This window comes from Ciona robusta, chromosome 4 (genome assembly GCF_009617815.1).
Source record: "Ciona robusta chromosome 4, ASM961781v2".
In the NCBI taxonomy this organism is placed as follows: Eukaryota; Metazoa; Chordata; class Ascidiacea; order Phlebobranchia; family Cionidae; genus Ciona; species Ciona robusta.
The window spans coordinates 2,531,117-3,589,254 of record NC_143238.1 but is presented as its reverse complement, the minus strand read 5'-3'; the positions used below and the strand labels follow the sequence as shown (position 1 = coordinate 3,589,254).

The 1,058,138-nt window shown below is 35.9% G+C and overlaps 157 protein-coding genes, 6 long non-coding RNA genes and 1 pseudogene across 236 annotated transcripts; 88 read left to right on the top strand and 76 right to left on the bottom strand.

The window, feature by feature from the left end:
• The first annotated feature begins 1,342 nt into the window (after positions 1–1,342).
• On the top strand, positions 1,343–9,530 carry LOC149736725 (uncharacterized). The gene is made up of 3 exons (XM_089877085.1): positions 1,343–2,490; positions 2,962–3,072; positions 5,060–9,530. Exons 1-3 carry the CDS (start codon positions 1,343–1,345, stop codon positions 9,528–9,530), a joined length of 5,730 nt encoding a protein of 1,909 aa, XP_089733211.1.
• A 396-nt stretch (positions 9,531–9,926) lies between these two features.
• LOC149736724 (solute carrier family 22 member 21-like) lies at positions 9,927–15,084 on the top strand. The gene is made up of 13 exons (XM_089876380.1): positions 9,927–10,181; positions 11,160–11,372; positions 11,436–11,485; positions 11,733–11,889; positions 12,467–12,570; positions 12,628–12,782; positions 12,853–13,021; positions 13,086–13,188; positions 13,252–13,349; positions 13,411–13,625; positions 14,136–14,318; positions 14,377–14,521; positions 14,586–15,084. The coding sequence occupies exons 2-13, from the start codon at positions 11,184–11,186 to the stop codon at positions 14,662–14,664; spliced, it is 1,647 nt and encodes a 548-aa protein (XP_089732506.1). The 5' UTR covers positions 9,927–10,181; positions 11,160–11,183; the 3' UTR covers positions 14,665–15,084.
• A 645-nt stretch (positions 15,085–15,729) lies between these two features.
• LOC149736723 (solute carrier family 22 member 21-like) lies at positions 15,730–19,176 on the top strand. Of its 2 annotated transcripts, XM_089876385.1 has the most exons (13): positions 15,732–15,879; positions 15,943–16,172; positions 16,228–16,277; positions 16,585–16,738; positions 16,876–16,979; positions 17,037–17,191; positions 17,266–17,434; positions 17,499–17,598; positions 17,662–17,759; positions 17,821–18,035; positions 18,487–18,669; positions 18,728–18,872; positions 18,937–19,176. In XM_089876385.1, exons 2-13 carry the CDS (start codon positions 16,002–16,004, stop codon positions 19,013–19,015), a joined length of 1,623 nt encoding a protein of 540 aa, XP_089732511.1. In that variant the 5' UTR covers positions 15,732–15,879; positions 15,943–16,001; the 3' UTR covers positions 19,016–19,176. The 2 variants fall into 2 exon arrangements, with proteins under 2 accessions (XP_089732510.1, XP_089732511.1); XM_089876384.1 differs by having other exon boundaries at positions 15,730–16,172.
• Positions 19,177–21,344: 2,168 nt separating this feature from the next.
• LOC149736722 (uncharacterized) lies at positions 21,345–26,331 on the bottom strand. 3 transcript variants are annotated; one of them, XM_089876365.1, is made up of 20 exons: positions 26,145–26,331; positions 25,909–26,040; positions 25,709–25,834; positions 25,420–25,561; positions 25,304–25,362; positions 25,185–25,233; positions 24,986–25,092; positions 24,812–24,889; positions 24,630–24,745; positions 24,499–24,573; positions 24,050–24,426; positions 23,843–23,975; positions 23,194–23,267; positions 23,082–23,120; positions 22,977–23,012; positions 22,674–22,839; positions 22,350–22,391; positions 21,992–22,093; positions 21,765–21,933; positions 21,345–21,697 (listed from the first exon to the last, which is right to left on the bottom strand). In XM_089876365.1, exons 1-20 carry the CDS (start codon positions 26,154–26,156, stop codon positions 21,575–21,577), a joined length of 2,157 nt encoding a protein of 718 aa, XP_089732491.1. In that variant the 5' UTR covers positions 26,157–26,331; the 3' UTR covers positions 21,345–21,574. The 3 variants fall into 3 exon arrangements, with proteins under 3 accessions (XP_089732491.1, XP_089732492.1, XP_089732493.1); XM_089876366.1 differs by having other exon boundaries at positions 25,769–25,834; XM_089876367.1 differs by lacking the exon at positions 21,992–22,093.
• Positions 26,332–26,459: 128 nt separating this feature from the next.
• LOC149736721 (serine palmitoyltransferase 2-like) lies at positions 26,460–29,383 on the top strand. Of its 2 annotated transcripts, XM_089876392.1 has the most exons (2): positions 26,460–27,011; positions 27,194–29,383. In XM_089876392.1, exons 1-2 carry the CDS (start codon positions 26,896–26,898, stop codon positions 28,389–28,391), a joined length of 1,314 nt encoding a protein of 437 aa, XP_089732518.1. In that variant the 5' UTR covers positions 26,460–26,895; the 3' UTR covers positions 28,392–29,383. The 2 variants fall into 2 exon arrangements, with proteins under 2 accessions (XP_089732518.1, XP_089732517.1); XM_089876391.1 differs by having other exon boundaries at positions 26,460–29,383.
• A 338-nt stretch (positions 29,384–29,721) lies between these two features.
• On the top strand, positions 29,722–41,080 carry LOC149736720 (CREB-regulated transcription coactivator 1-like). Of its 2 annotated transcripts, none has more exons than XM_089876368.1 (15): positions 29,722–30,161; positions 30,627–30,755; positions 31,547–31,746; positions 33,800–33,915; positions 34,328–34,451; positions 35,008–35,144; positions 35,526–35,690; positions 36,223–36,458; positions 36,541–36,627; positions 36,897–36,945; positions 37,339–37,502; positions 38,210–38,293; positions 38,559–38,688; positions 39,047–39,151; positions 39,407–41,080. In XM_089876368.1, exons 1-15 carry the CDS (start codon positions 30,048–30,050, stop codon positions 39,604–39,606), a joined length of 2,040 nt encoding a protein of 679 aa, XP_089732494.1. In that variant the 5' UTR covers positions 29,722–30,047; the 3' UTR covers positions 39,607–41,080. The 2 variants fall into 2 exon arrangements, with proteins under 2 accessions (XP_089732494.1, XP_089732495.1); XM_089876369.1 differs by having other exon boundaries at positions 29,723–30,161; positions 33,815–33,915.
• A 723-nt stretch (positions 41,081–41,803) lies between these two features.
• LOC149736719 (phospholipid-transporting ATPase ID-like) lies at positions 41,804–58,580 on the top strand. 2 transcript variants are annotated; one of them, XM_089876343.1, is made up of 32 exons: positions 41,804–41,959; positions 42,572–42,630; positions 42,909–43,022; positions 43,359–43,457; positions 43,753–43,814; positions 43,899–43,971; positions 44,037–44,107; positions 44,373–44,455; positions 45,354–45,542; positions 45,778–45,836; positions 46,120–46,194; positions 47,057–47,178; positions 47,609–47,717; positions 48,087–48,230; positions 48,411–48,576; positions 48,769–48,885; positions 49,260–49,346; positions 49,899–50,005; positions 50,238–50,307; positions 50,728–50,858; positions 51,107–51,271; positions 51,769–51,861; positions 52,240–52,341; positions 52,837–53,020; positions 53,526–53,607; positions 53,790–53,931; positions 54,757–54,840; positions 55,460–55,551; positions 55,672–55,825; positions 56,237–56,372; positions 56,698–56,828; positions 57,116–58,580. In XM_089876343.1, exons 1-32 carry the CDS (start codon positions 41,923–41,925, stop codon positions 57,446–57,448), a joined length of 3,672 nt encoding a protein of 1,223 aa, XP_089732469.1. In that variant the 5' UTR covers positions 41,804–41,922; the 3' UTR covers positions 57,449–58,580. The 2 variants fall into 2 exon arrangements, with proteins under 2 accessions (XP_089732469.1, XP_089732470.1); XM_089876344.1 differs by lacking the exon at positions 54,757–54,840 and adding an exon at positions 54,168–54,251.
• LOC149736717 (glycerol kinase-like) lies at positions 56,697–74,954 on the bottom strand. Its single transcript, XM_089876378.1, has 15 exons — positions 74,628–74,954; positions 74,494–74,567; positions 73,955–74,061; positions 73,520–73,597; positions 73,373–73,452; positions 72,909–73,046; positions 72,308–72,487; positions 71,891–71,926; positions 71,387–71,459; positions 71,210–71,328; positions 70,843–70,921; positions 70,027–70,208; positions 69,230–69,368; positions 68,710–68,847; positions 56,697–68,371 (listed from the first exon to the last, which is right to left on the bottom strand). Exons 1-15 carry the CDS (start codon positions 74,685–74,687, stop codon positions 68,175–68,177), a joined length of 1,680 nt encoding a protein of 559 aa, XP_089732504.1. The 5' UTR covers positions 74,688–74,954; the 3' UTR covers positions 56,697–68,174.
• LOC149736718 (phospholipid-transporting ATPase ID-like) lies at positions 58,568–66,628 on the top strand. The gene is made up of 32 exons (XM_089876346.1): positions 58,568–58,691; positions 58,763–58,821; positions 59,106–59,219; positions 59,276–59,374; positions 59,565–59,626; positions 59,773–59,845; positions 59,910–59,980; positions 60,208–60,290; positions 60,491–60,679; positions 60,778–60,836; positions 61,017–61,091; positions 61,148–61,269; positions 61,327–61,435; positions 61,504–61,647; positions 61,735–61,900; positions 62,105–62,221; positions 62,303–62,389; positions 62,445–62,548; positions 62,601–62,670; positions 62,821–62,951; positions 63,073–63,237; positions 63,348–63,437; positions 63,512–63,604; positions 63,821–64,004; positions 64,333–64,414; positions 64,474–64,615; positions 64,684–64,767; positions 64,988–65,079; positions 65,164–65,317; positions 65,607–65,745; positions 66,155–66,285; positions 66,489–66,628. Exons 1-32 carry the CDS (start codon positions 58,655–58,657, stop codon positions 66,591–66,593), a joined length of 3,432 nt encoding a protein of 1,143 aa, XP_089732472.1. The 5' UTR covers positions 58,568–58,654; the 3' UTR covers positions 66,594–66,628.
• Positions 74,955–75,667: 713 nt separating the features above from the next.
• On the bottom strand, positions 75,668–88,394 carry LOC149736716 (diencephalon/mesencephalon homeobox protein 1-B-like). Its single transcript, XM_089876414.1, has 4 exons — positions 86,137–88,394; positions 80,530–80,801; positions 80,228–80,349; positions 75,668–80,122 (listed from the first exon to the last, which is right to left on the bottom strand). Exons 1-4 carry the CDS (start codon positions 86,375–86,377, stop codon positions 79,984–79,986), a joined length of 774 nt encoding a protein of 257 aa, XP_089732540.1. The 5' UTR covers positions 86,378–88,394; the 3' UTR covers positions 75,668–79,983.
• A 603-nt stretch (positions 88,395–88,997) lies between these two features.
• On the bottom strand, positions 88,998–114,550 carry LOC149736715 (WD repeat and HMG-box DNA-binding protein 1-like). 3 transcript variants are annotated; one of them, XM_089876345.1, is made up of 28 exons: positions 104,883–105,085; positions 104,682–104,823; positions 104,102–104,607; positions 103,575–103,686; positions 103,126–103,277; positions 102,430–102,538; positions 102,133–102,183; positions 101,767–101,834; positions 101,146–101,266; positions 100,797–100,903; positions 100,285–100,423; positions 99,963–100,055; positions 99,630–99,741; positions 99,041–99,267; positions 98,467–98,651; positions 97,994–98,088; positions 97,483–97,635; positions 96,929–97,167; positions 96,153–96,329; positions 95,633–95,764; positions 95,154–95,288; positions 94,507–94,631; positions 93,594–93,727; positions 93,429–93,514; positions 93,085–93,243; positions 92,541–92,692; positions 91,319–91,454; positions 88,998–89,455 (listed from the first exon to the last, which is right to left on the bottom strand). In XM_089876345.1, exons 3-28 carry the CDS (start codon positions 104,176–104,178, stop codon positions 89,246–89,248), a joined length of 3,486 nt encoding a protein of 1,161 aa, XP_089732471.1. In that variant the 5' UTR covers positions 104,179–104,607; positions 104,682–104,823; positions 104,883–105,085; the 3' UTR covers positions 88,998–89,245. The 3 variants fall into 3 exon arrangements, 1 of the variants encoding a protein (XP_089732471.1); XR_016384887.1 differs by lacking the exons at positions 88,998–89,455; positions 91,319–91,454; positions 92,541–92,692; ... (20 more) ...; positions 103,126–103,277; positions 103,575–103,686 and adding exons at positions 106,628–106,732; positions 107,019–107,117; positions 107,325–107,469; ... (8 more) ...; positions 113,293–113,438; positions 113,934–114,550 and having other exon boundaries at positions 104,324–104,607; positions 104,883–106,325; XR_016384888.1 differs by lacking the exons at positions 88,998–89,455; positions 91,319–91,454; positions 92,541–92,692; ... (20 more) ...; positions 103,126–103,277; positions 103,575–103,686 and adding exons at positions 106,628–106,732; positions 107,325–107,469; positions 107,896–108,015; ... (7 more) ...; positions 113,293–113,438; positions 113,934–114,545 and having other exon boundaries at positions 104,324–104,607; positions 104,883–106,325.
• A 4,175-nt stretch (positions 114,551–118,725) lies between these two features.
• Positions 118,726–124,387, top strand: LOC149736714 (solute carrier family 23 member 1-like). Its single transcript, XM_089876376.1, has 13 exons — positions 118,726–119,296; positions 119,569–119,726; positions 119,944–120,091; positions 120,442–120,623; positions 121,036–121,159; positions 121,219–121,375; positions 121,550–121,697; positions 122,198–122,303; positions 122,371–122,476; positions 122,711–122,878; positions 123,316–123,411; positions 123,473–123,568; positions 123,633–124,387. The coding sequence occupies exons 1-13, from the start codon at positions 119,135–119,137 to the stop codon at positions 123,746–123,748; spliced, it is 1,767 nt and encodes a 588-aa protein (XP_089732502.1). The 5' UTR covers positions 118,726–119,134; the 3' UTR covers positions 123,749–124,387.
• A 363-nt stretch (positions 124,388–124,750) lies between these two features.
• Positions 124,751–126,903, top strand: LOC149736713 (peroxisomal sarcosine oxidase-like). 2 transcript variants are annotated; one of them, XM_089876403.1, is made up of 8 exons: positions 124,751–124,901; positions 124,977–125,125; positions 125,405–125,624; positions 125,698–125,889; positions 125,944–126,057; positions 126,310–126,477; positions 126,540–126,615; positions 126,733–126,903. In XM_089876403.1, exons 1-8 carry the CDS (start codon positions 124,800–124,802, stop codon positions 126,861–126,863), a joined length of 1,152 nt encoding a protein of 383 aa, XP_089732529.1. In that variant the 5' UTR covers positions 124,751–124,799; the 3' UTR covers positions 126,864–126,903. The 2 variants fall into 2 exon arrangements, with proteins under 2 accessions (XP_089732529.1, XP_089732530.1); XM_089876404.1 differs by lacking the exon at positions 125,944–126,057.
• A 95-nt stretch (positions 126,904–126,998) lies between these two features.
• Positions 126,999–129,833, top strand: LOC149736712 (peroxisomal sarcosine oxidase-like). 2 transcript variants are annotated; one of them, XM_089876399.1, is made up of 9 exons: positions 126,999–127,299; positions 127,373–127,489; positions 127,804–127,952; positions 128,461–128,680; positions 128,744–128,935; positions 128,987–129,130; positions 129,186–129,353; positions 129,412–129,487; positions 129,566–129,833. In XM_089876399.1, the coding sequence occupies exons 2-9, from the start codon at positions 127,388–127,390 to the stop codon at positions 129,694–129,696; spliced, it is 1,182 nt and encodes a 393-aa protein (XP_089732525.1). In that variant the 5' UTR covers positions 126,999–127,299; positions 127,373–127,387; the 3' UTR covers positions 129,697–129,833. The 2 variants fall into 2 exon arrangements, with proteins under 2 accessions (XP_089732525.1, XP_089732526.1); XM_089876400.1 differs by lacking the exon at positions 127,373–127,489.
• A 7-nt stretch (positions 129,834–129,840) lies between these two features.
• Positions 129,841–139,020, bottom strand: LOC149736710 (solute carrier family 23 member 1-like). Its single transcript, XM_089876375.1, has 12 exons — positions 137,892–139,020; positions 137,044–137,201; positions 136,814–136,964; positions 136,570–136,754; positions 136,396–136,516; positions 136,002–136,158; positions 131,967–132,114; positions 131,407–131,512; positions 131,244–131,349; positions 130,955–131,122; positions 130,707–130,802; positions 129,841–130,532 (listed from the first exon to the last, which is right to left on the bottom strand). The coding sequence occupies exons 1-12, from the start codon at positions 137,997–137,999 to the stop codon at positions 130,186–130,188; spliced, it is 1,851 nt and encodes a 616-aa protein (XP_089732501.1). The 5' UTR covers positions 138,000–139,020; the 3' UTR covers positions 129,841–130,185.
• On the top strand, positions 132,139–135,438 carry LOC149736711 (uncharacterized). The gene is made up of 2 exons (XM_089876393.1): positions 132,139–133,366; positions 134,000–135,438. The coding sequence occupies exons 1-2, from the start codon at positions 132,677–132,679 to the stop codon at positions 134,747–134,749; spliced, it is 1,440 nt and encodes a 479-aa protein (XP_089732519.1). The 5' UTR covers positions 132,139–132,676; the 3' UTR covers positions 134,750–135,438.
• Positions 139,021–139,324: 304 nt separating the features above from the next.
• Positions 139,325–142,800, top strand: LOC149736709 (uncharacterized). The gene is made up of 6 exons (XM_089876416.1): positions 139,325–139,481; positions 140,058–140,255; positions 140,845–140,946; positions 141,004–141,114; positions 141,673–141,905; positions 142,246–142,800. Exons 1-5 carry the CDS (start codon positions 139,463–139,465, stop codon positions 141,894–141,896), a joined length of 654 nt encoding a protein of 217 aa, XP_089732542.1. The 5' UTR covers positions 139,325–139,462; the 3' UTR covers positions 141,897–141,905; positions 142,246–142,800.
• Positions 142,801–142,931: 131 nt separating this feature from the next.
• LOC149736708 (organic cation/carnitine transporter 2-like) lies at positions 142,932–146,087 on the top strand. 3 transcript variants are annotated; one of them, XM_089876387.1, is made up of 12 exons: positions 142,932–143,524; positions 143,644–143,705; positions 143,797–143,890; positions 144,035–144,138; positions 144,257–144,411; positions 144,463–144,634; positions 144,688–144,790; positions 144,865–144,959; positions 145,019–145,233; positions 145,300–145,482; positions 145,541–145,685; positions 145,752–146,087. In XM_089876387.1, exons 1-12 carry the CDS (start codon positions 143,333–143,335, stop codon positions 145,789–145,791), a joined length of 1,560 nt encoding a protein of 519 aa, XP_089732513.1. In that variant the 5' UTR covers positions 142,932–143,332; the 3' UTR covers positions 145,792–146,087. The 3 variants fall into 3 exon arrangements, with proteins under 3 accessions (XP_089732513.1, XP_089732512.1, XP_089732514.1); XM_089876386.1 differs by having other exon boundaries at positions 143,776–143,890; XM_089876388.1 differs by lacking the exon at positions 145,300–145,482 and having other exon boundaries at positions 143,776–143,890.
• On the bottom strand, positions 146,016–150,376 carry LOC149736707 (eukaryotic translation initiation factor 3 subunit D-like). Its single transcript, XM_089876379.1, has 10 exons — positions 150,181–150,376; positions 149,881–150,018; positions 149,433–149,705; positions 148,865–149,035; positions 148,472–148,696; positions 147,995–148,121; positions 147,660–147,799; positions 147,092–147,237; positions 146,645–146,846; positions 146,016–146,375 (listed from the first exon to the last, which is right to left on the bottom strand). The coding sequence occupies exons 1-10, from the start codon at positions 150,301–150,303 to the stop codon at positions 146,256–146,258; spliced, it is 1,665 nt and encodes a 554-aa protein (XP_089732505.1). The 5' UTR covers positions 150,304–150,376; the 3' UTR covers positions 146,016–146,255.
• Positions 150,377–151,346: 970 nt separating this feature from the next.
• Positions 151,347–153,173, top strand: LOC149736706 (glucose-6-phosphate 1-dehydrogenase-like). The gene has a single exon (XM_089876390.1). The coding sequence runs from the start codon at positions 151,400–151,402 to the stop codon at positions 152,942–152,944; it is 1,545 nt and encodes a 514-aa protein (XP_089732516.1). The 5' UTR covers positions 151,347–151,399; the 3' UTR covers positions 152,945–153,173.
• Positions 153,174–153,708: 535 nt separating this feature from the next.
• Positions 153,709–155,200, top strand: LOC149736705 (zinc finger HIT domain-containing protein 2-like). Its single transcript, XM_089876402.1, has one exon. The coding sequence runs from the start codon at positions 153,715–153,717 to the stop codon at positions 154,885–154,887; it is 1,173 nt and encodes a 390-aa protein (XP_089732528.1). The 5' UTR covers positions 153,709–153,714; the 3' UTR covers positions 154,888–155,200.
• LOC149736704 (ATP-dependent RNA helicase DDX24-like) lies at positions 155,198–162,699 on the top strand. Its single transcript, XM_089876363.1, has 13 exons — positions 155,198–155,368; positions 155,697–156,140; positions 156,429–156,587; positions 156,940–157,065; positions 157,424–157,580; positions 158,684–158,817; positions 159,407–159,574; positions 160,044–160,151; positions 160,553–160,727; positions 160,994–161,089; positions 161,392–161,579; positions 161,895–162,069; positions 162,374–162,699. The coding sequence occupies exons 1-13, from the start codon at positions 155,237–155,239 to the stop codon at positions 162,469–162,471; spliced, it is 2,160 nt and encodes a 719-aa protein (XP_089732489.1). The 5' UTR covers positions 155,198–155,236; the 3' UTR covers positions 162,472–162,699.
• Positions 162,693–168,994, bottom strand: LOC149736703 (uncharacterized). The gene is made up of 10 exons (XM_089876396.1): positions 167,592–168,994; positions 167,030–167,160; positions 166,392–166,544; positions 165,801–165,945; positions 165,631–165,737; positions 165,199–165,304; positions 164,554–164,699; positions 163,849–163,952; positions 163,292–163,387; positions 162,693–163,105 (listed from the first exon to the last, which is right to left on the bottom strand). The coding sequence occupies exons 1-10, from the start codon at positions 167,674–167,676 to the stop codon at positions 162,850–162,852; spliced, it is 1,329 nt and encodes a 442-aa protein (XP_089732522.1). The 5' UTR covers positions 167,677–168,994; the 3' UTR covers positions 162,693–162,849.
• Positions 168,995–173,227: 4,233 nt separating this feature from the next.
• On the top strand, positions 173,228–184,162 carry LOC149736702 (thyrostimulin alpha-2 subunit-like). The gene is made up of 3 exons (XM_089876421.1): positions 173,228–173,515; positions 174,078–174,253; positions 183,805–184,162. Exons 1-3 carry the CDS (start codon positions 173,395–173,397, stop codon positions 183,916–183,918), a joined length of 411 nt encoding a protein of 136 aa, XP_089732547.1. The 5' UTR covers positions 173,228–173,394; the 3' UTR covers positions 183,919–184,162.
• Positions 184,163–184,797: 635 nt separating this feature from the next.
• Positions 184,798–186,099, bottom strand: LOC149736701 (uncharacterized). Its single transcript, XM_089876415.1, has 2 exons — positions 185,408–186,099; positions 184,798–185,324 (listed from the first exon to the last, which is right to left on the bottom strand). The coding sequence occupies exons 1-2, from the start codon at positions 185,900–185,902 to the stop codon at positions 185,145–185,147; spliced, it is 675 nt and encodes a 224-aa protein (XP_089732541.1). The 5' UTR covers positions 185,903–186,099; the 3' UTR covers positions 184,798–185,144.
• Positions 186,100–187,229: 1,130 nt separating this feature from the next.
• On the top strand, positions 187,230–189,172 carry LOC149736700 (NADH dehydrogenase [ubiquinone] 1 alpha subcomplex subunit 10, mitochondrial-like). Its single transcript, XM_089876398.1, has 3 exons — positions 187,230–188,019; positions 188,196–188,396; positions 188,776–189,172. Exons 1-3 carry the CDS (start codon positions 187,336–187,338, stop codon positions 189,070–189,072), a joined length of 1,182 nt encoding a protein of 393 aa, XP_089732524.1. The 5' UTR covers positions 187,230–187,335; the 3' UTR covers positions 189,073–189,172.
• Positions 189,173–189,256: 84 nt separating this feature from the next.
• LOC149736699 (uncharacterized) lies at positions 189,257–194,082 on the bottom strand. The gene is made up of 12 exons (XM_089876372.1): positions 193,351–194,082; positions 192,953–193,152; positions 192,600–192,784; positions 192,128–192,321; positions 191,721–191,843; positions 191,263–191,436; positions 191,019–191,120; positions 190,819–190,911; positions 190,608–190,751; positions 190,364–190,495; positions 190,063–190,218; positions 189,257–189,742 (listed from the first exon to the last, which is right to left on the bottom strand). The coding sequence occupies exons 1-12, from the start codon at positions 193,534–193,536 to the stop codon at positions 189,515–189,517; spliced, it is 1,917 nt and encodes a 638-aa protein (XP_089732498.1). The 5' UTR covers positions 193,537–194,082; the 3' UTR covers positions 189,257–189,514.
• An 822-nt stretch (positions 194,083–194,904) lies between these two features.
• Positions 194,905–195,936, top strand: LOC149736698 (U6 snRNA-associated Sm-like protein LSm1). The gene has a single exon (XM_089876420.1). It carries the CDS (start codon positions 195,287–195,289, stop codon positions 195,686–195,688), a length of 402 nt encoding a protein of 133 aa, XP_089732546.1. The 5' UTR covers positions 194,905–195,286; the 3' UTR covers positions 195,689–195,936.
• Positions 195,937–196,036: 100 nt separating this feature from the next.
• On the top strand, positions 196,037–200,306 carry LOC149736697 (uncharacterized). 2 transcript variants are annotated; one of them, XM_089876371.1, is made up of 8 exons: positions 196,037–196,180; positions 196,530–196,655; positions 196,811–197,194; positions 197,277–197,438; positions 197,777–197,910; positions 197,974–198,081; positions 198,413–199,168; positions 199,301–200,306. In XM_089876371.1, the coding sequence occupies exons 1-8, from the start codon at positions 196,071–196,073 to the stop codon at positions 199,537–199,539; spliced, it is 2,019 nt and encodes a 672-aa protein (XP_089732497.1). In that variant the 5' UTR covers positions 196,037–196,070; the 3' UTR covers positions 199,540–200,306. The 2 variants fall into 2 exon arrangements, with proteins under 2 accessions (XP_089732497.1, XP_089732496.1); XM_089876370.1 differs by having other exon boundaries at positions 199,286–200,306.
• Positions 200,307–200,796: 490 nt separating this feature from the next.
• Positions 200,797–211,724, top strand: LOC149736696 (ubiquitin carboxyl-terminal hydrolase 25-like). 5 transcript variants are annotated; one of them, XM_089876348.1, is made up of 22 exons: positions 200,797–201,058; positions 202,332–202,491; positions 202,701–202,801; positions 202,938–203,083; positions 203,349–203,492; positions 203,879–204,113; positions 204,659–204,789; positions 205,061–205,188; positions 205,744–205,839; positions 206,182–206,307; positions 206,733–206,938; positions 207,273–207,395; positions 207,815–208,018; positions 208,278–208,436; positions 208,745–208,851; positions 208,964–209,143; positions 209,201–209,296; positions 209,563–209,682; positions 209,985–210,122; positions 210,432–210,629; positions 210,876–211,077; positions 211,197–211,724. In XM_089876348.1, exons 1-22 carry the CDS (start codon positions 200,938–200,940, stop codon positions 211,349–211,351), a joined length of 3,276 nt encoding a protein of 1,091 aa, XP_089732474.1. In that variant the 5' UTR covers positions 200,797–200,937; the 3' UTR covers positions 211,352–211,724. The 5 variants fall into 5 exon arrangements, with proteins under 5 accessions (XP_089732474.1, XP_089732475.1, XP_089732473.1 ...); XM_089876349.1 differs by having other exon boundaries at positions 206,730–206,938; positions 208,982–209,143; XM_089876347.1 differs by having other exon boundaries at positions 206,730–206,938.
• LOC149736695 (large ribosomal subunit protein mL40-like) lies at positions 211,667–212,408 on the bottom strand. The gene is made up of 3 exons (XM_089876418.1): positions 212,167–212,408; positions 211,974–212,103; positions 211,667–211,919 (listed from the first exon to the last, which is right to left on the bottom strand). The coding sequence occupies exons 1-3, from the start codon at positions 212,406–212,408 to the stop codon at positions 211,707–211,709; spliced, it is 585 nt and encodes a 194-aa protein (XP_089732544.1). The 3' UTR covers positions 211,667–211,706.
• Positions 212,409–212,449: 41 nt separating this feature from the next.
• Positions 212,450–214,474, bottom strand: LOC149736694 (uncharacterized). Its single transcript, XM_089876412.1, has one exon. The coding sequence runs from the start codon at positions 214,330–214,332 to the stop codon at positions 213,361–213,363; it is 972 nt and encodes a 323-aa protein (XP_089732538.1). The 5' UTR covers positions 214,333–214,474; the 3' UTR covers positions 212,450–213,360.
• A 146-nt stretch (positions 214,475–214,620) lies between these two features.
• On the top strand, positions 214,621–221,529 carry LOC149736693 (uncharacterized). 2 transcript variants are annotated; one of them, XM_089876353.1, is made up of 14 exons: positions 214,621–216,096; positions 216,717–216,773; positions 217,129–217,192; positions 217,260–218,849; positions 218,983–219,120; positions 219,226–219,363; positions 219,456–219,575; positions 219,669–219,767; positions 219,836–219,999; positions 220,193–220,316; positions 220,506–220,625; positions 220,682–220,775; positions 220,850–220,921; positions 220,994–221,529. In XM_089876353.1, exons 2-14 carry the CDS (start codon positions 216,736–216,738, stop codon positions 221,221–221,223), a joined length of 2,991 nt encoding a protein of 996 aa, XP_089732479.1. In that variant the 5' UTR covers positions 214,621–216,096; positions 216,717–216,735; the 3' UTR covers positions 221,224–221,529. The 2 variants fall into 2 exon arrangements, with proteins under 2 accessions (XP_089732479.1, XP_089732480.1); XM_089876354.1 differs by lacking the exon at positions 214,621–216,096 and adding an exon at positions 216,115–216,577.
• Positions 221,530–228,250: 6,721 nt separating this feature from the next.
• Positions 228,251–236,527, top strand: LOC149736692 (vang-like protein 2). Of its 2 annotated transcripts, none has more exons than XM_089876381.1 (14): positions 228,251–228,442; positions 229,015–229,121; positions 229,942–230,033; positions 231,024–231,113; positions 231,407–231,562; positions 231,914–232,020; positions 232,541–232,634; positions 233,270–233,430; positions 233,947–234,086; positions 234,735–234,870; positions 234,987–235,101; positions 235,245–235,387; positions 235,456–235,552; positions 235,781–236,527. In XM_089876381.1, the coding sequence occupies exons 1-14, from the start codon at positions 228,387–228,389 to the stop codon at positions 235,925–235,927; spliced, it is 1,641 nt and encodes a 546-aa protein (XP_089732507.1). In that variant the 5' UTR covers positions 228,251–228,386; the 3' UTR covers positions 235,928–236,527. The 2 variants fall into 2 exon arrangements, with proteins under 2 accessions (XP_089732507.1, XP_089732508.1); XM_089876382.1 differs by having other exon boundaries at positions 228,252–228,442; positions 229,015–229,088.
• Positions 236,493–242,135, bottom strand: LOC149736691 (uncharacterized). Its single transcript, XM_089876357.1, has 19 exons — positions 241,994–242,135; positions 241,639–241,732; positions 241,227–241,366; positions 240,800–240,926; positions 240,589–240,743; positions 239,995–240,159; positions 239,721–239,933; positions 239,579–239,668; positions 239,375–239,522; positions 239,209–239,319; positions 238,810–238,978; positions 238,600–238,726; positions 238,185–238,327; positions 237,938–238,119; positions 237,749–237,877; positions 237,580–237,696; positions 237,305–237,523; positions 236,721–237,049; positions 236,493–236,665 (listed from the first exon to the last, which is right to left on the bottom strand). The coding sequence occupies exons 1-19, from the start codon at positions 242,049–242,051 to the stop codon at positions 236,586–236,588; spliced, it is 2,796 nt and encodes a 931-aa protein (XP_089732483.1). The 5' UTR covers positions 242,052–242,135; the 3' UTR covers positions 236,493–236,585.
• A 448-nt stretch (positions 242,136–242,583) lies between these two features.
• LOC149736690 (uncharacterized) lies at positions 242,584–251,524 on the bottom strand. Its single transcript, XM_089876359.1, has 20 exons — positions 251,042–251,524; positions 249,069–249,168; positions 248,169–248,311; positions 247,936–248,074; positions 247,727–247,875; positions 247,516–247,665; positions 247,125–247,337; positions 246,972–247,058; positions 246,697–246,841; positions 246,518–246,628; positions 246,075–246,243; positions 245,549–245,678; positions 245,345–245,484; positions 244,954–245,135; positions 244,718–244,846; positions 244,533–244,646; positions 243,985–244,203; positions 243,790–243,929; positions 243,542–243,715; positions 242,584–243,430 (listed from the first exon to the last, which is right to left on the bottom strand). Exons 1-20 carry the CDS (start codon positions 251,118–251,120, stop codon positions 243,375–243,377), a joined length of 2,769 nt encoding a protein of 922 aa, XP_089732485.1. The 5' UTR covers positions 251,121–251,524; the 3' UTR covers positions 242,584–243,374.
• Positions 251,525–252,574: 1,050 nt separating this feature from the next.
• Positions 252,575–254,952, bottom strand: LOC149736689 (uncharacterized). Its single transcript, XM_089876405.1, has 7 exons — positions 254,533–254,952; positions 254,338–254,419; positions 254,137–254,265; positions 253,926–254,056; positions 253,356–253,583; positions 253,055–253,238; positions 252,575–252,790 (listed from the first exon to the last, which is right to left on the bottom strand). Exons 1-7 carry the CDS (start codon positions 254,789–254,791, stop codon positions 252,685–252,687), a joined length of 1,119 nt encoding a protein of 372 aa, XP_089732531.1. The 5' UTR covers positions 254,792–254,952; the 3' UTR covers positions 252,575–252,684.
• Positions 254,953–255,780: 828 nt separating this feature from the next.
• LOC149736688 (uncharacterized) lies at positions 255,781–258,673 on the bottom strand. Its single transcript, XM_089876395.1, has 7 exons — positions 258,116–258,673; positions 257,692–257,773; positions 257,505–257,633; positions 257,285–257,412; positions 256,760–256,987; positions 256,484–256,667; positions 255,781–256,213 (listed from the first exon to the last, which is right to left on the bottom strand). Exons 1-7 carry the CDS (start codon positions 258,546–258,548, stop codon positions 255,991–255,993), a joined length of 1,407 nt encoding a protein of 468 aa, XP_089732521.1. The 5' UTR covers positions 258,549–258,673; the 3' UTR covers positions 255,781–255,990.
• A 516-nt stretch (positions 258,674–259,189) lies between these two features.
• LOC149736687 (26S proteasome non-ATPase regulatory subunit 2-like) lies at positions 259,190–267,397 on the top strand. Its single transcript, XM_089876358.1, has 22 exons — positions 259,190–259,391; positions 259,496–259,552; positions 259,979–260,143; positions 260,418–260,539; positions 260,917–261,013; positions 261,253–261,389; positions 261,667–261,825; positions 262,086–262,226; positions 262,424–262,488; positions 262,802–262,954; positions 263,389–263,499; positions 263,861–263,984; positions 264,048–264,135; positions 264,519–264,681; positions 264,921–265,022; positions 265,160–265,338; positions 265,599–265,730; positions 266,069–266,237; positions 266,424–266,539; positions 266,602–266,707; positions 266,784–266,948; positions 267,033–267,397. The coding sequence occupies exons 1-22, from the start codon at positions 259,299–259,301 to the stop codon at positions 267,164–267,166; spliced, it is 2,778 nt and encodes a 925-aa protein (XP_089732484.1). The 5' UTR covers positions 259,190–259,298; the 3' UTR covers positions 267,167–267,397.
• A 163-nt stretch (positions 267,398–267,560) lies between these two features.
• LOC149736686 (endophilin-A2-like) lies at positions 267,561–275,294 on the top strand. Of its 3 annotated transcripts, XM_089876406.1 has the most exons (12): positions 267,561–268,628; positions 268,840–268,908; positions 269,334–269,444; positions 270,045–270,135; positions 270,258–270,391; positions 271,260–271,317; positions 272,403–272,441; positions 272,821–272,921; positions 273,495–273,629; positions 274,026–274,143; positions 274,526–274,665; positions 274,817–275,294. In XM_089876406.1, exons 1-12 carry the CDS (start codon positions 268,584–268,586, stop codon positions 274,862–274,864), a joined length of 1,089 nt encoding a protein of 362 aa, XP_089732532.1. In that variant the 5' UTR covers positions 267,561–268,583; the 3' UTR covers positions 274,865–275,294. The 3 variants fall into 3 exon arrangements, with proteins under 3 accessions (XP_089732532.1, XP_089732533.1, XP_089732534.1); XM_089876407.1 differs by lacking the exon at positions 272,403–272,441; XM_089876408.1 differs by lacking the exons at positions 272,403–272,441; positions 272,821–272,921 and adding an exon at positions 271,631–271,731.
• A 276-nt stretch (positions 275,295–275,570) lies between these two features.
• Positions 275,571–278,426, top strand: LOC149736685 (TATA box-binding protein-associated factor RNA polymerase I subunit A-like). The gene is made up of 3 exons (XM_089876394.1): positions 275,571–275,991; positions 276,290–276,368; positions 277,083–278,426. Exons 1-3 carry the CDS (start codon positions 275,729–275,731, stop codon positions 278,166–278,168), a joined length of 1,428 nt encoding a protein of 475 aa, XP_089732520.1. The 5' UTR covers positions 275,571–275,728; the 3' UTR covers positions 278,169–278,426.
• A 23-nt stretch (positions 278,427–278,449) lies between these two features.
• LOC149736684 (protein virilizer homolog) lies at positions 278,450–287,430 on the top strand. Its single transcript, XM_089876342.1, has 10 exons — positions 278,450–278,607; positions 278,962–279,811; positions 280,149–280,321; positions 280,804–281,737; positions 282,112–282,285; positions 282,642–282,868; positions 283,249–283,838; positions 284,056–284,403; positions 284,604–285,813; positions 285,886–287,430. The coding sequence occupies exons 1-10, from the start codon at positions 278,450–278,452 to the stop codon at positions 287,366–287,368; spliced, it is 6,147 nt and encodes a 2,048-aa protein (XP_089732468.1). The 3' UTR covers positions 287,369–287,430.
• A 520-nt stretch (positions 287,431–287,950) lies between these two features.
• Positions 287,951–290,730, bottom strand: LOC149736683 (uncharacterized). Of its 2 annotated transcripts, XM_089876374.1 has the most exons (4): positions 290,355–290,730; positions 289,708–290,227; positions 288,423–289,453; positions 287,951–288,347 (listed from the first exon to the last, which is right to left on the bottom strand). In XM_089876374.1, exons 1-4 carry the CDS (start codon positions 290,500–290,502, stop codon positions 288,247–288,249), a joined length of 1,800 nt encoding a protein of 599 aa, XP_089732500.1. In that variant the 5' UTR covers positions 290,503–290,730; the 3' UTR covers positions 287,951–288,246. The 2 variants fall into 2 exon arrangements, with proteins under 2 accessions (XP_089732500.1, XP_089732499.1); XM_089876373.1 differs by having other exon boundaries at positions 287,951–289,453; positions 290,355–290,719.
• Positions 290,731–292,516: 1,786 nt separating this feature from the next.
• LOC149736682 (uncharacterized) lies at positions 292,517–294,931 on the top strand. Its single transcript, XM_089876397.1, has 6 exons — positions 292,517–292,947; positions 293,160–293,450; positions 293,588–293,739; positions 293,800–293,956; positions 294,026–294,128; positions 294,580–294,931. The coding sequence occupies exons 1-6, from the start codon at positions 292,545–292,547 to the stop codon at positions 294,776–294,778; spliced, it is 1,305 nt and encodes a 434-aa protein (XP_089732523.1). The 5' UTR covers positions 292,517–292,544; the 3' UTR covers positions 294,779–294,931.
• Positions 294,932–295,793: 862 nt separating this feature from the next.
• LOC149736681 (uncharacterized) lies at positions 295,794–297,747 on the top strand. Its single transcript, XR_016384852.1, has 3 exons — positions 295,794–295,955; positions 297,360–297,451; positions 297,679–297,747. It is a non-coding gene; the product is annotated as an uncharacterized LOC149736681 (long non-coding RNA).
• Positions 297,748–298,150: 403 nt separating this feature from the next.
• LOC149736680 (uncharacterized) lies at positions 298,151–299,364 on the top strand. The gene is made up of 3 exons (XR_016384982.1): positions 298,151–298,233; positions 298,509–298,616; positions 298,750–299,364. It is a non-coding gene; the product is annotated as an uncharacterized LOC149736680 (long non-coding RNA).
• A 9,886-nt stretch (positions 299,365–309,250) lies between these two features.
• Positions 309,251–312,509, top strand: LOC149736679 (uncharacterized). The gene has a single exon (XM_089876044.1). The coding sequence runs from the start codon at positions 309,277–309,279 to the stop codon at positions 312,040–312,042; it is 2,766 nt and encodes a 921-aa protein (XP_089732170.1). The 5' UTR covers positions 309,251–309,276; the 3' UTR covers positions 312,043–312,509.
• A 1,172-nt stretch (positions 312,510–313,681) lies between these two features.
• On the top strand, positions 313,682–317,587 carry LOC149736678 (uncharacterized). The gene is made up of 6 exons (XM_089877311.1): positions 313,682–314,810; positions 315,071–315,361; positions 315,651–315,802; positions 315,899–316,055; positions 316,130–316,232; positions 317,159–317,587. The coding sequence occupies exons 1-6, from the start codon at positions 314,282–314,284 to the stop codon at positions 317,349–317,351; spliced, it is 1,425 nt and encodes a 474-aa protein (XP_089733437.1). The 5' UTR covers positions 313,682–314,281; the 3' UTR covers positions 317,352–317,587.
• A 165-nt stretch (positions 317,588–317,752) lies between these two features.
• On the top strand, positions 317,753–324,001 carry LOC149736677 (ribosome-releasing factor 2, mitochondrial-like). The gene is made up of 13 exons (XM_089877289.1): positions 317,753–318,168; positions 318,426–318,602; positions 318,792–318,979; positions 319,281–319,466; positions 319,951–320,183; positions 320,591–320,731; positions 321,076–321,266; positions 321,596–321,697; positions 321,979–322,191; positions 322,338–322,511; positions 322,700–322,866; positions 323,054–323,194; positions 323,572–324,001. Exons 1-13 carry the CDS (start codon positions 317,988–317,990, stop codon positions 323,701–323,703), a joined length of 2,226 nt encoding a protein of 741 aa, XP_089733415.1. The 5' UTR covers positions 317,753–317,987; the 3' UTR covers positions 323,704–324,001.
• Positions 323,826–341,275, bottom strand: LOC149736675 (tyrosine-protein phosphatase non-receptor type 13-like). 2 transcript variants are annotated; one of them, XM_089877268.1, is made up of 21 exons: positions 340,829–341,275; positions 340,240–340,388; positions 339,587–339,735; positions 338,924–339,169; positions 338,507–338,595; positions 338,257–338,342; positions 337,757–337,944; positions 337,250–337,424; positions 336,918–337,038; positions 336,424–336,556; positions 328,807–329,010; positions 328,247–328,387; positions 327,900–327,970; positions 327,226–327,650; positions 326,930–327,042; positions 326,642–326,797; positions 326,145–326,255; positions 325,689–325,849; positions 325,238–325,278; positions 324,827–324,869; positions 323,826–324,464 (listed from the first exon to the last, which is right to left on the bottom strand). In XM_089877268.1, exons 2-21 carry the CDS (start codon positions 340,382–340,384, stop codon positions 324,449–324,451), a joined length of 2,814 nt encoding a protein of 937 aa, XP_089733394.1. In that variant the 5' UTR covers positions 340,385–340,388; positions 340,829–341,275; the 3' UTR covers positions 323,826–324,448. The 2 variants fall into 2 exon arrangements, with proteins under 2 accessions (XP_089733394.1, XP_089733395.1); XM_089877269.1 differs by having other exon boundaries at positions 338,257–338,339.
• On the top strand, positions 330,014–336,427 carry LOC149736676 (uncharacterized). The gene is made up of 11 exons (XM_089877291.1): positions 330,014–330,219; positions 330,709–330,980; positions 331,321–331,697; positions 331,993–332,214; positions 332,598–332,875; positions 333,246–333,403; positions 333,840–333,950; positions 334,274–334,411; positions 334,720–334,866; positions 335,371–335,440; positions 335,941–336,427. Exons 1-11 carry the CDS (start codon positions 330,045–330,047, stop codon positions 336,075–336,077), a joined length of 2,085 nt encoding a protein of 694 aa, XP_089733417.1. The 5' UTR covers positions 330,014–330,044; the 3' UTR covers positions 336,078–336,427.
• A 98-nt stretch (positions 341,276–341,373) lies between the features above and the next one.
• On the bottom strand, positions 341,374–351,958 carry LOC149736674 (uncharacterized). 2 transcript variants are annotated; one of them, XM_089877264.1, is made up of 30 exons: positions 351,751–351,958; positions 351,222–351,313; positions 350,905–350,979; positions 350,608–350,737; positions 350,279–350,395; positions 350,085–350,209; positions 349,587–349,735; positions 349,309–349,352; positions 348,826–348,962; positions 348,447–348,549; positions 347,854–347,980; positions 347,285–347,364; positions 346,821–346,906; positions 346,721–346,761; positions 346,196–346,298; positions 345,924–345,999; positions 345,597–345,710; positions 345,442–345,525; positions 345,310–345,383; positions 344,847–344,918; positions 344,453–344,507; positions 343,986–344,122; positions 343,852–343,916; positions 343,422–343,508; positions 343,286–343,364; positions 342,794–342,931; positions 342,341–342,448; positions 342,189–342,286; positions 341,909–342,002; positions 341,374–341,852 (listed from the first exon to the last, which is right to left on the bottom strand). In XM_089877264.1, exons 1-30 carry the CDS (start codon positions 351,956–351,958, stop codon positions 341,745–341,747), a joined length of 3,006 nt encoding a protein of 1,001 aa, XP_089733390.1. In that variant the 3' UTR covers positions 341,374–341,744. The 2 variants fall into 2 exon arrangements, with proteins under 2 accessions (XP_089733390.1, XP_089733389.1); XM_089877263.1 differs by having other exon boundaries at positions 341,374–341,511.
• A 32-nt stretch (positions 351,959–351,990) lies between these two features.
• Positions 351,991–353,620, bottom strand: LOC149736673 (lambda-crystallin-like). Its single transcript, XM_089877337.1, has one exon. It carries the CDS (start codon positions 353,396–353,398, stop codon positions 352,439–352,441), a length of 960 nt encoding a protein of 319 aa, XP_089733463.1. The 5' UTR covers positions 353,399–353,620; the 3' UTR covers positions 351,991–352,438.
• A 140-nt stretch (positions 353,621–353,760) lies between these two features.
• LOC149736671 (protein FAM227B-like) lies at positions 353,761–380,902 on the bottom strand. 2 transcript variants are annotated; one of them, XM_089877302.1, is made up of 15 exons: positions 380,655–380,902; positions 380,044–380,149; positions 379,449–379,592; positions 378,970–379,094; positions 378,070–378,174; positions 377,574–377,672; positions 377,134–377,235; positions 376,700–376,826; positions 376,268–376,417; positions 356,894–357,005; positions 356,623–356,723; positions 356,155–356,311; positions 354,824–354,901; positions 354,527–354,668; positions 353,761–354,315 (listed from the first exon to the last, which is right to left on the bottom strand). In XM_089877302.1, the coding sequence occupies exons 1-15, from the start codon at positions 380,778–380,780 to the stop codon at positions 354,304–354,306; spliced, it is 1,686 nt and encodes a 561-aa protein (XP_089733428.1). In that variant the 5' UTR covers positions 380,781–380,902; the 3' UTR covers positions 353,761–354,303. The 2 variants fall into 2 exon arrangements, with proteins under 2 accessions (XP_089733428.1, XP_089733427.1); XM_089877301.1 differs by having other exon boundaries at positions 353,761–354,009; positions 380,655–380,900.
• Positions 366,504–374,818, top strand: LOC149736672 (uncharacterized). The gene is made up of 4 exons (XM_089877329.1): positions 366,504–369,476; positions 373,251–373,354; positions 374,065–374,223; positions 374,529–374,818. Exons 1-4 carry the CDS (start codon positions 368,840–368,842, stop codon positions 374,697–374,699), a joined length of 1,071 nt encoding a protein of 356 aa, XP_089733455.1. The 5' UTR covers positions 366,504–368,839; the 3' UTR covers positions 374,700–374,818.
• A 219-nt stretch (positions 380,903–381,121) lies between the features above and the next one.
• Positions 381,122–385,407, top strand: LOC149736670 (DNA-directed RNA polymerase I subunit RPA2-like). The gene is made up of 2 exons (XM_089877257.1): positions 381,122–381,271; positions 381,669–385,407. The coding sequence occupies exon 2, from the start codon at positions 381,686–381,688 to the stop codon at positions 385,118–385,120; it is 3,435 nt and encodes a 1,144-aa protein (XP_089733383.1). The 5' UTR covers positions 381,122–381,271; positions 381,669–381,685; the 3' UTR covers positions 385,121–385,407.
• Positions 385,408–385,458: 51 nt separating this feature from the next.
• Positions 385,459–396,243, top strand: LOC149736668 (uncharacterized). Its single transcript, XM_089877285.1, has 21 exons — positions 385,459–385,644; positions 385,708–385,763; positions 385,832–385,965; positions 386,488–386,583; positions 390,234–390,353; positions 390,616–390,744; positions 391,072–391,231; positions 391,770–391,883; positions 392,232–392,402; positions 392,737–392,807; positions 392,871–392,988; positions 393,057–393,178; positions 393,560–393,649; positions 393,713–393,771; positions 393,937–393,996; positions 394,112–394,170; positions 394,312–394,427; positions 394,696–394,822; positions 394,886–395,032; positions 395,100–395,192; positions 395,250–396,243. Exons 1-21 carry the CDS (start codon positions 385,472–385,474, stop codon positions 395,540–395,542), a joined length of 2,508 nt encoding a protein of 835 aa, XP_089733411.1. The 5' UTR covers positions 385,459–385,471; the 3' UTR covers positions 395,543–396,243.
• Positions 386,591–390,211, top strand: LOC149736669 (zinc finger BED domain-containing protein 4-like). Its single transcript, XM_089877299.1, has one exon. The coding sequence runs from the start codon at positions 387,051–387,053 to the stop codon at positions 388,926–388,928; it is 1,878 nt and encodes a 625-aa protein (XP_089733425.1). The 5' UTR covers positions 386,591–387,050; the 3' UTR covers positions 388,929–390,211.
• Positions 396,244–396,644: 401 nt separating the features above from the next.
• Positions 396,645–403,051, top strand: LOC149736667 (uncharacterized). The gene is made up of 18 exons (XM_089877283.1): positions 396,645–397,217; positions 397,547–397,672; positions 397,779–397,943; positions 398,153–398,281; positions 398,693–398,822; positions 399,114–399,243; positions 399,427–399,578; positions 399,645–399,781; positions 399,855–399,999; positions 400,053–400,220; positions 400,332–400,454; positions 400,776–400,949; positions 401,078–401,216; positions 401,283–401,350; positions 401,433–401,555; positions 401,613–401,729; positions 401,791–401,896; positions 402,091–403,051. Exons 1-18 carry the CDS (start codon positions 397,068–397,070, stop codon positions 402,491–402,493), a joined length of 2,685 nt encoding a protein of 894 aa, XP_089733409.1. The 5' UTR covers positions 396,645–397,067; the 3' UTR covers positions 402,494–403,051.
• A 158-nt stretch (positions 403,052–403,209) lies between these two features.
• On the top strand, positions 403,210–405,831 carry LOC149736666 (rho GTPase-activating protein 19-like). Its single transcript, XM_089877305.1, has one exon. It carries the CDS (start codon positions 403,643–403,645, stop codon positions 405,200–405,202), a length of 1,560 nt encoding a protein of 519 aa, XP_089733431.1. The 5' UTR covers positions 403,210–403,642; the 3' UTR covers positions 405,203–405,831.
• Positions 405,832–407,234: 1,403 nt separating this feature from the next.
• Positions 407,235–411,241, bottom strand: LOC149736664 (uncharacterized; annotated as a pseudogene). Its single transcript, XR_016384970.1, has one exon. The product of XR_016384970.1 is annotated as an uncharacterized LOC149736664 (transcript).
• LOC149736663 (kinesin-like protein KIF6) lies at positions 407,235–417,252 on the bottom strand. Its single transcript, XM_089877286.1, has 19 exons — positions 417,111–417,252; positions 416,935–417,047; positions 416,728–416,802; positions 416,372–416,414; positions 416,222–416,317; positions 416,011–416,129; positions 415,839–415,955; positions 415,237–415,368; positions 414,971–415,058; positions 414,573–414,716; positions 414,204–414,290; positions 414,042–414,145; positions 413,669–413,807; positions 413,507–413,609; positions 413,148–413,318; positions 412,838–412,996; positions 412,579–412,711; positions 412,260–412,409; positions 407,235–411,950 (listed from the first exon to the last, which is right to left on the bottom strand). The coding sequence occupies exons 1-19, from the start codon at positions 417,168–417,170 to the stop codon at positions 411,503–411,505; spliced, it is 2,481 nt and encodes an 826-aa protein (XP_089733412.1). The 5' UTR covers positions 417,171–417,252; the 3' UTR covers positions 407,235–411,502.
• On the top strand, positions 408,716–410,675 carry LOC149736665 (GATOR1 complex protein NPRL3-like). Its single transcript, XM_089877303.1, has one exon. It carries the CDS (start codon positions 408,716–408,718, stop codon positions 410,474–410,476), a length of 1,761 nt encoding a protein of 586 aa, XP_089733429.1. The 3' UTR covers positions 410,477–410,675.
• On the bottom strand, positions 417,201–418,609 carry LOC149736662 (origin recognition complex subunit 5-like). Its single transcript, XM_089877323.1, has one exon. The coding sequence runs from the start codon at positions 418,607–418,609 to the stop codon at positions 417,302–417,304; it is 1,308 nt and encodes a 435-aa protein (XP_089733449.1). The 3' UTR covers positions 417,201–417,301.
• A 43-nt stretch (positions 418,610–418,652) lies between these two features.
• On the bottom strand, positions 418,653–419,730 carry LOC149736661 (uncharacterized). Its single transcript, XM_089877358.1, has one exon. The coding sequence runs from the start codon at positions 419,624–419,626 to the stop codon at positions 419,003–419,005; it is 624 nt and encodes a 207-aa protein (XP_089733484.1). The 5' UTR covers positions 419,627–419,730; the 3' UTR covers positions 418,653–419,002.
• A 230-nt stretch (positions 419,731–419,960) lies between these two features.
• Positions 419,961–425,078, top strand: LOC149736660 (legumain-like). Of its 2 annotated transcripts, XM_089877321.1 has the most exons (13): positions 419,961–420,138; positions 420,354–420,433; positions 421,096–421,193; positions 421,657–421,738; positions 421,799–421,960; positions 422,033–422,095; positions 422,359–422,547; positions 422,803–422,892; positions 422,949–423,026; positions 423,325–423,441; positions 423,719–423,883; positions 424,173–424,240; positions 424,616–425,078. In XM_089877321.1, the coding sequence occupies exons 3-13, from the start codon at positions 421,162–421,164 to the stop codon at positions 424,647–424,649; spliced, it is 1,080 nt and encodes a 359-aa protein (XP_089733447.1). In that variant the 5' UTR covers positions 419,961–420,138; positions 420,354–420,433; positions 421,096–421,161; the 3' UTR covers positions 424,650–425,078. The 2 variants fall into 2 exon arrangements, with proteins under 2 accessions (XP_089733447.1, XP_089733446.1); XM_089877320.1 differs by lacking the exon at positions 419,961–420,138 and having other exon boundaries at positions 420,168–420,433.
• A 291-nt stretch (positions 425,079–425,369) lies between these two features.
• On the top strand, positions 425,370–427,865 carry LOC149736659 (uncharacterized). Its single transcript, XM_089877325.1, has 10 exons — positions 425,370–425,525; positions 425,584–425,669; positions 425,746–425,850; positions 425,906–425,932; positions 426,016–426,118; positions 426,187–426,369; positions 426,469–426,571; positions 426,632–426,780; positions 426,838–427,013; positions 427,483–427,865. Exons 1-10 carry the CDS (start codon positions 425,465–425,467, stop codon positions 427,642–427,644), a joined length of 1,155 nt encoding a protein of 384 aa, XP_089733451.1. The 5' UTR covers positions 425,370–425,464; the 3' UTR covers positions 427,645–427,865.
• On the bottom strand, positions 427,793–430,268 carry LOC149736658 (WD repeat domain-containing protein 83-like). Its single transcript, XM_089877334.1, has 6 exons — positions 430,075–430,268; positions 429,892–429,990; positions 429,470–429,666; positions 429,093–429,272; positions 428,428–428,626; positions 427,793–428,227 (listed from the first exon to the last, which is right to left on the bottom strand). Exons 1-6 carry the CDS (start codon positions 430,127–430,129, stop codon positions 427,956–427,958), a joined length of 1,002 nt encoding a protein of 333 aa, XP_089733460.1. The 5' UTR covers positions 430,130–430,268; the 3' UTR covers positions 427,793–427,955.
• A 444-nt stretch (positions 430,269–430,712) lies between these two features.
• On the top strand, positions 430,713–435,319 carry LOC149736657 (developmentally-regulated GTP-binding protein 1-like). Its single transcript, XM_089877327.1, has 10 exons — positions 430,713–431,020; positions 431,127–431,250; positions 431,762–431,923; positions 432,277–432,360; positions 432,758–432,927; positions 433,314–433,487; positions 433,995–434,119; positions 434,275–434,397; positions 434,534–434,629; positions 434,973–435,319. Exons 1-10 carry the CDS (start codon positions 430,982–430,984, stop codon positions 434,977–434,979), a joined length of 1,104 nt encoding a protein of 367 aa, XP_089733453.1. The 5' UTR covers positions 430,713–430,981; the 3' UTR covers positions 434,980–435,319.
• Positions 435,320–438,266: 2,947 nt separating this feature from the next.
• On the top strand, positions 438,267–447,248 carry LOC149736656 (uncharacterized). Of its 2 annotated transcripts, none has more exons than XM_089877265.1 (10): positions 438,267–438,677; positions 439,622–440,736; positions 442,807–442,853; positions 442,942–443,068; positions 443,500–444,005; positions 444,072–444,129; positions 444,225–444,575; positions 445,583–445,778; positions 446,422–446,570; positions 446,738–447,248. In XM_089877265.1, exons 1-10 carry the CDS (start codon positions 438,532–438,534, stop codon positions 447,022–447,024), a joined length of 2,982 nt encoding a protein of 993 aa, XP_089733391.1. In that variant the 5' UTR covers positions 438,267–438,531; the 3' UTR covers positions 447,025–447,248. The 2 variants fall into 2 exon arrangements, with proteins under 2 accessions (XP_089733391.1, XP_089733392.1); XM_089877266.1 differs by having other exon boundaries at positions 438,277–438,677; positions 445,586–445,778.
• Positions 447,249–447,626: 378 nt separating this feature from the next.
• On the bottom strand, positions 447,627–448,462 carry LOC149736655 (cilia- and flagella-associated protein 90-like). The gene has a single exon (XM_089877360.1). The coding sequence runs from the start codon at positions 448,185–448,187 to the stop codon at positions 447,744–447,746; it is 444 nt and encodes a 147-aa protein (XP_089733486.1). The 5' UTR covers positions 448,188–448,462; the 3' UTR covers positions 447,627–447,743.
• A 54-nt stretch (positions 448,463–448,516) lies between these two features.
• Positions 448,517–481,575, bottom strand: LOC149736654 (uncharacterized). The gene is made up of 75 exons (XM_089877084.1): positions 481,421–481,575; positions 481,270–481,365; positions 480,914–480,946; positions 480,561–480,686; positions 479,936–480,055; positions 479,394–479,648; positions 478,481–478,741; positions 478,188–478,397; positions 477,773–477,884; positions 477,518–477,625; positions 477,067–477,280; positions 476,731–476,907; positions 476,438–476,636; positions 476,021–476,290; positions 475,697–475,933; positions 475,521–475,640; positions 475,096–475,304; positions 474,699–474,786; positions 474,452–474,616; positions 474,249–474,392; positions 473,888–474,166; positions 473,607–473,783; positions 473,364–473,548; positions 473,050–473,209; positions 472,367–472,586; positions 472,062–472,223; positions 471,596–471,721; positions 471,293–471,452; positions 471,072–471,210; positions 470,886–471,017; positions 470,687–470,800; positions 470,513–470,626; positions 470,340–470,453; positions 470,166–470,279; positions 469,995–470,108; positions 469,821–469,934; positions 469,642–469,755; positions 469,470–469,583; positions 469,299–469,412; positions 469,127–469,240; positions 468,949–469,062; positions 468,769–468,890; positions 467,913–468,021; positions 467,725–467,838; positions 466,349–466,462; positions 463,755–463,868; positions 462,368–462,481; positions 461,503–461,616; positions 459,791–459,904; positions 459,619–459,732; positions 459,448–459,561; positions 458,922–459,035; positions 458,579–458,692; positions 457,895–458,008; positions 457,723–457,836; positions 455,815–455,928; positions 454,572–454,697; positions 454,303–454,413; positions 453,988–454,162; positions 453,132–453,250; positions 452,852–452,968; positions 452,657–452,773; positions 452,491–452,589; positions 452,126–452,244; positions 451,927–452,073; positions 451,686–451,874; positions 451,175–451,378; positions 450,999–451,121; positions 450,786–450,923; positions 450,596–450,705; positions 450,330–450,537; positions 450,074–450,215; positions 449,642–449,802; positions 449,237–449,407; positions 448,517–448,834 (listed from the first exon to the last, which is right to left on the bottom strand). Exons 1-75 carry the CDS (start codon positions 481,488–481,490, stop codon positions 448,640–448,642), a joined length of 10,692 nt encoding a protein of 3,563 aa, XP_089733210.1. The 5' UTR covers positions 481,491–481,575; the 3' UTR covers positions 448,517–448,639.
• Positions 481,576–482,677: 1,102 nt separating this feature from the next.
• On the bottom strand, positions 482,678–485,042 carry LOC149736653 (uncharacterized). Its single transcript, XM_089877335.1, has one exon. It carries the CDS (start codon positions 484,283–484,285, stop codon positions 483,320–483,322), a length of 966 nt encoding a protein of 321 aa, XP_089733461.1. The 5' UTR covers positions 484,286–485,042; the 3' UTR covers positions 482,678–483,319.
• Positions 485,043–485,285: 243 nt separating this feature from the next.
• Positions 485,286–489,807, bottom strand: LOC149736652 (eukaryotic translation initiation factor 3 subunit M-like). The gene is made up of 10 exons (XM_089877326.1): positions 489,646–489,807; positions 489,353–489,479; positions 488,780–488,918; positions 488,440–488,563; positions 487,941–488,119; positions 487,557–487,656; positions 487,157–487,238; positions 486,913–487,056; positions 485,964–486,024; positions 485,286–485,587 (listed from the first exon to the last, which is right to left on the bottom strand). The coding sequence occupies exons 1-10, from the start codon at positions 489,685–489,687 to the stop codon at positions 485,470–485,472; spliced, it is 1,116 nt and encodes a 371-aa protein (XP_089733452.1). The 5' UTR covers positions 489,688–489,807; the 3' UTR covers positions 485,286–485,469.
• Positions 489,808–489,938: 131 nt separating this feature from the next.
• Positions 489,939–503,261, top strand: LOC149736651 (IQ domain-containing protein H-like). Its single transcript, XM_089877258.1, has 24 exons — positions 489,939–490,216; positions 490,271–490,392; positions 490,606–490,725; positions 491,197–491,370; positions 492,132–492,251; positions 492,518–492,625; positions 493,056–493,218; positions 493,784–493,939; positions 494,492–494,616; positions 495,201–495,436; positions 495,899–496,117; positions 496,479–496,596; positions 497,066–497,216; positions 498,106–498,281; positions 498,647–498,817; positions 499,099–499,313; positions 499,686–499,761; positions 499,902–500,021; positions 500,658–500,813; positions 501,095–501,258; positions 501,662–501,803; positions 502,082–502,171; positions 502,500–502,597; positions 502,866–503,261. Exons 2-24 carry the CDS (start codon positions 490,342–490,344, stop codon positions 503,062–503,064), a joined length of 3,348 nt encoding a protein of 1,115 aa, XP_089733384.1. The 5' UTR covers positions 489,939–490,216; positions 490,271–490,341; the 3' UTR covers positions 503,065–503,261.
• A 318-nt stretch (positions 503,262–503,579) lies between these two features.
• Positions 503,580–514,372, bottom strand: LOC149736650 (uncharacterized). Its single transcript, XM_089877319.1, has 9 exons — positions 514,241–514,372; positions 513,647–513,843; positions 513,129–513,252; positions 505,503–505,612; positions 505,272–505,393; positions 505,127–505,198; positions 504,384–504,888; positions 504,152–504,238; positions 503,580–504,042 (listed from the first exon to the last, which is right to left on the bottom strand). The coding sequence occupies exons 2-9, from the start codon at positions 513,841–513,843 to the stop codon at positions 503,913–503,915; spliced, it is 1,347 nt and encodes a 448-aa protein (XP_089733445.1). The 5' UTR covers positions 514,241–514,372; the 3' UTR covers positions 503,580–503,912.
• On the top strand, positions 514,306–516,564 carry LOC149736649 (uncharacterized). Its single transcript, XM_089877345.1, has 7 exons — positions 514,306–514,433; positions 514,649–514,764; positions 515,153–515,279; positions 515,461–515,668; positions 516,028–516,086; positions 516,146–516,224; positions 516,342–516,564. The coding sequence occupies exons 1-7, from the start codon at positions 514,415–514,417 to the stop codon at positions 516,538–516,540; spliced, it is 807 nt and encodes a 268-aa protein (XP_089733471.1). The 5' UTR covers positions 514,306–514,414; the 3' UTR covers positions 516,541–516,564.
• A 1,846-nt stretch (positions 516,565–518,410) lies between these two features.
• On the top strand, positions 518,411–519,052 carry LOC149736648 (uncharacterized). Its single transcript, XR_016384971.1, has 3 exons — positions 518,411–518,525; positions 518,583–518,748; positions 518,932–519,052. It is a non-coding gene; the product is annotated as an uncharacterized LOC149736648 (long non-coding RNA).
• Positions 519,053–519,892: 840 nt separating this feature from the next.
• LOC149736647 (methyl farnesoate epoxidase-like) lies at positions 519,893–524,223 on the bottom strand. Its single transcript, XM_089877083.1, has 8 exons — positions 523,833–524,223; positions 523,229–523,371; positions 522,765–522,864; positions 521,990–522,090; positions 521,824–521,924; positions 521,461–521,576; positions 520,887–521,031; positions 519,893–520,453 (listed from the first exon to the last, which is right to left on the bottom strand). The coding sequence occupies exons 1-8, from the start codon at positions 524,079–524,081 to the stop codon at positions 519,966–519,968; spliced, it is 1,443 nt and encodes a 480-aa protein (XP_089733209.1). The 5' UTR covers positions 524,082–524,223; the 3' UTR covers positions 519,893–519,965.
• A 737-nt stretch (positions 524,224–524,960) lies between these two features.
• LOC149736646 (angiopoietin-related protein 7-like) lies at positions 524,961–527,309 on the bottom strand. The gene is made up of 5 exons (XM_089877359.1): positions 526,408–527,309; positions 526,248–526,347; positions 525,976–526,075; positions 525,827–525,897; positions 524,961–525,217 (listed from the first exon to the last, which is right to left on the bottom strand). The coding sequence occupies exons 1-5, from the start codon at positions 526,432–526,434 to the stop codon at positions 524,964–524,966; spliced, it is 552 nt and encodes a 183-aa protein (XP_089733485.1). The 5' UTR covers positions 526,435–527,309; the 3' UTR covers positions 524,961–524,963.
• A 120-nt stretch (positions 527,310–527,429) lies between these two features.
• On the bottom strand, positions 527,430–530,766 carry LOC149736645 (microfibril-associated glycoprotein 4-like). Its single transcript, XM_089877340.1, has 6 exons — positions 529,795–530,766; positions 529,372–529,499; positions 529,182–529,281; positions 528,952–529,051; positions 528,805–528,875; positions 527,430–528,733 (listed from the first exon to the last, which is right to left on the bottom strand). The coding sequence occupies exons 1-6, from the start codon at positions 530,030–530,032 to the stop codon at positions 528,483–528,485; spliced, it is 888 nt and encodes a 295-aa protein (XP_089733466.1). The 5' UTR covers positions 530,033–530,766; the 3' UTR covers positions 527,430–528,482.
• A 1,785-nt stretch (positions 530,767–532,551) lies between these two features.
• On the top strand, positions 532,552–536,764 carry LOC149736644 (methyl farnesoate epoxidase-like). Its single transcript, XM_089877310.1, has 8 exons — positions 532,552–533,090; positions 533,482–533,624; positions 533,910–534,009; positions 534,077–534,177; positions 534,513–534,613; positions 534,689–534,804; positions 535,388–535,532; positions 536,021–536,764. Exons 1-8 carry the CDS (start codon positions 532,842–532,844, stop codon positions 536,494–536,496), a joined length of 1,431 nt encoding a protein of 476 aa, XP_089733436.1. The 5' UTR covers positions 532,552–532,841; the 3' UTR covers positions 536,497–536,764.
• Positions 536,765–537,088: 324 nt separating this feature from the next.
• LOC149736643 (uncharacterized) lies at positions 537,089–538,507 on the bottom strand. The gene is made up of 2 exons (XM_089877346.1): positions 537,712–538,507; positions 537,089–537,350 (listed from the first exon to the last, which is right to left on the bottom strand). The coding sequence occupies exons 1-2, from the start codon at positions 538,425–538,427 to the stop codon at positions 537,260–537,262; spliced, it is 807 nt and encodes a 268-aa protein (XP_089733472.1). The 5' UTR covers positions 538,428–538,507; the 3' UTR covers positions 537,089–537,259.
• Positions 538,508–538,636: 129 nt separating this feature from the next.
• On the top strand, positions 538,637–563,215 carry LOC149736642 (cullin-9-like). Its single transcript, XM_089877245.1, has 34 exons — positions 538,637–539,249; positions 539,701–539,823; positions 540,441–540,591; positions 540,909–541,006; positions 541,178–541,331; positions 541,680–541,858; positions 542,439–542,550; positions 543,338–543,448; positions 543,611–543,690; positions 544,087–544,214; positions 544,513–544,672; positions 545,237–545,378; positions 545,959–546,026; positions 546,488–546,586; positions 547,208–547,306; positions 547,534–547,693; positions 548,173–548,327; positions 548,696–548,841; positions 549,551–549,634; positions 550,365–550,554; positions 551,390–551,533; positions 551,776–551,894; positions 552,478–552,604; positions 553,153–553,264; positions 553,865–554,004; positions 554,387–554,611; positions 554,980–555,108; positions 555,514–555,700; positions 555,859–556,030; positions 556,554–556,755; positions 557,307–557,500; positions 557,997–558,115; positions 558,366–561,664; positions 561,958–563,215. Exons 1-34 carry the CDS (start codon positions 539,139–539,141, stop codon positions 562,303–562,305), a joined length of 8,067 nt encoding a protein of 2,688 aa, XP_089733371.1. The 5' UTR covers positions 538,637–539,138; the 3' UTR covers positions 562,306–563,215.
• Positions 563,216–563,271: 56 nt separating this feature from the next.
• On the top strand, positions 563,272–566,617 carry LOC149736641 (endoplasmic reticulum membrane-associated RNA degradation protein-like). Of its 3 annotated transcripts, none has more exons than XM_089877296.1 (10): positions 563,272–563,661; positions 563,823–564,010; positions 564,061–564,191; positions 564,452–564,551; positions 564,871–565,003; positions 565,058–565,126; positions 565,484–566,019; positions 566,081–566,242; positions 566,304–566,402; positions 566,458–566,617. In XM_089877296.1, exons 1-10 carry the CDS (start codon positions 563,272–563,274, stop codon positions 566,567–566,569), a joined length of 1,920 nt encoding a protein of 639 aa, XP_089733422.1. In that variant the 3' UTR covers positions 566,570–566,617. The 3 variants fall into 3 exon arrangements, with proteins under 3 accessions (XP_089733422.1, XP_089733420.1, XP_089733423.1); XM_089877294.1 differs by having other exon boundaries at positions 564,452–564,569; XM_089877297.1 differs by lacking the exon at positions 566,304–566,402 and having other exon boundaries at positions 564,452–564,569.
• A 1,975-nt stretch (positions 566,618–568,592) lies between these two features.
• Positions 568,593–573,737, bottom strand: LOC149736640 (uncharacterized). Its single transcript, XM_089877317.1, has 6 exons — positions 570,990–573,737; positions 570,440–570,730; positions 570,232–570,383; positions 570,008–570,164; positions 569,627–569,729; positions 568,593–569,565 (listed from the first exon to the last, which is right to left on the bottom strand). The coding sequence occupies exons 1-6, from the start codon at positions 571,468–571,470 to the stop codon at positions 569,394–569,396; spliced, it is 1,356 nt and encodes a 451-aa protein (XP_089733443.1). The 5' UTR covers positions 571,471–573,737; the 3' UTR covers positions 568,593–569,393.
• A 142-nt stretch (positions 573,738–573,879) lies between these two features.
• On the bottom strand, positions 573,880–577,012 carry LOC149736639 (uncharacterized). The gene is made up of 6 exons (XM_089877315.1): positions 576,423–577,012; positions 575,870–576,160; positions 575,664–575,815; positions 575,432–575,588; positions 574,933–575,035; positions 573,880–574,671 (listed from the first exon to the last, which is right to left on the bottom strand). The coding sequence occupies exons 1-6, from the start codon at positions 576,940–576,942 to the stop codon at positions 574,494–574,496; spliced, it is 1,401 nt and encodes a 466-aa protein (XP_089733441.1). The 5' UTR covers positions 576,943–577,012; the 3' UTR covers positions 573,880–574,493.
• Positions 577,013–578,428: 1,416 nt separating this feature from the next.
• Positions 578,429–580,937, bottom strand: LOC149736638 (poly [ADP-ribose] polymerase tankyrase-2-like). Its single transcript, XM_089877354.1, has 6 exons — positions 580,282–580,937; positions 580,031–580,160; positions 579,691–579,814; positions 579,321–579,494; positions 579,018–579,145; positions 578,429–578,821 (listed from the first exon to the last, which is right to left on the bottom strand). Exons 1-6 carry the CDS (start codon positions 580,374–580,376, stop codon positions 578,780–578,782), a joined length of 693 nt encoding a protein of 230 aa, XP_089733480.1. The 5' UTR covers positions 580,377–580,937; the 3' UTR covers positions 578,429–578,779.
• Positions 580,938–581,862: 925 nt separating this feature from the next.
• LOC149736637 (hypoxia-inducible factor 1-alpha-like) lies at positions 581,863–593,168 on the top strand. The gene is made up of 20 exons (XM_089877290.1): positions 581,863–581,984; positions 582,120–582,232; positions 582,313–582,435; positions 583,126–583,220; positions 583,584–583,732; positions 584,317–584,401; positions 584,724–584,815; positions 586,292–586,328; positions 586,776–586,911; positions 587,630–587,736; positions 588,589–588,736; positions 588,990–589,086; positions 589,316–589,403; positions 589,858–589,929; positions 590,043–590,126; positions 590,235–590,317; positions 590,398–590,824; positions 591,390–591,476; positions 591,735–591,818; positions 592,139–593,168. Exons 2-20 carry the CDS (start codon positions 582,159–582,161, stop codon positions 592,276–592,278), a joined length of 2,208 nt encoding a protein of 735 aa, XP_089733416.1. The 5' UTR covers positions 581,863–581,984; positions 582,120–582,158; the 3' UTR covers positions 592,279–593,168.
• A 938-nt stretch (positions 593,169–594,106) lies between these two features.
• Positions 594,107–609,327, top strand: LOC149736636 (sarcosine dehydrogenase, mitochondrial-like). 2 transcript variants are annotated; one of them, XM_089877270.1, is made up of 18 exons: positions 594,107–594,458; positions 594,611–594,720; positions 595,559–595,845; positions 595,904–596,082; positions 597,140–597,319; positions 597,573–597,722; positions 597,953–598,132; positions 598,679–598,808; positions 599,872–600,049; positions 600,375–600,516; positions 601,640–601,855; positions 602,388–602,619; positions 603,075–603,222; positions 603,716–603,820; positions 604,403–604,551; positions 605,064–605,226; positions 608,332–608,439; positions 608,737–609,327. In XM_089877270.1, the coding sequence occupies exons 2-18, from the start codon at positions 594,674–594,676 to the stop codon at positions 608,930–608,932; spliced, it is 2,790 nt and encodes a 929-aa protein (XP_089733396.1). In that variant the 5' UTR covers positions 594,107–594,458; positions 594,611–594,673; the 3' UTR covers positions 608,933–609,327. The 2 variants fall into 2 exon arrangements, with proteins under 2 accessions (XP_089733396.1, XP_089733397.1); XM_089877271.1 differs by having other exon boundaries at positions 594,107–594,550.
• Positions 609,328–609,495: 168 nt separating this feature from the next.
• On the top strand, positions 609,496–611,900 carry LOC149736635 (solute carrier family 61 member 1-like). The gene has a single exon (XM_089877316.1). The coding sequence runs from the start codon at positions 609,930–609,932 to the stop codon at positions 611,325–611,327; it is 1,398 nt and encodes a 465-aa protein (XP_089733442.1). The 5' UTR covers positions 609,496–609,929; the 3' UTR covers positions 611,328–611,900.
• LOC149736634 (uncharacterized protein KIAA1143 homolog) lies at positions 611,816–613,454 on the top strand. The gene is made up of 3 exons (XM_089877361.1): positions 611,816–612,074; positions 612,229–612,340; positions 612,646–613,454. The coding sequence occupies exons 1-3, from the start codon at positions 611,973–611,975 to the stop codon at positions 612,864–612,866; spliced, it is 435 nt and encodes a 144-aa protein (XP_089733487.1). The 5' UTR covers positions 611,816–611,972; the 3' UTR covers positions 612,867–613,454.
• Positions 613,339–654,845, bottom strand: LOC149736631 (coiled-coil domain-containing protein 33-like). Of its 3 annotated transcripts, none has more exons than XM_089877260.1 (26): positions 654,553–654,845; positions 654,160–654,292; positions 653,943–654,087; positions 653,346–653,523; positions 652,987–653,092; positions 652,832–652,915; positions 652,387–652,529; positions 626,137–626,390; positions 625,712–625,817; positions 625,054–625,191; positions 624,209–624,286; positions 623,188–623,303; positions 622,654–622,774; positions 621,964–622,093; positions 621,662–621,739; positions 620,912–621,039; positions 620,161–620,397; positions 618,504–618,616; positions 617,939–618,023; positions 617,391–617,471; positions 616,455–616,569; positions 616,310–616,398; positions 615,322–615,544; positions 615,005–615,081; positions 614,195–614,398; positions 613,339–613,825 (listed from the first exon to the last, which is right to left on the bottom strand). In XM_089877260.1, exons 1-26 carry the CDS (start codon positions 654,703–654,705, stop codon positions 613,820–613,822), a joined length of 3,321 nt encoding a protein of 1,106 aa, XP_089733386.1. In that variant the 5' UTR covers positions 654,706–654,845; the 3' UTR covers positions 613,339–613,819. The 3 variants fall into 3 exon arrangements, with proteins under 3 accessions (XP_089733386.1, XP_089733387.1, XP_089733388.1); XM_089877261.1 differs by having other exon boundaries at positions 652,832–652,912; XM_089877262.1 differs by lacking the exons at positions 613,339–613,825; positions 614,195–614,398; positions 615,005–615,081; positions 615,322–615,544 and adding an exon at positions 615,933–616,233.
• On the top strand, positions 626,529–651,680 carry LOC149736632 (uncharacterized). Its single transcript, XM_089877342.1, has 5 exons — positions 626,529–627,293; positions 648,641–648,718; positions 649,298–649,510; positions 649,874–650,041; positions 650,532–651,680. Exons 1-5 carry the CDS (start codon positions 627,144–627,146, stop codon positions 650,781–650,783), a joined length of 861 nt encoding a protein of 286 aa, XP_089733468.1. The 5' UTR covers positions 626,529–627,143; the 3' UTR covers positions 650,784–651,680.
• Positions 644,720–648,207, top strand: LOC149736633 (uncharacterized). 5 transcript variants are annotated; one of them, XM_089877370.1, is made up of 4 exons: positions 644,720–645,278; positions 647,255–647,284; positions 647,348–647,496; positions 647,864–648,207. In XM_089877370.1, the coding sequence occupies exons 1-4, from the start codon at positions 645,212–645,214 to the stop codon at positions 647,882–647,884; spliced, it is 267 nt and encodes an 88-aa protein (XP_089733496.1). In that variant the 5' UTR covers positions 644,720–645,211; the 3' UTR covers positions 647,885–648,207. The 5 variants fall into 5 exon arrangements, with proteins under 5 accessions (XP_089733496.1, XP_089733493.1, XP_089733495.1 ...); XM_089877367.1 differs by having other exon boundaries at positions 644,817–645,278; positions 647,348–647,530; XM_089877371.1 differs by lacking the exon at positions 644,720–645,278 and adding an exon at positions 645,939–646,165.
• Positions 654,846–655,496: 651 nt separating the features above from the next.
• On the bottom strand, positions 655,497–657,281 carry LOC149736630 (uncharacterized). The gene is made up of 4 exons (XM_089877352.1): positions 656,896–657,281; positions 656,409–656,553; positions 656,194–656,300; positions 655,497–656,121 (listed from the first exon to the last, which is right to left on the bottom strand). Exons 1-4 carry the CDS (start codon positions 657,145–657,147, stop codon positions 655,879–655,881), a joined length of 747 nt encoding a protein of 248 aa, XP_089733478.1. The 5' UTR covers positions 657,148–657,281; the 3' UTR covers positions 655,497–655,878.
• Positions 657,282–658,269: 988 nt separating this feature from the next.
• Positions 658,270–660,113, bottom strand: LOC149736629 (uncharacterized). Its single transcript, XM_089877351.1, has 4 exons — positions 659,747–660,113; positions 659,087–659,231; positions 658,903–659,009; positions 658,270–658,579 (listed from the first exon to the last, which is right to left on the bottom strand). The coding sequence occupies exons 1-4, from the start codon at positions 659,996–659,998 to the stop codon at positions 658,337–658,339; spliced, it is 747 nt and encodes a 248-aa protein (XP_089733477.1). The 5' UTR covers positions 659,999–660,113; the 3' UTR covers positions 658,270–658,336.
• A 310-nt stretch (positions 660,114–660,423) lies between these two features.
• On the bottom strand, positions 660,424–666,430 carry LOC149736628 (N-acetylgalactosamine-6-sulfatase-like). Its single transcript, XM_089877306.1, has 14 exons — positions 666,308–666,430; positions 665,610–665,733; positions 665,467–665,541; positions 665,179–665,281; positions 664,697–664,840; positions 664,332–664,398; positions 664,112–664,239; positions 663,674–663,810; positions 663,505–663,611; positions 663,158–663,294; positions 662,649–662,751; positions 662,113–662,234; positions 661,613–661,730; positions 660,424–661,121 (listed from the first exon to the last, which is right to left on the bottom strand). The coding sequence occupies exons 1-14, from the start codon at positions 666,395–666,397 to the stop codon at positions 661,035–661,037; spliced, it is 1,542 nt and encodes a 513-aa protein (XP_089733432.1). The 5' UTR covers positions 666,398–666,430; the 3' UTR covers positions 660,424–661,034.
• Positions 666,431–667,356: 926 nt separating this feature from the next.
• On the bottom strand, positions 667,357–669,357 carry LOC149736627 (caspase-2-like). The gene is made up of 2 exons (XM_089877322.1): positions 668,027–669,357; positions 667,357–667,788 (listed from the first exon to the last, which is right to left on the bottom strand). Exons 1-2 carry the CDS (start codon positions 669,081–669,083, stop codon positions 667,532–667,534), a joined length of 1,314 nt encoding a protein of 437 aa, XP_089733448.1. The 5' UTR covers positions 669,084–669,357; the 3' UTR covers positions 667,357–667,531.
• Positions 669,358–669,600: 243 nt separating this feature from the next.
• On the top strand, positions 669,601–673,109 carry LOC149736626 (uncharacterized). The gene has a single exon (XM_089877284.1). It carries the CDS (start codon positions 669,774–669,776, stop codon positions 672,336–672,338), a length of 2,565 nt encoding a protein of 854 aa, XP_089733410.1. The 5' UTR covers positions 669,601–669,773; the 3' UTR covers positions 672,339–673,109.
• LOC149736625 (mediator of RNA polymerase II transcription subunit 23-like) lies at positions 673,108–695,530 on the top strand. Of its 3 annotated transcripts, none has more exons than XM_089877248.1 (34): positions 673,108–673,243; positions 673,797–673,940; positions 674,329–674,429; positions 674,870–674,978; positions 675,468–675,548; positions 676,173–676,295; positions 676,942–677,127; positions 677,649–677,774; positions 678,546–678,710; positions 679,955–680,116; positions 680,591–680,708; positions 681,025–681,095; positions 681,400–681,466; positions 681,960–682,116; positions 683,421–683,563; positions 684,093–684,267; positions 684,747–684,913; positions 685,637–685,771; positions 686,162–686,390; positions 686,886–686,993; positions 687,897–688,002; positions 688,645–688,785; positions 689,425–689,497; positions 689,857–690,021; positions 690,623–690,732; positions 691,393–691,516; positions 691,818–691,983; positions 692,516–692,588; positions 692,808–692,883; positions 693,291–693,432; positions 693,640–693,760; positions 694,109–694,194; positions 694,654–694,792; positions 695,396–695,530. In XM_089877248.1, the coding sequence occupies exons 1-34, from the start codon at positions 673,199–673,201 to the stop codon at positions 695,426–695,428; spliced, it is 4,167 nt and encodes a 1,388-aa protein (XP_089733374.1). In that variant the 5' UTR covers positions 673,108–673,198; the 3' UTR covers positions 695,429–695,530. The 3 variants fall into 3 exon arrangements, with proteins under 3 accessions (XP_089733374.1, XP_089733373.1, XP_089733372.1); XM_089877247.1 differs by having other exon boundaries at positions 695,387–695,530; XM_089877246.1 differs by lacking the exon at positions 695,396–695,530 and having other exon boundaries at positions 694,654–694,840.
• On the bottom strand, positions 695,531–701,467 carry LOC149736624 (G protein-coupled receptor 84-like). The gene is made up of 7 exons (XM_089877330.1): positions 700,856–701,467; positions 699,744–699,941; positions 698,860–698,997; positions 697,881–698,061; positions 697,521–697,682; positions 696,316–696,485; positions 695,531–695,864 (listed from the first exon to the last, which is right to left on the bottom strand). The coding sequence occupies exons 1-7, from the start codon at positions 700,903–700,905 to the stop codon at positions 695,705–695,707; spliced, it is 1,059 nt and encodes a 352-aa protein (XP_089733456.1). The 5' UTR covers positions 700,906–701,467; the 3' UTR covers positions 695,531–695,704.
• Positions 701,468–701,966: 499 nt separating this feature from the next.
• On the bottom strand, positions 701,967–706,790 carry LOC149736623 (sodium-dependent glucose transporter 1A-like). The gene is made up of 8 exons (XM_089877308.1): positions 706,666–706,790; positions 706,456–706,568; positions 705,921–706,089; positions 705,575–705,691; positions 705,029–705,136; positions 704,385–704,491; positions 703,253–703,549; positions 701,967–702,951 (listed from the first exon to the last, which is right to left on the bottom strand). The coding sequence occupies exons 1-8, from the start codon at positions 706,730–706,732 to the stop codon at positions 702,451–702,453; spliced, it is 1,479 nt and encodes a 492-aa protein (XP_089733434.1). The 5' UTR covers positions 706,733–706,790; the 3' UTR covers positions 701,967–702,450.
• Positions 704,372–708,389, top strand: LOC149736622 (uncharacterized). Its single transcript, XR_016384973.1, has 3 exons — positions 704,372–705,178; positions 705,562–705,673; positions 705,978–708,389. It is a non-coding gene; the product is annotated as an uncharacterized LOC149736622 (long non-coding RNA).
• On the bottom strand, positions 707,923–713,003 carry LOC149736621 (sodium-dependent glucose transporter 1A-like). The gene is made up of 8 exons (XM_089877309.1): positions 712,622–713,003; positions 712,043–712,224; positions 711,494–711,662; positions 710,924–711,040; positions 710,347–710,454; positions 709,697–709,815; positions 708,718–709,020; positions 707,923–708,389 (listed from the first exon to the last, which is right to left on the bottom strand). Exons 1-8 carry the CDS (start codon positions 712,629–712,631, stop codon positions 707,940–707,942), a joined length of 1,458 nt encoding a protein of 485 aa, XP_089733435.1. The 5' UTR covers positions 712,632–713,003; the 3' UTR covers positions 707,923–707,939.
• Positions 713,004–713,136: 133 nt separating this feature from the next.
• Positions 713,137–713,986, bottom strand: LOC149736620 (armadillo-like helical domain-containing protein 2). The gene has a single exon (XM_089877353.1). It carries the CDS (start codon positions 713,887–713,889, stop codon positions 713,149–713,151), a length of 741 nt encoding a protein of 246 aa, XP_089733479.1. The 5' UTR covers positions 713,890–713,986; the 3' UTR covers positions 713,137–713,148.
• Positions 713,987–714,184: 198 nt separating this feature from the next.
• On the top strand, positions 714,185–715,127 carry LOC149736619 (uncharacterized; the record flags this gene model as incomplete). The annotated part of the gene is made up of 1 exon (XM_089877082.1): positions 714,185–715,127. A coding segment is annotated over one exon (942 nt), but the record flags the coding sequence as incomplete, so codon positions are not given.
• Positions 715,128–715,150: 23 nt separating this feature from the next.
• On the top strand, positions 715,151–718,815 carry LOC149736618 (uncharacterized). Its single transcript, XM_089877081.1, has 6 exons — positions 715,151–715,702; positions 716,121–716,318; positions 716,444–716,626; positions 717,257–717,508; positions 718,033–718,205; positions 718,624–718,815. Exons 1-6 carry the CDS (start codon positions 715,540–715,542, stop codon positions 718,813–718,815), a joined length of 1,161 nt encoding a protein of 386 aa, XP_089733207.1. The 5' UTR covers positions 715,151–715,539.
• A 175-nt stretch (positions 718,816–718,990) lies between these two features.
• Positions 718,991–719,780, top strand: LOC149736617 (sperm receptor for egg jelly-like). The gene is made up of 2 exons (XM_089877366.1): positions 718,991–719,365; positions 719,587–719,780. The coding sequence occupies exons 1-2, from the start codon at positions 719,155–719,157 to the stop codon at positions 719,772–719,774; spliced, it is 399 nt and encodes a 132-aa protein (XP_089733492.1). The 5' UTR covers positions 718,991–719,154; the 3' UTR covers positions 719,775–719,780.
• A 301-nt stretch (positions 719,781–720,081) lies between these two features.
• Positions 720,082–731,821, top strand: LOC149736616 (uncharacterized). The gene is made up of 9 exons (XM_089877244.1): positions 720,082–720,196; positions 720,259–721,565; positions 722,179–722,346; positions 722,609–722,769; positions 723,088–723,380; positions 723,499–723,733; positions 724,101–724,322; positions 724,526–730,520; positions 730,584–731,821. Exons 2-9 carry the CDS (start codon positions 720,342–720,344, stop codon positions 730,716–730,718), a joined length of 8,433 nt encoding a protein of 2,810 aa, XP_089733370.1. The 5' UTR covers positions 720,082–720,196; positions 720,259–720,341; the 3' UTR covers positions 730,719–731,821.
• Positions 731,822–732,133: 312 nt separating this feature from the next.
• Positions 732,134–736,496, top strand: LOC149736615 (ceramide synthase 1-like). Of its 2 annotated transcripts, XM_089877332.1 has the most exons (7): positions 732,154–732,860; positions 732,918–733,077; positions 733,152–733,332; positions 733,648–733,809; positions 735,099–735,246; positions 735,688–735,794; positions 735,867–736,496. In XM_089877332.1, exons 1-7 carry the CDS (start codon positions 732,618–732,620, stop codon positions 735,871–735,873), a joined length of 1,008 nt encoding a protein of 335 aa, XP_089733458.1. In that variant the 5' UTR covers positions 732,154–732,617; the 3' UTR covers positions 735,874–736,496. The 2 variants fall into 2 exon arrangements, with proteins under 2 accessions (XP_089733459.1, XP_089733458.1); XM_089877333.1 differs by lacking the exon at positions 733,648–733,809 and having other exon boundaries at positions 732,134–732,860.
• On the bottom strand, positions 736,441–737,806 carry LOC149736614 (uncharacterized). Its single transcript, XM_089877350.1, has 3 exons — positions 737,412–737,806; positions 737,001–737,148; positions 736,441–736,946 (listed from the first exon to the last, which is right to left on the bottom strand). Exons 1-3 carry the CDS (start codon positions 737,661–737,663, stop codon positions 736,600–736,602), a joined length of 747 nt encoding a protein of 248 aa, XP_089733476.1. The 5' UTR covers positions 737,664–737,806; the 3' UTR covers positions 736,441–736,599.
• A 117-nt stretch (positions 737,807–737,923) lies between these two features.
• Positions 737,924–770,754, top strand: LOC149736611 (uncharacterized). Of its 7 annotated transcripts, XM_089877253.1 has the most exons (32): positions 737,924–738,483; positions 744,469–744,606; positions 744,717–744,791; positions 745,320–745,448; positions 745,868–746,073; positions 746,497–746,582; positions 746,647–746,747; positions 747,178–747,351; positions 747,564–747,630; positions 748,590–748,696; positions 750,174–750,261; positions 750,761–750,888; positions 751,316–751,510; positions 751,868–751,946; positions 752,258–752,334; positions 752,791–752,979; positions 753,560–753,631; positions 753,858–753,953; positions 754,444–754,596; positions 754,812–754,931; positions 755,487–755,663; positions 756,174–756,339; positions 757,080–757,263; positions 757,626–757,744; positions 758,007–758,135; positions 758,457–758,550; positions 759,095–759,279; positions 760,181–760,293; positions 760,843–761,045; positions 761,419–761,480; positions 761,948–762,017; positions 770,614–770,754. In XM_089877253.1, the coding sequence occupies exons 2-31, from the start codon at positions 744,478–744,480 to the stop codon at positions 761,989–761,991; spliced, it is 3,747 nt and encodes a 1,248-aa protein (XP_089733379.1). In that variant the 5' UTR covers positions 737,924–738,483; positions 744,469–744,477; the 3' UTR covers positions 761,992–762,017; positions 770,614–770,754. The 7 variants fall into 7 exon arrangements, with proteins under 7 accessions (XP_089733379.1, XP_089733375.1, XP_089733377.1 ...); XM_089877249.1 differs by lacking the exon at positions 770,614–770,754 and having other exon boundaries at positions 761,948–762,313; XM_089877251.1 differs by lacking the exon at positions 770,614–770,754 and having other exon boundaries at positions 744,462–744,606; positions 761,948–762,313.
• On the bottom strand, positions 762,226–767,852 carry LOC149736612 (ceramide synthase 1-like). The gene is made up of 7 exons (XM_089877331.1): positions 767,551–767,852; positions 767,035–767,191; positions 766,098–766,278; positions 765,678–765,839; positions 763,530–763,680; positions 762,979–763,067; positions 762,226–762,530 (listed from the first exon to the last, which is right to left on the bottom strand). Exons 1-7 carry the CDS (start codon positions 767,794–767,796, stop codon positions 762,500–762,502), a joined length of 1,017 nt encoding a protein of 338 aa, XP_089733457.1. The 5' UTR covers positions 767,797–767,852; the 3' UTR covers positions 762,226–762,499.
• LOC149736613 (uncharacterized) lies at positions 764,474–765,671 on the bottom strand. Its single transcript, XR_016384972.1, has 2 exons — positions 764,962–765,671; positions 764,474–764,886 (listed from the first exon to the last, which is right to left on the bottom strand). It is a non-coding gene; the product is annotated as an uncharacterized LOC149736613 (long non-coding RNA).
• Positions 769,320–784,726, bottom strand: LOC149736610 (uncharacterized). 9 transcript variants are annotated; one of them, XM_089877274.1, is made up of 26 exons: positions 784,590–784,726; positions 784,296–784,428; positions 783,737–783,856; positions 783,207–783,300; positions 782,753–782,876; positions 782,209–782,299; positions 781,772–781,867; positions 780,699–780,782; positions 780,138–780,266; positions 779,618–779,713; positions 778,982–779,059; positions 778,795–778,831; positions 778,337–778,422; positions 777,758–777,942; positions 777,275–777,506; positions 776,654–776,776; positions 776,352–776,426; positions 775,878–775,988; positions 775,108–775,208; positions 773,801–773,947; positions 773,356–773,457; positions 772,969–773,109; positions 771,865–771,969; positions 771,459–771,576; positions 770,625–770,799; positions 769,320–769,869 (listed from the first exon to the last, which is right to left on the bottom strand). In XM_089877274.1, exons 3-26 carry the CDS (start codon positions 783,854–783,856, stop codon positions 769,829–769,831), a joined length of 2,691 nt encoding a protein of 896 aa, XP_089733400.1. In that variant the 5' UTR covers positions 784,296–784,428; positions 784,590–784,726; the 3' UTR covers positions 769,320–769,828. The 9 variants fall into 9 exon arrangements, with proteins under 9 accessions (XP_089733400.1, XP_089733402.1, XP_089733399.1 ...); XM_089877276.1 differs by having other exon boundaries at positions 783,737–783,859; positions 784,296–784,407; positions 784,590–784,705; XM_089877273.1 differs by having other exon boundaries at positions 784,296–784,407; positions 784,590–784,705.
• Positions 784,727–784,773: 47 nt separating this feature from the next.
• On the top strand, positions 784,774–787,126 carry LOC149736609 (glutathione S-transferase C-terminal domain-containing protein-like). Its single transcript, XM_089877298.1, has one exon. It carries the CDS (start codon positions 785,024–785,026, stop codon positions 786,923–786,925), a length of 1,902 nt encoding a protein of 633 aa, XP_089733424.1. The 5' UTR covers positions 784,774–785,023; the 3' UTR covers positions 786,926–787,126.
• Positions 787,124–790,961, top strand: LOC149736608 (fructose-2,6-bisphosphatase TIGAR-like). Its single transcript, XM_089877347.1, has 6 exons — positions 787,124–787,296; positions 787,827–787,933; positions 788,070–788,156; positions 788,453–788,573; positions 788,630–788,743; positions 789,503–790,961. The coding sequence occupies exons 1-6, from the start codon at positions 787,154–787,156 to the stop codon at positions 789,714–789,716; spliced, it is 786 nt and encodes a 261-aa protein (XP_089733473.1). The 5' UTR covers positions 787,124–787,153; the 3' UTR covers positions 789,717–790,961.
• Positions 790,947–796,088, bottom strand: LOC149736607 (uncharacterized). Its single transcript, XM_089877324.1, has 4 exons — positions 795,888–796,088; positions 795,449–795,594; positions 792,648–792,761; positions 790,947–792,543 (listed from the first exon to the last, which is right to left on the bottom strand). Exons 2-4 carry the CDS (start codon positions 795,515–795,517, stop codon positions 791,566–791,568), a joined length of 1,161 nt encoding a protein of 386 aa, XP_089733450.1. The 5' UTR covers positions 795,518–795,594; positions 795,888–796,088; the 3' UTR covers positions 790,947–791,565.
• Positions 796,089–800,935: 4,847 nt separating this feature from the next.
• LOC149736606 (uncharacterized) lies at positions 800,936–805,785 on the bottom strand. Its single transcript, XM_089877300.1, has 6 exons — positions 805,214–805,785; positions 804,670–804,852; positions 804,027–804,203; positions 802,703–803,472; positions 801,796–802,013; positions 800,936–801,412 (listed from the first exon to the last, which is right to left on the bottom strand). Exons 1-6 carry the CDS (start codon positions 805,482–805,484, stop codon positions 801,232–801,234), a joined length of 1,800 nt encoding a protein of 599 aa, XP_089733426.1. The 5' UTR covers positions 805,485–805,785; the 3' UTR covers positions 800,936–801,231.
• A 732-nt stretch (positions 805,786–806,517) lies between these two features.
• Positions 806,518–808,831, bottom strand: LOC149736605 (myeloid-associated differentiation marker-like protein 2). Its single transcript, XM_089877343.1, has 6 exons — positions 808,488–808,831; positions 808,083–808,218; positions 807,672–807,778; positions 807,124–807,229; positions 806,969–807,067; positions 806,518–806,895 (listed from the first exon to the last, which is right to left on the bottom strand). The coding sequence occupies exons 1-6, from the start codon at positions 808,681–808,683 to the stop codon at positions 806,682–806,684; spliced, it is 858 nt and encodes a 285-aa protein (XP_089733469.1). The 5' UTR covers positions 808,684–808,831; the 3' UTR covers positions 806,518–806,681.
• Positions 808,832–809,510: 679 nt separating this feature from the next.
• Positions 809,511–812,626, bottom strand: LOC149736604 (transmembrane emp24 domain-containing protein 7-like). Its single transcript, XM_089877357.1, has 5 exons — positions 812,406–812,626; positions 811,737–811,865; positions 811,296–811,412; positions 810,722–810,844; positions 809,511–810,088 (listed from the first exon to the last, which is right to left on the bottom strand). Exons 1-5 carry the CDS (start codon positions 812,550–812,552, stop codon positions 809,978–809,980), a joined length of 627 nt encoding a protein of 208 aa, XP_089733483.1. The 5' UTR covers positions 812,553–812,626; the 3' UTR covers positions 809,511–809,977.
• A 144-nt stretch (positions 812,627–812,770) lies between these two features.
• LOC149736603 (uncharacterized) lies at positions 812,771–815,578 on the top strand. The gene is made up of 4 exons (XM_089877339.1): positions 812,771–813,914; positions 814,143–814,589; positions 814,688–814,794; positions 814,858–815,578. Exons 1-4 carry the CDS (start codon positions 813,635–813,637, stop codon positions 814,933–814,935), a joined length of 912 nt encoding a protein of 303 aa, XP_089733465.1. The 5' UTR covers positions 812,771–813,634; the 3' UTR covers positions 814,936–815,578.
• On the bottom strand, positions 815,160–819,346 carry LOC149736602 (uncharacterized). The gene is made up of 2 exons (XM_089877288.1): positions 817,867–819,346; positions 815,160–817,796 (listed from the first exon to the last, which is right to left on the bottom strand). The coding sequence occupies exons 1-2, from the start codon at positions 818,147–818,149 to the stop codon at positions 815,827–815,829; spliced, it is 2,253 nt and encodes a 750-aa protein (XP_089733414.1). The 5' UTR covers positions 818,150–819,346; the 3' UTR covers positions 815,160–815,826.
• Positions 819,347–820,362: 1,016 nt separating this feature from the next.
• On the top strand, positions 820,363–823,405 carry LOC149736601 (uncharacterized). Of its 3 annotated transcripts, none has more exons than XM_089877363.1 (4): positions 820,363–820,886; positions 821,147–821,190; positions 821,260–821,473; positions 822,513–823,405. In XM_089877363.1, exons 1-4 carry the CDS (start codon positions 820,819–820,821, stop codon positions 822,556–822,558), a joined length of 372 nt encoding a protein of 123 aa, XP_089733489.1. In that variant the 5' UTR covers positions 820,363–820,818; the 3' UTR covers positions 822,559–823,405. The 3 variants fall into 3 exon arrangements, with proteins under 3 accessions (XP_089733489.1, XP_089733488.1, XP_089733490.1); XM_089877362.1 differs by having other exon boundaries at positions 820,364–820,886; positions 821,544–823,405; XM_089877364.1 differs by having other exon boundaries at positions 820,368–820,886; positions 821,833–823,405.
• Positions 823,406–823,640: 235 nt separating this feature from the next.
• Positions 823,641–825,073, bottom strand: LOC149736600 (peptidase inhibitor 16-like). The gene has a single exon (XM_089877348.1). It carries the CDS (start codon positions 824,543–824,545, stop codon positions 823,775–823,777), a length of 771 nt encoding a protein of 256 aa, XP_089733474.1. The 5' UTR covers positions 824,546–825,073; the 3' UTR covers positions 823,641–823,774.
• A 1,237-nt stretch (positions 825,074–826,310) lies between these two features.
• On the bottom strand, positions 826,311–826,781 carry LOC149736599 (peptidase inhibitor 16-like). The gene has a single exon (XM_089877080.1). The coding sequence runs from the start codon at positions 826,779–826,781 to the stop codon at positions 826,311–826,313; it is 471 nt and encodes a 156-aa protein (XP_089733206.1).
• A 977-nt stretch (positions 826,782–827,758) lies between these two features.
• Positions 827,759–831,103, top strand: LOC149736598 (uncharacterized). Its single transcript, XM_089877267.1, has one exon. It carries the CDS (start codon positions 828,140–828,142, stop codon positions 831,101–831,103), a length of 2,964 nt encoding a protein of 987 aa, XP_089733393.1. The 5' UTR covers positions 827,759–828,139.
• Positions 830,937–836,206, bottom strand: LOC149736597 (coagulation factor XIII B chain-like). Its single transcript, XM_089877304.1, has 11 exons — positions 835,998–836,206; positions 835,651–835,839; positions 834,962–835,147; positions 834,435–834,623; positions 834,066–834,251; positions 833,436–833,612; positions 832,933–833,104; positions 832,745–832,877; positions 832,163–832,334; positions 831,655–831,759; positions 830,937–831,303 (listed from the first exon to the last, which is right to left on the bottom strand). Exons 1-11 carry the CDS (start codon positions 836,059–836,061, stop codon positions 831,194–831,196), a joined length of 1,683 nt encoding a protein of 560 aa, XP_089733430.1. The 5' UTR covers positions 836,062–836,206; the 3' UTR covers positions 830,937–831,193.
• A 684-nt stretch (positions 836,207–836,890) lies between these two features.
• LOC149736596 (protein mono-ADP-ribosyltransferase PARP14-like) lies at positions 836,891–843,522 on the bottom strand. 3 transcript variants are annotated; one of them, XM_089877293.1, is made up of 14 exons: positions 843,364–843,522; positions 843,036–843,193; positions 842,789–842,860; positions 842,059–842,262; positions 841,670–841,778; positions 841,032–841,280; positions 840,221–840,379; positions 839,835–839,896; positions 839,582–839,709; positions 839,285–839,486; positions 838,895–839,021; positions 838,472–838,599; positions 838,029–838,200; positions 836,891–837,666 (listed from the first exon to the last, which is right to left on the bottom strand). In XM_089877293.1, the coding sequence occupies exons 2-14, from the start codon at positions 843,186–843,188 to the stop codon at positions 837,389–837,391; spliced, it is 2,043 nt and encodes a 680-aa protein (XP_089733419.1). In that variant the 5' UTR covers positions 843,189–843,193; positions 843,364–843,522; the 3' UTR covers positions 836,891–837,388. The 3 variants fall into 3 exon arrangements, 2 of the variants coding, with proteins under 2 accessions (XP_089733419.1, XP_089733418.1); XR_016384969.1 differs by lacking the exon at positions 843,364–843,522 and adding an exon at positions 837,718–837,908 and having other exon boundaries at positions 837,529–837,666; positions 843,036–843,304; XM_089877292.1 differs by lacking the exon at positions 843,364–843,522 and having other exon boundaries at positions 843,036–843,301.
• Position 843,523: 1 nt separating this feature from the next.
• On the top strand, positions 843,524–855,376 carry LOC149736594 (armadillo repeat-containing protein 6-like). Of its 3 annotated transcripts, XM_089877312.1 has the most exons (11): positions 843,525–843,730; positions 843,954–844,071; positions 844,163–844,309; positions 844,749–844,838; positions 844,921–845,058; positions 845,511–845,663; positions 846,016–846,161; positions 852,336–852,467; positions 853,052–853,189; positions 854,669–854,786; positions 855,201–855,376. In XM_089877312.1, the coding sequence occupies exons 1-11, from the start codon at positions 843,608–843,610 to the stop codon at positions 855,296–855,298; spliced, it is 1,401 nt and encodes a 466-aa protein (XP_089733438.1). In that variant the 5' UTR covers positions 843,525–843,607; the 3' UTR covers positions 855,299–855,376. The 3 variants fall into 3 exon arrangements, with proteins under 3 accessions (XP_089733440.1, XP_089733439.1, XP_089733438.1); XM_089877314.1 differs by lacking the exon at positions 854,669–854,786 and having other exon boundaries at positions 843,524–843,730; XM_089877313.1 differs by lacking the exons at positions 854,669–854,786; positions 855,201–855,376 and adding an exon at positions 853,780–854,621 and having other exon boundaries at positions 843,524–843,730.
• Positions 846,731–848,674, bottom strand: LOC149736595 (uncharacterized). The gene is made up of 3 exons (XM_089877341.1): positions 848,511–848,674; positions 847,910–848,095; positions 846,731–847,563 (listed from the first exon to the last, which is right to left on the bottom strand). The coding sequence occupies exons 1-3, from the start codon at positions 848,622–848,624 to the stop codon at positions 846,991–846,993; spliced, it is 873 nt and encodes a 290-aa protein (XP_089733467.1). The 5' UTR covers positions 848,625–848,674; the 3' UTR covers positions 846,731–846,990.
• A 661-nt stretch (positions 855,377–856,037) lies between the features above and the next one.
• On the top strand, positions 856,038–860,665 carry LOC149736593 (uncharacterized). The gene is made up of 7 exons (XM_089877349.1): positions 856,038–856,519; positions 856,681–856,895; positions 856,951–857,148; positions 857,209–858,701; positions 859,020–859,242; positions 859,710–859,880; positions 860,040–860,665. Exons 1-4 carry the CDS (start codon positions 856,404–856,406, stop codon positions 857,436–857,438), a joined length of 759 nt encoding a protein of 252 aa, XP_089733475.1. The 5' UTR covers positions 856,038–856,403; the 3' UTR covers positions 857,439–858,701; positions 859,020–859,242; positions 859,710–859,880; positions 860,040–860,665.
• Positions 860,666–860,809: 144 nt separating this feature from the next.
• On the top strand, positions 860,810–862,926 carry LOC149736592 (uncharacterized). The gene is made up of 4 exons (XM_089877338.1): positions 860,810–861,104; positions 861,371–861,780; positions 862,117–862,311; positions 862,366–862,926. The coding sequence occupies exons 1-4, from the start codon at positions 860,989–860,991 to the stop codon at positions 862,578–862,580; spliced, it is 936 nt and encodes a 311-aa protein (XP_089733464.1). The 5' UTR covers positions 860,810–860,988; the 3' UTR covers positions 862,581–862,926.
• A 2,643-nt stretch (positions 862,927–865,569) lies between these two features.
• LOC149736591 (uncharacterized) lies at positions 865,570–868,158 on the top strand. The gene is made up of 2 exons (XM_089877530.1): positions 865,570–866,053; positions 866,758–868,158. Exons 1-2 carry the CDS (start codon positions 865,810–865,812, stop codon positions 867,063–867,065), a joined length of 552 nt encoding a protein of 183 aa, XP_089733656.1. The 5' UTR covers positions 865,570–865,809; the 3' UTR covers positions 867,066–868,158.
• A 372-nt stretch (positions 868,159–868,530) lies between these two features.
• On the top strand, positions 868,531–873,733 carry LOC149736590 (tRNA (guanine(37)-N(1))-methyltransferase). Of its 2 annotated transcripts, none has more exons than XM_089875923.1 (9): positions 868,531–868,814; positions 868,897–869,178; positions 869,769–869,913; positions 870,230–870,391; positions 871,100–871,223; positions 871,427–871,574; positions 872,459–872,551; positions 872,606–872,706; positions 873,463–873,733. In XM_089875923.1, the coding sequence occupies exons 1-9, from the start codon at positions 868,699–868,701 to the stop codon at positions 873,657–873,659; spliced, it is 1,368 nt and encodes a 455-aa protein (XP_089732049.1). In that variant the 5' UTR covers positions 868,531–868,698; the 3' UTR covers positions 873,660–873,733. The 2 variants fall into 2 exon arrangements, with proteins under 2 accessions (XP_089732049.1, XP_089732048.1); XM_089875922.1 differs by having other exon boundaries at positions 868,534–868,814; positions 872,456–872,551.
• On the top strand, positions 873,717–880,189 carry LOC149736589 (uncharacterized). Its single transcript, XM_089875925.1, has 18 exons — positions 873,717–873,857; positions 873,923–873,997; positions 874,049–874,222; positions 874,389–874,460; positions 874,689–874,874; positions 874,934–875,020; positions 875,073–875,267; positions 875,325–875,369; positions 875,433–875,501; positions 875,560–875,748; positions 875,961–876,032; positions 876,101–876,280; positions 876,686–876,851; positions 877,091–877,330; positions 877,933–878,103; positions 878,464–878,597; positions 878,844–879,018; positions 879,711–880,189. The coding sequence occupies exons 1-18, from the start codon at positions 873,849–873,851 to the stop codon at positions 879,974–879,976; spliced, it is 2,505 nt and encodes an 834-aa protein (XP_089732051.1). The 5' UTR covers positions 873,717–873,848; the 3' UTR covers positions 879,977–880,189.
• Positions 880,190–881,966: 1,777 nt separating this feature from the next.
• LOC149736588 (uncharacterized) lies at positions 881,967–883,336 on the top strand. Its single transcript, XM_089875924.1, has 2 exons — positions 881,967–882,241; positions 882,440–883,336. Exons 1-2 carry the CDS (start codon positions 882,100–882,102, stop codon positions 883,258–883,260), a joined length of 963 nt encoding a protein of 320 aa, XP_089732050.1. The 5' UTR covers positions 881,967–882,099; the 3' UTR covers positions 883,261–883,336.
• A 2,182-nt stretch (positions 883,337–885,518) lies between these two features.
• Positions 885,519–887,871, top strand: LOC149736587 (uncharacterized). The gene is made up of 2 exons (XM_089877484.1): positions 885,519–885,977; positions 886,395–887,871. Exons 1-2 carry the CDS (start codon positions 885,773–885,775, stop codon positions 887,219–887,221), a joined length of 1,032 nt encoding a protein of 343 aa, XP_089733610.1. The 5' UTR covers positions 885,519–885,772; the 3' UTR covers positions 887,222–887,871.
• A 563-nt stretch (positions 887,872–888,434) lies between these two features.
• On the top strand, positions 888,435–890,700 carry LOC149736586 (heme-binding protein 2-like). Its single transcript, XM_089877488.1, has 4 exons — positions 888,435–888,673; positions 889,080–889,215; positions 889,766–889,934; positions 890,318–890,700. The coding sequence occupies exons 1-4, from the start codon at positions 888,590–888,592 to the stop codon at positions 890,535–890,537; spliced, it is 609 nt and encodes a 202-aa protein (XP_089733614.1). The 5' UTR covers positions 888,435–888,589; the 3' UTR covers positions 890,538–890,700.
• An 88-nt stretch (positions 890,701–890,788) lies between these two features.
• Positions 890,789–895,329, bottom strand: LOC149736585 (uncharacterized). The gene is made up of 3 exons (XM_089877485.1): positions 895,172–895,329; positions 892,640–892,807; positions 890,789–891,826 (listed from the first exon to the last, which is right to left on the bottom strand). Exons 1-3 carry the CDS (start codon positions 895,214–895,216, stop codon positions 891,329–891,331), a joined length of 711 nt encoding a protein of 236 aa, XP_089733611.1. The 5' UTR covers positions 895,217–895,329; the 3' UTR covers positions 890,789–891,328.
• Positions 895,330–898,390: 3,061 nt separating this feature from the next.
• LOC149736584 (uncharacterized) lies at positions 898,391–901,037 on the bottom strand. Its single transcript, XM_089877486.1, has 5 exons — positions 900,188–901,037; positions 899,989–900,114; positions 899,814–899,931; positions 899,594–899,736; positions 898,391–898,971 (listed from the first exon to the last, which is right to left on the bottom strand). Exons 1-5 carry the CDS (start codon positions 900,258–900,260, stop codon positions 898,817–898,819), a joined length of 615 nt encoding a protein of 204 aa, XP_089733612.1. The 5' UTR covers positions 900,261–901,037; the 3' UTR covers positions 898,391–898,816.
• Positions 901,038–902,761: 1,724 nt separating this feature from the next.
• Positions 902,762–904,185, bottom strand: LOC149736583 (uncharacterized). Its single transcript, XM_089877489.1, has 4 exons — positions 904,029–904,185; positions 903,606–903,741; positions 903,362–903,525; positions 902,762–903,162 (listed from the first exon to the last, which is right to left on the bottom strand). The coding sequence occupies exons 1-4, from the start codon at positions 904,093–904,095 to the stop codon at positions 902,963–902,965; spliced, it is 567 nt and encodes a 188-aa protein (XP_089733615.1). The 5' UTR covers positions 904,096–904,185; the 3' UTR covers positions 902,762–902,962.
• Positions 904,186–905,985: 1,800 nt separating this feature from the next.
• LOC149736582 (uncharacterized) lies at positions 905,986–907,850 on the bottom strand. The gene is made up of 3 exons (XM_089877492.1): positions 907,707–907,850; positions 907,141–907,251; positions 905,986–906,400 (listed from the first exon to the last, which is right to left on the bottom strand). The coding sequence occupies exons 1-3, from the start codon at positions 907,776–907,778 to the stop codon at positions 906,143–906,145; spliced, it is 441 nt and encodes a 146-aa protein (XP_089733618.1). The 5' UTR covers positions 907,779–907,850; the 3' UTR covers positions 905,986–906,142.
• A 1,082-nt stretch (positions 907,851–908,932) lies between these two features.
• LOC149736581 (uncharacterized) lies at positions 908,933–910,581 on the bottom strand. The gene is made up of 4 exons (XM_089877490.1): positions 910,439–910,581; positions 910,230–910,371; positions 909,742–909,887; positions 908,933–909,535 (listed from the first exon to the last, which is right to left on the bottom strand). Exons 1-4 carry the CDS (start codon positions 910,500–910,502, stop codon positions 909,324–909,326), a joined length of 564 nt encoding a protein of 187 aa, XP_089733616.1. The 5' UTR covers positions 910,503–910,581; the 3' UTR covers positions 908,933–909,323.
• Positions 910,582–911,705: 1,124 nt separating this feature from the next.
• On the bottom strand, positions 911,706–913,143 carry LOC149736580 (uncharacterized). The gene is made up of 4 exons (XM_089877491.1): positions 913,001–913,143; positions 912,819–912,930; positions 912,565–912,728; positions 911,706–912,176 (listed from the first exon to the last, which is right to left on the bottom strand). Exons 1-4 carry the CDS (start codon positions 913,062–913,064, stop codon positions 912,061–912,063), a joined length of 456 nt encoding a protein of 151 aa, XP_089733617.1. The 5' UTR covers positions 913,065–913,143; the 3' UTR covers positions 911,706–912,060.
• A 1,757-nt stretch (positions 913,144–914,900) lies between these two features.
• Positions 914,901–921,921, bottom strand: LOC149736579 (uncharacterized). Of its 3 annotated transcripts, XM_089877481.1 has the most exons (10): positions 919,884–921,921; positions 919,499–919,636; positions 919,032–919,130; positions 918,496–918,633; positions 917,792–917,902; positions 917,432–917,605; positions 916,774–916,884; positions 916,376–916,499; positions 916,110–916,264; positions 914,901–915,537 (listed from the first exon to the last, which is right to left on the bottom strand). In XM_089877481.1, exons 1-10 carry the CDS (start codon positions 919,945–919,947, stop codon positions 915,404–915,406), a joined length of 1,248 nt encoding a protein of 415 aa, XP_089733607.1. In that variant the 5' UTR covers positions 919,948–921,921; the 3' UTR covers positions 914,901–915,403. The 3 variants fall into 3 exon arrangements, with proteins under 3 accessions (XP_089733607.1, XP_089733609.1, XP_089733608.1); XM_089877483.1 differs by lacking the exon at positions 916,110–916,264; XM_089877482.1 differs by lacking the exon at positions 917,432–917,605.
• Positions 921,922–922,075: 154 nt separating this feature from the next.
• LOC149736578 (pecanex-like protein 4) lies at positions 922,076–934,070 on the bottom strand. Of its 3 annotated transcripts, none has more exons than XM_089877476.1 (17): positions 933,629–934,069; positions 933,260–933,429; positions 932,401–932,691; positions 931,805–931,972; positions 931,184–931,363; positions 930,521–930,802; positions 930,304–930,460; positions 929,613–929,839; positions 929,089–929,249; positions 927,824–928,002; positions 927,076–927,215; positions 926,643–926,731; positions 925,315–925,830; positions 924,558–924,791; positions 923,834–923,972; positions 922,957–923,161; positions 922,076–922,700 (listed from the first exon to the last, which is right to left on the bottom strand). In XM_089877476.1, exons 1-17 carry the CDS (start codon positions 933,887–933,889, stop codon positions 922,440–922,442), a joined length of 3,660 nt encoding a protein of 1,219 aa, XP_089733602.1. In that variant the 5' UTR covers positions 933,890–934,069; the 3' UTR covers positions 922,076–922,439. The 3 variants fall into 3 exon arrangements, with proteins under 3 accessions (XP_089733602.1, XP_089733603.1, XP_089733605.1); XM_089877477.1 differs by having other exon boundaries at positions 930,521–930,799; XM_089877479.1 differs by lacking the exons at positions 922,076–922,700; positions 922,957–923,161 and having other exon boundaries at positions 923,862–923,908; positions 933,629–934,070.
• A 530-nt stretch (positions 934,071–934,600) lies between these two features.
• LOC149736577 (uncharacterized) lies at positions 934,601–941,255 on the bottom strand. The gene is made up of 13 exons (XM_089877480.1): positions 941,035–941,255; positions 940,582–940,799; positions 939,516–939,626; positions 939,056–939,231; positions 938,217–938,426; positions 937,946–938,027; positions 937,813–937,890; positions 937,269–937,472; positions 936,437–936,695; positions 936,184–936,301; positions 935,656–935,837; positions 935,291–935,389; positions 934,601–935,133 (listed from the first exon to the last, which is right to left on the bottom strand). Exons 1-13 carry the CDS (start codon positions 941,113–941,115, stop codon positions 934,678–934,680), a joined length of 2,274 nt encoding a protein of 757 aa, XP_089733606.1. The 5' UTR covers positions 941,116–941,255; the 3' UTR covers positions 934,601–934,677.
• Positions 941,256–944,168: 2,913 nt separating this feature from the next.
• Positions 944,169–945,498, top strand: LOC149736576 (uncharacterized). Its single transcript, XM_089876168.1, has 2 exons — positions 944,169–944,484; positions 944,780–945,498. Exons 1-2 carry the CDS (start codon positions 944,269–944,271, stop codon positions 945,224–945,226), a joined length of 663 nt encoding a protein of 220 aa, XP_089732294.1. The 5' UTR covers positions 944,169–944,268; the 3' UTR covers positions 945,227–945,498.
• On the bottom strand, positions 945,222–953,295 carry LOC149736575 (ATP-dependent RNA helicase DDX42-like). Its single transcript, XM_089876130.1, has 15 exons — positions 953,143–953,295; positions 952,500–952,582; positions 951,726–951,827; positions 951,479–951,547; positions 950,919–951,057; positions 950,390–950,693; positions 949,802–949,980; positions 949,353–949,501; positions 948,686–948,811; positions 948,175–948,333; positions 947,345–947,449; positions 946,884–947,003; positions 946,528–946,646; positions 945,948–946,184; positions 945,222–945,730 (listed from the first exon to the last, which is right to left on the bottom strand). Exons 1-15 carry the CDS (start codon positions 953,219–953,221, stop codon positions 945,517–945,519), a joined length of 2,184 nt encoding a protein of 727 aa, XP_089732256.1. The 5' UTR covers positions 953,222–953,295; the 3' UTR covers positions 945,222–945,516.
• Positions 953,294–956,115, bottom strand: LOC149736574 (cytochrome P450 2U1-like). Its single transcript, XM_089876140.1, has one exon. The coding sequence runs from the start codon at positions 955,978–955,980 to the stop codon at positions 954,502–954,504; it is 1,479 nt and encodes a 492-aa protein (XP_089732266.1). The 5' UTR covers positions 955,981–956,115; the 3' UTR covers positions 953,294–954,501.
• Positions 956,116–956,327: 212 nt separating this feature from the next.
• Positions 956,328–959,121, bottom strand: LOC149736573 (hydroxylysine kinase-like). The gene is made up of 5 exons (XM_089876171.1): positions 958,901–959,121; positions 958,417–958,533; positions 957,865–958,010; positions 957,311–957,482; positions 956,328–956,842 (listed from the first exon to the last, which is right to left on the bottom strand). The coding sequence occupies exons 1-5, from the start codon at positions 959,067–959,069 to the stop codon at positions 956,460–956,462; spliced, it is 987 nt and encodes a 328-aa protein (XP_089732297.1). The 5' UTR covers positions 959,070–959,121; the 3' UTR covers positions 956,328–956,459.
• A 918-nt stretch (positions 959,122–960,039) lies between these two features.
• On the top strand, positions 960,040–962,614 carry LOC149736572 (general transcription factor IIH subunit 3-like). Its single transcript, XM_089876161.1, has 5 exons — positions 960,040–960,309; positions 960,546–960,763; positions 960,950–961,072; positions 961,263–961,396; positions 962,163–962,614. The coding sequence occupies exons 1-5, from the start codon at positions 960,116–960,118 to the stop codon at positions 962,421–962,423; spliced, it is 930 nt and encodes a 309-aa protein (XP_089732287.1). The 5' UTR covers positions 960,040–960,115; the 3' UTR covers positions 962,424–962,614.
• LOC149736571 (protein capicua homolog) lies at positions 962,427–989,770 on the bottom strand. 6 transcript variants are annotated; one of them, XM_089876098.1, is made up of 44 exons: positions 989,639–989,770; positions 988,879–989,231; positions 988,379–988,522; positions 988,066–988,215; positions 987,518–987,700; positions 986,878–987,059; positions 986,123–986,221; positions 985,750–985,821; positions 985,344–985,459; positions 984,794–984,952; positions 984,090–984,341; positions 983,764–983,842; positions 983,224–983,449; positions 982,576–982,923; positions 982,021–982,255; positions 981,570–981,718; positions 980,836–981,048; positions 980,167–980,517; positions 979,636–979,866; positions 978,989–979,233; positions 978,521–978,601; positions 977,776–977,966; positions 977,245–977,391; positions 976,889–977,078; positions 976,271–976,456; positions 975,739–975,898; positions 975,160–975,260; positions 974,469–974,708; positions 973,851–973,949; positions 972,826–972,952; positions 972,235–972,318; positions 971,638–971,996; positions 970,576–970,648; positions 970,039–970,213; positions 968,709–969,385; positions 967,968–968,188; positions 967,618–967,731; positions 967,127–967,251; positions 966,390–966,533; positions 965,773–965,924; positions 965,108–965,299; positions 964,473–964,589; positions 964,000–964,079; positions 962,427–963,926 (listed from the first exon to the last, which is right to left on the bottom strand). In XM_089876098.1, the coding sequence occupies exons 2-44, from the start codon at positions 989,123–989,125 to the stop codon at positions 963,801–963,803; spliced, it is 7,842 nt and encodes a 2,613-aa protein (XP_089732224.1). In that variant the 5' UTR covers positions 989,126–989,231; positions 989,639–989,770; the 3' UTR covers positions 962,427–963,800. The 6 variants fall into 6 exon arrangements, with proteins under 6 accessions (XP_089732224.1, XP_089732227.1, XP_089732226.1 ...); XM_089876101.1 differs by having other exon boundaries at positions 976,271–976,453; XM_089876100.1 differs by having other exon boundaries at positions 977,776–977,963.
• A 1,563-nt stretch (positions 989,771–991,333) lies between these two features.
• On the top strand, positions 991,334–997,158 carry LOC149736570 (uncharacterized). The gene is made up of 2 exons (XR_016384872.1): positions 991,334–994,072; positions 994,242–997,158. It is a non-coding gene; the product is annotated as an uncharacterized LOC149736570 (long non-coding RNA).
• Positions 997,159–998,557: 1,399 nt separating this feature from the next.
• Positions 998,558–1,005,467, top strand: LOC149736569 (glucose-6-phosphate exchanger SLC37A2-like). 3 transcript variants are annotated; one of them, XM_089876136.1, is made up of 17 exons: positions 998,559–998,744; positions 998,921–999,002; positions 999,263–999,380; positions 999,694–999,772; positions 999,951–1,000,086; positions 1,000,166–1,000,242; positions 1,000,526–1,000,692; positions 1,000,948–1,001,018; positions 1,001,408–1,001,548; positions 1,001,653–1,001,743; positions 1,001,999–1,002,147; positions 1,002,649–1,002,784; positions 1,003,101–1,003,166; positions 1,003,525–1,003,622; positions 1,004,149–1,004,210; positions 1,004,303–1,004,333; positions 1,004,896–1,005,089. In XM_089876136.1, exons 1-16 carry the CDS (start codon positions 998,668–998,670, stop codon positions 1,004,325–1,004,327), a joined length of 1,575 nt encoding a protein of 524 aa, XP_089732262.1. In that variant the 5' UTR covers positions 998,559–998,667; the 3' UTR covers positions 1,004,328–1,004,333; positions 1,004,896–1,005,089. The 3 variants fall into 3 exon arrangements, with proteins under 3 accessions (XP_089732260.1, XP_089732262.1, XP_089732261.1); XM_089876134.1 differs by lacking the exons at positions 1,004,303–1,004,333; positions 1,004,896–1,005,089 and adding an exon at positions 1,005,116–1,005,467 and having other exon boundaries at positions 998,558–998,744; XM_089876135.1 differs by lacking the exon at positions 1,004,303–1,004,333 and having other exon boundaries at positions 998,560–998,744.
• LOC149736568 (THO complex subunit 4-B-like) lies at positions 1,005,263–1,007,153 on the bottom strand. The gene is made up of 5 exons (XM_089876165.1): positions 1,006,904–1,007,153; positions 1,006,235–1,006,379; positions 1,005,953–1,006,136; positions 1,005,718–1,005,877; positions 1,005,263–1,005,641 (listed from the first exon to the last, which is right to left on the bottom strand). Exons 1-5 carry the CDS (start codon positions 1,007,055–1,007,057, stop codon positions 1,005,511–1,005,513), a joined length of 774 nt encoding a protein of 257 aa, XP_089732291.1. The 5' UTR covers positions 1,007,058–1,007,153; the 3' UTR covers positions 1,005,263–1,005,510.
• A 1,240-nt stretch (positions 1,007,154–1,008,393) lies between these two features.
• On the bottom strand, positions 1,008,394–1,010,977 carry LOC149736567 (uncharacterized). The gene is made up of 8 exons (XM_089876137.1): positions 1,010,830–1,010,977; positions 1,010,379–1,010,713; positions 1,010,154–1,010,321; positions 1,009,546–1,009,768; positions 1,009,296–1,009,485; positions 1,008,995–1,009,222; positions 1,008,610–1,008,904; positions 1,008,394–1,008,548 (listed from the first exon to the last, which is right to left on the bottom strand). Exons 1-8 carry the CDS (start codon positions 1,010,850–1,010,852, stop codon positions 1,008,412–1,008,414), a joined length of 1,599 nt encoding a protein of 532 aa, XP_089732263.1. The 5' UTR covers positions 1,010,853–1,010,977; the 3' UTR covers positions 1,008,394–1,008,411.
• Positions 1,010,978–1,011,105: 128 nt separating this feature from the next.
• On the top strand, positions 1,011,106–1,014,783 carry LOC149736566 (uncharacterized). Its single transcript, XM_089876145.1, has 8 exons — positions 1,011,106–1,011,424; positions 1,011,495–1,011,727; positions 1,011,867–1,012,019; positions 1,012,409–1,012,622; positions 1,012,882–1,013,059; positions 1,013,366–1,013,596; positions 1,013,818–1,014,034; positions 1,014,622–1,014,783. The coding sequence occupies exons 1-8, from the start codon at positions 1,011,399–1,011,401 to the stop codon at positions 1,014,741–1,014,743; spliced, it is 1,374 nt and encodes a 457-aa protein (XP_089732271.1). The 5' UTR covers positions 1,011,106–1,011,398; the 3' UTR covers positions 1,014,744–1,014,783.
• A 187-nt stretch (positions 1,014,784–1,014,970) lies between these two features.
• On the top strand, positions 1,014,971–1,026,414 carry LOC149736565 (RNA cytidine acetyltransferase-like). Its single transcript, XM_089876119.1, has 23 exons — positions 1,014,971–1,015,328; positions 1,015,859–1,016,030; positions 1,016,396–1,016,518; positions 1,016,856–1,016,917; positions 1,017,360–1,017,531; positions 1,018,117–1,018,240; positions 1,018,586–1,018,740; positions 1,019,145–1,019,243; positions 1,019,462–1,019,598; positions 1,020,014–1,020,104; positions 1,020,696–1,020,871; positions 1,021,267–1,021,363; positions 1,021,532–1,021,648; positions 1,022,043–1,022,186; positions 1,022,552–1,022,698; positions 1,022,969–1,023,102; positions 1,023,272–1,023,408; positions 1,023,860–1,024,140; positions 1,024,397–1,024,474; positions 1,024,863–1,025,024; positions 1,025,649–1,025,725; positions 1,025,880–1,025,960; positions 1,026,228–1,026,414. The coding sequence occupies exons 1-23, from the start codon at positions 1,015,132–1,015,134 to the stop codon at positions 1,026,319–1,026,321; spliced, it is 3,057 nt and encodes a 1,018-aa protein (XP_089732245.1). The 5' UTR covers positions 1,014,971–1,015,131; the 3' UTR covers positions 1,026,322–1,026,414.
• Positions 1,026,415–1,026,858: 444 nt separating this feature from the next.
• Positions 1,026,859–1,030,348, top strand: LOC149736564 (uncharacterized). Its single transcript, XM_089876152.1, has 3 exons — positions 1,026,859–1,028,225; positions 1,028,386–1,028,672; positions 1,029,497–1,030,348. Exons 1-3 carry the CDS (start codon positions 1,027,641–1,027,643, stop codon positions 1,029,819–1,029,821), a joined length of 1,197 nt encoding a protein of 398 aa, XP_089732278.1. The 5' UTR covers positions 1,026,859–1,027,640; the 3' UTR covers positions 1,029,822–1,030,348.
• Positions 1,030,349–1,031,195: 847 nt separating this feature from the next.
• Positions 1,031,196–1,035,037, bottom strand: LOC149736563 (protein STPG4-like). Of its 2 annotated transcripts, none has more exons than XM_089876162.1 (7): positions 1,034,683–1,035,037; positions 1,033,481–1,033,552; positions 1,032,949–1,033,080; positions 1,032,301–1,032,485; positions 1,032,177–1,032,231; positions 1,031,853–1,031,960; positions 1,031,196–1,031,403 (listed from the first exon to the last, which is right to left on the bottom strand). In XM_089876162.1, the coding sequence occupies exons 1-7, from the start codon at positions 1,034,836–1,034,838 to the stop codon at positions 1,031,290–1,031,292; spliced, it is 822 nt and encodes a 273-aa protein (XP_089732288.1). In that variant the 5' UTR covers positions 1,034,839–1,035,037; the 3' UTR covers positions 1,031,196–1,031,289. The 2 variants fall into 2 exon arrangements, with proteins under 2 accessions (XP_089732288.1, XP_089732289.1); XM_089876163.1 differs by lacking the exon at positions 1,034,683–1,035,037 and adding an exon at positions 1,033,656–1,034,016.
• An 8,436-nt stretch (positions 1,035,038–1,043,473) lies between these two features.
• Positions 1,043,474–1,057,589, top strand: LOC149736562 (thrombospondin-1-like). The gene is made up of 23 exons (XM_089876113.1): positions 1,043,474–1,043,634; positions 1,043,707–1,044,305; positions 1,045,053–1,045,128; positions 1,045,200–1,045,492; positions 1,045,550–1,045,643; positions 1,048,771–1,048,929; positions 1,049,012–1,049,188; positions 1,049,354–1,049,527; positions 1,049,618–1,049,745; positions 1,050,961–1,051,063; positions 1,051,138–1,051,292; positions 1,052,032–1,052,145; positions 1,052,228–1,052,350; positions 1,052,826–1,052,985; positions 1,053,054–1,053,172; positions 1,053,270–1,053,408; positions 1,053,487–1,053,582; positions 1,053,758–1,053,985; positions 1,054,251–1,054,447; positions 1,054,895–1,054,969; positions 1,056,201–1,056,298; positions 1,056,489–1,056,628; positions 1,056,733–1,057,589. The coding sequence occupies exons 1-23, from the start codon at positions 1,043,583–1,043,585 to the stop codon at positions 1,056,738–1,056,740; spliced, it is 3,507 nt and encodes a 1,168-aa protein (XP_089732239.1). The 5' UTR covers positions 1,043,474–1,043,582; the 3' UTR covers positions 1,056,741–1,057,589.
• Positions 1,057,590–1,058,138: the final 549 nt, after the last annotated feature.

Here is a 1,058,138-nt window from a genome sequence, read left to right as displayed (position 1 = left end):
CCTCAAACAGTGATCTCTAGCGCTATCTTTTTTTTACTACGAGCTCCGTGATTGTGACGTAGGAACGTACTAGTCACGTGACTGATTCATTCGTAAAAGCGAAACCTGCGTTTTTTTTTGTGCTTTTTTGCGTTTTTTTTGTTCCCTCGTTTTTCGCTGAAAACACTGCCTCTCGCCTTTCTGAATGAGAGCGGCCACGCTTCAACAATTTTGTTACGTGTTTGTCACGTGGGTAGTACACTTCTCAATTTTTTTCGCCACGCAACTTTCAAATCAGTTTTTTGAATTTCACGGTGTTTGAGCTGGAATATCTTTGGTTATACAGAACCGATTAAAACAAGTAAGGTGTCGTTGGAATTAGAAAAACACACTATCGATTAAAGCGAAGTACATTTGGGGTGTGTTTAGGCCCTTTAAGATTCACAAAGTATCTACAAACTAGAATTTGAGTACGGAACAATACAGTCGGTTTTCTATATAAAAGATGATAATTAAGGAATAGTTTGCTTTTGATTTATTCATATAGTGTTTACCAGAGTCCGTATATAAACATATAAACATGATAAACATATAAACATGTTTTTATACGGACTATGGTGTAACGTCTTAATTTGCTTCATAATTCGCTCTTGCTTTGTAGCAGCTTGTTTATGTCCCCTAATTTTAATTTCTCATGCGTGTGTATTTTATGTGTTATGTGACGTCACAATTACGCCACGTTTTGGCTGCTGGTAAACATTTTTTATCTTTCTTTTCCGATCACCTCGCAGTCCAAGTGTACTGTTGTATTTATATCTGCCAACATCCATCTTGTTTGAATAGTTACCCCTGAGCGGCCCTGTGTGTGCCTGCTATCTTGTCCTAAAATTGTTCGGTAGGTGCTATGTTTTTTATATATCGTATTATTTTGTGTGATAGTATGTAAACCGTACGCCCTGTGTGTGTGTATGTATCACTTAAGTGCCTGTGTATTATTTAATCGTGTATATATTTTTAGAAAACCGTGCGTGCGTGCGTGCGTACATACGTACCGTACAGTGCGTACCCGTTCAAAATAAATTCGTTTACAACAAATCAACGTACGCGTTTTCGTCAATCTACAACCCTCGTGTGACCTGTCGGGGCGACCTAGGACACGCCTCTCATAGACCGTTACATGAAAGTTTTCGAACAGTCAAGTTTTCGACGAGTTCCAGTTTGAACATTTGCGAGCTATTCTAAGCTTGAGTTATTGAACAATTATCGCTGTTTCCCTTTTTGTATTTTTGTTGTTGTATGTTTTTTGGGTATTAACCCTTTGTACCTTTTTAAAGTAAACCTTCGGCAGCTTCCGACAGTTATAATGTCTACGCGTTCGAACATAAGCCACCCCGCGGAATCACCAGTTATAGATACACCTTCCCCAGTCGAGACGCCTGAAAGAATGGCCACCAACCTTAAAAATCTTGCCTCAGCGAAACCCGCTGCGGGCCCGACTGACTTACAGCCCATAAAGACGAAAATTGACAATCTGTATATAATGGCCGAAAAGGCTATATTCAGAATCGCGGATGCGAAGGCCCGAATACTCAATGAACCGCTACAACCGATTGAGCTAAAAGATGAGTCCGCTTGCTCAGATCCTGCTGCTGGTACTCGACCACCAGCTCCAAGCCCTGTTTCCGTACTACGTCCTGGACCTGCGAACCACCTAGTTAAGAATACAACTCCCGAGGTGATAAGTGACCACTCCCGAGCTGATCAGCAACCTAGTCCCCGAGAGACTTACTGTGAACAGACAGCTCAGAACTATCGCAATAATAATACTCCCCTGGTGAAGTTGGCTGATGTCAAACATGCATCCTCATTCGATACGGCAGACGTTTTTCCTAGTATAGTAAGAGCCGTCGGCGAGGGTATGCATATGCCGAGACCCGAATATTTGACGTTTTCTGGTGACCCGATGGACTACTGGATGTTTATTCGCAACTTCGAAGCGAATCTCGAAAGCAAGGTAACTGACGATAAGCTAAAAATGACACTGCTGATGCAACAGTGCAAGGGAAAAGCCAAGAGTCTTATCCACCATTGTTCTGTTTTGGATCCTCATGAAGGCTACATTGAAGCGAGGAAGATTTTGTATGAGACTTGTGGAAAGCCTCATGTCGTTGCAAGAGCATTTGTGAAAGAGCTCACTGATGGTCCCAACCTGAAACCGGACGATGCTGCCGGGATCCGTAGGTACGCTCAGATTTTGCAGAAATGTCTGCTTATACTTCGTTCGATAAACAACTTAGGTGATTTGAACACCGTTGATCGTCTCGTTTCGTTAGCACATAAACTGCCATATGAATCTCAGAAGTTGTGGCGTCGTCGTGTCGCCCGCATACAAAGTCGCTTCGGAAGTGAAGCCACCTTTTCAGATCTCGTAGAATTTGTTAATGAAGAGGCCGCTGTTGCCAACACTAGGGATGGGATGAAATTAAAATTACCCGGATTCGGCGAATCCGGGTAACGAGAAACGTTACCCGGTCGAATCCGAGTGCCCGGCGAGTGACGTCACAATAGGCGAGTGACGTCAAAAAGGCATTTTTATTTATGTATTACGCGGCTGTCGTCGAGTCCGCACGAGTATGCGGTTGTCATATAAAGCGAAAATGCGCCTTGTGTAGCCTTACATTGCATGCATGCAAGCAAGTATAGACACGTCCGTCGCCGAATTAGTAGGTATCAAAACGAAATAACCATAATCTAGTCGATCCATCAGACATGTATACATTGATTAGCGCATCAATTCAACTGAATATGTGGAACGAATTTTTATTTACATACGGAACGAATTTTTATCCATAAAAAAAACATTTATTTACATGAGAGGCACAAATTCCTAGACACCATTTAATACAAAAAATTAAGTTTTCGGAGATTGTAGTGCAAAAATGTTAGCACTTCCACATTCTTTGGCTTGAGACGATTACGCAGGGGAGATACAATCACGCCCGATGAACTGAAAAGACGTTCCGACGATACACTTGTTGGTGGACAAGAAAGAAGTGATACAGCTAAGGAAAACAATGCGGGACAGTCCGGGCGGTGATCCATCCAAAAATCCAACGGCGACTTTGAAGACTTTATTCGTTGGCTTCCAATGTAACGCATAACTGTTGTTTTTATTTTATTTTTTTGTTGTTCGGCGTTCTGTTCCGATCCTGGCGTTGTTTCAGTGTCAACAATTTGATCGTCGGACAGAGGACACTCAAACAAAATGCTATCTTCGTTGCCGGAATCGTCTGTCGATGACAGGTGTTCACCAGCATCGACACCAGTGTTTTCACTACTAACATGCTGCAGAGCAAGTTGCTGTATGGCATTAGAAAGACGAGTAACTTCTTCCGTATCATCCAACCAAGAAGTTTTAAATCTCGGGTCCAATATTGCAGCAACGGCGCAGGTGGTATATATGTCATTGTTGTAGAAATAGCAATCTTTAGATTGTGGCACACCACGATGTGGTTTACTAAACCTGTGTTCTAACTGCTCTTTTAGTACCGATATGAAAGTGCCTATACCAAACAACCTGCATTCTCATGTTCAAATCTTTTCAATTTCCTCACAAGATTTACTTTAATAGGCAGAATGTGAGAAATTGTTGCTGCCTCGCCGCTCAGCTCACAGGTGGCTTTATCGAACATTTTTAAAACGATTGTTAATGAATCAACTAGCTTCCACTCATTAAACGATAGGTTCTGAAACTTACCATGGGTCTGATATAACTGATTTATTGCGGGTTTCTGCTCCAATAATCGCTCAAGCATAAAAAATGTTGAGTTCCAACGAGTTGGGACATCTTGGATGAGCTTGTGTTTTGGAAGGTTAAGATCCGTTTGTACTGACTTTAACATGCCGCATGCCCGCGGAGAATGGTGGAAGTGTGTAACAATACGACGAGCAACGGCGACTGTATCATTGACCGTTCGTTGGGAATTTTTTAAGGCGTGGTGTACAACTAGGTTGATGGTATGTGCCATGCACCGCACTCCCTTGATCTCACCATCACGCAGGGCTTTAACAACGTTGGCTGCATTATCGCTGACCATGTACCGTAACTGTATATCCCAAAGAGCTTCTTGATGTTTTATCTCTTCTAAGATATGCTGAGCAGTATGCGACCCTTCTAATTCGTTACACGACAACACGTAGGACAGAAGACGAAGATTGCCCTTATCACACGATACAAAATGAATCGTGAGGCTCATATACGCGATGTTTTGAATGCTTGTCCATATATCTGTCGTTCCAGCAAAACAACCCATCGAATTATTGACCTGGTGTTTTATAAATTGTCTTACCTGGGTGTAGATTTCAGGCATGCACGTTTCAGTTATATATTTTCTTGACGGAATATTATAGCGTGGTTGGAGTTCAGTAATTAAACGCCTAAAGCCTTCGTTTTCGACCACAGAGAAAGGAAGAAAATCTGCTGCAACCATCTCACATATAAGTTTTGTAATTTTTTGGGCAACCGGGTGCGTTGTTGAAAAACATTGTTTTTTGGCAAACATCCCTTCGATTGTCTGTTGAGCGGTCGGTCTTTTACCGCAGTTGCTTTGAGACGACGCACCACTTTCTTGCTTCCTTACATCGATTTGATGTTTTAATAGTAAATGCTTTATCATGGAGCTTGTCGTATATGTAGCAACAGACTTTCCTCGACTTATCGATACGTTGCACAGATTACATACTGTTGTAGAGGTGTCTTTTTCCATTACTTCAAAATATTTCCAAACAGAAGATGACTTTGAAGTAGAACTCATTCTTATTCTTAATTCTCTTGTACAGCAACAATTTCACGGAGTATAGTATACATAAATGCGTTTGGTTTATTTTTACGCACAGTATTGCGCAACTCGAATGAAGGTATGTTTGTTACGTCATAGTACGAAATGTTACGTCGGACTTTGTTGCGCAACATGGATTAACGGGCCATAAAAACGTTTGAATACCCGCCGTACAAACCATTTTTTCCGTGTTATTAAATGACGAACAACTAAAATATTAATGAAATTACCCGGACAGAGTAATTGCGATACCCGGCCGGGTCCGAATACCACGAAAACGTCGATACTCGACCGGGTAATTGGACCCGGATTCGACCCGGTGCATCCCTAGCCAACACGTTAAATGGCCAACTGTGCGTATTTAGAAAAAACGACGATAATAAAAAGATGAACCGACCGAAAGCCAGATTCGCGACATGTGCGAATAATGTCACTCAATTTGGTGCTGAAGCACCACAGGGCTATCCAGTCAAGGGGTACCCCAGCTGCTATTGCTGTTCCGGAAACCACTACTTATCGAAATGTGAGGTTTTTCGTAAGTGGACGTTAGAACGACGCCGAGACTTTCTTAGGGAGAGGTTCCGATGTTTTAATTGTTTTGGTTCTCGCCATACGTCGAGGACATGCTCCAAGAGAAGCGCCTGCAATGTTGAGGGATGCAACAGAATGCATCACGGTTTACTACATGACAATAAACCACCAGTCACGACTAATAGAAAAGACATATCTGAGACTAGTCGTACTTTTAGTAATGTAACTTCTGCGAACTGTAATTCTGTCAAGAAAACTTCGAGTTCCTACTTTTGTGTGATTCCTGTCAAACTTTATGCTAATGGGAAAGAACTGGCTACACACGCCTTCTTGGATCAAGGTTCTGATACAACGTTTTGTGACAAGAGAGTAATCGAACGCTTAGGTTTGTCCGGCAAGTCGAGACAAGTTACCATGAACACAGTTGGAAGAAGACCTGTGAAGCACGACGGATTCAGTGTCGACTTTACGGTCACGTCTCTCGATGGCAGCGTGGAAATCCAAATCGAAGATGCCTTATCCATAGACAGAATACCCGTATTCCCGAATCCGAAACCCTCAGCCATGGAACTTGAATTGTTGCCTCATCTTCGTGATTTGGATCTACCCGACTCGAGCGGGGGAGAAGTGTTGTTACTGATCGGTACTGACGTTCCGTACGCACATAGAGTTCTCGAGGTACGGACAGGAGAAACTAAGCACCCGTTTGCTGCTAGGACACCTCTTGGCTGGTCTCTTGTTGGTCCTTCTTTGCGATACCCAGCCATAGACAACGTACACGTGAATTTCCTGCTCTGCTCCGAACAGTTGGACGAGCGAATACAAAGATCGTGGACAGAAGATTTTACGGATGACCCGCGTGATCTTCCATTCCCCACCTCCGTTGAAGACCGGCACGTTCTTCAACTTATGCAAGAAACTGTGAAACACAGCAATGAACACTACTATTTGCCGCTACCATGGCGTTCTGGAATATCACTCCCATCAGGAAGCCGCCAGATGGCCGAGCGACGTTTGTCGTCGTTAAAGAATCGCTTGTACCGTGACGAAGCGTTAAAGGAAAAATATGTCAATCAGATCCAAGACTACATCGACAAGAATTTCGCTGAAGTGATTTCTAATCCTGAAGTTGAAAGTGGTAAACATTTGTGGTACTTACCACACCATCCAGTTTTTCATCCAAGGAAACCCGATAAAGTGCGCATCGTGTTTGATTGTGCCGCACAATATAAAGGAGTGTCGCTTAATGATGCGATATTGCAAGGCCCAGACCTAGTAAACAGTATAGTGGGCGTTCTAACAAGATTTCGAAAAGGAAAAGTAGCACTAGTTGCTGACGTGGAATCAATGTTCCACCAAGTTCGTGTCCAAGAACCAGATTACGACGCTTTTAGGTTCCTGTGGTGGCCTGGAGGCGAATTATCTAAACCTGCCGTGGAGCACCGAATGTTGGTTCATATTTTTGGAGCCACCTCTTCACCGAGCCTTGCCGCATTCTGTCTCCGCCGAACAGCCGAAGAATTCGGCGACCGATTCAGCGCCAGCGTCGCTGACATTGTGAAAAATAATTTTTATGTGGATGACTGTCTGACATCTGCAGACACCGTGAAAGATGCAATAGCTTTAGCGCAGCAACTTCGTGCCCTTCTGCAGTTAGGAGGATTCCGTCTTACGAAATGGATGTCTAGTCATCAGGAAGTTCTCGACGAAATTCCGGCTGCTGAACGATCAAAAACTATTACAGACGTACACCTACAAGGTTCCGTTAAGGAAAGGGTACTTGGTGTTCATTGGAGCGTGAACAAAGACGAATTTGGATTTGACGTATCGAACTCCATGGAAGGAAAGAAGTTCACTCGTCGTAACATTTTATCCGCTGTAAATACTTTGTATGATCCGTTAGGCTTTGCAGCGCCTGTAACCTTGGTTGCCAGAATTCTGCAACAAGAAATTGTGAGAAAGAAGCTTGATTGGGATGATGAACTCCCGGAAGCCGATATTAACGAGTGGAATAACTGGCTCAATCAATTACCTGATCTACACAAACTCACTTTGCCCCGTTGCTTTATACCTCCCCAGCTTGGAGAAGTAAATACGTACCAGATGCACCATTTCGCTGATGCATCAACCAATGGATACGGAACTGTATCGTATCTCCATACCATCGATGACGTAGGAACCACACATTGTGCCTTTCTGTGTGGCAAATCAAAGGTCACTCCCCCTAGGACAGAAAGTATTCCGAGATTGGAACTTGCAGCGGCAGTTCTCGCTGTGAAGGCCGACAAATGGCTACGAAGTCAGTTGAATTTCCCTAACTGTGAATCTATATTTTGGACGGACTCGTGTGCTGTTCGACAGAGCATATGCAACGTGGGAAAACGCTTCCACACCTTTGTTGCCAACAGGCTGGCGAAGATACACCGACAGACAGTGCCTTCACAGTGGAAGCATGTGAACTCTAAACTTAATCCCGCCGATATTGCTTCTCGTGGTGTGTCCGTGCAAAACCTGATTAAATCGCGGTGGCTAAAAGGACCGACGTTCTTGTGGCAGACCGAAGAGTTCTGGCCAAAGCCACCGGAAGCCAAACGCGTTATACCAAATGAATTTCACCCTATTGATAGAAAACCGATAGCAGTTAACCTGTGCACCCAATTGGAGTCGACTGACCGACTCATCGATCGATATTCGAGTTTGGAAAGGCTTAAAGTGTCAGTAGCTTGGCTGATGCGCTATAAGTCATATTTGCGCCAGAAGGGTTCGGTAACAACTGGTAAACTCAATACTGCTGAACTGAATACTGCTGAGAACGAAGTCATTAAATACGTACAAAGACAAGCATTTGCTTCTGTAATTGAATTTATATCGTCTGAAACTGCCGACGTTCAATCTGATCGCTGTTCCCGTCGTAAGTTAAAGAGACAGTCAAGATGGATGTCAAAACTCAACCCGATGCTGGTAGGCGGAATTCTTCGCATCGGGGGGAGATTGGAGAACGCTATGATCGCATTTGATCTCAAACACCCTGTTATTTTACCATATGATCATAAACTTACTGAGTTGATCGTCAACCGACATCACAGAATGGTTGGGCATTCTGGACCTGCCCATACATGGACATCGTTACGCCAAAGATTCTGGATCGCAAGGGGCGGCGCCGCCGTTCGAAGAATATTACGCAATTGTATGCTTTGCCGTAAGAGAAACGCGCCGCGTGGACAACAGCAAATGGCCGACTTACCTGCTGTCCGATTGACGGCAAATGAACCAGCGTTCACTTATACTGGAGTTGATTGTTTTGGTCCGTGGTTGTGCAAACGCGGACGATCTGAAGTGAAACGATACGGATGTATTTTTACATGTTTATCAATGAGAGCCGTCCATATTGAAATCGTGCATGATTTATCTACAGATGCCTTTATCAATGCACTAAGGCGATTTATCGGACGGCGAGGCAAACCCAAGGAAATTTACAGCGACAACGGAACGAATTTCGTTGGAGCCGAGCGAATTTTACGTGAATCACTACAGAATATGCGAGGAGTGGAGTCTTATTGTCGTCAACAAGCAATTGATTGGAAGTTTAATTGTCCTGCTGCTTCGCATATGGGAGGATCATGGGAACGACTGATTAGGTCCATTCGGAGGATCCTAAATACAATGATGACTAAGTATCAAACGCTTACCGACGACATGCTGCACACTTTGATGGTAGAAGTAGAAAGTATCCTGAATTCCAGGCCACTTTATCCGATAACAATTGACCCCACTGACAACGAACCACTGACACCAAATCATCTGCTGTTGTGTCATCCGTCACCGAACATGCCACCCGGATTATTCGACGCCAAAGATTCTTATAGTCGTCGACGCTGGCGACAGATCCAATTTCTTACAGATGAGTTTTGGAGAAGATGGTCACGAGAATACTTACCCACTATCGCATTAAGACAAAAATGGCCGGATCGGCAACCAAATCTACATGTTGGAGATATTGTGTTGATTCCCGATGATTCTGTTCCCCGTCGAAAGTGGGATATGGCCAGAGTCATACGTGTTTACCCTGACAAGCATGGCGTTGTTCGCCAGGTTGAGTTAAAAACAAAACTGAATACCATCAAACGGCCAATCCATAAGATATGCCTAATCTGCCGAGATAATACAAAAGTCGAGCAATAAATTATCGTGCATTTCGTTTCGTGTTATCGATATAGCCCGTTTTGTCGTTTTTATGCCAGATTGTTATTAATATATTTGTCCTCTGGCGTTTTACTTCTTTTATGCTTCATTGATTGTTTATATTTCAGTATATGTTGTGTTGTTTTTTAACGCTCTGAATTTATGAATGGAAGTTTCTGTTTATATTTTTACGCATTGTTTACATTCCGTCAGTGACGTCATACTGGTGAAAATTTGTTTGTTTACATCGTACGTAGTAGTTTTACCTCTATTTGTTTGTACTGTTCGTTATTATTCCGCAATTTATCCGTTCCTTCTGGTTTTGATTTTAAATGTACTTCGTTTCGTACTACCTTTGTACATTTGGGGGAGGATGTAACGTCTTAATTTGCTTCATAATTCGCTCATGCTTTGTAGCAGCTTGTTTATGTCCCCTAATTTTAATTTCTCATGCGTGTGTATTTTATGTGTTATGTGACGTCACAATTACGCCACGTTTTGGCTGCTGGTAATCATTTTTTATCTTTCTTTTTCGATCACCTCGCAGTCCAAGTGTACTGTTGTATTTATATCTGCCAACATCCATCTTGTTTGAATAGTTACCCCTGAGCGGCCCTGTGTGTGCCTGCTATCTTGTCCTAAAATTGTTCGGTAGGTGCTATGTTTTTTATATATCGTATTATTTTGTGTGATAGTATGTAAACCGTACGCCCTGTGTGTGTGTACTATTTAAGTGTGTATGTATCACTTAAGTGCCTGTGTATTATTTAATCGTGTATATATTTTTAGAAAACCGTGCGTGCGTGCGTGCGTGCGTACATACGTACCGTACAGTGCGTACCCGTTCAAAATAAATTCGTTTACAACAAATCAACGTACGCGTTTTCGTCAATCTACAACCCTCGTGTGACCTGTCGGGGCGACCTAGGACACGCCTCTCATAGACCGTTACATATGGTGTTTACCTAAGATAGATATATAAACATCTGAAACCGCAGTGGTTGTGTACGCAGTGTTGTTTTCTAAGATACCTTAAGCAGCCTAAAGGCAAGGTTACTAAACCGCAAACATTTAATTCGCTAGTAAGACAAAAAAAGCTAGACTACGATTACGGTTTAGCACGGCCTACTAGAGATATCTCTAGTAGGCCGTGGGTTTAGTTTTTATCAAAAAATAGATTTAGTACCTGTTCTTTATAATGGAAGGTTCACATGATATACTTGAAGCTAGTTATTCGAGTGAACCTGAGATGGTTGATGCGTAAAATGTAAGCTTATACAGTTGTGTACTATCCTTGCACGGAAATATTAGTTCTTATTAAAAAAAGTAAATGCAAAATATACACCCAGTGTTTAGAAGAGAGTATATTACAGTTATGTCTGCCCATGGCCTACTCAATGCGTATTGAGTAGGCCATGGTCTGTCGTATAAGGCAGCCGTGTAACAAAGTCTTTGTCAGCTTTCACCGGGCCGTACACCATATGGGTATTGCGAACCAGCTTTATAAGCCTTTACACTCGACTTAATGGAAATAACGTAACAATAGCAGATGTGTACACAGGTTACAAGGCTTTTTACGACGTTTGTTCATTTCACCCAAAAGTATTTTTGTATTGTCTGTTTCCATAGATTGTGACATATAGTACGATTGAAATGACTGGAGATATTAGTGTTGCTGGCACTCAAGATATCAACGGTGTAAAAAAGACCAAGAAGCAATGTGGAACCACATGTTCGTTGCTTCTACTTGTAATCTCATACATGCATCTATCGTTTATTTTATTTAGTGTTGTGTTTCTATATCGAGCTCCACCGTTAACTTGTTTGAGCAAGCAAGATGAGGTAATAATGAATTGTTAATTAATTTTGAGCCAAAGTTTCATTTGAACTTCGACTGTTTTACAGGATAACAGCACAACAGATTATCACGGTGCTATATTGGAATGCAGCTCAAGGTATGTAAATATACACCATGTTATAACGTATAGTAGGTGAGGAAAGAGGAGACATTTGATCGTGTTTTAAACAATTAACGAAGAACAATGGCACTTGCAGGGTTACGGTTTTATATTTCTTTCAATGTTCTTTGTTTACTAGCAAATGAGACGAGAAAATATAATCAAAAGGTGTCCCATCTCCCCCAACACTACTATATCATGTTTATCTGTAAACCTGTTGATTTACATACTGTATAATACACAGAGAAAGAAGCGATAACTTAACAGCAATCGCGAATGCCACTTGGCCATACGATCGTACTGATAACATCACGGGACATCAATCTGATATCTTGTATGATCAGTTTTGTGAAAATGGCTGGACATTCGATACAAAAGAGGGGAACACAGTCGTGTCTGAGGTTAGTATGGAATAATCAAAAGATTGAATCTTTTCCCGATGTGCGTGAAGTAATTGGGTATGTATAGTGGGGTGGGGTAAGATAGGACACCTTTAGTACATAATATCTAAATATCTTGATCGTGTTTTAAACAATTAACAACGTTTTATGAGAGTGGTGGGGATACAGTTTAAAAAATCCTTTAAATGTTCTTTGTTTACTACAAAATGGGACGAGAAAATAGAATGAAAAGGTGTCCCATCTCTCTCCACTCTACTATATACCGTTGAAATTATGAGTAGGTACAACGCCTAAGGATTAACAGTAGATGGCCTAGCTCGATATTGAAGATGTGGAGATTGTATTTAGACAGTTATGCCTGTGGCGCAGTTTTATATCCCTTGAGGATGTGCATTATGTTAATTTAATTTTTAAGATTGTGTACCAGTTATGTTGGGCAATTCAAACGGGGTTTATGCCTAACTTTTATGACACTAGTATACAAGAGCCATTAGAACCTCTTGTCATGACACTTCGTTGGTGTATTGTGTATAAGACGTTTGTCTTTTAACGAAATTAATAAAGATTTTCTCTTTAGTTTGGTTTGGAGTGCACAGCTGCATGGAAACGACCAACTTTACAGTCGTTGTTTATGGTTGGACTGCTGTTAGGAAGTTTATTTGGTGGAGCAATATCAGACAGGTTTCTTTTTTAAACTGATACTGAAGTTTTCTCATTAAATAAAAATAAAATGTTTAGGTTTGGTCGCAAGTATACATTTGCTGCTGCCTTCATTATACACGGATGTCTCCATTTACCATTGTCATTCACCACATCGTACGTGCAATACATCGTTCTACTTCACTTCACAGGAATTCTTCATATAGTGCAATATCTGGCTGGTTTTGTTCTAGGTATGTGAAAGTAAATGTCGTATATATTTAATACGCACTTGAGGCCACTCTTAAACATTTGCCGTTACAGTGCAAGAATTGGTTCAAACTAGCAAGCGAACCATCGCAGCCTTGGCTGTTAATGTTAGCTTTGGACTTGGGTATCTCATTGTACCTTTGGTCGCATATTTCATCCGTGACTGGCGTTGGTTTCTTCGCTTCTACACGATCGCATGTGTTTGCTACTTTCCAGTATTATGGTGCGTTTAGTATTGCAATGATCCATATACGTGCTCGCTGCTTTAATATTTGTTACATTTTTAGGTTTATCCCCAAATCACCAAAATGGGTGGCCTATCGCCCAAGCGATAAATTAACAATAAGAAATGCTAAAGAAAACGAAACTTTTCTAGGTGCAAATAACAATGTAAGTGTTTATGATGAACCAATTTGATTTTGAATATGTTCATGGTGTATGCACAATCTACAGGTTAAACAACTAGATTCAGAAAAGAAACCGACTCGTACTATAGACTTATTGAAGAAACCCATTTTAAGGAGACGTGTTTTGATTGTATGTTGGCTATGGTAAGTTTATGCTGGTATGCTATGCGGTAACATGATTCCCAGTAAAGAGTTTTTCTTGCAGGAACGTCAGTTATCTTGGATTCTACACTCTTAGTTTAAATACATCTAATTTGGGCGGAAATATTTATCTTAATTGCGTTTATGGAGCCCTTGTTGATATCGTGTCTTATGTTACGACTGCTTTAATTCTAAGCAAAAAAGGACGAAGAAGTTCAACCGCATTTACAATTGGTATCAGTGGAATTATGTGTTTAATTACACCAATGTTAAGGAATGGTGAGTTTTGACAAAAATATGAAAAATAACCAAAGGTTTACAATACCGATTAATCTCAGTCTCTCTACAATCAGGAAATAAAATATTTACCCTGATTCTATATAGTATAGTACTGTGGGGGAAGATGGAAATAACTTTTGGACCAGATATTTTGATCGTGTTTTAGACAACAAACAACAGTCTATGAAAGTCGTAAAAATACGGTTTATCTTGGTTTACTACCAAATGAAACGAGAAAGCAGAATGAAAATGTGTACCATCTTACCCCATCCTACTATATATATATATCATGTTCCTCATTTTTTTTGTAAAATATTTATTTCCTTATAAATAGTAGGGTGGGGTAAGATGGTACACATTTTCATTCTGCTTTTTCGTTTCATATATATATATATATATATATATATATATATACTAGTATACTTAACTAATATATGTGCAGAAATCCAACATAAATCAAACGTTAGATAAACCAGAGACGTTGCTTATAACATTCTCGCCCCTTACCAGCAAACGTCAACATTGGATTAGCAAGTGCTATGATAGGGAAGTTTTTTATTACAACTGCAATGAGCATTGTCATCTTGTACACTGGTGAGCTCTTCCCGACTTTACTAAGAAACACAGCCTACGGAATAGCTTCAATGACAGCAAGGATTGGGAGCGCCATTTCTCCATTTATAATATTTGCTGGTAGTTAATGTTTTTGATAATATTTTCACGAACACGTGTATATAACCCGTTTTTATAGGTGAGACCATGAACTTATCCATACCTTTCTATGTGACGGGTTGCCTTTCAGTTTTGTCTACTTTCTTGATCATTTGGTTACCCGAGACTAAAGTGACTGGTTTGCCAAATACAGTGGAGGAAGCGCTTGAACTTGAAATATATAGGTATACATAAAGAGTGGTTAAGTGACACGTTTATATTAATTTCACTGCTCACTTTTATAAACAGGACAAAGTTTTCTGTGAGAAAATTATCAGCATCTTTCCGAAGAAAGTCAGAAGCGACTACTATAGACACCGCAGCTTAATAAACTTTATAAGAAACTACAATAACTTTAACTTTACCGTGAGCGGTGTCAGTGAACTTTTTTGGTTATGCGAAAATGAGTGACAGCGGGTTATACCTGTTTAATTCTAAATAATACAAACACAGAGAAAACCACCAAACCTATTCTTCGATATCTGCAACGCTACCTATAAGCTGGGGGCTGATTATAGTTGGTTGGGGGGAGTTGGGACACTTTTAGCACATAATATCCAAATATCCTGATCGTGTTTTAAACGGTTTAATGGTGGGAGTTGTGAGCATATACGGTTTAATAATTCTTTAACTGTTCTTTGTTTACTACCAAATGGAACGAACAAATAGAATGAAAATGTGTCCCATCTTCCCTGCTATATACATATATATAATATATATTGTGTAATTAAACATGGGCATCAAAAATTAAAAAAAAGAGAAGCCGTTTACTTGTTATTCTCTATCAGTTTATAACGGCAGGCACATTTAAACCGACAAACTTGTCTGCTTTATTGCAATATCAAAATAAGGTTCTCTTGAGGGAAACAATATCGTTTGCAAACACAGGAAGCAGACGCGTGCTACCAACGTTCAATCATGTCTATAACGTAAACAATAATTCAGTTGGAAGTGTTTATCAACGCGATAGTTATTAAGTGGAGTAGTGGACTAAGATGTGTTTATACGAAGCTTAGCTTGCAGCAAATTCTTTGGTTGCAGCCAAAGACACAATTAGTCAGAAATATCTCGTCTGTCCTATTAATTAAGATACAGAGAGCATTATAGTACACAGAGAGCATACTAGAAGTAGTCTACTACACATATATTTGCATCAAAATGCATTAGACACAGTGAAGGATGGAGAACTCACCTCTAGCACAGATGAGAGAGGCCACTGGTAAAACGATTCTACGAGTGGCCTCTCTTATCTGTGCCTCTAGTCAAGATGCCTCTAGTCAAGATGATAGAGTAGTCTACTACACATATATTTGCATCAAAATGCATTAGACACAGTGAAGGATGGAGAACTCACCTCTAGCACAGATGAGAGAGGCCACTGGTAAAACGATTCTACGAGTGGCCTCTCTTATCTGTGCCTCTAGTCAAGATGATAGAGTCATTTAAGATGATACAGCTGTAGGTAAATAGGTTACAATCATTCTGATCAAGTAAATAGAGTAAATAGGTTACAAACATTCTAGTCAAGATGATACAGTCGTGGGTAAACAGATTGCAATCATTTAATCATTTACCGTCTAATGTGATACGAATTGGTCATTCACAGAAGACACATACAACGTTCTTGCGTTTCTTTGTATCTGGTGACGTACAGTTAGGATCGAAATGTCCGAAGACATACAAGATGGCGACGGAGTACCAAGGAATAAGAAGGAATGTGGAACCACGTGTTCGTTGCTTCTACTCGTAATCTCATACATGTATCTATCATTTATTTTATTTAGTGTTGTGTTTCTGTACCGGCCTCCGCCACAAACTTGTTGGACCAAGCAAAGGGTAATGTATAAAAAAAAGTCACGTCGAAAAGGATTTCAATTTCGTATATTTACAGAACAGCAGTACAACAGAATACCATGGTGGTACATTAGATTGCAGCTCAAGGTACGTATTTACTTCATGCTGCAGTATAGCTAATGGGAAAGGAGTATAATATAGCTGGGTAGAGGAAGATGGGACACCTTTAGCACGAAATATTTATTTTGATCGTGTTTTAAATAATTAACAACGGTCTATGAGAGTCGTAAAATATAAGGTTTTATACTTTAAAATTTCTCTGTTTACTACCAAATGCGACAAGAAAATAGAATGAAAAGGTACCCATCTTCCCTAACCTATATACATTGTATAAAAGTAAAGCCTTTAATTAACAGGGTAAATTGAATTCGTATAAAGTTTATATATTACACAGTAAAAGAAATGAAGATTTACCAGCATATGTGAACGTCAGTCGGTCATACGTCCACAGACGAAACGGTAGTGGAAATCACTCTGACAGCTTGCAAGGGGTTTGCAAAGATGGTTGGACATTCGATACAAGCGAGGGTAATACCCTGGTATCTGAGGTAAGCATAAGGTTTTCTAAATCAATAAAAAAGTGCTTTAGTTTTGTTATTTATGTGTTGTACACGCATCGTAATTAATTTTAAAATTCGTATTATTAATGTAATTCATTTTAAACTAATAAAAACGCCTCCTTTAGTTCGGTTTGGAGTGCACAGCTGCATGGAAACGACCGTTTTTACAGTGCGTATTCATGGTTGGAATCTCGTTAGGAAGTTTGTTTGGTGGAGCAATATCAGACAGGTTTATATTTTAAACTAAAAGTAAAGTTTTCTTTTGAAATGAATATCCAATGTTTAGGTTTGGTCGCAAATACACATTTGCTGCTGCCTTCATTATACACGGATGTCTCCATTTACCATTGTCATTCACCACATCGTACGTGCAATACATCGTTCTACTTCACTTCACAGGAATTCTTCATATAGTGCAATATCTGGCTGGTTTTGTTCTAGGTATGTGGAAATAAATGTCACATTTATTGTATATATACGCACCTAAGACAAATAATAAACGTTTGCTGTTCCAGTGCAAGAATTGGTTCAAACTAGCAAGCGAACCATCGCAGCCTTGGCTGTTAATGTTAGCTTTGGACTTGGGTATCTCATTGTACCGTTGGTCGCGTATTTCATCCGTGACTGGCGTTGGTTTCTTCGCTTCTACACAATCGCATGTGTTTTCTACTTTCCAGTATTATGGTGCGTTTAGTATTGCAATGATCTATATACGTGCCCGTTGATTAAATATGTGTTACATTTATAGGTTTATCCCCAAATCACCAAAATGGGTAGCCCATCGCACCAGCGATAAACCATCAATTAAAAATGCTAAAGAAAACGAAACTTTTCTAGATGCAAAAAATGTAAGTGTTTTTGATAAACCAATTTGATTTTAAATGTATTTATGGTGTATGCACAATCTACAGATTAAACAGCTAAATTCAGAAAAGAAACCGACTCGTACTATAGACTTATTGAAGAAACCCATTTTAAGGAGACGTGTTTTGATTGTATGTTGGCTATGGTAAGTTTATGCTGGTATGCTATGCGGTAACATGATTCCCAGTAAAGAGTTTTCATTGCAGGAACGTCAGTTTTCTTGGGTTTTACACTCTTAGTTTAAATACATCTAATTTGGGCGGAAATATTTATCTTAATTGCGTTTATGGAGCCCTTGTTGATATCGTGTCTTATGTTACGACTGCTTTAATCCTGAGCAAGAAAGGACGAAGAAGTTCAACCGCATTTACAATTGGCATCAGTGGAATTATGTGTTTAATTACACCAATGTTGAGAAGTGGTGGGTTTTGACAGAAATATGAAAAATAACCAAAGGTTTACAATACCGATTAATCTCAGTATATATACATGTTCAATATTATGGGACATATTCCATTTGGAAGTAAAAAGAAGAATATTTACAGGTTTATATATAACCGCTGCCCCGCGTCTCGGAAATAGGATGCTGGTTAAATGTTTAAAACACAATCAGGAAATGGAACATTTACCTAACTTCTATTTAGTATAGGGGGAAAGGTAGGACATCTTTTGCACATTAATTTTATAATTCTTTAAACGTTCTTGGTTTACTAACAATCGGAACCATAAAACAGAATAAAAAAGTGTCCCATCTTACCCCATCGTACTAAAAATAATTACTATAGTATACCTTACTAATATGTGGATAAATCCAACATAAATCTAACGTTATATACAACAGAGACGTTAATAATGTTGTCGCATTCTACCAGCAAACGTCAACATTGGATTAGCAAGTGCTATGATAGGGAAGTTTTTTATTACAACTGCAATGAGCATTGTCATCTTGTACACTGGTGAGCTCTTTCCGACTTTACTAAGAAACACAGCCTACGGAATAGCTTCAATGACAGCAAGGATTGGAAGCGCCATTTCTCCGTTTATAATATTTGCTGGTAGTTAATGTTTTTGATATTATTTTCACAAACACGTGTATATAACCTGCTTGTATAGGTGAGACCATGAACTTATCCATACCTTTCTATGTGACGGGTTGCCTTTCAGTTTTGTCGACTTTCTTGATCATTTGGTTACCCGAGACTAAAGTTACCGGTTTGCCAAATACAGTGGAGGAAGCGCTTGAACTTGAAATATATAGGTATACATAAAGAGTGGTTAAGTGACACGTTTATATTAATTTTACTGCTCACTTTTATAAACAGGACCAAGTTTTCTGTGAGAAAATTATCAGCATCTTTCCGAAGAAAGTCAGAAGCGACTACTATAGACACCGCAGCATAATAAACTTTATAAGAAACTACAACAAGTTTAACCTTGTAGTAACTGTAAAGAATATACCTTATAGTGTGGCGTTACATAAATTGTTATGTTGCATATTGTAAGTCGCTATATCATCGCGTTTTTTAATGTCAATGCAGAATAAAGGTTTATCGAGAGCGGTGTCAGTGCACTTTTTTTGGTTATGCGAAAATGAGTGACAGGTTACCTGTCTATAATACAAGCACAGGTAAAACCACAACACCTATTCTTGACGCCTATACGAAGCTATGTAGCTGGAGGTTGGAAACATTATGAATGGAAGCTGATGAAAGAGATGAGGAAGAGACAGGAGAAGCAACTGTGTTTTATTAAATTTGGGCATCAAAAAATTAACGAAAAGTACAACAATTTACTTACTAATATTCTCAATGGTTTATAATTGCAGATAACTTTAACGCCTATACCCAATCTGTTACAGAAACTATATGTCATGTTCTCTCGAGGCAACTTTAAAAACACTGCTGCCATATTTATTCGATGTGCCTTTTCCGTTGTGTATACACTACACATTTTATCGTGTTTTAGTAGCCTAAAACGTGTTTATATTGAATTGTGAGTAGTTCTAGCAGTTTAGAACTTTAAGAGCATCAGGCGGCAGAGCCTTTTATGAAAAAGTACGTTATACAGGCGCATACGTATTCGAACGCCCACGTTCAATCAGTGCTAGTTTAATTCAATTGATGTACCGAGTTACGAGTTCTCAAGACAACAGTATACAGTTAACTGTTAAGTGCCATATGCTGTCGAATTGCCTGTATGCGATGGTAATAGCTTGCACATATGCTTTGTTTGCAATCGAAGACACTTTTTCGGTACACACATTGTTGTGAGGGCGCTCGCCGATATTTAAACTTGAAAACTTTCGAGAGTTATAGATGTTTATTGCTTATATTGCATCCATTTATTATTCATCACATCGTACGTGCAATACATTGTTATATTTCACTTCACAGGAATCATTCATATAGTGCAATATCTGTTTTTTTCTATAGGTATGTAGGATTCGACTTGTACCTTAATTATAGTGATAACAAGCCAAGTATTACGTGTGCCATTTTAGCTTTATATAATAAAATTTATTACAGCACAAGAATTAAATCCAACTAGCAAGCGAAATATTGCGGCCTTGGCTGTTAATGTTAGCTTTGGACTAGGGTATCTCATTGTACCTTTGGTCGCGTATTTCATCCGTAACTGGCGTTGGTTTCTTCGCTTCTACACGATCGCATGCGTTTGCTACTTTCCAGTATTATGGTAAGGTCATCTATAATCTATACTAGACTACAAGCTCAAAGGTAAAGCATGTGTTATTCGTTCTAGGTTTTTTCCCAAATCACCAACACGGGAATCACGCAGCAGTAAAGTATGACCAGCAAAAGATAAAAAAAACATGCTGTACGTCTATTTGATGCACTACGAGTATGTGTTACGTTTATTCATTGCAACTTTTAGGTGGGCTTTGTAGATTCTTCGAAAAACTCTGCCGGTGCAATAGACTTGTTTAAACAACCCATTTTAAGGAGACGCCTCCATACGACAAAATAAGTCGACAAGTGTAATGGCCCACAGTAATATGGACAGTTGTGTGTGGCGTAGCTATTATAGAGATAATATTGTTGCATGTCAGAAGTTTCTTATTTTCACAACATTTCGGGTAAGATTTTAGAAAATGAAACAAACCCCATTAAAACGTAACAATGTAGTATATATGAAAATCACATAACAATACATTTCTAGCATAAAAAAATTAATTAAATTTTCAAATCCATAAGTAAAACTGCCGGTGATGAAAATGTTTAGAGTTTTGATGCCATTGATTTTTTTGTTATGTTTCTGCACTACTGCTTACGCTATGCAGTGCTATAGCTGCTCAAATAAAGCAAATGATGCAGGGTGTAATGTTGCGAAGGAAAACTGTACCAACTTGCAAACGAAGTGCCTAACAGTTTTAAGAAATGGCAACTCTGTCGACAAACGATGTGCCAATAGCTCGGATTGCAATGCAACTTCATCTTCACAATCTGTCCGTATCGACTGCTGCAACGGAACGTTGTGCAACCAAATTACAAATTGGCCCCCAGTAAAAGTGGTAGACCTGCTTACCGGATCAGTCGGAATGAGCCCAACGGTGTTTCTTAGCACGGTGATGACCTACCAAGTGCTGTTTACTCTCATATACTTGTGTACAGTTGCTTACATCATACTTAATACTCCGCGAACCCCAAAGGGCGGTAATAATAAGATCTCCAACGAAGAGTATTACGGAGTTGATGAAATAACCGAAATTGAATAAACTCGCACAAAACAATACTTGTTTATTGGTTTTGCTACAGAAGGTTCCAAAAACTCGTTATACGTTGCCGTTATGGTGTTTCACAATATATTATTGTTTGGCAGTATGTGGCGTGATTGTACAAGAACGTTTGCTTTATAAAGTTTAAAACTACAGCAATGCACGCAAATAGATACAAATATAATTCAATTGCGGGACGCTGTTATTACAGGCAGTGTTTCCAACGGTTAAGACACTTTTAGATGTTTTTGAATTTTGTGAATTGTTTTACGGTCCAGCGAACATAAATCAAAATCAACTGCACCACCAACCATCGAAAAGTTGCCGGAATTCCGCACAATCGACAAAATCTGTGTAATGTATTACGTTAAGTGTACGTAATTTAAACACAAAGTATTGTCGTCAAATACGAATTACCTCTTTCAATCGGTTTTGGTCTGTTACGGCAGCTATAACACTCTGCAATTCGCGTAATTTTTCAAACATTTCTTGAGTTAGACCAGGATAGGTCCGCAATTCTTTGCCCACTCCAACTGTAACCACAGGAAACTTTCTCTCCAATCCCACAGAATCTCTTCGCTTTTTACTGAAAAAAAACATGAGTGAGGATCTCTATTGAAAAAAAGTAAGACTCAATAAGTTACGCAGGCTCTGGTGGAAACCGTTTTTCTTCATCGTGGGACTCTGACTCTTCGTTGTTATAGTAACGTAGAGGTGAGTTGTGGAAAACAGCTTCATCAGAGTCACTGCATGAACATGAAATCGTAGTTTTTTTATCTTAATTTTTGTATAGTAGGGTGGGAAGGATGGGACACCTTTAGCACATGATATCCAAATATCCTGATTGTGTTTTAAACAATTAAAAACAGTCTATTTGAGTAAGCATACAGTTTTACAATTTTTTTGAATGTTCTTGTTTACTACCAACTGAGACTAGAAAATAGAATGAAAGGGTGTCCCATCTTCCCTCACCCTTCTATATGTTACCAAGGTGTAAAGTACCTAGACATTGGAGATTGGCCTTCATGAACATTCTTGTTTTCTCTGGGAAATATAAATAATATCAATTAAACCAAACTAAATATAGTATTAGACTGTAGAAAACTTTCTCTAAAATGTCACGTGTGTAACATGATTTTCATTACATAGATAAAAATAAGTATAAAGAAGCCAGGAACTCATTTGTAAAATATGTTTGTGTTGGCTTAAAAATAAAACACAGAATTTTAACATTAGTGCACGACATACTAAATATGAGGGAAAACTGTTGTGCAAAAACAACAAACACCAATAAACAATAACATAAGACTAATCTAAAAAAGCTACCTAGCTGGAGGTTGATGTATTGGTGAGGCAGTGTTGAAATCTTCCATTGAATCACTATTCGAGTCATCGTCTTCCTTAGGAAGAGGAAGCAGGAGGTTGGGAACAGAATGAATGGGAGATGGTACCGGAGAAAGTGAAGAGGAAGAAGAAGAGGCAGGAGAAGCAACTGTATTGAAGAAATTGTGCCATTTTTATTTGGGCTGTAAAGATCCATGTAAATAAAAACATTTTTATGGTTCATTAATTACCATTACGACCAAAATTAAGATTGTACATTTCTTTTCATTGATAATATTTACTGACCTGGACTTGGTACAAATTGCTTCACTGGTTCGTTATCTACAACAGGTACAAAATGTTGTCTTTATTTCAAATAAACAAATATATTCATAAATTAAATCCACTTACTGTCACTGGAGTCGGTATCTGAAGATGAGGTGGAGGAATCTGTAGAGTAAAATTTGTGTTAGATGAAGCAAGTTTCTCTACCGAGAAATGCATATACACGAAGGCTTGTTACCATGTTGTTGCTGAATAACCTTGGCGGTAGGTTGTCTCTCCAAACTTGTATTTGAGACTTTATTTGAATGGGATCTATTGACAAGAAATCAGGATTGTCAAAAAATGTCCACATATTATGTTTAAATCTTGTTGATGTATTGTATGTAATTGTTTGATTCTCTTGATTTTTGTTGTTGTTAAAAGTTTTGAAAGCTTTACCCACAACAAGCAGATTTTATTGATGAGCTAAGACTATATTAGTAATTACTCTAGCTTGAAATATACAAGAGAACTATGATAAATTGTAATACATATACTTAATACTATATTCAGACTGTCAGATGCCATAGAATAGTTGGTCAGTGCGCCTGCCTCCAACCCAGGGGTACTGGGTTCAAAGCTCTTCGCTGCTACCATTGTAGGCGTACGTGTCTTTGGGTAAGACACTTAACAGTAAATTGCTCCAACCCAGTGGCCACTAATGGGTGGTCCAAATTATCAGCCACACATCAAAAAATTCCAAAAAATAATCACCCACACAGTAACATATGCTGTAACTTGTAAGCTGGCACAAGGTGTGGGTAAAAGAACACCCATGTTATACTGACTGTCGTCAGGCCAAGCAAGGATAAAGTAAGTTACATTCATTTAGACTTAAACATGCTTACTTGTGAGAAGACGTATCCTTCCTACGTAAGGCTTCAGGAGATCGTTTTTTCTTGACATCTTTAATGTGGATTTTGACACCAGAAGAAGTGACTCTTGTATTTTCAGAAGCTTTCGAAGTCTTCTGCTTTTTTGCTGTGAAAAAAAAATCCTAATTAGCTCACTCACGATTTGAGAGGATTTTAAATTTCACTTACACAATGACTTACTTTGGTGGGATGATGAAGATTTTGAGGATTTTAAAGACTGATTCATGTTTCCTCTTGGTGGTGTCTTAGATATCTCCATGTCAACTGATGTGTTACTACTGTACACCTGTGGCAATGGTAAAGGAGAAACTTTCCTTTCACGCTGAGGAGTAGATGACCTTTTTGATTTTTTTTCTGATTTTTTCAGCTCTTTTAACTTGTCTTTCTTATGTCTTTTAATTGTTCTTTCATCTTTTAGGTCTTGATCAGACCGCACTGGAGGGGTAACTGTTTGCCTTGGTATGTCCATGTCACTACCTGAGGATGACATAGTTCTTCTCTTCTTTACTTTAAAATCTGATGAACGTTTTTGTTTACTCTTTTCTGGGGAGATTTTCCTATGAAAAAAAGGTATAGAATCAGTTTTGAATTTCTCTAAGTCTTGTCTGTCACAATTAAATTAGATTTACTTGTGTTTTGTGTTTTCCGTTGTTTTATCTGAATGTTCTTTTGCTTCTTTCTTTATTTTATGTTCTGGAGTAAACCTAAACAGCAAGTTAGATGGAATGTATTGTAGGTTCAGTAAACAAAAAAGACGAACCTTTTTTCCTTTTCAATTTTAATATCTTCTTTTTTATCCTTTTTCTTGATTTGTTTCATATTTATACTTTCCTCTCTTGAGAATAAACCAGGACCCGCAGACTGTTCAACTTTGATCTAAACAACCGTACATGAACAAATATAATAACAAGTTACCCTCCACAGGTGTAACACTTCACTTACCTTCAATTTATTTACTTTCTCTTTTGACTTTTTATCTGTGTTAGACACAGTAGATGAACTGGGCTTTGGTTTTGAATCCTAATTAGAACAAACAATATAATAACTCACTAACTCAGCAACAGTGATAACAGTGCCTAATAAAGAAATATCTATGAATGGCTATAGCTACATTACCTCTTTTCTTTTACGAACAAATTCATTTTCATCTATACTATTTCTCCTTTTATCTTCTTTTTTTGAGTGTTTGACTTTAGACTTTTCATTCTTTACACTTGACTTTTCTATTTATATACAGAAATAGGTCACTATAGTATTACTAAAAATGCAAATAAAGTAAGCAATTTTACATTTGTAATTGGAAAGTACAACCAACCTTTGCTTTTGTGTCCACTTTTATGGGATTCCTCACCATATCTGGATTCCTAGATTTTCACATATGTAATGAAAACAAAAACATAGCATTATCACTTTTTCATATACTTTGTGTTTTACCTTCGAACTTTTCTTTTCCTTTGGTTGAACGTCTAAAGAATCTTGATTTTTCAAAACACCTAAATTACAAGAATTTTTGCGTTCAGATAACATTTGTCAACTTAATTTTAAATTACCTCCAGCACACAACAGTTTGGAGCGAAAATCTTCAGCAGGATTAGTAAATGTAAGCATTTCAACTCGTGTATGATTGACAGGAGGCATGTTTTCCATGTGAAGGAACATGTTGTATTGGAATTGTACAGATTTAGGCTCTGACTGCAAAATAAGTATGTTATTTAAATAGGAAATGTGTATTGAACTTACTGTAAAAATAAATGAAGTGATTTGTTAGGCCTATTAAACACTATCACATACACCATGTAAAATTAAATATTAAAAGAACAAATATTATTTATATAAAACCTTGTTTTTGAAGTGAATATCAATTAATATTTTAAACCCCGCATAGCCGGTTTGACGTACTTCATATGGTGGTTGTTTTACAACACATTTCGGTGGATTGTAAGATTCATGAAGCCAAAACACAACCTGATGAAAAGTTGGATAAATCATATGACACACACCTATATGCTACTTTAAAAATGCGGTTTTCAGAATTGTACCTTTTCAACAAAATGTGCAATATCGGTTCCCTCTGCTCCTTTAACAAATACCATCCAGTCATGTGTGTGGCCAGAAAAAGTTGGCAGATCCCGAGCTTTTGCGATATGGCCCAGCTCCAACTTTACAACAATCTGTGAATAGAAATTAAACTAAGCATTATCCCGTATGTATGCAAAAGGGTGGGACATCTAGTTTGTTTATTAGCATTGTTATTAAATGACAATGGGTATCTTACCGCTGTGACCATGTTGAAATCGCTTCCGACTAGTCAAGTTCCAAATCACAGATACAATACTATCTATTCATGCTACTCTTCAGCATATGCAATACACATCTCTCAAGTACAGTAAACGACAAACGACAGCTTTGCGGAAGAACCTGTTTAATCTGAGCGAGAGAGGGGGAAATGAAAATGGCAGCGAGAAAAAGAAATCGAGAGAATGGAGATAAGAATCGTAGAAAAAAAGAGACAGCAAAGGTTGTTTTGGCCGTTCGTATATAAACGAATGAAAGTTCGTCTATTTCTGTTGAGCGGTTCAAATAACAGAATGTTTGTTTAGTAGAGATTTTACCTTAATTACTACATAAAACTAAAGTTATATCATATGCGTCAAAGGAGTGATTTTTAGTTTGCACTGTAATAAAATGTGCACTTAAGTTAGTTTTTTAAAGCAGGTATAATTTAACTTGAGTGATATACACGGGTTTTAGAGCGGTTTGCATAATGCCTCCTGTCACGTAAGATAAACAATTGGCACTACTACAGGTTGTGGATTTACCTTAATCTATTTAGCATATTAACTATAGGCTTCGCATCGCCTACATTTTCGCTATTTTCAGAATTATATTGGCACCAAACTAAATACCCTATAGACCTGTGACTATGACCTGTATAAATATACTAATCCTATTTTTATCATACTTTTTTTAGCCGTTAAAAGATTACTTGCATGTGAAGCAGAATATGACACCTGATTTTCGTGAAAATGGCTTCAAAAGGCCCGCTAAACTGCAGCAGATGGATTCCCCGCTCAAACAGTTTCAAGAAGACTTCGAACCAACACCCCTTTACATGGCAATCATTACTTATATCAACTATGGGGTAATTACTTTGTTTGGCTTTTTAAGAGACTTTCTACGCAAGCATGGCTTCGAGAAAAACCACGCTTCTGCAGAAGCAGGTGATATGGACGGCTTTGTCTCTCTCTATGCAAGTTTTGAAAACTTTTATACTAGAAATATTTACAATAGATTGCATGATGTATTTAACCGCCCTATATGCAGTGCTCCTGGTCCTGTTATTAAAATCATGGAAAGGGAATTCTCACAATCTGGCTGGAGCTATAAGTTTACTGGTAAAGTACTTGACGGTATTGTTAACTTGGGATCATACAATTACCTAGGCTTTGCTGAAAACAGTGGAGTATGTGCAGAAGCTTCTATAAAGGCAATACAACAATATGGAAATGGAGTTTGCAGCTCAAGGTGCGAAGTTGGCAACCTTGACATACATGCAGAGTTAGAAGAAAAAATGGCAAGGTACCTAGATGTTGATGCTTGTGTTACATTTGGAATGGGGTTCGCTACCAACTCTATGAACATACCTTGTCTTGTTGGGAAAGGATGCTTGATTCTCAGCGATGAACTAAATCATGCATCTCTGGTTCTAGGATGTCGATTATCTGGAGCGAATGTGACCATTTTTAAACATAATGACATGAAAGATTTGGAGCTGAAGTTGCGCAATGCAATCGTTAATGGACAGCCAAGGGGGTACAGACCATGGAGAAAGATCTTAATAATCGTTGAAGGTGTCTACAGCATGGAGGGTTCAATCATTAATCTTCCTGAAGTTTTAAAGTTGAAGAAGAAATACAAAGCCTATGTATTTTTGGATGAAGCGCATAGCATTGGTGCACTTGGAGCAACCGGTCGTGGAGTTACTGAGTACTTTGGTATTCATCCAAAAGAAGTCGATGTTATGATGGGAACATTTACCAAAAGTTTTGGTGCAGCTGGTGGGTATATAGCTGGGACAAAAAGTCTTGTAGAACATCTGCGTGCCAAATCCCACTCTGCTTGTTATGCTACTTCAATGGCACCTCCAGTGTGTAGGCAGATTCTGTCCAGTCTTGAAGTTATTTCAGCCACAGAGGAAGGCAAAAGAAGAATTCAAAAGCTCGCTTCTAACTGCAAGATGTTCCGTCAAGGGTTAAAAAAGCTTGGCTTTATAGTATATGGAAATGATGATTCACCAGTTGTGCCGGCTCTGATTTACTCACCATGTAAAGTTGGTGCCTTCAGTCGTGAAATGTTAAGTCGAGGATTTGGTGTTGTTGTCGTGGGCTTTCCTGCTACACCTATTGTCGAAGCAAGAGTTCGTTTCTGTATCTCTGCTGCCTTGACTGAGAAAAATCTACAGGATGCCCTTGATGCAATTAGTAGCATTGGAGATATTCTTCAAATCAAATACAAAAAATAGATTAAGCTTAAAACACTTTTGCTTGGATGAAATTGAAGTGGATTACACTTCTTTGTCTATTCTGTTTGCATTCCTTCCTAATATGCATTAAGATATTTTTATTTACTTTTCAATACTAAACCAACACTGTTTGCAATGATCATGATCATAAACAGCTGGTACTTCTGTATTAATGTTAAACACTAAATTGTGCCTGTTATGAATCTGACCAAGGTTGATAACTTGGTAGAGATTGAAATATAAGGTGTACCCATGTAATCAGTGTTTTATGCAGTATTGCATATATGCTAGCCTTCAAATTTACTAGAAAACCAAATTTTCTTACCATTTTTAATATTGCATAATTTGTGACAAAGTACAGTAGCATTGACATGCCCGAATTTAGAACTTATTAATCCTGTGAATTTTGAGATATAATGTTTATTAAACTGATCAAATAATCTTTCTGCATTTAATTAAATTGTTAATTAATTATTTTGAATTGTTGTTGCGCTTACTAATTTTTTATTTAGTTGCCAAGTACGGTATATTTAGTTAGATTGGCAAAAGAGATTGCATTGTGTTCTTACTTTTTTGTGTGCAGTGAATATATGTATAACAGATTTATATGCCTTTCAGTAGATAATCTTTTGATAATTAATTGTTTTGTTTCTGTACTTCCTGTTTTATTGCCTTGTTACACAAATTAAAGATTCCACAATCCCACAAAATACAACATAGGATATGTTGTAACTTCAAAGAAGAGATTCTTATATAAAACTTATATAATTTCCAATACTAACTATTTTATTAGCATTATAAATGAAGTATTTGATTTTCCTTTGCATTTTGTGTGATGTTTTTGGTGATTTTTTGAACTAATATTATCAACAACCTTGAACTTTTAATGTTCCATCACAATTAACAAATGTGTTGTATAATTTTTAACCGTGATGCAGAATCGCCAACAATAAATTCTAATAGTTAGTTTAACAATAAATTTCAAAAGTTAATTGAGGTTTGTATGATCCTATCCGCATTTTGTAGTGTTAGTATCATTGGTTCAAGATATACCGAAATATGTGGAAAAGCATTTGTTTAGTTGCAAGCAGAGTCCGTATATAAACACTCTGGTTGCAAGATAAATTTACACATCAATGGGAAAATTATGTTAACATATTAATTCTGTGTGGTCATGAACATGATACAGCTGAATTTATGTTTGTTTTGTTAAAAGTGCAGAAATATCGGCTCTAAATATGTTAATTAAAAAAAACGTCTGAAACTATGATGCATTGGACGTCGCTATAGATATCTTGTACCCAAAAGTCACGTGACTGTAGGTGTGGAGCTGATTGGTTAATCACGCGACTAGACTTACAACTGCAACTGTACAGTAAATACAGGGAATAGTTTTTGGACCGACTAGATTTCAGAAGAAAAAATTCCCGAAATACTGGAAAATAGAACCTGGTGAAAAACAAGCAGTTATAGTAAGTGTTCAGGTTGGACCTGAAAAGTCTTGACTAGCCCCAGGCGGTTTTTATATGTTTGTTTGCCCGTTTGAATGTGGACTAACCCAATCGGCCGTATTTCGTGTTCCCCTGGAATCTGAACCTTCCAGTTTGTGTATTGGTTTGTAAAATACCAAAGAAGTTGGTCTTCCATACAACAATCATGTCGAATCCGCGAAAATTTTCGGAGAAAATAGCGCTGCACAATCAAAAGCAGGCTGAAGAAACAGCAGCTTTTGAGAGGATTATGCAAGAAGTGTCAGTGACCAGAGTCATAGTAAGTATTTTGAACATGTTATATTCAAAGTAGTTCTGCTTTAGATAAGTCAATTTAGTTATACATGTGGTAATACACTGATTTCTTTGTGCCAAACATCTGTTCTGAATCATTTTCAACTTTATTTTTAATTTCATGTATAAAAAATTTGTTCATTTTTGTTTTGGTAATAATTTTGAATTTTAGCTTATTACTTTGCACTCTTGGTGTGTGTTATGAGTCTAGTCTGTATCTCGTTTTGTTAAAATGTCCAAACATTTTTTTTCAAATCTCTCTATTTCATGTTACATTTACTACTTCCTTTACTAAACAGAGACTCTATAGATATAACCATTTATCAAAATATTTATGTTATACGAGTAACTGAATATTAAAATGCCACTATGTCAATGAATTGTAAATTAATGATCATTCCTATCCTACATTTTCTATGTAAACTTTCTGTTTACCTTTTTGCTATTGTAGGGAATGCAGCCACCACGAATGACATCTGCTCATCTCAGTCCCCACCCTCAAGCATACCTGCGCTCATATTTAGGTGGATCTTTACCCAATGTAAATCAAATTGCTGCCAATCCCCAAATTGAGCTCCATGTAAGTGTGTATACATATTAATATACAACTTTACTGATGGTAATATCAGATAAACACGATAATGGGCATAGGCTAGACATTTTATTATTATGTATTTCTCTTTATTTCTGATTGTTGCATTGTTATTAATATGTTTTTTTTTTGCGATTGTGATTAATTTCTTATAAATTGGGAAATGTTGCAGTACAAATATATATAAATTCGCAGTTCTACAAGTAATCCATTGTGGAATAATTTATAGTTACAGATAGGACATTAGATTTTGATTTTTTTAGTAAACAAAACTGTGGGGTAAAAGTAGTCTTTATTTACAGACAAGTTTGTATAAAGATTAAATCTCTAATAAATTCACATTGATAACATATTTACTACATCTCCAATTTGATTTGTTTTGTTTTTACTTATAGATATTATTCTGACTAAGTGTTTAATTACTGGTTGAGCTTTTAAATAGCAGGTGTATTATAAGCTTATATTAGTGGTATATATGCTTTTCAGTGTCCATATTCTCCACATTTTTTTATTTATGTGAAGCTCTTGTGGAGTTTGCTACGGAGAAAGGCACCGTAGTTTGTTTTCGAGTTTCCCTCAATACAGGATGTTTCTATACATCACTAACTACAAAGCATTCTCATTCTCTCCTTGACTTTCATTTCTATTGTGGTGAATAATTTATAATGCGAAGACTTTAATACTTCATATGAAATATAATGTTGTGTTTATATTACCAACCAAGTTGTATGTTTGTCTTTCTGAATCGATGAATATTTATATTTACAACTTTTCTACAGCACCAGGGTGGTTTTGATGATGGTAAACATGCAATGAGACATCCAGGTCGATTTGATTCTCGTATGCGCCCCTACACTCACAGACGGAATGTAATGCCATTTGAAATGAACAACAGGCACAGAATATCTCATTTTGAAGGAAACCCAGCTCAATATGCTGGTCCTTTCCTATCCCCACCACCCGAATCCAGTTGGAGAAGGTAAGAAAATGAACCTTTTTTTCAGCCAATTTCTTTTGGTTTTGGTTCTGTTAATTTTATGTTTTAGAAAACTTTGTTATTGTTGTTTGGCAGAGAAAATTGTGATAAAGGTGTTATGTTAATATTCCTAATGTTTCCTGTGTTTATTTTCTGAATCAAACTAATGTTATTTTGTATGAAAATAATTGATATATTATTGTGTTGTCGTGCGTATTGTTTGGAGAAATAGTTCGTGAAACTTGCGACTAAAGATCTTGTTCTTGATAAATCGAAATCAAGCTGGAAAGCAGCCATTATCCGCTTTCAAGCTATTACTCACTTGCTCACTTGTCACTTTTGATAGTTGCTATTTCCTATCATGAACACTATAGATCGCAATTGAAATCAATGACCAGCCTGAAAGTAGTTTTTTTCGAAATTTTCTGCTTTGAATTATTCATTATGTTTTTTTCCTACAATACTGTAGCCTAGAGATGCTTATTTTGTATAACAAGTAGCTGTATTACATGTTTGGCAGTTTGACATAGAAAGTAGTTTATTGTGCAGTTGTATGCATGTGCAGTATTTTAATGACATCTATTTGTCAATGTGTTCATTGGCATCTGGAAATGAGCTTTAATTCATATATGTTTGTTGGTGCTGGTATTAAACCGCATGTATGTTATTGGTTCTACATGGTGTCAAAATTAGACTAATGTGAACATTGTAACTACCCATCCATAATATAAAGATTCCTTCAATTATTTAAACATAAACTGATATCCATTGAAAGCCTAGTATTTTTTACATTGCTAGATACAGCTATACAAAATGTAAGTTTGCTAGCCAGTATCCATCATAATTTAACAATAAAAACTAATTGTGTTATGAACATACAACGCTCTCACAAGACAGCGTATGGCTTCACTTCATAGTAACACATAGGCTGAAATATACCCAGAAATTTGGAGTCATCGCAGTGTGATCATGGTATATTAAGGATTGTGTGATTTGTGTGTAATCACAACTGGCTACTCACATCTGCACAGCTTAATTGCTCATTGCCTGTGCAGTAACTACAACCACCTGCAAATTTTTCACGCATTGGTTCTAAAACAAATAGTTCCACTACTTCCACTCATTATACTAACCAATATATATACATCTCCAATTTAAATTTAGTTAGAAAACCATATTTAAAATAGTATTCTTGATGCGTATAAATTTATAGAGTAGTATATGTCCTGTAGCGACATAAAACATTTTATTGGCATAATTGTGGATAATTGGCATGGTCAGTAGTTTGGTATAACATTGTATAACCTTCCCCCAGGTCACAGCTTATTTTCGTGAGTGTATTACTGAGAAAAATGTGACACTTACATTACAAAACCAAAACAGATAGAATTTTGAACTAATAACTTTAGTTTTGTAAACTTTTGACCAGTTGAAAGTTGTGTGTGTTTTATCTGTGTTGCGAGTTCTAGAATGTTTTATCTTTTTATAACATTTAATAAAATTATTTTTTTTAAAACTTAAAAAAGCGGATGGTTAAATACTAACATACCACTTGTAAGGATAATGAAGGCTTTTTAACATTTAATTTACTATCACTCCCATATTATCAATAACTCAATTACATCATGCGTCAATGTGCTGCAGTAAATAATTAACTTGTTCATGATATCTAGTTTTATTTTGCATGAAAATTGGTGGTGATTACTTTTAGATGATGCTAATGTATTTGATGTTGTGTTGTCATTAATACTTAGTTAGAATCTAGATAACTAGTAGTTGGTAACCCTATGTTTTATTTATATTTGGTCTGACACTTGTAGAATTGTAATACAAATTTTATAAAAGAGTTAACTATTTTCAATAATACACTTTACATTTAACAAGTATCGGATCAGGTTTTACTAATTTTCGTTAGAAATTAGAGGATTTTATAGTTTGATTCAAATCACTTTCATTTTGCTTGTTGTATGTGCTTGCTGCATTTCTTTCATTTGTGGTGATTGCCTTGCTGCCTGCTACTGACATTCCACGATGCCCACAAAACATGAATCGGCAGTTTTGCTCTGTCCAGAACGAACTCTGACTCAGCGCTGCATCAAAGTGTGATGAACCCAAACCAGCAGGATCCATTCAACTCGGCAAACAACCAAATGAACCACCAACCTCATCGTGGTGAGTGGTTTTGCTAACATATCGAAACCATTTGCTCTTACATTACAACTTTGGGACATTTATTTTCAACCTAATAGTAATGTGCATAGACATACAGATGGGATACAGTGTACACCATTACCTAAAGCCCCTCTGTCACTTTAGATTTACAAAGCAATTTATGTCACAACAATGACATAGAAACACTTTAGTATGGAAACTATTAATTCCTGATTGCAAGATATTAAACATGACATACCATTAACCAATGCAACATTTACCAAACCTATACCATGTCTTATCAAGGCCCGAAACTTTGGCACTTATGTGTTACTTAATTTAGCCCACCTCCCCTGCCAAATTAATAGCTCTGTTATATTAGCACTTTTTATTTTCATTCACAAAACATTCATAATGACATTTGCTTTTATAGAATTCAATGAGAACAGCTTTTACAATCTGCCTCCTTCCTATAAAACGATGCTTGAAAATAAGAAGTTGGAGCAGCAGTTACATTCAGCTAACAGACCTAAGTCATGTGAGGCACCCACAATGAAGTAAGCTTATTCTCATTCTTTCATTGTTTTAAATATTTCTCAGTTTGGCAAAGGAGACAGTTTTAATATACGCTTTAACAGCATCGCAAAAAAAAACAAAAATTGCATTGTAAAAATTTTTCTGGTCCTGTTATACACCTTTGTCTATCAATCTATTTGTAGATTAAAGGAATTTACAAATGGTATAAAAAAAACATAGGATTTTTACTGCTACATGTGATTGCTCCTACCATTTTAATGGTTTATGACTTTATGTTCGAATAAACTGTAAATGCTAAACACATGTTGACACACTGTAAAAACATATTAGCTTATCCCAGGCAAGTCAAATTTTTTATTGAGCATCATATACCCAATATTACCAACACAAACGCAGTGATAGTTAGACACAATCCTATGAAACAAGTTTCACCTTATTAGACTAACAATTACTGATTAATGCTGTTCAGAAAATTGGCAGGCCTACTGACCCTGCCACCCTAGGACTATGATCTAAATTATCATCTCAACTCTACCAATCTTTTATTTTATTTAATAATATAATGATACCACATAGCATGCTGTCAAGTGGTGAGCCATCCATTCATGGACCACCTGATGGACACGGCAATCAGATCCCCATTATACCAGTCTCTGTATCTCCTTCTCTCTCTCATGTTACTCAGATAGGAAACAACACTGGTTCGCTTCCAGGTAATTTTCAGACAAAATCATTTTGCGGTAATATTCTACTATCGTGGCAGATTCACAGTAAACATCTTTGCATGGTTTAGTAATAATGTAAATAAAAAGCCATTGCTTTCTTAGTTATCATATATTTAGCGTCCTGATGCTCATAACCTTAATATGGGTAAATGCATGTTTAAACAGTCTGTTCAGTTCAATTAGGTTTACTTAATTTTCATTTCTGTTTATTCAAAATATATTTCGATAAAATTGTTTCCAAAGTGAATATTTCTGTTTTCATTTTTAAATATACAATTTATATTAATTGCAATTTGGTTTTGGTATTTTTGTTAACTATTGTTAATATTTAAAAGTTTCACAATGTATTCATATGTGTGATGTGTCTAGATTTGACGAACCTACACATCCCATCACCGCTGTCTAACCCCATAGACTATGATGAAGCTCATCAGCATCAAACGAGTCAGAACAACGTTCATCCTCCTGTATATAACCAAGCTAGAAGCACTGGGAACCTGCCAGCTGCCTCAGCCATCTCGCCCCACTTAGGAGGTAATGTCAATACACCGGCATAGGGGCAGTTTGATTTGGCCAAGATAAGCCAATTTCTGTCCTAGCTCATCACTCCCAGTCATCTAAAGTAAATTCATACATGCTGAGTGCTGTATTGATTTTTACTCAACAAGTCTCCTTTTCTCTCAGAGTCTACTCAGTGCAGAGTAAAACTACATGAGCTCTTGAGGGAACTGCTAGAAATTATGAGGTATATCAGTAAACAAGCAGTGAGCCGTGAGGAAAGCATTGATTGTGATGAATTTTTGATGACGCCGCACGCCGGTAACCCCCGCCATACATTAACCAATTCTACCGGAATACACAGCACACGATTGGCTACGATAGCTGAGGCAGACGAGACAGGCAGTGTTCATTTACAAACGCAGAGAAAGAGAGATGAAGTGTCAGATTGCAGTGTGCTAAGTCTTATCAAAAGTTTACAAAAATCACTTAAAATTAAGAAAGGTACAGAGAGAAATTATACTGCTGCCGAAATCACACATTTTCAAAATAACATATTTTTGACCAGGTATACCCCGTGGTCCTGCCAGCCCCAGTAGATCAAGGAGGCACACCCACAATGGCCCCAGCCCCCTTAGTCTTGGGTCTCCTGAACATGCAAGAAGGATCAAGTACCCCAAAGTATCCTCACCAAAAATGGGTACATCTGAGATAAAAAGCCCCCCGAGAGTGGGTAACTGCGCTTACCCCTACCCCACACCCCAAGGAACTCATCCAGGCCACCATAATCCTACTGATTCAAGGGTAAGTTTTTGATCCAATTATTTCAATATAATTTTAATATTCCAATATTATTGGCCTTCATATATTCAATACATTGTTACAGGGTTGGCCTTTACCTAGCCCTGATCATCCTGGCAGTCCATCCCATGTTCAATCAATGTCACCACGTGGTGTTGCCCTCAACCAACAGGTATGGACTTTTTTTATAATTGCTTATTTGTAAACTTTTTTAACAGAATTTAATAATGCACTGGTTCCATACATTTTCGTTGCCAGCATTTAGAAAGGTTGCTTCACTTTAGCTGTACCAGCGATATAGAAATTTATTTAATGACTTTTATTACCAATGTTGCGTTTAATGTAATTAATGTTATGTGATACGTAGGCCTGCTAGGTAGTGTCTTGCCACATAGTTTAAAAACACTGTAGTTTTATATTAACAACGGATGTTCCATGCAGGGCCAACAAGGGAACATTCACCAACGCCATCTCTCCCAACAACATGGAGGTATGTGTGTATTATCATGGCTCACTATCAGAAGCTGTGAAATATTAATATGAAAAAGTTTCTTAGAATGCAGTTTCCAAATATAGTATAAAGTATGCAGTGGAAGACATTGCGTTACTTTCCACATGACTTTTGCTTAGTTTAAGTCACACACACACGTATTGGCTAACAACGCTTGGTTTAGAGTATATGCAAATTTCATGCTTTGTTCAATATTGTGCAGACTGATATTCATGAGTTACAGATACCAATATTTATTTTTGGATTATAAAAAAATCTGACAGCTTTGGTCAATTAAATCAATAAGTAATCCCACATTTCTGCACAAGATTATGTTGTAGTACTAGAGCTATATGTAACTAACATGACTTAACACCACATACACACTAATAGGATCACAACAACTTCAAATAGATGTGAGTGCAGCATCCAAGGTGGGCCAACCACACCTCTCAAGGGTTGTACATGGCACCGCCATTACCAGTCCCCTTACTTCGCCCACTTCTCCAACCTCTCAATGCAGTCAAGCTAGTTTCTCACCTGTCACCTCTCCACGGGTAAGTTCGTTATCACTGTTTAATATTCTATTGTGTATGGGTTTGATCCTTGTTAAATATCAGTGTTTCAACATTATTTTCTGTATGGGTAAGGTCCTTGTTGAATGACAGTGTTTCAACATTATTTTCTGTATGAGTTTAGTCCTTGTTGATTATCAGTGTTCCAACATATTCTGTATGGGTTCTTGTTGACCAATGATTTAGGTCAGATTTGGCCCATTCCCCCCTGTGTATTACCATAAAACAATGGTAGTTTGAGAGTGTTTACAGCCAAAAACTGTGTCTGGTGTGTTGTTTAGTCTTACCCTGTAAAGTAATATTATGTACTGCTATAAAAAAAGAATGTTTCACAAACTCATATTCCTCAAATATTTCCTGAATTCTAACTCCTCAAATACCAGATCCCAATTCACCGCAAGTTTATTTATAATCTCCCATAAGTTTACCCACATCCATTGATCGTGTATGGCAATCCGTCTTCTAGTTTCCAGAAACCATTTCTCTTCAGTAACTTACACGAATCAGTGTATTGCTAAAGTTCACGCCTGGGTTTTGGACTTATGAACCATTATACTTAAACAATAACATCTATAAAATCCTAGCCTACTGTTGGGCAGCGAAAACGGTCCACTAACCGTTTAGCAGGTGCACACAAATAGATAATTGATAGCGCCACCTTAAACTAACAATTAACTCTTATTACGCAGCATGAGTTTACGACCGGCAGTAACCCCGCACTCTCTGAAGCTTACTACAGGAACGATATGACGATGCAGCCGCTTCAGCACCAGGTAGAAACTAAACCTTGCTGTCATTAATTTACTGAGTATTTAATACTTTAACACCGTAAAAGGACTGAGCAAGCTAAACATTCTTTGTAAACCTTTTTTTTTTCGAGCAAGCTACACTACATTAAATATTACTTTAATTTATTCACTACGCTACACTACAGTACAGGAAATATACCTTTATTTAATATGGCTTTAAAGTCGTGTAACGTAAAGCATACTGTTATATATATATATAATTATATAAATAAGCTTGATTACATCGCAGTTTGAACACTTCCACGTCGTTAACGACGCCGGTAACAACCCGCAACATCAAGGCATACCACCTCCAGGTTACAGTGGGTTAAGTGCACTCGTGGAAACTTCATCTGACGGAAGCTACGAGATTCCACACGGTAAGACTTATATCAAAGTTAATTATATTTTGACTTTAGTGCTGTAGTGTTTAAAGATGGCTTATTATTTTTCTATGCTGATAAGAAGTTTACGAGTGGGCTCTTGAACAAGATAGTTATCTGTCTTCACTCGTGTAATCGTTGTATGAAAGATCCTCTAGTTAAATGCTTATCGTTGCCCCGTTAGACAAAGATGAATAATCGTCAATTATTCTTTGCATGTATATATTAACCCCTATACCTATCCATTAAGACCTGCGAAATATTTTTTTCTACACTAATAACAAGCGCTTGCGATTCGCGCTGCCATCTTATAACACGGAGAATGCAGTAACAAACATGTTTCTTCTCAATGCAGGCAACAGTGGATCCGTTTCATCGCGGCATGGAAGCCAAAACAACGCCCCAGCAAAGCACCAACAACCAAACAACATCAACAGAATACCAGACATCGTATTTACTGGTAAATTATTTATTTCCACCCTTGAAGAATTGTTTTGTGATCTAAGTTTTATTACGACCAATACAAGAGTATAAGGATACCTGTATGTGAAACTATAATACTAAAAATATAGTTGCCCTATGTTTTGAACTTTTTATTCCCTTTTTTTCCTGAAAATATATTATAAAACAGAAGAGAGGTTTTATGCACTATACACAGTCTTCTGTTTGTCTATAAGTCTCTATATGCATGTTTGAAATTGTATTTATTCTTCAGGGGTAGATGAACACCAGTCAAAGATGGGGTTACTTTCGGGCAGTGATTACCCCATCACCCCCGGTATGTTCTCGCACGAGTTGGGTTCCGAGTATTTTCCCGGCGATGAACTCAAAGTCAATCTTGGTCTTGAGGAGCTGCAGATGTTGGAGGATTCCCACATCACTGATCCCGTGATGGAACAACTCGACAGTCTGTGACGTCACTATCCTCCTGGAGTCACGTGACTGCCGAATCTTTCGCGCGTCGTCCGCGACAAGACAACAGCAAGCTGTAGACCACGGTTCGCAACGTTCAACTAACCCTCGTTCGTGGCCTCGAACCGCCACCAAAACAGCTAACAGCATCTCCATCTTATAATACAGCTAACTAACTTCCGTCGTTGTGTTGTCTGTCCATATGTTCCATTACCGCTGCTCTGGCGACAAAAAGTCGTTTTAATTTTCTCACCAGTTGTCACGCACGTTACACCTCAATCGCAAATGAGGTATTTGGTCGTAGTAGAAGCGCCGTTGCTGCACATCGCTAACGATTTGTATCCGTATTGTAACCAAATCCATTAACTAGCACAAGCAGCACCGGAGTTTTTTACACAAAGTTGTTTCTCAACAGTTAGTCCTAAAAATGGCGGCGAACGTGTAAATATATTTTACAGAACAGCAGTTTCTTCTTATTTTCTTGCAAACCTAATTTGCAGTGACGATTTTAGCGGTGATTTTTATGCGGCTCCTTTTTAAGACGTTTTATTTATATACAGCGCTTTTATGACTCGAGGACTAATTCGTACGTGTATATTTTCTAATCGCAACATCTTTTTTAGTTTTCACGCGTTTCTTATTCAGTATGTTTTTCTAAACCATCGTCCGTGGTAATCCCGTGTTCAGTGCCATCTCCTACGAAGGTGTGTTCATCACTGCGTCTTTTTCGTTCCTCCTCACATGTTGCCTTTTACTGAGCGCCAGAAACGGATATTCAAAAGTTTGCTCCCGATCATTTTGCTTCGAATTTTAACTAAAATCTTCCGCGCTGTCGCTTTTAAAAGACTACTGACTTATGAAACGGGGTTAACTGCTTTCCACTGCCAAACGGACGCCACTGACCCGTTATAACCTCTGTACATAGTAACACTTCTTCGCTTCGTAGGTAGATCTCCCAAACCTTAATTGCTCACAGTCCTGGTCGGTCAATTTCCCATGCAATTTAAAACATACGCACACGGCTATCTAGAACGCCCGCGGACACTGATTCGTTAGGTTTTTGGCGCTCGTGCGCTTCAAAACATTGAGATTACGGCCGCGTGTTACATCAGTATTACTTTACTGTATGGCAATACCGACCGTGTTCACTGGAACCCTTCGTATTTTTTACACGAACACCCTATTCCAGACACTTGTGTGTATGTGTGTGTCATGTTTTTAGATCACTATATTTTTGCACCTGTTACAGTTTACTAAAATTCCTTCATTCTCTGGCCTTTTAATCAATGATGACATGTCACTAGTAAAAACTTGTGTTCCATGCCTCTTACGCATTAACGCTTTGCGTTTTCGCACACTGAACGACATTGTACATTCTTATACTTGCTTCTACCATCGTTTTTTTTCATTGCCACAATAAAAAAATACTGTGTAAACGCTTGCTGGTTTCTAAACAGCGTGTTTCGCAGTAACTGTATCTATCGAAGTTTATATATATATATGTAAAATTCATAATAGGAAGGTGTTTTCTGACAGAAAGGCTTGAAACCGGCAACATATGTCCCTAGCTAAGTTCATGCTAGAGTAAGAATGGTATCACAAAAGCAATACTCGTATAACGACTAGTTATATAGTAGGTTGGGTGGAGACGGTACACCTTTTAACTCTATTTTCTCGTCCCATTTAGTAGTAAACACAGATCAATTCAAGAATTATAAAACTATATCCTCACAACTCCTATACGCCGTTGTTAATTGTCTAAAACACGATCAGGACATTTGAAAAATATGTGCTAAAAGTGTCCCATCTCCCCCTACTATGTATACGTTGACAAAAGTGATTGTCCGTCAGGTGATGCTCGAGCGTTTTATTCATGGGTGTGTATGTTCGTATGTGTGTGTGTGTACGCGTGTGGGTGTGTACGTGTATGTGTGTGTTGTTATCTGTCGGGTGAATGAACGTAAGTTACGAGAAAGGCTATTAGGGTTTGTTTCAACGTAGCTACGAAAACTCCCCTCGATACGGGGTCACGTTGTCTAGTATGGTTTCGAGTACTTATACAGTCTAGCTACAGTTTAATATGAGCATATTGTTGAGCCCGGAAAAGTGTAAACCACTCGTAATTGTATTACACAACTTGAGACATGTTTACGTAGTTTAGTTAAGCTGTATATAAGCCACAACCCTACAGATTAGTTTAAACTAGCATCATATTTTTTAATCTGTTTCTATTTATAATAACATGGCTAGTTTGTTTAGTCCTCACTCGTGTCTAGTGTTGGAATAATGTGGAATTAGTTAACAAACTGCTGAAGCCAAATGGATAAGCTGCCATGGTTCAAAAAACGTGAAAAGGGTAGGTGTGGTAATTATAAAAGAATTCGTAATTCTCTAGTTAATATAAGGTGTTCAAACGCGCGTTTTGATAACGTAAACAGTGCCAGTGAAGAATCGACTCCCAACTTAATTTGCCAACCTCCAACCACCAACCCATATAACCACTAATTACTAACTAAACACTAACTACCAACTTCTAACGCTTCCTCCAGTCTAATCTGTAATGTACTGGAAGATTCTTCACTCAGATAAATGTAAACAATACAAATACTGTCATCAAAGTTAATAGATAGGCCTATTGTATAGGGCTATACACAAATAAGTGACCCTGTGTATATATAGTGGAGTGGTGGAAGATGAGACACCTTTTCATTCTATGTTCTTGTCCCATTTGGAAGTAAACAAAAAACATTCAATGAATTATAAAACCGTATCCTCATGACTCCCATAGATCGTTGCTAATAGTTTAAAACTCGATCAGAAAATTTGGGTAATATGGGTGTCCCATCTTCCCCTACCCTACTATACTGCTTTTGTTTTGGCTTAACAATGTGTTGTATTATACTGAAATAATCAGTAATACACTATTGAGCGCTTATTGAAACTTTTTAATGTGTGACTTCATTTGCAGAAGAGCAACGAGATATTAAAGCCAATGATGTTGAGTACAATGCAAATTTCCAATATGCTGTAAGTGTGCCCACTTCCTAACTAAAAATTAATGGTGTATTAATTCAGTGTGATAAGTCTGTATGTTATGTGTAATGGTCACACTTTTTAATCAATAAGTTTTGTAGACTCGTTTTACTACCAAATGTCATAACGACTGTCATTTTACTGTTACCTTTTGTTTTTTTTCCGTAAAACATTTTTGACTTTCGTTATTGTGAACCCATAGGTAAAATAAATTATATTTTTTTTAAAGTATTCTTCAGTCTTACAAATGTTTTCAATTTTTATATTTTTAGGTGAATAAAATTAAAACATCAAGATATACCTGGTACAACTTTATTCTCGTTAATCTATGGGAACAATTTCATCGAGTTGTCAACGTTTATTTTGTTTGTCTTCTTATTTTACAGGTACAACAATTTTTTTGGTAAAATTATACTTTTCCAACTACAATAATAATCTGTGGGTTGTACTACATTAAAATATCAGTCTACAAAATTCACTGCATTATCAAATAAAGCTATGGATTTACTATAGAAAAGTTAAAGCCTATGCTATTCCATTGCCATTGTGACAGCCAAATACTGTATGAAAACAGTTTTAAGTCAGTAAGCAATGTTTACCATTTAAAATACAACACTTTTAGGTCCCATAGCTAACACTTAAATACAACACTTATCAGAATTTCAGGAATTAAATGTTTTCTGTTTCAACAAAGTGAAAATGTCTTATTTCATTTTTTTCAGTTTATTCCCGAAATCTCTTCGCTCAATCCAACCACAACTTTGATTCCTATAATTACTGTGTTATTGATCACTGCCATTAAAGATGCTGTGGATGATATAGTAGGTTTTACTGGTTGCTTTAGATACACACAACCCCAGTAGGCCCAGTTAGATATATATACATAGTTAATTTTTTTTTTTTTCGTTTTTGTATAAAATTAAAATACATTATTTTTGTGGGCTTGTTTTACTTACCCTTTTACCCCAAATACATTTAATCTTTTAGTACTAATCTTGTACATATTTAAAGTAAATAATACATTTTTTTGTTTTTTTTATGACGATTAAAGGTATTATTAAATGTGTCTCTATGCATTTTTTTGTTCATTTTGTTTTAACCAACTTTTTTCTACAGAAACGACATCGAAGTGACGATTCAGTTAACAACAGAAAATCTAGTGTTGTAAAAGATAATGCGTAAGTCCAATACTAATTTTCCACCCTTGCTTAAATTAAGCCCCTTGTCTTCACGTCTTATATATATTTTTAATTATTTAACAGGCTGGTGCAGGAAAAATGGATGGATATTAAAGTTGGAGATGTAATTCAATTAAAAAACAACGACCACGTAACTGTACGTTACTTTCATGTGCTTATATGTAAATAGTTACACAAATTTAAATATGACCAACCTTTTAGGCAGATTTGTTGTTACTTTCAAGCAGTGAGGAGCACAATCTTGTCTACATTGAAACAGCTGAATTAGATGGGTATGTGTGAGCATGTGTTTCTTTGTTATGGTGTATATTGTATATGTTATTGTTGATTCTGTAGTATGTTTGACGTATCTGCTTCCTTCCCCTTTCATGCTAATGTTCAATGCTTTATCTCTCAGTAATTCAAAACTGCATTATTTCCAATTGCTAAAAAAATTACAATGTTAAATTGCATTTACGAAACATCAGTTCGATGCTTAGTGATCTTAGATTATATGCTTTTTATTATTACAGTGGTTCATTTGTTGTATTTTTCCAGAGAAACAAATCTTAAAGTACGCCAAGCTTTGAATGTAACTGGTGGAATGAATGAAGATCTAAAAGCCCTGCATAGTTTTGATGGTGGATCTTTTTTTAATTTTTATCCATTTTAGCTTATATATATCTTTTCACCAATCTTTTCATTTAAGTCGAAAGTTTAATCTGCATGACAATACATTGATCAGTTGGTAGGTCGCATTTTTTTTTTAATTTTTAGCATTTTTAGGTTATATATATATCTTTAGGCCAATGTTTTTATTTAAGTCCAAAGTGTAATCTTCATGATGGTACATTGATTTTTAAATTTATCAATTACTTTTGTTGCTGCCATCTGACATTCTAATTTTGTTATCTATATTCAATAAGACCAATAGTCACTCCAATACCCTCGGGCAGAATTGCAATCAAGCAGTTTATGGCATGACACATACATGCAGTTCTGTGTTAAATGAACAAAAGATTTCATCATGCCTTTAATCCATAACCGGATGATTGCATTTGTCCTTTGGGTATTACCTTTTATCAGTGGAATAAGAACCTCTTTTACAATTTTTGTTTAACTGAGTAATCGTTCAAAGTTTTTATTTATTTTTAACTAGTTTTACCAAAATAATCAGATTATGAAATTTCAAAATCACGAGAAACATTATTTATTTATGCGGGTCGTTCCGAGTGCATTTTACTATATCAATATCTGCCATACACACAGGGTGGATACTACTCTGCAGTGGTTTTAATTAAAAAAAATAAATTATTTTTGCACTATTTGTTTCGCTTTCTTTCATTTTCTGTTTAACTGTAACCTATGACTTATTAGTTTTTTTTATTATAAAATATAATATTTTATACGAATTTGTATACAAATATAATAATATTTTTTATAAAGTTTCATGTTAGTTTTTAACTTATTTTGTTTTATCTCAGTAAGCAGCTAGCTAGTACACAGTTTTCTTGTGTTATCAAACTTGTATCCTAACAGGTGTTATTAAATGTGAGGCACCAAATAACTACTTGCACAAGTTCACGGGCAATCTTTACTGGAACAATGAAACGCACTCGATAGACAACGAGAAGATTTTATTAAGAGGATGCACACTCAGAAACACAGAGTGGTGTTTTGGGCTTGTTATTTTTGCCGGGCCAGAGACAAAACTGATGCAAAACACAGGTAGTACATACACTTATGCTGATTTCAATTTTTATATCGACATATATTATTTTATTCCTACTTTGTAGTGGACTTGATTATTAAAGCATTAACTTAATACTGATGTTGTAATGCATAGGTAGTGTTTTTCACATTTAGTTTTTATTTTTCAACATATAATACTGCATTAGCTGTTTCATTTACTAAACTATTCTATTAAAAAATTATCTGTAATCTCGTCTTTCAATATTTACAGGAAAATCGGTTTTAAAACGAACAAGCATTGAAAGATTACTTAACAAACTTGTGTGGTTGGTAAGTTGATATAGTTTGATTACTATCTATTCTATACGGGCCAGGTCCTAAAATGTGGAATGCCATGGGCTATAAAAATATTAGAGTTTGCAAATTACCCCAACACCCGTGCTGCTACAACCCATTTGTGACCATCGAGTTAAAGGAATTTTAGTGTCTGAAGTCTGACCAAAGCATCGAACATGGTATTTTAAAGTTACTTTACTTTTATGTTTGTTTTAAAAAAATGTTGTTTTTTTATTTTTATGAGTGTTTTTAACAAAGGGCTACCTATTTTTTATAGATTTTTGCATTTCTCCTATTTCTTGCCACTGTCACGGCGATTGGAAACACAATCTGGGAACGCTTTGTTGGAGTGGTAATATATTCTAAAATATTTTATTTATGTGATTAGCAATTAATTGTTAAATATAGAAATATTGTTATGTTTAATCATGTTATTGGCTTTATAAAAACTGATTCTTGTTATTATGCTATTACTTATAGCTTGTTATACAATAATCTTTTTTTTAATCAAATGTGAATATATTAAATTCAATGTTGTTTCAATAGTCTCAGTTTGACAAAGGTCAAGAGTAATAAAACATTAAAATCAATTTTCTAGAAATCCACTGTCCAATATTAAATGTTGAATAAAATCGGTGTGTGACTTAAAATAGTATCAAGCCTGGTAACTACAAATCACAAATTTAAAATAAGTTTTATTCTGTCACGTTTTAAAATTACTGGCAATAGTGAGAGTAAATTTTGCTTGAGGGCTTGAAATATTGTATTTTGGTCAATTTTAATATACAAGTCATGAGACAAATTTAGTCATGAGGCAAAGTAACCAGAAGTCACTTGAGAGAAATACGGAGAAAATAAACATTCAATATTTGATCAGAGTGTATATTGACATATTATGCACATTACACATTGATGTGCTTTTCTCATCACATCCTGTGTAAATGTAATGAAATATCCATATAAATGTGAAGCTATCATTGTATTGGTAGACCACACCTGCTGTATAAAGTGTTTCTGTAAAAAGTTTGATGTTGAAATGTCACAATAATCCATATAAATATGAGGCTATCACTGTATCGATAGACCACACCTCATGTATAAAGTGTTTATGTAAAATTCCTAATGTTGAAATGTCACAGTAATCCGTATGCCAAACAAGTTTATAAGCTGATCATACAACTTATAAGTGAACAACACTCTCTATGTATCTACAGTACTTTCAAGCATACATGCCATGGGCAACCTTCTCCCCCAATGAGTATATGTCTGGATTCCTAATGTTCTGGTCATACATCATCATCCTTAATACAGTTGTGCCTATCTCTCTATTTGTAAGGTGGGGACTTTGATATATTACTTGTTTTGGTTCTAGTTGCTTTATTATACAGTTCATAAAATTCACCAACGCAATTGCCGAAAAACTCAATCTACCACAGCAATTTGCTACATGTTTGTTTTTTGTAAATACAGTATCAAAAAAGTATTAAAAATGCAAGTTTTAAATAAGTTGATTATGCATGGAGCAGTGAGTACCGCAATTTTTCTGTCATAGTAGGTTTTTTGCCATGGTAAATTTCATGGACTTACAAATGTGAATGTAACTTACTTTATCCTCACCTTGCGGGAAAACAACAGTCGTTATAACATGGGTGTTTATACACCTCGTGTCAGCTTACAAGTTATCAAGTATGTTACTTGGCGGGGAATTTTTTGGGGGGGACTTACATATACATGTATAAAGTTATAAACTATTTTTTTATTCTTAGTGTGGAGTTTATAAGGCTTGGCCAGAGTTGGTTTATAGATTGGGACAGACTGATGTATTATGAGAAGAAAGATTTACCTGCTGTTGCACGAACCACTACGTTAAACGAGGTACAACTTATAAAATCCCATATCGGCTCATATTTTAATGGTCGCTAACTAAAATTTAATGCCAAAATATTTTTTCCTACTTCATAAAAAAAATGTAGAAATTTTGTTTTTTATTGTGTTTTTTATGTGTTCCAATTAGTGTTTAAAGGTATTTATTTCCCAAAACATTTTGTTTTAGGTTTTTTAAGAAGTAGTTACCATTCATATGCTGTTTTTAAGATTCTCTCAAAGGTATTTAACATCTACCTATAATCTATATGCTATGAGGGTATTGTGGCATGCCAGGGCACCTGAGATGTAAGCCAGAGTTAATTAAGTAAACTGTTATTTAACAATACTCTGTATAATAAATTGTTTCCTTTTTTTCAGGAACTTGGTCAGATTGAATACATCTTTTCTGACAAGACAGGGACACTCACACAAAATATTATGGAGTTTAATAAATGTACGATTAATGGAATATGTTATGGAGATGTTTATAATGAAGATGGAATTGCTATCGTACCAGATGATGTATGTTGAATTTATTTAACAAAAATTATTTGTTTAAAGAGTTTTTGTTATGTTCTATGCAATTGTGTAATACAAACAAATAAAGTTTTTTTGGATGTTAAAAAATATTCTGTGAGTTTAACTTCTGTGTTCATAAGTTTAGTTTTTTAATTAGGTTTTCAATTAGCTACCAAATTACAGAACACACCAATTGCCGACTTCTCGTTCAACGCTGATGCAGAGAAAGACTTTCGATTTTTTGACCAGCGGCTAATAAACTGTATAACCTCCGGAGATGCAAAAAGCCATGATTTTTTCAGACTGCTTGCAATTTGCCATACAGTCATGCCAGATGTAACTCCAGAAGGTATATTTGAATGTATTTGTACTATTTTGTGAAAATTAAATAATAAACAAATATGAAATTACAAAAAGTGAAAAATTTTGTTGAAAAGTAAATTTTTACAATAAAATTTTGAAATTTACATTCTTGACACCTGCTCCCCTAAAACCCTCTTCAATCGAAACTAAACTAGTTTATACCTGATTTTTCTCGCAGGAAACCTGATTTATCAGGCTCAATCTCCTGATGAAGGTGCATTAGTTACAGCAGCTCGAAACTTTGGTTTTGTATTTCGTGAGCGAACTTTTGACACAGTAACAGTATCAGAACTCGGTAAGTTAAAGTAACCAAAATAAGACCCAACACTTAACATTAAATATTCATATACTGGCCGCTGCCCACCACAAAATTACCGCAGCTTTTTCAATAGGAATTATATTTGAAAAGGCCACTGAAATATTGGTACAATATGGGCATAAGGCCATTGTAAATATTTATTTCTGTCAACCAACTGAAATTGCATAAACACTATATTTAACCCATTTGACAAACCTGTTTTTATTTTGTTAAGCATCTATATTAAAATTGTATCTGTATAAAAAAATAACAATTTGAATATATCGCATTTCTGATCTAGTTTGCTATTCATTTGTTTGTATTTATTATTAATCGATATTTTTTAAAATATATTTTTCCAACTATTTCAGGCAAAGATGTAACCTATCAAGTTCTTGCTATTCTGGATTTTGATAACGTTCGTAAAAGAATGTCAGTCATTGTGAAAGATCCATCAGGTATATTGTTATTCATGCTATATTTCCATGTGTTTTTACTGCTTTTTAACTATTCTTTTTTAAACTATTTTTCCATTATGGGCAACTGCATAGAAGTTTTTAACTGATCCTGTTTACTACACTTTTTTCGTATTTTAACAGCTGTTGTTTTACTGTTGATTCCCTTGTATTCGTTTTTTAAATAACATGATCTTCGCTATCGTTTTCGAAGAGTAAAAAAACTCTGTTACAAACCACCCAATATTATAATATTAAATGGTAGACAAACCCCTATGGTTTATGTAATGCATTAGTTTTTACCCCAACTTTTCATTGGTGACTATTGGTAAATGTGTTTTTGTAACCACATGTTTTTGTTCTATTATTCATTAAACTTTCAGTGCATGTGGTGTAATGCCTTCATATGCATTACCAGTTCGACAGTGAGCATCAGGTGTAAATTTCTTTTTACAAGATAAGCATCACTACACAATAATTACAACCAAAATCACTTAATTGCGTGTTGCAACACATTGAGGTTGTAAATAATTTAAACTCCAATGTCGTACGCAGGAAACATCAGGTTGTACTGCAAAGGTGCTGACTCGGTGATTTATGAACGACTCGGGAATTCTCGCGAAGATGAAGATTTGAAAAACACAACTACTCAACATTTGGATGTAAATAGTTTATATATAAACTTTGGCAAAGCATATTGCACTGATTTGGCAAACTTGGTGTGTGAAAAAAAAAGTGAAATGCTTATATTTAAAAAAACAAGTTTAAATTGTTTATTTTTAGAAAAAAAAGGTAAATAGTTTTTTTAGGTTTTTTTGCCAATATAACATTAGAAAAATCGCTATATTTACATCAAATATAAGATTTTATTACGTGATATATTTTTTTCACCAGGAATTTGCTGGTCACGGACTTCGAACTCTGTGTCTTGCAGTCAAGAATTTGGATGAACATGCTTATAATGGTAAATATTATATATAATACACCGAACTAAACTAATGCCCTGTCAGTCTTTCTATATATACAGTGCACGCCACAAATAGGATATATTGAAATACTTCTATTTTTGATGTAGTTTTCCTACTTCGAAATAGATATAAAAAGTCTTTTTTCTAGTGATTTAAAAATTATTTTAAAATTTTTTTGCAAAGCTTCTAGTAAAAAGATTTTAACCAATGTTTTTTTTTTCTGGTCGATTCAAAAAACTAATTTCACATTTCTTTGCATTACTTTCAGGATAGAAGAAAGCTCACTTTATTACTGCATAATAGATGCAAAAGTTTCAAAAAATAGATACATACATTAAGAATTATACCACATTTAGAATGTATACGAATGTATATTAGCATTTTTTACAATTATTTCCTATATGCATTACCTTCAGTATGGAAGGACGCTCACTTTAAAGCAAGCACAGCATTGGAAGACAGAGAAGATAAACTTTCTGCTGTATATGAGGAGATAGAAAGAGACTTGGATTTGATTGGTGCGACTGCTATTGAAGACAAGTTACAGGTATATATATGTTTGTTTATGGAATATTAAATACAGTTATACTAAGAGACTATTAGGTAATAAATACATTGTTCCCTGAAATAAAGAAGCATCTTTTAATATCTATAAGAATTGTATAATGTTTGCATTTTTTAGCATTTTTGATTCTAGTCAGTAAAAAAAAAATTAAAGTAAAATAAATGGTATTCACTATTCTTTATTTTCCCTTTTTTTATGAATAAAAATAATAAATTATTGTGTTCTTGTAGGATGGTGTACCAGAGACGATAGCAAACTTGTCCAATGCCAACATTAAGATTTGGGTTCTGACTGGTGATAAGCAGGAAACTGCTGTTAACATTGGGTACTCATGCAACATGCTTACTGAGGAGATGAAAAATGTATTTGTAATATCTGGTTACACATTTGATGAGGTGCGTTTATTGTTTATAGTTTTAGATTACATCTCATATCTATTTTTTTAGAAATCTGAATTAATAATGCTAAAAATGTGTTCATTTTGAAAAAATTATTTACATATTTAGTTTTAAATGAATGAAGTATATTAAAACTATACATTGTTTAGCAAAAAGTGAAATGTTTGTCTAAATTTAGTTGATAAGCAAAACTTATTTTTCTTCAATTTTCCATCATATAGTAAGAAGTCATATGTGGTGATTTAAAAAGAATTTTATATTGAAATCAATTTTTATTATATTTTCTTGGATTTAAATTTAATACGATAGATTTATAATATATATATATAAATAACGTACAATCGAACATATATATTTTTAATTTAGATACATTTAATAAAACAAACATATTTTCCTAGATTTATTATATATATATATAAACAAAAACATACCTATATGTTTTTATGTTTTTAATTTAATGTACATTAATAAAATAAACCATATTGAAATCCCAGGTTGCTGCTGAAATCAAACAAGCGTATGATGACATTGAGAATGAAAGATCTCACGCATCACCAATGTCATCACGGGATGATGCCACTTTCCCGGTAAAATCATATGAATTGTGGTTCATATATTATATGATAATTTTAGCATTTAAATAAAGTCGTTAAACCAACTCGGCCACTAATGGATTTATTGGTTACCTTATAAATAATTGAACTTTTTTCGAACTGTAATAGGCCTATTGAATTATCCAACAAAAAAAAATTAGAGTTTAAATGGACAAATTTGACTGTATCACATTTTATCACTTAGTAAAATAAAATGCCCATTTTGAGATTCAATAATGTTTTGCATTTGTTTTTGTAACGTATTTATTTAGTCAAATTATTTTTGAATCGATTTTTTTGATATTTCCATTTAAGAATTTGTTTTGCTTTTATTAACTTAACTTATATATTAAATAATATTTTTCTCACTAGAATGTAGTTGTCCATACAAGTAAAGTAGCGAATGGAAGAGCCGTTGTGTTTCAATCTGATCAAGACAATAAATTTGGTCTGGTTATCAATGGGCATAGTCTGGTAAGTCATTCCGATTTTCAGAGAAAAAAATAAGAATTGGGTTTTATTTTGAGTGCAACAGCCACGCTTTTTAACTGATACCCTTTTCCACACTTTTTGTCCATGGCGTATTTTAACAACTGTTTTGCTATTGGTTTTCTTGTCTTTGTTCTTTGAATAACATGATCTTCGCTATCTTTTTCGAAGAGATAAATAAAATAAATAAAAAAAATGTTATGATATTAACCTAGTTGTTTGCTGCCAAATAAACATTTTAAGCGTATGATGGTATGTGTCAAGTGATGTAAAAATTATTTAGGCCCTATAGGTTTAAATCCAAATAAAAATTTTCCTATGTAATTATTCAATTCATATACCTTTACCCCCCCCGGCCCCCACCCAAAAAAAATATAAATTATTTTTACTTTTTTTGAACTTTTTAACACTGTCAAACGTTTTTTCTTAGCACATTTTTTCAATATTCATATTTTAAATTGAAAACCATTTTTCTAACAGGTTCACGCATTAAATGAAGAACTCGAGTTGAAATTCCTTGACCTGGCTTCTCTATGCACTTCCGTGATCTGCTGTAGAGTTACTCCGTTACAAAAAGCTAAGGTGGTGGAACTGGTCAAGAAAAACAAGAAAGCGGTGACACTAGCTATCGGAGATGGTGCAAATGATGTTAGTATGATTAAAGGTGAGAAGTTTAACTCTAAGAAACTTAAGTTATGTTGATATCTGCAGCCACATTATGGTGTTTACCTAAAACAACTATCATCTTTACACACACTCATGATATATTGATATCTTAAAAGTGGGGATATAATGTAGCTTGGATAACTTACGCTATTTGTATAGTTTATGAATTGAATAAAAAATAATACTTATTTGGTTAAAATCAAAGGATTAAACTACATAAAAGTGTTGATATTTAAAAAAAGTAAAATTTTGTAAAAAGTTTTTGTTATGCATTCTTTTGTGTTTTGTTTTAAGGCATATTTGTGTGAATATGTTAGAATTTACATTTTGTTTAGGGAATTTACGAAACATGTTATTATAATCTTGTATTTATGTTGTACATAATATTTACAAAGTCGTCATGTAAGCCTAATGTATGAAAGTTATCAGAACATATGTCTAACTTTCAATACATTATATTAGCAAATATAACTGGGTTAGTTTAACAAGTATCTACATCACAGCTGCTCACATTGGTGTTGGTATAAGCGGTGAAGAAGGCACACAAGCTGTCTTGTCTGCTGACTTTGCGTTTGGCCAATTCAGGTATCAATTTAATTGATTAAAAAAAACTATTTCATATTTTTATAATTACAAACAAATTATTAATATTTTTTCTTAGATTTTAATAAACTTTTTTATTATTTTTTTTTTAATGTTTTTTTTAGGCAAAGCTTTTTTTATTAATAAAAAATTTATGTATTAACAATTTTCCGCACATGACTTAGGTACCTCGAGAGGTTACTTCTTGTGCATGGTCGCTGGTCTTACATGAGAATGTGCAAATTTTTCGGTTATTTTTTCTACAAAAACTTTGCCTTCACCCTTGTACACTTTTGGTTTGGTTTCTTTAACGGTCTAACTGCTCAGGTGAGATTACATACCCAACAATTTATATTTAAAGTTAAAATTTGCAGAAAATCCCACAAATGTGAAATTTTTAGGCATTATATTTCAGAAATAATGTTTTTTTAACAAAATTAGCAAAAAATGGCATTTTTTTATAAAATTGCTATACAGTGCTTTTAGATTTAATGTTGCTTTGCAACATTAAAAAATCTATATAAAAGACACATCGTAATCTATTGACAATAACCAACCAACAGACAATATACGACAGCCAATTCGTAGGCTTGTACAATGTAGCATATACCTCACTACCAGTGATGTGCATAGCAGTCTTCTATCAGGTATCAGCACAAAACTCACCCAAGCTACACATCATGCTGTAGTACCTCATATAGCACTTCATGTTTGTCTCACAAAATCTGTCTTTTTTCATACAAAATGTCATTTGTACAGCCAAAGTCTATTGACCATCATGTTAGTACAATGACTTTGGATATATGTTGTGTGTTTTGGCAAGTGCTTTTCAACCTTTTTGCAACACGACCCAAATATTATATATAATGTATTGGCAAAAACTTGGCTAACCAATTTTCGAGGCTAAAATGTGAAACTTTTGTAAACATAGACAAAAAGTGATTTAAATATCAGAGTAACAGTTAGACACTGTATTAACTCATATTCACTAATTTAGTGACCCCCCTAAAAAATTATTCCAATTTTGGGTTGTTACCAAAAATTGAGAAGCACAGATTTGTTTCCTAGTTCAATCATTTAGAAATCTCATTTGCTTGTATAACTGTTATAACTGGTAGCATTTCAAACCAACTTATCCTTACATTGTGACAGTCAGCATATGATGATTTGTTTGTGACACTCTACAACATCGTCTACACATCTATGCCAATATTTATGCTTGCCATTTTTGACCAGGTACGGTAGCAACAAAATTTTTTTTGAAGTAAATGTAATTTTTTTTCTATTTTAATTTTTAAATGAAAAAAAAAAATTTTTTAATTAAATGTAACATTTTTTTAAATTAAATGTGAAATAATTGTGTTTTTTTTAATAAATTAATATTTAAAAAAAATAATTTTGCCTAAGTATAAAAACACTTAAAATAAAAAAAAATGATTTACTATCAAGTTTCCATATAAAATCCACATACATACTTAACATTGAATAAATTTAAGTGCATGAATTCAACTCATTAATTAAATGTCTGTCCAATGTTGTGATACCTTTCATAAAAATCATTCCTATCCTGTTCACATAAGTCCAACAACTATTTAGAAAATTTTATATAAATACAATTTGTGCTCAACATTTTTGGACCCAGCTCTGATTTTTGTCTTTAAACTTCTAAGCCCCAAGGACAAACAACCTTTCAGAATCACTATATAGCCTTTATGTAAGCCTTTATGCAAGTGTTTACCTTGCTTAGTTTTTTTCATGTATTATTATTGAAAAAGATATTTTCACACCCAATTTTTTTACAACCGTTTTTTCAAAAAAAGTTTATATTTAAAAAAAAATTTTATCAAACTTGAAGGATTTGAACGACAAATACTGCATCAAGTTTCCAAAACTCTATTTACCCGGGCAGAAAAATGAACTTTTTAATGTCAAGATTTTCTTCAAAAGGTAAAAAGATTTCAATGTTGCCTTTTGGTCTATAATTTAAAAATTGTTTTTAAAAATATAGCAAAGTAACTAAAACATTTCAGAGGTAAGGTACAGTTTGTTACCTTAAATTTTTTACAGTATAATACGCGGCATTCTGACAAGTCTTGTTCTTTTCTTTGTTCCCTACGGAGCATTTGCAGAAGGCATGTCTCCCAGTGGTGCCGATATGACAAATTTACAAACTGTCTCTACTGTCATATCAACATGCTTAATAATAGTGGTAACACTGCAGGTGAGTTTTGTGAAAGTTCTCACAGTTTTCTGCAATAAATTGGTTTGAAAACTGTTAGTATGACTCTTTGTTTTCTTGTCATAAAATAACTACTTTAAAAAAAATGTGCAACTTAAAAAAAAATGTGCAATTTTTTTTTTTGACAAACAGCATTTTTATTCTAGTTGCAGGGGTAATTAGATTGCAACAAGTGTAAATGTTTGCGAATAAGCTGTAAGGGCAATTTTTTCAGTGGCATTTATTCAGGGCCTTTGATCTACCCAATAAAATAAAAAATATTAGGGCCAGAGTAGGTTAAAAATTGGTCCTCCCCCCATACTTTTGGATATGTTTGTTCATTACAAATTACTAAAAATATATCTTCAAATTAAATTAAGATTTCTATTTTCAGTTCAATCTTTTTCACCACAGGTTGCCTTAGACACTTCATATTGGACACCTGTCAATCATTTCTTTACATGGGGAAGCATATTTATCTACTTCCTCCTTACATTTGCAATGTACAGTGACGGACTATTCCAACTTTCAACAACATTTCAGTTTATTGGTAAGTTACAATCAATTGAATCTTCACAAAAAAACATTTTTTTAAAGGATGAATTTTGAAAGTCATATTTTTCCGTATTTTTACAAAGCAATTTAAGAATATATATATATTACTGTAGGTGGATACCATTGTGTTTTTAACAACCAACAGCGCTCGTTTGAAGTCATATAATTCTGTAAATATTCTCCCATGTACCACGAAATTGGAAGATTAATACAGAATAAAAAGCCACCCCAACCTACTATATCTGTAATTAGAAAAATTTGAAAAAATATACAATTTTTTTTCAACATATGTTATAATTAATACCCTACCCTACCCACAGGAGTTGCAAGAAATTCCTACCAACTTGCATCCCTATGGTTTACCATGTTCCTTGTGTGCGCCATTTGTATACTACCAGTACTTGCAAGCAGAGTGTTATGTACCATACTATGGCCAACTTACACAGAGAAGGTGAGAAAATTAATGTTTTTCGATCTACCAAGGCAATTTTCACATTCTTGTCTCTCTGTGAACTCTCTGTGTTTTTTATATTTGCTTTTAATGGTGCTCATTTTTTTTTAAATTTGTTTGTTTTGCTAAACTACATATAACGATGCAGAAAAAGGACTATTTTTCAATGCTTGTCATAGGCCATAAAGTTTAGGCCTGAGTTCGCCCATTCCCCCGCATTTCTCACTACCTATTACTTTTTAATGTTACTTGGTTAATTTTTAAGCATTTTTATTTTTCCCTTATAGATCATGAAGTTGCAACTTGACGAGGAAAAGAAATCTCGACAGAGGAAGATGAAGGCTGCTGAGAGTCTTCACGCGATCACCGAGAAGATCCGATCCACCTTCCAACTACAGAGACGAGGATCAAGACCAAGATCCGGGTACGCGTTTTCCCACGAACGAGGATTCGGGGATCTCATCACTACTGGGAGGATGAGCATGCGGAGGAAAAGCTACCATCCTCAACCGGGGAGGAGCAAACCAGAAGAGACTTCTCCTCCTCAGTCATCTTCCCAACCTCCACCCACCAATGGAGTTTCTACAAACACTGAACTCTACAGACAACTCCCAGTATGATAAACACGTTCTTATCAATAATGCTTATTATGTACAGTGGCCTTATTTTTTAGTGGTTTGATGGTCTGAATCATAACAGTTGTAGGGATTGGCCTTTTAAATCTGTCTCTCTTTGCACTATCGCATGTGTCTTTCAGTTCAGACTAACACTAAACTCAAATGATAAATGCGTTGAACTGAGCAGTGGTGTTTGCCCAGGCTGTCAATTCCAGTAATACATTATCCCTTCATAACTTTTTGATAGGATGACTTGTATCTAAAACAGCTACATCAAAAACAGGTTAAAAACCACTTTCTCATAGAATTTTAGGCCCTTTAAATATTTCCAGTGTAACCATCCTGTTCCATGTACTACCTTATACATGACTTAACAAGTTTCAAAATGTGTCTTCATTCAAAGGCAAATAATGAATAACAATCGTAAAATCAAATGTTACCTTTTTTTCCTATTGCTGTTTTGTTTAATCCTGTAATTGCACTTTGTGTGTTGAATGAGCACAATGTATGTACTAAACGCTATTTAATTCCAAGCAACAATCAATTCTAATATTCAAAAAACGTTTTTAATTTTTTTTCGCATTTTCGTTTAATGTAACATTTCTAAAAAATGAACACTTAACCCCTAACATATAAAGCCTTTACCTCAAGTGGAAATTAACAAGTTAAGTACATTTAACTACAAAGCGTTAATCACATCTATTGTAAGTAAACAGTGTCGTAATAATTTATCCCAACCTCACGAGATGGTAAAAAACCTAGTTAATTATTAACTCTAAACAAGCAATAAGCTGACCCACCTATATACATATGCCTGCCTTGCTTGTGGTCCTTTAAAAGCAGACTATGACAATGTACATTGTAAGCTTCAGCCAAGTTTCAAACTTTGTTCCATAGAGTTGCATATCTTATTAGAAATGAACTATTATACGTAGTATGGTGTACTAATCTATCTAAGCAAGTTTAGGAAGGTTGTAAGTGTGAATATAACTCTGTTTTTCTCGATGTAATTTCAAGTAGCTATCTCCTATCAGTTGTATTGTATAATCTAACTATATGTGATATATCTTATGAACCTTATTTATGCCAAAAATGTATGCACTTGTCTAATCCGTCAATAAAATCAGCTAAACAATTATTGGATTATTTGTCGAGCAGAGTAAACTTTTTCTGTTGTTTTTTTTACTTTGTCACAAATATTTTCCACCAATGAGGTCTTGGAATTGCTTCAAAAACCAGCAAATAGGTAAAAAATCTTTACAGTATTTTTACAAAAGCTTGTGAAGTTTTTTTTTAAATATGCATATGTTCTTACAGAGGAACAAAGGAAACTTATAGCAAATGATCATGAATATAATTCTGCATTTAAATATGTGGTAAGTTGTACCTAAGTAATAATGTTCACTTATTTTTCTGTGTTGGGTTACAACATGGGTGTAGATTTGTACACCATAAGCCATACCCTAACTTTTATTTATCTCTTTGAATATAGTAGCAAAAATCCAAATAATTAAAACGACAAAGAATAAGGAGTTACCAGCAAACGACAGTCGATAAAAACAAAATTGCGATAAAACAGCTCAAGCAAAAATGTTAAATATCAGTTAAAAACATGATGAGTAAAATTGTATTGGTATTCAAATTTATATTTCTGTTTTAGGATAATGGAATCAAGACATCTCATTACACATGGTACAACTTTCTCTTTATAAATCTTTGGGAGCAATTTCATAGAGTCGTCAACGTTTATTTCATTTTTTTACTTGTATTGACTGTAAGTATATAAATTGTAAACTCATGATGTGTTTACCTGTAAACTGTCAATTTCAGTTCATTCCTGCAGTCTCGTCATTTAATCCTGTGACGACATTGATACCTATACTCATTGTGTTGGCGATCACAGCTGTAAAAGATGCAGTTGACGATTTTGTGAGTACTTTATTATTTTAGTAAATACCTGTAGTCCGATGATTGAATTGAAAGTAGTAGCTTTTAAATTTAGCAAAGCGAAATGGTTTTTAACCATGTAACAATGCAAAAATATGCTTCTTGCCTTTTACAATTATCTTGATGGAAGGAATTACAACATTTTAGAAACTAAAATATGACATAATTTCAGCATCGCCACCAGAGTGATAACTCCATCAACAACAGAAAGTCCCAAGTTTTAAAAAATGGAAAGTAAGTTATTTGTTTTAAAACAATTTATATTATGAATCACACTGGTATAAACCTATCCTGTTCAGTATTGTCACAGTTTTCCAATTTTTTTAGGGTTAAAAAAATAATGTAAATGAAATCTAATAAAAACTAAACTATATCTACAGAGTGGTAAAAGAACACTGGTCAAATTTACATGTTGGCGATATTATACAGATACGAAACAATGAACATTTACCAGTAAGTTATTTTATGATATTAAAATTTCAACGATACTGTTAAGTAACACACTGTTTTAATGAAGGCTGATGTTCTGTTACTGTCAAGCAGTGGAGAACACAATATTGTTTATATTGAAACTGCTGAGCTGGATGGGTAAGTTGGTCCTTACTCTGTCAGTATGTTATGAATTTTATTGTTATGAAGTTTACTCTATGGACGAGGTCCTAAAAATGTTGCATGCCAGAAAACCTAAAACTTGGACCTAAAGTTGGTATATTACCTCAACACACAGGTTGACAAGGTTTAAACCTGATCACATGTTGAGACACTATAGTAATCACACTACAATTACTTTATTTAAATCTAATATTGCATTTCAGAGAAACAAATCTAAAAGTTCGACAAGCTCTAACAGAAACCGGGGGACTGAGAGATGATCTCAATTCGCTTTCTAATTTCAAAGGTTAGTTTAAACCAGTGTGTTCCAATTTAAACATTAATGTAAGAATTCAAAATTTAAGTTAAAGATTTCCTAAAAAATGAAAAAATATGTTTGGGATTACCTATTCTTTTTCAAGCTTTCAAACTTGTATAACAACAACATATACAACTACAAAAAATGACCAACTAAACGCCCAACTTAATTAACCTTGTGTTTTATAGGCAAAATAGAGTGTGAAGCACCAAACAACCTACTCCACAAATTTACTGGAAATCTGGAATTAAATAACGAAACCATCCCCATAGATAATGAGAAAATCTTACTCAGGGGGTGCAATCTAAGGAACACTGACTGGTGCTTTGGTCTGGTTATTTTTACCGGTTCAGACACAAAGTTGATGCAGAATACAGGTAATGTATTGCAGTGTTAATTGTCCATTTTAGCAAAAATTGAATTTTCACCTAATAAAAGTTATAGATGGTGTAAGTTTTCACAATATGTGTTTTAGGTAGAAGAATTTTAAAGAGAACCCGTATCGAAAGGTTTATGAACAAGTTGGTTTGGCTGGTGCGTATTTTTACTATGTATATATATACAGTGTTCATAGTCAGTTAACCAAACAAGTGTTATTTATTATATACGTTTGTAAGTTATTGTATCCTTTTTTATTTTTTTCTCATGCTTGTATTTACTAAATAAATATACAGTATTTCCATAAGAATATATTCACATGTCTTCCCTTTACAGATATTTGCTGCTCTTTTCTCACTTGCCACATTGTGTGCAATACTTAACAGCGTATGGGAATCTGATATTGGTGTCGTAAGTTTTGTTCTATGTTAGTGTTAATTAGTATTAAATTAAATTTCAATAAGCAGAAGTTCCAAGATTATTTGCCTTGGGAATCTTTTTCTCAAGATCCGACAATGTCTGGATTCTTAATGTTCTGGTCGTACATTATCAGTCTTAATACACTGGTGCCTATCTCTCTGTATGTAAGGTGGGTAAATAAAAATAATGTAAAGAACTGAACATTTATATGCTTAATTACCTTTAGCGTGGAATTCATTCGTCTTACACAAAGCTATTTTATTGACTGGGACCGTTTAATGTATTATCGAAAGAAAAATTTACCAGCAATTGCAAGAACTACGACTTTAAATGAGGTAAACTAGGAAACATATTACTTATTTTCAGCAAATCAACAATTAATTTTGTGTTTTTTATCCTTTAGGAACTTGGTCAAGTGGAATACATATTTTCTGACAAAACTGGTACTCTGACTCAAAATGTCATGAAATTTAATAAATGTTCAATTGCGGGAAAACGATATGGGGATATTTTTAATAGTGATGGCATGATGGTAATGGATGATGAGGTAAATAAACAGCTAATTTTAACTGATTCTAATAACTTTGTAAAATTGTTTTCTGTAGGGTATTTTTACCATATTTACTTTCTTTAGACTTTGCCCACTGTGGATTTATCATACAACGATTATGCCGAACCAACATTCAGATTTCATGATCAGTCACTTGTGAAAAAAATCACATCTGGTCACAAATCATGTGAAGAGTTTTTCCGACTTCTCTCTATTTGCCATTCTGTAATGATTGAAGAAACTGATACTGGTAACTACACACAATATGCTGAATAAAATATGGTGTGAATTTTTGCAACGTCTTTAACATATTTAAAAATATCTTCTACTTTCATGCTATATGATGCTTATTAAACTTTTAGTTTATTACTGTTTGGCAGCGTGTCACTTGCTTAAAAAGTCAATTTTACAAGTGTAAAAAAATTACAAATAACTAAAAACTTTTTCCTTTTAGACAGCTTGTTATATCGGGCACAATCACCAGATGAAGCAGCTCTTGTGTCGGCTGCCAGAAATTTTGGATTTGTCTATAAATCAAAAAAATATGACTCTCTCACTATAATTGAAATGGGTAAGCCTGGTCTTGGCTACACTGCTTTAATTAGTTATGATTCATTTATAACGTTTTTGTAAAAGTTCTGTTTTCGTTTAGGAAAGCCTGTGGAATATAAAATCATGGCAATGTTAGATTTTGACAATGTTCGAAAGCGAATGTCTGTTATTGTAACAAACACAGATGGTAAGTAATATTTCATACAACTTCATCAGTTTGGTTTACATAGATTATATTTCAGATAAATTGGTGTTGTACTGCAAAGGTGCTGACTCTGCCATCTTGCAAAGACTTTCTCATAATTGTGACCAGAATTTGATTTCAAAAACTGAGAGGCATTTGGATGTAAGATGTATGTTTTGCATATTAAACAATGTAACTTTAGCTTTCATTATAGAGCTTTGCAAGAGCTGGCCTGAGAACTTTATGTTTGGCAAAAAAAGAAATCAGTGCAGAAGAATATGATGGTCAGTGCATGTTGTGGTTCATAGATTTAATGTTAAATTTTGTATTTGATCACTTTATTTTACAAAGCTACTAGGAAAAAATTATTTATAGTTAATGTGCTTTTCGGGTCGTTTTAAAAAATCTTTCACGTTTCTTTGCATTGCTCTCAGTATGGAAGGACGCTCACTTTAAAGCAAGCACAGCATTGGAAGACAGAGAAGATAAACTTTCTGCTGTGTATGAGGAGATAGAAAGAGACTTGGATTTGCTTGGTGCGACTGCTATTGAAGACAAGTTACAGGTACCTTGAATTCATTACAAAATAATATGTAATGGATCGGTACTTTTTGAAGTCAGGCTACAGAAAATAATTTTTGTTTATGATTTGAATTACAAAATAATTGTGTTGTATGGAATTGTAGGATGGTGTACCAGAGACGATAGCAAACTTGTCCAATGCCAACATTAAGATTTGGGTTCTGACTGGTGATAAGCAGGAGACTGCTGTTAACATTGGGTACTCATGCAACATGCTTACTGAGGAGATGAAAAATGTATTTGTAATATCAAAACACGAAGAAGAAGAGGTAGGATGCATAGCAAAGTATTTTCCTGAAGTTTGTGTTGTATATTTTAGTAATCTATCTGTACATTTCTGTATAGTGATTCAGTGGTATATAGAAAATTGTTATTTCAGGTTGAAAATGAGATCGAGAATGCTTTAAAGAAGATACATTCGCTTGGGGTAACGAATCCTTCATTCGTTGATAATGAACAACTTGGTCAAGTACATATTGCTAAGTGAAACGCTTTGCTAGCTGCTAAAAATGCTTTGATATGGTTTACTAAATTGTTTTACAGGAGCAAACTGTTCCAGTTCGAGAAAATCAGATTTCTGCCGAAACTAACAAAGTGTTTGGAACCAACGGCTTAGTTATTAATGGCCATAGTTTGGTAAGGTTATGTGGATGAACATTTCAAGACGACTAAACTCCATAAGAATGAAAGTAAAGATTAAAAAAATTGCCAACATTACACAAAAACTTGTGTTTGAAGTTGGATAAAAAGTACTGAAGGACCACGATATAAATAAAACATTGTTATAGGATGTTTCTTTATTTAAAATTATATCAGTTCTAGTTTCAGTTAGATTTGTGCACGTATTTACAGGTACATGCATTACATGAAGATTTAAAACACAAATTCCTTGAGCTTGCTACGCATTGTTCAGCAGTGATCTGCTGTAGGGCTACACCTATACAGAAGGCCAGGGTGGTGGAACTGGTCAAGAAAAACAAGAAAGCAGTGACATTGGCTATCGGAGATGGTGCAAATGATGTTAGTATGATTAAAGGTAAGAAGTTTAACTAGAAAAACTAAAGTTATGTTGATATCTTCAGAAAAATTACAGTGGTAACTTAACACAAATCCTATCATCACCGCTTTTCTGACAATAAATCTTAATTTGTCTAAGTTACCTACAATTCACTGTGAGTTTACTGTATTCTGATTTCGTAACGTTGCTTTTTATTTGATATAGCAGTTTTACTCTTAGCATATATATTCCTTTTTATTATATTTAGTTTTAATCTTTAATCTCATTTTTAATCTCAATGAGATAAATAATAGTTGTGTTAACTTTAATCGTTTGCATAGCACTTATTTCAACATGTATATTTCAGCTGCCCATATAGGAGTGGGAATTAGTGGAGAAGAAGGAACTCAGGCTGTTCTTTCGGCTGATTTTGCGTTTGGACAATTTAGGTATGTAAAACACATAAACCTTAAAAGTTTAAAGTTTTCATTATATTTTTGCATTCTAGATATTTAGAGAGGTTACTACTGGTACACGGTCGATGGTCGTATATGAGAATATGCAAATTTCTAAACTACTTCTTTTATAAAAACTTTGCTTTTACTCTTGTGCAATTCTGGTATGCATTTTTCAATGGGTACACAGCGCAGGTAAGCAGCTCTGACATATGTTATACCATCAATACCAGGTAAATCATTAACGTATTGTTTTCTTACAGTCAGTTTACGACGATTGGTACGTCACACTTTACAATACAGTCTACACGGCACTGCCTGTAATTTTCCTTGCAATATTAGACCAGGTATGAAAATAATATAACGCATATTTTGTGCCATTAGATCCAATTGTCAGTTTTTCACCTACATTTTGTCCATGTATATATATATTTTAGCCCATATTTTGTGGTAATAGATCTAGTTGTTAGTTTTTCACCTACATTTTGATCATTAAGGTATATGCAACTAACAATACTAAACACTGACAAAATGTGTTACATAAATTCTAAACTGCATTTTATTCAGGATCTGAATGACCAGATCTGTGTCAGATTTCCGAAACTTTATTTGTCCGGTCAGAACAACGAACTGTTTAATTGGGCAAGATTTATTAGAAGGTAAATATTTAGTTATAACACTAAAAACATTCAATTACATACATGTTTATGTACGTGCTCTGATTTACTACAACATTTTTTCAGCTCTATAAAAGGGCTTCTTGTAAGCATTGCAACATTCTTTATTACTTATGGAGCATTATACCAGAGTGTTGGCTGGAATGGCATGGATACTGCTGATCATCAGTTTGTTGCAACTACATTAGCTACAGTTATGATTTCCGTAGTTTCATTTCAGGTCAGTTTTGAAGGCTTAAACCAGTTGGCTTTTTAGTACTTTTTTCAGCACTTTTGTAAAACTTTATCATACTTAATATTCTTACTACCAAAATTCATTATTTTTTTAGAAAAATGCACTTATTAATATTTTAAAGTCCTGAAAAAGTTGTTTTATATTTTTATTTAAAAAAACAAACAAAAATCTCGCCAATGGATCTGTAGTTTACCGTGTTTATGGCAACCACTTATCTGTATTGGAAGTTTTTGGAATTTAATCAAAGTGTTTACAATTACACCATGCTTTACAGGTTGCAATAGACACTCAGTATTGGACAATATTAAACCATTACTTCACTTGGGGTAGCCTTCTTGCTTTGTTCCCATTTCAGTTTGTTTTGTGCAGTGACGGCTTGTACAATCTGATTACATCCCAGTTCCCATTTGCTGGTAAGTTAAAAAGCATGACTTCTGTAGTTTCCTTTGAATAATATTTTTAAATAAATAAAAAAGTTATTTTTTTATAAATTTAGGACACCTCCTCTTAAAAAATAGTAAAGCAGTTATATTATTGATGCATTTCCTATTATGTGCACTATTGTTTATGTTAGTCACGGTATTTTTTTATCAAGCATGTTACATTTTATACGCGTCCTTTTTCTAAGCAAAAGTTTGCATACCCCCCCTCCCCTTTTTTAAATTCCTCGATATGCCGCTGACTGTAATATTAAATCGTACCACAATTTAATTTCAAATTTAAATGTTGTAGTTCATTACACTAATATTAAACTATAATTGTTGGCTATTATATGTATGTTTGGTGGTTTGTAAAACAATTAACAAAAATACAATTATACAGGTTCTACAAGAACAGCTTATTCTGAGCCATCATTATGGTTTTTGGTGTTGCTATTGACGGTCACATGCATTCTACCTGTTATCTTTCTTCGTGTTGTGTTGTGTGCCTTCTGGCCAACCTATGCTCAAAAGGTAATATCATTGTGTTGTTATAATAATAATAATATATTAACTTTATTTGTCTCTTCAATTACGTTTGTAAAGATATAGCGATAAAACAACAGTTGTTAAAACACGCTTACAGTTAAAAACATATTTACATTTACTTAGAAGAAAATAAGCGTGGTCGCTACACTTTGTTAAACAATTTGCGATTGCATTGTGACTTTTTTTAGGTACAACAAATGGACCATAAGAAGCTGTTTACTATGGACTCACGGAACGGAAATTACGGTTCCATTAAAAAGCCGAGATCAGAATCTCAACAAACCCCATTTTAAATCTGTTGTGCAATATCCAATTAGAAATATCATCAATTGCACTTTCGTAGCTGTACAGTTTGTTTAGTTTACTGAATATGTATAGCGAACAACACCCTCAAGTTAATTTATTGAAGCACGTCATACTGTTTTGTTTTAACAAGTGCCGTAAGTGTTCTTGATTACAATTTATTATGGTCGTACTTAAAAGTGGTTGCTGTTATGTATAATGGTATTGATTGCACTAAATCATTTTTAATACAATCAAATTTCTTTTAAACAATAATGTATGCGAGGCAGAAACAAAAACCTATAGGCAGAGAATTATGGTGTCAGAGACAAAATGTCCAAACAGAAATGAAACTTCCATGAGATAGGGCTTATCAAAATACAATAGCATACTGAAGAGACGGTATCTTAGTAAAATTTTTTTAATGTTAAAGTAACATTGAAAAACAATACTCAAGATACTTTCTTTGGGTTTCCAGTTTTCTCTCCTTGAACTAATAAGCCACCTTTTTTTACGTTCCAGGTCTAGGAAATCCAAAACTGCAAATACTTTGTCTGCCATCCAGTCATATTGTATTATAAATGTAGTAATGGTTCTGTAGATTCATAGGTATAAGCAGACACTACTATTCTGTAAACTAAGCTGATCCCTGCTAGTATTAATCTCCAACATAAAGTAACCTGTTAAATCACACTACACTGAAAACCAGTCAATATGCTAATTTACTCCACATTAATTCTTAGATTTGATATTATAAAACAGAAATTATATTTTAACTGTTAAAATAACTGCTGACGTGCTTTCTATCTCTGTACCGCTTACAAGAACCAAATAAACACAGGCTGACTATGCATCTTTACATCAAGCAATTCACTTGTGATTCCTAATGGTGGACACAATCGCCTTTTCCTGACATGACGTTGGGTTGTTCCAAAGTTAGTTGTCCAAATTGACCGCAAAATAATTGCCACAATAGAGCACGAGGTGTATGAAATCACACATTAAAATGCAAAGTAGGGTTATATGGAAACAGCTTAACATAAACCGAGTTTTGGTGGAAACAGCTTAACATAAAGCTTGAATGATTATTATGATTTTATATTTTACATTAGCTGTTTAAATCTACCAATTGCATCACATTACGGAAGACTACAAAACTTAGGTTTTTTCAAAAAGATTATTTTGGACTAAAAATGTATCCTATTTAAAATTAAATAAGATTTTTAATTTTAATCTTATTTAAAAGTGTGAATTATCTTTTGCACAGGTAAGGGTAAAGTTGTTACGTGTAGATTAGTATAATTAATGTATAACCATACAAAATTGCATAACGTTTATCTAAATTAATGATCTAATAAAATTAAAAATTGCATGGCAGTTACACAATCAAATTGTGTTAATGAAATGCATTTTTCAGTAACCATGCTGATTTTCTATATAGAGCTTCTGAAATGCAAATGATTTATGTTAAACTTTGCAGTATGGCTAAGTGTTAATATAACAACATTAATTTCTGAGGTAAGTAACCTAATATATATGCTGCCCAGAACATTTTTTTATGAAAATTATAATAAAAAATGTTAAAATTGAAATTAGTCTGACATTTGGGCCAATACAAGTAAAGCAAATGATGATATTAGAAACATGGTGCCAGAAAACATGGATTTTCCTTTTTCTGCATTGTGGTCGGTAACTTGTGCATTACTGGTGGCATTGCCACCACTCCCAAAGTGCCAGCCCTTGGATTTCTCAACACCCATTTTCCACAATTTATATCTTTTTGAAATTTCTGAAAATTCGGAAAAAATTAGTAACCAATAATACACACACAGGATGTAGCAACATTAAACAGCGAACCTGGCATATCTTGATTACAATGCGTGCAATTAACCATAGGTTTGTTTACAAAAACTGTCCAGAAGTTAGCTAGTCAAATTTCCAAAGCACACAGAATAAAAATCAATTATTTTGATAAACACAAAAAATCTATTTGATATAAAAGCAGCTAACAAACAAATATAGAAAGTATTGTATAACAAAACTTAAGACACTTTTTATATTACCAACAGGCAACACACACAAAAACTACAACCCATTATAAAACTCTTTTTAATCTATTGTACTTACCATGTTCATGCACACTGGGGTGGAACTTCTCAAAAGTTACATTGGTAAGTTCATCAGGGTTAAGATTCCAAATACCACACGCCTTTCCTGCTGCCATGGCTGCTCCTAATGCTGTTGTTTCAGGCATGGATGGTTTCACTGTAAAAAGTAGCGCATGTAGTATTAGTTATGAAAATTTGTTTCAAATTATTTTTTATAAACTGCAATAAACTGTAAAATTAAATAACAAAGCATCTACTTTTCAAAAACAAACATATTGTGTTATTTTTATGGAAAATTGTATTTTGTGATTTTACAGACTATAATTAACGTTTACAAAGAAACTATGTTATTGTTAAAACTGCAATTTTTCATTTTATAGACTAAAATTTAAGTTTTATTAAAAAAATGAGCTTCTACAATGCTTACATATTTAGAAGCTACAGGGTAAATTGTTTAAAATTTAAAATAAATAAACGTAAGAAAGTAACATTTTTTCTTTAATTTTGGGTCCTGTCTAAAGACATGTTTTGTGACTTACTGACTGTACAGCCAAGGATATCAGCTTGCAGTTGCATCAGTAGATTATTATTTGTCATTCCACCATCTACTTGTAATGTTGAAGATGAATGTTCCTCAGTATCAGCATCCAGTGCATCTTGTTTCATTGCTTCAATTATCTATCATAAAAATGTAAAAAACAAGAAATAATTTTTGTTGAAACTAAGTAATTGTTGTTGCAGTCTTGCAGATATAGTCGCCAAAAAGCATAAATTTGGCGAAAAAGATGAAAATTTAAGTCTGAATTTTTATGAAACAGGCAGAACTTTTTGGTGTATTACGTTCACTGATTAATGCAGTGCAGAAACGGTACGACAGTAGATCTGTCTACCTTAAACCTGAGTTTTGACGCCTATGATTGCAGCCAAGTCCTGCATGACGCACTTGAATAATTACTTTCTCAAGATATTTAAATATAAAAAGGATGTTTTAAAAAGCTACCATGATTAATGCAATAATACACATTTAATTAGGTACCAGCACTGTAGATGTTATATGGTTTATGACTTTTTCCAGACAGTTTAAAGAACATAATTACATTGAAAACTAAATAAACAAAAAAAACTGCAAAGTATGATTGAATTTTAAAATGTGATACAGTTACATTCTTATATTTAAACTCGAATTAACTTTTCAATCAAGAATTCTTATACACTGTCAGTATTCTACTTTGTGATAGCATTAGAGATCATTAAAAAATAGCATTCGAACACAAGCACTAACACCGAATAAAAAAACACGAAAACTTGGTAAAAATTTCATTACAAAACATCTTACTTCTCTAGTTTGATAACAAACGGCCTCCAAAGTAGCATACGCGATATGTGCCTTGGTCGTCCATTGTGTGATCCCACATACTGTTCCTCTTGCATCAGTCCTCCAGTGAGGAGCATAAAGTCCGGAGAATGCAGGAACGAAAACAACATCACCGGATCCATTCACTTGCTTTGCCAGCTCCTCTAAAACAAAAATGATATGAATGTAACTTGTTTTAAACTCACGTGGCAGGAAAATGACCGTCGTTATAACACAGGTGTTGTTTCAAACACCTTGTGCCCGTTGTGAGTGACTGTTTTTTATGTACAGCTGGCAATTAACATACCCATAAGTGACCATTGGGTTGGAGCAATTTCTGTAAAGTGTCTTGCCAAATGACACAAATGCCAACTATGGTAGCAACCTTGGTAGCCTCCATGTTACCGGCAGGTTTGCTAAATACTGTCACGATCCATAGGAAAATATAACTTTATTAAAATTATGGGCCAAAGTCACTGGCTTACATAGAAAATCATGCAACTAAATAATATTGGTAAAACTTATACAATTGGTACCAGTTATATTATGGGTGTATTAACTAACAAAAACTCGGAATATGTTGCATTATCTAATGAAAACAATTTTTAATTAAAACTTTAGTTAAAACCCTAGAGAATCCATTTTTCCTTTAAAATGGCTTTTCTGACATTTAATTAAGACCAACGTTTTAACGTCCCATTCGGATCTTCTTCATCAGTGTAAATGTTACTAAATAGGCAAGAAAAGGCAACGCCTTTACTAAATAAACATTACACATAAGACTTTGGACCCACATACCAATATCAGAACTTTCTTTAATAATTCCCAAGTTGTCTCGAAGCCATCGTACCAACCCACCTGCTACAGCTACAGATCCCTAGAAAACAATCATTTTTTCAGGGGTGTATTAAGGGGGGAATTAGGGGGTCCGAACCACCCCCCCTCCCCCCTTTTGTAAAAAATTCAGCTTAAAAAAAATGTGCTTCAATGTGCTGAACGTCTGGTATTCTAGCGTTGCCTAAAAAATGTTTTAAAAGAGAGTTAGACCTATCTTTATGAATTCCTGGATAAGTCTTGCTTTTAATATTATATATGTTTTATTTCAGCCATATAACAATTAAACGTTAAAAAATACCACAAACTTTTTTTAAAGAATAAACTTTACCTCTAATGCGTAAATTGTTGGTTCATTCTTGCCTAGTTTATAACCTACAGTGGTAAGCAAGCCATGTCGGGACATAACAGGTTTTGTTCCCGTATTCTGCAGTAAAAAACAGCCAGTACCTGAAGAAAACACCAATTACAAATTACAAACAGTATCAAAATGGGTAATAATATTTACCGTATGTATTTTTAGCATCACCGGATTTAAAACATGTTTGTCCAACTAATGCTGCATGCTGGTCACCTAAGCACTGGAATTGGAATATATTAGAATTTTAAGTAGGCCCAGCCAATGTTTATTTTATGCAGTAACAGACAAATCCATATTATTGGTGAAAAAAAATTATTTCACCACTTTTGCGATATACTACTTTCGCCCTTCGCTTTGTTGTTTTAATAACATGATCCTCGCTTTCGTTTTCAAAGAGATAAATTAAGTATATTATTTCATAATAGTTTGTTCACTTCCAAAGTAATATTTTTTTTAAATATTTTTTCTATAGATGCTAAAACCTCAAAAATTCGGGGTAAGCAGGAAACAAACTTTAATTTATTGGTTGCTTACAGATTAGGGCATTGGAGAAAATTCCTAGGTGGACTTGCCACCCCCCTGCCACCTATTTAGTGGCAACATCTTCCACACAACCCCCATAAACGTCAATCACGGATATTTTATGCTTACCCCACAGAGTGGTATTCCCTTTAATGAACCCTCCGTCTGAAATTTAAAAAAAAAACACAATAAAATTTTTTTTTTTTTGGTAAAACTTGATCAAAATCAGTGAAACTCTAAAATTAAAATTCGATACTACATGGGTAAGTTTCTACTGGATTGTCATCAGTCCTGAGATTTAGGCCACAGTTGGCCCATTACCCCAACATCTAAAGTGCTTAGAAAAAAACATTATTGACCACTGGGTTTAACTTTGAGCAATGTCCGTTACGTGTCTTGCCAAAGAACTTATACGCATTATCGGTATCAATAGCATCGAACCCTGTATCTTTCTGTTACTATTCAATCACTTAACCACTGTGGCATGACCCGAAACCTCATATACCCAAATCTCATATAAATACAACAAACACAGTGTTGCCTTACCAAGTCACCATAATGTTCAGCACTACTTCTAATCTCTGGCAACACTGAAGCAGGGATGTCAAAGAATTCCAGTAACTCTGCATCCCACTTTTGTGTCCGGATGTTACAGAGCATGGTACGAGAGGCATTTGTGATGTCAGTGATGTGTTTTCCTCCGCTCTTTGCTCCTCCAGTCATATTCTGCAAAACATTTTAAAAAATCTTTTATAGTTCCGGCAAAATTTTAAGGTATTATGGGTTTTACTTAATTGGCATAATTTTAGTATTGAAATGACTAAAGCCACAGAATAGTGACAAAATTTTGTAGGTATCTCAGTATCTGTTTCTGTAAAGTACCTACAATGTATATTTAAGTGTTTGCCTTATTAATCTAAACTTGCATACAGGGAACACCCATAAGTAGTCAGATGACATAGACAGATATTGCCGGAATAACAAATATATATAAACAAAAAATAAATAAATGTTAAGTACAAAACTATAAAAATAAAGTTGTTGGTGTATTATTTGTTTTCGCCTAATTTTTTTCGCCCCAAAATAATTTAAATTTATCCGCATAAAATGCTATCTGTAACCTATAATCTATATCTTAGTATCTTACCCACAGTAGCCATGAATCTACAGTTCCAAACAATGCCCTTCCCTCATCAACAGCTCTCCTTACATCTGGTCGATTATCAAGCAACCATCTCAACTTTACTGCTGAGAAATATGTGCTGATGGGAAGCCCACAATATTGCTGGAATAAGGTATTAGAGTTATTGATAAGTTTTAACTACATTAAGAATTGTTATTGGCCACATTATTATCAATTTGCCATTTTTACGACTTTTTTTATATATACTGGTTTTATGGTTTATGGTATTCAATTTATAGGTTTATTACAGCATTTTAAATGGGACGAAATAAATGCACTATAATATACAGCCCATGGTAAAAAACATCTTATATTATATATATATTACCAAATCATTGGTTTCAATTGGGATTTTACAATACCATGCAAACACTTCAACAAAATATATAAACACAAAGAACATTTGCTTCTATAAAAACAATTCTTACTCTGAGATAATCTTGGCTTTTGTTCGGAGTTTTGGAAACGAGTTTATCCACCGTGGATTGTGTGCGGTTATCACACCAAACTAAAGCAACAAGGTTAGTTCGTAATTTCACAAGGTTTGAACTAATTTAGTTAACAATACAGCCTACCTATTGCATGATGTAACGGTTGCCCTGTGTATTTGTCCCACACAACGGTTGTCTCTCGTTGATTGGTTATTCCAATAGCTACAATGAAAACCATTGAAAAATCGAACTAAAACTTAAAGAGTAAGTCACAAAAAAATGGCTTATTTCTTTTATCAAACTTTCATACTAAAAATAAAAGACCTAAATGGGCTTCCCAGTGTTGGGGTAATGAGCCAAATGTGGCCAAATCCCAGGTCCTTGACAATGACCTTACCCACAAAGATTAAAAAAAATAAAAAAAAATATTCAACTATTTAATTTCAAAATTTCCTGGTCAAAAGTTCGGCAAATAACTATATAAAAAATTTATTATTTTAATATAAATGTGTAGGCAACATACCAAAAGGAAACTAGTGGGCGATCAGTAAATTTTAAAATAACAAAAGACAGACTAACCTTTGATTGAGCTGACAGGAATATTCAAACGATTTAAACCTTGTACAGTTTTATCAATACATTCATAAACTGTGTTCAATATTTCCATAGGATCTTCCTCCACCCATCTGGGAAAATTTTGTGGTTTAATTGGTTGGTACAGTAATTTGAATAGGCCTACCGGCTACCCATACAGGTTCAAGGCTCGTCCCTGCTATCATTGTGGGCATATGTGTCCTTGGGCAAGACACTTAATGACATTTGCTCCAACATTGGTCATTTGTGGAACTTTTCACCAACAAAGTAACATATGTGGTATCTTGTAAGCAGGCATGGGGTGTATGAAACAGAACAGAAGACCCATGTTATACGACTGCCATTTTTTTTCTGCCACACCAAGGAAAAGCATGTAAAATTTTTACAGAGTTTTCCATAAAAAAAACATATTGTTAAATAAATAATTACAAATTTTGTGTAAGCTATAATCCAATGTAAGATTACATACAGCAATAAAATACATACAATACCCACAATCTAAATGTTAATATCAGCTATCTTACCCTTCATTGGGAAATAGCTGGGTAACTTCAACTTGGTGGTACGCGATTAGCTCCGCTGTTTTAGCACTGAATACCTGCACATTCGTTTATATAAATATTATATACATATTTATTTCTGTTTTCACATTCCTTACCAGAAATCTCGTGCTGCTTGTGCCTTGATCAACAGCACCTACATACTGCAGATCATCCATTGCTGTTATACGTTCAATTCAATGCCGTTGCTGTTCTTTCGGATAACACAATAGTATGAGAAGATCCCACGTAGACGTTCTTGCGTTAAGATTTAGATAAACAACGATCCGCCTGCCAACACCAACCGACGCTATACGCGTATCTATGCTACTAAGCTTTCAGAAGAATCGCTCAGTTACGCATGAGCTCATATACGGCAATTCAAACAAGGGTCGCTTAATGTTTTAACTGCGCTGACCTCATTTTCATGTTTACAGTCTGCATGGACTTTCTGGGCACGTAGTGGCGATATAGATCCTTTCTCGGCCAGATCTCGGCGAACAGTTGTTCTTATTGGGCACGTAGTGGCTACACAGATTATGTTTCGTCGTTACGAAGTGTGCCCTTTAATATGTTCGACATGCAGAGTTTGTATATATTATATATAAACATGTTTATTACGGACTCTGGCGACCTGCGATCACTTACAAAATACAAAGTTCCATTGCTATTTCTGAAGTTCTTAAATGTCGCTTTAGTGTAGTGCTAATTAAAGCTGGTCATGACCGTATTCAAGTTATTGGCTAGTTATATGCTAATATATATACATATATATATAGTGGCTGGGTGGGTTAGATGGGACCCCTTTTCATTATAGTTTCGCGTCCCATTTAGAAATAAACAAAGAATTATAAAACCATATCCCTACGACTCCTATAGATCTTTTAAAACATAGCCAAAAGATGATTTCAGATAGAAATATTAAACCGTTTGAATAAAAAAATGAAACTTTTTATCCTCGCGTGGCGGGGCAACGAACTACACGGCCCAAATTCAAACAATGGGCGGCGGTAAAGGACCTTCTTAGCTGTTCTTACATTATCTGCTAACCCTTGGGACCCTAAAAACTAACCCCAAACCTGATTTTAAAATCCAGGACTCTTTACTGGTACCAAACACAAACAGGCTGTACAAGTCGTACATAAAATGTGCACAAGTATTTTAATATGTTCCAGCAGTTTATTTCCGTATAGACGACTCGACTATAACAACGAGTAATGGCAGTGACACTTGTAGCAATTTGAACTGTTTTATGAAGGTTTAAATTTAAAAGTGATAAAGACGCAAAGGAAAAATTAAAATGAGAAATAATACCGAAATATTATAAGCAGTGCCTGTTGAAAACGTAACAGTTGTATGTGGTATGTAGGAGAAACGATCTTATCCAGTAAGATTTAATAATAACTAATGATGTCAGCTCAGCTGAAACGTAAGAATGGCCAGCACCGTATAAAATGTCCGAATAAAATTAAAGGACTCCAAAACAGTTTTAAACAAACTACAGATGATTGTCAAAAATACATAAATCGAATTGTGGAAAATTGAAAGTTATAGAATTTAGGTGAGAAGTGTCCAGCGGCGCTAAAAGAAAAAGTTTCGACCATCTCAGATGGTTTTACAATACAACAGCATTGGTGATGCTGCCCAGTCGTAAATTGGGCACGTCACCAAGCCGTTTTGTAAAGCAATCCAGTTGCAGTTTCAATACATCGCAGATGCATCACGTGTTATAATCGTTCTGGTAAAAAAGGGCCGCGTCCACGCGGTGTATTTCGAAAAAAAAAAGAACTTATAGCAGCTTAAAATGATAACCGGTATCAAGGAATATTATATCGTCCAGCGGATTTCGTGTGATCGTCGTGTCATATACACGGAATACTATACAAAAGCGCTCAGCCAGCAAGCAAAGTGTTTTTTTCTTTGCACTGGCGGCTCGTAGCAGCACAATTACTTTCACAACAGACATTTTACAGATTATGGCAGAGAAATTAGCTTTAAGATTGCTGGGAAGTGGCAAAGAAAGCGCCAGCGCACAAGCAAACTCATACAGTAGACGCAGACTCGCTGCTTAGCCATATTATTAATCATCATAATAGGAATACTCATAATCACGAAATATACATGCAGGATTATTACATAGCGAATGGACAAGGAGCAATCGGAAATCGTACTTTATTTTTTTCCGGCGGCCATTTTGAATAATTTAATCGATTCCGAATCAACAAGTTTAGGAAATTGTTTGTTTAACGTAAAATTAGGTATACGGGTTCGATACGTTTAAATAATCATTAAACGCCAGTTTAGATTTTTGTTGCTTGCGCATAACAGCACGCCACGAATTGCTGGCAGACGTCTGCAATTGCGTTTTAGGTTTCCGATTCGTCTCGGGTTTGAAGCTGCCGTTTCAGCCTTTGAGCGACTGTTTTCGGTTCGCACGACAAGAACCTGCACTGTAGCGCTTATCGCAGAAATGTTTCCGGGTCTTTTTGACCTTAATTTGGAAAAGGCGTCCCATGATCCCAAAGCGACAAGCGAATTACAAAGCTATAGAAGGTTGGCCAGCCTGTTCGTACGTATACAGGTGTCGATTAAACTTATTACCGTCGAACCGATTCCCGGACGGTTTAAGATCTAAATTAAGCCTCGCTGTTGAAAAAAGCGGATGTGTGGAACAAAACAGAGCGTTTGGAATGCAATTCAGATCGTAAAGCTTCAGTTCATCGCTGATAAACAAGCAGTGCTCATTCGGTTGCCACGAAAACAAAACCGACTTGATGAGCGAGTTACGACCTTGGCATTGATGGGCGTTTAGGTCTGAGATTCTGATTTCCGGAATAACGGTCGCCTGTTCGAGCGTTTTATTTTCAGTCACCACTTTTCGCTTTTGTCTTGGGTGTTCGGGCAACTTACAAATGTTAAGGTCTTCAGTTAATGCATTCAAAGTGACGAAGCACCTGTTTTCGTTGACAATCACTGGAGATTTGCCCACCGGGTTCAATTAATGTATTGTGCACTGTGGACCACTGGCCTCGGGCGTAAACGCTAAATCGGGTTTATTTTCGTCGAGGGAACGCATCAAAGAAACGCTTAGGTGCCCTTCGTGTTTTATTGTTGTAGCGGAATCGTTCCTTGATATGGTTTAGCCCCAAGGCGAATGGTTACATTTAAGGTTTAATGGCGAGATACTAATCTTTTGTTTTATTAGCCAAAGATGTAACTGTTCTTTGAGAGATTTAAATTTGATCGTTCTTACTATGTTTAATAACGATTAGTTTAGATCTAAGTTTAGACGCTTCTTAATATTCGTGACGGCCGATGGCGTTGTATGGCGAGCACGAACAATTTACACGAGGCGAAAAGCAGTGGTGCGGAACGGTATGTCGCCCACTCGACTTTATCTGGATTCTTGTCTTCAATTTTCTCGGCTGAAGTTTAGAAAATGCCGAATTAAACCTCATCTCGTTTTGCATCAAGCGATTTCCACGATTACTGCGTAGTTAAGGCGCTTCTGCCTTTTTCGATCCGGTTTAAGCCACGAAAATCCAGCGTCCATGCACTTATGCGACGCCGAAAGATATTTCGACGTCTGTTTAATTGTCTGACCGCACGATGTGTGAGCGGATTAAACAGGAACCACGATCGTGGGTTATAATGTTAACGCCTGCATGCCATGAATTCATGATACATTGTGGTCACGGGCAACCTCCAGCTTCGAACGTCTTTCTTATCGAAAACAAGCAGCGGTGTTGCCAAGGCGACGACCTGGTACAGCGGAAAGTACCCAGCGAATCGTGTTTTGTGAAGAACGCAGTTCCTTTGAAATTCACGTGTTAGCAAATGAAGGCTTCGGTTAACCCCTACTTATCTTGAGAGTTACTTTTCTCATTATACAACGATGACATGACTCACTGTGGTGCTTTACATTGCTTTGATTATTGATATTGCGACATTATAGTTATGTTAATTATTTGCGAAGCACTGGGTTCAAATAGACGCTTATGCTAACAAACTTTAGCGCTGTACCCAGTTGTCTGTTTGCTGTCGGATTGAATACCGATAACCTGATCGTATGCGTTTCGTTGGGTTGCTCTCAACAGCGCACAAGCGATCTATTGTTCTTGGCGTTGCTGTGCCCTTGATGCAATTTTAACTTTCGGTGATATTGGTTCGGAAAGGGCCCAAGTTAGTTGTGGGCTGTAAGGCTGTTTACAAAACAAGCGGCCGCGTTATACGAAAACCTGAGCGTCTCACTAATCCACAAGCGTGACTTCACCCAGGCGGCTTCGAACTGAAGCGTGAAGAGCTTTGAATGCTATTTTCACTCGTACAGGTGACGCTGAAGCGAATATTGCAACGAAACGGTGTGAGCATGAACGGGTGCGTGCGAGAAAACAGCGGGCGTTTGGTATTCAAGCCCAAAGCAATGAAGCGTTGCGAAAACCAATTTTAATTAACCCAGCAGGGAAAAGTAATGGTCGGTAAAAATAAGATGGTGTTAGTCCGGTGTCTGACATTTTACTCGGGTAATTGGTTTAAAGCGACGTATCTAGTTACTGAAACCATTGCGTAAGGCGAAGGAATTATGTTCAATTTTAGTTATCTAGCAAGTTTAACGAAGCTGATATTTCATATAAAGCGTTAGATTTCAGTTTGTTTTCCCTGATCGATTCCGCTTTGACACAAAGTAATGAGTTTAAGCGATATTTTGTCGAAACCGCTGGAGTTGTTTGCGTCAAACGTCCTTTTCACATCAGCGTTCAATTTCAGTTGTTTACTCCAGACAGCAGCCTGTTTTACCGGTTCGCAGGGATATTAAGTGGCGGGCAAGCAAACCAGGATTTGCTTAATTGCTCAACGAACGTATTCGGCTCGTGCAGACGGGATGCCAGATTACAAATCTATCTGCGGTCGCAGGACGTTGGCATTTTCGAGCGATGTTCTGACGTAACGGATGCGGAATGACGTAGGCTTTGGCGCACGTGTTCGTTTCCGATTGCTCCTTGTCGGTTTATCGAGATTTCTACACATGAGCGCGGGCACGGTAAAGGTACAAGGAATATACGGCAATAAAAAGGCGCAGAGGGACCCTGCCAGAGGGGGCTTTAATATTTTTCTGTATAAAAAAGGCGACTGACAATCAATGCCATCGGCGGAAAGGCAATTAACTTAAGAGTTGCAGGGGTGGTGAAGGCCAGCACAAGGTACAGTGCGCGACCTTGCACCGTGGTCGAATCGATGTCGTTAAGTTGGCAAAGGCCGATACGGCCACCAGCACAATCCATCGGTAAAGGGAAGTCGTCGTTTAAAAGAGGAGATTTCTCTGGTTTGCGGTTGTTTACGGGAAAGGTTTATCAATACCGTTTGTGTGGGCCGAGATATTTGCGTGAGAAGGGTCTGGTTAATAAAGGTTCCGATTCCGAAGTTGAAGTTTAACGAACATGTTGTTTACTCGATTCGACCTGGAGCAGCTGTCAATTACTCAACAGAAACGCTGAGGTTTTGGCCTGGTACCACAATCCTGGGTAAAACTCCGGCACCGACCCCAAACTCCATCTCGTCGCAGCTACTGCCGCCGCTCACGCCGTAACGTGGGCATGGGCTCACGCTCTGTGCCCTACAATAAATGCATTGTTATTAGCTGGATACCTTAACGGTAAAAATACGCAAACCCAAAAGGGTTGTCGGAGTAAAATCTGCTTTGTCATTTATGCCTTCATACCTTTCAGGGCTCGACGGAGGGTGGTCCGATGCCGCAGAACCACTGCTTCCCGTCTCTGCTTTCATCAGTTCACGTTCACGCTTCTGCTTACGCCACTTAGCGCGTCTATTTTTGAACCACACCTGGTACAAGAGAAACAGCCATTTTAGTTTAAGAAACAAATCCAAAATACAAAGAATTAATTGTAATTTTAAATGGCAATGTTGCATAATGAATAAAAACACTGCCTATCTCTTACTTTGTAAGAATATATTCTCAATACAAAATAGAGTATCAACACACAATATTTTGAAAATACGAACCTCAACACGTTCTTCTTTCAACTCAACCTTCTCTGCGAGCTGTTCGCGCATCACCACATCCGGGTAATGAGTCTTCTGGAACATATTTTCCAGAGCTTCCAGCTGATCCTCGGTGAAGATGGTGCGGTGACGACGCTTGCGCTTCGCTGGGAGCCGGTAGAAAAATCCTGGGGGTGGAGGAGCGGCTGCAGCTCCTAGCATGGCTGGGTGTATCATTGGCGCCTGTGCACCAGACGAGGCAGCAGCGAATGCATATGGTGTCAGCAGTGGCGCTGTAGGATAAATAGCTTCAATTAGATTTTATGAGAATACGCGACAAACACGCTGTATAGATAGAGTCACTTAAGCACATTTATTCAGCCTCGAAAGCTGCTGGTTTGCGATAATGCTGTAATGACACCCGAGCACTTTTAGACGGTGGCCTTATCGCGCTAATGGATTTTTCTCGATAAATACGTCATCTGATACCACGTCACTGGTGGCTTTGTTGTGCGCGTGCGTATGCGCTGTATCGCTTTCAGCACCTCATCCTGCTAATCGAAAACTAGCAAAGCCTGAAGATAAAGTCGTTGGCAGGATGTTTTACAGGCCTAAAACGGGTAAGCCGGTCTAACAAAGCAAGGACAATTAAAACCGACATTGCGAGTCGATGGCTCTCTATTATGTTTCGCTCCTCAAAGAGTAAACATTAGATAAGCACGACCAGGCGACTAATTTGTTTAAAATTGGTCTCCCCTCACGCGCGTTGAGTTAGGCGAGGACAAATCACCCGACACTATATTCTTACTCGCTAGTAAGTAAACTCCGTTAAAATGATCTCCGGTCAACAAACTTGCGCACGGCAACGAAAGATGATCGTAAAATCGGGCCACGCTTGGTTTGCACACAACAACAGGAATGATCCATCATATAACGACAAGCGGGACGTGGAAGTGTCGAAAATCGACGGATAAACTCCGCAATTTTCCGTTGTGAAAAGACTTGTGTCGGTTTACGAGTAAAGAGAATCCTCCCTCGCCCTCCAACTATATGGGTGGCAAGGAATTACGTAGGCAGCCGAGAGTAAAAAGTTTATTTGACCTTAAATTGTGCGGTGTCTGGAGTTAATCTGGCGCTTCTTCTGTGATGTGAACTCGCACAATAGCTACCACACCCATCAGCCACGTATACGTCGCAATGGCAACTTCAACGTTGATTTATTTTAAAAACGACGTCCAAGCACTCGTGACAAATCGGTCTGAGTTTTCAGTTCCCCAAATTGTTATTCAGCCGGACAGGAACTAATTTCGCATTTGGCCTAATTACGCAAGACGCCTTGAGGACGGTTAGCATTGAACAATATTCTTAAACATGTTTACTGGTTGACCCAAAAGGCTAAAGATTGTCGGAAGCCAATATTTCCACTTAAAATCATTTGCTGGCTAATTAAAACCGTCGATCCCCTTGGCTCGCACTCGAAGGATATCCGGCCTTTTTCCGACCCGATTTTGATAGCAAAATCAACGTTAAAAACATGATCTGATAAATTCGGATGCAGGACATTTTCGACGGCACTTTCCGGCGTGATCTTTATCTTAAACTGCAGTGACTCCTAAGTTTTTTGGTTGCCCATTACACGGAGGCCATTAGCCCGTCTCACCGAATTAGAGAAGCACGAATGGGCTAATCTGCTTTGATGTACAAGGTCGTCACGGCGCGCGGTAACAGATTTTAGATTAATAGATTAGACAGCGAATATGCTTTATTATTCTGACTTTGATCGGCTGCCAGTCGCCAAGCAGAACGCCCGTAATCGCTAGATTCAGCGATTCTGACGTCACGTAATCACGATATTAATTTCCAAATAGATAATCGACATTTAGCCATGAATTATGCATCGGATTTCTGTGTAAGCGGCCGCCGTTAAATTTCACTCATAAATCATGTCTTAGCCATACAATGAGCGGTGAAAATTCAGTCACGCACTAACGCGATAAAGACATCAGCCAGCTCGCTGGCCCAAACCGCGCGAAACTGGAGCTCAACAGATCTCGGGCATACAGACGCCGCCAAGTCTGTCCTTACGCTGCATCGGCGTCTCGATCACAAAAGAAACCTCATTAATAACCAAGCGGGGTCACGCGGAGGTTCGATCCCAGCCCTGGCTTATATACTTTGTTTTCTATTCCCGAATATCCAAAACAGATTGCACGACCACCAAGTTTCGCGGCGCAGGAGTCCGGTGTTTCCCACACACGTTGCGGCGAGGATTTTATTACGGAATGTGCGGCTAGCTGGCAACACTGGGTAAACAGCAGTTGGATAAGTAGTGATCCGACGAATACGGGTTGTCAGCGAGAGCGTGAGAACACGGTAGGCGGGCAACGGACTGAAATAGCTGAATTGGAACCGAAATAACCGCAAGCCAAGCCACAACTTTAACTTTAATCTAAAATTTCAATTACAAAAAGCAGATTGTTATTTATACTTTAGGGATGTCGCGGTTTGCGGTTCGAAAAGATAAAATATTTTTAAGCTGGTGTTCCAAATAACAGGCGGCGAAAACAAACGTTTACTTTGTATTCGGCAAGCAAATTCTGAGAACCGGAGCCAAGGAGCAAATACCATCAATCTTTAACTTTGATAAGCCTCAAGAACCCGGCATTATTAGCTTAGATCCAGGTGTTCGTAATCGCTGAGGCGATGCTAATCACTAGACAAGTCCTTGGGATATCCTTTGGGATAGCTAACGTCATATTCAGCTCGGGAAGTAATCCGTTAAGGACTGTTGAGGCATTACTTGCCCGTGGGAACGAAAGCAATGTTCAGCGGTCGGCGCGTTGGCCCACGTCCCATGCCATGCAATGTTTCTGCTTGTAGGACGGGTGAGGACGTTGAAACATCCGCGTTTATTTTTAGGACGCTGAGCGAATGTGGGTTTTTTTCGGTTTCGAGCCAGAAATATGCCCGAAGCTGTTGATTCGGTGAAGTCATTTGTTAGCTATAGCAGCCAGGAGTCGTTGGCTTGCTAACCCGCTGTCTTAATATGGCGATGTCGTTTCTCGCTACACAAATCACCACATTCGTGTCTGAACTTGTTCGCGCGATGACGTTACCGTCTCTAGTTACCGACCAGAAGCCAGATTACAGGCCTAGGCGACAAAAGCCCATGTATCATCTCTTAATCCTCAGGAAACCAAGACAGATTGGCCTATTACGACCTGCCATGGGCATTTGTATCTTTCATCCCACCTTACTATCATGTAGGATCGGCCCAATTCACTAACCAAAGCAATAGGTGCGACGGTGTTTAAGTGGTTTGGATTAGATCGGGCGCGGTATGGTTCCTTTTCATCACTTCCGTAACCTCCACTTAGCTTCATAAATCGGCCACTCGTCGACCGACATATTCTGCCCGAAAACGTATAACGCAAACAAACCGTCATTTGTCAAGCACCGAAGACTGAACTCGTTTACTTTAAAGCGATGGCACGACCGACCGCGCTCTAAGGGTCGTAGTCTTTGGAGCGTAAAGTTAGGGCGGATTATCCTTCCAAAATCGCCGGAGTCGGGACCTGGGACAAAAGTGGGCTTTGTCTCTTTCCCCCTCCCATTTAGCGGGCCACTCCATCACAAGCGCTTGGGCAAGCACTTAGCCCGCTATCCGTTTAATCCGCTGTCCCGTTCGGGGCTTATCTATTGTGCAACATAAAGAATAGCGGGCGCAACAAAAAGACGAAAGTCGTCGATAACGTGTCTTGTTTGTTTATGATACCCAATCTCGATGTAATGGAATTAGGAGCTGCCATTAAGAGCTCTGAAAGGTCAGACGGAAGGCAGGAACTCGCTCAGCACGATTCCCAAATGATGGAATGCGCGTAATCTCTGCATTGGGAATGATTGCTATGCTAATAATACACATCCCGTTTCACTTCGAACGAATTATACATTAGTCTTAGCCATGATGCCAAACCGCAGTTCACGCAGCCATTGATAAGTTGTCCGGCAGGGAAAGGGAATTGTTGCGAAATGTCACACGACCATTATACGATCCGGTAACGATGTCGTTTTAAGCATCGCTCCCTAACAAGGCGCTTTAATCCCCAACCCGTGATTGCGGCGGGTCACGGCAATTTCCTGGCTAAGAATGATTCGCCGAAAGCTCTGTTTATTTGCGCACGGTAAAGAAGGGCGGGATTTGGTATCGAGCAAGACAAACAATCCCGAGCGACCGATGGTGCCTGCCTCAAGCGGGTAAGCGCTTTATTGGGCGAGATACTCGGGGGCCCCAGTTAGAGGAAAATTGGCAGTTGAGCGTCATTATACCGCGTTATCATAGCGAGCATCTTTCCCCAACACGGAACGCGTTTTATGCGGTACGAGATAAATCCGACCGAACTGGCTGATTACGTCGTTAACCGCTGGTATAGATTAACGGATAGCTCCGATCTGCAAGTAATGTCAGCGCGGAAAAGATGGCGGAAACCCGAGACAACATAGGCCCACGGTTCGACGTTGATCCACAAAGTCAACAGAGCCGTGGAGCATTTTGCTCATCTGGAAAACGGGCTCTGTCGGTTCAGCAAATCCGTTTTAACGAAGAGAGCGACATGACAAGCGCTTTGATAATTTCCCATGTTTTGAAGCTATCTTTGTTAATAGTCCTCATACGCGAAATACCCAACCCAAAACAGTACCAATCAACACTCATGGCTGACGCAGTAGCACGTCATTACCATTTCCACGCGTAACCAAAGTCTAATTCGGACCGACTTCACGGGAACTGGACACGCCGAGAAAGAGTTAAGAGCGTGAACTTTATCGATTAGTTTATAATATCAATCGCCCTCGCTTTGGTAACACGAGCAAAGATTGCAGAGCAAGCGGAAGAGATTAGCCCCTACCCTTCTCACGAAACGTCGAGTTATCCAAACACATACAGGCCGCAAATCTCAACCTATGGGCAAACTTATGCCCTAAGAACACAATCTACCAAGCCATAACCACCGTGCCAACAACTAGCGTTAAATTAGACCCGTACGCGCGTAGAAATTGTGATTAATGAGTTTGTTTAAAAGATGAGCAGACTGGCTAACGATATGTTTTACAACAATGTGCATAACTACCCGTTAAGTGCTAATGTTTCGGTGCTCATCCGTAAAAATCAACAGAGATGACAGGCTTAATGATTATGACTACGCGGGTATGTAGTTATGTCAATATTTACCGCTAGCATAGAAACATGGATGGTTAATAGCTGGGAAAAACCCTCTCATGCGAAACTTATGTTTTCCAGTATTGAGCAAACAGCGAGTTATCACATTTTAAAGTCGTCGCGTAATGGAAGCGCAATCGTTGTAGACATTCCTTAGAGGTGACGCAATAAGCCATCTCTCACGCAGACTTTATTGAAATACGCCCACGGATAGTTAGGACGGCACTTGCTTATCGTATTAATGATTCATCACGATTTGAGACCGAGCTTGATAAATTACTTGATAATTGACAAGACGTGTAGCATTGCGGAACTATAATGCAGTTGCGTTCTAAGACCGTGAAAAGATGCCAGACTAAATATCACACCAAATGAGACATTATTTCTAATTATAGAAGCACATTTTGACTCACCGGAAGCTGCGTTGTAGAGGCTCGGCGGCGAGGTGACGTAGGGATAAAGGTACGACGAATAACATGCTGCGAGACTGGAGCTCGGGTAGCTTGCGGCGGCAGCTGCGGATAGCCAGGCCCGCATGTAAGGTGTCATCGAAGTCGATGTCGAAATCGGTGAAATCGGCGCTGATTCCTGCGTTGTGTTGGAATGGCTCATCTTCCCGCCGAGAATATTATCTATACTAAACTGTAGAGACATGTCGCACTTGCTAGTTGCTGTTGCTCTTTCGATGATCTCTCTCTGTTTGATGCAGCTGGCGTGAGCGGCGCGAACGGTTGTGTTTTCGTGTGTCGTGTCGCAGATTTCAAGATTACGCTCCTCAGCAAAGGAGTAAGCTTGTCCGGGGGCGACTGACGTTGCTGGATTTAGCCTTAATCCGATTAGGTTCTCGATCCTTCGCAGACAACTCGGTTTGACAGTTCCGTCAGGTCCCTGTCTTTGAACAGATGTCGGCTTCGATATCTCGCGTAAACAAAAGTCACTTGCAGTATCTGAATATCTTCTTAAAGTTTTCTTCGTTTTTGCACAGTTGAAAAGTTCGCTGCGATCCGTTGTCTAGTGAACCAGCCACTGACTATACGGATATAATATCTTATAATACAACAAGAGCCCTGCTCCGTGGTAAAATGAAAACGCTTGCGCTAAAAGCTGTCACCTCTTGTTCATAGCTTGGTCGTGTGATGGGGAGATCGGAAAACACGAGGCTTTATCGCTGGGTGCGTCAGCAACTCGCTCAGCCGTGACACGAAGCTATGACGCGGAACGTTCCAGTCTCTCGATTTGCTAAGCCATTACGTCACTCGTCAAAGTTGTATTGAAGTTAGAGTTGACATTGGCGCCACCAAGATAGGCCGTAAACGGATCATCGTATTTGTTTATATCACAAAATGTTTAAAAAGACAAAATCCGATATGTAAAAGCCTAAAGTTTTGAGTTCAGTAAAAAATATCCCAAAGAAAAACATGGCCCGACTTTTACGTGAAAAGTAAACTTCGCACAATTTAGTCGACTAAACGAAGCGAAATTCGGTCCAATAGTTAATTTACCCCATACCGAGAAGCTATTTTTACAAATATATTTACAAATCGTCACCCCTACGTTCCGCAAGGGTGGCGTCATCAAAAGGCGAAATTCCCTATAAGGGCAAAAGCTTGTTTTTCGTTTTTTAAAAGTGCAATTCTCCTTAAAGTCTTCAGGGGCGCGATAGTAGTTTTTAAATACGGAATAAAGTTCTGTAAAATAGTGTGGGTGGCAACTTAATATGAGTGACTCACGGTATTTTTTGTGTGCTACAAAAGTAATAGTTGGTTGTAAAGCTTAGCAAGACAATGTACGACATGCATTAGTGCCAACATTTAACCGACAAATTGCTGGTTTATATTCTGCTGATGGATACGGTAAAAAATGGGGGCCTAATTGCGACAAACGACTGTTAAAGTGACGAGTTATAACGGAATGTCGTTTTGGGATTTGCGACATTTTGGATAAAATTTCACCCATGTCTGGCACTCGCACGCGAAGATGATTTAGTTTACTTTTAACTTCTATTGGGAAAATGAAATAATCCGATGATCGCTGACACATAATGGGGGAGATTTTGATCCAGACGATGACTAAGGGTTAAGTGGGTTATAATGTGTTTTATTAGAGTGTTTATACAAAGGGTGGGAATATATCGTTTGGATATTTTGGCGGTGTTTAACGGCTTATAATGCGCACACTTGAATAGTTAATAAAGATTTAAAGCGAGACACTGAACATTAAACGAAGCGCATTTATGCAAATAAACGGCAAACTTAAAAAATGACTTTTTTATAATTTTATAAAAACAACTTAAAAAAAGCGAGCAAAGCGTCTATTTTATAATCACCTATTCGCAATTAAGCGACACGGTTTGGGCAAGCATTAAGCCCATGAATGGGTTCTTTGTGCAACGGATAACTGCAATTTCAAGCTGCTTCAAGTTCGGATAATTGGATTTGGGGGAGTGTAAAAATAAATTACACGGCCCTTCCTTCGCCGAGTGTCTTAATTTCAAGCTTCAGGTAAATTTCGATGACGTCAAGGGCCGTGTACAAAATAATGGCGGATCAGAGGACCTGTTTTCAAGAGTATTGCGTGTGCAGGGGGTCGCGTGAGGTTTAAATACGAAAGAGAAACGCCACGAAAATCAAGTCCCTGTGAGCCACGGTTTTAGTGTAACTGTAACCCTGCGCAGTGCCGAATAAAAGACGACTCTTCCCGGGTCATTGCACATCTGTCAAGCACCGCAAAAGGAACCCGGAGTTGCTTGGGGTTAGGTGTCGAAACAGAATAGGGGTTGGGGCTTTATACGAATTCCTTAATCTGTTCGTCACGTCCTGTTACCAACATCAGGCACAACTCCTGACCGATGGAATTTTAAGGCTACGACTTTAGGGTTTACTAAAATAAACCTCTTTCCGCAAATCCGAAGTGCCAACACTGCTTGCACATACCAACGATGATTTTACGTCACTGAAGTAAAACTAGCCGGAGGGAAGCGGTCAAAACAGGATTCCAAATCGTAAAAACGGCAGAATTTTAGGAGTTTCCGGACTTAAAATAATGAGAGAAAGTTGGTTTAAAAATCCGGCAATTGAAGTGCACAGTTTCATCACCTTTAAGAAAGCGTGACCAAAACGTCAAGCAAAATCCGGTTTCGGCCAGTTTAGGCTGGACAGAGTTGTCTTAAGGGGTAAAGATTCCTCCCTAATCCAGTTAAGTAGCAGCGCCTTCCCACGCTCGAAGTAAGAACTGGTTTTTTAAATTTAACAACGAAATTGTGATGACACATGAATAGAATAAAAGATTTATTTTCTTCCAATACGCAAAGGAGAACTGGAGAAGTAATTGGGAAATATTCACACGGTTGTATTACTATACTTGGTATAAACCTACAGGAACTAAACCAGAAACCGACACAGGAATAATTGATTAATAGAAGAATGGTGTATTGTTATCGCAGCAAATATTGCCGTGTTAATTTCACTTTGTCAAAAACCGATAGAAAAAGATGAATAAAATTATTTTTTGAAACATTTTTTATCACTCTGCGGATGAATATGCGAAAGCTGAGAGTTTGGCGCGAGCATCGCCGCTTTCCGCTTCGGTAGATTCGTCCAGATCAAGTCGAAGGTTTTTGGCTGGATTTGTGGATAAAATGACGTCATCACAATTTGGTGGGTCGTTTTCGTCCACCTCGTGCTTACGTTTGCTAGCTGTGACCTTGCTTGATTTTGCTCGAGAATTCCAAGTCTGGCGAATTGGTAAATATTGTTTTTAGGAGATTTGACACTGACGTAGCATAGCTACGACTCGTGAGTTTATATTCCAGCGGTTTCTGCCGTTTATTTTGCGCAGTGGTTCGGCTCGGTTCAACAAATTCGCACGAATTAACTCAGAAGCATGACGTTGCAAATTAGCGGTGTTGGTTAATTCTAGCCCACTGGATCAGCAGATACTGTGGATAATTGCAGCGGGTCGCTTTTGCCAGTCGAATTAAGAGATTATCATCGTCGTCAAGCACAATATATAGTGTGATCCTGCGCGCGGAGCGGTTCTCGGCATTCCTCAGCGGCCAGTAATTACCGGTTTAATCCAGAACCGCGAACGCGTCTCGCATCGGGCAAACCGAGGCCGAGAAAATGTATGTATACGCAAACAGGTAGCGAATGACGCGCACGCCTGTTATCCTCGCGTCAGCACCATCTTTAGACGGCAGCGGAATCTTCAGCCGTGGAATTACGGCTCGTTTAAGCCGGATTAAACTGGATCGTGTACAAGACGAACAATCCGGTCGGATTTAGGTGATAGAGTTTCCTGCGGGGAGCCGCTAATTAGGCGGCATTCACTCCGGCATAAGGTTAATTACTCTCTAATCATATTAAAAGGCAGTGGAAGGTAATCGGGTTAAGCGAGTCGATTGCACAATTTCAACTTGAGAAGGTTTACGCAACTGTAGGCAATGAAGAGTTTAAAGATTTGCGGGATTACATATTGTACCGTGAGAGAGCGTGGGCTTAATCCAATTTCATTTGCTGCAGGTTGCTTGCGAGTTGCGAACCCTAACGACCTATGTATGGCAGCTATCAGCCATGTGGAAACTGTTAACGGAAAGTGCAGATCCCTGCTGACTACCTCGCTAAATACCTCGGGGAAAATTAAAACCGTGGAGTCTATATGTCTAGGCCGCGTATTCAAAACACAAGTTACAAACGCCAAGGGTATCGAAATATCACCTTGGATTCACGTTTTAATCCAATAGTTTGGATTTATATTTTAAAAAACACGGATTTATCGTTTAGATTTAAATGTAGCTTTTTTGACAGGTGTCTATGTATTTTGAAATATAGTAGTGGGGGAGGATGGGACACCTTTTCATTCTATTTTTCATTCTATATTTTTTTGACAGGTGTCTATGTATTTTGAAATATAGTAGTGGGGGAGGATGGGACACCTTTTCATTCTATTTTCCCGTCCAATTTGGTAGTAAACAAAGAAAATTCAAAGAATTATAAAACTATGCCTTCACAACTCCCTTAGACCGTTGTTAATTGTTTAAAACATGATAAGGATATTTAGATATTATGTGCAAAAGGCGTCCCACCCCCCCACCCCACTGTATTATATAATTTTTTTGTATACCAGTTATTTGACAACTGTCAAAGAGATATATATTATTAATCTATAATAATTTAAACAATTTAGATTTATTAGAAACGCAATTACGGACTACGATTTGCTGCGAGTTTAAAGTTTACGCAAATGTTTAGACATTATAAGATTTGGATATCTTTAGCTTGATAATCAAATATAATAATACCTGTCTCTTTTTAAACTTTTTGTTGAACGGCGTGAATTCGCATGTTTAGTATTGTTTATGAACCTGTTTCTTATACAAAACTCAAAAATTCAGTGACGCAGACGGATTTTTAAAATCTCCTTTGACAAATTCGAGATAGGACCACATTAGGTATAGGTAGGTCTGATTTTTCAAAAAAAAAAAAAAAAATTTTTTAAGAAATTTTTAAAAATTAAAATTATCGACTGCACCGTTGTATATGTATATTGGTATATAGCTGCGTCTTTTGTCAAAAACGTCAAGAAAAACGAACACACCTGTTTTTCTTCAGCAGGCAGGGCACGGAATTGTTTGATTCCAATTTTACGAACTTCAATCCCGTCCAAGTCCGGATGTTGCTCCTCTATCGATTGAAGATGTTCTTCCAGGAAAAGTTGGACGCCAGAAATGACTCTGGAAGTAGGAATAGTGATTGGAAAACGTTAGTGAACGTTATCGTATATTGACGCGAAACAACGGCGCCTAAGTTTTAAAGCGCCTACTTTGTGTTTTTGAAAATATTTGTATGTTTGAGAAAAATCTATGTTTGAATTTGTAAGTTTTTAATAAAACCGCTTACTGTGATGAAAACTCGTGAACTGCAATCATTTTCAATAAAAAAATACTACTAGTTGTATTTACGTGTGTTAGAGCCAAATTGATATTTACTATTCAGTGAATAAGAAAATACGCGACTCTCGTACGACACCCAGCGGCGCTTTTTTCCATTACAAATCTAACAAAAAATTCCCAAATTACATAACTTATACTTAAGCGATTAGATTGTAAGAACTTTAGCGATTTTTTACAGCAGATACCAATAATACAACGTTGGAGCATTTCCGAAGATTCCAATTTATGAAATTCCGATAATTTTTAGCACATATCCAATATAAGCCTGTCAGGGCACATTTAAAAAGCGGCAATTATTCGATTAGCGTATACAGTAGATCCGGATTTACATTGCTAATTGTAATGCACGGTGTGGGAGAGCATTGGTACAGTAGCAGGTGCAAGACACGCGACAATCACTATGTTAGCGGTAGACGTTAATAGTTACGTTGACGGAATGCGCTTATAGTTTTATTAAATTTTAGGTACGAGAAAATTGAGATGCAATGCAATGTTGCTTGCTTTATGCTTGAAGCTATGTATTTCATGCTAATAAAAACGGTTGAAGTATTTTTATTAGTGGATTTTATTGGGTTAGTTTATGGTCGTAATTCGAAGTGCGCAGTTACACCTGCGCATATGTTGAAAGTGTGCACAATTGCTATTGCGCATTTTCAAACACTAATTTAAACCAGGCAGTTATAAATAATATACAAGCACGTTTTTTTATATTTTTAACTAAACTATATTAGTTGAACGATTACGCAGTTATACGTATGCGCATTTCCAAACACTGATTTAAAGTGCGCAGTTACACACGAATCGCATTTTGTTTTAATATTTAAAAAATAAACTGCATTAGTTAAAAACAACAAACCATTCAATCACCTCGGGACTTCATTATCTGTAGCTGCTGGTTTCTCCTGGAGGATCTGAACCTCTTCCTCCTCATTTACTTCCATTTTACTCCTCTGGGAAGTCTTCTTTGGTTTAGGAGTTGAAGTGAGGTTTAGTTTGGTTGAGAATAAAGTTGATTGGCCCTGGGTATGGACAAACGGAAAACATGATTAAATTTGAACGTTTTTATTTCAGCATTACAAAATATTATAAAAGTCCTGTCGGAAAAATGAAGATTGGGCTGACAAAAGTTTTTCATTAAAAATAGACAAACAAAATAGCATGTTATTCAAGAAACCGTTTTATCTTTACAAAGTCATCATATTAAATTCCATATTATGTTCATAGTGGAGTGAAAAAGAATATTGCAAATAAAAGATGATACAAGACCACAATATGTAACATCTAACTGGTCCAAGTATAAAATAAGGGAAAGCATTAGTAGTTTCTTGTCTCTAAAAAAAATTTCAAACACATATGTAACTAATGACTAATACTTATTGTAGTGGAAACCACAATGTTAATTTAAACTTACGCTTTTTTTCTCTTTGCTTTTTGATCCCTTAGCACCTTCTGTTTGCTTCTTACTTTGGTGAATTGGTGTGGCACGTTTTATTCCGTCCAACACACTACCACTAGGTGATGCTGTGGAGGTGGTTGGTTTTGTGGATGAAGTCACGGAAGAGATGGACTTCTATGTTAAAAGCATGAAGTTTAAAATAAATTTGAAAAAAAATTATGAAGTTTGAAAAATGTTTGAACAAATAGTATTGTGGGGGGGAGATAGGACACCTTTAGCACATAATATGTAAACACCCTGATCGCTATTTTAAACAACTAACAGCGGTATATGGGTGCTGTGACGATATAAAATATCACCTTAAATGGATTCTTCCTTGACCCAGCAAGTTGTGAGGATAACGATCGAACGGGTTTCACTTTTACCTCTTGGATAGTTTCCATTTCTGTGAATTTACATAAAATATCATGTTGGTGTTTTTTTTTGGTAAAATGCTTTTTTTAATTTTTTTTAAAGATTTCAACCTTTTCTTGGTTCCGTAGATTGTGATGTCACTGTGACATCATCATTGTCGTCATTGTCAACGTCAGCAGGTCGAGACGACGTTGGTTTACGAGAAGATTTCTGAGACGACCATTCTGTCTCTGCTGCACTGTAGCTGAATAGAAAGAAGATGTTTTTAAATTAATGTTGACATTGATGGTTTATGAGTGAATATACGCTAACTTAAACTGATGTTACTATTTTCTGAAAATAAGTTGGGTTAAATTTAAATCCTGACAAATAAAACTAAAAGAAATATATAGCACTGTGGGGTAAGATGGGACACCTTTAGTACATAATATCCAAATATGCTGATCATGGTATAAACAATTAACAACTGTATATGGGACTCGTGAGGATATGGTTTTATAATTATTTGAATGCTCTTTGTTTACTATCCATTGCGACAAGAAACTTTGGGACAAGAAAAGGAACGAAAAGGTGTCCCATCTTTCCCCACCCGACTATAGAATAATATGATTATGAATTAAGATTGTACAAATGTACAATAAACATTTTTACTTTCTTTTTTATTGATGTACAAGAACAAAAGGTTGGGACTTAAAAGTTTGCCTCATTACAAGTATATATTCCTAACCATGGGCACAAAGTTAGGGGTGCTGGGTTGTATGGCCACCCCAACAGCTGATCTAATAGGTTGGCTGCAAGTCCAAGCAAAATGAAAAAAACAGAACTGGTATGTCAAAGAAGTGGTATGTTAAGAGGTGGTATGTCAAAATCCTTATCATAATGTCATACCAATTATTAAAAAAATTCTGGGTGTTGAGGTAACGAGCCAAATCTGGCTTAAATTCCAGGTCTTTGACAAGAACCTCACCCAGATAAAATAGTGTAAACACCTAAACTAACAAACAAATAAGTTTTGATCCTCACCCCGATTGTAACTCAGTTCTAAAGTCTTCTTCCTCTTCCTCATCATCACTCTCCACCATCTGCATCACTTTGTGTTGTTGTTTTAATATTGCTTCTTGCTCTTCCTGGACTTTTTCCTGGCAAACCTGGAAGATGACCATTAGAAGAGTGAAATTAAAAAAAACACAAACTTGATAAAACAAAACTTGAATTTATTTAGGTGACCATAAAACTGCTTTAGAAACAGTTACAAAATATAAAAACCCAAAATTCAATATGACTTTTTTATAAATGATATACTTCATTTACAATAGAAAAGTTCAGGTACCCAATTACAGAGTTTATATTTTTTTTTCATGCTATGTAAAAGCCACATAAAAAAAAAATTGTTTAGGTTTATTGATTTACAAAGATTTTTAAAACTTTCCAGTACATCTACAAAATAAAAGTTTGTAAGTGTATTAAATATTATATGGGCTTACATACAAACTAAAACTGTTAGCATATACGAGGGCACCTAAACTTTGATAATCTAGGATAGGCAAACCCAACGATACAAATAACAACTAATTAATCTATGTCAAAAAAAAAGTAACTACAGAACGTCTGAACTAACATATACCACACACAACTAACTAATCAAAATAAAGAACTAATAATTTTGTCACCTCGCTTAATCTCTGTGCGAGCATGATCTTTCTGATCCTGGAGGAATATTTGATGGCAAGGGACATGGAGGCAGAGCTTGGCATCATGGAGCAAACATCAAATGCTTGGTACTCTGCGTCACTTTTGCAGCAAAGCTGGAATTAAAATGAAATTATTAGATAATGAAATATTTGACAAAAAGGGGAAATTATTATTAGATAAGACGGAATTCATTTAAAATTGGAACTTTTTGGAGTAAAAAGCTTTTGGAGCAACTTTTTAATCAAAGTTATGCTTAACACTTGGCAAGACTACATAAGAGTTACAGGTGTTGGTGCATGTCAAACAAAACAATGGTTTAATCAAATCTACGTCAAATATGTTCGGCAGAAAATCACTTCTTTAAAAATATATTATGCCGGGTAAAAATAGCAACAAAATATGGCGACGGAGTAAAAACATTCTATAATTTCATATAAAACACACAAAAAAAACTTACAGCAAATAGCCGCATGAGAGTTTGTTGTACGACCAGATCACTCTTTTGTTTCTCACCACCATCCGTTTCATATCCTCGTGATGTGAGGTACTCTCTGTGTGATGAGAAGATCTTTGTCCTCCAATATTCTTCCTAGAAATTAAAAAAAAATTAAGTTTGTTTGTACATTAAAGCACAAATAATTTTTTGTTACCCTTTGAGCACAAATTACAGAAAGCAAAAATTGTCAGCTGCGCAATAATAAGAATAGTGCAATGTGGAACTACATTTTATTACAGTGTTTTCCAAGCTACAATTGTTTTATACTGTCTTGTGTCAAAGCAGGTCTCTTAATACTCAATGACAAAATAAATACCCAATGACTTCTAAATCATAGGACGGAATTACTGCAGAAATAAATACCCAATGTCAGAATTAAAGACTACTATGTAAAAACTAAAGCACTAAGAATGTTGAAACAATTTTTTTAGTTAAATAAATCTTTTGTTCAAAGGTTCGCAGTTAATATTTTTCAGCATACTTCATATTTTGCCTTGTCACTCTCTGGCTCACACAGTGGTATTTTGTAATGAGCAACTGCCATGGTAGGTCTCGGTAGTGTTGAAGGGTAAATTGATCCTTTGCATTGAATATATCGGATCTGTTGTGGGTTTTCATGCAGACCGACAACCCAGCAATGATCGTGGCGAGATTTAGTCTGAAAAAATAAAAAAAAAATTTTGGTTAAGTAACCATTGAAAAAATCAGGTGTAAAAATGCAGTACTGACAAAACGTCAAGAAACAAAAATTAAAAAAACTGAAACAAAAATTAAACAAAATAAAGAAGAAAAAAGTAAATAAAAAAAAAATTATTAGGAGATTTTAGTCTCATATTCTTTGACAATTTACACCCAACAATATATTGTTATGGGGAATATGGAATGGAAGTGGATGTTATATAACTAAGGGCTGGACCCAAGAAAGTTGTTGAAGCATTAGAAAATGTTGCCCATAAAAACTCCGAATAAATAGGATATTTTAGGATTCTATTCTACATGGAAGAGGTCCTACAGAATGGTATGCTGCAGCATTGAACCTCTGATTTGGGCTAGAGTTAGCGTAAACTAACACCCAGGGTGCTACATCCGTTTTTGCAACTACTGGTTTATACCTAATGTCTGCTAAGGTCCTAGGCATACTGATACAGACATCTATCAGTATCGAAAATCAAACCCATTCTCCTCCAGTTATATTACAAGGACGTAACCACTGAGCTATGACATCAGACTAATTTTAATAATACAACTCAAACATACAATGCTTTTTAGTTTCACCACAGTTGTCCACGTCTGACAGAAACTTCTATTTATCATTCGAACTACACCGAGGGTATCAACAGTAGCTGGGGTACCTTCGGCAGTAAACCCCACCCACTCAAGTTTGGACCCCTGGGATATGGGTAAGGGTGAACCCCCAACGATGCTACGGGGTTTGGACCCACTACTGACCCCTACTTCAAGTAACATGAACCCCAAGCATTGGTTTTTGCCAAAACCTGAAAATACAATATAAATGTATTGGCATTATGAATGTTAAATTATGCAGTTGCTATACAAAAACTTATAAAACTTACTACTTAGTACTACGTAGAATAATATGTCGTACTAAATTTATTAAATTACTTGGCCATACAAAGCACTAACAGTAGTAGCAACAAGCACAAATAACCAAGTACTTTTTTTACAATTTTGTTCAAAAACTACTTAATGAGCATAATAACGAAAAAAAATTTATGTTTTGATAGAGAAGCTTAAATGTGACTTACCACCAAAGTTTCAAAAAACATAACAGCTTTTTTTCAATTACTTACCTTGAGTAATATGGTAGACCACAAGCAACTGGTCCATGCTAGCTGCCATGGCAACTACATTGCCAGGAATACTCAGAATCTGCCTCTGTATGCCACCTAGTGAGAAGAAACGGACTTGTAACGCATCAGTGCACACAGCTATCCACCCATCACCTGTAGGGGGTAAGAATAAAAAAGTTTTATTCATTTTTTTGTTAATAATTTATACGATAAAGTAGAAATTGTAGAAGTGAATAAATGTAACTTATTTATCCTCGCTTGGGGAGGTAACAACAGTCAGTATTACAAGGCTGTTCTGTTTCATACACCTCGTGGCCACTTACGAGTTACCTCGTATGTTACTTTGTAAGTCATTTTTTGGGGGAGATTTTTTGATTTTGATTTGTATGTATGGCAGACAATTTGGACAACCCATTAGCGACCACTAAATCAATTGTCTTAATTTTAAGTGTCTTGCCCAAGAATAGATAAACCCACAATGGTAGCAGCAAATATACATGCTTGTACATACCAGTGGTAACAGCTTGTATTTCTTCACCATCCGGCATCTCAATCACCCATTCCTTGTTGTTGTCCCAAGATGAAAAGTGAACACACTTCAATTTGCTTTAAAAAAAAAAAAGTGGTTTATATCTTGAGTGTGGATTTTTTAGACAAAACATAAGGGACCACTTGTACAAAGCAATCAACATAAAGTGTTTTGTCCAAGGACACATACATGCATGATAATAGCAACAAGAAGTCTCAAACCCGTAATCTTTAAACAAATCTCCAACCACTACACCACTGTACCCCACAAGATACAAATAAATATAAAAATATAGATATAAAAAATGAATAAAAAAAATAAACAAAAAATGACAAATAAATGTAAAACATACAAATAAAAAAATAAAAAAATAAAAAAATACAAACACATATGAAACATAAGTAAATAAAAATTGACAAATAAATACAAAAACACATAAAAAAGTATCTTCTTACCTTGCTGCATCAACAGAAGACTCAGCAGCCAACACAACAGCTTGTACTGATAGATCAGCCATGGTGTATTGATCATGGTTAGGAAGATGCAGAGCATGATGTGTTTGCGTATCATGGAATTCAACATCAATTGCACTCTCAGTAACATCAGTGTATGATCGAATCACACCAACAGCGTTCCATACCTGAGGATAAAGCGTTCAAATGATTTTTTCGGGCAAATAGATCAATATTTTTACTGTAACATAAGAATTACAACCTAAAGCTTTAAGCTGGGAGATTTTTTAAACGGGTTTGATATTCAGATTTATACTACAAACAGGAAATCTTTTTAATACAAATGTTTATGTAGTTATGTAGTGGTTATGGAGGGCCTAACTATGAAGTCAAGTTTCTAAAAAAATTGTTGATCATGTGGCAAATGCTTATGTTGTAATTTTTTATGTTTCACTTGATTTTTAATTTTGGGCATTCTGGTACGAATCACTTAAGCATGGTTAGGACTGGTAGGACATGTTTTTTTAGGGCAAAAGTAAATCCTGGGTAAAAACGGATAAGTACAAAAAAAATTTACCATGAATCTGTGAGATAGATGTGTTGGTGTTGAGGTTGGTTGGAATGGAGGTTGCATGGAACTAGGTTGAAAGTTGGTGGGTGCCGTGACAGTTGCCGTGGCAACCGATGATGCGTCGTCGTCAAGTGTGTATTTTGTTTCCATGGGAAGAGATGGGAGGATGGTGGGAGGAGCAAGATCAACATCCGTGTCCGTGGTGAACACATCAAGTGTGCATGGGATGGGAGCTGTGGGGAAAAGTGGATGACTGGATGATTTGATAAGTTGATTAAATATTATGTTACCAGATTCAGGACGTAGATTTTATATAAAAAAATTAAACCATACTTTTATAAAATTTTGCTTTTTTAAAGTAACCAAAAACTTGTAACATTAAAAATAGTGTTGCTAATGTCTTACTAGTTTAACATGAAACGGCTTATAAAACAAGCTGAAAAATTATAAAAATGCAAGAAAAACTATATATAGTGAAACTCCTAAGAATCTGGTACACATATGATTTTAATGTGACACACCTATGAAAATATCTCATTGCACCAAAACGAAACTGTATAAAATGGTTTTATGGCATAAAAAAATCTGAACTCACGTAAATCTGACTCCTGTGTAGCATTCTTGTTGTTAACATCATCTTGGTCGTCATCGTCATCAAATATATTCGGTTTGTTTCGTTTGGGAAGTTCTGGAACATCACTTTTTGTCTAAAATAATTATTTTAAATATTTATAGGCTAATTAACGCTAATTAAAAAAACATTAAAAACTTTCTCAAATTTTTTTTAATTAAAATTAAAAAACACACTTTTTATTAAAAATATACTCTAAACAATTTTTTAACAAAAATGTATTAAAAATTTTTTTATTTAAAAATACATCACAGGCCTAAAAAGGTCACAGACAGGTTTTAGATTGTTAAAAATTACTTGTGGTTTATCATCTTCATCTGCCATCATGTCCACCATCATGTTGTCATCTTCCTCATCAAACAAAGCATCCAAATCATCCTCGTCTCTTCTCTGGATGCGGGGAGGAACATAAGATTTTGGGAAAAGTTAGGTAAAAAAATCTAAGTGGAAATTAAAATATATAGTTAAAAAAACACTGTTAGCCAAAATTTACCCGAAAAAGCAGTTAGAACAACAAAAAAATATTAAAAAACAGCAAAAAAATGACAGTCGCTAAAACACGCTAACAGTAAAAAACTAATAAAAGTGTCAAAAAAAGTGCTGTTAAACTCAAACTTACTGGTTTTGTTGGTTCTTCACTTTCTACGACGTCTTCAAGAACTCCAATCTGACCTCTGGTGTCGGAAAATGCGACGCAATTATTTTGCTGAGGATTCCAGGCGATGGATGAGATGCAGGATTTAAGTGGGTGTTGTATTCTGCATGATAGCATTATTTTGTATGTTATATAAATAATATATAATATTTCATTCTGTATATTCTAAGGGTTTAGTTGATTGAGATGTTTGGAAAAAAAAAATTCCAAGCCTCCGAGCCTGTTTTGAAGGGGGTCACTTTTAACATCATTTATAATTGTCATTCATATTTACCTCCTGGATTCTGTAACGAAATGTCTGTTAATAAGGATACAAAAGCTGAAGAGCATCTACAATGTTGTATCTACAATGTTGACGAAGACAAAAAACTGGATCCAATGTGAAATGAGCAACTTTTTTAAAAAACAATCCACCAATAAAATGTCACCATGATGGTAAAAAGAGCTTCTTATTTTATAACAGAAATTACACTCACTTTCGAACAGTTAGTTGTGTTTCAGTATCCCACACAACCATCCACCCATCACCTGATGCTGCTGCTAAGAATCGACCACATTGGGAGAAGCTGCAGCATTGGTAAGCCTGGAAAGTGGAAACCCATTACAATCATAGGAATTTTTGTTGAGTTAGTATCAATAGTCAATATGCGATAAAACATACCCATATTTTTTATGTTTATACGGTACAGCATATATAGTAGGGTGGGGGAAGACGGGACACCTTTAGCACATAATATCCAAATTGATTGTATTTTAAAGTTTAAACAATTAACAATCGTCTAATATCTGCTCGTTTGATGCAGTTTGTAAGAGTTATAATCATACCGTTGATGTGACATCACTTGTCAACGTTTGCAGCAACACCCATGTTACTCTGTTGAATATTTTGACTCCAGTTTCAGTTGGGACGGCAATGTCTTCACCAGTTACTGGTCTCCATGAAATTCTACAAACGTTAACTTTAGTGTGGCACATTGTAAACATATTGGTACACCGTATGCAGTGGCACAGCCAGAGGAGGTTTTGGGGGTCGTGACCCCCCCTTTTAAACCAAAAAAAATAAAAACAATTTCAAAAAATTTCAAAAAAAAATTTATTGAAGAATTTTTTATTAAACGCCCCCTTTTTTTTCTGGATGCGCCACTGACCTTATGACACTTACGACATACACATACTAAATTAAGTATCCAGTTCAACGAAAAAAAACATATTAAATAGCACTCATAGTTTTTCTTCACAAAAAAAGTAAATAACTATGCACATTTGTATGTATGGTTCAGTTCTATAGTTTTAAGCACACAGATACTAGCTTATGAAATAAATAGCTTTCTGTATAAAAATACTTAGATCTTGCAGGTCAAAATATAAAGGCCGAATGATGAGAACAGATAATGGGACCATCAAACAACAGCTATAAAAAAGTAATACAGGTACAGGACAAATTACTTGGATAAAGTTTGCGAGTTTCCAACATCATTTGAACGACTAATTATTTGCAAAGTTTTGACACATTTCTAAAAAAAATATAAGGTATATTAAATAAATTGTATATAGTTATTAGTCAAAAATTTTTTTAGTTTTTTTTTTCATGCTACATAAAAAAATGAAACTGCAGCATAATATGGTACAGTTTATTTTAGGTACTAAGAATTTAAACATATAAAAAGTCAGCTAATATGACCGCATGAGTTTATCAAAAGTAATAACCATGAAAGATACTCAGGAAATACTTTTCAGCACTCAGGAAATACTTTTGATAACGATTGTAAACCTAAATGTGCACAATCACAAATGCAAAGAAATAATTCTCACCGCGTCTTTTAGAGTCCAAATCTTCAAGTTTCCATCGCAGCTTGATGAGGCCTAGAAAAAATATTCAAAAATATGCAAAACTTACTAAATTATAAAAAAAATCAATAAACATAATTAGCATGATATGAATGTAAAGCTAGTAAGCTACTGTCTTTTTTATAAGTAGTAGCCTATAACAAATATATATTTATTATTAGTAAAATAAACTTATATATATAACAAGATAACAACGCAAGCACAAAAATACTTTAAAATATATACAAAGTTACATTTGAAATTAAATTTAAATGCACCCACCAAGTATTCATCCATAGGATCAACTGCCACACTTAATATCGGAGCTTGATGTCCGAGATACGACTTTTGTTTCCCAGTTTCCACGTCAATTGTTTTGATGTCAAAATCACTGAAAATAAAAAGAATATTTTCATTTTTAAATATTTTACACTAGTGATTTGGACAACAGAAAGGTAAATATATACACATTTCAATTTCCATTTCTATAACAGTTTAACCAATTTGAACGACTTGTTTTATAAATTTCAAACAATTTTTAGTGTATTTAAACAAATCAAATGAATATATACTGTTCTGTAAGAGTAAGCTTGCCACTATAGCCAACTCTGGCCTATTAGCAGGCATGCATTGGTATAGAATACTTAAAAGAAAAAGACACGATATAGCAACAAAACAACAGTTGTTAAAACAGGCTCACAGTTAAAACATATTTACATTTAACTGGAAGAAAAATCAGTCGCTATTCCTAGCAGACAAACAACAACCCATTTAAGATTAATTATTTCCAAATTAAACTTCTAATGAAAACAAAAGTATACCTAAACTGTACAGTGTACACATAAAAGTTTCACCTTAATTATTTATGTTTTATATCAGACAAGCCATGAAACAACTATTTGTTTTCTAGGTTTACACATAGAGAGTAAACATAAAAGTTTCAAGTTCCAAGCTTAAAGATAAACACAAAAACTTTACCTTGATCCAGCTGCCACCAGTTTTCTTGTTTCTGACACAGAAAGATGGGTGACAGTTCCAGTGAAACGAACAAGACAACCATCAGGTGAACCATCGGGTAATGAAAATTTATCGACAGAATTTTCATCAGATGCAGAGAACAAAGTTTTGCCCTGAAACAAAAATACAATATTTTAATTTCTTGTTTGTGATATATATAAATATATATATATAATATTTTCTTATTTTAAAGAAAGTATTGGCAGTAGTGAAGGATCCTCCGTTACGTTATAGATTAGGCTGGTGGAAAGTGTTTGAGGTTGGTAGTTAGGGGGCAGTGGCAAGTACAGTTACTTAAGTCTGTAGACTGTAAATGTGTATGCAATAAATAAAAACTAGCATTTTTTTAAACAAATCACATAAAACGTTATATATATACATATACGTGTGTGTGTATATGTGTTATATACCTTAATTCCAATACTATAGACACGTTCCCCTGCTTTTATATTAGTTGGATTATCATCTTTAATAGATTTCCAAATTTTCACATTTCCATCAAAACCACAAGAAACAAGATGTCTAAAAAACAACAACATCAACCATGAGTTGTCATATTGATTAGATAATATAACTTAAGAAATATAAGATTCTTACTTTAAAAAAAACAGTTTACACTTCAAAAAGCTAATTTTTAACAACCATGCAATTCAACAAGATGTGTTGTTCAGTTAATACACCAGAATGTAGAGATTAACAGATATGCAGTCCACATAAAAAGCTACACTCGTGTTCTATTGTCATTGTTTATTTCTGCAGACTATTTTTTGTCGATTTTAATCTAAATTGTTACAATTGAAGGGAATTTAAGAAAAAGCAACAAATTTTTATTTTTTAAGACTTTATTTCTAATCTGATATTCCCTATACCGTAGCAACTAGCCAATAAAGTAAGTTCTAAATTTAAGTAATTATAACCTTACAAAAAAACGACTTACTTTCCAGAATGGTCGTAGCAAACTTCAGTTCGACCTTCGGAGTGACCGTATCGAAAAGATGGTTTACTATTGCTCATATTTACTAGTTATGTTCTGCAGTAATTACATGTAAGAATCCTAAACTGTATCTTACGTAAACAGCTATTCATTTGCAATATAGTATGTACACAGCAGTTTTCCCGCCAAACCATTTGTATGCAGTTTATATCGGATACGACCAAGTTTTGTTTATGCAAATGGATTTATTTTGACAAATCGAAATACTTTGAATATATTTATCGATAAAATCAAAAATGCATTTAAAAATACACAGAAACATTAACAATATGTGTATGTGGGTGCGCAATAAAGATTATACAATGTTAATGTCACTTTAAGCTGTGTGCTTCATTTTAGCTTGAATTTCCTGGTCTAAATTGGAGTAATTTCTATTTTTTGTTGGAAATTCTTTACGTTCATTCTTTTTCAACAAACTACTCCTTTCTGCGACATTGCCATCAAAGTTCCTGAACAGATTTGGTTACTTTTCTTTCCTTTATATGAAAAATGTTTGCATAAACAAGATATATGGAGAACTAACCTTATAACATTGCTGTCCCTTATGCAACCAACGTAAAGCAACCAAATAATAACAGCAAGTATAATAAGTACAACGACGATGTAGATCATAATTGGACCTGCCTCGTCAAAGAAGTTCGGTTGGACATTTAGTAACGCAATATCTGAAAAAAGCGTAGCTTAATATTTTGAAATTGCAATAAATAAATTGTTTTGTTTATACCTGCAACGTTATGCCCAGTCTTCATCAGCTTCATTTTACAATTACGCTATCATAAACGTCCTCAAAATGACACCAATTCAGTATCACTGTGCAGCCAAAAGGTATAAATATAGCCTGGGTCAAACGCGTTCTTCCTTGCTTCTGTATTTACAATGATTTCTTATCTAGGTCGAATCGCAGCTCGAGCTGTGCCCCTAAAACTAAGTCTGCAGCTGCAATAAAAGGCTCGAGCTATATCTGTGGTTACAATACAATAATAAAGAAAAAACACACTAAGTCTATATACCGGCTACAGTTCGACTTTACCGAAAGTATACAAATATGTATCAATAGCTAAACAAATCTTATTATTTCTTGGATAAAATTTATTTTTAGCTGTAAAAGATTTTTGGCGCTGAAACACAGCAATTTAAGTTTTCGCAATTTTAGAATAAACTACACGCTATGTTTTGTAGTTCGCAATAAAATAAGCTGTATATAATCTGTGGCGAATAACATACAATAGGCGATATCGCAATGATAGAATGTGAAGGTAAAAACAAGGTAAAAAATAAAAGGTTGACATAAGTATGGAATAAGTGAAATATTCTGCCCCGCTATACTAATGTAAGAGATTGATGTCGCTTTGTCGTACCAGTCGTAGATTTGACAGAGTCGTTTCCACTATCAAAAGAGGTGGGCTCCATTACTTTTTTACATTGTAAGTTCGTTTTGGACGGATTGTCGCTTTGTTGTGTGGAAGCACTGTGTGAAGAATCGGAAGTTGTTGCGGACGAAGAGTCAGAAGCCGAGAGAGACATTGAACGCGGCAAATTGCGTTTTACTCCGTGCAGGTAATCATCTGAAGTCGTTGTAGAAGTATCACTATGTATCGTCGTTTCCTCGGACCCACGGTCGGCACGATGACGTAAGTTGACTTTTAAAGAAGCGTAGGGACCTATGTGGCTTGCAGAGCAAGTAACGTAGTGTGGGATTCCAGGCCTCCATGTTTCGTCGTATAAAACTGGTTCGTAACCGGTTACCATCACGCCTAGAGGAGGCGGGTAATGCAAAGGAACTTTTGGTGGGAGTCGGGCGGTTCGAGGCAAAGTTGCTTGGTGGAAGTACTGCATAGGTATCACGTTTGCTGGTTCGTGAACGATGCGCCCCGTATCCCGACGAAGTTTGGCGAGTCTGACCGGAGAAGGGATCGTCGCTTCCCGCGTCGCCTGACTTAAATTTTCCGATGGTGTGTCGAGATCTTGGGATTCTCTCTTCTGAATTTTTGCATATTGTGTAGATTTTTCGCACTCTGCCCTCTCTTCGCGGATTTGTTTGTAATTCAGTTGCGGCGACGGTAAAGATTCGTTTTCTACGATTTCAATACTGGATCCATCCACCGCCATATAACATCGGTATCTATCACCATTAGAACCAGCAGGGGTACTCTGGTCAATTCTCGTTCTGTATAAATAATAAATATAGTAGACTGGGGGAGAATGGGATATATTTTTATTCTATTTTCTTATCTCATTTGGTAGTAAACAAAGAACATTCAAAGAATTATAAAGCCGTATCCTTACGACTCCAATACACCGTTGTTAATTTAAAACACGATCAGGATATTTGTATATAACGTGCTAAAGATGTCCCATATTCCCCTACACTACTATACGACTAAGAAGACACAAAACAATAAACTGTAGTGTACAAATACGTCTTAGTGTACAATAAAATGGTGTGTGATAGTCGTGAAATGAAGTTACCTGGTGATTGCTGGAAGTTTGGGCACAATGTTTGTTCCGTGCTCTTCATCTGGAGGAAGAGGAGATTTGCATTCAGTGAATCGGAGGTTGCGGACTGTTGCTTTTCTGCAAATTAGGATCGTTTTTATTAGGGTGTATACTGTATATACAACACAACGGGTAAGCACTAACTACAGCTTTAATGGGTTAAGGAAAACCTTTTTTCAATAAAAAATATTATTCTGTTACATTTATTTGTCTCTTTGTTTACAATCCCAAAGCTATGAGTGGTATAACATCAAAACAAATGTTTAAGGCCCTGGACTGTTTACATTCCACAAACAATTAGACAGAAATATACATTTTATTAAAAAAATCTTTAAAATAATTTCTCGTGATCTTGTATTCCAACCTTGGTTCAGTTAGATCAGGTGCATCACACGTGAGTGAGTCTCCAGGAGTTTTCCCGCTTTCGGGAGGCTCCATGAACTGCAGGTACCGTTTAAGTGCTCTGTGGTGGTGTAGTGAAAATAAAACCAAGCAAAAATAAAGTGCAGTTGTGAAAATTAAAACAAAAACAAAAATCTTACAAAAAACAGATGCAAGAAGCATGCAACTAATGTGCAATTATATGATCAAAACAAAAACCGAATTATCACGCAAACCGAATACAGAAGCATGCCACACGCCTATAACAGCACAACAATTCTGAACGTACTCGTCTGACACAGCTTCGTGAGGTTTTCTGAACGGACATCTTTTGTAAGTGAACCATCCGATAATGCAAGCCAATATAACAGCAAATACGATGCATAGAACCAATGTTGTAACGAACTCAGCAACAGATAGAGAGCCGATTAATTCTGCAATTGATTGGTTGTAACTTGACTCACCCCCTCGGTAAATTACAGTCGGCATATTCGGTTATAACACGGGTGTTCCATTTCATACACCCCGTGTCAGCTTACGGGTTACCACATACGTAAGTTTGTTGATTGTTTTTTTTTATATGAATGAGAATTTGGACAACCTATTAGTGACCACTGGGTTCAATTTCCGTTAGGTGTCTTGCCCAAGGTCACATAGGTCCACAATGATAGCAGCGTATGAATAAAATTATATTAAAATATAAGTGTCTTGCCCAAGGACACATACGTCTACGATGGTAGCATGAGGAGTTAAATTATACTAAAATGTTAATTTATTGGATTTAAAACTGTCGAATACGGGCCTTATTGAAGCACTTATAAATATCCAAATAGTTTACAATTTTTTTAAATGGGTCTTACCTGTGGTGTATATAAAAGTTACGTTCTCTCTACCATGTATATTGCTTACACTGCAGGTGTATTGACCAGCAGAAGAAGGAGTTACGAAAAGCCTAGATTTATTCCCAGCAGTTTCGGTCCCTGTAATTACACAACATTTAAGATACAACTTTGAAGCTTGTAGCTTTAAATATGAGAACTATAGGCTAACGTAGTACTGTGAGGGTAAGATGGGATACATTTAGCACATAATATCCCATATTTAATTCCTCAACGTGTTTCACCAAACGACAACGCTATTTCAGAGTCGTACTGAGGCTTCAGTTTTGGAGTTCTATAAATGTTTTTTATTTACTACCAAATGGGGCGATAAATGAGTATAAAACATGCCCCATTATATCACAACCCACTTTTTATATAGTAGGGTGGGAAAAGATAGAACACCTTTATCACATAATACCCAAATATCCTGATCGTGCTTTAAACACTTTACAACGGTCTAGGGGAGTTGTGAGGATTCGGTTTTATAATTCCTTGAACGTTCTTTTTTTACTACCAAGTTGGACGAGAAAATAGAACGAAAGGATGTCCCATCTTTTACCACCCTACCATATATATAATGAAAATGCTTACCGTTCGGCAAAATCCATTTATACATTGGTTCAGGAATACTCCCCGATTCAGCAACGCAAGTTAACTCATTCTCATTCTGTGTAACGATGACATTGGAAGGCGGATACTCTACCATGACTGCCACGTCACCATTTGCACTACCGGGAACGTAGTTGTAAGCAACGCACTGGTAAGTGCCCGCTTGGTGGCGTTGGAGATTTTGGATTTGAAAACTGCTGCCAGTGCCAATTTTAGTACCTGTAAAACAGTTTTTTAGTTTATTTTTTGAGAACTAGCATGCTTTTAAAAAATTGTATGTTTAGAGAGAGTTTGTCTTAGATAATAAAATATATAGTAATGTGGGGGAAGATGGGATACCTTCAGCACCTAACAAAGGTCTATGATATGAAAGTCGTGAAGATACGATTTTATAATTCTTTGAAGGTTTTTTGTTTTCTAATAAATGGATGAAGAAAATAGAATGAAAAGGTGTCCCATCTTTTCAAATTCTACTATATGCAGGGTATAGTATACGTGGATGACAATAAATAAATTTAACGAGTGTTTATCAAATTTAAATTAACGTACAAGAATATTTAACTTTTCTATATAAGAACACACAATGGAAAACTTAAAATAGTCTGAATGACAGAAAGACTTTGAAAACAACCGACAGACATACCTTGAAAATACCAATCATATTGACTGATTGGATTGGATGAAGTAGAGCAATGTAATTGAAGATCTCCCCCTTCTTTGACGACACCATGACTTGGTTCTGATGAAATGCGAAGGTTTCGGCTCTCAGGAGGATCTAGCATAAATCGAAGGGAATTTAACATCAAAATCTCATTACGCCAGACATCCTACTTACGACAACTACACTCGATGGGAAGGATTAATCAGAAAACGCAAATCAAAGGGTCATCTAGTGAAAAACGGGCGGGAATTATTTAAGTATGTTATTAAGCGCGTAATGCCACTTTGGAAATCCATTGTGAGACAGACTGGTTATTATACAGGTTATTATACAAAGGATAACCATTCAAGGGCATTGTTGCATTATTAAGTGATAACGGGTGACATATTGAGCGAAGCAATATGACAGATTGCTTTTCTTCGGAGATTACGATTTGAGATACAAAAAAATGTCGATAAATTTATGTAACAGTCGCGACGCATTGAAGAAGAAACAATTATACGATTTGAGATACAAAAAAATGTCGATAAATTTATGTGACAGTCGCGACGCATTGAAGAAGAAACAATTAATTACCGAAACCGCCCATTTCGGGAAAAGGGATTATGGCGGAATCTCTCGTGTGTTTAAATACCCGGTTACCTAAATCAGATCACAGATTGGAATTACAAAGGAAATCCGAATTCCCAATGTGTGTACGTTTTGTAAGTATAATATGTAGGACAATGAAGGCTTGTAATATATAGTCTGGTGGGGGAAAACGGGACACCTTTACAATCAATTTTCCCGTCATATTTGGTAGTAAACAAAGAACATTCAATTAATTATAAAAACAGTATCCTCACGACTCCTATTGAGCGTTGTTAATTGTTTAAAACACAATCAGAACATTTGGATATCATGTGCTAAAGTGTCCCGTCTTACCTCACAGTACTATATCGCTGAAGCCAAAATTGTTTTTTTTAACTTGTAACCTAAAATGTTACAAGGTTTCGGTTTGGTTTACTTGTACGGCGGATACAGCGCATTCAAAAATAGCTACTCGCTGCTAAAAATACACACTGCATTTCTAGAACATATCTAAATACATGCGAATTTTAAAAATACGCTAAATGTGCTAATCGCTAATGTGTACGGGTATATAATTCTGTAATTATTGGTTGTAAATGAAGTCGTGGCCCATCTTACACCGACACCTGCTATATACACACATTAAGAAAGATATAAAACTTACAGTCTACGACAATTTTCACGGTTCTTTCCAACGCAGAAACGAATCCAGTGATTCGTGTCGTATTCACCAATCGACATCGAAAATCTGCGTCATCACGTCCTCTTCTTACGTTCACAAAACGTAACGATGACGTCAAACGGACAGCTCCTGAGGGGAGACGCTTCTCTCGCGCAATGACTGTATTTATATAGATACGTTAGATTAATTGATTAGACAGGCTGGGCGAGGGTTAATTCGGTTTGCGTGTACACAAACAAATGAGTTTTAATCCTGTACAGAAGCCTATGTATAGTAGGTTGAGGAATATTTTCTTTTTTTTTGGACCATTTGACAGTATCCAATGAAAAATACAACCGTATCTTAGAGGCTATAATACAGAGCTTTTATAATTATTAAAAACAATTTAGGAAATATGGGATATTACGTGCCAACGGTATCCATCTTACCCCACAGTACTACACTCTTTTTTTCTATATGTATACACAGATTACTTAATGCAATCAACTTGCATTCTATTAACAACGAAATTAGATCAAATTGTCTATATGGGTAATTACTTGAGTATTCAGATAAAGAATCTCGTATTTTTATTCCATCTTTGCTCCATTCAAATCTTACATCGTAACCAACGCGCAGGTTCGAACCGGTTGAAACTAGATCTGCTGAACATTCGATTTCAAATCCGGAGGCTGTTACCGGTAAGGAGGTGTTCAATTGAAGAAGAGTCCGAAACAGAACAGCTGCAAAATAAAGTGTTTATTAATGTTTTTAAGGAAAAGATATATAACAGCTTTGAATTATATAGTACTACGATGGTAACTATGATATGTTCCTTGAATTTGACCCTTATCCAGCACTCTTATTCCTGGACGATTATTGTTGAATAGAAAAATCATGCTTATAAATTAGCAGATAACGAGTCCAGTAAAGTCTTTTTGTTGACTAATGGGCTGAAGCATAATAGCTGATTTGTCTCGAAATTAACAAATTGTCACACATACACGCAAGAAGTCAATTAATATTTTATAAGAACACCGCAATTATCGAGTTACGAAACCATAAGCTGTACTCACGCAAATCCTCTGCTTTATTTACATCCAAGAAAGCGGTCGCTGTAGGTCCCAGATTACTGGTCGCCGTGCAGACGTAACGACCGTTACCCGATGACGTAGGAGTGACGTAGACGGTGGGTGAATTACGTAACACCTCACCGGTTGGTAGAAACCACTTGAGGGTCGGTTGTGGGTTGCCCTCCACGTTACAGGTTAGTTGGTTGCCTAGTAGTGAGATATGCGCCACGGGTGGGACTATAAAAATGGAAATTCGTAAAGGCGGTGCTTCCCATTGTTTTCTCACAAGCAAATTCGAGTTATGGTGTCAGTGTTTTTCATTGTGCAAGTTTAAACTTGTTTACATTTTTACCACTTTGAAAAATTACAGAATTTGTTCGAATAAATGAAACTTTCTACACATTTATTATAAACACTGCTTCAAAAAAATAATAAACAACAAAAATCGTCGCCAATAAAAAATATCAAATTTTTCACATCAAAACCCCCAAAGTATGTCACCGATTTTGAAATGTTGTTATTAAGGAATTGGGGAATATATACAGTTTTAATTAAGATTTTCAAAAAAATTCTGCTTGAGCAATTTAATACTTTGTTTTATATAACTGGTCTAACTTACACATCAATTCGACCTTAACTTTCCGGTCCTCTGTCGGGTCTAAGTTACTATGCCTCACACGACATGTAAATTCTTGTATCCGATCCGTCAGAGTTACTGGATCAGTAATGTTTCTTGCTCTTCCGAGAAGACCAACATGAAGAAGAAGAACGGACTCCACGTTCACGGAGCCGTCGTCTGCCTCCCGAAAAGTGACCCTGGACGGCTGGACCTGTGGTTGTAGGGATTTAGAATCGGGCGACGTCGCTGCTCATAAAGCATGCATTATTAATGTTTCATCCGCATTACTAATCAACAGAATCCGTGTCGACAGCCAAATCCATAAACACAGCCGCAAAAACAGCAAACATCAGTGAATGTCATTGAAACTTTAAATTCTCGCTAGTATAAATTGAACCAACTCGTTTTTTTTGCACAGAACAGCCTCCAATAAATCTTTTAATGTTTTTGTGTAAAGTATAATACGTCAGACATAAATTGCCTTGAGGAGCCTATACACATATATAGGTACAAAACTCGAACACCCTTTATCAAACACGAGTTAGGGATTCCCACTTTTTATAGTCTTACCTTTATATTGCGATTAAGTCGCAGATCTATTTTTTTAACTATTAGTATGATCGTATCGACCCTACCTTTCCCGAGCTGTCGGTCCAAGTGATAACTGCGCGAGGTTGACCGCCAACCGCTGTACAAATGGCGGCACCGTATCTTTGGTTTGATTCCACGATTGGTGCCTTGATTGAAAATGCCGATATGTCCGGCGTGGCTTGGGAGAGAATTACAAACGTTACATGCTACGTATTGGTTGCTTGAAAAATCTATATATTCGTAAGTAGACATGAAGTGTTGTAGTTTCCAATCAATTGACTGCTGACTTGTTGCTATAGAGTTACTGTTTAGTATTGACGTGAAACTATGAATGTATGTAACTTGCTTTATGCTGGCGTGGCTGGCAAACGACAGTTGCTATATAACATGGGTGTTCTGTTTCATACACCTCGTTCCACCTTACGAGTTACTTGTGGGTAATTATTTGGGAATTTTTTTCACTTTTTTATATCTGGCTGATAATTTGGGTAACCTATAACTAATGGATACGGTACGACCAGAAGTCATTATAGGCAAAACAAAAGGCTTTCAAAATCATGGACGTGTTTTTATTTATACTTTTAATATTTACCTGTTACGCTTAACACTGTGGTTCCCGATTCTTGCGGGCTACCCACTGCAATGACATTACATGTGTAAGAACCTGCGTCGGACAACTTGAGTAAAGATATCGTCAAATTGGCACCCGATAAACTTGCTCGACCAGCGAATGTTTCACTAAAATGAGATGAAATCGATTACGTATACAAGAAAACTAATAACAAGGTAAAAGAAATACGCGTTTGAGTAATAACAGGCATCATTTTGTTTTAAAAAAATAGTTATAATAACATGTCGGACTTGTTATTTAAAAATACGATGTTAATATGAATAACGACACACAAAGTAATGCTTAGTACTAGACAAATCAGTCTTTTCCGTGGTTAAAAATATAGGTTCGGACTCACCCAAACAGAACAGAATGCATTAAGATAAATGGCCTATATAGGGTATATTAACATATATAGTAAGGTGGGGAAGACAGAACTTAAGCACAACAAATATCCTGATCGTGTTTTATTCAATTAACAACAGTCTATGAGAATCTCGAAGATACAGTTTTATAATTCTTTGGGTTTTCTTTGTTTACTAACAAATGGGACGATAAAATGGAATGAAATAGTGTCCCATCTTCCCCCACCTTTTTATATATGTTAATAATATACATTGTACCTAATATGCGAAAACCCTGAAACCGACGAAGCAACAATACTAGTGCGTCCGTCTGCTTCATTCTTAGCCCATGATATTGTTGGGGGGGTAGACCCAGATTCTACGTATGAGCATGTTAGAGTGACTTGTTCTTGCTTAAGTCCTTCTACCCTTGCTGGAACAACTAAAGAATCGACAGTTTGAAGCAGCCAGAGGGTGAGAACGATCAGACAGCAGAGTTGTGGCATGGTGTTGATATACAGTTCCATTAATTACCATGCCAACAGTTAACCAAGAATCAATACCAAGTTAACCTTTGCGTAACAAACGGAAAATAAATCAACATTGACGCCATGGTTAGATAACAATAGCAACACAGCTGTTTTACTTTTTAACTTTAAAACTGTTTTTTAAAGTTCTTTATAAATTATAAAATAAATGATATATGCTGCTCGGACCCTTAACGGAATTGATGGTTATAAATGAAAAGATTACAATAATGAACACCGTGTTTCAAACATCATATATACATCGCATACAATTAACCCTATTGTATGACGTGTATATTAGAACCTAAGATTTAATTCTGTCGTATTCAATCCTGTACCGTACACACAATAGAAAATATACTTTAGTTTCCCTTAACTATAAAGTCTTATATGTACTTCACTCACTTGTTCTACAGCTAACCGTTTTACGTAATCCTACTCACATAAAAAGGTAAAGGCGCTTAATATAACTGGTGTCGCAAGATTTTGACGCCATATGTTCACCGCGTTTGAGGTCACAGATACGACATAATGTCCACTAATTGGACTGTAACGTATTTACTGCACTTCCCCCAAGCACTGACAGCGATATTTTAAGAAAAATCTCAGTCACTACCTGCTGCCTGCTCAAGGCTGTGCAATCTATGCGACAGCCATGTCGACTAAATGAGTTTCTCTCTGCTGGTACAATTGACCCACAAGGTTATAGGAATGTGTAAAGGCCAACAAACCACAAAGGCAGTAATCAGCTTATGCAAATACATAGAATCCAATCGGACGAATAAAGCTTTAATCCATTGCTGTTAGCAAATCCAAATTCAAACGGGCAATCGACCCAATTTTTTGCTATCTGACCTAACAGTCTATTTTCCATGTAAATATCTCGACGTTATAAACCTTTGCTAGCATCTCGAATACAGATCTATACACTGGTAACTCCAAACTAAAATCTGCCGTTTCATTGAAGCTTCAAGCTTCAAAATCTCAAGCATACTCGAGTGACCGCCTACGATGCTTAAGAACTATTGGAGAGAGGGAAGGAACAACACTACAGCATGTAAAAGCGCTCGCCTCAAGTCTTGCCTGAAAAAAAACGGGAGCAATTATTGAAAACAAGCGCCGTGGTCGCTAATGACTACGGAATTTAGATAGATATGCAAAACGCTGGCAGTAATGAAGCGTTATCGTAGCCGCGCGTCTCTCTCGCCTGAAAGCCAACACAAAGGCGGCTGCCTAATTATTCACACGTTAATCATGTACCTTGGAGTGATGGCCGGCGTTTGGCATGAACTGTATTTTCTTATTGTTTGGTATTCTAATAATTTTAAGCAGCGTATATCGCAAGGCGTTAGTATTGTATTTGCTGACATTAAACTTTTATCGATTCATTATCGGAGGAAAACTTCCGGGCAAGATCAGGTGCCCTGTTTCATCAAAGCGAACATGTGCAGCGCACCAGCGACCTACTGCTAATACATGTAATGCTGGGCTCTGCTGTTCTACATTAACTGTACGCTGTTTCCGTGTCTAATTCTTTTAAAAATTCGGGAGGTCTTACCAGGATCGAATTATTTAATTTTGTGTTTTAACATTAGCCGACACCAGTATTCTGCCTTTTTTCTAATGGTATCCTAGTTCTGATCAGCACTCAACGAATTAAAAGGAAGCCACGGCAAATTGCTTAAGAACGATTTTTAAACTCGATTTGTCAAAGATTTTAACGAGTAGTGTTTAGAAATGGGTTTCGAATTAAATCAGCGGTTTCAGATCTTTGTACATTTACGAAAGTGCAGGCAGAAAAGCAAAATTCCCATTTTGCTTCCACGCGGTGCTGGAGATGATTGAAACTACATGTTTACTCGTTTATATAGTAGGGTGGAAATATGCCACACCTTTTCGTTCTACTTTCTCCTCTTATTTGATAGTCAAACATCATTCAAGGAATTATAAAGCCGCAACCTCACGACTCCCATAGACCGTTGTTAATTGTCTAAATTAGGATATTTTGACGTTATGAGCTAAAGGTGTCCCATTTTTTCCCACAGTACCATAAGTGTTATAATGTTAATATTTCACCTGACATTTTTGTGAAAAAATATCCGCATTGGTAACGACTTCAAACTCCCAGGGCGCAGTTACATTAGCGACGTAATTGAAATTACAGCTGCACGGGGAACGGTCGTATACTATAAATTAATCAGTCGACGATGCTCGTTCCGAAGGCACTGTATGGTTGTTGGAGCTTCAATAACGCAAAGCTTAATTTTCTATGCGTTTTTGATTGGGAACTTTGGTGACGTTTATTCGAAGTTGATATGTTGGTCGAGTGGACAGTTCTGCCTCGAGAGATGACCGGTCTGGGAATATAAAACCACCACATGATTTATTATTCATATTAAGTATCGTCGGCAGGACTCTCTTTCGGAAAATAATTACGCGGACCAAGACAGACCTCGGTACTAATCAATCGAAACGACGGCCGGAACAGCCGAGTGACCCAACTTACTGAGGACGCTGCTAATCGAAAGCGACATGTAGACAGGGTCGGAAAACGAGCAATTAAAAGCTGAAATCGACGGAAAAACAGGACGAATTACCAATGCGCTGACTTTCCATTAGGAAGCAGATGAAGCCTGTAATCCTGGCAAACCAAAGTTGCGCTGAACTGCGAACATAGGTACGTCGTGAATAATTCAAAGAGGCATCGATTAGCTTGATAACTTGCCCACTTGCTTACGTGTTTGCTGCTAGCACTGAGAGAGCCGCAAATGAAGGACGAAGGAAAGATAAACGGACAGCGCTGATGGAACGAGAAACAGCAATTAAAATTGCAAGTCAGTCAACGGGGTTACGGAATTTAGGCGTATATCACATTCCAAACTATACGAAATGCTCTACAGTTTTAGGGGAGTATTTTCACGGACATGAAATTTATTTGTACACAAAGTATTGGTAATATTATCTATACAAACAAAGTACATACATATATATACCACCGTGTAAAGTGACTGTTGCAAAGAAATATAAATGTACTTTTACAAAGTAGTGCATACTTGTTAATATAGTAACTATATTAACAAGTTACAAAATACATTGTTTTTTATTACTAAATTCAGACATTTTGTTTGAGTCCAAACGACGATTCTATTTTATTTTCAAGACATTAGAACCCATGGCACATATACTACGAAAATAAGCTCTACAAGTCTTCTTGGTAACAGAAGAAATGCAACTTGTGGATTGACCATTGAGTTGTCAAGCAACTGGTTTGTTTGGTTATAAACAATGGCGTGATCGGTTCAGTAACCTGAGGTTGAAGACACACAAAGTGAGCTTTATAAATGTTTTGATGGCGGGTATATCGTACAATGGGTATACAACCAAATATAAGCCAATATATCATATTTAAAAATGTTGGTTATATACTTGGTTCAATAAGATGCATTTTCATAACTAATGCTTCACAAAAGAAAACTATTTTCGAGGTAAAAACACATTTGTGTTATAACGACTGTTATTATTTTCTTGCCACGCTAGGATAACGCTTTCTCATTCATTCAATTCAGACCGTTTCATAGCGCCGTTAGGTGGCGACATTGCCCCGCATTAAAAAAGCTCTATTTTTTATAGAACCTATGGTGGGTTAAAGTGACTCGTTTCTAATTATTCATAACTGAACATGCATGCATTGTCTTGAGTCCTATGCAATTTATTTTTGTGTTTATTGGGAGAATTCAAAAGTAAACCTTAAGCTTTCTTACAATAGTGACAATGGTTCATTTCCCGATCGTTCTGTAGTTATTTGTCAACTTTCGTTTTGTCTTTACCTCGGTCAGGTACCCAGCTTCTTTAAAAAATTAAAATCCAATGATAGTTTTTTAATATAACTGGTAGCTCCCTTTCATTTCTATAGCAAATCATATAAAATCATCTGCGAAAATACATGACCCATACAAACCTAAAGCTGGTATTACCTGACATGCTTGAGCTATACAGGTTACGGCCAACAAAATGACTGTAGAGAGAGTTCGCAAATTTTGATATGTGTAAGGAAAGAAGAGTATTGAAGATGTTTTAATTGCCTTTAAAACACCTACACAGGCTTGTAGGTGTTAGACTGTTTATAACCTTTTAATAAAACCATTGTTTTATATAGTATTGTAGGGAAAGATGGGACACCCTTTTATTCTATTTTCTCGTTCCATTTTCTAGCAAACAAAGAACACTAAAAGAATTATAAAACCGTATTCTCACGACTCCCATATAGACCGTTGTTAATCGTTTAAAACACGATCAGGATATTTGGAATTATTTTCCTCAGGTTTCCTAAATGACTCCAAAGTGCCCGACGGATAATTTGGTTCAATCTCAATCGACACGCACAATCGCCAATGCCCATTCTCTCTCACGCGCAGCACAGTTTTAAACACGTCACTGTTACGTGACGTAATTGTTGTAAAGCAGGTAGGAGAAAAGTTTTGACAGTATCCACTGCACGAATTGTTTCCCGAATGCACTTACGTCGAGTAGCTATTTCCCGCATACTACACTGTATAAAACTAGACACTCAGTAAATATTTACGTGGTAAAGGTATTCAGCAGCGGAGAATGAATGTTTAAACTGCCAGTGCTGTTTTTGGATTGCACATTCAAAACAGCACTGGCAGTTTTTTGAACCATTCCGTCGCTGTATTAAAACAACACTGCCATAGGCTGTGCTCTTAGTTAAGTACCAGATAAACTGAATGCGTTTTCTAAGTGTTATACAGTAATATTTAGACCTTATATCACCAGTGTTATTGTGTTTAGGGAGAAGCCTAGTCTTAGTCATGTTACACAGTGAAGCATTAGAAGAAAAAACAGTATAGTTATAAATACAGTCCATTTCCCTTCCCCCTTTTTAGAAATAAAAAATATTTATATTAGCGTGTAACTATAATACTAGAAGTTCCAATGTCCATACATGAAGAAATGGAATTAAATTCAGTTCCTGTGGATGAAACATCTGTGTCAACTAAATGCAAAGACTCCCCTGGAAAGAAATCAACTAACAAACTATTATACGGCGTTACAGACGTACCGCCATGGTACACGTGCATTTTGCTGGGATTTCAGGTGAAGTTTTAACCTATATTTTAAGTATGCTTGTAAATACATATTCTATCCGACCCTGTTTATATGGTAGGGCGGGAAAACGCTACGCTTCATTCCCCTTTCTGGTCCCAATTGGTATAGCAAACAAAGAATATTTACAGAATTATATAACCGTAGCCTCGCGACTCTAAAAGAATGTTGTTATTTGTTGAAAACACGATCACAAAATATTGGATTTAGGGGCTAAGGATATCCTCTCTTACCCCATAAATAAAACGATTACATTCCAACAGCATTACCTGACTATGTTTGGTTCTACGGTTGCCGTTCCTCTCATACTTGCAGGACCCCTTGGTGTTGCAAACAACAACGTTGCTAAGGGTCAAATCATAAGCACAATATTCCTTGCTTCGGGGATTAGTACTTTACTCCAAACAATCATCGGAAACAGGTAATAATTATCCTTAGTGTTTGTATTTAAGTAAGTTCAGTATACATGGTTGAGACTTAGGTTTAAGTAACACATATAGAGCACCATAACCTACAGTGTAATGGTTTAGACTTTGTTTAAGTAACATACATGGAGCTGCACTATACAGTGCACAGTAAAGATTTGTTAAATAGCGCAACGCTCCACACGCTAATTAAAAAGCGCATTCATGCCACAGACTTCCTATTGTGCAAGGAGCCGCGTTCTCATTTCTGACGCCGGCAATTGCAATAATGACTTCCATTCCTGATCCAGTGCCGACCAATATTACTAATGGTAACACAACAGCTGTAAACTCAGAATTCTGGAAAGTTAGAATGGTGCAGGTATAACATTAACTCGTTATTGAGTTATGGTTTTTATTCTTCATTTACAGTATTGGCAACATATCATGATGCAGTGTATATATAGCATATAAGAAGTCCATATCGTCTCGTAATAATTGTATATGGGGGAAGACGGGAAACCTTTAGCACGTAATATCCTGATCGTGTTTTAAACAATTAACAACGGTCTATATGGAAGTCGTGAAAATACGGTTTTATAATTTTTTGGATGTTCTTTATTTACTACCAAATGGGACGAGTAAATAGAATGCAAAGATGTCCCATCTTCCCTCACCCTACTCTACATACATGTTAGAACCATTATCATATTGCATGCGTATTGTAAATAGGTTCAAGGTGCAATAATGGTAGCTTCATGCACACAAGTTCTGCTTGGTCTCACAGGCTTGATTGGTATCGTAATGTCCCGTATTGGACCCCTAACCATCGCCCCAACTATAGCTTTGGTTGGACTTGGCTTGTTCGGACCGGCTGGTGATTTTGCGGGCAAGCATTGGGGTATTTCAATTCTGTAAGTAGATATATAGGTTATACGACTTTCTGGTATTTTTTATAAGTTTTTTTTTTCTGCAGATATAGTTTATACGACATTTTGGTATTTTTTTATACGACATTTTGGTATTTATATATCATTTTGGTAAGTTTTTGAAGTATAGCCTACTGCAGATACAATTTATAGGACAATGTATAATTTGTTGGTAATTCTTTTTGTAAGTCGCGTAATCTGCTCCGTAATTTAAGAAGCTTAAACTACACGTGCGGTCTATATAAAAATGTATACTTTATATGATTTTAACTACACGTGTGGTTTGTATGACAATGTAGTTGTATAGCCATGCCTTTTGATAATATGGCAACCTACCTATACAAGCAGTATTAAGTGAGCCATGGCGACTCTTTAATATCAATCACTTTCTTATTAGGACGATGTTTTTAATCATTCTATTTTCGCAACATCTACGAAACGTGGCCGTCCCGGTGCCCCGTTTTAAGCCAGGGCAGGACGGCAAACGCTTTATGTCGGTGAACGTTTTTCGTTTGTTTCCCGTAAGTACATTTTCCCACAAAAGTGATTTCATATTAAAGTGCACAATTATATACACCAGGTCATTCTTGCTGTGCTTTTGGCTTGGATGTTTTGCGGGATTCTTACAGTTGCTGGTGCGTTACCATCATCACAGGACCAATACGGGTATTTCGCACGGACCGACGTCAGAATAGGAGTATTGGCGCAAGCGTCATGGTTTCGAGTTCCGTATCCTGGTAAATGCAATGAGGAGCTTTATATTACGGGTGGTGTCAAGCTTTTTAAAATATAATGGAGGCTTTTGTACGTCATTCGAGTCACGCCATGATTTGACTCATCGAGAACGTTTCAAAAATTCCTAGTTCTCTTACGTCAGACGTCGTTTTATAAAATTTCCTGTTTGTTCACAGGACAATGGGGTCTTCCAGTCGTCACGTTGTCAGGTGTGCTGGGAATGATCAGCGGTGTACTCGCTTCCATAATTGAATCAGTTGGAGACTACTACGCATGCGCAAGATTAGCTCAAGTTCCCCCACCCCCAACACATGCCATTAACAGGTAATGAAACTTTTCATCAAAAAAAGTTTTATACGACTGTTGAAACGATTATACTGATCCAGTTTTGTATGAAAGTCAAATATAGTGAATTGTGGTAAGAACTTCCATGTTTCCATTGTCTTTGAACATCACATTTAATTTTAAACATAGAATGTTAACAAAAGTATTTAACTGTATCCCTACGACTCTATATAGACCGTTGCTAATTGACATAAAAACACGGTTACACAATATGAGATAATTTAGGCTAATATCCATCAAAGGTTTCTAACCCCACATCAGTAGTATAGTAGGGTGGGGGAAGATGGGACACCTTTTTATTCCATTTTCTCGTCGGATTTGGTAGTAAACAAGGAACATTTAAAGAATTATAAAAACCGTATCCTCACGGCTCCCATAGACCGCTGTTAACTGTTTAAAACACGATCAGGATATTTGGATAATGTATGCTAAAGGTGTCCCGTCTTCCCCCACCCTACTATATATATTTTAATTAACAGAGGCGTTTTCACCGAGGGCATTGGGTGCGTTATAGCTGGATCTCTTGGAACTGGAAACGGTACAACCTCGTACAGTGAAAACATAGGCGCTATTGGAATAACAAAAGTAAGTTATATTGCTTAAACCAGCATAATAAACCGAGTACAACCATCTAATACCTGTCACGCCATAGGTTGGCAGTAGGCGTGTGGTTCAAGTAGGTGCTCTCATCATGATTGTGCTTGCTGTTATCGGAAAGTTCGGAGCTCTTTTTACAACTATACCAGATCCAGTCGTAGGTAAGTCTGTTCCAATTTCTTGAATTTCCGTTTTTTTTATATAGTATTGGGCCTTTTTTCGCAACGACCCAAAAATTTATAGATTTTTTTTATTGCAAAGTTAACCTGATCAAGTTTTCGTGACGATATATAGGCCTACAACTACCACAGTTTCACAAAAAGTAAACATAAACAAATATCTTTAAACGTGAACATCGATCATTGTTCGATTTTGTTACAAATACATCTTCAAAGGTGGAATGTTCTGTGTAATGTTTGGGATGATAGCTGCAGTCGGGATGTCCAGTTTGCAGTTTGTTGATTTGGATTCGTCCAGAAATCTTCTCATCATGGGATTCTCTACATTCATGGGGATTGCGCTTCCAGAGTGGGTTAGAAAGAACAGAAACCTAATACAAACAGGTAATATGAATCGGATTAAATACCAAACCGCGGTTAAGTTGATGGTTTTATAAGGTTAGAGACCAAACGTTAGCATATCACTCAATATTTTTACTAATCGTGTTTTAATAATTAACAACGCTGTTTCAACGTCGTTAGAACAAGGATATAGTAGGGTGGGGGAAGATGGGACACCTTTAGCATATCCGGATAGTATTTTGAACAACTAAGAACTGTCTATGTGAGTCGTGAGGATGCGGTTTTGTAATTCTTTGAATGTTCTTTGTTTTCTATACCTAACGGGACGAGATAATAGAATGAAAAGGTGACCCATCTTCCCACTCTACTATATATATGATTCAGTATAACTCTTTGTTTATTACCAAATGGTGCAATAAAAATGAGTTAAAACATAGACCATTCTACCCTAACCAATACTATATACATTTCAATTGCAGGGTCGGTCGAAGGCGATCAAATCGTGTTGGTGTTGCTGCAGACTGGTATGTTTATCTCTGGTCTACTTGGCTTTATACTTGATAATACCATACCAGGTAAACTCAGTAACGTTATTTACATAATGCTGATTACTTTTAACTTATGTATGCAATATAGGGACGGACGAGGAACGAGGTATTTTAAAATGGTTAAGCCACGAACATGAGGGTGCAGATGCCAATGTTGAAATAAAACAAGTATACGATTTCCCGGGTAACATGTTTGCTATTTAGACATCAAGCCTATAATTTCTAAATTACTGTACTATGCATCACAGGTCCTTTACAGAAAGGAGTAGATCGCGTGAAAGGATTTCGTTACGTTTTTCTATGCCCAACTTTTGACGTTTCGTTCACAAAATGCTCATTATCGAGAGATGACACTATTGCTTAAAGTTGTTATGTTTGGAAAAGTGTATGTAGTTGGGGGGGGAGACGGTACACATTTAGCACATGATATCCAAATGTCGTGTTTTGAACAATTAACAACGGTCTATGGGAGTTGTAAATTTACGGTTTTATAATTCTCTGAATTTTTTTTGTTTACTTCCAAATGAGACCAGAATGTAGAATCAAAAGGTGTACCATCTTTCACCACTCTTTACTATATCTCATATTTTTCTGCCGCTTACACATTCATTACTTTTTATTAGATCATCAAACGATAAATTTAAATTAGACGGCTACTGTATTAGTATTCGATGTATTGGGCCATTAGATTACCAAATATTTAAATTTTTGTTTGGAGTATTACAGCAACATTTTCGACTTTAAATTACGTATAGCCTACACATCAAACAAACGTATTTCCTGCTTTCCTTTAACAGCTGGTTTGTTATTATTATTTATAATCTCCTCAGTTGATCAGTAAGTTATATGTTTTGACTGTTTTGTTTATCGCCTGATGCCTTTAAAATTCAAGATTTGTTACTTCAAAGTAGTATGTTTTGTGTTTACAGCTTCGCATGGCTTGTCAGCTATAGGAAATGTAATTGTACAGTTTACCCATAGAAATAAAAACATACAGAAATTACACTAGTGGTTTGTTTACTCGTCATGCTTGAACAATCATGCAATGTAGGTGATTCTGCAGTACCGTCTAGATATGGACAGCGTGGCAACTGTACAATTTTAATCTCTTCCACTGGTGTCACGAAGATAAAACTTAGATACTTACTAATTGGATCACGTAGATTATTAGTAGTCTTCAGCATCAGCTAGTTACAGAAGGAAAACAGTATTTATATTATGCAATTGTTGGGTATTGGAGTATAGAACGTCAGTTTCACTTATGTAGTATACTGTGTTGAATATTTAGTTAATACATGTACAAGGGTTAATGTAACATATGTTGCTTAACCATGCATAGCATTCTGCTTCCAGTCTATTTGAAGACCGAGAGTTAAAACATATGTTTGTATTTAGATACTGGTTAAGCAACGGTAATGAGTTCTTTCGATGTAATAGTCGTTGGTGCTGGTGTAATAGGATCCTGTACAGCCTACCAGCTTGCTAAGTCGGGCGTTAATACGTTAATGATTGAGCAGGTACGAACAAGCACAAGTGCAAATATCTGCATAGCAACAATATCACATACCATTACCTTTATTTGCCTTTAACAGTTTCCACTGCCGCATTCGAGGGGAAGTTCTTTTGGGCAAACCCGACTGACCAAAAGATCACACCGTAAACCATACATGTCAGATTTGGTACCTGAATCAATTGCATTTTGGAAAAGTCTGGAAAAGGATTATGGCACACAACTACTCATGTAAGTTCGGACACTCACCCTGCCAAATTGAATTGTAAATATAGTGGGGTGGGGAAGGATGGGACCTACACCTATTTATCACATATAATATCCAAGTATCCTGATCATGGGGTTTAAACAATTAACGCTCTATGGAAGTTGTGAGGATTCGGTTTCTTAATTAAAAAAATATATTGAGAGGGTGTCCCATCTTCCCCCATCCTACAATATATGGTTGAACTGTGCAATTACTATATTCCTAGCAGGACACAGATCTGGTAATCTTAAATTTCCCTGTAGGCAGACGGGTCACCTGTCCATTGCTAATTCAGAGAAGACAAACCATGTTCTTGAACCGATGAAGACAAACCTGCGAAATTCGAACGTAGATTACGCGGAGTTTCACGGTAGAGATATTGGTATCGCGTTTCCGGGTCTAGAATTTGACTCTAGTTTCGGAGCCTTTTTTGAACCAAACGGTTTTACCATCAAGGCCACAAAATGCCTCCATGCATTACAAGTGAGTTAGCTGAATACCTGATTTGATGAAGTTTGTTTTCGGTCATAATAAAACATATCGTTTTAATTTAAAGAGCGAGTTCGTAAAACACGGTGGAACGCTTCAAGAAAATGAGAAAGTAGTTGAAGTTAAACATTTATCAGCGAACAGTGTGAGCATACGAACAGATTCTCATAAAGTATATTACGCCAAGAGTGTTGTTCTTGCTTGTGGACCTTGGATCAATACAGTATTACGACCATTCGGAATCCAACTAGAGCTACAGGTAAAAAAATCGCTAAGTTAAAAAAAGAAAACTATTTTAAATGTATTATTACAGCCTGTCCGTGTCATCACATATTATTGGAGAGAAAAAACGGTCGGAAAATATTTTTACTTCGGAGTTTATCACGTCTATTCAACACCTTCCTACGAGTACCCAGGTCTAATAAAGGTATAGTATAGGTCGGGGTAAGATGGTGCATATTTTAATTTCTCTACTCGTCCCACTGGGTGGTAAACAAAGAACATTTACAGAATTATTAAAAAACGTATCTATATGACCATTCTAGAATGCTTTATATTGTTAAAAACACGAGAAAAATGGGATATAATGTACCGTATATCATATAAACTTCGTCGTACTATATAAATCGAAAACTTAGAGCCTAAGAGTCAAAGTTGTATTAACAAATGTCTGCTCTAGATATGCTACCACTACCGAGCACCTGTAGACCCAGATGCACCAGATTTACTGGATAAGGAAAGCGAGAAAGCGGAGGTGGAGCGATTGGGAATTCTTAAACAATTAATTGCAAAGCACTTTCCACAACTAGAGTCGGTCCCAGTACTGACCGAGAATGCGTTACAAATGGTCAGACATACTGCTCGATTTCTGGTTAAAATTTATGTTTTAAACATTAATTATTTTTACAGATTACGCCAAATTCGGATTTTATCATAGACAGGTTACCAGGATTTCCGAATATTGTGATCGGCGCTGGCTTTTCTGGTGAGTCTAGAGTCTAAACACCAATAGTAATCATTATAGTATGGAAAATGTTCAAGGCACAGATCTTTTTCGCTGTGTCGTTACATAGTGACATTAACATATTTACTTTCGCTATAGGCGCGGGATTCGGACCTGCACCTGCCATCGGTAGGGCACTGAGTAGATTGGCAACTTTTCAGGATCCTGGTCAAGATATGGAAGTTTTTAAATTAGGCTCAAGATTTGTTTATAATAAGGCGAAACTGTAATTAAACATTGGCAAATGTCTTTACTGCGCATTGCGTTTCACCTATGATTTTTATGGATTTGTGTTATTACTGTTCGTCACGCACGACTTGAGATCCAATTTGTTTTGGTTCTTTACTAAGCGAACGGTAGTTGTGTATGTGATTTCGTAGCTGGTTACTTCACAGAAGCAATGATAAACGATAGACGAGTGTTTTTGTATAAGTGAGCCATACACATAAGTTACATTTAGATAAAGGACAGCCATTGGTTCTGCTGTACCACTTAGTGCTTGTACAGCAAAAAGCGTCAGAGTGTAATTGCTATAAGGCACATATAATATAGAGTATAGACAAAGGAAAGTCATGTCATTAGTACTGATGTATAACTTTATGCTTGTACCACAAAAACCGTCAGAGTGATTGCTATAAGTTACATATAGACAATGGAAAGTCATAGGTACTGCTGTACAATTTTATGCTTTTACAACAAAATGCGTCGGAGTGATTACTTTATTGCTATACCTATTTAGGGGAAATCAGCACTCATGAATTCTTTCGATGTTATAGTCATTGGTGCTGGTGTAATAGGATCTTGTACAGCCTACCAGCTTGCTAAGTTGGACGTTAAAACGTTAATGATTGAACAGGTACACATAAGCGTACGTGCAAATTACCGCAGGCATGTAAGCCTCGAGTTTTTACCGACGCCGTGTCAAAGTTGTATAAGCGCCCCTGCTAACATAACCTAACGTTTCGAAGCTTCTACAATTGTGGCCTCGTGTGTCCTTGGGCACGACAATTGACGGCCACAAAGTTACATACGTACAGTCACTCGTAAGCGGACACAAGGTGTGTGAAACAAAGCACCCGCGTGTTATAACGACTGCCGTTGCCCCGCCACGCGAAGATGAATAAGTTACATTCGTTCAATCTATCTATAACTCTATTTTGTCTGCTGCAGTTTCCTCTGCCACACACAAGGGGAAGCTCATGCGGTCAAACAAGGATGACCCAACGTTCTGATCGTAATCCATATAGGTCAGATCTTGTGCCTGAATCAATTGCATTTTGGAAAAGTCTTGAAAAAGATTATGGCACGCCTTTGTTAATGTGAGTACACCGTAAAGATTGCAATGCCAAAACAGGGTTATGTAATGTATTTTGATGATTGAGTTATTTTAGTAGAGTGTAAATATAGCCTGCCTTTATTGCGGTTCGTTTAGTATACTAGGATGGGGGAAGATGGGGCAATGTTTCATTCTATTTTCTTGTCCCAATTGGTAGTAAACAAAGAACATGTAAAGAATTATAAAACCGTATCTTTACGGCTTTCATAGACCGTTGATAACTGTTTAAAACACGATCAGGTTATTTAGATATTACGTGTTAAAGGTGTCCCATCTTACCCAACAGTACTATATACTGTAAGTGTAGGGTACTATGGGACACCGTTAGCACCAAACCCATATGTTCTAATCGCGTTTTAAACAATTGACACGACTTATAGATTCGTGAGGTTACGATTTATATAATTCTCTAAATATTTTTGTTTACTTTCGAATGGGACGAGAAAGAAAATGAAAGCGTGTCTCGTCTTATCCCAACCTACTATATCTAGAAAAACTGGGCATTTAGGCATTTCTGAATCAGAGGAATCAAACTATGCCCTTGAACCGATCAAAGTACATATGAGAAAGTCGAACGTGGATTACACCGAGATGCGTGGTCAGGATATCGGGAACTCATTTCCCGGACTTGATTTTGACTCTCAGTTTGGAGCGTATTACGTACCAAACGGTTTCATCTTAAAAGCCACAAAATGCCTCCATGCTTTACAGGTAGGTTATTACAATCCAACAACGATTTGATTAAAAACATTATGTTTTTCTTTAAATTTAAAGAGCGAGTTCGTGAAACATGGTGGAACGCTTCAAGAAAATGAGAAAGTAATTGAAGTTAAACATTTATCAGCGAACAATGTGAGCATACGGACAGGTTCTCATAAAGTATATTACGCCAAGAGTGTTGTTCTTGCTTGTGGACCTTGGATAAACAAAGTGTTGCGACCATTGGACATAGAACTCGATTTGCAAGTATTATTGAGTATGAGAATATTAAACATCAATTAATCAATACATTTATAGTCTGTTCGCGTCACCACATACTATTGGAGAGAAAAAGAACTTGGGAAGTATTCCATTCATAATAACTTTCCAACAATAGTACTTTATTTTGGAGTCTTTCACGTCTATTCAACACCTTCCTACGAGTATCCGGGCCTTATAAAGGTAAAATGTATTTATCATCCTTCAAATAAACGAAACTGAGAAAATTGTGATTTAGATATGCTACCATTATCGAGCACCTGTAGACCCAGACGCACCGGATTTACTAGACATGGAAAGCGAGAAAGCGGAGGTGGAGCGATTGGAAACTCTCAAACAAATAATTTGCAAGCATTTTCCACAGCTGGAGTCCGTTCCAGTACTGAGCGAAAATGCGTTACAAACGGTTAGAAGATAAGCTCTATTTCTGGTTAAAATTAAATGTTTTTAAAATAACGTTTCAGGTGACGCCAACTTCGGATTTTATCATAGACAAGTTACCGGGTTTTCCGAATATTGTAATCGGCGCTGGTTTTTCTGGTAAGTTTTGAACACCTAGCATCGTAAAACAAACCCTTGAATGTGCATCAAAAACACACATTAATTATTACATACTAGGGACGGGATTCGGACCTGCACCTGCCATCGGTAGGGCATTGAGTAGATTGGCAACTTTCCAGGATCCTGGTCAAGATATGAAAACGTTCGCATTAGGCTCGAGGCTGATTTACACAAAATCATCTTTATAATTTTAAATTGTTGTGTATTAATCAGAATAAAACCATTTATTCGCTTAAATGTATTTGCGAAAATATCGTATTTATATGACTGTGTCGACTATATTTTTCGATGGTTTAAAATTAAATATTGGCACATCAAAAACGTATTTGTTCGTGCAAGAATTTAACATTTATTTCCACGCTATAGCACTGATCTTTTTTTAGAATGGCCTATATAATTTTAATCGGGTATACAAAACATACAAAACCGGCATTAGTACAAAGCAACTATGGTTATGCTTACATTAGTTGTTAGTTTCAAAAACTTTTGTTAACGCTAAAACATCATATTGTTTTAAAGTAAACCATTAACAACGGTCTATATAGGAGTCGTAAAGCTACGGTTTTATAATTCTTTTAATGTTCTTTGTTTACTACCAAATGTGACGAGAAATTAGAATGAAAAGATGTCCCATCTTCCTCCAACCAACTATAACCAAACATTTGTATTGCATATTCTTATAATACCGTGTTACACACTGTATTTTGGTTTTCAATTGTTTCACAATTATTGTCATTTTGTGAATACCGCTTTCGAAAAGAGGGGCAAATTGGAACATAAGAAGCAACCTTTGTAAGCGACGGGTTGTTGCAAGAACTTGCGCATCTTGTGTTGTCAATCCAACCAAATGGTAAATTGTAAACAGAACTCGGTTGTGGTGGAGTTTTTGCCTTCTGGGTTTGTTGGTTGGAACTGATAGATTGATGTGTATTAGTATTTACTTCTTGATTATTCTCCGTCGTAGGGGAAGTTGTCACTTCTTGTAGTTTTCTCCACGCGAGTAGACCACGTTCCTTTTCTGTGCCTAATTTTAACAAACTTAATTATGATTTGCTGCCTTGATTTTACTATAAGTGCTTCAAAGAACCATAGCGCTGCTCTCTTTATACTATCATTGACTTCTACCGCTAAAACAAACTAAAGGCGCAAGTCTCGAGAAAGCGTAACACTTCTAAAACTACGTTTTAAAAACTATTACCAGGTATTGTGTTGTCCAAGACGAAACCAAGAACTCCTGCAACGAACATACCAGTTTGCAAGAGAACGATAAAAATTTGATCAAGCTCAGGTACACCTGCAACAGTGGTTTAAAATATTTGGGAGTGTCCTTTCATGTTGAGAATAAAACATTTCATACTAAAATCGATGGGCGATAGATTAAAACCATCGGCTATGATTTATTAGGCATGTTTTTAGATTTATACCATACTACCAAGCTATACAAACCTGTTCGTATCAACTGGTTGTTTTTCTTCACCCACTCTGGAAGCGCAATCCCCATGAATGTAGAGAATCCCATGATGAGAAGATTTCTTGACGAATCCAAATCAACAAACTGCAAACTGGACATCCCGACTGCAGCTATCATTCCAAACATTACACAGAACATTCCACCTTTGAAGAAAAGGCATGTTATGGACCATTGTTAAATGCTTAAAACACAATCCGAATATTTGGATATTATGTGCTAAAGGTGTCTCATCTTCCCCCACCCTAATATGTTTATATGACTTACCGACAATAGGATCGGGTATGGTTGTAAACAACGCCCCGAACTTTCCAATAACTGCCAGTATGATCATAATGATGGCACCAGCTTGAACAACTCTTCGACTGCCAACCTTTTAATGGCAATAAATATGAAGTGCTGTATTATGCCATACTTCTATTAGTCTTACTTTAGTGATTCCAATTGCTCCAATGTTTTCACTGTAAGAAGTTGTCCCACTACCCGTGCCCCACGCACCAGCAAGTATACAACCAATGCCTTCCATGAATATGCCCCTATATAAAATAGTTCAATGACCGTTAAGCCATGAAGTTCTGTTCTTTGGTCATATAGTACTGTGGTGTAAGAAGGATAACGTTAACACAACATATAGTAGTGTGGGATAAGACAGGATACCTTTAGCACATAATATCCAAATATCCTGATCGTATTTTAAACATCTATCAACGTCTATGGCACTCGTTATAGGATATACGGTTTTATAATTTAAAAAAAATGTTTACTACCAAATTGAAAAAAAAGGTGCTCGATCTTCCCCCACCCTACTATATCTTATATTACTTGATCATGTTTTGCTTAAACAATTACCAACGCTATTTTATTATCGCGAGGCTACGGTTTTATGATTTTGTAAATTTACTTGTTTACCACCAAATGGGACGAGACGAGAGACCGAAAACATGAACCAACTTACACTAACATATATTAGTAAAATATATACACACGAACCTGTTTACCGCATGGTGAGGCGGTGACGGTATTCGACACAGTCGTGCGCATGCGTAGTAGTCTCCAACCGATTCAATTATGGAAGCGAGTACACCGCTGATCATTCCCAGCACACCTGACAACGTGACGACTGGAACACCCCATTGTCCTAATCCAAGAAGAAATCGCAACACTGTATAGGCTATAGTATGAGTGTTAACTCCAACAATTACTATTTTACTGACTGTCTAGCGCCACCGTCTGACTGGCTTATTTATTGCCTTTCTCCTGTCTTCGTTATGCGAACGCCGTCTCTCTAGTCTGCGTTTCAGTATAGGTTCTTGCATGGTTCTGTTAGCATCGCAATTTAGCGTAACTGTTTAAGATTTAGTTATTATGTGTTCAGCTATTAACAATGTTTTATTTGTTAGCGACTGAACATAACTGTTTTTTAATCTCTCTCTCTGGCTGTCTCTCCCTGTGGATCTCTTTGACTCTATCTGGTTGCTGTGGCTGTTATTTTGGTTATTGTTGGAATCTGGCTATCGTTTATGATTTGTGTTATCGTCAATACATCTGTACATATTCATCAAGTGGAGAGCATTAATTAAGTTATAGACATCAGTCGCTTATTCCTTATACGGCTAAAACTGCAGCCGCGTTCGAGCTAAACCCTAGCTCCTACATTATTAAAAAACAGTTATTGGCTCTGTGAGTTATACGTCAGCGGGATGAACCAGTCGTATCCGTTGATAGACCTTGGATGTGAAAATGAGAATGTTTCTGTAAACCAAGAATCAATTTGGAGTAAGGAGCTCGAGGAAATCTTTTATGAGAATCAACTCACTTCGCGTCCGAATCTTTCCCAACCAGTTGGGCCCGTTTACAAAGAAAAAAGTGAAAAATCGAATGATGACGCATTCGATCTGTCTGTCCTTGAGCGCCGTAAGGCTGAAATTAATCGTACGAGAAAGCTACTAGAAGAAGAAGAGAACATGATCAAATCAAAGTTACGCCATGTTCAGGGGTTGCAGGAAAATATCGCTCCGAGCAGTATCGGATCGCCGACAAAATCGCACAGTTCTAGTAATCAACCGGATCTATCTGGAGCCCTGATTATGATGGCTAATTCATTGGAGAGAGGGCCTCTACCGTCTCGCGAGCTTCCAAAGTTTGGAGGAGAGGTGCTCGAGTTTAACGCGTTTATGTCGGAGTTTAACGATAACATTGGAAACCGGGTTAATGACGCAAGCACGAAGTTGAACTATTTAAGAAGTCTTTGCTTTGGCGAGGCCTATGAAGCTATAAAATCGTGTGTGGTAATCAAGCCAGCTGAGAAGGGTTTAGAAAAGGCCATTTCAATTTTGTATGACCAGTTTGGACAGCGACATCAAATCGTCAAGGCTCATCTCAACGCATTGGTAAGTGGTCCACGTGTTGCTGAAAATGATTCTAAGGCTTTGTTTAATTTATGGTCGGACATGAACAACTGCTATAATACATTAAGCTCGTGGTGCTACCAAAGCGATTTGGAAAATTCGTATTTGTTGGAAGGAATATTTAAACGCCTACCGAGTAGCGTTCATTATGATATACTGCACAGTCCACAGTTCCTAAAGAACAGACCGTTAATAGGATTTGTAGAAATGATGGATCACGTGGATCGCGCTGCAAAGACAATAAACACGCCATTCGGTCGAATAGCAGCAGAATGCGCTGCGTGTCCGCAACCAAGCGAATCACGCTCAAGTCGTGGAAATGAAAATAGGCCAATTATAAAGTTGAATAGCAACACAACATCAGAAGTACGCTCACCCACTGGTAAACATTGTAATGATTTTCGTGCTATGTGTACACTCTGCAACGGTTCACATTTTATATATAATTGTAGACACTTTTGCGCACACTCTTCAAGGGAAAGATTTGACATTGCGCCGGAGAAACGGCTATGTTTCCGTTGTCTATCATCAGGGCATTATGCAGGATTTTGCCCGAGTAATCTACATTGTCAAGTTTGCAATATGTCCCATCATACTCTGTTACATTTTCGACAGGCCTCTACGAGTTTACCAATACCGAAGTCACAGGAATTACTATGTGGATCAGATCACAACGTTGCCAATGAAGGAGTAAGTAGACTTGGCTGCACGCTAAAGAAAAGCGTATACGGTGGCAACCGTACAGAACCAAAGGCTCATATCAATTATTGTACAGTTACGGATGTTACTTCACATGATCGGTCGGATCATTTGCGTGATTGCGGATCCTATAACGTGAGTGAGACAAACATCATGGCTACGGACGATCAACCAACGCTGTCGATCAAAAATAAAGAATCGAGAAAAGCTAAAGAAAATAAAGATGGCGGAAACGTGTTACCACTTAAAGCAAACGATCCGGGAACTGCGCAATATCACTGCAATCTGGCTAGGAAAGGGTTTAAGGACTTAATTAAGGGAGGATTCGTGCGCGACCCTGAGGTTGAAGTAAAATACCGACGAAAGATAAGAGAATTCTCGTACAACGACCATCGCAGACAAAGGCCGATGAGAGTATATCAACATAAAGTTTATGGCATTTCTCGTTGTTTAAGAAAGGAGGAGAACATTTTGGCCGATGTGTTTCCAGGCTTAAGAAAGGAAGATATGGCTAACGCTTTTGTTACGAGGTCGGTGACCGATAAAAGAAATCGTAACTATAGTCGTTCCGCTCGATGGTTGCGGCCATTCAGACGCAAGTTGAGCGATGAGCGGGAGACCCCATGCCAGCACCCCCCGCGTCGCTTCTTATGGGAACGTTGTTAATTCCCGTCCAAAGGGACACAATACCAATGGCTAAACAAAATTGTGAGATACGCATTTTCCTGTATATAGTTCATGTGCATTCTCGTTAATATTAAGTTAGTTTAGTTTATTTTTTGCATTTTTAATTTTGTTGTACGTATGTTTTTAACCTTACACCTTTTGATTCTTTGCTTATTTTCGCTGCTTATTTACCCAGCAGATCTGTTATGCCATCCACCGTTATGCCATCCACCGTAGACATTTGTAGTAATCGTTGTCGTTAGTTTTGAAAATAACTACGTTTGTAAACTCCGTTATTTTGGGGCCGGAATGTTAACTCCAACAATTACTATTTTACTGACTGTCTAGCGCCACCGTCTGACTGGCTTATTTATTGCCTTTCTCCTGTCTTCGTTATGCGAACGCCGTCTCTCTAGTCTGCGTTTCAGTATAGGTTCTTGCATGGTTCTGTTAGCATCGCAATTTAGCGTAACTGTTTAAGATTTAGTTATTATGTGTTCAGCTATTAACAATGTTTTATTTGTTAGCGACTGAACATAACTGTTTTTTAATCTCTCTCTCTGGCTGTCTCTCCCTGTGGATCTCTTTGACTCTATCTGGTTGCTGTGGCTGTTATTTTGGTTATTGTTGGAATCTGGCTATCGTTTATGATTTGTGTTATCGTCAATACATCTGTACATATTCATCAAGTGGAGAGCATTAATTAAGTTATAGACATCAGTCGCTTATTCCTTATACGGCTAAAACTGCAGCCGCGTTCGAGCTAAACCCTAGCTCCTACAATGAGGGTAGGGTAAGATGGGATGTGTTTTTTTGTTGTCTTTTTGGTCGTAAACGAAGAATATTCAATGAAACAAGAGCATTCGCACTACTTAAAAAAGTGTTGGTAATTGTTCAAAACACGATCAGGAAATATGAGATTTAGGTGCTTACGTTGTTTCATCTTACCGTACAGTACTATATGCTAACTTAGTAATGTAGGGGTAGATGGGACACCATTGGCACATAATATCCAAATATCGTGATCGTGTTTTAAAAAATTAACAGTGGTCTATGGGAGTCGTGGGGATACGGTGAGGATATGTAATTCTTTGAATGTTATTTGTTTACAAACAAAGGGGACAAGAAAATAGAATGAAAAAATGTTCCATCGTTTCCCACCCTACTATACATAAATTGGTCTCATCACATATATATACACATTAACTTTAAACGAAATGCATAATGTTGGTCGCATCATAAGTTACCTTACCAGGATATGGAACTCTAAACCATGGTGCGTCATCTAGTACACCCAGTCGAATATCAGTGCGAGCAGCGTAGCCATAAACTTCACTTGAAGATGGAAATCCGCCGGCTACAGTTATGATACCACAGATTGCCCACGAAAACATAATTCCAATAATGACCTTGGATTGTATAAAGTATAGTAGGGTGGAAGAAGATGGAACACCTTTAACACATTATATTCAAATGTCCTGATCGTGTTTTGAACAATTAACAACAGTCTACGGGAGTCATAGTTTTGTTTGAATTTTTTGTTAAATACTAAATAGGACGACAAAATAGTTAAAAAGTGTACATCTTCCCCCGCCCCACTGTATATTAAAATAGGTTTATAGAACTTAATTTTGCTTATGCTTTACCGGGAACAGACTGAAAATGTATACGCGTGGGAAGGTCCAGCCTTTCCCTCTTGTATACACCGGTAAGGGAACACCAACATTCCGTAGATGTTGAGAGAATATAATGATAAGAGCCATCGTCCTAAACATTGCACAAAGTAAAAACCAGCGTCTCAAAAGGTACAATTTGCTTACATGAATGATATTCCCCAATGCGTTCCCGCAAAATTATCTGCAGCCGTGCCGAACAACGACAGGCCAACTAAAGTGATGGTAGGCGCCACAGTTAACGGGCCTATGTACGACATAAGGAATCCTATAACACCAGTCAGGCCGATAAGAACCTGAAGGCAAGAAGCAACCAAGATGGCACCTTGAACCTGAAGATGTTAAAATAGATGATAGGTTGCTTGTTTTGAACATGGTATATGATTTGTACCTCAAGCATACGTGGTTTCCAGTCGAATTCTCTACTGTTGTTGACACTGGTGTTCGTTGACAAAATAGGACAAGGTGAGTATTTAGATGAAGACATGATTGCGATTGCAGGAGTTAAAAATGAGAATGCTGCGCCCTGGACTATCGGTAACCTGTTTTGATATAAAGGGATTTTCAAAGTGAAGGTGTCTTAGTATTCTAGAAATATATTTGTGTGTACATATGCTTTACCTTGTGCCTAGTAATGTCTGTATAATTGTGACAATACCACCGACAAAAAATCCTGTGCTGATCAATTGCGATTTTGCGAGATCGTTGTTTGAAATGCAGAGGGAGCCTGAGAGTATGAGAGGCACAGCGAGAGTTGAACCGAACATTGTCAAGTAGTGCTGAATAAAAATAAATGAATGCATCGGAGTTTTATTGCTATGAAAATATTTAGGCACTATAGATTCTATATAGTAGGGTGGGGGAAGATGGGACACCTTTTCATTCTATTTTCTCATCTCATATGGCAGTAAACGAAGAACAGTCAAAGAATTATAAAAACGTATCCTTACGACTCCCATAGACCATTGTTAATTGTTTAAAAAACGATCAGGATATTTGGATATTCAGTGCTAAAGGTGTCCCATCTTCCCCCCACCTACTATACTACTTTACTTGGGCTTTGGGTATGTATGCGTGTATAGCCTCTGACGCGTTATGTATGGACGCAAATATAGCAAGCATTATAGAAAAAACTCTTGTTTGTGGAGGAGTGTACGTTGATGATTTCATGTTTTATTACAACAGACTTATAAACTTAAAGAACAGAAGAAAATAATTCTAAACAAATGTTAATATAAGGCTTATTACTGTTGCATACGTGCTATCTGTACCGTATAGTAAAGATTAATTATTCCGGAAACCGTGTACCTCATACACTGTTTACTTGATCCGCTATAGTGATAAAGTTAAAGTAAATTTATTCACACGTAGTTATTCAAATATTGTCCGAAATTTGTTCGGTAAACATAGTCGACAAAAATAATATCGCTTTGTTGTAAAGTAAAGTTTGTATTCCATACAATGCTTACTTGAAATCCTAACACCAAACTCAAATACCAAGGCGGCGTGTCTTCAATGCCATAAGCCAACTTGTGCGTCGCTTCGTCGCTTTCTGGATCGGTATTTGTTGAGCTCATTCTTTTATTTAATTGATTCGTTTAGCACTACTGCACACTCTAAATATTTTGCGACAACAAAATATGCTTAAAAATTGTATAACCTGTCTGAAAGCTGGTTGATGTATATATATAGTAGGTTGGGGGGAGACGGGACACCTTTTCACTATATTTTTTGTCTCATTTGGTTTAAACAATCAACATTAAAAGAATTATAAAACCGTATATTAACGACTCCCATATGCCAATGTTAATTGTTTAAAACACGATCAGGATATTTGGATATTATATGCTAAAGGTGTCCCATCTTCTCCCACCCTAATACTATATCTTCACAACCCTTTACTAATACTATACTTCCAATATAACATATATAAAACTAAACCACAGTCATATCCGTCTAAAGTATAATTTGGATTCTGACGTCCTATATCTAAGGTATTCTACTCGATGTACAATTGTGTGCGTCTAGGTTTAACTTATCTTTAACTGAGCAACTTTTTGACAGAGCGAACCCATGTACCTGAACCATTCGAGCGTTTAAAACTGTTGGCGACAACTCAAATGCTTTAAATATTACCATACCGGCCGCTAGGTAAACATAAAATTCATACCCCTGGTATTAGACTATTGTTGACTTGACTTTTATTGCATTACTCACATCGGGTTAAATATTTGTATTTCTTAACTTTCTGCTTGACGTAAGAGAATGAGTGATTCGCTTCTGCAACAGAAATGTGGCGAAAAACATAGCTGTTAGTGTCCTATGATTTCAGATTTCCAGTGCCATACATATACGCATGCAATGTGACAGAAGAATATGCACAATTTTACTTTATCTTAACGGGTTTTAGTATGATTCCGACGTTCATTATATAGTAGGTTGAGGGAAGATGGGACACCCTTTCATTTGATTTTCTCGTCTTATCTGTTAGAAAACAAAGATCTTTTAAAGAATTATAAAATCTTACATTTACAACTCTTGTTATTAATTGTTTGAAAAACCACTTAGCTATTTGGATATTATGTGCCAAGCTAAATAAAGGTCTCCCGTTTTTCCCCACCCTACTATAAAACAAATCCGACTGTGACGTCATAACAGTATTTGCTATTTAAGTAGGGACTTTCCCAAATAACTTCCTGTTTTCCTACACCTACAGTACCTAGTACTAAAGTTAGTATAGCTAGTACCTACTGTTTCTGTTGTACGCTTTAACCTGTTGATAAAGTTGGTTTTTAGATTGGAAAGTCAGTCATTTATATATCACTATGTGCTTTTGTTTTTTTTTAAACAACGGCAGTTTAGAGAGCTAAGAATAATCTGTGACGTAGCTGATGCTATGTTTAATACATTGGGATATTTATAGTTTAGAATTGATTGACTTTTAATTCATCCCTGTTTTAATTAGAAATCGGATTTGTAAAGCTGTTTTATTATTTAAAACTTCCTTCATTTGAGAAGTTATTTCGTCTTATCCAAGAGAATGAGCACACAAAACGATGGTAAGTGTGTCAGTAAGTATTAATTATGCTTTGTTTTAATATTTTAATTATTTTCAATACAAATCTAATACAAGACCAATCCTAAAACATAATTATCCACAAAGTAACATACATGGTAACTCCTAACTCGTAAGCTGGCACGAGGTGTATGAAACAGAACACCGTGTTTAATGACTGTTGTTTTTCAGCTACGTGATAATAAGGTAAGTTACATTCATTTGTCCGGCGCCGTGGCATAGTGGTTAGCGCGCCTGCCTGTAACCCAGAGGTAATGGGTTCAAGGCTCGTCGCTGCTCCATTGTGGGCGTATGTGTCCTTTGGGCAAGTCACTTAACGGCAATTACTCCAACCCAGTGGTCACTAATGGGTTGTCCAAATTATCAGCCATACATAAAAAAATAAAAAAAATCCGCCCCCAAAAAAATAATCACCCACAAAGTAACATACATGGTAACTCGTAAGCTGGCACGAGGTGTTAAACCCGTGTAATAACGACTGTCGTTTTCCGGCCACGCGAGGATAAAGTAAGTTACATTCATTCATTCATATTTAACAAAAAATTTTACTTTGTTTTAGCCACACCATCGCCAAGTAATCCAAATGTGGTCCGACAAACTACTTTGCCCCCGAACATGAAACTGCCGGCAGGAATTACGATCAATAACATTCCTGCTGATTGTAGATTTTACACACATCAGTGGGACAATAAAGGAAAAGTTGTACAGTCTAATTTACAGATTGGAAATCAAAATTTTGATGTTACTGGCCAACCATGTGAGTATACTAGTATTCATTAACTGCGGTTGTATTCGTTTTGAATGCAAGGTCTCTAATTTTGTTTTCTCCAAGACAAAGCTACAAGCCATTGTAATATTCTTTTTTTATTTTTTATTTAGGATTCTTATGCATAGTTTTAACAATACATTGAATGAATAAATGTAACTTGTCAATGTCAATACACCTCGTCCCAGTTTATGAGTTACCATGTATGTTACTTAGTGGGTGATTACAAATTGGTTGTAAAATGGATGTACCACTTCTTATGATCTTGGCTATATTAAGCTTTTCAGCTGAAGCTATTGGTAATCTATTTTGAGTAGTATTTATTAATGCTTAAAAACACAACTAATTTATAGTAGTACATTGTATCATTTTAAAGTATTTTATACGGGGACAAAAAATAGGCCTAATATCTAAAATGTTCATTTAACTACATTTTGTATAGTTTGCAATGTTCAACCATAAAGTTTAGCGGGCACAAAGTGTATGAAACAGAACACCTATGGCTATGATATAACGACTGTCTTTAGCTGTTTGCCCCACCACACAAGATAAAAAACTTGCATATTTTTCTTTTACACAGTTCATAAAGTGGTTGACAACAAATTTACCATTACTGGAAGTAATGTGGGAAATATGATTGTTGGACCAAGGGGACCTGTCAACATTACTTCAAAACAAGATGGTAAGAATTCGCATTATAATCTGAAAAAAATAAAAATTATTTACAAATATTCTTCAGTTTATGAGAAGGGGTCGAAAAAAACAGCGATTGGAATATCAGGTGGTGAATTTACAAATACAAACATTGGTGGCAAAGCTGTATACAACAATCAAGGAGCTGTAATAGCTGGTGAGTATTAAGTATGAACTTATGTGCTTGTTGTGACATTGGTTTTTTTCTTCGGAGAAAACAAGTTTAAGGCACAAAATGTAGTCCTAACCCCACAATGTAAAATGTAATATTGTTAAACAGAAAGCTGTAGTCAGTGTCTTTTGACTATGTAACATGTGTCTCATTAAATTCCTCCTGGTGGTGCCATAGCATAGAAATGTAAATGATTGGGGTTCTAACAAAATATTGTAACAGTGTTTTAGTCTAATCTGTGAAATATTTAAGCAGTGGCTATTATGCAGAATAGCTTACTTATTAAACACATGGTAACAATGTGTTACAGGTTAGTAACAGTTTATGTATCGACTGTATTCTATACAACTAAGTTTATGTTCCATACCTTTATATATTCATGTTACTTAAATCAATTTTATTCTATTTTGTCATTTGCGCGTACTAAATTATAATAAGCGCAAATGTATGTTACTATGTTTCCAATTCTTTGATCAGCAATTTTTATCCACATTAATCATGTTGGGCTGTTTATATTTATAATATACATTTCTTCTTAATAAGGTGGTGGTTCTGGTGCCTTAAGAAGTGAAACAATTAAACAGATGTGGGCGACATACAATGTTAGTAAGGCATTGCTAACAATACTCAAAAAAGGAGTCACTACTGAACAGCTCACACAACTTTTGCAAAAAGGATTCACGCTGATAACAATCCTCAATGCAGTGGAAAAGAAAGCAGATGAAAAACAAGTGCAAAATCTTGTAAATTCAATGCTTAATTTTTAAACCATTATGGTGAGTTTACCCTTTCATTGGATGAATATGAATGAATGTAACTTATTTATCCCCACAATTTGTTTTTTAATTTTTCGGTAATGTACGATTGGCAATTCATACAATTCATAAGTGACCACTAGGTTGAAGCAATTTCTGTTAAATGTATTTTCGAATAAAACACATGCCCCTAATGATAGCATCAACTGGGCTAGAGGCAGGCGAGCTAACCACTTTACTACAGCGTGGGATGTGTATTTATAAAATGACAACATATTTATAACAGCTTATTTTTTTAAGGTCCATAAATTGGTCAAAAGTTTCACATAAACCTTATTTTTTTATATTTCTATTTGTTTAGCACTTAAGCTCAAAGCAAGTCAACTCCATTATCTTCACTGAAACAACTTTTTACTGTACATAGTTTTGTAAAGTAGTTCAATATATCAAATGCACTAAATCAATGTAATGTTTACTGTAAATGTATTTTTTATGTAGTTGTATCATTAGTAGGTTTGTTCATTGTGTGATATACGCTACGAGTGTGTGCTTGAGACTTATAACCATATTATCCCTTTTCTATGGTATGTCCACATATTATGTTATTTCCAGCTGGACTATGGCTTTTATAAATGAGCATTGATATATTTTGAATGTATATACTCTAATGGTAATTTTTATATTGCTTAATTTAGTTTGATTGATAGTTTTATAGAATTTATTGCTTTTACAATTGTTAAGTGAATGTGATAGTGTGTGTTCCTTTACTCATTAATATGTTTTGTTTTTTCTTTATAATTTCTTCACCTTTTTTATCAATAACATTTTAATCTTAAAAGTAATGTTTTTTCCCTGAAAAGCAAATCGGTGTCTAAAATAAAGTTGTATGGAACAAATACAAATTATTATTTGGTAATTAAGCATGTACATGAGTTTGTAGAGCAGCAGACATTTGAACATTTGAATGAATGAAACTCAGTATAGCAGTGACAAAAAAATGTTATCATCTATACAACCATTGAACCATAAAAAAATATTGTGCAGAAAAAAAATGTCTGTTTTGCCTTTGTTAAAACACAGGAACTCACTGCGCTTATTGTTATAACTTGGTGTAATTTTCATGCATCAGACTGCAAACCTTTTTATTGGTATTAGAATTTAAGAATTAACAGGCAGTTGGTTGTGAAAAAGTTTAAAAGTGTATTATAGTTGTAATACTTTATACAGTGATATTTTAACAAAAAAATGGGGAAAAGCTGCATTTATTCTATAGCTTGATTGAAGGTTGGATTAATAAATACAGTTAAGAAATGAAATTAAAAGCAAAACAACAGTTGTTAATATTATTTCTGAGTTCATTAGCAGTATTAATTTTGACTTTAAATAAGAAAGCATAACAAAATGGCAACCATTATTACTGTACATTATAAGCAGGAATATATATTAAGATGAAAAATGACAATAACAAAATTCGGTGTGCGCCAGAGAATACTGGTATTAGTTTATCAAACCCAGATGAAGTGTTGTTTGGAAAACGAGCCAAACAGAGATTACCTATACTTGCTATAATGTGTTCTTTTGTTTCGTTCTCAATATTTGCTCCAATTTTTGTCACCCATACTCCAGAACACTACTGCAAGGTAAATGAGTCATGTAGAATTATAAATACAATGCTTGCATGTTGTTAAAAAATTGTCACACTTTTAGTTTCTATGTACACAAAAAAACTAGCAGTAAAATAGTGCTTTTTGTATTTCAGTCAAACAGCTGGAACACCTCCAATGGAATCAAAGTTAATGGAAATGTGACAAAATGCCACAGGTAACTTAAATATCTACAGTAATTATAATGCTTAAACAAAAGGTTTTGTTTAAATTACTTCGACTAACAGATTATCCTGGATTTCCAATAGTACTGAAATGGAAAACATCACTCTGTACGAATATGAATCGTGTCCTGGTGAGTTGGTATACGATAGGAGCCAAGGCAACAGTATGACAATTGAGGTACAGCATTTACTCCTAGGCTACCTTATTTATAAATGCAGAACAAATAAAAAGTCTACCGAAAGTAAAATGACATTGTTTGTGCATCACTGCTAACAAAATATTATTTTGTTTTTTTTGTTTTAAATTGAACCATTCTTTTAGTTCAATTTAGTTTGTGATTCATCATGGAAAAAACCTGTTGTGGCATCATCAATCTTACTGGGATATTTCATTGGTTCTATAATAGGTTCTCCAATTTCTGACAGGTAAAAATATTATGCCATTAATGATTTAAGAAATTTATTGTACTATTTCAAATTTAAAGTATGGACAAAGTTACGTTTGACTGTGTATGGTTATTTTACCTAGAAAATAATTTTTTAGGTATGGAAGAAAGACAATATTGGTTGCATCGATTGTAATTTACGCCATTTCCAGTTTGTTCTGCTCATTTTCAGTTTCTTTCCTAATGGTGTTAAGCAGTCTTTTGTTTGTTGGTATCAGTACACTCATTATGTACTACACCGCATTTATTTTAGGTAAGTGGTAAACGCCACTAAATGAGATATAATTTAATAATTCATCTTTAGCACAGGAGATGGTGCCTGTCAATAAAAAGGCAATTGCAGCTACTGCCATGAATTTGGGTTACATTTCTGGGTATCTATTTCTCACTTTAAGCTTCTATCTTATTCGAGACTGGAGATGGCTGTATCGTCGCACTTCAATTATTTCTGCAGTTTATTTCATCCCTTTTTTATGGTGATTGTATAATATACAATTATTCTCTGTTTTAAACTTGATTTTAACAATAGGTTTGTTCCTGAATCACCAAAGTGGCTGCTCAATAATAAATTGAAACGAAATTCGAGATCTTTTGAAACTAAGAAGTTGCGAGACCTTGAAGAAGATAAAGATGTACAGATGCAACTTTATATTTATCTGCTCAATGAAAAGTAGATATCATTATAACTTGCACTATTATTAAACAGGTTAACGCCGGACAGTTGGACAGCAGATGCTGCTGTTTCAAATTGTTTAAAAATCCAATTCTTGTCAAACGTTGTGCTTTGATTTGCCTTATGTGGTATGTGAACTGAACAGTTGTTTGACTTTCTGCAATGTTATAACCTGTTTTACAAACAGGATTGTATGTAACCTTGGTTTCTACATACTCAACTTAAACACTTCTAACTTGGGTGGAAGTATTTTTGTTAACAGTCTGGTTGCTGGTTGTGTGGGCATGGCCTCCTACCTATGCGCTATGGTCTGGCTAAATAAAGTTGGAAGAAGAAAATCATTTGCATGCTCACTAACACTATCCTCAATATTTTGTATATGTAGCCCTTCCATGAAAATAGGTATGTCAACTATTGTACACTGACATATTCATGTTTTCTGTTATAATTACCAATTGTGATTTTTAGTTCACATAACAGCTGGAATGGTGTTTTCCATGGTGGGAATACATTTCATGACCACTAGTATTAGTATAGCAGTAGTTTGGGCAGGTGAACTGTTTCCAACTTCACTTAGAAACAGCTACTTAGGCCTAGCTTCTCTTTCGTCTTCTGTGTTTACGATTGCCACTCCATTTGTTGTATATGCTGGTAAGACATTAATCTACAGTGACATTTACAAATTAAATTATGGGTAATGTATTTCCAGGAGAGGAATTAAGCTACTCTATTCCATTCTACATTGCTGGCTGTTTGGGAGCAGTGACAGTAGTCCTATCTCTTCTGCTTCCTGAAACATTAGAAACTGATCTACCAAACACAACGGAAGAAGCCATGGCTTTGGAAAGCAAAAGGTATAAGAAGTTAATTTAATTTAACAGACAAGTTTTAGATTTTACAAATTAACATTTTTTTCTAAGAATGAAGATATTCCAACAACTGAGGTTCGGAAAAGCTTAACACATATGGAGCAGTCTGTGTACAACTTCGGGCATTTGCATTATACTAAAATTGAATGCCATTTGAAAACTGTGCATATTTGTTAGGCGCCATAGCACAGTTGATTGGCATGCTGACATACTTGGTAACTCGTAAGCTGGTCTGAGGTGTGTTAAGTGAGAAGTTACATATTAATAGTGCTGAGTTCAGGAAGTTGTGTTCAGAGGCATAAGCAAAACACTCTCTTAATGTTAGCATTTATTTACTTAGAACTTTTGCGATCAATACACCATTTCGCAGCTTTGCACACAATTTAACATCAGGAGACTAAATAGCAATGTATGTGTCCTTTCCTATTTATACACAACAACAAACAAAAACTGCAGACATAACTTGGCCTTTTTCCCTTTGGCAAAATTTGTAAGTAGCGCTTGTCAAAGTACTTTGATGATCCCTTTATCCCAAAACACCAGTAAACAGTTAAATTATTTCTCCTCTTCATCACTGGACTCCTCCTCCCCACTATCATCATCTTCCTCTTCTTCATCAGAACTAAAGGTTCCTTCAGGAAGAGAATAGAGACGGATGACAGGCTTGTTGGGATCCTGGGAATAGGAATAATAATCATTTTTAGAATATTCATTTTCAAACGAATTAGAGTAATGTTACAACCTATTATTCGGTGGTAAAAAATACTGTTAACTTGTTTATTTTAGTATACCTAAACAATTTATTCGCATAGGCCTACCAACTGTACCATAAGTGGTATGCTCAACACAGGAATAGCCTAAAACATTTTGCTAACAAGTTAAAAGGCACCTTTTTGAAAAAGTATACAAATAATGACAAATTCTTCAAAGCAGATTGAAACTACCTTCAAAATAAGATATTTTCCTTCTTTCTGCTTCATGCACAAGTCAATGATGCAACGTAAGATACCCCATGCGTTTGCCACCGATAAGTTAATCTGGGAAGCAAATTCCTTGGGAATAAACTGCTGGGTTCCGATCACAACATGCTTAGATGAGTCTTGAATGTTGTAACGAGAGACATATCCCATCTTCAAGTATTCAGATCTAAATTACAAAGGATGGTCATAATAATTTATTTTATGTGTTGGATCATCCGGGCCAATGGGCCGAAATCCCAGGTCCCAACAAGGACCTCACTCACATAGAATAGAATGTGTTCAGGTCAGGATTTCTTACAATTATAAGTAACTGCCAGCAAATAAAACTTGAAACTTTTATACACATATGAATGTCACAAAAGACTCACAATAACTAAATGCAACTGAAATACAAATATCTATATGACTTACCCAGCAAGCAAAGCACACATTGTCCACTTTGCCAACTTCGAGCTATTGTTCTTAAGCTCGGTAGCCAACACTGATCCACGCTGAGAATCCAACTTACGTCTCCATTCAACACCATTACAACATCTATAATCCCATTCATTCAGTGCCTAAACACAAAAACACATATTTAAACAGGTTGAACAGTCTGACTACTTCCCCAAAAAATATTTTCAAAATAACAAATAATTTGCAACTGCAATCATGTTCTACATTGTAATAATAGAAAATAGTGACATAAATTGATACATTGAAGAATGGTGACATAAAAAATATTGAGAAATTCTCTCTGCTGCTGAGGTTAAATTACAAATTGTGTCTCTGCTGTTGAGGTCAAATTACAAATTCTCTCTGCTGCCGAGGTTAAATTACAACAAAAATTTTTACAGCTACCAGCTGTCATCTCACTAAATTTGAGAAAATTACCACAATAAAACTTTCCAAATACCAACGAAAAATCACACAAAACTTGCTATATGGCCTTCAAAATATTAACAACAAGAAAATCACATTGTAATAACTGACACATTACCTTAACATTAATGTAGCTGAGTTCACCACTGGAGGCAGTAAGCACAGCATCATGTTCAGTACGAGATACAAGTTCAATGTTGTTTCCTAAGTTCCATTTACGATAGCGATATCCAACTGAGGCAATGTTTCCAGTATCGCCTGAATCAAATAATAAAATAAAAGATGGTACACAAAAAGTAACACGAAACAATTTTACTTTATTTTATTGATGGAGTGTTTTTTTATGTATTTAAAAATAGCCAAAGGTCAAAATCATAGGCTTGTATAAAAGTTATGTTGTTTTTATGCTCTTAACACTGTTGGGGTATAATATGTAACATATGTTATATGTACCTTGGACAAATGGATTATTCTTTTCAAACTGATGCTTATCTCCTTGCTTCAAAACTTGCTGGGAGAAATTATGATTGATGTAAGTTGCTTCCATGGCAAGATTATGTGGAGAGTTCATTCCTTCATCCTGGTAAAACAACATATGAATTGCAATGTGCTTAGTATATGGATTTATAAATTTTATATAAACACAAGCTGTAACAGAGATAGTTTTTTACAAACGTGTGACAAATATTTCTGTAAAAAATTTTAATTCCTTCTTCATAATTTAGGGTAGGGAATGAGTTGTGCGTACAAAAAAAGTAATTATAAATTCAAACCACATTAATGGTGAAGGAGTTTACATGTGTGTAAGGTCCTGCAGCGGGTACGCCAAGTGTCCTGTGATTTAGGCCAGGATTGTCCAATTACCCCTATTCTATTCCATTACCCCTACATAACTAAATAAAAAAAACTTTCTACCAAGTTATATTATACCTGAGGTGGCTCATTTGCTGTTTCACTAACAGTGAGAAGATCAAAGTTGGAATCATCCCGTTTATCAAAGAAGAGCTTATTCTTTCCAACCCTCTGAGCAATGATGTCCCATGAATACTGGGATCTAGTGCAGCACATAAGAGTAGCAAGAATGGCATCTGTTGCATATACATTGCCATTGCTCTTAGCCAACTTTCTAATGATTGGGTCATCAGTGGTTGTAACCTGGTTTAACATTATTGAATGTTTTATAGTTATTAAATTTGAAATTAAATATTATGGAGCAATATACAGTATACATAAATACATTGAGATTTCTTTACCAAAACAGAATATACACAAATAGAAATGTATGAGGATAAACACATTCTGGTGTTAGAAATATACCAATACCTTATGAAATTCTTTGTTGAAACGTTTGAGCGGTTTCTCAGCTTTCACCGACACCCTGTCATAAGCACGATCATAGCTCAACAACTCTCCACACTTATACAGATCAACCGGATCTTCGATGTCTGGAAGTTTCAACTTCGATAAACGATTGAAATCCATCTCTTCAAGCACCTAATAGTAATACCAATTAAAATTTTAAATTCTTTGGCAGTGGAGGGCACCATCTTAACATTTTGATTATTGATCAAAACAGTTTAATTAACAGTTTTTGCCAGAGAAAACATATTTTATACTTTTTCACAAGATCTAACATGTTAAAAGGAAGTTACACTCGTAGTGGAAACCTCGTTGATTAATGTTGCGAATAAAGTGTAATTTGGGTGTAGGCTGCTTGTTTTTCAAAACTTTGGTGGCACCTTTGGATTACATTTTAGCATTTCTGTCAAATCAATACACCAATTAATTTTTGTTGGTATGCCCCTTTAACAAAGATAGCACTGTCATATGTTCAGTTTTACTGCAACATTATCCAAACAAACTAAGATACAAGAATACCAATCCCACCCACCTCCCAAGTCTCTCCAACATTAACTGAAGCATCTCTTCTCTTCTGTTGATTCTGCATTTGTCTTTCCTTCCACCTAAACCTGCTTTGTCCGTATTGCTTCTGCATGTTTCTCTGCATCCTCTGGCGTTCTCTCTCCTTACGTTTTTCAAGCTTGGTAAACGGTTTCTGATTGTTAGCATTACCACCAGCTTCCCTCTGCTGTCGTTGTTGCATCTGGCGCTGACGAAGTTGGTTGAACCGGAAACGGTTCCGTTGATACGCCGGCTTCTGAATCTAGAAGGAAACGCAATAAATTATTTACAATTTATTCTGTATTTTAGATTTGAATATATGCTAACATTGTTAAGTACGATGGAAGCAGTTTTAAAAGCAAGTTTAATACAAGAATGCGAAAAAAACATGTTAAGTTGCGGACTGCGGCATATATTATACTGTGCATTCGACATACTTTGGTATTATCCACCAATCGAAAAGTACTTTCATCTTCTTCATGGAAATATGAGTATTGATTTCCATAACCAAATTGAGAGTTGTACTTGTTCATGTACCTTCGGTCCTGATAAGTGTTACCACTCCAATCTGAAACCTACAAACACCACAAATGTATGTAACATTAATCGTTAAAATACAAAAAAAAGTTTTTTACACAAAACTAATTGTATTGTAATACTGTGGTAAACGTTGTACAAATAAAACAGACAATCAAACCAAGAATCTTAAAACAAAAGTTTTAATATGCCTTATTTACCTTTCCGAGCCGATCCCCTTTACTAAAAGGTTGAAACGGCATGTCTTTAAACTTCTCAGGGACGCTCCTTGGACCCCATCCCTCAGGATTATCTTGAATAGTGGGTGGAATGAAGTGAGCCATATGTAACTCCAGCTACTTTAATACCAGTATATGCAATTCTATATTCTCTGCAAAATGTAAAAATGTTCACATACGGCAAACCGTTATATAGGTTAATAGGTATGAAAAGCACATTCGTAACAGTTTAGTTATTTCACTTGCAAAAGTACTTTACTTGTTTTCGTAAGATATTTTGTACCGACAAAAACAACACGGTAAAGTAAAAATACGATAATATTATTACGTTATTGCGTAACACGCGTTTCTTATACGGCACCAGCTGTCAATCTTATTAACGATTATAGAAATCGTAGATTTTAGGAACACATGGGAAACAATAGAGATCTTAAACATAAGCAAAATTTACTCATTTGTTTTTTGTTTTGCAAACGTCTTAGCATTAGGAGTTGTCAAAATAAGAAATATATGAATTAGTTCACGTCTACAAGCGATATCTTTCAGTATTTCAGAAAAGGTAGATTCTGACTAATGTGCAATTTACAATCGAATGTAAATATGTCTGTGGTTTCGCCTGCGCGTGTACAACGAATGCTGTGTATGTGGTCATGTGGATGTTGTATAATGTTCAAAGTGTAATGTTTGGCAAATACACGTGCATACTTGCGTGTGTAGTGTATACCTCATGCGAGTTCAGATTCACACTACGTTGATCCGCCCGTGTGCTATGTCACGATGACAAGTAGATTATTATTTGTTCGTCTGAAATCTGAATGGTTATAAAAGCGGAAACGCAAAACTAACGTCTGCATTTATATATAAGTGGCATGCTTTGTGAATTTGTAATTAAAGTTTTGGTATTGCACCTCTGTTAGTATTTAAAATTGAAGTATAGCCTATGCTAAGGACCTATGCACATGTTCAAAGTTGTAGATTATAGTAGTTTATACATGCGTGCCTAAAATCGTTACAGTACTTGAGTTGAGTACTACATAAGTAATTTTTGTAGCTCATGTCTTTGTTAATGTTATAGCTGGTTGAACTGAAAATCTTAATATTTATAAATTATAGACCTATGTATCTGTTAAATAATATTCTAAATTAATATTTCATTTTTCTTATATAGGTGTATTGTAGAGAATTATAATAAAACTACAGAATGTCGTCAGGAAATCTACCAGCGATGGGAGCTGAGGAATGCTTGGCAAGGTTTAAGCGAGCTCTGTCCATGGGAATGATTGGAAAATCTCACATCTTTGTTGTTCTTGGTGCATCTGGTGATCTGGCCAAGAAGAAAATTATTCCGACCCTGTGGTGGCTCTACAGAGATGATTTGCTTCCAGATCATATCCACATTATTGGGTATGCAAGGTCCAAAATGTCAATTGCAGATATTCGAGCCAAGGCTTTTCCGTATATGAAAGTAAAGGATTCTGAGAAGGCAAAGCTGGATAGTTTTTTTGCCGCAATGAGTTATGTCCAAGGCTCGTATTCTGAGGAAGATGGATTTAAAAAGTTGGATACAGCAATCAAGGCATTCCACAATGGTAATAAAGCGAACCGGCTTTTTTATCTTGCCCTTCCACCAACTGTGTTTGCTGAGGTGACGCAGAACATCCATGACCACTGCTTTGAACACGAGGGGTGGAATCGTATCATTATAGAGAAGCCATTTGGTCGGGATTTCGATTCAAGTGCAAAGTTGTCAAACCATCTGTCCAGATTGTTTGATGAAAGTCAACTGTACAGAATAGATCACTACCTGGGTAAAGAAATGGTTCAGAACCTCATGGTGTTGAGGTTTGCTAATCGCCTTTTTGGACCTGTTTGGAATAGAGATAACATATCGAGTGTTCTCATCACTTTTAAAGAGCCGTTTGGTACAACAGGCCGAGGCGGTTATTTTGACAAGTTCGGAATCATTCGTGATGTTATGCAGAATCATTTGTTCCAAGTTCTCTGCCTTACAGCTATGGAGAAGCCAGCCAGTAATAACGCTGATGATATCAGAGATGAAAAAGTTAAAGTTCTCAAGTGCATAAGGCCGCTGAAACTTGATGATCTTGTGTTGGGTCAATATGTGGCAGATCCTGAAGGTACAGGAGATGCTAAGGAAGGATATCTGGATGATCCAACTGTCCCTAAAGGTTCAGTGACACCCACGTTTGCTGTTGGTAAGTTCAACATTTGCAACGAGCGCTGGGATGGAGTGCCTTTCATTCTTAAATGCGGCAAAGCTCTGAACGAACGAAAAGCTGAGGTCCGGGTTCAGTTCCGTGATGTCCCTGGTGATATCTTCTCTAATGGAGTGGTTAAGAGGAATGAGCTGGTGATGAGAGTGCAACCAAATGAAGCTGTCTACTGTAAGATGATGACTAAGTCACCAGGAATGAATGTGGAACCTGTGGAAACAGAGATGGATCTCAGCTACAATCTTCGATACAAGGACGTGAAGATGCCTGACGCATACGAACGTCTCATTCTTGATGTTTTTACTGGATCCCAACTCAACTTTGTACGAAGCGATGAGCTTTCGGAGGCATGGAGGATCTTCACACCAGTCCTGCATCAAATTGAGAATGAAAAGGTTAATCCGATTCCTTACAAGTATGGCACACGGGGACCAGAAGAGGCAGATGTGTTCATCAAAGCTGCTGGATTTCATTACTCGAGCACATACAAATGGGTGAACCCGAATCTGTGAACCTGCAGTTCATGACACTCTTAGTTTGCACTTACAATAACATCATAACTGTGTAACAACACTAACTACAAACTATCGAGCTATTTCTATTTTGTATAGAAAGACTGAACTGCCAGAAGGTGTAATTAAAGTCTTTCATCTTTTAAATTTGAGCCTAATGTGCATTTATTGTTGTAAAACAAAGGTACCGTAGTTAGTTTCACAAGACCAAACACTGGTAAAAATTGTTGCAAGTTCAAACTGTTAGTTAAGCTATGCAGGTCTGATTTTGTATTTAAAACCTTGTTTATACTGGTACCAGTCAGACATGTTAATTTGAAAATTTCATGATTTTTTTGCAAGATTGTAGTGACCCAGTGTTCAGTTGGAAAGTAACCTAGTATTGCTTGCTTAAGTTGTGTTGCATAATAGCTACATTCTGTATGTATTTTTTGTGTTAAACTTTCTGGTTTAAACTTCCATTAATGCCTAGTTGTGACAATGTCCGCAAATATATATTGCTTTATTTGACCTATTATGTAGATATATAACCATTTGTATGCAAGAGCATTATAGTTTGTGTTGTATTGTTTAATCTTTATAAGTGGATGTAGAAGTTCCTAACTTTAGTTGTAGTTCCAATGTAATAATATGCAGTAAAATATATATGTGTTTAGTCACCACACACCAATACTCATGTTTATATTACACTGGATTTATTTTCCCTATTTAGAGCAAAGGAAAAGTAGGTATAGCCTATACATAAGTAACCTTGTGTAGTAGAATACATTATGGAAGCTGGGGCTTGTGGTTTATGTCACAATAACAAAGCAAAATACACGTGCCCAAGATGTAACATTAGATACTGCATGTTGGATTGTTACAAGAGTGACAAGCATTCAGATTGTTCGGAACTTTTCTATAGGGAGTGCTTCATTGGGGAGATGAAGGATAGACATGTTTCTGATGAAGAGAAGATGAGACTTCTGGAAATGATTGAGAGGACTGAAGAGGAAAATCCAATTGAGGACTTCACTTTGGAGGATGATCTTGAAGAGAGGTTGAAGGACTTGAATGTGGAAGATTTGGGAGAAGATGAAATGGATGAGTTGTGGAGTAGACTCACTCTTCAGGAGCAGGAGGACTTCAAAGCAGCTGTGGCATCCGGATCACTCAGAGATGAACAGGGTCATCCTGTTGTACAATCCTGGGAGCCGTGGTGGTTGAAACATGAAAGTGGTCTGGTGAAGGAACTTGATGTATCATTATCATACAAGTCAACAAAACCGTGTTCCAAAGATCTAGCAAAGTCTCCATCGCCCTTGGTGGCTTTTAATCTGGTCAATGTTTTGTTTCCATATGTTGTATTTCAAAGAATATTCAACGGTTGTGGTGTAAGTGAATTTTGTGAAGAGTTTTCTAAATATTGTACAACCACGTCAGAATATCTGCTAAAAAATGTCAGTTTTCCATCTGCTGAAAAGGCGATTTCTGGGGCAACTGAAAAGTGTTTTGAGGCAGCAAATGCTTACCAAATTCAGGTCGAAAAAATGTTTTTTGTTGAATGTATTCAGGACGTCTCGCATCTCCTTATTGGTCCAGATCCGGAAAACAAAGAGCAATATGCTATTCAAGCAATATCTGATCTCAAACGTGGGTGCCAAAAATGCAGAAAACTTCTAAAAACTGAAATTGATGCTTTGGGCAGTAGTGTAGCCTGTGAACCCCTGAAAGAAAATCGGAAACTTTTGTTTCAAATCGTGAAAAAGCTTGAATACTTAATGTCCTACTGCAGCAAACATAATGAAATATTTTCGTTCTTATCAATTGAAGTCTCCGAGATTTACAAGAAGCGTTTGGATGAGGAAAAAGTTCAAACCGATTTAGAAACATCAGTGGAAAATTTGCGCAAGAAACCTGTTGAAAAGAAACCAACAAAAAATTTAATTGTTGAATTAGATTAGACATTTTTTGTTCCAGAAAATAATTATTATGCTCCTTTATTTTTAAAATTGTATTCATAAATTGTTCTGTCTTCTGTGTAAGTATACTGCCATTTTTAGTAGTAAGCAAGTTTCCTTTTTGGATTTATATAAGCTTATATTAGGGATGTGCCGAGCTCAAGTTTAAAATCTAGTTTCCTAGCGTCTCCCGTTTGACTATCTGTTGTTACAACTTCGGCACATCCCTAGCCCATAGGGTAGCTACCACGAGTTACACCTAGGCCAGAATAAAACGTTCATTCTTTTTGTATATTTTTGCCACTTATTTTTTAGATTTGTAAACGCTATGCAAAGTATACGAATATAAATAATGTCATCTACCACTGCTGTACATGCGCTGACAGAGAGGAAGCCATGGAAGGCAATCCCTGTCAAGATTGGAAAGTCAGCTCCTAGGTTTAACGACCTTATCGAGTTTGAAGAATTATCAGAATATGATTTGGTATGTAAAAATATAAGATTGTCATTTGTCATGCTATTTTACTAATAATATTACTCTTAATTTTCAATACACATAAATACATAATATGTTTTTTATTTCTGATTCATACATTTTTAAGGAGTTTTTAAGATTCATAAACGCTTTCATTTCTTTTATAGTATTTCCAAGACTTGGTTTAAGATATTTCTTTAAAATTTGCCATAAGCCACTCCGTGTTTTCTAAACCTATAAGGTGTACCAGCAATGTATCCCTTATTAGAATAAACAGTAAAAAACTAAATACAGACTACATCAATAACAATACTTTCTTTATTATTATTTTTTACAGGTTGGAGCTTTTGACAATGAACCAATAAAACCAATCACAAATTTACCCAAGAAAAAAAAGAATTTAAGAAAACAGGAAAGATTAAACAAACTCAAATCATTAAAAGAACCTGAAAAGGTAGTTGTTGATAAAACAACAACCGAACTGCCTGAACACACTACAGATCAAAATAATAAAGATGTTATTGAAAAAATTACAACTGTAAACAATAACGAAAACAATGTAAAAGCGAAAAAGAGGAAAAACAAAACTAAACCGAACAAAAAATCCAAAAAAGCAAAATTAAATTCTGGAACTCAAATAGAAGAAACCAATGAAGAAGAAAACGAAGACATTTTATCCACAGTTGACATGAGTGCTTGGCAGAATCTTTATGTTCCAGAAACTGTTTTAAAGGCATTAGCAGAGCTTAGGTTTACAAAACCTATGCCAATACAAGAACAGGTAAAATTGCAACATAAATCATTAATATTGTTTTTTTCTCTTATTAATAGTGGTACCCACATATAAAGCCGTTTGTATGTCTATTTATATATATATGAGATTGTAATTTCATTGTATTTTAAATAAATGAAGCTGTTCTCTGTGTTATTTTATGCATTCAAAAAATATTGTGCGATTTATTAGTTTTTTTATATAATTTTTCAAAAGTTGTCTATTTCTGTGTAAGCAACTGTACTAACTATATTTATTATATGTATACATATATACTTAACAATATTTTTGTTGCAGTGTATACCTGTTGCCATCCGTGACAAACGAGACATCTTAGGAGCTGCAGAGACGGGAAGTGGGAAGACGTTGGCATTCGGGATTCCTCTCCTGCATCACTTGATGGAAGATAGGGAGAGAAATTTATTGGAAAACACGGAAAATGCGGAAATTGATGAGGTAGATTTGTGTTTTTCTGCATATTGTTGGTTTTCTTTGTTTTATGTTTGATTTTTTTGTGTGATGGTGGGTACTGACTACTGATAATATATAAATGAGATTTGCTTTGATCGTTGTTAAAAGCAATTCGAAATTTTGATTTAGATTTGTCATTTTTCTGTCATTTTGAAAGTGAGCGAATTATATTAAGTATTTGAGTTTGAGCATTAACAATATTATTTTACTGTAACAACCATGCGTTTGCTTTTAATTATTTTTTTTTGTTTTAACTTTCTATTGAAATGACTTCAAATCATTTTTCAGCCAAGTATTTTTCCGCATATAATATATATACACTAAACATTCTTTACAGGATGATGAACACATGAGTGACTTTGAAGATGCTGAACCAGTTTCAAAAGAAGAAATTGAAGAAACGCAACCGACCAAAGCTCTACCAGCACTTGTATTAACACCAACGAGAGAATTAGCCATACAGGTACAGGTGGACGAGGTGGTGTATAATGAATGTAATGGTGGGGAAATGATCCAATGTATTGAATGAGCATTAGCATGACATGACTGTGTTTAACTAGTGCAGGCATTACATTCTTAGTAGGATTTTTACACTATAAAATATTATGTATAATAAAAAAGTTAGGAATTTTTTAATTTAAAGCAATATTTGTTTTTATTAAATCAATAAATCTGCACTTTTTTGGTAGTTTTTTTTTATATAAATGTAAAGTAATAATTTTTCCATTTAAAATAAGTTTTTGATGATATTTTAGTGTTTTTTTTACTGTTTATATTTCTGATAATTTAAAAAGTTTACCCAATCATTGATTGCATATCAGGTAAAGAAGCACTTGACACAAGTTGCCAAACACACTAAACTATGGTCAACAGTGGTGGTTGGTGGAATGGCTCAACAAAAACAAATCCGGTTGTTAAACAAGGAACCAGATATTGTCATTGCAACTCCTGGAAGATTGTGGGAATTATTAGAATCGGGTAGGTAGGCTGCAAAGTGTTGTTTGTGCATAGCAATCTATTTGGTTGACATGTTGATTTTTTGTGGTTTTAATAGGCACATACCAGTATTTAAGTTTAACCTATGCCTTAAACAAATGCATTTAATAACACTCATATAATGCATATCAAGGTAACACATATTATATATATTATAATATCTTTTATAAATAGTTTTAAACAGATAAATTTAAAAACAACATTAGGATAATACATTTCAATATTCAAGATAGCATATATACATAATGCCTCTTTTAAACAGTTTTAAACAGATGCATTTAAGATGATACATTCAAGGTAACATATATATATATATAATGTCTATATAAACAGTTTGAAATAAACAGGTTTATTTAACTCAAAACAAAAAAAACTTAAAACCATACATTTTATTGTAACATATACAGCGTATCCTCTATTTCCTTTTGTAAGCAATTTTAAACAGATGCATTTAAAAACATTAACAAGTAGTTTAACAGCAGGTATACTCAAACTTGTGTTCTACATTCATATGTTTCACTGCTCTGTAACCTGCTATTATATATTGCATCCATTATTGTACAGTGTGTCACCCCTATTTATGTACTTAGCAAACCCTCATTAAATCTTATACTTAAGATTTGTAATGTCCTTTTAATGTATATGTAGTTTTGTATACCATACCACACAAAATGCATGCCTGTTAATGTTGTTTATAAGCACATAATGTTGCAAGTAAATAGGGTTTATATAATTCTACATTATATAATTTTAAACACACTTACGAATAATCAGAAGGCAATGAAACATCCCCCCCAATTTAATAGTAAAACATTCTTTATGTTTCCCAAATACCTAGTTTTAAAATTTGTATTCAAAAGTCTGGTGTTTGTGTCAAACAGAAATTTCCAAAGCACACAAAAAAGTCACAATATCGACATAACATACTGATACAGTATGGCACAACTTTTGCATTATTTAGTTTCTGGTAAAAATGTACCCCCTCCTCACTAAAGAGTTCAAAGACCATTATTATCTTAACAACTCCATTTTTTTATTATGTGACTTACTTGGTAATGCATGCTTAATGAAATTCCCCCCCCCAGGTCACCCATACTTATCCACCATCCACAAACTTCGATATCTTGTGATCGATGAAGCGGATCGTATGCTCGAACACGGACATTTTGAAGAACTCAACAAACTACTTGAAGTTATTAATCTAAAAAAATCTAAAACGGTGAGTATGTGTGTACACTGTACATGGGGCAGTTAACTTTTTGTTAAGGATTTCTCATTTTGTGAAACCCTTTTTGTTAAACATAAGCTTTTTATTATATGTTTGTTAAAATATTTTGTTTGTACTTAAAAATATTTTTATACTTATTCTTCTGAAAAATTATATTTTTGGACATTATTTAACTATGTTTACAGAGAAATTGACCTCTTTATGGGTAAAATACTACAGTGAGACCAAATTGCCCCATTATCCGGTCACATTAATGTAGTTGTAATAATATTTAATATTTTATTTTAACACGTATTTATTACGATTTTTGTGTTTACTATGACCTTTATTTTAACTCTTTAAAGTATCACCATTCTCTAAACAATTATTTTATTATTAATGTTTTTCTCAATTTCTATGTTCAATGTTATGCTTGAGTGGTTTTGTAATCCTATATAAGCTGAGTTTGTGTATTAGAGTATCATTCTAATATTACATGCATTGGAGCAGGAGGTCTTGTTATTTGGTGTGACCTTGAATGACCTTTAATCAATTTTCAGTATCTGTCCCACCTAATCTTTACATAACCATCTACACACAGAAACGTCAAACCTTCATATTCTCTGCCACTCTCACCACTGTACATTTTACTCCAAACCGACCAAACTTTCCAACTCAAGCATCATCTAACACCAAGGATACCAAACTATCAAAGCTAATGAAGAAGATAGGGGTTCGGAACAAACCGTTTGTTGCGGACTTGACTACTGTAAGTTGGCTGTCTCAACTTTAATGTAACTTGTTTTTTCTTTGTGTGGATAGAAAACCACAGTCGTTGGTGCAAATAACACGGGTGTTCTGTTTCATACACCTCATGCCAGCTTACGGGTTATTAAGTATGTAACTTTTTCGCCGATTGTTTCATTTCTGTATGGCTGACAATGTTGACAACCCATTAGTGGCTACTGGATTGGAGCAATTGCTGTTATGTGTCTTGCTCAAGTACATACACAACTCAAGGACGCACACACCCAAGGTCGCTCTAATGAACCTTGAACCCATAATATCTGGGTTAGACCCTTGAACCCAAATCTCTGGTTAATAAAATCAGTGTGAATGTAAGATATTAAACATTAATGTACAAAGTAAATGATTATATCATGTGTTTAACTACTAGTGCAAATATATTTTTTCCTGTTTACAAAAAATCTTATTTATCCCCTTTAATTTTTTTACAGAAAAAACTTACAGCTGAGAAATTATCTGAAGCAAAAATAATTTGCCAACCAAAGGAAAAGGATTTTTATCTTTACTATTTCATTAAATCACATCCTGGTCGTACTTTGGTAATATAACTGTTTTATAGCTTGTGTATATACTTTTAATTCTGTATTACCTGTTTTGAATGCAAAATATGTGCTGGTTACTGCTGGACTAACAAACGACGTATGTAGAACTAAAATTTGTTTGCAATTTGTTCCAGTCATTTAAAAAACGCTGAACAGCAAACTTAATGTAACTAATTTAATTTGCGCATTTATTATAGGCAAACCCAGTGTAGTTATTAGGTATTTATATTTTTAAATAGTTTTATAAGTTTTAGTACTTATTGTGTTAATATAAACCAATATTTTTTCCTATCATAATCTAGTTAAAATATGTTATTCTCTTTGTAGGATGAAAAGGTGAATACATAGCAACATGCACCAATATTAAATTTATATTTTTATCTTTTGATCCTATGTAGATCTTCACGAACAGCATCGATTGTATCTTCCACCTCTCGGGAGTCCTTGATGCTCTCGGATGCAATCCTCTTCACATCCACGCGAAGATGCAGCAGCGACAAAGATTAAAACATCTCGATCGTTTCCAGGAAAATCCGAATGCGATCATGATCGCAAGTGATGTGGCTGCAAGAGGTGAGAAGTAAATATCATTTTCAAATAAAAGTCTTATTTATGAAGGATAAAATTAGATTTGGAATGAGGGAATTTTTTCTTGTTTTTTGGGGATATTTTTTTATTCAAAAAAATTTTGTTATTTATACTTTTGAATTTTTAGTAAATATATTAATTTGTTCTCTACTAATACTGTTTAGCTGTACTTTATACTTTTTGGGAATAAAAATATATAAAATACAGGCAAAGCAACTTGTTTTTAAGTTCTACTTTTCAATTATTTTCAGGACTTGACATACCTGGTGTAAAATATGTGATTCACTACCAAGTACCTCGTACCATGGAAACTTATATACATAGAAGTGGAAGGTCAGCCAGATCTGGTAAGAAACTGATAATTCTAATTCAATAACATGCAAGTCATGCATATTGTGTTTTGTATGAGTTGAAATCCAATGTAGAAGAAATGATTGAATTTTTTTAAATTGGAATAACATTAAACTCTCCGATTTTTGTTCCTTTGGGGTTTTATAATTCAGTTAAACTGTCATGTACACATTTCGTTGTTTTACATAAATTGACAAAAAATAATAAAATCAATTGCTCAATCACAAATGGCATGCGTTTGGGTTTTTTTTTCTGGGTGAAAAATATTTTTATAAACAAATTTACTTGTTATTTTTAGGTGAGGATGGTTTAAGTTTGCTCTTCGTGAGTTCGGATGAAATGAGCTTCTACAAACGCATCTGTAGATCCCTGGATAAAGAGGATGGTCTCCCTCTCTTCCTCATCAATGATAGTTACATGGCTGCTATAAGGAAGATGGTGACCCTGGCAAGGGAAGTGGATTCGCTTTCACATAGGGAGAAAAAGGTTAGTCGTTGGTATATAATAAGTTGGGGCGAGATGGTCCATGTTTTGATAAGTTGGGGTAAGATGGTACATGGTCTGTTTTTTTATGATATGAATTGCTTTTGTTTTTTGGCATTACAGTATATCTGATTTATCAAAACACACTGCAGTACACAATGAATATGTTCTTTGTGAATTGTTAGTTTGTTAAAAACTCTCAGTTTTACAATTTTTACGTTCAAAACACTGGTTTTGCAATTTTTACATTAAAAATCTGGATTTGCAAACTTTACATTTGATAATACAAGCGGTTGTTTCATTAACGCATTGCTGTAGGTTCGTTTGCATAACGACTGGTTCAGCAAAGCTGCCGCAGCCATGGATATGGATATAGATGACGACATGCTGCTTTCAACGGATAACAGGAGTGACAAAACCCAGCTGTTGAAATCGAAAAGGCAACAGCTTAGCGCTTTGCTGAAACGACCGATTTTTCCCAAAGGTTTTTCAGGTATGGATTTTTATACTGTGTATTTGCAATTTTTCGGTGACCGATTGCTTTTTGCGGTTAAAAAACAAAATGTTTAGAATTCACGGTAATTTTATAAAAAGCTGTGTTATACCAACGTTCTGCGAGCATTAAAAGTAATTGCCGGAACACCAGGCTTTAGGTCCTGTTCTTTATTGCCTGGCCGAGGCCCAAGGGCTACCTCGTTTTTATAATTTATTATTACTACCTACATCGCTACACGCGTCGCTTTAAGCCCGGTATTTCCAAATCCAATAATTTTCCTTTTTTGAATAATCTTTTCCAGGAAAATTCATCACGAAAAGCGGGGAGCTGCGGTTGCCAGGGATTCTTAATGGGAAATCCCAGAACGTGTTTGGAAAATCGATGACTGGGAAAAAATAAACGAAATTTTCTTTTCGTACATATCTTGTCGTATAGCCACTCGTCGTCTGCTGCTATTTTAGCAAGAATCTTGACAAAAAAGCCTTTGTTTTAACTCAAGGTTTTGATAAGCTGTTTTGGCGGTTGTGTTAAATAGAGAAGAGATTTTTGGTGCTTTTGAGGATCGACGAATTTAGGCGTCTCGTCCACTTGCAAATTAAGGAACTCGAATAAACAAACCGTTTTTGATCGTTTTCTATTTTATTGAAATCTGCAACGCACAGCGAACTCAATATCAGTGATTACAAAATACGACACGGAACGTTTCATTAGCGGAGGCAGTGGTAGGTAAAAAGCGGGCATGGTAAGTACTTCTTAAAACAGGAGTAAACAATGCCTTTAAATACTAAGCATGCGACAATGCATACACTTTGCGGTGGCTAAATAATGTTTGCCTCTGTACCTTCGAAATCCGTATACAAGCCCACATACTAGGACAATCAAGACCAACACGCCAAATATTGCTCCGATTATAACTGCTCTGGTGGTGACAATTGGTATGTGATTTTTCTCAACCACAATTGTTGCATTGGCTGTTCCTCTTGAACTGCGTATCTCCGCTGTGTAAGTGCCGTAGTCGCTCGGAGAAAGGTTCCTGTGATCGGAAAGCACCGCGTTGAAGAAATTAAAATTCCTGCCAGACTTTAAACTGATTAAAGCGTAGATTTAAAGCTGATCGATAAAGTCTGATATTAAGGAATCGATCGTTCTGATTCAAAAACAAGTCTCGAAAAATTGGCGAAAACACTGCTGGCCTTTTACGCACACGTATATAACTCACTTGATCACAAGCTTCATTTTAATTTTTCGGTTCAAAGCATCCGCCTCTTGCTCCCGGGTGGGCGGCTGATGAAAGCATTGCGGTTTTGTGATCTTCCTTCAAATTAAACCGAAATTAAAAGTTATCGTTGTCGTGTTTGGCTTTCATTTGGCGTTCGGTGCCGCCAGGAGCCTAATATTGCGTCGTACCGGTATTTCCCGGCCGGACATAATGCGCAAAAGACAGCTCCGGGGCGGAATTAAGTTGTGAGTGCTGTGTACTTCACGGCCGATGCTAAACAAGCCGAAATTAATTTCATTCAAGAAAAATTCCATTTATGATTGTCATTCTAAAACCTAAACAATGCTAAAAAGTTTCTTGATTTCTCAATTGCTTGCACGGCTTATGCCTCTCCAGCAATTGATCTCTGCAATTCTATATCACAGACAACGGTTTAGTTTAGCTAACGTCACTCCGAGGTTCTGTGCCTCAAACCACAAATTTCCTCAGAACCGCAAAGTCGATTTTCTATATTTATCCAAATGGCTGTCGGCGAAGATATCTGAGTGATCACTTACATTTCGCAATCGATTTTATCAATCATTATCTGACTTCGACTCCTTGGCCGAGCTCCCCTGCCGTAATCCCGACATACAATGTTGTTTTCCCCACCCACCTCTTCCTGTATAAAAAAAAACGTTGTCATATGACACGTTTAAACTGGTACGAGAAGTAAACAATTTTCCGGACACTAATAACCAATTAGTCACAATTCCTGCCAAGCCGAATTTTTAAACACCGATTTGCAATTACAAATAATCTGAAAACATTTTCTTAAAGGACCGATAATTGGAAAATAAAATTGCATGTTCAACGTATATGCTTTTGTACAATTTTCACAAAAGCAAGCCGCATTTAAATAAGCCATATATAAAATCTTGGCATGGCATATAGCTTAGGGCGATTAATGTTCCTTTATTGAAAATCCCCTAGTTTTGTATATTATCTTGCCAATCTCTTAAAAACTTTTCTTCCCGCAATGTTTGTTGGTTAAACCGCCTAATTTAATAATTACAAAATAAATTAAGGGTTGAAACAAGTCATATTTTTCTGTTTTGTTATCTCCACTTGTTAGTAGTACACATATAGTATTTACAAAAATCCTTATACCCTTCTTAAATTTCAAAAAAAAAGATATAAAAATACTAATATGTGCCTTAAATTTATTACCGCATCGTACCATAAATTTAGTTTAATACATCCAAGAAACTTAATGCCATCACCTTTCTCCAAGATGAAGTGAAATGTATGTCGCCTACCCCTTCAAGTCCCCCTCTTGCTTCGCACTCAACCTCAGCGTCCGAACCCAGTGTCACCTTGATTATATTGTGCGAGCAAACTAATGTAGTTTTCCCGAAATTCTTTGGAGCTAAATAGGGGGAAAAAAATTTGTGCGTTGTGTTATTTCCTCTCTATAAATTTTCGTTACATACTTAGTATAGTAGGGTGGGGTAAAATGGGACAAGACAAGTTGTTATACTCCATTTATTGTTCCAATTGTTGATCAACAAAGACTATTTACAGAATTATAAACCCGTAGCTCCGTGACTCCAAAAGAGCGTTGTTAGTTGTTTAAAACACGATTAGGAAATATGACATTTTGATAGCGGTATCCCATCTTACATCACAGCATATAATGAATATAATTTCGTACTCGTTTTTACATTTTTTTCATGTACACGTATATTGAACGTATATGATTTTACCAATAATAAAGATAGAAAATGGTAATGAATGTAAGTCATGTTTTATCAATAACGAACATAGAAGTGAAAGGTTAAAAATGACATTCATTTGCATCTTGTAAAACGCAAGACGAAAGTGATGGATTAACTAACGGTAAATCACAACAACTTCTACATACTTACGTTTCACGCAAGCTGTATAGTGAACTGCATATCTTGTCATTTGGTTGTATGTTACAGCGCATGTATAGACACCTGCATCGGCGTAATCCCAGCCCCCAATGCGTATCTGTAAACACATCGTTTAATAAAATATTTCAGATTTACATAAAGTATAAAAACACATTTTAATAAACAGCTTAATTAGTCTAAATGACGATTAAAGCATTAGATTGGAAAATTAACTATTATAGGGTGGGGGGAGACGGACACTTTTAGCACATAATATCCCAATTTCCTGATCGTGTATTAAACAATTAACACCGGTGTATGAGGGTCGTGAAGATACGGTTTTATAATTCTTTGATTGTTCTTTGTTTACTACCAAATGGGACGAAAAAATAGAATAAAAGGTGTCCCATCTTCTCCCACCCCGTACTATAAATGTAACTTTACCCCATGTCCGATAGCTACTGTTGTGTTCGGTAGTTTGTCCCCACAATTACGTAACCATTTCGTAGTTATGTTGTTTGTGTAGATCTTCGGCGCTGTACTTTGTGGAACTGCAAATCCAAATAAACCAACCGTACAAAGTTATGATAACAACTTTAATCGCATTCACATACCTACGCAGGTAAAGTGAGACGATTGTCCGTGCGCCATTCGCGTTGATGCGTGTTGCGTTGTGCGTGAGGACTCTTCGCAAGTTGCGTTCGGGGATTCGGTCAAAACCAAATGAACGTTTACCATCCAACATTGATTGTCAGCTAACTGTAAAAGACATCAACAGTTAAAATGTTTATTACTTTAAAAATCGAAAAGAAATACATATAGCAGGATTGGGGAAGATTGGGCATCTTTTTATTCTGTTTTCTCGATTCATTTTGTAGTAAACAAAGAATATTCAAAGAATTATAAAACCATATTCTCGCGGCTCCCATAGACCGTTGTTATTGTTTAAAACACAGGATGTTTGAATAATATGTGCTAAAGGTGTACCGTCTTCCCCCAACCTACTATAAGACATAAAAAACTTCGTAAATGGCTGCGTTTTTTTATTTCAACTTTTATAACGAAGCTTAAAACAATATACATAAGTGTTATTGTAGCTGCCATAACTCTTTGTACGCCAGTACGAGTAACTTAACCTACATTTTGTTTTTTTTTCGTTCAAGCTGTCACGACAGACTTTAAATAATTGATAGGGTATATAGAACCTGTAGAACTATAGAGTAATTGGTTGAACTGTTATCTTTCACGTCTCCAACTGCATATTCTGGCATTGAATCGTAGTCGAAGTATCCGTCTTCGTCACTGTTGTATGTTTCATTCAATACTACAAGTTTCTTGCTTCGATCAATGATAATACACTGTATGAAAATGTGGCGGTTTGGTTTCCTAAAGTCCTTTGTGTTATTGTGTTAACCACAATGAATTGGAGCGTGTACAATATGCATGTTATGACATAACAATTCCCAGTTTCCAAGACAATGACACTTCGTTGTAAACAGACGAAGGCTGGTATAAAGTGGGTTGGGGTAAGATGGGACGTGTTTCTAAAGGTTTCCTATCTTACCCAACAGTACTATATATATATAAACAGATAAGGTAAGCACAAGTTTAATCAAAAATATTTTCCAATTGCTACATATAAAGTACTGTGGCTCAAAACAGTTACTGTTCAGCAGATAATATCCCATATTTCTTCGTGTTTTTAACAATTAACAACGCTCTTTTTAGGCAAGGATACAGGTCTATAGTTCTGTAAACATTTCATGTTTGCTACCAAATGGGACGAAAAAAACATGAAAAACTGAAAAAATAACCAGCATGCGTCTTAAACAAAAACAATTACCTGAACGTAAGTTTGATCTTCGCCGTCATACAGTTCTGACATAGATCCTTCGCTACAAGATAAGGTAAACGGCCACCCTATGTGAACCTCGATCTCCTTATCCCCTTCACTGCTACAGTTTTGGGAAACTCCTGTAATTTTTTGCTACAGTAAAAAAAGTAAACAAAATAATACCTAAGTATCTGCCTGATCATATATTAAATATTTAACAATGGCCAATGGGGGTTGTGAGGATACGGATTTATAAATCTCTAAATGTTCTTTCTAATGCGACGAGAAAAATCGAATAAAAGGTGTTCCATCTTTCCCAGCCTATACAAATTGTGGGCCAAGTTATGCATATATACAGCAAGGCACACTTCGATTGGTCTTCGCCGATATGCTAACTAAAGGATGCAATCGATTAGGCAGCACTTTATTTAATTAACATTTAGCGGACGGTGGATATATATATTCTTTTACACGATCACCGCTATAATACGGTATAGGCGATTCGACATAAAAATAAATTATGATTCATGTAAATTGGCCGAATACATTAAATATACATTAAGGTACTTACCGTAACCCGGCTCTCCCAGTACGTAGCTAATTGTATCCAGCACACAACATAAAAAGGCATACAAAGCTATCATACGCATTTTCATTTAAATTCCGTCTAAACAGTTTTAAAAAGAAATAACTGTTTTATAAATTGCAGTCTATACCAACTAATAATACGATTTCTCTCTCTTTGATTATAGACTTTAAGAGTCTAGAATTACAATTTAATATTTAGCTCTATCGCGTACCCGTTGAAAAAGTTTTTTTGACGCACAAATTACGAGGCTAATTGAGACGTAAAATGGCCATCACGATTTACACGATTTCTGCAACGTAATCAAGGTCGAACGAGTGCCACGCGACGGGTCGAATACGTTCGTTTAATTAAGCGGGTCTATACTAATTTTGGTTCAAGCCACTTATGTTTTACTACCTCGTTGCTTTAAACATCAGCCTTTTACCTCCACAGATAAAACTTTCCATAAAGACTTTTTTTAATTTTCTGTTTAAATTTTTAGCTAAATTTTCTTTTTGCAAATTTTGCACACGGTGACATTAAAACCAAAAAAACAGATAAAATTTAGACGAAAACGGTATATCCTTGATATTCTGCTCTTTTCACAAACCACTTGTTTCATCCAGACTGAACTCCAGGTTGCTGCAAGCGCTTTAATATAGAAGCTCGGATAACAAGCGCGCTGCGTGAGTTTGCCGTCACGAGTGTCGGGAATTCCCAGCCGACTCAATTGTAAACAATACGCGTCTGATGCTAGCAGACGACCTATTATTCAGCATATCTCGAAAATTTTCAACTAATGTAATACTTTAAACTTCGGCCCCGTTTTTCATATTAGTATATAGAGTGGGAGAAGATGGGACATCTTTTTATTCAAATTTCTCGTCCTATATTTGATAGTAAATAAAGAACATTCAAAGAATTCTAAAACCGTACCCTCACGACTCTCATGGACCGTTGGTAATTGATTAAAACACGATCAGGATATTCGGATATTACGTGCTAAAGGTGTCCCATCTTACCCCACAGTATTGTACATATTTAAAGTATGTATATTAAAATGTCTGTAATACTTTTTCATATAAACTTCACATTGGTCAAAGAACGCTTTCTAAACTCTGAAATGTTAGGTTTATTTTTCTACCTAACACTAGACTGTCCAGCTTACAATTGCTGTAAAGCATTGCAAATAATATCTGTAACTATTGGTCTATATGGACTTACATGACTACCTTTTATATACGTGCTGGTGCTACGATTAACGCAAACGACCATGTATTTATATCCAGGCCTGCAACGAACGTATTACGTATATATAAGTACATTTGAGTATAAAAAAGTTAATCGCTTTTTGACCCCAACAGCTTGTTGTTCTGCTATATCTTGTTGGTGCTGATTTGGAAACTTCGCGGGTTCGCGTCGCGGCGATACGACAGAAAAATAAAATTTGTTCAGAAAAGCAAACCCCTTCGGCGATCCGAGAAATGCGAGATGGTATTTCTTGTTTTGTGTGTGAGGTTTTGTTATTACTGGGCTACAATAAAAAGTTTTTTATCACCTCAAAATTCATGGAGTTTTTTTTACATAATTCGTCATATCACGGATTTAAAATGCGGGCACTTAGTGTTACGCAATTTTTATTCTGGTTAAATCTTTAACCCGAAACCTGCCCGCGGTAGAAAATAAGGTGCCAATCACCACTGATTTGGTAACAGTCGGTGCCGCCTATATTTAATTAGAGCACCTATATGATTGTTGGGTTTATAGAAACTAAATAAATTCGCGTAGTTTTTCTTGAGTCGGTGGTAGGCCTTGTCTAGTAAGTGTCAACTTTGTTAACGCGTTATTTCCACTCCCCGTCGTATAGCGAAAGCATGCATGCAAAGCGTGGAAATCCCACTCGAAAAATTTGCGTAATCTATATCTGCATGCCGGTACGAATCCATTACCATTACATGGCGAAGTTATTTTCGATTTTGATTTGCATGGTTTAAAAAAGGTTCGTGCAAATATATACACGCAACACTCATTGATTAATCGAATCGGGACGCACAAAAATAATAAACAAATTATTTCATGTTTCCATTTCACGAATTCAGTATAGCATAACTATATATGAAAACGTATACACGCGTCTTTTCAACTTTCGAGGTATATTTAACCCAATGAAAATTTGTCTTTCGTTGTTGTTTAGTTCCTATAAAACATCGCATTCCAATCAGTAATGATTACTGCTGCTGCACCCCGCTTTTTGTAAATTGCTGTATGCCTCGTCTTAGTGGACTACACCAGCTGTATACTGTTGTAGTCGGTATACACAATTTCCTAAACTACACCACTGAAAGTCTAGTTTATATTAAGATGCACTACATCAGGCGATAATTTAAGACTCTTAAAAGTATAATACAAAGTATTACTGGTGTGGATTTAACAACTGAAGCAAAACTTGACGCGAATAAAACGACAAAGACAGTGAAACCAGGAAGAAGATATGTCGTTTCGCGGAAAAAGTCTTCAAATTTCGGTAAGTACATTGACCACAGAACAGCTTGAGAAAATTTTGTTGCCGGATGTAATATGTAAGCCGAGTTCATTTCACCGACCGCGTGCTTCCTGCTTCGGTACAGCAGGACAGTCTTGCGGGGAAAGGTTAAATGACTGGGATATTTATTTCACTGGCAACTATGAATTATACGCGAACAGTGACCGTAGATGTGCGGCTTGTTGGTTTTTTGGAACTTTCCTTGTCCGCAATGTAAGCGAGCGATGATTGGTTATGATGTTAGTGTAGACGTGGTTAGCGTATCGCAGATTTTGAACCAAATTAACGGATACAAAATTAACAAAAACATTTGTAGTTTTGCAAGTCCTTCATTGTTTATAGAAAGAGATGTATATTCAAAATAAAAATAACCACATGCTCTGTACTTTGGCGTCCTCCATGATTTATTGACTTACCTCTGTACTTCCGTCAGGTGGCACTGTGGATCCAAGTATTATTATACGTTTATTTCACGGTTCAAAAACAGACTCACTGTTTAACCTATGTTGCTATACTAATAAGTATAAGGATACGACAGGTGTTTTTATACTGTCTTGCCAAAAGATCCCTGTCCTTACAAAATAGAATAAAGGGAACAGTTTTAGTTTGTTCGAAAGTAACTCTACAGTTTATTGTAGGCCCTAAGATGATGCACCACTTTGTAAAAACAATGTAGCGATACAGATCTCGTTTTAAAAATATTTCCTCGCATAGCAGCGCTAGAGAGCACTTTAAATGTAAAATTTCGTCAAGAAATTTTTGTTTGTAAATTAAGAGACAAAGATGTTCTAAAATAATTTTTTTCTAACTGTTTTAATTTTTGCCTCGATGTTTAAAAACAATATATTGTGGTTTCGATCTTTTAAAATATGAAGTAACATTATAACTTATGACGTACCAACAAAAATGCGTTGCCAAGTTTATACCAAAACGTTTGCGCCAAAAACAGATTTAACTTGCAAACAGATTAAGAAATTGTTGTTGTATATACTTTCAACGAAAGCATGAATCACTTATTCATTGTTTTCATTCGGCAATCCCAGAAAACGTGGTTCTATTTCGAAAATGCGATTGCAGCGACCAATGTCAATACTGTACACTACGTCGTTTTGGCATAAATCTTGGCCAGTAAGTGCCACAAGCGCAATTCGAAAGTTAATTCACCGGAATAGTTTGGTTTATAAGCGGTTTCTTGCATAGGATGATTATGACATTGGTTGTCAGATTAATATCGCATCATGACGTCATCAGCATGCTATTTAATTACGAGGTTTTGGATAAAGTTAATCAGGAAAGGTGGTGGTTAAAAACTTGGAGGGCTTCAATTACTTGGTTAAGAAACTGGAAACCTGTTTAATGACAGACTTTGTAGCGGAACTTGTCGGGTAAAAAATGTAGAACAGAGAATTTGCTTGTAATTCGACTGCGGCGCATCGATTTGTTTATTACTTTATTCTCAATAAACAAACTTTGTAATCCCTGCCGCCCAGCAGTAAGCGGAGTGGGCATATCGACAACGCGGCTCTAATCTGCCACATTAACTATAACTTGCCGCGAGATTTCAACTGCGTCCGCAAATGACGCCCTTGATCTCTCGCAGGTAACCGCCCACTGTTGAATTCTTGGTGTCATGACGAAATCACGTATACCATGTAGACAAGCAATCTCTTTGTCGATTTCTTCGTTACCGGGATCCAGTTTTCGCAGAAACGTTGGCTTAAGCATTCTCTTTGTGGTTTAATTCCGGTGCTTCCCCGCTTTGCGAAGCGAACCGATTTGATCCGAGTAAAAATACATCGAATTAGCATATTGAGATGAAAGGTATTGTAAACTAAAGGTGTGACAACCAACATATCTGCGTATGCTAATAGTCTTAGAGAGACCCAACCTTTGGGCTAATCGGCTCTCAGTCAGCCAATACACGTTGGTAATGTGAAAAGCATTATAGGAGTGCACCGCAATGGGTCGCTGTGGTGTATGGAATGAGATAAAGAGTGTAATTAAAGGATCAATAATTCACTGCTAATAAATTATTAATTTTAACGCCCTCGCACTTCCCAAATCCATAATTCAGCAGAGACAATACCGACCGCCCCGCTCATAATTGCTACCAAGGTAAGCCGCTTATCGCAGCAATATTATGAAGTTACACAACTGCAACACTACATTGATTTGCATACACATTGTCGGTGGTCTCTGTTACAATGACTACTTTGTCTTCTCCAAGGTTTAAATATACGTTTCGAAAGCCATGCTCAGCACTCGAACGAAGCCTGTCCAGACTAATTTTCGCGGAACGGGCCGCTATTTGAAGCTATGTAAGTTCATTGGCCGCAGTTTGTATTCGGCTCGTCAAGCAAAGCGACATTTACGCAGCGTGATGACATTTCAATAGATATATACTTAGTGGTCGGTGTGGTATGTCTGTAATTCTTGTGGTCTTAGTGCGAATATAACTCTTGAAAAAATCGTTTTTTAAAAAAGTGTTTGGCGTTGCGACGATTGCTGACCAGCTCTGAGATGCGTAGTCACGCTTGACAGCGCTTGGACGACGTCACTAAAGCACCGAGTTTTGATGTTTATCTCAAACACGATTTTTTTAGCCTTAGAGCAGTGATTAGCCGCGGTACGGATCGCGCCTCCGAGAATTCGCTTCCCACAGCCACGCTTTGGCTTATTACGCATTAAACGGCTGTAATCGTGAAATTAGAAGCGAGTAGGAATTACACGTACAGTGTGCATGATAGTGCAGGTAGTACAGAAGGGGTTTTCGTAGCTTAACCGCATAGTAATGAGAAGGTAATGTCCGCAACCCTAGAGTTCGAGGTCGTGGTTGGCATAATTTCTATATTAGGTCATCAAACTCAGCTAGATCAAGGTTTCCTTTAACAAAGAAAAGGTTCCTTAAGAAACAAAATCCGATTTCGTGACTCGTTTAAGTCACTGGCCTATTGTCGCGATGAAATGGCCGATTCATTAACATACGTGACCTCATTTGTTGCCTAATTAAACTTATCAGACAGGGTGCTGTCTAATTAAGGCGAGGGAGTTTATTATTGGATGCTCGGTTTGAGGTGATTGTTACCCAGATATCTTTGGCTTAATTACTGTTTGTTTATGCACAGATCAAAGTCAGCACCCGAAAATATCTCGCGTACAAAAGGCCTCCTTTAGCCGAACGTTGAAACCGAAATAAAGCTGTGTTGTCCATAGATTAATTAATTGTCAGGATAAAGTTGAACGTGAATACAGCTTAATTAAACAATGGCAAAAATGATTTTTCTGTGGTGTGTTCCTATATTGTTCGTCTGTGTGGTCATGCTGCCTTCGGTAACAATGCATGGTCATAGAAGTCCTGCAGCACGAATCGGATGCCACTTGGCCAGTAAGTTTATAGTTACCATATTTATGACTATATACTGTTGTTTTGGTAATGTGTGTGCTTTGTTTTGAAGCTCGGTTTATAACTATGTGACGCTATATCAGTCGCGCTTTGTACTTACATGCAAATGAGCAATATGTCTGAACACCACAAAGCACTGTCTTTTAGGTCTACCCATTTAAATACAATACCTTTAAATTCCCTCGGGCATTAAAGTACATTCGGAATCAGTCAAATGTGAATTTTAAAACGAAAACCGCTGTTCAAAAATATGTTTTAGAAAAAATATAACTTTTACCAGTCAACTGTTTAAATATTAGACTTATTCGATAATTTCATTTCATATTATATATAGTAGGGTGAAGGAAGTTGGGACACCTTTCATTCTATTTTCTCGTCCCATTTTGTAGTAAACCAATAGAACATTCTAGGTTTATAAAACCGTATATACCCTTACGACTCCCATTGACCGTGGTTAATTGTTTAAATCACGATCAGAATTTTTGTTGTGCTTAAGTTTTCCCATCTTACCCCATTTTACTATTATTATATTGTTATATTTCAGATTTCTCCAGAAACATACGAGAGGACAACTGCGTACAAGCTGTTATAACGATCCAGGCTTGCAGAGGTTGCTGTAAGTCATGGACCGTTCCTTCTACAGAGGCAAACAAAATCTTACATCCTGGTAAAAACATTACGTCCAAAGCATCGTGTTGTACTATCCTTGAATCTAGAGTGGTAAGTTGATGGGACTGCAGTGGCGCAAATGGTGTTGTGGGGTAAATGGTAAAGAATTGTACACCGTGGCCCTGGGACTCTAAAACAACGTTACTGTTAACTGCAAAAGTTAAGGACTACAGTAACATAAATGGTACAGAAATGTCATACCGTAGCCCTGCGATCCCTAAAGAGCGTTTATGTTAATTGCTGAAAACCAATCAGGAAATATGGAATATAGGTGTTAACGGTGTCCTGTACTGTCTAGTACTATATATTTCTAATGTGGTAATGGAAACAAAAAAGGTAGTAGCTCGGCTGCAGTTCGTTCATGGTTAATTTTAAATTTAAAAAATAGAAAAAGGCAAGTATGACGTCAATAGAAGTTTACAAATTCCCCCAAAAGAGACCGCTTTCAACCACAACGTTTTTACTAAATATTTTTCTTCGAATTAATTTATTTCGCCCCTTAAGGATAGAACAAGGAATTCCAGGGGCGGCCACAGTTGGTTCTTATCTCGCTATGCTAGATCTTTAAATCTCGGTCTTCGGGATTGTTGTCTACTGCTTGTGACGTCATATGTGGCTAATCTATGTGTGTACAAACAAGACAAAGTGTTTTTCGCCAGCAACGATAACCGGCTGTAATCCTCCGTGATCGATTGCCAGATCTTTGTATTCTAGTTAGTGTCGCCTGTCACGAGAGAACACCTCCGCGTAAATATTTATCGTCTCATGATATGTCGCATGCCGCCGACTGTCGGGCATCATCGAGACAGGAGGCATTTTGCACCACCCTCCCCCCTTCCACACTGTAATTCTGTCTACTTACAATAAAAAGGTCACATAAAAGGTCGCTTTGCATATATAGATCCTTTGCACGCGACCCCGCTCCTCCGGAGGTTATCGGAGATCGCTCCGGACTTGATTTTATCGGAATCAATTTAATCTTCATAAAAATCTAAAGTTCGTAGCGCGTACCAAACACAAATACTGCAGTATCGGATTGGTTGACTAAAGTATGTATGGTTATAAATTATAAACTATACAACCCCGCACGGCCATTTTGAAATTTCGCTAACATTTCGTGACGTATGTGAACGAAAGACCAAACTCAAGTGAACGCTTTTAATCTACTCATCTTGCATTCGTTTTTTTGCTTCCTCTATTTTGGATATTCATTAGGTTCACATATTCCGCTATGACGTAGGTGCATCTTCGCGCTAAGCCCGAATTTACTATCAATACACCACCATATAGTCGGTACAAATACGCCCAGTGGACAACGACGCATATTATTGCGACCCTTTGACGTAAAACTATGCGACAAATACCATTAAACCCTGCAGTAATTAAGCATTGGTTTCCTATGTATCAATGCTACAACGTCACAGGTGTTTTTAACATAGACGGCTTTACGTTTTGAAAAAAGGCCAAATTCATAAACGTCAGAACAGAACATTATAATAGTTGCGACGAATCGAAAATTTTACGGTGTTTAAAAATAGCCTTTTAACGGACAGCACACCTGACGTACAAAATATTCACCTCGAATGACCCGTTGCGTTTTTACGATATCTATGATATATAGATGTATAGGGTCCCAGACGCACCACATATACGCAAATTACTATTCCCACGGTTCCACATTTATCAAACCTATGTACGCTATATACGCTTTCGGATATTAATTATTTATCTACATCGAGTATCACACTGTACCTTACACAGTGTATCATTACCATGCCTAATCTAATTACTGTATAATGAGAAAAGAATGTAAAACAGAAACAAGTTTGGTCTTTAAAAGTACCTGGTGTCTCGTTAATTAGTCCTAATGTACGTCAAGATATGACCCTGATATAATACGTCCACACGTTTAAGTGTGTTACACGTATTAAATCAGAACAAGCGAAGAAAATCGCTTACCGGGCACGCGCTTGGATCCGATTCCCGAAAAAAACAAGACCGTCGTAACTTGTTCGATTCGACCGTAGCCATAGTGTGAAAAACGTGACGATTTTACAACTCGTGTACATACCACGAGATAGGCTCGTGTAAACAGATGTGAATCTGATTTTACGCCTGGCGCCCCGTACGAATTGGGCAAATGGGATTTTAGGATTGATATCATAAAAGAGCAATCGTTGACAGCTTCGCAGTTGGTTGTCAAATTTCACAGAATGTTAATTGAAAACAGTTTTCGTCAAAGAATTCGCCGCGAACTAGAGATAAGGGATATAGTGACGTAAATAAAGAGCACCGTCATCCAGTTGGGCGGAATTTCTGTGAATTTTCGTTTTTCCAGGAAAGCGTGTGTGTTCACTAATAGGGCTTTAATTGCAAAACAATTTCTCGACCATCTGTGTATTAGAATACCCTGTTTGCATGCGTCGTAAAAATCGCAGCTTATGTAATCACACAAACGGTGTCCTGATTTCTGGGCCTTGGGCGACGATCTGCTGTTGTTTTTTGAATCGCGTGATTAGTGTGATCGGAATTTCATTATCTGGTTAATGGGCTTTCTGTCGGTCAAAGTTGACGCCTATGACGCGTTTATGACGTCACAAACAACCTGTCGATCCTGTGGTCTTCTAGGGAGAAACATCGACCCAGTAGGTCATGTTTTGTTTTCGAGGGATTTCGCTGTTGTGACGCGCAACTTTCGCGGAATTTTATGTAGCACACGCGAAAAGCGAAGTTTAATTAATTTACCGCCCTAATAAGGGTCGGTTGGGTTTAAAATCAAGTTGCTTGCGTAAGAGCTTGCAGGTGTCCTCGTCATCCCCGATCTTTAGTAAATAAATGGTGGCCCGCCGCAAGTGGTGAATGATCCCGCCACTGTCGTTTCTTGCTGTCACGCGAGCAGATACCCCAGCATCAGATACGCGACTCAAGTGCAAAAAAAACTAGCCAAGAAATTCATTGAATCTCAGAGTTATTTACCAACAAGCTTTACCATCAATTGCGATATGCTGTCCCGATCATTAATCACAATCCAGATCGGCGCATTTCTACTGGACTGACGCATGAGGCACGGGAGGGCCCTCGAAATCTTGCCGTGCATCTTGATAAAAGTCGAATATTGTTTATCCTGGCTAAGAGGGCGCTCTCTAATGTGCAGAATGAAGCAGAATCACATCAAAAATTGAACAGCCGCAGAAATGTTAAAATACCAGGTGGTATTGATCTGCTTTTATCGGCTGATCGAGTCGAGCATTTAAAAGGATTTTTTCAATAATCTTTAACTGACAAAATAAAGAGCATCTCGCTTGTCAAAGATTTGAGCATAGCCCTCTTGCCATTAACATTTCAACGTGCATCGTGGACGTTGAATAAACGCCACGTAAACTGATAACGTCACCCTTCTAAATGATAAACTTTCTCCAATTTGCCGCTCGCCATTCTATATAAATAATAAATTAAACGACCGGCCAACAAACAGTTCAGTTGTAAAAACATCGTCAAATTAGTTCATTTCGAAATCCCAGCTTCTCACCCTTTGCACGATTTCGCCTGCTGTAATGAAAAATGTCCGCAAAATCTGGGGGGGTTATTGGTTATATTTATATTATGTGAGCCAGCCTTTATTTATTTAGTCTGGAAAATGTGTAAGTAACTACGACTGGCGTCAAATCGTATCAACAATAACGCATCTGTATAGCGATGTGAGAAATTTTTGGATCGTTAACGAACGAATGTAAATCTGTGTCTTTACAAGGATATTAGAAACGCTTACACCGCCGCAAAGGTTAAAGACATACAAGTGTATAAACATTGAAAGTGTTAAGAATTGTGGCGACTTAAAATAACTTAAACCCGATTGCCGTTTTAAGCAGAAAAAATCGCTTTGAATAAATGCATTTTTACTGCGTTTTTACCCTAGTTAAACAGATTTATATCGTAGTTTTCCAAAATACATTCCGTGACCCAATTCGAAATTCTCCCAGCACATTTGTCATTGGACCATCTGATTGTGTCGTTTAAAAAAGTACTGGTTTATGTATTATGCATAAAGTCTCGATAATTATGGAACTTTAGGAGTTCCCCCGCCTATATTGGGGTAACGTCTGCTGTGGGCGAATCGCGCCATCGTTGAAACGTCTATCCCTAAACTGTACATTCGCACGGTGTCTGAATTTTGCGGAAGGCCGAGCAAGTTGCTGGAAATTTAAACACCCCCGCGTATAAATAAATACTTAATAATTATCGGACACATGTTGTATATTTTAAAGCCGAATTTTTAGGTATTTCTGAAAATTCAAAAAAGTTAAAAGCATTTTTGTCAAAAAATAATTCGGCGCGTGAAAAACAAATTGTTTTATAGCAGTGTAACTAACCTGCGTGTATTTCCTATGACTATACAACTACTAATAGACAAGATTCCAGTTATTTGTGAAGCTGAAATCACAATCGAAAATGACTAGCTTTGCTCGGCATCCAAGACTGAATCACAAAAATGTCCGCTGACAAAAATGGACGCGCCGTTTATTGGCCAATCCTGTCAATCCACTTAGAGTTGTCGTTTTTATCACTGATTGGCTTAGATTCTATTCATTTGACTCCTACCACGATACCGCTGAGGTGGCTGTGTCATCGTATAACTGATATCATCAGGGGTTTGCTGTATGCAAACGGAAGTCTAATCGACAATTCATCAGATGTAGGGAATCCTTACGGTAAACCGCGCAGAGAATTTTAAGTGCAGTTTCCCTTATTTTACCAAAAATACAGAATATGAGTCACACGTTAAGAAGGAAAGTGGATTGAAAGTTCGGTCGTTAGTTTCCGAAATACGCCGAACTGGTTACGAAACTCAACCGCTGTAAAAACGGCGCAAAACCTTAGCCGTGATGATGATACCCAGTGTGACGAATCGAATCATTGGCGTGTCGTGTCAAACAACTAACAGCGGGCTGTCCATGAACCGGTATCACTGCTCAACTGTTTGCTTTGCCTTCGATACGACGACGTCGTATACTCTTATCGCAAGATGTGGCATCATTTTAAGCAATTTAACGATGATTCAATTGCACTGTAGCGTGCAAGTATAACGTTGACAAATTGTCAACAGGATCTGGGAGCCCGTGCCAGATTGACGTCCTGGTTAATTAGAAAACTCGGCGCTTCGCTTTAGGTTTTGTTGTCCCTGATGAAGCGCTATTAATTAACGGTAAATAGAGTCCGGAGTCTGATAAGCAGACGGCTCTAGTGATAATCCAGGTTTAGGCCTCGTTGCTATTCAAACCGCGATTCCGGAATTTCGACAACCCGACTAATTAGGCAATGATTTCGAAAATAGAAAGTGTCGGTTTATGCATCTTCAGGCATGCGAGCCGGGAGGAGAAAAGAATGAAAGGAAGCGTTGTTTATCGCTTAGTCGTGTCGCCACGACTCTCCCACATCACGAAGCAAAACGTGATGTTGGTCCTCTCGCCACATAACGTCCTAACATTGACGTAAACATGACCTTTATTCTTATATGGAACACTTTGGAACAAATATTTGTATGTCACTGTATGGAACTTCCCAAACATTATTGTAGGAAATTTATATTAGTTGCGTAAATTTTCAGTGTTGCCAGAAATGACTCGAGAACTAATAAGTGCCATAAAAATCCAGTATGTTTTCTTAAATGCTTTTGATTTGGCGGCACTTGCAGCGTCATTTTTCGCTCATAAAGTGGCCTTTCACTCGGGCGATCCGGCTCCACTTAAAAAAGCTTAAACAGTTCGGGGTAAATCGGATTACTCGTTATAGTTGCGGACGGTACCTGTTTAACAAAAAACCTTTAATTCGCCAAACACTTTATAGTTTTAAATGCGCTGTATACATGACTTATACGTAAAGCAATGAACAGGTGTGTTTTAAACGTCCTGTTTACGTTTAAGTTTACATCAAAATCCGATTTTTATTACTCGGTCCCCATCGCCAGATTAAACTGTAATAAATTAAGTCAAATTGAGCATAGAATGCTGGTAACACTTTACCGAGCTATATTGTTTGTGTTTTCGAGCGTGCGAAGGTCTATTTACCGGCGAGTTTTGGTCGATAAATAGTTGTGCGTTGCGGAACGCTGGATGATGTTTCTACAGACCGCTATGGCTACACTGGCCGTTAACTACGTCATGCTTTCGTCGAAATCCACCACGCCGATCTAGAAGTGTTGCAACTAACAACAACTTGGGTCACAATCCCAAACAAACAGTCAGGAATACCTGCAGGGCCGCCAGCGCGACCGCTGGTTTAGGGACGGAAGAGGGCACTGCGATATGTGGTTCCTATAGCCCCGGAATTAGAGATGACTCAATTCTTTTGTTCTTTCAAATTCACGGCTATCAAAGATGATGATCCGATTAAAGGACATCTTAATTAAACGTATGCATGGGTGTCCGGGTCGTCGGTCCAAAATGGAGCTTCGTTTTCTACTTAAAATTCCGCTAAATCACGTAAGATGCTCCCGATTATTTAAAACAGCAACAGATAACGCATTGGTTTTTGACCGTCATGCATATTGGGAGGTATACTGTGACTGTCACCATAGATCGTATTAAGATATCATACTTGGGATACAAACCGCCACCCACACTCGGAGATCCTGATTTCGATTGATTTGTTGTCCAACCGAGACGTGTAAATAAATTGCGTTGAATTTAAACTTAAGATTTTGTCAGTTCACTTTCGACCATGCTGTCAATCACACAGTCGGCCCTAACCCTTCTAAACAACTGCTATAATATGTATACAAACAAAGACATTGCCCGTTCCATGGCACGGCAATACACACCTAGAACGAGTTGGCAATCCACGCGCAGTTTTACCACAATCCCCATGCGTTTTGTTTTCGCTCGAAACAGCTGTGTGTACGGTCCTAGCACGCGATGCCTCGTTAAATTCGGTGATTTTGTTCCATCTTGCTCTTCTCCGATCGTTGGGCGAAGTCAGACCGCTTTGCATTCCACGATCTGTGATAACCCTTGTCCAACCGCGCCGTGGACCGCTGGCACTATGCGTTTGTTTTCAGTTGATGGTCTATACGTTATGATGAGATAACGAGTGTCCGCGTCATCAGTGTACCGCCAAGCCGCAAAATTTATTGGTCCTTGTTTCACGTGTCAACTTCGGCGAGCCCGATTCGCGATCAGATCGCCTTCAAACGGCAGGACTGTTTATGACGTAACAAACATCGCGTGGCGAGCTCTTATAAACATTTATTTTTAGCATCAGATAACCGAACCCCAAAACAGTAATCTCCTAAAGTCAGCCTGAGTGCATTGCGCTGTGGCATAAAGAAGCTGACTCGGCTACCCGCATGACTTTAGAACGACCCGGCTATAGATACATCGATTTAAACAGAGACGAAACGTTATGTAAGTTTCACCAACGTGGATTACATAACCTGCTGAAGCCGTGGTAATCGCTGGCGCATAAACCATTATGACAGAAACACCACTCATCGTTCGCCGCCACGGTACTGTACTCGTTTCACCTTGTCTGTATAGAAGCCTAAAATGGGCTGGCCACCCAAATAACACCTCCTTCGAAAACCGTTAAATTAGATTAGCATTCAAGTTCTATATTTAACGTAGGGTTTATGTATAGTCGCTTTGAAAGCAGGTTATTTAAATCCTATGTTAGCCGCATGTTTATTATAGAGCAGCAGGATTAACCGGGGGTGTGGTACTAAAGGGCCTTTGTTGACTTTAAAATGAATGTCTTGATCAGCAAGAGTGAAGCGGTCGCCATACAGAACTGAAGCGATTATCGTATTTTGGTTGCGCGCAAAATCTTCAATATCTCTACCAACCAACGCCAAGCTTTAATCCGGCAGTTATGTATTTACCTGCGGTCGGTTTCTGGAAATGGGAAGCTTAGTTCGATGTTATTTTTAAGACAGCGGCCTTGTTTAATTAAATTCCGTTTGCGCGTCGTCATTTTGTGGAAAAGCGGGATTTGGCAGCGGTAATAATAGGGTTAGGCTTGGTTTGGACAAAGGACAAGGCGAGATGACAATTACTCTGAACAAAAGAGTGAGTGCGGGCCTGCATCTTATGACCTGTTATTAATTTATAGATAAGAAACGCACCTCCTCTTGTCGTTAAACAAGGCACCAAGTGTAAGATTAAGCGAGTCGGATCTTCTGCTTTCCAACGCAAAGCGCAAACTACGAAACAAAGCTGGTCATCGTTTCTATAATCAAAGCACATGTGCGACGCAATAGCTCGATCATGGATTACTCGTATAATTCGACGCGGGCACCAGTCACCGAGTCTACGATTCCAACAGATAGAAGATGATTAATGAGCTCACGGCTGTTTCACTACCAAATTAAACGCAGAAATCCGGCTTTTACAAAACACGGTAATTCTAATCAAACCAAAAGAAATATCTGAAATCCAATGCGATTAAAAACATCTTTGAAAGCAAAACTCTGTCGGGGAGAAATATTTCTACTGATTCTTGCAGCATATTTTGCACCAAATAAATTCGCTTATAATACAAATTTTAACTAGTAATAACATTGTGTAGGGTAGGTTGGGGTAAAATGGGCCATATTTTCTTCATTTTAACCGTCTCGATTGATAGTAAAAAAATATTTTTTACAAAAGTATATAACCTTATCCTTACGACTCTCGCTTTGGTAGTAACTGTTAAAAAACGATCAGAAAATATAAAATATCAACTACTGACCGTATATCTGTCTTACCCCATACAGATAGTACGGCACTATAGTTTTAATGGTTTGCGCCTTTTTAGTGAAAATTGTATATTCAATATCTGTCTCACTTCAATTCCCACTGGAGAAATATATCCCAGGCCGTTGACATTAATCCCCACATAAATGTCTTCCATAATAATGCACTGTTTGTTAATATTACAACCACTAAGCAGCTCATTGGGTTTCCTAAGAGCTCAAAGTACGTTGGGGTTTATTAGATGGTATACAACCAAGCAGCTTGATGCCGCCACAGCGTGCGCGATGTAGGACACCAGTGTTAAAGCTATGAGTTGCCCTTCTGCGAGAAGATATATTAACAATATTGATGATGTTTGGTCATACATTGTATGTGCACACGTTCATTAAAAATACCAAGGTTGGATTCCCGGAACGGTTCCGTTTTAACCGACTTGTGATCCTATCACAAGCTTAAGGTCTGCGCAATATAGGTTTCGTATATTGCGTATAAACTCTAGAATGACGCACGTCAATTGACCTAGAAATTTTAAATATAATTATACGTTTACAGCAACAAGCTGCATCCTGGTAGCACCAGTTTATACGGCTTGTAAATGGAATGCCGCTCGGTTATATTTGATTTGTAAATGCGACCCTGGCATAATATGGAAATTAACCTGTCAATCATTGTTAGCGTAAACCTATACAGAAATTGATGAGGTTTTTAGTATGGCCAATATTACAAGATATTTGCTGTTATTTTTGTTTTATGGGACAGTTCTTTTATATGTTTTTATTTTCAGGTGATATTTTTAAATCTAATGCTTTTTTAAGTATTAGGCATGAGATAGTTTTCTTTTATGAGATGATTTTGTAAAATCTCCTTATATTTCAGATAAGATTTCCACTTTTTTGTAGCGGAAGAGTGGTCATCAAAACAATAAGATCGGCAACTCGATGCGACTGTTGGCGCTGTTTTGAATCTATCAGCACCATATCAGCACCCTAGCTTTCGAGTCATTTGTACAAGCTTGCAACTCGCCTGCTGCGCACGCTTAACAGGACCAATGCAACACATGTCCTGTTCCTTGTATCTCCGCTGTGGTGTCCACAAATTCATTTGTGTTTATATACTTGCTTTTTCCTGCGTTCAAAAAACATTAGGTCGTCTTTTAATAAAAACTGCTTTCCGCTTTGCAATATACGGGTGTTGTGACAGCCAAATGAAATTTCAATAAAATGTTTCAAGCAGACACTTCTTTGGTTTTAATAAATGAATAGAATACCTACAAGTTACAGATTCCACGGACAGCAATTAAATTTAAAAACATAGAATATTAGCGAAGGGGGTCATGAATATTTATATGTTTAGCCGCCTTCCCACGATTTAAATCCCTTCCTTTAAATGTTATCGCCATTTTTAATGAGAAATATTGCCGCCTTATCAAAAGCAAATAAAATGCCTTTCTAGGATGCACTGACGCCAATTGTGGCAGTTCCAACCTTTGTTTGCGGCTTTGCCACGCCTGCGTTGTTTGCCGCAATTCTTTTAGTGTATAGTGACAACAGATTTAAGTGTCGAATTCGAGCCGTCGGTATACGTTCACGGTAAACTAGTAAAACCGCGGAATTTGAAATTTTGACAACTCCTTGCCGATATTCAGATCTAGTAAGAATTCTGGTCCAAAATTGAAAGTCTTTAATTTAAACTTAAACTCTTTAATTTAACTCTTCCTGTTAATCAAATTGCTATAAGTCTGTGGATACTTTTTTCGCTTTTTACTTTACAACGTCTGTCTTTGTTATAGTCGACAGGCGAACAAGCATGGTTTACAAATACCCTTTTATGTAGTACTAAGTAAATACCAGGAAAATCTTTCAACACACGTAATGTTTCTGCGATTTTTGTTGTAATAAATACGAGTTCACAGCAAAAGTCAAATGAAGAGATGTGCAAATAACAAACGGAAAAGATTCGGAAAAATCGGGTTTCAAAGGATTAAGACGAAGACGTAAGCGGGAACCTTGATTGATGATAAGGTCGAACCAGGAGATTGTTTTTCGAAACTGTTTCATCCCAAACAAACCTTTCATCGGAGCATCTTATATTGGCCTCTCTGCGCCTTTTCAGGCAGCGTTTGCATAGTTATTCTACGTCACTGGATTATTAATCGTCTTAGAGTCTGACGCATCTATAGTTTACCAGGAAACTTCTTGGACGGGTAAACGTCCAGATTACAAGCATATCGCCCTGGTCGGATCGCAATTTCTACAGTTACAAGATGTGGGGACGGTGATGTAAAAAAAAGGGTTTACTCCGGGTTCGCAATACGGATTGACAACTCTCACTGTTCGCGTCGTCTGCGCAGTACAAACTGAGTGTATTCTTTCAATCCTATCGTTGACTTTAGGAATCTGTGAAAAGAGAAGCAGGTTAGAAAACTGTTTAAGTTTAATACTTTAGTGAATTAGGATACAAGTGTTTAAATTCAACTTACTTCGTATGACTCGCAGTATCCTTCGCATTTTTGAATACGGGTGTAAGTTTTGTTATGGCAGCCCCTTCTTCTTGGAAGCCGATGTCTATGGTTCCGTCTTGTCAACAAGCAGGTGTTGCATGTTGTGCCTCTGTGTGGTATCGCCGATTTCCTGAAGCTGGCGCTGAATCGTGAGCTTGATCTTGCCACGCGTTCTAGCAAGGTTTCAGAGGAAAAACTTTGAAACGAGAAGTCGACGGTGTCCGGCTGTAACGATCGCCGAAGTCGGATATTTATTCCGTTCGCGCTGGTGGTACGCTTGGAAAGTTCGTGAATAAACGATTTTGGATTTATACTTGTAGAAGCTTCTACAAACGTAGCTGCGACTGATACACACAAAAACATTCGCAGAACGGCAATGCTGTTCATGTTTCCACTTCTGCTACACACCACGCACATCGCTGATTGGTCTTCCTGCATCTTCGGGAATAAGTTTGCTAATTGCATCATCGTCATCAATTCGTGGAAGAACTCGTTTACTTCGCTGATGAGATTTTTCAATCGCTCTCAGGCGTCTTTGCTTTGCTGCCTCGAGAATGGTCTGATAGCTCGATCGCTCCGTCCGTGCGCTTATATATCCTACTGGGTTAATGCCGCACTTACTAATCACAGGTTCTCGCCAAGCCAAAAAAATATGGTTGATACGATAAGCAGCCTCAAGATCTTTGGTCGCTTGAAATTGATAACACGCGACCGCAAAGAAAAAGAGTGCGCGGGCCCGGGCTAATTAGGCAAAGTGAGAGATTTCGATCTTTTTTTTCATCGAGATGCGACCTTAACGTTAAGAAAAAAACCATTGCGTTGACGTAGAAATATTACGACACCGGTTACGTACTCACGCAGTGTAATGGTATTACGGTAAGGTTTGTTTCTCCAACGCTTTGTTCCTAAATATAAACTTATATGACGAGGTACAGAACCGTCAATTTTACATCAATAATATTGAATTATGCAAGAATTACGTCAAAGACAATTCGTCCTGGTTATTCGCTTCTCCGTTTTTAGATTTATCTGCATCTCCATCGGCATTGAAAGCGTCGGGATGTCTCCGTAAGCTAGATGATTAATTGGATGAGTAGTTCATATTAGATAGACATGGTTGCGTTAACAAAGCGATAATGTGCGTAACTGTTTTCTTCTGTCAGTGGTATTCTCAGAAAATATCCAGTTTTATCATCAGTACGGACGCTTGGATGCTTTTAAGTAAATGTATAAAATTAGCCCTGATCTCTTTCTGTTTAATGTGGATGGACCGGTTTTCGCTATGTAAAAATAGCTCAAAATGTTTCAGGTTGTTTACAGAATGTGAAAAACAAGTGAAACATAAAGCGTCAAGGAACAGTCCGTATATTTATGCTTAAAACAACTAATCAAGTATTTTTTATCTTTTAAAATATTGTCTGTTGGTTTTCTATTTGATGTCTTCTGTCATAAAGTCTGTCCGGAAGGTGGCGGTAGAGGGTGAATATTGAATTGACATTCAGGATCCACCGAGTTTGCTAACAGTGTGAAAATCTTAGAATGGAAGTTTGTGTTACAGTGTGTAGAGTAGACTAATTTGACTAATATAAACCTATAGGTGATATTTTCAAATTACGTAACTAAGCAATGTAGATCTTATTAAATCTAAATATTTGGGTTTGTGAACACGTCAATAGGTACACTCGTACACAGAACACAGTATACTACATAACATACACCAGTTGTGAAAACTGTATGATCTGTTTTGTGTACATTATAGAACTTGAACACATATTATACAAAATCTCGATCAATAAAGAGTGAATTAAAACCTTTTTTTTAGGAGCTTTGAAGAAAATATTTATCTAAATAAATGTGTTAGGCCACTTTATTTTTTATATCTGTGTTCATTAAAAACCCATTGCACAATGCTGCAGAGCAGGGCATCAAACCTATTACAAAGGTGCAGTAAAGTCGTGACAAACGCTGGTCTAAAGGAGGTGAACAAAATTGGTAGCATTGCTCTGCAAAGCCATGCAGGGTATGCCACATTACTTGATACTCTAGGCGATGCCTATCAACGAGTGAAGTTCAAGGTCTATCGTGACCCTCGCCACCATCTAGATTACGATAAGTGGTGCAAGATCTTTGTGACAGAAGGCAACATCGGTGTCGGGAAGACTGCATTTGCCGAGGAGTTTGCCCAAAAGTTAGATCTAAAGTTCTATGGCAATGTATCAATAAATTACGATGTGGAAAGAGATTCCTCAAAGCAAGTTACAGCTCCAAAGATGATGGAATGGTACACCAACCCAAAATCGGTGCTACAGATGTCTAGAAACCTTTGCAACGATCATTTCTGCCAAGAGCCTGCTGATTACGTGCACACATGCAGATACCAGAGCAACAAGCTTGTCATGCGCACCTTGCAGTATTGTGATGCACTCGCTTACCTACTCTGGTATGGACGAGGCGTTACCATGGTTCGTCAATTCTACAGCGATGATGTCTTCGCTCGTGCAATGAAACAGATGGGTTGGATCGATAAACGATTCTGGGATTTCTACCTCCTGCACAGGGACTACTTGGATGAAGACTTAATTCCACCACAAGTGTGTATTCTCTTTTTGTAAAGTTCCATGTAATAATTAAACTAATTATCATTGATTTATAACTGACAAAAATATGACAAAAAAAAATAATTTGCATACCCATCCTTTAAAAATTTGTATTGAACATATTAAATATGGTAAAAAAAGTTACATTTTTATGCCCTTTTATTTTCCAGGTTGTTTTTTACTTGGATGCTTCGCCTGAGCAATGCTATGAGAACGTGCAAGCTGGTAATAACGAGGCAGAGAAGAAACTACCATTGGATTTCTATAAAAGGGTTGAAGATGCTTACCGAACATCGTATATACCTGAAGCTGAGGAAAGAGGAGTTAACGTGGTGGAATTGGATTGGAATAATCCACGACCAGTTATTGAGGTAAACCTTTAGAGGCCTAACGTTTTAAATGCAGGGGTTACATAAGCAAAACATATAAAATTGTGAAATTAATTTTACTCTAACGTATTATTTTCTAATAAATTCACTTCAAGTGTGGAAAATTTAGAGCTGGCTTGTTTTTCTTGTAACTGTAAGATTTTCAGCCACCTATGGCAAAGGTAGATATGTTTGTTTTTGTTGGCCATTTTATATTGTTTTAAATAATATTAGTTTAACTTTTGCTCAACACTGTATTGGGGTTTTCATAATCAGTATCTTGGTTGGGCAACTTTTTAAATACATTATGTTGGTTTAATAAAAATTTAGTAAATATAATAAATTATATATATATATATATATAATTTATTTTCAAATTTAGGTTATTGAAGAACTGGATGCTTTGCCGAATATGTTAAGTCCAACTAACTTGTGGGACATTGACAACAGTCAGCTAAAGCGTGTGATGAGAAATGCTATGAATGATTCCTTCCGATGCACTCGGTATATCTACTGTCCGATTGAGGAGCTTTGGTCACAGCAGTGGACCCAATTGCTTTATGAAACAGAACGAGATAATTGGGACAGCAGGTACCCTAAGGGTTACTGTGTTGGGGAAGGTGATACGTGGATTCCTTTGAAACCACAACATCCTCACAATTTCCTGCGAAGAATTTGAACAACAGGTGGAACTTTTTCTTTTTCAAATTATATCAGACATGGAAGTTTCAAGCTGAGCTATTGTTTTGGTCAAATAAATAAATTATTATTAGTATGAATGGGTATGATTTTCTAGATAGAAAGTGTTATACTGCTGTTTTAGTGGCTGCAAAACTGTTTGTTTTAGCAAAATAACACAGGAATACCACAGTATGTCAGTTTACTAAAACTAAAAAGCAAACATTGCAATGGATTATACAGTACAAGTACAAAAACGAATATATATATAAAATATAAATTCTTATACAGTGAAGAATGGTGCAATTATAACATACGTCCTAATACTGCAACGGAATTCGTTGGACCCTCAATATTTATGGAAAATAGTAGACTAGTACTATTAAATCTTTACCAATTTTCACCACTATTATGTTTGAAATTCTAATTAAGCCTAGTTAGAATTAACCTAGCTTTACAGTAGAGTAATTAACAAATGAAGATCTTGGACCTTTCCCAATGTTCGCAGTCAGTTGTGCTTGTTGGGCCATCTGGGAAAAGTTGGAAGATTTTCGCTTCACAATTTCTCTTTCTGCTTCATTGATCTTAGCTTGAAAACGAGAAAATTCAAAAGCAGCTTCCTTCAGCTGAAGATGAGTTTTCACTCGGTTTTCCTTTGCTTCCAAATCCTCCTGCAAATCAAATAAAATATTGTAAATGTAATGTAACTTATCCTCGCATAGCCAGAAGATGACAGTCGTTAAATACGGATGTTATGTTTTATACACCGAGTGCCAGCTTAGAAGTTACCAAGTATGTTACTTTGTGGGGGATTGTTATGTTTTTTTTTATGTGGCTGATAATTTGGAGAAGCAATTAGTGATCACTGGGTTGGAGCAATTGCCGCTAATTGTCTCGCCCAAAAACAGATACAACTACACTTGCTAAAATCACTAAGCATACAAGATACAAGTTACAACTATGTTTATTGATAAGACCACGACACATCCACCTTAGTTCTCTGTATCACTTGTTGATCACGCTCCTGGACCTCCGTGTGTTTCCTCCTCCATCCTTTCTCAGATTCCTCCCGCATCGCTTGCGCTCGAACAGATTTGTTCATCGTGTTTTTTAACGCTGTATTCGTAGCTCGCAATAATAGTTGTTTCTGTAAAGAATATCACATTTGACACATTTGTGAAAAAAAAGTTTATATTCTATGCTATGTTGGGCTATATCATTTAGATTTTAGATGTTCCTTTATTTCTTTGTCATTTTGAAATAAAAAAGACAAAACTAGATTTATTTCATACTTTATGTTGGGCAATATCATTCAGATGTTCCTCCATTTCTTTGTCAAGTTTCCTTTGATTCTCTCTGGTTTGTTGGATCTTTTGCATCATTTCTTTCCCATGCATCTTCACCGTATTTTCTCTTTCCATCACCTATTAAGAAAAGGTAAATCAAACATTTTTGTAGGCTCTGCTGCATACTAAATTACAATTCAATCTTCCTTTTGGCAAAAATCAGTGAAAAACAGTTTCATATTAAACCAACCTTTTTATGATGGTTTTGCTTAGCAATGGAAAGCTTCTGATTCATGGTTTCTCTTCTTATTTCTTCCTCATGTTGATTCTTCCTCCTCAGTTGTTCCTGGAGGACATGAAATCTTTCTCTTTGTCGCTTGTTCATTAGTTTTATCTGAGAATAGTTCATTTTCACGAAATAAAATTGAACTTTATTCAGTTATTACTATTAGCAAACTTACTTTTTCCAATTCTTTCATTTCATTTTCCAGCTTCACCTTTTCAGCTCTGGTCAATCTATCCCTAATGTCATGGTCAGTGGCTTCTTGGAATGCCTATAATTCCAAAACCATAGATATATGAGTTCCATTTATAAACCTAAGATTTGGCAGAAGTTCTGATTTTTAAATAGTATGAAACGTTCCAGTTAAACAAGATTTACCATTATTTCTTGGTTCACACAGTTCAATGATTTTTCCTGCTGCTGCTTCCTTTCCATTGCTGCAATTTTACGATCTTCTATTTGTTGCAAACGCATTTTTTCCTGTAACAAACACTGTTAAATTAAGTGCAGCAAATAATTTAAGCACAGTTTCGAAACACTGTTTCTTTAAAATTGTCAAATGATAACTTATCTGCATAAAACTACAAAAGCACTTAAGCACAGACTACAATGTAATAATAACCTGTTTTTCTTTGTTCATTTTTAGAATTGACTCTGTTTGCTTTTGCTGTTTCATTAAATCTTGCTCCAACATCTGAGCTTCCTTTCTTTTCTTGGTTAATTCTTTTTGTATCTTCTTCTCCCAACGTTGATGGGAAGTTGCAAGCTCCTTTTGCCGCTGTAACTCTTCCTTTCTCTAGAGTAAATGTTTGGTTTATAGGAGTAGATTTAAAAAGTTTTTTTTTAAGTGATGGCAAAAAATATTTGTTTGGTTTGTAATACTCTTGCAAGAAATATAGAAACTACAAAACAAGCAAAGCATGTACAACTAAATTATTTACATTTAAGTTTCAAGTACTAATTCCCTGACTGCTTTTTAAACATTTCAATGACTAATCCATTGAATTAATTATTGGTCATAAAATACACACTTAATAAAGGGAAAAAATATCAAAAACAAAAGTTTTCTAAAATCAATACTTTGATCTCGGTAGTCTTCTTCATCTGATTGTTCCACTCCATCCACTTTGCGAGTCTCAGCTTTTCCTCTCCTTCCTCTCTCCTCCTCCGATCCTTCATCACTTCCACAAGCCGCTTGTCTCTCTAGAAACAAATGAACAAAAATATCTAGAACAAGCAACACTAAAGAGAAATTGGCAAAATCTGGGGTGACATTGTTAAAATACACTTAAACTCATAATTGTTAAACATAGGAAAACTTATTTATTAGACCTATACTGCTTGTTGGAATAGACACCTAACAAGAGAATAAAGGGCTGATTTAAAGTTTTTTGTAAAATCTTATCCCAAGCCGTTTCTGTTTAGAGGTATCTTATCTATTTTTTTTTCTCCCACTACCATAATAAAAATCCAGGTTCAGTTCGTACTTGAATTTGTGGGGTTATGTAACCACTGGCAAGTTTAGATGAATTTCCGAATACTGAAGATGATCTGAGACTGAAACTACTTCGTTCACTTCTGGGAGGCCTGCTGTGACCATCCACACTTCTACTGCGTGATCTGTTGGAAAGAATGATTGCATTTAATCTCGACGGTCGCTCTGATCTTGGTGTGGCTGGATCTGTAAACATAATGATATTTAGAGACAGGTCAAGAGCGATAGGTTGTACTTGTTTGTGACTTGCAAGAAGAATGATTTAATTTTCCCTTAAAAAAAGAAACTAAATAACTGTGTGATGATCAGGGTTATTTTAAAATCAATATGCATAACATTGACTGATACGGTTTTGAAATGTGGCTTGGCAGTAATTGTATTACGATATAGAACTGTTACTTAAGAACTGAAAGTACTGTGTCGTTTCCGGCTACCGATGACAAAGTAAGTTACATTCATCATACCTTCAAGTGTTTGCAAAGCTGATGCATGCAGCATTGTATCATCAGCTGGTGTGGGAGAGGGGGAATGTGTAGCAATTACAGGTGCTGTGGTCTCTGCATGATATGTGGATGTAGTTTTCTTATCAGGAATGTCTCTTGTTTTTGGAGTTCGAATGTGTTTTGGACGGGCTGTTGATGGGGATGGCCTAAATATGAGCAGAGGTTTAGCCTTATTAGATATTGTTGATACTAAAGAAATCAGAGGTTAATTCAAGGAAAATCAAATTTACGGTTTTAAATTTTAAATGTTAAATAATACTGTATACATATATATATGTACACACCATTTTAAAATTTTAACAAATTTCACTTACACAATAGTGCTGGATTCTTTTTCTCTTTTTTTCTTTGAATCCATGACAGTTTTATTTGTATCTGTTTTACTCTTTTGCCTCTGACGTTCAGTTGTTTGATTTTTTCTTAATACTTTCTGTTCCATGATTATGGTCTCTCGAACTTTCCTGCATTTGTTAAGCTTGGCAATTCGTTTCTCCTCCCAGTCATTATAAAGTATCTGCGAGCATAATAGAAGATAGTTTATGAAAAACAAACCAATATTACAGAACTTACAGCATATATATTATATACTTTATTGTATATTCTTATTTGCAATTCTTTAACATTTACATAAAATTTAAATTGAGATTTTAATCACAGGCAGCAATTGCTTAACAATACAGAGTCCGAAGCCAATGTATTTGATATATGATACCTTAATAAATTCTGATGATTTCCCAGCATTTTCCTCAGCAAAATCAGCATGTGTTTTGTGCAGCAGTTGAATAGGACGAATGTTTAACCTTGAGCATGCATCCAATGAACGAGGGCTCGTTAACACATATCTTGAACCCTCAGCATCACTTGTTTCAAAATTATACAAATCCAAATGTATTTCCATATCTGTTAGATCTATACCAACCTGAAAACCAAGTATTGGCAAGGGTAAGTTGTAGAACAAAACATTCTACATTAGGATGTCAACAACATCTTAACTTTATTAAAAGTCATGCAAAAATTCCCTCATTCCCGCAGAGGTTACAACAATTGTTCAAGGTGATACAGCTGCACTGTCACTGTGGTTAAAGTTTCCTATGGCTTGATTTACTCTCGATCTCTCTTGGCCACTTGACGCTACAATTGCCTCTACTAAAACTCGAATGCTTATTGTTTCAAGGATTCTTGAGCAACATTTACGGGAGAAAGAGAACTCTTAAACCACGGCGTTCATAGAACACTTCAAAATCGTTTGTCTTGTAGACAGACAATGCTAACAATATACTGAAAGATATTTGTTGCTTCTTTCAAATTTAAGAAGAAACGTAAATATAATCGGTAACTTGTGAACATTGTATTAAAACGCTACCGCCATTGCTGTATTCGTGTTTTCTATAATCTACTTGAACAACTCAACCTTAAATCTACAATGTCGGAGACTTTATCTGCGCTAAAATAACAAAACATTTGGACATTACATTTCAGTATTTTGAGTTTACCGCAACACCGCTATGTAAACAAACCCATTGAAGCGTGAAGGCAATTTCTTTTCAACATAGAATTCGTGGCCTCGACATGTTATGTCATGCCCTTGTATAAATGATAAAGTCCAGTCTAAAATAACGAGTTTGGGGGTGAATAATATTCGCCTGAGAAATGTCAGCACTTTAATAGCAACATATAACCTATGTTTCACAACTCTCTTTTAGGATATAGTCTGTTATTCGGACTCTGATCTGTTCATATCAGTAATTTAAACTCAAAGCAAATAAACTATTTATCATTTTGGTGTTTGGTTTATAGCAACATATAACCTATGTTTCACAACTCTCTTTTAGGATATAGTCTGTTATTCGGACTCTGATCTGTTCATATCAGTAATTTAAACTCAAAGCAAATAAACTATTTATCATTTTGGTGTTTGGTTTATGACATAAATGGCGGCCTTGTAAACTTCCAAACATTCCAATATACTGAACCAAAAGAATGTAATTGCCCCTACTAAATTAGTGTTTTAAATGGCATGCCAATAATAATAAAAACCAGTTTTCGTGTCTTTTGCAGGTTATTCGATCGTCATATTAAGTAAACATACACTAAAGAGATTACAACCAATCTCTTTGCATATACGGACGTTTTTAAACAATCTGTGACACTGTCTCTTTGTGTTTGTGCTAAATATGGCAGTCCACGTGAAGATGTCGCTAGGGCGCTAGGGAGCAATGACGTCATCGCGGTGTCTCTTTTCCATTATTACGTATCTTGTATCTTGCATTTCGTTTGTTTGGAAAGGGTAGGAGTTGTTTAGCTACAACTTTTAACGACAACGGAACCATAGACACCGCATCATGTTCCGCCTTCTTAAATTTGGTAACGAATAAATGTATGGATTGGATAGCACACGACGCACTGCTATTTGCCGATTCGGATTCGGATATACCGGTGAATGGAAGTTCGAGTTTCTGTCAGGTTGTAATCTATGTTATGTATTGTATTTGTAGGAATTGTAACGCTGCTATGTAGACAGACCTCATTGCACTTTTGTATAAAAACTGTAAGATAAGTGCTATAGGCTTTATAACAGAGTGGATATACCCATAGCCATATCCTATATCCCATGGTTCGTGCTAGACTGTTGAAATTTGCAAAAAAATATGAATTACATGCCAGGAACTGCAAGTTTAATTGAAGAAATTGATAAAAAGCAACTTGTAATGCTACGAGATGGGCGAATTTTAATCGGTTACTTGAGATCTGTTGACCAGTTTGCAAATCTAGTTTTGCACAAGACTGTCGAGCGTGTGCATGTGGGATCAATGTACGGTGATATTCCACGCGGTATATTTGTAATCAGAGGTGAAAATGTGGTCCTGCTTGGCGAGGTCGACATAGAGCATGAAGAGAGAAAGGACCTTGAAAAAGTTTCTATAGAAAAAATACTTGAAGCAAAGAGCAAACTGCAAGAAGAGAAGCAGGAAAAGGAGAAAACCAAGTTCAAAGCAATGAAAGAGCGTGGTTTAATGCCAACTGTTGAGCAGTCTGATGATATGTATTAAACATATTATTTTATAAGCTTTTTTCACTTTCTTTTTTTTTATTTTGGTAGGGAATGTGGGAATTGGTACTGATAAAACTACTTGCATACTATAGCAAATAAGTTGGCTATCTAAACTTATTGGAATAGTTATGTTTCATTTTTTACGCATTTCCAAATTAACACAATCATGAAAGTTTCCAATTTTTTATTTATTTTTATCGTGCTCTTTTTAATTTCTTTGCTCCTTTAAAGTAAATGTCTGAAAGATTCTGCAGTACAAACAGTTAGGCTTGCTCTGATGCATTGGCATACACACAGTGTTCTTTGTAAAAGCTGCTATAAAAGGCCGGCAAAGTTCTACAAATTGTAAAGTTCATACAAAGTTTCATAGTATTCCCATAATGGAAGAGGATCACAAAAATTTTGATCTAAACGATAACTGGCCAACCTCAACTTTTGATAAGAAACCAATTTGCAGAGATTTTCTGAGAAACATGTGTCATCGTGGCAGGTGAGGTTTTGTAGAACTGTACAGGTCTTAAAAGCCATAACTTCTCCATCACTTATTCAAATTCTAATAAATGTTTTAACTTCTAACTTTTATCATAAATTTGTTACAATATTATATGCTGCAAATTGGACAATATGAGATTTTTTGTTTTAATCGTATATTTTCTGTTAGGTATTCCTTGTTGTTTTGTTTTCTTGAGAATAAGGTTTTGCTGGTTTATCACAAATAAGTTAACAAAAATAACTATATTAACTAAGTTTCATACATTTCGCTGTTGTGTTGATTATCCTATTCTAAATAAGAACTTCCTGAGTGACTGGTAATGTATATTGTTATTCATTTTTCACAGACGTTGCAAATTTAAACATCCATCCACTGCTGAGTTGGAGCAAACTGTTGATGTATCTGGTGCTGATATTGTTTATGAGTTTTGCCATGACTTCCAAAACAGTGAGTGCCAAAGAACAAACTGCAGGTGGGAATACAGATAAATAGTCCTTTTTTTTATGAGAAAAAGTATGGTACTTTGGTTTTACTAAATGCAGCTCTGTGTTCACAGTTCTTATCAAATGCATTATTTACAACCATAAAGTTATACTTCACATAATAAAATGCATTCTTTTCTTCAAGATTTATTCATTGCACTCAAGAGGAGGAGGAAGCTTACATGAAATCCAAGATGCTTCCTTTGCGTCTTAAATACCAGTATGACTATGGCATTGGTGATTACCACATTGGACAGGAGAAACAAAGACTGGAAAAGATGACTGGATCTGCAGAGGTGGCAGGACGACCAGTGTGTCGTGACTTCCTCAACCAAGAATGCCATAGAGGCAAGAAGTGCAGGTTTTTGCATCTTGATCCCAAGAAAGGAAATGATGCAGAAGCAAATTTAAAAAGACCTCGAATGCTGGTAGAAGATTGTGAACAATATACTGAGACATGTAATGAGTACATGGTGGTTGGAACACAACCAGAACTTCCAGGTCGGCAAGAGAGAATGCCTGTTCATAAGTAAGTATAAATTTTACATCTTTTTTTTGGCTATGCAATTTTCTTTGCTATTTTTCTCATAAAACAACTTCAAATGTTTCAGTGAATTCATGGGACGAAACAGTCAGGTTGTTCATCAACATCTTGAAGAAGAAAATCATAATTTGAAGAAACGAGTTCAAGAGTTGGAAAAGCAAGTATCAGATCTATCAGCAACAAATGAAGTTTTGTTAGAACAAAATGCACAGTTCAGGTTGCAGAAAAGGTACTGAAGGCAAACATTGTTATTGCTATCTGTAAATTTAATATGCGTATTCAGCGTATATGATGTGGTATATAGTGGGGGAGCGGGGAGAGAGAAGATACCTTTAGCACATAATATCCAAATATCCTGATCAGGTTTTAACCAATGACCATTGGTCTGTGGAAGTCATGAGGATATAATTTTATAATTCTTTAAATGTTCTTTGTTTACTACCAAACGGTGCTAGAAAATAGAATGAAAGAATGTCCCATTTCTACCCACCCTAATGTATATTTTTTAGAACAAGTATGTATAACAACAGTACCTCATCTTTAATAATATTTTCATTGCTTTATCAGAGGAATTACAAGCTACAGAATGTCATCTGAAAGTATGCCAACCTCCTTCACTCCTTCCATTGGTCTTACCTCCCCTGGTACGGTGGTTGTCACCAACGCAGCAAGACCTGTCCCTGTGCAACTCAATGTTCAAGGTTTGTTTGTGACAGCATTCCTCAAATGCTGTGGTTTGTTAAACCACATGTTTGTTTAACCAGGCCAAGAAATTATCACTGCCGCTGGGCAAGCACCTCAACATGCAGTGGTTGCGGGGCCAGGTAGAATACAACAGGCATCAGTTTCTGTTCCTCACACAACAGATATTGGTAAATATTTTTGCTCTAAAATATTCAGTTTATTTTACCTTTTGCGCGTTTTTATGACTACTTTTGCTAATGACTTGATTTTTTTCCCAATTAACTGTTATTAACTCTAACCATGTTTTAACAACTGTTGATTTTTCACCATATCTTGTTCCTTTATTTAAATTTTTTTTAAATCTTCCCTACCATAATCAAAGAGACAACTAAAATTTATGGTTACTATTACTTTACTGTTGAGTTTTAAATAATAAGGCCCCTGTTTTCATGATCAAGAAATTTAAAAAAATTTTGTTTTGTTTATTTAACTTTAAAAACTTATCTCTTGTATTTCCAGCTGCTCAAGTCATTGCTGCAAATATTGCAGCAAACACAGGAGGTGCTGTGGAAACAATACCTGGCACCAACCAAATTGTATCGGCTCTCTCTGGACCAATACCACAACAAAATGGCATGATTGCCCAGCAGAATATGAACCAAATGACACACCCACCTGTGGCATCATTTTCTGCACCAGTTCAAACTCACAACCAAATGGCATCCCAGCAGCCAATGGTAACATTTTCACAACCCATGCCAAGCCACAACCAAATGACACAGCATCCTATGGTGACGTTTTCAGGCAACATGCCCAATCACAACCAAATGGCTCAGCAAACAATTGTGACTTTTTCTGGAAATATGCCAAGTCACAATCAATTAACTCAACAACCTGTCAGCTTTGCAGGCACCATAATGGCCGCTGCCCTGGGTGGTGGTAGGTGTGCCATACAAGGCCCTAACAACCCTATAGCTGCTAGTTTGACTGGTGCTGTGCATCAACAACCCTCTGTAGGGTCCATGGGGCCAGCTGTACCTCTACCCCAACCAGCATTGGTTTATACAGTTACCAGATCAACTGACAATGTGCCTGTAGTGAGCACGCTTGTATCTGCAACTGGCCATGAGATGGCAATTGTGGCAGAAGCCCAACAAAATCCAAGCAGTAGCATGGCTGCATCCTTACGGGCTGTTGGACATGCTGGTCAAGCATTTAGTAATATTACACCTGGGTCTCAGCCAATTGCACAAGTGTCTTCCCACCAAAATTCAGGTAAGATAATAATGACAAACTTTTGTCAAGTTTGATACAAGGACGATTATTTCACACCAAATGCTTTTATAATTTAAGTTAGTAATTAGTTCTGTTTTAATTTGATAATGTTTTCAGTTTTACAATGTACAGTTATGACGTCAGGCATTGGTGGAGTGAATACTTCGATGCCGCCTCCAGTAGTTACCATGGGAAGATCAGTGGTGCAAAACAATCTGGCACAAACTGCTCGTAATGTACAACGTGGTGTTGGACCTGGTACAACGCAGATAAATGAACAAGGAATGCTTAGTTACCCCATAGCTGCTGTGCAGCAGGGTAAAATGCACACCAGCAGCAATTTCATGCACAGAGTTGTTGACACGGAATGAAAATGATTAACTTTTTCTCATTTTTGTTTTCATGGGAGTTGTTCAGCCAGAATAAAGAAGCCTTTTGCTCTTTCAAAGACCTGTTTACTTTGTAAACTTTTAATATTCTTCCTTTTCTCGTTCATCTTTATAATATCTTGAATAAGGGTATGTCCCCAACAGCATATAACAGTAAGATCATTTTATTGCAGAGTTACACTTTTTCTATTTGCCTCGATCCGGTAGTACTCTTCTAATAATGATTTGTTCAAATTTTATTCTTTCTTGTAAATTTTTTTAATGAATGATGTAGGTGTTGCCCTGTCTTGTCTGTTATTGTGCATGTGTTGTCTGTTGTATGCATTGGTAAAATATCGTGAAACCTGGTACCAACATTCTTATATATACCAACTTTATTACTTTCTTTATAACTGTTTTTCCGTATTTAAGCCCATTTGCTGTTTAATCGAACATCGCTTTCAAACTTAGGTGGGAGCAGAAGCTTTGTGTGCACATACCTGACAGACAGGTAAGAAATATGCTATCTGCAAATACTTCGACTAGGAGTAAATAAAAACAAAATTTGTTAAACCGGCAGAACATAGTTTTTTGGTTAAAAGTGCACTCTGGTTAGAATTTTGTTTCGATTTGAAAAGCTGTTGACGTAACCCACTTTGTTTATTGTGTGTGTTGAGTGAATGTAACTTGCTGTATCCACTCGTTACCGAATAGAACAATTCATTGTCCTGCAAATGTAAGTTAAACGCCAATTTGTGTTTAAACTGAGACAGATACTGAATGATGATTCAAACCTGATACTTATTTTAGCGGCAGGTTTTAAATACGTTCTACTGCTGTTACTAACATAAAACTCAGACACTCCATTTGGTTATACCCCGTTGATTCTACGTATGTTCTCTACCAGGAGTACATGAAAAAAAGCATCTTTATCAATCATGTTATAATGGAACGTGCCCATTCATTAAAGCTCGCCTTTCTTGTATTCACACATTTTGGTGTTATGTGCGGTTATATAACATTTCGGTGCTGTCTGTTCATATCGTAAGTACAGTGAGTGTTGGTGGAAAGTAAGGATTTGGTTCTATAATAATGTAATAATATTATGATGTATTAATATTTTGAAGTTATAGTGACAAACGCATGCACATTTTTAATCGCCATTCCTATTTATTTTTAATTGAGACTGAAGAGTGGTGCCCTTGTAATTATGTAGGTTTTATGTATTAATGTATAATTTGTAAGACATATAAAGAATTAAACTTTTATTTTGTGTACAGATTCCAGCAAAACCTTAGGCTCTGTAGAACGAAATGTAAAATAAAAGGTTATAGATCCATAAAACCACTATATTTGTAATTAAACCACTTTTGAAAAAGTAATACTGTTCCTTCTGAAGCTATGCCTGATATGACTGGCAGACCAAGAAGTTATTGCCAAGCAGCATCAAGAAACATTCTAGATTCTGACGTTTCAAGATTAGGATCAACAGTTACTCACCCAATCAACAGAATGGAGTGGGGTAAGTTGGCACACCGTTTCAACCTACACGTGTGTTTGTTTACGTTATAGCGTATTAGTAATAAAGCTAGTCTAAATTGGTGTGACAAAACAGTACAAAGCACAGAAAAGTTTGACTAGCTAAACATATGTAATAAACTTGGCTTTTAGAAACAGGATTGTATAGGCCTAACGTGGATGTATAATATACTTCTTGGCTTTTATATGGGATTTTATAGGCCCAACGTAGATGCAGAAAAGGGGGAAAAGTCAAACAATAAGAATAACCCTAAAGAAATAAATAAAACCTTGTACTTGACATAAAAACTTTTTTGGTAGAGCCTATAATGTAGCATCTGCCAATTTTTCTTGTACCAAGTTTTTAATAATGGTGTTTGATGTCACCTACTATACTACCTAGACCTAATTCATACATAGTCTGTACTTTTTGTGTTTGTCTAAATTAACACCTATCAAGAGTTCATTAAGTAGTAACAGCTAACAGTTTATGTGTGTCATCCTAATTGTGTTGTCAATCATCATGAGATCAGACAACAGGGTAGAGATCTGTAAGAGAAAGGCTTTAAATGACAGTCTCAAGTCCCTGTCTATATATACATGATGACACAGCGTGGTCTGCTTTCCTAGCTACTGATCTGCCAATGCTGTAGACCATTAGTTGAATTAGGAGTAGACTGGATATGGAATTTGTATGTGAAATCTCCGATATGCTGCCTTTTAAATAAATTAAAATATTTTGTAGTTTTCTATGCTGTATCTTAGAGGATAGTATTATTTCATACATTGTGTATAACTTTACTCAGTGCTTTCCGAATGTGGAATTTATTATTTATATATCAGAAACAGAGTGCTGGTTTAATAGGTTGCCATAGTTAAAATGGTTTCAGTGCAGGAAAACAAAATTTTGCAAGAGCGGGAATTTGAATCTCAATTTTCCATTACAAGTAAATTATTTAAAAAAAATAAACAAGTGAAAATAAACAAGTAGTTTAACAAACTTCAGTATTAAAATCTAGTATTCCTAAATTGCACTTTAAACTTTTTTTATCCCACATTGTAATTTGTAACTACACTTAAAATTTGTAACTACACTTAAAAAATAAATATATATATATATATATATATATAGGCTATAATCTAGCAGTAATATTTAAATGAAATATATAAATGAATGAGCAATTTTCTTAGGTCTCCCAAAACATTGGTGTTATTGTTACCATATACATATATAGGCCTATAATATATTTTAAAGAGTTGTTTCACTTCACTTACAGAGAATCAACCTCAAACTTCCGGCAACGTTCCTTCCGCTGATTCGGAAGAAGACGATTTACAAAAAGCTATCGCATTGAGTTTGCAAGTCAGTAATGATATTTCTATGGAACCTGGAACTTCGAGTTCTGTCGAACATCTGGAGGGAGATGATTTGGCAAGGTACAACATTTGAGATATTTTTTGATACAACATTTGTAATATGTATATATTATATTTGATTAAGTAAAAAAACACAAACTGAATATAATATTTATATATATAATATATCGTCTTTTTTAGGTTTTGTGTTTGTTTTTTGGCGATACTTTTACAAACTTTATTTTAAATCTAAGCAGTTTTCACCTGTTTAATGATTTTTAATTTTCCAGAGCTCTTGCTGAAAGCATTGCTGATATTCAATCTAGGCAACCCATTTCTGGAGATGCGTCACACAGGCACAAAAAAGACCCTCACAATTTACTAAGGATCTGTAAGTCAATTTACTAAGGATCTTTAATTTTTTCATTAAAAATATATTTTCCTATATATTAATATATTAAAAATTAGTATATTAATAGACATTATATTTTCCTATATTATTATATTAAAAAATCGTGTTTTTACAGCAAAAAATTGGCCTGTTGGATTAAAGAACGTAGGCAACAGTTGTTGGTTTAGTGTGGTTGTGCAGTCACTGTTCCACATACCAATATTCCGAAATATTATTCTAAAATTTGGACCTACAGAAATTGACCCATCACTTAACGCAGAGGTAAGCAATTTCAAATTTCAAAAAAAGTTACAAAATACTTCTTGGGAAAAAATAACTTTTTTTCTTAGCTTTTTTTCTTAGCTTTTTTAACTCATTAGTTGAAGTTGGAATTGTAATATTTTACTGGAGGTTTTTAAATCAGTGTGCATTTATAACAATATGACTAAAAGTTATAACCAATAGTTTTGATTTGTATAATTTATGTTCATGATCAAATCTATTGTGATAATTAAGGAAGTTGATTCATGTTTGCACTTTATCACAGACAAAACGTAACCTACGGCTGATGCAAGAGCTACGTTGTTTGTTTGCACTGATGATAACATCAAATAAGAGTTTTCTGGACCCAATAAAGTGTGTGAATATTCTACAAGAAGCTTTTCAAACAAAAAGCAGTGACAGTCAGCAGGTAATGCTTTAAATTTAAAAATATTTTTTCCTGTGATAATAAGTCAGTTTCTCCTCCTTTACTCTTACTTTTTATCATATAGAAATGTCTGACATTGTTATTTTAACCTGCAATTTGCAAAATTATATTTTTATGAATTTGTGCAAAGTACTACTGTGGAAATAGTAATACTAGATACTGATAGTAGATAAGTAGCAAAACTGCTTCGAAAATTAAGCAATTATGGTTAAAAAATACCCAAAATATAATTACCCACAATGGGCCACAAAGTAACATACTTGTTGTTTTCCGGCCACGTGAGGATAAAGTAAGTTACATCCATTCATTCATGACGTACAAAACTAAATGTTATAAAAATATTAATACTGTATATCACTCACCTTTAGGATGTGAGTGAATTCACACACATGCTGCTTGACTGGCTTGAAGATGCTTTCCGTCACATTCAAGAAACCACCCAGGAGAATGACAGAAGAAAGGAGAGAAACAATGAGTTCAACATCACCAGTGCTGATGACATTGGAGTCATCAGTGACCTCAGGGGTCCACAAAAACCTCTGTGTAATCCGGTACAGGAATTATTTTATGGGACATCGAAAACTGTTGGAGTTAATAGGCATGGTGAGTACCTGTGGGCTGTGGCCGAAACCTGAGATGGCAAGTGGTCCCACCCTGGAATTTTCTGCATATTATTAATCCGTAACATACAAATCCGACATTTAGGTTACATTTGTTTCAAAGAATAAACATTTAGGAATACCTGTATTTTGAAAAGTTTGGCATTTATTTAAAGTACAGCCTATTTTTTCATGGTTACCTAACCAGCACCAAGATAATTTATTCCTAGGGGAATAAGGCTATACGCATATTGTAATTGGTTCTCCGCTGTCATCTGTTGTAAGGTTAAGATTCTGTGGTAATGATAAATATACAAGTATGTTTAACTACTAACTAGTGATGCACAATACGGAATTTCAAATCCGTGAGATTGAAATCTTTTGGTATTCGAATCTAATTACAGGATTTGGTATTCTTTTTCATGACGTCTACACACGTCATCTCTTAAAGCATATTAACAAAATTTATAGGACATCCTAATTACCTAATTATTCTGTAATGTGCAACCCTACTACTAACTTCATATGGTAATAAATTAAATGTTGCAGGTATTAGATTTGAGCAAGAACATACGTTTGGAATACTTCCGCTATGTGTTGAAGGGCATAAAAACTTGCACGAAAGCTTGGAATATGCCACAGCTAAAGCTCACTGTGAAACTTCGCAAAATGGACAAGAGGTATGGATAAAAGACAGACATAATTCCTGTACAACACACAGTACCTAAACTTTGATTTAAACCAGGAAAATGTTTTTTTTACATATCTCATTCTAATAAAACAGTACGTATGTACTAAATGTATGAAAAACACTGAATATATTAAAGTAAACCGTTGGTAGTTTCATCTTATAGTATGGTCTTATAAAAAATGGCACTTGTCGCTTCAGCATTTTCTGAAATTCCCGTTTTTTTCAGTAGAACTATTTTGTTGACTTAAAATTATTTTCAGGTTTGGTTCAGCAAGCTGCCACCCATTCTTACTTTTCAACTTTCACGTTTCCAATTCAACCAAGCCATTGGGAAACCTGAGAAAATTCACAACCGTCTTATTTTCCCCTCATTATTCTACATGGATAGGTAAGAAATACATTGATTATTCCATTACAGATTCATTATAACTCAGTGTCGAATTTGCCTATCCAGCATTCTATTGATGCTTCCTCATTTTTTAAAGTTTCAGTTGCTGCACTATATATCAGACCTACATAACTTCCTCATACTTTATATAAGAGGTCAAATAAATTTACACTGAATAGGCTACTAGTTTTCCATTCAGCTGTTGCAATCAACCTTTTAAATGACCCTGAACACAAAAACAGCTGTATATAATTAGCACTTAAATAAAAACTGGACCCATTTCCATAGATATGTATTAAAATGCATAGGCGTCATTTTGTCAAGTTTTTTTTATAGGACTGTTTCATATTTACAATGTAGGTGCTGGAACATATGATGTCACCCCTGTTTCAAAAGTTGGGCAACATGTGCTATAGTATACACCTAAATGATTATAATTATAATGTGTGACAAATACCAATTTATGAGTAATATTTTTAAGTTGTCAAAATAAATCAGATTGCATAGGAGTATAAACTACAGTGATATTGGTAACGATTTGTGTTCGTATTACAGATACATGGAATCAAATGCACAAAAAACTCGTGCAAGAAGAGAAGAGATTAAACAACTTCGTGGAGAACTTTCTGAACTGAAATTGAATTTAAACCAGTAGGTTTATTTTATTTTAAGATAGTGAAATAAGACGTGTTGTTTAGTGGTTGCAAATTGTAATAAAGTTGGTCAAATTGGTGTAATTGTTTTGTTTGTCACTTGCTTACGCACTTTTGATGACAGGTATGGTTTAAACACATACATGTTTGGCATTGAAAACAGGATTTTTAGAACAGCTTAACAGCATACATACTAAAATTTGTTTTTTACATATTTTGTCTCAATTTAAAACTAATAAAGAATATAAATTGAAAATCACCAGAACATAGTTTGTGTTTCTATCAAATAATAAACTCTCCAGCACTGTGGCACAAATTTAACAGTCTTATTTGAACCAAGGTTATCCAATTTTACTGCCAATGAAAAGTCGTACCATGTGGCAGAACTTCTCTCCATCTGTGCAGAATACGCTACCTCGAAATCTTCCTCAAGTAATATGGATGGCAATGCATCTTGTGGCAGAAGGTGGGTGATGCTATGTTTGTTATGAGTCTTATGAGCATGTACTGTAGTTTAGTCATAGTTTTTACACTTTTTGTCTAAAATATCACAAATTAATAAAAATTCATTACCAGACATAGGTGTATTATATTTGCAATTTTCCCAGATACAGTAAAGCAAAGGTATAACAATCTGATTTTAGAGAACAGTGTATAAAATTCACTGCTGAATGCGGAAATGGAAAGATGTAATAATAGCTTTAAAATAATAATTTTTCTATTTTGACAACTCATCTGAGTCTATTAGACTTATGGTGAAACATAGCATCTTGAATATAGTGGGTTTTAAAACATATATGCTGATTGTCTAAAAAAAAAGTTGGTTTGAAAAATGCTTGCATGTAATATTGTGTTTATCTTTAAAATAATATCCACCAACTGTACAAGCAGGAGAGGTGGAACGGAGTCTCCCAGCAATGGTTTGTCTCCAAACAAGAGGAGCAAAGAGGAAGAAGACACAAACTCTCATCATGAGAGTCGTCCACCCTCAGCTACCTCCTCTTCGAGCTACATGAGTTCCTCGAGTGAAGAGGAATCACTGATGGTGAGGAACATCCTGCTCAAGTGGCAGTCAGACGTTGAGAAAAAAATTGCTGGTAAATTTTCACTGATTTCTATTTTACAATGTGTCCTTGGTTAGGGTGAAAAATGGCTTAGAAAATAAGGGTTGGGAGAGGGAACTTAAGTGTTACAACTACTAATTAAATATTGTTATTTTTTATTATTGTTTTACTGCATGTATTAATTCATATGCAAATACATTTTTTTGGTTTTAGTTAAAATTTTAAGTTCTTACATCACTGAAGATGGTTTTATTTTATTAACGGAAAGTTTATTTTTATTTTAAAAAACTTTGCTAAACTTACATATAAAGATTATTTGCCACTGATAATTTAAAATATTGTTGTTCTTCAATTACATTCCACCCAGATATCAGAGAGAAGATAGAAGAAATCCAAATGACAATAGATAAAATGTTTGATGATCCAAATGAACGATGTTTTCCATATTCGCTACATGCTGTGTTAGTTCATCAAGGCCAAGCATTAGCTGGTAGGTTGGTTGAAATATACATGAGTTATTTCTGTGTGTAGGTAAACTGCGACAATAAACAAGGATAGTAAATGTTAACATATAATTTGTGAGGTGGCTACATGTTATGAGTCTTCAAAACTCTTTTTAAAAAAATGTAGTCAGCTTGTGTTTGAAAACGATGGTCGCTATAATACAATGTTCTGTTTCTTACACCTTGTGCAAGCAGACGAATTACCACTCATGTAACTTTGTGGGTGATTGAACCCATTAGCATCACTGGGGAGCAATTTCCGTTAATTTACTTGCCCAAGAAGACATATGATCACAACGGTAGCAGCGACGAGATTTAAACCCATAACTTTTTAGTTAAAGCTTTAGAGACACTCTTCTACGGCGCTTTAAAATAATTTTCTCTACTTATACAACTGTTTTTCCAGGTCACTACTGGGCGTATATAAAAGATTACGTGAATCGTCGATGGTTGAAATTCAATGATGTTGCTGTGACTGAAGAAACATATGACCAACTAACCAGTGACTCCATAGGTGGTGTACATTCATACAGGTTCTATGGAAATTCCGCAAGTGCTTACTGCCTCATATATGTCGATAATAGAAAAATGGATCTAACTGAATGTGCAGGTGGTTTTTCATTATTATTTATTCAATATACAACTGTCTGTGTATAGTTTATTAAAGTCTGATTTTTAATTTTGTTTCACCACCCCAAAAATGGTATTGTTGTATTAGGTATGTGTCCTATTTTTAGTCAAATTTTACTGCCTTCTTTATAGTAATAACCACAATTGAAACTTATTTAAAAACATTATTTTTTAAAAATGTTTAAGGTATTGTTTAAATTTCGGTATTTTTAAACATTTTTACAATTTCCCATTTGTAGACGACAGCTTTAGTGCCATCGCATCAGACCCTGTGCTTGCCAACTTAGTCAATGATCATAACCAACAACTGAACAATGAACTTGAGTGTTGGGATGTAGAAAGAGCAAAGGAACTGTCACTCAAAGCTGAGAAAAGGGAAATGGAATCAATGGCAGAAAGTGGGTGGGAAGTAGGGTTGCTAAAACTGGTGTGTGTAAAAATTCACTAAATGTTTTATAACAAGTTTTAGTGCTTGTTGTGTAGATTGAAAAAAGTGAGTTTTTGAACTGTGAACAACTTTAGAGGATATAAGTGTATGGAACTTTATATTGTTTGAGTACCACTTGTGTATTCCATTCAACAGTTTTGCCTCTGTAAACTGTGCTATTATTGTACAATATTATCCATGCATATATATTTACAATTTTAATTTGTGTTGACTTACATGACTTGAATGTGTTTTACTCATCTATTCTATCAATACCAGGTTCATGCAAACAAAATGGAGCATGGAACTTAACTGATTTGAAAAATGCTGTTCAGAAAGTTGGTTCAACATATAATGCAATGGGACCAGAAAAAGCTCTGGAGGAGGTAATGTTAAGATTATATATCAAACTTACTCTGTGCAAGTAAATTTCCCTTTTTCTTTTTCCCTTATCTCTTTTTTTCTTAAACTTCTTTTCCCCTTCTCTCTCCACCAAAGTTCTTGCGATCTAAACAGGAAGAAATACCTGAAAAGACAGAGAACCAAAATATTTCCCATAATGAGGACACAAATAACGAGCACCTGGATAAAGAAGTTGCAGAAGAAAAAGAGCAAAATGATCAAAATGATAAAGATGTTTCCCTGCCTCCATCTCCGATCCCGCAAGATATGGATGAGGTAGTAAAAGGATTTTTGCTCATCCTTATCAGTTATCACTGAAAACACTGTTTCCAGGAGCTGGTGTGCCCCATGTTACAAGCTTGTATTCTTGCTATTCTTCAAGTTGGTAAGACATACAACATGGAAGGACCGGAAGTTGCTTTGCTCGAGGTCTTACATTTCTTTCCAAAACTTATTTCTCTTTTTTGTTTCTCTTTTTTATCTTTTATTTCTCTTTTTTACTTTCTTTTACTTTAAATGTATTAAACTGTGGCCAAATCAGGCCTAGAGTTAGTATAAACATTTATTCATGTCTTTATTCTATATGGATGAGGTAGTGTAGATCCATTTCATAGGCCCTTTGAATAAGGCAGGGAGTTATCTCAAAACCTAGTTTGTTTAATGTTGTTAATATATCTTAATAATCATTGCTACAGGCCATCAGTGAAGAAATGAGTCGACTTCAAGATTTATCTCAACAATCGGATCCAATCACATCAGACTCTCGACTTCAAAATATTGCTGTTTATCTCTACAGAAATAAAGCACCTCGCAAGGTTTATAAGTTTAATTTAAAAAAACTCAGGAGTTTTATGTATTCTACCTGGGTGAGGTCTTCTGTAACCAAAGCACCTTGGGTGCTATGATTAGTGACCGCTAGGTTGGTTTGTTAAATGCCTTGCTTAAGGACACATACGCTTATCGGTAATGGCGCTGACTAATTTTATCAAACAATCAGCCAAGAGTAAAAATTACCGATTAAAAAAACAAACTTTTTTCCTGTTGTATAAAACTCAACAAACCACTTGTTGAGTTTTCAAATGATATACTAACATTAAACCCGCATTTGTATTGGTAGGTTATAGAAAGGTGTGTGTTGGAGCAGTTTACAGATGAGAGGTTACGTTACGATCGAAGGGCAAGTGATATCATGGGTTGTGCTCAAGAAAAACTTTCCAACCTTTCTGAAGAAGATTTGAATGAGGAAAAATACCAGGTGTGTTATAACATAACAATCCTAACTTATAGTTTTCTTATCTAATACATCATTTTAGGTAAATTTTTATTCTTTATATGCCTCCGCTAGTAATAATTTTTTTATTTATCTCTTTGCAAAAATAAGATTAACTAAAACACCAAAGAGAAAGGAATTAGCAATAATCAGAAAAACTTTTCTGTATGAGTGTCTGCTAAAACTGAAGTAGATTTTAAATTCAGCAGAAAGAAATTAGCAACAATCTTTAAAAACTGCTTTGCAGAAAGTCTAATGAAGAGAGTAGGCGCTGAAACCTATTTTAAATTTCAGCATTGGCAAACGCAATACAAGTCATTCTGCACCTCAATGTGTCACTTGGTCGATGGAATGGAAATGTTCAGACTTCGCAATTTTTTTCCCGCAACTCAGCACTTTGCAGCAGTTTATGATCATCAGTTTGATCCCCAGGAACCACAGCAAGGTGTAGACCTCAAGATGCTAGGAAGATACTGCAGGATATCTATTACTGTAAGTTGCATTGTGGTTTCTGCTTTTTCAGTTAAATTGCTTTTTGTAAAGTTGCTTACATTGCAAAAAAAATTATTTTCTTATTGAAAATAAATTGGTGTTCAGACTGGATTATTAAAGTCCTAGTTCTACCATTTTTTTTTTATTTGGGTGTTACTTTTTATATAAAATATAGCTTACACCGCTTTCAGTTGAGGCTATTTATTTATCATTTTATATGCTAATGAAATAAATCTGCTTCTGCAGAGAGTTCATGAGGAGGTAATGTTAAAAATGCAATCACCAAATGAAGAGGATGTCTATAAAGGTCTCAAGCTGATGAGGAAGAAACTGATCCCTTGCATCTCGTTGCTCCTTGGTGATGGGAGGAGAGGAAAATGTGATCAGGATTTACAACTTGCAGATTCAATACGAGGGGATTGGTGTTCCTTGCTGGAGCAATCTGTTGGTGAGTGTTCTTCAAATTATGCTGATAACTCAACTATTTTATCTATTGTTAATAACTTTGTTCCCGCAAATATGCGGGTAACTTAACTATTTTAATATTGTTTATAATTTTATTGTTAGTTGTACCAAGGGACACCTTATCAACTGCACTGACAGATTTTCTTGAAACAAATCCGAACGCTAAAATCAAACAACGCCCACCAGTTACCAAACTTTCAAACCTCTGCCAGCGTTTTGAGCAAGTTATGTTCTCTTTTCTTGACGCTGAAAACTGAACACAAGCAGCTATGCAATAGTAACACAATTACATGAATAGGGAGGCACGTAAACAAGACAAAATGCTGTTTTTGTATTTACTTGACGCTTCGCCTCTTTTCTGGTTTATACTTTTCTTAGTATTTATTTGGGTATTTTTACCGTGTTTAACGAAAACCATAGATTCACTGTGACTTATTTTTAGCCAGGTTGATCAGTTAAGTGTTTGTTCCGTACTCCATGACTAATTGCACACCTTGCATATGGCATGGTGAAAATTGTCAACTGAACTTTTGCTTAATTCACCTGTACCCAAGACAAGTAATGCACACAAGTTACTCGCATGATGTATCCGAAGTGAAAATACATAAAAGATTAGAGTTCGACATCAAATTTTACATTCAAAGATTCATCAGTTGAAAACGGTGCTGAATTATGAACATATGCACCAAGTGGCATTAAATATTCTTTTAAGGGTAGTGTTTCGACAGGACCACTGCATGTAAATGGCAAAATTGATAGGTCTGGTTTTAAAGCAGCTTCATATAATTCTTGAGATTCTTGCTTCAGTTCAAACATTGCTTTTTCCTGATTTAAGAATGGTTAAAGTATATTAGTACCAGATGTGCGCATCCAACAAACCTGTTCCAACATTAAAGTACGTAATCTTTTTCTTTCTGCATTACGCTGTTGTAATATAAACCGAGCCCATTCTTTTTCAAGCAAGGCTCTTCTTTCAAGTTCACTCTCAGAAATTTCTGTGTTTCTTTTTCTGTACAAAAAACAACAAAATAAATCCTGTTTCATACAATCTACTGTATTCTCTTAACACCACCTTTCTTCTGTCTTCCATGAATAAGGAATAAAGAAATCTACAACCGGGATTGGCTCCAAAGCTTTCCTTTCCATTCTTCGAATTTTCAGCTTTTTTCGCTCGATATGTTTTAGTTTCATTTCAAGCGGCATATTTAAATGCAACCCCTGAAACCCAGCATTTTTCGCTTGGCAGGTCGATATGTATCGGACAGTGTTTAAGAAAATGGATTCTGACACACTTAACAGGCAAGAACAACTCATTATCTTGCCAATTTAATTCATACACAAATTCTTTATCGGCACTGGATATAAAGCTGTATTAATTCTACATGATAGATATTTTATAATTTTAAACATGCAGGGTAAGTGGAAGCAAAGATGCTGGCAGATGTAACAGTTTTAATGCTTGTACAAATTTAACTTATACATTTTATAAAAAATATTAAAACAATGATTTGCTCCTTAACTTTTTAAGGGCGGAAACAATAAATTGAAGCACCGATAAAAGCATTTCTTGTTATGACAGTGTTAGTGGATAAACAAAAGAATTGCTGTGGTCAGCAGATGGAAGTAACTACCTGCAATTCATACACAATGTAAAACAACAGGAGCTGGTGCAATAAAATTACAGATTGCAGTACAACGCTTGGCGCACATCTGTGACTTTCCAGGTAAATTTTCATCGCACGAACCAAAAATCATTAAATTTCAAAAGAAAAACACAAACAAATGAGTTGTTCATTTATACCAGCAGAAAATGCTGTTTTTAAAACAAAACATGAGATAAAACACTATTTATTATGGTGAATAAAATATTGGAGCACTATTGTAAATATAAAACATCAAAAGTAATTTAAATGTACATATCATCATCGTTTGTTTGAAATTTACATATCACAATTTTGCTACAAAAATAAAATTTAAAAAGAGAACAGTGTTACAGAAACTAAATTAAAGTATACAAAAACAGCATTAAGAATTGTAGGAGGCTTGCTGATAGCTACCAACAATTTGCTACTTTAATAACATGGTTTAACCCAATTCTACTTGCACCAGTATAAAATAGAACTTAGCTACCACTCTAAATTTATACACGACATTTTGTTAACATTTTCTGGTGGAATGTAGCTTACATCGCCACTTTTAGTTATTTAACAAAAAAAAGAACAAGTTTTAATATTGTTTACTCGTTCACCACAGTGTTTTTATTTGATCAGTCTTTCTTAAAAACTGCCCAGCCCACTATAGCAAGGGTAACACATATAAGCACACCAAACGTTTGGGACGAAATTCCAAACCATTCCTTTATCATTGTCCATCCCCCACGACTGATAATCCACTTGGCGAACTTCTTCACAATGAAGTCAACAACCCAAGAGATGAGCTCACGAATCCATGGCAGACTGTCGAGACCACTGAGGAGAGATCTTACAATGAGACGGTATGCAAAATAAAACAAAGCTACAATTCTACCCCAATTAAAGTTGCCGTCCTCAAACATTTGTAAGCACACTTTGATGAAAATATCTTTGGTGGATTTCAGTGGCACTTGATCAATAAACCGGTTCAGTTGAATATCACGAGACATGTCATCTCCTATTCTTCTGAGCGTTACTGCAATGTCACTCAAGTTTTCATCGGTAAATCCCGCACTCTGAGGACTCATGTCCGCTTGGCAAACATTCCTGACCACAGGCTCAACTGGGCTGTTCTCTACACCAGCTCGATCTTGTATGAACATGTTCAAGAGAAACCTGGCCTGTTCTCCAATCCTTGATTCCTCCCGACTGACTTGTTGAGAATATGTGCGTTGCCTTCTTTGAGTCGATGTTGCCCCAGTACATTTACTTGACGTTGAAGGGCCTTGGTCATCATACCCACTGTAAGTATTTGTATTCCTATTGTTAGTAGATGCAGCACTATCTCCACTCTCATAATTTGTGGGTTCGTTACTTCGTGAATTATTTGCATAAGCAGATGCACCACCCATGTCTCTTGCTTCACCACGACCTGCAGCAGGACGTCTCCTTTCTCCTACTGCAGTCATAGGTCTTGGTCGTACTGCAGGCGGTACCTTTGGTTCTTCTCTTGTCTGAGCTATCCCATCACCTTCTCCATCATTGCAGTCTTCCACTCCAGCTGAATTATTCATGTTTGTGTTTTGGTTTGTGTTATTTGAAGCCATAGCACCATTCAAACAGATTAAACCACTCTCGACGTTCAGATGTCTACACAAAGTTTATAATACGTTGTTCTATAAAGATTAGAACAGCAAAAATGGCTCCTATCGCCGTAATAGTTAACCTGGAGTAACAATAACATTTCGGTCAACAATGTATAAACAAATGTACAACATATGACTCGATAAAAAATATTAAACAACTGCCAGGAATAAATTCTGCAATCATGCGATTCATAACTTTCAGACAACAATGTAACTTACTCAAGCGGAACGTAAGGTAATGGGGAGTAAACAAGATGGCCAAATAAGGATTAAAATGACCAATATAGGCACTAACAATGTTACTTCTTCAAAAGTTTGACAGTTTTCCTTTCCACAAATCTACACCTTTCTATATCTTACCGTTGCACAGCTAATGCTTAAATTAAACGAGGTTACCCTGGTTTTATGAATTTAGGACAAAAGAAACTTTTTTACCTTGGAAACATATCCCAAGAAAATCTTTGTAAAATTTATGCAGATTAGCATTACACATGTATGAAATGAAAACATTACGATATAGTTTATTTATACCCTCCGTTATCACGTTACGACGATGCGGAACTAGAGGATGTACGTTGGTGTCGTGAACGTATTCTTTTTGTTGCTTTCGTGACGTGTTTTGTTTTAATTTGCTCTCAAGAAGTGCGATGAGTCATCATGGGAAAACTTTGCTTTGTTCGAAATTTCAAATCAAGCAAGGGTTAATAATGAGTTACACCGGAGTCTGTATATAAATATAAATTAAAAAATATTGAACCCTGGGTTGCACCACAGAACTATAGCGTCATATATTGTTGTTGTTGTTTAAAAGAATTGTTTTAATCAAAGAGATTATGGTTTTAATCTCTTTGTTTTAATTATGGCCTGTATAGTAAAAGTAGCTTTAGCCGATATTGTCAAAGTGCAACTACTTCAATCGTTGTATCTGCGAGCTTTATTTAGGTTCCCCTTTGCAGTGAAGATGCTGTATTTTTCCATTAATAGACGTCGTATTAAGTGAACAATCTTCCAGACCTTGTCAACAACATTTACATCTCTTCAGGGGCCGAGGGGCAGGGTTAACCATAGTCATATTTCCATACGCTAGACCTACGCCTATACTTCAGTATATCCTCCAGGTGGCAGTACACAAAACGAATGCGATAAATGAGTTACGACAACATTTCGAGATAATAGGTTACAAAGTCCAATTTTGGCATTATGATATAACTAGAAACAAATGTATCGGAATTTTCCCAGGTAGGAACAAATGTTCGGAAATCACATCTGATACAATGGTTGTCGCTTGGCAGCGTTGTTCATGACAAGCAAGTAGGCACTTATGAAACATTTCGTTACATGATACGTTTACAGACTATATCAATTTAATTGGAAGCAGGTTTAATTTTGTTTTTGTAGTCACACGTATGTAAATGATTATGTGAGAGGACGCATATTCGTTGGCGTTTGGGTACAACTCAAACAGGGAGTGTATGCATACAACGAAGAAAATTTAAATTTCTCTTCCGCAATTATTCTTACATATAAACCACCGAAGTTCAAAAGTAAACTGATTTGTACACATTGACGAACGCTCTCATTTGCATTTGTGGATGCATCACGTGACTCTCAGAAGCGAGTATTCATGATGTCATACCCAAAAGCAAATTCGATTGGCCAACGTTGATCCGCCCCTGTTCGATAGGTTGGGAAATCCCAAATGGCTAGCACGTCCCGATGATGAAGGTAAGTTTCTTTCTATTTATTATATTCACTCGTTTCTTGCTGCTGTGGCGTGTGGCTGTGTGTTGTGCGCGAGAAATAAAATGCGAGAGCGCTGTTTAGTATCCATACTCTCGTTAAAAAACATGAAACACCCGCATAAATGTATTTGTAGTTTTCCCACCGTAAATTTCCGAACGTGACTTTTCAAGTGTCGTTTGTCGGCATAGAATGACGTAACAATGGAATAACATGACCGTAATTTTTAAATTAATTTTTCGAACTCCTTAAAATTTCCAAATCACATGATGTGAATTGCACCCAACACAAGCCTTCATGACGGCTCTTTCGTAGCTCGTGTTTCATTCTTAAAGAAACACAGATGACACTGAACGGCCAGAATCCGGCCTATTACCAGTGATAGAGTAACAATATGTGCTTTGTCAAGATACACCATATGTTATACATGCCAATAAATTCGCCAACAAGCATGATTTTATTACATGTAAGTAGGTAATAATACCCCATCAAACACAAAATAATTCTGATTATGGTAATGTTTTAAAGAATGGTATTTAAAAACTAATTTAGGCCGTTTTCCACAAAATATTTCTCATTAAAGTGAAATTTTATTTGTGTTTTAGATGATCTTGCGATGGTACAATGGAGAATAGTACAAACAGTTTATTCGACGGCTTTGGGTAAGTAAAATAGATGTTTAAAGTTTATGTATCTTGTTAAAATTGTTTTTCGGCTGTTATCGCAGCCTAAGCAGCACCGTTGTTGAGGCGGTGCGTGTTATTTTTGACATTGAACAATAGAATATGTGTAAGGTGTAACTTGTAACAGGTATTTGATTTGTATATGTAAATATTTCATACACTCGATAGAAGAAGTGGTGTGGACTGTGGTTTGGTATTGACTGCACCTAGTGAATTGAGATTTCATTCGTTACATTTATTCATAAATTGCAAGTTTAGTTTGATATGAGATTAGCTGTTTTGTAGAACAAGCCTTATGATCGGTTTTACCATAATAGAGCCACTTTTTTTGCAGAGATAATTTCCTAGAAGACTTAGTTACAAATGAACAGAATGAAAACAGGAATAACATAAATAACGTAAGTAATTTAATTTATTTTTGTTACCTAAAATCCCTATGTTGAGACTGATTTATTGTTGTCACAGTATAATGAAAGCAGTGGAGGGTCTCTGGATATCTTGCAGCAATCGTTGCAGGCTGCTGAAATTATCAACAACGAATCATCTGCTGACTTCGATGGTTTGGATGATTTTAGCTTCAACCTTAGTAGCAGCTATGGCAAGGAAGAATCACTTAACGATTTATATGAAACTTCATTAACCAGTAATCAGTCAAAACTGAACTCATCAGAGCAGTTTGACGCTTCACAGTTTTTGAATCTGCCACAGCAAGATACAAGTAAAAACAATCAGACTTTAAATGGTACCAGTGTGCCAAGTAAAGCAGTTTACATTTCTGAGTCTTCTGCACCTCTAACTGTAACTTGGTCAAACTCACCTACAGCTCAAGGGAACTCTATAAATACAGTAACTATTCCTACTACAAATGTACCCAATGCTGCACAAGGGTACAATGAAAGTTCCAATGTAGGAAATAACAGTTTTAAAATTCAACTTTCATCGAATGTAGGCAATTCCCAACAAAGCGGTGTTTATGTTATCACATCGCACCAACTGCAGCAGAATTCATCAGTATACACAACTATATCCCAGAGCACTGCTTCTGCTCAAAGTCGTACCTACCTAGTTTCAAATGGGGGATCAAATTTTTATTCTGCCCCTGCACAAACATTTACAAGCAACAGTCAAATTGCACCCAGTGTGGTGCAAGCCAGTAATGTCCAGCCATCAAATCGAACTGCCTATTCTATGCAACAGTACCCTACCAGTAACAGTGTTAACATGATTCAGCTTACACCACTTCAAAATTCCACACCATCAAATTTGCCAGCTGCGGGTTCAGTTGTTCAAACGGTACAAACAAGTGCTCCGATTTCTACTTCATCAGTTCTGCCACCAGTTGACCAACAGCAGACAAACAAACTCGCGATTTTGCTTCAGAAAAGAGCAAGCCAAACCACTGGTGGTGCTGCCGTGTTACGAGTTGGTAATCAGAACATAAACATCTCAAACCCTGAAGTGGCAAACGCTCTAGCAGCCAACATACTGCGCCATCAAAGGTTGAAACAGCAGCAGCAGCCACAGTCTTCAAACTCTCAGATATTGCAGCAACAGCAGCATAGTACTGCAGGTTCTGAAAAAACGTTTATTAACATTGCTGGTGTGCAGCAAAATTCAGTGCACCCTGCAATTAAAATTGAGCAACCTAAAGCTCAATACGTCATCTCACCTTTAACACAACGCCCACAATCAGGTTCTGAAGGTCATGTGAACAATACCATTGTACAATCAACTCGACTGCAAACCACAACTCAATCAGGCAACAAAAGTAACAGTCCTGTTCCTATCAATCGCATACAGATTGCAAGTGTAAACATTCCTATCTCAACCCCACAAAACATTCAGATAAATGTTACAGCTTTGCCCAAAAGTTCATTTTCTACTGACACAACCAAAACTGTTTCTATAGCTCAGGCAATCCCCATTGCAGTAACCACTGCAACTACTGTTTCAAGTGCACTGGTCAAGCAGTTGGCTTCAAACTTAAAATTGAAGCTTACAACTCAACAAGCAAGTCAATTGACGAAAGAACAACTACAGCGGTTGTTGATTCAGGTAAATTACCAAAATTTATTTTTTATCTTAAACATATATAAATTTTCTGTATTTTAAGGTGGTTATGGTCACTCTCCATTAGAATACTGCTCTTAATGGGTATTTAAGTGTGTTTACATTTTTTGTGTCGCAGCATCAAGCTGCAGTCCGAGCAAGAAAAGTTGGTGCCCAAGTTAATTCAACATTAAAAGAAATTAATTCAACAACGAGAATTCAAAGTAATTCACCATCAAATGTAATTACTGTCTCTGCTAACACTGACAATACACAAGTAAGTGTTATGTGTATGTTGCAGTCTTTACACAATGTCAAAGGCCAAATCTGTGCACTGTTGTTGATGTAGGTATTTACTATTTATACACATATTTATTCACAGAACAAACCTGTTCAGTTTTCTACCACGACCACACCTGCCACACCAGGGTTTCTTACTTTTCGTGTGGATCCTAAATTAACGTATCAACAAGTAGAGGAAGTCCAGCACATCATATCACACAAGCTCCCACTTGCAAAGGTTTGCTTCTAAATATACTTTTAGGTTTTAGTGATAGTGCAATACTGTGCCAAAAAGTATAATTAACCTTTACTACATTGAACATACTGCAGGCACCTCCATTGACAAGAGAACAGAAACAACTTCTAGCTGCCTTTCGTGCTCAGTTGAAATCTATGGATACCCCTGTACAGCAGTATTATCTTCGCAATCCCCAACTATTTTTACAGAAGGTTAGACGAATGCTTTGATTTGCTATATTTACTGCATAACTGTGGCAGAAAAATTCAGAGGAAGAAGTGGAAACAAATTTGTTTTTCGTGTAGGTATATCAGCATCTACAAACCGGCAAAGAATTTGTGCTTCATGTAAAAGCAGACACATCTAATGCACTAAAATCCGCAATATCAATTGCACAGTCCAAGGTAAACTGTTGTGATTCGCGTCTTCAAAGGTTATTATTCCCAACATTTTAACACTTTTGTTCTTACAGCATCCTACAATATCTTTGACAAGTGATCCTTCAAAACCTAAGCTTTCCACTATTAAAATAAATCGCACTTTATCACCAATACCTCAGCTTGCAGTGAAGAGGGGTATCAAGCGGCCAGCTGATGATGATACAACTCTACTAACTCAATCACCTAAAACTTCATTGTAAGTTTGCTGAATATACCTTATTTGCCCCAGTATTGCTGTGAAAGGACAGTCCTTATCATACAGTTGTTCTACTTTATACATCCCGTGCCCACTTCTGAGTTACCATGTATGTAACTTTGCAAAGCTTATGGAATGCTATTGCTAATTTTGTTTTTTAAAACCTTTTTTATTACAAAACATTTTTTCCCAGAATAATGCAGAAGCTGGAACAACATCAAGACCTTTGTACATCTGCCGATACCAATACAATGTTCAACAGCATTGATGATGCCATTGAAAGATTACTTCCTTATCATGTATGCAACATGCCCGAGGTAAATGATACAACAGCCGCGATCTTGCCCACACCTTTTATCGCATGTTTTACAACTGTCGTAATGTCGTTTTACTGTTTCTATTTGCTCGTTAAATAATAAACTTTTCAATATCAGTTTCAAGAAATAATTAAAACATTATGGTATTTATTTTTGTAAACATGAATAATTACTTCTACTATTTCACAGATTATGCCGGAAGAGTTTGACAAGAGTGAGCCACTCTTTTCTTCCCATTCAACTTACCTGGTGAACAAAATGGACAGAATGCTTGCCAAATACAATATGCTCTCGTTGCGGGAAGATGCGGTAAACAGATAGAAACATTATAAAATATCTTTAACTCACTTTTACTTTTTTTACAGAGAAGTTCTTGTTCTGCAAACTTAGTTATGATTGAACGCTCCTTCTTACAACATGAACGAGCTGAATTTGCCAAATTAAAGCAAGCAGTTCTTGGTATGTGCTTCAAGTTTTTCCACAATTTTTAGAGTAAGTTATAATGATTTATAATTAACATGTATATTATCCAGATGATCCTAGTCAATTGTTAAACTACATACCTCGAACACCAGACAACAGAGAAGTTTTATCACTCCTAAGAGGTGCGTTGGATGAAAAAAACACACAGTTTTTGTATAAGTTGTATTAATTATACTGTTACTTACATCCTTCAGGTGGCCAGGATGCCACAGGGGAAAGTTCAGAAAACTCGCAACTATATAGCGACTCTGAAGAATCTCGCTCACAACGTAACTCGTACGAATATGGGGATACATCCGATTACATGGAATCTTACTCAACTAAGCCAAACGACATGTATGAAGCTGTAGAATGTGAAGTGGTTACATTTGATGATCAGCAAGATACTTTACTACAAGAGGCAGTGGATAGTATTTTGTCTTGACAGCGTTAAACCTTTCAGTTTAAATTTCATTAAAAACGTCACAAATTTCTTGGCATATGCCAATAATACCGCTTACTTTCTATTGTACTTTTTAGCAATTTTATTCATTTCCACTGGTGCTAAGTGAACAGCAACACTTTTCAAACCACCTGTCCAGGTTTGTTAAAACTGTTGGTTGTTTTTCAATCATGATTTGTTGCTGCGCTACATTTTGTTTTTGCACTGATTCCAGGAGCAACATTAGTTTGATCACTAACAATGTTTTCCACACTATAAGGTTGGTGGAATAAAATACAATAACCTTTATTTCTCTTTTGAACTTTACCAGTCACATAGGTTTAGATCAAACAATTTTAAAATAGTCCCAGTATCTGTACTTTTTATGTTTTAGTGCTTTCTTTAATTGGAAACAAAGAGGGGGGGGAGAAAGAAAGGTAGGAAACCTTGTTTCCATGGTGCTGGGCTAAGGAACTTTGTTTAAATGTTACTGGCCTAAAGGAATTATATATGGTTCTGTGAGAGTACGGCAAGGCTGTTAACCATTTGTCGTATAACATTGTTGTATATTTCGATTAGCTTGGCCGAAAAGTTTGACATGTATAGTAGCCTGGGGTGAGATGGAACACGATCTGAAAATATATCTTTTAAGTGTTTAAAATATCCTACAATATTTTATTTTGAGTATATTTATGGAATTTTAGCCCCTGTAGCAAGCCGTGCCCATATTACTATCTTACTATAACAAACACTGTTAACGCTGATGCGTAAACGTGGGACCATTTTGTTCCTGTCGTCGTGCTCGTGTGCTGTATTAATTTGGACCCGTCATTCGGCGGCGTTACTGTGCTTTCGTAAATCATTGGTAAAAAGGTGACAAGCGAATGCGATTCGGCGCGAGTTAATTCTTGCAATTCAAACAGAGATGTTGCGTAACAGTACTACTGTATAAGAGTGATGGAACATGGCAGGTTAACTCTGTACGAACGTCGGTCTTGGAGCTTTATAGACAACAAGTCGTTAAGATAAGCAAAGCTCATTTTTCAGTTGAACATATTGAGCCGATGGTACTTTCTGTGTGTATACTTGCGCTACATTACGGAAACATAAGTGCACAATGTAATTGCCTAGATTAGTTTGTTTGCTCAACTGATACGAGGTCAGTAGACCGTGTTAAGCTCTAATAATTTGCTACTTGATAGTGTAAATACTTTTAACACGTTATATACATGTACAGGCCACACGGTCAGGTCATGCATCAAAATTCTTTTAAAATATTTCCTACTAAAGGGGACAGCATGACACTTTTGGCACAGGTGAAAACTCATGGTAAGTTAACAAACACAGCAGACAGAACTGTAACAGATTTCGCTTTTGTTTAATAATGTGACGTTTGAAACGTCGTCTTTATCAAGGCAAGTTCTCGCTATCTGCCGCCACGTTCAAAATATTGAAACTCGGCTGCAGTCTACGTTTTGTGGCAAGTGTTCCCGAATTAGCGGCTACATAGTATTTGCGCTGCGGGGTACAACAGCTTTGTTCCCAAATTGATCGAACGGGCCTCTCGGTTTTATTGTTCCATTCGCGCTTGAGCGCGCAGGAGCTTATCACCGTCGAACAAAAGAGCAACGTCGCGCCCGCCAACGTTTTTTCTATGCTTGGGCGAGGTTTGTGTATCGTGAAACATTCTCGCCACTTGAGAGTTCGCTTCGTTCTAAGCTTCAGTACGAGCTATGAAAGTGTTGTTTATCCAGCGTGAGTAAGAAGTGTGTGTACACCGAGTCCTTGTTTAGTAATCCGCGCTTTTTTAACGCAGATAGATTTATAAACCGTTAAATAGTTGGACCTATCGAAAGATTATAGAATACACGAGATTAGTTTTAGTGCCCTCTACAATCTCGAGCGAAGATTATCCGTTCCACAGAGAGACTAAGCAGTCCCGATAGACTCACCACCTGCCTTGGTACCTCTTATATCAGCAGATCACGTTTGCGTACGCTGTAATGTAATGTGTGTAAAATGCTATAGTTAGTGTATAAGACTGTAAGTAAAGATAAAAGAGTCGAACAATCGTTTTGGTAAGTTAAGAGGCAAGATATACGCCAACTTATTGTGTTGATTGGTCGCTACAGGGATGGAAAAGTATGCTTTCATGTTTTAAAACAGATTTTATGGGTAGGCAGCATACACGAATGCTTGCGAAGTAGCGGCCATGCTACTAATTACAAAAATGTTATGGCACAGCGAGGACACTCAGTATTGGGCGTCTACTGTAATAATAGTAATTAATAAGTTTTGTCTCATCTTCCCAACCTACGGTTATCGCCCTAATATGTAGGTTCGTTTCAACGTTTTGCCCTGCCTGAATAATCCAAATTCTTCGCTTCTTAAGTAACGCATAACTTACTGCAGACTGTCGTTCCGCCAACTTCACTTATTTCCAAACACCACTGACACGTCGTTGAGTTATGTGTGAGGTTTAAGAGTATTTGCAATTACTTAGAGCAGATTAAGATCAACTCGTTTCCGGTGAAAGCAACCGCTGTAGAGTTGACTTAATCAGCATTGAAATAACCGCAATAGTTAAGATCTCAACCTGCCCATAATCTGCTTTGTTGCCAACCATTTTGTATTGTTGAAGTTTAACATATGTCAGCTGTATAGAACCGCATGTTTCAGAGGTTGTTTTGATTTGCTTGAAAGTCTTAACCTCCTAGCTATTTCCTAAGGAGTTGTAAGCACATTGCGAAATTTGTGTGCAGTTGAGGTTAATTTGAAAACGCTCGCGTAAGTTTCAAGTCACCCGTGCCCGTTAACGTCAGCACAGGCATTCTTTAAAAGGGATGGCAACCTCGGCGAAAGTAAACTTTACTGTAGTTTGTGTTATGACTAGCACCCACCGGTTCCCAATGCGTGACAGTAAAGTCAAAATCACCACCCTTCCTCTGCTGGTGTGGAGTGATAGCCAAACCCTGGAGAAGTTTCAAACTTACACTGTAGCGGGAAATGTTCCGCTTGCATTGCGTTCACGGCGCCTTGAAGGCAGGCGCACCTTTACACAACTGTTCCGCGTTTGCCTAAGTGGGGTGGCGAACTTTTCTGGCCACGATTTCCAGTGAGTGAATCCTGGGCCTCGTCGTGCTCGAGAGCAACCATTGAAGACGATGTACGCCACTTCAGCTTGTGTTTGTGATACAGTTGATCCGCTTACGGCAACAAACTATCGCATTACGAATACCGGACGAGTGGAAAGAGAAGTGGACAACAAACGTTGTGGTATGTCGAAATTTTAATATCAAGAACGTTTCTCATTGATTTTCCCAGCAACACAGCAATTAGTGTTGGGCGGCGGTAACCAAGAACTGTGATCACTGATCTGTGATGTTATGTTGGAATTTCAATTCCAAACATCTGCACCAAAACGGGTAGATTTAACAAAGCAAGCGTGTTTAAATTCATTAATCGGCAATCACCGCCCCCTTTGTTTTGCTAAGTAGGTTGGGCAGGAACCGCGTCGCATCAAAAAACCAGCTGCTAATCGCTTTACGACGCTGCCCGCCTTTTAACTGGCGGTCGTTAATTCCTGTATCTCCCCCTCGCCTCTGGCCCTTCACACTTTGCCCGGGTCGCGATTGCCCGCGATCTTCTGCCGTTCCACCAAAACAAGGTCTTAATAAAGAAGATTGGAGGCTAGCAATTGTTTGCTTGGCCGACCGAAAACACTCCGCTGGCCTCGTTCGTCACTCACGCTGTGGTTGTGTGACGTGTGAGCTCGTTTTAATTAGACCGTTCTCGATTGATAAAGTCACCAACGAAAAGGCGAAGCAATACCTAACTACTGAAACGGCGACTCCGAATTAAATGGCCGCGGGTCATTTTCTCATGCAATCATTGAATTCTTAATGTTGTTCTATATTTGGAGATCGTTTAATGTAAATTGTTTGTTGCTCGTGTGATGTGTTATTCAAGTAGTTCAAGGCAGGTTGGTACACCAGTTTAGCTGACTGACGTTCAGAGATTCGTAGAAAGGAAAAGTTTACCGAATTTGCAACAAACCAACCGTCCCTTTCGATTCTTTGCAGGTGGGCCGTTTCTTTTGTCGCTCACACGCTTCATAGTATTTGTAGGAGATAATAATTCTACCCGTTATAAAACTCTCTATACCACGTGTGCACGTCAGGTGTGGCGAACCAGCAATTCTCGGAGGTATTGTTTCGCTTGTATATTGCCTTATCAATCATTCTGTCGTCTGCACTCAATAGATTTTCGTGATTTCGCTATATTATTTGTGTTTCAAAGTTGGTGACGTATCTATGTTGTGAGATAGACCCTTTGGCAATTTTTCATCAATAATTTATCCTCATTTGTAATTCTGGGACATTACCAATACTAATGAGTCTAGTCAGTCTTCGACGGGTGAAAGTAATACTAAACATTAAAGCCAAAACTTTTGGACACCCAGTAACGGACGCTGTTGTCGATATATCCTTGTTCTCCTGCGTTCTGCAAATATTTTGTCTGTCAACAAAACTGTCATTGTGGGTCTCCGCGCTCTCCAAAGCAAAAAAGGACGCCGCGACATTTGAAGCCAATTTTCTTCACTCGGTCAGATTTGGTCGAACTGTTCAGTTCTCCTGTTTCATAATGTTTGTTATTGCTCTCACTTCTATTTACGGTCAGCAGTCAGGTCAGTGGCAGCGCCCAACCTTTAGATCTGGCTTAAATTGGTACTTTGTATAGCTGTACTACAAGATTAGGTAAAGAAAGAATGTACGCGAGGTATTACTTCTGTTTAGATAGACCGTGTTAACCTTAAAGTCTTAACTCATCTATCAGGGTTTAATAAAATTCATAAGCTCTCGACAAGCGGAAAAGTAGCCCCTTATGTACATTTGTGTGTGGACGTGATTCATCATGTCTTTTTGGTAAGAACCGTGTAACATAAGTACACCAACATGAAAAATAACTTGGAATAAGGTTTGTTTGTCGAAGACGGTTTATTTTGGCGAACAAAACTACAGTTTCAATTTCACCGCCAGCGATGAAATTTAAATCTTCTAACAGCACGGGAACAACTGTAAATTGACGAGTCTTGAACTTTTGACTTGCAAGTTACTAAAATATTTTATTACTTCTTAAAACGTTTTGATCCCGCTTAGAAATCCTGTATGTGTGTAAACATTGTTCAGATCATAGGTCTATAGCCCTCGACCTCCGCTTTTAAGTTCCACGATGGCTGTTTGGATTTAAACCTCATCGTTGTATGCCGACTCGACCGAAACAAGAGGTAGCAGTTAATCCTGTTAACTTGGACCAGCGGCGTGTCCGGCCAAAAAAACGGATTATTGCGCTTGAGACGGAAATTATCTTCACGCTGCGTTGCAAAGAAAGAAGGTGATAGCTTGAGAAAAAAACTTGATCTCAAAAACCCCAGCATGTGATATTGAACTAGAAACAGTCGACAGAAGTTTCAGTTGTGTCATGTTTCAAGATTACGAGGTTATTACAAGCTTAAAAGGCACATCTTTGGTTCCTATGAACATTCCAGGTTCATTGCTAGTTGCTGTAGGAGGCTATGGCAGAAGCTGGGAGCTATTACTGTCTCCAACCATGTGTTAAAAATATAAAGCTCCCGTAACCCTTCGAACTTTGTTCAGCTTGTTGTGCTGTGTAAGCAATGCCTGTAGAATGCCAGGATAAGTTAAATTAATTTCCACTTTTATAAGCGACAGTTTACCGACAGACTTGGGCCAGGTTTGAATTCAACTTTCACTGGGCTAATGATTAACCAATATTGCTGAATGCTGATGATTCACGTCAGATTCAGCCTTAGTGTTGTTGCAAAACCCCAACGTCTGGAAGTGTGCTGAACCCAAGGGATTTTGAATGTCGTCTATCTTTCGAGCATTAGTGTCAAGAACATAGTTGCAGAGCTGAAAATGAGCGCCTTTCAGCATCAGCGCAACGAATCTTGTTTTGAACCGAAACATTTTACCATCACCCACTGGGCGAATATTTAAACGTTAAAAAGACCATCCGCTTCTAGATTCAAAGTAGAAACAGAGAAAAGTAAAGCAACTAGATCGTATGCTATTTATCAATTTCAAAGTTTCAATTGCGCGCCTTTGCCAAGTTGTTTTAGGGCTGGGCGTAATTTGATACAAAAATTACGTTTGAGGCAGCAGGCGTTCTCTGTCCAGGGTAATTTAACGACCGTGACCAGTTTGGGCTGTTTTACGACCGACATTACAGCTATACAGTTGTTTCCGTTGCTTTGAACTACGAGATCTCGCTACCATTTACACTTGGAGAGAAATTCACACCGTAAAGTGTCCGGGATTTCCAAACGCCATTCCTATTATTCACTTCCTGTCATATGTCCCTATGGCTCGTATAATGACCGAAAGAAATGGTATAGGCTCAAACAATATACAATTAAACTACAGTGAAATGTTCCCCACGCAGATATTAAAAACCTAAACAAATACTACTCATTCTATGATTAAAAATTTTGTGAAAACCATATTTTTACAGGAAACTTTATTGTTACAATAACGTTACGACTCTCGCGTTGCTTTTAAATGTGTCACAAATTTGGGTGCCGATTCTCACGTTTGTTTATTTTATTATTGTCTTCTGGGCGTTAGCTCTCTATTATACCAACTCCCGAGTGTGTGTGTTGGTTGTTTATTCAGTCATAGTAGTTTAAAGCGTAACGGACGCTCTATTTATCCAAGCTTTATTTCTGAAAATGAAGTTATATAAATGGGTTTTCAACCATTTTTAATATTGCAAAAAAGTGTATTACTATACTCTTGTGTCCAGTATACATGTTTTGCATATTGAACATATTTTTTCATCTAGATTAGGTTTATCTTTTCAGGATTCGTGTAATTTATGTTGACAGCAGAAGTTTGGTTGGTATGTCAGATCTGTAGCTGCTCATTCATGCCTAAATAGTTAGACTGGAATGTAGCATTTCAATTGTAAAACTAACTTTGTGGTTTGTTGATATAGCTTTCCAGGAAATGATAACCAACTGTTTTTATGCTTAGGTGAAATTTGTAAGGAACAGGCTTTTTTAGGTTGACTGTATTTTTCCTGATTTTAACCACTGGGAAATAGTTTGGATTGGTATAAACAATTGGAAGTAGCTGAAAATACACATGGACACGGACAAATTACAAGACAATGATTCAGAGTATTCTCTGGCAACAAACAGGTTTGTCTTTCTTACACGTCCAAATACATTTCCTCTCCAATAAAATAAAAGGGTTGTTAAATAATATCCAGTATTAATATTATATTTTTTTATGTATTTTTAGCCTGTACTATAAACAAGTAAACAAGTGTTTTATATATTCGATATTCCTATTTAAAAATCAAGCTATTACAACCATACAGCTTGATTATTTATACGTCTAGCTCTCCTTAGCTCGATTTGGTAAGAAATATGCATTTAAATTTACCTGTTGCCACTTAATATTATGAACAATGCATTCCTAATATTAATTTCATTAGATTGGAGCGGTCTCGGGCACGGCGTTCACCAATACTAAAATTAACATTAACAATACACATTATTTGGGTTTAACATGCTTATTACTGTGCCCGTGACTGCTTCAATTTAACATGCGTTTTACTGATGCTCTTTTCCATACTGTTTATTCATAGCAGGTTTTAGTGGCAGCTGTTTTGCGTTGATTTCCATCTCTTTATTATTATAATAATTACATCTTTTGCTAATGTTTTTTTTAAATATGAAAATAATGTTAAGTTGTTTAATTTTTTTAGATCGGAGCGGTCACGACATGGTCACAAGCGACACAGGTCACATGAGCGGGGAAGTCGTCGCCATAGAAACCGAGGTAGTGGAAACGAGCTTGATGATGATTATGAAGGTTTGTATGACGCAACAAAAGAGCATCTCTGGATCAGGAGACCTTTGGACAGTTTCAGCAGCTTGCATGGATTGAAAATTGAAGTTCCAAGGGTGTATTAATGCAAATAACGAGTTTGTCAGTAACTCTTTCAGTTTCAATTATAGCGTGGTGTTTTTTGAGTAGCTATTTAACATTTCAGTTTAATTTGGTCACTAACCAGAAGAGATTGTATGAGATTTAGTGCGAGCCCAAATAGAAGCATCTTTTGATTTGAAATCTGCATATTGGTAACATGCATGGTGGTAATGCTTAATTGCTTTACGAATTAATCATAGCACGGACTCATAAGTTACAAAGCATCCTGATCCATTCATAAGTCATTACAGCATGAAGACAGATATGAGAAGAAAGGCAATGTGGCATAATGCTGTTGAAAGCTGAAAAGTTACAGAAAAGGTCACTAATCTTAGCATCAGGGCTTACCATTCTACTGGAAGTGTATGTTTAGTGAGTTGATAGCCAGGTTTTAATATAGCATCTTTCATGGTGTGTAACATGCTCTTTGTGCGTCATGCATACCCGTATGACACATATATATATTATAATGTGTGCTTAACATATGTTTGCTGTTGTGTGCTGTTTATCATTATCATTCTCTGATAAATCTGCATGAACTTTTACTTGCATGTGGAATATTTCATCACTCTCATTATTTTGATTTCAAAGAAAATCTTGCAACTAAATCTTAAAATGCACCTGAACCATATAATGACAATAAGACTGCATTCATTGACAAACTTGGTGTTTTGGTGTTTTTAAAACAAAAATGAACCTCCAGGTGAGAAAACAGTCACAATTAGAACCCCACCTATGGATGGGAGACACGACAGCAGAGCAACTGAAGGAACCATCTCTGTTAACATACCTGAGGTAATGTTTCAGAAATTTTAACATTTTTTGCATTTTTTAACAGCATTACCAAAGTGGAGGGCACAAAAGCCATGCTTAAATATTTGTCTGGTATTTTTTTGTATTAGTCAATTAATAAGTTAAGGGTATCATACATGAAATCTCTTTTCTCTAAAAAAGTTACATGCTGATAACAACAGTATTTAAACATTTACCTCACACCACATTGTAAGTAACCATGTTATGTACCACCATTGTAGAAACCCAAACTTACTCACTCACTTAAGCTGTGGTCAATCAATAATCTTGTTAGTGTTTTTAGTGGTTACTGGTAAGCACACCTAAGTGACCTGTAATTCAATATCCATTAGCTGTTAGTTGGAACGAGGTGGTTCAGTATACGTTTGTTTTGTCACCGATCCCCACAAAGTGTAACTCTTGTTTGAAAGAACCATTCATTTACTCTGCTCTCCAGTACAAGTGCTTTTTAATCGACCACAGCGAAGAAAATATTTATTTTGGCCACTCTGTAGCACAACTCGCCAGTTGTTGGCTACTAACGATCAAATTGTAGTTAGATAAATGTGCTAACTTGCCCCAGGCAATGATAAACTGCCTAGTTCAACAGCATGTCTACCATTATTATGATATGCTCGATGGATTGTGTGATAACAAGACATTCCGCTACATTGCTAAGCTCAGCCATTCGTCACACTAATCTACTAACCACAGCTAAAAATACAGAACTGTTGATTCCATCACATTGTTTAACCAGTATATATCTAACCCACGAACAATGCTACCATTTTTTTCGTTTGCATTGTCTTATTGCTGGCCATTTTTTATTTAGATTCCATTTAGATTTAATAACTTCCTTTATACTCCCAAGCATTTCCTGTGTGTGTACGCAATAGGAAATAAATGGAACATAAACTGGCGCTTTTAGCCCACTTTCCATATCCACTAAACAAATATAAGGTATTGTTATACAACTCCTCGAAATTGTTGCAGGATGATAACTGGGGCGAGACCAACACCTTTATATCAGGAACCACAGACGTCACGCAACTCAGTCATGAATCGCTTGCAAAACTGACCAAGGTGGGTAAACAAATATATTTTTGTATATGACATATGCAGCTGCAAATATTAGGCTTGTTGTATCTAATCCATGTTAAGATCTCACCAGGCCAAGTGCGTGCATGTTTCAACTGCTTTCAATATTTCATGATATTTGCTTGAATTTTTCAATGACGTCATCATGCATACTTTGTAATCGAGTTTAAACTTGCATTTTGTCCATACAAACTTGTACACAGTACACAGCATAATTATACAGCAAACGGTTTACAGTGGAAGTAGTTTAAACACATTTTCTTCTCATAAACCAACAGGATATTGAAGCTTCAATTGGTTTTCGAGACTGTGGTTATGTTGGGACCATTATATTTGCCCTTATCTCCTACCTTTCCCCGATAGCATTTGTGGTGATGCCGAAATTTTTGTGGGACAACTCATCTCCTCTTTCAGCGTGCGGCACCTCATGTAAAGTAAGAAATACTTTTGTGGCAAATTCTGTTTTCCTTATTTGTTTACTAGACTGTATCTCTGTCAACAAGTGCATTACAGAAATCTATATTTGGTTGCCACATTATTGAAAATTTGTCTGTCAAAATAAATCTAAATTACTGTTATACCATATTTCAGCTTTACATATCTAAATGCAAATAAATATAAAACTTCCCAACAACTATGCAACAATCAATCAGCCCTGAAAAGTGGATGGCGCTGGAGATACAGGCCTTTTTTAACAGTTTAAATTTAGGCTATATCCAGATTAAATATCATTTATGTAATTTACCCCTACTTACCTAACCACATAATGCATGCTTTATACACAGGGTACCCTCATCAGTATGTCATTCAAACTCCTCATACTCCTTGTAGCATCATGGGCAATATTTTTCCGACGACAGAGAACCAGCATGCCAAAAGTGTTTATGTTCAGGTAATGTAAAAAAAGAAATATTTTCCAATTGATTTTAGCATGCTGTTATTTGAAAGATATAGTACCCACTAGACGACTACTACATGTAGTATGTCTCACATAATACAAATAACTACACCAGGTTGTTAATTCTTCCATGTAGTTCTATAGGTTTTATTACATGCTTGACTCCTTTTATTGTTGCGCTATGTAATCAAACTGTATGTCAATGTATTGCAGCAATGTATGACTTCAAGTCAATTAGATCCCCCCCCATTTGTATGCGTTGTGACACACACTGTTTCAATTAGAAGTTAAACTTAATAATAAATAAACATAAATAGCTTGTTTGTCTGCTAGGTGTAGCGGCAACGCTTATTTTTTCCAGTTAATTGTAAATATGTGTAAAAAAATTATAAAACTGTAAGTGTGTTTTACCAACTGTTGTTTTATCGCTATATCCTGTCTTTTCGTTTAAAATATTATCAAAATTTTTGCCACCGTAATCGCTGAGCCAAGTTAAGTTATTCTTATGTCCCAGGTCTCTGATCATGGTATTTGTTCTTCTAATCACACTCACGTACTGGCTGTTTTATGGGATCTGGATTTTGGAGCAAAAGGAAAAAGACTTTCAGGTACAATATCCACCGTTGCTGGATTATTCAACCTTCATATTTCAATAACCCTTTTAAGCCGCCAACCATTTCAATGTTATGGAAGGTATAAGCGTTGCGGTTCCCGTGTCAATATTTGACCTTTTTTGTGTGCTCAGCAGCAATGATCATCCGAGCACTGACAGAAACGTTATTGCCGACCAAAAATTCGCTTTCATCATACTGGTATTGCTTATACCCCCTTGCTATTGTCTAAACCTAACTTGTCAAACACCTCACGTTCGTTAGGTCCTGTGCGATCTTGCCCATATCTATTTACGTCTTTTTACCAAAGTGGAAAACATAGGTTCCTTCATTTAGGCCTCATTCACTTAAAATATAGTAGGGTAGGGAAAGATTGGGCTCCTTTTCTTTCCATTTCTCGTCCCATTTAATGGTAAACAAAGAATTCTAAAATCGTATCTTCACGAATCCCATAGACCATTGTTTATTACACAAACAGGGTCATTAGATATTATGTGCTAAAGATGTCCCGTCTTTTCCCTACCCTACTATATGATATATTTATAAAAAAGTGTCGCCCATGTCACTTTTTAAACTATCAAAGCCACGTCTAAAAGTCAAGCTTTTCAATCATTGTTTTATTTCCATTTCAGTCGATAATCGAGTTCTCAGACAGCATGACGAACTGCCTCTTATTCGTGCATTATCTCTCGCTTGTTCTACTCGAACTACGTCACTTACAAACCACCTTCGTGCTCGAAGTTATTCGAACCACCGATGGCGAACGACGGTTCTACAACATTGGAGACTTGAGGTGCACACAGAAACATGTTGTTTTATTACGCGGTTATTACGTAATACGGATTCGTAACAAGCGTAATATTATTATTCCCCTTGCAAGCTGTCGCACGAACTCCCCCGCCTGAATTATTAATGATGTTTATTTGCTGCCACTAAGGGATTCGAGCCAATATTACATTTTCACGTCTAGCTATATCGTATACAGCGAATAAGCACATTTATACTGTGGAGTAAATGACATTAGATACATATTGAACTTTTTGTAAGAATGTAATAAATGCATTTAACAAGGCCGTAATATATTCTAGCGCATATTCGAGGCACTGATGATACAATTTTACAATCAATTAACCAATTACATAAAAACGACATTCATTTACAAAAAAAAAACTCTAAATTACATTGACTGCCTGAAACTTACACGTTAAAAACGTCGAAACGTTTTCAATTTGTTACTATCAACACCACCACAATTAAACTTGCTTTTATCCTAGGAAAACCTACTAATCGCTTGCTTTTTTCCACGCAGCATCCAGCGTTGTTCAGTGTGGGTGTTGGAGAAATATTATTGCGACTTTCCCGTGTATAATCCAGCCCTGATGCGTATACCTTCTCGTAGCGCACGTATGAAGCATATCAACAATACATTTAAAGTGTATGACGTCGATGGTAAGTCTGGAGATTCCTTGGGGTTTAAATGGATGAGACTTACTTATCCTCGCATGGCGGGGCAAACGACGTCGTTATGACATGTGGCTCTTATGTAATGACAGTCGTTGTGGTACGTTGTTATTTCATAAACCTCTATATAACGTTGTGGATGAATGAATGCATGAACATATGTAACTAACTTTATCATCGCGTGGCCGGAAAACGACAGTCACACGGGTTTAATACCTCGTGCACACACGGGTTTTATTATTATCACACGGGTTTAATACCTCGTGCCAGCTTACAAGTTACCATATGTTTTGCTTTGTTGGTGATTAATTTTTTACCTTGTCTTGCCTAAGGGCGCATACGCCGACAATGGTAGCAGCGCAAGCCTTGAACCCATTGGTGTGGTCGATTGTTTTTGCTTTCTGTATTGCTGAATATATGAATATATAAACAACCCATTAGTAACCACTGGGTTGGATAAATGGATAACAGTTAATTTGCCCAAGGAAATGTACGCCCACAATTGGTAATGGGAAAATGTATTATAACCTCTGCTAGGAACTCATTGGTTATTAAATTTATGGAGCATTTTTAATAACAAATACAAATTTCTGTTAAAAAAAGAAAATCACGTTAATACTTACGGTTGTTATTCAGGCAAACCGGGCAATGACACACAAGGACAAAATCGTGCGATTCTTGCAGCGGTTGCTAGGCGACGAGATGCAGGACATAATGAAAGATATTATGAGGAAGCAGAATATGAGAGAAGAGTAAGGAAGAGACGAGCAAGGTGAGAGAGAATTTTAAAAATGTAATTTTCTTAATTACTGTTTTAATTCTTTGATTTAAAATGAAAGCAACCATATCACGATTCCGTGCATATTACACGACTTACTTTATAATTAGGTTGGTCGCCGCTACCGAAGACGCTTTCACTCACATTCGAAAAGCAAGCGAGCATGAAATTAACACGAAGGGCAAGTCGTCCAACTCTGTCATGGAGTGCGACGCCGCCTCTGAGGTGAGCATTCTGCGGCCGATTGTGACGTCATGATTGGCCTCTGTGACGTCAAAATGCGAACCGCGCGGTTGTTTTGCGACTAAGCGTCGGCTTTTCTGTGTGTTCACTTTGTGATGTTTTCTAATTTCTTGTTTAACTTTCAGGCCATATTCCCCGCGTTGGCTAGATCGTTGCAGAAGTACCTTCGCACCACACGTCAACACCAACATTACCAGGTAGAAGATATCCATAAACATCTTGCTTTCTGTATCAAGAACGAAATGACTCCAAAAGCTTTCCTACAAAGGTAGTTTCACACCTCTACAATAAACTGCGTCAACTCTATAATGTTATAACTTTTATTACCGCATACAGATACATCAATCCCGGCTCTTACTTGACCTATGATCCACGTCACGACTCTAGTCAATGGGACTTAGTAAGCGACGAACCTCTTGTTAATATGCTTAAGGTAAGTCCTAATATTTCACCGGCAATTTGATAAAAAAAACTTCAGTTTTAACAAAATCGCGTTTGTTACCTGATTCAATGCTGAACGTTGTGTGTTCTATTCTATATGGGCGAGGTCCTACACGACCTACAGCGTTGCGCGCCGTGGTTCATATTATTTATGCCAGTATTAGCGTTGTGTGTATCGATTTACATTTTGTTAAATATTACCCTCATTTTTGTTCTACAGGACGGCACAGTGTTTCGACTTAACCAGCCCGAGTATTCCCTCGTCGTTACCGTGCGCAAATCTCCACGAATTGGTTTGCAGGAGGTTTTCATTGATCCCGATTCTTACCGTTATGTAATGCACATGCAGAGCGAGACGTCGGTGTGACGTCATCATTTCATGACGTCATCCGACCGTAAGATCGCCTGCTTCGCTCCGCCACGATCGGTACACCCCCGACACAAAGTGTAATATATTTAACGTGAGCGATAGCAGGGCCCAGCTACCCGAGTGTCGAGTACTCGGTTCCCACTATAGTGTGGCGTCTACGAAGCCCACTTTTATTGGATCCGCATTGAGGCAAAGCCAAATTTACCAAATTCGTTACTCCTATCAACCAAGTGCCAGCTCTTTTGTTTTTTAAAAGTTCTTTCTCATCCCGGTCGTATATTACGACCATTTTATCTGCTACGGAACGCATGATGCTGCAGAAGGATTGTGTCCAAGTCAAAACGTGAGGAGAGTGCAATCTGCCTAATCATAACGGACCAAAGCGACGATGCCTTCTGCAATTTCCATAGTTTTTCTATCACTGGTACCCTGCGTTCTGGAATGGAATGTTTTCTTAGATCATTTATTATCAAACTTCGAGAATTTTCTTCGCAGAAGTCACCAAGGCAACCGCATAGTCGTGTTGCCACACTGTCTAACATGTTTAAGAAAATAACGATCGTTTAAATAAAATCTGCTGTATTTGCGCGTACTTCACGAACGTGTCAGCTAAAGAACTACAAATTTATATTGTATGTACAGTGGAAATATGTAACTACATAGTAGTGTCAGCATTCGTTTCTTGAGTATACACAATCGCTTCTATTCGGCCCATTGGTAGGTCATGTGGTCTCACTGCAAAATGGATAAATTTTATTTGACAATCTTATTGAAGTAGTCGTAAAATTACCGTTTGCTGGACTGGTATTTTCATCGGCTTTTTGAGTATCTCTAGAGCATCTAAAACTCGGCAGTCGAGGCATAGTTTTCCACACACTTCCGATCACTTCAGAGTACAGGAATGGGTTAGTAGCGCTGTTTATTGGAAGCAAAACTATGGCAGCTACAGCGTAGCTCGTTGGGTCGACACTTCCGCCAGTCAAACTTATAAAACTAATTATACAAACTGGCACCCAGCATAGAAAGTTGGTCACTGTTATTCTGGTTATGTTCTTCTGTAGTCCAATTGCTCTGCTTGTATCTGTTCTACCCGCCTTCTTTGCTGCCACGACCGCAATCCTGTGAAGTTAACAAACAGTTGCAGATCCAAACCATATAGTACTGTGGGGGGAGATGGGACAACTTTAGCACATAATATCCGAATAGCCTGCTAGTGTCTTATACATTTAACAACGGTTTATAAAAGTCGTGAGAATACGGTTTTATAATTCTTAGAATGTTTATTGTTTACTACCAAATGGGACAATAAAGTAGAATGAAAAGGTGTCCTATCTTCCCCCACCCTATACTAATATGAGTGTACATATACCTCACCTGTAGATCATAAGATATGCCAACACAATGTAAGCAAAGGCAGCGAAATTGATCACCATGAGAAACATAGAAAAAGCGGACGACTTGTCCAAAGATGAATTAGGAAAAATTCTCGGCAAACAGACGCCATGTGAAGAGTAGTAACCAAAGCTGCGTGCGGGAACGTAACTGCTATTGATCCGAGATATAACAGTCGTCATTGTTTCCCAAGTTAATGTTCTGTGGAACCAATTTACTAAATCAGTTTGTCGCAAGAAGTATTTGAAATAACTTACCTACTTAGGTTTGTAGTAAAATAGCCTCTGCTTTGATTCTGTAAACTCCAAATTCGTAGAACTATATCTTCCGCTTCTTGTTTATTCAGCAGTCCAGCATACGGGTTGTCCATATACCTACCAAACACCATATAATTCATGCTTCACCATGTTTAATAAGCATACAAACCAAACTGCCATGGTAAAGGTATCTTGTAGCGAAGGTAGCAGAGGAATCACTGCAAACATTATCGAAACAACCCAAGCCAGAACAACAGACCAAACAACCTTTCGGACTGATATACTACCCGGCAGAGGACTAAAGAAATAATTGTCTTAAATTTATTACAATCGCCCAATTTAAACATGTTGGTCCAACCTTTTTACAACGATCAGTCGACAAGTTGTCATAACAGTAAGAACAAACATGGACGTTTCGATGCTCACCAAAGCCACGCAACCAAGAATCGTACAGAATATACTGGATTTCCATTTCAGATGATGGTAACAGTAAACACCTTGGTACATAACATCTTTCACGCCAAGAATTATCAAATAAACCTGTATGTGGATACCAAAAAAATTACACCTATACCGTACAGTTAAGATTTTCTCATAAAACTTACACCAATCATTAAATCAGCCAACGCTAAATTAATTGCCAGGACTCTGCTGCTGCTAACAATATCACTCTCATTGCGTCTTGCATTTCGAAGTCGATTACCGTTTTGACAAAGGACCAAGATATTGCCTGCTACAGCGATAATACCTGTTTGAATAGCGGTTTATTTTGAGTTATATTATATATATATATAGTAGGATGGGAAAAATGGGACACCTTTAGCACATAATATCAAAATATCCTTATGGTGTTTTAAACAATTGACAACAGTCTGTGGGAGTCGTGAGGATACGCGGTTTTATAGTGGTTTAAATGTTCTTTGTTTACAACCAAACAAGACGATACATAGAACAAAAAGGTTTCCCGTCTTTTTCTAGCCAACTATATATGTATATATTATTAAATAACGTTGAACCCACCTACAACCCAAACGAACACCCTGAGAATTGTGCTGTTGATTAAAAACTGATCGGATGAGAACGGACTGAAGGTACAGTTCTGGCATTCGTCCTCTCCATTGGCACAATCGAAATTCCCATTACAAACCTATATACGGTATTGCGCATTACGTATGGTTGGCTCGAAGCATAAACACAAAGTAATCGGAACAAATTTGCATGCCAGAGTACCTTAGAATGCGATATATAGGCTGGCGAAGTGGTGGAGCAGTAGAAGTGAGTGGCCTCGCTACAATTTACCTCATCACTTCCGTCGAAACAGTCGGTAATTGCATTACATCTAGCAGTAAGCGGAATGTGGATTGGAAGCTTAGTTGCTCCGTGATCAGCACAATAGAATCTTGTATATATACAGTATAAGAGTAATTATATAGTTTGAAAAGTTGTATCAAAAATCTGAATGCTCAAGACACGATTTTCTGGTCTGTTTCAACACAAACATAATATCCCATATGTAAGATACCATTTTCATTTCAAACGTTTAAAAAATAAAACCGTCTTCAGTGATATCAGAAAATATATGAACGTGTAAGTAAAAACGTTAACGAAACGTGCAAAGAAAGAACAAACCTGTTCTGACATCCCTTTTCGTCTACTGAATCGTTCGGTACAGCTGGGTTACAAGTTGGAAAACCATCGCATATTTCCTTTCCAATTCTCGCTGACTTGGAATTCGGGCAGCTAAGTAATATAAAGTTATCATAAAATGTCAAACATTTATAAACACAATTCGCACATGAAGCCCAAGGTTCCTTGTACGTGATCGCAGTACTTTGGCAAGGAGTGATTTGAACATATGGTTGCGTTACATTCATCGTCCAAGTCCTCGCAAAAAGCTAAGCCATCACAAGCTGTAGTGTACCGTGGTGCGTCGAAGATGTATTCTGTAGGTACAGATGTTAAAATATTGATATTTCTTTCAGTATTTTGTGCCGCCTACCCGGTGGGTTTGATTTCTTAGTGTAAGATTTGCATTGGTACATAGAGTCGCAACTGTCTTCGTCTGACCCATCGGAGCAGTCAAGGACCACTGAAATATTATTAATGTAACATTTTTATGCACAAATCAGTCATGCTCTTACAGTTGCATCTCTTAAAATCATCTACAAGCTGTTTCCCGTCTGCGCATGCGAACAAATTCAAAGATTCTCGCCCGCAATTTTTTTCGTCCTCTCCCATAGCACAGTCAACGATCCGGTCGCACACGTTTGTTCGGTTGATGCATTTTTCAAAACCATTGCTGCTTGTTTTGCATTTTATTTCACCCACTTTACAGGAGCCACAATTTTCACCAACTTAAAAAAGATTGGCTTCATTTAGCTGCACATAACTTAAACTACGGGATTTTTAGTTTACCTTTACAAAGCTGTTGACAAAGTGGTGGAAATGTGTGTGATTTGCTTAGACACAAACATTCGTCAGTTAAGTCCGAACACTGAAACAAGCCATCACATCTTTGCCTTAATGGTATAACAAGACTTGTATCTAAACACCTGAAGCATTTATCGCTCAGAAACTCTCCTGTGAAAAGAACGATTCTCAACCGTTATAAAATCCAATCCCGTTGTCACTACTGGTAATTACTAATAGGGGGTGTTCAAATTGTGAGTTAACACCTACAAAGCTACATGTGGTAACTCGTAAGCAAATACAGTGTATATTGTGGGGTGGGGTAAGATGGAACACCTTAAGCACATGATACCTAAATATCCTGGACCACGGCCTACTAGAGATATCTCTAGTAGGCCGTGCCTGGACGCGTTTTAAACAATTAACAACGGTCTATATAGGAGTCGTGAGGATGCAATTTTAAAATCTGTTGAACGTTATTTGTTTACTATACCACATGCGACGAGAAAATAAAATGAAAAGCTGTCCCACCCCCCACGCTACTAAATAAGGCACCCCATGTTATAATGACTTTAGTATTTTAGTTAAGCAACAAAAAACCTGATCGCTCGATCGCTGGTTTATTGCCACAGAAACATTCGTCTGTTCCGTCATCACAGTCGTTTATTCCGTCACAAACGTATTCCTTTGGCAGCATGCAGTAGTTGGTAACGTGTGTTTTGGTCACCGCACACTGATAGCCCGGAGAGTTAGACCTGCTAATACAAATCTCATTAAATAAGCGTAAACAAAATACAGTCTTAATGCGAACCCATATTTCTGTTCATCCAAATGATCCAACACACAGTCTACTTTTGAGTCACAAAATTGGGACCGCAACCGACATGTAATACCATCACCACAGCGAAACGTATGGTTGCAGTTACATTCGTCCTCTCCTGTAGGATTACAAAAAGAAAACAAGTTTATTGTTTAATACGGTAAGGTGGGTGAAGATGAGACACCTTTTCATTCTATTTTCTCATTCCATTTGGTTGTAAAAAAAAACAATTAAAAAATTATAAAACCGTATCTTTACGACTCTCATAGACCGTTGTTAATTGTTTAAAACACGATCAGGATATTTTGATATGTGCTAAGAGTGTCCCATTTAACCCCATGTGCCAAAGGTGTCCTATCCTACCCCACAGTAGAATATACATGGAATGAAGACAAATTTTCCTCTTGACCATTTATACCTCTGAGACAGTCGATATATCCGTCACACAAATGCTGTGTGGAGAGGAAACAACTTCTTACATCTCCCTTGATCACCGTACACTTTATCCCGTCCAAACTTTTACTCGCGTTGGTATATACTATTTCATCTGAGCCGTCTCTGTAAAATGAAATGCGCTAGGTTGGGGTAAGATGGCCACTGTTTTCATACTATTTTATCGTTCCATTTGGTGGTACACAAAAAATATTACCATCAATATATAACCGTATCCTTCGACTCTTAAATGCGTTTTTAATTGTTAAAAACACGAATACGAAATATTAGATAATGTTTGCTAACGTTATTCATCTTTCCCACAGTGGTACTATATGGTAAATATCTGGTAAAGTAATAGAATCGCACTTAGACCATATATACCCAAGATTTTTTACTTGCAATGTGTGGTTCCGTCGCAGTATTGTTCTCTGTAGATACATTGACCGTCCGAACATTCATACAGGTTTTTGGCTTGACAACTTCCATCGGCTGTTGTCATAAAAATGTTCATAAATACTTGCATTGCTATCGGTAATTTCAGGGTGGGGAAAACGGGTCACCTTTATCTCATAATATTCAAATTTCCTGATCATGTTTTAAATAATGGTCTATGAAAGTTGAGAGAATACGGTTTTATAATTCTTTGAATGTTCTTTGTTCACTATCAAATTGGACGAGAAAATGTAATGACAAAGTGTCCCATCTTCCCATCCTACTACATATATTACACTTAAAAAATAACGTTCTTACCTTTATCGGAAATGTATAAAATGAAGACAAATACAACTACTTTTACAAACGACCACATTACAGACGAAAGTCAGAATTTAAACAGCTTTGTCTAACTAGATTCTCATTAACTAAATCTTGTTAACTCTGTGTTGTTCTTTTTATTCTTGCATAATAGTCTACTAGTATGACTTACTAATCTGCATACTTGAAAAGTTCCAGGAATTTCCCAATATGATAACTTTACATCCGCAAGATGACGTCCCTGAGTTTTATTTTTTTTATCGCATGAACCACAAAACGTATTACACGTTTCTCGTAACCATATAAAAAATACGTGAACAGATGATTTATTTTCAATTTTTACAATACCGTTTGCTGTACAGCAAATATATCAAAACCATTTTGGACAATTGTTTTTCTGGTTTTAACAACGCAAAAACCTTTCATATGTTAACTCTAAACCTAAGCACTTAAAATTAATGATATTACCAACAAAACTACATTATCTGCATGTTGTGGTGTGTCCTTCAATAACTTTGCTTTATCTTGGTAAAATCTCTATTGACTTCGATACCAAATATTAATTATTGATGGCCAAAGCATAAGTGTATAGCATGGGGTGCTTGTTTATTTTCTTGGTTAGTATTTACTTTTATTCAAAATCATATCTTTGTATCTTCTAACACAGAATGTATTTACATATTAACATATAGTAAAGTGGGGGTAGATGGGACACAGGTGGGACTATACTTTAGAAAATATAAATATCCAAATATTCTGATAGTTTTTTAAACAATTAACAACGGTATGTGCGAGCTCATTGCCAAATGGGACGAGAAAATAGAACGAAAATGTGTTCCATCCTACCCCACCCCACTATATTAAATCTTTTCAAATAAATAAATAAATGGATGAATGTCCCTTTTTTGTCCTTCCAGCATGACGGCCCAACAGTAGTGGTGATAACACGTGTGTCATGTCTGTATAATCGTGTGTCATGTGCCTTGAAGAATTGTTTTTTTTTTTAGTTTGACACTCATTAGTGACCACGGGGTTGGATCAAAGCCCGTTTGCATAACAGTTACATAGTTTCTACACACATTATTACAATCACGTATTAATTCCGCTAAGACGTGTATACTTAATTAGGTTAATTAAACTGTATGTAAAACAAAATATTTTCAAAGATTCTTGTAAATCGTCGGCAGTTCGTGCTCAAAAGTAATTTGTCTGGTGAAGAGGGGCCTATACTTGTGCCAATTCGGCAGAGAGTCAAATGAGTCACAGAAACGTTTGTAAAGCTACACGAAGGGAAATAATTAACAGCACGACTATTACCACCCTGCCACCGAGGCGGCGTATAACCCCTTATGGACGTTATGTTTCCAAAAATCACATTTCACATTTTTGTTTCATCATTTGGAATACCGGTATCAGTTTGTTTCGTCATTTGGCCTGTAATGAATTATATAATTAGATTTCACAACATTGAGCATGGGAATTAAGATAACGAGTTTTTTGGGCAAGTATTAATATTTAAAGCGTGTTTGTGTTGATGTTATTTACCTAATGCTGAAGAAGAGCTGCGACTTTCAGTTCTACCAACTTTGTCTTTGATCGGTTTAAGTTTTTCCCATATAAGGTCGGGTAGGTTGGAATAGAGAAATGGGTTTGCAGCGCTGTTAATTGGAAGTAAAACAATGGCAGATGCTGCGTAAGCTTCCGACGAGAGTTTCACACCTATTGTATAAAACATCTGCTGACTGTGCGGTTCAATTCAGGGTAAGCAATACACGTGTAATGACTGCACTTACCTCCGACGCTGATAAACGCCATGATGCAGATTGGAATCCAACAACAAAAGTTCGAAATGACGATGCGTGTCACTTTTTTCTGTAGCTTGTTGGCGGCCTTTTCGGAACTACCAGCTTTTTTGGCACGCTGTCTTGTGATCCTGTTTTTAAAAGTGATTACACATACTTTCGGTTCCTGTGCACTCGTCACATTACCTGTAGACCAACACGTATGCCGTCACCATGTATACAAAGGCGAGGAAGTTAAGTATGATGATGAACAGCGAAAGACCCCAGGCAGTGTCTTGACTCGGATCCGGGAAAAGTAGAGGAAGACATACTCCGTGTGCGGAGTAATATCCGAAGTATTTTTTCACTCCAATTTTCGGGTTGAGAAGAGCGATTGTTTGGACCATATTGGTCCATGTCATTTCTCTGTATTTATACAAAACAGTATATTAAATAAAACATCTCCAAGTACCGATTTGTCCCGCAGCAATTGATTAGGTAGGGTTAGGTAACATTATTCTCTTTTTTCGTCCCATTTGCTGGTAGTAAACAAAGAATATTTAAACACTTGTATAACTGTAGCCATGCTACCCTTAAAATCGTTGATAATTGCTCAAAACATGACCAGGTATTATAGGATTCGGATGCAAACGGTATCTATCTTACCCCACAGTACGAAATGGTGTAATGAAATTCGAAAGAAAATATAATACGAAAAAAAATAGAAAGAAAATCTAATTTGAAATTTGGCTTACGTGGACCCATTAGAGAAATACATTGAGTTTTGATCTTCCAAACTCCACAACCGTTGCACAAAGCTTTCGACGTCGCTTCTATTAGTTACGAAAAGATATGGATTGTCCGTCAACCTGTTATAAACAGTATATACAGGCGATTTGTAAAAATAAAGTCTTACAAAATTTGTTGTAACATTTCTTACCAAGCTTTACTTGAGAAATAGTCGTGCAGAGCCCATGAGTGTGGAACAAGCGCAATGACGAAGGAAACAACCCAAGCTAGTGCTAAAACTCCACCAATCACCTCTACTCTCACAGTGCTATTAAATGGTCTGTTGAAGAGATGACATTTGATTATAAATGACTAGATGATATTTTGAGAATAAATGACTTATTAAAACAATATAGGTTATAAACCATGTTTTCGCTTTGTACTTACTGTGTAACCAGGACGAGTCGAAATGTTGTCATGATGGTTAAAATAAACACAGAAGTTTGGACGCTGATTAAAGCGATGCTGCCAAGACCTGCACAGCTAACGCTGGTCCGCCATTCGATGTCAGTAACGCAATATGTGTTGGCGTAAACGCTGTTTACAATGCCGATGGAAAGGAGATATACCTGTAGTAAAAGGAAATTCTTTCACTTTATATGATGTTTATGGTGTTGCGTAGTTGCATTTGTAATTCTGTCACTGTTTTTAAAACTACACGCTTTCTCTACAAGTTTAAAACCACACGCCTCTTCTGAGTGACTGATAGCCAGACATTACACTGCCGCGTGTTTTTAGGCGTAGGCTACTATTACATATATAATGCATAGCTTCTTACCCCAAGCAGAAAATCAGACATGGCTAAATTCAGCACAAGAATTCTGTTGCAGTAAGCGATGGCACTCGTGTTCTTATTCTCGTACATCTGAAGCCCGTTATGAACCAAAACCGCAATGTTCCCAAAAATCGCCAGGAAACCTATAGGTTGATGTGGTAAATAATAATAATCTGATTAAGACGGCTTTTTTGTGGGTATGCTTACCAACTATCCATATAAATGCCTGTAGGAAATAATTGCTTATAAGAAACTGATCGGTTGAGAAAGGACTGACTGCGCAATTCTGACATTCGTCGTTCTGCCCATTTTTGCAGTCGAAGACTCCATTACATACCTGAGGATTAAAAAACATTTGTGTAGTGGTGTGTATTGTTACCAGTTACATATTCTCTTTGTTGTCATATAATATAGTGGGGTGGGGGAAGATAGGACACCTTTATTATTCCTTAATTGTTCTTTGCTTACTACCACATGGGACGAAAAATGGAATGAAAAGGTGTCCTATCTTCCTCCAGCACCCTATACTATATAAACCATGTACGCATAAATATTCACACTTAAACGCCCAACTTGTATAATGCACGATCAGTAGGTATACAAGTATTGCTGTGAAATCTTCAAGAAATAGGCTACTTGGTAACTATAACAAGTAAAAATGCGTCAACTTTACACTTATATAGAAGTGTGTTAGATTAGCAGGAGGTGTAAAAGAAAACAGGTATCTGTCTACCTTTGATCTCGGTATATAGTCAGCGGTTCCAGGAACACAGTAAAAGTGTGTTGCTGTACTGCAGTTAACCTCATCGCTTCCGTCAAAACAGTCGGTTATTGCGTTACAACGAGCTTCGGGTGCTATGTGTATCGGAAGACGCGTTGCTCCATGATCGGCGCAGTAGAACCTGCAACATAATATTACGTAAGTTTTTATCCCTTCAAAACAATGGTTAATACATTATTGAAACAATAAAGACAAGGGAATCATCAGCAAAACGACATTTCTTAAATAATTCTATGAATAAAAGGTGCGTAAAGATAGCAAAAAAGAGTGGCTGTTACTGCACCCAAAAAAACGTCCAATTTGAGGATGCCAACTTCATGGGGCGAACGGTGACAAGCAAGGCATTTTTCTTTTGGTGGTGAAATGCGGAAGTATTTCGTCATGTAATCACGAACCTGTTTGGACAGTTAAGCTCGTCAGCAGACGTGGTTCGGGCTGACTCATTGCACGTTGGGTACCCGTCACATACCTCCGTACCGATGATTGCTGATTTCGAATTGGGGCATCTGTTTATTAATATATAATCGTGAAAACGACACCAGCAATGTCAAATGATTTATTATGTTTTACGAACATGAATCCCAGAGCTCCATTTACGTGATCACAGTATGCTGGTACGTCATGTCCACATAAAGTAGAATTACATTCATCGTCCAGATCTTCACAAAGTGCAATCTTGTCGCAAGCTTCGGTGTAGGCAGCTCGGTCAAACACAACAACTGAAAATAATTGATCAAAACATGTTAATTAGTCACGTACTAGGCATTTCATGACTGTGTTTGAGTTATGGGATTAATTATTCGTTTTGAACTTGTTTTACTTTATAGGCGCACAGACACACATTCCCACCTCCATTATTATCATATCTAGCCTCCGAACACTTGTATAAATTTTGACAGCCAAGTTCATCGGAACCATCTTTACAATTCTCATCATCTGCGAAAAAAAGAAAACAAGATTTTACAAGTTTTAAAAATGCCTAAAACATGCATGTGAACGTACTGTCGCAGCGTTGGTATTTTTGGACAAACTGCTTTTTGTCGCTACATTGAAATAGCTGCGACTCATGTACACTGCAATTCTTTTCGTCCTCTCCCATAGCACAGTCAACGATCCGGTCGCACACGTTTGTTCGGTTGATGCATTTTTCAAAACCATTGCTGCTTGTTTTGCATTTTATTTCACCTACTTTACAGGAGCCACAATTTTCACCAACTAAAGATTTTAACATGTATTAATAAGTAACCATAAAATATGTTTGAACTTTGAAACTTTTATGATAGACATCATCATGTATTAACTTTATCATGATAGACATCATGTTTTAAAATGATGATGGACATCATGTGTTAACCTTCACTTACCCGAACTATTTACTGTATTAGGAACAAACCTTTGCATATTTGTTCACAGATGGGTGGACGTTTAGTGCAGAGACATTCATCAGAAAGATCATTACAATGAAACGCACCGTCACATCTCTGTTTGTTCGGGACGACTAGTTCACGATTCAAACACCGAAAGCAGTTATCACCCGTGTAAACTACAAAAGTTGGTAAATAATCGCGAATTCCTCGAGAAACGTATTACAAAGGTTTATTTACTATTGCTGCTATCCCCTTCCCCGCAGAAACACTCATCTGTCCCGTAATCGCAATCGTTCGTTCCGTCGCAAACATATTGATCGGGCAGCATGCAGTAGTTGGTGAGATGGGTTTTGGTGACGGAACACTGGTAGCCCGGTGCTCCAGGACTGTATACAGATAGGAAATTAATATACATAGTAGATGTTTTGGATATAAGCAGTCCTTACCTGTATTTTCTTTCGTCAGCTCCGTTGATACAGTTTACTACATTGTCACAAAACACTATTTTAATCTTGTATTGAGTTTTATTTGCGAAGGGCACATATCCGCATTCGAAGGTGTGCGAACAGTTTTTTTCATCCTCACCTGTTTTTGATAAAGGTACAGGAATAAAGTTGTTTGTTTTTTTGAATTTCTTTAAATATATATATAGATATATTAAATTTTTGCATAAACCTACCCCAAAAGCAGTTGATCTCATGGTCACACAAGTATTGGTTTGGAAGGTAGCAATATGTCGAGTTGCCATTGATCCTATGACCACATGATATGCCTGTCGTATCGTGTATAGCCTTGTTGTACAGAATTTCGTCGCTTCCATCACTGCAAAAAATCGTGTGTAGTCTTGTACATAGCAAAGACAATGGTTTGTACAATGGCACATTCCGCCCATGAAGTATTACTGTTTTAGTTTGCCATACGTATATACATTCGCTTTGAGATTTTTATGTGAAACGTATAGTGAGCTGTGTTTTTTTGTTATGTTTGTTTATGTGTTTAAAACAAGTGTATAGTGGGGTGGGGAAGACGGGACACTCTTTAGCACAAAATACCCAAACACCTTAATTGTACGGCCGTTGGGAGTCGTATGGGAAACGATTCTAAAATTAGTTAAATGTTCTTTGTTTACTACCGAATGGGAAACAAAATGAAAATGTGTCCCATATCCCCCCACTTTACTATACGTTCAATGGAGCAAAAGTATAACGCTGGTAAAGGCGTGACGCTCCAATGAGGCTGCCGTACCATTATATGGATTGATATATATGAGGTTCGTACCTTCCGATCACGGAAGTTACTAAATATATATATAGTAGGGAGGGGAAAGATGGGACATCTTTTTCACTTAATGTCCAAATATCCTGATCGTCTTTTAAACAATTAACAACGGTCTAAGAAAGTTGTGAGGATACAGTTTTATAATTCTTTGAATGTTCTTTGTTTACTACCAATGAGTGTGACGAGAAAATAGAATGAAAAGGTGTCCCATCTTCCCCCACCCTACTATATATATATAAGGGATCTAGTCGTTCAATCACGGAGATTAATAATATATATGTCATTAAAAACACACATTTACCTGCATTGACTTGAACCATTACAATACTGATACAACGGGATGCATTTACTCGCATCATGGCATTCAAATCCAGGGCTGTTCCCGCATACATTCGCACCATCTATAAAAAAGTCGATTACGCTGGTCATATATGTTTAAGTTGAAATATGTTGTATTTGACTTGTAACAACCACGTAGTCCTTTAACCTTTAAGTGCACTGAGGTAACGCAAACGTAACGCACAAGCCGTGTTAGTAAACCAGAAAATTAGAGGAAGCATACCACAGCGGATGGCTATCAATTGATTAAACAGTATACACGCTTCAATTATAGATACACATGAACATAGTCTTAATTGGTAATTGAGGCGCAGTTATGCTTGGCGAAGGCGAATGAAGCTATATCGGTAACATGATACTTGTTGCTTGGCTGAATAAAGGAAGCTGTTGAATAGCGTGGCTTATGCAAGTTTACAATAAGTTAAAATCTCTTTGTGTTAACGGACGCGGCACGGGTGCATTTAAACGTGGGAAACTATATACGGTCAACAACGGACTTTTATCCCGGCTCGCCGCATGTTGTTTTAAGTTGTTATTGCGCAGACCTTTTTTCTTTTTTTCTGCCACTTATATGCAAGTTTGGGTTCCAGTAAACAACAAAAATGTCGCCCTTGTAAAATTTTCTTCACACATTTGGTTAAGCAACGGTGACTCATAAAACCACACTGTTTTGTGATTTTTCAGAATGCATTGTACTGTGACTTCGCTGCTAACGTTTTACAAAGGCATGTGCAAGCAAGCATTTGCTAGCGTTAAGAGTGTTCGCAGAATTGTGTAAGCCATGCGGAAAATCGTAATGGTTGAACAAAAAACAAGTAAACACGTACCGCCAGTACGCATCGGGTTTGTATAGCACTGGAGTAAGATGGATTATACCATTAGCACATAATATCCCGTATTTCCTGAGCGTGTTTTAACAGATTAACAACACCCTTTCACAGTCGTGAGGATGCGGTTGTATATTTTTTAAGTTTCTTATGTTTAATACCAAATAGGACAATAAAAGGGAATGAAAACATGTCCCATCTTACCCCAGCCGGCCTATATGAATATAAAATCACGGTATTGATATAAAAGTACTCCCTCATACCCCCTACATTGTTAAAACATTACTAAAAACTACATTCTTCAACACGTGCTATAGCTCACATTCGTAAACCGTCTATGAAACTTTGCATTTAAAATTCCTTTCGAGGTTTTCCACATTCGTGCCGCCGGCCTAATTACGTGGGTGGAAGTTACCGCTTTAGAGCTGCTTAGTTCTTGTAGTATACAGTTGTTTAGTTTGATTGTATTAGCGACTATGCTTATTTAATATGAAGCAACGTCGTCAAGATTGTTACGTGAGTGTGAAAACAGTTTTATTTATGTTATGTACAATTTTAACTACCAGGTAACTTTGTACGTATTTGCAATCGATTTTAATAACTTTATGGGATTTAGATGTGGTTCCTTAGTAGGCAAACGACATTGGCTGAAGGCAGTTGGGTCATTTAGCCATCCACGTTTCTGTTACAAGAGTGAATCCAACATAGTAAACAGCGGTGTAAGAATTTAAAGGATTATAAACTGCGCTAGGTAGAAATATATCGCATATTATGCTTTACACATATTTCTCCCTGAAACGGTTGTGTATTGTTATGAATAGAACTTCCTTATCGCTTTAGTATTGTTCAAAGCGCTCGTGTTGTTGTGTAACATATGCCCTTTAACGCGTTTACGTGCGCAAAGCTTCTACGAAACTTGGCGGGTATTATATATTGAAAGGCTATGAGTTTCGTGTAGGTATGTAGACATTAAATCTTAATATGTTGTTATCACATAAACGTTCAATAAGTGATAATATATAAAACACATTAGCTCATTAGGTACGAAGAAGGTACATTTAAATGGAAATTCTACTGTTTAAAATACGCACACCTATACCATACATACCTGTACTAGATCGAATCTCACACAAGATAAAAAGTAACAGTATCTCTAACGGTATAACTTTCAACAGTAGACGTTTCATGATTTCCAGTTAGGTGTTTATGCAGTTGACTTTCAAACGGACCTTTAAAAACCTTACAATTCTAGATTAAAACAGCATTAACGACGCTAGTTCCCCTGATGCAATTTTACTTGCCGCAGAGTGAAAGTATGAGTCTGCCTTGATAGACAGCTGCTACTTAACATATGGTTTGCGGAAGCAGCGAAAAAGTTAATCGACCATGCTATATTCCCTAGCGAAAGTAGACGCCTTTCCAACTATTATACTTTACACAGTACAACAATTAAACTTGTACTGCCCGCCTTACGCATTGCATAGGAAATTTAAATGACAAACTGTTTACTTCCTCACCTAGGTCAAGTTCGAAATAATATGTTGAGATAAAACCATACATTAACTTTCTCTACTTTCAGTTAGCTCTGATCAACTTTTAACACTAATACGTGCTAACTTAGTGTTAACTTTACAAAACTTTTGTTCATGCGCCCATGGATAATACTTTGAAATATAGCGAGTGCTAAACAACAAACGGAAGAGATAGAGACTGATGCCTTGGCGGCGCCTAGTGTCTTATATATACACAGTTGAAGTAATATTAACTAACGATTAACGCGGTCAGTATTTTGTGTTGTTACCAGTATTTACGCTGAAAATAAAAAAGTTTTTAACTGAAGCATTTGTAATTGAGTAGGATTGCAACAACAGACTGTATATGTTCTACATGCTTATCTGCGCTCAATCTTGTTAGAATTGCTGTGGGCTTATTTAAATCCTCTCATGTTAAATATTGATAAGCTTACATTGTTATGTGAAGTGCGGACAAATCTGTCGCCTCGTGCTGAGTTTGTGTATAAAACTAAAGTAAACGGGACAATAGTAGACCAGTAGTTATGGTCTCATTGTTGCAGTATATCAGCTATAAGCTCACAAAGTGCCCCTTCTTAAAACGTAAGAAACTTACTTGTAAATTTTCTACAAAAATCCACCGTCTGTATCTGTTACCATCATTGTTGTGTGATAGTGTGAAGATGGTATTACCTTACCGCATCCTAATACACTTACTATATAATAGGGTTGGAGAGGATGAAACACCTTTTCAATTCTATTTTCTTGTCCGATTAGTTAATAAACAAAGAACATTCAAAGAAATTTAAAACATTCTCACGACTCCCATACATCGCTGTTAATTATTTAAAACACGATCAGGATATTTGAATATTATGTGCTAAAGGTGTCCCATCTTCCCCCACACTACTGTATAAATTAGATCACACAGTTAAAACGACGAGGCTCTTATGTGATAAGTGTATGGGGTTCCTATTGCCACTAGTATTGGGTTAAATTTATAAACTGTTGCCTGTATTAGTTTACTGGTACGGTGTGCGAAGACAAAAAGCTTATAGACTAGAGTGAAATGCTTACCCCGTCTCCATAAATAAAGAACAAAGTTACAACAAGAAAATTAAAGAAAAACGGAAGTGAAAATCTCTTTATATTTGCACATATGTACTATATACTGTTCTTTCAAAGATAAAATGCACCATTAAAAACCCTCTTTTTTGCACAGCAGACGTAGAATGATACATTACAGTTCGCCGCCTCCCATTCCAGATGAACCGTAGTCATGTGTCAGCTTGTTGTTCAAACCATCCATGAGGATCAAATCCTCCTCCGTTAATTTTACTTTCAAACTGAAAGACAGTAAGTTATTGTATAGTAGGGTGGGAGAAGACGGGAATCCTTACGCTCATAATATCCAAATATCCTGATCGTGTTTTAAACAATTAACAATGGTCTATGGGAGTCGTAAGGATGCCGTTTTATAATTCTTAGAACGTTCATTGTTTACTACCGAATGGAACGAGAAAACGGAATGAAAAGGTATCCCATCCTTCGGCACTCTACTATATGAAATATTCCCCACCCCACACTTTCAGCAAGTTTGTTCACCCCACCTGTTATAGTTCATGCGTAGGTGAGTGGAATTCGTCGATCCAGGAATAACAGCGACACCACGCGTCACTGCCCATTTCAAAACTACATCACTTGGAGCGCAATTTCGCCGATCTGCTATTTGTTTTATTGTGCTGTCGATAAAGACTGGATTTTCTTTCACTCCTTCGTCCGTCCACACAACTCCTTTAAAAATAAAAATCAAATTTAATGTAAAAAATTTTATTTATTGCAGCAACAAATACCACTGCAGTCGACGACGTATGATAGTGTCGGAAAGACATCAAAAAAATCGTATGATACCTAGTGTGCTGTATCCTGTATATGCGATTCCGTTTTTAGCCGCGACTGCTCTTGTACGGCGATCTTGGTGAAAAGGATCAAACCAGTTCTGTAAAACTGAAATTGGTTTCTCTCCTTCCATCGATAGGTTTTTTAACTGTTGTGAAAAAACGTTGCTGACACCAATATCGCGAACCATTCCCTCATTCACCATCGCCGCCATGTTTTTCCAGCCTTCCAACAAAGTACCTGCCACGAAAATCATAAAACATTTACCACAATCTTTAAATTTAAAACAATATATAGTGCTGTAGGGTTTGTAAGATGGAACACCGTTATCACCTAATCCACCATTTCATGGACGTGTTTAAAACACTTAAAAACGCTCTTTTAGAGTCGCAGGGCTATACGGTCATATATCCATAAATATATGTAAATATTCTTTGTTTCCTATTGAATGGTACGGGAAAAGAGACTAAATACGTGGTGTTCCATCTTACCCCTCCCTACTATGTAACGCAATATTGTTTTGCGTGCTGAAGGACATTCAACTTGCTTTACAGGAAGTAGTTGATAGACGCACTTCCTTACCAGTTGCACTACAGTCTGTGTCGTCTTCTTCGCAAGAAGGATGGTGTAATAGAAGCAAATCTAAATAGTCGGTTCTTAAATCTGTTAGGCATTCCTTCACCGCTTTGCGCATTTCTTTTATCCCGAAGAAACTGTGGATTTAATAATGACATTACATACATTTTTGCCTTCAAGTTATGGTAATGCATGTAATAAAAGCGTAAATTCTCACTCAGGCATTATTTTTGTAGTAAAAAAAATTTCAGATCTCGGTACTCCGCTGGCTGCAATCCCTTTGGCAATTGCAACCTCTGACGATTCCGTCCAAGTTGCTTCGTAATTCTTCGCTGTGTCAATCAATCTACATGCGTGATGTGTGCTCCGTTAGTGCTAACCAATATATCCAAGGCGTACGGAGAAATCTTAGACTTACCTGTAGCCCATTTCAAGCGCTTCTTTAACGAGCTTGACTGTTCCCCCTTCGAGTTTGTCACTTCCCAATCCCAACAAAGGCACTAAAACATAAATAGGTTTTCTCATCTAACGGACTTAAAAAACGAAGTTGTATATTGCCTAATTGGTGTTAAGCTGTGCAGATCAATAAAACATATGATGCTAAAACACTCACTTTTATGGCCCGATTTCAAGGTAACAGTCGGAATGGTGTAAACGTTTGAGCTGATGGCGTCATCTTCATTTCTTTTTTTACTCCCATCAGAGCCATCACCCCCTCCAATAACATCGTCTGGTTTACCGTTGATAATCGAGATTTTCTCGTAAACGTTGGTGTCGAAGTTTGCATTAGCATCGTTGACAATAGGGCTTTCTTCGCAGATAACTTGCGTTAAATAAACCACCAACAACAGTAGCAGTTTCGGGAATAACATAACGCCGTCTAAATAGACCGAATTATACAACTGTGCCCAACACTCTGTGTACACAATTCAAAACTAAGTTCCAATGGCAACTCTACTGCAATAAACTCTATTACTTCTTTATTCCATTGCATTAAACGCGTATAACTCCCTGAACGAAACAGACTGAACACCGGATACATTGGAACTTTCTTGGAACATTTAAAATGGATGGAGGATAAAACGGGATGTACTTAGAAATCAGCTACGCTTATAAGTTACAACCATTGCATTTTGTCGTGATTTGTGTTATTGTTTATTCACACACGTTATTACAATACTACAATAAATATATGTCTATAATCGAATTACATTGGTTTTAAAGCTGATATAAATTTGTCTATCGTTAAGTATATAATATCGTCTATGAATCTGTATATTAATCGGGCACGTAGCAGCAAAACAGATTCGTTTTCGTCAAACAATTGTTGGACACATGGTGGACATCTATATAAACTCTATATTCTCAATTCTCATATCCTTATGTCTTATATCCCCTAACTTATATCCGGTCTTACATTTTTATTTTTTAAAGAAATGTTTAGATTTAAAACTGCACTACTATTTTTATCATTAATCTTAAAACGGAAAAGAAGCTCTCCTTACAAGCGTGTAGCTTAGAGTTTTTACCAATAATATTAACCTTATTACTACTATAGGGCAATGGAAGATGATTGGCAAATTTGACAAACACTTCGGGTTGGTTTGTATATTACTCAGTTGAGCCACGGCACTTATAAGGGTGGGGAAAGATGGGACAACCTTTCATTCTATTTTCTCGTTCCATTTGTAAGCAGAGAATACCCAAAGAATTATTAAATCGTACATTCACGACTTCTATAGACCGTTGTTAATTGTTTAAAACACGATCAGGATATTTAGATATTAAAAAAAAGATATTTCATTTTACCCCACAGGTGTTCTATCTTACACCCACAATAGTAAAAAACAAGACACACACATTTTTCGAATGAAATATTTAATTGGAATTTATTTCTTATCTCTTCTCTCCAAACCACATTACCACATGTAGTAACTCATAAGCAAGTAGGCTACATGGAACGAAACAACGAAAATACGCTTTATATTTGCAGAGACTATTACAGTTGTTTCACGGGTAAAAAATGCAACAGTGGGAATGTTCTTTCCACACATCAGACGTAAATACTTTATTAAAGTTCGCCACCAACTATTCCAGATGTACTCGATCCTCCAAAGCCAAGTTTACCAACCAACGATTTACCGAAGTTTACCAAACCGCTTACAAGATTACCAACTCCCAAGAAACCTCCTCCTGGACCTTCCTGCTGGCTCCCGTAATCAATCAAAGGTTTTAACTTGTTGTTCAAACCGTCCATGAGCATTAAATCCTCCTCTGTTAATTCAACTTTTAAACTGAAAGAAAATATATTTGTTGTTTGAATATATAGTAAAGAGAGATTGGATGCTGGGGCACCTTATCATTCTATTTTCTCGTCCCATTTGGTGGTAAACAAAAAAATTCAAAGAATTGTAAAACCGTATCCTAGCGACTCTCACAGACCGTTTCTAACACGACAGGATGTTTGGATATTATGTGCTAAAGATGTCCCAACGTCCCCTACAGTACTATATCTCTCCACAAGGCTATCAAACATATATTTTCATTGTTTTAAACTTGTTCACCTGTTATAATTCATGTGCAGGTGCTTTGAACTTGTTGTTCCAGGAATAACAGCGACACCCCGCGTCACTGCCCATTTTAAAATTACATCACTTGGAGCGCAATTTCTCCGATCCGCTATTTGTTTAATTGTGCTATCGGCTAACACTGGGTTTTTCTTCATTCCATCGTCAATCCACCCAGCTCCTATAAAAATGAAATTGGCATCTTATTACATATATGAATGCATCAAAACACCAATAATATTCTGACGCACAACAAAAAATGTATGATTGTACCTAGTGTGCTGTATCCTGTAAATACCATTCCATTTTTGGCTGCAATGCCCCTAGTACTGAGATCTTGGTAGTAAGGATCAAACCAATTCTGCAACACTGACACTTGTTTCTCTCCTTCCATCCACAGCTTCTCAATCTCTTCGATAAATGCGTTACTCACACCAATATCGCGAACCAATCCCTCATCAACCAAAACACCCATGTTGTTCCATCCTTCCAGCAAAGTACCTACCACGAAATAATTCATGAAACACTTGCGGGAAATAACGTTTTAAATGCAAGGGTTACATTGTAACAGTAACAAAGTATCCCAGCACATCAGTATACCAAATAATAACATATTTTTGTATCTTCTTGAAAGCGATAGCGAAGATCATATTATTCAAAAACGAAATAAAAGGATATTAGGATATTATGTGCCAAAACTGTTTCATCTTCCCCCACCCTACTATATAACTAAATAATAGCTTGCGCGCTAAGAGACAATCCGCAGGAAGTAGTTGATATATGACCCCACGCCCTTACCAGTAGCGCGACAGTAGGGATCCCCTGCGCAGTCCGGATAATGCACTAAAAGCAAATCCAAATAGTCAGTCTGCAAATTCTTCAAGCTTTCCTTCACCGCTTTTCGCATTTCCTTCATCCGGAAGTAACTGTAGATTTAAAATCAATGGCGTTACGCATATGTTATTCGCGTCCAAGTAATAATAATGCTAATGCATGTAATTAAAATACACGTTCTTACTCGGGCATTATTTTTGTAGTAATGAAAATTTCAGATCTTGGCACCCCGCTGGCCGCGATTGCTTTACCAATGGCAACTTCTGAAGATTCCCTCCTCGTCGCTTCGTAATTCTTCGCTGTATCAATCAATCTGTATTTATTTATATATGCATGAGATGTGTCTTTTAAGGAGAGAATTTAAGACTTACCGGTAGCCGATTTCCAGAGCCTCTTTAGTGATTCTGTAGGTGGCCTTCCCGAGTCTGTACGCTCCCAGTCCCAACAAAGGCACTGAAAAATGCATATGTTTTCAAACACGTGGTATATAATAGGTATATGACGTGATATATACAAAATATATTGGGTTTACACAAATAAAATGTGTAGTACTGTGGGGGTAGAATGGGACAGCTTTAGTACATAATATTTAAATATTTTGATCGTGTATTAAACAATTATCAAGAGTCTATATGGAAAAGGTTACGGTTTTATAACATTTTAAATGTTCTTCGTTTACTACCAAATGGAACAAGAACTTAGGATGAAAAGGTGTCCAATCTTTCCCCACCCCACTACATAATGCTTTACAATTGCGCAGATCAAATAAAATAATCGATGTTAAAACAAACGCACTTTTATAGCCTGATTTCAACGTTACGTTTGGTATGATGTAAGTGTTCGAATCCACAGAAGGCGAGCTACTGGTGTCATCTTCATTTATTTCTTTATTATTTCCATTTTCTGGATTTTGGTCGTCCGACATTGTCATAGGTTCGACTTTGGTTTGATCATCGTTTTGGTCTACTGGGTCTGGGCTCGTCTCGACAGTAACACTCTCACCACCATTACCAACAATATCATCTGGTTCTGGTATTTTGTTATCGTTGATTATTGGGTCTTCTTCGTAAACAGTGGTATCGATATTTTTGCTTTGAGAATCTCCATTATCTATGTCTGCCTCATTCTCTGCCGGTTGTCCAGCTTTGGCATCATTAATAATTGGGTCCTCTTCGCAGATTACATACGTTAAATAAACTGCGAGCAGTAGCAGTTTCGTCAAAAACATTATGTTGTTTACATGTACCGTAATATGCTATATGCCACTGCGGCTCAATAAAGACCCTGTACGCAATTTCAAAATAAGTTTATTAGTAGCTCTACTGCATGCCAGACTCATGTGCTTTTGTTCTAATGCACAGCTTGCATGCGGTATAAAAACTAGCTGAACGAAACAGACTGAACACCGGATATCTATTGACTTCCTTGGAATTTACAACTGAAACTGGATAGAGGATCAACTGGGTATACCAGGAGATCAGCTACGCTTTCAAACAATGTGCAGTTTGTCGTGGTGTGTGTGATTGTTTAAACACGCACACTGTTATGGCACTCGAGTTTACATGTCTGTTCAACTTATACCGAATTACATTTGTTTTAAACAGTTATCTACTTTTGCTTGTAAAAGCATGATGGTCGTTGAATAAGCAGTATAAATACTACTAAGTGCACACAATAAACGATATCTGTTATTACCATATTGCTTTAAGTTTAAACTATAAATAAAATATTCTAGATCCTTCGTACTCCCCAATTATATTATATGTTTGTTATTTCTACCGCGCCAATCACTTTACGGTTGAATAAAAACATAGACATAGTAAAAACTTAAACATGACATTTCGTTTTTGATTTGAGATAATAAGCGCTGTATAACGACTGTTTCGTTCATTTGTTTATGCATTGTTTATTTTGTATGTTACAAGGATACTGTGATTCAAAAGTAGTTCGGAATATTTGAAATAAACTGAAACGGAAAATGCCCCCAACATCTGAAGCGAAACCTGAATCAGTGAAAGAAGATGTCGCTAAAAAGGAAAAGAAGACAAAGGAAGAAGAAGAGCCAGAGCTGGTAAATGAAATTTAGTTACGTTAAAGCAATGTATCTTACTATAAAAAACTGTATTTTACTTTTATGGTGTTTTTTTAATTAAAAAAAATGCATTTTTGTAACAGAGTGAGGAAGACAAACAACTTCTGGATGAACTTAATCTTTGCATTGAACGATTGAAAGTAAGTGATGCAATATATGCACATGTAAATCTATGTGTACAGTTATTTAGGAAAATGTATGTTATCTGTATGTTACCAAGTTTGTTAAAATTTGTTACTGATGGAAAATCGTGTATATGTTTATCCTGTAAATTTATGAATAACAATTGAAGACAGAAAACAACATTTTTAAGTTTTTTTAATGTAAATTTAGGTTACACCCATATAAGAAATTAAATTGCCCAATTTATATCAGAAATTAAATTTAAGCGGATTTTCCATGATTGAAAAGAAAATTTGCGGATGGTAATCATTACCTGCAAAAAAAATTATAAATAAGCACAACAAGTTGTTGGAAAATAATCTTCAAAAGTATAGACTCCCATTCTGAACTAGTTCAGGCCTGTTTGCTATATCTATGTTTTAATGTACAATTGTTTTAAATAGGAAAGCGACGCTACTCTGTACAAGTCAGCGCTTGAAATTCTACGAACCAAGATCAGATCTTCCACAGCTTCCATTACTTCTGTTCCTAAACCGCTCAAGTTTTTGCGGCCTCATTATGGAACACTTAAGGAGATATACGAACGTATACCAATGAGTGAAAACAAGGTTTGTATGTAAATGGTTTTAGATTAGTTTGTTTAAAAATAATGGTATGTAATTTAATACGAATATAAATATATATATTTATACTGATTTACATATATATATATGTATAACTTTTTTATATGAAAATTATTTTTGTTAGAAAAAAATGTCTTTTCGTCCCTCTTTTGTGATTTTCACAGATTTAAAAATGTCACCTATTTACCAAGAGTAATTGAATAATACAGTAAACGCCCAAAAAATAGATCTTAAGCCTTGACCAGTTTAACTTTTGCAGAAATTCTGCGCCGACATTGTATCAGTGCTTGGAATGACGATCTCAGATGAACGTGAATGTCTTAAATACAGATTACTTGGTTCACAGGAAGATATTGGATCATGGGGACATGAATATGTTAGGTGCGTTTCTTGAAATTATACCGTTTTTATCCATTTTATTCGTTACAGAATTTAAAGTAAATATTGCATAGGAATAAATGTAACCACCCAGTAGAACCTCATTCTTATAAAACGGATTACAGTTTAATAAGAACATTAAATATCATACTTAACCCCAATTAGTCATTTTACATACAAGGTAACAAAGGTAGAAAGCAAAAACCTGCGTTATAATGACGGTTGTTGCTTCATCATAATAGTATTATAAATTACATTTATTTATATCTTTGTTTAATAACTTTTAACAGATTTATTTATTTTGTGTTTTGATACGTCACAATTTAGGACATCAGTTAAAAAAATATTTTCTTCGAATAATAAATTGTAATACTATTCAGACACATATCGGGAGAAGTAGCAAGTGAGTGGCAAGATATTGATCAAGAAGAAGAAGGCTCAAAAAATAAGCTTGCCCAGTTGCTGGCAATTGTCAAGGTATGGGCTTATTCGTTTTTCTTTATGCCATTATTCTAAATATACATTAAATCTTGATTGCATAAATGACAAGACACTTTTTATTATAAATGAAAAATAAATACATGTGTCTTATTTTTATTTTTACTTTTGTCTGCTTATAAGTTACTGTGTGTATTAGATTACTATGTTACTACTCTGTATTGCTGAATTTTCTGTGCACTATTTATTACCTAAAGTTCTACAATTACATTATTCAGGATGTGATACCATATGATATGAAGCACAATGCTGAAACTGAGGCTTGTGATTTGCTCATGGAAATTGAGAAACTTGACATGTTGCTTAACTTTGTTGATAAAACAACTTACGCTAGGGTTTGCTTGTACCTTGTCAGGTAAGTTTTGTGAATAATTCTTTGTAAAATCTGCATGTTTTATACGCCATAGCATTGATATAGATAAGAAAATGGATGAAATTTCATTCAATTCAAAACTACTTTATATACCTTGAACAAGCCTTTTGAACAATGAAATAAATATTTCTAATAATGAATTTATATTTTTTTAACAGTAATCTCATGAATCCTTTTCAAATGAATTTATAAATTTTTTTCGTTTTAACAATAATGTTATGAATCATTCTTACATTTAATGCAATGTATTTATGTTTAGTTGTGTCCCCTATGCTGCTGAACCCGAGAACACCAACTTGCTTCAAACTGCTGTCCAAGTCTTCAGGAAGTTTGATTGTCTTCCTGAGGCTTTAAGACTTGCAATGCAACTTAATGATATGGAACTTATTGTGGAAATTTTCCTTTCATGCAAAGACCAGTAAGTTGAAATTTTAAGTTGAAAAATATATTTTTAATTTTTTTGTATGTATGTTTGACATTTAAAAAATGGTATTTTAATTGATAGTTTTAGGTTTGTGCAACACCCTGGTTGTAACTGACAAGTTATGTTTAACAGATACAGTATTTTATTGGTTAATATCTTAAATTTAATGAATTAACTGCAAAAATATGCTGAAATAGATCATAGTGTATAAACAATTTTGAAATTTTGAATGCACGATTTATGTAAATTTTTAGAGCGATTCAGAAGCAATTGGCGTTTGCACTCGGAAGACAACAAGTTTATCTTGAATTAGATGAAGAAATGGATGAAGCTGATGATATGACTGAGATTCTTTCAAATTCTCATCTTAACAGTAATTTTCTCTCTCTAGCCAGGTTAGATGCTCGTATTTGTGTAACATTTTTCATTTTTAGCTTTTTTTTTTAATTTTTAGCATATCATGTATATCCATAATCCATATATCTTATTTATATCCTAATTAATCCTAATTAAATTTACCCCAAAAGCCCTCAATCCTAATTAAATATACCAAACATTATGTTCTTTGTTTAATTTTTGTTTAAATTACCAGAGAGTTGGACATTATGGAGCCAAAAGTCCCAGAAGACATTTATAAAACACACCTTGAAAATAGCAGTAAGTTTTATACATTGGTGTTTCTCAATTTGCAGACCACTTTTACATTAAGAATGTGAAATTTTTCTCCCAAACATTTTTGCTATTTAGTCCTACATTATTTAACAGATGCCCTTTAATAAACCTGTATTTTGATTCAGCAAAACTGACTTTTCAACGTCCTATTCAGGAGATCCTTATCATAGTTAAATGATCCTTTAAGAAATACAACAATGAAATAAAATGACTGAAAATATTTTATAAAATTACAGTATGCTGGTCAGCAACAGCATGTGTGTAATGTTTTATATGATTCCAACATTTAAATTCCCAGGACCAGGTATGGGACCATCTGGTTCAAATGTTGATTCAGCGAGAATGAATCTTGCTTCATCTTACGTGAATGGTTTCGTGAATGCTGCTTTCGGACAAGACAAGTTGCTTACTGAAGAAGGAAATAAATGGATTTACAAGAATAAGGAGCATGGTATGTTTTAATGAAGAGCATAAAATGGAAATAACTTAATTAGTAGTAATTATTATTAATCCTTTTTCCTACTTGAGACTTGGTGCAAATACCTATTATCCACAATTTAGACTGATTTTTTACTTAACTGCTACATTTGCCAATTTGGGTGTTTATTTTTCACATGAGAAATTTCTCTTTGGTATTCAAAATGCATATGGTAACTTAACACAAGCTAAACTGTACCAATAAACCAATTCCACCCTGCAAGAACATTGAAAATGGTCAAAAAGCGGTTCATTTATCAAAAAAGCTTCATTTATTATCTGCAGTGTTTATACTGGTATAATGTTTTTCTCTTTATTTACTATGCTGCCAAATTTCTTTATTAGTTGATCTTCTATTCTATGTAATTATGAAAATCAAGACATAACTTTAATCATTATCACATACAGGTATGCTTGCTGCAACTGCATCACTGGGTCTTGTATTATTATGGGATGTTGATGGTGGTTTGACACAAATTGATAAATATCTTTATTCTTCTGAGGATTACATCAAGTCAGGTGAATAATGTGTATTTTTTTTGTTGAAGAAACTCCTTAAAATAGTTAACATTTTGGCAGAAAGCTGATAATAAGAATAGAAAACTTTTGTTTTTGTCGAACAGTAAAAAATACATAATTGAGTTACACAGTAATTAAGTAATGTTTTGTTTTGGAAAATAAAAATTGTAGCCATTATTGCTTCTGTTATTCAATTTATAAGCAGATCATTGTACTTTTGTTAACGCCTAACGATTGAGGTAATGGACCAATTATGACCTATATCTTCTATTCTTTTCATGCCGCACAACATAAGGCCCTATATAAAATGGGTTAAAGATTTTAAATGTGTGTTAGTAATAACCTCTTTCTTTTATACCAGGCGCATTGCTGGCATGTGGTATTGTGAACACTGGTGTAAGAAACGAATGCGATCCAGCTCTTGCATTGTTATCAGACTATGTTCTACATAACAGCAATGTAATGAGAATAGGATCTGTCCTTGGGTAAGTTGCATGTGACACCATTAACAATAAGCATGACCACTTTTTCTAATGCTGTTCTTACAGGTTAGGACTGGCTTATGCTGGATCAAACCGGATGGATCTCATTTCTCTACTGACACCAGTGATGGCAGATTCAAAATCCAACATGGAGGTTTGTATGATTTATTTCACATTTTTGTTCTGTATGAACTTTTAAGCTTATTTAAGGATTTTTGGACATTTACCACCTGTATGTTAAATAGTTTTAAAACATGAAAAATAGGTATTGTAATAAAGCAGTGTCTGTACTTAACTTTACTCTGTACATGTCAGTGTTTTGGGGGCAAACTGGCTAAAGTAAACATGTAGTTTTTTTTAGTTGTCAGAGAATAATGCCTAAATAGGTTTATTACTTCAGAATTTAAATTAAATGTTAAACGGAAAAAAATCTTTTATATATATATATATATACATTAACAACATTTTCTTAATCCCTATTGTGACTAACTGCAAACAAGCATGACAACGCATATGTAACCACACCACCTTACACAGGTGATAGGAATCACTGCATTAGCACTTGGTTTGATATCAGTGGGAACATGTAATGGTGAGGTGACATCAGCCCTTCTACAAACACTAATTGAACGATCGGAATCTGAACTCAAGGAAACTCATGCGAGGTTTATTGCTCTGGCTCTTGCACTCGTTTATCTAGGTGAGCTATGTTTGGGGTAATGCACCAACTTTGACATAAATCCTGGCTCCCATAGCTGGTCACGCTGTAGTACCTCACCCATACAAAATAAAACTGTATGTTTGAACCAAAAAAAAGAAAAATATAATTGAGGAAAATCGTTGTTCATTGTTTTAACTTTATATTATAGTACAGTATTAGAAAATTCTTTTCCTTTTAATAGGGTATTGGTATTTACTACATTGTTGTTGTGAGTGTAGGTAAACAGGAGGCAGTAGATACAATACTCATGGCTTTACAAGTTGTTCCTGAACCACTGAAAGGATTTGCATCTGTTCTTGTGGAAGTTTGTGCTTATGCTGGTAAGATGATATGTGTGTGCTTTTGTGAGTGTAACATCCATAAATACTGAAGAGGTTTTTGTTATACTGTTGGATCAAAACATATAAAACGCTTGTGTTTCTTGTTCATACTTAATTATACATAATTGTTCCACCAGGCACCGGAAATGTTCTTAAAGTTCAACAAATGCTTCACATTTGCACTGAAACTGATAAAGAGGAAGAAGCCACTGATAAAACGGAGAAGAGTGAGAAGTCCGAGAAGAAAAAAGATTCCTCCACTTCTTCCTCAACACCATCCAGTGACTCCAAGAAGAAGGAAGAATCAAAATCAAAAGCAAGTTTTTTTTCAACTTAGTCTGCAAATTAATTCTGTCACTTATAATTTAATACACAAGAAAAAGCAGGCATAAAAACCAATGTTAGCCATAAAATGCATAACTAATTTATATGCAAAAAAACATAAAATAAAAACCTCTTGGATATTGTATATTTCTTAAGGCAGTGGGCCAATTGTGGGCTAATTCTCCGGTCTAACTGCATGTCACACCATAGGACCTCGCCAATTTACAATAATTTATCTTTTCTTTCATTTAGAGCGATGATAAGAAAACCAAGTCATCTGAATGGGGAATGACGCGTCATGCTGCTGCTGTGCTTGGCATTGGTTTGATTTCTGCTGGTGAAGAAATTGGCTCTGAGATGGCATTTCGTATGTTTGGTCATCTTGTAAGTTCCAAGCTTTGCTAATTAATTGCATACACTCAAGTTAATAATATGTACAAGTTCACTGCTATATCATGTCGTTAATGTGTATTGTATTACAGCAAAATTTCATAGCTACTGAACAATAACCTAATTAGGTCATCATTAAATGGTTAAAATAATCATTATTGTGTTATTTCTGTACATTAATGATTTACAGTTGCTGTGAACAATTGTAAGTTTAAAAATACGCTGCTGCACAAACTCAATAATTATTTTTAAACCAAATACTTCATATTGATATTGATATTCAATCTAGAATGTAACGTCAATAAATACCACTAACAATATATATGTTATAGTATCGTTATGGTGACTTGGCAGTGCGAAGAACTGTCCCACTAGCTCTTGCTCTTACCTCCGTGTCAAACCCACAACTTCATATTTTGGACACTTTGTCAAAATTCAGTCATGACTCTGATGCTGAAGTTGTACATAATTCCATATTTGGAATGGCCCTCGTAGGAAGTGGTAAGTGGTTTAATTTACATTTGTATAGTATTACATTCAGACTTGTTTTTTTCACGATGTTTGCTTCTGCAAAAATGTATAAATTTTAACACACACATTTAAAAAAAATTATTCCCACTCTATTTTGTACATTTCTTTACTTATGTTTTTGCAAAACCATTTAATATTTATAATTTTTTTTTACAGGTACCAACAACGCACGATTGGCGCAAATGTTGCGTAATCTTGCTGTATATTATTCCAAAGACCCAAACAATCTATTCTTAGTACGACTTGTCCAGGGTTTGGTGCATTTAGGAAAGGTATGATGCAATAATAGTAGTGGTACAATGAATCATAGACCTAATCCTTTGTTTATCTGCAGGGTACCCTGACCCTACAACCTTACCACAGTGATCGACAGTTACTTAGTCCTGTTGCAATGGCTGCTTTACTATCAGTTATTGTCTCATTTCTGGACGTCAAAAACAGTATGTGTATTATATTGCTTGTCATTCCTAGCAGTACCTTGTGCTGTGACTATAACTTTTTTTTTACTTTCCCCAGCCATTCTGAGCAAGAGTCACTACCTGCTATACACCTTAGTACCTGCAATTCAACCTAGAATGCTGGTGACATTTAACGAAGACCTTAATCCACTTACTGTTAGCGTTCGTGTTGGTCAAGCTGTTGATGTTGTAGGTCAAGCTGGAAAGCCAAAAACTATCACAGGTGTGTGTTGTATGTTCAACACATGTTGGAAGCATAAAAATGACAAAATCCCGTACCATACTTATTTTTTAATTTTTTTTTTAGGATTTCAAACACATACAACTCCCGTTTTGCTGGCATATGGTGAGAGGGCTGAGCTTGCTACAGAGGAATACATTGCTCTTACACCAGTGATTGAGGGATTTGTGATTTTGCGTAAAAATCCCGACTACGAATGAAAAGTTCCTTTACACCCTCTTAGAAACTACATATTTTTTTCAAATTTGCCCCAAGGCTATCCAGTTCAAATTTAATGTATGGCAGCTGCTGTTTTGAATCTGTGTAATTTATCTGCTTCCGTACCGCCTTTGTTGTCGTGCGTTTGGATTGTCAAGTTCACCTATTCATAACCGCAGCATTTAGGCAAGAAATTTGGTGTTGTTTGTGTTATAAACAACAAAACGACAGTTCATTGTAGTTTGGGTCTTCTGATTCAGGTGTTTGTTTCCATGTTGCTGTTTAACTTTAAGAACCCGAAAGGCAAAAATACTACACTTAGTATGAGAGTAGTAAGGGTTTCAGATAATCAATAATAAATACGAAATAGGAGTAGCGCCATTCTAGGATTTTTAGGTACACAAGCCTTGGCGTGGTAACTAAGTACAATATTCGTAATAAATATTTGTGGAAACACTGTTTCGGGGATTTTGGTCAGTCGTCGTGTTTCGAAATAAAGCGAATCATGAGTTTCGCGCTGGTGGTCAGCGCGTGAGTGGTACGTATGTAAGCTATAGGAGAAAAGTGCAACAACGTTTACGTGCGTGAGCGGATAGTTTGTGGATTGTGATTTGTAGCGGCGGTGTGTGAGTCATATGTTCATCTCAGTACCCACATGACGTTTTATGTTAATGTATCCGATGAGCTCAATGCATTATTACGATACCAGTTAGAACTGTAAACAGGTATATGGGTATACAATAGTTCAAATTATTAAGCGAGTAGTCAAGCCATACCTGCCGTGTTTCTGATGTATTGCATTTATAGGATTACTTATAGCCGTGATTTGTTGTGTACTACGTTAATTTAGTCTTAAGTGGTAACTTTTATAAATGTTACTTTGTAACGTTTTAATGTGCTATGGAATATTGATTTAACTCTTGTTTGTGTTAATTTAGTTTAGTTTGTGTTTAATTCAGTTAAAAAAATAGTGGTCTCATTTTGATTTGTATTTAAATATTGTGTAAAACGTAAATTGTAATAAAATTATATATATAACCTACAATATATATCTATGTGGTATGCGTATTTTCAACATTAATGGGGACATATTTCCAAACAACAATAACTTGAACATAAATTCATCATTTTCCTTTCATGAATTCAGACAAATCTAAATAATTACGTTCTTGAACTCCTTTGTTCCACAATTTCATTCAGTAATTATAGTGAGGACCCTGTTAGAATGCTAACCAGATGTTGTTATCAGTTACTGCACTTCAAATAGTTTTGCTAACTAGTAGTGTGGAATTTACAGCATGCAATGAGGTCTGCATGAGTAATGAATGCCCTTTGAACGTCATGTTATTTGTTTCTATTGTAGATTATAAGATAAGCTAATTTCTCATACTTATAATAAACTTAATTAAAGCCAACACCATGTCATTGGGAGGCATGAAAAAGCAGCTAAATAAAGCGTCTCAGGTAAGCTTATAAACACAACTCCTTTAGCGTTAACCTGTTTCTAAATGGTGTGGAACAATGATGTATAGTATGGATAATATACAACTATTTTACAAAGCTATGTTTTATTATAAAATTGACACTGGTGGTATTTGGTATTTGCATATAAATTCTATTCAGTTAGAAAACCTATTTGTTGAAATGCAGGTTGTTTAAAAATACTTTTTTACAGTACATGTCTGAGAAGATGGGTGAGACGGAGAAAACAAAAATGGATGAAGAGTTTATTGAAATGGAAAGAGTAAGTTGCTGTTTCTCATCGTTAAAATACTTTTAAAGAAATCTAAGCATTATTACTGATTTCATAGACAACTAATATGAGTAGGCATATGCGGGGTATGATGCATGCACTGAAATAGACTATGATACCCCATGTGAATTGTCTAGCTACACATATTAACATCTGAATTGGTAATGTTGCATTGAAAACAGGTAATAACATGAGATATGACATATGGGCAACCTGGTTTTTGATAAAACCATTCAATATTGTTGTTTGTTTTCCGGAAATGTCGGCGATATTATGGTGTTTGTACTGTATGACATGTAAAAACAGAATTAGTTTCCAAATTTATTGGAAAATGCACTGGTGTTAGCTAAAGCTACTTCAGAGTCAATAGAGGCCAATTCCACTTATCATCCACTTATAATATCAACACGTTTCAGAAAGTGGATGCCACTCAAAAGGCTGTAACTGATCTGATTAATCACACAAGGGAGTACCTGCAACCAAACCCAGCTGTTCGCGCAAAAATGAACATGATGAATAAGCTACAGGTATATTGCTTGCATGCAAAGGCAAAAGTATAATTACCAAAAACGCTCAAAGTATTGATTGACACATTTCTTAACTCCATATATATGTACATTTTGATCTTACAATTTGAACCACCTGGTAGTAGTAGTAGAGTTTGCATATTTGGAGGTGGGATAATAGGCAAACTCTGGTATAATTCATAGCTTCTCATTTGTCTGGTATATTATTACATACACATCTACATTGTTTTTATATAATTGCTCTACAAGACTACAACATTGTTTCTGTATTACTAATTACATGATATTAGGTTTACTATGAGTCTATAAACTACACAATGAATGTCCCAGCACTGTGTGCTCAGTGGTTGAGCACTGTAGTAAATTAGGGGGCTTTGTCTAGTTTTAATGTACCAAGTTGCTAAGATATTCTGTTACAAAAGTTGGGGGGTGGGGTAGTACTAGTAGGCCAACTCTGGTATAATTCACAGCTTCAATTCCTTGGCATGCATCCCCATGAGACCCATATATAACAGTTAACACACAGCACAATTTGATTCATGCACTGCAGTATCAATAGTACTAGTCAACAACTTTTTAAAATGTGTTTTTTTTTTTCAGGGTAAAGACATGAAATATCGTCAAGTAGAAGGTGTCCTAGGAGAAGTAATGGTGAAACACGGCACTGATCTTGGGCATGAATCAAATTTTGGTAAGATCTGCAAATCCTAGTGTTACTAGTACAACAGTAATCATCATATGGAATACTAGAATAGTATCGGCTGAAACCAACAAAGGAAGTGTCCGTTTCTATTGTTTGCTTGTTTAACGCAGGGGAGGCATTGAAAGAGGTGGGTGAGGGTATGATTCAGCTCTCTGAAATAAAAGATTCTTTGGACGTCAGTGTAAAGCAAGACTTCATTGATCCTTTCTATCAATCTTTTGATAAAGACATGAAAGAAGTCCTAGTAGGTTCTAACTTCTAATACGGCTTAATATTTCTTCACCAATTTATCAGCATTGCTTATGTGTGTGTCATGCTGTATGCTTATGTAAACATAAAGCGAAACTAGGAAATACCTTTGTACTGGGTACAAGTAAACAGTAATCTGATAACAGAGTGGTTAGAAATTAGAATCACGTCATATTAGCACTCATTTGTCTTTATTATTATTACAGACCTCTGTTGTGTTTACAGCATTATTTCAGTATTATTAATTAAATGATATTACATTTACTATGAATTTTACAATGAATGTCAAAGCACTGTGTGCTCAGTGGTTGAGCACTGCGCGAATGAAGTAAATTATGGGGCTTAGGCAAGTTTCAATGTACCAAGTTGCTAAGATATTCTGATTCAAAAGTTACCACCCAAAAGTGATAAAGGAATAGCTGTGGTTACTTAGGTCTACTCAGTATGAGCACTCCATATTTAATAGGTTGCTGAATAAAACATAAGGCATGACATTTGTTTGCTATCTGTTGGTATTAAATTGTAGTTTGTGGGTTAAAACACACAAGATTATGTTTTACCAATATATATCAATAAAGAAAGAGCCTCCTATTGCATTGAACTACCTTTTTCTATCGCTTTTTATTACTAGTGTAAGGAATTAATATTGCTGCAATATGATTGTCACATGCATTGTATCCCTCGATGATAATGTGTGAATCACTTACAATTACACTGTTTTGTGTTTTCCCATGTTTCATTTTACCTGTTTCTTTCCTATGTCACATTTTACCAGCCGGCAGCCTCCATACTATCAAAAAGTTTAATAATGGAATAATTTAAAACAATTGTTCATATTTAATTACGAACAATGTGTTTTTTAGCACCACCGAAAAAAATTGTCAGGGAGAAGACTTGATTACGATTATAAAAGGAAAAAAGGTAAGAATTGTATTTTTATTAAATCGTACAAAATATTTAATATCGGCCATACTGATAGTTGGGGTATTGTTGTTTTTTTAACATAATAAATGTGAAATGTTATGCCCATTATGTTAAAGAGCAGTGAATATGATCAAGTTACTGGTACTTTCCAACATAGTGTTGTTATTTTAGACAGATTTTTTGTGAAACTAGCTAAACAATTTTATTACTGTTTTGTATATTATAATATCATTACTATTTTCACATTTAAATGACCTTAATTCAATCATTAATCGTTGTTGGCTCATTTTCACTGTAATCGGTACAATAGGCAGTAAAATATCTCCGGAAGAAATCCAATTAGCAGAGGCAAAATGTCAAGAGGCATTAGATCTAGCTGATTCTTTCATGTGGAACATGTTAAGTTCAGATGTGAGTGTCATGGGTTTGACTGCAGAGCCCGTAGCCCTTTTGATTTTTCTTAAGTTTTCTTGTATGTTAGTTTGTAATGGAGTAACGCCGTTTACTCCATTGATTGTTACTTTGCTTTTGTTGTTTTTAATGCGTTCTGTGGCTGAGTTTAACCCCAGTTTTCGCTGTGAGACTTCATTGACAGTTACACATCCTGCCCTGTAACTCTTAGTAGAGTTTTTTTTAACCTGCATGTTTTTATATTGGTTTTCATGATCTTTAAATCAATTACAGTAGGTTGCACCATGTTTCGTGATCAGAGCATGACTATCAGTCAGTTATAATGTGTTTTAACTTGTATATAAAAATGATTAGCCTATTTACACATTTCACGGTCCCTGTTTAAATATGGTATGGGCAGTATAAACTATCAAACTTTGACATAACTTAAAGGTTCCAAAATTAAGTTCATCAAAAAGAGATTGAGGTTAAATACCTATATGAGCTTTGTCTTTTGTTTCAATTGCTTTGAATCCCATGGTTTTATTGATTTATCAAGAGTATTGTGCGGTCAAATGGGAAGGTTAGTTTCATCTCTCTTGGGATATTTAGTTTAATTTTGACTGGATTTCTTTGCAGAAATCTATATATCTAGTGTGATAAGTTGTTGATTAAATTATGTCCAATGATAGGTCTGCAACATGGGATGTTTCAGGGCACTTATGTTAGTGGTAAGCCAATGTTTCCCATATAAAATGCACATTCCTGTTTTGTGGTCATACATGTACATAGTTTTGTGGTTATCCAATATTCATGTATGTAGCTGCGTGTGTGGATAGTTCTTTTGCAAAAGGTCATTTTTGTTTTCATGCATTGTTGTTTGTGACCTACATTAGTTTTGAGGCAATTTCCGGTTGAATAATTGGAAACATTTGTTTTATGTCGCTTAGTTTTTGTTTCATTGTGCTCTGTTTGGTCCGTGAGTCATCTGTGGGCGGTCTACTTAAAATGAGGCTGCAGTTCCGATTGTTGTCAAAAAGTTTACATGCATAGGCCATGGGTATTACTATTGTGATAATAGCTTTAATAAATTGCTCGATTGGGTGGCAGGAGCCAAAGTACCTCATGAGGAGGTGGTACAAGCTGAGCAAAAGCTGGACGAGTCCCTTGAACTGGCGGGCAGCAGCATGTTCAATCTGCTAGCTGGAGATGTGAGTTTTTCTCCACAATGTTTTATTCTTAACTGTCGTGCTATTGTTTTACGGATGGCTGGACTTACCTTCTAAAAGTCATATTCCGCCATTTCGTTTGGCTTTGTCAAAATTGGTGCCAAATTCATTATAGCGGTGCTTACATTTTTTATATAACTAAGCTGGTGCAATCATTGTAGCAAAACGACATACTATTTGTCAATACACATAAACGTTTGGTTAATAAATCAAGTTGTCACACATCTACACACAATAGGTTTGCTTGCGGTGAACTGTCAATCCAACAAACTTAATTTCCTGCTGTCAATCTAACAAACTTATTTTTAAGTTTTTTATTTGCACAAATATGTTTGCCTTTAATTTTCACTAAATTTCACATGCATGCTTACTTTATAGAAGCTTTTATGCCACTCCTTTTTGCATGTGCTGTGCTTTTAAATTTTTCATTTTAAGTTTTTTAAACTTTTTTTTGTTTATTTCCAATTTAAAATTATCCTTCAATTGCTTGGCCAAATACTTGATAATTGCGCCAAAAAACTATGCCAAAAAGTGAAAAGTAATATGTACAACCAGGTTGAACAAGTACGACAGCTGGCGGCACTTGTGGAAGCTCAACTAGAATATCATCGACAGTCTGCCGACATTTTGGAATCGGTCAACGATAAATTAAACAAACAAATTGAAGAAATTAATTCAAAACCGGAAAAAGTTAGTTTCATTTTCAATTTTTCTGTTTGAAATATTATCCAGGTGTTATAGAACAAACATAGGGAAGTTATGAAGTTTATTATGTTAGGCTAACCACGTAGTCACGTTTATTTCCTGAAGCAGAGTGTATCAAACATGGTTACCATTTGTCCCTACACAGTTTCGCATATCTGGTGTATCACGTTTGCAATGACGTCAAAGCAGTTTCACTGTAGGAAATAATTACAAACTATTTTAGTTGTGAATTGTTTCCTTTCCTAAAACTGAATGGCACAAGTATGTCTGGCTTATAACTAGTATTGCGAAACTTTTGTTAAATCAAATGCCAATTTGTTTAATACTACATGAATGTTTGGTTTCTTTGGGTCACCTTTATTTTTTATTTTCTTGTATTAGGAGCGGACAAAGAGACAGTTACGAACCAGTAGTATTGCACCTGCTGATAGAACTCCCACACATACAACACCAGCTATTCCTCAAGCAAGTCCTAGGCACACAGCTCCACCACCTAAAGGTGAGTTTTTTTACCAAAGAAGTAATGAATAAAAAATTAATGCTGGTGGTGGAAGGTACTGTTTGGTAAATGTACATTAAAAAAAATTGTTGGGTAAATGTACATTATTTTGTTTTTTTAAAACTTACTCTTGGAATATTTGTTGATATATACAAAATTCGTGCTGCTTGCCTGCTTTTATACAAATGGGCAGAAAATAATGTTGCACTGGCTGTTTCTTTAGGCTTGAGATGTAGGCAAAATAAATATATATCTGTTATGTTATATTATATGATTTGTTGAACTTGATTTTTGTCTGTTACAAATTTCCTTTTTTTATGTTGTAGTCAACTTTAGCTTGCAGATTTATTTTGATATAATAATCATATTATCCTTAATATAGCTACCCAGCCAAGTTGCAAGGCTATTTTCGACTTTGAACCTGAAAATGAAGGAGAGCTGGCCTTTAAGGAAGGAGAAATACTTACGCTTGTTGCTGAAATAGATGATAATTGGTTTGAAGGAATGAGTCAGAATGGAGATGTAAGTTGCATAATTGTACTGTTGTGATTTAAACATTTATGTTACTGATATAGTTGTTGTAACCATTACATTTGACTCCTCTGTGTAGGGTATTAACGTACAAGTTTGTGCAGAATAATTACTAATTTGTACACGTTTTGATTTCTTACAGACCGGATACTTTCCAAAAACTTATGTTGAAGTGGTTGTTCCTTTGTAAAAGATGGGAGTGGGATGCCTGAGAAAGAGCTGTTGGTGGAAACTTAGGGAATTGCAGAAGTACAAGCATAGCATTAAAACAGATGCAAACTCTTTTTGTTTGTTCCCACCATGAGATTGTCTGATGTATCCATTTAATACTATTTATGTATCATTCATGTACTCTTCTTGTTACGACAGCTTGTGGCACAAAAACATATACTTGAGCTTCCATCTTTTCACACAGCATTTACATTTACTCCCACTGACATCACACAGCGTTCATATTTTACTTATAAATCCCAATTTTGACAAGTGTAAAACGGTGATTTTCTAGCTGTAGAAACTACAACTTTAGCATTAGACAACAAACACATTATGGATGTGTGTGTATGCACTTTACTTGTAATTCAAAACTGTATATAAATAAATCATTTACTGTTTAAGAATAATTTTGGATGTAAACTTTGTTTTGTAGTGGAGTAAAAATAATAACAGGAGGTAGAAAGAAAATTCCTAAGAACTTTAAAAGGAGCCATTAAATTCTAACAGTATAAAAGAAAGAAAGAGCTAAATAGGTATTCTATTATTAAATTCTCCAACCACTTACGATATGAAAAGGAAATATGGTTTACGCCGTCGACGTGTTATATTGACAATTTTGGAATATATCTATTGGGACCATTTTCACAACAACAATTGGGACCATTTTTACGATTCACCATTAAATCCGCATAACTGTAGCTTAAAAATCGTTGATAATGTTCGGCATGCAGCAAAGATATGAAGTGAGCAAGTCTGTGTGTTATGGGAAATTTAGTTCTGGTTAAAGCAATAAAAAACGGAAGAATGCTTGGTACATAAATAAGTACAACGTCTACATACAATGAGTACTTCTACTTACCGGGACCGTAACTTCGTCGATAAATTTTCCAAGCCGTTGCAAGCGGTTTTGGAAAGCACGAGTGTGGAGTTATTAAATTCGTTTTTTTTCAACGACACTCGTAATCAAGTCTTCGACGTCACCAAAACCCTCGATGTTGTTTACGATTTACAAAACTGGGAAGAGGAAATTATCCACACAATTCCTACCGTCCATGCAAGGCCAAATACCCTGAAAGTTCTGCGATCAAAACTGCTGCAACACAAGTGAATATTTTTTACTTCTCTACTTTTTATCAGAATATTAAATAAATCTATTTTAACCACTGATTTTGTTCCTCGTTTACTTCTTTTCGCTGATTTAATTAATTTGGTCTTTATTATATTTATAAAGTTGAATAAAATTATAATGGTATAGTTTTGTGTGCGTTGATTGTTATTATCTCAGAACATGAATAAAAATGTTAGATAAACACATAAAGTATATATATACTGTAGAATTTGTTTATAATGTAATGATTAGGAGTAAGGTACATTGTGCAAATTATTTCAATTATGTTCTTAGGTGGGGAGATGCTGCACTTCTTCTGCTTGGATTTTGTAAATTGCATTGGAGCAGACGTGGCATGAATATTTACAATGAAGTAATTGAATTTTTTTGATAACCATTAACTAGTAACTAGGGATGCACATTACAGAATTTCGAATCCGTGAGATTCGAATCCTTTTGTATTCGAATCTAATTACGGGATTCGGTATTCTGTTTAATGACGTAATTACACGTCATCTCATATACTATATTAACAATTTTTGAAACTTATTAATTTTGAAAAAAAATATTTTTGTGTTTGTGGGACTTTCAAGAGTAAACGTTTCGTAACGTCTTTTCATAGCCTGCTATACGTTTCATGACGCAAAAACTACCCAATAGTACAATTTTTGATCATTTTACAGCTCATGTTCCAACAAGGCGGGTATGAAAGAGTCAATAAACTGACTTATGTGGGTAAAATTATTTTTTCCTATAAATATAAAAAGATTGGAAATTCTAGATTCGGAATTCTAGATTCGAAATAAAGTATTCTAGGATATCCTAGAATACCTAATTATTCTGTAATGTGCATCCCTACTAGTAACTAAAAGTAGTCAAGGTCTGCAGGTATTTGTAGCAGTACCATGTTATGGACAACAATAGTAAAATCCAGTAAGACTTGGACTCCGCCAGTTATTTATTTTAGAATTTTTAAAATGAAGTTTTACTTATGGTCAACTGCTCTTGCATCTGGATGTCTACCACTGCCCATATGCTGTGTTTGAAATAGATCATGACTGTGTTTAATGTATTTATTTTTGTACAGATTAAATGGAGGGTGGGAAATGATGTTATATTTCACCATCCAGCTGGCTGCCACAATGCAGAGATACATATCACTCATAAGCGGATAATGGGAATAAGCTTTGAGAGTATTGATCAAACCCATATCATGATTGAACATGTGTTTGGCCTTTTGATGGAACATGATTTTTCAGCCGCTAAGGAACAAATGCAGAATTACAGAATGATCGATAGATCTATAACGAATCGTGATAGGCGGGCACAGGATATTAAAACCTGGACACCAACCTGTGAGGGTTATCTGGGCTTGCTTGAGTATGTGTTTTGGAAGCAACTGATTGTTGAGGAAGATGAAGAAGAACATGGGCAGTTTATTAGCACATCATTTCATGTCAGCAAGAATACAACTTGTGAGAAGCTGGCTGAAAAGGCCATTGGCCATATTTCGGGATTAGTTTCAAAGCCTGGTGTTTGGGACATTTTTATTTTAAAGCTGATAGAAATTTACATGTTTTATGAAAATTTGTCCGAAGCGCAAGAAGACCTATGTATGTATTCGTGCACGCATGAGTTAAATCCGAATGCTCATAGGTATCTCTACAACTTTCTAACTAGTACTACATCTGAAGAAACCGACTTAAAAATTGAAACTTTAAAAAGACTGCAGCGGATTGACCCTGCTTCAGAATTAATGTTGGATCTGCATCATTTGCTGTTAAACCAATGGTTAGAAGCAATTAAGCAAGACCCTGAAGAAAATCTAGACAAAGAACAAGAAAACGGCGATGTTATTCCAGCTTTAAATGTTCTTATGGATATGCTGGATTATCCTTGCTGGGCAAGTGATGTAGAAATATGGCAGGTTTTTAGCAAAGCGTTAAAACTTGCACGTAAGTGTAAGGGTACCCATAAAAAACGAATTGTGGAAAAACTTTGGATAGAGTCAGGTCGAAATAGTTGGTGGCCGAAATTTCATTTTAGTTCTAATGATTCTGACTCAATCGAAGATTCTGTTAAACGATCAAAACATTCTGTTGCCAAGTTTTTTGGTGATAGAAATAGAAAGTCGCTTTTGGGTAAAAGAAAAAGAAAAGACAGCGGTAGCTGATTATATTACAAAAGTTGTAATGTAAACATCTTGACATATTTTGTTATCAGTTCTTCAGTTTACTGTAGTAGCTTTATTATTACATTTTTTGTCTTGACAGGAATTTAAGTACCTCCTATTTTATATGTTTTACGTTGATTGTAAACAATAATAGGAATAAGTTTTGAAACTTTCAGTCCTAATGTTTACGGTAGTAGCTTTATTATTACATGTTGTTGTCTTGAAATGAGTTTAATTACCTCTTATTTAAGGTAGAAATTAATCACTGATAGGAATAAGTTATGAAACTTCTATTTTGTGATACATTCTCACAAGAGCCCCCTGATGGAAGTGTTACAAACAGCTGGGCCATCATTGACTTCCCATGTGCTGTAGTGCTTGAAGAAATACGAATCATACCAAGAGGTTCTAGGCTAAGTGACCAACTCTGTCTTGATGGGTAAGCTTGATAATGAAAATTTTACAGTCATTGGTAACTTACATGCTTGAGGCTGCTACCAATATGAACACATGTGTCATTGCATTGGGCAAGACAGAGCAATTGCTCCAATGCAGTGGTCTCTTACAGCAATTGTTTTTTTTTTACTGTTGTCTAAATTGTCCGGCATACACCAAAAAAATTATAAAGTTTCTCAAAAAATAGAGGTACCTACAAAATTTCATATGAAGAGCATGAGGTGTGTAAAGCAGAACACTCGTGTTATAACTGTTCATGCCCTGGCACAGAAGGACAAATTTGATACATTCAATAAAACGGCATGATTCCAGTTCGTAATTGATATTATATTTGCAGACAACGCGGCAACACCAACCCCGCTCATTTTCGAATTGACTTCTTTGCCTGTGATATAAAGAATGAAAATGCGAGCACCTTTGAAAACCTGTGTGCGCTTGATTACCAAGAAAACTCAAAAACAAGCGTTTTCCCACGCCTACCCTTTCTTACCAACAAGCTGCTCTGCTGTGGCTGGTACACCTCTGTAACCATCGCTGTTTTCGGAGCAGAAGGCTCAGATGCTTCTGCTGTGAAAGCAATCCATGACCGTCGTGAGAATTTAAGTCGTGTCTCATCACGCCCCCCACCCAACGTACCCCCACCAACTCACGGGGTTGAGTTCCAGACAGTAGACGACCTTCGTGCTCCATACCAAGGCAGAGATTCGAGAGATTTCATGAGAAATCCACCCCTTCTGCCTCTCCCTGGCATGCTGCCGCAGCCTAATACAGTTGGCGATCTGAACCAACCAGGATATCCAAACTTTGGCCAAGACACAAGCGATAGGTTACCTATTTCAACCCATAACTTCCCGAACCCTCCTTTTAGAGAGCGAGGTGGAGATAACTTTATGTTCCGTGGTGAATCAATTGGTGATAAAATGTACAGAAACCAGGTTTCACTTCTGCAAGGTGGTGGCAACAACAATCCACCAGTACATCAGCGAGGTTTCCCTCATGTTGACCAGCGCAACTATCGGTATCAGCCAGGTAACTCACGGTACATGGACCAGGATCATGGCTATGATCGAATACCCCAGAAGTTTCCACCCACAAACAGGGGGCCACACAATGAGCAAAGAGAAGCAGATACAATGGTGGAAGATGAAACAAAATATGATGATGAAGTGAATGCAAATCAAATGCAGGTGTGACCACATTTACAGTACATATATATGTGAACTTACTTGTGACATACATCATTGTAAGCCTGTTACATTTATGTGAACTTATTAGTGTACCTTTACAATATAAGCTATTATAGTTGTTGACAGCCCCTACCACAGTACCAGTACCATTTCTGCAGCTGATTTCAAATTTATTTTTATTTTCGTTTTTCGATTCTCCCACTTGTAATAAGTTTAAACAGGATTTCATTCTTAATTAATTAAGTATAAATTAGTGATGAATTACTCAATTACTTAAGCTTATTTTTATCCTGCCCAACTTTTAAAAATTCCTAACATCTTCCCCCGCATCCAATAGAATGATGAAGAGTGGATGGGAGCAGAATATGAAGAGATCAGCGATGATGAAATGGATGAGGAGGCAAATCTTCGTGATATGGAAGCGATGATGACAGCAGATATGCTCCTTCCTCCATCCATGATGACTTTTAATCCATTCGACATGGAAGTCTTCCCTCTCTCATACTTTAGGTTGGTTAGATCACTTTCTTACATTCTTTCGTTAGATAACATCTTAAAAACAAGTGTATTCCCTCTGCCTTGCCTTGTAATACGTATATGAAATTTAAATGCATATTTGGTAGGACGTTTTCATAATTTGCAACTGAGAAAAATTCAATCATTTATTTTGTATTGTGGTGTGATGGTCCCACTGGATGCCTGCCACTGTAATACCAGAGTACGATTTGGCTTCCACATTACTTTTTAACACCTATACTGGTTACCGAGGATTTTGATTCAATACACCACTTTCTAAAAGTAGTTGCTATACTCCAGTCAAACATTATTGTACCATTTATTCTGTTAAACATTTAGCTTGAGTTGTGTCCAAAAAAAATTGAGTTGTGTCCAAAAAAACCAAGTTGAGTTGTGTCCAAAAAAAAAACCACCATTTACTAAATAAAATCGTATAATGTGTCATTTCTACTTAACCGGCACTCTTTCATTCTCAGGTCACCAGATGTGACAGATTATGAAGCTCTTCATAGTAAATTAAACCAACAAAATTACGACGATGAAATAGAACAAACGAATACAATGCATTCAAAGTCATGTCAAAACCTGAAAAAACTGGTTGAATCCACCTTAAAAATCTGCCCGGTAACTTTTAAAGAAAATGGGGTGCCTGTAACTGAACTATGTGAAGGGAAAGAACAACAATGGGTTAATAACCTGGAAAAAATTACTCTGAATGTTACATCTGAATTGCCTTACCTGGATGCATCAGCAGATGGAGAAATAGATTATTATTTAGTCCTTGCAGTTTGGGCAGTACATGCACTGGATTTAGACGGGCCGCTCGCAAAGTTGATTGCACTTAATGTGCGAGCCATAAAAGTTGGTTTAGGGTTGGTGAAAATGCTTTGTGGGACTTGTGCAGAGGCTGTGGATCAACTGGACAAACTAGATGTTGTCAGTCACCTCCTTTCTATTCTGCTGGAGCAACATGTCGCTTCTTCTGTTAAAGTACAAGCTCTTCATGCACTGGATGCTGCTACCAACTGGCCAGCTATGTTGCATAGCTTCCTATTTAAACCAATATATGTCCACACCAACAATGATGAGGTAACATCGAAACACCAAGCTGGATATGCATGGGTTATAGAGATTGCTTTACAACCTCAAGCTGCCAGGGTTGCTGCTGGTTTGACACAGTTGACAAAGAAAGCTCATCTTTATGAATGCATGCACCAAGTTCAAGTTGTGACTCAGTCGTTTGTGATGGAGCAAATCCCAGATGAGTACGCGTACGTGTCAGAGGATGAGGAGGATTACAATAATGAGGAGGAGGTGCAAGGAGTAGAGATGGTCGTCATGTCATCCGCATCCGCTGATGAAGAAGAAGAAAATGAAGAAGAGGAAAACAGAGAGGAAGTTTTGCCAAACGTAAGATTACTACAGTCTAAAGTCTGTCCTACATTTTTACTTTTCATTTGCATGTTCACTTCTGACAGCTCTTAATCAAATTCCCCTTTGTTTGGAAATATTTTGTTGGAGTTTTTTTTTTAAATCTACTCTTTTTGTAAAAACACTGTTTCTGTACTGAATGTTAAAGAAGACATGCGAAAAAAGTAGTAACTAAAACAGCCAGTCATAATCTATAAAAAAAAACTACATATATATAGTTATATATATAAAAAGTTGTTATTTCAGGAACAAAATTTTACTTTTATTGATCTTAACATATATTCTATACTTTTCAAGCCAAAGTTACTAGCTAGTACTGTTCTATACCCTTAACAAACAACGTTTTCTTGCAGCAAATGCTCAACGAACACACTAAAGTTGATTTAAGTCTTCGTATTGTCCACGAGAAAGGCGAGCGTAAAGTTATCGGGTTATCTCGTAACTCGGAAAGTTGTGATTCTCAATCTCCTCTTGCCGATGCGGATGAGAACGATCAACACGGTGAAATTCATGAAGAAGTTGTCAAGGTTGAAACTTTTGGTTTTTATTCAACAATTATTTGTTATTGTGTTAAATGAGTTGCGCTTATACTTTTTCTTTGTGTCCTTAATTTAATATTGTTATTAAAAAAATATTGAAGGGTAGGCCCATTTATTGGTATTTCAGTATTATATAGAATATATATAGATTTACATAAACATAATAAAAACCCTATGTTAAATTTTTGTTACTAATTTACCATTTTATGCTTTTGTCATTTTTTTCATTTAAATGTTCGTTTTAATAATTTCTCAGAAAAGCTCTACTATACTTAACCACTACTATGCTTTAAAATAAATGATAGATACATAATATATTTATATATTATATACACTTTTTTTAGGAAAGCAACCTGATGCCACTTGAATCAGTCATCAACATGAATGATGTCACTGTGAAGGAAGAAGAGTTGATGGAGATTGCTGGGTGTTTAAATGAGATCACTTCTTGCTTCCAATCTCCCCAGAAAATGATCGGCCAACTTCCGATTCTTATGTTTCCTCTTTCAAGAAGACAGAGACCATCAGCGACACAGGATGATAACAAGATATCAGAACAAACTGTATACAGGTTAGAAGGATGATATAATTTGATGATATCTACATGATAAGGTCACAGGTGTAGCGACTCTAGCCTATTCCAAAGTCTGGTGTAAAATTTGTTTTAAAACCATACTAATAATTGACTAAAGTCACTATGAAAAGAATGATATGTAAAAGAAAAATATACATATGTATATTACATATATATTTTTTTTTACACTTGGCTAAAAGTAAGAGCAACATCGTTGTCTAGTACACTCGTGGCATTAAATAGTAACAATGGCATCTGTGTTTGATAGCGACGATTGTGATGTTAATGTCAACAATACTCACGTATTGGAACCGGGTTATTTACAATCTTTAACAATTTTAACTAAGTATCTGATATTTTAGCCTCCCTTTTTTTAGACTGGCTGAAGGAACAAATCTTCTTTCTTCCATCCAAGCATTGGTGAGTTTACCCATCGTGTCCGGACACAAAGTTTTATTCGATGCTTGCGGAAGATTCCTCGAGCTGCTCATGTCATCCCAGTCCGGTCTTCTCTACCTTGCATCCAACTCTGATTCAGCTCTTCACATCATCCAGCACTTGATGCGATCCTCTCCGATGCTCGATGTCGAGGCTCAGGACTCTCCGTGTCGTCTCGGAGCAAAGTTAGCGTTCCACCTCCAAACAATTCAATCCCTGGATCTCGTCTCCGGACTCTTAGAGTCGGATGCAGATGAGGAAGATGTGGAGGAAGAGCTCGTTCATGCGTTCAAGACTCTTTACTCAATCACTTACATCCCGCTTGGAAAGCAATGTGTAAGCCAGGTCCTCTCAAAAGAAGACAACATTAAGTCCCTCCTCACCTGCCTTACTTTTCCTCACAAACCTGAGGATGAAAAAGAAGTGAAAGAAGTTGAAATTGAAAAAGAAAACAAAAAGGAAGAAAAACCTGAAAAATCTGAAAAATCTGAAGTTTCTTCAGAAAAAGAGCCGTCTGTGGAAACAGAAGGTAAATATTTACATTTTTATTCATTTTTTAATTTCAACCTCTCAAATTTCCTCTAATTCTTTGTTTACCTAAATATCTCGTTAATTAAACCAACTTTGGAAATTTCATGTTTATTTAAGGGTTTTATTCATTCATTTAGTTTAAATTCCTATTTTCATTTATTCTATATTTACATATCCTCGAAATTAAACCCAACTGAAAACATTCCGTATTCCAGATGAAAAGAAAACCGATGTGTTCCATCATCGCTCTGCAGTGAACAACTATGCGGGTGCATTGCTGCTGCTGACACTACAAAGATCAGAAGACATGACTTACATCTACAAACATCTCCAATTACTTCTAAAGCCATGCTTCTCCAAGCAGCAACTAATTTCCCATTCAGAAGACCTACAGAACTGGCTGACACCACTTCAAAAGCAGCTTGTTGGTGATGCTAGTGATATAGAGAAGCTGACGCAGTTCATTAAGACGACAACTCCTTTGCTTGAATGGTTGACTCTTCCAGATAGTGGTCCAGAACTCTGTATGGCACTTCGGTTGTTGTGTCATGTATGTTTTACAGGTAATTATTTTTAAAATTTTCCTTGAATTTGATCATGACCCAACAAAAATAATATTCCCTAGTGCATAAATACAGTTTTGTTAAATAGCCTACGGAAAATCACATGCAACAAACTGACATATGAAATCAAATTGTATCACACATATAGACGTCACCTTTGTATAAAAAACTATCCTCACTTTTTTTTCGTCATTTTTCAGATAGTGATGAGGACTTAAAAGATGATGCAGAGTCGAGAGTTCGGGTGATGCGGCTCTTCGCTACCGACAGTCTCAACATCATCCTCTCATTCATTGAGCAACTCCACAAAACCTTACAATTTGCGTGCCACGGCCACCGAGCCATGGCTTCCGGCATGCAGCAGCTAACTCACTGCATGGTTGCCTCCATGGCACAGAAAAGCTATTCACTCCTACATCAAATGCTCTCACAACTTCTCGGGGCGAGCATCGACACCAAAACTGTAAACGGGGAACGAATCGCTCTCACTGTAATCTCGCTCTACTCTGACCTATACCTCTTACTCTACCCATTAGATTCCATTCTCTTGGACCAAATGACGGAGCAAGCCATCTCAATTCTTTCTCTTTTCTTCTCCCCCTCCTCCTGCAGCGACCAATCACATACAGTGCTCAAACAGATAACGACATTCGCGGAAAACCAGTGCGACAACTTTCTCCCAACTCTTACATTGCTATCCCATCTCCTCCCCCTACCACTGCCTATAATATCCCCACAAGAGCCACCAGACCACGCCCAAGCTTCTGTGGTTGCCACTTGCCGTCTATGGAGCTCCATCATACCATCCCATCTTGATGAAATAATGTCCTTGCTTCTACCATTATCGTCCTCCACCTGCAGATCATTAGTCGAACTGACGATCATAATAATCCAACAACTAGTCGACCTATCCCCCACCCTAGCCCACTCTCTAGTTAAAAAATACGCGGAAGAAATGGCGCCTCTCTCCGTGAGCGCGGTGCTCGCGGAGCAAGAGGGAAACGAACTCCCAGCTGAGGAAACGGGCGAAAAAGAGATGTTACTCTCTCCCGAGCAGATCACGGTCATCCAAACCTTTGCTGAGATCATTTCTCTCCCAGCTGCTAAATCAGCTTTCCTCTGTGCAAGCCGAAGCGAACCGCAAGGTGTATTGGACCTCTGGCAGCACGCTTCATGCGATGACTCGCCGACCGATGCAGTTGCTGCTATATTACTTTTAGCCTACGTGCTTGTTGACCAGGACACAACTCTTCTACCGCTAGATGGTAGCACAGAGAACTACGCGAACGCTTTGCCTTCCACCGACCAGATTACTGCAATTGCAAATTTAGCTCTGCGTCAACTTTCCAACGCATCTCCCCGGGTATACAATCGTGCTCTCCTAGTTCTCTGCAATTTAACTGGGTCTAGGTAAGGTTTTTAATTTCCGCATCTTTACTACTAGTTTAGTGAGATTTACGCTAATTTTCGTTACTTTTACAGTGTTGGAATCCCGATTGCTTTGAAATGCATTGTGGATAAACCAAATCACATGAGGAACGGACTCAAGCGAGTTAGTGATGGATTTAACGTTACACAGTCCTCAAGTGTAGACGCAGCATTCCATATGTTACAGTTAATACAACAGCTCTTAACAGCGGATATGGACAACCCTGGCTTGCTGACTATCGGCGAATTTAAAGCCTTGTTGACTGACGATGATTCGGTGGACATTGCACCGTTCTTAGCGCTCGAAAAACAACTTTCGGAGTTAGCATGCAACGACCGTGACTACCCTGATCATTTCGCACAAGCACTCGATCAGTTATCTGCATTAAGACAAAGCATTGCTGCTGCCGACGTCTCAACTTCGGATCCGAAAATTTCCGAAGCAGTTTCGCTTCCCGAACCTCTACCGCTACATGAGCAGTTTGCCAACCGCCCGATATTTGCTTTTGGCCAGCACGACCCACTTCTCTACGTTCGACAATCGCTTACTGCACCACAGAATAACCGACTTCATTCTGACATAGATGATTACCGTGTTGTAGAATGCGACTTGATTGCCACAGCTGATAAATTCTGCCCCGGCTACGACCTTGCCGAGCAAGTAAACAAACTCGCAAAATCCAGCGGCCTCCAGGACGACGTTGAAGAGTCAGAAGCGGCAGCAGCAGCGCGCGCAAAGCGTCGCCAAAAAGTCGAAACCTTTTCCGCTCGCTTCGGCAAGACAATGACCTTCATTAAACGATCCCACGGTCTCCTAGTTTCCCACCAACGCACAGGCAGAGGCAGAGGGCGTGGCAACCCAAGCAATCGACCATACGACCTTTTCCGTCACCGAAAACAGAACACAAGTCGCCCTCCATCCATGCACGTGGACGACTTTCTTGCCGCGGACGAAGAACAGCAAAAATTCGACGATAACTCGTTCTTCAAACCACCCGCCCCGATGCCTTCGACTTCTACAGCCCGCAGAAACAGCCAGCCGTCGTCCTTTAAACGGGAATTCACACCTCGTGGCCGAGGTGGCAGAGGCGGGTCCTCCAGAAACGGTTCGTCCAGCGCACCCAGAGGCGGCTTCTCTCGTTTTGCGAGCACAGGCTCCGTACAGAACAAGTTCAAACCAAAATCCGTAAGCACATCAAGCAGCGGTAACGGTCGTGTGAACCGAATCCCCGACCGCTTCCGGGGCCCTAACACCACGACCCGCATCACCAGTCGTCTCAGCTTTTCTCCAAGAGAAGGTTACAAGACGAACAAAACTCAACCACCACCGTGGGAATCGTCACGCAACTTTTCGGCGACCAATTCCTTCAGAAACAGGGGCTTAAAAGTTCCTCACAGAATCCCCCGCACTTCGTCATTCACCCAGTTCCATTCCCCTGGGGTGAAACAGTGGGGTGTGGGGTCTTCTTTGCGGCGGGGTAGAGGGTACGCGAAACCCCGCGGAAGAGGCAAGCATTCCCGATCCATCACTCATTAAATGCAAAACATTTTGAACATACTGTCGCAGTATCATTTTAATAAACGAAATATAATACAGTACCCCTGTTGTGTTTAAGTATAGTTCTATGGGGTAAGTTGTGACACCTTAGCACATAATATCCAAGTAATTTGAACGTGTTTTAAACAACTAACAACGCTCTATGGGAGTCGTGAGGTTACGGTTTATAATTCTTTGAATGTTCTTTGTTTATTACCACATGGAAGAAGAAAATAGAATTAAATCGCGCTCTATATCTTCCTACACACTACTAAATAACCTGGAATATTAGGACTTTGTTTCATTTAACAGGTGTAACTTAGTGGTTTTACAATTTAAACTTAGGGTAAATAAAAAACATATAGATATCAGTTATATATTTATCTATTTACTTAGATTTTATTAGATGGCAAACGCAGTAAAACATTCATCTAGCGTGTTGGTAGAAACTTTTTTTTCTTAAATATAAACCATACAAACTGGTTAATCTTAAAGTGACACTTTTTCAATGTCACTAAGATACTTAAAGATTGGCAATAAAAGGGCATTTGCGCTTAAGTGACTCATGATTTGGCAGCAACACTGAATTATTCAAGCTTGTTTAGACGCCAAACAACAAATAATCATTCACTCTGTCAGTCCCAGGACATGGTTCTCATTTTTCAGTCTCCAGCCATACAGTCTATTTTGAAATCCTTCGCACGCACGCCTGATAAATTATCAACGAAACGACATGTTGGCATTTAATAATTGCGACTTGGCTTAACGCAAGTTTACCACGTTTTGATACATTTCTACATATTTAACAAAAACACTAGAAGACGATTTTCGATATAATGATATGTATTTGTCGATGAAAATCACGCTGAAGAAATTTCCTATACCGCGTTCTCGTCTGGCTCGTCAGAATTGCCATTCGTACTTTTCTTTTTTCGAGCTGTCCGTTGAATCGTAGTTATCGTCGTCCAGAACTTCGAATCTGAAACAGATAGAACCCGATTTTCCCTTGTGTTCTCATCGTCCGTATTTCTTCGGCAAGTTTGAAAACACGCACCCGTTAGCTTTTTTAAACCAAGCTTCTCCCACAATTGCATATACATATCTTTAGTTGCCGTGCGGAAGTCGGCGTTCCTGCCACTGTAGATGAAGAAGTTCCACATGCTGTTGCAGACCAGGATCAAAACAGCGACGAACTCGAACGAGTTTAAGGCCGAGAAAGTGGATTGGTTAAACTGTTCAGGACGCTTGACGTAGACGTCTCTCAGAAAAAATGGCAGCAGAAGAGAAATCAGTATTGGTACCAAACTGAGAGTAAAAACCATCACCATAATTCCGAGAGTCCGTGCTAGTCGTGTCTCTGTGTTTGTATGTTTCCCAGCTTTGTTTGTACCTTGAGCGAACATGTTTCTCGCCACCCGGGAATGTTTCCTTGTGATCCATAACGTGGCAATCGATGTCCCCCACAGGGTAACAAGCGGTAGTGCAAATGTGACAATATAAAGGTACAAGGCGGATGACCCAGAGCTTGCAATAAACACTGACGCAATGAGAGTGTAGTTTAGAGTACTTACATAATATGGAAGGGAACCGAAAAATGCGCTGACGAGCCACAAAACCACGCATGCACGAACCGCAAATCGCTTGGAATCTTCTTTTGAATATTTAAGGTGAAGACGAACGACACTCAGACGATCGAAACTGGCCATCAAAAGTGAGTACACTGATGTCATGAACGAGACCGTTGAGAAAAACCCAATAGCTCGTAAGTAAGACCAGGTGAAGCTAGAAGTTGCCTGCGGCATGTATGTATCGGTCCAGGTGTTGTTGACACCAGATTCCACCCACGCATCCGTGCCTTGTACCTGGTCGTATTGATAGTGATTGGACATGCTTTTAGGGAAGGTTGGCAGGACAACCAATCCGACCAATAAATCCGCGATTGCAAGAGACATTTTATAAATTCCCTGACTATGACGTAAGTTCTTATTCAGTATGGTCACGCCCAACACAGATGCGTTCGCAATGATAACAAAGAAACTTAAAATCCCACAGAAGACGTAGATGATAATGACATTCGTACGACATCTGCAAATAAATGTTAAAAAAATATATTATGGTACTGTGGGGTAAGGTGGTGATACCGTTATAGCATCAAAACACATATTTACTGATCGTGCTTCGAACAATTTACACGGTTTTTAGAAGCGTGAGAACGCGTTTTTTTAATTCTGTAAATATTATTTGTTTAACAACAAATAGGACGAGAAAAGATTATGAAAACATGTACCACCTTACCCCACCCTACCATACACTCGACGATATACCGTTTGTTTACTTACATTTGCGGCATACACGTCCAGTGAGAGATATGGTGCTTCTGTATATTTCTATTATCGAATCCACACCAAACAATACCACAAAATGGCACCGTTATCAGATGTAGTTCGTGGTAGGTGTTTTTATTTTCACTTTGGTTTTGAGCAACTGCACCATACATTGTAACTTGAATACACGGTCGTAGGATGATTTCTTCTGTTAATTTCATTCTTCCGAGCTTGTCCACCAACTGAGACCAACTTAGAGAGCAATTTAAAATACATTGCGTTGCTTCTTTTACATCGGGCATACACATGTCTTGAAATCCAGTGAAATTGCACCATCGCTTGTACACAAGCTTCGTAAAGTCGTTGAATGCAAACGTCTGTACATTACATTGCTTAACGAACTCAGAACAATTTTCTCTTTTAAGTTTGTCCAGATAGTTGGTCAGATACTTTGCAGTCGTTGGTGAGTTCCATTCTCTATAATACACTCGTTTGATTTCTTCGCATCTATTGAGCTTTTGTGAAGGCTTATGACCTGGAACACGTACGGTTAAATAATGTAATTATTCTTAATTTAATATTGCCAATTCGATGTAATAGAGAACAAAATGCTTCATACTACCCCAACCTAAACTATAAACTAAGGACACTAGCCTATATACCTTCTTGCGTTGGGAATTGCGTAACTGTATCATTCGTACTTTCTGTTGCGTTCAATTTCCAGACTGTGCTTATTTCTTCACCTGTGGTTTTGCCCAGAAAAGCCCAACCAATAAAAATAAATAGCATCAAGCGTATCGATTGAGACATTTTTTATAATTCTTCAACCTGTAAAATGTGTTACAAAATTAGGTATTATTTTGTTTTATATTTAAAATTGAAATATTTTAGTTTTACTCAATCGTAAAACATTGTAACAACCATATGCGACCTATACTCTGCTCTAACCTTTTTTGCAAAATTTTGAGTACTTATACATATTTATGCCGCCTGAACGCCTATAAGCTATTTGCCTTAAAGCAATAGTTTTTAGCTTTTAATTTGACCGTTTTAATCGCCGCAACGATCTGCAGTGGTTAAATCAGTGCAAATGAAATTTTGAATTTCTTTATTTTCCTGTATTTATACCGTCTTTGTATATAAGATGCCAATAACTCCGTCTATGTGAATGAGAGCGATTAAACTTATAGATCCAAGATTTAGAAGGAAATCAAAATCTTTTCTCCTTTAAGTAAATTTAACCAAAACCAGATTTAACTTATAGAGAATTTCCTGGTCATCTGTCATTCCGCACGCCTGCATGTTAAAGTAAACTAAACAAGAAACCACCTTTGTCCTTTAATGCATAACTTTTTATCCATGGCTGTCGTTAGTCAAAACAGACTATAACAAAGTCTACGATATGATTCTCTGTGTACAGCACTCTCTATGTTCTCAGAACTTCTGCATTTCGCTTGCAATTCTTAAAGTAGTGTCTCACATTGAAATGCTCATTGACGTTTAAACTGACATGCCAATCGACGATGTTATGCACCAAACAGTTCGACATCATAGCAAACAATATTTATTGCTGCGGGGAGCGAACTTGGCGAGAAAAACACTTTTAAACTTCATTTCCGGAATATAATTGAGACGTTACAAATTGAAGTGCAGGCCATCACTTCAGCCGTTGGTTTAATTATTAATTAAGAATTTGTTAAGCTATTCTTATGCATGACAATCAATATAAAAATGCACCAACATAGTGGGTACAATAAATAGGTTAACGATTTGGTGTGGCAGTTCTCACGTAATGCATTATAGAACAACTGCTATTTTATATATATCGTTTGGTCTTGGTGTCATAAAATAATCAAAACAATCACAAGTTTCAATGTACGCCGTGTACCTCTATCCGAGAGGTTATGGATTCAAAGCTCGTCGCTGCTACCATTGGTTTCCGCCACGCGGGGATATAGCAAGTTACATTCATTCACAACAAATATTACTATTTTAACAAAAAATACATGGTTTCGTTGGCAGTCTAGGCAAATGATCTTTGTTAAGCAAGTTGTCACAGAGACTGTCGAACGACATGTATAGCCTATACAGCACTGCCACCATGCGTGAATATACATAAAAGACCAGAATGCAAATAAATATTTTGGAAACATCTACTTGACACACTGTGTAAATCAAATGTAAAAATAACCAACCACTTTTTATATTTAAACAAATGTTTAAAATGACGGTTGTTCGACAACAAGCATAAAGTGTTAACTTACTTTATCCTCGCGTGGACGGAAAACGACAGTCGTTAAACACAGGTCTTGGTTTTATACACCTCGTGCCAGCTTATACTAGTCACCAAATATATTATTTTATGTGTGGTTAAAAATTTGGACAACCCGCCATTGGTAAGAACATACACGACCGCAATGGTAACAGCGAAGAGCCCTGAACCCACTACCTCTGGGTAATTGGCAGGCGCCCTAACCAACTGTGCTATACGGCGAGGAGAATGTTGTTACTTTGTTCCTTCACCTTGTGATTTAAAAATTTACTTCCGCTACCTAATGACCAACAGCTTCATTAGCATTCTGATGTCATTCATAAATTCCTAGGACGGAAATTATGCATTTGTCGTTCTAAGTTTAACCATGACTTCATGATTGACGTATGCATAAAACTGTATGATATGTATATAACATTTTTCTGTAAACCAGTTTATAAATGGTAAAGCAAGGATACGCAGCAGTCAGACATTAGGTTGAATACTCAGTATAGGCGATGCGCAAAATTGCAGTTTTAATTAATGATATATATTTGTAGTGAAAACGGGATATTTTGTTGTTTTTTTGCAGGAGTGAATTATGAAAAATATTATGTTGCAACTGACTTCGCCACCATTGCGAGTGGTGCGGAATAAATCAGAAGATTTTCCTTTTGCAGTGCCCAACTTAATTCCATATCGGGAAATGTCCTCAATTATACAAACTTCTTTTGTTTCGAACATCACTGTACATACAAACAGCCTATGCGGATTCCCGAGTTTTTGTTCGTATTCAGCTTACAATGTATGTTCCAACACAACTTTGGTGGAATGCGATGAATGCAGCATGATCGGGGCTGGTTTCTTCATATTTGCTTGTGTTGTTCTTGGTGCGATGATTTTGATAGGAAACTCGCTCGTGTTTTGTCACAACGTCAGGAAATCGAATCCAGACAAATCTAACATCATGAAAGCTTCGTTGGCAATTGCAGATTTGTTCACAGGTGACTCCCACTGTCTGCAGTCTGCAGATTACCCGAACCTTAATAAAAAGCCCGAACGCTACAGCTTCCGTTACTCTGATTTTCTTTTCACAATAACATACGTATTTTCACATACTATATGTGTCATGGCCTATTTGGTAAAATCAGCACTAGTATAGCACTGTAAAAGTAAACTTAAAACTCGTTCCTATCTCTTGGCATTTCCGTTCCAGGAATCCAAATTTTCGGCGTCGTACTTTACAACGTCAGCTGGACGATAAACTCAACGTCGCAAGAACTGGACATGAAACAGCTTTTGTATCAAGATTCCCCTCAAGCAATTATTGGAGGAATGTTTTTCTTGACGAGCATCATGTCATCGCTCTTCCATCTATTATACTTCAGCGGGCAGCGACTTTTCGCTGTGACGTACCCAATGAGATACAAAATACAGAGTAACGCTCACGTAGCGTTTGGACTCGTCCTAACTTGGATATTGGCTGGGATTTCTGCCACTGTGCCAGGTTAGTGTCTACATAAATGGTGTTTTCAAAAGTAATATAGCAGGGGGGGAGGTAGGGGGAATAAAATGTCTTCCCTTACCCTACTGCTGTAATAATAACTCGCAAGTATAAAGTCAAATCCTTTCCTTAATTTTTAGCATGGTTTCCTGATACGTACACCTACACGTATCACCACGTAACAAATATCTTCTATCCATCGTTCCGGAACTACAGCAGTACCAACAACAGCTCATCGGGTGCAGCACTCGCACTAGTTTTCGTTTTCACTGTTTTGCCGTACTGTCTCATGGTACGTTCATACATATGCATTAAAAGGCGAACATATGCTCTCTAATTTCACGAACTTTAGGTTGTTTTAACGGTCACTTCAGCAGTGTACAGTCGACGGTCTTTTATGCGCTCTGCTTATTTGGCAATGAGCACGGACAAGGATTTATTAAAAAAGAAAGAAGCAAAATTAATAAAAACAGTTGCTATAATGCAGATTGGGTTCACCGTCACAATAGGTTGGTCGTTTATTTGTAACCTAACTTGAAAATTATAACTTTTTTGTAACTTTAACACGCCTTCTGCAGTTCCAACAGTCGTTGTAGTCATTCTGTTTTATGCGAATGTCATTTCATGTAAAACGGTATCAACACCAAGCGTCGTTGGATTTTACATCTACTGGGCAAACAGGTATGCTAATGAATCATTCGCAAACTAGCAGAAACAATGAACGAAAACTGAAGTCACTTTTAATAATTGTTGTTTGAACAGCTTTACTGAGATGGCCTGTACATCTAAAATTGTCTTTTATATTTCACTTTATGACGTTACCGGTGCTTCTCGTTTGACTGCGCAACAGTTCTGTACGAAAAATTTATATCGATAAATTGAGATTAGTAAAACCTCAGCTCCATTTAATTTTTGAACAGTTTACAATGTGGTTTTTTATTGAATATTGTTTACAACAGTTTATTCTCAGTAGTGACGCTGCGAGTTTATTTAAAATAATTACTTCCGCGTACTGTAATAATTTAACAGCATCGTTAAAATGGTGATGTCATTCATAAACTGTTAACACCTTATGTATTGTTGTTTAACATTCAACCATAACTTTGCGTTCAACATAACCATACAATTGCAGCCTCGTCAACGTGTTAGTGTACAGTGGACAAGATTCGAAATTTCGTGCTTGGTTGAAAAAGCTTGTATCGTGCAAACCGAATCATAGAAAGATAAAGTTGCATACTCAATCTCTCAAACCACGAAACCAAGCTCCGTCGAAGCCAACGGCTGAAATCGACAGCGGAACTCAAGCTCCTAAAACTGAATCGTGTTTATAGTTGCACTGCATGTGATGCATTTATTGTAATATTTGTATTACTTTCCTTTAGCGTTTTTAAGCTTCAGTTCAACTACACTTAATAAACGGATTTCATGTTTTAAAACCAGACATTTCAAGTTTATAGCTAGTGAAAATATAATAAAGAGCATACGCACATCAGGGAAAAATGTCTGAAATAAAATATGGCCGTGACAAGCATTGAAACGACAGCGGCGGCAAAACAAGTGTCCTTTGCCTGTTCAAAAATGTAACGAACAAAATTATAGGAAAAATCATATTCATGTGTAAATATAGGAACGACGTATAAATGGCCGTAAACCGATAACCACCAATACGAGTTAAATATGATTTTATACAAAGTAACACGAAGTATGTACACTAACACAGAGGTTATGACCCCTATTACACTTTAATATAATCAAATATCGAACAAATGTATATCTGTATAGTTTTTGAAACTTTGGTACAATCTGTAAATACATTGTTTATAGTGTTTCTATATTGTGACTTGCTTGTTTACTGGGTGATTACACAAATCGTAGGAATTCCGGCGAAACAATTATTGCAGTAATCATCACAATTCGCTGTTACTATAAATAGATTCAGTGTTACCCTAAGTTAACTTATTGCTTATAAAACCCTATCATGAAAGTCGCGCCTTAGTGTTTTTACAGGGCAACACTGGGCGCTGTTATTCGCGCGAAATACAATTTAGCATTGTTACGTCACAATCCCAAGCATTGCTCCCAGGAATTAACCAATCGATAGCCTCCACCTTTCCACGTGATCATCACATTTTCAGTTTTGTGAATGTGAACTTAGAACGCGATTTATTCTTTTGAACTGCCACGTGTTGGAACATGCGTTAGCGTTAAGCATTTCAAGTTAAAATGTATAGTTAAGTAAGGGCAGCACCTGTTATGAAAAGGGTTTGTTTTAGCATTGAATATGCAGAATTTTATAAATAGTCTATTAATTTTTATATTAATATTTAAAGTTAAATTTACAGCTGGCTAATATAAAAAATAATTTAATAAAGTTTTGAATTGTTTGAATCACACTGAAGCAATACAGACCGAAGTCTCTTGTGTTCAAATCACATCAATCGTATCTCGATCACGAATAAAGATGCCTTGAGTGACAGCCACCGCAGCTTTGGATTGGCAACTTTAAAAGTGAGCTTTTATCTTTACTATAGAACCATGTCTCTTGTCGCGGGCTTCTCTAAAACACGCAATCTACGCAATCTACGCAATCTTCTCTAAAACACGCAATCTACGCAGTCTTGTTTTGTCAAATTAGTACACCAATTTTTTTTAATAAATAAATAAATATATTAATTAACTAAATATGTCCTAAAATAAAATAACGCAATCTATTGAATTAACACATTGCGCCACCTTTCGGTCAAGTCACGCAATCTACACAATCTAAGATATATACATAATCTGCACAGGCTAATTTTGTTAAAAATAAACCAAGTCTTTTTAAAAAAAAATATCTTTTATTCAACTGTGGTATACTCAGAATATCAACTCAATCTACAGAACAACACGGTAGACAGTTAACGACAAATTTAAAGTATGCATTGCAGCTGAACGTCATCAAACGTGAACTTTATGTTTAAAAGTACTCGTTCAACACAGTTTTTTTCAATTTGCTAGGTAGTCTAGGGCAGAGTCCGTATATAAACGCTCTGGTCTAGTGGTTAAGGTTCTGATTTTGCAATTGTGTAGCACGGTTTCGATTTCTGCTGTCGGAACATTTTGAATGAATGAATGTAACTTACTTTATCCTCGCGTGGCCGGAAAACGACAGTCGTTATCACACGGGTTTAACACCTCGTGCCAGCTTACGAGTTGCCATGTATGTTACTTTGTGGGTAATTATTTTTTTTGGATTTTTTCATTTTTTTATATATGGCTGATAATTTGGACAACCCATTAGTGACCACTGGGTTGAAGCAATTGTCGTTAAGTGTCATTTTGTTGAATTTTTTTATTGTTTTTTTGGGGGGGTCAGGCGTTAGAAGTTAGGGGTTAGATAAATTTATTTGAAAAAAACTTGGTAATTTTTTCACAAAATTAGTCTGTGCAGATTATGTATATATCTTAGAATCTAAGAGCCACCTTTCGGTCAAGTCACGCAATCTACAGAATCTAAGACTTAGATTGTGTAGATTGCGTGACTTGACCGAAAGGTGGCGCAATGTGTTAATTCAATAGATTGCGTTATTTTATTTTAGGACATATTTAGTTAATTAATATATTTATTTATTTATTAAAAAAACTTGGTGTACCAATTTGACAAAACAAGACTGCGTAGATTGCGTGTTTTAGAGAAGATTGCGTAGATTGCGTAGATTGCGTGTTTTAGAGAAGCCCCTTGTCGCTACTTAAAAATTAAAGCAAAAATTTGCCAGAGTACATATTTTTAATTTGGTAACTTGCTGTTTAATGTAGATGACGCGACTCAATATTAAAGCATTGTCTGATAAAATCTGAACACTTTTTATACGTCTAACTACGTTTTATGGACGAGATTCGTAAACATTTGTTTTACCGATATTGTTATTACAGCAATCCTACCTGTACATGCAAGGAGAAAGTTGAATTAACTCCGAAACGACATATCCACAAGATCGTTACCGCACAGTTGACCTGCATATTCGGTAATTGCAAATTTACATAACCATCATAATATACTGCGTGTCTCTCTATATCTTGGCCGTGCGGTTAACATTCATCTGTATTGACGAAGGCTTGTATTGCTTGCCACGCCAAGGGACTGAGAAATATGCCAGAATTTGACCATTACCCCTAATTTTCAGTTATCACTGTATTAATATTTGTTTACAATGGATTTAGAATTATATTAACGGTAGTTTTACCATTACAGAGTTGTGTTCGAAGCGGGATCATCTTGAAATGCTCCATAGAACCAACGCATGCGATCCACGTTAAGTGGGTAAGTTTCTGCTCCCGCCTTTCTCTTGCTCGCAAATAAAGTTATGTAGTAGGGTGGGGGAAGATGGGACATATTTTTTATTTCTCGTCCTATTCAAAAGTAAACAAAGAACATTCAAATAATAAAACTGCATCCTCAATGACTGGTACAGACTTGTGTCAATTGTTTAAAACACCATAATTGGATATTGTGACCTCAGTTGTCCCATCTTACCCCAGAGTACTCCCATCTTGTTGTGGATAGTAAAATAAATTCAAATAAGCCAATATTATTGCCATCTGTCGTTCAGTTTTATTTTGGTAACCATAACGCAGCAAAACGCATAAAAATACAGCTTATGCGCATTCATATCACAACCTACTTAACACTTTGTATTTAAATTAATTAATGCTTTATCATTACAGATCCAGACACTACGCCATCTACTCTGCTATATACGAGTATATTGGTACGAAGCTGTCTCTGTGAACCACTGATAATATTTTGGTAAGCTAAGTTTAATGACCACTGAACTCCTGACAACTGTTTCAATTGCTATCTTCTATTCACGTTGGTTTTCATTTATGCCATCCTTTATGCAATGAAAGCTCCAAGAAAGTAACATATGTTAGTTCATAAGCCGGCACGAGGTGTATGAAATATTGCACCCGTGTTGTAACGCCTGTCGTTGACCACGCGAGGACATTACAAATCAATGTATGATGTTCTTGCTTTATTTTATTCTTCGCAATTTATGTTTTAATCTGAGTTTTACGTCACAGATATCACGTCACACTACAAATGACGTCACCCAGTTGGTTCTATGAGCAAATAATGCCAAAAGAATATTACGCGAAATAAAAGAACAGCTGGAGGAAGAAAAGGCGAAGGTATTTACCACGTTGTTTTGTATTGAAAACTTAAACTCGCGTTTAAATTTTATACAAGTATTGGTGATCCAGGCTGTACTAAACTTAAAATAGCAACCTAATAATCAAATCTGACGTTTTATTACATTTTTAGATGGAAGACAAAGACGGAACAGAAGCTAAAGTGCGAAGATGGAGCCATAGCATACCCAGACTAAGATTTATTCTTAGTCAATGTAATTACTAACTTATGTGAGCTGTAGCATAAAAGTCCCCTATACTTTATTGAATGCTTGTTTAAAATTGAATGTTTATGTGGTACACTGTGTGGTGTGGGGTGGGGAACTATATACGGAGATCAAAAGTATAATGTCCACCTTTGTACACGTTAGTAATGAAACGTGGTTGGGAATCTTGGGTTTTATTTCTCCATGTGTATGTGTGTGTAAACAAGCTGCATAAGAACGGTGCGCGCAGGTCAGATTTCACCCAACTTTAACCCATACTCTTGGGTGTCACTTAACAGCAAGGCCGGACAGTCGGCATCAGATAGATAGAAGTGACATCGCTATAACTAGGGATCGCTGATAGGAAGTTTAAGTTAGACAGAACTGGGACACTGCACCCGCGGCCGGCACAACACGTGTCATTGCACTCAGGCCAAACAAGCAGTGCCTGGTTTGCGAAAACCATATTCCAACACGCCGGTGGTTAAAAGTCCGGTCAGCGAAAGCTGGTGGGTCCCACTGCAAAACAATTAGGCGCCAAACCTGCGACTAGGGTTAGGGTAGGGATTAAAAATTAATAAAATGTTAGCCCCCCTGTTAGGTCCCCCCTAAAACCACTAACAAATGATTTTGTTTTCAGGTATCCGTTTATGTTGTCATTCCTTTTTTGAATTGACAACAAGCGCGAATATGCGACGCAAACTCGACGCTGTTGCGGCGGAAAGTGATTCCTGAGATCACTATAGGTTCGATCAAACTTGCGTTAAAGCAAGATATGTTAGCTCCCAAAATCCGTTCTTGTGCAGTTTTCCCCTTCGTAACCAAAAAATAGTTATTGCGACGGTTTGCGGCGGCGGTTTAAAAGCGGTTCTAATATTTATTAATATTGTATTGGCCCATAGAGAATGATGTTGCTATGCTTATTGTATTGTATGGGGTGGGGTATGGTGGTGTTGGGCGTTTGTGGTGTTTACTGTATGTATTTTTACACATTTACAATATACATTACACGAAGTGAACTGTAATATTCAGAGCCCATGGTGTGTGTATTTCGGTGACGTCACTGTAATGACGTCATTTTCTGGGAGGGGATTATTACATCATAATGATATCAATATAAGTGCTACTGCACTGTATTATGGGTTAAACGTCTGTTAAACTGTAATTATTAATAAAAATTGTCTGGGAGGACTTTACGTCATGATGACGTCATAACATGGGTAAATGAAAAGGTATTTGTAACTTTAATTTTACAAGAACGATTTAAAAATGATATTATTGGCTCATGGGTATACGTCTGGATGCTGACGTGTGAATATATTTTAAATTATTGGCTTAGCCGTAATTGTATGTATATTAGAAAGGTTCAAACAGCCTGTTTTGGAATAAACAAATTGATTTGGAAACCTGGGATTACGAAGCAGTTAAAATGTGAGGTTCACTGATGCATATGGGAATAAATTATTGGGTTAGCCATAAATGTATGTGTATATGAAAGATTTGAACGGCCTGTTTTGAATTGCCCATAAATTATTAGGTTAGCCATAAATGTATGTGTATATGAAAGATTTGAATGGCCTGTTTTGAATTAAACTAAGTATTTTGATTTGGGAACCTAAAGGGATTAAGAGTTAAAATTGATATAAAGGTATACATGGCTGATAATGCTAATACAAATTCTAAACTTGGGTTTCCACATGGATGATAATGCTAATACAAATTCTAAACTTGGGTTTCCAAGTCTTTTAAATAGGGTTGTCATTGCGGCGGATAAGAGGCTTACAGCATGGAGTGTCGGACGTTTTTGCATACATGATGTGCGTATTAATTCCCAGTCAGTGGCATTTTTGTTTCTTGCGTTCGTTACCGATTTTTACTATTTTTGTCTTTTTTACTCGCTAGCGCCTTTTATTTTATTTTATACGTTGCGCGGAGCTCTGGTTTTTTCGTTTTTTTTTTCTTTTTGTCTTTGTTTCGCAAAGATGCCAATGAAGGGGAATTGATTTTGTACAGATGTTATGCGTGTTCATAATCGCTATACAACCTCTACTCCAATGATGTGACATCAACCCTGGGAGCCTGTTTAAATAACTGGGGCTCAAAAACTTTTAATACTCTGAGCCTATCTAATCAATTGGGGCTCTTTAAAAAGTTCAATCTAATCACTTGGGGCTCTTTAAAAAGTTCAATCTAATCACTTGGGGCTCTTTAAAAAGTTCCAACTCTGAGCCTATGTAATCAATTGGGGCTCTTTAAAATGTTCAACCCTGAGCCTATCTAATCAATTGGGGCTCTAAAAAGTTCAACCCTGAGCCTATCTAATCAATTGGGGCTCTTTAAAAAGTTCAATCTAATCACTTGGGGCTCTTTAAAAAGTTCCAACTCTGAGCCTATCTAATCAATTGGGGCTCTTTAAAATGTTCAACCCTGAGCCTATCTAATCAATTGGGGCTCTAAAAAGTTCAACCCTGAGCCTATCTAACCAATTGGGGCTCTATAAAAAAGTTCAACCCTGAGCCTATCTAATCAATTGGGGCTCTTTAAAAAGTTCAATCTAATCACTTGGGGCTCTTTAAAAAGTTTAACTCTGAGCCTATCTAATCAATTGGGGCTCTTTAAAATGTTCAACCCTGAGACTATCTAATCAATTGGGGCTCTAAAAGGTTCAACCCTGAGCCTATCTAATCAATTTGGGCTCTTTAAAAAGTTCAACTCTGAGCCTATCTAACCAATTGGGGCTCTTTAAAAAGTTCAACCCTGAGAAAGTTCAACCCTGAGCCTATCTAATCAATTGAGGCTAAAATGTTCAACCCTGAGCCTATCTAATCAATTGGGGCTCTTTAAAATGTTCAACCCTGAGCCTATCTAATCAATTGGGGCTCTTTAAAAAGTTCAACCCTGAGCCTATCTAATCAATTGGGGCTCTTTAAAAAGTTCAACTCTGAGCCTATCTAACCAATTGGGGCTCTATAAAAAAGTTTAACCCTGAGCCTATCTAATCAATTGGGGCTCTTTAAAATGTTCAACCCTGAGCCTATCTAATCAATTGGGGCTCTTTAAAAAGTTCAACTCTGAGCCTATCTAACCAATTGGGGCTCTATAAAAAAGTTTAACCCTGAGGCTATCTAATCAATTGGAGCTCTTTAAAATGTTCAACCCTGAGCCTATCTAATCAATTGGGGCTCTTTAAAAAGTTCAACTCTGAGCCTATCTAACCAATTGGGGCTCTATAAAAAAGTTTAAAATGTTCAACCCTGAGCCTATCTAATCAATTGGGGCTCTTTAAAAAGTTCAACTCTGAGCCTATCTAACCAATTGGGGCTCTATAAAAAAGTTTAACCCTGAGGCTATCTAATCAATTGGGGCTCTTTAAAAAGTTCAACTCTGAGCCTATCTAATCAATTGAGGCTAAAATGTTCAACCCGGAGCCTATCTAATCAATTGGGGCTCTTTAAAAAGTTTAACCCTGAGCCTATCTAATCAATTGGGGCTCTTTAAAAAGTTCAACTCTGAGCCTATCTAATCAATTGGGGCTAAAAGTTCAACCCTGAGCCTAAAAAAAGTTTAACCCTGAGCCTATCTAACTAATTGGGGCTCTTTAAAAAGTTCAACCCTGAGCCTATCTAATCAATTGAGGCTAAAATGTTCAACCCTGAGCCTATCTAATCAATTGGGGCTCTTTAAAATGTTCAACCCTGAGCCTATCTAATCAATTGGGGCTCTTTAAAAAGTTTAACCCTGAGCCTATCTAATCAATTGGGGATCTTTAAAAAGTTTAACCCTGAGCCTATCTAACTAATTAGGGCTCTTCAAAAAATTAACCATGAGCCTATCTAATCAATTGGGGCTCTTTAAAAAGTTCAACCCTGAGCCTATCTAATCAATTGGGGCTCTTTAAAAAGTTCAACCCTGAGCCTATCTAATTAATTGGGGCTCTTTAAAAAGTTCAACCCTGAGCCTATCTAATCAATTGGGGCTCTTTAAAAAGTTCAACCCTGAGCCTATCTAATCAATTGGGGCTCTTTAAAAAGTTCAACCCTGAGCCTATCTAATCAATTGGGGCTCTTTAAAAAGTTCAACCCTGAGCCTATCTAATCAATTGGGGCTCTTTAAAAAGTTCAACCCTGAGCCTATCTAATCAATTGGGGCTCTTTAAAAAGTTCAACCCTGAGCCTATCTAATTAATTGGGGCTCTTTAAAAAGTTCAACCCTGAGCCTATCTAATCAATTGGGGCTCTTTAAAAAGTTCAACCCTGAGCCTATCTAATCAATTGGGGCTCTTTAAAAAGTTTAACCCTGAGCCTATCTAATCAATTGGGGCTCTTTAAAAAGTTTAACCCTGAGCCTATCTAATCAATTGGGGCTCTATAAAAAAGTTCAACCCTGAGCCTATCTAATCAATTGGGGCTCTATAAAAAAGTTTAACCCTGAGCCTATCTAATCAATTGGGGCTCTATAAAAAAGTTTAACCCTGAGCCTATCTAACCAATTGGGGCTCTATAAAAAAGTTTAACCCTGAGCCTATCTAATCAATTGGGGCTCTTTAAAAAAGTTCAACCCTGAGCCTATCTAATCAATTGGGGCTCTTTAAAAAAGTTCAACCCTGAGCCTATCTAATGAATTGGAGCTCTAAAAAGTTCAACCCTTAGCCTATCTAACCAATTGGGGCTCTATAAAAAGTTCAATCTAATCACTTGGGGCTCTATAAAAAGTTCAATCTAATCACTTGGGGCTCTTTAAAAAGTTCAACCCTGAGCCTATCTAATCAATTGGGGCTCTAAAAAGTTCAACCCTGAGCCGATCTAATCAATTGGGGCTCTTTAAAAAAGTTCAACCCTGAGCCTATCTAATCAATTGGGGCTCTTTAAAAAGTTCAATCTGATCACTTGGGGCTCTTTAAAAAGTTCAACTCTGAGCCTATCTAATCAATTGGGGCTCTTTAAAATGTTCAACCCTGAGCCTATCTAATCAATTGGGGCTCTAAAAAGTTCAACCCTGAGCCTATCTAATCAATTGGGGCTCTATAAAAAAGTTCAACCCTGAGCCTATCTAATCAATTGGGGCTCTAAAAAGTTCAACCCTGAGCCTATCTAACCAATTGGGGCTCTATAAAAAAGTTCAACCCTGAGCCTATCTAATCAATTGGGGCTCTTTAAAAAGTTCAACCCTGAGCCTATCTAATCAATTGGGGCTCTTTAAAAAGTTCAACTCTGAGCCTATCTAATCAATTGGGGCTCTTTAAAAAGTTCAACTCTGAGCCTATCTAATCAATTGGGGCTCTTTAAAAAGTTCAACTCTGAGCCTAAAAAAAAGTTTAACCCTGAGCCTATCTAACTAATTGGGGCTCTTTAAAAAAGTTTAACCCTGAGCCTATCTAACTAATTGGGGCTCTTTAAAAAAGTTTAACCCTGAGCCTATCTAACTAATTGGGGCTCTTTAAAAAAGTTTAACCCTGAGCCTATCTAACTAATTGGGGCTCTTTAAAAAGTTTAACCCTGAGCCTATCTAACTAATTGGGGCTCTTTAAAAAAGTTTAACCCTGAGCCTATCTAATCAATTGGGGCTCTTTAAAAAGTTTAACCCTGAGCCTATCTAATCAATTGGGGCTCTTCTGAGCCTATCTAATCAATTGGGGCTCTTAAAAAAGTTTAAGCCTGAGCCTATCTAATCAATTGGGGCTCTTTAAAAAGTTTAACCCTGAGCCTATCTAATCAATTGGGGCTCTTTAAAAAGTTTAAGCCTGAGCCTATCTAATGAATTGGGGCTCTTTAAAAAGTTTAAGCCTGAGCCTATCTAATCAATTGGGGCTCTTTAAAAAGTTTAATCCTGAGCCCACCTAATCAATTGGGGCTCTTTAAAAAGTTTAATCCTGAGCCCACCTAATCAATTGGGGCTCTTTAAAAAGTTTAATCCTGAGCCTATCTAATTAATTGGGGCTCTTTAAAAAGTTTAACCCTAGAGCCTATCTAATCAATTGGGGCTCTGGCTACACTTTCCAACACCATGGGGACTCAGAATTTACAGTTCGAAACTTTTACACAAATTCACATTTAAACATTCCATACAAACAAATGTGTTGCAAATGGTTAGGTGCTACAGCTCACCCCTTCTATATTTTCATATCTTAAATCATTGGATCAGCCAATGCCAGGTCAGAAGTGTTTGCCGTGTCCAATTTCTTGTGTCCTGTGTCAATTTCTCACAGTACGCCTTCTAACGCGGTAAGCCACGTATAACGATGGTGTGTTGGGAGGTGTAAGTTCAGTTTATGAGACGGTCAGTCCAGGTTGCAGTTCTTGGTTGTGTGATTGTGCGGTCGCTCGCTTTTCTAAAACCGTTGGGTGGCATCGTTGCTGCCTAGCGGGCCTTGATTCTTTTTGAAACTAAAAAGAATCAAGGTGAAACTAAAGAGAATCAAGGACCAGGTATAACTAGGGCTACTGGCGAGAGGTCCTGGTAAAAAAAAACCTCAACGACCACAAGCGAAGTAGCCTCCTGGGCGTGGTTGGAATCTTCGCTGTAAAATAAACAAACATTAATTAAATGGCTATTTTGGTAAAGGCTTTATTGTACCAAGATTTTGCTTGCCATAAACATTATGAATACCATACCTTGACAATGCCTTCCTTGTGGCACAAATGTTTGTGCAATACATGTTAATTACCGGAAGACCCATTTTGCGAAATATTAATGTTACATTCTGCTGGTTTTGCATGTAACATACAGACTCGCTTGTTCGTTAAAAAACATCACTTAATATTTTACTTATTATACCAATATTTCGCAATATTTTGGTGTTTGCAATTAATGAACAAATAAAATGTTTTTATACTATAACAACAAAAGAGCTGTGCGTATTAAAAATGCTGTAGTTCATATTAAAAATGCTGTAGTTCAAAAAAACAAACGATATCCTCGACACTTTATACACTTCCAAACCTGTCATGAACTTCTACACTTCCAAACATGTCATGAACTTCTAACAATTTAATGTTAAATTAGTAAAAGAACATTTCCATCGGTGAAGAAAAAAGGAATTTAATTTTCATAACAAATTACATTTTAAATTACATTTGTGTTGGATTTTAAGTTGAAACTGCAGTTAAGTTCTACACCACATAATTGATAAAACTGGATTATTTTTCAGTTAAAACCAGGCACTTAACTGTTTCAAAAAAACGAAATTTTTTGACCTACACGCTGGTGTTAAATTTGTTACTGTATTGTGTACTATGTGTAGTCTTCATACTTAAAATAACCCTCCAAAAAAATTTCTTGACCCTGCAAAAGAAATTCTTAAAACTGCAAAAACCTTGGCAAACTTTAAAAACTTATTATAGTATATTTATATTACCAATAGACTAATATAATTACTGTATGCACATGTACTTAGAGGCACAATTGATGTTAGTAAATTACTTCAAAGAACTTTACCAAGCTTGTCCAGGCCAGCCACATCAAGCTCCAGGAACATTTTATCTGGTTTTAATGTACTTTGAATTGCCCAATCTACGACTTCGGAAGCATTTGTTATGGATCTACAGAAAATGGATATTAGTTGTTACAGAAACATTTTTAATTGTTTAAAACTCGAAACCGGATATTTAATTAGATCTGTGCTGCTAACGGTGTAACGTCTCCCCCACCCTAAAATAAATTGTGCTAACGGTGTAACGTTTCCCCACCCTAAAATAAATTCTGTTAATTAAAAAACAATACGGATGTACGAAAAACCATATGGATATGTACGTACAAACTCTTACAATGTGGATGTACACACTCTTAACTCTTGTAATGAAGTTTTCGTGCTGGTGAAGAAAAGAGACACTGAAGGTAAGAAAGTAGTTATCTGGGAGCCTGGGAAAGTAGATATCTGGGAGCCTATCTAATTAAGTGGGGCTCGTTAAAATATTTAACCGTGGAAGCCTAATTGTATCTAATTAATTAGAGCTCTTTAAAAAAAAATTAACCCTGAGCCTAAACAAATTAACCCTGAGCCTATCTAACTAAATGGAGCTCTTAAAAAGTATAATCCTGAGCCCACCTAATCAATTGGGGCTCTTAAAAAAATTAACCTTGAGCCTATCTATAACTAATTGGGGCTCTTTAAAAAAATTAACCCTGAGCCTATCTAATCAAATGGAGCTCTTAAAAAGTGTAATCCTGAGCCCACCTAATTAATTGGGGCTCTTTAGAATTTTAAGTTAATCTGCAATTAAGTTTTATGAAGCCACACAGTGTGAAGTAGAACGCTGGTGTTAAATTTATTACTGTATTGTGTACCATGTGTTTCATACATAATAAATAACCCCGCAAACATGTTCTTGACTCTACAAAGAATTTTTTTTCTTGACAAACTTAAACCACTTATTAGTATATTACCGGTGGACTATTATAATTACTATATGCACATGTGCTAGAATATAAATTTTTCGAGCTTCTTAAAGCCAGCCACATCAAGCTTCAGGAAAATTAAACTTTCTAGACTTCTGAAGCCCTTGTCGTGGATCTGCTAAAAATATATATTAGTTGTTGTTAACATTAATTGTTTAAAACTTGAACAGGATAATTAATTAGAATATGTGCTAACGGTGTAACATCTCTCCCCACCCTAAAATAAACTATGCATTTACAAATTAACTTAAAATAAATTTTGTCAATTGAAAACAATGGAATGTACACACTTTAACTCTTGTAAAGAAGTTTTTTGCTGGTGAAGAAACCTCTACAGATGCCAAGGAAAAGAAGAAACACTGAAGGTAAGAAAGCCGCTATTTGTAAGTCTGTCTAATTAATTTTGGGCTTTTAACCCTGAGAGCCTGGGAGCATACCCAATTATTCGGAGCCCATCTTATGAATTAGGTCCCCACGATTAATTTTTTTAAAGAACCCCCATATTATAACAGGCCCCCACGGTTAATTTTTTTAAAGATCCCTATCTCATTAATTGGGCTCCGAGTGGGTCTTTTTCAAAACTTAACTCTAGCAGCCCATCTAATTTATTGGGATTCTGTATAACATTTAAGGCTCTTTTTAACCCTGGAAGTCTATCTAATTATTTGGGGCTCGTTTTAACCATAGGAGCCTATCTAATTATTGGGGCTCTTTAAAATCTTAACTCTTGGGGCTTATCTAACTATAATTAATTGGGGCCCTTTAAAAAATTTCTCAAAGGCCATCCAATTATATGGGGCTATTTAAAAATTCAGCTCTATAAGCATATCTAACTAATTGGGGCTCTTTAAAAAAATAAATTTGAAAGCCCATTTATTTAATTGGTGCTCTTTAAAAATATTGTTACTATTTTATTTTTATTTTCCTGTCAATGTTTTTTCAATTTATGTTTTGTCAACGTTTTGTTCATGCTTTGTCGGTGTTTTGTACAAATTTGTCTATGTTTTATTCGTGGTTTGTCCATGTTCTGTCCAAATTTTGTTACTAATGTTTTTTCCATGATTTGTCTATTTTTTGTTACCAATGTTCCAGCGATTGATCTAAAAAACTTAGGAAAATACTATTTTTTAGCAAAACAATAAATGTAATATTAAACACAAGAGTGTAGACAATTATTACGGGGCAAATAGTTTTCTGTACTTGCTAGAAAAAATCAAGATGTGTTGATCAATTATATAAAAACAGTTATGATTATGTAATAGTTACGCAACACAGCTGTTTAAGATTCAATATTTATGCAGTAAGTAAAATTGAGATAACCTTTAAAATATATCTGTGCTCGAAGCACAGTAAACCAGTACATATAAATATATTAACAATATTCAATTGGTATGGATGCTATGCACCATTATTAACACTGTGAATATCCGTACCTGCCTAAATATTCGTACGCACCGCATTGTTTTTTCTGGTTGATTGACTTATTGAATCATACTAAGCTGTATGCTGCAGTATCGTAACGTAGACAATGTAAATTCGAACGAATATGATTCCTATACAAAGTTGTTTAATTTAACAGACGGTAACGTAAGCTTAACAATTGTGGAAAAGATTTCACATTTAGATGCTGTGTTGGTTTATATATGTAAGGTGCCAGTACAACCAATGGGTCTATTTTTTTAACGAGGAGAAAATTGAGAATCTGCATAGTTATATTTTGTATAATTCTATGTTAATGATATGTAACAAGATACTGAAAAAAAAGTCTATGTGCGGTTTTATAGTAAAGGGTTTCAGTAGTAGGGCGGGGAAAGAGGGGACACGTTTTCATTTTATTTTCTCGACTCAGTTGATAGTAAACAAAGAACATTCAAAGAAGTATAAAACCCTATACCCTTAAAACCATAGGCTGTTGTCAATTGTTTAAAACACGATCAAGATATGTGTCTGTTATGTGCCAAAGGTGTCCCATCTTACACCACAGGACACTATATTTAATACAGTATCTTTATTTTTAGGGTAGAACATATAAGTTCTTTAGATACGAAATTAACCTTAGGATGCAGTTACTACATGTTGCTATGTGCTACTTCCTGACTATGAGCTTCTGTTATGGAAATGCACGGTTAAAAGATACCGAACCCACGACCGCTACTGAGCCCAATGCCGTAACAGCAACGCTATCGGATATGGATATTAAAACGGCAGTCGACCTGCACAACGAGTTTCGAAGGTCCGTTAAGCCCACTGCAAGTAATATGATTGAAGTTGCTTGGGATCCAGCGCTTGCTCGTGTGGCAAGGGAATTTACACAAAAGTGTGAATATAATGGCTTTCTCGTTTTGAAACCTCTAAATGACTATTCACAAATTGGTATGAACGCCTTGGCAAACGAAAAAAATCTAACATATTCTAGCTTGCTAACAATAGCAATTACTCATTGGGCGGCAGAACAACCATATTATATTTATAGAAATAGTACTTGCAGACTTCGAAACTGTAAGTCTTATGAGCAAGTCGTAATGGCAGAGATGCACGGTATAGGTTGCAGCATTACAGCATGCAAAATCTTAAAAGCACCGGGTTTTTTTGCTGGTCCTGAAAACCTCATCGCATGTTACTACGGACCAGTTGATTTAATGAGAAAACCTTATATTTCTGGCCCGAGCGCGTCATCTTGTCCGGTCGGATACGAGCCTGAGAACAAACTATGCTCCAAGTCTAATAATACGTACCCCACTACAGTTAGTCCCCCGACTACACCCGAACCCACAAGCACAACAGAGCCTGAGTCTAACAAAGCAGCAATACTGTCAGCTTCGGACATCCAAGCGGTGCTCGATAAACACAATGAGCTACGAAGATCCGTTGAACCCACTGCAAGCAACATGATGGAAATGATTTGGGACCCTGCGCTTGCTAAAAGCGCAGATAATTACACCCAAAAATGCGTACTTGACGACAGTGATGTTTACATCAGCAGTTCTATCGGTTATTCAAGCGTTGGTCGGAATACCGCCTTATTTGGAATGAGAAAATCAAGTTTTTCTAGCATTTTAACAAAAGCAATTACGTTGTTGGCCAGAAGAGATAAATCTCACTACAGGTATGCCAGTAATAAGTGTTGGGGTAACTGTGGAAGCTACAAGCAAATTATTTGGGCGCAGTCGTACGCTCTTGGTTGTAGTATCACCGCATGCAAAAAACTAAAAACACTATATTCTTCTGAACCCAAAAACTTTATCGTTTGTTTGTATGGACCCGCAAGTACAACCGGTAAGCCTTATATCTCTGGCCCAAGCGCGTCAGCTTGCCCGACTGGTTATAGACCCAAGAACAAACTCTGTTCAAACTCCAGTATTCAGTACACCACGACCGTTCAACCTTTAACTTTATCCGAACCAACGACCGCTGGTAAGCATGAGCCTGTAACAGCAGTTCTATCAGATGCCGATATTAAAACGGCGGTGAAAAAACTTAACAAAATTCGAAGATCAGTTGAACCCACCGCAAGCAACATGCTGGAGATGATTTGGGATCCGGTGCTTGCTGAAATGGCAGATAATTATAGCCGGTCATGTATACTTGACGGCGGTGTCAGCGATTCTACCACCTATTCAAGCATTGGTTTTACTGTGGTCATGAGCAAATGGCAATTAAATTTCACTGGTCAGCTAACAGAGGCTATTACCGGATGGGCAAACGAGCGACACATTTACACTTACAGAAATGATCATTGTCCCCGTTATTGTGATGACTATAAGCAAATTGTATGGGCGGAGACGTACGCTGTTGGTTGCAGTATTACCGCATGCAAAGAAGTTTCCGGGCCATATAACTCTGGTCCGAGAAACCTTATCGTTTGTAACTATGGGCCAGGTAGCGGTTGGTCTACACCTTATATCTCTGGTCCAAGCGCGTCAGCTTGCCCGACTGGGTATAGACCTAAGAACAAACTCTGTTCTAACTTCAATATTCAGTACACGACCACCGTCCAACCTTTACCTTTATCCGAACCAACGACCGCTAGTAAGTCTGAGTCTGTAACAGCAGTTCTATCAGATGCCGATATTACAACAGCGGTGGAAAAACTTAACGAAATTCGAAGATCAGTTGAACCCACTGCAAGCAACATGCTGGAGATGGTTTGGGATCCGGTGCTTGCTGAAATTGCAGATAATTACACCAAAAAGTGCGAATACGATGACAGCGATGCTTACATTAACAGTTCAAAGAAATATCCAAGCGTAGTTCGAACTATTGCGATATCGGGAAGTAGATCAAGTTTCTCCAGCCTCTTGGTAAAGGCAATTGCCGGGTGGACAAGACAGAAAAATAGCTATACTTATAATACTAATTCTTGTTGGGGTAACTGTGAAAGATACAAGCAAATTATAAGGGCGCAATCGTACGCTGTTGGTTGCAGTATTACGGCATGCAAAAGAGTAAAAGGACCAGTACTCCCTTTCCCACAAAACTTCATCGTTTGTTTCTATGGACCTGCAAGTACAACCGGTAAACCTTATATCTCTGGTCCAAGCGCGTCAGCTTGCCCGACTGGTTATAGACCCAAGAACAAACTCTGTTCTAAGTTCAGTATTCAGCACACGACGACGACCGTTCAACCTGTTCTGACGACCGGAGCCGAGCAAAGATCCAACTTTTCAGCTATACTTAAACGTCCATGTTTTTCCAAACTCTCAAACACCACTAATGTTTTATCCACGTTCACATCTGCACTGCTTGAGCAGATTGGAAAAATACAAAAAGGAGTGTCTTCGACTGCTAGTCACTTATATGGATTTTTCGCTTTCTTTTGGCAGTAGGGTGTTTTCTGTTTTGTACCCGTGTGTTTTATATAACATTGTGTATTTTCAACAGAAATTATTTCTGATGTAACCAGTTTTATAGAATAGTTGTAGTGGTACGTTATGCCAATGTATCGTATTATTTACACAAAACTATATATCGCATGTTATATTACCAGTATGAGGAAATTAACAATATATACCTCGGTCGTTTACCCATATGGTGGGGAAAGACGGGGCACCTTTAGCGCATAATATCTAAATATCCTAACCGTGTTATATTATAACCAATTACCAACCGTCTATGGGATTCGTGAAGATATGGTTTTATAATTCTTTAAATGTTCTTTGTTTATTACCGAATGGGACAAGAAAATAAAACGAAATGGTGTCCCATCCTCCCCCACCCCATAATATTCATATACATAGTCTACGTTGTGTTTGGTGCCGTGTAAAATGACGTAATAAACTATTATTAGAGTCGATTTTATGACGTATCCACAGCTAAATTTTGAAAGGTCAGAAACTCTGCATAGAAAACGTGACATGGTGCAAAAAGAAAGTAAAACATTTGGGTTTTAATGTACGGTGTAAACACAGTCCTGTGTATCTGTAAAGGTGGCTGTACACAGCATCCGGAATTCGTCCGTTTTATCTGTTTTGTCCGGATTTCGATGCCGCATACGGAACTCGGTAATGGGTTTGCATACGACTTCGCAAGCGAATTCGCATGCCGGATACTGTGTACAGCCACCTTAAGTCTACAAAAATGTTTATAGGTATCAGGGTAGGAGAAGATGGGACACCTTTTCATTCTATTTTCTCGTCCATTTAATAAACAAAGAAAAGTCAGAGGAATGTAAAACCGCATGCTCGCGACTGCCATATAGACCGTTGATATTTGTTAAAAACAAGATCAGGATATTTAAACATTATATGCTAAAGGTGTCCTATCTTCTTCCACCCTACTATATATAAAACCTGCTTACGGTTTTATTGCACCAGCTAGTTTACCAACAAGCACAAAAACTTGCCTTTGTTAGATTGTTTAGGTTTAGCATAGAATATGACGCAAACAACGGCTTCCTAGAGTTCTAAGACTTAAGAAATCCTGACCTAATTAGCCCGGATGGAATTACGTCAATGAAGATCGTTCCGAAGAAACAGTACAGTTTTAGAATAACGCGGTTTCGATTAGCGTATGTATACAAAAAATGGTAGACAGCATGCAAGTTATTTTGCCTAGCACTTTTTTGAGACAAGAAGGAACAGTCTCCAGAAAGGAAAATGTGACGCATATCACGTTTATTTGCGAGTGTTAGTTTAGCAGACTAGTTTTGCGCCCGACAAGAGCCCAAATTAAGTTTACGTCATTTTATAATGACGCAATTCAAATCTAATTGTAAACACTATCGTGCTAGTATGTGTGTTAAAATTTGTTTCCACCAACATGTTAAAGGCACTAAACAATTTGATAAGGGCAGATTATTAGAGTGTCGTAGTTAGTATAGAAGATTCAGTATGAAAAAATATTGGTTCTGTACAACGGACACGGAGTAAGCTTATAATCGTTAAGTGGTCCATTCACACAAGAGTTAAACTTAAATAGTGAGAACCTATATGAAAGGGTCATTCAAATGTGGTTGGTGCGCGTTTTATAGGCCAATATTATTGCTATAGAACTGAGAAGTAGGTTTTTAAACGTTAGGTGGTCCATTCACGCAATAGTTAAATGCGTAAACCTAAAGAGTCATTCAAATGTAGTTGGTGAACGTTTTATAGGCCAATATTAGTGAGCGATCATCAGCCATATAGGCAGTGAAGTGAAAATATTGAAGTTAGAAGAGGTTCCAACAATCCAAGTCTTGCACTTGGCGATTTTCGCAACGATGACAAGTGTTGGAAATACACCCGTGGCATAAAGTTGCGTGGTATACAGAACAGAATTTTAGTGTAAAGTTTACAAACAAAGAATTAAATTCATGCAAAATTTTTATAGAGAGGTCGGAAATGATGTACATTGCGTCATCACCAAGTCTATTTATAGTACATACACTATACTCTTTTGATGCAAGGATAAGAATGTATATGAAAAAATAATACTGGAACAGTTAAGATTATAAATGTATTTTGTATCGATGTATGAAAGCAGATATTCGGTTAAACATTTTAATTGAGTTACCTATAAAGTGGTATATCAGAAGGCCATGTAATAAGATAATAGCTGTTTAGGCGATGTGCGAAATTGTCGTTTAAAATGCTTGCGGCGCTAAGGCTTACCAGCATAATTTGTGGATGTAGTTTTAATCTATTATTGTTTTCGTTACAGAAAATAATTATGGAAAATAATTATTCGCGATATATTGAACCGTCGCTGTACTGGGGAAGGAATGATTCAGTTGTTTATGAATTAGGCTATGCCATAATTCCTAATCGGGTACTGCTTCCCATTGATTATTATCCTATACCTGATATAAATGACCTTGAAAACGGCACAGCAGCAGCAGCACGAAATCAAACCAACGCGACAGCATATGTAAGTGTCCTATGCGGGTTCCCAAGTTTTTGTTCGTATTCAGCTTACAATGTATGTTCCAACACAACTTTGGTGGAATGCGATGAATGCAGCATGATCGGGGCTGGTTTCTTCATATTTGCTTGTGTTGTTCTTGGTGCGATGATTTTGATAGGAAACTCGCTCGTGTTTTGGTACAACGTCAGGAATTCAATTCAAGACAAATTCAGCATCATGAAAGCTTCGCTTTCTGTAGCCGATTCATTAGCAGGTGACTACTAGGTCTAACTGCGTACTTAAAACAACTATTAAGCCTAAATAATTTATAAGAACCTATCAGTGGTCACTAATGGGTCATCTAATATGTCAGCTAAAGACAAAACAATTACCAACAAAGTTACATACATGGTAACTTGCGTAAGCTAGCACGAGGTGTGTGAAACAGAACATCCGTATGTCATTTTCCATCCACGCGGGGATACAGCAAGCTACATTCATTCATATTTACATGCAATGTTAATTGCGTTCCAGGAATCCAAATTTTCGGCGTCGTACTTTACAACTTCAGCTGGACGATAAACTCAACATCGCAAGAACTGGACATGAAACAGCTTTTGTATCAAGATTCCCCTCAAGCAATTATTGGAGGAATGTTTTACATAATGAGTTTCACGTCATCACTATTTCATTTATTATACTTCAGCGGGCAGCGACTTTTCGCCGTGACGTATCCAATCAATTACAAAATACAGAGTAACGCTCACGTAGCGTTTGGACTCGTTCTAACTTGGATTTTGGGTGTGATTTCTGCTACCGTGCCAGGTATTTTTTAGCGCACGTATTATATAGTAGGGTGAGGGGAGATGGGACACTTTTAACACATAATATCCAAATAGCCTGATCGTGTTTAAACAATTAACAACGGCCTGTGGAAGTCGTGAGAATACGGTTTTATAATTCATTGAATGTTATTTGTTTACTACCAAATGGGAAGAGAAAACTAAACGAAAAGTTGTCCCATCTTCCCCCACCCTACCATATCAATAATAAAATAATAATACACATTTATGAGCCGACAATATACTTATTATTAATTTATTCACAATTTCAGCATGGTTTCCAAATACGTACACCTACTCGTACTACCACACAATATATCTCTTCTTGCCGTCGATCCGGAACTACAGTAGTACCAACAGCAGCTCATCGGGTGCAGCACTTGCACTAGTTTTCGTTTTCTCAATTTTACCATACTGTCTCATGGTATGTAAAAAGATTCAAAAATATTCTAAAATCCTAACTAGTCTGAATTGTACCAATATATATATACAGTAAAAAATGTAACTTTTTTTACTTTAGGTTATTTTAACCATTACTTCGGCACTCCAAATCCGAATTCGCCTCATACGCTCTGCCAGTTTGTCCAAGAGCATGGACAAAGATTTATTAAAAAAGAAAGAAGTAAAATTGATAAAGACAGTTGCTATAATGCAGATTGGGTTTACCGTCACATTAGGTAAGTCGTTCAGTTGTATCATTTTTTAATATTTTTATTTTAAATACTGTTTAATTACAATCCAAACTTGGCAGTTCCGGTCGTCGTGATTCTTGTTTTGTTTTATGCCCATGTCTTCTCGTGCAAAAACGTTTCAACGCCTTATGTTATTGGATTCTACATGAGCATGTCCAACAGGTATGATGTATAAAATTAAAGAAAAACTAAAGTTTACTTTATATTTGGTATGCAGGACTGCAGGTAGCCCTAAGTGGGCTAAATGTGTAATTTCAATTTTTTGTTCAAAAATCTTATGTATTTGGGCTATTGTCACTTGTATTGAAATGAGTGACGTCACGGGTGCTTTTCGCTTGAGCGCGTCCATATCTCTGACAATGGTATATGGAAACAATTTCTTTTGCCAGTGCAATTAAAAAATGCTTATCATAATTTTCAAGTCGGATATTCTGCCTCATATCGATGTTTAAGCGAGAAGCATCACTGACATCACTGGTTCACTATAGTGATAACTCAAAATCGGCACGGCTTTTTAGTATAAAAAATGGTATATCAGTATATTTACTCAACCGGGACTATCTGCATGCCATTTTTTTAAAATTAATTTAGTTTTCATTTAAACAACTATTGACACCAAAGTGGGAAAGCTTGCATATGTTTTGACCAGCAGAGCAACCTATGACCGACCAAATAGGTCGTATTTATGCTTGGTAGTGATCGAAAACATTTTTTAGTCATGTAACGGTTGCATTTCCGACGTCCGTTGAGTCAGACGACCTAGACTGTTGCGGTCATTTGAAATCAACAACAACAATGGCGATTATATAAATATATCCTGATCGTGTTTTTAACAATTAACAACGGTCTATGGGAGCCGTGAGGATAGTTTTATAATTATTTGAATTTATTTTGTTAACCACTAAATGTGAGAAAATAGAATGAAAAGGTGTCTCATCTTTCCCCAACCTAATACAATTGTGTGTTGTGTTACTGGGAACACGGGCCATCATCCCAACCTACTATACACTGGAAATAAACATATATAATTACTGCTTCTTTAAATCTTCTGAAAATCGTTTACGTTTAACATAATCATAACATTGCAGCCTCGTCAACGTGTTAGTGTACAGTGGACGGGATTCAAAATTTCGTGCTTGGTTAAAAAGTATTGTTACATGTAAATCGGTTCCAGCAAAGGAAGATTCTCACACTTCGTTCTCAGCAACACGAAACCACAATGCAAAGGCAACAACAGAAACCGATAACGCAATTCAAACCTCTAAAATTGTATCGCGTTAAGTTGTATCGTTTGTGTGATGTATTGCATAGCAGCTATAAACATATTGATTGGGTAACTAAGTCAGGGTGGAATGTTATGCGGCCTAATTTATTAATTCTGGTTTAAGATTTTACGCAGCAGCTGCAGTTTGTCAAGAAAAGTACAGAAATACACTGTTAATCGTTTATTTTCTTTTCTTTACTGTATTTATGACATTTAGAAAGTTTTACTTGTACAAATAAAAACAATCATTTCATGTAACAATTTCGACCAGCAACTTTACTGTCGGAAAATTTGCGCTAAGAAATGTACCTACATTTACTATCGGAGTAGTTGTTTATGCATAGATACTATCTATGGTTTATTTTTTAAACTTTTTATTGTAAATTTTTTAAAAACGTTTAAAGTCGCATCTGGTTTACTGCAGTGGATTCTTTCGTGGGGATTTCCCAAGAATGTAACGTAAATTTTAAATTGTCATGCGGAAAATTTTTATTAAAGTATTTGCGCTCAATATTTTGAAAACAAAAGGCTAAACGGAACCAAGAAAAAATAATAATTGCTGCTATAAAACACCCAAATGCAAGAAATGATAAATAAAGTAATGTCTAATAGAGTAAATTGGTTTTAACATCAAAACCAATAGATTTGAAAGAATGACATTTATAAAGACCGTTTCATCAAGATTGTGCCGACAATTTCGTAAAGTTGTCTGGAACAGGCGGAAATATGGAACCGAAATCCGCAACATTGGTATTATGGCTCATATAGATGCAGGGAAAACTACAACAACAGAACGAATGTTGTTCTACTCGGGCTATATTAAGAAAATGGGTGGTAGGTTGTGTAAGAATAGAATATTATAATATACCTTAAGTGCTAAAGAGGAATCTTACTGATACATAAACCTAAGCTATAAATCCTAAGAGATGTGCCTTTTTTGTATTGGATTTTCCATTTTTATATATATAATCTCCAAGTATATAAAATCATTATATACGCTTTTACTTGTTTTTTATCAGTAAAGCTCAAAATTATAAAATCACCACCTACCGCTACTGTATAAAACCAATATTTTGTTTTTATATGTATAGATATCGACAGTGGTAACACTGTAATGGACTACCTGCCAAGTGAAATTGAGCGTGGCATCACTGTACAAAGTGCAGCGATATCCTTTCATTGGAATGAGGCACAAATCAATTTAATTGACACACCAGGGCACGTGGATTTCACAATAGAAGTGGAAAGATCATTGCGTGTTTTAGATGGTAGCCTACTACTTTTGCTTTGATATTTTGTATTTTTCATAATGATGTCAAGAAAGAAATAGATTCCTAAGAAATGTATGTCAAATTTAAAAGAAAAAAAATTCAAAATTGTTATTCTTCCTCTTGGACGTTTTTTTGCCTTTTTCTTACTTTTTTTTTTCATTAAATTCATAATAACTTATAACTCAGGAGCAGTTGCAATCTTTGACGCTTCTCGTGGCGTAGAAGCTCAGTCTCGCACAGTTTGGATGCAAGCTGATCATCATAATATTCCTCGTCTTGCATTCATAAACAAGATGGATAAAACGGAAGCAAGTTTCACGAATTCTGTCGATTCTTTAAAACGTCGATTAAAAGCCAACACATTGATATTACAGGTGCTTACTTTGTGTTAAAACCGCATGTAAAGTTGTGTTGGTAATAACAGTAACTCAGTTAAATAGGAGAAAAATTACAATTGAATGCGTTTGTTTTATTTAATTTCATTTGATACATTAATTCACACATAATTACAAGACAAAATACAGTTGAATTTTTAAGATAAATAAATCCAATAATAAAACCGGGTATTAATACCCAATGACAATAAAAATATAATCATAATAACAAAAAATAACATATTCATATATAATAAAATAAGTTTAAATTAACGCAGTATTTTTACTTTGCTCATTATAGCTGCCTGTGATCCAGGATTGCCAATACATTGGTGTTGTGGATCTTATTACAATGGAAAGAATGGAATGGGACATGAACGTTGTGAATCCAAATCAACATGGAAGAAAATATAACAAACATAAACTCACTAGAACTGATGAGGGGTGGGACAATATGGTAGCAGCAAGGACAAGTATAATTGAACAAGTGTGTAGATAAATAAATATCACCTATTTATCCTTGCATTGTAGGGGGAATAATGTTATAATATATGTGTATGGTTTTATACACCTTGTGTGCAATTTACAATTATACTATGCAAACGCAATTTTGTAGTAATTTTTTTCATGAGAGAATTTTTTATATGGTTAAAAAAGTGACCATACCATGCTTTAAACCCAATATCCTCTATTTACAATGTATGCCCTCTACGCACTGTGCCACAGCACATGGAAGAATTGGTTGTTTCTATAAGTCAAAAACTGTATAATTTGAAAATAATGTCAAAATACTGAAAATAAAAAGTGAATTGAGATATGATATGTGTATAAAAAGTGTTACTCTTGTTTTAAAATTGATTTGGCATAAAACAACATAACTGCCATCTAACAAATGTAAAAAATTTACCATCTACAAAGTGTTTTAGCATTGTTAGTATTTATTTTTTTTAAATTTAGTGTTGTTTTTAAAGCTTTCAGATATTTATGATAAAGTTGCATTGTTGTGGTTGGATGGAGAAAATGCCGGCAATGCTGAAAAATTTCCAACCGTTGAACTAAAGAAGTGGATAAGACAAGGAACGTTAGATCAAACGATTGTTCCTGTTTTATGCGGAAGCTCATTTAAAAATATTGGGATTCAACCACTTCTTGACGCAGTTGTGGATTATCTGCCTAGACCTGAGCAGATACAACATTCATTCTTGTAAGTTTGTTGATGCATCTATTCTTGGTCTAACTCTTGTATCTAACTCTTGTATCTAGCCCTTGTCGTTTCTGTAAGTAAAAAGTCACCCACAAAGTAACATACTTGGTAACTCTCGTAAGCTGGCACGAGGTGTATAAAACAGAACACCCCTGTTTAATGACTGTGGTTTCCCGGCCATGCAAGGATAAAGTAAGAAGTTACATACATACACATAAGACAGTGCTTATGGGCCAACTCTGGTGCTAATTCCAGTTTTAGCTATATTTAATAGGAATTAATCATATAGATAATTTTATATTATTAACACAAAATCTTTTTGACTTTAATTGAAAAATAAATGCTAAAGTTTTGTAAAACATTTCATAAGTACAAAAATTTATTTGATCAAAAAAAAAACTTTTCAGGCAATATTACAACGATACATTATCTGCAATGGCATTCAAAGTTCTTCACGATAAACGACTTGGACCAATAATATTTGTTCGGGTGTATTCTGGTCATCTACGAAGCGGGGGAACAATTTATAATGTTAACAAACAATCAGAGTAAGTTTACCTGATTTCACTACTTGGTTTAATTTTTGGACTCTGTTAAAAAGCATCAGAAATGATCAATTAAATACATTACTTTCATCTTAATATTAATAACAAGAAACTGCAATTTTTAGCTTGAATTGAATGCTAATTTTCCATTTCTTATAAGCATTAAATAATTAGGATAAACAACAAAAAATCAGAAGTAAATATTAAAAAAATAAAAACAAACTAATAACTACATTTCTTTATCCATATACCATGAATTTGAATGGCATAAAGTCTTAGTCAGAACTCAATATTTTAAAAACTGCCTTACCTGGTTTAAACCACTACTGCCGTGTTTTGTTTTTTAGAGAGAAAATTGGCAGACTGATGTCAGTATATGCTGATGAATACAAAGACACAAAGCAAATTGAAGCTGGTAACATTGCTGTTATATCTGGATTTCAAAACACAGTGACTGGAGATACACTGGTGGAGTCTAAAGAAGCTTTTGAAGCTGCTGTTAATAAAGCAAACGTGTTGCATCGACAACAGGATGATGGTAAATGCTGTGTATGAAAAACTTATATTAGATCGGAATATACAGGTTCAAGACTCGACCCTGCTACTATTGTATGGGTTGATCCCTAAGACACTTTAAAGACAATTGCTTCAACCCAGTGGTCTCCTATGCGTTGTCCAGTTGTCAGCAATACACTAAAAGTCTTCCGAAAATAATCACCTACAAAGTTACCTATGTGGTAACTTATAACCGAGCACGAGGTGTAAAGTAAACTCATGTTATAACAACCGTTGTTGCCTGCCATGCAAGGATCAAAAGTTTACATTCATGCAATCATTCAGGTTTGAAACAAATATGTTCTGTTGCAGAAAGTAGTTCTGATGTTTCCCCAGTTGTCTTGGCTGCTGTGAAAATACCTGAACCAGTTTTCTTTTGCTCTGTTGAAGTCTACAGTCCTACACAGGAAAAAGGTGGTGTGGCCAACTGGTCATAACAACAGTGGTCAATAATCAATTAAATTTTGTAAATTATAAAAATAAAGTATCAGAAATAATGTTAAAAATGAAACGAGTCCGATTCTTCTTTGTATGTGAAAATGGCTGTTAATGTTTTGTTTTTTGAAATAAAACCCAATATACTTCATATTCTCTTCGAATAACTTTCATAAATTTGTTGTTCCTGACATCCACACATTAGCTTCCCTGCTGTAAGTATATATATATATATATATAAACTAAATCATGTGTTCCAGCATTGAGGCACGCTCTGGATGTTCTGTGTCGGGAAGATCCATCTGTAAGAGCAACAATTGATGACGGAGGATCCATCATGTTATCAGGGATGGGAGAACTACATATGGAAATAATATCTGAGAGAATTAAAACTGAATTTAAAGTGGATGCTTACTTTGGTCCAATCCAAGTCGCGTACAGAGAATGTCCATCTGTACAAGCAACACATAAAGGTATAATTCAGAAATACATTTCTGGGATATAGTTCTGCTTACATTTGTATATTCTTAACATTCAAGCTGAATTTTTCCGATGTGTCTATATATTGCCAGTAACAAACTAAATTTTAATAGGATTTATCTAAACTTTAATCCCGCAGCAACCTATAAACGTACTATCCTGGACAGCAATTATGAAATTGAAATCGGAATTCAAATTTCTCCATCAGCTGAAGCTGGCACTGTTACAGATCCAAGTCAGGTTCTTAAACCCCTTTATAACCCAGAACTCTGCCATTCTGCTGCTCTGGGAGCTGTGCAGGCTTTCCAACAAGGTAAATAATTACTGTATGTTTTTTTATCTAAGCAGCAATTGGCTTTAATATTTTTTTTAAAACATCGGTTCTAAAATAAAACCCTGTCTGATCTGATCTAGGTTATAATTATGAGAAAATCTCTATAATTTTTTACAAAACAAATAAAAAATATTTAAACAAAAATTGTAATGATTCTACCTTTGCAGGGAATTTGTTGGGTTACCCGGTCATGAGCGCCACAGTTCAATTATTGGCAGTGCGAGCAAAACGTGGTTGTCCTCCTGGTTTAGTAACAGCTACTGCCATTAAATGCACAAGGGAAGCTCTGGATAAAGCTGCCTGTGACCTGCTGGAACCGGTTATGAACATAGAGGTGTTATGAACAGAATGTTTGTATTGGTTATACATCTTTACACTAGAGTCTAAAATTTGGTCCTCATAAGTATAATAGGCTGTTGGTGACCAAAATTCCAGAAATTTTTTTGTTTGACAAATAAACATCTGCTAAACAACTTGCATCGAATTATTAGTTTACCAAGATTTCAAAGTTTTGTTTTCAGATCACAACAAGAGGGGAGAACTTGCTACAGAACATACTTGGTGACTTAGCCAAGCGACAAGCTAAAGTTCATAATATTGAAAGCTCAGACAATGAAGGAAATATGAAAATTGTGGCAGAAGCCCCAGTGTCTGAAATGAAGGTCTGTGACGCAAATTTGGGTTTGAGATTGAATGAATCTAACTTACTTAATCCTTGCGTGGTTGGAAAACGACAGTCGTTATTACACGGGTGTACACCTTGTACTAGCCTATGAGTTACCATGTATGTTACTTCGTGGGCTATTATTTTTTTGGATGGCTGATAATTTGGACAGCCATTAATGACCACTCGGTTGTGTCTTGCCCAAGGACACATACACCCACAATGGTAGCAGCAACAAGTCTTGAACTTATTACCTCTGGGTTGGAGGCAGGCGCCCAAACCACTATGCCATGGCACCTGTATAAATCTAATTTTTGGAATATATTTCAATGGCATAATACTTACTTACTTGTTCTTTGTTTCTCCCAACCACAGGGATACGCCTCACGTTTACGAAGTTCTACATCGGGCAATGCAGATTTATCTTTACAAATAAGTGGATACCAAGTTGTATCCGAAGAAAGAAAACATCATTTAAAAAATTTAATGAGAAATTTTGGTTCCTGAGAATTGAAAAATGTTATAAGAAATTTTGGTTTCTCATAGAAAATATTTAGAATATCTAACCAATGAGGACAAAAGTAGTGCAATTGAACATACATTTATCTCAACATGGTATGTTAAGCTTATTTCACCGAAACAGTTTAGATTTAATACTTTTAATTTCACAAAATTCACCCAAAACAAAAATACACTCAGAGAGCACAGTGCAACAAGTGAAATGTGTGTGATATCGCCTTTGAAAGCAATATGAAGAAAACAATACAAAAAATGTGAAATAAAAACACAGCATTGTGATAAAAAATCGTGTGTTGTGCAGCATGTGCTTGGTTAATTTTGTGGATCAAAAAATATATGAAATCAATTAGTGCTAAAGTTAGTTCATTTAAACCAATGCTTCTCACCCTTTTAAATGGCAACCAAAATAAAAGGCCTAAAATTTTAGCGACCGAACTCCCTTTACAAAATTATTGTAGCCTATCCAACAAAATCAAATGGTAGACCACTTTTGGGTTAAGAAACACAGATTTAAAGTAATTAATTAGGGAATTTAAACAGTGTGTAACAGAAACAACATATACTGTGAGAAAACAGTATATTTTAGTGCATACAAAATAGTACAAATAAAAATAACGTTTTTGCATAAGGATTGTCACAAGTACAGATTCTGATAAAGGAACTTGAAGGTGTTTGATTAATAAAGTAGAACCAGCAGCTCAGTATGGGGAAACTGCATTCATGGTGGATTCCTTCAGAATGATTCCGTGCTAGATGGAAAAAACAACAATTCTGGTCATTTTAAAACAAAATCGAGGAAATTTGTTTGAGATATTGAGAATAATGTATAAGTTTATTAAGGGCATTCAGTGTAATTGGTAGGAAAAAAATATTTTGAATAATTTGGGAATACCCGGGGTCTATAATAATACTACTTGGGATCAAAGCATAATGCGGCTACAGCCTACTAGTGTTACTGTAGGTGCCATGTGTGGTCCTTGTACAAAGAATTTACAACTGTTTTAACTATCTAGCACCAAACAGTTTTTTTCATACTAGTGCAAATAGCCTCCCTATTATAAGAATCTGTATTGTGATAATAGATAACTCCTAGATTGATATTCATTCCTACCTATCAGTATAGCTGTTAACAGAATCACTCCTTCCTTGAGGTGCTGAAATAATAAAAAAATGAATGTAACTTACTTTATCCTCGCGTGGCTGGGAAACGACAGTCGTTATAACATGGGTGTTCTTTGTTTTATACACCTTGTGCCAGCTTACGAGTTACCATGTGTGTTACTTTGTGGGTTTTTTGGGACTTTTTTATGTATGGCTGATTGAACAACCCATTAGTGGCCACTGGGTTGGAGCAATTTCCCCTAAGTGTCTTGCCCAAGGACACATACGCCCACAATGGTAGCAGCGATAAGCCTTGAACCCATTACCTCTGGGTTAGAGGCAGCCAGGCTAACCACTTTGCCGTGGCACCGCACAATATATTTTACAAACCATAATTTAGTAAAAACAAATATTATCTTACCTTGAGTTACATCTGGGGATAAGGCATCTGGATTTTTATGTCTATAAAACAATTTATAAATAATTGAATTCTAAAAATTTTTTTTCATGGTGGGCAACGACAGTCGTTAAAGCACAGGTGTTCTGTTGCATACACCTTGTTTTTAGATGACTGATTTCATGAGTTTTTTTTTCTGTGTGGCATGATATTAGATGCAGGATTTATGCCAGAGTTAGCCCATTAGTCCAATATCCAATCTTGTCCATTACTATCTAAACATGTTTAGCTATTTATTAGGTAATATGGTAAAATATGAAAAGTAATATAATAAAACATAAAAAGTTAAGGTAAAATATGAAAAATTATATGAAAAAATATAAAGTTATATGAAAAAACATGAAAAAATATATGAAAAAATACATATTAAGTTATATTATTTTTAGTCAAATATAAGGTAAATAATGAGTCTTACACATCAACCACTTCATATTCATGATGAGATAAATCACTCAATCCATCAGCTGCTCCACGAACACTATTTCGTTTCAAATCATAACTCAATGATTTTCTATAAAAGTTGACAGCTGTTGCGTGAACTGCACTGTCCAACACTTCGTGTTCTTCTCTGGAAATCTATGAATGGGAAATTATTTGTGAAAAGTGATACATGATAATAGTGTAGGGTAATAGGTTACAGTTTTTTTGAAACAAAAGGTTAAATATTATTTATTTAGTAATTTCGGGAAGTGTGAAGCAATAAAGAAAAAAAGTTTAGGTGGTTTGGTAAAAATTGACAAATTGTTATCTGTTTAAAATATAAACCATTTGTAGTAAAAGAATGAAGAAAAAATATAAATAAACCATTTAGGTATATTGCTAAACCATTAATAGAAACGAAACTAAATGTTAGTTCTGTAAAACAACTTACATCTTCAATACAGTTTTTATTGTTTTCTAACTGGTGTGAATTTAGTTGTGAATATCTTTCGATGAGTAATGTTGACATACTTGGTGCGTTTCTTAATGCGGTAACAGCTTCCTGGAACAAGTTTAAAGTTTGTATTTTATTTCTAATTATAACCACTGTAGGCCTAGAACTGCATCTTGCCATATATATAGATGACATATCTAAATAAGCCAATTTTATGCTGCTTAAAAAAAGTCGAGTTGTTTCCTACTCATTCATAAAAAGAAAGGTTTATTGTATCTTTTAGAGATATGCTGAAATTGTAAAAGCAGGGGTTAGCCGAGCACCGAGCTTCAACGAAAAGGTGATGAAAGGAGACGCTTAGGCACAAGCTTTTATGTTTGGCCTAGGTTCCGCACATCCCTATTTTCTTAATTCAAATTTTAAACATATTCCTAGATCTGTAGTAACAGAAAAAGTATACATTTACAACTTAACTAAAAACATCGTTTTCCCACCTCATGTGTTACACCTTGTAGTGAAACATTATTGATGGCGATGAGTCTGTCACCAACGGCAACCGTGCCCATAGAAATAGCAGGTCCTCCTTCTACAAGTTCTCTTATGATGACATCATCATTCATGGTTATGCTTGACTGACTTCGACTACCACCCTAAAAAAAATGTCAAAAAATTTAAAATAATATTTAACCAAAGTTGTTTTAAAGATGGTGAAATTTAAATTAAAACCAAAGACATTTTAAGCTGCAGTCATGACCTGGTGAATTTTTTAAGGTTGTACTTACAGCAATTGTAAATCCAAAACTGCCACGAACTTTGCGAATCTGCACACTAAACTGCCCTCTTCCAGTTGAAACTATTGCTCCTTTGTTTGGAGTGGATGTGTCAACTGGTGTGGCTGAATAAACAATTTGAACAGATTGATAATGTGTAAAGAAAGACAAATTGAAATGAAAATGACAAATGTGTAAACAATTTTTTTGCTTGAAAATGTGTCATTTATCAGGCACACACAATTTAACAGAAAGAAGTATTAAAAAATCAAAAAAAAATTAGCTAACAAATTGTACAAACATCCTACCTTTAATAATATGCTCTGCAGCGTGGCGAAGCATCGGGGAATCAATTTGTTTTTGGAACGAGAATCTGCTCGCAGCCGTGTTTGCACGAGATACCCTTCTTTCTGGTGGAACAGGATTACTAGCAAAGAATTCCCCGCTTGGTGAAGAAAGCGACGCGCTAGACCGACGACGGATCACATGATCATTTCGGACAAAATTTTTCGGGTTTTTATAAGTCCACTGACGACTGTCGCGCATGGACGACTCTGTAGTCTCCATCTCACTGCTCGAGTCTTCAGTTGCGCGGCTGAGCGAGCTTAAATTTAAATTCGACGAGAGACGAGTGATGTCATCGAATAAAGCCAATGATGAAAATTGATTGGAAGTTTGCATTGAGCCATAGAACTGATGAAGCTTCCCAACCAAATGAACTATATACTTGGCCCTGTGGTTTACATTGGTTTGAGAAAGGTTTGAATATAGTTTGTGGAAAAATATGGGACACCTTTAGCACAAAACATCTAAATATCCTGATTGTGTTTTAAACAATTGACAACTGTCTATGGGAGTCGAGAGGATAAGGTTTTTTAATTCTTTGAATGTTCTTTGTTTACTACTAAATGGGCCGAGAAAGTAGAACGAAAAGGTGTCCCATCTTCCCCCACCCTACTAAACAAAGTATTGATCATCTTACCTGGAGTTGTGTTGTTGGTAAAATTTAAACCTCACGTGAGGACTCAATTTGGTGAGAATGATTTTATGACTCTGAAAATTCAGAATATTAGTTTTGTTTTTAAAAAACCTATTTTAATTATGAAATATTCAATACAGCAGTTTGTGGACAATATCATTTGATCTAAACTGCATTTTATTTAATATGCTATTTTGAAAGATTAACTGTTTGTATTTAATATGTAACTAAAACAGCTTTAATTTGAAATCATATAAAATTCCCAAAATTGGATTATCAAGAACAAAGCAATATATTTCTCTTACAGTTTTATGTAAAACTATCCACAAAACATCATTTTATGTTTTAACCTTATAATGCATGTTCTTCATCTCATCCCATTTAAGAACATGACGTTTTATTCTGACATCATTTCCTTTGATATCAAATATTGTGATTCCATGCGGACCAGCTCCCATCCATGTTAAGCTGGTATCCTTGCAGGATTTCAACTGTAAAATATTAACAACTGATGTTATACTAAATTAAATTTACACAACATACACTTAATAATAAAGGAAGACATCTCAAATTTGCAATATACAATGCATAGCCCTTATGTGCAGTTTTAAACTTTAGCATATTAGTACTACAGTTGTTTCATCATTATTTTCAGTCTTTCCAATTTTGTGAACTATTGTGACCTTCGGTACTGTAACCATAGTGGCTAAATAAAGTTAAAAGTATACTTATTATTAAACTCTGAAAAATTTAAAAAGTAAACCCCATGTCACTTCAAGCAATAAATAAACTTTCAGCTGTGGGTGGAAGTTACATATTAAGTTGGAAATATTGTGCAATAAAACATTCAAAATAATTTACTTAAATGTCCAAGCCCACTATTGTATGATGATAAATATTCTCCATGTACCCGATATGCTTTATAGAAGTGCATTCCATATTCATCAAATTGTTGGCATCTCCGAAGAAACAAACTTCTGGCTTCTGGCTCCCCGATGCCCGCTAGCTGGCGATGGAGAGCAGGTAGTTCGGAACGAATATAAGAAATACCAAGTTGCGATGTCACTCGGTTTGGGACAAAATCATCAACAACGAAGTAGTTTAATCCGTAATCCTGAAAAAAAGAATTCTTTAGTTAAGTTCATTAAAAAAAACAACCAAAAAAAATTGAATTATTAGGCATGTAAGATAAGACAAGGTGTACAAAAAGGAGAACTTTTTCTCCTTACTATTATAATACATCTATTTTAATGTATTAAAAATGTTGGAATATAATAAGACATAAAAATACAATATAACCAAGGGTGTCAGATCAAGAACACCATTTGATAATAACCCATTGTATTTAAGTTGCCACAATTGTTTAAAGTCCACACTAAGTTTTCCCCTAAACCAACAAAGCCACAATAACTGGTGGCACTTCATTGTGGTCTTTATATCAAAATGAATGAAGGAGTTTAGCTTTTGTTACACATAATGGTATAAGTTGCCACACAATTGCAAAGTCAACATTGGCTTATGATGTCACAATGAGAGCAGGTTGCTCCTGAGAGCTTCTGATGAGAAATTAACATCCTATGCTTAGCAACATAATGTTTTGAATATCTTTTCCAGGTATCCAAAAACTAGTCCCCTCATTATTCTTTGCAGTAGTAGAAAGTAGTCCAGTTACATATATTTTAGTTGTTAATTATTTGTGTTAGGAAATTAATATTGACATTGGTCAAAATGATAAGAGTAACATAAAAAGTAAATTAATCTGTTGAATATTGATATACATTTAAATTATTGCATATTTATAAAGAGGTCTATTAGTATTATATTATTTTAAAGATATTTATTTGGTACAACCTATTTTAACCATACAAACTATAACAGCTAGGATTTACCAAAGCATATTTATTTAATATACTATTCGGCTCATCTGGTATCAAAACGTAGTGTATTTCGGTGGTTTCTTGCTTGATGGCAGATGAAACGCACTTTGTATTTATACCAGATGATTTGTTAAAAGATTATTTACATTATGCCTGGTAGCAGAATCACAGCACATACCTATTAACTTATGCTTAAGCTTATTTTTTCTGGGATGCACAAAAACATGTTTTAACACTGAGCTTACATCCTAGATAAAAGTAAGATTTTAAAATGATGAAAACAATCAGTAAAATTGGGAAGAAAGATAAGAAGAAGAGGAAGAAAGAGGTTGACGTTGATCCCGAGAGCGATGAAGTTAAAGAGGTTCTTCAACTCTTCAATAAAATAGAGGAGATGGTGGTGGATGGTGATCCAAGGATCAGAGTTGCTCTTAATAAGAAACCAGGTAATGTATGATACTAAGGAATAAGCAAGGCTCAATTTCTGCATGTGTTGTAACTGTTGGAGTAGGGTTCCAAAGTTTTATAAATACCTCTTCCGGCCTCGGATTTCCATTTTGATATTTTGAAAAGAAAACATACAAATGGATATTCACACGGTTTTAGATGCTACGCTTTTTTCTTCAACAGTTTTCCCTAAGAAGTTTTCCATACTACAATGTTTTTAACAACTGTCATGTTGCAAAACAATCTTAATTTTTCAATTAATTAGATCTTAACTACTGTTTTTTTATTCTTAATGGGCATGGTCTTTGTCAAGGACCTGGGATTTAAGCTAGATTTTGCCCATTACCCCAACACCCGTTACCCTAACACCCAGAGAAAGTACCTTTATGCAACCGGTGTCGCAACACCACATTGCACTCAGACCTGTCTTACGTACTGTATTTAAAAACATATAAATAAACCTATTTCAAATGATGTCCACCATACAGCTATACAGACACTCTTACGTGACGACAGTAGCATGTACGGCCTCTCACCTCGATCCATGATTGTACAAGATGGTCTCACCCTCGCAAAGGAAGCAACAAACAACTCCCTTTTATCAAACCGTCAATACTCCATGCACGAGCCACAACAAACAGTGCAATACAACCCAATAATGTCAAATAGGCAGCAAATGATCAACAATAATCTACCACTTTCCAATAGAAACTTGGGCTATTTGCAAACAAGTCCAAGAAAGACATATAGCAACTTACAGGTATTTCAATTGTAAATAAGAATATGTATATAAAAATCCTTTACAACGTTTTTTTATGTTACATGCTTTCAACATAAAAAGGTATTTAAGCACTGTATTAACTTAACCACTTCAATTTATTTTAAAGGTTTAATGTTAAATGTAAAACTAAATTTATGATGTCTATATCTACACAGTACTAGACAGTATTTGGGTAATATGCCAACTCTGGTCTAAATGTGCGATGTGCATCATCTTAGGACCTTAACAATATAGAATAAAATCTGCACAGTAGGCCCAATAACGATAGTACCAATGCGCCACACAAATATGAAGTACTTAATACACCCAATGTATACAGGTTCCACAAAGAAACCAAAGAAGACATATCTTAGTTCCTCCGATAACTATACCTGAGCACAGTGCAATGGAGGATACAGCAGATGAATACCAAGATGTCCGCCGACACCCAGATGGGACATTAGTGACTCTAAACAACACTTCAATATTAGAAAAACCTCCTGCAGTAGTTCAACCAGTTTTGTCGCCTAAACCAAAACCGAAACTGGTTAATAACCAAGTAAGAATACAACAGCAACAGCAGATGCAGCAACAAGTTTCCCGGAAAACACAGCAGAGGAAAATAGAGCCCCGATTTAAAGAACAACAGTTCCATTCATTTAATTACAATTCACCACAAGGGAAAAGCAATGTTCAAATGGTTTTCTATGAAGAGCAGTAAGTTAAAAAAAATTACAGTTTTATCCAAACTATTTATTCCTTAAAAAAGTTACAAACTCATATGTAAGAAACAGTAAATATATATATATAATACATATATATATATATATGTTTTAAACTTTCAACATTACTTTAATAACCATTTATAGACAAATTGACTGCGGTTTAAAAAAATTGTTAAAATATATTTTGCACAGTATACATTGAAACCAGTAGTTGCCAGGCATGTTATAATTTTAATTATAGTATGAAAACATAATTTGCCGTGATAGTTTAATTATATTTGATACAGGCCAGAATATAAAGAAGCGGTTCAAAACGAAGAACTACCATATATAGGAACTATGGAAGCAGAAGAGATAGTGGAACAACCAGTGCTTGAACCTGAAGAAAACAAACCTTTAAAACCTTCATCACTTAACTATCGGTCGGCTGTGAACAGATCAAACGGAACAGAATCATTTTCGAAAGTTGTTGGAAAGGAAGGGGGCAGAATCACTTGTTTTGGTTGCAGGTAAGTTGGGTATATGTGAGTTATATAATTGTGGTGGTAAGGGACAGTGAAGTTTTTTATTATCTGGAATTTCCGCTTGAATTTTGTTAAGATTCAAGTTAAAAAGTTATTTTACAAAGTCATAATATAAATTTATGCACTAGAATTATGTGTTAGGGTATTTGGACAACTCTAAGCTTAAATAACAGATACATTGATGTGCCTCACTATAGGACCTCACCCACATAGAACAGAATCATGTAACAAAAACATTTTTAAGTAACAAGTTTTTGCAAGAATGCTCCCTCTTTAAGAACCCAACTTGTAACAAATGTTTTCTATCTTGTCTTATTTAATATAAACTGTAGTTTTATACAACATCGATATCAGTTCACTTTTCACAGCGTTGATATTCCTAAAAATGCGATTGAGGAGAAATGTTTGTTCCGACTTTCCATTTTGGATGTTTCACAAATCCCACACCAGTTAGATCGCGTTTATCACTGGTATGATCCAAACTTTTCATCTGCTGTCATGGCCATTTCACCAGCTGTGAGAATCGATCCATCAAATGCCAAACTACTTAAACCAGTCACAGTCAAACTACCAACATGTATTGCTGTGGAAGGACAGAAACTGGCCAAAGGTGAAGAAACTATGAGAGCAGTGAAAGAGAATTCAGGTATTAAAACAACTTTTATTGATAAAGTGTTTGTGGGCCTGATTTAATGATTTTAGGGCTATGTCAGGTCTCTTTCAAGGCTTAAACTTGTAATTAATGCCAGGTCTGTTATATTTGTCAGTAGGTTTGGCTGGAGTACTGTGCATGGGTAATAAAAGACAATTCCAAGTCCAATTATTTTCCAAGATAACTAAAAAAACATCTGTTTTTATTGGACTTTAAACATTTTTCTAATACATGAGTGAAAAATAATACAAAACAAAATTCACTTCCAGAAAAATACCCAACAGAACATTGACATACAAAACAACAATCAAGGCCAAAATTGCTTTGATCTACGTCTAAATAAAATATTCCATAAATTTTCCAGATATAGAAGTTGGTGACATCTCAATTAAGAAAAGAGATTTAAATTCAAATGAGGTTTGGGTAGATTTTGAAACTGAAACGTTCCGATCATCAGACAGTGTGTCATTCAAACTACAACAGCTAGGTGATGTCTGTGCTTTCCATAACTCCAATGATGAGGTAAAGTTTATATCAACGCTTTTAAACTAGGTTTCATAAAATAATTGAAATGTTTAAAGGGAATTATACCCATTTTGTGATTCTATTTTATCTATACTATATTTTTTTTATTTTTGAAACATTTTAAAAAAAAGTTTTTTTTCAATTTATGACTGAATTATGACAATATCTACCAGTGGAGTGGAATGGTATTACTCCAACATTTATAATAATGGCAGTTCTTTACTAAATGCAAATAACTAACTATTTGTGTTGTGTAGACCTCTGTTCTTCATACTGCTTTTTATATTTGAAAATTAGAAATCATATGATATAGGCTATATTTGCATTATTAAACAGTTGATTACATAAAGATTAAATTACTTTAAATAAATCACATATGGTGTGCAAAAAATAGTGCATTTTCTTTATAATCTAATGTTATTACTTCTCCCAGGAGAAAAGTCTAAACAAGCGTCTGTCACTGTTTGCATTTAAAAGTATGGACCGTAGAAAGAATCAGTTTCTTTCCATACTTATATGTGAAGACCTACCCCATGTTGTACAGGTTTATATAAGATTTCTATATTCTTGTGCATATATATCATGTTAATTTTACAAGTAAAATCTGTCTGAAACAATTTGTTAATAAAACAACAGAAAACTCCTTACTAATCTAAAATCTGTAAAAAAATTATCACCGCAAATTTTTAAGGCCACAGAAATTTGCTGCAACGGCTCTACTTTTACAAGGAAATAACAAAACTAACTTTTAAAGTTTATAAACCATAACCCCCTCAATAAAACTTTCTAGTCTAGCACAAAATGTATAATGCTTACTGTTTGTTTAGAAATAATCTATGTAATACTATGCCAATCATGGATCCACAGAAAGGTATAGAGTCCATGCCACACTGGTTGGCGTATACAGACAGCTGCTTTAATGTGATAATGAAAGAAGGAATGAATGTTGAAATATTTGTTCAACCAAAAGACAGATCGCTTTGCCATCTTGATGCAAATAAACTGGTAAGCAAAGAAACAATGACAAAAATAATAATCTCAACCGAGACCAATTTCAAATTTGAGCTGAATTTCACATGTAAACCATCTTACTTGGTTAAATGATTGTAGCGAAAAAAATTGCTAAGATAAAATTAAACTCAGTTTAGTTACTATCTGTTCATGTATGTCTGTGATTTTGGGTTGATGGTAAATTGCCCCTAAATGTCTGGCTATTCTGACATACGCCATAAATATATAAAATAAGTGTCCAAGCTAAACATAGTAATTACTAATTTGCTGTAACTAAAACAATTATGATTTTTTTGTAACAGGAAATTCCATGGGAGAACTTATGGCATCCTGAGTGTATTGTAAGGAAACATATAAGAGTAACCCTACTTACTAGAGAGACAGAAACTCATGTTCAATTACTGATGAATGAAGGAGAAGTTAAACTTGATACAGCTTTTGTATGGCAGGTGAGGTTTTAATAAAAAAAAATAACTTTAGGCTGTATGGTTGGTGGCTGAGGTGCCATGGATTTAGTTTTTAACTTAGAAAAAATAGTTTGCATTAGTTCATAAAAGGTTATTTATAACGAAATAAAAATAAATGTAGTTTTTTACCGCATACTTAATTTTTTAGTCGCATAGTTAATCTAAAAACCAGAAATGAAACTTGGAAAAATAATTTTCTTTGGTGCATAATGGGTTTTAAGGAAAATAGGTATTTTATTTTTTGGCGGTATATTACTATATGTTTTAACTCAAAATTCTTAATTAGGCAAATTCAATCTGTAACCTTATTTTTGTTCATCAATAAACTATTAATCATTAGGGAGTTCTATAATCCCATGGTAAAATTCAGTGCTACGGATTAAATGCTTATGACATACGCATATATGTTAGTGTATCTGTATTTGATTAAATGCTTGTGACATCATACATACCCATATATATTAGTGTATCTATGTTTCATTTTAGGTCAAATACCGTTCAATACACCTTCCTGATTTGATGACCACTGACTCGAGTAACCTTGATTACGCAACAGGTATTATGTGTGTGATACATTTGATACAGCAAACATATTGGGTGTCTATTATTGTGTATTAAATAGAACATTGGAATTATGAAAGAGACATTTAATAACGTGCTATTCTGTGTGACAATCTGGTTTACTACTCTTTTTTTATGAGTGAGGTCATATGACCTATTTCAAGGCAAACCGGGGGACCTAGGAATTAGGTCTTTAAAAAGTTGGTCTTTTTCCCAAACCTAATATTTTTTAATTGCTTAATTGTATGCCACTACTACTGGTTTAAATAAAACGAAAAAATAAATTTGGAGGAACTCATTTAAAAACAAACCAGAAAAGTATTGTTAACAGAGCAAATTTGAAAATTGTGTATAATACTGCCTGGGAAATATGAATATAAATTAACTGAACTTACACCAAACTTTCTGTGGTGATATAGAAACAGCCTATACACACACATATATATGTATAAATATGAATATATGATATTTGTATCTTAACCTTTTTATCTGCAGAGGACAAATGGGAGACAGAGGAAGCAGAGAAAGGAAGATTAGATCATGAGATGTACAAGAGAGTTACTTGGAAACCAGAAACACCAGTTTCTAAGTTTATAACAAACAAAGGGTTGCTAAATTATGCAACCATGTAGCAAATCGCAAATGTAGAATTGTTTAAGTTTTTGCTCAAACTAGGGTGCAAAGATTAGTTTGGTGTAATGGAGCTGTTAAAGTCACAGCAGAAATATTTATTAGCTCTATAAGGACTATATAGACGGAAGAGTAGATAAAATGTTGCTATACAGTACTGTGGGGGAAGCACACATTATCTAAATATTCTAGTTGAGTTTTAAACAATTAACAACGGTCTATGGAAGTCGAGAGAACACGCTTTTATAATTCTGTAAATGTTATTGTTTTACTACAAAATAGGATGAGAAAATAGAGTGAAAAGATGTCCCATCTTTCCCCATCCTACTATATGGTAAAAAAACTCACCGTTTTGTAATCTCCTATTTCGCATTGTAATGCCAGGGCTGCTATGGACAATGCATCATCGTGTGTGCATACAACTCGTTCACTTATAACATCGTCACGTAACTGCATGTATGTTGCTCTGATAATCGCGGCACTAAAATAAACAATACATGATTAAAACAACATGAAACACTTGACTGCAGTAAACCATACATGCTATACACCATTGTGCCAAAACATCTTAGTTTGTATTGACTAATATAACAGGCAAAGAATTAAACTTCGATGTATTTTTAATGTTGGTAGAAACTTAGGTGTTGGGCTGATATTGTTAAATATAAAACTGGTGACATACATTGAATTTGGTACTGTTAATAATTTTCTATTTAATCTTATCTCATGTTTTACATCTAGTGGAATATGTTAAACAACACTTTATAATTTGTTTTATTTTCCGCATATTTTATTTTATTTAGTGTTAATGGGAAACATATATTTATGGACTTTTTGCTTACTTTACTGTATTTAGGTCCAGAGGAAAATATAAAATCCTCAAAAACAAAGTTTCTTTGAGTTCCGCTTCTGTTACAGCTTTAGAAAGAACAATGTTGGTGTCCAGGAATCTGTATTCGGAATCTGAAACAAAAAATACAAAATTCCTAAAAAAATATTTTTTTTGTTTGGTGGATATTTTGGGGTAATGAAATAACTGCGGTCTAAATCCCAATTTCAGGTGCCGTGACATGCTTTAAGAAATTACCTCATCGATATAGAATATGTGGACATTTTTATAAATTTGTTAGGTCCTAAACATTTAAAAAGCACAAAACCATATGAGTGTAGTTACCTTGAAAAGTTGCCAAGGCAAAATAGTCAGGGTTAGCATCTGGCATGAGATGTTTAAGTAAAAGTTGGATCACACTTTCTACCCTCACACCAGAGACTTCGCTTATAGGGAAAGCTATCTTTGTACGATCAACAAAAGATATAATCACTTCTGCAGTGAACGCACTTGTATTGCCCTATAAAGATTGAAAATTTAAAAGTATGCTGATAAAGTGAATAAATGATTAATTGAGAACTGTTTAAACAAGAGTCAAGACCATTTTAATTTTAAATTACAATTTTAAAATTGAAACTGTTTAAAAAAGACCGTTTTTTGTTTAAAATTCAATGGTAAAATTAAAACTATTTAAAAACGAACTTTTTTTTAATTGAAAAAAAGTTTCAAAAATGTTTTTTTATATTAACATGTTTAGTATTAACACAAACTCTTTATCACAATATATACGCAGAAAATGCAATCAGTCCAATGGATTTGACACTTAACATTTTAACCATCAAACCAACTTACCTTATTTTGATGCAATCTTTTTATCGGCGCGTTAGTTTTGAGAATTCCATGTCTTGGTTTGACAGCATTGAGGAATAAACGTGGATTAATGGGTTGAGAAGCAACCGAGTTCTCATCGTTGTACTCAGCCATTAATGAACTGCTTTCTGAGTTGTCAACAGACACTGGGTTACTAGGGAGTCTGGGATCTAGGATAAAAGACAGACTTTAGAAATAGTTTGGTATTGGTGTACAATTGTCCTGTGAAGGTATGGAGATAAAAAAGACCAAAATCAGGAATTACGTTATAAGTTCAAAATCTGGGGTTTTTGGTTCTAGAATAAATGACAGATTTTATAAATGATTTGGTATCGGTGTACAATTGTCCTGTGAAGGTATAGTGATAAAAAATACCCAAATCAGGAAATACTTTATAGGTTCAAAATCAGGAGTTATTGTTTTGTGGGCAGTGGTTATCATATGAGAAAGTGAATGGATCCTTCACTAGCACCAAATCTTACCTTTTTGTGGAGGGGAAGGAATAATATATTTCTTTCCAAGCAAACACGACTCTTGCCCAATGCTAGCCTTTGTTTGATTGCTGCTGCTATGAAAAAAACATTATATATATATGTTACTTTTGCTACAAGGCACAATGCAATATATAATATAGATTGGGTATAAAAACATAAAATTTAATTATTTTTTTTAGGGTCTTATTAAAAGAAATGTTTGACTGCAACAATGGGTTAAAGTGCAAAAAGTCCATACCTGATTGAGAAGCTATGTTGGAATCGATGTTTGTTGGGTTTTGGTGAAGTTTCCATGTTAAACATGTTTGAAGCAGCGAGACTGTTAAGCTGTGTTGATAATGATGTTATTAGTAAAAGTACATACTTTTATGTTGAGGCGTTTGAAGTGAAATTTTATGCCGTCCTATTTGTATTTAAACCCTTTTAACTAGATAAACATTATCGCATTTGTATTTAAGGGCTTTTTCAACTTTTTTAAAACTATTTAAACACTTTTTACCATACCACAGTAATAACTATTACGACTATATAGGCTATAATGCACACTGCCACAGAATAATATGGAATACAATTTATTCAGGTACAGCCTAGAATGTGACTTTGACTATAGAAAAATGACCCCAACAATACATATCACATATAAACTACATTTGACCTCAGGCATGTTGCCCAGTATGGAAGAACACAACTTTGAAACAACAAGGAGATCATTTGAGAAATTGACATCATCTCGGTTGCAACAAACTGCATGAACTTGCTCCAGTGTATAATCACTAGGGGTGCACATAGATAACAAGACTTCTTGCAGATCATTTGAAATTGTAAGTGGGTTGTTGGGGGGTAGGTTGTACTCTGCACACCAAAGCATGGTCAAGCCAAGGCTGTGAACCTGAAGTGAGCTCTGTTTGGAAAATAACACACAAGTCTGATACAGCGAAATGGGAAATACGTGATTTATATAAGATAAAATGAAGGTTTCAATAAAATGTTTGGTATGCTATGGAGATTCGCTTTATTTCTTAAACAGCAAAATAAGAGGTTTAATTTGGACTGGGATTTATACATTATAAATAATATTAACAAGCCTGACAATAAAATGAGTTTTTATGTGGCAATGTGAGTGATAGTGTAATATTTATAAAATAGGATGTTTTTTGTATAAAAATATACATATGTCTTGAAATATTAGACCAACTTATGTTTGGTAGTTGGTACTTAGTTGAATACAACACCTTTAATCCTAATATTCAGCAAAAACTTAAATACAGAACCAAAAATTATCTTTTAATTTTCTTTAATAATTTATAACTTCACTTACATCGTACACATTCCCATCAGAATAACTGAGTAGTTGGTTTGTTGTAAATTCATCATCAGTGATTTCAAAATTAAATGCAACTTGACCAAATGGTAACAAAATAACTTTTTGTGGCGATAAAATAAAATGGCTTGGATCGGAAAATTTGGCTAGAATAAATAAACAATTATTTTGTGAACATTGTTTAAATTATGAATTATTAATTATATCATGTGAATATAGGGTAGTATGTGCCGTTGTGTAATTCCCATTAATAATTTAAAATGTAAGACAACGTACATGCATTATAGTGTGGACGTCACAGGTAAAAGTAAAAGCATTTTTCTGATTAGGAAAATATTTACATTACTCAGTGAATTTGTCCTAAAAAAAAAAAATTGCTTTAAAAAAAATTGCTTTTAACACACAGAAAAATTACAGACTACAGTACAGTAAAATTTTATGCTGTTTGTTACGATAAAATTTACAATAAAAATTTAAAACAATTTTTTTAAATAAATAGGGCACATAGACAGTACTAAAAGTAGCTATATGTAAAAAAGAATATTTCGAGGTGAACTCACGAAAATATTTGTGTAATTCAGTAAGGTTTAATACGGCAGTATTTTCTACTAACGACCTGTCCAAAAATTGCCACACATTACTTCTATCACCTGTTACATTTGTTTGAATTAGAACCTTTGCAACGGATCTAAGAACTGCCCATAGTTCTGATTCATGGAGTGGACTTCCACTTACTTCAACAACTTCCTTTAAAGTTGCACCAATACATTGTAACATTGTTGATCGGTGTACCATTAATCTGTAGATTAGAAAAATAAAAATACTTTGACGAAAAAAGCAACTACACTTACTTTTTCAATTAAATGTATGTAACTATGGTTTTAACTGTAAGCATGTTTTAACAACTGCTGTTTTGTCGCTATGTCATGTCTTTTCATTTTAAATACGTTTTCTATTTTGGCTAACAGAATCGAAGTGACAAATAAAGGTATTGCTAATATAATGTAAGTATATTCTGATAAACAGGGACATTTATATTTATTTACCTATTAAAATTACCCTATGCTATAGGCCTATAGTAAATACACTTTTGTCCCTGTTCTAAATTCTAACTAGTAACATTATGAACAGTTTAATAACACAACTATCGAGACAGGTTTCCCATAAGAATTGTTGCTTAGAACACTAGTAATATTATTTACGATTACGAAAATTAGTCCTATCGTAACGATGACTTACCCCCTTTTACGTTTGTTTCCCTCTTAGTAGCATTGTCAACTTGATAAGCGTTGTACAACCGGTAATTATGACAAATGAGGACAATACAGACTTGGAGCTTTTGGATTAATTTGTATCAGTACTTATTCATGCGTGACGGTCGTGAACACAATCTTTTTAAGAAATCCATAGATGTATTAAAAGTATTAAACAAGAGAGCCTATTCGTAACGCAAACAGGTAAACCGTAAAGTGGTTTATATTTACCTATAGAACTGTGGACTAAGATGATGTACCGTTGGCACATACCATTCCATATTAACCAATCGTGTTTAACAATTAACAACATAAATTTAGAGTCGCGAGGATACAGTTATATAATACTGTTACTATGAAATGGGAGAACTTTGTTTTCTGTTTACTTTGAATTGGAAAAAAATAAAAGAAAACATGTCTCATCTTGCCCCAGCCTTTCCATTACGTTGCAAATGCTAATATATGTTTTAAATTGCTCTGTTTTATATGCAACTAGGGCTTTGTATGAAGGATTACAGCTGACAAGCTAGATTATAAACTTTAAAATTTATTATTTTCTACAAAAAAGCGTTTTAGTTTGAAAATTGAATATATTGTGCAAGCTGCTTTGCCATTTTGACACAACTGATTCCAAAATACGAGGTCATCTTGTTGTAAATGCGGAATGCCCTGAACAAAAATGGACAACAAAGCGTTAAAATAGAAAGAATTATTGTAAAAGTTTCGCAAATATACACATCTGAACAAACAGTACACTGAAACATTTTCTCTTTGCAAAATAAAACAAACATATGCAGATAATAGGAGCAGTGGTTCTTGTTGGCCATAAAACAGGACACCCAATTTATAGTGTAGGTAATACATGATTTTGTGTATAGCAGGTTGCCACCATCTTTCTAACATCAAGTTGCACTTTTAGGGCAATTACTTATCATCAAGCATGCCGCTCTGCCTCCTGGGCAAAGTTGGGACCAGAAATGGGGATCAGCTTGTGGTAAACAAACAACAACCTAAATACACATGCAATTAAGCCAAAGCTTTTATTTAGAAAACTACAAGTACATACTTTTTCTGGTAGGAATGTTAACAAAGTAGATTCATCTGTCTCTGCCCCACCTTTTGAATACAAACTTCGAACAGCAGAACTGGTTAAATTGCACCTATCACCAAAATCAAGTTAAATTTATCCTAAAGAAACACAACTTCAGAATGAATATAACTGACGTTATTCTCGTTTGGCTGGAAAATGAGTCTTTAAACACGGTGTTCTGTTTCATACACCTCGTGCCAGCTTACGAGTTACCAAGTATGTTACTTTGTAAGTAATTACTTATAATTCAACCTACTTGATATAAAAGTAGGCAACAGCCCTTCCTCCACTTAATCTGTTCCGAACCAAACCCAACAGTTTAGGTTTTTCTAAATCAGATAGTGGGATGTTCACCTAAAATTAAAAATTATTATTAACCGAGATCATACATCTAACTCATGTTCTTACCTCATCCCGAACTTCTTTTTGTATTGATTCAAAAATTTCTTTAAGGACATTAACATCGAAAAGAGAGTCGATAGGTATGGGGCCTTCAACGTTTTCCTTGTAAGCTTCCTAAGTAAATAATGTGTAGCATTAAAAACAGTAAAATTTCAGTTGTAATTTTTTCTATAGAAATATAAAAAAATGGCATACAATGGTATCTTTTATAAAAGGAATTCAAAAAAGCCTCATTGTGCATTGGTAACTGTCGTTTTATCGTTATCTCAGTTGTTTGTTTATGTGTATTACCTTTGACGTTTTTTTTTATCTTTATGTGGCCTATCACCCACAGTCGATATAACACTGATGTTCTGTTTTACACACCTTATTCCCACTTATTAGTGACCACCTATGTCACTTTATTGGTAACAAATTTTTTTAACTTTTTCTAATCCAGTCAAAGTTGTAAAAACTTACACTTGGTTCAGGGTGGCCACCAGGAACATCCATCTGCCCCGCCCCCTCAGCCAACCAATGGTTGCGCTGCTGAAAGATCACCTGATCATCTGATGTGGCAACTATTGCAGCAACTCCGAGGGGCTCAGAAAGATACGCCTGTTTTTATAATGTTATTTGTTGGTTTGAATCTCTATTTACACAGTTTTAACCATAGAGTATAATTTATTATTTCTATATTGGAACCACAATCCATCTCTGTAGTGCAGGTATTTTTATTTTTTGTGTTCGTGAATTTATGCTGTTCAACATTTTGGTAGCAAATCTGCATATTGAAGACCAAAATCTGTCTATAAGCCTTATAAGGTAGATCTAAATGTGCAATTTGAAAATCCAGGGTAATTTGCTAAAAACATTTCTTCGAAAGTGTAAAAAAGCGAGAATATAGCAGTTGCAGCTCCTTTTTGCCTGAAATCTTATTATACCGCAACATTTAAAATCCACAATCCTTACCTGTGAGTTGCAATGGTCAGCAGTTCCTTTTTCTTGCAAATACTTAACCTCAGGTGCCCAGTTAGTCTCCATGTAATCTCTAAACAAGCAAATACACACTATTTTTTTACAACTTATCACAAAAGCCCATACTAACCTATAACAAGTAATTCCAAGGTTAAAATTAAGCTTTCCGTTTTTCTCTTCGACTGAATGAACTCGGAATTTCTGACCGTTGAACAACCTTAACATATATCAGTTAATACACACACTGTATGTTCATAGTCAAACCAAATATATACCAGTATATAACTATATATAGTACCAAAATGATTGTAATTAGGATAAGGATAAATGTTTTGTAACTAAAGGAAACTGCAATCACTGTTTTGCTAAATTTAGCTACTCTGAATTTAATAATAAAAACATATATAGCACATATGATAATTTTCCCCAAACATGAATTTAATTTCTGGTAATTTTCACCATACATAAATTTTAAATTTATTATAAATATTGAAACAGAACAGGTTTATACTGAAAATAACACAAAAAATGCATAAAAAATATTGAACAATACACCTCACCTAGGATTCTTCTCTTTTCTCAACTTCCATCTTTGTTCTATTGTTTTTTCAAACTCCGGAATCTCCTGAAACAACACAAGTTATAAAAACCCCAGAACCTTCCTCGAAAATTACCGAGGTTCAAACCTACCCACTTTTCTATTGAATGCAGCTGACAAAGTTACTGAACAATCCGTTTCATCCAACCCCCCATCTTTGCTTGCAATATACAAGGGGTCTAGATCTTCTTCATCAAACACAGAATCAGAATTTCCATCCATTTGCATTATACCTGTAGTGGTTGAGTAAAACATTTATTTTTAAATATAAATACCAACTTTTTGTAGCCGTATATTAGTTTATATTACTTTTAATGAAATAAATTGAGGTTAAACACTGCTGTATTAATGTTTTTTTAAGCTTGTTCACAGCCAAATGCTCTGTTTAATTAACCTTTTACTATATAGAAAATGGCTAAACAGTGCTGTTTAAATGTATAAAGAACCCAAACCATTTGTGAGTAAATATTTATCTAAATTAAAGGAATCTTATATAACTTCACCAGATAACATTAAACTTAATCGTCAGAATCATCATCATATATATATAATTACATACATACCTATCTCAGCTATTATATCTGGAGATTTTTTCGGTTGAGTGTCTTCACCTAAAACCTAAAATGCAAGTAGAACAGGAATGAATCCTCTAAATTATAAGTCATACAAAAAAACAAACAAAAAATCAATTACCCAAAATTTTTTTTACATACTAACTCTTAAGCAGGCATGAGGTGTATGAAACAAGACCTCATGTTATAACGACTGTCATTTCCCTGCTACACGTTAATAAATATATGCGACTCATTTAAACAAAAAAATAAATTGTAACTTTAAAGCAGGCACGAGGTGTATGAAACTAGACCTCATGTTACTTATAACAACTATCATTTCCCTGCTACCCATTAATAATATATGTAATTTAAATAAATAAATATTAAACATTAAAATGTAAACCTTTATCCAAGTCCCACTGACGCTGACTGACTTTCCAGCTACAGCACTTGATGGAAGTCTTGACACAACAACCTAAATAAAACCAAATATATAACTTTATAAATACCAAAACTTTGCTATATTATGTAATGTGTAGCTGTATAAAAAACAAATACAAAACTTTATACATACAAAACTTTGTTTAATTTTTTATTACATACTTGTATAAATACACAAATACATAAATATATCTGTACAAACTTAATTTATAACTTTATACATACTTTGCTTAAATACAAATCTTTTACTTATAATAAACCAAATACTTAACTCTATACATAGCATAAACTTATACTTGTACATATTATCTGATGAAGACAAAATGAATGGTAAGTCAAAATGGCGGTTAGCTAAATTTTGCCGGAGGGCTTATTTACAAAACAAGTCTAATATTTCTTTATTACATATGCTACTAAATTCATACCTCTGGCACTTTATCCTTAGTTGACATATGCCCAATGATCATGCTGCTTGTAGTATGTCCCCATACAACTTCAACTGAAATAATCAATGATGTTTAGAATACATTGGTTGTGGTTAGTAGTTAACATATTACTTGCGCTCTCTAATCCATCATTCACTTCATGTAAAGCTAAAATTCCAGCCTGTTTTTCACAGTCAGAATTAAGAAATGGCGTTTCTGTAAATAATAAAATATTATGTTATAAAGTTTATTTTATATTATATTTCTTGTGGAAGTGACAAACTTACGTAGAACGTCGTTTAGTAGTGTGTTTTGCACAGCAGTGTATGGTTGGTCATCAGTCATTAAATTATCAGCACATTTCTTTGCAGCCATCGCATACACCAACTGTTCCCCACAACCTAAAAGCAAACACTTATGACAGGGTTTCCCAAACTGGTGGTCATGACCATAAGAAACTACAGAAGTTGCCGAAAGTATACCAATTTTACACAAAGTACTGCATAATACTATTAACCTTGAAGGGTTGCGAAAAAAGCAAACAAGTTTAGGTAGCATAACTTTTGATGAAATGTTTAATGAAAAATTACGAAACTTAAGACAATATAATTGACCTGTGGTACACACAGCAACAGAAGGTTTTGCGATATTTCCATTTTCAGCCCAGCAGCCACACCCATAGGTAGCAGCCTATGAAAACAGTGTAAATTCTAATGAAAAAAAAACAGTATAAAGTGTGATGAATAAATCAAAAATATGCTTTCTACTTTTATAATGATGAATAAAAATATGGATTATATAAGATTAACACAATGAAATATAACTTGCTGGACATTTTGTAATGCCAAAAAACTCCAAAATTTTTATCAATAATAAACATAACTACCTGTCCAACTCTGCCCGAAAGCTTCATTAATAAACCACCACTTGAGGCAGCAGAGGCAACTTTACCATGAATATCGAGGGCAACAGCACCAACAGTGTCCAACCTTAAAAAATTCATGCATTGCTTATATTATTACCAGTTATTTTTTTTATTTTACAGATTGTTGGAACAATAAACTATTAATTTAAACTCCTATAAAGATGATTTGCATGGATTGTCGACGGTAATAAATTGCTTGAACAACTGATTTATGATTAGATCTTTAAAACAACTTGACAACTCCCACCAGCGAAGGTTATACTACTACCAATATTTAACATTGCTATATAAAGCAGGAGGTCATTTATTGCCTTGCATATAGTGGTGCAGCCATGGAGGGTTCCGGAAATCGTGATACACCTACTTTTTTAAGAATAATATTATTTATTTGGTAAAGTAAACCCTTCCCTTATAATTTTGTCAAGATTGAAATTATTTTTTTTGGCTGCACCACTGCCTACATGCATTTGTATAAATTCTACAAACCTTGAAGCCGCATCAAAAACCTCATGTTCTTCCCTGTTATCCTGCACATACACAAGAATGATTTATAAGAAATATAAACACATAGCTATACAGTACATACCTGTTGTTTATTCCTTGTTTTTGACCCACGCAGAATATGCTCCAGTAATCGGCGCTGATATTTTTGCCAAGTTTTGTAAGCTGACTCTGTGAAGAATATTATTACAAGACACATACATAGGATAATTAAACTTAGACAAAAAATAGAAAAGTTTACATTTAGACAAAAAGTAGAAAGTTTGGTAATAGGAAGTTTAAATGATTACGCAATAGTTCAGAAAAGCGATTTCTAAACTGGGGTCCGTGGACCAACTGGTGTTCATACACCAATTTTAGAGGGTTTGCAATGTACAACAACTTCTTGTATTTGTCAGGTTTTGCATTTTTCCTATAGCATTCTTTAACTTTTATAGGGCCATGTGATATCAAAATAATTTCAAAGGGTCCACCAATCAAAAATATTAGGAAATGTTTGGGAACCCCTGTTTACATCCATGTCAATATTTAACAAGGTATCGTACAAACCTGATATTAAGTTTTTCTCATCACACATTTCAACACCATGAGCACGAGCCCATTTTTCTGCCCCTTGCCCTGACAGTGAACTGAAAACAATAAGTCAAAAAGGATATGATTGTTATAAAAGTATGGCTGACAAATTAAACAACCCATTAGTGACCACTGGGCTGGAGCAATATCCGTTACAGTCTTGCCCAAGGACACATAGGTCTACTATATTTCTAAAAATGATGACCAAAAAAATATTAGTTTAATTTTACCTAACAATTTCTAAATTTAGTGCAACACTAATTAGGTCTTTAATGATATTAATGCAATCATTCAATCCTTAATAATAGTTAAACATATAGTAGGGTGGGAAAAGAAAGGACACCTTTAGCACATAAAATCCAAATTTGCAAAAAGTGATTTAACCATTTAACAACGGTCTATATGGGAGTCGTGAGGATACTTTGTTTACCACCAATTATGACAAGAATATAGAATAAGAAGATGTCCAATCCCCCCCTACCCTACTACATTTTAGATAATATATTTAATAAAATACATATGAATATGTGAAAGATTCCTCTAACCAGGGTGGGATTCTTCCTAAGGACAAACGTGATCCTTTAGCTTGTTGGTTAGCAAGTTCATAAGCGGCCATTACTGGGTTCTTTATCTCACCAACACAAGAAACAGCACCGTAAGTTACACTGCCAGCTGAATGGTAATTGTAAATTATTAACTTTTAGCATTTACGCTGATTTTGCAAATAGAGTTTCAGGGACATAAATGAAGAATTTGACACACTTTAAAACAGATGCAAAATCTGGCACACATTTTAAATGTATCAACTGAACTAGATTTAAACGCTTGTTTTGTAAAAACAGATCACCCAATAATTCAGTAAATTTAAACCGAAACGTGTGAAATAAAGATAATTGTGTCATACATATGGGCTGTTATGTTTGTATATTGTATTGATACTGAAACAAATCAATTTTAACAGGTAGTTCAGACAACACATTAAAGCAGTATGTTTTTTTATTAATTATAACTGAACAGCCTATAATTTACAACCTAAAAATACAGGTTACGCATTATTTTTAATGTTATAAAACCAAAAACGACTTTACAAAAGCTTTGGTACTATGGTTTTGGTACTAAAAATAAAGAAAATTCAAACCATTAGATGTTAGCATAGAAGCATCCATAACACTAGCATCACATTCTACACGACCATCCTCTGTTAAGTTTGACCCAAAACCAGCATTTGTGAGTTGACTGTCCTATTCCAATGGGATTAAAATTTAAAAATCTGAAACAGCACTCATGGAGATTTTAGATAGTAAACCCTATAGAAAAACTAAATGGGAAAATTTTGCTAAAAATACAAACAAAATGTTACTAAATGGCCAAAATAGTTTTGCTTATTAAACCAGATGTTACCAGTTTAAAGTGGTCAAATCTGCTTTCTAAACTACCCAATCAATCATGCTGACAGTACAATAATTTATTTATCGAATAAATGCTTACAATGGAAATTTAAATTAAGAAACACATACTTCTAACAACTTAACAGCAAGTGCAACAGCTGCCCCCGCTGTTATTCCATCTTTCAACTTTTCATTGACTTTTGTGCATGTTCGTTCGCAAAGTTGTTTATATAATGGCCACCTTTCTCTTGAGTGAAAACCAGCACCTTAAAAAAAATATCATTTCAGTAAAAAAACACACACAAAAACACACAAGTTGTAAATACAAGTAGAGCCAAATTATAGGGCATTTTAGTAATGTGCAATTCATTTCTATAACTTCCTGGTTTTACACTTGTTAAACTACAAAAACAATCTTAAGCTTTACAATAATGTGTGCACAATCTGAGAATGCAATGTATCAGTTGTTAGTTGTTACCTATTATATATATGGCCACAGGCATAAACTTCTATACGAATAATAATGGTATAGCCTATATCTTTCAACAATTGATAAACATTATTTAATAAATACATGAAATACAATAAAAAACATAGATTAAACATGCTCACCTAAATGAATGGCTATCATACCCACTCCGGTCGCACTATGTGTCCTGTAATGCAAAACTGTATTAAAACAAACAAAGTCCCGATTTAAAAAATCTAATAATATTATTTTATTTGTCTTTTCGATTACTGTAGCAAAGATTTTGAAATATTTTAAACCAAAAGACAGAATACAGCGACAAAACAACAATTGTTAAAACACGCTTAAAATCATATTTACGTTTAGTTTGAAGAAAATAAGCGTGGGCTACACCTGGCATATTTCCTTATAGTCATATTACCTTTTAACGGGACTGCTGTTACAGATTTCTGAAATATCGTGAACAACTGGGTTGTCAAGTGACTTGGTTTCCTTTCTAGCAAGCGGATTTACATAACCTGGTAGTTGTTTTACTCTCCCAACAGATGAACCAATGTGTCTTTGTAATAACTACAACAGCAGAAATATTACAAGTTATTTTAAGTTAAAAGTTTGGGATTTTTCTCTTTCCATTTATTTGAACTTAGCTATAGGATTGATACATACATTGTGGTACAAAATGGGACTTGAGATTTAGGTCATAGTTGGTCCATTACCCCAACACCCAGGGTGCTACAACTTATTTAGTGACCACTACAAAGCAAAGGAGACTCTATGTTTATCAGTATCGAGCATCAGACCTTGTATTTTTGGCTATAATGCAAGGGATAACCACTGAGCCATGGCAGTGGAAAATAATAATTTTATGTTATATACATATATATATATATTTATATATTTTTATTTGTAGAAAATTTACCTTTTTAGGAGGAAAATATCTTTTGTTTTCTGGGGTTGGTTTTTCACTGTCTTCGCTACCAGCAAACAGAGTGTTGAGGACATAGTCGGATATTACAAGTGACATTTCATTGGCATCATGAAAACCTGGGCATAATGGATAAAATATTTATATTAAAGACAATCTTATCACAGCCTACAAAGTTTAGTACAAACCAGAATTTGCCAAAACTTTTATTTTCGCCAAAACTCTTGAGTCAATTCTTACGGATGACGGTTGCGTTATATGATCTTTGTGAGCGGCAGATAATGAAAATCGACAGAAATGAATAACTGTTGAAATCAAAGTATATTTATTGTATCTCAGTCTATATAAAAAAATGATATATATATATATATATATATATATACATCTCAAAAACATCCCCAAAAACACATTACACAAAACACAAAAGCCATAAAAAAAAACAAACAGTTTCAAATAATTGAGACTAAATAAGAGTAAGACAGCAATTAACAATCATTAGAAAACATAATTGGTATACTTTTTGTTTCCACCTCTTTTCCTCTTGTTAGATCTACCATTAACTGAGACTTCACTGCAGCAATGCTGTCTTTACAATTCTTTAACTTGAAATCCAATGTGTGTTCTGGGTAAGCTCTTACAGTGCGCACCTATTAAATTTTTTTATCAAAACTAGGCTTTTTTTGACAAATCTATGCATTTTTTGATTCAGAATTACCCTGAAGTTCAGTGTTTTCTTTAAAGTTGATGAGTTAAAATCGATTTTAGAGAATAAATCAGATAATAAAATGCTTTTGTGTAGTATGAATGTATGTACCTGTATAGTAGCAGTACACACTCCCGAAGATCCCTTTTTTCGCTTTCTTGTCTTTTTTTTCTGGGGGTTCACAACCTTAATGGAATGGAACATTAATCAAACAGATGTACTTTGTATGAGAGTATGTACACAGGCATTAAATTTTTTAAATGCAAAGAATGCAGGGATGGTTAGACGTGCATTCCTTTAGAACATGAACCACCATTATTTATGATTCTGTATATAAGGTTGATTGCAATAATGAGTAAACAAAAATGGTCACTTTACTTTAAGACATTAGTTTAATATGTTAGGATCCAGGAATAAGTTTTTCTTACATTGCAATTCCAAGTTTGGTTTCCAATAATTTGAAAAAGAAATCCAGTGAAAGAAATCGGGACAAGTCCACACTCATGCTGCAATCTTAGAGCTAAAAAGCAAGAAAAGTCAAAGTTACAAACATATATGTTGATGTAATTTGTAACAGAATGAACTGATTTTAATAAAGTAGCGTTTGAAATGGTTGTCTGCCTAAGATACCATTATTATGTAATTTCACTTTTTTTTTCATTTTGACAAAACTATTTTGACGTTTTTATGTATGCTTAACAACTTATACAAGCTATGATAGACCACTGGGTTGAAGGAATTTTTTGCAAATGCAACTTTTTTATAGTGGTGATATTGATTGGGAAAACGTATTAGGGACCACTAGGTTAAACCAATTGTTGTTGGGTAGTCATACACACAAGGTCATATATGCCCATAATGGAGGCACTATTAACCTTCAAGATGCTATTTGATTGATTAACCTTCAGATGCTATTTGATTGATTTAAATGAAAAAAATAAAAATTTAATCGAATACTTCGACATGTTGGTTCATCCTTTTTGAGTCTTTTTGATGTTCCACGTTGATGGAAAGATTCTCGTATGAAATATGTGTCCGTGGCAAGCATGAAATCAGCAATAAACTCATCCACGTGTGTAACACAATACCCTGTACAGTAATCGCTGAATTCTTCGTATCCTTTCAGGCGTTGAGACAAAAACTCTGTATCAGTTACCGGCTCCATTACTCATTCAGCTTGAGCTAGAGAATAGCTACCTGATGAAATGAAATTACAATGGGAACTTTTCAATGGAATCAGCTACAGCACAAAAAAAAATTGTATACAAGTATAAATGGTGATTTTATGTAGTAGTCTACTTCTTTATGCAATTATCAACCACAAATGTTTTAGCTATAATTGTTTTTCAAACTTAGATTAATAACAACTGTGTTCAAACCCCTAATTTAGCTAGTACGAACTATATATCGTAGTACACTGCAAGTTAAAAAATTCGATTATCAAAGCAAAAGTTAGGTGCATAGTATCTATAATTTAATATACATATATAGATGCTTTATCAATTAGCATGAACTATTTTAATATTTTATCTTGAATTGTGATAAAGGGGTATAGCAAATGAAAATACATAATGTCATAATTTATTGCACCAGAATTAATCAGGTAGGTGATTTACTGTAACAGTCAATTTTTTTTCACAAATCTTTAATCCTTCTTCAGTTTAGACAACGCTATAAGTTGTTTGTCTCTCCATTCTCGACGTTTGCCCAACTCAGTTGGATTTGGAGGAATTCTCTTGTTCATTGTTTCTGCAATAGATGCAAGACCTTCTCCATCATATGTGGGTACAGGACCAAAGCTATTGGATACCCTGATGATCGAAGATCTGTATCTTTCCATGTAGCTCTCCGTGCCTTCAGCATTTAAATGAATCGTTTCAAATGGCCCAATGAATGCGTAACGCATCCCTAACCCATGGGTGAAGATTTTATCCACATCTTCTGGGGACATTATCCCATCTGTCACTAACCTCCATGCTTCATTGATGATCGCGTACTGCATCCTGTTGAGTCCGAAACCATCCACTTCTCGTTTTAAGGTCACTGGGCATTGTCCGATTTCTTCCATTATAAGTTTCGTTTTTCCCAAAACAGCTGGGTTTGTTTCGTGATGTGGGACCAGCTCAGTCACAGGGCAGTGGTAAGGTGGGTTGCATGGGTGGGCAATAATGCATTGAGACACACGTGGTAAGCCAGTGAATATGTTGGATGGAAGAATACATGAAGTTGAACTGCAGAGCACAGTGGAGTCCGTTGTACACGCTGCATCCATTTGAGAGAAAACCTTTTTCTTTAGATCGACGTTTTCAGGCACACATTCTTGAACGTGAACAGCGTCTTTCACAGCTTCTGGCAAGTCGTTTGTAACCTTGATTAGGCTGAACTGCTCGTTTGCTGTTAGCTTTCCACGAAGCAAAGACTGCTCTTCAAGTTTCATCAGTTGGTTTTTGATATCAACTAATGCGTTATCCAGCTGCGATTGCACTACGTCAAAAAGCACCACATTGTAGCCAGCGCCTGCAAACAACATGCTCCAACTGCGACCAATCAATCCGCTGCCAATAATTCCGACTTTTGACTTGCCTTGAACTACGTTACTAGCCATGGTTTGGTTTATAATAGCCTATATTACGCTCAAAATCAAGAAAAATCCAGTTCCGAAACGCAGAGAAAGTGTAATTGCAGCCACACGGGGGTTTCCCTAAAAATTACCGTTCCAAATGAATCTGTTTGCCAAATCGGCAGAAAAACTAAAAACCTTCGGGGACTTCTTAGGGTTTAAAAAATATAACTTTGTGAGTATTCACATAAAGCTTTACATGGCCTTAGTATTTTATTTTAATAAATCCACATACCGAGCAATTACTTTTAGTAGCAGGAATTATTATTTGTTCACCTATCTGCACTTCTCGCCTACCAATAGGCTATAGCTCAATACCACCGACGAAGTAAAGCGAGACACAAACATGTTCTTAAACGGTACATTAATATATTTATAAAAAAAAACTTGCACCAAGCAATAATAAATAATGGAATGTTGTAAATCAGCGCAGGTACTCGTGAAATGAAAGGAAGATAACCAATGAGAGACAGGAACACGAAAGTTTAATGACAATTAAGTTAGGTATCTCCAGCGTCCTCTTTAAGCAGAGCTGAGTGATTACTTGGTGCTTTACTTGAAACGTAAGTAGTAGGGCGATGCGACCCCTTTTCGAGCTAAAACATAATGTAAATTATTTCTTGCAATAAACGCGTAAGATGCTGTTGAAACTATAACGGTCACGTTTTTATCCGATAAATTTTGTACTTCTGTTTTAACTGTAGTTTTATTGTTACTTTCGTAATTTGGTTGTTAAATAATACTGCGAACACACACAACTTAATGAAAACCATTATATTGAGTTTAGCAGCCACGCTTTTATCTGACATAACATGAAGTATAGTTTTTAGCCACGCTGCATTTTCAAAGACTGTTTTGTTGCCTTCTTTTTTCTTTCATTTTAAGTAATTTTAGCTTCCCCGCTGTAGTCGAACAAATAAATAAATTAAATGTATATTAGGTTGGGAAAAGATGGGACACCTTTTCATTCCATTTTCTCGTCCTATTTGGTAGTAAACAAAGAAAAATCAACGAATTACAAAACCGTATCCTTACGACTCCCATAGACCGTTGCTAATTGTTTGAAACACGATTAAAATATTTGGATATTATGTGCATTATGTTATGTTTTACCGCTTGGTCCAGAACTTTGTCGCTTCGGATTTTAATTTCCAGCGGATCGGTTAGAGATTTCTGCAAAGCTTCGATCTTTTTGATAGCTCGTCGCTTTCCTGCGTGAACTTTCGCTATTTCTTTTTGTGCTGCATCGTCGGACCTGTGTGTGGTAAAGTGTTAGCCGTATATATGATAAATGTGCAGCGATTATTTTTCGAATTTTATTGCCCATTACTTAACTCCACTTCAAAATACAAAATGTATATCCTATTAGCTATAGCTATCGTTTTTGTATATATTTGTGTGCTGCTTTACCTTTCTCTTTGGGCGTGCAGTCCCTTGATAGTCTTTTTTGATTTCATAATGACGTCATTAAAAGTCATTCCGTCAACTGTAATCTTATGTAAAAGAATAAACAAGTAACAAGTACCGATTGGGAAAAAAAATAGATTATATTGTATTCTGTAAGGATGAGAACGTACGAAATATGGCATGACACGCCTTGTGACCGGGAATTAGTCTAGGTTTTGTCCATTATACCTTAATGAGAAAATAATAACAACTTCGCGTGATAGAAAAACGCGACAAAGGCTTGTCACATGACCAAACCTGTATGAACACGTGACTAACAGCGTGATAAGGTCACATGACATGACGTATCTAAGATGTAAGAAAACTCGCGCATGCCGAACGGAGCAGGAGTCTGGGTAATATGTAATTTCAGAAACAAGACCGGATTCTAATGATCTGAGACAATTGACTGTGCAAAGGACCTCTTATTATCTGTGGCGATTTTTTGTGATGTCAAAGGAGAATTATACTTGAAAAATGGAAATACCCTGCCCGCCTACATACGCGGAACTCTTCTCTTAACCCAACAGACGGGGTTAACATCTCCACACAAAGCAAGAGTTCTTATTCTCCAAGCAACGGCGGCAAAGGATTCAGGAGAAATACCAGATTAGTAGGTTATGGAAGCTCGAAAATCCAAGCGATTAGTTGACATTTACGCTTTATGGAATGAGAATTGTTATTTCAAATGATCGAAACGTTGGTTTTGTATTAAACATGAATTGAAACTGACCAGAAAATCTGTGTTATATGGACTTGAGTTATTGTGCCGACACTGCGATATTCTTGCTAGACATTTTTTGATGTTAAAAATAACTGTTTGCAGCATTCAGACGAATTCGCATGATGCAATGCACGAACGTGGGCGAAAAAATGAACCTGGAAATGCGCATTAAAATTCTTCCAACAGGTTGGGCGGAATTATAACAGATCGGTGTCGTCGCTTCTCTTTGATATCGACGGTAAAACATTTAAATTCGGATGAGCTTTTATCTAAAGCTTTCCTGAATCATTAATTGCGAGTCCCTTGGATGGCGATACGAGGTCCCAGATACTTAAATTCGAGCCCAACCCCAATACACAGCCACCGTAAACTTTCGATTACTGCCGCGCCCGTGGTTAAATATGCCTACATTTCACGTTCCCACGCTCCCACGCGACTCCACCCAGGTATTAAAAAAGTTTACACGTAAATCAGTGAAGCGTTAAACGATTACGTCATTAGGGTAAAGCATTATGTGCTGCTAAGTTCTAACCTCAGCAAAAACAACTTTAAGTTAAAATAAAAAGGATATTGTTGTTGTAGAACTTCAGTTCTTCTCATAGATCTTCCTACCAACTCTTTGTTCCGAAGATGCTTCATATAAAGATGTTGGGCAACTAAAGGACTTCTTCCTCCCATGTTAAAGAGGACTCGCTCGAAATCTGGACCGGGTCCGGCCTGTGCTGATTCTGACAAACAAATTTCTTGGTGGTAACAAAATAGTAGATATTTTCAAGTACGGAAAGTTTGGGGTAAGATGGTCCAATATGTTTTCGTTCTCTTATATCGTTCCATTTGGTATAACAATATTTACAGAATTATTGAACCGTATGGACTCTAAACGATTGATGTTTTTTAAAACACGATTAGAAAACAACGGATACTATGTGCCAAAAGTATCCATCTCACCCCACAGTACTGTAAATTATTTTGTATAAAACTTAAGATAATTATGAACACAGACAGTAGATATGACATTGCAACATTTTGTTAAACTAACCTTCATTCTTGGCACGGTCAAACGCATACTTAGTGCTCGTTGCCAATGACTTAGCCTGTGTTTTTCGAGCAGCCGCTTGATCTCCGGTAGAATCTTTCTGTCTATAAAGCAGAATATATCGTAAAAGTAAAAAAAAAAACTAAATCAAATATAATCTTGATATATTTAAACTTTATAGAACAATAACATTATGTATTTTCACAAAATACTTGGTTTTCATACTTACATACAATTGCGTAAAAAATTAGATCCATTTTTTAAGGTTGCCTACCTTGCGCTGTCGTCGCCGGTTACGGAGATTAAGACCTCTTGAAATTTTGTACCGTCAGACGGCGCTGTGGGGACCTGCTGGGCGGGAAACTGCAATTCCAATTCTGCAGCAACTACGAAAAACACAGGAGTTATATAGACTTGTATTGGTCACAACAACCCAGAATGTTTACAAGGTTATTTTCGATGTACATTACTCACAATAGTTTACTATACCTATATGATTCATAAGCCAGCGTAAACACACAGCGAGAAAGATACGACGATCGTAAGTGCGGGATTATACGTTTATATTGTAGCTTGGTTACGAACTAAACACCAAGAATCTACACTATGATGATAATCTTGTTTGTGATCAAGAAATAATAGTCCTCTATTGCTTGTGTATCATTTCTAAATGCAGGGATCACTCAAGTTGTTAGCTTTGCGCGGTAAATCAGCAAAAAGCGCTGGACCAGGCTCAAGTGGGTGAGCCTTTTATCCCAGTAACCCGATACGACTACTACCAAACCATGCGACTCCGTCATCGGTTATTTTCGGACATAAACAACGCAATTTCGTCGGATTAAGAGCAGGGAGCAATGCGGTTCGACCGCGGGTATGCAGATACCATGTTACGTGTTTGTTAATACGCAGCAAGCACCGTCGTGTTAGGGTGGGGGTAAAAGTGATATAATACGGACAGTCATAACATGCAGTTTGCCACCTGTCACAAAGTAAATATTAAAATGTCACTTATAAGCGGCACCTCCGTACGTGACGACGATTATTGTTAAACACGGATAGTATCTTGCATCTGACATATCTTAACTATATATGTAAGCTCTTACGATTACATATTTTTGAGCAATGCTCTTATGGCAGGGTGTGCGGTTTGTATTTTAGACCGTTGACATTTGTGTAAAGGTAAGATAGTTATCTGATGCGCAACAAAAGTACAAAAATGCCTGAGATCTACGAAGCGCTTGCGTAAGAGAGATTTTCTTCCAAACACACTATAGGAATGTCGGATTTAAAAAATATAGTCTAAGTTACAAAACAAGTTAAAATTTTGCATTTGCTATACCATGGTGCACAGTTTGGCATCGCATGTGCATTCTGCTATAGAGCAACCTGTCAGTTAAAGTATCGCCTCAACCTTACGTGGTGCAATGTTGCTATTTAGTTACACAACATGTCATCAGCGCTTGACGTGTTTGAGCAACAAATAGAGTGAAACTGTTGCGTAAACCTCACTCAAGTTAAGACGTTGGTTTCGAATGTCGTTCCTATTGCGCAACCCTTTACCCTTGGCACTCGTGACTACAGGTCCAGGGAAAATTCACCGAGACATATCTTTAGTTGTATATCAATCCTCTCGTGCTGGTGATTAGGAAAGAGAGACCCGTGGGATCGAAATTTAATCTTTGCGAAAACTTGAACCTGTACTTTCAAAATTGTGGCAATTCGTTCACACAGTAATTTGGCGAATTTATTGTGAATAATACACACTTCCAAAATCTTTTTTTACGATATAATGTAGTATAGAATCGTGAGTCACGAATGGTTACTGGCTAATATCAATTTTGAGAATATCTGCAAGCTGTGCTAACAGAAGAATTAAGCGTCGCATAAATTGATTATTGGGGGTTGTAACCTAAACAATGTCATTGTTGGCCTTGCGTTATAGGTCAAACGTTATAGGTCCTACAGGGCGCAAGTAACCACAACAATATTATAATGATAGGGGCGTGGCGAAACTATCCAAGTGATTGGCAAGTAAAACTGCACGTTGGTACACAGTAAGCCACCTTGCATAAAGCGTTGTGGTTTACAATGGGACTGGGCGAAGGTTGCAAAAAGGAACCCGTTATGTAACGACAGGGAATGCTGGAATTGCACAGCTGGTGGTTATTCCTTCGTTTGTCTTTGAGAATTTCCAAGCTGTTAAGTACCCGTTCATTAAACCGTACCGTAATTTAAAGATGGGCGCGCACCGTGTTTAGGGGCTAATTGACCCAAAATTAGATATTACATATGGTCTCTCGATCTGGGAAAATGGGTGTAAAAGGTGGTGTGTAGCCCAGCGAGACTGCGAATTTCACGCATTTTACTCCGTTTACACTTACGCCCAAATAGCCGCCTTGTGCTGATAAGGACAAGAGAAATGTCACTGCCCGGTGAAATTGCACAGTTACATAATGAAGCCACAAAGGCAACCCTTGGCGACCGGCTAAACAAATTATGCTGAATCATAAGACCTATGGAATGCCGGCTCAGTTGACCTCGGAAGCACTTATACGTGACCATGGGTAAAAAAAACTCAACGGCAATTTCTGCAACCAAATTACTCATATAGGCGGTCTAAGTTTTTAGTGATACTATATACAAAGAGAAAAAATACAAATCAAGTTACAAATGTGGTTCTCTTAAGTGGGCACAAATTGTATGAAACAGCACTTTTTTGGTGAAAAGTCCGACACCGGATGCGCATGACGTCGGTAAAGAGAAAAATCTTCATTTTACCAACATCCTGGTTGCACCTATACCACCTAGGAAAGACATAACACAAGTTTGACTCACTGTGCGTCACAGGGCAATTTGTGACGTTCGGTGGGCCGTCGTGCGTCCTATTCTTAATCGCAATTTAGGTCAAATTGACGAGGTGGTTACGGGTCGCCATCCGGTAATGAAGCGACTTACATTACAGCTTTGAGAAAGACTTTGTATATTGGTACTACTGACGGACTGCACTAAATAAGGTGACAGACAGATAACTTTACAAATGCTGGTGGGCCGTTCTATGACGTCGGTAGATTCTGTCTTCGGGGATCAAATTGCTGGCTTTGGCAGGAAAATCCAGATTGACAACCACCATAGCCGCTACTCTCTGCTGCTGTGTTTATGTACGAAAGCAAATTAGCTGCAAACCGCATGAAGTTTGTGACATGTTAAAGCACGACCACCTATGGCGCGCAAACCGAGGGTATTAATTCGCAGTGTTTGGCGTTTAAAAAGCCACGGACATTTTCAGCATACAAAACTACACAATAACGGGTTACTTGCTGGTACTGTCCACACAGCGGTTTGAACTTTGCCGGTGAACGGTGGCTGCATGCTTGTGGCTTGATCCCATTTGCTGTAGTGGCGGTTAAGTGCTGATCCTCCAGAGCGTAAAGCTGATTTAGCAACGCACCTTGGACAAAGTTCCCATCCATCAGCGATGGGATGGGGTGAGAAAGTGGTTGCGGCAAAACACCATACTGACGAGCTGTTAGCACGAAAGCTATAAACTTGATAGGCATTGGTTCAACGGTTTGAGCCGATGCCCTGTTTAACTTACAGAATTCAAACCTCGGCGCTGACCATTTATAGAAAGTTTTAGTCGAGCAATCGACGAAATTCGAATCGTTGAATTTTAAAACATAATAAATCACCGTTTACGCGGCTTGAACCTTCGACTTTTATACACAAGGTCATAGGGCTGGGTCGATGCAGCCAGATGTTCTAAAATGGGTTAAACAAACTGTAGCTTGGGAACCCAACCCAGGAAATGACATTTGAGAAGAATGAACGACATTTTGCAATCAGAGAAATCCACGCGTCGATCTTACAGGTCAATCTGTCAACCGGGTGACTTGAATAAAACAGAAGTGCAGGTGGAATATCATATACCTATAATAGGGCACTTTTGATTTAGACTATAAAAAAAAGGAATTTCTCCTATACAGTATAAAGAAGGGTCTGACTGCCCGCTTAGTATCGTCAGTTAGAGATGGTAATGCGATTTTAAGGCCAATGTTCAACCACTGTCCGGTAAAACGTTTCGCTGATTGACGCAATAACAGGAGTGACGTCAATGACGTGAAATTGAAGAGTGATTGAACAGGAATGTAGAGATTGATAAATAACCTTCCGTGTACGAAGTATCCGAAATATCTGACTCTTTGCAATCTTTCGTGGAAAAACAAAACATAATAGCTGTGTAAATTTAAACAAGATAATGTTAAAACCGCGCTCATTTTTAAAATGGACAGATATTTTGCTATATAGGCCTACATCAAAACAAATATTTGAGGCAAATTTCTAGAAATAGTCATCGGAAAAATGCGAAAACCGACCGTGACTTCGTGCTAGTATGGTGGTGTACCATACTACAATTGACCCGCAGCTACCTAACCCGAGGCCCCACTTTGCCGCGCTGACCCCCACCCACGTCTGACCCAGCTGTGGATACCGATTATCGCTGCTCAAGGTGACGGGGCCTGGGAGCCTGGGAATCGCGAGTGTACGTAGTGTATACTTGGGGGGTTCGCGACAGGACAATTTATCACCGCACGGGGAGCGGCCACGGGTGTCCAATATGAAGATGTATGCGCCTGAAGTTGTGTGGGGCCGATAGCCTCCGCCCTGTTTTAACAAGCAGCGCTCTATGACTGGTGTCGAAGAATTCACCACACACTTTAACAGTTAAAGCGGATTTATCGGATTTGGGCGGCATATGGGTGGATTATCCAAGAACATACACAGACACAAACGTAGTAAGGGCCAAGGCGTGGCGGCTCGCCACACATTGTGGGTGCGGTTGCATTTTCAGACAATGTGATGTACGAGACCTTTGTATAACTCAGTAATAAACGGTGGTACGAAACAATTATTGCTAATTTTGGTCCAAAACTGAAGCCTTTGTCAATAAATTAACGAAATAAAGAAGGAAACATGGAACCTGATCGTGTATGACATGAGGAAATATAAATTAAGGTATTACTTAATTTGTTTGAATGGAGTGACGCCTGTACCGGTGTTCGTTACACGGAACTCGACCCCACAGTCTTAATACGAAAGTCAAATAAGCTATCGCCCCAACGCGCGTATCCCTTACTCGAGTAATTCATCATTTCCAATCGTGACGTCATTGTAAAATCATGACGTAATACCTACAGCGGGGAAAATGGTTGATTATTCTATGACTGGTGATTGTCCTTGTTCAGGAAGCGTTACGCGCGGCGTCGCTTTTAAAATATGATGTAAACACCGCGAGGTCCATCGTCCGGGTCATTAACCCCATGTCTGTGACGTCATAATGTGTTGTCCATCAAACACAGTACGACGCAGATCCTTTTGTCGCGAAGCGTCGCACCCGATTTGCCGAAACAGCAAGAAGCCATATATGCGGGTCAGCACACAGCGTCTCGGGCGTGCGCAAGCGCAACCTAGATCCTGTAAATTCATTAGTTATGGGAGTACGCGGCAATATTTGGCGACAAACGAAGTTAAGTATGTACGAAGCAACCGTTAAGCCGTTTGCTAAATAGCCGGGTTGAAAGGTGAGATTGAAGCGTATGGCACGTCTCGACAATATATGTGACATTGGATTTGAAACAAAGCGCGCCTTTTACTGCTAACGTAATGACAGGCGGGATGGAGGTCATAATGATTCGAAACAAAGAGATCCTTGACCTGTCACTCGCGTCGAGTGTTGCCACTAAAACATTGTGTAGTAGTCGATGAGCGTCAGCAAAAAAATCTCTAAAATAACCTGCGCGGTAAACACTGTCGTTCTATTTGTACGCTCAACACTGGTAACGAGGTGGAAAGAGCGATTGGCGTGGGACTACTTGATGGAAAGACGGCCGTTCGCTCATCAACCAGTGAAGATTCAATAAAGGTGTAATGATGGCGTTAAAAGGGTAGCTTACATAGAGGGAAGCGCCACAAATCGAAAACCAAGAGCAAATTAAAGCTCGCTCGTAAAACGGCGCCACAGAGAGGTAATTTAACACCATCACCAGCACGGTAAAGCAAATTACATCAGCGCTGAAAAACCCTGCTGTACGATGTTTATTTCCACAGTGGGCTACGTTGGTGATGGATTGGAAGGTACTGGCACCGCTGTGTGCGGCGGTCATCACTACCCGGTGATTTGTATCCATTGTAGTGGCGCGGAAATACAGCTTCAAAACATCAGCTGGAGTCCGGTTTCGCTAAAGGGGCGATGGCGAGGCCATGGAATAGACGACGCCTTGTGCTTTGTCCAAGAAATGACAAGTGCGATGTATGAGAGCATGTAATGTAAGCCTTATGGGTTTTCTGGGCTTCCCAACACTAAAGGGCGTGCTTAGAAAACATTAAGAGCCGTCGCATCATTAGCGTAAATAAACAAAATCTTTATAATTTTTTCCCCAAATAGCAGCACGATATTTCCAGATGTTCTAGGAAATAATTAGCTTCAACGAGCTGTATGTTATTCTCTGCCTTTCGAATCAATGTCTTTTTGTATTTTTTTAACCCACATCAATAAAACGTGCTGTAGAAACATTGTGCTTGTTTTTTTTCTGTTCTAGCAGACTTGGTTGGCATAATAAGCGCTTTCTGTGACTTGTAGTAGGGTGGGGGAAGATGGGGCATCTTTTCATATTATTTTCTCGTTCTATTTGGTTGTAAACAAAGAAAATGCAAAGAACTAAAAAAACGGATTCTCACAGCCTCCATAGACCGTCGTTAATTGTTTAAAAAACGATCAAGGTATTTGGATATTATTAGCTAAAGGTGTCTTATCTTCCATCGCCCCACTGGCCTACTATATATCTTTTCCAAAGTTCTCAACACTAAACGACACGCTTAGGAATGGAAAAACTTTCAGGGAAATCAAAATGACTCAAAATCGCCAAATATTCGTCACTGTGGTACTAGAAGTTCACACAGATATATCATAATATGACTTTACTGGATCAAAGCTGTTGAAAAGTATCTGTTGCATAACTTAGCGACGTAAACACCCACTGCCTGGTCTGTGATGAATCACGATTTCGGAATGAGCAGAAAATCCGTTTATTTCGACCACGAACAGGGATTTTGAAAATCGGTCGTGGGTAAAAGGGGTTAGCTGAGCGCTTGGGGGGGTACACTGTGACGTCATAAAACGACGATGACATCATTGCGGGTGATCAACAACGATGGGGCGGGACAAAGAATTATAGAGTATTATAGGTCTAAGAGAAAAAAGACTGGGAAAAATACCGAGGTTCTTTAAGTCCTTTGAAGTGTAAATGCCAATAGCTAAGTACGTCACGAATGCCACTAACATACCGGTCACAACACGTCGCAAAAATGCTTTACGCAGAGAAAACACGTCACAGGCGGTAGACTAATAAAGACTCTGACCTAAAAACTCAAAGCAACTAGTTATGCGGGGATAACAAATGATCTTCTAGGTACGTAAGTGAATTACCTATTTTAAATGCCCGCGCGTATCCATTGCGGTAATCTCGTCAGTGAAAAATGGAAAGTCACGGAGGTGCCAGATTGCGGTTAAAGTGGTGGTTACGGTTTCTTTGCAAGTGTCCGCCTCGGAGAAGCAACGTGGGTCTATGTTTTTACACTGTAAACAAAGCGTAATCCCTTGCTCTGTCACGCTTGACCGCACCCTGTTGTGACAGCCTATCACAAACCGGCGATCTCGTATTTTAAACGCAGCCACAACGTAAGGCATTGTGCAAAGGGTTGTAAGGTATCGGGGTTTAATTTACGAGTCGCTGATGACTACCTAGCCATCTTGGCCGGTTCAAAGGTCACCGGGAGGCTTTAATTCAAGCGGTTCTGACATCAAGGTTCTATTTTTAGAGGCAACTGTAATCAATCCGAAGACAACAGTTTTCGTAACTATATCTAGAGGCCAGTTCGGTCCTCAGCTGGTAGAACGAAGACATGTATATACTACTGTCACCAACGGGTTTTAAACGCATGTCTGCAGCATATAGTTGTGCGCATACGACGATGTGCTTATGAACGTGATAGTAAATACTCAATTGGAATTTTCGCAGCTTTTATAAGTTGGGAACTATTTGGTAGTAAAGCGTAGTATTTGATGGATTGAAATGAATATGAACCGCCATTCCCTGCGTACCAGCGCTGGGGTGGGCAGCTAGCAATGCGTCAAAGGAGAAATAGTTACTTTATCACCGAATCCGTATATGTTGTTGGTTTAGGAGACAGTAGAAAAGTCCCGGCTTTCGTATCTGAAAGCCGCATATCTCTATCAATGTTGACTTGATACCAGGCCTCACCTAATGCTTTGACCTCCATTGGGAAAGTATCCCGGCAAGGTTAATTTAAAGGAGGAGTGGAGTTGCACCCTGCGTCACCTGAACGGCCCACAGTCATTAAAAGCGAGATAGCATCTTGAAGAGATAACTGACTTAATGCTGCTCTTAAAAACGGGGTAAAAAGCAAAGGGTGTGTTTGACCCTATTATTTTCACTTTTACGAAGTATAGTATTTTACATCCCTATTGCTATACGTATGCTTTTTTCCGAATCGTCATATGAAATACGTTAAGGTCAGATAGGACATGTTTTCATTCTCTGTTACCATCATTTAGTATATAGGGAACAAAATGATTTACTCTCATTTGGTAGTGAACGAAATTATTTACGGAATTACCTAACTGTGGCCGCGCGTCTTTAAAAAAACTTTGATAAATGTTCGAAACTCGACCAGGAAATGTGGGATCTGAGTGCTACCAGTATCCCATTTTACGCCACACTACTATATAGCCAAAATCTGAAATTTCCAGACAAAACTCAAACGAGATACATTACCACACAGGCTGAATGTCAAGTTTAAATGAAAGCTTACTGCGATCAATTAAAGAAACTAGCGATGCGTCATGTGATCATCAGACTCGGCCGCGGTGAGACAGCCGAATTTGCTTCCGTGGTACGAACCGCTAATAAGCGACCGGTGGTCGAGTATTAGATTGACTCGTTTCCGGCAGCGAGCCGGGGAAATCATGGACGGTGTAAATTATATTCAATTGTAGAGGATATGGGTGGATTGACGAGCACGGCTGGCAGCTATGCGGTTTGCCGTTCAACAAAATCGCGGTTTCCCAATGTAAATATGAGGCATTGCTCGAATCGTTGCGATGATAAGTGACGTAAAAGTGTCGACCACACAGATATGATTGCAAGGTTTGTGACAGTTATTACGTTTCGTGAATTTCGTTTTAATGCCTGCTGTATAGGAATTTGAGTATCGACGATTGGAAAAATGGTGTGGTGCTGGCGGGGAACATTTCGTAATTAACCGCCGTGAGAAAGCGATGTTCGTATATTAGATGCGTAATTTCGAATACTTTGTCGACGCTTTGTAAGTGGAATGAACGGTAAACGCCGCTTCTTAACCGCTACGGGATGATGGTTCTGGTACACACATCTCCGACAGTCACTTGGCTGTAAAAATTGGCAAATTAAAATGTGCCGTCGCATGATTACCGTAAATAAAATCTTTATAATTTCTTTTCCAAATAGCAGCAAGATATTTTCAGATGTTCTAAGAACTAATTAGCTTTAACGAGCTGTGTGTTATTGTCTGCCTTTTGAATCAAAGTCATTAGGAGTTTTTTCAAACACACATCAGTATAAAAACGTGTTGTCAAAGCACTCTGAATGAGTTGTCTGATCCAGCTGATTCGGTTACGACGCGTAATTTGCGCCGTCGACGCTCTCGTAATAGCTAAATTGTTGGCATTTGTGCGTCAACGGCAATTTCCTTGCAGGTTTAATGCGACGTAAAGTTGTCGTGCCGTCGCGTTACGAGCTACGCTGGCCTATGACGTCGGTTTGGCCACCGATGTGCATGATAAGTAGATAGGCGTTCTACTACTGCGGGTAATAGGCAGTTGGTGCTCCGCAGTTCAGCAGCTCGGCTCAGGTATACTGCGTCCATTTGCTAAAAGTTGAACAGAGTTATAGGCTGCCAGAAACAGGGCCGGGCGATCAGGCAACCCACAATTACGTAATTATGCGAACATTAGTACGGGCGCGACTCTAATGAGCAAGCCAAGCTGTGCATGCCTTGGATCACTGTCCGAGCATGTTGTACTAAGAGAGCAGGTTAACCTGAGTTAAGAGTTACTGGGCGAGAAGCGGTAGTGGGGAGGATTAACAAAGTACCTTAAGTATCGTGTACGAAATATTGTATTATTGCTTAAACTGCGACTAGATTTGGACCGTGCTGTACCTGAACATTTAGGAAGTATTCGTAATGGTAAACAGTTGTAGAAAGGCCCGCGACCAAGGGTGTAATGAGATAAAGTAATTTTGAATGTGCATTACATATGCCAGAACTTTGTTATACTGTCTCTCTGTCGCCACAATGCGGCAAAAGCGCATACCACTACCGCATTTTGTGAAGTGTAGTTTCCAAAACTGATAAAACGAAATTGAATAGTGAAACAGGTGGCGTAGAAGCCAATTAGAGCAAGTTTGGCGTGCTGGTTCGCGGCCATCAGCCGTTTATTAATACGACATCAAACAGTGACTTTGATGTTGCGAGACACCGCACGAAATTATTATTCATCGGATCCAGACGTGGCTGGCGATTTTTGTGAAACTATACCGTCAAGAAAAGGCGCAAATCGAACGTAGTGTGAATTGGTGCCGTATTGCGCAATCGTTTGGGACACAGTTTTACGAGAAAGCAGGCCAGAGAAGGTAGTGATTTAAATGTAGATATGTAGATATATCCCAGGTTGTATTTTGTAAAATCAATCCTTCAATCAATGGTATAAGTCTTGCGAAACCGAGAATGACGTTTTGATATCGTTCGGAAAGACCCGCGCCACAGGTTCTATATTCGTTAATCCTTCAATTCGTCAAATTGATAGACGGCTACGTACAGCGCTGTGTTAACGTATTTCGGAAGCCAACCCAGAATCAGCTTTTTGTGGTCCTGCCTAGAGAAGTAGGCTATTAGGGAATCGGGGGCGCGGAATACGGAGAGAGAAAAAATAGAGCGGATATAAAAGAAGAATAACCGCTGTTCGATACAAGATAAGTCTCTGAAATTGCCCGTAGCAGGTTGGCAGACAAAAGCTGTGGGGATGCGCCCGCGGCGCCGATAGGGACAAACCGCCGGGTTGAAAATTATCCGGCCCGGCAGAATGATGGTTAAATTGTCGATGGGTATAATGCAAAGCGAGAGCATGAATAAACATAGAAAGTGGCGGATTACAAAATTTGGACAATGAATTTTTAGCATGGAATGAGAAACAATTTATGAACTCACGAAGTTATTTTAATAAACTGTCGATCAAGCAGCCAACGAATACCGCGAGCAATTAGTAACTCGGTTACACCCAGTTTTTAGTGTGGGAGTTACAACAGTAGGGGCAGGTTGCTGACCGTATCAGCTAAACCAAAACCTAGTTGCGCGCCAGACTGTAACATTGTTGATATTGATAATGATAAGATTATATTGATACGTGCAATGCTGCACGCATGCGGAGATGCGATTATAGCTATTCACAGGTTCGATTTTTTTTGCGCACGCGTAGGGTTACGAGTATTTTTTTGCTACGTGGCTACTGTGATTTGAATCAAGGTACATTGGTTTTGAAAGTTGGTAAAAATGTTTCTATATGCAAATGCGGATTCGGCGAATGCTTTTAGATTTTGGCACGTGCAGTGTGTAGGTATTGAGAAACGACCCTGTTGCAGGATTTTGTTTTATCTATGTTGAGGAATTCAATATATTTTGTGCACTTAACTGATTTTCGTGATTTTTTATTAAGCATTAGCTAATTTCACATCTTTCGAAGAAATCTTTTCGGCATGAACAGCTAATAAACAAGTTGTTTATACCATCAACATTGCACTGGCGTTAATACGAAAAACCTCCAGCAAAATTCCAGCAAACGATAATGAGATTTTTAGTAAAAACCGCGACCCATTTGTAAAGGTCGTGCCCGGGTTACGGTCATATAGAAGGGGCATTTTCCACGAACGGGAAATGTACGAAAATGAAGGTCATTTAGTTACCCGTGCAATAAAAGCATGACCTTATACTTTTGACTCGAGCAGTAGACGTAGTTCGGATTAGGCCATTTAATTAGGATTTTGTTTTTGCCGCAGATCGTATATAAACCTATAAGTGCCAGTTAAATTCATGCCACAAGAAAAAGAAGATGCCTTCAGATTCAAACCAAAGAATGGAAGAGAATGAAGTCACGTATTGTTTAATTTCTCCAACACACGAACTGCAACGGATGGAGAACCCGAAATATCAGAGCCAGATTTCGGAAAGGATTCCAATTATAACAAGCAGCACACTGACGGCTACAACCCAGAACTTACTACAGTACAGTGGCCGGGAAGTTGAGCAGAGGTCACGGTTAATAACATTTAACTGGCAGACCGCTTTCCAATGCCGAGGAAAAACAGTGCCTGAAAATAGGACGACCTCCCCGAATTTGAAAACCTGCTCTTCTTCATGCTGGAGAATGTTACAAGCTGCTATAATTATTCTCCTGCTCGCAACCTCGGCGTTTGCGGATCCGCTGGCGGAATCCGCATCTTCTGCGCCCGGGTATGAGCTCGAGTACACAAGGCCGAGTTCGCCAAGGGAAAGGACAGCCCTTGAGAGGGTAGAACGTGGTACGATCACTGCTGCCCCAGCACCACGGCGGACTTCACCTCAGAAGCGACAACTCGGCGAGTTTCCGTCCACCTCCCGGTATCAGAGGTTGCTCTCAAAGTCCGGATTCTTCGTGGAGGTTAAGAAGAGAGGAAAAGTGAAAGGATCGAGAAAGAAAAATCCGTTCGGTAGGTGTCTTAAATTAAATATACAAATCTAAACAATTTATTCGATATGGTAGAGGTACTTTTACAAGGACCTATATAGGATTTAGGTTAAATTTCGCAGTTCTGCACCCAAACAGGTACGCAAAACCACTTAAAAGCTTTTAGATATATATTTCCCACCTCCAAATATATGTAAGATAAAAGTAGAAAAATTGACGTGTTATCCAAAAATTACGGGTATCGTATAATCGGTGTTGAATAATTTTTGACCAGCACGGCGACGGTCAGTCTAGATCCGCACTTGACATCGGCGATAATTAACGCTATTTACACCGTTTCACTTGTTTTGGCAATATTATGGATCTGGGTAACAATATTGTGGTATGGAAGCTATACCCAATGACTTTACAGTATTTAGACCCAATTAATATGTGATTTGTGTTAGAAACTTAGGCTTTCAAGCACACAAACTTGTATATAATTGTACAGTTGCTATATGTTAAAACCTGCAAAATTATACTTTTGTGCACTTTATACTTTTTTTAATACGGTCGCGTATCAAATTATGATTTGAAATGTATTATAATGTTAGTTTAGCTACTGTACCGCACACTCTTATATGCTGTCAAAACTCATGAAACATTAAGATTAAGACGAGCGAGCTAAGAGCAATTAACGTAAGTGGAATTAAAGGATATATAATACCATATATACCTCTTCCAATCTCACGCTAGAAATCGAACGAAACAAGTGTACAGGATACAAGGCACGGATGTATAAAGTTTTTTACCCTGGTCTGTCCACGCCGATGAGCAGGATTAATGCAGGCGCTAATTCTGTTCACCGCGATCATATTATGCTTAGTAATTATCTAAACAAAATTGCCACCTGGACGTTTCCTTCGGCGAAAATCCCAGTCTTACATTCAGACGGCGTGGAATAACATCGCCGATACTGCGAAAGCGAAGCCCTGTCAATGCACGTTGTACTGTATGTGCGCTTTGGCAACGGTAGGTCGTAATAAAAATATTATTACTCCTGTGACCTGCTGATTAAGGCGGGAGAACAGCAACGCTGGTTTGAACGTCGCACTTGGCGAGGAGACGACGGCGCGCCAGGCGAAATGATGTATTGGCTAATTGCGTATTCCTGAAAATCCGTAATTATAGACTGACGCTCTAACTTCCGGAATTACAAAGCAGTGTTTTATAGCGATGAATGATAGTGGCTTAAGTTTCGCATCAAAGGATTTACTAATTTCTCTCATATAATAATAGTTTATATATTATACGCAACCGGGTGTGCTTCGAATAGCCACATAATAGTTTACGCGCGTCATGGAACCGATTTGTATCAATATAACGTTCATGAATAATGTAGAGTGGCGGGTCTTACGACGTACACGTGTTCCGTACAATACGTGAGCCCTTTTAGCTACAGGGGTCTTAGAAGGAAATCCCTTGGATAGTTGCTGGGATAAAAAGACGCGTGAGTGAAGATATAAATGGACACACACGCACGCCGATATTACGCATAACTATAGCAATACTACCGGTGTCTATTCTCGTACCTTGTACTTAGAGGTGTTCAGGCTTCGGGACTGACGCAGGGTCTTTGTTTAAAATAACAAAAGTATAACTAGGCGATGTACAGAAAATGTCAGACATGCAAATAGAGAGACGTTTATAACAGTCGACGGAAACAAGTTTTATGCATTTTTAAAAAATTATTAATAGATGGCACTCCAGCTTTCAGCTGGACAGACCCACACGGTTAAAGTTTCAAAATACCCTGATTTATATATAGTGCTTAAAGCTGTGCGCTGTATCAGACGGGGTGTTCTACAAACCTGTCAACTCCGGTGGGGGCAGCAGAAGCGTTTATTTGCTAATGAGCTTATGCTGCCCTGTCGGTGTCTGGCTTTACTCGAAAGCTGTGAGGCTTGTGGACGGGAATGGTTCAATGAAAGGGTCGTGAGAATGGAAAGTGTTTAAAGCAAACGCCTGGTGGGAACTGCTTCCACTTTGTAAGTGGTGGGCGACGGTTAAAACAAGTGCTGCTTAAGAGTGTGCTCATCGTAGGAAGCAGCAGATGACGAAATTAAAGTCGCACTAAGCGACCGAGAACAATAACGTGGATGTTGACGGAAATTATAACGTGGCGTAAGTAGGCGACGTATCCTGGGGGGAAGCTGGCTGGAAACGCTACGGTTTAACAGATGTTCCGGCTACTTGAGGTGAAACCCCGAATCGCTGCTCTTGTTGTGTGGGCCTCTTATTCGGCTCAGTGTTGTGGCTGCGGCAAGAGGGATTATATCTTTTTTACGACGGTGATTGGCCAGTGGGTCCGCGGTTTTCTCTGTTCGTGAAGCGATTTGCTTGAGCGGGACAGAAGCGGCTGCAACGACGTTTGCTGCAAGTTCCCACGCACCGGCTCATTTGAAGTTGGCGATGTTTTTACAGTGAAGATAAATGGCAGGTTCGCCCGATCCTTTAGCGATCTTGGGGCCGCTTTGCTGCTTGTTTAGGTTAGGCGGGAGTAATTGACCGACAGCGCCTCGAAGCTCCGTGATTATCGACACGTTTTACGGTTTATTGTTTCGACAAACATTCTACTTGGACAGGGGCATACAACAAGCCTAAAATCTAATGGTTCGTAATGAGGTCGCACCTTGAAATGCTATGACTTGCCAGGTAAAGAAGCGCCGCCCTCTTTGAGAATTGATAATAAAAACCAAAACAACTTTTCCCAACCGTGAGGACAACGGCCATGCAAACAAAATGGCGCCCTCAATAATCGATCCATCAGCGCCCGACTGTGGGGTGTCCTGTTACACGGGGTGGCGACGAAAAAGGAGGAGGCCACCATGGAAGTGATGAGAGATGGATGGAAAGAACCTACGTCACCTACATATGGAGCTGCAGCCTCACCACCGTTTCATTGCAAGCTGTTGTTCGGTTCACACAAAGCAGTGATTGCATCGTTAAATATAAACATGTGCAATGTGGTAGCGAGGGATGTGTAATGAACCTCATTCGACGTGATGTTTGTGTGCGGTTCATGCTTACCTCTACGTTAGAACAATGACGCCATCCGTAGTCACGCAGTGTGAACACGGAGACGGGGGCAATTGTCCGTCGCCTCAGCGCCCGTCGTGCATCGTCGATCGGCATAAAAGTCGGCCATCATTCGACCGTGTTTAGTGCCGAACCCACCGGGTGTGGCAGTGATTACCGCGAGCATTACTCGGCGGCTTTGGGGTTTATGGCTTGACTGTGTGAAATTATGGTCCGGTTGTGAATTTTGTTATTAAATCGGAGGGTTTGTTTTGGTTATGCCTCGCCAATCGATTTTCGCCCATCCCTGGATGCCCGTCGCCCTATCCTTTACCAAACAAAACATACTGATAAAAAATGTAGTAAAAACGATCAAACCTGACAGTTTAAACTCGCCACCGAACCAAGAGTAACAGCATTTGGAAGCTGTCAAAGCTTTCGCCCTTACCGATAACGGATGATGGCGAAATCCCTGCTGCGCCGTTAACACGCACATGGGGAGACGCTTCGTCTGGGGCCTCGGTAACTCGGGTGGCTTTTGGTTGACAAGGAACTAAATGCTAATTGCAAGCGTGCCGCTGAGGAGGCACTGCAAAGGGAACCCAAAGCCGATTTGAGGTTACAGAGCTTCTTGTAGTGTTAACCTTGCTTTATATAGCGCGCTTCTGCGTGTATTTGCGCAAGCGCAGAAGGAGAATTGCGCAATTACCACAAAATCTGATCAACCTTTCTTTTTCAGGTATTATGGAACTAAGATCTATCAGCCCGGGAGTTGTGGCGATAATCAACGTGAAAACTGGTCGATATCTTGCGTTTGACAGGAAGGGAAAGGTCGTCGGATTGGTAAGTTGATGTCTTGGTCATCGATTTTAATTAAGACATTATTGCAAAAAAGTGCGTGGGAAAAAATCATGTTTTTTTGTGCACAAAAAGCGCTCGCAACAGAGAAAATGACCGATTGCAAGATATGATAGCACAAACCTCCAAACGGCCCGGTGCACAAGAGTGGTAGCTGGTCTGCAACTTTACTGCAGCAAGATGCACCCACGCTAGCTAATGGGGCTATCTGCTTAGGGTAGCGGGTTGCGTGCACGAAGCAGACCGCGAGTGAATGAAAAGCCGTCGAAAAATAGCAATAATTTGTTCTCGGCACGTTTGCTTTGGCCAACAAACGCTCACGGTCTCTAAAACGGAGGTTTATATCAAAGAAATTTAAAAGTGGGGCATGTTTAACAGAGCTTGGATCATAGACTATAAAATATGAATACAAGATGATTTGGAGCTATATATAAATGTGGTCTCCTATTTGTTCAAATCATGCGGTTGTCATATTGCTATCTATATATATATATTATATATTATATATTGTAATAACTGCCATGCGACCGATGGTAATCACGCTATAATGTTGTGAACATGTATATATAACTGAAGACACAGAGCTTTAATAAGTCATTATATGAGTCGGGTTAATTTGAAATTACTTATAGTTATTCAATTTTTATATTACTTTCGTTATATATTTAAGTAAACAGATTGTTTTAATGATTTAGAAAACCCATACACCAGCGTGCAACTTCCACGAAAAGATGGTTGGAAACAATTTCTTTATATTTTTCCATGAAAAGACGATCGCTACATCACGTCGTACAATCAGAAGGACCTACTACCTTGGATTCGATAGAAGGGGGCGCCCGAAACGAGGACACAAAGTAAGAACAAATAACGTTTTAAACTGATTATAGATCGGTAGCAATATAAATAGTAGTATGGGAAAAGATGGGACACCTTTTCATTCTATTTTCTTGTCCCATTTGGTAGTAAACAAAGAACATTCGAATATTTATTAAACAGTATCCTCACGACTCGCTAAGACCGTTGTCCTATTATATCTTTAGTAATAACAAAATATAACATACATCTATGCTGGGACGTAGGACCCAACATACTATATCTTAAAGTAATAGACTATATCTTAAAGTAATAGAATTTTACTAACGGCATATTTTGTTTACAGCTACAAAGAAATAACAGTGCCGCCCACTTTCAAAAGTTGAATGCCAAAGCAAGCGAACTTAAAAGAAGGAAGAAGAAAAAGACTCCCAGAACACCTAAAAGTCGTCGTAATAGAGGTGGTTCAGGCAAAATAAGAAGCAAACTGAGGCGAACCAGATTAAGAAACGCCTAAGTCGATTATTAAAGTGATCAAACACACAACGAAAAGGAATGAATTCGGATTAAAGTTATTGCATTCATATCAAATTATTGCGAAAAAGTTATAAATTCGGACCACCATTGCGGAATACATTAAAATGTCTGGTCGAAAGTTCCCTGTACTCAAAATCCATTGCGCTGTTGCAGCGAATATAATTTAAAACGTCATTCGTGTATTTATTTCAGCTTTCTGCTATCGCATCACACATGGTTTGTGACGATGCATGCTCAGCGTGCGACTGAATTAGCTAAAACGAACGACAACTTGTTACGTGATAGTTGCACACTACAGATGTCGCAACATGCAATGTTTTGGTACAAAAGTGCTTCAGTTTCTTACATACAATTTACTATGAAGTCCCCATTTGATTTTTACTGCATAAACTCTAATTTATTTTACGCCATTCACTCATCAGAAACGTCTATTCTGAAACAGAACATTTCTTTCATTTATAACTTCCTGACCGATATTTGAAAAAAAATCCGATACAAAAAAGTTCCCGCTTTCACATTTTATTCCCGCTTATTTTTTCTCTGCCGTGTCCTATACCGTTACATCAAGTGCACACACAGCATTGCCGAGTCGTAGTTGGTCCAAATTATTCTTAGTTTTGGACTTTTATCGCTTTTATTTATATCGCTTATGTAGTTCGTATATTTAAACGCATTCTTGCTACTTCTTCAAGCGCCCTTGCGCGTTCATTTTTGTTCTTCTTTCTATAAACTGCGTTCCTACTTCAATGTCTTCTTGTTATATTTAAGTTGTCTGTCGTTTGATAAATGTAGCTGCCTTATACAATACAATTGAACAATCGCTTTTGAACAACTGTGTGCTATAAGGCCTACACCTCTTATAAAGTACATATAAAGACAACCTGCTTCCAATGCAAAATCGTATACACTAGCTAAACGATCTGTGTTAATCCAGGCGAAAACTGATCCTTATCAAATTGTCAGTACTTCTATAAAGACATTTTGTGTATGTATAAAGTACTACGGTCAGGCACGCCATGAGACCTAGGATTTAGACCAGAGTTGGCCCATTACCCGAAAACTTAACTAACTACTAAGGAATGCACCAAGCTTCATTGCTTGCTATGTAAAACATGGCATCATATATTTCACGAACTGCATCTACCTCGTATAGAAACACCTTCAGTGACATAGCTAACTGACAATGTATGGCAACTGCGACTTGGCGTGATCATCACCCCAGCTTCGATAAGTTTCTTGCATATATTCAAGCCTCCATACATAATGCTTATACCTTCATTCTCTTATAGACCCTGCGACTGATTCAAACTTGTTTAATGAATTTGTAAACAACAACAAGAATGAACGAGTGTGATTAAAGCGGTGATATTTTTGAACATTTTACCGAGATTGCTGTTTTATATGGTCATCGTGCGTGTCTGTATGTATAGGGTAACGGTACATGCGCGAATGTGCGATGTATCCGATCAAAATAGAAAATAAATATTTCAATATAAAAATTGTGTAGTTTAGTTTTTCCTAATTAATTTATAAATATACAAAACTTACGTTCTTTTGCGAAGTCTGGTGCCCCGCGGCTCCCGGGCGCCCCCGCGCGGTCGTTTAAAATGACGTTTGTTCCGCCGACCAAGTCCTCAGGTTTGTGACCTAATTTTTCCCACGGCCACTTCCGCCATTCGGTTACTGGTGGCTTAACACCTTAATTTAAAATGAGTGTTTAGGTTTACCTTTGATTTAAATGAAAAGACAGTCTGTGTATAAGAAGATCGAATATCTAGAAATATTTAAACAAAAAGACAGGATATGTTGACAAAACAACAGCTGTTAAAACACGATTAAAATCATATTTACATTTGATTGAAAGAAAAGCATAGTCAATACACCTAGCGGACAAATAAGCCATTTATGCTTAAAGGCAAAAAAAATGGTTAAAAGAAAAACAAAAAAGGGTATTACAGTCGCGCATACAAATGGTCCCACCTGCTATCCACTCTGAAGTTAGGTTCGCAAGTTCGGAAACAAATTGTTCGGTCATTTGATCAGAAGATTCAGGAAATGCTTCACAAAATGTGAGATAAACGACTTGCGCAAGACATCGCGGATATTCCTATAGATAAATATGTGAAATTGACACCTAATAAATTGTTGTGTCTTTCAAAGAACAAATGTTGCAAAAGTATATGTTATAAATGATATTTTATAGAACCAAATTTACTTTTGCCATTCAGCAAGAATGTAGCAGTGTTATACCTTATTAGGCTTCATTTAAATTTCAGAGTAAAGGACCAAAATTTGCTTTTTTGGGGTAAAAATCAATTTTTTTATAGCTGTGAAAAAAAAACTGAATTCCTTTTTTTTGTCTTTTTTTCCTTTGTTTTGTTGTACTTTTATTTGACTTTAAGCCAAAAATTTACCTTGAAAAATTTGTCTCTTATGTCTGGATGTGCACTGAAGAAGAGTGCAATGTAACTATCAGCAATTCTGGTGAATAACTTGTCCTGGGCATGTGTGTTGTGCTGGAATGAATGTCAAAAAAAGAGATATTTAATATTTATTGATGTAATAAATGAATGAATGTAACTTGCTTTATCCTCGTGTGGCCGGAAACAATAGTCGTTATAACACAGGTGTTATGTTTTATACACCTCGTAACTTGCGAGTTAAGATGTGGGGGACACATCATAGGACTAAAATTTAAGCCAGGGTTAACCAATTGCCACTAATGTATAGAGTTTATCTTTTTCTTTTATTTTAAAGTATTTTAACAAACAATGACTTTGAGTATGTTATAAGAAAGTTTTATACACTGTTTTATATATAACAGTATGCATTTTTAAATATTTTCATTTCCTACCTCAAAGTTTTCAAGCAAGAACCACCAGAACGTATCTTGCATGACAGCAATCGAGGCTTCGGAATAAAACAACTTTTTCCATAACTGTAGGAAACCTCTCTGGAAAAAAGCAGGAACAACATAAAATATTAAGAAACATATATACAGTAGGGGTGGGGAAAGATGGGACACTTTTAACTTTATTTTTATGTCGAATTTAGAAGTAAACTAAGAACGTTCAAAGAATTATAAAACTATATCCTTACGACTCCCATAGATCGTTTTGTTTAAAACTCGATCAGGATTTTTGGATATTATGTGCTAAAGGTGTCCCATCTTACCCCACTTAGTAACCATCCTCTTTTTTGACACTTTTACTCAAGTAGTCTTTACCAGCAGCGTGTGTATAACAACTTTTATTTTGTTGATAATCCTTCTGTTCATTTTTTTTATTAACCTGACATTAATGTATTTAAAACGAAACAAATTTGGTATGTTATGTAACACAACTGCTTACATTAAAAGATTGAGCTTCTGTTACTTTGTTTAACAGCTGTGGAGCTTCAAGCTGGCTTGGCAACTCTGTCAATTCCTTTGGTCGGAATCCAGGAAAGTTAACATACTGCATATAATGAGATTAACAATATGTAAAGCAATACAAATCAATTAAAGTTAAAACCATAAAAATTATAGATTTAGTTAAAGGAATATGTATGTACTTATGTTTATGTAGTAGGGTAAAGAAAGATGGGACTACTTTTAAAATAATTAACAACGGTATATGGGAGCCGTGAGAATAAGATTTTATAATTCTTTGAATGTTCTTTGTTTACTACCAAATCGGACGGGAAAATAAAATGAAAAAGTGTCCTATCTACCCCCACTGTACTATATAAATATATATTACACTTATTACAGTACACCAGACACACCAAAGGTTATTTAAGACAAGATGAACATTACATGAAAGGTAAAACGGTTAAGTCTAATCAATACACCAGACTACTTTAATCAATAAACTAATAATTAATGAAAAAGCATCAAAAGAAAAAGTGATCGTACTCAAATAAGAAGCACCAGTGATGTCACGAAATATAAATAATGATAACTAAAAATTTCTGGGGTTTTTGAGAAAAATTAGTACCGAACATTGAGCTCATTAAGAACTATCTGTTCACCAATTAAAACATAATTGACTTCAATGCCCATAAAACCAATATATTAAATAAATAGAAATGATGATAAATTTAAAAGTTGTAAAGTTTTAACAGAAAATTGGTATTTCAGATTCAACTTAGGAAGAACCATCTGTTTACAATAAAACAAAACTGAGTTTCGTATCCTTTTAACGAGTATACCCAAATATATCAAAAATAAATAGTGCATAAATGGAACAGTAAGTCACGTGAAAACTCACATCAATATTTCGTGTTCGTGATGCTTGTTCTGCTTCAGCGAGCACTTCTTTCACATCTTTTTTCTTTTTCCGACGACTGTGATGCAAACGAACTGCATCAAATTCAGAAGCTTTTTCTAAAATCTCTGCAAAGTAATAGTTTTTTTATAATCTTTGTGCAAACGCCAACGAAAAAAAATGTTATAAATTAAGCTTTGTTTGTGCCACTCCAGATGTATAAAAATTATGCATGAGATAAGTTTATCCCCTATAAACAAGCATAGTTCATTGAACACCAACTTGCCAAATGGCTATACTTGCACGGAAGATATCTACATTGCCAAAACAAGGTACACCAATATATTTATATGTCTAAAAATTACTTTCATTTTGTTAAGCTGTTTTTTCTAACTGCATTATACTGAATATTAATGCCTACCCGGTTTTTCCCAGTTGTGATTAAACCACTAAATCTAAAGTAGAATTCTGACACAACCAACCTTTTCTTGGTGCATGAAACAAATTGTCAGGAATCCTTGACGGTCGATCCTCTGGGCTTGTTATATAGGATGAGAAATACATTAATCTATCACAGAACTCATCCAGTACAATTTCCATTTTGTCCAAACTTTCCAATTCAAAAGCTATATACAAAATGTAATTAATTGTTTTAACATTTTAAACTATGGGTAATGCACAACCTAGCCTGCATATCCCAGGTCTGGTAACAGACCTTGTCAAAAGACCTCATAAAGCATAAGTTTAAAGTAGGATTTGGGTATAATGTTATCCTGTAATAGTTATTAATTTAAATTATAAAAAGCGTTGGAAAATAGTGTTTTATCTAACTCTTACATACAAAAATAATATGAACTATTGCATCTACAAGACTTTTTTATGGTGTAATGTTATTCTGCAATACCCCTTCAAATCAAATTTACAAAAAGTGGTCAAACTCAGTTTTAGAGAGAGAAATATTATAAACTATATTATTTACAAGAATAGTTTTATTAAAAATAGATATTTTTTGTTGTTGTTCAGGTTTTGTGTCGATCAAACATTTAGTTTATGTAACTCATAACAACTGTTACTCACGAGCACTCTTCTGCAAGTCATCAATAATTTCTTCTTTTGACCAAACTCTGGGAACTTCACTTAAATCAAGAACTGATTCAGATGTAAGAGCTTGTGGCCAGTCATCCTGTTTAAATTGTTGGTTTAAAAAGTTCAACAGAAAAAAAAAAGTTATTTAAAAGAACTTAATTTATATTTACTATTATAATGCAAGAATTATGTTTAATTTTCACTCTGTATATAAACATTTAAACTCACAATTTATAAGAACTTTGAGAATAAGTCTAAAATGCAACTTCTAATGTACTTTTGAAAATATGTATGTATGTAACTGTCGTTATAACACGGGTGTTCATACACCTCGTGCCAGCTTACGAGTTACCATGTATCATGTATGTTACTTTGTGGGTGATTATTTTTTTGGGATTTTTTCATTTTTTTTGTGTATGGGCCAGTATGGCTGATAATTTAAACAACCCATTAGTGACCACTGGGTTGGAGCAATTGCCGTTAAGTGTCTTGCCCAAGGACACATACGCCCACAATGGTAGCAGCGACGAGCCTTGAACCAATTACTTCTGGGTTAGAGGCAGGCGCGCTAACCACTTAGCCACGGCGCCTATAAATCTTACCACTTTTTCAAACTCCAAAAATTCTTCAAAGGTAACTGGGGGGTGAGGTATTTCTTTTACCGGTATTTTAACCGTTTCTTCTTCATTCTCATTTATGAGTTTAGAGATTGTTTTTTTAGTCGGCATATCTCTAATATATTCTTATAGAGCTAGACAAACACAGCACAAAAAATAAAAACGATCAGCTTCAGTTGCAGCTTCGGGGCATCCCGTTGCCATGCTAAAACAATAGAAATAGTAAAATTGAAACTTTATTTTAGATTCCTTATGTATAATATTTTCACGTCTTGGTTATTATGTCTTTTTATTTTTATGGCTTAAGTTAATTTTTATTTACATTTCACGACAATCTTTGGAGCAGAATTCAATTTAACGACTTTTTAAAACAAACTAATATTTTAAATTACAGACGCTTTTAAATAATAACAATATTAAAACACGTAGTACTCGTTTATTTCCGTTTTTAATAGCGTCTGTTTATTAAAATTGTTGCGCGTAAACACCAAAAGCTGCCGAATGTGGATAGAAATCATCGAATAAATATCATATTGGGAAATGCTTGCGTTCTGCGCCATGCTCGTGGAATACCTGGGATTCTTACCCTGCTAAAAACAAAAGTATGTTCGTATTTAGACAATACCGGTGTCCCACCGTAGGTTTACATATGTTTAACGACTAAAAATACAGCCCCTTAACGTAACTTGCTTTAGGCTGCAAGCAATCGATGGTTGTTAAAACGCGATAAAGTGAAAGGGTTATGACTTCGTCTATCTCTGACCCTGTTAGATCGTTAATGTAGCTGTTATATTGGTACTTAGATCTATTTTAATGTAGTAAATAGTCTTACAGTACAGTACTTTTGTTCCAATGTGCACTTTAGCTGTCCTATAGACTTACTATTACTATAATACTATATATATAATATATACTAGGTAGTAGTAGCACTAGCGTAGATAGCCTATAATGTTATATCTTAACTTGTAACTTACAGTATTGCATATGTTTGTTTTTCAGGGCATTAACCTTTACAAATGCCTTCAATACCTTTACAATCAAAACTGCCAAGGGTTACAGAACCATCTTTAAAGAATTTGACGAAGTTGAATTATGGGAAACCTGAAGAAGCTCAACATCCTCCTATACAGGACCTCACAAGACCTCATGTAGATTCATTTAATTGGTTTGTTAACGATGGTGTGAAGCTCCTTGCTAAAGGACTTGCTCCATTGGAAGTGCTTATCAATAATGACAGACTCGCGCTTTCATTTACTGATATATCTGTCGAAAAACCCAAAATTGAAGATGGATTTAGAAACTGCAGAACAACGCAAGTTTACCCTTCTGAATGTAGGCAGCGTGGGGCTACTTACCAAGCAAAAATTCAAGCTTCATTGTCTTTTGAGATCAACGGGATGAAGCAGGGAACAATACCTCGATGCCTCGGTACCATTCCAATCATGGTGAAGTCGGATAGATGCAACCTCCATGGGTTAAGTCCGAAAGAGCTGGTTGAGAAGCAGGAAGAAGAGCAAGAGATGGGAGGTTATTTTGTTGTCAACGGGAATGAAAAAGTCGTCCGAATGCTTATCATGCAGAGGAGGAATTATCCTGTTGGAATAGTTCGGCCTTCTTGGAAGAACCGTGGACAAAATTACACAGAGTTTGGTGTGTCCGTACGGTCAATGACTGAAGACCAAACAACTGCACCATTTGTTCTTCATTATCTTAGCAATGGAACGGTTACTATCTGTGTGTATCATCGGAAAGAAATGTTTTTTCTTCCACTTGTGCTTATTCTAAAAGCTCTAGTGCCGTTTTCAGACAGGGATATCTATAAAGAGCTCATCAAAACTAAAGAGGATGACACTTACTTCACCTGCTGTGTGCAAAATATGCTTCGGCAAGCACAAGCATACAATTTGTTTGAACAAAAAGATTTTCTTCGGTACTTGGGCGAAAAATTCAGAATTAAATTGAACCGGGCAAGTTGGTATAGTGATACTGACATTGCTCATTTCATGCTAAAACATCATGTTCTTATTCATTTGGATTCTAATGAGGATAAGTTTCGACTAATTTCTTTTATGACAAGAAAAGTATTCGACCTTGCTTTGGGAAAATGCATGCCCGATGATGCGGACTCTGTGCAAAACCAGGAAGTTCTGCTTCCAGGTCATTTATTTCAAATGGTCATAAAAGAAAAACTTAATCTTTGGTTGCTTACACTGTCCAGAGTTGTTCTAAGAAAAGCAACAGCAGCAAAAGCAAAAACTGCCATTCCGGGGTTGAGTTCAGTGCTCATACAAAACAGCATGTCTAGTGTGCCTGATGTTACTAGTGCTATGAGTTATCTGCTTGCTACAGGTACCCTTGTGTCCAACACAGGTTTAGGACTCATGCAGTTTGCAGGACTTACCGTGATTGCTGATAAGTTGAACTACATGCGATATATATCTCACTTTCGTTGCATCCATAGAGGAGCATTTTTTGCTCAAATGAGAACGACAACTGTGCGAAAACTACTTCCAGAATCATGGGGCTTCCTCTGTCCCGTGCATACTCCTGATGGCTCACCATGTGGTCTCATGAATCACATGAGTTTTCTTTGTGAAATTGTGACACATCCCCCATCAAACGATGCGATGCTCCCTTTACTTAATCGATTGGGCATGCTTTCCCCAACCACAAGTGAGGTTGCTGGCTTTGGCAAGTTTTATCCAGTTATACTTGATGGCAAACTAATCGGTTGGATGCCTGTACACCAAGGCCACCAAGCAGTAAATGTAATTCGTTGTAAAAAGGCACGAGGACAGGATAACGTTCCTATTACTCTTGAAATTTGCCTAATTGAATACACTGGAAAACCCACTCAGTATCCTGGCCTGTATCTCATGTCACAAGAAGCAAGAATGGTTCGTCCTGTCATGAACCTCATCACAGGCACTGTTGAAATGATTGGTTCGTTTGAACAAGTCTACATGAACATCTGCATCATACCTGAAGAAGCTCACAAAATGACAACGCATCAAGAACTGAGCCAGCATTCTATACTAAGTGCTGTTGCGTCACTGACACCTTACTCTGACTTCAACCAGTCACCAAGAAATATGTACCAGTGCCAAATGGGTAAGCAAACAATGGGTACACCGTGCCAGGCAATTGCATACAGGGCTGACAACAAGCTGTACAGAATTCAAACTCCACAAGCAGCATTGGTAAGACCATACATGTATGATCACTACAAAATGGATAACTTTCCGTTTGGTCAAAATGCAGTGGTAGCAGTGATCAGTTATACGGGTTACGACATGGAGGATGCCATGATATTAAACAAGGGGAGTTTTGACCGTGGATTCGCGTATGGAACTATTTACAAAACCGAACTTATTGATTTATCTTCAAAAGTGGGCGATAGAACCGTTAACGTAACATTTGGCACAAATCCAAAAGATGATCGATTTCCTGATCTGAATTTGGGAGCAGATGGACTCCCTGCTGTTGGGCAGAGACTGCTTACTGGTGACAATTATTACAGCTATATTGACCATAGTAATTCTGAAATGAAAGTTGTAAAGTACTCAGGTCAAGAAACTGGTTATGTTGACAGTGTTAGAGTACTGAGTAATAATGCTGGTACGGGTCACTTTAAAAGAGTATCCATTGTTTTAAGAGTGCAAAGAAACCCCATTATTGGCGACAAGTTTGCAAGTCGACATGGACAAAAAGGTATTTGTTCTCAGAAATGGCCAATGGCGAATCTCCCCTTCACTGAGAGTGGAATGTTTCCAGATATCGTATTTAACCCTCATGGTTTCCCATCCCGCATGACAATAGGAATGATGATTGAAAGTATGGCTGGAAAATCAGCTGCTATGCATGGGCATTGCTACGATGCAACGCCTTTTACTTTCACTGAGGATAAACCAGCGATTGAGTTTTTCGGCGATCTTTTAACAGAAGCTGGATACAATTATTATGGAACAGAAACAATGTACAGTGGTGTCAGTGGCCTTGAAATGGAGGCTCAAATTTTTATTGGGATCGTTTATTACCAGCGACTTAGGCACATGGTGTCTGATAAGTTCCAAGTGAGAACAACTGGCCCTGTGGACATGATCACACAACAACCAGTGAAAGGAAGGAAACGTGCAGGTGGTATCCGGTTCGGGGAGATGGAAAGAGATGCTTTGCTTGCCCATGGTTGTGCTATGCTTCTATACGATCGGCTTCTGACAAGTTCAGATTGCTCCAAAGCCCGCTTGTGCGAAAAATGCGGTAGTCTTCTTACTACCATGATAGAAAAGGAGCAAGACGGGACACATGTACATTTATCTGAACAAAAATGGATATGCAGAGCGTGCCATACAGGCGATCATATCGTGCTTGTTGATATTCCATTTGTGTACAGATATCTCGTCAATGAACTTGCTGCAATGAACATTAAAACTATTCTGTCTGTTGAGTAAATTTAGGATTATTTGTGTATTATTATTATGCTAGTTTAAAATTTCTCAAAGTGGTTTGGGGTATGTTTTTGGTATGACAGTTCCAATTTTGTTGTAAACGCATTGTGCGTAAAATTTACTTTTTACCAATGGACCCTAAATGGCAATCAGTTGTCTACATGTTTTTTTCATGTAAATTTGTTGTATGTATTTTTTAACACTGCCTCATACAGGGAATTCAAAACTGCCAAAAATCATTTAAATCATGACGTTCAATTCTGGTGAATAATTTTGACTTTTTTTTACAGTTTACAATTTACAACATAGGATGGTAAAAACAAAAAACTGAAAACATTTGAATAAAACAGAAATATGGCGTTTATTGCAGCAATTCTTCAAAAGTTCAAACATTTTCTTTCAAATACAATCGTGCCAAGTGAGAATGGGTTCATCAGCATGTTGTCTTCTCTTTATTCTCCCTCATTGCACATACTAACAGTCATTTTGGCCCTGGTGCTAATCTATATCTTGTTTACCCAACCAAGGTAGGTTAAACAGTGTAATCAGTTGCAATATTAAATATTTAATAATTATTGTATGATTTTCAGGTCATCTGAAACAACATTTGTAAATAGCTCTCCTAAATCTACAGCATCTAATAACGGTAATATAACCTAATTTTGTAAATTTTTTACTGTTCAATCTGTTGACATCTAATTTTCTTTGTTATAGAGTCGACTTCTGTACATGACCTAGCCTGGCTGAACAAAATCCTAAGCTGGGTATTTGTAACCGCTCCTCAAGGGCTGCCGCCAGTTGTCGATACATGGATACAAGATATAAACATTGCATTAGCTAAACAAAAGGTCATATTTATATATATTAAAATACTTATTCTGGTATGTTGTTAGTTGGGGGTAAATAAACATTGCATTAGTTAACAACAGGTCATATGTTAATACTTGTATTTATTAAAAGACTTATTCTGAAATGTTGTTTGTTAGGAGTAATGCGTATGCCTCTTATAGGCATAAGACTTTTAGGTTTGTTTAAAGTGAGTCCTAATTGCTGTTGTTTTATCTTTACTTCCTGTTTTTTTTGCTTTTGTATATTGTTCTGACCTTTTGTTCTGTTGTTATATTAACTTCCATGTAGTTTCACCTTATACATAATTATGATCTGATGTTGCACTGATTAATATTTCCTCCAGAAATTTCTTTTAAGTAACCTTTTATATTCAAAAGTTTTTTTTCTTGGATATACATGTACTTATTTTTTATTTATTTATTTCTGGTGAAAAATGTTAATTTTATCCCCCCAACATTTCATCTGCAATGCAGTAAGACATCATTAGAAAACTAAAATATTTATGTATACATATATTTTAGAATAAATTTGGAGTATTAGTCTATGGGTTGAGAGAAGGTTCTGCACCACCATGGATAAAACAAGTGGAGGATTTGAAGAGAAAGAATAATGAACTGGTAAAAGAGAAATCTTTTCCTATCAGTATATCATTTTACAAACTTACCCTTGTGAATATAGTAATTGTTGCTATAAAATACACCCATTTTGTGATTTAAATATGTCTAATGGCTTGGAAAGCTGTTTTAAGAGTTTTGTTGGTGTTTTCTAGGGATGTGCCAAGGCGAACCCGAACCCGAATAGATTCGCCGAATAACGGCACAATTTTGATATTCGCGCGAACCCGAATATTGCGCGAGATTCGTGTACGAATATTTATTACGCACGTGACGATGCTTTACTCGTTGACACAACAGGTTGCTTTCGTGATTGCACCACAGCACGTGGGATTCACCGGCGAATAATGCTGTCTGTGACGTAACACGTGTGTGACGCAAGCAAGTGTGGTATATATGTGTAGAAGACGATATTCATCTCTTTTTCTATCGAGTCAGTAAGCTTAACTGTATGCTGTTTCCACGAAAAAATGTCTAAAAAATCAGGCGTATGGAGTTATTTTGAAGTAAATGAAAACGACAAACACAAAGCTGTTTGTAACGTATGCAATGCGAAGATAAGCAGGGGCAAATCTTCGTACACAACCTCGGCTTTAATCAAGCATTTACTGCGTCATGGTATCAGTATTGCCGCTGAAGGTACGTCCGAGCCCTCTACTTCGGCAGTTTCTATAAAAAGGCCAAGACAATCAACAATTGGAGAGGCAATGTTTAAAAAGACGAAGTTTGAATCCTCACATCCCACGTCACATAAAATTACTGGCATGATAGCTGAAATGATTGCCGTCGATTTTTTACCGTTTTCTATTGTGGAAAATTGGGGATTTCAACGTTTATTGGAAGAACTGAAGCCGCGTTATCAAATTCCAAGTAGGAAATATTTTACTAAAACTGCCATTCCAGAGTTATATAAAAAAGTTCAAAGTCGTGTTAGCGGTTTATTGTCCACAGCTGCTGGACCAATCTGTGGGACAACTGACATTTGGACTAGTATCCAAAATGTTGCATATATGAGCTTGACGGCACACTTTCTGAGCTGGGATAAGGGTGACCTGAAAAGATTGTCGTTCGTCTTAGCTTGTGCCGAACTTGAAGAAGATTCGCACACAGCAGACGCTATATTGCGTGAAATACGAAGAGTAGAAGCGCAGTGGGGAATCAATTTTTTTACTATGACGTCAGATAACGCTGCCAATGTGGTGAGGGCACTAAAAGACGGCAATATTAATAATGTTCGTTGCATGGCCCACACTGTCAACCTGGTGGTACAATTCTCACTAAAGAACGGACAAAGAGTGGTTTGTGATACCATTAGCCGATCCCGTGCTATTGTGAAGCATTACCATAAATCTGCAAAGGACACCAAGCGTTATAAAGATTATTTAGAAAGTCGAGGAAAGCCGGTACTAAAACTAATTGGAGACGTAAGCACAAGATGGAATTCAACGTATCATTTACTTGATCGTCTTGTGCAACAAAAAGAAGCGATAAATCACTTAGCAAACAACGAAGGAATTGCTCAAACCTTGTCGTATAATGAATGGCAAATCGCCACTTCTTTGGTTGCTGTTTTGAAAATTTTTGACACGGCAACGTTGCAGTTATCTCACCAAAACACCACTTTGGCACACGTTCTTCCAATTCGCAATTCATTGCTTAAGTCCCTCGAACAATTTCAAAGTGACGTAAATGATGGCCGACTATATGGAATAGGAAGTTTTGTTGATACTCTCAAGGAGCAGATTATGTTACGATTTCCCATTTCGGTGAAAACAACAAGAGAATCTTATTTTCGGGATGAAACCATATTTGAATTCTGTGTAATTGCGTCAGCTATGGATTCACGAATGAAAGCTTCTTCCATTGCAAATGATTGGGATGTTGACGTTGTATCACTAATAGAAAAAGCACACTTCCAAATATTGGAGGCTGAGGAAACGTCACCCGCCGAAGCTGAATCTCACAGTGAAAGCGCATCATCGGATGAAGGCGCAAAAAGTATTCTTGACAGTTTGTTTGAACCGGTGGCCGCACAAACACAAGAAACTTCATCACTGTCTTCTGCAAATGACATTCGGAACAGCATCAAGCATTATCTTGGTAGTTCTCGGTCAAAACCATCCAAATGCCAACTCGAGTATTGGGCGGACCAAAAGCACACAAATCCCGAATTGTTTGCGATTGCCCTTAAATTTTTGCCGGTTCCACCTACTAGTGTGTGTTCTGAGCGACTTTTCAGTTCCACCGGAATAATTTTGTCTCCACTGCGAAACCGGCTCAAGGCAAAACATGTGGAAATGCTTGCTTTTATTCACTACAATCTGCCAAAGCTAAATGTTCATTGTTAGCTCATTGCAACTGTTCCGTTCTTTCAGTTCCACTTACCATACATTTTTGAAGCCGCATCATGTGAACGAAGCTTTGTAATTTGTAATCAATAAAAAAGCTTAGTGTGGCAATAAACGCCTTTTCTCTGTACACTGTATGCCCGAATAAACGCAGTCGCAGATAAATTGGCTACTTAGCGCAGGCAGACAGCGTTATCAAATTCAAGCATGGTCTGTAGCAGGCGTTGAGAGCGGCGTAAATAAATCATTGGTTCCTGTATATAACTTGATTTATTGACGCACGTGAACTTTCTTTCATGTAGCTTAGACTTAGTTTCAGAGTGGAAAATACCACCAGCTGAACGTTTTGACTTCTTTGCCAACGATCACAGAAATATTCGCGAATGTGTAATACAATACTTGGTATCCTTTTTATATTAAAAAACACACACAGATAAAAGATAGTTAAAACGTCCAAAGTAATTGTCCCCGTGGACGAGCAAGGTTATAGTTTTAACGGTGGAAAAATGGAATGTGAGAAAGAAACCGGGAGTCTACTTTCTTTTAACTACGCTTTAACGATGCTTTTAGTTTAATTGTCTCCACAGAAATATTCGCGAATGTGTAATACAATACTTGGTATCCTTTTTATATTAAAAAACACACACAGATAAAAGATAGTTAAAACGTCCAAAGTAATTGTCCCCGTGGACGAGCAAGGTTATAGTTTTAACGGTGGAAAAATGGAATGTGAGAAAGAAACCGGGAGTCTACTTTCTTTTAACTACGCTTTAACGATGCTTTTAGTTTAATTGTCTCCCTTTGATTGTGCGTTTTAATTTTTGCAACACGTTGGCCACGAAAAACAAGTTATTTAGAAAAACGTAAACTGCACACATTTAATCTTGAGACTACAGTATAGTTTGTATTAGAATTAAGTTAAATGTACTGCTTTCCGTTGCACCGGTGAACAAAAGTGCCAACTCTTAGTAGCTTAACAACATACCTGCGCGAATGACGCAAGAGACCGTGAATTTGCTGACGTCACACTTTATTGCTGACGTCACACGCGAATCTATTCGGGTTCGTACGAATAGCGTTTCTGTTTATTCGGGTTCGTGCGAACCCGAATCTTTTGTAATTTGGCACATCCCTAGTGTTTTCTCTGTATTTTAAAAACATTTTCATATCATTTATACCTAGAGACCCCTGTGAATATAGTAATTGTTGGTATGCATAAAATAAACACATTATTTTTTGAAAATATGTCAAGTGGATTGGGAAAATTGTTTTAGGCGTTATGTTGATGATTTTTCTGTTGTTTAGGTTGGCAAGGTCTTACTTGAGACGTCAGAAATGGGATTTTTAATCACAGTCCAGGAAACTCTCGGATCCAAAGTTTTTTCTTCATCCTATTCAGCCATCTTTGTTCAGTTCCAATGCTGGGTACGCTGTTTGTTTGGTTTTAATTATATGTCTTTATTGTCTTATTTATTTGGTGACTTTGGTGCTTACTTACAGTTAGATTTTCAATAATGGATTTCACCAGACAAGCTTTACTGTAAATGCTATTCATTACCACTTACGCGTGTGTTTTTTCGGGGAAAACAAAAGAAAGTAAATATTTAGTTACCTTGAGTACTCAAGTAACTCACTCAAGCATACAAAAGTGTGAAAATGTTTTAAAATAACTTTGTTTTAATCTTAGTTTGCAGTGAAATTTGTGAGACATCATGGCAATGTAGTGGTCCAACTATCTGCAGCTGAAAAGAGCCCAATACTTCACATTAAGATGAAACCACTTACCAAACAAACACTCGTGTCTACAGTTCCAGAGGTAAATAAACCAGTAGGAAACATGATTTGGGGTTTTTAATGGTGTTTTCTGGTTCTATAGATGTATGTTATATATATTTTTTACTAATGATATAGTATTCTAATCGTATTTTAAACAATTAACAACAGTCTATTACAGCGTTTATGGTTTTTAATTTTCTTTGTTTACTACCGTATGAAACGAGAAAATAGAAGGAAAAGGCGTTCCATCTCCCCCCACCCTACTACATGTTAAACTATAATAGTTGTGTACTATAATATATACATTATAATGTATAACATTGAACATATATATAATATATCTCTATTAAAATGATTTCTCATACAGACGATAGCTGAGGCATTGAAAGATGTGATTCTTAGCTCCATCTTTTTCCTCAATGTAAGCACATGGGAGCCATTGTCACAGAACATGAGTTCGGCTCACGAAGAAGAAGAGAGTTGCTATGGCGACAGTGATGATGAAACTACATACAAGGATGTGAATGGTAAATATTTACAAAAAAATATTATGCTCTGTAGTATTTTGGACTCTATTTGTTATATGTACATGTTAATTATTAAGCTGTCTATATCATATTATCATGTTCTTGTTGGACGAACTGCCAACAACAATGAATTTCTTAGTAAGCTGTTTACTGTATACAAATTAAACTTCCTAGTATGCACTACGCACTATGTTGCAATGAATATGCTGCAATGCCATTACATGAAAGGAAGTACTATTTAATATAATATTATTATATTAGGATTAGGATACCCATTCTGTTATATTAGGATTAGGATACCCATTCTGTTATTTAAATCAGAAATTCCTTTTACCATATATGTAGCAATGTAGCATGTTTTTGGCCACCTTGTCGAAACATTTTTGTTCTTTGTTTTGTTTTGTTTTTCTTCGTTAGGTTAATTCAACAAACCTTTTACGATATCTAGCATGTCTTAGGCTGGGTTTTTATAAATTTTTTTTGTTTTTTTCTTTCCCCCCTTTTTTTTGGTACATATCTGATGTTATAATTCCCACAGAACCACCCAACACACCTCGAATGGTTGGTCGCAGCCTCAGTGATGGTTTAGTTCTTGATGGTCCAACTGTTATTAACCGAAACAAAAAGTCTTTCGAACATATGGCAGCAAGTGGTGAGTACTCGCAAGTCTCCATGTTCATTTGATCTAAAGTTCTAACTGATCTAGTCAAACTACAAAATAGAGATCAAATCCCTGCCTGTGTATCCTTTATTTCTGTTTAAGTTGTGGTAATGAGTTCAACTGTATTGGGTAAGTTAAAAATCTAACTACTCATATGGTGAGTAATACAAATTCGTGACAATGGAATTAGTGGACCTGTCTTTTAAATCCAGGGTTTATTGGTTCAAGGCTCAATGCTGCTGGCATTGTGGGTACCTATGTCTTGTTTTTGGATACTTAACCAGAATTGTGGCAAAAATTTAAAAAAAATAAGGTTAGAAATAAAACTTTGTTCTGTAGTCCCTGGTTCTCGAGCCAATACACCAAGCAAAGAAAGCCTTCGGAATCTGAGCATGGCATCCAGAGGACTTAGTGGGAGTCTGGGATCACTCAGCAGCATCACCAGGACTCCTTCTGGAAGAGGACCTGCTAAACCAATAAGAGTGAGGGAAAAACAGCTTCATGTCAAAGGTGAACTTATTTTAAGTTGCAACGAGGTGTCAGGAATTGAATTGCTATGAAAAATTCAGAAGTGTGAACCATTATCCATTTAGACAATAACTGTTTTATCTGTTTGTTCAGTTTTACAATAACTGTTTTTACTAGTTTCAAAAATCATGATTTAGCATTTGAGTGTAATTTGCGTAATAAAATGTTTATATTTAATTTTAAGGGTAAAGTGGTGTGATAACATCTGTTAGTGTTGCTTTATGGTGGTTTGACTTCTTCTTTTACTGTGATATTACCTATTGATCAATGTCTTTGTTTATGCATAATTTAAATAATATTATTATTATTATTGTAGTGCTGAAGGTCAGTGATATACTTGGCAGTGAAACTTGCAATCTACATCTTGATTCCCCTACACAGCATAAGGTACCTTTGCCAGACTAATTTTAAAAAATCCGTCCAATAAAAATTTCCTATATTAATGTATAGACTGCAAAACTGAATGACGGAAAATTGGACGATCGAGTTGTGTTTGATTTAAGTTCAAGATCATCACAGCTTGAAATACAAATCATGCCTAAATCTGCCACACCTTCAAAGACAAATGGTAATTTACTAATTTTACATATTTTTTTCCTTTAGAATACACAGTAATCATGATATTTTGTCTTTCAGTTGAACCACTGGCTAAAGCAATAATATCAGTCGATGCCATAGACATGGAAAAGTGCAATAGATTTGTCGCTCCACTGCATAACTCTACATCAGAAGAACCAGTTGGTTCTGTTCAATTAGAAGTTAGTTTGTAGACTATGGCTACACACAAAAAAACATAAAGTAACATACATGGTAACTCGTAAGCTAGCACGAGGTGTATGAACTCCGGTGTTATAATGACTGTCGTTTTCCAGCTACGCGAGGATTAAGTAAGCAACATTCTCTCAAACGGGTCAACCCTGGGGTTAATAGGCCAATCCTGGTCTAAATCCAATGACCCTTGGTTTACCATGCCGCCGGACATCACCAACCTAAAATAGGCTGCAGAAAAACGTTTGTTTTCTTTTTTATAACAAACAAAAACCTGCTGTTTGTCAAAATTTTTTGCTCTTTCTGTAAATATGACATATATGTATATTAACTGTAAATGGACTAACATCTGGATTAAATTTATTCAATAGTTTGTTGTGATGGAAAATCCTCGTTCTACTCCAATGAAACGTTACAGTTTCTCCACAACTGATCAAAAACTGCTAAATCATGTCAACCAGGTAAGATGGAATTCATTGTTTTCTTATAAGCTATTTAAATTTTAACTAATGCTAAAATTCCAGGCCCTGCAAAATAATGAAATCTTACAAAAACCTGCATTTTTGGAGGACAATAAACAAAGGTGTGGTAGTATGTTATTATGTATAGAAATATTTTATATCTGTTTTATTTTTAAAATATTAAATAGAAATTGATATTCAAAATACTAAATAGAAGCAATGGTTTTTGGGAAACAATGTTTATTTTTTTGACTTTTGTTCTTTCTGAATATGTTTAATTTATCTAGAACATCACCAAGTCATTCTGGAACAAAAGTTACGAAAGTAACCTCAACTACTGTTAAGAGGTAAGTTGTTTCTTCAGAAACTGTAGTTTCTGAGTTTCTACCTTATTTACCTACACCCTAGCTAATTAGCCGGTGAAATCGCGATTATTATTACTATTTCTATGTTTTTCGACAGCTTAAAAGATGATTCTAACAGCTCCAGTGAATCTGGCAGTCCTGTAAAAAAAGTTACAGGTATTAGTATTACCCTACTTTGAACTATTGCTTTTTTTGTATTGCATGTATTAGAATGTGGTTTTAAATGTAACATGTGTTAAAATGTAGTATATTTATCTTAACATTGTCGTACTAAAAGTAATTAACCAGCATTTTCAGGTGTGTCATATATTCAAGACTCAGTAGCAGCAAGTGCATTAAGAGATCTATCTAATTCTCCCAAACACAATTTGAATGTTAAGAAAACTTCAATTTTGATTAAATCAGTGATAAAAGTAAGTTTAATGAACCATCAATTGCTCTTAAGCCTTTTTTAAAAACAAATTTCTAGTTTATAATTTAACAAAGAGTTAATTTAACCTGCGAACTTAAACTTGTCTTTGTAAAGTCTTGTCAAATAGAAAATAAAAGAATTGGTTGAGTGAAAATTTATTCGAAAAATGCCCTATGCCTGATTGCAGTATTAGCTGAATATCTATTATTGTGTATTTGATTAACTGAGTAGAATTCAACATTTGTATGAAGCAATTTTTTTAATTCTAGGATCCAAATGAAATGATTGACCATGCACAAGCTCTCACTGTAATCGAACCAGTTGAGCAAAATGAAACAAATCATAAAGAAGATTTAACATTTGCTGAAAGCGCAAGCTCGGAAACTGAACATAATGGTAGCTTTGTAAAACTAATATTGAAATGTTTGAATTATTGTTTTCTATTTTATGTTATTTTAGGAGATTTTGCGGCAAATAGTTCACCAGAAAAAGTGAATGTTGAAATTCATCCAGTTGAGAGTTCACCTGCCTTGATGCAGAGTGGTTCATCCACATTGGAATCAGATGTTAAACTAAGAACAAAGGTTGGGCAAGTTCAACAAGAAGGTAAGAAATTTTAAAACTGTGTATTTTGTGTACTGCTTATTATATTAAGAGCCTTGTTTTCAAACAGTTAAAGTTCGCCGAACGAAAAGTCTTATTTTTAACTCACATAAGAAGCAAAAGGAACAACAACGTAATTCACTTGCTATGGATGATAGTCAAGGTAAAATAAACTAACATTGATATTGGGGTTTTATTATAACAAAAATATTGATTTCAGCTTCATTGAGCCCAGCTATCAATCAACTGCGCAGCAAAAAGAAAAGTGGAAGCATGACTAAGCTTTTTTCTCGGATGACTCGATCAGGGAAAAAAAAGTCAAATGGAATCAAGGAGTTGGAATCTGCAGATGACAGCATCACTGAGCTGGTGGAGCAACCTGGAAAAGATCAGAGCATCTTGGAAGACAAGCCAGCTCAAAATGGCAACCACTGTCCAGACTCAACAAAGCTGAAGAGAAGTAAAAGCCTCAGAGGTTTGCTGAGGGGAAAACGCAGTCCAAAGAAATCTTAACCTTAAATTACATCATAATTAGTTGTTTATATGTATAAATTGCTGTAGATTTTATTTTTTATGTCCATTGATCAAATTCGTGCAGGTCCTACTTTAGTTAAAGTGCATTGTGCACTCAATTTTACACTGTTCAGAAATTACGGTATGCAGTTCTGTTTTGCACCATAAATTAATGCTTTTGCTGAACTATCATGTAATTTTTGATAACAGCTGCACCACTGTCTATACATCTTAGTTTCATTATCAGATACATTAGTTATCGAAATGTTTACAAACTTTCAAAAATAGTGTGACATTTTCTAGTTCTGTTTTTTTTTTTTTTTTTTCGGTTTGTCCAACTGTTGCATAATAGTACATCTGCGTTGGCCAATTTACATGTTAGCTTTTCACCATCCTTAATCTTTAAGTGCTTTGCAATCATATATGTTAATTATGCACATAACTTTTCAGTGAATGTCAGTGGTTTCTTTTCTTGTAATTGTTTTCACATAATTATATATAGAATCCGCACATACTCCATTCTAATGAACTGTACATTATCATCATGCTTTATGTAAACTTATTTTTTTTACTGTGAATGTTTTTGCCCTGTCTGTTTAGTTATCATGAATGCTAATTACTTAATCAGTTGGTTTACTTATAAATAACACAACTTCATTACTTCATTTACTAAGGTTCTAATAAATCTAGTTCGCACACATCGAAGTAGTGAGTTTTTTTGGACGAAATATCAGCAAAAAAATGCTTATTCTACAGGTTCTGAATGTTGCTTTATTCTTGCTGGATTCTTAAACTTTACTACTGGGTTAGGGTCAGACGCCGTTTATAGTTTTATCTAATATCATTTTTTCACGGCATCACCAAGTTAAATCTTGGCCAAGACAGTCAGACACATGCCCAATAAGAGTTTGCACGGCCACAATGGCGGCAGCATAGCGGTATTATCGATGACGATGTTATCTCTTTCCTATGATTCACGTCGTATTCAAGTTAAAATTTACAGTTAATATTTGTAATTATATATATGTATATATATATCCCACTACTACACTGTATATAACATATATATGAATCTACATATTTTAGATATACACAAACCTTGCAAGCATCTGGTTTAATACTGTTTTTCTCGTTACGAATTGTGATTTTAATGCAATGCGATGGTATAGGAACTGTATGCAAGTGTGAAGGTTTGTTCTGTTTCTGTTCTGATTGGAACTTAAGCCAGGTTATAATAATATCAATTTAATAAAAATAGCTGATTGTCGTAAATATAAAATAACCTGCATCGTGTTGCATGTATGCTGTGGTTAAAGCAGAGCGTATATAGTCGTATTGACTCGTATATTATACGGGTTGTATAAAAACTTGCCAACTCGTGCATACATGTTCTTCTATCTATTAATTAACGTGTATATGTGATTTTTTTGGATCATTGCATGTTTCTTATAGTATACAAAAGTTGTATAGGTAAAACAAACTGTGATCCTGCCTTCAATGCTCTTGAGTGAGAACTTGAACCAGAATGGATTCTGTATTAGCTGAATATGAAGCTTCTCTTGCTGAATTAACATTCAACAGCAAACCTCATATAAATATGCTGACAGTGCTTGCAGAGGAAAATGTAAACCATGCTTCAGACATTGCACTTATCATAAAGTCTCAGCTCTACCAGGTAAGCAACAGTTTAAAACTGTCTGGTATATTAATTAAACCCACTCTTCATAAGTTAAAAATTTGGTGCTAGTGAAAAATCTCTCCTCCCCAACCTTTTCTTGCTAACCACTAACCCCTATAACCACTAACCCCCTAACCTAGGAGTTAGCAAATAAGGTGGGGGGAAGATTATTCACTAGCACCAAAGTTTTACACATAATGTGCAGGGCACCAAGCTGCACTAGAAAAAGTAAATGCTCATAGCTACAAACTATATGGTGCACATTGTGCCAAATCTATCAAGCCCCTGTGGGTCATTAATCTGTTAAAATTGTGACATCTTTTCAGGTTCCTCTTAAAAGAAAACTGCCCGTCCTGTATTTGATGGATTCAATCGTCAAAAACTTTGGAGGACGATATCGGAAGCTCTTTAGCCACAGTTTGGTGGAGATTTTTTTGAATGTATTTGAAAAGGTGTGTAGCCCAAATAAGGCCACTGACATCTGTTATTGAAAAAAATGCTGTAACCCCTTTGGATTTTTAGTAACGTGCTATAGCCTGTTTGCATTTTTATTTATAGGCCGACGGAAAAACCCGTGGTGACTTATACAAACTGAGGTCAACATGGGACACCACGTTTCCACCACAAGTTTTGAAGGAGCTCGATATAGCAGTTCGTGGAGTTGACCATAACTGGCCAATGAGATCCAAAAAGCATTCGCGATCCAAAAACCCTCTTGGTCTTGTAAGTGTGTTTGCATTTGATTTTCATTCTGATTTCTGCCTAATATGTTTTCTTTCAGTGGAAAGTTATAAAAGGGAAATGTTAACTCCTTAATTTTAAATGTTAGTTAACCCTTGGCCCTTAATTAAAAAAGTTTATCCTCTAAATATCTGTATAAGTAATAATTATAAAATATATTAGCATTATATGTTATACTTCTTCCTGCGCAGGGCCACAACTCTAGTTTTGATAAAGTATCTGATGATGAATTGAAATATGGAGAGTCTTCTCGGCGTCTCAGTGAAGCAGATCAATCCACAGAAGTTGAGGAGTTGGTGGAAGAGGAAGAGATTGAGATGGTTTGCATTTTTTTAATTTTTAGTTGTACACCAAACTATAGTGCAAATAAAAAAGCAGTTTCAACAAAATTTATAATTTTTATTAAAAAAATAATTAAAAATTAATGTATAGTAGGGCAAGGAAAGATGGTATACCTTTAGCGCATAATATCCAAATATCCTGGTCGTGTTTGAAACAGTGGATGTATTGAAGTCGTGGGGATCCGGTTTTATAATTTTTTGAATGTTCTTTGTTTACTACAAAAAGGCATGTGAAAATAGATTGATAAGGTGTCCCATTTTCTCCCACTCTACTATATTGCACATACATATCTGTATTATATAGGCTATACATTATCATTTAAAAAAATATATACGTATATATAGGCTATGTAATAAAATTTTGACATATATATATATTTTGTATAACAGGATGATGAGAGCTTGGGTGTGCTTGAAATGTTGGAAGAGAAGTTGCGGAAACGACAAGCAGAGTTGACAAGGCTTGAGTATTTAGATGCAGGAACAACAAGTCCTGATGTTTACCAACCACCAGCTGAAGGTTGGGACAGTAGATGTTAATTGTTAAATATATTCATATCTGTACTTTTTCTGCAAAAGTTTTTTACTAAAAAAAGAATTTCCTAAATATATCTACGTTTTTGCTGGTTGGTCAACATTGCAGTATACTATTTCATTGTCTAAAAAAGTTTTTTTTTAAATCTGCTTTAAATATGGGTCAAGGCATAACCACTCAAAACCTACATGGCTGTTTAGGTGTTTTAGTTTGCAACAATTTTATAGTTTCAATTCAAGTGTATGATTCACTGTATTAAATCTTACCATTTTATAGAACCCGAAGATTTAGGAGCTGCAGACCAGGACGATGGTTTGAAGATTGATCTTGATGAATTCCCTGTTATCCCAATGGATGATCTAAAAGAAGCCCCAGAAGAAAACGTCAAAAAAGATGAAACTAGAAAGTAATTTTATTTTGAAACATTTTTGACTTTTAAAGGATGTTTTCTATTTTGTTAAAACTGTATATATATATATTTAAAAAATATAGTCTATTCCAAAAAAATAGATCTTAATTATTTTTTCTCAAAAAAATATTTCTGTTAGATTTTTTTTCTTTTGAATGTCTTAACACTTTACTTGTTTAGAGCATCGATCAGCGAGGACGAAGATTTAGCTCCTGTTAGCCACTGGATGGCACACTCAAGCAGTTTTGAACCGAAGAAACGAACATTAGATGATCTTGACCGCATCACCAGAGGAAGAGTCATCTCACATTTCACCGAGGATGCCACGAAAAGTGGGTGATCATATGGGGATAAATTATTGAAAGAGAAATGAAAAGTGATTTTTGATTTTTTTTTAGTTCCAGTTGATACAAAACAAGAGGTTGAACCACCAGTTGTAAATTCTAAACCACAAGTCAAAATGCAAGAAGTTTGTGTACAAACAGAAGAAAAGATAAATGTGGATGCATCAGTGCAAAACACACTGGAATGCAAGGTAATATTAGTTGATTTATGTTTATGCTGCAATAAATCTTTAGATTTTCTGCAATAAATTAATTTCTAAATAGGATGAAAGCACACAATACAGATTTCGTCGGAAGACAAAAAACTTCATGTCTCAATACAAGGTTCCTACCAAGACCATAGGTACTTACTTCAAGGTGAAAACGAAGGACTCAGCTTCCCAGTATGAACCTCCGTTACCCATTCAAGGCATGCCAACTAATTCAAATATCTTTCCATTCGTTATCAAAGGATATTTTCAGATACTGCTGCAGATAGCACGTGCTTGCCTTTGGATGATGAGCCTTTAGTAAAAGATGAACAGTGCAGATCGAAATTGTCAAGAAAACATCATGCGCTCATGGTGCTGCAATCACTAAGCAGGCAACAAGACTTGGGAATGTTGTGTGACATTACATTGGCGGCCCAAGGTACAATGTATTACAAATTGGTATTATGTAATAATATGTATTAAAATTTGTATTAAAATACAAGTTTTGTTAATAAAAAGACTTATGTTATTTTGCCTTATTTTGCCACAGGTGAACTGTTCAAGGCACACAAAGTTATCTTGGCTGCATGCAGTGATTTTTTCCATACCTTGTTTGCTTCTGAAGAAATTAGACAGACTCCACTAAGCTATATTGAACTCCAGGGAATAACAGGTAAATTATTTTTATTTAGATTAAGTAGTTAATACAGAAAGCTGTGTTTGCGCACACTTTTGTTTATATTATACATTTAACTTGATAATAATTAAACATAAATGGCTTATTTGTCTGCTAGGTGTAATGACCACACTCATTTTCTTCTAACTAAATGTAAATATGTTTTTAACTGTAAGCGTGTTTTAACACTGTTGTTTTGTCGCTGTATCCTGTCTTCCGTTTAATTTGTTTCTAAATCTTCGCTACCGGAATCTTAGAGGCGAATAAGTTAACATTATTAAATTATGTGCCTATATCGACACTTTGTTTTCTTGTTAGCTTCTGCACTGAGGTTGGTCCTTGATTACATTTACACCTCTGAAGTTTCTGTTGGGGACAGTATAAAGAACACCCAGGAGATCATCACTGCTGCTAAGAGACTTAAAATTAACAGTTTACTTCCAGCATGTAATGCCCTTGAACAGGCTTTGCTTTCTGATCAAGATTTGTCAGGTCAGTTTTAATTTTTAAGTAATATTATTTATTCCCAAATCACCTGCCAAATATACTACAGCTTTAAATTTCAACTTTTGAATGAGTTTAGTTTGTAAAGTTATGTTTCAGTTAATTTTATTATTTAGGTTTGGTCATATCAAACACAGAGTTAGTTTTTCCCAATTCGAAGATAAATTACGGAAACTCTGGCTCTTTTATGCACTCTAGTGATGAGACATCTTCTTTAGAATTTGTGCAGAAACCACATATTAAGAGAGAACATGGGTAAGTATTGCTACAACATTGCATGCAAACACAACATGTGTGTTAACAACTGTCTTCTTAAAAAAGGATCTATGATGATACAGACAGCCCAGTTTCTCCAGAATTGAAACCAATCATAAACGAAACATATGAAGGTTCAGTACAAATTTAACTCCACTATGTTTATAATTATTGTCTGAATATTTCATGTTTTGTTTAATATAATATCTATTACAGCTCCCAACTCTCTAAAGCACAAACTCTCTGAAACTAAAGTTAAAGAAAAAGCGGTGAAGCGGAAAGAGAGAAGTCAGTCATGCGTAGAGGTTTCCCCGACAGTGAAAAGAAGGAAATCGGAAGGTGATATTAGATTTGCAAATGGACACGGGATTTATATCATGGTTCTATTTTTCTCAGATACTGTAAAACCTTATTCCTGCAATTCGTGCCACAAAACCTTCTGGAAAGAGAAATCCTTGCACTCACATCGAGCCAAATCTCATCCAAATCTTACTCTTGGCCAAGTCACCAAAGGTATTGTATTAAATTTTTAATAAATGTTTCCTTTATTGGATCTAACTGGTTGCATGAATAGCTCTATCAACACTTGCAAATGAAGTAAAACCAGATGCTAACAATCCAAGATGTCCACATTGCAAACTCTATTTCAAAAACAGTGGTGCTCTTTCAACGCATATAAAGTAAGTGTCTTTGGCTTTGCAATTCAGTTACGAAATTTGGAAAAAGTTCAGTATGATGAAATAATTTGATTTTAATGGCACATTATGTGAAATTTGCTTGTAGTACAACATTTACACACTCAATACTTTTGAGTTTGACTTTTTTGGTACTGAATTTGTTGGAATTCCTAAAATTCTCACATCACCTACACCAGATGGAACCACGAAGACTGCCAAAGTTCCTCTTCCAAGAACAGTGATGATCATTCTGGATCCAGGTCGTCACCCACACAGCAAAAAGACAAACAGTACAGTGATAATGACAATAAAGACTTAACTCGCAAACCGAACCGCATTGGTGTTCATAACCCAGTACACCCAAAGCCTAAACTGGAGAAAACCAAGTCCAAGTCGGAGAAGCTCAAAGTAGAAGCTACAAACGACAAAGGAAGACAGGACCTAAAATCACTGCCAGTAACAACAGAGACAGAGGACTCAACAGTTCGGCCGCGTTTGTATCAGTGTGAACTTTGTGAAGAGATATTTTCAGTACAGTGCTTTTTTAAAGCCCACATGGCCAGTCATAAACGTGCCGCTGAAAATGGCGGTGAAAGGTGAAGTATTCTTTATTTGTGTATTCGGTCTTGATTAATAGTACAAAACAGAAAATATATTGGGTAATAAATACGTTTTTTAAACAAAATAACTACATTGGATTAAAAGTATAATATTTTGGTGTTTTTAAAGGAACTAACGTTGCCATAGTGTTCCACAATTTGATATTTTTATAGTTTGATCCATCTCACTAAATCACTATTATCAATTTAACTCACCGAATATTTTACTGAAGACGCACCTGAATCTGAATGAGCGAAATTTTTTCTATCAAAATTATGTTTTATACATTTTTCCAAGTTTCTTGTCGTATTTTGCATTTGTTTGTCCAATTTTTCTGAAATTTTCATGGATCTGGCATAACTGTTTGTACAGCATTGTCAAATTTTCCTATGATCTATATTGATGTGTCAACATTTTCCAGGCTAATCGCTTTGAGAAAATTACTGGCATGTCAACTTTAACTTCCCTGACAATAGATCACGTGCTTTATGATAAGCAAGTTGCTTACCGCACTGTGTTGTTGTTGCGGCGTGTTTTTATACATGGAATAATCCATTACTTGTGTATTTTACTTTAACATATTGAATTATAGACAGAAGTTGTTTTGGGCTAGCTGCTTACGTCTACAGCTTTAAAAACATAGAATCACGGTATGAAAAGAAAGAAGAAACAATTAAAACAACAGTAATTAATAAATACAGCTTTAATTTAAATAGGAACCAAATATAAAAGCGTAAATTACTAAATTCGCTAACAAAAACACGGTTTTCGTTGCATATATAATGTCCCCAGTTTAATGATATGCTTTAGCGCCACCAGCGTACACCGGGAAATACGATATTTTCAAATCGAGAGAGCAACGGTCGATTTTGATTGTCCCAAGTTTGTTTGCATATAGCGTTTATATCTAATCTTGTTTAGGCGTTCGCACATTCCTTCTAAATCTGATTATACTTCGCCTTATCTTTAAAATTAAGGAAGCCACATATAAGTAGTATTAGAAACATTGGAAGTTGTAATAACAGATTTAAAGGTGAAGAAGATAAAAAGCGCTTTGCTATTTATATCTCTATTATAAATATCCGTCCTCATTATTTCAGTGTTGTGTTAGTATACCGATGTTGCCTATTTAGTTATTTAACTGCCAAAATGATTTCACCGGTCAAGACGTCCATACCATTACCAGAGCAACATTTTTATGACCCTGACCACAATGTTATAAAGTTGAAGTATGAAAAATGGGAAGAATTCACCGAGCTTATAGTTAGTCATCTGACCAGGCTTCTTGATCTGCCTGGTGACCAATTGGAGACATTGAGAGGTGATTGTGAGTCTGTGTTAAAAGATTCAGGAAACAAACTTCATCTCAGTGCAAAGAAGTCCTGGAATCCACTGAAGAAAAAGGACAGTAAGTATTCTGCCCTTAGCTCCAGTTTGACAGATGAAAGTCTGTCACAAATCCAGCAACTGACAGATTTTCTTGGTAAGCACCTTACTGTAGAAGGTTTGTTTCGTAAACCTGGTAATTCTATTCGCCAGAACCAATTGGTTACAGCATTGTCAACAGGAGTGTATATTGACTTTGATAAAAGTCAGTTTCAGGCCCATGATGTTGCCTGTGTTTTAAAAACCTATCTAGGCCAACTGTCAGAACCTTTACTGTTACCATCAAAACACTTCAATGCTCATGTTCAAATTGCAAACATGATGCAGCAAGATGATAATGGAGAAGAAGTTCCAAACAAAGGAAAACGAATTGAAACTTTACAACTGTTGCTACTGCTGTTGCCAACAGCACACCGCAAAGTTCTAAGAGGAATTCTCAACCTGCTGTATCAAACTGCAAGACATCAAAGTGAAAACAAAATGAATGCTGCAAATCTGGCAGCCATGTTTACACCACACTTGATCTGGCCCCGCCATGTTAAAGCTTCAGACATACACGAGAGTGTTGCAAAGTTGAACAATCATGTAGCATTCCTTATCAGGCATTCACAAAAAATCCTGATTGCTCCATTTTACATCAGAGAAGCTGCTAATGTATATTTCCCAGAGACCAAAACACAATTTCTCTCTCCTAAAGTAAGCACAACCTTCTTGGTTGCTCCTTCAAGTGCTATTAAACGTACTGCAAGTGAACGACTTCAATACACTGACAAAGCTAAAGCAGAGACAGAAAATGCGATGAGTAACTTGTACGACCAGGTATCCTTGATGCCCAACTCTGCTAAGAAGAAAAAGATTGTAAAGAACTTCACTAAACACCAGGAGGTTATAAAATACAACAGCAAAAACAGGAAACGGCACCGCACATTGAGTGGGATGCTGAGAAGAAAGAACCTTATCGCATCAACTGTAAAGCCTCGTCCGAAAGATTCTTACCACAGCTTCCCGCAACCTGAAGAGGAAATGCCAAATCTGTCACAGCTTGGTTTGAAACTTCCTAAACCTGACTTGTTAAATGATTGTAATGCGGAAACTAGGTCACTTAATGCGGATGTCAAATTTTCATGCACAAGCAAGACAAGCCATGCTAGTCTTCCTGGAAACATACAAAACAAAGTCGAAATTCGTTCGCCCAGGTTAACAGCATTATCAAAGCAATTTCTTATGCGTCAGACCAAAAAAGCCTTCTCTCCATCTCTGGCAAGTAAGGAAAACCAGCCACACAAGTCACCCATGAAGTATGCAAAGGTTTCTACTGTATAAAGTGCAAGTGCTGCATCAATAATTCTGCCACTGATTAAAACCTGTGCTTGAAAATAGGAGTAATGTCGATTGGTGTTTTGCTGCTAATATATATAGCTGTGTAGTGCAAATCTTTTACCCCTTTCTTTCTTTTAACTTTTCTGTGCAACTTGGGATGACTGTGTTAAACCAGAGCATCAAAAAATAAATGAATTATTTATGCTACATGAGCCTTATTAGACAGTCTACGTTTTAAGATACTGTAACTTAATTTATTTGATTTGGTTGATCACTTACCTAAATGAAAAAAAACAGTAGTGTAGAATACCTAGTTTACTCAGCTCTTTCTGTTTGTATAAATTGATTGCCTGTTTCCTTGCCATGCTAAAACAATTTGTTCCATTCTTTACCACCTGCAGTAAAGGTTCTGCCATATATACAGCTGCTGTAGTGAGTGCTGTAGCAATCATATTGAAGTATTCTCATTCCAACAACTTTTTATCCAAGTCATGTCGATTCACATCATATTTGTACTGATTTTATTGGTCATGTGTATTTTACCAGATTGGCCTTGAAGTCGGAATCAGGGTCAGTTTATTTACCCACTTTGTATTTTGAAATAAAACAGCTATTTCGTGGTTTATACAATAGTACCAAATTTCTTTCTTGGCCGGCTTTTTGTAAATCAACGCAGCTATGGTTAAACAAACGGTACGCTAAAAGCGTATTTTGAATAGCGAAACTACTGAATAAAGTGTCAATTTTGAAGCGATAAGAATTATAAGTGGTCGTGTGTGTTGTTCGGCATATGAACGATCAAGGCTTACTGAAATGCATTCAGTATGTCATGGTCCGATTAAAATTACGCTACGAATAACTAACAGGATTGGGCGTACAAAATTCTGTCCGACTGTTTTTAATTAATTTAATTGCCATTATTTAATTAGTGACTAATAACGTTTAATTAACCGATGAGAATGTAAAAATTTAAACGATGCCACTATTGAATCATGTTTGTAGTACAAACCAGGTACAAACGTATTTTTCGCTGCACACACGGCCTACCAGAGATATCTCCAGTATGAATATAAATACAGACATAATATGCAGCACGGCCCACTGTCATTATAGCGTTAATGTTTTTCCTCTACAAAACTACCATCAACACATATGCACTTAATTACGTCGCTGTTTCCGCGTAATTCATGACATAACATAGGCGATGCAAACAAACCACAACGCTGTTTAAACACAAACCACGCGGCGCCCCCATCAAGTCAACTTACACGTAATCTTATCTAAACAACTTTTAGGGCAATAAACTAAGAATTAAAAAGAGAAGTTTAACTGTAAAAAGTCGATATGCTATGTTAAAGGGAATTTGCATAATATCTTCGGCAACCACTATCTCGCCGAAGAACCACAACCCAACGGACAACTATAAAGGAAAAAGGCTTGGTTTTTATGAGATAAAGAAAGAAGAAAGGATTACGATGACGTCATACGCGCACTGAGCCCATTCATTCGAGAATCGCGTGAGGTGGGTGTAGTATATATCGACGTTGTTAGGTAGAATTCGACGGCGGTACAGGCATGAGGAACGGTTTCATCAAATAAGAACTTGTAAATGTACTTTTGTTTATCTTAGATTTGTGAACAGCAAGAGTAAACCGTAAAAACCAGCAACGGTCAGTGACTTGCAAAATGGGATTTGATTTTAAACTGTTTGGAAAGAAGCCAACATCAGTTGTCGGTTATATTGAATGGCTATATTTCATATATTGTATAACAACTGGAATATACATGCTTGACCCTTGGGAACGTACAGTTTTTAGTAAGTAATATGTTTGTATACTACTATACTAGGGTATAGGCAACTTAACATTTTGTACTTTATATTCAGTTTTAACAACGGATGCTGTTAATTCCGTTTTCTTCTCTTTGTTCTTTGAACCAACTAATCTTCATTACTGTTTTCAGGGAGATAAATAAAATCATGTTGAGCCAACTTAGCTATATGTATCAAAAGAAGTACCATAATTTTGTTTTTCAGATACCTGTTTGATCCTGCTTTTGTCAATGTCCTTCTATTCGGCATATGCTTTCTTGCCACAACATATCTTTGCCATGCTTTCACATTTTGGCCTGATGGATACTTGAAAATCATCTTTGAGCAACTTAGGCAACTGAATTATTGTATTCAAACTAGAATGTGTTATAAAATTGTATGCATATAAGACTTGCTTTAGTAAATGCAAGTATGTTTTCAAGACCTAAACAATTTAATATTTAAAACTGACCTATTACTCACTTCATGGCTATGTTTTATATTTTTATGAACTGCATCGTGCGGGTTGCATGGTGTATAACCTAAATAATCTATGTTTGTTTTATTTTAAGTTGTTGCAAAAGTAACTTTACTAATTCACTTTCTTGTTTTATATTTAAAAAGGCTCTGTTCTGTTATGGACGTTCACCTCTTTTTATTATTTAGTCACATGACACGTTTTTTTTACATTTCAACCCTATTTTTAACTGAACACCAATACTCTGTGTATACCTATTCTCAATTAAATTGTCAACAGTTGTGCATGGTTCATATTGTGTACATGATTTCGGTACTTTTGGTCGGTATTGCCAATATGTGGTGGTTTTAAATTGATACTATATTCAACTGAAACAAGAGATTTAGTTGGTTTAGAATTTCTATTTTTTCCTTAGCGTATTATTTAAATTTAAAACAAATGTAAGTGCAAAAGTGAGTACACTAAATATTATAAGTTTATTTATGTTATTGCAAGACTGCAATACATGATTTCACTCCCCTAATATTGCATTGTTCTTTATTTGTCATTATCTATTTGCTTTCACACTTGATGCAATGAAAATAGATAACCTGAAATTAAACGTCATTGCTGTATATCTGTAAATAGGAAATAAAGTGCCCGTTTTTAACATTTAAGTATGTCCATTGCTTGCCTATTTCCCTATGTTTTAAATGAATACTTTAGTCTTGTACTCTTGTTTACGCGATAAAATTAAGTGGAACCCACAGTTGCTTAGTTCAGTTTCTTCATGTTAATCAGTGCAGTTAGAAATTAAAAAATAGTTGTTACAAGTCATTATGATTTAAACAATTTTTTGATAAAAAATATACTACGTTATAAGTTTTTTTAATTGCCCCATGAAGGATTATATCACAGTCCGCGTTTACACGAAAGAGTAAAACTGGAGCGTCTAATTAGGGGATTCCCCATGATTGATTCCTGCGAGAATTCGACCTAAATGCGAAAACTTTCGATCCGTTCTACTCTACTATAGCAGGTATTTTAAACCGTAATACTGTTGAAAAAGAAGCTTGCAAACTTATTTGAAGACTGTTAAATGTTTCATGTAAGTTAAAACGTGTTTACACATGTTTATAATTATAATATAACCTACTATCTACGTTTTGACTTTGCAATTTTCATAGTTAAACGCCTATAAATTTAGCTTTAATTTTTATCTTTTCTGCAGTAGCTCCCAACAAGCCTTATGGATGATGATCTACCATGGAACCCATTGGGTCTCATGCTCTCTATGTTTGGGAGTAGAATAAACAGTAAGTTGCTATTTAAATACCCATTTGACTTGGAAAGTTTTAGTGGCATGTCTCGTGACAATTATGAGCAACTGACTTCCTCAACATTTCACCTCAATCAACCTCACACTATGGGTGGTCAAAAAAGCACAACTGATTGGATGAATGAGGAAGACAGTGATGATGAACAACATCGTGATACGATGACACAGTTTTTAGCATTTTCCGATGAAACATTAGGCCAAATTTTAAGTCCTGGTAATACAAAGATTTGTGGTCAAAAGTTTGATGTTAAAAACAATGGACTGAGGTTTGTTGGATTTCCTGTTATGCTTGAACGGAGTAATATTGAAGACAATATGGTGCGGCCAATGCAACATCAACTGGTGAGGTCTGGGAGATCAAGATGCAATTCAAGTGCTGCATTTTTGAGAGCAAATGAAACTGACACTACTCTACTCTCATTTAATTTAGTTTTTGTCCTAAAAACTAGCGCCAACTATTCAGTTGTTGAGGCTTACCAACAGCTGAGTGCAAAAGTTAGCCTTGGCTTAAGATTTGAAGAAAAAAGAACAATGTATATGACCAACGCTGCAATGCAAATGCTGAGCATTCATGATGATGAAGCAAATACAGAAGAGTCAAAATGCAAAATTTATTCCGAAATTTTGGCACAAAGCAAGCTTGCTCTTCACCTGCAAGATATATTTAATGCTTTGCATTGCTCTGGAACAATTAATCTGACAATCAATGAAAACCTGAGCATAGATTTTTGCCTTTACCACAAAGTGCTGAACAGCACAAATGTTTCCGAACAGTGCTCGACTGTGGATATAAAGGCCATTGAAACTTGCCTGAAGAAAATTCAACCCTATCATGGATTATTAGTTTATGACATAAAAGATGTGTGGGCATCTTTAACCGATCATTGTTCCATGTCAATGGTAAAGTTTCTCAATTTTTACAGCCCCACAAAATCTTTACAACTTATCTCAATTGATGGGGACATTAACCTGAAGCATGTCTACACGATAGCACGGCATTTGGTACTGTGGGGCAAGGCTTGTGTTATCTATCCTCTGTGCAAGACCAATGTATATGTTCTTGCTCCTACTGCAATGTTGCACATACATTCCAGATGGGTAAAGTTGTTTAGAAATACATTCCATATGAGTCTCACCAAAGTCTTGTCTTATTTTTCCGTCCCGATCAGCTTGATTGATTTCCGACTGGGTGAAAGATTCAATCTACAATCCCATAACAGTCCGTTTTTTGAACATGAAGATACCCTTGTCAATGCAGTATTTTGGATGTTGCAACATAGGTTTCTAATGCAGCATCACACTTATGTATATTTTGTCCCACCACTAACAACCAAGGAAGAGGCTCAAAAATCCAGCATTGAATTACAACACGATCTGCTGAAGTTTGCAAAGACAGTGCATAAGATGCATGTTCGTTTTGAGGACCTGCCATCTCACTGTAAACCCCTCTTTCAAACCTCTATCACTGCTTCACAGGCGCCTATTAACTTTAACTTATTTTTACGTCTTTTAAAATATTTCGACGGAAGGCATCATCTTGAAGAAATGATGTACAGGGAGAATTTGTTACGTGGAGACATTGTGAACATACTAGACCAATTTAAGCCTTTGCTTTTAACTACAGTTCGCGAAGATGAAATTGCCTCAGCTTTTTGCATGGCAGATTGTTAATAATTTTAGGAGTACCAAGTCCTTAAATTATATATAGCTTTAATGCAATATTTTTCCTATTTTAAAATTTCATTCAATAATTAATCTTTTGGCTTGCAATGTAGAATGTATATTGTTTCTCTGTTCTTATATTCTTTGGTACTGTATTGCGTGGTATATTTTATCATAGATTTAATTAAATATATACGCTACCTCTTAAGCCCAAATTTCTTAAATATTATAAGATGCAATTGGCAGTCACAGTTAGCAATATATTACTAACGTCAGCGGCAAAAAGGGTCATTTTTTATTGTAGTCAGTACCAGTGGCCACAGCCGCTGCGACGACCATCCCTTCGTTGCCTGGTTCAACGTTCGTCAGGTTAGCCTGGCTTTTTTCTTTCGGGGCTTGATGTCTTTCTTGGTATTGAGGGTCAGTCTTTGTGTGTGACGACTGCAGTATGTTGTTTCGCGTAGCTTTCACAGACTTATATAACACCTGCGAGCTTTCTATTAATTTCCCGTACGCGTTTTCGGTGTCTTTGATTGTTTTGTTAAGCTCGGTACGAAACTGCGTCTTCTGGGCAAGCTGATAGTTTATCTTTGCCAGTCGGTCAGTGAGGTAACGAATATCGTTTTGTAGTTTCCTTTTTTCAGTCTCAATTGTTGCGATTTCTGTATCGACCCGTTCGCTTTGCCCTCGCATTTGGCTGATGCATTTTAGAACTTCGCTGCTGTACGTCTCTGGGTTGTTTGAACTCAAAACCTCTTCAGATGTTGATGCCATTTTAAATTTAATTTCCTAAACTTTATTTACCTAACCTGTTAACCGTTAGGTTGCAACAAAAGCCAATAGTGACGCGACAGACACATTTCGTCGTCATAATATTTACAAATACCCACGTAAGTTTACTTTAGCTTTTATTATAAATATAGTGTTGAAAAAACTAAATTAAAAACATACCACATGAATCTAATCTGTAAAACGTAAGTCACCATGGTAAACCAGACCGTAGTGCAAAATTACTCAACTCACTTTACAAATACATTAGTTACGTTGCATTAAAGTTTCACGCGCCTTTATAAACGCCATAATATCTGCGTCCGTTTCTTTGTCACCAGTTAACGGAATATTGTGAGGTCTACTTGGGTTATCTGAGCTACCACTCATAACTCTTCTCTGTTCTGATCTCGGAGCTGAAGGAGGACGACCAGGAGAATAACGATAATTAGCATCAGAACCTTGACGCCTTTGCGCCACTGTTTCGCCGGCGTAACGGTCGCCATGGCCGTGCCTAAGGTCCGTCAAGGCATTTTTGCCAGTTTTTAGAGAGGATTCGCGTGGAGAAAGGGAGCCTGCGGGGGGAGGGGAAATAACCTCACCCCTACCGTTTTTAGTATGGGGTGAAATTGGGGGAGTACCCCATGCTTGTTGGTTTCCTCGAAGACGTGGTTCATTCCCATTATATCTGTTTCTGCTGTGGGAGTTTGGGCGCCTGTAAAGTCACACTGTTAGCCAAAGTTTTTGGATTCTAGGCTCAATGCTGCTACCATTGTGGCTGCGTATGTGGTACGTCCTTTGGCAAAACACTTAATAACAATTGCTTCATTGGTAAATGGTAATCACTAGGTTTTGTAAATTGTCAGCCATACATTACAATAAATATTGTGCACAAACATATGTGGTAACGTAAAAGTAGGCACAAGATGAGTGAAACAGAACACCCATAATATAACGACTGTCATTGCTGAGGCATGTGAAGACAAGTGACACAAATACATTCATTCATGCTTATAACGTCTACCTTTGTCCTGTTGCATGGCCATTACAAGTTTGTGATTCCCACCATTGATCAAAATCGTGCTGCATTTGAACCCGTGACTTATCAAGTAGATGATGCAAATGATCAATTTCAGCTTTCATTGCTTTGAGACGATTGAAAGACACTTTGTACCTGCAGAAACAACAACAGTAAGTAATTGTACCATGCTTTAACATATTTGATACAAGTATATTTAAACCAGAAACCTGAATTTATTGCTTTACCCAACATAGCATATAGATGTACTTTCTCTTTCAATAAGTAGCTTCACATACATATATACAAATTTTCAAACTTCTACCTTGCTTTAATATCTTCCATTGCGTGGATTGTCGCTTGTTCTCTTTCATTAACTTCAAATGAATCATCACCATCCAAAGTACTTTGTATTGCAGTTTGTTTTCGAATTCTCTCCAGTGTAGATTTTAAATGGTCTAGATCAAAGCAAAAAGTAAGTTTCCTACCAATGCCTGAGCTCTATGTTGTACAATGGAACACCTCGCATTATACCAGATAGTGACAATAAAAAGAAAAAAACAAATTAACACGCTTTATCTTACTCAGTTCATTTCTTGAGTCATTGATTTCCTGCCCAAGTTTTTTTGCTTCTTCATATCGATGTTTAAGAAGTTCCTTTTGCTCAACTATTCCCTCTGATTCGGTGTAATCACGTTTATATAATTCAAATGCTTCTTGTCGGCCTGCCGACATTTCAACATCTGCACAAAAAATGTTTTTGTATCAGAATAACTGTCATTGCTTTTACTTTTACACACCCCATACCTATCTTTTTTCATTCATGTACTTGTTTAGTTTGAAATACTTTTGAATCCATAGCAAAGTAATGTATTTAAAAAAGGTTGGTCATACCTTTAATTCTACTTTTTCTTGTTGTTGGTTCAGGTTTTGGCACAGAATAAGTTTCCTTGCGATAAGGTGGGGACTCCACTAGTGTTTGGACCTTCCTTGCACTTTCCACCACATTATTTTCAGCATTCAAAGCTCTTTTTCTTTCTTTTTTCAGCATTGTTACAAGTATACCTAAAACAAAGAATCTTATACACAGTTGTGATTTAGTAAAACTACAAACTAATTTGAATTATATTGCAACTAACAATCCTAAAAGTAACCACAGATTTCAGTAAGGCAGTAAACATGCTTCGCCATAAGACCTCGCCCATATAGAATAAAACCTACCTAAAGGTTTCACTTTAAAATGTCACACTTACTTATTTCATTGTCTCTTTGTTGCAGTATTTCTCTAAGTCTTTGTACTTCAGTTGGACTCAGTGTAGGTCCGTCATCTTGAGGTACATGTTGCACAGTTTCAACCTTTTAATACAAAAACAAATTTTACAGATGAACACCTGAAAAGCAATAAAATACCAAACCTCATCCGGCTCTTTCCGTTCTTTTACTTTCGTCTTAAGAAAGTTATAACAATGTTGTATTTTCCTTGTGTCTCCACCAACATCTAATGTTGCTTCTAAATCATCATCAGCAAGATAAATTCCAATCAACTCATTTAATCTATACATAAATCACAACTTAACAAGATAACTAGTTAAATGACTTAATATCGAAACAAAGAATACCGAGCTTTCAAACCAGGATAGAAATTTTAGCTTTTAAAGAAAATTTGCACTAAAGCGATTTTCCATTGTTAATCTACAACTACAAACAAACCAATTTGGCAAAACTGTACAATTAAATAAAGAACATTGGCTTTTAACATGTGTTTTTTATACCAAAGAGAAGTTGTACCTTTCAAGTTCCTCCTGTGTCAATTGATCCGTTCGAACATCACCCGTCACCAGCGCAAGCTCGTCTTTTAATCCTTGGACTTCTTTCTTCAATCGAATAATCATCTTGGAAGAAGAAATCGATGTTTAAATTATCAAGATTGTATACTTTGTTAGAAATTACCAATTTGGGATCCAGTTCTTCATTCAATGTTGCCTCGTTTTTAATCATTGCTACCCGTTGTGCAAATCTGCATGTTGAAATGGATTCCTGCAAGTTAACATAGTTAACTATCTTTTTTTTGGTCGGCAATAAAGCTTGCGGTAATATACAAAAATGAATAGGCAGGAAGTAATGGTAAACTTTCTCTCTTTGTTAATGGCAAAGAAGCTTGCAGTTGCGGTAAAACAAAAACGAAAAGACAAAATCCCAGAAAACTCCAGTTGTTATAACATAAAAAAACAGAAACACAAAACAACTTGAAAAAACTGTGTGACCAGTAAACCCCAAAAGTCACCTGATATGTAAATGTTTAAAACTCAAACCACTTACATCTAAATTTTTCTTATCTACAGCAACAGTAGCTATCATAGTTGTCATGCAGTTCCCACCCAAGCTGTCCCTTAAAACAGAAGTCATCATTGAGTTTCTATATGGAATATGCTGGCGCTTCTTTTCCGACAAAGCAACAATCACCTAAATAGGGAAAATATAATATGCTTATATTCTGGTACCTCTGCTGCCAGGCATACTGTAAATAATGTTTTAGTGACTCATCTGGTATAAAACGTAGTATATTTCAGATTTTCACAATGTACAGAGGTTTCCGGATGGCAGAGAAACACTGGAAATACACTACATTTTTTACCAGATGAGCCAATAAAAGTGTATATATATGAAGACTTGGTTACTTAAAATAAAAATTATTTGAAAGCAGAAAAATAGGTTACTTGTTCAAGGAAGTGCAAAGATAGGTTGATGTACTTGGCTTCAGTAAGTAACTGCCCACCAACTTGACTTTTTGAAACTCTTTCAGATCTGTAAAAGAATGTTGTTCAGTATGACAGTAAAGTTGTGAAATCAAAAGCACACTCCATACTAGTTTATTTCTGCACACTTTACATTTTTTGTTGCACAATTAACAAAAGTCATTGAATGTTAGTTTTCATTAAGAACCCTAAACACCAATTTGTATGTTCCAAAATAAAGACAGTACCCAGCCAAATCAACAAGGTGAAGTTTCGATCTTTTAATTGTAGCTGAACCTGGTTCCCTACTAGTGACATGGATGGTGAAGATACAATGAGATCTAGTGGATGCTTGGTTCATTGGTGTTTCAGCTATCATCCTGTAGGGAAATCAATAATACAGGCATTAAATTTGTTGGTTTCTGTAAATTAATGTCGTCATTGAAATAAGTAGTATTCCATTTGAAAAAGCTGGCTAGAGTTATTACCGCCTACCAGAAATAAATGGGATTTTAGGTACAAAAAATTAGACATAACAATAGGCATTTAAATTGTCATTTTTTGTAAGTTAATGCAGTCATTGGTCACCATATCGTTTCCAAGCAATACAGTTTGAGAAAATGATGAAACAGCATGGTAACTATAGTACTGTGGGGTAAAGATGGAATACTGTTAGCAAATTTCAAAATCTTGTTTTAAACAATAACAACACTTAGAGTTATGAGGATGTGATTAAATAATTCTGTAAATATTCTTTGTTTACTACCAAAGTACCAAATGGGACGTACCTTTTATCTTACCCTACCTCCCTACCCTAGTATAAACAGAACAGCACACAAGCCTATATTACCTGTTTGTATCTCCCAGGAAAAGATGATTCAAAGCTTCCTCTTCATTTTGAGCTGGAAGAAGAGACAAATTCCTCAGATGAATGTTTTGATCCGGATCCTCCATCAAAGCAACTTTCCTATACAGATATCAGCATATAAAGATTATCAATGCATTTATATTCGATATCTTACGGGAGGTCTTCCAGTTTTGTTGCCTCATGTCTCGGGTCGAGCAGGTCATATCCATTTTCATTATAAATCTCAAGATAGGATATTTCTGTTGTGTAAAGATGATCTTTGTCTTCTTCAAACTTTAATAAATAAAAAGTTAAGTGGAAATGTATACGTGGTTGTTGGTATAACAATAACTAGAACTATTATTGTTATAGGTTTAAGAACCCACCTTTTTAAACATGTATGACAGAGCTCTTGGTATAATTCCACGATCTGCGTACTTTTCCACACCCCCAGTAATAGTGAAAGTTTTACCACTACCAGTCTGTGGAAATCTCAATTAAATACTAGATATAAACATTAACCTAAATAACATTACCTGTCCATAAGCAAAGATAGTTCCATTGTAACCTGAAAGCACACTGCAACACAAGGTATATGTGAATACAGGTGATCGTAAATAGTAAAATAAAGGAAGATGGGACACCTTTTCATTCTATTTTTTCATCTGATTTGGTAATAAACAGGAATATTCAAAGAAGCATAAAATCGTATCCTTACAACTCCAATATAGCGTTGTTATTTGTTTACGATAAGGGTATTTGGATATTATGTGCTAAAGGTATCCCGTCTCCCCCCATTCTACTATCGAGATACATATAGATTCATATTGTGAATAGGCCTACTATACAAATATACATTTTATTCATTTACAAAAAATGATAAACCACATACTTGTCAACAACCCCTTGAGCAACATGTTCAAAAACGTCATCTTGTTTCACTTGTTGATCAAATACTCGCTGAAAACTGCATAACAAAACAAGCTTTAAATTATCACAAAGTTTGTAAATACCTTGGACTCGGGGGACCCACAGTGTTGGGCTATGGGACCTGAAAGTCATGACATATAGAATAACTTCTAAGTTTTAGTTCACTTACGAGAAATTGTAGGATTCTTTCTTGTTGTTTATATATCCTTCAGTAGAGTCTTTTGGTAAAATAAATTCAAGGTTTGACTTTGTTGTGTTTTCATCTTCTTCTACAGAGTATATCTGGAAAATTGTTTGCAGAATAAGTAAATTGGTCATGTCATGTTATATATTCTTTAACATTACCCCTGTTTTTAACCTGGTCGGCTTCACACGGCAGAATATCTGAATGGTTTGCTTTACCATGATTTTAAACAGCTGGCATCCCTAATGTACCTATGTGGCAAGAAAATTGTTCAAAAACATGAATTTGAAAAATTATGACGTCTCCAGTATAGAACATGTTGTCGGTTGATAAAGAACTTGAAAATCGCAATTTAAACAAAGTCATATAAGTATCGAATTACATCAAAATTGACTGTTTTCGAAATGGCAGTAATAAAATCTAAAGAAACAGTGCATTTGTACTTCGGCATATCAAGTTGATCTTGTCCAAGCTGCGCCAAAAGATGTAAAGATACCAAAGAGGAAATTTGGGAAAATAATCCAGCGCTTGGCGGAACTACTTCATCTACAATGGAGTAAAATATTGCCATCATTCTGTCAAGTGGGAAACTGTGTGGTCCTCTAAGGTGGCAGTTCTTATGGTCATCTTTTTTCATAGATCTTGCTGTTTTCCTCATTCTTCCTGCATGTTTTAGAAAAAACCTGCGATCAGTTGAAGATGGATTGTAAGATGCAATGTACGAAGATATTAGAAGAAACTTGGAATAAAAAGGCAGCTCAACTAAATTTTGTGACTTTGCAATGTTGCCTTTGCTAAGGTCGAATGCTTTGATCGATTCTGTCAATTCAGGTTCGTTACTTTGTCCACCGTCGCATGCTTCTCTCATAAGCAGTTTCTGTAAGGAACTAGTAAGATGGGGTTCAATATTTTTCCATAGTTTATGTTTGTCATCTTTGGTCAGTTTACCATCCACAATCGGCTGCTCATAGAATGAGAAATTAATCTCCACTAGGTGTCTCAGCTCTCTAAGATCCCGAAACGCGAAAAAGAACATGGATAGGACAAGACCCACATATTGCTTGTAAAACTCCAAGTCGGTCTCCTGTGGTCTGAGATGGCAAAGAACTTCCACTAATTCATCTTTAGAATAATCCGGAAAAAACATCACATACGGATCCCGTATGGCTGTCCCATTATAGAACTTTTCCCATGGCAATTCGCTGACAAAAATAGCACATAAGTTTAAACCTGTTAGCTCTTTTAAATTCAACAGTGCTGGTAGTAGAATTGGATCTTTATCTCTTAATCTCTCACAGTTTTCAAACACAATATACAGAGTTTCTTCCACCTCTCTTTCTTCAACTATTTTCCTGAGACACCTTACAAAATCGTTCATATTGTCACACCTAATCCTTCCTTCTTCAAAAGACAGTGCCTCAAGAATAGTGCTGAATAGCAAATTGGTTGTGTAGCATTCAATGCAATTAACAACTACATGAAAAAGATCATTGCCCACTAGTACATGGTTAAGAACACATGATTTTCCACTCCCTGTATGGCCATATATATACAAGGATTCAACCGTATGATGGTGCTTCTCTCCAAACAGATTTGTCAGTTGTTCGATCTGACGATTTCTTGCTGGTAAGCTGTTTTTTGCCATATTTTCGTTGAGCATCTATGGTTAGCCAATACAGTAACCTACTAAGTATGTAGTGCACCTATATAAAAATATTAAATTATATTCATTGCACCAAAGAAAAGGTCATTAGCAACCAGAATTAAAGTATAAAATATCAAGCAGTGCAAAACATCCAAAAAATTAAAACAAAAATGAGTCACTAGCATTATTTAAGTTAAATGTTGGCGCTAATTTAGTAGAAAGACAACTTCTTCATAATAACAAAGGAAAAAATGTGTACTATAATTATTCATAATATAAAAAGTGTGTGTGTAAACTAAAGAGATAAATTAGACCATTGATTGGAATAAAAGATTTTGACACATGATTGCAGTTAAAAGCATGACTGGATCACACTGTATTTGAGTTCAGATTTATAATACTGTTTTATCAATCTGTGTCACAATTGGAGAATATTCGATCCACTTCTGATTTGTTTGTTTTTTCTTTAAATTTTCTCCATGCTCTTTGTATTGTTAATACATAATATAACTTTCTGCGTTGACGATTCTTTTCTCCCAATATTTCATCTTCAATTTCACTTTCGAGTTGATGATTTTCGATGAGTAGCTCCGCCTCTTCCATCTGGTCTTGTTCTTTGATCTTCCTCAGCTCCTCCTCATGTTCAAAGTAATCCATCAAGCGTTCAAGGTAAACCTTTCTACCAAGGTAGCCGCGAAAATGTTTCTGGATACACACAGCAGCTGCATCCTCTTTGGAGAGCTCTTTGTTTATATGCATAACCTCTTTTGCATAATATGGTGATATTTCGGATAGAATATCATATGTTCTTTGGAGACGTTCTTCCCTAATCTGATTAAGGTTAGGTTGGACCGATGCGTGATCTTGAAAAAAATCACCTAATCCGAGGAGCAGTCCATAATCTTCTTCTAGGTAGTTCACCTCATTTAAAGCATCTTCCTCCGGCGCAACTGCTTGGTTAACATCTTCTTCGTCCGTTGACTCTTCCGTGTTGGTGCAGTACCCCGTGTCACTATCACTGCGGTCACTCATAACTGTTAATTTATATAGAACACTACAATTTTGCGATCTTCTTCAAGTTAGCGTGGTTTGCTGCCAGGCAGCCAATACTAAATTCAAGAAAAATGTAAACAAACGTTATTTAAAACACCACCAGAGGCAGTGTAATGTTTAAGATAAAGGGGAGTTTTGGTTAGCTGTTTCCAAAATCGAGTTCGTATATCTAAGTATTATCAAAAAAAAACTTGAAATACTACTTAAAGTTTTTTTCATCAATAAAAATTTTCAACGGTTTATTTTTCTATGCACACTGTGTGTTCACGCGCACGCAGTTCATGACCCGCAGATACCAAAACAAAACAAACGTAGAAGCAGCATGTGATGCGTTCGACGTCATCGTCGTTCAGCTGATACATATAACAAAGAAAGTGTCAACATGTTCACATGCTCGAAGTTGTGATCGGTATAACATGGTCCCAATTCCCAAAATATATTTTGGGACGGGCAGGAAGTTCAAGTCAAGACACAAATCAGTGGAAACACAGGTTATTTGTATTATGTAATGTGTGTAAATGTGATACAGTATCTATTCTCTTACCATATAATGCATCCAATTCTTTAGACGCTTTTTTATAAGAATTAATATTGCTATTTGGGAAAATGAAGCTATTGTATATTGTTGTTTTGATTGTTATTGCTGATTTTGCTGCCAGTAGTCCTAGTGATTTCGCGCAACAGTTCAACAAAGTATATCAACCAGTTGATGAACCAGCTTTCAAAGGAAAAATCTGGGCCGTGCTGGTTGCAGGATCTAGTGGGTATTACAACTACAGGCACCAGGTAAACATGTTGTCCGGCGCCGTGGTATAGTGGTTAGTGCGCCTGCTTGTAACCTAGAGGTAATGGGTTCAAGGCTCGATGCTGCTACCATTGTGGGCGTATGTGTCCTTGGGCAAGACACTTAACGGCAATTGCTCCAACCCAGTGGTTACTAATGGGTTGTCTAAATTATAAGAAATACATAAAAAAGAGAAAAAATCCAAAAAAAATAATTACCCACAAAGTAACATACATCATACATGGTAACTCGTAAGCTGGCACGAGGTGTTAAACCCGTGTGATAACGACTGTCGTTTTCCGGCCACGCGAGGATAAAGTAAGTTACATTCATTACATTACATTCAAAAAACGTGTTTTAAAATCATCCTTTTGTTTTGTTGTATTACTAGTATTATTATTATTAACAATAAGATGTCCTTTTTAGCTTTTTTTGTTACATTTAAACAAGAGAGTAGAGTTATAACAAAATAGGAAAGTATAGCGTATAACAAAAAGTAAAAATTCAATAGTAAACAATTTTGGGCAGAATGATCAATTTTGCAAATATTTTACATGTAAGGACCAAACCCAAACCAACAGGAAAAAAGACCAGTTGTTTGAAAAGAATTGCTACGTCACATGTCCAAAAACAAATATGTTTATGTTATAATTAAATCTTCCAGGCTGATGTCTGTCATGCTTACCAAGTGGTGCACAGCCATGGGATACCAGATGAACAAATCATTGTGATGATGTATGATGACATTGCAAATAATGAACAGTAAGTTAGTGTTACGTGTTGCCTCAGTAATAAAACATGAACATTTTATTGCTTATATTCGTACCCGTCTCCTATTGTATAGGAATTTGCTGAATATGTTGACATTATTTATTTTGTATGTCCAGTGTATTTGATTAGGTTTATAGTCTCATGTGAGCATGTTATGACAAAACATTGACCATTGTACAAAACAAAGTTATTTTAAGTGAAAAGCTATTAATATTTGTATAAATTAAAGCTAAAATAAAGGTAAATAAATTTCATATTAACATTCTAATAACTGGTACTTGTTAGGTAACAAACATTCTTTTTAAATTCTGCATCTTGGAAGTTGGTTTTAGTTTTTAAACCAGAATATTCATCATATCATACATAAAGTTATAATGTTTGTATAGAAACTGACTAGAAAATCTTTTATGCCCCCAACCGAATTTGGTTTTATAAAATAAATGCATTGTTGCAGGAACCCAACCCAAGGCATTATTATCAATCACCCTGACGGACCAGATGTGTACAAGGGTGTTCTAAAGGATTACACTGGGAAGGTACAAACAAAACAACTATCCTAAAACACACATTTATAACTAAAAACATTTGTTTTCTAGGATGTAACACCTTCCAACTTCCTAAAAGTGCTGACAGGAGATAAAGAAGGTCTTCATGGTATAGGCAGTGGTAGAGCATTGGAAAGTGGACCCCATGATCATGTCTTTGTGTATTTCGCTGACCATGGAGCACCTGGTCTTATTGCCTTTCCAACTGGAGAGGTAAGATTGCTGTTTAACGTTGACTTTGAAACTTGTGTAATGGTAAGACTTTTAACAGTTGTTTTTTTGCAGCTAATGAAGAAAGATTTGAATAATGCAATTAACACAATGTACAACAAGAAGTTCTTTGCCCAGGTAATACATTGTATGTATGATTGCACAATTGATTCTTGTTTAGTAAACCATTATATTATGTAAGCCCACAGTAAAAATGTTGTACTTTAATAGCTAACCTAACATATAAACTCGCCCACTCTGCATTTTTAAAATTTGCCTACTTTGCCCTTTTATGATGTGTATGCAATTCCCATTAGAAAGCCCTTTCCCACTGAAGTCCAATATAATATATTAACAATTATGCCCTGATCCACTAATCAAAGTGTAATCCTTAATTGCAGTTGGTGTTTTATCTCGAAGCATGCGAGAGTGGTTCAATGTTCGAAAAAACTTTGAGTGACAGCATGAATGTTTATGCAACTACTGCTGCTAACTCAGAGGAATCATCCTACGCTTGCTATTTTGATGAAAAGAGAGGGACCTACCTCGGTGATAGGTATTCTGTTTCATGGCTGGAAGATTCCGACCAGGTTTGATAAGAAAATAAGATTTAAGTTGGCTGAATTTGATAAATCCTTTTTTTATAAAATGTATATTTTTTATTTCTGATTAAATGGTATCTGTTTTTAACTATTGTATTTCAGTAAGAATATTTTTTTTATTTTTGTAGAAAATATATTGTAGGGGAAAAAAATTGTAAATGGCAATAAAAAACGTGGATTTGTACTTCTGGTTAAACAGTATTTCTTTCCAACTATAACATTACAGTTTTTTATTTTTTTTAGGAGAATTTAGATCAAGAAACTTTACACAAACAATTCAAAGTAGCGAAAAAGCACACGAACCAAAGTCATGTGATGCAGTATGGAAACCTGGTAAGTTAAACCTTTGTGTTGCCCTTCATGTAGTTTATATGGTTACTTCATTACAGAGCATGAGTCATGAAGTAGTCGGTATCTTCCAAGGTGAAAGACAGACCAAAGTTAAGCCAATGAAGCTTCGCCCAATAGTAAGTCTTCTATAATTCATATACAAAACTTTTGGTCTGTGAGATTGTGTATATTTTTTATATAGTATAATGGCATGTGTATATTTACTTTCATTTTATATAATTTGGACTTTGGTATTCATAGTTGTTTATCCTACATTTTGTATCAATCATATTTTGACTTATCACAAGACAATTACAGTCTCACTCGTGACTCTTACCAAAATCACATGGTCATGTTCTGAAGTATACTTGGCCAAAACTCCCTGGATCACATACAGTTGTATTGAATCTAACGATTATCATAATACATCGACAGTATGATGACGTCCCATCACCAGACGTACCAATCCATATTTTAAAGCGAAAAATTGCAGCTGCAAAAAACCCTAAATCTCGCCAACATCTGCAGTTACTACTTGCCAAGGAATTTGAAGTAATTTAAAATATTAGAATTTTAGTTGTTTGTTTTGGTTTTGCATGTTTATGTTTGTATTCCTAGTAAACATCAGCAATGGTGTATTAGTGTTGGTGAAATACTGAGAACATTAAGTTCTCTTTGTTATGAAAATAAATTTTGACTAAAAGAAAATTACTTGTGTACATGTAGGTATATTTAAATTTTCAAACAGTGTTGCCATTTTTATAGAGCTTAAAAATAAAGAAATAGTTTCATTGCTAAAAAGGAAACACCTAAAAAACTTATTTTTCAGACACGCCGACGTATTGAATGGACAACACGTACAATTGCTAATGTCGCTTCAAATGAAAATGATGAAAACAGTCTTGTAACATCCACAATGTCAGCTTTAATTAATCTTGAGTGTTACACTGAAGCTGTCAAGGCATTTGACTCAATGTGCTATGAATTGGATGACGTAAGTCCCACACGTTTTCTGACACGTTAACTTCATGGAATGACAAATTATTGCATCATGCTTATGTGATTATTAAAACAGCATTATAAATGCTATAGTGTAATTTATTTGCAGTTGGCACAATGTAGTAAATCATTACACTACAACTAAACGAAACAAATACTAAAGAAAAAATTTTGTTTCAACAACTTATACCAATTTATACATTTTAAAACAAGAACAAAATTTTATAAACAAAAATATTTTATAATAATCTTTAATGTAACGTTCTTATGTTTATTATCCACAGTATGAATACGGGTACAGACAACTCTTTGTGTTTGGAAATCTATGTGATAATGGTATACCAACAAGCAAGTGAGTTATTTATATATATTTTATGCAACAATCAAGTATATATAGAACACTACACAGCTATTAATGAACACTATACTTGCATCTAGGCTTTTAGACATATATATATATAGTACCCGGGGGGAGGATGGGACACCTTTAGCACATAATATCCTGATTTTGAGTTATTGGTCTATGAGAGTCATGAGAATATGGTTTTATAATTTTTTGAAAGTTCTTTGTTTACTACCAAATTGGACGAGAAAGTAGAATGAAAATGTGTCCCATCTTTCCCCACCCTACTGTATAGTAACTACTAACTATAAACATAACATATAGTTGATCATACATAGTGTTTCTTATAATTACATATCTTTTAAGCAAACTTTTTTATTTCAGGGTTGTTGACTCCATAAGGCAAACCTGCAGTTAAATTGTAAAAGTTTCATTTCCTATTTAATTTGTGCATTTTAATGACCTTGGTTTTTCTTAATGTTTTACATTTTATGTTCCATGCATACAACATTGTTTTATAGCCAGTATAATACACACAATTAACCCAAAAGACACAAGCAATACAATACCCAACAAACGTCCATATTTTAGCCTATTTTAGTATGAGCACTTATAACCTGACAATGCATTTTCTTGACCTATCATTTTCTATACCCTATGTGTTACATGTTTCTGTACATTTTTATTTGTCATGCCTTAAGTAACAGCCTAATTGTGTTATAAAGTCCAGTGAACTGGAAAGGACAATCCTTTAGTTATTACCAAAAGTTGTGTATTGAATCACATATACATACTTATATAATCACATATGCAACTTGTTACGAACAATAAACTTTGACGAATTATATTTCCTCACCAATTACTGCTCTATCGGAAATACGTCGACTTTGTCAACATTGTAACAGGACAGCCCTAAAGGTTAACATGTCTCATAATATGCTTGTTAAAGAAGCTGTCCGAATTTGTGTAAATCACTCATTGCGTTGTCAGTTCAGGTTTAAATAGCAATTACTGGAGGTGACATACCCAATTAGCATTTACACCCGCTTTTAAAAAGACGTGATAAATCACTTAATGATTTTATGGTGGCAAAATTGGGTTGATTGTACCTGTCACCTTGCCCCGGGAATTTACCTGGCCAATATAAGGTACGGTTTTAAACAGTTCAATTTTATTGATGGTTAAAATTGTTGTCGCTTCTACTTTCAGTCAAAACATTGTTTTATAAACACGATGTCAAACAAGATGATCGCTTTGATTCTATTGCTAGATTTGATACAATCACCTGTGTTAGGTAAGAATAGACAACTGTTCAAGTTAAGTCGCACCTATATATATCTGTCATTTAATAGGTTTAAAATGCTGGACTTGTGAAAATGAACCAAATATGGAGGCCTGCGACAAAAACGCTGTACTGAAAACCTGCAGATTCAATGAAGTAAGAATGTTATGCGAAATTATTCTAACATTAAGTAATTACTTCTTGTAACAAAAAGTATTTCAATAACTTTTAGCAATCTTGTCAAACTGTTGCGCGAAGAATTGGCACCCCGGATAATATGTTCACGGTTTCTCGACATTGCAAGCAAAAGTTGGCTTGTTTTAATGATCAAGCTCAGGTAGGCAATGAACCATTATGTTGTGAATAGAATGTAAAACATTTTGTATTTACAGAATGGATTTCCTATGCCTGGATTCAAGGTGAGTCTCAGTTTATAGCGTACATTGTACCCCTGTGTATATCAATACGCTAATCAATTATAAAACATACGCCTTAAATATAGATGCCTCGACACCCGCAATGTAATGGCGATCAGCACTCTGCTGTTTGTCGATGCTGCTGTACGTCCGATGGCTGCAATAGAGGACCTCTCAGCTGCATACCGGGTAGGGTGGTACATAAGATAACCCACATTACAAACTGAATCAAATGAATATCGCTATTTATTAACCAGAACCGAGATGCCCAGTGTTGAAGAAACCTGAATACGGAGATTTAGTTTGTACCAACGAAAACAAGGTCGGGTCGGTTTGCAGAACCGTATGTGGGCTTGATTACTACGTGTCTCCAAATGAAGCAGACGTTCGAACATGTACTGAAAGCGGGACTTGGGAGGGAATTAAATCTTGCTGTGCAAGTAAGAATTGTTTTTAATTGTCTGGCGCTGTGGCATAGCTGTTAGCGTAACCAAGAATACCGGATTTAGAGTGTTATGTTTTTTTTGTAAACTCTACAGGACCGTGTCCACCAAATGGTAACATCGATGTTGTTTTCGTTTTACACGCTTCGGACCCTGGAAACTGGAAGACTGGTCTCGATGTGATTGCAACTATACAGTCGTACGTATTTCTAATAGATCCTTGCTGTATATTCAGTTTGATAACATCTATCTGTATTAGTTTATTCAAAATGGGAAAAGATTTCGCCCGAGTTGGCTTCGTTGGAGACATCGGACACCCGTTCGAGTCCACGGCAATGCATTTGAACGACTTCTCCGAACGAGCTTCGTTATCACTTGCAATTCGAAGCCAAGCTTTTAATAACACAGGTGTTTATTTGTGTTTATGAACTTTATATTAACTTTTAGTAAATTTTGTCATTTTAGCGAACGGAGCATCTAGCATAGCGGAGGTATTACGATACGTAAAGCGATCTATGTTTTCTACACGAAACGGGGATAGAAAGAATGCAGAAAACATTATTGTTCTGGTGACTGATCAAAACAACTCAGCTGGTGGTATGACATCAGCCGCATATGAATTAAGAAGGAGTGGTATTAAGGTAAGAAATGACCAACAAATAAATGTCACTTTTAACATTCGCGTGTTGAGGGAAACAGCGGTCGTTATAACACCAGTGTTCTGTTTCACACATCTGGTGTCCACTTAGGTCTTAGGACTTAATACGTATAGTAGGGTGGGGGAAGATGGGACACCTTTCACATATAATAACCAAATATCCTGATCGTGTTTTAAACAATTAACAACGATCTGTGGGAGCCGTGAAGATAAAGTTTTATAAAAAATCGTTGAATGTTTGTTTACTACCAAATTGGAGAGGACAATAGATTGAAAAGGTGTCCCATCTTCCCCCACCCTACTATATGTAACTTTATAGGTAAATTTCATGTTATAGCAAAACAGAGATAGGATAAAAGTGTATTATTATTTGTAATACGCAGCAAAACGTATACCCCTTGAAAGTTGTGCATTTTACTGAAATAAGTTTTATTACCGATTAAAATTTACAGACATTCGTCGTCAATTTTGGAGAAACTGAAAGCAATAAGGACCTGCGCAATCTGTTGCCATTAACTCGATACATGAATCGAATCTTCAGTTGGAAACCTGGAATGTCAAACCGCACATTTGCTTTTCGCGTTGGTGTTGCGTTGTGCGGAAACCCTTGTTAGGATATTTATTAATATTCACCTCTTTTTCATCGTTTAGTTAAAACGATCCCGACTGTACAGTATTAATATTTATTCACGTTGTGCTGTTTTTATTGTAAGATATTTATTTGCTGTTGTGTTGCTGCTGTCCTCTATATAAAAATCGAGGCATTTTTTTGTAATTTATTTGTAATGCAGAAATAGCGGCATAGACATTAAACAGGTATGTAATGCTTATAGGACACAGTTCGACTGATTTTCCCCACGAAAAACGATTCGAATGCCATTCAGAACTCTCGCAAATATAACCATCTGCGTAACGACCACGCTCATCACGCAATATCGTCCGGCAGCTCGTAAAAGTCGTCAGCGAACATATAAATCTTATTTTCGCACGCTACCAACATAACGTCTTTCTCGGGGTGCATGCTTAGCGAATGAATGACTTTGTTTCGTTTTACTAAAAGTTTTTTCGTTACACTTGCTTCCACTAAGTCCCACATATAGATGTGACCGTCTTCGGAGCCGCTGATCACGTGATCGTCTTTACGGTTTAAAGCACATTCGATCATGTATTTAGCGTTCTTGTGTCCCATGTATTCTCCTGTTGTTAAATCGAAACATTTAGGAATATGAAATGATTTAAACTGTATTTTTCAGATCTTAAGTACTTTACGATTACAAATAGCGCCATCTTGTATTGAAAACAAAATTAAATATCATATTTAAAAAAACAAAAAAAAATTAAAAAACAAAAATTAAAAATTGAATCAAAGGGACACAAAGAACAGCACCAAAACTTACCTAACATTTCACCAGTTGCAACATCAAGCAACCTGATAGTGTTATCATGCGTTGAAGTAAGTGTACACTGCCCATCTTTAGTGAAGCATGTGCTAGTTATGGCAGACCCAATGTTATCTGAATGCATGGAGCCTATTCTAAGATCATAGCGACGGATTTTACCATCGATAGAACCAGACAAGATTTCATGGTCTGAGACCTGTGGTAGTAAATGGCAATTTATGTGTTAAATGAAGGTTATATTACATTTAATGGTCAATAATACACAAAGGTTTGCATATGTTATATCAGTTTGTAAGAAAAGTGATATGAATGACTCAGAATAAGTGTAGTGAGGTATACAATGCAGACATTAATGACAGCTAAAATAAATGATCAAGGTTGTAAAGATTTTAGCTTGTCATATGTTAAAAATGCTACTGAATATTTTACACATCACACCAGACAGGAAACTTTACAACAATATCTCCAACCTAGTAGTTACTAAGTGGATGTCTAAATTTCTTGCCATTCAAAAGAAAATTATCACCCACAAAATGACATCTGTGGTAACTGCTAAGCGGGCATGAGGTGTATAGAACAACACCCAGTTATAAAAACTGTTGTTTTTGCCAAGCACGTCAGGATAAAGGAAGTTACTTTCATCAAAATAATTTTATACTGACTTGCAGAGCGGAAATGCTATCCTTGGCTTCATCCATTATTTGAATAGCGCTTCCTTTTTTGGACCGACAATCCCAAGCCCGAATAGAGGAGTCGACTGACCCAGATAATATAACTGTGGATTCCTCATTAAACTGAACGCAGTTTACACGACCAGCGTGACCACGAAACCTTCTAATTATCTGAAAACAACATAAACAAGTGTGAAAATGGCATTTTAATGGTGATTAAAACTGACTTCGATTATTTTTCCTGAATAAATACTTTAAAACACATATTTTTCCATAATTTGTGATTGTGTTTTAATAATTAATATCGCTTTCTTAGAGTAGGATACATTTATATAATTTTGCAAATAATCTTTGTTATCTAATATTACCTGGCCTGAAGCCACATCCCAATACATAACTGATTTGTCTGAGCCACAAGACGCAATCTGGCAATTGTCATTCGAGCTGGCAGCATCTAACACATCATAGCCATGACCAGTGTACTTCTTTATTAACATTTGTTTTTCAGGATTCCACAATTTAATAGATTTGTCGTTACCGCATGTCAGGCAATAGTTGCCATCCCCTGCAAAAAAATGTGTTTTGCATATGATATGAATATACTAGTGGTAATTGAGAACATAAATTGACATAAAATATTTTATACAGAAATTAATATATATTAAACCACGCCTGGTGGTTATTTAATACTTAAAAATTTACTATACACATTTTATAAACCAAATTTTGGTCCCTTTTTTTCTACAGACTCTGCCGGGCGTGTTGTTAAATTATATTAATACAATCTTACCATTGAATCGAACAGCTCTGACCGCACCTTGATTGCAATCAATAAAGTGAATTAGGTTGGCAGGAAGACGAGGTTTTGCTTTGGGAGGTGGTTTTTCCTCTAAATAAAAAACACATTCGTTTGTCTTTATTGTAGCTAAAGATATTTTATGACGAATGTACGTTTTTGGTTTTTGTTGGTTACCTTTAGCATCTGGCCTGTTTGCTGGACCTTCGACGACGCCAAACATCTTGACCATATAGAGTATCACTGGAGAACAATATCAGCTTGTAATTTAACTGTTTGAACGGCCTCAATATATTCTAGTATACAAATATACGAGAAATGTATAAAACAAACGAAATGCAACTTTGAACAGTAAGGGGAATTTTAGGGGAATTACCTATGGTAAGGCCGTCGGATAGAAATTGCTTTAAACACGGAACATGGTTACGTTCATTTTTCTTGGATGTTATTTGCTTTTTGACTCGTTGTTGCTCATACAACGCCTGATTATGTTAAATAAAAAATAGTAATTTTCGTGTTATAATCATAATTAACGTCTTAATTAGATTAGAAAAAGTTTGCTACGTATTCGACTGTGTTGCAAAAACTAACGGAAAGTGGTATGCACAGTGAATGAACAGTAATATTACATTTATTAATTTTTCTTGGTATTTTTATGTACTTCATGCAATAACATACCCTTCAGTTTTTAGTTTTCGTAAGCCCATTTGTTTGTACCCAATTGCGGATTAGGAATTCCGCAGCATTCCGCACCTACAACTCATGGCATTGCTTGACAGACAGCTCAGCTAAACGAATACTTATCGTCTTATCGGCAGAAATAAATTTACAAGATGATCAGAGATTCGGTATCGTATAATTTTGCTAAAGTGTGGGTTGTGCAAATTATTACAATTTAAAACTGAAGGCAATTTTTTTAACATTGAGGCTTTTTACAATTTCAACTCTCTCAAGTTCAGCGTGATGAAATGTTAACACCGATGAGCTGTTTTTTCAGATTTCTTACTATTTATGGTAAAACTTGCTCTGTCAAAGCATTTCCTTAATAACTTCTTTTAAATTGTTCAAGAGATACAAAACAAAGATGTCAATTCTAACCAAAATATCAGAAATTGAGGCGGAGGTAAAATTAAAAAAAACCTAAACAACTTCTTTTAAATCACAATTAATATATAATTAGATCTTTAACAAAGAATTAAAATAATTTATCGTATATGTTATTGTTATAGATGGCCAGAACACAGAAGAACAAAGCAACAGCTGGCCATCTTGGCATGTTGAAAGCACGACTTGCCAAACTTAAAAGGGAGCTCATCACTCCAAAGGGTGGGGCGGGTGGTGGGACTGGAGAAGGTTGGTTATTTTGAAGATTATCATTATTTAATTTTGAGTTTTACTTGTGTGGGATGGCATTCTCGGCTATCGACTAAACTAGTTGCGACATAAATATCGATTTTGCTTTTTTAGTTGGCCGATTAAAATTTTAGTCAGTAGATTTTGACAAACTAACTAACTTCTGGAATAAGTAATGCACAGTAATTTTGTTGGCCGATTAAACGTTTTGGTATTTTGTTTGATAACCTTATCAGTATTAAACAGAGAAAAGAATTCATAACAGTAAGCTATGCTTGGATTTTGATTGTTGATCTATTGTTTTACATATTTGCTGTAGCCTAATAAAGATTCTGTTTCTTTTGTCTTGTGCATAGGCAAATAGTGCAGAAACCTTGATAAAATAAACCTAATCTTTGTTTTCAGTTTTACCTATTTTTGCAATTTTGAATTTAGCCATTTCAGTTGGCATTGCAGCCTTTATTGTCTTATTAACCAAGACTTTTTGTAATAAGCTTCAAAATCCTTTCAGGTTTTGATGTTGCAAAGACTGGTGATGCTAGAATTGGTTTCGTTGGTTTTCCTTCTGTTGGAAAATCAACTCTACTAAGTAATATAGCAGGGGTTTACAGTGAAGTTGCTTCTTATGAGTTCACCACGTTAACCACTGTACCCGGCGTTATAAAATATAAAGGTTAGCTTGTTTATTTATATATTATTTCTTATTTTAATTATGAGCAGGGCCAAGCTGTATGCAACAACACCCCTGTTATAACGACTGTTGTTTTCCTGTCAAGTGAGAATAAGCTATATTCATTCATACATAAATGTTACAAAAGAAATTGAGAATATAACATTGTAAAACAACGTCCTGGGTTAAAAGAAGATAGTAGATACCAAAATAGTAGCAATACAGAGGGTTGACTTTATGAGGTATCTCTACATGTAGCACTAATAAGTCAAGCAAATGTGCAATTAAAATGTATTTTTGTGTATATCTACCCCTGCTAGTTGGGTTTATATAATTCTTCTTCATCAATTTTTCAGGAGCAAAAATTCAACTTCTTGATCTTCCTGGGATCATTGAGGGAGCAAAAGATGGTAAAGGAAGAGGAAAACAAGTGATCGCAGGTGGGTTGATCTCAAAAGTGTGCAGAGCATGGTACATAAGATAACTATCAATAGGCTATCATTAAACTTATAATCTGTGACAAATACTAGGTTTTGCATTAAACTTATGATCTGTGACAAAGTACATATGTTGTGTAGTACTGTAGCAATTAGGGTAGGAAGGCTTTTATTTTCTTATTGGCAAATCCAGGGTACTTGCCAATACTGTGAAATATAATAATTGAATTTGTGATTTCTTGTGACAATAAGCATTACAAAATGTAAATGTTTCTTAAAAGAAATAAAAGGTGTAATTGTAACTTAACTTGTATATATTGCTCTTATTTTATGGTGTATATATATGTGTGTTAACTTTAAACACGCATTAACTCATAATCATCTTCTTTATTCCTACCAGTTGCAAGAACCTGCAGTTTAATATTCATTGTACTTGATGTATTAAAACCACTGGGCGATAAACGACTTATTGAGAAGGAACTTGAAGGATTTGGAATCCGGTTGAACAAGAAACCTCCAAATATTCACTACAAGATGAAAGAAAAAGGAGGGATTAACTTTCAAGCTATGGTGGACATTTTTATATATATATATATATATATATATATATATATTGTATATTTGTTTTTTTAAATAAAGATTTTTATTAATTTAATAAAAACAAGACATTTTTTTGTAATGCAATCTAGAAAAATTATCTTAGCCTAAGAACATCTACTTTTAGGAAGAATAGTATTTTATATTCTGTTTAAAACATTTGATAGAAATTTTCCATTTTTATAAAATCCTAATGTTTTCTGACCTCTGCTGTGCAGCGAGACTGTGTTAATGTTGGTTTAATGATTATACAGATTCTTTTTGGTCGAACAGTTGTTCTTGTTATTGTTCTTTGAATATCTAAACACTTAGTTTACAGGAATCCAGATTTTTTCATAAAAATTCATTCTACATTCCAGGTCCCACAATCTGAATTAGATGCTGAGTTAGCAAAGAAGATTTTATCGGAGTATCGGATCCACAATGCTGATATTATATTAAAGGAGGATTGTGTGACTGATGATCTCATTGATGTGGTGGAGGGAAACAGAGTCTACATCCCTTGTCTCTATCTTCTTAATAAAATAGATCAAGTAGGTGAAAAAGGCTCTTTTTTCTTATTTCTCTGTATTGAATGGTGGAAAATAAAACAATTTATCAATATTTCAAAACTATAAATAAATATTGAAAAAAAACAAGTTATTTAAAATTAACAGACTTTTCAAGTTTAAGTTATCTTAAATATTGAAATAACAAAAGCGTTTTATTAAAATAACAATGCTGGATTTTTTATTATTTAGGTTTTTTTATATCGATTATTTAAAATTAACAGACTTTTTAAGTTTTAGTTTACTTAAATATTGAAACACCAAGCATTTTATTAAAATTACAATGCTAGATTGTATTTTTTTTTTCATATCAAATATTTAAAATTAACAGATTTTATAAGTTTTAATTTACTGTTATTAACAGACATATAATGTGGTTTTAATATGTTCCAAACTAATTACCCAAAATTTTCAAGTAAGGTTAAATCTTTGAGTCTTCGTTTTTGATTGACACACAGTTAGTTATAACTTCCTGCGTTTCACTTCTTGTAGATTTCCATTGAAGAGTTGGACATTATATACAAAGTTCCACACTGCGTTCCAATATCCGCACATCATAAGTGGAATTTTGACGACTTACTTGAAAGAATGTGGGAATACCTAAGACTTGTTCGGATGTAAGAAACTTTATTTTTGACTATCAATTAGGATTTAATACATTAAAAAAAGTAGAAAAACTTCTGTAATATAGCAAAACATTTAAAAAAAAGTGAAAAATAGCAATTTTAACTGTTTAGGAAAATATTATTTATCTGTTCATTTCTCATACCAGTTACACGAAACCCAAAGGGCAACTACCTGACTACGAAGCACCTGTCGTGCTCAACTCTGATAAATGCTCAGTGGAAGATTTCTGCAACAAAATCCACAGAACGTTATTAAAACAATTTAAACAGTAAGTGTTCACCAATTTGGGGTAATGCGACAAATATGCCCTAAATTCCAGATCTGCGACAATAACCTCACCCAAACAAAAAAAAGTGTTCACAAAGTTGTATAGCATTTTTACTCAATGTTTTTACCTATTTCAGTGCTCTGGTGTGGGGGTCTTCAGTGAAATACAATCCACAAAGTGTGGGCAAAGAACATGTTCTTATGGATGAAGATGTGGTGCAAATTGTCAAAAGGTTTTATTTCTTACCATTCAGTTTTTACTGATTAATTTAATTTTACACATACTTGTGTGATTGGTCAATTACAGGCGTTATAACACAGGTTTTCTGTTTAATATGCAACGTGCCCGCTTACAGGTTACCACGTACGCAACTTTGTGGGTGGTTTTTTTGGCATTTTTCTATTTTTTTAATGTGTGGCTGACAACTCAAGGACCACTAGTTAGGAGCAATTGCAGTTGTGTCTTGTGTTCTATCCCTGTGTCAAATTCACTGGTCCAATCGACCATTATTTTAGGTGTAATAATGTTATGTACACATTAATACTGAAGAATTAATTATTACTGCTTGTTTTTAGGGTATGACCTTTCTCCAAGAGTTTTGATGGTGATTTGATTTTCTGGGAGATGTTTCAAATGATTGTTTTTGTGCTTTACAGTTTCCCATTATGTTCCATGCATGTTTTGTATACACTACATAACAAAGCAGGACTTGCACCTTTATGTAAATCAACAGGTTCAGTTTGAAACACCACTTCTATAATAGTACAAATGATATAATTATAACGTGTAGGCCCACAGCGGATAGAGCTGTTTATACTGTAGGTGTTGCAAATGCTCAATCTCTGGTTAAGAATTTATGCATGTTCATATGAATTAGCAGGATTGCAAGTTTTACAATAAACGTTTCAGATATGGATAATTACTTATGCGTAGTTTTGTGAATCGAAACGTGTCTTTATTTAGTAGCTTAACGAGGAAACCGGAAAACAAGTTTCATTTTGTTATTTGAAAAGCGATTAGTCGGTTGCGTAATCAAACCTGGCGTTCAGAATGATGTAAATGTCTGCTAGGTGGTTTGGTGATAACGGACAGCAAGCGGCTAATGATAATATGTACCTGGTTCATGCGAACCCCGGGGCCAAGACTGTACCTGTTTATTAAGACTAATCTCAAGATTACTGGAGTGTTGCGTTGTCCTGGCTTGCTCTTGTTCAAAACGAGAGTTGTGCCAGCAGTAGTAGCTCTCGCTTACGCCGAAACGCTTCATGTATTTGCATCGCAAACATTGAAGTGAACTGCTATGGCGCATAGCCTACAGTTGTAAATGTAGTTTGTGACAGTGTGAAAGCGTTACACTCGGTAAGATTTAGGACATAGATTAGTTATTACTGGGTGCTGGACTTCGTCGCTGGAAGGTGTTAGAATTGGGGTGGCAGTTAAGTTCCTCATTGGATATTTTGTATATAGCCATAATAGTTCAGTTCAACTATACGATTGGACGAAAATGAATCGTTAGAATTTACAGTATATCTAGTTACGCAGGGTAAAAGTGAAAGAAGTATATTACTAGACAATGTATTGGTTAGCATCTTTATAACAAAATGCGTTTAAAGAGGCGTATTGTGACCTAATAGTATGACGCACCGTGCTGGTATACAAACTGAGCAGAACTGCTTTTAAATATAAGTAACAGTGAAGAGTGTGGATCAGCTGGTTAGTGAACGGATAGCAGCAGTATGGAACACAATGGCTATAGGTGTATCCTGAGCGATTACGCATTTCCCGGAATAAAAACGAACACTATAGGAAGTATACTGTCTATGGTAAGAAGACTTAATGTTTGACCGACCGATTTTGTAAATTATTTGATTCAACTGTTTATGTGTGATTACAGCTGGACACAATTGCTACAAAGTAAGTTTCAAACAGAGATAGTTATCAGGTTTAAATAGGCTTGAAGTTTTGATGCGTCTCTGTCTCATCGTGTTTGATGAGTTAGCTACGCCTTTAGCAAACCGGTAAAAAACACAGCGGTTTTTTGAGTTTGTCCAAGTCGAGTAGTGCTCGCGGTATTTGCGCTTCGGCACGACTATGCCACAGGAGAATTTACTTACGTCACGGTCACCCGATGAGCGCTTATGGCTCAATGGAGCGTTGCATTTATTGAAAAGCAACAGAGTGTCGATTCAGGGCGATTTAAATGAGAAGCTGAAATAGAGTAAAGTAAACAAGGGACCTGTGAACGTAGCTGCAAATACCGGAAGCCGGGCGGCCGCGTAATGCCGGTTTGCCTCACAACGTTCTTTCTAAAGCTGCCAGCCACTTGTTCAATATCTGTCGGTGCTACTTATGTAGTTGGCTTTAATATTTCTTGATTCAAATTACACATTAAAGGTTTAAAGTCGAGAGTGTTAATAATAGAAGTGGTACCAAAATATGAGAACTATTAGATTTTCGCGCTGCGTAGCTGACTTGAGCCTAATAACTATAAATCATACTTACAGTTTTATAGATGCTTGTAAATTGGGAGAATCGGTCTTGGCTCAGTGACCGAACGATGCCGGTTTAATGATAGGCTTCCTTTTCTCAAGTATGTGACTTGCTTATGACGTAACGTCTCTCTGTTTTCCGGTAGCCGTTATACATTATAGGTTTAATTAGTGAAATACAGGTCTAATACGCGTCTATTCGTGTATTTTCTTAAATTTGGTTCGTAAAATAGTTTACCACGAATTAGTTCAGTCAATGCAGTTTTTTGGATCGAGAGATATGCGCATTACACGCATTAAGCCGCTTGTAGCAGGTTTTCTGTTATGAGTAAATGTACAGCGCTATTATGCTGAAGTGAGCGCTGAAAGCGAGCCACGCTCCGAATTTGGGCATGCGCTGACTGCCGCTGTTTCGCTTAAATATATAACATGCAGGTCGACAGACCGGAGACGTGGGAAAATGACGTCATACGAACGTGCAAATGGTGGTTCGAGCGTTAGGTGCCTGAAGCTGTTTAGATCTTACAGTTTACGCAACGATCGTTTTATGGCAGTGTAAATGGTCGCAACAACAATAGTTTGACATTTCTTTAGGCTTCTCAGTGGTGTTTTCGTTTTAGTGGCTTGAGTGTTATTAGGTAAGCAATGTAGCTGCGTAGATTAATCAGTGGTAGCAGCACATCCGGCTTCGTGCATCAGTTTCCTTTGATAACATGCTAGTCGTAATGATGTCATTTATCGCTCTTCGGGACATGCTTAGATTCTGTGAAATGTTATCGTTGTTAGTCGTTAAAATGCGAGTCTGAATATTAAACTGCACTGAGCATTGTGTGGGGGGAAAGCAGAGCGTTGAGTCACAGTTCGTCACAACTAGGAACTGGCGCAAACCGATTGTGGCTCGGCTTCAATTGCCGGTTGCAATCACGTGTAGTGTTTCAAACAGCGATGACGTTGGCTTTGCGTCTGGCTTGAGTGGAATTTCTGCATTCCGTATTGGATTTAAGCTACTAGATCGACTTGGACATTACAGGATTACGAGCAATGGTTATACTTATAGGATTGTACTAGACTATGGCAGTGAAACAAACGAGAATTACATGCTTGATTACTCTTGCTACAGGCTGTGTATTCAGCTGTACTGTGTTTCAGATGGTTTGCCAACTTTTGCGGTTAGAGTTAGAACTGAGACACCACAGTTATCGCTTCATGACGCTATGATTGATTTAGACGGACCTAAGTGCTTCGTATATAACGTAAACTCGTAAAGTTAGTTACCTACCAAAATCTCACTGCAGCCGTGAAACACTAAAAAAGTGTTTTACTACCCAGACAGATCGCGGTACAATGAGTAAAGGATGCGGTTGTTTTTCAGGAAGTTTTGATCTAGAATACATCCTGACTCAGAAGGAAATACGTACTTTAGTAAATAATATTTATTATTACAAACAAATGATCAGGATATTTGTTACTGGCAGTGTCAGTCGGCCTTTTGTTTTACCCTTAGCGATTCCTTTATCCTCGTTAAAACTGTATTTCCACAGATATTTAGTTGATTAGATGATAACCTATTGACCATGTGTAGGTGCATGTACAATAACCATCAGGTGAATACCCGTGTGTGACCGACACTGTCCTCTGTGACGTCATGGATGACGTCATCGCGCACTTTGACCATGACTATGTCATCAATCAGAAGTGTCCTGCTAGTGTTGTATACAGTGGTGATACGAAGAAGAGGCAAATGACTCGACCCCTATCGATCCAACGATCCGCCCTAGTGCGACACCTTAGGTTAGTGACTTATGGTCTTTACTTTATGCCACGCGCTCCAACTCAGACTCGATTGACGGGGTCTTGAATTATTTATGAAACGCCGAGTCTGGGGTTTTTACGCGCTTTGTGGTACCGAATTGGGGGAATTCCCAACCGCCGACCGCGTTTTCCTGGTAAAACGGAACGGTAATATTTTAAAAATTGCACAAATGCCACAAAAAACAGGTTTAAATTCCCATTTAGATGGGTAGACTTTATACTTTGTGGGTAGAAGGTAGAACATGTACAGATGCGTTGGTTGTTTGTATAGTGACTAAGTCGAACCAGATCACATATGATTTCATATCCTATACCAGTAGAATACACTACAATGGGCTTTCACAAGCACAGAACACGTTTCGCTCCCACAATATTCAATGGAAATAATTTCCCTCCTATCGTCAAATTAGGCTCCTCTATTCCCAAAGGTATTGATGTTCGAAATGAGAGACAGCACAATTTATTCAGACCGGTATTCAAGCGCATTTGATTTTACTTCTCTAGGCATCTACTGCGAGGTTTCGCTATTACATGTATAACTTTAAAAGCGGCAGTTAAATTGCTATAATAATTGCAGATTTTTTGTTTACACATAAAGGGCATTCGTGGTTATATTTTATAAAATAATATATATTGTTTGGTATATTGGGGTAAGATGAGACATTGGCAGCGAACAAAGCATGTTTACAGAATTACATAACCGTAACACGCAGAGGGTTGTTAATTGTTTAAAATACAATTAGGAAATATGGGTTTTAGGTGCTAACGGTATCACATCTTACCCCACAGTACTATTATAAATAATATTATATGTCGTACATTTAGCAAAAGCTTTTGTTTGGTCGTATATGTTGTTGGTTGATAATTGACAGAATTATTTGAATCTATTTACTCCTAATGTTTACCGTCTTACTGTTTCACAGAAAAGGAAATTTACCTAGCTCCAAATTTCAATCACGTGATCTAGAACAGCACGCGTTAAGCGCTGTTGATGACGTAACGGAAAAATCCCCGAATACGGGAACCACGACCGTTCGCTTCGAAACGTTGCCAAGCATGTCTACCTCAAACAAAACAACAACCAATTCACAACGTGTTACCGTTACGTCATCTACGACAACGAATCCAACGCTTCCCGGCAACTTGGCTACGCTAACGTCGTCAGAGTTCGCGCAGATTCTTAAAAGTTTCAACATCAGGTTAAAAACCGATGACTCAGGGCTCGCCGTGCTTAAAACAAACCGAACAACTTCAACCGCCAGTGGGCGGTCTGGAGGCGTAAGCAACACTCCGGCTCAAACCACCTCGGTTAAAAGTGACTCTGTGTTAAAGCCCCCGATGACCGGCTTAGGTAAAACAACGTGGCGAGGGCTTAAGTGGCATCATACTAATTTTAACCACGCTCCAAAACCAAAAGCTGCGACTACACCTAGACGTAGAAGAACTGTTCCAAAGCGTGCCTTGGATCCGATGAAACTTGGTCAGGCACGAACTCCTAAGTTCCCGGGGTATGCCGTGCCGCTTTCACAAGCGTGGGTGGATCTTGCAAATCGAGACCTGGCTGCGGAAGAGACCGTTCGGTCATCCGTGCAGTCTGAAAGTGAGAAACTTCTTCTGGGCGACGAAGACAACAAACATGATCCGTTCCTTTCCAACTTTACTGAGCACGATGAGAATGCAGAATCTGTTGTGTTGACATCACAATTAAAGCCTTGTCAAACGAGGTCGGAAAGTGACGTCACTTCCGACCAAAGCGAAATTTCCGACACGTTTTTACGAGTGGACGATATTACGCTTGATGGGGAATACCTAAGGCCGTCAACGACCCTCGTTTCTGACGTAAACAAGCAAGCACCGGTGATTGCATCAGAAAGTCGCACGCAGAGTCACGGCACGGACGATTCGCCTTTGCTACGTGCCGGGCTGTTTAGGTGCCAACGTACAACAGCCGAAACGACCTTTGGTACGCCTCATGCACTTACTGATGACGTAACGCATCCCGGCAGTAAAGAATTGGGAGGAAACAAGGCGGAAGAGGGTAAGTTGTTGTTCTACATTTGTTTCTTTTTTATCCAACGTCTTTATAAATTCAAAAACTACTACGTATCGTTATAAACGATAGATAATCGACTACGCAGGTACAGAGTATATTGGTAGACCAGTAAATACGCATTTTGCATTCGCATACAGATATACGCCGCGTATAATACGCGTATGCTATAATTTCACAGATTAATATGAGTATAGTGTAGCATAATACAAAGATCATCTTAATTATTAGCCATCAGATTCAAATTGGCTGACCTGTATAACGAGGTCACACGTGCGTAGTTTAAGCAATATATTTCATCAAGTGATTCACTGTATAACTTTAAAGCAATGACAATCACGCCAACCACGTTTTATCTTTATAGCCTCCTATGCATTGTTTATGTGCGTCACTGATCTATTGCAACATGCTTTCGCTTTCTCAAAGCAAGCGAAAGTAAACATCGTGCGATAAGAATCGGTTTTATAACTTTAAGCAGAAAAACTACAAAAACATATGTTTTTTTAGTTTGGCATTATTTGTGGTTTAAATCTTTATTAAATGCTGATGCTCGAATTGAAAATGACTCGCCTTGCGCTCCATATAGGCATTATTAGTTCTACGCGAAGGGTAGTTTCCTGGCCTATGCGCGTGCATGCAAGGCATGTATATAGGAAATCTGGCGGAATTTTCCCCCACTGGATCATATTGTAAACCTTTTTCGTGATCGAGGTCTCCCATTGTAAAAGAGACAGTGCAGCCGTCGCACAATGTTTGGCGCTCCTTTGGCATAAATTGGAAGGTTCCTTAGGTATCGTCTTACCGCTCAGTTTTCGATTCTATAGAGTATAGATCGTGAGGGCCCCGGTATATAGATGTGTTGTTGGATAAACCAAATACTTACAGATCCTTAGCAAAAGCAGAAATTGTATGTACTTACCATTAGTTTTTTAAGTTGTAAAAAAATGCATGATATTACCCACGTGCCCGGTTTTATCCTGTCAATCTGTCTACGTGTCGCTTCCACCGTTTGACAGCATCGGTTTACGTCACTTAATCGGTGTTTGTTACGTCACACTAACACAGGACAGGAGAGCGAAAGCGCAGGCATCTGACTAACGCGTGTGCGCATGCGCGAGAATTTCGCTCAGGATGTGTGAGTCAGCGCTGGTCAACAAAGCATCATATACCTTGAATCGGGGCTGCATCGCATTTACTCCTTGTCCATGCGACGCGAGGATCTTTGCGATTGTCCCCTGGATTTTTTCGTTTCTTTTAATAAGCACCAAGACCAAGCGATATACTGTAACGAGCGCTATTGTTTAGACTAGAGTGAATTTAATGCCAGGCAGTCTCAGAGCATGGAAGTCACTTAGCCCGTTGGTAAACGTTACAGCGGATTTTCGTTCGACGTTTTCTGTGTAAAGTACAAACGAGTATGCGCATATAACACTGAACCTACATACTTCGTGCTCGAGCTTAGCAAGCACCACTTTGCAATCGAAAATTAATCAGATGTACTATTTATTTCTGAATTATTAGGCACCGTTAACTAAATGCAGCAAGCACCCGCAGAGCACTCGGACAGGCGCGACGCATCTACAGGTTTATTGTTATTACCGGAACACGGTAGCAAGTGGGCCTGGTCGCGGCTGGCAGAGGTGGGCGTATAGGATGTGCAGTTATTAATGCAGAGGGGCCTCGGTAGCTACTCGCTGATAGATACTGCATGGACCTCGTGTTATGTAGTTTCGTTTATTGATTTTCGTTCTGTTATTCGTATTCATGAGGTCAGTGGAATTCAGATTTAGGGTTACAAGCGACTAAATACGGGTTTAGGTTTGTTTTCCTAAAACGTAAATATGTGAGTTTGAACAAAATGTGACACAAAAAGGAAATTAACCTCTTTTTATAAAAAAAATTAAAGGTCGCCTTGCGTGCGATGTTAAACCGTGCTATTACTAAGAGTAGCGTTCGAAACGCAGTTGTTTAAATTTGTATGTCTGCTATTTTTAAAAGATTCCGACTACGACTGGCTTTGCAGCAAGTAAAACTTATCTTTCTCTTTTATTTCTACAGAGTGTAGGTTAAAAAGTGCCGACGAAACGGATTTTCAAGAAAAAGAGGTAAAATTATGATAACAGTTTTTTGATAGTCAAATTTTATTTGTATTTCTGTTTACCAGCATGTAATAAACTTTAACTTGTATTACAGGTAACTGACAAAATGGCCGATTACATTGAATCGCACCAGCAATACAATAGACAAGGTGCTGGATACATTCCAAGCACGCAGAACTGCAGTGAAGCACCGGAGATAGGAACGTACAGGATTTTCGAAGGTAATCAACCTATAAGTTGCAGTGATAATTACTTGGGGGAAATGAGCCATTTTCGCATCAAATTGCACTGTCTTAAATGCTCTATTTATACGTCTATCAGTTCCCAGTAAAATTAAAAATAAGAATTCATTTTCGACCAAATTGCACGGCCCAAATTGGTCTATACGTCTATTAGTTCTTAGAAAATCAAAAATAAATGCAAAAACTAAAGGATCGTGCGGTGCGACATAAGAACAATGCGCTTTAATAAGAACCCTCCCACGTTCCGTTTTGTCTAAAATTATGCGCGAGCTACGTATTCAGAGAGGGCATTCATATTTTTCTTGTCGCTTACCATAGTTCGTTGTGATGTCGTGTCAATATTTTTGCGACGTTGCATCAACAAGTTTGATATTTACGTTCATTGTTCAAATAACTTTGTCTTCCATCAGATTTGTTCGGAGAAAACTCCAAACTGATGGACATGCATGATGTTACTGATACCATGCTAAGCAATTCACTTTCGTTCTTCGCATCCGACTACGACGTAACCAACTCCAACCAAGCGGTCGCAGTCAACAGAGAATTTGACCACGCAGCAAGTGAGTCACGAAACGAACTAAGAGGTTTTGATTTCTGTAACCCGGACGAAGTTTTTGTAAGCTCAATGCAAACAATGCCTGATCAAAATTGCCACGTATCGCACCAACAAATGACGTCACCACAAGTCGACGTATTTCTTACGTCACCAAAGTCAATTCCTGCCAGTTACGTCACGTCTGGTTCCCAAGCAACGCTCTCGGACACCGACAGTGGTATCCACAGTCCCAGCTCGACCCCTATGAAAACCTATCAACAAAACACATCGTTTGACTTGGATTCTCACTGGAACAACTACAGCGTCCAAAGAGACGCACAGCCCAGTGAAATCGGTAGCCCAACAAATATTGACCATGAGGTGAGATATTAACGTTTACTTCACTTTAATATGTTCAGTAATCTGACATCATGTTTCACTTTGCAGATTTTTTTCAACTCGCCAACACCCAGTTACTCAAGCAGCACGTACTCAACAGATACAGGTAATATGTAGTTAATTTTTCCCTTGATATTTTTCTCTATGTTTAGCTATATATTTTATGTTCAAATGGTTCAGCTGTGTATTATTTTATTTTAGATCAAGAATCACATTTTATCAACCTGGACGATCAAGCTGCTTTTACCAATGAACCTATAGGCGGACAGGACTCTTGTCGAAATGAACAACAGACCATCCAGACATGCAAAACATACCAATTCTGTGATAATTTTGGCCAAATTGACGCAGGTCCAATCGTGCTAAGAAAACTATATCCAGACGAAGCAGGTCGCTGGACTGCAACCACCGAACCACACATTCCCAACCATAGAAGTAACATTGTCTTCCGGACTTCTCGGAAGATAAAGAAAGAAACAAGTACCGAGCGTAAACGGAAGATTACATCCGACGTTTCGGATGACAGATTGGTGAAAGCAAAAAGAATATCGGGTGAGTTTTAATATATAAACAAATAGTTCCTGACTTGGTGTGATAAATTACCGACTTTTTCACTTTTAACACAAATTTTATTTTTAAGTAATAATAGGCTGGGGTTAGATGGGTCACCTTTAATCCCTAGTATCCAAATATCCAGATCGTGTTTTAAACAATTAACAACGGTCCATGGGAGTCGTGAGGATATGGTTTTATAATGTTCTTTGTTTACTACCAAATAATGTGACGAGAAAATAGAATAAAAGGGTGTCCCTTCTTCCCCCAACCTGCTGTATACCTTTAGTTCCGTTTATGGCCAGGGGTAATGTGTCTTATCACGAATAAGGTGCCGTTAGCGATTTGTCCTTAAGCTTTTTGTATTTCCCACAAGCAACTCACGCAAGACGTGCCTTAGCGTGCAGACGAAGCAGTTTCAGTCGCAAGACACCGAAACTGGCATGACTCAAACATGCGTATAATGAGCAATATTGAACTGTTAACACTGAAACAGCGTTTTTACAATTACATCCAGTTAATTGCGGAGCATTTTCAAAGAATGTATTCCTTTCGTAAAAAAACAAACTTTACAAGTGCTTTCTTAAGTTCCCATTAATTACGAAATGAATTGTATTTTCTGCCGTTACTTTAAACAAACACGGAAATAAATTCTCATTCTGTTCTTTTTTCGTAAACCAGTCATACTTAACAAGTTAATATGCAAATTAGAAAATGTTTTATTTTAACCATTGATTCACCAACCACTAAGCTATATATGTTCTTTAAATGATTGTTTTTAAAATGATTCACCACGTTCGTTAATCACCAGCTATAAAGGTGTTTCCTCAGTAAAGTATCATGTATTCTGACTGCAAACGCATTTCACTGCCTTTCTCCCCTAAGTTTTTATCCAACAAAGATATTAACTATAAAATTATTTGTTCTAAAAAATCAGTGCTGCACAAACGTTTTTTTTTATATCTATTTATTTGTATTTTCCAATTGTAAATTTTTGTTTGACTTAGCAGGCAAGAACGTGCACTTGTGGGAATTTATCCGGGACATTCTACTCGACCCCGAACACAGCCCATCACTGATAAAATGGGAGGACCGTCAATCCGGAGTGTTCAGATTCATGCAGAGTGATGTGGTGGCATCGATGTGGGGAGAAAGGAAACGAAATCCGAAAATGACTTATGAAAAATTAAGCCGAGCAATGAGGTTGGTTTAGCATGAACACATTTCAAAAATATTGCAAATTAGCAACTTTCTTACCACGAACTACCAGCATTGTAAAACTAGGTTTATTTTTATCCGGCCCAACGACCACAAGAAAGTTGCCCTTACAATGTTTTAGTGATTTAAATATAATATTCCATTCAATATATGGTCGATGGCTTATAGCGAGTTCTAGAGACCTGAGATTTGTGCACGAGTTGGTCAGTTACATTATTGGGTAGCTATGCCCTAAAAAAGGCAGCAACCAGCAATAAAAAACGTGGCCTAAATCCATGGGCTTAGATTCGCAAACGTTGGTCAAAAATTATATTTCGCAACTTTACATATCACGCATATATCGACAATCCTGAAAAGAAAGAATTAAGATTTTTGCAAAACTCGTGATCGAGGCGGCGAGTTAGTCTTTCTCTCAATAATACAAAAATATTTTCTCGAGATCCGAGTCAGGATGCGATTCCTAAAGGTTGTCACGGTGGGCCTTTGAGTCATTTGGTGTTTCGAATGCAACAAAAGAATAGCGAAAAATCGCTGCTTAGCAAACTGCAGTCTGGCCTATTCACCTATTCTATTTTAACAACCGAAACTGCCGATATCGCGTTATGAAAGTGATGTTGTTGTTCTTTAGGTATTACTACAACCGTGGTATACTGGAACGAGTTGACGGAAGAAGACTTGTTTACAAGTTTGGTCCGAATTCACATGGCTGGCAACTCTCGGGTGAAATTAAGCAAACGCCAACAAATGTTGTGAAGAGTGAACATGCCGACACGTCAAGTATGTACAGTGTAATTTTATAAAACTGTTCATGCTGATTTTTTAGAAATGTCCTTGCTAATTCCAAATTTGGAACTTGCCCTTTAACTTAAGTTGCAACTCCGCACGTCATTATTGCTATTCTATCTATTTATGACTAGGCGGTAACATGCACTATTTATACGCAGACGACACGGTATGCGCATCACCAATTGACAGCGATTCCATTGCTGTCGTCGTCTCGGGTGAGCAAACCTTCCAAGGCGGGAATGAAACGACCGAAATCCCGCAAACTTCCCCCAGCTCCCTTGATACCTGCAACGCTCTTCCTAACACTTCCAAATATACAAACATTGTAACATCGTGGCTACAGAGCACGTCATCCTCGTGTACGTCATCACAGATTACATCACTGCCGAGCGCAAACGTACTTCTCGGAAACAGCATTCGAATTGCCGCCATACAGGCGCAGTGAACGGACATTTTTGAATTGACTTTTTGTAGCTATAAGATCATGGACAGCCACACTGTATACGTCAAAAATTTGCCGGTGCACGCCAAGCGAGCCAAATTATTCTACTTAAATAATATTACACAGACTTTCGGCGGCGGTTTATATTTCGATCACCCAAAAACAGCATACATGATTGACGGTTTGATAATATTGCCCACCAATACATTATCGACCATGACACCGCAGGTCAATCCCGTATATCATTCTCACTAGGGAGCCACGAAATTTCAATGTCCGTGACAACGGATTTCATCGCCTCCACTGTATAAACTTAGGTATTTCCAAAATTTGACCATTTCTCCTCACTAACTGAGTATAAGATCACCAAGAGAGTTGGTGTCTTTATTTTATGAAATTCACTGTAGCCCACACATTGTGTTAAACGATGAGCAGTCCTGTTTTGTACGAACTGTTTCATTAGACTGTGCCACATGATTGACATATCTACCAAGGAGTCTTTTTAACGAAACTTTTTCTGATCTGTGCGTTCACTCTGGTGTCTTCCCAGCCCGTTTTTCATTCAATGCGTTGTCAGTTTGATGCCTTACTTAAATACGCCCGGCTATTGCGATTTTGACGCCAATTGTTTTCTTTTATTTGCGCCCATTAAACAGTAGTATCGTTTCTGTACATTAAAAATGGTAAAAAAAGTACTTGATTTCTATTATTCTTGACCCAAGTTAGCCGTCAGAACTGCTCGGGATATTTGTACCACGGGAACGGTAAAAACCCTTGTTAACACTTTCAATTATAACGTGCTCTCTATTCGTTTTCTCCAGTGGTGGTCTGGATCCATACACAGATGAAGATAGAATCGGTACAGCCTTGTCTTTCTCTTCGTCGTGTACATTAAGGCCAATTCTGTTCGCTCTGTCGTCTCTGTGCAATTTCTTCTCGTAGTGATGCTTTAAATGAAAGAGGCGTTCATACTCCGAATGCTTTCCATGTTGTTTGTTGTTGTTAAAGTAACTTATATTCTTTCCGATATCGTTTGGTTGAAGCCAGGTCCCATAAGGTTTTTCCCACGCATCGAATGCTGTGTTGCACATCTTCCGTTCTCTGCGAACGAACTCACACCACTGCAGTTTTCTCTGCTCAGGAGTAAAATGTTCTCCACCCTCCATCTTCTTATAATTCCATAAAACAACCTTAATAATTTCTGCATAACCCTATACCCATGTTGCTATAACTAGCTTATGACAACATAATGCCCCTTGTTATCCCCAAATCCAAATCGGATCGTGACGTCATATTGTATAAAAAAATATTCAAAATACATAATTTTAAACACGTGTGGCGGCAATGCCCATGGTAGGACAGCACTGCATATGGTTGAATGTACATTGTTTTTATTACATGTTATTATAGATTCCGTTTATTTATTTAAAAAAGGGAAAGTATCAGAATAAAAGTCTTTACTTCCTTTTCTTCTAATGTCAGGTACTACCAAACATTTTTTAAAGCAGGAAATTTTATTTCTTGAATTCCGATGTAAAAGTCATCATATATAATTATATACATCATTATAGCTCTTCCCATTATATAGTTTGACACGGAAAAATAATTATTAGTTAACTTATTGCAGGTAGCTGCCAGATTGTTCATTTGTATCAGAAAACTTGCCAGATCCCCTGGCGTAGCTAAGGTCATAAGCTGCAGAATGGATAGAGACAGTTTCTCTGACCCTGCTTAGAGCATCCGAGACAGTACTGGTCCAGACACTTCGTACTTCCTTGTTGCGAATTGAACTCATAAAGAAGATCATGAACCCCTTGGGATAGAATGATGAAGTAAGTCACTGTTGGTTTGTTTATCACAACTTTACATGTGTAAGTTTCGTATTATGATAAGGCCACTTTTGTAGTAAGATAGGGTAGTTGGAATAGCTTAATGAATACATAGTTGCCAAGGGTCATAGTAAGGTATTGCTTCCAGACAAGTTTTGCGACGGAATTGCACAAAATATGAGTCATACTGCGTTGGACTGTCTGTTGTGTGAAGTCAGTAAAGCAGAAGTCTGGCATGATATGCAGATGAGATGAGTAATGTTACGTGGGTTGGATTGTTACCAATTACACATGGTTGCACTCATGGCCCATGCACTACTATGTTTTATCAATAGAAACTAGTTACATTTATAAAAACACTTAAATAATATAAGAATGTTGCATACTTGAGTAGCTACAAAGATGGCAAAGAACCAGCTCATAACATAATAGAACACTGAATCCGTGGAAAGAAGCATTATAAATCCGAAAATCCAAGTAGGGCCCATAGTTGCTACTAATGCCAAAGTAATAGATAAGTTTTGTTTTGTTGACACCTTGGCAGCAGATGAGCTTATCTGAAACAGAACCATAAAAAAACAGCTAATAACAATCCCAAATCTGTACTCGTACATATTAGACACAGTGCAGAATTTATACACCAAATTATCTTATCAAAATAAACTCATGGCTATACCAATGTAAAAGAGAGATGTACATATATACATTGAAAGAATGGATTTTGTTCATTCTGTTAAAGTTTGTCCCAAATAACAATTTGGTATCATCAATAAGTATAACCTTGATCTTACCTCATGCTCTCTCCAAATAACCTTCCTGAGTACAATGACAAAGACGCCTACATTAAAGACAAGCATGATTCCTACAGGAAGCAAAAATCCCATGTACAGTGAATACCCAGTAATCCAACATGCATAGTCTGCTCTGTATGACCACTGCGCCAAATCATTTACTAAAGAAAACAAAATATTAAAGTTTAATAGAATTTTATTAAAAGTGTATTCAAAATATCTGACAAATTGTGTGCGAGAATCCCACAAATTATAGATTAAAGTACACCTATAAGTTGGTAATTGGTTTAAAATGTTTATGTCAGTAAAGTTTTTGTATAACGCGATCAAAATATTATAAAGCTCTTGTTTTTTTTCACCTTAAGAAGATAATATGGCAGCATATCAGTTAATTAACAAAGAATTGAATCGTAGTAATTTCAAATGACTAACCTCCTGTACATGTCACTGTATCTGCTAATGCGTCCACATAACCAACAGTGATACCAACATTAATAGCAACTACTGCAATAGGAAAACCATATGCAAATGCATAAGCTCTCTTCATAAAGTTTTCTTTGTCATCTCGGAACACCTGTCAATCAAAATGATTTCTAAAGATTCAAAAATGTAAAAACTTGCTTTGGGTTACGTAGAAGCAATTTTTAATACATGGCGGTTACTAGAATTTATATTTTTCCTAAGTTACCTCTATTAAACCCTTGTAGAGGTCATAGCTATATACAGCCATCCAGCACCAAGTGGCAAGGAAAAAGAAATGTAGAAACGCAGCTATCACTGTACAAGAGCGATCGTTGTGAGCTTGCTCAATACCAGCAAGAAAGAGAATGTAAGCCATCATCAGGTTAAAGCAAAGATTTACAAATATCTGCGTACAACGTAGTTTACGTCGTTCTCTGCAATGTAAGGTTAGGATAAACATTTGTTCGAATGATCGATGTTGTAATTGTGTACCGGTTTGTCAGTTGTATGATAATGGTTAAAGCAAGTCCAATGGCTGAAAGAATGCATCCAATATCGCTGACAATTGATAGAATAAAGTCAGCTGGTACTACGTCCCTAGCCTGTTCGGTGAGACAAAAATTAACTAATGTATTACAGTTTAAATGATATGGTAGGATAACCAAACGCATTTAGTTCTTACCACAACTAATGCAAAGTTAGTAAGATGGTTACATTGGCATAGTGGTGGATACTCTGTATGATTTAAGCAGCAACCATCGGGAAGCCAATTAGTTGTGTCCTCATCCCAATATCTGCATTGTAACTGAGTTCTGTCAGCCTGCACAAATTTAAAAAAAAGTTTAAAGAATTATGTAAATATATATATATGTTAGATTTTTACAATGACAGTTACCTGATATCGATTTTCTGGTTTCACTACTTTACTGTGACGAAATGGAAGATTTGAATTTTCTATTTTTACCGGGTCAGGCAGGTTGTCGATGTTTATTTGCAAGTTGAAACTAACCGCTGTTATCTGAAAAAAAAATTGTTAATTTTTTTTATCGTAAAACTAATTTATATGTTTACTTGAGAAATATTGAAGTTTGATGGAAACAATGAACTTGATTTGTGGTGTACAATTGTTACTTGATCACGATATGCATTATTTTGCATGGCACGTTTTATAACCGCACTTGGAATATCAACTTTAGCTGCTTCAGCTAAAGTTGAGTTGTCCTTTTGAATTTGTACTGTGTAGTGTTGCGAAGAGACATTTGAAACTCTGTGAATCTGCAAATTATATATTTGAACAAATGAGTGTGTGAAGATTATTCTCATGAACTGGGCCAACAAGGGTTAATATACTACAGGGGTTTGAATCAACATATGCAACTTTATGAATGCTAGTATTTTCAGTTGCTGACAATTTGGTCAAATAGCCAAGTGACCACAAGGATCAAACATTATGGGTCTTGTTATGAAAATAAACCCACAATGGTAGCAGTATTGAGAACCTGTTATCGATCAGGTACAATGCCAGCGCACCAAATACTAAGCCACCGAACCCAAATATACATTAGCAAAAACAATTTAATACCGAAACAGCCAAATTCTCCGCTTCCACAGCAAGATCACCGCCATTGGATGGTAAAGTGGCAAGATCGTTAATTTCATCAAGAGAATGTAAAAGTTGAGCACGGTTGTTTGCAGGCAAGTCGTTGCTTTTGATTGACGATGTAAGATGGTCGGTTAACAACACCAAATTTACCCACGCAATTGGAGTAAGCTGAAAATACATTGTCATCTTATATTCATTATTTCGACATCAAAGTTCTTACTGTTATATTGTTCCTTTTTGATGCATTAACTATTTCGTTGACCACCCCTACAAGTTTAACAGTCTCGTCAGTGGAGCTGTTAGAATTGGATGTTAATAGCTGGAATTCTTTTGAGATCGTTTCAATCATTGAGCTGTTTACTTTGGTCTGTAAGTAAACCATTTGTTTATTTTCCATTTAGCTTTATTTCACCACTCACCTCAGTTAGGCTTGTTTGAATTTGAGCTACTGAAGATGCTATTGTAATGTTACAGTTAAGAGAGGTTACAGGTGAATTCAAAGATGGATTACAGAATATTGAAGCTATAGGGCGACCATCTGTAATTGCAGCAATGTAGTTAAAGCGAAAAGTATTTTAGCAGTAGTTCTTAAACTATGGCATACAAATGGATAGTAATTTGTTTAGCTATTCTGTCTTTTTTTGTAAGTGCATGTTAGATTTAATAACTTTTTACAATAAGTTTTAATACTATTGTTTTTTTTTCTCATAGCTTATAAATCCATGTCTCAGAATCGAAAAAAACTAAGAATCCATGTTGTATAATTTGGGTAATGCTCATTTACTTGGACATTTCTCTTTAGAGTAGGCAATTTGATTCCTCCAAACATCACCAAAAGAAATTGAATGTTTTCCAACTGTAGTTGAATGGGAAGGACAAAATGCTGAAAATAAATTGGTTTTTACTCTATTAACGAATGAATAAACAAGCATAACTGTAACTAACAATACCTGAACAACCAACAGTTGGATCCCCTCTATGGAAATCCTTGCATTTGCACACAAATGTATTGTTTACATTCATACAATTCGTATTCATACCACATGGAGAGTTTCTACAGTAATCAGCTAAAAGAAAAATAAAAAAAATTAAAAAGATTCGAAACTTTGAAGTCTTAAAACAACATATTTCATGATGAAACTGACCAATTTCACAACGTTTTCCAAGGAAGTTAGGTGTGCAAGAACAATTGAAATCAACGCCAATGTCTGTACAGGTCCCGTTGTTTAGGCATGGTGATAACGTGCATTCATCAACCACATCTGAATTCAATACAAATCAACAAATATTATCAAAAATTCAACACAAATCAACAAATGTTATTAACAATTCAACACAAAACAACAAATATAGTTGACAGTTCAATAAAATCAACAATATATTCAATAATTTAATACAAAACAACAATTTTACGATAAAACTTACAAACAGTTGGTCCTTTTACAAAGATGGCAGCTTTACCAGAATTGTTCAATTTCCATGTCACAAATATCTGAATAAGTTCTTCTGTTGTCACTGATTCATTTACAAGGTACACAGCATACCTAAACAAAACAATTTAGGTTGATTGGGCGCAATCAATTCTTTTGAAATTAAAGCCAAAAATGAATGAATGACACACGCAAGGTTTACTTTTTATCCATGCAAATGACAGTCAGTGTAACAAGAATATTCTATTTCATACACTCATGCTCAAGTTATCACAAGTGCAATTTTATTTTTGATTTATTTTCTGCATGATTGAGAAAGCAATGTCTGTTATCTATCTTGCTCAATGACGCACATGTCTGTACCACAGAAGCAATAAATATGAATGAATGAATAAATGAATGTAACTTACTTTATCCTCGCGTGGCCGGAAATCGACAGTTGTTATCACACGGGTTTAACACCTCGTACCAGCTTACGAGTTACCATGTATGTTACTTTGTGGGTAATTATTTATTTTATTTTATTTTTGGATTTTTTCTTTTATTTAGGTATGGCTGATAATTTAGACAACCCATTAGTGACCACTGGGTTGGAGCAATTGCCGTTAAGTGTCTTGCCCAAGGACACATACGCCCACAATGGTAGCAGCGTCGAGCCTTGAATCACTTAACTCTGGGTTACAGGCAGGCGAGCTAACCACTATGCCACGGCACCCGTCAAATCAAACCCAGTATCATTTGGTACTGGCCTCTATATGTGCCTAACCAACCAACAGTGCCGGTAGTAATTTACATAGAAGAACATTGTGCATATGCTAATTATGATTTAACTTTAAAAAACTAGAACTTACGTGACAACCACACTTCCTTTGTGAAAACCTGTTATTTCTACTCTGCGATTGCCAAATGCCTCTTTCAATATGCCCTTTGTTTTATTAATTAAACGTCTTGATGCATTTGAATTTAGATCATTTAAATCTGGTGTATACTGAACTTTATATAGGGTTTGACGAAATTCATAACCAACTGAAAATCAAGAAATGCGCTTGAGAAGAAAACACATGAAACTAAATTTAAGAAACTGCTTCAATTATTAATTAGATTTTTATCATTGGTGCATTAGGTTTGCAACTACAATACCAACAAGGTATTAGTTCACCGGTTACCTTGGCAGCCTTCTGTGGTTCCATTTGCACACAAACAATTGTATGCTCCAGCAGTATTCACACACCTGTTTCCATTGCAATGATTTGTTGTGTTCATACACTCATTTATATCTGCAATAACCACAACCAAGAGAATGTTTTATATAATAAGTCATATCTATAGTATCCAACTTCATTAAAAGCGTTACTAACGGAAGCTATATTAAAACAATTGCTTAAACCTTAAATTGTTGCCAAAAATGTAAAATATTTAAACATAGTGAAAATACCTGAACAAGTGATACCATTGCCTCTATATCCTGTTAAACATTGGCAAAAAAAGCTTCCGTGAGTATTCATGCACTTTCCCCCACTTTTATCACAATTATCGATGTTTAAAGTACATTCATTCACATCTAATAAAAAACAATAACGAATATATAGTCACAAAAACACCATGCAATAATTTAAAGTTCCTACCAGTTTTACAGTTGATTCCTGTATATCCAGCAGCGCATGTACATGTATAACCATTAACGACATCAGTGCAATTTCCACCATTTATACAAGGATTTGATGCACACTCATCAATGTCTAAATTAAAAATTAGAAGTTATTTATTTTCTAAAACACCAGTTCCTAAAATGTTACCAGTTTGGCAGTTGATTCCTGTATATCCAGCAGCGCATGCACATGTATAACCATTAACGACATCAGTGCAATTTCCACCATTCATACAAGGATTTGATGCACACTCATCAATACCTAAATTAAAAATTAAAAATTTATTAAAAAAAAATTGTTTATTTTTGTAAAACACCAGTTTCTAAAATGTTACCAGTTTGGCAGTTGGTTCCTGTATATCCAGCAGCGCATGTACATGTATAACCGTTAACGACATCAGTGCAATTTCCACCATTCATGCAAGGATTTAATGCACACTCATCAATATCTAAATTAAAAAGTAGAAGTTATTTCTTTTTGTAAAAGCACCAGTATTTAAAATATTACCAGTTTGGCAGTTGATTCCTGTATATCCAGCAGCGCATGTACATGTATAACCATTAACGACATCAGTGCAATTTCCACCATTCATACAAGGATTTGATGCACACTCATCAATATCTAAATCAAAAATTAAAATTAGAAGTTATTTATTTTTGGAAAACACCAGTTTCTAAAATGTTACCAGTTTGGCAGTTGGTTCCTGTATATCCAGCAGCGCATGCACATGTATAACCGTTAACGACATCAGTGCAATTTCCACCATTCATGCAAGGATTTGATGCACACTCATTAATATCTAAATTAAAAACTAGAAGTTAATTATTTTCTAAAATACCAGTTCCTAAAATGTTACCAGTTTGGCAGTTGGTTCCTGTATATCCAGCAGCGCATGCACATGTATAACCGTTAATAACATCAGTGCAATTTCCACCATTTAAACAAGGGTTTGATGCACACTCATCAATATCTAAATTAAAAAGTAGAAGTTATTTCTTTTTATAAAAGCACCAGTATTTAAAATGTTACCAGTTTGACAGTTGATTCCTGTATATCCAGCAGTGCATGCACATGTATAACTGTTTACAACATCAGTGCAATTTCCACCATTCATACAAGGATTTGATGCACACTCATTAATATCTAATTTAAAAATAAGAAGTTATTTATTTTTGTAAAACACCAGTTTCTAAAATGTTACCAGTTTGGCAGTTGGTTCCTGTATATCCAGCAGCGCATGCACATGTATAACCATTAACGACATCAGTGCAATTTCCACCATTCATACAAGGATTTGATGCACACTCATCAATATCTAAATAAAAAAAAAAGAAGTTATTCATTTTCTAAAACACCAGTTCCTAAAATGTTACCAGTTTGGCAGGTGGTTCCTGTATATCCAGCAGCACATGCACATGTATAACCGTTAACGACATCTGTGCAATTTCCACCATTCATACAAGGATTTGATGCACACTCATCAATATCTAAATAAAAAATAAGAAGTTATTTATTTTCTAAAACACCAGTTCCTAAAATGTTACCAGTTTGGCAGTTGGTTCCTGTATATCCAGCAGCGCATGCACATGTATAACCGTTAATGACATCTGTGCAATTTCCACCATTCATACAAGGATTTAATGCACACTCATCAATATCTAAATAAAATATAAGAAGTTATTTATTTTCTAAAACACCACTTCCTAAAATGTTACCAGTTTGGCAGTTGGTTCCTGTATATCCAGCAGCGCATGCACATGTATAACCGTTAACAACATCTGTGCAATTACCACCATTCATACAAGGATTTGATGCACACTCATCAATATCTAAATTAAAAAGTTATAAGTTCTTAATTATTATAAAAGCCCAATTGCTTAAAATATTACCAGTTTGGCAGTTGATTCCTGTATATCCAGCAGCGCATGCACATGTATAACCGTTAACGACATCTGTGCAATTTCCACCATTCATACAAGGATTTGATGCACACTCATCAATATCTAAATAAAAAATAAGAAGTTATTTATTTTCTAAAACACCAGTTCCTAAAATGTTACCAGTTTGGCAGTTGGTTCCTGTATATCCAGCAGCGCATGCACATGTATAACCGTTAACGACATCAGTGCAATTTCCACCATTCATACAAGGATTTGATGCACACTCATCAATACCTAAATTAAAAATTTATTAAAAAAAAATTGTTTATTTTTGTAAAACACCAGTTTCTAAAATGTTACCAGTTTGGCAGTTGGTTCCTGTATATCCAGCAGCGCATGTACATGTATAACCGTTAACGACATCAGTGCAATTTCCACCATTCATACAAGGATTTGATGCACACTCATCAATATCTAAATTAAAAAGTAGAAGTTATTTCTTTTTGTAAAAGCACCAGTATTTAAAATATTACCAGTTTGGCAGTTGATTCCTGTATATCCAGCAGCGCATGCACATGTATAACCGTTAACGATATCAGTGCAATTTCCACCATTCAAACAAGGATTCGATGCACACTCATCAATATCTAAATTAAAAAATTATGAGTTATTAATTATTATAAAAGCCCAATTGCTTAAAATATTACCAGTTTGGCAGTTGATTCCTGTATATCCAGCAGCGCATGTACATGTATAACCATTAACGACATCAGTGCAATTTCCACCATTCATACAAGGATTTGATGCACACTCATCAATATCTAAATCAAAAATTAAAAATTAGAAGTTATTTATTTTTGGAAAACACCAGTTTCTAAAATGTTACCAGTTTGGCAGTTGGTTCCTGTATATCCAGCAGCGCATGCACATGTATAACTGTTAACGACATCAGTGCAATTTCCACCATTCATGCAAGGATTTGATGCACACTCATCAATATCTAAATTAAAAACTAGAAGTTATTTATTTTCTAAAAAAACAGTTCCTAAAATGTTACCAGTTTGGCAGTTGGTTCCTGTATATCCAGCAGCGCATGCACATGTATAACTGTTAACGACATCAGTGCAATTTCCACCATTCATACACGGATTTGATGCACACTCATTAATATCTAATTTAAAAATAAGAAGTTATTTATTTTTGTAAAACACCAGTTTCTAAAATGTTACCAGTTTGGCAGTTGGTTCCTGTATATCCAGCAGCGCATGCACATGTATAACCGTTAACGACATCAGTGCAATTTCCACCATTCATGCAAGGATTTGATGCACACTCATTAATATCTAAATCAAAAATTAGAAGTTATTTATTTTTAAAAACGCCACTTTCTAAAATGCTACCAGTTTGGCAGTTTATTCCTGTATATCCAACAGCGCATGCACATGTATAACCGTTAACGACATCAGTGCAATTTCCACCATTCATACAAGGATTTGATGCACACTCATCAATATCTAAATAAAAAATAAGAAGTTATTTATATTCTAAAACACCAGTTCCTAAAATATTACCATTTAAACAGTTTATTCCTGTATATCCAGCAGCGCATGCACATGTATAACCGTTAACGACATCAGTGCAATTTCCACCATTCAAACAAGGATTCAGTGCACACTCATTAAAATCTATAGCAAAAATTTGAAAATATAACTTTTGTAAAATGACCAATACTTAAATATTACCAGCTAAACAGTTGATTCCTGTATATCCAGCAGTGCATGTACATGTATAACCGTTAACGACATCAGTGCAATTTCCACCATTCATGCAAGGATTTGATGCACACTCATCAATATCTAAATAAAAAATTAGAAGTTATTTATATTCTAAAACACCAGTTCCTAAAATGTTACCAGTTTGGCAGTTGGTTCCTGTATATCCAGCAGCGCATGTACATGTATAACCGTTAACGACATCAGTGCAATTTCCACCATTCATGCAAGGATTTGATGCACACTCATCAATATCTAAATAAAAAATAAGAAGTTATTTATATTCTAAAACACCAGTTCCTAAAATGTTACCAGTTTGGCAGTTGATTCCTGTATATCCAGCAGCGCATGCACATGTATAACCATTAACGACATCAGTGCAATTTCCACCATTCATGCAAGGATTTGATGCACACTCATCAATATCTAAATCAAAAATAAGAAGTTATTAATTTTTGTAAAACACCAGTTTCTAAAATGTTACCAGTTTGGCAGTTAGTTCCTGTATATCCAGCAGCGCATGTACATGTATAACCGTTAACGACATCAGTGCAATTTCCACCATTCATACAAGGATTTGATGCACACTCATCAATATCTAAATTAAAAAGTAGAAGTTATTTCTTTTTGCAAAAGCACCAGTATTTAAAATATTACCAGTTTGGCAGTTGATTCCTGTATATCCAGCAGCGCATGCACATGTATAACCGTTAACGATATCAGTGCAATTTCCACCATTCAAACAAGGATTCGATGCACACTCATCAATATCTAAATTAAAAAATTATGAGTTATTAATTATTATAAAAGCCCAATTGCTTAAAATATTACCAGTTTGGCAGTTGATTCCTGTATATCCAGCAGCGCATGTACATGTATAACCATTAACGACATCAGTGCAATTTCCACCATTCATACAAGGATTTGATGCACACTCATCAATATCTAAATCAAAAATTAAAAATTAGAAGTTATTTATTTTTGGAAAACACCAGTTTCTAAAATGTTACCAGTTTGGCAGTTGGTTCCTGTATATCCAGCAGCGCATGCACATGTATAACTGTTAACGACATCAGTGCAATTTCCACCATTCATGCAAGGATTTGATGCACACTCATCAATATCTAAATTAAAAACTAGAAGTTATTTATTTTCTAAAAAAACAGTTCCTAAAATGTTACCAGTTTGGCAGTTGGTTCCTGTATATCCAGCAGCGCATGCACATGTATAACTGTTAACGACATCAGTGCAATTTCCACCATTCATACACGGATTTGATGCACACTCATTAATATCTAATTTAAAAATAAGAAGTTATTTATTTTTGTAAAACACCAGTTTCTAAAATGTTACCAGTTTGGCAGTTGGTTCCTGTATATCCAGCAGCGCATGCACATGTATAACCGTTAACGACATCAGTGCAATTTCCACCATTCATGCAAGGATTTGATGCACACTCATTAATATCTAAATCAAAAATTAGAAGTTATTTATTTTTAAAAACGCCACTTTCTAAAATGCTACCAGTTTGGCAGTTTATTCCTGTATATCCAACAGCGCATGCACATGTATAACCGTTAACGACATCAGTGCAATTTCCACCATTCATACAAGGATTTGATGCACACTCATCAATATCTAAATAAAAAATAAGAAGTTATTTATATTCTAAAACACCAGTTCCTAAAATATTACCATTTAAACAGTTTATTCCTGTATATCCAGCAGCGCATGCACATGTATAACCGTTAACGACATCAGTGCAATTTCCACCATTCAAACAAGGATTCAGTGCACACTCATTAAAATCTATAGCAAAAATTTGAAAATATAACTTTTGTAAAATGACCAATACTTAAATATTACCAGCTAAACAGTTGATTCCTGTATATCCAGCAGTGCATGTACATGTATAACCGTTAACGACATCAGTGCAATTTCCACCATTCATGCAAGGATTTGATGCACACTCATCAATATCTAAATAAAAAATTAGAAGTTATTTATATTCTAAAACACCAGTTCCTAAAATGTTACCAGTTTGGCAGTTGGTTCCTGTATATCCAGCAGCGCATGTACATGTATAACCGTTAACGACATCAGTGCAATTTCCACCATTCATGCAAGGATTTGATGCACACTCATCAATATCTAAATAAAAAATAAGAAGTTATTTATATTCTAAAACACCAGTTCCTAAAATGTTACCAGTTTGGCAGTTGATTCCTGTATATCCAGCAGCGCATGCACATGTATAACCATTAACGACATCAGTGCAATTTCCACCATTCATGCAAGGATTTGATGCACACTCATCAATATCTAAATCAAAAATAAGAAGTTATTAATTTTTGTAAAACACCAGTTTCTAAAATGTTACCAGTTTGGCAGTTGGTTCCTGTATTTCCAGCAGCGCATGCACATGTATAACCGTTAACGACATCAGTGCAATTTCCACCATTCATACAAGGATTTGATGCACACTCATCAATATCTAAATCAAAAATAAGAAGTTATTTATTTTCTAAAACACCAGTTCCTAAAATGTTACCAGTTTGGCAGTTAGTTCCTGTATATCCAGCAGCGCATGTACATGTATAACCGTTAACGACATCAGTGCAATTTCCACCATTCATACAAGGATTTGATGCACACTCATCAATATCTAAATAAATAATAAGAAGTTATTTATTTTCTAAAACACCAGTTCCTAAAATGTTACCAGTTTGGCAGTTGGTTCCTGTATATCCAGCAGCGCATGTACATGTATAACCGTTAACGACATCAGTGCAATTTCCACCATTCATACAAGGATTTGATGCACACTCATCAATATCTAAATTGAAAATTAGAAGTTATTTATTTTTGTAAAACACCAATTTCTAAAATGTTACCAGTTTGGCAGTTGATTCCTGTATATCCAGTAGCGCATGTACATGTATAACCATTAACGACATCAGTGCAATTTCCACCATTCATACAAGGATTTGATGCACACTCATCAATATCTAAAGCAAAAATAAGAAGTTATTTATTTTGTAAAACACCAGTTCCTAAAATGTTACCAGTTTGGCAGTTGATTCCTGTATATCCAGCAGCGCATGTACATGTATAACCATTAACGACATCAGTGCAATTTCCACCATTCATACAAGGATTTGATGCACACTCATCAATATCTAAATTAAAATTTAAAAATTAGAAGTTATTTATTTTTGTAAAACACCAGTTCCTAAAATGTTACCAGTTTGGCAGTTATTTCCTGTATATCCAGCAGCGCATGCACATGTATAACCATTAACGACATCAGTGCAATTTCCACCATTCATGCAAGGATTTGATGCACACTCATCAATATCTAAATCAAAAATAAGAAGTTATTAATTTTTGTAAAACACCAGTTTCTAAAATGTTACCAGTTTGGCAGTTGGTTCCTGTATTTCCAGCAGCGCATGCACATGTATAACCCTTAACGACATCAGTGCAATTTCCACCATTCATACAAGGATTTGATGCACACTCATCAATATCTAAATCAAAAATAAGAAGTTATTTATTTTTGTAAAACACCAGTTTCTAAAATGTTACCAGTTTGGCAGTTGATTCCTGTATATCCAGCAGCGCATGCACATGTATAACCGTTAACGACATCTGTGCAATTTCCACCATTCATACAGGGATTTGATGCACACTCATCAATATCTAAATAAAAAATAAGAAGTTATTTATTTTCTAAAACACCAGTTCCTAAAATGTTACCAGTTTGGCAGTTAGTTCCTGTATATCCAGCAGCGCATGTACATGTATAACCGTTAACGACATCAGTGCAATTTCCACCATTCATACAAGGATTTGATGCACACTCATCAATATCTAAATAAATAATAAGAAGTTATTTATTTTCTAAAACACCAGTTCCTAAAATGTTACCAGTTTGGCAGTTGGTTCCTGTATATCCAGCAGCGCATGTACATGTATAACCGTTAACGACATCAGTGCAATTTCCACCATTCATACAAGGATTTGATGCACACTCATCAATATCTAAATTGAAAATTAGAAGTTATTTATTTTTGTAAAACACCAATTTCTAAAATGTTACCAGTTTGGCAGTTGATTCCTGTATATCCAGTAGCGCATGTACATGTATAACCATTAACGACATCAGTGCAATTTCCACCATTCATACAAGGATTTGATGCACACTCATCAATATCTAAATTAAAATTTAAAAATTAGAAGTTATTTATTTTTGTAAAACACCAGTTCCTAAAATGTTACCAGTTTGGCAGTTATTTCCTGTATATCCAGCAGCGCATGCGCATGTATAACCATTAACGACATCAGTGCAATTTCCACCATTCATACAAGGATTTGATGCACACTCATCAATATCTAAATTAAAAATTAGAAGTTATTTATTTTTTAAAACACCAGTTTCTAAAATGTTACCAGTTTGGCAGTCGATTCCTGTATATCCAGCAGCGCATGTACATGTATAACCATTAATGACATCAGTGCAATTTCCACCATTCATACAAGGATTTGATGCACACTCATCAATATCTAAATTAAAATTAGAAGTTATTTATTTTTGTAAAACACCAATTTCTAAAATGTTACCAGTTTGGCAGTTGATTCCTGTATATCCAGCAGCGCATGCACATGTATAACCATTAACGACATCAGTGCAATTTCCACCATTCATGCAAGGATTTGATGCACACTCATCAATATCTAAATCAAAAATTAAAAATTAAAAGGTATTAATTTTTGTAAAACACCAGTTTCTAAAATGTTACCAGTTTGGCAGTTGGTTCCTGTATTTCCAGCAGCGCATGCACATGTATAACCGTTAACGACATCAGTGCAATTTCCACCATTCATACAAGGATTTGATGCACACTCATCAATATCTAAATCAAAAATAAGAAGTTATTTATTTTTGTAAAACACCAGTTTCTAAAATGTTACCAGTTTGGCAGTTGATTCCTGTATATCCAGCAGCGCATGCACATGTATAACCGTTAACGACATCTGTGCAATTTCCACCATTCATACAGGGATTTGATGCACACTCATCAATATCTGAATAAAAAATAAGAAGTTATTTATTTTCTAAAACACCAGTTCCTAAAATGTTACCAGTTTGGCAGTTAGTTCCTGTATATCCAGCAGCGCATGTACATGTATAACCGTTAATGACATTCGTGCAATTTCCACCATTCATACAAGGATTTGATGCACACTCATCAATATCTAAAATAAAAATTAGAAGTTATTTATTTTTGTATAACACCAGTTCCTAAAATGTTACCAGTTTGGCAGTTAGTTCCTGTATATCCAGCAGCGCATGTACATGTATAACCGTTAACGACATCAGTGCAATTTCCACCATTCATACAAGGATTTGATGTACACTCATTAATATCTAAATTATTAATTATAATCTATTATTTTGTAAAAGCACTAGTGTTTAAGATGTTACCAGTTTGGCAGTTGATTCCTGTATATCCAGCAGCGCATGTACATGTATAACCATTAACGACATCAGTGCAATTTCCACCATTCATACAAGGATTTGATGCACACTCATCAATATCTAAATTAAAATTTAAAAATTAGAAGTTATTTATTTTTGTAAAACACCAGTTCCTAAAATGTTACCAGTTTGGCAGTTATTTCCTGTATATCCAGCAGCGCATGCACATGTATAACCATTAACGACATCAGTGCAATTTCCACCATTCATGCAAGGATTTGATGCACACTCATCAATATCTAAATCAAAAATAAGAAGTTATTAATTTTTGTAAAACACCAGTTTCTAAAATGTTACCAGTTTGGCAGTTGGTTCCTGTATTTCCAGCAGCGCATGCACATGTATAACCGTTAACGACATCAGTGCAATTTCCACCATTCATACAAGGATTTGATGCACACTCATCAATATCTAATTCAAAAATAAGAAGTTATTTATTTTTGTAAAACACCAGTTTCTAAAATGTTACCAGTTTGGCAGTTGATTCCTGTATATCCAGCAGCGCATGCACATGTATAACCGTTAACGACATCTGTGCAATTTCCACCATTCATACAGGGATTTGATGCACACTCATCAATATCTAAATAAAAAATAAGAAGTTATTTATTTTCTAAAACACCAGTTCCTAAAATGTTACCAGTTTGGCAGTTAGTTCCTGTATATCCAGCAGCGCATGTACATGTATAACCGTTAACGACATCAGTGCAATTTCCACCATTCATACAAGGATTTGATGCACACTCATCAATATCTAAATAAATAATAAGAAGTTATTTATTTTCTAAAACACCAGTTCCTAAAATGTTACCAGTTTGGCAGTTGGTTCCTGTATATCCAGCAGCGCATGTACATGTATAACCGTTAACGACATCAGTGCAATTTCCACCATTCATACAAGGATTTGATGCACACTCATCAATATCTAAATTGAAAATTAGAAGTTATTTATTTTTGTAAAACACCAATTTCTAAAATGTTACCAGTTTGGCAGTTGATTCCTGTATATCCAGCAGCGCATGTACATGTATAACCATTAACGACATCAGTGCAATTTCCACCATTCATACAAGGATTTGATGCACACTCATCAATATCTAAATTAAAATTTAAAAATTAGAAGTTATTTATTTTTGTAAAACACCAGTTCCTAAAATGTTACCAGTTTGGCAGTTATTTCCTGTATATCCAGCAGCGCATGCACATGTATAACCATTAACGACATCAGTGCAATTTCCACCATTCATACAAGGATTTGATGCACACTCATCAATATCTAAATTAAAAATTAGAAGTTATTTATTTTTTAAAACACCAGTTTCTAAAATGTTACCAGTTTGGCAGTCGATTCCTGTATATCCAGCAGCGCATGTACATGTATAACCATTAATGACATCAGTGCAATTTCCACCATTCATACAAGGATTTGATGCACACTCATCAATATCTAAATTAAAATTAGAAGTTATTTATTTTTGTAAAACACCAATTTCTAAAATGTTACCAGTTTGGCAGTTGATTCCTGTATATCCAGCAGCGCATGCACATGTATAACCATTAACGACATCAGTGCAATTTCCACCATTCATGCAAGGATTTGATGCACACTCATCAATATCTAAATCAAAAATTAAAAATTAAAAGGTATTAATTTTTGTAAAACACCAGTTTCTAAAATGTTACCAGTTTGGCAGTTGGTTCCTGTATTTCCAGCAGCGCATGCACATGTATAACCGTTAACGACATCAGTGCAATTTCCACCATTCATACAAGGATTTGATGCACACTCATCAATATCTAAATCAAAAATAAGAAGTTATTTATTTTTGTAAAACACCAGTTTCTAAAATGTTACCAGTTTGGCAGTTGATTCCTGTATATCCAGCAGCGCATGCACATGTATAACCGTTAACGACATCTGTGCAATTTCCACCATTCATACAGGGATTTGATGCACACTCATCAATATCTGAATAAAAAATAAGAAGTTATTTATTTTCTAAAACACCAGTTCCTAAAATGTTACCAGTTTGGCAGTTAGTTCCTGTATATCCAGCAGCGCATGTACATGTATAACCGTTAATGACATTCGTGCAATTTCCACCATTCATACAAGGATTTGATGCACACTCATCAATATCTAAAATAAAAATTAGAAGTTATTTATTTTTGTATAACACCAGTTCCTAAAATGTTACCAGTTTGGCAGTTAGTTCCTGTATATCCAGCAGCGCATGTACATGTATAACCGTTAACGACATGAGTGCAATTTCCACCATTCATACAAGGATTTGATGTACACTCATTAATATCTAAATTATTAATTATAATCTATTATTTTGTAAAAGCACTAGTGTTTAAGATGTTACCAGTTTGGCAGTTGATTCCTGTATATCCAGCAGCGCATGCACATGTATAACCGTTAACGACATCAGTGCAATTTCCACCATTCATACAAGGATTTGATGTACACTCATTAATATCTAAATTATTAATTATAATCTATTATTTTGTAAAAGCACTAGTGTTTAAGATGTTACCAGTTTGGCAGTTGATTCCTGTATATCCAGCAGCGCATGCACATGTATAACCGTTAACGACATCAGTGCAATTTCCACCATTCATGCAAGGATTTGATGCACACTCATGAATATCTAAATTAAAAATTAAAAATTAGAAGTTATTTATATTCTAAAACACCAGTTCCTAAAATATTACCATTTAAACAGTTTATTCCTGTATATCCAGCAGCGCATGCACATGTATAACCGTTAACGACATCAGTGCAATTTCCACCATTCAAACAAGGATTCGGTGCACACTCATTAAAATCTATAGCAAAAATTTGAAAATATAACTTTTGTAAAATGACCAATACTTAAATATTACCAGCTAAACAGTTGATTCCTGTATATCCAGCAGTGCATGCACATGTATAACCGTTAACGACATCAGTGCAATTTCCACCATTCATACAAGGATTTGATGCACACTCATCAATATCTAAATAAAAAATAAGAAGTTATTTATATTCTAAAACACCAGTTCCTAAAATGTTACCAGTTTGGCAGTTGGTTCCTGTATATCCAGCAGCGCATGTACATGTATAACCGTTAACGACATCAGTGCAATTTCCACCATTCATGCAAGGATTTGATGCACACTCATCAATATCTAAATAAAAAATAAGAAGTTATTTATATTCTAAAACACCAGTTCCTAAAATGTTACCAGTTTGGCAGTTGATTCCTGTATATCCAGCAGCGCATGCACATGTATAACCATTAACGACATCAGTGCAATTTCCACCATTCATGCAAGGATTTGATGCACACTCATCAATATCTAAATCAAAAATAAGAAGTTATTAATTTTTGTAAAACACCAGTTTCTAAAATGTTACCAGTTTGGCAGTTGGTTCCTGTATTTCCAGCAGCGCATGCACATGTATAACCGTTAACGACATCAGTGCAATTTCCACCATTCATACAAGGATTTGATGCACACTCATCAATATCTAAATCAAAAATAAGAAGTTATTTATTTTCTAAAACACCAGTTCCTAAAATGTTACCAGTTTGGCAGTTAGTTCCTGTATATCCAGCAGCGCATGTACATGTATAACCGTTAACGACATCAGTGCAATTTCCACCATTCATACAAGGATTTGATGCACACTCATCAATATCTAAATAAAAAATAAGAAGTTATTTATTTTCTAAAACACCAGTTCCTAAAATGTTACCAGTTTGGCAGTTGGTTCCTGTATATCCAGCAGCGCATGTACATGTATAACCGTTAACGACATCAGTGCAATTTCCACCATTCATACAAGGATTTGATGCACACTCATCAATATCTAAATTAAAAATTAAAAATTTATTAAAAAAAAAATTATTTATTTTTGTAAACCACCAGTTTCTAAAATATTACCAGTTTGGCAGTTGGTTCCTGTATATCCAGCAGCGCATGTACATGTATAACCATTAACGACATCAGTGCAATTTCCACCATTCATACAAGGATTTGATGCACACTCATCAATATCTAAATTGAAAATTAGAAGTTATTTATTTTTGTAAAACACCAATTTCTAAAATGTTACCAGTTTGGCAGTTGATTCCTGTATATCCAGTAGCGCATGTACATGTATAACCATTAACGACATCAGTGCAATTTCCACCATTCATACAAGGATTTGATGCACACTCATCAATATCTAAAGCAAAAATAAGAAGTTATTTATTTTGTAAAACACCAGTTCCTAAAATGTTACCAGTTTGGCAGTTGATTCCTGTATATCCAGCAGCGCATGTACATGTATAACCATTAACGACATCAGTGCAATTTCCACCATTCATACAAGGATTTGATGCACACTCATCAATATCTAAATTAACATTTAAAAATTAGAAGTTATTTATTTTTGTAAAACACCAGTTCCTAAAATGTTACCAGTTTGGCAGTTAGTTCCTGTATATCCAGCAGCGCATGCACATGTATAACCATTAACGACATCAGTGCAATTTCCACCATTCATACAAGGATTTGATGCACACTCATCAATATCTAAATTAAAAATTAGAAGTTATTTATTTTTTAAAACACCAGTTTCTAAAATGTTACCAGTTTGGCAGTTGATTCCTGTATATCCAGCAGCGCATGTACATGTATAACCATTAATGACATCAGTGCAATTTCCACCATTCATACAAGGATTTGATGCACACTCATCAATATCTAAATTAAAATTAGAAGTTATTTATTTTTGTAAAACACAAATTTCTAAAATGTTACCAGTTTGGCAGTTGGTTCCTGTATTTCCAGCAGCGCATGCACATGTATAACCGTTAACGACATCAGTGCAATTTCCACCATTCATACAAGGATTTGATGCACACTCATCAATATCTAAATCAAAAATAAGAAGTTATTTATTTTTGTAAAACACCAGTTTCTAAAATGTTACCAGTTTGGCAGTTGATTCCTGTATATCCAGCAGCGCATGCACATGTATAACCGTTAACGACATCTGTGCAATTTCCACCATTCATACAAGGATTTGATGCACACTCATCAATATCTAAATCAAAAATTAAAAATAAGAAGTTATTTATTTTCTAAAACACCAGTTCCCAAAATGTTACCAGTTTGGCAGTTGGTTCCTGTATATCCAGCAGCGCATGTACATGTATAACCGTTAATGACATTCGTGCAATTTCCACCATTCATACAAGGATTTGATGCACACTCATCAATATCTAAAATAAAAATTAGAAGTTATTTATTTTTGTATAACACCAGTTCCTAAAATGTTACCAGTTTGGCAGTTAGTTCCTGTATATCCAGCAGCGCATGTACATGTATAACCGTTAACGACATGAGTGCAATTTCCACCATTCATACAAGGATTTGATGTACACTCATTAATATCTAAATTATTAATTATAATCTATTATTTTGTAAAAGCACTAGTGTTTAAGATGTTACCAGTTTGGCAGTTGATTCCTGTATATCCAGCAGCGCATGCACATGTATAACCGTTAACGACATCAGTGCAATTTCCACCATTCATACAAGGATTTGATGTACACTCATTAATATCTAAATTATTAATTATAATTTATTTATTTTGTAAAAGCACTAGTGTTTAAGATGTTACCAGTTTGGCAGTTGATTCCTGTATATCCAGCAGCGCATGCACATGTATAACCGTTAACGACATCAGTGCAATTTCCACCATTCATGCAAGGATTTGATGCACACTCATGAATATCTAAATTAAAAATTAAAAATTAGAAGTTATTTATTTTTGTAAAACACCAGTTTCTAAAATGTTACCAGTTTGGCAGTTGGTTCCTGTATATCCAGCAGCGCATGTACATGTATAACCATTAACGACATTAGTGCAATTTCCACCATTCATACAAGGATTTGATGCACACTCATCAATATCTAAATTAAAAAATTATGAGTTATTAATTATTATAAAAGCCCAATTGCTTAAAATATTACCAGTTTGGCAGTTGATTCCTGTATATCCAGCAGTGCATGCACATGTATAACCATTAACGACATCAGTGCAATTTCCACCATTCATACAAGGATTTGATGCACACTCATCAATATCTAAAGCAAAAATAAGAAGTTATTTATTTTCTAAAACACCAGTTCCTAAAATGTTACCAGTTTGACAGTTGATTCCTGTATATACAGCAGCGCATGTACATGTATAACCATTAACGACATTAGTGCAATTTCCACCATTCATACAAGGATTTGATGCACACTCATCAATATCTAAATTAAAAAATTATGAGTTATTAATTATTATAAAAGCCCAATTGCTTAAAATATTACCGGTTTGGCAGTTGATTCCTGTATATCCAGCAGTGCATGCACATGTATAACCATTAATGACATCAGTGCAATTTCCACCATTCTTACAAGGATTTGATGCACACTCATCAATATCTAATTCAAAAATTAGAAGTTATTTTTTTTTTGTAAAACACCAGTTTCTAAAATTTTACCAGTTTGGCAGTTGGTTCCTGTATATCCAGCAGCGCATGCACATGTATAACCATTAACGACATCAGTGCAATTTCCACCATTCATGCAAGGATTTGATGCACACTCATCAATATCTAAATTAAAAAATTATGAGTTATTAATTATTATAAAAGCTCAATTGCTTAAAATATTACCAGTTTGACAGTTGATTCCTGTATATCCAGCAGTGCATGCACATGTATAACTGTTAACGACATCAGTGCAATTTCCACCATTTATACACGGATTTGTTGCACACTCATTTATGTCTGTTAATTAAATTTTGTTATTGTGATTATGCTTTCAAATCTACTTCTTTTGTTTTAAATATTGTTTGTGAAAAATTTAGCCTACCTGTGCAGTGTGTACCGTTTCCTGTGTATCCAACAGAACAAGTGCAATAGAAACCACCTTCAGTTTCATTGCACATTGATGAGTTTGGAAATGATCTGTCACAGTTATTCAGTGTGCTGCTGTTGCACTCCTCTGTTATATAAACAGTTTCAACTTAATTTTCAACAAACTAAAAATTAACTTTACTTATATCTATGCATGATCCACTTGAAAATGTAAATCCTGTGTTGCACAAACATTCGTATGATCCATTTTTGTTTCTACAACTAGCATTGCTTGAGCACAGACTTGTATTTGAAGCACATTCATCAATATCCTCACATACCTGCATATGACATATTTAAAAAAGTTACTTGTAAAAAGTTTTCTCAAAAGTAATGGAAAACAAACTGTTATTGGATACTTACTGATCCATTTCCAGAAAATCCACTCAAACAGTTGCATCCATAGCTTCCATCAGCTTCAACACAAATTGACCTGTTGCTTTGTGTATTACAGTTGTTTAGTTGTGGATCAGAGCATTCTTTAATATCTTGACAGCTTCCACTTTTGTTCTCGTACCCAGAGCTAAAAATATTCAAACCTTTATTGGTTCAGTTCAAAAATAAAAAAAACAACTGCTTTAAATTTAGCGATTTAACATTAACTAAATTCTTATGTAAAAATCTGTTTGAATTGGATAACATGGTAAAATAACTTTTGTAACTTACGAGCAGTCACATCTGAATGAGCCAATTAGATTTTTACAAATCTCTGTTCTGTTGTTGCAGGTGTGGGTCCCAGTTTCACATTCATTCCTATCTGTACATGCTGACTGTTGTGAAACACCAGGCAACCTTGTAGAGGAGAAACAATAACTCACCTTGATTTTGCACAAGTAAGTTCAATAAATGTAACTTACTTTATCCTTGCATGGCCGGAAAACGACAGTCGTTAAACACGGGTGTTCTGTTTTATACACCTCGTGCCAGCTTACGAGTTTCCAAGTATGTTACTTTGATTATTTTTTTTTATGTGTGGGTGATCATTTGGACAACCCATTAGTGACCACTGGGTTAGAGCAATTCTCGTTAAGTGTCTTGCCCAAGGACACATACGCCCACAATGGTAGCAAGGAATCCAGTATCTCTTGGTTAGAGGCAGGCGTGCTAACCAACTGTGCTAAGTTAAATTTACCTTTTATATCCTGACTTGCACACACAAACAAAAGAGCCTCCAGTATTGCTACATGTTGAGGTTGCATTGGAGCAGTTATGTGCTCCTGTTAGGCATTCGTTTATATCATAGCAATCATCAGTAGAGTTGAAAATCTTTGAATACCCATCGTAACAAACACAACTAAAATATAAAGAAAGTTTTGATTACAAATGGTATGTTTCAAAACCTTCATGTGTTGAAGCAGTTTCATTAGGAAATCAAATCATTTTCTATATGTCGTGTTTTGTAGCTAAAACATAGGTGTATATTTTACTTATTCTTACTTGTAGCTTCCAGCTGTATTGTTACAACTTGTGTTAGATGCGTTAGCACAGGGATTATTTTCTTGACATTCATTTATTTCATCGCATAGTGTATTGTTTGAAGTGTTGACTCGGTAACCCGAATGACATGAACAATTGTAACCATTAAACAATGGAGAGCAAACTTGTGAGCATGGGTTTGACTCACACATGTTAATTGTGGTGCAATTTCTTCCATCGCCTGTCATAAGAATCAGGTTTACTTGGCTTTGTAAAACTATGTGAACTAATGACTTTAATTTAAATGAATGTATAAAACTTATTTGCCCTCGCATGGCGGGAAAGGACGATTTGGGCAACTCTTTAGTGGCTGCAGGGTTAGAGCAATTGCTGTTATGTGTCTTGTGATTATTTTTCTGAGATTTTTGTCATTTTTTATGTGTGGCTGATCATTCGGACAACCCATTAGTGACCACTAGGCTGGAGGAAATGCCTTTTGTTGTTCAAGGACACTTTCGCCCTCAATGGTAGCTGCAACAAGCCTTGAACCCGTAGCTGCTGGGTAAGAGGCAGGCCCGCTAATCTTTGTACCATGATGTCAGATTTGTCTCTTTGGTTATGGTAACAAAGATAGAAGAAGTGAACAAAATCAAACTATGTGATAGTATCATATTAACATAATTTTGAAACATGCGTTGATATACCTGCTGTTCCTGATGGACAGGGGCCACAGGTTTGACCAACTCCTGGTGCCTTTATATCTGTACAGTTTACACCCGCGTAGCAAGCTCCGAAATCGCAGCCATTTCGATCGTCGGTACAATAGTGGCCACTGTAAGCGTCTGTACATGCACATCCAACAATCTGCAGAAATGAAGAACAATTTGTGTGATTCACTCGCTGAACTCGTTAGACCCAGAGTCCGTATATAAACATGTTTATATACGGACTCTGGTTAGACCCATTACCATGGGATTAATTTGGGAGAATTTTAGGCATAAATTTAAGTGTAACTTACAAGGAAATCCGTCGTGCCGTATATGCTCTCATTGTATTGACACACACCGTTGTTCTGGCACTTACAGATTTTAACTGGTATCGTAACAGCTTTTACTGCTTGCAAAGCGTCAGTAGCCAAGACCACAAGCGTTATGTTTGTGGCTGTCGTGTTTGTTTGAGCAGTCCAACTGAGCAAACCTGAGCCTGTGAAAACCAGTTTGATGTTGAAGCAATATTTCTCTTTATTTGTTCTGCTATTTACCTGGATCAATGTGCAATCCAATTGCCGGCGTGTCGTTTGAAATTGAATAGGTGATTTGATGATTTTCCGCGTCAATCCCGATAAGTTGAAGCTGTGATAAATTTCCAACTCTTACTTGAAAAAAACCATCCACGAAGTCAAGGGTTGTGGAAATAGTTACATTTGGCGGCGTGTTCGCTAAAAGTTATACAAATATCTGTTACTTAATAATACAAGTGACAAAATAACGTTTCTACACGTCGCAACTTATAAACGCTGTTCCAAAAACCTATAGGTATTACCGTTCGCTTGTGAAGTGGCTTGTGAGGAACTCTCTTCAGTTAACGTTGCAAGTCCAATGTCTGTTCTGTTTGTAGTTAAAACGTCGTACAGGCATGTGGTGGAAAGTACCGTGTTGATTGTGCAGTTGGCAACAATGCCAGAGAACAAGCTGCTGTTGCGCTGTGCAGCCACCAAGTCTTCAAGGAACGGCGGTCTGGCGGTTACATTTGGGTTATGCATATCGAAGGTATCATTGCCACCGCCGTAATAAAACAAGCTTTCCGATTTACTGGTTTTCCCTGTATGAATGGCAAATTAGTTATCAAAAAATACATACTGTGTGCCGTAAGCATTTTCGTAAAATATCACACAAGATCTTACAGGATTGTCCAAATGTATAGAGTTTTGATTCTAGAAGTGTTCCATTTAAGATGTCCAAATTTTCAGTGGCTTTGAGACTGTTGTAATTCAACGCTGTGCCGTTGCGTGTTATGAAGTCGTCTGTCTTATCACCGTTCCAGCTCCCTAATACATTTAAAAATAAAAGAAATGATTGCTGGATTTATTTTAACCCAACGACTTACCCAGCAACCCTCTCATATTGTTTCGAAGCGATGCAGCATGCCCGGAGAACTGTAAACTCAGAATATACAGCGAAGCAGAGACCGTTATAGAAGTTGAACTTGAAAAAACGGCAGTGTAGCTTCCCGAGTTCACCGTTATCGTTACATTTTCCGCAATGGTCGGAACTGAAATTCGTTAGCTTGTATAACGTACGTTATGAAAACTTCAGGTTACACTATCTAACGCTAGACTACACTATAAGCTCACCCGAAGACAAAGCTGTCAAAGCCACTCCATTCCTTTTCACTATAACACCACTTCCGTTTACACTACTGTAGTCAATTTCGAATTGAATCTGAATGTAACATAGGTTATGAGTTATACCGTTTTCGTTGGGAATTTTTAGTTAACGAATATAACTTGTTTATTTTCGCGGGGCAATGCGGGAAAACGACGGTCGTTGTAACATAGGTGGAGTGTTTCATACACCTTATGCCCGATTGTGACTTTGTGGAGAATTTTTGGCAAGTTTTGTCAAGCTTCTTGTGCGAAAACCCATACACCAACAGGGGGGCATCGTCGAGCCTCGAACCCGTAACCTTTGGGATAGAGACGGACGTTGTAACCCCTTTGCCAGGACGGACAAATATTTGTATTGCTTTACCGTTGCAGAAGGCGACGCGAGATCCTTCGCAGCAAATGCAGTAAACACAGTTGCGTCTGAAAAAGTCCCGTCAGATTTGGTTGCTCTCTTTGTCCTTGCCTGCAGCGAGAATATCCTTGGTGCGTAAACATAGTCGTACTCCCCTCGGCCATTAAAAGTGTATGAGGCACCGTCTATCGTGGTGATGTGGGGATCTCCGAAACCGAAACCTGAAAGTTATGGTCTGAGTTATATTTAAACAGAATAAGCACATTGCGAGCTGCCTTAATGGATATATAATGTGGTAAAAATGGAACTAAAAATCAAATGCTCTTAGACTTTGTGGTAAATGTTCACTTTTTGTTATATATATATATATATATTTGTTATATATATATATATATATATTTGTTATATATATATATATATATATATAGTGTGTTTACTTTGGACTATTGGAACATATCCTGCACAAGTAGCACGTGGTCGTCTTCTTCTGTATAAATTGCAATACCCACGATCGTTACTCTCGTAGCAACATTGTCGTCGTGGTATCCAGTCTCTATCTGTACAAAAACACGGAGTTTAAACACCAACAGTAGACTGAATTTTACACCTCTACCTCTTGCAGCTTTGTGCTGGCTCTGAAACAGATTTCTGCCTCGCGAACGGAAATCCCTGTCTTCTCCGAGTGTAAACATCGGTATTTGATGGGGCTCGTAAAAGCTGCCGAAAGTGCCGGTCAATAAATGACCTTGAAAAACATTGGGAAACCAACGAGATGGAAACGATGCAAATGTTTTGTAGCAGCACCTTGTTCCAAAACCTTGAAACGGCTGGTAGCATCGTTGACCGTTTACTGTTGAAAGAGTATCGGTACATTAAAATAGACGCGATAGATTGAATTTATCAAAGTCGATTCTTGCTGGGTAATGCTGTTACTTACCTTGTCCAATATTCCATTCACTTACATCGGCTGTGTTGTAACTATCACTATCGTCTGTATTTATAATCTCTTCGATCTCAAAATCGACAGAGCGACTGAACCGCCTATCCATACCAGCTTGAATCGCAGTGCAAGGACAAGGTACTTGTGGTACCGAGTATGTGTTTTGAATGTCGTTTCGATACCATTTTATACAGCCACAACGAGCAGTACCGGTTGCCGATTTGCTTGCCGTCAGATGATAGAAATATTGGCCTTTTTTGACACCATCTGTAAAAAAAAAGGTAATAAAACCACCTGTAAAAAGAAAAATTATCGCTACGAACATTGCAATACAGGCTGTATAAATGGGTAGTTTACAAAAGTAAATGTTCTTATTGTATAGTTTTTAATTCGCAACAGATGAACGTTGGTTACTTGTTCGTTGAACTCGCTGGTCTGGTCGGTAATCTCCTAAGCTCTCATCGAGTTTTTGATCAAATCCGTTGGTGTAGCCGATTAACGCCCTTTCGCTTCGACGTAAGCCTATTTGCCATAACATTGCGTCTTCTTTGTAGAGATACATAACGTACGTATCGCAACCATCAGACGCCAATACAGCTTGAAACGTACTCGGCTTAAAAAAATAACAGTTAGAAACATTTATAGAAAAGGATATTAAAAGTAAGCAAAATATTGTCGGTGCGTTAAACTTCAAACAAAGTGCTTACATATTTCTTGTGACCAGGGTATTCGTAGTGAAACATCACCACTTTGTCCCAAGTTACTTTAAAAACGAAAATCGGATCAAAAGTTGAAACGTTGAACTTTTCATTAATTCTCTTCTTTACTTCTTGCACAACTGCCTCACCGGCCGCATCCAATGTACTTTCGATCTTGTCATAGGACTATACAAAAAAGAAGCATGTTTTGTGAATACGAGTCCTTTTTTTAAAAATGAATAAATTGTAGCTTCCAGCTTTATTTATTTAAACCACAACTGCATAGCTTTCTGTTTGAACTCCCATCCATGCCTCTGTTAATAAGCGCACGCCATTACATAATACCTGGTAGTAAAGACTTCCCCCACTCCCTTCTCTTAAATCATGGTCGTCCCAGAACGCAGCAAGCAACGCTATGTTTCTTGTATTTAAACTGAATCCCTCTTCAAAGGGACGGAATAATCGGTAGCCGTAATAGGAACCAAGCAAGATTAGGCCGTTCGCTGAGGCTCGAAATTGATTGAAAGTTCGTTGACCGAAGGGTATTCCATACTCTAATCTGTTTGAATAAGAATATAACTTTCTTTATCACGCACATTTAAGAATTCGTAAGTGTTTTTTTTTTTTGTATGGCTAACAATTAAGATAACCCATTAACCCATAACCTCTGGGTTGGAGGCGGGCGCGCTACCACTTAGCCACAGCGCCGTACAAAAAAACGCTGTACCAGCGCTATTTATTTGTCTAAAGTATACTCAACGTTCAAAAAATTGTAACATGACTTGACACAACTTACTGCACTACATCTGTAACCACATCGTCACCAGGTCGCATCATGATATCACCATTGCTGGGACCGTACGGAAGCAGAATCTTCTCATAACACTTCACGTTTCCGTTTCCCCTGAGTCATTAGTTCACGGTTGTTCAAATGGAATAGATAAGAGCATAAACAAGATACCAAATTTAAAATCCGGCAGTTTTATTGAGCCTCGGATTCCTTGTTCTTTGGGCCGGTGACAGGAGTTATAACTTCTAATGTGTAACTAACCTGAATCCAGTGTTACAAGTACAAATGTAGCTTCCTATTGTGTTGTTACACATAGCGTTCGGGGCACACGGACTGCTGTGGCATTCGTTAATATCCTCGGAACAAAGTGAACCTCAATAAAACAATAAACTTCAAAAAACAAATCACAAAAAACAACAAGTTTTGCAACTATAAGTAATGTGCATGATATATAGTAGGGTGGGGGAGATGCACACCTTTAGCACATAATATCCAAACGTCCTGATCGGGTTTTAAACAATTAACAACGGTCTATGGGAGTCGTGAAGATACGGTTTTATAATTCTTTAAATATTCTTTGTTTATTACTAAACAGGACGAGAAAATAGAATGAAAAGGTGTCCCATCTTGCCACACCCTACTATACGAACCAGTTGACGACAATGCCATAGCCTACCTTGGTAACCAGGCAAACACCTGCAAGTATATTGTGGACAGTTATCTTCGCAGTATGCGTTATTCTGACATGGATTTGGGGAGCACGAAGAAATGCATATGCGACAACGATCGCCCATCCAATTAGCAGGACATGCACACGAGATTGTTATTCCGTTTGTCGAACAGTTTCCTCCGTTTTTACATGGTTGGTTTTTGCACAGATTATTGACTGAAATGTGCAATATTAAACGTTACGGGTTAACTACAATACTTCTACCAATGCTTGAAATTCTTGTTACTCGTATGTCTTACGTTCGCATGTTCCGTTTGCTGTTTCCAAGTACCCGTGGCTGCACTGGCAAGTGTATGTACCAGCAGCACCGTTCACGCATTCAGAGTTGGGAATATTTGCACACAATTGATTGCCGCTCTGCTCGTCGCATCTTTTCCGGGCTTTGCATACTGTTTCACTATTTATATCCTTTTCGTAACCTTCCAAACAGGAGCATTGTTCCCCGCCCTGTGGAGTTACCACGCATTTGCCATTCGTGCAAGATCGAGTGCATTGACCAACTACAATGTATATTATATTAAAAAAAACATAGCAATGATTTTTAATCATTTTTTATCTCATAAAAGCATGACTGCTAAACCCACAATATAAAGTATAAATAACTTGCGTTGTATTTAATTACAACAAACAAGATTTAATTGAAATACGTGTGCGTAAAGATTTGGTATACAATTATCATAATTTTACCGAGTTCCGTGACGGAATGTAGTCATTGTCATGTCCTATACTGAATACATTCAGTAGGCCATTTCATCATTAAATGGGCATGTTAATGTAAAATCAAAATTTCAGTTTAAATGTGATCTAACGGTACCGGCAAAGTTCTAAAAACTTTAAGGAGCAGCGACTTTGCAACAATTGCTATAGGACTTCCAACTATGGCGTAGGAATTTGGTTTTCAATAATTGCTTTTGGAACTATTATTTTAACTACGTCATCATTTTAAACAGCTTTGCGAATATTTGTTTTGGTTCGGAAATTGACAGTTTCCCACAACAGTCATATGTACTTGCGCCATTAACCACAAGAAACTATCCAGACCCGTTTAACCAAGTCAAAATACGATAAATACTAACCCTAGCTGGTTACACTGCAATAAACTAACCTACTATATGAATTATATATCCTGCACATACTTAGACAAACGCATACCTGTTTTAACGTGTAACATCTTCACTGTTTTCTTGCCACATATATTTTCCACATCCACGCGAATAACATATTCGGTTTCTGGCATTAAAAGTTCTCCAGTAGTGTACTCTGTCGGGTTAGTTAGGGTTCGCGTCACGTTTTGTCCACCAACCACAGCGCTAAATGTAAACTTGTGTGACAACGATCTGTTGTAGCTCAGAATCACCTTGATAAAACGACGTCCTGGTAACGCACTCACATCCACCGCGAAGCAGTCTAGATACAAATACAATAGGTTGCGTAAAATGGTTCACGTTTTCATTCTATTTTCTCGTTCCATTTGGTAGTAAACAAACAACATTCAAAGAATTAAAAAACCGTAACCTCACGACTCCCATATAACATTGTTATTTGTTTAAAACACGATCAGGATATTTGGATAGTATATGCTAAAGGTGTTCAATCGTACCCTACAGTACTACAAAGAACGTTTAGTTATTTTAATTTGCTCGTATTAAAATCTACAGTAAAATATAACATGGACTGTTTTATCCACACATTACCTTGGCATTGGAAACCATTTCCTGTGTATCCGCTTTTACATATGCAAGAGTAACTTCCATTTAAGTTCAAACACATAGCATTCTCATTGCATCCATGGTTGCCTTTACATTCGTTAATATCTGTAATAAATCATGGCATGTAACGCCGCTGGTATTTAACATTTTTGCAGTCTTTATTTGCAAAATAAAATCTACAAATTTTATATTAAAATCAAACGAATTTTATAACAAAACCCAGCAATTTTTTGGGAAGTAAATAAATGGCGTGTTTCTGGCAGGCCCAAGTTATAATCTCTATTGCATGGTGTACAGAGTAAAGTCTTACTGTGCATATAAGTATGTTTGAAACAGACATTTAACAATGTGATAAACACAACGGATTCAAACGACTTCCCCCTGTCATATTCTACCATTGTGAATACAAGATACCTCAGAATATATACTGTGATTGGTTTATTGGATATTTGTCTCGTGTCTCGCCTAAACAAGTTTTAATATTGTTTTGTATGATGCGATCACTGTTCGATTTGTGAATATTGGCTAAAAATAATATGCACAATCTTAAAAAACAGCCATTATTGTTTTAGAAACGAATTGGCTTAAGTTAGATGCTCCGAAAACGTACCGTCACAAGTAAATCCGTCCCCGCTGTACCCAGGTTTGCAGGAGCAAATGTACGAGTCTTCTGTATTCGTGCATATACCTCCTGTTCTGTCGCACATGTCCATTCCCAACATACAATCGTCTACAGCTAAAACACACGATTACTTCAGGGAGGGGTAAGATGGGACATGTTGATTCTCCTTTCTTTTGGTAGTTAACAAAGAATATTTTACAACTATTAAAGAAATGTGATAATTGTTTAAACGACGATCAGAGTGATAACGGCATCCCATTTTACCCCACAGGATTATATCGTATATATTTAACTCCAGCTATAACCTAAAGCCGACATGCAACATTATATAGAGTACTTACCGCCGCTCCCACTTCCCGTAAAATCCATCATTTCTGTGAAATTATTTCGTATGAGCTTTTAGGTATATAGTCAACAGAAATTTGAATATTTCTAACATAGCATATACCAACAAGCAATAATTGCAAATAATCGTATTTGAATTCTACCTTTCTGATTTTCCAAGCTTATATGGTATTCATACAGTATAGCACCAAACAATTGACGGTCGCACCAAACAATTGACTAAAGTAATATAACCATTTACATATATTCAGACATTATAAATGCAGTGTAGATCAAATTGTCCTGATCAAAGTATATTACCATTTTATGTATTTTAATCCAGCAACGAAGCAAGTAAAATATCGTAACTTACCGACGCTGCAATCATTTCCAGTAAATCCCTCGTTGCACAAGCAGCTTCCATTCGTACAGACACCGTTCGCACCGCACCCAGGGCTACATGTGGTTCCTGTAACATCTCCCGTAAATTATTCAGCCCAAAACTGCACCCACTTTTACCATACCTTGAACTAAATCCAATACAGACGTTGCAATGATAAAGAAAATCCACACACCAACAAAACTAACTTTCATTATTCGATTTGCTCCTAGAATTAAATATATGCTTAGCTTGGTACTTTATGCTCCCTTGTAGCGTATAACCTCACACATAGTTTAAAAATCTATGATTGAAAGTTAGGGTATCTATATCTACTAGTATTATATGCATTTGTATATAGATGCATTTCTACATTTGTAGTGCATGTAACGCCTACGTATTGTTACTACACCGTAGTTATCCCTAACTAAAGGTGGGCATAATGAGACATCCGTATATGAAGAAGTTTCCTGTTGTGAATATTGCTTAAGCCATTGAACAATCGCAGGAAGCTGTTGCGTCTACGAATACTCGATCGCTATATGCGTATGACTTGTTGTTTGTGCGATTGTGATTGCAATTTGATATAACAGTTTGTTTATCCTTAAGTAGGAACTCGTATCATTCTGTTTCGCTGCCCATAACCATTGCCTTGTTTAGCAGTTTAAATTCCGGTATATCTTTTTTTTCTTTTATGTAGATCTTTATGCGATCATTTACATTTTACAATATCCAAAGTCATGTTTAGTAAATCATGATTATAAAACTTGATGAATGTCGTACCACGCAATATATATGATGTGCTGTGGCTTTTTGCATCCGCTTATATGAGTTGTCAAGTATATGCTCTTGTCTATATAGGTATAGTTTTTATGTGCGTTTGATTCTACAACCCAATAGCGACAAAAGTGTTATGAATCCAAAATTGCATGTAAGGCTTGTGTTGCGAAAAGAAGTACATGTTCTTTCTGCTTCAGAAGTTCCTAAGGGCAATTATTATTAGTCGTGGCGCGCGTCGGAAGCGCTTCTTTGGGCACGTTTACTTGCTTGTTTGACTAAGTTGTTTCTAGTTTAGTTTTTCGTTTTGGTTGGACGGCCAGTTGAATTTGAATCATAGTTGAACCTTTTAGTTTTATTAAAGCTTAAAGTTTACTCTTATTTATCCTGTTATATGCAATAGATCATCTTATCGTATGATCATATAGTATACTGAAGTGAGTGTAGGCCTACTATGGTGTTATATGCAAGAGATCATCGAGGTATTTAGGTTGTGAAAATCATTTAGTAGCTTTATAAAAGAAAAGAATAAGTTGCTGTTCAAGAAGACAGACGAAGTCTTCAGTGACACCGTGGTGACACAGAAACGAAAACTACGATATCGCCTCGATCAAGCTTGTGTGGGTTACCAGGTACTTTTGCATTTATTTGTTACGATATTAGCGATTAACGGATTAAGAATATGTACAGTAAATTTTAACTGAATACTTGTGTAAAATGGTTTATTAAGCAGTTACCTTTTCGGTTACAATTTGTTCAGGGTTTGTGTATTTATAAGATAAAAAACACGAGTTCATATACATTTTTACTCTTGAATTATATACGCCAGTATATTTAATATATACCCCTGCGTACCATAAATATACATAGGACGCCTGGTGTGATGGCAAGTATACCGTGTAGTAGGGTGAGGGAAAATAGGACACGTATCTTTCTATTTTTTTGCCCAATTTGGTAGTAAACAAAGAACATTCATAGAATTATAAAACGACTTCCACAGAGCGTTGTTAATTGTTTAAAACACGATCCGGTTATTTGGATATAATGTGCTAAAGGTGTCCCAACTTAACCCCACAGTACTGTATGTAAAAATACACTCATCGTACTTGTATATAGCCTACATGTGTTGTTTGGCAAACCATTCGTATGTCCATGATGCGCCCATGTTAACACGGTCTTGTTGCCCAACATTTGGGAGCCATTCTCTTATAGCCTACAACTAATATAATCTTCTTCCAAAATACTCGTACATGTATTGCGCTTCATATCAAGATACTGATGATTTGTGTAGAATACATCCCGGCACTATATACGGGTTACGACAGTGAATATCTTGCATGTTCAAATGTTTAGGGAAATAACGGGTTGTAACGTAACGTGGCAGCCATGGTCGGTGCAGGGCGTACCTTGACAGCAGGTCAGAGTTCCAGTCTCGCTCCATGTATGCAGGTTTTGGACCCCTTGCTGCGTGTACAACTAGTGGTTCGTCATTGGAAGCAATGGTTGCTGGCGCTGTGGAAGAAGCTTGAGATGACAGTTTTTCAGATCTAGTGAAATAATTTGATCCAGAAAAACGACGTGTCCCAATTTCAGACGGAAGATTGGGAACGCTTTGTCTGCGCTTAATAATATCCATAGAGGCACAAGTCCCTTCACTTAGAATGTCCATGTTCATTTGGATGCTTGGTCTTCTATATGATCTAGACGGCACGCCGCTAAGGAAAAATGGCCGTCTTCTAGCATTTGTTTGTGGCGGAGCTATTATTTTCGTAGCAGCGTCACAGTATTTTCCACTGCCCGACGATGTGGCCGAAACTGCTCTGCTCTTTTTGACAAATTTCAAATCCGACACGTCGAAATTCTGATACTTCGTATCCAAAATTGGCGAAAGAACTTCTTTTGCTCTTCGCCTTAAAACCTCTCTTCCAGGCTCGGTAACAATTTCTTCTCTAGCAGTGCTGGCATTCAGACTTTGTACTTGACTATCCGGAAGGGTGTAGCAAGAGTAGCTTGACCTTCTCGAATCTGAGAATATAACCGACGGCGCCGATTTGATTCTTTTCTTTTTACCTTGCTTCTCAACGACCGGGCGTGACTGCTTACAATTGTACCACGTAGGTTGATCACGTGTTGCAAGTGCACTTCTAACTCTCTGACGACCATTACTTCGCGTACGCATGGTCTCCCGTGTGGGAACCCGCCATCTTACAGATTTTGATGTTATATCTTTCATTTTATACCAACCTTACGTAAAGCTGTAATACCATTTTAGAAATAAAGGTAGGTTAAAGTTAAAATACCTTAATTACACGCGCCGCTAATCCTTTAAACTGATACAGAATTTTTTAAGCCGTTTCAACTTGGTAATGTTTAAACATAAACAGCTTGTTTGTCTGCTAGGTGTAGCGACCACGCCTATTTTCTCCTAAATAAATGTAAATGTGTTTTAACGACTGTTGTTTTGTCGCTGTATCCTGTCTCTTTGTTTAAAATATTTCCAAATCTCTGCTACCGTAATGGAAGAGACGAATAAAGTTAATATTAAAACTGTTACATAGGCCTTTAAATTCGTATACCCGTAATCAACAATAACAAATTGTCCCATCGTACTTTTCCACTTACTACGTAACATCATACACCGCCGTCGCCTGATTCGGAATATCATTAAGCTGAATAGGCTCCCTGTGATTTCGGTCCCTCGCCATTGTTCTTGACAATGCCGAATGTCGAAAAGAAATCTCGGCCGGGTACTTATTGTTTACCTCGTTCCGCGTGTGGAGGGCACTCATCGAAAGTATGCTACGTATCCTGATTGACGTGTGGACGATCGATCCTTCTGAACTACGTATTCTATTCTTGTCTGGATCGGCGTATGGCCATGATATGACTCCTAAAGCAACATATTGGAACTGTGGAGCAACCAGATACTAGTCTAATTACATAATACATATCTAAACTAATGCTATTACATAGCCGTTTTAATCACCACTACAGTTTCGCACGATTTCTGCATTAAACTGTTGCCCGAGTTCATGCCTTTGAGAAAATTTTGGAAGCCTAAGTATATCAGTCACGATGGTAATATTATACATTTTCAATTCTCTTTAAATCCATGATGTGTTTTAACCAATGTTACATTGCTATGGAAGATTCTTCGTTGTCTTAGTTAACAGATTTTCGTATCGTTTCATGTACTAGTTTCAAAACACGATAGTTACTAGTAATCGCTACGCTTTTTTCCTAGATGGGTTTGCATCTTTATTTCTAGCATAAGATGATTGGAACACCACATAAATTCGCAACAAAAATCCGACATAATCCAATAATTACTCATGTCACCAGACACTCTCATTTCTTTTTCACGCAAAACGCAAATATTCGCACTATAATAACAAAACGCAATTCTTAAGATCTATTTTAAACTTGTAATGTTTGTAGTTTGCCGTTAACTCGGTTGATATTATCTCTCCACTGCTCAAGACGGGAGGCGAGGGATTCCCACTGAGCGCGTCCAAATATACGCTGGCATGCTTGACTGTGAATAAAAATATAGTAAGAAAGAGGTGACAACATTTTAACGGTGTTAACACTGTGGGCGTTTGTATCCTTGGGTAAAAAACACTGAACGACCATTGCTCCAACCCATAAAGTATGGCATAAATGGTAACTTGTAAGCAGGTCAGAGGAGGTTATGAAATAGGTCACCCGCGTTACAGGATAAATGAGATACATTTACTCAATAATTCATGTTTCATCATTTTAATTATGTTTTTTTTGTTAATTGTAAAGATCGTATTTTAATGCACACATTTCATGAATGGCAAAAAAGTAGTTGTTGGACAAGGTCCTTGCTTATATTTATATTTATATATATATGCGGTATGTACAATACTATAGTATAAACATGTTACCTGACAATCACTTTACGGTTGACATGGTCTATCCTTCCTCTCATAAGTTTGCTTTGAATGGCTGGAAATAGTTCATACTTTATTGCAATTAGGAAAACTAGAATTTATATGATTTGTCATCCTTTAAATACAAGAATCTATTGACCAAGTCTTGTTACAAATAATTTGTATTTGCCATATCCCAAGTTACACGGCGCCGTGGCCCAGTGGTTCAGGCGCTTGCATCGAAACCAAGGTGTCCCCGGTTCGGTGCTCGGCAGCGGTACTAACACTGATCGGCGTATGTGTCCTTGGGCAAGACACTTAACGGACATTGCTCCAACCCAGCGGTCACTAATGGGTTGTCTAAATTGTAAGCCATATCAAATAAAAATCATACACAAAGTTGAAAAGTATGGTAACTCGTAAGCACACGAGGATAAAAAATGATGCCAACAATACGCGTCTGACTGCGATGCGGTGTCGCGGCACCGCACGCAAAAAGGACTTAAATGGGCTTTTCCGGGTGTTGGGGTAACGGGCCAAATCTGGCCTAAATCCCAGGTCCTTGACAAGGACCTCACCCATAAAGAATAAAAAAAAAAAAAATAAAAAAATCCCAAGTTACACACATGCCCACTGTCACATATATTTTAGCGGGATACATACTGTAACTAAATACACTGTATTTAAAAACATTTACAGTTATATATAATATTATTTTGCAGTAATGTTATTTTTATTATAATATTGTTTTTTTTTGTGACTGTAACTAGATAGCTCATTACACTGTATTTAATAGCATTTTAGTTACTGTTATCTATAGTAGTACTACTGTTTTACAGTTTCTTTTGTAAATATTTACTTAGTTTTGTCAGGTTTACACTCAAAACAAACCCCCATGCTCACTGTCCGGTTAAAATTCATGCCCTCGTGCCCACTGCCGGGCTTACATTAACGTGATACGTACCATCAATTATGAATTCTTCAACGTCATCTTCAGATATGTCAAGTCGTGCTATGATGTCATCAAAACTTATTTCTCTTGCTGAACCGAAGTTATCGACCAATGTTAGAAGTTGCATTTTCCTTGTGTTGCTTGTGTGGGACAAACCTTAACAATTAGGTCCAAGGTAAATATAAAAACCTTTTACGGTTACAAAAATTTGGAATAATTTGCACTGAAAAAATATGAAAAGTTTTTGTTTTTTTACCTATAGATTCAATAAATTCTTTGTTTGTTTCATAGAAATCTTTGTATTCTTTGATGTTTCCACTCACAAAGATGTTGAGAAGCTAAAATTGTAAATTTATATTACAAAGGGAATTAATGCTGATGTTTTAACAACTTAAAACTAGGATTTTAACTCAAGTAACGGATGGTAATGCCACTAATACAGAAGAAATATAAACCTCTTGTTTGCACCATTCAGTAGTGCTTGGTGTATACGAATGTGATGCAAATCATCAAGTGCTGGATCAAAGCCAGATTCACAAAACAGAATATAACCAGGCTATCATACTGTTGTCTGGGCGCTTTACCACAGTAGAGTAGATGAACAAAAAATAATAGTAGTTTAACTTAGTTCATATTGATAGATAAGAACCACTCACATCATGTAAAGGTTCACCTTCTAAGAATGTGACGGGTTTTAAAGTAAGTAGTTGATTGAACAAGTATGTGTTTGGGTCGGCTAATGCCTTCGTTATGCACCTGAAACAAGAAATGACTTTATTATCTTTAAGAAAACACAATACGATATTTGTTGAATAATTGATTTATGAGACCAAATCAATTATATATATATATAGTGGGGTGGGGGAAGATGGGACATTTTTGTCATATAATAACTGAGTATCCTAATATCCTATATATACAATATTACATAACTTTTGTATTTTAACAAAACTCCAAAATTGACCATTTTTTTCTTTCCAAAGCAAGTCGTTACAGATGTGTCCACTACTTCTTATACAGAATATGCAAATGTATCAAACCTAATGGCATCTTCTCTTGCTTTTCCAGCATTTTCCTCGGTATAAGATTGAAGTAAAGTGATCATTGTTTCAGCAGCTTCCTTGTTTCTCCCACAGTTCAATTGTGCTTCGTATAAAAGTCTCAAAACATTCTGTCGACCTTCTTCTCCTGCATTCCAATCCTCCAACCATGAAGATAACTGTGAAAAACAACATTTTGTGAGCAAATCTTATATTTTTTTGTATACATATTGTAAGATAGGTTGGTACACAAATGGGGTATACATGTACTGATGTACAATATTGTGGGTAAGGTCCTTTTCAAGGACCTGCGATTTAGTCCAGATTTGGCCCATCATTTCAAAACACAGGTACAATAAGGACTGTGGCAGTTAATAATAAAATGGTAAAGAGACAAATTAAAATGGGCTCTAATGGTTACTAATCAATTGGAAAAACTTTAGGGTTGGTCTGGTTAACTCAAACATTTTTTAAGTAAAATAACTTGTAGAGAGCTTACTTCTTTCAAGTTTGTTGGTACGAGGTGAATGCTTCTGCTTACTTTGGCAAGTTTTAACCAAGTAGAATATACTTTGCAGAGAAATGGCGTTTTTGTTGGATAACCATGGAACAGATTATGTAATCTAAAACATAGAATATCTTGCATTAAAACCACATATTTGCAAGGAAAACTTAGATATTACCTTAACTTCACTGTATATATGTGAATATTAACTATAAGTAATAAAATAACAGGTGGCCTTTAGCAAAGCTGCAGTAGTAAAATTTGTTATGCACTTTATTAAATAAAGTACATAATCCGCCATTGAGACTAGTTTAGGAGTAATCTTTTAGCTTACAAGTTTAAACTGACAGGTGCTTTTCCACTTTCAGCACCCCTTAACAATTGCTCACACAAAAGATCCACAAGCTCACATCCTTTGTCGATTGGAATAACAAATAGCAAGGAAAGAATGCTGTTTACCACTCCTTCGATATCTGCAGAACATAATGTATGGGTAAAAAAAAGCTTTTGGAAAGTAAGCTAAAAATGAAAAGTATGTCATCAAAAATATTTTACATGGTGGTTTTATTAGCATTTTGAACATGGCTTAATTTTTAGAGAATACAGAAATAAAATATGTTTCAGGTAACAAAGCATCAGGTTTAATTTGTTTAACCTGTATTTAAATAAGGTATTGGAGTTTTTTTTAAGGGTTCTGGTTGAAATACAATACTGTTTACAAACAATTCATGTGTTTAAATAGTAATTTTTTATTGTGAGTAACAATGTTGGCTTTAATTGAAGATTTGACAGTAAAATGTAAGTTTGTTTTACCTTAAGAAAATTAGAACAACAAATCAATAGATGGCCTTATTTATAGAGCAGCAAAAAAGTAATTTCAAATTATATTTTCAGTAACACTAAATACCTTTTCCTTCTGTGTCTTTCCATAGTTCTGCAGTCGAAATAATAAGTTGTTTGACATCATTGAACAAAACCCCTTCTTCCTTCACTTCAATGTTTTTACTTTTGAAATATTGTTGAAGCTCTGAAATCTGTAAACAAAGTCACAACCGTATTATTTAACCAATTACTTTCTAAAGTATTTGTATCCATATACACATTAGTAAGTGCTTACAACAGTAATATTATTGTAATGGAAAAGTTTTATTAACCAAAGAACAAACTTAGTATTTAACACCTTTTAATACTCATACGAACCTGATCGGCTTCAGAAAGGTCAATAAAAGCCGGTACACTCATTGTGCAGTTTATTAGTGATCAACTGGTGTCGGAAAGTGATATTACACTCCTATTTATCTAACAAAACAAACCTAACAAACGTCTTGAATTAAAAGTTAAAATGCACACGCGAGTCTGAATTTTATTTATTAAAACGGATAACATGTAGCAAGACAACGAAGATTTTGTATGTGGGGTGATTAAACTTTCTTTGCAGAAACAGAACGGAGTACTATATTTTCGCTATGATTTTGTATAAAAAATATTTTTTATAATTGTAAAAATGTATTTTTTATATTTTTTAATTATCAGTTTATTAATCAATCACTGAGAAGAATGCAATATCATCAGCTTTGAAGAAACACAGACAGCTTTAGCTATAATATTAAAACATTATTTTTTTATTCCAAAATGTAAAACCGTTTGCAGAAGACTTTATTCTTTGGAGAAGTACAACTCTGTGGTACTTACAATTTCTATTACTCCAGCTGGCCTTTGTTGCCAAGAACAACGCCACGCTAACATCACAGACCGAGTGACTGACAATGTAGTAAGACGGCGCATTTAAATTTGTATGTTTACGTCCTAAAACAATGTTTTGCAGATGGCCATGTATGAATCAATTGGTTAGGGTTACAAATTAACGCTTTTAGTCGTCTAACATAGCCTGCAAGGATGGCGGAAGTACAAAGACGGCCTGAAAATGTTGGACGAATTCTCGTTCAGGTATATTTCAATATCTAAAAAAATAATCTTCTCATTAAATTTTATGTTTTTTTAATTTATGTTGGATGTAACAGCTAGGCTACTTCATCACCACTCTTTCAACACTTTTATCCATAGCGTGTTGTTTTGCTGTTAAGTTCAATTTTTTTATTCTATGAAAAACATGATCTTCGCTATGGTTTTTAAAGAGATAAATGAAAATATTACGACTAGGTTCAGGAGGATCTGCACAACCTTAAAGAGCAGATGAGTGCAATGAAACTTGAAGGTTCAAATCAGATTGATCTCAAGTCAATTGATGATGCTCTAATGAGAACAGAACAAGGTTTAAAGGTACATGGAAAATTTTAATTGATATTTTATGCTGTATATTTTAGTCTATCATAGATACCCATTCTTATAAACAAATCTAACATTTTGGTTTCTTAAAAGTTACCAATCAGTGTAGTACGATTCTTCGGTGGGCCTGAATAACCTGCCATCCCATTTTTGACACCAATAGTAATTACCAAATCAATGTTTTAGTTTTTAAATGCAGTCACATAGTTTTGTTACAAAGAATAAAAATCCTACCTTATAATCCCCCTCATGTAACCACCAACCCCTATAACCACTAGCCTCTTAACTACCAATCTTTAGCACTTTTCACCAGCCTAGTCTGTAACATAACAAAGTACGAGGTAATGGGCCAAATCTGACCTAAATACCAGGTCTTAGACAAGGATCTCACCCACAAAGAATAGAAAACGTAACAAAGTATTTTTCCTGTTGCCAGAATAAATAACATTGTTCTAATTTCCACAGCAAAATGCTGAGTATGTTGTGAGCATGATGAACAATCAAGTGATGACTCTTCCAACTGTGGATGAAGGATCAAGAAGAAGCTCTCGTCCTCGTGCCTCCATGCAGAAGATGCGGGAATCCTCAGGTCGTCCACAACTGCATCCATCTTTGTTCCATGACTCACCTGGAGAGAATGTCAGTTTAAATTTTATCATTGTTTTATTTATCCTTAAATGGCTTGATACTGAAAGGGTGGTTGTGTTATAGTTGTACAATTGTGTAGCATGTGTTTAACCAAATATAAAAGGTTGTTGCTATCGTTGTTTGTATTTTTGTAAATTTAAATTATAAATTTTCTTAATTAGTTAGGTAGTGTTTATACAGGTTAAAATTGACTTAATTTAGATCTTCAAATACCAGAAATATACCAAAAATTGATTTGATCACTAATGCTTAAACAATTGATTCAACCATTTACCATTGCACAGTGCTTAATGCTTACAGCCAATTCCTAATGATTTGAGGTTATCCATGTTTATTATGCAGATAGAAGATTGTGAGTTAGTCAATCCAGTGCATATGATAGAGGTATTATTTTATTATAGTGTAAGTTTTTAGGCAGTTTAGTAAGTAATGCACATACAACAGAGAATACATAGAAATTGTGAAGAATAGAGCAGCATATTACTCAGCTAATACAAAGCAGGATATGCAGATACCATGTGGTTAAAGCTGATAGAAGTTTTAAAAAACTTTTATGTATTATTTTTGTTTTTGGATAGTTTTAGAGTGATTAGTGTTAACATGTGTAAATTTTGACAACGGCAGTTTATTTGTTATGTTTTTGCAACAGTTCAAGTTCCAACACATTACTTTTGTATTTGAATAATTCATAACATATTGAAAAAAATTATTAATTTTGTCATGGTATTAATTTTGTCATGTTTTCGTAACAGTTTCAACACAATCTCACTATGAAAGCTTTGCTCAACCCCGAGAATTTAAACAACAGAGAAGTTCTTCATAGGAATTACAACTTTACATTACCTGCTATTAAACCTCCACGCCAAGCCAAGGTAACAAAATGAAAATATTCAAATATCTAACCTTAAACTCGGCATAAACCTAAAAACTGACTGCTTAAACTTTATATTAGAACTAACATTTTCCAAAGAAATTATTATGTTTTTTTGAAAAACAAAAAATTATCTTAAAAAAATTATTTTAAAATCAAATAAATAGTATTTCTAATACCATTTAGTTTCTTACAAAGCCAAGATAACATATTACACATAACTATCCCAATTTATATCACTTTATCTTTATAAATTTTGTTTAACAGTTAATAAACCAGAGTGTTACACGCGGCTGTACAGTTGATCAGTTGTCAGTTTTACCTCGTGCTAATCGAACAGATCCTTCATTACCACCACCCTCTATTATGGAAAAGGTAACATACTAGTATTTAAAGATTATATATAGATTTGTTCACAAAAATGTTCACAAAAATATTGTTGTTACGCAGTTTTTACATCATTAATTAAAACATTTTAAACAAAATTTGATAAAGCTTTGCAATTTAATAAAAAAATTGATTCAAAAACAAACAAAATATATTAAAGTTTTGTGTTAAAATTTTTCGAAATTGGACTAAAAATACAGTTTTAGGGAAAATGATAATCTGGTGCTAAAAAAACAAAACCTGTTTTGTTGGTTACATTTTCGTAGCACTAGATTTTTACTGTACTTTACTATACAAGAATCGTTCAACTGCATGATAGCATGAACATCAGATTAGATTCGCGGAATTTATACAAGTTAGAGAAAATAAGCTCTATTTTTGCAGACATTTTTTTTATTTCGGCTCTTTGTTTTTTCAGGATGCTAAGAAAGGGATTTTAAGTCTTATTGAGCGTGGTTTGATTCCTCCAGCTGCCGAACTGACCCTGGATCCATCACCAGTCCACCATAAACGTGCACGACTACATAATGCAGAGGAAGCTACAAGGAAACAACTGCAATCTGAGTCAAGCGCAAGGGGGGGTAAGTTTCTAAAAGATAATTTTATTTATAAATACAAAATTTAGTTTTAAATTTAAATTCGCGGATCTAAAATTTTTAGTTAGGTTAAAATGCTCTAATTTTAGTTCTTTTATAAAATGTTTCTCTCTGGTAATTTTATTTAACAACTAAACTGCTATATAGTTAAAGGTTTATTTTTCGCCCTTTATCGTTTTCTTCATGTTATTTACCCAAAGTTTTGAGTCCACAAGAAATATATCAGAGTAAAACCCTATATCACTACTTAAATAGTGATGTTTATAAGATTTTGCATTTTTACCAGAAAATAATTCTTAAATCAGGGACAAATAAGAATGTTATGTTTCCACGCAGGGCAGTCATTTTTATTAAAATGTTTGCTTGAAATTTCTTTACCTGCTTAACTAATATTTACAATTTTTTTACGTACCCAATTTTTATATTTAAGAAATGTCCCATAAACCTTACATCGCAAGTAAAATAGTAGGATTTCATCAGATTTTCCATTTTTACCAGAAAATAATTCCTACCTATATCAAAAACAAGTAATAATGTTTGTTTTTTACAGAGGGCAGTCATTACATGGCATCTGTAAAGTTAGACTTATCTCATGATGGTCGATTGAAAATTAACGGCAGTGGAAATTCTCAAAGACTTGGAACATCAGAGGGAGCAATGACGGCATCAGTTCCCCCATCATCTGCTAACTATTCAAGATCAGCAGGTAAAACCTAATATCTAAAGTTATGCAACTTCTGTTTACTTATTTATAAAGCTTATTTATAAAGCTTATAAGTACATTGCACAATTGCTTTTTGCAACTTCTGTTTACTTAATAAAGTTGACTTATTTTACTTATGTATTCTATGTTGACTTAAAATGTTAACTTATGATGTATTATTGACGCTTTCCCCATAAACTTACTTGGATTTCATTTTAGTTAATTTGGAACTTTTATTTAATTTACCACTTTCCAGCAATACACTTTAAAACTCTGCAGTAAATATACTTGTAACAGTACCTAAAACTTTGCATAAAATATACCCTTAGTGATAATAGACTTTAATGGTCTGTTTGTATTTTAAATATCCTGTAAACCCTTTTATAGTCCATAAACAGTAAACACTTTTTAAAAACCGTATATTATATAATTAGTAACCATCTGCCTATTTATCTTTTCTACAATAAATGTGTTCGACCTATATATTTCATATTTTTCATATTAAAGAACTTCTTTACAGATGAACAAAATTATTTAAACCCTCTTTCAATCCAGGTTCTCCTCAGCTTCGCTCCGTGCTCATCCAATCCCCAACATCTAGGAAGAAGTCCGGTTATTCATCCACCACAGGAAGGTCTCCTCTTCCTCTTCGTGTGTTTGATGCTCCTCTCCAACCACTTGTAAGGACCCTGGGACGCAGAGCATAATTTGCATTATTTTTCAATATATACTAACATTGCCTGTTATTGTATATAGTATATATACACCAATGACCCACTAGAGATACCTGTAGTAGTTTACAATATCTGTGGTAGACCTTGGTACATTCAACCTAAGTTTGGAGATCACTGTTACCCTAAAATCTCTATTTATACAACAATTTAAAAAGCTGTCTGTAGCAATAAACTAAACTCATTCCACTTAAAATATATTACCTTAAAAAAAATGATTTAGTCTATTTTTCCTTTTGTACCATTTTCGTTTCTCATATACCTTTATACCTATGTACTATTTACCCTTTGTGTATTACCTTCAGAAATCAGTAGGGTGGGGAAAGATAGGACATCTTTTCATTCTGTTTTCTTCTTCCATTTGGTAGTAATCAGAAAATCAAAGAATTATTAAACCGAATTCTCACAACTTCCATAGACCGCTGTTAATTGTATAAAAAATGACCAGGATATTTGGATATTCTGTGCTAAAGGTGTTCCTTCTTCCCCCACCCTACTATATACATAACACTACTACATGTATATTTTTACAGCCTCCACCAGCCACCCCAGCACAGAAAGAAGAAGACCAGCACCAAGTTGTAGCAGCAGGACAAGGTTACAGTTTCTTTATAACCTCAGGTAACCTCCCAAGATCAGGTGATCCTGAGTTCTCTGCATTCCATCAGAGGTACCTTCTACAGTGGGGCTCAGTGATAACAATGGTTGCAAAGCTGCAGAAAGTTTTACAGGATTATGCAATCCCTACAGCTTATGTAAATGGAGATAGGTGAGTTTGGTAGAAAATGTGATGGAAAAAATGATAGTTTGTTTTTTGCTAATATGGCACTCCCAATGACAATTCTGATATATAATTAGGTTGCAGAAATATAAAATGAATATTTTGGTGTTAAGATTTATAGTTGTACTTTCCGCCTGCCTCTACGTAGAGGTAATGGGTTCAAGGCTCGTCGCTGCTACCATTATGGACGTATGTGTCCTTGGGCAAGACACTTAACGGCAATTGCTTCAACCCAGTGGTCACTAATGGGTTGTCCAAATTATCAGCCATACATAAAAAAGAAAAAGTCCCCCCCCCCCAATAAAAAATAATCACCCACAAATTAACATACATGGCAACTTGTAAAAAAACAAAAATAGAACGCCTGTATTAAAACGACTGTCTTTTTCTGGTCATGCGAGGATAAATAAAGTTTCATTTATTCAACCCTTTATTTTTGCGTCTCAACAGACTAGCTGAGTTGTCAAGGCATTATGAACTAGAATACCAACCAACAAGAGATGAATTGCTAACTGTACTTGAGAATTATGAAGATGTTCTCGCTATGATTAGCACCCCTGGCAGAAGGTTCCTTGGAACTGATGGACGCTATATCGCTGTATCAAAGATCCAGGCCACTTGGAGGCGATACAGAGACAGGAGAGCGTATCTGCAGTATAGAAAACAAAGGTAGGGTTTTTGTGTTAATGAATTAGAGGTTTTTTTAATTGAGATTGGGTGTTTGTTCCAATATATACCAATATAACTGTTTTAAAACTTCTGTCTTCATCAGTTTAAAAATGATTTTTTTAATTTTCTTTACAAAAGTAAGGAATAACGTAGCACAATATTTAACTGCATTTAAGTGAAAGATACTTTGTAAAAGTTTATTTTTAAGTTTAAGTTTTATATTTTTAGTAAAAATATGTTTTAATGATAATGTATTCTTCATTAATTTCAGTAACAATTCATTTTAGTAAAAATATGTTTTAGTAATGTTGTATTTTTAGTAAATTTATGTTTTATCAATAATATTAACATTATTACTTAGATGGGCAGCGGGTGTGATTGCTATATCATGGATCATGCATGTTCGTATGTCACGTATGAGAAAACGTCTTCGTCATATTCGAAGAAGTCATCTTGATAACTATAGAGCTCGTGGAAAGGTGTTAGGCTTTCATTTATTTCATTCATAAATATTTCATTTATTTTATTCATTCAAGGCTTTTTCTATTGATGGCTTAAAATTTTAATGCAGAGTTCCTGGCTAAGATTAAAACCTATTTAAATTAAGTGTAAGGCTGAACACTAGTTTTACATTTTTTTCAATATCAAACATTTTTTATAAAAGTTTTACTTTTAAGGTTCAATAATAAAAGTTGAATGGTGTTAACATTAATTACATATTTCGAAATTAATAAGATTTTGCTTAAACTGACTTGGGAATGATACATACAACTTTAACGTAAGTTTTATTTTATTCAGACATTAACTGTAGAATTAACAAATTCCAATATTTATGTAAGTGATTTTTCTTATGCACACTCGTTTTATAACGACTGTCGTTTCCAACCACGCCAGATAAGCAAGTTACATGTATTCATACAATTTTAACTTACAATATATTTTATTCAGACATTAGCTCTAGAATGGAATCGTATAACTTCATCAAGAAGAGTGATTGTTCATGTTCCATCACTTGGCCATCCAACTCAAATTAGATTTGGCATGTCCGGGTTTGATCGAAAGCAAAATGCTCAAATGGCTCGCCTGTGTGACCTTATAGGTAATTCAAACTGCCCAATCATTGTAGTAAGACAATGCCATTTGCTTTTCTAAGTAACATACTTGGTAACTCGTAAGATGGCATGAAGTGTATGAAACAGAACACTTGTATTTAACAACTGTCGTTTACCGGCCATGTGTGGATAAGGTTAGTTACATTCACTCAATAATGGTATTTTAAAAATATGTTTAATTTTAACACAACATGTATATATGTTTTTTTAAAATAATTTTAACATAATTTAAGCTTCTGATGCAGTACATGAGAGCCTCCTAGGTGTTGAGAGAATGGGCTTATTTATCGCCTAAATCTAGGTATCTTTGCATCGTGCATATTAAAATAAAACCCCTAAAGAAGTAATATATACCACTGTCCCAGTTTTTTCAAAATTTACCTGTTTATACTTCGGAAATAAGGAAAAAAATACTATATTTATTATCAGTAATAAAAAAAACATTGTAAAACCATGGTAAAAGTTTTTTTAATAAAAATGAATGCTGAAAAGTAAAGTAACTTTTAACTCAAAATTAACAAAACATTGTTTCTACTGATGTAAATGTCCACTTTGTCATAATAATAAACTTATGTGTAATTTGGCCTTGGTAAAAAACAAAACAGATTTAGTATTAAAATGTAAACAAAGAAAAAATTGGTTATAACGGATACAAATGTCCACATTTGTATAAAAATATACCTATGTGTAATTTGGCCTTGGTATACAAATAAAGCCCTAATTCAGTGTCAAAAATATTCATAGAAAAACATTGTTTTTCAAAAATGCAAATGTCTATATTTGTGTAATAATAAATCTATGTGTAAATTAGCCGTAGTATAAAAATAAAACAGGTTGAGTATAAAAAACAAATATAGAAAAACTGTTTTTTCCCAGATACAAATGTTGAAGTGATTTACGTATCGCCTGTGGAAGTTTTGGAAGAACTTCAGCAATATTATTGCAAGCTGTTGGGGTTAAAGGGGGCAGTGGAAGAGGCAGACCCAGAAAAAGTTGGCGATTTATCCACAAGATTTACCATCGTTACACCAGAGGCACTCAACAAATTTCCTGTAAGTTATTATCTGTTTTATTTTTTAGCGCTTATTTTGATTTTTCAGTCAGGATTTTTTGTTATTTTTTAAATAATTTTTTTACTTTTTAGCATTCATTATTATTACAAGAAAAAAATATGCTGTTTTTATTTTACTAGTGAATATAGCATTTTTACGTATAAGCCTACCTACACTCAGGTGTATTACCATAAATAATGGCAATTGTATTCTATTATTTAACTACAGATACAAGACTATAATAGTAACTAAGATACAATAATATTTAACAGTGACTACAGATACAATATTGTTTAATAGTAAATACAGTTATATTGTCATTTAACAGTAACTACAGATAAAATAATATTTAACAATATTTTCAGACCCACCATATGTGTTTGGCTTCCTTGCTTAAATACAGTCCATGTGCATTGTCACGTATTAAGAAGTTAATTGCTGGAAGAGATGCATATTATGTGCCTGGGGTGATCCATAAAGATGATATCTCAGTAGCTGATGAACTCAATATACCAATCCTTGGATGTGAACCAGAGGTAAACACAATTAATGTGTAATTTTTTGTTAACATTTTGAGCAACTGGATTAGCTTGGCGCCGTGGTGAAGTGGTTAGCGCACCTGCCTCTAACCTAGAGGTAGTGGGTTCAAGGCTCGTCGCTGCTATCATTATGGGCGTATGTCCTTGCGCAAGACACTTATAACGGAAATTGTTCCAACCCAGTGGTCACTAATGGGTTGTCCAAATTATTAATATAATAAAACACTAATTTAAATATATATTTTTTTAATAATTTGCAAACTTTTTCTGTCTCCCAGATCTGCCATCTGTACAGCAGTAAATCTGGCGGACGTCGTGTGTTTGCTGCCGCTGATGCAACAGCCCCACCTGGTGACCATGATGTGTACTCGGCACAGCAGCTTCACGAGTCAATGGCGAGACTCATATGCGAGAACCCATACGTTACCAAGTGGTTGATGAAAATTGATTCTGGTTTTGATGGAAGGTCCATTGCTTATATTGAAGTTAACAAGTAAGTGATTTATTCTAAAATTTTAGAACAGCATTTCTTTAAAAACTCTTACTTATATATACATAATATATTAATATAAACATTGTTTCCAGGTGTATGGTAATTGTAAAACAGACTTACTGGCAATTTATTATGTGCCTCTGTTTTAAAGTCTATTTACCGCTCAAAGTACTTTTAGGCAGCAGGATAAAAAGAAATTGATATACAGTATGTCAAACAGTGGCATTTTATTGAAGTGCCAAAAAGCTCTTTTCTACTACAGATATGCTTAACAACAACAAGTAATATATACAAAAATCGCTTTTTAGATTTTAAATGTTTTTAAAAGGTATAGTTCAGTATTTTAGGTTTAATACTTGTATACATTTTCAGGCACCTTCCATGTTATTTATGGATGCTTAGAGAAAGTAGAAGATATGGGGACAAGTGGAGCAAAAAATGGGCTCAGGTGAGAGCTAAATTTATCTATTAAGCGGCAGCACCTTTATTTACGCATCTCATATTTATTATTTAAAAAAAATGCTTTGTGAAATTGACATATACCAAGCAGTATCAGGTTTTGGTAATTTATCAGTATCTTTTACACAGGATGCTGCATACACCAAGGTGTTATGTGAGCTTCCAGATGCACTGGACAACTTTGCTTGCCCTGCCAACAAAGATGTTTTTCCAACATGGGTGGATTTTCTTGATGCTTTTCTTGGCCAGGTAAACTAATTACTCCCGGCGCCGTGGCGTAGTGGTTAGCGCGCCTGCCTCTAACCCAGAGGTAATGGGTTCAAGGCTCGTCGCTGCTACCATTGTGGGCGTATGTGTCCTTGGGCAAGACACTTAACGGCAATTGCTCCAACCCAGTGGTCACCAATGGGTTGTCCAAATTATCAGCCATACATAAAAATGAAAAAAATCCAAAAAAAATAATCACCCACAAAGTAACATACTTGGTAACTCGTAAGCTGGCGCGAGGTGCACACCCGTGTTATAACGACTGTCGTTTTCCGGCCACGCGAGAATAAAGTAAGTTACATTCATTCATTCATTCATTCATACTCAACATTTGATCTTCGAAAAATGTAAAAAAAGACAAATTTCTGATAAAACCTTCAGCCCGTTTATTTCTTCTATATGAAACTAATGAAAATCTTCTTTTTGTAGTTTAAGGTTGAAATTCGTTGAAGGTTATATTGTAGTTTTAATTTAAAAGTAATACTGTATTGGAGATATTGTAGTTTTAGATTAAAGGTTATATTTTAGTTTATAGTTAGGGTTATACAGTAGTTTCATATTAAAACCAAATGTATGGTAACTGTATAATCACTATTAACACTATTTCTTTATTTTCAGGGTGGTATTATTGAAGCTTACCCACCAACAGAGAGCGTGACATGTTTGACAATTGATATGTTGATTGATCCAACTGGTAAAATGCACATGACGTCATGTGGGGATCAGATTCATGCTGAGAATACATTTCGTTGCTGGGGGACTTCTGTTCCACAAGTGAGGACAATGAAATTTGTAACTAATTTAAAATGCAATTATATTTGTGCTTCATTTATAAATTTTATAGTCTTATATTTATGTCTGTGAATTTAAAAGTTTTTGTTTCTGTAAAAAAATAATTTTAAAAAGTTTTCATTGAGTACTAGTACACAATATGAAAAATTTTTACATCTGTTTTGTTATGAGTAATATGTGTGTTGGTCATTATTTAAAAAAAATATTTATAAGTCATATTAACTTTTACTACAGTTTATATTAGGTTTTACAATTACATGCAGGCATCTGTTGAGCCAGCTGTATTCAATGATGTTTCAATGCGAATAGCTGAAGCATGCAGAGCAAGAGGAGTTATCGGATACTTTTCAATTGATTATGTTACCTTTATTGATCCAGTTACATACAAGCAAACTTTATGGGCAACTGACTTAACATTAGCTTACAGGCAAGTTGCAAATAAGAAATAATGTTGGAAAATAGGTAGCTAAAATTATTTATTTGTCTTTGTAAAGTAGAAGAACCGGTGATGTGAATGAATTAATGTAACTTAGTTATTCCCATATACCAGGCAATGGCAGTCATTACATCTTGTCCAGTCTTATATGCATTTTTAACACAGGTCATATAACTTTGTTGGTAATTATATTATAATGGATTTTTTAACTTTTTTATGTATGGCCATAAGGTATTAAGTGTTTTACTGGAAGAACATAAACAATGGCACCAACGAGCCTTAAACCCATAACCTCTTATCTAGTGCTCTATTCACTTTGGGATTGGACTTAATATTAATTCCTAATATTATATAAACATGTACATACCTAACTAAAAAATGATTATTTGATCAGTGACCAAATGGCGATGACTCAAATGTTGTTGTTCGTTACTGGAGGTAAATTAGACGCAGCTGAAGGTCGTCTTGTTGTTCCCCCTCCTCCTAAACCTAAGCAAGCAAGGTTCCGAAAAAGGGATGACGACAAGGACAAATTGGTATGGTTGTGTTTTATGTAAGAGTACTTGAATCAAAGTGATATAAACTATTCAAATTTTTTCAAAAGAATCAAAAAATTGTGAAAAAACTTGTGTTTTCTTAAACTCAAGAAAAATATATTTTATAAAAACTTAAGAAATTTTGATTTTTTTATGATTAATCTGTTTTCTATACAGTGAATTTCATTTATTTTAAAGAAGTACTCGAAAAAAACTATTAATATATAGTTTTTGTTTACATGTTTATGTGTTTGTTGATCAAACAATTTACTTTATAGCCTCCTCCAAACTTAACAAGATTCAGTGTTATGAGTACCAACCTTGTACATACCAACATGGCTGTTGTGCATTACAGTGTCTTCTTTCAGGTCAGTTTCAGTATGCTAAGTTTATATTACACATTATTTATGTAACATAATTTTACAACCTTGATTTTACTAATTTTTCTTCTGATTAAAACTTTAATATTGTTTAATTAAATGTTGTGTATTTCTTTACATTTCATCTATAAGTGAGTTTTAAAAACTATTGTTTTACTGTTACTACCTGTTTTTTCCTTCTTTAAAACTTTTTCATGTTATCGCGAAGTGACAAAAATCATTCATTTATGAACAACTTTTGAAAAATTATAATTCGACTAATGGTTTATTATTACGAAAGATTTTGTTTAATGATAATCAAATTAATGGATTATAGATGTGTCGAGCACATGGTATAGGGTTTGATATTAAAGAGCGTCAAGGTACAGTCTTTACGTTGGTCGATTCTTCGAAGCGAGAAGAGCTTGGAATGCTGTAAGTTTATTTTCTGCATAAGGTTTTCCTGTATAAATTGCTATAAATATTTACTGTTGTTGATGCCAGATATATTGGAATTAATGCTTATTAAGTCCTTACCTAAATTGATCATTTTTTTTCTTCTAAATTTAAAAAAATTGAGTTAATATTCTTGCTGTTATATTTTTGAATTTAGGTATGTTTAGTTTTACCTAACTTTTTCAATTTTTTTTCCTGAAAAATTTTGAAATTTTGTGTTAATTTATTAATGTAACTTTTTCAACAGTTCTGTTGGTGAAGATCTTCCGAGTGCACTTGCCTCTTTTGCTCGTAACCTCACAGTTATCCACCAAGAAATATCTGCTCCAAACATGCAGGGCAGAACAAATTTCAAAGCAGCTGTTGATGACATTGAAATTATTTTGGGAACAACAGCTCAGAATGAAAAAGAGGACGAAAAAGAGAACAAAAACTTATCAGCATGATTTTATCTGTTTCATTTCATGACGTATTAATATTTATGTTAAGTTACACTGTGTATGTCGTTTTGCGATTTTTACTTGAGTGTAAATTTATAATTGCATGCTAAATGTTGGCCTATTCTGTTCATTTACCTGTTCCAATTTGCATTCGTCCATTTTATTGCGTATTCCAATCCATTAAATTACCTGTTTTTATTTTGCGTTGATATTTTTAATGGTTTATAGAGATTTATAGAGAGCAAAGTTGACTTGATAAGAACAAGGCACAGATCAGAACAAAATGTTTATGTAAACCTTTATGCACTGTCAAATAAATAAGTAAAATTTATTATTAAAATTATATTTTTAAACTGCCATCTCTCTCTATAAGATATCCATTGTCTATTATTCCATGCCTTGGTAAGTCTGCCTTCTTCACCTTCTCTCCTAGCCTTCTTCTCCATGTCATTTTACCTCTCTTCTGTGGTTAAACTTGGTTTGACTTTTCTAACTGAATGGTCAAGTAGCAAAGAGCTATGTCAGGTACAGTATTTATATTTAACATTTTAACAACATTGACAACTTTTAAAAATGTTATTATAAGGCAGTGGAAAAGCTGAGAAAAGACCTTGTAATAAAAGGTGATGCAATTACTAGCGCTAAGCTATAGAAAAGAAGAGTGTAAAAAAAAATTATTAAACATGAACAGATTGAAACAATAACATTATTCTACAAAAACAGGCAATGTCAATTAACTGAAGATTCAGAATTTGCAATGACTTTAAGTTCAAACCATATTGGCTGCAGCTTTTAATAGGAAGGTAAGCAACAGTTTGACACTACATTTTTGTATCTAACAGACATTTTTGTATCTATGATATTTTATTATTTTGTAAACCCATTATGGCTTCCTTCTGTTGTGGTATAAAATATGATCTATGGGAATCAAACAGAACTTTTTGCTCGTCTTCCTCTTCCCCACTCTCATGATCTGAGCTATCACTGTTACAAAACAATTTAAATTTAAGATAAATTGAAACAAGTGGTTTAGTACAGGTTTTCAAACAAGTATATCTAGGTCTAGAGTTTCCATTAAATATACATAAAATACCTTCTAATATCTCCTTCTGAGTCGTCACTATCCGATGGTTTATCTTCACTTTGGTTGGGTTCAGTGCTATTTGTTGGTGTTGGAAATCTAAAACATTGAAATACATTGGTTAAAGAGAATTGGTAAGCAATATTAAAAAATAAAAGGGTAAAAAGGAATTATACATCAGTAAAACCTAATATAAAGATAGCAATTTAATTAAATTAAATTACAACATCCTCCATTTACATACCTTGCAATGTTGTTTCTAGCCAAGGATACGCAACTAACAATTTTAATACTTGATATATCATCATCAAGTGATAAATAACTTTCTGTAGATGTTGATAACTGATCTTTGTCAAAAGATTTTACATGTGTAGTTTTTAAGTCCTCAGTTTTAGTTTCCAACAACTTTTGTAGCCGTTTTCTTTTAGGTCCCATAACTTCAGTCGATTCAAATTCACGTTTGTAAATTGGGTATTTTTGCACTGGTTTTACATCAACAGGGAAAGTATTGGAACTGTTTTCAATTTTTATATGTTTTGTATCTTTTCTACCTTTAACTTTAAAGCTGTTTTCTACAGGAAAACTTGTAGTTTGTTGTTCCATACTGTGGGGAATATTTGAAGTAGTTTGACTGTTTTTAATTTTTATATGTTTTGTGCTTTTTCTACTTTTAACTTTGGAGTGATTTAATTGCTCATTTATCCTATATGGTGCAATTCTTCTTCCTTTAGAATCCCAAGCTTGCTGTTCTGCAACATTAGATGCATCATATTCACACAAAAGTAAAGAAGCAGGGCTAAATATACAAGTCTTGCTGATTCTCAAATTTGAATAAATTATGGTTTGTATGTTGAAAGGTATGAAATATCTTTTAGAAATTTAACAAATAAGAACAAGCTTGCCTTTTTATATTGCAAGATCCGAATGACTGAAAATATTGGCCTTTACTTTGGGGCTTTTACACATAGTATAACATTATTAGCTCACCAAATAGCTTTTCATCTTGTTTGTTTTTCCAAAACACTGTCTGAAATTTTCTTCTTCTATAATACATAGGACCTGCATAATTTATTGTTTTAATGCATAAATCCATTATTTGTTGATAAAAATGACATTGATAATAATTTCTTACATTCAGCTAACTTTTCTTTAAATTGATCCACATGATCTTTGAGATGTTCAAGCATTATGTTATCCCCTTCACGTTCAAATCGTGTTGAGTGTCTATAGTGGCAGTTACTCCCAAGTGAACAACTTAAATCGAAATATAAAAACAGATTTAATATTTTCGGTAAGACTGTTTTTGTGTGTTGTTGGTTTATTTATCTTTTACTACTCTTTTAAACAGGATTCAAGAAAATACCTGTATTGAATTTTAAAATAGCCCACAACCTTTCTAACAAACAGTTTTAATAAAGTGGGAATGTCCATCTTCAAAACATCCTTTATATGATAGCACCGATCAACAGAATTCTGTAATAAATAAGAATTTTATTTTTTAAATAATGCTTATAAGTATAATGCTACTATAACAAATAATTTCAACTTTGATTTATCTTTTGCGGGGCAACGACAGTCATTATAATGCGGAGTTACACCAATAAAATTTTGCATGTTATTTTTTATACTTTGTTTTTGCAAGTAGTATAATAGGGTGGGGGGAAGATGGGACACCTTTGACACATAATAACCAAATATCCTGATCGTGTCCTAAACAATTAACAACGGTCTATGGGAGCCGTGAGGATGAAGTTTTATAAAAAAATCAGGCAATCATATATAAAAGCATGTGTAAACTACAGCGTCATTTCTAAATTTCCTTAAAGTTAGTCGTTGCGGATGCCGGCGCGCGTCTTACATTCCCCGTTAATTGCAATTTACATTCCTTGGTTTTCTTGTGTTTCGTCTGGCCATGCGCTCGTCTTTTTAGTTCATTTCAGTGTTAGCTGTGTAGCGGTAGGTTCTTATTCTTTGGTTGTTAGTCGTTTTAAGTTCTTATCTAACCGTTTTATCTTTTTATTTGAATAAGCCTCATAGCGTGCCAACTGTGTGGCTTCAGTATTTAAAAAACTCTTGCTGCAACAAATATTCCGTTCGTGTGTTGGATTTTCGTGCTGCTGCGGTGCCATAATTTATGTTCGCCCTACAGCTGCTTTCTAGAGTGCGTGCATGGGAATAAATGTTTTGGCGTGTTATTTTAATTTGAGGCTTTGGCTTGATGTAACTGCTTGTCGGTTACATTGTATTTTTTAAATAGCTGCGCTGTTAATTGTCGATTATTCGGGGTAGAAGTTAGTACGGAGGTTTCGGATCGACTTTTGCAGTTTACAGTTGGCGCTTTCGTTTGTTTGTTTACTTTAGTTTTGCGTATTTACGGTCTATATGGCGTTTCGGGGACCACGTGGTGTTTCTAGTGTAGGCGGTGACGTAGACATGTATCGAGAAGATGTCACGTGGGATATTGAACGAAGGATTCGCAGTGCGGGTGGTTTGAAGGCAAACGTCACAAAGTTGGAAGGCCAACTAGAACATCTCATGGAGGATCCATCCAATTACTATGAAGTGTTAGAGAAGAAGGCATTCTTTGATGCCGCTGCAGACAAGTGTACGGCGTATTATGATGAAACTGCAAGATTTGTGCCGAGAGGAGAAGAGTACGATTCGCTGCGAAAAGAAGCCAAAGCGAAATCCGATGATGTGCGTGGTAAACAGGTGCGCATGGAGAGAATCTGTACTTCCTATGTCACACGATGTGCAGGGTTGACTCCCCTTCCCCCTACTACATCTACGTCTCCGGCTAAAGCACCATCGGTTGCAAGCTCGAAGCGTTCTGGACGCGCCTCACTGCTTCACGAGGCGCAGCAGCTTGAAGAAGAAGCGAAGTTAGATTACGAGCGAGCGGAGCTCGATCTTCGAGAGAAAAGGTTGTCTATGGAGAGGGAAATGCTCAAAGCAAAAGTGTTGCGTAGACAGGCTGACGATGCTTCCGATGCAAGTAGTGTTTGCGATGTTGGGACCCGTCACGTAGAAACTTGGCTTCGGGAGAACCTTTCGAACGTTCCAGTCCAACACGATGTTCTAAGAGCGGCGAATGAGACACCACCAGGTATTGAATCTGAACAGGTCAGACACGCGGCACCACAAGATACCACACCTTCGACGAATAATGCGACGTTATCAACGTTGGTGGAGGCTATACAAGGTGTACAGGCGGTCATAAAGCAAGGTATCGTATTGACTCATGGTCGGCGTGAGAAGTTTGACGGCAGTCCACTTCACTACTTCGAGTTCATTAAGACGTTCGAGGAAACGGTGGCTCATCAGGTGAGAGAACCTGCGATGCAGTTGCGTCAGTTGATAAATTCCTGCGAGGGCAGAGCGCGAAAAATGATCCAGTCATGTTCTCTAATCACTCCAGCAGAACGTGGGCTCGAAGAAGCCCTGGACTTACTACGAAGTCGATTTGGTCAACGACATATGGTCGTTAGGGCTCACCTGGATACAATTACCAAAGGTCCGCAAGTGCGAGATACTGAGGATGGACTAAGCGATTTTCTAACATCTCTCGTCAACAGTCGCATAATTTTGACCGAGCATGGTTACGCAACTGATTTAGACACTTATCAGACAACTGAGGCTCTGTTCGAACGTTTACCGCGCCATCTTCAATCGCAACTGAACGACAGGCTGGCTGTTTATCTTAACGCTGGTGGGCAAGTGAAGTTTTCGCAAATCGAGCAATTCATCCGGGATAAAGTGAAATCCTCCACAAATGCTCTAGGAAGAGTCCTGTCTAAGGTACGTCCAAGAGTAGGCAATGCGGTCACACATACTGTGGTATCGGCTCCAGCGAAACCGTTGACTGTCGAGAAGCGAAAGATGGAAGTGAGGCAGCGCTGTCACTTCTGTGGTGACGATCATCAAAGCATGCGTTGTTCCGCATACCTGCAGCGAAGAACCAATGATCGTTGGGCCATGGTAGAGTCGAAGAAATTATGCTTTAACTGCTTGGGGAAAAGTCACACTGTGAGGAACTGCAATTGTCCTCAACGATGTTTCCGCTGTGGGGCCAGACATCATACTACGCTTCATCCAATGAGACGAGATAGTTCACCGATTCAACGCTTTCCTGGTAAGCAAGGGCAGATACGAAATCGACCTACAACTTCGTGCGTGGGTGAATTCATCCCTTCCACTCAAAGAGTTCGTCTCAAGGTAGTTCCAGTGTTCGTGTGGGGAGAAGACAAAGCCCATCCTCACAGGACTTATGCATTCCTTGACGAGGGTTCTGATAGCACTTATTGTACCACGAGTTTGATGCGACGTTTAGGTTTGCGCGGTTCGCCAGTACCTTTAGACGTAAAATGTTTGTTCGGTGGCGGTCGAGAGTTAAGTCGCTTAGTTTCGTTGTCTATTCGCGGTATATACGAAGATAGTGACGTGTTTATACCAAGTGTGTTCGCGGTATCGCAGCTGCCGTCATTAGAATCCAGCATTCCATGCAACGCGGTTGTCGACAGGTACGAGCATTTGAAAGGTCTGGAATTTCCTGATCCTGATCGTCGCGTGGAGTTGCTCATTGGGGCCGGTTGCAAATCCGCTCACTGTGTCGTTGAACAGCGGATAGGGAGAGACGATGAACCAAACGCCGTTCGAACCGTGTTAGGTTGGGCGCTCGTTGGTCCGGAGCGTTTCCTTCCTGCAGCAAGTACATCTGAGGCTCGTCACACCTACAATGCGTGTTGCACGATGGAGACGTTACATCAGCAAATGAAACAAATGTTCAATCAAGATTTTTCTGAATACAATGATCCAGCCCGCCCAATGTCCGTGGAAGATAAAAAAGCCCTTGAGAAGATGGAAGCTTCCGTTACGAAAGTTCGTGGTCACTACCAAGTCGCGTTACCTTGGAAGGACGAGGAACGGGTTTTACCTGATAGTCGGGAGATGGCGCTAAAGCGACTGATGAGTCTAAAGAAGAGGTTTGTTCGCGACCCGAGACTTCATCATATGTATAATTTGAAAATGAACGAGTACCTTTCAAGTGGGTATGCCGTTGTGGTACCCATGGATTGTGAGCGTGGGATTCCAGGGAGAACGTGGTACGTACCGCACCATGCAACAACGGGAAAATTCCGCATTGTGTTTGACTGCGCGGCGAAGTATCGAGGGACTTCACTGAATGAAAACCTGTTATCCGGGCCTGATCTAACAAACAGTATTGTTGGAACGTTGGTTCGCTTCAGGAAATACAAGATTGCATTCACAGGGGACATCAAGGCTATGTTCCACCAAGTGTACGTTGACTCCAACGATTGCGACGCATTTCGTTTCCTATGGTGGGAAAACGGGGATTACACGAAACAGCCGTTAACCTACCGTATGACTGTGCATATATTCGGTGCCACGTCTTCTCCGAGTTGTGCTTCATTTGCTCTGAGACGGACGGCGAAGGACAATATCCCCGGAGTGAGTGAAGAGGCTGTCGTATCAGTCATGAAAAATTTCTATGTGGACGATTTGCTGAAGTCTGTAGAAACTGAAGAACAGGCGCTTTCCTTAATTCACGAGTTGGACGAACTGTTATCAAGTGGAGGGTTCAAGCTAACGAAGTATTTGAGCAGCAGTCGGTACGTGATGGACAAGTTAAACCAAAGGGAGCTGTCGCCATGCTGGAAGACTTTAAACGTGGCCTGTCTACCGACAGACAAAACGCTTGGGATATTTTGGAACACCCAAACAGATGCGTTCGAGGTAAAGGTAAACGTGAAAGAGAAGCCGGCTACTCGAAGAGGCCTGCTTTCAATGGCAAGCCAGGTGTTTGATCCTCTTGGATTCGTTCAGCCATTCCTTCTTCCGGTGAAGAGAATTATGCAACAGCTATGCGAAGATGGAATAGGATGGGATCAGCCAATACCGCAACACCAAGAAGACAAGTGGTTCAAGTGGGTGCAAGACCTTAAAGATTTGGAATCAATCAGAGTTCCGAGGTGGTTGGGTCTGTCCAATACTAATCGGTCGGTTGAGCTACATTGTTTTTGCGACGCAAGCGAGTTAGGCTACGGCGCGGTTTGTTATGTCCGTGTTGTTTCCAATGCCGGTGATATTACTTGTTCGTTTGTTATGGGAAAGTCGCGCGTGGCTCCGCTGAAAGTTGTTACGATTCCGCGGTTGGAATTGTGTGCGTGCGTGGTCGGGGTAAAGCTGGTGAGACAAATTGTAGAGGAGTCTCAACACCAAGTCAACAGAATCATTTTATGGACAGACTCCACGTCTGCGTTACAATACATTTTCAATACTACGAGAAGATTTCAACGGTTCGTGGCTAATCGACTGAGCGTTATACATGAATTATCCGATTCGAAACAGTGGAGACATGTCGATTCAAAACGCAACCCGGCAGATGCAGCTTCTCGAGGATTAATGCCAGACAAAGCAACGGGGGAGCAAGTCAATGTGTGGATCAATGGGCCATCATTTTTGCACCAATCCGAAGATTCGTGGCCAGTTCGGCCTTCCTCGCTGCCAACAATTCCAGACTCTGATCCAGAAGTGAAAAAGGCAACGCAGAGTCACGCCGCCGTTATTTCAGTTACGACGCCATTGCTTAAGTTATTATCTCGGTTTTCATCGTTGACGCGTTTGCAGCGTTCGTTCGTTTGGCTCGCTCGTTTTAAGTTTTATTTAAGTCATAGGTTATGTCATGGTTTGTCGTCGGCCCACGAATGGTTAAGAGGTCCGTTGTCGGTTGATGAGTTGCGCGCCGCTACTATGGATATTGTTAAGTTGGTTCAGGCAGAAGCCTTTGTCGATGTTATGACGTCATTGGTCGATCATTCAGATTGCACAGCTGCCTTGCGAGCAGATTGTGGTAGGATTGCAATCGGTAGGGGGCGTCGTGTTTTGTTTAAGTTGCGTCCCATTTTGGTTAAAGGTATTTTGCGAGTTGGAGGACGCTTGTCGTATTCGTCGTTTGAAGAAGATACGAGACATCCTATTATTTTGCCGAGTCGTCACGCTGTTACGTCACTTGTTATTCATTTTTATCACGATATTGTTGGTCACTCCGGTCCGCAACATGTTTTGGCTGCTGTTCGAGAACGTTTTTGGATTGTGCGAGGGTTGTCTAGTGTTCGTTATTATTTAAAATCTTGTCGGTCATGTCGCTTTTGGAAAGCAAAAGTAGGCGAGCAGGTTATGGCACCATTACCGTCATGTCGATTAACGCCGGGCAATCCCGTCTTCACCCATTCTGGTGTTGACTACATGGGACCATTGATGGTGAAGATTGGCCGCAGCCATGTGAAGCGCTATGTATGCGTTTTCACCTGTTTGGCCTCACGTGCAGTACACCTCGAAGTTGCACATTCCCTGGATACGATGGCGTTCATTCATGCATTGCGTCGATTTCTTTGTCGACGTGGATTCGCTGTAAAGCACATGTACAGCGACAACGGTTTGAACTTCGTGGGAGCAGAAAAGGAATTAAGAACGAACATTCAAAATTGGAATGTCAGACAGATCGACCAATCACTATCGCAGCGAGGGATCCAGTGGCACTTCAATCCGCCCCATGCGAGTCATCAAGGAGGTGTATGGGAGCGGATGATTCGTTCGATAAGAAAGATACTGCGGCAACTGTCATGGGAGAGAACAATGAGCGATGATTCGTTACAAACCTACATGGCGGAGATAGAATACATTCTTAATAGCCGCCCGTTGACTGCGGTATCCGACGATCCAAGAGACCTCAACGCCCTGACACCCAATTCGATTCTAACGGGAGTTATCGCGTCATCGTACTCGCCCGGGGTGTTCATGAAAGGAGATGGCTACCGAAAATCCTGGAAGGCGGTGCAGTATCTCGCAGATAGATTCTGGGACCAATGGACGAAGTCATATCTCCCATTACTGCAGTTAAGACAGAAGTGGTTGCAGCCCGTGAAAAATTTCGCGGTTGGAGATATTGTTTTAATGGTGACCGAGGGGACGAAACGAGGGGAATGGCCGAAAGCTCGAGTGGTCGAAGTATTCCCCGATGGAGAAGGAGCTATTCGAAGAGTTAAAGTACGGACGGAGAAATCGATGTTCATTCGGGACATTCGCAAGCTTTGCTTGTTAGAGTCAGCGTGACTCAGGCGACGACGAGATTTGCTCGTTGTACGGACATTTTATGTACCACATTGTAATTGTATAAACGTTTTTTTTTTGTTTACACTATGTTTAAGTTCGCCCACCATCTGCACGACTAACAAACTGGTTAGGCTTTAATTCGGCGACGTGTAGCAAACCACCAATATGGCCCAGTCTGAATATCCTACGTTGACTTCAAAACAAATGGGGCAACGAATATCCTACATCCCGTCCACCGTTGACTTCAAAACAAATGGGGCAACGAATACGTTAGTAAGTGCAAAGCACTGCTATTTCAAGACATCTCAGCGAATTCCTCACCCGCTCGGTGACGCTGTCGTTATATTTATAGAAAATGAATGTGGACATGTCATTTTGGGGCCGGTGTGTAAACTACAGCGTCATTTCTAAATTTCCTTAAAGTTAGTCGTTGCGGATGCCGGCGCGCGTCTTACATTCCCCGTTAATTGCAATTTACATTCCTTGGTTTTCTTGTGTTTCGTCTGGCCATGCGCTCGTCTTTTTAGTTCATTTCAGTGTTAGCTGTGTAGCGGTAGGTTCTTATTCTTTGGTTGTTAGTCGTTTTAAGTTCTTATCTAACCGTTTTATCTTTTTATTTGAATAAGCCTCATAGCGTGCCAACTGTGTGGCTTCAGTATTTAAAAAACTCTTGCTGCAACAAATATTCCGTTCGTGTGTTGGATTTTCGTGCTGCTGCGGTGCCATAATTTATGTTCGCCCTACAGCTGCTTTCTAGAGTGCGTGCATGGGAATAAATGTTTTGGCGTGTTATTTTAATTTGAGGCTTTGGCTTGATGTAACTGCTTGTCGGTTACAGCATGCATTTTGAAATTACCACAGAAAGAAAATATGACGTTTCAGGAACATTAAGTGATGGAATCGCACCAATTTTAAGCATTTTTGCCTTGCCTTTAACAATAAGGTCTTCTGGTTTGAAGTGGGCGTCACAAATATTTGCCCTAAAGTAAAGGAGTATAGTAATTAACTAGTGTAACAAATGCTCATCATTAAAATGTTTATTTAATAGGCTACAATATTGTAAGCATTTGTAAAAAGCATTTAATTGGCATGTGTATAATACTTCAGTAATTGATATGTGCTAGAAGATTTTAAAAGAATCGTAGTATTTTTTGTTGGGGATTTTATCATTTTTCAGTATAAGACAATTTAGTATGTGGACTTCTAAGGACACGCATGCCAAACTGGTAGCAGCTACCAGCCTTGAACCTGTAACATCTGGGTTAGAGGCAGGTGCTGCACATTGTGTGCTAAAAAGGAATTGGGTAATAAATACAAACAACAAAAATAAAGGAAACGATCAATTCCTTGTGTGGTGTTTTATAATTTACTTACGTTTCCTTTACAAACTGTAGTCTTAATATGTCATTATTATTCTTTACAGACTTCAAAAAGTTTTGGAGGACTTGTCGGTGCTGTTTCTCTTTCTCTGAGCGGGCCAGCTCTGGTCTCCTCACATGGAAATATGACCTTTGATTTCGTTTCAACTTCTGATGATCCCTACATCCAGGCACCGAACAATGTTTTCCCATCTGATAAAAATTTAAAACGTTAATCTACTGTATTATAAAATGATAAATACCTCCAATTCTATTGAAGTGCAAGATAATTAAAATTTGATTTATCATATTTTTTGTTTTGTTTTGTGGATTATTTAAAGTCGTTTACGTATGGAATTGTGCCAGAAAGCATTGCACGGTTAATGCTACAAAACTAACTATCAAAAGCATAAAGTTTTTTATTTAAAATGTACAATTTATTGCTTGGGAAGTTATAACATGGCTGTTCGGTTTAAAGGCTTTCTATACACTCAGCGTGGACCGTGGCAGTTACAAGATACACCGTGTGCGACGGAGTTCTAGTTGTTGTTGATTGTTTTGTGTCCATTTTATGTGCAACAATAGTTAAAAATAACAGTATTTAGCTTACCTTGTATCGCGATTCTGTAATCTTTAGTGAATTATTATGATATTGACAATATCATCATTGCAGTTAAAAGAATCTGTTCTACAGTTAGTAAAGCGGAACGAAACTTATAGGCTATCTATGGTGTTGTTGTATTTTCGTTTATAAGTTGTCTATGATAGAAAGCGTCACGTCGCGATGGGAACGCAAGGCCAAGGTAATGTGACATGCGTGCTCTCGAAAATCTATTTTATCATGAGTTTATGCATTTAAATTAAGCAATATTCGTTTATCCATTTTATTAGTTCTGCCTTTTTCGTGTTTAAATTTGGTGTGTTTTAAAAATGCAGTACCACCGAAATTAACGGTGTCAAAGTAAAATACTGTTTTTTTTCAACAAAAGAATTAATTTGGGTGTTTCATTTTAAACAGGGAGGTTAAGGGTGACTTCAAACCCTGCAAATTATTCCCTGGGTCATCTACACCCAACAAAAACTAAGTCACATAACAGGATCCCATTGTCAATGAGAAAAAATGAAAGTCTTAAGGTATTATGGTATTATTAGTAGCTACATACAGACAGACTGCTGGTATTATCATCGCTCCTTATATTATAATATTACACATAAATATTTTAAAAAAAATTAAATGACTTTGTATGACACCTTTTCTTTATAGCGTGTTTGAACAACTGTCATTTTGCTGTTGATTCCTTTCTCTACATTGTTTAAATAGTTTATTCTTCAATCTTCATTAGTGTTTTAAAAAAAATAAAATAAAAAATATAGTAAGGTGGGGAACACAGTAAACCGTTAACACGTAGATACCGTTTTATAATTCTTCGAATGGTCTTTGTTTTCTACCAAACGGGATGAGAAAATAGAATGAATAGGTGTCCCATCTTTCCCAACCCACTATATATTTTGTTCTTCTCAGCATCCAGACCTGACTAAAGGACAGAAGCAATACTTATGGAGTATTTGCTCAATCTACAGTACAGCTCAGATGAAACAGCTGCTACAAGATCAGTTTGTTAACCAGCTTTATTATGAAATGAAAAAAGGTATTAAAAGGGTATTAAAACGTAGTGTAATTTTCACGTTTTGCTTTACCTATTTTGGAGTATTCTGGTCAAAGTAGCTGCTGATATAATTTATTTTTAAATCTTAGGAATTATATATAACTGATTTTTATAAACGTTCATCTAAATGAAAGACCGTTTGTGTAAACCTTTTTTTTTTCAGGGATTATTCGCTCAGTAGATTGGTACAAATACTTGGATTATATTTCGGATCCAAGTAAAAGAAAGCAACAGTTTAACAGCCTTTCATCTAGAAGTTGGAGAGCACCCAGGGATAAATATATGTTCCGGTATTACCGTGAGCATCCTGTTGATCTACCAACACCAAGCTTACCCGGTTTTGTGGATAACGAAGTTAAGCATTGGAGCAGGTATGAGGACAGTGTGGCAGAATTAGGCCCTTACCTCAATTATTATGTTCATTTTGGCACAACAGTTTTAAATAACTCCTTTTTTTATTATCAGCGCAGAAAAAAATGGTTAAGGTAATTCTTTTATTGCTTCTTTTTGTTTTTAATTTCATTCTTATTAGGTAAAGTCTTATGTCTTACTCAATAGGCCATTTGTGACTTTTGCTATGTTGTAATTGTAAACCTCACTTCTGTTTTCCGGCATTCAAGTTTAAGGGATTTGGCATAAATTTAATTCACTCTATATTCAAAATTCTTTTACTTTGGTTAAATTTTTATTCAATGTAATTTTTTATTAACTTTTTTAATTTTGATTTCAGAACACCAAAACCACCTCAGCGGCCAATTCATTACGTAACAAGAAGACGAAGGAAACAATGTAAGATTCATTAATTTACCCTTACGTGATTAACCATGAACAAAAACTTCTTTTTGCAGTAGAAGCAGGAGACACAGTGAGATTTCCATCTGGAAAAGACACGCATGATCTTCCATCCAGACCGCACACAGTTCTTGGGTATGTTTCTCCCAACATCTAACAGCGGCGTTGTGGTTAACGGGCTAGCTCTGGCCTAAATCTAAAGCATAACACCCAGATTAAAACTTAAAATAAAACCGTCAAGTCGTTTTCCAGGTATGCTGCTCCTTCACCAAAATATGTGACTTCACCAACTGAAATATCTTCATATTCGAACACATTCACTGGGAGTGGATCATCCTCGAATGGGGGAAGTGAGATCATCCTGGGATCAAGTAACAGGAAGCAGGGAGAAGGATTGACTCGTCCAAAATCTCGGATCGGATCTTCCCAAAGAAGAATGATTAATTTGTAGTTAAATAGTTTTGATTTTGCAAAATTTAGTTTGTTTTTTACCTTTTGTGTGCTGTAGTTTCTATATAGTAGGTGGGGTAAGATATCTATGTTTTCATTATTTTTATAGTTCCATTTGGCCGTAGACAAAGAATATTTACGAAATTGTAATATTATTGCATCCTCATGACTGTAAAAGAGGTTTGTTTATTGTTAAAAATAGAATAATGGAATATGAGATATTTTTAACAGTATCCATCTTACCCCACAGTACTATACTAATTATGTAGCTTTTTCTAAGTTTCTTATATACCATATATCTGCATAGTTATCAGGTATTAAATTTTTCCAGAAGCAGACTTGTTTTGTTTGATTGTATATTGTGAGCTTGAGGTTTTATTACTTGTTGTAACATTGGTGTCATGTTACTCATTATCACTGTAAGTTTATGAATGCTCTCACCGTGTCCACTGTGCCTGGTACATATGTATGTCGTATAGTTTACCTGTTGTGTATTGCTTTTAAACAAAGCGTGTTCAATTCTATCCATGTCATATAGTCAAATAAAGTATTACGTTTCGCGTACATGGAGATTAAGGAATTAAGCGGCATCGTAGCAGAGTGCTAACATATTTTGTAATGGAAAGTATATGTTTGAGGTACCTCACAGATACAACACTGAATCACTTCAAAAAATTCAAAATTGCTAACTACGTTTCGTGGTTCAAAGGTTATAGCGAGCTCGATGCTCGCAGGCGCTACCACTGTATTCGTTCGTAAATACGCCTATTTATAACGGTAATTCCTGCAAACCAATGATCACTAGTCGGTTGTCCAAATGCTGTCAGCCATGTAGAAAAACATAAAACAATCAAAACAACAATTGCCTACTAAGTTTCACTCGTGGTAAGTCAAAAGAGGGCATGAAGAATATAAAATCTAGCAACCATTATAAACGAGGGTCGTAGCGTACTCCTTTCTTGACAGAAGAACCAATACATTACCGAAACTGCCATAACACCCAATTTGCATTAAACGGATTTCTAAGGAATTAGAAGAGATTCTCGATGAAGATGAGAATTGCTGGCGTTTATTTCCTGTCTAGACGAGTACGTGATGAAGTGTTGATTTCCGAAGTACGTAATTCTGCGGGAACAAAACGCTGGTAGGTAGTAAATGCAATGAATTTGACGATAATGGGGAAAATAATTATAGTAGGTTGGAGAAGATGGGACACCTTTAGCTCATAATATCAAAATATCTTGATCGTGTTTTAAACAATTAACAACGATCTATGGGAGTCGTGAGGATACGGTTTTATAATTCTTTGCATTTTCTTTGTTTACTACCAAATGGGACGAGAAAGTATAATGGAAAGGTGTCCTATCTCCCCCACCCGCTATACTATAATATGTACAATTGGGCATAATTATACACTAAAGTTTAAACCAAAATCATTGTACACGATGAATTATAAATACCATCCATTTACGAGTTACAATGAATGTAGCTTTGATTGTGTTTAATTTTTGTATTGGTGGATTGTTTTTTTTAAGAACACCCAATACGTAACATTTGCCTAAATTATGTTCTGAAAATATTATCGTGTAGGCTACCGGTTAATTTTACACAACAGGGCGTTAATCAAATTTTATACCGTTTTTGCTATTAGACGCTGTAATCTTTCAAGTTCAATACAAGGAAGTTGACATTAAGACAACGAAACTCATTTTAAGTTGCATTACGTTGTTGCACACTATAAAAACAACGTGTTCCATTCACATTTAAAAAGCAAATGAAAACTTTACTTCATGCCCACATCAAAAACCACAGACTGTTCAAAGTTGGAGGATATTTAGGAAGCAATAAACGTTTCCTAAAATACCCTTACATTTCTAAAACAGTGGATGAAAGAAAAAGAAGAACTACCCAGAAACATAACACAAAGCGAAATTAAATACGTAGGGTTCGACTGCTAAACCATTACTTTGTTTAGAAAACAGCGAAGTAAGTTACTCGGTTATGACGTTTGTACAACTGTGCGAATATTATTTGTTTTTGCAGATGAACAAGACAGCACTTCTGCTTCTCATCGGACTCCTCGTAGTTGTCGAAACTACCAATGCTGCGTTATGGTCAAAGCAACCTCTTCGTCGTCGTGATCGTCGTCGTAGTGCCTATAGGTCCCATGGTCGTTCTTCCAGGTACAACGAACCAGCTATGCAGAAATGTAAGTAGATATACTAAAATATAGTCGACAAATGAGTCTATTTCAAACTGAACTTCTAAAAATGTGCGAGGGCCTATAACGACTGAGCCACGGCACTTAGTTTAGCTGTTAAAAACAATTACTTTTAAGTTTATATTAATGTAGAATGTTTTACATAATGTACATTTACATATATATACACAGATGAAGACATAGACGATGACGTCACTGGCAAACGTAGCTACTTTTAGCTTAATGGTTTCTGTATCAAACAAACTATTGTAAAAATACAGTGTCGAAATTGTAATAAAGTAAAGGCAATTTACTTGACTTGTGGCCATATTGTATACAATACGGAGATGCAGTGAATGTTGTCAGCATTTTAGGTAAACCAAGACGCATGCTAATATTGGTCCCCTTAAGCCAGCTGGGTATACTCTATACGTTTTTTGCACAATAATTAAGAGGATGGGGGAAGATGGGACACCTTTTGCGCATAATATCCGAATATCATGATCGTGTTATAAACAATTAGCAACGGTCTATGAGAGTCTTATAAGCATATAGTTTTACAATTCTTTGAATGTTCCTTGTTTACCACCACATAAGACTAGAAAATAGATTTAAAAGGTGTCCCAACTTCCCCCATTCTACTATACATGCCAGAACGGTCCTAAATTTGTTACATGTGTAATATGCTTTGTTCAACGGAAGTTTAAACACACGCCTCGTATGTAACGATACCAGCACAGAACTCTGACGCACGCGTTGATTGCTGATAACAAGGAGCCTTGAAGTTTTCGCTTCCAGCGCATTATGCTGATTGGGCTAACATAAACTTAGAATCAAATGTAGCACACAGACGGGACGTGTAGTATTTAGTTAAAGACTTCTTGGTGGTTTACTAAACGTTTAGTATTTTGTGAAACAACTTAAGATATAGTAGGATGGGGGAAGATGGGACACCTTTGCCACATAATATCAAAATAATCCGATCCTGTTTTAATAATCAATAACGTTCTATATGGAAGTCGTGAGGATATGGTTTTATAATTCTTTGAATGTTCTTTGTTTACTACCAAATAACATGAGAGAATAGAATAAAAGGTGTCCCATCTTTCCTTACCCTACTATACCAAATAATCTGTAAGAAATATCAACACGCTTTAGTTTAGGATATACGATAAAAGTAATGATTTATTTGTACAGCAAGTTAACTTTATACGAATCTATACTGTTTAGTTATTCTGTAAACGATTTCGAACTTTGATTGTAAACTCCTGTGGAGATCGCACGGTTCCAGAAGGTTCTTTCTTCCAACTAGGTAAACCAAAGTCAGAGTCAATGTGAATTTCGCATTTCTGCAAAAATGAAGCCCAGAATAGAAACAGACCAACCTTTGCCATTTGTTCTCCAACGCAGCGTCTATGGCCGACAGCGAACGGCAGAACACGATTAGATGGAACGAATCGACCTTCTAAACCTAAGTGACGTTCAGGGGAAAATTTCTCCGGATTTTCCCAATATTCCGGGTCGTTGTGGACTCTCCATATATTGCTCATCACCGGTGTCGACTTCGGTATGTGGTAACCAAAGAGAACGCAGTCTTCAGTGACGCAGTGGGGAATATTCAACGGAGCTATGGTGCAATATCTGTGGACTTCTTGTACAAAAGCACGAAGATACGGCATGTGTTCTTGATGTGTAATATCTGGTTCGGAGTTACCTATATGCAAGTTCTTAACGTGGGTAAGTTTGTTGATTATATATTATGGTGTAGTAGAGTGGGGGAAGATGGGACACCTTTTCATTCTTCTTTCTTGGCCCATATGGTAGTAAAGCAAAGAACATAAATTTTAAGGGTTTAAAAACACCTATACTCACGACTCCCATGGACTGTTGTTATTTTTTTTAAAACACGGTCAAGATATTTGGATATTATGTTCTAAAGATGTCCCGTCTCCCCCCCCCCCCCCCCCCTACTATAATATAAATAAACCGTAGGGGCAAATTTTGTGTTAACTGTATAAATAAGCTATATACATTCTTATACGTAAAGTTTTTTTAACATTTTTTTGTAATATGCTTTAGCAAATTGGAATATTTCATGTTGGATTTATAACGCAGACTAAAACACTAAAGAATATTCTCGCGTGTACCGATAACATCTTCTATTTCTTCCTGTATTCTCATTTGGCATTCCGGGTAATGTAGTAAACATATGATTCCCCATCCTAAAGTAGCTGTTGTCGTGTCAATACCACCCACAAATATATCTCGGATCAAATGATACAACTGTATCTTCTGTGTACAAAAAATGTTAGACAGAAATTCTTCATTTGATGTTTCAGTTTGAAAAATAGGCTGTTGTAAAATAGGCTATAATGTAACTTTGACAGTCCAGAATATTATTTCGTACATTGTGTCCGTCTCCGCGCTCATATACGGTATGTTAAAGCACTTTCGTCCTAAACTAGACACTTCACGTACATTGATGCTTGATATGAATTGTATGACGCTGTTGTTTTCAAGTCAACACCAAAGTATATAGGCGTATGTCGATACTGTACTTACATTAAAAATATTTAACTCCGCTGCAAGACGCTTTTAAACGAGATTTTGTCTCGCTTTAATCCTTGTATTGCGTGTGTGTTCACAGTCAAACACACCACGGGCTAAGGTAAATGCGTCGTTTTGGCGCAAAACGTTATGTGTGCGCGTTTTAATGCATACCGAGAAGAATTCTCCTTTTCTTCGCTTCATCATTTCTGATAGAAATATTTCGGTTAAATCTTTCGGGTTTGCTTCGCCAGGTGTTTCATGCTCATTAGTTAGTTTTCGAATGATGTCTGTACAATTTCGTAAGGTATTGGTTTGGCATATTCGGGTGGGGTAAATTGAATACCCTTAGCACATATTATTGCATATTTCCTACTCGTGTTTTTAACTATTTACACATCCTTTTAAGAGTCGTGAGAATGAGATTATATTATTCTGTCAATATTGTCTGTTTAGAGATTAAAAACATAGACAATTTTACTCTAACCTACTATCTATTTAACAGTAGACGTTAAAATACTTATAAACATCACTTGCTTATTACGTGCTGAGTATTGGAGACCAGTTTCTTGTATGATTCTCGAAACGGTGGAATAAATCGAAGAAAAGGCAGTGAAAGTACAACGCTGCTAGTTGGCCTGAATAAAACAGAGATTAAAAAACAATATTATATTGAATGTGATATTCTATTTTCATGACAAACCTGCAGTCAATAATGGAATTTAATCGTTCATCTGTGTAATCAAACCTTTTGCCAATTAACACTTTACTGATAATATTTGCCTCGAGTCTTCTTATTTCTTTCTGCGTTAAGTGGTAAAAGTTAAAACGAACTTTGTGTTTCTAATATATAGTAGGGTAGGGGAAGATGGGACACATTTCCATTCTAATTTGTCGTCTCATTTGGTAGCAAACAAAATACATTCATAGAATAAAATCATATTATCACGACTCATGATATTTGGATATTATATGTGGTGTTAAAGGTGTCCGTTCGTCTCCCACCCTATACTATATATATATGTTGTTGCCGCCAAGGGTATGTGTTAAATGGGTGAAAAAAATCTACAGTGCGCCTTGTCCAGGGCCAAGATAGCAGCGTCAAGACCATATCAACCATATCCAAACGTATATAGTAGGGTGGGGGAAGATGGGACACCTTTTATTCTATTTTCTCGTCCCATTTGGAAGTGAACAAAGAAAATTCAAAGAATTATAAAACCGTATCATCACGACGTACAAAAAACGTTGTCCAAGGAAAAACACGATTAAAATAGTTGGATATTATGTACTAAAGGAGTCCCATCTTCCCCCATAGTACCACATATATCCACTGCTGGGCTACATATGTGCGCCAATCATTTTGTATCACGGCGTGTCTTTCACTTAACAGACGAAACACTGGTGTTTAAAATCACATGAATAAATTATTACTCCATTATCTATTTATAATGTAATGATAAAAATTATTTTTGTACTAAAATATGAACTTTCCCGCCCGAATTTTGAATCACGGATACAAAATGTTGATTCTCTGCATTTATTATTTCTTCCATTCCTTTCTTTCCCATTCCCAAACTACAAAAAAAACTTAATTTGAAACATTAAAATAGATCAGCGTTTCTTAAACTGGGTTTAATTTAACCCTTGGGGTAAATTCCTATTTAGGAGGTAAATAAGCCACAAATTAAAATCCACATCAGTTGACGGGACAGAAAATTGTGCTAATTATACTACTCTACCAGACATTAAATAACTCGTTGCCAAAAAGCTAGCACATCCGTCGCATTAAATATAACTCCTGTAATTCTCTGTTTTTGTTTTTAATAAATGAGCGGCATATTACATATTGGGTGTAAATCTGATAAGCATCTTTGTTAAAAGGACAAAGCATACAAACAAGTTTAGGAACCAATGAAATATATAAACCTTCGCTACGTACGTTTTCAGTGCTGTTAGCACGAATCGTCGCTGTTCTTGCCATCTTGGTCCATTTGCAAACGCAATACCACAGCCTTCAGTCAACTTATCAAACAGATATGACTGTGGACGACCAGAGAAGCTCTCTCCTTGCTTAGAATAAGCCTGTAAACGTTTAGAACCCATCGGAATCACTTTAAAATTAACTTATAGTATAGGGTGGGGGGAGATGGACACCTTTAGCACATAATATCCAAACATCCTGATTGTGTTTTAATCAATTTACAATAGCCTATGGAAGTCGTGGAGATACGGTTTTATATTTCTTCGAATGTTCATTGTTTACTACCAAATGGGACGAGAAATAAATTAATAGGTGTCTCATCTTCCCCCACCCTACTATAATTTTTTTTCTCGCTTGGCGGAGGCCAATAAAACACGGGTGTTCTGATTATGTATGGCTGACAATTTAGACTCTAAAGTTTCCTTTAGACAATCCTTAAGGGTACACTGTGTAAGCGCAATTGCTGGTGTCTTGCAAAAGGATACGCACGCCCGTAATGGTAACATTATAGAGCATTGCTGGTAAAATGTAGGGCTCTGTAACTTTTTAACTGAAAACAAACCTGTGTTATGGCTTCAATGTCGTTTAGTATAATCCAGTCTTTAGTTGCAAGTCGAAACGACATCACGCCCCCGTATTTGGCATAATAGCTGGCGAGGTATTTCTCCATACGAGACCCAACGAACGGCGTAATGCCTAAGATTGGGATTCCAAGCGGACCGGGTGGGAATTTTTTTGGACGTTGCCGCCATCGAAATAAACAACACAGTAAAAACAAAGCCAATACGTAGACGTAACTGACTGTAAGCATGGCACCTAAGCTGCAAGATTTTTTATTCCCCTGAAATTTATCACCGTTTAAAAATACGAACTTGTACTTTTAAAATTGCTGATTGGTTATAATTTAAGACCAAGCCGTAAGCCTGTACTTGTTATAACTGCTTATCGGGATAGCTCTACAGAATGCACCGATGTGCAACTGCGCTTGAGATATGTTTTAGCTTCAAATTCCAGCCAGTATTTGTCTAAAACACCCGGTGAAACGACCCACGGCGAGGTGTGACATATCTCGTAATTGATGCCAGTCAACGACCGCACGGGCATTTAGCCAAGCTTTTGTTTCAAAGCCCTATCACATACGTGTAATCTTACTATACAAGTGGTGCACTGACATTGCAGTAAAAAGCTAATCCGACACTACCTTAAGGTGGCTGTACACAGTATCCCCCCTGCGAAGTCGTATGCAAACCCATTACCGAGTTCCGCATGCGGCAGCGAAAGGACAAAACACACAAACCGGACGAATTCCGGATTCTGTGTACAACCACCTTTAGAATGTTTCTGGTGAAGCTTAAATATGATAGCACATTCAAGTCATTTGCTGCAAAAATATTACTAAATTTAGTAGTGCAATATACAGTACTGTAGTGTGAACCCAGCATTGCGTATTATGTACATATTATATACTTTAAACCAGAAGAACGCTTTACTATATACAGTTGCTTTTTAAATTATTAATCCTGATCTTCACTGAAAACCGTCTACTGCGGTAAGATAAATTGAAACATCTTTTTAGAAAAATAGACGACAATAAGAAAAGAAAAATAACGTTGTTAAAACACGCTTTAAACCATAAATGTTATCAAAGAAGTAATGACGATTTTTGTGCGTTTATTTTTTTATACAGTTTCGTTTAAGCATTATTCCGAATTTTCATTTCCACAAAAGTTATACCGATCATCTTTCCCTGGGTGCCAAACCATGAGATTGACTTAAGCGAAGTTTCGTTGCACAAATCCATTTGCCCGTTAAGATTGGCCAAATCTGTACATGCGTCGAACCACCACCCAGAGTGTCTCTTCTTATTGCATTTTACAGTCGGCCGGGAATCGTTGTCGATTTCAGCTGAAGAAAAGGGCCTTCCGTTTGCAGTTTTCATTGCATCATCTGATAGTATAAATCGTTATTTCTAATTAATATTTAATGACTGAATACATGCTCAGAGCGACTGTTAGTGCATTTGGTATGTAGGGTTTTACAGCCAATGCATTTAAGCCGTTTCCCCATCCGTGTTTCGAGCGCTTGCAATACAGAAAGCTATAGTCAATAATCAATGTGTTGAGTTACATTTTTTACCTGCTCTTTGTTTACTACTAAATGACACGATAAAATAGAATTAAGAGGTGTCCCATCTTCCTCCACCCTACTGTATAACAAGGTGACGTAATCAGAAAACTGATAGATAAAAGTCATACACTATTCAGCATATACTGTCAGCATTGTACATCAACATGTTAAGTGGGTTTTCTCTCTGTAGTATAAAATCAGGAATATGAAAAGTGATTAAAAATAATCATTTCGTAGGGTGAGGAATATGGGACAACTTTTCATTCTATTTCCTCGTCCTACTTGGTAGTTAACAAAGAACATTTAAATAAATATAAAACCGCATCCTCACAACTTCCATATACCGTTCTGAATTGATTAAAACAGCACGATCAGGATATATCAAGCTAAATTGCCCCGTCTTTCCCTCCCTACTATATATAAATTCACCTTTATCCTGTAAAAATCTGTCAGATATCGCCAAAGTGTATTGTGTAGAAGGGGGGCCGACTTTGAAAAATCTGTATATATATTTAGAAACATTGATTATTAATTTTAATACCGAAAGGCGTTTGAAATATTGGGTAAAAAAAACTTACGAATACATTACTTCTTTCGTTGTATTTTCGTAACATTCCATGTACTCTATATTGAGTTCGTAGTCGGTTGTGTTGGTAATGCTGTGCATGTTGTCTAAACCTTATAACCGAGAGTGTATTAAAAAGTAATTACTAAAAGCGTGTTTTTTCCCACGTATGAAATGCGACTTTTGCGAATAATCATACAGTATACTGAAGAAACTATGTGTTATAATCGTTAAAACTTTCCCGTTGCGCTGCAGGATAAGCAAGTCATATTCGTGAATACTAACCAATCCAAAAGCTAAGGCTCCTATTTCCAAACCCAACTCTATACTCTTCCCAAGAGCGAAAAAAATCGATGTTGTTACTTTTTATTCGTCTCTGAATAACCTATACAGAAAAGAACGCTGTGTATGAAAATTTAGCGAGTTTTTTTAAAACCTTGCTTACCGTCCAGCCGCCGCCATGTTTCTCCATATCACAATAAAGTGTTTGATTTGTTCCGTTGATCTTTCCTTGGTATACACCGCTTGCCAATCCGGATTTGTGCAAATCATGGCACAGTATGTTTTTTCCAACTAAATATGCCAATACGTTTGTAACAAAGCAGATAATTGTACCTTCATAACCCTAATTCAGTGTAAACTAATGAATGTATATGAATGTAACTTACTTTAACCTCGCGTGGCCGGAAAACGACAGTCGTTAAACACCTCGTGTCGGCTCACGAGTTACCACGTATATGTTACTTTGTGGGTGGTATATTTGAAAAGGATTTTTCATTTTTTTTCTTGGGTGCCTAATAACTTGGACAAGCCATTAGTGACCACAATAGGTTGGAGCAATTGCCGTTAAATGTCCTGCCCAAGGACACATACTCCCACGATGCTGATAGCCACAAAAAGAAACCCATTAAGGCAATTTCTTGTCATTCAATACCAGATTATATACTTATACCTGCTAGTGTGTTTCCTTTATGTTCTGTTCCGGTAAAGAAAGCCAGCCAAGATATTGTTATATCCGCTTGCTTGCCAACTATATTGTTGTCTTTAACACGAATTCGCACTATACATCTGGCGAGAAATATTCCCGTAGCTTTGGCGTCTATAATAGTAACGTTTCCTTCAAAGGAAGGTATGGAAACGGTTGCGCCAAAGACGACAATTTGTTTCGGAATAGAAGAAAAGCAGTGTAGATAGGGCACAGACACAAACATGGGTGATTTAAAGGTGAGCGTCCTTTTGAAAATTCCATTTATTCCAGAACCTAAACAGACGGGCTATTATGTATAGTGGAGTGGGGGAAATGGGACACTGTTAGCAGGTTATCCCAAAACCATGAACGTGTTTTAAACACTTTACAACGGTCTATAGCAGTCCCAAGGATGCGGTTTTATATTTCTTTAAGTTTTGTTTTTGTTTACTACCAAATTGGACGCGAAAATAAAATGAGTAGGTGTCCCATCTTCCGGCACCGGCACCCTACTTTAATAAGAAGTTATACTTTAAACATAGTGGGCTTTGGACAGTTTTATATCTAGATGCGATTTTGCCTTACTTTTAATCAATATTTAATAACAATAACATATACAGTATACTCAACACAGAGGTTACAGGTTTAAGTCTCATCGCTGCTAACATTTTGGTCATAGGTGTTCTTGGGCAAGATACTTTCCCTCCAAACCAGTGGACTGGTCTAAATTGTCAGCCACAAAGAAACTAGTGTCGTTTTCGCGAAGATAAGCAAATTCCATTTGTTCACTTACCGCATTCAGAAAGCAAAACAACTATCACGACCAATGTTGCAAAAACGCCCATGTTCTCAATGTATTCTCTCGTATAGAAAACCAATGTATCATCTATAACCACCACTGAGCTAATGACAGAAACAACAACTCGCAGACATAACCTACTGTTTGCAGGCATTATACAGGTAAACACCTCTATTTGGTCACGATATATAGGTTTAATTACACAGGAAATTTAAACCGCTTTGCAATTGACCTTTTTCCTGCTACATCTGACGTTTTACGCTGCTAAACTGGAAAGTTGCAGGACGTGTGTCCGTAGTTTGTTAACTGCAACTGTATTTGCAGTCTATGGCTGCGGCAATTTAATTATTAAAACATCGTTACAAAGTTTTATTTACATTTTCGCCCTTCGCCACTAGTTTTAGAATGAAGAATGAAGATATACTAGGATTGGGGAAGATGGGAAACCTTTAGCACATATTATCCAAATATCCTGATCGTGTTTTAAACAACTAACAACGGTCTATGAGAGTCGTGAGAATACGGTTTTATTATTCTTTAAATATTCTTTGTTTACTACCAAATGGGACGAGAAAGTAGAATGATAAGGTGTTCCATTTCCCCCCACCCTATACTATATGTAATTGTGGGGTAAGATGGTATACCTTAAGCATATTCAATATAAAGTTTGTTTACTACCAAATGTATAAGAAAATGGAATAAAAACATGTCCCATTTTACCACGATCTAATATATGCAAAGGTTGCATTATCGTTTAAGAATTTCTTTGAATTTTCATTTCCACAAAAGTTATGCCAACTAAGCCCTCACGGCGACCATACCAATAGACCGACTTCAATGTGGTTTCACTGCATGGATCTAACTTTCCGTTAAGGTTAGCCAAACCGACACAACTTTCGAACCACCATGCAGAGTGTCTTTTAACTGCGCATGTTGATGTACCCGAATCATTGTCAACATCGTATGTTGAGAATGGCCTTCCATTACCACCTTTCATTCCATCCCCTGTAACGTATTATGTTATATAGGCACCTCGTGAATACGTACAACTATATGAAATACTGTTTTTTACTTACTGTCATTTGTGTTGATTCTGTCAGATATCGCCAGGGTATAATCAGTGGCCGCTGAGCCAACTTTAAAGGATCTGCATGTTTTGAAATTTTGAAAAATGTCCAAGCGAAGTAGGAAAAAATGTATAAGTAAAAGTTGCTTTAACTTACGTATATCTTGCTTCTTTCGTTGTATTTTCGTAACATTCCATGTACTCTATACTGAGTTCGTAGTTTACAGTGTTGGTAATGCTGTGCATGTTGTCTAAACCTAACAAACAGAGCGTGTAAGAAAATCCATAGAAAAACAATATATAGGAGACCCTGTTATAACCGTTAAAGTTGCTTTGCCGCTAGAACAAGTGGCGTTCATGTTTATATATTTCATACAAAATACTAACCAATCCAAAAGCTAAGGCTCCTATTTCCAAACCCGACTCTATACTCTTCCCAGGAGCGATAAAAGTCGATGTTGTCGCTTATTACTCGTCTCTGTATAACCTGTAAAAAAGCAAATATATTATTAGAGGACATTTGTATACTTTAAGATGTTTCAATATTGTTATGAACTGTGGTTTAAATCTTGCTTACCGTCCAGCCGCCTCCGTATTTCTCCATATCACAGTAAATAGTTTGATTCCTTCCGTTGATCATACCTTGGTATATGCCACTTGCCATTCCGTTTCTGTACACATCTTGACATACGATGTTTTTTCCAACTAAATAAAAACGTAATTGCTTTAGCGTCTACGGAGTACACCCTTAAGCGATATTAATCTAACTTAATTAGGAAATGTATGATCCATATTTTCATTCCGTTTGGTAATAATCAAACAACATTTTAAAGAATTTTATATAACATGACTCTAAAAGAGTGCCGCCAAATGAACGCGATCAGAAAATATAGGGTTTTTTTCCTAAATAAGTGTCATTTTGCACCACAGTTCAGAAAATATGGGACTATGTGCTATAGTCCCATCTTTTACCCTATAGTAAATGCTACATAACCTTTACCCGTTTGATTTTGTGTTTCCGTAAAGAAAGCTCGCCAAGATATTGTTATATCTGTCTGCTTGCCAACTATATTGTTGTCTTTACTACGAATCCCCACTATACATCTGGCGAGAAATATTTCCGTAGCATCGGCGTCTATAGAAACGTTTTGTGACGTATTTGTGGTCGCGGTTACATTGACGGTCACTTTTTTCGGGATAGAAGAAATACAATGCAGATAAGGCATAGACACAAACATGGGCGATTTAAAGATGACCGTCTTTTTGAAAGTCCCACTCAAATAGCTTGAACCTGAATATATACAACCTGCATTTATGTATGTCTGCACACTATAATAGACTAGAGTATGGAAGCAAAACTGTATAGCTTCTTTTAAAAGAGCCAATAATACGGCACATATATAGTCATTCCGTCACATTCGTTTCGTTCATATTCATTTTTCTTTAACCTTATATAGTAGGGTGGGGGGAGACGACATATCTTTAGCATAAAATATTCGAATATCCGGATCGTGTTTTTAAGAATTAACAACGATATATGGGAGTCTTGAGGATACGGTTTAAAATTCTTTTAACGTTTTTTTTTTCTGTTTACTACCAAATGAGACGAGAAAACAGAATTAAAAGGTCTCCCATCTTTCCCCACCCTACTATATATTATGTACTAAATACAAAATGCCACTTACCGTAATGATATTGAGAAAGCAACATAAATGTCCCTATCAATAAAAAGGTGGTCATATTTTCAATAAATTCTCACGTAGTTATATGTCTATACGATAACTATTGGCAGAACCAAGTCCTATTAGACTTTACCTAATTCTGCGAAAAATAGAAACTTGTTTATCAAAGTTAAACCAATTGCATTATGTTATAGTTATACATTTTTTAAAACAGTATACGAAACCGCTACCACCTTAAAATAGTAGAGCACTATCGACTTGCAAAATATATCAACTAAATGCAGAATGGTTAAAAGCATATTACGAAGTAGAGTTCTGCTAATTTTATTCTTAACGTGATCGTGGTTTTCAGTAAATGATCTCACGGTGTGTTGTTTTTTTGCTTATCACAGGCGGCAAAAAACCCTAAGCGTTCTTATGCGTAAACTACCGATAGCACCTAAACATAAGGTGGCCTGTGTTTTCATTCTGTTTTATCGTCTCATTTGGTATTATAGTAAACAAAGACTATTTACAGCATTATATACCCTTTTCCTAAACAGACTAAATTAAGCGTTAGTAAATGTTTAAAACCCGATTACGAAATATATGGGATGATATGTAGTACGGCGTATCTATCTTACCCACAGTATTGATACAAGCTTAAAACAGTGGTTATCTATATATAATATACCTTTGGTGGGAGGCGTTTCATAGATAACTGGAAATGTAAAAACTAAAACTAGCACCGATACTGTGGCAAAAACGCGTAGTATACCCAGAAACTAAGTGTAGTAGGGTGGGAGAAGATGGACCACCTTTTCAATATATTTTCTCGTCCCATTTGGTAGGGAACAAGATCACCTATGATATAATATAAGAATAAAAACGTAGACCATCTTACCCCGCCCAATAGACCGTCATCCAATATCTATATTTAAAGTGTGCGAGAAGCCCATGCGGTGCTGCGTGTTGTGGCTGCTGTATAGGTTTCTGTAACATTGCATTTGCTCTACACGGAAATGGCAAACTTTTAACCGACTTCCGTGTTACTCTAACTTTGATTACTTATGTCTGTTCTATTTTGTATGCTGTTGGCTTATGTGCACATTTTTTGTCTTGATAGTCTTATGAAAGTTACCTAAACCGGGATTGCAAAACTCAAAGTCTCACAGTAACAACAATTTTACATTTTTTACCTATATTCTTTCAATGAATCACAAAATGAAATTACACCTATAGACTAAATACACGACTAAGCCATATTTCCACGGAGCGAAGAAAGACACATTAAAAGCAGATTATACGAAACGCTGTGTTGTTGAACTAATCTTTAAAGTTACAATGTAATTTCTACTTAATCCACCGGTGTTTAATCTTCGTGTGCGCTGCAGCCCAAGTTTGGCCATTGGCTGCTGCAAATGGGCGTTTCAGAGCAAATCTTCGTGTGCGCTGCAGCCCAAGTTTGGCCATTGGCTGCTGCAAATGGGCGTTTCAGAGCATGGCTATGAGGTGTAATGTTTGTTTAAAATGGCCAAAGGCAATAACGGGCTGCTGTCCCTTATTCGATTTTATACGCGATTCCTATAAAAAAAACTTAAAGTAAAAAATTAGTATCTATTTTTTATTGTTTTCCATTTGCAGTGCTCGGTTTATACAGTAGGTTTGGGGAGATGGGACACCTTTTCATTCTATTTTTTCGTTCCATTTGGTAGAAAACGAGGAACGTTCAAAAAAATATAAACCGTGTCCTCACGACTCCCATAGACTGTTGTTAATTGTTTAAAATACGATCAGGATATTTGGATATTATGCAGTAAAGGTGTCCTATTTCTCCCCATCCAAGTATATGTATTTTATATTAGATTGGATTTCCGCTGCAATTTCGACCTGACAAATATAAACGTTGCATCAGATACGTATTTGTATATAGTAGGTACAGGGTAAGATGGAACACAATTTCATTCTCATTTCTCGTTCCGCGAAATACATATGCGTTTTAAGTGTTAACGGTATCCCATCTTGCCCCACAGTACCGTAAACGTGTGTCATAAGTCGTACCTTAAAAACGCTTTTATAAAAGGAGGTTTCAAATCTCTGATACATTTATTCAGATACATGATTCACAGGTTTAGACGCACTGACAAAACGTGTTCACGTTTGCGCTGCGTGATAGAACAAGGGAAATGACTGTCTTTTGACCTGAAAATGGAGAGAGGTTCTATAGCGTGAGAAAAAGGGCTTGTGTTACGCAACAATAAATTCTATTACATTGCCGTGTAACTGAGCTCTACAGTCTTTGAAAGTCTTTTAGTTTGATAGAAATTGATTTAGTCTGCTCGTGATAATATTAATATTACAGCTAGTTAGCCGTATGCTATAGACTATGCTGCCCAGTGGTTACATTTTCGTGTTTGTATTTCTTTGTATTTACTATCTGTTGCAATGGCGGCGTCGTCCTAAGAATTTCCCACCTGGCCCACTCGGAATTCCATTGTTTGGCATAGCGCCGTTCGCTGGTGTTGATATGCATAAATACCTTGCCACCTATTATACGAAATACGGTGGCGTGATGTCATTTCGACTTGCAACTAAAGACTGGATTGTTCTGAACGACATTGAAGCAATAACACAGGTTTCTTCTGTGTGGAACAGTTGTAGTATTTACTCCGAACTTTATATTATTATATAACCGTAGTCCACGACTTTAAAAGAACGTTTTTTTATCAATAAGGGTGTCTTAACTACTGTTGTTTTACCGTTACAACCCGACTTTTCGCCTTTGTCAACCTCTTATTTTTCGTTATCGTGACCGAAGAGACAAAATAAACTTCATTCATTCAACGTTGTTGGTTGTTTAAAACCACAATCGGGAAATACGGGTTTTCAGTGGTAACAGTATCCCATCTTTCCCCACTGTATTATATATAGGCAATTTCTGTTCGCTTGGCTGAATGCCGTGCGGTTATTGACTGGCATTTAAATCCCAACGTTATCCCATCTTACCCCACAATACTTTAATACAGGCACTGTTAAAGCAAGGAGAGAGCTTCTCTGGGCGACCGCAGTCATACTTAATGAACCAATTGACTGAAGGATGCGGTATTGTGTTTTCCACAGGACCACGATGGCAAGCACAGCGTCGATTTGTATTAACGGCACTGAAAACGTATGTATTCCAACTCGTATATAGTTTACCGTGCACTTTTTTTATATAGTAGGATGGGGGAAGATGAGACACCTTTTCATTCTATTTTCTCGTTTATTTTTTTCTTTCATTCTATTATTCATTTTGGTAGTAAACAAAGAAAATTCAAAGAATTATAAAACCTTGTCCTCGCGACTTTCATAGACCGTTGTTACTTGTTTAAAACACGACCAGGATATTTATATATTTTATGCTAAAGATGTCCCATCTTCCCCCACCCCACTATATATATTTACCATTTTTTAGCCTAGGAATGGGAAAAAGAACCATGGTCGGAATTATAAACGAAGAAAACCAGAATTTTTTATCCGTAATACAATCTTCTGGAGGAAAGGTTAACATTTTGGTAAGCCATATTTTTTTATTGGTACACGTCCTTTTATTTTTAACGTTATATGCATTTCTTACTACAGTCTGAATTTCGGAAACTCCTGTCGAATATTGTTAGTAATCTGATAATGGGAAAGCGTTTTAACTACGAAGACGAGAAGCTGCAAGCTATTGTGGATCACAGGTGATAAATCATATAACTTAACCATGCAAGGTATAAAACTGCAAAGTGCCATTATATATAGTATAGGGTGGGGGAAGATGGGACACCGTTAGCACATAATATCCAAGTATCCTGATCGTGTTTGAATCAATTTAACAACGGTCTATGGGAGTCGTGAGAATACGGTTTATTAATTATATGATTTTTTTGCGACAAATGAGATGAGAAAATAAAATGAAAAGGTGTCCCATCTTCCCCTACCCCACTATATATCATACCCATTTATCTACACAAAGTGTATACAAGTGCTTAATTTTGTTTATAATACGTTAATTTTACAATAAACTGTAATGCAGGCCGACAAGCAGCGTCGTTATGTTTATTCCGTTTCTTCGATTTATACCACCATTCAAACAAGGCTATCAGAGATTAATCGCCAGCACGCAACGGGTTTTAGGTACATGGATAAATACTAGTGTAGTTTATTCCCTTATATTTATAACATATTAACTTTGTGCCATACGCCGTACAGATATTATCTCGGAAATAACTGAAGAGCACAAAAATTCTTTTGACGAAAACAACCTTAGAGATTTTATCGATATATTTCTGTTGGAGATGAAACGACGGAACAGCGAATATTTCACAGTAAGTAAAGATTGACTTTCGTGTTATTAACGAAAAATTTGCCACGTTTAGAGGAAAATTGGATTTAAATTGTAGGTTATAGTTTCCAAAATGTAGTCGAGGAGAGCAAACGCCGGAATCTGTTTATTTTGTTCCTATTTCGGCACAGCATAAAGACTATTCTTAACCTGCATTTTACAGAAAACTTAGCAATTATATATTAAAGTTACGATTTTGGGAAAAAAGCTAAGTTCTCCTGCAGTATACATAGCTGAACGCCCGCAATATGTATACTTGAACTATTTCGTTGCGTATATGTTGATTGTGTATGTGTTGTATAATAGATAAGATCTCGTGATTATGCCGTGAGGTAAATTTGGTCAGTATACACTTTACAGAGTTCGACATTTTTCAATCGACGACCACGAGAACAAAACACGTTAAACCAGACCAGATATTACGGAAGTCGCGCCGGCGTTTACCCTGATTTACCATGAACTTTATCTTCTACAAAAACAAAAACAAATTTAGTTTGTTTATATTTATTTATTAACTGAAAAATCATTTTGTAGCATATCTCTGAATACATTTGTTTGTTTTGCAGGAGCTGCAGTTGTTGCATTTAGTAAGAGACTTATTTGTCGGAGCTATTGACACGACAACAGCTACTTTAGGATGGGGAATCATATGTTTACTACATTACCCGGAATGCCAAGTTAGAATACAGGAAGAAATAGAAGATGTTATCGGTTAGTATGTTTTTATCTTACTTTCGTTTAATCTCACTTGTAAAATATTCGTAAATGGTTTGTATGTATGTTGGGAAAAATGGTCCACGTTTTCAATTTTTTATCATCGCCTTTGGTAGTAAAAAAGAAACAAATTTATATAAATGTAGCTTCACGGCTCTAAAACGCAGTGTTGGTTGTTAAAACTAAAATTGAGATATATTATGTGCTAAAGGTATAACCATATTACCCTCAGTAATATAAGGGGAACACGCGAGACTTCTTAAGTACATCTAAACATCCAAACACCTTGATCGTGTTTTAAACAATTAACAACAGTCTATAACGGTCGCGTGGGTGCGTTTTTTTTTATAAATCTTTCAATTTTCTTTGTTTACTACCAAATGGGAAAAGAAAAAAAAAAGAATAAAAAGGTGTCCCAACTTCCCCCAGCACTCTACTATGTATTTATTCAGAATGTTGAATCTTTGTAATATATTTTCCTATAGGATGCGCTGAACCAGATATGTCCCACCATGAGAGCATGCCTTACCTGCGTGCTTTCATACAAGAAGTGCATAGATTCCAAACCATAGCTCCGTTGAATATTCCCCACTGCGTCACTGAAGACTGCGTTCTTTTTGGTTACAACATACCGAAGTCGACACCGGTGATGAGCAATATATGGAGAGTCCACAACGACCCGAAATATTGGGAAAATCCGAAGAAATTTTCCCCCGAGCGTCACTTAGATTCAGAAGGTCGATTCGTTCCCTCTAATCGTGTTCTGTCATTCGCAGTCGGGCATAGGAGCTGTTTAGGCATACAGTTGGCGAGAGTCGAGTTATTTCTATTTTACGCATCTACCCTGAAGAAATACGAGTTTCAAATTGATCCAGAGTATGGATTGCCTGATTGGAGCAATGATCGTTCGGGAACTGTTAAAACACCAAAGAAGTTTTCTGTGCTGCTCAAGTCACGTTGACGCACACGAAAAAAAGTTTTATAAGGAACTATACAGTGCGTATCAGCGGTTTTAAAGTAGCCTGCAAACGCAAAACGCTTTCACAATATTCACAACGTTATCTTCATGTTGTAGTTTCATTCAGATAGCCCAAATAGTTGAGTAAACTTTGTTGTAAAGTTGAGGTTCTAACGTTATTTTTTAAACGTTTATATAACAATATTATGAACGTTCTCTTACCCTACTGGATGTAAACGCTGGATTTCATATAAAATAACGTACTTGAATATTTGATATAGTGTTTTTTTTTAGAAAGACATAAACAAAAAAGCGTGTAAGAAACTAGCGGGAATACTATATTCATGTGTTCAGTGATAAAAACCCTCGGTATTTCATACCGGTCCCTTTAACTAGTGCATGTCTGCTATGTCCGCTATGTCCACAATATTCACCATGTCCGCTATGTCCACTATGTAGTAAATATTATAGACATAGTGGATATTGTGGACATACTGGACATAGCAGACATAGTAGACATAGCAGAAATGCACTAATTAAAGGGACCCATTTTATACATTTGTTATACATCGGCGGTAAAAAATGATTCAACGTATAAACACAAAGATTTATTTTGTAGATGAAGTATTTACAGGTATGAAATGCAGAACAGTATTTTAAGTGATTTTTTATGTTATATCACAACCATGAATGTGTAAAATATCTTTCACGTATTTCACAGAGAATACGCTTTACACATATGTGATGTGATGTTTTTTAGTGTTTATCAGTAAGTTTCCTCAATTTGGTCAGCTAGGTCGTTACGATAAGATCTTCTTAAAGCCGTGATCAAGTACTCTGGCGAAGGATTCATGTTTCTGAAAAAGGTTAACGTATTTACAATCCTGATATTAAATGACACTCGCTTTTTAAAGCTACTAACTATACTTCTACCTAAATTATTACATCTTAATATAAAGATTAGAGCCTGTTCTACTTTAGGCATTTTTTCAAACATAATGTAGCAATACTGTTGCTGCAAGACACGTACTACAGGTCTATTTTCACCCCTCAGAAAAATTTGACTCAGATAAATAGAACGTTGAAACGGTCATTGGCAAGTTTCTTGTTGGAAGAGCCAAAATACAAGTAAAATATAGCAGTATAGAAATACTATTTAAAAAAAAGTAAGCTATATAATTTATTTAATTAATCTAAGATATGTAGGTGTTAATATACCGTGCCCAGTATAGTAATGCCTCTTGAATTGCTCTTTGCAGGTTGTTTGGCCAATTAAGATACGCCGATTGCAACACATGTTCTGGTACATCCAGATGTCTCATTGTCATTTTCCATTCTGTAGTTAGATTTTCACCAACAAATGCAATAATTGATTGTAGTCTTGGGGTAAGATGGTTCAGGCCTGTAAGGTAGGCTGCCTCTTGTTGAAGGTTGTGTACTGCTGGTGTGTCTCCTGCTTGAAATGGCAATGCTTTATACATTTGTGAAAAATCCTCCATCGGTTCAATTGAATGACATACACAGAATTCGGGTATATTTGCTTTTTTGTTTCGAGTTGCCAACTGTTGTCTAGTTGAGCTCTGTGGTGGAGATTGTTCACTTGTTTTGGAATAACTGTAAGACTTTTCATTGTAGGTGTCATAACTTGACCAGGACCTCGGTTGATTCCATTTGCTTTGAAAATTCTGGGCCAACTTCGCCAAATCATTTCTCCTTGTGTTGCTAAGGATTTGAACAAGAAACGAAACATCTTCTTTAGATATTTTATCTCTTTCTTCAAGCACGACAAGCAGGTCTAAAGGTGTTAAAAGTTTTTCCATTTTCCCCCTTCCTATCCAGTCTGAACATTGAAATTTTAATTCCTTTAAATTTTTTACTTTCTCGCTTACATTTGCAAGCAGGATTCGATATTCACTCAATTTCTCCTCTTCCATTTCATTTTAGCTGAAGAATATTGCTTCACTATTTGACAGTTCCGATTTCATTACACATTCTACAATTTAAAAATTAATATTAAAACATATATTAAAAAATGTTACAGAAAAGCAAAACAAAAACAAACTTGCTTGTGTATATAACTATTTCTGTATACTCTTAATTTTGTACAAATATACGTGTAATCTGTTCTTATAAACAGCTACATAAAGCCATGCAAGTTTAAATTGATATTAATCACAAGAAACTCAAAATGCATTAACACCGTCCATCTTTTCTGTTAACTAGAATTATTTCCCGGGGGATTCCCCACGGTGAAACAATTTACAAAAATGTCATAATCTGTTTGTTGCAATTAAAAACGTTTTCACAAACAATTTTACCAAAAATAAAACTAGCAAACACCATTAAGATTTTGTGGTACAAACACTCTTGCCCGTGTATTATGTAATCGTGATTTCACCAATAGATCCTCCATGTTTGATCTATTTGTAATACACACACATAAAAAATCGTTCGGGTTACAGTATATTGAAATATTTTGGTGTTAAAATCAGAATATATGTTGCGAAAAACGGAACATAAGAATTGCATTTTCCGTTGCTAAACAAACAATTTAATTCGTTTTGGATAAAGCTAGATATTTTTATACCCCTTCACGTATTTTAAACAAGTTTTGATTGTTAAATGTGAACTTCACGATTTGTAGTATGGTTGTAAAGAGTTCTCAGTTAAAAGTTCCGTTAAATGAGAAGAAAACGTTGGAAGCTCGAGAAATACTGAGACAACGACAAACGTCAGATGGATTAACGGAATACCTGGTAAAATTACTAAGCAACTACGCAGAATTTTTTTAACCAAAGTTGTTCTTAAACTACAGTAAATTTTAAGTGTTCGAGTGTTTTGAATATTTTTTCACGATTCTACTGAAGAATCCTTTCCCTATTTTATCTGCTAACCTCTAAGCGTAAATACTAACCCATATAACCACCAATTCCTGTAACCCTAACCTCTAACTCATATTGGATACCTAGTAACTTATATGGCATATACTCACTAACTTGTAACCAATAGGTAATGTTCAAGGCTTGTTGCTTATAGCATTGTGGGCGTATGTGTCCTTGGGCAAGACACTTAACGACACTTGCTCCAACCCAGGGGTCACTAATGGGTTGTCCAAATTATCAGCCATACCAACCTCTAACACCTTCCACCTGCCTAATCTGTAACGTATAGAAGGATTCTTCACAAATACCATTTTCATATTTCCAGATTCGTTGGAGTGTATGCAGTGATGAAGTTAGCAACTCAATAGACGTTGCATCCACTTCAACCAACACCAGTGAGGATGCTAAACACGGAAAAGATGTTTTTCTATGGATGAGCAAACATGCTGTAAGAATTTATTAGGTGTAATTTATTTTCTTCCAAATAAATGTAAAAATGTTTTAACCGTAAGCGTGTTTTACCTAACTGTTGTTTTGTCGCTTTATCTTGTCTTTTCGTTTAAAATATTTCTAAATCTTCGCTACCGTAATCGCAGAGACAAATAAAAGTTATTATTATATTAAATTTTTGAGGCCTTGCACTTGTCTGCATTTTAGAATGTAATAACTAAAATTCGAAAACAAAATTTAAAAAAAATGTTAGCTACCAAACTCTGCAGCCTGATTGGTGCATTACCAATGTATTGAAACTTGAAATATTGTTTTTTGTTTTTTATCACCATATTCTCAGATAAATTTTTATCTGGAATTTAAGTACCTTTTTCCTGATTTGTGTGTATATTGATTATCAACTGTCGTTTTGTTGCTAATTCCTTTCTATTAATTTACTTGATATTCACTACTTTATCCTAAAAAAAAATAAATAATATTATGTTTATGTTTTTTGGGGTGATGGGCCAATCCTAGGACCCATTACGGGCCACACTACGGGACCTCACCCACATAGAATAAATAATATGCAACCTTAGGTGCTGTAATAAAATTGTTTGTCTATATTTCTTTCAGTTACAAACATGTTGCCCACACTTATACACAACTGAGCCACAACCGAAACCCAGTGATGGAAATTCTTCATCAGTTGTTCCTGGGAGCAAAAAGATGGAGGAGGAGGAGCAACCTCAGCTTGATATGGAGGAACTAGATGACATGAGATATGGTATTGTTGGATTAATAAATAAAAACGTTTTTATTCTTGGGGCAAAGCAACAAAAGTTATAATAATATCGGTGGTGTTTTCTACACCTTATACCTACTTACGAGTCACCATATGTGTAACTATTTGTACAAAAAAAATTTGGGTATAAGTAAATACATAGTGCATATGTAGTGTTTACTGTTTAGTCACTGTAAATTTGACAAGATAAAATATATATACACTTGATCTTTTTTTAAAGACCTAAAGAGTTAAAAGTCAAGTTATCTATGTTTTTATTGGCATCAGGTTAAACCAAAGTTATAATCTTTATATACTAGATGTTGTAAAGTTGGTGAATCGAGCACGAAAACAAATGAATCGAGTTCGTAAAGATGCCGTTTCTAAACCATTGTTGAGCTTGTCACATACTATCAAGGTAATTTAAAAATTAAAATCAAACATAAAATATTTGCAGTTTTGCTGTTGATTCTCTTCTCTTTGTTCTTTAAAAAACTTTTCTTTTTTTTTAACCAATCGAAAAATAAATAAAAAATAAAGAATATGTTTTCTAATTTCCCATTCTAGTGTTTCACATTAATAACCACAGGTACTGAGCACATATGCTACACTTGGATCTCTCTCCGAAGTTTTCCGAGAAACGGGAGCACTGGATCTTATTCTTGATCTTCTATGGACGGATGATGCGGACACTCGAAGATCAGCGGGAAGAATGCTCCGAGCTCTTGCTCTTCATGATGCAGGTGACTTATTAAGATAATATTTTAAAACATAACTAAAAATAATGGTCATAACTTTCAGTTACACTTAAAAATTGCAATTTTCAAATAAAATGTTTTAAGTAAAATATGTCTGTGCCGCTGTGGGAAAGATTGAATTTTGTTAACATTTCGCTTTTTATAATATATATATATTTACATTATTTACATATAAATATCTTATTTTCCACAAAAATGTGTAGTTTATTTCAAAATTAATCTAGCCTATAATGTATATTATATTTTATTTACCGAAACAGTTTATAACATGTTTTCAAAATAACAAGTTTCCCAAAAAAAGTAAAAAACTTCATATTGCATTTCCACCTCCAGGAAGTCGAGCATACGTCCTCCTCTCCCTCACACAAGACTCCACGGAGGAGAATCACGGAGATCGGAAGAAACATTACGCTGACTTCGAGAATCGTGACATGGTGATGGAGATGTTTGCCGAGACGGCATCGGGGGAAGAAGCTCATGCTGTACAGCTTGATTCTCTACAACTCCCACAGGTATTTATGGCTGTTTGGGGTAAGATGGTGTAACCTTCGTTAAATTCCACAGGTATTTATTGCTGTTTTGGGTAAATATTACAGCTGGGTCAGTGGTTTTCAAGCTTTTTATCCTGTGGAAATTCAAATCAACTTGCCTCACAAAAATTTAGTTTGGTTTGGGTATTTTGTTGGTTGGGGTAAGATGGTTTATTTTTTCATTCTCGTTGCATTGGGTGGTAAGAATATTTTTCATACATAGAAAGGTGGGGGAAAACATTTTTTATTCTATTTTCCCGACCCATTTGACAAAGAGCATTCAAAAAAGGTTAAAACCCTGTTCTCACAACTCCCATAGACTGTTGTTAATTGTTTATTAAAACACGATCAGGTTATTGGATATTATGTGTCAAAGGTGTTCTTTTTTTTCCACCATATTATAGTATGTCGGGTAAGATCTATGTTTTCTATGTTTCCATTAATTTTATCATTTTGGTGGTATATAAAAAAATTACAGAATTATAAAACAATCCAGGTACTTCTCATTCATTTCCTTTTATTTGTTGTTAAATATCATGTATTCATCGATTTTGTTCCATAGGTTCCAGGAAAAGCTTTATTCACGCTGATGAAATGTTACCTCCGTGTTACATCACTTATGGACACAACGAATGCTGATCAGAGTAAATCACGATGCACATGGATGGTGCTTGGTACGTTTATTTCAAATATTCTTGGCAAAAAACTTAAAGTGGTTGCGTTTACATATTAGTAAAACAATTTTTACCACATTTATTAATTATGAGTATATTGTATCTATGAAAAGTAAAAAATTCTACAAACGAAGAAAGCTGGAAAGTATTGGCTACCATTACCCACTACAAAGTTAGTTTTTAAACTTTTATGATCTAAGACAATTCCTAAAATATTGCCAAGCTAAATTATTAAATTAATTATATATATATATATATATATATATTTAAAAAAAAAATTTTTTTGGAGGTAACTATTTTTATTCTATTGTTTTTTATATATATATAAGTGAGGTCCTATAGTGTGGCACATTTTAGGTTAGAGTTTGTTCTTTACCCTGACACCCATGGTGCTGCAACCCATTTAGTGACCACTGGGTTAGAGCAATGTCGGTTCAAGCGTCTTACTTAAGGACACATAAGCCTATCACTATTGAGCTTCAAACCCAGTATCTTTCATTTACAATGCAAACGCCTACCTCTTGAGCCACGAGGGGAATGCCCATGCTTGTCCCCTGGATGTTCACCATTCTTTTAAACCTAATAAAAAATGAACGTAACTTGCTTATTCTTGCGTGCATGAGAATATGAAAGTCGTTATAGCACTGATTTTCTGTTTTACACACCTCATGTTCTTTTCTGTGTGGCTGACAAATTAGACAACTCATTAGTGACCACTGGGTTCAATCAACCGCCTTAAATTGTCTTTACGAAGCATAAATATGCCTATAACCTTTATTATAACCAGGAGACACTGTAAACCACACACAAACAGAAAGGTTTGAAGTTGCCATGGCAATTGCTGATCTAATCAATGAATTAAATCGTATTATGGATTGGAACAACAATGAGAAATGGAGTAAGTTTTTATGTTTTCTTTGTTTTAACCATTTCCTAAAAATTATTCTATTTAACAAAAATATTAGCTTAATTTCTGCAGTAGTGACATTTATTAACATATATATTTTTAAAAAAGTTGTGTTTGGATATTTTTAATTTTTAACTCCGTTTTTTTTTACAGGTGCTGCACAGGCAAAATGTAAAACTGAAGAAAAACAATTGAATTCCTTGGCAGATATTAAAGTAGATAGAAATGCAATGGTAAGAAATGCTATGATATAGTAGCAGCTTACAGTATATGCTAATATGTGACCTTTACTGTCCTAGTGATTTTTATCAGGTTTTGTATGAATGAGGCCCTATGGTGTGCTACACCATTGGACCTAGAACGTAGGCCAGAATTGGCCCATTTCCCAAGTGTTAGCACAAAATATAAAAATAATATAGTCAAAATAAATATTATATTTTTGAGTAAGCAACATTTATCTTTTTTAAGTAACAAAATTTTTGTTTTAAAAGTAAAAATATTAAAATTCTTAAATGTGAAAAAACACAAAGTAAATGAATAAAAATTGTTTTATTGAGTAAGCAACGTTATTCTTTTTTGGGACCAAGAAAAGTTTTTATGAATAAAAAAAATAAAAAATCATTTTTCAGAAACAACGCATTAAACAACAACAAATAAATGAGAAGAAACATTTGTTTCCTCATGCTTCCCAACAATCTATTGACCCAGCTCTACTTTCCTCCCTTTTAAAATCAGAGCAACCCAAACCAATGTACAGGTACGCCAGTATTGAAATTATGACTTATTTCTTCCAAAAATATATAATGAATCGTTTAGTTTTAATTAAGAAGTCAGCGTCAAAAAACAGGCCTAGGTATTATGCAGTTTCTTAGGCCATTTTTTATTAGTTCTTAAACTATATTTTGATGGTTTTTTAACTATATTTGATGGTTCTTGAAATATTTTTTTGAAATATTTTTTTTAGTTTTTAAACCATATTTTTAATAATTTTTAAACAAAACCATTTTGTATGGTTCTAATTTTTCGTCTTAAACTTAACCCTTTTTTGTCACCAGGCACCCAGGTACATTTGTAACAAGGCGTCAATACGCTGAATATGTTCAGTCAAAAATCAAGCCAGGATTTCGTGTGCGAGCGTGCCATACATACCAGGATGTAACGGAAGGTGATGAAGGAATATATCGACAACATAATGATTCAACACCCCCTGTACAGGTACGATAGCTATGTGAAAATAATTCGCTGTTTTTTATATTGTGCATCTCCACAAGGATTTTGTATTTATAATTTCCGTCTTGTGAGCTATGATTGTATGTCTAAAATTATGAAGTATGATTATAACTTAAAAATTTAACGGTATCTTTAAGTTGCTGTGTCTTACAACGAACTCCTGCTCTGTCAAATATTGAGAAGTAATAGGCTATATATATATATATATATATTATACATATATTATATATATGTTGCTTGAAACAAGCTTTTATCATTTTTTTCTTCTGCTTGTAATGGAAGAATAGTGATATGAAAATAGTTCTATTTTTATTTATGCTTTAAGTATTTCTTGCTGTCACTCCTACACAGTTGCTTTAAAATCATCCTTTTCAAGTGTTCTAGCATTGATAAAACCAACAAAATTGTTTTTTTCGCTCAAAAAACAACAAAATTGAAAATTTTCTCTTACCTTGTTAAAGGAAGAGTGACATTAATATTATTGTTATACCAACACCATACTGGATACAATTTTACATTTACTTCCTAGATAACACCTTATCTTTTCAGGTATTTTGGCATAGATTAAACCGGCCTTTCTGGGTTCACTGGCACCACATGCAATTAATTGGAGATTCAAAACGGGACTTTAAAGAACCACCACCCTTTGTTACTGACCCAGAGAACTCACTTCTGTGGCCTCAGCTCAGTGGTGAGTTTTGGTATTTTTTTGGTACTGATGCCGGTTCTTAAGATTATAATATGGCATATTGCTTTTAGTGTGAAAGGGCTTGAAGTTTAAATCAATGAAAGTAACTTATAAACTTGTTACCTTAGTGGAAGAGCAGTCGTAATAGTACAAGTGTTATGTTTCGTACACTTTGTGCCCGCTTATGAGTTACCATGTATGTAACTTTGTGGGTGATTTTTTTTTATTGGCTTTAAAAGTTAATACATACTGACACAGCTGTTTTATACACCTCATGCCTGCTTAAGAGTTACCACCTATCGACCTATGTAACTTTGTGGATGATTTCGTTTTGTTGGGCACAAATAGTCAATATATATTTCATACTAATACATATGTTTTATACACCCCATACCTACAGTTACCACATATAACAGATAATTTGGTGCATCCAATTTTATCATCATTTTTTATTTTAAAATACTTCCATCCAATTTTATCATCATTTTTTTAAAAAAATACTTCTATTTCTTGTTTCAAATTTGTCGCTCTTAAAATTTCTTAAATACACTTTACATAAAAATTAACCATTTCCTCATATTAGGAATGAAAATGATGGAAGGGTCAATGTACGGAATCTCTCCAAACAAAATAAACACAACAGAAACAAAGGTAAAATAAAAAACAACAAACATATTCATGGAAATAAAATAAGATATGCTTGTTATTTTTTGTTGTTATTAATTTTTTAATCCTTCTATAAAAACTGTTATTTTTTTTTTAATATTAAATAATTTTATTTAGTAGAAGAACAATAATGAAAGAACAATAATAGTAGAAGAACACTGATGTATATAATATTGATATATATACAATTTATTAATTACAATACCAACACCTTTTCTGCAGCAAGACATTGTTAACGTAAACATAAAATAACACATTATTAACATAATACAAGTGGCCTAAATCTTTCTTAATATGAAAAATCTATTTACTTTATTTTTGTATACCTACCTTTCTATTCTATATGGGTTAAATCTTTGTTAGAGGATCTAGAATTAGGCTAGATTTTGCTCATTACCCAAAGTGTATTCACAAAGTAATATCACAGTTGTTACATATACATACAGCATGATGTTTCAACACAAGATTGGTGGCTTCTCTTGTTTTATGCCGACAAACTTACCAAGGAAGTGAAACAAAATATCAAAACTTTCATATCCCTGAAGGTACTAGCGCCACTTTATAAAATCTTTATATAAAAAAATAATTTTTTTCATTGACAATTTTTTTTTTAAATTTTAAAGCTGTGTATGCAAAACTTTTTTTTTTATTTTTTAATTGTGTATGGGGAAACTTTATTCTGGCATGCCAGATGGTATTTGTTTTAAACTGAAACTGCTATAAAATCTGATTAGCAAAACTTTTCTACCCATTTGTATACTTTGTAACTTGCCTACCCACTAAATCAAATAACGAATTTGGCATATAACCAAAAGTTTGCAGATCTATTCTTTATAATACAATAATAAAACTTATTTTCTCCTTTTTAAAATTATAGATATAATACCTACCTCTAACTTGCTTTAAACATTTGACATTTTGGCACAACAGCCACGCTATTTAACCATCATTCTTTCCCACACTTTTTATCCATAGCGTGTTTTAACAACTGCTGTTTGGCTGTTGATTCCCTTCTCTTTGTTCTTTAAATAACATGATCTTGGCTATTATTCCCACAGAGATAAATAAAGTTTAGTTTCATATGTTGTGATATGACACATAAATCAAAACTTTTTTTTCGCATATAACTTGATGTAAATTACATAAAAATGTTTGTTTATTTTCAGTATCCCACAGCCAGTCACTTGAGCTTACTGGAACCAGATTTTGAAACTGCTTTGTTTGTGGTGGCTGAAATATTAAAGCAATGTTCAGTTAAAGACAAGGTAAAATAACAACATTTTTTTTAAATTAATAACAAAACATTTTTTCATATATTTTTTTTTTAAATATTCTTATAATATAACTTATGTAAAAGTGAGCTTTATTAAAAATAAGTTAAACATATGCAGGTATTTTAAATGTAGCTTTGAATCAGAATTTTCTTTAAAAAAAAAGATTTTTTTCTAAAAAGACAAATATAGAAAACGTTATGACTTAATATTTTACACAGGCCTCGTTATGCTGCTTGGCTACAGTAAAGGTATTAGTGGACACAATAGAAGAAAACATGCAATGTTCTGTTAATAAACAAACTGCTGAGGACAAAGATGAAAAAAATGAAGAAATTTCTTCAATAAATGAAGATACTGTTGTGGAGGTTGAGGAGCAAGGTCAGTTGTGCTTTGAACGGATGTAAATTATCTGTTCACGCAGCTTTAGTGACAGTTGGAATAAAATGAGTGTTTTGTTTCATACGCCATATGCCTGCTTATGTGATTTTGGGTCATTGTTTTTTATATTGTTAAATTTTTTTATGGCCGATAATTTAGACAGCCCATAAGGGTCCACTGGGTTGGAGCAATTGCTGTTAAGTGTCTTGCCTAAAGACACAAATAAATGTAATGCCTAAACTGATAGCAGCATTAAGCCATAAATTTAAAAGTTAAAAAATCTCCGAGTTGTCATATAAAATGGCACTAAAAAATTTGATTATTTGATATGAAACATTAAATTAACATTTAAAAAATTATGTGTTAAAGTAACATTTTATATATTGTACTGTGTTTTTTTTAATAGTGTTGTATTTTATGACTCACATATTTTGTATTAAATGTATTAATGTATTAAAAATTACTTTGTGCTCTTTTAGAACAAAAGAAAGAATCAGTTTCAAATGCACCAATTAAACCACGAAATTCATCGTTATTTAAACCTGCCGAATACGCAAGAGCTGTGGAGATGGGTTTAAGAATATCTTTAATTGAAGATGAAGCTACTGAAGATCTTTATGGTCAAATGTTAATGGTAATATTTTGGATCTGGCTTTTTGATTTTGTTTCTGCTAAGAAACATTTAGTGTTTTGTTAAAATATTAGGGTTTATTGTTTAAAACATTTTTTGTATGAATTTCCTGTTTTTAAAATAATAACTTTTTTTAACTGTATTTTTATGACAAAACAATAGATTTCTATCATTGCTATGTTTTGCAACCTTTTTTTTTAATATTTTTTTTCTTGCAAACTTTTTTTTGATAAAAAATGTTAAAATTTTTTTTCTGGAAAACAATAGATTCTATATTATATTCTATATACGTATTTCATATATTTTACTACTCCTTAATTAAAGATTAATGTGGTTGCAATTTATGCAAATTTCCCTTTTTCTCGCACCAGGTAGAAGAGAATTATGAACTAGCAGCCAAAGTATGGAAAATGCAGCAAGATGGGGAAAAGCTATCCACCATATCTAATGCATTTATCATGAAAAACTCTGCAGCAAAGATCATAGTTATGACAGTACTAAGAAACATAGCTGCAAGGTAGCGTGTTAAAGTTTATAATAAATTTCAAGGGAGTGTGTTTAAGTTACTTTAAATAATTGTACTTTATGTGTAATAGATTTATGTAAAATTACTTTTTATAAACTGAAGTTCTAAGTACATGTAATGTGTTAAAATTTATTATGAATTTCAAGGGTGTTGGTTGTAGTTTGGTAAACTAATTACAAAATCGGTGTCATGAATTGTTAAGGTTGATCTACTTAGTATAATAAACTGAGCTGTTATGTGTTTAAACATGGGCTTTGGTGTGTCTTGAAGTTGGCCAAAGTTGTTAAAAAAAATAAATGCTGATTCAGAATTTAGGAATATTGTGACGTTTTCCTATGTGTTAAATTAAACTTAAAAATTGTCACAAGGCAATTTTTTCTGTCATTGCTTCCAAATTGTCAGTAAAATAAAATGACTGGTAATTTTTGTGTCTATCTCCATTGAAATGTAAAACCTTGAATAAAGTAGTGCAGGGAAAGACGGGACACCTTTATTATGTTATATACAAATATCGTGATTGTGTTTTAAACAATTAACAATGGTCTAGGGCAGTCGTGAGGATATAGTTTTATAATTTTTTTGAATGTTCTTCATTTACTACTAAGTTTGATGAGAAAATAGAATAAAAGGTGTCCCATCTTCCCCCACCCTATTATATATTACATACAAATAACATGTATTGAATAAATTGCATCAACAGAACTGATGTTGGTGTTGACAGTAGGAAATATGAAGTGGAGGACATGTTACGTGATCTCAATACTGCTGTACAAGATGAAAACAGGTCAATTGACACTTTTTTAGATCTTTATTTAACTTTAACCTTTTAAGATTTAGGTTAACAAACTAGCAATCGTCGTTAAGTATCTTGCGTATGTGTCCTTGGGCAAGACACTTAACCGCAATTGCTCCAACCCAGTGGTTACTAATGGGTTGTCCAAATTATCAGCCATACATAAGAAAAAAATGAAAAAATCCCCCAAAAAATAACTACCCACGAAGTAACATACGTGGTAACTCATAAGCTGGCGCAAGGTGTTAAACCTGTGTGATAACGACTGTCGTTTTCCAACCAAGCGAGGATAAAGCAAGTTACATTCATTCATTCATTTAACATACAAGCCCAAAATGGAAAAAGTTGATTTAATGTTTAAAACTATACAACAATTTTGGGCAGAGTGGAGTTCTAAACCTCTAGTGGAGAGCGAAACCACTGCGTCTTAACTAATTTAATTTTTAAATTAATTTTTTTTTATTCATGATTTGCAATCATCATTAAAACATTATCCACATATTTTACTAACTTAATCAATCAGATTTGTTCAACCTCCTACTTTCCAACAGTACTGTCATAAAAGTGAACTTATATTTGGTGACTACAAAACTTACTAATTTATTAATATTTCAATTTTAATTTTTTGTTATGATTTGTAAACATCATTAAAACATTACATCAAAATTTCACCAATTTACCAAATTTTTTTATTATTTTTCAACCACCTAATTTCCTACAGTACTGTGATGAATGTTTACCTATATTTGGTGAACGCACTCATCAAACACCACCCACCAACAAGTGTTTTCGCAAGTTCCGATACAGATGGCATTAGCATGCTACTTGCCACCTCTGGACACCTCAAATGCACCTTTGATATTGTTTCCAAGTTTCAAAGCGAAAAGGAAATAATTCACTTGGCAATTCATGTATGTTATTTATTATTTTTTTGCATATATATATAGTAGGGTGGGGGAAGATGGGACACCTTTAGTACGTAATATTCAAATACCCTGATCATGTTTTTAAGAATTAACAACGTACAACTGTCTTTGGGAGTTGTGAGAATACGGCTTTATAATTCTTTAAATGTTTTTTTGTTAACTAACAAATTGGACGAGAAAAAAAGAATAAAAAGGTGTCCCATCTTCTCCCACCCTACTGTATCTATATTTTTTTTTAATCATAATTTTTTTAAAGCATCCGAAATATAAATCTTTTATAAATTCCATATTATTATGCTAAATTAAACCTCTACACTCCTAATCACTATATATTGATAAACTGTTGTTGTCAAGCATAGTGAGGGATGACATTACAGAATAATTAGGTATTCTAGGATATCCCAGAATACTTTGTTTTGAATCTAGAATTCCGAACCTAGAATTTCGAATCTTTTTGTATTTCTAAGAAAAAACGTATAAAGTAAAAATGGCCAAGCCGAAACGTATAGCAACCTTTAAAAAGACGCTGAAAACGTTTTCTCTCGAAGGTCCAACAAACACAAGAATCTTTTTTTCAAAATTATTAAATCTTAAAAAATTTTTAGTTTAGTTCAGAGATGATGTATGATGACGTCATTAAACAGAACACCTAATCCCGTAATCAGATTCGAACAAAAGGATTCGAAATTTTGTAATGTGCATTCCTAGGCATAGTACACATTATAAACAGCTTGTTATAATAATATTGGTATTATATAATGATATTTAGCAGTACTGTAAGTTATACTGTTAACCATTCAACTCCCCCCCCCCCCACTAGTGCATCTGTAGCATCATGGGAGCACGCTCATATGCACAGAATCCAACCAAGACAAAGTCAGTTTACAAAAACCTCATATCCGCAATCATTACGTCTATTGCATCAAGCAATACTGCCACAGGACCATCCACTTCAACAGATAAGGTGGGATATGTGCTAAGAATCAATGTATGATTTAATTCAACTTGTTTACTCAGTGTGGTGGAGCAACGGCTATAACACGGGTGTTCTGTTTTATACACCTCGTTCCAGCTTACGAGTTACCATGCATGTAATTTTGTGTTGAATTTTTTTGGCGTAGTTTAAAAACACTATGTCGCCACCTTATTGTTTCTAAACTTTAGTAGTTTTTATTCTAGCTACATGTATCATATCTCTTTTTACAGGACACAGAAACAGGGAGTCTACATTGTTTTATCACTGTGTTTGAATCACACATTAGAATCGTGTTGGAAGAATTTAAGAAAAAGGAACCGGTTACTTCCAAGTTTAATGACATTGACAGGTGAATTTTTCAAATGATTTTCAAACAGTTTTTACATTACGAGATAAAATTACTCTTTAGCAATTTGTGCATTTGCAAATTTAATATTTTTTATTATTTTAGTGCGTGATGTTTGCCACTGCTTTATAATGGGACTGAATTTTCATGTTTGTGAAAGTATTTGGCTTAAACGGATCTGGTGTTACGAAAACACAACAGACAAAAATCAAGTGTAACCAATTGTATAATAAAGTAGACATATTTTTTCTATGGCATAGTCAGTCTCTTATTCTTGATTGTATTTGAATGAGATTGATGGCACCTTTAGAACCAAGAATAAGGTCCGACGATGCCATGGGAAAAATATATATCTTATAACCTGGTGCTAAAAAAGTGTAATCGACAAAAAACAGGTCCAAACAATTGTAGAATGAAAGATATATATTACATTTTTTACATAAGAAACGCTCAGCTCTATGACCACCAGATCAGGGTCAGATTCGCAGAATTTATTAGTGTCTTAAAATTATCTAACTTAAAATTTATATTTTAATTAGTAAATGTAACCTTTATCATACTTATAAGCTTACACACACTTTTTCAGTCCATCAAATATTACAACACTTTATGAGATACTCTGCATTCTGTGTATGATAATGAGACTGGACCACAGTAAAAGCATGGTGTCTGAAAGAGACACAATTCTCACAGTGATTTGCAAAGCTACCAAGGTCAGTTCATTAACCCCCACATTACATGTTCATTTCAACCAGTTAGTGCATGGTTTTTACATTGAGTGTAAACAGTATTGGCTTTGTTATGGATATGTTTATGTGGAAACCAGTTAATTTGTATGGTTTTTCACATAGAATGTACATGTACCATAAAATAGCCTAAGTTGTGCAATGGGAATTTCTCTTATAAAACTTCACCTGCAAAATGCTAGTTTTATCTCTTTATTTTACATCATAGTAAAATCCCATGGTGTCTTTAATTTATGGTCAGCTGAAAAGAGTGTTGATAATAATTTAGACTAAAGTTTAATTTGTTTAAAACCAACTTAGTTGCCAGAAAGCACACAATTAAGAAAGAAGTTTAGACACACAAACTCAATTTAAAAAAAAAATAAAAACTAAAATATTTGAGTAAAACAAAAAGAATATAAAAACAGACAAAATGGTATAAAAACAACAAATATTTGGTTTTAACAACAAATAAATATACAGCAATCAAATTATTAAATAATCATTAAATTGAAAAATGTGTCGTACACACCCAGGTTATACCAGCAGGCAACCCCATACGAGATATGCTGCTACGGTTACGTGGTCTTACCATCTCTTGCTCACATGCGGACTTTCTAGAAATCAGTGACAACCAACCTAGCGATGGTAAGTTTGTATTAGTTGTTTGTGAATATCTCTACATTGTATTTAAAAGAACTTATGGCTAAAAGCCTAAAGGTGGCTTTACACAGTATCCGGCATGCGATTTTGGGGTAATGGGCCAAGTCTGGCCTAAATCCCAGGTCCTCACGGACCTAACCCATACAGAATCTGGCATGCGAATTCGTATGCAAACCCATTACTGAATTCCGCATGCGGCAGCAAAATCCGGACAAAATGGACGAATTCCGGATACTGTGTACAGCCACTTCAAAAGGGTTTTTTAAAAGTTTGTATTCATTTTTTAACGGCTCATTTTGTATGAAAAACGTAGAGTATATACAAGGTTTCATCCAGCAAGACTTTATCAGGGAATGTGACCATGATGAGCCTTTTGTAGGAGTTCATGGTTTTTATGCAAATCATTTTACATTGTATGTGAAATACCTTATGGTTAAAATAGTTTTTTTTATTTTTTTTATTAGATTGGATAATAGCCCAGTTCTAGCCAAATTCCAGGTCTCTGGTGTGCCTTACTGTAGGACTTAACTCATTTAAAATATACTACCACAAACAAATCTAATAACAAAAATGTAATATTTTTAGACCCTCTGGAGGGCTTTGCGTTTGGTACTTTCCAGCTGAGTGATTTAAAGGACAATAAATCACTGGAAACACTGCCGGGTGGTATTTCAAACATAAGATCACTTTCACCATCTGATGTGGGAACCACTGTTAACAGTTTTGTAAGTCAATTTGGTGGATGAGTTAACATTTTAGTCTATACTATTGGTATTATTGTTACTGCACTTTTAAATGTTGATTTTATAACCTAATACTACTGTTTTTTTTAATTTTTTTATTTGTGGATGACTATAGTTATTAATTGTCTGCACACATATTCCACAATGTTAGCACTGGCGAGCCTTGAACTCATCACATCTGGGTTACAGGCAGGCGTGCTAACCAACTGTGAAAATATCAAAGCCAGAAAAAATATATCAAAGCCTTAAATTTTATTAAAAAAATAAAGAATAAAACCAAGATATTATTAAATTTAACATAGATCCCAAAAAACGAGTACTTAATCCCAAATTATCCTCACAACATCTTCTTTCCTGTCTCCAGGTATCAGAGCAAGTCCTCCCTATCCTCCGCATCACTCCCGCTACTCCTGGGCAAGGGAAGTGGGTGAAAACGCTCCGAAACTTCTTCCAGGAGACGGAGAGCATTTCTGATAACGTGGCACCATTGTTGGCGGAGGCGCACTGGTCAGAGGTTGTGTCTTGTCTGCACAGACTGCTAGAAGCTTGTAGTGTTTCTCCTGACCCATTTGGTTCAGATACCAAAGAAGTTAGTTGCTTTATGTATTTTTATATTGTTTAGTATTATTACATGTATTTTTTTGGTATTTTTTAGCGTAAAACATGTTTATCCTTTGTTTTAAATGCATACTAAGACAAAATACTAAAGTTTGAGTATTAATAAAAATGCTCAAATCTAAAGGTACCACCAAAGTTTCAAAAAACGAAAGACTTTACAGTTTGTTAAGGTAATTTTGCAGTGAAACTGAACATACGACAGTGCTATCAAAATGTGTGTATTCATTTGATAGGTATGTTCAAATGTGATCTAAAGGTATCATCAAAGTTTCAAAATATCCATACACAAATTTTTATTTTTCGTTGGAATGCTTCTTTAAAAGCCTTTATCCTTTACAGGTTGCAGAAGATATAGTTGCCGTGTTATATCAACTTGCGGACTTGGACAAAGACTTTGCGGTGGAGTTGTGTAGTTTAGATGCCAAGCAAACTATTAACAGACTGCTTGACAAACATACATCTATTCCAGTAAGTTGACGTAATATTCTTTGTTATTTCGTGTTTTTATATTTGTGTCAGAAATTTTACCATTTTTGTGTGTGTTATTTATTATTTTTATTTTTTTTTTGTTTTTTTTTACTTTTTTGTGTATCCTATAAAGTGTTTTTATTTTTAGAAGAAAAAAACATGGGTTATAAAACACAGGAATAGATTAGTCGCCATATGTGCTGTTTTTCCACACCATTGACTAAAAAAGTAAAAAATAGACTGAGATTTTTAGATTTTATTCACAGAAAATAATATTTTATTAGAAGGCTACTTTGTTGTTATAAAATATAATTCAAGGAATTTTTTCGAAAAAATAAAAACTGCCCTCAGTATTGTCTTTCAACTTTTCGTGACCCTACTTGCTAAAATTCGCTTTTCGGACAGAAAACAGTGGAGTTGCGAGATTTAATTGGGTCATGTGAGAAGCAGAGAATCTTGCACAACAAACTTCTCGCTGTAGTTCTAGGAGGCTGTATCTCTACTGCCCTTCAGTGTGTGGAGGAAGCGAGAAATCGGTGTTCGGACATTAATATCCCGCTATTCAGTCAACTACTTGAAAATCTCTGCAAAGGTGAGTCAGGAAACTAAAAAAAAAAATTAAATAAATTATTACTTTTGCTAAAACATTTCTGATGTGATAAATCTTTTTTATCTCTTTGTGATAAATTTTCTTTTTTTTGTGATACACCTTTTTCTCTTTTTGTGATAAATCTTTCTCTTCCTCCTCAGGAGCGGATGTTGAGATGAAGGAGGAGCGATGTTGGGAGAGATTGGAGGCTTCCACAAACCAACGTCATGTCCTCAAATTAACGGACGGGAATCCGAAGACGTACTGGGAGAGCAATGGAAGTTCGGGAGGACATTGGGTTAATGTTTATATCAAGAAAGGAGTTATTATTCGGTGTGTATGAATGTGTTGTTAATTTGATGGAATACCTATTTGCGCAGTGCATTATTTAGGCCGCTGGCTTCAGACATTTTTATACAGTAAAAGTTGAAAAATTAATTTCAGTTTGCAAAAAAGTTTTTGTGTTTAAGATTTTGGAATAGGCCATTTGGCAATGATCGTATTCTGTTTTAAAATTACCTCGGCATACAGTAGGATAGTTAAGGTAAGTGAGGACCCGCAAAAATTATGCAGACTGGTATTGTCAACCACTGATTCAGAGCACAAAGCACTGTGCTAATACATGTCATTCATACAATGAACCAATGGTTTTTAGTTCACACAATCGGTATTTATTAATAATTTGGTCACAGTGAAGAAATTTAATAATAATTTTCAATTGGCATTTCCAACAAAGTTTTCTGTTAGAAAGGTCTTGCTCCTAAATCATAATTTCATGAAACGTTAAAAACATATATTATTTTATTTTTTGTATCAACTTTTATTTTTTCTTTAAATTCGATTTTTTTCCTTTCAGAAAAATGACGATAACTGTAGCTCAGGAAGACTCAAGTTACATGCCTTCCAGGATTGTTGTTCTTGGAGGAACAAGTCCTCTGGATGTTAGCACTCAGCTCTCTTGCATCAATGTGATGTCCTCGGATCGTGAGGTTGTGCTCCTTGAAAATATGAAGAAGTTTTGGCCGATGGTTCGGATTTCTGTGCGGAGGTGTCAGCAGGTAAGATGTTATGTTTTATTTTTTAGATATTTTTAACTGTACTTTTTATCTGTGTTTATTTTTGTCTATAGAGCAATCATCTTTTAAAAATTGCCAATTTTTCTTGTTAAAAATTCTGATATATTTCATAAACGGCCATTTTTTTGCTGTCTTTTCTTTCTTTTTCATTAAAAGTTGAAGAAATATTTTTAAATATGACCAGTTGTTGGACATATGTGGCTAATTCATGCTACATATACTTTTACCTGCTATAAGAAACTGCTATTAGTAAAAACTACCAATAAATCTTATAGCTCTTGAGCAATAATTCGATACTGAACTAACATATAGTAGGATGGGGGAAGATGGGACACCTTGTTATTTCATTTTCTCGTCCCGTTTGGTAGTAGACAAAAAACATTCAAAGAATTCCACCTCACGACTCCCATAGGCCGTTGTTAATTGTTTAAATAACGATCAGAATATTTGAATATTACGAGCTGAAAGTGTCCCATCTTTCCCCACAGTACTATACATCTTGTATACTAAATTAACACATACCTTAAACATAGGGTGGAATAGACACTCGTTTACACTGCTTGGAGGTGGTTGGACCTAAACCATCATTCTGGCCGATACTACGACGTCAACTGTATGTCCGTACAAGCCTCTCGTACTCCGTACAAGCACATGTGTGGGCTACTGAAGCTTGCAGGGGGAACACTGAGGATTTAAAACAACATCAAATATTAAATGTACCAGATAGGTAAGTCGTGAAAAAAAATTGTAAATATTGAATTGCAAATTTGCAAGTATTGTAAATAATACAACGTAAGTTGGAAAATGTTGTAACTAAGTAAATTCGTAAGTTTTTTAAAAATAATTGTAAATTTTAAAGTATTGTTTAGAATTGAACGAATGAATGTAGCTTGTTTTATTCTCGTGGGCCCGAAAATGACAGTTGTTATAACATGGGTGTTTTATACAGCTGGTGCCAGCTTACTGTTTTGTACATTTACTATATGCAACACTTTTCATTTAATATATATATATTGTCTGCTAGGTGTAGCGACCGCACTAACTGTAAGCGTGTTTTAACAACTGTTGCTTTATCGCTATATCCTGTCTTTTCGTTTAAACTATTTCTAAATCTTCGCTACCATATTCCAAGAAAAAAAAATAAAGTTTTTTATTTTTATATTTTAAAACATCTAAGTTACCAACAACTTTTAAAACAACAATATATATTCACCTACCCACAGGTTAATAGCAGCAATCAAATACGAACAAGGATTTGCCGACAATTTTCTCCCAAATTCCGAGTGCGCAACTGTGCTCGGCCAGGCATGTAGGGTTGCTCTCTCGTCTCCAGTATTTTCAGGTTTTTTAAAAAAAAATTTTGAATTTTTTTTTAAATGAGTTTAGTTAATATTGTGTTATGGTAAGGTTTCAATTCTATTAGAATTTAGAAACACGAAATGCAAATAATATGTTGTTTTAGTGAAGTAAAAATAATTATTCTAGTTTTGTATTACAGCAAAATTTAAGCTTATTAAAGCCTATTTTATTATATGATTCTACTACTAATAAAAACTGCTAAAAAATTTTTAGTGTTTTTTTTATTTTTCTAGTGCTTTTAAAAACTGAGGGTGAAGAAAAACAGAGCTTGTTGCATAAATTACTCCTAGCTTACGTGACGGCTGATAAAGATGAAGATCGTGTCTTCACTTTAAAGATGAGGAAGTTATGCCGATTCCTCATGGATCTGGATGCGGGGATTCCAAGTCCTGCATCCTCCAAAGCTCCCGAATCCGGGAGCAAAGAGAACTCTTCCACTTGGTCGAGGAAAGTCCAACCTCGATCTGGGAAGTCGGATGGGAGTGGAAGCGGAAGAGTCTTGACTCCAAATTACAGCGGATCAGGTGGAGGACGCTCCAAGGAAGACCTCTCCTCCATCACTCTTGTGGATGAAGATGCTTTTCATCACAACTCCCATCTTCCGGAGGTTGCGTTATGTTGGGCGTCCATCGTCTTTTCTCAGTTTTCCGAAATCATCAAAAATTCATTTTCAAATTTACAAGAACCTCTTCAGCCTTCCAAGTGTTTTGAACTTGTTGAAAAAATCTTATCAAAACATAAATTTCTTCAGCAATCGATGAAAAATATATTCGGGCCGAAATCTCATGTTTCTGTTATGTTGGCCACCGGTATTTGGAGATCTTTCCTTTCTTTAACATTGGAAACTTCTGTGAGACTGAGCTATGTGTTAAGTTGTGTAATTGACACAATAATCGAGACGTATTCATTTAAATCAAGGCCCAACTTACTGAGATTAAAAGAGCTTCTCCCGATAAGCAGTGGAACTGATTTCTGTCACATTTTTGAGCATCTTTACTCGCTCTTCATGATGGAGAGATTGATCCGTGATCCTCCCTGCCTGGAGGTGGAGGAGGAATGCTGCGGATACCTCCTCCCTTGCTTCCCAAAGCATCAACCATCGAATTTGCTCCAGGATGCGGTTTACTCCAACCAACTTCACGATAGGTTTATTTCTAAAACATTAGAGGAGCATGACATTGCCAGTAAAAACAGGGACCAAAAATGGGGCCAATATTTATTTCTTCTTGATGGTGGTTTCAGAACCTTAATATTCAGACAAAATGTCACTTCTTTTTCAGTTGTTCAAAAAGGCGTGGTGGAAAAATATTTATCCCGACTTGACTGTCGACTGTATAGCTTAATGCACAGTTTTGAGCGATTTTATCGGGGCCAAAGAGAAGAAAGTTGCTTACGTCTTACTGCAGCCAGCAACCAAACAATTAAATGGACAGGGGAGGGATATGCAGTTGTTTTTGATACGTTAACCAACAAAGAAATTCGGGTTACGACTGTACAGATGATACTTTTGCTTCATTTTAATGAAAACAAAGTTGTGGATTTGGAAGATTGGAAACTTGCGTTTCCGAATCAATGGAAAGTTGCTTTGGATGTTTTGCTTAAGAAAAAAGTTGTCCGAGAGGTGGGAGGCGGGAAATTTGAGGCTTGTGAAGAGGTATTGGAGGACCTGGACTGCTCTCCCGATGTCTATGCTCCCATCCAATCGCTTTGGAACAAAACGGAGAAGATTAAGCAACATCACGATCGTAGGTCTTCCATTATTGACTGCAAGATCATAAAGAAGATGAAGCAAAAAACGGAGTGTTTGAGTGATGAGATCATTGAAGAGGTCCTCCGGAAGAGCACAGAGGAAGAAGATGGGTTTATTCCAGAGGTTGAGCATATTCAAGCAAGATGTGAGCACCTTATAAACCTCGGGTACCTGACCAGAATCTCACGAAGGTCAATCAGGTATAATATCGACAGCAGTAAACAAAATGATTCAAATTCTGATGAAAATGTTCCAGAAGAGAAACCCGGACCGTCATCTCAAATTATGACATCTTTGGATAACGCTATTATAACTACAAGCTCCACAGTAGTGGCTGTGCAAGTTAAACCATTCACATCAGTTGTTAATCCATCTGCTGGGCAATTAACCTTTTTAACCACTGCACGGCCATTAAAAGCATGGGAAAGCGAGACAGAAGTTTCAGTTCTTCCAAGTTTACCAATCCATTCAAACACTCTTACAAGTGATCAAGTTATAACTGAAATCCGAACTGAAATTTCAAGACTGGCCGAAATTCTCTCTGAAAGTGTGGAAACTGCTGAAGCTTTGCTGCTACAGTTTGATTGGCACAGTGATAAATTGATTGAGAGTTATGCAGTGGCTAGAGAAACCACGCTTGCCTCGGTGGGTATTTCTGAAAATTCACCTCAAAAATCGGCCGAAATCGGGTCTATGTCTTGCCCAGTTTGTATGAATGCTTTAGAGAAAGGAGATTGCGTGTCTCCAATCTGTGGACACTTATGCTGTAAAACTTGCTGGAGGTCATACTTGGAAATGCAGCTGTCTTTGGATAAGTCTTCTACTACCACTTGCCCTTTGAATGACTGTACAGTGAGACCTACACTATCTTTGTATAGGTTTGTGTTTGGCGATGATAGTAAAAATGTTGATAAGTATGAACTTGGTCTGGTGCGGTCTTATGTTGACGCTAACAAACAGAGGTCTTGGTGTCATAACCCGCGTGGGTGCGACCGGATTGTTCAGAATAGTGGTAATGATGTAGGATGGTGTAATGCTTGTGGGTGGCAGACATGTTTTGCTTGTACTTATGTGGAGGCACATTCGCCTGCAAGTTGCGGACATATGTCACAGTGGATGGATGATGGTGGGTTCTATGAAGGGATGAATGAAGATGCGAGGAGCAAACATCTCGCTCGTCTTATTGCAAAGAGGTGCCCGAACTGCCAAGCGAATATCGAGAAAAACGACGGTTGTTTGCACATGAAGTGCGCCAAGTGCACTCATGACTTTTGTTGGCGATGCCTGCAGCCGTGGCGCCCGTCACATCGAGACTATTACAACTGCGGCACCAAAGTTAGCAAGCTTGCTCAAGCCGGTGTGAAGTTTGTGGAGTTTAACAAGCGTTGTAGATTTCACCATAAAGCAAAGCAGTTCGCATTTGACCTTCGTAGACGCCTTCTGTCAATCAACGACAGCCCTTCACCTGCCAACCTTCAGCTTTGTTTAAACATGTGCACCAAACTGGCGGAGTTCCGCAAAGTACTTGCCTACTGTAATGTGTTTCAATACTACTCCGTTGACTCTGAAAAACTGGACCCGATTGGGTTATATTCTGTTGCATTGGAAAACAAAACCCTTGCCCTCCAGGAACATATTGGGAATGTGCTTCTATGTTGTGCTGATATTCAGCACACAGTTGCTACAGTGAAACAAACTGATCTTATAAAAGGACAGCATTTAATGAACGATTGTGAAGATACTGTGAAGCGACTTACTACGTTTGCAAAGCAAGATATGAAGGTAATTCAACTATAAAAACAAATTCAGTTTTCGATTCTTATATTTTTTTGCTAAATAATTACTTGAAGTGTTATGTTTTTTTATTAAAATGTAAAGTATTTACCAAAACTGGAAAATACTATTTAAAGAAAAACGGTTAAAAACATAAAAAATTTTAAATGTCATGTTGTCTTGCTGGACAAAACCTTGGTATACCAAAATTAACACATATTACAAGAAAAGCAATTTCTAGTCTTTTGGTGTCAAAGTAACAGGATGGTTATGTATTTTTAAATTTAAATATTTTTCACCAGGTTGCCCTACCAAGTTCTACAAACCAAACTATCAAAGTAACCGATGGTGGAACAGTAGTCGTTACTAATGACGAAGACAACACAACGTTCGGAGCAAACTCCCGGCCAGCCGGAGACAGCCAAGATGAGGACTCTTTGCTCCTGGATCCGGTCCCATCCTACTTCACCTCTGATGATGATCAGGATGAAGGGAATCTCGCATCCGATGATGACTATGAGTATGATCAATCTGATGATGATATTTTCAGCTCCTCCCAAGCGATGCAGGAATCAGATGATCTTGAATATGACGACGACGATGATGATGAAGACGATGAAAGTGATCCTTGGCTTGATTTTTACGCATAACACTCGCATCATGTTACTTATAGTGGGGGGGGTAAGACGGGACGCCTTTGTGGGGTAAGACGGGACACCTTTAGCACCTATTGTCAAAATATCTTTATTGTGTTTTTTAAACAATTAACAACGGTCAATGGGAGTCGTTAGGATAAGTTTTATAATTGTATGAATGTTCTTTGTTTACCCCCGGATAAAACGAAAAAATAGAATGAAAAGCTGTCCCATCTTCCCCACCCTACTATATATTTCAAATACTTGGTATTTATTTAATTATGGTGGAATTGAACTTTATTTTTGCCATAAATTATTTTTTATTTTTGTAGTTTATAGTTGGGTATAGATTTGAACTAAACAATTAATAGTTTTTATTTTCTTCAGTTAAAAAAACAAACTCATGTAGTCGAGACAACATATTTCTATGTTTTTTAAACTATTTCTTGCCCAAATTTAGTTTAATATTATTTTTAAAAAGTAAAAACATTGTGGATGTATAATTATTTATCGGCTTGGCATAAATATGTAACTTTGTTAATTCTTTTTGTTCCCATTTAATTCTATGACATATTGTAGTGTAAATAACTGTACTTTAATGAGACAAATTTCTTCTTTAATTGACTTTTCTTTGCTGTTCTTTTTGATTTTTCATTTTCCAGGTCAAATTATGCTGTAAAGATATTATAAGCTCTATTTTCGACGCCCTATACTGCCCTATAACAAATTATACTCATTGTGTATGGTTCAAATTTGGGTTTAATTAGGTAAAATCTGTTTCCACCACTGTAAAACCTATTTCTTTAATCAAAAATAAATAGATTTCTCTTGGCTTAGTAGTTTTAAATAACAACTGGTTTGGCATATTTTTAAATTTTGCACGCATAATTATTTCACCAATTTTCCATTTTGTTCTTTCTTTAAGGGAATAGGAAAATGTGTGTTTTAGTTAAAATGAAAAATCCTGGATGTCCGGTTTAGATGGCATTTTTATCTCCTGCTGTCAAGCATATTTTGTGCGATATTTATGAAGTTTTTAAGTCAAAACATCTTCAATTAAATACGAAAAGTGATGATCTGCTGTCCCTAAATTCAAGTTCACCAGTGGGAGAGATACTGAAAAACAATGATTTGTCCTGTGGTTCAGATTTTGTAAAAGCAGTATTAGATTTATGTCCGGTATTTGAACAATGGTCAAAATGTGATAAACAAGATTTAGTTGTAGCTTGTTCCCATATTACTGCTTGGTTACCAGGTGTCAATCAAAATCATGTAAACCAATGGATAGCACCTTTGTTAAGTAATGCTAGGGTAGATATGGTGGTTCACCTACTTCATATTACAGCAGCTTTGGAACGAGCACTAAGGGGGGTAAGCTATGAGTGTATTAAGTTTGCTTTATTTGTACACTATATAGCCTTATTTAAAATGGACTTTTGAATACAGTATGCTTTTTTGTGTTGAAGTAAAATTTAAATTTAATTTTCTTATTGTGATTTTCAAATATATTTATTTTCTAAGTAAAATTTCAGATATACTTGCAACAAGACTCTTCCTGTCCATTTCTATTAAGAGATCTGCTTAACAGTAGTATTGTGGTGGATATTCTTGGAAACACACATGGAAAACTGTTAAGAGTTTTATTTGGTGGTCCAGAAAGTCTAAATTTGCGGAATTTATTATGGCATGGTTTTGTCTCCCCAACAGACATTCCAACTGTGTAAGTTTTATTAATATTTTTGTATTTATTTCTAAACATTTATTTTTCAGATATTTCTTTGCGACACTCATTACCATAGGAAAGATATCTACATATCTCACAGAACATCAAGTACAATCAGTTAATTTGCCATTTGTTAAGAAAGTAGACGCTGAATTACTAATCTGTGATTATTTTAAAGGTATTACAGTTCTGACTTCTGGGCATTTACTATGTACAGTTTAATATTCAAGATTTTTAAACAATAAATCTAGATAAATGTGTAAAATCATTGTAACACAGGCAGTGGCGCAGCCAGGGAGGGTTTCGGAGGTCGTGACCCCTCTTTTAAATCAAAAATAAAATTTTTTTTATTTAAAAAAAAAATTTTTGAACAATTTTTTGATCAAAACCCCACCTTTTTTTTCTGGCTGCGCCACTCAACACAGGTATCAATTTTAGGTGTGCAAATTAAAGAACACTGCGATGAAATTGTTCAAATATTTCAATCATCAAACTATGTATCTCCTGGAATGTTACCATACTTTGTTGAAGCGCTAAGGTTATTTCAAAATTCACGGTAATTTGGTAATGTATGATGAATTAATCGAATTTATCCCGTCTCTTCACAATAACACAGAATGTGAGAGTTTACCAAAGTGAAAAGACCAGTAAAAAAGGACAATTTAAGTCACGGTGTTATATTGTTCTACTGAAAGAGATGCTTTTTGCACAAGAATTCATCCTATACAAGTAAACCTGTTATATTGAATCTCAAGATTGGCACAAGTGTTTTTGTGTTTTTTTACACATAATTTTCCGTGTAATTTTTCATATTACAATACACTAATTTACAAAAATTAAATGACATTCTTTTTCAGGTACGGCTATTGCGTCATTACCTTACTACCCCAGATAGAACACATACTAAGATGCAGATATGCCCATTGTAATGGATTCCCAGAGCGAGTTAAAACAGCACAGTCCACCGAGTTCTACATAATTATGGATGATGTTAGTACTGTATTGTTTTTTGTAATTATTTTTATTTTAATTTTTGTCTCACAGGTTTTGAATGAAAATTTGAAAAATGGAGATAAAAATAAAATTCAACATGTTATTTCTCATTCAGTCTTGGTGAGTTTTGAGTGTTATACTGAATGTGTGTTTTAGGTTTGTGATATGCTGTGTGTAAGATCTGTATAATCATTTGGGTGATCAATGATATGCTTAAACTGTACCCATAAAACGTACAATGATAGTATAAGTTTTAGCCAGGAATTAGGCATAGCAAGATTATAAATGTGCATTAGCTAATTTTGGAAATGCAAAAAGAGTTTTGATTTATTTTAAGTGTATGTAAGTGTTTGTTGCTTATTTAGTAACACTTGTATTCTGTTATGAAGAAATGAGTTTTGTTCAACAATATGAATACTGGATCAGATTCAAGGAACATATCATAGTTTAATTCAAGTGTTTTATTACTACTCTCAGGAGCTGTTGATTGACATATTCAATTTGCCTGCTGGTTTACGATTAAGGGATCATATTTCACATGGTGAAATGAATGTTGATGAAATTAGTGAAGAAATTGCTTCTGTGGTTGTGTATTGTGCTGTTGCAGTTGCACATAATGTAGAGTTACATCTAAATGGCAAAAACACTTTTAAGGAATCATTTAATGAACATATGTGGAGATGCTGCCCAGAACTTATACCAAATAGTTTCTTTGAAATTCTTCATCCCTTTTTAATGAATTATGAATCTTTATATCATCCTCTGTCATTTGCCAAGAGATCCACTTTTTACTGTTTTGATAAATTGCAAAAATTGGACACACTTCAAGTTCCTTCACATATATCTGCATTACTGTCTTCCAGTGAATTACAGCAACAAAGGACATTATGTGAAACACTTATAACTGCTTCATGTCTGCAAATTGATGTTGTTGAAGATAGTGATGAGACCAAATTAAAATTAAAGGAAAAATTAAAACAAATTTCCGAAGAAAAATTGTCAACCTTGTTCAGGTGATTTTATGTTTTTTTTTTGTTTCTGGAAAAACGATATGATGTCGTTTTTTACTAAAAGGTCCGAAGACTCTGAACTGTCAGTTCTCCTTGAACAAGCAGCTTACAAATGCAAAATTTCGGTCGATCATATATTAGACGCCATTGCTCATCGTCAGGATTTGCTTGAAAAACGTTTGTTACGTTCCCGTCAGCGCAAAAACTTTGCCAAGCTGTTACTTTGGTAAGTTTACCATAAACGGGTATTAGAAGTTTACTGTTTAGTTTTAAGTTCTTGTTCTCAGGTGTCCTGTGTTTTCTTGCGGCTTATGTCTTCTGTGCTGTTTCTTGTTCTCTAACATCTATTCCACCAAAAATGTAATTGCCAACTCAACAATCAAAAGGTTTAAATCAATTTGATACAAAAATGTTATGTTAAACACTTATTTTTACGTTCAGGATGAAACAGGTTTTAAAAAATTGCGAAAATCTAGCATCGTTGACTGCGTCGGACAAGAACAAATGGGACGACGCAAAGGACTTGTTTTATAATTTGTTGGAACTTTTTTAGATCGCAATCAGTTTGTATTGCACCATTAAAATTATTCAAATGACTCTATTTATGGACTCGCAAACTGTAAGAATTCTGTTTGAGAGGATCGGAAAAAAGTATCTTTGTGTTAACATCTTGCCACTTTAATCTTCCATTACAACACCATTAGAAAGATTTCCCATGTATTCCGTGCGATTTTAAAAACACGATGACATAATGGTTTAAGTGGAGAGATAAGGTCCAAATTGTAAGTCCAGGAATACAATTTCGTGGAAAGCCAACCGTAGTTGGAATTAACAGTTAGCATTTTATCAAAAATCATTTTTTTATCAAAAATCATTTATCAGAATGATGTTTAAATATGGGGAGGAAAAAGAGAGCACGAGGCTCGGTTAGTTATTGGTTATGGTATTTTTTGGGTGACAAAAAACGTGGGTCACTGTGGGTCCGGTTCCCAAGCCTAGAGCTGAGGTCCCGGTTTTTTAAGAAGGAGGCTGAATGCAGTCTTCGTTACCTATACATTCCGAAATAACAATTTGCCTATAGGCTACCTACATTCCAAAATAACAAAAGTAACAAAATAAATAAATGTATTAATCATAGCCCACTAAATAGCGAGGATATTTTACAAATGACAGCAATGATATTGAAGTAAAGATGGGACACATTTTCGTTACATTTTCTCGTCCCATTTGCTAGTAAACAAAAAACGTTCAAAGAATTATAAAACCGAACCCTTACGACTCCCATAGACCGTTGTTAATTGATTAAAACACGATCAGAATATTTGAATATTATATGCTAAAGGTGTCCCTTCCCCCACCCTACTATGTATTGGCACTTGAATATTTGGTATCCTGACCTATTATTGAATTTGAAACTTGTTGAATATCACCGGTTCTCTTGGTAACTGTGTATCAGGTTTACCATCCTTGTAGTTCAGTCCAACGCATACAACCTGCGTGTAAGAAAAATCTGTAAATACCGGTAGTACCACAAGCTAGACATTTTCTTATGAAAAATTAAACGAACAGAGCCACACGCCTGGGCGATGAATATAAATTGGCCAACTTTTACAGTACGTCACAACACGGTTATGTTAATCAAAATTAGTTTAGCACGAAGATAAATTAATATCAGTCAATACAAAATACCTTCTCACAACCAATAATCGGTGGCAGATATTTCACTTTATCTCTTGAAATCGAATTCCCGTCATTTTGGTCAATTCTAAAACGCAAAAAAGGTCTTATTTAATACACATTATTTGGGATACTTTTATCAAACCTATATATATAGTATACTGTGGGATAAGAAAGATATCGTTGCCACCTAAATTCATATTTTGTGCGATCCTTTAGTGTAATGAGGATACAGTTTAATATTTTTGTAAATCGTTTATTTGTTTACTGCCAAATAAGACGAGAAAAAAGAATGAAAACATGTCCCATCTTACCCCACCCTACTATACCTTACGTTTTTGCAATACGCATTAGTTTTTTGAGAAGTCGACTATGTTGCTTGGTATGTTAGCATGGTCGTCTGTTAGTTTAATGACACTCGAGTCTTTAATAACAAGTTATAAACTCAGTTCAATATATAGTAGGGTGGGGGAAGATGGGACACTTTTAGCACGCATTATTTAAATATCCTGATCGTGTTTTAAACAATTAACAACGGTCTATGGGAGTCGTGAGGACACGGGTTTATAATTCTGTGAATGTTCTTGGTTCACTACAAAATGGAACGAGAAAATAGAATAAAAAAGGGCCCATCTTCCCCCAGCCCATTATATTTTACTTTTACTTTAACCTTTATAAAGTTTTACCCACCATTGCTTTCCGTTGAAAATGAACTGAACAAGTCGCATGTTTCGTCTATGTCGACATAATTTTCTACACGTGTAATGGTACAGCAGGAGGCCGAAAAAAAACTAGTGTATTCTGTTTACCGCCGGTCAATACTTGACTTTTTGCAGCCATATAGGCACTTTACTTGTTAAATGGGAAACATAGGTAAATTTATATTGTGTATAAGCAAATATTTTATTGGTCGTTTTGTTGTGGTACTTGCCAAAAAATCAAAATTGCCAAAATTAAATTCTCACGACAATTAATCACGCTGTAACGTAATAGCTGCACTGTTTTGTACAACAGAATGTACGTGATAAAAATTATTAAACGTGATAAAAATATGCGTGACAATGCTGAACACTGCAAGTGAAGTATTGCAAAAAGCAACGTGATGACAATAGCCCACGCCCTACAATAAGCCGAAAACTTTGAACAGCTTATACATAATGCAGACAATACATTATGCAGAATACAATTTGCCAACTCAAAATAAACCGGTTTTAAAATCAAGTGACAAGGCCAAACCACGGCGTCAGTACATATGTATTCAATCATTTCTTTATTTGAATATGCGTTTGGTGCAATAACAGCCACGCTTTTTAACTGCTGGCGTCTCCCACACCTTTTGTCTATGTAGCGTGTTTTGCCTTTCCGGTTGATTTCTTTTATTCCCTCTTTAATAATATAGTAGGGTGGGAGAAGATGGGACACCATTTTAATGTAATTTATCGTCTCAGTAGTAAGCAAAAAAACATTCAAACAACTAATTGTAAATCCGTATCCTTACAGCTCCCATATAGACTGTTGCCAATTGTTTAAAAAACGATTGGTTTATTTGGATATTAAGCGCCAAATGTGTCCTATCTTTCCTAACCTACTATATAAACTTCGCCCTTTTGAAGAGATAAATAAACAAAAAAACTACGTTGCACATGTTAAAAGATAAAGTTCTTTTGGCTCAGCACAAACAAGAGTTTTTATAATTGTTTCTAAATTGCCGAAACTTTAGTCTCAGTTTGTGGCTTTGATGATCCTGTATTAGTACTGCTGGTGGGTGTTACAAGTTTTCCTCGTCCTCTGCTTGTTCGGCATCTGCACACGTCGATCACGAAAGAACGAAACTGCTTATCTCTTGCACTGTACACCAATACGTTGACGACGCTGAAAACACGTTTGTGTTTTACTGATGCTACGACTTTACATAGTAAACCCGCGGATATACCTGTTCGACATGCTTAAGTAGAAACACACCACAGATGGTGTCGAAATGTTCTCACACGTCAACAACTTCGAATAAAATATAATAACCAACACAGCAACTGGAACTGTAACAAATAGATAATTGTTCAATTTTGGCTATGTCTCGGTAATGTAAATTATATATGGACGTTGTTGTTTTAACAAACGTTGTTGCTACGCCACGCGAGGATAAATGGTATCCGGATCGTGTTTTAAACAATTAACAACGGTCTATGTCAGTCGCAATGATACGGTTTTCGAATTCTTTGAACGTTCTTTGTTTACTACATCACGGGACGAGAAAATAGATTCAAAAGGTGTCCCATCTTCCCTCACCCCACTATATCACAAAACTTCCACTCACTCAGGGTAATTGTGAATCCCAACTGCATAATGGCAACAGTTTTCAGGACAGAAGCTTCCTTTTTCCTCAAAGATACTTTATCATTTTTGGTGCTTAATTTAGCCGAGTGCTTCAGGTGTTTTCGAACAGAAAATATAGAGGCGATCGTAAGGACTGTCTGAAATAAAATTTTCCATGTTTATTTCATCGCCAACTAATGCTTCAATAAGATGATTGATACAAACCATTATAAGATAAGGTAGAACTGTGAAAAGAAACAAAATGCCGAAAGCCGGACCCATAGAGCTTCCTGAAGACGCATCGTAACTTCTAACTGAAGGGTAGAATAGAAAAGTCGTGTGGTAATAGGTATATGTGAACGTTGACGAAAACCATGCTACAGAAAAAGGTTGATATGGTGAAATACAAATGTATAAGTTTACGATTTTTAACCTGGTACTGTAGCTGATACGACAGAAAGAAACCAAATGACTCCAATTCCGTAATAAACCTTTTCAACACTTTGCATTTTGTATGTCATTGGTTTGGTAACCGCAAGAAGCCTCTGAGCACTCAGGTAAAGCAAATGATAGAGTGATGCTGTTATACTAAGCATGAAGAAAACTCCACCAGCGATCGCTTCAGCAGAATCGCGGTATGCAAGTTGCTTCATATCAAGATCGTGCGCCGTCGAACGCAGCGTCCAGCTTATGTTGTAAAACACCACGCAAAATATTTGGATTCCTGAAATAGAATTAGGTAAATGAGGTGTTATAATAGGGTGGGGGGAAGATGGGACACCTTTGACACATAATAACCAAACATCCTGATCGTGTTTTAAACAATTAAAAACGGTCTATGGGAGCCATGAGGATACAGTTTTATAAAAAATCGTTGAATGTTTGTTTACTACCAAATTGGAAGAGAAAATAGATTGAAAAGGTGTCCCATCTTCCCCCACCCTACTATACATTAATTTGGTGGTCAGAGATAACAAACGCACCTGTGAATAAATCTGCAATTGCCAACGAAGCTTTCATGATGCTGAATTTATCTTGACTTGAATTCCTGACGTTGTACCAAAACACGAGCGAGTTTCCTATCAAAATCATCGCACCAAGAACAACACAAGCAAATATGAAGAAACCAGCCCCGATCATGCTGCATTCATCGCATTCCACCAAAGTTGTGTTGGAACATACATTGTAAGCTGAATATGAACAAAAACTCGGGAATCCGCATAATAAAGACGTTTGGTTTGTAATAAAAAATCCCAGTGTGCTTCCATTTATCGTTTCTAGAATTATTAATCTATCAGGAACAAATGAATTGCCAACAATACTCATATTGTTCATAGATTGATTATTCAGGTTGATTCCAAAATCGTCTCTAACGTACGAGGCGTTTTCAAATGTATCGTTTTTACTGTTGGCGTCGTAGTCGTAGTCGTAGTCGTAGTCGTAATAATCCGTGGTTTCATCCATATTGAGCTATTGTAAATACTGTTCTCACAATAAGTAACTACAGTTAAATCATAGTATACTGAAGTCACTTCAGTATACTATGGTTAAATGCAATAAAATGTTAAATGGTGCAGTTCACAAACCAACGTTGCCAAATCTACAGTAATTTAAACTCTGCTTTGAAAGCTGTCAATCATGGCTGCCAGTAACATTGGAACTTATCAAGTTTGCTGGAACGATAGGCCATTAGAGCTATAAATGGCTATTCACAACACTTAACAGGCACGCGGACTTTTATTAAACAAACGTGCTATTATGCAAAAGCGATGCACTTAACAATAACTTCCTTTGTTGTTGTTGTTAATATTACCGCTAAAAGCATAGCGTTCTCAATGCGAGATCTATCATCACTATGCTTAAACTTTGGGCGTATACAACAGTTGTTCGGTCGCATTTATTTACTATAACAGTTCATGTACCCAATACAGCAATTCAAAATTATTTATCTTTCAAAATGTTCATTTGTAGATTTACGATATATAGTGGGTGGGGAAGATGAGACACCTTTAGCACATATTATGATAGTATATCCTGATTGTGTTTTGAACAATTAACAGCGGTCTATGGGGGTCGTATAAAAACACGTTTTATTGATTCTTTAAATGTTTTTTGTTACCACCAAATGGGACGAGAAAAATGGAATGATAAAGTTTGCTATCTTCCCCCACCCTACTATAAATCTCTTTTCCTAAACTATAAAAGCATTTCCTTATATTTTTCTTGTGCTCGAAAGTTACTGTCCGTCGTGGCTGTTAATATAACATTCTAAATATAACTTATTGGCTTTCCTGGAACTTATAGAGCTAACATGGCATAGCCTACGAAATACATTGAGTAGGGCAGTAGGGCATGTAACGTGACTATATTGTGCAACACGTACTAGAAGTCGTATGTACTTTTCAGTACCGCCGTCGGCAACTCGAAAAAAGCAGTGATGTGACATACTTCGCTTACATTGTGGATTAGGCGTTTGTATATCTCAATTGAATGTATATGAATGTAACGTGCTTAACCCTCGCGTGGCCGGAAAACTACAGCCGTTATAACACGGGTGTTCGTACATCTACTGCCAGCTTACGAGTTACTATATATATTATACTTTGTAAGTGATTAATATTTTTTTTTATTACTTTTGTTTGTATTGCTGACCATTTAGAACCCCTCTAGTGACCACTGGGTTGGAGCAATTGCAGTTAAGTGTCTCGTCCAAAGACGCATACGCCCACAATAATAGCTGCGACGAGACTTGAACCCATTACCTGTGTTAGAGGCAGGCGCGCTAATCACTTTGCCACGGCGCCGGTCAGTTTACTTCTTACAACAATTATTCAGCCATATTTATTCAGTATAGCTTTTCATACACCCGATGCAACATTTCATTTTATATTAAATTGAAATCCATAGTAAGGGGGGGAGAGAAGATGGGACACCTTTTCATTCTATTTTCTCATCCCACTTGGTGGGAAACAAAGAAAATGCAAAGAATTATAAAACCGTATTCTTACGACTCACATATAGACCGTTGTTAATTGATCAAAATGCACGATCAAAATATTTGGATATTATGAGCTAAAGGTGTCTCTTCCCCCACTTTACTATATATATTTTCACACTTATGAAAATAACATACTTTTGAGTTCCCAAAAAATGATCATGTATGTCCTGTACGTATAAGCCTATCAACAAAAATACATATCCGTATATCGGAAAACTAGATTTTATAAAACTGCATTTCTTGATCACTGCGTATTACCGCCTACTCTTACACGAATTTACAACTGTTTTTGGAGAAATAGGGTGTAGGGAAGATAGGACACCTTTTCATTTTGTTCTCTCGACCCATTTGGTAGTAAACAAAGAACTTTCAAAAAAACGATAAAACTGTAACCTCACGACTCTCATGGACCGGTGTTAACTGTTTAAAACACGATTAGGATATTTCGATATTATTTGCCAAGAATGTCCCGTCTTCTCCAACTCTACTGTACTAGGGGAGATCGGGGATACTTCGGACGCGGGGATAGTTCGGACCATGTGCATGACGTCACAATAGAGCATTGTGATATCATTATTAACAAATCTTATTGTTTCCATTACAAAGCAGCATAATATTTGGGGGCATGCACAATTCAACCGATTAGTTAAAATAAAAAAAGCTAGTTTAACAGAAATATCTACTTTTTAAGTTTTTGGTTGTAAGGGTATGGTTTGGTTGCTGATAGCCGAAAGTAATTCTTTTGCGGTGGAAGTCGTAGTTTAGAAGCAACACTTCAATAAGCAAACGTAGATTTTGAGCAGGAGGTAAACAGGCGGCTATGTTTTTGCTTTTTTTATGTCACCACGTGTCTGGGGATACGTCGGACAACATGCCCGGGTTGGTAAGGTGTATTATGTTGTATGCTCACAATAGTTTTAGATCATAAAAAATAGTAAGAACGTTTAAAAGAAAGACGACATCAGGAGAGTATCAAGCGACTGAATGAAAAAAAGCTACTTTCCAGTTATTGAAGATGATACTCGTACAGACAGAGGACTATTAAGAATTAAGATTTCTCATCAACCTTTCCTGTTTTAATATGCGCTAAAGTACCAGCTTAGCCTAGTCGATTTATATATTAGATGATTCGTTATTATTTCGTTTGTCGTTTTTACCAACGGTGTCGAATAAAACCAAAAAACGTATACTGTCCGAGGTGACCCCGGACATGTCCGATGTTACCCCGGTACCGGGGCAACACCGGACACTTGAGAGCCTTCGGAATTTGACCTTTTTCATGCATTTCTAGTTTTCTTTGGCATGCGACTCTCCTACCCTTTTTCGGCAAAGGATCACCCTTTACAACAAACTAACATTTAAATTCATGTGACGCATATAAAAAAAATTATTAGCAATTTTCAAAAAAACGTCCGAACCATCCCCGGTCTCCCCTATATATGATTAACAATGCGGCAAACTGTACACATAGCGACTGCCGTTGCCCTTTTCATACTGAGGACAAATATTTGGTCTCGGTTTGTTGTCCTGGTTTCGATGATCCTGTATTGCTACTCGTGGGTGTTACAAGTTTTCCTCGTCCTCTGCTTGTTTGGCATCTGCACACGTCGATCACGAAAGAACGAAACTGCTTATCTCTTGCACTGTACACCAATACGTTGACGACGCTGAAAATATATAGTACTGTGGGCTAAGATACAACACTTTTAGCACATAATATCTAAATATCCTGATGGTGTTTTAACAATTAACAACGGTCTTCGTGAGTCGTAAAAAAACGGTTTTATAAATCTTTAAATCATGTTTATTTACTACCAAGCTGGACGAAAAAATATAATAAAAAAATGTCCCTTCTTCCCCCACTCTACTATAACACGATTTAGAGATTCAACACACCGTTGGTTTACTGCAAACTTGAGTTAAAATACCTGTTCGACATGCTTAAGTAGAAACACACCACAGATGGTGTCGAAATGTTCTCACACGTCAACAACTTCAAATAAAATATGATAACCAACACAGCAACTGGAACTGTAACAGAACACAAAGCAATGTATGAATGAATGTAACTTATATATCCTCGCATGGTTGGGCAAAGCCAGTAATTATACCACAGGGGTTCAGTTATAACTTGTATACATTCACGTCGCACCTGCTTACGAGTTGCAACGTGTATAGCTTTGGGGGTATTGGTACTTCTGTATATGGCTGACAATTTAGACAATTCATAAGAAAAACTGTGTTAAAACAGTTTCTGTTAAGTGTCTTTTCCAAAGAAACATATGCCCACAATGTTAGCAACGACGGGCCCTGAACCCCTATATAACCTTTAAGTTGAGTTTACTGTATATGTTAAAATTAGCCTCCCATAATCCATGTATGTAATTTATTTGGTCAATTTGTTTTAACGAAAATACTTTCACTCACTAAGGGTAATTGTGAATCCCAACTGCATAATGGCAACAGTTTTCAGGACAGAAGCTTCCTTTTTCCTCAAAGATACTTTATCATTTTTGTTGCTTAATTTAGCCGAGTGCTTCAGGTGTTTTCGAACAGAAAATATAGAGGCGATCGTAAGGACTGTCTGAAAGCATATTAAACTATAAATAAAGTTACTGACAAATTATTATTACTTTTCCATACGCTGATGTATACAAACCATTATAACATAGGGTAAGATGGTGAAAAAGAACAAAACAGCGATAGCTGCTCCTTTCGAACTCCCTGAATACGCATCGTAGTTTCGTATCGAAGGGTAGAACAGGAATGCCGTGTGAGAATATGTGTATGTGAACGTTGAAGAGAACCATGCTGTATATAAAGACAGGTTTATGCTTGTCAATAGAAAGGAATTTTTTTAAATACCTGGAATTGTAGCTGACACCACAGAAAACAACCATATGAACATAATTCCGTAATAAACCTTTTCAACGCTTTGCATTTTGTATGTCATTGGTTTGGTAACCGCAAGAAGCCTCTGAGCACTGAGGTAAAGCAAATGATAGAGTGATGCTGTTATACTAAGCATGAAGAAAACTCCACCAGCGATCGCTTCAGCAGAATCGCGGTATGCAAGTTGCTTCATATCAAGATCGTGCGCCGTCGAACGCAGCGTCCAGCTCATGTTGTAAAACACCACGCAAAATATTTGAATTCCTGTACGTAAATTAATCCTGATAAAAACTCGTAATAATTGACATATACAGTAGGGTGCTGAAAGACGGAACAATTTTAACACCTAATATCCAAATATGCTGATCGTGTTTTACACCATAACAGCGGTCTACGGGAGTCTTGAGAATACGATTTTATAATTATTGTACGTTCTTTGTTTACTACCAAATTGGACGGAATAATAGAATGATAGTGACCTATCTTTCTCTACCCTACTATATTTAAAAAGAGTAGAGCAACCTACCTGTTAATAAATCTGCAATTGCCAACGAAGCTTTCATGATGCTGAATTTGTCTTGACTTGAATTCCTGACGTTGTACCAAAACACGAGCGAGTTTCCTATCAAAATCATCGCACCAAGAACAACACAAGCAAATATGAAGAAACCAGCCCCGATCATGCTGCATTCATCGCATTCCACCAAAGTTGTGTTGGAACATACATTGTAAGCTGAATACGAACAAAAACTCGGGAATCCGCAAAGTAATGATTGATTTGTAGGTGTCCAACTCAGCTCGCTAATATTTCCAGCAAACTCAATAATTCTGTCCGGTACAAACACGCCGATATGTGATGGCGGATGCATAGTTGAACCATTAAAAAAAGAATTAATCCAACTGCTGTAACTAAACTTCGTACTGTAGTTTCCAGTAAAATCGTAGGAATTATATCCATCGTTGTTACCGCTACTGTCGTTTCCTGTCGACGGGCCGTAATCGTAGTCGGAATATCCATAAAAATCATAATCGCCACTAGAGTCCATACTGTAACCTAACGTTGTAACTTGTTCCTACAAACTTAGCCTATATATGCACTAAAAAAATAACGTTAGACAGCCTAACAGCAACATAAACCTCTTTTAAATAAGCAGTGTTACAGTATGCCCCTATATTATATGTTTATGAAGTTTTACAGAGTGGCGCGTCATGGAACCTGAGATTTTAACCACACTCATTACTGTCTGCCATTCTGCATTTCTAACGCATCGCTGTCTAACTCCTGCCGTGTTGAAAGCTACAAAGCAATGGCGCATCATATACCGAGAAAAAACGTTGGATCTTGGCGCCCAAACGATGCTGGTGCACTAGAAGAGCTACTTCCCGTGTGTTTCAGCAATATCAACTTCAAAGGAAGGAAGTAATATTGTGAAGAGCAACGCTGTCATCTTGCCGTGTGGTCGCGTAGCATAGAATGTGGTTATTTGCTGTGTATTTATTATTCGACTTTAATTTTCGTTCGTTGTTACATATATACATGCATATAGTATAGAACCAACTATACCCTGACGCATCCATTAAGTACCATACAACATGCTGGGGTAAGATATGCAATGTTTTCATTCTCTTTCATTTTGTCGTTTGGTAGTAAACAAAGAATATTTGCCGAAATATATAACTGTCTTCTTACGACTCTAAAATGGCATTTTTAGTTGTTTAAACACGAAAAAGTGTGCGAAAGTATAAATAAGTTCTTCATATTTATTGCTGCTGCTTTCGGTCATATATATCATTTAAAGGGCCTAAACACACCCAACGTCACTTTTATTTTTTTATGGTAAATTCATAAAGCGACCGTTTTATTGATTCCAAAAATACTTTGCTTATTAGAATTGGTCCAGTATAGGCGGAGATATTCGTCCTCAAACAGTGATCTCTAGCGCTATCCTTTTTTTACTACGAGCTCCGTGATTGTGACGTAGGAACGTACTAGTCACGTGACTGATTCATTCGTAAAAGCGGAACCTGCGTTTTTTTTGTGCTTTTTTGCGTTTTTTTTGTTCTCTCGTTTTTCGCTGAAAACACTGCCTCTCGCCTTTCTGAATGAGAGCGGCCACGCTTCAACAATTTTGTTACGTGTTTGTCACGTGGGTAGTACATTTCTCAATTTTTTTCGCCACGCAACTTTCAAATCAGTTTTTTGAATTTCACGGTGTTTGAGCTGGAATATCTTTGGTTATACAGAACCGATAAAAACAAGTAAGGTGTCGTTGGAATTAGAAAAACACACTCTATCGATTAAAGCGAAGTACATTTGGGGTGTGTTTAGGCCCTTTAAGATCGACGCTTTTTGCTGCCATACACGCTGCCATAGCTGCTCGTTTGGTAGTAAATAAATTAACAATTGTTGGAAAAATACTTTCCATTAATCGATCAATATATAAATTGCAACCATTTTCTGCCGCTGATGTCAAAAACTGCTCTGGTCTACAAGGTTTATCAAAATAACTTTGAAAATCAAAAAATGTTTGTTCGATTGCTTTCTTCAGTTACACAGCGTTTAACTGAGGACAGTTCTACGTGGAAGATACATACATAAATTTCACGACGACATTTATTTTTTAAGTAAACAATTTTAATCTGCGATTTTGGTTTGCTTGAATATTTTTGATCGCTATATATATTTCATTGCTATATTGATACACTCCTTTTATACTATATGATAGGCTTAATATATATACATACATTACTGGCGTATAGAATTTGTAGAAAATCAAAATGACGACGTCAGTTAAAATTTTTGTTCGAATATAATATTAATATATATTTGGTGGTAATGCCTGCTAGAGGTCTAGTAGGCCGTGATTGATGTCATTTGTAGTATTAGGGCATGAGTTTGTACGTAATCACAATCTCAGGGTAGATCTGTCAACATTGAAAAATATTGGTTAAAACGTCCCAGATCGGATTTTAAACAATTAACAACAATATATGGGAGTCAAAAAATACGCTTTTTTAATTCCTTAAATCGGTTTTGTTTAGTATACGAAACACGAAATGACACGTGAAAACAGAATAAAAAGGTATCCCATCATCCCCCACCCTTCTATATCTCAGTTACCTGTTTCTGTTTGTAGACCACGAATTCCTTATGTCGAAGTCCACCCTGAGATGGAACGCCCGTCACTGAATCATACCCATGCGGGGCAGTGTCGAACTTTCTACCATCGGTAAGCTTCAAGCTGTTTCCTATATAAAAAATAATTCATATACCCAAGGTGAATCTGAAATTAAACATAACTTTCATTTTAACCTAGGTAGGAGGCGGAAGATTCATTTACTGTACACGAAATTACTATAAATGGACAAAAAATCCACAGTTTCGGCTAAAATATCTTTGTCATTACGTTATCACAGTTTATACCTATAATGACCCTGCAGAGAAGTAGCTGTCGTTCGCAACGGTAGCAAGAGGTGTCTCCATGCCTTGGACATCCATTGCGACCAAACACATACTGGTTTGCCTTTGAAGATACATCAGTGAAATAGAAGCCAGCACCAAACATTCCGTTTGGATTGGTTTCTTGTTTGTCAAAACCTGTATAACGAAGAAGGAAAAAAAATATATAAAATATATTTTATCAATTTTTGTGAGGATGTGGTTATTCTGGTTCTGTAAATTTTCCTTGTTTACTACCAAACGGGACGATTAAACAGAACGAAAATATGTACTATATCTTACCCCACTCTACTATATAGGTAGGCCCAGCCAGGTTAATAATTAGTCTATTTACCTTCGCTGAGTATTTCACCCACTTGATTACTTCCATGAAACAGCATTTTCTCGTGTGGTGGTCTAACATGAGTTTTAAAGCTGTTGTATTTGTCCAAGAGGCTTTGATTGCCAACTCGTTCAATCTTGTGTTCAGAAATTGGGTTTAAAATTAACTTAAAATTTATTATTGCGTTTAATTACATGGGAATTCGTGGGGGGGATGGGAATTCGTTTTTATAGTTCCTTGAATGTTCTTTGTTTACTACTAAATTTAACAAGAAAATAGAATGAAAAGTTGTCCCATCTCCCCCATCCTATACTGGCATACAGATAGGTTTATATTTAATCATTAAACGAACCCGTTTTATGTTGTACGAACGAAACACACCACCGACGTTTCCCCTATGCTCTCGTTTAGTATTTTGCATGGCAGTTTTTATTGCTTTAGAAGCACCACAATCCAAGTCCAAAGCCACCGCGGTATAGTTGCTAAAACGTAATACATTTTATTCCATTCTCATTCATAATTCGGGACTATAGAAATTTCGTAGTTTTTTTAAGATAGTACATTAAATGGAAATTGCAATTAATAAAGATAAAAAACCCTTACCCTCGCCCAGGTGGACATTGAAGAGTTTCACCTCGTTCCAGTGGACCCAGTTTTTGCAGCACCTCGTTTAAGTAAGTCGTATAAAAGTCACTCATTTTCAAACTTTAATCTCTAATACGTGAATACAGTAACCGCTCTTTCAGCAATGTGACCTCCAAATTGCCTTTACTGCTTTTGTTGTTCAATTATACGTACAGCTTTGTGAGAAACCGTTGTTACCAACAAGGGATTTTCCCCTTTTCACTGTTTGGTTGCAACAGTTCCTAGTTTTGTTGGCACTCTTTACATTACAAAGTTTAACCATCGAGAACTTATATTAATTTTCTATGGTTTAACTATGCGTATGTAAATATTATACTTCAACTGAGGCATGTAAGATTTAAACATTTCGTATTATTGTAAGGTGGGTAGACGGGACACCTTCGGTGCATAATATCAATAAACGCTGGTCGTGTTTTAAACAATTAACAACAGTCTATGGGAGTCGTGAGTAAACGGTTTTATATTACTATGAATGTTCTTTGTTTACTACCAAATGTAACAAGAAAATAGAATGAAAAAGTGTCCCATTTTCCCCACCTTACTATATGAAATATATCTGATATGTATGTAAAGGCCATGTTTCAACTAACGTATTGAAATGTTTAAACATATCATATTATCTAAAACAAAACACTTTAATTTGGTTAGAAAAGTTATTTTCCGTTATACAGATATACGTTATACACCATTAACAATTTTTCCAGAGACCTTTGAGTGTATGCGCAAGCAAATTTTTTTATGAGCAGAGTCATAGCAACACCTATTTTCTATGCCATGAATATAGGTAGAAGGTAGAATATTGTCAGTGCAAGTGAGCTTATTAAAATTATCTTCCAAAATTGTTTTAATTTTATTTTATTAAAAAAAATACAAAAATATGTGCCGAAGAATTTACTAACTACGCCAGCGCTCTTTAATCGGTGTGCCCAAAAATATGCCAGAGGTGCACCAGTGCAAAAGGATATACAAGAGTGCATCACAAACAAAAACTTGAATATTGTTTTGTCAAAATTTTGAAATTTTTTAACAAATTTAGGCAATTTTCTACAGTTTTTTCCTCAGTTTTTGGTGCTATCTTTGCGAAACTAGTCTTCTCTTTAACCGCAAACCACCTGTTTCGGATGATTTTGATTAGCGGTGCTTTTGGACTAAACATGAACTTATTCTCCACGCATTTCTTCTTGGTGACGTCTTTAGTTTTACGGTAAAGCAAACAGGGGTGCATAAGTTCGTAGCAACAACTTTGGGGGTTCCCCACTGAACCACGCCGTCTGCCGACTGCCGATAGTTGACGGTGTTTTGCTGTGTTTCTCTATCACGCCTTAAAGAGAAAAAGGATACAAGCGATGTTCTCCCAAAGTGAGAGCCTTCTGGCAAATGCTAGACTGTTCTGTGGGCCCGCGGCAGAGGAAACAGCGTGTTTCCTCTGTTTCTTTTTATTCTTTACCGCTAAAAAGAAGAGAAAGACATGACGTGGAACAGCTGACGTAAAAGGTGGTACATCGCATGACAAATTCACCGCTCAAGCTCTCACCGTTCTAGACGCGATAGAACAGTTTGCTGAATAGGTTGTTTGCAAAACGTTGTGAAGCGCTTAGTTGTAAAATACGCTATTGACAGTTTTATTGTTATTATTAGTTACAAATGAAGTTTCAAAACAGGTAATACTGTTTTAAATGGGTTATTAGTATTACTCTTATAAGATGCCATGGATTTTTTTAGCACTTATATACAGCAATACAGGTGTTTGAGGTACCCTATTGCAGTTAAAACTAAAATCTGCAATGTTTTTACAGAGCTAAGGCTAAAAGTTGACACTGATATATTATTTATTCATGCTGAGCCAGTTCAAAGACAACAAAATGCTTTCATGCGAAAACGAAGAGGTGCCACCCTCAACATATAGAAGGTGTGTTTAGGTTAAGTTTTAATAAATAGCTTTTACTCCTGGATCTATAAGTTATGGAGGTAATTATACCTTGGATGCAGACAGAGGAGGAGAGAGAAAAGCAGAGATGCAGCACGGTGCCGAAGAAACAAAGAATGCGACATTTTTCAAGAAATCTGTGATAATCTTCCGGTTGCACATGATGTTATTGGACAATTGGACAGGTATTGTTACTTTGGGTAATCCTTTAGCTGGTGGCCACCTGAAATTTTGGTTTTAAAATGTTCCTTAGGTCTCACTGATAACCACTATATAATTTTTTTTTGAAAAAACTCGGGCGTTCGTGTCGAAAATTAACTTTGAAAATGCGCGAAATCGTGCTGCGTCACCGTATTTTCCACACCAGCCGTTATGAATTAACCCAAAGTTGGATTATTACGTCATAGAATGTGTATTGTTACGTTTGATTCCTACGTTAAAACAATGGGGAAAAACAAGGTTATAAAAAAAATTTAGACAGCAGGTATCAGTGAGGGATTTAGAACATTTTGAAACCAAAACTTCAGGTGGCCACCAGCTAAAGGATTACCGTTACTTTGTTATTTTAATATTGATATTGATGGAAAATACAGCTAATGCAGTTTGACCTTATGTACTTACTTAGCCTGGATTTTCAACTCATTTTTGTTCCTTTACTGTTAAATTAAACATATCTGATCACGGAATTTTTGAGTGACTGTTTCTAAATACTAACTTTTCGCCTATATTGCCTTCTAATAATGTAACATAATGAAATTCGTTAAGTTAATACTTCTCAATTATAGTATTGATTTTCAGTTTTTCACATAATTCAAGTCCCAAGACACAACTCAAATTTGTGTTATGTGTATTTGAAATTGTACTTTTCAATACAGATCAGCTTTATTAAGATTGGTGATCAGTTACATCAAACTGAGACAAGCCTTACCCAAAACAATGTTCTCTGATTCTATAGCGGATGTTATATCAGGTATTGACTCATAATCTGTTCTACTTTATAATGTATTTGTATGAATATATATATATATATATGTGAGTTAGTTCTGTTCTTTTTAAATGTTGTTTTAGTTATTCATTATTTTCTAGGCTATTTTGATGTAATGTGTATATATGGTTTTTTTTTTCAATTAAAGAGATAAAAACTTTTATTTTTTTGCAACATACAGTTAATTTTCCTATGTTTTTTTTATATAATGCATAGGCTATAATTTAAACTTTATTTTGGCTGTGATTACTCTGATCAATTTAATATAAATTAATGTAGGCTTTTACCAAAAGTCGCAAAAGTTTGTATCTAAAAGTCTGTTTTATTTAATAGTTGATTTTTTCCCAGATTTATCAATAAAGCAAGAAAATCCAGCTCCAGTCATATCAAATGATGATTACGTAAATGCATTGAATGGATTTATTTTGATCATTTCCACGGATTACGACATTCTATACGCCTCTGAAAATGTGAAAGAATATCTAGGCCTTTCACATGTGAGTGGTTTTTCATTAATTCAAAATTAAGTGTTTTGTGATACACGGTAGTTAAAAAGCAAAATGTTATAGAAAAATTCGGATAAAATTAATTTTTGTCACTGAAATTAGTCAGTTAATTGTTAGTATGTAGTACATAATTTATATAGTGGTTAGGTGTATAATATAGTGATTTTAACAGCTAATTGATTCATAGTTCTCTATTTAGTCGGTTAGTAACTTAATATTCATCATTAATTTTTGTTGAATGTCCATGATTTTTAACTATGCCTCATATGCCTGTACTTTTTATATGCATTTATTTTTGCACATATATGTGCCTAAGCGCAAAAATAATTTTTTTAATAGCTGTAATTTTTATATATATTCTCTTCATTGCGCTTGTTCTTTACTCTTTTTATTGTTTTTAGTTATTAGAATTTGAAATATCATCATCAAAAAGATAAAAAAATATTGTATATCTATATATATTTGCTTTTAACTGAAACTGTATGTAAATAAGTAAATACCTCTAACTCAAATTCTGTGTAAATAGGTTCAGTAGGTTATATGTATATAATAAATGACCTATTGAAATATTACAGCTTGACCTTATTGTCCAAAACATACTCTCATACACACATGAAGGGGACCATGATGACATTAGAAACTGCTTCCGAGAAAGTGAAGGTATGACCATGATGTAATAACTAATATGCCAGACATCATATGTTTAACCTTGGCCCTTGACATTAGTGGTTACACAACCAAACCCATATGTGTATCATACAGTGTATGTACTGTTGTACTGGTAGTGTGCTGAGAAATACACACTGCCCTTTTAACTGTGTGTATTCAGTTACTCATTCATCATGACTATAAAGGTATAAAGTCTTAACCATGCACTTTCCAATGCATTACATTATATGTAGTAATATGCATTATATACAGTATATTATGTATTATATATAGTTATAGACCACATGTAGTATAACATCATATCCTATTGTAGGTAAATCACTGAGGAAGTCCTTCTTCCTAAGAATGAAGAGCACCCTCACTCCAAATGGAAAAACCACAAACTTAAAATCCGCATCATATAAAGTAAGTTGTCGCATATTACATATTCTCCTATCAGTTTTAATGTATTGTAAAAATGATCCCATGTTATAATATTCTATTGGCACGATTATCAAAAATAATAGATAGGGTTTTAAATTTTTTTTTTGTTAGGCTTTTATTATAAAAAATAGCATTTTAAATATTTTATATTTATATATTTCATTTATAATGTCATTTTCATGTAGCTACATTTAAATTATTTTTAGCTTTACCTTTTTTCTTACATTCTTGTAGTGGTCTGATAAGGTTTAAACAATGTTGTCCAGGCAGTTTTAACTTGTAAGGTCAAACAGCCTTACATAGGTATTAAATGTTCTGTATTTCGCAACACTGTGAAATCTTTGGCCGCCATTGGAGCTCCGCTGTAGATCACGTAGCCACTTCTCTCCTTTCTCTTTTTTCTCTTTCTCTCTCTTTCCTTGCTCTCTAACTCTCATTTCTTCATTGCCTATTTTAGCTGTCTAGGCTTGTTTACCAGTAAGATGACATGACTAAAATTCCCAATAAGCTGCAGCATTGCAGCTCTGCCTTATGTCCCACTAAATACCAATTAAAATAACATATAAAAAAATATTTTTTTTAACTCTCTGGCAGGCTTGACTATTGTGCGGTTCTTATTAATGCTATAAATATTTGTGTGGTTTAATTAAACCTGCTGTGGTTGCAACTGTTTTCCTATTCACATTGTGTTGTTTCAAAATAATTGAATGTCATGTTGCATTTTAAGTGTTGAGTATCTGCAGAAATTGTGGTTTATTTTTTGAGGGTCACATTTTAAGCCTAAAATTTTAACAACTGTGGTTATTTTAATGAACAAGCGTTGCTATTCCCCCCATACCTGGCATTCTTAAAAGGCGAAATGCCGGTAGATTATTTCAAAGCTGATGTTATGATTAGAACTGTAACCACCAATGACGTCAATAGACAATTACCTCCTGTTTGAAACTAACCTGTGGGGTCATGACTGTCTCCATATCAAGTCTGTCTCCCGTCAACAAAATTCCTTTCTTACAGCCACACCGGTTCATTTTGAAAGCTATACAGACTCAATAGGCAGACTGTTCTGTTTTTCTCAATAGCTTATTTGTGCTTTCCAATCCCTACCCTATTCAGGGCTCGTGTGGTGTTGATTCTGTCCAAGGTTTATTTGCCCTGTCCTTTGGTGAATGTACTGGAACATTATATGACCAGTGTTAAATTTCGTAGCCCGCGTCAAAACAAGTTATTGAATTTCCTTTTGGATGATTCACCAGGAAATATGAAGGGATTTCAGTTAAAACATATGGTATTTGTTTCAACTGAAAACGACAACTTTGCAAAATAACCACACTCAAAATCTATCGTGACGTTTAATCTACTTAAAGCATGATTCAATAACTTTGTTTGTACAAACAGACTTTCCATACCCCTTGTTGTTTCAGTAAGAATTTAATAAAAAGCTTAATTTTATTTTTTCAGGTTCTCAGATGTACAGGCATGATTACACCAAGTCAAGGTGAGCATATAACCACATGTACTTAAACTTAATTAACCTCATTTAAGTGTTAATTATTAATGCAGTTGTTCTTGAACAAGTACATCAATTGTTCTCTCTGTTCACCAATACATATTTCTACACATTTTATTAGTTTTGGTCTTTACCAATTTTTGTAATTTGTAATTAAATTGTAATTTGTATTAATTTTGTAATTAAATATCTTTTTTGTACATTCTGTACCTATATTAGTGTAGCTTGTAGTTCAGAGTTTAATACATATTTATGCACATTTTGTTAGTTTTTGTTTTCACTTTTAAATGTAAATTTTTGCGTTATAAATCTGTACCTACATTTGTATAGCTAGTAGTTCAAAGTTCCAAAGTATTTCACCCTGTTAGTTCAATGCTTTGGCAGTGGTCCTTTTCCTGCCTATAAGCACCTTTCACCTAGTTATATTTGGTTCAGCTCAAAGCGATACGTCAGCATTTGTGGCGCATGTTCAACCTATACCCCATCCTTCCAACATACAACATGTACTCGACAGCAGAACTTTCCTGAGCCGACATTCGCCTGATATGAAGTTTACATACTGGGATGAGAGGTGTGATTAATATGTGCTAACTAAATTTGTACAACTGATTAGTTCTGTATTTTTATTAGAGTGTAAAAGAAAAATTTAACTGTATCATATTTTAGTTAAAACGCTTTGGACTTTTCATTAAAATTTAATGTTTGCAATTTTTTTTTAAGGTCCAGCTTTGACATTACAATGTTTAAAGAAATACACTTTTCTATAAAAAAGATCTTAAAATTTATTGCAGTTTTAGCTTAGGCCTTAACATTGATACGAATTAATGCAACTTATTTATCCTCCTGTGGCGAGTAACCACAGTCATTATAACATGGGTGTTCTGTTTCATAGTTACCACATATTTAACTTTATAGGTGATTATGTTATTATTGGTTCACCGCAGAGTTTCTTATACCTTTAAAAGACTCCTTTTATGGTCACATCATATATAAGAACTAAATCCTATGAAGATAAAATAGTTTACTTTGGAACGTACATATATTGATTACATATATAGATATATGTGTGTATATATTGTTCAAAAAATGCATATTAAAACTATGGTTTATTAAAGCATAAAAAGAACATCAGAAAACTTGTATAAAAGTAAAAAGAAATATGATTTCAAAATGTTTTTAATTGGTTTTTGTTTCTCAACACTTTCTGCCCACGCATGCCCTTCTAAACAGGATGCAATACACAAACATTTTTATATTGCTCAATACAAATATGTCAATTGTTTCCGTAGAATGTCCGAAATACTTGACTATGATGCAGAAGGCTTGATGGGAAAATCATTTTATGATTACGTGCATGTTATGGATGCCAAAGCCATTGCGAACAGCTTCCAAAAATGTAAGTTTCACACTTGATTTTGCTGTCTTGCCAGAAAAACTAGTTACCAAACTACTGTAAGATTATACAGGCGTTCTATGGGCATGCAGGCGTGTCAAATTCCCAATGAAACAATATTCAGAAATCAATTTAACATGCAAATATAGTAGGGTGGGGGAAGATGGGACACCTTTTTGTTCAGTTTTCTCTTTTTATTTGGTAGTAAACAAAGAACATTCAATGAATTATAAAACCGTATCTTCACGACTTCCATAGTCCGTTGTTAATTGTTTAAAACACGATCCGGCTATTTGGACCTTATGTGTTAATCTTTCCCCACCCTACTATAATTAAATTTCAGAAGTAATTCTGTAATTTTAAATTGTTTTTTTCCTAACAAGTTTGAATTCCCAAGTTATACCTATTAAAATGACCTGTTGTATTATACCCTTTCAAAATATTTAAATCCATTGTATACTTGAAATTCAGCAGTTACAATATTAAACGTGGGCTGTTTAAATCTTCACTTGCGTCATGGCATGACACAACATTGGTAATACCCAAATATTTGTCATGACACTCCACAACAGTTTCATATCTTCGTCATAATTGCTGTGACGTTTTTTTTTTATATCCGGAAAGTCAGAAAAGTTGGTTTACTATGACTTTCACCATATATATATCTATATTATATATATATATCTTTACTTTGTGATGTATGTTTGGCGTTAACTTGAGTATCAATGATTAATCTGGCAGCTTATGCGGAAATCCTATTACCGTTGACTTCCTTGTTAAAGTTTAAACCCATATGATACCGAAGGGTAATTTAGATACTGCCTTATCAAGTCTTGATAAATATTTTCCATGCAGTGTATAGACTGGGACAAATTGAGACAGAGCGCTACAGGTTCCTAAATAAGAATGGTGGTTACCATTGGGTCATTACACAAGCAACAGTAATTACTGGCAACAAGAATCAAAAAGCGCAATGTGTCGTCTGCATACACTATGTCATTGGGTAAGCATCAAAATTATCTTTATTATTTTATTGTACTGGTTAAAACCGGTGTGATCTTGTTTGTGCTTGATCTCTAAATGACCTTTAAAAGCACCCAATATCGAACGATTTCAAGCAACCAAAAATACCTGTTGACCAAACGAATCATTTTTCTCTGACGCAAAACCGTGCTCTAAAGCTGCGGCCTGCGGTTACTTATTTTTCGCAAAATCCCTTCCGGAAACGCCGCCTAACCGTCCAATTTCGTTCGCAGCGAGTCAACAGAGACTGAAGTGATTTTCTCCTCTGAGCAACTACAGTGCGCCAGACTGCTTCAAATAAAAGAACAAGAAGCGACCATCTCAACCCAGGTAAAGCCAAACACACACATTTACAAAGCGCAAATTATAGGGCGTTAACCTAACACCGCGTATAATATAACACCTGCAACAATACACGTATAGGTATTTAGTCAGCCCACGAATCCCTAACAATGCTTGGCGAAAGTTCTAACGGGAATTTTCTTTTGTTCATTTTTTTTAATCCTAATTTCACGTTTAACATGACGTATGCGCATTGTTTATACTTTCCTGTTTACAGGACCTAACACTCGAACTATCTCCAAACTGTGTATTCGACGACCGTCCCCTCACTTGTGACGTATTTCCGGTTAATACAGCTATGCCAGGTGAGTTCTGATTGGCTGTGACCACCCACGCCCCTTTTGGTTTTGACGTTAACTTAACATTGATAAGATAAGTCTGTTTTATTTCATACGCCGGTTTAAACTGGTATAAGTTAGCATAGTCAGGGCAGCGAATGATGTTGCAGATATTGGTTACCCCGGGGCGTACAACGGCGTCGTGTTTATTGTTTTACCTTTAGCCTGACGAAATTGGGATTTCTCATAACTGTTTGCTCAGAAAACACGCCACAATCTGTATATGGCCATTAAAGGCAATTATTTCTGCTTGTTTTTTCGGCTCTATAATATAGCTGCTTATTGCAGCAAGATAGTGTGTAAAAATAGATGTAGTACACCACTGTAAAAATACACGACAAACGCATAACACACGACTGTAAAGCAATTTCGTTGAAATCTGATAACAGCAAACCCGTTTAACCTCTCTATTACGTCACAGAAGAGCAACAACCGGCCGACGACGACTGCAGCATTGTCCCGCTTACTTTCGCTGTACTGGATGAAAACGACAGTAAGTAATGGCACGATTTAATATTTTTACCGAAAATAGTTGAATATTAGGTCACATAAACATTGCTTGTCTAAAACCATACGTACCGTGTTTTGACGCTTTTCCCTTTACAGATCTCTGCGGTGACGATGTCTTTTTCAACGCCCCTTCTATTGGAGACCCGTGGTCTTTTACATCAAGTGCCACAAGTGTCCAAGGTAAATAAACCAATACTTATCTGTGCACTCATGATATTAAATGAATGAAGCACCCTTGAAGCCCACTGTTTGTTTTCTTATCTTATCTCAGCTGAAATTTATTTACAGAAAAACTGGAAGATCTTTTCAGCTACGTAGCAGTGGATAATCTACAAGCCCCGCAAGCTGGGCAAGAGTTTTGCGACATGTCGGTAAGCTGCTGTACAAAAGCCCTTAAACCTATTAACCTGTCAAGCAGCAGGATTAGTAACCTTAAACCCTTTCCACGCAGAAGCCACAATGCGCGCCATTGACACACCAACTTAACGTTGGAAAACAAGACTTTACATGGAACCGCGGCGAAAACCCGAGCGCCCCAGTGAGTCCATGCGACAGTGCATACTGTGGGAGCCCAATACCTTTGCTACCACCTTTCCCCGAGTTAGAGCCACCAGACGAACGAAACGTCTACCAACAGCGAAAACGGGCCTATCAAAACGTGCCCGTCTCAAGCGAGCAATACCGCGAGCACCAGGAGAATATGCGTCGAGGTTTTGTGCTCAACAAAGACCCAGCGTTCATTGCTAAACCAAGAAAACGTTACCGACAAGAATCAGAATGCAACAGGAAGCTGGCAGACATGCCTGAATTCGTGGCTGCCGAATCCAAACGTCGATGCTACGAGCTTGGACAAGCTACAGCCCAGCCAACAAAGCAAGGTAAAAGAAAACATCAAACTTTCAAATATTTAATTAAAACGACTGTACATTTAAGATTCCAAGCAGTGTAGTTTTTTTTGTAAAATAATAATTTATTTAGTATTGATTTACCTGTACCTCACAGGTCACTGTATCGACGTTGGCAGTGTGTCGTATCGATTTTTGTCACACAAATTAAATTGAACACGGTACCACAATTAAATACGATCGATTTTTTTGGTGCAGCTGTTTGCATTTGATTGCACCACATCCAGCCGAACTGCCTACGCTTAGTAGGTGTAGCAAGTTTCCCCGTGGTATAATAACATTGTAACCAATAACAAATCGAGCTGTTACTCTGTACTGCAAAGGATGTGTCGACACTATTACGTAATTTACCAATAATTCTTAAGGTGGCTGTACACAGTATCCGGCATGCGAATTCGTATGCAAACCCATTATCGAGTTCCGCATGCGGCAGCGAAATCCGGACAAAACGGACGAATTCCGGATACTGTGTACAACCACCTTTAATCGTTGTGAATTTAGTTTCGCCCTAATTTACATATTGCGTCATCTTTTTCAGCCAACAACATGAACGACTTCACATTCCAACAGTTTGCTAACGTTCTTCTGCAACCTGGTACAGGGTATGGACCGACGGGAAATAGCTGTAAGTACAAGTAGCCGCACACCTTACTCTAGTATCTATAGATTGACCATGTTTTTATTCTCTTATTTCCTTCTATTTGGTAGTAAACAAAAAATTCAACAGAATAACCTATCCTCACAACTCTAAAAATCGTTGTTAGTTGTTAAAAACCTGGGAAATTCTGTGCTTAAAACGGTATTCATTTTACACAACAGTGTTATACCATACGAATTGCATATATTAGTGAATAAGTTTTAATGTTTTTTTTTGTATAAACAGGCGGCGGTAACAAAGGCGGGGCAATTCTATCGTCCAATTTCTTGCTCCAACCGTCAGCGGACTTTGGACAAGCAAACACAACTGGTAAGTCGACTTTTATTACGTCATCAGCATTACGTCACGCGTAGGAACGGTCGTCTGGTGCCAACTGTTGACTCTGTTTCGTCACCGCAACCGTTTTAATCAGAAAGGAAAGCGCTGGATTGGAGATTAGGAATTCTTTTTATGTTAAATGGAAATACCGATTTACTGCCCTGAGCTATTCTTCGGTTTGATTCCAAAATAACGTTTTAAAATAGACGAGTTTCGATGTATAATTCAAAGTAACGTTTTAAGAGACCAGTTTCGCTTCTGTAGATATCCCGCCTTTAAGCAAAGATTATTAAACCGCCTAATTTTTCCAGGGCGAGGTCTTCCACGAAATTCAAGTGGAATTTTACCCGAGCTTTCGCTGCACGACTGTGAGGTGAATGCCCCTTTACCAGGCCGTGGCTTTTTCCCTGTAGGCGTGGAATGCGTGCACGCGTTAGACGAAGTGTTCTGACAACGGAGTTTTCACTTGCGTTCTGGTAAAGCAGTCTGCAAAAAAGAGCCCGTTTTAAAGTTTCAATATAACACCAAAGCCGCGATGTCCGCCGCGGAACAGGATTACGGAATCCTGCGTCTGCGCTGGGTCAGTCGCTAAGGTGTATTTATTTCGTGTAACGTCGTAAAGAGCTCGTTTGCTTTTTGACCGAATTTCAGGTCAGACATATATTATCCATTGCATCGTCGTAATCGTTTTTTTTCCTGCAAATTTTTTGTCCCATTTTGAGACTGCAAATTATTGTCTTATTTTGACTTAATTATGATCATTAAATATTCCCAAACGGGTAAAACTTTACTAATCACCCGTCCTTATACTTTCTATCTCAGCATTGTTTCTTTTCAACTTGAGTTTATCTAAAAGATTCCAAAAATATTTGAACTGAGCCGTATTCGTATCAATCGTATTAGCATGTACAGTATAAACGCTGTACATAAATGACCTACGATCCCACATACGTACATGATATTTCGATAAACGAAAGTTCATTCGTTTAAAAATTTCCCAAACATTTAGATTTATTGACTTTTTCCTGCTACTTGCTGTGTATGTAAAATGCTTAAAAGCTCTTTCCCGCTAACAAACGTTAACATTTCCCCAAATTCGTTGCCGCTGTTCATTAGCGCCGTATAGCGTACAAACTTTTGTGCGTTCCACGTTTTGCTTGACGGGCTGTGACTGGTTTTAACCGGTCTGGCCCAGATCATACCAGCTTGGCTCTATATCCGGCGTAAACACACTTGCGTTGGTTGCGTTTTTCTCTGGTGTTCATTTCTTTAACATTACGCTGTACAATGTTGTGTCAAGAGTGGAATAAGTAATGAACCTGAATAAATGAAGGAAGCAGAGTTTTGAATGATTCATAAACTTAAAATTCGTCACTTTTACTACTACATACACAGACAGAAAACAAGACCCCAAACTGTGTATTTTTCAATTGCTGAAAAGAAACTGGGTCACTACAAAGTACGTGTTGATGTCGTCTTAACGGACAAGGGGCACAATCCATTCGAGTTTAGTCCGGCTCTATTCACATTTTAGTAGGCCATGATTTATTGAGCGTTGCTGGGAAGGATATTATAACGAAAACAAAAGCCGCCACAACGAAAACATTTCGCGTGCTGAATCATAGGCTTTAATTTACCCACGTATGCCTTCTTAAGTTTCTTAGCTTTTCAGTTAATGTCATTTTAGCTGAATAGAACGGAGAAGATTCTGTTTATTTCCTGTAATAGAGTGAGTGGTAGAACAAATTTGATCATTTGCAAATTACTGAGCTACAGGAACTGCGTAAAGCAGAAGCGAAAGCGGTTTTAGCAGCTAGCGCGAAGTAGTTAAGGTGTTGAAGGGATACAAAGGCGCTGCGCGGCGTTTTAAATGTTTGCAGGCCTGAGTTAGCATAACGTTACAAGCCACTGTTATTTGAGTCTCTTGTTTATGGTTTTAAAACCACGCTGTCTTGCTGAGTGTTTATAAGTGGCCGTTTTGAATCTGTTTTCGTCGTAACAGTAAGGAACTACTGACGCATCAATTCTCTTTTTCTAAAGCAGCTGTATTGCTGTGCCGTATGGAAATAAAAACATTGAGAAATACGACAAAAAGACAGTACAACAAAGGTCGTGAGGCTATAAATTTCAGTGAAGCGTAGTGGTCTTGAACGCTGCTGGTCCCTTTCTTCTTTTACGCTTAGTTTTCGGTACCAGAACGATATTAAAGTGGGCGTCGTAGCGTCGGCCAATGAAACTAGTTGTAATGTTTCATGCTGATGATAGACCTACATATTGGTCATGCCACGTCAATCTAAAGGTAGACCAGACCAAGGTTTAATATACTATATTCATAGTATTTGTTGTTTGTTTGTTTTGACTGTCGCGACTACCCAGCTGTTCGCTGTACTTAGCCAGGCGAATGATCAGCCAATCAGGACAGAATAAACTGTGGGCGGAGCCTAGACTGCTGTCCGTCGGGGGCGGGAACAAAATCTTATGAGAGAAAACCGGATCGAACTTACGGCGGTTCTTCCCTGCTTTGTTTGCTACACCGCGAGTGTTTTGTGTGTTATATAATTTTCTTTCATTCGTTTCCGACGCGTGAAAAGGTAGCGTAACGAAACAGACTGCTTCGTTTTAACAGCCGAGGTAAATAGACATTACTCATTGTTTCGGTGGCTCGAGGCATAATATATCTTGGTTATAGTTTTTGGCTTAAACGTATTATTGTGCCTCACTTGGTGAGCATTTGGATGTAATTGTGTAAAACAACAAATTACGCGATAGTATTTTCTACGCAGAGTTAAACGCAATGGAGATTTTATTGATATTTTATCGTTTAAACCGAAGAATACAGCGTTAGAATGTCATCTTTAATAAGACTTCATGGGCTTGGCAGCGCCCTAAGAAGGTACGTTATTATCATGTTATTCAATTTTGTCGTTCCGTTATGTTTTATTTTCGTTGAAGATATTTTTATGGATGTTTTGAACTTTGTCAATAAAATTGTTATACAACTCAAAAACAGTGCTGTTTTTTATCACAACAAATAACAATTGCGCTGGCGGCAAATGGTTAGGTTTAAAATAAACCAACGAAAATGAAGTTGGCTTGAAGAACAAAGCTAGTGTGTGACGATAAAATAATTAGAAATCGGTGTTGCTATAGCCACAATTGGCTTTATTAACAGTTAAATAAGTCATAACAGTCAGCAGTTTTGCAATAATATTTACAATTTTAACGCAGGTAAGCGGAGCTGGGTACCCCAGTTCAAACTGGTTAGAACCAGTTTAGGCATTCCTTATATGGCAGTAACAAAGGGTCGTATACACAAAGCCAGTTTTAAACTTTCCAAATATAGCTTACTTGTTAATAGTTAACCAGAAAAACAATTTGTTTTCAAGGTGTTATTGCCCCAGTTTTGTAATTATCCTAGTCAAGTGTAAAATTAGCTTAATTTGTCAAAGACTGACCTATAAATACAATCGTTTAAACTTTAAAGTTAACTGTCAGGGCAACGATCGCAACAAACAACTCTGGATTAGTCATAATTTATAAATACTTCGACAACGCTGGCTACGTTGATGAATACGCAAAGCACACGTTTGTTGCGCGGCTTATAGACATAAGACGTCCGCGTATTTTGTGCATTGGTGTCAAGAAATAACATACTTTTTGCTTTTACTTTAAAGCATGTAATGTATTATTCATATACGGTACGGTACATTTAAACCTTCCCTTTTATTCAGAAAAACACACTTGGCGGTCAGTTCGTTTCGTTCGTCAAGCACCTACGATGATAAAATAACTGACATTAAAGAAGTGCCCTACGATTCGTCTCTTCATAAAACTGAAAGCGATGCTGCTGACCAAGCCAGGAAATCTGGCAGCGTGCCTGCTGAAGCGGACGTCGTGGTTATAGGCGGTGGAAGCGTGGGATGTAGTACAGCGTACCACCTGGCTAAAATGGGCGTGAAGAACGTCGTGCTGCTGGAAAAACACAAGCTCACTGCAGGCACGACATGGCACACTGCTGGTAAAATAACTAAAAATCGAAATTCATTTCCAATTTCACAAAACCATTTTTTCTACAGGTTTGCTTTGGCACCTAACCAGCCACGATCTGGAAATGGAGCTTATAAAACACACACGGGAGCTGATGACTGAAGTTTTGCCTGAAGAGACTGGTCTCGAAACTGGTTGGGTGCATACTGGTGGTCTATTCACAGCATACACTCAGCAACGGTTCGACGCGTATAAGGAGATGACTACGGTAAGCTCGGCACTGAACTTGTATTTTAAATGCAACTTGCTTTATCCTCGCGAGCACAGGACAACGACAGTCGTTATAACAAGAGTGTTATGTTCCATACGCCTCATGCCCTGTATTGATATATTTCAACAATCTTAATATATTAGGGTGGGGGAAGATGGGACACCTTTCTTTCAATTTTCTCTTCCCATTTATTGATAAACAAAGAATATTCAAAGATTTTTTAAACCGTATCTTCACGACTCTCATAGACCGTTGTTAATTGTTTAAAACACGATCAGGATATTTGAATATTATGTGCTAAAGGTGTCCCATCTTACCCCACAGTCTATACATTATGTTTTTTTTTTGCAATGGGTTATAATGTGTAACTAACACGCCTTGTGTATCTTCACCGTCAAAAAACAAGCATGACGTTTGGCTTACTGAGTAAGTATAAAGTTGTTGCCGTGTCCTGTTTTTCAATTGCACAGTTGCCCCTTTGTTTAATTGTTATCGATTGCCGTCTGTCCCATGTTTGCATTTACTTTTCGCACGCGCTCTGCTGCATTGCTGCTTAATTGGGTCAAGGCAACGTCTCTACAAACTCTAGGGCAAGGCTGCGTGAAAACTAGCCGAATACTAATGTGGGATAAGATGGGTTATCTTCAACACACAATACCCTATATTTTGCCGATTTATATTATACAAATTATAACGCTCTTTCAGTTTCGTAAGGATACGGTAAAAATAAATACAGTAGAGTGGGGGAAGATGGGACACCTTTTCATTCTATTTTCTCGTCTTATTTGCTAGTTAACAAAGAACACTCATAGAATTATAAAACCGTATCCTCACGGCTCCTATAGACCGCTGTTATAATTGTTTAAAACACGATCCGGATTCGAATATGATGTGTTAAAGGTGCCCAATCTCCTCCACCCTACTATATGTAAATTTCTTTGTTTACCACCAAATTGGACAGGAAAAGTAAATAAAAACATCGACTATCTTGCTCCAACCTAGTATACGCATAATTATCAAAGCGTTGTTCATGATACAGTTATAACTTACACAGCTTGCCAAAGTCTTCGATATTGAGGCTCATCTTTTATCGCCGTCTGAGATAAAGGAGGTTCATCCATTGGTTGATATCTCCAATTTAGTTGGTGCTGCATACAGCCCTCAAGACGGGACAATGGACCCAGCTGGTACTTGCGTTACCTACACAAGGGCAGCTGCAAAGTACGGGGCGAAGGTAAAAAATGTTAAATTTTTGAGCCAATTAAAACGGTTTTACGCTATTTTCAAATATTGCACTTCTCTGTCTTACGTAAGATGAGTTGTACCGTTAGCTCTTGGCTTATATTTCGTATTCATATACTAAACAACTACTCAACTATAGTTATTTTTTGTGAATAAGCTTTATTTCCCACCAAATGTGAGGAAATGGAAAACATTTCCCATCTTACCCAACCCTGCTTTATAGTCTACAAATTCACTTTATCCAGATCTTAGAAAACTGCGATGTTACCAGCATTGAAACGAGCACGGACGACTATGGAATAAAACGCATCGCTTCAATCAACACCAACTATGGACCCATAAAGACAAAAAACATAGTTAACTGTACTGGTGTATGGGCACCCTATGTTGGCGAGGTGCGTACCCTACACAATACTTAACATAATTCTTATAATAAATCTGAATGAACGAATGTAACTTACTTTACCCTCGCGTGGCCGGAAAACGACAGTCGTTATCACACGGGTTTAACACCTCGTGCCAACTTACGAGTTACCAAGTATGTTACTTTGTAGGTGATTATGGGTGATTAAATCCCTACAAAATATTTAACATATTTCCCATAATAAATCTCTATGCATTTCAGATGGTTGGTCTGAACGTCCCACAGTTAACATACAAACACGCATATGTGGTTACTGAACCAATAGAAGGAGTAAACAAAGTGCCAAATCTTCGCGACCATGATAGTTCTATATACTTGAAACGTCAAGGGGATACTCTTCAGATAGGTGGCTACGAATCCAACCCAATTCACTGCGAGCATGTAAGTGGAGCGGCGTAAATTACTAAGCAGGCATGAAACCGCAGTCACGCGATGCCCAGTAAACGAGAAAGACAGTGAGACAGAAATAAGTATTTTTCTTATGTTCTGTGTGCTTTAAGGTGAACTGTTGCGTGTAGTTAATAAGATTTAAATTACTTTTCAAACATTCTATATAAACATCTTTCTTACTAAGTTATAAATAACAAGGCAATAGTGCTGTTAATATGATTTGTTTAAAAATTGAATAAACTATAAATGCCTTCTTCCGTCTCATTGTAGTACTGTGGGGTAAAATGGGATACCGTTAGCACCTATATCCCACATTTCCCGAACGTGTAAATAAAAATAAACAACACTCGTTTGGAGTCGTGGGGATATGGTAATATAAATCTGTAAATATTCTTTGTTTACTACCAAATGGGACGAAAATGGAATGAAACATGTTTTGTCTTACCCCACCCTACTATATTCATATTCATGCTATTTCGTATATATATTAAATGCATTTCTGTCCCAACAAACACATTCATTAATGTGCATATATAGGTTGACAAAGACTTCGCTTTCGGTCTATATGATTTGGACTGGGATGTATTTAGTCGACACATCGAAAATGCCTTCATATCTGTTCCTGAGATCGAGCAGTCTGGTATTCGATCCACCGTGTGTGGTCCAGGTAAGGTGTACTGTTCATATTCTGTCTTAAAATTTAACTAACACAATTTGCAGTGTTACATATAGTAGGGGGGAAGATGGGACATCTTTATTCTATTTTCTCATTCCATTCAGTAGTAAACAAAGCTCATTTAAAGAAATTTAAAATTGTATCTCCACGACTCTCATAGACAGTTGGTATTTGTTTAAAACACAATCAGGATTTTTGGATATTATGTGTACTAAAGGTATCCTATCTTCCCCCATCGTACTATACTACCGAGATTTGGGTGTTGAAAATTTGGGGCAAAATCTCATGTCACAAGGCGTAAGACCTCACCCACGTAGAATATATAATAGAACGAAATTACAATGTTGCTAATTTTAGCATATACCGACAAATATATGTATACTGGTTTAATTAACGAGTTATTTACACAACAATGCCCAAACCACTATTAATCATTAGTTGCGGTAAGACCGGATATTACGCATATCATACGACATATTCAAAAGGCATTCGCTTCGTATGTTCGGTATAACATATAGATTGACGTTATATATATAATATAGCACTGTAGGAGAAGATGGGACACCTTTATCACATAATATTCAAACATCCTGATCGTGTTTTAAACAATTAACAACGGTCTATGGAAGTCGTGAGGATACGGTTTTATAATTCTATGAATGTTCTTTGCTAACTACCAAATGGAACGAGAAAATAGAATAAAAAGGTGTCCCATCTTCCTTACCCTACTGTATATTGGGACAAAATAAATATTTACTTAATTATTTAACCGTATCTTCACGACTCTGAAACAGCGTTGTTAATGGTTAAAAACACGATTAGTTAATATGGGATTATATGCCAGCGATATACATTTCACCCCACAACTATATATTCATATATACTTTACGCCTACTGTGCAATCACAAATTTCCCACAAAGTTACACATTTGTGCCTGTGAAACAGAACACCCGTGTTATAACGACTGTCGTTCTGCAAAGCAAAAATATAAGCTACATTACATCATTCATTCATTGAATATTTATATGTAAAGTGCCGCGGTGCGATTTTCAGAGTCCTTTACTGCTGATTCGAAACCTTTGCTGGGCGAGTCACCAGAAGTCCGTGGTTTCTTCTATGGAAGTGGATTCAACAGTGGTGGTATGATGTATGGAGGTGGAGCTGGGCGGGAATTAGCAAACTGGGTTATATATGGAAAACCCTCAATCGACATGTTTGCTTGGGATATTAGGTAAATAAATCTCAGCTTATATAAGAGGCATTATCCCCCAACAAAGTTACAAACGTGGGAACTCGTAAGCGGACGGGGTGTATATGAAACAGAACACCGTGTTTAAGCGACTGTCGTTGCCCAGTCACGCTAGGATAAATAAGTTGCATTTATCTCGTATAAGCGGGAACGGGGTGTATGAAACAGAACACCCGTCTGACCCGTGTTATAACGACTGTCGTTTTCCCGAGCACCCGGGGATAAAGCAAGTTACATTTTGTCTAGTCTACTATGTCTGTGTTGTTAAATTTAAAGTAGTATGCCAAATGTTTCCGTTTTCGTTTAGGCGGTTTCCGGGCATGCTCCTTTCAAACAAAAGCTGGCTTCACCAGAAAACACACGAGATGTATTCAAAACATTACAGCATTGCGTTTCATCACGACCAACCGTTGGCTGGTAGAAATGCGAGAAAGGATTCGCTTCACCAGGTATATGTCTAAAATTTACACTAAAGAAATAAGAAACTCCAAAACATTAGGTACCGACAAAGTTACATATGTGGTAACTCGTAAGCCGGCACAAGGTGTATGAAACAGAACAGTGTTTTAGTAACAGTCGTTGCCCCGCCACGCTAGGATAAATAACTTACCTATTTTTATTCTTTCTTTTAAATGCAGATTACGACTATTTAATTTTGTAACATAAAGTAGGGTGGAAAAAGATTTCATTCTATTTTCTCGCCCCATTTGGTAGTAAACAAAGAACATTCAAAGGATTATAGAACCGTATCCTTATGACTTCCATTGACCGTTGTTAGTTTTTTAAAACACGATCAGGATATTTGGATAATATGTGCTAAAGGTTTACCGTCTCCCCTAACCCTACTAGATAATACAGCGCTGGTAGATCTATTGTAAAAGTGTAATCTTCAATTTACAATTTATACGAGATACTCATAGCTATGGGTTAAGACCAGAGCTTCCGAAGGTCGAACTTTTGGGATTTAAAGCGTCTCGCATAACTATTCGTTCCGCTAAAATGTTTAAAACATTTACTGATCCATCGGCTCGTTCTGACTAAAATCTTACCCTGAGGTTACGCTTTGGCGTAATTTTACCAAGAATATGTTGCGTGTTAAACGGTCAAATCAAGTTCTTACGTAATGTATATGTGATTATGTAACTGTATCCTCACGGCTCTAAAGAAGCGTTGTTAATTGTTAAAACCACGACCTGGAAATATGGAAGAGCGTTTGAAAACGATATATCCTTCTGATCCCACAGTACAGAACTATAACTTGTATAGTACTATAGTAGGGATGGGGAAGATAGGACACTTTCTATTTTCTTGTCCAATTAGGTAGTAAACAAAGAATTATAAACCGTATGCTCATGACTACCAGCATATAGACTGTTGTGAATTGTTTGAAACACGATCAGATTATTTGGATATTATGTGCTAAAGGTGTCCCGTTTCCCCCCATCCTACTATATAATTTGAGACAAAAAGATTAAATGCAACATTTAAACATTCGCGTTAATTTTTTTGAACCGAATTAATACTCTTTACATTTGCCTCGTACTTACACAATTTCATTTATGTTTCATGCAGACTTTGGCCGACCGCGGTTGCTTCTTTGAAGAAAAACACGGCTGGGAACGTCCTGGCTACTTTATGTTTGAGGAAAACGGCAAGCCCATCAAATCCCATCTTCTCCCGTATGATTACTATGGCAACTATGATAACGTGAAACACGACAATTATAAGTACGATGAGATGCTGAGGAAAGACTACACGTTTGATTTTCCAGGAGACGTACATAAACAGGTGGCAACTTACTTCTCAATACTTATCTACAGAAATCATAAAAATTAGGTGTATATCACACAATTTCAATACAAACATGAGGTACCATATATGTGGAATACGAATTTCATATCAAACGTATCGGTTTAAAACGAAAACCATATTTAGTCATGCCGTATCGTGCACATGAGCTGTCATGCTTGCATTGAACCGTGAAATTACTTATTCAAATTTTCGACACCATGCCAGAGTGTTAAAGGTTTCGCCTCTGTGCCAGGTAATACGGTTCGAGGCCCAGAGCTGCCACCGTTGACAGCGCATGTGTCGTTGGACCAAATACTTAATGGCAATCACTACAACCCAATGGTTTCCTACAGGTTTTTTAAATAAAAAAACGTATACGTTCAAACTAAATATTTAGCCGGAAAATTACGAACCAGGCAACTCGTAAGCGGACACGAGGTGTACGAAACAGAACACCCATATTATAACAGCACCCCACTTATTACCACTCAATGATAAATAATTACACCAGGTTTATATATTATTCCAGCTCGCTAGGGAATCTCTAACTTGCCGCACTTCTGCTGCTATGTTCAATACCAGCTACATGGGTAAGTTGTTCTTAACTGGGCCTGATGCTGCCACCGCAGCTCGTTACCTCTTCAGTCGTGACGTCAGTGCCCCGGGAAAATTACGCCCATGCACTTATACGCTTATGCTAAATGACGAAGGGGGAATTGAATCGGATCTTGTCGTCGCAAAAGTTCCGGGCTTAACAGGAGGTGGGATATTATATATGTTTACACTTATAACTAAAATAATATATAGTAGGGTGGGGAAAGATGAGACACCTTTTCATTCAATTTTCTTATCCCATTTGGTAGTTAACAAAGAACATTTAAATTATTATAAAACCGTATCCTTACGACTTCCATAGATCATTGTTTTTTGTTTAAAACACATTCAGGATTTTTAGATATTATGTGCTAAAGGTGTCCCATCTCCCCACAACCTACTATATATGATGGGACATGTCTTCAGTCTGCTTTTTTTGTACTATTTGTTTTTGTCCCAACGGTATTACATCCTACGCTACAGTACAATGCTTTGTTTATTGCTCTATAAATTGGTCAATCATAATAAATATTAGTTTAGTTTACAACATGTACCTATACAGTTAACCATTAGATTTAGAAATGTTAGTAAAATATGGCTTTACCAGCTTTATTATAAACAGAAACCGAGTTCTACATGACTGTTGGTGGTGCTACTACTGAATACTGCAAAGGCCACCTCAGCGACAGGTTGGCTGATCTTGGGATAAAATGCAATGTCGACGACAGAACTAATGACATGGGTATTCTCAGTCTTCAAGGTCCAAAAAGGTAATTTAGTTTTCGTCTATAACTATTATTCCCGGCGCGGTGGCATAGTGGTTAGCGCACCTGCCTCTAGTCCGAATATTACCAGTTCTATATGCTTGGCAATGGTATTATTATGGACGTGTGTGTCCTTAGGAACGACAATTGTCAGTTATAGATAGACCTATATGAGCTGTTTCAATTCCCAGCCATATACATTGTAAAGTAATATAAAGAGGTATTCACTTTCAAAGTAACACATATGATAACTCGTAAGCGGGCACGAGGTATATGAAACAGAACACTTGTATTATAACGGCTGTTGTTGGCCCGCTGGCGCTATGTGAGGTTAAACAAAGTTTATTCAATCATCACACAAACCTAACCCGCTTATATTCTATATGAGTGAGATCCTACGGCAAAGCACGCCAAGGGACCTGCCATTTACGTTAGAGTTCAATTCCCATTACCACACAAGCTTTATCTGTTTGAAAAAGAAGGTATTTATTACTTTCAGCCGTGAAATCCTTGATGCGTTAGTTCAAGGGGGCAATATTAAAAAACTGAAGTTCAGCCGCTGGATGTCAGCAGAGATCGCTGGATGTCCCGTCCTTATAATGAGGTAGGTGTACATCTACATCTACCATAGGTGTTTGTCAATGGAGAATAGAGTTTATATATGAAGTACTGTGGGGTGAGATGAATATGATTAGCACTCAAATCTCATATTTCCTCATCGTGTTTTATACTATTACAAGCGCTTTTTTTAGAGTCTCGGGTTCAGTTATACAATTCTGTAAATATTCTTTGTTTGCCACCATACAGGACAAGAAAAGAGAAAAAAAGTGTCTCTCAAGACATCCCACTATCTATTTTATGAGTTTAACTGAAACATTATAAACTTATCACAAGTTTATACATAAAACTAGAATGAGTAATATAGGGTGGGCGAAAGTGGGACAGCTTTTCAGTACATATTTTTGTTCCATTTGGTAGTGAACAAAGAACATTCAAAAAATTAAAAAAACATTGCTCAACGACTACTTTAGACCGTTGTTAATTGTTTAAAACACAATCAGGATATTCGGATAATATGTGCTAAAAAGGTGTCCCATCTTATCCCACATACAGTACTATACATCAACTGTAATTTCACTTTTGAAAGTGTTCCACTCGCTAAGTGTAATATTCAATATTTAAACAGGATTTCTTTTGTTGGTGAACTGGGCTATGAACTGCATTGTGATATGCAACACATGCCTAAGATATATGAAGCCATTATGCAGGACTCTGATAAACATGGTATTTGCGATTCGGGTTATCGAGCCATGGAATCATTGAGCACAGAAGTTGGTAAGTACCATTTACTGTAAAATGCATATAGTAGAGTGTGGTGAGAGAGAACATGTTTTGGGCTAAAATAAGACAGCATTGACGGCTTTGGGGCATGATGGGACTTACGTGTTTTTTAGGGTAAGATAGGTTACTTTCTTTTCTAGTTCCATTTGGTAGTAAACAAAGAAAATTTTTAGAATTATATAACCGTGCCTTCGCGACTCTAAAATGCCTTATTTTTGTTTAAACCACGATCAAAAAACAAGATTTATGTGCTATAACGGTATTCCATGATACCACGCAGTGCTATACAAAAATCTGTAAATACACGAGCATATGAGGATATAAGCTCGATGCTGCTCACATTGTGTGATTGTGTATGTCCCTATAGGCATCTAGCCACTTAACCGTTCGTTGCTAAAATGCAGGAATGGACACTAATAGGTTGTCCAAATTGTCCACCATAAACAAAAATCACACCCACTAAGTGGCATATGTATTCATAGTTCATACATTGCTGCTTTTAATAGGTTTCCACCACTGGGGTCACAGTATTCGATACGATGACAACCCATTGGAAGCTAGACTGATGAATCTGTGTGATGAAGGCGCTGATTACGTCGGGAGCGATGCAATAAACAGACTTCGTGGAACTAACCCGAATAAAATCCTCTGCTGTTTTACGGTGGACGAGTGAGTAGACAACCTTTTTTAACTAAAAACAGTTTTTATAGTACGTTTTTAACTGAATAACAATTTTATCGTCCAGCGCCGTAGCGCAGTTGTGCGCGCACCGGCTTGCAGACCCATTGATTATGGGGTTTTAGGCTGGATATTGCTAGCATTTTGGGCTTGTGTGTCTTTTTTTATTGTACGTTTTTAACTAAATAACAATTTTATCGTCCAGCGCCGTAGCACAGTGGTGAGCGTACCTGCTTGCAGGTCCAAAGATTATGGGGTTTTGACCTGGATACTGCTAACATTTTTGGCGTGTGTGTCTTTGGGCAGGACCATGGCGCCCTCTATAACAGGCCTGGACACCGTCGGCGCCTCTCTCGAAACTGGAGGCGGATGGTTTTGCAGCGCTTGTACGAGTTGTATACAGCTTTGATGAGTTATTTGACGAATTATCGCATTAGATAGTGTTTACTCGTGGTTTTAGCAGTTAATACAGTATGAATGTTTAATTTATTAATCAGTTTACGCGTATTATGTGTATAAAGTAGACAGTTGGTTATTTATAGTTGTGTTTAAGTACGGTAACGAATGGCCGCCGGTGTAAGATTTTCCAATCGCACCCATGAGGTTAATCTTAAGGTTTTTTAATTAAGTAAGGTCTATCGCCAGGAGTTATATTATACATGCTCTGCTGCTGCACTGTGTTTTAAAACTACAAAATTCAAAGATTTCTTAAAATGTAAATACCGCTCAAAAATGAACTTAAGTCATTTTATGGATCTCTTTTGTAGGTTCTTTACCTAAGTGAGGTGTAATTGACTTACACCATCTATTTAAAGAATGTTGCTAAGTATGTGACAGTGAGGATTATTTATTTTAAAACTGTAATGGTCACTTACATGTTGAAAAATATTGAAACCCTTGTGTTAACTTACACACTGGAATCATCTTTATCAAAATCTGTGGCCCTCCAAATGTATTTCAACATTATGGCTAAAACTATTGGGGGTGTGGTAAAGAAGCAGCAAGAAATAGTCATAACAACGGTTTCGACCGTTTGTGCATTGGCGTAAAGATTGCATAACTCGCACCTCGCTCAACAGAAATCCGACTCCAGCAGAAAAGTAATGACTCTATGACAAGTCCAGGTTACAACCCAGTTTATTCGACAAAACGACATCACGCTACAGATAACAGTGAGAACTGCAAAGGCATTACAAGGCCCAACTGCCAGTCCATACAGCACTGGAAGAGCTTATAAAAATGGCGAGAATTCAAAATGCAAGAAGAAGCATTACACACAAGAAGAACATTAAACAGCAAGGCAAAGTTTCTCTGCATTGTCACAGGAAAAGTCTCTCAGCATTATTGATAAATGCAAGCATTGTTCTACAGGGGTTACAGGAAACAATCAAGGTGCATATTGCATACACATTACGCCAGCTGGACAGATCACATTTCTTTGCCTTGATTCCAATGTTTGCATATTTCACCTAAGAATGTCAAGTCATCAGTGTTGTCAATCTTGGAAGTCATTCTGGTCAGTGTTTTTGTACTGGGGAGCTTTCATATAATGCTCTTGAAGATGAAAAATAATCAAATGCCCCGGCAAGTGCCTCACCAGAATACACAAGCTTACCAACTAAATAAGCAGTTGCATTTAAAGTTTTGTAGTCTGTGAGAAGCATGTACGGCTTGGCTGCTTGCCACAACATTAACAGGATAATAAACTGCCTGTGCTATTCTTGGCCATCTGTCCAGCCAAAGAAGAAATTATAATTATAAAGGCAAGATAAAAACATTCATGGCGAAAATCCTTTGAAATTTTGATGGCAAATAAAGGTACACTGGATATATCTCCCTGGACTGGATGATGACAAAATTACAAATGAAATAATGGAAGCAGGGAAGGAATATTTGTTTAAGCGGTTGGAATCAATTTTTTGTGGACACACAATATGTTGTTCCTTGGAATGGACTGCAGCCATCTTGACCTCTATTGGTTACATGTGGTAAACAGAAAATTGGTGTTTTATCATCTGCATCTTAGTTCATATCCACTTTTACAACCTGTCACATAACCAGCCATACACATGATTTCTCACTATATCTTGCATACAAGCATTTTGTTATACATGTAACATGTTTCAAAACTGACATTGCCTTTACCAGCATATACAAACCACAAAAGGGATAGCATTTCTTTTTAATTTGACTCATCTTTTTATTGTACAAATGTAAATGTGTTTTTTTTTAATTACAATGTAACCAAAAATAAACTCAAATGACAATTTCTAAATTTATGTGACTTGGTGCAACTCAACAGTTTAAGAAGGGAAACGTTATTTTAACTTTGATTAGCCTTTTGCCTTGACTGTGTCAATCTGTCCTGCTATTCTACCTAATACATCATTTCTCAAGTTTTTTTTTGATAGAGCAGGACAGAGGCCCCTTCTTGAGATCAATATTAGGAGTATGTGACAAAAAAACAAATGCCAAAAAGGGATTTCGAACAGCAAGCAGTCTATTTAAATTTAAAAATAAACTGAGAAGTGGTAGGTCTTGTAGTTCAGAGAATATTTATAGTTAGGAAAGTTTTGCTAAAACGCTTGTGTGTCTTAAACAAACATAGCTTCAGTAAAGATTTCACACTGGTGGCCATTCATAAACATAATACACGCAAGCTAAATAAAAAAAAAACATTTATACTGTACTAACTGCTAGAACTTAGAGAAAACACTATCTAATGCGATAATTCGTTAAATAACTCATCAAAACTGTCTACAATTCATACAAGCGCTGCAAAACCATCCGCCTCCAGTTTCGAGAGAGGCGCCGACGGTGTCCAGGCCTGTTATAGAGGGCGCCATGGGCAGGACACTTAACAGCAATTGCTCCAACCCAGTGGTCACCCATGGATTAATGACTTCTAAATTGTCTGCAAAACATGAAACAATTCCAAAACTAATCACCCACTAAGTTACATAGTACGTCGTAAATCACAGGCTCGTACGAGGTGTGTGAAACAAAACACTTGTGTTATAACGACAGCCGTTTCCCCCACCACGCTAGAATAAACAAGTTACATTCATTTACATTACGAAACCTGTATTTTAATAGGCCAGTTCAACTATTCGGACACGAAGCAATCTGGAGAAATGATGAAATCGTCGGTTACACCAGGAACGCGGTCCATGGATTTGCATTGAACAAAGAAGTCGCATTCGGGTAGGTTTAACTTTGCTAACGATGGTGGTTGTGGCATGGACTACTAAAGATATGGTTGTAGATACTATTCATTTACGACATTGTAGTAAAAGGCGGAATATCAACAATTGTCATAACTTCTGCTACTACCATTCTGAAACACCACGCTTTTTGTTGGCACAAACATGTAGTTTTATTTAACCCTTTAAATACGATAACGAGTATCCGATTTATTGGAACATCAAAAAAATGACAGCTAAATGACAGTTAAATTAGCGATAGTTAAAATATACTACCTCCGGTGCTCTTGTTTTTCAGATATGTTAATGCGAGAAAAGTTGGTTCATCTGATGACGAAGTAGTTTTAAGTGGCAACTACGAAGTTGAACGAATGGGAAAACGATATCCTGCTCAAGTATTCGCATCAAGTCCTTATCTTCCAACTTTTAATAGAATGATGGGAAAATATTCAGATGAAGACCAACAACGACTACTAGCTCGAATGAATGCCTAATCATATCATTCATTGCAAAATATAAACTACGTTTGCCAGATGGTGCAAATTTAATATGCTGCGTTTTATTATTGCTTTTAGTTAGGCTCGTGTATTGTAGTTTAAGATTGTACGATGAATTTGAATTTGCATTCATCGTATGCTTACCTTGGCCGTTCTTGGTATAGCTTATTCGCTTTGTTGTCAAATCCTATCAACTCGTTGTATATACATATCGTATCCTGCGTCGCTTTCAAAATCCTATTAGTAGGTTGTATATCGCCTGTTAATTCCTTGAACATGCAATTTATTTGCAATTTTACTGCTGTTTGCACTATTTTAAAGCGTGCGTGATTGCGACTTGGTTAGTTTTTAACCGTCCTTCAATAAAGGGAAGCTAAATATCGTTTAAAACACCCCGGATAGTAGTTTTGCTGGTTACTCTATGCCTCTGTGGCATAGTCATTCTATGGCCCTGTTCCATAGTCGTGACGCACAGGGGGAAGTCCCTAGTTTTCTGAGTACACAGTAAACTGCGTGGAGTCATAACAGGTAACATTAAAATATGCGTTCACTAAGAAAGTTTTTCAGAAGTTTTTCAGTATAAACAGTATTATACACAGGGCTGATGTCTGAGTATTACATTTTTGTAGTTCTTTGTATAGTCTTAATTTAGCTGGTTATGATTCATAACTTGTGTGTGATTTCATATTTTTATGAGTGTTGGTACAACAAGCAACAACAAGAAAATAGATTTCACACAATTTATCTCAATTGAATATATCTATGTATACACATAGTCCAATATTTTCTACATTGAACTAAAATTTCACGTTTTTGTAATCATGTATAATAATAAAGAAAGTTAGCATTACATCATTTTGTTCAACGCAGCAAGAAGAGGTATGAGGGATAATACAATCCAAGTGAAATTGACATTACACTTTTTTATTTTTCTATAGACAGCTTCAATGTGATATAATAACTTGCAAACTGGTTTCGCATAAAAAAACCTGCAATGTTATTCCAACTTGTGTTTTTCACTTTCATTGTAATTGGCCTTATTGCTTTGCTCTTGGAAGGAATTTCTCGCTATGCGGCCAAAAAGACGAACACCAACCCACAATTCCTTGCTTTCCAGCGGATATATCTCTTGGTGTATGTACCCATTATATTTGGTGACTGGTTAAATGCGCCATACTTATACAAACTCTATTCATCATATGGGTTCATTGAAGACCAAATTGCGATCATTTATGTTTGCGGTTTCGCGTCCTCGCTTGCCTTTGGGGCAGCATCGGGCTTTATTGTTCAGAGTTATGGAAAAAGAAAAGTGTTTGTGATTGCTACTTTATTGTATGCTGTGTCCTGCCTTATTAAGCTGTCATCTCAGTACAGTGTTTTAATTATTGGTAGAATTATTTCCGGTGCATCTACTTCTATTCTGTTCTGTGCGCAAGAGGCATGGTATATTCATGAGCATATAACTGTTCATGAATTTCCCCCCGAATGGATAAACTACACAATGCTAAAAGCTTCAAAAACTAACAGTGTGCTTGCAGTTTTCGCCGGTGTTTTATCATACTGCATGTGTGAGCTGTATGGCTTAGGACCTGTAGCCCCTTCAATATTATCAGTCCCTGTGCTTTTGGTGGCTGGTGTATTTGCGGGCATGAAATGGAAAGAAAATGTTGAAAGCCCGGGAAAATTAAAGAAAGTGGTAATTCGGAGCAACAGTACCACTTCTTCAACAAGGTCTGAGAAAAAGAAGTTTCTCAAGACATGCTGTCAAGGATTGAGAACTATTGTTGAAAACAGTGAACTAATTGAAGTTGGTTTTGTGCAAGCTTTATTTGAGAGCGTGCTCTGTCTGTTCGTATTTTTGTGGACGCCTGTTCTGGACCATCATAACCCACCCCTGGGTATTGTATTTGCATCCTTTATGGCAGCAACATTAGTTGGAGGTGCCATATACCGCAGTATACGATCAGTATGGACCAAACTCCAACCCGCTTACTCTTTAGTCGCAACTATGGCTGTGACGTGTGCCACAGTACTTGGTTGTGTAATATCTACAGAACCCTCACGAGAGTTTCCAGTTATTTCATTCATAGCGTTTTTATTTTTCGAAATGGCTTCTGGGGTTTATTTTCCAGTTATGATCGATTTAAAAAGAGCCATAGAGCTAGACAAATTGGACGTTGCAGTCACAACATGGTTCCGCGTTCCTCTGAATTTAATCGCGTGTTCAGGCCTTATATTTTTACACAGCAGTTCTAACGCGACTGGCACCAGAAAGTTATTCGCATGCTGTTTTGTAACAATTATTATTGCGCTTTTTATTTCTATGAAGCTTGTAAACTCAATCAAAACGCGAAAATCTCACCCTGTTGTACAAACTGATGACAATATATAAGTTAATATTTCATGGGATTTTATTTTTTACATTATGCTGGAGAAGTAAAGTTAACTTTCTTTTAGTTTATTTCTATAGGACTATAAATAGAATATCTAAGACAGTTTCTATTAGCTTGTACTTCTGTTGTTGTATTCACATACTTATTATATATACATGTATCAGTATGCTTTTAAAATGGATAGAATATTTTTTGTCCTGCTAAAACCATGGAAATAGAATTTTTATTGTCTAGGAAAGTGAATATTATTTGCAGCTTGTTTTCTTGCTTCTGCAAAATTATGCTTCATAGTAAAGTGTAAAATATGGCTTTATTTGTTGTATTTCGTTTAAAATATATTTAATTATTTTTTTTGTAAAAGCATATATATATATATATATATATATGATGTAGTTGGAAAATATAATATGAATAGAAATTGCAGTATACAGGATACATTCAAGTACCTAAAACTGATTTATTTTCATAAGAAAAGTAACATTACAGATAATGCGCTTTAATGCGCTAAACATACATTGGTTTTCTTGTTGACCAAGTTTTTTGAATAAAAGCTGTTTGGTTTACAAATCTAGGTGAAGCTGAAATTTTATTAAAATTTTCGTGTGGTTTAACTGAAGCAAACAGTGGGCATTGCAAAACATCTAATGTCGAAAAAGTTTCAATTTATAAAACAAGAGCAACCAAAGTTTATAACACAGTTTAAGAAAAAAGCTGGTTTAATAAAAGAACCAGAGATAGATGACAAGGTGTTGTATTTTCTTTCAGTGAAATATTTATACAAATAAATTTTAAAACCCCATTTTAAACATTTTTTTTATATTTGTTGCAATTTTTTTAAAAATATTTTTTTTTTATATTTTATACAAGTTTGAGTTACTACTTTTTTAATAAACTGCTTAGAACCGACCTTCTGCTGAGCTTGACGATAGAGATGACAACGATGATGAACAGCCCGTGATTGTTGTTTTAAAAGATGGTGATTTAAATAAAGAAGAATATGAAAAGGAAAAAGGTTTGTAGAAAATAGATTGCCAACTGAGAATCACTTAGCTTACGTTTGTTTACAAAATATATGAACAACAATTTTTTAACAGTAATAAGTAATATATGATATTGCTACCCTGTTGCAGTGTTTTCATGTGTTAACCAATAATTTCAAACAGTATGGGTAGTGGGTACTTACTGATACTGTATGAGGTAATGAGCCAAATCTGGCCTGAATGACAGGTCCCAAAGGACCTCACCCATACCGAATACTGAAAAGGTTATTTTGTGATACAAAGCTTTAATTTAGGCAAATTTGTCTTTTGTTTTTAGATACAGGTACTGTTGGTGGAAAAATTGTGTTCAAACAGCCTGCTACCAAGCGTTCAGCTGAAGAAAAGGGACTTTCTGCTTCTTCAAAAAAGATGAAAACCAATTCTAACCCAGATAAAAAAGATGAGCAAACCGATAAGAAGACCAAAACTAAAAAAGGAACGAAATCAAAAACAGCTCCTGTGTTATCTTTTAATGAAGAAGAAGATGATGATGTTTGAAAGCAACAACAAGTTATCTTTCCTTCCAATTATTTTTTTTTACTTTTATAACAAATTTCTGACAAAGTATACTACAGCTGCTGTGTTTTGGGACTTACCAAAAACTGATTATCAGACTTACCAAAAAACGATTATAGGGATAAAATAGTTCATAGTAACATTTGGATCTGAACTTTTTTAAACATGTTGTCTTTTTTGTTACTTTTGTTTTCACATTGACAGTCATTTGTTTGGCTTGAAAAAGCAAAAACAATTTTTTTATATAAGAAATCAGTCTGAAATCGTTGCGTCTTGAAATTAGTCCAACAGTTATGTTCATTATTAAGCAACTGGAAACTTTCGATAATGTTTATGAAAAAAGCGTTGCTTACACAAGGAGTAATTTAAGCAGGAACAGAAAGTTCATATAAGGAATATACCAAGTTCTTTGTTTTTAAAAATCAAATACAACTTGATTAAAATATTAAGGATGTTGTATTTTATTTGTTGTATTTTATTAGTTGTATTTCATGTACGAAATTGTTTTAAGTAACAATAATATCTGCATCTTTATTGATAAAAAGTTATTCTTATAAAATTACAGGTAAACACTACAAGAGCTTGGTGCTCTAAATGGAAGCCTTGAATAAAATTATCTGAAACAATTAAAACTTTAATATTGGAAGCTATTTTTAAATTGCACTAATCGACTATAAACTAAATTAAATAAGTATACAAACAAAGCGTTTTGTGATACAATAAACATTAAAGTCACAGTGAGAATTCAGAGGTGTACATCCGCCCACCAGAAGTGCTTTGGTCATTTTCACTGTGCAAGAATATGTATCCTGGAACCTATGTATGATATGCAGAACGTGAAAGCTAAAGTTGGTGATTCACTCCATAGGTAAGTTGCCATGCACAGTGGTATTAATATTGCTTAGTTCAGCAGGAAAGACTTGATAAGCTTCAAGTTAGTTCTGTTTGAGAAAAGAAAATAAGTTCAGTTTTGCTGGACATGCTGTAGAGGTGTAGAGTTGATATATAATAAAAAGGGTAAAGATATGACTCAGTTGTGCTGGATAGAAGAAAGTCAATTGAAATATATCAACATGCAGCTTATGTATAGTACTGTGGAGTAAGGTAAATACCGTTGGCACATAATATAATACATTTCTTAATCAGGTTTTAAACAATTAACCAAAGCCTTTCGAAGTAATAAAAATACTTGTATATGATTCTGTAAATATTCTTTGTTTGAAAAAAACAATGAAAAAGAATGAAAACATGCACCATCTTACCCCCAAAACCTGCACCATCTTACCCCAACCCCATACAAAGATACTCACCAATGGATCGTTTAAATTTCCACCTGTTGTCCTCAGTATGCCATTCCTGTGTTCCTGGAGTCTTACTGTGAGTTCGTGTCTCTCTTTTGCCCACGTACGTGAGTTGTGGTCAAGCTGGCTTTCCAGGGAAGACACACGACTTTCTGCTCGCTCAAGCCGAGAAAGAAGATCTGATTTCTCTTCGTTGTGATGCTCTAACTGCATCTGAAGGTAAATTGACAAATTGGAATATTTAAAAGTCATGTAAATGTACTACAATAATAATATGAATATAACAATAACTTTATTTCCATCTTTGATTATGCTAGCAGAGATTTAGAAATATATTAAATGAAAAGACAGGATATATAGGAACAAATCAACAATTGTTAAAACAAGCTTACAATTAAAAACATTACATTTAGTTGAAAGAAAATACTGGTTTAAAATTATGCATATTTAACTTATGTAGTATGTTTATGGTAATTAAAATAATGTGAGTTATTGAAATATCGCCATGGTACAGTAGTTGTTGCGTCTGTCTCTATATTAGTGGTTATGGGTTCTACCACCAATCTGGGCGTTTGTGTCACTTAACGGCAATTGTCCATTTATAGGGTTGTCTAATTTTCAGTAACACATGTATGAAACAGAATGTTGTAACGACTTTGGTTGCCGACCACACAAGAATAAACAACCTACATTCATTTATTCCTTTATGGGTTGTTTAGATTTTTAGTAATAAATGTATGAAAGCACACCAGTAACGGCTGTCCTTGCTCGCCATACAAAAATAAATGAGTTACATTCATTCATTCATTCATTACATACCCTCAGTTGATCAACTTCTATTTGTAGTTTACTATTCTCTTGACTCAAAATCCCAACTGTTCCCTGGTTGTTTGCGTCTGAAAAAAAATTCATTTCAAATAAAAATAATTTTTGTATGTAATAAAATAATTTTTATATTAAAAAAAATATTTTCTTTTGTGGGTATTTGCATAACTGGAGCTTATTTTGGGTGTGTATAAAACAGAACACCCATGTTATAACGACTGTCTCTGTCCCACCACGTGAGGATAAATAAGTTACATTCAATAATGGTGTTTTAATTTATAGAACCAATCCTTTAGAGTGTTTGGACCTACCTCCAACATTATTTGGAAAATCTCCCATGTTTCCTTTCGTGCTTGTCTGCTTGATGTATTTGTTAAGAAGTTTTTCCATTTTCTGAATTACTTTTTCCTGCTGCTGACAAGTCGCTTCTAACTTCTTCAATTTCCTCTGTTTATCCTGCAGTTGTTGGGTATTGTTTTGTAACTCTTTTGGTGAAGGCATCTTGGTAAGGTATTGCTTTTCTCTTTCATTTGCCTATATGAATAGTTTAAATTTTTTTAAGTAAAAGTCCCAGTACTAACGAGACATTTAGGCTTACTTAAAGTTAAAAATAGATAAAAAAATGCTAAAAAAATTTACCAGGAATTTAGGCTTACTTAAAAGTAAATAAAAGGTGCTTAACAATTTACCAGGCATTTTAGCTTACTAGTCACCATTAGAGTGTATGTAAGGTACACAATTGTGGGGTAATAGGGCAATTCTGGGCTACATCCTAGGGACTGCGATTCTATAGGGATTCAGTCGTATAGAATGCATGTTGTCCGACATTAAACACATGTTATAATCCACCACCAAAAGATAAATAAATGAAAGTCTGTATTTGAATACGTTTATTTTAGACATATGCCCGAAAAGACATGCCAGAATAGCAAATTTACAAAAAATATAATATACCAACAGCAACAGTATATTTCAGTGATTCTTAAACTTGTTTGTATGCTTTAACCTTTTAACAAAGATGCTTATCAGATTTACCCCCAATATGTAATATGCCGCTCATTTATTAAAAGCAAAAACAGCTAATTCCATCAGTTATATTTAATGCAACGGATGTGCTAGCTTTTTGGCAACGAGTTATTTAATGTCTGGTAAAGTAGTATAATTGGCACAATTTTTCTGTCCCGTCAACTGATGTAGATTTTGAATGGTGGCTTATTTACCCCCTAAATACAAGGAATTTACACCAGTTTAAGAAACGCTGGTATATATGGATAAATAAATGAAATGACACAAACTTACTTTTATCATTTGATTCTGCAAGTGTTGTACTTTTGCTTTATAACTTTTTAAATCATCAGTTTCCTTTGCCAGCTTATGTCTCACGGCAACTAAAAACAAAAATCGTTTTAAGATTTTAAAATTTAATATTTTCGAAATGACAAACCAAATTTATCAGCAACTTCATTTGATGAAATGACACCATTGTTAATATCGTTCATGACATCGTGACCAACCTCCTTTGTTAACATAAGCTCTCTACGCAATGCAGCGTTGTCATCCTATGTTAATGAACAGTATTATATAATATACACATATATATTATATACGGTATTATGAATGAATGAATGTAACTTACTTTATCCTCGCGTGGCCGGAAAACGACAGTCGTTATAACACGGGTGTGCACCTCGCGCCAGCTTACGAGTTACCAAGTATGTTACTTTGTGGGTGGTTATTTTTTTTTTGGTTTTTTTTTTTTATTTTTATGTATGGCTGATAATTTGGACAACCCATTAGTGACCACTGGGTTGGAGCAATTGCCGTTAAGTGTCTTGCTCAAGGACACATACGCCCACAATGGTAGCAGCGACGAGCCTTGAACCCATTACCTCTGGGGTAGAGACAGGCGCGCTAACCACTACGCCACGGCGCCAGACATTATATACTATACATGCATAATATAGTGGAATAAAAAGCACAAAAATATACAAAGTTTTTACTAATAATGTTACAATGCCTAATGGTATTTAAGTGCCTAAAATATATAAAAAAAATTGATTATCCAGTGTATTTGTTATAAATTACATTATAAATAGTTTAATATAGTATTAAAAAATGCATGGAGGCTCAAATACATACATTATAATTTTATATGCTTGTATGGAACTCACATATTTTAATAATACCAAATTAATGTGATACTTAAAAAATATGTTTGTGCCTAACAAATAAAAAAAGAATTCGCACGATCCAAAAAATCTGCATTAAAACAAATTACAAAATCTACATTAAAAATACATTGCAAAAAATCTTACAATCAAAAAGTTAAAAATTAAAAAATATTCAGTTGTTGAAAATGGAATAAATTGTTTAAATTAACCTGTAGTTGTGCGTTGGTTTGTCGAAGTGATATCATATCATTAGACATTCGTTTAACTGCTTCACGATATTTCATTAACTCCTGAAAATAGTTTACAAAAGTTTAGTTTTATTTAAATTGCATGTGTTTAACAAAAAAAAATTTATTTTTTTAAATGTTCGGTTATGTGAAGCTAAGTAATGAGTTAATATTTGTAAATCTGTTATTTGTTAAAAAAACACTGATTTCCTAATTTGTAATAATAAAAAACAGCTTAAAACAAAACCTGTAGGGAGCATTGCAAGTAATACACAAGTTTTTCATTTTAATTTTGATTTTGTTTCCCCTTATAATGCAATTCTTAAAAAAAATGTATTTTTAAACTTTTTTAAATTTTAATATTTTTTCCTTCAAGATAAAATTTAAAAAAAATTGTTTACCCTTTTTTTATTTTTAATACTTTTTCCCTCAAGATACAATTTAAAAAAGTTCTAAAATACTGTTCCAAAAAACTGGCTGAAACGCATAATAATTTATGTTTTATTTTATTCTTTTAATACACAACTAACCTTAGCTTGATGGTCAAGCAATGATTGAGTGTGCGTGTCCAAACTCTTTGCCATCCTTTGGTTAGTTGCATGGGATGGGTGAGTCCTGTTTAAAATAACCTCAACAAAATGTTCTTACTTTTAAAGCTTTTGTGAAAGTGTGTATGACACTGAACAGATGCTTATGTGTAGAAGATATATAAGTGCACTTTTAAGGTACTTGAATTTTTCATATGTTATATTGCGAAAGACAGTTTTTTTTTGTTTTAAGTTATTGTTCTTTTAAAGTATTGTTTCTGTATTTTAGTTCTTTTTTTATTATTTAATTTGGTTGTCAATGCAAAAAAAATTCCACAAATTCCAAGATTTGATAAAATTGCTCACACAACCTATATCCTGTCTTTCCGTTTAAAATATTTTAAAATCTTACAGTAATTAAAAAGACAAATAAAGTTCTTATTATTATTTAAGAGGCTGATGATGCTACCTATACCCTTTTATCAACTGTCAATTTTCTTTGTTTAAAATATTATCATATTATTTTGAAGTTTTATAAACTTATGATATTAATATAAGATATTCATACATTGTATGTTTTGGTGACGTTGTAGACAGATCTGGATCGTTTTCGGTTAAAACGTAGTCGGGTAAAATATTTTGCAGAACATCTTTGGGTGGGAACTCGTCATCTTTTACAAGCTGTGGAAAAAATTGTAAAAGTTTAAATTGTCAAAAAATTAGATTAAACAAAAATTAAAATTGTAAAAAATTAAATTAAACAAAAAATTAAATTGTAAAAATTAAATTGTGAAAAAATTCCAATTTGAAAAATTTAAATTGTAAAAAATTAAATATCATGTTGGTTTATTTTGACAGTTATGCTGCATAGATCATCTTATATTAAATATATTATCTAAATATCAGATTCAGTGCCGTAGTTTGCTCAATGCTTTGTGAACAGTTATGTGAATTTTTAGGTGTAAACACAATCAACACTACTTGTTTTTTATCATAAACTGGGGTAAATTTACTCCAAGGAGAATTTCCTCGTATTTAGAGGGTAAATGAGCTACCGATCAAAATCCACATGAGTTAACAGGACAGAAAAATTGTGCCAAACACATTCATTACATTATAAATAACTGATGTAATTAGTTGGTTTCCCTTTTCTAATAAATGAGCGGCATATTACATATTGGGGGTAAATCTGATAAGTATCTTTGTTAAAAGGGTGAATACAGAAAAGTTTAAGAACCACTGCTATAGTGTGATCATATGTTACACTGTTGAATGTCATTCACCCTCACAAATTCGACTTGTATAAATAATATATTAGTGACTCATCGACTTGTATACTTAACTTGTATAAGCCGTCAAAATATCAGACACAAATAAATGGCAAAAAAGCTATTTTAAAAAACAAGTGTAATATAGTTGACAGCAACATTAAAATTTTAATATATTCCAATATTATGCCTGGCATAAGGTACTTATTATACTGAATACTACTTGAATAGAATTATATTGTTTATATAACTTACGTGAGCAGACGTAGGTCTGTAATATGATATTGACATTTGGTAAAAAAACTCTGTATTTATTCCTAAAATTCAACATACAAATACAATTTAAATTAATCCTTTTAAATTAAACATTTTATAAACTGACCTTTTTTTTAAACATATGAAATATTAATAAACTGTTTTATGTAAACTGAAAAATAAATGCAAAAAACTCTGCATAAAATTTTACTCTGTAACTGACTAACTGATAATTTATCTCAAAATCTTTGAACGACCGTCTAATCAGATACGCTCGCTGAACAGAAATTACACATTCCAGATATTATATCAAATCTCACACAAAACACCTGCCTATTCTCAAGATACAATCGCTTAGGGAACAATGCTTCGTGAGGACAAAGGTGCTAAAAAAACACAAAATCGTGACTGAATAATACCCCATATGTACCCTTTACTTGATGATTGATATTAAAGCAATGAATATGACGTTAAGCATACATTCCCAGCTAGAGCCACCATTGTTATTTGAGATGAACCACAAAAGCTCATGAAGTTACGTTTCAAGTGGATAGTTATTAATAACTAAACTTCTTAAAACACTTAAGCGGAAAATGTAAAAAAACTAAGAATTAATCAAAAAATACAGAAACTAAAATTGGAAAACATACAATTTTTAATAAAATACACAAAAATGTAGAATTTTTCTAAATGTATACCAACCAATCTAGTTTTCTTTCTTTCCATAGGAGGACCTCCCAAGGCAGTGTCATCCCTACCTCCAAGTCCGGAGGTGGGATCACTCACTCCGAGCAAGTCCACATCTTTGTTCTGTGATCCTCCTAATCCAAGATACTCCGTTTCCACATCATTAGGTCGATAACCAACATGAGCACCCGGCATCGCATCCAGAACAGGAAGAACAGATGAATTAGAAGGAACTGCCAGTGTGTCCGGTCTCTATTGAACAATACAACCACAAAATTTAACAACAATTGCTCCAAACTATTGGTTGTCTAATTTGTCAGCCATATATCGTCATAACAGGGGTGTTCTGTTGGTTTGGTTCTCTACAGCAAGTGTAAGTTATTATTTTAACTGCTTATATAAACAGGTATCTGTCTTTATGTAGTCTTAGTAAAACAAATTTGTTTGGTTAAAATGTTTCGACAATGCATTATATGCTACATTTAAACTCTTTAAAAAACACGTTTTAGACAATCAAGTTACATCAGTTTGTTAAAGAAAACCATAAAGAAACCATTTTTGGTTCTATTACTAAAATAAAAAAACACCAAAGTTTGACTTTTGTTGCAGGAAAACAATGTGATTTTTAGTATTTTGCCTTTTTACGGTAAAAACTAGTATATTTACAAATAATTATTTAAATACATTTGACTTTTTAAAGCTAAAAATTATTTCCTTTTTTTAAGTGGCATGTCAGTAAAAGTTATGACTCATAATGTCAATTTACCTCACTGTTAATAAGTCGCAACATCAACCTTACACTGGGGTAAGGACCTTCCAATGTTGCGAATGGAGATCCTTGTACAATAAGATCATCCACCCTTACACCAAGTCTACCAGCGTCAGATGTTAAAGCTGGGAATGAATGTAACGTGAATAATTCTCGGATGTCCAGGCAACGACAGTTGTTATAACACTGTTGTTCAGTCCCACAAAGTAACATACATGGTAACTCATAAGTTGGCCAAGGTGTATGAACACCCGTGTTATAACAACTGTCATTTTCCGGCCACGCCAGGATGAAGTAAGTTACATTCATTTATTTAGTCAAATTTAGATTTCAGTTTATTTAAACTAAGTTTTTAATATTTTTGTCAGTTTACACCACTAGTGTTAAATTAATAAATAAATGAATGAATGTAACTTTCTTTATCCTCGCGTAGCCGGAAAACGACAGACGTTATAACCTGAGTGTTCTGTTTCATACACCTCGTACCAGCTTACGAGTTACCATATATGTTAATTTGTTTGTAGGTTATTAATATTTTTATAAATGTACTATTGGGTACTGTAGTTGTAATGTTTCTGATTTAAGGTTTTAATACATCTACATACTTTTAAACAGCAGATAACTCAATTTTCTGTGTGTTAAAAAAATTGCTTAATTTTCCCAATAGTAAACCTAAATGTGTCTTAAAATATTTCAATATTTGCAAAAAAAGGTGTAAAAACTCTATTCGTATAGTTTATGTACTACCTTGAAATACATCTTCATCAAGCAGTAGAGTAGCAAACCCGATGGGATTTCTGATAGTCCAAGTGACAGACGACATTGCTAAAAATAATATTTTGGTAATTTATGCTGCGTTATATGATTTAAGGATAACAATTTAAACTATTTACTCGACTAACTGCCTTCACCAAAGTGTATACTCTATTTTTGTATGTGTAAAAATGTAGTTGGTAAAAATGGTAAGATAAATGACATAAAACCTGTTTCTTATATCAGTAAGTGTAAAAAAACTTTCATTTTTAAACGGCTAAATTTACGATTCTCACTTGTGCTTGCTGGATAGAACTCTATAACAAGAGCAGAGTTATGTGAGAACATGGTAGCTGTGTCGTTGCTACAAAACATAAACGAATGATTCCATTCTGGTTTGTTGCTGCCTTTGCTTGGCGTGGTAAGCTATAATGAAAATGATAAAGTGAATTGTGAATACTTTATATTTGACTTTATTTTTAGATTTTAGGTCCTTGCGGCAACACCGCATTGCACTCAGACGCATTTTCTATCCTCATGTGCTTGCGAGTTACCACTCTTTTCACCTTTGCGTATGATTTTGTTTTTGATATGGCTTATAATTTGGACAACCCATTAGTGATCGCTGGGTTGGAGCAACGTCAGTTAAGTGTCTTGCACAAGGACACATGCGCCTATCAGTGTTAGTATTATATTGATAAAACTTTGAAATCAATAATTTGATTAACAATAATTAAAATACATAAATGATCTGCTGCATTTTAACCTGTTGTGTATATGTTTTAGGCAGCATACCATACTAACTATTGTTTTTTTCATGCTGTAATAAATAAAAATGTACTTTGATTTGTTAATGTGGTGTAACTTTATCCAAATAATAAAAAATATCTTTGTTTTTTCTCTATTTTTTCTCGATAAAAATGTAATTCTAGCATTATAGTGAGCTGTGTAAATTTGCAAAATGTTTGACTTTATTAGTTAAACACCTGTGGAAATCCTTGTTGGTGTTCCTTCAATACTTGGAACGAAGCTGGGTTTGGAGATGGAAAAGTTATTGTGGAAGTTGTGATGCCAGCTATGCATGGATTTCTTGATAACATATTATCCCTGGAAATACACAAGGGTATGTAATCCATGTATAGTTGAAAAATGGATTTTTTATAGATAAGACCTTACTTTTTTTGTTTGGTAATTTTGAACAAAATGGATAATTAAAGTTTGAATTTTTGAAAGTTATTTTTAAAAAATGTTATAAATTGTAGACTAAATAGTAAAATCTTTTTTTCAATTTTTTAAAAGTAAGTAAACTTTTTAAAATGAAGGATTATAGCAGCAAGAGAAACTGTACAAGTGACCAAATAGTAAAATCTTTTTTTCAATTTCCGTAAAACGTAAATAAAATATTGAAAAAATAACTTGAAAAGGCATTACAGCGAGATTAATGCAAGATTTTTGTTTATTTTTAGAACTTATTGGAACTTGGAAGTATTTCAATCAATACTTCTTGAAGAGCCACTCACTTGTATTTTGTGTAGTCCGGTACAATACGTCCTACAGCTAAAAGTGGTCCAGCGGGATTCTTCAGTTCCCGTTGAAAATCTTGTAAAGTTACTTCTAAGCCACAGAAGCCAAATCCCTGGTAATTTGAAAAATGAAAAAATTGAAGGATAATTTTAATAAGCCTAATTTACATGGCGTATTGCAATCGAATTGAAACTTGAATGAATAAATAAATGTAACTTGCTTTATCCTCGCATGACCGGAAAATGACAGACGGTGTAACATGGGTTTAACACCTTGTGCCAGCATACCAGTACGAGTTACCAAGTATGTTACTTTGTGGGTGATTAACTTAAATGGGGACCAAAGATTTTGCAGTCGCCAGGTTTAATAAACATTACTGCTGGAATAAATTTCCAGTACAGCTAGAAATATAACATACTGTAGTCTTTAAGGGACATAGAATTTGAAAAACTGAAGGATAATTTCACTAATTTATGACAATATTTTTGTATATTTGTAGTCTAAATCGCTATGGTTAAATGTAAATGCTAATTCCACATGGTTGGCTTTGGCAACTTGCACTGATAATATATAATATCAGTCTTTATATAGTAGGGTGGGGGAAGATGAGACACCTTTTTATTCTGTTTTCTCGTTCCATTTAATAGTAAACAAAAACATCTAAAGAATTTTAAAACCGTATCCTTACGACTCCCATAGACCGTTGTTAATGGATTAAAACATGATCAGGATAATCGGTTATTATATGATAAAATTGTCCCATCTTCCCCACCCCTACTATACCATTTTTAAATTAAATTTTAGCTCTTTTTGCACAGTGTTCTTTCACTTATAATAAAATTTAGCAAAAATGACAAATTTAGAAAAATAAATGAATGATAAAATTTAATACTAACAATAATTTGGCAAGAAAAAATTCAGAATTTTCGCTTTTAATAAAATTGAGCACAAGCACAAAATCGTAAATGGTAAATGCTTGAAACAGAGTACAGTTAATGTTTTGATTGTTCTATTCACCTCAAGCCGTGGTAAATATCCCATCTTTCTCTGCACTGTCATGTAAAGTCTTATTCCAGCAGGTATGGACTTGGTGGGCTGAGTAAAACAGCAGTATCAATGTATTGTAACATGAATAACACAAGTCTTCTATTTTATTCATATGTAACCTTTTTTAAGTTTTTTTTTATTGTTTAATGTATAGCTGACATTTTTGTTAAACCTTTCAGGTACACTGGGTTGGAGTAATTTCCAATAGGTGTCAATACCCATAAACCCACGAAATAGTAAGCCTTAAACCTGTATTCTCTAGAAAATTCACTATATAAAGTAACATATAAATGTACTGTATACATTTAAATGGATAAATTGACTATTAAATGTACTTTATTGTGTGCATATTGTAATAAATTCTGTGAATCTAATTCCGATCTGGTGCTCATATAGCATGATTTTATTTGTCACAAATTTTGTGGTACCAGATTCTGATTGGGTGTAACTTACTTTATCCTCGCGTGGCCAGAAAACGACGGTCGTTATAACACGGGTTTACCACCTCGTGCCAGCTTACGAGTTACCATATATGTTACTTTGTGGGTGATTATTTTTTTGAAATTTTTTTTTTAAATTTTTTTATGTATGGCTAATAATTTAGACAACCCATTAGTAACCACTGGGTTGGAGCAATTGCCGTTTAGCGTTTTGCCCAAGGAAACATACGCCCACAATGGTAGCAGTCACGAGCCTTGAACCTATTACCTCTGGTTTACAGGCAGGCGCACTAACCACTATGCCACGGTGCCTGACATATGATTGGAAGCATGCTAGTGTTATTATATAGTAAACAATATACACAGTCTACATACTTGCACAAGTTCAAAATGATAAGAATGGAAAGGAACAAGATTGATGATCGGAAGACGATACGTCACCAACTTCTCCTTAGATTCACTGTCAGAGATCGTCACGATCAGTTCTTCCTCTTCTACTCTGTCTTCTGGGACCTAGGGAGAAGTTAGATTGAGATAAAAAGCAATTTATGCATTATGAATTTGGTAGTTAGGGTAATGGGCCAACTTAGGCCTGCACATTTTTTAAGATCCAAGCAAAACGAGCAGGGCATTTCAAGCGAACTCATTTTTTTAAGAGGGCAATTTTTCGCACATTGTCCTTAAAATTCTGACAACCGCTGTCTTCTGACAATCCAAGTTCTCCTGCTATGCCTTGCCATTCTCACGCGGCCGGAAAACGACAGTTGTTATAACACGGGTGTTAATACACTTCGTGCCACCTGATGAGTTGCCATGTATATTACTTTGTGGGTGAATTTTTTCTTTATTTTTTTATATGGCTGATAATTTTGACAACCCATTAGTGACCACTGGGTTGGAGCAATTGCCGTTAAGTGTCTTGCCCAAGGACACATACGTCCACAATGGTAGCAGCGAAGAGCCTTGAACCCATTACCTCTGGGTTACAGGCAGGCGCGCTAACCACTTTGCCACGGCGCCGGACATAATGTACCTGCATTGTCATAACTTCCTCCCATGTTGGTGAATGTGTAGGTTGAAGTGTAGCATGCGTGGCACACTGGGCAGGTCTTCCCCCTTTCTCTTCATACAAACTTTTCCTACAATTTTTTTTAAAACTCAGTAAAAAGAAAATCAATTCAAGTATTAAATTTTATCGGATCTAACAGAAAAACATACAGAAAAAGTGTAATGCTAAAATTTCTTGTTTTTGTTGTTGTTTTTTTACATTTGTAGGTTCTACTCTATTTTGCTGCAAACCAATTGCATTTTCTAAACAAACACATTTTATTTAAAAAAATACACTTTCACATTTGTTCAATAATAACTTGACAATACGCCTACAACATCCATAACGATACAGTATAATACACACATACATGTATAACATATACATAAAGTTATAAAAAAAATACATACAATGTTGCAAATGGAAGTGGATCAATGCCATCAGATCTTGAAGGTAAACTTGCGGCTCCATGCATGATAACGTAAACCTCCTCATGCCCAGGTTTCGCTACATGGCGTGATACAGGCCCTTTAGTTCCTGGGGGTAATGGGCTTGTCATGGTTGGCGATTTTAATGTCGTTCTGGATGTTCTACCATTCCTTGTGTTCTTTGAATGCATGCTCTGCCGTCTGCTGTCTTCTTGCAAAGGTGTGTCCATAGTTTTCTGGTAAATGTTTTTACAGTTTTCATGTTGTGTGAAAAATACTATAAATTTTATTTACTAACTTTTTTTACACTTTATTTGTTGTGTGAAAAATAACATAAATTTAATTTATCCTTATAAGTGTAGTAATGAGGATCAGATTAATTAAAATAGCAAAGAAAGGGGAATTAGCAGGAAAGCAAAAGTAAATAGAGTTTTGTGAGAATTCACTGTAGTCATTGGGTATTATATACATATAGACTGTTCTATTGTATTTATACAGTGTATTTAGACCAGAGTTGGCATATTACCCACTTAACCATTATACAGACACTTGTTTTTCCATAATTAAAACACTATGCTATAGGCATGACACTTTAATATCCTGCTGTTATTTTTGAAGGAGATAACATAAGTGAAGATTCTACCATGTTTACTATAGACTAAGTTTTATAAGACTTGTAGATAGCTTATAAATTGCATGTTATCTTATGCTGTGGGTCATGTATAAATTATGTATGTTGGCTGTGTAATGATCTACACCATCTATATTTAATTCATGTCCTTCCTTGTCCAACTACATTTACTTTTCATGTATATTTAATCAGCCTGCATGAGAAACTGCACTGTGTGGCTGTGGACTCTTGCATGGTATTTATAATTTGCAGAGGGAAGCCTTCAAGTTAAATTAGAGCAATTTGTAAGAGCAAATATCCAATTACTGAGCCTGAGTGCAGCGGTATATATATTCCTGTGCAATAACGAAACAGCATAATGAAAAGGGTATGCAGCATTATCAAAGAGCAAACTATGATGTCTTCAAAAGAAGGTTACATGGTAAAAAATGGCAATCAAAGTACTTCAATTAGTAGTAGCCCTGCATCGAGCAGGTCTTCCTCAAGAGCAAGCAGCACGCCAAATTCGGTTAGTAAAAACACACGCCAAAAACACTGGTTATTGGGTAAGGTCACTAATGCATTTTTGCCTTTAAGCGAAAAAAACGTTTCCAATTTCGTTTCGAATCGCGAAATTTCGTTTCGAAATGACTAAAATCTTTTCGAAAACGAAATTTCGTTTCCGAAATTTATGCCTTGAAACAAAATTTTGACAAAAAAACGTTTCGAGACTTTGAAATTAAAAAATCATAGGTTATGATCCGAAACATTTTGAAACTAAAAAGTCGTTTCGAAATATTAGCTACCAGTTGATGATGCTAGAGAGAGATATTGATAACACTTCAATGTGGAAACAGATTTTAACGTCTTAAAGTTTAAATTACCGCACAAACTCCCCCAAAAAAATACGTTTCCGAAACGTTTTTTGAAACATAATTTCGATTCTGAAATGTGAAATTTGGTTTCCGCAACGAAATTTTGTTTCTAAATCGTTGTTCGAAACGAAATTTGGTTTCAAACACGTTTTTCGAAACGAATTTTGTTTCCGAAACGAAATTTTGTTTTTAAAACAATTTTCGAAACGATTTTTTTCCGAAACGAAATTTTGTTTCCGAATCGTTTTTTCGAAACAATTTTTAAAATGAAATTTTGATTTCGAAACGTTTTTTCGAAACAAAATTTTGTTACCGAAACAATGTTTGAAATAAAAACTTTAATTCCGAAAAGTTTTTTTGAAATGAAATTTTGTTTCCGAAACGTTTTTCGAAACGAAATTTTGTTTCCGAAACGTTTTTTCGAAACGAAAATTTTGTTACCGAAACAATTTTTGAAATGAAATTTTGTTTCCGAAACGTTTTTCGAAACGAAATTTTGTTTCCGAAACGTTTTTTCTAAATGAAATTTTAAATCCGAAACGTTTTTCGGAAGGAAATTTTGTTTTCGAAACGTTTTTGGAAACGAAATTTTGTCTCCGAAACGTTTTTCGAAACGAAATTTTGTTTCCGAAACGTTTTTTAAACGAAATTTTATTTACGGACGTTTTTAATATTCTTTTTTGTTTTTGTCTCGGCCTCCAAAATTTTACTTAAAATCGAGTTTAACAAATTTTTCTTTACGAACAAATTTTAAATTTTAAATGTCATTTTTTCCTATATCTCCAAACCATTTTTGGAAACAAAATTTTGATTCCGAAACGTTTTTCGAACCGAAATTTTGTTTTCCGAATGGTTTTTTCGAAACGAAAATTTTGTCACCGAAACAATTTTCGAAACGAAATTTTGTTTCCGAAACGTTTTTCGAAACGGAATTTTGTTTTCCGAATCGTTTTTGTTACCGAAACAATTTCGAAACGAAATTTTGTTTTCGAAACGTTTTTTCGAAATGAAATTTTGAATCCGAAACGTTTTTCGGAAGGAAATTTTGTTTTCGAAACGTTTTAGGAAACGAAATTTTGTCTCCGAAACGTTTTTTGAAACGAAATTTTGTTTCCGAAACGTTTTTTCGAAATGAAATTTTGTTTTCGAAACGTTTTTTCGAAATGAAATTTTAAATCCGAAACGTTTTTCGGAAGGAAATTTTGTCTTCGAAACGTTTTTGGAAACGAAATTTTGTCTTCGAAACGTTTTTTAAACGAAATATTATTTACGGACGTTTTTAATATTCTTTTTTTTGTTTTTGTCTCGTCTTTCAAAATTTTACTAAAAATCGAGTTTAACAAATTTTTCTTTACGAACAAATTTTTAATTTTATTTGTTATTTTTTATTATCTTTCGAAACCATTTTTGGAAACGAAATTTTGATCCCGAAACGTTTTTCGAAACGAAATTTTGTTTCCGAATCGTTTTTCGAACCGAAATTTTGTTTTCCGAATCGTTTTTTCGAAACGAAAATTTTGTTACCGAAACAATTTTTGAAACGAAATTTTGATCCCGAAACGTTTTTCGAAACGAAATTTTGTTTCCGAATCGTTTTTCGAACCGAAATTTTGTTTTCCGAATCGTTTTTTCGAAACGAAAATTTTGTTACCGAAACAATTTTCGAACCGAAATTTTGTTTTCCGAATCGTATTTTCGAAACGAAAATTTGTTTCCGAAACGTTTTTTAAACGAAATATTATTTACGGACGTTTTTAATATTCTTTTTTTTTGTTTTTGTCTCGTCTTTCAAAATTTTACCAAAAATCGAGTTTAACAAATTTTTCTTTACGAACAAATTTTTAATTTTATTTGTTATTTTTTATTATATTTCGAAACCATTTTGGAAACGAAATTTTGATCCCGAAACGTTTTTCGAAACGAAATTTTGTTTCCGAATCGTTTTTCGAAACAAAATTTTGTCTCCGAAACGTTTTTCGAAACGAAATTTTGTTTCCGAAACGTTTTTTAAACGAAATACGGACGTTTTTAACATTCTTTTTTGTTTTTGTCTCGTCTTTCAAAGTTGTACTTAAAATCGAGTTTAACAAATTTGTCTTTACGACCAAATTTTTAAATTTTAAATGTCTTTTTTTTATTATATCTCCAAACCATTTTTGGAAACGAAATTTTGATTCCGAAACGTTTTTTGAACCGAAATTTTGTTTTCCGAATCGTTTTTTCGAAACGAAAATTTTGTTACCGAAACAATTTTTGAAATGAAATTTTGTTTCCGAAACGTTTTTCGAAACGAAATTTTGTTTCCGAATCGTTTTTCGAACCGAAATTTTGTTTTCCGAATCGTTTTTTCGAAACGAAAATTTTGTTACCGAAACAATTTTTGAAAGGAAATTTTGTTTCCGAAACGTTTTTTCGAAATGAAATTTTAAATCCGAAACGTTTTTCGGAAGAAAATTTTGTCTTCGAAACGTTTTTGGAAACAAAATTTTGTCTTCGAAACGTATTTCGAAACGAAATTTTGTTTCCGAAACGTTTTTTAAACGAAATATTATTTACGGACGTTTTTAATATTCTTTTTTTGTTTTTGTCTCGTCTTTCAAAATTTTACCAAAAATCGAGTTTAACAAATTTTTCTTTACGAACAAATCTTTAATTTTAATTGTTATTTTTTATTATATTTCGAAACCATTTTTGAAAACGAAATTTTGATCCCGAAACGTTTTTCGAAACGAAATTTTGTTTCCGAATCGTTTTTCGAAACAAAATTTTGTCTCCGAAACGTTTTTCGAAACGAAATTTTGTTTCCGAAACGTTTTTTAAACGAAATTTTATTTACGGACGTTTTTAACATTCTATTTTGTTTTTGTCTCGGCCTCCAAAATTTTACTTAAAATCGAGTTTAACAAATTTTTCTTTACGAACAAATTTTTAATTTTAAATGTCTTTTTTTATTATATCTCCAAACCATTTTTGGAAACGAAATTTTGATTCCGAAACGCTTTTCGAAACGAAATTTTGGTTCCGAATCGTTTTTTGAAACGAAATTTTGTTTACCGAAACGTTTTTCGTAACGTAATTTTGTTTCCGAATCGTTTTTTAAACGAAAATTTTGTTACCGAAACAATTTTTGAATTAAAATTTTCTCTTCGAAAAATTTTAAATATTCTTTTTGTTTTCTTCTCGTCTTTAAAAACGTTATTTAAAAGCGAGTTTATCAATTTTTTTTTTAACAAAATATTGTTTTTTTTATTATATTTCCAAACCGTTTTTGAAAACGGAATATTATTTCGAAAAAGTTTTTCGAAACAAAAGTGTTTCCGAATCGATTTTAAAACGAAATTTTGATTCTATAAGTTTTAAAAAATGTTTTTGTTTGTTTCGTAGGAATCGCGATTTACACACAGCTGAGCGATACGTTTATCGAAACAAACTGTTGTTTCTGGATAGTTTTTCATAATTTCGCTTTGAAAAAGATTATACGAATTTTGTTTTACGAAAACAAAAACAAAGTCTTTGAAAAACAAAATCTTGTAACGAAAGCGATTTAATTGCGTAATCGTGGGAATCGGCTTTATATACACGACCGAGCAATACGTTTATCGAAACGAAATTTTGTTTTCAAAGCGTTTTTGGAAATGAAATTTTGTTTCCAAAACAAAATGTTGTTTCTGGAAAGTTTTTCATAATTTCGCTTTAAAAAAGATTATACAAATTTTGTTTTACGAAAACAAAAACAAAGTCTTGTAAAAATCAAAATCTTGTAACGAAAGCGATTTAATTGCCTAATCGTGGGAATCTCTTTATACGCACGACCGTACCATAGTGAAAACAACTTTCATATGATTTTATATAGTAAATTTACTTTGATTTTCATAATTTTAACGTTGTAGTGTGCAGAACGCAAATACAAATTGATTCATGCTTTAATTGTTATATTCGGGGCAGAATAAGACATGTGAAAGCGATTTAACTGCCTAATCGTGGGAATCTCTTTATACGCACGACCAAACGATAGTGAAAACAACTTTCATATGATTTTATATAGTAAATCTACTTTGATTTTCATAATTTTAACGTTGTAGTGTGCAGAACGCAAATACAAATTGATTCATGCTTTAATTGTTATATTCGGAGCAGAATAAGACACGTGAAAGCGATTTAATTGCGTAATCGTGGGAACTGCGTTATATACACGACCGAGCAATACGTTTATCGAAACGAAATTTTGTTTTCAGAGCGTGTTTAGAAATGAAATTTTGTTTCGGAAACAAAATGTTGTTTCTGGAAAGTTTTTCATAATTTTGTTTTGAAAAAGATTTTTCGAATTTTGTTTTACGAAAACAAAATCAAAGTCTTGTAAAAATCAAAATCTTGTAACGAAAGCGATTTAATTGCGTAATCGTGGGAATCGCTTTATACGCACGACCGTACCATAGTGAAAACAACTTTCATATGATTTTATATAGTAAATTTACTTTGATTTTCATAATTTTAACGTTGTAGTGTGCAGAACGCAAATACAAATTGATTCATGCTTTAATTGTTATATTCGGGGCAGAATAAGACATGTGAAAGCGATTTAATTGCGTAATCGTGGGAATCGGCGTTATATACACGACCGAGCAATACGTTTATCGAAACGAAATTTTGTTTTCAGAACGTATTTAGAAATGAAATTTTGTTTTCGAAACAAAATGTTGTTTCTGGAAAGTTTTTCGTAATTTTGTTTTGAAAAAGATTTTTCGAATTTTGTTTTACGAAAACAAAATCAAAATCTTGTAAAAATCAAAATCTTGTAACGAGAGCGATTTAATTGCGTAATCGTGGGAATCGCTTTATACGCACGACCGTACCATAGTGAAAACAACTTTCATATGATTTTATATAGTAAATTTACTTTGATTTTCATAATTTTAACGTTGTAGTGTGCAGAACGCAAATACAAATTGATTCATGCTTTAATTGTTATATTCGGGGCAGAATAAGACATGTGAAAGCGATTTAATTGCGTAATCGTGGGAACTGCGTTATATACACGCCTGAGCAATACGTTTATCGAAACGAAATTTTGTTTCCAAAGCGTTTTTAGAAATGAAATTTTGTTTCGGAAACAAAATGTTGTTTCTGGAAAGTTTTTCATAATTTTGTTTTGAAAAAGATTTTTTGAATTTTGTTTTACGAAAACAAAATCAAAGTCTTGTAAAAATCAAAATCTTGTAACGAAAGCGATTTAATTGCGTAATCGTGGGAATCGCTTTATACGCACGACCGTACCATAGTGAAAACAACTTTCATATGATTTTATATAGTAAATTTACTTTGATTTTCATAATTTTAACGTTGTAGTGTGCAGAACGCAAATACAAATTGATTCATGCTTTAATTGTTATATTCGGGGCAGAATAAGACATGTGAAAGCGATTTAATTGCGTAATCGTGGGAATCGGGTTTATATACACGACCGAGCAATACGTTTATCGAAACGAAATTTTGTTTTCAAAGCGTTTTTAGAAATGAAATTTTGTTTCCAAAACAAAATGTTGTTTCCGGAAAATTTTCAATATTTTGTTTTGAAAAAGGTTTTTGGAATTTTGTTTTACGAAAACAAAATCAAAGTCTTGTAAAAATCAAAATCTTGTAACGAGAGCGATTTAATTGCGTTATCGTGGGAATCTCTTTATACGCACGACCGTACCATAGTGAAAACAACTTTCATATGATTTTATATAGTAAATTTACTTTGATTTTCATAATTTTAACGTTGTAGTGTGCAGAACGCAAATACAAATTGATTCATGCTTTAATTGTTATATTCGGGGCAGAATAAGACATGTGAAAGCGATTTAATTGCGTAATCGTGGGAATCGGCGTTATATACACGACCGAGCAATACGTTTATCGAAACGAAATTTTGTTTTCAGAACGTATTTAGAAATGAAATTTTGTTTTCGAAACAAAATGTTGTTTCTGGAAAGTTTTTCGTAATTTTGTTTTGAAAAAGATTTTTCGAATTTTGTTTTACGAAAACAAAATCAAAATCTTGTAAAAATCAAAATCTTGTAACGAAAGCGATTTAACTGCGTAATCGTGGGAATCATCGCTTTATACGCACGACCGTACCATAGTGAAAACAACTTTCATATGATTTTATATAGTAAATCTACTTTGATTTTCATAATTTTAACGTTGTAGTGTGCAGAACGCAAATACAAATTGATTCATGCTTTAATTGTTATATTCGGGGCAGAATAAGACATGTGAAAGCGATTTAATTGCGTAATCGTGGGAACTGCGTTATATACACGCCTGAGCAATACGTTTATCGAAACGAAATTTTGTTTCCAAAGCGTTTTTAGAAATGAAATTTTGTTTCGGAAACAAAATGTTGTTTCTGGAAAGTTTTTCATAATTTTGTTTTGAAAAAGATTTTTCGAATTTTGTTTTACGAAAACAAAATCAAAGTCTTGTAAAAATCAAAATCTTGTAACGAAAGCGATTTAATTGCGTAATCGTGGGAATCGCTTTATACGCACGACCGTACCATAGTGAAAACAACTTTCATATGATTTTATATAGTAAATTTACTTTGATTTTCATAATTTTAACGTTGTAGTGTGCAGAACGCAAATACAAATTGATTCATGTTTTAATTGTTATATTCGGGGCAGAATAACACATGTGAAAGCGATTTAATTGCGTAATCGTGGGAATCGTGTTTATATACACGACCGAGCAAAACATTTATCGAAACGAAATTTTGTATTCAAAGCGTATTTAGAAATGAAATTTTGTTTTCGAAACAAAATGTTGTTTCTGGAAAGTTGTTCGTAATTTTGTTTTGAAAAAGATTTTTCGAATTTTGTTTTACGAAAACAAAATCAAAGTCTTGTAAAAATCAAAATCTTGTAACGAAAGCGATTTAACTGCGTAATCGTGGGAATCATCGCTTTATACGCACGACCGTACCATAGTGAAAACAACTTTCATATGATTTTATATAGTAAATCTACTTTGATTTTCATAATTTTAACGTTGTAGTGTGCAGAACGCAAATACAAATTGATTCATGCTTTAATTGTTATATTCGGGGCAGAATAAGACATGTGAAAGCGATTTAATTGCGTAATCGTGGGAACTGCGTTATATACACGCCTGAGCAATACGTTTATCGAAACGAAATTTTGTTTCCAAAGCGTTTTTAGAAATGAAATTTTGTTTCGGAAACAAAATGTTGTTTCTGGAAAGTTTTTCATAATTTTGTTTTGAAAAAGATTTTTCGAATTTTGTTTTACGAAAACAAAATCAAAGTCTTGTAAAAATCAAAATCTTGTAACGAAAGCGATTTAATTGCGTAATCGTGGGAATCGCTTTATACGCACGACCGTACCATAGTGAAAACAACTTTCATATGATTTTATATAGTAAATTTACTTTGATTTTCATAATTTTAACGTTGTAGTGTGCAGAACGCAAATACAAATTGATTCATGTTTTAATTGTTATATTCGGGGCAGAATAACACATGTGAAAGCGATTTAATTGCGTAATCGTGGGAATCGTGTTTATATACACGACCGAGCAAAACATTTATCGAAACGAAATTTTGTATTCAAAGCGTATTTAGAAATGAAATTTTGTTTTCGAAACAAAATGTTGTTTCTGGAAAGTTGTTCGTACTTTTGTTTTGAAAAAGATTTTTCGAATTTTGTTTTACGAAAACAAAATCAAAGTCTTGTAAAAATCAAAATCTTGTAACGAAAGCGATTTAATTGCGTAATCGTGGGAATCTCTTTATACGTACGACCAAACGATAGTGAAAACAACTTTCATATGATTTTATATAGTAAATTTACTTTGATTTTCATAATTTTAACGTTGTAGTGTGCAGAACGCAAATACAAATTGATTCATGCTTTAATTGTTATATTCGGGGCAGAATAAGACATGTGAAAGCGATTTAATTGCGTAATCGTGGGAATCGGCGTTATATACACGACCGAGCAATACGTTTATCGAAACGATATTTTGTTTTCAAAGCGTTTTTAGAAATGAAATTTTGTTTCGGAAACAAAATGTTGTTTCTGGAAAGTTTTTCATAATTTTGTTTTGAAAAATATTTTTCGAATTTTGTTTTACGAAAACAAAATCAAAGTCTTGTAAAAATCAAAATCTTGTAACGAAAGCGATTTAATTGCGTAATCGTGGGAATCGCTTTATACGCACGACCGTACCATAGTGAAAACAACTTTCATATGATTTTATATAGTAAATCTACTTTGATTTTCATAATTTTAACGTTGTAGTGTGCAGAACGCAAATACAAATTGATTCATGCTTTAATTGTTATATTCGGGGCAGAATAAGACATGTGAAAGCGATTTAATTGCGTAATCGTGGGAATCGGGTTTATATACACGACAGAGCAATACGTTTATCGAAACGAAATTTTGTTTTCAAAGCGTTTTTAGAAATGAAATTTTGTTTCCAAAACAAAATGTTGTTTCCGGAAAATTTTCAATATTTTGTTTTGAAAAAGGTTTTTGGAATTTTGTTTTACGAAAACAAAATCAAAGTCTTGTAAAAATCAAAATCTTGTAACGAGAGCGATTTAATTGCGTTATCGTGGGAATCTCTTTATACGCACGACCAAACGATAGTGAAAACAACTTTCATATGATTTTATATAGTAAATTTACTTTGATTTTCATAATTTTAACGTTGTAGTGTGCAGAACGCAAATACAAATTGATTCATGCTTTAATTGTTATATTCGGGGCAGAATAAGACATGTGAAAGCGATTTAAATGCGTAATCGTGGGAATCGGCGTTATATACACGACCGAGCAATACGTTTATCGAAACGAAATTTTGTTTTCAGAACGTATTTAGAAATGAAATTTTGTTTTCGAAACAAAATGTTGTTTCTGGAAAGTTTTTCGTAATTTTGTTTTGAAAAAGATTTTTCGAATTTTGTTTTACGAAAACAAAATCAAAATCTTGTAAAAATCAAAATCTTGTAACGAGAGCGATTTAATTGCGTAATCGTGGGAATCGCTTTATACGCACGACCGTACCATAGTGAAAACAACTTTCATATGATTTTATATAGAGTAAATTTTCTTTTGATTTTCATAATTTTAACGTTGTAGTGTGCAGAACGCAAATACAAATTGATTCATGCTTTAATTGTTATATTCGGGGCAGAATAACACATGTGAAAGCGATTTAACTGCCTAATCGTGGGAATCTCTTTATAGGCACGACCAAACGATAGTGAAAACAACTTTCATATAAATTTATATAGTAAATCTACTTTGATTTTAATAATTTTAACGTTGTAGTGTCCAGAACGCAAATACAAATTGATTCATGCTTTAATTGTTATATTCGGGGCAGAATAAGACATGTGAAAGCGATTTAATTGCGTAATCGTGGGAACTGCGTTATATACACGCCCGAGCAATACGTTTATCGAAACGAAATTTTGTTTCCAAAGCGTTTTTAGAAATGAAATTTTGTTTCGGAAACAAAATGTTGTTTCTGGAAAGTTTTTCATAATTTTGTTTTGAAAAAGATTTTTCGAATTTTGTTTTACGAAAACAAAATCAAAGTCTTGTAAAAATCAAAATCTTGTAACGAAAGCGATTTAATTGCGTAATCGTGGGAATCGCTTTATACGCACGACCGTACCATAGTGAAAACAACTTTCATATGATTTTATATAGTAAATTTACTTTGATTTTCATAATTTTAACGTTGTAGTGTGCAGAACGCAAATACAAATTGATTCATGCTTTAATTGTTATATTCGGGGCAGAATAAGACATGTGAAAGCGATTTAATTGCGTAATCGTGGGAATCTGGTTTATATACACGACCGAGCAATACGTTTATCGAAACGAAATTTTGTTTTCAAAGCGTTTTTAGAAATGAAATTTTGTTTCCAAAACAAAATGTTGTTTCTGGAAAATTTTCAATATTTTGTGTTGAAAAAGGTTTTTGGAATTTTGTTTTACGAAAACAAAATCAAAGTCTTGTAAAAATCAAAATCTTGTAACGAGAGCGATTTAATTGCGTTATCGTGGGAATCTCTTTATACGCACGACCGTACCATAGTGAAAACAACTTTCATATGATTTTATATAGTAAATCTACTTTGATTTTAATAATTTTAACGTTGTAGTGTCCAGAACGCAAATACAAATTGATTCATGCTTTAATTGTTATATTCGGGGCAGAATAAGACATGTGAAAGCGATTTAATTGCGTAATCGTGGGAACTGCGTTATATACACGACCGAGCAATACGTTTATCGAAACGAAATTTTGTTTTCAAAGCGTTTTTAGAAATGAAATTTTGTTTCGGAAACAAAATGTTGTTTCTGGAAAGTTTTTCATATTTTGTTTTGAAAAAGGTTTTTGGAATTTTGTTTTACGAAAACAAAATCAAAATCTTGTAAAAATCAAAATCTTGTAACGAAAGCGATTTAATTGCCTAATCGTGGGAATCTCTTTATACGCACGACCGTACCATAGTGAAAACAACTTTCATATGATTTTATATAGTAAATCTACTTTGATTTTCATAATTTTAACGTTGTAGTGTGCAGAACGCAAATACAAATTGATTCATGCTTTAATTGTTATATTCGGGGCAGAATAAGACATGTGAAAGCGATTTAATTGCGTAATCGTGGGAACTGCGTTATATACACGACCGAGCAATACGTTTATCGAAACGAAATTTTGTTTTCAGAGCGTATTTAGAAATGAAATTTTGTTTTCGAAACAAAATGTTGTTTCTGGAAAGTTTTTCGTAATTTTGTTTTGAAAAAGATTTTTCGAATTTTGTTTTACGAAAACAAAATCAAAATCTTGTAAAAATCAAAATCTTGTAACGAGAGCGATTTAATTGCGTAATCGTGGGAATCGCTTTATACGCACGTACCATAGTGAAAACAACTTTCATATGATTTTATATAGTAAATCTACTTTGATTTTCATAATTTTAACGTTGTAGTGTGCAGAACGCAAATACAAATTGATTCATGCTTTAATTGTTATATTCGGGGCAGAATAACACATGTGAAAGCCATTTAACTGCGTAATCGTGGGAATCTCTTTATACGCACGACCGTACCATAGTGAAAACAACTTTCATATGATTTTATATAGTAAATTTACTTTGATTTTCATAATTTTAACGTTGTAGTGTGCAGAACGCAAATACAAATTGATTCATGCTTTAATTGTTATATTCGGGGCAGAATAAGACATGTGAAAGCGATTTAATTGCGTAATCGTGGGAATCGGCGTTATATACACGACCGAGCAATACGTTTATCGAAACGAAATTTTGTTTTCAGAACGTATTTAGAAATGAAATTTTGTTTTCGAAACAAAATGTTGTTTCTGGAAAGTTTTTCGTAATTTTGTTTTGAAAAAGATTTTTCGAATTTTGTTTTACGAAAACAAAATCAAAATCTTGTAAAAATCAAAATCTTGTAACGAAAGCGATTTAACTGCGTAATCGTGGGAATCATCGCTTTATACGCACGACCGTACCATAGTGAAAACAACTTTCATATGATTTTATATAGTAAATCTACTTTGATTTTCATAATTTTAACGTTGTAGTGTGCAGAACGCAAATACAAATTGATTCATGCTTTAATTGTTATATTCGGGGCAGAATAAGACATGTGAAAGCGATTTAATTGCGTAATCGTGGGAACTGCGTTATATACACGCCTGAGCAATACGTTTATCGAAACGAAATTTTGTTTCCAAAGCGTTTTTAGAAATGAAATTTTGTTTCGGAAACAAAATGTTGTTTCTGGAAAGTTTTTCATAATTTTGTTTTGAAAAAGATTTTTCGAATTTTGTTTTACGAAAACAAAATCAAAGTCTTGTAAAAATCAAAATCTTGTAACGAAAGCGATTTAATTGCGTAATCGTGGGAATCGCTTTATACGCACGACCGTACCATAGTGAAAACAACTTTCATATGATTTTATATAGTAAATTTACTTTGATTTTCATAATTTTAACGTTGTAGTGTGCAGAACGCAAATACAAATTGATTCATGTTTTAATTGTTATATTCGGGGCAGAATAACACATGTGAAAGCGATTTAATTGCGTAATCGTGGGAATCGTGTTTATATACACGACCGAGCAAAACATTTATCGAAACGAAATTTTGTATTCAAAGCGTATTTAGAAATGAAATTTTGTTTTCGAAACAAAATGTTGTTTCTGGAAAGTTGTTCGTAATTTTGTTTTGAAAAAGATTTTTCGAATTTTGTTTTACGAAAACAAAATCAAAGTCTTGTAAAAATCAAAATCTTGTAACGAAAGCGATTTAACTGCGTAATCGTGGGAATCATCGCTTTATACGCACGACCGTACCATAGTGAAAACAACTTTCATATGATTTTATATAGTAAATCTACTTTGATTTTCATAATTTTAACGTTGTAGTGTGCAGAACGCAAATACAAATTGATTCATGCTTTAATTGTTATATTCGGGGCAGAATAAGACATGTGAAAGCGATTTAATTGCGTAATCGTGGGAACTGCGTTATATACACGCCTGAGCAATACGTTTATCGAAACGAAATTTTGTTTCCAAAGCGTTTTTAGAAATGAAATTTTGTTTCGGAAACAAAATGTTGTTTCTGGAAAGTTTTTCATAATTTTGTTTTGAAAAAGATTTTTCGAATTTTGTTTTACGAAAACAAAATCAAAGTCTTGTAAAAATCAAAATCTTGTAACGAAAGCGATTTAATTGCGTAATCGTGGGAATCGCTTTATACGCACGACCGTACCATAGTGAAAACAACTTTCATATGATTTTATATAGTAAATTTACTTTGATTTTCATAATTTTAACGTTGTAGTGTGCAGAACGCAAATACAAATTGATTCATGTTTTAATTGTTATATTCGGGGCAGAATAACACATGTGAAAGCGATTTAATTGCGTAATCGTGGGAATCGTGTTTATATACACGACCGAGCAAAACATTTATCGAAACGAAATTTTGTATTCAAAGCGTATTTAGAAATGAAATTTTGTTTTCGAAACAAAATGTTGTTTCTGGAAAGTTGTTCGTACTTTTGTTTTGAAAAAGATTTTTCGAATTTTGTTTTACGAAAACAAAATCAAAGTCTTGTAAAAATCAAAATCTTGTAACGAAAGCGATTTAATTGCGTAATCGTGGGAATCTCTTTATACGTACGACCAAACGATAGTGAAAACAACTTTCATATGATTTTATATAGTAAATTTACTTTGATTTTCATAATTTTAACGTTGTAGTGTCCAGAACGCAAATACAAATTGATTCATGCTTTAATTGTTATATTCGGGGCAGAATAAGACATGTGAAAGCGATTTAATTGCGTAATCGTGGGAATCGGCGTTATATACACGACCGAGCAATACGTTTATCGAAACGATATTTTGTTTTCAAAGCGTTTTTAGAAATGAAATTTTGTTTCGGAAACAAAATGTTGTTTCTGGAAAGTTTTTCATAATTTTGTTTTGAAAAATATTTTTCGAATTTTGTTTTACGAAAACAAAATCAAAGTCTTGTAAAAATCAAAATCTTGTAACGAAAGCGATTTAATTGCGTAATCGTGGGAATCGCTTTATACGCACGACCGTACCATAGTGAAAACAACTTTCATATGATTTTATATAGTAAATCTACTTTGATTTTCATAATTTTAACGTTGTAGTGTGCAGAACGCAAATACAAATTGATTCATGCTTTAATTGTTATATTCGGGGCAGAATAAGACATGTGAAAGCGATTTAATTGCGTAATCGTGGGAATCGGGTTTATATACACGACAGAGCAATACGTTTATCGAAACGAAATTTTGTTTTCAAAGCGTTTTTAGAAATGAAATTTTGTTTCCAAAACAAAATGTTGTTTCCGGAAAATTTTCAATATTTTGTTTTGAAAAAGGTTTTTGGAATTTTGTTTTACGAAAACAAAATCAAAGTCTTGTAAAAATCAAAATCTTGTAACGAGAGCGATTTAATTGCGTTATCGTGGGAATCTCTTTATACGCACGACCAAACGATAGTGAAAACAACTTTCATATGATTTTATATAGTAAATTTACTTTGATTTTCATAATTTTAACGTTGTAGTGTGCAGAACGCAAATACAAATTGATTCATGCTTTAATTGTTATATTCGGGGCAGAATAAGACATGTGAAAGCGATTTAAATGCGTAATCGTGGGAATCGGCGTTATATACACGACCGAGCAATACGTTTATCGAAACGAAATTTTGTTTTCAGAACGTATTTAGAAATGAAATTTTGTTTTCGAAACAAAATGTTGTTTCTGGAAAGTTTTTCGTAATTTTGTTTTGAAAAAGATTTTTCGAATTTTGTTTTACGAAAACAAAATCAAAATCTTGTAAAAATCAAAATCTTGTAACGAGAGCGATTTAATTGCGTAATCGTGGGAATCGCTTTATACGCACGACCGTACCATAGTGAAAACAACTTTCATATGATTTTATATAGAGTAAATTTTCTTTTGATTTTCATAATTTTAACGTTGTAGTGTGCAGAACGCAAATACAAATTGATTCATGCTTTAATTGTTATATTCGGGGCAGAATAACACATGTGAAAGCGATTTAACTGCCTAATCGTGGGAATCTCTTTATAGGCACGACCAAACGATAGTGAAAACAACTTTCATATAAATTTATATAGTAAATCTACTTTGATTTTAATAATTTTAACGTTGTAGTGTCCAGAACGCAAATACAAATTGATTCATGCTTTAATTGTTATATTCGGGGCAGAATAAGACATGTGAAAGCGATTTAATTGCGTAATCGTGGGAACTGCGTTATATACACGCCCGAGCAATACGTTTATCGAAACGAAATTTTGTTTCCAAAGCGTTTTTAGAAATGAAATTTTGTTTCGGAAACAAAATGTTGTTTCTGGAAAGTTTTTCATAATTTTGTTTTGAAAAAGATTTTTCGAATTTTGTTTTACGAAAACAAAATCAAAGTCTTGTAAAAATCAAAATCTTGTAACGAAAGCGATTTAATTGCGTAATCGTGGGAATCGCTTTATACGCACGACCGTACCATAGTGAAAACAACTTTCATATGATTTTATATAGTAAATTTACTTTGATTTTCATAATTTTAACGTTGTAGTGTGCAGAACGCAAATACAAATTGATTCATGCTTTAATTGTTATATTCGGGGCAGAATAAGACATGTGAAAGCGATTTAATTGCGTAATCGTGGGAATCTGGTTTATATACACGACCGAGCAATACGTTTATCGAAACGAAATTTTGTTTTCAAAGCGTTTTTAGAAATGAAATTTTGTTTCCAAAACAAAATGTTGTTTCTGGAAAATTTTCAATATTTTGTGTTGAAAAAGGTTTTTGGAATTTTGTTTTACGAAAACAAAATCAAAGTCTTGTAAAAATCAAAATCTTGTAACGAGAGCGATTTAATTGCGTTATCGTGGGAATCTCTTTATACGCACGACCGTACCATAGTGAAAACAACTTTCATATGATTTTATATAGTAAATCTACTTTGATTTTAATAATTTTAACGTTGTAGTGTCCAGAACGCAAATACAAATTGATTCATGCTTTAATTGTTATATTCGGGGCAGAATAAGACATGTGAAAGCGATTTAATTGCGTAATCGTGGGAACTGCGTTATATACACGACCGAGCAATACGTTTATCGAAACGAAATTTTGTTTTCAAAGCGTTTTTAGAAATGAAATTTTGTTTCGGAAACAAAATGTTGTTTCTGGAAAGTTTTTCATATTTTGTTTTGAAAAAGGTTTTTGGAATTTTGTTTTACGAAAACAAAATCAAAATCTTGTAAAAATCAAAATCTTGTAACGAAAGCGATTTAATTGCCTAATCGTGGGAATCTCTTTATACGCACGACCGTACCATAGTGAAAACAACTTTCATATGGTTTTATATAGTAAATCTACTTTGATTTTCATAATTTTAACGTTGTAGTGTGCAGAACGCAAATACAAATTGATTCATGCTTTAATTGTTATATTCGGGGCAGAATAAGACATGTGAAAGCGATTTAATTGCGTAATCGTGGGAACTGCGTTATATACACGACCGAGCAATACGTTTATCGAAACGAAATTTTGTTTTCAGAGCGTATTTAGAAATGAAATTTTGTTTTCGAAACAAAATGTTGTTTCTGGAAAGTTTTTCGTAATTTTGTTTTGAAAAAGATTTTTCGAATTTTGTTTTACGAAAACAAAATCAAAATCTTGTAAAAATCAAAATCTTGTAACGAGAGCGATTTAATTGCGTAATCGTGGGAATCGCTTTATACGCACGTACCATAGTGAAAACAACTTTCATATGATTTTATATAGTAAATCTACTTTGATTTTCATAATTTTAACGTTGTAGTGTGCAGAACGCAAATACAAATTGATTCATGCTTTAATTGTTATATTCGGGGCAGAATAACACATGTGAAAGCCATTTAACTGCGTAATCGTGGGAATCTCTTTATACGCACGACCAAACCATAGTGAAAACAACTTTCATAAGATTTTATATAATAAATCTATTTGATTTTAATAATTTTAACGTTGTAGTGTGCAGAACGCAAATACAAATTGATTCATGCTTCAATTGTTATATTCGGGGCAGAATAACATATGTGAAAGCGATTTAATTGCGTAATCGTGGGAATCGGCTTTATATACACGACCGAGCAATACGTTTATCGAAACGAAATTTTGTTTTCAAAGCGTTTTTAGAAATGAAATTTTGTTTCCAAAACAAAATGTTGTTTCTGGAAAATTTTCAATATTTTGTTTTGAAAAAGGTTTTTGGAACTTTGTTTCACGAAAACAAAATCAAAGTCTTGTAAAAATCAAAATCTTGTAACGAGAGCGATTTAATTGCGTTATCGTGGGAATCTCTTTATACGAATGTTTCCCGTATTCTAATACAACTATTGAAACAAAAAAAATGAATGAAGGTCTAAAAACAGTTAAAATATGCAAAATGTCCGTCTGCCGCCCATGCTGATGCATGCATTTCACGCCTCATGAAACAAGATGGCGTCCATTGGCCATTGTTTTTAAACAATGACTGTCCTTACTTGTTGTACATCTATTTACTTTGGATATGCCTACAGCTGCAGCATATTTAAACAGTATTAAATAGTAGGTCTTTAATTGCGGTATATGTAAGTAAGAAGTGTTTTTAAATTTGCTCCTTTTCAACGAGAACAGAAAAAATTGTTGACAATTCCTGTTGTTTACGTGGTTTCAGAAGGGCGTCCATGAGAAAAAGATAGCGGATAAGGAAGAGAGAGAAAATTAGCGGTTTGAAATATCACCTGACCATGCTAACCAATCATAGCGCAGTTTGTTTAGCGACCGCGTGTTTCAGCTCATCATCGTGCAGATATGCCTACAGCTGCAGCATATTTAAGCAGTATTGAATAGTAGGTCTTTAATTGCGGTATGTGTAAGTAAGTAGTTTAGAATAGTCTGCCTGTCGATGTGGAGTACATTGAATGCTGTACCGCATGTGTGTATGTTATGTGCCACAGCCGTTGATGTTTTTAGTGAGTAATTATTTGGAACATCTCGCCGGTAATCCTGTCGCTGGTGACCAGTGAAAATTTTGGTCTCAAAATGTACCTTACGTCTCCCTGATACTCGCTGTATAATTTTTTTTTTTAAAAACTCGGGCGTTCGTATCGAAAATTAACTTTGAAAATGCGCGAAATCGTGCTGCGTCACCGTATTTTCCACACGAGCCGGCAAAGGTTAGATTATGACGTCATAGAATGCGTATTACAACCTTTGATTTCTACGTTACAGATTACGTAATTTGTTAGTTTTTTTGGATTTAGAGGTTACGGGTTAAACGTAGGGGTTAGGGTTGGGTTAAGGGTTAGGACTTGGGGTTTTCCCTAACATAAAACAGTGCGAAAAACACGATTATAACATGCTGTAACGTACGTAATATGTCACTACTGTGACGTAACATATCGCTATTGTGACGTAATAAATCGTTAACCTTACGCAAGTCAGGCGAATTACGGTGACGCAGCACGTTTTCGCGCATTTTCAAAGTTAATTTTCGACACGAACGCCCGAGTTTTTTCAAAAAAAAATTATACCGCGGGTATCAGGGAGACATAAAGTACATTTTGAGACCAAAATTTTCACTGGTCACCAGCGACAGGATTACCCATCTCGCCGGCCTATTAAATTTATATAAACTTTGCAAAATCTCATTGCGAGTTCTAACACTATTTAGATTATTCATATCGGTATTGGGCTATTTTCCCATTGCATGTCAGCCTATTTTCTCATTTGCAGATTAAATATTTACGAAATACACTATTAGTCTTGTATAACATTACATAATTTTTCTCATTGCTTTCCTGTGATCTGATCATAACATGCAAGCTTCAGACGAAGATTCAGAAAATTCGTATGCTGGGTACCCAAATTATTATTGTGTGATTTTAATTGACCAAATTAAAAGTGATATCTGATATATAGCTTAATATAGGTACTGTTTTAGCAGGTGAACAGTAAAAATGTTGCTTGACGCGCGTCGTTATTCGTTTAGTGCTACGTAAAGAAAATATACATAAAATTTCTGAAGGGGGTGTTCAAACACAACACCCCCCTCTAGATCCGCCACTGAGCACAAAAGAAACACCCCCTCTAGGGTCTTGTGTGTCTTAGTCAAACATACACTATCATTTTCTTCGTCCCCTTAAGATTGTTTTACAACGTGAAAAAAATCTAAATCTACGACTACACGCACGCGTGTGGGGTTTGTTGTCATACAAACGAAGACCCGTTCGTCGGAATTATTAGTTTTTCAGAACGATATATTGCGGAAATAAACTGCCTTAAATCTATTCCAATACTACTTTATTTACGAAATAGTTGAGGTTCACACGTGGATTCATTGCATCGTAAAAGCGGTTGTTTGACCTGGCAATTAATAACAACATAATAGCAATTCACACGTTGATAATTTGCTTCACATTGGCGATTCGCACGTGGATTATTTAGCCAACAGGAGTTTGAATACCAGTTGAACGTTTGTTTTTTAACGTTTGCGATCAAGCATTACACAGATTAAATACCGTTGTTAATCTATCTATTTTCATTAGTTCAAAATGGCAAAAAAAAAGATGTCTTTGTAGTGTAGACTTCATTCTCCATTTTTTGGACTACACAGAAAAACTTTTACGAATTACAGAATACATTCATCCGGTCGGTTTATTTGGCGCGAAAATAAAGTTCTGATTGTAATTTGTTACGTCGGACTTTGTTGCGCAAGAAAATGGATTAACGCGTCAACAAAACGTACAAATACCCTCCGTACAAACCATTTTTTCCGTGTTATTATAGAGCGAACAATTGATACTTATATTGTCATAGTATCACAATTATTTGGTGTTCCTTTTTAAGTACGAGGGTGCCTACTGCCTTGTAAATCTTTATTTTGCATAATTGCATTACTAATCCATCTGGGTTACATTTATTATAAATATATGCTTTTACATTCCAGGTGTTCAGCACATTGGCTGCAGCAGACGTGGTAAGTTCCCATTTATTTCCACATTTATAAGAGAAATTTAATCTTGTGTTTACACTTGTACAGGAAAGGAGTTTGTCAGAGTTCGCTTTTTGGATGACAAGTTAGAAAGGATTATAACAAATCCTAAAGAAATTAAAGTAAACCAACTTGCCATGAAAAATTTTGCAAACTTGTATGTGGGGCAACAAGTTACAGCCTACTGGTCATCCACGGTAAGTTTCTTTGTTGCAGAAATTATCACTCCAGGTTGTTAAACATAGGATATTTTTTTGTCTCATGCTTTTTACAGGAAGGAAATGTTTATTTGTTTTGAATCTTATATGTATAGTAGTAGCAGTAGTAAAGGTGTTGTAAATTATGATATTCACAGTTTGGTTGGGTTTCCCCAAGAGAATTTTACAGAATCTCTAATGTGCATAAGTTTCTGCCCACAGAAATTTTAAAGAAATTCCTGCGTATGCAAAAAATCTGAATAACTAGTTTATTCTTGGGTGTTATGTCGTCACAGTATTGGTGCTATTGGCCATGTACTAAAATTTCCAACTCTGGAATTCGTTCTAAGTTTTAATTTTTTTTCAGATACACCAAAGAAAAAGATAATAAATTTGTCTGACAGCGAAGTAACCCCCAAAAAAAGAAGAAGAAAATTGCCGTTTTAGAGTGTTGTCAACACTACTTATAAAAATTTCGCTTCAAGTTTTGTTTTCATTTTTCCATTCTTCAATGTGCTGTTTAATATTAATAATGTAAGTGTTTTAATGATCAATGCCTCAATTTATTATTACCTGCTGGATAAAAAAATTTATAGGTTAATACTATTTTCATTATGGTGTTCAGGTGTACTGTTTTATATTTTGAGTTCGTGTATGCATTTTTTGTTGTCAATGACTGTTATTTATACAATTACACTTTCTTTTGTTGTTCATGACATTTCTTTATTCAAGTTCCCAAAACTGTTCTTTATACCATTGGAATTTCATTCCAAACCGACTGTATTGTCCCAAAAATTATTTTGTTGATAAAAAAATGTGGCCAAACGTTAGGTGCCATGTTTTAGCAATGTAGTCCTACTCTCTACTGCCATCTGCTGGTCACCAATGCTCTTTATTCACAAAAAAAATGTGGCCAAACGTTAAGTGCATTGTAGTACTCTACTGCCACCTGCCGGTCACCAAAGCGTAAATTAAAACACACCCAAAAACGTTTCAGAAAAAAAAAAAAAACGTTTTTGACCATAACCTATCAAAAAACGTTAACACAAAAAACGTTTCGAAAAAAAAAAAAAACGTTTCTGACCGTAACATAGGGTTTGGAGTCTGGACACACAGTTAGATTTTCTAATGTGTCACCTTTTAGGTAAAAACTGATGAAAGATTATGCCTTGCTGAAGATATGATCAATGAGTTTAAAGATGAAGAGATGGTCGTCTTCCAGGTGCTAGTTCGATTTTAAATGCTTTTCGACTTAAATTTTTACAGATTGGATAAAAAACTAAATTAATACAGTATAGTATAACCTGTTTAGCAGATATTAACGACAATTTGTTTGCACTGTATTAAAATGTTTAATACAAGGTAATATTTTAAGATTGTATAAAAAATGAAAATAATACAGTATAGTAACAACCTGCTTATTGTACAGTAACAAAAAAAATTGCATAGTAATAAATTATTTAGAATGGGGGAACATTTTAAAATTAATTTTGTTACTTTGCTAAAACAAAAATCTGAAATAAATGTAATATATCATCGTTGGATTTTCACTGTTGTAGACAAATTTGTACTGTAACACTAAACTTAAGAATTTAAAACTAAAAAGACCAATAATTCAGTGACCATGTATATTTCTTTAAAATAAACGAAAACCTGACAGCTCTGTATAGTAGGGTGGGGTAAGATTGGTACTATTAGCACATAATGTCCCATATTTCCTAAACCTATTTTACAATTAACACTACAGCTATATAATTCTGGAAATATGCTTTGTTCCTTAACCTACTATATATGTTACTAGGAACAACTGAACAAAGATATCAACAACATGTTAAATAAAATGAAAGTGGAGAACCAAGAATATCTACAAAGATCTGTTGACACATGTTTTACAGATGATGATAATAAAACAGCGGCCACGATTAGGAAAGCATATGAAGAGGCTCAGGATAAAATCTTGACAGAAAAATTGCTACTTAAAGCAAAATTGGATTTCAACAATGCAGTGAAAAAAGTAGGGTGTTATTGTGACGTGTTTTATATTGTTTTGTAGTGTATTTGAGTGCTGTTTGTGGTGTATTTGAATGCCATTTTGGCCCTTTTAAAATGAAAAAAGGGGGCGTTTGAGCTGTTTTATAAGATGAGTTTTCAAATAAAAAATGTCGTTTTAGTAGGGTGTTAATTTGCCTTTTTATACTGTTCAGTAGTTTGAATTACTTAGTAGCCTTTTTTAATTATATTAAATAAAATGCAAAAAATTCGTATATAAAGCTTGCTTTTTGTATTCCAACCTAACTGTTTTGAGTGAAATAAAAAAATTGAAAAACGATTATATTTACAATGTCTAAAGATTTGTAAAATATTTGAAATTTTACAGAAAAAACATGAAATGTTTGCTGTTGAATGGAGTGGGCTTGCTTCAGATTACACGGAAAATGTAACTGAAGATATTGAGATCAGATTGTGGAGTGAAATGACGGCAAAGTTACAAGATGTTTACAGGGTATATAGGAACACTGCAAGTGATTTGAAACTGAACAAACAGGTAATTTAGTTTGAATTTTTGGCATTAACAGCATGATATAAATGGTTGATTGGAATTTATTTATTTTTATATATCTAATGCCTGCTTATAAGTTACCATATATGTAACTGAACAATATTTTTTAGGAGGGGTTAATATATTATGTATGACTGACAATTTCGATGGCTCCTGATTGTAATTTATTTATTTTCCTATATCTGATGCCTGCTTACGAGTTACTACATGTAACTTTGTTGGGACTGACAATTTAGACAGCCCATAAGGACAACTGCATTAAACTAATTGTCCTTAAGTGTCTTGCCCAAGAACATACACAATGGTAGCCACATCAAGCCTTTAACCCATATCCTCTAGGCTAAAGACAGGCACGCTAACCACTTTGCCATGGCATTGGTAATAGCTGTATACGTAAGGTAAATTTTATAAATCACATTAATAACTATGCCAAGCCTCAATAGTAGCAGACATAAACACTGTTATACATCTATAGGCAAACATCGAAATGACTGAAGATAGGTTGGAATCCTTACTGACACAAGTCCAACTTAATAACAATGAACGAATCCAACATTTCAATGCTGGTATGGAGGAATATTTAAACGAGGAATCCAAAAGAAGAGAGAACAATATACAGAAAGAAATGCAGCTTGAAATGAGAACAATGAAAAGAGAAATTGCACAACTTAAAAATAATGCTGACCGATTACGAATGACTAACTCTTCTGCCTGTATTATTTTATAATTTTTTTTTATTAATTAAATATATATATTTTTTTGCCTGCTATATATAGGTAACTTGACTGTAGTTTGCTTTGAATGGGTTCAGTTTTGTGCTTTTTAACGCAGGAATAGCTTCATAAGTGGCTAAATCTCACTTGAGAATAAACAGACAATTGGTTTGTTGTTACACGTCCACACTGGAGATAAGTCTCACACAATAAGATCAGATTACAGAATCACTGCTCCATGAGAATAGAAACCACAAACCACTAAATATTCATACAAAAACATACTGAAACTACACAAAACATTGATCTAAAATTATTGAGATTTCCATTGATTTTTCTAAGAGTTATGGTCAAATTTGTAAAAGTTAAAAGCTGAAACTAGTCACTACTTTAAATTATATAAATTCCATACTTTCTGAATATCCTTTACTGCTGTACTACAGGCACATATAAAGAACACAACTGTGTACCAGTACAAGTAACTTAGTTTGCCAATATTTGTTTACAGACCACTTTTACTGAGTGCAAAATAAATCAGATTGAGTGGTAGGCAAGCACTCTGTGTTCAAGTCAACCATGCAGGTCAAGCTCCACTGGTTTAGAAATGTTTACAAATTTACAGAGAACAAGGTTGAAACATTGAAGAGTAATTTCAAGCAGTGCTTGTGTTGGCTTTGAGCTTGTTTTAGGCAGTTGCTGGTATACACTGCCAGTCAGTGAAGTGAATTGTAATAGCTTTTAATATAGGAAGGTAAACATTGGATGAATGGAAAGTAAACATGAGTGTTTGTTGGACAAACGCTGCCGATTGAATTGAGGTGTTGGCAGTTGTAACTTTTAATTAATGTGAAAAGTAAAACGCGTGTACCTAAATGTTTAGTTTAAATGAGGAATACATTTTTGACAGCTTGCACTGTGTTGTGATATTTTAAAGCATTCTTGGCTGTGGTTACAAAAGAACAATCGTTTTCAGAGATTTCTCAATAGATTGAAATAGTAAAGTGACGAATCTAAATCACAATAATGACGGCACTAAGCAAACAAGTTATTGTTCATGTGCCATTGTTAAAAGTAGCACGGCAAGCCAAAGTTTCTTAACAAGAATACAAAGGTAGCTGTGGTAACAAAATGCTGGGAATTTTTTTACGTTTAATATTTAAAATTTGGTTTACGGTGCCCTTAATTAAGTTAGCACCATTTTAAGTAAAATTTCTGGGAAACCTAAATGTTTAATTTAGCATTTTTTGCAATAATGTTTAAATATATAGCCAAAAAATATTAAACTAAAAATAAACACACAATACACACCTAACTGAAATCTTTGGAAAAATAACACCCCACAGTTAACTAGTTTTTTAAGTACTAATAAACATATATATGTACTGAAAAATGACTACTAAACTTAAAGGAAAACATTATAAAAAAATCCCTTTTGATTTTAATCCAGTTCATTCCAGTATTTACCTGTTTATTTGATGTTGTTCTAAATACTCATAAACACATATATATCGAAAAATGTAAACATATATATCTCGAAAAAAAAAAGAGTACTAAATTTAACAGAAAACATAACAAAAAATCCCCCTTGGTTTTAATCCAGTAAGTTCCAGTATTTACCTGTTTATTGGATGGTAGATGGTAATCTGGGGATGGAGTGGGAGACACACTAATATGAAAGGAGTCTTCAGAATGCAACGAGTCTTTGCTCAAAACAAAAGTCGTTTCTTTTGAAGATTTTAAAGATGTAGGAACAAGATTTCCTAATGCGTGAGTTGAAGTACATTTAGGAATTAATGTAATTCATTTAAAATGTGATACATATTAATTTTTCAGTCATTTTTACCTTTCTTTCTTGCATTACAGTGGCAAAGATTAAGAAATAGTAAAAATGTAAACAAATTAGTCCTATATCAATGTTATCGCATATGATTTACATTAGATATCCAATAATCTGAAGACATATAATATCTATATTAAATATGTGGAAAATATACAATGTTTTGAAGACCTACAAAATCTATATTGAGTATGTTTTACATTAAGAAGATATACAATATTTTACCCTGTTCAGGTTTATATTCCAAAGTCTGTGTCTGTACGTTCTTTGTTTGAGGTTTTTCAATAATCTCACGTGGCTTTGTCTCTGCTGTACGCAAAGTAAGATTATGAAGTGAATTAGTTTTCAAACTACAAATCACCCAATGTCACATCACATACCTGGTGCTTCTAAATGCTTTGAAAACCCATTTATTTTAGTAATTTCATGAATAGGGGCAACTTGTTGAGGTAATATTGGCTGTGGTGCAATTTCTTCCAGCTTCGGCTAAAAATATTTGTAAAAAACTAGAACTTGCATAGTATGTAACATATCCTAATAACCAAACTAATAGCCATTCTATTTTTTTGTGAGTAAGGTCCTACAGTGAGGCGTGCCATTTAATTTGGTCAATCATACAAAAAATAAGACATACCTTAAAAATGTAATACCGGATGAGCTGCTAAACATTTATTTACATTAGAGAAATTGTTGCAACAATCTTACTGGATTGTTATTACTTGTTTTTCAGTCAAATTACCTCTTCGACAATCGTATCTTCTTCCTCCTCACTATCCACATAACCTGTCTCTGAATAGAGGAACTCCTTCAGTGCCACAGTGTACGAGAGTCGTCCACAATGCATAGATATAGAGGAGCGGGAAAGAGGACGGAGCAAAGTGATGATGCCGGAGTATCGGTAAAAATCTTCACCTTTTCTAAAATACAACCAGAATTTTGCTTAAATTATATATATATGTATAAAATGTACTGTTTTTCACCAAACACCTCAAATTTTACACCCAAAAACGTACCGAGTTAAAATCAATTATGCTTGAATCATGTAGGCTATACATATACATAGATTGTACTGTTTTATACGGGAACCCCAAATTTTACCCCAAAAGCGGTTTAGTTTAAATAGTCCTGCTAGAAAATCTTGTTTTTAAAACCAGGCAACAAAATTATAGTGAGGTTGATAATTAAACTCTTTACAATGCAATGGGTCCCATTTAAGTTATCACTATATTCAACCCTACCCTATGTTACACACCACTTTTCTAGGCAAATGATTGAAGAGACCCCTCTAAAACCCCTTTTTGAAACAACAATTTCATTCAACAAGTTTTTATCTTACTTAACATGTAAGTTGGCACGCGGCATCTCAGTTCGTGGATAAATAGCAAACAGAGCTTCACCAACTCTTTCTTTCCTTTTCCCCGATAATGCGTATGCCTCAATTAATAAGTGGACATCATAATTCTTGTCGTTTTTACAGAAACCTGAAAAAAGAAGCAAAAATAAAACCAAAGATACTTTTCACAAGAACTGTTGGGACTTTTTCAGAACCTGACCTGTGGGTAATGTAAACTTAAACATATTTGTATTGAAAGTAACTGCTTGACTTTCCATGGACCATTTCACAGTATCGGTGGATATTGAGTGTTCGTACACCTCGGAACCATTATTGTTCACTTCTAACAAAACCTGGGAAATTTAAAGTGAGTCAATTTTTAATATTTGTATAATTATATGGTATATATATATATATATAAAAGCTATTTTTTTACTTTTTGTTTTATGCTTGAAAATTTTTCCATGGCTGTGGTATGATTCTTTACAATGTGGTCTATTCGTTTTGAGGCTATATACTTAGAAAATGCGCTTTTACACATGAGCTAAACAATGTTCAAAATCAGCCTAACAGTACTTTAATAACATGTCAAAATTGACATAGCTATATTTACCTGCGGTATTAAATCTTGTCGGTGCGCGTTTTTGATTGTAAGAACCAGCAAAAAGCTTCCATTTCTGTTAAACTGCGCTTGCGTAATTCCGAACTGAAATACCAGTTGTTTTTCTTCCAACTTCACTTGTGGCTTCTTTTGTTGACGTGACATGATGTGGGGTTTCTGTATCACTGTTCATACTTTACGTGTAATAAACTGTCCATTTTTGATGTTTTTTAAAACCTATTTTTATGTAACTATTAAGGAAACTACTGTCGAAAAGCAAGCTAATTTGTCTTTTTAACTTAAATGTCCAAAACCTAAATACACATTCAAAGCAATAGTTTAACTTAAACGGATTCTGTAACGGCGTCAATACGCCTTGCCTCTGGGCTACGCAGCGGTAACTGTCCCGCATATATTTCAATAGGCGACTTTCGCTACTACGATAACTTCGCTATTTGTGTCTGGCGGCAAAACTTCAATTTGTTTACATAGTTTCGCATCATTAGTTGCCATGGGAAATCGTACTGGATAAATGTTTTCGGGGATTGGCATTACCAGACATGTATATACGTACATATAGGCGTAAACATTGCGATTAGTAGTAAGACGGTGGTGTATTAATTAGTGGTAAGACGGTAGTGTATTAATGGAGATTATCCAAATTAAGCATGAAGATTAAATACAAAAAAACTGCCTTTCTTGGACATTTTATATGGCGATGTTTTGTATGTGCTTAAACGACACATTTCGCGTGTTTCCTGCATGGAAACTATATGCCAGTTCGACGAACTGAGCCTGTAGTTATATCACTCTTCGGTGTAAAACATTTTTTCCTGTTTTGGTTTTCGCGCAAGCGTTTTTTTCTGTGTCAGGAGCAGTAGGCTACGATGGAGCTCGTTAATCCTCGGAAAATCGTTAGATTATAAAGAGATATAAACGTTATTCAAGAAATAAAATTGAGATTTAAACTGATTTATTGGTTCTAGATTACGATTTAAAACCTACGGTTAAAGGAAAATATAATATTGTGGGGCAGAATGTGGTACCAGAAGCATAATACCAAAATATCTTGATCGTGTTTTATATATACAACTAACAATGGTCTATAAAGATCGTGAGGATACGGTTTTATAATTCTGTGAATGTTATTTGTTAACTACTAAATGGAACGAGAAAGTGGGACGAAAAGTTGTCCCACCTTCCCCCACCCTACTATAATAAAGAAATAGAGTAAGGCATATTGAGATAAATCATCACAGCAACTTAAGTTTTAAACACTCTGCAAAAGCGGTTTAATTTAATGATACAAGATGTAAACGGCTATAACACTGATTAACCTCAATTTAACATTAGAGTAAAAACTACAAGCACAACAAACGCTATAAACAAAGTCAATGTAATTTTCATTTCTTTCGCCATTCGTTGCATAACTGGGTGTCTGTCTCTGGCATCATTAAGGTAACTGCCGTCTTTATTCATGTGGGGAAAAGGCGTGTCGGGAATATTTTCACCCAAGAAGTCGCAAAGTGGACCCCAACCGTCACTTAAGCGAAAAACCAAAAGATTTTCTTTTGGGGCATTCTATAAAGAAAAATGCATGCATGTAAATTAGAATGGCGTTTGCTGTCTTTTTATCTCGGTATATATATTTACCTGCATGACGTCTTGAGTATGTGATCTAAAAAGTCTTCGCAGAATCGTTCGACTCATTACAAATTTTGACCACGGCCAATTCCTCCAAGTTCCAAGGGATATGTTTACTGTGCCAAATTAGCATTATTGATTGTCTTACTACAGGCCAACACTACGACAATTTAAATATTTCACTTACAAATTTTGTTTATCACATTTTTAATTATTCCACTTACGAAACTGGTTCGATAAGCAAAAATATCTCCACCCCGAATACGTAGTAAACTGCATTAGGTTGTAACGGATGTCGTTATCAAATTCTTTGAACTGTCTTTGAATACTTTTCAACCATCTTTCTTCGTCTCTTGGTGTGAATATGATCTGTGCGAACAATTATTTATGCCAAAATTAGAGCTACGGTTGGCTATAACTTCGCAAATACGCGTGTTTTTAAACAGTGATAAAACTAAAGTAAACGTAGTCAATTGGTTGATCTGTTCCTCATAAATGTGCGTGTATAACATTAACGCTGGAAGGTATTACTAATGAATCCTTATTGCGTGTCTGTCTATAGCTTCCGAAATGATTGTTCTTCGTTTTTTTTCATGTTGTATGACTAACCTAAAATAAAGGCCGGATGTTTTTTGTTCATGTTTACTACTCATGTCGGTAACCACAAAAATATAGCCGGACATTTTTTTGGTAAACGCCACACGCATATACCTTTGCTTCAGGGAAGGCTTCATGCAGTTCCTTCCAGAAGTGATTACATGGAACACCAGTTACTGCATCAACACCTTCATACATTTTTCGAAAGTCGTCTACAGAGCCGCCCTCTGTTAATATCTTTGTCCATTCCTTCTCTAAGTACCAAAAGTTGTCGAAATAGTCGCAAGTAGAGTAACCTAGAATCTGTAGCGCCTCTTTTATAGACTGCGTACCAGTTTTGACATATCCAGCGAATATAACCTTCATGTTTTCTGTTAGCTACACACAGTGTTAAAACAAAAAGGTTAAAATCTATATAGGCATGGACAGTCGGAAGCGGTGTAACCTGTAGAATCTGCTTCTAGGCTATTTTTATTGACTGCGTACCAATTTTGACATAACCATCATCGAATATAACCTTTATGTTTCTTGTTATAGTAGGATGGGGAAAGATGGGACACCTTTTCATTCAATTTTCTTGTCCCATTTGGTAGTAAGCAAAGATTTTTTAAACCGTATCCTTACGACTGCCACACACAGTTGTTAAATGTTTAAAACACGATCAGGATGTTTGGATATTATGCGCTGATGGTGTCCCGTCTTCCCCCATAGTACTAATATATAACAACATTTTATCTACTTCTTTGTCTATATAATCCTTATAGGGCCATAAATACGATATAACTACATTCAGTTTTAAAATGAAAAAAAGGTAAAATCTATGTGTAATGAGTTAGGGCGCCGAATCTGACACTTCACATTATACAGGCCACTCATTCTTTTACATATATAGGGTTGTTCAATATGTTTGCTCTATAAACGTAAACAACTTCTTGCACTCATCTTTAATGTAATGGTAATTTGCACTAGACTCAACAAGTTCTCGACTTCTTAATTGGGACAACATAACGATTAACGAAATGGCGATAAAATAGGACAGGGAAGAATAAGATGCATGCTGCGTGGCAGGAAACATATACACCAGAAAAAAGACGTTACTGCGAAAAAAAGTTACGTGTCTAAAAACTTCCTTAACACAACAATCAAAACATATCCATAATAACTTACAGACTAGCATATGGTAAACTGTAAAAGCATGTAATGGTATTTAAAAGACCTAAATTAGAAAATTAATTTAAGTTTAAAAAAGATAGGGTTCTGTGGGGTAAGATGAGACACTGTGGGGTAAGATGACGAGACACACATTTAATACTCAAAATATCCTAATTGTGTTCTACATAATTAACAGTGGTATATAATTTACATAATTAACAATGGTATGGAACGGGAAAACAGAATAAAAGGGTGACCCATCTTTTCCCACCCTACCATAGAAACATTTCAGTTGTGTGAAGATGTATTAACACAGGGTCAAAAATCAGGCTTAAACAACTTGCAAATTGGTTTTAATTCAAAATTGCAGTAAAAATTGTAAAGGCTACAACACTGGTTAAGCTCAATTAAACGTTAGAGTAAAAACTACAAGCACAACAAACGCTATAAACAAAGTCAATGTAATTTTCATTTCTTTCGCCATTCGTTGCATAACTGGGTGTCTGTCTCTGGCATCATGAAGGTAACTGCCTTCTTTATTCATGTGGGGAAAAGGCGTGGCGGGAATATTTTCACCCAAGAAGTCGCAAAGTGGAGCCCAACCGTCACTTAAGCGAAAACGTAGAAGTTTTTCTTTTGGGGCATTCTGGGTATATGCATGTAAAAAATATTGCATGTGAAATTTGTATAGTTAGGTGGGGGAAGATAGGACACCTTTTCATTCTATTTTCTCGACCCATTTGGTAGTAAACAAAGAACATTCAAAGAATTATAAAATTGCATTCTCACGACTCCCATCGACTGTTAATTGTCTTAAACACGATCAGAATGTTTAGATATTATGTGCGAAAAATGTCCTATCTTCCGCCACAGTATTATATGTTTTGTTTTTTTCTTTGTGTAAATGAAAACCCTGCTACATACCTATTGGCTGCTTTATACAAATGTATAACAGCTGTATTTATTTACCTGAATAACGTCTTGAGTATGTGATCTAAAAAGTCTTGGCAGAATCGTTCGACTTATTACAAATTTTGACCACGGCCAAGTTCTCCAAGTTCCCAGTGTTACGTTATCTGTTCCAAATTAGGTTCATAATACTTGATTTATTCCAGACCAAAACTACAGTACATTTTTCTATCATCACACTTACGAAATTTGTTTGATAGGCAAAAGTATTTCCACCCGGAATACGTGCTAATCTGCATTATTATGTAACTGAAGTCTTTTTCAAAGTCCGCGAACTGTCTTCGAACGCTATTCAGCCATCTTTCTTCGTCTCTCGTTGTGAATATGATCTGCAAACAATTATAGTAGAGTGGGGGAAGATGGGGCATATTTTATTCTATTTTGTCGTCCAATTTGGTAGTAAACGATGAACATTCTTTATAAAACCGTATCCTCACGACTTCCGTTGACCGTTGGTAATTGTTTAAAACACGATCAGGGTATTTAGATATTATGTGCTAAAGGTGTTCCATATTCCCCCACAGTATTATATTTATGCCTAGAGCTGCAGTTACATTACAGTAGCCTATACTAAAGTCACTTTAGCACATTTTGGTTATTTGGGGTTTTAAAGCGCCAGGGAGACTAATGGTAAACACAGTATGTTATCAAATTGATTAGAACGCAACCCTTCGCGATTGTGTTTCTCGTGTGTGCGCACGTTTTATGCTCGACGGTAATATTAGGTTCCGTGCGTGCGTGTGTATATAACGGCGCAGTCGAGTGTTTTTTGTAAATATACTCTGCCTGCCACGGCCGCTTGAGTGTTATCTGAACAACTGATCATTAAACGCGACACACATACCTTTGCTTCAGGGAAGGCTTCATGCAGTTCCTTCCAGAAGTGATTACATGGAACACCAGTTACTGCATCAACATCTTCATACATTTTTCGAAAGTCGTCTACAGAGCCGCCCTCTGTTAATATCTTTGTCCAATCCTTCTCTAAGTACCAAAAGTTGTCGAAATAATCGCAAGTGGAGTAACCTAGAATCTGTAGCGCCTCTTTTATAGACTGCGTACCAGTTTTAATAGATCCAGCAAATATAACCTTCATGTTTTCTGTTAATCACATCGTAATTAAACGCAATGTAAAATAAACCAGCTAAAGCACAAAAAAACGCCCCGGAAATGCTTCGTCGCAATAGAGCTAGGCACAGATGGCATTACAACTACTTCATGATTCTCTCGTTTTTTCGTTCATCTTTTGCGATACGATATCACTCCAAGTCGCGTACTATTTCTGTATCTAATCGACTTAAAACTTAGCAAGTGAATGTCTTAATTGTAACAGGATGCTCTACTAAGTCTACTTAGTCTACTATCTTTCGCTATTGAACACGCAAAAAAAGAGAAATAAAGGAGCTGATACAACTGTTGTCTGGTAATGCGGGCGTTCTTATTTAAGTTTGTTTTTAAAATCCCACGAATGCAGCAAGTTATGAATTTGCATCAAGAATATAAAGTTGTGAGTATTAAACATTTGATATTATAAGTAATCATGTTTTATTTGATGTTGTACGAAAACCTTTACGCATATACTAACACTGCATTAAAATTAAAAGTGTAATCCTTACAGCTTGTTTAGCATTTATATAGTAGGGTGGGGGAAGATGGGACACTTTTCCCTTTTGTTTTCTCCTCTTTTTAGTAGAAACAAAAAAAACATTTAAAAATTATAAAACTGTATCCTCACGACTTCCATAAATCGTTGTTAGTTGACTAAAACAACTTCAGGGTATTTAGATATTATGTGCTAATGGTGTCCCGTCTTGACCCACTGTACTAAATTTTATTAAAAATAGATGATTTTAATTATAATGAAGTGTAAATGAGTGGCTTATGATGGGTAATATTGGTTGTATAATGGTTTAACATGCTTCATCTATGATTAAATGTATATTATTTATCCTCGTGTGGCGGGACACTGACAGTTGTTATGTGGTATTCTACTTCACACACCTCGTGCCTGTTTACGAGTTACCAGTTGGTACATAACAAATCATACATAAAATTAAGTTTTTTTTTCGAATTACATAATTTAAAAGTTATACGTAATATTGCACAATCATTCTATACAAAGATAGATAATTCTAATGTGGCCAGACACATTTTTGCAGATTAGACTTGGGTATAGGAAGACACTTGTTTAGCTTTTCACATCCTGCTGGTGCCCAGTTCTAAATAAAAATAGAATCAACAATATTCTTATCAACATGAGTTTAAACATTTTTTTTTAAATTCAAGGCCCTTATAGGTTAATTATCATTTTAAATTACAGTCATTGAGCCAATTCCAATTTCCTTGTTTCAATGATATGATCTTCCCTAGCGATTTTCCATAAAACCAAAAAAAGTTATTTATTGTTTCTATAATAGTAAAATCAGCATTTAAATGCTTATTATTTATTTCAATGATTTGATCTTCGCTTTTATTTTTTGATAAGAAAATTAAAGAATGATGTTTGGTTTCTATAACAGTTAAAAAGAAATGTAAATGAATGAATAATATAGTCACAAAAGTTAATTATGTAAAAATGAAATAAATTTTCGCTATCAATGTTTGGACAAGACACATTAAAAATTCTGTTTTGTTCTGATAATAGTCCAAAAGAAATGTAAATGCTTCTTATAGTTATAAAAGTTAATATAGTAAAAATAAATGATCTCACCATAACAGAGTCATCACACCAGTCAAACTGTGGTTGTCCTGGTTTCAACGTTTCCATATGTTTTTCCACGATACTATTTATAGTCATAACAGCATCTTTGTATTCACTTGTGGTAGACCTTTAAATACAAATCAAAATAAACAAGTTTAGGTGCAGAAACCAGACCTTTTTCCAACAAATATGTTTTTCTAATCGTAGGTGTGATTTAACGACTTTCATTTTATCGCTATAACAGATTTTTTTCGCTTTTAACCATTTTTCCCTCTTCAATATTGTATAAAGAGTTGTTATTAATAAATATAAAATTCAGCTGTGCAAATATACAACAAACTACACATGGCAGTTTAACACGCTTTTGTAACTAATTGTCAGAATACAAACAAGTTGTCCCTCTACTAAAACATGACTTTATAAAAAATCAATGTTACTTCACTAAAATTTCTATAAACATGACTTTATAAAATCTATGATGCTTCACTTAAAATTTCATACATACTTACTTCATAGGATGCTTCTCACCAGGATCCCTACCAAGCTGGAACACAACTGGATCCAGGGTCCTATTTACTTGCTCATGCGTTGTTACATTCGCAAGATACTCGCCTCTGCAGAAGGTAATACCCTGCAAAATAAGTTCGGTCTTTAATTTAAACAAAGCCTTATAAATGAATGAGTGTATTAATGATTTTTATTACAGTAGAGTGGGAGAAGACAAGACACGTCAGGCACATAACATTCAAATATCCTAATTTTGTTTCAAAAAATTAACAACAGCATACAGAAGTCATGGGGATACGGTTTTATAATTCTTTGAATGTTCTTTGTTTGCTACCAAATGGGACGAGAAAATATAACAAAAAGGTATCCTGTCTTCCCCACCCTACTATACATAACACTTATTCACCCAATATAAAACTTTGCTTATATACTTTAATATACTGTATTACATTATACTACACTTGTAAACTATAAAATTGCTTTAAGGTTTTAATTTTTCAAACACAACCATTATAAGAGACAGTATTGCATATGATACCGTGTTGTATTCTTCCCATGAATTAGTCCATGTCCAATAATGAGCCTTATGTAGACCAAACCTCACTGCAAAAAGAGCATTGCCTCGGTAGTGGAAAATCGGCCTGTAAAAAATTTAATTATTTCTTAACATAATGTTTTATGTAAATCTACAAAAACGATAGCGAAGATCATGTTATAGAACAAAGAGAAAGAAAATCGGCTCATACAAAATTCAATTATTTCCTAGCATAATTCTTTATGTAACTCTTCGAAAATGATAGCGAATATCATATAATAGAATGAAAATAAAAGAATCAACAGCAAAAGGACAGTGGTTAAAGCATGCTATAAAAAAGTGTATGGGAAAGAGCAGCAGTTAAAAGGGGTATCTGTTGCACCCATGTTATAGAATGAAAAGAAAGTAAAACGACAGTTGTTAAAATACGTAATGGATAAAGGAAAAAGGAACAGTTTAAAAGCGTGGCTGTTGCACCAAATTTCTCAAATATAAATCCATTAAATATGTACCTATCAAATTCTGCGGCTCCATTTAACACTGGTAGTAAACTGACACCGTCTATAATACGATCTTTAGGTACAGCTATGCTTGCAAGATCAAGGGCAGTGGCAAACCAATCCATTAAGCTTCCTACTTGGTGGCTGACCTGAAGTAAAATAAGATAAAAAGTAAAGTAGTGTTTTTAAATGGTTGAATCGTTATAACTAAAAAGTAAAGTGGTGTTTTTAATTTGATGAATTCGTTAAAATGACCCTTTTTTATTTTTTACCTGTACTAATATCTAAAATCATAAGTGCCACTGTACAGGAGTTATCATGAGTTATTATTTATTTTTGTTCCTAAACACAACTTTTACCTGTCCTTGTTGGACAAAACCAGGACCCCATGCAATGGTAGGTTCTCGTATCCCTCCTTCAAATGTGGTTTGCTTTCCACAAAGAAAAGGTCCATTTGAGCCATTTTCTACAAAATCGACATAAAAAAGATAAAATCCTATATTTTTTCTAATTGTAATTCCAACATACCAAATGCTGATCCAATCATAGCTGCACCATTGTCAGAGGAAAACAATACAAGTGTGTTTTTATCCAAACCCAATTGTTTCAACTTTTGAATGATGACACCCACTCCGTAATCAAGTTCCATTACTGCATCACCATAGCTGAAACAAAGGTGAAGAAAATGCTAATAGTTAAATACTACATTTATCAATACACAAGCTGCATGCAATAATATAAGGGGCCAAACTTTTTAAAGCTACTTGCATCTATAAATAGGCACCATCTTTTAAAAATGCAAAGGAGGCCACATAGTTAGACATGCATTTATGTGCAATAAATCTTAATTACTGGTTCTAGCTTCTACAGTTTACTCCAAGTTTAGTGCCTACACAACTATATAATATGAGTGTGGAATATACTGTTTAAAAATACATATGAAAAACTTTCAGCTTGGTGACTTACGGTCCTCTGCGACTTGCCCCTCTAAACATGGGAGATGAATAAACAGGAGAATGAGTAGCATCGGGTGCCCAGTACAGAAAGAAAGGCTTCTCATTTCTCTCCATTCTCTCAATAAAATCCAATGCTTCCTGGAAAATAGCATAAGTAAAAATTTACTCAGGTGAGGAATTTTTTGTTAGAAATGGTTTCACATGATTTTTTTTGCGAAATTGTTTCTTACTTGTATATAGTATTGAGTCATGTTAGACAAATACTTGTGACTTTCGATTGCGAATTCTTCATAATATCTGTTAAAAAATATAAACAATACAAGAAATATTTTTTTACAATCATATAAAGTATTTTTTATAATATATAGTACGTAGGGAGAAGATGGGACATCTTTAACACATAATATCTAAATATCCTGATCGTGTTTTAAACAATTAACAAGTGCCTATGGGAGTCGTGAGGATAGGGTTTTGTAATTCTTCATTGAATGTTCTCTGTTTACTTCTAAATGTGACTAGAAATTAAAAGAAAAAGGTGTTCCATCTTCCCCCACCCTACTATAATCAATATTTTTTTTCTCAATTTTTTTCTCACCTTCCAACCATCTCTGTATTATTATACACTGGAATATTAGGAGTTGTTTTATCATCATACGGACCAAAGTGACAGTTCGGCGATCCAAACCACTCATGGAAACCATGCTTAAGAGGAAGGTATTGTTCCTGCTGTCCAAGGTGCCTGTGTATTTGTATGTCTACAGTTTAGTGTTAAGTTATATACAACTTTGTGATGTAACAAGGTATATATAAGGTGTATATTATTAGTTATATAGTAGGGTGGGGAAAGACAAGACACCTTTAGCGCATACTATTCAAATATTCAGATTTTAAACAAATGGTTTATGGGAGTAATTAGGATGCAGTTTTACAATTCTTTGAATATTGTTTGTTTACTACCAAATCAGACGAGAAAATGGAACGAAAAAATGTCCCATCATCCCCCACCCTATTGTATAAGTTATAACATTTTATATATAAGTTAGAGCAAGTTATATAGTAGTTATATACAGTGGTTACCATTTTCCAATCAGTTTGTTAGTATAGCCAGCACTGCTTAAGAGTTCGGAAACTAGGATTTCGTGATCGGGTATTCCACCTACAATGTGTTGTGGGGTGTAACCTGAAAGCAGTTGGAAAAATTAATTCTTGTTTAGTTGGAAAAATATTCCTTTAAAACAATTAAAGTTTAGTTAAAAAACTATTTAAGTTTAAAAAAAGAGAAAAATTTAAGTTTAGTAGAAAAAAAAACAAAAAAATTATTCAAGTATACTTTTTTTTTGAAAATAATATACTGTCAATAGCTACCATTGTGTCCATGGTAATTGCTTGTGTAGAAGCCGTTTCTTATAGGAAGCCTCCCAGTTAACAATGCTGCTCTAGCTGAAATCGAATAACAGTTGTATATATTTACATTACATTTAGTAATAAACCTAAGTCACAAAACATACAAGGTGAGCATAAAGGATTCGCACTGTAGAAATCAGTGAAAAGTGTCCCTTCTTTTGCCATATTATCCAAGTTCGGTGTTTCTTTGGATGGTTGGCCATTTATTCCCAAATCGCCCCAACCCATCTGTGCAGCACAAGTAATAAATGTGAAGATTGGTAAAGTAATTTATAAGTGTATTTTGATAAATATTTGAATTTGTAATATTGTATTAAAGAAATGAGACCGCAATGCAAGTTATTCTGTTATTGGTGTTCGCAGATTTTGAATAAATTGTTGCCACTTCTTTATTATTGTGTATTGTAACAGTATCAGATGTTATAACATAGTTTTGTATTTTTAAACCGGTATGCGTGCAAACCAAACACAGAACTTCTGCTAATTTTTTGAATTATTTTACACAGGTCAATTCATTAGGGACAACTTGGTTATTACATAGATGTACACAATGGTATACTCTGGTTTTGATGTAAACTTTGTGTCAGGAACAGCGTGCTTGTGCACTTTTGTTTGTGGGTTGTTTAATTTTTGTAATACTAATAAAATCCAAAAGTATAATCACCCACAAAGTAACATACATGGTGACTCACAAGCTGGCACGGGTATATGAAACAAAACACCCGTGTTATAACGACTGTCATTTTTCAGCCACACAAGGATAAATTAAGTTACATTCATTCATATATATGAAACTGCTTACATCATCCATTAGCATGAATATTATGTTTGGTTTACTTGATTCTGCTAAGCTGTATCCACACATCAGTAACAAAAAAAAGCATGATAACATAGTTGCAGTTAACTATATACTTGTCTGTAATACACAAGAATAATTATAAAGTACTAAAAAATTTGAGTTACTTGGATAATATATTATTGTATTACGATATTAGAGGAATTTGCATACAAAAAACACGAAAAATCAAATTGCAGCTTTAAAAAATCGAAAACATGGAATATCATAGAAAAATTTTCATTGAGGTTTTAGGTATTCATAAACCAGCCTATCAACTATACTTCCAAAGTAAAGTACAGGCTGCAGTTTTCCATTGGTTTTAAAGTTCAATCTTTCAGCCACAGCCCGACTGTTTTTATTAGCAGGGTGAGCATGAATAACGATTTTCTTCAGGTTAAGTTGCTGAAAGCCAACTTCCATTATTTTTTTGCACGCTTGGGTAATAATTCCTTTTCCAGTGTAATCCGAGTCTAACCAGTATCCAATGTACCCAGTTTGGTCAGTTATACTAACAAAACAACACATTCCTATGAGAGTTGAGGTATTTCGTTCAAATAAACCCATCTCCAACGAGGTCCCATCTTCAATTGTGGTAATTGAAGATTGAATGAAATTAATTTCGTCGTCTATACATTTAACGTGGGCTACCCAGGGCAACCATTCTGCAAGACGTTCTCTGTTTTTGTTTATAAGGTATAAGCTCTGCTGTGCGTCGCTTATGGTCAAAGGTCTTAGGAAAATTCGCTCGTTTACGTCAAAAATGTTCTCTGAATATGAACGTCCCATGTTTTTTAACTTTAGCTTTCGGGATCATGACGTCATAATTTGACAACATAAACAAACGTAACAAATCACGTGCCTGGGGGAAACCCCCGCTATTGAAAGGAATTGCATTTAAAATATGGAGGAACTAAATTAAGATAGATATCCGGGTAATAATCAATTTCGTCGCCCCAAACATTTGAAATTAAAATGGTTTTTATCTTTCTCGATACACTACTTCATAATGTAGATTTTTTTTATTGGTAAATTTTATTGAATTTTGCGCTAAATTAAAAAATAAGAGTATAAACAGTTTTTAAATATTTTGAAAAGTATAGACAATAAATATATATCTATGTATATACATTAGGAGTTTAGGAACGCAAATTACAAGAACACAATTTCAATAACGTTATCTTATATCTATTATAATCGCTCTTTCTCCGTCTGTACTATTCCGGGGTAGAAAAACAACTTTTTGCACAGCGTGCTGTGAAATTCGGACATCTCTTTTACACCTTGCGAATCGAAGTCAGTCGAATGGCCTTCTTTACTTTTCATTGCACTGTTTACCAAAGTTAAAATTTCCAAAAGATCCATTTCATGGGCGTGTTGTGCAATCTTTTTTACTAAGACTTGTATGTACCAACTGCCGTGGCGAGTGTTTCTTAACGCAGCGTTCCCTGAAAGAAATTTATAAACATTACAAGGTCGATTATGATTACACGGGACCACTTTAGCACATAATATTCAAATACCCTGATCGTATTTTAAACAGTTAACAATTGTCTATAGGAGTCGTGAGAATAAGGTATTATAATTCTTTGAATGTTCTTTGTTAACCATACCAAATAAGACGGGAAAATAGAATGAAAAGGTGTCCCATCTTTCCCCACCCTATATACTATAACTATTGCATACCTTGTAAAGTTGCATATCCAATGATCATGTCCGAGCTCGTTGGTAGACGCTTACTGGCTGTTGAGATAATATCAACATCAGCAGTAATGTTGTGCGTAGTAGAGTTATAAGAATCTGATGTCTCGCTGTTCAAAGTTGGCGGTCCGTCTGTTGCATCTATTCCCTGATCCATATTGTTACCACGGCAACACTGAATGAAGAATATTTTTGGCTTGTTCCGCAACGGAGGGCAGTTGACGTTGTCGAACATTTTGATTAACGATTCTATAGGAATGCTTCGCCCATCGCTCGCATAAATGTCAGTCTTGCTTCCGTGGCTAAGTATAGCCACAGCGCACGAGTCGCATTTACGATGTTCTTCCATTTGAGCGAATTGCTTCACCCGTCGCTCCATTTCAAATTTATTGCAATTTTCTACCAAGATGGTTTTATAATTAATTTGCTCAAATATTGCAAGAAGATTTTTCTTGTCGGCGTCTGTACCTTGACGATCGGGTAATCTGACTACTGCATTGAATCTACCTATACACACAATAAGAGCATATCCGCGTGGCTTCGTGGTCATCTTGTATCCAGAGTTATATGTTTCATTGAAAAATGCAACTGTAGAATTTTGAACACGCAGCCTGTTGTGACCGTCTTTGGCGTCGTTTTTATCTTCGCATTTGCCGATTTCCATTGGCTGTCTCCGAGCACAAACAAATTCACTATGGACGTTTGAAGATATCGTCGCATGTAGTGTAGTGGGGGTGATAGGTTTATTATTGGATATAGCATTAGATATGTCTACCTTTTCTAAAATATCAACAAGATGCTCTTGAGAGGAAATCCTCAGCGCTTCAAGAAAAGTACCGTAAGCTCGTGGACCCCTCGTGGGAAGACATGTCAAGAAAGCAACGTTCTGCGAGAACCTTGTAGGTTTCGAGGTTATTCTTTCAACTGTAACGTCCGTAAGAATGCCACACTGCACAAGATATTGCAAAACTTCGTCCAGATGAAGACATTTAGTTAATTCTACGCGATTTTTGATTAAAGTATTCCGATGCCTCTTTTTCATTGCGAATAATTCTTGTTCAAAGCAAATTTTCTAACACATAAACTATATCATAATTACATTGACTGCCGAATAGTACTTTAAGCGATAAATGATCCATAAACTGATCAGTCAGCGACCCCCACTAAACAACGCTATATAAAACTGCCACACGGTTTTAAAATACAAACGTTGAACGTTGGAAAGTTAAGCCACACATACGGCGTTCGTAAATTTAGTTTTCTTTTGTTCGCGAGGCAAGCTTCTGCTTTTTTTTAATAGTTTAGAACAGTAATAATTATTATAATTTACCAAAAATACAGCCAAAAATAAATATTTCAATTGTTTAAAATGTTTCGTTTTTATCGGGTTAAATTTAGTCGTGCGTTCCTTTTTTAGTGCTCTCAAATTAGGGGAAGTTTTATTTTCCTCAGTTATTTAGCCTTTTTTTCGCGGGAAAGTGTGGTAGTTTGCAGAAATGTTTACAGAGTATTAAATAAATAAATTCTCAACCATATGACTAAATTAGCACGAGTCTGTATGAAAGCTAAGATCTTATTGCACATCATTTTTTGTTGTTGTAATAGAAATAACGTAAAACGCAAAAATATACCATATATTCATACCTAAAAAGCGGTGGATAAAACACTCCCGTTGCGTCAATAACAAAACTAACGTTTACACCATATTTTTTACCATTATATAGAGAGCACAATGAATGGTCATAATCTAGATGGCTTGCCTGTCTCGGTTGATTGTTTCAAAGAGACAGCTGACGAAAGACTTCACTTTCTAACACACATGCATAGTGACCACACTGTAGGCCTATCTTCAAGATGGTGCCATACTGTCTATTGCACTGAAGTAACAGCAACACTTATGAAGTTGAAATTTGGGATATCAGACACCTACATACAGATAATGGATGACAATCACACATATTGTCTTTCATGTGGTCACACCAACATATGTGTGCGTATGATACCTACCAACCATTGCCCTGGTGCCTGCATGTTTCTATTTGAGACTGATAGCACGAGAATTCTGTACACTGGTGACTTCAGATTCAACGAAATGGTTGAAATGGAGGTGCAAAAATGTTTGAACCCCATACGTCCTATTGATTTACTGTATCTGGATAATACATACTGTGAACCAAGCTGTAATTTCCCGTCTCAGCAAGAAGCTGTGTTAAATATCATTAGCATTTGTCGCCATCATATTGATGAAAGAATAGTGTTTGGTGTGTCATATATTGGGCATGAAAACCTGCTCTGTTTAGTGGCAAAAGCACTGCAGGAATATGTATATGTAGAAGAAGCAATGTTGGAACGTTTGCTGCTTATTAACCCAGAGTATGGAAAGGTTTTTCGTGTTGGAATGTCAGCAAGGCTCAATGCTGTACCTAATAGTGTTTTAAACGGATCTCAGTGGAGTGCTGTTCCAACAGTGTTGATAAAACCAACTGCAAGGTTAGGCAGTATGCGGATTTCTGGCAATCTTTCCACTGTTGGTGTTATAACTTATACAATTCCCTACAGTAACCACTCTAATTACCAAGAGCTAGAGAAGTTTGTCAAACTTGTAAAACCACTGAAAATAAAGCCAATAGTATTAGGTAGAACGTCCTACCCTGGGATGGAGAGTTATTTCAGAGCAGATATGACCAAATTTAACAGGTTTCTCTCCAAACCTAAATCGTTGCCAAAAATAAATGTTCTCTTGGAAAGAAAAAGGGATTTGAATATAATGGGAGCGACAAGTAACGTAGTTACTGTTACAACAAGTGTAAATGATTTAGTCCCAAGGAAAAAGTTGACTGGTATGAAGAGAAAAATTAACGTCATTTTGGTGCCAGCCAAGAAGCCAAGAGGTGTCATATACACTGATGAAGATAGCCCAAAGGAAAAAATGGAAATTGTGCCACAAAACTGCCCTGCAGATGTTGAGTTAGAAGAAAAAGATGATGTAATAAACTCTGATGATAAGGGTTCAAAAAAACCTAAATTTGTTTCAGAAATTGTTGAAAAAATCATTGACGATCAAAGTAGAATGAAAGAGCCAATTGAGGTTAAACAGGAAGTGGATAATTTTCATGAAACTGATACTACTGGTAAAGTTTCAGATAATTTTGATGCATCAACATGTCAGAGAAATTTAACATGCAAAGTTGAGGATATGAAATTCACAAATATTGAAGCTATTACGAACTCGGTAAATAAGGTAGAAGAATTGACGGAACGAACTTGTGTGAAAATAACCAACAAAAAGTTGAGCTCGAACAATGATATTTCCCATGAAAATGTAAAGGAATCGGATATTTCTGTTCTTTCGGAGGCAGATGAGGCATTTGAAGGGATTGAGATGCTTAATTCATCTCAAGAATGCATGGAGACTCTTTATTACGACGCCAAGCACCGTGGTTGTAATGTAACTTCCGAATCATTGGATTTAATTATAAAGGGAAGAGAAGAAGAGAGTGTACTGATGGATCCTCCGGACCTTGAAGACACTGATGGAAAATTGGGAAGATCGTTGGATAATTTTTTTGATGATCATGATTATTTACATCAGGCGGATCATGGAATTGAGAAAGATAAAATTAAAGTTGTAAATATGTTTGATTACTTAAAGGAAAGTTATTGTGAAGTTTTTGACAAGGAGAATGAATCAGTGGATGAGGAAGATGTTGATGTGGAAGTTGTGGACTTATCGGATCATTCAGTTAGGGAGGAGAATCATATGAGTCCTTTTCAGGAAGGGGGTTCAAATGATGATCAAGAGTTGGAGGTTGGGGATGTAGTGGAACATTCATATAATGTTGGGAATTATAATGATAAGGAATTTTGGGAGGAGGATAAAAAATCGGAAGAAAAAATATTGGAAAAAAATGAAGAAGATGCATCACCTATTAGGGTTGATTGTGTAAGTCCAGAGGTGGGTGGTGGAGGACATATGGAAAAGGAAGAGGAGTTGGGTGATGGTGAACGGGATAAATGTGAAAAGAGCGCAAATGAAGTGAACACAGAAAACTGTAATCATATGCATATATGTGAAAAACGTTCACACAAAAAATTACACACACCCAACAAAAAAAAGCGGAATTCTCAAGCAAAACAACTTCTTAAGGACAGTTCAGCAGTTATTCCGCATACACAGAAGAATTATGACAGTTTACCGGCGGCAAAATATAAGAAACGTCGTAAAAAATTGTTGAGTAGATCTGCACAGATCGAAAACGAGATTTTGTTAAATTTTGAGAAATTATTTCCTTTCTAATTTTAGTTTGGTATAACGTTCAAATGTGGAATAACTCGAATTTTATGCTTAAAGGGATATATATTGTTTATGTTGCTATTTTTTTAGGCATGGTTTTATGAGATGAAACTTGGATGCAGCAGCTTGCAGAATTGTGTTAAGATAAAAGCCTAAATTTGCAACAAATACGGTAGCTCTGTACTATTAAGCGTAAAATTGAATTATCCAGTTTTTTTTTAAACAATCATAAGCCTCATACATCATATACAAAACCTAACCGAACCCAAATTTAGGAGTATCATGGTGCATATTCATAGCCTACTATATTTTATTTGTGCCTTACTGTTTTTTTATCAGTTTAACTAGCACTGTCCGTTTTACATTCAAAATACTGTCGTAAAAAGCGCTAAAAATTGCATTAAGAGAAAGCATTTGTTTTGTATGCATATCATTACAGATAAAATGATTTGACTTGTTACATGTGCTTTATGTTTTTAACAAATCATTTAAACATTTCTTTTTTAGATATATATATATAGTAGGGCGGGGGATGAGATAGGACATCTTTTCATTCTATTCTCTCTTTCCATTTGCTGCTACACAAGGAATATTCAAATAATTCTAAAACCGTATCCTCAGAACTCCCATAGACTGTTGGTAATTGTTTAAAACAGGATCATGATATTTGTAAATTGTGTGCTGAAGGTCCCATCTTCCCCCACCTTACTATACCTACAGTTTTTTCTTCTTTTTTCTTTGTTAAATCATGTTAATATTGTTTCTATTTTTCAGTTCATACTCCATAGGAAAAAAAATTATAATTCTAACCCAGTGAAAATTGTGTATGGAAATGTAAGTGGAAAATTTGATCATCAACAAAAATGTCGGTTGAAAGTCAGTTGGAAGCTGTGTTTGGAAAAGCATTGGTAAGAAATCTCTTTATTTTTGTATCATGTGTAGATCATGAAACTTGTTTATATATACAGTACTAGTAGCAGAAACTTTGTTAGAATTCTTGAAGTTCTTTTTTAACATATAGTACTGTGGGGTAAGATGGGTCACCTTTAGCACATCATAACCAAATATCCGGATCGTTTTAAACAATTAACAACGGTCTATGGAAGTCGTGAGGATACGGTTTCATAATTATTTTAATTTTTTTTACTACTAAATTAAACAAGAAAATAAAATGAAAAGGTTTCCCATCTTCCCCCACCCTGCTATACTGTTAAAATGTATTGGCTGGTCAGGGCCAAGTTTAAATAGGCTAATGGCCTGAGTAAGCCTAAAAATAAACTCTAAGACCTCACTCATATAAAATACAACATGGCTTAATTTAATAAATAGCATTTGTGATTTAAAATAACACTTATTGTTGTACAAGTAGTATATTTCTATGTTTCTGCAGCATAATTTGTACATTTCACTTTTAAACCAGTACTAGTTACAAAGCAATAAATTAAAATATTTTTTTACTAGAACACAGATATAATAGTTGAGGTGTTTACTGGATTCGTGAGTTTAGCAAATCTCGATCACACCAAGCGTCTCAAAACTTGTATAAAAGATTTCCGAACATTGTACAACTCGCAAAGCACGGAAGAACATGTTACTTCAATTACCGTAAGTAAAGCATTTTCTTTCTACTTTGGCTACTTTTGCCAAATAATAGTCATTGCTCTAACGTAGTGGTCACTTATATCACTTTGGGTTGTCAAAATTGTCAATCCTGCAAAAAAGGGTAACAATTACATTACCAACAAGGCAACAAAGTTACATACTTGGTAATTTGTAAGCAGACACGAGGGATATGTTGCCATAAGGTGCCTAATACTATAGAACACCTGTGGGCTGTGTTATAACTCGAAATTTTCTTACCAAGAGAATATAATATACAAGTGACCATTTGAAAAAAGAGTAAATAAGTGACCATTTTTTAGTCTTAGCAAAATAAAAAAAAACTAGTTTCCATGACCATTCTGTTGCCAACATTTAATATATTGTATTCCAGTTACTGATTAAGTTCATCCACAAGCAACAACATCCACGTAGGATAAGTTTCATGTTTGATTTCCTGGAAACATGCATTCAAGATGGTTTTCTACTACCAAGGTTGGCTCATTGTATAAATTTTGCTTGTTTTAATTTTATAAATCTGGTATGATATATTTTTCGATTTTTACTCTGTTTTTTTAATAATACAGTAGGGTGGGGAAAGATGGGACACCTTTAGCACATGATATCCAAACATCCTGATCGTGTTTTATATACTTAACATCGGTATATGGGAGTCGTAGGGATAAGGTTTCATAATTCTTTAAATTTTACATGCTTCCTACCAAATTGGACGAGAAAATAGAATGAAAAGGTGTCCCATCTTCCCCCACCCTACTATATATATATATTTTTTTAAGTAGCCTATTAAGTAAATTTAAAAAAACTTTGTTTAGTATCAAAAAACTCTGTTTCTGTTTTAAACTCTGTCTATTTTTAATACTAAAAGTGCATAAGTGTACAAAAATGAGGTCAAATAATCACTTTTTAACTTTTAGACCAGTTTTAGACCAACTTCAGGGAGCGGAACTGGTTCATACAAATCGTTTGCACTGGTGTCGAACTTATGAAGTGATAAGGAAGTTTGTTCATATGGTTGACTACAAGGTGAATAATATTGTATATATTTTGCAATGTAAAACCATTACCATTACAATTACCTTATGTAAAAACTAATATTATATATTAGTATATAGTAGGGTGGGGGGAGATGGGACACCTTTTCATTCTATTTTCTTTTCGGATTTAGTAGTAAACCAATAACATTCAAAGAATTATAAAACTGTATCCTCAGGACTCCTATAGGCCATTTTTAATTGTTTAAAACATAATCAGAATATTTGGATATTATGCGCTTAAGGTGTCATGTCTTCCCCCACCCACTATATATCAGAAACAGCCATAAAAATAAAAATACAATTTTTTTGGACTGATGTTTCATCTGCTATCAGGGGACTTCTCCCTGTTATTTTTCTACCATAACGGCTGTTTCTAATAATACGTTATGCCTGGTAGCGAAAGCAGCATGATATGATGTTAAACTCTTTTTTTTCCAGACTGCTAAGGTATAAAAGTATAACATATTCTTTATAACAGGGGTGTAGGAACCTCTTGCACAGTATGGTTCTTAAGATGACTCAAATTCCACAGTCAGTTTGGATTGAAGAGAAGCAACAGGTAGCTAATAGCTATTTATTTTTTAGACAGATTATGTAGGAACTTATGTTGTAAGGTGTATGTACCTTTGAAATTTACCATGTTATCACAAGCATTGCAAAGTTGGTACTGTTATTTCCCATAAACGTATTTCCTATAAACTCCGGTGCCGTGGCAAAGTGGTTAGCATGCCTGGTTAGCCTGCTGCTCGCCGCTACCATTTTGGACGTATGTGTCCTTGGGCAAGACACTTAACAGCAATTGTTCAAACCCAGTGGTCACTAATGGGTTGCCCAAAATATCAGCCATACATAAAAAACAAAATAAATAATCACCCACAAAGTAACATACATGGTAACTCGAAGCTGGAACAAGGTGTATGAACACCCATGTTATAACGAACGTCGTTTTCCGGTCCTTCGAGGACAAAGTAAGCTACTTTCATTCATTCATTCAAACTGGAATTTTTATCTTAAATACAGAGCCTATGCTCAAATCTTGCTTAGTAAACAGTGCCACGTAGGTTCCTAAAATTTTACAAAATAATTTTCTGTTCAATATGATCGTGAACCCATAACCTAAGGTTAGAGCCAGGTGCGCTTATCACTGTGCCACAGCGCAATATATATTATGTTGTATTATCAGGTTGATGCGATTTGTAGCACAATTCAACTCTTACTTGATCCTGAAGCTTGTTTGCTGCCTGGATATCTTGCTGTGAATGAAATTCGTCAAAATATGCAAGATGACTTACTGGATGCACCCTGGGTGGGTTTCTTAACTTTACATACAGCATAGAACAAGAATATGAGTGATTTTCTTGTGTTTTTCTCTTTTATTTAGCTTATATTTTTATGCCGAAGTAAAATTTATTTAAAATTTAATGCTATTATATTTGGTAGTAAAACAAACAATTTTTAAAGGATTTATAACTGTATCCACTTTTTTTATTGGTAAAAGAGTATAGAATATTATGTGATTACTAAAACTTAATATGCCAACTAAAGGCAACTATATTCATAATACAAAACTTTTTTTCTTTATTTTTTAGCACTTTGTTGTTGGGTAAATTACGAGAATTCATTCATTGATTGTTATGTGATTAATAAAATTAAAACATATGTGATATTATGTGCCAACTCATAATTATGTTCGTAATACCCCATAATTCTGTATTATGTTCTTTTTTGCAGCCCTTGTTGGGTAAATTGATGAAATTTATTGATCGTTTTTGAGTATATATAGGATATTATGTGATTAATAAATTTAAAAAATATAGGATATTATGTGAAGAATAAATTTAAAAAATATAGGATATTATGTGATTAATAAAATTAAAAAATATGGGATGTTATGTGCCAAGTCATAACTAACTATTTATCCTACAAAAATTTACAATTTTCTTCATTTTCAGCCCTTGTTGGGTAAATTGACGGAATTTATTGATCGTTTTCGAGCCACAGCCACCATGGTATCCACTACAGCAAGATGGATGTTGTTACCAGTAGTTGACCACGCTTTCTATCAACTACCAAGCACTTGGAAACTAGAAGCCGACACGTTGAGGTTTCAACTGAAAAAACAACTGCCATACAGACCGGTAATTTTGCTGTAATATTTGTGCTTTTATTAAATTATATTTTTTTAAATGCTAGTATCAGTTTTTTTACCAGGCCCAAATCAAATCAAAAACTAAAACTGTTTTTTTTATTTGATTACTTTTATTGAATACTACATAGTCCTAAACTTTTTTGAAAGTGGTTAATCGTTTAAAAATAAGTTATCGCTTTTGCCTCTAACCTAGAGGTAATGGGTTCAGGGCTCGTCACTGCTATCACTGTGGGTGTATGTGTCCTTTGGCAAGACACTTAACGCCAATTGCTCTAACCCAGTGGTCACTAATGGGTTGCCGAAGTTGTCAGCCATACATACATAAAAAATTTTTTTAAAAAATAAACACCTAGAAAGTAACATACATGGTAACTCGCAAGCTGGCACGAAGTGTATGAAACAGAACACTCATGTTATAATAACCGTCGTTTTCCGGCCACACGAGGAGAATGTAAGTTACATTCACATTCATTTTCTGCGGAGTCTTTTATTTCACTTATTGTTTTCCAGGAAATGTATCAGCGACAACATCGCCTCCTGAACTACATACTTGATCAAACTTACTCGCGAGACATGGTCCTACAAGTGCTGGGAATGCAGAAGCATCAGAAACAAAGATGTGAAGCTTTGGAAATGGTTAGCTTTCAAAATTTTCCTAAATTTTATGCTTTTTTAGTTTTTTTTAATTCTCGCTTGCAAGGTTTATTTTAGGTCGAATTCAATAGAAACTGTTTAATGTAAATCTTTTTTTCTGATACTAAGCTATTAAATGATCATATACAATGTTGGGGTAATGGACCAACTCTGGCCTAAATCCCACGGGTTGCCTCGCTGTAGGACCTCACCCATATAGAATGAAATGTTCATATACAATGTTGAAGTAATTGGCCAACTGTGGCCTAAATCCTATGGCATGCCTTGCTGTAGGACCTCACCCATATAGAATGGAATGTTCATATACAATGTTGAAGTAATTGGCCAAGTGTGGCCTAAATCCTATGGCATGCCTTGCTGTAGGACCTTACCCATATAGAATGGAATGTTCATATACAATGTTGGAGTAATGGACCAACTCTGGCCTAAATCCCATGGTGTGCCTCCCTGTAGGACCTCACCCATATAGAATAGAATGTTCATACACAATGTTGAAGTAATTGGCCAACTCTGGCCTAAATCCCATGGTGTGCCTCGCTGTGGGACCTCACCCATATAGAATGGAATGTTCATATACAATGTTGGAGTAATGGACCAACTCTGGCCTAAATCCCATGGTGTGCCTCGCTGTGGGACCTCACCCATATAGAATAAAATGTTCTATAACAATAAATTTTTTTCATGACTAAGTCTTCTATAACAGTTTCATTCAGATTTAATTTAAATGTTTTTCCTAAAATTCAATCACCACAGGGCTTAGTGGACCTTATGTTTTCTACCGTGAAAAAATGTTCCACTTTTGAAAATAAATCCAACATACAACACCTCATGTGGCAACATGTGGCTTGCCAAGTCATTTATTTTGTTCTTTATCAACTTGCAAGCTTTCCACATATAGTAGAAGATCTACATACTAAGGTGAGATATATTGTGCTGTTAGTATATACCAGCGGTTCTCAAACTTTTCCAAAATTTTTGCTCGGTGTACCCTTTCCAAATATTTTAATATTTCGCGGCCCTGTAAAAATTCAAGAATGCTATAAGAAAAATGCAAAAAAAACACACCAATGAAAGGAAATGCAAAAATTATCAAATACGGTAAGCTGTTTAATGGGATGGGTGCACTTCTTTTGCTGCAATTAACTTATTAATGTTTGATTTTATTTTGGATCGCATAGCTTTATTGCGGACCCTCTAAAACAGCTGTACGGACCCTAGTTTGGGAACCGCCGGTATTGTTGCTGCCAGGCTTATTATACTTGTATTGTAGCCCCCCTGACCCTAATTTTGTAGACAGACGTTTTAATGTCTTGTTCAGGTCATTTTCATCAGGTTTAATTAACACTTCCTATCAGTTAGGTAGTACACTTTTTATACAGATTATGTAAAAAGAATTTTTTTAATATGCTGTGTTTGTATTGTTAAACACTGGTACTCTTATGCTGTCTGGTGCTGTGGCACAGTGATTGATGTATCTGCCTCTTACCAAGAGGTTGCTGCTACTACCATTGTTTGTGAGCGCATGTGTTCTTGTTTTACGTGTCCTTGGGCAAGTAACTTAACTGCAATTGCTCCAACTCAGTGGGTGCTAATGGGTTGTCTAAATTATCAGTCATACATAAAAATAATGAAAAAATCTTCCAAAAAATAATCACCTACAAAGTAACATATATTGTAACTCGTAAGCTGACACGAGGTGTATGAAACACCTGTGTTATAACGACTGTTGTTTTCCAGCCACGCAAGCATAAAGTAAGTTACATTCATGAATGTATGAATGAATGAATGTAACTTACTTTATCCTCGCGTGGCCGGAAAACGACAGTCGTTATCACACGGGTTAACACCTCGTGCCAGCCTACGAGTTACCATGTATGTTACTTTGTGGGTAATTATTTTTTTTGGGTTTTTTCTTTTTTTTATGTATGGCTGATAATTTAGACAACCCATTAGTGACCACTGGGTTGGAGCAATTGCCGTTAAGTGTCTTGCCCAAGGACACATACGCCCACAATGGTAGCAGCGTCGAGCCTTGTACCCATTACCTCTGGGTTACAGGCAGGCGCGCTAACCACTACACCACGACGCCGAACGATTCATTCATTCATGAATGCTTAGCAATCATAAAATTACACATTGATTTTAATTCATTACCTTTCCAGCTTGCAGCATCAGAAGAGCTAAGGGATCAATGCATCCAGGGGGGTAGGGATTATATAATGTGGGTCTTACTTCAGTTCATATCAGGAAGCATCCAGAAAAATCCTCTCAGTGACTTTTTGTCAGTGATTAAGTTGGTAAACCTGCTGTACCCGGAAAAACAGGTATTTTAACATTTTTTAATCTTTAGATTTTTTATATATATTGTATATAGTGGGCCTATATGCATAACATGTGTTTTTGTAAAAAAATTGTATGCGGTAAATTTTTTGCCTAAATTTTAGATAATTTGTGGAGATAGTCTGAACAAATATTTAGTCTTGTATATATGTTGTATTAGACTAATTGTCTAATGCATTTTGCACGAAAGAAACTGTTAATATGTTAGCATATGGATGTTTAATTCTGTAAATATTCTTTGTTTACCACCAAATAGGAGGAGAAAAACATGTTCCATCCAGATCCTACCCCACCCTACCATATACTATTTTATTTAGTTTCAATAGTCCATTTTAGTATTTTCTATATAAAACTTTTGTATGGAATGCCTAACAAATATTCTCAAAGCTATATTCCTATATATTTTCTTTTCAAGTATTTCCAACTGTTTGGTACCCAATATTCCTATTTTTCCACAGCCCCTTGAACTTCCGGAGATGAAAAGTCACTCGTGCACAATATCCTTCGCAGCTGTTTGCAATCTGGTTCATTTAAACAGGAAAGCTCAAGCTAAACCTCCATCAGATGGAAATCAAGGTAACTTAACTTTATTGTGTTACTTTTAAAAGTTTTAGGTTTAAATCTTTGTATTATATTATCCAGTGCCCTTTTCCCTTTCTATGTATGTGGATGAGGACCTGGAATTTAAGTCGATTTTACCCATTACCCCAACTCTCTGGAATCTTTATGTAATTGTTTATGCCACCAGTGCAACTCAGTCCACAACACAGACCCAGATTTCATCCACAGACCACAATATACTCCTAACAGAATAGAAAATACTAATTGTGTTCATGTTTAAGGTCCATTATAAATATACCACATATTTTTAAATGATGCTTTTGCTTTTTAGATCGCAACCAGCAATGGAACATTCCAGTAGCTCTACACAACCAACATGAGTGTATCAAGCAATGCTTAAAGGTATGTAGCTACAAAATTGAATTATTTTATTTATACAAATAATCCATGTATATATTATATATATATATATATTATTCTTGTTTGAAACATGTATATATTTATTTGCAACAAAGATATTTTAATTTTGCAGTTCATTTATTTTTTTCCAAATTATCAATTTTTTGTATATATTTTCCTAAATCACAAGATATATAATGTTTTTTCGTTAAACTAACAAAATTATATGTAATTTTATATATACTTTTTTTTATATATGTAATTTTATGTAACATATTTTCAATGCTTAATTTCTTATACCTTTCAGACCACCAGCATAAATTTAAAAGACTCACAAGTGGCCCTTATAAGCAATGCATGCAGTAGTAACACAGGTAAAAAATTTCGATTTGATATACACCCAGCGCCGTGGCGTAGTGGTTAGCGCGCCTGCTTGTAACCCATTAGGTAATGGGTTCAAGGCTCGTCGCTGCTACCATAGTGGGCGTATGTGTCCTTGGGCAAGACACTTAACGGCAATTGCTCCAACCCAGTGGCCACTAATGGGTTGTCCAAATTATCAGCCATACATAAAAAAAAAGAAAAATTTCAAAAAAAAATAATCACCCACAAAGTAACATACATGGTAACTCGTAAGCTGGCACGAGGTATTAAACTCGTGTGATAACGACTGTCGTTTTCCAGCCACGCGAGGATAAAGTAAGTTACATTCATTCATTCATTCATTCATTCATTCATATTTCGGCCAGCCTTATCTTTTTTCCAAATTTTTTTTTTTAAATAATAAACAAAACTTTTTTTTCATAATATAAAAAAACAGTAAATTTTTTCAATTTTTACAATAAAAATATTCCATATTTCCCACAGAGATGTTTAACATGGCTGTATCTGTGTTGGTTGAAAGTGTGTTTGGTGATACCAGTTCTACTTCCCCAATGCCTGGAAACAATTGCATGGCTTTCAATAAAACGGTCCCATGCTCTATGGATCTGCTCGACACATTAACAGTTCACACTAAGATGAGGTGATTCGGATTTTTTTTTAGTTTGAAATTTTAATTTTTAACAATAATTAGCATTTTTACACAGTTTGGTTTTCTGAATAGATTTGTTTTTAACTGAGAGAATCAGAATTTAACTCCTTAGGGACGAGTAATGCAAATATGCATTTTGAAACAGGTGTTCACAAAAATGTTCATCATTTTTTTTATAGTTGGTAAAAGTTCTTACAGTTGGTTTTATTTGAAAGAGGAAGGAATTATCTACCAATATAACGTTTGAAAAAGGCATCATAGCATTTAAAAGTTTTTACCAAACTTGATTTGAAAACCCTAAAGTCTTTTTTAAGAAGATGGTTCATATTCTGTCCAAAAATCAAGGTTTTAACGTGATTCTGTCCAATAAAAGCGATTTTATCTGATCTCTATGTTGCTCTGGGGCTTCCCCGTCTAAGTTACCGGTTAAAAATGTGGTTTTGCGTAAAAATAGCTATGTCAGCTGTTTCTACAAGTTTTTTCGGTATCATGAAACAAATTTTACATAAAATATGATTTTGTGTGTATTATCTAATTTCATTTTGCTTCTACACGCTGTTTCTACCTTTAAATTCATAATAAAACGTTTTTGGCAAGTTTTGTTAGGATTTTAGCGAAAATGAACTTTCAAAAAATGACGTCATCAGGTTATAAGTGACGTAATTGATCCCTTTGACATCACCAAATCAAACAATCATTTTAGTTAGGTAGTAAACAAACCAGGAATCAACTTTGCAATAAATTCCTTATGTAATTTTTACCTAAAAACCCTGATTACACGTAAATACAAGATTTCTGATGATATCATTCAAAATTTGATGACGTCATCAAAAAAATCAAAATACAATCTTGTAGCAATTTTTCCAAAGAACAAAAGTCTAATTGGTCATTTTTCGCCAGCACAAACACCTGTGTCGCTAGGGAGCAATATGTGACAGTCGGTCAAAAATGGAAAATTTGTTAAAATATATCTCGTCCCCAAAGGGTTAAATCGGAATTTCATTTTTTAATTTTTTTTTACTTTGAGATTTCAATTTATTACAATAGTGTTCATTTTTGCACTTGGTTTTCTAAATAGGTTTGTTTTTATTTGTCTTGCCATTTTTGGCCATTTTTGCTGATCCCAATTTAAAAATATTTATTCTAAAAATTCGCTCCATATTTATATTCCCATATTCTAGTAGAGTATCAATGTATTTCACTAATATAAAAACAAAAAATTACAGCTCAATGTCGTTTTTTGCTAAATTACAAAGTAGTTAATCTTTTTATAACTCCTACACCCTTCCATACAGCATGTTGCACAGCATCTCAACCAAAATACAGAAATTTGCGCAAGCCAAATCATCAGTAGGTCTTGCTCCGGCTCTCGTGGAAACATACAGTCGTCTACTTATTTATTATGAGATTGAAACACTTGGAATAAAAATCTTAGTTTGTAAGCCTTATATATTATTGCTGTTAGTTTTTTTTTTATTTAGTTTTATCTTAGTTTATTTAGTTATTTTTTTATTTAGTCATGGGAATTTTGGAGAAAAAATTCTGAAAATGTTACCAAAAACATGTTACACAATGAATGTATCTTGCTTTATCCCCATAGGGCAAGAAAAACGACAGTCGTTATGACACGGGTGTTTTGTTTCTATATTAGTAAGGTCCTATGGCAAAGGGTATGGGATTTTGGCCAGAGTAAGCCCATTGCCCCATAAAACAGATCTTTAAGTTTGTTGTAGTGTTGTTTTATCCGTAGCATTTTTCCCCATAAAAATTTAGGAAGAACGACATCTGTTAACCAAAAAATGTATGTGGCAAGCAGTTCCCCATTATTTTAAATCCCCAAATAATGACAGACAATTCATCTTCTTTAACCAAAAACTTTCATAATTTTTTACTTTAAACACTAGATACCCTATGCAGCAGTTCTGCAGTGTTGCACAATAAAAACCTTCACACATTTCCCCCAACAGCACAGGTTGTGCCAAAGGTTTACGAATACCGAGCATGGGGAATACTGAACACACTGTTGGAGCTTATGAGTTACCGTATGCATCATATACAACCTAACTATAGAATTCAACTCCTAACGCATTTACACACACTGGCTAACTCTCCACATGCAAACCAACGCCAGTTACATCTCAGGTAATTTATATTAAAAAAGTTTAAGTTTACTACAAGTACTGCAACTTGAATATATAAATGAACGTACCATGCTTTATCCTCGCGTAGCAGGACAACGACATTCATTATGGGAGAGTAAATTAAACTCAAAAATTTCAAATTTTTTAAAGTAACGCAACCTTAATAAATAAATGTACATTGCTTTATCTTTGCGTAGCAGGACAACAACATTCATTATGAGACAGTAAATTAAACTCAAAAATTTAAATTTTTTTAAAGTAAGGCAACCTTAATAAATGAATGTATCTTTGCTCTATCCTCGCATGAAGAAAAACGTCTGTTGTTATGACACGGGTGTTCTATTTCATAAACCTTGTGCCAGCTTTTGAGTTACCATGTATGTTACTTTGTGAGTGATTATGTTTTCTGTCAGGCTGACAATTTAGACAACAAAACCCATCAGTAACCACTGTATTGGAGCAATTATAATTTATATCCAGACTTGAAAGCACCGCCCTCAAACTTATCATGGGTTTTGACAACTTTGGTATCAAACCACAGCTAGTGAGGATGTTTAATGAGCAGAAACAAAGTATCGTGTCACAAAAATCCGAAGAATTGAATCGTGTCCTTGTATTGACACTTGCTAGGTCTATACATATAACAGGTTTGATTGAATTATTGTAACCATGTTTGTCTGCTTTGGACTTTTCATAAGCTGCTTTTGGTTTTGTGTAATGTAAAGATATGATTTTTTAAGACCCTAACTGGATTCAATTATTTATTTGGTTTTAAGATGTAGCAATCATAAGTTTATGGAGACAATTTTAATTTAATATTTACTGCGATATGTTAAGCTAAAAAAGTCTAAGTGTTGGGGTAATGGGTCAAATCTTGACTAAATCCTAGGTTCTCAAGGATCTTACTTATATAAAATACTAGAATAGAATAAAAATACTGGAAAAATGACAATTGTAGTTAAGGTATTCAACTATTTCTATGTTTATTTAGTGTTTAAAAACGGAAGGAAATAGTCTAGATGGCTACTAATAAAGCTAACCGCATACTACTGAAAAACTTCACCCCTTTGTATGAATACACATTCAAAGTAATTTGTTTGCTTAAAAACAGAAATTACATATTGCCCAGCAACTGTTAAATAAATTTAACAAAATAAATAGATTTTATTTTTTTATCAGACTAGTTTTGTTATGAAACTGAAAAAATTGTACATTAGATAACCTTATTTAAAATTTTATTTTTTTATCAGACTAGTTTTGTTATAAAACTGAAAAAATTGTACATTAGATAACCTTATTTAAATGCTACAGTAACTTAAATCAGGTTTTAACACTGTTTAATATTTTAATCTTCCCTTTTAAATTCTCAGGTGCCGAGAGCATCTCCGGTTCATGGTGTACAGATATACTTAAAGCTGTGATGTCAGCCACACCACATAGGTGGCCACAACAAACACTTGCATGCTTCCCACAAAGTATTCAAGATTTCTTCAACCATTCAAATGGTAAGACAGTTAACAATAATATGCATGGACATGGCTTTAAAAAAAGGTACTTATTCATAGTGCTTTGTTGTTTATCTTTTAAATGGTTCGTAATTTACATATCTGGCTTATCCAAATGCCTTGTTTTCTGTAGTTGAATTTTCCCTTTGCAAGTGTTTTATTCTTTTTTTCTTCTTTTTTTTAACTCATTTTTCTCAATATTTCTGTTTTTAAATTATCACAACATTTTTATGTTTTTATTCCATTATTTTTTTTTTACATTTTTCACAGTTGAACCTATAAACAAGAAACAACTTGTTCCTAGTCACCTCTTTTTATTTATTATAAATATTCTTTTATTGTGATGTCAGAAAAAAGTGATGACCATCATTTTATGTTTTTTATTCACAGTGGAACCTTTAAACAAAAAACAGCTGAAAACGAACGTGGAGCAAGAATACATCAAGTGGGCTCCTCTTCTATCAGCGGATGGGATGGACTCTTCCAGCTCCTCTGGAAGTTCCCTAACTGAAGCAGATGCTCTGAATCATTTCTCGCAACCAGGCACGCCCCCATATTACTTGTGCTTGTTATGGAAAGTTTTGTTTGAAGAGAAGAAGCTGTCATCTACATCATATAAGTAAATCTTATTATTATTAAAAACATTAAATATTAAAATATTTGAATTTATTTAATTATGTTAAAACATAGGCAGACACGGGGTGCATGAAACATAACACGAGTTGTTGTAACGACTGTCGTTGCCCCACCATGCGGGGATAAATAATTTACATTTATTAAATTATGTTAATTTATATATATGTAAGTAAATCTTAAGTTTTCAAATCAATATAATTTAATTTAATAAATGTAAGATATCCTTGCCTGATGGAGTGGGGCAACGATATTTATTATAAAAGGGCGATCTGTATTATACAACTCAGATCCACTTATAAGTTACTGCATCTGTAACTTGGTTGGTGGTTTTTCTCTTTTTTATTGTATGGCTGACAATTTTAAGACAACCGATAAACTATTACTTGGTTGGAACAATGTGTGGGCAATATGCAGACTCACTAACCACTGCGCTACAGAGCCATTCAATTACCATTTAATCATTTTTTCGCTATTTTAGAGTATTAGAACGAATCGGAGCAAGTCAATTATCTCAACATGTGCGGAAATTTTCAGATTTTCTCGTTTATGAGTTTTCAGTCCTTGAAGGAGGCAGCGATGTCAAGATGTAAGATTTAACATTTAATTTCTTAATTATATTACTTAGTTTATTAAGTAAACCAGGGGTGTGCAACCTTTATAACAATAGGGCCAGATATAAATTACTGGGTAAACTTAAAAGTGGTATGATTATTTAACATAGGCTTACAGGGACCAATAATAGTTACTTTTTTTTTTATCTTGACATTAAAGAGGGGTTAGCTTCTTTCAGAAACAGAAAATTTGGACACGTAAAGTAAATTTATTGTGACATAAAATAAATTCAGTGAAAAATTATGCAGCTGAGTTCACGGACCCCGCAACTTTTCTTTGCAGGCCGTATTTGGCCAGCGGGCCGCAGGTTGCACTTCCCTGAAATAAACAGTTAATGAAATATTATTTTGGCTATTAGTCATTACATGCCACATTCTGTTAAAAGCATCTGACTTAGAGTTAATTATATAATACCATACATAGAGTAACTCACATGTTACTGTATAGCTACTGCTATAGATCATCAGATAAACAGTTATGAATGAAAGTAACTTATCTTTGCATGGCAAGCCATGACAGCGGGTATAACACGGGTGTTTTGTTAAATACACCTCGTCCCCAATTACGAGTTAAGGCATATGTAACTTGGCGGGTAATTATTTTTTGAATTTTCGGTTATATTTGGTAAAATCAGTTATTCAAACATAATTTACTAATATAGTACTGTGGGGTAAGATGGGACACCTTTAGCGCATACTATCAGAATATCCTGATCTTGTTTTAAACAATTAACAACTGCCTATGGGAGTCGTGAACATACAGTTTTATAATTCTTTGAATGTTGTTTGTTTACTACCAAATGGGACGAGAAAATATAAAGAAATAGTGTCCCAACATACCCACCCTACCGCATTAATATAAATATCTGATTATTTAGATGTGCAAACGTACTTCAAGACATGGTGTGGAAATATAACATTGTGTTTCTTGACCGACTTATTCTGTGTCTTGCTCTACGTTCTAGTGAGGCCAATGATGTTCAGGTAAAAGTTAATTTTATGAATGAATGTCACTTATATATCTTCACATGACAGGATATTTTAAAAGTTATAATAAGGATTTTTTTACACAGTTCATACCAAACTGTTTTTTTTTAATTTTTAACAAAATATGGGGGAATATGATAACATGCATTTTCGTTCGTCAAACATACAGAAACTCATTGAATAATTTGGCAAATACAGAGTACTAAGTTTTGTAACAGAAGAAAAAAACATTTTAGAGATCTAAAACTGTAGTGGTAAAACATGATTTCACGGGCAGATCACTTTAACCTACAGTTGCATTCTGACTCTTCCACCAAAAAAATTCTTCCGGCAATAAAAAAACATTGTCATTTTATGCTAAAAAACTGGACCAAACAACATCTTAAAAGTCAGTAAAAGAATGTTTTTACGGGAAGAGCCAAAATCAAGTATGAATATGCCTGGCAACAACAGTGTATATGACGATCAGTGGCGCAGCCAAGGGGGGTTTAGAGTGTCGCGACTCCCCCCCTTTTAAACCAAAAAAAATATTAATTAAAAAAATTAAAAAAAACATTTTTAAAACTTTTTTGATTAAAACCCCCTCCTTATTTTTTTCTGGCTGCGCCACTGATTACAATGCCTCTTAATTCCCAACAGGTTGCATTCTTCATCATCCAATATCTTCTCATCAAACCTGACGACTTCCTCAACAGAGTTCGTAGTTTCGATCATGATGTTGAAAACCTTGACCATTGGATGCAAGATGATTGGCATGCGAAACATATGGCTTACCATCAGGTAGGCTTGAATTATAAATGGTTGGGGTAAGATGGTCCTTTTTTTCGGAATTTTTTGTGGGCAGTTATGTATAATAAGTTGGGGTAAGATGGTCCACGTTTTTATTTCTTTTTATTTAAATTTTTTGTTGGCTTTTCTGTATAATAAATTGAGGTAAGATGGTCGACGTTTTATCTGTTTTAAAGAAAATATTTTTTGTAAGCGCTTATGTAGATTAGGTTGGGGACTGGGGTAAGATGGTCCATGTATCATTCTCTTTTATCAGAGTTTTTTTTATTTTTATTAAGAGCTTATGTATAATAGATTGGGGTGATGGTCCATGTTTTATTCCCTTTTATAAGAAAAAATAACTTTTTGTGAACGCTTATGTATGGCATGTTGACGTAATATGGTTTTTATTGTCTTTTATTGCAATTTTTTCATTGTCTTTTTTACAATTGGTAGTAAACAAATTATACTTACAGAATTATATTTTATTTACAATCATATCCTCACAACTTTAAAAACACTTGTTTATTGTTGAAAGCGCGAATAGGAAATATGAAATATTATGTTTCAAAAGTATCCATTTTACCCCACACTACCCAATAACGTTTTCCAGCTGCATTTTCGATTTTACTTATTATATTTTTGTAATAGAAATTTCCAGAACATTATTTCTTCGAAGGATTAGTGGCGCACTGTTCAAGCCCCGAGCAACCAAATGCAACAGGTAACCTTACTTTCTCAAACTTTTTCTTTAGAATGCACTGGAAAGCATTTGCTGGCACCTGTAAAATAGGAATTTAGTAACAATGTTTATTACAAAAGTTGTATATATTCAACAAAACGCAAGTTATACCGTTGATGTTGTTATAATATCAACATTGTTATGACATTGATAAAAATGGATGTTGTTATAATGTTGATGCTTTTTATAACATTGTACCAGAGTTATTCATTAAATGTTACAAAACACTGGGGTGGCAAATGCAAAGATGTTGTAAAATTGCTTTTTTTCTAATAATATCAAATCTAATCCTTAACCCCCATAACCACCATACAACAATTCTTAGTTCTTACCCTACACAGGAGAGAAACCACAGCCCACCTACCTACCAACATACTTCTGCAATATCACCTTACGTTTCCTACCAGTGCTTGACATCGTGATACATCGGTGTCTGGAGCTTCCCCCTTCTTCTAAATCATTGGAAACATTGCTGGAACATCTTGGCTTGCTGTATAAGTTTCATGGTAAGATTTGAATAAATTTGAGATATGGAAAATGAACTCATTTTGATGGGTGAGGTCCTTGAGGACATAGAATTTAGGCTAGATCTGGTCCATTACCCAGACCATTTTTTGGTGTTTCTAAATTAGGCTAGATTTGGTTCATTACCCAGATTTTTTTGGTGTTTCTGAATTAGTCTAGATTTGGTTCATTACCCAGACTGTTTTTTGGTGTTTCTAAATTAGGCTAGATTTGGTTCATTATCCAGAATGTTTTTTGGTGTTTCCGAAAGTGCCTGGTGGCGAAAGTAAAGTCGTGACTGTTGTTCCCACTCTTTAAGTCCCAAGTCCCACTATGTGCAATATCTTACATAGATTTATAAATACGTGTTCGTTATCATTTAATGCATGTCTGCCCAGCTTGCCCAGCCACATGCATGGCCTGTCCAATCTTTTGTTAATATGTTAATATTTTTCTTTTAACTAAATGTAAATATGTTTTTAACTGTAAGCGTTTTAACAACTGCTGTTTTTTTTCTATATCCTGTCTTTTTGTTTCAAATATTTGTTTTTTTTATTAATGATAATTATTGTTATAAACTGATAAAAATCTACTTTTCAACAGATCAACCAGTCACTTATCTATTCAACACCCTTCATTATTATGAAAGCAAACTTCGTGGTCGACATTTGCTTAAGAAGAAACTTGTCTCCACTATCATTGGTGCTATCACTGTAAGTATATTGGAGATACAGTAGGGTGCGGGAACATGGGACACCTTTAGCACATAAAATTGAAATATCCTGATCGTGTTTTAAACAATTAACAATGGTGTATAGAAGTCGTGAGGATATAGTTTTATAATTATTTGAATGTGCTGTGTTTACCACCAAATGGGACGAGAAAATAGAGTTAAAGGTGTCCCATCTTCCCCCACCCTACTATATATATATATATTATAGTATCAAGCTATACTTATCAAGTTGTAAGTGTTACTTTGTGTGTAACTTTAGCAAGTGTAATTTTGTATGTGGTTAGCAGTTACTACGTCTATCGGTAGGCTAGAGGATAGAAGTTAAAGGCTTTACTTTGCCATCATTTTGAATTAGTATGTTCTTAAGCAAGTTACCTACCGCTCTTTCTTTAACCTCAGTAATAAATATATAATACTGCTTTTTATTGTTGCTGTTTGCAGACATACCTTCAAAGTATTTATTTGTATACTATAATAGCTTACACATAATAGTACATTAGTACAGTATCAAAATTTGGTAATTTACCTTTTTTCTTTACTATTCTTATCAAACTTTACCAATAACACAAAATTATAAAGTAAATTTTACAATTTTTCCCAATCCTTTTCTCCTAAATCTCATTTTTGGATTTTTTTACAGAAAAACAAACCGCCAGGTTGGATATTATCCGAGACTTTCATGGATTATTTGCAGCAACCTAACGACCAACAATGGCAACCTGACTCGGTTTATTATTGCCAACTTATACAAAGACTTGCAAACAATATCCTTTTATTTATATTCGGAATTTGCGTTCAATTTGAATAGGGAAACTAATAAAACTAAGTCAATATTTTATAAAAAAAACTGCAAAACATGATAATAAATTTTCCAAAAAAATTAAAATAAGTAGTTTTCCCAAAAAAACTGTAAAACATGATTGAATCTCAAAATGAAAAATTTGTTTTTTTTTAGTTCCATAATGTAATAAAATTAATCAAAATAATAAAAATATGATAACCATTTTAAGTAAAGCATCCATTTTGACCGAAATTAAAAACAAAATTCTTAACTTATAACTTCACCTGTTGGAGGAAAAATGACATCATCATTTTCATCACGTGATTGGAGATTTAATGAGTTTCCCAACGCATCATCTCACGCGCTTCACGTGACTTGTGTTGAAGCACTTGCTCTTCCATTACCTGGTGAACAAGTTGGACAAGCTCTTATGGATGTGGTGCTCAAAACGTGGGTTACAATTTATATATCATATATATTATATCATAAGCAACAGTCGTTATAACGCAGGTGTTTTGTTCACACACCTCGTGCCAGCTACAGCTTACGAGTTACCATGTATATTTCTTTGTGTGGTGAATATTTTTCGGGGAAATTTTTATACTTTTTATGTATGGCTGATAATTTAGACAACCCATTAGTGACCACTGGGTTGGAGCAATTACTGTTAAGTGTCTTTTCCAAAGACACATACTCTTACAATGATAGCCTATAGTAGGTTGGAGTAAGAGCTATATGTTTTTATTCTCCTTTCTCTAGGAATAGTAACAGAAACGAATAATCATATCCTCCAACACAGCGTTGTCAACTGGATTACATGATGTTATACACAGTGTTATAAAAAAAATCCAAAAAATAATCACCAACAAAATTACATACGTGGTAACCGTGGTATAACGTATATAGTTGCCCAACCAGGCAAGGGCAAAAAAGTTTCATTCATTCATATGTATGCATTCTACCTTTTTATTTCATATTGCAGGCAGTCTTTTGTTGAAAGGGAGCAGTCATTACCTTGGTTAAATGCGGTAGCACTGGTTCTTACAGCTTTGCCGGTGAGTGCACCTATATATCCCATTAATTCATCATTTAATAAAGATGACAATCAGTATTGAGTAAGCTGGCACGAGGTGTATGAAACAGAACATCTATGTTTTAACAGCCGTCATTTTCTACCTAAAAGAGAATAAAGCAAGTTACATTCATTTAACCTAAGAAATTCGTTCAAGTGGTTGTTTAATGTGAAGATTAATTTACTTTTTGTTATTTTACAGGAAATATATTGGAAACCACTGCATCAGAATATATTGAAGATGTTGCAATGTCCAACATTAACTGCTGATATTGAACGTAAGTTAGCAATGTTATCATAACAAAAAAACCTTGTAAGTGTGCAAGATGTTTGCAACAAAACACGACTGTTGTTTCCCAGCCATGTGAGGATGAAACAGTTTTATTAATTCTTTATTCAATTATTTAATAGCAGTACTGCATTCATTAAGTAGAAACAACTACAATTTTTGAAATTTAGACAAAACATTTAGGATTTCTTCAGTCCAGTGGTCACTAATGGGTTGTCTAAATTGTCAGCCATACAAAAAAACACCCACAAAGTAACATACATGGTAACTCATAAGCTGGCACGAGGTCTATAAAACAGAACATCGAGCTAATAAGAACCGTCGTTCCCGGCCATGCAAGGATAAAGCAAGTTTCATTTATTCAAATAATTAAACTAATTTAATTTTCTATTCCAGCTGGTTCTAGTTACCCATACCACATCTTATCCTACTCCAACCAACAACTATCATTTACTGACATGCCGTGTACCAGACTACTGGCTCTAACCCATGTTGTGTGGCATCATATGAGTATTGGACAACTATCACTGGTCTCACAGTATGTGTTTTGTTGCTACCAAATCTTGCACGAAAACATTAACAATAATATTATATTAAACATACAAAACTGTTATATAGCTGCCTAAGAGTTATTTATGCACTGATTAAATTAATACACACATAGTGTTTTGTATTCTACACTCTTTCGACGAATAAAAAAATACACTACTATAATTGTAATGTCAAATAAAAATTGTTATTATAGGTTTTTGAAAGAAGAAGCAAAACCCCTGATTGAAACTGAGCTTCAACTACTTTATATTTTCCATCTCATTGGTCCTTACTTTCCCCGGTTTCAACTGGAACGAACCAGATGTATGATGGATGTAAGCCACTAAACACTATGTTACTATAACTAATAACTTTCACACTTTGGGCCAGAGTTTAAGGTTCAAGTCCCGATGCTACCACTTTTGTTGGTGTATGTCCTTGGGCAAGACATCAATTCTTCCAGTTGTCGCTTATAGGTTTTCAAATTGTCGGTCGTATAATAAAGAAAATAAGTACCCAAAGTTGCATACGTGGTAACTCGTAAGCGTGTGTATGAAACAGAACATCCGTTTAACTGTTACCGGCATATTTTCCAACCCAGTATTATAGCGACTGCCGTTGCTACTTTACATTTATTTATGAACTAATTTTAAAGTCCCATGCATTTATTCATTATATTCCAGGTTGCACAACTTCTTTATAACATTCTGCTTCGTGTAAGCAAACACTCATCGGAAATTCACTTCGCCGACGAAATTGCAGATTTTCTGTATCCTTTTTTAAATTATAAGCTTACCAAAATAGCCTAAATCAATCGTGTGAATAAGCAACAAAAAATGAAAATTAATATTTTATTATTAAATTAAAAAAAACATGTTATATTTATTTGCGAAAATCTGGACATTTTTTTTGCTTAGTCAGGCGCCGTAGTACAGTGTTGCCGCTAACGTAAAGGTTTCGGGTTCAAGGCTCGTCGCTGCTACCATTGTGTGCGTTATGTGTCCTTTAGCAAGACATATAACGTCGATTGTTCCAGTTGTCCCTTCTGGGTTGTCCAAATTGTCAGTCATGTAAAATAGCAATTACCCACAAAGTTGCATACGTGGTAACTCGTAACCGGGCACGAGGTGTATGAAACAGAACACCCTTGTTAACAACAAGTTTTCGCGCAACGAGAGAATATAGAAAGCTATTCATTCATTCGTTTTTCCTTAACAACCCTATACAGCTACCATGTCAAGTACATGCACATCGGGGTAGCCATCAACGACAGAGTAGAGGAAGTAGTCGTACAATTACAACCTAAACTTCGGAAACGACTTCAATTCATCACACAAGCGCCCGCCTCGTCAGCGGCACGACAACAGGTGCTAGTATCTTCATTTGGCACAAAATCGACTACGATTATGCGCTGACTGTTACGGTAGTGGTCGGTTTTGTAAACACAAGCAGCTGCGTGTGAACGTAATTAGGCCTCGTTTTCGAGTCAAACTGTTTTGGTAATTTCCAGAATAATTTTTCTTGATTTTATTATAAATTTTGTCTTTATAATACTTTTAACTAGGTTGGGGTAAGATTGTCTGTGTTTTTATCAGTTTCTTATCCCATTTGGTATATAGTAGGGTGGGGAAAGATGGGACACCTTATCATTCTATTTTCTCGTCACATTTAGTAGTAAACAAAGAAAATTTAAATAATTATATTGTTATTTGTTTAAAACACGATCAGGGTATTTGGATAATATGTGCTAAAGGTGTCCCATCTCCCCCCACCCTACTATAGTAAATAGAATATTTACAGAATTAAGTAACCGTATGCAAACGACTTTTAAACAGCGTTGGTAATTGTTAAAAAATAAGAAATATAGTACTTTATGTGCTAACGGTACCCATCTTACCCCACAAAACTATTACTTTAAGGCTGGTAGTTTGCTTATTAATAACAAGAAACGACATTTCCAGTCTGCGCAGGTTCATTCCAACACCACTACGGAAAAAATGTGACAAACATCCCAAGAAACGTCACCCAAAAGTAACAACCCCGAAAAAATATTCAGCTGCAAAAACCAACAAAATAAAATCTACTGCCAAATCTCAAAAGTAAAATATCTTTCAGAAAGTTTATTAAAAGTTCAGAACGAGTACAGTAGGTAATTAAAAGTCAGCGGAACAGTATATATATATGACAGCAAGGGCAGTTAGTATTCATTCTCTATTTAGGCAGATCTAGTTTACACCTTAATTATAGTTTGGCCTGTATTCCAAAATTCTTTCATAGCGTTACAGTTTGCAGGTGATTTTGAGCCATAAATACTTCAGTATGATGCGGTACTCCATTCGAAAATCCGGGTTAAGTATGACGTAAATAAATGGGTTGACGCAGCTGTTAAGCCACGTAATATTCGACGCTATCATATGCACACGCGGATCCAGATTTTCGCTGAAATGCAACAAATACGAATGTTTTATTACTTCTGTTTAAAGGTTAAAAAAACAACAGTCGCCATTTTTGTTTGTTTTTAGATGGTATTTGTGTAGTTGCGTATCCAGACGGAATTTGGTTGGTATGTAATTTTAGGAATTGATTTTTATGTCGCAAATTGTAGACTATCCAGATAACGCAAATAAATGTAGAATGTATTTCAATCTAAATTTTAATCGATATTTCCATTTTAAAGTGCCCCAATATAGATAACAGTGTCAGAAGTTAGACATAGATTATTAGGCCTATACATCTTTCATGCTCTATAAAAACACCACCTGTAACTGTAAGCGTGTTTTAGCAAATGTTGTTTTATCGCTATATCCTGCCTCTTCGTTTAAAATATTATTAAATCTTCGCTACCGTAATGAAAGAGACAAATAAAGTTATTATTATTATACCATCTTACCTTCCTGAAATAAGGTTCACGATTAAGCTGGGTAAGAACAAAAGAACAAAAGCGCAACAGATTACAACGCTGACAGTGAGAAGACGTTTCTCCGTCAATTTCTTTCGCTCGACTACTTGTCTACGCGCTTCTTTGGCTTCTTCTTCGTTTAATTTAACGCCGCGTTCGTTCTGCAGAATATTAGTTTAACTTTCATGTTTATAAGTTGGGGGAAGATAGGACACTTTTTCATTCTGTTTTCTTGTCCTATTTGGTAGTAAACAAAAATCATTAAAGATTTTTGCGACTCCCACATTGTTAGTTGCTTAAAACACGATGTGGATATTATGTGCTAAAGATGTCCCATTCACCCCACACTACTATATATTGCGGTTTAAAGACGGTGGCAAATATACAGACTGTACCAATCAAGAGGAACAAAATGAACCATTAACCGAAGGACGCGGTACTCTACACAGGAGTCTCCGTTTTACCCATACAAATTGCTCTGTTATGCATCGGTTACATTGGTTCATGTTTTTCCTCTTGATCAGTATAGACCTTGGACGTGCGTCTTATAGACATACTTTGTCACTTAACTAGCAATTTAATTGATGATATAAAATGGCTTTGCCCAGTATGTAGTTTAAAATACGCCCACGGTATATGAATTTTGGTAAACAGAATCATGGTGTATTTACACATTAAATATATGCTGATGTTTGGAGATTAATGAATATGGTTGTTTATGTGAAAAATCGATCACGAGCTACTGAAATAAGATTGTGCGCACCTTACGCTTGCCAAGAACACACACGAAGATCCGACAAGCTTATCCATCATATAGCAGGGTGGGGTATGTTAGAACATGCTTCCATTTTATGTTTTTATGCCATTTGGTGGTACACAAAAAACATTTATGGAGAATTATAGTAGGGTGGGGAAAGATGGGACACCTTTTCATTCTATTTTCTCGTCCCATTTGGTAGTAAACAAAGAACATTTATAGAATTATAAAACCGTATAGCCTAAGCACGATCAGGATGTTTGGATATTACATGCTAATGGTTTCCCATCTTACCACATAGTAATATATAACCTACATAGCTCCGGTACTTTAAAAGAGCACTATTAACAAACGACCAGGGAATATAGAATTTACGTGCTACAGTATATATCGAAAACCCCCACAGTAGTACTATATACATGTACTCATTACACTTTACCATTGCCATTAGTTCTACTGCGTCAGGTCCGTTTTTAGATTGTTTCTCCCATGGTAAGCCATTGTTTTCGTCTCCCCACTTCTTTTTTAGTCTCCAAAACATTAGCGAATATAACACGACCATTGTAACTATTGGTAGGAACTGGAACAAGACTCTTAAAACCTAATAGAAAATAAACAAGCGTTGACAATTTTAAAAAACTAAAAAAAGCGACGGTATAAATTTTACACCGAGGTAAATGAATATAACTGGCTGAAAGGAAAACGACATTCGTTATAACACGGATGCATTGTTTCATACACCTCGTGCCCACTTACGAGCTACCAGTAATGTTGGTATATATTTCAAGTTATTTCAAACCTGCATGTAAGTCCTCCATTTTCCAGTTACGCGAATAAACGTGCACAAAAACTGCTTCTGGTTCCAACCTATGATAGGTAACCCGTCGGCACTGCCCAATAATACGGGCAGCAAGAACGCAGGCGCAATCAGCCACGAGGAAACTAAACCAACGAGAATCCCGCAGCGACTGAACAGAGACCTAAAGCACAAGACACAATGAAAATTAAATAAAAGTAAAAATAAATCTAAATAATTAAGAGTACATTGAAGGCATATGATCCTAAAAAATGGTGTGCATTAGTGTAGCTACCCTAAAGCATATTGGTTTTAAATTACTTTACACAGTTATATATGCTTGCGGTAACACTTCACGCTGATTGCAGTTCAAGCGTTCAATTGATTTTATGTTGCCCTGTTTTACACCATTTTGCGAATTAGTTTAAGTTAGTGCAGTTGTTAGGAGGTCAGACGTTAGCAGACTTACAGTTTTGTTTACTGACATATGAGAAGCGGGATTAAGGTGTACGACTTAGTAGTAGAAACATTACTATTAGTCAGACGAAATTTTATTGACAATTTTTTCATAGTTAGTTTTGAACAAGAGCACAATTAAAAATAGTAGCAAATTTATAAAATTGTGTTTAATATTTCAAAGCGATGATTTCGGGAGTAGAAACCTGAGTAACCAGGGGGAATTTTATTGTTAACCTTTTATTTGTAGTATGTTTTGACGAAAGGCTGTATTTGAAAATGTTCTCTGTTGCATAAAACAACATTGAATTACTCTTTCGTTGGTGTACGTCTATTTTCGCTTTGAGATTACGTGGTAGTTCATTTACCTACACCCACGAGTATAGAATTGCTGCCTATAAAAGTGGCAAGGAAGTAATACTGTCACCTAATATAGACGTATCAATATGGCCTATATTCCGCCGTCTGTAATGGTAGCATCTTACTACCGCACATTTGACACTAATTGCAGGATCTGCCGACTTACTTGTAATGCTTTGGAAACATGACGCTTATAAAGCGATTAACTGTGATCAGCATAAAGCACGTAATGGAGGTATACCCGCAGCAAAAATACACGTATGCTTGAACTGATGCGGACACGCTGTCTGGCCCACCGATCGGCCTGTATTCAAATAAAAGATATATTTTTACTGATAAAAATGAAAACATAAATTTTGTTTTTGGAAAATATGGATAAAGGTTTTTTATGTTAAAGTTATGTTATATAACGAATTGAATCGGTATTTTTTCGCTTGTTAGTACATACAACTAACAGTAATATTCTATTTGCCGTTTATTTATAGTATACACTATAGAGTAAAATGGATGCTGTTAGCACATAATAGCCCATATTTCCTAATCGTGTTTTTAACAATTAATAACTTTTATTTACTTTAAGAGTCGTGAGGATACAGTTTTACAATTCTGTAAATATTCCAGTACTAAATGGGACAATAAAATAGAATAAAAACATAAACCCTCGCCCTTCAACCCACTATACGTATCATTTGTAGTTACAGTGAGGGTGGGGAAAGATGGACCCCCTTTCATTCTATTTTCTCGTCCAATTTGGTTAGTAAACAAAAAACAATCGAAGAATTGTATAACCGTATTCTCATGACTTTTTAAGTAAATGAAAGTTATTAATTGTCAAAAACACGATTAGGAAATATGGATTATTATGTGCTAACAGTATCCATTTTACTCCATATAGTATATACTACAAATGAACGGCAAATATAATATTACTGTTAGTTGTATGTACTAACAAGCGACCGTTGTCAATTGTTTACAACACGATCAGGGGTTTTGAATAATATGTGCTAAAGGTGCCCGATCTTCCCCCACCATATTATAAGTTTAACTTACCAATTCATTTGCACATAACCAGCAACATTAAACGGCATCATAAAAGCAGCTGTAAGGAAATCTATTACAGCCAAGTTGATTATGAAGATATTGAATGAGGATTGAAGATTCGAAATCCTTGAGAATACTACGATAGTAAGAATGTTTCCCAATGTGCCCAAAATTATATCGACGATTCCAATCACAATACCGATGTATCTGAAACCAGAAAAAAGAAGTGAGTTTTTTGTTTTGTCGGGACAATTGGTGTATGCAATTGCTGTTTCGGTTTATTGGCGTCATAAGTAATGGCAACGTAAAAGCATCATTAAGTAATGTGATGCGTTGGTTCACGGGTATTTTTGCAGTAGGAAGTGTATATTTACTGTGGTCTATTTTGCGTCTGAAAAATTACAAAATTACGCAATTTTTAAATGCACGGATATAGTCACTGCACAATGTATTAGATCACGATTTTGGCGGGCTAATTCTTGTCGCTTTGCCGAATCAATGTCATTTATGAAAATTGTTCCACTCCCCGTTTGTTGACGGATAAATAGGTAATTAAAGGATAAAACGTACTTCGAAGTCAAGATGGCGAAACTTTATACAATATTATTGGATATAGCTCTTTGAGTGCTAGCTAGTTATCCTTTAGTATCTATTGAACCGTAAACGTTTGAATAGCTCCACTCAATTGTAAAGTTGTATTTTGTTAGAATAAGTCGACGCCGAATTACAGATAAACCTAACAACTATTTAGATAGCACATTAATGTCTTAGAAGTAACCGTAAACAACTCGTAGAATACCACGCTTTGAATATATGGAAGATATTTCTTTGAAAATTTAAAGCATACGCAATCTGCATTTCCGTATAGCCTATGCGTAGAGTAAGATAATCCATTTAATAGTAAAACAAAGAATATAGAATTCTGAAATCGTATCCTCGCGACTTAAAAAGAGCGTTAGTTATTGTAATAAACACGATTAGGAAATATGGGCCATTATGTGCTAAAAGCTATTCCATCTTACCCAATAGTACCATTATCTCATATTTCTGTTATATTTTAAATTGTTTGCAATCCGAATTATCATACACCTATATATTCTATTCAAACACACATCACTAACCTAAAATCCGCAATGGCAGTGAGGCTTGAGTTCGTGCTGTTTACGTCCATTGCTGCTTAATTCTATACCAGCGTGAGAATCCAACTGCTTTTCGGGTAGCGCGAGCGGATAAATAGACTCGTTTGCGTCACGGGTGTAACGCTCGGTCCGCAAAAAAAACAAATCTATTTTTGAGTCAGTGATCCGAACGAAACTGAGGTTTGATTCGAAAGCAGATTCACTGTCTATTCTTGCAGGGCCAAAAAGTCAGTTCTTATCGTTGCTTTTGATCTTATACCTTTTCGTTTGTCGCCTTAGGTCAAATTGAAATGTTATAATTTTGAATCTTACACAATCTTAGACGCTACTCTGCGGTGTCTATATTTGTTTATGCTTCGTTTCGGTTTTGAAACGTCGCAAAATAAACTATACGACAAATTAAAACCTTCCAGCCGCTAAAACACTTCAAGCTTACATATCAGTTGTACATATTTAGACAACGCTTCTCCTTTCCTTATGTTTACACTATCCCGCATCTGTTTTAACCATATGACAACTCAGCGTGAAAACGGATTGCTAGTTACTATGGCTCGTAATATGCCAGCACCCTTGCTTGAACTCTAACCACTTGTTTTGCTAAGCTTGCGTGTACGTACCACACTCAACTGTTGTGCCAGATGAGTCACTTTCATTGCTTTCTGACTCCATCTCGTTGGCGGCTTGATTCAAAGCTTATTTTCGATCATTACGTTGTCAATAGTCTGAATCACTTCTAGTGCGCAAGTTTGTGCGTGAATGCTGCTTATTTTCGCTAGTGACTTTCCACGGCTGTACCGGATGCGCTACTATATTTATAACTCACGCTAAGCGGCTGCTCATCGTTGTGTTAAAAGCATGGACCGAGCGGCGTACTATAGGCACTTTAATTCGCTCGCCTTCGCTCTAAAGGGGCAGCCATATAGCTGCACAAAAAGAGCATTAGCAACGCACTGTAGCTGAATGCATTGGTTTACAGGAAATGGCGATGAACTAGTCACTCAATGTTTATATACAACTGACAGTGTAGTTAACAGCACATCAACGTGAATTCTTCTGTACTACGTTTCACGATCAGTTAAATCATGCAGAAGCATTGATTAGCGAAACTATATTTGAATTCTCGTTTGCACAGCGAGATGCACGTTTGAGATAAAACTGGAAAATCATGATGCTTAATTACGTTACTCATATATCTATAACAGCAAACAATAAAAAATATGACGGTACAATAAAGGCTACACAGTAATAACTAAACTGTAATAGGGCGGGGTAAGATGAGACATCCAATTTATTTACTGAATCATGTAACCGTAGCCCAATGTATATAAACAGGGCTGTTAACTATTTAAAACATGATCAGAAAATACGCGATTTCGGTGCTAACGTTATTTCATTCTACTCTATAGTATTACATATTGTCAAAAAATTAAACGTGGCATGAAATACTCTTATCGCCAAATAGGTCTACGCACTGTTTTATAGGTGATAAAAATACGGCTCTATCAAAATGGTATAAGATTTCATTGCAGTATACCTTCTGAACTAATTTAAAATGTCGCAAATACTGATGTAGCACCTTACAAACGGGAAGAATGGGTACATTTAGTTTGGTTATTTTCTAATGCCCGTTTTCGCTTCAGCCGTTTTCCTTCCCATAACATCAACCCAAAAACCAGCGCATTGGCGCAAGAACAACCGAGTACCAAGTACATAACGTTAAAAGGGTCGATATCAAACAATAAGCCACCTACTGGTAAAAGTACCATGCTTCCAATGGCTTGGCCGGCTGAGAAAATAAAGATATAGTTTCCCGACATATTGGTGTACTGAGAAGTCCAAGACACTCCAGCTGGGTAAATTGTTGCTTGGAAAAAACTGTAGAAAAATGTGATCGCCCAAGTCACTTCAGCTGTTTGTTCCCCAAAGATGCAAACGATGATCATAGATACGATGATGCCGGCAAAATCGACGAATAGAACTTGTTTAGGAGTGAAGTATTTCAGTATCACGACCCCGCCCAATCTCCCAGCGCCGAAACCAATCCAGAATAAAGCATTGATAGTAGTTCCATCGCCGGGCTAAAAAAAAACAAAAATGAAAAAGACGGGCGTACTTTTAAACGTTTACAGAAAAGGGTACAATCTGACTTATGCTTGTTGCCAGTGGATACGGGTTCGAGGCTTGACGCTGCTATAATGCTCGCGTATGTATTTCCTTGGACAGTTATAACGGCAAACCTGACGATATGTCTCGCCGCATGGCAGACTAAACGTTCTTTAAAACCCCAAAACAAAAGATCCTTCTCACACTTATAATACATCTACAACATTATATACACAATTTGATTTATGTTGATTTGCTTGCTTATAGCAAACTTACCGAGAATTGAAGGCCCGAGCATATAGAAACAGAGTATATATAGCTGTTATATGCGGTCTCTCCAGCCACGCAGAAGAAGTAGTAAACACACACCAAGCTAAATAGGAGAATCACATCTTTCAATTTATCTTCTTCTCTCGTTTCAATGATTTTCGTTTGGGAGGAACGAACATGTTTCTCGAGTTTTAAACAAACCAGAACAAGGAATATGACACCGACAACGACCATGAAGACGCCGCATATTAAATACGCCCACACGATTGGACTGTACCATGTTGTAGAATCTTTGGCCGTCGTCTAAAAAACGTAAAAACTACATAGTTTAAGGCTTATGGGTGCAAAATGTATTGCTTGTATGATATAGTAGAGTGGGGGAAGATGGGACACCTTTAACACATAATATCCAAATAGCCTGATAATGTTTTAAACAATTAACAACGGTCTGTGGAAGTCGTGAAGATACGGTTTTATAATTCATTGAATGTTCTTTGTTTACTACCTAATGAAAAGAGAAAACTAAACGAAAAGGTGTACCGTCTTCCCCCACCCTACTATATCAACGCGCATATTAACATCGACGAGCTTACATTTTCGACCGGAACAGGCACCCTTATTTTCCGCGGACGTTGGTTCGAATCACACAAATGGGAATCATAGGTCACGTACTATAGTCTAATAATTCATTGCAAATGGCCCTTAGAATTTTAATTGAGAAATGTTCCTTAATTATAGTTTTCTCCGCACCACGTTATTATTTAACATTTTCGTTTTGTTATGAAAACCCTTCTCTTCGTTGTTTTAATAAATTTGTTCTTTGCCATTGCTTTTGAGAAAATGGATATAAAAATGGTTGCTTCTTTGCGTTTGGCTTAATTTTGGACGAATTCAGAAAATTGTTTATAACAGCTAAGTAAGAAATATTAGGGTGGAGAAGATGGGACACCTTTAGCACATAATATCCAAATATCCTGATCATGTTTTAAACAATTAAACAACGTTTCATGGAAGTCGTGAGAAACATGTTTATTGATTATTTAAATTTTCTTTGTTTACTACCAAATGTGACCAGAAAATAGAATGATAAGGTGTCCCATCTCCCCCTACCCTACTATACTTTTACTTTATATCTTACACCCCATATGTCTGGTGCAATCGTTGAAATATTATCCGTCGGCAAAAAATTGTTTGGTTTCTCTGGACATAAGCCTTCTTCGCCTTGCTGGCTTAAAAACGGTTGTGCTGCATTTAAAGAATATCGTTTTAAAAATCCTTTAAAAACAATGGTGAATCTAACTTATTGATCATCGCGAGGCAGGGCAATAACGATATAGAACTTATAACACGGTTGTTCTGATTTCATACACCTCGTGCCGTTTCCAAGTTATCATTTATGTAACTTTGTTGGTAATCATTCATAATGCTCCACCAGGCTGGAGCAATTGCAGTTAAATCTCCAAGCCGAAGGACACAGACACCCCCTAGGGTAACAACGGCGAGTCTTGAACCCGTATAAACCTCTAGGTAACAGAGGAAAGCACACTATAACTATTGTTACCCTAAATAATAATGTTTTTTTTCTAATACTAAAAATATAAGCGCAGTTAAAAGAATACGAAAAGTAAATGAATGTGACACGATTACCCTATATAGGCTAAACATAAAACAAACATGTACTCTTTAAACAGAAACTCTTGCAACGAGCGAAGCAACTTCGCCAAGCAAGCATTTCCCTTTGTGTGTAATCTATCGCTATTTTTACAATGTACTAAAACGAACCTATTATCGGAGCAAGGAACGCCCCAAGAGCAATTGCGAAGTGATATCCGGATATGATGGGCCGTGAATCTTTCTCTCCCCACACTTGTAAAATCAGCGCTTGCATGCCTGCCACAAAAAAGTAAATGTTTGCAGTCAGCAAACACAAAGGTATAAATACATGTAACGCTTGTAGGTTATATTTTAAGCGCTTTTAATGATTAATGCTGCGAACATGGCATTAGTATCTAGTAGGGTAAAGGGAGAGATATACCCTTTTCGTTCTATTTTATCGTTTCTTTTGGTAATAAACAAAGAATTATAAAATGCATCTTCGCGACTGCCATAAACCGTTGTTAGTTGTTCAAAACTCGATCAGTATGTTTAGATATTATGTGCTAAAGGTGTCCCCTTCTATTCTCCCATCATATATACTAATTGTGTCAACTCTTTATAATAAACATTAAAAGTGTTGGCCTTCAATGGTACACTACAGTACTATACATTATAATATTAATACATTATATAGTACATAATAAGTTTCCATGATACAGATTAATGCATTACCTGCGTCCAAGAACCCAAACCCGATACCACCAGCCATCACTACGATTATGAGCAGCCACAAAGCTTCAATCCATGGAGTTGCAACGATAACAGCAGCAAGTAAGAACGAATTTAACGCTGTGAAGATAGTGGGTGCAATATATAGTTACGGTGGGGCGAGACGGGACATCTTTTTGCTGAATTTTCTAGCTCAATTTTGTACTAAACAAAAAACATTCAAAACCATATCCTCACAGCCTTTATAGACCGTTGTTAATTGTTTAAAACTCGATCAGGGTATTTGAATATTACGTGCTAAAAGGCTCCCATCTTCCCCCACTATATACAAGTTTAAATTATCAATTACCGAATGACAGCATGTTATTGACGTGTCTCATTATGTAACCCGTGATAATTCCACCAGCAAGAACACCGACCGAGCGTCCAGTAAACACCCATGAAACTTGTCCAACAGTAGACCCCACATTGTTGGCGAGCGTTAGTAAGGTCGGGCCATGAATTGAGATGAACAAACCCTTCAAAAATAGAGTTTACATGATCAATTTGATGAGTAAAAACAATAAGAGTTTAGGTAGGTAAGTGCTGTACTTGAGTGCAACCGCTCCGTCTAGTAGGGTGGGACAAGATAGGACATGTTTTTTTTTTCTTTTCTTTTTCCATTAGTTAGTGAACAATAAATGTTTACAGAATCATATAAAGGTAGCCCTTAAACTCAAAAATAACGTTATTTTAAATTGTTAAAAACACGATTAGATAATGAACCGTATCCCATCTTATCCCATAGTACTTTACTCTATTTTAGTTGTAACCATTTTAAAATTTGTAACCATTTTAAATTTTTTTTTCTAAGTAACTATTTTAAAATTAACACTAAACCATACCCCGCCTATTCTTGCCAATGCTATAACGACAAGAAGCAGAGCGGGCCAGAAAATTCCGGATTTCTTTTTTCCTTCAACATCATTTTCGCCAATTTTCGAAGCGTTGCTTTCTCCTAAAAACAGGCAAACTAAAAATCCAATACTTTACTATAACCTTGGTATCTTCACGCTATAAACGTATTAATTGTAACACAAGCATTCGTTACCCACCTTTCCCCATGTTAACTGATTCGTGTCTGTTCTCTCGGTAATTATTGACTAACGGCTGGTGCTGCATTGCGGCGTTTTGCAAATATTGTTCGTTCTCTTATTCAAATGAAATTGATTCGTCTCTTGGTCACGATACAGAGTTTACAAAAGCGAAAAGACAGGTAGTAACGGTAAAACAACGGTTGTTAAAACACATATATAGTAGGGTGAGAAAAGATGGGACATTTTTTTATTTTAATTTCTCCGTCCAATTTGGTAGTAAACAAAGAGAATTCAACGAATTATTAAACCGTATCTTCACGACTCCCATAGGCCGCTGTTAATTGTTTAAAACTCGATCAGGATATTCAAATATCGTCTGTCAAAGGTGTCCCATCTTCCCCCAACCTACTATATTTATTCTTCTCATTTGGTAGTAAACAAAGAACATTCAAAGAGTAATATTACCGTATCCTCAGCATGACTCCCATAAACAGTTGTTAATTGTTTAAAACTCTATCAGGATATTTGTGTCCCATCTTTCCCGACAGAACTATATATACAATCGAATCAATCGAGACGAAGTTTAAGTTAAACTTACGCCTAACAAACAATTTTATTAAAAAATAACTATAAATCATATGTGCCACTATCTAGTATAAGTTTCTTTGTTCGAACAAACGATACTGCTTTGATAGGATTGCACGCTTTAGGCCTATATAAAAAACTTCGCGTTACCCTTAGATTCGAGTTACAACTATTTCCTGCCGCTGACGTCTTAAAAATCATGTGTTTATACGTTATGGGTTAGGTAAAATTAGTAATGCACCTAAACACTATAGTATAGATAGTGCATATACTACTATACTATATATTGAATTACATCTTAACATGCGTTTGTAGCCGAGCTTGGCAAGTATACGCGTTGTAGATTAACCTGTTATATTTTATTACTGGGACGCTAAGTAACAATGTTTGGTCTGTGGTTTTGTTATATTTTGTGGCAAAGTGGTTGACACGCCTGCCTTTAACCAATAGGTTAAGGAATTATGGCTCGTCGCTGCCACCGTTAATTGTTGCATATGTGTCCATATAGACAAGACATTTAACTGCAATTGCTTCAACACAGTGGTCACTAATGGAGTGTCTAAATTGTCTCACATACAAAAAAAGGGATCACCCACAACGTTACATTCGTGGTAACTCGTGTATATGAACAGAACACCCGTGTTATTTCGGCTGTCGCTTTCCGCCCACGCGAAGAATAAGCAAGTATCATTTACACTCATTCAAGTTTATTTGGCAGAATACTTACGCTCGGCTACCATTCCCATAAAAGATAACGCGTTTGCCACTGAGCAAATTAAGACCAAATTTAAAACACTGAAGGGATGTGCGTCAAACATTTGACCGGCTATTGGAAGTAGTATAATATTGCCTACAGTTTGGCCTATGGTAAAAATAAATATATAATTCCCGGACATATTTGTGAACTGAGACGTCCAAGATACACCACACGGATATAGCGTCCCTTGGAAAAAACTGTATAGGAATGTGACTACCCATGTAATCGCAGCAACGTTTTCTCCGAACAGGCAGACGACAACCATTGAGAGAGTCACCCCAAAAAGGTCGGCTGTTATAATTTGAAACGGTGTGAAATAATTTGCAATCGCCACGCCACAAAAACGGCCCGCAGCAAAACCAACCCAAAACATTGTATTCATTCCAGTGGCTGCAGTGACCTGAAAGGAGGCGATGGCTTAAAACTATAAGAAAAACGTTACGAGCTTATGCGTTGCTTGAAAATACTAAAAGTGCGCGAAATATGGCGTCTCATATGTAGTACTGTAGGGTAAAATAGAATGTTTTTAACAGTTATCAACGCTCTTTTTGGGACAGTTCTTTTCATGAGGAAACGGTTATACAGTTTTGTAAACATTCTTTGTCTACTACCAAGTAGGGCAATAAACGAGAATAAAAACATGAACCATTTTACGCCAACCTACTATACATAACTATTCGCACAACAATTATTTTTATACTGGTAATCTTTTCCAAACTTTTACTTACAGAAAACTTTAATTCAGAGCACACGGTCGCTGAGTAAATGTAGCTGTTGTATATCGACTCCCCTGCCACGCAGAAGAAGTAATAAGAAGTCACCAAAAAGAAGAGAAGTGCGACATCTTTCAGTTTATCTTCTTTTCTCGTCTCCACAACCTCTGTCTTTGAGGAGCGGACGCGGGATTCGATCCCAAAACATCCGAGTACAAGAAAGAGGACGCCGACCATGAACATAAACACTGATACTATAAGGTAAGCCCACATGATTGGATTATCGTCTTTTGGTGAAGACGTGGTGGTGATTCTAACCTAATACAAATAGTTTAGGGTAAGATACTCTAAACCTGGGGAGGCAAGTCCTCAGGAGGATTGATAACTTAACACTTTACCTTTGCTAACGGAGACTTTTTGTCCCGTTGTTAGGTAAGCATTGAACAGCATTTAACAATATACGGAAACGTGAAATACGTATAGTAGAGTGGGGTAAGATAGGACACGTTTTCATTCTTATTTTACGTCCCAGTTGGTAGTAAACAAAGAATATCTACAGAGTTAAATGATCGCAGACACGCAACAAAATAGAGCGTTTTTACCTGTTCAAAAACGATCAGGAGATTTAGGTTCGAATCAAACGGTATCCGCCTTACCCCATAGCATAAATAGACGCAAATTACTAGTTGCACGAGTATTTAGTTGACATCATATATAAAACCTGATGTTAGTTTGGTAGTATAATTTATCACTTTAAAATCAATCAAGTTTGAATTGATGCATTTTTTTGTAATAAATATATATGTAAACTGTAGGCATACGTGTACGTGTAAAGATACAGTGGGATATATCAATATTTTTTATAAAAAACATTTTATATAAATACATTATAAAAAACTTTTGATATTAAATATAGACGACGTGGGGCACATACGATATATTCGGCATTTCGCTGTTGGTAAAAGTAATAAATATATAATTTAGTTTAATTTACCTGATCCGTTTGGTTCAAAAATGATTGTGTTACTCCATTCGTAATATTTAAAGCTTGTATATTAGTTCTGTTATTCGGACAAGTGCTTTGGTTGTCTTCTTCCACCAAATAATGTTCAGCTTAAAGTAATAAATTTATTTTGTAATACGCATTTCACATTTTGGGTTGCTGTTTCATCATAGATTGTACTAACTCCAGTAGGTTAGCGTTATAGTATTGTACAAGGTGGGGTAGGTTATTGTAGCATTGGCAATATATAGTACTGTGGGGTAAGATGGGACACTTTTAGCACATGATATCCGAATATCCTGATCGTGTTTTAAACAATAAACAACGGTTTATGCAAGTCGTAATGGTACGGTTTTTGTAATTTTTGAAAGTTCTTTGTTTACTACTAAATGGGACAAGAAAATAAAATAAAAAGGTGACCCATTTCTCCCACCCTACTATACCATATATTTCGTGATCGTGTTTTAAACAATTAACAACGCTTTTTCAGAGTCGCGGGACTACGAATATAAATTTTTGTAAAGATTTTTTGTTTCCTACCAAAAAGGAATAGAAAACGAAAAAAAATATGTCCCATTTTACCCCACTTTACTATGCGTATTTTTATTCGTATATACTGTTAAATGCTGTTAAATACTAACCTAACAGCGGGGCAAAGAAAGCTCCAATAACAAAGGTAAAATGATAATAAGCTATCAATCCTTGTGAAGATTTGGCTCCCCATGTTTGAAGTATAAGAGCTTGCATACCTGTGCCGAATAATTTTGGTTTATTTACATTAAAAAGTACGGCTTACTATTGTATATATAGTAGGGTATAAGGGGAGATGCGACATGTCTAGAACATAATATCTTAATATCCTGATCGTTTTTTAAACAACAAACAACAGTCCATATAGAAGTCGCGAGAACACAGTTTTATAATTTTTTGATTGTTTTTTGTTTACTACCCAATGGGATGAGAAATTTGAATAAAAAGGTGACCTATCTTCCCCTCCCCCCTACTATACTTTGGCGTAAGATGAATACTTTTTCCACATAATAATACTAAATATTTCTTAATCTTGTTTCAAACAATTAATAACGGTTAAAAGTGCTGATAAAGCAAACATAAAAGTATAAGGCATCTTATCCCAATCGAATATACACGTATAAAAGTAGAAAAGTATTATGTAAAAATAATGCCAAATAAATGAACAAGTTCACCGGGATTGAATACCTGCATCTAGAAAACCGAACCCCACCGCCCCAACCATAGTGAACGTTATTAAAATCCACAAGTCACTGACTAGGGGTGTTAGGAACATAACTACTGCAAGTAGAAAATGGGCCAAGCCTGTAGAGTGGAAAATGTAAGTAATTAAAATTTAACTCAGTTTTGGTTCTAAACATGTCTTACAAGAAAGTGAATGAATGACTGTAACCCTTTTACCAACGACTGTCGTTATAACGCGGATTCTGCTTGATACACCTCGTGCTCGTTCACGAGTTATCACGTATATGTAATTTTGTGGGTTATTACTTTTGGGAGATTTTTTTATGTTTTTTTTATGTGTGCCTGACAATTTAGACAACCGTTTAGTGACCACTAGGTTGGAAAAATTGCTGTTAGGGGCCAATGACTTATTCGCCTACAATGGTAGCAGCGACGAGTCTTGAACCCATTACCTCTGCTGGGTTAGAGGCGGGCGCGCTAACCAACTGGCAACTGTGCTACGGGGCAAATTGTAAGATTATTGAAGTAACACTTTGGACTACAGCCATACTTTACCAGACCACAAACTCTCACCAAAACTTAGCATGTTATTAACTTGTCTCATTATGTACCCAGTGACCATTCCACCAGCCAAACCACCAAACGATCGACCACTAAAGACAAATGAAATTTCACCAACACTAGAACCAACGTTATTTGCCAACGTAAGTAATGTAGGACCAAGAATAGATATAAATAACCCCTGCGATATATACAGTTTTATAATACATTGAAAGTTCTTTGTTTACCACCAAATGGGCCGAGGGGGTAGAATAAAAAGATGTCCTATGTTACACCAACTTAGGATATCAACTATTAAGATGTATACATATGTTGGGAATAAACATACATACATATATGTATATATATATTTAGCACACAATTTCCATATCCTGAATCGTGTTTTAAACAATTAACAACGGTATATAAGAATTATGGGGATACAGTTTTATAATTTTCTAAATGTTCTGTGTTTACTACCAAATGGGACGAGAAAATAGAATAAATGGGTGTCCCATCTTCCCCCATCCTACTATACCTATAAGTATCCTTATTTTCTCTATCCTAATATACTTAACTTACCCCAGTAGTTCGAGACAAAGTAATAATTCCTAGTAACATGAACGTCCATATCGACGATTTTTTCGCTGTTTTAGTGATTCCCTTTGTTACGCCCCCTTCCGCATTATCAAACTGTGAATCGGTTGATTTTTCTTCAATATAATCTTCAGTGTCGTCATCGTTCAGTTTAACGTACCGGAAATCTGGTGATGCACACGGTATGCAAAGGTTTTGAGACGGATATTGTTACGTCAGACCAATATACCGGAATTAATTGTACACGGCCCGCAGTGTATGTATACACTGTAGGAGTATATTGTTAGCACCTAAACCCGATGTTTTCTAATTTCTAATGTTAATATTTTTTGTTTAATTTTTTCTAATGTTAATATTTTTTGTTTACTATCAAAAGGGACGAGAAAGGGAAATGAAAAGTCCCATATTTTCCTACCCTTATACTGTACAGTTACCACTACAAATTTAGATAAGTAATGCTCCAGTACATTAGTATCACAAAACGCCAAGTTGTAGTAGGTTTACACTACTTAAAGGACTTTGTACTGTGAAATACTCAACTACAGTACACTATAAACCACTTACCGTTTGGCATTTATAAGCTTCTAATGTGTTATTGGCGACTTGATATGTTATGAGATAAGCTTTAAATATTTATTTGTTGCCGCAGTCTACTACTGCACTGTAGTGCTCTTTTTATATAACACATATATTCTGTTTCAGTACTGCAAATGTTTTCCGCTGTTACCGTAGCCGTAAACTAACTTTCTGTTCAAAACCGCAGACGCTAGATCAGAATTATTCATTAAACGCATATGTACATCAAACTGGTCCACACTCGAACGTTTCAAGTACCATGACTGTACTAAATACAACACATTGCTACAGTATTGCCTAAATGACTCGCTAATTATTTCAAAGCAGTTGTTACAGCTATAATGTCGACTCGCTGAAACATTGCCTCAAGCCCACTGAGCTATACATATAAACGTGTCTATGTTTGCTGATGCGTAACGACAACAACTGAATGAACAACAAACATTTTGAACTGTACACGTGTTACGAAGGCGATAAGCCTATTTGTCCAATCAAATTCTGGTTCAAAACTTTCGCTACGTTTCGGATATTTTCGGTAGCTCGGATTCGTGTACAGCGTGATGATTTTCCTTTGTTTTTCGTTTCTTTTTACTTTCGACTTTTAAATACGGGTTGTTTTGTTCAGTTTTCTCAACCTTTTTCGACCGTACGGGTTTCAAGCCTGTTAGTTTGAGCAGCATATCAGCGTAGTTATGGCGAAAGCCAGACCAGTTATTTTCCACTGCCTCGAAAATATGACTTGTTTCCATCGCTTTGAGTGCTTGCAGACTTCGTATGTTATCCAACACAAGACTAAACAGGCAATAAATCGCCCACATTTGAAGTGCGTCTGTCGTATTCGCAGCAATATCGTTCACAATACGAAGAAGTCCCTCTTGAAAGCAAATGTTTTGGTGATCTGCGTGGTTCATGCAAATCGTACACAGAGATTTCAGCACAGCAAATTTCAATTCGCTTTTTATCTCTGACTTCGCTAACAGTTCGGCAAACTTCGGTATGTACGCCCCGGCGCACTTATTTGCAGGAGGGCCACCAGTGTAAGCCAAATATCCAATCATACTTATAGCGTCAGCAAGCGCGGACGGCGATACCAGATCGTTTTCATACATTTCAATACTCCTTGCAGCCCGAATAATATCACGTTTATATAAGTTCTTCTCACGGTCAAGCAGAGTATCGTCGACTTCTTCTGGGGAGAGAAACTTTAGAACATTGCCGATCCGACGCGAGATTCGCCTTGCAAATGAATTAAACATATTGTAAAGTTGGTGTGTGCCAGACTATTTAAAAAATCGAAATAAATTTAGCCTTTACTTGTATTGCACATTCTTGTTACACAATAATGTCCATTATTACGAAACAATTCCACTTTAAAATTCCACATGTGCTATATCAGCACATTTGTACTTGAAGAATTAGTTGAAAATGATCCTGCTTCCAACCCTGCTCTTGTTTTTTCTGAATTTAATCTACATAACAGGTAATACACAACTCATTAACCGTGTATTCTATTTTCAGTTTAGCTCCGTTTGTATTTTTTAAACTTTTAATAAATTTGTAAACCATACAGATGCTGCAGACATAAAGCATTTAGATGTGACGATACGAAACGAAAACGACGTTCAGCTTGCCTTGGTTCAATTTGTGAATACAGCAGATAACCAAGTTTTAGCAATAACCAAAAAAATTCCCTTTACAAACCAACTCATAAAGTTTAGCGCAACAACGGACGGCGGAGCAGGAACGTTGTGGGAATGGCGGGAGAGAAATATTGGCGTTTTGGGCAACTCTGGCTCATTCGAGTACCGATTTGACCACGTTACATCGCGCAGTATAGGCATCAAAGCGCAAAGTACAGGTTCGCCTATATCGGTGACTTTACATTTAGAAGATACTGCTGTGCAGACTACAGCACCAATCCAAACGACAACTATGCCAGAGATTGTTGAAACAACTACAGCGCCAGTAATAGCTAGATTAACCCTTGAAGAGCAAATTTCAGTTTTTAATCAAGGCGCTACAGAAGTCGGATTAAAGTCCAAATATCTGGTGCTAATGTTTAGCAAACTAGTGCACACAGACGCTTCTCTGGACGCTGTAAATTTGCTGCTAAAAGTTGCCGAGCAGAAACCTAATGGAGACAGCTATACCACCATACAAGAGTATTCTATTGTCTTCAACTCAAATAACAGAAGAAACTGTTTTGAATACAATTCCAAAGCCCTAGCAAAATATTTAAACGATTGGAAAGGGGATAGCAAAACAGCTAACGACGATACGGTAGGGCCTAAACTATTACATCGTTTTAACACTTACATTTTTTTATGGTTGGGTAAAAACATTTTTAATTTTTTTCAGGATTCGAGTTCTGTTGTAAATGACGACAGCTTGAATTCGTTCTGTGCTACAGAGTTTTCTCACGTTTTCACAGCGCGCGGGCTGTATTTGACCACCGCTAATCTTACCAAACAGGTATTCACCAATTCATCATAGAATACAGCTGTGGCGGAAGACACTTTTATCATACAATGTCCAAATATCCTGATCTGTTTTAAACAATTAACAACAGTCTATGCCATGGGAGTCGTGAAGATACGGTTTTTATAATGAATTTTGGTAAAATTTGTTTTACCGCTAAGGGGAAATCCCCGTCAGGGTTTTAACCATAGTTGTGGTCATAGGAGAAACGTTGACGCAGTCGTATTGATAAAAATACTGTATTTTGCAGTAAGTAGTCAATATATTTATGATATATATATGTTTCTCCCTGATACAAGCAATCTTCCGAGCAAACTGCAAACGTTCCAACATGCGTTCCCATTGACCCAAGTTGTCCCCCGCCAATAGTTCAAATACGGACAGGGAAATTTCGAAGAAAGGTTGCCGCAATATTTGACGCTCCTCTGATGACGTATAAGGTTGGTGACATCATACAACTCTGGGCTGACGTCATTAGATTGCGGTGTCTGGATAACACGGATAGTGATTTAAAGATGAATTGGTATGTTGTCAACATTTTGGAGTTTGGAAACTCTTTTCTATCGTCTATTACGGAGCAGATTTTATCAGGTAAGTCGTTTGTACTGGCTTTCAAATAAGTATATATATTGCATAAAACACCTATACTAAATTGAATGTAACTTTCTATCTTTATCCTCACATAGTCGTAAAACGACAGTCGTTATAACACGGGGGTTCATACACCTCGTGCCAGCTTACAAGCTACCATGTATGTTACTTTGTGGGTGATTATTTGTTTATGTTTTTTTTAAAATTTTATGTATGTATAGCTGATAACTTGGACAATTCATTAGTGACCACTGGGTTAGCGCAATTGCAATGACCTTGTGAACTGAGTCGTCCAAGATACACCACACGGATATAGCGTCCCTTGGAAAAAACTGTATAGGAACTTATTGTGTAGCGCCCATACAACCAAGTGTAGCGCTCATACAACCATCATATAACAGCTTTATAACTGAAACAGATTCAAAATCTGCGCTACCCAAGGACTTGAGTTTTGTGAACACGGTTGGACTGAGACTTTCACCTGAGGTGCTCCCTATTGGAGCTTATTTGGTGGTCTTTTCTGTAAAAGAATGGCCATACTGTGGTAGTGAGGGGGTGTTTATAACAGATGCTGTGCAACTGAAAATATCTTTTCCAAAACTTCACGTTACAATCGGTAATCAGATGTTTTTAAGCTCAAAAATTTTTTTTGTAATTTTTAAAAGAAAAAAATGTACAACAATTTTTGTGTTAAAAACCTTCAGTAGGTTGTGTATTACCATTCTATTATAATTTTTCCAGATGGAGGGTCTTACATTGAATGGCCACTTGTAAATTCTGATTCCATGTTAGAACTACAAGCAACAACATCAGCTTCAAGAGGTTTAATGTTTACATGGTTATGTTACAAGGAAGCTTATGATAACACTGGATTTCATCATACAATATTTACATTAAAAAACAGACAAGTATATACAGTTGACGGTAAGTGTCTGTTTCAAAAAACTTTGCGCATATTTCTTAAAGCTATGGCACAGAGTAAAATTCTTAATGCTCATTTGCTAGCCCCACTTTAAGAGTTTATGTGGCTTTTTTAAATTCAAATAACAATTAATGCTTATATGTTATACCTAAAATTAAACAATGGGATTTTTTATTTTTGTTCTGTATGGCTGATAATTTGGACAACCCATTAGTGACCACTGGGTTGGAGCAATTGCCGTTAAGTGTCTTGCCAAAGGACACATATGCCTACAATGGTAGCAGCGTCTAGCCTTGAACCCATTACCTCTGAGTTACAGACAGGCGCACTAACCACTATGCCACAGCGCCGGACAAATTTATTGTTTCATTGATTGATAGTGTATGTTTTAAAACGTTTGCCTTATTCTTTGTTAAGTGCAACAGTCATGCCTCTTATTTAGTAATTGTACTTATGTTTTATCTTGAGTAAGAGTAAGTTATACCAACTGTTGTTTTACCATTACTTCCCATACTTTTATTTCTGTATATTACCGCAAGTTTTGGTACTGCAAACAAATAAAAATTATAAAATTTGTGGTTATGTTTTTGGTGGTACTACATCTAAAACCATCCCACTTTTTATGTCCTCAGAAACAAGTAGGGGTTACGGTTGTTTCGGAAATGGGTATATTCTTTCTTCTACTGATGACTTGGTTAAGATGAACAATCAAACAGGCGGGGGTATCATTAACAAAGGCTATTTACTTCAAATATCAGGGGTTACTTTTAACGAAGGAGGACCATATGTCTTTACGATATTTGTTGCACGCAGAGAAGATAATGCAACTTCATATTCAAAACAAACAGTGAATATATTTCAACCACAATCATCATTGTCACAGTGTAAGGAATCTAAGGATAAGATTAAAAATATTGCACTGGTTTTGGATTTTTGGTTTGAACTGTTTTCTCTTGATATTTATTAAACTAATGGACTGGGATTTCGATAGGTTTTAATTCCTTAAAACCTTGAAAACTCCTTAACACCAATCTTTGAATGTTCTTTGTTTACTACCAAATAGGACGAGAAAATAGAATGAAAAGGTTTTAATTTCTTTAAAACCAATCTAAATTCCAGTTGATAGAATATCCGATTTGTTTTATGTTTTAGATGTATAAATAAATTTATGCGATATGTTGGACTTAATTTCTTTGGAATATGGATGTTTTTATATCTTTTACAAAGAAATATATTACCCTGCTTATACAACCCATTTTTAGTTTGACTTTTTTAAAAACATGTGTTTATAACTGATGAATGATTGAATGTAACTTACTTTATCCTCGTGTGGCCGGAAAACGACAGTCGTTAAACACAGGTGTTCTGTTTCATTACTTTGTAATAAATATTGAATATTTTTGCACAGTGGTTAGAGTCACAATAGCTTGCATTGAAAACTGCAAGGAACATGTGATTCCAACTACAATCATGTATCTCGTGTCAAAATGTAAAAAATGCCACGAAGTTCGACTGAGTCCTCATGAAGCACTTGTTAAAGAATGGACTGTTGTTTCTCCAAACTTAACTCCTAATCTCAGGGTAAGAACAATTATTTGCACTGTTTTGATGCTGCTTTTGTGACCTCTCTAATGAATAATATACATTATTGTATTATATTCAAAAAACATGTGTATACATATATATTTATATATATAGGTATAATTTGCAAATTTTTATAGCCAGTTTTCCTATACATTATTACATTTCTAGCCTACAATTTAGGACTGTGTGCAAAAGTGTATTTATTTTTAAATATTTCAGGTACTTGGAGAATTTTAATTATTATCAATGCCTTTTTCTGTGATTAAAAATTATACAACTCTTAATAACATCTGTGACATTGGTCAGAACGCAGACTTTTATATTCGCAATCAAGAATAGGCAGTACCAGCCTTAATAGAAATCAAAATTTTGATTGCAGTCTCATTATTATGCTAATGGTTGTAGTTTTCTACAGCACAGGTTTAATTGGAACCGAGATTCAGCTGTAAAAAAGAACTCAGATAATTTAATATTGTTGCCCAGTGCTTTTCAAGAAACTGGACATTACAAAATTGTATTGCAAATATTTCTACAATCAGCGTACAATAAAAAATGTGAGACCACAGGCAATTATTATAGTGTGACTACATACCTAAATGACTTGTAATTAGTATTTAATCACACAGTTATTGAAACGAATAAATAAGAGTTATTTAGTCTCTCGTGGCAGCTAGGACAATGACAGTTTGTATAACATGGATGCTCTGTTTCACACACCTCATACCCACTGATAAATTATCACATTCGTAACTTTACAAATGAATATTTTAGCAGCATTTTTTTACATTTTTTAATGTTTGTATAACTCTAACAGTTTGGATACTTAATGAAGTTGCTTAAAAGATCTAAAATATATTTTAATAACATTGCACTTTCAGCTCACATGTAAGAACAGTCATGTAGTTTTTATGTTAATACAGTGATTTCAACTGCCCAGTACAGAGTTATGGTTGTTAAAGGCCCAAATGTTGGATTATGTGTTGTGGAGCCTGACTATGGAATTGCATTGAAAACATTGTTCAGTATAAAATGCACCAACTTTGGAGACGAGTCCGACAATCTTTTAATGTATGAGATGATTCTGTGTGACAATGCAAAGCAAACTTATCAAGGAAATCAGATTGTAATTTACAAAGGAATGGAGTCTAAAGTATCTGGTAATGCAAACTAGTCAAAAACTAAAAAAATACTATGATTTATCCGACCAATGTTAATTGGATGTTTTATAATACCAAGCAGCTAAATGTTTTGCTCTAATTTAAATTTATTTAGGTTACAATTTTATTTTAACACAGAACTTATGTTTATTTTTGTATTTGTTTACCAAAATCGATGTACTAGTTAAATGAGTAGATCATTTTTTATTATCTTTTTTCAGGTTTGTATTTACCAGTTGGCAACCCCAAGTTTGGTTATCGAAAGAAGGTCAGAATACTTGTCACCAACCAACAAGGCATTCCCACTTTAACCTCAGCCTTTGTTAGTGTGGTTCCTCCTAGTTTAGAAAAAGTTGAAGAACTAATTGATGAAACTGTAATAGGTTGGTCAATTCTAAGTTTCATGTAATTTTGAAGTTTTGTGTAAACATACTTTATCCTTGCGGAGCCAGAAAACGACAGTGGTTATAACACCGGTGTTCATACACCTCGTACCAGCTTACAAGTTACCATGTATGTTCCTATGTAGGTGATTTTTTTTGAGGGTGATTTTTTTCATTTTTTATCTATGGCTGATAATTTGGACAACTTATTAGTGACCACTGAGTTGGAGCAATTGCTGTTAAGTGTCTTGCTTAAGGACACATACGCCCACAGTAATAGCAGCGATTTTCTACTATGTTTAAGTTTTGAGTGATAAATTTATACATATAGGAAAAGAAAAGCATGTTTCACAACTTTCTAGATTGGTTAAAGCTGGAAGCATTGATGATGCAATTAGGCTTATAATATCTGCATCCTCATTAACTAAACCAAAATCGAGTTCTTCTGGTAAGTATTGCATTTGTAATATTAACTTTAACAAATTCAATAATAAATTTATATTTTTTTAGATCTTTCTGTAGTTGCTTGCTCAAAAATATTGAAAGATCTAGGAAAAATAAAAGTGACAAACCCAGAAACAGTTTCGCAACTTATGGGAGTAATACCAAATGTTTTGAAGTCCTGGTCAACCAGGTTCACGGATAAAGATGTCAGAAATGTGACTGTACCTCTTCGTCATCTAATTAATGTGACAATCAACTACTTGATAGAAACTGATTCGTCATCAATTTTAACCAACTCTAGAAAGTTTAAAGAGGCAGGTGTGTCTACTCTAAAAGCTCTGACCGATGCAACCAAATTTGCCGCCAGAGTGCCCCATCCTAAAGATCAAATTAAAATGCTTGAAGATAAAGTAAAAGTCCATTCTATGCTATTAGAGCTTCTAAAACCTGGGGAAAGTGAAAAGACATTTTTTGTTTCTGAGCAAGAATCTGTGGATATAGGATATATAGAAGCATCAAATACATTTCTCCCTATTGGAAATAATGCTGAAGGCTCCAGCATATTGTTACCAACAGACATTTCAGATTCAGTTCAAAAAGCTCCATTTGCCCTTTCCACCATGTATTACAGCCCATTTAATTCTGGAACTTCCATTTCAAGTGATAATGTAAATGCAGAAGTCAATCTTCCAACTGTTTCACTTTCACTTTTCAAAGCTCCAAATAATTCAAACGTTCAATCTGGTAGGGTATCCAGTAACACTTTTGAAATTCTGTTGCCTCTAAAACCCTCTGCAAATGCCCAAAATGATTCAGTAGATCAAAAAGCAATTGCCAAACTTCTGCTTCCCCCACCATGCAATGGTAGCATTAAAAGCAACTCGAACTCGAAGGTTGCAGTAAACAAAGGCGAATGTGGATCTGTAGAAGTCAAATTAAACTTAAACATTGACAACTCCAATACCAAGATTAAAAGATCTGCACAACCTTTTAATGGGAGATCATTACAAGATCGTACACTTGCATTCATAGTTTTAAGGCCTAGAAAGCCATGCAGAATCCCAAGATCTCCATGTATTCGTGTCAGTTTTTCAAGAGAACTCACGAATTCGGGCAGTTGCAATCCTGTAGGAAATTGTTCAAAAAATTATGAAGTTATTAAAACTGTTACTTTGCCAAACATGGATAACGGAATGAGAGTTAATTCATTCTCAAGTGATCCTTGGAGCATCCCAACCAATAAAAGTCTCTTGGATGAAATTCGAGGGCATGGTCCTTCTTCTTCATCTGAAGTGACAATGTTAGTTGAGGACTTACAGGAAGATGCTTTGTTCAAAGAACGAGATATTAATGATGTAGATAATTATCAATCGGTAAATAATAATAATAGTAACTTTATTTGTACGTTCAATAACGGTAGCGATAATTAAAATTGTTTTAATCGAAAATACAGGATATAGCGACAAAACAACAGTTGTTAAAACACGCTTACAGTAAAAAATATTTACATTTAACTGAAAGAAAATAGGCTTGGTCGCTACACCTAGCTGACAGACGAGCCATTTATGTTTAATTATTATCAAGTTAGTCTTCTAAACATGTTTGAAAATTTATATATATATTTTTTTCATGTAATTGAATGAATAACACTGATTTACCCTTGTGTATCAGGTTTACACTGACAGTTGTTTGAATACGAGTGCCCTACATCTAGTACACGTTACATGTTACGACATATGCAAATTTTTGTTTTTCTACCCTGGTTAGCAATTTAGTGACCACAAGGTTTAAAAAATGATGTTAAGTGTCTTTTGAAACTGACATGGAATGTTTATGTAGAATAAATGAATGTTGCTCCTATAAATCTTATTTTAAACATTTCCCAAGAAAGCAATCAGTCTTAAGTTTTGGCAATCTGAATTTGCACATTTTGTTTGAAAAGGTTGCTGTTTTGTGTATCTTGTACACACACTCCTTGTTCCCCAGATTACAGTAAATGTGATCAAGGCAGAATGTTATGTGTGGAACTATAAACTTAATGGATGGGACACAAAGAAATGTGGTGAAGGCAGACTGGTGGTGGGTGGAAAGCTACATTGCCAATGTCAATTATCTGAAAGAAACTCAGTTTCAAACTCTGGAATTCTAACCAGTGTAAGTGTATTTCAAATACTGGGTTAATATGGCTTTATTTAAACTCATAGATTTACACAGCAATGATTATCCAAATTTCCAAACATGTATTATAGATTCCTGTCAGATTATTTATTAACTGTTGTTCCTTAAACCGATATGTTGTACAAATAATTTTACCATAAAATGCTGCACACTGTTTTGCTGCTAATTCCTATCTCATTGTCAGTTTAAATCAATATATTTTTTAATAATTCGTCATTTTACAATATGTTGAACACAGGTACCAATGGTTTTTGCTGCCAGTTTAATCGTCATTCCAAACACCATTGAATTTTCGGACATGCTTTTCTTGCTGGCTCAACTACAAACCAACCATTATGTTACTCTCATCATTACTTTATGGTGGCTTATATTTTTACCAGCATTTATGTGGGCAGCCAGGTATGTACATACAATATAATGCTGTCGTTTAACAGTTTGTTGCTACACCGTATATCATTTTTATTTTGCGTTTCTTAGCCTTCACAATCATATTTAAAATGATAAAAAATGTTTATTATACAAGGATGTTCTTTTTGGTGGTTAGAACTGTAATATATTTATGTATGTTTTACTGTGACTTAATAATTTTATTAATACAACATTTTTAATGCATGAAATATAATATAAACTTCGTATAAAAATCTAATTAAGGTATTAATGTATTGTATCTATCCATTTCAAATTGATAACAAAACAAAATTAAAAAATATATTTTAGAGCGGATAGGAATGATGAAAAAGTTCGTGAGATTATTATACCAAACGACTCCGATCCCGGTGATGACCATGCTTATGAAGTTGTCATTTTCACTGGCATCACTAAAAATGCCGGAACAACTGCCAATGTTACAATCATCCTGGAAGATGAAGATGGAAGGAGGAGTGATCCTCATGTAATCAGTGATGAATCAAGGAAAGTCCTCCGAAGAGGAGGTGTTGATTCCTTCCTTATCTCTTCAAGTGTTTCTCTTCAAAAAATTAAAAAAGTCCACCTCTGGCACGATAACACAGGTTCAGTTTCTGGCTTTCTGTTTTTAACAATTTTTAATTTTACTGTAAATTGTATTTATAATATTTTATTTTAATTTTTTTTTTAATATTGGAAATTTGATTTTGGAATCTACTACAGGCCTTCATCCATCTTGGAGGTTAAATAGAGTTGTTGTGTACGACATGAGTGAGACACATACACCTTCGTTTTTTATTGCAAATACATGGTTGTCTCTTGATCTCTTTCCTTACTCCTGCCAAGTGGGATTGAATATTTCTTCAGAAAAAGACGTTCTTACATTTGGAAATGTTTGGAGAATGAGATTTGTTGAGCTGTTACGTGATTCCAACGTATGGACCTCAGCACTAAATAGGTACCCCCATTTTAATGACAATTTACTTTTATCATAAAAATAGGTTGTCAATATAAATGGAAGAAGGCTAAAATGTGTGGTAGTATAAATTAAAAGAGCTTAAAAAGAAAGCTAAAAAAGTTTGTTTACTGGATAATAATTGCCAAGATATATATTTACACTTACATGTACATCCTAATTTTTCATCTGTTGGAAGTACTGAGAGGGTCATACTTTAGTATATGCTTTATAAGAGCTACACTTTTATATTTATTAAATTCTATGCCTACTCGTTACAGTCATGCTAGTCATCGATCTATTTTATATTTGGTTAACTTTCATTTTGGAAGGTCTGTTTATTCACACTGCTTACCATTCATTATTACAGGGCCCCATGCAGTACATTCACAAGAGTACAGCGCACTGCATGTTGCATGGTTGCAGTGTTTGGTTGCATGTTAGCCAGCATCATGTTTTATGACACATTTCAGTCCACAATCTACCAAATAAATCTGGGCTATGTTAACATTAACTTGTCGGCAATGGTGGCCAGCGTTGAAGCAGCAGTTGTGCTTGCTCCAATCAACATATTGGTGAACTTTCTTTTTAGGTGAGAAATTAAAGAGTTTTAAGAGAGTGCTTGTAACTTTCCGTTGTGACGAAAGTTTGTTTTGCGTGCTTAACTATTTGTACCTCATTAATTCTTTTTCGTGCAAAAATTTGCCAAATAACACTTTTTGTAATTTATTAATGTTTAACTATGTTTCTGCTGCGTCTTTCTAGTTAAATGTTACTTTTTTTAATGTTTTGCAGAAAGCTAAAACCATCAGAGGCGAAATTTTCTGCTGAAAGAGGTCTTGGTTCAAGTGTAATGCAACTAATTGGTAAATGGAGACAAAAACAAAGATCTGCCAAAACAACTTACTTTCGGACCAAATTATCCAATTTCAGTGAAACCAAACAAACGCATTTCAAGCAGAACACTCAAAATAATAATTTGCTTGCCCCTCGAAATTCAGTGCCGTATGGAAGTGCTGGTGTAATTGATGATAAAAAAGAAACAAACAAGAAAACATCCTCATCAAATTTCCCCCCTACAGAGGAAAATACACCATCCACAAGTCATGATAAGCCAGGTACAAGTCGAACTGACATGTTTGCTGATGACAGTGATATCTCTGAAGATAGCGAAAATGATGATCATCTCCGCGTTTCAATTCGAGACCTGACAGAGATTCGTGATTCCTGCGAGAGCTTTTCAAAATGGTCAACACAGGCTTTTAGGCCAAATCAAAAAGTCTCACTAATTCCATCTAATACAGTACATCAGATACCTTCATCTGATTTAGGCAAAAAAAGGGATAACTACATTGAAAGTGAGACATGGGAACATTCAGAACATAGTTTTTACCAAGATGACATCAGTATCAGCGATATTGAAATGAATAGGCCTGTTGTAGAAGAAAATATACAATACAGTGAAGTCCCATCTGAGAATTCTGAAAGAAAATTTTCATCTGATGGTTTTCCTCTTCCAGGAAAAAATAAATCGTCCACAAGTCGTAATAAGGCAGGTACAAGTCAAAATGATATGTCTGCAAACTCTAAAAGTAGTAAAAATGGTAAACATTTTCATGTATCAGTTCGGGACTTTACAGAAATTCGTGATTCTTGTGAAAGCTTTTCAAAATGGTCAACGCAGGCTTTTAAGCAGGATCAGGAAATGTCAATTAACCCATCTAATACAGTGCATCAGATACCTTCATCTGATTTAAGCAAAAAAGTAGATAATTACTTTGAAAGTGAGAATTGGGAACATTCAGAACATAGTTCTAATCAAGATGACATCAGTATCAGCGATATTGAAATGAATAGGCCTGTTGTAGAAGAAGATGTACAATACAGTGAAGTCCCATCTGAGAATTCTGAAAGAAAATTTTTATCCGATGGTTTTTCTCTTCCAGGAGAAAATACACTGTCCACAAGTCAAAATAAGGCAGGTACAAGTCAAAATGATATGTCTGCGAACTCTAAAAGTAGTAAAAATGGTAAACATTTTCATGTATCAGTTCGGGACCTGACAGAAATTCTTGATTCTTCTGACAGCCTTGCAAAGTTGTCAACTCAGGCTCTTAAGCCAAATCAGAAAATGTCAAGAATTCCATCTAATACAGTACATCACATACCTTCATCTGATTTAAGCAAAAAAGTAGATAACTACATTGAAAGTGAGACATGGGAACCTTCGGAACATAGCTCTAATCAGGATGACATCAGTATTAGCGATATTGAAATGAATGGGCCAATTATAGAAGAAGATATACAACACAGTGAAGCCCCATCTAAGAATTCCGAAAGAAAATTTTTATCTGATGGTTTTGCTCTTCCAGGAAAAAATACACGATCCACTAGTCAAAATAAGGGGGGTCAGAGTAAAATTGATATGTCTACGGAGTCCGACTCAGAAAAAAGGAAAAATAAAGAACATTTTCATGTTTCCGTTCGGGACCTGACAGAAATTCGTGATTCTTCCGACAGCCTTGCAAAGTTGCCAACTCAGGCTTTTAAGCCAAATGAAAAAATGTCACTAATTCCATCTAATACAGTGCATGAGATACCTTCATCTGATTTAAGTAAAAAAGTTGATAACTACATTGAAAGTGAGAATTGGGAACCTTCAGAACATAGTTCTAATCTAGATGACATTAGTATCAGCGATATTGAAATAAATAAGCATATTATAGAAGAAGATATACAATACAGTGAAGCCCCATCTGAGAATTCTGAAAGAAAATTTTCTTCTGATGGTTTTCCCCTTCCAGGGGAAAATACACCGTCCACAAGTCAAAATAAGCCCGGTACAAGTGGAATTGATATGTCTGCAAACTCTAAAAGTAGTAAGAATGGTAAACATTTTCATGAATCGGTTCGGAGCTTTACAGAAATTTGTGATTCTTCTGAAAGCCTAACAAAGTTGTCAACACAGGCTTTTAAGCCGAATCAAAAAATGTCAATTACCCCATCTAATTCAGTGCATCAGATACCTTCATCTGATTTAGGCAAAAAAGTTGATAACTACATTGAAAGTGAGAATTGGGAACCTTCAGAACATAGTTCTAATCAAGATGACATCAGTATCAGCGATATTGAAATGAATGGGCCTATTGTAGAAGAAGATGTACAATACAGTGAAGCCCCATCTGAGAATTCTGAAAGAAAATTTTCATCTGATGGTTTTTCCCTTCCAGGGGAAAATACACCGTCCACAAGTCAAAATAAGCCCGGTACAAGTGGAATTGATATGTCTGCGAACTCTAAAAGTAGTAAGAATGGTAAACATTTTAATGAATCTGTTCGGGGCTTTACAGAAATTCGTGATTCTTCTGACAGCCTAACAAAGTTGTCAACGCAGGCTTTTAAGCCAAATGAAAAAATGTCACTAATTCCATCTAATTCAGTGCATCAGATACCTTCGTCTGATTTAAGCAAAAAAGTTGATAACTACATTGAAAGTGAGAATTGGGAACCTTCAGAACATAGTTCTAATCTAGATGACATTAGTATCGGCGATATTGAAATAAATAAGCATATTATAGAAGAAGATATACAATACAGTGAAGCCCCATCTGAGAATTCAGAAAGAAAATTTTCATCCGATGGTTTTCCTCATCAAGAAGAACATACACCATCAACTAGTCAAAATAAGGGGGGTCAGAGTAGAATTGATATGTCTGCGGAGTCCGACTCGGAAAAAAGGAAAAATAAAGATCATTTTCATGTATCAGTTCGGGCCCTGACAGAAATTCGTGATTCTTCTGAAAACCCAGCAAAGTTGTCAACACAGTCTTTTAAGCCGAATCAAAAAATGTCAATTAACCCATCTAATACAGTGCATCAGATACCTTCATCTGATTTAAGCAAAAAAGTTGATAACTACATTGAAAGTGAGAATTGGGAACCTTCAGAACATAGTTCTAATCAAGATGACATCAGTATCAGCGATATTGAAATGAATAGGCCTATTGTAGAAGAAGATATACAATACAGTGAAGCCCCATCTGAGAATTCCGAAAGAAAATTTTCATCTGATAGTTTTCCTCTTCCAGGAGAAAATACACCGTTCACAAGTCAAGATAAGCCAGGCACAAGTCAAATTAATATGTCCGCAGACTCTGAAAAGAGTAAAAATAATGAACATGTTCATGTATCAGTTCGTGACTTCACGAATATTCGTGATTCCCGCAACAGCTTAGCAAAAAGCTCAAAAGAGAGTTTTCAGTCAAATCGGAAAATGTCAAAAATCCCATCTAATACAGTGAAACCAACACCTCAATCTGTTATAAGCATAAAAGTAGATGACTACATGAAAAACAATTCACTGGCAACTTCAGAACATGGTTCTAATCAAGATGCGATCAGTATTAGTGATATTGAAATGAATAGGCCTGTAGAAAAGTATTCTAAACAAAACAGTAACATTGAAGCTCAAGCTAAGAGTTCCAAAACGAAATTTTCATCTAGTTTTAGCATAAAAGTGGATAATTACACGAAAAGCAGTTCATTGGAAACTTCAGAGCATAGTTCTAATCAAGATGCGATCAGTATCAGCGATATTGAATTGAATATTGGAAAAAAATCTCCTCAAAAGAGTAATGCTGATGCTAAGTTTGATGACACCGCAGGTCAAAGTAGTTTAAATAAGGAGATGTTTTTAAAGGACGATGTTGAACGTTGGTTTCTACCAGATTGGTGCAGATGGTTTGCATGGTTGTTAGTGTTTTTCCACGTCGCTCTTTGCTCGTTTTTAACCGTGGTATACGGCTTGCAGTATGGGAATTCCAAGTTCTTTAATTGGATTTTCACGTTTGCGTTGTCGATTTTTCAGAATATGTTCGTCGTTTCGCCGATCAGAATGGTGCTTATGGCGACTTGGTTCGCTTCTTACGGCCGTTCTGCAGTGCAGAGAAAAGACTGGGTGGGTTTCACGGGGAAGTGGGCCCGATTACGTGCCCTGGCTAAATGGAATGACTTGAAAAAGCAATACGTTAATTTGGACCGTGTGTCAATAGCAAACTTGGCAGAAAAAGCAAGCATACTTGGTGAAGATGTTGTTGGCTTCGTGTCATTTGGTGGCATTAAAAGGGCTGGGGAAATTGTGAAGCGGCCGTGGTGTTACAGATTCCCAACGGAGGAAGGTTTGGTTAGAGCTGGAAAGTTGAGAGTGGCAGTGACACAAGTACGGCGCTATTGGTTGGAAGCAATTTCCTGGACCTTGCTCGCTGTGTTTGTCACTGCTCTTATTGTGTTGCAAAGAGACTGGCGGCTTCTGCGTCTCCACAACCGCGCTAGGGATTACTTTGTCACCTCGTTCTACGAAATTCAAGCGAGAGGAGACGTTTTCGAGTTTTTAGAAGACGGCTTAGTACCTGCTCTTTTTAAAGAAAATGAAGCCGCCATTGCTGACCGTTTTGACATGCTCGGCCCGATTAGAATTCGACAGACCAGGATCAAACCATACCCATGCCCTACTCTCCCAAACAAGGTGCTAAAAAAGACTTGTAAGCCCAACAATTTCGAAGTGGATGATTTGATATATTACGAGACGGGCGACTTCGGACCTACGTGGACGTCTGCTGATAACAAACAAGAGAAAGACGACCATAAGTCTCAAACTACCAGCGCTTGGCAGTACCTTAATGTTGGAGAGGATTTCGGAACAAAGCTGGCTCTGGGGAACTCTATTCGGCGCTCCATGTATCCCTATGGTGGGTACGTTGTAGACCTTGGGTACACCAGCGATGATATTTTGCCGGTCGTTGCTGGCCTGAAAAATTCTCTATGGATTGACAATGCCACTGCTGCTGTGTTTGTGCAATTTTCGTATATCACCCCGTCTGCTCGACACGTAACTGCTGTCACATTGGTAGCCGAGTTCCTGGCTGAAGGCGGCGTGAATTTGTGCCATCAGACTCACAGCTATAGGCCTGTGTATATTTATAACATAGTCGACTTCATAGTGATGATACTTCAGGTTTTACATCTAGGAGTTGCATGTATCATCGTGTTCGATTTATTCGTGCAATTTCACGCATCGCGTTGGACTGCTCGAGGAATCTATAATGTTGTTGTCGATTTATGGAACGGTTTAAGCGCTCTTAGCGTTGGTCTAACTGTGGCTGCATATTCCGCGTATTACTATCACATTACCACTGGCATTGCCGTAACTCAAGCGTACAGAAAAGACCCTGGGAAATATGCGGCATTTTCAACACCTGCATACCACAATGTGAACTACTTTTTACTCATGAGCGCTGTTGCCTTTACTGCTTACATGCGGTCACTCAAACTATTCCGTGGCAGTCGCGTGGTGTCGCTGATGATGAGGACTTTATCTCGCTCGCAAAACCAGCTGATCAGCGTCAGTTTCGTAGTTCTGGTTTTCATCATAGCTTACGGTCACTTTGGCGTGCTGTTGTTCGGCAATAATAAGTTTGACTTCAGGCACATAGCTGCTGCGGGTACCGCCCTGTTTTCTCTTATGGCCGGTATGGACGTCCAGCAGCCCGAACACGGCGTATCATCGGAGAGTTGGTGGGCAATTTACTTCGGTTCATTCATGATGCTCGTCATCGGAATATTCCTCAATCTTTTCGCTGCTGTTGTCGGCGACACTTTCCATAAAGTTCGACACAAACGAAAAATGGGCGAGAACGTTCATACCGAAGTGCTGGCAGTCGCATGGGTTCAAGAACAATTCCTGTTGTTTTTCGGTATCCCATCGACTAGATTTAAAGAAAAATATAAAGAGGTACCCATTTTATGGTTATAGTTACCCTTGCCCTCATGTAATTATTTTTGTACTTGTGTATAGGCTCGTGCATCTAATGAAAGTGGAGAATCCTATGATTGCTACAATTCGGTGACAACGAATGTAACACCTTTAGCGCAAGAGCTACAACTCATGATTGCAAAACACAATGACAATAAAAATTCTCTAACGCCGTGATGACAACACTTGGAATGTTATTTTTTTTGTTTAACGTTAGGCTTTTGTGTAGTTGAGCGGATATGTGAATTAACAATTATAGTAGAATGGGGCACGATGGGACACTTTTTATTCTATTTTCTTGTCCCAGTTGGTTGTAAACAAATACTATTAAATAATTTATAAAACCGTATCCTCACGACTCCTAAAAACCGTTGTTGATTGTTTAAAACACCATTAGGATATTGGTGCATTTTTATGTTCGTATTAAAAACGCGCTTGGTCCACTTAGCGTCGGCAAAAACAAGCTTACCCTATCACTGATAAAATGCCAATGACCCAATTCGTCTCGTATCTATTGCAATTACCCGAAGTTCTGCCGCTGATACAGACACACAGCAGTCTTGTGTGACCAAAATAGATTCAATCGCCCTTTTGCTTTATCCGTGGTTCATTTAATGCGAGACCGGTAATGCACCCTAACGCGGCGGTGTGTATATGGTAATAGTATTAAAGGTTTGGCAGAGATGGTTTTAGTTACCGTAGTGGTTTTCGTAGTATTGGCAATGTCCTTGGGCGTCCAGCTGGTAGACGGGAAATTCCACGTTGGCACGTCGTCGCCGCTTCTGTTGGACGGAGTGGCGCTGGGTTCTTTAACCATTACCGATTACAAGGAAGAATACGCAGCACCTGCTGTCAACCGCAAGACACGTCGCAGTCCGAGTTGTTGTGGCTTGCATGCCATTCCTCGAGTAAAGAATTCAATTTTTATTCAGCCGAACAGAAGTACTACAGTGCATTTAACTACAAGAAAACCAGCTCTGGGGAGAAACCCATTTCTATCCCTTGATGTTCCTTTGTCATTTCTTTCGAAGCTGATGGAGGTAAAGCGGCGAGAAGAACAAAGGAAAATAGCTAAAATTAAGTCTGTTCACAATAGCAGTTTAATGAAAAGAATCGGGAAATAGACAATGTTTTTTTATATATGACTTAAGAAATGAACCGTTGCTCATAAAACAGTAAAGTTATTATTGTTCGGTAAATTAATCAAGGTCATCACAAGAAGTTAATTTAAAACCATTGAAATTAGTCTGCGGAATAAACCAGTAAATGTTAACACAAAACTGTGGAGTTGTTTTTATAACAGATTAAACGGCGCTAATGTGACGGTTTATCGCTCGTCAAGTGCTCTTGTGTAGCAGGATATACAACTTTGTTACTTGTCTATAGTTCTTTTGAGTTTATAAAGAAATGTTTTAGCATTCACTTGTCATAGTGAAAACTGTAAAGAGGAAACTAGTTTGCAATAAAGTTTGCATAGTACAAAGCAGTTGAGCCCCGATGTTAAACACTAGTTTGCAATGCATTCTGTAAAAGCAAATCGCTAGAGGTCGCCCGAGATTATATTTAAAGCAAGAAATGCAACAAGCGTGCTCATTCGTAACTAGTTACACATCGAAGGTGTAGTAGCGTATACAGGCAGATCCGACTGGTCTGTTAATTACTTCTCTGCAGGAGAACCTTAGTTTTCCACTGACAGTATGCTGTGCATGGGAAAAAATAACTTGTAATTTAATTCGTCAGCTTTATTTATCAAGGCCACTCCTCTTCTAACCGCTGTATGCTTACGTATGTCTGCGTTACTGGGTAATACGCAACACTGATCACGTTTATGTACTCATAGCGGTATGACGGTGTATGTTAGATCATTCTGAAATATTGATACAGCTTTATTGTATGGTGATTGTTCAAACAGAAGAACGAATGTTTATTTCAGTTTGTTTGCTCAGTGTAAAGAATAAAGTCCGAGGTTAAATAGAAACATTATATCTGTTTGTATATTGCAACTAATCTGTGCTCGCTTTTAATTTGAGGTTTAAGAAGGTTAGCAGTGTGGTCAAGCAGTTATAGTGATCCAACATGGCTCTGGAAAGGGTCAATTACAACTTTACATACCCTTCTTATTCGCAATTTTTTAATGACGTTCTTGGCACTATGTCTGAAACTTGGAGGGATTTAGAACCCATGCAAAAGACTCCAAAGGGCTGGATGTCCACTGTAAAACGGTATGGAGTTGTGGCGTGGAAGGACCTTTATTACGCTGTATTTTTAGCCCTGTTATGGACTGCTCTCAGATCAGTGGTTACACTATACATTTTAAAGGTATGTATAAGAGTCATTGTTAATTGTTCATTTTTTAATATGAGTTTATATTTACAGCCAATTGCAATTGCTTCGTCTCTGGGTAAAAAAGAAACGAGAAAAGCGCCAGAAAGTGCTTGGAAACTCCTCTTTTACTCCTGTACATGGTCCTACTCCATCTACATTCTCTTTTTTACGACCCACAACTATTTTTACGACGCGCCTTCAACTTTCTATGGTACTACACCTTATTTTCAAATATTTTTATCAAATTCTAGTAAAATTTTCATCTTTTTAAATTAATCATTTTAGGCTGGAGGTCTGGTGCTGAAGTACCATCTGAGATATACATTGCATACATGGTGCAATTCAGCTTTTACATACATTCTGTATATGCCACATTATTCGTTGATGTATGGAGAAAGGACTCTGTTGTGATGTTGGCTCACCATTTCGTCACAATGCTGCTTATAGGCTTTTCTTACATATTCAGGTAATGTCTAATAGTAATAACTTATATATACATATCAAAGAAACAAATCAATTTACATATTACATTTTTTGTTTTTTGATAACTACAACTTTTTGTTGGCCATTCGCAAGATTCTAAATAAACTGTTTAAAGCTTGTATTTCACATCAATGAAAAATGATGATATTTTGGATAAATGACAGTTTGATTTTTTTGGTTATTACTGGTTAGTCATTCAGATTCATATGTCTTGTCCATTATACTTTGAAAGTTAAATAGTATGGTCATATATTCATATAATATGTCGGTATATCAGATAAGATACATATTTTTACAGATTCACTAATGTTGGGGTATTAATTCTTTTTCTTCATGATATAACTGACATTTTGCTTGAGGGCACGAAACTTGCAGTGTATTATAAAACTAAAGGTGGATGGTGGTATGCTGTCTGTGACACAATCTCAACAATTGGTTTTATTCTGTTTGGTGTTGCATGGTAAGACAATTTATGTAGAAAATTTCTGAATGAACAGTATTTAAAGATTAAATAGTGGACAACTGTATCACGTTTCATTATTTAGTTAAAACGGTCCGGACTGTATATTTTAAGCTTCGATTATGTTTTGCATTTTTTTTAGAAAATTTATTTTTAATGTGGTTTTGTTGTACGGTATGAAATTTGAACAAATTGGTAAATTCTATAACTTCCATTTAAATTACCCATGCTTTTATTTTGTCTCTTTCTCGCTTTACAAGCACAGACCTATAAATATAATGTTTGACACTGGAACAACCGGTTTTTCACACCCACGCAGAAGGAAATTTACAATAAGTGGTTGTCTATATTTATACAATACCTTGTGCCTACTGCTATTATGAATGTATATTGAACCATCCATCCCAGTCTAACAGCCCACGTCACCATTACGTGTATTAATAACTGTACACTTTTAAGCACGCTAAAGATACATCCTGTACACATGCATGTGTCAGGCGTCTTTTGACGTGTGATTAAGTCGTGATACTATAATACACTGGTTTTATGCTTTTTCAGTAACGTTACTTGTAAAACACTATCAACACCACAATGATATGTTAAATATTTTTGTATTTACGAAAACCAGAATTTTTTATGTACCATCCTTTTGATATCTATTCCCCAATAGTTGTAATTTTGAGTAAATAGGTTGTAACAAATTAATTTGGTAATGCTTATTTTAAGTTATTTGTTACCTTGCCAAAACGTGCAAGGCCAAACATGTCAACTAGTCACGTTTTTTAAGAAAATAACACAAATTTGAATTTCTTAGCTTCAGTGCTATGCAAGCATAGCCTGCATAGGGGTGTCTAAATACACCCAATCAAAATTACTTTATGAAATTTGAGTAGTTCTATAATATAAAGTATCACATTGCTGGCATTTGAATGAAATATCACGACCCAGTTTCCTGGTTGTTATTATATAACAGACTGACACAATGCAAATGTATTACTCATAAGTAACTATAAACATTTAACCGACATCAGCAGTGTTTCTGAACATATAACATACATCAGCAATTGCTACATCTAGCTTGTCAAATAGCAAACAGACTTATCAATTAAAGTTGCAATGTTTTCTTGGCAAAATCAATACTGTGATCTTACACTAAATCAAAATGCAGACCTGTATTAAATAGGCCAAAAAAATCTGCTTTAGATTGTGTTTTGTATTGGTCCAGTTCTGCTTTTTGTTCCCAAACAGAATGTATAGCCTAACTAGGCTTGTTTTATATTGTTTAACAGGTATGTATTTCGGTTGTACTGGTACCCGCTGAAAGCCATGTATGCAGCCGGATATGTGAGTCAGATGGTGACCAGAGACATTGCCTTCTACCATTTCTTCAACGGTTTGCTGTGGATTCTGCTTGCTATGAATGTTTACTGGTTTATGGTATGACAATATTTAAAGTTGTGCAGTTACTTGTTGGACTGTTCAATGTTATGTTATTGTTGCTGTAATTTTAAATCATTTCCCAAACTGTTCAGTATCATAGCCATAAGACATAACATATTCAATTGTTTTTTTTTTAGTTTTTTATAGTAGTGTACGAGTAGGAGTAAGTTAAAGATGGGCAATATACAGAGCAATGGGCCAACCCTGGCTTAAACCCCAAGTATGCACTGTGGGACCTTAGCTGTATAAAAAAATGCCTAATATTTCAAGTTATGTAGTAGTTATTGTCTATTAGACAAACAAGCAGTATTTTTAACTATGATAAATATTTTATAAGTTTGTTTGAAATTTCTCCTTAAACCTGACATCCTATAATTTCCCCACTGTCATGTTATGTTGCCTTTTGTAGCTTTACGATGTTAACTATATTTTCTACAGTTCATTGTAAACATGGCCTACAAAGTTTTAACTGGAAAAGCCAATGAAGTCGATGACACCAGAGAGTATGAGGCTTTTAGCGATGAAAATGGTAAAACAAAGAAAATGTAAGTTGAGATTTATGTTTTGTTGTGTTTAAAAACTGTGTATTGGCACTGACAATTTGTTTTTATGTTTAGGGAATAGAAAGAGATTAATCAGCAGAAGAATGCGACGACTCATCCCAAGTCTATGACCCTCCTTTGCTGATATCTTTTATATTAATCATGTGTTTGTGTGTTTCAAATTAGGTGTAGCTACCTCCTAGCTTAGATGTACTGCTGATAAGCAAACCGCCTACAAATTATTATTGTATGCGCTAAATTTAATAGTGTTATTTCATCCTACGTATGCCTTTAATTGACCATGAAAGCATATTTGCCATTATTTGCCGATTTTCGAAAAGGAATTGTTTTATTCAGGTTTCACACTGTTAGAATTGACTAAAAGTGATTTATTGTAGGCACGATTCTTTTAACTGTAATCTAGTAATCAAACTTGCCAACTTTAGAATACTGACATTATAAACACTGTCACTATATTAGCTAACTCCGGTCCTACAGCAGTAACATTGACCATTTCATCATTAGTATTCTGTACCTGCTTGTTTGTGATGTTTCTGTGCAATTTTCTTTACATTTCAATTGTCGCCATTTTCTAAATCATCATTTTGCTTATGAACAACATAGCATAGAATCATTCACATAATGCATGTTTGTTATGGCTTACATCATGATTGCAGTTTTTTAATAAAATCGGAATATCATCAATTTCATTCGTATCAGTAATAAAGGCAAACATACTGCACAATTAATACTAATAGCCAAGGGAAATGGCAGATTACATTTACACGCAGTGAAACGCCTGGGGATTTCACTTGAAAAACCACAGGGCTGCAGCTGCCAGAACAACCACAACGATACAAAGAAATATTTTGAATTCTTGAAACATTTTACAGAAGAGTGGATTGGTGTTTAGCTCTGTGGTAAATATGCTTGCATCCTTGTTCTGGTGTGGATACGGCTTATCAGGAACCTCCATGTCCAAGTACTCACATAAAGGTTTCCAGCCATGTGAAGGTTCATGCACTAGTCGCTTGTTTTCAGGTACAGTATGCAGCACATACGCATTGTGTTTTCTGTATTTGAGCTTGTACAACCTTTCGTTGCTTGACCATTTCAATACTAACAGCATATTCTCAATGCCGTAAGCATAATTAACTGAAAAATGTCAGGAATTTAAAAATCACACAACTTCGTTTATTTGTTTCTTACATAATTTGCTTCCCAAATGCATTATATAATACCCGGTAGGTGAGAGAAAAAACAGAAATCGAAATATCCCGAAAGTGCCATAAAATTTATCCTGCATTCCCTTGAAGCTTTTCCACCATTTGTCTTCATCTCTGATTGTGTGAATCACCTGAAATGTTAGCAGTGTATTATATTTAACACAACTGTGTATTTAACAAAACACCATTCCACATTAGAAGCTTAATTTATGCTGCTGAGGATTTTTTCAACATATTTTTGCAGGAGTTCGCATCAGAAAACCTGCACAAAAATTGTTAATTTAAACTCGCCAAAATAGAAAGAAAGGGTAGGAGAGGAAAAAATTAGGTGTACTGTTTATATTTAGGGTTGTATTCAAACGGGTTATTTACTTAAAAAAAGCATTTTTTGCACCTTTGCATTAGGAAACACCCTGTATATTTCTTCCCAAAATGCTATAGCTGGCCCATCAATAATGACGTCCACATCTTTAAAAGCATTATAAATGTCTTCATCTGTAATTGTTCCATCAAAAAATTTGTACCACAAACTTTTCAAGAAAAACAATTGCTCAGCGTAATCATAAACATTGTAACCAAGATCAGACAAAGCTTTTGACATGCTCTTGGTCCCAGTTTTCCAATAACCCGTACATATTATTTTCATTTTTATTTTACAAAAAAAAGACGCAAAACTGTGAAGGAATTGGTACTTCTTATAATCAATACTAAAATCACGTTACTGCATACTGTTTTCCTTACGAAAATGTAGTTACATCACTGGCATTCTGGCAAAAGCGTTTAGTGGTGTTGGTGTATGCATATTAGTATTTATATACATTCATTTTCATAAAGGTTATAAACTTGCACCGCATATACAAGTGTGTTGTACATGTAACTAGACTGCACATAATATGATATTCGCTGTACTCACGGCTCGCAAAAAATCAAATCTCCTAATTTTACGACTTTCATTTTATTGAGGGAAAGTTTTTTGTTGATGTTTACAATTTCATGACGTCTGGGAAACCACCTTTTTGGGATGCAATATCATGGATGTTTGTTTGTATTAATATTGCAGAAATGCAATATGTTTCAAGTGTATGTGGTACAATCTCTTATTTTTATTAATTGTCCACGTGTCTTAGGTTTAAACCAGAGTCGGACTCTGGTTTATGCTAAATTAAAATAATAACTTTTAACTACAGACACTAATCAAGTAGATTTTGTGAATTTTAAACCCAAAACTAAAACTGATACGTTCATCACTATTAAATGCAAAGAGATTGGTTTTAATCTCTTTGATTAAATGTGTTGGAATGTTATCTGACGTGTACATTTTGCACCGTAAAGTGCTACAGACATTCGCCACAAAGGTTGGTGCACTTGTGTGCCCAAAAGGTCAATAAGCGTACCAAATGAAGCATGACTATCACCAAGAAGCAGCAGCTAAAACCATACACTACTGAATACTGATATAAACGCAGGTAAACTAAAATCTGATTTACCCCTTTTTTATTTTACAATAAATGGTTTCAAAAGTTAATAAATCTAAAGTTTAAAAATAAAATTAATTTTGGGGGGTTTTAAATCAAAGGCACAAGTAGAAATTTACCCATACAATACAACATGTATTGGGTAATCCTTTAGCTGGTGGCCACCTGAAATTTTTGTTTCAAAATGTTCCTTAGGTCTCCCTGATACCCACTGTATAATTTTGTTTTGAAAAAACTCGGGCGTTCGTGTCGAAAATTAACTTTAAAAGTGCACGAAATCATGCTGCGTCACCGTATTTTCCACACCAGCCGTTATGAATTAAACCAAGGTTAGATTATTACGTCATAGAATGCGTATTGTTACGTTTGATTCCTACGTTAAAACCAACGCTTATATATATACACGCTTGGACACTCTTTTCTTCGTCTTTGTTTCTTTCTTTCTCCTGAAGAGGAGTAAACAATCAGGAGAGTCTGCCGCGTCACGCTTCGTTGCAGTTACAAAAGGGGCAATTTAACCATTACAATTTGTCCATATATTTTAGTATATTTTGGTAAATAAAACATTAATAAAACATTTATAAAAAAGTAATAAGCTTTCTATGAAGTAACTAGTAATCAAGTTATAAAACATTTCTATGAACATTTGCACGTGGTTGGTAGAATGAACCGCTTTAAATCCTCTTTCTGCTACTGTCGCGTGTGTGCGAAGGACCTCTCAGCTTGTTATCCGCGTCGTGGTGTTTGCGAGGATGCATGAATAAAAGATGAATTTCTGTGCCCCAGCAGATACAGGTGATCGATAGCTTAGGTCTGTGTTGTTATTATATAATTGGCACCAAGTGAACAAGTTTCAAAAGTTTTGTGTAATAACAAAAAAACAATAACAGATTAATCAAAATTATATATATATATACATAAACCTTACACGTGCTTTAACTTAACAAAAGAAAGGTATAACTGCTGCTGAACAGTTTAAAGCGGACAGGTAATGTTTCCTGCAAATGTCCGTTTAATGCCTCTTGCTGTCTTCACAGCATTCGACCTTTGGGCAAACTGCTGCATATTGGGATTTCTGCACCCTCCCCCTTGTTCGCGAATTTGTCCGAAATAGGCTTCCAATACATCTTGGGACAGACGTTTTAATATTACAAATTCAGCTCCATTTTTTAGTAACAATCTGCTAATGTCAACTAGTGACCTGCTGGTTATATAAAGCCCTTCAAGGGTAGTGGTGGAAATTAGCATCTTTTTTTGTTCTTGCAGGCTAAATGTTTCACCATTTTGCTTCTTGCGCAAAGAAACCTTGTACTGCCAGTCTTTAAAATAAGAATTAAAGTCTTGCTCCAACCATTTAAGCCTTTCGTCGTTGATTTGTGTGAAGGGTGCTTTGAGTGGGTTTGTTTGATGTAGGTTTGAATTGGCAATATCAAAAAACTTGTTCCACAAACTACAATATTGAGCGCTTACACTTTTCCCTCTTTTCCTCAGTGCTGCACTAACAGAATTTGATAGTACCTGTGCAGCTAAATTTACTTTCATTTTATCGTATGAATTTGGATATATGTGTCGAATTGTTAGTTTTGGTAATTCTACCAGTGATTCTGCCCCCGTGCTGCACTCTTCCTCATATATTTGTTCGATGTCTGACCAAACCATGTCCTCTGTATTCCATAAATATTTGCTGCTCAGGGAACTAGCTCGACTGCTTAATAGGTTATTCCTGGCTGTTTTTATAAGATGACTTGGATCACTTATGAAGTACAGTTTTCTGCAATTATTATAGGAATGCTTATATATATTATTTTTACTGAGATTAGTAACTAGTGGCTTGAGTGCTAACTATTTGAGATTTTGAAAAAAATCATATATATTTACTTTGTAGAATCCACAGGGTGTGGAGCAGCATGCTGAAGTGCCGCATTTGACGGGATTCCCGACAGCAATCTGAACATGCTTCTATTTGCATTACATCCATCCCCTAAACAAGAATATGGGACAAATGTACAGTTAAAGGTAGTTAAAAATTGTGTACATTTACTGTGGTTTTTACCTATAATGGCAAGTGTCCATAAGTTCCCAATATTATAAAGAGCACTCATTAATTTGGTGCACAATGCAACCAACTGGTATCCCTGGATGTTGGTTGTTGCAAAATGGCCAATGAGTGCTGATATGTTGCAATTGGTTATTCCTGGATAAATATTTTTTTCTGTCTTTGTTACTTTATAAAAGCTGCATACTTTGAATAATGTAATGACATTTTATACCTTTAACGTAAAAGCCCAACGCATTTGTTGCAACATTTCTTTTTGGTGCTGATAGATCACCCAGATCAACAAACCCAAGAAATTTGTTTGTGCTAGATTGGAAAACTAGTTCCTCTAAAATTTTGACTTTTACAATCAAATTTACTGTTGTTGTATAATCCTAACCTACCTTTGATTTTCATTTCATCAATGATGATCACAACCTGATTTCGGTGATCAGTTATTTTTCCAGGTTGGTACATTTTTTTAATGTAGTTTAAGTCAAATCCAACTTCTAGCTTTTGTGCATTTCTGCGAAGAAAGTAGGAGTTTATTAACTGTCAAAAATGGAAGTCCAATTGAACCTGTAACGACGCAAAGTTCTCAGAGATGGCAAAATAAGCAAACTTGTATCCTGTAACATTCTGTAAGCTTGTGGTCCTTTTGCATACAAAAGCAAACAAAATCTGTTGGTTTAAGTGTGTTAAGGTAATGACTAATGCATGCCCAAAAGAATGTTTGCTCTAATACCTGATAAGCTCACTGTGATAACGGTTTTTCTTTTTTTCTACAGAGTTAAGGACTTGCTGTTCATCCCAAAAGATTTTACCAAAAGTGTCTAACTTGCCGGATTTTCGAACTGTGAGACAACGAAACAGTAAGTTTAACCGATATAGTTTAAAACCTCAATTATAAGTTAACCTGCAGCCATACAGCTTTTTAAATCTTCACCTTCCTCTTCTGTCAAAGTGACTAACTGTTCTGTTCTGGTTAACATGTCCCTTACTTTACATTGTAGGTTCTCAATTCTGTAATTATTTATCTCGATATAAAACAAATAAAATTTCTTTAAATAAATTACTCGCCTTAAATTAGCTTGGACGATTGTAGTTTTTACACGTGAAGGAATTGCTGTATTTGGATCCACTCGACGAAGAGGCAGCTTTTTGTACTTGTTTTCATAACTCTCTCTTGCCATTTTACATTTATTGAGTTGATAGGTCACTCTTGTGCATTCACTGCAACTGCTTTTAGACATTTCCTCCATAACAAATATTTGACATTTGACTGATCTGATGTTTAAAAATATTATGCTCAATAGTAAATATTTGTTATGGAGGAAATGTCCTTTTGTTATGTTTATTTACAGCTATGTAATGAAATGGGAAACGCGTACCTTCTTGCAAGGGATATGGTTTTTGAACAGGAATTCTGAAATGGTTGGCAAGATTGGATTACGTTGTGATCCACAACTTCTGCACTGGAGCTTTTCGTAAAGCAAATATCATTTGGTATGCCATTACAGACTCTTTGTCTTTTAATACATGTTATAAAATTTCTGAAATGCTCTGCTGTCAAGTCATATGATTGAAGTTGTATGCAGCAGCATGCCCAACCATAATATAAAATATTTTTTTCAAAATTTGATTTTATATTAATTGTATAAATAGGTTGATCGTATGAAGATGGTTGTTTAATGCAGATCCAGTTGGGGTTGTCTTGAAAATCCAATTCATTAGCGTTGCAATATTTTTTGACATCTAATTTGAACTTTGAGAAGGAGGTATATTTTGGTAATGGCTTTCTTATATATGGTGCCTTTCTATTTTTTGGTTCTGGTGTGGTCTTTGGCAAATTTACTGTTGGCAATGCACCAACTTTAAGTTGTTTTGAACATGTACCTAAAGCGAAGGCCGATTAAAATTGTGGTTAAATGTGGCCGATTAAAAAACCTTTATTCAATTTAATGACTTACCCATAAGAAAATCGTCTGAAAGAAAGTGCTTTTCGCAGATTTTTACACTGTCTCTTTTGAAAAGTTCTTTTATATCCTGATCTGCTCTCATTCCATACACAATTTTTTCCAAATTTTGTGCCCATTCAAACTGTTCCGATTTGACAAACCTCTTAGCTGGCACTTTATATAAAGAATCTCCTGGGCGCTTGCTGGGACAAGTTGGAATACAACATTGTTTTGACATTATAAAAAATTATAAGCAATTGGAATTAAACGAAGTGATCTAAAGATTCTAAAACATAAATTATATATATGCAATTATTTAAAACACTTAAATGTGAATAATAATCTATTTAAAAGCAACAAATAATCTAATTTTTAGAGAAAAGCAACAAATAATTTAAGTTCCTAATTACGAATATTTAAGTTCTGACGTAATGCTGTTCTGCCTTTTCCAATTTTATTAGAACTGGACTGAAAGAGCTGTGTTATACGCCTGGCAAAAGAATGTCCTCTTGTACGAACGTACTTTTCAATCAAAGCTCCAATGATGCTGGTTCCTACACTATGTGTTGAATCTTCTAAAGTAAGCCATTGCTCAATACAGCCATGCTTGTCTTCTCCTATAACCTCTTCTGCAATTAATACTGAATCTAGTTTTTCATTCTGTTGTAATTCTTTTTTTACTTTAATTTCTGCTTCTGTGAAAATGTTCTTTCCTGTATTACTTAAACCCCAGCAATTTTTAAAAGTTACTGAACTTGGACCTTTTAGACTCAGCAACTCCTGGTATCCAGTTTTGTAATAAATAGTTCGCAAAACTCTGCCTCCTATATATACACATACCTCCTGCTCCAATTCTGTTAAATTTTCAATGTTTGTATACGTTTCGGGCACAGATTTTTTAGTTTTATGGTTTATTATAATAGTTAAAAGTTCAATCATTACTGTTCTATTAAACACATTCAGGTCTGTTGTGTGAAGAAATTTCATGAAATACTGCGTGAAATCTTGAGGTGAACTGTTTGAGTTGCAGACGTGAAGTATTTTGGAGGCCAAATGTGGGGTTAATTTTGCTTCTGTTGGTTGTGGTGTATACTTTATTGCTCCCTCCAGTGCGGTTTTCCAGAAGCTTTGCAATTGGAGATCCGTAACAGTTGCAGCGGTTGTTACGAAATGCTTTTTAGCTTGATGTGTCTGCAATCCTCTTTTTGTATTAAAGTTTTTTAAGCATATATTGCAATCAAAGTTTGCTTTAGCAGTTTGGTCCGTAATGTTTATTTCTACCAGAATTTGTTCCATCGTATCTTCTAATTTATTGACAAAAGAGTCCATAACGAAATCTATGTATGATTAGCAAAAAATATGTTTACTACACAAAATCTGAGTTAAGACATAATCAAACATTAGACCTGCTTAATGTGGTGCCAACCAACAACGCTCCCGATTCCCAAAAGACCAACTACAATGCTGAGGTTAACGTTCCGAACGTCACTCTTCGAATTTTATTATAAAGTTTAAACATTTTTCCGACTCTAACCATACTATTTTCATTGATTCTATAATTCATTATTACGTAAACAATTGATGTAAATATTTATATGTAACTGCAATGAACCGTGACACGGCAGAACATTCTGATTGGTCAGTGCGATTGTGTCCAAGCGTGTGTATATATAAGCGTTGGTTAAAACAGTGGGAAAAAACAAGGCTGTAACGTATGTAATATACCACTATTGTGACGTAACAGACCGCGATTGTGACGTAATAAATCGTTAACCTTACGCAAATCAGACGAATTACGGTGACGAAGCATGTTTCGCGCATTTTTAAAGTTAATTTTCGACACGAACGCCCGACTTTTTTGAAAAAAAAATTAGACAGCAGGTATCAGTGAGGGCTATAGAACATTTTGAAACCAAAATTTCAGGTGGCCACCAGCTAAAGGATTACCCATGTATTGAACAGGCTTATAAAACAAGTCTACAGGTGTAAAAGATGGAAGATCCTATTTTGGTCCATGGCGCTGCTGCTAGTGTTATGCAAAAGCTGCAGAAATCGCAAGCAGCCAGACAACAAGCTAAAACAAAAGAAAAGCTGAATGAAATACAAATGCGAATAAACAATGTAAGGCTAAATAAGTTTTAAGAAATGTTTTTTAAATGATTTTTATTCAATGTTACGGTAGCTAGTAAGTATATGCGATTAAGCTTTAAATATTTTAATTCTTTATTTAGACTCTAGAAGATTATGATGACAGTACAAAAGTTGCAAAGTCACTGAGTGATAATATGAAACTAGTGTCTGACATGGTGGGTATTGGTTTATTGAATGAATGAAACTTATTTATCTTTGTGTGATTGGGCAACGACACCAGCCTGCAGAGTATGGCAGTTCCTGACGAGATCTCGCGCATGCATGAAGGTTATTTTTCATGTGCCCGCGTGCTATCATCAAAAATCGGCGTGCAAGCATGTGTATTTAAAAGCCACGTTAGGAAATCCTACCTAATTTAATACGTGTTTTTTCATTGTTTAATTAATTAATTGGCGCACATGGAACAAATTATGGCGTGCATAACCGAAAGTTTGTAAACAAAATCGCTTGTGCACCTGCCATAATCTGCAGACTGGCAACGACATATAACATGTAACCTATATCCCATTTCATAGACCTTGTGCCAGCTGAAGATTTACCATATATTTAACATTTTATGTGTTTGTTATTTGGCTTGTTTTTTACTGTCTACTCAAAGACACAGTAGGCCACAATAGTACGAACATATTATAATCTCATTTTACACCCCTACGTTGATGGTTGTCCTTTACTTTTTTCGATAGGAAGAACTAGAAGCAATTCTTAAAGATGACATCTTAAAAAACAAGTATCAACAAAAGCTAACAATATTTATAGTTGGATACCAAACTTTGTGCAATGAACGTGCCGACATCCTGTCACAGTTGTATGAGGTTTACATCACCAAACAATTTATTTGTCTCATTTTTTTACCATAAATATATTTATACCTATAATATTAATATCTCAAAGAATGTAACATCGGGATGTGTATTGACAGTATATGTCCATTTTTAAAAAAGTGCGCTATATTATTTATATATTATATATAAACCTCTTGCTTAATAGGTTAATAATAATCCTCACATTGCAGGCTATGTCAACCATTGCTTAGTCGAATATGCTAAATGAATAATATTATTTCTTTTTGAGTGCATCAACCATGCTTTTTAACTGACACTCGTTCCCACACTTTTTACCCATAGCAGGTATTAACAACTGCTGTTTTGCTGTTGATTCCTTTTTTTTCTTTAAATAATATGATTTTCCCTATAGTTTTCTAAAAGTCAAGTAAACACTATATTACTTCTAGTTCTTCAACACCTACTCTGTTCCGGAGGGGAGTGAGGAAGAGCAGGAACTCTCATCTTCCGATTCTTACCTAGAATCCATTCATTCCAGTGTTCAGGATGCTCTGGATTCAATGGAGGGAGCAGTAGGAAGACTGAATGATGTAAGCAGGGATGTAATACTTTGTATGGATCAAATGCATTCTCTAACTTCAAGCAAGTCAAACAAGTAAGTTAGTATATATAGTGGTGATTTTCCCATATTGAGAAAATCTGGTACCTTATTTTTACTTTGGTTATTTTATAAAAAAGTTTTGTTTTATTTAATGGTAATGAATTTAGTTATTTGTATATATATATAGCCTAAATTATAATCAATTTTAACTCTAACAAAATATATATATATATATTTTATTATCATGTAAAATACAATCAAGTTGCACTGCCAGTGTTTAAAACCTTTGACAAGGTACATGTGCAGTTAACTTATAACTGACTGTTAGTACGTGGCAATAGCCCTATGGTTGACCTCTTTATTTTATATTGTTAACAAGAGTTTTTTCATAGTGTTTAATTTAATAGTGTCATAGAAATCGTTTGTATATTATTTTTTTATGGAAAAAAAGTTTTTATACATTTTAATTTTTAACAGAACTAAAAAAAAACTTGAAAAAGCACTGCATCATGCAAAAGATGAAGTGCAGAAAATGAAGGAAAAATTGCTCAACTTTCAACAAGGTATACACACTATGCAAGTTAAAATGCGGGTAAAATGAAATGGTATTGGTAAAACTTCTTTCAGATTTTGGATTAAAAGAAGATAGACTGCAACAAGCTACCATGCAAGTTGATGCTAAGAAAGTTGAAATTACTCATTTAAAGAAGCAAATTGACATGAGCAAGGTTGGTAGAAGTTAAATTTGTACATGTTAGGCACCTAACACTGGGTATGCACTATGCACGGGTATATATTGGACCTTTTTAACTTATGTGTTGACTCTTTGAAGTTAGGTGCTGATTCTTGTACAGTTCAAACAATGGTGCAGTTTTTATAAATTCTCATATGCAGAATGTATGGGGTCTATGAGATTTAAAAAAAAAATACAAAATCAGTTTTGAAGGTGCGACTGTTTTTAATCAACTTATGATCTGTAACTTAGCAACACAATAAAATATGACCTCGTTTTGTTTATCAACCTTATGTCAACGTATTTAACCTTATGAAGTTGTATGGCTAAGAGCTAACCTTTGCTAAATGGATCTAATTTAAGAAGTTTTATAGTTAATATAATAGCTACCCTACAGTAAAAAAACATTTTTTTTCAAATTTCAGAAAACTTACGAACGCATGCAAGAAGATTTAAAACAAGAGAGAAACTTGCTCCAAATTGAAGTGGAGGACTTGAGAAGAGAATTAGAGATGAAAGAAACAAGTAAAGATCAGCCTGTGGTCACCAATGCGTCAGAAGTTGGAACGAGATTAAAAGAAATACGAGAAGCTGCTGTGGTGAGTCAGATCGTGTTGGAAATGAAAGCGGCTTTAATTTAGAATAATAATGTAAAAACAATAAAAAAAGTAAAATAATAAATAGATATATATATATATATAATTTAAAAAAAAATTAAAAATAAAAAAAAACGACAAATTTTGCAAAAGCAAATGCATACGTTTAATGTGTCTTAGATCGAGTTTAGCGCTAAGCGTTTGTATTTCATTAGGTGGAGCTAAAGAGAATGAAAGTAAAATTAAACGCAGAAGAAGTGGAATTACCAGAACTAAAACAAGGTGAGTGTTTTTATTTTTTTTTATTCTGGAAAATTTGTGACTTTGTATTAAAAATTTCTTTTTGAAAGTTTTTTTTATGAAGTGTATTAAGCTATTTATTTAATAGTTATATTAATAAATATATGTACAGTCCATTAATATATATTTTGTTTTATATATATATACTTTTTTATTATTCATTTTGCTTCTCCCAGCCACCTTTGAAAAGCAGTAAGTGTGTTTTTGTGCATGTGTTTAACACATTATTTTGCATTCAAACAAATTAAAACACTATTTTTGCAAAGCATGGTGTTAGACAACCCAGCAGTGTGAAATAATGTGATTTACTAACTATACCTACAATTGGTATTTTAACTACAATTTTCACTGTGTGTGGTGTGTTTCAACTTATTAACACAGCTTGTGTGGGTGTCTTAAACAAAAAATAACCACGTGTGAATGCACAATTAAGTACACAAACAAGATAATTTAAGATTATTTATTGGAAATTAGTTTGAACTTTTGTCTAAAAGACTATGTCATTTTTTTATTAATATTTTAATTTGGATACACTGTTGGACTGTGTTAAGTAAGATAATTTTCATTTAAAACAGTAAAACACAATCAAGTGCTTGTTTCATGTGTACAAAGATTTAACTTACATCTTTTTTAATTACTCTCAATACAGTGATGTGTCTGTTTATGAACTTCTATACGTCAACCTGTTCATTTAAAAGTAACAATTTTTTTAATGCTCAAAAACCTCTTAAATTAAGATTATTTTTAGCACTACTATTTAAGTTGCATCTTCTTTATCGAAAAAAGTTTTTTGTTACTCTTTTGATACCTAATTACTCTAATTTAAAAATCATTTTTTTAGCCAAAACTGTTTCACACATATTTTATCCATAGCATGTTTTAACAACTGCTGTTTGGCTGTTGATTTTTTTCTAACATAGTCATTAAAACACAAACTTCAGAATTAGCTGAGCAATATAAAGTACAAATCCAACAAATACACAATGTACATGAAGAGGAATTGCAGAATTGGAAAGAGGAATGCAGAGTCCATATATCTGATATACTGGTACGTGGTCCTGAAATTTTTTTATAAAAATATGTATATATATATCCTATAAAGTGTAAAATCATGTTATTTTGAAGATATTATTACAGACCAGTTTGCACTATTGTTTATGTAAATATTTACGAACATTTTACTGAAGTCTGCTCAATCTGCTTACCACTACTGTAAATCTAAGCTATTTTATATGTTCGGGTCCTAGAAAAGGTTGAATCTATTATTAATATATATACTTTTTCCATTTTTCAACTAAGATATGCATTTATAAGCATACAGCTACACAAATACTGAAACGCTGCAACAAAAATGTAACTCAAAACCAAGCAATTGATCTTTACACTGAAGAATCACAAAGTATTTTTGTTTATTCTACTTGCGCCAATATTGTGAAGGAGTCAATATTAAACCATAAATTACCTAATGAAGTATGATGACTAGCTTGAGGCAGCAATTATTTACGCTCACGAAACAGGCGAATGAATACTAGAATATAAATGTGGCTTCTATAAGCCACACATTTGTTGTGAAGTGTTTAGATAAAGACTGGAGCAGAACAGAAAAGATTAAATTTCATTGAGCGTAAGATGATACCATTATAACCTGGCAACCTAATGAAAGACACTATGTGATCAAGAATCAGGCAGAAGTACCTCAATTTTGGCTCAGTTCAAGCTTTACTTTTTTTTAATAAATAAAAACAGAAAATAATATAAAGACACTATATGACCTATAAGAACAGAACTATCTCAATTTTCGCTCAGTTTTAGGCTTTATTTTTAGAAAAATTAAATAAAAGCTGAAAATGATATTAAGACACTATATAACCTAACAAGACAGTACATAGTTTTTGATCAGTTTATGCTTAATTTTTAAAGTTTTGAAAAAAAAAGAAAAGGATATTAAGACACTATATTATTCTGTAGGAAGACAGATGTTATACAGTTTTTACTCAGTTTGTTTTCTTATATTTTCCATAGATTGCCATAAAAGCAGGAATGATATTGTGGTAGTTTGATAAAAAGAAAAAAAATGACATCAGTTTCCACAGTTTCATCAGTTGACATCAGGCAGCTTAAAGCGGTAAATAATTTCTTTGAAAAAAAAGTAAAATATATTATCATACAAAAAGTACATTATATTATCTAATAATCCTATATTGACACCAACTCTGGCTATATCCCAGGTTGTCTGTTGCACTACAGAATCTCTATAGCATAGAATAAATAGGAATATGTTGCTTCGAACAACTTATACATTTAAATATTTTAGTTTGCATTGAATTAAACCAAAATACACCTGAACCTAGAGCATTTAATTCTGAACTATTGTTACAAATTTACATATCTTAATTTTTTTTTTTTAATTTTCAAAGACACAACTGAAATGCAATGAATGCCCTACCCACTATTAACCCACTTTATGATCTATATCATACCTGTCTAGCATGGAATATAAAATATATTTAATATTTGATGTTTAGGAAATGGAGATGAGTGAAGACGAGACACAACAATGGGAAAAAGAAGATCAACAAATAAGTCGTCAACCATCATCCATGTCCACTAAAGGTGGATTTAAATTTTTATTGATACCTTTACAGTTGCAGGCCATACTACCTTATGATATGATTAAGATCTCATTTGCTATTTTTGTATGATTTTGGCAGATGTGTTTCTTACATATGTATAATACGGTGGGCGAAGATATGACACCTTTAGCACATAAAAATCAAATATCTTGGTCGTGTTTTAAACAATTAACAACTGTCTTTAGGATTTGTAAGGATACGTTTTTTTTGTTTTTTTTTTAATTTTCTGAATGTTCCTGTTTACTACCAAATGTGACGGGAATATAATATGAAAAGGTGTCCCATCTATATGAATAAATGGATACTTCTGTTTTGGGTATAAATTAAAGTGGCTACAAATAGGTCAGTTATGGGTTAAGAATACAGTTCCTTTGAAAGACATTCTTAATAAAGTTTCTGTTTTTGTGAAGATAAGTCGCATTTTAGCATTCAGTATAAAATAATTGGTAAAATTGAATAGTATACCTTGTTTTTTTCAGGAAAACTTGTTTCCACATATGAAACATCCAGTGTTTCCAGTGAGAAAAAACCTCTAACACCTTGCAGCACTGCTCCACTTGATGCAGATGATGAGTTTGATGAAGATCTTCTTAATGAGGAATATTGGGTTAGTTTGTGCTTTATGGAAAGACCAATATAATACAATATAATACTGATTATTGGTTGCGCTTATTTGCTGAACTAATACAGTTTACTAGTGTAGCATTGTAGGGTTAAGGTTTTAATGCTACCGTTATGAAATCTTGTACAAGTCGCTATTCCATACTTGTAGTTGTAGATCTTGTAGGTATATAATAGTGGGTACAGTATATAGACATCATTATAGCTCTGCTTTGCTTTGCCAGACACATACACATTACTTTTATTCTGGATGTTAAATAATGTTCATGTGGCAGTATGGGCGTACATTTTTTAGCTTTGCTTTTATTTAACTACATTGTGAAATAAGGGACTACGTAAGAAAAATAGGTCTGTACAGGTAAAGTAAGACTTTTATTTTAGGTTTTTTAACTTTAAGTTGTTGTTTTTATTAGTCCAGCTTACCAAGCGAGAAAGTTGCTGCAAGTTTTATAAAATATCGAGAGAAAACGAGACAGGAGGTCGCTCGTCTCACGGAAAATCTCCAGGCTGCAAATATGCTTCAACAGAGCGTGGCATCGGAGGCAGGGAAGTGGCAAGAGGAGAGAGCGAGACTCCTCTCTCACATTGAGCAACTCAAACTCCTCCAGGTATTTTTATCATATTGAAAATATAAATGTAATAAAATTTCAGGTTTTCAGCATTTTTTTTATATCTGTTTTTAGGTCATTTTTTTATTTGTTTTTTTTTATTTGTTTCTGGTGCATTTGGATACACTTGTAGTTTTTCACTTTGGTCTTACATGTGTTTATGTCAAATCAATAAAAAAAACTGTCAGTTTTCGGGATAATTTTACTGTTAATGATTTTGATCTCTTGTTGTTGATTTTATATTGATTGATTATTAGTTGTTGACTTCTTGATCATGTGTTGATTTTCATCATTTGTTTTTGTTGATAATGATAGCATTGGTATTTAAAGATGACGTTTATTTCTTATTAATCCCAGGAAGCAGCGGAGGAAGATGCAGAGGAAGCCATGAGGAATCTGGAAGAGTTTGCTGCTGAACAAGAACAACTAGAAGCTGGTAAGTGAAAGAAAGCGACGATCATCAACTAAAAATTTGGTGCTATTTATGACAATGTAGTTGCTACATGATTTGAAACACCTTAGAAAATTACTGTAATAAATGCCAAGAGTTTTCCACAAGGTAAAGTCTGCACTCTGCAGCATGTAAATCTACATCTTTTCCATCTAGCAAGTATGAAAGGCTGTAGGCAATAGATTTCAAATGCATCATGTCCATGGCGTTAACACATCACAAACTTTGCCATAAAAATACAGTTAAAATGTTAAAATGTATTCGGTTATATACATTTATGTTTTAAAACTTCTTAGAGCAATTGATGGAAAACAGAGAAGTTGTTGAATCTCATCATAGTGATGAAGAAGGAAAGTCACTTGCTGAAACAAAAGTAAGTGACCAACACCGTTACTTAAAGTTTATATTTCTTAAATTAAAATCTGTATAGTTTATGCCAAAGCACATTTTTTTAACTATTTGTGTGTTCAATGATTTTATTGTGCAATCCAGATTATAGGTAGTAATGTAGTGCAAATATAAACAGATAATCATTTAATATCAGCACTATTTAGTAAAACTTAAACCAATACAATTTTTTTGTTTGTGAAAACCAACTGTTTTCAAGTTTTTTTCCCATGCAAAAAAAATTAAATTTAAAATTAATTTATTAATTAATTATAAATTTTACAAATTTTCTCACGTTTAATTTTCTGACAATTTTTCATATAAAATTTTAAATCAAATAAAATTTTACCGCAATCTATACCGCTTCAAAGTGACTCACATTTGGTATTGTTAAGTTTTACTTAATTTAATTCAAAATTCACATCGCACATTAACATTCCAGGCTTCTGAAACAGCTCCAACCACCAGCGGTTCCCCAACCGCTATCTCAAAGCCGACATCTGCAGCAACCAGCCGCCGGTCCCTTGCCAGCGCTTACAGGCAAAAGATCGCTGAGAAACGAGAAGCAATCAATAACCGTAAACGTGAGAGACTACAGAGTGCAGGTGGAGCAGACACTCCACAACTTAAGGTGTCAAACAAATTTGAAATTAATCCTAAACCCAATGATTGATTCTATTTGAATAAAAGACTGACGATGCCGTTTAGGCGAAAAGTTTTATTATACAATTAGTTGGACTTGATTTTATCTGTTACGTTTTTGTAGCACCACATACTAAACCAAATGTTCTTTCTTATATTTTTTTAACCAAGACGCACGAATAAAGTAATAGCGAAATGTATAGTACGGTGGGGGAAGATGGGACATCTTTAGCACATAATATTTAAATATCCCGATCGTGTTTTAAACAATTAAGAACGGTCCATGAGAGTCGTGACCATACGGTTTAAAAATTCTTTGAATGTTTTTTGTTTACTACCAAATGGGACGAGAAAACAGAATGAAAAGGCGTCCCATCTTCCCCCACCCTTCTATATGACAATTTTTTTAACGAAATATATTTCTTAAGTATGAATTTTTAATCTATTCGAATTTCACCGCCAAAAATTAACATATTTTTCTTCTTTCCGTCGTTTTCAATTAGTTGTCATGTTATAACGATTGATTCACGTATTTTGGGACGTCGAATTGATTTTCGTTTTATCGACAGACGGTGTTCGATACCGGGCTTTTGGAAGAGTTCTTACGCTGCTATGGTGCCGTCGTGCAGTTTAAAGACGCCGTAAGTACCAAAACATATAGTGCTGTGGCTTATAAAGCCCTTAAAGTTTCCCAATCAACTTATTGAGAATTTACGTTTTTTTAGGCCACGAGGACACGGTTATATAATAATGTAAATATTCTTTGTTTACTACCAAATTGGACAGAAAAAAATCAGAATGAAAGCATGAACCATTTTACGATAATCTAATATATAAAAAAAACATAACATTTACTTAATTTTTTAGATGGCCCAGGAAATGGCTCGACACTCGGCCCATTTTACGAAGTCATATTCTATCAATTCAATCCTTACTTCAAAGTACAACACTAGTGACGATCAGGTAATTAACAAAATATACCAAGATTTTTATTATCACTTTCAATAATACTGGACGTTGAATTTGCCCCGAGAGCTATTGCGCATGCGCCACACATCACTGCGCAGAAGAGCTCAATACTGCTACCATTGACGGCTTATGTGTCCCAGGGCAAGACACTTAACGGACATTGCTTTAACCCAGCGGTCACTAATGGATTGTAGCACCTTGTGTGTCGGGGTAACGGGCCAATTTCAGTCCAAACCTTGAATTTTTTGCACGCTATAGAAAGTTCTTATATAACTGCTAAACAAAGCTTTAAATACAGTCTGGCGTTTCTGTAACAAAATGCGTCAAATGTGATTAAAGTTCAGGTTCCTTTTGTGAACATTGTTTAAAATCGTAGCACAAATTTCCACAAACAAAAACCCAAGCGCTTACGTATTTTATAACAAAATGCGTTAAAAAAAAATTCTACATTAAAAATTTTAACTTTTTTTTTCCCAAAACACAGATCCAGTTATATGTGTCTAGCATGGCGGAATCCGTCGAACAAAGTTTAGCGGTAATTAATCGCTGTGTGGTGGACGCGTTAAACGAGACGAAGCCAGTGCCAATAACGACTGGCACACACGAAGAAGTAGCCAGCTTAGCGGCCAAGCTGCAGGTACGTGTGCCTTATCATGAAATATTCATAATATAATTCACTCACTGGGAAATACCTGGATGATGTAATGGAAAATGGAAAACGTGTCCTGTGAGCGACGTTGATGTATAGTAGCACTGTTAGCTGCAATATACAAAATTTAGCGTATATGGTGTACAATATACAATATCGTTTAAAAGGCGTATACAGTGTTTTTTTTTGTGCACCTTTTACAGCGTGAATTATCTGACGCCCGCACTGAGCATGAAAAACGAGCCCAGCACGACGCTGCTATGATCATGCACCTACAGAACACGTTAAGTGAAACACAGCGGGGGAATACAACAGCTGCTGGGGTGAGTTAAAAGGCGTTTTCGTACGTTTGACCTATTTAGCCGTTCCATACCAAATACGGCAAGTTCGTGGCCGATGGACGTCCAAAAGTGTCGCTTTATTTAATTTCGCGTTCAATTTCCTGAGCGCTTTATGTCAGAGATAAAATTTGCTTCTAAAATGTCAGTTTGATTTACGACTGGACTCTGCAGTCTTTTTAGACTAAAGTATGCTGTATCAGTTATTTACATGTTTTATGTTCGTCGATTTTTTTCCATTTATATTCGTATTATAACGAAAACGTCAGTTTTATTTATTTGGGTATTGTTGCTGTATATGTACAAACCCTTTTACAATTTGTTTTTTTCAATAGTCTTGCGGCTCTTGCCTTGCATTTCGTACTTTTCGCTTATTACACAGGAATAACGCATATTTCCATGTGTATTGTTTCTCTGTAACTAAAAAACCTTAGTTCTCTGTATTTAGGAGTCTTTAGTAATCTTGCATAATTGATACAGAAAGTAGTATGTTTAAATTTCGTGTTTTTCGCCCATTATTAACTCAAATGTCACATACAGACATCTGGAAGCGGTTTTCCGTCTTCGCCTGCTGGTCGTCTCTCCGCGCTCGCAGGGAAAAGCTCCACAGCACCACCTACTGGAGACTCCAGTCTTACAGTAATGTTCACTAGGTTGGACGCTGAGCACAATTCTAAAGAATTAAAGAAATCTGCCGCTGTTGGAAAAATAACTCAAGTAAGATGTTTTACGTAACCTGGACTTAAATGTTTTATGTTGAATGACAATTTATTAAGTAATAATTTACTGAAATATTATGAAAGTAGCTGTTGAATTAATTGCAGTGCCCTCTGTTTTTTTTGTTGTTATTCTCAAAACTTACTAGAATTTCGCAGACATTTAATAATAAAACTTGTAAACAGAATTGCATTAGATAAAATATTTATTTGGATTAGCTGTGTTAAATCCCGTAGCATATTCCATTTTAAGCATATACGTTTTGTTTTTGGTGAACATCAGTATACGCCACAACAAAGGGAGTGTCTGTCTTTATTCTGCTCCAGACGTTGCAACATTGCCAACAATTTGATTTTTTACAAAATGTTCTTTATTTTGACCTTTTTAAAAACTACAAAACAAACTGTAGATTTTTTTTTATTTATAAAAGCATCTGTTTTAATCTTAAAAAACTAAAAACTAAAATTGCCAAAATTAGTTTTTTAAATTTTTTATTAATTTTTTTTTCAGGAAACATTGGAGTCAGTGATAATGACAATGGACGCTTACAATGCTATTCCTGCTCGTCGTATTCAACACTTAGCGAAGAAGTTGGTCCATCACAGCAAGATGAAAGTTATTGAAACAAATGTTAGAAACAGCAACCTCGTGACGTCAGAAGTTTTCTCTATCCTCGGTATTATGACGTAACATATGAAGTACTGTGACGTAATGTATAAATTTTTGTGACGTACAAAAAAACTCAAAATAGTCACCTATAAAGTTACACACGTGGTAATTCGTGGACGGCCACGAAGTGTATGGAACAGAACATCTGTGTTATTACAAAGACTGTCTTTGTCCCGCCACGTGAAGATAAATAAATTACACCATTTTATATTTTTCGTTTTAAATAGCAGCACATGTCCATGGCCTTTAATAAAAATTGTAGGGGGTGGTCAAAGATAATGCTCTCCTCGCGTGCTCGATCCTGTACCTTATCTATCCCGTCACGATTACGACTAGCCCCCAGCTCAACAGTTATTGACTCCTTTATTCCGACACAACGATGAAGTGTTCACCCGACGATTAGCCTACTCTATATATTGTTGAATTTGGTAATCGCAACAAGAAAACAATAACACAGTGTTCCTACACGGCAATTAACAGCCAATAATGCTTAACCACTTATCCAATAACCCAGACTCTCTAACCCTTTTAACTTTGGCTTTCTTAGTTTATCGAGTATAAATAAAAAACACGGACTTTACCGTACCACCCTATACTGTGCCCAGCGTCGCAGCCAAACGGTTTTTTTCCTCAATAAAAAAAAAGAAAAATTAACAAAAAATCGTTGGAGTAAATACGCACCTTAACCTACCTCCTCGTATTTTTCTGGTTGTACCACTGACTGTACCGTTTCCCCCCTGTTTCCAGAGCAAATGGAAGTAATTCAAAGACGACGAGCACAAACGTGGGGTCGACAAATGGACGAAATGACGTCAGAACGACGTCGTCTTGCAGCTGTGCTCTCTGACGCGCTCCAGCGACTTGAATATATAACCGGTGTTTTCCTGATTAAACCGGTTGTATCATACAAAGGAAAAGGTCCCTCAAAAAAGTAAGTTTCTGTTATATTAAAAAAAAAACTGTTTATATGAATGGCTATATACGCGCCCATATGCAAATGGATAATTGTTCCTTTTAAAATATGCCAGGTTTTATAGACTTATCCGTTTTGTTGCATGGCATAACTTACATAAGTTCACATTTATTTAATTGCAAGTGTCATTTAAAAATACCATTACAACAATTAACCTAAAACGCCATTACAAAAATTGTAATTCTATTCCATCAGTATTTGTACTTGAAAGTAATTGCTGTTATACCACGGATGTACCGTTATCTCCAATTGCCCACGACCGCAGTATTCCTTATTCACCGCACGTTCAATTATTCATACCACTATTACACGCAACGCAGATACACGGGTAAAATCAGCACTCGTTTTAACAAATACCAAATGGAGGCGATGCTACAACGCATGCACAACAACAAACAACAAACGAAGCAATTGCCGTACCAAGCAGACCCCCTACAATGTAAAATTGTGCTTTTTAAAATCTATATGTCATTTGTACCGTGAGGCGAAATGGGATATCGTTGACACCTATATCCCATATTTCCTGATTGTGTTTAGAACAATTACCAACGCTCTTTTTGAAATTGTTATTGTCATAAAATAAAAATTCTTTGTTTAGTACCAAAAACTTTGTAAATGTTCTTTGTTTAGTACCAAAAAACTTTGTAGTATGAGTGTATTTTTCTTTATTATCACACATTAAAAAAAAATCGTTTTTTTAGTGAATATTCTCAAGTCTGCCCCTCATGGTTCCACAGCAAGAACCACAAGAATCAGTTTCGCCACAAATCCTGCAGTAATGACTGCACCTGCTGCAACAAACCAATCTCAGGACCCCTTAACTGTAGCAGGTACGATGTCTTGAATATTCTGTTAATTTATTTTATATGGGTGTGCTCTTACAGGGCAAGGCATGGGACCTATGGGATTTAAGCCAGAGTAAGCTCATTACTCCAAAACCCAGAAGTTTTGTTAAAATTCAAGCAAAACAAGAATAAATTCACTTTAGAATTTACGTTTTATATGCACCTAAATTTTATCCAAAGTTTTTTCAGAAATAGAACTTGTTAGAGTGTTCTTGTAATGGGCCAATCACGGCCTAAATCCTAGGACCCATGGCATGTCACGCTGTGGGGCCTCACCCACATATAATAAGCATTCGTGGTTTATAGGCCTGACGAAAGAAAGCACAGTACGCATGTGGAACACTGATAGTTCGTTGTCGAAAAACGTCAACACGCCTCGACTTACACAACAAGACAAGAGGTATATAAGTTTCCACATTCTTTACCTTAAATATCCACGTTGTACTCAGTGTATTTTAACCAGCGTTATCTGCAACTTTGAAATCATTTCACACCTTAACATATTTGGTTACGTATTTTTTATTTTATCATTTAATTCTAATACGATAAAATGGGACTATTTCAAAACCATGACAAACCAGAAGGTAAAATTATACGACTGCGGCAAACTAAATTTTATTGAATGAAGGTAACTTTTATCCCCGCATGGCAGTATAACAACAGTCGTTATAACACGGTTGTTATAATTGATATAAATCGTTCCCGTGTGTAACTTTTTAAAATTATATTTTTTGGTATATTTCTTGTAATATTTTTTATCTATAGTTGACAATTTATACAACCTGTAAGATACCACTGGGTTGGAGCAATTACTGTTAAGTGTCTTGTGCAAAGACACAGCATATGCCCACAATAATGATAGCAGCGACGGGCTTTGGGGCCGTCGCGCTATAACCACTGTGCCGCGACAACAGTAATTTCATATACCATTTATCATGGCGCAGATCTACACCTGGTGCATTCAATATTCAACCTGTATCTGAAATGCCACGTATTATGGAAATGGACGTGACTAAGTTCCACTTCAATACGAACAATATTCATGCTTATATACCGACGGAGAACGCGAATAAACTAGGAAATGATCGACTACAGAACATGGCAGTACTTAACTTACGAAGCTACACAAGTTAGTATACACCCATTTAAAGCATGAATGAATGAATGTATGTAAGTATAGTCGGGTAGAGAAAGATAGGACACCCTTTCATTCTGTTTTATTGTCTCATTTTGAAGTAAACAAATAACATTCAAAGAATTATAAAACCGTATTCTTACGACTCCTAGAGACCGTTGTTAATTCTTTAAAACAGGATATTTAGATATTATGTGTTAAGGTGTCCCATCTTCCCCCACCCTACTATATATCTTGTTTACCCTCGCGTGGCCGTCAGTGGTTATAACATTCTGTTTCGTACACCTTGCTTACCACGCATGTATTTTTTTTGTATGGCTGACAGTTTCGACAATTCATTAGTGACCACTCGGTTAGAGCAATTGTGAAACAGTAACCTCTGGCCCTTTAACCTTTTGGTTAGAGACAGGCGCACTAACCATTGCGCAACGCCACACGTTTTATTCCTTGTCTTTCAAATTATCTTTATATTAGCGCCTACACTACATTACACGTATCGTGGTTTTAAATAATTTTTTTTTAACTAAGACTGTGCGAAAATTTGTGTATTATCTTGTTGTATTGAAAAATGTGCTCCTTATTTAATTTCACACACTCACCGACCGCACATATATATATATATATATATATAGTGGGTGGGGGGAAGATGGGACACGTTTCATTCTAATTTTTCGTCCGATTCGGTAGCAAACAAAGAAAACGCAAATAATTATAAAATCGTAACCACCCGACTCCCATAGACCGTTGTTAATTGTTTCAAACACGATCAAGATATTTGGATGTTATAAGCCAAAGTCGTTCCATCTTCCCCCACCCTACTATTTATATATATATATATAGTAAAAATGACGTAGTACATTTTCACGCCTAATCTAACAACGTTATCTTTTATCAGGCGTACCGCGTAACGGGAGCTTTGTCAGCACAAAAATCGATCGAACTAAATCTGAGAGCACACCAGACTACAAATCAAGCGCCCCGCCGACAACACCAGCTTTTTTCTCAAGTGTAAGTAATAAGTATCTATAGTACTGTGGGGTAAGATGGGACACCTTTAGCATATAATATCCAAGCATCATGATCGTTTTTTAAACAATTAACAACGGTCTCTGAGAGTCGTAAGGATGCGGTTTTATGATTTTTTGAATATTTTCTGTTTGCTATCAAATTGGTCGAGAAAAAAAATGAAAACGTGTCCCATCTTTCCCTACCCTACTATATATCCATACAACGCATAATGTTCTTGGCCGAGAACTTGTTTTGGCTTATTTGGAGTATTTTTTAAATTAAAAGTTCTGTTCTATGTGGTTGAAACCCCACAGCGTGACACGCTGTGGGTTCTAATATTTAAGCCAGAAATATCACATTACCCCGAAACCCAGTGTGCTGCTATACCTCATGGATTTCACCAGAAAAAAAGTTATTTATTAAAATAGTTGTTTAGTTTAAATTTGTAATTTTTTGAAATCGCAATTTTTATTTTTCAATTCACAATTTTTATCGTCGTTTTTTTAATTTGAAATTTTGATTGTAAATGTTTTATGTTTATTATCCCAGATTGGAAACGAGAGAACAGCATCCGAACTCCGCATCCTCTCGGAGGAGGAGAAGTTATTAGAAGAGGAAGATCTTTCATCCACTCCTCCCCTCCCTAAACCTCCTCTTCCTCCCATCCCTACTGGTCGATCTTCAAGATCAAGTATGACATCCGCAGCATCCAGTAAAGACATGGGAAGAGGTTTGCCGTTTTCACCATCAAGGTAAAAAATCAAATCTTTTATTTTTTTATTTGTTTTAACAAAAAACTAAATATAATGTTTATGTGTTTTTTTTAACAATCTTTTTTTTATGTTTTTTTAACAAAAAATCATTTTTCTATGTTTTTTCACATTTTTTTTATTTTGGTTAGTTTTGTTTCTTGTTGTTTTTTTTATTTAAGAAAAAATATTTTTGTTTGTTTTTTTTATCAAAAAAAAACATTTTTAAATCTTGTTTCCAACTGGCGCTTTACACGCAAGCATTTGCCTCCATTAATCATAGCTATCTAAAGTTTTTCAGTTCTAGTCAAAATATGTCCCAGGAACTGTCGTTTTTCAATCCCACTCTTAAAAATTAACAATTTTACCTTTAAAGATCGGTCCCTGAAATGAGTGTACTTATTGAACGAACTGATAGCACCGAGACGCCACCTATTAGTAAGTTAACTCTTTTTAATGTACAATTTTCTCTACGACGTATTTCGACGTTTTGGGCTTAGAAATGCTGTTATTAAGCCGCGTGTTTGAACGATTTCCCCATACTGCTAACCATTGGCCAATTACTTGTTTACAGGGCTATATACAGAATCGTCTTTAATTTTTTAGATTTGTCCATTTTGTAACTAACGTCTTTATTGTGTCTTAACATATCGGAAATTATAAATGCACAACAAATTTACGAACTTTTGTGACAGCACAAAATACAAATTATTAAAGCAAATCATGATAAATATGCCCAATGTTTTAAACTTTCTGAGTTTTATACAAACATTTCTTTTTTGGAAAAAAATCTTTATTATACACTTTTTCATTCGTCCTTAGTCCAAATTTCGATTTTATAGCCCTGCCTATATACTCGCGCAAAATAACATCAAGCTTAATTAAACCGTTAATCTCAACTGCAGGCGCCCGCAAAGATATGGCTACTTCCCCCGTGATTCAAACATAATGTCCACCAAACGGCAAAGATTACATGTGAGCTCGTGTGTTTCACCTGCACTGTGTTATTCTGCATACACTGCGCCGTCTGCACCACACATTTACTTCACTGTATAAATATATTGTGTTTTTTTTGTATAGAAATTTACCTAAGTCTAAATTTTACCTTTGAAAATCACTGTAAAGTTACCTTTAGGTCTTTTTCTACATTTTTACCTGTGAGATAACAAGCTAAAACGACAGATTTTTAGCATTTGTATTATAGTTGTATTGTACTTAAAACGCTATTAGCGTAAGTAATTAATGTAATAAATAACAGCAAATAGAAAGTACATTTCTGAAGATTTTGAAGTATGTACCATTTTTATAACGGCCAACAAATAGTTTTGAAAAGTACCTCAAAAGTTAAAAATTTTGCACAGCTTATTAAAAGTTTATAGTAATGAATGTAGTATGATTGAATATTGCGTGTGGTCTTAAGCGTTATGGAATTAAAGGCCACCCATTTAAGACTTTGCTTAGGCGTGTTTTCGCTTCTGAAATCCGTTTCTGTAAATAAATTACAAGATAAGAGACTCATTTACAAGATAGACGCATATTTGGTGAAGTAAACATGTAACTAATTAATGTATAGTAGGTTGGGGGAAGATGGAACACTTTTCATTCTATTTTCTTGTCTCATTTGGTAGTAAACAAAGAACATTCAATGAATTAGAAAAACGTATCTTCACGACTACCATAGACCGTTGTTAATTGTTTAAAACGTAATCAGGATATTTGGATAATATGTGCTAATGGTGTCCTGTCTTTACCCAGCCTACTATTTTACTTTAAAGTTATAAGTGTGTATAAGTCTATACTTTCGTGCAACGAGCTCTTTAACCTTATAACCTTGGACTTTGATTAATATGTTTGAACAGGGTTAAATATCACTTGTTGTATTTATTTAGCTGGCGTTTTGTTAGTTTAGCATTTAGGATTGAGTGTTATGGCATACCTGGTGACGCCATTCTTCTGATACTCTCTCGGGTCTTTTACTTCTTTGTTTTTTCCGAAGCTCACTTTGTACGCCATCAGCACAATGAACTGAAAACACAGTACGTGTAAAAACGTAGTTAAACGTAACTTTACGTAAGTAAATAAGCGGTACCAAGCTATAAAAATAGGAACAGCACACCGGTCAAATAAAGGTAAAAATGTCGTCACACTATACGTAGTTTTGTGATGTCATAATGTTGTTTCCTCTGAAATTAGCGAAAACTGTTTGAAAATTCATTTAACCTAAGTTAGTCTATACCAGCGTTTCTTAAACTGGGGTAAATTTACCCCTGGGGGTAAATTCCACGTATTTAGAGGGTAAATGAGCTACTAATCAAATCAGTTGACGGGACAGAAAAATGTGCCAATTGTAGTACTTTACCAGACATTGAACAACTCGTTGCCAAAAAGCGCATATGAGCGCCATATTACATATTGGGGTAAATCTGACAAGCATCTTTGATAAAAGGGTAAAGCATACAAAAAAGCTTAAGAATCAATGGTCTTTACCTTAAACCACCAAATGTGTATGGCAAGCAGGGCCAGCATCAAACCGTTCGTGAAAAAGTAAAACGGTGGCACTTCAGTTTCTCGAAGGTAGCTGACATAAGCACCAACGTAGATTGCTTTAAGTGGGAACCAGTACAGTCGAAAAACGAACCTGTACATATAATAGGGCATATTACCATAGGGTAAAATGGGATTTCGGTAGCACCTTAATCTCATATTTCTTGGTCATGTTTTGAACAATTAATAGCGCTCTTTTAGAGTCATTTATTTATATCATTTTGTAAATATTCTTTGTTTGGTACCAAATGGGACGAGAAAATAAGATAAAAGGAGGTCCCATCTTACTCCGCTCTATTATATACCTAAAATGCCATTTGATACGAATAGTCATGGGATTCGGGAGAAATTAAATAAGGTTACCAGTTACGGTATTTCACAGGCCGATCCACGAACTGGCTTGGGAATTCCAGCCACAAAAATGTAAACTAATCATTTACACATATATAGCCCGTTCACATGGCCAAACGAAAAAGAGACTTTTCCAAACTTGGCCAGGCCAAAAAAAGAGGCAATTTTTGGCCAGAATTGACGTGCGTTCACATGGCCATTTGGCCTCGTTTTCTTAAACGTCGAAATTGAATATTTTAATTCTCCCCACATGTACGCAATGTATTTAATCAATATTTTCCCATAGTTAAGAGTGATTTTAAATTTAGAATTACTACTGCCAAAAAAGAAAAGTAGTCGAAACCAACATAAACACTTTAAAAAATGTACTGTCCACAATGTATTAATATACATATAACACAAACACACATATAAATATATCTAATATACACAACAGATGCTAGTCCCACTTAACTTTTTTCTCTAACTTACCACTTAGTCATGTTATAAATTGAGATTCCTTGTGCCTGCTGAATCAATTTGTAATATAGCACAGGTTCTTTGTTTTTAGTTTTATTGAAAAGTATAACAAAACACAACTCCATGAAAACAATAACAAAAGTGCATTTGATGTACAAAATAAAACAGATTGTGCTTTTAAAGGCATGTGCTTTTAAAGGCATTGAAAGTAAATAATAATAACCGCTTTGATTATACACATATGTGCACAAAATACACACACATTGTGTTTTACTATTACACTGGTTTGTGGTAAAGCAAAGATTAGTTTGTTGCTTTGATTTAGCAGCCCAGTACTATGTATAATGTCAGTACTGTGTATTATGTTATGTATGTTGTCTTTTCTTCAAATGATGGGTTTACAAATCACTCTCCAAACTGATACATGTAATTCACACACTCTTTCGTTTCCATCTTGCTTCTAAATGTACCGGTGTTGTCGACAATTTTTCTGCAGAACAAATTGAGCATATGTTCAACCTGTTTTACATTACACAACACAAACTCATGACATATACAAACATACCTTCTACAAACTCTTGGTCCAGTAGTGATTAAGACACAAATTTAATGTGCTGCTGTCCACCATCCATTTTGATCAATATTTTAAAGTAAATGTTTCAACATACAATTTTTTACTTAAAAAATCATTATTTCAACTACATCTGCATTATGGCAGTTTGATTAATAATTGTTCAGTAGCACCACACATCCTTTCTCATTGCCAAATTAGGATCATCATTCCTGTACAAACTATATTCGGTACTGTTTCTTATACTAAATGCATCCTAAAGATAGAAAAACTTAATGTTTGTAGCTGAAACTTCGTATTTGGTTGAAAACCATATATATTAAACTAGTTTATAACTAAACATTGTCTAAACCCTCACTGCAAATAGTAAAACAAGCACCCGCAACCTCAAAGCTAAATGTGAACTGACGCGCGCACCGTGAAATGCCTCTTTTTTTCGAGACTTTTCTCGTCTGGACCACCTCGCGACTTGGTCCGAATTTGCCGTCTTTTTTGAAAGTGACTCAGCAAATATTTGCCGCTTTTTCCGAAAAAAAAGCGGTATGCCTTCTTTTTTTTGGCCATGTGAACGGGCTAATAGTCTACTAATTTATGTAACTTTAACATGTGAGATACCGAAGTAAACGACGAATTTTGGGAATTACAGCCATAAAATTTTAATCTAGTCATGTACATATATAGCCTACTAATTTATGTAAAGAGTTAATTACCATGAGATTCCGAACGCTATGAAGCCAGCTGTAGATAAAGTTTCACATCTAGTTTCCCATACCCCGCCTTTAGTTTTTAAATAAACCGTCAGCTTTGTAAGTTCCAGGAAAATATCGCTGAAGTCATGAAAAAATAGAACGAGTGCACCCAGATGCGTATACCTGCGACCGGTACAGTTTAGATTTTACTGAGTACTACTATATAACTAGAGTCACACTGTGTTAATTGGTGTCTGCCAGACTTCCTTTAAAAGCCCTACAGTTCTGTAGTCGCTACGCTTTGGCCAATATACATCCCGTACAAAATGTAAAATGCTTTACATGTGACTTGACAACAATTTAAAAAAGCGAGCAATATAAATATTAAATGGGATTTGTAAAGATTTTGTCTGTTTATTTGTAAAGTAATTTTTCACTTACCTAAACAAATAAGAGGAAGAAAGCAACAAAATAGTAAAAACGTGGTGTACTAGCAGCACTACAGAATCTTTGCGCCATTCATCTAGTATTGCGGTGGCGTATATTGAGTGTACGTAGAAACTCAACTGTGCTGCGTATGCGATGTACAAATCCCATGGCACTGTACATTTGAGATTCCAATCTAAAGTACACTTGTTTCAATTGACCGTAACATATTGAGTATTGACATGCGCTGAAATTAATTACTAGTTTCGTTACATACCGCGCAAGCAAGAAAGTCGCCTACGCTTATACCAGACGACAATCAGACCGTAAACTATTTAGATGATATAGTGAGTGGGGAAAGATGGGACATCTTATTATTCCATTTTGTTGTCCCATTTTGCTGTAAACCACGACCGTGAGTAAACAAAGAATTTTCAAAGAATTATAAAATCGCACCCTTCCGACTTTCATACACCGTTGTTAATTGTTTAAAACATGGTCAAGATATTTGGATACCATGTGCTAAAGGTATCCCGTCTTCCCCCACCCTATTATACATGACTATAAACGGGCATTGTTAAATTCTATATGACTAGAAAACATGAAAATATAGAATATAATGTGTTAAACTACCATAAACATTAAAAACATGAATTTCTGTATTATATGATTTCGTATAAATTACTATAAATAAAATTACAATGTACTTTGGCCTTAACAGTAAATATGACTTATTTGTTGCTAGAATAACTCATACTGCAAAGTAAATTTTTAAGTTTTATCATTCTGGAAGTATTACCCATGCAGCACCGACAACGTGGTATATGTAATAACCGGTTACATCACGGACAGTAAATCACGAAAATTATTTGGCACGAGTCGTTAAATTATTTGGCACGAGTCGTTCGATAAAATGCTGATGTTATCATATCCGTACGGTGAATGTACTGACCTTTAATTGCTAAGGAGGGATGATAAAAAACATCGTATTGGTAAAGAACCAAAAACGCCGAATACAACCACGCAATTGTGGATACAGTTAGCTTCCACATACATTCGGGCGCCTTTTCTTGTTCCTTTTTTGCCAATCCGGCCGCATTTGCCAGTGGCTAAAGTTAAAACAACGTGTTAGCGATCATATCTGATATCAGAGATCGAAACAGAATATGTGTGCTAATTTTACACCCTTGGCATTTACGTATAGGCCTAGAAATGTCACTTTGGATTTTGTAAACCGGTTGCCCGGGCTAAGCGAAACATCAATGTATGCTTGAACCAAGTGAAAACGGACTGTATTATAATCATAATGTACTTGGCTACGGTTCGTCTGGCACTGTAGTATACGCGTGTTTATGGTGTGATGTTAACTGTAATGACGCGTGACCAATTCGTTTAGACTCTTTTGAGAAATTTTGTAAAATCCAACGCTTTTACGGTATGTAATCCGGTATTTTGCATTCAACATTACCTTAAAAACATTTTTTGTAAGCAATTCTCTGGCGATGGTCCATAGATAGGCCGCTGCGATTATACCAACGATATCATTTACTGTACATGAGCCGTGCTGTCGCAAAACAGACCACCAGCCTGAAGGTGTAAGATCGTACGTTTCCAATTTATTCCAATTGCTGGACAGTGCGGTACTGACGTCAGTAACAAATTCTTTGTAACTCGGATACTTTTGAGCGTAATAGTTTAATTCTTCACCTGCCATTAGATTTAAATCTATTTGACCTAGAATAAAACTAAGGATTTAAGAAGAAACTACAAATATGCTAAACGTAATGATACATCTATTTTTGTGCGGCCCAGAAGAGTAAAATAATATTATAAAAAAACTGTATTTAAACTGTTTCTGATCATTCTGTCAAAATTGGTACTCATTTCACTACATTCTAGCTTACCCTGTCTACAATACTGACACCCTTCCAGGCTTCTAACCAACTAGCATTTATTCTTTAACTGGCAAAAGTTAGACCACTATACTATACTATACTATTTAACAGGAAGTCATACGACCCCCAGTACCCTTCGTGTGAATGATTTTGCTAGCTTACATGTTGCTGGCTTCAACTGGACAAACTAATACATTAGGTGGTTTGATTTACAACGCTGTAATTTAATACCAACGACATGATGCAACTTCTATAATATCCGGGTACTCAACATTCTTACGCAGCCGCCACAACCGCTCTGTAAATACATTAAAATTTCAAACGAGATGCACTCGCTACACGCGCGAGAACGTCCCTTTTACACTAACATGCGAATTCGTCTGCCAAAAGCGCCAGGCCAATCTAATTGGAAGCCTATAACTTTATTACAGCAAGGTATATATCTAAACCAACCGCACAGCAGGCGTTTAAGAAGCACCCAAGCCAATTTACCGCACCGCTTATTCTATCTATTATACAAACCACGTATTCGCATTGACGTTTGTACTGTACTTTTATTTCTCTTATAACAATAATTAGTTTTCCGGAACATGAATTATACATTGGGCTGACTAATATTTCGCTTCTGTACAGGCTGTTTTTGTTAGGCTCATGACCTGATAAAACTGTGAAAACATTTGTGTTTGACGGCCCAGCTCGTCAGTTAACTACTTTATATGTCTACACAGCTGTTTGTAAATGTTGCACGGTTACTTCGTTTCGCAAGCTGGCTTTTTCAATGACTGCTCAGTGATCGGAAGTCAGCTTGCGAAGATTTTCTGCTTACCACCGCATTTGTACATTTGACCCTTCTTTATATATTATAAGCACGTTAATGCTAAATTGCATGCTTTGCGCCAATAGGAAAGCATATCGAGCTAAATAAACATTTAAATTGGTTTATGTAATCTGTGACGTAATTATGTTATTCTGTTACAGACATTCTAGTTTACTTTTCTATATATCGTTTCTGGTTTGAGTTTTTATAGCTCAGACTACGCTCCGCCGGGGTCTGAGCTATTGTTTTGCTACACTTAATATTTTAGATGCGGTATACACGCAAACTTGTCCGCATTTTTCACACAAGCGTGAAGCGGCAATATATTGAATGTATCACTACACATGTTTTGCTTGTTATTATATAACAATAAAACTAAAACTGTTGCTTGATCTACCAAAAACCATTTATAAAACAAAAAGCAAAATAATTTTAAAACAAATGGCGTAAAACCATATTAAAACCAAAACAGTAGGATTTCCCTCAAAACAAACGCATGAAAACTTGACTGAGTTTAAAAGCAAATCGATTTTTTTTTCTATACTTTATTTCTGCGAACGAACTAAACAGAGTAATTACAAGAACTCAAACGCTTCTTAAAACTACGTATAAATATATATACTTTGTTTACCTAGAAAAATATACTATTTGCATACGCAAGACGAGTAAATAATGCGGTACGTGCGTCGGCTGAAGCATAGAGGTTATTGTTCGTACCGGTACAACAATTTTCGGACGGTCGTTTGGCCAATAAAGAAAAAAAACATAAGTAAACACTGGAAAAACGATATTTGTTGGTTAAAAGTTTAAAACTGCTTTTGGTAAAATTAAGACGGAGATTGGCACTCAAAGTCAACAGTGTGGGTGTATAAGAACAGTGCTAACGCGTTGATCAACTATATTTGGACGGACATGCAATATATATATACGAACAAGCGCTACGCAATAAAATGGCTTAGACACAGAAAGGCACAGAGTTGAATATACTTCGGTACACTTAACGGGCAATGCTGGGTGGTCGTTTGAAGAGACGGTTACTCGACACTCGTTGTGGCAGAAATGCGACTATTTGAATCTGTTTAACAACATAAATAGTAAACATATAGTACTGTGGGGGAAGATGGGATACCATTAGCACCTAAATCTCATATTTCCTGATCGTGTTTTGAACAATTAACAACGCTTTTTTAGAATTGAATGAATGAATGAATGTAACTTACTTTATCCTCGCGTGGCCGGAAAACGACAGTCGTTATAACACGGGTGTGCACCTCGCGCTAGCTTACGAGTTACCAAGTATGTTACTTTGTGGGTGATTATTTTTTTTTTGGATTTTTTTTTTTCTATTTTTATGTATGGCTGATAATTTGGACAACCCATTAGTGACCACTGGGTTGGAGCAATTGCCGTTAAGTGTCTTGCTCAAGGACACATACGCCCACAATGGTAGCAGCGACGAGCCTTGAACCCATTACCTCTGGGGTAGAGACAGGCGCGCCAAATACTACGCCACGGCGCCAGACAATTGTGAGGACGCAGTCATTTATTTCTGTAATTATTCTTTGTAAATGAAAACATGACTATCTTACCCCACCCTACTATATACGCCATCAAGGCATTTATATTGTAGTTGGTTGAAAAATATACAACGTTGCAAAAGTAGCACTTTGACGTCAAATATTTGCGCGTCAGCTAACAGTGTTGTCAAATCAATCAGCATATTTAAATTTGCTGTTATACTGTTTAAATACAAAAAGCAATGGAAATACTGTATTTGTCACGCAGCTTTTAATACCTTTTAATTTAAATTTGTATTCAGAATTGACTTACGATCGGGAGAAATGTGAGGCGGTGAGCGTCTTTCGGTTCCAGAAGACATCGGACGGCGGCCGCTAGACGGCGGGCGAGCGTTTAATCGAGCAGAGCTTGGGCGTGGAGAGATATTGGATTGCTGTGGTGCTCCATCATATCCTGGTCCACCACTTTGCGACATTGTCTTACGATTCTGTTAAAATGTAAGTTAGTTCACTTATTCGGCCTGAAAATCAAAAAAAATTCTAATGCCGTGGCAAAGTGTTTAGCATGTCTGCATACCCTCTACAGTCTACAGGGTTGCTACCATTGTGGGCATGTGTTTTTGGGGGCAAAACACTTGACAATTGCTCTAATTCAGCAGGTTTCTAAATTGTCAGCCATATACAAAAAAATGACCTAAAATATATACATATTCACCAAAGAAACGAATTGACAATGAATTAAGCAAAGCAATTGGGCATTGTTTGCAGTACAGCAAAATACCCACAACCGCCAGGAATCACATAACCATAAATGCATTAATTTATTTTTTATAAGCACATGACAATCTTTTGCTTCTGGCTATATCGATGGAAACTGCATTTCAAACATCTTCGATTAAGTATAGCAGGGTGGGGGAAGACGGGATACCTTTAGCACATAATATTTAAATATCCTGATCGTGTTTTAAACAGTTAACAATGGTCTATGGGAGTCGTGAGGATACAGTGTTATAATTCTTTGAATGTTCTTGGTTTACTACCAAATGGAACGAGAAAATAGAATGAAAATAAGTCCCATCTTCCCCCATCCTACCATAAAAGAAATTTAAACCAGTGTTACTTTATGGAATGCATGATATATTGTTACCTGTATAGGAATTGGGAGCTGGGGAAGTCTTCCCCTGTAGATGTGTCCATCATGTCCTTGTAACTCCACTTCCTCTCTTCCAACATCCAGGACCTCTTCTTGTTCCTGCCACAGTTCACTAACAAAACAGAAGATAAATTTGGAAGAATAAAAACAGAAGATTTATTTGGAAGAACAAAACAGATAATTTATATGAAAGAAAAACAGAAGATAAATATGAAAGAACAAAATAGGACTTATTGAAGTAATACTTAAAAGGTAGGGTATTCGTATACAAATAGGGCCAGTCCTCGCCTAATCCCCAGTTTTCATTGTGGCCCCACTGCTGGACACCAGTGATCACCCACATATTCTATACCCACATAGAATAGAATCTGTATTCCAATGCATTATATCCAATCCTTACCTAAGATGAGTAAGTCTTGTATATCTCCTATGAGGGTATGTTAGTGTGTAGTTACCCCCGCATGCCCGACCAGATGGGATCATATTTTCCATTCCTTCTTCCTCTCTGTTGTAAAACAAAGTTGATTCTATGTTTAGTGGAAAGAGGACGCGAAAGCAGTTTGGCGGTGCGTGCAAATTAGGTTTGGGGTGAATGCGTTTTAATAATTAAGTGCACCAGCATGCTGGAGAAAAAATGGCAAAATTGAATATTTTAGTGAGTATATAGTAGGTTGGGGTAAGATGGTACATGTTTTCATACTTATTTTTTGTTCCATTCGGTAGTAAACAAAGAAAATTTTACTTTTAACATATTCGTAACCTCTAAACGAGTTGTTAATTGTTTAAAACATAATTAGGGAATATGGGATATTATGTGCTAATGGTATCCCATCTTACCCCACAGTACTATACGTCTCCACTTTATGATTAAGCGTCAGTGTTTTTGAAATGGAGTAAAAAATTGCGGCGGTGCATGAAACACACGGTGACGTGGTGTGGGTGAAATGGGGTACAACGCGCATGCGTATGGGGCCATGCAGGGGTCATTGACCTTGGGCACCAGCATGCTAACTCGGGTTACCTGAGTGCACGCAACAACTTATCATATGGAATAATAGCAGGCAGCTTGCGTGGAGTAATCAACCTGTACAGAACGCACCAAATTTTGGGTGGTTAGGTCAGATTTGCAACCACCCTTGTAACCTTTTGGGGTTTTCGGTCATGTGTATTAATTTGTTCAGTAATTATTCTACAAAACGGAAATGTTGTGTTACTCTGTAGCTTAATTACAAACAGATATATATAGAACTGTTAAGCTGACACGAGTATGAAAATGGACACCTATGTGTTGTTATGACTGTCATTGCTTGCCACACAAGGATAATTAACCTACATTCGTTTATAAAACAAATGCTACATCTAAACTTCTTAGCTGACTAAGATACAACACAACTATAGCTTATACTTATAGTATACTGAACTGTTATGCCTTAATTCAACTTGTTTGTTGAAATATTAAGTCTAAATCTAACTTATAATATACTGTATTATGGCTCAGTCTAACCCTTCATGGACTTGCTGTTGATATTGCCCTGGTGTTGGGTAATGGGTTCTGAACGCCAACTCATCTAATTTTCTCAGTCTGGCCATCTCTCGCTCTTCTAATGCGGCTCGAAAATTTACTGCATTCTTACCGATCAGCATTCTGTGTATGATGAATTTTTGTATGTAGGGTAAAAAAAGTATTGCATAATTTTCCAAAAATTGCATAGTTTTCAAACTTAATTTTTGTTGCCTAAAAATTAGCATAGTTTTTAAACTGTTTCAAGGACTAAAAAACAGACACAATTTTTGTAATGCTGTTCAATAATATACTTCTGTAAATAAAGACCTAGTCTTTTATAATTTAAAGTAAAATCCCATAAAAAACAGCTGGAAAAGAAGAATTTACCCTCGTGCCTGTTGTCGTATCTGATCAAGTTCGAATGAGGTGTACGGTCGAACTGATTTTGTTGCTGGAAGCCCCGCAGTAGCTGGTATGGATGGTACAGGTCTGTGTGAGAATAAAGATTAGTAGGCTATTTTAAGTTCAGAGGAGTGGTGAACTAGTTTTCAAACTTTTTTTTCAAAATCAATAGCGAAGATCATATTATTAAACCAATGAGGAAAAGGAAGTCACTTGCAAAACGACAGTCGCTAAAAGTCGCTATGAAAAAAAGTGCGGGAAAGAGCGTCAGTTTAAAAGTATAACACCGGTGTTCTGTTTTAAACACTTTGTGCAAGCCTACAAGTTACCACGTATGTAACTTTGTGGGTAAGTTTTTGTATGACTGATAATTTTGACAACCCATTAGTGACCACTGGGTTAAACATTTTAGTGTTGAATGTGTTTTTACCCTGTCGGTGCCATTTCCACAGGCCTGTCACATGATATACAGTGGTAACTTTGAATGAGCTGTTTACGGAATCCAGCTGCGTCATCACCATCAGAATAACCTTCTTTCACAGGTCGTTGTTCCAATAGTTTCCGCATTGCTTTTAACCTGAGTAGAGTTTGACATTATTGTGAGAATTCTGATTTTGTTTTTTTTTAGTTCATTTTTAGTGTATTTTTAGTTTATTTTGTTTTTAGTATATATATATATATATATATATAGTATTTTTTTTGCAAAGATGTTAAAAAAAAACAGTGGGTGTGTGAAAACAGCTGTATTATAGGTTCTACATGCTAAAATATATAAGGCGCAAGTTATATAAGAGTAAAATCAACAAGTCTGTTCGTATATCACTTAAACTAAATGGTAATGTTATTGCTTTTAGTTCATAAGTGAACAAAAACAGTGGGTGTGTGAAAACAGCTGTATTATAGGTTCTACATGCTAAAATATATAAGGCGCAAGTTATATAAGAGTAAAATCAACAAGTCTGTTCGTATATCACTTAAACTAAATGGTAATGTTATTGCTTTTAGTTCATAAGTGAACAATTTTAGGTTGTGATGTTTCGTGAAAGTTTTCCGCAAACAAATGAATGATTTATCTAAATGCACTGTGTTACTGAGTAAAGTAATTATTTTGTTTGCGCAAGGAAAGGCCCATCATAGTGTAATCAGCTACTGTATTGTAAGTTAATGTATACAAACTAAAGTCCAATACCTCATACACTTAAATACAATTAAGTAAAATTCAATAATAGATAGAGTGTTCCATTAGCGCCAATGTAAACAAGTAGTGTAAGTGAATAATCGGACACAAACTGAAGTCCAACACCTTTTATCATGTTACTAATTATAAAAGAAATTAAAATTAATCATAATTGGACGAACAAGGAATTGAGAATTTCAAACCCCATATGAAACTTTACTAGTGTACTACCTATTTTACAGATGTAAAGCTAGGTGTTACCCTAACTTCTTTTGTTTTTTTGAAGTGACATCAATTTATATTACTGTCACACTGTTTTCAAGATGTTCAAACAAAAAGCCATCATTAGTGTGCTAGTAATTTTACAAATGTAAGTTAGGTGTCACCTCATGTTTTTTTTGCTTTTAGGAAGCAACATTTAAGCTTTAAATTTTTTACACCGTCTCAAATGAAAACTTTTTATTAGTGTGCTATCATTTTATAGATGTAGAGTTATGTGTCATCCCATCTTTTATTTTTTACTTTTATAAAGCAACATAAGCTTTAAATTAGTTTCACACCTGTTTTCAAGATGTTGTTTCAATGATTCCAACTCCATTCGATCCAATTTTCCATCCACGTCTGTGGACAATTTGTTTACCGCACGCTGCCAATCATTGCCCTGTAGTAACATTATGGTTTACAAGAATTGAAGCTTATGTTTATAGCTTTGTTTATCGTAAGAGGCTGTTGGGTTAGCGTGTTGTGAGCTTAGCTAGCGTTAGAGGCCGATCACCTTGTTGCTATGGTGTAGCATGTACCACTAACCCCCTACTTAGAACTTAACGTGAAGAAACTGTATCAATCGTCAGTTTCCAAGCTATTTGAATAGTTGCCTCTCCAGCTTTATGTTAAAATACAAACACAGCAATCTTGGGTTTATGGCTAGTCCAGCTGAGTGCGCCAGTCAACAAGTTTGAGTATTGGCGTTGTTGTTTTAGCCCCCACTTAGACAGACAGGTTACATTTGCTTACACAACTTTATTACAAACCACCGTACTTTATTAGTTTCACAAAACTCTCGACAGAATTCCAATAAGTTTTAATTGGCAAGCTCTCAAACCAAACACTGGTAAAATTTACAGCAAGTTTATAACCCTATGCTTGCTGTAAAAGGATTTGGGCGTTTTTTATTGTTTTTGCGATTTCTTTTTAGTTTGTTTAACCGAAATCGCAAAAACAATAAAAAAATACCCAAATTCTTTAATGGCCTGCTTGACATAAAAATTAAATACAAGATTTTTAGACACCCCTTTTTATTTTTATGATAAAATAAGCATAATAACCACACCTGTCCAATTATTTTTTCCAGCATATCATCCAAATTTTTTGTGATCTCATTCGTCGTTGTGTCAAAGTCAGATCTGTTGACTTTGGTTGTCAAAGCACGTTTGTCTGCTTTCTGTATAACAATGGACATGGATATTTACTACAAGGCATAGATCAGTGCAAAGTTATCTTAACATTGAATAGTGGTAAACGGCTATAGCTTCAATTGTAACGATTTGCAGAAAAAATATTAATGATATTATTTGGTTCAATTGTAGAAAAAAAAATTTAGAGGTTTTAACACCAGAAAATATTATATTTTTAAGTACAGGACAAAAAACAAGGCCAGCACGTTGGAATGTGGTACTTTACCAGTTTTGTGATAACACAACCATACAAGACGAAAATAGCTTTATTAAAACACGTCTTTGTTTTACTACAACTCTTTTAACACTAGCAGTTTAAGGTTTAAGAGCATTTGTAGCATATAACTTACAACGTCAATTTCCATTTTTACATTTTCTTTGTCTGCTTTCTTTTCCTCAAGTTTTTCAACGTATCCATATAATGCCTGTTTATAAGTAAGAAAAAAAAATTAAGGAAAATTCTATTGAAATAATGTCACTTATTTATCCCAACACTATATGATAGCTTATAATTTATGTGTAATACTTAATTCACCCAGTGCTTAACAAGTTACCAGGTAAGTAACTGTGAGAATGCATAAGTTCATTGGATTCATTTGTTAACTCTTAAATTAATACATATGACGTTCGATTCGTTAACTCTTAATCTTACATCGATATGCTTTTGCTTTGCAGTGTGTTCATCAATAGCAGAATGAACAAGTCTGTTGAGTTTCTCCATTTCAGCTTGGAGATTGAGCAGAGCATTCTGAATGTTGGTGATCGTAGCTGCTTCCTATTAATAACCACATGTCAAGGTAAATTGTTATGACACACATGTCATTGTAAACTATGCTAGGCTAGTGGTGGAAAAGATGGATAATGTTAGTACATTATCTCATATTTCCGAATCATGTTCTTAACAAAATTACCAACCCCCTTTTAGAGTCATTAGGATGAGGATACAGTTACATAAATCTGTACATATTTTTTGGTTACTACCCAAATATTAATATAAAAAAATAGACCACCTCCAACCTATTCTATGTAAGATTTAGTATTATGTTTTAATAGTCGTAGGTTGCAATGTATTTATAGGACAGAGTATTGCAGAAATTGTCACGCCTTTTTAGTTAGTACCTTTGCATTGGCATTTAGGCTCCTAATTAAAGAAACTATTACTATCTGTAGATTACACAATAAAAGATACTTAGTATATTCGAAGAAATACACATGATTTTACACATGATTAAACTGAATCTGCCTCAAAACACCTATGTATTGGCTAGCCCACCTGCTGCTTCAGTGTGCTACGTTTTGGCGTCAGCACTGGAGCATCAAGTATTTCCCTACTGCCTTTTTCCTGGGGTTTATGAGCGCTAAGATTGCGAGCAAGTGCTCCCTGGTTTTGCTTTAACTGATCGTTTTGTTTTTTCAAATCCTTAAACTGCTTCATTAGTTCATTGAGGGAGGATTTAATTTCTTTGTTCGTGCTCGATAACTCAGTATCGGCTTGTTGTAACTCCCTGGTGTTTTTGGTAATTTATATTTAAATCTATATAAGGTTACAGGCTATAGCACAACATGAACATAAACTGTATTATCATGCATTTCTACCTAAATTCTAACCTGGCTACAATTTTGCACTGGCGCTTTTTTGGCTACAATTTTGCACTGGCGCCTGTGTTCAAACCTTACTGAAAACAGCTACCTTCTACCTGTGTTCAAACCTTACTGAAAATATTTTACAGCTGTCTTTTCTATCAACTCCTCTTACTTAAAACTGTTTCCCATCTTCTGACTTAATCTCTGACATGCTAACTCTAGTTTTCTAACATCCACTGCTGATCCTCCGGAAGACTCATATCCGGAGCTCTCTCCTCCGTCTGTCCTCTCCCTTCCTCCCCCCATGGATAGCATGCAATCAATGCTATCTTGTTGGTTTCTCAACATTTCATTCATCTTAAAATAGAAAAGGCATATAGATGCAAAAGCTGGGGTGGCAAGGTAAACAGGCCTATCTTGTGAAATTTTCTGCACTACAATAATCAGTAAACATTACAACCAAAAAGTAAGATTTCTTTCTTAGGAATGGGCGCCTAGCTATCCCTGCGTTTTAAACATTTTGGCCCAGAGAAAAGACATAAACAAAAATCATCCGATCAAACTGAAAATGAAATCAAACCCTTCAAAAAGATAACTATTTAAAAACCACCTTTTAAAAATCATGAATACTACATAAAATGTCGATAATTTAGTTGCTGTCTAAATATTACAAAACATCAAATAACAACTGAATAGATTAGATTAAAATGTATTATTTTTTGACCACAAATATGGTTCTATGAAAACTTACCCTTTCTTTATCTTTTTCAAACACTGAAATATTCTCTTTAAGTTTTGCGAGTTGCTCCCAGATATCATCAGGTATTGCCTGGCCAGCTAAAACAAAAAAATGGATAAAAACACTTTATATATATATAAGGTACCATGGGGTAAGATTGGACACTGTTAGCACCTAAAAACCCATATTTTCTGATTTTGTTTTTACCAATAAACAACACTCCTTTCGGACCACAGTTATATAATTATGGAAATATTCTTGGTTTACTAGAAATTGGAACGTGGAGAAAAAAGAATAAAAACATGTTTTGTCTTACCATAGGCATACCCATACGCAGCTACATAACAAAAAATAATCACCCACAAAGTAACAGACACGTTTTTCGGCCATGCAAGGATAAAGTAAGTTACATTCATTCATTTATTCACATATACACCAAATTTAAGATTGAACAATAACTTTTCACTTACACAGATCCGATTTATCCGCTTTGGTGGGCATGGTTTCCTACAAAGAAAAAAAAAGAATTTATTACAAGCATAAAAAAAAAAATTTTTAATATAATTAAAAAAAAAAAAATAAAAAAAATAATTAAAAAATAAAAAGAATTTATTACAAGCATAAAAAAAGTAATTTTTAACACATCGTTGATCTTACTTCTAACACAACCACCCTTTCATCAAGCTCATTGTGGCGATCATTCAATGCTCCAATTCTTTCCAGCATCTCAGTTGCCTGGTAGTTCATGTGAAACAAAGTCAGAGTTATTATAAGGGCAAATACTAAACAAACACGTCTGGCGTTTTAAAACCGCAAACTTACGCCATGTATTGTAAACACGGAATTGTGATGTTTAATTTGTAACCAGGTGTGTTTATATTACTCACATTTTTTTGGCATGCTTACAAATACTGCCAAATAAAAATTAAAAAAAGGGCAATGGTAAAGCAGAGTACTTCCATACCAAAGGAATTGCTGACTTCAGATGTAGCAGAATTACTTAAATGTAACTTTTAACACTACATTGCATAGTTTGTCATGATTATAAATACTGCCAAAAAAAACAAAAAAATGTAAACCAAAGAATCAAATAAATTGGAAAAATTGGAAAATTGGTCATTGGAAAAAAAGGTCCCACTCCTAAAGCTCTCTAAAAGATGGCTTTAATTAGAGTTACGCAAACCTAAGTTTCCAATATATTGGATTATTAACCTATACTAAGGTAACTAAAATATTACTTTAGATATAGCAGAGTTACTCAAATATAAGTCTACATTATAATAAGGCATTAACCTGTGGGAATCTTTCTTTTGCAGAACTAAGTCTTGAGCTTGTTGGTCTTGAAGTGGAAGGTGTTGGTATAGGAGATTCGATTTCATCCAATGCATCCTATACAACATGAATGAAGGTTGTAGTAACTTACATACAAGCAAAAACACGAAACACTGTATAGTAGAATAGGGGGATTTAAAACACCTTTAGCACACAATATCCGGGTATCTTGATCATGTTTTAAACAATAACAGGAGTCTATGAAAGTCGCAAGGATATGGTTTTATAATTCTTTGAATTTTCTTAGTTTACTACCAATTGGGAGGAGAAAATAGAATGGAAAGGTGTCCCATCACCCCCCACTACACTGTGTTCATGACATAAAGAACAAGAAAAATATAAAATATACTGTAAATACTTTTTTATATGCAAAGGTGTTAAAATAATGCATTTCATAATAAATTAAAATTATTTAAAAAAAAAAATAATTTAAGATTCTATAACATAATGTGACATTTATATTATATATATTTCAAGTTACTTTCTGTCTTTGCAAATCTTCAATCTTCTTCATATGTTGACTTAAAGCCTCCTCAAGTACTGGCCATGTAATATAGGTTTCAAATTCACTTGCATCAGGATATTTGCTTAATTTTGAAGTAAGTTCATCCTGAAAACAAAGACGTGATATTTAAAATTTATTTTACACAGAAATATAACTTGTACAGATATGATAATTAACAATTGTACTGTTTACAAAATACCATTTTCAACAATTGGTATTTAAATCTTGTGTGTTTATTACAAACAATTTAAAAATATTTAAAATATTTTTTTTTTAAATAGGCAGTATGTCCTCTAGTACTTATATGTAAAAACTTTTTCAACATTTAATTACGTTATCATAATTTTAATTTTGTTCTGTTATCTATATATTTTGTTTTGTTATCTATATATTTGGTTTTGTTATCTATATATTTTGTTTTGTTATCTATATATTTGGTTTTGTTATCTATATATTTAGTTTTGTTATCAAAAAAACATAACTGGTGTTTTATAACATGCATTTATAGCATATAAATTGCACAGAATCATGACTTACTACTTGTTTTTGTAGATTATTTATCCGATTCTCATAAGCTTCAACTGCATTGAGCCTGGATTTAATGGAACTCAAGTCCCCTGCCTGAATGAAAAGTTAGATTTTATTTTGTTGTTTTAGCCAAAAAGGGCTTGTAAAAAAATAAACAATAAAATGTAAAATATTAAAAATAAAATATGTTACATGTAAAATATAGGCAGAAGACTAAAAATAGTCAAATATCATAATGTTTAATGTAATAAATCTTATTGAAAGATTTTTGGTTCAAATAAGTTCCTTATGAATAGAAAGGCATGACAAGTACGGTACATTATAACACATGATCCCTGCTCAAATAGGAACACCTTTTATCAAATAAAGTTTGTGCCTTTGGCATCACTAGACCTCGCCTGTATAGAAACCTATAAGCACGTGCTTTTAACTTTGGCTAAGATGGAAAGGGACAAATAGGATTTAAATTCCATTGTGCCCTCTGTTATTAAACATAAACGGCAGGGGCCATTCATTGTCGCGCTGTGAGTAACTCAGTGCGGCGGCCTTAATTCAATAGGATGACTACCCACGGACATTGTTAACCGAGTTTAAAGGGCCCAGAGAGCTCACGTAAGAAAACGCTTGCGAACAATGGAAAGACGAATGAATCTTGTTTCAGCTGTACACAAGGATTTCATTTTAAAGCCCTCTATTTAAAGTGACACCATTTATTACACGATGTAGATTAGTAGTAATATAAACCGAGTAGGTAAACACTCAAAAACACATGTACAGCTGATGGGATATAACAACCAATATAATTTTATTCGCTGAGAAGCAAATATTTAAATATCTCTGTGCATAGCACTGTGGTTTATAATGAATTAAATACTACAGCATTGTGAAATAATTTACTCAGCATCCTGTTTCACTTTATATACAACAACATAACACTGTATTATGACTGGTATAAAAAGTAGGTAATATTAAAAGCTCCAGATTTTTATGCAATGTAACTGCTTGGATAAAGTAAAATATTTATACAAATAATGACGATTAAGTTTTCATATTATTTCAATTTAGGTTTTTAGTGATTTTACCTGGTCTGTAAACTGTTTCATGTCTTTTTCCATTTGTTCCTGTCTTACTTTCAAATCTCGAATTTCACGCAACAAGTCATCAATTAAAGACAGCGCCTGATAAAACACACAAAGTATAAATCATATTCGCTTGTTTAAACTTGTTCATCCACTTCACGGCAATGGAAACCAAATTTGCTTAGCACACGCAGCCTTACAGTATGGTTAAATACAAATATTTACTTGCGCTTAATAAATAGACTGGCTATATGCATGTTAATTTTTCTACAAAATGATAAACTGGTATTGACAAGTCAAACAAAAAAAACTAGAGTCCAATCCTAAATAATATAAAACATTTTTGATTTATTTTTTAAACAATTTATTAAAAATGTTTTACGATATTTTTGTGTGTAAATTTTTTTTGTATAAATTATTTTTTTTAAGTTTTATTTTACCTTTTCTATGCCAGTTTCATTTGTTTCTACTTGTTTCTGTAACTGCAGGTGTTGCCAGACATCAGCGGCAGAGTTTATTGCAGTACCAGACCTACGAGGGTACGTAGACCTTATCGAGTGCACTTAAGTGAGCTTATGTGTACAAAGCAACATAAACTTATTTGTTCATGTTGTTAATTTAATCCTACATTTCTGGTAAAGGTCTACAAAGGTTAAGATATTGGTACAGTGATTTAAACAGAATACTCACTATTTAATTACTCCCATGAACAAATTTAATACAAAAATCAATAAAATTATTTTACAATGTTAGGCTATTCAAATCATAGTTATTTTAAATTACACTTGTGGTAATACACAGAAACCTTACACATAGACTGACACAGTGCTGTATTACTAACATGTTCATATCAAATTAATAACATAAAATATTTCCAATAAAGTATTTTTTAATATTTTAATTTGACTTTGTTTTTTTTTAATTTTTTTTTTTTTGAAATACAAACATAGCCAATACAGTAGTTTTTAAATATTTTAGTTTTACTTCGCTTTTTCAATTATCTCTGTATTGCTTGGCAGTTGGTTCAAAACTTCGAGTCGATTTTCCATCTGAGAAACTTTCTTGTCCAGCACTTCTACCGACCTTGACTTTACAACCGGTAGGTGATCTGTAGATAGATATATAATAAAGAATCTGAGATTTACGCAATAAGTTTGGTAATTATAATAATAATTTCTTTTGGTATTTTTGTCGAAGTGTTTTTAAAAACTTAGTGCACTAAATTTTACTGTTAAAAAAATAACCAACTTTTTGTAATGTTTAAAAAATAATGCTTTTTAGTTAATTGTTTGAAAAATAAACAGTTTCTTTGTAATGTTTAAAAAATATTGGTTATATATACATATAATTTTTAAAGGTTAATTGAAAAAGGATTTATAATAACTACAAAATAATTGAAAATGCAGAATCCTATACAACACTATATCAATCTACATACCCGTGCTAACTTCGGTAACCACATTTTGAAGGTCAAGCCTGTTAAGTATTGAACCTAACAGCGTGTGGAGAATGTTGAAGTTGACTGCTCCTATCTGCAACAAGAAAAATAATTTTTAAAGATTTTTCAGAAAAATAATTTTTAAGATTTTTTTCATTTTTTTCAAATTAAGTCTTTTTATCTGCTATACAATTTATTGATTAATTTTCAAAATATTTCAAATGAAAAATTAATCTGACTTGGTGAAATACCAAGCAAAAAATTTACTAATTAATTTAGAGGTATTTTAGAAGCAAAATCATTTTGACTTGGTGGCGAACCAAGCAAATAATTAGGAGGTAAACATTTACAATGGAGGTTCCATTCTGTTGAAGGTATGGTAAAGTATTCAAATTTAAAACAAAATTTGTTACATAGATTCTACAAACAGATAAGATTTGTTTGGCTTAATAATCGTAAATTTGGCGATCGGTATTAAGTTTAGAATCGTTACAGTCGTTCGTATTCAAAATTTTCTTTGATAGTTTTACCTCTGGTGTCCCCAGTGATAAATCCAGTAGCTCAGTGAGGGTTTTCTCAGTTTGGTTGATGTTTCCATCGATAGTCATTTCCGTATCAGAAGCAGGAGTAGTTGATAATGAGACAGACATCTGCTGGGTATTAATAGTAAATTAAACATATTTATTTCCGGCCTAAATCCTAGGTTCTTAATTTCTCATAAACCTCACCCAGATAAAATAACATATATAATATATTAAAACATATGTTTAAACATATATATATATATAAATATATAAGTTTCAATATTTATGTTTGCAGTGTTTCCAGAGGTTACATTTAAAATGTAATACAGTTACGTTTAATTGTTTGTTTGGTATCATAGCTTGGATTTCACTTCGTATTTTTGTTTAAATTATGTCATATTGTTACTTTTGTAATAAATGTACACGTTTTTTTACTAAACCCTTTAAAGTATGATAAAGACTGACCAAAACTAATAAAGATTAAATACTTAAAAAAACACATAAAAGAGCAAGTCGGTACATGCATACAATCAATTAAAATTATTAAAAATTTAACTAATCTTACCTTGAATGTTTATAACAAGGACTTCTTAAAAAATTGGGGTGAAAATACAAAACGCAAATAAATATGTCCTTAAACCTTTTTTTCTTCAGCCTAAACTTTCATTCTTCTTTGTCTGTAAGACCGTTAAAAGAATCTATATTAGAACAGCGCGATTGGACGCCGTCTGGTATGTCGAAATAGTTTAAGTGATACAGCGAACTATGTAAAACCGGTCTTCACTTCAAGACTCCCAACTGAGAAATGAACCATACGCGGATGAATATGTACATTTTACAACACAAATTTAGTATTTACCTTAAAATCGTTGACAGCTATATGCTTTTTTGTTTAGTTTACCATTTAAAACTATTTTTCTACGCTTTTATTGTACAAATCTGCAATAAAAAGTGTTAAAAAGGGATTTAAACTTCACACTAAAACGGTTACCTGGCAACCAAGAGAAGCCGGCTGGTTTTATTGAATTATGACGTCACAATAGTTAAGGGGAAGTCCCTTTATTGGAACATTTTCAGGGACAGCGTGTTTTAATTTTTGTCGAAAAGCACTGTTTTTAAAATCGAATTTTAAGGTCAGTCTATGGTATATTTTGTTTACACAGTTATAGATCAAACACATTGATTTATGTAAATCGTTTTGTAAATAATTATAACAACCACAATTCATTTTTGTTTTAGTTCAAAAACGTGGTGCTTGTACTTTCTTATGTAATTTAATAAAAACTGTTGAAAATGGACCACGACACTATATATATTGATGGAGAGTTTGTACTACCTTCAACAGACCAGCGAATGTTTAAAAACTCGGCTCAAGCAATATTTTTAGTTGCCGCTTTTTGTGGAAAAGTAAACGTGAACGTTTGCTTAATTACTAATCATACCGAAAATCGTCATTTTGCGACTTGTGGGTTTTCTGTCCCTAAAAACGCCTTTAACAATGTAAGTTACATTTCCTGGGATAAACTACCAGAAGATATTGCGGCATGTTCATTGCCATCTGTTTCTGTGAAGAAAAGACTGAAGATTATTTCAGGGCTTTGCCAAGTTTTAAGATATGTCATTCATTTTATGTTAAAGCATGGAAACGGCAGCAAACTGCTGAAGGGACTGTTGGGGCATAAGCAATGCTGTCTTAAAGCTTCTTCTGAAATTAGCTCGCGAACTAATCTATGCGAAGTTGCTGCCCCTAGAGTAATTGATGAGTGGATATCTTCTCATTGGGATATGACGCAAATCTCTGTGAAAAAATTGCCGTCCGCCATTTTGGATTTTGAAGATCACATGAGCAAACCGATTGTGATTCACAACATGGACAAATGGCAAAGAATCGTGCTTGAAAGATTGGAGAATGTAAATGCTTCTGAACAACCTCCGCACAAAAAAATGAGAACTAAAAGGAAAGTTGTTAACACAAAAGATTTGCCACCAATGGAGCATGTATTTGCTGAAGGAATTGAACTAATGGTATCAGATTTAGCACTGCTTCCATGCGTTCATGCTTTTACCCATTTTTTTAGGAACAAATTGCAAGAACTAAAAAATCATATGCCGTTAATTCTTCTCTGGTACCATAGGCTTCAAAGTATGAAGGATGTCACATGTGCAGCGTCGTTCTGTGGTGTAAATTTGATTAATGTGTCTAAGTATGTGGGAAACAAAGTCACTCACTTTGAAAATGGTACATATCAAGTCTTAGAACTACACAATAGTGTAGACTTGAAACAGTCTGAAAACTTGAGCAAAAATAGCGCACACATACACTCTATCTCACTAAATAGTAATGCTACTCAAGACAGCAATACAGTAAGCAAGTCTAACAAGAAGTTGCTTGATATAACTCTTCGGCGTGATCTGCCAGGTCTAATTGAAAAGATAACATCCAATATCTATGTTAAGTTTGAAAATCTTATTCGGGAAGACATTGTATTAAATTGGAAAAAATTACCTTCGGGTGTTCATCCTACAAAAGGTGAACTTTCTCTTGCAAGAGCTTCGAGGAAATGTCATCAGATTGAAAACCTTGTGGGGTGTGTTGTGAAAGTATGTGAGGAAGGGGATGTACTGGTTGACTTCTGCAGCGGAGGCGGCCATGTTGGGATCGTTCTTGCTCATCTACTTCCCTTGTGCAAAATCATCCTTGTTGAAAACAAGGAAGAATCATTGGAGAGAGCCATGCAGAGGATCCAGGAATTAAATCTTAAAAACATAATGATTTATCAGTGCAATCTTGATCAGTTTATGAAGAAGTTTGATATTGGTATAGCTTTACATGCATGTGGTGTTGCTACTGACATGGTCCTACAAAAATGCATTGATCAGAAAGCATCTTTCGTAATATCTCCTTGTTGCTATGGTAAAATCCAAAACACTAATACACTGTGCTACCCACAAAGTGAAAAGTTTAAATCGCATAATGTTACTTATGAACAACTTGTGCTCCTTGGACATGGAGGAGACCAGACATCCTGGAACTTTGACACAGAAAAAGCTAAGCAGGGTAAACAGTGCATGGGACTTGTGGATACAGATAGGATAGAATATGCTAAGACTAAAGGATATACTACCAGCATATACACCATGCAACCTTATGATTGTTCGCCAAAAAACAATTTGATTGTTGGAGTAAAGAACTGATTTTTTAAAGTCGTGTTATAATTTTGATTTATTATTTTAAATAAAATTCTAATTGTGTTTTATTCTTCCAAAACGTTTTTTTTTTCTCTATGTGTCACTCTTTTTCTTTTTCTCTATGTGTGTTTTTTTCTGCTGTAGGCAGTACCACTATGGCTAGCATTTTATCCTGGGACAATTTTGACAAACAATTTGCATTTTAGATAGCCTGCTATATATCTTTAGTTTGTGATGTCTAAAAATGGGGTTGAAAAGTTTTTTTTAACTTTTGTTCGCCACGGTGAGACAAATCTTAACTTGGAAGGAGTGTTGCAAGGTCATGTGAATGCACCACTGAATGAAACTGGACAACAGCAAGCATCTGAAATTGGAAAGTGAGTTTTTTATGGCTTACTTTGACCGAGAAACTGTTTTACTGGCATATGTTTTAATCTTACAGTGAGTATTGTATTAAAACTTTCCGATTTAGTATATCTTTATGTATTTGTTGCATTAATTGAAGAGATTTTAAATGTCAAAATTTTATTGTATAGTGGTGTGGAAAAAAGATTCGATATTTTTATTTTTTTATTCTCTACTCTTGTCTTTATATACTCACATCCAGTGGGGTCATGACCCCCCCCCTTTTAAACCCCCCAAAATAATATTTAAAAAAAAATTGGGGGGGGGGGATTTTTTGATTAACCCCCCTTATTTTTTTTCTGGCTGCACCACTGCTTACATCCTTACGTCTCTAAGTGATAAAAGGTGTTGTTAATTGTTTAAACACATTCAGGCAATAGCCTATGAGATATTTTGTGTTAAAGTATTCTGTCTTACCCCCCACCCACAGTACCATAAAAGTCGACTATATATTTTGCTCCTTTTAAAATTTCCATTAACTCATAATCCAACTGCATTTTAGGCATCTACAGAATGAGAAGTACACTCACATATACAGCAGTGATTTAGACCGTGCGTTTCATACTTGTTCGATTCTTTTGCAAAAAAACAAGCATGCAGTATCACATGGTAAGAAAACTGTTTAAAATTATTTGTGTTTCACTTTTTTTGTAATATTTTCTGTCTATTTCAAATGTTTTTTGTATAAGCGGACTTAACGTATGAATGTAGCGTATGGAGCATAATAAGTGTTTCGTTATTGCAGTAACATCTTCAAACAAGATGTCAGATGTGAAAGACTTGATAAAAGTTGACAAAAAGCTTCGAGAACGAAAGTTTGGATCAATGGAAGGTTACAAGATTTTACACCTTTTTTGCAATGTGCATTTTTAATACATTTTACAATAGTAAAAACAGCTCGATAATTAAAAGATTGAAATATGGTATAAGTAAAAAATGAATTAATTTAACTTGTTATCATAAATATATGAACGAATGTTGACAAAGATTGATACAGAACAATGGTAGCAGCATTATCTGTAAACACGAATTATCTGTACATATATATTGTAGATTTTCAAATTCAACTTACACACTATAACAATGCTGTATGTTTTCATTACTAAAACGCTATAATCGCAACTATAGGCAAACCATGGCATTTCCTTCATAAAGCAGCAAAAGCAGCTGGTCTAGATGAAATTGACTTCATACCTCCTGGAGCAGAGAGCATGCATGAAGTATCTGTACGTGGAAAAGAATTTTTTATGTACGATTAAAAATGGCTGAAAAATATAAGACCTGTTTTAAATATGTTTTTTGCAGTGACCTTTGTAAAACACTCTGTCAAGATTGGAAACCAAACAGTGGAAGTATGAATGTTTGTCCAAATGTTTTGGTTGTCAGCCATGGTGGTTACATCAGGAGCACTATGAGAATGTATGTATTTAATCTACATTTTTAATTTTGTCTTGAATTGGCTATATTTAATGTTAAGTACTATTTTTGCAATTTTGATATTTGTCCATTGGACCTAGCTTATCAAGAATAAAACTTAATTTGTTTTGCTCCTATCCAGTCCGATCTGTTAGTAGTTTTAAGTAATACAGTAGGGTGGGGAAGATGGGACACTTTTGGCACATAATATCCAGATATTCTGATCGCGTTCCAAAAAGGTAACAACGTTGTATGGGAGTCATGAGGCTACAGTTTTGGAGTTTATTGAATATTTTTTATTTACCACTAAATAGAACGAGAAAATAGAATGAAAAATTGTCCCATCTTCTCCCACTCTACTATATAATCAAAGAGATAAATAAAAGTTATGTTATATGTTTTAAAAACAATCCATTTAAATAAACATAACTTACAAGTTATTATATTCCTCTGTTTTGTTTATTGAATTTTTGCTCAAAGACCTATATAGTAGGGTGGGGGAAGATGGAACACCGTTTAATTTTATTTTCTTGTCCCATTTGGTAGTAAACAAAGAACATTCAAAGAATTGTAAACCCGTATCCTTACGACTCCCATAGACCCTTGGTATTTGTTTAAAACATGATCAGGATATTTGCAAATTATGTGGTAAAGGTGTCCCATCTCACCCCGTTGTACTGTATTACAAATTCTAATATTCTTATTTCTTGTTTATCAAATTTTCACTTATTTAAAAAAAACTACCAACCACAATTTTTACAGGTTTCACACTGACTTTGGATGTCCTTTACAACGTTACATTCTACAAAGTTTCATGGTCAATTGCGCTAAGGCTTGCTTTGAAGTTACACTGCCTTCAATTGAAGAAAATGAAAATTCCTTTCAATTAGATGCCAGTAGCTCTTCAGCAACAACTGTTGACAGGTGCCTTGAAGGAATCACTTTGAAATGCACCGCTTATAATGTAACCGCTTGACACACATCACTGTGCTTTGATTTAATGCATTATTTAGCTTATTATTTTCAAACTTTTCGTTATTTATTAGACCAATTGAAAACTTTTTTTTGTGAAACTCTAAATCGCATACTTCAGTACTGCAAACTAAATGCAAAAGAAATTTCAGTCTAAGGCACAGTTCTCAGAGAAAAAACATTTTAGTGTTATTAGGAAGGTTTTTTTTCTGTGTTATTAGAAAATTATTTTGTTTCAGTGGCTATTACTAGCGGAAGTTTCCGTATGTGGTTACTGGTCACTTCATATTCAAATTCGTAAAATGATTAGCCATTTTGTTTAAACAAATATTATTCCATTTGAAATGTCAATTTAGAATAGGCAAATTTGGCTGGTATATAGTTTGTATATTTAAATAGAATATAAGGTTAAGTCAATTTGGTCATTTGAGGTCTCTTTTTAAATTAGGATTTCATGACATTTGTTTTCTGTGACAAATTGTATTATGTTTTCCTTGTTAGTCCTTTGCAAGGTCTGTTTTGTTCTAAATTTAAGTATATGTCATGTTTTCTCTCATCGGATATGTCATGTTTTCTCTCATAGGCTATTTCTTATGATCATACTGTTGGTATTTATTCTAGAGATTATGCTTTAAATGGTATACACTAAGAGTCATTCAATGCATTTACCCATTTGCACAGTTCAGTATAATGACTCGTGTGTCTTTTAAGTAGTAGGACCTTTTTAATTTAAGGTTTGGTATGAGTAACTACACGGTAATCAATGGAAAATACTACGCAGGTCATAATGTCTAAAACTGGTTTAAGGTAAATGTTTAAATTTGGACAAAACAACTAAACTACATTTTATGAATGAATGTAACCTACTTTATCCTCGCGTGGCCGGAAAACGACAGTCGTTATATAACACGAGTTTAACACCCCGTGCCAGCTTACGAGTTACCATGTATGTTACTTTGTGGGTGATTATTTTTTGGGGGGATTTTTTTATGTATGGCTAATAATTTGGACAACCCATTAGTGACCACTGGGTTGGAGCAATTGCCATTAGGTGTCTTGCCCAAGGACACATACGCCCACAATGGTAGCAGCGACGAGCCTTGAATCCATTACCTCTGGGTTACAGGCAGGCGCGCTAACCACTATGCCACGGCGCCTTATCTATTTATAACAAAGCAGTGTCTTACTCTATAGTCTTATAACTAGCTTTGTTGACTATTGTGAATACAAAGAATTTGTCTTTGGTAAATTTTATTTATTTCATAATTAATGGTACGACACGAAAAACAAAAACAATACATTGTGAAGAAAACATCTTGAAGATGCGCGATCAACCACACTTAAATTGCATTTCGGCATGTTCCCATGTCATAGTAGGAGAACTTGCCTTTCGGGGACTCGCGATGGGTGGTCGTGCAATAGAACTAGACACAGTGTCGTTTTAAATTTTCCCACGGCCTAAAAACAAGGCGCAGTTTGTTCGCACAAAAACCAGGCCAGCGTTTTTCGCGTAAAACTGGCATAAAATTTGCACTTTGGAGGCCGAGGGCCGGTCCAGCACCCCTCAGATTCTCGTTTAGATAAAATATTTGAAGATAACGTAAGGAACCGTATTTTGAATTCGGGAAAGAACGGTAAAATAATATCGACTTGTCTACAACACAAGGAATACAATGCGGTTTTGTTCACACTGGAAATCGAGTTATAAAGCGTACGCTGCTGAAACTTCGACCGAAAAGCCGATCTCGGTGTTCGTCGCTTCAGCTTTCTTAGTCCCAACGCTCAGTTTTGTAAAGATGCGCTTGGCTGTAAACTTGGCTTTAAGTTGGACAGTTTACGAACGTTGCTACAGGTCACCGTGCACTTCCACCAACAGTAATAGCTCTCATACTTAATGATCGGTGTGGCTGGACAGGTCGGGAAGGCTGGTGGTGAGCACTTGGAGCAGCGGGTCCACTGTACGCTTTCAGGTCGCGGAAGACTGATGTAAAGAATTGTGCGTCGTTGTTTATGCGCAGCATCTTTCCGGATAACTTGTCCATGATGCGGCAGCAGCGATTCCAAAATGCGTACCGTTCGTGCTCGATTAGAAACGGTCGTAGAGGATACGAGATCTCGTTTCCCATGTACGAGTAGCTCATGTACAAACACGTCAACACGATACACTGTACTTCGAAAACAGAGGTCGTGCTCTCTGGCACCATCTCGCGACAGAGCATGTACACAAACACGACGCTCGATGGCATTATAAAAGTAATGTCTTGCCAGCCTTGTAGCAGCAGGGAACGATCCACGCCACGAAGCCATGTAATCACATCACTTGGCTCCATATCCGGCACTCTGCGGCATCGGCGACAAATAAATTCGCCCAAGCAACGCAGCAACTCCGGCGTCGAGGCCTGAATGACGACTTTGCGTGGCGGAGCAGCAGGATTCGCTTGTTTTGCATCGCGAGAGGTTTTGTTATTCTGGACAACCTGGGTCCTGCTATCGGCATCTTCTTTGATTCCTTTAATAGAATCGTTTCTTTTTGCCCGAATCTCATTGTTATCCCGAGATTGGACCTTATCCTGTCGAAGACCAAGACGGTCATTGGTGTTTGCGTTTCCACCTTTTGTTTGATTGCTCAGGTCTACTTTTTCATCTTTTGGCTGCTGGTATACGGGCTTAGTGTCTACAACACCGCTTTTGGTGTTAATCACATACAGAGATTGCGACTTCTTGATGCTATTATTGTGTCCCGATGGCAGACCGTTTGGGTGGCGGGATAGCACATTACCGTTGTGTGTTTGGTAAAAAGTTCCATCAGGATACGATTGTGACGGGTTGACCTGTAAAGAAATGATCAATTATAATTTGTTTTCAGTATTGCATGCAGTAACAGTCAAACGCCGTCTGTGTTTTCGCAGAGTTTGTTATTTGTAATGTCAATTACCTTGGAACCTTTGCCGCCTTTCCTTCTTGTTGACTCGACCAATCGTTTCCAAGTCGAACTGCTAAATATGATTGACCTTTTCTTTCGTCCGTGGCCATTTTCAATAAAAGGAATCTGCAACAAAATTGAGAAATCAAATAAAGTTCAAAAGGCAGAACCAAGAAACTTTGTTTTTTTTTAGGAATTTTTAAATATTTGTGATGCAGTTTATACTGCCTTCCTAAACCTTTATTTTAGCAGTGGTTCTACACGCATTAGATTAAACGCATGCCTCGGCTGAAAGTGAAACATATCGATCGGATAGAGAAGACCACGTCATCGAATCTTAATCATAAAAGTAAAGCCTTCTTCAAAAAATCCCATTGTCCGTATTTTACAGCCAGATTTCAATCGGACTTATCGATTTCTTAGGGATATTTTAATATTAAAAGCGAATTGGATTTTTTAAGTTCGATAACGTTAAGCAGCGTTTTGTTATTGCAACTGTTGGCCGCTCTTTTTTATCTATAATTGTTTCTCAAAACACCGGGCTGCCAGTTACTTGTTTACCAGCGCCGAATCAGCATAAACAACAACAGCGGTCTGGTGTTGTGATTGCGTAAGGTGTGCAGTGTAGGTCTAACGGTTACACGACTGTCGGTTTCATTACGTGTAATACTGCAGGCTCTGCTTCGAACTAAATTGCATATAAAGGATATGACACCACTGGCCTGTGCATCCGGTGCAAAACGCATCTATTCATCATGAGTGCGTAAAGCATAAGCCGCTTTACTGCGTTCGTAAACCAGCTTGATGATTAAATTCAACTGTTTGCGCTGTCAGCGCTTGCTGGTAACCAATTCGAAATTCGTTGGTTAATTAAAAACAACGACGTGTGCCATTTCCAAATTGGAACGCGAAATCGTACAGACCAATCTGTTTTCTCATTGGAGGCGTCACCTTATCGATATTGGCGGAATGGAATGTCAAAGGACTAATGAAAACGGTCGTACTCGCATGAACACGCACGCATTGAAGTTGGGTCCCCTGAGGATCAGATACGTGACCGTGGTCGAATATTTATATAGAAACGGGCTAACCGTAGCCGGTTGCTTTATAGCCCACCAACCCTTTGGGAGTGCGTGCTTCGATAGGGAAAAAGCATTCCTGGATGCATCGCATATGTTCCATTACTGAATATTACTTATTATAGGAACGTGCTTAAAAGATACAGCTTCTTATATCGATGACGTCACACATACCTCTCGTGACGTTTTCTGTTTACGGAAGTTGGATACGTGTTGTGGGTACGTCACATTCCTCTTATTATTCATAAAGAATGCGCACATTACGCAATCACCCGAAAAAACAACAGTTTTCCACCTCCGCTGTGGATGGGGCAAATATCCGCCTACCGGAGTCAGTTACTGCGTATTCGAAGTAAGAACGCCTACTACTAATGCGCAACGAAGGCATTCTGAAAGCCTACCCGTTGCAACCTTTTGATATTTCGTAATTTGTCAAAAACTGTCGAAATTGTTAGTAATTGAATTGTGCTGTGGCAAGTTCGACTTATGTATTACACTATCTCGCATGGTTTAGGCGTGTTGCACGTTTTTGTCGTTCACTAAACATTTGGTCTGGCCAATCAATTCATGTCTAGTACACTGATGTCATGAATCTACGTACATTTGCCAAGTCGTGATATAACACACGCAAGGATTCGTTTCTCTGTTGATCAAACAGTGTCTCTGCTTAAGAAATACACTTCAGTTCCAGTAATTATAAAATCTTCGAATAGGTTTTCGCGAAACGCCTCTTTGCTTTTTCTTATAGTTAGAGTAATTGCACGATTGTGCTGTTTTTGGATAGACACCCGGGATTCGTTAATTGCGTCACATTCGTTAGTTAGTTGCCTAATGGGACAACCATAGGCTCATTATTATTATTGTGCTTGCAAATTTATGTTTCTAACATTGGTGTTATTTTTAACCTCTGCGAATTCACGAGGGGCATTCAAACACCGACTTCAAAACAACGGCGACATTACAACATACCAAGCGATGGAGTTACTTTTAGTTTTTATTATATGACGCGTTGGTACAAGCTGCTGGCGTAAGAGTTTTCTCAAGCATTTTCAATGCAAGAGCGAGTTTTACGTGGTAGTACGTTTCACAAGCGATCACATCCTGTTTACTGCACTGTGTGCTTGCGAGGAACGACGCAAAACGCCCAATATAGCAGGGCCTTATATGACATTGTTGTGAATTATCTGACGCCACGTCAATGTCGCAAACAGAGCTATTGGCTCGAATGCGGTTCATAGAATTGTGCTGCTCGCGATGTAATAACGAACCGTTCATTTGGCTTCCACATACAATAAGCCAGCGATTGCGATCGATCCGCAGCGCGGTGAATGACGTCCCGGCTCAGTGTTTTTCTTAAAGTTGGCTTTAAATTATTCATTAGGCGGCTATCCCGCCGTCGGGCGCACGAGACAATTGGGAGCAGTTTAGCCCCCCGGAAAACGGCGACAGTTTCATTTATGGTGACCTTAACCTCTCCCCAAAATGTCGATAATATACAAAGAAAACCGAAATCGATTTATATCATATAGAATGGATGAATATAAACGTTTTTATTCGTCGTAAAAATAGAACGTTACGTGGTGACTTTTTAAGGGTGATGTCTTTTTAAGTCCTTAAACAATACAAAAAACGCTATTTTTGGCGTTTTTTGTCAACTTTTCCTCAAATTAGCAGTCATTGCTGTTAGTACTTACACGACGTTATATTATTTATAACTCATACATATCTTATTACCTGTTTCAAGTTTTCGATGCTTGAAATGCGTTGGTCTCTATGAACTTCTCCAGCAACAGTATTCCCCATGTTGTTTGATCACGACTTGACTCAAAATCACTTAACTTCCGAACATGCAGTGTCTATATCAGCCCCTACTGTGTGTTCTGTATAAAGAACATTGTTTTAATTTCCTTCAGTAAAAGCGCTGTTTGGACGTGCGGCGCTGATTCTGTACTGAACGATCGAATATTCAGCACGAGATATATTAGTCTGCGTACCACTGGGATTGCGCAAACCAGCAGAAATCGATCGGTTAAAATTTGTACCCCTTGCAAGCGTTGACATGATCCTTTTAATGCATTGGGTTTAAATCTGCTAAATCGAAAACGAAATCTAATGCGCCCCCTCGTACCATTTATAAAAATGCACACAATAACAGCTATTGGCAAGGACCTACCTCTATAGGAAACAACTGGTTTAACATACTGACGTAAACAGATACTGTTTCCTGTTTTGCAGACTGTTGATTATGACAGCATGCATGCTACGTGGTACCTATACACCACTATAGAAGGTATATAGTCAGCACATTGTTATTTTCCAAACATGCAAACTTATGTAGTTCTCAACTGTATCCCTCTGTGCGAGTGTCTGCTGAATCTGTAACTGCATACTGATCCACAACACACGATGCAAATATGAACTAACGCCGTGATGAAAAAGAAAAAAGGAGAGCGGTCGTTTCCTGGTGATGGTGTTAGAGAGAACCTCGCACGCTCAATACTTTCTGTAAACTGTCCTGGACTGACAAATCCCCTCCATCCGGTTGCCCGCTATAGAAACCAACTGTATCTATTGTTATTTAGTCAATTAAATAATTTAAATAACTGAGAGAGCGCGCTCTGCCCTATCGTACAGTCACAACCGGCGAATTATAAAACAAATTTTAGTTTTTAAACAATCTTTGTTTTTCGCACCCCAGAGACCTCAATTCTTCGCATAACATTAAATTGGTCTAAATTTCACGCAATCACATACGATTAGGTTAGTGACGCCGCTGTTTTGAAAGCAACTGGTTTGGCTAGGCATCCACACAAATTTCCTACCACGCGTTTTCTACTAAATATAACTTGGCTCGCTCTAAGGCCACAGGAGTCAGGAAAATATTGTTTTACCGTTCACTGTATTGCGTGACAAAATAAGGTACTTCCTCGGGAGTAAGTTTTAATTGATTTGTATGCAAGCATGGTGTATATACAACGTTTCATTTTGTACCGTGCTGCTTAAACAGAAGCTTTTACAATATTACACCACAAAACATATCTCCAACGCAAGAGAGGGCGCTGAAATTGGGAATCATGAATTTTTAAATGAATGTACGTTTTGCGAGCGCAATTACGTTCAAGGTACTCTGCTATAGATTGCATGGGCCTACTCCTATAACGACCCCGCTGCTGTTACAGATTTACTGGTAAAACGGCCAAAAAGGCGATCGAATACAATGGTAGCAGCAGCTGGCCATCCGGCCCGTGGGGAAGGGGCACGGTGACTCGAAATATTGGAGGCAGCGGTCGACTTATCGGCGCCTGCTCCGTGCAGTTGTCACGGGACTTTCATATGAAACCGTGTCATTTCTCGCATCGCAAACGGTCGGTGCCAAGTGCTCGCCTACTTTCCAACGGGGAATCGCAGTTGTGCGTGTGAACGATACCAGCAACTCTCTGAGACGCTTACACCTCTTTACTAAAAGCGAACCGAACAAGGCGAGATTTCCACATACCCAGTTTCCGATACTTCGGAGCACAAAAATTGCGCAATTTATCACAAGTTATCACCAAATACGGAATAGCGGGTTGATCCTTGCCAGTCTGAGATATCACAATTACAATTACTCAGATATTGCTGATACAAACGTGCCAATTCCTTGATCAACCAAAGCCGCTTAGCACTACTCGCAAGCGTATGATCTCTAATCTAAATCCTACTCTAATTCATTCATATTATACTTTCCAATAAAAAGAGTTTGGGAAATTCCATGCGATGCTATTGAATGTGTTGTCAGTTTAATTTGCTGACACAGCTGAAAATCCATTGAAAATCTGACATGGGAACCCCCCGTATGTAACTATATGCATAGCACCCTTTTCCGTACATGTGCTGACTTACAAACTTGTTTCGAAACTCAATTCCAGCTTCTCCACCATGGCGTGCGCCAATTCGAGATATTTTCCAATTTGATGGAGACAGCCTAACTATGTAGACGGAGCAATACGGAAATGATACAGGTCATACTCCACAACGAGCACAATTTTTCCCATACGGTCCCACGGCACTTTCCCATACTTGAGATATATGCGATCGACATATAGTGTCCGGCTTTATTGGTTCTTGCACGCGGCAGTGATATGCAGTTTACTATTTTAAACCAGATTTACTTTAAGACGATTTAAATGTGTGTGATATTGTATGTTTATTATACCAAAAGCAGGCGCATTTTAAGATATCCAAAAACAAAAAACGAATTTGGTATTAAATGAATTTTTTTTTTACAAACTTTTTACAGTAGAGTAGGGTTAATTGGGAAGATGGAAGAACCTTTATTTTTTTCTTCCTATTTGGTATAAAACAAAGAAAATTCAGAACATTAAAAAAACAAAAAACAATATCCTCACGACTCCACAGACCGGTGTTAATTGTTTAAAACACGATCAGGATGTTGGGAAATTATGTGCTAAAGGTGTCCGTTTTTTTCCACCCTACTATATAATAAAGAAAAACGATAATTTACTTTTTTAGCCAATATACTCAAATCACGTTTCATAAATAAAGACAGCGATAGTGATCAATCCCACAGAATGCATGAATAAATAGTAGAATAAACAACATACGTGTAAAGTGAGCGCGATGTCCCACACGTTCTATTGTGACGTAGATAATTAGCTTATGTACAGTGATATGTGACGTCAGGTGCGCGCGCGTTATTCTGCGCATTGGACATATGTCGCAGATGGTTCGCCCCACGAGAGTAGTATTGATTATATACGAACAAAACCTGCGTTTCAAAACAAGATTTGTTTTTGTGGTAACTTGTTTTAAAAAATATGACGCATGTTTTGTTGTGTATGTTACTGGTCTTACATAACATATTGGAATTTTTTAACGTGATTCTTTTTTTCTGTCGGAAATTGCATTAAAAATACGAGTTCAGAACAAATTTGGATCCTAGTTTTAGTGTCACTACTCTATGACATGTACACTGACTTTACGATTATATATTAAAATATATTGTGTACAACAACGCCACAATATGTAACGTGTTCTGGAAACCGTAAATGTCCACAAAAAATCTTTAATTAGTTTAGTTGGTACTATACACACATTTTTAATAGACCCAATCCGCTCCATATCAGACACACTACACTTGCGATCTGTTTCATTGTTTTGTCATTAAACCTGTTTTACGATGCAGTATAACCACATTGACGTATGTGTCCCGCCATCCTTTGTTTTTATGCATTCACGTCACGTTTCTGATAATGCGTTATTTCCCCACTCTACCGTAAGAATTAGGCTTATTCGCTGAACAGTAACCGCCGGAATGTGTAATACATGATAGAGAATGGACAAATGTTGCCCGCTTATAGAAGATGTTTTAAAAGTGATTTTATATTTATAACGTATATAGTACTGTGGGGAAATCTAACCTAAATCTCGTTTCATGATCGTGTTTTGAACGGTCAACAACGCCTTTTAGAGTCGTGATCAAACGGACATATAGTTATGTAATTGATTAAATATTTTGTGTTAAATACCAACTGGGACGGGAAAATAAAATTCTGTACTCTATAGATAGGGCAGGGGAAGACGGGACACTTTTAAAACATAATATCCAAATATCCTGATCGTAATTTAAACAATTAACAACGGTCTATGGAAATCATTGGAAACGGTTTTATAATTCTTTGAGTGTTCTTTGTTTATTACTAAATCGGACGAGAAAATGGAATGAAAAGGTGTCCCACCCCCACCCTACTAATATGTATGAGTTCCTGTGGGGTGCGTTTTCACATGCAATTGATTTTCTTTAGAATAATAATCAACGAAGTGCACGGTCCTCATCGATTTCAGATAACTGCTCCCAATCTTGTTGTAAAAATCGCTGCGCAATTAGAGATTTGAGAAACACATCGCATCTAGAAGCAAAAAGAAATTTTGCTAAAAACAACTGACAACGATTTTGCCTTTACACACATTTCCCACACGACGAGATTTAAACCGCCTAACGGAAGTTCATGCTGTGGTCTCGCTATGCTTTAATTTAATAGATACTCAATCTTGCTGTTGTCCAAGCCCATTGCGTACACACTGGTTTCATCTGCCTCCAATTTGGCAGGGTTTCGCAAACGAAAATCAGATATACGTGGTAATCGAATTTAACATTCAAGGTCATTTCAATCAGAAATGTTAAAGCCCGAGCCAGCTCGTTCACCGATCCCTAAATTAAACTCTGTGTGGCCTCATAAAGCAGCCCGTTGGGAATTAGAGAGAGATATATAAAAATTGTCTCCTGTTTCGCGCTTACTGAAAACAAAAGGTCTCCTTTCTCTCAAATGCTTTTTTTTTGCTCGCGAATTTTTTCTTCAATCGATGTTCGTCTATGACAATAAGATCTAATTTCATGCATCTGTAATACTTCCTTTTTTCTGAGCCATATTTGTCTTATATAGCCCAGATGTTCATAGGATTTGCGGTAATTTAATGCCATGTGAAATCGTTATCACGTATTTGAAATATTTATTTTTAGAGCTTATTGATGCAATGATCATAACAATAACGATCAAAATCAAAATTAACACTAGCCATGTTAATCTGTTCACGCGGAAAGACACATGTATTTTATAGCATATTGATTGAACGTTCATTATAACAGAAACCAAATCCACATTAAATCTCTAAAACCACATTAAAAACAACTGTCTATTGGAGTCGTGAGAATACGGCTTTATAAATCTTTAAATGTTTTTTGTTTATTACCGAATGGGTCGAGAAAATAAAATGAAATTGTTTACAATTTTCCCCCTCCCTTACTATACTAACAATCGTGTTTGCAAAATAGTTTTCTCTTCACGATTTGTGCTATAGCTATAAAGCATGGGCGATATAAAATGTGTCCAAAATGTCGCACTTATTTTTTCTTTGGGAAGCTTTTATTCAAGACAGCGCTGTCTTTATGGCATCAACCCATCGAGAAAGATACACGACAACATGTAAGAGCAACACTAAATAATTCAGGCCGCTCAGCCAACAAAGAATGTTTTACCGAACTTGCTTCTGTTTCAAATCCCAAGATTTAGACTGTAAAACGGGAATGTGTATCAACATGTACATTGCAGATGCTGGCATTTAATACGTGACCAAAACACGGTTATGTTGTGTCATTACATGCGGCGTGTTGATGAATTAGAACTCACAACAACTTGTTTCGCGTCCTTGTTTGAAATGATGTCACCTAAATGCGTATGTTTATTACGCGCAATTGCAAAACGCACCAATAAACAAGTTACAACAACGCAAGCTCTACGCACTTTGTTTTAAAGGTCTTCGATGACTAAAAATATGTCTGGCAAACTACGTAATTCAAGACTATAAAAGACGCAAATATGATTCACAAAAAAAAACGATAAAATACATCCTATTTTGGAGGGAAAAAAGTCATTTTTCAGAAAAAAATTATAAAATTCGCCCAAATTTTGCGAAAACAAGTTTGTTTTGTGTTGCTCGATCGCAGGTCTTTAAACTATTCACTCGATGTCTTCTAGGGCCTCTTGTGTCTTTTTCATTCCCTCGTCACGTGACGCCATATCTTCGATTCTGTTATAAAGTGCGCGAGCGTCTTCGTAACAGTTTCTTGCTTTTACCAATTGACCAATATCTTGGTACAGTAGCCCCATATTGTACAGCAATTGCGCAAGCGTAATGTGCCTGCAATAAAACTCATTAGGTTTATAGTAGAGCGGAGCAAGACGGGACACATTTTCAATCAGTTTTTTCGTCTCATTTGGTAGTAAATAAAATATATCAAAGAAAACCCTTATCGGTTATATTTACAACTCCCGTAGACCGTTGTTAATTGTTTAAAACAAAATCAGGGTATTTTGATATTATGTGCTAAAGGTGTCCCTTATTTCCCCAACCGACTGTACGGGTTTACAAATAACATATTTATTATGGAGCCCTATATATTATCGGTTGGGGTAAGAGACCATGTTATTGTTTTCCTTTATCCTCCCATTTGGTAGTATACAGTATTTACAGAATTATATAACCGTAACCCCACGACTTTAAAACATCTTTCAAGTTTCAACCTGCAGTTGGCTCCAAACTTTTCCTTCATAATATCGACCCCTCTTTGTAACAAGGTTTCCGCCTGATCGAACTGTCGTAACTCGTAGTGACCGATCCCGACGCTGTTCAGACACTCGGCCTGGTTTTCCGCACGGAAGGTCGGCTCCACTTTTGCCCTGTCGCTGGCCGCCATAAAACTATCGTGCATTTGGAGAACAATGTTCATTCCTTGTTTTACCTTTGAAAATAAAAACAAAACATAATAGTGAGTAAAGTAGGGAAAGATGGGACACCTTTTTAATCTATTTTCTCGTTCCATTTGGTAGTGAACAGAGAACATTCAAGGAATTATAAAACCGTATTCCTACGAATTCTCCCCCACCCTATATAAGGCGAAAACTAATAAAAATCCGATGATTTTCGTTGAAATTATTAATGTAGCATATTTTCCTAAATATTGTAAAATTACTTATGAAATTCGGTGTATTGTATTTGATACTCGTGTTGTGGCATTAATTTTATAAGAACTGTCGAGGTTAAATTTTAGTATAGTATGTCGCAAGCATGGGTTAAGCTACTTGCCACCACCAAGAGAATAGCTCATTACCGTGAGAATTTAATTATTGTATTATCGATTGCCCAGTGATTGAAATTCTAAAGTGGCGTTAACGGATAGAGGTTGCGTTCCAATTTGTTTTGCGACGCGAATATGCTTAATCAGATCTATGCACTGGTCTTAGTCTTGTGTGATAAATTACTTGTTTTGATAACTTATTTTTCATTATGTTTGAGGTGATTACAATTAGAAAGAGCATGACGTAGAAAATCGTGACCAGAATGGATGGAACCGGCTTTTCATGTTCGACATCATGTCATGGAAAATTGATTGAATTGTTTGTGTGATAGATCTATTCTTAGTTTTCTTACCGGTGTTGTCAACTCCCCTTCTGAGTTTGCCCTGCCTAGTGTTTTGATCAAAGCACGAATAACATGACGTGCCTTCATTACACACTCGCGCATGCGCAGAACTCGCTGCTTGTCATCAGTCAGTTTGGAGTAGGCATCTTGCGAGTCTCTGTAGCGACTAATAGCGGCAGTGTACCTCCCCGTAGCCTCAAACCCGCTCGCTACAATACTTAAACAAATACCGAGACATTGGTACTGAAATCCTGGATCGAGACCAGAGCGAACAACGACGTCCGAGAGCTTATCCTGCATTTTGAGTATGACCTGCAATGCCGTTTTTGCTTCCAGTGCACCACCATCTCCAGGTCTAACTTTTGCCAGCGCCTGAATCACGTCGTTCATTCCACCGATACATAGAAGCATTCCTTCAACGGCCTCCCTTCGGTTCTCAATCGCAGAGTAAAGGTCGTTTGACATCTCATAAAACGTCTGCGAATGTTCATACTGTTTGTTCTTTAAACTCTCTCCTGCCTTTGCCTTCGCATTTCTAGCGGCCGCCAGAACATTAGACTGCTGCTTGTCGGTTCGAATCGTTCTCTCTGAAAAGTTTCTGGACTTGGTGTTCTTGATAGATTGCTGATAGTGGAACCCAGCTTCGTCAATTCTTCCAAGATTGAACATCGAACCAGCAATAAGTTCATGTAGGTAGCAGTTCGTTTTTTCAAGCTGTTGCTCCAGCATGGGCAGAGCTTCGGAATATTGGCCCATTCTGTACAACTGAATTGCTTTATCTGCAAATCATAAGGAACTTTTAGCAACCGTTTTATTATGCGTTCAATCATAGTAGCCTATACAGCAGTCAAAATAGTCCAGGGTTGCACCAGTGCAAAAGGGTATAGAAGGGTGCATCAAAAACTTCAACAATTTTCGGCAATATTTTTTAGTTTTAAACTTTTTAACCAATTTAGCCACTTTCCTACATTTTTTATATGAATTCTATATCTTGCATCACTGGGAATTGTGAAACGTCATTAGTTTTACGTTAAAGCAATCAGGGGTGCATGAGTTCGACGCAACAACTTTAGGGGTTCACCAACCCATAAAAGGTTGAAGAGCACTGGTATACAGTATATCTATGGTTCAATACTACATTGTAATGTTTATAAGGTGTAAAGGTCACGTCCTTTAGCCATAACGTTATTTCTTTTTTCTGTTTTATCCATAAGCGTGTTGTTGTTTCACCCTTGTTACTCGTAATTTTGCTGTTGTAGTTTCCATTTTTTTGTTATCGTAAAATAACAAAGTAAATTTTATTCATTCATTCATACATTCATTCAACAGTTACCTAAAGAATCCGTCGGGCCTTCCAAGTGTACCATAGCAATTTTGATATGAAAATGACACTCCAGCTCGTACACACAAAGTTTATGTCTGCTCAATCCACTTCTTTCGCCAACTATCATCAGATCGGCAAGCCTCTTCTCGAGATCATCTCTGTATTCCTCTGGGACTATTCCTGCCTCTGTATAATAACAGTGCATGGTAAGAGCTATTTTACAATAAGGTTTTTCTAGTACTACAGTAAGAGTTGTGTGACCATGCCTGTAAAGTGTGATTTTTGATTACACACCGTAAAACTCGAAAAATGGCTGTAAAACGTGCACCATCGGACTTGGTTTATGATTGTATTCATATGCATGTGTCAACTTTACGATTACGCACTGTAGATAAAATATGCCGTTATCAACTAAATCCCATATTACCTGATCTTGTTTTGAACAACCAAAAAGACATTTTTATAGTCGCGGGGCTATACGGTTATAAAACTCTTCAATATTCTTTATTTACTAGCAGTAGCAATTGTAAACAAAAACAGAATAAAAACATGTTCCATCTTACCTCGCCCCTACTATATGTATCGTGGCATTGGCTTATAGCATTTCTATAAATGGTTTGCTAAAGTTATATAACTCCACGTTGGTACAAACCTAATTTATCCTCAAATCTCATAGCTCCCATTCGCTCTCTTATCTTCGTGCACCTTGTTATAATATCATCACGAATTTGGCGAACGATGTTATCCATACTGAAGAGCAGAGCGTTTCCCGCTGCTGAAGACGACTCGTCACTTTTGCTCGTTGTCTGTTTGCGGATAGACGTGGTAGGTCGATCTTCATAAAAAAGTCGGTAATGTTAGAATTAGATAACCTTTATACTTTGGCTGTCCGCTTAGTGTATAGTACTTATGTTGCTGATCGTGTTTTGAAAAATTATCAACGCCATTTTAGAGTCGCGGGGTTCCGGTTATATCATTCTGTAAATATTTTTCGTTTACAACCAAATGGTTCTGTCCCATCCTCCCCACCCTACTATACAAATGCGAAATTACGGAAAGTTACGGTAAAACAACATTTGTACGCTTAATGTTAAAAAACCACAAAACTTATTAAATAATACGCGGAAACGTACGTGCTAAACATTTTTTTCTAAAAAAAAAACGAAAAAAAAAACACGAAAAAAAAAACGAAATACCTGTGCTTTTACTGTTCATACTACTTTTCATTGATTCCTGACTCGAAAGTTTGCTCTTTCCTTCCACTCTTTCCACATCTCTTTTCATTAGGTCCGATTCTCCATCTTGAGCAGGAACACTCATATCTGTTGGCATTGCTGACTGGAAATCGTCAGCTGAATCTCTTTTACCGCTTTCCTCTTGTAAACTTTTCGAACCTCCAATTAAGTGGGCCAACCTCATAGCTGCGTTGTTGGCTGCTTCTTCAACGTTATTCATAGTTAAAGACATATCTCTCTTACACACTAACTTGTCTGTATTTTAAAGTTTATTAACAGGTCAGCAGCAAGAGAAAATTTAGGCTGTGATATCTTTACACACAGAGTCGCATAATATGACTGATTCAATACGAATAGCATACCTTAGTATATAAAGTATTATCCCTTAGTAAATTATCTTTTTTTAAAGCAACGGAGCGTAAAAGTCGTTCGAGTTGCCCGTCGCGACTACTTTTATCACCAGGTATTATAATCGACTATTGTTTTCTCTCCATAACGACCAACTGAATTACTGCTTGTACAGAACAAGTCACTTTTATTCAACTTTAGTATAACACGTCATTAGCCCTGAATAGAAGTTGCAGAAAGTTCTCTATAATATTTGACGGGCTATGTAAATATACGCGCTAGGTTGTATATATTAGTGTGGGGTAAAATGAAACATTGTTAGCACCCAATTCCCGAACTTCTTAATACTCCGGCCTGTATATACATTTTGAGATTCAATCATGTTTTGCAGTTTTTTTTGTAAAATATTTATTTCGTTTAGAGGAAAACGGTAGAAGAGACATCCACAATATTTTTATCAATTTACAACGTTACTTGGAATCTTTTTTTCATTATTTGCCAACGTTTTGTCCATGCATTGGCCACTTTTTGCCCACGCTTTGGCAATGTTTCGTCAGTATTTTTTCATGTTACGTCCACTTTATGTGACAATTTAGCATTTATAGTTATCCTTCACAACTTTATACAAAGACTATAAAGTTGTGAAGGAGGTATAAGTAATCGTTGTCTAGTGTGTGTGCGTGTATTTACATGTTTTTAAAACATCAAGAAGCAAAACTCAAGCAGAAAGTGCCGTCATGCAATTCAGTTTACAATAGAGCCAAAATCGTTTTCACTTCGTAGACGGGTAAAGCTATCCCTCCTCAAGCGTTTATATATATTTCTATGCTCCAGAGTTCTGTCCTGTAAGCAACAAATTTCTACATCTACAACAAAATATGATCACTTTACATGTGGAGCAAGCGTTACACACAAGATCATGCGGGAACGTTTATTCGGTGACATATGTCAAACATCAACAATAAAATATCAATAAAATGTCCAGAACCAGCAGAGTACGTCTATGGCCTCTAGAAAAATGTCCATGATGGCCAGCAGAGTTGTGTTATACGTACATAACATTATACTGAATGTTACAACTTTATCTTTGGGGTCTATGAACCACAGCGTCCACAATATAGAGTATTGCAGTGACGAAACCGACCACAACTCCTGCCAATCTTTCTCGGCAGTAATTATAATCAAAATTCGAACACTTCATGTACGCAGCAAAGCAAGAGGAAGCTGATAAGAATAGCAGGCAACTAATGACTGACCACACAAACTGGAACACCGTAAACGGTTTTGCTGACGATCTGTGATTAAAGTATAAGTTATAGGTCGTTAAGCTAGACCGAACAACCGCCAAAAAATGAAAAATCGACATACTTTGACGCCGGAAGAAACATTCGTCCTAGGAATACAAACACGCTGATTCCCCATGCTATGCAGTAAGCCGAGAGCGCATACGTCAATCCAATCTCGCACCTATGATGTAGAATTAGTTACACCAAATCAAACGAATTGAAATAGCACTAACGTACGATGTACGACACCATGAGTAACCAGAGTCGACCAGCAAACTAAATGAAGCAGCACCGCCTACTAATATAGCAGTCTTCAGCCAGCCTCTCCAAGTTGCAATGTAACCTGTGTTTAATGGATTTATCAATTAGTTCAGTGGCGTACAGCAGGTTGGGGGAGACGGGACGCCTTTAGCATACAATATCGAAATATCCTATAGTATTTGGGAGCCGCGAGGATACGGTTCTATAATTCGTTGATTGTTCTTTGTTTTCTACCAAAAAAAAATAGAATAAAAATGTGTCCCATTTTTCACCACCCTTATAGTAAGCTGGACTAAGTTGGGTTATGTTTTAAATCTTTTTTCTCGTTCCTATTTTAAAGTAAACAAAGAACATTTACACTGTTATTTACCGTATTCCCGCAATTATAAAAAAGAGCTGTTAATTGTTAAAAAAACCAAGAAAAATGGGATATAGGTGTTAACGGTTTCCCATCTTATCCCACTCTACATCAAAGACCGAATTGGAAGTTGTTTGTCAACCAAAATACTCATTACGTAACTTACCGGCATTAGCAGGGGCATAAGAACGTAGGACGAACGACTCGACAGCGTACAGTGCAAACGTCATGAAACCAATGGCAGCAGCTGAAGCTTGTTTCGCGTAGTAAGCACTGAGTATGAATTGAAAGGTAAATACAAAGATTAATGTCTTTCTGGCGAGCATAATATATAATAATATTTAATTTTCGTTTATGTGGTATATGATGTTGTTTTTGTTTTCAACGTTTCGTCTGCCGTATATTGGGCAGGGTTTGACGCAATAAATAGTACTGTGGGGTAAGGATACTGTTAGCACCTAAGGATTCTTAGTTTACTACTGAATGGGACAAAAAAAGAATAAAGTCATGTCCCATTTTACCTCACCAAATACCATCAGATAAGCAAAAAATATAAATTTTAAGCAAAATTGCTTACGAGCCAGAGCTGCCGGTGACGTAAATAGAAAATGCGATTGAGGCGCCAAGAACATGAATAGTTGATAACCATGACCACAAGAAATCAAATCCGTCATACGTACATGAACCCCCGCAGTTCATTTGGCGAGCCAAGCCTGTGTATATTAAGTTTCAAGTTAGGATGTCCGTTTCAAGTTAGGAAACCGTATTCACACGGATCCTATAAGTATAGACTGTTGTTAATTGTTTAGAACACAATCAGAACATTTGGACATTATGTGCTAAAGGTGTCCCGTCCTCAACTTGTGGAAACAGAATAAGTTTTGATATTAGGAACTTTGTATAAGCGCTACGCCAATACCGTACAGCTAACGTTTAAACGTGTTTGAATTATTTATAAACGAAACCAAAATGAAAATCTTACCGGTGGCATGAAAGAAATAGAACAGCAGAGAAATACTCCATGATATAATGTACGCTGCAAACGCCCATGTCTTTGCACTAGGATAGCTATAACTGTTACTATCCGCTATTAGTGCGAAAGTGGTGCAACCAAATAGAAGAACAAGAAACTTGATAATGCCTTCTTTAGATATCACGTACTTAAGCTTGCTTTCCATTTTTCTGCTAACTAATGTTAATCTATTATTCCAGGCAAAATGCTTGATGTCTGATTAAGCTGTTTAGTTATCTACATCAGGTTACGCCCTGTAAAACGTAAAGAAAGTCTTATCCAATCTTAGTTACACATTAATACGAGACAAGTAATTCCAGGGCTATTTACACATGATGCGGTACTAACATTCTAACGTAGTCCCACAGGCCTAAAGTGAAATGACGTCATTCTAGCGGCCAGATAGTTCAAACAGAACCTACGTCTTATGTTTCAGTTCCTTTAGCTTTCTTAGTACGCAATAGATTGACGTGCCGCTGTGTGTTTACTGTGGTTCAATGCGTGGACGCTAAAATACCAAAAAGAGAAGAATGAAAAAAATGCGCGGAGTTCAAATAATGTCTTGATAGTTTGATTTATTATTGTTACACTAGTCTCTGTTTGTTAATACTGCGAACTAGTAGTACGTTTCTTTCGGTTTAAATGTTTAATAGAACTATTTCCCTTTAACTGCGTGTGTGCTTTTAATTACGTTCCCTTGAAATACTATAGGCTGTAAAACGACTACGTCCTGTACTCGTGTGCAACTATATGGACTTTTTTCTAGCCTGCATTGTCGTAACTCACTGTTAGTTTTACAACAACACTTCGTACTTAGAGCTAGTTTTAGCATAAACAAATATGAAACGACCATCTGTTTAGTATTTAATGAACAAACACAAACATTTTACTTACTTTTCAGAACAGAAAATCCCCTTTCAAAACTGAAATACTTTTCAAAACCGAAAAAGTTTAAGAATTTTTTTGTAAAAAATATGATTGTAAGCGTCTAGATAACACAGGACTCACTTTTATTACAACATAAAATTGCAACCTTTTCAACATTCAACTTGCTTCATGATTCTCCACAAAAAAATGTTAAAAACTTTGTCGGTAGGTGCCAAAGTGCTTGTGAATGTTAGAGACACAAAATCTTTTGTCAAACTAACTCTGGGTAATATATGGTGGCAATAAAACTTTTCAGTAAAGTGTGATTAACAGGGTACCTATATTTCATAACACCCCTAGCTACGACTATAATAGGCACAACAAAAGTGGAAATAAATAGAATAAACAACCGGGAATAAAGTAAAACACATTTCTAGTTACGTTTTCAAGATTTTACAGGGAATTTGCAATAAAAATAAACAGAATTGAGATGTGTGGAAAATTTAAAATAGTTTATGGTCTAACACTTGTGATGCTTCACCATTATGTGTTGCTACAATTTATATCTAGCTTTATTAGTGTGCAGGGCAATGCTATGTGTCTGTTCTTGTGAATGGTTTCTTGGTATTAAAGAGTCCTCTTAACACAAATACTTGGCCAACCATTACAATGATCATGATGGTGACTTGAATTGCAGACCAAATCTGACAAGGTTAAACAAAAGTATGTTTAATAAAAACAAATATGATAGGGTTAGGGTAAGGGTATTATATACAGTAGGGTAGGAGAAGGTGGGATAGCTTTAGCACATAATATCCAAATGTCCTAAGCGTGTTTTAAACAATTAACAACGGTCAATGAGAGTCCTGAGAATATAGTTTTATAATTCTTTGAATTTATTTTGTTTACTACTAAATGGGATGAGAAAAGACGGTTAAACAGTGTCCCATCTCCCCAGGCCCTACTGTATATATTTTTAAACATAAGTGTTTGGGTTTTTTCTCAGGCATTCGCTAAAAAATGATAATACTTAAGAATGGCTCACAGCATTGGGTCAGCATATAGAACACATAACACATTATTGAAACATTTCAGATTCAAAGTTTGATAATACTGCCAATAGCTATATACTTAAACCTAAAGTATATGTCTTTTTGAGAAGACAGCTATTCAGACCTTGTGGTCACTAATTCATGGGTCATTCATTATAACAGTCACACAAAAAATCATCCAAAATTGCACAATGTTTAATGAACAGACACATACATATTGTATGAAGCCACCCATACTATAAGGTTGGTAAAATACTTGCAAATGTGATAAATAAAAGCTCCTACCTGCACCCTTGTGTTAATTCCTTCGGCGAATACTCGACCAAGAGATTCACGTAATCGGAAATGAGTTTGCGAGGCAATTACGTTCTTCATCCCTTCGTGTATTGTAACACACGATGTCTCCATCTAAATATAGTTTTTTCAGTAAAGTTTTTTTACACTGTAACAGTTTTAGAAAAAAAAATATGAACAAATTTTGAGCCCCAGTAATTTAAACAAGTGCTTAAGGTTATTTTTTAATATTAACCAATTTTGGCATTTATATGAATCTGAGTTACATAGCAGAAATGCGGAATGTATAAAAGAAATCCAGAATTGGTTGTTTCTACAGCCATATTTCTATACTAGTGTATGATGTCTCAAGTAAACTGCATTTTATATTTAGTCTTCTAATAGTAAAATTTATACAGAAAAACAGACTTTATTTTGATTGCAATAAAACACCAAACATTTTGAAATTTTGTAACTTCCTTCTCCTTTTTAAAATTAAATGAATTGCAGTGTGTAGTTTTCAGACTTTTCAGACATACCTTAATGCAGGTAAAATAGTTTTGAGTAATATTAAGCAGTATAATACCTGGTTTAATGCAGTTGCTCTGTCCATGGTATCAACAAGTGGTTTCTCATCACCAACTATCATGGAAAAGTAAATTACTTTGTGGGTGATGGTTGAAAACTCGTTGCTGAAGCAAATCTGAAAACAATTGAGTTTTATGCCTGACCATCAAGTACATTTTAGGTAGAATTAGAAGGTATAAATTCTATGTACTGAATTTATTGTATGGCAGGTTAAAAGATACCAATATACAATGAATGAAAGAAATTATTTAACATTTTGCACAATTTTTTTGTCCGAAAAAGTCACTTTTTTGCCAAAAAAAAAACACATTTTTACAGATTTTTACACTCATTAATAAAGGTTAAAGAAAGCAACGTCAAATTTTTAAAAGTGATTTGAGACAAAACCTGCACAATTTTATAGGTGTTATAACACCATAATACCATTTTCGCAGTATACCTGGTATGCGCCAGTCTTCTGTGCATCCCACGCGTAAGAATCGTATTGTTTTCGTTTCTCTGAATATAACTTCAAACCATCAGGGTCTTCAATGGTGCAATCCACATCGTACCTCCCACCACTTATAACCTGCCAACACAAAAAAAAATCAAAATTTGACATGAATGTAATTTATTTATTTATTCTCATGCGTGGGGAAATATTAGTTGGCATAGCATGAGTGTTTTTGTTTTATACTCATTGTGCTTGCTTAAACATATTTAACTTTGTTGGTGGTTATTTAGAAATGTTCCCTTTTATTGTATGGCTGACATTTTAGTCATATAGGTATTTTTTTACATTCTGTCAATGACTTAAATATTTTTACACAAACACAGACAAAACAGTGCATTGGAAAGTTAACTTTTTAGACAAACGATTTTTTCCCTTTATTTCGCTACTTTAACCAGGTTTAACACAGTAGTTTTGATTACAAACGACATGATAGTGTATTTTTTACCAAATTGTTAAATTCTATGAAAAAGATCAGGATAACCCAATTTTCCCAATTTGGTAATTAAAACACTGTAGTAATGTAGTATCACATGACATGCATGCTTACTGGTAAACGAATTTTCAATTTAAAAGTTTTATTTCATATTAAACAGTTATACATTTTAACACCAGTACCTGGTACTCCATCGTTGCTCTAGTGTCTTTGGTTATGTCCTGAAAGAAACATTGTTTCGAATTGTCTTCGAGTTCGTAAGTAAGCTCCACGCCATAAGTAGTGTGTACACCAAGAGCAAATAAGACAATAAATAGTAAACACTGCATTTTCAACTCTATCTGTGTACGAGCATTCTTAATTAAACCTGCAAATAACGCAATTTAAAAACAAGTTCTTGTAGCTTTTTGTCAACACGTACAGAATTAAAAAACTTACACGTATAAAAAAAGCAGTCATTTCGCCAAACACAACCACGCACCATAGAAATCACATTTTTGATAAGTCAGAAAATTCTAAACGAAAACGAAACATATCGTTAATTTACTAGCAATCGTTTTAAACTTGTGCTTTTATTAGGTAAATACCCACAACCATGTGCAACCGACACCGTTTACTAAATGCGTTATTAATTTTTTCATAATTACACAGCGTTTTTGTATACGGATAACAATTCTATAGTAGGGTGGGGAAAATGGGACACTTTTCATTCTATTTTCTCGTTTCATTTGGTAGTATAACTGAACATTAAAAGAATTATTAAACCTGTTTCCTTATGACTCCTATAGACTGTTTAAAACACGATCAAGATATTTGGATATTATGGGCTAGAGGTGTCCCATCTCCCCCCACTCTACTATATAATATGTGTGTTAATCTTGTTAAAATTAAATTGTAGTTTTTATTGCATTTTACATGAAAGGCTAACGCAATTGAATATTAACAAAAACTCAGCAGTACAGATATACATATCGCTGCAGCGTTCTCCAGTTGCCGAATATTGATTTAATAATGTTCTGATATCGCTTTCCCATCGTTTTTGATGTTACGTGACCCATTTTCCCGTTACAAATACAATATAGATGTCTGGATTGATTGAAATGAGAGTGTTAGTATTCAATGGCCGAAAAGCGGTTCGGGATGTCAATAAACAGGTTACTTTACAGCGCAAAACATTCTCGCTTACCATACGTCTCTAATGCTGTTAGCGACGAAGCTTAATGCAATTAACTTCGTAATTGAGAGTTCCGAACAGAATAGAATCGCTTATGAAATTATCGGCGCCTAGTATTTTACTAGATTGAGAATTCATTTACTCGCAAATGCAAATACGTTGTTGGGCTATATACCAAGAAAATGACGGATCGGCTTTATAAGCCAAACCTACGCGCGATTCTGCGCAATTTAAACAATGGACATCGGAGGAAAAATACTACCTGACCTACGCGGTTTGCCTCAGCTGGATTTTCTAAGACAGATGGCTGAGAGAAATGTATCATCTACATCTAAAGAACTGCAAGTACGCACACATGAGGCTTGGCAGCAATATCTGAAATCGTGCACAGTTCCAGTGACATTAGAATGGCTCATTGCACTCGGGTTTCCAATGCCAAGTTTTCCACATTACCAACGTTGCTTTACTCAGAAGAACGAAGGAAATGTCGCCATGGCCAGGCCGTGGTTTCAAACAGGTTAGATTTATAGTACTGTTGAGTAAGGTGGGATACCGTTAGCATCTAAATGCCATATTTCATAAAAAGTTTTGAACAGTTAACAACGATCTTTTATAGAGCTGCGGGGCTACGCGGTTATACAATTCTGGAAATATTCTTTATTTACCAACAAATCGAATAAGAAAAGAGTCTGAAAGAGTGTCCCATCTTACCCCACTTTACTATACAAGTTATTATATCTTGCAGGTCTTCAGTACAACAACATTTCCGAATCTGAAACGTTATCTTCTGAAGAGCAATCTACCAGCAACAGCGAGCACTTGTTGCGTTTTAAATCACTCCCACGCTCTACTGCTGCAACAGTACATGATTTGCCGGCAGCTGACGGAGCTGTCCCGTTTATGAAACACATAAAGCTGAACCAAAGTGATAATAATGCAGCAAACGTTTCTTTAAAAGATACAAAACATTCGGTTCAGCATAGGGGCACTTCAAAGAGGGAGATACAACCGACACAGTCCGTTTCAGGCGAAGTGTTTTCATCTGCTATTTGTTGGCAAGGGGAAGTTCCCCAATCGCGAGCTGTTGGGTCAAGTTTTACACAAGCTCGCCAGCATGGTCATCGACCGAACGCTGATAAACATTTTCTTAATTTTCATCAACAACGAAGAAGTAGAACTAGATTTTCGTCAGGTAATTCTTGTTTATACGAAACTAAAGATTGCTTTTTGTTTTTACCTAAAGATGTAAATTGTTTCGCATTAAAAAAAGATGATTTCCTTCTTTTCCAGAACAATTGTCGATCTTAGAAAGTGCTTTTAGTTTGGGCCATTACCCACCAGTGGGCGTGAGAGAAAAGCTAGCTAGTCGCACCGGCTTAACAGAAGCAAGGGTGCAGGTAATAACAGTGTGCATGAAACAATAAATAATGAATGTATATGACTCATGTCACTTTCCTAAGGTTTGGTTCTCTAACCGTCGGGCAAAGTGGAGGCGCATGCAGCCGAGTCTAAACCCGAATGACGAACTGCGGCCCTGAGTGCTGTTGGTCAACAGCTGACACGTCATTTGTTGTCGGTAGTTTCCGCAGCAGTGCATTTCCGCGCTTGTGACACCAAGTGAGCGCATATCCGGTATGATGACATAACTAATGCGTGTATGGCATATTACTTGTGCCTGTCCAAATACAATCGATCTATTTATCATGCAATCTTCCCAACACAGTATTTATGAAACGTTACTTCATCACCTGTACAAGGAATATTATAAAACTCAAACTGAACTGTATTTGGATCACAAACAATATTTGACGATATAAGTTCGAAAGTGCAATGATTAATGCGACATTTTACAAGTAAAAATAAAAAGAATGAAGTTACATGTACAGCTATATGTTAACAGCAACATCAGTAGCACAATTAAGTATAACCAATGTGCGCGTTTACACTGCTTCAAATAAAGAACTCTTCAATTTTGCAGCAGGGTGGGAAAGATGGGACACTTTTTCATCCCATATTGTCCTGTTCTACTGGGGGGGGGGTAAACAAAGAACATTTAAAGAATTTTAAAACTGTATCCCCATGACCTCCATAGATAGTTGTTAATTATTTTAAGCACGATCAGGATATTTGAATATAGTGGGGTGGGGGAAGATGGGACACCTTTAGCACACAATATATAAATATCCTGATCGTGTTTTAAACAATTAACAACGGTCTATGAAAGTTGCGAGGACAAGGTTTTATAATTCTTTGAATGTTCTTTGTTTACTACCAAAATGTACGAAAAAAAGAATGAAAAGGTGTCCCATCTCCCCCCATCCTACTATATTATGTGCTAAAGGTGTCGCATCTTCACCCACCCTACTATATATCGATTGCTTAAGGTTCAATGGTAGATTACACATTGGATTCTGATCTCAATAATCAGTTTACACATTTGGTTTGTAAGGCAGGTTATACAAGTTATAAGCGTCCTCTATAAGAGGCAAATTGGCGTCCGCCGGTTCACGGTAGGAGTCCTCTGGAAGAGAAGGACATGGTTCCATAGAGCCGTATGAACCTAAACGTTCTCCGTGGTGACCTGGACGATTCGGCATCATTCGTATTCCGAATTCACTATCGGCTGAAACTGATCCGGAGGAGCATAAGGACGTCCTCTTGGCACGACCTGGAGCAGTTTCTAAAAGAGGAGGCGGGGGAGGACTGTGCGGGGGAGGAGCCTTTATTGACGGTGAGGAGTGACGCTGTGAAAAAGGAGTACGTGGTGGGGAAGGATGTCTGGCACGGAGGTCAATAGATCCCGCACCCGAACTTCCGGAGGACTTTCTTCGAGAAGCAGGTCTATCGAAAACAAAACGTTGGGGAATTTTATTGGGTGCAACGTTTATTTGGGTCGCGTCGCTTAAACCAGGTTCTGCTATGTTTTCTCGACTACCCTCATTTAAATTGGGCATTTTCTTTAGCTTGAAAGGTCGACTGTATCTGTTCTCTGCACGGCCAGTTTGTTGTTTCACTTGTGTTGGCGCTTGAACTGTGTTGCTCGTTTTAACCGCGTTTGTGTTAGACCGTTGAACAATCGGTCTCTGTGGTGCGGGCCCGAGATTTCTCAGTCTGCGGTCCTCGGAATTTGAAAGTCCGCTATAATTTTCGGTGGCACTTCGACGAATTTTTGTGCTACTAAACTCTTTAGACTCGTTAGATGTCCCTTGAACAAATGACTGGGAATAAGGACGACTATTTTGCTTTTCTGGCGAATATGAAGGGTAGTCCTCGTTTTGTTGAGGTACACCATGCAAGCTTTGATCAAGTTCGTCGCAGCTGTCGAATTCGTCCGAGGTAAAATCGTCGCTAAAACCACATTTAGATTCAAAAGCTGGAATATCAGCATACACCGGGTCTTCCTCTCTCAAGGCAGCGGTTTCCGAATCAACATATCGCTCTTCTGTTGCGCCTATTACCAGAGACTGGGACATTGACGGTTGTAAAGCGTTAGGCTGTTCTGGCAGGATCCGCTCCGATTGTTGGTATACATCTACCTCTGGGTTCGGGGGCACATTGGGCTTGGAACTGCAAGGCACAAGGCTGCTTCGGTGGCGAGGTGAAAGACTCGGCTCTAAGTAAATTGCGCTGGGTGAAATTCGAGCCACCGGCGCTGCAGCTCGCTGAACACTTCCTCGATTATTGCCAACTCCTGTCAAATTCCCGTTAGTGTGATGCTCGGGCAAAGTACTGACTGCATGCTGCCCGCCAAGCGATTTTCCTAATTCATGATCTTTGATTTTGCGGTAAACATAAACAGAGCAGATAGCTGCAATAACAAATAGTACAGTGGCAATAGCGAAACCGATTCCTATCCCACTTCCTAAGTTCCCTTTAGATGCCCCTTTTACGTTTTCGTCATTTCTAAACGAAAGGCGTGGGTCGATTACTGACAGATTCTTGGCCAACTGCAAGGCAGTGGTATCGGGGAACTCTCCGATCGCAGTAGTATGAAATTTTGTCACTGTTGTTGTTGCAACGTCAGGCAATATCTTTACAAACGATTGGCATTCACTCACGGGGCAGGGCCTTAGCTGCACAGATACATCTTCTGTTGAGCACATAGTGTCGTTCACAGTATTGCCTTGATAAGTGCATGTTCTATTCCACACACGGGAACATGATTCGTCGCAAGACTCGCTAACCGGTGACCACCTCGACCATGAAGGGCAGGGATGCGAGTTACAAGTTGCAATTTGCGAGTTAAAAACATCTTTCTTCGTAAACTTGTAGCGTATACGAGTACCACCGCCGCATGATTTACTACATAGGCCCCATTGCAGCCAATGCGTAAAGCAGTCTTTTGTCATCACGTAAAACGGGCGTTTGCGTATGCAACTTTGGCTGGTTGTATCTGAACCTGTAATGAAAAGATGCGATAAAATAGAGTATGCCAAAATATGCTAATGTTAGAAAACTGTATAGCTTACTGTCGGTAACAGGTTCCGTTTTATAGCAAATGTATGTGATTGTATTTGTGTAGTACGTGCATGCTGATATATGTGGTAGAGAAAGTCTCTCGCTCTTTATAGTGTTATTTTTCCTCCAGTTGCTTCTGCATAAAGGGGAACCTCTTGCGCTTGAATATGTGCACTGTCCCCCAGGGGCGTCTGAGTATTTTTCGTTCAGCACTGTCGATACAGTCCAATAAGATACACATTGTGCAATAGGCAGCCAGGCTATCCCAAAGAGAAGAACAGAAGTTGCCAACATTATCTTGCCTGGACGTCTGTCGTATCTATACAATTTCCCAACCAATCTAACATTGAACCAACTCCATATTTACCTTATCCATAACAACAAAATGTCTGTCAAAGCAATATAACTGTTAAAAAAATACCTTACAAAATTTAGACCCTGAAATTCACACGACAGCCAGGCGACCACTGACAATCAATACACCTTCGTCACAGTACTTGAGTTTAACTGCCTTGGCTTCCCACGTTCCCTTTAGTCTAAATTCGACCTGTATCCTTAACACGCAGCGAAATAGGCTTCAGATGGCCGTCTACATCACGCGTAACAATTTCCTGTCCAAAACACCGTTGCATACAAATATGACATAATGCTTGTTTACTTTCACCGCAGTTAAACATAATTGATCATTGGCCGGTAATCTGAGCGTCACAATTTTGCTTTTTACCGTCATGAGTCACTGTAGTCGATTTATCTAGAAGCCACTGTTACTGTCCTACGCACTTTTTGCATGCTAGAGCTAATAAATAATTAAACAATTTCAAACCAGGCAAATCTATCCAGACGCCGGCTACGTGGCTTTGGGAAAGTGCAGACGAAATTCCACCGCTCTCTCGTGACATACTGAACTAAATAACGGTAAACGGCAATTACCCTAATCATTACTGCTTTTAAAATAGCGCGGTAAATGGTAATCTGACCGGCTCGAAATACCGCATCCACATTTACAGAACATCATTTCTGCCGCTTTTGACTCGCAAAACCGCCAATAATTACGCAAGAATGAGTCACAATTTTTCCTGATCATAACATAACATGCATTATAGTAGGGTGGGAAAAATGGGACACCGTTTCATTTTATTTCCCTGTCCAATTTGGTAGTAAACAAAAATTATTCAAGGTATTATATAATCGTATCCTCACGACTCCCATAGACGGTTGTTAAGTGTTTAAAACATGATCAGAATATTTGGATAAAGTGCTAAAGGTGTCCCATCTTCCCTCACAGTACTATATAAATAACAGCCACAGTAGCAACAGTTTCATCGACCTAGATACAATTACTTCAAGGAACTGTGCAACATAAACAACAACATTGCGTCATAACCAGCATCATAAGAATCCGTTCGAATCTTTAAATCATAAGAACATAGTATAAACAAATTCGCTCGTGTCGTATTAGGTGACACCGCATCAGTTCTATTGAAAATACGTCATTCTATTCGAAACTGGAAAACCCTGGCATGTACAGTGACGCACATGAAAGGGATTTTCTATACAAGTTGTAATTGTTACAAAATCTTATTTTTTCAACATCATTTTTTTAACTTCCTTAACGGTTTTTGATCTGATATATACAAGAAAATTTCATATATACATATGCCTCGCTCATTCTTACTGCATTATTCATTTATTACATATGCTTCTGGAACGCCTTTCAGCGAACGCTCAAATACAACGCATCCCCTTATCGCTTCAAAACAAAGCATGTTATGGGCACTCCCTATGATTGCGTATATCCCACACACATAGAATGCTTTGGACGAAGCATCCGAGTGCGCACACGCGTTACTTAGCAATGCAGCGACAATTGCTGGTCGCTGTATCATGTTTCAATCCGCAATTTAATACCAGCCTTAACACGCGACCTAAACACCTAACAAAGCTGTTTAGGCAATACAGGATGCTGTTAAGCGGTAACCCTTTCAACAGACTGAAACCTATGCTCTGCTGGTCTCATAAAACAGTCTAACCAGCTTACACTGCATTACAAACTCGCTTTGAATTCCTAAGGGATTTTTCTTTCATATAATGAGTAAGACGCCGTTGACAGATAAACACTTCACAACAGTGGCTCTATAGTTCTCTGTTCATTTATGTACTAAATTAAACGCAGTTATTTAAAAACGGAAAACGGTAGAGCACTTCGCGGCGGGCAGATGACTAGAAAGCGAACCCCCACAATCTGAGCGCTGTAAGCTGGTGCGTTCGTCGCTTTAAATTGTATAAAATTGAATTGGGCGTAAGCTATCACAGGAAACAGTAGATAATTACGACGGATACTGTTTGCTGGCACTAATTGTACGAAACGGCATTTACAATCGGAGCTGTTCAGATCAACGTCAATCCGTTTTTGGTTAAGTGCTTAAAGTTTATATGACACGGTTAAACAACTTTGTCTAAAAATTATTGGTATACCTATATTAAACACAAATATAATGTATTTAGTTGATGTATTACCTGCATTAATTAAAAATTTGCAAATAAGTAGCTGTGTTAAAAAATTGTAAGAGATTTTCGCTGCAACGAAGTGTGATGTCATCGTGGGTCAAACTCATAGATATCATATATATGGTCAAACTCGAGTGAGAAAGCTACTATGGAAAAAGACTGTGTTTAGATGCGAGGAGACACTGTTTCAAAGATGCCGAACCGTTGCGTTGTTAAGGGTGTTCAACTAGCTACAAAGAAAAAAGGAAAATACATAAATTTCCGAAAAGCCGAATAGCAAAGCAGTAAGTGAAGTTTGTGCAATGTACAAGGGTGGATTACTGGATTTCAAGCAACCCTCCAAGAACAGTGTTATATGTGGTATAAATTTTAAACCCGACTGTTATTGGAAAAAGTTTGGATCTACCACTGAGATACTGTAAGAGTCTGCTATACCTACAGTAAAGTAAAAAAAGATGCACCTGTTACACCACAAAAAAGAAAGCGGACATCTGCTGCATTTGCCAAACGGTCAAGACAAAGAGTAAGTTTTGAGATGTTTTGTATATATGAAATAAAAAAATGAGTGTTTGATTAAGTTTTTGGTTGAAATATTGGGCTGCAGTTTAACATCTAATGCAGTCATAGCCGAATCTTTAAATGAAAATGTTTCGGAGGTGTTTATTTAGCTAGCAAATAAATGATGTTGTAATATTCATTTTTGGGCTAGACTTCATTTGTTTTTAAGGAAACACTAAATGATCTGAAAGACAATTGTATTCAAACTGAAACTGTACAATACAGCAAGCAAACACAAACAAGCCAACGCAGAGGAAAACTTGATAAAAGTAAAAGAGAATTCATAGACATAATCTTTAGGCTACGTAATTAAATCAGCATTGTTATTAAAATTTTAGATACACAAACCAACTTGGAAAGAGCATCTGTTGCGTGTCAGTGTGACTTGCTTTGTGCATCGCCGCTGCAAATACTTGTAAGCGATACAGAAATTGTTAAATGTTCACCCGTCACAACCAGAAAACATAGAAGTTGTGAATTGGAAGATTCTCACCTCCTAAAAGTACTTCTCATACTTCATTTGATAATCCCAAGTTCAAAGAGAGATGAAAGGTAAATTTTAGAAAAGATACAAGTCATATCGTGAATTGTATATTTTCAAATATTCATACTGCTTGTTTAGATTCATCCATGACCTTTGTGAAATTAAGTACATTGTTTCACAATTACAACTTTTTATGTTGTTTTCAACCTGTTCTGCTTGTCGAAGAAAGTCTTCATAGTAGATAAAGCTGTTGAAAGCATGATTGTTGCTTGGCAACAGTTGTGTATACAATTTTATATGGCCAAGTCTGGGTTTTACCCTAAATATTTCATTGGGAAACTTCTGCTTTAATTTTGTTTTCTGGTTCTTCTCCAACAAACGTTGTAGAATTGTTTCAACACTGCATAATCAAATGTGTTTTCCCCAGGTAAAGTTAAATTTTTAATGAAAAAAATACATAGTATCTGGCTATGGATGTTCAGAACTTACATAAGACACCAACGAACCACATTGCACCCTTGGGTCATGCAAGTGTGGAAAAATAGTCAACAACAGCAATTGCAAAAGTTAAAAACAACACAGAAACTTTAGTTGTTGGTGGTGATGGAATATGTGACAACCTAGAACACATTGCACACTGCTAAATATGGTTCTTATGTATTAATGGACTTAAACAACAACAATATTTGTTCAACTAGTTAAGGTATATGTATGATTTACAAACATACACTACACTCTAGTTATTTTTATCTGTGTTGCCTTCACAAAAATGAGATAAAAGCAGTAGTTAGGAAAATGAGGTAAAAGGCAGTATCTAGCTGAATGGGTTAAGATGGGCTGTTTTGAAACTAAAAGATGAGCACATAAAGGACAGGTAGAACTTTTTCATTCATGTGCACATGGTGTGTTGGAATACTCAAAGCGAAAATGGCTCAGCAGCCTACCCGCAGTGATGGTAAACTATGCTACAGCATATCATTTCCAGGGAGCAAAGAAGGTCGCTACGTACTGCGAAAAGTAATGACTACAAAAATTTGTGGGATTGTGCCTTCATAGTCTATATTGTTAATTTGTTATCCTAAACATTCAAATTTTAAATATTTCCAGAATACATACAAGAACTGTACACCAAATAGGTTTAATACATGGATGATGGTTCTTGCTGCTCACCAATACTTTCTTGTCCACCACCTTTAACCTCTAATTACCTTAACCTGACAAGGAATGTGTTTCCTCCACATCTTTATCTAGGTCAGAAATTAATTATAAGAATAAATCAAAAATTTGGATCAGATTTTAGCCCGCCTTAATTTGTTAAAGGCGGTTGTATACAATATGTGTCATCAGACAGATGTGTAAAACCGGCGGTATACATTACGTCTATCAGGGCCTACTATACTCTATTGTAGTAGGTCACGAGCCGAAATATCTTTGTGTCGCGGGTGATACACGCCTGTATACAGCTTTTGGACTGCGCAGAAAAACATAGGTCACCTACTCGGCGGTGACTAACCAATAAATAAATATAGTGGGTTGGGGAAAGATGAAATATCTCTTTATTTTCTGGTTCCATTTGGTAGTAAACAAAGAACATTCAAAGAATTATAAAACCGTATCCACACGACTCCCATAGACCGTGTTTATTTTTTTTAAAACACGATCAGGGTATTTGGATATTATGGGCTAAAAGTGTCCCGTCTTTTCCACCCTACTACTCGTCCGGCGCCGTGACGTAGTGGTTAGCGCGCCTGCCTGTAACCATTAGGTAATGGGTTCAAGGCTCGTCGCTGCTACCATTGTGGGCGTATGTGTCCTTGGGCAAGACACTTAACGACAATTGCTCCAACCCAGTGGTCACTAATGGGTTGTCCAAATTATCAGCCGTACATAAAAAAAATGAAAAAATTCCCAAAAAAATAATCACCCACAAAGTAACATATACATGGTAACTCGTAAGCTGGCACGAGGTGTTAAACCCGTGTGATAACGACTGTCGTTTTCCGGCCACGCGAGGATAAAGTAAGTTACATCATTCATTCATACTACATGTACGACATTGTACTGGAATCTAATCAAAATGTATATTTCATGTTTTATATATAATTTTCGATTGAAACTTGCTTACGCGAAAACAAGAGTGTGTGTTTTTCGTACATTTAGTATATAGGTTTATGTTTACAACGCGTTTATCGTAACAAAACATATATAATATATATATATATAAGTACAAAAATGTGTAAGTAAAACAATAGTTTATTTCTATACGTTGTTATTTTTAAAACCGGGCACATTTTAAAATTGTTTCACTGCAATTACTATAACAAATCGATACAAGTTTTAATACATAAGTGCGGAGAGTGTAATGCATATTATACAGTTGTATACAACATAGCAAAAACAGTAGCAGTGAGTATAAAACTCGTGAGTCCTTTAAGCGTGTTCGAATCAGCAGAGAGTGAACACAAGCCATTTTTGCAGCCATAGCCTTTTGGACAAGCAGAACAAGGGCTCCCACTTATATAAGGGTGTTTACCTTTGATGTTACCTCCTGGTCCGTAGTTACACACGACAATTTGAGCAGTGGACCAAACTTTACTACCGACGGTGACATTTGAACAGGTCGTTACCCCACATCCTACAGCATAACTCTCTGCCCACGCTGTCTGTGTATAATGCCCGCATACCCTACTGCATGCTTTTGAACTGTAGGTGTAGACCTTCTTTTCATTGTCCCAACCGGTGATTGCATCTTCCAACACTTTAGTCGCACTCCATTCGTTTGAACGGAGATATAGATTTTCTCCAACCCAAGTAAAATTGCTGGTTCGTCTACCCGAGCTATGGGCGTAAGTGCACCTTCTTGAATAATCTTGGGCCATTTTTCCTAGCTCAGGATCCCAGACCATTTCTAGCATGTTACTCGCAGATGGAACTACAATTCTTCGATATTCATTATGTTTGTCAACAGCCACTTTAATTTCACTGGCTGTGAGCACAGTGCCTGTGACGACACTTCTTTTTTGCTTATGCCCACCTTCAAATTCAGCTTTAAACTGCTCGGGAATATCTTTTACCGTTTTTAAACCTATACCTTGTTTCAGTGCCAGTAAGAAGTAAAATCCGACGAAAACCAAATTCATGACAAATGTGTTATTGACTTAACAGTTTTTATAGTTTAACCTGTATAAACTATATAACTTACAGATAAATACACATATTATTCAGTTACAGCGAGAAAATCTTCAGTTTGACTTATACACACTGGTTTCGTTACTGATGGTAATAAGACGGGTTTGCACATTCTATATGTAATGTTTCTACTACCTCGTACGTATATATCCTATATTATACGTATCTTTTCACTACCACTTACCAAACATCCTATACGTATTATTCTTGCACCACCACAGGTAAACTGCAAGCTAACAAAACAAAACCTGAGTTGTCTAAACAACCCTACAAATTACGTTGCAAATTATTACAAAAAGTTAACCTCTCTATGACTAACAATGTATTACGTTTCCAATAATACGTTCCTCATTTGACGTCATAATACGCTGTCCAGGAAGCTGACGTAATGCTGCATCTCTTTTGGTATATTTGTTTTTATTTACAATAAACAGCTTACCATCATATACTTCGAAAGACTGCTATTGTACAGGCATATTGATAAATAAAAAGTCTAGCGCTATAAGCATCTACAGGGCTCATATAGTCTCCACCAAAGGGAACTTCTGTATAACGCGTCTGCACGAACTGCACCATTAAATATAAAAACAGTCTAAATTCGTGTATTTTGTCTGTATACAAAGCAAAAACGTTTTGTTTCAACATTACGTTTTATCGATTTCTTTCAGGCTGTACTAAAAAATCAATTGAGCTGTGGGAATGTCATAACATGGACTCTTAATCTTTAAAATAGTTTATTGCGTCATTTGGCGTGATGTACTCGGAACAGCATATACGTTACTGCTAAAATCATAGACTCCTTATAAGATATCTTAAGGGGTATGTATGGCTAAAACAAATCTTTCATTGAAATAGGCAAATATCAAGGACATTAACGCTAGGCCTCTCGGGGTTTAATATATATACGTCGCTGGCGTGGTACTGGACAATCTTGGTTTAACTATGGTTAAAGGCTTAAATATGTTTATGTACTCTTTAGTAGTATATAACTGACAGGGTATATGTGGCTTAGGTTTCTTCATTCTCGCCGATTCGGTAACTTCAACTGTTAACAGAAACATTTGATTTTCTTGTTTATCGCTATCGTCAAGTACACATTTTTGGATATATTTTCTGCGCTTTTAGCAAGCACAGGGTCCCAAATCATTTCCAGCATGTTGCTTGAAGTGGTTTTCTCATTCCATTTGGCAGTAAACAAAATATATTCAATGAATTATAAAAAAAACGTCTTCTCACGACTCCCATAAACCGTTGTTATATCTGTTTAAAACACGACCAGGGTATTCGGATTTTACGTGCTAAAGGTGTCCCATCTTCCTTCACCCTACACTATATTTCGTTCGTTCACTAGCTAAATGTGAACTTAGCGCTTTCCGCGAATAGGCACACGAAGCCTACTACTGTTTATACACGCTGACAACTTTAACAGTTCGAACTAAATGGTTAAAGAAACAGCAGAATGAGGGTAAAACACCAGATTCTGCAGCGGAAACGAACATTTGTTTTATTTTAGTTGCAACAACCGCAACAGTCTTAATGCCATTTGATTTTAAAATCACTTCTCTTTTTACATTGCAATATTTTATTCTGCATATAAACAACATAAAACTCGTAGCAACTGTAACCAACTTGAGTAATAGCACAAGTACGATGAATTTGTGTTACACACAAAACATTGTTTTTACAAACACGTTCGTTTTGCTCAAGAATTTTTACTTATTTGACACATAACCGATTGCTGCATGTCACAGTACCATACGGGCAATTTGAGCAGCTCGAACCGCTTTGATAAGGTCTAGCGCGGTTCACATTTCCACCAGGTCCGTAGTTGCAGATAACAAGTTGCGCAGTTTTCCAAATATCTTTAGAACCCACTCTTACATTCCGACAGTTTGCCACACCACACCCAAGAGCATGCGAATCAGCCCATACCATTTGTGTATAATGTCCACACTGCTCCCCACTTGAGCATCGGTTTATTTGATAGTTGTAGTTATCGGATTCGCTTTGCCAAGATCCAATTGCGTTATCAAGAGCCTTCGATCTTGTATCAAAGTACGATTGAAGGTACATGTTTTCCCCCACGTACCAAAAACTTCCAATATTTCTACGATTTTTGCTATGTTTATACACACAATTATTAGCATAGTTTTGAGCGAATTTACCAAGCGAGCTGTTCCAACTCATTTTCAGCATGTTGTTTGCACGTGGGATAACATTGGCCCGGTTAAAGTTATGTGCGTCGACCGCATGATTTGCATCAAAAATGTTCAACGGGGGTTGATAACGGCTCGTGCATTGCTGCCAATAATTAGACTCAGTGTCACTAAAACAATAAACACTACGTAAATATTTTGGTGCATCTTAAAATTTCATTCACGTATGCTTACACCCTGAAAAGTTAAAATTTTAACCGCCAGCAACGAAAAGATTTAAACAAAACGGAATTATTGGTCCTGCCTGTTCAATCAGAGTTCGTTCATACAGTGATAGGTTATTTTAAGGTTGTAAGCAATACTTTATTGAGAAAAGGTTTGGCACATAGTTTAAGAAGAAATGTACAGCTTCCTTAACTGGTAAAATGGCTAGACTTCCTATAACACCAGCACAACTTTATGCGGAGTGTTATTCTCATTAATAGTTGATCATAATATAGATTGCTATAACCACGCTTTAATTTGAAAGACAAAGTTGTTTATGTATAGTATATATCAATAAACAACCATCTTTTGTAGCTGTCATGTACGGTATCATCTAATATGCACTAAAATTTATGTACATGCTTTCTGCTAATTAAACACAGTACCAAACTTTGTGAGTGATTGTTTTTGTATGTTTTATAAGTGATGGCTGTAATTTGCATAAATAAATTGAACATCAAAAGCTTGCACAAAGTATAAACACTTTACTGATTTCTATGTTCTTTGGGAACACCCTTGTCTTGTTATCAAGTATTTCCATTTTGGTGATTCTCTTCGTTTTGTGAATTCGTTGCATCTGCTATATTCCCATTCGAAAAGATTACAATCAGTAAATATTCAGAATTTAGAGTCTTTGGACCATTTACGCAGGTGTATATATAAATAGCGTTAAAACCATTTAGTTAGTGGTATATGATATGAATATATAGTGGTGGGAGGGGGTAAAATGGGACACCTTTAGCACATAATATTCCAACACTTAGATGATTTAAACAATTAACTACGGTCTATTGGAGTCGTGAAGATACGATTTTATAAATCTTTAAATATTAATATTGGCGTTGAAAACGAATATTCACACGTACATTGTTTACTGTTGCATAGTTTCTTTTATACACTTTATTTTATATGATACCTTTACACACACAATTGTTGTCAGAGTAATAAAACACTATAGACAAGTCCATGGAAAAGCAGTCGAGCGTGGCTTGCTATTGGTTCCTCTTTATAAACCGTCTCTCTGCTTGTAGGCCTATATTGTCATAATGGCAGCGTATGTTGTTGACGTATATTTTGATTAGTACTGATTACTACAACATAAATTATATTTTTGATTATGTGTAGATGAATGAGTCGGATTTAGCAGGTGATTTACGAGCTATCTGTGATGAAAAAGGTAGGGAAACCGATTCTGCAAAGGCGGCTCAGATATTTCACCAACTTGGCTTAATATACGGCTCGCGAACAGCGAATGGGCAGAACTTTATATACTCAGTTGCGCTTTTGAACTCAGCACTTAATCGTAAGCCGGAAAATGTGTCTGAAATACATTACGACCTTCAACAAGTTTGCAGCCGTGTTTTGCGCGAATCTAACTCTATTATTCAAGATGAAGACTTAACCGCAGTGTCTAGAAATCTTCTTATACAACATGTTAAACCAATGAGGTTATGGGCCAAGCGGGCAGTGGAGAAAATGCCGGCAAATATACCATGGGAGGCCAGCGGAGCTGGACTGCGGGATCGTGAAACTGAGAAAGTTGCTGCTGTGAGAAAACTGCAGGACGAAGTGACAGCACAGTACCAAGATTTGATGAATACAATATCAGACCACTGCATTCGGATTTTAGGTGCACCGCCGTGCAAGTTTAGTCATGTAGGAATGGGTTCATTGGCTAGGAAAGAAATCACCCCGTACTCTGATTTTGAAAACATTATCGTGCTCGAGGATGGAGTGGAGAAATCTAACGATTACACAGCCATGCAAGAGTATTTTAGGTGGTATTCTGTTATATTTCTAGTGATTTTGATAAATCTGGGTGAAACTATACTTCGATGTGTGTCTGTCCCCTGCCTGTCAGATAAAAACGGTCGAAGTTGGTTTTACGATATTCAACCTCGAGGTATTTGCTTTGATAGCTTCGAAACTCACGCTAGTAAGACACCATTTGGAAAACAAAGAGCAACCGAGTCCAACCCTTGGACAACTGAGTTGATTAAGCCAGTCACTGAAATGCTGCGTTACATGGAGACGGAGGAGGATTTGAAAAACGGGTACAACCTTGCCGACTTGTTAACAAAAACGTGTTTTGTTGCTGGAGACATTGAAGTGTACCGCTGTTTTGAAGCAAAGGCTAAAGAAAAGATGGCGCAGCTAAACTTTGGACTTTCCCATCCAAGGCAAGTAAAGAAACTGAAAGAAAATATTAAAAACTGGGAGCTGATTCAAAACATGATCGACGCCACAGTATCAACGGGTTTGTTTAATGTCAAACAAGTGATTTATCGCAGCGTAACGATACTTATTCCTTTGTTGGGTCGAGTATTTGCTGCACGGTCGAACAGTTGCTTTGATATCATTGAAGAACTGTTGACAAACTCAGTGATCAGTTTCGAACAAGCTAACGAGCTTCTGTACGCCGTCGCAGTTGCGTGCGAAGTTCGGATTAAAACGTATCTTCATCTAGGCGGCCAGGAAGATTTTATAAGCACAACACGACCAATGGAGAAAGAGGTTAAAAACGGTGTATTCACACCTTACACGCATGATGCTAATGAGCCTTTAGATGTGATGACAGCGCTTGGAACAAGAAGCGTTTACGACTTTTTCCGGATTGCTAGTTCGTTTTATTTGTGGCTAAACCAAGAAGATAAAGAAGATGCGCAAATTAAGATTATTATTCCGAAGACAAGTACGAAAGAAGTACCCATCCATCAAAAGATTAACATAATGTTCATCCTTCATCTTTTCGAACATTTGCTTGTGGAATGGGAAGCATGGAAAGAAACCGGTCAAAAGGATGGTTACTATGGGTTTATCATGCAAATTGCCGGTCGAACCAAATTCTTGCAAGGCCAGTATAAGGAAGCCATAGATATATTTCAAACTGTGATTAACAGCGCTATAGGGGTGAAGGATTGGCAGTTAGTACCTTTTGACTTCATGCACCTGTGCTTGTCGGATCAAGCGGCTTCTTATCAGAAGCTGGGAGACTTAAATAAGGCCCTACTACTTTATAACAAAGCGGATAACATGCTGGCTAATTGCAATTTGGATTTTAACATTCCAGGTCGGCAGGATGAAAAGGTCTTTATGCATAATCACTATAAAGTGCCTTTATTGAGAAACAACAACTTGTTGCTAAAGGGGGAGTGCCTCATGCAAATGCGAAGGTTTAGCGAGGCGAAGACTATATTTTCAGCTTTGCTAAATGACCGCAATGTCAAGAGCAAAGTTGTATTGAAGAAACGGGTTCTTCTGGGTTACAAAGATTGTTTGTTAATGCGAGGTGAACATCAAGAGCTTGTGCAGTACGATGTAGCAAATCTTATAGAACTACAAAATACGATAGAACCTGATCCCGTGGCGGTAGCAGACTGTCACGCTCAAATTGGCTTTACGTGTCATAAGCTAGGGCGCAACGAAGAAGCATTGGAGCATTATCTTCTTGAGTATTCTCTGATCGAAGATAACCCAAAGAAGGCGTTTATGTGTAACCTTAATATTGTAATAACCGCCCTACATTGTGGCAGAATTTCGGACGGGCTGGCGCAGCTTCAATGTTTTATAAAAAGAAGGACGCGCCGTTTAGTTAACATGGGAGATACCGGGAATTTGCATCCTAATCCACATTGTGCTAAGTTAATAGAGAAAATGCTACAAGTGTATAAGGTGTACAAGCGCTCGGGAGAAAGAATGCTTATTGAAAGTGTTATAAGTTCCGCTCTGTTGTTTTACCAGCGCAATAGCGGTGCCCTGCTTGCAGTTACAGACACTATTCAACTTCTAGAACTGCTTTCCATTAGCCATTTGGAAGTAGAAAAGTATAATGAGGCCAAACATTGGCTAATAGAAGAAATCTGCTACAGAACCACTCGTTACCATCAAGATAAAAGCCAGAACTTAGCGCTAATGCGCAACATTTACAATCTTGGACATTGTTTGTTTATTGAGCGAGATTACGAAGAAGCATTTTATTGTTTTCGGTGCGTTAAGTCCCTAAGTACCCGGCGACATGGCCCTAAACCTGAACGCATTGTCAGCCGTTCGACATTCGGAGCGGCTGTGTGCAAACTTTTGTTGCGATAAGTACAGTCGCGAACACCTGTATATTTTAGCTTTATGATTATACATAACATTGTAGCTTTGGGGTTATATTGCAGGTAGATGTTTCGTCGGTTAAGGTTGATAATAACTTCTCATTCGGTTGATTGCTTCGGTCGGACTGAATACCGATCCAATAAACCTGGTGCAATTGCCAGAGACTCCGCATGCAAACTCTTCTAGATCTGAAACAGTGTTTTGTGTATATTATTTTATCTTTACCAATTTATTATCTTATAGTGAGGTGGGGGAGATGGGACATCTATTCATTCTATTTTCTCATCCTATTTGGTGTAGTAAACACAGAGATATAAAACCGTACCCTCACGACTTCCATAGACCGTTGTCAATGGGTCAAAGTACGATCAAATATTTGGATATTAAAAGCTAAAGGCATTCTATCTTGTCCCACCCTACTATATATACAATGCCGCCTTTTTGTAACGGATGAATATATATACAGTCGCTTAAAAGCTATTATATATTAAAGAGATGTTATGATTGCAAAACCTGACCAAATATTAAGGTTTACTTACACGATTTGTTGGTTTGGTAATTGGTTGAATTAGTTCGAAGCGTAGAGATTGTGAATATGTCAGATATGCTTGACCGAATAGAACTCAGCCCGGTCAAATAGGCATCTGCATAAAGGAAATAAAACATAAAATACGGTATTTAATGGGGGACATTGCGCTGTGTTTACGTTTTAAACGAATTCGTACATTTGCACGTGTTATAGTAGAGCGGGGGAAGATGGGACAGGTTTTCACTCTACTTTCTTGTCCCATTTGGTAGTAAACAAAAAATAACACAGCTGTATCCTCACTACTCCCATATCAAGTTGTTATTTGTTTAAAACACGATCAGGATATATTGATACCAGGTGCTAAAGCTGTACCGTCTTTCCCCACCCTACTATATGAACATGACTACATTTCTGTAAAATTCTTTTCAAAACATCAAACAATTTCAATTCAAAACATCAAACAATTTCGAGCATATATAAGTTTACAACAGCCGCAAAGTAATATTTGAAACACGAACTTCTAAACACAAGGGAGTAAGCTGGGGCAGAGGTAATGTCCGGAATGACCACGATTACTGCATTGGTGACATTGGGTCTTTCGCCTTGTGCAGCTTGTAGCTGGTAGCTCAAAACGCACTGCAGGGCAGCTAGTGCCTGTGCTGTTCCACAATTCATTTGTAAAGTAGAAAACTGGAAAGTGTAAAGAAATATATAGTGGGGTGGGGAGAAACGGGATCTTTTTAGCACATATAATATTTAAATATTATGATCGTGTTTTAAACAACTAACAAACGGTTTATGGGAGTCGTGAAGATACGGTTTTATAATTCGTTTAATGTTGTTTGTTTACTACCAAATTAAACTAGAACATGGATTGAAAAGGCGTCCCATCTTCCCCACCCTAATAACATATTTTATGTACCCATTCAAGAGTGCAGAAAAAATGAGCTTGGTTTTAGGTCATACAGGGTATTAAACCAATGTTTTTATTAACTCACAAGCTATCAAGGTACAGGACACCTTGTTAGGAGCATACTTGGGCGATCACCGTATAAAAGCATACGCATATTATACCCGTATATGCATACGTATATAATTACCGCGGTGGTGAGGCTTTCGGTCGATGCGAGTGTTCGAATGGAAGCGCTCTGTCCGTTACTACACATCCCGTCATGATTTTGAATAGCTAGTCTTGTATAACTGGGCTCCACTGTTCGCCATTGGTTCTGAAAACTAGAGGTAGTACAGTAATTAAGATATTAACGTTGTTTTTGTTTCAATGCCGTACCTTTCAAGAAATGTTCTCTGTTGAAATGACACTGGGAAATTTATCGAAGTAAAAACTCCGCCAGGACCAAACGGTCTTAAGGTATTTAGTTCAGATTCTTTTAGTGTACAACTTGTGCCTTCAACTCCGTCGTTAGAATCGAGCAAAAACACAACGTCTAAGCTGGTATCTCCTGCAGGTAAGGCATAAGGTGGGGTAAGATAAGACAAGTTTTCATTCTATTTTCTTGTTCTGTAGTGGTAAGTGAAAACATATTTACAGAATAATAAAACTGTATCCCTGCGACGCTAATAAAGCGCTATTACTGTTTAAAAACGAACAGAAGATACGGGATTTCAGTGATAACGACATTCCATCTTTCCCCACAGTACTGTACAACAGTTTGAAACACCCCGATACGGGTTGTACGCATTAGACACAAAACCAATTAAATTAGGCCTATAATCTTCTTTCAGAAATAAAGCAATCTTAAATATTTTGTAAATAAACATAAAAAAGCTCACGTTTTAAGCACTGTGGTATATTATTCCAAGACAAATTTACATGGTCACACACAACGGGAGCAGTACTGGACAGAACGTAGCCTGTTTGGCAGGTATAAACCAAAGTGGTGTTGACACCATAGTAGACTTGCTGAGGCTGATATGTTCCATGTTGAATATTTGGTGGTGTAAAACAAACTAAAATATGAAGGCATTTATTATTAACTATGAAATATAAATTGGTGTTGGCTTCCTAAGCTACTATGTTCTCTGTAGAAAAGAATGATATAGGAGGATGGAGGAAGATGAGACACGTTTAGCGCATAATATCCAAATTTTCTGGTGGTGTTTTAAATAATTAACAAATACCGGGCTATGGAAGTCGTATAAGGTTATAAAACTTATGAAACCGTGAGGATATGGTTTTTATAATTTTTTAAATTTGCTTTGTTTACTGCCAAATGAGACGAGAAAATAAAATGGAACAGTGTCCTATCTCCCCCACTCTACTATATATTGGACCGTGCTGATATGTTTTGTATTTTATATTTAAGCCAAACATTGGACTATCTTACAGTGCGTCTTATTTAACCCTGAATGCAAAAAAAAACTTTTAAATAGTGATACCATCATGGTGACATTAAAAAGTACCTGCTTCGCAAGTGGTTCCAGTAACATATGTCCATGTCCCGTCAGACTTGCAAGTATTAACACCTGGTCCTCTTACATTGTAAGCACCAGAACAAGTGTACTTTATTTCGGTGCCAACAGGATAGTATGGTAAATTTGGCGAGAAGGAACCACCGGTTCCTGTAGCTGGCGGCGGGTTTCCGCAAACTGGTATAACAAAAATGTTCATTTAGTTTATGCTACTAAAGTGATGTTTAAAAATCAACAAAATGATGTTCTTTTTGGTTTTATAATGGGCTGCGCTTCGAACATTACAAATTGACGATGTCATGTTTACTATTTCACAGTATATACGCTATCACACAGCATAATACTGTACAATCGACTTACCGCGAACACAAGTTGGTGCCGAAGCAGGAATCCAAACTGCTGAGGCGCTGCAGGTTAAAGTATCTGTCCCTTGAACAGAAAAACCTGCATCGCAACCATATTGTACCTGTGTACCTCTGCTACTGTATCCGGTTGGGTGGGAGCCAATTTGAGTTGCATTGTTCATTGGGGCCGGCGGAGGAGGGCAGCCTATGCCACATATGATTGCTTAGTTAAAAAAACAATTACATTTTTTTATTATCTTTTAGGAAACGATATTGAAGATCATTTTATTTAAATTTAACAAAAGGCGAGCATGTCATGGCTCCTCAGACACCCCTTGGCGACGCCCATGAACGGAATCAACGGCAAAATGAATATATAGATAAAATGTGTGGGAAACAGCGTTACTTTAAAAGCGTGGCTGTTGAACCAAATATAACAACGTTTCTGACGAAATTGCTTTTTTTACTGACCACCAGATCAAAATTCTAGTATTTCAATTCTAAAATAACAATTATGTGTTGCTTATGACGTCATAAACCTACCAGGAACACATTCTGGTGGTGAATTAGACCATTGAAAGTTTCCATTTTGACATGTAGTGTTAGCATTGCCTAGAACGAAACTTGTGCTGGAGCAAATATAGTTTACAGTGAGGTCTGGTTGGTATGTTTGTTGATTTGGCGACACGCTGCCTTGCCCGGACGTAACATCCGGCGGATACTGACAAACTGCAATATTTAAAGATGTTTTAATTAATTATTAATGGTTTATGTTTCCTATTATATTGTACCTAGTTTATAAATGCAACGTTTCTAAAAAAAGTGTACATTGCGTTATGCTGTACTTCAAAAGTACACAACAAAAGTATGTTAGGTAAATTCTTTGAAATTATATCTGTCTAGGCCTTTATACACGCAAGGCACAACATTATCAAAACAACGTATTTGATTGACGTAGTTATTATTGAAAATTAGTGGGCTATAAAAACATGCTCTTACACATAGTAGGATTGGGGAATATGGGACACCTTTCTATTCAATTGTTTTGTCGCATTTGTTAGTAAACAAACAACATTCAAAGAATTATAAACCGTACCCTCACGAATCTCAAAATAGACCTATGGGAATTGTTAAAACACGACTAGGATATTTGGATATTATGTGCCAAATGTGATCTCCCTCCACCCTACTATACAATAAAAGGTTTTATATAGTTAAACAACAAAACTAACCTGGTTGGCATGTAGGTGCGCTAGTTATATTCCATGATCCATTTGCTGTGCAGAAGTTGGAGACCTGTTCTGCTGGTATAAGATTGAGGCGATTTGCACAAGCGTAGTAAATAATATCCTCGGAATTGTATGTCGCCTGGTTAGGATGATATGCAACGTTCTCGGAAATTGGAGGCGTTGAGCAAACCGCTGTGAAAAAATATCCCATATTTAATAAAGCGTTATACAATTTCGATTAGGCTATCTTATAATTAGTAAAGCGCTATAAAATTTCGATTATCTTATAATTTATAATGCGTTAAAAAAACAACTCAGTTTTGTAATTTTGTTAACGTACAGTAGCCTACCTGAAAGGCTTCGAAGTTGGATTAGAAATAAATAAAATGTGCAGAAAACATTTATGAACTGCATTGTTTTACCTTAAGGCTAATGCAAACAATTATAATTCTATACTGACACTCTTTGCCGATGTTATTATTACTCTGTTTCTTGAAAATGTATATGCGAGCGCCTATAAGATGCGCAATGTACAATGTGCGTAACCGATGCAGCCCGAGACAAATGTTTTTATTTACTCGAAAGGAAACGTAATTAGATACCCAGAAATTAATGGTTTGTTGTTAAATGTCTGTGCAATGTAAAGTATTCATACGTGCGAAACGTGGAAGCCAAATATGACAACGCTCTGCAACTAATAAAAAGTGTTAAAACGTCTGAAAAATACTCAGTATATATAGAATACGGCGGGGGAAGATAGGACACCATGATATTCAAATATATTTTTGTTGACTACCGAATGAGTCGAGAAAATAGATTGAAAATGTGCCCCATCTTCCCTCACCCTACTATATATGTTACGTTTTAAATGCAACAAATTCATAAGATAAGTATTAATAATTCTTACAATTTATAAACTAAATAAAATGAAAATTACTTTTCTAACACTTGATAAGTAACTAATAAAGTGGCCTATATTAGGGTGGAGGAAGATAAGACCTTTTTCATTTCTTTTCATGTTCCAGTTAGTTTTTCATTCCTTTTCCAGTAACAGTAAACAAAAAAAGAAAAGACTTATATACCTAAATCCCCAGGACTCTAAAACAAGGTTGTTCATTTTGAAAACACGCTTGAGAAATATGGGATTTAGGTGCTAATGGTATGCCATCTTACAGTACTGTCTATCAAACACATTTTGTATGCTTGCTCTAAACTCCATAGCGGAAAATAATGATGTCCAACCTTATAGTAAGTTATTGTAATATGAGAATCAAAATGAATACTGTTTTAGCAGTGAAGAAAGATGTAGATAGTAGAATGAAAGCAAGTTCAGTAATAATAACATTTTATAGGGAGTTGATGATGCATTTTATAGGGAGTTGATGATCGCAAAAATGCGAAATACTAATAAAGTGATTACAAAAATTAAAAAGATTGGAACTTATCAAATGGGAATAATAATATTTGACAGAAAGGAATCAAATAATGAGATACTAATAAACTAATTACAAAAATTAAAAGGATTAAAATTTATTAAATGTGAATAAGAATAAAAAAACGGGATACTAATAAACTAATAACAAATATAAAAATGATAAAAACTTATTAAATTGGAATAATAACATTTTCTAGGAAGTAATCAAAAAACGAGAAACTAATAAACTAATTACAAATATAAAAATGATTGCTGGCACTTATTAAATTGAAATACAAACTAGTAAGTGAAGAAATTAAGTAAAAATTACTTTTTTGTAGTAAAAGTTACCACATATTTGGGGTATGCACTCGCATCGTGATACACAACAAAAATTTTTGGATTTGATTCGTTGTCAACTGAACTATCATACAAAACACCATTTTTATTAACACCAGCATCTCTCATGTTTCCATAACCTTTTGTATAGTTGCCAGTCAAAACAGTGGCTAGAATGACAGTATAGTATCCATCTTGACGGTCACAATGTTTCATAGCTGTTTGCAATTCAGTAGCAAAATATGTACCCTTGCCATAAAGAGTTCCTATTAAAGCAAGACTTTAGTTTTTTATTTATTCATTCATTCATTCATTACCTTCATTTAGTTTGAACTGATCTACAGTAAAAATGGTTTTATAAACAAATAAAGACACTTTTCTCCTTGGGTGGAGGAGCAACTAGAGTTGTTATAACTTGCCCTTTTCCTACACCTTATGCCCAACTACCAAGAGTATAACTTCATTTGTGTTTTTTTTCTTGACTTTCTCCAGGTTAGATTAGCATTAACTAAAATAAACAAAACAGTTTTTTTCCCTGATAAAAATAAGCAAACTACAATAGCAGTTTTAACAAAAAGGAATAAAAAAACAAACATTACAGTGATATGTGATTAAAAGTAATAAATACCTGTTGCTCCTGCATATCCACGATTAAAATATGTTCCTGCAATTGTTTCATAATTAGGACTACCATGATACAAATCCATTTCAGCCACACGATCAGACTGAAGATGTGAAAGAACCTCATGTTTCTTAACACTGTACAGCCGGTACAGTGATTCATTCTGTACTCTCTCTATCTGAAATTTTAAGTTTTCAAAATGCTTAAGTTTCTGAACTTAAAAAATATTGATAATTCTGACTGCCTATAAAGTGGGTATTGTGCAACAAAAAACTTAACTACTGACTTAACAGGAAAAACATACAAATAATTTGTTAGCATACATAATTTGTTAGCACAGTTGGTTACCGCGTTTTCCAGCCACGCAAGGATAAAGTAAGTCACATTCATACATTCATTCATAATTGTGAAGCAAATAAAATCAAAATTCTATTAAGTTTAATAATTACCTTTATGTCAGATATGGTTGGAACAGCAGTTGTCAAGCGGTTTTCAATAGCTTTGTATTCTTTTGACTGAGGATTGACAAAATTTAAGTATTTTGGCTTTCCAGTTAAATCCCATGTTTTAGGTAGATCTGAAACATATTCGCATAACAATCATTTTATTACCTACTTATCAATTTAATTTAACTACGATTGCTATCAGGCAAAAACAAGGAGCTACAAAATCACAGGGGGTTTACCATTTGTTACCTGGTTTTAGTTTTATATGAAGGAAATGTAATTTGTTTAACATTACCAAGCAATTCTCTGCAAGAATGCACTTAAGCAAGAATTCATAATTTGCATTGCAAGAATACATTTGCCAAAAATACATTTGTTTAACATACAAAGAAATACACTGGTTTGTCACAAATAGTAAAAACTAACCATTTGTTCTACGAAGCAATTTTCCAGTATGCTTTGAATCTATGGTAAAGTATTTCATTCTTTCAAAGTTGATCTGATGCCTCCATCGATTAGCAAACACAACAATAGTATTTGCATCGTAGGTTTCCTGAATTCAAAACAAGCAAATCATGTTACACTTGTTAAAAGTTATTTACAAAAAATATAAATTGAAAATTGTGAGGGTCAAGCAATTACAATTTACCCACAAAGTAACATACTTGGTAACTCGTAAGCTAGCACAAGGTGTATAAAACAGAACACCCGTGTTATAACGACTGTTGTTTCAACACAGGGATAAAGTAAGTTGTTTAGAAGTGTATTGCATTATAAAGAGTTAGATAGTAGCAATTTAATTTTATTTTTTCACACCTTATTCTTTGCATCAAGATAAGCCATCTCTATCTTATAAGATGAAGCAGTATTGTATGGTATCAGTGTTTTATAACTTGTCCAATAAAACCATTGTACATGATTTGAAACTGTGTAGGCAGCTTTAAGTTTTGTGAGAAGCTTCGTAACTTTTGGCACAGCACGTAGCACAAAATCCTTTTTAAGGCCTTCGATTTTTATCCTAAAAAAGAAAATACAATTGATTTTGGATAAAAATATTTTAGAACACATGCAGTCCAAAGCAAAAATTGTAAAATGAGATTTTGAACAATCCACCTTTTCGGATCATCTGTCGAAATACTGGTTCGAGTTTTACACGCAATCTTCTGCAACTTGTATTCCTCTATCTCTGTGAGTTGCAGCTTATGAGCTACATATTCACAAAACTGACATTGATTCCATTTCTAAAAGAATATAAATTATTGTTTTTATACCCAAACCAAACAATAAAATTAAGTAATTATGCTCAAAACTTGAATCATATTTTATAGAACAAGTTCAAACCCAATTAGTTTTAAAATGCACATACTTGGACATTGTTAAAAACTGTTCCTCTTTTCAGTTGTAAACCATTTTCCACCGGACTGCTTGCTAAAATATACAAAGAATGGTTTATATGAGAAGTTATGTTAAAACGAAAATCACTGACATAAAATAAATACTAACTTTATGAAAAAAATCACTCACATAACTTAGGCATACATTCTACAACATGTTTGTTAATATTTTTGTAGTGGCATGATTTTTTAACTGCATGATACAGTACAGCTTAACAACGAACATAAATTAGCTTTAGTACCAGTAGAGAAGTTTAAACAAGTTAATTTAATAGTCTTTTGCACCTGAAGCCGCAAAACATGAAAGGTCACCTATGTATACATTGGATTTATTACATACTAATTACATAACACTGACTTAAGCTGTGTTGGAAGCAAGAACAAAACTCCTGATATGACTTAGATTGTATTATGATCTTGATATACTGAATGCACTTTACAGAGCCAAAACATGTGAAACATTGTATTGAATCTCTGAAGAATAAAATAACAGACTCAAGTTTTTTTCGCTGGTTTCCTGTTCAAAAACAAACAATAAAAAGATTAAATTAACGAGTTGATAATAATTAAACATAAATGGTTCATTTGTCTGCTAGATGTAGCGCCCACGCTGTTGTTTTTCTGTTTAAAATAGTTCTAAATTTACGCTACCGTAATAGCAGCACATCTTGTATTGCAGAGCCAAATAAAGTTAATATATTATTAGGACATTCGGTTATTTAATTAAAACAGGTTTATATAATAGCAGGTTAATATGTAAATATTAAATGAGCATGAGTTTTATTTCAGAACAAATTTAAATATGTATGTAAGTATGTAACTTACTTTATCCTTGCGTGGCCGGAAAACGACAGTCGTTATAACACGGGTGTTCATACACCTCGTGCCAGCTTACGAGTTACCGTGTATGTTACTTCGTGGGTGATTATTTTTTTGGGATTGTTTCATTTTTTTTGTGTATGGCTGATAATTTGTACAACCCATTAGTGACCACTGGGTTGGAGCAATTGCCGTTAAGTGTCTTGCCCAAGGACACATACGCCCACAATGGTAGCAGCGATGAGCCTTGAACCAATTACCTCTGGGTTAGAGGCAGGCGCGCTAACCACTTAGCCACGGCGCCGGAAATAGGCTGTAAAATAACTGCTTACCAAGAAAAATGAACTTACCCATTCCAAGACATGGTACTGCAATTGTTTTAGCTTGCAAAGCATTAGAATCAGCATATTGCAAAAGCTGCAGAAATGAATCAGACATCTCTTGAAGATCATCAGGTACCACAAAATGCAAGATCCACTTGCAAGGCAAACTTCCAGCACTTGTTAAACGAAAGTAATCACATCCATCTATGCGATTCTGGTGGCATTCTTGCTGGACTTGTTTATCCACGTGTTTGTATATTGATGCAGATATTTTGCCTATGATAGAAGTCACCAATTACGATACTGCCAAAAAAGAAACTATGACACAATTTACTGTAATAAAAAATTACACATATAAAGTTTCCTTGCCACGGAAATACAATAAGTAATATACACAGCACCATAACAATTGCTCAGTGGTCACTGGTCACTATAAATGGGTTATCCAGTGGTCACTGGTCACTATAAATGGGTTATCCAAATTATCAGCTATCACACATAAAAAATCCCCAAAAATAATCACCCACAAAGTAACATACTTGGTAACTCGTAAGCTGGCATATAATGACTGTCCTTTTCCGGCCACACGAGGATAAAGTAAGTTACATTCACATTCATTCATTCAAATGTATCTTATATTCTTATGTATGGTATAAAAAGATTACCTAAATTTAAGTTATATGAAGAATCAACACTGTTTACTATGACATCACATTCTTGTTTTACAATGTCACCAGCTACCAACTGAACAACAACTTGCCCGAACTGAAAATCCTAAATATTAAGGTAAAGAATATTAATTTTAACGATAAATACATTAAACAAAACAGAGTGAAGAACATTATTTTATACAGGTATGATAAAAATGCTTTAACTCAATAGATTGTCAAATTGTCAGCCATACATAAAAAAATATTTATTCAGTCACCCAAAAAGTTACATATGTGGTAAATCATAATCTGGCATCAGGTGTATAAAATTAACTTCTATGTTTTTATTGCACTGTTATGCGAAGATAAATAAGTTAAATTCATTCATTATTATATCAACTTACTTGGCTGGATTTATTGGCTTCGACAGCCATATGTTTTACATGATAGAAATACACATTAAGTGCATAGGAAATTTGTTCCTTGTATTTTTGACTTAATATCGGCAATTTTAACTTCTTTATAAACCGCTCTACTTTTGCCTCTACGATTGAGTTATGCTGTTGCTCCAAAGCTGGTGTTAATATTGTACTAGCAGATAAAACGCCCTGGAATAATTACAACTCACTGCAACCAAAGTAACACAACAGTAAATCTAGCTTTTTCTCGAAAAGGAAGTATAGTGCTGTAATAGTGACACAAAGAGATGCAATCATGCTTTTAGGAAATAGGTACAATGAGAATAACTTAATGTTTAATGCTGATGACATGCTTCTACAATATATAGTACTGTACAGGGTATATAGTACTGTGCCACAAATGAAGCTTACAATTCAATCACTAATAACTGACGCAGATAAAGGTTAAGTGAACATTAAAAGCAGAATTGTTTTATGATTAGTAACAGTCTGAAAAAAATAGAGAAAAGAGTTATTTAATTACAGCAGTGATATTAAAAGGAATAAGCACAATATTATCAGGAGAGAAAATAGAGCAGGAATAAAGCGTAAATTAAATTAGAAGTAATTGGTGACTATCAGCTTCGCATTAAAAGTTAAACAATTGCTATAATTTAGTATTGCGTGCCACTAAATACATATGCCATATGCGATACGCCATTCACTAACCACAAACCTGGAATAATTCTTCACGATATTCTATGAAGAGTTGACAAAGAGCGCAATGCAAAGTTCGCGCAATATAAATCTAAATAATCAAACACAATAAAAACAAACAATAATATTTGTTGACACTCAGACTCAAATATTTGAATGCAGTTGATAATTAACCTTTACCCAAGTACTTGATAGCATAAAAGGTTTTTATTCTTAACCATATTGAAATTTTTTATAAATAGCATACAGTATACAGACATACGTGCCTGTTTTAAGTGTAGGTAGTGTAGATGTATGATTTTAACAACAAAGCAAATTGTTACATAAGCTTGATACATTTTTTCCTGTAGAGTTCTTGTAACTGGTGTGACCCAGCACTCAATAAAGTCTGTCCATTTATCGTAGAAGTACTCCGCCATATTTTCTAGATTTAAAATTGTTATAATTTAGTTATACAGAAAGAACATTAGGTTTAAAACACATACAGAAAATAAAGAAATCGTGAGGCGGGGGATTTTATAAGGGAATTCCCCATTTGGACACGCACTCAAACTGAGAGTCAAATATAAAAAAATGGTCAAATATTAAACTTACATTTCAGGAACTCAATATAAACGGGCAATTATGTCAGAGTCCAGAGGTGTAAATAATATAAAATGGCATTTTTTTCTGTTAAGAAATGCAATTCCGTTTTTTTACAGCAGTAATAAAGTATTTTTTATTTGTCTATGTTTCGTCACGGTTGATGAATACCATTTTCAGTTCAGAAAAATTTAGTTTCTATTCTAGTTTTGTTCTTTTTTATAAAGTTGTCGGTACTTTGGTGAAATAAAGAAACATGTGTGAAGTGAAGGCGATAACACAAGCCACGTTCGATGCGGTTGTGCAGGAAAATATCGACGATTTTGACATGGAACCAAATGAAGCTCTTGAAGATGCAATTAATCAATTCCTTTCACAGGTAAACATATTTCAGGCTTTCGGGCATTAATTCCTTGGCTATTTTGTTTTCTATTCCATATTCAAACAGTTAATTGTTGTTTTGTTTGTTTATTATTATGTTAAACCAGTTTTGTTGTCTGTTTATTTAATAATAGTTTTATTTTTTTTGTCCAGCCAAATATTTATTAAATCTAATGTATATCTTCTGTTTTAACTTACCTTCCACCACTATAAATAAACAGGGTATAAGCTTGGGCATGATCATTAAAGAAGTTGGAATGAATGCCGAGCATGAGGTTATAACTCTTACAAAATCACTTGAAAAATACAAATCGACAGATCTCGATTCCACAGAAAAAGGTAAAATTAATCTCCTAATTTTTAAACCTTTGAAATATAATGTGTATACATTTCACATATAATATTGAACTAATATTATTTTTAACAACAGATGCTTTAAAGAAAACCTTATTAAGTTTAACAGAGAAGTTTCAAAGTGATCTTGCAAAAAGATACCAAGCTTCAAAAATTGCAGATGCTCATGTTGTTTTGTTTGAGCTCTGTAAACTTAATGCAGATGATCTGGACCTTTTAAACGGTGAATACTTAGATGTATTTAAGTCTGCAGGGTATGTCAGTTCTTGAGGAGATCTCGCTCGTTCATAAGGGTTAAACTTTGCGTACACACGTGCAATTTTTAAATGTTGACGTGCAAAGCATTTGAAGTTTAAAGTCACAGTATGAAATCCTACTTGATTTTATACAGATTTAGTTTAATTAATTGGCGTGCGTGGGACAAATTATGGCGGGCACGACCAAAATTTGTAAATAAAACTACCGGTGCACCTGCCATACTCTGGAGTGGGGTGTATTTGATATATAGCCTATAGTACGTTTACTATTAAAAAATGAGCAATGTTTGTTTTATTTTTATCATTTTAATTACCGTTCTTTCTGGTTTGGCATTGTGTAGTATTATGTTAAATTTAACTGTTCTTAATTGTATAAAGTGTAATTTTACTTAGTATTGTTTACAGATTGCATGCAAACACTCAGTGCATTAGTTAACGGACAGCCTGACCTGGTTTCAAAAGAAGCAACTGCTTTTTTCCTGTCTATCATCAAAGGTAAATCAAACACATATTTAATTACACATTACAGAGTCAAATGTGTATATGTTATTTTAACCCATTGTTTTTACAATTTTAGACTCCAGCAATGAAGAAATAGCTCTACTAGTGCTAAAAATAATAAAGTTTTCATGTCTAAAACATGAACAAAATCGTGTCAATTTTGTAAAAGAAGATGGAATTGCAATTGTGTTATCCACAGCTGAAAAATTTAAAGGTAATTCAATTCATGAAAAAAGATTTAACAGAACAGTACTTTTACTGCTGGATTTTGTATTTCAAGTAGTTAATAACTTAATATATAAAGAAAACTATTTATAACTCCTAACTGGTTCTATTTTATAATATTATTTTATTACTAGAGTACTGAGGAGAAAGATTGGACACCTTTAGCACAGAATATCCAAACATCCTGATTGTGTTTTAAACAATTAACAACAGTCTATGGGAGTCATGAGGATAGGGTTTTATAATTCCTTGAATGTTTTTTGTTTACTGCCAAATGCAATTGGCACGAGAAAATAGAAAGAAAAGGTGTCCCAAATTTGCCACCACTACCATAGAATTATATATATTACAATTTTACATAACCAACCTTTTATTTGTGCAATTTACTAATTTTAGGATAGAATTAATTAAACATAAGTCTAAAAAAGTAATTGGTTCTAGATCGCCCACAAGTGGTGAAAGAAGCGTGTGGTGTGCTGCGTTCGCTCACTCTTGACGATGATGTCCGAGTACAGTTTGGTAAAGCCCACGACCACACAAAGCTTATTGTGACCGAACATAAAGGAATGGAAAGACTATTCGACTTTATGAGAGGTGTGTTATAAGCTGTGGTAACAAAACAAATTTGTGAGTTTTGGGGGGTTTGTCATGGTTTTTACTAGATTGCTTTATTAAATAATGTTGCAGATGCCAAAATTACAGCTTTTTAGTTTTATTTATTAAAAATTAGTTATGTGATGTGATCCAAAAGTAGTTTTTTTTGCACCTACTATTTATTTATCAATCCTGTATCCTATTTGTATTTAATGTACAGAGTTTTATATTTTTATCATTGATCATTTTAATTGCTTTTGTCTGTCTCTTTAAAAAACAATTCAGTGATGGTTCATATTCTTGTATTTTTCAAGAACAAACATATTTTCAATTTAAATGAATTTTTATTCAGAGCACGCCTCTGACCCCGCCATCTCCAGCGAACTCTGCCTCACTATAAGTAAACTGATGGTAAGAAGTGAATTTTGCCAACAGCTCGTAGACATGGGAGGACTGGATGTCATACTTGGTATGATAGACAAGCATCTTGAACGACAGGTAAGATCAGTATTTATTCTAGGTTTCCAAGCATTAGTGTCATTGGCCCGATAAAACATGTTTACTTTTGGGTATTATAATGTTGAGGATATTTTTATCTGTTTTTGTAGTTTATATATATATCAGCTTTTTTAATGCAACGGGAGTGGTTGCTTAAAAATGTAGCTGGTGTGTGTGTTGACAATGTACAGTTGAGTGGGGTAAGATGAGACACCTTTTCATTTAAAGAACTATAGAACAATAACCTGACGACTTGAATAGACTGTTGTTAATTTTTTAAAATACGATTAGAATACTTAGATGTTATGTGCTAAAGGTGTCCCGTCTCCCCCACGCTACTATGTTTTGGTTTTGGTCGGCTCAAAGAGAGCTTAACTCTCATAGTATAGTCATTGGTCTAAATTGTGCTACCTTTGGCTGGTTAGAATAAAAGACTGACTATGCTATTTAGGCGAAACATATATCTCTTATAATATAAATTTTTCTGGACTTGATTTTTGCTGGTAGATGTTTATATAAGTCTTTATTGTTGTCTGTCTCTTGGATTTTTAAACAAATGAATATGCAAGTAGCAATGTTTTTGTTGTTAATACCAGCACATGTTTAGTATTAAACCAACGTACATGGTTAAGTTACTTGTAAGTAAAAAAATGCATTGTAACGGTTGACACGTGGTAATTTTAGTGTTCATTTTATCTTGCGAATGCGAACAACCCTCTTGGCGGTATGTGCGTTCCGCGTTACGTCACTCGCCGATATTTTGCCTCTCTGCTCTCGTTCGCCATCTCGCGTCCTTCTGATTCTGCAGTTATTTAGCCTTAATAGCCCTTCACACCACCACAACGTCGTCGTAGTCGAATTGATCGCCCAAACCTTTCGCCCACTGCGGTAGGTTCTGGTCCTCGCTGGTCTCTGTGACGTCACGTGGTGACGTCACCACATTCCAATTCTTGTCCTGCACCGGCAAAGGTTTTCCCCCATACCGTGAAGAAGTAGCCGCCGTAGGAGCAGGGTGTATGCCGTTTTGCTGGGGTTCAGGCGCTCGTGGCGATACCCTTCCTTGCAACAGCTTTTCCAGGCTCTGGTACTTCGGTTGCTGGTATCGGGGCAAAGAGGTTGTTTTGCGGGAAGCGGAAGGGTCGTATTGCCGCGGAATAGTCTGCGCCTTCTCCTCGCTCGCTTCCCAAGTTTTCCTAATACGCTGAACGCCAGCCACGTCCTTTGGATGCCAGGATACGTGAACACGCGAAGGCACGATTAGCGGAATGTCACTGCCGTGCTCATCTTTTGATGAAATAGCGATCTGTACTGATGCGTCTTCGTATGGGCGTCGCATATGAACGTGGAAGTCAGTGGCGAACGCGACGTTTGATTCCCAAACCGCTTGTGCGGGAATGGTGACCTGAAAGTAAAACGTGTTAGTTAAATGTTTATTACAGCAATATAATAATAGTTGTATCATGCATCAATAATTTTACACGGATAGCAATTTGTTTCGAATACATACATTCGTGTTTTTAAAAAATGGGGGGAAGATGGGACACCTTTAGCACATAATGTCTAAATATCTTGATCGTGTTTTAAACAATTAACAATTGGGAGTTGTGACCGTAAGGATATAGTTTTATAATTCTTTAAATGTTCTTTATTTACTACAAAATGGGACGAGAAAATAGAGTTAAAAGGTGTCCCATTTTCTCCACCTTCCTGTATTAATATAAAACACAAGTGAGTATATACGCTCCTACCTCTTGCTGCGGCGCAATAACACACACGTTGTCGTCTTCGTTCACAACATTAGCAGACACCGTCAAACTGCGCCCGTAAGCCACTTGCATGAGTAACCCTGTCTCCATTTGGTCGTGAGAGGGCGCTGTTTTCTGCTGTCCCTCGACAGCGTTAATGACGTGTGGTAGGTCGTCGCATATACACACCTGATAATTAAGTCCGTTAATTCGGTCTCTATTGCTTGCACTGTATCGACTAATTACAACACTGTAGTGACGGTATTTCCTGCACCAACATGCTTTGTTGCTTCTCTAGACTAAGTACGTTTCCGTTAAATATTCCAATTTGTAAAAAATAAATCCAGCAGTAAACGTAAGGAAAGTTTTTAAAACTCGAATTTTTTGTTATTTATAGGACTGTGGGGTAAAAATATTTTCTAATAGTGTTTTGACAATTACCAATGCTCTTTTAGAGTCGACGGGCTACGGCTATATAATTCTGTAAATATTCTTTGTTTACTACTAGATGGGACGAAGAAATTGAGTAAAAACATTTCCCATCTTACCCCATCCTACTATAAAATGTTTAAATCAAAACTGTTAAAACTTTGTCAAGTCATACCTTTAAAACTTGATCGCTGTTCTTCGCGCCCACCAAGTACAGTGATGCCACCATTCTTTTCACGGTACCAGTGTTTCCGACAATTTGTATACGGTAGTGCATTCCACTTTTCATGTTGATTAGGGACAAACAGTCACTTTTGCTACCAGTATGTAATATTTACTCTGTACAAACGGAAAATGTTTATAGAATAGGGCAGTAATTGCGATGTAAAGTAAATATGATACTACTAGAAGCTGGTTAGAAATGTAAATGCAAACAATTCACAGAATTGTCTGCTACGTTGGTACACATTGAAGTCGTTGTAAAATTAATGAGACTATTAATCGGTCGAATAACGTTTTGTCTTTCGCCGTGAGTTTGCAACTGTAGCCTCTCAAACTATAGTCGCTTTCAGATGTTTTATTTTTTAGATTTTGATAAAACCCCTGCACTAACTAGTCACTGAATATCTTACAATGCCAAAACATTGAGGTTAAACCATTTCACGAAAAAAACCCGCCCTGTATGACCTTGCCTATAAATTGAAAGTTAGCACTGCACAGATACAACTACTCAACGACCATACAATCTTACTCAACTGACCGAGTTATCTGCCTTAAGCACGCTTCACCATGAACAAGCTGCCTCTCAGTTTGATACAAACCACTTGTGCGTTTTAAGCACGCAACAGTTACTTTTTGCAGTGCCTAGGAGTAAACGACGTGTGGTTTATACGGTTGGTTGACCCGTAAGTGCCTCTACGTTTAAACAAATTCCATACTGAACCAAAAAATCACGCATTAAAGTTTCGCCATTAGCACTGGACGCATTTCCGTAAGACCACACCTTATACGTAAATTATTCAGCCTTAATTACAAATCAATCTCTTTTTAAACGAAAAGCAATTACCCTGAACTCCCAGCAATCAGCATAGCACTTTATTCATAAAAGTCTGTTTAAAACACCTGTTCTTTCCTGTACATTTTACATTTCATGCCAAACGAACACACTTTCGCACACCAATTTAAATTCGCTGGACTATCGAAACGACACAAAATAAATGTGAAATTAATCCATCACTATGCGGTTACGCCCGAGGCTATGCAGCGCGCAATTCAAATTTCTTGCCCGCCACAAACGAGTGAAAACACTAAAGATGTACTCAACTTAAATACCATTTCCTACTTCGATTCTCATTGATGCGTCAACTGTTCTTCGTTCCAAAATTAGTTGAGTCTCAACCGTTTGAAGTCGGCAAATTCAATACATCTCCAGTTCAAATGCTATCCGACGTTCAAAGCAATCTAAGATAGCGACTAATTCTTGCCACCAGGCTAAGGTCTAACCACCCGGAAACGGCGCTTCACAAACGCAAGCCATTTCCTACAACCGACTTCCAGAATACCGCGCACGTTAGAATAGACAAAGTCGACCCCACGCAACCGCACCATTCGTCAATCTAATTTAACTTGAACGTGACGCTAACCATGTTATTGATCACCGCCACCGCACCATAGCTTCGCTTAGTTAACCAGGCACTGCTGCTACTAAAAGCACGCAAGGCGTCTGCACTTAACGGATTATCGGCGATTTTTAAACCCAAATCCCGCAACTTTTCCTGGGAAATATCGATCCATGTTTTGCGCTTACTTCATCTCCATTAGTCAAACAAACTACATTCAACGCGCTGGGTGACTCAAGCTTTGAAAACGTCCCATGAGGAAAAGTTAACGAACCCACGCGTCGCGGTGTCTGATTAAATTCACACCATGAAACGTCTACCCAAAACTGACACGTTATATCTTAAAACAATGCAAGCACTTTCCCCATTAAACAAGCACATTATACACACCTCAAAAACTGAAGTCTCAAACTGTCTCAACCTTTTCAGTTTATAGCGCTTTCCCAATTCCTAAAACTGTATTAGTTTACTGTTTTAGCTAATAAACTATACTGTATTACACCACAATGCGACATTTACACCACACACTAATCTAGCACACAACACTCGTCCCATTCAAACTTTCTTTTCTCTTTCCAATACAAACAATGAAAACCCCGGCAATTCAATCCCCTTCCCTTACTCGCCGCTAAAAGACAACCAAACAATGAAAGCAACGATAAATATGTCGAGCTTTCGACCGCGTCTGGTTTTACGACTTTCACTACAAAAGTCGTGGTCAAAATACGATGATTTCATTCGATTTTATCGCTGAAATTGTATCAGCGACATTACGCCCACAGCTGGTTAGTGGTGACAACGTTTACGACGGATATTGTAACACCAATAACTGTTTGAAATAATGGTTTTAAAATTCTATTTCATATACCACCTTATGTATATGGGTAATAGAACCAACTTTGGCCTAAATCCAACGTCCTATATGGCGTGCCTCGCCGTATGGCATTTCAGTAGAATGCCACCTTACGAAGTAGTAGTACATCTCTCAGCAAAAAGTGTCTGTAACTTTTCCAAGCGTAACTACTTGACGTGCTGTCAATTAAGCGATGGTGCAAAGCACATTATACTCCTTTATCGTCTATACTTGTTGAAAACTAAGCTCTTTGAAATACCAAAAATTCCATATTCCAGGTTGACTGGAATTTCATATTTGACTCACCGACTAAACTAACTCTCTTGATATTATGAGCATCTCTCGTTTTATGAACGCCAACTTAAACACATGTTAGCGTCCATAAAAACATGCTCTGGACAAACAACACTCATTTCCAAACAACCCTTTGCTGCTAAAAACTATTTAAACAAAACTATCACCGTATCCCTATGCTCTGTAATATTAACCGGACAAGTCCTACAATTAGAGCAAAAGCCATTGGCTTGGTCCGCAACAACGCGACTTAAACTAACAAAGCGCAGTAGCAGAACACGATACTTAAACCTATACGAAACACGCCCAGCTACGGACATAGCGTTCTGACCAACACGTCTCGATACCTGCTCAGGTATGCTAGCTCATCTATTATGCGACGCTAATAGTTTCGTGATTACGTCATCGCCCTTTTCACGCTCCAGTGACCGTCACTCACCTGTGACGCTACGGAGTTTGCGCTTCTTAGGCAGACTTTGAAAACGAAAGAAATGTCAGTTATTGGTTGCCATATTCTCATCATCTATATATAGTGAATCATACCTACATTTCTAATCGTTTGTTTCATTACAAACACTCTCATTTACCCATTGAATTATTTGACTTGCCCCCAACAAGGCAGTCTTACTGTAACTCAATGTTAGTCAAACTACTATAACAATTTTCCATTTTTTCTAGTATTGGTAAAGACTTATACCTTAAGCACAAACCGACATCGTCATTTTAATCTAATGCGCGTCGTTTTACCGATAATTTATCGGCAGACTGCCATAAATCGACTTACGATGTTGCTACACTCTCGTACTATTTATATACTTATGTAATATCCCCGACTAAATTACTCTGCCACTTGCTATTTATTCTCACACGTTTTAATACTGATCTTATTTTAATCCTTTTTCATAATGTTAACTACAAATAGCAACTGATCATTCTCATTTTAATTTCTACAACTTGCAATTTGCATATAAGATTAGATGACCAACCGAACCAACAAGTTCACTGCATATTGTAGTCGCCTATATACTGCATTCACAAGCTAATAAATACAGCATCTTACGTTTACCGCCCCGTACAAACTGACCATTTTTTATTTCTTTTTCTACAACTTGCAATATGCTCACATAAGATAACCTTCCAAAGCCAAAAGTTAGTGTGTATAATATAGTCTACCTGTGCCTTGCAACAATCTGAATTCACAAATCATTAAACGCACTTGACTTTTAACCCGCAGAACCTGGTGAGGCATTGCATCACTCTCATTAAATCGATAAGCGGCAACGATGACGTAAAAGTAGCAGTGGTCAAGTCAGGTGGTGCTGAACTACTGATTCAAGTGCTTGGAAAACACAACTCCAATGCACAGGTATTTATTGTATAGTAGGGTGGGGGAGATAAGACACCGTTTCATTCTGTTTTCTCGTCCTATTTGGTAGCAAACAAAGATATATTCAAAAAATTACAAACCCGTATTTTCACGACTCCCATAGACATAGAATAGACCATTGTTAATTGTTTAAAACACGATCAGGATATTTGGATATTATGTGCTAAAGGTGTCCCATCTTCCCCCACCCTACGATATGTAATATATAATTCACTGGGTTTGTGTTAAAAACGCCAAAACCGGTTTTCGCTCCAACGCATGTATCTATTCAAAATCTAGGTCCTTAAAAAAGACCTCACTCCTATAGAATAGAACGCATAGTTATCGAGTGGGGGAAGATGGGACATCTTAAGCACATAATATCCAAGTATTCTGGTCGTGTTTTACAATTGACAGCGGTCACTCTACTATGTTATAATTTTTTGCATGCAAATTTAAAAACAGCTCATTCTATACTCCTCTTTCCCTGCAACTTAATTATATAAAAAATAATGTACTTTAAATTGTTTTTGACGTTATCACATACACAAATCCTTTTTATAATCGAATTCCACCTTTTATAGATCTGCGAATCCTGTCTCGCAGCAATCACCACTTTATCATTACGTAACCCATCCCACTGTGACGTCATAATGGCGAAAAACACCGCACCACTGATGGTGCAAGCGATGAAACTTCACAGCGAGCATGCAGGCGTACAGGTGCGTTCTAGAATCGATCGCTTTTGTAACTGGTTCTAATTCATTCCAGCGTTCAATTGTCGCCAGCCACTAAGCACTAAACTGTTATCAGATAACTTGTTAAGGCTTTGAATGCCGAACGTAGTTGATTCAATACTTGAAATAGCGTAGATCGTTTACATAACATTGTCACTTAACAGTTTTGTTATTACGTCCCCACATGGTATACTAAAAAAAACACCTATAACACAACATGCGCTATAGAAATTAGTTTGACACCAACGCCCATGTCTTTCAATCACCTATACTGTTTATCAAAACGGATTACAAGTTTGTCAGTATCACAATCTATACCCGCATGCAAATAGTCATAACAATATAGCATAGTTGTTCCCGCAATCGTGTTTGTCCCACCTAGACGTTGTTTGCTTTACTTACCGCAAAGTTAAGTCAGTTTTGACAACTGTTACCGGTTGTTTTTCGCAAAATACTGCAGCACTGTATGCTTTGCTGTGATATATAGTAGGGTGGGCGAAGGTGTGATACCGTTAGCACATAAATCCCATTTTACTGATTGTGTTTTTTTTTTAAATTAATAACGTTCTCTTTAGAGTCGCCGGATTATATATTCCCGTAAATAGTTCTTGTTTACTACCAAATGGCACGAGAATAGAGAACGAAAACATGCTCCATCTTACCCACCCTACAAAGACCCTACTATATAACTGAATTATATAAACAGCTTTGCCTATTATGGTCGGGTTTAATCCACTATAGACAGTTAATAAAAGATCATGCTTTTAAACGGTTAACCTAATACCTATTACCTGTAATGTAATTTGCACAGTTTAGCGACTCTGGCCTTGTGTGCTCTGTGCTTATTAATAATGTATGCAGCTGTCATATTAAGTTGATACGCTCTCTGTTTTCGATGTTTGTCCAATACTACGTATCTATTTATGTTTAATTTTTACTACACTCTACACATACAGTAGGATGGGGAAGATAGGACACCTTTTCATTCTATTTTCGCGTCCCATTTGGTAGTAAACAAAGAACATTTAAAGAATTATAAAACCGTATGCTTACGACTTCCATAGACCGTTGTTATTATTTTAAAACACGATTAAGATATTTGGATATTATGTGCTAAAGATGCCCCACCTTCCCCCACCCTACTATATCGTTTAAACTAACCGAAACGGACTGATATACAAAGTACTGTGAAGTAAGATAGCACACAATGTTTTATTTTTTTCTAATTGTGTTTTTAACTAAACGCTCTTTAAAAATCGTGAGGATACGTTACGTTTATATAATTCTGTAAATATTCCTTGTTTACTACCAGATAAGCTGATAAAAGATAGTAAAAACATCTTTATTTAACAGCTTAACCTGCTATAAATTTACTGGCTTCAGTTTTCCACACCAACAATGTGTAATATCGCTACTATGCAGTTTTGTATTATTTGCCTGACCAAGCTGCCGACACTTTTTTAGAAACAAGCTTGTATGGCCATCCGAAACTTAGTGGCTCGAACGCGCCAACATTCGACAGCTTTTATTGAGAATGGAGCTGACGAACTGATACGTAAGGCTAGGTTGTTGCACAAAGAAGGTAAAACTATTATTTACCGTTTATTACAGCCATGCTTGGTATTAAACGTTCTTATGTATAATAAATAAAAAGGTCTCTTGGCGTACCTGGCTGTAGGACAGGACCCCACCCATACAGAATAGAACATAGTCTGGACAATAAGCTGTCAGTCATAAAATGTTTAGTATAGTATTTAGGGGCAAGATGGAACACCTCTAGCACATAATATCAAAGTATCCTGATCATATTTTAAACAACTAACAACGGTGTAATGGAGTCTTGAGAATACGGTTTTATAATTCTTTGGATGTTCTTTGTTTTCTGCCAAGTTGGACGAGAAAATTGAGTAAAAAGTGTCCTATTTTCCCCCACCATACTGTATTATGTACTAAGTTGGTAACTGTTGTACCTTTTGGTATATTTGTCATTTCACAGTACTAGAAGATGAAAGCAAAGCTGCATTGCGGGATCTAGAAGTCCATGTTGAACTAAAGGAAAGATGGAAAGGAGAGAATGTTGGGATCACTTATTAGTTTATGATGTTGTCACTATTATACTGTTGTGTTGAGTGTTTCAACCATTATGTAGTCGATATATATTTATTAACTTTCTTTTGGCGATTTTTTTATTCTATTTTTATACACACGGAGGTTTATACACATAGGCAATTTGAAAATGATGTTTACAGCATTTTTATAGGAGATACGATAGAAAAGCGATTCTTTTTTACATTTGCATTCTTTTGGTATTACAACATTCTGTTATGTTGGATATATTGGCAAGTTAAAACATATAGTATGGTGGGGTGGGGAAGATGGGACACCTTTAGCATATAATATCCAAATATCCTGATCGTGTTTTAAACAATTACCAGTGGTCTATGGAAGTCGTGGGGATATGGTTTCATAATTCTTTGAATGTTCTTTGTTTACTACCAAATGGATGAGCAAATAAAACAAAAAGGTGTCCCATTTTCCCCACCCTACTATATTTGTTTTTAGTAGGTTTTCAACCGTTCGAAATAGTTAATATAGGACATGGGTTGAAATATTTTTACCTGGATTTGAGCTTTCTTTAAAATGTTGAAGATATAGGATCGATAAAAAACGAGACTTTACGATTTCATTTAAATGTCATTGTGCTTTTGCTTGAATTAGGTTTTGTTTACCAGGAGCAAGAAAACGAAGAAATATGTATGGTAGGGTGGGATGGGATGCCTTTAGCATATAGTATCCCAATATCTTGATCCTGTTATAAACAATTAACAACGGTCTATGGGAGTCGTAAGGATAAGGTTTTATAAATTCTTTGAATGTTGTTTGTTTATTACCAGAACGGTCGAGGAAGTAAATTAAAACGTGCCCCGTCTTCCCCCACCGCACTATAAGATGTTGAACTGATTTATTAAATGGCTGTAGATTGTGTAGAAGTACAGTACTGTTTAGCTGATGCATAAGAAAACACAAGAGACAAAAAGGGAGGACCTTTATTTTAACGACCTAGTCAAATATAATTAAAATTATACGAGAATTCTTTAACCAACCATATTTTTTATAACTTTATTGACTCGGTTGTGGTGGGCGTTGTTTAGTTTGAAATTCCAGTTGATTTGAATCTAGCTTGGTCAGAGCAAGAAGAATGTCTGCAAAGATAATTATGACTGCGTTGCTGTGTGCAATCTGTAGCACTGTACAAATCACTTTTCAAATGATTGCTCTGTTCAATCCAGACTGGTTGGTGGGCAACATGACGTTGTAAGTTAGTTATAGCTGGATTTGTGTTTGTTCAAAACTACTGTAGAAAATGCAAAACAATGAACTAGTTTTAGTGCATTTTAAAAATAATCATATTGCGGCCAAACACTTAACTTCACGGTTAGTTTTTAAGACGATTTATAAGCATTTACATGTTACAGGGCCGCGGTCGAATCATTTCAAAATCCTGTTGATCCAGATCGTTTGGAAGATCGAATGGCTGTACTAAACAGTTCAGCAAACGAAACTGAACTGTTTGCTGAGGCTCGGCATGTCGTTCTGTCGAACACCACTGTTCAAAACATTTACATTGGTGCTGCAATCGGTATTTTTGAAACAATTAAAAATGGAAAAACAAGTGAAGAAAATAGGGAAGGTTAAGTTATATACTGTTGTGCGTAACACAAATCTACAATTTCCTTCTGTTTTAGGTTTGAAGTCAGTTGTTGGATTCATTATGATATCATTGCTCGCTTCAGGGTTGAGTCTATTCCATTCCATTACCCTCCTTTTTAGTGTGTGGTGCAGCGGATTTAAATCTTGCGACTCGTGTTGTGAAGCGTCCCGAAAACGAATAAAAAACTGGATTGCAAAGTTGAATAACATTAGTTCTACAAGCTATTCTACAGGTGCGCACAAAATATCCGGTCCCTATATAACCGTATAATGATTTATAATTATTCTTAAAGGTATCAGCACTAGTGTCACTGACGCAATGTTTGCTTTTACCGCCGACGACCTAGCTGATGCAAAATACGGAAAGAACCTGTACCTTTTGATAGCGGGCATTGCAGTATCCGTTGTTGGTGGATCTGCAAGCTATGTAGTAAAGACTAGAGAAGTAGAAAAGTTTAACGACAAAGAAGAAAGCGACCGCAGACGGCAGAATATGGAATTCCGAGCAACCTCACGAGCTTAACAAACTGATATAGGACAACAGTACTGTACTGTCTCTTTTAAGTTACGTAAATTATGTTTGTTGCTGTTGATACTGCTGGAGAATGATAGGCTACACAGTATCAACTGTAACGACGTCGACTATCAATAAGCATACAAATGAAAGTTAATTTCGGTGAACCTAATTTAACGTTATTCACCTAATCATGCTCACTATTATAATTCTGAACAATACCCTGTAGTATAGTATATGGTTTTAAAGTATGAATGAATGAATGAAATTTATTTCGTCTCTTCGGTCACGATAGCGAAGAACAAGAGAGTTGACAAAAGCGAAAAGACGGGTAGTAACGGTAAAACAACAGTTGTTAAAACACGCTTATTGATAAAAAAGAAAGAAATATTGTTTTGGATAAAAGGCGTGACCGTTACACCCTACAGACGATACAAAGTGAAAATTAAATAAATAACATTTAATTAAACATATTAAAGTTCTAAAGTACATATAGAAAAGCAAAGGAACTTATAAATGCAAACTTGCTCACCTTATAACTGAGAAGAATAACACTAACATGATTTAAACTCCTTAAGTTAATAGAAGTTAAGAAACATTTAAATACAGAATTTGGTCAAATAAAACTTTTAAAACGCAGTGAATATATACTTGGTTACACCATAGAATACTGAGCAAATGTTCAATATTCTATGGTTACACATATATATGCACAAACATTTTTAACCGTCAAATCGCTCTCTTATGACGCTTCAATGACAACGTATTGCTATAAGACGTTTAAGCACTACATCAATCAAGTCGCAGAAAGTTAATCCTTAACCTATGACTATGTAGTGGCAAAATGGTAATATAAGATGGTCATGACGTTAATAAGTAGTCATGTTATATTTGCATATGATGAACAGGTCAACACCCGCCTTCGCTAAAGACGAAAAGATTTGTTTTGTTTGCTGGGAGACAATCATGCTGCCAACGTTGATTTATAAAGGTATACGGAGTAACGGTTTTCCATTCTTACTCTCTGTGCGTGTATAATATGGGAACTGGTCGATTGTAGAACAGAATTGTACAGTTTTTCGTTATAAACAGAAAATTTTAGAGACAAAGTTTTATCTGCTGCTGTACCATATAGTATACGATAAAAATGTGCAATATCAGAATATCACTTACTAAATCAGCAGTACTGTTGTTGATCGTACTGGTCACGCAAATAGGAATGGAATTTGCTGCCATTTTTGGTCCAGTTTGGCTTCATGGAAATATGACAGTGTAAGTTCAAATAAACCAATTCAAACAGTTCCATATTAATATGTGTACTTGTTATTGAATCGAGGCGATAGGAATCTGCTAGTTTTAATTGTAATCTGATTTAAAGTCTTTCGTTTTGAAAGTTCCTTGCTCTTCGCTATTGAATTTTAAGAGAAAAAAGTCATGTTATTTTTCGCTGAACAATAGACAGGTATATTGTTTTGCCAAACTCGTATAATGTTTATTTTTTAATTTATAAAAGCTCTGCAATAATGCCAAATCCCTTTTAACTGTATATATGCAATTTTTCAAGTTGGTAAGTATTTAAATTTATTCTAGGCCTCTAGGGAAACAGTGCTATCTTTTCAAAATGACTTTGATCGGCAACGGTGGATGACTTTGGCTCAAGCGGCAAATATTTCCATAAAGGAATCGGAAATTTTGGTTCAAACTTTATCCCTTTCTCATTTATCAAACGACTCAAGCGACATACATGTAGATGTAGCAATCGGGATTTTTGAAACAGTCATAAATGGTCAAACGTATAAAGAACCGAGAGAAGGTATATAGGGTTGCGCTGGTGGTGTACCACGGTCTATAATACTATAAATATCTCTAGAAGGCCTTTTATTAATTTCTCCGAGTACAGAATCCTATAGTAGAGGCTTACTAGAGGTATAGTAGGGTGGGGAAAGATGGGACACCATTTCATTCTATTTTCTCGTCCGATTTGGTATAGTAAAGAAAGAACTTTCAAAGAATTATAAAACCGTATCCTCACGATTCCCATGGACCGTTGTTAATTGTTTAAATTATTGTCAGAGTATTTGAATAGTATGTACTAAAGGTTTACCATTTTACCCCACAGTACTATATATTTAGTAGGCCGTGAGTGCATATATATACATATACATTTCATGGCTGCCAATCACCTTTATAGGAACGTTTCTAGTCTTCTATATATACTAGATATCCAATTTTTTTATTTTAATTTTTTTACATAAAATATATGTAATTTCTCCTTGGCAGGCCTAAAATCCGTTTTGGGATTCGCAATGATAGCGATTGTTTCCACCAGAATTGTGTTGATACAATCTGCATTCGTTACCTATATTTGAATAGTCGCAGATACATGTCCTATTAACAGATGTAACTTCTGTTTTCGCCTTATTTGGTTCAGTTTTCATTGTTATTCTGCTGGTAAGTAGCCTATTGTCCCATATATGATGTTTATAAGTAACAAATCAAGTAGTCCGGTGGGTAATTGCCTGGGCAAATCTGATAGACCGAGACATGCTACAACAATAATGATTTTGGAACAACAGAAGTTCCACTTTCAATAACCCTGTAATTATTCAGGCACTATCAGTGCGGGAACAGCATGTGCAGTGTTTGGATTTTCAGCTGACGGCACTGGCAAAGAATCGCATTATGGACACAGCTTTTATCTTCTCTTCGCCAGCGCTGTTCGAGTAGCTATTATCGCAGTCATACTACTCATTTTTATGTTATCAAGATATGAAGAAATGCAGGACGAAATAGTTCAGAGAAGGCGAAATATTAGTTTAGCAGGAGAATACAGACCACTCCTCTCTTCGGAAAATAACTGTGAAAGTGGGCAAGAAGAATACGACAGCCTTTCTAAAATAGAGCCCATTAACAATCAAGATAATCCAAATGAAGAAGATCCCACTCATGCGAAGATGCCTATCGACGTCACATGTTTACCAGGCCCCAGAAAAAACGTTGATGAAAAGCCGAAGAAAGAAAATATTATTAGGAAGTCCGACAAAAAGAATATTTTGGAAAATTACAAAGAAGGCCTCCTGCTTTCCACACAATCCGATAACAACTATGAGTAGGTGTAAAACGGAAATATTTTTAATAATTAAAAAAGGCGTAATTTTAATTTTCCTATTTTAAATATATACTTGTCAAACCGTATTAAACCGTCGATTTTGACAGTTCAGTTGCACCCGACACACGTAAGGTGAGAGAGAAAACTGGCATAAATTCCACCTGTGTATTTTTTTGTCGGTAAATAAAGAAAAAAATAGCCGTGAATTCTCACGCAACCCTTTGAAAAGCAGCCAGTCGTATATGGTTCCGTTTTAGTTACCCTCGGCATAGCTTCGAGGACAAATGTATATAATAGCTATATAACGACTCAAGACTGGCTTTAAGGGTTGATGTAGTGCCTGTAGTACTGTTAGGAATTCTTTTAATTCTATAAGAACCACGCATACAAAAGCAAAACTGTAAAAAAATCTTTAACGAAATATAGTAGACATTTCAAGAAAAGTTTATAATGAACAAAAAGGTAGTGGCCATTGCTGTGATATGTGCTTTCCTGTGTTTAGCACAGATAGGGTTGGGACTGTACGCATTCTTTGAGCCAAAATGGTTAGTGGGCAACACGACCTTGTAAGTATGTCTATACATTTGCCATGTAGTTCAACTTAACAGTTTTGGTGGTAGGTCGTTATAATGTAGAAAGGCCGCTATCTTGAATGTTATGTTAAACAAGGCTTTTTATACTGTAAAGTGTGCAAGTCATTGTGTATAAGTCATAAACCGAATCCGGTAAAGGTAATATTGCAATACCTATTTATGTATTGGTTAAAGTGTACACTAATTACTAAGCAATCACTTAAGCAATTAAACCGTAATATACAATTCACATTTTACAGGGCGACAGTGGAGACATTTCAAAATCCTATTGACCCAGATAGACTAGAAGATCGTTTGGCAGTGGTGAATAACATGACCTTGAATAACAACACCGATCCACTTGGTCCAATAACACCAGTACAGACACCTCCGGTAACAGACCCCACAACAATTGTGGTGAATAACATGACCTTGAATAACAACACCGATCCACTTGGTCCAATAACACCAGTACAGGCACCTCCGGTAACAGGCCCCACAACAATTGTGGTGAATAACAACACCGATCCACTTGGTCCAATAACACCAGTACAGGCACCTCCGCTAAAAGACCCCACAACAATTGACCCAAATGCTATTTACGTGGATGCCGCAATAGGGATATTACAGACGGTGATCAATGGTAAATCCAACAATGAAAACAGGGAGGGTAAGTTATGTTTATCTTTCTAGATTTAAAACATCCCATTTTAAAATCGTATTCCTGACTGCGACCTAAACCTGCAAATTAGTGTTTCTTAAGAAGTTATATAAGAGGGTGGGAAAAGATGGGACACCTTTAGCGCATAGTATCTAAAAATCCTGATCGTGTTTTAAGCAATTGACAACGGTCTATATAGTAGTCTTGAGGTTGTGGTTTTATATTTCTTTAGATGTTATTTGCTTACTACTAAATGAGATGGGAAAATAGAATGAAACTGTGTTTTGTTTTTCACCACCCCACTATATAAAAATACCAATTTTAATTCTAATTAAAACTATATAGGTTTGAAATCAGTGGTTGGTTTTGTTATGATCTCACTTGTGGCATCAACGTTCAGTTTGTTTCACTGTATGAGCCTTCTTATAAGCGAATGTTGTGGATGCAGAAAATGCGAAAAGGGGTGTAAAACATGCCGCACCTGTTTAAAATTTGTCGTCAAAAAATTGAAAGATGTGGCCGCATCAAGCTACGCTGCAAGTACGTTTGTTTTGCTTTGGTACTAACAGAATTGTTAATTGTAGTATTATACAGGTGTTAGCGCTGCGGTTTCCGATGCAATGTTCGCATACACCGCAAACGACTTGACCGATATACAGTTCGGCCCTAGTGTTTACGTGCTAATTGCCTCCGTTTTGCTCTCAATTACTACTGGATTACTCAGCATCGATACAAGTAAGAAAGAAAAGAAAAATGAGGAAAATCGGCAAAGATACGAAATGAGAGAAAATCCGAACAGAGAATCATGAGACATAATGTTGGTGGCTAAACTGATTGACCGTGTTTCATTGTATATAGATAATACATTGGTGTGGGGTAAGATGGAAGCTATATTGGCATAGAACCCAATGTTCCCACTTTCAACAACGCTTTTTAGAGGCTTGAGAATACTGTAATATAATTCTGTAAAAATCTTATAAAACGACACACATCTAAATTTACCAAATTGAACTAATCAAGTTTTATGTATAGTCCAAAATGACAAAAAAAATTGTAGCCTACATATTTATATGTTTATATAGTAGTTACATGAACTTGCTATACCGTTTGTGTATTGCTGATACGATTGTAAATACACCCGCTTAGTTAACGCAACACTTGGTTATGTGTAGCTTCGTTGAGCAACAGTATATACAGTACTGTAGGAGAAGACGGGACACCTTTAGCACAAAATATTCAAATATCTTGATCGTATTTTAAACAATTAACAACGGTCTATGGGAGTCGTGAGGGTACGGTTTTTATAATTCTTTAAACGTTCTTTGTTTACTACAAAACGGGACGGGAATATCAAATAAAAAAGTGTCCCATTTTCCCCATCCTACTACACTTCCAAAAACTAATGGAAATGTTAAGTGAAGGTATTTAGATACACACTTTTAGTTTTATACAACTCTGAGACAAAATGTACTTCCCTTGCGTGCTTGCGAGGGCTTTTGCGGCGAGACTTATTTGCATGTAAGCTGAGCCCAACCAGTGGCGCGTAGCTTTAACAATGATGCTTTAAAAGAAACTTCATGGGGGGAAGATAAGACACCTTTAGCACATAATATAATATTCTGATCGTGTTTTGAACAATTAACATCGAAAGTTGTGAGGATACGGTTTTATAATTCTTTGAATGTTCGTTGTTTACCACTAAGTGCGTTGAGAAAATGAAAGGTTAATACTGTTTACTTGTTCATTTTCACATCCCCACAGTTTGACGCACTTGTTATCGTATGTAGCTTGTTTTCATATGTACGAGGTAACATGTCAGATTCTCGCGCATGGCAGTTTTCGCACTGAAACCAAAACTGGAAGGAATTTCAGTTCCGTGCGAAAGACATTTCCAATTACTCACCAACTCATTTGCATGGTACTTTCCTCGTTGAAGGTGGTTACCAGTATAGTTTACAACGCGATTATTTATTACGGTAAACTACAACGTCATAAATGTAGCACACCACAAAAATATCGTCCTATTTGGTAGTAAATGTCCCATTTGGTAATAATAAAAAAAAACGTTCTAAGAATTATAAAAAGCGTATCCCTACAACTCCCCATTGTTAGCTGTTTAAAATACGATCAGGATATTTAGATATTATGTGCTAAAGGTGTCCCATCTTACCCCACCCTACTATGAGTACTAGCAATCAAAGATTGTGTGGTTTCTCGTTTCATATACCTTTGGGCAGCTTATGTGTTCATTTTTGAGGTTATTTTCTCTATAGCTGAAGCCACTACCTCTATAACAATGTGTTTTGATAAAAGGCGTGTTGGTGGTTTGTATAAGGGCATATACACTGGTATTAGCAAATACAGTTTTGAAGAATATGTTGTGTAATACGCTACCGTTTTGCTCGAAGATGTTTAATGTATACTTAACAATCTTAACTTATTAACAAGAAACAAATCTTCGGCTAATCATTACTTACAAAGCTAGCATAGCATAAATGCCTAAGTATACAGATATATCGCAAAAGGTGTGCTACAGGTCCATGTCCATAACGTATCCCGCTGTTATAATTACATGTATAGCAGTAGGCTATGTGTGTCTTTCTAGAAAACGTTAGTTCGGCAATCAACTATTTATTCATCAATGTCCTTCTATGGTAAAGTGACGCTCAGCGTCTTATTGTCGTCAATTATTAACCCCAGTAAAACTTGAAGAAAAAACAATTGTTATAGATCTATGCAGGCTCGATTTGGAAATACAAGTTTGGCTATAACGTTAAACCGCCAATACAAATATATCAAATCCAACATTACAAAGTTAAGAATATGTCTTGTTATAGACAGTTTAATGAGAATAATTTAAATAAATAAATTGGGGCGAATCAATCGCTTCTTGTAGAGTTTTTTAGTACGCAAATTAATGCAATATAAATGTTTTTGCTTAAAACGAGTGTTTAATTAGGTTTTTAAAGGTATAAGTTCAAGAATATATAAGAGGTTTATTATGGTCGAGAACAGGTACAAGTTGATTGCTGCTGGTGTTCTTTTAATCCTTCTCGTATTAACGCAGTTGGGGGTTGAATTTGCTGCTCTCTTTAGTCCATGCTGGCTACAAGGAAATATGACAGTGTAAGTTTAAAATTAACGTAGACTTACCTTAATGTCCGATGTTTTTTATTAGTATTTTGTTCATCTTACCCCACAGTAATATACAAACGAGATCCCACTTATTTGCCATTTATGTTTATAATTCTGTAAATATTCTTTGTTTACTAGCAAATGGGAAGGAAGAAGAATAAACACAGAGGAAACTTGTCCCCGCTTTTCCCACCCCATACTATATTTTAGACTTTGCTAAGTTTATTTTTTTCAAAGGATATCAGCGATGGCTTTTCAAAATGACTACAATCCTGATGGTTGGAAAGATATTGCTGAAGCCGCAAACGTTTCTAAAAACGAGTTTGATCACATCATTCAATCTTATTTTCTTCCTAAATTCCCAACGAAATCCAGCAATATTTTCGCGGATGTAGCGATTGGAATTTTAGAAACAATTGTAAATGGAGAGACACTTAATGACAGGAGAGAAGGTTTGTCTTTATCGTAATAATAGTATTGTAGGGGGGGGGGGGGGGGAAGATGGGACACATTTTCGTTTAGTTTTCTCTTTCCATTTGGTAGTAAACAAAGAACCTTCAATGAATTATAAAACCGTATCCTCACAACTTCCACAGACCGTTGTTAATTGTTTAAAATACGATCAGGCTATTTGGATAATATGTATTAAAGGTGTCCCATCTTCCCCCACCCTACTATATAATGATTCAACATATATATAGTTGGGTGGGAGAGCGAGACGCCTTTATAGCACATAGTGTTGAAATATCCTGATTGTGTTTTAAACAATTAACAACGGTCTGTGGGATGAGTCGTGAGAGTACGGTTTTATAATTCTTCGAATGCTCTCTGTTTACTACCAAATGGAGCGAAAAAATAGAATAAAGGGGTGTCCGATCTCCCCTTAGCCTACATTATACTGTTATGTCTCATATAGGTTTAAAATCTGTGGTCGGATTCTCAATGTTATCTCTTCTTGCAACTGGGTTTGGGCTGATACAGTCTGCGGTGCTTTTTCATAAACTGTTGTCAACGACCGGCCCGTGTAGTACAAACCCCAACGACCAAGAAAGCAACTGCATCAAAAAAGGTTGTAAATTGTGCTTCGAAAAGACGGAATGCACTAAAAACAAGCTTAGAGAACTCGCTTTCAGCAATTATTCTTCTGGTGAGCATTTTGGTTCTTCGTAAATTATACAAAATTAAACATTTCAAGAATTTGTTATTAGCACCCCTAACCTTCTATATAGTTTTCGTTGGCTTTTACTCATTTAATGCTTTGAATTGTTTTCATGCCAGTTGACCCGGCGCCGTGACACAGTGCTCAGCGAGCCTCTAATGCTAAACTATAAGTTATGAATTTAACGCTTGTCGCCGATTTGATTGCGTATGTGTCCTTGGCCAAGACACAAAAACATTCACTCAAAGTTATACGTGATAAACACATAAGCGGGCACGAGGTGTGTGAAACAGAAACTGTTAAAACGAATGTCATTTCCCCGGCACGTTACGAAAAAGCAAGTTACATTCAAAATGTTTTACACAATATCAGCGATAGATTAATACAATAAATAAAAAATATGCTGGTTTTAACTTACTATACATTTCATGCAATAGTGCAAACAGATATAGTAGGGTGGGAGAAGACAGAACACCTTGAGCACATAATATCCAAATATCCTGATCGTGTTTTAAACAATTACCAACGGTCTATGGAAGTTGCGAGGATACGGTTTTATACTTATTTGAAAGTTATTTGTTTACTACCAAATGGTACGGAAAAATGGAATAAAATGGTGTCCCATCTCCCCCATCCTACTATTTAATAAATATATCAGCCGTTCATGTTTTACATACATTACTTGTCCTTAGGCTGCAGTGCGGGAACGGCACTTGCTGTGTTCGGATTTTCAGCTGGTGATAGTGATAAAGGGTCACAGTATGGACACAGCTTTTATCTCCTCGCCAGCTCTATTGGACTTGCTGCCATAGTCAAACTGCTTTCCGGGCGCTTAGAGGGTCTGATAGTTGACAACACAGACGGTCAAAATATTAACAACCCAGGCGCTCAAAATATTAACAACCCAATTAGCTTCAACCATCAAAATCAAGAAATCCAAATTCATAATGCGCCACAAGACCATGCTGAAGTTTGTAATCGATCTACTACTATACAGTAGCCAAAATTAAATTCCGGATGATGTCTACAAGCAAAACAATGCTGTCCAACGATGGTACAAAAATAATGCATCACTGTCTATGACAAACAAACAACTTCGATTGGAAAGAAGTGTACCGGCAGTTGATAAACAATAAATATTCCAGTTTATCAGCTACACATGCACATTGATAGTTTAAACAGCAAGACTGCAAGTATGACTGTTCAAATTTCCTGTATTTTAAATTAGCGCATATAAAAGCTAAAAATGTTTTTTTTAAGCATGGAGAGTTTGCCTTTCGGTACACTTTTTAACTTGAAAATGTAAACATAACTGGCTCGTTGTTTGTCTGCTAGGTGTATAGCGACTACGCTTCTTTCCTCCAAATAAATGTAAATGTAAACAATCGTATAAGCGTGTTTTAACGACTGTCGTTTTGCTGCTTATTTAGCAATACTCTGTCATATGGTTTTAATTATTTTTTAATCTTCGCTATCGTAATCGAAAAGCCAAATAAAATATATTATTATAAAAGCGTTACAGTTTAACTTTAATCCTACAAAAACGTCAAAGACCGTGTATTTGTTTTCTATATTTATAGTTGTTTCTACGAAAGCGTGGGTGTTGCTGACGTATAGTAGGATGGGGTAAGATGGGACTCCTTTTTGTTATATTTTCTCGTCTTATTTAGTAGTAAACGAAGAACATTCAAAGAGTTATGGAAACGTATCCTTACGACTTGCATAGACCGTTGTTAATTGTTTAGAACACAATCAGTATATTTGGATATTATGTGTATAAGGTGTCCCATCTCCCCCCACAGTACCACATAGTAGGGTTGGGGAAGATGAGACAAATTTTCTTTCTATTTTCTAAACCCATTTGGTAGTAAAAAAAATTAAATTCAAAGAAATATAAACCCGTACCATCACGACTGCCTTATACCGCTGTTAAGTTTTTAAAACAAGGTCAGGATATTTTGTGGTAAATCTATCTATGGTACTATGATACGAGCTGGTTTTACATATTAAGATAATATGCAGAAGCCTCCGCTGTTTACTTCGTAGATTGGCTAATATTTCCCAAAAAAACACCGATGCATGAAAAGGCTTACCTACAGTCGTTATTTATATCACGGCATCAAGCCATACTAGGCTCAGCAAAAACCATAGCCTATATGTATAGGCTATGGCAAAAACTAAGCACGTGTTACTATACTGGCACGTCGTACCATTACGACAAGTTTCTACAGTGCAGACAAGTCGCAAATGTACGGTGGTACAATTTAACACATACACACATACGTAGTGCAGTATTTTAATGTTTCTTGTAGTTGAACCTGAAATAGTTTATATTTAGTCCATTCTGTGAATGCTTTTAGCCCGAATCCGCATTCCGTATATCTGCTCTCAGCAAGTTGTTGTTTTTATTGGTCACGTGACAACAGCATGTCTGCTTTTCGGCTGGTAGTGTGTGTTAGCAATGGTGTCAGTGTGCAAACAGTTTTGTGATTCCAAATTTTACTTACAGGCTAGTTTTTGTTAATTGTTGGGCTATATTTTCTACAAAAGACTGCTGAAGAATGAACGCTGTATCACATGTGGCTAAAATGTATTCACACTCCAACTGATAGTCTCAATGTAAACGTGTTGTGATGGTCATTGCCTACATTAGAAATTTAATACGTAAAGTCATACAAAGAAGAATGGATCACGAACATAGCGCTCTGTACCCGCCTGCTGCAGTGCGTGGCATGAAAGTGTTGGATAGGTATGAAAAGAATGTATGTTTTGCAATTTATAATAAGACTTAGTAATAAACACGTTATTATACATTCATCTAAACTATTTAGGAGCGCATTTAAACAAGAAGTCACCCTTCCAGCATTACTTGTGCCTGTACAATCTCTAAGGTACTGCCGTAAAATGATGAAAAGCAAACTTGTTAATTTAAGTATCAACAAAAAAGTGGTTGACCCCCCTGCACACCTGGTGGGTGAAGAACTAACTGCTGGTCACAAACTATTTCTGTTGAAACCAGGCACCACAATGGAGACTTATTCATCGGACGAAAAACAAATGTTAGGCAAACTTGGAGTAAAGGATAAAATATATGACTACAGGATAACATTGGGGTAAGACATGTGAAGATTATTTTTTCAGAATGAGTAATGTGGCTACCCAATTTGTTTTGTTGGTATAATGATATATAAATATACGCCTGTACATTCCTATATAAGGGCCTATACAAATAATACAAATAAATTGTGTTTTTTGAATAAACGAATGTAACTTTATCTTCGCATGGCCAGAAAACGACAGTGCTTATAATACGGGTTTACATATACTCGTGTCAGCTTACAAGTTACCATTTAAGTTACTTTGTAGGTGTTGTTTTGGAATTTTTTTTATGTTCTTTGGAGATTGGAAATTTTAATTTGCCGCAGATAAAATATTTGCAACATTTTTTGTCCCGTTTCATATTTTTTATTACTATTAAGGTATGATAGTAAAATGCTGAATATCAACAGCCTATGACTGAATTTTCTTCCAAATCGCCAAAATTGGGTGACATTTTGGGTAAAACTAAAATTTCTATTTGAATATAAATCTGCAATACTGTATTATACAGGGCATTTAATCCAACCTGGTGCTCACGCATGTAATGTATATATACCCAAAAATTATATGCAAATTTAAAACAGTTGCTTCAAATTTTTTCCAGTTATGAAAACTACAAGCACTGGGACGTACTGCGAGCCATTCTACCTGACAGTGAAATGGCAGCGAGAGGATTTTCTCAAGTTGGTCACATTCTGCATGTAAATCTAAGGGATCATCAGTTACCTTACAAACACATAATTGGCCAGGTAACCAAGATCTAGTCATAAACCACCAGAGTAATCATATACCACCTACATGGTTAACTTAAAACACAGTTGATAAGGTACATAGATTAGTTGTTCTCAACCTATATTATGCACTACATGAATTTCTACCAAGTGGTGCTTATTTACATTTAGGGAAACCAAACAAATTCGCAATAAATAATATTAAAGATGCCTTTTTATCAAAAAAATTAGCTGTAAGCCTGTAATATTGTATTTGCATTAATAACGACTTAAAAATTTATTTTTAAACGACTACTATTCATAGTCCAACATGATGTTTTTGTTGCAATCGCAGGTTCTTCTGGACAAGATACAGACAGCGCGCACTGTGGTAAACAAGCACCAAAATATTGATAACAAGTTTCGTAATTTTGAAATGGAGGTAATAGCTGGGGAAAACAATTTTGTTACAAGGATTATAGAACATGGAAGGAAATTCGAATTTGATTTTTCTAAGGTAAACAACATACAAATTTTTGCTTAAAACGTTTTAAGATCTTAACTAACTTAAAACTTCTCTTTTAAGTTAAAAGTAGTGGTTTGCTCGCCCTATATATATATATATAGGGTTACTGCTAGAAATACTAGCCTATAAATAAATTATTAAATCCCTATGGCAAGTTATAGTGAGCTCTTTGAGAGTTTTTTACCTTGATAAGAATATGACATTGGTAAATAAATTACCAAAACAGCTTATAGGATTTAAAGTGGTCCTATGGGTTTTTTGTGCCAAGAGTCATAGAATGCAGGTTATTTTTGTGAGCTGGAGCTTATTTTGCAACAGGAGTTGTCTACATTTTTCGCACAGCTTATTTTGCAACAGGAGTTGTCTACATTTTTCGCACAAATTTCGCACACGAAAAAATGTGCTTGTTAAAAGTGTGCACATTTTCGAACAATGCGAGCACAATGTGCAGGTGCACATTTTCATCGAGCACATTTTTTCGCGCATTGTGCAAAAAACTCTCGCAACCTCGTCTCTTATTTTGAGGAGTATTAACTAGTGTTTCAATATATATTTTAGTAATTTAGTTTAAAATTCAGTGATTATATTTATATTTCAGCAGACATTAAATTTTGCATAATTTATTATTAATTTTTGGAAAAGTTTGGAAATTTATATTTATAAAAGATTGAGTATTGATGTAGTTAACTTATTTCTTAGGTGTTTTGGAATTCACGTTTATCTACAGAACACCAGCGTATAACCAATTTTGTGTCTGAAAGTGACGTTGTATTTGACGTTTTTGCTGGAGTTGGACCTTTTGCCATTCCAATCGCCAAGAAGGGTAACTAAACACAAAAATCTATTGAAATTAAATATTACTTGCTGTCATTTAAAAAAAAAGTTCTAAATGTTTGCTTTAATGCTGTATAACAGAACACTTTGAAATATGTAAATATCTAAGTAGATTTAAATAATTTTGCTTTACTGTTGCATTATATTATCTATATTAATATATATATATATTTAACAAGCCATACCATATAGGTTGTGTAGTTTACGCAAATGATTTGAATCCTGAGTCATATAGATGGTTGCTCCACAATGTTGCATTGAACAAAACCAAAGCCAAATGTTTTAACTCTGACGGAAGGGAATTTATAAAAACTGAATTGCGAAATTATCTTCTTACTAGGTGAGATAACACATAATAATAATAAAGTTATTTGTCTCTTCGATTACGGTAATGAATATCTAAAAATATTTTAAATGAAGAAACAGGATAGAGCGAGTAAACAACAGTTGTTAAAACACGCTTACAGTTAAAAACATATTTACATTTAGTTGTAAAAAAATAAGCGTGGTCGCTACACATAGCAGAATATATAACTGGGTCCTCATACTTACAAACTAAGCTTTCTTTACATCAATGGTTCCCAAACTTTATTAACTCGCGTACCATTTTTTGGTTCGTGTAGCGTTCTCGTACCACCTATATTACTAAAGTCTCCAGGCCAAAAAGTTGAATCACCTGATAATTTACGCAACACAAACTTGGCTCTGCCTTTCTTATAGTTACGTGTGAAATAAATGTTATTTGCCTATTAAACAGGGCAACATGTGGTATAAACAACCTAAATATGTTCCAGAAATAGCACTGTTGTATATTTACAATGTTTTCCTCATCCAAGCAGCATGTTTGTTACGTAATAGTAGTTACGTAATAGTCACACCTGGATTCATTGCATCATATTAGCGATTGTTTGACCTGGAAATTTATTACGACATAATAGCAATTCACATGGCGATTATTTGCGTCATAATATCGATTGTCCCCTTGATTATTTACAATATTTAGCCTGCAGTTGCTTAAAATACATCTTCACGTATGCTCAGAATTAAAGTATAGATATTTTTGCAAAGAATACGTAGTACGCACGTAAAGCAACGCCTCGCGATTGTTTGGTGTAAACCTAATAAGTTGTTCGCATACCACCTGTGAGACCTTCGTTTTGTTTATTAAGATTTTTTAGTTAAACTTGACTAACCAATAATCTAACGTACAATTTTTTTCAGAAGTCCACACAAAGTTCATGTTTTAATGAACCTGCCTGCCATTGCTGTAGAATTTCTGGATGTTTTTCGTGGCTTGCTTTGCAATGTGGATTGCCTGTAAGTCCATATGTACATACTACCTGATAATGGTCTAATAACTTTGTTGTTTAGTGCTGCTAATGATCTGTCCAATGCTTCACACAAGAAACTGCTTTCTATTCCAGAAGTATGTGTTCATTTGTACATATTCGCGCCAGAAAAAGATGGAATAGGTAACTTTCAAATATTAAAAAAAAATTGAAAATATATCTACACAATATTACACACACACATATATATATATATATATGTTCCAGATATATATATATATATATGTTTAGTTTCTTTTTATGAATATTCAATTGTTTTTAAAATATGCATTTTATTATTTTAGTTTTAGTGTATTATGAAGTTGTATAGATTTGTTTATTAATCTTTTCAAGTCTATTAGGTGCCATTTCCAAGCATACTTAAATATTAACACATATGAGTTATTAATCAGTATGTTCAGGGTGAAATAATGCTGTTTGATCATTGCTGATGCGTAAATATTTGTTAAAACATTTACCTACCTCTAGACTCCTGCTGTGTATTTGACTGCACCAGACACAGCAGGGTACTGTGTTAAAAATACTGCACCAAATGACGTCATGTCTGTACTATGTCAAAGTCTGTTATGGTTTTAAAGTCAAAATTTTGATAATTGGTTGAAAGTAGTGTAGTATATTTGGTATGTTTAATAAGAAAAAACTGTAAAACCTGAATTGTAATTTTTGCTATTTTCGTACCCTGTGCTTCAAAACAATATTGTGAAACTAGAGTTTCACCTTTACAGAAGCCAATGCGGAACCACAGAATAAGGAACTAGGTTTGAATACTGCGTGGCATATCAGTGACAGTGTGTTAGGGACAGATTCTTTTCCGTATAAAATTGATTTATTTGCCAATCTCTTAATAAATTAATTCAATAGTTTCATTTTTTTATACAGCTGACTTAAAATCAAGAATTAAGCAAAGTCTTGGCTGTGCACTGCCAGAGGACGCTGTTATATATGATGTTCGAAATGTTGCCCCAAAGAAACAAATGTACTGTGTCAGTTTTGTATTAAGTCAGCATTTGATGGACCAGAAAGAGCAAGATGTATATGAACCTGCACCAAAAAAAATAAAAGAATGCATTAGCTGATGTTAAAACTTGTGCTTTGCAATTGGTCCATTGCAGAATTGTTTAGTTTCTTTGCAATAAATATTTTACAATCATCTAGTGTGTGATTTTGGCAGATTTGTGAGATTTGAGAGTGTTTTAAATATTCAGTAAAGTATATCTGAAAGAAATCATACCATTGGTTAATGATTGCAGTAACACACAACTGCAATGGCTCAGGTAAGTAAATATTTATTAATTAACTTTGTTTACGTATCAGAACAACTAAGAACACTTTGTTCCAGTTAAAAGAGTCCGGCTCATTTGCAAACATGAAAATGACAGTTTGCAAAGCGCAATATAACATGGCAATGCAACAGGTAAAATTAGGTTACTTTTTTTTAGTATTCTGTTTAAAGATTGACTTTCAGGTTATCAGAGGAGGCAAATTTATAGCATGGTCAACTTTAAAGAGCCGCCATACCAATATTAAGGAATCTATTGTGAATGAACACTGCCAGGGTGATGCTGCATTAAAGGATCAAATGCTACAAGCTTTGAATCTTGAATATAAAACTTTTGAACAACGCAATCAAGAGTTGGAGGTGTGTAAGAACCAATCTTATTTCTACAAAAGTTTGTAGTACAGTCATATGCATCATTGTTTATTAAATGCTAGTTTTAGTTTTTCTTTTTAAGCTTTAATGTGTTTGTAGAAGTAGTTACACTAATTTTAGTTGTAGAAGTAGTTACATGTTGCTAATGTTACAGGAAGATCAAGCAAAACAGTTCTTGGGGCCTTTAAACGAATCTATGAAAAAGTACTGCGATTATTTTCAAAATGTAATTTGATTTTAGTTGTTTTTTCCTTAAATAAAATTCTTTAAAATATGGTATTTGTGTTTCTGTTTTCTTTTTTAGGTATTTCGTGTTACTTGACATTGATTAAATTCTATTTTTTTAACTAGTTAAGGTTTCTTATTACTACCGGACAAATCATGAATAAATTAAGCTTTATATTACGGCTCTTCGAAATTTGTTTAAAATTTAATGTGAATTATTTCTTTTTAGTCTGCAGGAGATGGAACTTTGTCCCGTGAAGGTTTTGATTCTACACACAGCAAAGCAAAACAAGCAGCGTTCAATGATCTTCGTGAAAACATGCCAGTATCTCCACCTCATATGGTGGAACAAACTGAAAAAAAATTATCCAGTATGATTAGAGATGCTTGTAATACTTTTAGGCAAGATTTTGAGGTAATAAATGCTTTAAAATTTTATATATGTAATCATTTTAGGTTTGTTTTTTATTTCAGAAGCAAACAAGTTCTCCGGTTTCTGTAGAATCTTTTACAACACCCCTTGAGTTAGCTATAGTTTTGTATCGCAGGATGATGAAAGAGGTAACATGCTGTAATATAGTTCATATTTCTGTGTTACCACATTTGATTTCAGCATGCAACAATGTACCCCAATATTAAACCACCATTTGAGGAGAGGCACAAGCAAGCGAAAGAAACTGCATTTAAAACTTTGGTCAGAAATTTGCCCCCGTCACCTATTGCACTAGTGAACACAACTAAAGAAAAACTTAATGAACTAATACAACAAAGTTATGAGGAATACCGTGCAGCAGAACAAAAACCAGAGGTAGATTATGCTTTTCTTTCAAGGTTCTGTTTTGGTAACAAACAGTTTTTATGCTAGGACCAACTCGCGTTCTTTCTTATGCTAGCTGGTCTACTTGGTCAGGTAAAATAAACTTATTTCTGAAAATTTTAAAAAATTTAGTTTTATCAACTACTGGATTTTTAGGATTTTATGAAAGACTTTCAGCCACTTATTGAAAGGTCAAAGCAAAAATATGACGAAATTATGAATCAGGTTTGGTTAAAACATTTTTTCCTACTATTTTTTGAATAATCTGTTTCTAAATAACCAGTTCATGAAAGATGGGAAGTTCATATCCTGGTTGACAATGCGTAGAAAGCATGAGAGTGTGGTGCAGGAATGCATAACAGATGTTTCCAACAAACTTGGCAGGCAACAACTCAAGGAGTTTAGTGACAAAATTGATGTTGTTTTAGAAGAAAAATTCAATGAATTTCGAAAGCGCAATTCCATATATGAGGTAAAAATAGTGTGCGCCGATTGCTGTGTGTGAGTTGCCAATTTTTTTATGATGTTTTTAAGTCTTTTTCAGTTCAAGTTTATAACATGAATCATTTCTTTTCAAAATCCTCTTTAAGAGCAAGCAATAGCTGTTTAATTTTCTGTTACCTAAATAAGTCTAAAAGTTTGTTTTTTTCCAGCTAATAATACCTTTTGTTTTTGACAAATTAGGAAAAACTCCGTGAAGATGCGATGGGAAAGATTGTAGAATGTGTCAGTGTATATAAGAGCATGATCAGACGGGTATTTAACTTCCACAATTTAACTTCCACAGTTTTACATTAAATTAAAATAACCCATTTGTTACATAGGCCATAGACAACCCATTAATGAATGAAAAGGATTTTGAACACATTCATCAACACAGTAAAGCAGCGGCTTTTGAACGTCTGGAGAAAAGCAGCATTATAGATAAAGAGAAATTCTCCCACAGACTAAATGGAGCAATTAAGCAGGAACAAGCTAAAGCTCTTGAAGTACTCAAAAGGAGGGTATGTGTATTCTGCAATTTCTTTCGTAATATAAAACAAAATTTATTTGTCACTTCGAGAAACGAAGATGAGAATAATTAAAAAAATACAATTGTTTTGGCACATGACATGGCAGTTAGTTTGATGCATTACTTATTGATTGAATAAATGAATGAATGTGACTTACTTTATCCTCGCAAAGCCGAAAAAACGACAGTCGTTATAAAACAGGTGTTCTGTTTCTTACATCTCGTGCCAGCTTACGAGTTACCAAGTATGTTACTTTGTGGCTGATTATTTTGGGGGGATTTTTTCATTTTTTTATCTGTTCCTGATAATTTGGCCAACCCATTAGTGACCACTGGGTTGAAGCAATTGCTTTTAAGTTTCTTGGCCAAAGATTAAGATTTGTCATTGTCCACGCAGCGACCAACAACACCAAACACCGCTGCTATGCAGCAAGCTGTGAAGTCAATCCACGATTATAAAATTGGCGAGATTACTGTTCAAGTTGCAAACTGCGGTATCACTGATCTGACAAAATCAAACATTATTGTTAACAGTGTGGGACCTGATTTTGAACTTTCTAAAGGTATTAAACTATTGTATAATTACTTGTTTGTTTATTTGTTATCAAATCTTTTTCTGTTCTAGTAAATTATATATATTTTCAGTGTATAAAAAAGTTTAATGAGGTAATGGGTCAATTCTAAAAGGTATTGGGGGTAATGGATCAGTTCTGGCCAAATTCCAACCCATGACATGCCTTACAAGGGGACCTTACCCATGGAGAATAGATTGAATGAAATTTAATTTGAAACAATGTAACAGGTCAAGTTAGTGCGATCTTGCTTCGCCGAGTTGGGCCTCAACTGCAAACAGAGTGCACCAATAATCCACAGTTCGCTACGGAAAGTTACCGCATAACAACCGGTGGTAACTTATGTGATCATATTGTGCATTATGTTCTACCAAACGAGGAGTATCGGATTGAAGAGTCGATTATGGAACTTCTGGAAAAGTGTGACAACATGGAAGCGATAACAGTTGTCATGCCTGTTCTTGGTTCAGGTAAAAATAACTGTTGTGTTTTTGGGTTTGTATTAAAACGCAAAATAATATAATGAAAACTAAAGCGAGCATATACATATATATATAGGGTATTTAATTACAACATAGCGGCACAATTAATATTGAACCACGCTGATTGCGGCACATTCTGCAAATCACATGACCTTTCTGTCATGCGTGTGCATGGAGGCGTGACCATAACAATCCAGAAATTTACAATTAATGTGAATGACTCAATTCATATAAGTTTTTAGTTAAATTTGTCAGATTAATTAATGAGAGTCTACAGCTGACGTTAGCAGTTTAAATATTTATGAAGGAGGTTATTTGAAAATTATTTGTGCTGAAAAATTTAAATACTAGTTACACAGTACAGTTATGCAACCTTCTAACAAGAGCAGGTTGGAATGAAAATTAATTACCAGTTGTTTACCTGTATATGTGAGGCACGGAAAATGACCTTCAATTGTGTCAACAAACACACAGTGAATTGGTGTAATGGATACACAGCCAAATTTTGACATTTGAAACTACTATCTGGTTACAAAACAACGTCACACCCACTGAATTGCTACTACCTTAAATTCAAACATTACTCTTAGGCAACAGAGGAGTTCCTGTTGACAAATGTGCTCGATTTCTCTGGGCAGCTCTATGTTTACTGAATAGTTACAGGAAGCCCACTTATTTGAACTGCATTAAAATACCTGCATTTGATGTCAAAGTGTTCAACGGCCTTGTGAAGTTTTTTGATAAACCTCCCAGGTTTTTAGGTATTAACCAGAACTGCAGTTTTACAATTATAATATGCCTTTTCCAGTTACTTATAAAGACTTAATTTAAGCAGTAACAATAATATTTAATAGGTGTCACTAACATTACATGGCTGCCAAATTGGTGTGTTGTGACTGTAGACTATATAAATGATTCTTACTTAAAATGCAATCATTAGTTATAATGTTACATATTGTATTTTAATGTGTAAAATACTAGAGTTAAAAGAGTTATAACACAAGTTTTGTATTGTGTAAAATTTAGCTGTATTAATTCTCTTGTACAGTGGCATGTAATGTGATACTTTAACATGAGACAAAAAGTATTTCTAAAAAATTGAAAATGGAACCAATTATTAGGATTCCCATCACACTGGGGAAATGTGAGTAGGGGAACAACAGAAGTGAAGCAGTTGTCACCAGACAGCAGTGAATTTAATGATGTTGTTGCCGCATTCAAAAAGAGCAACCCACCTGTCAATGAAATCCTACAGGTAATGTGAAAACATTGTATTTAAAACCTGTTTTCCAGTTTTATAACAGTCCGCTACACCTATATTAATAATAATAACTTTATTTGTCTTTGCGGTTACAGTGATGATGATAATCGTAAACTTCACAATATGCCAATGTTAATTTAAGAAATCGTAAAATTGTTTTTTTAATAAAATATAATTTGTTAAAAATATAATTCTGTTTTTAATAAAATAAAATTGGTTATAACAAGAACCTTTTATCAGATTGAAAGAATCCAGAATCCAACTTTGTATAAGCAGTATGAAGGTAAACGGGAAGCGATAGTAGATAAGGTGCAGAACTCTGTGATAGAACGAGATTTATTTCATGGGACAACTGAAGAATCGAGTAACCTTATCATAAACAACTATTTCAACCGAAGTTATGCTGGAAAGAATGGTATGTTTTCATTCATTTTTAGAAATCCCCCCAAAATAGCATTTTTGCATTAATGAACTTTTTTTACTTTAAAACAGGACACAAACATTATTTGTTGGTAGTCTAAATAGTCAGTAATGGTCTAAGGGTAAATTAAAAATCCCCAAAATTTTTAGGGCAAAATTTGAATGAATGTGAATAAATGTAACTTACTTTATCCTAGCGTGGCCGGAAAATGGCAGTCGTTATAACACTAGTGTTTGAATGAATGTAACTTACTTTATCCTCGCGTGGCCGGAAAACGACAGTCGTTATCACACGGGTTTAACACCTCGTGCCAGCTTACGAGTTACCATGTATGTTACTTTGTGAGTAATTTTTTTTTTTTTTTTCTGTTTTTGATATATAATATATATATAATTTGGACAACCCATTAGTGACCACTGGGTTGGAGCAATTGTCGTTAAGTGTCTTGCCCAAGGACACATACGCCCACAATGGTAGCAGCGTCGAGCCTTGAACCCATTACCTCTGGGTTACAGGCAGGCGCGCTATCCACTATACCATGGCGCCGGACATACACCAGCTTTTAAGTTATGTATTCTACTTTGTGTATTTAAAAAATAATGTGAACCGTCATAGCTATAATGCTATTACTTAGTAACAAAGAATCTGTTTATGGTTTGAATTACTTTATTTCTTTTTGTTAACAGCCACCAGGTTTGGTGAGGGTGTGTATTTTGCTTTGGAGTCATCCTATTCTCATCGGTATTGCAGCGGTGATGTTAGGCACATGCTTGTAGTGAAAGTACTTACAGGGGATTACTGCCTTGGCAAAGAAAAAATGAAGGAGCCACCCAAAATGGAGGGTACTGACCGTGTTTACCATAGCTTAGTCAACAATGTAAATGATCCGAAAATATTTGTTGTTTTTAACGACGCCAGTGCTTACCCAAAATATCGCATCACATACAAATAGTATTTCTAGAGATTTATTTTCGACTTGCTTTTCAGCTTTTGATTTAAGTAGCAGTGGGCTTTCGTAATATACATCCAAAAGATATAACTTCTTTATCATTGCGAGACTGGGTAGCAGCTGTTTCTACACATCTTGTGTTTACTTACAAAGTAACATGTTTGATTTTTTGCTATTGCATCTTTAACGATCAAAATAAAAAAATGTTGTACAGTATTGGTGTATTTTTAATTTACACTAGTGATTAAGTTTCTAAGTCTATACTACTGTGACATTGTTTTTTGAGCGTAACTATGATAATGTATTAAATACAATAATCATTGCCATTAGAGTGGTTGTGTTTATATAATTGATGCAAAAATTTAATTGCTTGTCCTAGTCGAAATGGTTATTTTATAATCAACGTTGTTTTGCACTAAAAATATTTGCCCATTTAAAGTTACCCTAAAAGAAAAAGCTAAGAGCTTTAAATTAAAATATGTTATTTATAAAAAGAGTTTGCTTGTACAAGTTCTTGTGTTAGTGGTCAGTTAATGTATTATTAAAACTTCACTCTTTTGAACGTCTTCTGCCTTCGTCTGTCTTTTCTTACGAATTTGCATATTTGTCCATGTGGTAGCACCGTGGTATGGCATAGACATATACGTCTTTCCGGGTAATTCGTGCATAAGAAACGAGGTAGCGTTTGCAAGGCGTCGTATCAGTTCTCGGAACTAAATACTAGTATTTATTTTGTATTGTAACATTGCACGGGACATGTAAAATAAACGACCGCAGGTTTTTTGAACGGTAAATGTTGGTCCGTACATAGGAGCAAATTCAACACGACCGTGATATCAGGTATTGCAACCTTTGATGAGTCACTAGGGGTATAAGGCTAGTGCCTGTACGCGAGTGAATTTTGCCATTAAGACTGACCAGTGGTCGTATAATAATACCATTCAGAATTCATTTTGATTCAACCGGTCTTGCCTATTACTTGTTCAGGTGTTCATTTTGATTCAACCGGTCTTGCCTATTACTTCTCAGAAGAGTTGCAGCCATAGACTTGAGTTTAAATGAAGTATATAGTATGGCAGTTGTTGGCGTTCGGAGAAAAGAACTTTTACTATAGACTGACCTTTTTAGAGGACCTATATCGGGTTGGTGACAGCTTATCTATAACTCTTGGTTGCAGACTGCCTGTCCTTCATTGCATAAGCCTTTTCCCACATCTATATATAAGTCAGTGGCTCAAACAGTCACGCAATTGATAAAGTGGGTTGGGCAGGTTGATTTTCATTCCTTTTTTTGTTCCATTTGGTCGGAAACAAAGAAAATTTTTTTAGCTCTAAAAGTTTTTACAGCTCCAAAAGAATGTTGTTAATTGTCCAAAAGACGATCAATAAACATTGGATTCACATGCGAATGCCATTCCATCTTAGTACTATATCTCTGCTTGCATTTCTCCTTAAAATGTTCTCCCGCATGTTAACTTTAAAACATAAGCGTATACAAAGAAAAGCAAACTAAACTTTTTTGCAATTAAAATATCTGCACGCATCATACATATCACACGTTCAAAAACACACATGTTTTTAAGTACACGTTTTTAACCGACCGTTCGATTACTGTTCTAATTTGAATGTATAGACTATAGAGTGAACCCGTTGGATGCAAAAAATGCGTATATATTTACCATTTTATACTGTGAAGCGTAGAATTGAATTTACATGCAACTGTAAGTAAAATAATGCACATGTCTGTTGTGCATAGCAGATCTATAGTTGTCCAAATTTAGATACTGTGTCATACGTACACAACACTGCATAGTTTCGACATTAAATATGTATATGCACAAAATGATTTAATCGATTGAAAGCAATAGGTGCTAGCAATGCGTCACTGCTGAGGAAGTAATATAGTCGGCCGTTTCACCCCTCTGCTGTTGACAACTAAATTAAGCGACTGATGCGTGTGAAAGTTTGTCATAAGATGGTTACCTAACTTTAGCAAGAAAATATGCGCTTATGTACTAAAATATGCACTAACCAAGCCAGAGTACTGTTTCTAATGATACTTTTTATTCAGGGTAGAATAAGGTTTTAAATAGGTATACCAATGCAATTGCTGTTTAAATAAGTGCAATGGAAAATAATCAAACTGATTCTATTGGTACGTGGGATAGCGAAAAAGTTGCATCTCTCGTACTTGCTTTCGCAGCTGCACCGCTGGTTCTTTACGTCACAATTTCAATGATTATTTATTCAATTCGAAAAGAACTAAAATGTAAATTGGTTGTATATTTGGTTATTTTATTTAAAACTTGTATATACGGAACTGTATTCTGTAAATAACGTAACGTATATTCTACGGTTGTTGTTATATACTAGAAATAAAAAGCTATCAAACACAAGCAGCTATAACAAGCTTTTTTTGCCAGAAACCAGTTTTTAAGAGTAATGTAAATATACTTATGTTTTACAGCCGATCAGGTTTACCGCCGCAAATACAACATATTGATGAAAGTGTTAAGCATTCTTGGTGGATTTTCTGTACTGAGTTTTAATGTGGTTCAAATGCCATTCGTGGTCCGATTGCCGATGGGTTACTGTCCAGTATACGAAAGTTTGAGGGTGATCTTTTTTGGCCTTGGTATACTGAGCACGTACGGCGTGTTTTGGGTTCGAATGTTGACTACGTTCTACTTAGACCCGGTGCTGAAGGAAAACATAGGACGATGGCTGCATATATTCAGTAGGGTGACATTTGTAGTACTTTTAATCGGAGCCGCCGCTTCTACTGGGCTATTTCTGTCGCCGCTAAGGTACAGATGGAACCCAACTGGTTGTGCTGTTGATAAGACAATTGATGTTGGTACAAAATGGGGGATCGTAGCACTTACAACATTTGTGTGCCAGGCATCCCTTTTGTTCTACTTTATATACCCAATCTACATGCACCGTCGACGAATGCTAACTCAGGGAATTGAGCAAAATAACGCCATGCCGTTAGTGAAGCAATTAGCCATTACAATGGCAGTATGCGTTGTAATAAATGTCGTTTGCTACAGCGTTGTCATTGTTTACAAAAGCCCAATGGTGTTCCTATCTCACTTAGCGCTAAACGTAAACCTACTTGTACACCTATCCGCACTGTTATATTCTTTCACCGACTGGAAAAGGGTTATGACTCCAACATGCTTCTTTGAAACCGACCTACAACGCTCGATCAGTACAGTGAGCAGTTCTGCTGGAACACTGCCGCGTCTGGTTAGTTCCGTGAAACGTGTTTCCAGCATAACATGATTTATTTTGTGTTTAATCAATTTTTGGCATTTTCCGATTTTTACAGTATTATAAATAAATTATTTCGAAAAAATTATTTGTGTTTCAATTTATTGCTTGTTGCGTACTGTGACTACAGACTGAATATGGACAGTTTTAGCAAAGTATAATTCATTTAAGGGGTCAGACAGTTGTGATAATTCAGCAAAAATCACGTCAACAAAATTTTTAGATTTCCCACACTTTTCCCAGTATTGTATAAACATAACATGGCTGTGGTAAATATCACCAATTCATGGTCCCAATTTTTTTTGTTACGTACCATTGGTTATTTAAGGTCGTAATTTTTACTGAGCTAGTGTATACTGAGGACGTTTACGAATGCTGTAAATGTAAGAGGTAGCTTTGTTAATAGCGTATCCATATGGGGTATCAGATGATATACCGTTACTAATACTAATATTTCATGCTTGTATATTGGACAGTTAACAATTCTCTTTTAGAGTCGCGGTGCTACGGTTATTTTTTTTTGTATAAAAATTCCTTGTTATTTTACAGAATAAGACGAAAAAAGTAATGAAAATGCGTTTCATTTGTCCCAACCTACATTATATAGTAGGGTGGGGGGAGATGGGACACCTTTAGCACATAATATCCAGATATCCTGATCGTGTTTTAAACAACTAACAGCGGTCTTTGAGACTCATGGGGACATAGTTTCTCATTTCTTTAAATGTTCTTTGTTTACTACTATATGGGACGAGAAAATAGAGTTAAAATGTGTCCCATCTTCCCCCATCCTACTGTATAAGTGTTTTTTTATTATTTTGAATTGTGCTTAGACCGTTATCGTAATTTAAATGTGTGTGTTTTCCAGTTGGTTAAAACACGTATATACCATACTTACGTTGTAACACGAAGTGCTTACAACTCTTCACGAGAACTTTTGTTTAAAAAAATGATACTGCCGCATAATGATAAACTATTATAGTCCGAATTGATAAAATTTACACACGCAGATTAAAGCTGTTTGCAACTTTCTAATAGGCTATTTTTATAAGAGGATTGGCCACGCGTCAATATTAAAATGTCGTATATAACTTATGTTGTGGCAATATACATGTTTTTTGGTAGCAAACAGCGAACATTTAATTTAAGAATTGTATATAACGGTATCTTCACGGTTTTTAAATTGAGTTGGTAATTGTTAAAAACACGATTCGGACATTTAGGATAAAAGTGCTAAGGGTGTTCTATCTTACCCCATAACAATATATATAGCGGAATATGTGCTGTGTCACGGACATATATACGCATGTTATGCCTATAAGTGCACCCCGGAAGAATTCTCGAAATACTGGTTATATTTAAACTATGCTTGTACTGAACACATGTTACATAGAAATAGCAAGGATAGATGAAAAACACATTATCGTTCTTGTATAGTTAGACAGCCCAACATACTGTCGTGGCAATGTATTTAATAAAGTTCTTGGCCTAATGTAGCGTATATAGGAAATAATGTAACGCAGCAAAATAGCACAATGTACCCTATATAGGTCCTATTAAAAATATACAGGCAGAAAGGGTTGTTTATAACGCTATCAAGTGTTAGACTATGTAGATATTATTTTTTTAGTTTTTAATTAATGTACGGCATGTATTTGTAGGTTTTGAATAGTTGGCAGTATTGCACATGCGCACGAAACGCTGACCCCTAAATTTCGCTCTTATTATATAGTAGGGTGGGGGGAGATAGGACACCTTTTTATTCAATTTCTCGTCCCATTTGGTAGTAAACAAAGGACATTCAAGAAATTATAAAACCTCACGATTCCCATAGACCGTTGTTAAACGTTTAAAAACACGATCATCAGGATGTTTGAATATTATCTGCAATGGTGTCCCATCTTACCCCACTCTACCATAAATTTAAAAGTTTGTTTTTATTAAAAAACTTTAGTTTTTTATATGAAGGTGCTACCTTACGTTTTATATTTGTTTTTGTAAGTTTGTTATGGCAGTAGATTGATTGTCTAGACTCTATAGACATAATTGCTCCGAACATCCGGTAATTTTCTCTTTTGAGGTGACGTAATACAGAACTGCCTGTCGACGTTTTAAAAAGTATCGCATATAGCAATGTAAGATTAATTATACGCCTCCCAGTTTAGACAGATTACTATGTTTTAAAGCTAAGTGTTGTTTACATCGCAGTTTAGTTTATTAAGGATCTTGACAGGTTATATTATATATAGAGGGTGGGGAAGATGGGACACATTTAGCACATAATATCCAAATATCCTTATTGTGTTTTAAACAATTAACAACAGTGTATGGGAGTCGTGGAGATATAGTTTTATATTTCTTTAAATGTTCTTTGTTTGCTACTAAATGGGACGAGAAAATTAAAATGTGTCTAATCTTCCCCCAGCACCCTACTGTATAACTTATACATTTATAAAATAAAAATGTATTTACCAGTTTGCAGGTGTAACTTTATACAAAAAAAAACTGTTTTAAATAAGTCGAAATGATGACCACCGTACCGACTTCTCGCAGCAGCAACGTAACAGGTGTAAAGAGCTTAACAGTCACGACCAGCAGTCTGCATGATACTTGGATTTATTCCGAGTGGCTGGCAGCAGAAATCTTAGCAATATTCATGTGCGTTGTTGTAATGTATTTTACAATTGCCATGTTATGCTGCGGGATTTTTCAACTCAACACAAAAACAGGTCGGATTTAAACTTTGTCTTGATGGATGAATGATGTTATCAGTTTATTTTGTTGGTGGTGTGTATTTGGTTGGGTGAGATGGGTTTTTTGTTTTTTTTTCCTAAAAATGGGGATTTTTATCCTATTTTCTTGTCCCATTTTGTATTAAACAAGGAATTAACAGAATTAAACAAAACCGCATCTTTACGACTTCTAAAAGGCGTTGTTAATCAATTAAAACACTATAGTATAATGAAATATATTTAAGTGCTAACAATATCCTATTTTACCCAACAATATTATATAGTAGGGTAGGGCTAGATTGGACACATTTTCATTCTTTTTCATCTCAATTGGTTATAAGCAAAGTACATTCAAAGAATTATAACACCGTTGACTTAAGACTCCCATATTAATACACTTATTTTCACCTTTAGGTAAAGAGTTAGTATTCAGCCGGATATTACACGCAATGTGTATGTTATGCGGTTTATGCTGCTTGGTGTTCAATGCAGTGCAAATCCCAATGATTAGCTCAATCTACGAACCGTATTGCTATTACTACGAAAAAGTTCTTGTAGTGACGTTCGGTTTGGCTGTCATGTCGACGTATTTGGTTCTGTGGCTTCGCATGCTCAGTGCATTCTATATGAATCCTGTTGTATCCTCGAACATTCCCAAAAAGTTAAGGTACTTTGCCTTCGGTACCTGTGCAGTGATACAGGTTATGATCGCAGTTTACATTGGCGTGTTCCTTGCAACGCAGCCGTACAAAACATTTGAAAAAGGCTGCTTAAAAGTTGGCTCCTTCGGCACTGGAGTCGTAAAATGGGCCATTGTCGGTACAACTACAGCTTTGGGCCAAGGATGTTTACTGTTTTATTTCATTTACCCGCTGTATATGCACAGAAGAAACATGCTGTCAAGTGGTATTAACGAAAAATCCACCATCCCGCTGATTAAGCGTTTAGCATTAATGATGACGATATGCGTCGTCGTTTCCTTTCTTTGTTACCTGATTTTGATTGTACACACTACAAAGTACACCTACGTCAAACATATACTGCTAAGCATTATAGTGCTAGTACATTTACTGACTGCATACTCACAAACCTTTCCTATGTGGATTGGTTATGTAGCCCCCTGTCTTAAAAAGTATCTCCGTACTAGTGATGCCAACAGTACCTCCCAAGCTCGTACCTCCCACACCAGCGCTGGTAACGTTGAGTTTTCTGGGCCAGTCACTCGAGTTACTAACGCTTAGCGTTTTCCAAACGTTTATTCATCCTTTTTTTGGTATTGGTAAAATACCTGCTAAATTTAGGTATTAAAGATATTTTGATTTGAAATAGGACATAAAGGCATTTTCAGTAATATATATATATATAAAACTGTGGGGTAAGATGGGATTTTTATAGCATCTGAATCCTATGTTTGCTGATTGTGTTTTTTTTTTGAATAATTAACAACGCTTTTTTAGAGTAGCGGTGTTACGGGTATTTAATTCTGTAAAGGTGTAAATATTCTTTGTTAAAAAAAAGAGCAAGAAAAAGTGGAAAAAAACGTCCCATTTTACCCCAACCTACTATAAACTATTTTTTATTTGAAATATGGCATAATAACTGTCTTCGGTAATTTAAACATCTAACAAAGAAATTCTCACAATAAAACAAATTTTATTTACGTCATGCATTTAACAAATTACGTATCCCCGGTTCTCATTTAATTTACATTTTCAGAGAATTCTTAATATAGTTTTATATACGTTGCTTTTGATATTATACTGCTGTTTTACGTTAGGTGTTGTTGGACTTAAATGATATACTGCCTATACTTCACGTTCAATTGTTCAACCAGTTTTTGTTGTGTTTAAATTAAAGCGAATCTGTGAATAATAAATAAACACAAACTGTAGCTTTTTGGATCCGTTTGATTTGAACAATACGGTAGCGTATGTGACCGACCACAAAAGGAAGCCATTTTATAATGACGTATACGCGACTGTTACATAACACTGAGTGTTACGTAACTAACAGTAAAGGTTGTGCGATGGCGTGTTTTGTTTGCTCAGGATAACTGTACGCTTAAATCTAAGGAAAATTTGCAGTGACCTACTCAATACAATACATATAGACTAAGAATATAACCAATCAGTTTAGAAAATCAGAGGCCTATTGACGCGAATAATGGTCATTATAATATATTTTCTCCTATTTTCTGAGCAGTTTAGATGTATTCCTCGACTGTGTATTGACAATAGCGCATATGATACAAGTCAGCATTTGAGTGAGATCCATCTCGGCTGCAAGCAATTATAATAATTGGCCTGCCGAGTGCTAAGTGTACAGGGCGTAGTGCTACTATACAATCAACGTTTTTCGTTTGCATTTACAGCAACAGTCATTTGTAGCATTTTAAACGCTCTTAAAGGGTTTTAACAGCCAAGCACGGTTTAGTGTAGATTGGTAACAGTTCCTGTGTCAGTTGCTTGCCATGAGAAACATTGTACAGTGCATACTGATGTCACGGTAATCAATTTTCCTTTCCGTTTACAGCAGCCATCTGTAAAATTTTAACAGCAAACACGATTCAGCGTAGAATAGTAACAGAGTTTTTGCGTAGGAAGATTGCAATGGGCAACCAACCAAGCTTTGAAAGTGGACAGTATAACGGATACCAACAACCGGAGTTCGTTTTAGCAGATAATCAGCCAGAGGTAAATATATATATATGATGTCAATCCACCGGTGTTTTATTTAATTATCTATATGCGTGTAATACTGTAAATCGTGATTAGGGCATGTGGTGTTACAACATGGCTAAACCGTGTTGCGTTTTGAATATAGAAACGAATCATATATAGCACTTGTTGCGGTAACACCGTGGAGTAGGATCGGATGTTTCCTATAGTTGTATTTCTTAAATTCGCGACTCTCTTTTAGAGCATTAAGACGGTTATAGAATTCTGTAACATTCTTTGTTTGTTTTAGAATTCTGTAAACATTCATTCTTTTGTTTACTACCAAATGGGGTCAGGGAAAGAGAATAAAAACATGTCCTATGTCCTATAACACCTCACGTCACTATATATTTGCCAAAGAGTTTTACGATGCCTTTTATAGGATGGGTCATACCAAGTTCGCCATTATAAAAGAGCAAAGTGGACAAGCACTAAAACTACATCAGAGGACCACTATGGCGCTGGAAGAAGCGCGTTTCGTTCACTTTTTAACTACATTCGTGGTGAAAATGCAACAAGTAAGCTGTCGACTTACCTAAAGGCGACCTGTATATACATGTTGAATTGAATTTATGCTAAAAATAGTATAGTACTGTGGGGAAAGACGGGACACTTTAGCACATAATATCCAAATATCTTGATGTGTTTTATAAACAATTAACAACGGTCCATGGGAATCGCAAGGAGGCGGTGTAATAATTCTTTGAATGTTCTTTTCGTTTAATATCAAATAAATTGGGACCAGAAAAGAGAACGAAAAGGTTTTCATCTTCCCCCATCCTACTATATATAAAGTACATGGTTGTCCTTCTTCTATATATAGGTCAGTATACTTCACATGGAAACGCTTCACAGGAAACCCGTCGTTTTTTAAAAAAATGAACGCATGTAACAACTAATATGGTTACGAAAGATAGTATCCGACGTAGCTTTTGTAAAAATAAACATATTCAGTTTCTGCCAAATACCGCTTTAGACATATCATATTTCTATTTAGAAAAAAATCAATTGTTTCACATATTTTTGTTTTTTATTAATTAGGTTTCCGAATCGATTTCGTTTTTTCAGGTGACAAGATTTCAATGACGGTACCAGTCACCATTCAGAAACCAGAAGAGGGCAAATCTGATTTCGTAACTTCATTTTATGTCCCAACCGATCACCAGAATTCGCCGCCCGAACCCAACAACCCAAATGTATTTACTCAAACAAGAGAAGACGTTACAATCTATGCAAGGTACCTGGTAATTCTTAGTATATGTCACGGTTCATATGCGTAGTTTTAATTAAGTGTCAAGGCACTTTAATGTATTTGTCTTGTACAGCTTGTTGTTACACGGCTCGTAATTTTTCTGTAGTCGCAATTGCTTGTATTTCAATGGTTTGTAGTTCAAGTCAGATAGCTGCAGCCGTAAGCTATTCGTGGTACTAATTTTATAACAGAACTTGTGTTTCGGGCAAAATGTGTAAACATTTAGTTTTACGGACAAAAAGATTTTGCATGTTAAATCAAATGCATGTTGCGGGCATGCATGTCATGGTTCTCTTTTAGTAGCTTCTTTACGTATTGTTTAAGACTTGTGTGTCTTCTTGTACATAGACTTTCTTTTATGCGCGCAGAGTGTTTAGTGGGTTCGCCAAGGAAGCAGATTATCAACGCGAGATCAAAGCGCTTCGTAGCGACCTCCAGCGGCATGGAGTAACCGAAGAAATGACCGATAATTCGACTTACGTTTGTGCGGGTTATGACAGCCCGTTTCGACTATTAAATCGGCGAAATGAAGTTTGGGTGATTGGCAATAGTTTGGAAAAAGTTGGTTGCGAACAAACGACTGAGTAATAGTTTTGAGTTTATATTTTCAGTGTTGTGATGTTCTAATAGGCCCCTGGTAGTACCCTGTTACTTGTGCATTATGTTGTTGTAATTTCATATGATCTATAAATAATACAGTGACTTTATTGTATGACGAAAAACAGCTCAATACATTATTTATATTGCTTCGTTTTACGTGGAATAATTAGCGACGCAAAATGTAGTTGTCTGGAAACGAAGCGTGGCTTTACAAAAGGTCCTACAAAATTTGCATCGTATTGAATTCACACTTTATTTGCAAGCACATACATAGTACGCAAAATCAAATATTAAAAAGTAGAAAAATCGCTACACAATGTCGCCTTGACAAATAACGCAAAAATTTGGGAAAAATAAGTTTTTCATATTTTTGATTTTTTTATCTAAATACAAACACGATGAAAGCAAACACAACGTTATGACTTGTATACTGCATGAGATTTCGGCAGCGAATGTAAGAGTAATTGTATAGTCCAATGAGGGGAGATTGGACACCTTCAGCCCATAATATCCCTATATCCCAGTCTTTCGGAACTTTTCAAAAAAAATATGTACTTTGTTTACCTTCATATAAGAAAAGAAAATGGAATGAAAAGGTGTCTTATCTCCCCCCACCCTACTATACTAGCAAAATAAGGAGCGGACCAGTTCAAAACACGGCTGCAACTTGCGAAACCATGATAACTCAACGCTGCAACAAAAGTTCTTATATCTTGGTATTTTGCTCCACAGTAAATACACTAGAATAGAAAACTACAACAAAATTTCACCAAGCAGTTTTACGTAGCGACCGGTATCTTGTTTACCGACCGTTCGCCGTTGAATGAGGCTGGTTTTGAACTCGGTATCTCTGAGTTATCACGCGACGAAAGGCCAAGAATTCGACGTTTTCGTTCCTCGTCTGTGGCAATGGGGTGTTCTGTACTCTGCTTTGATTTTGTAAAAATGACTTTTGTTGTCTCAGTTTTAGGCGGGGCATCCTTAAGCGACTCAAAGGCGCCGACAGCGGCGAGAACGTTCTTTCTAGGTGGCGGCAGATAGCTTTTGACTTCGCTTTCCTGTTCTCTAGCTTTATAAGCCACTATGGGCTCGTTTTCTATACTAGAGGTCGGTGAAGCACCGTTGGAATTATTCCGGTTATGCGTGAATACCTCCGAAGTGACGTCATTCGTGACGTCATGGGCCATAGTAGGACCGTCAGTTAGGGTAACAGAATTTCCGTTGAAAAAATCTTGCGACCGCTTTTCCTCAATAAATATTTCCATATCTTCTACGCTCTGAAAAGCAAAATCCATCGGTCAGTTATTTTGTATGTATAATAGGGTGGGGAAAGATGAGACACCTTTTTATTCTGTTTTCCCGTCCCATTTGGTAGTAAACAAAAAAACAATTAAAGAATTGTAAAACTGTATCCTCGCGACTTCCATAGACCGTTGTTAATTGTTTAAAAACGATCAGGATATTTAAATATTATGTGCTAAAGATGTCCCATCTTTCCCCATCCAACTATATATTAATCGATTAACTACGTTCAGTGGTATTGGTTTGGGTAATAAATGTGTACGATGACAGGCACTTGTTATGACCCAGTTATTAAACGAAAACCACTTCACTAAACCAACTGAAGATCGGAACTTTATTCGCCTGGTACTATGGTATTGGAATATATGAATTCAAAGCTGTGTTGGCGTATATGAAAACAGAGTTGCGGCCTACGCTGTGGTTTTGGGTTTCGCAGAAATGATCATTAAAAATTCTGTGTCCTCCTTTTAATAAGTAAAGTGCTCATGTTTTTGCCAAGATGTATAGTAGGGTGGGGGAGGGTGGAACACATTTAGCGCATGATATCCAAATATCCTGATCGTGTTTTAAACAATTAACAACGGTCTAGAGAAGTCGTGAGGATATAATTTCATACTTCTTTGAATGTTCTCTTTTTCTAACAAATGGAGGGGAAATTGAATGAAAATGTGTCCTATCTCCCCCACCCTACTATATATAAGATTATAGAAAACGGTAAGACCATTTAGTTTTTTTACACAAAGTTTAAAATCAAATATTTTCCTAATAATTAAAGAATAGCCACTTACCCCTAAGTATTTTTCATCATTAAAAATCTGTGGTGGCATCGCCCGCTGATTACCACATTCGTCTCGCATCTTTTGCTTGATCAACGGGTCAGTTGTAATGTCCACCCACTGCGATTCAAGCTTCAGACTTTCAATTATGTTCCGTAGTCGCGTCTGCTCGCCGTCTACCTATAAACAATGGGTGAACATGACGTAACATAGGTTCGTTGTTGTACCAGTCGCGCTTGAAGTAAGCGGTCCATGTTTTAACCCAACTTCATATAGAAATTTGTGTACAATTCTCTTTACCTTAAATTAAAACCTGTCTCAAATCGTACTTCCTATATAAATAATACAACACTATCATACAAAAGCTTGGCGGGACTGTTATGATTCAAGCGACCATTTCCACAGGAAGTGCGTTTCTCACTACCCAAAGGTTTATTGTACCAGTTTATTATAAAGGCGCCAACCTTTGACCGGTCGTATGCTGCATGGGTTGTATGTCACGTGATCACCAAATCCGATTTTACAAAATCCGAATACAATATTTCCGCTCTGATTACTATTTAAAACGAAGTATTAAGTTTGTTTTAATCTAGTAACTGTGGGGGAAAAGGAGATACTGTTGGCACCTAAAACCCATATTTCTGATCCTTTTTTACAATTAACGTCGCTATTTTTAGAGTTGCGGGACTACGGTAATATAATTCTGTAGGAATTCTACGTTTACTACCAAATGGGACAAGAAATAAGAATAAAAACATGTCCAAACTTACCCCACTATACTATTTTGTGTGTAAGTTCAATGTACAATAGCAAAGAAAATCGTTCGTCCGTGTTATAAGTCTCCAATATTTGAAACATAATCAATATGACGTCAGTTTAATGGCCTCCCGGGTTCAACGCGTTTCCAAAACAATAGATCGAAATATTGGAACTGTGTTTCCAGATTATTTCGCTCGTAGTGAAGACTGTGTATGTTTGTAATTTAATGGGCAACACTGTTCGACACAGGCGCCTAGGGAGTATGTATTATGTATTGTAGGAATATGTGAAATTCCTTTATGTATACGTGCTACGGTGAAATTTTGGGCATGCATGATGCTTGTAACAATCTACAAATGTCAATTGGTGTTCATAAGGTGAAATTCGTTGCATAAGAATTAAAGATTAAATATATTAAAAACAATCAAGTTTTGCCCGTTTTTTTGCGCTTTTAAGATTTCGTATAAAAATATATGCGCTTCTAATAGTAGTATAGGGTTGGGTAAGATAGGACACGTTTATTCATCTTTTCCGTCCCATTTTTAAGGAAAACAAGAAAAGTTACAGAATTATATAACCGTAACCTGACAACACTCTAAAAGAGCGTTGTTAATTGTTCAAAAAAAGATCAGGAAATATGGGATTTGGGTGCTAACAGTATCCAAACTTGCCCCACAGTATTATATAACGTGTAAGTCATTTGATTTTAACCATTAAAGCCTATAACGCTATACCATAGGACAAATGCGAAATATAGGCAGTAACTGTGAAATAAAATTTAACTACCAGCGTTCAGACTACCAGCTATTGGCAGAGAGCTGGTTTGAAAATAAATAGAACGCTGACGTTCAAGTGCTCTTATCCAAACAGCGTGGTTTAAAAGCTCGTGTATTATTGCTTAGCTGTGTATCTATTTTACTTTTGGAGTTGTATTTTGACATATACGTCTTATAAACTGTATAGTGCTGTGGGGTAAGATGGGACACCTTTAGTACATACTATCTAAATATCCTGATCGTATTTTAAACGATCAACAACGGTTTATGAGAGTCGTGAGGATATCGTTTTATAATTCTTTGAATGTTCTTGGTTTACTACCAGATGGGACGAGAAAATAGCTACCGAATTGGACAAGAAAACAGAATGAAAAAGTGTTCCATCCTCTCCCACCCTACTATACTTTAAACATGTTGCATAAATTTGTGAATTGGTATATCAAAACTTTAATTGCAGTTCTCTACCTAGAGCACTGGCACTACCGTTGAAAAGATTAGTTTATCCTCAATGAAATATTAACGAGAGTAAACCCACGTTGTAAATAATGCATACTTGATCATTGCGAGATATTGCATAACTGGATCGTTGCTTTATTGCAAATTGAGTATGGAATGAATTTGTTGTAAGAAAACTGTTTAGGTTTTTATTTTCAGTTTTATTTAACGTATTGTATGGATTATAACTAGACCTATTGTGTGTTATCTGTATTCTCCTTCAAAACTGGCACAAAACACACCCCATTGACGTAAAGAAGTAAACTGACACGAGCGAAAAACAAACAGTGATAAATTGTTTATCAGCCAGTGTTAAACTCCAGCAAACAAGACGTTCAAGTCTATCACAATACAGTTTTTTGCTCCTATTTCAAACGCCGTCAATGTATTGTATTTATTAAGCCGCCACAACAAATCGAATTTGGTTTTCTATTCAATTATTTTGAACGGCCAGACAAAACGGTAGTTCTCTAAAACTTCAAAAGCGTTGTGCAAAGTACAGTAACTGACTTACCTTGCGATTGCCGGTCACACTGGCCCAGTATATACGAATCACCATATTGTAGTTTTCTCAAACAGTTCAGTTTACAAATAATAAACGCAGTACATGTACAATACTAAACGTCTGAAAGGCATAATACTCTTAAATCTTCAGTACTGTTATTAAACCCTATTCAATGACCTCGTTTCAACCGCGGCGGATTATATCACGAGAAGCAATAATTACTAACGATTCGTTCTTAAACTGAAGTAATTGTAATAATAAACCCGTATATAATATCAAACAAGCGCCATTACAGGCCTATTCTAAAACAACCAGGTTTAAAAAACATGTACACGCGCAAATGTACGCGCACACAGCGCTTTAATGGTCATAATACTGATTAATTTGGCAAACAGTTTAACAAGTCGTTTGCCCTAAATGCGTCAATACTGTAATACATTTACGCAGTATTGTACGTACACAATTTTTACACTGATAATACCAAATACGTTAACATACATCACTAGCTTTAATTCTGTTAAAGGATTACGCTTTTGTAAGTTTTGCTGAACCGATAAATTAACATAGAACTAAAACACAGAGTGTAATCTAAAACTCTGCCTGTTTTGCCAAGGTTCACTCCTTATGATACACGTCCTTGAACAGTCTCTCCCTTGTTTTTACTTTCAATATTACATTAGGCACTTATTTCGAATACGGACGTTCTTATAGCTCCACCTGTAACCAGCGCAGTAAATTATTAACGAACTCATTGTTATATCGTTCCCTTGCCTCGAAGTTAACGATGAAATTCCCAACTACGGTGTTTGCAGAGTGTTATGAGTGAAACCCAACGTTCTAACCGTCCTCGTTTAAAAGTGCTGGAAAAGAGAAAAGAACGCTGGAAACCTAGGGCAGTACGCGAAAAAGGCGCCCGTTTCTATTATTGCGATAAGGATTGAATTACCTATTGTCACACAGCGGCAGAATTCGAAATTTCGTTTTAAATTGGAGATAATTTTCTAAATAAATGGAAAAGTGTGTTTACACTCGCCGGTTACTTTATAAGCTGTTTACTGTACGGTAGTTAAACACACTGACCGATAGCTATTTCGTCAACTTAGTACATTAAGTCAACATAAATGTAACCTGTATTTGCCAAATCAATTTATCACTGGACAGTAAATAAAACGGCAAAGGTAAAATGCTAGTCAATATAAATGTAACCTATTTGCCAAATCAATTTATCACTGGCCAGCATTTAAAATAAACAGCACAAATAGAATCGAATGCTAGCGTTGAATTACGCCTAATAATCACAACATAGTAGGGTGGGCGAAGATGGGACACCTTCAGCAACCATATTCAAATATCCTGATCGTGTTTTAAACAATTATACAGATGTATAATTCTTTAAACTTTCTTTGTTTAATACCAAATGGGACGATAAGATAAAAAAATGGTATCCCATCTTCCCCCGCCCTACTATATATCCAGGCAATCATTCATATCCAACTGTAATATCTTCTAAAATGCCATTAATTATAAATCATCTTAGGAAATAAGCAACGTCCTTCAGCACCAAAATAACCGTTCACATTTCTTTAACGTAAAAGGTTTTGTTTTGTTTTCCCGAGTTTCAAAACCACGGTAACCATGTGCGTGCAGACAAGCGTGTCCATCATGTACCAATCGGAAACAATAGTTATAATTATGTTTCCGATAGCTACTGGCTACAAATTTTAAGTTCCGTAAACAAGTCTGCCCTATCTGTTTGCCATGTTGCGAATATTTTGTGTTTTAGTAGGTACGTTTTTGTTTGACATTTTTACTCAAGTAGTTTTTACCCGTAGCACATTTAATAACTGTTGCTGCCAATTCCCTTCTCTTCGTTGCCGTATTTGAAGACATATATATATAGTAGGGTAGGGGAAGATGGGACACCATTAGCACATAATATCCAAATCCCTGATCGTGTTTTAAACAATTAACAACGGTCTATAAAAGTCGTGAGGATAAGGTTTTATATTTCCTTGAATATTCTTTGTTTACGACCGAACGGAACGAGAAATTATAATGAAAAGGCATCCCATCTTCCCCCACTCTACTATACAAATTTATGTTATGTTTTAACTCGATTTAGCCTGCTTCTTTCCGAGAAAACGACTTACTGAGACATTTCTAAATCAACTAAAAATAAAACCAATAGAGTAACGACTGCTAGGCAATGTTCTGTAAGCACATCACTTGCTGTTTAGATTTCTTTCCAATAAAGTTTTAACTGGTGGTGCTGACACACAAACCAATGAGAGTGCCGAGAGAGTAGCATTGTGCTGTGGTAGGCTTAGTGTGAATAATACCCACCAGGGAACCTGTCAAATGTATTGATTGTAAAAAGGCCATTGTCGTACGTGTTGTTTCAGACTGGTAACAAGACAAAACGAGAAATCGAATCTCCGTGTAAATGGTATATAGTAGGGTGGAGGAAGATGGGACACCTGTTCATTCTATTTCCCGTCCAATTTGGTAGTAAACAAAGAAAATTCGAAGAATTATAAAACTGTGCCTTCACTCCGTTCGACCGTTGTTAATTTTTTAAAACACGATCAGGATATTTGGATATTATGTGCTAAAGGTGTCCCATCTTCCCCCACCCCAATATATGTAGATATCTTATTTTAAAATTCCTCTGTACGTTAAGCTCAACTTTTCATCAATTATTTGATGTTTCTATAAGCGTTTGAATGAATGTATATACCTTATTTATACTGGCGTAATAAAGCCAGCGTATTGTATACGTAGCCCAAATAGTTACTATATATGGGCTTGTTGGGTTATTGTTTTTCTGTGTCGCATACAATTTGGTTAATGCATTGGTTTTAATTTTTAACTGGTCCTGTTTGTGAACAAAGAATATTTGAAGAAAAAATATAACCGCATCCTTACTACTCTATAAAAGCGTTGTTGATTGTTTAAAACACGATCAAGGAACATGGGATTTAGGCTGCAACAGTATCTGATCTTATACTCCACAGTATATACGTTGAATTATTTGAAAACCAATGTCATTCTGCCGATGAAAACGTTGACAAAATTTAAGTAATTTCGCAGGACCGCAATTGATAAAACACAGCTACATAGCGCTACCTTGCGGTAAAATAAAAAAATCTGAACAGTGAATAATTTTTCTCGTATAACATGGCGATTAATTATACATGTACACTGTTCGGTATATATATTATTTCCTCATTTGATGATATTGATTCTGAGTTTTATTTGATAGCTGAATGAAAGAACCAGTGGCGTTAACGAACTTATGCAACAATTTTACTTAAACAGTAATTAAAAAGTAGTGCATGAATAAAAAAAAAACGTTCGAAACAAAAGATAAAAACTGCAAAGAACTTAATTTAGAATTTATGAGACCAAGTATTTTGTGCGAAATTAAATTCTGTAAAAGTTTGATTAAATTCTCACAGTTCTTAACTTTTAATTATACATTAGGCGGGGTAAAATGAGACATGCTTACGTTCTCTTTTCTCGTTCCATTTGATGGTAAAAAATATTTAAAGGATTTAATAACCTCATTAACTAATTGATAAAAACACGATCCGGAACTATGGGATTTAAGTGCTAACTGTATCCCATCCTACCCCACGGTACTTTACAAATGAATCAGTTTGGGTAGGGTGGAGGCAGGTCATTATAACCTGCTGATGGGTTCACACCAATATTTTGGGGATACTGTATTGGTGTGCTTGGGTATGCCTGACCAGTTGTTTGGACCATTGGGTAGCTTCCCGGGTAGCCTGGCTGTTGAAATCCGAAATCTGTAGAAAATGTATTAAAATATTAGTGGAGTGGTATTATAGAGGAAATGCATTTAACCCAAAACGCACTGAAGCTAAATACAGCTTAATTATGAGCGTATATATAGGGTGGGGGAGATGGGACACTTTTAGCATAATATCCAATTATACCCTGCGGTCGTGTTTTCAACAATTAACAACGGTCTTTCTATGCGAGTCGTGAGGATGCGGTTCAGTAATTCTTTGTATATGTTCTTTTTTTACTACTACATGGGACGATAAATCAGAGTTAAAAGGTGTCCCATCTTCCCTCACCCAACTACATGTTAACGGCATGTATTTATCTTGCCACAATTCACCGTTGGTGATTATTGAGCTAGTATTGTAAGAGAGTTAGACTACGGAGTATTGCTAACGGTATATGCAGTTTTTACAACACATTTAGTAGGGTGCGGTAAGGTAGGGCATGGTTTCATTTTTTTCACTTTCCACTTGGTAATAAAAAAAAATAGTTACAGAATTAAATATTCGCATCCTTACCACTCCAAAAAAGTGTTGGTAATTTTTCGAAACACGATTAGAAAGTTTGAAATTTAGATGCTAACGGTATCCCATCTTCCCCCACTCTGCTATATATTCTTACTTTGTAGGGTATTTGCTGTTGTAACGTAGGTAGTTCTTCCATGGTTGTTCGTCATCATGCGCATTCCTCTTCTACGCCAGCACAGGGAAAGTGCCATGATGCTTATACAAAAAATAATGAAACCAATACCACTCCCAATAACGCTGAAATAAAATAAAAACATTTGAAAAAATAACAACCATACAGGCTACTTCACAATTCGACGTATTTGCGTTTGTACCTTAAAGTCGGAAAGTTGCTTCTCTTTTTATCAATTTTTTTTGGGGGGCACGAGTCTTCACAAGTTGAAACAGTTCGTTCGTCACAACACGATCGCGAACACAAACTGTTGCAACTAGCTGTAAAACAGCAACGTATAAAAGCTTTGTCAACGAGTTTTAACACAATTAACGTACGTGCTCCATCAGGGGCTTCTGATTTTGAGTTACAGCTACGCTGATTTTGGGGCAAACAGTAACTCTTAATTTTACGTATACAGCATATTTGGTCGTTTGTACATTGACTAGAAGTGAAGCAAGTTTCTGTAACAGATTCGTAAAATATTTTTAAAATATAATTTTATGTTGGAACGTCGATTATAGCAAAATAACTCACTTGAATATGCAGAAAAAACGATTTTGATACCAAATAACATGATTAAAGTTGAAAGAGACAGCATCATGCCCATTTCTTTTTTTCTTGGAAGTTGCGCAGTATATTTTTTTCTGAGTAATCAAGAACAAAGAGAGTTATAAATATAGAAGGGTAGGAGAAGACGGGACACCTTTAGCACATATATATTTAAATATCCTGATTGTGTTTAAACAATTAACAACGGTCTATGTAAGTCGCGCTGAGCAAACGGTTTTACCATTCTTTAAATGTCCTTTGTTTACTACCAAACAGGACGAGAAAAAATTATGAAAATGTCTCTTTCATCACTCTACTGTATATTTTTCTAAAAATTCAGGATGAAAAATTATCACAAATTTGACTTAAAAATGACCAATTTCTGTTTTAATGTTTCCGGCTCATTTTGTCTTTCATTTGTGTAATAAGTTTAATTTTATAGCTGCCGTAACGAACACATAAAGCTATATAGATAGGGTGGGGGAGATGTGACACATTTTCATTCTATTTTCTTATCCCATTTGGTAGTAAACAAAGAACAGTCAAAGAATTACAAAACCGTATCCTCATGACTCCCATATAGACCGTTGTTAATTGTTTAAAACACGATCAGGAAATTTCGATATTATATGCTAAAGGTGTCCCATCTTTCCACGCCCTACTATATACCGTATGTTTATGTAAATCTATGTTATAAGCTCTGACTGCATATACGCAACAGCTTACTACATTTACGCAAGGGCTGTTCCGGTACTAATAATGACTTAGGATCTAACGTACTACTATATCACGTGCAATACAGTTTTATACTAAAAAAATAACAGTTTAAAACTGAAAGCTTTAACATTGCATAGATACTAAACTTTTAACCAGCACCTAATGTATATATGCCTAAGGCACTAGACTCACAAATACAAAAACCTATAACCATAGCCCACAGCAGTTCACATTAAAACAACGTTGAATATCTATTTCGTATCAATAAATAAACTGATCTCTACTCTGACTGTTTTGTAAATGACATTTAGTTAAACTGGCACAAATTACTATATCGAATCAAAATATTAGTATCTGGTTGTTCTGCTGAAGTATGATGACGAAACTAGTGGTTTGCACCACTATACGATGGCGTCTTGTAAACACCGCGTAAGCAATGTATAGTAGGGTGGGGGAAGATGGGACACCTTTAGCACATAATATCCAAATATCCTGATCGTGTTTTAAACAATTAACAACGGTCTATGAGGGTCATGAGGACATAGTTTCATATTTCTTTAAATGTTCTTTGTTTACTACTAAATGGGACGAGAAAATAGAGTTAAAAAGTGTCCCATCTTTCCCCATCCTACTGTATATATAATGCAATATCATCTGTACAATTAGTGATGGGACACCTTTAACACATGATGTCCAAACATCCTGATCGTGTTTTATATACTTAACAACGGTATATGGGAGTCGTAGGGATAATGTTTTGTAATTCTTTAAATTTTATATGCTTCCTACCAAATTGGACGAGAAAATAGAATGAAAAGGTGTCCCATCTTTCCCCACCCTACTATACATTTGTTTCTAACGTTAACGCTATATTATCAGTTTTCCATTTAACCTAACATACATGTTACCATGCTGCTATTATGTGTGCTGCTTCGCAGTTATTTTGATATTTATATAGTAGGGTGGGGGAGATGGGACACGTTTTCATTCTATTTTCTCGGCCGATTTGGTAGTAAACAAAGAACATTCAATGAAATATAAAACCGTATTTTCACGACCCACTTACACCGCTGTTAATTGTTTAAAACGCGATCTGAATATTTGGATATTATGTGCTGAAGGTGTCTCGTCTTCCCCCACCCTACTGCGTAAAGCCGCTAATAAAAAAATCAGAGAATTGCTCCAACGTTGTAGTAAATTTAGAAGGAAAAACGGCATTCAAATAACACTTTTACAAACGCTTCAACAAAACAACTATATGAACATATCGTTTGTAAAACACAATATGTGACATATTCCTACATATTTAAGGTTATCGATTCATCTAAACGTGGCATTAGTATTACCCATAACAGCAAAATGAGGCATACAAATTTTGCATGACGTAGTAAATACCGGCGGACAAAATTCGGTTTCTGGTGAGTATACTATCAATTTTTTATTAAACCTAACATACATGTTACAATGCTGCTGTCATGTCCGTTACTCTGCAGTTATTTTAAAATTTATATATAGTAGGGTGGGGAAAGACGGGACACCTTTAGTACATAATATCTAAATATACTAATCGCGTTTCAAACAAATAACAACGGCCTGTGGGAGTCGTGAAGATGCGGTTTTATAATTGTTTGAATTTTCTTTGTTTAATACCAAATGGGTCGAGAAAGTTGAAAGAAAAGGTGTCCCATTTTCCCCTATCCTACTATACAGTTTGATGTAACTATAGTATAGAAGACGATGTATTGTAGGTATATGCACATTCCTTAACGTAAAATATTCGTTGAGGCGTTTTTGCTCTCTTGAAATTCATTTCTGTACACGACTGCCATACATAATACCAAGTCATGCTTTGCTTCCTTTATTAGAATAACATTTTCAAGTCATGTTGTGAGGCGCTATATATACATTAATATGTGTTGGTCCTATTTGATTAACATGTAAGTTATAATGTTCATTTAAACCGATTTTCAATGGGGAATATATCATTGGCAGCCTAAATACCGCATTATTGGGCAGTAGTAGGGTTTGGATCATTTGGGCTACCTATGGATAGCCTGGTTGTTGGCCGGCGTAGCCTGGCTGTTGGCCAGGGTAGCCTTGCTGTTGGCCAGGGTAGCCTGGCTGTTGGCCGGCATAGCCTGGCTGTTGGCCGGCGTAGCCTGGCTGTTGGTCAGGGTTAGCCGATTTCTGGTCACCGTAGGCTGGCGGGTTAGCGCTGTATTGCTGGTTGTTGTAGCCATAGTCTAGAAGGGATAGATGGATTACATTTAGCGGTTTCATTATATGCCGTCAATGCACTCAAAAAAGGTGAAATTACTCAATTAATTGTATGGAAGTTTAAACAGAGAAAGTTATACGATTTGGTTATGTTTTAATATATATTGTTCTTTGTACTTAACATGCTGTAGCAATGAGAGCCAATACATTTATTTATTATCTTACTTTGCTGCCCTGGTGCTGGTACTGTCGCGACAAACGTAGCTGCAGGCTGGGGCGCTCCCCTGTTGGCTGCTTGACCACACGCACAGCAGCAGTACACACACGCCCCAATGCACAGGCCTATGAACACCAGAACGCCAATAGAAATTCCAACAATTGCTCCAATGCTAAGAAGATAGAGAAGTTTTTAGACAAATATTCCTAGAGTTAAATACACATACCAAAAAAGTAGATGAATTTGCTGTACCTTAAAGTGAACGCTTTATGTACGGCTGTTGTTATGCTGTTGGTATAACAGGAACTAGAACAGTAGCCACCGGAGCTTGAAAACGTCAAACCGCAACATGATTGTAGTCCTGGACAGTTCAAAGAACTAGAACAACCTGAATGAAATAAATCATATACTATATGGAAGTTTTTCATATTGGAACATATAGTAGGGTTGGGGAAGATGGGACACTTTATCATTTTATTTTCTCGTCACATTTAGTAGTAAACAAAGAAAATTCAAATAATTATAAAACCGTATCCTCACGACTCCCATAGACCGATGTTATTTGTTTAAAACGCAATCGTGCTAAAGGTGTCCATTTTCCCCCACCCTACTATATATTCCAATATGAAAAGCTATAGAAAGAGTTTATAACTTATTGGAATATAACGTATATACCTGATACTGAACTAATTTGAATTTCAAGCAGCAAAACGATAAAACTTAAAAGTTTCACCAAAAACATTCTTTCGTTCTCTTCTTACAATTATTAGTACAGTTTTATAAGTTTAATCGAATCTGTAAAAAAAATATAAAAAAAAAACAACTGCTTAGTTTACAAATAATGTCCGAAGAACTGCTGGTTTACTAAAACTTGATCAAATAGCCTTGAGTACAATATAAACGGTACACGTTTCCATTTCCCACAGAAATTGGTTGCTATTGTTCACTGTTATTACATCACTAATGAACGAATATAAAAATCCAGCGATATGTATTTATAGCCCTGCCTTGTAACGACCAGCGCATCTGCCTGGTTATGCAGTACAACTGCTGGTTATGCAGTACAACTGTGTGTATTCTTAACTGCTGGAAACTTTTTGACTGGACTTCTGTTTTTTTTGTCCGGTATGTTTACTGCCTAATTCTATTATGCGACCTAGCAACTGTACATAAGCTCACCTTAACTTATATGCAAAATTGCTTCGCTTTAGTAAGCAGTGTATCGTGACGGCACCACAGAATACAAACTCCTTGTTGTCATACAAAGGATTGCGATGAGGAAAGTACCCCGACAGACGATTTTTTTTAAGAGTTCTTATTTCCCACAATGTCTTACTCATTTTTCATTCTCTTACTATCTAACATCCATAAACTGTGTTTGCGCTGCTACTTCCCGGTCGCAGTACACCAACTACAGCACTGAGGTTAACTAACGTAGTGATCCCACTTACATCCGTAAATTCATTGTTGAATCATATTGCGTTCTCTATTATAAACGAATAGGATATTACGCAGCTGACGTGTTATGAATAGCACTGCGTGGGACTGTATGGTTAATTGCGTGAGCTTATATTTTCGCTCTCGGTTATTACTAAACTTCCCGCGTGATTTCACCGGTCTGTGCAATAATATATAAATAGAAATATGCAATCGCATGTTTAATCACGAATGTCGACTTTACCAGTAAAATAGATTTATTTATAGAAAAAAACTTTGATAATTCTTATAAAAATGTTTCGCTGTAACTTGGTGCTAACTTTTATAATACATTTTTTTCTATACTAAAATGGCGATTTTTAAGTCGTAAATTAAGGTTATTATTAAGAGTTAAATAAAGTTAAAAAACAAATGAGTGAAAAGTCCCATCCCAACAAATTGAGACGGTTTATGTGACTGTATAATTTCCAGTGGTGTATATAGGATATATACAAAGCATTTATACTACAGAAGGCGGGCTCCAGCAAAGTTTTTTTTTATATAAGAAAGCAGGAAAAGGAAATAAGCAATGGTGCAAGTAACGCATTGTTTATTAAGATAGAAGTTCCAGAATTTGTAGTTTTTTCAGTTCCATTATTCCGTTCAAGCACATTACTTGTTGATTTTGCAGCGACAGTGCTCAAATTTCCACCAGAACTAGTAGTAGTTCTGGGTGTTGTTTCTTGAGATTGTGCGTAAATGGCTGTTTCAATAAAGCATGAAATAAACTCCGTTACTTCGGTACAGAGGGTGGGGGGGGGGGAATGGGATACCTTTGAACTCTATTTTCTCGTTCATTTTAATAGTTAACAAAAAAACATTTAAAAAAGTAAAAATCTGTATCTTCACGACTCCCATAGACTGTTGTGAATTGTTTAAAACACGATCAGTATGTTTGGACATTATGTGCTATAGGTGTCCTGTCTTTCCCCGCCCTAATATATCTATATATAGGGCTATATAGGGTATCGTAAGATGGTACATGTATGCTGTTTTAATAATCCGTATCATATATGTATATTTCCAATATTATATAGTAGGGTGGGGGGAAGATGGGACACTTTAGCATATTATCCAAATATCCTGATCGTGTTTTTAACAGTTAACAACGGTCTATGGAAGTCGTGAGCATACGGTTTTAAAATTCTTTGTATGTTTCTTGTTTACTACTAAATGAAACAAGAAAATGGCATGGAAAGGTGTCCCATCTTCCCCCATCGTACTATATATAAACTTATCGTCACGACTTTAAAATAGCGCTGTTAATGGTTTTGGAACAGAAAACGTTGTTTAAAGTAGCATAGTTATATACACTATGAAGCAGAGCAGAAAATACCTTGTGGTGTCAGTAGAGTGAAAGTTCTGGTGGTACGCGCTTGAAACTCGTGCATTAATGCTTTACCATTGGACGAAACGGGACCTTCCGTATAAAACACGTTAAATGTTGATGTTCGTATATCCCAAGTGACAGGTGTTGTACCAACTAGCTTTGTGATGTTAAATTCTCTGTAGAATGAGCATTTCATGATCGTCTTAGCGATTGTAATCGATTCAACGTTTTCAGGACTGACCTAAAACGTAGAATAAAATTTTAATATCCAGGAGTATTAGTTTCGATTTTTCGCTGTACATAAATTATCGCGTATACGTATGTGACCATTATCATAAAAAGGGGCAATGGGTCCAACGTCCAAGGCTTGTCGCTGCTACTATTTGAACGCATGTGTCCTTGGGCAAGACATTTAACGGCAATTGCTGCAACCCAGTGGTCGCTTTTGGGTTGTCCAAATTTTCAGCCATACATAAAATAAGCAAAAAAACAACAGCAAAAATAATCACCCATAAAGTAACATACTTAGTATCTCGTAAGCTGGTACTAGGTGTATGAAACAAAACAGTTGTGTTATAACGATTGTATAATTTTCCAGACAGGCTAGGATAAAGTAAGTTACATTCATTCGTTCTCTTTTATCGCCCCATTGGTAGTTAACGAAATATTTACGTAATTTTATAACCGTATCCTTACAACTCTAAAATAGCGTTATATCATTAAAAGATACCCCGAAATACTATTCTTGTTTGTTTTAGAACCTCCGCAATTCTAATTTAAAATAAACGTCATAGAGTACTGCGGTAGAAGATGGGACACATTTAGCACATGATATCGTGTTTTAAACAATTAACAACGGTCTATAGGAGTCGTGAGGATCCGTTTTTGTAATTTATTAAATGTTCTCTGTTTACTACCAAATGGGCCGAGAAAATAGAACGAAAAGGTGTCCCATCTTCTCCCACCCTACTATATACTAACTGTTCCAACGATTGTGGGTGGGCGATGTCCAGTCAAGTAAGCCGATTTAATAACCGTTTCAGAGCTGGTTGGTTTTAATCGAGAGCAGATATAGGCATCGTCGGCTGGCCCCTGCAATATTACGTAACTAGTAATGTGGTCGTGCGAAATACAGTTTAAAAATATACAACAATTAACAGTAATGTCTTTCAGAAATTATTAAAATGTTAATGGAGATTATTTGAAGTTATAATTTCACGTTTTGATATAATTTGCACTCTTTTTAATTTATTTGCTTATAAAAATTATATTTTCCCATACAAAAGTGAAACGGAAAAAGTTATATATTCATATAGTGGGTCGGGGTAAGATGAGACACCTTTTCATTCTATTTCTCGTTCCATTTAGTAGTAAACAAAGAATATTCAAAGGAATATAAAACCGTATTCCAAAGACTCCCATAGACCATTGTTAATTGTTTAAAACACGATTAGAATATTCGGATATTCTGTGCTGAAGGTGTCCCGTCTTCCCCCACCCTTACTATACAAAAAAAATCAAAAGAAAGTGGTTTATGTTAAAATTACCATAACATAATCCGAGGAAAGGGCAATGGCCATATATCCCACACTTCCACCTGTGATTGTGAATTTGATCATCGTCCCTTGCCTTGCACTCTCCCACGTAACGTTTCGACATGTTGGCTCGCAATGCGAAGACGTAATCCAGGTCCTCCCGTACCCAAAAGGCGCTGGACGAACATAGTCACTCCACCTTGGCTATAATGATTTACGGGTAATTTGTAGAAAACCTTGGATTCCACCGAATAATCTCTATTCGTTAGTTAAAATCAATTCAGTAACCGTCCGTGAATTTTACAAAATAGCGCAAACGTCGTACAAACAATATATATTAGGTGGGGGAAGTTGGGACACATTTTCAGTCTACCTTCGTCGCATTTGGAAGAAAACAAAAAAAAATTATAAAACCTTATCCGGACTCTTGTAGACCGCGTTGTTTATTGTTAAAATCACGATCCGAATATTTGGATAATATGTGCTAAAGCTAAAGAAGACCCGTCTTTTCCCACTATATAAACCTTACACTGTTACAGTAAAATTTAATACTCGTAATGGAATACTCACTTCGACAACAGACTGGCATTCACTGAACGCGAACAAAATTCCCATCAGACACAAAAACAAGAATATTTTCGTCATATTGCTTCACTCTACTGCTAGAAAACAAATTTGCACCCAGCAGTAGAAGTACGAAAATATAAAGCGCACTGTAACCGAAAACAAGGCGCATTGCGTATTGATGTATAACTAATTATGAAATGACGACATATCAGTAGTACTATACATTGATCATCGTTGTCTAAATGTCGGGAAAACGTGCTGAATGCACGACGAGCTTGTGAATACAAAGTATTACGTAGCTTCTTCGGAATAAAATGTTATAGTAGGGCAGGGGAAGATGGGACACCTTTTTATTCTACTTTCTCGTCCTATTTGATAGTAAACAAAGACAATTCAACAAATTATAAAACCTTATGCCCCGTTGTTAATTGTTTAAAACACAATCAGAATATTTGTATATTATGTGCTAAAGGTATCACATCTTCCCCACCATACTACAAAGCTTGCTTTTATAATTGGTGTACTGTATTCCTTACTGGAAATTTAAACGGCATCGTTTGTATTGGTACATATATATAAGCAAAGGGAATTCGCAATGCTTTGTCGTCTGCCCAAGAAAGACTTTTTATTGGAATTAATGTATAATTGCATAGAATATTTTAGAAGAGAAAGTCGTAAAAATAAGTATTTTAAACTATTGTTAGTAAAAGTGCGATGGAAACTGTTTCATTAAACTGATGCAATATACATTCGCACACCTAAAACTTATTTATATTTTTGCATACTATATGGGTAATAAAGATTTTACAGTCGGCAGTTTCATGTTCGAAAATTGCATGTTGTTTATAGTAAAGACAATGTACAAACATATGTTTTTAAGTCTCAAAGAAAAAAACTGTACATTTATTCGAATTTTTCACTTACAAAACGTAAAAAAATGCTTTAAAAATTAGGCAAAACACGACTGATTATGTAGAATTTTACAGTGATTACTTTAGCATTGGGTACATTTTAGTATTTAAAAATACTATTGAACAAAGTATTCAACAATTGAAATATAACTTAACGCCCTGGGTATTGTGTATATGACGGAGGGTTATTTATAACAGGTTGATTATTGCCTGGGAGAGTTGAATTATGACCCGTTGTCATCGTGCTAGCTTGACCAACTGTTTGAGTCATAGGGTAATTTTCTGTGTTAGTCGGTGCTTTGTATATGTTGTTGTATGCGGGCGGCGGTGGGATCGTGTAATGGGTGTTAACAAATCCATGGCCTGAAATTAATTATAGTGGTATAGTATCGTGGGGTAAGATGGGACCCCTTTAGCACATATTATCCAAATAATACCCTGATAAATGATTTTTGTTTACTACCAAATGGGAAGAGAAAAATAGAATAAAAAGGCGTCCCGTCTTCCCCCAACCTACTATAGTAAGATTTTTGATATCAAAGTTTGAGGTCGAATATTCATTCTCTTACTTTGTGATTGAGTTTCTGTTGCTGGCTCGTAGGGCCTGGCGGGTACATTTCTCTTAGCAAGTAGACAAACGCCACGGCAGACACATATTGTTAAACAGCTGAGTATAAATATAGTGCCCACAGAGATCCCAATAATAGCTTCGGCACTGAAAAAATGTTTAAAAGCTCACTAAAATACTTTACGCTAAAACATGGGCTAAAAGTATATAGTAGAGTGGGAGATATGATGTACCGTTTCACTCAATTTGTTGACCCATTTGGCAAATATTATATAGTGGGATTAGGAAAATGCGACACTTTTTCATTCTATTTTCTTCTCCCATTTGGTAGTAAACCAAGAACATTCAGAAAATCATAAAATCGTATCTTCACGATTCAAATAAACCGTTGTTAATTGCTTAAACGCGGTCAAGATATGTTGATATTATGTGCTATAAAGGTGTCCCATCTTCCCCTACTCTACTATAATAGTTGAAATGCATACATACCTTAAACTGTACCCTGAATTAGTGGCTGTGTTTGTTGAGCTTGAGCACGAACTTGAACAGAATTTTAAATTAGTAGACGAATGCAAAGACGGGCAACAACTCTGATCATCCGTACACTCGGAAGAATACATACACGACAGGTCTATGTAATAAGACATTGAGTTTGCCTAAAAATCTTAATAAATGAGAAAAAAAATGTTTTCCTTTACCTGATGCGAAAGCAATGTGGGAGCCACAGAAAACGAACCCTCGTAAATACGCAGATAAATCCATTTATTCTTTCATTCTTGGTTAATACTGTATTAAAACATTTTTAAAGTCTAAACAAAAAAAAGCATAAACAAAAGCAAAATTTGCTATTAAGATGATAAAAATCCATAAATTGTGACTCTCTAAATTGTATAAAGTGTTTGTTTTAACGCTGCCCACTATTTCCTGAATCTCGTGACCAGAACTAACCGTAAACTTCATATAGCGCATTACGTAACCGCATGGGATGTGAGCATGACAATTTTCCATGACGTAGTAAAGATATGCACATCTGAGCTGTAATTTTCCGACAAAATGCTAGTCACGTTCTATTACAATTAAAAGTGTATACAAGGCACAACAAAACCTATGCGCAACTGCTTAACGTTATACACAGCTTTGGTAACTTGAATCACACAACTTTACGAAACGCCATCAATTTGCGGTCAAAACGTGCATAGGCCAATATAACAGCCATGGTAAACATGGTTTTAAAATGGTATACTCATAGAATTTTCTGTGCGTAACTCATTATTTGTCTGTATAGTTCTAATTAAATGTAGGTAGACGTGTTTCATCATTAAATAAATCTCTTTCGTTTATATTCCAGATACAAAAGGCAGTGGTTTTCGTAAACCGGATTCCATTTTATATTGTGTTTCGTATACACAATACGTGTTGGCCAAATCGAATTAATTTTACGAATGCCTCTATATTGTATTTTTGCATTGTTGTAGTAGTGCATTGGTTTCCTAAACTTTTTTGTATGCTTTATTCTTTTAACAAAGTTGGTTATCATATTTAACCCCAATATGTAATACGGCGCTCGTTTATTAAAAAGCGAAAACAACTAATTCCATCAATTATATTTAATGTGACGGATGCGCTTGATTTTTCGCAACGAGTTGTTCAATGTCTGGTCAAGTACTACAATTAATTCGCACAAATTTTCTGTCCCATCAACTGATGTGGATTTTGGTTGATAGCTCATTTACCCTCCAAAAACGAGGAATTTAAACCGGTTCAAGAAATGCTGCGAAAGTGTAACTGTACGCTAAAAAGTGCAGTTGATCTTTAAATGTTGATGGCCGCGACGGCTACTAACAGTTAAATATTAAAATTAAATTTAATTTGAACTTTTTTAAATTATGACGTAGTTAATTTCAACTATAAGCATATGGCATATATAGGATGTTCCTACGGGATCTCCATCCTTATACCAAAGAGTTATAAGTTTCAGCAATTTAGTTTATTAATAATAATATTAGCACATTGAAGATATCGTAATGCAGATACAAAACGATTTTAAATAATTAGTTTGAAAATCGTATTTATAACATAATCGTTTCAGAAGAAACGTTTCGTGGAAGCGACTTCTTCAAAAGATATATACAATACAATTTCTAAAAAGTTTTATTTTTGTAGTTGTGTATAACTTAAACATTTTATCAACTTCTGAAAATATGCAGTAGTAAAAAACAGAGTTATAAAAAAACGCACAAATTGTGTTAATATTTGTTTAGATTGATTTGTGCGTCTTCTATATGTACGTATAGTGTTAATCTGACAATACTAATGTTGTCTAGCCACTGCCAGGCTGTTGGCCGAGATAACCTGGCTTTTGACCGGGGAGAGCAGAGTTTTGATCAACATATACTGGCGGGTTATTGGCGCTGTATTGGGCGTTGTAACCAGGATCTGAAAAGGATAAATTGTTTAGTATGAAAAGGTTCTGCGCTGTCTAAAAGCGCCAGTATACTTGAAAGGAAAACCGCTAATAAAATGGCAATACGCTTAAGTTTATTTGGTTGGGGAGATTAAAATACAATTGATGAATTGTGACAATGTAAGATTCGTCTTTGTACGGTGGGACAGGTTTTTTTTTGTTCCATTCGGTAGTAAACAAATAACTTTTAAAGAAATATATAACCGTATCATCACGACGTTAAAATATAGCGTTATTATTTGTTTAAAACACGATCAGGATATTTAAATATTCTCTACGAATGGTGTCCCATCATACCCCACAGTACAATATATAAAATCATGTAGGAATGCGAAGCAAAAAATTCATTTATTATCTTACTTTGCTGTCCTGCTGCTGGTACTGTCGCGACAAACGTAGCTGCAGGCTGGGGCGCTCCCCTGTTGGCTGCTCGACCACACGCACAGCAGCAGTACACACACACCCCAATGCACAGGCCTGTGAACACCAGACCGCCAATAGCGATTCCAACAATGGCTCCAACGCTAAAAAATAAAAAAAATATGATTAAACTTTATCAATTTTTTTTCTACACTAACTTATGTTAGCAGTAACAACGATTTTTTGTCGCTTACCCTAATGAGTAGGTCGTCCGTATAATATCGCTATAACATGAGCTCATACAAATACCAGAGCAGCACGTTTGTCCACTAGCGCAAGATAAAAAGGAACTTGAACACGACAAACCTGTGTAACATTTCAAAAACAATTTTAGATAATTTAATTTAACATTTTTATAATGATTTAGATAACGTACCTGTTACTGAATTAAACTTGACAAGTAGCAATACCAAGAAACTCATAAACGACGCTAAATGCATATTTCTTCTTTTAAAGTTTTACTCACAAGTTTGATAAATTATATAAATCTTTAAAAAAAATGAAATAAAGTTTGAAAACTGATCTGTTCCTCTGGTAAATAAGGCGTATAAAGCTTTCCGCATAAGACATATTAACACCACAACGCTAGCGGCAAACTTTATATATAGTAGGGTGGGGGGAGATGGGACACCTTTTCATTCCGCTAAGAACAACATGATTTCGCCGCTGTAGCTTGATATAGTAGAGTGGGGGAAGATGGGACACCTTAGCACATAATGTCTAAATATCCTGGTCGTGTTTTAAACATTTAACAACGGTCTATGGGGAATTGTGAGAATACAGTTTTATAATTCCTTGAATGTTCTTTGTTTACTACCATATTGTTTCGAGAAAATCGAATGAAAATGTGTCCCATCTTCCCCCACCCTACTATATTATACTATATACGCAGCGGCGAAATCATGTTGTTCTCAGCGGATTCTTTCATATGTTGTAGTTGAAGACTCAATATGTAAAATAGTTTGTATAGATTTCGGTTGTAAATATTTTCAGTCGCTGATATGTAGCGCGTACTTCTCTTATGTTGTTGTGGTGGAACTTCGTGTGTCTCACATTGTATGTTTAGTAAGAACAATAATAAATACCGATTAATCGTTCTGCGGTACTGCGGTGTAGTGTTGGTTGTTTACCAAATGGTAACATATAGTCTTATGGTATTTGCCTGTATTACGCATCTTAATTAATTCATCTTATGATGGTTAATAAGCTATGCACAAAAAAAGAACTGACGATGAGAACTGACGATGCTGCGAACTATGCAGTAAGGGTTAGACATATAGTAGGGTGGGGTAGGACGAGACACCTTTGTATTCTATTTTCCCGTCTTATTTAGTAGTAAACAAATAAAATTAAAAGAACTGTAAAACCGTATCCCCACCATTCCCATATAGACCGTTGTTAATTGTTTGAAACACGATCAGGATATTTGGATATTATGTGCTAAAGGTGCGTCCAATCTTACCACACAGTACTATATACAGTCGATCTTGCCCTATAACCACAGCACCCCGTTACTTGCTTTGCCGTGGGACATTACCTCTACACAGATAGAAGGAAGTAGGTGTTCCACACAACTATATATAAATACCCGAAATGAATTACAAAGTGCTCTCAACTTACATACAGTTATACCTTATACTGGCATTGATGTAAAACGCTCCTAACTTTTCTTTTGTGCGCTTTGGCGGAATTATATGTATAGTACTGTGGGGAAGATGGCACACGGTTAGAACATTATATCCAAATATCTTGATCGTGTATTAAACAATTAACAACGGTCTATATGGGAGTCGTGAGGATACGGTTTTATAATTCTTTGAATTTGTTTGTTTACTACCAAATGTGACGAGAAAATAGAATGAAGAAGTGTCCCATCTTTCCCCACTCTAATGTATACGACTTTGACCTTACTAACGTCATGACATCTGTGAGCTGTAACGCCTTCTCTTCCGCTTTATTTATACCCTCAGTGAAACACGGTGCATATTTGCGTTATAGGTATTTCTGTTATTCGTGACCTATGGGTCATATAAGCTTTATAAAACACTCACAGGGAAAATAGTTCAGACTGTGAGTGGAATATTACAGAACTTTGCCAAAACTATACCAGTAATTTTACAGCGACATTATAACGCTACATTTAACACAAATTTAGGCTGTAATTTATATTTTGCCTGCGGCGTGTTCGGTCCTCAAGAGTAAAATTTAGCGAACGTTGGTTCAGTCGCAGGTCCATCTGTTCGTGTTATTGAATATGACATAAAACACACAGAGCCTTAGAATGTGTATGTTTATATATTTGACAAAATAAAACTGCCTGTAAAATTTCGGCCACATCAAATAGAAATGAAATATAGTGCGGCACGGCCTACTAGAGATCTCTAGTAGGCCGTGAGTGCGGTGGAAGAGATGGGACACCTATTTATTCCTTTTTCTTTTCCTATATTTGGTAGTAAAAAAATAATTTAAAGAATTATAAAACCGTATTCTCACAACTCCCATAGACCGTTGTTAATTGTTTAAAACACGATCAGGATATTCGGATAGCATGCGCTAAAGGTGTCCCATCTTTCCCCACAGTAAAAATCAGTAGAAGGCAAAGCATTGTACTTAATTAGCCTGTGTAAACACAACAAGACAAAAAAAACTTTACCACAGGACACTTTGTTTTATAAATTTTGTCATTTTGTGCTATTTTCATCGATTCTATGGATTGTGACGATCAATCAATTATTGTGACGTAACAAAACAATACGAAGTTCGTGTAAAATGTGCTTGATTAAACTTCTTGTATGCTATGTGTTCCATACCATGCTGGGTTATATGGTGGTTGTGGTGTAGCAGGCGTGTCTGGGACAGCTTGGTCATTTATTTCAGCCATAGAGTAGCTTTCTTGTCGTTCGAATCCAGGATCTGGTGAAAGCAAAATGTTTGCATGTTACTTTGATACATTGGTCTATTATAATACTACTATCATTGGTTTAGTTTAGTAAACCAAAAAAGAGCAGTGTAGGCTGTATACTGTTTAATCTTAATTTTGTAAGCGGGGATGATGTGTACAAAACCATAGCCTACATCCGTGTTATAAAAACTGTCGTTGTCCGTAATCCTAGGAAAAATAAAATATATTCATTCAACTATTCTGAAGAAAACAAATGTAAATTTAAAACTTCTGGTGGCTACCAGGATTATCAATTGTGTATTTATTTATAAAGTACAATGGGGGAGGATGGGACACCTGCTCATTCTATTTCCTCATCCCATTTGGTAGCACACAAAGAACATTCAAAGATTTATAAAACCGTATCCTCACAACTCCCGTAGGCCGTTGTTATTTTTTTAAACGCGATCAGGATATTTGGAAATTATGTGCTAAAGGTGTTCCATCTTCCCCACCCTACTATATCGGTTGTAACGTGGATATGTACTGGAAGTAATAGTTAAATTTCGATACAAGCAAATTTAAACCACGACGATGTGCTTACTTTGCCGAAGGTTACGCGGTATGTTTACTTGGGGCCTTATGTTGCCGGTCACAGTGCGGGGTCTGTAATACTTCCGAACACCGAATCCCACGATTGCTAACGCCCCGATTACAAAACACAAGATAATAATTACATCCAAATCGTTGGTAGAAAAGCTAAAATATATATTAAAAACCAATGTTAAGGCAATGCCAGAAAACTTTATAATTTTATAAAATCAAGCAAAAGCGCTGCGTGTGCACGATTTGGTGTGATGGTCTGATTACCTCTCAAATGGAGGGCGTTCGTGGAGAATTTTCCTACATGGCCCAGTTGAACAATAACTTGAGAAATTTCTTGATGAACAACAACTTTGTGGTCCCGGACAGGGAAGAGAGCTGGAGCAACGAACTACAATATACACAATGCTCAGAACAGCTTTTATATATATATATATATATATATATATAGTGGGGCGGGGAAAGATGGAATACTTTTTAATCAATTTTTTTGTTCCATTTGGTAGTAAATAAAGAACAATGAAAGAATTATAAAACTGCATCTTCACGACTGCCATATACCGTTGTTAATTGTTTAAGACACGATCAACATATTTGTACATTATGTCCCAAAAGTGTCCCATCTCCCTCCACCCTATACTAAAATTATGTTTACCGTGACGTACCGGACACCGGCTCTTTTGTGGTTGTGCTGATGCGTAAGCAGTAACTCGAGGAAGTTCCTCTGTTGTAACATAACTCGTTTTCTGCGCAATCCCGGGCACTTGAGCAACGAACTGTAAATAACAAAAATGTTAGAATTGTTTATAGCCAGCAAAAACCAATAATACACTATGGATGACTGTAATTGTGCTGCTATAATTAATGTACAATAACTATTGCTATACTGCCTCGTAAACAACTACATTTCGTATTTCCGCCCAGTGAAAACTTTAGCAAAAAACTATAATAAAAAATGACCATCCACGCTGGTAGAGATATTTGACTATAACATACTTGATAAGGTATAGGTTAACCCTGTGCTCTTCAACCGGTGTGCATGGTGCACCAAAATATGCCAGGGGTGCTCCAAAACAAAAGTGTATACAAGGGTGCATCACAAACTTCAACAATTTTCAGCAATAATATTCAGTTTTGAACATTTTTAACAAATTTGGCCACTTTCCTACAGTTTTTTTTTATATGAATTCTATATTTGCATAACTGGGAATCGAGAAACGTCATTATTTTTACGTTAAAGCAATCAGGGGTGCGTGAGTTCGTCGCAACAACTTTGAGGGTTCACCAACCCAAAAAAGGTTGAAGAGCACTGGGTTAACCTACCTGATTTCGGTTTTGTAGTAGTGGTGGTGGTAGTCATAGTTGTGGTAGCCATAGTTGTGGTGGGGGTAGTGGTCGTAGTTTTACACCGGAATGTCTCCGAACAATAACCAACGCCACTTCCTTGAGTGCAACAAAGTTCCAATCCCGGGCAGTCAAAATGGTTTGAGCAATTAGCTGCAAACAAAATAATACACTATGGATGACTGTGTAATTGTGCTGCTATAATTAATGTACAATAACTATTGCTATACTGCCTCGTAAACAACTACATTTCGTATTTCCGCCCAGTGAAAACTTTAGCAATAAATTATAATAAAAAATGATCTTTCACGCTGGTAGAGATATTTGACTATAACATACTTGATAAGGTATAGGTTTTACACCGGAATGCTTCCGAACAATAACCAACGCCACTTCCTTGAGTGCAACAAAGTTCCAATCCCGGGCAGTCAAAATGGTTTGAGCAATTAGCTGCAAACAAAATAAGAGCAACATACTATACCCTAAAAAATATTGAACTTTCTATTCTGTGTGGTTGAGATCTTTGCCAATAAACTGCGATTTAGGCCCATTTCCCCAACACCTTGCCGCTTTTATACGTCGTTCATGCGAACAGTATGACTCCGTCACAGAGTCTCGCGACTGTTACAACTCATGAAACGGACCTCTCTCCTCCACTTACCCCCCGCATCGAAATCGGACACAAATACGCAGTATATATCAGGGTTTTGAATGAAAGATACTTATTTGTAACTGTGCGGCAGGGCAGCAGAAATGTCATCCTATGCAAGTTACCACACATATAACTTAGTGGGATATTTCTTTCTAGGTATGGATTTAGACAATCCATTAGTGAAGAATGAGTTGTTAAAAGTAATGTCCGTTAAATCACTTCCCCAATGACACACACGAAATTCAGTATTCTATCAGGTACCGTTTATTTACAATGATGTGTTTTTACGGAACAATTGATATAGCTAGGATGGGGGAAGATGTAAAATGATCTTCCACGCTGGTAGAGATATTTGACTATAACATATTTGATAAGGTATAGGTTAAACTACCTGATTTCGGTTTTGTAGTAGTGGTGGTGGTAGTGGTCGTAGTTTTACACCGGAATGTCTTCGAACAATAACCAACGCCACTTCCTTGAGTGCAACAAAATTCCAATACCGGGCAGTCAAAATGGTTTGAGCAATTAGCTGCAAACAAAATAAGAGCAACATACTATACCCTAAAAAATATTGAACTTCTATTCTATGTGGTTGAGATCTTTGCCAATAAACTGCGATTTAGGCCCATTACCCCAACACCTTGCCGCTTTTATACGTCGTTCATGCGAACAGTATGACACTGTTTGAATGTGATGTGCTAAAGGTGTCCCATCGTTCCCCAACCTACTATATATTAGTGTGGGGGAAAGATAATAATATACAAACATCCTGATCATGTTTTGAACAACTAACAACGGTCTATGGAAGTCGTGAGCATACGGTTTTATAACTCTTTAAATATGCTTTGTTTACTACTAAATGGGACGAGAAATGGAGCTAAAATATGTCCCATCTTTCCCTACCCTACTATATATACTGCAACTTACTCGGCTTTTTTATGGTTGCAGTGAATGGTGAACAATACACCGTTCCCCTTGTATAGCAAAACTCTGATCCTGGACAATCGATGTGGGTTGAGCAACGAACTGTAAATAGCAAAAGTAGAATGATTAAAGTTAAACCAGTACAATACACTAGATGGTTAAGTTTTCGTGCAATTTAACTATTGCTGCTGCCTGGTGAACAACATGTTTATATTGCCGGCCGATGAACAACTTTACCAATAAACTATAGTGGGGTGGGGGAAGATGGGACACCTGTAGCACATAATATCCAAATGTCCTGATCGTGTTTTAAACAAATAACAACGGCCTATGGAAGTCGTGAGTATGCGGTTTCGAAATTCTTTGATTGTTGTTTGTTTACTACCATATGGATTGGGAAAACAGAATTGACACTCTAACGGTGGTAAAGATATACTCAAACAACAAATTTAAACCAAGTGTAGGATTACCTGAACCAGGACTTGCACTCGCGTTGGTGGTAGTGCCGCATGTTGGCCATATATCTAAACAATAACCTGCGCCAATACTTCCTTGTGTGCAACATAGTTTCGATCTCGGGCGTGTGCTGCTGGAGCTTGAGCAATTAGCTGCAACGAAACAACAGCCAACTTACAGTAGGGTAGGGGGAGATATGACAGCTTTAGCACATAGTATCCAAATATCCTGATCGTGTTTTAAACAATTAACAACGGCCTATGGGAGTTTTTCTTTGATTTTTTTAAATACCAAATTGGACGAGAAAATAGAATAAGTAGGTGCCCCATCTTCCCCCACTGTACTACATGTTACGAAATATTTTAGTTTGTAATTATTTTTAAACTAAATACAACTTACATAATGCTGAACTGATTTGTAGACTCAGCAACATTAAAAAGGCTGATTTTTTTACGAAACCCATCTTTTCTTTTTATTGACGGCGTACTTTTAAATCTTTAAAAATTCACATGCAGTGTTGATATAAGCTAATCAAATAGTGTGTTAAGATTTTATTATTACACGCCTGTACTATCCTTTTTATGGTTGTACTAAGTAAACACGACTACATATTACACCTTAGTCTGTAACTGCAACAAAATCTGTCAGACGTTGTAATGCAGTCTTGATTGCATTATATTTTTTTGTAGGGTGCATAATATCCAAATATTTAAACAATTAACAACGGTTTTTTGAAGTCGTGAGGATGCGGTTTCATAATTCTTTGAATTTTCTTTGTTTACTACCAAATGGGATACGAAAGTAGAACAAAAAGATGTCCCATCTTCCGCACCCTACTATATATTGCGATTATTTCAGATACAAATAGCTGCTTGCGAAATACTGCATTCAATTGCCAGAACGTGGCAACAATGAAAGCATACTTAAACCGACAAACTGCAAACGCCATAGTAACTTTATACGTCGATTCTTTGCCATGAATAGGCTTGCTATTTATAATCACGCAGCAGGTCATGGCATAAAGGTATAATAATGAGCAGATGCAGTTTCCGAACTAAAATTAATCATTTTTCTTAAACAGTTGTAAATAAACGTTCGCTTCCCTATATATCCATCATATTACACCTGTGGTTTATTATGCTGTAAATTAATACAATAAACATTTTATTTTATGCGTGTACTTGTTTCGATTTACGCGTATATGCTATACATATCTTACAGAAAGTTCGAATAAACAATGAATAGTTTTTTGACACAAAAACAAAATATTAATTTCTATGCAATGAAATTAAACTCGGGGGGAGGCTGTTGGTATACGGAACCTGGGTCCAGCACATTGCTGCTGTAACGTTTTATATCTTGTATTGCCAATCGGCCCGTGCACGCGATCACACAACCAAGAGGAAACTGAATGTCACTTAACAAAACCATGCGATCGACTCTTAAAAACACAACGGTTCACGCAAAACATATAGATCATGAAAAATATAAAACAGTAAAGTACCATACGAACACATCACTACAACATATCATTACAATGCTACCATTATTATAGGGATAGTGTATTGGTAAACATGGGTATGCTAGACCTGTAGTCCAGACCATTGGGTAGCTACCAGGGTATAGCCTGGCTGTTGAAAACTAAAATATAATTTTTTTTTGATTGGGTATGTGTGAAAAAAAAAGCTACCAGGGTAGCCTGGCTGTTGAAAACTAAAATATAGATTTTTTTGATTGGGTATGTGTGAAAAAAAAGCTACCGGGGTAGCCTGGCTGTTGAAAACTAAAATATAATTTTGTTTGATTGGGTATGTGTGAAAAAAAAGCTACCAGGGTAGCCTGGCTGTTGAAAACTAAAATATAGATTTTTTTGATTGGGTATATGTGAAATATTATAGTAGGGTGGGTAGGATAAGACACCGTTCGCACATAATATTCGAATTTCCTGTTTTTTAAAACAATTAACAAAAAGTCTGTGGAAGTCTAGAGGATACAGTTTTTATAATTCTTTGAATGTTTACTACCACATTAGACGAGAAAATGGAACGAAAAGGTAACCCATCTACTAACGTTTAAATGTTTGAGCTTAATTTAAAAGTCACAATTTACGAGACACTATAATAATATACACGTCTTCCGATTATTAGGAAATCGCATATTTAGTTGGCATTTAATAGAATTCTACTATAGTACCGTGGGTTTTGCCTCAAACTTTGTATTTTCCGTTTATTCCCGGACGGTTTTGTCCTGGACCATTGGACTCATATACAGTAGGGCGGGGGAAGATGGGACACCTTTTACCTCTATTTTCTCGCTCCGTTTAGTAGTAAACAAAGAACTTTCAAGAATTTATAAAGCTATAGGCCCATGACTCCCATTGACCGTTAGTAATTGTTTAAAACACGATCAGGATATTTAGATAGTATGTGCTAAAGGTGTCCCATCTTCCTGCCATCCTACTATACATCGTCTCGGCCACTGTATTTTGCGCTGCCATTGTCCCGGATATTTTGTCTCAGACATTGTACTTTCTGCTGTCTATTGTCTATGTCATTTCGTCTTAAACATGCCTATATATAAATCTCCACGCATTCGCCAACTACTGTTTACTTGCAGTACATTTACGCACAATGGAAATGACTCTTTACTGAGGTAAAAGCGTCACTTCTAAAATTAGTAAAGCCAGAATAATACATGCATAGATCAGCTGTACAACGTAACATCACAGTGCTTATTGTACCGTCATATAAAGTAAAAATAGTGGAACATACAATTACTGTTGAAGTTTCATTTTAAAAACGTTACAAAATTTATTTTTTCCGGTAGTTTTTTAACTGGAACATTTTTTAATAAAGAAATAAACTCTGCAATGCTTTGTAAATCTGTACAGAACAGTATTAAAACCCTCGCCCAAAATTTTAAAATACAACTGATTAAAAACAAAAAAATGACCAATCAAGGTACAGGTAAAGTACTGGTATAAACCGGTTTGGACGAGTATATGGGATATCCGAGTGGTGGGTCGGCTGATTGTGTCGTCAGATTACGTAATAATGCTTGGTGCGCTTGAATACTGTACCTTTCTTCGTCGTCGTTGGTTGCGTATAAAAGCTCCAGGGACAAGTTGGCCCAAGCAGAGCGCACTGCAGCCGATGATAACTGGTTTAAGTGGGTTTCAACTGGTCGTCGGGTAAGGAGACGGGCCGAAAATACACCCTGCATTAAAATTGATGTGATACGCTTTTTTAAATAGTTCAAATGACCACCTTTAATTAAACTACTTCGGGACCAAGCCAAACTGGTCCGATTAAAAACAAGGGCTAATTTTGCGGAGACTATTAAATTTTAGTTTATATGCTTTACCCAAGGCTTCAAGTGTTTGAAAAAAAAACAAATTAAATATTTATCAAGGAATTAAATGTTCAAAAAATTTTAAATTTTTAAAACAAAATTATCAAATTAGCCGACTCACATTTAGCGAGCCATCATGACTGAGCGCAAATAGGGACGAGATTCCTTTCTCAACGGCTGTTTTCCATTCTGTGGATGTTTCAAGGCCAATAAACCAATCCGATTGATATTCCTGCAGAGATGTGAGGACTTCAGCAAAATCTTCATCATCTGCAAGGTCTGTAGTTCCCATGGCAACTCGGTCGTAAAGAAGTTTTATTGAGAATCTGGGAAAAATTATTGGGTTTTTATTTAAATGGTAGGACTAACGGATCGGAGTGATTTTCCAAACAGTAGTGCCCTTTTTTTTCAAATTTCGAGGTAATAAATACTTGTGCCCCATGACGTCGTGATACGACATGACATAGATTCAGTTGGGACAACTATAAATTTTTAAGGTTTCTTTACATATGGTATAGGACATTGACAGTTGGCAGTGGAATCATTGATATATTTAGTAGACTATGGGTGTATAAATAAACTGGTTAATATGTCATATTTAAAACAGTTAACTATATTAACTTTATGAAAAATGGCAAACAAAAAGCATTGTTAAAATCTTGTTATACCTAATCACCCTTTAATTAAACTTGTTTAAAAATGTGTGAAATTCGTTGGGACCTGGATTTAGCCAAAAGTTGACACATTTCATGAAATTCTATACTACATGTAATAAAAAAGTTCTACTTGATGTGTTATAATGAAATACCATTCTACATGTTATTAAAAAATTCTATTCTACATGTTATAAAAAATTCTATTCTACATGTTATAAAAAATTGTATTTGATATTTTATAAAAAAAATCGATTCTACATGTTATAAAAAAAATCTAATCTACATGATATAAAAAAACTCTATTCGACAAATAATAAAAAACAAATGAGAAAAAAATCTAACCTGTGGGCTTTTAATACAAGCTGATGAAGTATAGGATTCTTATGCAACCAGTCTAAGTGTGGGGACCATGGTATGCTATCAAGAAATACTTTACATAAGTGGCTTGCATTAATATGGGAAGGGTTCTTGCCAGGAATACCTGTTTTTTTTTAAAATAATTAAAAATCTAAAACGAATTTTTTTTTACAGTTTTTGTACAGTGCTTTATGATGTAGTATACAGTATTGCTAGTTAAGTAAAAGAAAATAATTTATTTGAGATTTTTATTAATAAAAAGTCTGTGTTATGTCATTTCTTAATGAATTGAATAAAAAGTACACACCATTTAGAAAACAGGGAGATATTAAGTTAAAATTTAAAGCTGCGTTATTGCAGACAGTTAACTGTAATTGGTACAACCAGCGCTTATAATAAAAGTGTGCAGTAACATAAAAAAGTATAAAAAACTTAAACGTAAAAATAAAAATTTTCTTGCAACAACAGTTCTTATAACATGGGTGTTTTGTTTCACACACCTCATGCCCGCTTACAAGTTACCACATATGTACCTTTGTAAGCGAATTTTTTTTAATTTTTTTTTTGTAAATTTTGTCTGACAACTTAGACCCATAAGAACCAGTCGGTTGCAGCAATTGCTGTTAAGTGACTTGCCCAAAGACACATACACCCACAATGGCAGCAGTGACATGCCTATACAGTAACGTAAAATAAAAATATCCAATACCTGATACATTAACTATGATGTAGCACCCTAGCGCCACCGAGCGGCAAATCTCCATCATCTGATCTTCCTGCATCCCTGATGCTCCCCAACATCCAACATCATCCTCCAAGGATGAAGTCACATGGAGGTACCATGATCTATTGAAGAGATGGAGGTACGAGATCGCATCATTCTCATCAATTGGGATTTCTCTCCATTTAGTAACCGAGTGACTTAAATCAAGCTGTTGGTTGCCTAGAGAAAATAGAAACAGTATATTATTTGAAACTTTTTTTTTTTAAGTAATATTTTTGTATTATACTGGTGAGGTTCTATGGGGAGACAATGCAGGAGTATTAACTACATTTATTGTTATGTATAAAATATAAATACAGTATTATGTTAAATTTAGGTGTTTTTGTATGTTATTATTGGTAATACAAGGATAAAATAGGGCCAGAAGGTATTTACAGAAGAATATTCCTGAAAACCTAATATAATTGATCAGGGATAAATTAAAGAAACTGTAAAACATGATTGGATCTCTAAATACAGCTTGTAAGTTTTTCCAAATTAAAGAAATGAACAAATCTATACTAAGGAAGCTATATGATAGATAACATATTGAAGCAATTTTTTACTGTATATTTCAATTCTGAAAAAAAATCTAAATTTTATTTTTAACAAAAATTTATATGAAAATATCATTTTTTTTTTTTTTAAATTTTTTTAATACATATGTCTCTACCAACAAAATCATGTCTCACTTTTTACTTACCATTATTAGCTTTGTTTCCATGGCTTGGTTGCATGGAAGGCAAACCAAATCCAGAATCAGACAATCCACTTTCCCAGCCTTCCTCATCGCTGCTATCATCAATCACACCTGGTGGTTTGAGTTGTGATGTAGCATGGCTTGATTTTCGCTTCTGATCCAGTTTAAACCGGTCTTCACTGGATAGCAGAGATCCAAGACTGGTTGCGGAACTGCTTAAGTTTTGCCGGCCTTTTATGATAACTGAGCGATTGCTATTGGGGCGTGGTGTTACGTTATTTGGGCTTAAATTACTTCGATGAGATGTTGTACTGGGTTTAACTTGATTTGGTAGAAGTTCGAAAGCATTTGGGTTGTCTGGTTTTGCCACATCTGGTTTATACGGGTTTTGGGGGACTGGATGGTTCTGGTTTGAGTTGGTTTGGTTTTCATGGGCCCAGTATTGGACAAGAAGCCATACTAGGGATTTGATGAAGTCTTTGTGGTATTGTTGTAATGCACTGGGGTTGTCCAGAATACCTGGGATTTTATGATGTAGTAGGTTAGGGTAGAATAATATGTCAGTTTTAGTATATAAATAGTAGGGTGGGGGAATATGGGACACTCTTAGCACATAATATCCAAACATCCAGACCGCATTTTAAACAAGTAACAATGGTCTATGGAAGTCGTGAGGATATGGTTTATAATTACTGAAATGCTCTTTGTTTACTACAAAATGAGACGATAAGGTGTTCATCTTCCCCCACCCTACTATATATTGATTAAATACCTGGAAGATACCTTGTTTAAAACTTAAAGCTGTTTTTTTTTTGCTGACACTTGTTTGTAGTTGTACAACCAGGATTGCATTAAAAGAGTATAAAAGCTTAATTGTTTTTAAATATAAAAGTGAATGTAACTTATTTATCTATGTTTTTATTCTTTTTTAACGTTATATTCGGCAAAAAGCAAAGAGGTTTTATGGAATTATAAAAACATTATCACAAATAAAGAGTGTTGTTAATAACAGGATCAAGAAATATGGAGCATTGTGCGCTAATGGTGTCTAACTAATTGCTGCTACTATTGTGGGCATATGTGTATTTGTGCTTGTGCAAAACATTTAACAACAAATGCTCTCACTCTCATAAATGGGTTGTCCAAATTGTCAGACATACATACTTAAAAAATAAATAATACTAACTACCCATGAAGTTATATATATATACGTGGAAACTCATAAGCGGGCATGAGGTGTATGCAACAAAACACCCGTGTTATAATGACTGTCATTGCCCTCCAGGCAAGGGTAAAGAAATTAATGTAGTTAAATGTATTTGAGTACTTACCTGTGAGAGAGTTCTTTGCATCTGAATAACTTTCTAGATATATTGTGTCTATGGGAGTGACAGACGAGAGAAATGGATATGAATTTGTCCTGAATTAAAAATAAAAATATAAAATTTTATTCTAACTTTATATGTATGTCAAAATTTTTTTAATTTAAAATTTTAGGGATATAACAACAACAGAAAAATTTGCAAATAATTTTCAAATTTTTAACGAAATTATTAGAAAGGTTTTTACTACACAAATTCAATAGTTTTTTTTACAATTACAATTAAAGGACAATTTAAACCGCTGTAGTAAACAACCAACGAAACCAAATCATATTCTCAGGGGTTGCCATATTTCTTCCTATAAATTTTTATCTAAACAATAAAACAACAAACAGTAATAAAGTAACAACTTAAAAAGTCTGAAATATCCCATGTAGTTTACCATTTGTGTTCGGTGCCAGGTTCAAACGCTGCTTGACAAGCGTCATCAAGTCGTGTGGCTTCAAGTGCGTGGCATGATGTTTCTTGTAGTTCCAACCCCTTCACTGAGTAACTTATGTAACTGTAACCACTTTCTAATGTCTGGAGATTTAAAAATAAAGAATTAATTTAAAAATTAAAAATGAAATGTAATTTTCAGGTTTTTTGAATCAATTTGTGTTTTGTTTCAAAGCAAATTACAAAATACAGAATGAGTGTACACGAGTCTGGAGATTTCAAAAAAAAGAATTAATTTAAAAATTGAGAAATAGAAACATAAAATGCCTTTTCCGTGTTTTGAATTAATTTTGTTTTGTTTTAAAGCAAATTAAGTTTAAAGTTAGAAACTTAGTTATGACTTTACAAAACGAGTGGGAGAAATTTAAAGCAATGACCATGTCTTGCCCACAGCCACACATGCCTATAACTTGTAATAATCATGATTCATGATTGCGTTAATGTAAGTTAAATTTTAACACATTAACACAAATTTAAACAAATTAACACACTTTTTGAATTAATCTGCTGATTGTCACCGTCGAAACGTTATATATGCGTGCAGTCCTGCATAAAATAAGCAGCAAATTCGAAAATTGGTCCCGCACACCCATGATCTACACCAGTGCTTACAATGATAGCAACATCAAACTTAAACTCATCCTTTAGCTAAGTTAAGAGGTAAAGTAATCACACTAGATATTAATATTCACCTGGATCCACATTGATTTATCTTGTGATCTGGCAAGAAAAAATGGGAGATCTGTTTCAGAACCAACAGTTGATGTTGAACCTAGGTAAGAAGCAACTGCCATGCTTTTAGTGAGGTGTGGAGTGACTTGACTGTAGTAGACACTGTCCGAACATACACTCGCATTTGCTTTGCCTGGAGGTGGAAAAATAATCACGGCATGTCACGAAATTTTACTGTTGAATTTTAAAAATGTTTATTTAGGCTATACAGCTAAAGTATTAATGAGTAATATGATATGTAAAGTATGTAAAGTCCAGCGCCGTGGCGTAGTGGTTAGCGCGCTTGCCTCTAACCCAGAGGTAATGGGTTCAAGGCCTGTCGCTGCTACCATTGTGGGCGTATGTGTCCTTGGGCAAGACACTTAACGGCAATTGCTCCAACCCAGTGGTCACTAATGGGTTGTCCAAATTATCAGCCATACATAAAAATGAAAAAAAATCCAAAAAAAATAATCACCCACAAAGTAACATACATGGTAACTCGTAAGCTGGCACGAGGTGTTAAACCCGTGTTATAACGACTGTCGTTTTCCGGCCACGCGAGGATAAAGTAAGTTACATTTATTCATTCATTCAATATTTTAAAAAACAACAATATTTTGACAAAAAAATCTGAAAATTCTGAAGCATCAGCCAATTCAGGGGGTAAATATAAATGACAATTATAAATGATGTTAAAAGTGACTCCCGTTAGCATAAAAACAAGCTAGGACCCTTCGTATTTGTTTCTAAACACCTCAATCAGCTGCTCTTTTGGAATAGACTAAATGATTGATTTTAACAGTGCATAATGACTTTCGGAAAACCCTGTATATGTGATCCACAATTAGGGATGCACATTGGAGAATTTCGAATTCGTGAGATTCGAATTCTTTTGTATTCGAATCTAATTACAGGATTCGGTATTCTGTTTATTGACATCATCATACTTTATCTCTTGAACTAAACTAACAGTTTATTAAAATTTAATAATTTCGAAAAAAAGATTCTTGTGTTTGTGGGACCTTCGAGTAAAAACGTTTCGCAGCGTTTTCAAAGGTTGCTATACGTTTCGGCTTGGCCGTTTTGGCTTCATACATTTTTTCTTTTAAATACAAAAAGATTCGAAATTCTAGATTCATAAATCTAGCTTCGAAATAAAATATTCTAGGATATCCTAGAATAGGCTACCTAATTATTCTGTATTGTACATCCCTATCCACAATTAAAAAAAAATTACCTGGAGCTTGAGGCCAGAAACGAGAATGGCGAGGAAACCCGATAAGGAAGATGGGGAGAGTGAAGAGAGGAAGAAGAGGAGCAGAGAGAGCGGATGCGAGGACAATTGTTCCGAGAACAAATGGAAAGAATATGATGTTCAGAACAATGATACCAATTGATGAGTTTCTGTAAATTGAAAAATAATGTACGGTTGGTATCCATTTACTGTTATGCATGAAACTGCATTATTGTTATAAAAATACATATCCAAGATCATGCTTTATGTTTAAGGTTGAACTATAACTTTAGTACTAAGAAATTGCACAAATGTTGTATATATTTGTCATTTGTAGTATACACCATAATGCGATGCTTAATTTAAGCTCTAGCATTTATATTTTAGTTAAAAACACTGAGTACCTGTTAAAAGCAATATTGATTTTATTGGTAAATGGCACAATTTTTGAAAATGTGTGAATATAGGTCAAGGGAGTTAGATTAGAGAGAAATACTCAGCACTTTTATAGATTCCTAAAAAAACAACCAGACCTTTTTTGTTTCTTGTCTTTTACCGATGAAACACTAAGTGAAAACGCAAACCAAAGATTTTCACAAAATCTTAAAAATCTGTCAATACACACGTCAGCTATTAAGAGACGCGTGCCAAGCTGAGATGAAGTAAAAATAAATGGGACGGAGGTGGAAGAAGAAGTGATCAAATCAACAATTGCTACGATTGCAAATATGAGAACAGCACTGTTGCTTCTCTGCCATATCTGTATGGGAAAAATGTGCTTTTTTTAGCTTTTTATGGTTATGATTTTTTTACGTTTTTTTTTTTGGTGGTAAGGTTATTTTTTGAAGTTTTTTTTTTTGGTGGTAAGTTATTTTTTGAAGATTTATACATATATTTTAATTTTTTTAATTACGTTTTGTAAATGATTTTATAAATACTTTATCAATAGACATAAACTGTGCTCAATGACTGTATTACAATTGCTGTATCATGCAAAATACCACCAACAAATTGTAAAGAAAACACAAAGAACGTACATTGAAAACATTAAAAAATTATTCAACATTAACTTTAGGCAGAAAATTCCCAGAAAAACATAATGGGTGTTACTAGATACTTTGTTTACTAGAAATTTGGGCGTAATACAACCAAAAATAAGTGAAGCTTCAAGCCATTACAAGGAACATGGTTAGCTAAGACCGCAATGTAGAAAAGAGGGCTTACCACACGATATGCATGGACGGATACCAATGCCGTGTAGAATGAAGGCAATTGTATTGATGTTAAGAGATATGCTGATAAATATGCTGTCATTAATATAGGGTTTAAAACCTTTGCCAAACTGAAATGAATAAGCCCCAATACGCGGAGAACATTTTTTCTGGAAGAAAATAGAGTTAGTTTCGAGAGTGTTGTTTACAGTTGAATTGAATCTGCATACCTTTTCAGGAATTTTGCCATGGATGAGTAGCTGGAGGGGTATATGCAGTTTCGGAAAATTCGAAATGCGAAATACACCTTTTGTGAGTCCTGTAGTATTTTTATGATGACAAATAACACAATGAATGATATCTGAAACCCTAACTGCGTAGTGCTGGTGAAATTGGTGCGGAAATAAACAACAACTGTAGCCACAATTACACTTGGACCGAATGCAACTATATGCCAAGCAGTGCTGATCAATGATATTTCACCATTGTAATGTGTTGGCACAGTTTTCCTGCTGAAATACAATTTTAAATTGAACAATTTTACAGTCATTAGATTAGCAATAGGGATTACTCGATTAAAATTCTAATGTAAATAAAGTGAACTATGGCAAAAATATGTTTAAAAATATATTCCATTCTTATAACATAACAATATATTCCTTTTATTTATCACATACGATAGCAAAGATCATGTTATTGAGGAACGAATACAAGGGGACCTAAGATACAGGCTAGAGCTGGCCTATTACCCTACAATATCATAAATATCATCTGCGTTTGGATACCACACATTTTGAAACATATGCGTTGCAATTTAATCTATTTGATTGTAACCTGTTTTCAAGACAAGAGTGTTTTAATATTGTATTTAAAATTGTGTTAGGTTAGGCTACCTGTTTAAAGATGTTTTGCACTTTGATACTGCCATGTAGAAAATTGCCAAAACAACTGAAGTCACATCAGTGCTCAGAATAAATCCAAATGCGGCACAAAATATTACTATGGCTGGTTCGCTCGGTAGAAAAGAGGCTCCAAGTAAAACCATGCCGGACATGAAGAATGAGACCAATAATCTGGATGAAAATAAACAAAAAAGTAATTACCCAAGTTACATATGCAATAACTCAAGAGCTGGCACATGGCGTATGAAATAAAAACAAAGAGTTAATAGTCTTTTTCTGGCCCCGAGGCTAAAGCAAGTTACATTCATATAAGTATTATGTGATAGTAATGTACTAATGCTAATTTCGAAAGGAAAATATAATAGTTTTGTATAGAAAGAGTGTAACTTGTTTACCGCACTTAGGCAAGACACTTAGCGGCAATATCTTTAACCCAGTGGTCACTAATGGGTTGTCCAAACTATCAGTCATACAAAAAAATAAAACACCCAAAAAGTAACATGCATTGTAACTAGCATGAGGTGTATGAAACTACTAAGAACTCCTGTGTTACAACGACTGTCAATTCCGGCCACGCAAGGATAGAGCAAGTTACATTCAAATGTGATCTACCTGAGGTCTGTGGCTACTGGTGTACCACCTAATGCAAAAACCTGCAGTTGTTCCACTGCCCATAATACCAATGCATCTGCTGGTGGAAGGAGTCCATACATCCATAATAAAGGCAGAAACAGAAACAGAATATGCAATACTTGATTTGTGGTTTGAAATGGTTGATATCTATTAAAATCATAAAGATGTAACAGTTAAAGTACTTGGTATATCCCATAATGTGTGTGTTATCAGTAGTATAGATGTATGAGTACTGATCTCTGAGTAGGATGGATAAATCTGGCAAACTTATCTAGGGTTACAAATGTTAAAATGCAAATGCCAAATAACATGCAAAATTTTAAAAAATGTTTGTTTTTTAGATTGCTTTTTTCTTTCATACTTGTTTTGTTAAAATGCCAAATGACATGCAAAATTTTAAAAAATGTCTGTTTTTTTGATTGCTTTTTTCTTTCATACTTGTTTTGTTAAAATGCCATATGACATGCAAAATTTTAAAAAATGTCTGTTTTTTAGATTGCTTCTTTTTTTACTTTCCAAATTGCTTTATTTAGACTACAAATAGCTTGCAGGGCGATTAAGTGTTAACAACTCACATTTGTACTACATAGAAAGCAAAGAAGATGCACACATGTAGGAATCTCGAAAGAGAAGCGATCTCGTAAGGATCAACAGATCGAAACACCGCAACCTCCGGAGGAACTCCTCCTGCTGTGAGCGGATACTGGGTGATGCAGATGGTGGTCCACGAAAAGATGAAGATGACAATTGCAACACCAAGGTTGCTGCTAAACAAGGTGGTGAGGGTAGACGGGAGAGTGTAGAAAACTCCAAACCCGCATAATAAACCAGATAGAAGAGAATGGATAACAATGTTTGGACGGAACCTGAATTTAATGCAAATGTTTTTTTCTGAAATGTCATAAGTATGGTCTTAGTCATAAGATATTAATATGATCATATTTTTTTTAATCGAACAGAACCATATTCTGTTACTGAACTAATAAACCAGATAGGAAGGAATGGATGATAATGTTTGGATGGAACCTGTATATTAATGCACAAATACATTTATATGAAATGTGATCAACATATCATTTTGATGTTGTTACAGTTACAGTCACAGACATGCAATTTTTTTGTACTGTGTGTGTAAGTTTAACTCTGTAGTGGAACACAAATCAAAAAAAAGTTATATGACTTATATTGAGGTATTTTTTATGTGTTTAACCATTGGCATATATGAATAAAGAAAACAATGGTGGAACTTTTCAATACATTATTTACTCATAGGAAAAAAATCATTAAAATTTTGTAATGTACATTTTATTTATTAATTTCGCAACACACACAAAAGGGGACAATTCTGGTTTAAATCCTAGAACACAAAGCGTTGCACACCCACATTAAATGGAAAAACACACACACACACACCGATAAAGTGGATAAACTTACCTTTTGGGTGGAATAACAAAGTTGAAGGTAATAAATGAGAAACAAGAGTAAAATATTATTTCATCATCATCAGCTATAAGTTGACGAAACTTTTGACTTGATGACAAACTACCATTGGCGTTAAAATCGGTGACTGCAGAACGACTTCTGGCGAGGTAAAGATGAATTGACTGAAAAAAATAAGGGATTTTTATTGTTTAAATGTTATTTTTACACGTTTAGTGCTAGTGTAAGGTTTATTGGTTATGGCTTGCAGAAACAGTTGACATACTTGGTAACTCGTAAGCTGGCATGAAGTATATAAAACAAAACACCTGTGTTTAACAACTGTCGCAAGGATAAAGTAAGAAATTACATTGCATTGCTTACCTGCACACAAAGAACAAAGACACCAACAATGGCTCCACACACAATAGACCCAATAAGAACATCCAGACCACCTAGTTCTACAGCAAGAGTTATGGCAGCTCCAATAATCCATGGTATGAACCACACCAGTATTTGTAATGCGAAGACATACCATGGTGCTTCGTATCCAAGTTTTAGGTTGGGTCCCCCAAGAAGAGTTTGGGGAATTCTCCTCCAGACAAACTTCTGCTTGTACTCATTAAGTAAAGGGGCGTCCGCCATATTTATTTTTTTGGCAAACTCCAAAAAATATTTTGCGGAATGCAGTATTTTCTTGATGTCTTCCAAAAGCTTAATTAATGATTTAACATGCTTCCGTTTTTTAAATTTTCAGAGCACATAATATAAGTCACATACTTTTGACACCGATATAAACAAAATTTCTGTGTAAAAATATAATTTTATAAAAGTTTTTGCTGAAATTTTGAATATTTAAACACCGTGCGTATAACGTGGAAGCGTCCTGTTACTGTAAAGATTGCACTTGCGTCATTATATTAAAATCTCAGTACCTCAAAATTGATTTTTTTTTTAAATTTGTAGTTAAAATACTGGCACGTCAACTACAATCAATCAATCATTTCTCTGTTGATTATTTGTTTGGGTTTTAAACAGAAGTTGCTCACAGCACCAGTTATCACATCGGTTCAAACGGATAATTTCTGGCGCAAAGGGGACTGTTAAAATTAGAATTTTAGTTGTGGTGGCTGGGATTCGTAATAATTAATATACCGGAATTTCAGTAATCCCTATGTGCATATTATTACATTAACCTATACCAACCTGTACTTGAATTTGTTTTGTTACATGCAAATTATCATAAACCAGAGAGCAAACTTTCTCATAACCTTTCTCTCACTTTTTTGTTTGTAACTGTTAAGGCTAAATAGCACAGGTGCATAAAAAAACAATAAAACTATTAAACAGCACAAATTGCAAGAAAAGGGGCTTTACTATATGAACTTAAATAAATAGAATTTGGCCGATATGTGCGCACAGAAGAAGTAAAATTACTTTCTTTTAATCGCAGCAGCAATGCGCCTGCGTACGGTATCAACAGTATCCGCAGACTTTGAATGATGCAATCCATTTGGTGGTTCTGAATAGCTGTGAATTAAATGGCGACCATTTTCTCTCCCACCTCCACTAAGGCTGCGCTTTGGGCTTTCATCACCAAAAGCCAAATCTCTAACATGAGTTGTGATAGAAGAATTTACTGCAGCAGGTGGATAAACAGGGCTTGCTTTTCCACCACGCATTGCAGTTTCCCGCTTAGGTAACAGGTCTGGCAAAGAACGTAGAGATGGCAGATTCTGTCCGGGTACTCTTGGGGATAACCCTTCAGCTTCTAAACGCTTTAAAGTTTTTCCTGACAACTGTGCATTATCGGCATCTATTAGACCTCCAGAGTGAAGTCTGTTTAACGCAGAAACTGGACCATTGACTATCTGCTTTGCTTGTCCACCCTATTTGTGAAAATTATAATTAAATAAGCAAAATATAACCCGTGAGCTGGCATGAGGTGTATGAAACAGAACACCCGTGTTATAACGACTGCCCTTTTCCGGCCACGCGAAGATAATGCAAGTTACATTCAACGCCATTTTTTAAAACTAAGCTTACCGTTGCTGTTTTTAGGTCATCTCTTGCTTGGCTGAGGGCTTCAGTAAGTTCATATCTTTCCTCACATTCTCTGCGGACTGTTTCTTGAAGCAGTTCTACCTGTAAAAGAAACCAAGAACAAAACACCTTAAAAAGCTTATTTGTATTACCACTATGGTCCTTTATCATAAGATTTAGTGACGTAAACAATGTTAGCACCAGTGGATTTTTCAAATTTCTAACACACAAAAAAAGTACTCTCGAAAAGTACTAAAGTTCCTCAAAAAGTTACCTGTTTGGTAGCTCCGAGGATACATAATGAACATTCATTCACACAATTAGAAAAAAAAACACATTCAACCAACAATGTAAATATAACACATTACCTCTTCTTTCATTGCAATCATGTCACGTTGAAGGTTTTCATTTTTCTCCTCCATGTCTTTCCACTTTTGCGATGCTGTTGAAGATGCAAACCGTTTCTCCTCTTCTCTGTCTTCCTGTTCCTGTGTGAGAGCAGTAATCCTCTCCTCCAGCTGACTCACCATTTGTTTTAAACTTTGTCTCTCTAAGAACATACAGTTTCGTTAATGTTTTATATATAGTGTAATGACTGTCGTTTTCCAGGCGCGCAAAGATAAAGCAAGTTACATTCATTTTTATTTACTGATGTTTTATTGCAAAGAATTACTTTCAGTTTAAACAGGTAACTAAATGACTAATCGTAACCTAGTTAAAGTATCAAAACTTATAACATCCCTTCATATATGACACAAAATTTAATATGTTGTTTATCTGTAGTAAAGTCATACACCAACAAAGTTACATTACCATTATATACAACTACTATAGAAATGAAACATATCTAGAATAGAACTAATGGAAAGTGGTAACTGATAGAAAATATTACATACCTTCTTCAAATTCTATCTTTTTCTCTTCTGCGTTTTTGGTGAAATAGTCAACTTTTTGTTTAAGTGAAGAAATTTCGTTTTTGTCCGATTCAGCATCTCTTTTCAAATCATATTCAAGCTAGAATAACAAAAGCAATTTAATCTCTTACATGAACAAAATACAAATTGAAAAATAATTATACATCTAAAAAATGGAAGATAATTTGTGTTGTGTTCAACTAAATAAAAAAAATTAAAAAAATTATAACTTTACCTCATGCATTTCATTTTTAAACTTGCTTTTCAGACTTGAAATAGCCTCTGCCTGTTTATCTTTCTCAACGCTCATCTCGATTCGAAACTCATCTCGTAAAGTTCTTTCAAACTCCTGCATTTCCTCCCGATGGCGCTCTTGCATTGCCTGCAATTCTTGTTGTGCTCTGATCGGTGTCGACTCAGACGCTTCCAGTTTGCTGCGGAAACTTTCGCGCAACTGCTGGATCTGATGCTGGTGTGATGATGTCATTAGCTCTCTAATAAAGAAGAATTAGAGATAAATGGATTCAAGGCTCGTTGCTGTAACCATTGTGGGCGTATGTGTCCTTAGGCAAGACACTTAACGATAATTACTCCAACCCAGTGGTCACTAATGGTTTGTCCAAACTATCAGCCACACATGAAAAAATCCTAAAAAATAGTCACCCACAAAGTAACATACTTGATAACAAGTAAGCTGGCACGAGGTGTATGAAACAGTACACTTGTGTTTAACGATTGTCATTTTCAGCCACCAAGGATAAAGTAAGTTACATTCATTCAATTACGAACATAAATCAAGAACATAAAAACAATTGTCTGGCTCAGTGGATAAGTGATTGAATTAATGTCATTTTTTAACTCGCATGATATGTCAGTTTTTACTTGCTACCTGGTTTTGGCTCAATGGCGACATAGTTTTAGTCTACATGATTGTACCATAAACCAATGTAGAGAAAGAAAATAGGTTTTTCCACATTCATGTACTAAGCATTGTCGCAGTCATTCAAAACACAAAGCATCATATAACTTATAATTTCAGGAAAAATGTTAAACAATGTGCAATTAACCTCTCAGCAGTCAAAGTCTTGACAGTATTTTTGGCATCGTTTAAAGCAGAATTTAGCTGCTCCATTTGCCCATGAGCCAAGCTATTCTGTCTGTTCCTCTCTTGATCTCGTTTCTCTCTCTCTTTCTCCCTGTTCCTCATCTTCATTGTCTCTTCATTCAATGAAGCCAACTCCCTCTCAAGTTGACGACAATCCTGGTTTAATCTGTAACAACAACTGGTTATAAATTTAAAACTAATATTCTGTTATTTCTGCTACCAGGCATAATGTAATACAAACGTTTTGGCTCCTATGGTGAAAAATGTTATTTTTAATATAATTTTGTGAAAAAGGGAATTTTAATCCAATATTTTGTCTGTTATTTAGCGAACTTCTTTACGGGTAAATTAACACTAGTATTTAGCATAATGTTATATAGTACCACGCATATTGTAATACAATTTTTTTTATAAAAACACAGTGAAATAAAATTAACCATTAAATACTGGAGGGTCAAAACATCTATATAAATTCAAGCTAGCTCCAAAATCTATATAATACCAACCTTTGTATGGTCGATGCAGCACTATCTTCTGTCTTCTGCACCTTGACCGTCATGCTTTGAACTTCCAACTGCTTTTTTCTAAACACAAAGAAAAAAAATAACCAGAAGATTACTTTTCCAAAAAATTTCCTACTTAAGTTTTGCTTCCATTTCAGCTTGGTCTGATCTTGCAGAATTTTCTTTCATTTCCAACATTTTAATTTCTTTGGTTCTATCTAAAACATACACAAAGTTAAATGCGTTTATAGATAAATGATTATAACACAACTCAGAACAAAAATAATTAAAAATAAACAATATAATTTTAAATATACCTAAACAATTTAAAAATGTACATACAATATTATACAATATTTTAAAACAATGAACCAAACAAAAAATTTATAATATGTATTTGTTATTACCAGCGTACAATTCTTCTAGTTCCTGTATTTTGTTTTGCAGAGCGGAAATTTGACCACTTTGATCACTTTTCAGGTTTTCAGCATCTTTTAAAAGTAAACCAATTCTATGTTCTGCATTTTCTGCACGTTTTTTTGCTGCATCACATTCTGAAGCAAGAACTTGCAAATCTTCAGACAAGCAGCTGTTTTTTCTTCTTAATGCTCGCATATCTGACAAAAAAAACAATTTGCTGGTTTGTTGTTTCATAGCAAAGATCAGAAATTTAATTTAAAATAAAATTTAAAAAAAAAAATTTTTTTTTTAAATTTAAATGAAATTAAAAATAAAAAAATGGAATTTTTATGAATAACTCATAAAAATATTCACAAATTTATTTAACGTGCTGATAACTACTTAGATACAATCACAAATGATATTTAAAACTTATTTATTAAAAACTTAGTCCGGCGCCGTGGCATAGTGGTTAGCGGGCTTGCCTGTAACCAAAAGGTGATGGGTTTAAAGCTCGACGCTGCTACCATTGTGGGCGTATGTGTCCTTGGGCAAGACGTTTAACGGCAATTGCTCCAACCCAGGTCACTAACGGTTTGTCCAAATTATCAGCCATACATAAAAAAAGGAAAAAAACAAAAAAAAATACTCACCCACAAAGTAACATACATGGTAACTCCTAAGCTGGCACGAGGTGTTAAACCCGTGTGCAAACGACTGTCGCTTTCCGGCCACGCGAGGATAAAGTAAGTTACATTCATTCATTCATTACAGCACAACTACTGATACACAATATTTCCCTTAAATAATGTTAAAACAAAAATAATACAAACATAGTATTACATACCTTCAGAGCAATTAGACAACAAATGTGAAAACTTTGTAAAAACTTCATCTTTAAAAACTGAAGCATTTTGTGCAGCTGGGGAAACTTCTGTGCGAAGTTTAGAAAAGTCCAACTTTACCAAGTTTATTGCACTTTGAACTTTATATAGAGATGTTTGGTATTTCGCTTTCTGTTCCCTGGAACACAAATCAGCACAACTCTCATATTAAGAGTGTTCTCTAATAAAAATATAATTGCACAGTAAACATTGAACTACTGTTATAACAGACTTAATTTTATTAGCAAATCAATTTTTAGCCATAACCAAAAATGTTTATTAGGTAGTAGTTCCACTAGTTCAATTAGAATTGCTTGTCTAAGTTAGTGACTAGATTAAAAAAAAACATTTACCATTATCTTTGGGATTTTTTATATTAGTTGGTATTAAAAATTAACTTATTAGCATTAAAATTAAACTTACAAGTTATTTTCCAAAAACTGTTTTGACTTTTTCTCTTCAGCAACCAATCTTGAAATGAGAGATTCATTTTTATTTCTTTCGGTTTCAAAATCTGCTGTGATTGTTTCTATTCTGCAAAGAAAGTGTAAAAGTTACATCTTACATGTTAAAACAATACCATTTTATATGTAAGAGGTTCTTGGCGAGAAACGACGTGAAACCTGAGATTTAAGCCAGGGTTGACTCATTACATACTAAAACAACCACTTATACACTAAATAAGCAACTATTAAAATAAATTGTTATACAAAGCCTACTTGTGTCATATATTTCTAAAGTAAAAGCAAAGTTACCCACCTTGTTACATTCTTCATAAAATTACATACATAACTTATTGAATGATAAGTATATACCACACATATATATCTACAGGCATAGTATGGCAGGTACAATATTTTGTTTACAAACTTTTGGTGATTTACTTCATAATTTGTCCCACGCAATCTAATTAATTGAACAATGAAAAAAATACCTAATAATTTAAGTAGGATTTGTTAACAAGACTTAAAAATGTACTTGCTTTGCACACCGATTTTTCGGTGATAGCACGCAAGCACGCAAAATATAACAGTCCTGCGTGCGCGAGGTCTCGTCAGGAACTGCCATACTCTGCAGACTGGTCTACAGGAGTCATGAAAACAGCCTACAATTTTGTTCGCCGCCGTGGCGTAGTGGGTAATTTTGTCCGGCGCCGTGGCGTAGTGGTTAGCGCGCCTGCCTGTAACCATTAGGTAATGGGTTCGAGGCTCGTCGCTGCTACCATTGTGGGCGTATGTGTCCTTGGGCAAGACACTTAACGACAATTGCTCCAACCCAGTGGTCACTAATGGGTTGTCCAAATTATCAGCCATACATAAAAAAATGAAAAAATCCAAAAAAAATAATCACCCACAAAGTAACATACATGGAGACTCGTAAGCTGGCACGAGGTGTTAAACCCGTGTGATAACGACTGTCGTTTTCCGGCCACGCGAGGATAAAGTAAGTTACATTCATTTACATTCAATTTTACCAATTAAAATCTCACGTTTTATCCCTATCTGCTATAATGTCATGCAATGACAAAGTAGCCTGCTTGTTTTTCTCCAATTCCTCCCTCAGTTTTTGCTCTCTCTCCTCTGCTCCTTGATGAAACTGAAGCTCCTTCTCCAGATGAGCAACCATCTCCTCCAACTTCTTGATCTCGTGGTGTATGAGGTAACTTACACCACAGAACTGGCATACTGTCTCATCATTTGGAAGATTCTTTAAAATAATATTACACCTATGAGTAAATTTGATTTACAAATCATATATAAAGGTATTTTTACTCCAAAATTATAAATATGCATAGATATATACAGATAATACCGTTTAACTTTAATTATAAAATACAAACAAAATGATTGCAGTTTTTTTAAATTAAGTCTATAGTTCCCTTCAACACGTACAAAAATCTCTGGTAAGAAAATTACAAACGATGTTTTGAAACAATACTCGCCTTGAGATCGTCCGGCAAAGGATGCTGCGGTGTATGTCGTTCCATAATCGGAGACAATGATTTCATCTTCGCCGGCTTCATGTTATTTTGGAAACATGGAAAAGGCAGGCGCGAACAAAAACTCTAGAGTTTCGTATTTCCCTCTGTGTGCTTGTAAAAACAAGCTTCTGTTGTATCCAAGGTAATGTTATAAGCTACCGCACGGTGGCAACAAAGAGTGATTATCGGCGACGGTTTGTGACGTAGTTATTTAGAAAACTTGTTGACATTTTCGGGGAGCGATATTTGACTTGTCGTAAATGCGTAATGCAAGCATAGTTTTTATAAAACAAATAGTATTTTTTAATTGAAAACGTTTTTAACTAAACTTTTCTTTCAAAAAAACTCCGAAAATCTTATTAAATCATAAAGTTATATAGTCTTGTAAACGTGATCTAGTCACGTACAAACGTGCATTCATTTGAAAATATCTCTGTAGTTTTGGATGCCTAAAGCTTATCAGTTCTTTTTTACTGACTGTCAACACATGAAAGAGCCATTCATCCTGCTTTTGACATGCCCAAATATTTTTGAGCATATAAATTTTATTTCCCAACACTTACATAAAGCTTTAATGAACTGCACAGACAATAAGCACAGTGATAATTCAACTGCATACAAGCAAACTTTAAGAAGAATAAATACCTTTGAATAATTTATTGAACACAAATGATTGCATAACAAATTAAAAATAAAATCATTACTCTTCAACCCAACTATAGAATGAAAAACTTAGTCATGATGACTTTGTCTCTTTTTCATTTTTATCATTTGCATTCCTTTTACTAAGCAATATCATTGATATTATTATAGCAAATATTGCGCCATATAAATAGTGTAGCAAGCTTCGAATACGCGGTGTAAGTGATGAAAAACCAAGAACATCTTTATTTTCTTCATCCAAATTTTTCCTTGATTTATTTCGATTTTTTTCTTCCCGATGTAGTTTATATTCGCCAGAAGAAAATCGATTTATAGTGGCAGATGTTTTAAACAGTTCTAAATCGTACATTTTGCGACTAGTTTCATTTGATAAAACATTAAACGCTTGGGAAATTTGCAGAAAATCTGTGGTTTCTTCCTTTGTGCTTTTTGCCTGCGCTATTCTGTCGGGATGATACTTTTTCGAAAGTTCAATATAAGCAGCTTTTATTTCCTCTTTGGAAGCTGTAGGGTTGATACCAAGTGTGTCATAGTGTGTTGGTGAATTAGAAGAAAAAAAGGACACTTGCTGACAGTTCAAGCATATCTTTGTAGGTAATTTCAAAGAAATCGGTCTTTTAGTTGTTACAATTTTTGAATGCAACCTTAAACGGTTTGTGCAAACTAAAATCTTATGCATGACCTAAAATCTAAATGTATGTTGGAATTAGTGCAGTTTATAATTTGGTTTTATTGTGAACTGTATCATATCCACTTAATATTATAATATAATACGGTCCATGGAAGAAAATAACGTTTAGCGTTTTCTACTTTGCTAAAAAACTGTCTGTTATACTTTCTAAACGGTCCTACTAAAACACGCCCGGCGGGGCCCGGTGGGGCCCGGTGGAAAAAAATATACTAAAACACGCCCGGTGCGGGGCCCGGTGGGGCCCGGTGGGACCCGGTGAGGACCCGGTGTTACGAGTCATACTAAAACACGCCCGGTGGGGGGCCCGGTGAGTATTTCTTGAAAAGGGAGCTTTCCCTATTCAAGATCCACCAAAATGTGATGCGTGTATTCAGATTTTTAGCCTAATGAGACCGCCGAGTTGAGTTTTTTGAAAATTAACTTTGATTATAGATGTACGAAGTTTGTTTCGTTGTACACTTACATAATGAACTGTATTTTTAGCAAAAGTTTATTCGTTAAATTTGGTTAATAGGGGGTGGGGTAAGATGAGACACCTTTTTATTCTATTTATCGTCCCATTTGGTAGTAAGCAAAGAACATTCAAAGAATTTCTAAAACTATGTCCTCACGACTCCCATAGACTGTTGTTAATTGTTTAAAACACGATCAAGATATTTAAATATTATAGTAGGACGGGGGGAGACGGGACACCTTTATCACATAAGATCCAAATTTTCTGTTCGTGTTTTAAACAATTAACAACGTTCTATGGGAGTCGTAAGAATATAGTTTTATAATTCTTTGAATGTTCTTTGCTTACTACCAAATGGGACAAAAAACAGAATGAAACGGTGTCCCATCTTACCCCACCCTACTATATGTGCTATAAGTGTCCTACCTTAGGCCACAGTACTATACACTTATACTTGATCGAAGTTTTATTATTAAAAACTTTAAAAGACGAACAATGTAACTTTTAAAACGAAAAATGTAAATATTAAACATTAGGTGTCTTTTAGTTAGCGTGTTAGGCTTTTGCGTATTCGGACAAGCCCTCAGTAGCGCGATCCCACGTTTGTTTCCGTTTTAGCAGAACGATAATTAAAGGACTTGCGAATTACGTGTCCATTTTCATCATCATGTTTTATTTCCTATGCACCTTTTGTTTCAGCGATGACGTGCGAAGCAAGAATGTAATTTCTATCACCGAAAATTGCCATCTTTATGCCTTAAAGACAGACAATATCTTCCAATTTTTTCACAAGTTCTGTTTCACACACGCATTTTGGTGGCTCTTACATAGGGAAAGCTCCCCTTTCAAGAAATACTCACCGGGCCCCCCACCGGGCGTGTTTTAGTATGACTCGTAACACCGGGTCCTCACCGGGTCCCACCGGGCCCCACCGGGCCCCGCACCGGGCGTGTTTTAGTATATTTTTTTCCACCGGGCCCCACCGGGCCCCGCCGGGCGTGTTTTAGTAGGACCCTTTCTAAAATATAGAACATTTTTAACTAGGGAATTCCCCTGCGGTAAACGAATAAGAAATGTTACCGCAATACTATGTTACGATAAAGGGTGGCTAAGAAGCACCGTATTTGAAATGTAAATTTGTCAATTGAACTAGTCCTACTGTTTTACCATTGTGTTAATAATCCAATTAATTCTCTGTTACTTTTAATTCAGTTTTCTTTTTTGTCAGATATCATCTTATATGAGGCCCAAGGCAAAGTTAGTATAGGCCAAGGCACCAACAGACGCGCATGTGTTGCGTTCTGTTTTGTTTAGAGCTTACATGTGCACGTTGTTATTGTTTGTTGACTGTATAAGTGCAACGTATTTTGAGTTTTTATACTTATAGATGTTTGTTAGACTGTTTTTTAACAAAGTAACTAGTTTTAATGCAAATAGTATTAAAAAAAATGTGATAAACACCAAATGGAAAATTTGGTTCAAACCTCAACTCACAAAATTTCGACAACTTTCTGAAAAATCTGGAGAACTCCCAAAAGCTTTTCTGTTGTACCACTACAAAGACTTCCCTATCAACTATGCACGAGCTTCAGTTGTTGCAGGGGTATGTTATAAGTATGCACATTTTCCAAACCAGTGGTCACTAATGGGTTGTTCCAATTATCAGCCATACATAAAAAAGTCAAAAAAATAATTACTCGTAAAGTAACATACATGGTAACTCGTAAGCTGGCATGAGGCGTATGAAACAGAACACCGATATTCTAACGACTGTCATTTTGCAGCCACATAAGGATAAACAAAGTAAGTTAGATTCATTTAATCACATATATAAGTAATGTTCAGACATGTTATAATTACTACTTCTATATACTAATTTACAATAATCTATCTTGCAGGTAACAAGCTTTTTAACATGTGCAGCCATGGTCAGTGAGATGCACAAATACCCCGATAATGTACAAAGCGAAATTGACGATCGAAAAGTAAAAGGTCCATTCAATATATATGGTGGTGCTAATGCTTACATACTGCCTCCAGTTTGCATCTTACTGTCTATTGGCCTCTGGTATGGTGTATCAAGAATATGTACCAGCCTTCTGAAGAAAGTTTTGGTTTCCACAGACAGAAAAGTAGTGACACTAGTTACGTACAGCCTCTTAAGAAAAGAACATGCATTTTCTGTACCTGCCCGGCTCGTTACTTTAAAAGGCGAAAGGCAAGTGGCAGTCAACGCTCCTGGAAGAAATTCAAAACACTGGATATCCGTAGAAGGCACAATTACTAACAAAGCTTTATTTGAATCTGTAATGGGAGTTTACAAAGGTCCCAAAATTGATATTTAAACCAAATTGGCAGTTATTTTATTTGTTTTTTTTTGTAAATCCACCAATAATTTTATTTTGCATCTATTCCGGCAACAATGTGATATGGAATTTTTATCAAATTGTGGTATCAAAAACTACTAAATAGGACAACCATTTTAGGTTGAATCTATTACTTAATGTATTTAGAGCTCATGGCATTCGTTTTATTGGCGTGTGCTTTCAGTCAATGATATTTTATTTGGCGACCTTGTGCGGCTAAAATATCAGCTTATAAAATTCTTGCTGTACAAGTGTGGAACTTTATATCTTCACGAGTCCCATCTACTCTTCTTCTTCCTCTTTGAGTTTGGATGTTTAAATCCATCACCACTGTTCCAGGTGGATGCAGCTGCAGGTTCACTGCTCTGCACAAAGTTAGATTTATATTGGTTCTTAAAATAATCTTTCATTGAAGAAGCGCGACCCCCCATGACTCCTGCCGCTGCAGCAGCTCTGAAAGACGCCATGGTGCTTGTGGTAGAGCTGTAAAAGTTAACACTTGTTAGAGAGGGAAAATTGAATTTAGAAGTACAGCATAAAAATTCTTAAGATTTTTCAGGAAAATCCCCTTATAAATTATACACTGACAGAATAAATTGATTTTTACAGAAATCTGTAAAAAAGCAGGTAAATACCGAAACATCATATAACAAAAAAAGGATAGGACAGTAAGCTAGTATTTATCATCACTTAACATTACCTTGCAGTTGCTCCAAATCCTGGCCGGTCTCTTGTCTTAAAATTAGAAATTTGTTTTCCACTTCCATGTTTATATCTGGACTTTCGAAATTTTGAATTTTGCAACGCAAGTTGTAACAAATCGTCTGGTACTCGTTGTCCTGCACCCTCCAAGTTTCTCACCAGGTCACCAGAAAAGTAAGTGTCTTTTGATGTAACTAATGTATAAGCTGTACCTTTCTGACCAGCACGTCCAGTTCTTAAAAAGTATATTAATGTACATGGTTAATGATTCCGATTGAAACTGGTTTAAAAAATGCCTAGAGAAGTTTTAGGTAACTTTTTGTATACTTTTATTTTAGCGACGTGACTGAATGGTAAGACATTGTATTGTAACTAAGTTTAATACTAACAGGTGTATGTGTTCTTAGCAATACACCTAGCGAAAATTACTCCACTCCAGTGGTCACTAAAATAGGTTGCAGCACCCTGGGTGTTAGTATAATGGGCCAACTCTAGCCGAAATTTTCAGTCTTTTAGCATATCATGCTGTAGGACCTCACACGCGTAGAATAAAACATAGCTGGATAAATATTAAACACCTTCCAATTCTATGAGTATGTGTATCAATATCGCGAGCAACATCGTAATTGATCACGTTTCGTATTGATGGAATATCCAATCCTCTGGCTGCTACATCTGTGGCTACTAAAGTTGCCACCTTTAAATTGAAAAAAATCAGTTAGTAAAAACTTAAAAGGCTATTTTTCCTATGTTGATTCTCAAAAAAATTAATCTTTAAAATTTAAACAGAGAATAATGTGGCGAAAACAAACAAAAAATGATTCTTAAAAACAAATCCCCCCAAATTTAAAAAAACAAAAAGTAATGTGGCAAAAACAAACAGCCTACAACTTGATTACCACATTTTTATAAAATAAGGAAAAAATTGATGTACCTGCTTCTTCTTAAAGTTTGTTATTACATTATTCCTGTCATATTGTTGCATATCACCATGAATAAGTGCGACGTCATGACCTTCGTTGATTAGGTTGGTCGCTAATTCCTCAGCATTTGCCTGTTGGTTCAATTTTTATTAGTTCAAAACTCCTTATTTTTAGCGTTTCATGAGTTGTGAAAAGTGTCAACAATGCAGACACTGAAAATTAACCACAAAGTTACATACATAACTCGTAAGTGGGTACAAATTGTATGAAACAGAAAACTTGTGATTCTAATAACAACTGAAATTTACTTGTGCACTTGGATAAATAAGTTAAATTTATTGATTAAACCAAAATACAATAAAAACTCTTTCTTTAAAAAAACTGACACAATCTGATGATGTATAAATATTTTTCTATTACATTTTCCTACTCTTCATGTTTACTGCGTTTGTAAATGTGTTGTTATACTTACTTTCTTGGTGACAAAAACCAGCAAACTTCCTTCACTTGTAAAAGGAATGATTCGACGTAACAACCATTTCCATTTCATGTCTGCTGTCTTGAACACCTCAACTATCTGTAATAAATAATATAATAAAATACTGGTTCTGTAGCACAGAGTTGCATGCCTCAACAATCATGGTTTTCAAACATAAAAGAACCCGTGGATTAATGTGACAGTAAACCATGACCCTGCTTCTTAGTATTGATAAAAGGCAGGGTAAATGCTGTTTCATGCATAAAACTGGACCACTAAAAAACAAATCACCACTGTTTCAGAAATTAGGGTGACATGTCACCCAGACACCTACTTTACTTACCAACTAATGTTACATACAAAGCTTCAAACTTTTATATATGTAGGTTAGGCAGTAATAGTTAAATAACAATCCTCTAAAGCAAATTTCAAATCATTGGGTAAGGTTTACTGATTAACACAGTGTAGAAAATCCCAGGATTGCCTACCCTGCCACCCCACCTGGAACGTATGGTCAATTACACTATGCCCTGTTTATGATGAGGAAGATGAGACATCTTTTTATGTTAGCGTTTGCCCAGCATATGTGAACGCTGACGGGAGCATTTAACCTTGGCCAAGCTGTCAAGGAAAAATCTCCCATCCATTAACATTAAAGCCCTTGTTGCCTACCATCGGGTAAGCGGCAGGCTACAAAAACTGGTGAGGACCATGCAGTAGCACCCAAACTTGGCCTAAATCCTAGGACCCATGGTGGCCACGCTGCGGGACAGCACCCACATAGAATAAAATGGTTATCTAGAAGATGTTTGACAACTACCAACCTGTGTTACATCGGCATTAGCTTCCCCCACATCTCCCTGTATTATACGAACAGGATCTGTCAGAATATCCCTCGCTAATCTCTCTATTCGTTTCCTGAAGGTGGCGCTGAAGAGCAGAGTTTGCCGATCAGGTCGCACATGGTTCGCAATCGAGCGAACCTAAACATGAAAACATTACTAAATTAATCAAACGGTATTGGGTTCAATTCTCAATGTAGCTCCCATGATGGACGTGTGTATACTTAAGCAAGACACTTAAACAGACATTGCTTCAGACTTAAACACTTAAACAGACATTGACTCAGAGGTTGCTGATTTTTGTTCAAATACAAATTTTTCAAATACAATTTAAAGTTGTTCAAATACAAAATATTAACCTTTTAGAAAAAAATCATCCACAAAATTAGGTATGTCGTAACTAGTAAGCAGACACGATATGTATGAAATAGGGGACCTGTGTTATAAAGACTGTCATTTGACTCATTTCTATCTGCCTAATGAAACTACTGACCTGGTATTCGAATCCCATCTCAAACATACGATCTGCTTCATCAAACACGAGGTATGTAACTCGTAGAAGGTTCGTGTTTTTCTTCTTCACATGGTCGATGATACGTCCAGGTGTAGCTACCACGATCTGTTAAATACAAAATAAATTAGAAAACCTAAATAAATCTTCTTACAATTTATTCAGACTGAAAATAAAAAGGGGAGATAAAAAAACACTATAAGAAATCAACTTTTACACAACGACAGTTGTCAAATTTTAGTACACTCTACTCAAAAATCAGCAAATTTTCAAGCGATGTAAACACAAAAAATCTTCAGGTCCCACATTTTTAACTGTAAATTTTTTTGCACATTGCAAAAACTCCTAATTTTAAAATATAAAAAATATCCACAAAAAGTACTAGTTTACTCTAAAAAACTCCTAATTAGATGAGGTGTATCAAACATACACTTCAATCTGCTTTTTTATATTTTGGACAAGGACAACCCATTAGTGATCACTACGTTTAAGCAATTGACATCAAGTGTCTTGCCCAAGATCACATACACCCATTATGATAGCCACGAGCCTTGAACCAGTTACCTCTGGGTTTGAGGCAGGCGCGCTAACCACTTTGCCACAGCGTTTTTTACCAAATATAAACTTCAATCTTGTGCTTTATATTTACCTCGCATCCATCAGACAATCCCTTCTGTTGTTCATGCATGTTGCCACCCCCATAACAACACACGCTACGTAACCCATACACCTTTCCAAATCGTTTACATTCAAAGTAAATTTGTTGACACAACTCACGAGTAGGAGCCACAATTAAACCTGCAATCGTAAAAAATTCAGTTTGCTAAACATGTTAGGTTTTAATGATTTCTACTTTGCAGCAAGGATAATTGGCCCCCAGATTTTGTCACCCCAGATTTTGTTAATGTCACCCCAGATTTTGTTAAATTAAAATGTGTTACCTTTGTTACAATTAATATTAATACCTTTTTATTTGTCTCTTCGATTACAGTAATGAAAATTTAGAAATATTTTAAACGAAAAAAATATTAAAAAAATGGAAAAAAAAAGGCATGGCCACTACGCCTAAATAAACCCACAAAAAGACACCACATTTACCAACTGGTCCATCTCCCTTTTTAAGTTCTGGTTGGTCCATAATATGAACCAACATCGGCCAGATAAAAGCCGCAGTTTTACCAGATCCTGTTTTAGCTATCCCAATGACATCTCTGCCCGACATACCGCATGGGATACCTTGTGCTTGTATGGGAGTGGGCTGGGTAAAGTTGTGTTTTCTGATGATTTAAAAAAAGTTATAATATGTAAAATTCAGTGGTATAAAACATATCAAAACCTAAAAAAATGTTGTATTTTTGTTTGACCGCACATTTTTATGAATTTATCCAAAATATTTGAAAATTACAATATGCATGAATTGATAAATATATATTAATATTCTAGTTATGTAAGTACACATAGACGCATGTCCAGAATGGATGATTTTCAGCTTTGACCTGTTATCCACTGTCAAGCGCTCTAACCAGTAGTGCTAGTGACAATCCTGGCTGTACATTTTAAGATTCAACTATGTTTTGCAGTTTATCTAATTATTTAGTAATTTTTTTTATTCATTAAGTAAAATTTTATTTTTTGGTAAATTATTTATTTAGTTTTTTTATTTAAACACAACCAGCCAACACTAACCTGATAGCTGATATAATCTTTTCATCAAATCCAAAATGTCCGAAACTGGATACAGGATTGGGAGGAAAAAATCCCGAAACTTTGATCCCCAACCTCCTCCTCAGGGAGTCCACACCATCATTTGTCAAACTTTTGATCTCATCGTGCTCCCGGTAAAAGTTCTTCTCAAAAGGAGGATAATCGATCTCGGAGTGGTAGACCACTGGAAGAGGATCGATCATCTTCTTGTTTGGAACGATGGTCTGGATTGGGTTTCCATCTTCATCGTACTCCACAGGATCTTCATCATCAAGGAACATTTTCCCTAGAGTAGAGGAAGAAGATCACGGTATTAAGCTAAAAATTGCAACAATTAAATATACAACTCAAAAAATGTTTTTTAAAAAAAGGAAAAAAAAGTTATTGTATTCGCTTGGCAGAGCAACTACGATTGAAAAAAAAAATAAATTAAAAAAATAATGCAAAACAAAATCCACAAAAATATAAACGTCAACCCCCCCTACAAACAGGATCCCAACATCTCAATCACCTGCATCAGGATTCTCATCCATATATTTGTAATAAAGCTCTTCACTATCAAGCTCCTCCAGGTCATCTCTGACCCCTCGATCCGTCTTCTGCTTTTCTTCTTTTTCTGTTATCTCAGCTTTCTTATTTAACGTGGTCACCTATACAGACATGTTAAGATTACTAAAAATTTTTTTAGCAATCCTTTGGCGTGTTTTGTTTTTATGGTAATTTTACAGTCAAAAAATGTTTATGTAGGTAAAGTATAAGAATCTCTACTTTGTTTGTCATCTCTGCTTTCTGATTTAACGAAGTAACCTATTTTTGGTTGGTTTTTGTATTTTAACGTAATTTCGAAGTAAAAAAGTATTTGGGTTAGTATAGCATTAGAATTTGTAAAATGTCAAGTTTTCTAAGCTTTGAATATCAGCAGACAAATAGACAATAATTAGGCAAAACCAGATTATATTACTACTTTTTGTTTATTGTCCACCAACGCTACATAAGGTTTAAACAGCATGTTGCATCCTGTAATTCAGATATTGTATATATATTGCAGTTGCCGTTTCTATCAATAACTACCTCTTGTTGTATTCCAGCCATAAAAGCTTCAAGTGGATCGTCTTCTTCATCCTCTTTTTGTAACATGTTCTGTAACAAACAAAAAAATAAAACAATTTTTTTAATTTGTGTTGAAAAAGTATTTAACTAGTGAAAAATAAAAATTTTTCAAAATGTGTATAGCATAGGCTATAATATAAAATGTTCTTATTGGGCATAATTTTTATCATTTTAATAATATATATATATATATATATATTATAAATACCTTTTTCTCATCTTCACTAAGAAAAGGACACGCTGCAACGATATCATCGGGATTATCTCCATCGTCCAAAGGATCGTTAAAATAATCTTCATCCTCGCCATCCTGTGTGGGAAGATTAAGTAAGAATAATTTTTGTTGTTTTAATTGTACATACATAATATGGTGGGGGGAGATGGGACACATTCTATAATGTCCCATTTTGTTATAAACAAAGAACATTCAAAAAAACATAAAACCATATTCTCACGACTTTTAAACACCGTTGTTAATTGTATAAAACATGATCAGGATATTTGGATATTATGTGCTAAGTGTGTCTCATCTTTTTCAACCCTATTATATAGGTTATACAAGTTTGCCTCCTAAATAATCAATGGAAGTTGTGTTGAACTTTTCTTTCAAATTACATTGGTATGAATTTAGACGCAATTTTTAACATTTACAATACAATATGCTGACAGCGGGAAATATATGATATGATGACACATGACAGCAGGAAATGTACACAGATGTAAATATACCCTTAATATGCGTAGATATACACATAAACGTAAAGACCTAAATATGCATGAATATACACATATGCCCAGAATGCAACTAATTTAACATACATATATAAAAACTCACTGCATAGAGAAAAAGCATTGTAGCAAGTCTTATTTGGTACAGCAATATTGTGCTCCTGCTTTTGTTTACCTCTGAATTTTACTTTCTATGCTCTTTAAACTTAATTGAAACCACATGCAGTAATTGCGTTCACTATTTTTACCATACCGTTATTTTTCTTTTAGAACCTCCTTTTCCAAACCCAGAACCAACATTACCACTGGCAGAAATAAAGGACTGACTCTTATAACCTGCAATTGCAACAGCAATATAAAAAATAGCCTATTTATGGTGTATTTAGTCCAGAATATTTATTTAAGATTCCACACAAAAAGTAGAAAAGCTAGCAAAATTGACCAGTGGGCAGAATATGGTATTTTTCGAAAAAATCTACAAGTGCAATACCCTAAAATATTTATTTGAAAAAATAGATAAATGATGGAAAAAATAGATAGCAAAATTGCCCAGTAAGTAGAATGTGGCACTATATGAAAAATTGTACGGGAAAAGACAGATATAGATATTTTTTCAGGTGGAAATACTTTATTAGAAATGGACGTACAAAATATGTAGCGAGGTTCGTAATCACTAATCAGCTTTAAGAAATTATCTTTATTGTATTTGGTAGAGAATTTTGTTTAAAGGGACAAATTATAAACGAAATCATATGTGCAACTACTACCCTGAAGTCCAAATAATTTGAATATATACAGCACCAAAACATAATTATTTTATCAGAATTTGGAAGAAAAAAATTAAGAAAAAAAAATGAATTAAGAAAAAAAAAATTATTTTAAAAATAATAACCAACCTTGTGCATTATATTCTGAACTGGAACCAGCAGATTGGAACCCATGGTAGCTGTATGCATTTTCCCTGGAGTTGCTCATCTTAATGAAGAAATTTCATAGACCACGGTTCATATTATGTTATTTAGAAAAACCTAAAACTGATGCACCACACTATGTATGGAATTAAAATTAAGTTAAACAGTCTGGTATGAATTGCATTAAGAGATTATATAGTAGGATGGGGAAGGTGGGACACCTTTTCATTCTATTTTCTCGTACATTTTGGTAATAAACAAAGAACATTCAAAGAATTAAACCTTGCCCTCGCGACTTTCATACACCATTGTTAATTGTTTAAAACACGACTAGGATATTTATATATTTTGTACTAAAGGTGTCCCATCTTCCCCCACCCCACTGTATATATAGACATATAAGAAAATATATAGCCTATATGAGAGTTAATAAATATATATAAGAATATGTATAGTAGCTGAAGAAATTTCCTGAATTATTACAAATATACAAGCTATTTTGTAAAACAGTGGTCACTATACTTTTGCATTGAAAGAAAATATTAAACAATTCTAACAACGATTAACCACAATATATATCGTTAGTTTTAAAAATTTGTTAAAACAAGGCATCCCCTTAAAAATGTTAGGAACTCTGCGCATTAGATTTAAGTCACCATTATAGATGCTAAGGTCTATAGGCATATAGTTATTTATATAAAAAAAGATGTAATAATATTAACACTTTATAAATACACTTGTATATCATGATTCAATCCGAAAAAATAAAGTATATGTTTAAAATTAAATAAAGAAATATATATAGAGATATATAAATTGGTTCACAGATTCTGTTATGGGGGTGTTTTATTTGTTCACAATATATATATATATATATATCTGTTTTAATCTATATATATCTTAAAATATATATATATATCTGTTTTAATGGTGTAATCAAAATTATACTCCCAAAGTAAAATAAATGCTTTGAACTTCAGCATTGCAGCAACATAGGCAAGAAATTACGTTTTTTTACATTTCCTGATAAAGAAATCTATTACAAACAGTTCAGATGAATGTTACGAAAATTAAAATAATGTCAATAACTATATACACATAAAGTAAATTAGGAATAAAAAATATGCTGTAAAGTATAAACGATTTCAACACTATTTAAATTAAACAAGATTAAAACCTGTAGTTTGAGTATAAATGAACTTTTACAGCATAGAAGATATAATTTATTGAGTTTGAGATTGACTTCACATAATGGAAAACTTTACTTGAAATTGCTGTTTTGATAAATCAGACAAATGTTGCTGTAATGAGAAGTTTTTGACATTTTTCAAAATTAATAGTGTTTCAACGTGTAGTGATCTTCATATTAAAATCAGGAGGTATAAGCAAAACTACAAAACTAGATCCTCTTACATCCGGAGGTGGTTGATCTTCGGGAAGAGAGAAGTGGAGTTTCTGAAGCAATCCAATCATAAACATGAAGTGTTCCATCTCAGCAAGCCTGATTCCCAAGCAGTTCCGTGGGCCGAGAGAAAATGGAATAATCTCCTTAGACTTTACAAACTTTCCCTCACTGTCAATATGACGTTCTGGCATAAAGTCTTCAGGGTTAGGCCACCGATCAGCATTATGATGGACACTCCAGATATTAGGCATGAAAACTGTTCCCTTAGGTATGTCGTACCCCATTAAGGTTATCCTGGAGAGAGTTTTTCGTGGCATGCTTAGAGGGACCAGTGGACGCAGACGGAAAATCTCTTGCATCACAGCTTGAGCATACGGCATCTTATCTAAACAAGACATGGATACAATGCCGTTGGATCCAAGAACTTCATCAATTTCTGCATGCAGTTGCTCCTGCTTATCAGGATACATAGCAAGGTAGAGAAAGGTCCAAGTGAGAGTGAAAGATGTTGTGTCTGTTCCGCCAAAGAACAAATCCTGGATGTAATAAAGCAGTTGCTCGTCGTCAAAAGAAGTATCCTCACTTTTGTCTTCCTCGCTTGCAATAAGAAATGCATCGATAAAATCTCTCGGGTTATTTTTGTCTAATGTTTCTTTATGTGATTTAATATAATTTCTCATTCGCTGCAAACGGTTGTTGGCAAGATCAGTCCGGTATTTTTTTATTTTGGCAATGGCTGGAATTCGATTAAAGATTGGAATGTGCTGTAATGTGAGCATGATCTGCTTTAGTGTAGTTACCGATTTCATCAACTTATTATTGACGGAATCAATGAATAAAAACTCTTCATCTAGATTAAACCTGCGGTTAAAAACCAGTTGGCATACTATGTTTGATACAGCTCTTGTTATAATGGGTGTGATATCTACTAAACCACTTTCTTGATTGTTGTTTACCAAATATTCACTCAGATGATCAATTTCATGAACGATTTTACTTTCCATTCCACTTTTTCCCATTCCTAAATCTCGGAGGGTATGTATGCCGAATCTTCGTTGTACTTTCCACTTCTCACCATTCAAAAACACCACTCCTTTACCCGTGCTGTAATGTCTTAGAAATATGGGCAAATGACGGTCAATAAAATACTGACCTTTTTTTACATAAGCTTCTTCAATGCTCTCGAAAGTGTTGAGTACCACAATTTTAGTAATGCCCATTCTTAGATAGAAAATAGGCCAACCCTTCTCACGCCCCCACTTGGCAATAGTTCGCTCTTTGTGCATGCCGAGACTTGGTATACATCCAAACAAAGGAATGCCTTCAATTCCAGGTGGAAAATTTGTTGAACTTCGTCTCCACATGAACATGATTAAGACTAACATTAACATGCACAGCAGAAAGGTGGTAATTTCCATCCTTTAAATTTACCCTTGTACTAGTATTGCAAAACTTTGTATGCGTTTTCTGGTCAGATTACAGACTACGAGTATGGTCTAAAATTGTCAATAAAATAAAAAAAAATTTGTTGCACATCACAATTGTAGGGTGAATTCCCGTTTAAGAAACGTCATCTGAACAGGGAGCAAAAATATATATAACTAAAGCGCAGAGGTTATATAATATAACGAGTTTGCGAGTGGCCTCTCTTATCTGTGACTTATAGTACTTTAAACGGACATAACACTATTCATATATTACCACAGTATTTTCGAATAAATGAACATAACTAGCTTTCCTCGACAATCTTTATAACAAAGATGTTTCTGTTCCATAAACCTTGTGCAAGCACCAATGTTACTTTGTTTGTGGATGTTTGATATTTTGTTTGGCTGACAGTTTATTTAGAGTTAGATACCCATTATGATCAAATGTCTTGCCCAGAACACATATACGCTCATGAAGCTGCCAGCATCGTATACTTAAGATTAAGATACTCGCCCGCTTGTGCAAATAGGTACTCAACGTTTTGAGGCTGAATGGTGGCCTGGTAATTTGCAGAAAGATATGAAGTTGCCAGTCTTGCGGAAATAGCGATACTGAGAAAACTCCGTTCCGTAGTATTTAACGGCAAAAGTTGCTCATAGCTACGAATTGCAATCTGTGCCATTAAAATAGGGTCCCCGTGGTATTGTACTGCAGTGACCATTATGTAAGCCACGCAAATCGACAGCTCAAACACGATGTAACTTCTGCAGATTAATTCAAAGTCAATCACCCACAACTTTTCGTCTTCACCAAGTATGATATTCGCCGTACTCAAATCACAATGAATAAAACCTAAAAACATTTTTTGTCACATCTTCCCACACTAATACCCTTTTTGCACGGTCACTTTTATGCGCGTAAGTTCTCGCATATTTACTCGCAAAAACAAAGTTAACACGCATAACGTCATAAGCCTGTCATCTGCTGTAGGAGGTTGGTTGTTACTCGCATTATGCGAGTAAAGAAAAGTATGGTGAAAGTACAGTTTCACTTTTAAGAGCCTAATCTTTTTCGGGTATTATTTTTACAGTTTTTAGCTGGTAATAGCCCCATAAAGCATCAAAACCTGTTTTATAAACTAGATTTAACAACATTGCGCTAAAATAAGCTAACTCAATGTTGATACGCGCATAAACCAATGACCATGCAAAATAACACGGTAAGCGAGTTATCATATGACAAGTTAATGCGAATCGCTATTCGCATTAACTTTTTACTATGCAAAAAGGGTACTATACACCAGAACAGTTAAAATTTTACCCTTCCTGAGATTGTTTTTGGCAACTGGAAAATTTTCGTCAAACATCCTAAAGCATTCCTTTATAATTCCTGCGGTAACGTTATCTCCAACAAATTTCTCGTATTTTTGGAAAAATAGAAAATTCTGAGGATTAAAGATCCCTTTCGGAATATCCAGTTCGCACTTAAACGTCTAAAAACGAACAGAAACTAGCACCTGAAAGTTTAAAGTTTTTAAACTCACGTAATAGTCTATAAAAGCTTCACCAAGTAAGGTATACGCTACCTAAATGTACTATGAATTAAATACTAAGTAGTATACTGTATAGACTAGGCTATATAGTAGGTTGGGGTTGGATGGGACACCTTTGGCACCTAATATCCAAATATCCAAATATCCAAATATCTTGATCGTGTTTTAAACAATTGACAACGGTCTATGGAAGTTGTGAGCATACGGTTTTATATTTCCTTAAATGTTTTTTGTTTACTACCAAATGGGACGAGAAAATAAAACAAAAAGGTTTCCCATCTTCCCCCACCTACTATATATAAACGAATGGTTCTGTCCCTGCCTGTAATGCTAATGTTACTTTCGCGCAAAGTTGCCCAACGTTGGCAGCCATTCCCTCCATAGATTTGGGTGTCCATAAAGTGTCCACAACAGTTTTACCAGGCACAAAAGTGTAAAGCTCCAAAAACCTCTTTCCGACCGGATCATCTACAAAATGATAATAAATAGCAGGTTGGACATTCGGCAAAAGTAAATATAGACAGTGTAAGAAAACATTTATGCTATTGCGTGAGAAAACATGTGTATTATGGTGGAGGAACATGGGACACCATTTTATCTTTTTTTTCTAGTTTCATTAGGTAGTAAACATTCAAAGAATTATAATTTTGGATATTATGTGATAAAGGTGTCCCATCTTACCCCACATTACAATATATACCATTAACGAAACGTCGAATACGACGGAAGATTCCTTCCACACTCTAAGTACATATACACCTAATAATGGCAACAACCGATATACAATGTACACAAAGGAGACCTCTTCGATTGAGTGTAATATAGAAGCTCATGTTACACCAACAAAATGTTCTGGTCCAGGTTCAACGCTTACCAAATTTGTAACAGCCGTAATATTTTCCGTTGCGGTTTTTAATTGGTTTTGGAGCTGGTACACCATGACTGCGCAAATGGACCATTGCTTTTCGCATAACATCCGAAGTTGGGCTTTCTGTAATAAAACCAACGATGTCACATTTTATAGCTGGTGTACAGATAGTCCTTATCAAACTAAATCTGCAAATTCCAAGGTTTCTTGGCGTCACATTTGACTTTTCCCTAGTGACTGAATGCGGTTGAATAAGCAAAGCAGACAAATCGTTACGCAGTCGAAACCAGCTATGCCACTAAATTAGTAAAACTATGACATATAGTCCACAGTGAAGCTATCTTTAAGCTATGCCACAAAAATGAATGTAAATCTTGCTGAACAATTCTACATAAACCAAAAAGTAAAATTCTATTTTAAAACTTTTAACTGCAGCGAAGGGACGACAGCAGCGCATACTGCTGTAAATTCATAACACAACGAACTATACCTGGATCGTGGAAGGGCCTTTTTACTTTCAGCAATAATTCCCGTTGACTTGAAGCTTCTCTTGTGTAATAATTAAAGTCTTCATACCCCCCTAAAGCTTTGATCGATTCGACCTCAAATCCAAACTGTTCTTTCAATGCACATGCGATTTCATCATCAGGCAAAGACATAGTTATTAAAAGAGGTTATAATACTCTGAAACTAAATATACAAATAATGCTTTAGTCTATTATAGTTTATTAGGTATAACAACATTGAGAATTAAAGCGCCCGTTTTTCCACGGGGTCATACTGTTTTAACACTAAAATATGTACAGCGCTTGCGTGATATAGGCAAATAAGTATATTTTAGAAACTGCAGCTCTGTCTGCTTATTCAACTTGAATACATACATACACTTGACAAAACATTGATCACGCACAAATTGTTTTGTTAGTTGGCTCTTGTAATAGTGTTTCTATTCAAGAGGTACCCAACTATACCCGCAAAGTTAGTTTGTTATATGCCCACTAAAAAAGGGCCGGTCACAGTTTTTTACAGCGCCCGAAAATAAATCAAACTTAGGTCTGATCAATTGACAACGAACAATTTCGATGCTGTATGCCGTATTTAATCCGTTATCCTCTAATTTAAAACAAGAATAGGCCTACACTTTTTGGATCTTCGTTTCAGGTCGTATAGTAGGGTGGGGATAAATGGGACATTCATTCTGTTTTCTCGACCCACAAAGAGAATTGTGGCGTGGTTAGCGCGCCTGCCTGTAACCAATAGATAATTGGTTCGAGGCTCGTCGCTGCCACCATTGTCAGCGTATATATGTCCTTGGGCAAGACACTTAACGGCAATTGCTTCAACCAAGTGGTCACTAATTTGTTGTCCAAATTATCAACCATACATAAAAATAAGTTTAAAAAATCCCCCTAAAAATTAATTACTCAGAAAGTAACATACTTGGTAACTCGTAAGCTAGCACACGGTATATGAAACAGAACAGCCGTGTTTTAAGGACTGCCGTTTTCCGCCTTCGCGAGGATAAACAAAGTTACATTCACTCAAAAAATCATAAACCGTATTGGAGTATTCTCACGACCCCCATAGTATGTTTGTGGCAGGGTCATTCTCACAGACATAATATACACACATCTGTGGTGATTCCCCATTCGGAAAGTTTATTGTGAACCAAGTTAATGCGTTATCTTTGTTTTGCCAGTTTAGCATGGCGAACGAAGAGGAACGACAACTTTTAGTAGTTATTTTTGACGTAAATCCAGTATGGTGGGGAATTAAATCTCTACAAGGACAAGCGCAAATCACAAAATGTCTGGACTGTCTTCTCGTGTTCGTTAATTCCTACCTTATGTTACGGCATGACAACAAGCTTGCTATTATTGCAAGCCATTCAACTAAAAGGTATCTTAATGCAACGAATAGTGATATAGACTGAACCTTTAGTATAGCTAGCTACTGTGAATCCTTCATTTTTTTATAGTGTGTTCTAGGTTAACTTTAAAACGAAATTGCAAATTATTTCACTTCAACACTTTGTAAATCTAAAAAGACAACACAATCTTGTATCCAAACAATACATATATAAAAACACGCCTTTATCATTTTTTCTAATGTACAAAAACTTTGTATTACTACAGTGTATTTCTCTACCCTGCACAAGAGAGCAGCCATTCCCCTGACCCATCAAAAGCAAGCATATCTGACCAGGCTGGTGGTGATTGTAGATATGAACACTTTGCAAAAGTTGATGACTCCGTAACGGACAAGTTTAAAGAGCTTATGAGAGACGGTTGTGAAAATAATGACATTAGAAGAGACTCTCTTATTGCAGGGTCCATGGCAATTGCTTTATGCTGTATCCTTAATAACTTGCATATTAACAACATTATAAGTTATAACGAAGGTGTTTTGGCTAAAACTTCTCATTCAGGTCTAAAGTTACACTGTATGCAACTTTATAATTGATTATAATTTGATAGTTTTAGGTCTATAAAAACTATACCACCATTGTAAATAATTCCTTAGCATTAAAACAAAACAGATATTCATAGAATGCAGATTGAATCTCAAGGTAATACCAAACTCAACGCACGGATACTTGTAATAAAAGCAGCAGACGACGCAGCTTCACAGTATATGAGTTTCATGAATGTTATATTTGCAGGTAATTGGTTCTTTAATTGTTATAACGCACATCTGAAAACAGTACAACATAACTTGATAAAGATTTTATAAAAAAAATTTGAATCTTAAAATGTACAGTGCGGAGTGTTTTAAGGAAATGATGAAATGTGATATTGCTGTAGTACAATTCTTTTACTTTTTTTAAACCTAAATAACACTTTTGTTTCCAGCACAAAAAGAGCGAGTTGTAGTTGATGCTTGTATATTGGGTCAAGACTCCGGATTACTTCAGCAAGCCTGTGATATGACAAGCGGAATGTACTTAAAAGTTCCTCATCAAGATGCATTCCTTCAATATCTACTTGTAAGTAACACATATACCCTTTTTGCATGGTAAAAAGTTAATGCGAATAGCGATTCGCATTAACTCGTCATATGATAACTCGCTAACGGCGTAATTTTGCATGGTCATTTTGTTTATGCGCGTATCAACATTCACTAAGCTTATTTTAGTGCAATATTGTTAAATCTAGTTAATAAAATAAGTTTTAACACCTCATGGTGCTATTACCAACTAAATCCTGTAAAAATAATACCCGAAAAAGATTAGGCTCTTAAAAGTGAAACTGTACTTCCACAATACTTTTCTTTACTCGCATAATGCGAGTAACAACCAACCTTCTACAGCAGATGACAGGCTTATGAAGTTATGCGTGTTAACTTTGTTTTTGCGAGTACTTACGCGCATAAAAATGACCATGCAAAAAGGGTAATAGAGGTATTTAACTAACTGGTGCTAGTGAAGAATCATCCCTTTATAGCCTGTTATGTTTACCATAACACTACTAACCCCTATAACTACTAATGGTAACTAATCCCTAAATAATAACCCTAAACTACAAATCTCAAACACTTTCCACAGTCTAATCTGTGAAGTACTGGAGGATTCTTGTTGTTACAAGTGTATATATATTTCTAAAATACAATATTTATCAATTGATGTTCGAACAGTATCCGTTATGGTTTAAGCAATATCAATTTTCATACAACAATATACTGTAGGGTTCTTTACTAGTAGTAGTGACAAATAACCTGGTAGTGACAAATAACCTGGTATCACCCACTTACAGACTGCCTTTCTTACTGAAGCTGAGCTGAGAAAAGAGAGCTTGGTACTTGCACAGAGCAGCAGGCCAAGAGAAGTTGATTACAGAGCTGCATGTTTTTGCCATCGTAGTCTTGTGGATGTTGGATTTGTCTGTTCTGTGTGTTTGTCAATTTTCTGTCAGTTTAGCCCAATTTGCTCTACATGTGAAACTGCATTTAAGCCGCCGGTGCTGGCTTCAAAAAGCAGAAAAAAACGCAGAGCATTGCCTGCGAATGGTACGTAAATATGCACTAATGCGACTCTTGTATTGAACTGAAGTGGTTATTTGCATTAACTACAACAACGGGTGACACTGGAAAAGAACATGAAAAGAAAAAATAGGAAGGATGTACACAATCCAATTACTATCCAAGTGAACAAAATAACATTTCTATTTCTGTGAATCCAAATACATTAACATGTGATGCAGTCTAATTCGTTTTTCTCTTTTTGCTTTTTTAAGTGCAGTATCAGAAACCAAAAGCCAGACCTGGGATGGTAACCATGAATGCGAGATACAGCTGTTTGTGGCGCAGTTAGAGAAATTGTATTGTCATGTTTACATTTATAAGGGAGAAATTGAAATGCTACATAAAGCACAATAGGTGATTGGCGCAGCGCTGTTAGTAGGTCTCTTTCTTTTTAAAACATGGTGTTGCGGTTATGTGCAGTGTGCGTGAATGCCAAATAAAACGCAGAGAGGGTATATTGTTGGCGTAAAAGGAACAAAAGCAAAAAAAGAGCAATAAGAAAGGCTGGTTTGCTGTACAATAAAATATATAGTACATGGAAATCGCAAGTGTGCCACGTTAGAATACAAACAAAGAGGCATTAAAATAACGGCAGCAATATAATTGAATATAATGCTGAAAACAGCGATTTTTACTTTGACCCTCTTGAAATTAGAGCAAGTGATATACAGTTGTGCAGAAGGAATAGGAATATAACATAAATCTGTACAAGAAACTGACTCCCATGTCTGCACAGCACTTAGCGTTAAAAATCAGCTAATGGTTCGGGCTGTCTGGGTAAAATGAAATAAAATAGAACAAGTGCTGCTGAGTTAACAGACATAAAAATATTTTCGCTTTATACAACAGAAGGAAAGAAAGCGTGGCTCTTGTCGGACATGGTAGCCCAAAGCCTTGAAGAAAAGAAACTGTGTTTCTGACAGTTCAAAATTGGCCTAGGATGTTGACAAGGCAGTGATGGGCAACAACAACAACAACTCGCTGAAAGCGAAAACACCACGCAATGCCAAACTCCCGTAGAAAAACACCTGGCAAAAAACTCTAAAAACCATCTTCAGACACATACGCTGCGAAGCTTGCAATAGCCGAGGTAAAAACTCACAAATCTTGTATCTCACAACAGCGGGCCAGCCGCTGACCACCAACCGCAGGTAAAAATGCCTCTCATGATCAAATTCCTGTCTCCCCTGTGCTTACAGTTACATCTTCTGTCTTCGAAAAGGTGGGGAACAAATACAAAGAGAAGCCAAGGCAGAAAAAGCTCCGGTAAAAAGCGCAAACAACTAAAACTGGTGGTGGTGTGAACTTTGGTAAGAAAAAAACGAAAAGAACTCCTCACATCACAGTGTGTTGCCTCAACGAGTCACATCTTAAACAAACTGCTCTGCTCTGTGATCATCAACCTTCTCAAGTCCGGATGCAGCAGAAGAGGACTGATCCTCTACTGATCCTTTGGACTTATCTTCTCCCTGAACTTGCATCATTTTTTGCCTCACCTTTAAAAAATATAAAAAAAAGTTTTAGTTGAAAATTTTTTTAAATTTTTTTTTATAATTTTTTTAAACTTACCTCTCGAATTTTCAGTTGCAAACAGCTCTTCGATGGAAAAATGTCCGAATGTTGAGATTGGAACTCATTGGTAACATGAGCTGAAAAAACAGTGTTTATATTATTTAAATGAAACACAACAGTTTAACCATCTGATTTTTGAGCCAGTCTTGACAAACAACATTTTTTTAACAAACTGTAACATTTTTTCAAAATTTTTATTACTAAACATGAAAAAAATGCAAGGAGCATTCACAAAACATATGTTACAATTGGAATAATGTATGTAATTACAGTGGTTTTAGATTTAACCCACAACGAATAAACATAAAATATAAATCTCGATAAAAAAGTTATCCAAATAACTTATCTAGACGATATGTTTTTTAAATGCAGTGCGAGAACTGCTAAAAAAATTTGACAAAACCATTTCTTTAAAGACATTTTATTGTACTTTTTTCTCCTTAATTTTTTTTGCCAAAAAACTGACTCACTGTTAGGATAAAGACTGTGCTCCTCAAACAACTGGATGACCAACATCCTCCTCTGATCAAGGATTTGACGCAAAGTGCTTCCTTTTGAATCGGGAGGTTCTGATGTGTCAGATTCATCTTGAAAAAGATCAAAAAATTTAATGAGAAATATCAAATATTTTGATTTGAAAGATCAAATATATTGATAGGAAATAAATTAAATATCAAATATTTTAATGTGAGAGAACAACATTTTAATGTTAGTAATCCAGAATCTGTAATAGGTCAAACTTATAGTAAATATACTTATATGTTAGGGAGCAGCTTTGTTAAATAACTGGTGCAACAAAATTTATGTGAAAATTGTTCCACTATCGAAGCCCAAATACCCCATAGAAACATTTTTTATGAGGAAACATGTTTGTACAAGGTGAAATGAATTATTTTAGCCATTGTTAATAACACACTTGGTGTTTGGGACATCTAAATGCTTATACTGCAGTAATATGCAAAATGAACTAAAATAGTAACCGACTAAGAAGCAACCTTATATTTTAAGGTGGCAAACATACATAGCATTTACTATTTTCCACATAAATTTGAAAAAAAAAGGATACATTTAAAAACACACAAATTCTACACCTCCTAAATCTCACCTTTATGTGCCACCATTTCCCTGTTATCGAACGTAAATACATCAGCCTCACAATGGCCGCTAGAGGTCACTGCAGAGGTGGGTCGAGACCCGGCAGCAGATAAAGGGGTTGACGGAACCTCCAACCCCGTCATGCTCCCCTTTCTTCTGTGCCGACGTTTATGCATGGGGGAGTTAGGGGTGTTCGGGGAATCTGAAATTAGAAGGGTTTTGTGGGTTATAGTAGGTTGGGGTAAGATGGTGCATATTTAATTATATTTAAAGAGAGTTTAAAGAAGATTTTTTTGTTAAAAACACGTTTTGTAAATATTATATAGACCAGTAGGGTGGGGGAAGATAAGACACTTTTACACCCTACTTTCCCGTCACATTTGGTAGTAAACAGAGAACATTCAAATAACTATAAAACCGTATTCACAGGACTTCTATATACCGTTGGTAATTGATTAAAACACGATCAGGATATTTGGATATTATGTTCTAAAGGTGTCCCATCTTCCCCCACCCTACTATAAGCTAACATAATAAATTTATTTAAACAGTGTATAAAGTAGACAGCAATTTAATGCTGCCTCTAAACTTTTTTTTTATTACACAAAAACGTTAATAAAAGCTCTAAGCTGCATGATAAATAAAAATCTCCTTTTTAAATTTACGCTAACTTACCAGTTGAATTTCTCCTTCTCTTTCTATAGCTTTGCAACACTACATCAGGTGTGGTGGGCAACTCCTTAGGTGTACCAGGTGTTGGTATCAACTCTGGTTTCAACTGAGGAAGTTGGCTGAATTGTGCCTTAAAATTCACTTGGTCCAAAATCCTGAAAAAAGTTTGTTTTTTTTGTCAATTTGTGTTTTATAATTTTTTTTAAAGATTTGAATCTATTAAAAAACATTTTTAAGATTTTTGTCAAATTTTCGTTGCTTCTATTTTTAAACTATGTTTAAATTTACTAAAAAAATACAAGTTTTAAGTAAAGTCCTGGCAAGATTCAACCAGAATAAGAAAAAGACCAAATACTACTAATCGTTATATTTTGACCTAAATGGTTCACACATATAAATGGCTAATATTTTCATCTTTAAATCAAAACTGGATCAGATAACACTATTTGTATTAAGAATCAAATTTACAGATAAAATGACAACATACTTAAAGCTTTTAAAAAAAAACTGATTAGTGTTTTTAAATTGCAAAACTGGCTTTACAGATTTTACATTTAAAACATAAAAACATATTTATTTAAAAAAATAATTTATTAGTGTAAAAAAAAAAGTAAAGTTACCTGTCTCTGCTGAAGTCTTGTTCTTTCATATTTGCTTTCTGTTCGATGCTCCTCCTGCTTCCCTGGACTTCTTCCTCTATCTCCTGGTGTTGGGAGGAGGAAGATTGATCACCAACATCATCTTCTGTGCGTGGTTTCCCATCGCTGGTGAAAATATGGTCAAATGGTTAGAAAAATGGTTGCTTAGTTAAGTGAACTGGTGAACAACAAAAATAGATGTATAAGGTTTATATTAGTTTCGAGAAAAAAAATTTAGAAAAACAGGTATGGTTAAAAAAATGGTTGCTTAGTTACGCATATATAGAATAGAATTTATGAAGTTTATATTTGTTTTGTAAAAAAAAATATTTAGAAAAAAATTCTGGTTGTAGAAAATATGGTTGCTTAATTTAATGTAAACAAAAAATAGAATCTATGAAGTTTAGATTTGTTTCTTAGAAAAAACAACAACAAGTATTTGGAAAAAAATTATGGTTGTTGAAAATATGGTTGCTTAGTTATGTAAACATAGTATGTATAAGGTTTATAGTTTTTTTGAAGAAAAAAATACTTAAAAAAAATTAAAAAACTTTAGTTGCAAAATTGATTTGTAGAAAAAAACAAAAAAAATTCAGAAAAAAATTTGAAAATCTTTAGAACGCAAAATTGTTTTGGTTGTAAAATTGACTAAAAATACAATTTTATTCTTTAGTTTGTTTATAGTTTTTGTTATTCTGCGATTGATTAAAGTATTTTACTTGCTATCATCAGTTTCCAGATCCTCAGGTCCGCCCAACATCAAACTCTGTCGTCTACGGGAAGGGAATTTGTTTGGTACGGGAGCAAGTTTGATTACGGAGGTGGAAGATACTGGTGCTGTTGACTGTGGAAATAATGTTTATCTCTTTATTTAAAATCATTCTTTTTTCGCTTGAGTTTTTTTTATGAATGGAATTAATTTAGCTTTATTTTACAGAAAAAAAAACTCCTTTGTTTTACTTTTTTACATAATTTTAACTTCTTTATTTTCTTGACATAATTTCACTTATTTTTAATTTTTTTGATATAATTTTACTTGGTTTTATTTTTTTAGACATAATTTTACTTATTTTTAATTTGTTTAACATAATTTCACTTATTTTTATTTTTTTTGCTTATTTTTGACAAATTTAAAAATTAAAAAAAATCCTTCATATTTTTTTAAACATCTTGTGGTTTTAATATTTTGTGTTATGAAAAAATAACTTACCTTTTTCACATTGGTAGTGGTGGTTGGTGGTAAGCTATCTGCTTGGTGTAATTGGGGACTTGCATGTTGATCGTTTATATTCGAATTTATGACCACAGTGTTGCCGCTGGTTAACTGGGGAGAAAATTATTTTGGTAAACACTAAAAATAAAATGAAAATATTGTTAAAATTTAATAATAAATATAAAAAAATTTTTTTTTAAATATTTTTTTTAAAAAGTGAATATAACTGCAAATTTTACAAAGTCACCCCAGATTTTGTGTAAAAAAAAAAATAAAAAATGTGACATCTATGCCCACAGATGAGTTTAATAACAGACCACAGGCCAGCTTAACCCAAAACTGTTTACCTGCGTTGGGGTGGTGACAAACGACTCTGATAACACTGGTACCATTGCAACGGATGCTCGGACTTTCTGAGCAAGAGAAGGAAAATGGTTTGATCTGTCCATAGAACTTGGATAAGGAACTCCATTACGAGATTCCATGGCAACCACGCTGCTACCACCTGATTGGTTCACGGTTGCTATAGCTACTGTTGAAGTGGGCCCAAATTTTTTGTTTGTTGAACCTAAAAATTAATGTTTTTACAAATTGAAAATTAATGTTTGAAAAAATGTTTTTTTCCGAACCTGAAAACTAATGTTTTTTTGAGAAGGATTTTTTTTGTAGTTTTTTTTCACAATTTTTTAGTTGATCAGTTATTTTTTTTGTACAGCAAGGATTTTTAATCTTTTTAAAGCACACCACCAGTATGTTACCTACCAATTGCACACCCTCTGCTCAGTAAAATATAGTTGGTGTCAGCACATGGATAGTTTGTTATCATTTACATTTACTCAATGGAAATATATACTATTGCAAAGTTAAACACCCAACATATTTTTAAAAATATTTTAATTTGTTATGTAACAGTGTATGATGAAAAATGTATTATTTTTTTCCAATAGTTATTGTTCTTTTTCCAAATTTAAATCTGAAAATAATTTGTTGTGTAAGCAGTATAAGACCAAAAATGTATTTTTTCCAATAGTTATTATACTTTTTTTCTAGATTTTAACAGAAAAATAAGTAAACGTTATTTGATTTACCTGTGACACTCATTATGTAGGAGTGAGAAATTTGCTCTGTAGTCACTACTGGCTGTGAGGATGTCAGTGGTACATTGGTTGCTAGAGGGTTCACAAATCCATGGGTTGTGGAATACATGGTTGGTATGCTGCTTAAGCCTTGGGTGTTGGGAACCAAAGATGGCTGCTTGTTTAGTGATGTGGATAAAGATGGTCGTGGGGCAAGTGACGCACATGAAGCTACTAATGTATTCGCTGCTGAGGTCAACTGTGGATTGAATGGGACGCGACCGCTGGCTTTGGAGTCAGTTTTTAATGAGAAATAAGGCTGGTAACGACGCTGGGTTGTTGGGGTAGTTTCTGGTATGGGTTTTCCCTTCGCGCCGACTGTTTTGGCTTCAACGCCTCTCCCTTGTTGTTGGAGTAGGGGCAACGGCGGGGGTTGTCCTTTATCACCGGTTAGACGCGGGGCAAGATGGGACGGTATGCTTACATACTTGATTGAGCTTTCGTGCTGACCCTGTACGCCTGTCGAGCTACGAGAGAACGTAGAAAGGTGTTGAAGGGCTTGTGCTTGGCCAAGTAATTCAGGAGCAGTGATTGGACGAATACCAACTAAGGATTTGGTTGGAGGTGGCTTTAGATATGTGGTAGTGCATGGGAGGGTGGTTGTGGATGATTCTATCAGGGGCTTGATGCTGGAATTAAGACATGGGGTAAATTGAATATGGGACTTTTACAAGAATCCGAATGAATGTAACATGCTTTATCCTAGCCTGGCCGAAAAAGGTGTATGAAACAGAATACCTGTGTTATAGAAACTGTCGTTTTTCGGCCACGCTAGGATAAAGACAGTTTCTATAACACAGGTATTCTATTTCATACACCTCGTGTCAGCTTATGAGTTACCATGTCTGTTACTTTGTGGGGGACTTTTTTTATGTATAGCTGATAGTTTGAACAACCCATTAGTGACCACTGGGTTGGAGCAACTGCCATTAAGTGTCTTGCCAAATCTGTTTCAGTTTGAATTTTAATGCATATTGAGTATAAAGTTTGCGGCATATGAATGTCATATTATTATGCTATAAATCTTGTGTAAAAACTTAAGAGATTTGTGGCACCTTATCTAAAAAATAATGCAATACTATATGTATACAGATCACAAACACTTTATGTAGAATATATAAGATGACTGACATTTTTTACAATATTTTAGGTTTTCTATGCATTTAAAGGCAACAGCCTGTTTTGTATTGACCATATAACATATTTGGTAGCTCTGAATTTTAGGTCCTATGGAGAACCTCACTCATATAGTATAAAACTGAAATGCCTCAAACCTACTTACCCTTGTATATAAGCAACTGGTTTGTCCATATTATTACCAGTGGTGGATGTTTTATGAATGGAAGTGATGGCTGTACCTTGCGAGAGGGAAGAGATTGATATATTTGAGATTGTGGGTGGAACATTCGGGGTGAGAGAAGTGGGTAGAGTCACGTGGTATGTAGGGGGTGTTTGGTCTGGAAAAAATGGGTGGGTTAAAAATAGTTGAGGAATCAAAATTAGTTTGATAAATTTTTTTTTTTTAATTAAAAAGTTAAAAACAAAACATTGTTTAAAGAACAAACAACTAAATATAGCTTGCAAAAGAAAGCGGAAATAATTTTTTTGATTAAAAATAATCAGTTCAAAATAAATGAATGTCGAGAAAAACAAAATACAGTTTAAATAAAAGAAAACATTTTTTTAAATAAGCCAATAAATATAGCTTGAAATAAACACAAAAATAGTTTTTAGTTAAAAAAAAATCGTTTTTTTTTTAGCATTTGGTATTAATAAAAAAGGAGAGATAGTGTGATGAGCAATTAGATTGGTTTGTTACCTGGTCTTATGTTCATGGGTGGACGGATGTATTGCACAGGATGGCGTGCTATGGTGTTGGGGTAAGATGATACCTAAGAACATAAACAAATTAAATACCTATTATTTTTTATGGGTGAAAAATAATAAGATTTATCCTAATCTACTGAAATTTGAAATGTAAAAACACATACCAAAAAACATACATATAGTAGGGTGGGGGAAGATGGGGCACCTTTAGCACATAAAATCCAAATGTTCTGATCATGTTTCAAACAATTAACAGCGATCTATGATAGTTGTGAGGGCACGGTTTTATATTTCGTTGTTTACTATCAAATGGAACGAAAAAATAGACTGAAAAGTAGAGCCCGACCGATATTGCTTTTTTCGAACCGATACCGATATTTTGTAAATTTCAGTTGCCGATAACCGATATTTTAGTGCACCTAAAAAACTTGACTGAATAAAACGGAAAAATCTGATATAGCTAATAAAAATCAACTAACAGACTTAATTATTATTATTAATTAGTTATTAGTAAACTTGTAATTACTTAATTGGTTAATTTGTAATTTTTTCAAATAAATTTTACCTCCATTCCATTAAACAAACATTATATTTATCAGCTAATGCAGTTTATTTGTGTATCACGTTGACGCGTAAAGACGCGTAAGTGACCTAAAGTAACCTCGACGTTACACGCGCCTGATAAACATGACATGCGGTGGGTGCGTGATCAGACGCTTTGACCTAGTTTAATACGTTAGATTTTTACGAACGAGTTGAATTAGGTATACGAGTGAGTTTACGTTTATGAACAAGGTATCGCTCTGCATTAATTGTTACGTACGCACGTTGCTGGCCGTCTGGTTACTTAGCGCCGATAATATCGGCCGTTTTTTGCCCTTGCCGATAATCGGTAAATCACCAAAAATGCGGCCGATATATCGGCTAACCGATAATCGGTCGTGCTCTACTGAAAAGGTGTCCCTTCTTCCCTACTATATGACAAAAAGGAAATAAAAAATGGAAATTTGTGCTTTATTAATGTTTTTATTACGAACATTAAATGTTAACCTACCTTAGCAACAGCTTTGATGGGATTTTGTCCCTTTATCGGTGCAGCTGAATAAGCAACAGCAGATACAAGAGGCGATGTTGCAGTTGGTAGCATTGCAGGCTTAGCTGGCAGGATATTTCTGGTTGAAACCGGATTGCCACGAAGCTGATTTTCAGCATTTGGGTCCACAGCAATGACTTGGTAAGTCTGAAGAGCAGAAGTGGATGGTTGGACTACTTGTCCTTGGAGTAACTGTGGTATACTGCCTTGCTGAAAGAACTGCAGCATATTGGGTGCAATGTAAAGTGGTTGGTGTGGTTGCTGGTGTGGTAAGACTGGGGTAGATAGGGGGACGACAGAGCTTGCTGCTTTAGAAGGTTCTGGAATGCAAAGAAATGCTACAGTTTCATGAAGGGAAAATCTTACATTACTAAGTACACTGTGCCAAAATTAAGGATTCAACTGCTGAAATTTTATAAAAAAAACTTTGTTTAAAAAAAGTTGTTAAAAATTTTTGTTTGGAAAAAGAAAAACAATTTTTTAATTTTTGTTGCAAAATCAAGAAAAAGTGAAATACCAGATTTTTTTACAGTCAACAAAAAATAGTATCAGTTTTACCTGTTGGTTGTGTTGTCTGTTGGGTTGAGTAAGGTTGGTTGGGGGAAGATGTTCCACCTCGTGATAAACTACGAAACACATTCCCTGGGAAAACATGGGGTTAGGTAAGTTGTTTCTATTACTTAAAAAAGGTGTTTGTTTTAGTTCATCAAAGGAAAAAAATGTGTGTTTGTTTTGGATTGTTTTTCAGTATTTAGAAGTATTTATATTCTGATATGTTTGCTACTTTGTTTTAGGTTATCAAAGAAAAAAATGTGTTTTTGTTTTGGACTGTTTTTCAGTATTTAGGAGTAATTTATAGTCTGATTTTTTTTTAATGTAAGTGAAACACCTTAAAAATATATGAAAGTAATGTTAGTATACTTCGGTATTTAGAGATTGATTTTCAGTACTTAGATTTTTTATAATGGAGAATGTGTGTTTGCTACCTTTTTTTCAGATTAACAAAGAAAAAAATGCGTTTTTGTTTAAAAATGTTTTTCAGTATTCAGGAGTAATTTATAATCATATATATATCAAAAATTGTTAGTGAAATACCTTAAACATATATAAAAGTAATGTTAAGAATATCACAATAGATTTTGAACTCACCTGTTGGTTGGAAAGGACTTGTTCCTTTTCTTTCAGCAAGTCCATTACCAACATGTGGGCTCACTGCACCACTACCAGTCACTGGTTTAATGGGTTTTGGACGTTTGTATCCAGCACTGCTGTTTGACTAGATATATGGGAAGGGGCTTAATTTTGTTGTGATTTAAAGTGTATATATAGTAGAACCTATGTTAACTTTTTTGTGGGTTAATTTTGTTTTGGTTTAAAAGGTATATATATAGTGGAACCTAAGTTAATTTTTTTGAATTAATTTGTTGGGATTTAAAAGGTATATAATAGAGCTTATATCAATTTTTGTGGGGTTAATTTTGTTGTGGTTTAAGAGGTATATATACAGTAGAACCCATGTTAGTTTTTGTGGGTTAATTTTGTTGTGATTTGAAATGTATGGGTAAAAGTTTAAATAAGCTTGAGTTTAGTGAAGTATGGTGTGGCAAAGTTTTAGTTGTTAAGGAAAATATATAGGTACATAAAACACAGATTTTCTGGTTATTTCAATACAAATATAACAGACCATATATATGACACAAATGTCTTCATTTTAAAACGTTTTTGTTTAAAAACTATTTTCATTGACATCAGAAGTTTAAAGAAATATCAATTCATTACAATTAAGGTAACTAGTAATTCATTCTTTCCATACATTACTTTAGTTCAGCAATTCTTAAACTGGGGTAAATTTCCTGTATTTAGGGGTAAATTAGAGCTATCAATCAAAATTCACATCAGTTAATAGGACAGAAAAATTGTGTCAATTGTAGTACTTTACCAGACATTGAACAACTCACTACCAAAAAGCAAGAGCATTCGTTGCATAAAATATAACTCATGTAATTGGTTGTTTTTCGCTTATTAATAAATGAGAGCCATATTACATATTGGGGGTAAATCTGATAAGTAACTTGTTAAAAGGGTAGAGCACACAAAAAAGTTTAAGAACCACTGCTTTAGTTACAGCAGTATTTAAAACCAAATACGTACATATTTGTACATTTAACCAATACCTGAATATATGCCGCATTTTTAGGAAGGAATTTTTGCCGATGGAATCCTTGTTTGCTTCCATCCACTTCATCTTCGGATATATCAGAATCTGTTGCGACCTGGGGTGGGGTGGGGGGTTAGATTAGTTGGGTTAGTTGGTTTTTTATTATTGAATTTTAAGCCTGTTATAAACTTGAGGGTGTTCATTAGTGTGTACTGTGTTTAGCGTTGGATTTTGAGCCTTTTTAAAATTAACATTGGGTATACTATATTGTACATTGCCTGTTAAACATTGAATTGTGACACTGTTCAAAAAAATAGTTTATTTGGAAAATAAGAAATTAGGTGTAACAGCGTGTAGAATATAAAGTTGAACTTTAAGAGCTTAGAGTGTGCTGATTTGTTAAGGTCTTATTTCTAAATCTATTATTGGGTTGATGGGCCAACTATGGCATAAATCCCATGACGTGCTCTCACTGTAAAAGTAAGAACTCATTCTTACATAAAAAAAAAATTAAAACTAAAGAATGTAGTCCATAATTAGTAAAATATTATAAAATAAATAAATTTAAAAAATAAATTTCTAAAGAATGTAGCCCAACAGCAATTACAATGTTTCAAAGATATTTTAAACTTACTCTTTCTCTGCATTTTAAATCAATTTCCAACGAAGGTGTTCTTGAGCGAGCACTGATGTTAGAGTCACGAGATCGACGCCGGCCACGTGGACCCGGCTGCTGCCACGGCATCCCCTGTGGTGCCGAGAAGGTTGCCACGGCTTCTGTGGGTGGCACGGAGGGGGGAGGATGCGAGGAGGAGTGAGAGGAAGAGTGAGAGGCAAGAGGAGGGAGGACATAGGATGCGGTTTGTGTCCATGGCTGGAAGATGACGGGATCGGTTTAATTTAGAATAGAAAACCAGTTTAAAGATTCTAACTTGTTTAAATAACGTTTGTGACTTGAAATTTGGATTTAATTGTCATGTTTTGATCGCAGTTTAGTTAAAAATGAAGCCCATGGGGAAAATGGGTCAGATAACCAGTTTAAATATATTCCCTTGCTTAAATAATGTTTTGTAAACTTTAAATTTAGTTATATTTAGATTACAGTTTAAAGGTGTAAGTAGATAATAAGAATTTAGCATATATTTTTATAAGAAATATGTGCATTGGCATCTAACTTAAAAAAAAATTGGGAAAATTTTTAAATGAATTAACTATAAATCTAAAACAGGTTTAGGTTAACTTAGTCAACCATATTTTCAAATTAAAATTTGTCTGGCCTTTCAAGTTTTCTTTTTGTCAGTGCTTTTAAAATATCATTCACTTACCTGTGTCTCATCACTCGACTGCAAGATGACAGGTTTCATGGTTGGCACGGTAATCGTGTCACTTGTGTGGATGTTGTGATGTGCAGATGATGAGGGGGAAGCTGTGGTGAAAAATAAAAGAAAAATTATTTAGTGACAAATATATTGGAATAACTTTTTTTTCTAAAAATACCAAATTCTGGGGGGAAAGTTGGTGTTTAGAATAAAATGTTATACTAAACGGAATATGGTACTTATGGTTTTAAAATAGTACAAATTCTGGAAAATCTTAAATTTTATAGATGCAAATATGTAATGACATGGTTATCCTACAAATTAATCTGAATTCAAAATTTAAAAAGCTATAACAACAAACAGTATGTGTCTTATTTTAAACTATTGTAGGTGCTTAAAACAGCAAAAATCATAGTTTTAAAAATAAACTTAAAAATATTAACTACAAACAACATTACATATATAAGAATAAGATACAATTAGATCGTAAATATGCGCAGTAATGTTTGTATTAAAACAGACCAGAAAATCAGTGTTCTATGAGTCCTATAAAACATTGAACAGAATAACATAGAAATATGTAACCTGCAGTTGGAGATAGGACCACAGATGATGGGGGTTTGGATTCCACAGATCCAACTGAAGATTCCGACATCTTCCTTGCTCTTGAGATGCTCCCAGATCGTTTGCGCTCCTTGCTGCACCATTTCCAGTCCGGATGCGCTTTAAAGTGAGCTTCCTTTACCTAAAGAAGAATGATAATGGATGATTTTTTTATTTTTTTTAAACCATAATAATTGATGTTACCATGAAAATGATTTTTTTTAACAATAATAATGAATGTAAGCATGAGAAGTACTTTTTATAATACAGTAACAAATCTACTGCAGATGTGGGACACAAGGCAAATATATGCAGGTTATATAACTTAACTCTACATAGAACCTCACACATATAGAATAAAATTAAACAATAAATTAAATGATTTATTAAAATTTGAAACATTTTTTATTGTTTTGCATTTTTTTTAAATACAAACTTTTTCAAAAAATGTTAGTAAAATTGAAAAAAATTAACAGTATGTGAGTTTTTTTAGAGTACTGAGAGTGGTACTTACTTGGAAAGCTAGATTGTGATATTTCTGCTTTTCTGTGGAAGGCAGAGCGTACCACCACTCCCCTAGGATCTTGCTCACTGTCCTGTTATCCTGGTTGGGATGTCTCTGATGAACAAGTCCTCTGTGCATCTTGCTGAAGATCATGAAAGCGTTCATTGGACGACGGATGTGGTCTTTGCTTGGCTTCTGGGTAAATACATGTGTTTGAATATTTGAATATGCTATAGCTTGATGCTCAGCTCTTTACTGGTCACAAATTTAGGGAATTGCGTTCTATTCTATTCTTTGTGGATGAGGTCCTTGTCAAGGAATCGGGATTTAGGACAGATTTGGCTCTTTACCTCAACACCCAAAAAGCTTTTTTATTTTTTATGTGACTAGAGAATTGATTTACTTGGATATACAGCAGGAAAAAAGCCTAGAGCTTATTATTCCAGAGAGCATATACAGTTAAAGTAAATATTTAAAAAAACAAGCACATAGGAAAAACAGTTAAAAGATTACACTTTTCACAAATCAAGGAAAAATCGTTTTCCTCATTATTTCAAGCTGCTACAAAAAATATTTTTTCCATTCTGCTTTTTTTTATTCTAGTACAAGAAAAAAACTACGCCTCACTTTTCTTGGACTTCTTGGATCTTTGTCCTCGCACTCGGATGTTGATCTTTGTTTCTTTGGAGGAGGATTCCCTTCATCCGTGGAAGATGGGACGCTCTCTTCAAATGTCAATGCTACCGAGTGGTGAGGAGCAAGGGGGGACATCAGGTACTCGTCGGTGGAAACACTATGGTCCGATAGCGGCAGAAACCTAAAAAACATAGAAATATTGAACAATTTGAAAAAATATAGAAAATATTAAACAAAAAAATAAATAAATTTGAAAAAAAATTGAATTTAATTATTTTGAAAAAAAATAAAAACCAAAAAGTTTATGATAAAAAAGCAAAAAATGTCATAGAATTTTTAACACATACACTTCATCTTCATGTTCCCTGGGTTGCTCATGTTGTGCAGATGATTTTACTTCCATAGCTTGAGAAGGTGTGTTGGGTAATGTAGAGTGTGTGTAATGGTGGTTGGGGGGTTCTGATACTTGGCTACCTCGTGCTTGCTGGTGGTTGCTGGGATGAAAAATTGTGATTGAAAAATTAGAGCAGAAAATTATGGACTTTTATGGTTATGTATATTTTGTATATCTATACAACAAAAGTGTTAAAGTTTTGCATGTCTGCCGGAAAATAGTTTTTTTAAATAAATATTGCGCACATAATATGATTAGAAATGAAAAAAAAGCAACAAAACTCTACTGATTAAACATTTGTATCGGATCAAAGGGATGTTCTGTTCTGTACTAGAAAGATACTTATTGGCAATTGTGCCAACCCAGTATTCCCTTATAGGCAACTAAATTGTCAGATGTACAAAAAAGAACAATCAGTCTAAAAGTTACAAACATTGTAACTTGTAAACTGACCTCACCCACATAAAAAAATTAAACTACTTACGAGTGATTTGGGGTGGTGGTTTCAACACTTGGGGTTTCTCGTTCGCGTGTGGGTGAAGCAAGGGTAGAGGGTTTACCAGCAGCGGGGTCAGGTGGGGTCTCTGCCTGCCGAACCTGACCCAGGAAAGGAAGAAGTTGATGCCACTGATGCACCACACGATCACCAAGCATGCTGATGGGACTTGAGGCCTGCTGAAACCGGTTTTAACTTGTTATATGAAGATCATACCAGTTAAAGCAAAACATGATGAACTGGTAGAATTTATCAAAAGTAGTCATACCATAGGTGTAACATTAAAATGCATCTCACAACAACTTTTAAAACAAAGGTGAAATTGTATGTTTAGTTCTAAAGCTTAAATAGTTTTTTTCCTGCTATTGGGTGTCTATATAAACAAGCAGAGCCAAACTATATTGCACCAATCACGATATTCAACAAGGTTCCCTGTGTTTGACAACTATATGAGTGTAACTGCATTTTGACAATGTCATTCCAGATTTTGTTGTCTATACAAACAAGCAGGGCCGAAGTATATTGCATTGATCGCAACAATGAACTAGATTCCCTATCTTTGACAACTTGGCGTAACATATAACAATGTCACCTCTATTTTTTGATAAAAGTTCACCTATGCTATAACCATACATACAATTTTTGCCAATATCTGTTTTAGGTAAAAAAGATACAAGTTACCGATTTTAACGCTGTTGAAAATAAACTTTATTTCATGTATGTCAAATCTCACCTCAGTTTCCACAGCTGGTGGTTGAGTTACTTCCTCCTTGGCAGGTTGAGCTGTTGCTGGTTCAACATACTCTGCTACTGGCTGTAATGTAATGAGTGATACAAAGTTACACATTATAGATGGTATTGTACAGTGTGCTGATAATTTTATATAAAGCAACTTGTAAAAGGTACGAAAAGCAACCATAGTATATCGGAAAGCGGGCATGAGGTGTATAACAGAACACTTGTCGTATAATGACTGTCATGCCCAATTACAAAGATATGTAAGTTACATTCATTCATTCATTTCTGTAGACTAAAATATTCTGTATTGTCATTATACTAACTACTAACTATGCATTGTTAAATTTAGAGCAAAACTTTAAAACAATGGTCGAGCTATTGTATAATGTAAACGTTTTTTTCTGAAACATAACCTTCATAAAATTAAACAGTGATTTTCTAGACAAATTCCTAAAAACTGTACCTTTGGTTCTTGTGCAGGTTTGGCTTCTTCTGGCACAGGTGGAGGCACAGCTGAGTATATGATGGGTTGATGGCCCATGAACAACCCTGGTGCATACATGGATGCCAGCTCTGGTGGTATCAGCATCACTTTTGATTCGGATGAGACTGCAGTAGGGTGTTCACCAGAATTTGAAGGCATGATCATAGTATGGTTGAAAGTGTAGGGGAAGTAGCGCGGGGTTGTTACACCTTGACTGCTGCCATCTATGGATTAAATAGGGCGTTATGGAACAGTGGCTGGGGCTTCTAGCCTGAAGTTGAAGGGTCTAGGCTGCTACCATTGTCTGCATGTGTCGTGGGCAAGACATTTAACAGCGATTGCTTTTGCCTAGAGTGGACTGATGTTGTCTAAATTATCAGCTGTATGTACATTAAAAATTAAAATAAATATTCACCCACAAAGTTATATATGTGGAAACATATAAGCAGGCACGAGGTATATGTTAAAACAACTGTGGCTGCCCGTCACGCAAGGATAAATAAGTTACATAAAAAAATAATATTCATCCCCAAACGAAGTGTATGAAACCTGTGTTATAACGACTGTGGTTGCCCGTCAAGCAAGGATAAATAAGCCCCCTACATTTATTTATTCATATTATTTACCTTGTGGCACAAGTGTGTGGTATGGAGCGGCGAATGGTAGCATGGTTGGGTGACCAGGGTAAAGACGACTTTGAAGCAACCTCAGGTCAGTGTTGTACACCACGGGACCTACATTGCCAGGATTGCCATCGTGTGACGAAGTTGTAGGGGGTGGGGCAGGGGACGCAACGTGCTGATTGGTTGGTTGGTCAGGAACGCCGCTTCCTATTGGTGCAAGTATTCTATTCTCGTCTGTATTGTATTTTAATACGATAAGGTTTATTTTACTATGTTTTTTGTTAGAGATGGGGTGTTCATTTGAGTTTTACTGGCGTTGATGTATATGTTAAATTTGTGTTTTTTAAAGGACTTGAAAGGATTACAATTAGCTATATGTTTAAAACTGCAAAACTAATTTTAAATATTCTGTAACTCTGTTGGAGGAATTTAGGCTTAACACAGTTTCAGTTTTGTTGAAACTTTTTAAGTGAAGAATATCTTTAAAAAATTATAACTCTATGATAAAATAGTACAACACATTTTTCTACAAACCTTGTTTTTGGATTTGTGTTACAGCTGAAATAAGAGTGTCCAAGTTAGTAGTAGCGGAGTTAGTAGTTACTTCCATGCGTTGGTATATTTTCTCCAAGTTAAGATTCTGCGGTGCTAGTTGCCGGTTTGAAGATTTCAAATCCACAGCTCCAGTGTTGCCACGATTTTCAGGCAATTCTTGAGGTTTGAATTCTTTTATGTGGGAAGCACTGGCTCGGAATGCAGTGGCTCGCTTTTCACCAGGGTTGGTGAACGCGGCGTTAAGAGCCACAGAAACGCGGTGGTTGTCATGGCGATGGTGTCCATCGATTAACTTGTGGTTTAGGTCAGATTTACTTTCTTGGGCATATTCTAAAATAAAAAAAAACCTTTGTTTTAGACAGAAAAATACTTTATTACTGCTTGCTAAAAAAGCATAAAAAAATACAAAAATAGAAATATCTTTGTTTTAGACTTAAAAAGTATTATAAGAAAAAAAACTGTTCGAGTAAAAAATTATTTTTTTTAACTTGAGAATTTAAAGTTTTATATAATTTACAGAAAAAAAAAAACTAAAAAATACTTTCATACTTATAAAATATATAATATATATATATATATAAAGCCACTTCACACATAAATATAAAAAGACAATTTTCAAACAGTTTTGAGTAAAATACATCTTTTTACCTCTTGTTCTTCTGATAAACGCTCCATCGCTTGTTCCTACTGTGGGTGTGGGTCCACTTACGGAGCCAATGGGGCGTGACACCAGTTTGGGGGGTGAAATCACCTGACTGGGGTGACCGTGGAAGGGTGTGGCACTTGTGGTGGGGCTCACGTAAGATACAGGGGTGATGGGACGCGAAGTAACACCTGGGGTCGTGGGGGTAGGGGTGTGACCTATAAATACAAGCTATTCAGTAATATATTTAAATATGGTTCAGTTTTAGATAAATATTTGTTTCATGATTTATATATTCTATTCTACATCAGTAAACTCCTACGGTAGTGGCATAGAACTGGTGATATGGCCTTTTTAAAATAGGAACAAAAATATATAAACCTTAAAATTAACTTTGAAATTCTGAAAAAATGCCAGGAATTTAAGGCTAAGGGTAGACAGTCTGTGACACCTTAATTTCTTTTTTGTTATGTGTGTATAGCGTAAGACCACAGACTAACAATTCTCTAAAAAAATGGTGTGAAAAATGTGTATAACTGCGATGCGGTGTCGCGGCACCGGTCACATGAAAGACTTAAATGGGCTTTTCGAGAGTTAGGGAAATGGGCCGAACCTAGCCAAAAATCCCAGGCCCTTGACAAGGATCTCCCCCACAACTAATAAAAAAACATTCAACAGGCTCTAAAGTCAAGTTATACAAATTTCATTCAACAAGCTGTGTTTAGATTCAAATTCTAACCTATACTTTCCACACCAGAGTCAGCGTTTTCGTTCTTGTGAGGATCAAACTTCTTCACACGGGGTGCTGGGGCTCGTATCTTATAATGGGATGCTGGTGTGTTGAAGTTAAGATTGGTGGAGAAAGTGGGAGCTATACTACTTGAATGTCTGCGTGAAAGAGAAGTTTGTTAGATTAATGTGATAAATTACAGTTTTTAATGAATTTTTTGAAATTTTAAAATTTGTAAATTTTTTTGGATTTTTATGTTAAAATTTTAATCTTGTAAAAAACGATATGGTATTTCAAAATTGTTTTGATGCTCTTTTAGAAAATAAAAACGATTTCAACTTTAGGAAAAAAAAAACGATTTCAACACTGCTTTAATGGCAGCAATAAGAAGGTAACATTATAATCTGAATAGTAAAAAAATGTTGGAAAATCTAATTAATTAAAAAAAAAGCTTTTTTACCTGTATGGCATTCCATCTGCATTATTGCGGGGTTTCGGAATTAGCCATCTCTGTCCACTTGGTGGCATGAGAGATGCAGCAGTTGAAACACTCGCTGCCTCGCTAGGATAGAGGGGTGAGGGTTGGGTGATGGGAGAGAAAGCGGGGCGGGTTGGAAAGGGGGAAGTACCAGGTTCACCCGGGTGTTTATGTGAGTGGCTGATGGGGCTCATGTCAGGTGACTGGGGCGTGCCAGCTGAATGGAAAGTTTTGGGTTAAATAAAAAAAAGTATTTTCGTCAGATTTTTACAGAAAAATATTTTGGTCTGATTTAAAAAAATATTTCTGCCAACTTTTAACAAAAAATATTTTGTTCCGATTTTGATCTATTTTTAATTATCTGATGATGCCATTTTAAGCAAAGTATTTGTTGAACTTGATTTTAGTTTGCCTTGTTTTGCATAGCACTTGATTCTGACTGCTACTTTGTTAAAACTGATCATCCTACTTCATAAGCAGCAGATCAGGGCCAGATTCATGGGATGCATCATGGTAAAAAAAAACGAGTTTACTCACCTAAAGAAACAAGCATGTGAGCGGCCATTTCATCCATAGCTGTGGAAGGTCGTTTCCGTGACAACGATGCAGACGCTGGGTGCCTCGGGGAGGCGGAGTGAGGGGAGGGCATGGTTGGGAGGATGTTGTCTGATCTTCGAGGAGAGATGAACTGTGAGGAGCGGGGAGAGAGTCCGTGATCAAGAGAGGAGGTAGAGGCGGCTCTGTTCATCCGTGGAGACGCCATTTGTGGGTTCTCCGGAGTAGCATTGCTCTTGCTCCTCATCGAAAGATGACGGGAACAGTATCCTCTTCTTTGAGACTCTTTCATGCAATCGCCTTTTGAGCAAAGTTTCCGCCACTGCTTGCCTGATGAACAACACACTCACAGTATAAACAAAGAACAAACTACTCAGTCATAGAAGAGTTAATTGAAAACGAATAGGTGTAAGAGAAAAAACATGGTTGCACCAAAGCCCTAAAAACTGCAAGTATAAGAATAGGACTGTTATTTTTCAAATTTTCACTAAATTTTCACCAAGCATGATTTTTTCTGTAATTTTATTTTACACTATGCATGGAATTGGCAGAATGGGCTGACGGTTAGCAGTCCCATTCATTTTATGGTAAACTTAGGCGCCAATAAGATAACTCAAAAATTTCTCTTACCATTATATTTTTTCCTCACTCCAGTCCTGAGCGTTACAATTTCCCCTTTATTATACTTCAACGCCCCAGATGGGACAGGTGTTTCAGATCGTGATGATGCACGACTGACGCTGCGTTCGCTCAGAGAAGAACTTGGCCTCGATCCAACAACCGACCCAGATATACCGCGGTTAGGTGACATGGACGTGCAGTTACGACTTACAGATCGGCTTGTACGAGGCATTTGCTGTAAATAACGAAACGAAAATTTCTTTAGGATTTTATATTTTAATTAAATATTAAGTTATGAAACAAATAATATTTTATAAAATTTGAACTAATACAAATGTGCCCCCAAAAAGTTAGTAAAAAGCAAAACAATTATTTGAATCAGTCTAACTCTCAACTAACTTTGAACCTTTTCAACTCTAGGTATAACTTTAAAAAACTTTCCAAAAATTGCAACTTATATAAAAGTAATTTACACTTTGTATTTTATTTACTCGATTTATATTTTATGTATTTTTAAGGATTTCTTTATATAACATTAGTTAGACCAACCTCTGGGCATGGACTTGGTATGCTGACATCACTTGCCCCTGAACAATGACGTGGTCTATCACCAATAATGCTTTCAAGACTGTAAATATGAGTTGAATTAATAACTTAAGTGGGAAAGTGGTTAAAAAACGAAAAGAAAATTCGTACCAACGGTTTTATTACACACTTATTTAACCTACCCCCAAATTATACAGACGTACAAAATCACTACTATATGTCCAAACTTTCACCCACAAAATCACACACTTATTAAACAACAATCACTACTATATAATAAACAACTATAAAAACCTAGTCCAATAAAACAAGTTTTCCCCACGACCCACCTATTAAAGCCAGGGTACCCTGTGAATGAAAACCGAACATCGGAATGATGTCTTCCTCCATGACTCCGAGATTTAGTGAGTGGATGGTGATGTGGAGGAGTATGATGGTGAGGATGTGGATGCCTGTCTCCGGGAGCAGGAGTAGTGGCAGCGGAGGAGTGAGCATTTTCGCTGTCAGACTCGGATGCGGTGTCAGTGACCTCATCATCCGTGCGAGAATGCTCAAGGTCCAGTTCAGACTCTCCATCATGTCTAGAAAAAATGTTACAGGAAAAATATTAAAAATAATATTAAAGAATAAATATTTTTTAAATTGTATGTAATGGTTCGTAACCTTTCTGTCCTAATCCCACGTTCTGCCTTAACAAAGTCTCAGACCCAACTAAATATTGTACTGTATTTTTTATTATATTAAGCCTAAAAAATATGTTTCAGAAATTTTGAGTTTTTGGTAAAATATTTATACATAGTAGGGTGGGAGAACTTTTTCATTTTATTTTCTTTTCCAATCCATTTAATAGTAAACCAAAAACAATCAGAAAATTATAAAAACTGTATCCTCAAGACTCCCATACACAGTTGTTAACTGTTTAAAACACAATCAGGATATTTGTATATTATGTGCTAAAGGTGTCCTGTCTTCCACCACCCTAATAGTAATAGTAATATATATATCACTTTTAAAATCGTAAAGATGAACTTACGTAATAGGTGGGGGTGAAGGGAGGTTCGGCAGTAACCAAGGAGCAGTGAATCCTCTAGCTCTCTCTAGTGGCACGGATATGATATCTCTCGTAGCTGTGCCTGTAACTAAGTCAACCTCATCTGCATCCACAATCACAGAGTACATCATCTTGTCAGGTCTGAAAAGTAGAATTTTGATTTAAAAAAAAATTTTAAATTTTATATTTAATTTTTAAAATTTGCTATTTGACTTTTAAAATTTGTAATTATTAATGGTATGAAAAAGGTAAAATTTTGATTTAAAAAAATATGATTTTCAAATTTTGAAATTTAAAGGAGTGACTTTTGTGTTAATAAACACGTTTAGCAAAATACAAAAATTAGAGGAATTTGTTTTGAAATATACTTGCACAATTTTCCCATGGAACCTCATTCAGGCAATCATTTGATCTGTTAAAGTTCCTTGGTTTGTGCTTATTATATACAAAAGCTGAATAAACATGAAAAACACTTCAAAGTTAAACTACATGAATTGAAGGAGTTTTGATAAGAACTGATCTAGTCACTTACTGGTAGCTTTGTACTGTGGCAGTCTTATACACTGTAGAGTTAACATGGGGACGAACACAGATCTTCTGGCCTTGTTGAACCAGATTGTCAGTTGTTATAGGAATGTCAGCTATTACCTGGTGTAGAAAAAATATTATAACAAATGTATGTATATCTGGGCTAAGGGTATTTTTAGGGAGAAAGTTAAAAAAGGTCTATGGAGTTAAAGTACATTACTTAGTTATTGAAAATTTCCAAAAATTTACAACTTTTAAATAACTATTTAATCATAAAACCCAGTGGGCTATTAAACAATGTTTTAAACAAAATACATCTTAACAAGCTTGCATGAAGCTATACCAGTTTAAACTTAGTCAAAACGATGCATTCTGCCAAATCGAAACCCAATCTAGTGATATAGACTTACATGATTGGTATTTTCAGGGTCCATGAAATAGTTAATAGTTTTTTCCTTGTCCCCGCGAAACAGGACGCCAACCTGGTGTTTGGTAAACACAATATAAATGCTACAAACTAGAACTACAGCTACAGTCTATATGCACAAGGTGAAACATTTTCGGGTCGATTTTTCAGAATATGTTTTAGGTTGAACTTGAACTTTTTTAAAAATTAACAGCCTATATTATTAATATATCGTAATGGCGAATCTAAGATTTTACTTGAAAAATACATAGTTTAAAAAAATGTTCATGACGCACTTTTTCTGCAGCATAGCAGAATAGAATAAAAATGCTAATTCCAATACAAAAAAAAACAAATTATAATAAAAGAAAAAATACCTGTCCATCCATTCGCACTTTCACAAACTCTGCATGCCGGTACGTGTCTCCTCTTCTTGCAAGAATCTGCAGTCCAATGCACCTCTGCAGGTGGGCCTGCTTACATATTGATTAGTCATGAATATTCATGGTGTGGCTTTCTTAACGAAATCAAACAAGTGCAAGTATGGTGGGGAGAAATTGAGATAGAGTGGTGTAAGGTAAACAAAGCTTAATGTAATTAAGTAAATGGTAGCAGTATATGCCCAAATGGGTAAAAACCTATTTTTAGGGGTTAACAAATATAATCTTTTTCACACTTTTAAATATATTTGTTTGAGCTTTTACAGATTTATCGTTATTATAAGAACATATTTCTACTATGTCTTACACTGTGCTGAAAAAAATCAATATGAAAAAAATGATATTTTTATAGGATATCAGGTGATGTTATATCCTAGTAATAGCAAATATGTGCCGGGATTTTATCAAAAAAATATTGAATAAATGGTTTATAAAACAATTCTCCTCACAAAATAACTAAACACATTAGTCAATATTTAAAAACAAAATTATTATAAATGCAGCTTAGTTTTTTATCTAGCCAGTAGAGCTATTATTTTGGCCAAAACACTCTTTGAGTAATTTTACAAGGGGACGCCAAAATTGGTTGATGATTTAAAAGGGATCATCAAGAAAAAAAGGTTAAAAGTACCACTGCTCTAATCAAAGCCTAGGAAAAATTTTACACCGAATGATTTAAACTTAACGCTTACCAATCTTCCTGGAGGTTGAACTGGAGTTTCAAGTCGTCTTCTTCTTCTCATCGATTCTGATCCAGGAGTTGTTCCTCCTCCTCCTACTCCGCCACTCATGGAGCTCGACGGACGGGATACGGTCCCTGATGATGTTCCACCACCTATGGCAGTGTTGGATATCGGTCGAATAACATTTTGTCCTGATTTAAAAAATTAAAATTAGGCCTGGAAAGAACTTGGGTAATGTTACCAAATGAGATGTGTTATTTTATTCTATATGGGTAAAGCTGTACAGCAAGGCATGACAAACTTGGGATACTGGCTAGAGTTGACACTTTACCTCAAACATGTAGTTCTGCGACATGAACCTTACCAGATGTTGATGCAATTTGCTTTGCCCAAAGATGTAAACAAGTAGTCAAGTATGTTACTACGTTAACTGGTAATGCGTGAATTTAGTTTCAAATCCCTTCACATAGTACTTCAGGCGAATTGCCCAGAAAAACACTGTACGCATACACTCCATTTTCCATATAAATTTGTGGTGATGGAGTTATCAATATTTTGTCTTTTTTTGCAACTCTGAACTATACTTATACACATTTTTGCAACTGCTACAGTTTTCCATATCATTTTTTCCAATTATAACTGAACATACCCAGTGAAGCATAGTCAACATTTCCATTCGAGTTATGTCTCCCAGTTACAACTGTTGTGCTCTCTGTGGTGGAGGATGCTGCATACGTGAACATCATTGATTTCGGGAATGAGCCATCTGATGGTGGAGGAACATGGCTCTGAGGAGCACTGGATGATGGAGAGGACTTGATGAACTGATGACCTGTGTGGGAACAGTCAGTTATGAAATTTTTGTGTTATTTAATGTTACCAATAGCAGACATTCAGCCTTCTTCTCAAAATCCATTGGCAAAAATAATATATAATATAACCAATAGCAGACATTCTGCCTTTTTCTCAAAATCTATTGGTAAAATTAAAAATACAGTAAAAAATGTTAATGTTAAAATTTGTTTTCTCCTTAAATAATTGTGGATTTGTTCGCTACTGAATCTAACCTTTGTATAAAATAAAAAGGCAAAACTACCCAACCAAAAGAAATGATATATTTCTATGGGTTTCTCTTCCAATATAATTTAATCTCTTTACTTTATATTTTTAGAATAAAATTTCAGCCGCCTAGCTTACTTTGGTGCAGCTTTTCGGGCAGGTGTGGCTTGCTTTCCTGTTGAGCAGGTAGTACTGGTTTATGCATATTGAAGTTGTTGTTTATTCCACCTTGAGATAAATTTATCCCACCATAACCAACTGGTGTCATACTAGGAGTGTAAAAATTAGCTGCAAGTAAAAAAAATGCATTAGCAGATAGCATACAGAGTTTGATCATATATTCATATTAAATGCAATTTTGTTTAAAATAACAGTACCTTTATAAATAGATATGCAAAATTGAAGAAACCATTGGGAAATAAGCATGCTAAATTGTTAAGTTTAAGCTTACCTGTAGGAAATCGTACAGACATGGCAGGGTCAAAGCCTGGTTGACCAGCCTGCCAAAATAGCATCTGTGTAATCGGTGCACTTGTGCTAGAATTGGGTGAAACAAAGTTCGGTGTAGATGGTGATACACTTAAAGGAATGTCCACTGCAAAAAAAGAATTTATTCTTGTAAACAGTTTTTAAACCCAAACTATGCAGTAGCACAGCCAGGGGGCTGATTGTGTGAAGGTGTCAAATGACTTTGGGTATTTATTTCAACATGTAAAAGATAGTATGATTAATGACAGACATACATCTATGTCTTTTCTATTTTTATCTTATTAGAAATCAAGTCAAAATCAAATGGCCCATTTTAATAATTGAAAAAAGGCCAGATGACAGTTACTGAAAAAACAAGTATTTGTCAAAAAAGAGACCAGTAGAAAAGACATTTTTCAACTAAGAGATTATAAAAAGTTGTTATGTACAATGTACTATTGGTACAAACAGCAACAAATTTACCATTTTGCTCTCTAGATTGTGGTCTTGATGTGTTGTTGTTGTTGTTGCTAAGATTTGATGCTGGGCTTGAGGTTACTGCTTCAGAAGCATACCTTCCAGCACTGGGCGCTGCCACAATGAGGGCACTACTTTGTGAGCTTGTGGACGAACTCAGACCTGACCCCACCATTGTTGCATTATGTGGTGTGGGTAGAGGGTTTAGGTTTCTGTGAGGACTGTTGGTCTGCCTCACGACACGCGAAGCCATAGAAAGTTGAAGGCATCAAAATTTCTTGTGAATTGTGTTTCTTCTCTCGTTGTGCTAAGTGTTGCAGCTGCTGTACAGCCCTACAAACCTACCATGGCTTAATCACCTGAAGCAAGGAAAATAATGGTTAAATTTAGAGCTAGACTTAATAAGGGAATTTTAGTAAAATTCTGTTTATAAGCTGTAAAAGTAAAAAAAACTGCTTCTACCAATAACAACCTGATTTGTGGAAGCACACACATAAAATTAACTAACTAAACATATCATAAACCTGTCTGTCTGGATAGGCCGCAACAAGCGCTTCATTTAAGCCACGAGCGGGTCATAATAACTTAATGAATCATTCTGTATGTGATAGTACTCGTATACGCAACGACGTATGGCAGCAAATAGCAATCTCCATTAAACAGTCATACTGACGGAATGACTGACTGACAATCTATTTGGCTTTCCCTGTTCCAGTATAAAGTCTGGTCGCATATTTCGCCGCTGTCGTAGCCAGAGCGGACTCACCGCTTTGTAAGAGCAACGCAAAACCACTACAGTACTATACACGAACGCGTTTCTTCATTCTTTATTGAGCGGTGGACAAAGCCAGTCAGTAGCGTACCACAGCAGTTCTCTGCGTTTGTGTTTACCAGCCTGGATTGCGACATCGTCGATAAAGCTGAAAAAAGAGGTAGAGAACTTCTCGGACGACCGGCCGCGGTGTCACGTTTACTAGAGCTATAACGCGACTCCTGGCGGTATTGAATCGCGCATTGTAAGTCTGTTTCTTTGCTTCTCTCGTTACACTCGAATGGCTGCCGGAGCCGCTACGCTCGTAGTCCTGTGACGTAGCTTGGTCTGTTTTACGTCCAGCGAATTGGCGGCTGGAGGTATACACGAAATACGCTCTTAATGTTATTGTTATGGGTTTAGAAATGACTACATTCTTTGTTATGAGACAGAGTGAGGCGGATTTGCCTGGTCAATTAAACGGCAGACAGGTCAACCTTAACTAAGCGAAAAAATCCGTTGCAAATTTTACGATGTATTTGTAGAAATTGACAACAGTTACATATAAAGAACCGCTTCAGTGACTCACGGTATTACATTTTACATACCCCCTAATTCACTACGTAGGGTGTAAACGAAAAACGATACAACGACGTGTTCGGTTACTCGTTACACGAACAGAATTTAATAAATCATTGGACGAGCGACCTGTGGAAACGAGAAAATCAATTCTGCCGGTTGATAAACCTAGGATGGTTACACAAATTGAGTTTAGATAACAATACTCTGTAAAATCTCCGCGCAACGCCCAAGAACACACAGATAACATTATGTCAATAGCACGAGGGTCATACAGTGACATGTCTATTGTTAAATGCCCTACAAGTGCCGTCTCGGCCGGAGAGGTCCACAGTGGCTCGACCGAAGAGAATCCATTGTGATTTTCGAAAGTGATTTTCGATTGCATTGGTTAAATGGCCGAGCCTTGCTGGGAGATTACACGAGAGAAAAGATCATACCGGCCGAGGCACAAAGCAGAGAAACACACACGCTGTTCATTGTGCGGAAGCCGGCTATTTTTGCAACGTAAAGGAAGCCGGGTTCGAATGAATGTAAACAAAATCACTAAAGACAGTGTACACTGGCCGTCCAGCGAATGATTGTTAAGTCATCGTCTACATTTTCACAGCGGCCGAGAAACAGTATCAAATGGCTGTTAAGAATAAAGGCGACTGGCTAACATCCCGAGAGGACTTCGAGGCAATTGTCCAACTGGGAAAGGCAAGGAATGTGATACGGTCGCGAAATAAATCACCTGGAACAGATACTCTGCGTGTTTGTAATGGAAGTAATGAAAACAGGAACAAATTCTATGAAACTACGCGATCCTTTTAATTGTTGCGCAACGGATAATCAATTAGATATCCGGCATCGATTCGTGTTTATCCAATATCCATACAACGAACTGTCACCTACATTTACTTACACAGATAAGCGGCGAATTTCCCATTGCGTTACGAGGTTTAAGTAAATGTTGGGGACTTTAACTGTAAAGTTTAGTTTATATCCAAGGCTCTTTAACTCAACACGAATATATTGACTTGACACAAAATTGGGTGAACAATCGACTACAGATAGAATTTAATTGGACAAGGGTTTGCTGGGTAATAGGTTGTTCAATTACAAGCAATTGGAACGTATGACATTTGCTTGCAAAGCGAAGTACCGAGGATACCAAGTTATTTATAGAAGTTACCCGCGGCGAAAATTATGGTCCACGTTTCACAGCTAGAAAAACAAAGTTGCTAAAGTTCAGATTAAGACACGATACAACACAGGAAACGAGCGGTGTTTATTCAATGAATTGATATTTTGTATAAGAGTTCAAACTGATTGATGAATATAAAAAGTTGCGGTAAGAGTTCTATGAAAAATTCTACAAGCCTTTTGTGTGGCGCAAATCGAGTCATACAAATGCGAAAATATCGCGAAACTTTTCAACTCTTTTGGGAATATGCTGGCGAGATTTTAAATACACATTCCGATATTGAGAGTCATTGCCTTGCTAAAGAATGTCGTGTGGTGGATTGGGTTGTTTACTACTGACAACCCGTCGCGTTTCGGCGTCGTGTGTGTACTACACAGACAACCCGGTGGCTAGAACAACCAGTTGGCAACGGGCCGCGCAAACAAGTCAAAGAAATAAAGGCCACACCACGCTCGTGATAAACGGTGACGTCATATGTATAATTAGAAACGAAGGAATGACTGTGAAATTGGTGCAAATTTGGTACATCTTATACAGCCCACTTTAATTAAATTGAAAGTATAACTTCAATATTTGTGTGTTGTCAAAAACTTTGTAAAACTAACACCAGCAGAAAGCAGTCAATCGATTAAACAAAATGTACCCGTATATGCACATTGTAAGCGTCCTTGCATTGTGAATACCAAAACAATGAGTGAATAACAAGAAGACAAAGAATCAGTTATGGAGACTGCAAGTAGGTGTGGAGGAAGATGCAATTTCTCCTTAGGTGCGTATGACATTACGTTGTTTGCTGTGAGCTATGGTAGCCGAGGCCGGGGTGTGCGGAAACTCATGTTTCTGCAAACTCTGCAAACTGTATCTAGAACACGCGGGGTCAATGGGGCGTCACGTCGACCGGCAATGGTGCAAGTTTGGCGAAGTCGCGAAGAGCAAAATTACTAGAGCGTCAATGGCCTCCGCTACGTGTCGCCGCGTACGGCTGAGTGCAGCGAGGCGTACAGAACTGTCAAGGCCAATGGCCGTAAAACTAAAGTGTGTAAATTGTAAACGGTTCCAATAGCGATGTTGCGAGCGGTGCTCCTTCTGCGTTTTAATTATTATTGACTTACGGATCCGATAATGCTGAATCATTGAGGTCGGGTAATGAACGTATTTACAGCAAACAGTGGAAATGAGTTCACCGGCAACATAAATAAAGCAAACTGATTTTTTTATCACGCGTTTCTTAAAGCGAAGTAGCTACTAGCTACGCTATACTGGTACTCAAATTAAAAAACAAGGTTTTGTGAGTTGTAAGGAACATAACGAAAATACCATGATACAAAAGAGAACAATACCAATTCAAGTCACGAGAAACAGTTTTTAAATGGCAGTCCCGGGCCCGACGACACAATAAACAAGAGTACCTTAAGAGCTTAAGCCCGTGACAGCGGTACTAGCAGTTGAGTCAAGAACGGTTTATTTGCATTGGAGATTGTGGAAAACGAGGCATGACGTCAATGGCGTTGTGTTCAGCCTGCCGGCCACTGGGGAACACGAAACATACACGAGGTGATCACGTGATGCGGCTGGCTGTTCCAAGCATACGTATGGATTTGGAACGAATGGTGGGCAGATTTAATTGCAACATCCCAACGGGCTGATTTGTGGGAAGGGAATGGACCTGTTGAGGCGTGTACGGTTGAAAATGATTAGAAACAAGAGGAACCGAACTGAGTTATGTAAAATGCAGGAACTTTCCCGAAGCGGTCGTTAAATGGTGGTAGCGACATACTGCTGCATCAGCAAGTGGCGCGAGCTCCGCATTGTAAACGTGCGATACAAATGTCGCAGCGGATATTACGTGGGCCACAAATGGGGAACAAGAGAGCGGCATCACGTGAGGCTGGCTAGGTCAATAGAGGTCGAACTTGGTGGCGTAATCGAATGTAGGCTAAGCGAACGTCTGTGCGGGGTTGCAAATTTCAGAGTCGGTTTTCATTTCAATTACCCTAGGCCTAACGGCTAAAGCAGTTACGTTGGCCCCGGACTCGTGGCTTGGTGTTAACTTTAAAGCAAAAAGAGGCCGACTGCGTGAAACAGTGGTTAAAAAAGGACTTTTATACGAAATGTCATAAATAATACATTCTGGGATCGCCACGTTTATAAACAAATGTACCATTATCGTAGGGGCGATTATTTACATTAGGATGTGGCAGGTGGGTATTAAATATTCAGCAGTGGACATCGGTTTTAGTACGATGTATTTTTAAAACTCAAAATGACCGTGCAAACTTAACACTGCAGCTACTGAAAATAAGCTACACGTCTTCTAGGCAACGTGATGTCTCCGCGTAAACAGCACGAAGCTCGAACGGGCAATCCCCTGCGCGGAAATCAATACTTCGCTGGTACTGCGGCGACGGAAAGAGTAGCACTCATGACCTTGTTAATCGATGGCGTCGGAGTGAAGGTATTCCTGGTCGTCCTTTTAAATGCTCCCAGCAAGGTCTATAGTTAAAGGGATTTAAAAAAGGAACAATGAACAGCAGCGGTTTGAAAGGGAAACTGTGAGCATCTATCACCGCTTATTGGCGTAACCATTCTCCAATCGCGCGTAAAATTGGGCGGGGTAGGTTTAGCAGCATGGTTGCCGATATGTTTGCTTTCTTTGGCGGTCGTTCAACTAGCAGCACTCTGTCTGGCTGAAACGGCCAGACACTACATTAGCGACAAAGACAGGACAAGGTCGAGTGGCACACAATATCTGCATTCTTTCTAATTTCACTACAATTTACTATTCAGCCTGAAGCAGAAAATTACACAGCGCTGAAGTCATGTGCTGCCTTGTGTAAAATCTTTCGATAGTGCACAAAACGAAAAACATTCATACCATTAAATTACAGAACGTTTCTAAAGTGTTACAAATGTCTTTAAGTTTTAAATACATAATCTACTGCTCAAGTCGAAATAAAAACGCTAGACCAGGAATATAATGCTGCAGTTCGTTAAAAGGGCGGGTAGTAGTATTAGGCCATGCGATGAGCGATTACTTATGGTCCAACGTCGAATTGTTCGGCGTTTCCTAGAAGGCTGTGGTGCAAAGCCGATAGCAAGCGCCGATACTGCTGCTGACAGCCATGTTTACTGTGCTGACGCCGGCGCATTGACTGTCTAACTAAGGAAAACGAACAATGAAGGGTACAGTATGACGACTGAAATGAGCAACAGGCTGTTACTCGCGCAATGCAGTGATTGGGTTCGCGAGTTACGAGGAATCAAATATTGACTGTTGATCTACTGAAGCTTTGGCTTTCGTTCTACGTAAATCGAAACGCGACTGTTATAACAGAATGACCGACATAGGCAATAAAGCAAATGTTAAACATAACACTAAATGGGAGAATTGCGTTACTGGTACAAATACATATCGTACTCACGTGACGTCAATGTGTGTCTACGTCACGAACCACAATATAGGGTAAAAGGAGGCAATTGCTTAGCTACACAGCTCGGAAAACTGCTGATCATAGCGGACGGGACCGCACAGCAAACATGAGATCTTTCCCACTATGATCTTTGAACTATGTGTACTACGCAATATATCGCTGTGGAGCAGTTTAATTGAACACGCGTGTGATATAAGGTCCCGGCTACGCCTAACGCCAACGCAGAACTTCAAATTTGCACAAAGACAGTGTAAATAGAGTTGTCACAAATGAACTATGATAATGTATGTGATCTAGTAAATGCTGTCCATGCAAATTATTAAGCACTGACAAGTGTTGGCCGTTACATCATATGTTATTTTAAGAGCATAGAGTTAATACGCTCAAAGGCGATTAAATGCTTAATCCAAGATAATGCGCAATTAACGGCGCATGAATGAAATTGCTGGACCGGATGGTAAAAACTACGTACGTGTTTGCCAAACAAACCTGTTTAACCAAGCGTTGCTGAATCGTGCCAAAATGGTGAAAATTAAAGCTAAACTCTTGGTAAAAGCACTCAGATCCCTTGTAGTGCTGACTGGCTTTGTTCGCCCGGCGACCTCGCTCCATTCACGTTGACGTCAGCCAATTTTCGGAGAGCCAATACAGCAAGTCAATATGCGCCCAGGAGAGAACGCGGTTAAAGTCATGTGCGACGATGGAATGTGGCGGGCCTAAGGGGCATTGTTGACGCAATCCACTGTGGCAACAGGACTTGTTTTTCCTCGGTACGGAGATCAATTTCTTCCCAAATGCTGATTTTGTAAAAGATAACAAAACTTCAACGTGAGCGGTAAAAACAAACGTGGTGGAAAAAACAAAATTGTTGTTAAAGATGTTTGTATGAATCGATACAAATGATATATTCACACTGTTTAATTTAAAAGGACAGACATTGTTGCTATACGTATGTAACGATTGGAGTGTTTGCATAATTAGTAGCACGTAATTGAATGAGTCATTCACTTGTAAAACCGCAGTGGGTTCGCAGCGTCGAAAGAACGACTGCAAACAAACTGGTTGCAATAACTGCAGTAAAACGATTGCGGATATGCGCTCACGTGACCGTGGAGGCACAAAGAGTACGCAGTGCGCAAGCATGAGCATGCCCGGACACGTAGTAGTCGGCGAAACGGTGTCTGGCCTCCCAGCCATGACGCGACTACAGTTCTGTGCGACATTTTCGGAGTGATAATACCCTCTGGATAATCACCTGTGATGAGTTACAAAAACTATTGTTGTTTACCGTAAGAATCGCAACTTATTTGTTTAATCTTCCCCGCTCTATTTCCTGTTAATCAGGGCGAAAGACCTGCGCAGACTTGCTGGCTCATAGCCAACAGGGAATTGAGTTGCAAATTGGCACAAACGTTAAGTTTGTTGTAAACGTTTCTATTGCCGCCCCGCAATACAGCAAGCTGCAATGTGCAAGTCATTGATTGCATTGATTCAGTGAAATGCTGGGACAAATACTTTGCAAAGAAAGGAAGGGGATGGAGGAGGAAGGGGCTGTTATTGCACTATGGAACCAACTCAACTTACAAAACTAGCAATGCAGAACAAAATCAATCCATATAGGACAAACTGTATTAATGGCCTACTATGGGTAATAAAAAAATGTTCAAAAACTGAATATAGAAAATTCCATAAAATTAGTAAATAAACTATTACCACATATTTACTAGAAAAGTTTAAACGACATAAGCTCTAACCTATATATTTCTAAATTCCATCATTTTTCTCACAATCACACTGACAATTGAATTTAAATGTTTTGTTACTGTTAACATTAAGAACCTCAGAATAAAATTAAATATATATATATATATTAATATAAATGCTACTTTTAATCCATTAGTTCACTTTACAAAAATTACAATAGATTAAAATAACTTGTCCTATAACTTTTATTGTTCAATAAACACATATAATAACTATGAATATCAGGCAAGAAAAAGGAACAAAACACATTAACAATCACTGCACTTAAACAATAACAATCAAAATTAAGATAATTGACAAATATACTAAATTATTTCAGCTTTCCGTTAAATTGATCATGAAATTTGACTTGATTTTTTTCTAGCAGAAATAAAAAATCATTACTATTCCAAATTCTACAGTAATATGATTCTTGAAATATGTCATTTGTAAATGCAATGAAAAAATCTATAGTGTTTTAACAATACTATCAATTATAGTTTAAACTATGTCATTATAAGATATGCTATTCTATTTACACGTGTTTATATTACTTATTTATTCCAGTGCAAATAAATAAGTCAACCGAATAATGTTGTTTTCCCTACCAAGCAAAATGCTAGTGTTTAGTTTACACGTAAAATTTGTAGTCGAAAATTTAAAACTCTTTTTAACTGAGAACTGAGAAAATATTTAACTGTCAACAAATTGAAAAGTTGACTGACACAGTATGAAATGACTGATTACAAACTACATACAATATTTATAATGCTGCAATACAGTGCGTAAACTGGCCTGCAAACTACTCTGTTCCTATTACTGATCGTGCTCAATCCGACTGGCAAGCCCTTTCGAGTTCTTGAAAATCTTACACAACTATGCGATGAATGAGAGCGAGCTGCCTTTCAATGAAATAGTAAAAGCTCTCTTATTGGCCTAAACTTCTCATTCGAGCAGAGTAGGACAATCCTATTGGCTGTAACCAGCTCATTCATGAATGACGTAGTGCCGCGAGAACTGGAAATGCAAAGGGTAGATTGACGTAAAGTCTTTGGTTTTAAACCACAGTCGGGGTACTAATTTATCATTAATGAAAAATGATTTACTATTGTATATTAAATATATTTTACCAATAACCTTTAAATTTTAAAAATTTTAAGCGTTTTAATTGCCACTCCTGTTCTAATATACGTCGAATTACCCTTTGCCTTACCATGTTTGTTCGTAGTCAAAACATATTGCGGCAATCGCTAGTGCTCTGCCTTGTTTCTTCTATGCTCTTAGCGGCTGCTACACCGTAGTGTTTCTTTTTTTAACGCCTTCCGCTATCTCTTTTGTACTACAGCCGGTACGCTGTAGCGCAGGAGCAATGCCTACAAACCCGTTTCCTTATTTTAAAACCGCTGATGGTGCAATATTCGATATTGTTAAGAAACGTAGTACGCTACGCTTATCTAACATACGAAAAAAACGATACTGCGCATAACCTTGAAAAGGTTAAACGGACAAATTGACTTGTTGTGGGAGTTATTATTATTATAAATGCGCGTTTGCTTTCTGCTCAATATCCTTGCCGAAATCGCGGCAATACATTGCCCACGTAAGTTACATATATACGTGAATGTTAATAAACATACTCGTATACGCGCATACAAATTCGAACAAAAACAAAAAAGTTTTGTACAAAGAACGGAAATAGCAGAAACATCCAGCCCCGAGTATATAAACATCAAAACATGTTTATATACGGACTATAATCACGCAACTTCCTTAGAGCATTATGTGAGACACCTCGCTTAGCGATTTCGGCTTCTTTTACCCTAATATTGCAACATTTCTTATCACCGTCTGAAGTTTAACACAGTACGCTTTACGACGTTTACGTGTTGACAATTTACCCAAAAAACGGGACTTCGCTAAAAAGAATGAAATTTTATTACGTTTCTATTTACCGGTGCTTTAGTTTTATTTCTATGGAAACGTTACGCTCGACTGGTGAACGAAAATTAACAACAGTGCAGTTTGACAAGAAAGTTTTGTTGATGTAGCACTTTAAACTTTCATTTTAAAATAGTGTTTTATTTAACCGTTAATAGCAAAACATGGCAAAGGTACCCCTTCTTATTCGTGTTGTTGATTCAAGTGTATGTTGTAATCACACGCCACATCGTCATGTCAGGTAATTTTGAAATGCTTTTTTTGCTAGTGTTAACCCATTTTAATGCAAAAATACTCTTTTTTTTTACTTACCTTGGCGGAAAACCCGTGTATGTATACAAATATTAAAAAAAATTATATATATATATATACTACAAACATGGCTAACCATAAATTTCTATATGTCTTGTATTAAAGGTACCAATATTTCATGCTTATTCTCACATTCTTTTGCTACATGTCGTATCATTTGAGTCGTAAACCAATCAGTGTTGTTAAGGTGAGTTTCTATATTTAAGTGAATTCAATTTAAAATGGTCATACTGCATACATAAATTTGGACATATAGCAAAAGTATTTACTACAATGTAACGATATAGGCCTGTATAATAGCTTTATTGTAAAACTTTTACAAATTTACATGCCAGTTGTAAAATTAAATAGTTAGTTGTGTTCCAGAGTTTTTTGGTTAAGCCAAATTACATAAAAAAACACAATAAAAAAAATGCCAAGTTACACCATATTTTTTTATCTTTGTAGGCCGAATTACATCAAAATTGTAGCAAAATCCCATTCAACTCCACTCATTGGTGGCCTGGAGCCACACCTCCTAAGAATCATACTAAGAATGGTACATGGTGTGACTTTCCACCTTTTGGTAAGTTTTATATGACTTAAAAAATAATTGATTAATGTGCATTTGATACAAAAGTCAAGCCCATAGTAACATTTTTTATGATTTTTTTATTGTAAAAAATTGGAGGGGGTTATATATTGTGATTGGATGGTGCAAAATGGGTCATTAACCAAATGTGGCCACATGTTTTCCAACCAAATTTTTAGAAATTTAAAATTAAACCAATAGTCCTGGATTTGTTTCAAATGTAAGTTGTTTTGTATTTTTTTAAACAGGGAAACTGGTAAAGTTTTATTTTGCACCAACTATTACCATTTGTTTTACACGATTTCAGATAAGTCCAATTACCAGGGATTGTTTGGCGACTTGGATTCTGCTTTCTTAGTACCTTATGCGATCGGAATGTTTTTCAGGTATAATAATGACTACGTATAATTTAAAATGGATATATATTTAATATATTCATAAGCAAAATTCCCTCTTAAATACTTTTAAAAGACTACAAGTGATATAATTTAAGGTCGAAATAAAAAGTTTTATATACATATATATATATGCAGAATATCCAGTAATATACTTTTACTCCAACAGTGGAATGATAGCCGAACGTGTTTCAATTCGTTACTTTCTATCATGTGGTATGATACTGTGCGGAATTTTTACCTCTATGTTTGGTATGGGATATTTCTTAGGCATTCATTCTCTCGCATTCTACTTAATGGCTCAGGTTAGTATGGGTTTCTTACCTTGACATGACAATTCTAAATACTGTTCATACTATTCAACATATATTGACTTTGCCACAGGTACTTAATGGACTTGCACAAACAAGTGGTTGGCCAGGAGTTGTAACTTGTGTAGGTAACTGGTTTGGCAAACAAAGGTATGCTGTATTGATTAACAAACACTCTTCCAAACTTTGTTGCACCATCAGGTGTTTGTACAAACAAAATATACCACTAGTCTGATCCATATTTTATTGTTTATTGGTATTCTGCATTTAATTGTAGTCTTTTAAAAGTTGAGGTACATTTTTACAGTTAATATCAATCAGTAAAGATCTTTTAGTTTTTATATAGACTACTTGATTCGATTTTTGATTTATTTTGGTTGCATGCTAAACTTCATTACTGTAATCAACCAATAAATCCTACCAAATCTCTCAGGAGAGGCCTCATCATGGGTATATGGAACTCTCATACCTCATTTGGAAATATATTGGGATCAGTGTTAGCTTCTGTATTTGTGGGTTACTCGTGGGGATTGTCATTTATTGTCCCAGGAATAATCATTGGAACAATGGGAGTCATCTGCTTCTTTACTCTTATTGATCGTAAGATAACATATTCATTCCTATAATGCAATACTGTCTGACATCTATGTATTGCATGTTATATGTTTTTCTGTTCATATTAATTTGTATAGTGTATATGCAAAAATATTTTTAACACTTACATAAAATACCAGTTGGCAGTGTCGCAGTAATTTACACAAATGTTCTTTGGCTGATTTGTATACACTTTAATTTTTATTAAAATTGAGTGTGAGATATATTTACATATATATATCAAACATTCTCTGTTCACAGATCCAGATGATATGAACTTTGTACCTGGAGATAAGGAAGATATAAAATATCAGTGCCTTCCCAAGTGTGAGGTATGTACCAGATAGCACCATAGCTCTAATAGAAACTGGTTGTAAGAACAAACAGGAAGTTACATATAATTTTGCTTAAGTAAGCAGATGTTCGTGGTGTACTGTCTTTTGTATTGTTTTATGAGGTAATTCTTATAGACCATTGCGTTAACTTCACCATCTTTAATAATGTTCGCTAATTGGTATGGAAATTGTCATTTAGCAGTTGTGTACCTTAACTTTTAAATCTGTCTTGTAAGCACTATCTGAATAATAATGTCATGTAAACTTGATAAGAAGTAATTATAGTACTACCCTATACTAAGTTATGCAGCCCGATGACAGTTTATAAACAGTGACGGTAGTAATACTAGTAATGCAAGTAAATTGTAACGTGATTTCAACCACAGGACAATGAAAATCTGATCACAGAGAATGATCTGATAAACAGTGCTGAACCAATCAGTTACAATTCAACTGATGAAAATGAAGAAAAGGAATTGGAATCAGAACAGAAACCAATTGGTTTCTTTGGTGCTTTGAAAATACCAGTAAGCCTATTTATTAATGGATTTCTTTATTTTCTAGCACCTAATTTTTTTACCATGTACATGAACTATATCATATGTGGCTAACTTTACTTATTGAATTACAGGGAGTGGTTGAATTTTCATTCTGTCTTTTGTTTGCCAAACTTGTCAGCTATACATTCTTGTACTGGCTTCCATTTTATATAAAAAACACAAGTAAGTATTATTGACAAAAGGTGGATTTTTATATAACTTATTTAACTTTACAATTACGGAACCTACAGTTTATTGTTGTAACGCAGTGACACTTGACTAACTCTCAAAATTGAAATTAAAACCTAACAAGAGCGCTATAGTTTCCTTCTCCCCTAAATTGGTTGTATTTTTACTTTGAGCTGACAAAGAAAGTTACTCTGTTTAACTCTCATAGCTCATCCATACATTCCCTCATTCTTATCCCTTTTCCACAAGGCACACTTTCACCAACAATGTCAGGACTTATGAGTACATTGTTTGATATTGGAGGAATATTTGGAGGGATTGTTGCTGGCCTTTTATCAGATTACACTGGTGCCTGTGCCTCAACATGCAGTGCTATGTTGCTCATTGGAGCACTGATGGTATGTGTAGTGTCAGTGGTGACTGTTTTCATAAATATTTTGACATGCCATGGAACACGAAATATTAGATAAACTAGATCCATTATCACGTATTGGGACAACTGAATGGTGACTGTTTTATATTTTTTTTATAAGGACATATTCTGACATGCCTTGGGACATGAAATGTTAGATAAGTAGACCCATATCAGCTATTGGGCCAACTCTGGCATAAATCTCAGGTTCCATGTCATGACACACTGTAGGACTTTACCCTTACAGAAACAAACAGATTGTTTACCACAAATTCCATATCTCTACTGAACTGAAGTGTTCAAATGTATTGTGTATTATTATGTAAAAGTGTAACCAGCTATTCTTTCTTAAAGTTTATTGTCATACATCCATTTGTACCCCTCCTTTTTTCCATTGCTAATGTACTTATCACATGTACGGTATCAAAGTATTATTTGCATAAACTCACTATGTTTGCTTGCCTTGTAACACAAACATGTTATTCAGATGTATCTCTTCAATGTGTACGGATCAGTAAGCACTGCTGTCAGCATCACCTTACTTCTAGTTACTGGTGCATTTGTTAATGGACCATATGCATTAATAACCACAGCTGTGTCTGCTGAATTGGGCACTCATGAAGGTACCTAACACTTATTATTTTATTTGGCCCTTTTTGTGCAATAACATCCAGTGCTAGTAGTTTACTTTTTTAGCTGTGTATTACACTACATGCCTATTTCTTATATTTGTCTTTTTTTCTTTTAACTACATTTGCTCAAATTGAAATTTGATAGGTAGATTCCTTAGAACAAATACTGTTACTAGCAAATAATTGATCGTTGGTTAAAATCACAGTAAACGCATGGTTGATTAAACAGTTACCCCCAAAATGATAGTATGCATGATTTGAACACTTTTTTACTGTTTTGTCTCACTTTTTTTTTGTTTCTGTACAGTTTTAAAAGGAAATGCAAAAGCTCTGTCAACTGTAACAGCTATTATAGATGGAACAGGATCTATAGGTAAGGCTCAGCTTTTAAAGTCAATTAGTATTTCCAATTCACTCCTGTACAAATTGCGCAATTTAACTTTTGTTACCAAAGTTTTAAAAATAACAATGGGTACATGAAACATAAGTGTATTGGTACTGTAAAATATTCATTAAAAAGTAAGCAATAAGATTTAACTTTTGTAACTTTTGTTACCAAGTTTAAAAAACATTGCGCAATTTGTATAAGAGTGTATTAGGACTACAAAATTATCAATAATATCTATTTACCTAAATTAAACTACTACATTCCATAAAAAATGTAATGGTATTAGCTGCACACAACAGCAGGTCTAAACTGGTAATTCTAATTGGTGCATACTTGACCACAGGTGCTGCCATAGGACCGTATCTAGCTGGCATGATATCAAAAACAGGATGGACCAATGTATTCTACATGCTTATTGCTTCAAACTTTGCAGCTATGCTGGTATGATTATGTTTTCAATGTTTCTGTTCTATTTATTACACATGATGCTGCTGTCATCCTTATCACTGCATGTTGAAGGATTATAGTTGTAAGCGGCACTAGTAGGAAATCAGTATTGTAATGTGTCTAATAGGTTTATAACCATCATTTACTTATCTACTTGCCAGTAGCTATCATGTATTTCCTATCTTACGTACAGCTGGGAACTTATTTCCTGTACACGTTGCTGCAATGTTTTTATTTTGTTTCTGCCTTTCTAGCAACAGTATAAACAAGTAATATCTTAATAATGAATTCTCTGTTTGACTGTTAATTGCACATACCACGACTAAACTATAGGTTGCATAAAATAAACTAAAATGTAAACATTTTTGGCTATTTTTCTGTAAAGGTAATTTCTGTAGTATGGCAATGACTATAAGCTATTGGGAAATCTGTAGTGTCTTAATTTCCGTAACATAAACGATCTGTTATTATAAGGTCATATGAATCCTGTTCAAAACCTAATTTTAAATTACATTTTCAGCTGCTTATTCGTTTGGTGAGAAAAGAAATAATTCTAATTTGGAACAAGCATTCTCAATCCAGGTTTGTATTGTAGCATCACTAGCATGTTTTTGTCATTTAAGTCTCAAAACTTGATAGTTGAAGTAAACTGAAACACCTCTTTTTCACACTAGTACCATCCCTTTATGCAACATTTGAAAACCGGTAAAAAAATCAAAACTGCCTGTAAAAAACTGCTATTTTCCCAAAGCATTTTCGTTTCTAACTTGCATGTGCAACAAATCTAACCAATATATATCTTTAGTTAAACACATTTTCTGCTTTTCCAATTGTTTAAAAGCGTTTTGTTTTGAGATTATCATAGTTTTACATTTGTTGCGCAAATTACATTCATGATTCGTCAACCAATTCAATTGCACTTTCAGTATTTTTTATTGAAGCATGTCTAAGACAGTATTGTAAGCCCCACACACTACAGTTGGTTAGCATGGCTGCCTCTGACACAAAGGTAATAGTTTTAAGTCTTGTCACAATATGGGCCTATGTGTCCATGGGCAACTACTTAACGGCTGTTGCTCTAACTCAGTGGTCATAAATGAGTTGTCTAAATTGTATTCCATTAATTACCAACAATGTGGTAACTCATAAGCTAACATGAGGTGTATGAAACAAAACACCGGTGTTAGTTTTGCTGACCACCACACAAGGATAAAGCATTCATTGTCAAGAATAAATAAGTAACGGAACTATTTATTAAACTTTGTAGGAGGAAAACTTACACTGATCTACCACATAGCTCTGAGCAACATGCTTGATGGTGGCTTTCATAATATACATGCTTTTTAATGTTGGTGCAATCCATGATACGCGCTTTAAATCTATTACACTACTTCGTAACGTTTTTCTGTTTGATTTTTATTGCTAGCTCGTTAATAAATCAGACTGGTAACTTCAATAACATTTTCCTGTTTCATTTTTATTGCCAGTTTGTTAATAGCTCTATCATCATTTCCAACTACAAAATCTTTTTGGAATGACTTATTAGTATGTGTGGTGGATGTTCTACAACTATTCGTGCGAAAAGAAAGTGATTTACACTACAGCCGATAACCCACTACACCAAAATGGACACGTTTTCTAAATAAAAGCATGTATTTACGAAGTGAAATATAAAACGAACAACAAGCTGGTTAGTGAACTAGTTCTTCCACGAAAGCTAAAAGTACGAATTATATCGTAACTCAAGCGAGACAAAAAATCAAGTGGATAAAATGGGAATTTGATCCAAATTCGTCGATTATTGAAAATGCACTTTACAAAGCTGATTTCAGCGACCAGTGGCTGTTAGAATGTTATCATTGTGAAGCACAAGTTAAAACATTCATTCCTCCATCTTAGAAATGTAGTCATCAAGTTGTTTGTCAAGTTCTTCAGCCGAAACCTCTTTTTTTGGCTCTCGGCCACGTCCACCACCACGCCCGCGGCCTCTGCCTCTGAAACCTCCTCTTTTAGCTGAAAAACAGTATATTTTACTTTATTAAATCAAACAGCATTGGTTAAATGCGAGGCTGCTAAACTGTAAACATACGTTGTCCACCACGGCCTCTTCCGCCGCCACCACCACCACTGGGTGCTGGTTTCCTTTGACCAATACGGCCATTCATGTCATTAGAAGGAGAATTTCCATCGACAAATCTAATTTGCATGACTCGCCCATCAAGTGGTACATCATTGTATTGCTTCAGTGCCTGGAATGCAAACAACCAGTTAGTATTGTGGTTAAGGTGTTATAGATCTCTGTGCAGTTGACCACACAAGTATACCCTTGCTGCATCACTCCTTCTTTCAAAATGGACATCTGCCGACCCTAGTGACCTGCCCGACCGATCATAATGAACAGCTGATTTGCGCAGAGCACCGAATTCCGAGAACAATTCGGTGATATCGCTATCAGACACGGCAAAATCAAGATTCGTCACCAGCAGTTTTCCAATTCCTCCAGTTGATCTGTTAAAAACAAAATATACATAAATAAATCATTAAGGTAAAAAAAGTGATTTTTTAATATGAAATGCGAGTTTTTAGATATATATACATATTAATACCTTGTTTCCATGGTCCCTGCACCACGTGCACGCCCCCTTCCGGGCTTCCCGTTCTTGTACATGTCATGCTCCCACCTGTCGGCTGGCATTTTTCCTCTTGTGTAGGATTGCCTGGGGTTTCCACGTCCGCGACCTCTTCCTCCACCTAATAGATCGTCCAATGAAGGAAAACGAGGTTGGTTGGTTTCATGTGGTGTGTGTAGAAGTGAAGAGAATTACACAGCTGAAATACCGCCCCAAGACGACATTTCAGCAAGCTCGGTACTACTATAGTGCTGAAGGCTCAATGAAACTCCAATAAAGTAGTGTGAGGGACATATATAGTAACAAGGTGCTCTGAGAACACATTAACCGAAGACAGGAACTGCTGGAAAGCCTCTTGCAGATGCCGTTTCATTGATATTACCCAATAAAAGAAGGCATACACAATGAGACACCAGGTAACTGAACCGGCGACATTACTGCAAATAATCCATCGAATTAAATTTCAGCAGCAAGCGTCATTACGCCGCTGCGCGCTACTTTTTTGCAATTGAGTCGCAAAAAAGTGCTCCACAATAAAACCAAAGTTCAAAAAGTTCCATAAATATCAAATCGGACTCCGATCTTTATCTACTGCTCTGAAGCAACAGATTTCACTGGACTTGCCAGGTGACCATGCTCCTGTACCTCGTTTGTTGCGGGCCTGACCAACACCTCCGCCAGTAGCGCCGCCACCACCTCTTCCACCACGGCGACCGCCTCTTCCCCGTCCACCGCCGGTTTTTGTTTTCTTGTTGATCTTGATAATGTCGTCAAGGGATAAATCTAGCTTGTCTGCCATTGTTGTGAATTGTGGGATTGAAAATACGATAACGGAATTACAGTAAACTAGGATTTCTTATACAACCTGCGTAGAAAGTAGAACCGCGATATGTTAGATTAAAACGCCGATAGTTAATGGCAAGAAACCAACAAAAATACACCAATATAATGTCTTGACAAACTGCAGTCCTGTTGACTTAACATGTAACCTTTATATCGGTAAAATCTACCAAAAACAGGCCATGTTTCTGAACAACTGGCAACTTAAATCTGTGACACGCAGGCGCCTTGAAAACGCGAGGTTGGTGGAAAAAAAGCGCTTGTGTTTCGCTTAGCCAATCAGGAGCGAGGATTTTAATTTGTCTGTTCCCTAGATTTTCGCTGCAACGAAATCGTCATCCGGGTTACTGTTACGTCACAAATGGCAAAAAAAGCGAGCGCGCGCCTGACTCATAAACATCGTGTTCCAAGAAGTATAGGGGACGTGTACTCAATTACTGTCGTTAGAACACCACTGCTCCCCAATCCACTAGTTTCTAAACTTCAAGTACTTAAATATTCTATATAGTTAACACACACACTAAGTAATTGGTTAAAAGTACACTTTCTGAAAACTATCTTTTAGTCCAGCAATTCAAAAGGGAAACTTTACCAATAATAAAATCGCCATACCGTTATTATGCACCAAACAATGTATTTCACATGTTCTTTCTTGGTAGGCTACACCGAATCTGAAACGTTACTTTGTGGTATTATTTCACCTGTCTTGGTAGAATCAAATTTTTATTTAGATGCCTGTTGTTAAAGCAGTTCTTTGTAGTCCCTGACCAAACAAATAAATTAGCATGCCTGTATAACCGTCTTGTGTTCAGTAAACGTAGCATTCTGTCGTTACAATAGGTCTGTTATTAAATGAAATTAAACTCTACTACTTATAATTTTTTATTTTTTCTGGCGCTAAGAAAGGTGCCAAGAAACAGCTATAGTTACGCCTGCGACGTGCTAGATCGGCGCCAATATCGCACTTCAACTTCAAAGCCCGACAACAGAGGACTCCAGTCTTGCCGGAAGATGGTAGGGTACCTTTTGTTTTTGGTCGAACTTCGCCCCGGGGTGTGACAGCACGAAACTTTTTTATCGTGAAGATTGTTGTAGATCTGTTGTTCGATCTACAGAGTTTATTTGCCCAATAGTATATGCAGCTGGCACCAAAGGGATATCGGTAATGGAAAATCTGCGATTTACCGTCGGCGACCGTACACGTGCCTGCACATTTAAAGCCTTTTTAGTTTCCTATTTTTCAGTTTCTGGTCACAGTCTGACCGTCGGCTATACCCTCCCACATAACATTCATATACGAAAAGAAAATTAATTTATTTGGAAACTGTACGTACTCTGGTGAAGTACACATATAACGAAATGAAACACATTAACAAAGCAAAACCTCCGACGATGGAGGTGACAAGAACTGCAGCCTGTTGTGAAAAAGCTGGGGATGCTGGTTGTGGATCTAGCAAAATAGATGTAAACTAGTTAACTATGTTCGTGGACGCATATGGAAATTTAAATACCTGTCAATGTGGTTTGCTTGTTTAACATAACGACCCTTTTTGAAATGTCCGAGCCCACTGGGAAAGCTTCAAAGTGAGCTTTACCCTTGTTACCGCGAATTATAGTAATGGGACCGACTCGAATAACGCCGGTTTGGTTTGTCGGGTCTATTAAACGGAATGATGAAGCAAACCGACGTTTTCTTTTGCTGACAGGCTCGGACTCGACATCTGGATCCTGGGAAACAGCATCAACTTCGGGTACGGATTCTGCATCGGATTCCGACGTTGCCGATCTAAATCTGGCCGAGCAGCCCTGTTTTTTACAAAATGTTAAATCGTGAGGATAGTGACTTGATAAGTAGTAAATAATTTTGAGTAAACAATTTTGATTGTTTATGCTTACTATCGGTGTGGTGCCGGAAGCAAGAGATCCGTGGATGTAGAAAGATTGACAGCTTAACATTCGTGGAACTCTAAAAGAAACGCAAACAACGCTGCCGACGCCGTTGAGACTTATTGAAGTGGACAACACGCTCTCAACACACCCGTTGGTGACCAAAGACACATCCACGGAGCCGGGGTCGCGGTTGCAGGATAGGTATAGATTTTTTAGGTAAACGGTAGTACCAGCCTGAAGAAAATAGCATGAATTATGAGGGAAGAGGAACAATAACATGAATATATAGAGTATTGCCATTTTATACCGCGATATTGTTTTGGTTGCGCACTGCTCTGATGGAAGCATGGATGGTTTCCGATACAGTGTACACGGCACCCTTATTGACATTGTATAGCGGTGGGCAGGAGCCCGGACACGCTGAAGCTACCTTGCACAGCTCAACGCTGGCCTGCTGGACTACCGTCCCCAATTTATCGATCCTTATGGGCCCAACTCTAAGAAAAAATGCATGGTAAATTTAAAGGTAGGCTACAGCTCAACAAAATTTAACTTACGTAGGCCGTATACTGGCCAGAACTTTGTAGTTCGAGTTGTAGGTGCATGACCACCGAAATACGGGAATGGGTACATCGAATAAAACGCCGTCTGTGTTTAACCATACTTCATTGGTGAACACCTGACCGTTTGAATTCTCGGAGTCTGGTGCCATTTGTGTTCCGCATGTATTAAATGGCAGCTGCATCGTAATGGTAAGAAATCCTCCAGAAGCGGTCGTTGCTTGCATGTGACATAAAAGGTATAAACTGTTGTACTTTCACGTTCTATTAATGTAGAAGTGTATTAGCCACGAAATATCGTGGCTTTGGGAAGTTAAAAAAAGAGAAATGCTAAACAACAGTTCACCTAATAAAACCAAAGATATTTAAACATATACAACAGGGTGGGGGGGGAACGGGACACCTTAAGACATAATTTCCAATATTCTGATCGTTTTTTTTTAAAAAAGAACATCGGTCACTGGAAGTTTTATACCTCTTTGCTTATTACCAAACAGGATAAGAAAATAGCATGAAAATACGTTTAATATTCCCCACACTACCCATGAAAATATGTCCCATATTCCCCACACTACCATAGAACAGTATTTACTAATACCACTTACCGGCACATGCGCCCAGGTTTGCCGGTCCGTTTCTTTGATCCATTCGATTTGGTGGTAAGCTTCCCATAAAAATGTGGGTGTCTGGCAAACCGACACCATACTCTCGTAACATTTCTTCCGGGACATCGATTCTAATTGCGTTGCTCTGACAATCCAATTGTGGAGAAGCTAAAAAGAAGTACAATGTTAGTTGCAAATTTATAAATGTTTAATTTGCATACTTACGGATAGTACAGAGTCTGCCCAAATTCACTAAAGAACTCAAGCAATAAAAGCCGTTTTCGTGTCGGCATGAAGGTACGCATTGGCATACTGCTTTACAAGGGTTTGGATTGCAAACAGAACTTGAATCTGCGGTATTCGACGCCACACAAACTCCATTGCTACAGCGTTGAGTTATCAAGCACTCGAAATCACTGGTGCATCCTCCAACTAAGTTGTTAATGTTTACCAAGCTGGACGCAATGCAAGTCCCACTGACGCATTGGTAGCTCGTCGGACATTCAACACTCGTCGTACACGCGGCTTCGACATTAAGGGACATCCACAGAATGCATAAACTGCGGCAAATACGATATATCAAAGTAAATAGCCTACTATTTTTAAGCATGTGTTAATACAAACGTGGATAGCTCAAAAATGTAGAACATAAATGAAATAAATCTATACAAATTACCTTATAAATATTACGGATTTCATCTTGGAAGATTAAACTATTTTATAACTGAACAAAAAAAACTATATACGCTGGAACTGTGCTACTTAAAATGGAGTTGAAACTAACATTCAGCCACGAAACCAAAGCTTTATTACGGAAGGGTGCAATCAACAAAAAGCGCGTGAACCAAATTCCTTAGTGTGATTTTTACACACCGTTTCATGTAAATCTTTGTGTTACAATACTTATAGCTGTTCTACAGTTTTCTATCAGGTTTATAAAGACTTTTAAGGTAATACATGTTGCAGGAAGTAAATAGAAGTTTTAGTGTAGCAATATGATCAAGTGAAACATTTTTAAAATGCAGCAGTATTCTTAGATTTCCTGAATCAGTGTGTATATATGAGATCTTGTAATTAAGGCGTTGGAATGTCGTTCTGGTGACGTTTCGTTTAATCAATTCGATGTTTTCTTATGTGTGACTCGCCTTGTCAAATCTGTTCAGTTAAAACTACAGTAAATTGTGATTGTTTTAAGACGTAGAGTATTACAGTTTCGTCCGAATACACCGAGACAGCTGTAGAAGAATGTTTCGATATGTTTTGCTTGTGTGGTAAGTATATTAACTGTCTACGAAGGCACTTATGAAAGTTTAATATAATTTGACATATGTGCTTGTATAGCTTGCTGTTGAAGCTTTCTCGAGCGGAGAAATGCTTTTTCGGAGTCGAGTGTCCTCCAGAATATAAATGTGTCGGCAACATGTGCGTGAGCCAGTTTTCTGTTGCCGCTCCTATTTCGGTGTGTAGTACCAACCCATGCCAGGGAGACTGTTCGTGTATCGCTTCGAACAAACATGCAGAAGGTTTCTTTTGCTCGAGTGCGGCTGGTTACATTGGCAAAACATGCAACATACGTAAGTACTTATAAGCTTGGTCGTCCAAATATGGTCCCTTTAGTCTTCGCCTAAATATTCACACCGTACTGATCTTTACTCAAATATGCATAATTTTGTTTGGCGTATTATGCTGCAATGCTTGTTACTCTGTTTGCAGCACCGCCAACGCTACTTTGCGAAAGCAACACTATAACAATTATGATTCCGGAACGGTTTGTGAGGGAATACGACTCCACTCTTTCAAGAAGTTACTTATACATGGGACCGAGTTATAACCAAGCAGTCGTCAATCCCAATTCCGCATGTGCAGGTATAGAACATAGGCTTACGAAACATTTTTTTATAACGAAGGTTGTTAATGTAAAATAACAAACCACGGAAACAACTTTAATTCTGTTGGCTGCACAGTCTAAAATGACTGTATATACTACTTTAAATTTAACTTTTTGACACAGGGTGGGGAATGTAAATTGTTAGAAGTGCACTCACCGGGTTTACTTTCAATTAGCATGTTTTATGTATTTGTGGGGTGGGGGAAGATGAGACACATTTTCAGTTTATTTTCTTGTCGCACTTATTACCCAAATACCGTTGCTAAATGCTTAACAGATCAGGATATTTAAATATTATGAGCCACCCTAAAAGGTGCCCCGTCTCCTCCCTCTATACTATATACACTTACAACCATTTTTTCTGTAGTAAGAGCGCCGGTGAATGGATATTATACAATATCTATCCCAATGCCATTCTCCGCTTGTCAGACCAGTTACACAAGAGAGATGGATTCCAATGTATTCACCAACCAGCTTTGGCTCAACCAACAAGGAGCTCTTTTCGATATCCCGATTCCAGCAATAACATGGATCTGTACTTACAACGATCAATATTCTATCGTGACAAGCTTGCGACCGGCGTGAGTATTCTGCATTTACCAAATGTTAATTGTTGAATTATGTGCATTGTTTTTAGCCCACTCCTCCCTAATGGAATGCCATTCATATAGAAAAATATGTATAAAAAGAACACCCAAGTTATATAACGGCTGTCCAGCATTGCACCGCCAGCATGCGACGATAAACATGTCATGTTCATTCACATTCTATCGGACAAGTGTAGAATTCTATGGCATATGTTTGATCAGTTTAACCTTTTGACAAACTAAACCCATGCAGGGTCGACCCGATTCGCAATGAGTTATCAGGGGTCATTCAGCAACAAGCAACAGTCGAGCTGTGTAAGGTGGGCGGTGCTTGCCCGAACGCTTGTCCGCCTCTCTTCACAGTGAATGATGGAGCATTGTACACGGTTGCCGAGATTATACACGTCACTTTGTCAGTGCAACCACCTCAGGTAAAAATTAAATACATATTTCACAACCATCAACATTGTAGCTTTACTGTTGTAATGTGCTACAGCAACATTTCGGTGGTGATTTGCCGAGCATTTAAACTTTAAAGCAGCAGCACCTTTTATGCCGTTTTAGCCGTTATAAATGTATTCCTTGTTTAACACATATTTAATTGGCGCCCTGCTTAAATTCATATTATTTTATTATTATTTTATGGGAAAAATGATCTACTTTGCACCGCGTTCCATCTTCTTCATTATATACAAGCTACACTGTAATTCAATTTAAAAATACAACTTTTGTTATAGAACACGGTTGTGTATGTCAAACAGCTTTACCTTTCGTGCCAAGCAAGGGCAGGATCTAACGACATCTCAATAGTTACAAACGGCTGCAGTGCGAACGTGCTCTCTACGTCGATCAATTTTAACGGAATGGGCAATACTGTTTGTTTATCTTTCCGAGTACCTCGGTTCAAATCATGCACAAGCTTTTACATCCATGGAGAACTTTCCGCAGCTGATCCAGCCACACTTCGGGTATATTGTTAAAAGTATTGTTTCAGCCCGTATAGGTTAATGGTTCGGGGCTTGATGCTGCTACCATATATTGTGGGCGTATGCATCCCATGCACACTTAACTGTAGTTGCGTATTAACTCAGCGCCCTTTATGATTTGTTTGAATTGTCGAGAGTGTTTCTAAAAATACCAAAGATTAACCGATTGAATACTGCGGTAATAAACAATCAATGCATTTCAGCGATGTTCACTAGGAAATGGATATGTAAGATCTGCAGTAACCGGTAATTCGTCTGCTTATCTCGGAGGATCCAGGAAGAAGAGAATGCTTGTTAAACGCTCCAGCGAAGAAGATTCGAGTGTTATCCTTATCGGACCGATTTATGTCATTGAGGGAGAAGTAGGACTCGGTTCTTCCGACACGTTTCCAAATTCCTCAGTTGTGACAGTTCTTCTCGGTGAGTATACTTTTATAATCGTCTTCGTCTATACTATGTTGGGGTAAGTTGTGATTTTTATTATATTTCTCGTCCAATTTGTTGGCAAACAAAGAATATTTACTGAATTATGTAACCGGAGCTTTAGCACGACTCTGCGGACTGGTTATAACTGTTTACGAGATAAAGAAACAATGGTATGCCGTTCTGTTCTACCCCACACTGTTTTATATAGCTGTGTTGTTGGTTTTTATACACCCGATCCGTCAACTTTCTTGCGCTTCAAGCGGACTTAAAATTGCCTAAAATATTACAGGACCGCTTGAAGCGCTAAGCTAGACAATTTTAAGTCCGCTTGAAGCGCAAGAAAGTTGACGGATCGGGTGTTTTTATAGTAGGGTGGGAGAAGATGGTATCCCTTTAGCACATAATATCCAAATATCCTGATGATCGTGTTTTTAAACAATTAACAACGTTCTATGCAAGTTGCGAGGATACGGTTTTATAATTCTCCGAATGTTCTTTGTTTACTACCAAATGTGACATGAAAATAGAATAAACCGGTGTCCCATCTTTCCCCACCCTACTCTAACTACTTTCCTTCCTAGATAACGAAGACCATTATGATATCAGCGGAATCACGATGGCCACTGTGGTCATTGGAGGATTTGCTTTCATATTACTTTGTGTTGCGATAATAACGTTTATTTATGAATGTCATAAAACGTGAAACAAAATAAAAACGATGGTGAAATGTTCGCCAGTTAAAACGTAGCTTTGTAATGAATGTTTATTAGAAAACAGAGGAGCTCTTACAACTAGCAAAAGAATAAGCATTAAGTAAACCGGCAATTTAATATTATAGCATACTGAATTTGTTTACTTATGTAGCATACTATAGCAATAACATTGGTCCCCATCGGTAGGGCGTCGATCACTGAGCTGTATATATGTGGCGTCGACCATGTATGTAAATGGTATGTTATTTCGATTGCTCAAAAACATAGAAAACCATATGGTAGACCACGTGGTAATGTTTACAAAATCTAGAAATTGAAAACGTAGTAGTTTGGGAAGTTTATGTATTTTGGATATAAAACCATTTTACTTGCACCAATATGCGTAAAAAAGTAGATAATCGTATTCGAGTACTGGTCGAAAATGGAGTGGCCACGAAACACCGGACAATGTTTTTTATTGTCGGCGATAAGTGTCGTAACCAAGTTGTTATACTCCATCACATGTTATCAAAAGCACAAGTTCGGGCTCGTCCTTCAGTATTGTGGTGTTATAAAAAAGAACTCGGGTTTAGCACGTAAGAGAAATGTTTAATTTATACATACATAACTTACCCATAGGCATAAACATATTGGCTTTTGTAGAAATATTATCCTAAAAGCTACATTGTTTGTGAAGCCGTGATTGTAAAATTGACTAGACTTTTGTATTTTCCACAAGAATCCAAGCAATTTCGCTAATTTTAAATCTGTACACTGGTCTTTTGTAGACAATTTGCCCTGTTATAGCTTTGTAAATTAACCCAAAATTAGTGACATTCCACACAAAAAAATAACTTAAAGAAAAATTCGTGTAAAAAATATATCCTCCACACAAAAAACAAACTGTCCAATCTGATGTGGACATGTGGTGCTATGTTTTTATAGGCAAGAAGGAAAATTTAAACATCTCACATGTTCACACCTGTAGTACTGGCATAACAGCTAACTAAATAACTTAGATGGTAATAATGAATCTTCCTTGACGTTAGTTCTTTACATATTAGGCTAACATAACTCCAACCCCTAAGTTAAAACCGCAATTAAATACATGTAAACATCTGTATAGGCACAGAAAGAAAAAAATGAAACAAATTCAAAAGAGAATCTCAAGTGGGACCCTTGATTTGAAAGAAAATGATCCGTTCGAGTTGTTTGTGGCTGCCACAAATGTCCGATACTGTTATTACAATGAAACTCACAAAATATTGGGCAGTACTTATGGCATGTGTGTTCTTCAGGTAATTTAATGTGTCTGCAGATATAGTGTGATTTTCCACATAGTCTTCACTCTTTAACATTTAGATAGGCTGTGAGTCTGAATAGTATACTGCAGTCTGTAATAGATGGTGAGCAGTTCAAATTTTTGAAAATGTTCTTGCGGTCCCTTTTACCTATCAGCTATCACTATATATTTTTCAAATGTCAGCTGCCTTTGTTTAAAGTTAACTTTAGAAAAAACAAAAAAGGGAAGTAAACTGTAATCCATAAGCGTGAGGTCCTACAGTCGTACATATTAGGGTCTCTGGAATGTAGGCCTAGTTTTCTTATTACATTATTCCTATGTATGAGGCTGATAATGATATTATGCCATCTGTGTTTATAGGATTTTGAGGCATTAACACCAAATTTACTTGCGCGAACAATAGAAACAGTTGAAGGTGGTGGTATCATCTGTTTCTTGCTTAGATCCATGACTTCATTAAAACAGCTTTATACAATGACAATGGTGGGTAGATTTATCTTATTCTTCAATGTAACTTGCTTTATTCTCGCTTGGACGGAAAACAACAGTCGTGATAACACTGGTGTTCTGTTGCATACAGCTAATGCCAGCTTACGATTTACCATGTATGTTACTTTGTGGGTGATTTTTTTATGTATGGCTGATAATTTGAACAACAATCCATTAGTGACCACTTGGTTGGATCAATTGCCGTTAAGTGTCTTGCCTAAGGACACATACGCCCACAATGGTAGCAGCGACAAGCCTTGAACCCATTAGTCTCTTGGGGGAAATTGAGATGGAATAAAATTTTGTTTATTTATTAAAAATATCTTCTTAGGATGTTCACGCAAGGTATCGTACAGAATCTCATAGTGATGTGGTGGGAAGATTCAATGAAAGGTGATCTTTTGTTGCATTTTAGTTCGAAAATATTGATATAAATATTTAATATATTGCCTATACAATGTTTTTACGAAAAACGATCATCTAAAAAGTGAATGTAAAGCTGTTACTTACCACAAATTTATCATCTGGAGATAGTTTATTGCTTTATGTCTCTTAATATTATTTTGTGTGTGCACAGGTTTAATATAAGAGGTTTGTACCCCTAGCATACATACATGCATAGATACAAAGCTTTTTAAAATCCAGTGGAGACAGGGATAGTTAGATGCATTTTCTTGTGAAACAAATCTAACTTATTGGTTTTTTGTTTACTGATTAATGCAGTGTCAAAAATTCCAGTGTAGGCTTGCCCCCCTTGGTATGCCAGATTTAACACTACAAATCTGCGTTCCTTTTACTCAAATAACTTCTACACAAAATTTATTTCTCATCACAGGTTTCTGTTGTCAGTGGCTTCGTGTAATAACTGTCTTATAATTGATGATGAACTGAATGTATTGCCAGTGTCAACTAACTCACAAAACATTGAAGCAGTCCCTCCAAAACCTGCAGAAGATTCACTCACACCATCAGAAAAAGAGCTGGTTGATCTAAAAGAATCACTACAGGTAAGCAAAGACCATTTAGTTCTTAAAACATTGCTGTTGTTTTGTATATAGATTTGTCTGGCTTCAAGACATGGTGTTTACTGTTTAGAACCTAGTGGCGCAGCCAGAAAAAAAAAATATGGCGGGGGTTTTAATCAAAAATTTTTTTTTTAATTTTTTAAAAAATTTTTGATTGGTTAAAAAAGGGGGGGGTCATTCCCCCTAAATCCCCCCTGGCTGCGCCACTGCTCGTAACAAAAGGTAACTGAGTTTGATGTCAGGCACTGCTACCTTTATGGTTGTGTGTGACCTTAGTCAGAAGGCTTATAATCATTGGTTCAATATGGTGGTCATTAATGATAAAAAAATATAATTACAGTTAAATATATTTTAAAATCTTGTGCAAGGGTTTAATAGGCACCTTTGGTATAATGACTGTAATGGTGCCGCATTACGCATGATAAGTGCCATCATTTGTTATGACATATCTAGAGGCTAGAAGTTGCTGCCATTCTTCTCTTGGTATTATTTTTAAAGGTTGACTGTGGAACTTTTCTGCTAAGCATCTACTTTTTTCACTCTTTTTTCCTTTTTCTACAACCCTAGGACACGCAACCAGTTGGTTGCGTGATAAATTGCTGCAAAACAATCGACCAAGGAAAGGCCCTTCTCAAATTTGTTGATGCTATCTCAGAGAAAACCCTACGTAGCACTGTTGTGATGACCGCCGGTAATACCATTGTTTTTGATTAAGTTTTGAGTCATTACAATTTAATATTTAATGGCATCTTCCTACGCAGTTAGAGGTTACAGGTTTGAATAATTAATATATCATTCAAGGTTAATTACTTTACCAGTTCAGAGCCAATTGGGTTTAAATGCTCGGAGTTGAAAAACAACTTTCCCTTGTTGGACAAACTCTTGGAAAACAACTTAACTTGTTTAACCACCTTTATTTTTAACCAATGAACATTCCTAAAAAATTTATTTTTAAAAAATTTTTTTTGTATATGTATATATATATATGTATATATACAAATTAAATTTAAACAGTTTATTTATTTTTTAATTGTAGCGAGAGGCAGAGGTAAATCTGCCACGCTTGGACTTGCAATTTCAGCCGCAGTTGCGTTTGGATATTCCAATATTTTTGTCACTTCTCCCAGTCCTGAGAATCTTAAAACACTTTTTGAGTTCGTTTTTAAGGGATTTGATGCTTTAGAATACCAAGTAAGTTATGTGTATATAAATTATAAACTCCTTCTGACACGCACAATATATGTTACCACTAAAACTGTATTAGCAAACAGCAACTAATCCTCTTAAAAAGTGTATGCAAAGTTGATCTTAAAATTTTTGGTGAACCATTTTTAATATTAGGTCAATTAGCCAACTCTGACCTCTAACTTTATTCTTGTAAACTTTATTCTTGCGCCATGCTGGGTAGTAGGACCTTACCCCTATAGAAAGAGTTGTTTTAGCATACTGCACAGGCCTAAAATTTAGAAGAAAAAAAAAAACAGTTCATGTAATATGTATCAAACCAAACTTTGTAATTTGCCTGTCTAGTTAGACTGCCCTAAGATGAAATGTTTATTTTTCAATAAAGGACTTTTTTCCCTTTCTTTTTCCAGGAACATTTGGATTATGAACTTATTCAATCAACAAATCCGGACTTCAATAAAGCTATCGTTCGTGTTAATGTGTTTCGTGAGCATAGACAAACCATTCAGGTAAGCTTAAAACATGGAACACTAACATTACTGGTATGGGCCAACTCTGGTCTAAATCTATTGCTAATTTTGGAAGTTGTTAAAATTATTACAAACCGAAATGTTACTGATAAAGTAACATATAGACTACTTTACCACTATATGATAACAATTGGTTAATGCTATATAAATATCTATTTAAGTTTGTTTGTTTTTTTAATTTATAATTTTTTTTTTAGTATATCCACCCGAGTGACTCAGCTAAACTCAGTCAAGCGGAACTGCTAGTCATCGACGAGGCTGCAGCAATTCCATTACCACTTGTTCAGAGTCTTCTTGGTCCTTATCTAGTTTTTATGTCTTCTACAATAAATGGGTAATACTAGTAATGCATTGCATCTGCATGTAACCTTCTAGTCAAGCACACAATGTACACTGGATACTAAAGAGACAAATAGACAATTGTAGGGAAAACTCCCAACCCTATAGAATCGGTTTTCAATCTGACATGTAGGATTTAGGAGTAATATTGGTATAAACATATGGATATGGAAATATATGCACGTTAATGCAATAATTGTGAACAGTTATTGAAACAGAATAAATATTTTATGAGACGTATAGGCCGCTGTTGTTAAGTAACTGAAGTGTTGAAAAATTAAATTTAAACAAAAAGTTTTAAATTGTATTTTTACCATAACATTATTTCTGACTATGGTTATATTTTATTTTAAAAATATTTATATTTATATTTTAGGTTGTGTTTTAATTTAACAATAATACAATTGCAGATATGAAGGCACTGGTCGTTCTCTTTCACTTAAACTAGTGAAACAACTTCGAATTCAAAGTGCTACACGTAATACTGCCACAACTAAACAGGTCGGTTACATTTAGAAAAGCATATATCTATAATAATTAAATAATATTATTTACAAAGTGGATTATTGAATTTTGACAAAATGCGGCATAAAATCTGCTTTTGGCTGATTTCTCACAGTTAAAGCAGATGTATTATTTCGGACTATTTGTACAACCCAGTAGTTACCACTGGGGTTGGAACAATGTCCATTAAGTCCTAAGTGTCTTGCCCAAGAACATAGATGTCCACTGTTAAGTTAACATTGTTTGTAGTTCATATTGTACTTTAGTGATGCCCCTCCCCAATCATGTGCATTTTTGATTTTTCCTTTTTCTGTCTGAGTTTGTTGGTTATTCATTCTAAACATCTTTTGTGCCGTGAGAAATTGTCAATAAACCCAACCACAAACTTTACACACATCAATGCATGGTAGAAACATTGAGCTCCAAACCCGTTTCTCTGTCTCTCTGATCAGTGGCACAGGCTGTGCCACACAGTCATGGGGGTTTGGCAACCTCTTCTTTTAAGATTATTTTTCTGGCTTCGCCTCTGCCTGTGATGTATAGGCTAATCTTAACCAATGCTGCTTTTTTACAAATTTTATGATCCAGACTACTGCTTCACCACTTGGTCGTAACTTAAGCGAGATAACCCTTGAGGAATCGGTACGTTACGCCCCAACGGATCCCATCGAGTCATGGTTGAATGAGCTTCTCTGCCTCGACTGTGGCTCCTCGTCCTTTAGCAAAATCTCCACTGGGTGTCCTCCTCCAAGTGCTTGTGATTTATATCCTTTAAACTTTAACAAATTTTTTTTTTTAATTCAACCAATATTTTTTTAACTTTAACAAATATTTTTTTTTCAATTTCAACAAATAATGATTTTTTAATCAACAAGTTTGATTGCCGTTGATTTGTGGTATTTTTTAAATAGTTTAATTTGCTGTTTAGAAATAAATGCACAATTAAACCAGAATATATGCAATTAAAAAGGTAACAGGCCAACTTTAGCCTAAATTCTAGTTCCCCTAGTGTGTCAGGCCGTAGGACCTCACCCATATGGAATTCCATATGACTGACTCTTTGTGAAAACTTACTACATTTACACATAATAGTTCACAATAATTTTTTTAACTTAAAAGCCATCAATTTTTTCCTTAACCAGATTATTTATAATTAAACGTATTATGTCAATCGAGATACATTATTCTGCTACCACAAAGCATCTGAAGCATTTCTACAACGTCTGATGTCCCTTTATGTTGCTTCACACTACAAGGTACTTTTTAAAATTTGCAAAATAAGAAAACTTCTCGCTTGGCTGTTAAACATAATTAATCCCTTTAATTATTTCCATAATTTCTAATTTTCCCTTGAATTATTCATAAAATTCTAAGTGACAGCTGAGACACCACCACAAAAGTAATGAATTATAATTATTTTGCAGAACACACCTAATGACCTTCAAATGTTATCTGATGCCCCTGCTCATCATATATTTTGTCTCCTGCCACCAGTTTCTGCTGAACAGAAATCTCTACCTGATGTACTGTGTGTATTACAGGTCAGGAGAATTAAACTGGACCATAGGCTTAAAAATGCCTTGGTATTCAATTTAATAGTATATTTAGGTATGGCTAATTTAAGAGAATATTTATAAAAATTATACAATTATACACCTTTTTTTTAATACCTTGCTCTGCATGCTACGCAGAAAATTTAAAAAAATATTACCCACAACGTCTATAGGCCTCTAACTTACATACCGAAAAAAATTCATGAAAAAGGTGTATAAAGCCATCATAATGTGAAATAAGACACTTACACGCCAAGTAAGCCCTAACAATAAGTAAAAGATGAATATTTTTGAAACATGATTATTAAAAAGTGATGAATATTTAATATTTAATGTGGTATATATCTGTTTTTTTCATTTAACCTGTAGTATCTGTTTACAGATTTGCTTGGAGGGTGAAATCAGCAAATCTTCTGTTGTGTCGAGTTTATCTCGTGGCAAACGTGCGGCTGGTGACCTTATTCCTTGGACAGTGACTGAACAGTTTCAAGATCATGACTTTGCTTCACTATCTGGTGCTCGTGTGGTAAAAACAACCTAAAACTTTTTTATATATGAATGTGAAACAGTACTTATGGCAGTTTAATACAATGTTTCACTTAAAATCCACTAAAATTTTGCTGCTATAACATTGTTTTAAATCTAATGTCTGATCAAACAGTAATTACCCAAATCATAGGCACCAAACTTTTAGGAGGCAGGGATAGTTAGATGTGCATTCTTTTAAAACAAGTTTAATGCTAATGTTTCAGATTAATTCAGTGCAGAAAATTTCAGGCTAGGCACTACCCTGCCACCACAGGTTTGGCGCCTATAGCCTAAATACACTGTTCTGTAAGTTAAGCACCTCTGGGACTAATTTGATGAAATATAAATATACTTTTATTACAGGTAAGGATAGCTACCCACCCTGATTATCAGGGCATGGGGTATGGTTCACGTGCATTGGAACTACTGGAGAAATATTATGAAGGGAAAATGACAAGTCTTGATGAGAATGAGACGCCAGCAGAAGAAGTTAATATTGTGAATGAAGAGGTTGGTGGTTTATAGAAGGGTGGAAGAAGATGGGACACATTTTCCTTCAATTTTCGTGTCACATTTGGTAGTAAACAAATAAAATTTAAGGAATTATAAAACTGTATCCCCACGACTCCCATAGACCGTTGTTAGTTGTTTAAAATATGATAAAAAAAAGCATTAAGACATGTTTTTATTTAAAGTGTTAAAGTATTTAAAAGTTTTTTATTTTATTTTAAATTTTTTTATTTTTTTTAAAAAAAAATTAAAATAAATTTTTGTATTCAGGAAGTTGAAGCTATGGATGAGGTTCTTACACCAAGGAAGAGTCTTCCACCATTGTTATGGAAACTTAGTGAAAGAAGACCGGAACAGCTCAATTACATTGGAGTTTCTTATGGTCTTACTGCCCCATTACTTAAGTGAGTGCTTAATGGTTAATATGTAAAAATTACAAATTTTGTAGTAAAATTTTAAAAATAAAATAAAAAGCTTTTGCTTTGTTTACAAAAAACAATTTCAGATAACCAGCATGTTTTTCAACTATTAATTTAAAAAAAGCTTTTATTTTAAACTAACAACCTCGTTTAGGTTTTGGAGCAAGGCTGGTTACACATCTGTCTACTTGCGTCAAACTGCCAATGATTTAACTGGAGAACATTCATGTATCATGCTTAAAGCATTGGACACTGAGGTGGACAAGAGTTGGCAGGATGCTTACTTTGATGGTAGGGTTAAAAATGATCATTTTGTTGCATGAAAATGGTTGAATGATGCTAATTTTTATTTAGACGTTAGGGGGCCAACATTAGCCGTTAAAACATGTCGGTCTTATTTCATACACCTTATGCCTGTTTATGCATTACTATCTATGTGACCTAATGGCTTATTGTTTTTTTATTTTGCTGCCAATTAGTATAACTCCAATAGGAAAGACAAAGTTTTCCTTTGTTAATGCCTTAACCCTATATCACATAGGTGACTGACTGTAACCGAAGTCCCAAATGATGTTAACTGAATCAGTTAGGTCAATGAAACATAGATTATGGGTCAGTTTAAATGCAACATGACAGCCTATACGTTCTTGGTCTTAGTTTTAAGCCAAAACTTTTGAGATGAAAATCCCAAAATTCACATGATCTGTCATATTTGTATTGAAACTTAACCAACTATTTTTAGATTTCCGCCGTCGTTTCATCTCCCTCCTCCACTTCCAATTCTCTTCTTTCAAGTCTTCCACTGCTCTTCAAGTCCTTCGGCGAAAGAGCAAGAAAACTACAAAGAGCAACCCGCTCACAAAATCAGAGCTAGATTTCTTCCTGACCAGCTACGACACGAAGCGACTGACCTTATACTCGCGAAACATGGCAGACTACCATCTGGTCATGGACCTCCTGCCAACTTTAGCTCGTCTTGTTTTCCTTGAAAAATTAGTCGTACCTCTGTCTGTTGCCCAAAAGGTAGGTTTAAAATGGTAGTCTAGTTGTATTTTTACTATGCAGGTTATTTATGCTCATTATGATTGCTGAAAGTGATTATATTCACTTTGGTTTTATATGATCATTATTATATTTTAAAAATCTATAACCATCTATATGACCTAGGTCCTAGATATATGGTTGTAGACTTTTTACAATCACAATATAAAATAGTAACAAATTTAATGCGCAATTAGTAATGTTTCTGCTTATAGTTATAATATCTTTCTTTTACCAGGCCATCATTTTGGCCATAGGCTTACAGCATAAATCAGTGGAGACAGTAGCTTCTGAGATCGACCTTCCTTCATCACAAGTAAGTTTGTAATTACAACGTAATATTTATTAGGGTGGGTGGGAGAAGAAGGGAGACATTTTTTGGTCCATTACGACTCTATAGATCGTTGTTATTTTTTTTAAACCTGATCAGGAAATTTGGATATTATGTGCTAAAGGTGCCCCATCTTCACCCACCCCACTATATTAGGCTTAGCCTCAGATACACCCTAGCTAAAATTGCTACTGAGTATTGTTAATCCACAAAATTACATACATCTACAGTCAACATAACAGATTCGTAATGTATTTTTAAAATTTTCTTTCCTTTTTGTATTCTGTAAGGGTGAGATCCTACAGCGAGGCATGTCATGGAATTCAGGGGTTAAAATAGAGTTGACACATTTCTGACAATTTTTACTTTCCAGGTTCTTGGACTTTTCAACAGGGCAGTTCGTAAAATCACAACACATTTAAGTGAAATCGAATCAGCAGCTGCAGAAAAGGAATTAAAATCAACTCTCGGCGACGAAAACGCTGCTGATGCTGTTAACATGCAACCACTAGAAGAATCACTTGATAGTGAACTGGTAGGTGTTTTATTATACCCAGGAAATAGTTGTATATTACTGTGGGGGGGATGGGACACCTTTAGCACATAATATCCAAATATCCTGATCGTGTTTTAAACAATTAACAACAGTCTATGGAAGTCGTGAGAATACGACTTTCTAAATCTTTGAATGTTTTTTGTTTACTACTAAATGGGACGATAAAAAAGAATGAAAAGGAGTCCCATTTTTCCCCACCCTACCATATATAAGCGAAAATTTCAGCGACCATTTTTAGTTGCTAACTGTGCAACAGAGACGAAAGTTTACACAAATTCAAAATTATCTAACACGTTGCACTGCATACGCTTTTTCTGTTTAAATTAACCAAGTGCTACTAAATACGCAACAACCAAAATTGAGACCAACTAATGGTGTACTAAAAAAATATACCTTTCGCCAGTAACTAGCATCATTACGTTCCCAAGTGCACTGGATCTTGTGTTCTGTGTTTTTGTTAGAGACTAACACCAACTAATACCATTACATTTGAATTTAATGTGCACATACAGGGAAATGATACTATACCTAATTTGCAGGAGTTTTAATTATAGACTAACTAATTACATTTAAATTTAACGTACAGTTTTGATTTGATTTCAGAACGCAGCTGCAAATGAAGTCGTTCAGAAACAGAAAGAAGAATTAAAGCAGACACTTGCATCTATGGACTTGAAACAGTTACGTATTCATAGAATCAGTTATTTCATGCAAGTTAAATTACCATCTGCGTTTTTTATGCTAATGCCTGTATGGTAGTATAGACTGTAATAGTATAGACTACAATACAATGTGCGTTTGCACTACGTCACTAACTGTAGTTCTATTGTTTAGATACGAAATTGGTGGTAGTGACGAAGCATGGCAAGATGCATTGTCGTCGGGCAAGAAACAGAATATCGTCAGCGTAAAAAGGTATTTCCACGTTTGTGTAATCTGACTTTTGTATCTTACATTATTCTTGTTATGCATGCGGGGCTAATTATAGCTGATGTCATATGACGGGGGCGCTGTCGATTTAGACGTTATTTCAAGCGCTGATGTAATGTTAATGTACCTCGTGCAACTACACTATGGTGCTGTACACCTCATGCCAATTAATGAATATGCAAATGTTAATTTAACCTTACTCTGACTCTGTACTGTACTACCGTTCGCAACTAACAAAACTTATTTTTTTAGCGCAAAACGTCCATTGCCGACATCTGAAGAGCCGGATACAAAGGACAAAAAAAAGAAGAAGCGTAAATTTAAGAAAAAAGTGAAATCTGCGTAACCGTCGATTTTAATTTTTTTAAATTTCACCCGCCGTGTGGACATTTTGAAATCAGCAATAAAACAACCAAATAAAACACACGATTTAGCGGCACAGTTGTAAAAGCTTAATTTGATTGGCATATACCTATTTTTACAGTATTCTGATATCCCAAAGCTTGTTCAGCCATAATAGATGTTTTATGTGTTGAGTAATCGACCTCGTTTTTATGAATTAATCATCACGGAGTCAGCGTGCGGTGTAAGTTCGACAAATGATTAAATTTTCGATGGAATTTCGACAAATGATTTGAATGTTTGATGGTTTTTCAGCTACCTAATTCGGGCGACTGATTAGCTTTAACGCTATGCTAAAATGTGCTAACCTTGCATGCATATGAGGTAATACGTATTAGCGCAGGAGGGATGACATGAAACTATATTCCGCCAATTGTTGACTGCCTGAGCCTTGCGACATATCCTATAAGTGTATTGTCCAGTAAGCTGAATTTAACTAGTGACGTAATACTACCCGACTGTCACGTAGATAAGTTAACAGTATAGTAAATATGCTATGGTTGACGAAAGGCTGCTGAGGGTAAAGAATTTTTGGTAGCGGGTGTTTTTAGCCAAACGCGTGAGTTTAATGGTGATTAAGTTTGTCCGTGGTTTTGCATTATGGTTCTTTGGCAGCTGCGGTTTAGCGATAACAAAAAGATAAGGTTAAAATGCCCTAATAAGAAAACAGTTCTGTCGGCTTGTGGTATAGGACTACTCGTGGTCATAATTGAGCTGGGAAATTTATATATAAAAAAAAGGTCGAACGAGTCGACGACACGGTATAAAAACAAATGTTCACTTGTGCAAAATGTACAGATGACAATTGACTATTGCATCACGTCGGAACGATATAACAACAAATGTTCACTTGTGCAAATTGTACAGCCGACAATTTACTATTGCATCATATTGTTTTGGTGTAGATTCAGGAAGTTGACAGTTTGCGTAGCCGCCTGGCGCTGATAGTATTTGGTGTAATGTGGTTATGTTGTTTATAGCTTGCGTGTTAAAGCACGATTTATGAGCGAGAAACCTGTAGAACATTAACCACGCTTTCGATAAGACCGTAGAGTTATACAAGCAAATATTACCTGCTTATATTGACTGTATATGTGAGAGTGAAATTAGAGCCGAAAATATAAGATCGATATGACACATATGGCGAGAATTTGTTAACAAACCTAATTTTTATTTAAACAACATCTTCGTTTTTTTCTGGTCAGAAAGTATTTATTATAGCGTTTTGTCAGAACGACAAGATTGTCTGAGATAAATGCAGAAATGAGCACAACGTTGGCTTTCGCCAGAGATGAAAATGCAACTACAGCAGAGTTGGGAAATATGACCGTGCCTGGAATTCCGAATAACCTTATTCCATGCCCACGCATGATGCCAGAATTGGTCGTTGGGATAATACTTGCAGTCGGTATTGTGGCTTCAAACTTGGCGTGTATGAAGCTACGTACATTTACCAAAACCTACAAAATGTCTCAGCACCCAGAGAGCAAGTACTTCGTTTTTAATCTGGCAATCAGTAACATTTTGTGCGGAACCGCGCTTCTGGTAACCAATATATTGGATATAATTCGCTTGCTTCATGGCGATATATCAGTCGACTCGTGCTTTAAACTATGTCAGATATGGGCGCCTGTGTATATTTATTGTGTCATGATTCCATACGTTGTCTTAGCAACGCTGGGCGTGGACATCGCCTACTATTGTCACCATTCAATGGATTATCATAGGCGTATGACGCCATGGAAACTTCGTACAAGTCTTGCATCTGGTTGGATGTACACCTTGCTGGTCGTGGGCATTGCATTTGTAGCGCACCCTCAAATCTTATGCGACAAGACGCGATGGGAGGTTAGTTAAATAATGTTTTTCCATGTGTCCCTATATCGTACGTTATAATTTGTTAATGTGTGATATATATCCCGTAAATTTAGTACAAGTTAAAGCAGGAATATGTTCATTAGAAACTGTATTGTTAATTCCTCTGGCCTAATATTATTTCCTCATGCAGTTGGACATATTTTTCATCATATTCCCAATCTTCCTGATGCTACTCCCTGCCTGTTTCGTTGTCGCCATTTTCGCTCACACTATTCGTCTCTATTGGATTGGATCAAAGAGACTGGCCAGACATATGAGTGTGTACAAAGTCGGGCCAAATACCGAAACTAAAGCCTGGTTGGTTCGCAAGTTTGTACGGAAATTTGCGCACTTGATTGTCTTCTCCATTTTATGTGGTCTCGTATACACAGTGACTACAATAGTGGAAGTGTCATTAGAGTTCAATCAACACAAGAGGTAAATTGAATTAGTATAGTGGAATGGGGAAAGATGAGACACCTATTCATTCTATGTTCTCGTCCGATTTAGTAGTAAACAAAGAATATTCAAAGAATTATAAAACCGTATCCTAACAACTCCCATAGACCGTTGTTAATTGTTTAAAACACAATCAGGCTACTTGGATATTATGTGGTAAAGGTTTCCCGTCTTCCCCCACCCTATACCATATATAAACTATGTTACAATATACTTATCAGTTACTGACCGCCATTATTGATTTTTGTTCTTTGTTTCAGCTGTTTTAATTTTAAGTTTTTTAGGATGTATTATGGCTTGCAACAAAAAGTTTCAAGCCTAAAAATGGGACTTGTATATGCTGCAAATGTGTAGCTGGTTTCCCAGCAACGTAAGAGCTGGACTGGTACAATTTGTACCGTACATTTACTCACAAAGTTAAAGTTACCTGTTATGTGATAACTTGTAAGCGGTCATGTGGTGTGTGAATCAGAACACTGTTATAGCGACTGCCGCCCCCCGCTATACGCGAGGATAAATAAGTTACATTTATATATAGTAGGGTGGGAGAAGATGGGACACCTTTTCGTTTAGTTTTCTCTTTTCATTTGGTATAGTAAACAAAGAACACTCAATGAATTATAAAACCGTATTTTCACGACTTTCACAGACTGTTGTTAATTGTTTAAAACACGATCAGACTATTTGGATATTATGTGTTAAAGGTGTCCCATTTCCCCCCACTCTACTACATCCGTCAAATATAGTTGTCAATGCGTAAATCTTAAAAAAATGTATTTCTTAAACTGTGTTCGTATTTATAGACTGTGCATCCTATACCGTCTTGATCGTGTGTTCATATCGTTAAATTCTCTACTGTCACCGTGGATATACGTACTCAACGTTAAAAAAGTATTCCGTAGACGAAGTCTGAGCAGCAGCGTTCGTAATACAACGCTGTCTCGCTTTGGATCTTCTAGTCGAAGATCGGACCGTGTCGTGCCCACCAATGGTAATCCGCCTGAACCCCGGACCCGCAACGGAAGCAGCACTCATGTTTCTTCAACCGCAGCTGAAATGTACGTAAAGTCGCCCATGGTGCTGTCAATCCTGCCCAAACTATCTATACCGGGGCAATCGCCTACTTAATGCGTTGTGAATACAACTGCTTTTGCATGTTGAGTCATTCCGTGTTTTGGGGCATTTCGTGTATAATGTTGCAGTGCTCGTCACCAAACTTGCTAAGTGGCACACGTCGCTCATATTTCGTCACTGTACAAACACCGACCGATGCTTCCAATGTTTTTATACTTACAATCTTTTAACTTTTAATTTTGATTAACCATTACAAACGTGTACGCGATTTCATTTATTTAAGATGCAAAGTTTTATTGAGAATTTCGAATTCCTATTAAATGTAATAAGGCGCCTTCCTATCGCGATGGTGTGTTCTTCCAATTTTGTATTGTTGTTCGCCTTCCTCTATTGTAATGATGTATTCTTTTTGTTGTGCTTTTCCGTTTATATTTTTATGGTGTTTATGCTTCGCATGAAACGTTTTGATTTTAAAGGTCATTTTCGTGTTTTGATTAACTGATATTCAGTTTCCCCTGGTGTTGTTGTGACCACATGCACCGAGTTTGAATAAAACGATTAAACATTAAACGTTACAATCTTCTGGCATCTCTTGGCAGGCCTTTCGTAAATATAGCATTAAAATAAAGTAATTATGAAAAGTCCAAAAACCGGAGTAGTGTGTGAAAAATTAGGCTTACAATAAAGTTGCAGGGGTTTTAGAAAAGCACATTCATCCAGATCACCGAAGGACCAGGTTCGATCCGAAGTTTCCGAGAAAAGTCCAGGTAAAAAGTCGACGGCAATGTATTCGGTAAATCGAACTCTCGTTTATTACATGCAAAATTACATTTGACAGTTGTGGATAGTTCGGATCATTCAAACAAAAATTATTCTGTGGAACCACAAAAATTTTGGTTTGCAGTTGGCTGTTGCTTTATATGGAGCTACGCTGCGAAGTGTTTCGCGGGTGTAGAAAAAATGTTTTTTTGATCCGTTAGTACGAAGTCTCGACTCTTGAGTATAGGGCAGAGTTTGTAGAGCTGCGTTATTTACGGCCACACAGCAGGGAATGGGAAAGAGTAACATTGATTTTTCACCTAGGTTACGACTTTTATGGTACGCGATACACACCCAGATATTGGTCTTGACACCTGCCTCCGATATTTGCCGTTAGGACGTTATTCCAAATTTTCAAAACATTGGACGGGTTGGTAGACTTTGTGGTGGCATCTGGAGGGCTTCCAGAAACTTCGCAACAGAGAAGGCTCATCCGGTACTAAACTGCCTTAAACTGTCCTAGAACACCCTTAGGGTAACCAACAAACTGCCTATGACGTTCAAAAGTACATTCCTAATACTATATAACCGTCTAAACAAAACGTTCTAACCTGGACTTTTCAACCACGTATATACTTTGTCTTTGGGCTATCAGAACCAAAGTACAAGCTAAGTTTAACGTTTTGAATATTTTTTACGTTTGCTGGAACGTTAGGCATATTTAACACATGCACCACTAATAAATGGGCATTTTGACTGGAAATCACACTTCGAAAGAATTTCGGAAGAAAAGTCCGTGCATTCGTCCCATCTTCATCACGGTCTGTGATTGCGGGGTCTGTAGTGTTGATGCGTATGTAGCAGGACCTGGTACTTTCTGCTCAAGTTTGTAATTTGTTTAAGATAATTAAAGAAAACTAACTTTCGTTACAATGAGCATAATATAAGAAATAAGAATATGTAAGAAATTACATAGTAAGACATAAAAACGTTTTACAAAACAAACCAAAAAGGAGCAAATGTAAAAAAGCGCAATATATATAAATATCTAGTCTATAAATTTAAAGGCTAAACCATAAGTATTTAGTATGGGGTTGAGTAAGATAGTACATATGTTAACGATATTCTATTTACTACACAATATTGTATATATATAAAAGTAGGGTGGGGGAAGTTGGGACACCTTTTTATTCTAGTTTCTTGAATTATAAAACTGTATCTCTACAACTCATATGAACCGTTGTTAATTGTTTAAAACAAGATCAAGACAATTGGTTATTATGTGCTAAATGTGTCCTGTTTCCCCCCACCCTACTATATAGGTACCGTTTGTGAAGTTCTAAATCTTGGAGTTCTAGATTTAAAGCTGGAAGTGACGCTGGGACTTCGGTTTATGTTCATTGGGTCATACGAGCCAGGAGGTGGGCCTTCTTTCTATGCAAATTACACAGCGATGTTACTGTATATGGCCATATGTTTTTTATGGTAGTTGGGTACGAGTTTCTATTTGAGAATGTTTGAGATTTTTTGACTGGCTGGGTCATATTTTAAATTGAATGTGTATAATTAACAACGTTTTAAACGTTTAGCTGCCAGATCCCCTTTTCACATTTTTAACTTTTAAGATTTAGCATCAAACGTCCTACTTACTGGGTTGAAATACTTTGTCGGAAAACGAGGGGATTGTGACTTGAACGCACCGTGACTGAAAGTGTATTATAGTAAATGATTTAGTTATATAATCGAGTACAATCGTAGGGACATGTTAACTTACTGTATAGGTGCTTTATTTACAGGTATTCGAAGTGTTTCGTACTCGCACGGTGCTACATTGCAATCGCGGTCTTTTAGGCCAGGTAGAACTCTTCTTCTGCCAGAGCTTTTAAACTCATAAGTCAAGGGTTGTCTGGAAAGTTCTTCAAGAAAATCTTTGTGTTCGTAAGCTCCTGGGAGCAGTATCTGTAGCAGCAAGGAGATTTGCATTGATAAAATTGGCATTTAGGTTATTTATGTTTATGACGATATACGGCGAATGTCGCAAAATATGGATAAAACGTATAGTAGGTTGGGGGAAGATGGGACACCTTTATCACATAATATTTAAATATCCTGATCCTGTTTTTAACAATTAACAAATATCTATGGAAGCCGTAAAGTTATGGTTTTATAATTTTTTTAATTTTCTTTGTTTACTACCAAATGGGACCAGTAAATAGAATAAAAAGATGTCCCATCTTCCCCCACCCTACTACATAGAAAAAAACACGAAAAAATCTTAGAAAAAACAGGGGCAAAACTTTAAAAAACATAGATCACTTTAGGTGATTTAGAGTCTAGACCGCTGGGCATGAGCGTACGCTCTTACCACTAAACCAATATGTCAATTTATATGTAGCCTATATGTGTAATTAACGATAGAGACCTCTCCATTCCTTGTATTACTTGAGTTTTTCTTTCTTCCTTCCCCTTTAAAGTTGTAAGTTGGTTTTATTCGATTCAGGTCTTTATCTTGCAGAAAATCTCGCTGTTCGTAGGTGCCTGGGACGGGTGTCTCCTGCATGACAAAACGTTAATTAACTTATCGTTTAACACTTTCACATAATATCATCAACACCGGGGCTGTATAACACATTGGTTAGCGCGCCTGCCTCCTTACCTAGAGGTTATAATATAGTTTAAACTAAAGGCTCGTCACTGCTATCATTACTGGCTTTTATGTGTCATTGGGTAAAGCATTTAACAGCAATTGCTCCAACCCAGTGGCCACTAATGGGTTGTCTAAATTCCAAGCCATACTTTAAAACCCTCAAAAAATAAAATAAAAATCCAAAATAATAATTAGTAAGTTCAATAACTCGTAAGCGGTCACTACAGGTGTATGAAACACAACACCCGTGTTATAAAGACGCCCCCCTGCAGGGGGTAAAAAGTTACATTCATTCAACACCACCCACTTTTAATGTCACTCTCCACCATTCCCTGTCTGTCAGCTGTGGTGTGAATATATCATGGGGTGTGTTCCTTCCCTGAAACGTAAATGATCATTTACACAACATTTACGTTGTAAACTCTAATGCATTAAGTATCGTAAATATTCGCTGTATTTTGATCTATTAATGCATATCTCACTTTAGTATACGTCGAATACGCTTTAACAGGACTTCGTACAGCTTCCTGTGTGCTAAGTCTGCCCGATACATAAGACGTCATGCCTAAAACTGTCTTTAAAGTTACAACACTAAAACTTCACTACTCGGCTCAAAGGAACAGCGTGGGGTGATACAAACGAGCAAAACCTTTAATTCCAAAGACCTCCCACGATTGTCACCCCGTGGCGTGGAATTGTTATGACCCTGTTCATAATGTTTACCCCTACACTACAGTTGTAAAAGACGACATCCCTGAGAATACAATTGCGGGCATACTGTTGTCTATATCCGGTGTCATAAGATAAACACGAAGCGACTTATCAGCCGCCCTATCTGTCAATACAACACCATAAAAGAGATTGCTCTGTCAATAAAACGACTGTCTGGTATGTTTTGGATTGACACCGCAGTCAGTCAAAGATACCCCATATTTATAATTGAATTATCAAAGAACTTAGCCGAAGATAATATCTAGAATTTGAGTTCAAATTTTCCATAAGCGGATTTCATTTAGAATTCGATTACTCGTCGCAATATTTAAATGCGGTTTGACATTTTAAAATTATGTCAATATAACCTTTCAATACAATTTGGCATAAAGCACGTGTAAATATTATAAATCGTACTTGATAGAAGAAAGAGCAAATACAGCGCACACGCGATGTTGTATAACCGAACCAGCAATGTATACCCAAACTGCAATCATACGTTTACCTTGGCAAAATGTAATATGTCACGTTTCAGTAGTATAGTATGGTGGAGTAAGATAGGATGGCGTAACCACCTAAATCCCTTATTTTCTATTGGTATTTTTAACAAATTAATACGGTTTTTAGGGCCGTGGGGATATGGTTATAAACCTATAAATAGTCTTTGTTGAATACTCAGTGCGACGAAAAAAGAGAATGAAAGCATGTCCCATCTTACCCCACCTTACTACACCTATGCTGATATACCGTAACCTGCAGGCAAAACCATTGGTATTGAAAACCAAAACATGATCTTACTCGTCTCGGAAGAGTCCTCAGTTCTCTCAATGTGATAGAACTACGAGTCGGGGGAAGACGGAACACTGCCCGGGAATGTTTTCTCGCAAGCATGGAAGCGGCAGGCATCTTTAGCATGCTTGACTCCGAGATTATTTTAAGATCACTGTTGGCCATTAGTTAAATTTTCTTCGTTTAGGTAATTCAATTACCCAAAAGTGCACTGTCAATTTCAATAATACTTTGTAACAGTTTTCCATTTAAAATTATATCATTTTCTACGTTTTTTGCCGGTTGGCTGAATATAGCCAATACACATGCGAACTGTTCTTTATATAACTCAAGTTTCTACACATAATAGAGCTTGTTGCTACTATAAACAACTAGATATGCTTTGTAGTTACTGTAAACATGGCGGCGGTGCCAGTGATACACATGAAGTCATTGTTCTCAGGGCAAAAACTCTCTTAAGAAAAGGTACAACTGTTCTTTCCTATTGAAACTGTAGTTACTCATAGCACCAAAATATACCTACAGAGAATTTAAAGGTCCGCGATACAACACTAACACATAAAGTTATGCGACAAACAGTGTACGAGCATTCCGAGAGATAATTAGTAATATGATCGTTGTGTGGGTGATATTCTACTAAGGTTACTAAAGACACAATAGCGTTTGAAAATATCGCTTTATCATAAATGTGGGGAGGGCACGCCAAGTGAAAGGGAAGGGTCGTTTTCGTTTCCAATTGTTGCAATTCCTGTTGCCAGGTCTTACTCACGTGTCGACTTGTAAAGAACTTGCTTAGAAAATATTATTTAGTTTTAAAATGTTGATTTTCGGATATGTTTTTGCAGGGATGGAATTGCACGTTTACCAATAATATGTGACAGCAAAAGCGTTGTTACTTTTCGCGGCGTAAGTTAGATTTTTTGCGCCGTAAGTTAGATTTTTATAAGGATAACCCTTGCAGGTTAAAATGTTCATTCGGCTGGAAATTTTGATCGCCTGGTGGCACTGCGGGGTTTCGTTAATAAAACAATGATTTTCGCGTATTTACACTGACGAGTAGTAAGATTTGAATAATGATGTATTATTAAGACTATCTGCAACGCTTTTAAAACATGGGTTTAATGTCTTCCTAATTACAATTGTTCAACACACGTCCACGTTATCGTTAATTGCTCAGCTTTTACGTTTGTGTTGTTTTAAATGACATTTGTTATACGTCACTAAACACAGCTGTATTATGACATTGCTTGTCAATTAGTATTAGTATAATATGCCAACAGACGCTTAGGTTGCAAATGCTTATTAAGAATCTGTGAATCATGGAAATCTAGCCTTACTGGCATCCATACCACAAACTCATTTACGTCAGACTGCGACATAAACAAACCGCTTTCGAGACGTAAATTAAAACAACAATTAAATTAGCTTGTTTCTATAACAACCAGTGACGAAATTTGTTAAGGTATTTTATATGCGTAGGCTTAAAGTTCATTACACAACGATTTTCAATTCAATAACCGTGTCTTAATTCCCCCTTGTATATATTTATTGGTCGACAACGTCTGGCGTTAAATATCCTTTGTTTAGAATAATCTATTCAATATCTATGGAGAAATTGGTCGCGTGCGTACAATACACGCCCTATACCCAATAAGCCGGGTTTTCAAATTTGGCCACAAGTATTTTGGCCGCGCCGAACTTTTCTTATCTATTCCCGGTATAAACTTTTCAGTTTGAGTCGGCCGAGGACAAGCCACACTTCAGAATTTGTCTGAAAAAACAAAATTCCTCAAATAGTTTATTTGTTTTTATGCAGCTGTTGAAATACGACTGGATTTCGGAATTTGTTGTTAAGTGTCGTTTCAGCTAGTCGGAATCGATTCCGAATTGTTTAGCGTACACGGACGAAGCCATTTTCTTGTTAAAGCAAGTCAACGCTAATTTGCAGGGGTCGAAAAAACCTTACAAAAACTGCAGGAAAATGGTCCCAAAAATCAGCGGTCAAAAATACACCACTTGACTTCGCACGCGAATTTATTGTGCTGCAACAAAAGACATTTTTGCGACTGGTCAACCAGTGACAGGTCGGACCAAAGGGGTTGTAATACGAAACTGAGAAACTGCCACGTGGCATTGAAATTAAACCGATGGTGTGTTGAAAAATTAAAACTATTTTGTTTACGAGTTTTAACCCTATTTCAACGGACAAAAACAAAAAAAGTCAAAAAAATACTTTTTAGTGTATAACAAGTTCTTATGTTGCAGACCGTGGTATAAAAGTAATATAACAACTGTCGTTTCACTATGGCGTATACCTATAATATAGCAAGCCATAATCAAAACTCGGCTGGGGAAAAAAGCCGAACTTTCTGCACAGAAAATTCAGCACTCAATTCAAGGTAAAGACCGTTTTTTCAAATGCATATGTAAGTTTAAAATGGACGTTTTAAGATGCAAACCCTGACTGCATACCGTTTGCGAAATGCATTGTCTTTTTTGCTGTTGACACAAAAGGCTGCGGTTCGTATTTAGCGTGTCCCTTTGCAAGCGTTTCAGCGATTGGATTAGCTTGGCGAGGAAATTGCACCTTAAGCTAGCAAAGATGTTTATCTGCGATACATACACCCACCGCAACCTTATTTGCTGCAGCATTAGTGCGTAAATGGGGCGACAGCACTTTGCCTTTAGAATTTGAAGAGAAATTTGATTACTTTCCCATATTATGATAACTCTAAGGTATTATGAGGTGAAAAGAGTTCCCACCTTATACAGTGGTGCAAATCTTTCAACGCACGCATGGGTAAACATACGCACACGTATTCGTATTATGTTTGCTATCCATGCATATCTGTATTTGGCAATTTCTCATTCATTTATTCGGCAGAATCGCGGGTACATAGTTATAAATAACGTGAATATAGTTCTACATGTAATAAACCGACTGTGCTATGCAGTTATCACCTCAGCACTATTAAATTATAGTGGGGTGGGAGAAGATGGGACACTTTTAGCATATAATATCCAAAATCCTGATTGTGTTTTAAACAGGTAACAGTGGTATGCCGAAGTCGTGAGAATACGGTTTAGTAAATCTTTGAAGTTTCTTTGTTTACTAAAAAAATGGGACGAGAAAATAGAATTAAAAATGTCCCTTCTTCCCCCACCCTACTATGTATGTAATTTCTTTTTAATTAAATGATAGGGTTTACGTAATTTACCATAAAACATGCATTGCTATTAATTACAGCGTATTTTTAGAAAAGCCGTTCGGTTCGGTCGTACACCTATATTAATATTACACACATATGCGGTTAAGGCAAATGTACTTGCGTTCTTTTTTCGTTATACCTTGGAGCTATAACACGAAGATACCGAATATACAATTTTAGGTGTCGTCGTCATCGGTAGAATGATATACCCTTCGTGATTAACGACCATGTTAGGTTTGGTGATTTAAAGCTTAAAAACAAAAACCAAGTCTAAACATTGGTCCGTACAAATCTTGTGATGGCCTAAATAAAACGATGACTAATGCAAATCGATAATTGGGGTGCAGGTAGCTTTGATCTATGATTCTTAATCATAGTGAGGGATAGGGTGTACAGTTAGGGGTTTTGCCCCTGTAAGTTAATTGTATGGGCGGGTTCAAACATGCGGTGTGAAGGCCTGTCAGTTCGAATCATCTTGGGTGTTTCTCCCAATCACTCCTTGACATTTAGAAGATCTACCAACACGGATTAAAACGCTGATGGTGTACTCATTATCCGGGCCGAATCACCCTGTCGATATACTGCGGTTTTTTCACCGTCAAAAAACGCCAGGAAAACTAAAACGGTTTCCGGCATTTGTCCAAACGTTTTCCAAAGACGGCGTCGTCCATTTGCTACGCTGGAGGTGATATATGTGTTTACGAGCGTTTAAATAGAACCTATACAACACGACAGCGCTAACAAACAATAGAATACCACAGGCTTCGAATAAATCCCCTAAAAGATGACGTTTAAAGTTCCGTGGCTGCACTTAAGCCCTCAAGTCCTAGCTCACGCACCGTCCTGACATCGGTTTATTGCACTAGTCTAATAAACAACACGTCATATGTTCAAGGCTATTTGTTTTTGAACCAGTACTTGGCATAGTTTCGGATCCTTGACGAGGCCCGCTTAATACCCACAGTTGACGGTAAGGTTTGACTGGTATGCTTTTAGCGCCTCCGCCTTCAAGAGCACGAAGCAAGGCACAATAAAACAAGCCTAACTTGACCCAGACGGAGATTTCGACGCGTTGGTAATGGCATATCATTGGCGGCGACTTTGTCAAACCGAGCGGATCCGTGTGAGATCCACCATCAAACGCTATTTACAAAACCCGAAATACCTAGCCAAATTCTGCGTTAACGGTACAGTGCGAAAGCACAATCCGTCTGTACAAGTCCGTGAACATTAATAAAGGTACCAACGCCGGCCGCAACACCAGCTATAACCTTTCATAAGTTCAAGCAGCAGCACGCAGAATTCCAGGGCATTAAGACAATCAATTGAGTCTATACCCGGTTTCGAACATTTTTCAAATACCAAGGCTACATTGCTAAGTCGTTCAGAGGGGAGATCGGAAGTCAAACGGTTGCTACCGGTCTGAAAAACATGGATCGAAGCACAAATATGGACCTATTTGAACTTTGGAATTGTCGGCATTTTACGAGGGGAGCGACCAAGGCGGTATCCTTGTTTGAACAACAAGTGTTATAGGTTGGCCATATTTTACAAGTTATGCCATAATGTTTTTCAGATTGTTATTCCCAGTTTTTATATTCGATTCAATTCTCATAACGCGATTCAATATACACAAGCACATTTATCATTAGAGCTATGAAGTCCTGTTTAACAAAACTAAAAATAATATTTATATTCAATATTATATATAGCGTAAGAGAAGGATCGGACACCTTTTCATTCCATTTTCTCGTCCCATTTGTTGTAAACGAAGAACATTCAAAGAATTGTAAAATCGTATCCCCATAAATCTCATAGACTGTTTTTTATTGTTTAAAACACAATTAGGATATTTAGATATTATGTGCTAAAGGTGTCCCGTCTTCCCCAACCTACAATATGTACTAACCACAGCGCAAAACTTTTACATTTCCGTGAAATATTTATCGCGGCAATCTCGTTACAAGATTTGGATTTACAAAAAAAAACGTGTTTTATGTCAATTTTTTGAAGCGATACATTATATTTGACCCGACTCAAAACGTAATGAAAACCCTATATACAACAATATTTCAACCTAAATGACCCGGAGCATTCGAATAACCACTCGATTCTAGGTGCGCCCGTATGCCCGGAGGATTCGCCATGTTACAAATCCGCACGAAACGAACACATAACGTAACCTTCTATATTCTCTTCAAGCACGTCTTATGGTAAAACTCAAGTTTGCCAAACACTGTATTGCTCCCAGTCAAAACACATTGACATTTCAGCATCTCACGGTAAATAGGCCCATTATCTACGTCAGTTCCGAGCCACAAGTTGCGTAGCAGCGAGGGTTCAATAGAACGGAGATAAAAGCTTAAAATGATTCATTCCTGGAGCCTTACAGGTTTATCCAGATCATCTTACAATTATACGATTTGTATCCATAACCTGGTTGTTTAACGCGGGTCCTTTGCGAGACTACGGCGACGGATTTTTGCCAATTTAATCACGCCGATTACACGATTCCTGCAACCGCGAAAAAGGAGAACAGTGACGGACCTCCATCAGCGCTTAGACGGATCGACGCCTTATAAGACGACGCCGTGGAACACAGTCATAGGAGCGGGCTGCATCTGATGCGCTAATTCGATGCGTGCGTGGGACAGTGATCTTGACGAATAGCGGTGAATAAACCGTTATGTAACTCTAGCAATGCGCGGTGTACGAAGGTGATTAATTCAGCTGTCATTGCTCTCTTCAACACGCGGTATTCGGAGGCATTCATGACTCTGTATTTGTATATGGACTGGCGTACAAACAAACACAAATAACGGATTTGCAGACAAGAAACCAAACCCACCAAGGTCAGTTCGGCACTATCTTGAATCTCACCCGCGACCAAAACCATCGCCTCACTTGGTAATGAGTTAAAACACTTGCTATACCGATATTGGGCTCGTCTAAACACACTACCAACCGCACACAAGACGAAGCGGAAATCGACCGTCATTTTTCAGTCCCTCCAAATATGCTTGGGCACAAATTACCCACTGTAGTACAGCATTCCAGGCAGAAGTCGGCCATTTTTAACCTCTAATTTATCAATCATGATGTTGGTTTCCCTACTTTACTCAAATTTCTCCAAAAGACAGTGGTTTAAATTATTGTGCAACCTATACAGTAATCTACAATGGAGTAAACAACAACAAAGCAATAATATACAAAAGCGTTTCAATAAATGGAATTTTTTAATAAATTGAAAAGTTATTGACGCGAAATTCAAGCCCAAAATTCGATACTGGTTGACGTTAAACCAAATCACCGCAAAACTAATCTTCCGATATATAGTTTCAGCAAAATATTGCTGGAATTTTGAAATCTATTTTTTGCGTTTTTAAACAACGTCACGGAAAATAATTTCGAAACTAAATTTAAAATTCACCATAACGGAAGTTGACAAAATTAAATTTAAATCATCACGAATATTAATATAGTACACCGAATCCATGCCACGAGTTCGTTAGCATATATTTGGTTCTGCTTGCTTGAAAGCCCTACCCTAGTTCCCGAAACCCGTTTCAATACAAATTTCCGAACTGTCAATTTCATTTTTCTTCGCAAGTATACGACGCACTAAATAGTGTTATTTATTTAAATATTGTAAACGTGTTGTAAATATTTGATCTTTATACCCGCAGATAAGGGTACGGTGCTGAGAAATAAGTTTGCTGGGAAACAAACGTGCTTGCCATAAATGGGTTTGCCGTAATTATGAACGGAAGAGTTTGCTGAAAAAATGAACTCCGCTAATATCCGCAATATATAAAGACTCCCACCTTAATTACACTTTTCCGTAATCAAGGCAGCAAGTATTGTAAACTCTATCTCTCCCATATAAAACGAAGTATTGAGCAAACAATAAGGGATTTGCGCCCAGGGTTACTAAAGGTGATTGGGAACAGATATCGCCTTCATCAGCGTTGTGGCTCAAGCGACGACGTACGAGCGGTTACCCACGTGATAACGGATACCTTCGAGCAAAAATAGAGATTATGTATTCGTCATCGCAAGCTGGCGAAAAGTGAACAAGACGGCCCCGTAAGGGTTTATGTATTAATATAGCTTCGGCATTCGTGTAATTCTTTATATTGATATATATTTGAATCCTTCCGCGATTCGAATTGGCAATTTCTAAATTGGTAGCATTCGTGTCGAGTGCAAATACGGAAGACACGCAATCGGAACTCTATTCAGCGGTCACGGTGTATTTACGCCTTTGACGTAGTACCTATAGCTACGCTTGCTCTGACGTCACGGTGCGCCTACATTAGCTGCCATTCATCATCGAACTGAATAGGGAAATTTTCTACACAGCATCGCATGGTTGTTTGTTTATGTTTTTCCAAATACTGTTAATCCATCAATTGCCACGGGACAGAAAGTGCTTCAGGAATGGCCTACGTGACGTGTTGGCCTTCGAGTTGGTAAAGGACTTGTGCCAATGGAATTCGAACTACGCGCGTTAGTGGCAAAGCCACTTCTATATAATGTGTAGTGACGATGAAGCGTTAGTTGTGGTGGCCGCTATCTTGTCTCTTGAGTCAGCAGATGCACACTTAGTATCTGCGGTCGAATACAATCAACTGCAGAGGTAATTAAATTCCAGGCTGCGGTTTCGACACACACACGGGTTGTTTGATGGGAACAATTTTACGAAGTATAAGACCAGACCTTGGCAATAAAAACTTTTTTTGTTTAGAATTTTATTGTTTGGTTTTTGCACCAAACGATTTTTTTTGTTAAATTTTGAAATAAGTTTTGAGTTTTTCGTCAAAGAAATTTTAGGTTGAACTTTAAACTGTATGGGTTTTGCGTCCACGAGTATTTCACATATCAGATGTTGTGTTTTGGAGAAAAGATATAAATACAAATGAAGTAATTGTGTAACTTGATCTCGGATTTACCAACAATATGAGAAAAGAAACTGTTACCACATTTCTTAAGGCTATTCGCAAAAATCAGTATGGAATGTGAGCACTGCACGCTGCCCTAATTAACTTTCCTGAAGAGCAATAGAAACACCGTATATGTCTTCCCCGTGACGTAAACGGCGAGTGACGTCGGTGCATTGAGAATCGAACTTTGAAAAAAAGCGCCGCCGGAAAGAAAGAGCCTACGAGCTTAGTGGCTGGTGCGAAAGTATAAAAGGCTGTGCGTATGGCGATTGGGCTAAACGAGAAAACGACGCAGAGGACGCAAGCAGACTAGGAAACTGTACCTTGACGTTAAGGAACATCGATTTAGAACTTAGTTAATTTCAGATCTTATAGGTGAAGAATTAGATTTTTTTCAATTACCAAGAGAACAGTTTAACCCAAGACGTGAATAATATTATACTCCGTCGCCTTTATTGTCGTGTCGATTCACGTAAAGAGCTCATACGTATTAGTCGGAGCGGTTCATTTTCGACAATGGAATATATTACACCTTAGTTATCGCTATAGGAACACGATCATTGTGTCCCAGCTTAAATTGTCAGCTCCGTGTCCGGACCGCTTTGTTGTTACCATTTGACTTTTCGACTTTTGCCCTTACCTTGTTACACAGCAGGAATTGCGACGTATTTGTTTAGCAATCTGATTTATTTACTTGTCTCTCCAGAAACGCGTATATTGTATTTGAATAACTTTCTGTGACTTCTGACGCGCAAAAATGCGAATTGCTTGGATTCTCGCTTTTTTAGGACTCGTCGCAGCCGCTCGAGGTAAGAAATTAAATTTAAATTTTCTAATATATATTTATTAAAAATAAAATTTTAATAATTTTTTTTACGCAGCGGTCGGCCTGTCGGCGGTAAATGCTTTCGACCTCTTTTCAATGACCGGCATCTCGCATAAGAGATCCCAACCTGCATACAGACGAGCTATAACTACGGACGGAAGCAGTCCAGATCATTTCTTTCCCGCATACAAATTCAAGAGGCCTCTCGGACCACATGCTCTGGTGGCAACCGACGACCAATTCCGGCTTCTTTCAGCGTCCCTGGCTCGCATTGACACTTTCTACTTCAGCGCTAATATGAAGCAGAGAATGAACAACGTAGGCACCCTTATTAGCATCTCCCCAACAGTGAGCACGGCACAAGCGGTCAATACTATGGCGATCGTTAGTGATGCCCCACAAGACAGACTTGATCTCTTTTACACCGTTGGTGAACGGAATCATGTTTTGACCTTCACAAATGTGGGTATCGCCAATTCACTGAAAGAATGGAAAAACATGACCATGGAGTTCAGCGGTTACGATGTGACGCTGTACGTTAACTGCCGCAACGTTGGCACACGGCGTTTGGAGAGCGAGTTCTACAGGCGTCTGGATGCTGGCAGCAGCCGAATCAGTCTCGCAACTGCCTATGAAAACAAGGACGATTTTAAGGTATGTGGAGTGGCTTTTAGCGTATATATCTTATCCCCATATTAGCGCGTGGATAAGAGTGGACGTTATTTACCCCGAGCCTTAACAATACCCATGCTTGTATTCGATCGACCGCAGGAATCCGTCGTTAGATTAGACCATGAACCTGTTGACGCTCACTGTGTATTGTTCGGAGCGTGTTTTCGTTGTCTATCGTCGCCGGGCCAAGCCCCTTTCCTTCGCACCCAGGCATGCCTTGCTTTGTGCCGATGACAGAGGCGCGTTTATCTTGTAACACTGCACACGCGATGTACTTATTTGAGTATACAGCACCCCATAGTAACTGTATAGCGTGGAACTATAACGCCTACAGTTCTCCCACCCCGAAACACTCTGTACACAAACTTTACACGACGTCGCCGCAAAAACATGACCGACATCAAACGTTCAAAACAACAGTGGTTGTGGTTGGTAAATCATTGTTGCCCCACCAAAATAAAACAGTTCAAACATTAACTTGTGATAAGTTACGTGTTTTTACACCACACAAACGCCGTCTTTGTTCTTCAGTTGCGGGAAAGCGGGGAAAACATATTTTTTATTTGACACGGGTTCCTGGTTTAATTTCTATTAATAGGAAATCTGTAGGGCAGACATTGTTTAGCTTCGTCTGCGACATGCGTATTCAATTCCCTTGAGCAAACACACGACGTTGCCTTTTTGTCGCCCTTATACTCCAATAAACAAACAATTTGTTTCCGCATCCAGGGATCTCTTCAGAACGTTCGATTTCGATTTGGTTCGAGAGTTGAAGCCAACCCTATGCTCTGCGACTCGCAATCTAGTGAGTACATTTCGTTTATGAATACTGATTAAAACTCTGCATTAAAATAATACACTTGTTTTTCCCCACAGCGCCAAGCAACATTGAAAGCAACCGTTCAGAGTTTGACCCAGAGTTCGATGTAGCGCCATCCCGCAACGCGGGTCCTTCTCACCACGACAACGTTCTGCCTGGCAGTAATACCATGGCGCGCCAGTTTGTGCTGCAGGTCGTCCAAGATTCTTGCGAGCTGACATGCCGCCCGCCGCAAGGAGCGAAACGGCCGGACGACCTTGAGGTGTTCTTCTCTTGCATGGATGCCACAGGCATGCACAAGAACGGAGAGAGATGGAACGTTGACGACTGCGTGTCTTGCGTATGCGATGTAAGTAGTGTATTATTTAAACGACCTTTTTGGAAGTTTATTTTGTCGTTTTATCAGGGTGGCCACCGGCTATGTTCAAACCAAACCTGCCCTCTTCTACACTGCCTCAATGTGACGAGAGTTCCCGGAGAATGCTGCCCGAAATGTCAAGGTGATTTTGCTGATTAGAATTTATGTCTAATCTCAAAACATACACGCATACGCACTAAAAACAGCGCATACCTGAATGACTGTTCAGTTCAAAATTCCGCATACACAATTAAGCACGTTGGACTTGTTTACCAGTCTCGCCTGGCACCGCCGCGAGGTCTTTAGGTTCGTGTCAAGACCGATGAATAAGATGATTACAGACCGTCATGTGAGTGTGAGAACGGAATTTTGAGGCTCACTTGATATTTCGCAATTGCGAGCCAGCACAAGCAAAGAATTAATTTCGAATCACTCACGCCAAAGCGCGATGGGTTATAGCACAGGTGCTATACTGCATGCCATACAAGCGTGAGAAATTGATGATTAAAAATAGTTTTACGGATAGGGATGAGTAAACTGGAATTTCGAGTGGACGCATATGTTCTAAACATTTCGATTGTAGTTTGAAAGGAAATACTTTTTCAAACGGTCGTTTTTTCTACATTCCTCGCCCTTAAATCATCGCACACCTATACGACCTGAATCAGCGTGAAGATAGCGCTGGCAACCCCCAGTGACTCACGAGCATCAGATACATTTACTGGTAGTTATTCGACGCCATAATGGCCCCAGTGATATACGACAAACTGCATGCAACCTGAGTGCTTCCCTTTCCGCCGCAGACAAACGCGTACTTCCCAATGATAAAGTGCGTGGGTGGCATGGGTCCGTTGCCAGGTTTCGGGTAGAATCATCAGCGCTCTTTTGACACCGACCAACCGTGCTAAATCGCAAATGAAAATTAGTTTGCAAAGTCAAAGCGAGACGGGATAGCGGAAACGCTTAAGTGCCCCCGGATCGGGTTGACGAGCGAACGAAACTTCATTGCTCCATGAGCTGTTTGTTTAAACGCTTGCCTCTTAAAGCCGAACCTGATAGGCAGAAAGAGCAGCACGTCGCTTAAGTTTGAAATTTGCGGGCGACTGGTGTCAGTATATTGCCTTGCAAGTACGTCTGGCTATTTTAGGACATTCTTTACGCCAGCGGCCGCACCTGACTCCGGATTACGGCCCGAGGGAGATTAAAACGAAATTCCAACGTAGAAACACGGATCCCAATGCACAAACACCCAAAAAGTAATTAATTTCTGGCTTGAACATCGTACACCTGTTAATCGCTCACAGCAAATAACGTTTATCGCCTTTTACGTCAAATCACTGGTAGTCGGAATGCAAAGACTGATTAATGTTGGCGTAACAATACAAAACCTGGACTTACAGCGAGTAAGCTGTTGTCAAATAAACGTGAACCAGCTCTTTAATATCGAATACACAATGACTAATCGCTGGCTTAACGTCGAGTTTAAATGTCTGCACGTATTAAGGTATTGTTCCGTTCTTGGAACTATTCCGACTTTATGAGAATATAGTTGTTATTACAGCGTTAAATTACATTTATAAAACCGCTCGGCTGGATCTAGCTTAGCAGCAAAATATATTTTTGAAATACTTTCAACAGCAAGGTTGCACGAGTGCGTCCTAGATTTATTAGTACAGCTGCCCAATTAGGAGCACGGGAGGACGCACTCTGAATTCGAAAAAGCCGCCGTCTGGCCTGCACATTTGGAAATGCACTTCTCTCCGTTGGGAGATCTGCTGCAAAATTGACCCTAACGGTGTGATTACATCTTGTGATTGCGGTGTTAAACACGGCTGTGAACTTTTGCTCAGCGCCCGCCTGGGCGGCGAAAAATTTGCACTTATGTGACACGAGGTGTGATATATCGTCAAGGGAAGTGTATTTAAACCGCATTTACGTACATTGCGAACAGCTGAAATGTTTGGTTATAAAATCATCGTCGTTAATTAAACCTCTCGGTTCAAGGTAGTGGGAAAGTTTCTGGCAAACGAATCATTGCCAAAACAGGCTTGATGCAAAAGAAAAAGTGTAACATGCATAAATTATGTCATCTCGCATTTAATTCTCAGAGGATTTGTTCTTGCAAATTAAGGGTTAAACTAGACAAGTATTGCGGTGCGCCTTGCCGTGCTAACCAACCCCTGGCGCCGTGGTTGCTTACGACTATGCTGGGAGAGAAATAAATTCAATGATTATGTGATTGACAAACCGAACCTTTGCTAGACAACTTATTAATTTCCACAACGCCGCGTCAGGGTTTCTGTTGTTTATTCGAACCCTTATTAGTTCGCCGCAATAATTCCTGTACATGTAGCAAAGAATTCGAGGCACGCTAATCTGCTATGTTTGCTTATCGTGGCCTAATCGGCGACGACCAACCACACACGCGCTTCGTTTCGGACCAGCGCCAAATATGGCAACACGCATTGGGGGAATCACAACCTTGCGCGAAGCTGGCATTTCTCGCCTCTGACTGTACGGTCCCGTCGCCAAGACTTCGGCACGCAATGTAGACTTAACTTTTCACGCCGATTTACGACGCGTTTGTTTGTAAATATAGTTCGGCGCTTTGATTCTTGTTTCGGGTGCTTAGGGGTCGCGCATAATGTAAGAGAGGGTGCGAACGCACTCAGTAACCTTACCATACCAGGTGGATATACTGGGATCGAGTTACAGCAGGCTCTATACGAAAAACAACAGCCAGGGTAAACAGGAAAGCGAGGTATTTGATATAAAACAGCGTGGTTCAATATTGCCTTGATCGTACATATGCCTTCAAGTTTTGTTTACCGATACGTCTGCCATAGCAAATCGTCGCATAGGCGGAATTTTTGAACACAGCTGGGTCAGCTCAGTGCGGCCGTCGTATTATATCTGGGCATGACCTGTCACGGTAGATGAAGGAGTGTGCGTCACTAGAACGACCGAAAATAACGTACTTGATGCTTAAGCCGACAGGATAAAACCTTCGTCATTGTTTCACTGTGATTTCAAGGAATCCCGATTTCAAAACATGGACAGCCGCTTAAGCGTCATTGCAGTTGGCCAAAAAAGCCATCAGTCTTTACCGCAGTCACCGCACCTCACCCAATAGTCACGACTTTTGCACCGCGACTGTTGGCTTAGCGCTGACGTTTCTTTGGTGTGTCGCAATGCACCGCTTTGTGTATAAGCTTTGACGTTTTGCTGAGGCGACTACTTGGGTATTACTAACTCTTGCGGTTTTGCAGCTGAAACTGATGGGTTTTCTGCATGGTCAAGCTGGTCGGAATGTAGCGTTACTTGCGGAATTGGAAGCCAGACAAGAGGCCGATCTTGCGACAGAGCTAACTTTCCATGCAATGGACCAACGTTGGAAAACCGAAACTGCCTTAGAGACCCATGTAAACGTGAGTGCAGTTTCATCGCCTTTTTTAACATACCGGTACTTAATTTTATAAAAAAAAATTAACGTTGTATTAACTTATAAAGGGCGCCGTGATGGAGGTTGGTCGTTTTGGACCAGATGGGCTCCATGCAGTGTAACTTGCGGTAGAGGCAGATCCACCAGAATCCGTGAATGTAATGCACCAATTCCAGAGTTGGACGGTGAAGAATGTCTTGGACCTGACAGACAAACCAAAGACTGCAGAGAAGCGCCTTGTGCAGGTGCGTATATAGTTCCTGCTGTAGTGTGGCATATATACTTGAGCAAAACACCTAGTCATAATTGATCCAACCTAATAGTTTCTTATGAGTTATATATGAATTGTCAGCCATATTTTAAAAACACTTTGGTAAGGCGGGGTTTTAATACCGTTTTCTAATGCGCAGTTAATGGCGGGTGGGGTACCTGGTCACCATGGAAACGTTGTAGTGTTTCATGCGGAACAGGGTTCCGCACGCGAAAGCGAAAGTGTAACAACCCGAAACCGAGGTACGGCGGAAAGGCGTGCCCGGGAGACAAGAAGGAAGTCGGCCAATGCAACACACAGAATTGCCCAGTTGGTAAGAATGTTACACCATGCGTCCACACACATATGATGTTTGCTGTTGGCTAACAATGTTCCAATTTTCAATGAACTGTTTTGTGTATAGACGGTTGTTTGGCGAGCCCTTGCTTCGGTGGTGTGAAATGCACTTCGTATGATGATGGTAGTTTCACTTGTGGTTCATGCCCGGCTGGAACTCAAGGAGATGGCATAAACTGCCAGGACATTGACGAGGTAAACAATTCTCCCATAAAAACGTCGCTATTTTTGTTCTTCGGCAAAACGCATCGGCGATCGAGATGCAGATTGATAGCAGCGCAGAGTCATGGAGAGACAGAGCAAAATACCAGTCTCCGCAAAGAGATTTTTGTGATAACCACGTATTTTAAACTTAATCTTAGTCTAAACGCACAGCTGATTCCACTTAGCGTGCATTCAATCGGCGTTATTGGCCGAGCGAGGAAAACTACCAGACGCCCGCGCCCAAAATCCACCCACACAATTAAGTTTATCGAATGCGATCAGCTCTCGATATCCGCCAGCGCCTTATCGTTGCGATAATCTGTCTGAGAATGCATTTTGTGCAAAACACAACTGAAATACAAAAGTTTTGCAGTAACTGGCAGTCCAAACAAAATAAAACGCTGCGTCCCGCTAAAGGAAACGTGCCCAATAAACGTCTTGGTTTTCAATTCCCTTTAGAAACGTTATTGACAAATGCAGCCTATGGCCCCAATTACTGTAACCGAAGCCTTATTACCTCGCTAATACCTGCGTGAGATAGATGGTCTATAGATAGGCCGTTACACGAGGAGTTGATCAGATGATGATGCTTATACAAATGTTCGCTAATCCTCGAGGGTATGCCTTTGCAAATACACTAGCCAGGTTATACCTGGTACACGCCGGCTTATCACTCGCTGCACTGTTTATACTTTCCCAGACAGCGAATATGTCGAAGCTGTTGCCAAAATAACTCGCAGCCGTGCGGCAATCTCACCCGCGAGTTAATTAAAAGAGGACTATAAAAGGCTGCGATACAACGTAGCAATTTACACGGTGGTTGAAATGCTTAGAGCGTCCATTTTGATCAGTCTATCTTTCCAAAGCGCCTATTAACGCGGAGTTAAATAATAATCATTTAAACGTGGCTATAAAAATGCGCTTCGTGTTATGTAACGTGATCGGTCGTTGCCTATTTTCGGCAATAAGCATTTCCCTCCCAACTCTTAGAGTTCGAACCGCTAATGCATTCCTGCTCAAACCGTGAGGTCATCAGGGGTAATTAGCCGCGCCAGTGGTATACGACCTTGTCTCTTGACGTCATAGGAAATGCTTTTAAAGTTCTCCACAATCCAAAACGTGAATCTTTTGTATTCGGTCGCACGGCGTTTCCCACGTTATCGTTGCCCTTGAACAGCTTTGACTAAACTTGTTGTTTTGTAACAGTGCACTCTGGTTGCCGACGCCTGCTTCCACTATCAAGGCGTGCATAGATGCCAGAACCACTTCCCAGGCTATTCATGTCTTCCCTGCCCGTCCGGATATAGAGGTGAGCTCTGCATTGACGACTTAAGGCGTACATTACCCGTGCACTTGCGTAGGTTAACAAATCTTTTTCTACAGGCGACGTTCAGTCTGGAGTCGGCGTCATTCACGCCCGTGCCCACAAACAAGAATGCGTCATGTCCAATCCATGCACAGACGGGGCGAACCCCTGCCCAGAAAACGCGGAATGCATATTCCTCGGCAAGACCGTCAGCCCACCATTCATTTGCAAGGTAAGAGTATCGGCTTAATTGCGAAAACACTTGTATTATCTGAACAGTTCTCGATAGGCATTTGCCAGACGCACGCTGCTGGTAGACAGGCCACTTTAGACTTGAGTGTTATCGTGTGCCAAGGCCTCAACAGTTCGGATTAGATTTCCGTCAAGAGAAATTCACGTCTAAGGGTTTTTCGTGGTCACTGAATCGTAGTACCCTTCAAATCGAATTAATCACGCTGTTTGGCAACAATTAACATTGGCAATTCCGACATTCCGCACACCGTCCCATATACAGGAGAATTACCTTGCCAAAATCCCCAAAATAAAATTCCTATCTATTCAAACTCAAACGCCCCACATTCACACAGCCTTTCTCGTGAGTTTGGGTATAGCTGGGATAAGTTTACGAACCTTCTTTGTTCATGTCCTGGAATAACAAACAGCTTCGTCGCTTTCTGAAGTAGATTCGCCACGCAAAGTTGATTGCAAAGCGAACCCGGGAGTTTTCTCCTTCCGCTTGTCTTTGTCTCACTGTAGATGTTTTCGCTTCGCGTTTCAAGCTTCCGTGCTAGTACACACGTTTGCTCTCCCTCTAATTAGAGCGTAAGTTGGAAGCTGTCGATTCTCGGAATTCGAAAAATCTTCGGCTAATTTGCCCGCCCTTTCAATACCCTAATCTGAACAAAGCGGCTATTGATTCGTTCCGACAGCAGACTCATACCACCCCTCACACGAATTTTGTTTTTTAACAGTGTCGACCAGGCTACGCGTCATGCTCACATTGCGATGGTTTGATTTGTGCAGATGATACCGACTTAGATGGCTGGGCAGACAACGAAATCGTATGCCCAGGCAGCAACACTTCAGTAAGTTCCGGTTTCTTTCCAAAGCTATTTTGTTCGAGAGCTTTGCGTGCGAGTACTGAGTAAACACCTTTTGCATCAACAGGTTACATGCCACGAGGATAACTGCCCTCGACTGCCGAATAGCGGACAAGAAGATTCGGACGAAGATGGCGAAGGTGATGCTTGCGACAGAGATGACGACAATGATGGCATATATGACGAACAGGTTGGTTTAATATTACAAAAGCGTGATCGAATATGCTGGAGTAGATTTTTTCCAATAAGCCTTGCGTGTAACACTGAACCCTTTGACGTGTATCTGTTTATCCGAAATTCTGGGTGGTTTTTACTGAGTAGGTGAAATCTTAGTTGGTAAGCCATCCGAATCGTCCATGGAATTAATCTTTGACTGGTTTTCGTGCGACCGAGTTTACCTCGTGCACGCCCCAATAAACGTTTAAACTTGGTCCCTTGTTTGACTTGCGACTCAATTAGCATGCCTGCTTTTAAGTGGCACGTATTATTTGAAAAGTCTGTCAGTGCTGGCTCGTGACTCGGTGGTGAAATTGGGCAAGTGGTGAAACGCTTACGTACGGTAGAATGCACTTTCATTCAACGTTATTTGGTCGTTTTTGTAAACACGAACTTCTCGTGCGGCGGTACGCCATGGACAAGTTTTCCAACACAACTTGTGTGCGCAGGATAACTGTCAGTTCATATACAACCCGTACCAATCTGATGTCGACCGAGACGGTGTTGGAGACATGTGCGATAACTGCGTGCATGATAGGAATGCAGACCAAAAGGATACCGATGGTAACGGCGAAGGGGACGCTTGCTCTCTTGATATTGACGGCGACTGTAAGTTGATAATTACAGCTTTGTTATTGGCAAGAAGTGCTTTAAATAACAATTGTATCTCTATTCAGCCATCGAGAACATATTCGACAACTGTGTTTACGTTTACAATTTTGATCAACTCGATAGCGACATGGATGGAGTTGGTGATGCATGTGACAACTGTCCTCTGGTACACAACCCGTCACAGGTTAGCTACGACTCCCACACTAAACCACTAATATAAATACCAGAAAATTATTCTTAAACTTTCTTTAGAAAAATATTAACAAACCGATTGTTTGTAGGAGGACCGAGATTCCGACAAAGTTGGCGACAGTTGCGACTCAAACTTAGACGTCGATGAAGATGGAATACAAAACAATTTAGACAACTGCCCATACATTGCAAATGCCAACCAAGCAGATCACGATAACGACGGTTTGGGTAAGCTACTTGAAAAAAAAAGCAACTCAATATCACATTTTACATCTGTTGGTTTTTCTCATTAACTTTTTTATGCAGGCGACGCGTGTGATCCAGATGACGACGACGATGGTATCCCAGATGACCGAGATAACTGCAGATTGGTTGTCAACCCAAGCCAACTCGATACTGACGGTTCGTGGAAAATGCTCTTTTACATTTTAGAATTCTAATTGCATTTCGCGGTCGGATTAGAGTTTCCGCTTCTGAGAAGGGAAGATTCTTAACAGCAGAATTTTAAACGTCTATACTTTTCTTATCGCAAGTTTTTATTCTTAAAAAAAATCATAAATTCTGTTTTTTGTAATAGGTAACGGCAGAGGCGACGCTTGTGAGGGCGACTTTGATGGTGATAATATCATGGATGCCGACGATGCTTGTCCTTTGAATAACAAGATAAGTGTAACTGACTTCAGGAGCTTCGATATGATTGCTCTTGACCCAGAAGGTATTGCACAAATTGATCCTAACTGGGTTGTGAGGAACAAGGGTAAAGAGCTCATTCAGACCAAAAACTGCGACCCTGGACTCGCCATCGGTAAGAAACTGATCAGACAATGGATTTTGCTATAATTTTTTTGTACTTTTACTACGCTGCCTGATTTCCGGGGCAAATTTTGCTTTAAAATTTTGTTATACTTTTATAACCAACCTTTTTTTTGCCAAAGCATTTTCGTACAAGATAAGATAATTGTATAGATAAATTTTGTTCAAGAGTGAAAACATAAGTCTAAACAACATAAACCTTTTTTCGCTGAAAGATTTTTGTTCAAGATGTGCTATAAAGTTTTTGTTCTCAACAGGAATGGACCGGTTTGAGGCGGTTGATTTTAGCGGAACTTTCTTTGTCAACACTGAAAAAGATGACGATTACGCGGGTTTTGTTTTCGGATATCAATCTTCCAGTAAATTCTACGTAGTCATGTGGAAGCAAGTATCTCAAACCTACTGGAAAAACTACCCATCACGTGCCCACGGATACAGTGCCATACAAGTCAAGGTAAATTGCCGTTGTGGAATTCAAGCAACTCCAATTATGTTTCGAATCTTTTCTTCACCCGTACACAGTAATATAGCCAATCGCTTTCATTCAGCTTTCATTGAGCTAATATAATTAAGCTTTGTTTTGCCAACACGCAAACTCATCAGCTCAGAACAAATCCACTTCGAGATAAGTGAACCGTGGCAATAAACAACGAGAGCATTTCCTGGTTTTGCTATATGGGCGTATAATTCGCAATGGGCTTATTTTATTAAAACTGCTGATCGAATTAACTAAAGCCTAAAAGCGCGCTAATAGATCTTGCGAACCAAACCGACAAAACCTCCCCTTTCAAGCCGAAGGCGAATTCCGCTTGCGGTTTTGGTAATTGAAGGCGAATATACCAACTTTTACGGATGAAATAACCCGGAGAGAAAAATAACTCATGTTACGTGTTTCTTTTAGGTTGTTAACTCAACTTCAGGAACAGGCGAAGCTCTTAGAAACGCACTTTGGCACACCGGGGACACGAAAAACGAGGTAAGTTTAATTTTATCAAATCACGTCTCACCGCATTGGGAGGAGAAGTGAACTTGCTTGTGGAGCTTATGGATCTGTTTAGAAATTTCCAATCACGACTTGGTGTCGAAATGTTTTCAGTGTACACAGATGCGTGCATGGAATGTCTGTCAGTTCGTTGCGGTTTATGTTTTTAATTTTCCCAACTTTCTTATACCGCCAGCAAACAAACGCACTGCTTGAACGGCAAAGCTTAACCGCGATCTATGATTGACAAGCGTCTAATTAAATAGAGTATTAAGGAAAAAAGCGTTTTTAGGATCCAAATTCCCGTTGCCACTCACATAATATATATATATATATAGTAGGGTGGGTAAAGATGGGACACTTTTTATTCTATTTTCTCGTCCCATTTGGAAGTAAACAATAAGAACATTTAAAGAATTATACATAACCGTATACTCACGACGCCTATACACAGCTAATTTGTTTAAAATGCCGTTAGTATATTGGGATCTTATGTGCTAAAGGTGTCCTGTCTTACCCCACCATAATATACCTTATGATCTTCGGTTAACGTATATATTGCGCCCAAAGAAGGGACCGAATTATAAAACACATGCGCGATTATATATATCCGGACTTGCAAAAGCTTAACGTCTCGCATATTTTCCATTAGCGGGGACCATACAATCGCCGATTTCACAGTTCACATACCGTGTTGGCTTGCCCGACGACTGTTTCGAAATACCTGACTCGCATAATTTGCAGCGTAAAGCGTATTCTGTAAATACCCTTGCAAAGATCGGTATCAGTGTGGCGTAAACACCGGATGCGCGTACATGCTTAGCAAAAGGGTATAGCCTCAGGTGTACAGTTAGTGAGACATTCCAAAAAAGCTGTTCTAGGTCTCACTTTTAACCTGAACAACAAGTAAACAATGCTAGGCACCGAGTTTTTGCATCCGATTTCAAAACCACAACGACCGTATGCCCCCCTAACAGGATCATATCACTTGCGCTGGTTATAGGCATTTAAATATATAGTTTGTTCGCACGGTTTGGCTAACGAGTCATTTACTCTTCAATTACGCGGTCATGGGTCGCATGGTTGCCGCGGAAAATTGCTAAGATAAATACCCAAGTTATCGGACGCTGTCACGCATTTAGGCGCCTCCAAATATTTTACGCTCGACTTTTAAAGCAAAAACAGATTTTACGAATATGAACTAACATAGATTTGTTTTTTTTAGGTACGAACTCTTTGGTACGATGATATGCAGCAGGGCTGGAGGGATTATACCGCTTACAGATGGACCTTACAACACAGACCAGAAACTGGTTTCATCAGGTAAATACAAAAATCTAACCCAAAACTCACAAAACATAATCGGAGCTCGCTAAAACCGGAGATTTACTATATGAAACACTTTTTACTTTATTAGAACCTCCGTATACAATTTTAACTTTATCCGCATTATTTTTGTCACAGTTAATTTTTGGTGCGTTTTTATTGATCTAATTATTTGCTTGATTTTTAGAGTGACAATGTACGAGGGAAAAGATCTTTTGGTTGACTCCGGTGCGTTATACGATAAAACATTTGCCGGGGGAAGAATTGGATTCTTTATTTTCTCGCAAGAGATGGTGTTTTTCTCGGACATGGAATACATGTGTAAAGGTATTAAATCTTACAGTTTAGCAATGTAATTTGTTAACTAATTGCACCAGCAATTGTCAAGCTGTTTTCCCTTTGCCATAAAATAACGCATTTGTTTTTCGCAGACACGTAAACGGAATGCGGTGTGGCGTTACAAAACTAGATGAACTTTACAAAAGATGGCACGTCAGCTTCGCAACAAAGACCAGTACTGCTTTTAACACTATGGGAACGAAAACGGCGCCACGAAACCGAGCTTTTTGGCATTTTCTTACCTATTTATGTCTTTATATTTCTCTCGCCCAGATATTACCCTATTTTAGAACTGCCACGAGAGGGCGGCAAGGAGCCTAGCAATCATTTTCAATATCGCCAAAGCTGCTCTGCTACTCGTTTTAAAGTGGTGGCTTGCCGTCGTCTACTACATGATTTCCACTGTATAATACAACGTATAACGTAGACTTCCACAAAGTGTAGCGCTCACATAACGACTTTGCATACAATGCACACACCAACCATCAGCCGTAAACATTTAGTGGAAAATTTGCTGAAACTCCAAATAGTAAACTCCCTTTTCTATTATGTGACCCCCATAGTTGCTTAAACATACAACGATAGTGCCTTGTCGTAATCCAGCGTTTTTACGAGCTTTACAATTGCGCCAAAATTATTTACAACAGACAGCAGTACGGCACTTGGAAACTCATTTTTAGTTAACATTTTCAGCATATGTCAATACCAATTTTCATTTTATGTTTAAATACTTTCTTCGTAAACTTTACTTCGTGTTTTATTCTGTTCCCGTCTATTTTCTATACTTGGACACACATGTAGTCTTGTACATTTTTCTACATACGAGTGTCACTTTAGATTAGTGTCATATTTATTTTCTCGAATTTAAGTTGTCTCTTTGTACGTTTGTTCTTGACAGCTTTTAAGTTATAGTTACCGTGCGCTATATAATAAACCAACAAAACTGCGACTTTTGTGGCGGGTGTAATTTTAAATTTATTGCTGAATAGGAAACCCCTATCTTACAGGAGTTTAATTCTAAAGATCGAGGTAACTCTACTCTCATTATATCGTACTCTGCTATAAGAACAAACTTGACGTGTGACATATTTTCAAGATTTGTGGAAATAGAATGTAACACACACAAAAATGGAATCTTAAAGTGTTTCCTTATGATAATAATAAAGTATTCCGCGCATGCGCATAACTGGATAAACTCCGCGCATTTATCCACACACCATTTTGAAGGAAAACGATCTTGGAAAGAACAACGGTTTCGTTGCACCACCTAGCGGCAATATTATTTCGTTCGGCAGGTTAAAATTTGCGAACTATTTTTTTAAAACGCTTTAACCAACTAAAGAAAAAAAATCGAATTAGTATTTTTACTCGTAGATATCAGAAAAAAACCGTCTGTACAAACAAACAAAACACACTTATATTCCTATTTGAAGAAAGAATAATACACCTGGAACGTTTTAAAACTTCTATTGTTTATTAATTTATTCACTATCACTTG

Bases quoted from the DNA above. Each gene is read 5' to 3' on its own strand.
- LOC149736725 (XM_089877085.1), top strand. From the start codon at position 1,343: ATGTCTACGCGTTCGAACATAAGCCACCCCGCGGAATCACCAGTTATA. The intron at 2,491-2,961 runs GTAACGAGAAAC...ACGATTACGCAG, and splicing joins CCCGGATTCGGCGAATCCGG to GGGAGATACAATCACGCCCG. The intron at 3,073-5,059 runs GTGATCCATCCA...CCGGACAGAGTA, and splicing joins AATGCGGGACAGTCCGGGCG to ATTGCGATACCCGGCCGGGT.
- LOC149736724 (XM_089876380.1), top strand. From the start codon at position 11,184: ATGACTGGAGATATTAGTGTTGCTGGCACTCAAGATATCAACGGTGTA. The intron at 11,373-11,435 runs GTAATAATGAAT...ACTGTTTTACAG, and splicing joins GTTTGAGCAAGCAAGATGAG to GATAACAGCACAACAGATTA. The intron at 11,486-11,732 runs GTATGTAAATAT...TATAATACACAG, and splicing joins ATATTGGAATGCAGCTCAAG to AGAAAGAAGCGATAACTTAA.
- LOC149736723 (XM_089876384.1), top strand. From the start codon at position 16,002: ATGTCCGAAGACATACAAGATGGCGACGGAGTACCAAGGAATAAGAAG. The intron at 16,173-16,227 runs GTAATGTATAAA...GTATATTTACAG, and splicing joins CTTGTTGGACCAAGCAAAGG to AACAGCAGTACAACAGAATA. The intron at 16,739-16,875 runs GTAAGCATAAGG...CGCCTCCTTTAG, and splicing joins GTAATACCCTGGTATCTGAG to TTCGGTTTGGAGTGCACAGC.
- LOC149736722 (XM_089876365.1), bottom strand. The intron at 25,234-25,303 runs GTAAAACACAAA...GTGAAAATCTAG, and splicing joins AGGAAAAGAAAAGTTCGAAG to GAATCCAGATATGGTGAGGA. The intron at 23,268-23,842 runs GTAAGCATGTTT...TCTTGTCAATAG, and splicing joins AAGGATACGTCTTCTCACAA to ATCCCATTCAAATAAAGTCT.
- LOC149736721 (XM_089876391.1), top strand. From the start codon at position 26,874: ATGACACCTGATTTTCGTGAAAATGGCTTCAAAAGGCCCGCTAAACTG.
- LOC149736720 (XM_089876368.1), top strand. From the start codon at position 30,048: ATGTCGAATCCGCGAAAATTTTCGGAGAAAATAGCGCTGCACAATCAA. The intron at 36,459-36,540 runs GTAAGTTTTTGA...ACATTGTTACAG, and splicing joins ATAATCCTACTGATTCAAGG to GGTTGGCCTTTACCTAGCCC. The intron at 39,152-39,406 runs GTAAATTATTTA...TTTATTCTTCAG, and splicing joins ACCAGACATCGTATTTACTG to GGGTAGATGAACACCAGTCA.
- LOC149736719 (XM_089876343.1), top strand. From the start codon at position 41,923: ATGGATAAGCTGCCATGGTTCAAAAAACGTGAAAAGG. The intron at 50,006-50,237 runs GTAAATAGTTTA...TTTTTTCACCAG, and splicing joins CAACTACTCAACATTTGGAT to GAATTTGCTGGTCACGGACT. The intron at 53,932-54,756 runs GTGAGATTACAT...ACATTGTGACAG, and splicing joins TTAACGGTCTAACTGCTCAG to TCAGCATATGATGATTTGTT.
- LOC149736718 (XM_089876346.1), top strand. From the start codon at position 58,655: ATGAGGTCTTGGAATTGCTTCAAAAACCAGCAAATAG. The intron at 62,549-62,600 runs GTAAGATGTATG...CTTTCATTATAG, and splicing joins AAACTGAGAGGCATTTGGAT to AGCTTTGCAAGAGCTGGCCT. The intron at 62,952-63,072 runs GTACCTTGAATT...ATGGAATTGTAG, and splicing joins CTATTGAAGACAAGTTACAG to GATGGTGTACCAGAGACGAT.
- LOC149736717 (XM_089876378.1), bottom strand. From the start codon at position 74,687: ATGGATGATCTGCAGTATGTAGGTGCTGTTGATCAAGGCACAAGCAGC. The intron at 74,062-74,493 runs GTAAGATAGCTG...AAATTTTCCCAG, and splicing joins CAGCTATTTCCCAATGAAGG to ATGGGTGGAGGAAGATCCTA. The intron at 68,848-69,229 runs GTAAGTCACAAA...TACTTTTTACAG, and splicing joins TATCCTTGGCTGTACAGTCA to TGAAACCATCCATGCCTGAA.
- LOC149736716 (XM_089876414.1), bottom strand. From the start codon at position 86,377: ATGTCTCTACAGTTTAGTATAGATAATATTCTCGGCGGGAAGATGAGC. The intron at 80,350-80,529 runs GTTCGTATTTTC...CTCTTGTACCAG, and splicing joins TGAAAGAAGAACGTGTTGAG to GTGTGGTTCAAAAATAGACG. The intron at 80,123-80,227 runs GTATGAAGGCAT...CATTTATTGTAG, and splicing joins CCTCCGTCGAGCCCTGAAAG to GGCACAGAGCGTGAGCCCAT.
- LOC149736715 (XM_089876345.1), bottom strand. From the start codon at position 104,178: ATGAGCAATAGTAAACCATCTTTTCGATACGGTCACTCCGAAGGTCGA. The intron at 93,515-93,593 runs GTTGAAATCTTT...GTAAATTCACAG, and splicing joins ATCTACGGAACCAAGAAAAG to AAATGGAAACTATCCAAGAG. The intron at 91,455-92,540 runs GTGATTGAATGG...TCCTACTTCCAG, and splicing joins ACAGATAATGAAGTCCCGAG to AGTCATTTCTGGCGTCCAAC.
- LOC149736714 (XM_089876376.1), top strand. From the start codon at position 119,135: ATGTCCATACATGAAGAAATGGAATTAAATTCAGTTCCTGTGGATGAA. The intron at 120,624-121,035 runs GTAAGTAGATAT...CTTTCTTATTAG, and splicing joins CATTGGGGTATTTCAATTCT to GACGATGTTTTTAATCATTC. The intron at 123,569-123,632 runs GTAACATGTTTG...TATGCATCACAG, and splicing joins ACAAGTATACGATTTCCCGG to GTCCTTTACAGAAAGGAGTA.
- LOC149736713 (XM_089876403.1), top strand. From the start codon at position 124,800: ATGAGTTCTTTCGATGTAATAGTCGTTGGTGCTGGTGTAATAGGATCC. The intron at 124,902-124,976 runs GTACGAACAAGC...TGCCTTTAACAG, and splicing joins ATACGTTAATGATTGAGCAG to TTTCCACTGCCGCATTCGAG. The intron at 126,478-126,539 runs GTCAGACATACT...TTATTTTTACAG, and splicing joins CCGAGAATGCGTTACAAATG to ATTACGCCAAATTCGGATTT.
- LOC149736712 (XM_089876399.1), top strand. From the start codon at position 127,388: ATGAATTCTTTCGATGTTATAGTCATTGGTGCTGGTGTAATAGGATCT. The intron at 127,490-127,803 runs GTACACATAAGC...TGTCTGCTGCAG, and splicing joins AAACGTTAATGATTGAACAG to TTTCCTCTGCCACACACAAG. The intron at 127,953-128,460 runs GTGAGTACACCG...TACTATATCTAG, and splicing joins TATGGCACGCCTTTGTTAAT to AAAAACTGGGCATTTAGGCA.
- LOC149736711 (XM_089876393.1), top strand. From the start codon at position 132,677: ATGAACCAGTCGTATCCGTTGATAGACCTTGGATGTGAAAATGAGAAT. The intron at 133,367-133,999 runs GTAAGTGGTCCA...CATTTTCGACAG, and splicing joins AGGCTCATCTCAACGCATTG to GCCTCTACGAGTTTACCAAT.
- LOC149736710 (XM_089876375.1), bottom strand. From the start codon at position 137,999: ATGAGCTCAACAAATACCGATCCAGAAAGCGACGAAGCGACGCACAAG. The intron at 131,123-131,243 runs GTAAGTCATATA...TTTTCTTCAAAG, and splicing joins CATACCCGATCCTATTGTCG to GTGGAATGTTCTGTGTAATG. The intron at 130,533-130,706 runs GTAATAGTTTTT...TGTTAAAATTAG, and splicing joins CTTGGACAACACAATACCTG to GCACAGAAAAGGAACGTGGT.
- LOC149736709 (XM_089876416.1), top strand. The intron at 140,256-140,844 runs GTGAGTATACTA...TCTTTTACACAG, and splicing joins TGATGTTACTGGCCAACCAT to TTCATAAAGTGGTTGACAAC. The intron at 141,115-141,672 runs GTGAGTATTAAG...CTTCTTAATAAG, and splicing joins TCAAGGAGCTGTAATAGCTG to GTGGTGGTTCTGGTGCCTTA.
- LOC149736708 (XM_089876386.1), top strand. From the start codon at position 143,333: ATGAAAAATGACAATAACAAAATTCGGTGTGCGCCAGAGAATACTGGT. The intron at 143,706-143,775 runs GTAACTTAAATA...TTCGACTAACAG, and splicing joins AATGTGACAAAATGCCACAG to ATTATCCTGGATTTCCAATA. The intron at 145,483-145,540 runs GTAAGACATTAA...ATGTATTTCCAG, and splicing joins TCCATTTGTTGTATATGCTG to GAGAGGAATTAAGCTACTCT.
- LOC149736707 (XM_089876379.1), bottom strand. From the start codon at position 150,303: ATGGCTCACTTCATTCCACCCACTATTCAAGATAATCCTGAGGGATGG. The intron at 148,122-148,471 runs GTATAATATAAC...TTGTTTTACCAG, and splicing joins CAGCAAATGAGCCACCTCAG to GATGAAGGAATGAACTCTCC. The intron at 147,800-147,994 runs GTACATATAACA...TATTTGATTCAG, and splicing joins GAATAATCCATTTGTCCAAG to GCGATACTGGAAACATTGCC.
- LOC149736706 (XM_089876390.1), top strand. From the start codon at position 151,400: ATGTCGTCAGGAAATCTACCAGCGATGGGAGCTGAGGAATGCTTGGCA.
- LOC149736705 (XM_089876402.1), top strand. From the start codon at position 153,715: ATGGAAGCTGGGGCTTGTGGTTTATGTCACAATAACAAAGCAAAATAC.
- LOC149736704 (XM_089876363.1), top strand. From the start codon at position 155,237: ATGTCATCTACCACTGCTGTACATGCGCTGACAGAGAGGAAGCCATGG. The intron at 155,369-155,696 runs GTATGTAAAAAT...TATTTTTTACAG, and splicing joins AATTATCAGAATATGATTTG to GTTGGAGCTTTTGACAATGA. The intron at 159,575-160,043 runs GTAAGTTGGCTG...ATTTTTTTACAG, and splicing joins TTGTTGCGGACTTGACTACT to AAAAAACTTACAGCTGAGAA.
- LOC149736703 (XM_089876396.1), bottom strand. From the start codon at position 167,676: ATGAAAATGCGTATGATAGCTTTGTATGCCTTTTTATGTTGTGTGCTG. The intron at 165,738-165,800 runs GTATGTGAATGC...TTGGATTTGCAG, and splicing joins GTCTCACTTTACCTGCGTAG to TTCCACAAAGTACAGCGCCG. The intron at 163,388-163,848 runs GTAAGTGATCAC...TTTAATTTGAAG, and splicing joins GATAAAATCGATTGCGAAAT to GAAGATCACAAAACCGCAAT.
- LOC149736702 (XM_089876421.1), top strand. From the start codon at position 173,395: ATGGCAAAAATGATTTTTCTGTGGTGTGTTCCTATATTGTTCGTCTGT. The intron at 173,516-174,077 runs GTAAGTTTATAG...GTTATATTTCAG, and splicing joins AATCGGATGCCACTTGGCCA to ATTTCTCCAGAAACATACGA. The intron at 174,254-183,804 runs GTAAGTTGATGG...CTTATATTTCAG, and splicing joins CTATCCTTGAATCTAGAGTG to ATAAGATTTCCACTTTTTTG.
- LOC149736701 (XM_089876415.1), bottom strand. From the start codon at position 185,902: ATGACGATGATGCAATTAGCAAACTTATTCCCGAAGATGCAGGAAGAC. The intron at 185,325-185,407 runs GTAAGTTGAATT...CTCTTTTCACAG, and splicing joins GATACTGCGAGTCATACGAA to ATTCCTAAAGTCAACGATAG.
- LOC149736700 (XM_089876398.1), top strand. From the start codon at position 187,336: ATGCTGCAGAGCAGGGCATCAAACCTATTACAAAGGTGCAGTAAAGTC. The intron at 188,020-188,195 runs GTGTGTATTCTC...TTTATTTTCCAG, and splicing joins AAGACTTAATTCCACCACAA to GTTGTTTTTTACTTGGATGC. The intron at 188,397-188,775 runs GTAAACCTTTAG...TTTCAAATTTAG, and splicing joins ATCCACGACCAGTTATTGAG to GTTATTGAAGAACTGGATGC.
- LOC149736699 (XM_089876372.1), bottom strand. From the start codon at position 193,536: ATGGAAATACATTTGGATTTGTATAATTTTGAAACAAGTGATGCTGAG. The intron at 190,912-191,018 runs GTAAATCTTGTT...TTGGAATTATAG, and splicing joins GTGTGAACCAAGAAATAATG to GCATTCCAAGAAGCCACTGA. The intron at 189,743-190,062 runs GTGGATGTGTCG...TTTGATTTGCAG, and splicing joins AAGTGATACAGAGAACTAAG to GAGGATTTGGAAGCAAAGGA.
- LOC149736698 (XM_089876420.1), top strand. From the start codon at position 195,287: ATGAATTACATGCCAGGAACTGCAAGTTTAATTGAAGAAATTGATAAA.
- LOC149736697 (XM_089876370.1), top strand. From the start codon at position 196,071: ATGGAAGAGGATCACAAAAATTTTGATCTAAACGATAACTGGCCAACC. The intron at 197,195-197,276 runs GTAAGTATAAAT...CAAATGTTTCAG, and splicing joins GAGAGAATGCCTGTTCATAA to TGAATTCATGGGACGAAACA. The intron at 199,169-199,285 runs GTAAGATAATAA...TAATGTTTTCAG, and splicing joins GTCTTCCCACCAAAATTCAG to TTTTACAATGTACAGTTATG.
- LOC149736696 (XM_089876347.1), top strand. From the start codon at position 200,938: ATGCCTGATATGACTGGCAGACCAAGAAGTTATTGCCAAGCAGCATCA. The intron at 204,114-204,658 runs GTGAGTACCTGT...TAAATGTTGCAG, and splicing joins TGTTGGAGTTAATAGGCATG to GTATTAGATTTGAGCAAGAA. The intron at 205,189-205,743 runs GTAAGAAATACA...TTCGTATTACAG, and splicing joins TCATTATTCTACATGGATAG to ATACATGGAATCAAATGCAC.
- LOC149736695 (XM_089876418.1), bottom strand. From the start codon at position 212,408: ATGAGTTGTTCTTGCCTGTTAAGTGTGTCAGAATCCATTTTCTTAAAC. The intron at 212,104-212,166 runs GTGGTGTTAAGA...TTTTTTGTACAG, and splicing joins TCATGGAAGACAGAAGAAAG to AAAAAGAAACACAGAAATTT. The intron at 211,920-211,973 runs GTTTGTTGGATG...TTCTTAAATCAG, and splicing joins GTACTTTAATGTTGGAACAG to GAAAAAGCAATGTTTGAACT.
- LOC149736694 (XM_089876412.1), bottom strand. From the start codon at position 214,332: ATGGCTTCAAATAACACAAACCAAAACACAAACATGAATAATTCAGCT.
- LOC149736693 (XM_089876353.1), top strand. From the start codon at position 216,736: ATGGAGAATAGTACAAACAGTTTATTCGACGGCTTTGG. The intron at 220,626-220,681 runs GTAAACAGATAG...CTTTTTTTACAG, and splicing joins TCTCGTTGCGGGAAGATGCG to AGAAGTTCTTGTTCTGCAAA. The intron at 220,922-220,993 runs GTGCGTTGGATG...TACATCCTTCAG, and splicing joins AGTTTTATCACTCCTAAGAG to GTGGCCAGGATGCCACAGGG.
- LOC149736692 (XM_089876381.1), top strand. From the start codon at position 228,387: ATGGACACGGACAAATTACAAGACAATGATTCAGAGTATTCTCTGGCA. The intron at 233,431-233,946 runs GTGCACACAGAA...TTTTCCACGCAG, and splicing joins TACAACATTGGAGACTTGAG to CATCCAGCGTTGTTCAGTGT. The intron at 234,087-234,734 runs GTAAGTCTGGAG...GTTGTTATTCAG, and splicing joins TAAAGTGTATGACGTCGATG to GCAAACCGGGCAATGACACA.
- LOC149736691 (XM_089876357.1), bottom strand. From the start codon at position 242,051: ATGTGGTCGTTTGTAAAAGTAGTTGTATTTGTCTTCATTTTATACATT. The intron at 241,733-241,993 runs GTAAGAACGTTA...TTATGACAACAG, and splicing joins TTTATACATTTCCGATAAAG to CCGATGGAAGTTGTCAAGCC. The intron at 240,744-240,799 runs GTTCGCATTAAG...TTGTATTAGCAG, and splicing joins TTGGATGAACAGAAATATGG to GTCTAACTCTCCGGGCTATC.
- LOC149736690 (XM_089876359.1), bottom strand. From the start codon at position 251,120: ATGAAACGTCTACTGTTGAAAGTTATACCGTTAGAGATACTGTTACTT. The intron at 247,876-247,935 runs GTAAGGACTGCT...ATCTGTATACAG, and splicing joins GCTGACGAAAGAAAATACAG to TCCTGGAGCACCGGGCTACC. The intron at 243,716-243,789 runs GTAAGTGCAGTC...TTTATACAATAG, and splicing joins GGCGTTTATCAGCGTCGGAG to GTGTGAAACTCTCGTCGGAA.
- LOC149736689 (XM_089876405.1), bottom strand. From the start codon at position 254,791: ATGTTATTCCCGAAACTGCTACTGTTGTTGGTGGTTTATTTAACGCAA. The intron at 253,584-253,925 runs GTAAGGAAGTGC...TTTTCGTGGCAG, and splicing joins CACAGACTGTAGTGCAACTG to GTACTTTGTTGGAAGGCTGG. The intron at 253,239-253,355 runs GTATCATACGAT...TTATTTTTAAAG, and splicing joins TACAGGATACAGCACACTAG to GAGTTGTGTGGACGGACGAA.
- LOC149736688 (XM_089876395.1), bottom strand. From the start codon at position 258,548: ATGTTTTTGACGAAACTGCTACTGCTCGCAGTTTATTTAACGTATGTA. The intron at 257,774-258,115 runs GTGCGTTTGTTT...TGCATTTTTCAG, and splicing joins GTTGAAATCAGGCTATAAAA to TGCCTTTGTTGGGACTGGGA. The intron at 256,668-256,759 runs GTACAATCATAC...TCATTTTTATAG, and splicing joins TACAGGATACAGCACACTAG to GAGCTGGGTGGATTGACGAT.
- LOC149736687 (XM_089876358.1), top strand. From the start codon at position 259,299: ATGCCCCCAACATCTGAAGCGAAACCTGAATCAGTGAAAGAAGATGTC. The intron at 264,682-264,920 runs GTGAGCTATGTT...TTGTGAGTGTAG, and splicing joins TCTTGCACTCGTTTATCTAG to GTAAACAGGAGGCAGTAGAT. The intron at 265,023-265,159 runs GTAAGATGATAT...TTGTTCCACCAG, and splicing joins GGAAGTTTGTGCTTATGCTG to GCACCGGAAATGTTCTTAAA.
- LOC149736686 (XM_089876406.1), top strand. From the start codon at position 268,584: ATGTCATTGGGAGGCATGAAAAAGCAGCTAAATAAAGCGTCTCAG. The intron at 271,318-272,402 runs GTAAGAATTGTA...GTCCAATGATAG, and splicing joins CGATTATAAAAGGAAAAAAG to GTCTGCAACATGGGATGTTT. The intron at 274,666-274,816 runs GTAAGTTGCATA...GATTTCTTACAG, and splicing joins GAATGAGTCAGAATGGAGAT to ACCGGATACTTTCCAAAAAC.
- LOC149736685 (XM_089876394.1), top strand. From the start codon at position 275,729: ATGAGTACTTCTACTTACCGGGACCGTAACTTCGTCGATAAATTTTCC. The intron at 275,992-276,289 runs GTGAATATTTTT...TTATGTTCTTAG, and splicing joins TCAAAACTGCTGCAACACAA to GTGGGGAGATGCTGCACTTC. The intron at 276,369-277,082 runs GTAATTGAATTT...ATTTTTGTACAG, and splicing joins GCATGAATATTTACAATGAA to ATTAAATGGAGGGTGGGAAA.
- LOC149736684 (XM_089876342.1), top strand. From the start codon at position 278,450: ATGAAACTTCTATTTTGTGATACATTCTCACAAGAGCCCCCTGATGGA. The intron at 279,812-280,148 runs GTGTGACCACAT...CGCATCCAATAG, and splicing joins TGAATGCAAATCAAATGCAG to AATGATGAAGAGTGGATGGG. The intron at 282,286-282,641 runs GTTGAAACTTTT...CACTTTTTTTAG, and splicing joins TTCATGAAGAAGTTGTCAAG to GAAAGCAACCTGATGCCACT.
- LOC149736683 (XM_089876373.1), bottom strand. From the start codon at position 290,502: ATGTCTCAATCGATACGCTTGATGCTATTTATTTTTATTGGTTGGGCT. The intron at 290,228-290,354 runs GTATATAGGCTA...TACGTGTTCCAG, and splicing joins GCAATTCCCAACGCAAGAAG to GTCATAAGCCTTCACAAAAG. The intron at 289,454-289,707 runs GTAAGTAAACAA...ATTTATTTGCAG, and splicing joins TGGACGTGTATGCCGCAAAT to ATGTCGTACGAATGTCATTA.
- LOC149736682 (XM_089876397.1), top strand. From the start codon at position 292,545: ATGAAAAATATTATGTTGCAACTGACTTCGCCACCATTGCGAGTGGTG. The intron at 293,451-293,587 runs GTTAGTGTCTAC...CTTAATTTTTAG, and splicing joins GATTTCTGCCACTGTGCCAG to CATGGTTTCCTGATACGTAC. The intron at 293,740-293,799 runs GTACGTTCATAC...CACGAACTTTAG, and splicing joins TTTTGCCGTACTGTCTCATG to GTTGTTTTAACGGTCACTTC.
- LOC149736679 (XM_089876044.1), top strand. From the start codon at position 309,277: ATGCAGTTACTACATGTTGCTATGTGCTACTTCCTGACTATGAGCTTC.
- LOC149736678 (XM_089877311.1), top strand. From the start codon at position 314,282: ATGCTTGCGGCGCTAAGGCTTACCAGCATAATTTGTGGATGTAGTTTT. The intron at 314,811-315,070 runs GTGACTACTAGG...ATTGCGTTCCAG, and splicing joins TGTAGCCGATTCATTAGCAG to GAATCCAAATTTTCGGCGTC. The intron at 316,056-316,129 runs GTAAGTCGTTCA...CAAACTTGGCAG, and splicing joins TGGGTTTACCGTCACATTAG to TTCCGGTCGTCGTGATTCTT.
- LOC149736677 (XM_089877289.1), top strand. From the start codon at position 317,988: ATGACATTTATAAAGACCGTTTCATCAAGATTGTGCCGACAATTTCGT. The intron at 318,603-318,791 runs GTAGCCTACTAC...CTTATAACTCAG, and splicing joins ATCATTGCGTGTTTTAGATG to GAGCAGTTGCAATCTTTGAC. The intron at 319,467-319,950 runs GTGTGTAGATAA...TTGTTTTTAAAG, and splicing joins GGACAAGTATAATTGAACAA to CTTTCAGATATTTATGATAA.
- LOC149736676 (XM_089877291.1), top strand. From the start codon at position 330,045: ATGATGAAAACAATCAGTAAAATTGGGAAGAAAGATAAGAAGAAGAGG. The intron at 330,220-330,708 runs GTAATGTATGAT...TCCACCATACAG, and splicing joins TGCTCTTAATAAGAAACCAG to CTATACAGACACTCTTACGT. The intron at 332,876-333,245 runs GTATTAAAACAA...TAAATTTTCCAG, and splicing joins AGCAGTGAAAGAGAATTCAG to ATATAGAAGTTGGTGACATC.
- LOC149736675 (XM_089877268.1), bottom strand. From the start codon at position 340,384: ATGGTACACCGATCAACAATGTTACAATGTATTGGTGCAACTTTAAAG. The intron at 326,256-326,641 runs GTGGGAAAACGA...AACTTGTTCCAG, and splicing joins TACAAGGTGTAACACATGAG to GAAGCTGTTACCGCATTAAG. The intron at 324,870-325,237 runs GTAAGATAATAT...TTATTATTTCAG, and splicing joins ATCCCCAGATGTAACTCAAG to CACCTCAAGGAAGGAGTGAT.
- LOC149736674 (XM_089877263.1), bottom strand. From the start codon at position 351,958: ATGGAGCCGGTAACTGATACAGAGTTTTTGTCTCAACGCCTGAAAGGA. The intron at 347,981-348,446 runs GTTTGAATTTTC...ATTACCATTCAG, and splicing joins TTCTATGCTAACATCTAATG to CTGGCAGTGTAACTTACGGT. The intron at 345,711-345,923 runs GTCAATTATATT...GTTTGCTTTTAG, and splicing joins TGTTGCTGTGTGTACCACAG to GTTGTGGGGAACAGTTGGTG.
- LOC149736673 (XM_089877337.1), bottom strand. From the start codon at position 353,398: ATGGCTAGTAACGTAGTTCAAGGCAAGTCAAAAGTCGGAATTATTGGC.
- LOC149736672 (XM_089877329.1), top strand. From the start codon at position 368,840: ATGCCTTCAGATTCAAACCAAAGAATGGAAGAGAATGAAGTCACGTAT. The intron at 373,355-374,064 runs GTAAGTTGATGT...TTAATGATTTAG, and splicing joins AGGGAAAGGTCGTCGGATTG to AAAACCCATACACCAGCGTG. The intron at 374,224-374,528 runs GTAAGAACAAAT...TTTTGTTTACAG, and splicing joins GCCCGAAACGAGGACACAAA to CTACAAAGAAATAACAGTGC.
- LOC149736671 (XM_089877301.1), bottom strand. From the start codon at position 380,780: ATGCCGACTAAAAAAACAATCTCTAAACTCATAAATGAGAATGAAGAA. The intron at 377,236-377,573 runs GTAGGAAATGAA...CATTCATTCCAG, and splicing joins TCTTGCTTGAAAACTTTGAG to CACAACACACATGCCCAGGA. The intron at 354,669-354,823 runs GTAAAGCAGCAC...TACCACACACAG, and splicing joins CTGCACGCCCAAAGAGAAAG to GTCCGACGATGCAGCACAAA.
- LOC149736670 (XM_089877257.1), top strand. From the start codon at position 381,686: ATGCCTTCAATACCTTTACAATCAAAACTGCCAAGGGTTACAGAACCA.
- LOC149736668 (XM_089877285.1), top strand. From the start codon at position 385,472: ATGGCGTTTATTGCAGCAATTCTTCAAAAGTTCAAACATTTTCTTTCA. The intron at 392,989-393,056 runs GTAATTTACTAA...TTTGTCTTTCAG, and splicing joins CACACCTTCAAAGACAAATG to TTGAACCACTGGCTAAAGCA. The intron at 395,193-395,249 runs GTAAAATAAACT...TATTGATTTCAG, and splicing joins TGCTATGGATGATAGTCAAG to CTTCATTGAGCCCAGCTATC.
- LOC149736669 (XM_089877299.1), top strand. From the start codon at position 387,051: ATGTCTAAAAAATCAGGCGTATGGAGTTATTTTGAAGTAAATGAAAAC.
- LOC149736667 (XM_089877283.1), top strand. From the start codon at position 397,068: ATGGATTCTGTATTAGCTGAATATGAAGCTTCTCTTGCTGAATTAACA. The intron at 400,000-400,052 runs GCATGCCAACTA...GGATATTTTCAG, and splicing joins ACCTCCGTTACCCATTCAAG to ATACTGCTGCAGATAGCACG. The intron at 401,351-401,432 runs GTTCAGTACAAA...TATCTATTACAG, and splicing joins CATAAACGAAACATATGAAG to CTCCCAACTCTCTAAAGCAC.
- LOC149736666 (XM_089877305.1), top strand. From the start codon at position 403,643: ATGATTTCACCGGTCAAGACGTCCATACCATTACCAGAGCAACATTTT.
- LOC149736665 (XM_089877303.1), top strand. From the start codon at position 408,716: ATGGATGATGATCTACCATGGAACCCATTGGGTCTCATGCTCTCTATG.
- LOC149736663 (XM_089877286.1), bottom strand. From the start codon at position 417,170: ATGGTAAAGCAAACCATTCAGATATTCTGCCGTGTGAAGCCGACCAGG. The intron at 413,610-413,668 runs GTTTGGTATTTT...TTGTATTAAAAG, and splicing joins AACGGAAAGAGCCGGATGAG to GTTGAAACTGTGCAACATGT. The intron at 413,319-413,506 runs GTAAGTGTGACA...TCTTTGTTTTAG, and splicing joins ACAAAGAGACAATGAAATAA to GTATACTTGTAACAATGCTG.
- LOC149736662 (XM_089877323.1), bottom strand. From the start codon at position 418,609: ATGCTCAACGAAAATATGGCAAAAAACAGCTTACCAGCAAGAAATCGT.
- LOC149736661 (XM_089877358.1), bottom strand. From the start codon at position 419,626: ATGAGTGACCGCAGTGATAGTGACACGGGGTACTGCACCAACACGGAA.
- LOC149736660 (XM_089877320.1), top strand. From the start codon at position 420,254: ATGAAGCTATTGTATATTGTTGTTTTGATTGTTATTGCTGATTTTGCT. The intron at 421,194-421,656 runs GTAAGTTAGTGT...GCATTGTTGCAG, and splicing joins GACATTGCAAATAATGAACA to GAACCCAACCCAAGGCATTA. The intron at 422,096-422,358 runs GTAATACATTGT...CCTTAATTGCAG, and splicing joins ACAAGAAGTTCTTTGCCCAG to TTGGTGTTTTATCTCGAAGC.
- LOC149736659 (XM_089877325.1), top strand. From the start codon at position 425,465: ATGTCAAACAAGATGATCGCTTTGATTCTATTGCTAGATTTGATACAA. The intron at 425,526-425,583 runs GTAAGAATAGAC...GTCATTTAATAG, and splicing joins GATACAATCACCTGTGTTAG to GTTTAAAATGCTGGACTTGT. The intron at 425,851-425,905 runs GTAGGCAATGAA...TTGTATTTACAG, and splicing joins GTTTTAATGATCAAGCTCAG to AATGGATTTCCTATGCCTGG.
- LOC149736658 (XM_089877334.1), bottom strand. From the start codon at position 430,129: ATGGTCAAGATGTTTGGCGTCGTCGAAGGTCCAGCAAACAGGCCAGAT. The intron at 428,627-429,092 runs GTCAGTATAAAA...TTACTACCACAG, and splicing joins ATAGCATTTCCGCTCTGCAA to GTCTCAGACCATGAAATCTT. The intron at 428,228-428,427 runs GTAAGTTTTGGT...ATTTAACAACAG, and splicing joins TGCAACTGGTGAAATGTTAG to GAGAATACATGGGACACAAG.
- LOC149736657 (XM_089877327.1), top strand. From the start codon at position 430,982: ATGTCAATTCTAACCAAAATATCAGAAATTGAGGCGGAG. The intron at 431,251-431,761 runs GTTGGTTATTTT...AAATCCTTTCAG, and splicing joins GGGTGGTGGGACTGGAGAAG to GTTTTGATGTTGCAAAGACT. The intron at 434,120-434,274 runs GTAAGAAACTTT...TTCTCATACCAG, and splicing joins TACCTAAGACTTGTTCGGAT to TTACACGAAACCCAAAGGGC.
- LOC149736656 (XM_089877265.1), top strand. From the start codon at position 438,532: ATGGATGACGTCATCGCGCACTTTGACCATGACTATGTCATCAATCAG. The intron at 440,737-442,806 runs GTAAGTTGTTGT...TTATTTCTACAG, and splicing joins AGGAAACAAGGCGGAAGAGG to AGTGTAGGTTAAAAAGTGCC. The intron at 443,069-443,499 runs GTAATCAACCTA...GTCTTCCATCAG, and splicing joins AACGTACAGGATTTTCGAAG to ATTTGTTCGGAGAAAACTCC.
- LOC149736655 (XM_089877360.1), bottom strand. From the start codon at position 448,187: ATGGAGGGTGGAGAACATTTTACTCCTGAGCAGAGAAAACTGCAGTGG.
- LOC149736654 (XM_089877084.1), bottom strand. From the start codon at position 481,490: ATGAAAGTTAGTTTTGTTGGTGTGTGGATTTTCTTTATCATTGCAACG. The intron at 471,453-471,595 runs GTAAGTTACAAA...GAATATTTTTAG, and splicing joins TCATTCAGATGTGACTGCTC to CTCTGGGTACGAGAACAAAA. The intron at 458,693-458,921 runs GTAACATTTTAG...TTTTTTATTTAG, and splicing joins AGGAACTAACTGCCAAACTG to ATATTGATGAGTGTGCATCA.
- LOC149736653 (XM_089877335.1), bottom strand. From the start codon at position 484,285: ATGAAAGATATAACATCAAAATCTGTAAGATGGCGGGTTCCCACACGG.
- LOC149736652 (XM_089877326.1), bottom strand. From the start codon at position 489,687: ATGAGTGTACCGGCTTTTATTGACCTTTCTGAAGCCGATCAG. The intron at 488,919-489,352 runs GTATTTAGTGTT...TATGTTCTGCAG, and splicing joins GAAAGACACAGAAGGAAAAG to ATATCGAAGGAGTGGTAAAC. The intron at 485,588-485,963 runs GTAACATGTTTA...TTTTATTCACAG, and splicing joins AACCGTAAAGTGATTGTCAG to TCAAGCATGCCAGCGTATAT.
- LOC149736651 (XM_089877258.1), top strand. From the start codon at position 490,342: ATGGCGGAAGTACAAAGACGGCCTGAAAATGTTGGACGAATTCTCGTT. The intron at 490,726-491,196 runs GTACATGGAAAA...TAATTTCCACAG, and splicing joins GAACAGAACAAGGTTTAAAG to CAAAATGCTGAGTATGTTGT. The intron at 498,818-499,098 runs GTAAACACAATT...TCTGTCTCCCAG, and splicing joins TCCTTGGATGTGAACCAGAG to ATCTGCCATCTGTACAGCAG.
- LOC149736650 (XM_089877319.1), bottom strand. From the start codon at position 513,843: ATGGGAAAACATTGTTCGGTGCCTGGATGTAGGGATCATCAGAAGTTG. The intron at 505,613-513,128 runs GTAATTTCAAAA...TATTTATTACAG, and splicing joins CGTCATATTTTCTTTCTGTG to AATTCTGTTGATCGGTGCTA. The intron at 504,239-504,383 runs GTATGTAAATGG...TCAATGTTTTAG, and splicing joins GCTAGAAACAACATTGCAAG to ATTTCCAACACCAACAAATA.
- LOC149736649 (XM_089877345.1), top strand. The intron at 515,669-516,027 runs GTATGAGGACAG...TTTTGATTTCAG, and splicing joins GAAGTTAAGCATTGGAGCAG to AACACCAAAACCACCTCAGC. The intron at 516,225-516,341 runs GTATGTTTCTCC...GTCGTTTTCCAG, and splicing joins AGACCGCACACAGTTCTTGG to GTATGCTGCTCCTTCACCAA.
- LOC149736647 (XM_089877083.1), bottom strand. From the start codon at position 524,081: ATGCTTACAGTCAGTTACGTCTACGTATTGGCTTTGTTTTTACTGTGT. The intron at 523,372-523,832 runs GTTTGTTTTCAG...AAACGTTTACAG, and splicing joins ACATTGAAGCCATAACACAG to GCTTATTCTAAGCAAGGAGA. The intron at 521,925-521,989 runs GTTTGTCATGAA...TGTTTTATTCAG, and splicing joins AATTCCATTATTGACTGCAG to GCCAACTAGCAGCGTTGTAC.
- LOC149736646 (XM_089877359.1), bottom strand. From the start codon at position 526,434: ATGGAGAAACATGGCGGCGGCTGGACG. The intron at 526,076-526,247 runs GTTAGTATTCAC...CTCGGTTATAAG, and splicing joins GAGCCTTAGCTTTTGGATTG to GTTTAGACAACATGCACAGC. The intron at 525,218-525,826 runs GTGAATTTATAT...TTATACTATCAG, and splicing joins CAGATTTTTACAGGATAAAG to ATGATGCAATGAAAACTGCA.
- LOC149736645 (XM_089877340.1), bottom strand. From the start codon at position 530,032: ATGTTTGTGTCTATGCCTTATCTGCATTGTATTTCTTCTATCCCGAAA. The intron at 529,282-529,371 runs GTAAGCAAGATT...GCTTTTTTACAG, and splicing joins AATACGGAGGCGGCTGGACG to GTTATACAGAGACGAGTAAT. The intron at 528,876-528,951 runs GTAAGTTAAAGC...CAAAACATGCAG, and splicing joins ACGAAAGAAGCAAGATATAC to ATCCTTTAAAGTTGGCTCAG.
- LOC149736644 (XM_089877310.1), top strand. From the start codon at position 532,842: ATGCTGCCCAGTGGTTACATTTTCGTGTTTGTATTTCTTTGTATTTAC. The intron at 533,091-533,481 runs GTTTCTTCTGTG...ACTTTAATACAG, and splicing joins ACATTGAAGCAATAACACAG to GCACTGTTAAAGCAAGGAGA. The intron at 533,625-533,909 runs GTATGTATTCCA...ACCATTTTTTAG, and splicing joins GTATTAACGGCACTGAAAAC to CCTAGGAATGGGAAAAAGAA.
- LOC149736643 (XM_089877346.1), bottom strand. From the start codon at position 538,427: ATGGAAGAGGAGAAATTGAGTGAATATCGAATCCTGCTTGCAAATGTA. The intron at 537,351-537,711 runs GTATATTAACAC...AACCTTTTTCAG, and splicing joins GCATTACTATACTGGGCACG to AAACATGAATCCTTCGCCAG.
- LOC149736642 (XM_089877245.1), top strand. From the start codon at position 539,139: ATGGTTGTAAAGAGTTCTCAGTTAAAAGTTCCGTTAAATGAGAAGAAA. The intron at 541,332-541,679 runs GTGACTTATTAA...TTCCACCTCCAG, and splicing joins TCTTGCTCTTCATGATGCAG to GAAGTCGAGCATACGTCCTC. The intron at 551,534-551,775 runs GTGGGATATGTG...CTCTTTTTACAG, and splicing joins CATCCACTTCAACAGATAAG to GACACAGAAACAGGGAGTCT.
- LOC149736641 (XM_089877294.1), top strand. From the start codon at position 563,272: ATGGCATTTTTATCTCCTGCTGTCAAGCATATTTTGTGCGATATTTAT. The intron at 565,004-565,057 runs GTTAGTACTGTA...TTTGTCTCACAG, and splicing joins TCTACATAATTATGGATGAT to GTTTTGAATGAAAATTTGAA. The intron at 565,127-565,483 runs GTGAGTTTTGAG...TACTACTCTCAG, and splicing joins TTATTTCTCATTCAGTCTTG to GAGCTGTTGATTGACATATT.
- LOC149736640 (XM_089877317.1), bottom strand. From the start codon at position 571,470: ATGGATGAAACCACGGATTATTACGACTACGACTACGACTACGACTAC. The intron at 570,731-570,989 runs GTGCGTTTGTTA...ATTCTATTTCAG, and splicing joins AATTGCAGATTTATTCACAG to GAATCCAAATATTTTGCGTG. The intron at 570,165-570,231 runs GTTTGTATCAAT...ATTTTATTTCAG, and splicing joins TTCTACCTTATCTTATAATG to ACAGTCCTTACGATCGCCTC.
- LOC149736639 (XM_089877315.1), bottom strand. From the start codon at position 576,942: ATGGACTCTAGTGGCGATTATGATTTTTATGGATATTCCGACTACGAT. The intron at 575,816-575,869 runs GTATTTAAAAAA...CTTTATATACAG, and splicing joins GGTGTCAGCTACAATTCCAG to CATGGTTCTCTTCAACGTTC. The intron at 574,672-574,932 runs GTATTTTAACTC...ATATATTTTCAG, and splicing joins TACTTAAGCATGTCGAACAG to CGTCGTCAACGTATTGGTGT.
- LOC149736638 (XM_089877354.1), bottom strand. From the start codon at position 580,376: ATGAGTGACTTTTATACGACTTACTTAAACGAGGTGCTGCAAAAACTG. The intron at 579,815-580,030 runs GTTCGTTTAATG...TCTGAACACAAG, and splicing joins GTTCGTACAACATAAAACGG to ATTGAACGAGTTGGCAATCA. The intron at 579,146-579,320 runs GTATAAACTGTG...TTTTTTATATAG, and splicing joins TCTCTGCAGGGTCATTATAG to GAAACAGCTTGAAGCTTACC.
- LOC149736637 (XM_089877290.1), top strand. From the start codon at position 582,159: ATGCTGAGCCAGTTCAAAGACAACAAAATGCTTTCATGCGAAAACGAA. The intron at 590,318-590,397 runs GTAAGCTGCTGT...CTTTCCACGCAG, and splicing joins AAGAGTTTTGCGACATGTCG to AAGCCACAATGCGCGCCATT. The intron at 591,819-592,138 runs GTAAGTCGACTT...TAATTTTTCCAG, and splicing joins TGGACAAGCAAACACAACTG to GGCGAGGTCTTCCACGAAAT.
- LOC149736636 (XM_089877270.1), top strand. From the start codon at position 594,674: ATGTCATCTTTAATAAGACTTCATGGGCTTGGCAGCGCCCTAAGAAG. The intron at 602,620-603,074 runs GTGGGATATTAT...TATTATAAACAG, and splicing joins AGTTCCGGGCTTAACAGGAG to AAACCGAGTTCTACATGACT. The intron at 603,821-604,402 runs GTAGGTGTACAT...ATATTTAAACAG, and splicing joins TGTCCCGTCCTTATAATGAG to GATTTCTTTTGTTGGTGAAC.
- LOC149736635 (XM_089877316.1), top strand. From the start codon at position 609,930: ATGTTATTCCAACTTGTGTTTTTCACTTTCATTGTAATTGGCCTTATT.
- LOC149736634 (XM_089877361.1), top strand. From the start codon at position 611,973: ATGTCGAAAAAGTTTCAATTTATAAAACAAGAGCAACCAAAGTTTATA. The intron at 612,075-612,228 runs GTGTTGTATTTT...TAAACTGCTTAG, and splicing joins AACCAGAGATAGATGACAAG to AACCGACCTTCTGCTGAGCT. The intron at 612,341-612,645 runs GTTTGTAGAAAA...TTTTGTTTTTAG, and splicing joins AGAATATGAAAAGGAAAAAG to ATACAGGTACTGTTGGTGGA.
- LOC149736632 (XM_089877342.1), top strand. From the start codon at position 627,144: ATGAAAAGGGTATGCAGCATTATCAAAGAGCAAACTATGATGTCTTCA. The intron at 648,719-649,297 runs GTGCTAGTTCGA...ATATGTTACTAG, and splicing joins AAGAGATGGTCGTCTTCCAG to GAACAACTGAACAAAGATAT. The intron at 649,511-649,873 runs GTAGGGTGTTAT...GAAATTTTACAG, and splicing joins TCAACAATGCAGTGAAAAAA to AAAAAACATGAAATGTTTGC.
- LOC149736633 (XM_089877367.1), top strand. From the start codon at position 645,212: ATGTGGAGTACATTGAATGCTGTACCGCATGTGTGTATGTTATGTGCC. The intron at 645,279-647,254 runs GTGAGTAATTAT...TTTACATTCCAG, and splicing joins CACAGCCGTTGATGTTTTTA to GTGTTCAGCACATTGGCTGC. The intron at 647,285-647,347 runs GTAAGTTCCCAT...ACACTTGTACAG, and splicing joins CATTGGCTGCAGCAGACGTG to GAAAGGAGTTTGTCAGAGTT.
- LOC149736631 (XM_089877260.1), bottom strand. From the start codon at position 654,705: ATGTCACGTCAACAAAAGAAGCCACAAGTGAAGTTGGAAGAAAAACAA. The intron at 622,094-622,653 runs GTGTTTAACTAA...TTTTCATTATAG, and splicing joins ACCAACAAGGATTTCCACAG to CTTACCACGCCAAGCAAAGG. The intron at 615,545-616,309 runs GTAAGTTTGTGT...CTATTCATATAG, and splicing joins TGCAGAATCAAATGATAAAA to GCAAATGAAAGAGAAAAGCA.
- LOC149736630 (XM_089877352.1), bottom strand. From the start codon at position 657,147: ATGAAGGTTATATTCGCTGGATATGTCAAAACTGGTACGCAGTCTATA. The intron at 656,301-656,408 runs GTAAGTGGAATA...AATTTGGCACAG, and splicing joins TTGCTTATCGAACCAGTTTC to TAAACATATCCCTTGGAACT. The intron at 656,122-656,193 runs GTAAATATATAT...TTTTCTTTATAG, and splicing joins ATACTCAAGACGTCATGCAG to AATGCCCCAAAAGAAAATCT.
- LOC149736629 (XM_089877351.1), bottom strand. From the start codon at position 659,998: ATGAAGGTTATATTTGCTGGATCTATTAAAACTGGTACGCAGTCTATA. The intron at 659,232-659,746 runs GTATGTGTGTCG...AATTGTTTGCAG, and splicing joins AAGCCTTCCCTGAAGCAAAG to ATCATATTCACAACGAGAGA. The intron at 659,010-659,086 runs GTAAGTGTGATG...AATTTGGAACAG, and splicing joins TTGCCTATCAAACAAATTTC to ATAACGTAACACTGGGAACT.
- LOC149736628 (XM_089877306.1), bottom strand. From the start codon at position 666,397: ATGTTATCATGCTTTTTTTTGTTACTGATGTGTGGATACAGCTTAGCA. The intron at 665,282-665,466 runs GTAGCTATTGAC...AACTGCTTTCAG, and splicing joins CAATTACCATGGACACAATG to GTTACACCCCACAACACATT. The intron at 662,235-662,648 runs GTATCATATGCA...CTTATTTTGCAG, and splicing joins CATGGGAAGAATACAACACG to GGTATTACCTTCTGCAGAGG.
- LOC149736627 (XM_089877322.1), bottom strand. From the start codon at position 669,083: ATGAAAAAGAGGCATCGGAATACTTTAATCAAAAATCGCGTAGAATTA. The intron at 667,789-668,026 runs GTATGCAATAGT...AATTTCTTTCAG, and splicing joins TGGATATGCAACTTTACAAG to GGAACGCTGCGTTAAGAAAC.
- LOC149736626 (XM_089877284.1), top strand. From the start codon at position 669,774: ATGAATGGTCATAATCTAGATGGCTTGCCTGTCTCGGTTGATTGTTTC.
- LOC149736625 (XM_089877246.1), top strand. From the start codon at position 673,199: ATGTCGGTTGAAAGTCAGTTGGAAGCTGTGTTTGGAAAAGCATTG. The intron at 673,941-674,328 runs GTAAGTAAAGCA...ATTGTATTCCAG, and splicing joins AACATGTTACTTCAATTACC to TTACTGATTAAGTTCATCCA. The intron at 677,775-678,545 runs GTTAGCTTTCAA...CAATCACCACAG, and splicing joins GATGTGAAGCTTTGGAAATG to GGCTTAGTGGACCTTATGTT.
- LOC149736624 (XM_089877330.1), bottom strand. From the start codon at position 700,905: ATGGACGTAAACAGCACGAACTCAAGCCTCACTGCCATTGCGGATTTT. The intron at 697,683-697,880 runs GTTTGAAATAAC...ATTTTCTATTAG, and splicing joins AATGGAGGACTTACATGCAG to GTTTTAAGAGTCTTGTTCCA. The intron at 696,486-697,520 runs GTAAAGTGTAAT...AATATTCTGCAG, and splicing joins CAGTAGAACTAATGGCAATG to AACGAACGCGGCGTTAAATT.
- LOC149736623 (XM_089877308.1), bottom strand. From the start codon at position 706,732: ATGCAGCACCAGCCGTTAGTCAATAATTACCGAGAGAACAGACACGAA. The intron at 706,569-706,665 runs GTGGGTAACGAA...GCCTGTTTTTAG, and splicing joins ATCAGTTAACATGGGGAAAG to GAGAAAGCAACGCTTCGAAA. The intron at 705,137-705,574 runs GTAATGCATTAA...TTTTTGTGGCAG, and splicing joins GTTTGGGTTCTTGGACGCAG to GCATGCAAGCGCTGATTTTA.
- LOC149736621 (XM_089877309.1), bottom strand. The intron at 709,816-710,346 runs GTTAGTATTTAA...TATTACTTTAAG, and splicing joins TTTCTTTGCCCCGCTGTTAG to CTGAACATTATTTGGTGGAA. The intron at 709,021-709,696 runs GTAAATTAAACT...TATTTGTATTAG, and splicing joins TTTTGAACCAAACGGATCAG to GTTAGAATCACCACCACGTC.
- LOC149736620 (XM_089877353.1), bottom strand. From the start codon at position 713,889: ATGTTTAATTCATTTGCAAGGCGAATCTCGCGTCGGATCGGCAATGTT.
- LOC149736618 (XM_089877081.1), top strand. From the start codon at position 715,540: ATGACGTATAAGGTTGGTGACATCATACAACTCTGGGCTGACGTCATT. The intron at 716,319-716,443 runs GTAATCAGATGT...TAATTTTTCCAG, and splicing joins AAAACTTCACGTTACAATCG to ATGGAGGGTCTTACATTGAA. The intron at 716,627-717,256 runs GTAAGTGTCTGT...TTATGTCCTCAG, and splicing joins ACAAGTATATACAGTTGACG to AAACAAGTAGGGGTTACGGT.
- LOC149736617 (XM_089877366.1), top strand. From the start codon at position 719,155: ATGGTTGTTAAAGGCCCAAATGTTGGATTATGTGTTGTGGAGCCTGAC. The intron at 719,366-719,586 runs GTAATGCAAACT...ATCTTTTTTCAG, and splicing joins AATGGAGTCTAAAGTATCTG to GTTTGTATTTACCAGTTGGC.
- LOC149736616 (XM_089877244.1), top strand. From the start codon at position 720,342: ATGGGAGTAATACCAAATGTTTTGAAGTCCTGGTCAACCAGGTTCACG. The intron at 722,770-723,087 runs GTATGTACATAC...AATATATTTTAG, and splicing joins GCATTTATGTGGGCAGCCAG to AGCGGATAGGAATGATGAAA. The intron at 724,323-724,525 runs GTGAGAAATTAA...AATGTTTTGCAG, and splicing joins TTGGTGAACTTTCTTTTTAG to AAAGCTAAAACCATCAGAGG.
- LOC149736615 (XM_089877332.1), top strand. From the start codon at position 732,618: ATGGCTCTGGAAAGGGTCAATTACAACTTTACATACCCTTCTTATTCG. The intron at 733,333-733,647 runs GTAATGTCTAAT...ATATTTTTACAG, and splicing joins GGCTTTTCTTACATATTCAG to ATTCACTAATGTTGGGGTAT. The intron at 733,810-735,098 runs GTAAGACAATTT...ATTGTTTAACAG, and splicing joins ATTCTGTTTGGTGTTGCATG to GTATGTATTTCGGTTGTACT.
- LOC149736614 (XM_089877350.1), bottom strand. From the start codon at position 737,663: ATGAAAATAATATGTACGGGTTATTGGAAAACTGGGACCAAGAGCATG. The intron at 737,149-737,411 runs GTGCAAAAAATG...CTAACATTTCAG, and splicing joins GGGTGTTTCCTAATGCAAAG to GTGATTCACACAATCAGAGA. The intron at 736,947-737,000 runs GTAAGAAACAAA...GACATTTTTCAG, and splicing joins GCATTTGGGAAGCAAATTAT to TTAATTATGCTTACGGCATT.
- LOC149736611 (XM_089877253.1), top strand. From the start codon at position 744,478: ATGGAAGATCCTATTTTGGTCCATGGCGCTGCTGCTAGTGTTATGCAA. The intron at 751,947-752,257 runs GTAAGTGAAAGA...AAAACTTCTTAG, and splicing joins ACAAGAACAACTAGAAGCTG to AGCAATTGATGGAAAACAGA. The intron at 761,481-761,947 runs GTAAGTTAACTC...TCTCAACTGCAG, and splicing joins CACCGAGACGCCACCTATTA to GCGCCCGCAAAGATATGGCT.
- LOC149736612 (XM_089877331.1), bottom strand. From the start codon at position 767,796: ATGGCAGGTGAAGAATTAAACTATTACGCTCAAAAGTATCCGAGTTAC. The intron at 765,840-766,097 runs GTAAGTGAAAAA...TACCGGTCGCAG, and splicing joins TCTTCCTCTTATTTGTTTAG to GTATACGCATCTGGGTGCAC. The intron at 763,068-763,529 runs GTAAAGACCATT...CTGTGTTTTCAG, and splicing joins TACACATTTGGTGGTTTAAG to TTCATTGTGCTGATGGCGTA.
- LOC149736610 (XM_089877274.1), bottom strand. From the start codon at position 783,856: ATGTCTGTCTCATTATCAACTACTCCTGCTTCTGATACGGAAATGACT. The intron at 782,877-783,206 runs GTATGTAGATTG...ATCTATCTACAG, and splicing joins GGTTACCGAAGTTAGCACGG to ATCACCTACCGGTTGTAAAG. The intron at 773,458-773,800 runs GTAAAAACACAT...ATTCTCACACAG, and splicing joins GTGGAAATGGCACCGACAGG to ACCTGTACCATCCATACCAG.
- LOC149736609 (XM_089877298.1), top strand. From the start codon at position 785,024: ATGGACCACGACACTATATATATTGATGGAGAGTTTGTACTACCTTCA.
- LOC149736608 (XM_089877347.1), top strand. From the start codon at position 787,154: ATGTCTAAAAATGGGGTTGAAAAGTTTTTTTTAACTTTTGTTCGCCAC. The intron at 788,574-788,629 runs GTACGATTAAAA...TGTTTTTTGCAG, and splicing joins CGTGGAAAAGAATTTTTTAT to TGACCTTTGTAAAACACTCT. The intron at 788,744-789,502 runs GTATGTATTTAA...CAATTTTTACAG, and splicing joins ATCAGGAGCACTATGAGAAT to GTTTCACACTGACTTTGGAT.
- LOC149736607 (XM_089877324.1), bottom strand. From the start codon at position 795,517: ATGGGGAATACTGTTGCTGGAGAAGTTCATAGAGACCAACGCATTTCA. The intron at 792,762-795,448 runs GTAATAAGATAT...ATTTTGTTGCAG, and splicing joins GCATCGAAAACTTGAAACAG to ATTCCTTTTATTGAAAATGG. The intron at 792,544-792,647 runs GTAATTGACATT...ATTTCTTTACAG, and splicing joins AAGGCGGCAAAGGTTCCAAG to GTCAACCCGTCACAATCGTA.
- LOC149736606 (XM_089877300.1), bottom strand. From the start codon at position 805,484: ATGTCTTTAACTATGAATAACGTTGAAGAAGCAGCCAACAACGCAGCT. The intron at 804,204-804,669 runs GTTTGTACCAAC...GTTATTATACAG, and splicing joins GAGATTTGAGGATAAATTAG to AGGCAGGAATAGTCCCAGAG. The intron at 803,473-804,026 runs GTAACTGTTGAA...TATGATTTGCAG, and splicing joins AGGCCCGACGGATTCTTTAG to ATAAAGCAATTCAGTTGTAC.
- LOC149736605 (XM_089877343.1), bottom strand. From the start codon at position 808,683: ATGGAAAGCAAGCTTAAGTACGTGATATCTAAAGAAGGCATTATCAAG. The intron at 807,779-808,082 runs GTAAGCAATTTT...ATTCATACTCAG, and splicing joins GTCACCGGCAGCTCTGGCTC to TGCTTACTACGCGAAACAAG. The intron at 806,896-806,968 runs GTATGTCGATTT...CTTTAATCACAG, and splicing joins ATGTTTCTTCCGGCGTCAAA to ATCGTCAGCAAAACCGTTTA.
- LOC149736604 (XM_089877357.1), bottom strand. From the start codon at position 812,552: ATGCAGTGTTTACTATTTATTGTCTTATTTGCTCTTGGTGTACACACT. The intron at 811,866-812,405 runs GTACTGGTGTTA...TTGTGTTGGCAG, and splicing joins GAGCAACGATGGAGTACCAG to GTTATAAGTGGTGGGAGGTA. The intron at 810,845-811,295 runs GTATTATACTGC...AACTATATTTAG, and splicing joins GAGCAACTGCATTAAACCAG to ATGGAGACATCGTGTGTTAC.
- LOC149736603 (XM_089877339.1), top strand. From the start codon at position 813,635: ATGGACATCGGAGGAAAAATACTACCTGACCTACGCGGTTTGCCTCAG. The intron at 813,915-814,142 runs GTTAGATTTATA...TATATCTTGCAG, and splicing joins CAGGCCGTGGTTTCAAACAG to GTCTTCAGTACAACAACATT. The intron at 814,795-814,857 runs GTAATAACAGTG...CACTTTCCTAAG, and splicing joins TAACAGAAGCAAGGGTGCAG to GTTTGGTTCTCTAACCGTCG.
- LOC149736602 (XM_089877288.1), bottom strand. From the start codon at position 818,149: ATGTTGGCAACTTCTGTTCTTCTCTTTGGGATAGCCTGGCTGCCTATT. The intron at 817,797-817,866 runs GTAAGCTATACA...TTTTCATTACAG, and splicing joins AACGGAACCTGTTACCGACA to GTTCAGATACAACCAGCCAA.
- LOC149736601 (XM_089877362.1), top strand. From the start codon at position 820,819: ATGCACCTGTTACACCACAAAAAAGAAAGCGGACATCTGCTGCATTTG. The intron at 820,887-821,146 runs GTAAGTTTTGAG...TGTACAATACAG, and splicing joins CCAAACGGTCAAGACAAAGA to CAAGCAAACACAAACAAGCC. The intron at 821,474-821,543 runs GTAAATTTTAGA...CTGCTTGTTTAG, and splicing joins AGTTCAAAGAGAGATGAAAG to ATTCATCCATGACCTTTGTG.
- LOC149736600 (XM_089877348.1), bottom strand. From the start codon at position 824,545: ATGAATTTGGTTTTCGTCGGATTTTACTTCTTACTGGCACTGAAACAA.
- LOC149736599 (XM_089877080.1), bottom strand. From the start codon at position 826,781: ATGAGTTGGAACAGCTCGCTTGGTAAATTCGCTCAAAACTATGCTAAT.
- LOC149736598 (XM_089877267.1), top strand. From the start codon at position 828,140: ATGAATGAGTCGGATTTAGCAGGTGATTTACGAGCTATCTGTGATGAA.
- LOC149736597 (XM_089877304.1), bottom strand. From the start codon at position 836,061: ATGCAGTTCATAAATGTTTTCTGCACATTTTATTTATTTCTAATCCAA. The intron at 834,252-834,434 runs GTAAGTCGATTG...TTGTTATACCAG, and splicing joins GGCACCAACTTGTGTTCGCG to TTTGCGGAAACCCGCCGCCA. The intron at 831,760-832,162 runs GTTCGTGTTTCA...TCCTTTATGCAG, and splicing joins TTACTCCCTTGTGTTTAGAA to ATGCCTATTTGACCGGGCTG.
- LOC149736596 (XM_089877293.1), bottom strand. From the start codon at position 843,188: ATGGCGGAGTACTTCTACGATAAATGGACAGACTTTATTGAGTGCTGG. The intron at 839,897-840,220 runs GTCAGTGTTATG...TGTATATTTTAG, and splicing joins TTGCTTCCAACACAGCTTAA to CAAGCAGTCCGGTGGAAAAT. The intron at 839,487-839,581 runs GTGGATTGTTCA...TTTCTTTTTTAG, and splicing joins TCGACAGATGATCCGAAAAG to GATAAAAATCGAAGGCCTTA.
- LOC149736594 (XM_089877312.1), top strand. From the start codon at position 843,608: ATGTGTGAAGTGAAGGCGATAACACAAGCCACGTTCGATGCGGTTGTG. The intron at 843,731-843,953 runs GTAAACATATTT...ATAAATAAACAG, and splicing joins TTAATCAATTCCTTTCACAG to GGTATAAGCTTGGGCATGAT. The intron at 845,059-845,510 runs GTAATTCAATTC...AATTGGTTCTAG, and splicing joins CACAGCTGAAAAATTTAAAG to ATCGCCCACAAGTGGTGAAA.
- LOC149736595 (XM_089877341.1), bottom strand. From the start codon at position 848,624: ATGAAAAGTGGAATGCACTACCGTATACAAATTGTCGGAAACACTGGT. The intron at 848,096-848,510 runs GTATGACTTGAC...CTTAATTATCAG, and splicing joins ACAGCGATCAAGTTTTAAAG to GTGTGTATATGCGACGACCT. The intron at 847,564-847,909 runs GTAGGAGCGTAT...TTTTACTTTCAG, and splicing joins TTATTGCGCCGCAGCAAGAG to GTCACCATTCCCGCACAAGC.
- LOC149736593 (XM_089877349.1), top strand. From the start codon at position 856,404: ATGTCTGCAAAGATAATTATGACTGCGTTGCTGTGTGCAATCTGTAGC. The intron at 856,520-856,680 runs GTAAGTTAGTTA...TACATGTTACAG, and splicing joins TTGGTGGGCAACATGACGTT to GGCCGCGGTCGAATCATTTC. The intron at 857,149-857,208 runs GTGCGCACAAAA...TTATTCTTAAAG, and splicing joins TTCTACAAGCTATTCTACAG to GTATCAGCACTAGTGTCACT.
- LOC149736592 (XM_089877338.1), top strand. From the start codon at position 860,989: ATGAACAAAAAGGTAGTGGCCATTGCTGTGATATGTGCTTTCCTGTGT. The intron at 861,781-862,116 runs GTAAGTTATGTT...AAAACTATATAG, and splicing joins CAACAATGAAAACAGGGAGG to GTTTGAAATCAGTGGTTGGT. The intron at 862,312-862,365 runs GTACGTTTGTTT...AGTATTATACAG, and splicing joins CGCATCAAGCTACGCTGCAA to GTGTTAGCGCTGCGGTTTCC.
- LOC149736591 (XM_089877530.1), top strand. From the start codon at position 865,810: ATGTCTCATATAGGTTTAAAATCTGTGGTCGGATTCTCAATGTTATCT. The intron at 866,054-866,757 runs GTGAGCATTTTG...ACTTGTCCTTAG, and splicing joins TTTCAGCAATTATTCTTCTG to GCTGCAGTGCGGGAACGGCA.
- LOC149736590 (XM_089875922.1), top strand. From the start codon at position 868,699: ATGGTCATTGCCTACATTAGAAATTTAATACGTAAAGTCATACAAAGA. The intron at 870,392-871,099 runs GTAAACAACATA...CTTATTTCTTAG, and splicing joins TCGAATTTGATTTTTCTAAG to GTGTTTTGGAATTCACGTTT. The intron at 872,707-873,462 runs GTAACTTTCAAA...TTTTTTATACAG, and splicing joins GCCAGAAAAAGATGGAATAG to CTGACTTAAAATCAAGAATT.
- LOC149736589 (XM_089875925.1), top strand. The intron at 873,998-874,048 runs GTAAAATTAGGT...ATTGACTTTCAG, and splicing joins ATAACATGGCAATGCAACAG to GTTATCAGAGGAGGCAAATT. The intron at 874,875-874,933 runs GTAATAAATGCT...TTTTTATTTCAG, and splicing joins CTTTTAGGCAAGATTTTGAG to AAGCAAACAAGTTCTCCGGT.
- LOC149736588 (XM_089875924.1), top strand. From the start codon at position 882,100: ATGGAAAATAATCAAACTGATTCTATTGGTACGTGGGATAGCGAAAAA. The intron at 882,242-882,439 runs GTAAATTGGTTG...TATGTTTTACAG, and splicing joins AATTCGAAAAGAACTAAAAT to CCGATCAGGTTTACCGCCGC.
- LOC149736587 (XM_089877484.1), top strand. From the start codon at position 885,773: ATGATGACCACCGTACCGACTTCTCGCAGCAGCAACGTAACAGGTGTA. The intron at 885,978-886,394 runs GTCGGATTTAAA...TTTCACCTTTAG, and splicing joins TCAACTCAACACAAAAACAG to GTAAAGAGTTAGTATTCAGC.
- LOC149736586 (XM_089877488.1), top strand. From the start codon at position 888,590: ATGGGCAACCAACCAAGCTTTGAAAGTGGACAGTATAACGGATACCAA. The intron at 888,674-889,079 runs GTAAATATATAT...TGCCTTTTATAG, and splicing joins TAGCAGATAATCAGCCAGAG to GATGGGTCATACCAAGTTCG. The intron at 889,216-889,765 runs GTAAGCTGTCGA...TCGTTTTTTCAG, and splicing joins TCGTGGTGAAAATGCAACAA to GTGACAAGATTTCAATGACG.
- LOC149736585 (XM_089877485.1), bottom strand. From the start codon at position 895,216: ATGGTGATTCGTATATACTGGGCCAGTGTGACCGGCAATCGCAAG. The intron at 892,808-895,171 runs GTAAGTCAGTTA...CATTGTTTATAG, and splicing joins GTGTGACCGGCAATCGCAAG to GTAGACGGCGAGCAGACGCG. The intron at 891,827-892,639 runs GTAAGTGGCTAT...TTTGCTTTTCAG, and splicing joins ATGATGAAAAATACTTAGGG to AGCGTAGAAGATATGGAAAT.
- LOC149736584 (XM_089877486.1), bottom strand. From the start codon at position 900,260: ATGGGCATGATGCTGTCTCTTTCAACTTTAATCATGTTATTTGGTATC. The intron at 900,115-900,187 runs GTGAGTTATTTT...AATCTGTTACAG, and splicing joins CGTTTTTTCTGCATATTCAA to AAACTTGCTTCACTTCTAGT. The intron at 899,737-899,813 runs GTACAAACGCAA...ATTTTATTTCAG, and splicing joins AGCAACTTTCCGACTTTAAG to CGTTATTGGGAGTGGTATTG.
- LOC149736583 (XM_089877489.1), bottom strand. From the start codon at position 904,095: ATGTTTTTGGTGAAACTTTTAAGTTTTATCGTTTTGCTGCTTGAAATT. The intron at 903,742-904,028 runs GTATATACGTTA...TATTTCATTCAG, and splicing joins TCAAATTAGTTCAGTATCAG to GTTGTTCTAGTTCTTTGAAC. The intron at 903,163-903,361 runs GTAAGATAATAA...TATCCCTTCTAG, and splicing joins ACCAGCACCAGGGCAGCAAA to ACTATGGCTACAACAACCAG.
- LOC149736582 (XM_089877492.1), bottom strand. From the start codon at position 907,778: ATGATCAAATTCACAATCACAGGTGGAAGTGTGGGATATATGGCCATT. The intron at 907,252-907,706 runs GTAATTTTAACA...GTAATATTGCAG, and splicing joins TTTCCTCGGATTATGTTATG to GGGCCAGCCGACGATGCCTA. The intron at 906,401-907,140 runs GTTAGTATATAG...TCTACGTTTTAG, and splicing joins CACCCACAATCGTTGGAACA to GTCAGTCCTGAAAACGTTGA.
- LOC149736581 (XM_089877490.1), bottom strand. From the start codon at position 910,502: ATGGATTTATCTGCGTATTTACGAGGGTTCGTTTTCTGTGGCTCCCAC. The intron at 910,372-910,438 runs GTAAAGGAAAAC...CTTATTACATAG, and splicing joins CCACATTGCTTTCGCATCAG to ACCTGTCGTGTATGTATTCT. The intron at 909,888-910,229 runs GTATGTATGCAT...ACATTTTTTCAG, and splicing joins AATTCAGGGTACAGTTTAAG to TGCCGAAGCTATTATTGGGA.
- LOC149736580 (XM_089877491.1), bottom strand. From the start codon at position 913,064: ATGCATTTAGCGTCGTTTATGAGTTTCTTGGTATTGCTACTTGTCAAG. The intron at 912,729-912,818 runs GTAAGCGACAAA...TTTATTTTTTAG, and splicing joins CGGACGACCTACTCATTAGG to CGTTGGAGCCATTGTTGGAA. The intron at 912,177-912,564 runs GTAAGATAATAA...TATCCTTTTCAG, and splicing joins ACCAGCAGCAGGACAGCAAA to ATCCTGGTTACAACGCCCAA.
- LOC149736579 (XM_089877481.1), bottom strand. From the start codon at position 919,947: ATGGGTTTCGTAAAAAAATCAGCCTTTTTAATGTTGCTGAGTCTACAA. The intron at 919,131-919,498 runs GTAATCCTACAC...TGCTATTTACAG, and splicing joins GAGTGCAAGTCCTGGTTCAG to TTCGTTGCTCAACCCACATC. The intron at 918,634-919,031 runs GTAAGTTGCAGT...TTTTGTTTGCAG, and splicing joins TGCAACCATAAAAAAGCCGA to CTAATTGCTCAAACCATTTT.
- LOC149736578 (XM_089877476.1), bottom strand. From the start codon at position 933,889: ATGGCGGACGCCCCTTTACTTAATGAGTACAAGCAGAAGTTTGTCTGG. The intron at 924,792-925,314 runs GTAAGTAAAAAG...TATTTTCTCTAG, and splicing joins TGGAAACAAAGCTAATAATG to GCAACCAACAGCTTGATTTA. The intron at 922,701-922,956 runs GTGAGTCGGCTA...ATTTTAATGCAG, and splicing joins GTCATGATGGCTCGCTAAAT to GGTGTATTTTCGGCCCGTCT.
- LOC149736577 (XM_089877480.1), bottom strand. From the start codon at position 941,115: ATGAAGCCGGCGAAGATGAAATCATTGTCTCCGATTATGGAACGACAT. The intron at 936,302-936,436 runs GTAAAGTTATAA...TTGTTATTCTAG, and splicing joins TTAAAAATGAAATGCATGAG to CTTGAATATGATTTGAAAAG. The intron at 935,134-935,290 runs GTAAGCTTAGTT...TTTCACAAATAG, and splicing joins ATGACCTAAAAACAGCAACG to GGTGGACAAGCAAAGCAGAT.
- LOC149736576 (XM_089876168.1), top strand. From the start codon at position 944,269: ATGTTTGTTAGACTGTTTTTTAACAAAGTAACTAGTTTTAATGCAAAT. The intron at 944,485-944,779 runs GTATGTTATAAG...TCTATCTTGCAG, and splicing joins GAGCTTCAGTTGTTGCAGGG to GTAACAAGCTTTTTAACATG.
- LOC149736575 (XM_089876130.1), bottom strand. From the start codon at position 953,221: ATGAGCAACTCCAGGGAAAATGCATACAGCTACCATGGGTTCCAATCT. The intron at 948,812-949,352 runs GTAAATATAAAG...TGTATTTAACAG, and splicing joins GATTGTCTGATGGATGCGAG to ATCGTGGTAGCTACACCTGG. The intron at 945,731-945,947 runs GTAATGTTAAGT...TAACTTTTACAG, and splicing joins GGATTTGGAGCAACTGCAAG to CTCTACCACAAGCACCATGG.
- LOC149736574 (XM_089876140.1), bottom strand. From the start codon at position 955,980: ATGGAAATTACCACCTTTCTGCTGTGCATGTTAATGTTAGTCTTAATC.
- LOC149736573 (XM_089876171.1), bottom strand. From the start codon at position 959,069: ATGTCTTTGCCTGATGATGAAATCGCATGTGCATTGAAAGAACAGTTT. The intron at 958,534-958,900 runs GTATAGTTCGTT...GTTTTATTACAG, and splicing joins AAGGCCCTTCCACGATCCAG to AAAGCCCAACTTCGGATGTT. The intron at 956,843-957,310 runs GTAAAATTTTAA...AAATGTTTTTAG, and splicing joins CAAAAACAATCTCAGGAAGG to GTTTTATTCATTGTGATTTG.
- LOC149736572 (XM_089876161.1), top strand. From the start codon at position 960,116: ATGGCGAACGAAGAGGAACGACAACTTTTAGTAGTTATTTTTGACGTA. The intron at 960,310-960,545 runs GTATCTTAATGC...GTATTACTACAG, and splicing joins GCAAGCCATTCAACTAAAAG to TGTATTTCTCTACCCTGCAC. The intron at 961,397-962,162 runs GTAAGTAACACA...ACCCACTTACAG, and splicing joins CATTCCTTCAATATCTACTT to ACTGCCTTTCTTACTGAAGC.
- LOC149736571 (XM_089876098.1), bottom strand. From the start codon at position 989,125: ATGGCTTCGCGTGTCGTGAGGCAGACCAACAGTCCTCACAGAAACCTA. The intron at 979,867-980,166 runs GTTTGTAGAAAA...AATACAATACAG, and splicing joins AACACAAATCCAAAAACAAG to ACGAGAATAGAATACTTGCA. The intron at 968,189-968,708 runs GTAAATCAAATA...ATTAATTTTTAG, and splicing joins CTACATAATGAGTGTCACAG to GTTCAACAAACAAAAAATTT.
- LOC149736569 (XM_089876134.1), top strand. From the start codon at position 998,668: ATGGCAAAGGTACCCCTTCTTATTCGTGTTGTTGATTCAAGTGTATGT. The intron at 1,000,243-1,000,525 runs GTATGCTGTATT...CAAATCTCTCAG, and splicing joins AACTGGTTTGGCAAACAAAG to GAGAGGCCTCATCATGGGTA. The intron at 1,002,785-1,003,100 runs GTACCTAACACT...GTTTCTGTACAG, and splicing joins TGAATTGGGCACTCATGAAG to TTTTAAAAGGAAATGCAAAA.
- LOC149736568 (XM_089876165.1), bottom strand. From the start codon at position 1,007,057: ATGGCAGACAAGCTAGATTTATCCCTTGACGACATTATCAAGATCAAC. The intron at 1,006,380-1,006,903 runs GTACAGGAGCAT...ACGATCTATTAG, and splicing joins TCAGGCCCGCAACAAACGAG to GTGGAGGAAGAGGTCGCGGA. The intron at 1,005,878-1,005,952 runs GTATACTTGTGT...TTTGCATTCCAG, and splicing joins GAAGGAGTGATGCAGCAAGG to GCACTGAAGCAATACAATGA.
- LOC149736567 (XM_089876137.1), bottom strand. From the start codon at position 1,010,852: ATGAAATCCGTAATATTTATAAG. The intron at 1,008,905-1,008,994 runs GTAAGCATAAAC...TGTAAAAAACAG, and splicing joins CTTCCGGCACCACACCGATA to GGCTGCTCGGCCAGATTTAG. The intron at 1,008,549-1,008,609 runs GTATTTAAATTT...CTATTTTGCTAG, and splicing joins CAAGCAAACCACATTGACAG to ATCCACAACCAGCATCCCCA.
- LOC149736566 (XM_089876145.1), top strand. From the start codon at position 1,011,399: ATGTTTCGATATGTTTTGCTTGTGTG. The intron at 1,012,623-1,012,881 runs GTGAGTATTCTG...AAACCCATGCAG, and splicing joins GTGACAAGCTTGCGACCGGC to GGTCGACCCGATTCGCAATG. The intron at 1,014,035-1,014,621 runs GTGAGTATACTT...TTTCCTTCCTAG, and splicing joins AGTTGTGACAGTTCTTCTCG to ATAACGAAGACCATTATGAT.
- LOC149736565 (XM_089876119.1), top strand. From the start codon at position 1,015,132: ATGCGTAAAAAAGTAGATAATCGTATTCGAGTACTGGTCGAAAATGGA. The intron at 1,016,031-1,016,395 runs GTAATTTAATGT...CTGTGTTTATAG, and splicing joins ATGGCATGTGTGTTCTTCAG to GATTTTGAGGCATTAACACC. The intron at 1,018,741-1,019,144 runs GTAAGTTATGTG...TTCTTTTTCCAG, and splicing joins TTGATGCTTTAGAATACCAA to GAACATTTGGATTATGAACT.
- LOC149736564 (XM_089876152.1), top strand. From the start codon at position 1,027,641: ATGAGCACAACGTTGGCTTTCGCCAGAGATGAAAATGCAACTACAGCA. The intron at 1,028,226-1,028,385 runs GTTAGTTAAATA...TTCCTCATGCAG, and splicing joins GCGACAAGACGCGATGGGAG to TTGGACATATTTTTCATCAT. The intron at 1,028,673-1,029,496 runs GTAAATTGAATT...TCGTATTTATAG, and splicing joins GAGTTCAATCAACACAAGAG to ACTGTGCATCCTATACCGTC.
- LOC149736563 (XM_089876162.1), bottom strand. From the start codon at position 1,034,838: ATGGCCAACAGTGATCTTAAAATAATCTCGGAGTCAAGCATGCTAAAG. The intron at 1,033,553-1,034,682 runs GTAAGATCATGT...TTTACGTTTCAG, and splicing joins TGAGGACTCTTCCGAGACGA to GGAAGGAACACACCCCATGA. The intron at 1,033,081-1,033,480 runs GTGGGTGGTGTT...TTTGTCATGCAG, and splicing joins GGTGGAGAGTGACATTAAAA to GAGACACCCGTCCCAGGCAC.
- LOC149736562 (XM_089876113.1), top strand. From the start codon at position 1,043,583: ATGCGAATTGCTTGGATTCTCGCTTTTTTAGGACTCGTCGCAGCCGCT. The intron at 1,053,409-1,053,486 runs GTAAGCTACTTG...TTTTTTATGCAG, and splicing joins TCACGATAACGACGGTTTGG to GCGACGCGTGTGATCCAGAT. The intron at 1,054,970-1,056,200 runs GTAAGTTTAATT...TGTTTTTTTTAG, and splicing joins CCGGGGACACGAAAAACGAG to GTACGAACTCTTTGGTACGA.